Raw genomic sequence first — 929,088 nt, 5'->3', positions numbered from 1 at the left:
CCATTTCACTGCTTGACTAGCCTCCTATTTCACCCTTGAGGAGAAAGTGAGGTCTGCAGATGCTGGAGATCAGAGCTGAAAATGTGTTGCTGGAAAAGCGCAGCAGGTCAGGCAGCATCCAGGGAACAGGAGAATCGACGTTTCGGGCATAAGCCCTTCTTCAGGAATGAAGAAGGGCTTATGCCCGAAACGTCGATTCTCCTGTTCCCTGGATGCTGCCTGACCTGCTGCGCTTTTCCAGCAACACGTTTTCAGCTCCCATTTCACCCTCCTTTCTCTAAACCTGGGCTTATTCAAAATTCTGCCTGTCACAGCCTTTATCTATACACAGATTGGATTACCTGCTTATCGGGTGAATTTTGAAAACTACGTGACATAAATTTATAAGATAAGCAGGGGAATTAACCCCCAGTGGCCTTGGTAAATGTTAACAATTGAAAAATAGATAATCTTGTCATTATCAAAATGGTATAAATGGGAGCTTGCTAAGTGCAGGCTAGCTGCTACATTTCCTGCACTGCGACAGTGACTACACTTCTGAAGTGCTTAATTTGTTCTAGGTGTTTTAGGATGTCCGCTGATCGTGAAAGGTGATATATAACTGTCTATCGCCTTAACACCTGTCATTACAGATCTGCAATGGCTCTTCGGTGATTCACCAATGCTTCAAATTTTAATTTTAAAATCTTAGCCACATGTTTGATTCCTTCATTAGCCTTCCTTCCTCATAACCTGTAACTTCCTCCAGCCATTTATGTGTTCCCTACTCCCGTTGGGCCAACCTGTAGTTGCTTACATTTCTAAAGACTTCATTCTGCTAAAATCCCGATTCGCAAATCTGTGTTCTCATATCCCTTTCTTCCTTGGGGTTGCTAACTGTATTTGGACATGCTCCTAAAGGATTAATTAAGTAATTGTCAGCATTGAACACCCCCCCCTCCCAAAATTCCAATGCTGTTGTTGAGCAGAAACTTGATTCAAGTGTAAAAAACACTGCAAACAGCATTTTTCCGATAATTCCAATATTTTTATAATCCATAAATGTTCTGAGAAGATGAAGATATCTCATTCAATATTTGAAATGCCCCCTATTTCAAATGAAGTGTGTTGATTGCCGACAAAGGCACATTAGCAGAGGTAGTGGTCACATGACAATGGTCAGCCAGGATACTAATAGTAGGATTGCATTTTCCAGATATCTCCCTTTTCACACAAAAAAATACAAATATTTCATTCATTATCATTTGCAAACTTAACTGATACAAATTACCCCCATATACATGATCACAAAGAATACCATTCATGAATACAACTGTGTTCTATGGTCAATTCCAGCTTTGTCAATCTGCACCTGTATTGCATGCTTAAACTTTGAATTATCCCAGACCCCTAGTAACCCTCTTGTGTGCAGAGATGGAATTCCTACCGGAGGACTGGGTTTAACTCCCTCTTGCTCTAGAGATGTGTAATGACATCTCTGAACATGTTGATTTTAAAAAATATTGTGCAGGACCCTAATTTTTTTAATTTCAAAAATATACTTTATTCATAAAATACTTTGATGATCTGTACAATTGGTCATGCCATACATATGTAAACATTCCATTTCTTTCCATACCAAGACAGAGTAATCATTCATATTTACGGGTCTGTACAATTACTCTCCACATATTTAGCTGGGGGGTCAGCGGGGCCCCCTTACTGCATCGGCCCCCTAATGGAACAGTTCATCAGGTACCTGCTCACTTTGAGGGTAGTGTTTCTGCTTGGGAGTGTGTCATTCCCTTTGTGAGTGCTATTGTTTCGGTAATTGTTACAGGTGACTTCCTTGTTGGGAAACCATAGACCTCTGAGAGTGCAGGTTCATAGCTCCTTGAAAGTGCAATCACATGTCGATAGGGTAGTGAAGTAGGCGTTTGGTATGCTTTCCTTTATCAGTCAGAGTACAGGTGTTGAGAGGTCATGATGCGGCTGTACAGGGCATTGATTAGGCCACTTTCGGAATATTGTGTGCAATTCTGGTCTCCTTCCTATAGGAAGGATGTTGTGAAACTTGAAAGGGTTCAGAAAAGATTTACAAGGATGTTGCTGGGATTGGAGGATTTGAGCTACAGGGAGAGATTGAATATGCTGGGCTGTTTTCCCTGGAGCGTCAGATGCTAAGGGCTGATAGAGGTTATAGAGGTATCTAAAATCATGAGGGGCATGAATAGGATAACTATTTCCCTGGGGTGGAGGAGTCCAAATCTAGAGGGCACAAGTTTAGGGTGAGAGGAGAAAGATATAAAAGAGACCTAAGGGGCAACTTTTTCACACAGACAGTGGTATGTGTATGGAATGAGCTGCTAGAGGAAGTGGTGGAGGCTAGTACAATTACAACATTTAAAAGGCATTTGGATGGGTAAATGAATAGGAAGGGTTTGGAGGGATACTGGCTGGGTGCTGGCAGGTGGGACTAGACTGGGTTAGGATATCTGGTTGGCATGGATGAGTTGGACTGAAGGGTCTGTTTCCGTGCTGTACATCTCTATGAGTCTATGACTCTATAACTGAAGGTAAAATAGAACAAACCAAACCATAACCACCTGATGAAGAAGCGCCGCTTTGAAAGCTAGTGCCTCCAAATAAACCTGTTGGACTATAACCTGGTGTTGTGTGATTTTTAACTTTGTCCACCCCAGTCCAATGCTGGCACTTCCAAATCATCACTTCTACTATGCACTGAAAGGGTTTCAAATAAGTAGTAAACATATAACCTTATTAATCCCAAAACACATTCTAATCAATTGAAACAAGATAAAACTGATTTTGTGTAGTAGCCAAAACACAGCCCTGGTACAGTAACCAAAAAGCACCACTCATACAACACTTCAGTGGATTTAATTCATTTGGTGCCTTCAACTTACAGATTGGAACTGCAGACAGCTTTTTAAAACTATTATACACCTGGGCCTACATGTCCTCCACTTTAAGTAACCACTTCAAGGTTTTATCACAAAATTTCAGGTATGGGATTAACATTACTTGTTCATCAAAAATAACTTAGTCCATAATATCCTTCCCTTCTCAGGAGCACTGATCTATACAGCCCATACTCATCCAAGGGTTTAATGGGACTGTATAAAACTCAAAATGAAAACAAAATAATCAAAAATTCTCCCGAAAATATTTGGAGAAAATCAAGGATTGTGTTCCATATAAATAAACGTTTATGGCAAGTTATTTGCTAATGTAGATTTCTAAATGATGTTGAGCAGCATAAGGCTTAATGCTTCTTTTTCAATGATTGAATATCTTTGTTGGTATGTGGTCAATTTCTTTGAAAAACAACTGATAGGCCATTCAATCCCCACCTCAACTAGTGCAATGAATCAGCCGCCACCACAATGTCACTACCAGTTTGAATAGCTTTGCACAGTTCAGCAAGGATAAGACTATTGCCAGTTCAGGTTGCAAATTTTCAAAGGCGATTTGACACACTTGTGTTCAATCAAATTTTTTTCCCGTTTACAGCAAGTTTGTTAAAGGTGCAAAGACAAAGACAGTGCTGAAGTTTGGAACAAACTTGTGATAGAATCCACTCATCAATATAATGTCAAAGTTCATGTTTCACATGAAGCACAGGAAAACCAATTACAGACTGTATTTTTGTGGCTCTCGGTGCTGACTGGATTTGCTCTACAGTATGGTCCAAATAAAGATAAAAATCACACAACACCAAGTTATAGTTGAACAGGTTTATTTGGAAGCACCAGCTTTCGGAGCACTGCTCCTTTATCAGGTGGTTGTGGAGAATAAGATTATAAGACACAGAATTTATAGCAAAAGTTTACAGTGTGATGTAACTGAAATTGTATATTGAAAAAGACCTGGATTGTTTGTTAACTCTCTCATCTTTTAGAATTACCATATTGTTTTCAGTTCTTTCATATGTAAATCACAAAACTTTTTTAAAAAGTTACAGTCTCAAGTGAACTTTATCAATTGGCCCAGATTGTCGACCCAGATAATGTATTGAAGGTGTTTACTTCCCTGCGTGAGGCTGTCTGTTCCACAATGGTCAGACTGATTCTAATCTAAAAAACAGATTTACAGAATCTTTCATGGATTCATGCAGTTTTTAAGCAAAGTAAAATGTAATTCTGCAAGTACAAATTTACCTCACAAACTTATATGTGAATGTGTGCATTGAGGGTATGTATGTGTGGGGGTGGGGGGGGGAGGGGGGGGGGCAGAGCGGTTATGAGTGTCTGTGTGTACGTTTGTGAGTCTAAGTGTAAAGGGGTATAGGTCTGTTAGAGTGTGTGTGAGAGAGTGTGGGAGTGTATGTGTGAGTGTATGAGAGAGGGTCTGTTAGAGTGTGTGTGTGTGTCTGTCGGAATGTGTGTGTGTGTGTGTGTAGTGAATTGGGGTCACCTGTAGTATGACATGTTGAAGCCATCCCCATGAGCACCGAACTTGGCTATCAGCCCATGCTCAGACACTTTTCGTTGTTGCCTGTCCCGAAGTCAGCCTTGGATGATGGTCATCCGAAGGTCTGAGGTCGAAAGTCCTGGACCGCTGAAGAGTTCTCCAACTGGGAGGGAACATTCCTGCCCGGTGATTGTTGTGTGGTATTCATTCATCCGTTGCCGTAGCCTCTGCTTGGTCTCGCCGATGATGTACCATGCCTCAGGGAATCCTTGCCTGCAGTTTATGAAATAGACAACATTAGCTGAGTCACATGAGTACTTGCCATATACGTGGTGGGAGCTGTCCCCATGCGTAATGGTGGTATCCCGCGTCGACATTCTGACACATCTTGCAGCGTCTACCATGACAAGATTGTATGGTATTGTCCTGAAAGCTGGGCAGTTTGTTACAAACAATGACCTGTTTGAGGATTGATGGTTGTTTAGAGGTGAGAAGTGGAGGTGTGGGGAAGGTCTTGGTGAGATGTTCATTCTCGTTGATAGTGTTGCAGGCTGTGAAGAAAAATCATGAATACCATCAGGAGAATTACTCATTGCTTATCGTCTGCCCCAATATCATTTGCTCAGAAAATATTATGCCCACATACTGGGCCCAGTCTTCGACAGCAGGATCAAATGGGTCATGCTTCCCAAATAGCAGCATAACACCAGAAATGCATACCCCAAATGAAAGATGATTGTTGCAAGTGAATCACTGGCGTGTTTTTCTCTCATCGTCTCTGAAATAACTCCATGAAGCCTGATGTCCTGTCACCAAGTCACCCTTAATTTAGAGACAATAGACAATAGACAATAGGTGCAGGAGTAGGCCATTCTGCCCTTCGAGCCTGCACCACCATTCAAAATGATCATGGCTGATCATCCTTAATCAGTATCCTGTTCCTGCCTTATCTCCATAACCCTTGATTCCACTATCCTTGAGAGCTCTATCCAACTCTTTCTTAAATGACTGGGCCTCCACTGCCCCTCTGGGGCAGAGCATTCCACACAGCCACTACTCTCTGGGTGAAGAAGTTTCTCCTCATCTCTGTCCTAAATGATCTACCCCGTATTTTTAAGCTGTGTCCTCTGGTTCGGCACTCACCCATCAGCGGAAACATGTTTCCTGCCTCCAGAGTGTCCAATCCTTTAATAATTTTATATGTCTCAATCAGATCCCCTCTCAGTCTACTAAACTCAAGGGTATACAAGCCCAGTCGCTCCAGTCTTTCAGCATAAAGTATTCCTGCAATTCCAGGAATTGACCTCGTGAATCTACGTTGAACTCCCCAATAGCCAGAATGTCTTTCCTCAAATTTGGAGACCAGAACTGCACACAATACTCCGGGTGAGGTCTCACCAGGGCCCTGTACAGCTGCAGAAGAACCTCTTTGCTTCTATACTCAATCCCTCTTGTTATGAAGGCCAGCATGCTATTAGCCTTCTTCACTACCTGCTGTACCTGCATGCTTACCTTCATTGAGTGGTGTACAAGAACCCCCAGATCTCTCTGTACTGCCCCTTTACCTAAATTGATTCCATTTAGGTAGTAATCTGCTTTCCTGTTCTTGCCACAAAAGTGGATAACCATACATTTATCCACATTAAACTGTATCTGCCATGCATCTGACCACTCACCTAACCTGTCCAGGTCACCCTGTAATCTCCTAACATTCTCCTCACATTTCACCCTGCCACCCAGCTTAGTATCATCAGCAAATTTGCTAATGTTATTACTAATCCCATCTTCTATATCATTAATATATATTGTAAAAAGCTGCAGTCCCAGCACTGATCCCTGCGGTACCCCACTGGTCACTGCCTGCCATTCTGAAATGGAACCGTTTATCACTACTCTTTGTTTCCTGTCAGCCAACCAACTTTTAATCCAAGTTAGTACTTTGCCCCCAATACCATGCGCCCTAATTTTGCTCACTAACCTCCTATGTGGGACTTTATCAAAAGCTTTCTGAAAATCCAGGTACACTACATCTACTGGATGTCCCTCATCCATCTTCAGAGTTACATCCTCAAAAAATTCCAGAGGATTAGTCAAGCATGATTTCCCCTTCATAAATCCATGCTGACTCTGACCTGTCCTGTTACTACTATCCAGATGTGTCGTAATTTCATCCTTTATAATAGACTCCAGCATCTTTCCCACCACTGTGGTCAGACTAACTGGTCTATAATTTCCTGCTTTCTCTCTCCCACCTTTCTTAAAAAGTGGAACAACAGTAGCCAACCTCCAATCTGCAGGAACTGATCCCGAATCTATCGAACTCTGGAAAATAATCACCAACGTATCCATGATTTGTTGAGCCACCTCCTTCAGTACCCTGGGATGTAGACCATCAGGCCCCAGAAACTTATCAACCTTCAGACCTAACAGTCTCTCCAACACCAATTCCTGGCAAATATAAATTCCCTTAAGTTCAGGTCCTTCAGCCACTGTTACCTCAGGGAGATTGCTTGTGTCTTCCCCAGTGAACACAGATCTGAAGTACCAATTCAATTCTTCTGCCATTTCTTTGTTCCCCGTAATATATTCCCCTGTTTCTGTCTTCAAGGGCCTAATTTTAGTCTTAACCATTTTTTTGCTTTTCACATACCTAAAAAAGCTTTTACTATCCTCCTTTATATTTTTGGCCAGTTTATCTTCATACCTCATATTTTCTCTGCGTATTTCCTTCTTAGTAATCCTCTGTTGTTCTTTAAAAGCTTCCCAGTCCTCAGTTTTCCCACTTATCTTTGCTATGTTATACTTTTTCTCTTTTAACTTTATATGTTTCTTAACTTCCCTCATCAGCCACAGCCACCCATGCCTCCTCCTAGGATCTTTCTTCCTTTTTGGAATGAACTGATCCTGCATCTCCTGCATTATACACAGAAATATCTGCCATTGTTCCTCCACTGTCATCCCTGCTAAGGTATTGCACCATTGAACTTTGGCCAGCTCCTCCCTCATAGCTCCATAGTTCCCTTTATTCAACAGAAATATTGTCACTTCCGATTGTACCCTCTCCCTCTCAAATTGCAGATTGAAGCTTATTGTATTATGGTCACTACTTCCCAACGGCTCCTTCACTTCGAGGTCCCTGATCAATTCTGGTTTGTTGCACAATACCAGATCCAGAATTGCCTTCTCCCTGGTAGGCTCCAGCACCAGCTGTTCTAAGAATCCATCTCAGAGGCACTCCACAAAGTCTCTTTCTTGAGGTCCAATACCACCCTGATTCTCCCAGTCTACCTGCATGTTGAAATCCCCCATAACAACTGTAGTAACATCTTTGCGACAGGCCAATTTCAGCTCCTGATTCAACTTACATCCGACATCCAGACTACTGTTTGGAGGCCTGTAGGTAACTCCCAAGAGGGTCTTTTTACCCTTAGAATTTCTCAGCTCTATCCATACTGACTCTACATCCCCTGATTCCCCCGCGCAAGGGAGTGAATATCATCCCTTACCAATATGGCCACCCCATCCCCTCTGCCCATCAGCCTGTTCTTACGATAGCACGTGTAGCCTTGAATGTTCGTTTCCCAGGCCCTGTCCACTTGAAGCCACATCTCAGTTATCCCCACAATATCGTATCTGCCAATTTCCAAAAGAGCCTCAAGCTCATCCATCTTATTTCTAATGCTTCGAGCATTCATATATAGTATTTTTAATTTGTTACTGCCCTCACCCTTCCCATCAACTCCTATTTCACTCAACCTTACAGCATGATCTCTTTTTGAGTTTTCTGCTTCATTGATACAGTTGTCTTTCTTGACTTCCCATGTTCTACCTTTCCCTTCAATTTTCTTCTTAAACATCCAGTTTGTCCCCTCCCCCCCCAGCTACTTAGTTTAAACGTAGCTGTGTTGCAATAGCAAACCTGCCTGCCAGAATGCTGGTCCCCAACCTATTAAGGTGCAAACAGTCTCTCTTGTATAATTTATGCTTACCACAAAACATACCCCAGTGATACAAGAATTTAAATCCTTGCTTCCTGAACCAGTTCCCAGCCACACGTTCAAGTCCATTATCTCCCTGTTTCTGGCCTCACCAGCCTGAGGAACTGGAAGCAAACCGGAGATAACCACCCTGGACGTCCTGCTTTTCAGCCTTTTTCCTAGTTCTCCGAAGTCCCGCTGTAGTATGTTCCTCCTCTTCTTCCCGACATCATTTGTGCCAACATGTACCACCACCTCTGGCTCTTCACCTTCGTCCTTGAGGATTTCCTGCACTCTGTCTGTGATGTCTTTAACCTTGGCACCAGGGAGGCAACACACCATCCTTAAGTCCCACCTGTTGCCACAAAAACCCCGGTCAGTTCCTCTCACTATGGAGTGCCCTATTACCACGGCTCTGTGCGATGTCCGACTCTTCCGCTCTGCCTCCATGCCAACTTTTGATTGACAGACCTGGCCGCCTCGCGGACTGACAGTGTCATCTGTCTCTACTGTTTCCAAAAGATTCAACTTGTTCCTGACAGGTACTTCCCCCGGGGTCTCTTGCACCTGTCTCCTCTCTGCCCATTGAGTTGAGAGTGTGGTGCTGGAAAAGCACGACTGGTCAGGCAGCATCCGAGGAACAAGAGAATCAACGGGCTATATTGAATTGAATGGAATTTAATTTATTGTCACGTGTACCGAGGCAGTGAAAAGCTTTGCCTTGCAAGCAATGCAGGCAAACCACAATTAATTAGCATAGATAAGTAAATCACAAGAAGCTCCCAGTTTTTATGAACCCATCTGATGCTATTACTGGATAAGTTTGATCTCAGATTGAAACCCAAATTGACAAACCATATTTTGATCTGGTTTTAACAAAGTGGTTTCTCATTGAAACAATGTTGCAGATTTTGCTTTAACAATTAAACAGAAGTCTATTAACAATAGAAGTGAATATAAAATAGAATAAACAAAAGCAGCTACTTATACAACAAATTCAAAGATCTTTAAATACACATTGAAAGTAATCCCATTAATGTGAAAATAAAGCAAAGAAATCTTTTGTATACAACTCGAAACAGACCCCTGGTTCATTATCTAAAAACACCACTCATGCAATAGTCCCATTTCTCTCACATTGGTAGGTTGAAGTCAGTCTGGGACGAACACTACCTCTTCACTTTAAGGTAACCTAATTCACGATTCCTTCCCTTCTCAGGAGCATTGGTCAATACAGTCATTCTCATCTAAAGACTTCACAAAACTGCCCAAAACTTTGGAAGAAATAATAAGAAATCATCTCCCTCTCCAAGTTATGGGTGTTTCCTTAAACTTAAAAAAAAGTTCCAGAACTCTTTAACAATCCTTGAGGACCAATTATTTATCTTGCTGAATTGCAAATAATCTAAGATAAACAAAATTCCATTCATTCCAAAGGCAGGCTTCAAGTCATATTAAAGGCCTCAAGTCATATTAAAAGTATACATTTAAAATATATCCCACAGTTTACATAACAATACTCTTTTCCACTGTTGATGTCATTATCTTCTTGGTCAGCTGGCTGCAGTAAAGGAACAGCTCTGCAGTTGTGTGTAGATTCTTTTTTTTAAATTAATGGGATGTGTGTTCTCTGGCTGGGGCAGCATTTATTGCCTAACCCTAATTTCCCTTGAGAAGATGGTGGTGATCTGCCTTCTCGAACCACTATAGTCCATTATTGTTTGTCTGCCCCACAATGCTGCAGTGGATGATTTTGATCCTGCAAAACTGAAGGAATGTTCATTTCTGTCAAACTCAGATTAATGTGTGTTATGGGACTGCAGGATGTGGTGTTCCATGTATCTGCTGCCTCTGCCCTGCCACATGGGAATAGTTGTGGATTTGGAAGTTTCTAAGGAGCCAACCTGAGTTTTTACAGTGCGTTTTGTAGATGACACACAGTGCTGCCACTGTACTTCAGACATGAAGGGTTGAACATTTGTGGATGTGGTGCCAATCAAGTGGGTTGCATTGTCCTGGATGGTGTCAAGCTTCTTGAGTGTTGTTGGATCTGCACTTATGCAGGCAAGTGAGGAATATTCCATCATGCTCCTGACATGCCTTGAAAATGGTGAGCAGGTTTTGGGGAGACAGGAGATGAGTTACTGGCTGCTGGATTTCTAACCTCTGACCTGCTCATATAGCCATAGTATTTGTCTGGCCAGTCGAATTCATTTCTTTTTTTTTGGTCACAGATAATCAGGACATCAGGAGGTGATTCACTCCACATGATATCAAGAAACTGAAAGCACTACACAAAGAATATGGACTGTGACAACATTCCAGCAAAAGTACTAAAAGCTCCAGAACTTCTTGTGTCCCAAGCCAAACTGTTGCAAACAATGGGGAGTATTCCTTCACACTCCGGACATGTGCCTAGCGGACAGGCTTTGAGGAGACAGATCAGTTACTGGCCACAGAATCTCGAATACAAACTGCTACTGCAGCCACAACAGTTATTTGGCTTGTCCAGCTTGGTTTCTGGACAGTGGTAACTCTCAGGATATTTATAATTGAAGGATTCTGAAATGGTAATGTGGGATATAGGTGAATTAATGTTATTTCTGCAATTATAAGTTCTGACAGAGTAAATGAATTCACATTAGTTTGGGATTGTTTCGGACGAGAGCTGACTTAGCAAAAATGAGGAAACATATAATCCGTTAAAGAAAATGGTATGTTAGCATGAGACGTGATTACAGAACAATGGTGGATGTATGGGCAAACAGGGAAAACATCTGTTTCCCGCTTGTACAGAGACACAGGAACAAACTCCAATTAAAAGGGCTTAGTGATAAGATGCTGTGAAGGGCAGCGCAGATGGGGGGAGCAGATAATGGTAAGCAAAGGATGGGATGACGTCAAACAATCTTATGGGAGCAGAGATAGACATTTGTCACTGACAAGGCCGGATAAACAGAAGTTGTGGGATCAGTCTTAAGGAAATGAGTGACGTAAGCGAAGCAGGGAACAAACAATGGAATAAGGAAAACATATGGGAAAAAACTGTATAAATTGCGAGAGTTTGTTGGGGTTTAATGTGCATTTGTAATTGCCTTACCTGGCAATTAGACATGGCACTCACTTGCAAGTGTACGAATAAACGACTCTGTTTCAGATATTTGGTCTAGGACTGAAATTATTAAAGTGAGTGAGCTTTTGTTTCTCACAGTAATTACATTGACTAGCAAGAGGAAGTGGTTGGATTCTCTCTTGGTGCAGATGATCATTACCTAGCACTAGTTAGTTATTAGTTTAGGCTTGAATGTTGTCCAGGTGTCACTGCACACAGGCATGGTCTGCTTCTATATCTGAGATATTACCAACAGGACTGAGCAATGCTATCATCAACAAAGATCTGCACTTCTAATCTTATGACGGAGGGTGTGTTATTGATGAAGCTGATGATTTGGCCTAGGTAATATTTGCACATCTGATATGGTGCTTGTGGGGCAGTGGTTGTGTCCCTGCTGGTGAGATAGGGTCTTAAGTCCTACCTGCTCCTGAGCTGTGTAATAATGTTTCTGAACAGGCTGGATTAAAAAAAAATATCTGGAGGAACAGGTAATGTTGGACCTGTAGTTTCTAAAACTATCCACTACTCTGGTTAATGTTTAGGCTCATGTCTGGTTCAGTTGTAGACTAATCATCATTTACTAATTCCATTTTCATAGTATCATGTAATTACCAGGATGGTGGAAGGACATTCTTTTGATTGGCCTTTCTTTGTCTAGCAAACTATATATTTATTGTAGTCTGAATGGTCAGGTTGAGGCCCAGAAAGAATTTATTTCCTCTTACTTAAGGAACTTTGCATCTTAAATTACTCAATATAATAGCACTTTACTACCTTGTTAGTTTCTGAAGAAAGCCAGTGTGAGTAGTTGCTCTTGCTGCCTACCTCTCCTCTGTACGTGTGCCTGTACCAAATGTCCCAATAAGAGAAACATGCTCTCTGCCAATAGTCTTGAACCATTCTGTAACCGGTGAGATCTAAAGGTGGCTTGACAGCATGGCAAATATTATAATATTATATTTAAGGTTGCTTTCTTTGGTTTTGGGGTTAAAGTCTTTATATTTTGAGCTGTATGAACTCTGTTTCTTCGTTTGGAAGATCAGGATAACTGCAAAAGTATCTATTCAAGCTAAAAAGAGATGGAGGTGAAGCAGTAAAAAAGGAAAATTACAATATCAATTTGACATTGTAAGTGAGAATTAGGCAGAACAAAAAGATTGGTGGATAAGTGAAAGCAGAAACGAAATAAGCAAACAAAGAGCATGCAAAGAGATTGGCAGCTAACAAAGGAAAATCCATAGGTTTTTATGAACATATAAATACTAAAAGTGTGGTAAAAGAAATAATGCAGCTAACTGGGATAGAAAATACAGCATAGGTGAGGTACAAAATGGAGTCTTTGTGCAATTTTTGCAAAAGAAGAAAATGCTGCCCCAGTCATAGAGAAGGGAGAGAAAGTTTAGACACTAGATGGACTAAAAAGTGATGACGTGGAGGTAGTAGAAAGGCTGGTTGTATATAAAATTGAACTATCATCAGCATCAGAGCAGTTGCATGTGAGGATACTGAGAGAAGTAAGGGACACTAGGCTATCTGCTCCTTATTAATATCTAGACTGCAATACAGTTTGTAGCATTCTTACCCCAGCACTATTAGCAGGGTTGCAACTTTCATGTGCTCAGGTTTTCTAATTAATTTTGTAGCTGTTTTATAGTTTTGTCCTTGAAAATGGGAAGAAAATCAAATTCTCTCTATCTCCTTTTATTTTCACAACAGCAGGGAATAGAAAATGCATAGCCATTTTAATGCACCCAGTAATTCAAAGTTGCAGGCTATTTAGAACACTTCTTTTTCAGTAGCTGGCTTTCTTAAATCTCTAAAAATCTACCTATTTTCAGCTGTTCTACCCTGACACCATGTTCCAAATGCTGTATGTTTAATGGCAATTACAATCTACAGATAAAGACAATTACAACAGAAGTAGAGGTCACATCACTATGGCAAACCAGCATATTTCAGCAAATACCTGTAATGTTTCTCTTTTGTTCCTTTTTAGCAGCATCCCAGAGGTTAATCTTTAATTTCTGAAGATGTTGTGACAATCCTGGAGAGTTGGCAATCCTACTCTTTGTTTAATAATTTCCCTTTATCATTACCACACCCTCCCAACCTACCCTTTCTCAGCATCAATGTTTGATTGATTTTACTTCTGTCAATCAGACTGACATGTTTTCTTTCAAAGGAGCTAAAAGTTGCTATTAATATGCTATTTACAAGAACAATTAAATGGTTCATTAAAACAGCCAAAATAAGAGATCTGATTTACGTTTTTAAAAAAATGCTGAATATGCACAGGCCATTTGGCACATACAGAGGAAATACCATTTTTCTTTTATTCAGTCACAGGCTGAGGGCATCGCTGGGAAGGTCAAGGTTTATTGATAATCCCTAAATGCCCATTGCGCAGTTAAGCATCAACCACATCGCTGTGGGTCTGAAATCACATGTAGGTCAGGCCAGGTAAGGACAGAGGTTTCTTTCCTTAAAGGTTCCCTAGTGAGCCACATGGGGTTTTTCCCAACAAAGGTTTCACTGTTAATACCAGATTTTTAGTTGGGTTCAAATTCCACCATTTGAACCCCCCCAGAATATTAAACAAGTAAAGTAACAAAGAGTTGCAGATGTTGGAAGTCAGATACAAAAATAAATTGCTGGAAAAACTCAGAAACTTATGAAGAAGTGTAACTGGATCTGAAATGTTGACTCTGCTTTCTCTCCACAGGTGCTGCGAGTCTTGCTGAGTTTTTGTTTTTAGTCTCCATAATATCAACTGGGATTCTGGATTAAGTGTTAGCCACAATACTACTAAGCCATCCCTTCCCCTTAGTTTAAGATTTGTAGCCATCTGCAATCCTGAAAAATATTTTACTACCATGATTAGGTAAATAGGATCAGAAGTTGCTGGCAACTGAACAACCTCAGTGTTTTTTTAAAAACACGTTTTAAGTATAACGTCCGATTTGCAATGAAAAACAAACCTCCGCCGTTTTAAAATCCAAATTTTTAGTTTACATAAAAGAAGGAAAGCAGGGCTTTAAAATATGCTTATTGCATTGCAGGTACTTTGGGTAACCTGTTAGCAACAAGACAGTGGGGTGGCTGCTGGTACCTGTAGCAGCGGCGCCCCGCCTTCCGCGTCGCGCGCTGACGCGGCTCCTGCAGCGCGAGCTTCGCCTGTGCCATGCGCGAAAAGTAACCAGAGCGGAAAAAAAAAACCCGATACATTGTTGCCTGGGTCAAGGTATCGACCTGGAGGAGGGGGAAGTACACCGCAGACTGAGAGAAAAACATGCCGAAGGACCATCTGCTGCAGCAGCAAGCGTGGGAAGAGGAGGATTCAATACAGGGCAGGCTCGGCATCAGGGACACCTCGCTGGCCAGGTACCTGGACGGACAGCACTGGCAGCTGAAGAACGAGCTCCGTCAGCAGACAGCCCAGAGTCAGCTGTTCACCCAGCACAGGTAGCCGGCGCAAATACCGGAGACTGACACGGACTAGACGGGCCGCGTCAGCTGACGGAATCCCTTTTCCGGGTTCCGTCGGCTTTCAGATCTTTTGAATGGAGTAGCTCGGAGAACCGTTACGTGACGTTAGAAACCATCTTCCCCTCCCCCTTGCCTTTCCTGCTGCCTTTTCAATCCCATATCCTGTTTTGGGTCATTTTTAAGGATGCGTAGTATGCTGGGAAGTTTGCCCAAATCACTTTTTAAAAAAAAAAGAATTCTGAAAGATGGAGGCCCCGTGAATCTCTGACTTGGAAATTGTAAATGACATGACATTAGTGTCATTCAGGATCCCAGAGATGATCGGTGGAGTTGCAGATTGACAGATCATTTTGCAGATTTGCTAAGCGGATGCCTGTTGGAATGCTGTTGGTTGAAACAGTGCCAATAAGATAGACTTCCTTCTATTTTGACGCTAAATTCAAGATCTATCCAGAACTATTGGGTAATTTTGCCTGGCATTGTGTTGGTATCTGTGCTGACTTGACAGGTCTGATTTTGATTTTTAAGCAGATATTGTCAAAATGAAAATACAATGTCCGCAAGTGCAATTGTTGAATAGTTTCTGGAGGGTCTTGAAATTAGTATTGACAGCTTGTCTGTCTTAGTCAGTGTTGGTGCCCTGGATACTGATCAGTTACTTCATTTCAGACAATAGAAAGTTATTTTGTGGATTTGCAACTGGTTTAATCTTCTCTGACAATAGATTTCTCAGCTGCAGAGGAACACTGCAGGAACAGCAAACATTCATATCAGGGAAGCAAGAGTTACCACAACTAAAACCATTTGTTACACTTGGAGGTTTCGAATATATGACCAGAACCTATGAAAATCCAAGTCTTTTAAGAATACCAGACATGGAGCCGCTTACATTAGTGTTGACCTTTGTGCCTAGGTGGTAATCTAACAAAGTGGATTGCATAGTTGCTGCTGATACCCAAACTTTCATTGATTACCCTTGTGTTTACACATTGGCTCCCTGTGGCAATATCTAAAAGTTACATCCAAATCTTTCAGGAGTGAAAATAGGAAACATTTCTAAAGGCAAATCATCGTGGAAATTTGGATGTCTTACATCATTTGATAATGGATTTAAAATTAAAAGTTTATCTGAAATTGGTGGTATTTTATCCAAAATGTTAAGGAATGTGGGACAATGACAGTTACATGGAATTAAGCATCAGATCAGTCCTGAGCTAACTGAATGGCAAAACAAGCTTGAGGGACCTAATCCTCTTTGTCTGTCTCAAGTAAAATTCGCATGTTATGTTCAGGTTCCTCTATTGTCTCATCCCCCCTATCATTGTTACCACACTGCCCCCAACAAGCTTCTGACATTGACTGTGTTCTTCGGTTCTGATCTCATGAACATTCCCAATTTCCATTGCCCTGTTCTTTGTGCCTTCAGCTGTCTAAGGATTCCTTCTCTAAACCTGTCTGCCTTTTACAATTTCTTTTTCTAAGACACTTCTTAAAACCTACCACCTACAGCTTTTGGTCACTTATCTTAATGGGTGGGATGGAACAGTGGCTCAGTGGTTAGCACTGCTGCCTTACAGTGCCAGGGACCCAGGTTTGATTCCAGCTTTGGGTGACTGCACATTCTCCCCATGTCTGCATTGGTTTCCTATGGTTTCCTCCCACACTCCAAAGATGTGCAGGTCATGCTAAATTACCCATATTGTTATGTGCATTAGTCAGAGGGAAATGGGTCTGGGTGAGTTACTCTTCAGAGGGTTGGTGTGGACTTGTTGGGCCAAAGGGCCTGTTTCCACACTTTAGGGAATCTACTCTAATCTAATATGTGTCAATTTTAATTCATAATTGGTCTTCCAAGGCACTTCAATGTGTTTACTACAATAAAGAAGTTTTTAAAAAAGTAGATAATGGTATAAAAATCAAGTTAGTTAATAAAAGGTGTCAAGTATGGCTCCTGAGTGGTACAGTGTTTAGCACTGCTGCCTCACAGCACCAGGTACCTGGGTTCAATTCCAGCCTTGGTTGACTGACTGTGTGCAGTTTGCATGTTCTCCCTCTGTCCATGTGGGTATCCTCTGGGTGCTCAGGTTTCCTGCCACAGTCAAAAGACATGCAGGTTGAATGGATTGGCCTTGGTAAATTGCCCTGTAGTGTCCAGAGATGGCAGGGTAGATTGATTAGCCAGTCTAAATGTGTGGTTGCAGTGATAAGGTGAAGGTCACTGGGTCTGGATGGGATGCTCTTCAGAGGGCTGAATAGCCTCTTTCCGCACTGGGGGGGATTGTATGATTCTATACATTCTGCAGAATTTTCGTCCACGCTGTTGAAATGAAAATCTATTCCATTACTATGCAAGTGATTTGATTTGATTAGATTAGATTACATTACAGTATGGAAACAGGCCCTTCGGCCTAACAAGTCCACACCGACCCGCCGAAGCGCAACCCACCCATACCCCTACACTTACACCTTACCTAACACTACGGGCAATTTAGCATGGCCAATTCACCTGACCTGCACATCTTTGGACTGTGGGAGGAAACCGGAGCACCCGGAGGAAACCCGGGACATATTGTTCGGACATATTCCTGCAAGCTATGTTTCCTTAAAGGAAGTTGATGGTCTGGTTGTAATGTCAATGGACTACAAATCTAGAGGCCCAGATCATGTTCTAGGGTCATAGACTCAAGTCTCATCATGGCAGCTGAGGGAGTTTAAATTTAGTTATAAAACCTGGAATTGAAAACAGTCTTAGCAATGGTGACCATGATGGACAGCCATTGATTGTTGTAAAGACTCATGTGGATCATTAATATCCTTTTGTTTAGAGAAGGAAGTCTGCTATTTAACCTCACTTGGTCTGATCTGTGTGTGACTCCAGACCCACAGCACAGTGGTTGACTTTTAACTGCATTCGTTTCGGGAGTTATTCCTTCTAACATCTTTGGTGCCCTGCTATTTTCTCACGTGTAATTTGCCTTTTGGTATCATTCTAAAACACACCACCTGAATCCACATGTATACTGACAATCCCCATTGTCATTTCACTTGACCCTGTCAGCGTTTCTGATTTGTGACACCTGGTAGTGGATGCGCAGAAACATCCTCCCGGTGCATACTGGGAAGCTTAAAGCTATTGTTCTCCTTCCCCACCATTGTTCGCTATGATATTTCCATCCCTGGATTTAGCTAGCTTTGGCTCCAGTTACTGACATAGGTAAATTTCAACTACTATTCCATTTGAATTACGGGCGGCACAGTGGCTCAATGGTTAGCACTGCTGCCTCATACTATCAGGGACCGGGTTCGTTTCCAGCCTTGAGCAATTGTCTGTGTGGAGTCTCCTCGTCTCTGTATGGGTTTCCTCCCACAGTCCAAAGATATGCAGGTTAGGTAAATTAGCAATGTTAAATTGTCCACAGTGTTCAGGGATGTGTAGGTTAGGTGCATTAGTCAGGGTAAATGTAGAGTAAAAGGAGAATGGCTCTGGGTGGGTTACTCTACGGAACTTGCTGGGCTGAAGGGCCTGTTTCCACACTGTAGGGATTCTATGTTCTAATATCTTGTCAGGTTTGACTTTCATCCAGTCATTTCTTATCTTTGCAGTCTATCTGTTATATGCTAATGTGATGAAGTGGCAGTAACCTCTCTTAACCACCAGAAATTGCATGGCTGCCCTAATTATGTGTGCTGCACTTGAATGGACTGGCTGCAGCACTGAGAGAGAACAGACATCCCCATGACAAATCTTGTTCCCTAACCACTGAATTCATCCTTCCCCTTAGTTACTGTCCAAGGCTGAACCAGACAGTTCACAACTTCAGTGCTTCATTTGACCATAAGCTGACTTTAAGATGTCATAGTATCTCTAGCATCAAACTCACCTGCCTCAACATTTTAGCATCTCCATCTCAGGCCCTGTTCAGCGCATCCATCATTGATACTGTCATTGTGCCTTTATTATGTTCAAATTTGACTATTCGACTGCTTTCCTGGCAGGAATCTCACTTTTTGTATCCTTCACAATCTTCTATATTCAGCGATCCAAAAGCTGTGCTGCCAATGTCTGAACTCAGCCCTGGGTTCATTTGGCTCTTGGTCTGACAATCAGGATTTTAAAATTCCCTTGGGTTCAACAACCTCTTTGGCTGTTTCTCTTCCTGTCTTTGTAACCTCTCAATCCTCAAAGATACCACTGCTACTCCAATGCTCATTTATGCATCCAGGTTATTTTTTGCTTTGGTAGTCATGCCTACAAACGCAGGGAATCCCTCCCTAATCACTGTGACTTTCTACCTTTCTTCCTCCAATAAATTGCTTAATAAAATCCTGCTCTCTGATTAAGTGCTTGGTCACCAGCCTAAAATTGCCATGTGGCTTGGTGTCAATATTTGACCTTCCTGTATAGTACCTTGGCACCTTTTACGATGTTAAAAGTATAAGGTGAATGTAAGTTGTATACGGGAATAAAAAAGGATAAACAGATGAAAGCTTTGACTGATACAATTATTTTATGCCTTATATGCAGATGTTTGCTGGTATTGAGCTCTAATTTTCTCATGCATTCAACAATTATTTAAGATGTATTAGAATTGTAGGTGTAAAACATACTAATTGTTTGAGAGATTCTACAAGGGGGGATAATATTTGATGGTTAAAAGATGTTGATTTTTGTAATCAATTTTTATTTAGGTATGATCTGAGTCTGGACGAGATGCGGGATTTATCTTCTGAGCGAGTCAAGTTTGTCATAAAGTTACCAACTGTTCAGCAACAGTTGGAAGAACAGGTATTTGCTTGAAAAAAAATCAAACCTATTTGTTTGGTCAAACAGATTGAACGCTGGGTAGAATTAAATGCTTTAAGGTGGGGTTCACATCTACTGGCTGGAACCCGTCGATCGTTTTGGCGAGGCCTGATGCAAAGTAGTAACAATCAGGCACCTGCCTTGTGTCAGAGTTCACCTTGAATGAAGCCTTGTGCAGGGTGGAAAGCCTGTTGGCCAATCAAAGGCTGGCAGCACTCCTATACTTGCAGTGGCACCAGAAGCAATGGAACTTTTACCAGGATTCCAGGTGGGTTCCTGGAGAGAGTTAAGTGGAATGGCATAGGGGTACCAAAAAGGGGATTTCTGGGAAGTGGAATAGAGAAAAAAGGGATCTGGGGAAAAGGGTAACAACTGCCTCCACCAGCCCTTCACGTGTTGGGTCCCTTGATCAGGCACACAGTGCTTAAGTATAAGGTTCACCTCTCCAGTAGGATATGGTCTCAAACTGAGTAGAGATGGGATTGCAATTGTGCTGCATGTTGTGTTCTCAGTTTTGACAGACATGGCACAGTCTTTTGTGCAATACCAAGGAAATGCTTCGTGTTTGAAATGCTGGCTTTTTGGATGAGATGTTAAACTGATGTCCCATCCTGTTCCCTTTAGTGAATGCTAAAAGCAATAGCATTGGAGAAGAGCAGAAGTCCTCTCTTCCGGTGTCTTGACTAATATAAATTCCTGAACTAACATGAGTAAAAATAACTATTATTTAGTAATATTTAATTGCTGTTTGTGAGACTGTTTACTTAAATTAGCTAACATGATTCCTGTAGTTCCACAGTATTTAATGTTGGAAAATGTGCAAACTTCAATAGTGCCTACTTTGGGTAGAGAGCATGGTAACAGAGAGATCTTGGCCTGCAAATGTACAGCTGATAAAACAAATTTGTAAACAGCAAAAAAGTTAAGAGCGTATGGAATTCTGGGTTATAATTAGAGTTTTGATTGAAAACTAACTTACTGACAACATATTCAAAGCATGGTTACAAAAGGCAGAGAAAAAAATTGCAAGATGATTTAGATTAGCATTGCAATTGGACAGAAATGTAACAAATTAATTTTATCTTGAGCCATGGGGATTACAGCATAGCTCAAACCATTTTGGAACAAAAGCATATGATAAATAGGACTGAATTAAGATGGAACAGTCTAGGTCTGGAAGAATAAAAATATATCACTTTCCATGTCTTGGTGGAGCCATAAGTGAAGCTAAAGGATAGTGAATGTTATAGTTGTAAGGTGTCAAATTCAAATGTATAGAAGGTAAGTTGACACTCTTTTCAATTGTTACCTTGACTCAGTGAAAGTACTCAACTTTGATTTAAAATGTCATTTGTCTCCTTACCAAATCGTAAGTACATGATCAAAACTGATACTTCAGCTCAGTAAAACATTTTAGAAAAAGCAGAAAGTTCACCTGATATCTCAATCCATGCCACCCTCAAAAATGGGTTAGATATTATTGTGCATAAATTGGCCAAAATGACAGTATTGACATAATTTCAAGGTCAGGAGAATGTGAAGACTGCAGATGTTGGAGATCAGAGTCAAAAAGTGTGGTGCTGGAAAAACATATAGGTCAGGCAGCATCCGAGGAGCAGAAGAATCGACATTTTGGGCAAAAGCCCTTCATCAGGAATGTGAGGTTGGGTGCCCAAGGGCGCTGAGAGATAAGTGAGAGAGAGGTGGAGTTGGGGGGAAGGTAACTTGGAAGGAGATAGATAAATGAAAGTGGGGCATGATGGTGATAGGTCAGAGAGGAGGATGGAGCGGATAGGTGGGAAGGAAGATGGACAGGTAGGACAGTTCAAGAGGGTGGTGCTGAGTCATTGGTTAGCTGTGAAGCACCTGGGATTGTTTTACACAGAAACTTAGGTTAGTTTATAATGTACTAGTCAGATCATATTTAGAATGGTCTGTAGCTGAAAACCTGTGCTTAAGAGGTTTCTTTTTAAAAGGTTATTCATCCTAATCTAGAACATTGTCCTCTATTTTAAATGCCTGAATCTTTCTGACCCAAAGGTTGAGTGTATGATTGCCTTCTAAGCCTCCATCTGTGTTACATGATAACTATGTGGGCTCCTCTCTAGTCTTCACTCACCCACCTATTTTACAAACATGAATTTGTTCCATGGGATTTATGCTATTTTGACTTAAAAAAAACTGAATTCATGTTGCCTCTTCTTTTAGATAGAAAAGAAAAAGCACTGTGTCAATAAAAGTCTGGCAATTGGAGAGGTACTTTCCACAGCTGACCTCACGACTGGAGTAAAGGTAAAGATTAAAGGGAAAACTTTGCAAAGCAATTTGGATAGAATTCTGTTTTTGTAACTTTCAGAGGTTGAGAAGAATAGCACTGTTGCCTGAAACTAGATTAAAACATGAGTGACAAAGGGGTCAAAGTTTATGCTCTTGGGAATAGATGAAGAAAGGGGAGGAGGCTCATGTAAAATGTAAACACTGATTGATGTACTGGAATAAACTACTAGTTTCTGTACTGTATTTTCTATGTTTAAAACAAAAATAATTGTGCATTGCATATTTTGCGATATGTATTAAAAGTCCTAGCTTAGTATGTTTCATCACTTGCTTAAAGAACAGATCTGAGTTGCATTGGCAAAAAAGGCATTTTGACTTGAGTGGGAGAAAAGTTGTGCGTTTAGTGATGGGAGCGATGAAAAGGATCAGGTGGAAATTGTGGAGGGAAGTGGGGAGTAAAGATAACTCTGGAGCAATTGCAAGAGCTGAGGAATGGGCAAAGCTTGTAGGGATTAATATCTGGTCAAAAGGCCATTTTTCTTTTCAATCCGAAATTAATTTTTGACCAATGACCATCTGCTGTGGAGATCAAGTTTTGATTACCTCAACAAGAAGGAAGGATATCATAGTCTAGAAGAGGGTGTCTTAGAGAAATTTTATGTGTGATAACAGCTGTTGGGGAACTTCAGTTATATGGATAGCCTGGGTTTTTCACTTTAGAGTAGAAACAGTTAAGAGAAATTTAATCAAATTGTTCAAAATTATAAATAATTTGGTGAGAGTCAATAGGATAACTTGTTTCAATTGGAGATTATGACCTGGGATATACTGTCTGAAAGGAAGACTGAAGTTGGTTCAAAAGTACCAGAAGAGAACTGAGTGAATCCTTAAAGGGGAAAAAAGGCTTATGTAGAAAGAGTAGGGAGAGGGACTAACTTGATATTAACATAGGATATGAAGGCCATATAGTACAGGAACAGGCTACTTGCCCTAGACAGTCTTATACTCCACTTGAGCCTTATCCCATCTATCTTCTTGGGAATCTGTCATCATAATCCTCTGTATCCTTCTCTCTATTGTACTTGTTTAACTTCTCCTTTAATTCATCTATTCTGTTTGCTTCAACTTCTCTTTGTTTTAATGAGTTCCACATGATCACCACTCTTTCCTGCAGAAGTTTGTTTTGAATTTCCTATTGGGCTTTTTGGTGGCTGTCTTACATTGGATTTAGAGAGAATATTGTCTTTTGTGGAAAGAGTATAATTAGAGGTTGTCAATCTGCCAAAACCTATTATTATTTTAAATATCTTGATGAAGTAGACCCTCGGTCTTTTCTTCAAAAGAAAAGAGACTCAGTCTGTGAATCCTTTTCTGATAATGTATGCCCTTAATTTCCTGATATCATTCTTGTAAATATTGCCTGCATACTTGTTAGTATTTCTGTATCCTTTTTATAAAAAGCTGACCAGGAGCATGCAAAGTACTTCAAAGGCAGAATCTTCCTGTTCCTGTGTTAGTGAGATGGGTGATGACATGGGAAAATAAATGGGTAGTTAGCTCTGGCAAGGTCCTTATCCCCCTTTTCTTGTCACCACACTAGGTAAGTTCTGCATGAGAAAGTCTATTGAGGATCTCCCCAACCTGCTATCAAATAAGGATGAGTAACTGCAAAACTTTAAAAAAATTATTGCAATTTAAAATCACTGAGGGCGTTTCAACCCATTACATATCCAGTAGTCTGCTCTGAAGACTTTGTTCACATTTGACAGCTGAGACAAATTTCGCTGTAGCAGTTGAGATAATTGACAGTATTCTGGAACAATCAACAAATTCCTAAATAACACTAACATGAGTTTTGTGCTATGTTCTAATATCAACTGATCCTTTAAAAAAAAGATTCTGAATCTACAGTTTTTCCAAAAATCAATCAGTTCTTCCTTTGGCTATACCCTATCTAGAATTAGAATTAGATTTATTGTCACATGTACTCAAATGCAAAAGTACAGGAGTACAGTGACAAGTGGACAAACTCCCCATTCCCAGTGTCATCTTGGGTAGAAAGGTATCAAGGTACAAAATCTTAGGTACCAAATATAGAACAAAAAAGAATACAGTTGCAAGTTCAACATTGCAGTCCTTCTATAGCCATTGGCCTGCAGTTGCTCCACTCTGGGCTTTCCCCACGAGGGTATGTTCTCCCAATGCTGGGCTGAGTCCCTCATGGCCAATTGCCATCCAGGCTTGCCATCCACTTCACTGACATCTGAAATCTATTCATTACTTTGAAATAGGTTGTTTAAAGACAAAAGACTAACAAATGGATGAAAACATTACTCTGCATGCCTTCAGTAGTGAAGGTAATTACTAATATCGGTTGATGCATGTGTCCTGTAAAACTCTGAATCTTAAGAAACAACTTCAGGAGAGGAATTGCAGAATTGAACCTGTTTCCACCAGACTTTCATTCTAAACCCAACTCACATGACGAATAAAATATCTTTTCTCTCTTTGTATGTGCTTTTTCTTGTTCTGCAAATCACTTTAAATCTGCTTCTTAATGGGGTGTAGGTTTGCTCGCTGAGCTGTAGGTTTGATATCCAGACGTTTTATTACCTGACTAGGTAACATCATCAGTGGCGACCTCCAAGTGAAGCGAAGCGGTTGTCTCCTGCTTTCTATTTAGATGTTTGTCCTGGATCCAGGAGAAAGATATAAATAGAAAGCAGGAGACAACCGCTTCACTTCACTTGGAGGTCGCCACTGATGATGTTACCTAGCCAGGTAATAAAACATCTGGATATCAAACCTACACCCTAAACCTCAACCTGAGCTACAAACCTTCACAAACCTCTGCTTCTTAATGCTTTACTTTCTCCCTACCCACTTTGTCCACACTCTCATTGTTTTGAAAACTTCTATTAATCTTTCCTCAGCCTGCTCTCCAAGGAATACAGTCCAAATTTTCCAATCTATGCTCATGAGTGAAGTCACTCATCCCTGGAGGCATTCTTGTAAATCTCTTCTGTACTCAGTAAAAGAAGACAAGGTGTTAAAAAGAAAAGATTGGCCTTGTGTTATGACTGATATTGGAGGAGTGCATTGATTCCTTTCTGGTGTCACTCCTGCAGTGGTCATGACAGATCAAATTTTATCACAGTGGTGATATGGCCAATTATATTATTTTAAATGGTTTAGTATCTTAAATAATTCAGTGAGGTTTCGTTCATCAACAAAGAATAACTAATACATTTGCAAGAAACACTGCAACAACTCAGCAAAGCTCCTCAGAGAGCAAGTTCCAAACCCACGATCACTACCACCTGTATGGACAAGGGCAGCAGGTATACACCACATCTACCAATTTTCTTCCAAAGCACACACCATCCTTACTTGGAAATGTATTGCTGTTCTTTCACAGCTGCTAGGTCAAAATCCTGGTAGCTATTTCCTGAATATGCATTGTGGGTATACCTACACCAAATTAGCTGCAGTGGTTCAAGAAAGCAGCTCACCAGCAATCTTCATCAGGGCAATTAGTGATGAGGAATAATTGCTGGCTTAGCCAGTGACACCCACGTGTCATGAAAGAAGAACTGAATAAAAATAAACACAAATAATAAACATATGTTCCTAAAGTAACAGGCAGTTTTAACTGATACCAATAAACCTCCTGCTCAGGGAGGACATGCATTCATACATCATTGAACATTGTCTTAGTCCATTGATTTCTTTCTCCCCAGTGAAACTTACGGTAATTATTCATCTTTAGCATTAATTCACATTGTTAAAAGCAGCATAATTCAACTTTAATTTTAATGCCTGTTATCAACCAACCCTGGTTGGAAGGTGTTAGGATCAGAAATTAGAGTCGGTCCTTTCAAGAGGGAAGGTAGAAAATGCTTCTACTTGCAAAGGGGAGGAGAAATTTGTAACTCACTTCTGCAAATGAAAATTGTTTCTAGACTGGTAAATTTAAATTTGAGATTGGCCGTGTTTTTGTTACTCAGAAGTATTAAAGGGTGTTGAGTAAGGATGCAAAATCAACCACAATCTCATTAAGTGGTGGAACAGCCTCTAGAAGCCAAATACACTCAACTATATACTGAACTTCACAAAGTATATTCCAGAACTAAAGTAGCAAGACCCAAAGATCAGGCAATAAGTCCATAAATTGCTCTGATTACCAGTGTAAACTGTTCTTTGAAGCTAGAATTGTCTCTTAATTTAATTTGAAAAGAAACCCATTTTAATAAGTGTCATTCTTCATTAAAAATTAAAACTGAAACTCAGCAATGTACAAATTAAGGCCTTGACCAGTTTTCTGTTTGGACAATGTAACTGACCAGTAATTCAATCATGAGGTCAAGAACACCAGAATGAACATTACACTTTCCAATCAATTTAATTAATCATTGCATGAAAAAGGTCAAACACCGTAAGGATGACTGACAAACTTGCAAAGTGCATAGTGGCAATCAGTCTCACAGGCAGAGTGATGACTAAACACTGTACACTCACAAAGTACGTCATTTCCATGTGAATGGCCTGCTCCTGCTCCTAGTTTCCATGTTTTTATGATAGTATTTTGTGTAAATTAGAATTTTCTCTCAAAGAAAATTTTGGCACTGAAGTTTTCTTCCCTGCAGGACGCCAAATTACAGGAGTTACAAACTGCAGCATGGGTGAGCTTTTGACTTAATCAAAACCCAATCACTTAAAGAGTAAAAATGTGACTCTACATATTGTGACCCTACATATTGTGGGCGGCACGGTGGCGCAGTGGTTAGCACTGCTGCCTCACAGCGCCAGAGACCCGGGTTCAATTCCCACCTCAGGCGATTGACTGTGTGGAGTTTGCACCTTCTCCCCGTGTCTGCGTGGGTTTCCTCCGGGTGCTCCGGTTTCCTCCCACAGCCCAAAGATGTGCAGGTCAGGTGAATTGGCCATGCTAAATTGCCCGTAGTGTTAGGTAAGGGGTAAATGTAGGGGTATGGGTGGGTTGCGCTTCGGCGGGTCGATGTGGACTTGTTGGGCCGAAGGGCCTGTTTCCACACTGTAATGTAATCTAAAAAAAATTTGAATAAGTTTCAAGAAACAGTAGGAAAATCAAAACTGTCATCCTTGGGCTCAGGAGAGACTCGGAACACAAGAAGAGACATATTAGACTTAAATCATTAATTCTATTGCTTTCATTACAATGCTGCCAGATCTGTCACGCTTTTCAAGCATTTAATGTTTTCCTTTCCAGAAACCATTTGATAAGGCAGTACAAGTAAGGTAGTTGCAGAAGAACAGAGCTCATGATATAGGCACACTGAATGAAGAAGAAGTTTGGCTAGCTAGTAGGATGTAGAGAGTATAAGACCAAAAGATATAGGGGCAGAAGCATTCAAACATCCAGTCTGATATGCAAGTCAATGAGATCATAGTTGTTTTGATGATCCCCCAATTCTTCTGCCTTTTCCCTATTACCCCCGATTCCCTCACTGTTTAAAAATCTACCTATCTCAGCTTTGAATATACTTAATGACCCAGTCTGCCATCCCCCTGTGGTAAAGAATTCCACAGATTCATGACCCAATGAGAGAAAAACATCTTCCTCATCTCTGTCTTAAATGGGTGATCCCTTACTTGAGATTATGCCCCCTGACCCTAGACTCTCCCAAAGGGGAAGCAATCTCACTGCATTAATCAAAGTTGTATGATCTGCAAACCCCCACTACAGGCGTTTTGTGTGGATCATCTTGGTTTGCAACAAACCCCACGTGCTGCAGCATTCCTCCCAATCTCTATTGTGTATTGTTTCAGTTCTTAATTAAATCACATTAGTATTTCTGCTCTTAACCTTTGAAAATTACCTATTCTTAACACTGTATTGTTACTATTGTCTTTTATAATCAGACTCCTATCAGTTTTGTACCTAACAGGCTTTTTTTCAAGAAAAAGTGAAAAAAGATCAGAGACCTAAGTACAAAATGAAGACCCTATTTTTATATTAAAGACTAGAAATACTCATCAATATTATTTACCAATCAGCTGCTTTGTTTAAGCAAAGGTAACTAAGTGTCTCTTCTTCCTCCACTAAATTCTTTGAGATGCTCAATTCCATCATCGTGCTCCCACGAGGCGGTTGAACAGTTCATCCACTTTACCAACACGTTCCACCCCGACCTCAAATTTACCTGGACCGTCTCAGACTCCTCCCTCCCCTTCCTAGACCTCTCTATTTCTATCTCGGGCGACCGAATCAACACGGACATTTACTATAAACCAACCGACTCCCACAGCTACCTAGACTACACCTCCTCTCACCCTGCCCCCTGTAAAAACGTCATCCCATATTCCCAATTCCTTTGTCTCCGCAGCATCTGCTCCCAGGAGGACCAGTTCCAAAACCGTACAACCCAGATGGCCTCCTTCTTCAAAGACCACAATGTCCCCCCAGACATGATCGGCGATGCTCTCCACCGCATCTCCTCTACTTCCCACTCCTCCGTCCTGGAGCCCCGCCCCTCCAATTTCCACCAGGACAGAACCCCACTGGTCCTCACCTACCACCCCACTAACCTCCATATACATCGTATCATCCGTCGTCATTTCCACCACTTCCAAACAGACCCCACCACCAGGGATATATTTCCCTCCCCTCCCCTATCAGTGTTCCGAAAAGACCACTCCCTCCGTGACTCCCTCGTCAGGTCCACACCCCCCCACCAACCCAACCTCCACTCCCGGCACCTTCCCCTGCAACCGCAAGAAATCCAAAACTTGCGCCCACACCTCCCCCCTTACTTCCCTCCAAGGCTCCAAAGGATCCTTCCATATCCGTCACAAATTCACCTGCACCTCCACACACATCATCTATTGCATCCGCTGTACCCGATGTGGCCTCCTCTATATTGGGGAGACAGGCCGCCTACTTGCGGAACATTTCAGAGAACACCTCTGGGACACCTGGACCAACCAACCCAACCACCCTGTGGATCAACACTTCAACTTCCCCTGCCACTCCCCCAAGGACATGCAGGTCCTTGGACTCCTCCATCGCCAGACCATAGCAACACGACAGCTGGAGGAAGAGCGCCTCATCTTCCGCATAGGAACCCTCCAACCACAAGGGATGAACTCAGATTTCTCCAGTTTCCTCATTTCCCCTCCCCCCACCTTGTCTCAGTCCCAACCCTCAAACTCAGCACCACCTTCCTAACCTGCAATCTTCTTCCTGACCTCTCCGCTCCCACTCCCACTCCGGCCTATCACCCTCACCTTAACCCCCTTCCACCTATCGCATTTCCAACGCCCCTCCCCCCTGCCTTTTATCTTAGCCCGCTTGGCACACCTTCCTCATTCCTGAAGAAGGGCTCATGCCCGAAACGTCGATTCTCCTGCTCCTTGGATGCTGCCTGACCTGCTGCGCATTTCCAGCATCACATTTTCAGCTCAACTCCATCATTCCATTGTACGTTGCTCTCACAAGTGTACTGAGTGCACTGAGTTGCCTATTTATATATGTACCCTGGACAAAGAGCATACCTCAGTCAAATAATGAGAATCCAGTCTAGTTTTAGCTAGTTATTAATAAAGCTGTCATTTCAGTGCACTTTTTGAAAGTTAGTCTACTCAAAGCTCACAACTTCAGAATTTTAAACTTTAGATTTCAACTTCAATGCCAACTATAAATTACAATCTATAAATTGCACAAATTAAAAACTTAGATACTTTCTTATTCAGCAAATGTTTGTGTCTAACCAGTATTCACTTATTCCTTTTAATTTAGGTAGCTTTTCATTTCTTTTTCAGACCTCACTATATCACAGCAGTAACTTGAAGCATTGAAGGAAAGCAGAAAGTTAACTTATTGTATTAACTCCTAAATAGAGTCTTCATCTTGCTGGTTGGCCCAGAGTGGAATTGATGAAATTATGAGAATTTATTAACCTAAGTTGAGAAGGTAGACTTGAGAAAAAGATCAATTGCACTAAATGAACATTAACATCTTTCCATATATCCATTTTTATTGCTCTGTCATCCTCTTTTGCTCCTCACTCAAGATTGATTGCTGAAGTGAGAATTTGAGGTTCTGGAACTACTCTGGCCAATGTGAACCAATTGCCTATTTCACCTGTATTGCTGACTTAATCAGAAAACCATTAGTGCTGAAAATGTGTCTAATTGTGTTAATCTTGCTTCTCTTCCTGTTCCTGCCCTGCAGATGGGTGTGGTCTGTTGGTTGTTTGGTGGGGCAATAATTAACCTCGGAAGCAAAGAGCACATTGAAAAGTGGTTTCAACCCCTAAAGGTATGTTATGCTATATATACCTAAACAAGCTACTCTATTATATGTTTTACACAACCAATTTGCTGACCAATTCAGTTTTTTAAAAATTGAATATTTGAAAATCTCGCATGCATCAGGTATTTATGAAGCAACCAGCTCCATGATTTCTGCTTGTTTATTTGTTGTCTAGGGTTTTCCAATTGCGATCTAGAGGGCTGATTTAGGGAGGCAGTGGCATAGTGGCCTTTTCACTGGACCAGTTTTCCAGAATGTTCTGGGGACATAAGTTCAAACCCACCACGACAGATGGTGAACTTGAATAAAAAGCTTGCGTAATGATGACATGTAACTATTGTTGATTGTCATTAAACCCACTAGGTTTGCTAATGTTCTTTAGTGAGGGATATCCACCAACCTTACCTAATCTGGTCAGTATATGATTCCAGACCCAAAGCAATGTGGTGGATCCCTAAATGGCTTCTGGGTAATTATGGATGGGCATAGCCAGTGATGCCCATATCACATGAACAAATGAAAATTAATTCCATTGTTTAATTTAGCAAAGGCCCACTTATTTCAAAATAAGTTGATTTACTTCACTATCCTGTTGCAATGTCCTTTAATTTTCCCATATTTCTTTTTTTCCCACTGAATCCATTTACACAGCGTTAATTTTCTGAAATGTTACTGTACGTTTTGAATGTTTTTCATTTTACCCAGAAATGATTCATATGATCGTTTAATGTCGTTTTTAGATTTTAAAGGTTTTGATGGGGAAGACAGTCCTGAACACACCACATACATTTTCTTTATCCGGAATATGTTTAGATAATTAAAATGACTTACATTTATAACTCCTGCTTGTAGGTACCGCTCTGGTTTGTCCACAAGCTGCATCCTTAATTTTATGTTGTTCTTGTGATGATATTAACGCGTACTCCTGTAATAGTCCTCTTGCTAGTGAGCTGCTTAAATCAAAGAGAATCCATTTGGAATATTTCTTTATTCAGTCCTATGCTACAATATTGGCTCTGGTTTAATATTACTATTCATCTTTTATATTTCTCTAGAAAGTCACTAAACAGATTATCTGGTCATTTCATAGTGATGTTCTGGAACCTTGCTGCGTAAAAATTGACTTGACTTGATTTGATTTAATTTATTATTGTCACATTTACCGTGATACAGTGAAAAGTTTTTCATGCTATCCAGACAAATCATAACTTACTTAAATGCATCAAGTAAAAGAACAGCATGCAGAATATAGTGTTGCAGCTACAAAAACGATGCAGAGATAGATCAACTCTGATCCAGGAGAGGTCTGTTCATTAGTCTGATAATAGCTGGGAAGAAGCTGTTCTTGAATCTGTTGGTATGTGTTTTAAAACTGCCACAATTCCTACATTATCTCAGTGATTACTCTTCGATACAAGAACATTATTGACTATGAAGTGCTTTGGGAAGAATAATATTCATGAAGGCATTACAGAGGAACCTCGATTATCCGAAGGACAAAGCGTGGGAGTATTTTGTTTGGTTAATCGAATTCTGGATAATCGAATGCCGGATAACATAGTTTAGCCGAGCATCTGACTTTGCAATCTTGCCGGAGAATCCAATTATTCGAATACTCAAATGCCGGATAATCGAGGTTCCTCTGTATACAAATGCAGGTTTTCCTGTCCTAATGAGTTGTCCTACATAACACTGTTCAATGTGTATTACTCTTCTGGATTTAGTTGAAGCCTATTTTAATGAATACAAGGTTAAAAATCACAAAACACCAGGTTATAGTCCAACAGGTTTATTTGGAAGCACTAGCTTTTGGAGCACTGCTCCTTCGTCAGGAGGCAGTGGAGTATGAGATCATAGGACACAGAATTTATTTGCGATAAATCCATGTTTATAGCGGCATGGTGCTCAGTGGTTAGCACTGCTGCCTCACAGCGCCAGCGACCCAGGTGCGATTCCCACCTCAGGTTACTGTCCGTGTGGAGTTTGCACATTCTCCCCATGTCTGTGTGGGTTTCTTCCGGGTACTCCGGTTTCCTCCCACAGTCTAAAAATGTGCTGGACAGGTGAATTGTCCATGCTAAATTGCCCATTGTGTTTGGTGCATTAGTCAGGGATAAATATATGATAGGGGAATGGGTCTGCATGGGTTACTGTTCGGCGGGTTAGTGTGGACTTGTTGGGCCGAAGGGCCTTTTTCAATATTGTAGGGAATCTAACCTAATCTAATCAACTACTTACAGACATTTGGAAAAAGCCAATTAATAACATTTTTTCCATGATCTGGATATTGAAATAAATATTAACCACAAGTATCTAGATATCAAAGTATAAGGTTCATTGGAGGGACCAGTGTATTGGTGTGGTAGCAAGGAGGTATGAGCGATGATACTACCTCAGAAAAGTAAACTCCTTTTGAGCAGATCCACATATAAATTTCTTTTATATGGCTATACATGTCATTGTTGTTCTTATGGGATGTTTCTCTTGCTACTGTAGTCTGAGGGGGAAAAAGAAAAGTAGACTTTCTTTTTAAGAGAACAGAGATTATTGACCGGGTTGAAAGGGTATTTGATGAATCGACATTTCTTGGTGAAATCTGAAGAAGGCTTTTGGCAAAAGTAGGGTCATGAACAATGAGAATCATTCCTTGACCTATGTTTACCATTTGGATGCATTCAGGGAAATGGCTACGATCTCTCAGATGCAGGTTCCTGAACTTATCTGTACCCTTCTCTGGAAGAACATTGAACAGCAGTTGAGAATTTACATTCATCTGGGACTCACTGGCTAATTTAATACATTGAAATAATTTTTAATATGTTTTAATTAAGGCTAGACCTCAGTATTATGGTGATTTTCTTTCTTTTAATTTAATTATTAATTTTAATGTAATTTTTGAATTAATGAGCAATGACCCTGAAATGAATTTCTGCCGAAACAAGAAAGTGAAATTGAAATTTATTTATATATAGGAGGGTTTAATTGCCAGTCCTGACCTAATTGAAGTCCTGTTGGTTTTTCACATTCTGGTTTGTTTTCAATTTGATGACTCGAGTCCATTATTTTTTGTTTTTGTTTATATGTTCAGAAGTGATAGCTGAATGGCTTTCCCATCACCAAGTCTCCGTGTATTTGTTTTGTTTTTAATGATTGACTGCCACCAGTAAAGCCTGTGCAACCAACTGGAAATGCTCGAAATGTCGATTCTCCTGCTCCTTGGATGCTGCCTGACTGGCTGCGCTTTTCCAGCAACACAGTCTCAAGTCTGTAACCGGCAATGCAAACCATCAAAAGTGAGAGAGGGGTAGAGATAACATGAAGGGGCTAAATCAAAATGGAGTTGGAGAGGGGTAATAAAACAATGAATCCCCAGCAGTGGCAACCTCTTTCTAAAAGCATCAAGTGCTTTGGTGGATACAGTGTATTCCCACTCCAAGGGCACTCGGGCAGGAATGTAACCACAGAAGACTGGTGCTCTTGTTTGATTGTTTGCACACATGTTGGCTTACATTTCCTTGGTTCAACAATTTTCATGTTCTTTACTTTTCCACGTCTTAATTTTGTTTTAAGTATCCTGTCCTGCTTAACCTCTTTCATCCTTACCGCCGGCACACCTAAAGAACGCTTGACTTCTTTTCAGGTTGTCTGTTCTTCTGTTTAACATGGAAAATTAGAATTAAAAGAAGGAACCATATGATTGACTGACTGATTTTACAGCAGTTGTTAGCTTTGTGCAGTTTTTTTTGTTTTGAGGATCATCTTGTTTTACAGCTCTGTTCACAAAATTAGACAAAGCACAAGACCATTTCAGTACACATTTGCAAAGGTCTGCTTAGAGCAGCAGAGTATTAAAAATGCATCCTGGCTGACTAGCATTTGTTAGCTTGCCTTAGTGAGTATGTGTCTTGCCTCTGTGTGGCTGAGTTAGAGCGTGCACACCAGATGACTGAGAGCATGGTATCCATTTAGGTGAAAGAACATGTGGGAATGAGTAAAGGTAGCATTTGGGGATATAAAGAAATCTGGAGGATCAAGGCTATTAAGGGATTTAAACATGCAAAGGAAAATTTATATTTTATTATTTGTTAGCAATACAGCAAAGCTATCAAAGTCACAATACATGATGAGTATTTATTTTCTCATTCAATTGAAGTGAAAATCATCTTTACTACCTATGCTACTTAACTCTGTGATCTGCCTGTATTGCTCGCAAGACAAAGCTTTTCACTGTGCCTCGGTACATGTGACAATAGATTCAATTCCATTCGATTCAATTCAATTGGAATATATTACAAACTGCATTTGAAGCTAAACTACTTATGCAATGCCTTTTGTTTCTCTCCCTAATCAAATTGTAGGACTTAAAATTTACTGGAATGTTTGCAATGACAGAACGTGGACATGGTAGTAATGTGAGAGGCATCCAGACCCAAGCAACATATGATCCAACAACAAAGGTAATCAATGAAGTGATGCTGGGATCTTTCAGCCAAGAAATTAAAATATAGTGGTTTTAGGGAGCTTCATTCTAGAAAGTAAATAGAAACAATGTATATGTTATATCAATTAGTTATTTTTAATTCGAAGGCCACAGCTGATGAGTGGTATATTTAAGTATTTTGAACATTTTCCACTTCATTGCTGCATGAACTGTGGGGAAAGAAAGAAATCGTCATGTTTTGGCTAATTAAACATCGGTGCAATGCAGGCTTAATCTGTTATGAGTATAAAAATATGAATTGTACTTATGAGTGAGTTATCTCCAAAACCATCTTTGCCCATGCTTTTTATAATCCATGAGACATAGGTGGTAATCCTCAACTTCACTTTCCCATCTATTCCCATAACCCTTGATTTTCTTCATTGATTAAAAATCTGTCCATTTTGGTTTGGAATATACTTAACAACATAGCTTTGACAGCCCTTTGCAGTAAAGAATTCCATATATTCCTTACCCTCCAAAAGAAAAGATTCTTCCTCATCTCTCTGAAATTGGTAACCCCTTACTCTGAGATTTATTTCCTGTGGTCCTCGACTCTTATGCAAGGGAAAACAACTGTCCTCGTCTTGTCAAGCCTCCAAAGAATCTTGTACATTTCAATGCGGTCTCCTCTTGTTCTTCTAAAGTCCAATGTGCACAAGCCCAATCTACTCAATGACTCATAAGCAAATCCTTCTATATCGGAATCAACTGAGTCAATGTCTCCAGTACCTTGAAAGATGTATCTTTCCTTCGATAAAGGGAGAGTGTTCCAGCAGTTGTCTGATTAGTGCCTTGTATAGTTATAGTAAGACCTCCCAAATGTTTATACCCCATTCCCTTTGAAGTAATAGTCAACAGTCCATTTGCCTTCTATATTTCCTGCTGAGCTTGGAAACTAGCTTTTTGTGGTATGTGCACGAGGATGGCCAAATCCCACTGTGCTGCTGCTTTTTGCAGTTTGTCTCCATCTAAGTAATGTTCAGCTCCACGATCTAGCAAAGTGCATAACCTCACACCTTTTCACATTATATTCCATCTGCCATTTTTTTTTTGTCCATCACTTGACCACTTCTTATTTCTCTGTACACTCTCTGTTATCCTCGCCACTTCTTTTTCCACCTATTTTAGCATCGTTCCCAAACTTGGCGATTGTATGTTCACTTCTGCCATCCAAATCATTAGCATATATTTTCAATAATTTGTGGTCGAATACTGATCTCTGTGGCACTCCACTGGATACAGGCTGCCATTCTGAAAATGTCCTCTTTATTCCAACTCTATCTCTTCAAATAATCAGCCAATCCTCTGTCCGGGCTATATACTATGAGCTCTTATCTCAGTAAGTCACCAGGCCCAGGAACCTTTATGCCTTTGGAAATCAAAATATATCTACTGGTTCCTTTTTATCTATCCAATTTGACACATTTGCTTTCATTGCTGAGACCATTGAGTATAAGAGTTGGGATGTCATGCTGAGGTTTTACAGGAAGTTGGTGAGGTCTCTTCTGGGGTACTGTGTGCAGTTTTGATTGCTCTACTATAGGAAGGATATCATAAAATTAGAGAGGGTTCAGAAAAAATCTATCAAGATTTTGCTGGGAATGGAGGGTTTGAGCTATAAAATAGGCTGGGACTTTTGATCACTGGAGCGTAGGAGGTTGAGGAGTGACCTTGTAGAGGTTTATGAAACCATGACAGGCATAGATAAGGTGAGTAGCATGAGTATTTTCCCTCGGGTAGGGTGTTCAAAACTAAGGGCATCTTTTTAAGGTGAGAGGAGAAGGACGTGAGGGGCAACATTTATTTGAATCCAGGATATAGTTCCTGTATGGAATGAACTGCCAGAGGAAGTGGTAAATGTAGTTACAATTACAACATTTAAAAGACATTTGGATAAGTAAATGAATAGGAAAGGTCTGAATGAATATGAGCCAAATGCAGGCAAGTGGGACTAATTTAGTTGGGAACATAGCTGGCAAAGAGAAAGTGAGGACTGCAGATACTGGAGATCAGAGTTGAGAACCAAGGACATGCAGGTCCTGGGCCTCCTCCATCACCAAACCCAATGTCTGGAGGAAGAACGCCTCATCTTCTGCCTTGGGACCTTGCAACCACACAAGATTAATGTGGATTTCACCAGTTTCCCCATTTCCCCTCCCTCCAGCTTATCCCAGTCCGAAGCCTCTAACTCGGCACCGCCCTTTGACCTGTCCATCGTCTTTCCCATCTATCCACTCCACCATCCTCACCGACCTATCACCTTCTCCCCCACCTTTATCTACCTATTGCATTCCATTACCTTCCAACCCCCCCCCCCCAGCCCCACCCCCTTTCCATTTATCTCAGCACCCCCAGCCCAGAAGCCTCATTTCTGATGAAGGGCTTATGCCTGAAATATTGATTCTCCTGCTCCTCGGATGCTGCCTAGCCTTCTGTGCTTTTCCAGCACCATATGCTCAATATAGTCAGCATGGACTAGGTGGATTGAAGGGTTTGTTTCCATGTTGTATGACTCTATGACTCTATAACTATAAAATACTTGTTAGGTATGATTTCACTTTCATGAAGCTATGCTGACCATGCTTGAATATATTATGTATCTAAATGTTCTGTGATTACTTCCTTTATCTTGACTCTGTCACCTTCCCAATGACAGATGTTAAGCCAATTGTTGTTTAGTTGCCTTTTTTTTGTCTCCCCCCCCCCCCTCCACATTTTGAATAAGGGTGTTACATGGATAGTTTTCCAATCCTCTAGGACCCAACGAATTCTTGGAAGATTACTACTAGTGCATCCTGTAGCAATGTTTTATTATCGTTAGATGCATTCACCAGGCCCAGGAGCGGTCTTGTTGCCTTTTTTGAAATGAAGCTCTTACGATCTTTTTTTTAATGTACTAGCTAGTAGTTTACCCTCATGGTTTATTTTATTCCTATTTTTTCTCATCTTTTGTTGTTTTTTTGAAATTTCTTATGCAGTCCCCAAATATCATTGTGCCCCCCAACACACACACACACAACTGGCTGTGCATTGCACCTGATTAAGACTGATGGTTGGGTGATTTGTCAAATTGTGCTGGATTTTATTAATGGCAGTAGGCACCTGCTGTCATATTCTTTTATTGTGGGGGTCACTAGCAAAGTTGCTTGTCTCTAATTACTCTTGAACTTGCTGGACCGTTTCAGACGGCAATTCAGAATCAACTCACATTGGGTCTGGATTGCATGTAGACCAGCAGCTTCCCTTCCCGAAAGGATTTTAGTGAATCAGATGGGTTTTTAGAACAATTGCTTATAGTTTCATGGTCACCAAACTGAACTAATTTTCAATTCCAGATTTATACATTCAATTCAAATTTCACAGCTTCTTTGCTGGAATTTGTACAGAGCCTCTGGATTACTAGTCTAGTCATATTGCTGTTACATACCTGTCTCTCCCTCGATTGATTTGCAGACTTCTTGCACTGACCGGCAACCATTTTCAACAACACAGGCTTTCAGCATATGTTTCATTAGAAAGCATTTAAATTCGCTCCTCATATCATACTCTCACTGTTTAACAGAATAGATGAACAAACACGCTATCTGCTTTTTGTGCTGAAATAAATGAAGATCTAGCCAGAGATTGCAATTGCATTGCTATAATTTGGGTCTGTATTTTTGTTGGCTAATGCTGCTGTTCCTGATCATAGTCCAGAGATCCCAGTGAGAAGTTATCATTTGTGCATGTGGTAGAATGCAGTGTTGCGAAATTGGGTAGAGTAATTGTAGATTGGGAGGCAGCAAGTTAGAAATTGGTGTTTGTAAAATAGTAAAATGGGGACAGCATTGCATGGTCCCTTTTAAAAGATGGTGCTCTTTCAATGCTTAGAAATTTAAAATGGATGTATATGAGCAGCAGCTTGAAAGTTTGCATGTACACAGACAGCGTCCGAATTGAAACATTTGTATTGAAAGGCCCGTACAGTTAGCAGGCCAAACAGCAGTTTTTACCAAGACAACAGGTTTTTGAATTTAGCCAATCAATTTGAATCAAGTATTTAGATACCAGGAACCTATTAAATTTAAATCTGAGGTTTTGACAACATAGGACTAATCCTATTGTAAGAAATATTGATATGTCATCAAGGGTATAAAAGAAGGGGGCAGTTAGACAAAGACCTCCGAGCTATCCGCCAGAGGTAACAGCCCTCAGCTCTCAAGAGAGCCATCACAGCCTCATCTGTGACTTGGAGAAACGACCAACTAAATAACAACAGTACCAACAATGGTGAAGGCATTCCTGACAGCAGAATCAATGGAGAAGGCGCAGAACTTTCCGGAAGATGTAACCTGGCTGTAATTTCGAGAGACTAAATTCTATTTTTATCACATGAGTGGGACTTGTATTTATTGAAGCAGTGTACCATTAGAATCTCGTTTCATTTGGGGGAATAGTTAGTAGTTAGAAGGGATTTATTTGGTTTGTTAATGATTTAGTTAATTTGTTCACTGTTCGAGTTGGATAAGTAAATTGTTACTGGTTGATCTTAAAGTGAGGGCTGGGGATTTATTTTATTTAGCCGCTAGTAGTTGCTGAAACGCAGGTTACACCACAGATTATAGTGCAAGGTGTTCCTCTTTGGGTGTTTCAGTTTCAGTTCTGGGAAGGGGGTTTATAACAGCAGTGAATTAGCTGTTTTGGAATGATTCTTAATTATTAATTGGATATGGTAGTAGAAGTGCCTAACAACCACATTCCACTAGAAATTCATGACATTGGGTAAAGGTAAGAAATTTTACGGTATAATAAAGTTAAATCTCTTACGCTTCATAGGAATTTATCATTCACACGCCATGTGAAGATGCGGAGAAAATGTACATTGGAAATGCAATGAAAGGAAACTACGCTGCTGTATTTGCTCAACTAATTGTCAGTGGACAGTTGCTAGGTTTGTATATTTTAACTCTATTCATGAACTACTTTTGACTTTTTTGTGTCAGACATGCTATGTATTTGGTTGTTCCGCTATGTGGGATAAATCTAATATCAAACGTCTTCAAAACGTTTCAACAAAAGGTGTTCATTTAATATCAGCTATGAGCCCTGCCTGTTGGATGTGAAGAGGTGTGAATAAGGGTTTTTGACTCTGCTTCTTGTACTTTTATATTTGACAACAGATTTAAGAACAATTGAATAAGTGATGTATCTAATAGATAGTTATTAGTTACAGTTCACTAATTGGTTTATTTGCAGAGAACAATTAAGTAATCACACATAGGAGATCCATCAATAATTACAAACTTGTACCTCACCAGGCAGTTCAGACATTTCATTGCATTTATACCACTGAAAAGCCACACCAAGTGTTGTCACAGGATATGGTGTAACTGCAGCCATATGCTTTGTTTAGTCAAAAACTGTCTTAGCCAGTTGACTTATCTTCAGGACTTTGCATCATGTTTCTGCTGAGTGTATCAAACATCAAGACTGGCTGCTGCATGGCATGACATAAACATGGGCAGCAACAATGTAGTTTTTCAAGTTAGATTTATGTTAGCATTTGTTTTGTTTCATTAATATACATTCAAGATAAATTTTAGTATCTCAGAAGAAAGTAATTGTGATGATTTGAGAATAATGTTTGAGCTAAGTGTGAAAGAAATGAAAACAAATTACTGAAGACACTCTGCAGGTCTGGTAGCGTGTGTGAAGAGAATACTGTATTAGCTCAGTTGGCTGGATGGGTTCGTTTGTGAAGCACAGTGATGTCAACAGTCCGGGCTGAGGTTACCATAAAACTCCAGCCTTCTCAACCTCACCTGAGGCGTGGTGATCCTCAGATTAAACTAACAACATCTATCTAAGGAGAGAGCAGCCTTATGGCCTTCAGGGATGAGGGTGACTTTATTAAAGGTAATATGCACAAGTTTATCACGTTTGGCAGCAAAATATTTATTTTCCATAAATTCCTAATATTATGCAAAAAATGTTAAGAAAGCTGGTGGAATTAGATGGTCAGTTTGGTCTTCTCCTCCTCTTTCAGTAGTTTACAGTTGAAAGGTTGGAGAACCATTGTTTTACACAGCAGCCTATTGGAGTATCGAAATGTTTGCCAGAAGGAATAATTGTTGCAAAGGTGTTTACATCATTTTATTTGATTCATGTTGAATCAGGGATGTTCTAAAGTTGTTGGAGGAAGCATAATTTAGTTTCCATGAACCGTATTGAGTGAAATGGCTTTTCCAGTGCTGGAGCCCTCTGTAGTGAAATGGGGTAAATGTGTGATTGAATTTAGTGGAAGGAAAGAGGTTGGCTCTGGCTATATTTGGATGAGGAAGAAGGTTAACAAGAGGCTGCATTGTTAAAAATAAAGCTTGTAGTGTGTCACCTACACTAATGCATGTCTGGTTATGTTAGAGCAAGGCTAATAATACTGAAATACTCAGTAATTTATGTCTTGAAACAAGTATTAAAATCACGTATCTTAGTGAGCAACAAAAAGGCATTTTAAATTTTGACCTTTTAAGAAATAACTTACATGAATTTTTAAATTACGTTTTGGAAGCTGATCTTGTTTCACTTGATTACAGTAAATTCACATCCTTGGTTCAGGCAAAACATTTTGTAAGTTTACTGGGCAAACAAAGAAGCTAAATTAGTTTAGCTAATGATGCCATATATGACAGTCAAGCTTCAGGTTCTGCCTTAGAATTTCAACTAATGGCTTTACTTTTGTGCTGAAAGATTCTTCAATTTACCTCCGAAGGCATGGGACATTTAACATTCAATTTAAGCCTTCAGCATGAGGTCATTTAAAATGCTCATTTCTTATTACTTTTTGAATTTAGGCAGTGTTTGAATCCAATGTGTATGTGCTCCCTTGTGTAAAAGTGGTCAGAGCTTAAGAAAAAAAGTGAAAGATATTTGAGTAAGGTCACGGTTACAATAACAGCACCCATAACAAAGTGTCTCAAGGTATATCACAGAGGTGTTATAAAACTAAATGTGACACTGAGTCACTTATAAGTAGATACTATAACAGATAACTAAAGGTTTGGTTAAAGAGGAAAAATGTTAAGAAATGTCTTAACTGAGGAAAGAGAGCTGTCTGGAAAGAATTCCAGAGCCTAGGGCCGAGGCAACTAGAGCAATGGCCACAAATGGTGGAGAAGTTAAAATTAGGTTTGTTTAAGTGACTAAAATTGGATGAATGCAGAGATGTCCTACAGTTGTGGTCTGGGGAAGATTACGAAGACAGTAAAATCTCAGGTCTTAGAGGACTTTGGAAACAAGGATGAGAATTTTAGAATTGAGCTGTTAAACTGGCAGGCAAACTAGGCCAGCAAATACAGGGCTGATATGCGAATGGAATTTGACATGAGTTAGAAAATGGGCAGCCAGATTTTGAATCACTTCAAGTTGACAGAGGGCAGAATGTGGGATGCAGTCCAGGGATGCATTAGAATCATCAGGTCTGGAAGTGACAGAGACATGGATGAAGAATCCAGTAATAGATGAGCTCAGACAGGAGTGGAGGTGAACAGTGTTATAAGAATGGTAATAGTTGATCTTAGTAATGATTCGTATATGTGTTAGAAAGCTTATCTTGGGATCAAATATAACACTGAGGTCAGCCATGACTTTGAATGGCAGAACAGGCACAAGGGGCTGAATGGCCTGCTTGCACTCCTATATAGTTGTGAAGTTGGAAACAACTGATTGTTGCCAGGGAAAGAAATGGGTGTGGTAATTAAGGAGCAAAGTTTGTTGTTGGGGAAAGCAGACTTCCATTTTCCCAATAATTAATTGGACAATTTCCCTGCTTATACAGTGCTGGATGCTGAACAGACAAAATAGCGAAGGGGTTGAGAGAGATGGTTGTGAAGTTGGTGGTGAGGTAAGGTAGGGTTTCACCAAAGATATGTGGAATCTAGTGGTGTTTTGGAGTGGTGTCATCAAGAGGTAATATAATGTTAATAAATAAGAGGGAGCTATGGATGATTTTTTGGAGTACAGCAAAGATAACTATGCAATGTGAATAGAAGCCAATTTTATGTCAACAAAATGAATCTAAAAATGTAACACTGAGAGCTCAGTTCCATCTAGCTGGAAGATAGCAGAGAGGTGATGGAGTTGACCACTGTTATCAATTGTGCTAAAGACATGAGGATGGCTAATTTATTATTTATCAGCGTCAGATCGAATGCCATAGAAAATGGGCAAGTGGAGCAAGAGAAGTCCATTCAGCCTGTCAAATGCTTTCCCACCATGGAAACAGATACTTGCTGATTGTCTACCTCCAGCTGTTTTACCCCCCCCCCGCCTCAATACGTCCATCTTCCTTGTCATGAGTGTCCAGCAATCTATCAGTTTCTGACTGAGCATGTGTAATGTTAGAGCTTTCACAGCCCTCTGAAATAGTGACTTCCAAAGTTTCAGCATCCTCCTCATTTCCGTCTTAAGTGGCCTGGCTCCTATTTTAAAACTGTTTTCCTTGGTTCACCGGAGCACAGAAGTAATACGATGCAGAAGGAGGCTGTTCAGTGCATTGTGGCTGCATGTCTCTCCAAATTAGTACTGTTTACATGCCTTTTTTGTGTAACTGTACACATTGTTTCCACTTTAAACATCACCTGTTGCCTGTCTGAATGCCTCAGCTAAGCATGTCTCCACCAAACCTCCAGGCAGTGCATTCCAAACCTGAACCACTCATGAAAGCTTTTTTTCACATCATACTTACTACTTTCATAAATTGCTTTAAATCTGTTTTTTTTTGTCCTAATATAACCAGGAAATCATATTCGTAATCCCCATCCATCCTATCCCAGACTCTCCAGAAAGAAGAAAAATCCTATCCACATCTACTCTATCACACCCTGGACCTTGTGTGAGCCATATCCTACTTACCCTGCATTAGAAACCCTCTCAAACCCCACTCTAGTACATCACTGACACTTAAAAGTCTTGACTTCATACCTCTACTACCCAACCTGAAAACCATCTCAGGTTTTGATCTCTCAGAAGGAAATGCTTCTATTGCAACTTTACATCAACTTGTGCTGGTCTGCCGCTTGTGAGTTAAATTGAAATAATGCTCCACATTTACTACACTGTTCCCCTTAGAGATCTGAATTAAGTGCCATTTCCTGTGCCGCCTTCTGTTAAATATATATAAATTGAGAAGTAGTTTTTAAAAGAATTGGGGTGCATTTTCTGTTTGCTAGTAAAAAGATGTTCATCTTTTTCAGAATGAGACAACTTTCCAGTTTTTACATCTGTATTCAAATTGCTGGAATACAACGCAGCAGCTATTTTATTTGATCTAAAGAACCTTTTTTTGTGTGTTTTGATCCTAGCTACATATGGGCTGGGTGCTGCGGGTTGGGATATCTGGTCGGCATGGACGGGTTGGACCGAAGGGTCTGTTTCCTTGATGTACATCTCTATGACTGTATGACCAGGAACTCAGCTGGAATGCTAAATCTTTCATGAGTCACTGAAAGTTAGCATGTTGGTGCAGCAAGCAATTAAGAAGGCAAATGGTATGCCGACCCTTATTATAAGAGAATTTGAATATAGGGATATAGATGTTGTATTACAATTATGTAGAGACTTGGTAAGACTGCACCTGGAGTATTGTCTCATTTTAGTCCCCTTATCTAAAGAAAAACGTACTTGCCATAGACCGAGTACATTGATGGTTCACCAACTAATTCCTGGGATGGGTGAATTGTCATATGAAGAAAGAATAAGTACATTGAACCATTATTCCCAGGAGTTTAGAAAAATGAGAAGTGATCTTATTCTTACAGAGATTGACAGGGTTGATGCGGGTGGAATTTCCTCTATTTTGGGCTGTCTGGAACAAAGGTGACATCCTCAACATAGAGGTACGGCCATTTAGAATTAAGAGGAGAAGGTGTTTGAGAGCAGAAAGTGTAGTGAATCTTTGGAATTCTCTGCCCCATTAGGTTGTAGAGATTCAGTCTTTGAGTATGTTCAAGACTGACATTGATAAATTTCTTCAGATTAAAAACATCAAAGGTATGGGGATAGTGTAGGAAAATGGTGTTGATGGAGATCAGCCATGAATGGGATCAAAGGGCTGAATGGCCTACTCCTCCTGTTTCTGTTGTTTTTCAATTCTCTTCGTAACAGTGAGTGATACTATTTGGCTTACATCGAGTGTCTAGCAGGTGGAGTAGCACTTTGTTACACACCTTATTAGAAATGTTATCTTGTGTTGTTGATGAAACAAAATCTTCACTCAGAAGCACAATCCTCTTAAAAAAATGTCAGCAGAACGGTAGAATTATTCAAAATCAAACAGTGACACAGACAGAAGAATGTCGTTCTGTCCATAATGCCTGCACTTAACGGTTTAAAATTGTTAGAATAACCTATTTTTCTATTATATGGATGTAGGCATTGCTGGCTAGGCCAAGGTTAATTGCCCATCCCTAACTGCCTTTGAAAAGTGCTGGTGAACCTCCTCCTTGAACTGCTGTACACCATCTTGTATGGAAAGATGTTCCAGTGCCAACAAAGGATATATTTTCAAGTCAGGATGACTGGCTTGGAAGGGAACTTGTAGTTGATGCTGCCCCTTGACCTTGTAGATCGGTGATTCCCAACTGTCTTTTGGCCACTGCCTCCATGGGAGCTCTTGTCAGGTTCCAGAGGACCCCTTTCAAACAGGGTTACAACACAAACAGATAGACAGAAAATCATGTATTATTGATCACCAAGAAAGCTTGAACATTCCGATATGCTGAACACAGCTTAAAAAAGTATGAAATTAAACATCTATCAGGGCTAATGCGGTCCTTGAGCTTGGTGCTTTTCTGTGAGTTTCGTGATAACTTGGGTATTTCATCGGTTCAGTTACCAGGACCCCCATAAACCCTTGGGGCTCCCTCTCTCTCAATTTTCAGTCTCTGGCCCCGTTCAAATGTGCAAGGGCCCCGAAGGAGGCCATATGGCCTCCGTTGAGAATGGCTATTCCAGATGGTTGAGGCTGTGGGTTTGTAAAGTACAGAAAATTACTGCATAAAAAACACGTTCATCAATTTTAACACACAAGTTATTTGTCTAATTGTTTATTCTTTCTTGGGACATGGATGTAACTGCCTAGTCCCAGCATATATTGCCAATTCCTAATTGCCCAGAGGGCAGTTAAGAGTCAACCATATTGCTGTTGTTCTAGTATCTTGTTTAGGCCTGATCAGGTAAGGATGGCAAATTTCCCCACCTAAAGGACATTAGTGAATTATCTAAGTTTTTACAGCAATTGACTGTGTATTTGCCATTAGTCTACTTTTTACTTATTCCAATTTTTTATTGAATTCAGAATTCACCATTTGTCACAGTATGTGTCAAGCCCACGTCCCCAGATATTGGCCTGAAACCCTGGCTTACAATATTACTGGCTCTTCCATTCCTCCTTGTGAACATTTATTTTTGATGGATGAAGCTTGCTAGTGAGATTTACTGATGGCCTTGCTTGCAGCACCCTCTGTTGGTCAACAATTGTTTTTACTAATGTAACTGAAATTCTGTTCACTTTTGAGGTACGAACATAGAAACAGGAGGAAGAAGAGCATTCAGTCCCTCAAGCCTGCTCCACTATTTGATAAAAGACCAAGTGCTGGTCAGTGTGGTCATAAAACCTGCCTCACCTAACTCTTGACTGTGACATGAACCCAAGGTCCCTCCCTATGGGTACCGAACTTAGCTATCAGCCTCTGCTCGGATGAATGGGTACCGCACAACAATCAACAGACAGGAGTGTTCCCGCCCAGTTGGGGAACACTTCAGAGGTCCAGGACATTTAGCATTGGACCGTTGGGTGACCATCCTCCAGGGTGGACTTCGGGACAGGCAGCAGAGAAAAGTGGCTGAGCAGAGGCTGATAGCTAAGTTCGGTACCCATAGGGAGGGCCTCAACCTGGACCTTGGGTTCATGTCACATTACAGGTGACCACCATTTCACTATACACGCACACAGATACTCCTATATACACACACACGCATTCCTATACATACACACAGACACATATACACAGACGCGCACAGACACCCATACACACCCTTACAGACACACACACTCCCACACTCTCACATGCACCCCCTCACAGACTTAAGACACTGCACTCACTACACACACGCACATACACTTTCTCACACTCACAACCCCCACCCCAGACAGACAGACAGACAGACACGCACACACACGCGCACGCACACACACGCGCACGCACACACACGCGCACGCACACACACACGCACACGCACGCACACGCACACGCACGCACACGCACACGCACGCACACGCACGCACACACACGCGCACACACACACGCGCATATATATATTTTGTGGGGTGAACTTGTACTTGCAGGGTTACATTGTACTTTGTTCAAATACTGCATGTATTCATGTAGAACTCCGTTTTGTCACTTTTTAGATTAGAATCAATCTAAACATCATGGCATAGACAGAGAACACCGGGGGCCAACACCTTCAACATATTGTCTAGCTATCACTAACCCGAGAATGCAACTTTTTTAAAAAAGGTTTTGTGATTTACGCATGAAAGAAGTGAAACTATCACAGTATTCTAACAGATGAAAGGCTTAACAGACAATCAATTTTTCAATATATAATTTCAGTTACATCACACTGTAAATTTTTGCTATAAATTCTGTGTTAGGATTGAGCCCTCCACTACCACCTGATGAAGGAGCGGCGCTCCGAAAGCTAGTGTGCTTCCAATTAAACCTGTTGGACTATAACCTGGTGTTATGTGATTTTTTTTTTTTAACTTTGTATACCCCAGTCCAACACCGGCATCTCCAAATCGTAGTTAACTGTGGTTGTTTTGTTGCAGGGGCAATGAAAATGCATCTACAAGTTGTGACTGGTCAGGGGTGAGGCGTATACATTGTCTTGCCAGAAGGATGTTTTTTTACTTGATTATTTTGGGTGGTTAAATTTTTCTTGCCCACTGCTTTCCTTGAATTTTACTTCATTTACTGTAAAGAATGAAGAATTCAGTAAATTGAACACAGTCTTGAGAATAGTGCACGTTTTAACTTGGCCTATTGGAAGGGTTAAATGGACTAAATTAGCTTTCTTCATTCCATGCATTTTGGAAACAAAAACAAACTGGGTTGATGGTTCCCAGAGTATTGAGAATTCACATGAAGCATTTCAGAGAGATGAATGTCAATAGGCTGGTTTGCCTTCTCACATGCAGATGCTTCCATTTCTAAAAGGAAAATGTTTTATTTTTAAAAAATAACTTCAACATGTTGCTCATGAATGGGACGAGTCTTCTATCCTGCAGTCTTGAAAAGACTGGAGAAATGAGATGGCAGAGTTGCAACCTTACCTTCAGCATTTGGTGTTTGTCAGCACAGTTCCCTGCTGGGCCAACGGGATTTTGATTTGCTGTGCTATTCTATTCTGCCCTGTCCTGCTATTGGGGTAACAAGATGGAAATCAAGCTCTGGTGTTCCCGGATGTATCACAAAAGTGAAAGATTTTGTGAAAGCATATTGATTTACCTGTCTTCAGATCTGGGCTGACAGAAAGCCTAGAACAAGGTTTCTGTCCTTACAATGATTACTATATTGCAAACAAGTAGATTCTGGCAATGTGTAAACATAGAACGATACAGCCCATGAATGGGCCCTTTGGCCCACGATGTTCTGCTGAACATGAACCAAACTCTAATACTTGCCAACCCAGGCAGACAGATAGATATAAACATTAAAAAATAATTGGTGTTGTGAATGGAGTGTAAAGCTGGAAAGGTAGTTCAATAGTCCCTATCCACAAAGTTTGCTGAGATGATTCTCTTGGCTAATCAGGACTTGCTGTTCATCAATCTCTGCCGTCTCCAGTTACTTCACTTGCCTGCAGGAGACATAGAGCAACTGGTTCACAACTTAAAATCTCTGAGTTTAGTATTTAAAACAACAGCTTGCAGCAACTGGTGAGGGACAATAACTTGACTTTCTTCGGGCTTTACTTGCATTTTTACTGCAGAGGAAAGAACAGCACCTTCCCTTTATAGAGCTCCCAATAGCTTTTTCATCTTGTTCGGCCATTAACTGTTCAGCTACGTGGGAGCCAATCGTGTTGATGGCAGGTGCAAGGCATTTGTCTTTGATAACTAGTCATCATTCCATAGACCAGTCAGCTGCAAGTGGATGGGATGTATAGTTACTATATTTATGAGAAACTGGTGGTGTAATGTACATTCCTCAAGTAGAAATGAAGTTATAGTCATAGGAGAAGTGATCTGTTGCAATTTTGCATATTCCCTTCCTCCTTCCTGCATGAACATAGTTTTATAAAATATTAAGATTTTAAGATAGCTTATTTTTATATTTGTTTTATTTTGTGTCCAGGGCCTCACTGTTTTATTGTGCCTGTTCGAGATGATGCAGGCAACATGCACCCAGGAGTCACAGTAATTGACATGATGCACAAAGAGGGTGAGTTGGCAAATGTTTTGATGCAGAGTCAGGACAATTTAACAGCCCACGGTTTGCTTTCAAAAACACTTAATCTTTATCTTGACAATAATGTCAGACACTGGGTAGATATGCTGTTAAACACTGGAATCCAAAGGTTACTGTGAGATGTACTCTCCTGTTTAGATTTTGTAAAAATGACATCTTGCTGATGTAAGTTAACTTAATTGAATTGTGTGAAATTGCTATACTGACATAGTTGTTAAGAACCAAGCTCACAATAGAAAAAGTGACACAGCAAAGAGAGTTTCACAACCATATAAGGACCTGTTAAATTTATCTATGGCTGGAGTAGTTGGAAATTCATTTGCTGATGTGCTCAGTATTAATGACCATCCATTAATCTCTCTGACACTGAGAATGAACTGCTGCAGATGTGGGAACTCATTCTTTTAGGTTTTAATTGTTGTAAATGTTTGAATTTAGTAGCATGCATTGAATTTTTGAAGCTCACATAGTGAACTCCTTGTTAGGTAAGTGTATTTTCTGTTATCCAATGAGGGTTGGAAATAGCGTTTCCGATCCTGATGGGAAGATCTGGGCAGATCTGCCCATTATATGGTTGTGTGTAGTGCAGCCAAGAAATTGACCGACCTTGCATTCCTTTGCCACTTCATTTTTCAAAAGGCCTATAGTTTGAATTCCTTTGGGAAGGGCGCAGACTGTTTTACAACAGAGTAACTATGAGAACTTCCAAGGTATGGTACAATGCTAACGTGTTTTGTTTTCTTTTTATTTCCTCCCACCATCCTTTCCCTGTTCCTCAGGTCTAAATGGCGTTGATAATGGGATTCTAGTATTTAACAACGTTCGAATTCCAAAAGAAAATCTCCTTGACAAGTTTGTGTGTCTTAATTCCTCTTCTGTGTAAAAGTATATTATATGTAGGAATTTTTACTGACTTGTGTGAGTAAATAAATCTCTTTTAGCCTTTAGAGGCATAGAGATCTTCAGCACAGAAAAAGGCCCTTCAGCCCATCGAGTCTGCACCTGTCAAAATCACGTAGCTAGCTATTCTAATTCTATTTTTCAGCACTCGACCCATCGCCTTGTATGCCTTGGCATCACAAACGTGTGTCTAAATGTTACGAAGGTCTTACGAGGAAAGGCTGAGGGACTTGAGGTTGTTTTCATTAGAGAGAAGGTTGAGAGGTGACTTAATAGAGACATATAAGGTAATTAGGTGGACAGGGAGAGCCTTTATCCAAGAATGATGACGGTGAGCATGAGGGGGCACAGCTTTAAATTGAGGGATGATAGATATAGGACAGATGTCAGAGGTAGTTTCTTTACTCAGAGAGTAGTAAGGTTATGGAATGCTTTGCCTGCAACGGTAGTAGATTTTCCAACTTTAAGTACATTTAAATCGTCATTGGACAAGCATATGGACGTACGTGGAATAGTGTAGGTTAGATAGGCTTCAGATTGGTATGACAGGTCAGTGCAACATCGAGGGCTGAAGGGCCTGTACTGCGCTGTTCTATGTTCTATGTTATGGGGTTTATAGTCTCAATTACCCTTCCAGATTCCCACCACCCTTTTGGTGAAAAAAACTTTTCCTCACATCCTATCTAAATGCTGCCCCTTACCTTCAAACTATGCTCCCTGGTCATTGATCCCTCTGCCCTACCTATGCTCCTTATAATGTTATACATCTTAATCGTGTCCCCATGCAGTCTTCCCTAGTCTGAGGAAAGCAGTCACCTTCGATGCAATCTCTCTTCATAACTAAACCTTTCCAGCCCAGGCAACATCTTGGTAAATCTCTTTTGCACTGTCTCCAGTGCAATCATATCCCTCCTACAGTGTGGATTCCAGAACTGCACAGTTTTGGCCTAACCAGCGTTTTATGCAGTTCTGGCATAACGTCCCAGCTCTTAACTCTATGCCTTAGCTAATTGAAGAACTACCTTTTACACTTCATATTTCCTGATTTGTGCAGATCCATTATTTTGGGTTCCTGCTTCCCTTTGAAGTAATATATTAGTTAATTGGTTGAAGTTAGTATATGTAAAGAGAGAAAGACTTACTGCCAGAGGAAGTGGTAGATGCAAATCCAGTTACATTTAAAAGTCATTTGGACATGAATAGGAAACGTTTAGAGGGATATGGGCCAAACTCAGTCAAATGGGACTCGTTTAGTCTGAGAAACCTGGTCGGCATGGACAAGTTGACCAAAGGGTCTGTTTGCATGCTTTGTTACTCTATGACTATGACTGTGTATGATTTATTTGCATTTCTGTTTTACCTTTCACCACTTCAAGCTGTTTCAAAATAATTGAGAGCCAATAAAGCATTTTGTTTTTGGAAGTGTAGCTATTGTTGTAATGGACTGATCATCCCAAATTATTGCAAAGCAAGTTGGTATTTTTGGCAACAGTAGTTAAACAACTCGTTTTTGCTGTCTCTGCTTCTAAAATGTACTTTATCCAAAATAGCCATTATAAATGTTTTAAATTTCTACTTCAGGTACCAACTGCTCTCTTTGACCAGTGAATTAGTAAAAATAGGAAATGTTTGCCTAAAGTATGGCAAATACTTTCAAATGATAGCAATAAAGGGATTAGAAAATAACTTTAGTTAATGGAATGCCCATGAAAGGGATGTGACTTCTTCTAGAGAAACCTTACAGAAATACAAGAAGGCCTAGCCAACCAGGCACATCACTGTGGAACAAGAGAAGCTGGGATTGTTCTTCTGTAATCCAAAGATCAGTTCTGTCATTGTCAATTCTGAGTTAGAATTCAAAATCCAGTGCACTACTGGTGTTGTGCTAAACTGTTGGAAGCACAATTTTTGATTGGTAAGTTAAACTGAGATCCCATCAGCCCTGTTGAGGGCAATTAAACTATCCCACAGCACTATAAAAAGCTGTGGAGTTTCTCCCTGGTTCCTAGTCAATGTTTATCCCTTCAACAGTATCACTAAGTAGTATTTGGTGAAAGACCATTCTATAAATATATCTTTCTTTCCTACAGTGTGGAAAGAGGCCATTCAGCCCATCATGTCTGCACTGAACCTCTGATGGGCATACCGCCCAGACTTAGACCCAGACACCATCCTTAAGTGAGGACCTGGAAACTATTATTATGGAAGAGTTAGTGTTAGGTAAGCTAATGGAGCTAAGGATAGATAAGTCTCTTGACCCTGATGGAATGCATCCCAGGGTACTAAAAGTGATGGCGGAAAAAATTAGCAGGTGACTTCTTCTAGTGGTAATTTTCTAAACTTCGCTGGATTCTGGGGCAGTCCCAGCAGATTAGAAAATAGCAAATGTGACACCATTGTTTAAAAAGGGAAGTAGACAAAAGATGGAGAATTATAGACCAGTGAGCTTAACCTCTATAGTGGGGAAAATGCTTGAGTTTATTATCAAGCAAGAAATAGCAGGGCATCTTGAATAAAGTTGTCCCATTTCACGGACGCAGCATGGGTTCATAAAGGGCAGGTCATGCTTCACTAATCTTTTGGAATTCTATTACAACACTTCAAGCAAGGTGGACAACGGGGACCCAGTGGATGTTGTGTATCTATATTTCCAGAAGGCCTTTGACAAGGTGCTGCACGTGAGGCTGCTGCATAAGATAAGGATGCATGGTGTTGGGGTAGAGTATTAGCATGAATAGAGGATTGGTTGATGGACAGGAAGCAAAGACTGGGGATAAATGAGTGCTATTCTGGCTGGCAATCAGTGACTAATGGTGTGTCTCAGGGATCGGTGTTGGTACCGCAATTATTTAAAACTGATATAGATGATTTGGAATTGGGCACCACGTGTATGGTGTCAAAATTTGCCGATGACAGAGCAAAGTATGCAGAGGACTGTGAAACTTTGCAGAGGAACATAGATACATCGAGTGAGTGGGCAAAGGTTTGGCAGATGGAATACAGTGTTAGTAAATGTGAAGTTATACATTTTGGTCAGAGTAACAGCAAAATAGGTTACTACTTGCTGCAACTTTTTAACCATGCATGTGGATTTGCAGAGGGACCTGGGTGTCCTTGTGCATGAATCACAGAAGGTTCGTCTGCAGTTACAACAAGTAATTAGGAAGACAAATAAAATTTTGCCCTTCATTGTTAAAGCGGTTGAGTTTAAAAGCAAAAAGATAATGTTATAGCTGCACAAGGTGCTGGTGAGGCCACACCTGGAATACTATGTGCAGATTTGGTCTCCTTAAGAAAGGATGTACTGGCATTGGAGGGGATGCAGAGGAGGTTCACTAGGTTGATTCCAGAGTTGAGGGGGGTTGGCTTAAGAGGAGAGGCTGAGTAGGTTAGGATTATATTCATTGGAATTCAGAAGAATGAGGGGGATCTTATAGAAATTGTAAAATTATGAAAGGAATTGATAAAATTTAAATAGATAGGATGTTTCCACTGGTAGGTGAAACTAGGACAAGAGGGCTGGGCTTCAAGATTGGAGGAAGCAGGTTTAGAACTGAACTGAGTGGCAGCTCTTCACCCAGAGGGTTGTTAATCTATGGAATTCCTTGCCCAGGGAAGTAGTTGACATTACTTGAGTAATTGCTTTTAAAGTGAAGGTAGATACTGTTTTTGAAAAGTAAATGAATTAAGGGATTTGGTGAAAACGCGGGTAAGTGGAGTTGAGTTCATGAAAAGATTTGTCATGATCTTATTGAGTGGCGGAGCAGGCTGGAAGGGCTGGATGGCCTATTCCTGCTCTTGTTCTTACATTCTATCCCTTTAACTCTACATTTACCATGGCCAACCCACCTTGCTTGCACATCCCTGGACACTACAGGATAATTTCCCATGGCCGATCAAAATAACTTGCACATTTTTGGACTGTGGGAGGAAACTGGATCTCCCAGCAGACACCAATGCGGAAACAGAAAAGAATATCCAAACTTCTCATAGACAGTCACCCAAGGCTGGATCGAACCCACATCCCTGGTGATGAGGTAGCAGTGCTAACCATTGAGCCATTGTGTCATCTACAGCAGAGCTAATGATTTTGATTTGATAGAATAAATATATTTTTGATGATTTCTCCATATTTATTCCATGTCTGTGCCGGTCACTATAGAGGAATGGATGTAAATTAATTGGCAAAAGGATCAGATGGGAGATGAGAATTTTTTTTTAAATGTAGTGTGCTCTGAAGGGCGGTAAAGACAAGCCAGGGAACTATAGACCGGTGAGCCTGACCTCGGTGGTGGGCAAGTTGTTGGAGGGAATCCTGAGGGACAGGATGTACATGGGTTTGGAAAGGTAAGGACTGATTCGGGATAGTCAACATTGCTTTCTGCATGGGAAATCATGTCTCACAAATTTGATTGAGTTCTTTGAAGAAGTAACAAAGAGGATTGATGACGGCAGAGCGGTAGATGTGATCTATATGGACTTCAGTAAAGTGTTCGACAAGGTTCCCCATGGGAGACTGATTAGCAAAGTTAGATCTCATGGAATACAGGGAGAACTAGCCATTTGGATGCAGAACTGGCTGAAAGGTAGAAGACTCAAAGGTGATGGTGGAGGGTTGTTTTTCAGACTGGAGGCCTGTGACCAATGGAGTGCCACAAGGATCGGTGCTGGATCCTCGACTTTTTGTCATTTACATAAATGATTTGGATGCGAGCATAAGAGGCACAGTTAGTAGGTTTGCAGAAGACACCAAAGTTGGAGGTGTAGTGGACAGCGAAGAGGGTTACCACAGATTACAACAGGATCTGGACCAGATGGGCCAATGGGCTGAGAAGTGGCAGATTGAGTTTAATTCAGATAAATGCGAGGTGCTGCATTTTGGGAAAGCAAATCTTAGCAGGACTTATACACTTAATGGTAAGGTCCTAGGGAGTGTAGCTGAACAAAGAGACATTGGAGTGCAGGTTCATAGCTCCTTGAAAGTGGAGTCGCAGGTAGATAGGATAGTGAAGAAGGCGTTTGGTATGCTTTCCTTTATTGGTCAGAGTATTGAATACAGGAGTTGGGAGGTCATGTTGCAGCTGTACAGGACATTGGTTAGGCCACTATTGGAATATTGCGTGCAGTTCTGGTCTCCTTCCTATCAGAAAGATGATGTGAAACTTGAAAGGGTTCAGAAAAGATTTACAAGGATTTGCCAGAGTTGGAGGATTTGAGCTATAGGGAGAGGCTGAACAGGCTGGGACTATTTTCCCTGGAGCATCAGAGGCTGAAGGGTGACCTTATAGAGGTTTACAAAATTATGAGGGGCATGGATAGGGTAAATAGACAAAGTCTTTTCCCTCGTGTCAGGGAGTCCACAACTAGAGGGCATAGGTTTAGGGTGAGAGGGGAAAGAAAGAAAAGAGACCCATGGGGCAACTTTTTCATGCAGAGGGTGGCACATCAATGGAATGAGCTGCCAGAGGAAGTGGTGGAGGCTGGTACAATTGCAACATTTAAGAGGCATTTGGATGGAAATATGAAAAGGAAGGGTTTGGAGGGATATGGGCTGGGTGCTGGCAGGTGGGACTAGATTTGGTTGGGATATCTGGTCAGCATGGACGGGTTGGACCGAAGGGTCTGTTTCCATGCTGTACATCTCTATGACTCTAAGTAGTTCTCAGTGTAAATTCGAGAAATAAATTGGCTATCTATGTCTAAGGAGCCATGATAGCAATAATAGGCTGAATGGTCTCCATCTGTGCTGTATGATTTTAGGATAACTGTTCTTGAAAGTTATTGAACAGGAAAGTGACTGAATGAATGAAATCAACCGTGTGGCTTATATTGACTCCTCAGTGAGAGGTGGAGATAGGGAAAGCAGATAGTTGTATGCAGTATGTATGTCTGGAATAAAATATATAACTGGTGCACCATTTTTTAAAATAATTCCTAAACCTGATGATAGCTAATGAGATTGTGGAGAGAACTGAGGTTGGGAGCAAAGGTAATCCATGAATTCCAATCTTGTATTTATGAAGATTGGCCTTGATCGTCATAATACTTCGCTTTGGAGTAATAGATGCTCTGGGAGAGACCAAAATGAAATTCTAACATTTGAGAAATAACTTAATGTGTTTCAATCAGGTACATGAAATGGATTAATGATATTGTGGTTGAAACGTAGGTAAATTAGATAGATGAGGAAACTGCTGGGTAGATGAAAAGAGGTATTTCTTTTATCAAGGACTTGTCTTGGAATTGGTTACTGGTGCAAATGTCAGAATACTGATCAATTAGGAAGCCACTGGTTTTGGAAGGCAATGCATATTTGGGTGAGCTGAGATGAAGAGGTTTGGCACATTAGTTATGGGTAACCTGTTTCCTCAGATTTTCTTGATTATATCATGGAGCAGTCATTCAGGATTCTTGAAATTGCAGCATGCTTTTTCCTTTGTCTGCCATCCCCAAGATTGATGATTGGTAAAATGGGACAGCATCAACTGCAGAAACGAGGCATCCATAGCCCGGATGGTCCCCTGACCCTTCATGTCCTTTGGTGGTATACCTGTGAATTGTATTTAATCCATTGAAGGATAGTAGTTATTATTCTGACATTATGGATTTTATTCATGAAACCTCAGCTCAGTTTCTAGAGCGCTATGTATACAAACCAGACTTGCCATGGGGAAGGTTATGGGGTTGTGGAAATAGTTAAGATCACAGAAAAGCAGTGCAGTATTGATTTGAGAGACATTGAAAAGGGACATTGAGTGGGAACACTTGATTGAAATGGTAATTTGTCAGTGAACAAAGCCTTCAAGGCCAGAGCTTTGAAAAGCACAATACATGTGCAAGTTCTCAAGGTGCATTTTTTGCTTTCTTCACACAGGTTTGGTTCTGTATCTGAGAATGGAGTGTATGAGTCACCTATTGCAGACAAAGGTGTGAGATTTAATGTTATGCTAGCAGCCCTTACACCAACAAGGATTGCCTTAATATTTCAGGCTTTGGGAGCAATGAAGGTAGGTACATTTTTCTAACAAATTTGTCAGATCTACAAAGTAAAATAGAAGAGTGGTAAAATAGTGCCATCAACCTCATATATCCTCACCCCAACAGTGGTGCATAGTGCTGTCTCTTTCCATGATAGCTGGTAGCTTAAAGACTATTTCTGAACTATTTGTGAATTGAATAGCTCATGTTAAGACAAACCTCTGTTAATTGTAGGACCTTGCATCTTATGGTTGTTTTCACGGAACCATACTGTTTGCACTTGGTGCATACTTTTACAGGACAAAGCAATGTCATCTTGTTGAAGATCAACCCTTAACTGAAAAAATCTGGGCAAACAGACCGAAAACAGTATCAAGCATTTTGAAGAAGGGTCACTGGACCCAAAATATTGCTTCTGCTTTCTCTCAACAGATGCTGCCAGATCTGCTGAGTTTCTCCAGATTTAGTTTTTGTTTCAAGCTACTTCTGGAGTCTTTTATCATTGGCCATGGTAAAAGCCCATCCTGTTTACTCCTGTCTCTGCTTGTATGAAAACACCTGACCCCTTTGACTGAGGTCAAAGACAGAACAGCTTGTAACATTACCAAGGAGTCAAAAGTGAGGACTGCGGATGCTGGAAATCAGAATCTAGATTAGAGTGGTGCTGGAAAAGCACAGCTGGTCAGGCAGCATCCGAGGAGCGGGAAAATTGATGATTCATGCAAAATTCCTGTTGAAGGGTTTTTGCCCGAAACGTCGATTTTCCTACTCCTCGGATGCTGCCTGACCTGCTGTGCTTTTCCAGCACCACTCTAATCTAGACCCCAACATTACCAAGGAGTCCTACCTTGCACCACACTTGACTTTGGAATGCATGTTTATGAGTTGAGCCAAGTCATGCTAGGAGCCCTGTCTGACTGATATAGCAATGGATCTTCTGGTTTCATCCCTGAGTAATTGAACATTGCAAATTCTTTTACATGCTGGGAGTTTGTGTGGACAGAGACTGATTATTTTTAAGAGTATAAAAGTGATTTGAAAAACTGGTCTCCCAGTGCATTACTGTGTTTAAAACTGTGCATTAGGACTTTAAAACACAATTTTAATGTGATAAAGACTACACAAAACAAGAAAGGTTTGCTTCAAACGGAGTCCATCACAATGTCATAGCTAAACATAAAAGCAATTAAAATACTTTACACGCGCATTAATAAAACAAATGAGACTTTGTTCAGGATAAACTATTACTAGATAGATTGGATAAAATGATAGAGCTGACAGAAATAAAATGATTATTTTGTTTTGGTATTTGCCAGAGAGATAGAACAAGAGATAGACATTGGATGAAAAGATGAGTAATGAGATCAAGGTATTTTAAATGTTACAGAAGGATATATTAAATAAGCTGGTCAAATCTGAAGAGGATAAAACCTTAAGTCCAGATGGATTACACATCTGCATTTAAAAATACTCCAGGAAAGACATGGCAGATACTTAGCAGACCTATTAAATAAATTCTTGGGGGAGAAATGTACAATATCAGAGGACTGGCAGACAGCTAACAAAGTATGTGTATAAGAACAGGAATAAACTTGTCCAGGGAATCAAAGACTTATCAATTGAACGTCTGTGATAAGAAAATAGTGAAGATCATACTAAGGGAGGGAATATAAGTACATCTGGAGAGGAGCCCATTTAAAATCCATGTTGACTATTATTCAAAGTGAAAATCTTGCTTGCTCAAAGAGAGTAGATAATCGTGCTGCAGTCAGTGCAACTTTTCAGGATTTTCAAAAGATCTTCAGTGAAGTTGATTCTGATAGACTGATGAATAAAGTCAGAAAATGTGAAGTCAGGGGATCAAGGGCTGAATGGATTAGCAGTTGAATTCAGCACAGAAAGCAAAATGTGGGAATAAATGATGATTATTGATGTTCCAAAAGGATTCTTTTAGATTAGATTAGATTAGATTATTTACAGTGTGGAAACAGGCCCTTCGGCCGAACAAGTCCACACTGACTCTCCGAAGAGCAACCCACCCAGACCCATTTCGCTACATTTACCCCTTCACCCTAACGGGCAATTTCGTGTGGCCAATGCACCTAACCGGCACATTTTTTTTTTGGACTGTGGGAGGAAACCGGAGCACCCGGAGGAAATCCATGCAGACACGGGGAGAATGTGCAAACTCCACACAGTCAGTTGCCTGAGGTGGGAATTGAACCCGGGTCTCTGGTGCTGTGAGGCAGCAGTGCTAACCACTGTGCTGCCCATAAAGATTTATGGTAGGAACACTGCCATGCACAATTTACATTGGCAATTTGGAGTTTGGAATATCTCTTAAAGATCCTTAAATGCTGCATTTCAATCAGTTTGATTCACTCCACATGACTTCCATATGCCTAGAAACACTAAGAAACTGCAAAAACTATGGCCCTCAATGGGAGTACTGAAGATGCAAGCTCCAGAATTTGCTATGTCCCTAGTCAAGCTGTTTCAGTAGAGCTGCAGCACTGGCATCCACCCAACAATGTGGAAAATTGTCTAGGTATGTCCTGTAAACAAAAAGCAGGAGAGAACCAACCTGGCCAATTACTACCCCAAGAGTCCACTATCAATCATCAGGAAACTCAAGATGGTGTCATCAACAGTACTGTCAAGCTGCATTTGCTTAGCAGTAATCTGCTCACGCTGGATTCCGCTCGGACCTCTCCGCTCCTGACGTCATTATAACCTTGGTTCAAATGTGGACAAAAGAGCTAATCTCTCGAGATAATTTGCCAATGATTGCATTCAACATGAAGGCTGCATTTAACCGAGTGTGATATCCAGGGGTTGTAGCAAACCTAGTGTCAATGGGAATGAGGACGTAAGGCACTCTGCTAAGTATTGCCGTACATAGCAGTACAAAGGAAGATAGTTGTGGTTCTGGGAGGTCCATCACCTCAGTTCCAGTTCCTTCAGAGCCCAACCAACTTCAGCTCCTTCATCAATGATCTTCCCTCCATTTATTAGAAATGAGGATGTTAACTGTGCAATCACCAATATTTCAGCACCATTTGTGACTCCCAGATATTGAAGCAGTTCATGTCCAGTTTGTGCAAGACCTGGACAATATCCAGACTTGGGCTGACAAGTGGCAAGTCACATTTGCACAACACAAATGTGAGGCAATCACCATTCCCAACAAGAGAGAATCTACCCATCACTCCTTGATATTCAGTGGCATTGCCATCACTGAATTCTCCCACTATCAACGTCTGGGAGTTACCATTGTGGGTTGGTCAAGGGCTAGGAATCTGACAGCATAACTCCCCTCCTGACTCCCCAAGGCCTATCCACAGTCTACAAGAAGCAAATCTGTGATTGAATACTCCCCACTTGCCTCGATGAATGCAGTTCCAACAACATTCAAGAAGCTTGGCAATGCTTGACAATCATTATCATCTAAAAGGATAAGGTAGCAGATATTTCTGGGAATGTCACCCCTCTAAGTTTCCTTCCAAACACTCACCATCCTGACTTGGAAATACATTGCTGTTCCTTCAGTGTCTCTTGGTCAAAATCTTGGAACTCCTTTCCCAATGGCATTGTTGCGGTATTTACACTGAATGGACTGCAGCGGTTAAAGAAGGCAGCTCGCCACCTCCTTCTCTGCTGCTGCCCAGCCAGCATGGCCCACATCCCATGAGTCAACTAAAAAAATATATAGTGCTCCCTCTTCCCATGATCGTTAACATCCCTAAGGCTGTTTCCGATCTGTTATTGAAATCAGTACTACCCAGGATTCTGTATTGGAGCAATCAAATAAAAGTAGAATACCTGAGGTAAAAGTAGGAAATGCTGGAGAAACCCGGTAGGTCTAGCAGCATCTGTGGAAAGAGAAACAGAACTCATGTTTTGAATCTAAGTAAGTTCTGAAGAAGAGTCGCATTGGACTTGATGTTCAATCCGTTTCCCTCTTCACAGATGCTGCCAGACCTGCCGAGATTTCAACTTAACAAAGCAGGGCTGTTCCTAGAAATTGCAAATGTTATTGTTGGAGTTCAGTTCTGCCATTTTTGTCTTCCTGACCTCAATGAATATCTACTCAGAACACTGATCCTGCAATTTCTTATTGATTCTAACAGCGGAGATGTGAGTGACTTATTGAGTGTGATGAGAGTCTATTATGTAATGGGGTTGAAAGTGAGGTCTGCAGATGCTGGAGATCAGAGCTGAAAATGTGTTGCTGGAAAAGCGCAGCAGGTCAGGCAGCATCCAGGGAACAGGAGAATCGACGTTTCGGGCATAAGCCCTTCTTCAGGAACCCGAATGTAATGAGGTTGCTGGGGCAGAATAACGTTGCATAGGTGGTGTGGGGGGCACATGTGAATAGATCTTTCAAGATGGAAAGACCTATTAAGAGAGTAGTTAGCAAAGTATAAGAGATCTTGGACATCATGAATGGGGGTAATGAGAAGTTATGCTGAATCTGTGTAATCTCTACTAAAGCATTTGAGAAGATTTGTAGTTCGGGTTGAGGTTCTGGATGTAGGTTTGCTCACTGAGCTGGAAGATTCATTTTCAGACATTTTGTCACCATACTAGGTAACCTCTTCAGTGAGCCTCCAGACGAAGCACTGCTAGTGTTTCCTGCTTTCTATTTATATGTTTGGAGTTCCTTGAGTTGGTGATGTCATTTCCTATGGTGATGTCATTTCTCAGGGGGTGGTAAATGGGGTCCAAATCAATGTGCTTGTTGATAGACTTCCGGTTGAACCTCCCAGCTCAGCAAGCAAACCTACATCCAACATCTCTACTAAAGCACAATTGGCGTGTTAGCACAATTTTAATCATTATTCTTGAGGAAGGAATTGAGGCCCTGGAGATGGTGCAGAAAGTATTTAGAAGAATAGTTCTAGGGATGGGGAATTCAGCTACAAGTTAGGTTGGAGGAGCTGGAATTATTCTGCTATAGGAAAAAGTGAGGACTTCAGATGCTGGAGATCAGAGTCGAAAAGTGTGGTGCTGGAAAAGCGCAGCAGGCAATCGGGCAGCATCTGAGGAGCAGGAGAATTGATGTTTTGGGCATAAGCCCTTCATCAGGGAGCTGAGAGGTAAATAGGAGGGTGGGAGTGAGGTTGAACACTGTCCTTCCCACCTATTCACACTCCCCTCCGACCTATCACCATCACCCCCCCCCCCCCCGCATCTACCTGTTGCCTTCCCAGCTGCTCCGATGCTGCCTGCCCTGCTGTGCTTTTCCAGCGCCACACTTTTCAATATTATTCTACTACAGCCCAGCAGTCATGAGGATGCATGTGATGAATATCTTCTCAAAAAAAGATGAGTCACGCAGATTATCTATAAATTTATCTAAGCCTAGGAAGGCAGGGCAGCAGAATGATAGTTTTGGGGTAAGAATGAGTGATGGCCAAGTTACAGTCCTGTGCTGGGGAATGAATGGTGGTGTAATAGGGGGACAAGGTGAGGAGGGAAAAAAAAGTCAAGTTTTTGATAAAAAGGAGATTAAAAACAGTGGACTTTCAGGGGAATGAGACTGACTGACTGATTTTCTCTACAAAGAAATGGTAAGAAGAATTGTAACATTAGTAAGAATGAAGTAGGGTGACACGGTGGCTCAGTGGTTAGCACAGCTGCCTCACAGCACCAGGGTCCCAGGTTCGATTCCAGCCTCGGGTGACTGTCTGTGTGGAGTTTGCACATTCTCCCCATGTTTGCATGGGTTTTCTCCCACAGGCACAAAGATGTGCAGGTTAGGTCATGCTAAATTGCCCATAGTGTTAGGTGCATTAGTCAGAGGGAAATGGGTCTGGGTGGGTTACTCTTTGGAGGGTCGATGTGGACTTGTTGGGACGAAGGGCCTGTTTCCACACTATAGGGAATCTAATCTAATCTATTCCACTCAGGACCATGAACGCACCTTTTATTTACTTGGGGGAAAAAAATGTGTCTACATCTGCCTTAAAAAAAATTAAAGCTTCTGAATCTACTGCCTTTTGAGGAAGGGAATTCCAAACATACTCATCCCTCTGAGAGAAAAATGCTTTCCTCTTCTCTGTCTTAAATGGAACCCTTTATTTTTAAACGCTGACCCCTGGTTCCAGATTCTCCCACAAGAGGAAACATCTTTTCATCATACGCATTGTCAAGAGCCCTCAGAAGCTTAACTTTCAATTAAGTTGCCTGATTTTTCTAAAATTATTATGGAAGGGAAATGAAGACTTAGGCAGCCAAAGATGGTATAATTTTACACTGGGTTTACCCCATACTAACATATTGGATAGAGGTTGCAATGGTGTGTGTAAGTGTATTGAGTACTTTTTGCAGTATTCTCTGATGTCCAGTTGAAATGCAATGTGATCATGCAAGATTGCAACATGGTCAACAAGCTTTGCCAATGTCCAAACATATGGCAATGTTCATGTACTGTATATTTAGAATCAAGACAGCCATTTCCTTATTGGCAACCACTCCTGCAAAACCACCGTTGTCTACATCTGAAAGACATTAAGCGATATGATAAAACTGAAGCATGAATTAGTCTTTGTTTCTGTCCTGATACAAACCGTTTTTTTTTTAATTGATTCTCTTGCAGAATTGGTCTGTAATACAATTGTCCCAGAATGTGGACATTGTGGTATAGCTTTTGGCTTTGTGCAGGATAGAAACATAGAAATCAGGAGCAGTTGCGGGCCATTTGGCCCTTTGAGTCTGCTCTGCCATTCAGTCTGGCCACAGCTGATCCTCTAGCGTAACGTCATGTTGCCACCTTCTCCCCATACATCCTGATGTCTTTTAAAATCTGAAAATATGATTGTCTGTTTCTTGAATAAATATATTTATTGAGTTGGTATGAGCCCTTCTGTAGTAGTGGATTTCACAATCTCACTCCCCTTTGAGGGAGGAAGTTTTTTTCTCATTTCAGTTCTAAAAGAGAGTCATACAGTCATAGACCTGCACAGCCTGGAAACAGACCCATTGGTCCAACTCATCCATGCTGGCCAGATATCCTAAATCAACATAGTCCCATTTGCCAGCATTTGGCCCATATCCCACTAAACCCTTCCTATTCATATACCCATCCAGATGCCTTTTCAATGTTGTAATTGTGCCAGCCTCCATCACTTCCTCTGGCAGCTCATTCCATACATGCACCACCATTTGCCCCTTAGGTCTCTTACAGAGGAATCTCGATTATCCGAAGGACACGGGCGGAGAGTATTTCATTCGGTTAATTGAATTCCAGATAATCGAGTGCCGGACAACATAGTTTAGCCAAGCATCGGGACATTGCGATCTTGCCAGATAATCTGACATTTGGATAATCAGGGTTCCTCTGTATACCTTTCCCCTCTCACCTTAAACCTATGCCCTCTTGTTTTGGACTCTCTCACCCCAGGAAAAGACCTTGTCGCTTTATCTTATCCATGCCCCTCATGATTTTATAAATCTCTGTAAGATTACCCCTCAGCCTCTGACGTTCCAGAGGAAACAGCCTGTTCAGTCTCTTCTTATAGTTCAAAACCTCCAACCCTGACAACATCCTTGTAAATCTTTTCTGAACCCTTTCAATTTCGCAACATCATTGCCAAAGCAGGGAGACGAGAATTGCATGCAGTATTCCAATACTGGCCTAACCAATGTCCTGTACAGCCACAACATGACCTATCAACCCCTATACTCAATGCACTGACCCCCCAATAAAGGAAAGCATACCAAATGCCTCCTTCATTATCCTGTCTACCTGCAGCTCTACAATCAAGGAAATATGAGCCTGCACTCCAAGGTCTCTTTGTTCATCAACACACCCCAGTACCTTCCTACCAAGTATAAGTACTGCCCTGATTCACCTTTCCAAAATGCAGCACCTCATATTTATTTAAATTGAACTCCACCTGCTACACCTCAGCCCATTGGCTGATCTGATCAAGGTCTCGTTGTGATCTGAGACAACCTCTTCGCTATTCACTACACTGCCTATTTTGGTGTCATTTGCAAGCTTACTAACCATGCCTCCAGTGTTCACATCCAAATCGTTTATATCAATGATGAAAAGCAGTGGACCCAGCACCGATCCTTGTTGCACACCGCTGGTCATAGATCTCCAGTCTAAAAGCAGCTCTCCCACAAACACCTTCTGTCTTCTATCTTTGACCCAGTTCTGTAACACATGGCTAGTTCTCCCTGTACTCCATGTGATCTAACCAGTCCACCATGGGGAGCCTTATTGAAGTCCATATAGATCACGTCCACTCAATTCTCTTTGTTACTTCTTTAAAAAACTCAATCAAATTACTGAGACGTGAAATGGTCTATGCCATATCCTGTCTCCTCGTTCCAGACTCTAACTTGGGAAAACATCATCCTTGCATCTAGTCTGTACAGTCCTGTTGGAATTTTGCTTCAACCAGATTCCTTCTCATCCTTCTAAACTGTAGTGAACACAGGCCCTGTCAACCCTCATAGGATAGTCTTGCCATTGCTGTTATGAACTTCCACTGCACTCTCTCTATAGCAAGTCTATCCTCTCCTTGGTAGAGAGACCAAAATCGTACACATTGCTCCAGGAGTGTTCTCACCAGGGCCCCATAAAATTGCCATAAGATGTTCCTGCTTCTGAACTCAAGTCCTCTTACAATGAAGGCCAATATACCATTTGCCTTCTTGATCACGTTTTGCACCTGCCTGTCCACTTTCATTGAGTGGTGTAGAAGAACGACCAGAGGTGTGTACATCCACACTTCCCAATGTATCATCATTTTCAAAATTATTTTCCTTTCTCTTTTTCTTGGTGAAATGTATAACTTCCCATTTAATCATGTTGTACTGCATGTGCCCACTCACTCAACTTGTCGAAATCACCTCGAAGCCTTCTTGCATCATCCTCCCAACTCAATCCCACCCAGTTCCTTATTGTTAGCGAACTTGGAAATGTTGCATTTGGTTCCCTCATCCAGTTTATTTATATAACGTGAATATCTGGGGTCCAAGTATAAATCCTTGCGGTACCCATTGCTCACTTGCTGCCACTCAAGAAAAGACCCATTTATTCCCACTTTCTGTTTCCTGTTTGTCAATCAATTCTCAATCCATGCCAATGTATTATGACCCAATCCTACATGCTTTAACTTTGCTCACTAACCTCTTATGAAGGACCTCGTGAATATTGTGGAACAAAAAAACTGATATCTCATCCACAAGAGGGCAGCAAGAGTATTTGAGTATGGACTGGGTGGTTTCTGTATTCTTGCCCAAGGACTGATTACACTGTGTGTAAATGGCAAATGTTCAGAGAAGCATGTAATTTTCGTACACTGTTAGGGCTGCATAAGCCACGTGGTCCTTTGTGCCTGCTGTGCTATTTAATAAGATCATGGCTGATCTCCTACCACAACCCCACTATGGTCCATTCCCATGTGCTGTTCAAATAATAATTTAAGAGTGTAATCCATTTCTGATGATGTATGCTGTCTGAAGAACCATCAACATCTCCAAAAAAAACAGCCAGTCATCCAAATACACAAAACAATTCTGTAGGAACATAAAACCTCAGATCCACAATGTCTTCAGGTTCTTAATTGACGTCCTCCGCAAACAATATCCAGTATGATAATTGATCACTCTGACCATCCCAGCAATCGTCTATAGTGAAAACTGAAGATAGTGCCCACGTCTGCCACCTTTTCGCCCCGAGTCGACCTTCAATTACTCTGGAAGGGAAAGGTTTCTCAAATAATTCGAACAGTAGGTGAAACTAGCTGTCTCGTGCTGCTACACTGCAGTAAATCTATGGACAGTTCCCTCCACTAACAGGCTGCTGTCAAACCAGAAAGGTGGCTTGCCTGTCCCACAAATGAGTCACATTGTAAAGGTTTCAGTGCCAGTGTGATGTATATAGGCTGCATGACCCAATGACTGATGGACCATAACAAACAGCACATCTTGTTGACGAATTATGCACAACCAGCCCGTGCTTGCAAGCCTCAGAAAAGAATATCCACAGAAAAGAATATGCTGTTGGAAATTATTTATTATATAATCTGGATGATGCAAAGTGTTACTTTGGAATCCAATTTCTGACCATCAGCCAGACCCACAGTTACTGAGTGATGCAGATATGTATTCCAGAAATTGCATATGTAAATAGAGCGTTACATGGCAAAAGGTATCTATACGTACATTGCATCTTTTTCAAAAAAGAGGAGTCATGGAGACAGCCATCTCTGCTACATCCCTGTGGCACCCACTCTGCCCAACCAGAATCTTCCTGCCTGGTCTGGAAGTTAAGATTGACAGGTTACTGTTCTGGCTACCTCTCCATACTAATGATGGCCCAACCAATCAGCACCCACTTTTCATGCTATATAAAATGGTGTCCCTTTTGTTTAAGTCTATTTGTTGCATTCTAGTTCTGACAAATGCAAAACAAAAACCTTCAACTTCTTTTTATTTTAGCAATGTTTAAGATAATGGCTGCTGTAATAGTGACCTCAACTTAACTGTTCTGTTTGTTCCTCATAACCCTTGACTCCCTTGTTTTGCTTGAAGAGAATTCCACAGAGTAGCTGCACTCAGAAAATCATTCTCCTCTCAGCTTTGAGTGGGGAGACCACTCATTCTTAGACTGTCCCCTAGTTCGAGACTCTCCCACAAGGGAAGTATCCTCCCAGTTTCAGGTCCTCTCAGAATCATACCTTTCATTCTCTCATTCTTCAAAACTTCAATAGGTGTTGTACTATTCGATTTATTTTTGTACAATAATCCCTTCAAACCAGGAATCAGTAGCATGAAACTTCTTTGAATTGCTTCCAGTACAGAATACTCTTTCTTCGATGAAGAGACCAAAACTGTACCCAGTACTCCACAAGCAGTCCAACTAAGGCTATACAGCTGCAGCAATGTTTGCCTTGTTTCCTATTCCATTCTCCTTGCAATAAATGTTAATGTTCCATTTGTCTTCGAATTCACTGGCTGTACCTGCATACAAACCTTTTGTGTGATTTAAGTACCAGGACACCGAGATCCTTCTGTACAATGGAGTTCTTTGACCCTTGCTAACCATACCCAAACTTTCATTCTGAGGCCACATGAACTCTCATGCAATAAAGTGGTCATATTGAGAAAATGTTTGAGCAGCACTACATTAGTCTCGGACCCATACATCTGACCCTCAAATTGAATGTGATGTTCTATGATGTTAAGGTCATGTTGCCAAGAGACTCATTTTAATATGAGGTCACAAGGCTCGTTGCACATTACTAAATCTAAAATACATTGTTCCCTGGTTGGATCTAGAATATGTGTTTTGAAGAGATACACTCCCGAATACTCTCTATGAACTCATCTTCCAGGTTCCCTTTGTCAATCTGATTTGCCTAGCCTATATAAAAATTAACATCACTCTTGATTGTTGCAATACCTCTCTCACAAACACTTATGCATTATTCCTGCAGAGCAGTTAATGTTAGTCATTTCTTACCTCTGCTATGTCTTACCTCTAACCAAACTGATTTTATAACTGAAGTACTGGACGAAGTCAGCCTCCATTAATCAAAATGCCCGTCCACCTTTTCCTAGTTTCCTGCCATAGAGTCACAGAGATATATAGCATGGAAACAGACACTTAAGTCCAACTCGTCCATCCTGGCCAGATGTCCTATGTAAATCTAGTCCCATTTGCCAGCATTTGGCCCATATCCCTCTAAACCCTTCCTATTCATAAACCCTTCCTGATGCCTTTTAAATGTTGTAATTGTACCAGCCTCCACCACTTCCTCTGACAGCTCATTCCATACACACACCAACCTCTGTGTGAAAAGGTTGCCTGTTAGGTCCCTTTTAAATCCTTCCCCTTTCACCTTAAACCGATGCCCTCTAGTTTTGAATTCCCCTAGCCTGGGGAAAAGACTTTGGCTATTCACCCCATCCAGGCCCCTCATGATTTTATAAACCTCCTCAGCCTCCGACGGTCTAGGGAAAATAACCCCAGCCTATTCAGCTTGTCCCAATAGCTCAAATCCTCCAATGGCAACATCCTTGTAAATCTTTTCTGAACGCTTTCAAGTTTCATAACATCCTTCCTATAGCAGGGAGACCAGAATTGCATGCACTCCTCCAAACGTGACCCAACCAATGTCCTGTACAGCTGCAACATGACCTCCCAACCCCGATACTCAATGCATTGACCAGTAAAGGCAAGCGTACTAAACGCCTTCTTCACTATCCTATCTACCTGTGACTCTACTTTCAAGGAACTATCAGCCTGCACTCCAAGATGTTTTTGCTCAGGAACACTCCCCCGGACATTAAGTCCTTTCAAACTATCAACTACCCTTGAATATTTTGATCCCAGCCTTGGTGATCTTCCAAACATGTCCCTGAAATTGCTGTTGGTAATAGAGATTTATTTCTGTTTGTACTAGTAATTCATCCATTTTGTTATGAATGCACTGTACTTTCAGTTATGGAACTTTTACTTTTGACTTTTTGACCATTAATGGTATACAATCTGTCCATCCTTCCACACTCTATTTATCACTGCGTACATGGCTAACATTGCTGTTTTAGAACAAAGAACAACTACAGCACAGGAACAGGCTCTTCAGCCCATCAAGCCTGCACTGACACATGATGACTTTCTAACTAAAAACTTTTTCCCTCTATGTGGTCTGTATCCCTCTTAATCATTCCTATCGTATTTGCTTCTAACGCCTCTTTTGACAGCACATTCCAGGCACTGACCTCTGTGTTGCCTCTGACATTTCCTTTAAACTTACCCTCTTTTACCTTAAACCAATGTCCCCTAGTAATTGGTATTTCTACCCTGGGAAAATGTCTCCAACTATCCATTCTATCTACGCCTCTAGTAATTTTGCGAAACTTCTATCAAGTTGCCCCTTGCCCTCCAAAGTTCGAGCAAAAAACAGTTTTCCAATTTTTCCCTTAGCTACTACCCTCCAAGCCAGTCAACATCCTGATAAACCTTTTCTGTACCCTCTCCAAAGCCGACACATTCTTCTGGTAGTGTGGTGAATAGAACTCGACACAATATTCAAAATGTGGCTTAACTAAAGTTCTGTACGTCTATAATATGACTTGCCAGTTTTTATACTCTATACCTCAACCAATGCATGCAAGCATGCCATACGCCTTCTTGCCCACATTATCCATTTGTGTTGCCACTTTCAGGGAACTATGAACCTATACACCGAGAACTCTCTGTACATTGATGCTGCTAAGAGTTTTGCCATATATAGGATTCTGGGTAATCCAAGATGGAGGATGGGAAAAATTTCTGGCTTTAAGAGCTGCTCCTTTTTTTTTGTGGTATTTTAGGTGTTGGAGGTGATTTCGTCAAATTCCAGGAGCAGCAATTACTGTTTTATATGCTGTTGCTTTGTTTTGGAACTTTGGAAAAAGAAAGGCAAAACAACAGCAGTTTTAAAAGGGAGAAGAGCAGACAAAGGAAGCACATGGTGAGGACAGTGCAGGAGTGAGAGAGAGAGAGAGAACCTGCACAATTACCGCCTTTGCGGTTTGATTTCATGTATCGCTGGACATCTGAGAAAATTAACAAACAGTGAAATTCACAACTAATCTTGCAGGAACTGTTGGGCGAAGTTCACAGCACAGAATCAGATAAGTTAATTGTTGTTTTAAGTCTATCGAAGAGAAAAGCTATTGAGTATAGTGGATTCTTTCTTGATTATATGTTTTTGGAGATAAGTCTCTTGATTAAATTTAAAATATAAGCCATAGCTATTAATTTAACCTGGGATAGAGTTTGTAGAGGAATCAGACGGTGTTATTTTCTGGGTCTGTAGATTGTGAAGGAGCAAAAATGGCCTTTGCAGTGAAATGTACTTCTTGTCAGATGTGGGAGTTTAAAGAGAGTTTAAGGGTTACTGCGGATTATATCTGCCATAAATGCTGTTGGATGCAAATCTTATCAGATCGAGTGGATCGGTTGGGGAGACAGATAGAAGCGATGAGGAATTTGCAACAGCAACAGTATGTGATGGATGGCAGTTATAGGAAGGGGGGCAAGTCTCAGATACAGTCAAATAGATGGGTTAACTCCAGAAAGGGTAAGAGAGGTAGGCAGCTAGTGCAGGAGTTTTTTGTGGATATACCCATTTCAATCAGGTATGCTGTTTTAGAAAATGTAGGGGGTGATGGATTCTCAAGGGAACATAGCACGAACAGCCAAGTTTCTGGTATTGAGACTGGCTCTAATGCAACGAGATCAATTGTGTTAGGGGATTCTGTAGTCAGAGGTACAGACAGACGTTCCTGTGGCCAGCAGAGAAAAAGCAGAATGGTGTGTTGTTTCCCTGGTGCCAGGATCAAGGGTGTCTCAGAGAGGGTGCAGAATGTTCTCACGAGGGAGATGGGCCAGCAGGATGGGGGGGGATGGGGGGGGTTGGGGGGGGTTGGGGGGGGGGGGGGGGACCCAGGGGGATAGTGAGGAAAGAGATCGATCTGAGACAGGTACAGTTGAGAACAGAAGTGAGTCAAACAGTGAGGGCAGGCAGGGACAAGGTAGGACTAATAAATTAAACTGCATTTATTTCAATGCAAGGGGCCTAACAGGGAAGGCAGATGAACTCAGGGCATGGTTTGGAACATGGGACTGGAATATCATAGCAATTACAGAAACATGGCTCAGGGATGGGCAGGACTGGCAGCTTAATGTTCCTGGATACAAATGCTTCAGGAAGGATAGAAAGGGAGGCAAGAGAGGAGGGGGAGTGGCATTTTTGATAAGGGATAGCATTACAGCTGTGCTGAGGGAGGATATTCCCGGAAATATATCCAGGGAAGATATTTGGGTGGAACTGAGAAATAAGAAAGGGATGATCACATTATTGGGATTGTATTTCCCCCAATAGACAGAGGGAAATTGAGAAACAAACTTGTAAGGAGATCTCAGCTATCTGTAAGAATAATAGGGTAGTAATAGTAGGGGATTTTAACTTTCCAAACATTGACTGGGACTGCCATAGTGTTAAAGGTTTAGATGGAGAGGAATTTCTTAAGTGTGTACAAGACAATTTTCTGATTCAGTATGTGGATGTACCTACTAGAGAAGGTTGAAAACGTGACCTACTCTTGGGAAATAAGGCAAGGCAGATGACTGAGGTGTCAGTGGGAGAGCACTTTGGGGCCAGCAACCATAATTCTATTCATTTTAAAATAGTGATGGAAAAGGAAAGACCAGATCTAAAAGTTGAAGTTCTAAATTGGAGAAAGGCCAATTTTGACAGTATTAAGCAAGAACTTTCGAAAGCTGATTGGAGGCAGATATTCGCAGGTAAAGGGACGGCTGGAAAATGGGAAGCTTTCAGAAATGAGATAACAAGAATCCAGAGAAAGTGTATTTCTGTCAGGGTGAAAGGGAAGGCTGGTAGGGACAGGGAATGCTGGATGACTAAAGAAATTGAGGGTTTGGTTAAGAAAAAGAAGGAAGCATAAGTCAGGTATAGACAGGATAGATCGAGTGAATCCTTAGAAGAGTATAAAGGAAGTAGGAGTATACTTAAGAGCGAAATCAGGAGGGCAAAATGGGGACATGAGATAGCTTTGGCAAATAGAATTAAGGAGAATCCAAAGGGTTTTTACAAATATGTTAGGGACAAAAGGGTAATTAGAGAGAGAATAGGGCCCCTCAAAAATCAGCAAGGCGGCCTTTGTGTGGAGCCACAGAAAATAGGGGAGATACTAAATGAATATTTTGCATCAGTATTTACTGTGGAAAAGGATATGGAGGATATAGACTGTAGGGAAATAGATGGTGACATCTTGCAAAATGTCCAGATTACAGAGGAGGAAGTGCTGGATATCTTGAAACGGTTAAAGGTGGATAAATCCCCAGGACCTGATGAGGTGTATCTGAGAACTCTGTGGGAAGCTAGAGAAGTGATTGTTGGGCCTCTTGTTGAGATATTTGTATCATCGATAGTCACAGGTGAGGTGCCGGAAGACTGGAGGTTGGCTAACGTGGTGCCACTGTTTAAGAAGGGCGGTAAAGACAAGCCAGGGAACTATAGACCGGTGAGCCTGACCTCGGTGGTGGGCAAGTTGTTGGAGGGAATCCTGAGGGACAGGATGTACATGTATTTGGAAAGTTAAGGACTGATTCGGGATAGTCAACATTGCTTTGTGCATGGGAAATCATGTCTCACAAACGTGATTGAGTTTTTTGAAGAAGTAACAAAGAAGATTGATGAGAGCAGAGCAGTAGATGTCTTCTATATGGACTTCAGTAAGGCGTTCGACAAGGTTCCCCCTGGGAGACTGATTAGCAAGGTTAGATCTCATGGAATACAGGGAGAACTAGCCATTTGGATACAGAACTGGTTGAAAGGTAGAAGACAGAGGGTGGTGGTGGAGGGTTGTTTTTCAGACTGGAGGCCTGTGACCAGTGGAGTGCCACAAGGATCGGTGCTGGGCCCTCTACTATTTGTCATTTACATAAATGATTAGGATGCGAGCATAAGAGGTACAGTTAGTACGTTTGCAGATGACACTAAAATTGGAGGTGTGGTGGACAGCGAAGAGGATTACCTCAGATTACAACATGATCTGGACCAGATGGGCCAATGGGCTGAGAAGTGGCAGATGGAGCTTAATTCAGATAAATGTGAGGTGCTGCATTTTGGGAAAGCAAACCTTAGCAGGACTTATACACTTAATGGTAACATCTTAGGGAGTGTTGCTGAACAAAGAGACCTTGGTGTGCAGGTTCATAGCTCCTTGAAAGTGGAGTCGCAGGTAGATAGGAAAGTGAAGGCGGCGTTTGGTATGCTTTCCTTTATTGGTCAGAGTATTGAGTACAGGAGTTGGGAGGTCATGTTGCAGCTGTACAGGACATTGGTCAGGCCACTGTTGGAATATTGCGTCCAGTTCTGGTCTCCTTCCTATCAGAGAGATGTTGTGAGACTTGAAAGTGTTCAGAAAAGATTTACGAGGATGTTGCCAGGGTTAGAGAATCTGAGCTACAGGGAGAGGCTGAACAGGCTGGAGCGCAGAGGCTGAGGGGTGACCTTATAGAGGTTTACAAAATTATGAGGTGCATGGATAGGATAAATAGACAAAGTCGGGGAGTCCAGAACTAGAGGGCATAGGTCTAGGGTGAGAGGGGAAAGATATAAAAGAGACCTAAGGAGCAACTGTTTCTCACAGAGGGTGGTACGTGTATGTAATGAGCTGCTAGAGGACGTGGTGGGGGCTGGTACAATTGCAACATTTAAGAGGCATTTGGATGGGTATATGAATAGGAAGGGTTTGGAAGGATATGGGCCAGGGGTTGGCAGGTGGGACTAGATTGGGTTGGGATATCTGGTTGGCATGGACGGGTTGGACCGAAGTGTCTGTTTCCATGCTGTACATCTCTATGACTCTATTTACTGTATATTTCCCTCCTGTATTAGATCTCCCAAAATGCATCACCTCACATTGATTAGATTAGATTAGATTAGATTAGATTAGATTACTTACAGTGTGGAAACAGGCCCTTCGGCCCAACAAGTCCACACCGACCCGCTGAAGCGCAACCCACCCATTCCCCTACATTTACCCCCTATCTAACATTACGGGCAATTTAGCATGGCCAATTCACCTGACGTGCACATCTTTTGGACTGTGGGAGGAAACCGGAGCACCCGGAGGAAACCCACGCAGACACGGGGAGAATGTGCAAACTCCACACAGTCAGTCGCCTGAGGCGGGAATTGAACCCGGGTCCAGATTAAATTCCATTTGCCACTTCACACCCCCAAGTCTCCAGCTAACTATTTTGTGCTGTATCCTTTGCCAATCCTCCTCTCAATGCACAGCTCCCCCAATCTTTGTGACTTTGGAAAGTTAATAACCAGCTTGGAGGCCTGTGACCAGTAGAGTGCCACAAGGATCGTTGCTGGGCCCTCTACCTTTTGTCATTTACATAAATGATTTGGATGCGAGCATAAGAGGCACAGTTAGTAACCAGCCACCTAAATTCTCCTCCAAATCATTTACATATATATTACAAACGACAGCACTGAACCCTGCAGAACAGCACTGGTCACACATCTGCAGGCAGAAAAATGCATATCCACCACTACTCTCTCTCTTCTATGACCAAGCTAATTCTGTACCATCTTGTCAGCTCACCACAGATTCCATGTGACTTCACTTTCTGCATCAGCCTGCTATGAGGGACTTTGTCAAAGGCGTTGGAAAGCCCATGTAGACAACATCCACTGCCCTGCCCTCAACAACAATCTTTGTTACTTAGTCAAAAAAGTCAGTCAAGTTTGGCCTTTCTCTTAATTTTACCACAGACATGAACAAACTTGCTATTCGCCCTCCTGGCCAGATTGTTATCGACTCCTTTGTCTGCCCAACTGTTCTCTTCTCTCGTTTCTATCCCCACCTATTGTTTACTCCTTTCCCTCTCCCCACTCCCTATCTTCTGCATATAAATCAACATTTTTTTTAGCTCTGAGGAAGGGTCACTGGACCCGAAATGTTAACTTTGATCTCTCTTCACAGATGCTGCTAGACCTGCTGAGCTTTTCCAGCAACTTCTGTTTTTGTTGCATGATGATGGTTTCAAAGTCTTTATTAATTCCCAAAGTACCCATAGTTGATGAGTTATTCCAGTTGGGAAACTGCTGGTTGAATTCCTATTTTCAGGATTACAAGTAAACCCTCTCTTACCAAAGTGTGGTAGTAGTGCATCTGTTAATCTCTCAACAGCAATCTCTAAGGTACTACTCTGACCTTCTCCCTCCCAATCTCTTCATATTGCATTGACACTTTGTGCTCTTCTATTCTTTGTATTCTTTTTCAGTAACCATACTCCTCTTTCTCCCAATGGTTTCTCTTAAGGCAGTTTATGAAGAATGCAGAAATGAGAAGGGGGTGGGGTGCACTGCGATGGAGGTTTTGCCGAAACAAACAAGAGGCAGTAATAATGAAAAGGATAGTGGGGTGGAAATGAGAAAAGTCCCCAAGCAGTTTACAGCCTTAAAGCAGGCCATTCTGCCCATTAGATCCCTTTGTAGTTCTTTCCTAGAACTAACCCAAAACCATCTGCTTTATTTCCATGTCCCAGTATCTTCCACTCTTACGAATGCATCTAGAAATTCCTTCTGACCAATCTCCGCACTCTATTGGTGTTAGGTTTAAACTAATGAAATCTTTTCATTTATTCCCAGATAATAATAATGCTCATGTATCGAAGTCAAATGACACAATGGCATTTCCAATACCAAATTATGTTGGAAGATTTGCAAAAACTACGTTTTCCTTTGTGGCGAAAGCGTATTTGTTTCTCACTTGTTGTTTCACTTTGCCATTCAATATTACAGATCTTGTACTCTCGCTTCATGCCCATCCTCTGTTATCTAGTGAGATTGATAAGTGCTGCTATTCTCTGAGGATTCCATTGCTTGACTTCAGGCAATGTCTGTGCTGCTGTTCTTCCGCCTTTTTTTATTCAGTCCTGAACATGGGGTGGCTGGGTGTCCTGTCTAATAAGTCACAGTGAGAGCTTCATCAATTATTGCAGCATCCTCCCAGCATGCCTCTGCTGTTTGATTCTAAGCGTGTTCAGAAAAAAGCTTGCTCCTCTGATATTGTGAAGACAGTTAGTGTCGGCTGTTTTAGAGGGTCCCAGCATGAAAGCTGTATGAAGACTTGACTTATGAAGATTGGAGATTGAGGACTAACGTGTCCTTGCAAAGCTGAGCTGAGGACCTCCATTGACGGATTCCCCTGCATCCTCCCCCCCGCCCGCCTGCCCACTCCAAACTCTGGCCCGCCTACCCACTCCAAATTCTGTCCAATGCGAAATGATCATAGCCCATTTCACAGATAGAAATAAAGTATTGCAGATTATGGACATTTGAAATAAAAACAGATTGTGCTGGAAAATTTTAGCTTCTGCAGAGCAAGAAGCAGAGTTAATATTTTACGTCTAGTGTTATTCTTCTTAAGAGCTGAAGTTCTGTTAACTCTGTTGCATCCATTATTATGTACCAAACTTGTCACCTTGAAAACTACCCCAATTTATCCTGCCCTCTCCAGGAATTTGGTGGGGATTACAGTAGACAGATGTTAGTGAGGGGACCTTGCAACATCGAGGGAAATCCCATACATGTTCTGACAACTTAAAGCCCATGTGTTTGTGCAACTAATATTTGTCCAGTCTGTGTAAATGGAACATCAGGAATATGTGGGAAAGACGTTAATTTCATTAATCCTATGGCTGTATGAGAGCAAGGAAGAGAATTTTGAGGGGGCAATGAAAGGATGTTAGACGATCTTCGAAGCAGGGATAACCTGTTCAGTTCCACATGCCACGTCCGCAGGGGAAAACTACACAATCTGTAGGACTGTGGTGGATGCAAGAATTTCCAAGACTGTGGGGTGGAGGTAAGGAGGAAGACCTGTTTCAGAGGAGGAGTCTATTTGCTCATAACAGGGGGGTTAGTTGTTGTTCAAGTGCACTTTATAAAACATTGTATCATCTGATGTCTGTAAAGAGCACCACAGGAGACCTACAGACACTTTTAATAAGGGAGTGCGCACATATAGATTGACGCAGATCTTGGCTGTTTGACAGATGACAAAATCTAATTCACCAACTGCTTCCTATTTCGTGCACTGGCCTGCCCACAAAATGTTCATTGTGGTTTTTATAATTTGTTTGCACATAATTTTTTTTAATCTTGTCAGGTTTTTCTCACTGTCAGTTTTCTGCTTTTTTTAAAAAATAGAGGTTGATATAATTCTGATGTTACTGATTTCGACCAGGGCTGATTTGATTATGCTCACCTTTATGAGTCAAAGAACTAACTCCAGAAATTTGACACACAGCACAACCCCTGAGAACTGCAGAGTCAGAAGCCCTGTCTTTCAGATACTTTATTCTCCTGAGGTCCTGCCTATCCCTTCGGATCCAGTAGCACACTTACAAAAACGTGTGAGTTCTCCCTAATGTCCTGACCAATGTTTGTCCCTCAACCGACATAACTGTTACACAGATTATTTGCAATTTTTGGATCATGCTATGTACAAATTGTCATGACTGACATTTATCAGTGACTGCCCTTCCAAAGTGTTATTAGGTCTAAAGTGCTTTGTGATGTCCTCAGGTGCCAAAATGTGTGGTACGAATGCAATCTCTTTCTCTGCAGTTGAGTCCGGTTGTGTTGGCTCTTTAATGTTGTTGACCTCACATTAAGGCTTTTGTCAGTGCTGTTCAGTTGGTTGCAGGCTAAATCTGATTGTGTCCTCATTAAAAATTTACGTTTCCAACAGACTGGAAATCAGGAGCAAACAAGTCAGTGTACACAAAGATGGGTGAAATAAGAATGAAAGATTGAGATTGCCGCAAATGTGAAATAAAAAGGCAGATAGTTTGGAATGCATAGCAAGTCAGTTCACATGTAAAGGGAAAATATATGATGTAGAGATGCCGGAGTTGGACTGGGGTGGACAAAAGTCAAATAACGCCAGGTTACGGTCCAACAGGTTTATTTGGGACTGCAAGCTTACAGAGCTCTGCTCCTTCCTCTGACATGTTATGGTGGCGAAGTTAACTTTTTGCTTATAAATACGTCTCTGTCATATCACCCCTGAGAAAAGAATGGAGCTCCAAAAGCTTGCAATTTCATATAAACCTGTGGGAAAATATATGTTAAGATATTTTTGGGTGTGTGCCTTTCATAGGACAGGGAAGTGGTGGCCACAGTTGAAATTCCATAACTTTTGTCCTTCCTAAAAATGATTGCTGACTTGTGTATTCCCACCAGTTTTTCTGGTGGTTGAAGTTTCTATGTAATCTGGAGAACTCCTGGACTGTATGTTTCAGCTCTTCACTACATAAGTGAATTTTGTTACTGTGGGAGAGGAGATAGCACTGACCTCATAGTTAATGGAGGATTAAAATTTGATGCTAAAATAGAAATGTAACGCCTTGTTGCAACTGATTTTAATTCACCTTCTTGATGATCACACAATGCAAAAACAAAATTCAGTGTGTTGTTTTAAATATTTGGTCACATTGTAAATAGTTCATAATGTTTTATGGAATTGCTACTTCTTATATTAATAGTGGCCAAGAATGCAGGTGCTGTGTATTTTGCCCTGTGATTGTGGAATACACAGCACGGCCTTACAATCATAGAATCCTTAACAAGCCATTCAGCCCATTGAGTCCATACTAACCCTCTGAAGAGCATTCCACCCAGAACCATCCCCCCACCCCCATCCTGTCCCTGTAACCCTATATTTCTCATGGCTAATCCACCGAGCCTGCACATCCCTGGACACTATGGGCAATTTAGCATGGCCAATTCACCTAACCTGTGCATCTTTGGATTGTGGGAGGAAACCCGAGCACCCAGTAGAAACCCACGGCAGACATGGGAGAATGTGCAAACTCCACTTATTTGCCCAGGGGTGGAATTGTACCTGGGTCCCTGGCACTGTGAGGCAGCACTGCTAACTACTGAACCACGGTGTTGCCCACCTGTGTTGGAGCTACAGGTTAACAACTGCATGCACGATGAGGGTTGTGGCTTTAGTCTTAGCTGAAGGACCTTTCTGTTGACCAAAGTGAGGGAATGGGGAAATTATATTTCTGGTCTCTGAAGAGAGAGAGTACTTTGACAAGAAAATCATGCAGCTAAAATGCAGAAAACTGTTATCTTAAGAATGAGTATTGATTGTTGTGCATTGTGGGCTGCACTTTAGCAAGTGCAGGAAGGAAGCCTGTGTCATGAGATGTACCTTGTATTCGAGGCAAAGTTGGCAGAAGTGGTGATACCTCTAGTGGGTTGGGTGATCCTATCAGTCCCATCACTTCCTCCAATGGCTGCACAGTGAGGAGGGGGCAGCCACAAGTGATAGAATTTCTAATTGTTCAAAAATAACTCCCCAAGTTCTGCCCTGCCCAGTGCGCCTCCTGCTGGTGCTTTTATGGGTACAGAAATTTCAAATCCAATAAATGGAAATATTCAAGCAACAGGAAGCCACTCATTAGCCAAGTTTGCACCAGCACTCACTTCCTCATTGAATCTATCTATGTTAAATCAGATTTATGACTTGAGAATTTTTCATTTACTTTTTGCTGTATATTTAACATGTAGAATAGTAAGTAAATTTATCTAAAATATTTATAAGTACATTTATCTAAAATATTTATAACATTTATAAACTGTTAGAAAAATAATGTTTAGCTTATGAATGTTCAGAGGACAGGATGACCATGACATGGTGAAAGCTGTGCAGGTAGAGTGCGTATCTGAATCAGTGATAAAGAACAGTTCCAGCAGATTGATTACCGATTTTTAACCACAGATGGGTCATGACCTCATATTATCAAGGCTGATTTTATTTTCTTATGGGCACTGTATATTTTGTGCACTAGAGCTGTTGAAATTCTTCTAAGTTTCGAATGCTGTTTTTCTCCAATTGAGGTTTTTGACGAAACCTTACAAATAGGTTTTTATGAAGCCAGCAAATGTGAAATGACTGTTTTGATTGCAAGCTTGCATTTTTAGTGCTATTTCAAACACAAAATTGAGTGATGTATGACCATGGTTAGATATTGAATCGTTAGTGGTAAGTTTTGCTCTACTAATAAACCACCGACTGATATTGACCTTACTTTTAGGTTCATGTCACTTTATTGCTGAAACAAATTGGTTTCATTCTCAAGTCAGAGTATTTGATGTGCTAAACAACTTGGTACCATTTTCAGTGGAGTTGCTACTTATCTCCTTGATTGACTTCTTAGTAGGTTGCTAGTATATGACATTTGATGATATACTACTGTATTAGTAGAAATGGCCAGTCATTCTTGTCTCATGTGGATTGCAATAGCAGTTTGAAACTGACATTAAAACTGTGATAGGATGATACCCTAGTTTAGCCTTTGTTCATAAGACAATCTTTCCATACCAGGGAGAATCCCAGTGAGCCTTCTCAGTTCTGCTTCCAATGGAATAATATCTTTTCTTAAATGAAGAGACCAAAACGTCAGATGTAGTCTCACCAGCACCTTGCACTGTTGCAGTAAGACTTCCCTACTCTAAAAAGTGATAACATAGTCTCCTGTGAAATACTTCAAGCTAAGACCATGCGACAAAGTAAGGCAGAGTTTCGAGTTTATTCTGTGATTCCAGATAAGGATCAACAAGCTTTTGTCACATACATTGTCATAGAGTCATAAAGATGTACAGCACGGAACCAGACCCTTCAGTCCAACTCGTCCACGCCAACAGATACCCCAATCCAATCTAGTCCTACCTGACAGCACCCGGCCCATATCCCTCCAAACCCTTCCTATTCATATACCCATCCAGACGCCTTTTATATGGTGTAATTGTACCAGTCTCCATCACTTCCTCTGGCAGCCCATTCCACTCACGCATCACTCTCTGCGTGAAAACGTTGCCCCTTAGGTCCTTTTTATGTCTTTCCCATCTCACCATAAATCTATACCCTCTAATTCTGAACTCTATCCATGCCCCTCTATAAGGTCAATCCTCAGCCTCCGACACTGCAGGGAAAAGAGCCCTAGCTAATTCAACCTCTCCCTATAGCTCAAATCCTCCAACCCTGGCAACATCCTTGTAAATCTTTTCAGAACTCTTTGAAGTTTCACCACATGCTTTTGATAGGAAGGAGACCAGAACTGCACGCAATATTCCAAAAGTAGTCTAACCAATATCCTGTACAGCCGCAACATGATCCCCCAATTCCTGTACTCATTACTCTGACCAATAAAGGAAAGCATACCAAATGCCTTCTTCACTATCCTATTTATCTGTGCTCTACTTTCAAGGAGCTATGAACCTGCACTCCAAGGTCTCTTTGTTCAGCAACACTCACTAGGACGTTACCATCAAATGTATAAGTCCAGCTAAGATTTGCTTTCCCAAAATGCAGCAGCTCACATTTATCTAAATTAAACTCCATCTGGCACTCCTCAGCTCATTGGCCCATCTGATAAAGATCCCGTTCCAATCCAAGGTAATGTTTTTTGCTGTCCACTACACCTCCAATTTTGGTGTGATCTGCAAACGTGCTAACTATACCTTTTATGCTCTCATCCAAATCACTTATATAAATGATGAAAAGTAGTGGACCCAGCACCGATCTTTGTGACACTACACTGGTCACAGGCCTCCAGTCTGAAAAACAACCCTCCACCACCACCCTCTGTCTTCAACATTTGAGCCAGTTTTGTATCTAAATGGCTAGTTCTCCCTGTGTTCCATGAGATCTAACCAGTGTCCCATGGGGAACCTTGTTGAACGCCTTACTGAAGTCCATATACATCACATCTATCGCTCTGCCCTAATCAAACGTAGATTTGTACTGGATAAAGTCCTTAAAAATGGGTGTTAAATGGCTAAAACAAAACTAGTTGTTCAGGGTTTTGACAAGCGATTGGATGAAACAGAAATTAGAGTGAATTTTTCCCAAATGGATAAGTAATTCTGAAAATCTTTGTACTCTTTTGGTCAGATATTCATGGGAGTGTAAGTCAATTGATATGAAAATTGCATTTCTGAAATATGATAATTTTTGGAGACAAAAGAAGGATATGGTAACCAAACAAATATATCTTTGGTTTGAATGATGCTCCTAGGGTTCTGCAGTTTTCAGTGAAATTTGTTTTGCTTGTGATTTAATGACAAAAACAGACCACCACAATCGCAAAATGTTCCAGGTGTTTCCATGATGCGTAATGAGATGGTACTTGAACCTGAGCAATGTGATCTTTATAAAACTTGATTGAGCCCTCCACTACCGCCTGATGAAGGAGCGACGCTCCGAAAGCTAGTGTGCTTCCAATTAAACCTGTTGGACTATAACCTGGTGTTGTGTGATTTTTAACTTCATAAAACTTGAGGAGAATTTAAATTGGGAAGTTAGGCTGTGGGACTTTTAATGTAAAAATATAGGTCACGCTATTGAATGAAGTATGTCTGGATTCTTCAAATACTATTTAGGCTCAAAAACAGAAATTGTTGCAGAAACTTAGCAGGTCTGGCACCATCTGTGCAGAGTTAATGTTTCGGGTCCAGTGACCTTTCTTCAGAACATTTGGTAGCTGGCAAAGGTTGGTATAAATGCTGAAGATGGGGAGGGAAAAGGAGGAGGCAACAACAAAAGTAATGATGATGAATAAGAAAAAAGATTAGAATGGAAAGTCTGTCAGAGAGTGGAGCAGAACTCCTTAAAGGTGGGCATATCTGGAAGAGATGTGGCCTTTTTCCAGGCCACATCTGTGATCAGCTCTAAAAGAGGGTCTCTGGACCAAAATGTTAATTCTGCTTTCTCTCCATGGATGCTGCCAGGCCTGCTGAGTTTCTCCAGCAATTTCTGTTTTTATTTCTGACTTCCAGCATCTGCTGTTCTTTTGGGTTTTTTTGGTGTACTATTTAGTGTGTTGTTCAAATCCCAGTTAATCATACTAGGTCGTCAGAAATATGTTCTACCTAAAGAAGAGACAGAACAATTGTGAAGTTTAGTTCTAAAGGTTCTTGATCAGCTAAGGCCAGTGGAGGATGTTTGACTTGGTGACATTAAATGAGACACCGACCTTATTGTGTCCAAAATTGAAGAAGTTGTTCTGAATGACACTGACATGGCGTGACTATGTAGTCATCAGCAAACATGAGCCAAGGATATGCTGGAGGGTCATCTTTAGTCTTAGTTCTGATCCTGTTGAACACAGAACATAGAACAGTACAGCACAGTACTGGCCCTTTGGCCCTTAATGGTGTGCTGACCTTTTATTCTACTCTAAGATCAAACTAATTTGCATGCCCTTCATTTTACTATCATCCCTGTGCCTATCCAAGAGTCGCTTAACTATCCCTAATATATCTGACACTACCAGCACTGCTGGCAGCGCATTCCATGCTCCCACCGCTCTAAGAAACTTCCTGCCAAGTTTAAACTCAGTCGTGACCCTTTGTGGAAATTGGTCACAAATGGGCTCCATATCTGGAGACAGATTGGGGTGATGCAGTGGCTCAGTGGTTAGCACTGCTGCCTCACAGCTCCAGGTTTGATTCCCACCTCGGGCGATTGTCTGTGTGGAGTCTGCATATTCTCCCCGTTCTGTGAGAGTTTCCTCCAGGTGCTCCGGGGGTTTCCTCCCACAATCCAAAGATGTGCAGTTAGGTGAATTGCTCTTGCCAAATTGCCCTTGGTGATAGGTGCATTAGTCAGGGGTAAATATAGAGTGATGTTGGAAAATGTTGGCTCATGTTATGCTGATGACTACATAGTCATGCCATGTAAGTGCCATTCAGGACACCTTCCTTCAACCTTTTCAATATTGGACACAATAAGGTTGACTCCTGATGAAGGGCTTTTGCCTGAAATGTCAATTTTCCTCCTCCTCGGATGCTGCCTGACCTGCTGTGCTTTTCCAGCACCACTCTAATCTAGACTCTGATTTCCAGCATCTGCAGTACCCACTTCTGCCCAGGAATAAATATAGGGGAATGGGTCTGGATGTGTTACTCTTTGGAGGGTTGGTGTGGACTTGTTGGACTGAAGAGTATGTTTCCATACTGTCGGGAATCTAATCTAATATAAAAAAATGAAGAAAATTCACTGTCTCTTGTACTATTAAGCAAAAGGTGCACAATAATATATTTTGGTGATCATCCAAGTCTCTCAAGGACTTTGTAAAGGGCTTTGCAGTTGTGATGAAGCTATTTTAATGTGTGTAATTTTTATGTAAGCAATCAATTTATAAAAATAACAATTTTGAAGGCACAGAGGTTCCAAAGAATTGCAACATGTAACAACCTTACTGCATTTTTTACATTTTTTAGTTGCCTACACATCCAATTTAAAATTAGATGTTAGAGTGTAAATTGCAAATATATGGTAGGTCATATATATATATATATATACCTGCAACTTTCTGTGGTAGAGTTGCTGTTTACCATGGAATCTTGAGGCTTTATTCATTTCTCAGTACCTAGATCTCACACTGTATCCACTTTATTAAAAGATTGATGGTCACTGGCCAGATCATAACTTCAAATTGGTGGCCTTGGTGGTGTCAAAACACAGTTGATGTAGCCTTGATAGATCATTGAAGATTATTTTTTGTGTTGTTCCAGAAACATTTCTTACATGTAGAAAATATAAAACCACTGGGGCAACTCACACCACTCATTTCTTTTAAGACCCTGGGATAATTTCCAACAAGATGCAGGCACTCATCAACCTGTGGCTCCAGCAGTTCACTTCCCTGGCGATAGTAATTTTACTGGATTCTTCCCCTTCATCCATTTCCTGTTTCTGGAATGTTGTATTTTGCATTGGTCTTCAATGCAGAACATACCTATTGAGTTCAATTGTCATCTCATTTTCCGTTACTAATTCTAAATTTTCGATAGAACCAATACCCAACTCCTTTTCACAATTTTTTTTGCCTATTTGAGAAATGTTTGTTTTTTAATGTTTTTGGCAAGCTTTCTCTGATACCCTAATTTTCCAAATTATCAATGTTTTAATCATTCTTTTTGCTGTTTCTTATATTTTGTCCATCTCTCTGATCTGTCAACTGTCTTTTTGATATTTTTCTTTATTTTTGAAACCATTTTTCAGCTTTTTGGTTAGCTGTGGATGGTGGGTCTGTCCTTTGCAATTTTTATTACTAGTTGAAATATATTTGTTTATATATAAATCTGACCAAGATACAGCTGATTCCTCCAGTCTGTGCAACAGCTTTTGTTCCCGAACAGTTCCAGACAGAGTTATTGCTTTGTGACAGTTCATTTCTTTGATGATTCATTCGGAGGTACAGCACGCAAATACACCCTTCAGTCCAACTCGTCCATGCTGACCAGATATCACAACTTAATCTAGTCCCACCTGCCAGCATTGGCCCATATCCCTCTAAATCCCTCCTACTCATATACCCAACCAGGTGCCTTTTAAATGTTGCAGCCTCCACCACTTCTTCTGGCAGCTCATTCCATACACACACCACCCTCTTGGTGAAAAAGTTGGCCCTTAGGTCTCTTTTATATCTTTTTCCTCTCAACCTAAACCTATGCCCTCCAGTTCTCCATGAACAGTTATTTAAGTTCTGAAATCTACAATGTCACAGAGGACAGGTACAGCGTGGGTCAGATATTTCCCTTCACATTGTGACATTAATGCATCTTACCTCAAGTCTCAGCAATCATCATTTACATTAACTGACATTTCAATGGGACAGATTTGATGAAAGTCAAGATTGATGAAAGCCCACTATTTCGTGTGAACTTTTAACTTATTGACGGAAGAGAAATATTTAAGTCATTGTCGATGATGACGACGACAACAACAACATATTGTTGAACTGAGAAATAACACTGAATAGATTCAGGGGTCAATTGGCTCAGTGGCAACACTCTCACCTGTGTCCAAAGTACATGGCCTTTATATAGAATTTCACTGAAATACTCAATTGCCATTCTGCCAGCTAGATATGAAAGATCCCAGGCTGTATTTCGGAGTGGAGGAATGGAACTTGGCCAGTGTTCCACCCAATATTCACTTTTCAGCCAACATCACTAAAGGAGATTATCTGGTCATTAACCCATTACTGCTCATAGGAGCAAACCACGCACAAACTAGTCACTGCATTTCCTGGCTGCCAAGATTTCAAAATTATTTCACTGACCTACTTACTGTGGGACAGGTTGCATTTCTAAAAGGCACAATACAAATTCAAATGCTTTCCTTCTTCTTACAAGCTTCTTAGCAACAGGATAAGACAGGAACCACATCACTTGTCATCCACTCTCTTTCCAACAAAATGTTGAAACTTGCCCTCTTACTCTTACTTTATTCTGTCTGTTACTGCACATCTATTGACTTATCCTTAACCTAATATACTAATTCATTTTAGCCAGCTGTTCTTTCATGACACAATAGTTGCCATAATTAAGTTTAAACAAATAATCTTGGACCTGCTCTTTTAGAATCATAGTTAGACAGCACAGAAACAGACCCTTCCATCCAACCAATCCATTCCAAACATAATCCCAAACTAAACTAGTCCCACCTACCTCCTGCTGACCCAAATTCCTCCAAATGTTTTCTACTCATGTGCTTAGCCAAATGTCTTTTAAATGTTGTAATTGTACCCACATCCACCACTTCTTCAGGAAGTTCATTCCACATGTGAACCACCCTCTGTATAAAACAATTGCCCCACATGTCTTCTTAAAATCTCCTCTTCTCACCTTAAAAATGTGTCCCCTAGTCTTGAACCCCCCCCCCCCCCCCAGGGAAAGGACAACTACAATTAACTCTATCTATATGCTGTATTATTTTATAACTTTCTGTACGGTCATCTATTAACTTCCTATGCTCTTGGGGTAACAGTCCCAGCCTTTCTTTATAACTCACCTTCTATACCTGGCAACATCCTGGTAAATTTCTTTTGAACCCTCTCCAGCTTAATAATATCCTGCTTCAAACTGGGCGACCAGAACTGGACACAGTACTCCAGAAGAGGCCTCATCAATGTCCTGTACAACCTCAACATGACTTGCCAACTTCTATACTCAAAGGAGTGAGCAATGAAGGCAAGCATGCCAAGTGACTTTTTAACCACCTGTCTATATGTGACACAAACTTCAAAGAATTACGTACCTGAAACCCGAAGTGCCTCCATTCTATAGCACTACCCAAGGCGCTACCATTAATTGTATTAGTTCTACCCTTGTTTGTTGTACCAGAATGTCATACCTCACATTTATCAAGATTGAACTCCACCTGCCATTTTTCAGCCCATCGATCCCATTTCATCAAGATTCTTTTGTAATCTTAGAAAATCTTCTTCACTGACTACTATGTCACCAATTTTGATTTCATCTGCAAACGTGCTAACCATGCCTTCTACAGTCTCATCCAAATCATTTATATAAATGACAAACAAAAGAGGACCCAGGCAACACATTGGTGACAGGCCTCCAGTCCGAAAAGCAATCCTCCACCTTCCTCTGTCTCCTGCCATCAAGCCAATTACATATCCAATTGGCAAGCTAACCCTGAATCCCATGTGATCTAACTTTACTAATTAGTCTACCATGCGGAACCTTGTTGAATGCTTCACTGAAGTCCAAGTAAACAAAGTCTACTGCTCTGCCCTCATCAATCGTTTTGGTAACTTCCTCAAAAAACACAATCAAGTTTGTGAGACACAATTTTCCTTGCACAGAATCATGCTGAGTATTCCTAATCAATTTTTGCCCCTCTAAAAGTCCATAAATCCTATTAATTTTATAATTACTCTGAACAATTTACCCCCAACCGAAGTCAGAGTCACAGGTCTATAGTATCTCGGTTTCTCCTTACAAGCTTTCTTAAACAAACATTAGCCACTGGCAAGTCATCAGGTGCCTCACCCGTAGTTATAGATGTTACAAATATTTCTGCAAGGGGTTCACAATTTCCTTCCTTACTTCCCACAATGTTCTGGGATACATTTGATCAGGTCCTATAAGTCCACCTATAAGTTCTCTAAGACCTCCCAAACTTTCACTTTTGTAATGTGAACTGTTTTTAAAACATCAAAATTTATTTTTCTGCATTCTCTAGCCTCCATTTCTTTTTCCACAATAAAAACTAATGTGAAATATTCATTTAGTATCTCTCCCATCTCCTGGGGTTCAACACAAAGATGACCTCCTTGATCTTTAAGGGGCCTTACCTTCTCTTTAGTTAACATCTTGCTCCCAATACATTTGTAGAATCTCTTTAGATTATCCTTAACCTTAACTGCCATTGGTATCTCATATTCCCTCTTTGCCTTCCTGATTTCTTTCTTAAGAGTGCCCCTACACTCCTTATATTGATAAGATTCAATTGAACCAAGTTGCTTATTTCTAACATAAGATCCTCTCTTATTCTTGACTAGAACTTCAATATCTTTATTCATCCATTGTTCCTTATTGTTACCAGCCTTACCCTTCATTCTAGTCATCACACTCTTGAAAACCTCCCACTTGTCAGACATCATTTTACCTGCGAACAGTCTATTCCAATCAACTGTTGAAAGTTCTTGTCTCATACCATTGAAATTTGCTTACTCCAATTAAAAGCTTTAACTTTTATGGAAGGCTTATCCTTTTCCATAACCTTTTGAAACTCTCTCAACCATATGTAACATTCAATTATCATATATTTGCTGCTACCTAGCAGTGCTTTGACTGAGATCATCCATTTCTAGTTCACCACAGAATGTTGGTATATTCCTTCAGGTTTTTCAGACTTGTTGGAATGTATCTACTCTGGTTAACTAGAAATGTGAAAGACAGGATTAAACTAAAAGAAAAACATAAACTAGCAAAAAGTAGGTGACGGTCAGAAGATTGGATGTGACATAAAATGCAGCAAAGAATGACCAAAGAATTAATAAAGAGATAAAACATTAGAGTATAAGGGAAAGCAAGACAGAAATATAAAAGTAAAAGGAATTAAAGAATAAAAGAGTTATTAAAGTGAGCATTGGTTCTATGAAAAGTAAGTACATAAATAAGGAAATAGCAGGTAATTTGAGCAGGTATTTTGCATCTCACTTCTCTGTGGAAACTCAATAAAACCAAGAACTGGAAAGGAGGGAAGAATTCAGGAAAATCACAATCATCAGAGAAGTGAGGTGGCACTGAATAAATTATTGGAGCTACAGACTGATAAGTACAAAGGTCTGGGTTGACTTCATCCTAGGGTCTGAAAAAATTAGCTGGTGGTAGTTGATGTATTGGTCTAATTTTCAAACTCACTTGATCCAGGGATAGCCCCAATAGATTGGAAGATACAAATGTAACTCCTTTAATAAAAATGGAGACAGAAAACAGGAAAATCCCAGCAGGTTAGATTAAAATCTGTCATAAGGAAATTATTAGATGCTACTGTTAAAGTTACAGCAGAGCAAACAAATGCATCCACATACCTTCATGCATCAGGCAAAGTCAACATGGTTTTGTGAAAGAGAAATCATGTTTGGCCAAAACATTGGGTGACTTTGAGGAGTTAATACATGTTCTGGATAAAGTTACACTGGTGAATGTTCTGTCCTGAGATTTCCAGAAAGTGTTTGATAAGGTGCCACGTCAAAAATTACTATTGAAAGTAAAAGTTCATGATGTAGGGATAATATATTGGCATGGATAGAAGATTGGTTGGCTAGAAAGAAGCAGTAAGTTGGCATAAACATCGTTTACAGCAAATTGGACCACAATGCAGGACACTGGAAAGCAGCTATTTCTAAATGCAGGAAACATTTGTATGTCGGGTCTTTAAAATTATAACCCTATATAATTTTATTTCCCTTTTATGGGAACCAGGTGTTAAATGGAGGCAGGGAGTTTCCCTTCCAATATCTGCCCAAATGCTCTCAGAACCTTGCTTGAAATACTAGTTTCCCTCAATATTTTGGGTGAGTCTGGCTGCAACAGCTCTTGTGTCAATGTCGGTATTTTGAATTTATCAATGTCTTGCTGAAATCAAGGTAGGTTTCATCAGTTGAAAACCTGGCCCTTGGCCCACAATGGGAACAATTAAATTTCTACCAAGAGTTTGATGGTCCATAGTTTGAATTCCCTTATTATCTTTTGATTTGGACAGGGAATTTGCATCCTAACCTTTGCATATTGCGTTTCAGTTCCAAGCCTTTGTTTTAGCAATAGCTGTTGCAGAGATATTTTAAGGTCGCTTTGTGAGCGATATATTTCAAATTGTGAATTTTCATATCCAGGTACTGTATATACTCAAGTATAAGTTGAATTTTGAAGAGTTTTTTAAAGTTGAAATTAGGAGGTTGACTAATACACGGCACAAGTTTTGAGGGGCTGAAATTCATACTGCATTTCGAAGTACTGTATTATTAGCAAAAGTTGATTTGATCCCGGGTAAAGAAAAGAAAACACAATGAATTAAAGTAAAGGTAATTACTGGATAAAAGCAAGAGACCGGTAAGGAAATGTAGCGTGTCAAAGGTTCATTGAAATCCTGCAAAATCACACTGTTCAACATCATCATGGCCTGCTTAATGGCATACTTAAAATGAAACATTTATTAAATTCTGAATGTGTAAGTGTCTTGAATTTTCCTGCCAAATTCTTCAGTTACCCTCCCATTTACTCGAGTATATTATGAATCTCAGCAACATTAATACATTTATTAAAGAAGTAAAGATATATGTAGCAAATACATCTCAATTTTTTTCAGGTATAATGGCACAATTAAAATGACGAACCTTTTAGCGATATTAACTTTTGGATGTGTAGTGAACAAAGTGTGATAAGTACTGATAGACCTAGGCTTAGTCCCGGTCTGAATGAATGAATGAATCAAAATGTGCTGTCGTAAACCAAGTGCAGTAAGTAGAGTTATGAATGAATGAATGGAGATGCAATATACTAAACAAAGAGTGATGAATAGAGTTACCAATGTGAATTAATGAATGTGATTTAATGTGAAATAGAAGGCTCATCTTATACACGAGATATATGGAAAATACAAGAGATTTTTGGCCAAAAATAAGGGGGTTGACTTATACTTGAGGTCAACCTATACACACGTATGTACTGTAATTACCCTTTGATAGTCTTTTCTGGGTGTGGTAGCCTGTCTCAGTTAAATGTTCCTTTGTATTTTCCCGAGAGTTTGACTACTTTCCAGTCAATTGACTTTGACAGTCATTCCCAAGTGTCCCTGCTCTTTTTTTGTTTGATAAAATAGTGACTATATGAAGCAATTAATTTCCATCAAATAAAGCAGAACTAGTCTAAGAAATACTCTCAGTTTTGAAGGATGTAAGACATATTCTAACTGAAATAATAGCAAAAATATCAGAGCTTCTTGTCTGGTGAGAAGGCTAGACAGCAAACACTAGCAATTCTTTTCTTTCAAGAAAACTATGAATTTCACTGGGCATCAAAAACAACCAACCTGTTTGTTCTCCTCTAATGCATCATTCTGTAACCACATTCTCAGCATCAGATTAGATCTCTCGCTTTAATTTTATTTTCCACAAATATATACCATAGGTTGTTTCTTTGGAGAGTCACAGCTCATTTGAACTTTTTTTTCTCATTTCTGAAGTCCAAACCTTTGAAGTTAGTCAATTTAGATTTTAAAGATTAACTGTCTATTTTAATTCATCTTGGCAAGGAAGATAATATAGCTGCTATGCAGACAATTGTTCAGTTCACAGTCATGTATACTATGAAAGCTGTGAGTGAGAAAAGATTACAGATTGACTTTATTGACTTGAACCAAATAGTGGGGAGAAAGGAAATCTCTACAATTAAATGGATGGATGCAAATCTTAATTGCCTACTTACTGTATGGAAGAAAATACATGCAGAAAGAAATTCCAGAGAAGGGATGCTTCATAATGTAATGCTTGGTAAGGAATATGGAGGCTCGAATTTGTTTGAAACTTTGGTTGTACATATAAATCTCTTTTCTTAATTTAAAGAGATGAGACAATAAAACCTACTTCTATTCAATTCTAAGAGAATCTGTTCCAAAAAGGAAAATACATTGGATGCTGTAAATTTGAAACAAAACAAAGTATTGGAAATATTCAGCAGGCCAGGCAGCATTTGTGGAGACTAATGCAGCACACTGTAGTATAAAAGTCAAGGAAGAGCCTAGGCAGACTGGCTTGCTCTGCAGCCATTTATTGACCGCCGAGTCCGTAATTGGCTCGAGGCAGTACCTGTGCCATATAGGAGAGGTAATTCTATCTCAAAGAGCTGTGAGTCAATCAGATGGCCAGTGATCTCTTGTCTCAGCAGCAGCACTGGGAACAGTGGCCATAGTTAGAGCTTTTTGCAGTTATGAACAGAAGATGTTGATGGGGCCTGGACCTTCAGGTTGGTCCATGGACTTAGCATTATTTGATGACTTCCTCTGTGGGTTAAATACCTGCATGGTTTGTCATCTTACACCCTCCCTGGGACTGTAATAGTCTGCTCAATATTTCTGATATGCGATCTTCCATCTGTATTGAAATATAAAGTGCTGACTTCTTTCTTCATAGATAATGCCTGAGTGTTTTCCATTTATATAAGAGAAACTGTTAATTGTACATTGTAAACAGGTGGTTAATGTTCACTTGGGATTCACCTGCACCCAAAAAGTGTCCCTTTTAAGGGGTTGACCAATTCATCATTTTTTCATTTATTTTAGTTTGCCCAAAGTAACATAGATTGGAACAGACTGGAAATATTGTGGTTAGGTTAAAAGATATGTTGTGGACCAGACCAATGCCTCCTCAAAGTTTTCAAGGAGATAACCTAGACCCTAACTTTTATCTTATTTAAAGGCAAGTATAGGGCGCTGTCTTTCGGATGTAATTCAAATGGTGGCACTACTTGGCTTAAGCAAAACACATTTTATTCTTACCTCAAGTTAAAGTACAAACAAAAGAAAGAAGAATTGGCACAACTTAACAGAATAATAGATTATTTAACTACTAAACAGCAACTGTTCCAATATAGTAACATCCCATAAACACACCCCTGGAAAAGGCAAAGTTAGTAAGGCAGATTGTTTCACATGTGATTCTGACAGCAGAAAGAGAGTCCAAGCTTTGAGCTGTAACAGAGAGGGGAGAGAGAGTTTCCACAGCCAACTTCAAAACCTCGATAACTACTGAAAGCCAAAGTAAAACCCCGGTTCTGTGGGAGCCTGATTCTACCCATTCATGCTGCTTTTATTGTTCTAACTTTTTAAAAAAATCTAAGTCCTCATAAGCTGTTTACTTTATTGGCTTGGAAGAGATTGCTCGGAATCTGTGGCTCAAAACCAAAAACATATACAAGGTTCAAATGCACCTCTAAAAGCCATCCTATCGTCACTGATACATGTTTGTAGAATGTATCTCCTATATAAAAATGAGCAAAGGTTAGCTCCACTTCTATTCTTCACTACCTAACTTTGTGGAATAGAATTCCAAGGTGTCCGTACCACATCCATTGCCAACATGGTTAAGGCAAAATTTGTAAGGAGATGTACTCATTGGAAAGCATGTTGAAGCATTTTAAAACAATGCTTAAAACTCAACTCTTAACCAGACTTCTGGTCACTTGCCCTGATATCACTTCAAGTGGCAAATTTTGCTTGACATTACTCCTTTGAAGTGACTTGTAACATTTTATTGCCTTACACTATAGAATTGCAAGCTGCTGTTGAGTTTTCTTTCTATATTTTTGTTTGTAATGTTCCCAGTAGCAATGGAGATTTTGGACCATGGGTCTCCAACATGTAGGAAATGTTTGTATGAAGTAAATTTGCTTTAAGTATGTATTGAACGATTGACTTAAATACTGCTTAGTATCAGAATTAGATGGTGGCATACTTAACTGTAATTCAAAGCATTGCGTGTTCAAGCGCATAATCAAAATTGATATCTTGGTGAATTACTGAAGAAGTGCTTCTTGTTGAAGGTGTAGTCTATATACAACTGAATATTAGACAGAGGCCCCATTGGCTAGATATGAAGTAGTTGACATACTGTGTCTTTAAGGGGTGTATTTTTCGTGTTTTTTTTAAGTGAAGTTTTAAGGCAGAGGTGGCGAGCAGTCTGAGAGCCATGAGAATAAACAGCTTCTGAGGCCTTGGAACAATAGAAGCAGCCTGAATGGGTGTAGTCAAGCTCCCACAGATGCAGGATTTTTTGTTTTAGCTTTCTGCAGTTGCTGTTGGGGAAGAAGTGAAAGCTGTCTTTTCCCTCTCTCAGTTACAGCCAAAAGCACTCATGCTGCGAGAACTGCATGTAAAACAGTCTATTTTCTGAATTTGCCTTTTGCCTGGGATGTTACTATATTGGAATAGTTAATTAACAATAGTTACCGTATCTATTATTCTGTTACGATTTCCAATTGTTATTCCAATTCCTTGTTTCTTTTGTTGTATTTTAACTACGATGGATTAATAAAGCGTGTTTTGCTTTAAATTCCAGTAGTTTGACCAATTGAATTGCATTTGGAATACAGCACCTTACGTTTACATTTAAAATAAGAAAAGTTAGGGGGTCTAGTTTATTTTTTGAACATTTTGAGGGGTTTGGTCTGTCTGAACAAATCTCCCATGGCATTCCTTGAAGAAGGGCAGGATGTTTTCTCATGTCCTGACCATCATCCCTCCCTTAGCTAATATCATCAATGAAAGGAATTAGTTACTCACCTCATTTGTGATTTGCAGAATGACTGCAGAGTCTGAATTTAAAAATAATTTATGAGATACGAATCACAAGTTTGCCAATGTGTTAAAACACCACAAATGTACAATTTCTTTAATATAACATGTTCTTTTTTACATTTTCAGCTTGGCCTGACGATTGCCATTCGTTATAGTCACAGGTAAATCCAACAAATATTTTTCAATCTCTCTTTACATGGGTAAAAGGCAAAAAAAAAAATCAGATTTCTTAACATTGTGGTTTATGTTCTGGACATGAAAAGGGGAAGTACAAGCTGTGCTTTGCTGACTCATATCTTCCACATATTAAGCTTCAGTTGTCGCTTAATATAATGGTCTTCATTTTTGTTGCAAGCAATAAATTTCCATGACAGGGCAAAGCATGTATCTATGTCTGCAAGCACAGAAACCACCATAGCTAATTTCCTGGCATCCCCAGAAACCCCCCTAACAGACAGTGTGTCGCTCCCTATGTGCCACCACCCACCCCCCACAACCCCACTTCTACCACCTACACAAAAAAGATCCACTTCCTCGTGGGTGGTTGTGTAACTTCACAAAACTGAATCTTGCAAATAACTCACAGTTGTAATTCTGTACATGAGAAAACAATGCAATTGCACTGTGAAACATATGGTGGTGTTGTGTAGAAATTTTTAAATGCAGCATTAAAAGGGAATCATGCAATCTTGAGAAAGACAGAACCCTGAAACAGGCACCTTTTGAAAATGTCTTGTGCTTATTTTCATATTCAGGCTGAATTGGTTTGTTTTGAGACAGAAGTGTATTGTGATGTTGGATTATTATTGTGGTGATGAATGTCTTTATATAAATCAGTAAATTTGGTTTTAGAGAACATTACTATGATATGCAGCTGGAATTCATAATGCACTGCATCTGAGCTTGCCAGCAGCATTTTGGTCAAATGTTTGACTACCTAAGTGTGCTTATTTTTTAATGAATTTATTTCCTAGATGATTTTGCTGTCAACATTTGATAGGAAGGGTGAAGGGAGCAGAGCGGAGGTGACAATGTCAAGGAGTTAAAATGATCATTAGTGTTCACAAGGCTGCATTTTTCCTACCCTGCAACACTCTTCATAAACACAGCTTTCAATTTTTGCTCATTCTTTTATTTATATTTGTATCCTCTCTCTCTGACCTTTTCCCCTCAGTCTATGCAAATAATGACTTCTCTCACTGTTCACAATCCAGTGCCATGCATATCTCAAGCATGTGAGAGTTGCAAATATGGTGAAGCCGGCTGTTTGATTGGGCAGACCCATTTGGACCCATCCCATCCAAATCTGACATCTGTGGCAGCACAGTAGGTGTTCTGTAAGATAGTTGAATGGGGTCAGTCTGGCTTTTTAGTTTTTCTCTTTCTCTGTTTATTACTATTCCCCCTGGCTGAGATTAGCTAATGCAGCACAGACCATAAGAAATTGGAACAGGAACAGGCTGTTTGGCCTCTCAAGCCTGCTCTGCCATTCCATAAGATCATGGCTGATCCAACATTCCTCACGTTCACTTGCCGTTACTGATCAAGAATCTGCCTATCTCAGTCTTAAATATACAGAGGAACTCTGCTCCCGCAGAGAGGACATTGAGAAGTAACTGGGGTTACTGGACCCAGCAAAAGCTATTCACCTTGACAACATCCTGACTATAGTACTGAAGGCCCATTCATCTGAACTATCTCCCCAAACTTTTAACAGCTTATGGTACTGGCATCTACTTGACCATGCTGCAGATCATTCCACCTATGACCAAATAAAGATAATTTTGCCACAGCCAATGGATCCATTAAGGATGTAACTTAAGAAAATCGAGGTGAGTGGTATTCTAAGATAAAACACTCCTGTGGCTGGGGCTGTAAATGACAAAAATAAATGGGGGCAGTGGGCAGACTTATCACTGGATGTTACTGCAAGTTTAAGGACGTGTCCTCAGCATGTACCTTGGTATTGCCACCTATGATTTATTATTAAAAAGTGAATAAGGGAGAACTTGGCCTTCTCACTATAATCTTCAACGCACTACTTTCGGTATCTGACTAAATTGGGACACCACACATTTTATTGTCACTTCTCTACTGATCAGGCTTGTTGGCTTCCTTGTTTGTGCCTTGCTTCAAATTGTGCCTATTGCCACTGAGTCCCCTGCTGATGACTGTCCTGGAATAGTAACCCCAATTGCCCTCTGTCTGTCTCTCTCTCTCTCCTGACACATCATGCAGCTTTCTGGAGATCAACTTCTCGATCTCTTCCTGTACATTCCTCCTCATTTTTCTCTGAAGGGCAATCAAACTCCTCTTGCCAAACTTTGTGCCATGTCCAGTAGCCAAGTTGCAAGGTGGTTATCATCATCTTTATGATGCATGTCAGCCTCCTATTTATGCCACAAGAAACCTGTACTCTATTGAACTACAGTTTGATTCTACGTAAGTGCCTTTAATGTTGAGGAAATCCCAAAATGCTTCATAGAGGTGTAATCAGGTAAAAATAGATTCAGAGATAGTGGGAGGAATGACTAACAACTTGGTCTAACCTTCAACTCTCGTCATTGTCACTAACTTTGTGCTCACCTCTTGGTGAACTCCTTGTGGAAATCCATTCAGTGGATATACAATGATCTTGCACAATTTCACTGTGCTTTTCACCTTTGCAAAATATGAAGACCATCTTCATATATCTCTTGCAAACTATACATCCTTAACATTTGCTTCATTTTCAAAAACCTTTCAAACCTTATACCCCTATTATCAGGATAGAATTGCTGGCCTAAACAGGCAGCAAGTGTGAGATGCCTGTCTTATCTTGTATGTTGGTGTTTGTTTTTATTGTGTTTGCATATGGAAATATATTGACAGAAATTACTCAGTCTGAATCACCTTTAGGCTCGCTTCAAATAATGGTGAAGTTTAAACCTGTAACTCACTTTGGTAAATAGTATAGTGTGAGAAGACATGACTGAAGTAGAACAGTGCATTTTAGACTGCTTACTGTGGAAAATCCTTCATGTGGCAATACACTGCATAATCCACCTACAGCTTTGTTGCTCGTGGGTTTTGAGGTAATTCCCTCATAAAATATTTTCCGTGTTCAACAACCTTTTTTTTTTGTACAGCCTGTGTACATTTTGGGTGCACATTGGTCAAGAGTATCTTATTCTGTTGTGTCCTTGGCTTGTGTTCAATGACCATTTTGTAAAAAGATGAACAATTCCATTTGATTAATAGAAGATCCAGACTAACTAGGTGCATTGATCTTTGCGTAAGAACTTATTGCTGATATATATGTGAGAATTTATTGCAGACCTTGTTGTTGTTCCTCACTTTATGATCTGAAAGTTTCCAGTTATCCTCATCACTTCATTTACAAGAACAAAATGATCCTGCACATTCTCCCAGGCACAAGGTGTTGCTGTTAATCTTTAACAAGGTGAAAGTCTTATTTGTGAGAGATGATACAGATCGAGGTACTTTTGATCATTTTAACTTTTAATTTCCTTTTTTTTCTGGGCTCCAGATATGTATTTGTGTTTCTTTTCTGAAATGACCTTTGGATTAGACCATCAGGGGCTAAATATAGGTTTTCCTATTTCTGTTTCTTAAGCATGCAAGTTTCATCACTTTTATTGTGAATGCAAGTGTTGTCTCCTAACAAGCAGTGAAATCTTTACTAAGCAGCTGCCACAAGCAAACCTTGGACTAGGTGGTCAGGCCTAGCTGAGAAATTATACTTCTACCTCTGAGACAGAGGTCATAGGTTTGACACCCACTGCAGACATTGGGAACTTCATTCAGGTTAGTATCTTTGGATGCGTTTCCTCAACTACAGGAAGTAGACTGTTCAACAAAACCCATGTAAGGATGTATGTGGGAAATACCAGCTGATTTCTACAGCATGATTTATCTCCCTTTTTGAAGATGGTTGCCACAGTCCTAATGTCCAGTGTGGGACTTTTTTCTTCATCCTCTGTAGGTTGAGTGCGTAGAAGCTTCAGGTTTCATTTCTGAGGAATTCAACTGGAATGTTGTCAGGGTCTCATGCCTTATTGTTTTTCATCCGTTTAATTACTTGTTGCAGCCATCCAACTGATGGTAGTTCACGCACAGATTTTATCACAGGCTGCTGTGAGGTGACCTTAAGCCTATTAGCTGTCACAATGTATTCATGGTTGAAGAATTGTTTGAAATGGTCTAATCAATGTGGACAGATGGTATTGTCATTCATATAAAGAGAAACCCCTATCCTATGAGTAAAGGGATGTTGTTCATTTGATGTAGATGTCGGATTTCTGGAGCTTTTCTCTTCCTACCTTTGTATTTGCACAAATGCCTTGAGCTAGGAGTCACGTAGTTCAGTATTGGTTTCATTGACTCGATCCTGGTAATGAAGATGCTTGAACACAATTCTGTAGGCGCAGACATCTAGTACAATGGAATTCATTTGACCCCACTGTTCTGGAATTGATCTAGATGTGTGAAGATTTTCCAGTGAGTTGCACTTTGAAGTCTGGTTTCAATCAAACACCTCTAGGACTCAGACAATGATAATTTTCTTCTGGAACTTCGAAGCATTGCAATGTCTTTGTGTTAGATGGATGATCATCACCAATCAAATGAGTTTATGATCTGTCCAGTAGACATGAATCTCTACATCAATTGCACAATAAAGACAACACTTGGATCTTTGACCTAATGAACAAGGACATAACCAATGACGTGTCAATGTTTTGCTCTATGATGCCTCCAAGAGGTTTGTGTTCGTCCTTTAAGTTTTGTGATAACACACTTTACCAGCAAAAAGACACAATTTTCATTGGCTTTTCCCACTCTGTTTTTATCAGCGGCCCCTCTCCAGACATCAGATTAACTGTCAACCTTGATACTAAATTTCTCCCAGAAGAATGATCTTTCTTGTTTGGGATGGGCATAAGAGCTTCTTCAAGGTCAGATTAAAACTTCTCCTTTTCAGCCTCATCAGAGTGAAGGGTTGAGGCACAAATGCTAATAATGGGTAGCATATTGGTTCAGGCTGAGTTGTAGGTGAAATGTCATTTATATATTAAGGGTTTCTGGCATTTCACTCAAGATGCCACTCTTCATTTGGGGCAGTATGGTGGCTCAGGGGCACCACGGTGGCTCAGTGGTTAGCACTGCTACCTCACAGCGCCAGGGACCCAGCCTCAGGTGACTGTCTATGTGGAGTTTGCACTTTCTCCCCCTGTCTGCGTGGATTTCCTCCAGGTGATCTGGTTTCCTCCCACATTCCAAAGAGGTGCAGGTGAGGTGAATTGGTCTTGCCAAATTGCCCTTGATGATAATTGCATTAGTCAGGGGTAAATATAGAGTGATGCTGGAAAATGTTGGCTCATGTTATGCTAATGACTACATAGTCATGCCATGTAAGTGCCATTCAGGACATCTTCCTTCAACTTTTTCAATATTGGACACAATAAGGTTGACTGCTGATGAAGGGCTTTTGCCTGAAATGTCAATTTTCCTCCTCCTCGGATGCTGCCTGACCTGCTGTGCTTTTCCAGCACCACTCTAATCTAGACTCTGATTTCCAGCATCTGCAGTACCCACTTCTGCCCAGGAATAAATATAGGGGAATGGGTCTGGATGCGTTACTCTTTGGAGAGTTGGTGTGGACTTGTTGGACTGAAGAGTCTGTTTTCATACTGTAGGGAGTCTAATCTAATCTAAAAAGAGGCCAAATAGCCTTTTTCCACATAGTAGGGATTCTATGATTCTAACCTGGTCAGTCTTCCACAGAGTACAGCAGTGAGTGTTTGAACTGTGATCATCTTTGTTGTCAACAAAAGTCCACATGCACAGAATAATCTTCATTATGCTTATGTATGCTGTCACATCAGGATTGTATCAATGACACAGCAATAATGCCTCTGTCACCACATCCGGATTCAGTGGGGTGACCATCAATCAAATGCTGATGGCCTTTTTTTTTGAAGCCCCCACCAAGGTCCTGTTTTCCCATACAGCAAACTCAGGGTGACAGAGAAGAGTTTCAAAGACAATTGAAAGCTCTCCTAGAATTGTGGAATATTAACATTAATGGTTGGGAGGAGCATATTACCAATCATGTGCAATGATGACAACTTGTCCTTCAAGTGCATTGCACTTTTGAGTCTCAACATGAGGCAGAGTAATAGCCAGAATAAAAGAGGAAGCAAATTATGCGCTGTACTTTCCACTAACTCATAGGGCATCCTGAACCATGTGCTCAAAGAGAATCTGCCTCATGCATGAAGATCCATGGCAGAAACTCAAGATCCTCAATAGACAAAACCCTCGAATCGAGGAACAGACAACAATCGGGTGACACAGCAGTACGGATGGAACACAGCGATGATACAATAGACAAATTAACTTCTTATCTTTCATGTGGATATGAAAGATTCCATGATATTATCCAGTGAATTGATGTTCTGGCCAATATTTATTGTTCAACCATTAAAGGTAAAACTGATGGACTAAATATTTTTCTCATTGTGACCTGAGGCTTTCCCAAGTATAAACTAAATCACCTTTTACTACAGTCAAGCACGTCCCAGGTACTTCTTTTAATGGTTGTGAAGTGTTTGGAAGTGTTCTTTGATCCAGAAAGGGTCAATTCACATTCTATTTGAATTTAATTTAATTTATTGTCATGTGTACCGAGGTACAGTGACAAGCTTTGATTTGCGAGCAATACAGGCAGATCACAGAGTTAGATAGAATGAGTAAGCAAATAACAGGCAAAAACAGCAACGAATGTTAAGAGTTTGAAAGTCCATTCAGTATTCTAACAACAGTAGGGTAGAAACTGTTTCGAAACCGGCTGGTGCGTGTGTTCAGGCTTCTGTACCTTCTCCCCAATGGTAGAGGTTGTACAAGAACATTGCCAGGTGTGCTTGGATCTTTGAGAATGTTGGCAGCCTTTCCTTGACAGAGGGCCTGGTAGATGGATTCTACAGGTTGGCCTTTGTGAATGTCTGGGCTGAGTTCACCACTCTCTGTAACCGTCTCCAATCTTGAATGGCACAGTTTTGCCATACCAGGTAGTGATACATCCAGACAGAATGCTCTTGATGGTGCACCTATAAAATTTGGCAAGGGTATTCGCCAACATGCCAAATTTCCTCAGCTGCTTGAGGAAGAAGAGACTTTGTTGGACCTTTGTAGCCAGTGCGTCCACATGAAGAGTCCAAGAAAGCTTGTTGTTGATGACCACTCCTGGGAGCTTGACACTCTCCACTTGTTCCACCTCTGTGCTGTTAATGTGTAGGGGGACATGAGTAACACCCGCCGAAAGTCAATAATGAGTTCCTTGGTTTTGCCAGCATTGAGAGCAAGGGTGTTCTCAGTGCACCATTTTTCCAGGTCTTTCCATCTATAGTCTGTTTCATTACCATCTGAGATTTGACTGACTATGGTCGTGTTATCAGCGAACTGGTAAATGGCATTAGTCTGATATTTGGCGACGCATTTGTGGGTATACAGTGAGTACAGTAGGGGCTGAGTTCGCACCTCTGGGGGATTCCAGTGTTGAGTGTTAGTGAGGATGAAATATTGTCCTCCCTCTTCACTGATTATAGCCTGAGTCAGGAAACTGAGGATCCAGTTGCAGAGAGTGGGGCTTAGTCCAAGATCACTAAGTTTAGTAATCCGTCTCGAGGCGATAATAATGTTGAAGGCTGAACTGCAGTCAATGAGTAGGATTCTTACATAGCAGTCCTTGTTGTCAAAATGTTCTAGGAGGAGTGAAGGGCAAGTGATATGGCACCTGATGTGGATCAGTTGGTCCGATAGGCAAATTGGAGTTGGTCAAGAGTATTGGGGAGGCTGGAATTGATTAATGCCATGACCAGCCTTTCAAAGCACTTCATGACCACTGAAGTTAGGGCCACTGGGTGGTACTCATTGAGCCATGCTTCATGAACCTTCTTAGGCACAGGGATGATGTTGACCCTCTTGAAACAGGCAGGGACAGGGACAGTGGCCTGCTGCAGGGAGAGGTTGAAGATGTCCAAGAAAACCTCTGCCAGTTGATCTGTGCATGCTCTGAGTGCACGGTCTGGTACTCTGTCTGGTCCCATCACTTTCCTTGGATTCACATGAAGGAAACTGATGTGGCCTTGTAAGCTGTTTTGGAAGCAGCATTAGCTGAGTGTCTCTGGCTAAGTACCTACTTACAAATGAAAATTTTCATTAAATACCTGTTGTGCATAAATAGCTCATCAAGTGGTTTGCAATATTGTAATTACTTTCTGGTTGTCCATTACATTTAATATGAATGCAGATAATATAGAAGTGTAAATCATGCAAGTGAAGCTGATTACTAAACTTATCAGGCTTCAGCATCAGATTAATCTTTTTTTTGTGGGGACCCAGTGTATTGAAACACATCAAAATTGCATTATGATGCTTGCAAATAAGTGTTCTTGGACCCCTTTCTGTGTCACATGAAGGGTTATAGAGTTTTAGAGTCATACAGCATGGAAACAGACCATTCAATCCAACTTGACCATGCCGACCAAGTTTCTCAAAGTAAACTGGTCCCATTTGCCTGCGTTTAGCCCATATCCCTCTACCCCTGCTTATTCATGTACTTGTCCAAATATCATTTAAATGTTGTAACTGTACCTGCATCTACCACTTTCTCTGGCTGATCATTCCACATGCGAATCACCCTCTGTGTGAAAAAGTTGCCCCTCAAGACCCTTTTAAATCCTTCTCCTCTCGCATTAAATATACACCCTGTGGTGTTAATTCCTCAATCCTAGGGAAAAGCCTTTGCTATCCCCCCATGATTTTATAAACCTCTATAAGGTCACCCCTCAACCTCCCACACTCCAGTAAAATAATTCTCAGCTTATTCAGCCTCTCCTTTTAGCTCTAATCCTCCAGTCCCAGTAACACCCTTGTAAATCTTTTCTGCACCCTTTCCTTCCTATAACAGGGCAACTTGCCACAGTACTCCAAAAGTGGCCTCACCAACATCCTGTACAACCATAACAACATGTCCATTTTTTGTTTATTTAAAAAGTAAAATGCTGTGGATGCTTGGAGATTTGAAATAAAAACAGGAAGAGCAAGAAACTCATCAGGTCTGCCAAGATTTGTGGAGGGAGAAACAGTTAATGTTTTGAGTTCATTGGCTTTTCCTCAGTTACAAATAAGACTCATGTTGGACTTGAAACAACTCTGTTTCTCTTTGCATTGATCCTGCCAGACCTGATGAGTTTTTCAAAATGTTTCACAATCATTCCTTTTGTTGGTCAAGTTTGGAGGCCTGTGACCAGCGGTGTTCCACAGGGATTGGTTCTGGGTCCTCTTTTGTTTGTCACCTATATTAATAGAGTCATAGAGATATACAGCATGGAAACTTCTGTCCAACCTGTCCATGCCGACCAGATATCCCAACCCAATCTAGTCCCACCTGCCAGCACCCGGCCCATATCCCTCCAAACCCTTCCTATGCATATACCCATCCAAATGCCTCTTAAATGTTACAATTGTACCAGCCGCCACCACTTCCTCTGGCAGCTCATTCCATACACGTACCACCCTCTGCATGAAAAAGTTACCCCTTAGGTCTCTTTTATATCTTTCCCCTCTCACCCTAAACCTATGCCCTCCAGTTCTGAACTCCCTGACCCCAGGTAAAAGACTTTGTCTATTTATCCTATCCATGCCCCTCATAATTTTGTAAACCTCTATAAGGTCACCACTCAGTCTCAGACGCTATAGGGAAAACAGCCCCAGCCTGTTCAGCCTCTCCCTGTAGCTCAGATCCTCCAACCCTGGCAACATTCTTGTAAATCTTTTCTGAACACTTTCAAGTTTTACAACATCTTTCCAATAGGAAGGAGACCAGAATTGCACGTAATATTCCAACAGTGGCCTAACCAATGTCCTGTACAGCCGCAACATGACCTCCTGTACTCAATACTCTGACCAATAAAGGAAAGCATACCAAATGCCTTCTTCACTATCCTATCTACCTGCGACTCCACTTTCAAGGAGCTATGAACCTGCACTCCAAGGTCTCTTTGTTCAGCAACACTCCCTAGGACCTTACCATTAAGTGTATAAGTCCTGCTAAGATTTGTTTTCCCAAAATGCAGCACCTCACATTTATCTGAATTAACCTCCATCTGCCAATTCTCAGCACATTGGTCCATCTGGCCTAGATCCTGTTGTAATCTGAGGTAACCCTCTTCGCTGCCCACTACACCTCCAATTTTAGTGTCATCTGCAAACTTACTGACTGTACCTCTTATGCTCGCATCCAAATCATTTATGTAAATGACAAAAAGTAGAGGGCCCAGCACCGATCCTTGTGGCTGTCCACTGGTCACAGGCCTCCAGTCTGAAAAACAACCCACCACCACTATATTCTGTCTTCTACCTTTCAGCCAGTTCTGTATCCAAATGGCTAGTTCTCCCTGTATTCCATGAGATCTAACCTTGCTAATCAGTCTCTCATGGGGAACCTTGTTGAACGCCTTACTGAAGTCCATATAGATCACATCTACTGCTCTGCCCTTCTCAATCTTCTTTGTTACTTCTTCAAAAAACTCAATCACGTTTGTGAGACATGATTTCCCACACACAGCATGAGAATCCCGAATCAGTCCTTGCCTTTCAAAATACATGTACATCCTGCCTCTCAGGATTCCCTCCAACAACTTGCCCCCCAATGATGTCAGGCTCACCGGTCTATAGTTCCCTGGCTTGTCCCAGCAATCACTTCTCTAGCTTCCCACAGAGTTCTCGGGTACACCTGATCAGGTCCTGGGGATTTATCCATCTTTACTCGTTTCAAGACATCCAGCACTTTCTCCTCTGTAATCTGGACATTTTGCAAGATGTCACCATCTATTTCCCTACAGTCTATATCTTCCATATCCTTTTCCACAGTAAATACTGATGCAAAATATTCATTTAATATCTGCCCCATTTTCTGTGGCTCCACACAAAGGCCGCCTTGCTGATCTTTGAGGGGCCCTATTCTCTCCCTAGTTATCCTTTTGTCTTTAATATATTTGTAAAAACCCTTTGGATTCTCCTTAATTATGTTTGCCAACGCTATCTCATGTCCCCGTTTTGCCCTCCTGATTTCCCTCTTAAGTTTACTCCTACTTTCTTTATACTCTTCTAAGGATTCACTCGATCTATTCTGTCTATACCTGACATATGCTTCCTTCTTTTTCTTAACCAAACCCTCAATTTCTTTAGTCATCCAGCATTCCCTGTCCCTACCAGCCTTCCCTTTCACCCTGACAGGAATATACTTTCTCTGGATTCTTGTTATCTCATTCCTGAAAGCTTCTCATTTTCCAGCCTTCCCTTTACCTGCGAACATCTGCCTCCAATCAGCTTTCGAAAGTACTTGCCTAATACCATCAAAATTGGTCTTTCTCCAATTTAGAACTTCAACTTTTAGATCTGGTCTTTCCTTTTCCATCACTATTTTAAAATGAATAGAATTATGGTTGCTGGCCCCAAAGTGCTCCCCCACTGACATCTCAGTCACCTGCCCTGCCTTATTTCCCAAGTGTAGGTCAAGTTTTCAACTTTCTCTAGTAGGTGCATCCACATACTGAATCAGAAAATTGTCTTGTACACACATAACAAATTCCTCTCCATCTAAACCTTTAACACTATGGCAGTTCCAGTCTATGTTTGGGAAAGTTAAAATCCCCTACCATAACTACCCTATTTTTCTTAAAGCTGAGATCTCCTTACAAGTCTGTTTCTCAAATTCCCTCTGACTATTGGGGGGTCTATAATACAATCCCAAAAATGTGATCATCCCTTTCTTATTTCTCAGTTCCACCCAAATAACTTCCCTGGATGTATTTCCAGAAATGTCCTCCCTCAGCACAGCTGTAATGCTATCCCTTATCAAAAATGCCACTCCCCCTCCTCTCTTGCCTCCCTTTCTATCCTTCCTGTAGCATTTATATCCTGGAACATTAAGTTGCCAGTCCTGCCCATCCCTGAGCCATGTTTCTGTAATTGCTATGATATCCCAGTCCCATGTTCCTAATCATGCCCTGAGCTCATCTACCTTCCCTGTTAGGCCCCTTGCATTGAAATCAGTGCAGTTTAATTTATTAGTCCTACCTGTCCCTGCCTGAATAAAAGCAAATAACTGCGGATGCTGACATCTGAAACCAAAAGAGAAAATGCTGGAAAATCTCAGCAGGTCTGGCAGCATCTGTAAGGAGAAAAAAAGAGCTGACGTTTCGAGTCTAACTGACCCTTTGTCAAAGCCCTTTCTCTTTGGGTTCTTGTCCCTGCCTGCCCTGACTGTTTGACTCACTTCTGTTCTCAGCTGTGCCCGTCTCAGATCAGCTGTACCCGTCTCAGATCGATCTCTTTCCTCACTATCTCCCTGGGTCCCACTCTCCCACCTTACTAGTTTAAATCCTCCCAAGCAATTCTAGCAAATTCCCCTGCCAGTATATTAGTCCCCTTCCAATGATTTGGATAAAAGTATAGAAGGCATGGTTAGCAAGTTTGTATTTAATCCCAAATTTGGTGACATACTAGACAGTGACGAAGGTTTGCTGAGATTATGAGATATTGATGAAATGGGTCAATGGGGTGAAAAATGGCAAGTGGAGTTCAATCTGGATAAATGCGAAGTATTTCATTTTGATACAACAAACAAGCGTTGGGCTTATACAATTAATGTTAGAGCCTTGGGCAGAGTTGTAGAATAGAGGGACATAAGTGTTCAGGTATATAGGTCTTTGAAGTTTGTGTCTCATATGGATAGGGTGGTTAAAAAGCCATTTGGCATGCTTGCCCTCATTGCTCAGTCCTTTGAGTATAAGAGTTGGGAAATTATGTTGAGGTTGTGCAGGACATTGGTGAAGCCTCTTTTGGAATATTGTGCCAGTCTCCGAGCTATGGGAAGGATAAGCTGGAGAGGGTTCAGTAGAGTTGGGTATGGATGGTTTGAGTTATGAAGTAAGGCTGGATTGGCTGGGGCTTCCTTCTCTGGGAGTGTAGGAGGTTGAGAGGCAAGTTTATAGCAATTTATAAAATAACGAAGGTAATAGATAGAGTTAATGGTAGTCGTCATTTCCCCCGGATGTGGAATTTCAGGACCAGAGTGAGGGGAACATTTTTAAGGTGAGAAGACAGAGATTTTAAAAAGACATGAGGGGCAAATCATTTACACAGAGGGCGGTTCATGTGTGGAATGATCTTCCTGAGGAAATGGTGGTTGTGAGTACAATTACAATGTTTAAAAGACATTTAGATAAGTACATTAATAGGAAAGGTTTGGAGGGATAGGAGCTAGGAGTAGGCAGGAGTTTAGTTTGGGATTATGGTCGAAATGGACTGGTTGGACAGAAAGGTCTGTTTCCGTGCTGTATGAATCTGTTGCTCTATGACATTCCACACAAAGCAACTTTCATCTGGAAGATCTGCAAAAGTAGACATCATATTCTCACTCTGGTAATTTTCTAATAGAATTACTAAACTCTCCACATGATTTATTGCTGGAAATGTAAGAGGAGTCATTCAGATCAAATGAGCATATCTAAAATATCAGGAGAAAGGTTTTAGGGAACATTTATGCTCCTGTCGAACAGTCTACCCAGTCCAATTGTTTACAACACAGAAGAGTCACTGAACAAATAAATGTGCTCTTAAAAATAGAACTGTCATCAGAAAATCCTCTCCTACACCTTGCTTATAGAAATTTAGGTATAGAGTTAAGCAGGTTTTTGTGAACCTGAGTTACCTGGACTTATATGTTGGATTTGGAAAATGTATGACTTACCTGGTAGAACAGACAACAATTTCTTCAAGTTCCTTCTGTCTCTTGAGCATCACTGATATTTAACTATTGTCACATTTGTCTCTCCTTCCTGTAACCTGCTTTTGTTTGACCAAACAATAAAGCATGTATCTTCAAAAGTAACTGACTTCATTCAGAGAAGATCCTTTGGTATAATAGCATCAACAGCCTGTGTGTTTGCTCAGTTCACATTTAGACGTGGTTTGGAAATTGTGAAATATTGTCACTTAAATTTTGCTGTCAGGTCTAAATTCCATTTCCCCCTTAGAATGTTATCCCTCTGTCCCACCTGGTCATCCCTCCCGGTCATCCTTCCTTGGAACACAATAAATTTATCCACTGAACATTTGAGCCATTCATATAAGAAATGCAGTGAGATCAACCCACTTTTTGAATTTTGTAACTAATCTCTGGAGGGATGGCCACAGATACACTACAGTTTATCTGTATGCTACTGAAGTAGATAGGCTGATCAACCATAACCACTACTCCTCGTCAGTGGCCTGCTATCCTTTGCTGGAGATGCATGTGGAAGTTTCTCAAGTGAGGACAGAATGTATTTGGATGCCTACCAGTGAGTTTCACCAATGCCACTTGCGTGAAATTTGAAGGGCAGTCTGTGTGCATGTTGCTCATTCCCAATAAAAGGATAAATGCCTTCAGAAATGGCGTAGTGAGAAGGCTGGAGAGGAAAACAAAACATTTTTTAAGTTTTGTCAGATGAGCTTGTACCATCATTGGATAGTGTGCATATAAATCTTTTAGACAGCTAGGTGTTCATGTAGTTAATTTAAGTACATGTTTATTTAAATATGTCTAAAGGTGGTGCACTTCAAACAGAAAATCCCCAATTAACTAAGAACATTTAGTTTCCACTTGGGTATTATGTGGGTGGTGTGACAAACAAAAGCTGAGGCAAGCTTTGATGTAGACTATAAGCTTTAGCACCTTCCTTCTGTTGCTGGGGAATTTTTTTTTCTTCCATTGACAACTTATTTCCTCCCCAGTTTTACATTTTCTCTAACTATATCTGATGCTTCTTAGGGTTCTTGCTATTTATATTTTTAGTTTCTATGTTTCTTTTAAAATAAAAACTGCATATATTTGGTTTATATTCTAAACCTTTCAGAAAACTTTGCTCTCATAAATTACCTGTATTGGATTATAACATTTATTCAAAACTGGAATGGGGGTGAGGCGTAGGAATGGGTTTCTGTTTCCATTTTTCTTTGTGTCAAGTTTATTGTCTTTATTTTTTGCTTACAAGCTTCTTTAGAACTTCATTTGAACAACATTTTTAAGCTGTTTAAGTCAGTTGTTGGGAGAACAAGTTGTCTTTTTACTGTCGGTGTGTTTAAATTGATCTTTGTGCCAAACAAGACACAGAAAGTAGAGACATCTGAAGGTATTTTTACCTGTGTTGCTGAACTTTCAGTACTCAATTCCATTCATGTATTAATGAAAGCCATGATTTTAGCTTTAGTTATTTGACAGACATTGAAATTCACTAGCTTCTTTATTGCATGGAAAGGTATGTATTTATCACCTTGCCTCAAATAGGTGAAGCCTACAAGTGCGTATACAAACTAATGTACACACGTGCATGCAGTGTTTTATTTAAACTGGATTTTATTGAGCAGAGTTTTGAATATAGGAAGTACCAAACCATGAAATTATTGACTTCAAAACCAGAAGTGTGTGAGATCATACTCCCAAGTGGCACACTGTGTCAAGAGGGGCAGCCAGAAACGATCCTTCTCTGGAGCTGCTCTTGGACTGCCACCTCACACTTGGCCTGGAATACTCAAATAGTGATTGAAAACTCTTAGTTTTTAGTATTTCTGGTCTTTGCATTTTGCATAACATTGCTTCATTTTCCTTCTTCTGCTTGATTATTTTTTGTTTTGCGTGGGGCTGTTCATTTATCCATTCGGTCGGTTGGAGTTGGAGCTGAAACTCCATGCCTTCAGTCCATAGACTTGCTGTTCAATGAGAGTTAATTCTGTTCACTCTGTGCTCAGTGAATAGTGAAAATTTAGTTTAGTCTGGGTTCGAGTTCACATTTGTTGATTGTCCAGTAACCAACAGGTGTCTCTTCGCGTGTACAGGGTGAAGAGTTAATTGGGGTCTCAATGGACAAAGTAGGCTCCAAGTTGATCCATGTTGCCATGAAAGATTGGAACTGAGTCAACTCTTTGTGGCAAGTCGGTAGTACAGTACATGGGATATGCAAGTTGATAGTACTGCATGTAAATGATTGGAAACAAATCTTCTGATTATTGGGACATGAGCGTTCAACACCAAATAACTGCAGGTCACAATCCTCATAGAGATAGTGATGATAGCTGGATAGGCAGCGAGAAGCTCTAACCCAGCAGTGCTGAGAATTTGCAGTGGTTTTAACAACTTAAACCCCAGCAGAAGGGAAGATGATAACCTACTGGTATTATCACTGGACTGTTAATCCAGAGACCCACTTAATGTTCTGGGGACCCAGGTTCGAGTTCTACCATGACAGATGGGGGAATTTACATCCAATAAAAACCTTGAATTAAATGTCTAATGACGACTGTGAATCATTTGCCGATTGTTGGGGAAACAAAATCTGGTTCATTAATGTCCTTTATGGAAGGGAACTGATGTCCTTACCTCGTCTGGCCTACATGTCATTCCAGACCCATAGCAATGTGATTGACTGATTATTAACTGCCCTCTGGGCAAGTAGGGATGGGTAATAAATGCTGGCCTAGCCAGTGACTCCCGCATCCCATGAATGAAAATTTTTAAACTCCTTACACAATCATGGGCATCCATGAGCCTTGACTGTTGCTGTCTGAAGTTCAGTGGACTGTGGAAGCAGGGTGTGCCTCCAGGATAGAAACCAAGTTCACCCCCTCAGACAAATACTTGTTTGGGAACACTTGAGCAAGGTGGTGGGTGTGTCAAGAAGAAACCTAACGTGCAGGACTTCATATTGTTGACTGATTAGGTACAAGAACTTATCAACAGTCAGGTTCCTTATTAAAATATCATTGTGTGATGAACTCTCCACTCTGAGAATATACCATTCAGGGCATGCCTCATTCCAAGGGGTTGTTACATTTATCTTTTCTAAAATATTCGTCACATGCAATTAGGTTACTTACAGTTGGCCCTTCGGCCCACACTGACCCTCCGAAGAGCAACCCACCCAGACCCATTCCCTTACATTTACCCATTCACCTAACACTATGGGAAATTTAGCATGGCCAATTCACCTAACCTGCACCTTTTTGGACTGTAGGAGGAAACCGGAGCACCCGGAGGAAACCCACGCAGACATGGGGAGAATGTGCAAACTCCACACAGACAGTTGTCTGAGGCAGGAATTGAACCCAGGCCTCTGGCACTGTGAGGCAGCAGTGCTAACTGCTATGCCACCGTGCCGCCCACTTCTGCTGGCCACTCGGCTCGGCCGTTTTTAAAGGTTTCCAAGGTCACTTGGGGTGGTCCAAGACTCACTGAAGAGGAATTGAAAGGGATAGGCAAGGTTACCTGAATTCAGGGAGTATGAGAGAGAATAAAATAAACTCCAACTTAGGCAGTTGGAAAGGCAACTGATGAGCTCTGTGTAGGGAACTTGGTGTGAAATCTCGAGCAGTTGGATATTTCTGTGCTCTTAGAAATCAGGATGAGGTTTTAGGAATCTATTAGCAACTACATGTTGGAGCTAGCCAGTAAAATCCTGAGAGTTGTAGAAAGTCAAAAGAAGCTGTGTGCTACGAATAGTTCAGTATATCTCAATGTGGGAGTTGAAAAACCCACTAGCAGTATTTGCTTGATGCAACTGAGCAAGATTAGAGCTCAAGAGGAAAGAAAAACCACAGGGGTAGTTCTAGCTTGGTAACATTAGCTGTTGGAGATGAGCCTCTGAGTACTGATTCACCATCTCCAGAGTCCAGGGGAGCATAAACCCAGAGAAGTATGGAGTCATTTTTTCATAAACCTTCAATGCTTAGTAATGAAAAATTTATCTCCTCCTTACATTTACTCAATGCCCAGGCATCCACTGCACTCTGGCATAATGAATTACAAAGATTCATAACCCTTTGAAAGAAATAGTTTATCTTCATCTGGTGATTGACCAGAATGGAAGCAATCATTGAGGGAATGACAGTCACAACAGCAGGGCTTTTGTAAGGAAGTGCTGAAGTAAGGTCTTCAACAGTGAATTGTAATCTGTTGTGAAGTTTACTGAGATTTGATAATCCACCATGTCACTAATGTCTGGGGTGAATTACTGGGAATTTTGGTGGGATCTGACTTGTGTGGGGTGTTTGGCCTGTCACCCATACTTACCACATGTTAATTCTGGGTGTTAGAAAATAAGTCATACACATTGCTTATAATGCTGTTCTAGCACCAAATAGTAAATTTCATTATTGTATGTTCAGACTTTGGAATATTGTGGTTTTATTTCCTTAGGAAGTCCATTGGATCTCACTTTGTCTACTGTTAACAAATGTTACTGGTTGCTACTCAGATCATAGCATATACAGTATTTTGTGGTCTGGACCAGAATTATAACATTCAGTTGATCAATCAATCAGATTAAATATGCATAACTTTCTGCCATATCTTTGCAATGATGTAATAAAACTACATCAGTGTCCAATTCAAATTAATATTACACAAAGAGGAATTTTAAAAGGGAGAGAACATTCATTCTTTATTAATGTTAAATTGATTGATAATATTTTATATCCTCATTAGACCCAGGAGGTGGAACTACTAAGAAAAAATGATAAGCCTTAATAGGTTTTCTATGCTTAGATCATGCTTTTATAAGAACATAGAAGCTAGGAGCAGGAACAGTCAATTCAGCCCCTTGAACCTGCTTCACCATTTGATATGATTGTGGTTGATCTCATCATGACCTCAAGTCCACTTTGTGCTTACCCTCCATAACCCTTCAACCCATTACAAATTATACCTCGACTGTCTGAAGCTCAAGCAGGGTTGCATCTCATAAGCTTATCTTGCTTTGCTGTTTAATGCAAGTATAAGATTAGCTATTTCAACTCCTGTGCCTAGATTATTTTCATCTGCCACATGCAGTCCTTACTGAATATGCTTATTAAACTTCCAGATTGCAAACAAAATACTTTAACTAGGTTTCAATTGTAATATTATGTCATCAAAACGTACACAATTTTCATTTCTCAGTGACGTTAACCATAATTGATATAACTTTGTATTTCTAAAGTTGGCTGACATATTCATAGGATGAAAATTGGGAGTCCTTGTGGTAAACTCAGGATTTCTATCTGGTCTTATGACAAAATCTCTTCAGCCAAAGGAAGGTCATTGATGGAGAAGCAATGCATTTTCCTGTTCCAGACCAGCCCTAGATGAATTAGCAGCTGGTATTTGTCAGTATTAGAAATGTAGATGCCTTTAAGGGTCAAGCAGAACAGTCCAGAGTTGGTTGAAAGCATGTAATACTGCAAGGTTTGTAGCTCAGGTTGAGGTTTAGGGTGTAGGTTTGCTCGCTGAGCTGTAGGTTTGATATCCAGACGTTTCATTACCTGTCTAGGTAACATCATCAGTGGCGACCTCCAAGTGAAGCGAAGATGTTGTCTCCGGCTTTCTATTTATATCTTTCACTCTCAAACAAAAACTAACAAACTTAAATGACCCAGTACAACCCATGGACAAAACCAACCTCATCTACAAAATTCCATGCAAGGACTGCCACAAACACTACGTAGGACAAACAGGAAGAAAGTTAGCCACCAGGATACACGAACACCAACTAGCCACAAAAAGACACGACCTTCTCTCCCTCGTAGCCCTACACACGGATGGAAAAAACCACCATTTCGACTGGGACAACACATCTATCCTGGGACAGGCTAAGCAAAGACATGCCAGAGAATTCCTCGAGGCCTGGCACTCCAACCACAACGCCATAAACAAACACATAGATCTAGATACCATCTATCAACCCCATAGAAAATGAACAGGAAATGACATCACCACAAACCTCAGGACCCCCATCCAGAAGAAGGATATAAATAGAAAGCAGGAGACAACTGCTTTGCTTCACTTGGAGGTCGCCACTGATGATGTTACCTAGACAGGTAATGAAGCGTCTGGATATCAAGCCTACAGCTCAGTGAGCAAACCTACACCCTAAGCATGTAATACTCTTTGGACTTAGTATTGGGTGATTTGTTGGTGGGTTATTAAAAGAAAATATTGCTGGATCTTGGGATGTATTGGCTCAGTGAGAGTGTTCCAATCTTTGAACCAGGAGCTCTGGGTTCAAGACCCACTTGCCCCATATGTGCCATAACATGTCTGACTAGGAGAAAGTGAGGACTGCAGATGCTGGAGATCAGAGTCAAAAGGTGTGGCACTGGAAAAGCACAGCAGGTCAGGCAGCATCTGAGGAAGAGGAGAGTAGACGTTTCGGGCATAAGCCCTTCTATCATGACATTCCTGATGAAGGATTTATGCCCGAAACGTCAATTCTCCTGCTTCTCGGATGCTGCCTGACCTGCTGTGCTTTACCAGTGCTACACTTTTTGACGCATGTCTGACTAGGTTGATTGAAATAACTACAATCTGTCTGATCCAGAAAACTCAAACTGCAGAAGTTGATTTCTACAAGTGGTAAGAGCTGGCAGAATGGTAGCATCCCTACCACCCAGGTTCAAGTCCTACCTGCTCCAGAAGTGTGCCGTAATATCTCTGAACAGGTTGATTTCAAAGTAAGAGCTGGATTCTCATCTGTGCTCAGATGTCATTGAAGAGGGAGCATATGGTATCCACCAGTGGCTTAAAGGCTTACAGAGATAGGTGGGTACTATTGTACTGTCCATTATCTTCTCCTTTGATAGAATTTTAACTTACTCCTTCCCTAGTTTGCTTCCCTTTCGGTTTGTTTTTTCGCTATTGGAATTGTTGGTAATTTTGGTAAGGTATGTTGGTAGTGGATTATCAATTTTTTTTTTAAAGTGCTGAATTCTTAGGTCTCCTGTCTGCACATATCCATGCTTGGACAGAATTTCACATTGGCCCCAGGTTCCAGAACTGGTGACCTGTGATCTGAGCACTCTCATGAAAATTGTCACAGTATCTTTCCATGTGGCGCAGAGGGGTTTCCTTTACCAGCTGCTGCTGCTGCACACCATCACCACTTTACCTTCTTTTTCCATCTCGATCTGCCTTGATGGACCTTGCTATCCCTGGTGACAGGAGACCCAATGGAAGGCACTCTATATGGGAGTTCTGTACTTTCTGTCAAGGACCCAGGGCAGAGGCTGTTACACGCAGCAATCTCATACAGCGTGGATTAAAGTGGTTCATGAACCTTTAGGCCAGCTGTTCTTTTTCATGTGTAACAGTGGAGTCATTTAATCATGTATGTATGTATTGGTTGTGGGTGATTGCACCTCATGTTTTACTATGTCAAGAATCATCTGTTATCCTTTTAGCTGCACTTCAGCCCCGCATTCCTGTTTTTTAAGCATCTGGTGCAAAGGCATGAGGGCAGATTGTAAGACTTGATAGTGGGCCTGTCCTGGGCCTAGCTAATGTAGCCATCAACAGATATAGGCAGTGAATGTGCAGAGCACCATGATTGCTGACTGCCTGACTCCCTTCTGCAGTTACATCCATGGTCTTTGGAGAGGCAGCAAGTGGCATAGTCCAGGAGGATCTAATTGACTATGAGATGCTTGATTGGGTTTGTTACCTGAGCCAATTAGGGAGCCCTGGCTGACAGATATAAACAGGAGAGTGCACAGGTGTCCTTGGAGAAGGAGCACGCGGTGTCCACCAACACCCTGGAGTGGTTCAGGGAGAGGTGGGTGCCGCAGGGAGTGGAGTGCATTATTTCCCCCTCCAACTCTATTTTGATTTAGTCCCTGCTCTCCTCTTCACTGTTTGATCACACAGCATTGCCCTTTGATGTGAAGGGCACTGCTTGTCACTGGCCACCCGGGTGTTTTCCTATCTTCCTGGTGGTGGAAATTGAATAAAGATTCCTGCACTTTGTGTCTCTCACGGTGTCTCACACCTGCACACACACACACCATGGGTGCTGGGGAAAAAAAAATAAACAGGAGAGTGAGAGCTGCCTCTGAAGGAGCTGGATTAGTGTGAGTGAAGGACTGTGCTTTTTTTTCGCTGTGAAAAAATTAACAGGAGATTTAGAGTCTCCTCAGTTTTGGGAACTGACTCTGTGTTGTGCTGGCTGCAGTCAGTGTGTACTGTTAACCTGGGACAATCAGGAAAACCCTGGCTGACCGATATAACCAGGAGATTTAGAGTCTCCTCAGTTTAGGGGGTTGACTCTGTGCTGGCTGGGCCACAGTCAGTGTGTTACTGCTGCTGTTGGTTTCTGTTTCTTATTGGGGGGGAGCCTGATTCCTGAACTGGCTGAATTATATAGCCAGTTTGTTAACTGGTATTGCTTTCTATTGAGGACTGATTTCTAAACTGCCTGATCTATCCAGTCACTGTGTCTCTGGGGGTGGGGGACGGTAGGGAGAGGGTCTGTATTCTATGCACTGTTTTACCTAATTGTACTGTCTTATATGGATTTGCTACTGTTACAATTTTGTGATGACTGATAGTGGGATTTGAGGTTTGTCCTCATTTCCCTGAAAACTGGTTGATCAATGGGATTTGGCGCCTGGCTTTGTTGCTCCTCTCCCTTGTAAAATTGCTGTTTCTCTGTATACAGTTGTTATTGTCTACCATTTGTAAACTGTATTGTTTAATAAAATTTTAAAAAATAAGCAGGAAATTCAGAGAGGCTCCTCATTCGGGAAATGGCTCTGAGCTGGCATGTAAATAAAGTTAAAAATCTTACAACAGCAGGTTATAGTCCAACAGGTTTATTTGGAAGCATTAGCTTTCAGAGCACTGCTCCTTCAGGTTGGTAATGGGATACTAGTCTCTGTGCAGTAAGTTAAAAGCCTTTTGGGATAGGTGGGCACCGTGGAGGCTTGGGTGCTTTATCTCCCCCTCCAAAACTATTTTGATTTAGTTTCTCAACACCCACCCCCAATTTTGAATGTTGGGTTTTTAATCATGCTACTCTAGTAGACACTGTAATTTGCTACCGCTTGCTTGATTCATTTGGTGACGTGTTTATTCATTTTCAAAGAAGATCTGCGTTCTTCCACAGTGGGTATGAGGATTTGCTTCTGTGCACAGAAAGGATCCAGAATGGAAAGGTGGGAGCTGATGCTTGTGCTGAACTTCAGACTTTCAATAAAACTCATGTAATTCTCTGAAAGTCCTTTGCTGCCTAATTCAACGTCTGCTAAACTGCATCCCTGGTAAAACTAGGCTTAACAAGAGTGGCCAATAGGGGTGTGCACCTTTGGGAGTTCAGGTCAGGAGCATAGTCTTCCGTCCAATAGCGTATCCTGGCAGTGGTTATTTTAAGCATCTGCATTAAAACGATTTTGGAGACAAATTCATTTTTTGGGTAGTGGGGCTATCCGTCCCTCACCTTAACCCTCACCATAAATTGTACTCCAGTCTGCAAGTCATCAACCAGTTTTGCTTACCTCAGTATAACAGGCATCAGTGATTAAACCTAGTGGAACTGGTACTTAGTAATGAAGGAATCTCCATTCCTGGGAAAACCTGAAGGTTAATGAAGGACATTCCAATGGATACAGTCCTGGAATAGGTCCAGGTCTCTGTCTTGAAATTTGGGCACTATATCTTTAAACCTTGAATAAGTTTCATTAGTGTACAACTTTGAAGTTTTCTTGAAGTAATGATACCAAGTGACATGGAAATGGGCATCATGGCCTGCCTGAACAATTTGAAAACTTGAAAAATGCTGAACACTACTCACTCACATACTCCTCTTTCTCTGCCAGGCAACTGAAGTGTCATTGATTCTGATAATGAATCCAGTTTTCAGAGAGCGTAACAAGGGTTTCTTGCTTCAAAGATGTTCTCTTTGGCCAACACAACACCCCACACGACATCACCTAATTAGCTCAAATTGTCAATCATCTTGTTTACTGTTTGAGGAACCCTGCTTTGCATAAATTGGCTGCCAGGGTTGACTATGTAACAAGAAAGGCTGCACTTCAAAAGTAATTAAGTGTCTCACACATCCTGAAGATGTGAACAATGCAACTTCCTTCCTTTTTATAATTACAATCTCTCTCTCTTTCTGCCCCTTTTTCTTTCCTCACTGGATTGGCAATGAGCAATGATTGGGTTAGTGCTCATAAGGAGGTGGCAGTGTGATACAGATTGGTTAAATGCGTGGGCAAAGATCTTGTAAACGGAGTAAAACATGGGAAAAGGTGTTCATTTTGGCATGAAGAAGAAGCATATTATCTAAATGGTGAGACATTGCAGAAGGTTCTGGCTGTCTTCATGCATGAATCACAAAAAGCAAATTAGCAGGAACAGCAAGTGATTGAGAAAGCGAATAAAATTTTGACATTTATCACAAGGGGAAGTGAATACAAACGTTATACAGAACATTGGGAGACTACATCTGGAGTTTTGTATATAATACTTGTCACTGTACTTACAGAACCATGATAATGCATTGGAAGCAGTTGAGAGAAGGTTTACTAGACAAATGCCTGGACTGGTTGAGTTATGAGGAAAGGTTGGATAGGCTAGACTTGTATCTACTTGCGTTGAAAAGAGTAAAAGCGAGCTGGAAGTTTTTGTTGCAAACGTTTCATCCTCTGTCTAGGTGACATCCTCAGTGCTTGGGAGCCTCCTGTGAAGCGCTTCTGTGGTGTTTCCTCCGGCATTTATAGTGGCCTGTCCCTGCCGCTTCCGGTTGTCAGTTTCAGCTGTCCGCTGTAGTGGCCGGTATATTGGGTCCAGCTCGATGTGTTTGTTGATGGGGTTTGTGGATGAGTGCCATGCTTCTAGGAATTCCCTGGCTGTTCTTTGTTTCGCTTGCCCTATAATGGTAGTGTTGTCCCAGTCAAATTCATGTTGCTTGTCATCTGCATGTGTGGCTACTAGGGATAGCTGGTCATGTCGTTTCGTGGCTAGTTGATGTTCGTGGATGCGGATTGTTAGCTGTCTTCCTGTTTGTCCTATATAGTATTTTGTGCAGTCCTTGCATGGGATTTTGTACACTACATTAGTTTTGCTCATGCTGGGTATCGGGTCCTTCGTTCTGGTGAGTTGTTGTCTGAGAGTTGCTGTTGGTTTATGTGCTGTTGTAAGTCCTAGTGGTTGCAGTAGTCTGGCTGTCATTTCAGAGATGTTCTTGATGTATGGTAGTGTGGCTAGTCCTTTGGGTTGCGGCATGTCCTCGTTTCTGTTGTAGTAAAGAACTACAGCAGAAACTGAAACACCTGATCAGCGGATCCAGGCACTCTATACAATCAACACAGGAATTCTTGGACATCATCAGAAATATACACATAGACAAGGAAGAAACCATGGTCTCATTCGACGTAACGGCACTGTTCACCTCTATTGACAAAGCCCTAGCCAGAGAAACAATAGCCAACCTGCTGAACAGACATAACAGACAACAGGACGTTGAACCCATCAACAAATACGGCATACTTAAATTACTGGACTTGTGCCTCACAACACATTTCACATTCAACAACCAGATATACGAACAAATCAACGGAACACCCATGGGCTCACCGATCTCGGGACTCATAGCAGAAGCAGTAATGCAAAAGTTAGAACAAACAGTCTTCCCACAAATTCAACCCAAACTCTGGGTCAGATACGTTGATGACACCTTTGTAATCATTAAAAACACGGAAATAGAGAATACACACCAGATCATCAAATCCACACTCACAGGAATCCAATTCACGAGAGAGGAATAAAAGGACAACCAACTCCCATTCCTAGACGTGAGGGTACAGAGAACACCAAACGGAGAATTCACCACTAAGGTACACAGGAAAGCCACACACACAGACCAAGTCCTGAACTATGAAAGCAACCACCCCAGTACACACAAACGAAGTTGCATCAAGACACTATTCAAAAGGGCCACAACACACTGCAGCACACCAGAACTGCAAAGAGAGGAAGAGGAACACCTATACAAGGTATTTGCCAAAAACGGATATCCTCGTAATTTCATCAACAGATGCCTAAGAGAAAGACAACAGAACGAGGACATGCCGCAACCCAAAGGACTAGCCACACTACCATACATCAAGAACATTTCTGAAATGACAGCCAGACTACTGCGACCACTAGGACTTATAACAGCACACAAACCAACAGCCACCCTCAGACAACAACTCACCAGAACGAAGGACCCGATACCCAGCATGAGCAAAACTAATGTAGTGTACAAAATCCCATGCAAGGACTGCACAAAACACTATATAGGACAAACAGGAAGACAGCTAACAATCCGCATCCACGAACATCAACTAGCCACGAAACGACACGACCAGCTATCCCTAGTAGCCACACACGCAGATGACAAGCAACATGAATTTGACTGGGACAACACTACCATTATAGGGCAAGCGAAACAAAGAACAGCTAGGGAATTCCTAGAAGCATGGCACTCATCCACAAACTCCATCAACAAACACATAGACCTGGACCCAATATACCGACCAATACAGCAGACAGCTGAAACTGACAACCGGAAGCGGCAGTGACAGGCCACTATAAATGCCGGAGGAAACCCCACAGAAGCGCTTCACAGGAGGCTCCCAAGCACTGAGGATGTCACCTAGACAGGGGACGAAACGTTTGCAACAAAAACTTCCAGCTTGGCGAACAGAACCACAGCAACGAGCACCCGAGCTACAAATCTTCTCACAAACTTTGAAGAGTAAAAGCGACTTGACTGAAGCATTAAAAATCCTGTAGGGTCTTGTTAGGATGGATGCAGGGAGGATTTTCCCTCTTGTGGGAGTATCTAAAACTTGGGGTCACTTTAAAACATGGAGGATGCCTATTTGAGAGAAAGAAATGAGACAAAATATTTCCTGAGGACTACATGTAAAAGGCATCGGCATTTGTGTATGAATGGAAGGAGTTTGGAGGGATGTGGGCCAGGATTGGCTTGGATGTCTGGTTGGCATGGACAAGTTGGACCGAAGGGTCTGTTTCCATGCTGTGCATCTCTATGACTATGACTATCTATGATTGAGAGTCTTTGAAACTCTTACTCAAAAATGCGATGTTAGCATAGTCTTTGAATAAATTTAAGGCAGAGGTTGATGGATTCTTGATAAGCAAGATAGTGGAAGATTATCTCTGCCCTAATAACCTTTGATTCCACTGTCTAACACAAAATCTTAAAAATATTGAATTACTTTGTCTCCATCACCTTCTTAGATGGTTCCAAGATCTCTCAACCTGCTGTGGAAAATAATTCTTATCTCTGTCCTGAAAAGGTGACCCTTAATTTCAAAGCAGTGCCCCTCATTCTGGACTGACCCATAAGAGGAAACATCCTTTAAGCATCACCTATTTAAGACCATTCGTCATCTTAGCAACATCAATCAAATCACCTTTCCAAACTCCAAAGACAAGCACTGCCTGTCCTTCCTGTCCTCATAAGACAGCCTGCTCAATCTAAGTTTACCAATTACACAAAGATTGTTGATTAAATAGTGTAAATGGGAGCATAAAACTGCAGAGAGAATTTCATTGATAAAGTGAGTAAGGCTCGGAATGTGAAAAAGAATACAACTTGAATTTATGCGACACGTTTCCTGATTTCAGGATGTTCCAAAGCATTTTACAACCAGTGAAGTACTTTTGAAAAATAGACTATGATTTTCCACTCCATGTGGTCGTGAAGTGGGGTTAATTGGACAACTTTCCAAAAATCAGATTCTTGTTAAACATTCATAATGAAGTCCTCTATCTTTAGATGATGAGAACACTTCCTCACCATCAAGTGGTCAGAAACCTATATGAATGCATATGCATCTCATTAATTACCCTACTTGCCGGAATTAATTTCTCGTTCCTAACTGCTTCCCAATTGAGATACTCAACACTTTATAAACGTAGTGCTCCTCTGCCTTCAGTCCAGGTGATTATACGGCTTTTGCTGCCTTTTCTGCTACCGATGTGATGTTCCCGGTCCAGTCCTGTAAGAATTTTATAGGTTCAGTGGGATTTTGTTCTTCTAAACTCCAGTGAATATAGTGCTCACTGATCCAGTCTCTCTTTATATATCAATCCTGTCATTCCAGACGTCAATCTTGTAGATCTTTGTTGCACTCCCTCTAAAGCCAGAACATCTTTCTTTAGGTAAGGAGACCAAAACTGCACAGACTACACCAGCACAATCTTACCGAAGCCCTGTACAGATGCAACAAAACATTCCTCCTCTCTCCCAGAGAGTTGTGATGGTTTTCAAGCTGTAAAATGGGTTCACAGTGCAGAACACGCTTAGGAAGCTCTACTGTATATATGGTGGATATGTGATAGGTTCGGCCATTCCTCCCATGGGGTTGTGTGTGTGTGCCCGCGCGCGCTCATCCGTCCATCTACCCCTGATAGATGAGCTGATCTTGAGATATTAACTTTGCTGATTGAGAGATGAGGCAAGGTGTAATTGTTGAAGTGCAGCATTGGGAATAAGTGGTCCACATCTTTTACTTTGCAGAACTTTCTCTGGTCCTGTCAGGACAATAAAATAGCAATACACGTTAGAACACTTGCAGTGAATATACATGTTCAAAACTGCTTATTCTGTACAACAATTGAACTCCTGTGTTACTGATATGCCCTCAGAAGATTTTCTTTGCTCTCCCTCCCATTACGTCTAATTGCAGTCTGCAACCTCTGTAGGTGGAGGGAGTCTGCTGACCGATATGCCTAATGACTTTGTCAGGCATCTTCTAGGGTTTTAGGATCATTTTCCTTAGTCTGCGTTGCTAAAGGCAATGTGGTCACTGGCAGAGGGAAGATGGAGGGAAGGGTATGGCTGGCGTCTGATTTAAGTTGCTCAGGTACCTGTCTTGTACCTCTTCCTCCATTTGGGAATCTGGTGGCTCCTTAAGAAGTAAAAGCACTTGGAATGAGGTCTCTCTCTCTCTCTCTCTCTCTCTCTCTCTCTCTCTCTCTCTCGTTCTCTCGTTCTCTCGTTCTCTCGTTCTCTCATTCTCTCTTTGTCATTGATGCTGACTCATCATGCCCAAGCGATGGAGCGCTTGTCTGTTTGCAAATCTAGCAGCCACTGAGCATTCTGCTGGACCTGGGTCTCCCAAGGCAACCCAGTGTTACTGTGGATATACCCACATGTGCACGTGCATGCTGGAGCCTCCACAGCAGTGAGAATGTAGACGGACTCTTCCATCTTTTGTTTCAGCTTATTGAGGGGTTCTGGCAAACCTGTCTGCTGACCCTTGCCTCTACTTTGCAGATTGTGGCATATCATTTATGACGGAGTACAGATGCACATTTTCTGCCTGAGATCAAGCAGGTTCCTGGTCTCCTTTTAGTATTAGAGACCTTGAAGGTTTCTTCCTGCACCTGTGTTCGAAGAAAGGTCCCCATACTTGAAATCCCTCTGTTTTCTCTCTACTGATGCTGCCAAACCTGCTGAGTTTCTCCAGTAATTTCTGCTTTTGTTCCAAATCTTCAGAATCCTCAATTCTTTGATTTATTTCTGTGTAGCAAGTGACTCCATGAAGCATCTTCGAAATAGTTTGAGAACGTCAGGACTGCTTTCCAGGGAGAAACAAGGCTGAGATAAGGTGCGAAAGAGATATTAGACAGGGACCATGAGGGGTCTGGGCAAAGTCAATTGAGAGAAGCTGTTCCCTGCTCATGAAACAATCAAGAATTCTCGGGCACAGATTTAGGAGTAATTGGTTGACAGAGCAATTATGATATTGGTGAAAAGACATTCACGGCTGTGAATGGTTAGGCTCAAGATTGCCCTGCCTGAAAGAGTGGTGGAGTCAGGTTCAGTTGTAGGATTCAGAAGGGAATTTTGAAAATGAACAAATGCACAGTTAGAGGGAGAAGGCAAACACAGGAATGCTCATGCAGAGAGACACTTTTCTGAATGGTTTCATGCTGCACTGTAATGATTCTGTTACAGTGCTATGGAATCTTTAACGCTCACCTCAGACAGACAGATGAGACTTTGTTTTAACATCCTAGCCGAAAGACAGCACCTCAGTCAGAACATCGGACTTGATTTTTCTGTTGGAACCCTGTAGTGGGTGTTCAAGCCAGAACCTTTTGATTCAGGCAAGGCATGTGATCAGCCGAACCACAGCTGATGGGGGCATGATGTTTGCAGGTTTGGATGTGGGACAGGGTGGTATCACAGAATTATTACAGTGGAGAGAGAGGCCATTGGCCCATTGTGACTGCACTGGCTCTGAGTATTTTAATTTAATTTTAACTTCTCCTGCCTTTTTCCTGTAACCCTGCACATTATTTCTATAGAAATAAGCATCCAATTCCCTCTTGAATACCATGATTGAACCTGTCTCCACCACACTTTCAGGCAGTTGTTCCAAAGTGTAATTAATCATTGCGTGAACGTTTTTTTTCTCATTTGTTTCTCAGCACGTTTATGAGTGGAAGCAGTTTCTTTCTATCCCTCACTCTGTCCAGACCCCTCATGATTTTAAAAAAATCTCCTCTTTGCCTCCTCCTCCCCAAAGAACACAACCCCAACTTCTCCAATCTTTCCTCTTCTGAGCAAAGGGAACAGTTAACTATAGGAGTTCACAAAGAGGAATTTGAGTGGTGAATTATTTGGTTAGAATAGAATATCGGGCTAAGAAAATGAGCCTTTGGGACAAACTGGGGTCAGAGCGAGTTGTGCAAGAATTGTGTTAGAATTTGGAGATAGACATGAATTCAATACAAGGAAAGTTTGTTTCAAAGGGTTGGGGAAACAGGATGGGGGATGTGGAAAATTGGCAGGGGCTATAGAATGGATGATCTCTGTCCTGAGAGTCCAAAAGCTTCTCAAACTTACTGTTAGAGGTGAGACTGACGGAGAGAGGGTAGGTGGTTTCAGAAAACGGTTCATAGCAGAGAAAAGAGCAGCAGAATGTGAACATTAATCGGTGTCACCTTGTAAGAAGGTAATCACTTTCACATCTGAGTAAGCATTGTTACTTCCAGTTAATTTGGCAACCAGCTGATCTTCCAATTTATTATGGACAGTTGACCGGATTGTCTGACCACTGCTTTTGAAAACTGTGAATGCTGGTTTATTTGTTCCAGTGGTTCTGATGAGTGTTGGTGACATTGTGGCAGAACCTGGAAGAAATATCCTGGTACCTCTCTCTCAGTTAATATCACCAGATTATGAGCAAATTTAATAGCCTTTCCATAGCTGTTTGTGAATGCTTGCTGTGTTCAAAATTACTGCCATATAGCCTTATGCAACAGTAAGTATAACTCAAAGTGAGTCATATAAGTGAAGAAATTTTGAGATGAGGTGAGGTACAAGTTCTTTTGAATCTTTTATAAGTTATGAAAAGCGATATATTGTTATACCAAACCAAACTATGCCGTTGCAACCACTGAATGTTAGCTCAATTAGTTTAATGCATTGAGAGCTAATTGTTACTCTGCACCATGGAAATGCATTTGAATAAGTTTGAAATTGCAGGCAGTTTTTCAAGAAGATTTAACTTCTTCAGTTGTGTCTGTTTTATTTTAAAACTTTAAATATTTTTAAAGAAAACAAAATGGCAGAGACAGTGCAGGTGTGGAGTCTTGTGGTATAGAGCTACAGTTGTAATTTGTCTTGTAGGTTGTTGCTAGCCACATATGTTTTGAATTCTAAAGGCCTTGTAAACCATACAGCAACTAAGAGAGGATGTTTATAACCAAATACAAAAGTTCAAAGTCATTGTCTAATTCTTTAGGGATACACTATGTCTTGCACAATTTTCCATTGACTATTTTATAACTGTAGCAAAAAACATCATTTTAAGATTACAATTCTCATTTGATGCATGTTCTCAATTAATCTTTATTGCAAAACTGTGAAATTAATAATCATATTGATAGGCTGGAAGTATTTTATGGTCTGGATTAGTGGTGCTGGAAGAGCACAGCAGTTCAGGCAGCATCCAAGGACCTTCGAAATCGACGTTTCGGGCAAAAGCCCTTCATCAGGAATAAAGGCAGTGAGCCTGAAGTGTCCACGCTCCAGGCTCACTGCCTTTATTCCTGATGCAGGGCTTTTGCCCGAAACGTCGATTTCGAAGCTCCTTGGGTGCTGCCTGAACTGCTGTGCTCTTCCAGCACCACTAATCCAGAATCTGGTTTCCAGCATCTGCAGTCATTGTTTTTACCTCGTATTTTATGGTCTGTCAGCATACATGGAGGATTAAAAAAAAATGTTGCTTTGCTTAAAACAGTGGTGATAACTCATTGCACGAACACACTGTAAGATTTGATTTTGAGCCACACATCTTGTTCCCAGGTTGAATTTTTAGTTTGTGCTGAATTAGTTTGTGACCTCTCCCAAAACTACAATACAACCCAGTGAGTGTCGTCCAGCCACATTGGCAAATGAATCAGTTCAGAAAAGGGAGGGTCCAGAGAATCTCCAAATTATTCAATAATTTCTGGTTAGAAGCTGTCAATATTGGTCAAGGCAGACATCTGGCATGGCTGTAGAGCTATTTTCTCTGTCTCCATCTCTCTCTTTCTCTCTCTCTCTTTCTCATCCCTCCACTGTCAGTCTCGGTCTCTGTCTCTGTCTCTCTGACTGTCTCTCTGTCTCTATCTCTGTATCTCTCTCCCCCCCCCCCCATCTCTATCTCTTTCTTTCAAAACCCCAAACCTCCACTTCCAAATGCTCCAAAAATAATTAATCAATCCAGCTCATATTTTCAAATTACTTGAAAATTTAACCATGGATGGAATGATGCATCTAACTCGATGAACAAGGTTCTTGCTGGCTTTCCACTGTGGAGTAAAACACAGACAGGAGAGTTGGTTTGGACAAAATAATTAGGAAAAGGTGATCCTATTGTGCTAGCATTTCCTGTCTGATTGTATGATATAGGGCTGTATACAAAAATAAAAGGGTCATTGCCTGGAAGAAAGAACAATGGATTGTGGGGATGTCAGGAGGTCATATGTAGGGAGGCATGAGGATGAAATGTCCCTCAATCTATGATGTAGCTACTGAAATTGATTTGTGGTTTGTACAGTAATAAACAGAAATAGGAATGAGGGTTCTTGTGGTAATGTGCACTGTTGCCCAGTTGTGCTCTGGAGATGAGATAAGAACTTGGGTTTTGTGCAAGCTATGATTCCAGCCAATAGATTGTTACCCCCCTGATCTTACTAGGGCTCCTTGATGCATCACCCGCCCCCACTTTGTGAAATGTGACCTTGATGCCAAAGCAGCCACGCTTATCTAACCTCTCTAATACAGCTCTCTTGTGCATGTTTCAACTACATTTACTTGTAATGAGATCTGGAGCACAGTGGCCCTGGTGTAACCTAAACTGAGCATCAGTTATTGCTAAGTGCTGCCTAATATCAGTCAACAACACCTTCCATTACTTTGTTAGTGATTGAGAGTAGGTTGATGAGGCGATAATTTGGATTTTGATGGGGTGATGATTAGATTTGTCCTGCTCCAGTGAACAAGATTTACCTGAACAATTTTCCATTTAAGATCATGGACATTGCCAAAAAACACATAAGAAGGCAAATTTTACATCTTGCACTCAGTCACACTGAAACGCAGGAAAACCAACTTTATAAAGGAAACAACACTATATAGTGGTTGACTGGGGACAGCCCCTTAAGAAATTCCTGTCATCAAATTAATCAAGCAATGCATCAAAGCAGGTTTGCACTTCAGCAGTGTAGTATTAGACTGGTAATTGTCAGCCTGAAACCCAGACACTAGTAATTCACATTGGTCAAAAGTAGAAAGATAAACCTTTCTCAGAAAAATGCTGAGGAATATTGATTTGTTTGGGTAATTAATTAGAAGCTACCTTTGCTATGTTTCATGTCAATCTTTAGAAAAGTATAAGCCTAGTTATGGTCTTCATGCCAAGACAGAAAAATAATCAACATGTTACTGTGTACTGTTGTATTCTTTTGGTACATTAGATAATCCTTTGAGGGCCAGATTCCTTTTGAAAAGCTGGATAAGTTTTGGTATTTATCGACAACCTGAAACAAGGGAATGCGCCAAGAGCGGTTCAATTTTGAGCCGCCTCAATTGAAATTCTAACAGTTTCATTTGGAAGTGAGTCTGTATTGCTTGAGCAAGTGTCATCATTTCTAGGGAGAAACTCCATATTCTGCCCACAAAGCAGAATTATGAACCACAAACAAGTTAACAAATCCTAAAAATGAGACACTGTTGTGCACAGGTACCACTACTAGAATAACGTACTGGTCGACTGCATAGACTAGTCGAGTAACAACCTGACACAGTCACAGAAGTGTGCATCACCATCACCATTCCTTGGTATGTCCAGTCCATATCAGAGATTGTGGTACACGGTCAGGAGGTAATTGCCTTGGGACATTTTCATGGTGTCGGATCTAACATGGGCAAAGACACCACCTGGCATTTCCCCACTTCACCCACTTAATGAGTACTCCTAAATCTTGAGCACAAATTGAAGATGGTTGGTATCCAATACCAGGAGTGGCTATGCAGCACCACTACTGACTGAACTGACCAATAAAACATCCGCTAGATCTGTTATTAGCACCTGAGCCAACAAGAGAGTAAAACGTACTTGACCATGTTATCATCGATGTACCTGTCACAAATGCACTTGTCCATGACCATATTAGTAAGTGTAATCATGTACAGTCCTTGTGAAGATGAAGTCCCATTTTCACATTGAGGTTGCCCTTCCATTTTGTTAATTGAAAACTTTTGAGCAGATCTAGCAACCCAACTGGTGATCCATGAGCCACTGATGGCCGTTGGAAGCAGCAGAAATGTATTCAACACAATCTGTGACCTCAGGGCCTCATATATTCCCAATCCTACCATAAGCTTGAGTTCTAGTTAAGTGAAGAGTGTAGGAGAACAAGCCAGGAGCAGCACGAAGGCATATCTAAAAACCAGGTGAAACTACAAATCAGGACTACTTGTGTGCCAAAATAGTGTCTGAGCGAAAGTGCGGACTGTGGATGCTGGAGAGTCAGATTCGAAAAGTGTGGTGTGGAAAAACACAGAGGGTCAGGCAGCATCTGAGGAGCAGGAGAGTCGAAGTTTTCCTGATGAAGAGCTTATGCCCAAAATGTCGACTCTCCTGCTGCTTGGATGCTGCCTGACCTGCTGTGCTTTTCCAGCGCCACACTTTTCGACTGTCAAAATAGTGTGAGCAGCAAGTGGTAAAGCTAAATGATTCCTCAACTAATGGATCAGTTCTATGCTCTGACGTCCTATACATCCAGTCAAGAATGGTGGTAAACAATTAAATAACTAATAGGAAGAGGAGACTACACAAATATCCCCATCATAAAAGATGAGTGAGCCTGGTGCATCAATGGAAAAGACATGGCTGAACCATTTGCAACCATTTTTAGCTACAAGTGCCAAGAGGATGATTCACCTTAGCTTTCTCCTGAGGCCTTTAGCATCACAGTTGCCAGTCTTCAGTCAGTTTGATTATCATAGAACTCCTACAGTGTAGACAGAGGCTATTTGGCCCATCATCTCTGCACTGACCCTCCAAACAACATCCCACCCAGCCACATGCCCCCTTCCCATGACCCCATTCACCATGCTTAGCTATATATCACCATTCACTTAGCTATGTATCCGTGGATAGAGAAGGTCAATATTTAGCATTGCCAAATCCACTTAACCTGCGTGTCTTTTGACAGTGGGAGGAAACCAGAATGATTCCTGAAGAAGGGCTTATGCCCGAAACGTCGATTCTCCTGCTCCTTGGATGCTGCCTGACCTGCTGCGCTTTTCCAGCAACACATTTTTCAGCTCTGATCTCCAGCATCTGCAGTCCTCACTTTCTCCAATGTGGAAAATTGTCCAGGTATCCCCACTCCCCAAAAAGCATATCAGATGCAACCCAGCAGAACACTGCCCTCTATTTTTGAATCAACTTGTTTCGATGTGTTGTAACACACCTCTGGAGAAGAGGGGACTTAAACCCAGACTTCCTGACTCAGATGTAGAGACCCTACCATTGTACCACAAAAATCCTCATTTCTGTCCGATCAGTCTACTTTCAATCGTCAATGAACCTGAAGGAAGGGATCATCAACTGTGATTTCAAGCAGTACCTGCTCAGTAATCACCTCAGTTTGGGTCCTGAGTTCCCTACTGCCTAAGTTCAAACTTGGCAAAAGAGCTGAACTTGTGGTGAGATCACAGCAACTGCCCTTGATATCAAGGCAGCATTTGAACAAGTACTGAATCAAGGAGCTTTAGACAGTGGGATCAGTGGACATTGAGTGAAAATGCTCCAATGGTTGAAGACATATTGAGCACAAAGGAAGGTGGTGGTGGCTGTTTAAGCTCAATTACCTTTGCCCAAGGCCATCATGGCAGGAATTCACCAGTGTAGGATCAACCATCTTCCATTGCTTCATTAATGACCTTCCCTCCATCATAAGGTTGAAGTGGGAATGTTCATTGTGCAATCATCAATGTTCAACACTATTCATAACACCTCAGATGCTGAAACAGCCCACGTTTTTGCGCAGTATGACCTGGACAACATTCAGATCTGTGTTGATGTGTGGTGCCAATGTTACTTGCCGCAGATGGACCAACTACACATTCCCCTCCACACTACTCTCTCAGTCAAATTTGTAGAACTCCCTTCCTAACAGCCATGTCAATCTACCTGCACCAATGCCAACAAGAGAGGATCTAACTGTTTCCCCTTGACATCCAGTGGCATTAGCATCACTGAATCCTCCACTTTCAACATCTTGGGTGCTTCCTACAGTTAAAATTTTGTTATTGAGCATGATTGATGAATGTGTGTTGGCAATTAGTCAACAATATTCAGTAGGTTGTTCCTGAGACAGTACCTTCCAAACCCACGGTTACCACCGTCTAGAAGGACAAGGGTAGAAGATACATGGGAACGCCACCAACTACACATTCCCCTCCACACTACTCTCTCAGTCAAACTTGTAGAACTCCCTTCCTAAAAGCTATGTCAATCTACCTGCACCAAATAGATTCCAGGGGTTCAGGAGATCAACTCATCACCATCTTCTCGAGGGCAACTAAGGATTAGCAATGAATGCTGACCCCAGCCAGTGATCCTCACCTCTGTTGTGTGAATAAAAATAATTAGTTCAGATGAAAAACAAGGTGCTGCTTTCTACTTTAAGGTTTGAGAGAGGGCAAGCAGCTGGATAGTGAAGTGGCCCAGCACAGCAGAGCATCGCAGTAAAACCTCCAAAAGCGGAAGACAATCTTGCTACCATGAACTTCAAACCACCTCTTCAAAAAATAACCAAGCTGTCAGTTTCACTGACATTTGCTGTGAGCTCTGTGCCTATTTGTTCACACACAATAACCAGAACTGACCCAATAATTTAATAAATTTCAATTTAAAACATAAGAACAGTTTCTGAGATTTACAATTTACCGTGTTTATTTCTAAAAATGATACGTTATCTGAACATAGAGTCATAGAGATGTACAACATGGAAACAGAGCCTTCGGTCCAACTCCAACCAGATATCCCAACCCAATCAGGTCCCACCTGCCAGCACCTGGTCAGTGTCCCTCCAAACCCTTATTCATATACCCATCCAGATGCCTTTTAAATGTTGCAATTGTACCAGCCTCCACCACTTCCTCTGGCAGCTCATTCCATACACATATCACTCTCTGCATGAAAATGTTGCCCCTCAGGTCTCTTTTATATCTTTCACTTCTTACCCTAAACCTATGCACTCTAGTTGTGGACTCCATGACCCCAGGAAAAAGACCTTGCCTATTTACTCCTCATGATTTTATAAACCTCTATAAGGTCACCCCTCAGCCTCCGATGCTCCAGGGAAAACAGCCCCAGTGTATTTAACCACTCCCTATAGTTCAAATTCTCCAACCCTGGCAACATCCTTATAAATCTTTTCTGAACTCTTTCAAGTTTCACAACATCCTTCCGATAGGAAGGAGACCAGAATTGCAAGCAGTATTCCAAAAGTGGCCTAACTAATGTCCTGTACAGCCACAACATGACCTCCCAACTCTTATATTCAGTACTCTGACTAATAAAGGAAAGCATACCAAATGCCTTCTTCACTATCCTATCTACCTGCGACTCCACTTTCAAGGAGCTATGAACCTGCACTCCAAGGTCTCTTTGTTCAGAAACACTCCCTAGGACCATATATAGGTATTAAGTATATAGGTCCTGCAAAGATTTGCTTTCCCAAAATGCAGCACCTCGCATTTATTGAAATTAAACTCCATCTGCCACTTCTCAGCCCATTGGCCCATCTGGTCCAGATCCTGTTGTAATCTGAGGTAACCTTTTTCACTGTCCACTACACCTCCAATTTTGGTGTCATCTGCAAACTTAACTGTGCCTCTTATGCTCACATCCAAATCATTTATATAAATGACGAACAGTAGTGGACCCAGCACTGATCCCTGTGGCAGTGTACTGGTCACAGGCTTCCAGTCTTAAAAACAACCTTCCATCACCACCCTCTCTCATCTACATTTGAGCCAGTTCTGTATCCAAATGGCTAGCTCTCCCTGTATTCCATGAGATCTAACCTTGATAACCAGTCTCCTATGGGGAACCTTGTCGAACGCCTTACTGAAGTCCATATAGATCACGTCTACTGCTATGCCCTCATCAATTCTCTTTGCTACTTCTTCAAAAAAGATAAGTCCCCGGGGCCTGATGGTCTACATCCCAGGGTACTGAAGGAGGTGGCTCTAGAAATCGTGGGTGCGTTGATGATTATTTTCCAGAGTTCGATAGATTCAGAATCAGTTCCTGCGGATTGGAGGGTGGCTAATGTTGTACCACTTTTTAAGAAAGGAGCGAGAGAGAAAGCAGGAAATTATAGACCAGTTAGTCTGACCTCAGTGATGGGAAAGATGCTGGAGTCAATTATAAAGGATGAAATTACGACAGGATAGCAGTAACAGGAAAAGTCAGAGGCAGCATGGATTTATGAAGGGGAAATCTTGACTAATCTTCTGAAATTTTTTGAGGATGTAACTCTAAAGATGAACAAGGGAGATCCAGTGGATGAAGTGAACCTGGACTTTCAGAAAGCCTTTGATAAAGTCCCACATAGGAGGTTAGTGAGCAAAATTAGGGCGCATAGTATTGGGGGTAAAGTACTGACTTGGATTGAAAATTGGTTGGCTGACAGGAAACAAAGAGTAGTGATAAACGGCTCCCTTTCAGAATGGCAGGCAGTGACCAGTGGGGTACCGCAGGGATCAGTGCTGGGACCGCAGCTTTTTACAATATATATTAATGATATAGAAGATGGTATTAATAGTAACATTAGCAAATTTGCTGATGATATTAAGCTGGGTGGCAGTGTGAAATGTGATGAGGATGTTAGGAGATTACAGGGTGACCTGGACAGGTTAGGTGAGTGGACAGATGCATGGCAGATGCAGTTTAATGTGGATAAATGTATGGTTATTCAACTTTGGTGGCAAGAACAGGAAGGCAGCTTACTACCTAAATGGAGTCAAGTTAGGTAAAGGGGCAGTACAAAGAGATCTGGGTGTTCTTGTACACCAGTCAATGAAGGCAAGCATGCAGGTACAGCAGGTAGTGAAGAAGGCTAATAGCATGCTGGCCTTCATAACAAGACGGATTGCGTATAAAAGCAAAGAGGTTCTTCTGCAGCTGTACAGGGCCCTGGTGAGACCGCGCCTGGAATATTGTGTGCAGTTCTGATCTCCAAATTTGAGGAAAGACATTCTGGCTACTGAGGGAGTACAGCGTAGGTTCATGAGGTCAATTCCTGGAATGGCGGGACTATCTTATTTTGAAAGATTGGAGCGACTGGGCTTGTATACCCTTGAGTTTAGAAGACTGAGAGGGGATCTGATTGAGATATATAAGATTATTAAAGGATTGGACACTGTGGAGGCAGGAAACATGTTTCAGCTGATGGGTGAGTCCCGAACCAGAGTACACAGCTTAAAAATAAGGGGTAGGCCATTTAGGACAGAGATGAGGAGAAACTTCTTCACCCAGAGAGTGGTGGCTGTGTGGAATGCTCTGCCCCAGAAGGCAGTGGAGGCCCAGTCTCTGTATTCGTTTAAGAAAGAGTTGGATAGAGCTCTCAAGGATAGTGGAATCAAGGGCTATGGAGATAAGGCAGGAACAGGATACTGATTGAGGATGATCAGCCATGATCATTAATGAATGGTGGTGCAGGCTTGAAGGGCAGAATGGCCTACTCCTGCACCTATTGTCTATTGTCTATAAAAACTCAATCAAGTTTTTGAGATATGATTTCCCAAACACAAAGCCATGCTGACTATCCCTAATCAGTTCTGGCCTTTCCAAATATGTGTCTGTCCTGTCACTTAGGATTCCCTCCAACACAGTGGTTAGCACTGCTGCCTCACAGCGCCAGAGACCCGGGTTCAATTCCCACCTTAGGCGACCGACTGTGTGGAGTTTGCACATTCTCCCCATGTCTGTGTGGGTTTCCTCCAGTTTCCTCCCACAGTCCAAAAGTGTGCAGGTTAGGTGAATTGGCCATGCTAAATTGCCCGTAGTGTTAGGTGCAGGGGTAAATGTAAGGGAATGGGTCTGGGTGGGTTGCGCTTCGGCGGGTCGGTGTGGACTTGTTGAGCCGAAGGGCCTGTTTTCACACTGTAAGTAATCTACATGTAATTCTAAACTTGCCCACCACTGACGTCAGGCTCACAGGTCTATAGTTCCCTGGCTTGTCTTTACCGCCCTTCTTAAACAGTGGCATCACGTTAGCCAACCATCAGTCTTCTGGCACCTCACCTGTAACAATCGATGATACAAATATCTCAGCAAGAGGCCCAGCAATCACTTCCCTAGCTTCCCACAGAGTTCTAGGGTACACCTGATCAGGTCCTGGGCATTTATCCACTTTTATGTATTTCATGACATCCAGCACTTCCTCTTCTATAATATGGATATTTTTCAAGATGTCACGATATACTTTTCTACATTTTATATCTTCCATATCCTTTTCCACGGTAAACACTGATCCCGTTGTAATCTGAGGTAATCTTTGTGCAAACTCCACACAGACAGTTGCCCGAGGCGGGAATTGAACCCAGGTCTCTGGCGCTGTGAAGCAGCAGTGCTAACCACTGTGCCAGATTTAGTATAGAACATAGAACAGTACAGCACAGAACAGGCCCTTCAGCCCACGATGTTGTGCCGACCACTGATCCTCATGTATGCACTCTCAAATTTCTGTGACCATATGTATGTCGAGGAATCTCTTAAATGTCCCCAATGACCCTGCCTCCACAACTGCTGCTGGCAACGCATTCCATGCTCTCACAACTCTCTGTGTAAAGAACTCGCCTCTAACATCCCCTCTATACTTTCCTCCAACCAGCTTAAAACTATGACCCCTCATGTTAGTCATTTCTGCCCTGGGAAATAGTCTCTGGCTATCAACTCTATCTATGCCTCTCATTACCTTGTATACCTCAATTAGGTCCCCTCTTCTCCTCCTTTTCTCCAATGAAAAAAGTCCGAGCTCAGTCAACCTCTCCTTAAAAAATAAGCCCTCCAGTCCAGGCAACATCCTGGTAAACCTCCTCTGAACCCGCACCAAAGCATCCACATCTTTCTTATAATAGGGCGACCAGAACTGGACGCAGTATTCCAAGTGCGGTCTAACCAAAGTCTTATAGAGCTGCAACAAGATCTCACGACTCTTAAACTCAATACCCCTGTTAATGAAAGCCAAAACACCATATGCTTTCTTAACAACCCTGTCCACTTGGGTGGCCATTTTAAGGGATCTATGTACCTGCACCCCAAGATCTCTCTGTTCCTCCACACTACCAAGAATCCTATCCTTAATCCTGTACTCAGCTTTCAAATTCGACCTTCCAAAATGCATCACCTCGCATTTATCCAGGTTGAACTCCATCTGCCACCTCTCAGCCCATCTCTGCATCCTGTCAATGTCCCCCTGCAGCCTACAACAGCCCTCTATACTGTCAATGACACCTCCAACCTTTGTGTCATCTGCAAACTTGCTGACCCATCCTTCAATCCCCTCATCCAAGTCATTAATAAAAATTACAAACAATAGAGGCCCAAGGACAGAGTCCTCACTACAGACTTCCAGGCAGAATATTTTCCTTCTACTACCACTCGCTGTCTTCTGTTGGCCAGCCAATTCTGTATCCAGACAGCTATGTTCCCCTGAATCCCATTTCGCCTGACCTTCTGAATGAGCCTACCATGGGGAACCTTATCAAATACTTGCTAAAGTCCATATACACCACATCCACAGCTTGATCCTCATCAACGTTTCTAGTCACATCCTCAAAGAACTTGATAAGGTTTGTGAGGCATGACCTGCCCCTCACAAAACCGTGTTGACTGCATTTAATCAAGCCATACTCTTCCAGATGGTCATAAATCCTATCCCTCAGAATCCTTTCTAACACCTTGCAGACGACAGACGTGAGACTTACTGGTCTGTAATTGCCGGGGATTTCCCTATTTCCTTTCTTGAAGAGAGGAATTACATTTGCCTCTCTCCAGTCCTCAGGTACGACTCCAGTGGAGAGTGAGGATAAAAAGATCTTCGCAAGTGGCGAAGCAATTGCATTTCTCATTTCCCAAAGCAGCCGAGGATAAATCTGGTCCGGGCCTGGTGACTTGTCAATCTTAATGTTTGACAAAATTTTCAGCACATCAGCTTCCTCTATCTCTATCCATTTCAGCGTGCACACCTGCTCTTCAAAGGTTTCATTCACTACAAAGTTCGTTTCTTTCGTAAATACAGAAGCAAAAAACTCATTTAGGGCTTCCCCTACCTCCTCAGACTCCACACACAAATTCCCTATGCTATCCCTGATCGGGCCTACTCTTTCTTTGACCATTCTCTTATTCCTCACATAAGTGTAAAATGCCTTTGTGTTCTCCCTAATCCGTTCTGCCAAGCCTATTTCGTGCCCCCTCCTGGCTCTCCTCAGATCATTTTTAAGCTTCTTCCTTGCCTACCTTTAATCCTGTAGAGCTGAGCTTGATCCTAACTTCCTCCACCTTACGTAAGCTACCTTTTTCCCTTTGACGAGAAGCTCCACCGCTCTCGTCATCCAAGGTTCCTTTATCTTACCACTTCTTGCCTGTCTCAGAGGGACATATTTATTCATCACTTGCAACAACTTTTCCTTAAACAGTCTCCACATGTCTATAGTGCCTTTACCATGGATCAACCCTAAAGAGGTGACTGCTCCCTTGCTGTTCCTAATTCCCACCCATACTGACTCGGTAGGCAGATCTTCCTTGGCAATGGAAGCTTCTGTAGCTGTGATACCCTCTCTGATTAGCAGTGCTACACCCCCTCCTCTTTTTCCCCCTCCCTATTCTTTTTAAATGCTCTAAACCCTGGAACATCCAGCAACCATTCCTGCCCCTGAGAAACCCATGTCTATGTTATGGCCACAACATCATAGCACCAGGTACTGATCCATGCTCTAAGTTCGTCACTTTTATTCCTGATACTCCTTGCGTTAAAGCAAACACACTTTAACTGATACCTTGGTTCCTTGCCAGGAAAATCCTTCCCACTAGCTGGTCTACCTCTTGCTACTGCCTCATCTGCATCAACTCTCATCTCCGGAATACAGATCAGGTTCCCACCGCCCCCGCCATACAAGTTTAAACCCTCTCGAACTACTCGTGCGAAACTTCCACCCAGGACATTGGTCCCCTTCCAGTTCAGATGCAACCCGTCCTTTTTGTACAGGTCCCACCTTCCCCAGAAAGCATCCCAATTATCTACATAACTGAAGCCCTCCCTTCTACACCAGCTGCGCAGCCACGTATTAAGCTGCGCCCTCTCCCTGTTCCTCGCCTCACTATCTTAGTAGTAAACTAGAGAACACTACTCTGTTCGTCCTGCTTTGCAGCTTCCATCCTAACTCCCTGAAATCACTTTTTATATCTTCGATCCTTTTCCTGGCTATATCATTAGTGCCAATATGTAACAGGATTTCTGGCTGTTCGCCCTCCCCTTTTAGAACCTTATACACCCGATCGGAGACGTCCACATGTCTATAGTGCCTTTACCATAGCCAACCCATGGATCGGCCTGTGCCCGAAACGTCGAATCTCCTGTTCCCTGGATGCTGCCTGACCTGCTGTGCTGTTCCAGCAATAAAGTTTCAACATCAACCCTAAAGAGGTGACTGCTCCCTTGCTGTTCCTAATTCCCACCCATACTGACTCAGTAGGCACCAGGGAGGCAACATACCTTCCGGGAATCCCGATCCTGACCACAAAATCTCCTGTCGATTCCCCTAACTATCGAGTCCCCTACCACGAGTACTTTTCTATTCTGCCCCCTTCCCTTCTTTGCCACAGTGTCAGGCTCAGTGCCAGAGAACTGACTGCTATGGCTTTCCTCTGGTAGGTCATCCCCCCCTAGCAGTATCCAAAACGGTATACTTATTGCTGAGCGGAATGTCCACAGGGGATCTCTGCACTGTCTGACTGTCCCCTTTCCTCCCCCTAACTGTAACCCCATCTATCCTTGTCCTGAGCCTTAGGAGTGACCAACTCCCGGTAACTCCTCTCAATTACCCCCTCAGCCTCCTGAATGATCCGTAGTTCATCCAGCTCCAGCTCCAATTCCCTAACACGGTTTTCAAGGAGCTGGAGTTGGGTGCACTTCCCACCGACGTAGCCAGTGGAGACGTGTGCCATGTCTCCCACCTGCCACATTCTGCAGGAGGAGCAAGCAACTGCCCTGGCATCCATACCCGACTTATCTGAACACCCACTCAGTACTAAAGTAGAAAGCTTAGTTCAAGTTACTATAAAATTAAGAACAAACTTATATTCAATAGAGGAAGTTTAGAATGAATGTTACCTTATTAACTAGGTTAGAGGAGGAGGGCGGGTGGGAGACTCTACTACTGCAGGCTTAGTCGCCTTGCTGATATATATGGTCACTGCTTTCCTTCCCGACTGCCCCTCTCGTCCTCGTCACTTCACCCACTGCTCCCGCTCCTTCTGTGAAAGGGAAAACACCACTGTCCGCTACCGGTAAGTAATTTTTTTTAAAGACTGCCTTACCATAGCTGCAGTCTTCCGGATTCGTCTTATCTCCGCTGCTGCTCGCACTCAAAATGGCCGTTGGCGTCGAAGGGTGAGTATTTATACTCACTGCTTTTCTTCCCGGCTGCCCCTCTGGTCCTCGTTTCTGCCCCATCTCCTGCGGCTCCACACAAAGGCTGCCTTGCTAATCTTTGAGGGGGCCTATTCTCTACCTAGTTACCCTTTTGTCCTTAGTGTATTTGTAAAAACCCTTTGGATTCTCCTTAACTCTATTTGCCAAAGCTATCTCATGTCCCTTTTTTGCCCTCCTGATTTCCTTCTTAAGTATACTCCTACTGCCTTTATACTCTTCTAAGGATTCGCTCGATCTATCCTGTCTATACCTGACATATGCTTCCTTCTTGTTCTTAACCAAACCCTCAACTTCTTTAGTCATTCAGCATTCCCTATACCTACCAACCTTTCCTTTCACCCCAACAAGCATATACTGTCTCTGGTGGGCTCTTGTTATCTCTTTTCTGAAGGCTTCCCATTTTTCAACCATCCCTTTACCTGCGAACATCTGCCCCCAATCGGCTATTGCAAGTTTCAGTTAAAGTGACAACTCTGGTTGCTGGAAAATGTGAGGTGGTAGAGCACAGGATAACACCAAGTTTACTATATTGACCAGAAACTGAAGAGGACCAGCCTCATAAACACAAATACTGAGGCTACAAGAGCAGGCTAGAGGGTGGGAATTCTGCAGCGAGTAACTCACCCACTGGCCCGCCAAGTCTGTCCACCATGTACAAGATACATATTTGTGATATATTATGCTTCAGGTGCTTCGAGTGCAGTTCCAACAGCACACAAGAAACTTGACATCCCCTTACTAGTGAAAAACCTATCTATGTCTATCTTAAATATACTCAATGACTTGGCCTTCAAAGTCCTCTGCAGCAATGAGTTCCACAGATTAACCATCCTTTAGAACATAGAACCATTCAGTGCAGAACAGGCCCTTCGGCCCTCGATGTTGCGCTGACCTGTGAACTATTCTAAGCTCATCCCTCTACACTATCCCATCATCATCCATGTGCTTATCCAAGGATTGTTTAAATCACCCCAATGTGGCCAAGTTAACTACATTGGCAGGTCGGGCATTCCATGCCCTTACCACTCTCTGAGTAAAGAACCTGCCTCTGACATCTGTCTTAACTACAAATTGAGGGGTCATAGATTTATGCCCCCTCATACGAGCTGACGTTATCATCCTAGAAAAAAGACTTTCGGTGTCTATCCTATCTAATCCTCTGATCATCTTGTATGTCTCTATCAAATTCCCTCTTAACCTTCTTCTTTCCAATGAGGACAGGCCAGGTCTCTCAGCCTTTCCTCGTAAGACCTTCCCTCCAGATCAGGCGACATCCTGGTAAATCTCCTCTGCAACTTTTCCAATGCTTCCACATCCTTCCTGTAATGGGGTGACCAGAACTGTGCACAATATTCCAAGTGCGGCTGCATTAGCATTTTGTATAGTTGCAGCATGACATTATGGCTCTGGTACTCATTCCCTCTACCAATGAAACCTAACACACCGTATGCCTTCTTAAAAGCACTATCAACCTGGGTGCCAACTTTCCGGGATCTATATACATAGACTCCAAAATCTCTCTACACATCCACACTCCCAAGAACCTTTCCATTGACCCAGTACTCTGCCTTCCTGTTATTCTTCCCAAAGTGAATCACTTCACATTTAGCTGCATTGAACTCCATTTGCCAGCTCTCAGCTCAATTCTGCAGATTATCCAAGTCCCTCGCAACCTGTAACATTCTTCCACACTGTCCTTTACTCCACCGACTTTAGTGTCATCTGCAAATTTACTAACCCTAGTTAGTAAATGCCTGTGTCTAAGTCATTTCTAAAAATGACAACCAGCAGTGGTCCCAAAACAGATCGTTGTGGCACATCACTAGTAACCGGACTCTAGATTGAATATTTTCTATCAACTGCCACTCGCAGCCTTCTTTCAGAAAGCCAGTTTCTAATCCAAACTGCTAAATCCTCTTCAATCCCATGCCTCTGCATTTTTTCCAACAGCCTAATATGTGCAACCTTATCAAAGGCTGAACTGAAGTCCATGTACACCACGTCAACTGCCCGACCCTCATCTACATGCTTGGTCACCTTCTCTAAAAACTCAATAAGGTTTGTGATACACGACCTGCCCTTGATGAAACCATGTTGACTATCTACAATCAAATTGTTGCTTGCTAGATGGCTGAATAAATTCCTCATCATCTCGGTTCTTCATTTTGAAGCTGTTCTGTTGGTCCTAGTCTTTCCTACAAGTGGAAACATCTCCTCCATGTCCACTCTATCCAGGACTCTCAGTATTCTCTAAGTTTCAATCAGATACACGCCCCCTTCTCCAAACTTCTAAACTCTGTCGCATATGTTGCATGTTGACTCTGTCGCAGTCCTTAACTGCACCTCATTCTTGTAAATCCTCCTCGGCACCTCCTCAAATACTAGCACAACCTTCCTTTGGGCCCAAACTGCTTCCAATGTTTCAAATGCATTCTGACCAGGGCCTTATGCAGCCTCAGCAATACATTTCTGCTCAAGCCTTCTTGACATGAGTGCTAATATTGTATTTGCCTTCCTAATTGCCAACTGAGCCTAAATGTTAACCTTAAGACAATCCTGAACTAGTACTCCCAAATCCCTCTGTGCTCAGATTTCCAAAGTCTTTCCTCATTTAAAAAATATTCTGCCTGCCAAAGTGCACAACTTCACATTTTCTCAATGTAAATCATCCGCCACTTCTTTGCCCACTGTCCTCGCCTGTCTAAGTCCTTCTGCAGCCTCTTTGCTTCCTCAACACTACCTGCCCCTTCATCTATCTTTCTGACATCTGCAAACTTAGGAGCAAAGCCCTCAGTTCCTTTGTCCAGATCATAATGTATTATGTGAATAGTTGTGGTCCCAACATGGAGCCCTGTGGAACCCCACTAGCCAACCTAAAAAAAGACCCCTTTATTTCTATTGTCTGCCATCTGCCAGTCAGACAATCCTCTATCAGTGCCAGTACCTTGCCCCTAATACCATGGCTTATATCTTAGCAGCATCCTGTGAGGCACCTTGTCAAAGGCCTTCTGGACATCCAAAGAGATCACATCCACTGGCTCTCCTTTGTCTAACTTGCTGGTTACCTTTTCAGAGCATTCCAACAGGTTTGTCAGGCATGACCTCCCATTGACAGTGCCATACTGACTCAGCTATTTTTCCAAACACTTCCAAGTACTCCAAAATCTCATGCTTACTAATGGACTCGAAAATCTTACCAATGATCAACATCAGATTAAGCAGTCGATAGTTTCCTATCTCCTGCCTGCCCACTTCTTAAACTAGAGTAATACATGAGCCATTTTCCAGTCCCCGGATCCTCTCTGACTTCAGTGATTCCTGCAAGATCACCACCGATGTCTCTACAATCCCCTCAGCTAACTCCTTCAGGATTCTGGCATCTTGTCCATCTGGTCCGGGTGATTTATCCACCTTTAGACTTTTCAGCTTCCTCAGCACCTTCTCCTTAGTGATAGTCACTCCACTCATGTCTGTCCCTTGACTACCTTGATGTTCTGGTATGCTGCTGATATTTTCCACCCTGAGAACCGATGCAAAGTACCCATTGAGTTCATCTGCCATTTCTTTGTTGACCATACTACTTCTCCAAGATCATTTTCCAGCAGTTTAAGCTTGTCCCTCTCTCACTTTTATTTAGAAAAACTCTTACAACCTTCTTTTATATTTCTATCTAGCCCTTTCTTTCATATTTCAGCTTTTTCTCCCTTATTGCTTTTTAGTTGCCCTCTACTGGTTTTTAAAACCTTCCCAATTTTCCAGCTTCCTGCTAAACTTCATCATGTTGTATGCTCTCTCATTAGCCTTTATTCTGTCCCTTACTTCCCTTGTCAGTCATGGTTACATCATCCTTCCTTCAGTATGGTTATTCTTCCTTTAGATGAATTTCTGCTGTGCCTCCTGAATTACCCTCAGAAACTCCTTTCGTTGTTGCTCCACCATCTTCCCTGCCAGGCTCCTTTTCCAATCAACTCAGGCCAGCTCTTCCCTCATGTCTTTGTAATTACCTTTACTCGATAATAATACTGTTACATCAGATTCCAGCTTCTCAAACTGTAGGGTGAATTCTATCATATAATGGTGACTGCCTCCAAGGAATTTATTCACCTTAGCTTGTACGAGGGGGCATACTACAAATTGAGGAGTGATAGATTTAAGACAGATGTCAGAGGCAGGTTCTTTACGCAGAGAATGCTAAGGGCATGGAACGCCCTACCTGCCAATGTAGTCAACTCAGCCATATTAGGGAGATTTAAACAATCCTTGGATAAGCACATGGATGATGATTGGATAGTGTAGGGGGATGAGCTGAAAATAGTTCACAGGTTGGCGCAACATCGAGGCTGAAGGGCTTGTTCTGCGCTGTATTGTTCTATGTTCTTAAGCTCCCTAATCAAGTCTTCCTCATTACTGAATTCAAAATTGTCTGTTCCCTAGTGGGCTCTATCACCACCTGCTCCAAAAAAAACCAAAAAAACATTCCACAAATTCCTTTCCTGGGATCCACCACTAATCTGATTTTCCCAGGCTGCCTGCGTACTGAAGTCCCCCATGATTATTGCATTAGTGCCTTGCTTGCATGCCTTTTCTATCTTCTAATTTATTTTCTTCCCCACATTCTGACTACTGCTAGGAGGCACATACACACCTCCCATGAGGATATGTTTCCTTTATGGTTCCTCAACTCTATACATACAGATTGTGTGCCATCCAACTCTATGTCACATGTTGCTATTAATTTGATGTTATTTCTTACAAAGAGGGCAACCCGCCCCCTCTGCCTATCTGCCTGTCTATCTGCCCTTTCAACAGGACGTGTATCCTTGGATATTTAGTCCCAACCTTGATACCCTTGCAGCCATGTCTCTGTCATACCCACAACATTGTACCTGACCATTTTCAATCAGTGCAACAAGCTCATTTACCTTGTTTTGTGTACTGTGTGCATTTAAGTACAACAGTACGGCTGCATTGACTGCTCCCCTTCTCATAGTTGTCTATTCTCCCTGAAGTTAGATTCCTGACCGCTCTCTGTCTTATTACTTGTTCTGGAAGCTTTAATAAACTCTGCTGAGCCCCCTTCCCAAACCACCTCTAATATTTTCCATGCAAATGAACCAATCCCCCAACTATTTAGTTCAAAGTTAAACAGCCATAGTTATGTGATTGCAAGAACCCTGTTTCCAGTATGATTCAGGTAGAGCCCATTCATCGGAACAGTTCCCTCCTTCCCCAATATGGGTGCCAACAACCCATGAATTCAAACTCGTTTCTCCCACACCAATCTTTGAGCCACGTATTTACTTTAATCCAGTCGACCCTGTGCCAGCTAGCTCATGGCTCAGGTAGTAATGTGGAGATTATTACCATTTCTGTTTTGCTTTTTAATTTGGCCCCTAGCTGCTCATTCTCCCTCAGCAGAACCTCTTTCCCCTTTCTGCCTATGACATTGGTATCATTAATGGCTTAGGCACACCTTCAGCTGCAAGTGGTCCTCCCAGTCGCTCACCATCTTGACTTGGAAACATATTGCTGTTCCTTCAGTATTGCTGAATCACTTGCCTACATCACATGGACTGTAGTTGCTCAAGAAAGTAGCTGACCGCCACCTTCTCAAGGGATGGACAATAAATGCCTGTTCACCAGTGGTACCCAGATCCTGTGAACAAATAGATTTTTAAATGTTGAGCCTCCACAGCATGATGTGTTTGTGGCTGTGTCCTGAGTATCTTTTCATTCTTTTACTTCAAAATTATAATTTTATTTTTAAAAAAAGCAAATGGTAATGAAATTGCATAAGAACCAAATCAAAAATTTAAAAGCTGGACATAACTTTAGACCTAGGCAAAAGTGAGGACTGCAAATGCTGGAGATTACAGTTGAGAGTGTGATGCTGGAAAAGCACAGCAGGTCAGACATCATCCGAGGAGCAGGAGAATTGACGTTTCGGGCAGTAGACCTGTCAGCCTCTAGAGAGATAATAGATCAGTCAGTGATGTTAAGTCATACATCCCTCCATATCAAAATTCCCAGTAAACCATTTCATCTTGTCCATTTATTGTCTCCCTCCAAAATCCCCTAGATCCACATTTCTTTTGGTGATCTCAGGCTAAGCCTCACTCTCTGCAACTAGATCCTTGGTTTCCTGATCCACAGGCCACAATCAGTGAAGATTGGGGACAATATTTCATCCTCACCAACACACAACACTGGAGCCCCCCAAGGGTGCGTACTCAGCCCCCTGCTGTACTTACTGTATACCCATGACTGCGTCACCAAATACCAGACCAATGCCATTTACAATTTCACCGATGGCACCACCATAGTTGGTCGAATCTCAGATGGCGATGAAACAGACTATAGGCGGGAGGTGGAAGACCTGGAAAAATGGTGCATTGAGAACAACCTAGCTCAATGCCGGCAAAACCAAGGAACTCATTATTGACTTTTGGCAGGATGTTACTTTTTCCCCCTACGCATAAACAGCACAGAGGTGGAATGAGTGGAGAGTGTCAAGCTCCTGGGAGTGGTCATCAATAACAAGCTTTCTTGGACTGTTCATGTGGACGCACTGGTTACAAAGGCCCAACAACGTCTGTTCTTCCTCAGGCAGCTGAGAAAATTTGGCATGACAATGAAAACCCTTTGCCAACTTTTATAGGTGCGCCATCGAGAGCATTCTGTCTGGATGTATCAGTACCTGGTATGGAAACTGTACCATTCAAGATTGGAGATAGTTACAGAGAGTGGTGAACTCAGCCCGGACAATCACAAAGGCCAGCGTCCCATTTATAGAATCCATCTACCAGGCCCACTGTCAAGGAAAGGCTGCCAGCATTCTCAAAGATCCGTTCCACCTTTGTTTTCTACAACCTCTACCATTGGGGAGAAGGTACAGAAGCCTGAACACACGCACCAGCCGGTTTCAAAACAGTTTCTACCTTACTGTTGTTTAGAATACAGAATGGACTCAGAAAACCTTTGCATTCGCCTGTACCTGTGTTTTTGTTTCTGCCACTGTTTACCTATTATTTGCTTATCTATGCTATTTAACTCTGTGATCTGCCTGTATTGCTCGCAAGACAAGCTTTTCAGTGTGTCTCGGTACACGTGACAATAAGTTCAATTCACTTCTAACAAATTTGCATACTATCCCATTTGGCAAATCCTCATCCCATGACACACACACAGACAACTTATCAAGCATGTTTAGGGCCCTTTTTGTTCATTACTTTTGAAAAATTTCAACTTTACTCATCTAAGCTTAGTTATCAAAACAGCCATGAATTGGCAGCTGTATCTAATATTTTGAGCAACACTTAGCTTGCATGCTGATATTTTCTTTCTATTATTTTTTAATAAGCTCAGAACCTGGCACTTTAGTAAAATTAAAATACATAAAGTTGTTCTGAAATCATGTATGGAAAGTAGCTCAGTTGTTTTATTCAGTGTTCTAATGGCATTTATTTGGATGGTAAAAGTGGACTGTTTCAAATGAGCGCTAAGATCTGGCAAGTCCAAGAAGAGAAATTTCTACTGGGACTCTACTGCTAAGCTGCTATAGCTGATTGAACAGTCATGGAAAACATTAGCAGAAGTAACACAGTGCTACATGCTGCCAATATAACATCACACTAGTGGGATGGCTTGCCTGAAGATAATTCATACCCTAATTATGTACCATTCCCTGACCATTTACCTCTTCAGTGTTTTTTTCTTAACCATTAAGTGAAGACCAAAGGTTGCTGACTGGCTTTCCTGCAAAAACATTGTCACATCACACTTTACATTGCATTAACTCAGTTTGATACTTTCATTGTGGTCTTTCATTGTCAGTTAAATGTGAAAGACATTGTGTAAATACAAATCTTTTTCTTTCTTCTTTTATTTGGTTACATTTGTGTCGTGGTCATTTCAAATTGGTAGAGACAAAGGAAGCTTTGACTTTACAGTCAAGTGCTAGTTGAAATCTAAATAACTGATTTAATTTTAATACTTAGTCCTACCTTCAATGGCTGGTGTTATCTGATATATGCTGCATACATACGCAGTATAGTTTAGCAAGATTCCTTTGTGGTTTTCCAAATATAATCCTGACTCCAATTCAAATACACAGCCACGTATGACCTGATGACAGTAATCTTGTTTTTTTTGAGGATCGTTGTGATATTATCAGATTGCACAGGTACATACTGCTCACTACAATAGTCCTTTGTGCAATATTTTAGAAATCCTTTTTGCTCCTTCGTAAAATATATCAGCATCATTGTAAATAGGCTAACATTCTTATTTTAATATGCATCTTAGAATTCTTGGATTAGACAGCACAGAAGAAGTTCTTTGATCCATTGTGCTTATAATGGCTGTTTGAAAGAGCTACTCGATTTGTACTAATTCCTTGTGCTTTCCTTCTGGCCCTTACTTTCTTTTTACCTTTTTCACATATTTCTTGAATTCCTTGTGGAAGTTACTATAGAATCTACATCTCTTTCAGCTAGTGCATTTTTCCAAAATTGTCCACATTTTCTCCTCTTCCCTGTTGTTTTGATTTTACTATAATTCCATATCATCCACTTTAATGGCATTGGCTCCTGCTATATTGTGCTACCATAAGTATCAGACTGCTGGTAGCTGTTCTTTGTTTCAGAATGAGGGGTGGGCAGGTGGAATCCAATTCGAATGCAACATGCCACATCACTTAGAACCCCCCCCCCCCCCCCGCATATGTACTAGTACATGCCCACACACCTTCCAGCATTGACAGTATCAAAAAAACAAATTCTTGTTTTCTTTATTCTCCCTTTTTCAAGGGCCTTTCAAACTAGCTTTAGCACATTTAATTCAGGGACAAAATTCTTAATATGACTGAATATTAGACATTGTGATGCATATGTATAAAGTTGAAAATCACACAATACCAGGTTATAGTCCACATCCACATCTGGCACCTCCACATCATTTGTATAGAGTGCTATAATAGTTATCATTTTGCAGTCCGATACCTAGTGACATTTGAGAATTTGTGAGCTCGAGTTTTTCAGCAAAGCATAATTCAGTTTCCTGCTGTCATCTGACAGGAATTTCATTACTTTGCATGTGCTGTTTAAGCGTATGAAACAGCTATTGAAAATTTTGAGCATTTGAAAAGTATATTTTCACTCCATGTAGGTCACAATCACAAATGAATGTCAATGTTGTAAATTCATGAAATGGTATGTCCTCTACATACATCTTACACTGATGATGATACAAAGCCAGAAACCACATTCAACTCTCATATTTGGTGTTCTTTTGATACTAAATACCATTTGTAACAACCAAAATCTGTGTAGGAGTAGGCAAAGCGAGGGAATCCTGCCTATATGAGCACTGTATCAGATCTGATATGTTATCTGGGTGTTTTTGTTCTGAGGGTTCTAAGGTGGGGTGCCGTTGCTATTTTAAACAAACATGCTTTGCATCCCATTCAGAATTGCGCTGCTTGCAAAAATAAAACCCTTAGATCTTCAGTAAAGGGGCAAAAGAAATTCGGAGTTGGCATGGAAAGTCTTTATAAGCAATGCAGAGTTCTGTCGAAGAGTAGAAGGTAGATTAAAAGATAGCAGTAAGGCAGAGGTGGAATATTTCGTGCTGTCTACAGTGCAGTTTCTGCGTGCAGTGAAAATGCATGTGAAAACTATTTCCTAGACTTGAGCCCAGCTGAAGTTCTCAGCTTTGCCAAAATGAAGAAGTACTACACAGTTAGAGACCCTTTAGTGGGATGTTTAATTAAGTAGTGTGAGGTGTTTGCTAAAGATTTCACAACATTATGAAGAGGTACAAGGAATATATCTGGTTCCCCGCTTAACATTTACATAGAACAGTAGAGTACACAACAGGCCCTTTGACCCACCATGTTTGTGCAGACCATGGTACCATTCTAATCTAATCCCATCTGCCTGTATTTGGCTCATATACCACTATTCCCTTACTGGCCACATGTCTGTCTAAATGGCTTTTAAACTTTGCTGTCGTATTCGTTTCTACCAACTTCCCTGGCAGCAAGTTCCAAGCACTTATTACCCTTAGTGTAAAAAAACCCTTTCCTCGCTCATCTTCTTTAAACTCTCCCTTGTCACCTTAAACCTATCTCTCATTGTTTTGATATTTCTACCCTGAGAAAAAGACTCTGACTATGCGCCCTATCCATGCCCCTCATAATTCTATATGCTTTATTTCATATCAAGTTGTCCCTTAGCCTCTGATGCTCTTCTGAAAATAAGAGGTTTGTCCAACCTCTTCTTGCAGCTAATACAATACAATCCAGGCAAGCCTCTCCTGCAGCCTCTCCAAAGCCTGTACATCCTATAGTACGGTGACCAACACCACTGAAAATACAAAGCTAGAAAAACTGAGCAGGTCTGGTAGCATCTTGAGGAGAAATCAGTGTTAATGTTTCAGATGCAGTGACCCTTCTTAAGAACTGATGGGAGCTTGGAAAAAGTTGATTTTTATGCGGAAGATAAGGTTGGGAGAGGGCTTAAGGAGTAAACAATAGGTGGAGATAAAGCCCAAACAGAGAGAAGGACAGTTGGACAAACAAAGAAGTGGATAACGGTCAGTCTGGGGGAATGAGTAGCTGCTAATGGGGACTGTTAGTGGTTAACAGTGGGTTTTGTGTGTAATAGACCATGTGAGAACCAGGCCTGGTGTGTGGAATTGGGGGAGAACATGTGGAAGATGTTCAAGCCCTAAAATTGTTGAAGTCAGTATTGAGTCCAGAAGGCTTTACAGTTCCCAAACGGAAAATGAGGTGTTGTCCTTCCAGCTTGTGCTGACTTTCACTGGAGCACTGCAGCAAGCCTGAGGCAGAGATGCTGGCCAGGAAACATGGTGGTGTGTTGAAGTGGCAGGCAACTTACTCCCAGGTGTTACGAGCTAGTGAGGGCAGGAATAGGAGGATAGAGCAGATGAATGCGTGGCTGAGGAGCTGGTGTATGGGAGAAGGATTTACATTTTTGGATCATTGGAATCTCTTTTGGGGTAGAAGTGACTTGTACAAGAAGGACGGATTGCACCTAAGTTGGAAGGGGACGAATATATTGTTAGGGAAATTTGCTAGAACTGCTTAGGAGGATTTAAACTAGTAAGGTGGGGGGTGGGACCCAGGGAGATAGTGAGGAAAGAGATCAATCTGAGACTGGTACAGTTGAGAACAGAAGTGAGTCAAACAGTTAGGGCAGGCAGGGACAAGGTAGGACTGATAAATTAAACTGCATTTATTTCAATGCAAGGGGCCTAACAGGGAAGGCAGATGAACTCAGGGCATGGTTAGGAACATGGGACTGGGATGTCATAGCAATTACAGAAACCTGGCTCAGGAATGGGCAGGACTGGCAGCTTAATATTCCAGGATACAAATGCTACAGGAAGGATAGAAAGGGAGGCAAGAGAGGAGGAGGAGTGGCATTTTTGATAAGGGATAGCATTACAGCTGTGCTGAGGGAGGATATTCCATGAAATACATCCAAGGAAGATATTTGGGTGGAACTGAGAAATAAGAAAGGGATGATAACCTTATTGGGATTGTATTATAGACCCCACTATAGGCAGACGAAAATTGAGAAACAAACTTGTAAGGAGATCTCAGCTATCTGTAAGAATAATAGGGTAGTTATGGTAGGGGATTTTAACTTTCAAAACATTAACTGGGACTGCCATAGTGTTAAAGGTTTAGATGGAGAGGAATTTCTTAAGTGTGTACAAGACAATTTTCTGATTCAGTATGTGGATGTACCTACTAGAGAAGGTTGAAAACGTGACCTACTCTTGGGAAATAAGGCAGAGCAGGTGACTGAGGTGTCAGTGGGGGAGCACTTTAGGGCCAGCGATCATAATTCTATTCGTTTTAAGATAGTGATGGAAAAGGATAGACCAGATCTAAAAGTTGAAGTTCTAAGTCTCCAGGACCTGATCAGGTGTACCTGAGAACTCTGTGGGAAGCTAGAGAAGTGATTGCTGGGCCTCTTGCTGAGATATTTGTATCATCAATAGTCACAGGTGAGGTGCCGGAAAACTGGAGGTTGGCAAACGTGGTGCTACTGTATAAGAAGGGCGGTAAAGACAAGCCAGGGAACTACAGACCGGTGAGCTCGAGCTCGGTGGTGGGCAAGTTGTTGGAGGGAATCCTGAGGGACAGGATGTACATACATTTGGAAAGACAAGGACTATTAGGGATAGTCAACATGACTTTGTGTGTGGGAAATCATGTCTCACAAACTTGATTGAGTTTTTTGAAGAAGTAACAAAGAGGATTGATGAGGGCAGAGCAGTAGATGTGATCTATATGGACTTCAGTAAGGCGTTCAACAAGGTTCCCCATGGGAGACTGATTAGCAAAGTTAGATCTCATGGAATAGAGGGAGAACTAGCCATTTGGATATAGAACTGGCTGAAAGGTAGAAGACAGAGGGTGGTGGTGAAGGGTTGTTTTTCAGACTGGAGGCCTGTGACCAGTGGACTGCCACAAGGATCGGTGCTGAGCCCTCTACTTTTTGTCATTTACATAAATGATTAGGATGCGAGCATAAGAGTTGCAGTTAGTAAGTTTGCAGATGACACCAAAATTGGAGGTGTAGTGGACAGCGAAGAGGGTTACCTCAGATTACAACAGGATCTTGACCAGATGGGCCAATGTGCTGAGAAGTGGCAGGTGGAGTTTAATTCAGATAAATGCGAGGTGCTGCATTTTGGGAAAGCAAATCTTAGCAGGACTCATGCACTTAATGGTAAGATCCTAGGGAGTGCTGCTGAACAAAGAGACCTTGGAGTGCAGGTTCATAGCTCCTTGAAAGTGGAGTCACAGGTAAATAGGATAGTGAAGAAGGCATTTGGTCGGCTTTCCTTTATTGGTCAGAGTATTGAGTCCAGGAGTTGGGAGGTCATGTTGTGGCTGTACCGGACATTGGTTAGGCCACTGTTGGAATATTGCATACAATTCTCGTCTCCTTCCTATTGGAAAGATGTTGTGAAACTTGAAAGGGTTCAGAAAAGATTTACAAGGATGGAGGATTTGAGCTAAAGGGAGAGGCTGAACAGGCTGGGGCTGTTTTCCCTGGAGCGTCGGAGGCTCAGGAGTGACCTTGTAGAGGTTTACAATATTATGAGGGGCATGGATAGGATAAATAGGCAAAGTCTTTTCCCTGGGGACGGGGAGTCCAGAACTAGAGGGCATAGGTTTAGGGTAAGAGGGGAAAGTTGTAAAAGAGTCCTAAGGGGCAACTTTTTCACGCAGAAGGTGGTACGTGTATGGAATGAGCTGCCAGAGGGTGTGGTGGAGGCTGGTACAATTGCAGCATTTAAGAGGCATTTGGATGGGTATATGAATAGGAAGGGCTTGGAGGGATATGGGTCAGGTGCTGGCAGGTGGGACTAGATTGGGTTGGGATATCTGGTTGGCATGAATGGGTTGGACCGAAGTGTCTGTTTCCGTGCTGTACATCTCTATGACTCTATGACTCTATAACTGGAAGCTCAGGGTCTTCTTTTGCTGTCAGAATGTAAGTGCTCTGCAAAGCATTCATCCACTCAATGCTGCATTTCCCCAGTGTAGAGGAGACCACATTGTAAGCAGCGAATGCAGTAGACTAGGTTGAGTGAAATGCAAGTAAAATGGCATGCTACCACCAAACACATATTCTATTCCCCTCCCCTCCCCTATCAGTCTTCAGCAAGGACTGTTCTGTCTGGGATGCCCTGGTCCACTCCTCCTTCACTCTCCACACTCCTCCCACAGCTCCTACAGCTCTGTGGTGCCTTCCCCTGCAACCACAGAAGGTGTAACCCCTGTCCATTTACTTCCTCCCTCCTCAGTATCTAAGGGCCCAAACGCACCTGCCCACATGAAGCAACCCATTACCTGCACTTCACTCAATCTAGTCGACTGCATTTGCTGCTCACAATGTGGTCTCCTCCACTTTTGGGAAATGACACTTAGACTGGATGACTGCTTCGCAGAACACCTACGTTCTGATCACAGAAAAGACCCTGAGCTTTGTTGCCTGCCATTTCAATACATCCTTGTGTTCCCTGGCCAACATCTCTGTCTCAGGCTTGCTGTAGTACTCCAGCGAAGGTCAGCACAAGCTGGAAAAACAGCACCTCATTTTCTGCTTGGGAGCCCTATGGACGTCTGAACTCAATATTGAGTTCAACAATTCTGGGGCTTGAGCACCTTCCCCACACTGTCCCCTTCCCCTATACACCAGGCCTTGTTATCAGATGGTCTGCTATAACACACATTGTTAGCCATTAATAGCAGCTACTCATGCTCCTAGACTACCTGTTATTCACTACATTGTCTGTCCAATTGTTTTTCCCTCTCTTTGGGCTCTCCCTCCACCTATCCTTTACTCCTTACCCCCTGTCCCCACCCTGCATTAAAAAAAACTTTTTCCCAGTTACCATCAATTCTGAGGGAGAGTCACTGGACCTGAAATGTTAACTCTGATTTCTCTCCACAGATGCTGACAGACCTGTTGAGGTTTTCTAACAATTTCTGTTTTTGTTACCATTGAAAATAAATTCACTAAACATTCATCTGAGTGCTATTTATTGAATCTTGCTGAGTGTGAATAGCTATCCAATTGCTCGCTGTACCTCTAAGCAATTATCCGTGTGAGAAATGTTTTGAGTTGTGTTAAAATGAAAGGATTTTTCTTTATTTTTACAGAACAAATTAGGGATTTTGGTTTGTTTCCAACTCTGTTTGTCAAAGATAATTCTAAGACTAACATTAAATGCACAAAATTAATTGAACATCCTTCTGAACATATTACTGAACAGAGTAGGCCCTGATTTAGTCTTTGGTCTCAGATGAATTAGTCATTCCAGTCAGAGCGACAGGCCAGTAAAACTGATCTGAGTGTTTCTATAGTAGAAAGGGGCTTTGTGCCCTCTAGTTAAGAATATTTGCACGTAGGTGAGCACATGAGGACAACATCCTCATGTTGGCCAGCATTTAGGGCCGCACGGTGGCCCAGTCGTTAGCACTGCTGCCTCGCAGTGGCAGGGACCCAGATTTGATTCCGTCCTCAGGCGTTTGTCTGTGAAGCTTACACATTGTCCCCGTGTCTGCCTGGGTTTCCTCCAGGTCCTCCGGTTTCATCCCACAGTCCAAAGATGTGCAGATTAGGTGGATTGCCCAAGTGGGCGGCACGGTGGCATAGTGGTTAGCACTGCTGCCTCACAGCACCAGAGACCCGGGTTCAATTCCCGCCTCAGGTGACTCTCTGTGTGGAGTTTGCACATTCTCCCCGTGTCTGCGTGGGTTTCCTCTGGGTGCTCCGGATTTCTCCCACAATCCAAAAATGTGCAGGTTAGGTGAATTGGCCTGGCTAAATTGCCTGTAGTGTTAGGGGAATGGGTCTGGATGGGTTACGCTTCGGCGGGTTAGTGTGGACTTGTTGGGCTGAAGGGCCTGTTTCCACACTGTAATCTAATCTAAATAGCCCAGGGATGTGCAGGCTAGATGGTTTCGCCAAGGGAAATGCAGAGTTACAAGGATAGGGTCAGAGGTGGGTCTGAGTGGGATGCTGTTCAGAGGGACGGGGTGGCTGAATGGCCTGCTTCCACACTGCAGGGATCTTGCTTAGCTGTGATTTCTCCCTCTTCGTGCTAAAGCATTCGTCTGTAGGCTGATAGGGGGGCACATTTTGCGTACACACAAGTGTACAGATAGTAGCAAATTAAATGATTGCTTTACTAACAGGTAGTGTTAGCTGAAGCACAAGTTGAGGAATTCCTTGCACCACTTCTCACTTAAGAGGGTTGTGGATGCTCAACCATCGATACTGAAAATGGTGAATTTCTCTGTGAATAGTATTCACAGAGCAGAGTGCGATCTGACAGTACTTAATGTGGTCTAACTTGTTATAATTGATCATTCAAGTTGCCGTGTAGCAGTGGATATGGATGACTGTGCCTTCCGAACATTGAGAGATCGGACCATGCTAGGTGAACAAATCAGGGCAACAGATTTACAGCATTAACAAAAAAAACAAAATAGCTGGAAATACTTGGCAGGTTGGGCAGCATCTGTGGGTAGAGAGACAAAATTAATATTTCCATGATCTTTCTCAGCAGTTCTCTCTTCCACTATTTTCCTCTCTCCCTTCATGCTGGCTGACCACCTATTTCCAGTATTTTCTGTTTGCAGTAGTGTTTTTCAAATTTTCAGCCATTTGTTTTATGTCTTTGCTGGGCAGAAAGGCGTTAGATTGGAGAACGGGGAGTTGTTGAGCAAATTGACAACTGAATGGGAGGCCAAAGGCTGGAAGTTGAAAGATTCAAAATGCAGCTGTGAATTACTTTGTAAAAGTGCCCCCACCCCAGCACCCCACAGACCCACCCAAGAATGCATGCACAGAGAAGATTAGGAAGTTGGGCACTGAGGGATACAATCAAATGGCTTAATTACATCTTGTCAGACTACAGGTTGAATGTGTCATCCTCTGTACTAGCGCATTGGGAAGGTTTTCTGTTGCAAAGGGACTATATAAATTCTGCACAACAGCAGACCAAATTATGCATTTACTTCCTAAATTATAGCTGTGTGTTTTATTTATAATTCATTTACATTGAATGATTAAATTAATTTTCTGTTGAATAAAGGGGGGAATAGATTCCAAGATGCACCAGGTCCTTTTCTCATATGCCGGAGTTCCATAGAATTATACGACATAGGAGGTAGTTATCTGCCACTTCGTGCCTCTTTGAAACAGCTGTCCCATTCATTGCCAAACAGCTATTTCCCCAGAGCCCTAAAGAACTTTATCTTGCAGGGATTTACACATTCCCATTTGAAAATTCCCATTGAATCAGCTTTCATCACCCTTTTTGAATTGTGCATTTCAGTCCAACATTGTGTTGGCCTGACTGAGACAATACATTGTCTGCCTGTTTGCCACAGTGGTTATCTGAGTCACTATGTTGTTTGGTGTGACCAAACATGCTGAATAAGGGATTCGTCCTGTTGTAAGAAGTGGCAAAATGTATGAATGGTGTTGGAAAGTGCCATTTTAATCTGGGATACTGAGGTTTGGAATCCAATTTGACATTCTGTTGCAGAAAAGTGCACTAAAAGGTTATAATAGCATACTTGGCACCATTCCACCAGAAAATGTGGTGCACCATGTAGCATTGTTAAGATTAGACTGTTTTTGATATAAACACGGAGTTGAAATGAAGGAAGTTGCTGGTATCTGGGGGCAGGAGTGGTGACAGAGCAGGCCACAGAAGAAGGTTACCAAGTACAGACAGAGGAAATTGATGGTCTGTACTTTGCCTTGAGGGGACCCAGACCTCATCTATGTGCGTCTGTGTGTTTGGAATAAAATGACTACGTTAACAAAACCCAGTTTGCTCAGTCATGTGGTTAACATCATTAGGCATAATGCAACCTGCTGAAAAAAACATGTAAGATTATTTTGAAATTTTTCAGAAGTGATTCATTGCAACTTTCTTCTTAGAAAATCTTGAAATGAAACTGTGACATATCAATTACTCTTAAGAAAATTAAGTTGTTATGAAAAAACAAAAGATCAGACTTTATTTGAACTTTAGTTTTTCAGTTTGCTGGAAGCTTTAAGAAAAAAACAGAACTCTTCCAATGTGCCACTATACAGCAAAGGTAAAAGAACAAAGGGTTTTGCTGCTGCTTTGTGCCAGCCTATTTGGTCTGTTGGTGTACTAGTTACAACATATTGCTGTTATATTCCACCAGTTTGCAGATGTAAAGATTTTATTCCTTCTTCGTCCATTCATTTAAAGAAAATGTTTCTTACTTTTGATAGTTCTCCTACCTGTAGCACCTCCCAATCAACCCTCATTTCTTAACAACGACACAAGCTTTAACCACATGTCTCATTTGTTTATAGAACAACAGTGTCTATACTTGAAAAGTAACTAGTTGGCTCCAAAGTATCATGTCGAAGTGAAAGGTGCTAGATAGATGTGTTTATTTTTTTTTATTCAAACAGGATAAGGCAAAGTTTGTGAGCAGTAAAATATAAATGTGAATTTTGAGGACCATTATCTTATTTCACACACATGGACAGTTCAGAGCTTTGGGGAGTGTCAGTGTGTGTGTGTGTGCGTGCGTGCGTGTGTGTGTCAGTCAGCGTCCGAGAAGCAGGAAAACCGACATCTGATGAAGGGCTTTTCCCTGCTCCTCGGATGCTGCCTCATGTGCTGTGCTTTTCCAGCGCCACTCTAATCTTGACTTTGTGCTACAAATGGTTCCAACCCTTCACACATATTACCTTCTCTATTTCTGTCTGTAGTGAAATGTTCATGTCAATTGAGTATCTCTCACTCCTAACTTTCACGATCAATATACTGTGATTTGCAAACAATGGGTTGAGGAATGGCAAGTAACATATGCAACCACACAATTACCAGACAGTGACCATCTCCACAAAGAGACAATTTAAATACCACCCTATGAATTGAATTGCATTACCATCACTGAAGCCCCATTATCAAAATTCTGGGGAGGGGTTACCAGAAACTTAAATGGACTTACTATATACATACACTGGCTACCAGAGTCTAGAAATACTGCAGCGAGTAACTCAGCTCCTCACTCCCTAAAACCTCTCCAGTACCAACACGGCACAAGTCAGGAATGTGATGGAATACTCCCCACCTGCCTAGATAGGTGCAGCTCCAGCAACACTCAAGAAGCTTGACACCATCCAGGTCAAAGCAGCCCACTTGATTGGCACCACATCCCCAAATATCCACTCCCTCCACCACTGATGCTCAGCATCATGTGTGTATGATATATAAGATGCACTGTAAACATTCACCAACGATTCTTTGATGGCACCTTCCAAACCAATGATCATTTCCATCTAGAAGGACAAGGGCAGCAGATACATGGGAACACCACCTCCTGCAAGTTCCTCTCCATGCTACTCGCCATCCTGACTTGGAAATATAATGGAGTTAAGGTCCATATGAGCCATAGTTTCATTGAAAGGTGAAGCAGGATCAGGGACTAAATAGCCTACTCCTGTCTTAGAGCCATTACAGTGAACTGAAAACTAAATCCATTGTAGAACTGCTCGAGATTAGATTCCCTACAGTGTGGAAACAGGCCCTTCGGCCCAACCAGTCCACACCGACCCTCCGAAGAGTAACCCACCCAGACCCGTTTCCTTCTGGCTAACATACCTAACACTATGGGCAATTTAGCATGGCCAATTCACCTGGCCTGCACATCTTTTGGACTGTGGGAGGAAACCGGAGCACCCGGAGGAAACCCACGTAGACACAGGGAGAACGTGCAAGCTCCACGCAGAAAGTCACCCGAGGCTGGAATTGAACCTGGAACCCTAGTGCTGTGAGGTAGCAGTGCTAACCACTGAGCCACCGCGTGAGATAGCTTACTTTGGATGAGGCAATAGCTAAAACCCCATCAGGAATAGGCCATTCAGCCCTTCAAGTCTGTTTTGCCATTACTTATTATTAGGGTTCATCATCCAATGCAATACCCGTTCCAGCTTTTCCTCCATTTCTTTTGATTCCTTAGCCCCAACTGCTGTGTCCAAGTTCTTCTTTAAATCATGCAATGTTTTGGCCTTGACTCCTTCCTGTGGTAGCCAATTCCATCGGCACCACCACTATCCTCATCATTCCTGTACCTACCTTGTCTAAACATGTTAGTTTCTATGAGGTCCCCCTTATACTCTGAACTCCAGTCTATATAGTCCTAACTGATTCAATGTCTCCTCGACTGTCAATCCTGCCATCAAGAAATCATTCTGGTAAACCTTCACTGCACTCCCTCTGTAGCAAGAACATATTTCCTCAGGTAAGAAGACTAAAACTGCATGCAGGTGTAGTCTCACCAAGGCCTAATTTAGTTCAGTAAAACATCCTGCCAGAATTATATTGAATTATCTGAGTTGAAAAGATATTTATTGTTAAAAGCTATCTTGAGAATGTAACTTTTAAAAATGTTCTGGGGTTTACATATGAAGGAACTGAAACTAACATGATCATTCTAAAAGATGAAAGACTTAAACTAAGTTTGTTTAATATTACATTCCATGACACTGCAATCCTGCTGCTGTAGAGTCTGTGTCTTATGATTCTGCTCCTCAACTACCTGATGAAGAAGCAGCGCTTCGAAAGCCAGTGCTTCCAAATAAACCTGTTGAACTATAACCTGGTGTTGTATGACTTTTAACTTTGTCCATCTCAGTCCTACACCAGCACCCCCAAATCAGAATTATATTTTGTTTACATGACCCATATATCAAAATGTAGTTCATGGAGGAGGTTCATTCCCGGCTGAATGATCACAATCTAATTAATGAAAGAACCTAATGAAGTGATATTTGTGAATGGACCTTCTGCTTGAAGATTTATGTTTGCATATGTCTGTTGACCACTGCTTTGGCCATAATGTGGTTGCTCTGCAAATACTCACCATTAAGATTCACATATAAATAAAGTTCTGATTTCATTCTTGAACATTTCTAACTATCCTGCACCTTATGCCCATTTCATGAAAAATGTAGAAAATGTACTGCATTGTTATATATTCCAACCTCCCCATCTACCCTTCCCACCCATATTGCTCTCTATATTCACCGCTGTCAACACCATCTAAGACATTAATGTACCTCAAATTCACTTTTCCACTTAGGCACAAGACCATACTTTCAATGTTCACACTCATGGAATAGTTGATACGACAATAGTAAGAAGCAACGTGACTCTGACATTGTATTTCAAAATAGGGGCTTTAAATTGAGATTCTTTGTTGAATGATCAACAATTTGCATCTGGTGCAGAATTATTATAGACTGACTTCTCAAGCTAGTCAGCAGACCATTCATTATTTTACTTACTGGAGCAGGCCACAAACAATTTAACTTTATTCAAAAATTATATTCTAGTACTTAGGTCAAAGTTATTTCCATGACTGGAAATTCGAAACCATTCGAGCTCCAAAATCTAAAAAAAATCAAATTTCCCTAAATTGTTTCTAAAAATACTGAACCATATCCAAAATTTGCTGGCATCAGCTTTCCTTGATTCAAGAGTCAATTGCCACCATTAAGAGTTTAGATCCGAGTGGTGCTGGAAAAGCACAGCAGGTCAGGCAGCATCCGAGGAGCAGGAAAATCGACATTTCAGTCAAAAGCCCTTCATCAAGAATAGAGGCAGGAAGCCTCCAGGGTGGAGAGATAAATGGGGGGAGAGGTGGGACTGTGGAGAAGGTAGCTGGTTTCCAGCATCTACAGTCCTCACTTTTGCCTACCATTAGGAGTTGTCAACTCAGTGTCAGCTCTTCACCTTTCCTCTTGAGCCTGAACATGTGTCACCTTTCACAAAACCCACCACAGTGAACAGTTTTTATCATCCTCATTTATAAAAACAAGTAAAATTGCACACATGGAAATGTAGAAGGGAATGCATTTCTCTTCTGGTTCTTGATTGCTAAGGAGATCAATGGTTACAGGGAGAAGGCAGGAGAATGGGATTGAGAAATACATCAGCCATGACTCAATGGGCCAAATAGCCTAATTCTACTCCTACATCTTTACAGTCCCTGTTTGAACAATGTTCTCAAAAAATGTTGAAAAGGCAAAGAGAATTTTGAAACAGATAGACAGTCCAACTGGTGTGAAGTGAATTTATAAAGCTTCTAGTAAAAAAACAAAAATGAATATTCAATAGAGACACACGAGTGGATAATGGTGACTTCATAACCATCTGCTCTAGAAACAACAATAGACAATGGGAACAAAGAGAAAAGTATTTCTAAATCCATAGGTAGTTTTACTTTTGCCCAGAGGGCTTTCAAAGTTAGAAATCTTAGTCTTCATTTCTTTTTCTCCGTCTGCCTTCTCTCACCAGATTTAATGCACTTCTGTAGTTCAAGGCTTAAGTGGCACAAGTTAACTTCTGTTGCATTGTCAATTGCTGCATAAATACATGTTGTTGCTATTGCATCCAGTTATAACACACTGACTACTATAGCTGACATCAGCTACCACGATGCAGTGTCGGCTGTTGAACACATTCTTAGCCTGAATATGCTTGCTGTGAAGTTATCTTCTGCCACAATCAGTTGCCATTTAAAATTGAATGTTTACTTCCTTTTGACAGCTAAATATTCTTTGTAGCTTTCAGAATACATTTGTGTTTCCTATTGTATAGTTTCTGCAAAATAATTTCCTGCTCAATTCTGGTGTGAGGATCATAAAGTGAAATAGGGACAGATACAGCATTGCAGGATTAATGATATTCTTTGAGTAACTTTGGAACATATTGTAGTTTTGTTTGATTTTACAGCTCGCTGCAAAAGTGCACCATCAGGATGAGTAGTAATGTGCGCTAAATGATCCATTTGATGTGATATATCAGCTTGGTTAGTGGCACGCTTGCCCCTGAATGCAATTGATTCAAACACACAATCTGGGCTGGTGATTCAGTGCACTACTCTGGGAGTGCTTCATCAACCAATTCTATTAATTGAGTTTTAAACCGAAGTCTGTATCCAAGGCCAGGTGAAAAATTCCCAGCCAAAATAAAGGCAGGGAAATTATCTCAGTCCTCAATTAATACTATCAAAAGTAGATTAGCCAATCATTTATCGCAATGCTACTTGTCAATTGTTGTGTGAAAATTGATCAGCACATTTTCATTAAAAAGAACACTACATTTTGAAATTAATTGGCTGCGAAATACTTTAGGATGTCCTGTATTTGTGCAAGACGTATTTGTGTCGGTGGGGATCTTGAGAGCTTTCATTTACTCTTTTCCGAGCACCTGGGTTAACAGCATGAAACCAGGAAAGGTCACGTGAGGGAATTTTGGAAAATCTATGGCCCTGATTGTAGTCTCTCTTCAATGCTTCACTTCTGTCTGTTCCAGAACAACTTAACTGTCAGTGGTGTCAGTTGCAATTAAGAAACTCCATCCAAAACAGTTCCTTTTGGCAAACCACTAGACTATATATTCCTTGATCCAGTGCTGCCAATATTGATTTTTGGAGGGCAGTGCTTGCTACTATGATTTGCCTGTACTACTCACAAATAAAGTTTTTCACTGTACTTAGGTACGTGTGAGTACAATAAATCAAATCAAGTCGAACAGGCTAGGGCTGTTTTCCCTGGAGTGTCGCAGGCTGAGGGGTGACCTTATAGAGGTTTACAAAATTATGAGCGGCATGAATAGGATAAATAGACAAAGTCTTTTCCCTGAGTGGGGGAGTCCAGAACAAGAGGGCATAGGTTTAGCGTGAGAGGGGAAAGATATAAAAGAGACATAAGGGGCAACTTTTTCATGCAGAAGATGGTACATGTATGGAATTAACTTCCAGAGGATGTGGTGGAGGCTGGTACAATTGCAACATTTAAGAGGCATCTGGATGGGTATATGAATAGGAAGGGTTTGGAGGGATATGGTCTGGGTGCTGGCAGGTGGGACAAGATTGGGTTGGGATATCTGGTCGGCATGGACGAGTTGTACTGAAGGGTCTGTTTCCATGCTGTACATCTCTATGACTCTATGACTCCAAGTTATGTCATTGGACTGAACTCCTATTGAATTCAGTTTTCAGTTAAACAAATTCAGATTGTGTCATCTCCTATTTTTGTTACATGGTAGCTTTTGATAATGCCTGCACTAATTGCAATTATATTTTGTAGAGTCAAGGAGTCAGACAGCATGGAAACAAACCCTTCAGTTCAACCATGCCACACATAATCCCAAGCTAAATAGTCCCACCTGCCTGCTCTTGGCCCATGTCCATATAAACCTTGAGGCCTGTCTATTCCCCATTGTTGTTTTTGATATTTAATATTTCTGTCCCTTTACATCATTCCTAATTCCAGTCCCCACCCCCCGCCCAATAACCCCACTCTCCAGACTTTCCCAAGTGCTCAAGTTCTGATGAAAACGTTTATTTTCTTCCGGAATGTGGCATCACTGGAAAGGCCAGCATGTGGTACGTGCCCATTAGAGTTGCTTGCTGGGCCATTTCAGAGGGCAGTCAAGAGTCAACCATATTGCAAATGGAGCCAGATTTTAGATTTCCTTCCCTAAATAGGGACATAAGGGTACGAGTAAGCCATTTGGCTCTTTGAACATGCTCCACCAATCAATAAGATCACCACTGACCTGGTAATGATCCCAACTCCACTTTTCTGTGTGCCTTCCATAAACTTTATCTCGCTTGCTATCAAAAATCCATCTAACATCCTTAAGTAAATCAAATGTTCCAGCCTCCACTGTTTCCTGAGGAACAGAGTCTCACAATTTATTAGTTCTCTGAGTGAAAAAATCCTTCTCGTCTCCATTTTAAATATGAGACCTCTTATTCTTAAACAAGTGTCCCTGCTTCTAGTCTCTTCTCCAAAGGTGACAATCCTCTCAGAATCCATCCTGTCATTCCACTCAGGATCTTGTATGTTTCAATAAGATTACCTCAATTTCTTGTAAAAATTACCGCTGAATACGGGTCTAATCTGTTCAACCTTTCTTTATTGGAATGAGTTGCAATAAATTTTCAAATAATGAGACCAAAACTATGCCAGAACTCCAGATGTAATCTCACCAAGGGCATGTACGGCAGCAGAAAATCTTCCTATATTTATATTGCATTCCCCTTGCACTAACTATCTATATTCATGTATCGTCCTATTCACTTGCTGGGTCTGCAGACTAACTTGTGGCTAATGCACCAGGACACCAAGATGGCTGAGTAATCTTTGAGTAAATTGTACTTCCTATTCTATTCTTCAACCAAGATGGACAAGCTCACATTTTCCTACATATTCCTCCAATTTTGCCCACACCTTTGCCAAATCTATATCCCTTTGCAGACTCTCCACATCTTCTTGCAATTAACTTTCTTAACCATCTTGGTGTAATCTATAAATTTAGCTAACTTACATTTGGTCATTTCATCCAAGTCATTGACGTAGATTATGTATAATTGAGATTGCAGCACCAATCCCTGTGACACACCATTAGTTGCAATTTGCCAATCTGAAAGAAACCTCCCTGATTCCTGTTGGCTAACTAATCCTTTATCCATGTTAATATGTTAGCCGTGACACCATGATTTTAGAGGGCACTCATGAACCGGGTGAGTTTTATAAAAATCAATGATAGATGTTATGAGCTAGATAATTTATTTTCTGAGACTGACTCCAAATTTATTAATTGAATTTAAATTTCACCAGCTGCCATGGTAGGATTTGAACCCATGTTCTCAGAGTATTAGCTTGGGTCCTCTGGATTATTGATGCAGTGACATCATCGTCAATCCTCTCATCTCCTCTGCGAATGTCATGAAACTGAAACATTAATTCGAGTAAAATGATAACTAAAGTCGCCATTATCCCAGAACCATAGGTCGGTACTCCCATTAGATATAGACAACTGCAGGTAATTTAACCTGAGAGCCAGCACACCTCTGGAGAGAGGCAAGGTCGAGAAAGCAATTCCTTCATGGTAACCTCAGCCAGTGTGGGAATGGAATCTACACTGCTGGCATCACTCTGTATCACAAACCAGCTATCCAACTAACTAAGCTAACCGACTCCAAGTCATTAGCACTTAACTTCAAATCATGTTTCCATTTTAGCCAGTTTCTTAAATTCCATCCATGTTGGGAAATCACCGTTCCAGCTTTGCAATATTGGAACCTAGTGACAAAAGTTTAAAGGGAGAATACAGTTCCTTAAAAAAATGATTACCGGCTTTAAATTTTCTTGGAATTTCCAAATTTTGATGTCCAAAAGCACTTCATAAACAAAGATTTCCTGCATTACAGTTGTAATTGTTGTGACAATCAATATCCACACAGAAAGATCCTACTAACCCAACTAACCTACACATCCCTGGACACATGAGCAAATTAGCATGGCTAATCAACCTGACCTGCACGTCTTTGGATTGTGGGTGGAAACTGGAGCACCCGGAGGAAACCTACGCAGTCACAGGGAGAAGGTGCAAACTCCACTCAGCCAGTTGCCAAGGGTGGAATCAAACCCAGATCCCTGGTACTGTGAGACAGCAATGCTAATCATGGAGCCACTGTTCCCTACATCGGTTTCTTACATGGTCCAATCCTGTAGGTTAGGTGGATTGGCCAAGCTAAATTTCCCTTAGTGTCCAGGAATGTGCAGGCAAGGTGGCTTAGTCATGGGAAATGCAGGGTTACAGGGGTGAGGTAGGAAGTGGGTCTGGAATGGGATGCTCTTTGGAGGGTCGGCGTGGCCTCGATGGACCAAATGATCATCTTGTACACTGTCGGGATTTTATAATGTAATGGCAGAGCAGACTCCTTGGGCCAAATGCCCTAAATTTTGCTCCTTTATTGTATTGTCTTATGCATTTTGTCACTGTATTGAACATATATTATTCTTCTACATAATATATATATTTATGCACCTACTATACAGAAGTGAAATGCTTAATATCCTGGAGTCAATCAAAATAATGTTTATGGAGCTATATTTGGAGAGTTCCTAACAGACATTTTAATTTTTTTTGTGTGTGGCAATTTTATTTCTTCCTTAACGTTTGAATTCTAGGAGACCCCCCTCCACATTGTTGCAGCACCATAATATTTGATTCATTGAGAGCAGTACTGTGGGAGATTAAGTATCATGAAAAGGCTCATAAACTGGGTCTCCCGTAACTATTGTTTTCATGTCATCACTACGGTGCAGCATCTGTAAACAAGTCCATGCATTAGACTGTTGGAGTGAATTGGTGACTGTAGGTGTCCCTCATACTGCTGCTGCCTTCATGCTGGTACTGTTTAGTTGCTGATCACAAAACGTAGGACACTCTTGACTGGAGTCAGCTGACAGATATAAACAATGCTGCTATTCTTCTCTGACTCTCTTGGGTCTCGGAACCAATCGTGGTGCTCATGAGGCAATGAACCCGTTTCACTGCGGCATTGGCAAAATAATGCAGAAAAGAATTTCATTTGAGTCTACTGAGCAAATAATGAACTGCTGCTATCAATAATTATTTCATTGCTTTGTGTAACCTCTCATAAAATACCATTTCACTGTAACTTCTTCCCCCATTATTATGAAAAATTTTAAGCACTATTGCTTCAGTATTGTTTTTTCAAATGTATCAGCCCTGTAATGACTCATGTATGTCTGGTCTCTGAGCTTTAAAAAGCTGAAGTACTCTTTAACATGTACATTTCACTAATTATGTCAAATATGATTTTCCAAAGGCAGCGATGATGCAGCAAGTCTGTATTGGCACTAACTTAAACTTTGACGGTCCTTACTTTCAACTAGACTTGCTTGTCTGCAATGTTGGATAATGTTATTAGCAGCAAAACAAACTCCTAAACTCTAGATAACGAGCAAAAGCATGGGCATTTGATTTGACATCTGTACTGTAGATTATCTTGTGATTTCAGACATTGAGAGATATTAGCATTACATATCGTACGCAATATTAACAGCAGTCAAAGCATGCACTCCAGCTCCTTGTGTCATAAAGATTCTTGAAAATATGGTCCACCCTCAATGCACAATCGTGCAAGTGTAAGAAATGTTACAAGGGCAGGCGTTGAGCTGGAAGATTCACCTTCACTGCCTGTAAACAAGATGCGTGTTGTCTTACATGGCACAAAATGGAAACCCACAGATCAAAACAATGCTGAGGTACAGTTCCTTGAATACTTTCAAACCTCTGACAGTTATTACATTTTAAATGATAAGGTTATGTTCAGCAGGGAGATTGATTTGAAATCACAGAAGTAAAATAAACTGAGATAAAATTCAGTGACATCAACAACATATTTATTGAGTGAGATAACTGTCGTTTCTGCAACAGGCAAAGAATTAGTTAGCTGAATAACCAGTCAGTCTTTTTACCCCTGAAATATCTTTTATAATTTGCCAACATTTCTTATTTATTTAAAGTCTGTCATACTGTTGACTCACAATCAATGTGTAACCAGTATGGCGAGAATTCTGATCCTTGGGTCATGTTATCTATGTAAAAATAACATATTATAATATTGTTGAATTGGTCGTGCTACATAAGAATTTTAATAAAAGCTCCTTATTAATCAGATTGATTTATGATACAAACCACAGGAATCCAGTGCTATGTGTCTATACTTACATGTTCCCTGATGCTTTAGCAAGTGTTTTTGTTCTGTTCTCAAGATGTGGCCATTGATGACAAGGCTAGCATAGGTTGCCAGTAGTTGTCCATGAATAGGTGATGGCCTAATGGTATTATCACTTGCTGCTGTTAATCCAGAGACCTAGCTAATGTTCTTGGGGACCTAAGTTCAAGTCCTGTCATGGCAGATGGTGGAATTTGAATTCAATAAAAATCTGCAATTAAGAGGTGACTGATAACCACAAATACATAGCTGATTGTCAGGGAAAAAAAAATCCATCTGGTTCACTCATGCCCATTAGGGAAGAAAACTGCTATCCTTCCTGGTCTGGCTGACATGTAACTCCAGACTCACATCCCTCCGGGCAATTAGGGTTGGGCAATAAATATTGGTCTAGCCAGCGACGTCCTCAATCCATGTTGGAATTTTTTAAAAAAGTGATATTGAGCCATCAAGGCTACTCTGTTATGGAGGTACGGCCAAAAGTCCTGTTAGGGGGAGAATTCTAGGACTTTGATATATGTCCAGGTCTGAATGATTGTAATTTGGAGGGAGACTTGGAGGTGATGCTGACATGAATTTGCTGTCCTAGTTCTTCTCAATGGTGAAGAAACTGCTGATGAAAAAACCTTTGCGAGTTGTCCACAGACTACCTGAGCCATTAGGTTTCTGAAAACCCAACTTACTTCCTCTGCCTTCAGTCATTTAGCGAACCTCTGTCAGGGTTGGTCAGTTAATTATACCACCGAGAAAGAAAAGGAAAATCAGGCCTGGTTCCCAATCCTGATTAGTTTTTTAGTGACTGCTGCTTTAAAATGTGAGGAAAAGTTCAAGTATATTTGTGCTTAGTTTGCCAGTAATTAGTGGTTGGGAATACTGTACAGAAGAAAACTGGAAGTACTTCGGCAATTGTCTGCATCTTCAAAACAGGAGAGGGAGAGGAATTAATCCAAAATTTTACATTTTTTTTTCCAATTGAACCTCTATCTTGAGCAGTTGTGAGAGGCTGCACTTGTCATTCTACAAACTCTTTTGGAAACTTCGCACATTCTTTACTGTTCCTTCTGCATTGTAGGTTCTATGTTGGTCCCACTCCTCTCCCTTTTCTACACTGTCCTTCAAATGTTTTCTGTGATGAGAAAGGCTTTACGAAGCATTTCAGTCATTAATGGCTGGCTTGTCAAGCAACAAAGATTGTGCCCTTAAAGGTCCACATTGGACTAAACACATACTTACTTCAGAACAGTACTGACTCAGTGATGCATTTTGAAAGTGCTATCTTTTAATTGAAGCATTAAACTATGGCTTTGTTATGCTAACTCAATTGGATGTAAAATCCCCTGTGGAACTTTTTCACAAGTAGTTTGTTGTCCTGGTATCCTGACTAATGTTCTTCCCTCAACCAACAGAAAATAGAACATCTGGTCAGTTGTTTCAATATTTTTGTGTCAGTTGCTACTATGTATAATGTGCTGCTGGTGCAAGTTCTTTAATTTTCTTTCAACATTGCATCAAGGAGCCCAGGCAAAGCTGGAGTCAATGGGAATTCGATGGAAACCTGGCAAAAAGGGAATGGTTGTGGTTGTTAGAAGTCAGTCATCTCAGCTCCAAGACATCTCTGCAGAGTTCCACAGGGTAGTGTCCTTGACCCAATCATTTTCAGCTACTTCATCAATGACCTTGCACCATCATAAGGTTAAAGTGGGGATGTTCACTGGTTCACCCTGCAATATCATTCACAATTCCACAGGAACTGAAGCAGTCCATATCCAAATGCAGCAAGGCTTGGACAATATGCAAGTAAGACAATTAGCAAGAAGCATTCACACAACACAGGCGTCAGGTCATGACCATCTCCAACAAGAATGAGAATCTAACAATCACCCCTTGATGTTCAACAGCATCAATATCACATAATTCTCCACTACCAACATCAGCAATTAATGAGAATCTGAACTGGACTATCCACTTAAATACTGTGACTACAAGAGCAGGTCAAAGGCCAGGAATCTCAAAATAAGTAACCCACCTTTGACTCTTCAAAGCCTCCCCACAAATCACAAGTCACAAGCCAGCAGTGTGATGGAATACTCCCCATTTGCCTGGATGAGTGCAGCTCCAACAATACTTGAGAAGCTTGACACCATCCAGGATTAAGTAGCCTGCTTAGCACCACATCCATAAGCATCCACTCCCTCCACCATTGACGCTTGGCAGCAGCAGTGTATACCAATCTACAAGATATGCTGCAGAAATTCACCAAGGCTCCCTAGGCACCATCTTCCAAACCCATGACCATTTCCATTTGGAAGGACAAGGGCAGCAAATTCTTGAGAACATCACCACCTGCATGTTCCCCTCCAAGCCATGCACCATCCTGACCTGGAAATATAATGTCGTTTCCTCAGTGTCACTGGATCAAAATTCTGGAACTTCTTTCCTAACAGCACTGTGGGTGCATCTACACCAAATGGACTGCAGAGAACCACCTTCTCAAAGATGGTTAGCAATGGGTAATAAATGTTGATCGGTGAATTGCTTAAAAAATGTTACACAAATTAATTTCTCTAATTGGTACTAATTAGCAAGCTTGCTCTCAATAAAATAAACCATTTCTGGTTTAGAATTAGTGGAAAGAGACCATTTCCCATCTTTACATGGGCTTTACAAAATTATCACTGTGTCACTGTTCTGTTGCTAACAGTTTGGAACTCTTATAAAACAGAATATGCAAGAGTACATCCTTGATAAACTTTTTGATTTGTTTTTACAGAAATTGATAGATCTTCTTCCTTTTCAGTATTTATTCAGATATCCATGATCTCACGATCTTTAGTTTTCCTTTTCCTCTCTAAAGTTATTGGTCTCTGTTCAACGATATGATTGTTTCCTTGACTGAATATTGATCTTTTGTTGGCCAATGAGTTCGAGGAATGTATGATTTTAAAAGCAGTCTCCGAACTTTTGATTGGAATGACTGCAAAGCCCCAATAACAGCAAGATTATCTCTCCATCAAAGTGCAGTGAGTGGAGAATAGTTACAGTACTAATTGTGTGCGTAAAATTAATCTCAGTATTGCGATTGACAGAGAAATTATCCAATCCTCTCAACAACAACTCCTGCTTACATTTATGTGACGCTTTTTATGTAGTAAGATATACCCAAGATACTTTACAGGAACATTAGCGAATTAAATTTGACACGGCCAGATCTCTGTTCTGACTGTAACTTATTAAGTCATTATATGCAGACATTTATATATAGCAAGTCATTGAGCTACTGGACAAGCTTGCTGTAATGTTTTGTTAATCTTTTGCTCCTGTCCCCTTTGTTTTTAAAATTAGCCGGAGGCAATTTGGACCTAAAGACAAAGAAGAGGTGAAAATCATTGAGCACCAGACCCAGTACCTTCGTCTGATGCCGCACCTCGCTGCCTCACTCGCTCTGACTTTTACAAGCAGGTAGGAAACTTGTTTCATTTCCTGTTGTCTTTGTGTGTATGCAAATCAAAAGCAATATGTTCAAAAACAATGTGGAAAGCGTTTCTCTGCAGGAGAAACATTAACATGCTGATGAAGACCCCTTTTCACGTGTGGACACCATCCTGAGGGTACCTGCAGTAAAAGTTAAGTCGATCACACAAATTCCTGCAGATGTTAACCACTTTTGTGTACTCCCATCATCCCCTACTAATGTTAACATAGTCACATATGATAATATGAACATTTGATTAGGAGTAGACCGTTTGGCCAGGCAAACCTTTTCTGCCATTTGATCAGATCTTGCTTGATCTGATTTTAAGTCCAATCCACATCACTCCTTTGCCCTGAGAACCTTTCACTCCATTGCTCAGATTTGCAGATGACACCACTGCAGTGGATTGGATGTCAAACAATGATGAGACAGAATACAGGAAAGAGATAGACATCTAAGTGGCATGGTGTATCCCTCAGTGTCATCAAAATGAAGGCGCTGGTCATTGACTTCAGGAAATGGAGGGGTGGACATGCCCCTCTCTCAATTAATGATGCTGAGGTGGAGGTGGTCAAGAGCTTCAAGCTCCTCAGAGTAGATATCAGCAACAATCTATCCTGATCCATCCACATCGATGCGACAGTCAATAAAGTACACCAGTGCCACTGTCCACGATGATTCTTAGCAATTTTTACCAATGCTCCATAGAAAGTAACCTCATTGGATGCATAATGGCTTGATATGACAACTGCTCTGCCCACAACCTGCACAAAATTACAGAAAGTTGTGAATTCAGCCCATCAGAAAAAACAGCCTGCCTTCCTTTGACTCCACCTACATTTCCCAGTGCCTCGGGAAAGCAGCCAACATAATCAAAGACCCCACTCACCCCGGTTGTAATCTCTTCCACCCTTTTGCATCGGGCAGAAGATACCAAATTTTGAAAACACAAAACGACAGTTTCAAGAACAGCTTCTTCCCTGCTGTTACCAGACTTTGAACCGACCGCTCAAATAATTGAGTTGACCTTTCTCTGTACCTTCTCTGTCGCTGTGACACTATATTCTGTATTCGGTTCTATAATCCTGATGTACCTATATAAAGTATGATTTATCTGGTTAGCACATAAAACAATACTTTTTATTGTATCTTGGAGCATGTAACAATAATAAATTAAATCAAGTCAAATCAAAACAGAACCAATCCATTTCTGATTCAACAATATTCAAAGATTCTGCTGCTACAGACTTTTGAAAAGGTGAGTTCCAAAGACTCATGAGTCATAGAGTCACAGAGATGTACAGCACAGAAACAGACCCTTCAGTTTAACTCGACCATGCCGACCAGATATCCTAACCCAATCTAGTCCCACCTGCCAGCACCCGACCCAAATCCCTCCAAATCCTTCCTATTCACATACCCTTTTAAATGTTGCAGTTGTATCAGCCTCCACCACTTCCTCTGGCAGCTCATTCCATACACGTACCACCCTCTGCGTGAAAAAGTTGCCCCATAGGTTTCTTTTATATCTTTCCCCTCTCACCCTAAACCTATGCCCTCTAGTTCTGGACTCCCCTACACCAGGGAAAAGACTTTGCCTATTTATCCTATCCATGCCTCTCATGATTTTATAAACCTCTATAAGGTCACCCCTCAGCCTCGGATGCCCCAGGGAAATCAGCCCCAGCCTATTCAACCTCTCCCTGTAGCTCAAATCCCCCAATCCTGGCAACATCCTTCTAAATTCTTTCTGAACCCTTTCAAGTTTCACAACATCTTTCTGATAGGAAGGAGACCAGAATTGCACGCAATATTCCAACAGTGGCCTAACCAATGGCCTGTACAGGCGCAACATGCTGAGAGAAAAGTTCTTCACTCTTTAAATGGTCATCCTTTTATTTTTAAATGATGACTCTTCATGCTAGCTTTCCCCACCAAAGGATACATCCTCTTTGTTTATTCATTTGTGGGACATTGGTGTCACAGGCTGGGCCAGCATTTATTGACCATCCCCAATTACCCTGGAAAAGGTGATGGTGACCTTTGTTCTTGAATGGGGTAGTTCATGGGTGTAAGGAACACAATGCTGTTAAGGAGGGAGTCCCAGGATTTTGACGAGCAGTGATGAAGGAACAGTGATATGTTCTCATGTCAGGATGGTGAGATGTTTTGTAAAATAACTTGCACCACTTGGTGGTGTTCTCGTGCATCTGCCTCTCATGTCCTTCAGGGTGGTACAGGTCCTGAGCTTAAAAGATGCTGTCAGAGGAGCCTTGCTGAGTTACTGCAGTGGATCTTGTAGATCATACTCACTGCTAACACTTTGCGTTGGTGGTAGATGGGAAGCCAAGCAGACTATTTTGACCTGTTTAATGTCAAACTACTTGAGCGTTTTTGGAGCTGCACCCATCCACTTGGATTCCATCACTCGTGTGACTTGTTGTTTGTAGATGATGGACAGGCTTTGGGGAATTGGGATGTGAATTGAAGACCATAAAAGTGCCAAACTTTGACCTGCTGTTGTAGCGACAGCATTTATATGGCTGGCTAAGTTCAATGTTTGGTCACTGTTAACCTGAAGGTACTTACTGTGGGGTTTCAGTGATGGCAATGCTATTGAATGTCAAGAAGAGATGTGTTTTTTCTCTCTTGTTGGAAATGATCATTGCCTTACAAATGCCCAAGCCTAGATGTAATGCTACAAACAGTGGTGAACATTGTGCAATTGCCAATGAACATCCCTGCACCTGACCTTGTAATAGAAGGAGAGTCTTTGATGAAGCAACTGAACATTGGACCTCGGACACTATACTGAGAAACTCTTGTAGTGATGTCTTATCTCACCTGTGAAGACCCCTTAGGATCTTGTATGTTTCAATCAAGTTATCTCTTTCTCTTAATTCCTGCAGATACGAGTCAAGCCTGTACAACTTTTCCTAATAAGATACCCTTCCCATACCAAATGTTCATCTTCTGTGAACTGCTTCCAATGCATTTTCATCCTCCCTTAAATAAGGAGATGGTACTGTACACTGTACTCCAGATGTAGTCTTGCTGGCACACAATATAATTGAAGCTTAACCTCTCTCCTTTTGTAATCAATTATCCACCCAGGAAATGATAACATTCTACATGCTTGCCAAATTACTTGCTCTACCTATAGAGAAAACTTTTGCAATTTATGTACTAAAACACCCAGATCCTTCTGCATTTCAGAGCATGGCAATTTCTCGCCATTTTGATGATATTATTCTTTAATTCTTCCTGCCAAAATGACAGTTTTGCATTTTCTCACATTATGCTCCATTTGCCATATATTTGCTCATTAACTTAAACTATTTATATTCCTTTCTGACCTCTTTACAATTTATTCTTCTACGTGTTATTTTCTACCTGTTTCTACCTATTCATCAGCAAATTTATCCACCATACCTAAGTTCCATTCATCTATGTATTTCAGATGAATTGTAAGAAGTTTGAAGCGCAGCAGTTCACTGGTACACCACTCATTAGCTCTTACCAATGCGAAAGAAGATCCTACTCACTGTTTCCTGTCAGCAAGTCAATCTGCTATTCATGTCAATTAACACCTACACAATGACCCTTTACTTTTATAAATAACCTTTGATGTAGCTCCTTATTAAGTACCTTCTGGAAATCCAAGTACAGTGCATTAATTGGTTCCCCTCTATCCACAGCACAAGTTACTTTTTCAAAGAATTCAAATAAGTTAGTTACATATGATTTCCTTTTCACAAAACTATGTTGATTCTGTGTGATTACCTTGAACTTTACTAAGTGCGCTGCTTTAACACCTTTATAGCTTCCAATATTGTCCGTACAACAGATTTTATGATTGTGATGGAAGGAACGTGCTGATAATCAAGCTCCACTACGCTACCAGTCAACCCATTAGTATAAAAGTGTCAATTCAAACACCAAAGTGGCCAATCAATTCCCTTTACTGTTACTATCCAGAATAAAAGAGCATTTTACCAGGCTCTGCAATGACCTCAAATAATCTCTTTATTTTAACACAAATCTTATTCATAAAGCAATTGGCAAACACTGGTTAACATCTGAGGATTAGTGTGTAATTATAAATAATACTAAATACAGACACACTTGCTCAACTCAAAAACACAACAGTGTCTGCAGTGAAGATTTTATTTAAAAAGGGGCAAAGAAACACAAACACACTGTTGCCTAAGAGACTGAAAACAAAAGATAGAATTTGATGACTTCTCACAATCTACTAGGTTTCTTGTCAACAAAATCAAATGCTGACATTTGTATATTAATGACTCGGAGGAAGGAAGCAAATATACTGCAGCCAAATTTGCAGATGACACAAAAATAGATTGAAAAGCAGGTTGCAAGATACAAACAGTTTACAGAGAGATATTGGTCGGTTAAGGAAGTGGACGAAAAGTTGACAAATGGAGTATATTGTAGGAAAATATGAAGTTGTTCATTTTGGAAGGGAGAACAAAATAATGGTGTATTATTTATATGAGTCAATTACATCCACGCTCATCCTTGTGATCTCTTGCAAGTATAGACCTAAACTACTCAATTCTCCTCATAAAACAAGCCTTTCAACTCTGAAATTAATGTAATGAACCTTCTCTGAATTTCCTCCAGTGCAGTTGGGCCAAAATTTGGCATGTGGAGTTTAACCGTGTGAGGTTATCCGTTTTGGCCTGAAGAATGAAAAGGCATCCTACCTACTTAGAGAAATTTAAAATGCTTTGCTGCATAGGGATCTGGGTGTTCTCATGCAAGAGTCACAGAAAGTTAGTATGCAATTACAACAGGCAATAAGGATTTTGGCATTTGTTGCTAAAGCATTGGAGTATATAATGAAGAAAGTGTTTAGACAAACATGCAGGGCATCTGGAGTACTGCATGCAGTTTTAGGATCCTTACCCTGACAAGAGATATAATTGCATTCGAGGCAGCTTTGAGAAGGTTCATTGAATTAATTACAGAGTTTAATGTTTTATGAGGAGAATTGAGCAGTTTAGGTCTATACTTGCAAGAGTTTAGAAGGATGAGATGGTGTGTGATTAAAGTTTTTAAGATGCTAAAGAGGATTGACAAAGTGGTTGTAGAGTTGATGTTTTCCCTTGGTGGGGCAGTTTAAAATGCGAGGTCATAGTTTTATGATAAGGAGTAGCAGGTTTAGAACTGAGATCTTTCTCACAAAGGGCCATGAATCTGTGGAATTCACTACCCCAGAGTGTGGGTCATAGAGATATACAGCATACAAACAGACCCTACAGTCCAACTCGTCTGTACTGACCAGATATCCGAAACTGATCTGGTCCCATTTGCCAGCACTTGGCCCCTATCCCCCTAAACCCTTCTTATTCATGTACTCATCCAGATGCTTTTTAAATGTTGTAATTGTACCAGCCTCCATCACCTCCTCTGGCAGCTCATTCCAGAGTCACACCCCCTGTGTGAAAATGTTAGCCCTCAGGGCCCTTTTAAATCTTTCCCCTCTCACCTTCAACCTATGACCTCTAGTTTTTAACTCCACTACCCTGGGAAAAAGACCTTAGCTATTCACCTAGCCATGCCCCTCATGATTTTGTAAACCTCTATAAGGTCACCCCTCACCTTCCAATACTCCAGGGAGTAAAGCCCCAGCTTCGCCCTCCAGCTCAAGTCCTCCAACCCCAGCAACATGCTTGTAAATCCTTTCTGGACCCTTTCACGTTTAACCATATCTTTTCTGTAGCAGGGAAACCAGAACTGAACATCAAATTCTAAAAGTGACCTCACCAATGTCCTGTACAGCCATAACATCCCAACACTTATACTCAATGTTCTGACCAATGAAGGCAAGTGTGCCAAATGTCTCCTTCACCATCCTGTCTACCTGTGATTTCACTTTCAAAGAACTATGCACCTGCACCACTGGATCTCTTTGTTCGGCAACACGGTAGACTGAATAAATTTAAGGAGGAGGTAGAGTTTTAATTCGTAACGAGTTAAAGAGTTATGGAAGCAGCAAGAAAGTGGAGATGAGTCTGAGATGTGATCAGCCATGATTGTATTAAATGGTGAAGCAGGCTCAAGGGGCTGAGTTGCCAACTCCTGTTTATAGTTCTTATGTTCTTACCCTTCTCACTGTCTTTAGCACACTTTGAACCAAAAGGCCATGAGACCATAAAGTGGGCAGATGACTTATTCTCAAGTATCCTGATGCCTATGTTGAGTAATGCGGTCTGAGTGGGTAGGCTCAGCCGAGAGTGAAATGTATTCAGTTTCTCCATGTCTCTGGGATACATGAACTCTTTTGATGATGAGTCAAAATTGAATCTTCTTGTGGTCACAAACCAACATATTCCATCGCTTCGTGCATTTTTAAGTGTAAAGTATTCATTCGAGCGTTTTCCATGGAATCACACAGTATATTTGTCCTAGCCTACCAGTCTCCAATATGATTCTTTTGCATTAGCCCTGGAAATAATTCCCATTTGATAGTTTCCATTGAAGCTGCTTACATCACACTTCATGCAGTGTATTAACTATTCTCCTCAGCATCCTTCTGGCCCTTTTGTCAATGCATTTAAATCTGTGTACCCAATTGCTAGTGCAGTTTCTTCCCACTCATTCAACCAAAGGCCACTAATTATTTGGAGTATTATTTGAATCTCATTTAACCTCCTCTCCTCCAAGAACAACTTCAGTTTCTTTAATCTAGCTGCAAAGTTTAAGTGCCTCATTCCTGCTGCTGATATTCTGGTAAATCTCTACTTTTGGTTCTGCCTCACAAATAGGAAAATGTTTCCATATCTTACCTTCTACCTTGATGAACTGGTACCAACTGCTTGTATATATAATTAGCTCGTAACTAGCTGTTAAATTCAGAAACTGCTACGTTTGAACCATGGTGGTCCAAGGATCTCATTTTTGTGTCTCGCTTGATTTGGTGTTGGTTTCAGCCAGAAGCCCTCTGCTACCATTTCAAATGGGCCGAGCTGGTTATGCATGTTCAGAATAAAAGTCACTCTCTAATGGAGTTTGATTCGCCAAGTCTTTTGTTCATTGATCTAAACTCTCAGTTGCCTGCAGACATTACAATTCTTGTACTTTTTTGATTGTATGAAACTGACTGCGTTACCTGGACACGTTCAGTCCAGACACATTTGCATGCAGGTGGACTGCAACTTTTAAAGGCCTTTATTAATCACCTGCACAAGGGCATCTGCTCTGCCTGCTCTGGAACTGGCTGTAGGAATAGAAGTCAAATAACAATCTACAGGCATTGTCCAACCTGCTCTCCCTTCCCTCTCTGTTTCCTATCACTCTACCAATTTTGCATCCATGTTCACACTGTATCTTTTATGCCATGACCTCTCTCACATGTCTATTGTGTGGCACTGTGTCAAATGCCTTCTGAAAGTTCATGTATATTATCTTAACAACGTTAACTTCATTGAGCCTTTCAGTTATCTCTTTAAAATCCAAATTAGTCAAACACAATTTCCACTTTAGAAACCTGTGCAGATTCATTCTAATTAACCCATATGACTACTAATTCCATCCTGATTAATATTTTTCTGGACGTTTCCTGCTATCGAAGTTAAGCTAACTGGTCTGTAATTGCTGGGATTATCATAAAATTCCTACAGTGTGGAAGTAGGCCACTTAGCCCATCAAGTCCACACTGATCCACTGAAGAGCATCCCACCCAGACCCACCCTATCCCTGTAACCCTGCATTTACCATGGTTAGGCCACCTAGTCTGCACATCCCTGGACACTCTGGGCAATTTTGCATGGCCAATCCCCACCTAACCTACACATCTTTGGACTGTGGGAGGAAACCAGAGCATCCAGAAGAAACCCATGCAGACATGGGGAGAGTGTGCAAACTCCACACAGCCAGTTGCTCAAGGCTGAAATTGAACCCAGATCCTTGGTGCTATGAGGCAACAGTGCTAACCACTGAGCCATTGCACCTCCCCAGCCTTAAGTTTATAAACTTTCTTGAACAAAGCTATAATATCTGTCATTTTCCAGTATTCTGGTATTTCTCCTGGGTCCAGGGAAGATGAAAGATTATGGCCATTGCTCCCATAATTTCCACTCTCACTTCCGTTGAAATCCTTGGATGCAACTCATCTGGTTCTGGGGCTTTGTCAACTTTAATTGTCAACAGTCTATCCAAGACTACTTCCTTATTAATTTTGATCCCTTCCAATGATAGGCTTTCCTTCTCTATCACCATGGGGCATGGGCAACATTGTCCTCTTTTATAAATATCATTGAACACCTCAGCCATGCCCCCGTTTCCATCTATAAATCCCCCTTTTAGTCTCTGATCAGCCCTGTTGCACCACTAAACACTCTCTTACTGTTTTTTGCCTGTGGAAGACTTGGGGTTTCCCTTTATGTTAGCTGCTGGTCTTTTTTCAGTGTTCTTCTTTGCTTCTCTTCTTTGCTTTCTGTCCCCCCCATCCAACCGACACTTCTGTAATCCTGGTGATTCTCAGTTGTATTTTCTGCCTTATACCAGTCAAAAGCATAGCTTTTCTTTCTAATGTTAATTTCTACCTCTGTTGTCATCCAGGAAACACTGGATTTCTTTGACCTACCTTTTTCCATGAGAGGGAATTTACCTCATCTGTACCTGAATCATCTACTTTGAAGGCGGCCCACTGTTCAGTTATGGGGCAGTTTTCAGGCTTCTGTTCTTCAATCTGTTTGCAAGTTGATTTGTACGCAAGTTGGAACAAAGTGCAGGACATTAAGAAATAGCCAGTCTTAAGTCCAAGAAATATTTGAATGTCGGATCTTTAGAGCTACACCCCTCTCTGGAATTGCATCTATAAGTATGAGCGTTTGTAACTTGGGTGTTTATAAATCAGCGACCCCTACCCCCCCCCTCCCCCGTACTGCCACTCATTCCAGTTAATACTGCTCAGCTCTGTTCCTGCCCCATGGCATTTCATCAGCAAGTTCACGGGTAACCACCCTTCTACCCAGAGGCTCATTAATTGTGCGCAGTCTGAATAAAATCCAACCCATAAAGTCTCTTCCTGTATTGTCTGCTTAATCAAATCATGTTGTTCTGAGTCACAGAAGAGAGGAAAATATCTATTAATATCTCCTGCATTCTGTCATTGTACCCTTCTCCCGATTAGCTTTGTCATGTGAGTAGAATATGTTTATGGGCCAAGGTCCACATTGTTAAGCAGGTGTCAGTGTCATATCTGTATCCTGGAACAACTTGGCTGGCAGAGAGGTTAGTCTAGCGGATAGCGCTCTCCCACAACAAGGATATGTCAGTGGCGTAGAGGTACTCTTGCACTGGAAGGTCTAAGTTCATGTCCCACCTGTCCTGCAGGTGTGCCCGAACAAGGTGAATTAAAGTAATTTCACACATCAGATTGTGAATACTGTCTCCAGCAAGCACATGTTACATCTTCTCATAAAACAAAGAACCGAAGATGCAGGAGATCTGAAACAAAAGCAGAAATTGCTGGTGAATCTCAGCAGGTCTCTCAGCATCAGTGGAGAGAAATCAAAGTTAATGTTTTGGGTCTGGTGACTCTTCCTCAGAACTCAGTGACTATTCTGATTCTTCTAACTTTGCTTTCTTCTCACAGATGCTGCCAGACCTGCCGAGCTTCTTCAGCAATTTCTGTTTTATCTTACGTATTTTTACTTGCTTCACGAACCTAGTATGTTTTGAGCCAAAATCTGAGTTCTTTCTTTCTTGCATTTAAATTTGTAGCCCCTATAATTTAATCTCTTCATTTCTCTGAATTTTTTTATGTCAAAGCTTCCATCATGTTGAAAGCTAGTTAAATCAAAGAGACAACACCAGTTCCTTTTACCTTTAGTTACAAATACCCAATAGTAAGAATCAGTTTTGTGGTCACATTTTCAAAAGCAGTAAAATCCAAAGGCACTTTGTCAGTACGTTAGGATAACCAGGAAAAGAGTTTGACCCATTAGAGAGCAAAGTGGTCAGAAATGGTGGTGACGTTTTAAAGAGCACTTTGCGTCTATGCTTAACTATAGAGAAGGTTCATGTCGACCTAGAAATTGGGGAAAGGGACTGTGATGTACCTGAACTAATTAGCATTGAGACGAAGAATAAATCCCCAAGTCCCGATAAGGTTTATCACAGGCTGCTGTGGAAGGCAATAGAGGAGATTGCTGGGGCAGTTGTGAAGATTTTTCTCAACACAGGAAAAGTAGCAGAGGACTGGAGTGCAGCTAATGTGGTATTGTTAATCAGGAAGGAATAAACCAGAAAACTATAGGCCAATGAATCTAACATCAGTGGCAGGGAAATTATCTGAATTAATCTCCACTTCAAGGGACAAGGATTAATCAAAGATTGTTAGCAGAGCTTTGTCAAGGGGAGATCATATGTGTAGCTATATATTATCATGTACAATATTAAAATCTGTACTTATGGATTATGTGACAGCAATGTAATTTATTCAAAGTTTCTGGAATTCAAAGTTTTGATACAGTTGTACATTACCCTGGACATTTTCTTCAGATATGCTCCAAATTCAATCAGGAAGACTAACACTCCTGGATAATCCTGATTCCATTAGACTTCCTTATTGCCTGCTGCACCAGTGTGCTAGCTTTCTGTGTCTCAGTTATAAGTGTCCCAAGTCCCTTTGAGTTGCAGCTTTCTGCAGTTTTTCCCTATTGAAATAATCCACTTCTTTTGTTCTTCCTTCCAAAATAAGCAACTCCATATTTTCCCACATTATACTCCATTTGCCAACTTGTTGCCCACGTATTTATTTAATCTATCAATATCTCTCTGAAAACTGTTTTATCCCTTTCACAACCTGCCTTTTAATTTTTGTGGGGGTCATCTTCAGATTTGGTTAAGGTACATTCAAGTTTCTTCCTCCAAGTCATTTCTAATATATTGTAAATAATTGTTTAGAGCACTGTAACCATTGGTTATAGGTCACCAACCTGAGGAAAAAAAAAAATATCTCTACTCACTGTTTCCTGTCCATGGGCCAATGCTCTATCCATGGTAATATACTAACTCCAATACCTTGGCCCTTATCTAATGACTTAACATTTTGTGGCATGCCTTCTGGAAGTCCAAATACAACATATCTACTGGTTCCCTTTTGTCTAGCTTTTCCTCAATAAGGCAGTCCACCCATTCTAGTATTAATTGAGTAAATATTCTCTGAACCGCTTCCAATGCATTAATACCTTTTGTAAGTATGGTGATCAGTACCATATACAGTACACCAGATACAGTTTGACCATTGCCTTGAATAATTGAAGCATAGCTTCCCTACATTTGCATTCAATTCCCCTTGCAATAGATTTTCTGATTATTTGTTTTACCTGCATATTAACCTTCTGTGATCCATGCACTAGGACACCCAGATCTCTCTGCATTCTCTCACCATTTAGGTAATATGCTTCTTATTTACTCTTTCTGCTAAAATGGACAATTTCACACTTTCCCACATTATGCGTCATTGGCCAGATCTTTGCCCACTCACTTAACCTATCTACATTTTTTGTAGCCTCCTTATCTCCACTTCACAACTCGCTCTCTTACTTATCGTTGTGTCGTCAGAAAATTTAACGACCATATCTTTGGCATCTTCATCTAAATCACTTATATAAATTGTAAAGAATTGAGGCCCTTGCATCAACTCCTGTGGCACAGCACTCATGACATTGTACCAGCCTGAAAAAGACCCACTTATTCCTACTGTCTGCTTCCTATTAACAAGCCAGACTTCAATCCATGCAAAACTTTATCCCCTACATTGTGAACTTTTAATTTCTGCAATAACTCTTGATGTGGCACTTTATCAAATGTCTTCTGGAAAGTGCTTTTCCTTTTGCTTGTGAGGAGCTTAACTGGAAATCTAACAGACCATGGATAGGAAGGTCGACATAGGAAACAGGTGGAGAATTGAAATGATCAGCAATTGTAAGTTCAGAATCATGCCTGCAGTATGAACGGAGATATTGTGCAAAGTGATCACCCGAGAAACAGATTGTCTGGCCATCACGTCTTTGCTGTTCCTGATACCTTGCAGTGTGCAAATTGACTGCTACATTGCCTGCATTAAAACAGTGACTACACTTCAAAAGTACATCATTCTAGACGCACTGAGGTCATGCAATGCACTATGTAAATTAGAAGCCTTTTTTTAGTTAAACCTGTATCTGTTGTCAGTCTTGTGAAACAAACTGACTCAAAAGCCAAACCACTTTGGCATGGACAAATTAAACTTGATGCAAAGAAATGTGAGATGGAGCATTTGGGTTTGAAGAATGAGGGTAAACTATATAAACTAAAGGATGCAATTTTAAAGAGAGGACAAGAGTGGCAAGATCTAGGCTTGTATTTCAATCTGAAGATGTCAGGATAAGTTGAGAAATCTTAAAATTATACGGAAAGAACCCTTGGCTTTATAGAGAGAATAGCATATTTAAACAAAGAAGTTATGCTGAGATTTTATAAAACTTTAGTTTGACCCCATGTACTGTGTACAGTTCTGGGTGTCACTTTGAGATGTTCAGGGCTATAATTGTATTCAGTGGAGTTTCAAAGGAATGAAGAAGGATGAAAAGCTTAAATAACATGGAAAGACAAGAGAAATTGGCACTTGAAGCTGGCAAGAGAAGGTTTAATTGTGTTTGGAATACTGAAGGATTTCTCAAGGACCTGACTGCAGTGGCAAAGGATCTGTAGCTTGAGGATGTGGATGTAAGGTAATTGACAAAGAAACCAGAGGCAAAATGAGGAAGTAAAATTTCACAGTGAGATTTTAGGGTCACTATCTGAAATGCTTGTTTAAGAAGATTCAGTAATAACTTTCCAAGGGGAATTGGATAAGTAGTTGAAGTACAATCAATGGGTCTATGGGGAATGGAATTATTTGGAGAATGCTTTCACAGAACTGACAAAGGCATGATATGCTGATAATGTTCCCCTGTGCGGTAGGATTTTATTGCAGACGGTGCAGGTGTGGGTAAACTGCAGTCATCACTGACATCAGTGTTTTTTGTGTATTATCTAGGGGAATATTATTTCAAGTGACATCTCGAAATCTTCACTTCCCCGACATCTTCACTTCCCCACACTGTGTACGTATTAATACTGATTGGCAGCATTGAAAGAGCAACTAAGATAGCGAGGGCAATCGGTCACTCACTCCCTTTGCCTGTGTGGAGGGTAATCGGTCACTCCCTCTGCCTGAGTGGAGGGTAATCGGTCACTCCCTCACTCAGCCAGAGTCGAGGGTAATCGTTCAATCCCTCACTCAGCCAGAGTCAAGGGTAATCGTTGACTCCCTCACTCAGCCAGAGTCGAGGTTAATCGTTCAATCCCTCACTCAGCCAGAGTGGAGGATCACTTGCTCACTTGACCAGATTGGAGAGCAGTTAGTCACTTGACCAAATTAGAGGGCAATTGGTCACTCGGCCAGAGTAGAAGGCAGTCGGTCACATGTCTACACAGGCTGTGTGGAGGGCTAAATTCACAATTTCTCACACCTAATTATATAGCCTTGTTTTTAAGAACAGTATTGAATATGACATGTTGCCTGTGCAGGCAGATTTCATAGTACTCTGTGGAATTACTTTTCAGGTGCAACCTGCGAGGAGTCTCATTGATGGAACATTGTTATCATTCAAACATTAATATAGCTTGAATGCTGTAGTAGTTTCCAAACATTTAACGACCCATTTTGCATTTATTTGGCTCCACTGTAGGCATTCATATTGGTTGAACTGAGGCTGGATGTGTTGGAGAAATTATCAGAAGCAGTCATTAGTTTACACCTGATTAATTGGAATAAAATAACAATGCTTTCCAGTACAGATGAATGGGATGTTGGCAGATCAAAGCAATATGCTGAAAATAACGTTTCAGTTCAAAATAACATGTACGGTCTGATGAAGCAGAAAGATTGCTACTGCATACCCAGTGAGGACAACTATTGTGCTTGTATATAACATGTGTTAAAGGCAGCATTTCGAACAAAAACCTAGAGTCTTTGTTGTGTCATTTACAGATTCATTATTCTTGAAAAAATTGGATAATATTTATTAAGTGTTTTCAAGAGCTTTATAATTTATATGGCACCTTGTCACATCCTCAGGACATCTGAAGAAATTTACCTTAAGTGGAGGTAAATAAGAGATTTTGCTTTTTTTGGTAGTGATCATGGGAAGGGATGTTAAAGTCGGAACACCGAAACAAAAACTGAAATTGCTGGAAAAACTTTGCAGGTGTGGTAGCATCTGTGGAGAGAAAGCAGTGTTAACATTTCAGGTCCAGCGACCCTTTTAAAGAATTGAGGTAATGTTAACTCCCTCTGCAGATGCTACCAGACCTGCTGATTATTTTCCAGAAAATTGTTTCTTTTTGTCATTTCCAGCATCTGCAGTTCTACGGTTTTTCTGGAACATTAAAGGTTTGCCATCTTGAACATGCAGTTCCAGCACCAAACTCTTTCTAATGAGTGTCAGGTTAAATATTTTACAAAGCAAAGGGTCTCCTCCTCTGTGTCCTGAACAATATTTATCCCTCAACCTATATATAAAATTGAACTTCTGATCATTATTACATTGCTATTTGTGGGAGCTTGACATGGAGAAATTGACTGTTATGGATATAACAAAAGTAACTCCAGTTCAAACATATTCCATTGACTTTAAATGCTTTGGGATATTCTAAGGTTGTGGAAGGCCCAAGATAACAAATCTTTCTTAACTTTAATCCACTTTATTCCAACACTACACCTCCACTTCAGTCCTAGAAGAACATCAGTGTTGCACCAGAAGGCACTTTCCTATTGTCCAAATGAGCTACATTGTGAAATCCCTAAGTGAAATTGTAAATTATTGTCAAGTTCAGGTGATTTTGCATATCGATCAGGAGGTAGATCAATACTTTATAAAGTCACTACAGAAAGAACCATGATTGCCTGCCAGACAGGTGATTTGACAATATAAAGTTCTTCTGTATATATACATATAACTAAAAAATCTAAAAGAATTATTCACTAATGCTACTTACGCCTTTGAAGTTTCGCAAATCTGAAGTTTTTCTTTAAACTTCTAAACAAAGCTCCGTGCCATGTTTGAAAAAGTCCAGCAGGTGGCATCTTTTTGAAATATTTTCAGCCAGTTCATTTAAAGCAAATAAAGGTTTCTGTGTTATATATTTCCTTCAGAGGATAAACTTCACTTCATTTGTGAAGTTTTTGGCCAATGAAACCTCCTGGAATATATCTCCATGTTCTGCACTAAATCAGTGATTGCAGCTGGAGTGTATGTTCGAAATGTGGTAATTGGACTGCATGTGGGGTTATGTCCATGGTCACCAATATAATCAATTATATTATATTCTGTAGTAGAAGAAAGTGAGGAGTGCAGATGCTGGAGATCAGAGTCGAGATTGTGGTGCTGGAAAAGCACAGCAGGTCAGGCAGCATCCAAGGAGCAGGAGAATCGACATTTCGGGCATTAGCCCTTCATCAGGAATGGTGATCTAATGAAGGGCGTATGCCCGAAACATCAATTCTTCTGCTGCTCGGATGCTGCCTGATATGCTGTGCTTTCCCAACACCACACTTTTGACTTATACTCAATAGTAGATCATCGCACTTTGAATCATCTGGTGCATCACTATTTCATGTTTGTCACTTAAGAAAATGTGTTTACCATTTAATCTCCCAAGCTATTTTGCCATTCAATTAGATCATTGATGATCTACATCTTATTACAAGTGTCCCAGGCAAGGCCAGTATTTGTTGTCCAAAGTTGAACATGAGAAGGTGTTGATGAGTTGCCTCCTTGAATTGTGGCAACCTGTGGTGTATCACGATTGTTGTGAGGAAGTTTGAGGATTTTGACCTAGCAGCAATGAAGGAACAATAATATCTTTCCAAGTCAGGATGGTGCTTGATTGAGAGCGAGACCTAGGTGTCCACAAGAACCTGGTGCCCATGTCTTTCAAGGTGGTGGAGGTTCCGGGTTTGGGAGGTATTGTTGTTTGCTTATCTTGGGTCTAAACTTTCTTTTTAAAAACTTGCTATTTTAGTTTGGAAATGTTCAGTTGCTCCCCAGTCTCAATGTTAGTTCAGAAGAGTGAATTCCAGACCTCCACTACTCTGCTTCCTCATATCACTTCTGAATGGCCTACCTCTAATTTGAACGTTATGTTTGATTGGTGGCACAGTAACTCAGTGCTTAGCACTGCTGCCATACAGTACCATGGATCCGGGTTCGATTCCACCCTCGGGCAACTATCTGGGTTGAACTTGCACGTTCTCCCTATCTCTGCATTGGATTTCTTTGGGTGCTTTGGTTTACACTCACAGCCTAATGCTGTGCAGGTTAGGTGGATTGGCTGTGCTAAATTGTCCATAATGATCAGGAATCTATAGGTAAAGTGGATTAACCATGGGAAATGCAGGATTACAGAGATAGGGTAGAGAATGGGTTTGGGTGGGATGCACTCCAGAGAGTTATTGTGGACTCAAGGAGCCGAATGGCCTGCTTCCACACTAGGGATTCTATGATTCTACTTGAACTCCCCAAGAGGACGTAATGTGCCTTATCTACCCTACCATATCCTTTAACTCAATTAGATCATTCTTTAACCTCTAAAGGAATGCAGCCTATTCTATGCAGATTGCCCACATAATTAAACACAAATAGCACTCTTACCCACATAATGTAACACAATAACTCCCAGTTTCACAGTTGCGGATTTCCTGTGCACCTCTGCTGAAGCCAATTTATCTTTTCCTGGGTGCAGTCCTCAAATTGGGTTTATGCTACCAGTCCACGTGGAGTGCACTCTGCCTCACAAAAAGTGCTGAGCCATTTAACAGGAAGTGTGGCATTGCTAACGCCTTTAATGCATGTCACTATTGAGTGACGAATGTTGCTACGATCCCTTCTCGTTTCTCGGGTGGATGATGAAGATCCTATGGCACTATTTTGAAGTGTCACAGAGGAGTTGTCCCTAGTGTCATGGTCAATATTTGTGTCTAGGTGAACTTTGCACAAAAATAACCTGGTCATTACCAAGCTGCTGTTAGTGAGACCTAACTAATACACCAGCCAGCTCCCTCATTTCCTGCAACAGAGACTACACTTCACTGGCTGTGCAGTGCTTTGGAGCATGTTACATGAATACAAGTCTTTTTTATTCTCTCTTAAAAACATCCCAAAGTGTTTCACCACAGATGACTGTTTAGAGCCATACAGCACAAAAGAGGCCCTTTGGCCCATTGGGTCTGTGCCAAGCTATCTGTAACCAAACTATTTTCTGTGTCCTGTCATCTGTAAACCACTGCCTTGCTGGTGATGATTGACTGGTAGCTCTTGCTGGATGTGATTTCTGATTCCAGGGCCCGTAATCCCAGGGAATGCCCCTTGTGGTCTCGTTAAACTCCTGAGAGGCACTTAACTTGGCTGGCCTTTTGTGGCCTTTAGAAGGATTAACAGGAATGCAGGGTACTAAGCTAATGATAAGGTTCTTGGTAGTATAGATGAGCAGAGAGATCCCGGTGTCCAGGTACATAGATCCTTGAAAGTAGCCACCCACCTTGGTAGGGTTATTTAGAAGGCATATGGTGTGTTAGCTTTTATTAGTAGAGAGATTGAGCTTCAGAACCATGAGATCATGTTGCAACGGTACAAAACTCTGGTGCAGCTGCATTTGGAGTATTGCATACAGTTCTGGTCACCTCATTATAGGAAGGGTGTGGAAGCTTTGGAAAGGGTTCAGAGGAGATTCACTAGGACATTGCCTGGTATGGAGGAAATGCCCAGGGACTTGAGGCTGTTTTCATTAGAGAGAAGAAGGTTGAGAGATAACTTAATTGAGACATATAAGATAATCAGAGGGCTAGATAGGTTGGACAGTGAGAGCATTTTTCCTCGGATGGCAATGGCTAGCACAAGGGGACATAGCTTTAAATTGAGGGATGATAGATATAGGACAGGTGTCAGAGGTAATTTCTTTACTCAGAGTAGTAGGGGCATGGAACAGACTGCCTGTAGCAGTAGTAGACTCACCAACTTTAAGGGCATTTAAATGGTCATTGGATTGGCATATGGACGAGAATGGAATAGTGTAGGTTAGATGGGCTTCAGATTGGTTCCACAGGTGGCGCAACATCGAGGACTGAAGGGCCTGTACTGCACTCTAACGTTCTATGTTCCTTTAAAAAGATGTGACAGGGATTGGGGAGGGGATCTTGTCAGCATTCCAACAGATAGGTGAGATGTTAATTGCTTCCCTTGAAAGCCAATTGCCGTCACTTGACACAAATGTGAAGCCAGAAGTCAGGGAAATATTTAAAGAACAGTAAGATATTGTGATGGAATGCCATGCAGTTCTTTGAAAACTGTGAGGATTTTAGAAAGTATTTGTGATTTTCTTTCTTTCTTCCTAACTCAGACATAGTCATGTGTATTTTTATTGCAAGCAACAAATTCACATTTTTTTTAAGCCTAATTTGTTTAGGGTTGTTTACATGTGTAGAAATGACACATGCCATTTAATTGTCAGATAAAATATATGCTGAAACCCCTGTTCAGCAAGGTAATGGTATTTAGTGGTTTTTCTCTATATCTTCACAATCAGATTATCCTTTACATACCTCTCACCTACCACATAGCTGACTGCATCGATATAACACTTTGTGATTGAGATAACAAGAAAGTCGATTCCATCAGCCTAATTACACCTACAAGTATAGATGAGATGCAATGAGTGGAATCTAATATCCCCAGTGGTGTAGCTTTCTGGCAGGAGAATGGGGAAGTTCATGGAAATTTGGAACACCTTGACTCAATTTCCTGATGTATTCCCATTCCCAGCAGATCTTTCTGGAGGCAGGCTGTTGGGGGCAGCAGAGAGTTTCCAATCTGGGCACTTCAAATGGTAATTGGCTCCTATTTCTGGATGCATTTAGATTCTTCAGTGGAGTACAGACCAATGGTGTGGATCCGGTCTCATAACAGGATGTCAGAGCTTGTTACTTCTGAGGCAGATGGAGAGTTCAACATCAGCAAATAGTAAAGCCACTGTCTGCTCATACTTCTCTTTTGTCTCCTGAATTTTGACACAGTGGAGGTAGATGCCTCCAATGGCTGTAATAGAGTGAACCTCGTGTCCAATATTGATAGTGGCAATGCCTCTTCCCCGTAGGACCATCAGTGCAGCTCTGCCAGGGGTCTCATGTTGCGGACTGCCAGACTTCACTATGTCCAGCACTTCCACCTTAGGAAAACACCACCATCATTTAATTGGATGATGAATACAGAGAAAACTTTTAATTAACTCTTGGCAAGTAGGGTTAAGGAGAGTCCATAGGGTTTTTGCAAATACATTAAGGACAAAAGGGTAACTAGGGAGGGAATATGGCCCCTCAAAGATCCTGAAGAAGGGCTTATGCCCGAAACGTCGATTCTCCTTTCCCTGGATGCTGCCTGACCTGCTGCGCTTTTCCAGCAACACATTTTCAGCCCCTCAAAGATCAGCAAGGCAGCCTTTGTGTGGAGTCACAGGAGATGGGGGAGATCCTAAATGAGTATTTTGCATCAGAGTTTCTTTGGGAGAAGGACATGGAAGACATAGAATGTAGGGAAATAGATGGTGACATCTTGAAAAAAGACCATATTACAGAGGATGAGGTGGTGGATGTCTTGAAACGCATGAAAGTGGATAAATCCCCAGGACCTGATCAGGTGTACTCTAGAACTGTGTGGGAAGCTAGGGAAGTGATTTCTGGGCCCCTTGCTGAGATATTTGTATCATCAATAGTCATAGGTGAGGTGCCGGAAGACTGGAAGTTGGCTAATGTGGTTCCACTGTTTATGAAAGATGGTAAGGACAAGCCAGGGAGCTATAGACCAGTGAGCCTGATGTTGGTGAAGGGCTTCCTGAAGAAGGGCTTATGCCCGAAACGTCGATTCTCCTGTTCCCTGGATGCTGCCTGACCTGCTGCGCTTTTCCAGCAACACATTTTCAGCTCTGATGTTGGTGGTGGGCAAGTTGTTGGAGGGAATCCTGAGGGACAGGAATTGCACATATTAAGAAAGGCAAGGACTGATTAGGGATAGTCAACATGGCTTTGTGCATGTGAAATAATGTCTCACAAATCTGATTGAGGTTTTTGAAGAAATAACAAAGAGAGTTGGTGAGGGGAGAGCAGTAGATGTGATCTATATGGACTTCAGTAAGACGTTCAATAAGGTTCCACATGGGAGACTGTTTCGCAAGATTAGATCTCATGGAATTCAATGAGAACTAGCCATTTGGACACAGAACTGGCTCAAAGATAGAAGACAGAGGGTGGTGGTGGAGGGTTGTTTTTTAGACTGGAGGCCTGTGACCAGTGGAGTGCCACAAGGATCGGTGCTGGGTCCACTACTTTTCGTCATTTACATAAATGATTTGGGTGTGAGCATAAGAGGTACAGTTAGTAAGTTTGCTGATGACACCAACATTGAAGGGGGTCTGGTGGGGGGGGGGGAGAGTTGCTGAACAATGAGACCTTGGAGTGCAGGTTCATGCTTTCCATTATTGGTCAGAGTATTGATTACAGGAGTTGGGAGATCATGTTGCGGCAGTCCAGGATGTTGGTTGGGCCACATTTGGAATATTGCGTGCAATTCTGGTCTCCTTCCTATTGGAAGGATGTTGTGAAACCTGAAAGGGTTCAGAAAAGATTTACAAGGATGTTGCTTGGGTTGGAGGATTTGAGCTATAGGGAGAGGTTGAATAGGCTGGGGCTCTTTTCCCTGGAGCATAGGAGGCTAAGGGATACTTTATAGAGGTTTTTAAAATCATGAGGGGCATGGATAGGGTAAATAAGTCTTTTCCTTGGGGTGGGGGAATCAAGAACTAGAGAATATAGGTTTAGGGTGAGAGGTGAAAGATATAAAAGAGACTTAAGGGGCAATTTTTTCACACAGAGGTTGGTGCTTGTATGAAATGAGCTGCCAGAGGAACTGGTTGAGGCTGGTACAAATGCAACATTTAAACAACACCTGGATGGCTATATGAATAAGGAAGGATATGGGCTGGGTGCTGGCAAATGGGACTAGATTGGGTTAGGATATCTGGTCAGCATTTGGACTGAAGGATCTGTTTCCGTGCCGAACATCTCTAGGACTCTGTTCTTCCCAGAAGACTGTCCCCATCAGATCCAGGCAAACTGTACTCATTCAAACCCCACATCAGACAGCTCATGGCAGCACTGGGGAGCGGTACACGGTGAGACAAGCACTGTGTTTTGATGGGACATTAAAGTGAAAGCACACTTGCTGACCCAGTGATTCCAATGACTATTAAATGATTCCAAAGTACGTTTTGGAGAATGACAGCCAATTTAAATTAGACATAATGGTCAATGATCCTTCCATAGCCTATGGCATGATAATCAGATTAATTAGCCATTCAACTCATGTCCAAAATCATGATTGCACTCATCGGATTAAGTAGAGAAAAAAAACATTGGCAGAAGAGTTGACAACTGGGAAACGCTGACTTAAAGTTATTGACAAATAACTTTAGAACTCGAATATTTCTCTTGAGACTAACTCATTGAGAAGATTGCAAATCCTTAGTTATTGCATCTATTCTTAAGAATAAATCTTATTTATTTTTAAAATGCTTGTTTTTCATGTCTTTATCTGTAACAAAGTGACATTTGGAGAATAATTTGGAACATTCAAGACATAAAATATGTCTATTTCTGTAATTGGCAGATTCATTTGGCATTAATTCTAGAGAATTGAGTGTGTGTACTGTGCTGTTTTATAAAAATCAAGATGTGTATATCATTGCATTACAGATTGATTTTATTAAATGTTATGCTGATATTTTTGCCAATAGTTTGGTAATTGAATACCCATTGTGCTATGTAATTATGTGCAAGTTTTCACTTATGGAGAATCGTTCACCTCCTTGTAACATCAGAATGGAGCAGGAATTGCTTGAATGACAATTCCTGTCCTGAATGAGGGTGACTGCATGTACAATTCACCCTTCAAATAGGACAAATTTCAAACAGCAAATTGCTGAAAATGTGAATTCATAAGTGGAAAATAACCAAACAAGCAGACACAATGCAACCAAAAACTATAGCCACATTACCTTACATCAAAGACATATCAGAAATGACTTCTAGACTACTCCAACCCCTTGACATCATGGTCGCGCACAAACCTACCAACACACTTAAACAGCGACTAATGAACTGAAAGGGTCAATTAGATATAACCATCAAAACTAACGTCATTTACAAGATACCATGCAAGAACTGTAAAATACACTATATTGGACAAACAAGCAGGAAACTTGCCACTAGTATACACGAACACCAACTACCCACCAAAAGACATGACCCACTATCACTCGTTTCCATACATACAGACAAAGAAGGATGCCACTTTGACTAGGACAACACACACATCCTAGGACAGGCGAAACAAAGACATGCACAAGAATTCTTAGAGGCATGGCATTCTAACCAGAACTCCATCAATAAACCTTCCCTGAAAAAAAATAGAAATTATATCACCCACCTTCAGAAACCAAGACCTATAAATAGAGAGGCGGGACATACCACCAGCACTTCACCGGAGACTCGCACTGAAGATGTTACCTAGTATGGTGACAAAATATCTGAAAGCAAACCTTGCAGCTCAGCGACCTAACTTACATATTTATCGTCACCTTGAGCTACAAATCTTCACCAAAATCGGTAAAATAACTTGCTTAGTGACACCCAGTTTGCGTTCCACCAGAGCCACTCAGTTTTTGATCTCATTACAGCTTTAGTTCAAACATGGACAAAAGAGCTGAATTCCAGAGCTGAGGTGAGAGTGACAGCCCTGGACAGCAAGACTGTATTTGATTTTGTCCAGCATCAAGGAGCCATCTTGAAACTGGAAGCAATGGGCATCAAGGGGCAAACTTGCCACTGGTTAGATTCATACCTGGTACATGATTGTGGTTATTGTAGGTCAATCATCTCAACCCCAGGACATCTCTGCAGGAGTTCCCTAGGCTCAACAATCTTCAGCTGTTCCATCATAAGATCAGAATTGAGAAATTTCACTGATGATTACACAATGTTCAGCACCATTCCAACTCTTCAGATACTGAAGTCATCCATGTTCAAATGCAACAAAATCTGGACAATGCCCAAGCTTGGGCTGACAGGTGGCCACCCAGATGCCAAGCAACGACCATCTCTAATGAGAGACAATCTAACCACCAACCCTTGACAGTCAATGGTGTTGCCATCACTGAATCCCTGACTATCAACATGCTAGGGGTTGCCATTGATTAGAAACGCAACTGGACTCTCCATGCAAAGACATTGGTTGAAAGAGCAGGTCAGAAGCTAGGAATACTCTGGCAAGGGTATGCTGATTTGGAAAATGTAAGGGGTGATGGATTCTCAGGGAACGTAGCACGAACAGCCAAGTTTCTGGTATTGAGACTGGCTCTAATGCAATGAGGGCTACGTCGGCTTCCAAGAGATCAATTGTATTAGGGGATTCTGTAGTCAGAGGTACAGACAGACATTTCTGTGGCTCGCAGAGAAAAAGAAGAATGGTGTGTTGTTTCCCTGGTGCGAGGATCAAGAATGTCTCAGAGAGGGTGCAGGATGTTCTCACGGGGGAGAGGGGCCAGCAGGAGGTCATTGTCTACATTGGAACCAACGACATTGGTAGGGAAAAGGTTGAGACTCTGAAGGGAGATTACAGAAAGTTAGGCAGAAATTTAAAAAGGAGATCCTCAAGGGTAGTAATATCTGGATTACTCACAGTGCTACGAGCTAGTGAGGGCAGGAATAGGAGGATAGAGTAGATGAATGCATGGCTGAGGAGCTGGTGTATGGGAGAAGGATTCACATTTTTGGATCATTGGAATCTCTTTTGGGGTAGAAGTGACCTGTACAAGAAGGACGGATTGCACCTAAATTGGAAGGGACTAATATACTGGCAGGGAAATTTGCTAGAACTGCTTGGGAGGATTTAAACTAGTAAGTGGGGGGGGGGGCCGGACCCAGGGAGATAGTGAGGAAAGAGATTGATCTGAGTCAGGTACAACTGAGAACAGAAGCGAGTCAAACAGTTAGGGCAGGCAGGGACAAGGTAGGACTAATAAATTAAACTGCATTTATTTCAATGCAAGGGGCCTAACAGGGAAGGCAGATGAACTCAGGGCATGGTTTGGAACATGGGACTGGGATATCATAGCAATTACAGAAACATGGCTCAGGGATGGGCAGGACTGGCAGCTTAATATTCCAGGATACCAATGCTACAGGAAGGATAGAAAAGGAGGCAAGAGAGATGGGGAGTGGCATTTCTGATAAGGGATAGCATTACAGCTGTGTTGAGGGAGGATATTCCCAGAAATACATCCAAGGAAATTATTTGGGTGGAACTGAGAATTAAGAAAGGGATGATCACCTTATTGGGATTGTATTATAGAGCCCCCCAGTAGAGGGAAATTGAGAAACAAACTTGTAAGGAGATCTCAGCTATCTGTAAGAATAATAAGGTAGTTATGGTAGGGGATTTTAACTTTCCAAACATCGACTGGGACTGCCATAGTATTAAAGGTTTAGATGGAGAGGAATTTCTTAAGTCTGTACAAGATAATTTTCTGATTCAGTATGTGGATGTACCTACTAGAGAAGGTGCGAAACTTGACTTACTCTTGGGAAATAAGGCAAGGCAGGTGACTGAGGTGTCAGTGGGGTGCACTTTGGGGCCAGCGATCATAATTCTATTAGTTTTAAAATAGTGATGGAAAAGGATAGACCAGATCTAAAAGTTGAAGTTCTAAATTGGAGAAAGGCCAATTTTGATGGTATTAGGCAAGAACTTTCAAAAGCTGATTGGAGGCAGATGTTCGCAGGTAAAGGGACGGCTGGAAAATGGGAAGCCTTCAGAAATGAGATAACAAGAATCCAGAGAAGGTATATTCCTGTCAGGAAAGGCTGGTAGGTATAGAGAATGCTGGATGACTAAAGAAATTGAGGGTTTTGTTAAGAAAAAGAAGGAAGCATATGTCAGGTATAGACAGGATTGATCAAGTGAATCCTTAGAAGAGTATAGAGAAAGTAGGAGCATACTTAAGAGGGAAATCAGGAGGGCAAAAAGGGGATATGAGATAGCTTTGGCAAGTAGAATTAAGGAGAATCCAAAGGGTTTTTACAAATATATTAAGGACAAAAGGGTAACTATGGAGAGAATAAGGCCCCTCAAAGATCAGCAAGGCGGCCTTTGTGTGGAGCTACAGAAAATGGGGGAGATACTAAATGAATATTTTGCATCAGTATTTACTGTGGAAAAGGATATGGAAGATATAGACTGTAGGGAAATAGATGGTGACATCTTGCAAAATGTCAGGTTACAGAGGAGGAAGTGCTGGATGTCTTGAAATGGTTAAAAGTGGATAAATCCCCAGGACCTGATCAAGTGTATCCGAGAACTCTGTGGGAGGCTAGAGAAGTGATTGCTGGGCCTCTTGCTGAGATATTCGTATCATCGATAGTCACAGGAGAGGTGCTGGAAGACTGGAGGTTGGCAAACGTGGTGCCACTGTTTAAGAAGGGCGGTAAGGATAAGCCAGGGAACTATAGACCGGTGAGCCTGACCTCAGTGGTGGGCAAGTTATTGGAGGGAATCCTGAGGGACAGGATGTACATGTATTTTGAAAGGCAAGGACTGATTCGGGATAGTCAACATGGCTTTGTGCGTGGAAAATCATGTCTCACAAACTTGATTGAGTTTTTTGAAGAATTAACAAAGAAGATTGATGAGGGCAGAGCAGTAGATGTGATCTATATGGACTTCAGTAAGGCGTTCGACAAGGTTGCCCATGGGAGACTGATTAGCAAGGTTAGATCTCATGGAATACAGGGAGAACTAGCCATTTGGATACAGAACTGGTTGAAAGGTAGAAGACAGAGGGTGATGGTGGAGGGTTGTTTTTCAGACTGGAGGCCTGTGACCAGTGGAGTGCCACAAGGATCGGTGCTGGGCCCTCTACTTTTTGTCATTTACATAAATGATTTGGATGCGAGCATAAGAGTTACAGTTAGTAAGTTTGCAGATGACACCAAAATTGGTAGTATAGTGGACAGAGAAGAGGGTTACCTCAGATTACAACAGGATCTGGACCAGATGGGCGAATGGGCTGAGAAGTGGCAGTTGGAGTTTAATTCAGATAAATGCGAGGGGCTGCATTTTGGGAAAGCAAATCTTAGCAGGACTTATACACTTAATGATAAGGTCCTAGGGAGTGTTGCTGAACAAAGAGACCTTGGAGTGCAGGTTCATAGCTCCTTGAAAGTGGAGTCGCAGGTAGATAGGATAGTGAAGAAGGCATTTGGTCGGCTTTCCTTTATTGGTCAGAGTATTGAGTACAGGAGTTGGGAGTTCATGTTGCAGCTGTGCAGGACATAGGTTAGGCCACTGTTGGAATATTGCGTACAATTCTGGTCTCCTTCCTATTGGAAAGATGTTGTGAAACGTGAAAGTGTTCAGAAAAAATTTACAAGGATGTTGCCAGGGTTGGAGGATCTGAGCTACAGGGAGAGGCTGAACAGGCTGGGGCTGTTTTCCCTGGAGTGTCGGAGGCTGAGGGGTGACCTTATAGAGGGTTACAAAATTATGAGGCATGGATAGGATAAATAGACAAAGTCTGTTCACTGGGGTAGGGGAATCCAGAACTAGAGGGCATAGGTTTAGGGTGAGAGGGGAAAGATATAAAAGCAACCTAAGGGGCAACGTTTTCACGCAGAGGGTGGAATGTGTGTGAAATGAGTTGCCAGAGGATGTGGTGGAAGCTGGTACAATTGCAACATTTAAGAGGCATTTGGATGAGTATATGAATAGGAAGGGTTTGGAGGGATATGGGCCGGGTGCTGGCAGATGGGACTAGATTGTGTTGGGATATCTGGTCGGCATGGATGGGTTGGACCGAAGGGTCTGTTTCCATGCTGTACATCTATATGACTCTATGACCTCCTGACTCCCCAAGGCCTGTCCACCATCTACAAGGCACAAGACTGGAATGTGATTGAAATACTCCTCATTTGTCTGAAGGAATGCAGCTCCAACAACAATCAAGGAACTTGACACCATCTACACAACATACTCGAGGGTAGAAGACAGAGGATGGTGGTGGAGGGTTTTTTTTTTAAATGAAGGCCTGTGACCAGTGGTGTGCCACAAGGATCAGTGCTGGGTCCACTGCTTTTCATTATTTTATAAATGATTTGGATGTGAACATTGGAGGTATGACTGGTAAGCTTGCAGATGACGCCAAAAGTGGAGGTGTAGTGGACAGCAAAGAAGGTTACCTCAGAGTACAATGGGACCTTGATAAGATGGACTAATTAGCCAAAGAGTGGCAGATGGAGATTAATTTAGATAAATGTGAGGTGCTACATTTTGGAAAGGTAAATCAGGGCAGGACTTACACCCTCCTGGGAAGTGTTGCTGAACAAAGAGACCTTGAAGTGCAGGTTCATAGCTCCTTGAAAGCTGAGTTGCAGGTAGATAGGGTAGTGAAGAAGGTGTTTGATATGCTTTCCTTTATCAGTGCATTGATATAGGGGTTGGGTGCAGTTGTACAGGGCATTGGTTAGGTCACTTTTGGAATACTGTATGCAATTCTGGCCTCTCTGCTATAGGAAGGATATTGGGAAACTTGAAAGGGTTCATAAAAGATTTACAAGAATGTGGCAAGGGTTGGAGGGTTTGAACTATCGGGAGAGGCTGAATTTCCCTTGGAGTGTAGAGTCTGAGGGGTGACCTTACAATATAAAATCATGAGGCGTATCGATAGGATAAATAACCATGGTCTTTTTCCTGAGCTGGGCGAGTCCAAAACTAGAGAGCATAGGTTTGATTTGAGAGGAAAGGTGTAAAGGGATTGAAGGGATAGCTATTTCACGCAGAGGGTGATGCAAGTATGGAATGAGCTGCCAGAGGAAGTGGTGGAGGCTGCTACAAGTACAGCATTTAAAAGGCATCTGGAAGGGTATATGAATAGGAAGGGTTTAGAGGGATATGGGTCAAATGCTTGCAAATGGGACTAGATTTATTTAGGATATCTGTTTGGCATGGACAGGTTGGACCGAAGGGTCTGTTTTCATGTTGTACAGCTCTATTACCCTATGATTCTACCATGTGTTTGATAGGCACCACATCTACAAATAATCAACCCCTCCACCATTGATGCTTAGTAGCAGCAGTGTGTATGATCTACAAGGTGCGCTGCAGAAATTCAGCAAAAATCCTTAAACAGCACCTTGCAAACCCATAATCACTTCCATCTAGAAGGACAAGGACAGCAGATACATGTAAACAACAATACCACTTGCAAATTCCACTCCAAGCCACTCAATATTGGATTTATATCATTGTTCCTTCACTGCCACTGTATCAAAATCCTGGAATTCCCTGCCGAAAGTTCCGAGTCAACTTACAGCACGTGTACTGCAGCAGTTTAAAAAGGCAGTTCACCACCATCTTCTCAAGGACAATTAGGGATGGGCAATAAATGCTGCCTAGCCAGTGACCTACATGCCCTTTGTGTGAATAAATAAAATGTGCATAGCTGGGCCAACACTGGAACCTGCTGCTCAGTGACATTGTGGGAATACCTTCACTGGTCGGCATGGACGGGTTGGACCGAAGGGTCTGTTCCCATATTGTACATCTCTATGACTCTATACAATTGCAACACTTAAGAGGCATTTGGATGGGTATATGAAAGTACTGTGGACGCTGGAGATGTGAAATACAAATAGAAAGTGCTACGCAAATGTACTAACTCTGACAGCATCTGTGAGGAAAGGAACAGAGTTAACATTTTGGACTCATACGACTCCTCCAGTGTGACAACTTCCCAAAGAAAATGTCATATTGGATTCAAATCATTAACGTATTTATTGTTTGTGGATGTTATTGCATGTGTATAGTTTGACTCATGGAGTTGCTTAGGTAATTATCTTAGTCTTCATTCCAGTCACTCGTGTTCTCAAATTGTCTTCTGATAACCCTCTACCTTTTTTATGGCTCTCCTTGGCTCATCTCTTTATATATAATCCTAGATATTTTTCTCAACAACCTGTTCAGAGATGTTATTACACATCCCTAGAGCAGATGGAACTTGAACCCAGGACTCCTCACTCAGAGGCAGGGACATTGCCACTGCCTCAAAAGACCTCCTATATATGACCAAAGAATTCCCATCTTCTGTGTGTCTTTAACATCATAATCAATTGACCATTAACAATGTTGACAAGTTCAGCATCCATTTTTTGCACAATAAATTCCCACAAGCAGCTGAGTGATAGTGATCATATCATCTGTTTTAGTGGCACTTTCAATTACAGCGGCTAGGGTACTGAGACAATTCCCTACTTCAAGTATTTTCATGGGATATTTTACTAAAACCTGAGAGATGGGCAGGGACTTAGATTAGTTTCCAATTTGAACAACAGCACATCCATCAATGCAGTTCTCCTCAGTACTGTTCTAATCCATCCACCTAGAATGAAGTGGGAACCCAGAGCTGGAACAGGAAATGAAGGATGCTGGTGAAGGTCTAATGGCAAGGATCCTTTCCAGTACCACCTTTCATCCAGGTGGATAGTGCTGTTAAGAAGACATACGGTGTGTTAGGTTTCATTGGTAGAGGGATTGAGTTCCGGAGCTGCAATATCATGCTGCAACTATACAAAACGCTGGTGCGGCCACACTTGGAATATTGTGTACACTTCTGCTCGCCCCATTACAGGAAGGATGTGGAAGCATTGGAAAAGGTGCAGAGGAGATTTACCAGGATGTTGCCTGGTCCGGAGGGAAGGTCTGATGAGGAAAGGCTGAGAGACTTGGGTCTGTTCTCATTGGAAAGAAGAAGGCTAAGAGGGAATTTGATAGAGACATACAAGATGATCAGAGGATTAGATAGGGTAGACCGTGAAAGACTTTTTCCTAGGATGATGATGTCAGCTGATATGAGGCGGCATAACTACAAATTGAGGGGTGATAGATTTAAGACAGATGTCAGAGGCAGATTCTTTACGCAGAGAGTGGTAAGGGTGTGGAATGCCCTACCTGCTAATGTAGTCAACTCAGCCACATTAGGGAGATTTAAACAATCCTTAGATAAGCACATGGATAATTTTGGGATAGTGTAGGGGAACGAACTGAGAATAGTACACAGGTCGGCGCAACATCGAGGGCCGAAGGGCCTGTTCTGTCTGTATTTTTCTATGTTCTATGTTCTATCCAAAATTAGCATGGTTTTTTGATGACTTACGATTTCTTTCAAAAAAGAATTATGAACATTAAATGTGTTCATTTTAATCTCTGCCAACATCTCTTCATATTTATCAAGAACATTCTGTTTGTTGTCAGATTACTTAAGTCAAACATGAAAAGAGGGAGAAGAAACAAAAAGATGTATTTTACTCAAGACGTGAATCTGTGGCCTATGGCTGTTTCTTATATTCTCAGTGAGGTAGTGGAGTGCCAAAAAAGCACAACACACCAGCATACTCCGTGGATGTCAGTTTTAGTTAGTGTCCTTTTGAGTATCCACCTGAGGTAGCCCAATTTTGCACACACCTCAGCACCTACACTATATATGGTAGAGACTGGTCCCTTTCCTCTCTAGGCAGAACTTGTCAATTTAAGCCTATGAGTGGAATTGAAGTAAAATGGAAAGAGCTGGAAAAACTCAGCATCTGAAGAGAGAAAATAGAGTTAATGTTTTGAGTTCACCGAGTGGCTTTGTGGCTCTGTGGTTAGCACCAGGTACCCCGGTTCGATTCCACCATTAGGTGACTGTCTGAGTTGAGCTTGCATGTCCTCCTTGTGTCTGTGTGAGTTTCTTCCCACAGATATGCAAGTTCGGTCGATTAGCCATGCTAAATTGTCCATAGTGTGCAGGTTTGGTGGATTAGCTGTAGGAAGTGGAGGGTTACAGGGACAGGTTAGGGGTTTCTGGATCTGGGTGGGATGCTCTTTGGAATATTGGTGCAGACGTGATGTGTCAAATGGCTTCTTTCTGCATTGTAGGGCTTCTATAATTCTATGACCTTTCATTTCTCTAGCACATTTTGATTTTGTTTTAGAATTCAAGCAGCTCCAATTCTTTGTTTTTATTTTGGGAGGATTAAATATCTGTGCAACTAGCATTTGTTTCAGGAAAGTTAGGATAGAATTGATTGCTGCAAACATTTTTCCCTTAATTGCAAACTTCAGGCAAAATGTAATTACAATTTGAAATGTGAACAACTATCTTAGTTTTTGCATTTGTTTTTCATTTTCATGCCTTTTGTCACTCTTGCTTGCATACATCCTTATGGGCTACTTCCACAGGCAGCTGACACTGTCCAGAACCTCACCCAACTTGCTGACCTTTATGTGTTGATGGGCTATTAAACTGCGGCAGAAATCAGAGCTGAATGCAGTTCTTCCCTAATCCAGTGCCCATCCACATTCACTTCTAGCAGGAACTGCTGAAAACAATCCAAGTGAAACACCTGAACCATTTTCTCTATCCTGACTTGGGATACTGATCCAAACTGTTATCTTCCAACTGCTGCCTGGGTGACGATCACCAAGTTCTGTAGAGGATTGAATTTGAGATCTTTCAAGGTTGTGATTGCCACCAAAGGAAAGGACTCCATCTGAAATACACTTAATGTGTTACTTCAAACTTCTCATTCAGAAGAATTAGCAGTGACAGATAGATAAGGAGTAAGCAATATGCTGTCTAAATATAATTGAATGTAACTGAGGACCAAGGGAAGACAAATTGTCATTTCAACTTGTTCCATCTATCAAGTCTGATCAATCTAAACTAAGGTCTAAATTAATTTTTGGAGCAAGAGACACATGGTGGGATGGAATGGAGGAATGTTTCACAAATTTGGGAATGGCCGCGTGGACAGGATTGAAATTCACTCACACAATCTAGTCATCTTGGATTACATTGAAATGGTGCAAGTGTGGATGTTGTCTGTTCTCTTGGCACTAGATCATTTGAGGTTCCCTGCTACCAACAATCCACCATGTGGGGCCCATCTTTTTACCCCTAGCACTTCATCTCTATAACTAAACCATTACACCTGCTTACATATGTCTCTGTTTTCAAAAGATTCTTAAAACCTTCCTGTCTGTCTTTGTTCTACCTCCTCTGCTTTTGTTGTAAAGCACTCACAGCTATTTTCTCAATGAAGCGCAAGGTGTAAATTTATTGTAGGTGTGGGACTTGGGTGAAAATCAGAGGACTGAGCATAGCTTTGAATCTTCGCCAAGTTGAACACTGGCACTTGCTGTCTAGACTCCCATGTAAAGTATAGCTGCAAGGGGAGGAGGAGAGACTTCCATTTGTTTGTTGAACAGTACCTCACTGTGAGTAACTGCCTTTAGGCAAGGTTATGAATGAGGACAAAAAAAATTGGGGAAACATATGATTAATCTATACCCATTAAAAATACGTTTGCAAGGGAGATGGCATAAAGAGCACTAAAACTGTAAAACATCTGTACTGGTGAAAAATAGTGTACATATATTACCAGCTATATACAAGAGAAGTTTGAAACATTTTTCATGCTCGCGTCACATGAATCTCATGAATACAATTCCAACCAGGAAGAATGCTGTTTGATTGAATTTCTGTAATGTAGGCAAAGTGCCATTGCTTTGCGTGCTTTAAACAGGACTTAAGTTCCTGTTTATTGGTCATGTAATTTCTGTTTTATTTTTATGCTGACGCTGTTTGTTATTTAATGCTGAAGTGTTTTCTGTGTTTTTGCAGCATTTGAAGATTTATTTCCCCAATCCTGCTTCAATTACATAGTTCTTGTAAATAAAACCATTGCATGTTTTATGTGGTAGTTCATCGGCAGACTAAACGCTACTACATTTGGCTGTCAATTTTACAATAAACTACATAAAATGGGTGTTAACTTATACGTCAAGTATAAAGCTGGATGGTGTGGGTGGTCACCATCATTGTCATTCATCACCTCGGGTCTACTCTGTAGATGTTTCCTATACTCCTGTATATCTTCTCAACACAATCCATATCATCTATTTGATTCCTTGTACATCTGTTTGGTAGTCACCAGACTAAACAGAAGAGGAGAAAGCATCAGCAGGAAGGCAGAAGCTTTGCAGTCTTGTTCAACCCGATGTGTCAAGTAGGTAATCAATCTTGGCTTCCTCCTGTGGTCCCCAACATCACAGCCTTTGACCAATTTGATTTCGTACATGTGCTATTACAAAATGGCTGACGGCACGGAATGTTGCAAAGCCCTTAACAATATTCTAGTGAGAGTACCAAAGACAAGTGCTGCAAAACTGCCTGAGTTCATCTCAGTATAGCTCCAATAACAGCATCTACCTTACAGTGTAGAAAACTGTCTGGCTATGTACCATCAACAGAAAGCAGAATAAATCCAACCTGACCACTGAAGTCAATGGTTGTGATCATTAGAGATCAATCACCTCAGTCTCAACGATATCCTGCAGGAGTTCCTCAGGATAGTCTCCCAGGCCTAATAATCTTCAGTTTGCTTCATTCATTAACTTCTCTCCATCATTAACTTCTCTCGATCATAAGGTCAGAAGCAGGAATATTTATTGATGGTTGTGCATTGATCAGCACCATTTCCAAGTCCTCATGTACTGAAATGGTCAGTGACCTTATGCAGTAAGTCCTGGACAACATTCAAGTTTGGCATTAACATTTCAGTAGCAAGTAACATTTGCATCACGCAAGTACGAGACAATTACAATCAAACCTTGACAATCAATGGCATACCTTTGCTAAATACCCCACACTTAAATATCCTGGGGCTACCATTGTCCAGAAACTGAACTTGACTGGTCACATAAGTGCTGCTTTTACAAGTACAGGTCAGACGTGAGGAATTCTGCTGTGAGTAATGCACTTCCGGACTCTCCAGTACCTGCCAGCATCCATAAGACAGGGATGTGATTGAAATCAGTTCCAATGACACTCAGGAGGCTCTGCAGTGATACTAACCGGACTCAGCTGCTTGCTTGATCAACACCCATCCACCACATTGTAGCAGCAATGCCATCTACAATGTAGAACACGGTACTTTCCAAACCACAAACATTATCACCCTGAGCACCACCACCGCCTGCAGGTTCTCCTCCAGGCCAGACACTATCCTGACTCAGATCGATATCTCTGTTCCTTCACTATCACTAGTTAAGTCTCTAAAATCATTGTGGTTTTACCAACACTGCTTGGACTGCAGCAGTTCAAGAAGATTGACAACCACCACTTCTTCAGAGCAAAAGGGGATGATCAAAATATGCTGTCCTGGCCAGTGATCTCACATCCTGTGATAGAATATAACAAAATAAATGCTTCCGAAATATGGACATTTGACCCATTTCATTTCCATACCAAATCCACATAATATATTACAAACCCATTTTCATCCTCCTTTCCTAGACTCTTAATATAAGTCCTTATTTATTTATCTGCTGGCAGTACCTCACTGACTTTCTGGTCCAAATAGATGTGAGTCCAGAATTTTGAGCAGAAAATCTAAGCTGACTCTCGAGTGCTGTGATACTTCACTGGCAGGGATGCCATTTTTTGAATAAGACATTAAACTAAGGCAATTCCTCAGGTTAGGTTGACTTGGAAGATCTCACACACGTTTTAAAACAGAACAGGGAAAGTCTGTGGGACTTTACTGTGCACAAACTGGCTGCCTCACATTACAACATTGACTTTGTTTCAGAATTATTTCTTTGCCTATAAAATGCTTTGGAACTCCCTGAAGTTATGAAAGATCCAATATAACATGCAAATCTTTTTTCTTCTTCTTTCACTTCTTAAATATCTTGATTGGCTTGGTGTTAAAAGCTGCTGGGATTACACATTTTACTTTCTTATAATATTTTGCCTTAAACAATTTGGAAACCACTCTCCTTTCTGCTTCTAATATTAATTCTAGACTTGATCTTGCTCTACATGTTAATTGAATTTCATAATCTCACTTTCTAAAAGTGTCCATTCCAGGAAACAGTCTACACTCAAATATAGGGCGTCCAAATATAGGTTCTCATTGTGGCTTTGGAAAATCCCAGCGCATTTCTACTGGATTATCTTTTGCAAAGCAGGCAATGTTGTTTTGTTATCAAACCTGCCAACCAGTTTGAACACATAAAGATACTACAAACCAAAACAGATAGAAATAGGTGTAAGCGATCACTTTTTTTGAAATGGTTGCACTTTGGTGCAGGTGTGGATATTCTAACTGTTTGGTAAGTTCTTTAAGAAGTGGATGGCATTTTCAGTCTTTATCATTGTCATGCACAACGATGAGCATTAACATTCATACTGTGTAACACAACAGTAAAGGGGTAATACCTGTGCAAGGCAATGTCTAGGTCATAGTTGGGATATGTGTGCGCACCTTTGGGCAGTCAATATAGAAAATTCATTAAAGCCATAGACTTCATGCATAAAAAACAGCAGTTGTGAACAGAGATGAAATAAGAGACTATTTCCATTGGTGCAGAAAAGATTAAAATGATTTCTTGGAGACTTCAAAATTGTTCATGATATTATTTGGCATACAGGGATAAATTTATTTATTTTTTGTTTGATCGTGGAATGTGAACATTACTAACTAATCTAGCATTTTTGCCCATCTCTAAATGCACTTAAAAGGATGCTGGTTAACATTCTTGTTGACCCAGTGTAGTTTATATAGCACTGGTAAGTTCAGAGTTTGTTGGGAAGGGAGTTCCAGGCTTTTAACCTAAGACCATAAGAAATAGGAACAGAAGTAGTACATTCATTCCCATTCAATCAGATCCTGGGTATTCTGACATCCCCAACATCTACATTCCTGCATTTTCCCTGCCACCTGTGATACCCCATTACAGCCTTAAATATGCAGAAGGACTCTGCCTCCACAGCAAGGAGTTCCAAAGGCACTCACCTCTTTGGGAGAAGAAATTCCCCCTCATTTCAGTCTTAAATTGGCACCCGTTATTTCTGATACTACACCCTCAGATCCTAGACTTGCCCATGAGGACAAACATCCTCACAGCCTGCCAAGCCCCTTTAGAATCCTATCTGTTTCAATAAGATCATCACGCATTCTTCTAAACCCCAACAAGTACAGTCCCTACCTGTTTAGCCTTTACTCAGAAGACAATCCCTCTGTACTGGGGTCATCCTAATGAACATTCTCTGAACTGCCTCTAATGAAATGGTATATTTCCTTAAGTCAGGGGACCAAAACCACGCACATGGAGGCATTCTTATGCATATGTTATCCTGAAGAAGGGCTTATGTCCGAAACGTCGATTCTCCTGCTCGTCAGATGCTGCCTGGCCTGCTGTTTTTTTCCAGCACCACATTTTTCAACTCTGGTCTCTAGCATCTGCAGTCCTCACTTTCTCCCATATGTTATCCTTGTTATGCTAGATTGTAAAGGTCATGGTTTGTAAGATATTGTCTGAGGAGTAATGGTGAGTTGCTACTGTGCATCTTGCAGCTAATACAAATGATAGCACTATGCCCTGGTGGCTGATTGGACATGTTTAAAGCTGTGAATAGGGTACCAATTAAGCGAGCACTTTGTCCAACATGTGCTATCTTCTTTTTCTTGTTTATTTTTAATTCTTGTCTGGGATGTGGGTGTCACTGACAATCTCTAGCATTAGCTGTTAGATTAGATTAACTGATTATCCCTCTACGTCATTTCAAGGACAGTGAAGGGTCAACCACATGGTGTCACATGACCACCAAACCAGACAAGGATGGAAAATTCCCTTCTCTAAAGGACAGTAGTGAATCAGATGAGTTTTTATTGAATTCAAATTTCACCATCTGACAAAGTGTGATTTGGACACATGTCCCTTGAATTTTAGTTGGTGTTTCTAGATTACTAGTCCAGCGATATTATCACAATTCACCCACCACTGCTCATTGGTAAATCCACGGTGTTGGCATTCAGTCATGTCGAAGCGCAATGGTTTGATTCTCTCTTATTGGAGATGGCTATTACCTAGTGCTTGGGATGTGCCTGTTACTTCCCACTTGTCAGACCAGCCCTGAATGTTGTCCCGTTCCGGCTACATGCGGGAAAGGACTGCTTCCGTATCTGAGGTGTTGCAAAGTTTGGTTGCCAGTAACAAGGTTAGGAGAAATCATTTTGACATAAGAACTTGTATCATCAGAGTGTGTTGTCATTGAGTATAGTTGAAGCAAGGGCTTCCATCTCTAAAGAATAAAAGATGGATGCATGTTTAAAGCAGAGATTTACAAAGTAGAGTAATAATTTACACAGTATTTGAAGTCTAAAAAGGAACATCCAGTCGAACAGAACCACTTTCATGCTTTAGTTCTACATGAGCTTGTTCTCATCCTTCTTCATCTAATGTCATCAATATATCTTTTAATTTCTTTGTCCATTATAGTTTGCCTTCATTCATTCACATGTACCTATCCAAAGGGAAGTCCTTGGCTCATTGTTTGCTGTCGATTCACCTGGAGCCATTTTGACAGTTTTTGTTGATGATAGGTTTCCATTGCCTTCTACTATTGGGGTAAAGTGAGTAAACCAGTCTCAAGTCCATCCAGCACTGTGACTGAACTGCACACTAGCCCACTTGTCTCACTGACTGCCATCTTTATCTAGTTTCCTTATAACTACATCTAAGCTAATTACCTCAACTTCTCCTTGTGGTAACAAGTTCCACATTATAACTACCCTCTGGATTGAAAAAAAACTTTCTCCTGGGGATTTTATTTTTGTTTGGAATTCCTACCAATTATCCTACCAATCGGCAGCAAAAATTTAAAACCCATAGTTGTGGCCTTGCCAAAGAGTGGAAACAATTTATTTCTGTCAATTCTGTTAAGCTTTTTTACAATTATAGTTACCTGAATGAAGTTGCCTCTGAGTGTTAAATAATCTAAAATTTTCTACTTTCTGGTCAATTTTTCTAGGTCTTAGTTTGAGATTGTCTGGCAAAGACCTGGCACAAACACGATTGGCTATATAGCCTTCTCTTGTATTTTAATCTTAGTTGCTTCAATTAAAAGACCAACTGCGTTTATGAGATTTTTGGCTGTCAGCCACTGACCTTGTAGACCTTCACAGTGATCTTACAAGTTTTATGGTGTCGCTTTCCTCTGTTACAATGTAGGTTTCACCCTGATGCCATCTCAAGAGGATTTCTGGATCCCAGAGATAGTGACATCAACAGATTGCTGAGTTAACAATCACATTGAAGAATTCTTACACAGCAAACCAGGAAATTAAAAACACTGATTATCATCTGTAAAACATGAGGTTTATCTAGAAACAGAAATATTATAAACAAACTTCTGTAAATAGGAAAATGACTTACTTTTAAAAAAAGAGTCAGTGACATCTTTATCATGGTGGATAGGGGACAGAGCTTTAGATTTCTGAAATTAGTTTTTATCAGAGCCAGAGATTTTGCTTGTAAGTAATAATAACTTCATATTGGATTAGGTTCCCTACAGTATGGAAACAGGCCCTTCGGCCCAAGTCCACACCAACCCTCCGAAGAGTAACCTACCCAGACCCATTCCCTTACCCTATATTTACCCTTGACTTGTCCATTTAGCATGGCCAATTCACTGACCTGCACATCTTTGGACAGTGGGAGGAAACCGGAGCACCCGGAGGAAACCCATGCAGACACAGGGGGAACGTGCGCACTCCACACAGACAGTTGCCTGAGGTGGGAATTGAACCGGGTCCCTGGTGCTGTGAGGCAGCAAAACCACCCCATTTTAATATGACATTAAAACCTCCATTAAACCTCATTAAACAAATCATCACATTTTCAAAGGCGTTTATGATAGGAAAATTTTGTTAGACACTGACGTTCATGCTAAATCACTTTTTTTTGTCCCAGTTACATTTGAGAACAGTTGAAATGCGCACCCTGTCGCTGAGCATGATAGCCCTGACAAGAACTACCGGATTTCCATGTTTTTCTGTACATGCATGTAGACCAGACATTGCTGTCAGTTTTGCAGAGCAGTTACATTGTACTCTGACAGTTTCACCACCATCAGGTATGCAAAATCCAGCACACTACAGTTTTATATAAGCTCCACGTTACTACTTGGCTCTTATGTGATATGCTTCTCATTTACCCGAGGTAGAACCTTTAATGTTCTGTGAATCTGTGTTGGCAAATATCTGCTTTTCACCGCTGTAATCAGAGAGAGACGCCAACCTTGCATGAAGCAGTAATAACTATCAGATTACTGCTCTGCTCCTACCTCTCAGTGCAAAACAGCATTCACTCTCTTTTAAAGGTACAGTACACGCCTTCAACTTCATAACACATTATACACTGACAGTTTCACCATCATCACGTGCAAAATCCAGCACACTACAGTTTTATATAAGCTCCACATTACTACTTGGCTTTTATGTGATATGCTTCTCATTCACCTGAGGTAGAACCTTTAATGTTCTGTGAATCTGTGTTGGCAAAGATCTGCTTTTCACCGCTGTAATCAGAGAGAGACGCCAACCTTGCATGAAGCAGTAATAACTATCAGATTACTGCTCTGCTCCTACCTTTCTGTGTCTAGTTGAAGGTCCATGCTTCTTTACAAGTCATCCAAACCTGGCTTCTTCAGGAATACAGAACAGTAGTCAATGTTTCCTCTAATTTTCTTACTGGCTGCACAGGATTCTGAATCTGGTGCGTGACATTGACTTTTGGAATTGATGGTCAATGCTGCAGTCAGTGTGCTGAAGCTACTCACCATGCATGGTACATCAGAGCAACTACATGCTCTCCAGTTGCTTTTTGACGGCACTGCTTGCTGTATTCTGGTAAGTGTTTAAAGTTCCTCAAGCTTTTCTGCATCTTTGTGAGCAGGGATCCAACACACATTCAGGTCTTACATCTGGTTTGTGATGACCCGTAGACTGGAGGAGTTGGACCAGTATACCTGTAATTAATTTCTTTTTCTAAACAAAATAGGCTATATTCCCTGTTTTACTGTCATCTGAAAATTTCAATAGCATCTGCTATTCACTAAGGAGCAGATGAACATGCAAATCATTTAAATTATGTAACTCTCTCCCTCATGTAATATTGCTGGTGAATAACCACACTTTTAAGGGAGGAAATATACTGCAGGTACAATCAATCTTGCTGTAGTTTGCGTGATCCTTTTTACATAGACTCGTCTTGGTCAGTAAATAGACTCCTGCTGTAAACTAGACTGCAGTTAGTCATGCCATGACACCCACCCCACCTCTAACTCAGCCGCTAACACAATACAATCTCTTGATGTGATTGCAGTCATGCCTGTCGACACTAACTTTTAGATTCAGGTACAGGAGCACTACAATTTGATCCAAGCTAACACAAGCTTGTTTTCTTGTAGTGAACACTGAATCTAAGATAACATTTACAAAAGAAGTGGACAGTGTACCACATTCGTCCCAATAGAATGTTGGAATCAGTCTTCCAATTAATTTGAAAACTGCATCAATTTCAAGTTAAACCAGCTGCTTTACTGTAATTGTATTTAAAGCTTCTGCAGTTCCTGTTTCAACTCATATTACATCTCTCATTTTTTTAAAAATTTCCATCAATTGGAAATTTGTAGAAATTCTCCCTTCCTCATTCTTCTCCTTGACTGATTTGCTGGCCTTGGCAAAACATTCATACGTCACCTACCGGCAGCTTGTCTTATATGAACTGACTCAATTGATGTGTAGACTTGGATTGACATTATTTTAGATAGTGCAACATAATCTAAAAAGGACTATTGACATTGCTCTCCATTAGACAGAGGTAATTTGTTACACATCTGAGTTTGGGTTGGCAAGTGATTTCGCACACATTCAGAGGGTTAGATAGGGTGGACAGGGTGAGCCTTTTGCCAAGTATGGTGACGGTGAGCAAGAGAGGGCATAGCTTTAAATTGAGGGGTGATAGATATAGGACAGATGTCAGAGATAGTTTCTTTACTCAGAGAGTAGTAAGGGTATGGAATGCTTTGCTTGCAATGGTAGGAGATTCGCCAACTTTAAGTATATTTAAGTTGTCATTGGACAAGCATATGGACGTACATGGAATAGTGTAGGTGGGATGGGCTTCAGATTGGTATGACAGGTCGGCGCAACATTGAGGGCCTGTACTGCGGTGTAATGTTCTATGTTCTATCTTCTTTATTATGGAATTAGACCTTTCGGTACCTTTTGTGTGAAACTGGAGATGTGGAGTTGCTCACTATTTCCAGAAAGTCACAGCATTCACATGGTAATTGCCATATTTAAAACACAACTGCACACCATTTCAGGTATTGATAGCCAGCAAATTCCCTTATACTGTCCTGCTCCACCACCATCACTGAGAATATGACCTGGACGAAAGGAAAATTTGTTCCTCACTTTGCAGACAGGGACCTGAAGGTTTCAGTGGATGGGGTAGATAGTGGGTGAGGAGAAGAGGGCAGCTGACCATCACATTAAATGATCACACCACGAGATCAAGCTAGCTTGGACCTGGATTGCAGCCTGGGTCAGTGCTCTACTGAGGTTAAAGCAGCTGCCCAGCAGTACAGGAGGAAGGTCAATAAACTTCTGCATTTTGCTAGAGTAAGTGCTACCAAATTCTCTGTGCTACATTGCTCACCAGGCCAGTACAGACTGACACTACACACATACACACCTCACCAAGGCTTATGCAATACAAGCCTCAGGATTCCTTTTATCATGTCCACTCACGGCTCTCTCTGATCCACCTCATTCTTACAGACTACTCACTTGTCTGAGCCTGCTTTCTGCTCCATCACGGGAGACACCTCAATATCTCAGAGTTTAATTTAGATAAATGCGAGGTGCTGCATTTTGGGAAAGCAAATTAGAGCAGGACTTATACTCTTACCTTCAGTGTTGCTGAAGAAAGAGACCTTGGAGTGCAGGACCTTGAAAGTGGAGTCGCAGGTAGATAGAATAGTGAAGTAGGCGTTTGGTATGCTTTCCTTTATTGGTCAGAATATTGAGTACAGGAGTTGGGAGGTTATGTTGTGGCTGTACAGGACATTGGTTAGGCCACTTTTGGAATATTGAATGCAATTCTGGTCTCCTTCCTATCAGAAAGATGTTGTGAAACTTGAAAGGGTTCAGAAAAGATTTACAAGGATTTTGCCAGGGTTGGAGGATTCGAGCTATAGGGAGAGGTTGAATAGGTTGGGACTGCTTTCCCTGGAGCGTCGGAGACTGAGGGGTGACCTTGTAGAAGTTTATAAAATCATGAGGGGCATGGATAGTATAAATAGACAAAGTATTTTCCCTGGTGTGGGGGAGTCCAGAACTAAAGGGCATAGATTTAGGGTGAGGGGGAAGATATAAAAGGGACCTAAGGGGCAATTGTTTTCACAGAGAGGGTGGTACTTGTATAGAATGAGCCTGCCAGAGGGAGTGGTGGAGGCTGGTACAATTGCAACATCTAAAAGGCATCAGGATGGGTACATGAATAGGAAAGGTGTGGCAGGGTATAGGCTTGGTGCTGGCAAGTGGGACTCGATTGGGTTGGGATATCTGGTCAGCATGGACGAGTTAGACTGAAGGGTCTGTTTCCGTGTTGTACATCTCTATGACTCTATGCATTACCATTTCCACTAACTCCTTTTCCATGCACTTCCATCATTTTCAATCCTTCTCCTTGTCTCATATAGGTCCATTTGGGCCAAGAGGTCCAAATTTTTATTTTTGTGGGGGAAGTTGGAGGAGGTTTCTCTTCTCTTACTCTCTCTCTCTCACACACATTCTCTCTCTGTTTGTCTCTCTGTCGTGGTGTGTCTCTGTCTGTCTGAATCTCTCTCTGTCTCTCTGTGTGATGAAAAAATTCTATAGTTGCCTAGAGAATAGTTTGACTGCTCATGTGGATATGACAAAGGTCAACTAACCCAGTAACCCTCATTGAACTGTGCTGAACCATGTCATTTTCACATTACTGTCAGTGCTAACTCATACTTTCATCTCTCTTAACAGGAAATCCCCTTGCTTCTAGAGGCACCCAGCAAAGCTTGGCAAAGAGGCCAGTGTAAGAGATCCTCAGCTTCACTTCCACCTTGAGGAGGAAGCCGCTGAAGCCTGACAGGATTCAGCAGCATGGCTTTCACCTGCATCCTTCACCTGGGCTTTAAAGATGCTACTGCAAGTGTGAAAGCCATAAGGCCCCAGCAATGGCAAACACTTGCAGCCACAACATCTCAGAGAAAGGCTTCCAAGATACCAGATGTGTAATATACAGAGTAAAGAGTGGAAGATTGTGTGAGAAAAATCATTCTGTATCATGGAGGACCAGGTGCCATGAATCTCACTCAATAAAACACATTAATTTCTTTTGTTGTTGGAATGGGGTTCAGTAATAGTCTTTAACCCCTAATTTTCTCTTTCTACTCTTCAACTTTGTCCTTATTGACAGCAGTGATTTGCAGAGGAGTCCCACCAGTCACTTTGAGATGCTGAATCCTCCTCTGCTTTCATTCCCTCTTTCAAGGTCAAATTTTCCAACACAGGATGTTAGCAGGAGCAGTGAACCCGGCTGATAATGCTTTTTTTTTTGGCGGATGGTGGAGCTGATTGTAATCCTGTTTTGTTTTATTTTGTGTATAGGAGTCACATATTACCTTGTATTCTCATTTCATGTCTCTAACTTTCAGATGTCTCAAAGTTGGTTTTCTGTGTTCTCCTTACAGGTATGCAGGAGAGATACTGGATGAAGATATGTATCAAGGCAGGAATCTGGTCAACAATCGCTCTTTGCAGGCATTAGTAGCAGGGCTGAAAGCTTACAGCACCTGGGAGAATCTAGCCTGTTTGCAAGATTGTAGAGAGTGCACCGGTGGTATGGTGAGTAAATCATGTGGAAATTATTCTTTTCTAGATGTGTTGAAAGAACATGGGATAAGTTTGTGAAGCCTAAACTGAGGAGTGTACATTTTAACACTGCACCATTTATTATTTATGGTATTTATAGTCTGGAGACTTGATAACTAAATCTAGGCATTGACATTTCAGTGCAGCACTGAGGGAGCGCTGCACTGTATGAGGCGCTGTCTTTAATTTCTAAGACATTGAATTGAGCTTCGACTTCACCTCTCAAAATCATGCAAAAGTTTCTATGGCATTATTTCTAAGAAGGCCAGAGGAATTATCCACAGTGAACTGGACAATATTTCACTCTCAACCAACTAATTTGCTGTCATGCTGCTCAGAAAGCAGGATTTAGTGGATTCTAGACATCTGAATAAGAACAGAAAAGTGCAGAAATACTCATCAGGTTATGGTAGCATCTGTGGAAAGAGAGAAATAATGTTTTGGATCCATGAATTTTCATCAAAACAGCATTAAGTATGTTCTTCAACTTGAGACTGCTGGGGAACTGATTATACCATCACTAGGAACCAGAATCATACAAAGTTGGAGTCAAATGTTTTGGAAGAGTGTGGAACACTGGTTGGGTCGGTCAGTAGTCCTAAGGTTCTGAAAATATTGAATGAAAACTCCCAGGATCCAGCAGCATTAAGAAGGAGATTTTCAACATCTTGAAACATTGGGCAATTCTAGAATCAATAAAGACTGAAATAGTACTCTGGAGTTTTGGATTATTAGTGATGTTGGCAGGATATAAGAATTGGAGTGGAAGGGTTGGAGTTGCAATTCAGTTGAAAGCATTGGGCTTTGTTTATGTTGCAGTTTGCTGGGATTAGATAGTAAAAGGGCAGAAGAAGAGCTTATGCCCGAAACGTTGATTCTCCTGCTCCTTGGATGCTGCCTGACCTGCTGCGTTTTTCCAACAACACATTTTTCAGCTCTGATCTCCAACATCTGCAGTCCTCACTTTCTCCTTAGATAGTAGAGTCATAGAGTCAAAGAGATGTACAGCATGGAAACAGATCCTTCGGTTCAAGCCGTCCATGCCGACCAGATATCCCAACGCAATCTAGTCCCACCTGCCAGCACCCGGCCCATATTCCTCCAAATCCTTCCTATTCATATACCCATCCAAATGCCTCTTAAATGTTGCAATTGTACCAGCCTCCACCACATCCTCTGGCAGCTCATTCCATATCTGTACCACTCTCTGTGTGACACTCCGATGTCCAGCGATACATGAATTGAAAACAGCAAAGGCAGCAACAATGCAGGTTCTCTCTCACTCCTGCACTGTCCTCACCATGTACTTCCTTTGTCTGTTCTTCTCCCTTTTAAAACTGCGTACTGGAGGAGTAGAGTCCAGTAGCTTTCTGGGAAGAATCTCTTTCATCAACATATTCCTATCCAAGAAGGTCTCTCTACAATACATCCTTGAAACAGTATGAGTTTCCATAAATATTTAAAGAAGAAAATAGTTAACTAGGTGAACAGTGTTACAAATCAGACAACACCAGGTTATAGTCCAACAGGTTTATTTGGAAGCACCAGCTTTCGGAGCGCTGCGCGCTGCTCCAAAGGCTAATACTTCCAAATAAACCTGTTGGACTATAACCTGGTGTTGTCTGATTTGTAACTTTGTCCACCCCAGTTCAACACTGGTTCCTCCACATCATAAGTGAATATTGGTTCTGTAGAAAACCAGACTGGAGAATTAGTAATGGAAAGAATGAATTGAACAGTACTTTGGACCTGTCTTCACTATAGAGAGGATGAATAACATCCAGAAGCAACAATAAGTCATGAAATGGAAAATCTCAAGAAAATTCCAACCACTAGAGAAGTAGTATTGAGGAAATTGTTGAAGCTGCAGGCTGACAGTGTCTATGTCCTGATGGACCTCCTGCAAGGGTTTTGAAATAAGTGGCTAGTGAGATAGATGATGCATTGTTTATACTTTTCTCAAACCTGCCTTGATTTGGATAAGATCCCATTAAATTTGAAGCTAGCAGATTCAATGTTGGAAGGATTGATAGTAATGTAGGTTGGGAAGAGGACAGTGGGGGTGGCATGGAGGCTCAGTGGTTAGCATTGCTACCTCATAGTGCCAGGGACCCGGGTTCCATTCCACTCTCGGGTGGCTATCTATGTGGAGTTTGCACATCCTCCCCATGTCTGCGTGGGTTTCCTCCAGGTCCTCCACTTTCCTCCCACAGTCCAAAGATGTGCAGGTAAGGTGGATTGGCCATGCTAAAATTGCCCGTAATGTCCAGGGGTGTGTAGGTAGATGGATTAGCCATTGGAACTGCAGGGATACTGGGATAGGGGGTGGATCTTGGGTGGTTTGCTCTTTGGAGAGTTAGTGTGGACTTGTTGGGCTGAATATCCTGTTCTCACAATGAGGACACAAGGTGATTACAAAAAGATGTAAATAGGTTAAATGGATGGGCAAAGATTTGACAGAGGGAGTATGATATGAAAAATGTGAAATTGTCCATTTTGGTGGGAAGAATAAATGAAGGGAGATTATATAAGTGATGAGAGGTTGCAGAGGAATTTGGATGTTCTCATATATGAACTATAAAAGGTTAGCATGTAAGGACAGCAAGTAGGAAAGCTAATAGTGTGGTGTAATTTATTGTGCACTCCAAAGTAGGGAGGTCATGCTTCATTCATGCGGGGCACTGGTGACACCATATCTGGAGTACTGTGCATAATATCGGTCACCTTTTATAAGGAAGAATCTAAATGTGTTGAAGACTACTCCGAGAACATCCTTTACTGGGCTAATAACTGGAATGGTGGATTGTCCTCTGAGGAAAGGTTGGCCAGATTAGTGTTATATCTGCTGGAATTTAGACAAAGTCAGAAATCACATGACACCATGCTATAGTCCAATAGGTTTACTTGAAATCACAAGCGTTCAGAGCATAGCCCCTTTGTCAGATGAAGGCCTTGTGATTTCAAATAAATCTGTTGGACTATAACTGGTGTTGTGTGATTTCTGACTTTGTGCACCCCAGTCCAATGCCAGCACCTCCACGTCATGGAATTTAGATAAGTAAGGGGTGACTTGATTGAAACACATGAAACACTGAAGGTTTTTGACAAGGTATGTGTGAAGAGAATATTTTCTCAAATGTGAAATCTAGAAGCAGCATTCTAAAATCAGGGGTCAGCTATTTAAAACAGAGATTGGATGAATTTTTTCTGAGGTTGTGAATCTTTGGAAGCCTCTTCCTGAAAAGGAGATGGAAGTAGAATAGTTGAAAAATTTAAAGTAGAGATAAATCAATTCTTGTGAAGCAAGGGATGTAAGGTTATAAGGAATAGGAGGGAATGTGGATATGAGGTTACTATCAGATCAGCCATGATCTTATTCAGTTTAATTTGAGGAGACTAGAAGTGGACACCCTGTTGCTGAGCATGATATCACTGACAATAACTCCTGGATTTCCATGTTTTTCTGTGCATATGTGTACACCAGAAGTTCCTGTCAGTTTTGCAGAGTAGTTACAACAGGGCATTGAACCTCTCTGTTAATTAAACCAAACACCCAGAAAAACACGCCTCGCTTGTAGTGTGTTAAAGTATGAATGACAGAGAATTCCAAAATTCTACTATTTAAAGAAAATAATATCAATTTATTCTTTAACTCTAAAAGTGAACATTAACAACACCTATTCACAACTCTAAGCCCCACTTTCTCTTAATTGCTTATTACCTGCCTCCAATCCCATAACAATTTGCAGTTTCAGTAAAATACTTTTTCAAATTACATCAACTTAATTTCAAACCCATATAGCAGCTGTTGTTTCCAGTGCCTTTCCTCTTTCAGTTGAAGATCTCCCTGGGTCATCTTCTTTCTTTTATTGCAAAGATGTTTAATATGAAAAGGTACCTTCCGTAGAGAGTGTTTTAAGTGGTAGTTGCTCTGTCTGACTTTCAAAATGCCTGCCTTTTTTTATACCCCCCACATTAGATCATCTCATTCATTTGAGGTTGGTAAAACAATAAATTCAAACTCGATTGGGTTTTAGTATGCTGAGGCATAGTTTAAGCTGATTGATTAAATTTGAATTGTTGTCAAAACAGCAACCAACTCGGGTATCTATTTCACAGCTAAATATTACATATTTTCAATTTTCCAGTACAATCTGGGACTGCTAGACTGACAGGTGTTTAAAAGCTCTCAGTGCAAAACAGCATTCACTCTCTTTTAAAGGTACAGTACATGCCTTCAACTTCATAACACATTATACACTGACAGTTTCACCATCATCACGTGCAAAATCCAGCACACTACAGTTTTATATAAGCTCCACATTACTACTTGGCTTTTATGTGATATGCTTCTCATTCACCTGAGGTAGAACCTTTAATGTTCTGTGAATCTGTGTTGGCAAAGATCTGCTTTTCACCGCTCTAATCAGAGAGAGACGCCAACCTTGCATGAAGCAGTAATAACTATCAGATTACTGCTCTGCTCCTACTTTTCTGTGTCTAGTAGAAGGTCCATGTTTCTTTCCAAGTCATCCAAACCTGCTTCTTCAGAAATACTGAACGGTAGTCAGTGTTCCCTCTAACTTTCCTATTGGTAGCATGGGGTTCCGAATCTGGTGCGTGACACTGACTTTTGGAATCGAAGAGCCTGAATGGCTTACTCCTGCTCTTGATTTGTATATGATTTGGAGATGCCGGTGTTGGACTGGGGTGTACAAAGTTAAAAGTCACACAACACCAGGTTATAGTCCAACAGGTTTAATTGGAAGCACACTAGCTATAACCTGGTGTTGTGTGATTTTTAACTTTGATTTGTATATTTTACCTTGTTACATCTAGAGATGCAAATCCTTACTTTGTTCATTATTAATCAATTATATTGTTTATTTTCCTACCTGTAAATATTCTACTTCTTACAATGAAAGGAAAGGAAGTCATGGAGAGGATCTACAATTTCTTGATGACCCCTCCCAGTGTTTGCCGGGAATGCTTATCCTTCCAGGTGGTAGTTTGTGGGTTTGGAGGGTGCTGGGAAAGTTTCTGCAGTACGTCCTTCTGGTGTAACATACTGTTGACACTATATCGGTGGTGAATTGAGTGGATGAGATGCCAATTGAGTGGGCTACTTTCCCCTAGATTCTGTCAAACTGTGTCAAGCAATTCAAACTCCAAGGTACAAATGAACTTATAGATTCATTACCACAACAAACCATTTGGCCCCTGGTTGTTCCACCATTCAGTTAATCAGTTTGCCTTTCAAATTCCATATTCACACTTACTCTTTGATTACATTGTATAACAAACAACTGTCTACCTCCAACTTAAAAATAATCAATGACCCCGCAATGAGGTTGTTACATCCATTTAAGACAAAAATGAGAAAGAATTTGTTTTTTCACAGAATTTTGTGAGACTTTGGAGCTGTTTTCCTGAAAAGGCATTATAAATAGAGTTTTTGAATATTTTTAAAGCAGAAGTAGATAGATTCTTGATAAGCAAGGTGAGGTAAAAGATTGCTGGGGGTAGGTGAGAATGTGGAGTAATCGGTCTTGATTTTATTGAATGGTGGAGCAGGATGAAGGGGCCTGTTGGCCTATTTCTGTTCCTAGTTTGCATATTCATGTGTAGATCTTTGCAATAATCCCTTCAGGGTCAATATCTGTTTTTGAAGATGTGGCTCCCACAACTGCTCACAGGACTCCAGGATGTAGTCTAAACACCGTTTTGTACATCTGAAAGATAACTTCTATTATTTTTCCTTTTTTTTCTTCCTTTTGTTTTCTAGTCTGCCATATTTAAAGGCCAGTATGTTTTGTTAGCCTTTTTGATCATTTTCTGGACCTTTCTAATTTTAATGGTTAATGTATCTGGGGACCTCCATTGTTTCGAGAAAGTACTTTATTTAGGCCAAGGTGGATGACCACACATTTGCCTGCATTAAAATCCACTTATCTCAGCTTTGCCTTTTATGCAGACTATTAATATTCCTTTTTTATTTTATGCTTCAATATATGCAGTTTGTATTTCCACCTGTCATTGGAAAATTTGAATATGTGGTTTTTAACACACTCATCTAAGTTGTTAATAAATATGCTGTATTGTTCAGCATCCAATCTAGATCCTTGTGGACACCACTATTATATCCTGCCAATCAGAATACCCGTGTATTCTACTGTGTATCAAATCCCCTGTCTTCTATTTTTGTTGTGATCAAAAAAATTAAATCTGTTTTGTTAGATGTAACCTAGCTTTAGAAAACCATGTTAGTTCTTTATAATCAGTTGGAGGGCTAATGCCCGAAACATCGATTCTCCTGCACCTTGGGTGCTGCCTGACCTGCTGTGTTTTTCCAGTGCCACACTTTTTGCCTCTTTCTGATCTGTTGTACTTCTATTACTCCTTTTCCTCTCTTCAACTTTCTGTTACCCTCAAACCTTTCCTTGCTGGATTTACACACTCTGTTGTTTTCTGTTTTTAATATTTCTGGCTAACTTTTCCATATCTTTCTGGTACTCCTCCTGTGTTGTCAATTTCTATGTGATATTGTTTTTCTCTCTGTTGCACTCTTATAGGTATTGAGGCCAGATGCAGCATATATTGTGATTGCCCAAGAACAGAGATTTAAACTCTAATTAATTTATTTAGCTGGTAGGTGTCTGAACATCATGACACTTACAAGTGAGGGATTGCAAATGTTGTACTCTCGTAAAGATCTAAGTTTCAAAATCAGATTCTGGATTAAACAGATGAATTGAAGTTAGCATCAGCTCAATGCTAACATTCTCTCTCTCTTGCTTTGTCTCTCCCTCTCTCTGTCTGTCTCTCTCTCTCTCTCTCTCTGTCTCTCTCTCTCTCTCTCTCTCTCTATGGCCTGTTGCCTTCCCCCAAAATAACTTTCTTGTTTTCTTGGCATGTAGTTGCTACTTTAGCCCACAGCTTTTTTTTACACAAAATTATCTAACAAGGTTTTCGTAAGTCACTGCTAGCCCACAGTCACACAGCATTACTCTTGTGCCAGCTTTCCTTTTTAGCCAGAAGTAGGCATTGCATATGCAGTAAAAGAGATACACAGTGGCTGTCTGAGTTATCAGTGATTGCCACGTTGCAATGTCTTTCTCTGATGTTACTTCGATGCCTCTCTCGAAACAATGTAACAAAAAGCTGTTTTGCAATCTGTAATCATATGTGCTGTTGTTATTGCCACTTATCTGAACAGTCCTCGTGCTTTCTAACGGTAATAATTTTGTTTCAAGAGGGTATTAATTTCAAGTAAGGTCTCTAAAAATAATGATCAATCTGTTGCAATGTGCTGCAATGTAACCTTCAGTGATTTATAACAATAAAGGTGTTTCTGCCAAGAAAGGGATAATGTCAAAGCCTTTCATTTCAAATGAATAACAAAGTTCCATTCAGTTTGTGACAAGGTGCTCTGGGGTTTTTACTACTAACTTAGTGACCTGAGTATTATGACTCTGTGAATAGATGAACTTTATTTTGTACTTTGTACAAGGCTATTGTAGGCGCATTGCAGAATCTGTATTGGGACAACTGATAGTAACTTGTTAAAACTAACTTTACCATCAAACTTCAGGAGTCTCGACCATAACCTTGAAAATGTGAGGCAAGAAAATGAAAATTCTTGGCAGCAGTGGTTAGCACTGCTGCCTCACAGCGCCAGAGACCCGGGTTCAATTCCCGCCTCAGGCGACTGACTGTGTGGAGTTTGCACGTTCTCCCTGTGTCTGCGTGGGTTTCCTCCGGGTACTCCGGTTTCCTCCCACAGTCCAAAGATGTGCAGGTCAGGTGAATTGGCCATGCTAAATTGCCCGTAGTGTTAGGTAAGGGGTATGGGTGGGTTGCGCTTCGGCGGGGCGGTGTGGACTTGTTGGGCCGAAGGGCCTGTTTCCACACTGTAAGTAATCTAATCTAATCTAATTTTATATTCTCTGCCAAGGATTTAACTTTTGGTGCTTACCATGTTTGAACTCAAGTGTGCACTGCTTGCTAGTATTTTAGATATGTCTTTTGGATTTGGACAATTACAAGGAAGGAGGGGGAATTGTAGTGGACCTTCCAATAGGTAGGCCCTTGATCTAACCACAACAGATGGGCTCAGAAATGAACAGGAACCCATGTACTCTCAGCCTTTGACTTGTGCTTGGGGACGTTGGTGATGGTGTAGAGTGCAGGCTAGCAGAATGTCACTATCATTAACAGGACCATTGATGCAGAGGCATCTCTTGCAGAGAATTTTCATTTTCTTGCCTCACATTTTCAAGGTTATGGTCGAGACTCCTGAAGTTTGATGGTAAAGTTAGTTTTAACAAGTTACTATCAGTTGTCCCAATACAGATTCTGCAATGCGCCTACAATAGCCTTGTACAAAGTAAGATCAAAGGAGGCATGAATAGGAGTAGGCTTGTCTGCCTCTTGAGTCTGCGGCACTATTTAATGGCTGATTCGACACTCCTCACATTTGCTTTCCCACCCTTTCCCCGTAACCCTCGATTCCCCGACAACTCAAGAATCTATCTATCTCAGCTTTAAATATACACAAGGACTCTGCCCCACAGCTCTCTATGGCAAGATGTTACAAAGTCTCTCAACTCTCTGAGAGAGGAAATTCTTCCTCATCTCAGCCTTAATTCGGTGCCGCTTTATTCTGAGACTATGCTGTCTGGACTGAGATTCTCCCATGAGGGATAACATTCTCTCAGTATTTATCCTGTCAAGCCCCTTAAGTATCTTATATGTTTCAATGAAATCATCTCTCATTCTTTTAAACTCCAATGAAAAGATACCCCCCACCTGTTTAACCTTCACTCATAAGACGATCCCTTCATACCAAGGATCATCCCAGTGAACCTTCTTTGATCTGCCTGCAATTAAGTGATATCTTTCCTTAAATAAGGGGACCACACTGCTCACAGTACACCAGATGTGGTCTCACCAGCACCTTATACAGTAGCAGTAAGAATTCCCTACTATTATACTCCAATCCCCTTTGAAACAAGGTCCACCGTTCCAATAACCCTTCTGATTACCTGCTGCACATGTATACAAGCTTTCTGTGTTTCATGCATAACTGTTTTCTGCAGTTTCTCTCCATTTAAATAATATACTGGTCTTTTGTTCTCCCTTCCAAAATGAACAAATTTGCGTTTTCCCACATTATACTCCATTTGCCAACTTTTTGCCCACTTACTTAACACCAATATTTCTCTATAAACTGTTTGTGTCCTGCTCCCAACCTGCCTTTCTACATATTTTTGTGCCATCTGCAAATTTGGCTACTGTGCATTCACTTCCTTCCTCCAAGTCATTAATATATATTTGCAAACAATTGCGGCCCCAGCACTGATCCCTGTGGAATCCCACTGGTTTCAGATCACCAACCTAAAAATGAACCTGCATGACCATTTGATGTTCCCTGCCTATCAATGCGGTGACCTGTATTGTACACAGGACTTCAGGTGCAGTCTCACCAATGGCCTGTCTAACTGAAACATAACCTGCTTAGGTTTATATTCAGTAGGGTAGGACAGGTGACTGAGGTGATAGTAGGGAGCACTTTAGGACCAGTGAACAAAGCTCTGTTAATTTAAGTTAGTTATGCAGAGGAACAAAACTGGTTCAAGTTTTAAATAGGGACAAGGCGGATTTTGATGGACTTGGACAGGAGCTTGCAAGATTAATTGGAGTAGTTTGTTTGCAGGCTACTCCAATCAACCCCTGCAAGCTCCTGCCTAATTCCATTAAAATTTGCCTTGCCTCAGTTTAAAACAGCAAACCTGTGGGACAACCTTTTTTTCACAGAGGGTGGTACAGATATGGAATGAGCTGCCGGCGGAAGTGGTTGAGGCGGGTATATTAACAACATTTAAAAGACATTTGGACATATACATGGAAAGGAAAAGGTTATGGACCAATTGCAGTGAAATGGGGTTGGCGTAGGTGGCCATTTTGGTCGGCATGGACCAGTTGGGCCAAAGGGCCTGTGTCTGTGTGCTGTAGGACTCTTATCAATCTAATTCCCCTCACAATAAACCTCAATCCTTGGTGGAGGGTGAACATCCTTATTACTCTTTGCATTCAGTGCCTGGTAATGGACACAGATCCTCAGTTTTCTGTCTTCCTCACAAAGACTATTGGTGGAGATATACAGACTTGATCATTCTCAGATGATACCCTTCTCCAAAATCCTCCATAGGTAGTCCCAGACTTCCTCGCCATGATTGGGAGGGATCTGGTATAGATCACAATACCCAATGTTGTCATCACCTTCGCCAAAAGTTGACCTGCATTTGAGTGTTGACTGTCAGTTCAGTAGCTGAAAATGTGTTGCTGGAAAAGCGCAGCAGGTCAGGCAGCATACAAGGAGCAGGAGAATCGATGTTTCGGGCATGAGTCCTTCTTCAGCATCTCCAGCATCTGCAGTCCTGTCAGTTCAGCATGGATTGATAGGATAACCTGTACCTACTCTCTTATCTTCAGCATCTCCAATTGAGCTAAGATTAAAAATTAGAGAGAAAAGAAGGAAAAAAACAAGAAATTACTTCTATGATGCAGAGAACCAGATGAAAAACTTCCTTTAATGGAAGGATGTTGATCTGATCTGTTTATTGTCTGATGCAAAGTCAGTCGAATGTTAGCATTCCAAATACGTTGCTATAGAACTATCGGAGGTGTTTGTGGGTGAAGATCATATTTATGTTGCTTCGTTGCCACTTTGATTTAAATTTGATTTCCTGCTGTCTATCTAATGAAAATATATAGACACTTTCAAATTGAAACAGATGTTCAGAGATGCTATTACACACCTTTGGAGCACGTGGGACTTGAACCAAGACCTTTTGGCTGAGCAGCAGGGGCACTAGCATTGCACCACATGAGTTTAATGCAACCATGTATCCTTTTATTTAATAAAAATATTCATTTAATAAAGCTGTTTGTCCATCTTTCCAACCACTTAATGGAGCTGTTAAACTGACTACAGAGGAACCTCGATTATCCGAAGGACATGGGCAGGCATTCGGTTAATTGAATTCTGAATAATCGAATGCAGGATAAGATAGTTTAGCTGAGCATCGGGACCTTGCTATCTTCCTGCATAATCCAGTATTCGGATAATCGAATGCCACATAATCGAGGTTCCTTTGTATCTAATTTTGGTACTAATTATATTGCTTTAATGCTGTGTTAACCTGTTAATTTAATGAAGACACTCACAGTCCCTGCTGGTCTCGTAGTTATTGTTCAGTGCTTTCACCACTGTCGTCTGTGTTCGATTCTCGATCTGGAAATATGAAGACACTCGCAGTCAAAAAAATGAAGACACTTAACAGTTTAACTTGTCAATTTGTGCATCTGTTTCACTAATAAGATTATAACCTGTTCTATCATTACATGTAACTTGCTTATAAAATAACGTATTAACCTGTCCATTAAATTATCTCATTAAATTAATGTTTAAATTAATTTAATTAATCTCCTTCTGAAATGGCCAATTAACCTGATTAGTAAATGACCTTTAACTTACCCATTCAATTGACCTTTTAACCTCTCAATTAAATTAACTCATTAATCAGACCATTAAATGAATCATTAAGTTGTTTATTCAATGAAGGTATGTCTCATTTTTAAGCGTAATGCCGTATTTCAACACATTAGTCAGATGTCAGACATATATACTGCAAACATTGAAATTCTAATTTTTCCAACCACTTAATTGCAGATGGTAAACTGATTATCGAATGATGATGTTAATTTTATTGCTTTAATTCCTTGTTCTAAGGATGTGGGTTTCACAGGTAAAGGTCATTTAATAATCTTCCCGACCCTTATTGGCACAAGTAAAATGTGCGAATTTGTTTTAAAAAATCACCACTGACAGCAATGACCAAATGACACTGCACAACAATGTACTAACTTCATAACCGTTGTGAAAGGCTGAAATGTAAAAGCAGAATTTAAAGACAAAAATGTAATGTGACCTCATGTAGCTTTCTTGTAATGTGAATCAATTCAGTACTGCAACAGACTGCTGCACTATATCTGTCAGGACATTTGACATAATCCCTACACTGCTCATATTGCCTTTCACACTCTGTGCACTTCTGGAGTTACTCAGGGTGACATGTGTGAGTAGCAGTTATTTCAACTGCTGCCTATTTAAAACATTGCTTCTTAATGAACAAAGCATTTTACCAAAAGATAGCCTGTACACGGACATATGCAGATCCATCCAAAAACACCTTCCCCCACCCCCTCTCCTGTGGTAATGTGCAAAATACCAGAGAATGTGTTGAAAGATTGATAATCTTAATGAAGCAGAACTTAGGTAGAAACGCCTTAACAACAGTTAGAAAGAAAGGTGTAATAGCTAGGTTTCCCTTGTGAGGTTTTGTTCTTTGATGCGACAGTTGGTTGACGTTTTGATTATTAATTCTATCCGGCTGGTGACTTAGATGCTAAATGCATTCAGAATGTGGGTGTAGAGCAATTTATAGAAATGGATGGAAACTTGATCACAATCACATTCTGCAGCCTCCTCTGTTCTATTTGATAAAGTAGCAGAGGGAGGGATTTCATGAGAAATGATAGTTGGGATCTCCCTACAGATATTTATTCTCAGCAGCATTCTGTTCTCCCCACTCCCCACCCTTTGAAGGTATTAACCCCCTTCTAGGCTGGTACAGTTTCACAAACAGGCATTCCCCAAAAAGGCTAAAGAAAGGCCATACCAGACTCGAAACTCTATTTCCCTCTCCACAGATGCTGACACCTGCTGAGTTTCTCCATCATTCTCTATGTTTGATTCAGACATTCCCCAATACCTCACTCCTAAGTAGTAGTTATTCTTATGTGAGCTTTAATGTTGAGTGACCACCAATTATTTAAGCTTGTCCTTACCCTCACCCAAAGTATGTTCATTTGTGGGGAAGAGTGCTGAGGGGCAGGAACACTGGATGATTTTGCACTTGCTCGCACTCTACTTTAGGAGAGATAAACCCAATTGTTTGTCCCAGTAAACCAGCATCGGGCCTTGTATTTCAATGCAAGAAATCAAGAACTCAGGATAGGACTTATACACTTATGGTAAGGTCCTGAGGAATGTTGCTGAACAAAGAGATGTTGCCGTGCAGGTTTATTGTTCCTTGAATGTGGAGGGAAAGATAGATAGGATAGTGAAGAAGGTGTTCGCTATGCTTTCTTTTATTAGTCAGTGCACTAAGTATAGGAGTTGGGAGGTCATGTTGTGGCTGTACAGGATATTGGTGAGGCCACTTTTGGAATACTGCATGCAACACTGGTCTCCCCGCTATAGGAAGGATGTTGTGAAACCTCAAGAAGTTCAGAAAAGATTTACAAGGATGTTGCCTGAGTTGGAAGGTTTGAGCTATAGAGAGAGGCTGAACAGGCTGGGACTACTTTCCCTGGCGCTTATGGAGGTGTATATAATGAGGGGCATGGATGGGGTAAATAGACAAGGTCTGTTCTCCAGGGTGGGGAGTCCAAAATTAGAGGGCATAGGTTAAAGGTAAGAGGGGAAAGATTTAAAAGGGAGCTGAGAGGCAACTTTTTCACATAGAGGGTGTTGCGTGTATTCACATAGAGGAGTGAGCTGCCAGAGGAAATGGTGGATGCTGGTACATTTACAACATTTAAAAGGCATCTGGATGGGTATATGAATAGGACGGGTTTGGAGAGATATGGGCCAAGTGCTGGCAAATGGGATTAGATTTATATGGGGCATCTGGATGGCATGGATGAGTTGGACCAAAGGATCTGTTTCTGTGCTGTACATCTCTATGACTCTAACCTACTTTCAACAATATCTTTCATTTTGTTAGTTCACATAAGTGAATCGATTTTTTTTTTAAGTGTAATAACTTGAATGTAGAATTTACAGCACAATAGCTGACTGTCTCATTTAGAAACAATTATTTAACTGAATGCTGGCTGGGGAAAGCCTTTCAAGTTGTACAGAATAGATTTTCAACCAAGCAGGTGGATTTTTTTTTGCCACCAATGTTTCCTCTTAGACCATAGATGTAGAAGCAGAAGTAGACCATTCAGCCCATCGAGTCTGCTCCACAGTTCAGTGAGATTGTAGCTGAACTGATAAACCACCACCTTCATTTTCTTGCCTATCTCCCATACCATTGATTTCTTTAATGATTAAAAATCTGTCTCATCTTGAGTACACTGAATAATCTAGCCTCAACAGACCTTTCTAGTAAAGAATTCCACAGATTGTCTATCCTCTAAGAGAAGAGATTCTTCCTTATCTCTGTGTTAAATGGGCAGCCTGTTATTCTGAGATTATTCTGGTCCTAAACTCCCCCGCAAGGTAAGCATCCTTTCCACATCTACTCTGTCAAATCCCCAAAGAGTCTTTTATGCTTTAGTACCTGGTTGCTTTGGCATCTTTCAACTAACTGCCATCTGTTTTATTAAGTGGATCAGCTAAAATGGTAACATTTCTGTAAATCATATTCTTTAAACTAAATTTTGATCATATGTCCTCTTGTTTCGAGTTACTGGTATTCAAAAAGTTAGGTGCCTTTCTTCTTCACATTATCAAATTTTTAAAATGCGACTAAGTCAGTCAAACACATTCAAACTTTCACGTATTTCCACGGTTTATTGGATGATTTTTACCATTTTAATTTTTATTCTTCAGTAAACATTTTCAATTCAACTGCAAAGATTACAAAAATAGACCATTAAACTACATTAATGAATCAACTATCAAGTGCAATAAGATAAGAAACCACCTGAAGCTTCCATGGTAACTATTCTTTAGTTTCAAATCCCACTCCAGACCACAAATGAATCTAGGCTGACATTTCACAATAGTAATGCAGGAGTGGCTGCATTTTCAGTGATGCTGTCTTTTGCGATGAGATGCTAAACCCTGACTCTGCTAAAGTTAATGTGAAGGATGTCTTAGCAAGGTCCAGCCCCACACCAAAATGCTTAATTCTTAACTGCTCTCTGAAATGGCTTAGCAAAATGTTGCGAAGACCCACCTGCTCCACTTCTGTACAATTAGGCACAGATAATAAATCACTCTCATTGCAAATGTCCGGGAATAAATAATTTGAAGAACAAAGAGATTAACCGAGCCAACATTCATTCCTCAACTGTTAAAGCAGGACATTTATTATATTTTAGAACTTTATGTGTGTAAATTCAGTCCTGTGTTTGTACACAAAAGAATAATAACTGCACTTCAAGAATAATCAATTTGTTGTTAAGCACTTTGGGATATGTGCTTAAGGCTATAAGTGAATGCCACTTCTTCCTTTGTTAAGTGTTACTAAGAGTTGCAGTAGAGTAAATATAACCAATGTTATGAAGATTGGTTTCCTCCTTTCCTTTCCTTATTAAGTTTATTAATCATTGGATTGAACTTCTCCCTCCAGCTCCTGCAGTGTTCTTGCAACTAACATCGTTGTCCAACATTCTGAATACTTGCGCACTCATTCTGAAAATCCTGGCCTTGTTCCTGATGTTTATTCTAAGACTCAGTTAGGGATAGGACAAAAGACCTGAGAACACCAGTGTTTTCTCAATCATCTAGTTGTAACTTTGGCAGGAGATCAGAAGATACTCCATCAGTAACTCCACTGATGCAGACTTTCCAGATCTTCCTGAATAAGAAGGTACAGTGGATGATTGGGAGAAGCACCTACAGAAATTTGCAACCTTGTTTCGAGTCTATTTTCCCAAATTATAATTTCCCACCTTTTGCCTTGAAAGGAAAATAGTTCTTCAGCACTGACTGCCTTTACATAATGCAGCTTTTTTTTCCCAAATATGTAGTATTATTAATATTTTTGTAGCCAGCAACTATTATCTAGGCATGAATTTTACTAATGTAATTCAAAGTCTTTAGAATTACTGAACTGCAGTCTGTTCAGTACGAAATTAATGTATAGAAATGTGAAGTTGAAAGCTATGAATATTAGGTTGAATACTGCCAACACTAAATTCAAGTGTGCCAATAAATTGGACTCTGTTCAAACGAGCGACTGTTCTAACTTAAGGTTTGCTACTGCAAAATAGCTGTTTTGCTTTGGGGGGAGTTGGTTGTGGGGGTGTTGGGGGGTGGGATGAAAGGAACTTTTGCTTTCGTTTCTAAATGTTCTGTCTGATAACTCCTGTTCCAAAGGTTAATTTAAACTCTGTTTTGTGCTGTTCGTGTTTTTACTGCAGTGTGAGATTAACAAAATGACACTCAGCAAAAATCAAATAAACATCCCTTTGTTGTTTGCTAGCGAGCTGGAAGGAGTGCTTCTGAGGGTTGGTGGGGGGTGTTGGTGTGGTGTGTATCTTTACAAAGGTTCAAGTTTAGTTGCAAGCTGAAGAGATTACCTTTCTTTCAATGTGATAAGACTACAATGCTTCCTGCCAGTTTTGAAAAAAATACTATCTGTACTCTGTTGCTAAATGTCAAGAACCACACTGATCAAGATCCAAGTTCTGTGTACCCTTGTTGAAAGGTGAAATCTTCGCCCCTGTACTCAGGCCTTTCTTGGACTGTCAGGTACATCCGAGCAGGTAGGTCTGCAGATGAAGCACATCAACATTTGGAAGCATATGCAGCATCTAAGTAAAACAAAAAAACAGAAAATTCTGGAAATACTCATGACGTTGGGCAGCATCTTTGGAGAGAGAGTGGCATTTCAAGTCAGTGGCCTCTTATCAGAAAAATGGTAATGATGCAAAAGGTTTTAAGCAAGTACAGTGACTGGGGAAGAGGAAGGTAAGTTAGAACAAAATGTTTGAATGTGATAATGGCAAATGAGGCAATGGTGAAAATCCGAAGAAGTTAGTAACAGGGCAAATATTGTATCCAAGGAAAGGTTTAGAGGAGCCATATGTGGTAACAGTAAAGCTGTCTGAAAGAAGGGATGACCTGAAAGTATGATTTGGATGTGAACGTAGGAAGTAAAGTTAGTAAGTTTGCATATTACACCAAAATTGGATGTGTAGTTGATCAGGTGGGTAAATGGGCTGAGAGTGGCAGATGGAGTTTAATTTAGATAAATGTGAGTTGTTGCATTTTGGAAAGGCAAATCAGGGCAGGACTTATAACTTAATGGTAAAGTCCTGAGGAGTATTGCTGAACAAAGAGACCTTGGAGTGCAGATTCATAGCTCCTTGAAAGTGGAGTGAAAGGATAGTGAAGAAGGCATTTGGAATGCTTTTCTTTATTGGACAGAGGATTGAGTACAGGAGTTGGGAGGTCATGTTGCAGCTGTACAGGACATTGGTTAGGTCACATTTGGAATATTGTGTGCAATTCTGATCTCCCTCCTATTGGAAGGATGTTGTGAAACTTGAAAAGATTCAGAAAACATTTACAAGGATGTTAGGAGAAAGTGAGGACTGCAGATGCTGGAGATCGGAGCTGAAAAATGTGTTGCTGGAAAAGCGCAGCAGGTCAGACAGCATTCAAGGAACAGGAGAATCGATGTTTCGGGCATAACCCCTTCTTCAAGGATTTACAAGGATGTCGCCAGGGCTGGAGGGTTTGAGCAACAGGGAGAGGCTGAATAGGCTGGGGCTGTTTTACCTGCAGCGTTGGAGGCTGAGAGTTGACCTTATAGAGGTTTATAAAATCATGAGGGTAAGAGGTGGCACGGTGGCACAGTGGTTAGCACTGCTGCCTCACAGCGCCAAGGACCTGGATTCGATTCCAACTGCGGGCGACTGTCTGTGTGGAGTTTGCTCATTGTCTCCGTGTCCCCGTGGGTTTCCTCCGGATGCTCCGGTTTCCTCCCACAATCCAAAGATGTGCAGATTAGGTGAATTAACCGTGCTAAATTGTCTATAGTGTTAGGTTAATTAGTCAGGGGTAAATGTAGGGGAACGGGTCTGGGTGGCTTACACTTCGGAGGGTTGGTGTGGACTTGTTGGGTCGAAGGGCCTGTTTCCACACTGTAGGGAATCTAATCTATCTTAAAAAAAAGGCCTTTTCCCTGGAATGGGAGAGTCCAGAACTAGAGGGCATAGGTTTAGGGTGAGTGGGGAAAAAATTTAAAGGGTGCTAAGGGGCAACATTTTCATGCAGAGGGTGGTGCATGTATAGAATGAGCTGCCGGGGAAGTGGTGGAGGCTGGTACAATTACAACATTTAAAAGGCATCTGAATGGGTATATGAATGGGAAGATATGAGCCAAGTGCTGGCAAATGGGAATAGATTAATTTAGGATATTTGGTTGCCGTAGACAAGTTGGACCAAAGGGTCTCTTTCCGTGTTGTTCATCTCTCTGACTCTATGACTCTATTGAACTTGAGCCTACTTAAATATGAAACAGTACAGGCAAATAATTTGTTTTAATGCAATGTACCATCAACCATGCAGTCTAATTTCAAACATAAATATTCTGCACAGAATGCCAGGAGCTCTTAAGTTGTGGATCTAAATAATAGGAAATCACTTTGTCTGATGAGTCATTTCTCCTAGTAATGCTGGCCCTGAACCTACTCCCTTGACTGTGGTACCCTACATGTTCCACTTGTGTTTCCCTTCAGAAGACACACTGGGGCTGAAGTCCACAGGGCTCTCCACTCATCCATTGTCACTTCTATGGGAAGGTGAGTTGAGGAAATGCTAGAAAAATGCTGTTTTCTGTAGTTTTTCCACTGGTAGTAGAATCCATGTGGAAAACCACCTTCAAAAAGTGAGAGATGTAGTATTAGAAATCATACAGAGAAGCAAAGCAGGCAGTGATCAAATGACGTGCATCGCATGAATACAAGGCCTGTTTTTGGCCTGGATCATACAGGAAAAATGTGAAACCATGATGGACAGGGTTGGGTTAATGAGTAAAGTTAGGCTCATTGACTCAAACAACAGTATTTTGGAATACAGCGCAATGATAAAGGCCTTCAACAGTAATCCCATTGGCAGTCAGGATAACAAAGTAAACCCAGTTGGAAATTGCTTCATACTTAATGGTGTGCTTCTTGCATGTCACAAGAGAGCAACCAATGCACCATGTGCTACCTTCCATTCTTTCCCTGTAGCCCCCACCACATGTGACTGGGACAACCTAATGTAGCCCCCACCACATGTGACTGGGACAGCCATTGACATAAAGGTTTCTGCAGCTCAGGCTATGTTTTATTCATTCTTGAGATGCAGGCGAAACTAGCAAAGCGCTGCAGTCTGTGTGATGTAGAAACATCCAGTGTGCCATTAGTGAGGAAGCACCAGGACTTTTACTCAGCTACACCATAGAACCAGTGCTGTACTTACTAAGATTTGGAGACAGCAAGGAATGCAGATATTGGAAGCCAGAGTCAATAGATGTGAAGCTGGGAAAGCACAGCAGGTCCGACAACATCTGAGGAGCAAGAAAGTCAACATTTCGGACCAAAACTTCGCAAAGAAGGGCATCTTGTAGATGATATTCCAACAGCATGGGTTCAATACCCATACTGACTGAGGTCACCATGAAGGACCCACTTTTTCAATATTGCCCTTGCCTGAGGCTTGGTGACCCTCAGATTAAATCACCACCAGTCATCTCTCTATAATGAGAGAGAAGCCCTTGGTCCTCTGAGACTATGCCAACTTTCTAATTACTTTTGCACTGTTGACACTGTGCTTTAGTAGCACAAGAACCATTGTTTAATATGGTCAATGTTATGCTGATCAAGTGGTCTATTTTATCTCAAATCATAGAGTCATAGAGATGGACAGCACGGAAACAGACCCTTCGGTCCAACCCGTCCATGCCGACCAGATATCCCAACCCAATCTAGTCCCACCTACCAGCACCCAGCCCATATCCTTCCAAACCCTTCCTATTCATATACCCATCCAAATGTCTTTTAAATGTTGCAATTGTACCAGCCTCCACCACTTCCTCTGACAGCTCATTCCACACCTGTACCACCCCCCTGTGAAAAAGTTGCCCCTTAGGTCTCTTTTATATCTTTCTCCTCTCACCCTAAACCTATGCTCTCTAGTTCTAGACTCCCCGATCCCAGGGAAAAGACTTTGCCTATTTATCCTATCCATGCCCCTCATAATTTTGTAAATCTTTATACGGTCATCCCCTCAGCCTCCGACGCTCCAGGGAAAACAGCCCCAGTCTGTTCAGCCTCTTCCTATAGCTCAAATCCTCCAACCCTGGCAACATCCTTGTAAATCTTTTCTGAACCCTTTCAAGTTTCACAACATCTTTCAGATAGGAAGGAGAGCAGAATTGCACACAATATTCCAACAGTGGCCGAACCAATGTCCTGTACATCCGTAATATGACCTCCCAATTCCTGTACTCGGTACTCTGACCAATAAAAGAAAGCATACCAAATGCCTTCTTCTCTATCCTATCTACCTGTGACTCTACTTTCAAGGAGCTATGAACCTGCACTCCAAGATCTCTTTGTTCAGCAACACTCCTCAGGACCTTACCAATAAGTGTATAAGTCCTGCTAAGATTTACTTTCCCAAAATGCAGCACCTCGCATTCATCTGAATTAAACTCCATCTGCTACTTCTCAGCCCATTGGCCCATCTGGTCAAGATCCTGTTGTAATCTGAGGTAACCCTCTTTGCTGTCCACTGCACCTCCAATTTTGGTGTTATCTGCAAATTTACTAACTGTACCTCTTAGGTTCGCATCCAAATCATTTACGTAAACGACAAAAAGTAGAGGACCCAGCACCAATCCTTGTGACACTCCACTGGTCACAGGCCTCCAGTCTGAAAAACAATCCTCCACCACCACCCTCTGTCTTCTACCTTTGAGACAGTTCTGTATCTAAATGGCTAGTTCTCCCTGTATTCCATGAGATCTAACCTTGCTAATCAGTGTCCCATGGGGAACCTTGTTGAACGCCTTACTGAAGTCCATATAGATCACATCTACCGCTCTGCCCTCATCAGTCCTCTTTGATACTTCTTCAAAAAACTCAATCAAGTTTGTGAGACATGATTTCCCATGCACAAAGCCATGTTGACTATCCCTAATCAGTCCTTGCCTTTCCAAATACATGTACATCCTGTCCCTCAGGATTCCCTCCAACAACTTGCCCACCACTGACATCAGGCTCACTAATCTATAGTTCCCTGGCTTGTCCTTATGATCCCTCTTAAACAGTGGCACCACGTTTGCCAACCTCCAGTCTTCCGGCACCTCACCTGTGACTATCGATGATACAAATATCTCATCAAAAGGCCCAGCAATCACTTCTCTAGCTTCCCACAGAGTTCTGATGTTGAATTACTTGAGTGCCGTTGGAGCCGCACTCATCCAGGTGGATAGTATTCCACCATTCCCTTGACCTGTGACTTATCGATGGTGGATAGGCTTTGAGGAATCAGGAGGTGAGTTCTAGACCACATAATTACCAGGTTGTGATCTGCTATTTTAGCCACAGTACTCATATGGCTTAGGTTTTTGCTCAATAGTAGCCCCAGGATATTGATTGTGGAGATTCAGTATTCGTAATATTATTGAACATCATGGAGGGACATTACTGTTCTCTCTTGTTGAAGATGGATATTGCCAACCACTTGTGAAGTGCAAGTGTTCTTGCCACGTATCAGCCCAAGCCTGGATGTTGTCCAACTCTCACTGCATGCGGATAAGGCATGAATGGTGCTGAACATTGTGTAACCATCAGTAAGCATCCCCACTCTGACCTGATCATGAAGCAGAGGTCATTGATAAAGCAGCTGAAGCTGGTTCAGCCTTTGACTCTGACGAGTTCCTGTGGCTGATAGTCTACCTGACTGCAAGATGACTCAGTCTCTCATGCTCTGTTCACATCACTATTCTGGGCTGGATTTTGATGTTGGGGCTCATGCCTGAAACGTCGATTCTCCTGTTCCTTGGATGCTGCCTGACCTGCTGCGCTTTTCCAGCAACACATTTGCAGCCTGGATTTTGATGTTGCCATTCGCAAATGAATCAGCTAGAATCAGGAAGCAGTACATGCCTAATTTACATAGAAAGAATAGAGGTATTCCTGATGTAGAGAAGTTCGACCAGTCATCGCTGGCATTCCTTACTGCCAGTGGCAGTCGCCCTATTACATTTTTCCATTTTCCAACTGGATATGTTTGCCTTGGTCCCATAACCACTTCCACTCTTCTCTGTTAGGTAAACCTACAAATCTTATGAAATGTTCAATCAAACTAAACCAAAAGGTACTTTGTGGTAGAAAATTCCAGAGTTCCACTAACCTTTGTTGATGAAGTGATTTCTGACATCTTCCTTGCTTTAATTGTAAGCTTATGCACTTGGTTCATTGGCAGTCATTTTTTACCACCAGATTGCTGTAAAATATGAGATTTGACGTGGCATCAAGACAACAATAAATGCAAATTCAGTTACTGAAATGGTGACAAATCATGGCTAACACTATATAAAATCAAAGTTATTCTCACACACATAAAAGTCTTAACAGTGAACCTCAACTTGACACTAGAATATCAAAATATAAAGTCAGTTCATAACTATGAAGAAAAAAAAATTTTCAACTACAGTGTAATTGAAAATTTGAAACTTTGTTAAATGGTTCAAAATCCTCATTTTGAGTGCTGGCTTTGCAATTGACGTAATTATCCATTAGTATCCAAACTCTGGATAACATAATGAAAGGGTTATACAAGCTCCAGAGATATCAATGATGACTTTGGGTCCAGGCCAGAGGGAGAAGTCAGTGTGTGGGAGGTGATAAGCTCTAGTTTAAGTAAATAGGTTATACCATCAACATTTCCTACCTGTAGATTCAACAAGATTGCTCAGTTATTAAAACATATGGTATAAAATGTTACACTACTCACTTTGGAGAACAATTTTTTTAATGCAAACTCAGTTCCTTTTGTTTCAAACAATATTAGGTTGTCTACCTGTATCAATACTACAAAACTTTCATGAGGGGGTTGGAGGGGGAGTAAAGGATCTGTCATAATATTTTCTAATGTGTTTGGTTATTTGCTTCCAGTGCATTTTCAATTATTTTTCAGTAGAGGACCATTGAATAAAATGTAGTGTACAAATGAAAAAGCGACATCATTGCACAGTGATGTAACTGCATCTGCACACAGTTTTTTGCATCAGTGTTTACTGTGGAAAAGGACGTGGAAGATATAGAATGTAGGGAAATAGATGACGACATCTTGAAGAATGTCCATATTACAAAGGAGGAAGTCCTGGATGTCTTGAAACGCATAAAATTGGCTAACTCCCCAGGACCTGATCAAGTGTACCCTAGAACTCAGTGGGAAGCTAGGGAAGTGATTGCTAGGCCCCTTGCTGAGATATTTGTATCATCGTTAGTCACAGCTGAGGTGTTGGAAGACTGGAGGTTGGCTAATGTGGTGCCAATGTTTAAGAAAGGTGGTAAGGACAAGCGAGAGGACTATAGACCAGTGAGCCTGACGTCGGTGGTGGGCAAGTTGTTGGAAGGAAACCTGAGGGACAGGGTGTACCTGTATTTGGAAAGGCAAGGACTGATTAGGGATAGTCAGCATGGCTTAGTGTGTGGCAAATCATGCCTCACAAACTTGATTGAGTTTTTTGAAGAAGTAACAAAGAGAACAAAGACACCTTGGAGTGCAGGTTTGTAGCTCCTTGAAAATGGAGTCGCAAGTAGATAGGATGGTGAAGGGAGGTTATGATGCGGCTGTACGGGACATTGGTTAGGCCACTGTTGGAATATTGCGTGCAGTTCTGGTCTCCTTCCTATCGGAAAAATGCTGTGAAACTTGAAAGGGTTCCGAAAAGATTTGCAAGGATATTGCCAGGGTTGGAGGATTTGAGCCATAAGGAGAGGTTGAATAGGCTTGGGCTGTTTTCCCTGGAGCGTCGAAGCTGAGGGGTGACCTCATTGAGGTTTATAAAATCATGAGGGGCATGGATAGGATAAATTAAAAGATAAAGTTCCTGGGGTGGGGGAGTCCAGAACTAGAGGGCGTAGGTTTATGGAGAGAGGGGAAAGATATAAAAGACACCTAAGGGGCAATTTTTTCACGCAGCAGGTAGTACGTGCATGGAATGAGCTGCCAGAGGAAGTGGTGGAGGATAGTACAATTGCAGCATTTAAAAGGCATGAATAGGAAGGGTTTGGAGGGATATGGGCCGGGTGCTGGCAGGTGGGACTAGATTGGGTTGGAATATCTGGTTGGCATGGACAGGTTGGACTGAAGGGTCTGTTTCTGTGCTGTACATCTCTCTGACCCTATGCTGAATGAGTCCTCCATGGAGTCATTAAAGTAATGCGTACCTGCCAATGTCATTGAGTGGTGTGAACCTGTAAAACATGTGACACAGTCGAATGCGATTTTAGATGAATTTATAAAGCATATTAATTGTGCATCAAAACCTAATTAGTACAGTGATAATAGGAAAGTAACTTTCATTGGCATATTAAAGATCAGTCTCCCAACTCACCCACACACACACAAATGCAGAAGTACACAATTTATCAGTATAAAACTTCCTAAAATAAACCAGCCTAATTTAGTATTGAAATATAAAGTCCATTGCCTTTGTTAATAGTGGTCAGTCAGCCTATGTGGGTGTGAGTAAGCTCATCAAGCCTGGTCTGACAGCAGTCTTGTGGTCCTACTCACACCCACATGGGAGATTGACCATAACTGAAAACAAACAAATGGAACAAACTTTACATTACTGCAGCTCAGAAACTAATGACAGCATCAAGCTAATCATTACCCTTCGGATAAGTTATTCAGGAGCGTCTAATGCTGAAAATTGTTGGTTATGTAAAGAGAGAACTGATTGAATAGTATTTTAAGAAACATTCTTGTTGTGTGATTCACATTTTGGATCTTATATTTTGTCATGGCTTAACCACTAATATATGCACATATAGGAGAGCTATTACCATCACCAGCCTGTCAACCAATTTAAAGATGTTTATTTTTGAAAATAATACCCACCACAATCAGTAGTATTAGGTCAAGGTGAGTACTATAAGTGCAATGAAGTGGCACCTTATCAGTGAGTCCTGTTAAAATGCTGAGAAATTATGATTGTTACATTAAACAAAAACATAAATGTAGAAAATGCATTATATTATTAAATATCAAAAACAACTTAGATTTATACTGCATCTTTAACATAAAGTTTTTGGAAATCTTTGAAACCAATTTAGTCATCAAACGGAATGAGGTGAAATTGCAGCAAATGGCCAGAAGTTGATCAAACAAGTAAGTGTTAAGAAGCGCCTTAAAGGAGAGAGAAGAGGCAGAGGGTTTGGTGGGTTAGGACGTGAATTTCAGAACTTAGTGCCTAAACAACTGGAGACATGCTGTCAGTGGTGGAGCAGTTCAACCCAGGAATGCTCAAGAGGCCAGAATTAGCTAAGTGCAGGTACCTCTGATCTATGTGGGGCTGGTGGAGATTAGTGAGAGAAAGGAACAATGAGACCCTGGACGGGTTGGAAAACAAGGATGAGAATTTCAGATCAATGATTTATGTAACTGGGAGTCAGTGTACGTCAGCAAGCTCAGGGGTGAGAGGTGAATAGAACATGGTGTGCAATAAGCAACAGATTTTGTTAAATTTACACAGGATAGAATATGGGAGGCCAACCAGAAGTCATTGAAATAGTCAAATCTAAAGCTAACACGGGCAAGGATGAGGGTTTGAGCAAATGATGAGCTACGTTGGGGAGAAATTTGACAATATCAAAAACTGGAAGTAGATTGTGTTAGCAATGGCAAGGCTGTACACTCAGTAGCTCCCCTTGGGGAGATATGTGTCACCAAAGTTGGCCAACAACCTGGTCTTGTGTAATTTTTAATTTGCCCACCCCAATCCAACAGCGGCACCTCCACATCAGTTTGTTCTCCAGACAGTTGAAAGGAAGAGTTGGTATCTAGGGGATTGAGTCCAGAGTGCAGACTGAAAGCCCGGGCTTCAGCTTTCCTAATTTTTAATTGAAGAACCTTTTCAATCAGCTTGCACTAGATGGCAGATAATCAGTCTAATAACTGAGCAAAGGCAGAAGTCACACAATGCCAGGTTATAGTCCAATGGGTTTATTTGAAAAAACAAGCTTTCAGAGCACAAAGGAGCAGCACTCCGAAAGCTTGTAGTTTCAAATAAACCTGTTGGACTAAAACTGGTCTTGTGTGACTTCTGACCTTGTCCACCCCAGTCCAACACCGACACCTCCACCTCAGTAAATGAACATCAGTGGAGGAAGTGAGAGAGTGGTGGTGAGGTAGATGTGTCATCAGCGCATGTGAAGAAACTTCTGTTCTGCTGATGTGACTGAGGGATAGTGTGCAAATGAGAAACAGGAGGAAGGGAGGATAGGTCTTTGGGGGATACATAGGAAATAATTTTTGAAAGAAGAAGGAAAGTCATTGTCAGTTATACTTTGGATGTGATGGATAGATTAAAAACAGGCAGGAGCTAGACAAAATAGAAAGGCTTTGGAGGAGAATAGCATGATCCAACTATGCCAAAAGCTGCAGACAGATGAAGGAAAGACATAAGGGATATTTTACCTTTCTTACATTTATGACATTGGTAAGGGCTCCTCCAGCGCTGTGGCAAGTGAGGAAATCTTATTGGAGGAATTCAGAGATGGAGTTCCGAGGAAAGATGGGCATGGATTCAAGAGGTGAGTTCAGTGATTTTGAAGAGGAAAGTGTGGTTGGAGATGGGGCCCAGTTTGCAACAAAAGAGGATTTACAGCTGCATTTGTTTCTGGAGAAAGGTAATTAAGGAGAGAGGGGCAGTGCCCGAAAAGAGAACCTTTAAAATATTTCCTCATCAACCTGCTCCATCACTGTATTGAAAAGGCCCAAGAGAACCATTGAGATATTTTTAAACAACCTGTTCAGGTGCATAATTGTACATCTCTGAAGCAGGTGGAACTTGAATCCAGACTTTCTGGCTCAGAGGGAGGGGCACTACCACTGCCCATAAGAGCATTAGATCTATACTTAGTAGATATTTACTAATCAACTTGTTCAAAGATGTTTTAACACTCTTCTGTAGCAAGTGTGATTTGAAGCCAAGCCTCCTGGTCCTGAGATAGGGTCATTACCACTGCACCACGTGAGCTGTAATAGACAATTTTTTTTCCCATAATCAACCTGTCAGACATTTGGAGTAGTAAGGACTTGAACCAGGCTCTGTGGCTCAGGGGAGGGACACTACCACTGCACCACTAGACCCCTATAGAGAACCATTAACAATATTGATCGTTACAATAGTCAAGAGGTCAGGCGGCTTGGTCAGCAATTTAGTGAGAAGAGCATTGAGGAGGCAGAGAGTTGCTGTTATGAACAAGATAACCTTAGGGACCACATGAGGACTGATAGGAGAGAAACTAGGAAAGATACATGTTTAGGGCTGGGCAGGTGGGGAGTTTTCAATGAACTTTGGCCATATGGTCATTGAAAGGGAAGGAAGCTTCAGTGGTAATAGGTTGTATGGTTTCAATCTTAGTGACAAAACTGTCTATGAATTCACACATGGTAGCTCATTGGTAAGCACTGCTGCCTCACAGCACCAGGGACCCGGGTTCGATTACACCCTCAGGCAACTGTCTGTGTGGAATTTGCACATTCTCCCTGTGTCTACATGAGTTTCCTCCAGTATGTCCAGTTTCTTCCCACAGTCCAAAGATGTGCAGGTTTGGTGAGGACTAGCCATGCTGAATTGCCCATAGCGTCCAGCGATGTGTAGGCTACATGGATTAGCCATGGGAAATGCAGCGCTATGGTGTAAGAGTGGGTCTGGGTAGGATGCTGTTTGGAGGATCGATGTGAACTTGATGGGCTGAATGGCCCATTTCCACACTGTAGGGAATCATTCTATTCTACTTATTTGGAGGCAAAGTTGGAGGAGACAGGAGGAAGTGATTTAAGAGAAAAGCATTTCAATGGAAAAAAGAAGCTGGGGTAATCCTAGTGTTCCAGGATGGTTCCTGGCGGATTGTGATGAGGATCCAATGGACCTGTAATCCAGCTGGACCTAGCTGTGAATGGCTTCACCAGTTGTACACCATTTTCTTTCAAGTTTGGATCCCTTGGATTTAAGGAACTAGTGATGACATACATGCAAGGAAAATGGTCAGGAGAGAGTAATTGTTTTATTAGGAATGATGACAGAGACAAAAAAACAGCAGATGCTGGAATCCAAGGTAGACAAGCAGGAGGCTGGAAGAACACAGCAAGCCAGGCAGCATCAGGAGGTGGAGAAGTCAACGTTTCATGACCTGAAGAAGGGCTACACCTGAAATGTTGACTTCTCCACCTCCTGATGCTGCCTGGCTTGCTGTGTTCTTCCAGGCTCCGGCTTGTCTTATTAGGAATGATGGCACTGAAGGTGGAGGTGAAAATGCACTTGAATAAATGTAATAGTTGAAGGCATTTTTTTGATGAATGGAAGGCCAATGGTGAGACTGCTGGGAATTTGCAATTACAAGGGATTAGGGATTTGGAGTCTTGTTTTTCTAGTGGAGGAGACAGACGAAATAGACCAACTATTGATCTTTATAAGATCACTAGAATAAGGTTGAGTGAAGGGCCATTTATTGCAGTTTTAGATATTTTGTATTATACCCCTTGAGTATGTTACTGAGCAGCTTCTTTCTTCTTTAAGGGTCTCTTGGCAAACTTCACAGCAGTGATGTGATTATGTCTTCCTTGCAGGTATTGGTGGCATTTGATTTTGTAATTGTTTTATGGGATGCAGGTGTCACTGGCTAAGCCAGTATTTATTGCCCATCCCTAAACGCCATGAGGAAATGCTGGTGAACCACCTTCTTGAACTGTTGCGATTCTTGTGGTGTAGGTACATCCACAGTGCTGCTAGAGAAGGAATCCCAACATTTTGTCCCAGGAAAAGTGAAGGAGCAGCAATAGAACACTGTGTCAGGCTGGTGTGTAGTTTGGAGGGGATTGTGCAGGTAGTAGTGTTCCCATGAACCTGCTACCCTTGTCCTTCTAAATGGTAGAACTTGCAAGTTTGGAAAGTGCTCTCTCAGGAACTTGGTGAGTTGTTAAGGTGCATCTTGTAGATGTGCACACTCCTATCTCTGTGTGTTGGTGGTGGAAGATGTGAATGTTTGTAAATGTGGCGCCAATCAAGCAGGTCGTATTGTCCTGGATGGTGTTAAGCTTCTTGAGTGTTTTGGAGCTGCACTCATCCAGGCAAGTGGGGAGTAATCCATCACGCTCCTGACTTGTGCCTTATAGATGATGGATAGACTTTGGGGAGTCAGGAGGTGAGTTACCTGCTGCAGTATTACTCGCTACAAGATTCCTAACCTCTGACCTGCTGTTGTAGTTCCAGTATTCATATACTGTAGTGAATTGAGTGATCAATTGGATGTTATAATTTATAAAACGTAATGAAAAGCTGGTACCAAATCGAAAGTTCTTGTTAGTAATTTGCCTTCCTACCACAGCAATCCTAAGTAGTGCTGCTAGCTTACAATCTTATCCATTTCCAATTCCTGTCCTGACCTGGAGGTATTTATGAAGGTGAGCAGGTTGGAGTAGTGCTAAATGGGTGATTCACCTCCGGAGTGTGGTATTATTACAGTGAAGCACATGGTCTAATTTCAATAGAATTTCTGGCCTCCTGATGTGTGAACACTGTCAGTGAGATTTTCATAGAATCCCTAAAGTGTGGAAACAGGTCATTTGGCCCAACAAGTCCCGCTGATCCTCTGAAGAGTATCCCACCAAACCCATTGCATTACCCTATTACTCTACATTTAGCCTTGACGACTGCACCTAACATAAACATCCCTGGACACTATGGGCAATTTAGCAAAGCCAATTTTCTTCACATGCACATCTTTGGATTGCGGGAGGAAACCCATCTGGACATGGGGAGAATGTGCAAACCCTACACAGATAGTTGCCCGAGGCTGGAATTGAACCCAGGTCCCTGGCGCTGTGGGGCACAATGCTAACCACTGAGCTGCCATGCCACCGTGTGCTCAAAGGCAGGTCACAATGAATTTCCATCCTGCCACTGGGATCAAAGCACCAATAGTTGGGATCACCCCACAAAGCAGCTCCCTCCATTCTGTCATAACTTTTGCTGCAAAGCCGCTTCTCCCCGTTACTCTGCCTTTTATTTCATGATTCCCTAAATCTACCATAAATCACAATTTTTTTAAGATTAAGTAGAAGCCTTTCACGTGAAAAGGCTTTTCAGAAATAACTTTCTCAAAACAGTTTAGAATTTGGAATGCCATATTCAACAGACAGCTACTATCTTCAAATGTAGTAGTTTGTTTGTAGCGCTGATGTGAACAGCAAATCAATTCTTATCTAATGTTAATTTCATAATACTCTTAAAGGGTTTATATTTTGAAATTCCAGATTCATGCAAAAGTGCCTCAACTATAATCCTATGTACATAAAGGCAGCTTAGTTCTGAAAAGACATAAGAATTTCATCCAAATTACATTAAACCAAATGGATTCAAACTTGATCTCTGCTGTTGAAAGCAGAATGTTTGAACACAATCATTTAATTAACTGCATTCATGACATAGTTTCAATATCTTCTAGTATACTTTTATCTTGACAAATATTTATCTGTCAATCAATATCATAAAAAATATTATCTAGTCATTGTCACATTGCTATTTCTAAAATTTGTGTGAGTAAACTGATTGCCACGTTTCTATATAAAAATAATGAAGACACTTAAAAAATATTCCCTTGGCCACAAAAACTTATGTGCAAGCTGCTGAAAGTGTTCCTACTGCTCATAGCCTGAGCCTGTTCTTCAATAATATCCGTACAATATACTTTCCAGCAGGGGCCACTAGACATCCATCAGGACCATGATCCAAGCTGATATTTCACCTTCTTAACCCAGGCTTACTGATCCCAGCTGGAATTCTTAATTACACAGGACATGGGACTTGAGTGTAAGAACAGGGATAAACTATTTGAACCTTCGAGCCTGCTTCACCATTCAAAAATATCTGCGTCTTGATTTGTGATGTTATTACACTCTCCTGTTTACTCCACACAACCGCTGACTCTTTTTATCTGTCATAAATCTAACACTGTCTTGAATAAATTTAAAGAGCCACTACTTTCCACTTTTCCTATGGAAGAAAATTCCACTCTTTAATGACTCCTGAGAAAAAAAGTTTGTCCTCTTCTCTGTCTGAAAAGGAAAGCCTCTTATTTTGGTCTCCCTCACAAGAGGAAACATCCATCATATCAAGTCCCCCCACATTCCTTTATGTTTCAACAACAATGCATTACATTCATCTAAACTTCAGTGAGCGTGCACTCAACCTGTTCAACTTTTTTTCATAAGATAACCCTTTCATCCTATGAATGTGTCAAGTGATCCTCCTCTAAACTGCTTCTCATGCAATTATATCTGTTTTTCAAATAAGGAGACCAAAACTGTCCATGGTACTCCAAATATGATCTCACCACTGTATGTGCACTGTACAGCAGTAAAGCTTGCCTACTTTTATATTTCATTCCCCTTGCAATAAATTCCAATATTTCGTTTACTTTCCTAATCACTTAGAATTCCTACACTGTGGAAACAGGCCCTTCAGCCCAGCAAGTCCAGACCAACTATCCAAAGAGTAACCTACCCAGACTCAGTCTCCTATTACTCTATATTTCTCCCTGACTAATGCACCTAAACTACACATCCCTGAACACTATGGGCAATTTAGCATGGCCAATACACCTAACTTGCACATTTTTGGACTGTGGGAGGAAACTGGAGCACCCAGAGGAAACGCACACAGACACGAGGAGAATGTGCAAACTCCACGCAGACAGTCACCCGAAGCTGGAATCAAACCCACCATGCTACCCCTGCTGCACTAGCTGTTCATCCTGCTAAAGTTGTGATTCATCTAAGAGAACATCTGTACCACTGAGTTCTGCAGGCTCTCTCCATTTAAACATGATGTGGCCTTTCTCTTCTTCCTGACAAAATGAACAAGTTCTTATTAACACATGCATTGCTTAATCTGCCAAATTTGTGCCCACTCTTTTAACATGTATTTATAGCTTTGCAGGCTCTCAACCTCCTTTTGACATCTTACTTTGCTGTCTATCTTGGTGTCATGGCAGATTTAGCCAGCATGTACTTGGTCTACTCATCCACATCATTGATATAGATTGTGAGTAGTTGAGGATACAGTTTCTTTCCACTGCTGATAGTTTGCCAACTCAGGAAAGACCCATTTACCTATTTACTGCTTCCTGTTGCTAACCTATCAGCTATCTATGCTAATATGTTACCTGCTGCATCATGTTTTTCTATATTATGTAGCAACCATTGGCGTGGCACCTTATAAAGAAATTTCTGGAAATGTAAGTGCACCACATTTTCCAGCTCCCCTCTATACACAATGGATATTAATTTGTCAAAAGACTCCAACAGATCATTTAAACATGATTTGCCTTTCACAAAGCCACATTGACTTTGATCAAATTGTTATTTTACATGTTCTACTAGAACCTCCTTAATGAAGGACTTGAACTTCTTCCCAATGATAGATGTTAGGTTAACTGGCCTATAGTTTCTTGCTTTCTGCTTACCACTTCCTTTTTTTCCTGAATGTGTTACATTTGTAATTTTAAAATCCCTGCCAGTGTTTAAGGAATTTTGGAAGATTATAACTAAAATGTCTACTATCTTTATGTTGCTTCTTCTGAGACCCAGGGAAGAAGATCACCCAGTCTTGGGAACTTGGCAGCCTTTATTTAGGTCCACTAGTTTTTTGAATATCTTTTCCTTGATGGTGATGACTGATCTAATTCATCTCTCTCAAATAACTTGTTACTTTCCATTATTTTCGGGAAGTTTTCTATCATGAAGACAAACATAAAATATGTATTAAATGCCTCTCCCATTTCTTTAATTTCTATTATCAATTCTTCAGATTCTAACTCTAGGTGACCAACACTCAATTTAGTTACTCTTTCTTTTTCCTTCCTACATGTAGAAATTCTCATTATCTGTTTTTCTATCACTATCTAGTTTTCTTTTGCATTCTGTTTTCTGCCTTTGTATTATCTCGGTCATTCTTTTCTCGTTCTCAAAGTCTGCCTACTCCTCTGTCACATGACTAAACTTTGTCGATTTCTGCAGTGTTTCTTTCAATTTAATACTATCCTTAACTTCCTTATTCAGCTCTGGATAATGCATCAAAAATAGAAATTCTTGGAGAAAATCAGCACGTCTGGCAGCATTTGAGGAGAGAAAGCAGAGTCAACATTTCAGGTCCAGTGACCCTGCTTCAGAACTGACGATGCATCTTTTTCAAAGAACTGTTTTTGCTTACTGAGATAAATCTCTGCTGACAATTATTAAATAATCTCCTTAAAATAGTCTGGCATTGCAACCCTACTGTCCAATCTTTTGACCTTGCTTCCCAGTCCTTCATGTGGACATACAAATAAGTAGCAGGAGTAAATTGTTAGACCACATGAGCCTATTCCACCATACAGTAAGGTCATGGCCAATCTTACCTTTGCCCATGTATTTAGTCTATCATTATCTTTTTGTAAGCTCCTTGTATCTTCTTCATACTTTCCCACCTATCTTTGCGTCATCAGCATATTTGGCAACTAGATCTTCCATCCCTTCATCCAAGTCATTTATTTAAATTGTAAACATTTGAGGTCCCAGCGCCTATTCCTGTTCCACGCCACTCATTACATCTTATCAACCTGAAAGTATCCATTTAGGTCCGCTCATTGCTTCCTATTAAACAGCCAATCCTCTATCCATGCCAATATGCTATCCCTTACACCAGCAGCTTTTATTTTCTGTAATAATGTGTGATGTGGCACTTTTTCAAATGCCTTCTGGAAATCCACAGCATTTGTTACTTCCTCAAAGAACTCCAATAGATTGGTTAAAGATTAATCTCTTTTTAGAAACTGTATTGACTCTGCTTGATTGCCTTAAACTTATCCAAATATTCTGCTAGAACTTCTTTAATAATCAGTTCTAACATTTTCCTTATTGAATCTAAGCTAACTAACCTGTAGTTTCTTGCTTTCTGCCTCCTTGTTTCTTGAATAGTTACATCAAAGTTGTTATCTTCCAATCAATTGAAACCTTCATTGAATCAAGGGAGTTTTGGAAAATTAAAGACATTGCATCAACTATCCCACAGGCCACGGCTTTTTAAGACCTTTAAATGAAGTCCATCAGGATTCAGACACTTGTCAGCCTCCAACTCCAACAATTACTCAGTAAACTTCTCTGGTGATTGCGATTTTACTTGTATGTTCTATTTTGAATACCAATGACAAATACCTGTTCATTACATGTCTTGTTTCCTTTTTCTCATTATTAATTCCCCGATCTCACTTTCTACAGGACCAACACTGACTTTGTTTTGAAATATTTATAGAAACTCTTGTTATCTGTTTTTATGTTTCTGGCTAACTTTCTTACGTACTTTAAATTTTTCTCTCCTTACTAAATTTTAAATTGTTTCCATTTTGTATATGCTTATATATAGCTGATGTGGCAGAGTGTGGGCAGATCAGAGGACCTCCTCGTGGGTCTGCTCCTGGGCATGGCCAGGCTGGCTATCAACCAGTCCAGCTGTGGAGGGGGTTATCTCTGTCAATTGCCTGCACCTGTTCCGCAGTTATGTTCAAGCCCAGATGCCACTAGAGAGGGAGCATGTGCTGTCAACCAATGCTCTTGATGCCTTTAGAGAAAGATGGGTATAGTGAACAAAAGAGTGCTTTATTTCCCTCTCCAACTCAATTTAGTCTGCTCCTTCTGTCCCTACACTGCCCCCCTTCACCTTTTTGACATCAGCATTGCCCTTAACAGACTTTGCTTGTTAATATACAATTGGCCACGTGGGTGTTTTCCTGGTGGTGGAAAAAAACGCACAACGGTGATCACAACAGTGATCACAACGGTGAAAAAAATACTGCCTAATCTTATACCACCTATCATTGTATAATTATATGTTCCTTTCTTTTAGTTTGCTTACTACTTTAACTGCCTGGTTAAAATTGGATGATAGATCTGTCCATTGGAGGTTTTATTTCTTGTTTGAATGTATCTATTTTGTGTATTCAGAAATATCCCATTAAATGTCTGCCATTGCATCTCTATTGACCTACTCTTTAACTTAATTTGTCAGCTCTCTTTCATGCCCTCATAATTGCTCTTATTTAAGTTAAAGTAAATAGTGTCAGAGCTACTCTCTTCTTCCTTAAGCAAAGGCCAATCATATTATATTTGCTGCTACGTTTACTATGAAATCATTAATTAACCCTGTTTCATCACACAGGATCAGGTTTAATATAGCCTGCTATCTGGTTAGCTCCAGGATGTGCTATTCTAAGAAACAATCCTAAAAGTTTTCTGTGAACTCCTCATCTAGGCTATCTTTACACGTCTGAATTTTCTGGGTGATATGTGGATTTAAATTTCCCATGATTATCACTGTATCTTTTTTGACAAGCTAATATGTCTTTCTTTATACTGTATCCTTCCATGCAGTCTGGGAGGATGCATATCACTCCCATGAGTGACCTCTTGCCTGCATCACTTCTCATCTCTACCCATTTCCACATCCTAGTTTTGTGAACTTGGGCAATCTGTATCTGTTACATTCATGATCATTAACTAACAGAGCCACACCACCATCTTTTTCAAAATCTTATCCTTATTGAGTGTCATGAATATTTCAAGATTCTACTCCCAATCCATTTCATCTTCAGCTATGACTCTCTAATGCCAACAGGTCACACTTCTTTTTGCAGTCTCAGCTCATTCATTTTATTTAAATGTTACATGTATTCATATACAGAGTTTTTAGTTGAATTATTTTGTTCTTTTTGTAAATTTGATTCTTATGTGTTAGCTTACTCTTAGATTTGTACTCTAACTCTTCCTGACACAGTCATTTCCCATATTAATTCATACTCTCCACTATGAATGTATTAATTTATTTAGGTTTAAGCAGTACTAATTGACTTAGACTTCCCCCATTCAAATTGAACATGAAGTTATATCATATTGTGGTCAGTGTCACCTCGAACCCCTTTACCATGAGGTAATTGATTAAACCTGTCTCAATTGTACATTACCAGTTCATGGTTTGCTCTACAATAGGAAGCTCTTGTGATGCAGTAGCAGTGTCTCTACTTCTAGATTGGGAGGCCCAAGTTCTGGTCCCACCTTCTGCAGAAGTGTGTAAAAGCATCTCTGAACAAGTTGATTAGAAAATATGAATTTACTTTCCAGGCAATCTTTACCAAATTGATCCTCCCAATCCTCATGTAGATTTAAATGACCCACTTTCATTGTGGTATACTTATTTCATGCTCATTTATTTCTTCCTGCATACTCTGTCCTACAACATTGAGAGTTCTGTAAACTACTCCTACAAATCACTTACCTTTTCCTGTTCCTTATCTCTACCCAAACTTGTCTTCCATGTCTTTATTTTGCAATTTATTGTCATATCTCAGTACCGAATGCTTACCACCCTTAACATTTCTTCTAGCTTCATTGTTCCAACGCATCAAATACCATTCAACATTCAGGTCTCAATCTTGGTCACCTTTAAATCACGTCTCTGTAATGCCTATCAAGGCATACATTTCACTTCACTGGACTCTAAATGTTAACTCTATTTTCTCTCCACAGATGCTACCAGACGTGCCAAATTTCTCCAGCAATTTCATTTGTTTTTGTTTCATATATTTCACTCCATCTGCTTTAATTGATCCCTTCTGTTGCAAATGCTGAGTAGATTTAAGTACAGGTCCATAAATTCTTCTTTTGTTTTATTCATTGATGAGATGTGGGTATCCCTGGCTAGGCCAACATTTATTGCCCATCCCTAATTACCCAGAGGGCACTTAACAATCAATATCTGCTGTGGGTCTGGAGTCACATGCAGGCCAGACCAGATGGCAGATTTCCCTTCCTGAAGGGTATTAGTGAACCAGGTGGCTTATTTACAACAGTCGACAATGGTTACATAGTCACATTATATTCTTTTTAAGACTGGGGTTCCAAAGGTGAAATAAAATTTGGCTGCCTGTCATTCTTTGTCAGTTATCCGATAACCTGTAAAGTAAAGATCAAATCTTCTTTAAACAGCTGAACTTCTGACAGAATATCAATGGATTGTGAATCCATAGATTGCTTTTCATCTTTCTTGTATAGCTTGATGCTATCTCCAAATGCAGTAATAGAATCTGCATTGCAGTAAAAGGTTTTCTTGTTTTTTCTTTGTCTGCTGGCATCTCTCTTTTCTTATATCTGTTATTGTCCCTATAAAAGTTACATGCTTGTGGTTAAGGTGGCATTTGAATTTTTAAAAATGACATAATGTGCACCTTTTCTCCTTGTCTTTGTAACTTTTCTAAGAAACATGTTGGTGGAAACAGCCAAAAACAACCAAAATCTAATAGGGTAAGCCTGTCTGTTATATAAAGTGACATTTACTTACTTTTTCTTCACCCAAGGATCAGTTTAGCAGTTTTTGGAGCTTTCATTTCACTCTCCTACCCATTCGCACTCTCACCCATTCACTTGTCCATTCACAAACGTTCAGACTGGACTTTTAAACTTTCCATATAAACTTTCCATGGCTTGTGCATGAAAGTGGGAGTGAGATTTTGCAGGGCTGTCCTTTCTTCCCTGCAACTCCACTTCACTCTGATGGGTGTCCCCGAGGGGTGCTGCACCGCACATTTCAGCAAAGAACAGAAGTCCTCGGAAGAAATGCACAGCCAGTTTCGATCGAAAGAACTAACATATGAAATGGCAATCCAACGATGATTCCCATTGGTGTTCATTGAGAGATAAGTATTAGCCAGAACATTCAGGGATCTCTCCTGTTCTTTATATAATGAACTGCCTCAGTTTAATGTCTTATCAAACAGAAGGCACCTCTGCCACTGCCTCTGCCACCTTTCTACCAAACTGGAGAATAAGCCGATACTTTAAACTCAAATCTCTGGAATGGGGCTTGAATCCTCAACCTCCTCATTTGTGTTGTGAATACTGCTACTGAGCCATTCTGTGGAGCCAGTAATTGCTTGATAGCTTTGAATATTTATTTCTCTAGAGAATTCTAAATGGCCACAGCAATCAAGTTACAGCAAGTGAAGCGCATAGGCACAGAAATCACTTTCGAGCCATTGCTTAAAGGGTTTTTCCAGCATGAGAGCTTCTGTGGTTCAGATGCTGCATTTATAAATTATCTCCAGATTGTTTCACAAGCGCAGCATTATATGAAATCTAGTGGCCTTGTGATACTGAGTCATCCCTTCTATGAATGATGAAAGTTGTCTATTGAACTAGCTGCAATGTTTCAACTTGTCACCAGCTCTTTAAAGCACAGTAAAGTAATACAAAGTGGATAAAGCATTTCTCGACTTTAAGCCTACCCCATAAAATTTAGGGTTGACGATTGCTACTGTATAAAATTTATATTGGAGTTAATTTGTATCTTTTCAATGGTTTAGCACTTTTACTAAAACAGTGAACAACAAACAATTTAAGGTGTAATTAAATCAAGAATGGCAATTGTAGATGGCATATCCTCAGTTTCCTAAGCTGTACTCCCTGCATGTTATAGCATCAGTCTTTAAACAGAAATGTAATAAGCATTTGTACACTAACCTTAATGCCACATTGTTCAAGACCCTTTATCCTCTTTATTGGTACAATACGAGCATTGTTTTCAGGAGGGATGAAAACACAGTTTTTTTCAAAGTTGTTGGTCTGTTGCCAACTCAGTATCAACTCCACTTGTGTACTGTAATGCAATGGGACATTTTATTTGACACCTCTATATTTACATATTTATGTTTTGCTCACAGTTTGTTCACAGTGAAATAGGCCATGAGTTGCAGGAATCTTCCTTTCCCTCATCTTCCTTACACAACATGAGGTTCAGTGATACTTGCATCCTAAAACAATGATTTTATAACCACAGCTAGCTTACCAAGGAACAAGCTCATTTCGCCATCTGAAGTGTTCAGCAAGTGCAAAATGTTTCAACAATCTTTAGAAAGACACTCATTCATTAATTTCGATCTTAAAATGTTTCAACAAATCATGGTATTGGACAACTGTTATTATAGTTTTTTTTGTATACCAGCATCTTTATGTTCCTAATCTAATTCTGAACTTCATGATGAGAGAGCAATTCAGTAAGAAATACTTTAATCCAGGTGTGTCTAGGTATTGTGCTTACCATGGCACACTCAATATGGAAAATCATTCTAACTTTCACCATGTGGTGCCAAATATTGAGTCAATGGATCAGCTTTGGGTATTTTACTCTCCCTATCTTTAGCAACAGAATATGGGGTGAGAGTATGTTTCATACGTCTGAACCAATATTACCCATATCTTAATAATTGCCAGAAGTCCAACTTGCTCCCTTGAAAGTTCAAATCAATGTTCCCTTTAACTTAGTGCGAGAAAAAGCCTTCTACACACCTCCAAGCCATTAAGTTTAATGCAATTAGTAGGAACATTTAAACACAGGTAGAACTGCCCTGGCTTGACTTGCTAGGTTATTTCCTGCTTTGTAATATCGCACGTTCCTGATGGAATTCTAATGTGTGACGGAATAAAATTCCCTTCGTTTCCTGTTTCTGTAGTTCAAAGGTTCTCCATTTCAGATCATGGAAACAGTCTGCAGATTAGGTCTTCTCATCCTAGAGCTGGACGTATGACACCATTGTATGTCCATCTCTTGTGCTTCACCTTTCAGTCGATGAACTGACCCAGTCATTTACTACAGTGGCCAAAATAATTTTCTGTGAAAATGTTATGCACTTGTAGGATTCAAACTGAAAACATCGGTTGTTTTAGTTTGTTGGCACCAACAAATCTGCCTTTTCTATTAGCATTGATACCAGGTTTCAGCTCAGAGTTGTGGTAAGGGATAGGCAGCAGGATAAGAGGTTTAATGAGTCTCACAATACCAATTAGTGACCGGAATTTTGTTGGATGTTTGCTGCACAAGGACAGGATTGTGCTTGATTGAAATGCCCTTCAAAGTTGAATGCCTTCCTGACACTCAGATTCCTGATTTTTATGAGGAAGCAGCAGAGGTGTATGTTTCCCACTGGCAATCCAGCACTGCTGGGAATGTAATGGTGAAGTTAACAACAGCACCATAGTAGCAGCTCATTTTTGACTCTCATCTCTCTTCCCCTTGCAACCATCAGGACAGAGTAAGTGATTGAAACACGAGACATGCCTGGGGACTGGGGAGAAGCACTACCTAAGGCCATAAAGAATAGATACAGGATTAGGCTATTCAGCCCCTCGAACCTGCCCCACCATTCAATAGGACTTGATGAATCTGACCCTCTTCATGTCTACTTTCCTATCCTTTCTCCTTGGTTGATTTTTTTCTCTCCTCCTGGATCAGAAAGTCCAATTTCAGAGCCTCCATTGGTTGGGATCAGGCACGTTAACACCGATCAATACTCCAAATCACACCAAGTCTTGTATTCGCTAATTTGTGCGGTCTTACAAATTGGCAATCTCAGCCAAAGAACAAAATGAATGGACACTCCAGTTGCAAGAGAACAAAACGTATAATGTTCCAGTTGAAAGGATTTGAAACACCACAACCAGAATGATTGAAGAGATGGACAATATGAATGGCATTATGTAAGTTGGGTGTGATCTCACTGAACAAAATTGAGTTGGAGGGAGACGATTGCTACTTTAAGAATTCTAAAGGCACTAAATGCTGTAATTTAAACATGATAAATTATTTCATCTTGTCAAAAGCTCTAGAACAGAAGACAGGTCCTGCAATTGAAGGGAATGTAAATTCAAAATGAATGAATGGAAACAATATTTCGATGTTTTAACGGTTTGGAACAAACTCCTTAGGGAAATGCCCAAAGCAATATTGAATCATTCATAAACAAATTCGATTTATTTCAGATATTAACATTTTGGTTTTACAGTACGTGAGTGACATGAAACATGACATTATTGAGAAGAACAGGTTACTTTGATCTCCTGCAATGACGTATGGTTTTCCACCACTAGGGGAAATACCCACTTCATCTGTTTCTGGTGTAGACTAATTGATCAATATTTATTGTTACTGTTAACTAACAATTTCATCATAATTTTATAATGTAGCTACAAGATTTGTAAAAGGTAATCCAGCTTGAGCTTAGTCTTTGTTTTTGTAGAATAATAGAAATTCACAGCTTGGAAGAAAGCCATTTGACCCATTATATCTATCACGGTAAATGCAAAGTCACCCTACTTCCTACTTTCTAGCTTTTGGTCTGTAGCTTTGTTTGTCATAGTACTTCAAATGCATATCCAAATGCCCTTTAAAAAAACAATCACATTATTGCCTCTATTACCTTTCAGATGGTGACTTCCAGATCCCAACATTCTCTGCATGAAGATAATTTTCTTCAAATCCCCTCTCAAATTTCTGCCCCTTAATATAACTATGCACGCTCTGGTTGAGGACCTTCAGCCCTGCTAAATGGGGCCTTTCTGGGTAATCTATCTGCACCCTTTATAATGTTATATAAATAGTCATTTGGTTTTACAGAACTTGAATATTCCTGAAATAAGACATGTTTTATTGAAGCTTTCCGACTTGTACTCAGCTGGTCATTTTGCAAAAAAGCAATCAATGCTATGAAAGAAACAACATTCACCTATTTTGTTCAATTGAAACAGGTACAGTATGTGTATTATTCTTTCTGTGAACAATAATATACTAATACATGTAGATTCCAATACATACTAGTACTCCATACTGTGAGTCAAACTGAAAACTAAATTGGTTGTCAGCATAATTTTTCTCTCACTGTAGACAACATTTACTGTATAATTCTATAGCTGAATCACACGTAATGTTTGACATGCTGTTGTGAGTTTTGCAAATGCGGGCTAGTTGTGTACGATCAGTACCTTGCATGTTACAAACATATGAACAAGTAACAAGAATATGCCATTAGGCCATTTGAGCCAGCTCTGCTAATCAATAAGATCATGGCTGATTTGATCTTACCCTCAAGTCTGCATTCCCACTGATAATCTTTCATCTCTTTGGTAATCAAAAATCTGTCTAGCTCTGCCTTAAAAATATTTAAAGATTCTCCTTCTGAGGAAGAGAGTTCTGAAGACTGGCAATCTTCTGAGAAAAAAAATTGTTTCCTCATCTCAATTTTAAATGAATGGCCACTTATTTTTAAACTATGAACCCTAGTTCGAGATTCTCCCACAGGAGGAAACATTCTTCCAACATCCACCTGGTCAGGACCCTTCGAGATCCTATGTTTCAATTAAGTCATCTCTGACTCTGAACTCCAGAAGGTACAGACCTGGCCTGTCTAGTCTTTTCTAAGGTAGTCAGCTCATCCAAAATGACAGCCATCCTCTGATTCATATCTCAGCATAATGCCTTGACCAGTTAGAATCGGTCTGGTCGAAGATTTAAACAAATCTTGACATTAACTGTCAATTATCGTCTAACTAATCATTCTCCATGGCAATGCCTCTGCCCATCAGAATCCACTTGCCAGCTAATCATTACGTTCCTCTTGTACTGAATTCATTTTGTTTACCCTTTACATTGCTATTACTTAGAATTATCCTGATGAGTGCAAGGCAAATGCATTAACAAACAGTGTCTTTTTACATCAATAGTTTTATATATCCTTCAATTATGTCTCTCCTCAGCTTCCTCTGTTCAAATGGAAACAATCTTAGTCTACCTAATGCTTCTTCTGAACAAATTTTCCACAGTCAATATTCTGATAAATTTACTCTAAGCTCTGTACAGTAGCATATTTCCTTGAGGAGAGAGTTTTATTCTGTTTCTGATCTTTGCTGTTCTTCATGTGATTATGCCTGAGTAGATATTTAGCCATTTTGTTCCACACTGATAGTGTCCAATACAAGCAAAAATAAAATTCCAAGAATGTGTCTTTATTGTTGAACTGCCAGCACAGATACTCAGTGATTACAGACTCAAATGAAAACCACAAATAAAAATCTTAGGTTTCTATGAATGAATGCATTGTATTGTGCACACATTTCTCTCAGCCATGTGGTAAAATTGCACTCAGCCTTTGAGATCCGATAATCCTCTAGACGTTTTGGTCCTTAAGATTTTGGTTTATAATCTAAAGGTCATATCTTAATTGCCAATTGCAATTTTATTGGAGCTAACTTAGAACAATTACAGTAAAATAAATAAAAGCATTAAAATGTCGCATCTTTAACAGTAAAATAATCTGCAGGTAGCCTCAGGAGCATTATTGGACAAAGTTCAACACTGAGCCAAATAAGGGGATAATAGGACAAATGAGAAGATTGAAATTAAATTATCAAGAGTTGGGAACCAGGAGGAAATCAAGTATGGTTACATTGCTGAATTTTGAAGGCATTGGGTTTGATAAATAAGCTTGGTGAGTTACAGGCGCAGACAGTAAAATCGTGTTGTGATTTGGCTCAAGGTAGAACAAGACTGAGTGTTAAGTATTCCTGATACAAGGAATTCAGGAAAGAAGGAGGGGAGGGGTTAGTATCTTCAGAATGGTTCTGAAGATAGATCACTGGACCTGAAATCTTAATTCTGCTTTCTCTCCACAGATGCTGCTAGCCGTGCTGAGTTTTTCCAGCTATTTCTGTTTTTGTTACATTAGCCATTTTCCAGTCCTCTGGAACCCTCTCTGACTCCAGTGATTCCTGAAAGATCACTGCTAATATCTCTACAATCACATCAGCTATCTCCTTCAGAATTCTGGGATATAGACCATCTGGTGCAGGTGACTTGTCTGCCTTCAGACCTTTCTGAATGCTCCAAGATGGTAGTGAAGAAGGACACTTCAGCTGGAGCCCATCTGCTCCATTTGTTTCTTTTTTTTCCCCTGTTCTTTTTCCTCTGTACTCCTTTTTTTGGGATGTCCTGAACTCTTAGTCTCGGTACAGACTTAGACTCTTAGCCTTGCCTCTAGACACAGTGAGGTGGTCTCCCAGTCTGATGTGGTGATCTTTCAGCCTGGTGTAGCCTCAGTGTGGACCTCCAGCCTCAAGGTGATTCCAGAGTGGTCTTCTGGCCTCAAGAACCTCAAAGTGAATCCTGGCATTGTTTGGAGTCTAGGCCCAGTGCGGACTGGAGGCTAGATGCCTGCATGGATTGTTGGTCTGAACTTTTTATTTTACCATTATCTAATTTATTCCTATAATCTGTAATATTGGACTTTTTATTTCTTTATTTTCTGAATTATTTTTCCTCAGAACTTGTACTGAAGAATCTATACCTTGTACCTAAGATGGCGCTATAAGTGGTAACTTGTAAACTTTTTACTGTACTCATCTGAGTACATGTGACAATAAAGCTAATTCAAATTCTAATTCGAATTTCAACTTCCTCAGCATCTTCCCCTCAGTGATGGCCACTACACTCACATCTTCCTCGACTCTCTTGAAGTTCTGATATGCTGCTGGTGACTTCCAATGTGAAAGCTGATACAAAGTGCCATTGAGTTCCTCCGCCATTTCTTTGTACCCCATTACGACTACTTCAGCCTCATTTTCCAGTTGCCCAATGTCCACTCTTGTCTCTTCCGTACCTTTTATATATATCTAAAAAAACTCTTGCAATCTTCTTTTATATTACCGGCTAGATAACTCTCATATTTCCTCTTCTCCCTCCTTATTTCTTTTTAATTTGGTTTTTAAAGGCTTCTCAATCCTTTGGCTTCCCACTAATCTTCACCACATTGTATGCTTTTTCTTTTGCTTTTAGGCTGTCCCTGACTTTATCAGCCATGGTTGCTTTGTCCTCCCTTTAGTATGTTTCTTCTGCTTTGGGATGAATTTTTGCTGTGCCTCCTGAATTATCCAGAAACCCCTGCCATTGCTGCTCCACTGCCTTCCCTTCCAGTCAATCCTGGCCAGCCCCTCCCTCATGTCTTTGTAGCTACCTTTACTCAATTATAATCTGATTCAAGCTGCTCCCATTCAAATTGCTGGGTGAATTCTATCATGTTATAGTCACTGCTCCCTTGGGGTTCCTTCAGCAGAAGCACCCCCATCAAGTCTGCCTCATTATTACATATCATTAAATCCAGAATTGGTTGTTTGGTGTGAGCTCCACCATAAGCTGCTCCAAAAAGCCATTTCATAGTCATTCCATGAATTCCTTTTCTTGAGATCTGCTACCAACCTAATTTTCCCATTCAATCTGCATATCGAAGACCCCAATGATCAATGTAATAGTGCTTTTTTTACATGCCTTTTTTTAATCTTCTGATTTACTTTCTTCTCCACATCCTGACTACTGCTGGGTGTCTTGTACACAACTACCATCACGGTCTTTTTTCCTTTACGGTTCCTCAACTCTACCCACACAAATTCCATGCCTCCTGACTCTATACCACATGTTGCTATTGATTTAGTTTCATTTCTTACTGAAAGGTCAGCCTGTCCCTCTGCCAATCTGCCTGTCTTATCAACGTGATGTTTTTCCTTGCATAGTTAGTTCCTGACCCTGATCCCCTTGCAGTCACATATCTGTGAAGCCCACAACATTGTACCTGTTAATTTCAATCTGTGTTCCAGGCTCATTTGCCTTGTTCGCATATTCTGTACATTTAAGTACAACACCCTCTGTCCTGCATTGACTGCCCCCCTTCTCAGAGTTATTCCCTTATCTGCTGTGCCTGAAGTTAGATTCCTGAACCTTTCCATACTCTCTGTGTTGTTACTCGTTCTGGAAATTTGACCTCTGCTGAGTCTATCCCCTCTAACTTTTTTCTGTAAATTTCCATGCAATTGAACCCCAAACTCTCCCCCACTATTTAGTTTAAAGTCCTAATACAGTCCTAGCTATGTGATTCACCAGGATTCTGGTCCCACCGTGACTCAGATGGAACCTCTATTGATGCCAATATCCCATGAATTTGAAACTGATTGTCCCACACTAATCTTTGGGCCATGCATTTGCCTCTTTAATAATGTTGGCTCTGTGCCAATGAGCTCATGGCTCAGGTTGTAATGCGGAGATTATTACTTTTTTGTTTCTGCTTTTTAATTTAGCCATTATCTGCTCATATTCCATCAACAGAAGCTCTTTCCTCTTTCTCACTATGTTGTTGGTACCTACATGGACTACAAGAATTGGATTTCTCTCCTCCCTCTCCAAGGAAGGAACCCCATGGAAGCAGTGACCATAATATGATAGAAATCACCCAGCAGTTTAAATGGGGGAAGCTTGAATCATAGGATTATAAGTTGCTCTGCAACCCAGATGAGATATCCTGAACCCAGGCACCAGGTAGGCAACACAACCTTTGGGACTCTTGACTCTTGACCCTGGCCATAGATAACAGTGTTTAATCCTCTGACTGTACTGTCCCTGTTTACAGCAACATTTCTCTTTCCTGCCACTCCCCCTTGAATGGCTCTCTATACCACAGTCATATGCTCAGTTTGAGCTGGTCTCTCTGGGTGCAGAAAGGTTCTGGTTGTGATGATCTTTCTGTTTTAATCAGGATCAGACCTTTTAGCATCCACAGTCTGGTATTGTCAGCAGTGACTAGAAAGGTGTCCAGAAAGTGAGTTTTGAGAAGATTTGTAGCTCAGGTTGAGGTTCTGGATGTAGGTTTGCTCGCTGAGCTGGAAGGTTCATTTTCAGATGTTTCGTCACCATACTAAGTAACATCTTCAGTGAGTCTCCAGATGAAGCACTGCTGCTGATTCCTGCTTTCTATTTATCTGTTTGGGTTTCTTTAGGTTGGTGATGTCATTTCCTGTGGTGATGTCATTTCCTGTGGTGATGTCATTTTCTGTTCTTCTGGTGTCCAGAACGTTTAAAACCAGAACAGACTCTTCCAGTGGCAGCACCATTGGTGGTGTATCTGCCAGCAGGGGGCATCTCAAGGCTTCCCCATTTGTGACTTGGCCTCCCGGATAGTGTTCTAACTTAGAATGAGAGCCCACTGCTGAATTTGATCAGAAGCTATGGACCTAGCAGAGGCTTGTGGTCTGTTACTACTACAAATATACATTTGTAAAGATATTAGTGGAATTTTCTCACACCAAAGATGACTGCCAACCCTTCCTTCCCTATCCGAGTGTATTTGCACTCTGCATCAGCCACATTCCGGGTAGTATGTGCTATTAGGCATTCCACTCCATTGGGCGATTTGGGAGCCATATGGGGAGGTATTGCATGTCAGCAATAGACCTTGATTGGGATCAGAGTGTGCCCTCCTTGGAGAAATGTCTAACGTCTGTGTCCGATTTTTCTAAGTGTTATTTATTGGCCTTCCCTGTTACTAGCACATCATCCAGAGAAATGGCAACCTGGGTTAGACCTTGTAAAATGTTCTCCATTGTCCACTGAAAAATGGCACAGGCTGATGACCATCCCAAAAGGCAACCCTGTATATTAGTACAAATCCTTAAGAGTATTAATTGTAGCATACTCCTGAGAATCCTCATTTAACCGCAACTGTAGGTACGCAGGGCTCATGTCCAGCTTCATGAAGGGTAGCTCCCCTGCCAGCTTTACATATTTGTCCTCTATGCAAAGGATTGGGGATTTATCCAGCTGTGAGAAGTGGTTTACTGTTTGTTTAGAATCCCCAAAAAAGCCAAACTGATCCCTTGGGCTTCACAATTGGTACAACAGGTGCTGCCCATTCTACAAACTGTTCCCTTCACTTAGCAGCCTTCTGATTTCTGCCTTGACTTTAGCCTGTAAGGCAATTGGCACAGGGCGGACCTTGCAGAATTGTGGAACTGATTCCTGGTCAACATGCAAAGTAGTCTTAGCTTCTTTGATAGTCCCGAGACCTTCCTGGAAAGCGTTCAGGTATTTAATTAGGACTTCACTTAGGCAGCCATTTTCTAATCGAAAAATGTTGTGTCAATCTAGGTGAACCTTTCTCACTAATTTTGCCCCATAAAGTTTGGGCCAGAACATTTCACTACAGTCAGTGGTAACTGAACAAGGTGCTTCTCATAAGAGACCGGAACCAAAGTTGTGCCCTTAATCTGTAAAGGTTCTCCGGTATAGGTTTTCAGGCTACCCGAGATCTTATGCAGACTTAAGGGTTGGAGTCCAACCGAATTGTGTTAAAGACTGTTTGCGGAATCACTGATACAACTGCCCCGGTATCAACCTCCATTAGAATCAGGTGACCAGACATTTATTTTGAATGGTTCTGATTTGAATGTTGCTGAACAATTTAACTGTTCTAAGCCAGATGTAGATGGGCTTTCCAGGGTGCGCACTGTCCTGGATACCGGCCTATGTGTTCTTCTATTCGATTCAGGGTAGGGCGACTCTTTTGCTGTTTCGAGTCTGTATACTGGCAGCAACTGCAATGGCTTGCTGGCGCGGCTTCTGAAGAAAACGTTAACCATTTGGCCAAGGCTTGGCTTTGTTTTGGGGTTTTGCTGTGAGCTGACCTAGAGTCCCTCAGTTCAGGATATGAAGTGAATGTGGCTATGCAATTGCCTGCACTCAAGTGGTATTCCCCCCAAGCTCTGTCGGACTGGTGAGGGTGTCCACTTCCATCAGCTTTCCCAACAACTCATATGTTTCACTTGCTGCATTTTCTAATGAGAATGCCAGTTGTAGTACCTGTTTGAAGTCCAGTTGCTCTTCATCTAATACGCACTTGTGCGTATTTGCGTCATTAATACCACATGACAAATGGTCTCACAGCTTCTCATTCAGGATTAAACCAAAGTTACATGCCTCTGCCAGTTATCTTGAACTTGTCAAAAATCCCTGCGTGGATTCCATTGGTTCTCAAATTGCCGAGTAAAGCCAAAATTGTCTCATAATTAAAGGAGGCTTGGAACATAAAATTCTTTCACTAAATGCATCAACTCTTGAAATATTTCAACATCTTGTGCCTCAGGGAAAGTTTGGCTCCTGAGCTGCGGGTGTACAAGCTGTCAGGAGACCTACTTGTTGCTTTTCATCTCTCCCAATGTCATTTACCTGGAAGAAGTAACGTATTCTTTCCACCTACTGGGCCCAGGTTTCAACAGCAGTATTGAAGGAGTCAAACTTCCCAAGTAGCGGCATGATGCCGGAAATGCTTGTCCTAACTCAAGGATGACTGTTGCGAGCGAATTTCTTCAGGAGTGTTTTTTTTCTCTCTCACCGCTACTGAGATAACTCCACAGAGGCTGGTATCCTATTACCAAGTCGCCCTTCACTTACGCACACGTATAATACTTGACGTTGGTCCAGCATCTTCAGAGCCAGCCATCAGAGTAAACAGAACCTCCAGCATCCCTGTTAATATCTGTCAGCCAGGGCTCCCTGATTGGGGCTGTTAGCTGTGTCCATCAGAGAAGTCACATTCTATAAGGTCCACCTGGCTGACCTTGTTACAGTCACTAAATCACTGTTTTGTGCTGAGCTCCTGATCCATCAGTTCATCATGTTTCTAAAACCTTATAAATGTTGAGCCAAAAAGCGCAAGCAAAAAGCACCTCTTCCCCTCTGCATTGACTTTCTACATTGCCTCCAAATTCCCTGGACTATATAGTCTCTCAGGCTGTGTCTCACTCTGGATGGAATCTCTCCCACCTGACTGTGTGAAGCTTACTGCTCCTAAAATGGTATTTAGCCTAGTGAATTGCTAACCCTGTTATTTTCCTCAACATAGCTTAAACACCCATATTGCTATAAACAAGCTTTGGCCGAGAGTAACTACAAGCATTGCTACATGGCACCTACCTGCATTTTAAATATTTTCTAATCATTCTGTTCAGAGATATTCTGGCACACCCTTGGAGCAAGTGGGACTTGAACCTGGGCCCCTGCTTCAAAGATGGGGACACTACCACTATGCCATAACAGGACCATTTCCATTCAAAATATCAAATCCTCATCAAAGTCACATAAAGGGCAGACTTAGCTGCATTTTCTCTTAATGTGCATAATGTGCTTTTTTGAAACAACTGTTCATTTATTTAAAATAGGCATTTGTGCATGCTTTGTTTCAGTTTGTTTGTGTTCTTATAGACACCTGATTCACTGGAAGATATTGATTGAGTCATAGCGTTCAGCACCACATGAAATGGTAAAAAAAATTCCAGTTACTAATCTGCTAAGAATTTCCTTTTACCACAGGACGCAACAAGGAGCCCTGCCCTCGGTAGCTGAGTAGTCAATCTGGGCCTCATTAGCTTCCTGGAATTGCTTACCTTTCTGCGAGCACCTCGTATGACCTTTGAACACCTTCTCTGCATTAAGTTTGTTCCCAGTTGGCAAACCAATGTCATGACTGTCATTCTAACTAGTGATTATCACAAAAGTGTGTAGCTGATTGAACCGATATTCTTGATAATCAAGTTGCACAAGAAAGTGTCATTGAAGTAGCTATTGCAGAATTTTGTGTCTATTTCTCTCTCTCACACTCTCTTTTTCTCTGTCTCTGTCTCCACTCCATGCCCCCCCCCTCCACCCCCCAACCCCACCCACCCACTCTGATTGTAAGGAGGACTGTTCTGTGAGATTGCTTATGATTAGAGTTAACTAAAGACCGGAGCCATTTTGTAATCGCTAATTTTATGATCCATTGGACAAGTTTCTAAGCCTAATGTTTCCCTGAATATTTTGAAGGTCATTAATATGTTGCCCTAGCAATCCACGTTCTTGGTGATTAATACTATTGATGGATAATTAAGACTCTGTAATACGTAGTGTGGCAATTGCTTCAATATAGGCCAAAAAACAAGTTCAATAGAAATATCAAATTTAACTTAATCTTCCTTGGCTTTATATAAAAGTGCAGGTTTATAGTTCCTTGAAAGTAGAATCACAGGTGGCTAGGATAGTGAAGAAGGCATTTGGTACGCTTTCCTTTATTGGTCAGAACATCGAGTATAAGAGTTAGGAAGTCATGTTGAGGCTGTACAGGACTGTACAGTGGTTAGGCCACTTTTGGAATATTGCTTGCAATTCTGGTCAACTTCGTATCGGAAAGATGTTGTGAAACTCGAAAGGGTTCAGAAAAGATTTCCAAGGATGTTGCCAGGGTTGGAGGGTTTGAGCTATGGGGAGAGATTGAATAGGCTGGGGCTGTTTTCCCTGGAGTGTCGGAGGCTGAGGGGTAACCTTATAGAGGTTTATTAAATCATTAGGGGGATGGATAGGGTAACTAGACAAGGTCTTTTCTCTGGGATGGGGGACTCCAGAACTAGAGGGCATAGGTTTAGGGTGAGAAGGGAAAGTTTAAGGTGAGAGGTGGAAAGTTTAAGGGGGATACACGCGGCAAGTCCTTCACACAGAGGGTAGCGGCCTTTGGAACGCGTTGCCAGCAGAGGTGGTAGAGGCAGGCACGGTAGATTCATTTAAGATGCGTCTAGACAGATGCATGAGTAGGTGGAGAGCAGAGGGATACAAATGCTTAGGAATTGACCGACAGGTTTAGACAGTACATTTGGATCGGCTCAGGCTTGGAGGGCCGAAGGGCCTGTTCCTAGGCTGTAAATTTTCTTTGTTCTTTATATAAAAGAGACATAAGAGACAACTTTTTCACATAGAGGGTGGTACGTGTATGGAATGAGCTGCCAGAGGAAGTGGTGGAGGCTGGTACAATTGCAACATTTAAAAGGCATTTGGATGGGAATATGAATAGGAGGAGTTTCGAGGGATATGGGCTAAGTGCTGGAAAATGGGACCAGATTGGGTTAGGATATCTGGTCGACATCGACGAGTTGGATTGAAGGGTCTGTTCCCATGCTGTGCATCTCTATGACTCTGAAAGCAAAATGCTGTGGAAGCTGAAAATCTGAACTGTAACAGAAAATGCAGGAGAAATGTAGAAGGTTTGGCTGCATCTGTGGGGAGAGAGAAAAACAGAGGAGTCATATTGGACTCAAAACAATAACTCTACTTCCTTTAGCACAGATACTGTCAAACCTGCTGAGTTTCTGCAGCACTTTCTGTTTTTATTTTTTTCTTGGCTCAGCTCAGTTTGCTTTCACTAAACTATGACGATGTGATGTCGTGCACCAGGCTTTGTCATGTGAAAATTCTAGCAGATAATGAAACTGGTAGCTGATTGGAATAAAAATAATGAGGGGTGAATTTCTACAGGACAAGCTGTATAAACTTTACAGAAACTGGCCTAGTCCTGTTTGGGTTATTTTCAGGATTTTTATCACTCTTATCTCAAGGTTAAACCAGACAAGGGGTAAGGAACATTCCAATCTCCTAGCCCCCCTACTCCTACACATTCATTGTACTTTTTATAGGTATATTTGGATTGATTTCAAATTCTAAGGAAACATATGTCTTATGTAACTAACCATAGAACCTCTGTTGTTTACCCTCTATTATCGTCCTTGGTCTTGTGTGGAAGTCTTCAATTTTGCATCCAGCTTCTCCTAAAATTCTTCTGCAGCCTGCTTTAACTTTTTTACATTAGAACGCTTCTACTTTATAAATCTGTTTTTTTGCCATTACAGTTGTGTCTTGGATTAATATAATGCCTTAACATAGCAAAACATATCAGTGCACTTCACACAAACATTACCAAATATGGAACCAAGCCTTGAGAGGAAGATATTAGGACAAAAGTCTTGTCCAATAGATAGGTCTTAAAGGTGATGAGAGTGGTGTGCCAGATGGAGAGGCTTAGGGAGGAAATTCTGGAGTTATGCAACTGCATTTTAAAATGGAAGGGGATGCGGATTGTTCACCACCCCAGATGGTAAGCAAAATACTACAGTGCTCAAAACCTGAAACAAACACAGAGAATGCTGGAGAAACTTAGCAGGTCTGTCAGTATCTGTGGAGAGAGAAACAGTTAAATTTTGTAGTTCGGTATGACTCTTCAGAACTGACAAGGTATTAGAAAATAGGCTCTTTGTTAAGGAGGGGCAAAAGGGCTGATAGTGCAGGGGCTTTGTGCATATGACATAGATTGTGTATAGTGGAGAAAAAAAAATGTAAAATTAGGGTGTGAAAAGGAAATAAGTGCCAAATAAACAAAATCTAAACATGACACAGCTGAGGGGGGGGGGGGGGGGCGGGGGGGGGGGGGGGGGGGGGGCGGGGGGGGGGGAGGTGGGAGAGTGTGCAAAGAATGTAAGAAAAATGGAGAACAGACATAATGCAATCAGTTTATGAGGTTATTGAATTCAACGTTGAGAGTCGAGATTATAGCATTCCCAAGCGGAAAATGAGGTGTTCTCCTTGACGTAGCATTGTGCTTTTTTGGAAGATTACAGCAAGCCCAGGACAGAAATGTTCAAAGAAGAGCAAGTAGCTTTATTATAATGGCAAGCACCTGCGAAGTGAGGCTCATTCTTATGGACAGAGCAGAGGTGTTCTGCAAAGTGATTATTGAGTCTACATTTGCTCTCGTTAGTGTTAAAGAGACCTCAGTGTGAGTAGCAAATTTAGTAAATTAGATTGTAACACAGTAGACCAGTGAAACGCTGTATTTGGTGCTTGGACAGTGAGAAAGGTGAACGTAAAAGGGCAAGTGTTAATTCTGCAATTTGCATGAGAAGGTACCATGGGGGAGTGAGGAAGCATTAGGAGGGATTGAGAAGTGGACCAGTGTGTCACAGAGGGAATGGTCTCTGTGGGATTCTGACAATGGAGGGACAGGGAAGATGTGTTTGATGGTGGAATCCTGCTGGAAGTGGTGCAGAATGCCGGTTTAAATACAGAAACTAAAGTAAGGACAACTGGGACCCTGTCATTGTTCTGGGAATGAGGGGAAGGTTGGAAGTGTGGGAGATGGGTCGGACATGGCTGAAGGCCCTCTCAACCATAATGGAGAGGAAAAAGATCTTATTGGAGGCGACCCAGTGCAAGGTGGCATCATCAGAACAGATGTGATGGAGAAACTGTAGGAATGGAATGGAATTCCCTTGGGTTGGGCCAAGGATGGGAATGCTAATGATTGCCATATGCTGAGTAAAATGGCGTCCCTTTTGTTCACGCTGGTTTCTTGTGTCCTAGTTCTGATGAGTGCAAGACATGGAGTTTCTACTTTTTGTCTCCTTTAAGCAATTGTTTATAAACAAACAGTTGAACTAGGAGCAGAAGCAGGCCATTTGCCACTCAAGGTAAAAGCAATGACTGCAGATGCTGGAAACCAGATTCTGGATTAGTGGTGCTGGTAGAGCACAGTAGTTCAGGCAGCATCCGAGGAGCAGTAAAATCGACGTTTCGGGCAAAAGCCCTTCATCAGGAAGACAGGCAGAGAGTCTGAAGGGTGGAGAGATAAGTGAGAGGAGGGTGGGGGTGGGGAGAAAGTAGCATAGAGTACAATAGGTGAGTGGGGGAATGGATGAAGGTGATAGGTCGGGGGGGAGAGTGGAGTGGATAGGTGGAAAAGAAGATAGGCAGGTAGGACTAGTCATGGGGACAGTGCTGAGCTGGAAGTTGGGAACTGGGGTGAGGTGGGGGAAGGGGAAATGAGGAAACTGTTGAAGTCCACATTGATGCCCTGGGGTTGAAGTGTTCCGAGGCGGAAGATGAGGCGTTCTTCCTCCAGTGTCTGGTGGTGAGGGAGCGGCGGTGAAGGAGGCCCAGGACCTCCATGTCCTCGGCAGAGTGGGAGGGAGAGTTGAAATGTTGGGCCACAGAGCAGTGTGGTTGATTGGTATGGGTGTCCCGGAGATGTTCCCTAAAGCGCTCTGCTAGGAGGCGTCCAGTCTCCCCAGTGTAGAGGAGACCTCGTCGGGAGCAACGAATACAATAAATGATATTGGTGGATGTGCAGGTAAAACTTTGATGGATGTGGAAGGCTCCTTTAGGGCCTTGGATGGAGGGGAGGGAGGAGGTGTGGGCGCAGGTTTTGAAGTTCCTGCGGTGGCAGGGGAAGGTACCAGGATGGGAGGGTGGGTTGAAGGGGGGCGTGGACCTGACCAGGTAGTCACAGAGGGAACCGTCTTTGCGGAAAGGGGTAGGGAGGGAAATATATCCCTGGTGATGGGGTCTGTTTGGAGGTGGCGGAAATGTTGGCGGATGATGTGGTTTATGCGAAGGATGGTAGGGTGGAAGGTGAGCACCAGGGGCGTTCTGTCCTTGTTACGGTTGGAGGGGTGGGGTCTGAGGGCGGAGGTGCAGGATGTGGATGAGATGCGTTGGAGGGCATCTTTAACCACGTGGGAAGGGAAATTGCGGTCTCTAAAGAAGGAGGCCATCTGGTGTGTTCTGTGGTGGAACTGGTCCTCCTGGGAGCAGATACGGCGGAGGAGAAGGAATTGGGAATACGGGATGGCATTTTTGCAGGAGGTGGGGCGGGAAGAGGTGTAATCCAGGTAGTTGTGGGAGTCGGTGGGTTTGTAAAAAATGTCAGTGTCAAGTCGGTCTTCATTAATGGAGATGGAGAGGTCTAGGAAGGGGAGGGAGGTGTCAGAGATGGTCCAGGTAAATTTTAGGTCAGGGTGAAATGTGTTGGTGAAGTTGATGAATTGCTCAACCTCCTCACGCGAGCACGAGGTGGTGCCAATGCCCGAAATTTTACTGCTCATTGGATGCTGCCTGAACTGCTGTGCTCTTCCAGCACCACTAATCCAAAATCCATTTGCCACTCAAACCTACTCCACCATTTACAAAGAAATCTCGATTAACCAGCATTCGATTATCTAAATTTCAAATTAACTGGACAAGTTCGCAAGGTCCTGATGCTAGGCTAATCCATGGTATCCGGCATTTGATAATCCAAACATTCAATTATCCAAACAAAATACTCCCCACCCGTGTTGTTCAGATAATTGAGATTACTCTGTAATAAGGTCATGGCTGATCTTGTTTTGAATTCCATATTTCCATCTCTCCCCTTTAATCCCCTTGTAAGGCAAAAACCTGGTCATTTCTCTTTTAAAAATATTCAGCGACCTCACCTCCACCACCTTCTGATGCTGAGAATTTCAACATTTTCCTCATCTCTGTCCTAAAGGGACAAAACCATCTCTTTTTTTTATTCATTCACAGGATCAGGGCATCGCTGGCTAGACCAGCATGTATTGCCCATAGGACAGTTAAGAGTCAACTACATTACTGTGGGTCTGGAGTCACAGGTCAGCCAGACCAGGTAAGGACAGCAATTTGCCTCCCTAAAGGGCATTAGTGAACCAGATGTGTTTTTCCAACAATCACTACATGGTCATCATTACAACTCTAAATTCCAGATTTTTATTGTATTCAGATTCCACTATCTACTGTGGCAGGATTTGAACTGGGTCCCCAGAGCATTACCTGAGACTGTGGATTAACAGTCCATCGATAATGCCACTTGGCCATCATCTCCCCTTGGACTCACTTTGAAAAGGGAATATCTTTTCGACATCCACCAACTAAAGAACATGTTCCTTGCAAACTACCTTTTAATAGCTCTTATAAACTGCTTTGTGGCCTTTTGCTGAATAAAGAAAGGAGTCCATCTGCCCTCTAAGGCGTTGTGAAAGATTCCATGGCACTGTTTTGAAGACGAGGTGGCTCAGTGGTTAGCACTGCTGCCTCACAGCGCCAGAGACCCGGGTTCAATTCTGGCCTCAGGCGACTGTCTGTGTGGAGTTTGCACATTCTCCCCGTGTCTGTGTGGGTTTCCTCCGGGTGCTCCGGTTTCCTCCCACAGTCCAAAGATGTACAGATCAGATGAATTGGCCATGCTAAATTGTCCCGTAGTGTTAGGTGCATTAGTCAGAGGGAAATGGGCTCTTCAGAGGGTCGGCGTGGATTTGTTGGGTGGAATGGCCTGTTTCCACACTGTAGGGGAATCTAATCTAATCAAAGAGCAGGGAAGTTAGCCCAGTGTGCCATCCAACATGTATTTCTCAATCAATATTTCAAGAACAGATGATCTGTCTCTTATTACATTACTATTTGCAGAAACCTATTGTTTGTAAATTCACTATCATGTTTCCTGCATTACAGAAAGGATTTGAGATTGGGGTGTCCTGGTGTCATGAATGGCTCCAAATAAATGCAGGTTGTTTCTTTAAACAGGTAAAAGGTTGATTGCCATACAAATAAAACTCATCATCAATTGCAGAGGAGGAAATTGACCTTGTGAAAGTGACAAAGCATAGACTGTGGTATCACCCTGAATGTCCTTTCCAGTACTCTGTAACATGTGCCACCTCTGTCATTATGTGGTTCAAATGAAGGGTTGTCACCAATCTTGCCTTGTCTATACTTTGTCCAGAGCCTGTCAAATGTCTAGTGCGCATAGAGGATATATCCCTGCAAAAAAGACATTGTTCTTAGTTAATAAAATGGTTTATAGTATGTATAAATAAGAACAAATACTTTACTGGTCAGACATACTTGTTATGACACTCAGTGCTATACATAATATATCTACTCCCTAAGAAGACATCGTTTCAACAGACTGTGAGGCTTCAACAGAATGGGTGGAGCTCAGTGAAGATTAACTCTTTCAGAAATATTGTACAACATAGACCACTGGTTGTCTACCTGCTAATTTGGTAAAAACAATGAATGCAGATGCTGGAAACCAGATTCTGGATCAGTGGTGCTGGAAGAGCACAGCAGTTCAGGCAGATGCTGCCTGAATTGCTGTGATCTTCCAGTTTCTGGATTAGTGGTGCTGGAAGAGCACAGCAATTCAGGCAGCATCCGAGGACAGGCAAAATTGACGTTTCGGGCAAAAGCCCGAAAAGTCAATTTTGCCTATCCTCGGATGCTGCCTGAATTGCTGTGCTCTTCCAGCACCACTAATCCAGAATCTGGTTTCCAGCATCTGCAGTCATTGTTTTTACCTCTGTGCTCTTCCAGTACCTGCTAATTTGGTCAAGTAGTGGTTTTTAATACAAAAATATCTAAATAATGGGGACAATTGCAACTTATAAAACAAAACACTATTTGGCCTCCTGGACCTGTACTCCAGCTTGACAAAGTTTGACTAAAGCAGCGCACCAATCAAATAATAAAACTTTCCCGTTCTTTGGAAGACTGTTTCACTCAAAACATTGTGTCTTTCTTTCCATAAATGCTGCCAGGCCTGCTGAGTTTCTCTAGCATTTTCTGTTATCTGTTCATCAATCCGTGTTTTTGAGGTTCAGTTTGTTTCATAAAGTCAGGAAGCATTTTTTTGTCTGATGTTGTCTGGTTTATTTAGCAAAGCTTGTCTTATTTCAATGTTATATAAATTGAAGTTGTTCAATTGCTTTGTTCCAGGGTTATATGATGGAGAACCGTATCCCTGGGCTGAAATGTGACTCTGATGTATTTGTAACCTTTGAGGGTGACAATGTTGTGATGCTACAGGTAAGATCATTTAAACACTGCTCTGTGTAGTATTCTGCCTTTACTGCTCGGTTACCTGAGCTTCCAGTTTTGACTTGTATTTTTCTGAAAACGAAATAAATCTCTGTAGACATCTTTATTCCCAATTTGTGTTCTGAACAGTCATACTAACAAATTGGTAGGATTGCCCTTGGATTCGAAAGTTGGTCTTTCAACTTGTTGCTTTATTCTTTCACTGTCTTTGGTCTTCACTGTAGACTGATTCATGTAAACTGCTGTGGGCAGAATTAAATTAATTGTGGTGGAGATCGTTGCAGTAAAGTCAACATATTTTCCTTTGACACACTCAAACAGAGTGCTTATTCTTCTTTGAATGGTTGTTAGAGCTTTGAGGTTTCTTTAGAAATAAGAAGTATTTTTAATAGTTACCAACATAGAGATACATTTTACTATTGCCATATAGATGCTGAATATCATTAGACCCAGCATTGTAATTGCTAATACAACATCCGAATAAGCAACATTTTTATACCTATTTCTCCCATTTACTATCTGCATCACTAAAATATGCATGTCCTGTGAAGAGGGTAAGGATAAGATATGTTCATTAATGAACTCTAAATTAATTGATTTTGTTTTGCTAATTTATTCTTGTCTCCTGACTCCCCCATGGAATAGGAATTTCTAAAAATGTGCTCTTTCATGAGATCTGGACATCACTGTCAAGGCCAGCATTTATTGCCCCTCCCTTCAGTGCTTTTGAAAATGTAGTGTTGAGCTGCCTTTTTGACCCACTGCAGTTCATGTGGTTGATACACATGACACACTGTTGTTAGGGAGAGAGTTTCAGGATTTTAACCCAGTGACAGTGAAGGATTAGTGACAGATTCAAAATCAGGATGCGCCCTGGACAGGACCTTGCAAGTGGCAGTGTTCATAAGTCTCTGTTGCATTTGTCCTGCTAGATAGTTGTGGATTCTGGATAATGCTGACAAAGGAGATTTGTTGTTGCATTGCATCTTGCAGATGGCACACGTATACTCCTGTGGAACAGTGAATGTCTGTCTGTGGGATTCCATGCAGGTGGACTGCTTTTTCCTGGAAAGTGGTGGAGGCTGGTACAATTGCAACATTTAAGAGGCATTTAGATGGGTATATGAATAGGAAGGGTTTGGAGGGATATGGGCTGGGTGCAGGCAGGTGGGACTAGATTGGGTTGGGATATCTGGTCGGCATGGATGGGTTGGACCGAAGGGTCTGTTTCCGTGCTGTACATCTCTATGACTCTATGACATTGAGCTTCTTGAGTGCTGCTTGAGTTACACTCATCCAGGCAACTGGAGAGTATCTAACCATACTCCAGTTAGTGGACAGGCTTTGGTTAGCCAGTATTTGCATTTCTTATTGCAGAATACCCGCCTCTGACTAGCAATTGCAGCCACAGTCACGCCAGAATTTGATCTAGAACTCCAGCAGCTGTCGTTCCACAGTCTCTTCAGAGATGCCAGTGAGTTAAAGAGCTGCCAGTTATTGACAAGCAGGATTCACCTCCTTGCCTGGGTCTTTGGTCCTGGCCATCTGAACAGCCTCTGCCATATTACCTGCTCGAAGTACAGTTCTCCCTGAGGAGGTAATGTTGGTTTCTTGTTGGTCCTCAAACCCCTGAGACCTTCAGAAAATACACCCTTGCCCCCAGATTGGGGTTCCGGCACAAAGGTGCTGGAAACCTTCAGGGTGGGAAGCCTGCTTCATAAGGCCTGTGTATATTAAGGAAGAGTGAGATAGATCCATTATGCGTCCCCACTCACATGGTTGGGAGTAGCCAAATGCAGAATGGGTGCTACAGTGGTCTGGAGCGGGTAAGTGGGATGTAATGGTAATTTCCAATAAGAAAGAATCGGACGTGGTGCTTATACAGGTCAGTGTGTTTGGATTTGTTCTATGAGCAGTGTTCTAAAGGCATTTACTTTGTGGATTTAGCTTGTCTTGCCTACTTTAAGCGTCTGAGTTTCCCAAAGCTGGGGAAACGTGTGGTAAAAATGAAGGAACACAGCTGTAATATAATTGAGTTACTAAACATAAGCAGATTGGTCCCCATTCATAGAGTCATAGAGATGTACAACATGGGAACAGACCCTTCAGTCCAACACGTCCATGCCGACCAGATATCCCAACCCAATCTAGTCCATATCCCTCTAAATCCTTCCTATTCATATTCCCATCCAGATGCCTTTTAAATGCTGTAATTGTACCACCCTCCACTCCTTCCTCTGGCAGCTCATTCCATACACGCACCATGCTGTGCGTGTAAAAGTGGCCTGTTAGGTCCCTTTTAAATCATTCCCCTCTCACCCTAAACCTATGCCCTGTAGTTCTGGAGTCCCCCACCCCAGGGAAAAAACTTTGTCTATTTACCCTATCCATGCCCCTCATGATTTTATAACATCCATAGGGTCACCCCTCAGCCTCCGACACTCTAGGGAAAATAGCCCCAGCCTGTTCAGCCTCGCCCAATAGCTCAAATCTTCCAACCCTGGCAACATTCTTGTAAAGCTTTTCTGAATCCTTTCAAGTTTCATAACATTCTTCCGATAGGAAGGAGACCAGAATTGCACGCAATATTCCAACAGTGGCCTAACCAATGTCCTGTACAGCCGCAACATGACCTCCCAACTCCTGTACTCAATACTCTGACCAATAAAGGAAAGCATACCAAACGCCTTCTTCACTATCCTATCTACCTGCGACTCCACTTTCAAGGAGCTATGAACCTGCACTCCAAGGTCTCTTTGTTCAGCAACACTCCCTAAGACCTTACCATTAAGTGTATAAGACCTGCTAAGATTTGCTTTTCCAAAATGCAGCACATCGTATTTATCTAAATTAAAGTCCATCTGCCACTCCTCAACCCACTGGCCCATCTGATCAAGATCCTGTTGTAATCTGATGTAACCTTCTTGACTGTCCACTACACCTCCAATTTTGGTGTCATCTACAAACTTAATAACTATACCTCCTATGTTCACATCCACATCATTTATGTAAATGAGGAAAAGCAGTGGACCCAGCACCAATTCTTGTAGTATACCACTAGTCACAGGCCTCCAGTCTGAAAAACAACCCTCCACCACCACCCTCTGTCTTCTATCTTTAAGCCAGTTCTGTATCCAAATGGCTAGTTCTCCCTGTATTCCATGATATCTAACCTTGCTAACCAGTCTCTCATGGGGAACCTTGTTGAAAGCCTTACTGAAGTCCATATAGATCACATCTACCTCTCTGCCCTCATCAATCCTCTTTGTTACTTATTCAAAAAACTCAATCAAATTCGTGAGACATGATTTCCCACGCACAAAGCCATGCTGACTATTCAGGTTTGGTTCCAGCTGAAAAGGTTTGCATTTCAATCTCTGGCATGATTCCATCCCATCTGTTGTTCGGAGTTAAAATTCAGCCTATTGTTTCAGTAGGAAGTGGAGTTTCAAAACATGCGCTGAATGTGAATTTAATCAGAAATCAATACATCTTTGTAAAGAAGCCTATAGAATATTAATTAATTGGCATCAATCTCTGCAACATCCTACTGCAACGAACAGTTGTGAAGTAGCAGTCTTGTTAACTATCTGGAAAATATCAAATTTGAAACACAATGTGACAACTTTACAGAGTTGCAAATGAAAGTTTTAATACCTGAGCCATTTCGACAGAAAAAAAAACCTCACATTTATACAAGGTACTTCATAGTCAATTAAGTACTTTTGAAATGTATTCTGTTGTTTTAATGTCCGAATGGGGCAAGCAATTTGCACACAACCAGGTCCCTCACAGAAAAATGTAAATGATGATTGCCACATGATCTGCTGTTGATATATTGGCTGAGGGATAAATATTGTCCAAAAGAACATCCATCTTCTTCTTGGTAAAAGTGCCATGGCATCTTTAAATAAGCATGTTGTCACTTCCAGATCCACATGTATCTTTCTCCCAGCCCCATGTTCGATACTTCGATTTGGACTTTTGCTCCCAGCCACAGCACTAAAATGGTCCTCATTAAAATCATGTGTTTAATCAAATGTTATTGTGACTGTGATAAACTATCCCTCCTCATTCTTTTTGACCTACCTGTAGCTTTTAATGAAGTTGGTCACTCTACCCTCCATCCTCCTTCCTCGAACTGGATGGGACATTCTTATTCAGCTTAAAGAAGCCAGAGAGTCACCTGCTTCTTTGCCCTCACTGTTAGCACTTTAGAATACACGGTAGCCCAGTGGTTAGCACTGCTGCCTCACAGCGCCAGGGACCCAGATTCAGTTCCACCCTCAGGTGACTGTCTGTGTGGAGTGTGCACATTCTCTCAATGTCTGTGGGAGTTTCTTCTAGGTGCTCTGGTTTCATCCTACAGTCCAAAGATGTGGAGGCATGTGGATTGTGGATTAGTGGTGCTGGAAAAGCACAGCAGTTCAGGCAGCATCCGAGGAGCAGGAAAATCGATGTTTCGGGCAAAATCCCTTCAACAGGAATACAGGCAGAGTGCCTAAAGGGTGGAGAGATAAATGACAGGAGGGTGGGAGTGGAGAGAAAGTAGCATAGAGTACAATAGGTGAGTGGGGGTGGGGAGGAAGGTGATAGGTCAGAGAGGAGGGTGGGGAAGGTAGCAAAGAGTACAATGGGTGGATGGGGGTGGGATGAAGGTGATAGGTCAGAGAGGAGGGTGGAGTGGATAGGTGGAAAAGAGGATAGGCAGGTAGGACAAGTCATGGGGACAGTGCTGAGCTGCAAGTTTGGAACTGGGGTGAGGTGGGGGAAGGGGAAATAAGGAAGCAAATGTGGCTGTGGTAGCAAGTCTGTTTCAAGACATGGTTGAAGAGCTTCAGGGCAGAGGAAATGACCTGGGAGTTGCAGTGGGAGAGGGACTCCCTGAGATTCTTGTAGAGAGAGGAGGAAAACTTCTTCAAGGCAGGCATCCTTGCAAGAGGATTCGCAGTAGGGTTAAAATACCTAGGTATGGATTGGCCATGCTAAATTGCCCCATAGTGTCCAGTGATGTGTAGGTTAGGTGGATTAGCCATGGAGAATGCAAGGTTAGTGGAATGGGGTTGGTCTGGCTGGGATGCTCTTTGGAGAGTCAGTGTGGACTCAATGGGCCTAATGGCCTGCTTCCACACTGTAGGCATTCCACAATTTAGTGTCAAATTTTGTTTGATTATTATTCTTCAAATGCAATGGGAAATGTTCTTTTCTAAAGATGCCACCAAATTGATGCTGTTTGCCTGAGAGGATTTAATGTTTCATCTTCGATAGTGCAACACTCACCAAATGTTGCACTGGAATACCTGTATGGATTAGGTGCAGATATGTTTGGAGTTGAACTCATTATCTACTGGTTCAGACAAAACTCTGCCTATAAAACTTGTTTCAGTCGCAGATGATGTATTAATTTGTCTTTCCTTTACATTATATAACCTGTTTACTCTGCTTGTGAAAGACTCTGCAGGGTATTTTAATACCTCTCATCAGATCCCTCTCAAGCTAGAACACATGAATGCTTCACCAGTTTTGTCCTTGCACAAACTTTTAATGTCCCCAGTGAATCAGAAATACCATTTAGCATTTCTTACCATGATACGCTGATGTATTCACAGATGATTTGCTATTTGAAAACTGAGAACAAATCATTAAGTCTCACTAATGTGGTACATTGGGCAATATTTTGTTTGCACAACAAAATCCCATCCCTTTCCACACTGTGTGCAGTGTGGCTTCTTATCTGACTGTGAAAAGGCGATAGCGTTAGGCAATATTTTTTTTTCATAGGATGTGGGATGATGACTACCATTTGCCACCCATCCCTTAATTGCCCTTGAGAATGTGATGCTGAGCTGCTTTCTTGAACTGCTGCAGTCCTCTTGGTCCAGCACTTGGTGTTTTTAGAATAGAAGTTCCAGGATTTTGTTTGAGCGGGGTTCAAAATAAAAGGGAAGATAGCAGACAGACATTCATCTGAAAATCACCAAAAGACTTAGGAAAATTCAATTGTGGGGACAACTAATCGGGTCCTGGGCCTCCTTCACCGCCGCTCCCTCACCACCAGATGCCTGGAGGAAGAACGCCTCATATTCCGTCTCGGAACACTTTAGCCCCAGGGCATCAATGTGGACTTCAACAGTTTCCTCATTTCCCCTTCCCCCACCTCACCTTAGTTCCAAACTTCCAGCTCAGCACTGTCCTCATGACTTGTCTGGACTTGTCCTACCTGCCTATCTCCTTTTCCACCTAACCACTCCACCCTCTCCTCCCTGACCTATCACCTTCATCCCTTCCCCCACTCATCCATTGTACTCTATGCTACTTTCTCCCCACCCCCACCCTCCTCTAGCTTATCTCTCCACGCTTCAGGCTCACTGCCTTTATTCCTGATGAAGGGCTTTTGCCCGAAACGTTGATTTCAAAGCTCCTTGGATGCTGCCTGAACTGCTGTGCTCTTCCAGCACCACTAATCCAGAATCTGGTTTCCAGCATCTGCAGTCATTGTTTTTACCCCTTTGGAAAGCCAGTATAGTAACAAGGGCCAAATGGCCCCATTTGCACACTAACAATTTTGTAATTCTGCTGAGGGGAGATTGACATTTCACTGATTAAGGAGGTAAAAACAATGGGTGGAGTGTCCTCGGCAGAGTGGGAGGGGGAGTTGAAATGTTGGGCTACGGGGCGGTGTGGTTGATTGGTGCGGGTGTCCCGGAGATGTTCCCTAAAGCGCTCTGCTATGTCCCCAATGTAGAGGAGACCGCATCGGGAGCAACAGATACAATAAATGATATTAGTGGATGTGCAAGTAAAAAGTGTCATGCCACCTTTCCCCATACAACCCTGTACATTGTCAATTTAAATAATTATCTAATGGGTTGAAGTAGAAATAGAAAAGGTTGAGTGCTATCGGCCTCCAAAAAGCTGGGCTGAGATAGAGTATCAAACGTCATCAAAGTTCAAAGAATTGGAGGATGGGATTTTAACGACCCAAATATTAATTGGGGTAGTTTTAGTATGCAAGGTATGGAGGCAGCAAAGTTCTTAAACCAGGAGAATTTTTTTTTAGCCAATACAAACTTTTCAGACCCTCTCTGGCCAACAGGGGAGGGAGTAAAAGCAAATTACTGCGGATGCTGGAATCTGAAACCAAAAGAGAAAATACTGGAAAATCTCAGCGGGTCTGGCAGCATCTATAAGGAGAGAAAAGAGCTGATGTTTTGAGTCTAACTGACCCTTTGTCAAAGCTATAAAAAGGGGAGAAATAGGGAGGCATTTATACGAGGCTGAGAGAAGGTGAGTCATGGCTCCAGAAGCAAAGGTAGCAATAAAGAGGTGATAATGACAGTGCATAGAGAGATTATAGGGAGATTAGGAGCTTTGAATGACCAAGGTTGAAGCCAGTGCTATGGGACAAAATATGTGGGGGATGGGGGGGAAGGGTGAAGCAGAGGTAAAATAGAAAACAGGGGAGAAGGGTAGCAAAGGAGGAAGAGGAAAGGAAAAGGGTGATGAGAGTGGGGAGCAAGAATAAGAGAGACAATTAAGAAATAAGCGGTACAGAACAGTGAAAAAAAATAAAAAAGGTAAATAAAATAAATGACATGGTGACTCAGTGGGGCGACATGGTGGCTCAGTGGTTAGCACGGCTGCCTCACAGCACTAGGGTCCCAGGTTTGATTCCAGCCTTGGGCGACTGCCTGTGTGGAGTTTGCACGTTCTCCCCGTGTCTGCGTGGTTTCCTCCGGGTGCTCCGGTTTCCTCCCACAGTCCAAAGATGTGCAGGTCAGGTGAATTGGTCATACTAAATTGCCACATAATGTTAGGTATATTAGTCAGAGGGAAATGGGTCTGGGTGGGTTGCTCTTCAGAGGGTCGGTGTGGACTGGTTGGGCCGAAGGGCCTGTTTCCACACTGTAGGGAATCTAATCAATCTAATCAAAATTATCTGGGAGTAATTCTGGACCTAATATTTGGAAATGAGGCAATGCAGGAGGAAGGATATATCAATAGGGGAGCATTTTGGAGATAGTGATCATAACTCAGCCTTTGAATAATTATGGAAAAGCATCGGGATGAACTGGCAATAAATGTTCTGAAGACTGATTTTACTTAGATCTGATACGATTTCACCCAGTGGACAAGCACCAGTTACTTGCAGCTAAAACAGTCCGAGCAATGGGAGGCAATCAAAGAAGAAGTAGTGAGAGCACAGGGCAGATATGTTCCTATAAGACAAAGGGTAGGACCAACAGCACAGAACACTAGATGTCAATGGACATAGAAGTTAGGATTAAGGAAAAAAAAGATTATGCCAGATACTGATGGCTCAATATGACAGTTTCCAGAGTATAAAATGTGCAGATTGCAACTTTAAAAGGAAACTAGGAAAGCTAAAAGAGTGTATGAGAGAAAAAAATGGTGGGAGGTATGAAGGAAGATCCAAATGGATTTTTAAAACATAAATAAAGAGCAGGTCATTCTGCTATAACGTGCGTTTTGTCAACATGAAATCGCTGTAATGTGATTGACAAATTTGGGATCCTATTTCTAAAGCATGAATTTTTAAAACATGTATTGGCTATAACGCGATTACACCACCAACGCTTTAAGCACTGTTTCTAAAGCGTGATTTTTCTGTAATGCGGGGTTGCTGAAGAACGCAACTATCGTGTTGTAGAAGAATCAACTGAACAAGAAAACAAGTAAAGAGTAGGGCTCGTAAGGAACCATATATGTGTACATGTGTGTCTGGACACTGAAGGCACAGGCACAGTCCTCAATGAATAATTTATGTCAATCTTCACAGATTATTGAAGAGGATGGCACAGATATTGACATCAAGGTGGAGGACTGTGAAATATCAGAATAAATTAACATAAATAGGCAGTACTAGCAAGTATTGCAGCTTTAAATGTGAATAAATCTGCAGGCCCAAATAAGAAGTATCCCAGGTTAATGTGGAAGGTGAGAGAGAGGAGATACCCAGCACTTTGGCAAACCTTTCAGATCCTTTCTGGTCAAGGTGAGGGCCAGAGAAATGGAATGTTGCTCATGTTGTCCCATTATTAAAAAGGGGAGGAAGTGATGGTGCAGTAAATTACAGGAACTCAGTCTTACCTCAGTGGTGGCAAAGTTATTAGAAAATATTCTGAGGTACAGGATATATCTGCACTTGAAGAGATATTACTTTGAAATAAACTTCTGTTGTTAATGTATGATTTGGAGATGCCAGTGTTGGACTGGGGTGTACAAAGTTAAAAATCACACAACACCAGGTTATAGTCCAACAGGTTTAATTGGAAGCACTAGCTTTTGGAGCGACGCTCCTTCGTCGGGTGTTTGTTTGCACTAATTTAAATTCTGTGGTTTCCAGGAGGTTAATGCTTTCCCGGTAGTATCCAAGTTGAGCATCAGTAAGCAGGTTATTGGTCATTAAGTCTTGCTTAATAGCACTGCTAGCAAGAACTTGTTGATCAAGAGTAGACTGGTTAAGCAGTAATTAACCTGCTTGGGTTTGGTCTACTTTTCTGGGATGGGATATACCCAAGCAGGGCAGTTGGAGCAGTCAAATGGACCTTCTCTGGAGGAAAGGGTGACTTTGGAAGTAGCCCAGAAGGGCCAAAGGATCAGACACACAAAGGATTTCCTTAACCATATGTAAACCACAAGCTGAATTTCATGTAAATTCAGTACCTTCCTTTTTTAACTTTCATTTCCCTCCCTGTGACCTGATGCTAATGGAACAGAATCTCTGCTTCACCTTTGGGGTGTAAGTGTTTTAAAATCTTGTGTTATGTTTCTGGAATAGTGATAGAATATGGAACAGTGCAGCACAGGAACAGGTCCTTTGACCAATTATGTCTGCACAGATAATAGTGTCATTCTAAACAAATCCCATCTGCCTGCAACTGGTCTGTATTCCTCTATCGCCTGCCTGTTGGTGTGTCTATCTGAATGCTTCTTAAATGTTGCTATCGTATCTGCTTCTACTGCCTTCCCTGGCAGAGTATTCTAGATACCTACCACCCTCTGTGAAAAAAACTTTCCTCACACATCTCCTTTAAACATACCTCCTTCACCTCAAACCTATGCTCCCTTGTATTTGACATCTCCACCCTGGGCAAAAGACTCTGATTGTCTATACCTCTCATAATTTTATATCCTTCCATCAGGTTAACCTTAAGCCTCTGACTCCAGTGAAGACAATCCAAGTTTTTCCAACCTCTCATTACAGCTATTAAACTCCAATCTAGGCAACATCCTGGTAAGCCTCATTTTCACCCTCTGCAAATAATGTGATGACCAGAACTGCACACAATATTCCAAATGTGGCCTAATATAATTTTCATACAGCTAAAATATGACTTGCCAACTTTTATACTCAATGCCCTGACTAATGAAGGCAAACATGCCTTATGCGTTTTTTATCACCTTATCCACTTGTATCACCACTTTCAGTGGAGCTATGGACTCACACCCCAAGATCAGTGCTCCTAAGGGTCCTGCCATTTACTGTTTACTTTCCTCTTGGCATATGATTCCCAACGTGCATCACCTCACAGTTGTCTGGATTAAACTTAGTCTGCCATTTGTCCATGGACTTTTCAACTGATCCATATCCTACTGTAGCCTTTGACAACCTTCCTGACAATCCACAGCTCCACCAATTTTTTGTGTCGTCTGCAACCTGATTAACCATGCCACCTACAATTTCATCCAATTCACTTGTATGTTACAAATAATAGAGGTCCCAGCACTGATCCTTGTGGAACACCACTGGTCACAGACCTCCGGTCAGAAAAACACTCCTCCACAAATATCCTCTGTCTTCTATGATCAAGCCAATTTTGTATCCAATTTACCAACTCACCATGGATCTCATGTGAGTTAATCTTCTAGACCAGCCTACCATGAAGGACCTTGTCAAATGCTTCAGTAAAGTCCATTGTCTACAAAAGTAGATAACATCCATTGGTAGATAACATCCATTGCCCTACCCTCATCAAACATCTTCCTCACTTCCTCAAAAAATATAATCAAATTTGCAAGACTGGACATCCCCCAAATCAAGCCATGCTGATTATTCTTAGTATGTCCATTCTTTTCCAAATGCAAGTAAATCCTGACCCTAAGAATCTTCTTCAATAATTTCCCTACCACCAATACAAGGCTTACCAGCCTATAAGTACCTGCATTATCCCTGTTAAACAAAGAAAAAACATTGGCTATTTTAGAATTAGAATTAGAATTAGAATCCCTACAGTGTGGAAACAGGCCCTTCAGCCCAACAAGTCCACACCGACACTCTGAAGAGTAACCCAGGCAGACCCATTCCCCTACTATTCTACATAACCCCAGACGAAGGTTTCTTGGATTTTGCCTGTAGTTAAAGAGGACACAAAGGCCTCTGTCAAGGCCCCAGCAATCTCCTCCTTTGTGCCCCTCAGTATTCTGGGATAGTTACCATCAGGCCCTGGGACTTTTCCACCTTAATGTTTTTCAAGACACCCAACACCACCTCTTCTTAACATCGATACACTCTAGAATATCAGTAAAACCCTCCCTAATCTTACTATCATCCATGGCCTTCTCCTTGGTGAATATTGATGCAAAGTATTGATTAAGAACCTCACCCACTTCCTCTGGCTCCATGATAAATCCTTTCTTTGTCCTTGAGTGGACTTACCCTTCCTCTAGCTACCCTCTTGCTCCTTATATAGCGATAAAATGCCTTGGGATTCTCCTTAATCCGAATTGCCAAGAATGTTTCATGGCCCCTTTTTAGCCATCCTAATTCCTTGTTTAAGTTCTTTCCTACTTCCTTTATTTTCTTCAAGTGCCGTGTCTAATTTCAGTTCCCTAAACTTTATATATGCTTTGTTTTTCTTTTTGACTAAACTTTAAATATCTCTTGTCTTCCTGAGTTCCTGCATCTTGCCATCCTTAGCTTTCATCCTCACAGGGACGTGCCAGTCCTCAGCTCTGACCAACTGGCCTTTAAAAGACTCCCAGCTGTGGATTTACCCTCAAGCAGCCACCCCCAATCTAATTACTTCAGTTCCCTAATAATGTTGTAATTAGTCTTACCCCAATTTAGTACGTTCAGCAAGGACCAGTCTTATCCACAACTACCTTAAAACTTAAGGAATTATGGTCACTGTTCCCAAAATGCTCACCCACTGAAATTTTGATCACTTGGCCTGGTTCATTCCCTGATACAAGGTCTAATAGACACCCTTCCCCAGTTGGACTATCTACATATTATTTCAAGAAACCAGCAATCCAGTTGTGTTACATTTTCCCATAAACTGCTGACACATCTGTTCTTCTATCTCCTGCTGGCTACTAGGATGCCTATAGTATAACCCCGTCATAGTATTTGCATATTTCTTATTCCTAAATTCTATCCATATGGCCTTGCAGGATGAGCCCATCCAAGATGTCCTATCTTGGTGTAAATGTGACATTTAATCAATAATTCAACACCCCTACTGCCTTTACATCCCTCTCTAGCAAGCCTGAAATATCTAAACCCTGGAATATTGAGCTCCCAGTCCTGTCCTTCTTGTATACAAGTTTCTCTAATGGCTACAGTATCATAATTCCACGTACTAGCCCAGATTCTAAGTTCATCTGCCTTTCCTATTATATACCTTGCCTAAAAATAACTGCAACAGATTGACAGTCCTGCTGTGTTCATTAACCTGGCATTGCCAATTCTTTCTCTTAGACTTCCTTGACTTAATCTCTACCTTGACCTCAGTCACTGAACAAAATAACTAAGGCAGTGTTCTGACCTCTCTGCCACACTGGTTTAAACTCTCCTGAGTGGCACTGACAGGTTTCCACAACACAGGCATCAAACTATGGTGGACAAAGTTGAAAGGCGCCTGGCCGAGATGGAGCAGGTGGTGAAGGAATTAAAACTCATACTTTCCCTGAAGGATGCTGAAATTCTCCGTACCTGTGAGGGAGGTTGAAAGTGCTCCGGTATCACTAGAGGCTCGGTCAATGACGTAGGAAATTGAACGTTTAGGCTAAGCATAGGCACATGTGTTCATTTGAAGCTACAGAGGAAAGAAGTTTTCATGCTGGTCAGATGTTCTACTTACCAACAAGTAGGAAGCTCGACAGATTTGGGAGAAGCCCAGAAATAGCCGACGATCCAGCAATTGAAGACTGTATTGATGACTCATGGTTGGTTATGACATCCAGGGGGTCCCAACGGGAGTGAGCAGCTGGTATTTGTGATGGAACATCTGTACAAAAAGGCTGCATGATTTAACTGGGAACTGGTACAGATGTTCAAAGGAATCTGCAGCAGATTCTTGAGGAACTGACAAGATTTTTGGTGAAAGCAGTAGCCTGACACAAAAATTTACAGTGTGATGTTAACAATCAATTTTTCAATGTATAATTTCAGTTACATCACACTGTAAATTTTTGCTATATATTCTGTGTGTTAGGATTGAGCCCTCCACTATCACCTGATGAAGGAGCAACGCTCCGAAAGCTAGTGTGCTTCCAATTAAACCTGTTGGACTATAACTTGGTGTTGTGTGATTTTTAACTTTGATTAATTGATAGCTTTGGTGTTATATGTTGGATTCATTGATCAGCGGTGCAACTCTGAGAGCAGGATCCTGCAGGAGATTTCAAGGTCTGTAACATTGCTAAGAGCTGCACCACCACCTATCATGCAGACAGAAATAGACAGAGTGAACGATTCAGCTGTACTATGCATGAGCGTCCACTCGCCTTACCCCCTGAGAGTAAATGAAAGTGACCTGGGTACCTTACAGAGCTATTTTGCTCACAAAAGTACCTCACACTAATTCACAGACTATTCTCCACACTATCTCTTCTTTAGACATGGCCTACTCCTTAGTAATGGGTTGAAGGGTAATGGAGAATGTAAAGTTGAGACCAAGATGAGATCAACCACAATTATATTAAATGGGGCACTAGGTTTGAGGGGCTGAATTGCCTACTCCTGCTCCTAGTTCTTATGAATTTAAATTCTGCCAGCTACCAAAGCAGGTCTGAACCCATGTCCACTGAAGTAGTATAGTGACTTTACCACTGTGCTGTAATCTATCATATTAAAATTTTTTTTTGTTTTCATTGGCTTCAGTTTAACACATGCTTAAAACTGACCTAAGTTAATATCAATATTTCATTTTGTTCTGTTTTGATAATGCAGGCAGAAAACAATTCTTACATTATTTTTTATAACATTATTGGTAATCCATAAGGTATAAACTATTTGTTTAATTTCTTTTATCAGACACTTATTGTGTTCCTACATTTGTGCAACTGGAGTCCCGGCTGTTATCATCATTGGTGGTGCCTGGAGTTATTATGTAACATTTTCTTTGAAAAGCATTTAACAAGATTAAAATACATTATCAGTAAAGTGAGCAGGCCATTAATTATATTTCCCCATAAGGGCCTTAAATCATCTAAATTTGTCATTGGAATTTCTGTTCTGTACATTTGTCTTTGAAATACAGTAAATTAATCATTATATATAAAAAAACTAGCATGACTGTAACAAATGTGATTTTTTTTAACAGATTAATGCATGCATTGGACATAAGCTAGTCAGTTACTGCTGTTTTTATTAATGTTGTTACTAAAGGACCTTGTCAAATATCTGATTCAGGAGAGGATTGCTCTCAATTTCCATTTGCCCACTTGTCCTCCCTCTCATCCTGACTCGTGACCACACTGATCCTGAAGTCATTATCCACAGTTATGAATTTCATTCGACTACATGTTAATTACTATATTAAGAGCATGTGCTCCAGGAGCACATCTTATGAATTCATGGACTCTGGCATTAAGTTTTTCGCATTAGCAGAACATTTGGATAAACTGTACAGGGATATGAGCAGTTGATGCAGGTATCTGCAGAACCTGTTCTCCTTGATTATCGAAATTCCTGATATGTGCTCCATGTGAGTACAGCACCACCCCAGGAGGGTTTGAATCATTTAAAATCTACATGTTCAGTCTCACCAACTTGTAAACCACTGCAATTTTTTTCCTTACAAATACTTCCAAAAACACAATAGTAACACTGACTCTTCATTTCACCCTATTTGGAGTTATAATGCATCTATATGTAATAACTAACCTCTTGTTTATTCTTTTAAAGAGAGTTAAGAATTGGGATGTCTATAATGATTAGGTCAGTGCCCAGGCTTGAACAGTATACTTTATCATGTCAAATTGAATTCCTAGAATTCTGCCGAATTTCAGTGAAGATCAGGGAGAAGTGTCAGCCATGGTTGTTTTATTCTTCATCTGTTCTTATTCACATTCTGTAGATTAATAGTAATAAGCTATTTAAAAATCCAGGATAGTTAAATCTGTATCTGATTTAAACTGGATATGCTAGATTGGCTAAATCAAATTATCGTTTCTCATTTTACATTTTCTGTTTTTAAATGATGCCAGCTGTGAATCTTCACAATTTCTTTGCACATTTTCTCTGCATTTTCTCTTCCCTGAGAATTTCTTCTCATCACTGCCCCTCTTCCACTCCTGGTGGCGTTTTGCTTGACTCCATGGTCTGGTTTCCCCTTAGTATCCCATCCAATTATTTGTGTGTGAACCATGACACCACAACAGCCTCTCACACCATGGGCATCACATCAATGCAGCTACTGCTTTTGTCCTTGGGCACGGCCTCATCTTTCACATGGCAGTCCTACCAAGTGGTGTTCAAAGGACCAGAAAGAAGGAAAATCCAATGGGACATTAGCATCAGTCCCAGCCACCTTTTATATGCAGTGGGCATGAATGGAGCAAGCCAAGACTGGATTTTGGTTGAGGGATGGTGATGGTGCATTTGGGTTTTGGTGGGAGGGAAGGATGTGGTGCTTAAACCCGTAAGTTTCCATATGCTGTTTTTCAAGAATAATATAAGGGAGTTATCATAGCTCAACCCTGTCTTCAGCTGACAACAAACAGTGGATAGCAACTGAAAACTGGGAGGATAACTAATGCCCTCCATTTCTGAAGTCAGGTCTGCTGAGACTTGAAGATGAATATAGAAGCAGGACTTGGTGTTTAGACTCTTGACTACATTCTACTAGCCGTCCATTGAGATCAAGGCTGATTGCAGTTTCCTCACTACACCAACACTGTGGGGAGCTTTCTTCTTTGTGGTAGATTTACTAAATTGCGGAACTAATTTTATTAGTTATTCGATCAAATCAGCCGGCAGTTTGAGTCAATTCATTGGATTAACTTTGTTATTATTAACTATTTTAACCTCAATGATACATGCAAAGCAGAACTATAGTATAAAAGAAGCCACAATCCACTTCTCATCTAAAGAATTCAATAAGGCGTTTGTTAAGGTTCCCCTTAGTAGGCTATTGCACAAAATACAGAAGCATGGAATTGAAGGTGATTTAGCGGTTTGGATCAGAAATTGGCTAGCTGAAAGAGGGGTGGTGGTTGATGGGAAATATTCATCCTCGAGTTCAGTTACTAGTGAGGTACCGCAAGGATCTGTTTTGAGTCCACTGTTGTTTGTCATTTTCATAAATGACTTGGATGAGGGCATAGAAGGATGGGTTGGTAAATTTGTGGATGACACTAAGGTCAGTAGAGTAAAAGGTAAAAACAGTGACTGAGATGCTGGAAACCAGATTCTGGATTAGTGGTGCTGGAAAAGCACAGCAGTTCAGGCAGCATCCGAGGAGCAGTAAAATCGACGTTTCAGGCAAAAGCCCTTCAGGAATTCCTGATGAAGGGCTTTTGCCCGAAACGTCGATTTTACTGCTCCTTGGATGCTGCCTGAACTGCTATGTTTTTCCAGTACCACTAATCCAGAACTAAGGTCAGTAGAGTTGTGGGTAGTGACGAAGGATGTTGCAGGTTACAGAGTGACATAGGTAAGCTGCAGAGCTGGACTGAGAGGTGGTAAATGGAGTTTAATGCAGAAAAGTGTGAGGTGATTCACTTTGGAAGGAGTAACAGGAATGCAGAGTACTGGGCTAATGGTAAGATCTTGGTAGTGTAGATGAGCAGAGAGATCTCGGTGTCCAGGTACATAGATCCTTGAAAGTTGCCATCCAAGTTGATCGGGTTGTTAAGAAGGCATACGGTGTGTTAGCTTTTATTGGTAGAGGGATTGAGTTTCGGAACCAAGAGATCATGCTGCATCAGTACAAAACTCTGGTGCAGCCACATTTGGGGTATTGCATACCAGTTCTGATCGTCACATTATAGGAAGGATGTGGAAGCCTTGGAAAGGGTTCAGAGGAGATTTACCAGGATGTGGAAGGAAGGTCTTACAAGGAAAGGCTGAGGGACTTGCAGCTGTTTTCATTAGAGAGAAGAAGGTTGAGAGGTGTCTTAATTGAGACATATAAGGTCATCAGAGGGTTAGATAGGTTGGACATGAGAGCCTTTTTCCTTGGATGGCAATGACTAGCATGAGGGAATGTAGCTTTAAATTGAGGGATGATAGATATACGACAGTAAAAACAATGACTGCAGATGCTGGAAACCAGTTTCTGGATTAGTGGTGCTGGAAGAGCACAGCAGTTCAGGCAGCATCCAAGGAGCTTCGAAATCGACGTTTAGGGCAAAAGCCCTTCATCAGGAAGGCCGAAACGTCGATTTCGAAGCTCCTTGGATGCTGCCTGAACTGCTGTGCTCTTCTAGCACCACTAATCCAGATATATGACAGTTGTCAGAGGTAGTTTCTTTACTCAAAGAGTAGTAGGGGCATGGAACGCACTGCCTGCAACAGCAGTAGTAGACTCGCCAACTTTAAGGGCATTCAAATGGTCATTGGATAGGCTTATGGATGAAAATGGAATCGTGTAGGTTAGATGGGCTCCAGATTGGTTCCACAGTCGGCGCAACATCGAGGGCCGAAGGGCCTGTACTGCACTGTAATGTTCTATGTTCTATGTTCTAATTAAATACCAGTGAGTATGCTAATGCAACCAGATCCTAGCATGAGTCATCACCATCAGATAAGAGAATTGAAAGGAAAAGAAATCCATGTCTCTGTTTATTAGATAATTAATGGCAGAAAAGGCTTTTCTATCCATCCTGTTTGATTCACCCAGAAGTCATCTGCAGTCTCTTTGCATCTGAATTCCAATTTCTTCTTAAAAGATTCACCTCCACTATCCTCCCAGTATCTATTCCAGACATTAGTCGCTTTCTGTGAAAAGAAAGGTTTCATGGCATCAATCCCAAATCTTTTGTTTCCTCATGTGAATCTGTCCTTCACTGATTTTCGTGTGAACATTGATTCCTACATCAAGCTCCCTCGAGGTGTTGCTCCTTGGGCATCCTCTACGTTCTGTTGCCCGATAGTGTTATGGACCAGGCCAGACACCCCTCAAAACATTTCAAGGAAGTAGCGCAGAACCTAACTTTGCTAGTTGTTTTAAACAGGTGTAACGCAGATATTTCAGGAGTGATGTAACTGACCCACCCACTTAGATTTAAACAAAGCAGAATTTATTTACAAGATTACGGAATGAAACATAAACAGAAGAGAACAAAATACAGAATAACTTAACCTAACCAAAAACCCAACAGATATTTCCAACTGAATGATGTTATTCCAATACTTGCACCAATCCCCACAAACATCCCTTGACACAAAAGGTAAAAATCACCCCAATGTCTTACAGGAGAGAAGTCAGAGAGAGACTACTAATCTGGCCCTGTTTCAATGGGGTCCCGCAGCTTTTTCAACAGTACTATTAAAAACCAAACCAAACCAGAGAAAATCTGAGCTGGGAGAACTGGCCATTCCCCTTTCATTGTACAATGTTTTTTTAAACTTAAAAGTCTTTTGCCTGAGGCAGTATCTGTTAACTGTAATCAAACTGGCCCTAAAACCCTTCAGCTTAGACTTTTTGGAGTCTGTGAATTTTACGTCTTCTCTGAAAAATCCTAAGGACAACATAACCTTGTTAAAGGAGCAGCAGCAGCTTCTTCACACTGGTGATTGGAGGATCTTGCCTTACTGGTCTTGTAGCTGATGCATACACCAATCAAGGCTCAGCTTTCCCCATACGGGCAGCCATGTCTTAGAGCACACACAGAACTCTTTGGCCAGTAAAGGTGGAGTTGCCATGGGTTACCAAAAGTCTGCACCCAGCTTCACCTCCCTCATGATGAAATCAGTAACCAAGAGGAAAAGGAGATGGTGCATCTTTACTGCACTTCAGTGATGACATTGAGGGAGTTCATGATGCCCATTCTGCTCTTGACCCAGCAGCTAGTGCTAGAATGATGGTCAATGAATGCTGTGAAAAGCCTTCTTGAACTAAGTGATGTCACATCCAAGTGACTTCTGATACAGTGAGCTCTGCACTATAATGTTCCTGAGCATAAAAGTCTGCTCACAACATGACCTGCCTGATCTTCACCAAGAGTACTGTCCACTTCTGTTTTCCATCTGGTGAGGAGTGCCACACTGAAGACCTTGACTAGCACTGTCACAGTGTTAAGCTACTCCAGTTGTTGCAGTCATTGTGATTCCCTTTCTTTGCTTACTCCTTGCCTTCATGCTTACGCCTCACCTTCACTCATCCGGGACATCCTCTCCAGTCCACATCTTGTTGAACAGGTCCGTGAGCTCGGTTGAGATCGTGACCTTGCCATGTTTTGATAGCTCTTCCCAGGCTCACAACAACATTGACTCAGCCATGACTCTGTTGCTTCATTATAGTACCAACCACCAACTATTTCAAAGAGCCATGGAAGGAAACCGCAAAGGTTTCACCTAAGTTGGGTGTCGTTTGTCAGCACTGCTCACATGATATCCTGTGTATCATGTGGACAGAGACTATCAGCAGTGAAGCAGTGCCACATAGGATTGATCAGAGGTGCTTCTTGACTGTCTTAATGGAGAAACAATTAAGACTGGCACAGCAGGTGTTTCACCTCCTGGGCACACATCCCACCAGAGTGATGGTAGACTTCACACCACCCCAGTCTAAAGACATGGTCAACCAAATAAAACCTTTAAGGAGGGCCTGCAAAAGCAGGACAACATCCAGATAAGAGCAAAAGAGATGGTAATGGATTGGAGTCAGTGGTAGAGGCTTTTTGCCCACTATCCAGCTTAGCATTTGAGAAACTAAGTTGAAGTCTTCGTGTCTCTACGTCCCAGCTACATTCTGGGATGAACATAAAGACATGCAGATGCAGGAAATCTGAAACAAAAACAGTTGGAGAAACACACCAGGTCTGGCAGCACCTGTAGAGAAAGAAAAACGGAATTAACTTTTTGAGTCCAGTCAACCTGCTCTGACAGCTCCCCCTGAGATGAGCAGGGCAAAGGCAGGACAGGAAGCTGCCTGGACCTCAAGGCAGTTTGCAGCCTCAGAGGAGGGGAGCTGAACTAATGTCCAACCTGATTATGCCAATGCTACATTTGAAAAGTTGCATGTGCAACTTCATCAGTGACTCTGTGATCCCACTTGTAGCCGTGATCCACTGTATGGACATCATAGGAAGATCACCACATCAGCCATGATCTCATTGAATGGCAGAACAATGGGCTGAATAGCCTGCTTTTGCTCCTAAGTCATAGATGGAGACTTTGCAAAAGGTTTTCATACACTGGGTGTGTAAATGGTAACGTCTGTTGGTAAATTGTCTGTTTCATTCTCTTCAACAAGGGAGTTTTTTTTCAGGTAATACATTAACACTCACTCTGGTTTCAAGTGAGGTTGGTGACTGTTAACCTGTATGATCTTTGTCATATCTGGTTCAAAATACCCATTATTTCTAGGAGTGGTTGAGTTGCGTCATCCATGGCTGCTATATCATCATATAGCTATAACTGTTACAATGTAGGCAGCCTCCGATTTCTTCCAAAGATGTTTGCTGGAAACAGTTAACCTCTTGTGCAAGTAATCATTATTTGTTCCATGATTTAAAGATCGTTTTTGAATTTTGCACTTTGTCTGGCAGTGTGTGATTTTTTTTCAAATGTTGCATTGGCGTAATAACGTTGGACATTAGTTCAATTTGGTCTTTAAATAGTAAGAAGCAGTCCAGAGATTCCCCAGGTTGATTCCACATATGGATGGATTATCTTGTGAAGAGTGGTTGTGTAGGGTGGACCTGTATTCATTAGAATTTAAAAGAGGTTATTAGAGAGGTCACTTTATTCAAACATTCAATATTCTTGGGGGTTGTGGGCAAGTCTCATATCAGAGGGCATTATTTCAGAATAAAAGGTCACACATTTAATATGATATTAAATGATGCTCATTTACTATACAGCTTAAGCCTTCCTTCAGCTTCTCAGCCTAGATTATTTTTCTTTAAAGTAAGAATTTTCACCCTTCCTCCAAGGGACTTAATTTCCCTTAAGTGTCTGAGTTTTACTGCGTTATCCTGGGTTTATCATTTAGATTTTCATCCTCTTGGCTTTGTTAAGACTGTTTGTGTTCTTCAACAATTTTTTCAGTACTTTTCATTATTTATAATTGTTTTGAGCTTGGCTACCGCTTCTATAGCATTTTTAACTGCTGGCTATTGCTTTCACAGAACTGTCTGGCTTTTTTTCTTTTAAGGTGTTGAATGTTTAAAGATACTTTCACAGATTTTATCTGATTTTTTGTTCTCCTTTCTTCTCCTCGGATGACTGTGGCTTTTCTAGAACTGCAGACACCTTCAGAAGACCATCACTGCTAAGATATTACATTACTCAGTGATGCCCACCTCCAGCCACCATGATATCTGTTGTGGTTGTGTTCATCTGAATCATCTGAATGGCTTAGGTAGAAGATGCGCTGCCAGCAATTTTTCTTATCAGTATTCCTCTACAATTCTAATATCAAGTAGGGAAAGTGCCCACTGTGAGTCATTGGCAGAATACAGGGTAGGTCATTTAGTATTGAGATGAGGAATACCTTCAGTCAAGGTGGCGAATCTTTGGAATGAGACAAAAAAAACTGCAGATGCTAAAATCCAAGATAGACAAGCAGGAGGCGAGAAGAAGACAGCAAGCCAGGCAGCATCAGGAGGTGGAGAAGCTGCTTGGCTTGCTGTGTTCTTCTCGCCTCCTGCTTGTCTATCTTTGGAATTCAGCATTTGATTTCCAGATCTTAAAGACATCTGGGGATAGGGAAATAGTATGGGAAAATGCTGTCAAGATAGAAGATCAGCCATGATGTCATTGAATGATGAAGCATGCTGAAGGAGGTAAATAGCTTTCCCCGGCTCCATTTCCTGTGATCCTATGTTGTTTTTTTCCAGATTTTATCAAGTTGTTCAGGGCCTTTAGTAAAATCTGACGAAAGGTGTCGAGCCACTTTTCTGGGTGATGGTGGTGTTTTATTAATCCCAGTGGTTGAACAAACAAACAACAATGATCAAATTCCTCACACTATCAGATTATAGTGTATGAGAGAAAAGGCATCTTTTGTGCAGTGCTCAGCTGAACAGATCAGAATATCTCAGACTTGGACGCCAGGGTCCAGGATTCACTTCCAGTCTTGGGTGACTGTGTGAAGTTTGTTAAAAATCACACAACACCAGGCTATAGTCCAACAGGTTTATTTGGAAGTACTAGCATTCAGAGCACTGCTCCTTCATCACAGCTCTGAAAGCTAGTACTTCCAAATAAACCTGTTGGACTTTAACCTGGTGTTGTAACTTTGTCCACCCCAGTCCAACACCGGCATCTCCACATCACGTGTAGAGTTTGCACATTTTCCCTGTATCTGCGTGAGTTTCCTCTGGGTGCTCCGGTTCCCTCCCACAATTCAAAGATGTGCAAGTTAGGTGGATTGGCCATGCTAAATTACCCATTGTGTCCAGCGATGTACAGGCTAGGTGCATTAACCATAGGAAAAATGCAGGGTTATAGGGGTAGGGTTTGGGTGGGATATTCTTTGGAGGGTTGGTGTGGGCATGTTGGAATGAATGGCCTGTTTCCACGCTGTAGGAATTCTATGGTAATTTTCAGTCTAGGTTTAGCAAGCTTCTGTTGTAGGAGAGGAGAATTAAGCGTCCTTACCAAAACAAATAAAATGAATCTTCATAAGGTCTCCAGCTGCATGGGACTTTTGAATTGGGGAACAGACTATATTATTGTGGATTGTATTTCATGAAAGAAGACTGAGAATGGCAACAAACAATCCTGGACAATTACCTTTAGCTGCAGTAGAATATATTGTGTCTTCTTCATTCATATGCACTGAGCTCCAGTCTTTCTGAAGGTACTGTTCACACCTTGTGAGTGGATTATGTGTAAATCTGTGAGGTTTTGATCTTTAGTATTTGCATATACTTCAAGACAGGAGGGAAATCCCGCAGCATCTGTTATTCTACAAGTTTGAATAATGCTCTTTAAAAAGTGGCCTCATTGTTGCAAAATTGCAAAGAAGAAAACAAAATTTATTAAATTTCCTTTTAACAATCTCTTCCTTCAAAGGAGGTCAGTTCTGGCTCCTCCAATCTTACTGCAAAATAAAATACTCAATTCATCTCTGATGTTATTCTATTTAAAAATGTGCCTGCTCATTTAAGAGGGCAAGTATAATCCCAACATTCCTTTCACTATTTCCATCCATCTTGTTATGGCATGCTTTCTCCAACTGTACCTTCTACTACCACTGCTAACAACAGACATTATGGGCTCACTGTTTTTAATCATCACCAATGAATAAACAAGAAGAAACTAAATGTAAAAGGAACAAGAACAAGAGGACTTTGATTTAATGTGATGTGCAGAAGAAGCAAGGAGTTGTGAGAGCAAAAACGTATTCACGCATCACGTTGTTAGGATATGGATTACACTGCTTGGAAATGGGGTGGAGGTTCAGGTGAGGCATTCAAGGGGGCATCGGATGATGACTTGGATAGAAACAATGTGCAAGGGTATAGGGAAAAAGGAGGAGATTGACACTTGGTAAATGATGATGATTTGAACAACTAGTACAGGCACAAATGGCCAAATGGCCTCCTTCCAATTCTGTGATGTTTTTCTATGAAGTTCTTGAAGTTCGTGCAGCTCTGGCTCAGAGTTTATATTTTGGAGGATGAACAGCAGACACTGCAACACATCAGGAAGGGAAAAATCACCTGGTTCTTAGCACCAGGAGGAAGTCACACCTCATTTGTTCAGTGCTCAGGGACAGGAGAAGGGATATGTTGAAAACGTGTATAAGTGGAGCTGAGTCCGCCAGAAGATTAGCCATGATCTTATTGAGTGGCGAAGCAGGCTCGAAATGCCAGACGGCCGACTCCTGCTTCTAGTTCTTATGTCCTTATGAATGTGACTGCGAGTGAAGCAGATAAAGGGACTCAAAGGGTAAGAGTGAAGGACCCTCAGCCTTTACCATTTGGTCAACAAGTTTGAGGTTTTCTCAGCGTGTTTGAATAAGAACAGGAGCTGCAGGTTCGACGAGCCACTCACCCTGTCACTGTGATACAGAAAGCTATTCAAGATGGGGGAAAGCAAAAAGGAATGAACTTCATCTTAGGGTCTTCAGAGAGAGTGCAGGTTAATAGTTTCTTGAAAGTGGAGTCGCAGGTAGATAGGATAGTGAAGAAGGCGTTTGGTATGTTTGCCGTTATTGATCAGTGCATTGAGTATAGGAGTTGGGAGATCTTGTTACGGCTGTACAGGACCTTGGAAAGGTCATTTTTGGAATACTGTGTGCAATTCTGGTCTGCTTCCTATCAGAAGGATGTTGTGAAACTTGAAAGGGTTAAGAAAAGACTTAAAAGGCTGTTCCTAGAGTTGGAGGATTTGAGCTATCGGGAGAGGCAGCATAGGCTGGGGCTGTTTTCCCTGGAGTGTTGGAGGCTGAGGGGTGACCTTATAAAGGTTTATAAAATCATGAGGGACATGGATAGGGTAAATAGACAAGGTCTTTTCCCCAGGGTGTGGGAGTCCAAATCTAGAGGGCACAGGCTTAAGCTGAGAGGGGAAAGATTTAAAAGGGACGTAAGGGGCAACTTTTTCATGCAGTATGGAATGACCTGCCAGAGGAAGCGGTGGAGGCTGGTACAATTACAACATTTAAATAGCATCTGGATGGGTACTTGAATAAGAAGACTTTAGAGGGATATGGGCCAAATGCTGGCAAATGAGACTGGATTTATTTAGGATATTTGGGCGGCATGGACGAGTTGGACTAAAACATCTGTTTCTGTGCTGTATACCTCTATGACTCCACGTGGCTACTGAGATAGTCGATACATTGCCTTTCATTTCCTGAAAATCTCTTAATTTGGGGATGGTCTCATTACCGTGGAAGATAGAAAATGTAACTCCTTTATTCACAAAGGGAGAGAGATAGAAGACACAAAACCAAAGGCCAGTTAGATTAACATCTGTCAAAGATGATTAAAGAAGTTATTGCAAGGCACGTATCCACATATCCATGCAGGGCAAGTTCCAGGTAATCAAGCAGAGTGAAAGTGAGGACTGCTGGAGAATTAGGATTCCTGATGAAGGGCTTATGCCCGAAGGGCTTATGTCAATTCTCCTGCTCCTCGGATGCTGCCTGACCTGCTGTGCTTCTCCAGCACCACACTCTCAAATCAGGTAGAGTGAACATGGTTTTGTGAAGGGAAATCATGTTTAACTCATCTGTTAGGGTTCTTTGAGGAAGTAGCATGTGCAATAGATACAGGAAAAACAGTGAATGTAATGTACTTGGAAGGCATTTGATGAAGTGCCACACCAAAGTTTATTACTCATGGTACATGAGGTAGCATATTCACATGGATAGAAAATTAGCTGAAAAGCAGAGACATAAATGGGAATTTTAAGTTGAAGATATACCAGTTGGTTGCGGCAGGAATCAATGCTGGAACCTCAACTCTTTACAATTCCCATAAATTACTTGGATGAAGGGATGGAAGGTAGGATTGCCAATTTTGCTGACAACACAAAGAAAGGAAAGTCAGTTGTGACAAGGACATAGGAAGATATAAAAACAATGTAAACAGGTTAAGTGACTGAGCAAAGATCTGGCAAATCAAAGGCAGTTCCAAGTACTTTTTAAAGGTTGTGAGGTTATCTGCTTCAACTAGTGTCCCAGGCAGTTCATTTCAGACTCTACCATCCTCTGGATGAAAAATGTTTTCCTCAAATTCCCTTTAAACCTCCTGTCTTCCACCTTAAAATTATTCTCCAATGTTATTGACATTTCTACTAAGAGGAACAGCTGCTTTCTATCCATCTTGCCCAGTCCCTCATAATCTTACAGGCCCCCTGTCTGCCTTCTCTGCTCGAAGGAAAACAACCTGAGTGTATCCAGCCTGTCTCCATAACAAGACTAGTCATCCAACTCCTTTGCACCCCGTCCAGTGTGATCGCTTCCTTCCCATAGCGTGATGATCAGAACTACACAAAGTACTCCAGCTGTATCCTATCCAAAGATCTGTATAACTCCAACATGACTTCCCTGCTTTTAACATGACTGATAAAGGCAAGTATCCCATAAGCTACCTTGACGACCTTATCTTAGAGTCATAATGCTGTACATTGGGTCGTGGAGAGATCCCATAACCAACAAGAATGTGAATAACCAGTTAATTTTTATAGGTGTTGTGGCTTAAAACAATACTGAATGGTCAGTTTGTATATCATGCACAATTTTTCAAATTGACACAGGGTTTTCTGATATTTGCCTTAGCAAACATTGGATCAGAAAGTCCATACATTAGATTATGCAGCAGTCAGTTCAATCCTCTTCACTTAGAGTAGGCTACCTTGACGACCTTATCTTAGAGTCATAATGCTGTACAGCATGGAATCAGACCCTTTGGTCCAACCTGTCTATATTGACCAGATATCCTAAATTAATCAGTCCCATTTGCCAGTATTTGGCCCATATCCCTCTAAATCTTTCTTATTTATTACTCTTGAATTGATTGACTGTGCATTCCCAAGTTTCATTTGCTTAAAAATTCCATTAACGAATATGTCATCTTGGAACTAACTTGACTCCAAGCGCACACTTGATGTTTGATTTGGAGAGATCCCATAACCAACAAGAATGTGAATAACCAGTTAATTTTTATAGGTGTTGTGGCTTAAAACAATACTGAATGGTCAGTTTGTATATCATGCACAATTTTTCAAATTGACACAGGGTTTTCTGATATTTGCCTTAGCAAACATTGGATCAGAAAGTCCATACATTAGATTATGCAGCAGTCAGTTCAATCCTCTTCACTTAGAGTAGGTGATGTGTCCACAATAAGCAATAAAACTTCCTATTGGCTATTACAATGACAGAAGAAAGTGAGGAGTGCAGATGCTGGAGATTAGAGTTGAGAATGTGGTGCTGGAAAAGCACAGCAGGTCAGGCAGCATCCGAGGAACAGGAGAGTCGATGTTTCAGGCAAAAGCCCCTCATCAGGAATGTGGTGTGACATGCCAAACAACATACCTGGAACATAAATTTCAAAACAGTCATCCCATTATGCAACATCGAGTGATATTCTACAGATTAAACAGCATTTGAGCCCTCTCACAAGCTAAAGTCTGGCAGTTCCATCAACTGGGAATTTTAAAAATTAAATGCTACAGTTATGCTGTTAGCCCCTCTTAAATGTATCTATTTCTTTCCTAGCCTCCCTGCTTCTTAAAACATGCACTGTACTCATTGCCTCCCTGAGACTAGCCTGTCATTGTAATAGTTGAGAGTGTGATGCTGGAAAAGCACAGCAGGTCAGGCAGCATCCAAGGAGCAGGAGAGTTGACATTTTGGGCAAAAGCCCTTTAACAGGAATCCTGATGACGGGCTTTTGCCCGAAACATCGACTCTCCTGCTCCTCGGATGCTGCCTGACCTGCTGAGGTTTCCCAGCACCACACTCTCAACTCTAATCTCCCGCATCTGCAGTCCTCACTTTTGCCTATGTCACATCACATAGACTACTGAGATTCAGGCAATCGCCTTCTGAAAGACAGTTAGTGCTGGGCAACAAAACCATGGACACATCACATGTGCAAATAAAAAAAAGGGAAACAGCAGTCTGATCCAGTCATTGCCTGAAATTGCTGGCACACTTAATATGTTAAAAGTGACGTCTTTACAATTGAATCGAGTGTGTGTTGCTGGAAAAACACAGCAGGTCAGGCAGCATTCAAGGAACAGGAAAATTGACGTTTTGGGCAAAATTGACTTTACAATTGACTTAAGCAGATATGGCAAATAATCAGTGTCATTTTTCAGAAATGACCTCTGTGCCCATAAATAACATGAATCGTGTCAGTGCAGGAGCCAGTAGTTCACTGAAGTGTTGGCCTAGAATGTTGGATCAAGTGCTGCTGTGTGGCATAGATCCAACAATTGAGCACCACCATGGAGACAAGCTGAAATGAAGACAAGCTGATTTTTACTGCTGGAAGGTTTGATGCCTAGATGCTCTTTATGTGCGAGGTTGAGTGGAGATGATTTGAAAGAACTAAAATCTACAGAACGAGTTAACATGAAAATATTTTATTTTTCTCTGCTGGGCCTTTGAGAAACTTGGTAAAATACAGTCAAATGGTCTAATCATATTGCGAACCACATTTTAGTTTTGAAGATTTTGCTGGTGTTTTGCAGGAAGCAAAGTTGGAATTGACCATTTGAAAATTTTTTTCCCAATCAATATTCGATGCTGGGTCAATTGTTGATTTTAAATCTGAGATTGGTAGATTATTGCTAACCAAAGGATATTAAGGGATATGAGGAAATGTGTCTATGCAGGTAGGTTACAGAGCAGCCATGATTGGTCAGCTTGATGGCAAACAGTCTCAAATGGCTAACTAGCCTATTCCTGTTCCTAAATTCCAAAAGAAAGAAACTTGTTTAATTTGGAAATGCAATGTTGAGACCTTCATTTCTGAAGTAAATTCAGAATATGCTGGTAATACACAGTGGAGCAACCAATCTCCTTAAAGATATGTGCCGTTTACCAATAGATTCTTAATCTTGAGGAACTGCATGAATAATTTCATTAAATTTAAGTGTGCTACATAAAATGCACTTGTATAGTTTGTAGCATGCTTTATTTCAGATTTCCAAAGCTGCAGTCTGATATATTGTTTCCATACTTCTTGTCTGCATTTATATCAAGCTTGTTATATCCCATGGTGCTTTGCAGAAAATTATGATACTGGACAGGAGTCTAGATTAGAGTGGTGCTGGAAAAGCACAGCAGGTCAGACAGCATCCAAGGAGCAGGAAAATCGACGTTTCGGGCAAAAGCCCTTCATCAGGAATGGAGGCAGGGAGCCTCCAGGGTGGAGAGATACAATAGGTGAATGGGGGTGGGGGTTGGAGGTGATAGGTCAGGGAGGAGGGTGGGAGAAGGTAGCAAAGAGTACAATGGGTGGATGGAGTTGGGGATGAAGGTGATAAGTCAGAGAGGAGGGTGGAGCGGATAGGTGGGAAGGAAGGTTGGCAGGTAGGACAGGTCTTGGAGACAGTGCTGAGCTGGAAGGTTGGAACTGGGGTAAGGTGGGGGAAGGGGAAATGAGGAAACTGGTAAAGTCCACATTAATGCCCTGGGTTGAAGAATTCCGAGGCAGAAGATGAGGCATTCTTCCTCCAGATGTCAGGTGGTGAGGGAACGGCGGTGAAGGAGGCCCAGAACCTGCATGTCCTCGGCAGAGTGGGAGGGAGAGTTGAAATGTTGGGCCACAGGGCGGTATGGTTGATTGGTGCGGGTGTCCCGGAGATGTTCCCTAAAGCGCTCTGCTAGGAGGCGTCCAGTCTCCCCATTGTAGAGGAGACCGCATCGGGAGCAACAGATACAATAAATGATATTGGTGGATGTGCAGGTAAAACTTTGGATGTGGAAGGCTCCTTTGGGACCTTGGATGGAAGTGAGGGAGGAGGTGTGGGCGCAGGTTTTGAAATTCCTGCGGTGACAGAGGAAGGTGCCAGGATGGGAGGGTGGGTTGTAGGGGGACGTGGACCTGACCAAGTAGTCACGGAGGGAACGGTCTTTGCGGAAAGCGAAAGGGGTGGGGAGGGAAATATATCTCTGGTGGTGGGGTCCGTTTGGAGGTGGCAGAAATGTCGGCGGATGATGTGGTTTATGCGAAGGTTGGTAGGGTGGAAGGTGAGGACCAGGGGGATTCTGTCCTTGTTACGGTTGGAGGGGTGGGGTCTGAGGGCGGAGGTGCGGGATGTAGATGAGATGCGTTGGAGGGCATCTTCAACCACATGGGAAGGGAAATTGCGGTCTCTAAAGAAGGAGGCCATCTGGTGTGTTCTGTGGTGGAACTGGTCCTCCTGGGAGCAGATACGGCAGAGGCCTGGTGTGATACTGGACAGCCTTGTGGCGAAGCTTGGTAATGAAACAAATTGGTTGGAAAGCATGGTTGTAAGGAGCAAAACCAGAAATAGCTGGAGAAACACAGCAGTTCTGCCAGCATTTGTGGGAATGAAGCAAGAGTTAATGTTGAGCCTGGTGACTTCATTAGAACTGCCATACTTGCTGAGTTTCTCCAGCAATTTCTGGTATTGGTTCAGAGCTCTAGCACCCGCATTTCATTGTTTTATTTTGGTTGTAAGGAGGTTTTTAAGATGGATGGGAGTGGGGGGGGCGGGAAATGAGAAGTGAAAAGTTGAAAGAACTTTGGATGCTGAAAATCAGAAACAAAACCAAAAACAGAAATTGCTGGTTAAGCTCAGCCAAAGTGAAGAAGGGTCACTGGCCTGAAACATTAACTCGTGATTTCTCTCCACAGATGCTGCCAGATCTCCTGAGCTTTTCCAACAATTTCTGTTTTTATGTCTCATGAGGAGAAACTTGTGGAGGGTCTTTCAAGAAAGTAGTTTCATAGAAACAAAGCATTTGATAGAATAATATGATCAAATGTTCAGTCACCGATTTTGTGGGACAAGGGGAGCTTATGTGAAGCCGTAATCATTGGGCTAAGTCAAGAACAAGAATTTTGAATTGAATCTGTCAAAGGGACCATTGCTATCAACAGCATAAAACTGTTTAAAAATGCCTTAAGACTTATGTCCTTAGCAAGTATCAATATTATAAATAACAGTGCCAATTAAGGTCAGTCCTGCTGTTTTGGTATTGTTGTTTGTCATGGCCCTTTATTGCAAAGTTCTCCTCCCTTCCCCAATAGGTGTAAATTGCTTGTTGGAAATCAGGTGTTATGCATATGAATAAGAGAGACTGGAAACAAAAGACCATTGCATTTCAAATAGTGACAATCAGTTTACCTCATTCAGCTCCCAGCAATGAATTACAGTGAATATCAACAGTGATAAGTCTCTTCAGCTACAGTCCAAACCCTTTGTTTCTCTCTCCAACAACACAACACTAGCTTACAGATCTCTTGATTAAAAGCTAAGTGGACTTGGATTTCCCCAATAATTAAATTAATATGACTATAAGTGCCACTTATAGACATTCTTGAAAGAAGTTTTACTCCTGACAGTTTTCGTTTGTGGATGGACTCACTTGAGAACTGAAGGTTGATCTAGTGATTTAGGTGCTCTCCTGTAGGAGCACGTATATTTTCTGTAGGATGTGTAACTGAAATAAAGTGAATTGTCAGCTCAAATTGTAGTGAGTAGAGTGGTTTCTTTTTTTCATTATATATTTTATTGACATATGTCTCTTGATTAAACTTAAAAATATAAACCATAAGTATTACATTAGCCTGGAGCAGTGTTTTGTCGAGGAATAAGATGGTGCTATTTTCTGGATCTGCAGATTGTAAGAAGCAAAAATGGCCCTTTGATATGCTCTTGTCGAGAGTTTAGGGAGAGTTTGCGTGTTACTGAGGATTATATGTGCAATAAATGCCGTTGGTTGCGTATCCTATCTAATCGAATGGCTCGGTTTGTGCGACAGTTAGAGGCAATGAGGAATTTACAAGAGCAAGGGGGTGTGATGGAAGGCAGTTACAGGAAGGGAGAAAAGTTGCAGATACTGTCACATAGATGGGTTAACTCCAGGAAAGGTAAGAGAGGAAAGCAGTTAGTGCAGGAGTCTTCTGTGGCTATCCCCATTTCAAACAAGTATGCTGTTTTGGAAAATGTAGGGGCTGATGGATTCTCAGGGGAACATAGCACGAACAGCCAAGTTTCTGGTATTGAGACTAGCTCTAATGTAATGAGGGGTATATCAGGTTCCAAGAGATCAATTGTGTGAGGAGACATTCTAGTCCGAGACACAGAGAGACGTTTCTGTGGCTAGCAACAAAAAATCAGAAGTGTGTTCCCTCCCTGGTGCCAGGATCAAGGATGTCTCAGAGAGGGTGAAGAATGTTCTCAAGAGGGAGAGGGCCCAGCAGGAAGTCATTGTACACATTGGAACCAACAACATAGGAAGGGAAAAGGTTGGGATTCAGAAGGGAGAATATAGAGTCAGACAGGAAATTAAAAAGGAGGTCATCGAGAGTAGTAATTTCTGGATTATTCCCGGTGCTACAAGCTAGTGAGGGCAGGAATAGGAGGATAGAGCAAATGAATGCTTGGCTGAGAAGCTGGTGTATGGGAGGAGGTTTCACATTTTTGGATCATTAGAATCTCTTCTGGGGTAGAAGTGACCTGTACAAGGAGGACGGATTGCACCTGAATTAGAAGGGGACTAATATGCTGGCAGGGAGATTTGCTAGAGCTGCTTGGGAGGATTTAAACAAGTAAGGTGGGGGGTGGGACCCAGGGAGAAAGTGAGGAAAGAGATCAATCTGAGACTGGTACAGTTGAGAACTAAGGCGAGTCAAATAGTCAGGGCAGGCAGGGACAAAGCAGAGAACAAGGTAGGACAGATAAATTAAACTGCATTTATTTCAATGCAAGCAGCCTAATAGGAACATGGGACTGGGATATCATAGCAATTACAGAAACATGGCTCAGGGATGGACAGGACTGGCAGCTTAGTTCCAGGATACAAATGCTACAGGAAGGACAGAAAGGGAGGCAAGAGAGGAGGGGGAGAGGCACTTTTGATAAGGGATAGCATTACAGCTGTACTGAGGGAGGATATTCTCAAGGAAGTTATTCAGGTGGAACTGAGAACTCAGAAAGGGTTGATCACCTTATTGTGATTGTATTATAGACTCCCTAATAGTCAGCAGGAAATTGAGAAACAGATTTATAAGGAGATCTTTTTTATCTGTAAAAATAATAGGGTGGTTATGGTAAGGGATTTTAACTTTCCAGACGTAGACTGGGACTGCCATAGTGTTATGGGTTTAGATGGAGAGGAATTTGTTAAGCGTGTACACGAAAATTTTCTGATTCAGTATGTGGATGTACCTACTAGAGAAGGTGCAAAACTTGACCTACTTTTGAGAAATAAGACAGGGCAGATGACTGAGGTGTCAGTAGAGAAGCACTTTGGGGCCAGCGACCATAATTCTACTAGTTTTAAAATAGTAATGGAAAAGGATAGACCAGATCTAAAAGTTGAAGTTCTAAATTGCAGGAAGGCTAATTTTGACAGTATTAGGTAAGAGCTTTCAAAAGCTGATGGGGGCAGATATTCGCAGGTAAATGGATGGCTGAAAATGGGAAGCCTTCAGAAATGAGATAACGAGAAACCAGTGAAAGTATATTCCTGTTAGAGTGAAAAGGAAGGCTGGTAGGTATAGAGAATGCTGGATGACTAAAGAAATTGAGGGTTTGGTTAAGAAAAAGAAGGAAGCATATGTCAGGTATAGACAGGATAAATCGAGTGAATCCTTAGAAGAGTATAAAGGAAGTAGGAGTATACTTAAGAGGGAAATGAGGAGGGCAAAACAGGGACATGAGATAGCTTTGGCAAATAGAATTAAGGAGAATCCAAAGGGTTTTTACAAATACATTAAGGACAAAAGGGTGACTAGGGAGAGAATAGGGCGGCCTTTGTGTGGAGCCACAGGAGATGGGGGAGATACTAAACAAGTAATTTTGCATCAGTATTTACTGTGGAAAAGGATATGGTAGATATAGAATGTAGGGAAATAGATGGTGACATCTTGAAAAATGTCCATATTACAAAGGAGGAGGTGCTGGGTGTCTTGAAACACATAAATTAGATTAGATTACTTACAGTGTGGAAACAGGCCCTTCGGCCCAACAAGTCCACACTGACCCGCCGAAGCGCAACCCACCCATACCCCTACCCCTACATTTACCCCTTTAACCTAACACTATGGGCAATTTAGCGTGGCCAATTCACCTGACCCTGCACATCTTTGGACTGTGGGAGGAAACCGGAGCACCCGGAGGAAACCCACGCAGACACGGGGAGAACGTGCAAACTCCACACAGTCAGTCGCCTGAGTCGGGAATTGAACCCGGGTCTCTGGCGCTGTGAGGCAGCAGTGCTAACCACTGTGCCACCGTGTGGATAAATCCCCAGGACCTGATCAGGTGTATCCTAGAACTCAGTGGGAAGCTAGGGAAGTAATTGCTAGGCCACTTACTGAGATATTTGTAACATCGATAGTCATGGTGAGGTGCCGCAAGACTGAAGATTGGCTAATGTGGTGCCACTGTTTAAGAAAGATGGTAAGGTCAAGCCAGGGAACTATAGACCAGTGAGCCTGATGTTGGTGGTGGGCAAGTTGTTGGAGGGAATCCTGAGGAACAGGAATTACACACATTAAGAAAGGCAAGGACTGTTTAGGGATAGTCAACATGGCTTTGTGCATGTGAAATCATGTCTCAGAAATCTATTTGAGTTTTTTGAAGAAGTAACAAAGAGGATTGATGAGGGCAGAGTGATAGATGTGATCTATATGGACTTCAGTGAAGTGTTCAACAAGATTCCCCATGGGAAACTGCTTAGCAAGGTTAGATCTCATGGAATACAGGGAGAACTAGCCATTTGGATACAGAACTGGCTCAAAGGTAGAAGACAGAGGGCAGTGGTGGAGGGTTGTTTTTCAAACTGGAGGCCTGTGACCAGTGGAGTGCCACAAGGATCGGTACTGGGTCCACTACTTTTTATAATTTATGTGAATGATCTGGATGTGAGCATAGAAAAAAAACATTAAAAAAACATAGAAAAAATACAGCGCAGTACAGGCCCTTTGGCCCTCGATGTTGCGCCGATCCAAGCCCACCTAACCTACACTAGCCCACTATCCTCCATATGCCTATCCAATGCCCGTTTAAATGCCCATAAAGAGGGAGAGTCCACCACTGCTACTGGCAGGGCATTCCATTAACTCACGACTCGCTGAGTAAAGAATCTACCCCTAACATTTGTCCTATACCTACCACCCCTTAATTTAAAGCTATGCCCCCTCGTAATAGCTGACTCCATACGTGGAAAAAGGCTCTCATGGTCAACCCTATCTAAACCCCTAATCATCTTGTACACCTCTATCAAGTCACCCCCAGACCTTCTTTTCTCCAATGTAAACAGTCCCAAGTGCATCAGCCTTTCCTCATATGATCTTCCTACCATACCAGGCAACATCCTCTGCACCCGTTCCAGTGCCTCCACATCCTTCCTATAGTATGGTGACCAAAACTGCACACAGTACTCCAGATGCAGCCGCACCAGAGTCTTATACAACTGCAACATGACCTCAGGACTTCGGAACTCAATTCCTCTACCAATAAAAGCCAGTACGCCATATGCCTTCTTCACCGCACTATTTACCTGGGTGGCAACTTTCAGAGATCTGTGTACATGGACACCAAGATTCCTCTGCTCATCCACACTACCAAGTATCCGACCATTAGCCCAGTACCCCATCTTTTTGTTACTCTTACCAAAGTGAATCACCTCACACTTACCTACATTGAACTCCATTTGCCACCTTTCTGCCCAGCTCTGCAGCTTATCTATATCCCGCTGGAACCTGACACATCCTTCCTCACTGTCAACAACTCCACCGACTTTCGTATCATCCACAAACTTGCTCACCCAACCTTCTAGCCCCTCCTCCAGGTCATTTATAAAAATGACAAACAGAAATGATCCCAAAACAGATCCTTGCGGAACACCGCTAGTAACGGCACTCCAAGATGAACCTTTACCATCAACTACTACCCTCTGTCTTCTTCCAGCCAGCCAATTCCTAATCCAAACTCACCCTCAATGCCATACCTCCGTATTTTTTGAAGTAGCCTACCATGGGGAACCTTATCAAACGCCTTACTAAAATCCATATACACCACATCTACCGCTTTACCCTCATCTACCTCCTTAGTCACCTTCTCAAAGAATTCAATAAGGTTTGTGAGGCACGACCTGCCCTTCACAAAACCATGCTGACTATCCTTGATCACATTATTCCTATCCAGATGTTCATAAATCCTATCCCTTACAATTCTCTTTAAAACTTTGCCTACAACAGAAGTGAGACTCACCGGCCTATAGTTACTAGGGTTATCCCTACTCCCCTTCTTGAACAAGGGAACCACATTTGCTATCCTCCAGTCTTCTGGCACTATTCCTGTAGACAACAAGGACATAAAAATCAAGGCCAATGGCTCTGCAATCTCCTCCCTTGCTTTCCAGAGAATCCTAGGATAAATGCCATCAGGCCCAGGGGACTTCTCTATTTTCACCCTTTCCAGAATTTTCAACACCTCTTCCCTGCATACCTCAAAGCCGTCCATTCTAATTAATTGTGACTCAGTATTCACATCGGTAACAATGTCCTGTTACTGACGAAAAGTATTCATTCAGTGTCTCCCCAATCTCTTCAGCCTCCACACGCAACTTCCCACTACTATCTTTGACTGGACCTATTCCTACCCTAGTCATTCTTTTATTCCTGACATACCTATAGAAAGCCTTTGGGTTTTCCCTAATCCTACCAACTAAGGACTTTTCATGTCCCCTCCTTGCTGCTCTTAGCTCTCTCTTCAGATCCTTCCTGGCTACCTTATAACTCTCAATCGCCCCAATTGAACCTTCACGCCTCATCTTTACATAGGCCGCCCTCGTCCCTTTAACAAGGGATTCCAATTCTTTATTAAACCACGGCTCCCTCCCTTTCCTCCCTGCCTGACAGGTACATACTTATCAAGGACACTCCATAGTTGCTCCTTGAACAAGCTCCACATATCAATTACGCCCTTCCCTTGAAGCCTACTTTTCCAAGCCACGCATCCTAAGTCGTGCCTCACCGCATCATAATTTCCCTGCCCCCAGCTATAACTCTTGCCCTGCAGTGCACACTTATCCCTCTCCATCACTAGAGTAAAAGTCACCGAATTGTGGTCACTGTCCCCAAAGTGCTCACCTACATCCAATTCTAACACCTGGCCTGGTTCGTTACCCAGAACCAAATCCAGTATGGCCTCACCTCTTGTTGGCCTGTCTACATATTGTGTCAGGAAACCATCCTGCACACATTGGACAAACACCGACACATCTAACGAACTCGAGCTATAGCTTTCCCAGTCAATATCTGGAAAGTTAAAGTCCCCCATAACAACCACCCTATTACTTTCACTCTTCTCCTGAATCATCCTCGCAATCCTTTCTTCTACGTCTCTAGGATTATTAGGAGGCCTGTAGAAAACTCCTAACAGGGTGACCTCACCTTTCCTATTCCTAACCTCAGCCCAAACTACCTCAGATGGCGAGTCTTCATCCATCGTCCTTTTCACCGCTGTCATACTATCTTTGACAAGCAATGCCACACCTCCCCCTCTTTTACCCACACCTCTGACGCTATTAAAACATTTAAACCCTGGAACCTGCAACAGCCAATCCTGTCCCTGTTCTACCCATGTCTCCGTAATAGCCACAACATCGAAGTCCCAGGTACCAACCCACGCTGCAAGTTCACCTACCTTATTTCGTATACTTCTTGCATTGAAGTATACACACTTCAAGCCACTTTCCTGTTTACAGCACCCTCCTTTGAGATTGATGCCATGTTCCTAACCTCCCTACACTCCAAGTCCTGCACCCTAAAGCTACAGTCTAGGTTCCCATGCCCCTGCAGAGTTAGTTTAAACCCCCCCCAAGAGCACTAGCAAACCTCCCGCCAAGGATACTGGTGCCCCTCAGGTTCAGGTATAGACCATCCTGTTTATAGAGGTCCCACCTTCCCCGGAAAGAACCCCAGTTATCCAGATACCGGAATCCCTCCCTCCTGCACCATCCCTGTAGCCACGCATTTAACTGTTCTCTCTCCCTATTCCTCGACTCTCTATCACGTGGCACGGGTAACAAACCAGAGACAACAACTCTGTTTGTTCTAACTCTGAGCTTCCAACCTAGCTCCCTAAAAGCCTGCCTAACATCCTCAGCCCTCCTCCTACCTATGTCGTTGGTGCAAATGTGGACCACGACTTCGGGCTGCTCCCCCTCCCCCTTAAGGATTAGAGGTATAGTTAGGACAGCGAAGAAGGTTTCCTCAGATTACAACGGGATCTTGATCAGATGGGCCAATGGGCTGAGAAGTGGCAGATGGAGTTTAATTTAGATAAATGAGAGGTGCTGCATTTTGGGAAAGCAAATCTTAGCAGGACTTATACACTTAATGGTAAAGTCCTAGAGAGCGTTGGAGTGCAGGTTCATAACTCCTTGTAAGTCGAGTCCCAGGTAGAAAGGACAGTGAAAAAGGCATTTGGTATGCATTCCTTTATTGGTCAGAATATTGAGTACAAGAGTTGGGTGGTCATGTTGCTGCTGTACAGGACATTGGTTAGGTCACTTTTGAAATATTGCATGCAATTCTGGTCTCTTTCCTATCGGAAGGATGTTGTGAAACTTGAAAGGGTTCAGAAAAGATTTACAAGGATGTTGCCAGGGTTAGAGGATTTGAGCTATAGGGGGAGGCTGAGTAGGCTGGGGCTGTTTTCCCTGGAGCGTCAGAGGTTGAGGTTTATAACCTTACAGAAGTTTATAAAATCATGAGGGGCATGGATAGGATAAATAGACAAAGTCTTTTCCCTGGGGTGGGGGAGTCCAGAACTGGAGGACATAGGTTTAGGTTGAGAGGGGAAAGAAATAAAAGAAGTCTAAGAAGCAACTTTTTCACGCAGAGGGTGGGTGTGTATAGAATGAGCTGCCAGAGGAAGTGGTGGAGGCTGGTACAATTGCAACATTTAAAAGGCATTTGGATGAGTATATGAATAGGAAGGGTTTAGAGGGATATGGGCCGGGTGCTGGTAGGTGGGACTAGATTGGTTTGGGGATATCTGGTTGGCATGGACGAGTTGGGCCGAAGGGTCTGTTTCTGTGCTGTACAAATCTATGACTCTATGACTTAGGTACATGCGACAATAATAAATCAAATCAAATCATAAATGTAAAGTTGCTTGTATTGAAAGGGAAAACAAAAGAATAGCATTTAGATGGAGAAAAACGTTGTTGCAAGTTGGCAGTGAAAGAGGATGCTCCACCCAGAGCTCATTCACTCTGCCTGCTTTTCTTCTTCTTTTCTTCTTTGTCTTCTCTTTTTATTCCTTATAGTGTTCCTTTTCCTTCATCTCCTCCTTCTTCTGTTCCTCCCTTTGACTCCCGGGCTCTGGTAACGATTCCCAACCTCCAGCAAGCGACAATCCCCAGTCTCCAACAGCAACTCCTGGCCTGGCACAGCAGCCTCCTGTAGTAGCCCCCTGGCCTGGCACAGCAGCCTCCTGTAACAGCCTCTTGGCCTGGCACAGCAGCCTCCCGTAGCAGCCTCTCAGCTGGCACAGTAGCTTCCCATATCAACCTCCTGACCTGGCACAGCAGCCTCCTGTAGCAGTCTCCTGCCCTGATGCAGGGTCTCCCAGCATTGGCATGACGACCTCCTGACCTGTTGCAGTGGCCTCCCGGTGTGGAGTATTCCCAGCCTCCTGCAGCGCTGTCCTGGTGTGGTGTTTTCCCAGCCTCCCACAGTGGCCTCCCTATGTGGAGTATTCCCAGCCTCCTGCAGTGGCCTCCCTATGTGGTGTATTCCCAGCCTCCTGCAGTGGCCTCCCGATGTGGAGTATTCCCAGCCTCCTGCAGCACCGTCCTGGTGTGGTGTTCTCCCAGCCTCCTGCAGCAGCGTCCCGATGTGGTGTTCCCCCAGCCTCCCACAGTGGCCTCCCGGTGTGGCATATTCCCAGCCTCCTGCAGTGGCCTCCCGATGTGGCATATTCCCAGCCTCCCGCAGTGGCCTCCCGGTGTGGCATATTCCCAACCTCCTGCAGTGGCCTCCCGGTGTGGCATATTCTCAGCCTCCCGCAGCAGCCTCCTGGTGTGGCATTCTCCCAGCCTCCCGCAGCAGCCTCCTGGTGTGGCATTCTCCCAGCCTCCCGCAGCAGCCTCCTGGTGTGGCATTCTCCCAGCCTCCCGCAGTGGGCTCTTGGTGTGGTGTTCTCCCAGCCTCCTGCAGTGGGCTCCTGGTGTGGTGTTCTCCTAGCCTCCCACAGTGGGCTACCAGTGTGGCAGGGCAACCTCCTGGCTTGGCGCAGCGCGCTCCCGGTGTGGCATGTCAAGGCGCGGTGTGGAGCCTGGGTCTGGTCTGGACTGGAAGCTAAGTGCCAGCATGGTCTGCTATATTGAACTCTTTTTGCTAATGCTGGAGATTGTATTTCTTGTAACGAAAGAAGCTGTGCCTAGGTACTTTATATTTAAATCAGCGCTGTAATTGGCAACATATAAATCTTTCTCTATACTCATTGAGTAAATGTGCCAACAAAGGCTGTTCTAGTTCTGAGGAGGGGTCACCTGACCTTAAACATTAACTCTGAATTCTCTCCACAGATGCTGCCAAGCCTTTTGAGCTTTTGGTACTGTGGATCCACCCACAGCAGGTGGATTGCAGTGGTTCAAGAAGGCAGCTCACCACCATCTTCTCAAGGGCAACTAGGGATGGGTAATAAATACTGGCCTAGCCAGCAATGCCCATATCTCGCAAATGATTATAAAGAAGGCTCTCTGGTATGGAGAGACTGTCTTATAAGCCAGGTTAAACAGCTTGGAACTCTGCTCTGTGGAGTTTAGAAGAATGGGAGATGATCTCATTCAGACATAGCAGACTCTTAAGGGGTCTGACAGGGTAAATGCTGAGAGGATGTTTCCCCTCTTGGAAGAGTCTAGAACCAGAGGGTGCCAATTTAAGACTGAGCTGAGGAGGAATTTCTTTTCTCGGAGGGTTGTGAGTCTTTGGAATTCCTTGCCACAGAGAGCTGTGAGAGCAGAGTCCTTGTGTATATTTAAGGCTGAGATAGGTTCTTGATCAGTTGGAGGATCAATGGTCATGGGGAAAGGGAAGGAATGTTATAGACTCACTGCAGTGCAGATACAGTCCATTTGGCCCATCTAGTCTACCCGCCATAGAGCATATCATCCAGTCCCACACCGCTATCTCCAAAACTCCACATTTACCATGACTATTCCACTTAGCCTACGCATCCCTGGATACTACAGGCAATTTACTATGTCCAGTCCACCTAACCTGTGCATGTTTGGACTGTGGGAGGAAACCAGTTCTCGTGGTGAAAACCGCACAGACATTGGGAGAATGTGCAAACTCCACACCCCAGGGGGTGACTCAATCATCCCAGGCTGGAGTCAAGGCCAGGTTCCTGGCACTGTGAGCAGCAGTTCTAAACTACTGAGCTACCATGCTGCCCTTGTTGGATCAGCCATGATCCTATTGGATGGCGGAACAGGCTCGTGGACACAACCACTCCACTCCTGTTCATATTTCTTATGATCTTATGGTTTATGGGATGTAGGCTTACACTGGCATGAATGACATTTATTGCCCATCCCCAAGTCCTTGAACTGTGGCTTGCTATGACCGCTTTAAAGTGCAGTTTGGTGTGAACCACATTGCTGTTGGTCTGGAGGCACATGTAGGCCAAAGCATATGAGTATGGCAGATTTCCATCCATAAAGGGCATTAACCTTTTCATTTCATTCAAGGGATGTGACCATCACTAGCTGGATTGGCATATATTGCTCATCCCTATATGCTCCTGAGAAGGTAAACCTCTCGAAACAGTGCAGTCCATTTCATGTAGGTACCTACACAATCACATTAGGAAGGGAATTCCAGGATTTTGGCCAAATTACACTGAAGAAACAGTGATATGTTTCCAAGTTAGAATGGTGATATGGAGGGGAACATGCCCTCCAATATTGGGTTTCCATGTACCTGCTGCCCTTGTTCTTCTAGATTGTAGAGTTTGTAAGATTGGATGCTGCATTCTAAGGAACTGGGTGACTTGTTGAAGTGCATCTTGTGGATAATATACACTGCTGCCACTGAGCGTCGATGGTCAAGGGAGTGAATGTTTGTGGAAATCGTGCCAATCAAGTCATGGATGATGTCAAGCTTCTTAAGTGTTGTTGGAACTGTACTCATCCAGGTAAATGGGGATTATTCTATCATATTCCTGCCTTGCATTTATATGGCACAAATGTTACATGTCATTTTACAGTCCAGGCCTGGATATTATCCAGGTCTTGCTGCAATTAGATATGGATTGCTTCATTATCTGAGGAGTCATGAATTGTGCTGAGTATTGTACAGTCATTGGTGAATATCCCTATTTCCGATCTTTTGATGGAGGGGAGCATGAAGTGGAGATGTTTGCCGATGATTGTGCAATGTTCAGCACCATTTATAACTCCTACTTAATATTTCCCACTTTGTATTCCTACATATGTGTTTAATGCATGTTCCCAGTCTGTTTCTTCTCATGGTTGCAACGGTTGCAAATCTTATTTGTTTAGGTTATTCTGATTAACGTGAGTAAGTGAATGTCATCTGAGGGACAGTTTCAGGGTAAGTTGTGTTTGTCTCCAGGTCCAAGAATGATCATTTTGGGTTGGGTATGAGAAAGCTCGTAATCCAAACATCTTATGACTTAATAAATAGGAATCCGCTTCAACCATACACATATTGCTTGTTCGTATTTCGGTTCATAATGCAATACTTTGATGTTCACTGAGTAGCAGGAAGTTTGTTCACAATTACAGATCCCAACCAGGCAAGTCAGTAGTTCAGCTGTGTGGTTAGGAGAAGGAACTGAGCAAACACTAGATGCTTCCCGACAGTGAGGGAGAGAAATCAGAGGCTGAGTCATCGTGGGCTGGTTCTTACAAATGTTTTCCGGCAATCAGTTGAAGAAGGACCCTGCTAAAGTTAGGAAAAGACAACCAAGACAATTTTCTTCTTTCTAATTATCTTTCCTAATTTTCTCCAACCTTTGTTTCCTCCTCTGTACTCTTGAAACTCTCCCTCAATGGATTCAATCTCGAAAATTGCAACTGCCCCAATGTTTCCGAAAAGGTTAGGTTGTTTGTAGTTGGTGAGAGCTGAAAATGTGTTGCTGGAAAAGCGCAGCAGGTCAGGCAGCATCCAGGGAACAGGAGAATCGACGTTTCAGGCATAAGCCCTTCTTCAGAATGAGGAAAGTGTGTCCAGCAGGCAAAGATAAAAGGTAGGGAGGAGGGACTTGGGGGAGGGGCGTCGGAAATGCGATAGGTGGAAAGAAGTCAAGGTGAGGGTGATAGGTCAGACTGGGGTGGGGGTGGAGAGGTCAGGAAGAAGATTGCAGGTTAGGAAGGCGGTGCTGAGTTCGATGGATTTGACTGAGACAAGGTGGGGAGAGGGGAAATGAGGAAACTGGTGAAATCCGAGTTCATCCCTTGTGGTTGGAGGGTTCCTAGGCGGAAGATGAGGCGCTCTTCCTCCAACCGTCGTGTTGTTGTGGTCTGGCAATGGAGGAGTCCAAAGACCTGCATATCCTTGGTGGAGTGGGAGGGGGAGTTGAAGCGTTGAGCCACAGGGTGGTTGGGTTGGTTGGTCCGGGTGTCCCAGAGGTGTTCTCTGAAACGCTCCGCAAGTAGCCTGGTGAGAGTCAACAGGCTTTTTAACTGAAGGACAGTGAGTTGTACTCAATTCTGTCATTGCACAATGTTCACAAATGTATTCTTACAGCAAGCATTAGCATAAAATAGTTCATCTACAATTTCCATTAATAATCTATTAATAATGTAAGACATATGCCAAGTAACTGCAAATAGGCTATAGGAGGGAGTTATTGAGAACTTTGGTTAAAGATGTGGGCCTTGAGTATATTTCAGTGATGGAGAGATTTAGAGAGGGCTTTGCAAAGTAATGGCATGAAGGCAATTGAAAGTTCTGCCGCATCAGAACAATACTGAAATAAAAATACAGAACTGCTGGAAATCTGAAACAAAAACAGAAAGTGCTGGAGAAACTCAGCAGGTCTCGTAGCATCTGTTAAGAGAAAAACAAAGTTTCAAATCCAGTGACTGTTCAACAGAACAGAAGTCTGTTTTTCTCTTGACAGATGCTGCCAGACCTGCTGAGTTTCTCCAGGATTTTCCATTTTGTTTCTGAGGGAGCACTGTACTGGCAGAGGTGCTGTCTGTGGCTGAAATGTTAGGCCAAGGTCCTGTTTGCATGGTGATTTCCAAATGAGCAATGCCGTTACACTCATTAAAGAATTCTCCCTGGTGCGATAGCCTTCAGATGGCAGTGGGTCATAAAGTTTCAGCTCTGTGGCTGTCCTGTGAACTCACGATGTATTGTCATAGGTTGTCAGTCTGCTTTTCACACAGTGCTCCAGAAGCTCTGCAAATTCTTGGCCACAACAAAATTGAGATTGTCCAGTAGGACAACAGAGTGTCACACCACTGGTGCATCCAGACATTGAGGCAGGGAAGATTTTTCTGATGTCAAAATAGCTTTTCCACTTCAACTGTGGAACAATCCCTTATTTTCCACCCTGACTCAGTAAGGCTCAGAATGATTATCACACTCCTTAGATCAACTACAACCCCAGGCCAAATTTGACAGAGTTCACACCCTCTGCATCTTCTCTTTAGCTGAAACACTATATTCTGCATTTTATTCTATCACCTTGATGTGTTTACTTAAGGTATGATTTATCTGGATAGCATGCAAAAAAATATTTTCACTCTATCTCAGTAAATATGATAATAATAAATCAAATCAAATCAAATCAAACACCCAAAACCTCACCGTACCTGTTTTCTCCAGCTGCATGACCTGTCAAATGTTTTGAGAATTTCCTATTGTTCTTACTGTCCTAGTCGTATTCAAGAGTCTAACTTTCTGTGTATCTCAGCAAGCTTCCAAGTGGCAAAAGGCTTTTGGCAGCTGCACTGGTTCACCTGGTTAGGGCAGTGAGTGGTTGAGTCATGCAGGCAAGGAAAGTCCCTCTTCCAACCCTTGCCCTACATGGTATCAGCCAATCTCCAAGAGATACTTAAGTGTCTGCCTCCAGATGTAGGAAGAAGAAAGGCAATCAGGGTTCGTGGTACTCCTCACCAAGGCCAATGGGGCTGAATTAGCTTTAATATTTTATGACTCTGTAATTTCAACAGGGGTCATTTTGTGAATATATGCATTTATAATCAAGGCTACAGCACTGGGCTAGCTGGACAAGTCTGATCTCATTTTTATTTCACAGGATTGTTGAATTTAATTCATGACGTTTGCCTTCTTTTTCTAACCATGAATATATCAAACCGCCAGTGAGGGAGGCTGGAGTCGCTGTAATTCAGTCAATGTTACATTTAATTGAATTTAAAGGGGAAGGCAATGGTCTAGTGGTATTATTGCTGGACTGTTAACCCAGAGAGCCAGATCATGTTCTGGGGTACTGGGTTTGAATCCTGTCACAGCACGGTGGCTCAGTGGTTAGCACTGCTGCCTCACAGTGCCAGGGACCCAGGTTTGGTCCCAGCCTTGGGTTTCCTCCGGGTGCACTGGTTTCCCCCCACAGTCCAAAAGTGTGCAGGTTAGGTGAATTGGCTATTCTAAATTAACCATCGTGTTCTGGGATGTGTAGGTTAGGTGCATTAGTCAGGGGGAAATGTGTAGAGTAACAGGGTTACTCTTCAAATGGTTGATGTGGACTTGATGGGCTGAAGGGCCTGTTTCCACACTGTCAGGATTCTGTAAGTAAGAAGATAGTGGAATTTGAATTCAATAATAAAACAGTCTGGAATTACCATGTGTTAAAATCGAATTTTTCAGGCTATTTTACAGGTTCAATTTATGGGGTTGACTATAACTCAGGCACTAGTTTTGAGGGGTTGAAATTCATGCTGCAGTTCGAAATACCATATTATTAGCAGAAGTTGATTTGATTGGTCAACCAGTACCAAGTAAAGAAGAATAACACAATGAATTACGGTAAAGGTAATTACCAGATAAAGGCAAGAGAAACAAGAATGAATTACTAGTAGGAGATTTTATTTATACAGACCGGTAGGAAAATTTAACATGTCAAATGTTCATCGAAATACTGCAAAATTACACGGTTCAACATTGTCATGGCCTGATATAATGGCACACTTAAAATGAAACATTTATTAAACTCTGAATGTGTAAGTATCTTGAACTTTCCCGTCAAATTCTTCCGTTTCCCTCTCATTTACTCTCATCTATAATGAACCTCTGCAACATTAACAAATTTGTCAAAGAATTAAAGATATATGTAGCTAATATATCTCACTTTTCTTCAGGTATAATAGCATAATTAAAATGATAAACTTTTTAACAATATTAACTTTTGGATATATAATGAACAAAGTGCAATAAATACTGATAGACTTAGTCCCGGTCTGAATGAATGAATGAATCAGAATGTGCTAGAGCAAATCAAGTGGGCTTAGTAGGGTTATGAATGAATGAATGGATAAATAGAGATGCAATATAGTCAAAGAATGATGAGTAGAGTTACCGGTATGAATGAATGAATGCGATTTTGTTGACGTGGGTTAGTGGGAACATGCAGTTTCCTTTGTAAGAAGTTTATATTGCGATATACAGTAGTAGGGTCGACTTTTACACGAGATGTATGGAAAATACAAGATTTGTTTGGCCAAAAATAAGGGGTTGACTTTTACATGAGATCAACATTTATACAAGTATATACGGTAGGTGTCTACTAATAACCATGAATTCATTGTCAATTGTCAGGGAAAACCCATCTAGTTCACTAATGTCCTTTAGGAAGGAAAACTGCCATCCTTACCTGGTCTGGACTACATGCAACTACCCTGAGCAATGTGGTTGACTCTTAAATGTCATCTGGGCAATTAGAGATGGGCTATAAATGCTGCCTATCCAGAGGTGCCAAGCACTGGCCAGTCCACAGCACGTGGAATTACATCCTATCAAAGGTGGAAGGAGTCAATTGAACAGGGCACACTGCTATTAAAGAAAATAGAAAGTGAAAATCTACTGACAGCTGGTGGGGTGAAGGTGTGGGAGACCAGGTTTGTAATTTACAAATCTTATATTTTTACTTTGTTTGCTCTGTTAAAATTCTGTAAGATTCATCCTATGGAGGTATTGAATACAGGTAAAGGCAAGAAATCATCTAAGTAATCTCTTTTGTATCTCCAGGTTCCTTAATGCGATCATTAGCTCCGATCCCTTTAACTACTGAGGTGTGAATCTCTGGCATTACATCCTTAAATATCTCTGCCTCTGCAACTCTTTCTCTCTTCCCGTAGGATGCACCTTAGAGCCTACCTCTTCTATTAAGCTTATGGGCATCTTTCTCAGTTTTCCAACTTTTTACTCCACAACAATGTTTGTCTAATTTGCTACTGTGAGGTGCCAGGGCATGTTTATTCTTCTTCAAAGATGCTATCAAAAACACAGATTTCAGTTGTTGAGAAGAATCGTTTTGCTAAAAGGATTTTATTAATAACATCATTAAATTGATTATTAGATGATTTAAGGTCAGCTGAATAGTGTGCAGACATATTTTACCCAACCATCATTATCATGATTATTATGGTGAGCTGAATAGGGGACAAACCAACTCTTGTTTCAAGTACATGTAACGAATTATATTGTATAGTTTTATTCTAAATCAATAACAAAAATGTGTTTGAGATTAAACCTTCAGCATTTGATGGAAAAAGTGACATTTCACAATAAGTCACTTCCTGCTTTGGCTTGATAAATCTGACACTGTAATCTGTCATTGCTATTTTAATGAGAGTCATGGAAAGGAATGTGCTGCAGAACATATTTCCAGCATCTGCCTAATCGTGAAAACATCTGGTTCTCCCCAACTCCCCAATGCCTTGGTGAGTAAGTCTATCATAAGTTGTAGAACTGAGGCACACAGGCCAAGAAGATTCACAGTTGCAACCTACTGTATATTGAATGATCAAACCTCATCTTGGGGTAGAGGGGCGTTAGGGAGTTGCTTGGGAAGCTATAGTTTGTTCTCAGTGTGGGATTATAGAGGGGAAAGGAAAATAAGCAGATAAGATTGACAGTTAGGAAAAGGCAGTCTGCTCCATCAAACTGAAGGGACAGTGCCAGTGCCAACACAAGCAAAAAATGTTGTGGAAAATTTCTCATCCGTGATTCCTACTTTTGTCCCCCAATTCCCTGGCCATTGCACATCAAGCAATGAAAGTATGGCAGGAGGAATTAAAATCCCATACCTATGCTTGACTGGTTCACTTTTCAGGTAAGGGAAGGATACATTAAAATGAAGATAAATGAAATGCTTTAGAGGATAGAAGGATATAATCTGTTTGGTGGTGGTCTTTGCACTGAGAGAGGTTTAGCGTTGTACAATGGAGCCAGATATTAACTAATTAGAATTACATAAGGGTACAATCCAGACTGAGTGTGACCTCTCTCTCCACAGTGAAAAAAACTTGAGCGTATTTGTGCTGGATTACTCAGGGTTTTAAAAAAAAATCTCAATAATACAAATAGAGTACAGGCTTGTTTCTAACAGGAATACGATTCATAAAATGGGTTTGTAGCAACTCTGAGGTGGTACATTGTTACTTTGATTCATCTCATTTTTAATTCCCTCTCTTAATGCACTGTTGCTGTGCCTTGGACTGTGAAGCTGTATCAAATTCCCATCCATTTAGAGTTATGGAGTCATAGAGAGGTACAGCACAGAAACAGATCCTTTTTTCCAACTCATCCATGTCAACCAGATATCCTAAATAAATCTAGTCCCTTTGCCAGCATTTGGCCCATACCCCTCTAAATCCTTTCTACTCATATACCCATCCAGATGCCTTTTAAATGCTGTCATTGTGCCAGCCTCCATCACTTCCTCTGGTAGCTCACTCCGTACACACACCACCCTCTGCATGAAAAAAATTGCCCCCTTAAGTCTTTCCTCCCTCATCTTAAACCATAGGCCCTCTAGTTCTGGACTCCCCTACCCTGGGGAAAAAAACGTAACTATTCACCCTTTTCATGTTCCTCATGATTTTATAAACCTCTACAAAGGTCACCCCTCAGCTTCTGATGCTGAGCCCCAGCCTATTCAGTCTCTCCCGATAGCTCAAACCTTCCAAACCTGACAACATCCTTGTTAATCTTTTCTGAACCCTTTCAAGTTTAACAACATCTTTCTTATCGCTAAGAGACCAGAATTGAACACAATATTCCAAGAATGGCCTAACCAATGTCGTGTAGGGGCAACATCTATGACTCTATTAACATGACCTCCCAATTACTGTACTGACCAATAAAGGCTTTCTTCACTACCCTGTCTCCCTGTGACTCCACTTTCACAGATCTGTCCACCTGTACTCCAAGGTCCCTTTGTTCAGCAGCCCTCCCCAGGACCTTACCATTATGTGTATAGGGCCTGCTCTGATTTGCTCTACCAAAATGTAGCACCTCACTTAATGATGATGAAGTCAATGCAGCAGTAGTAGGTATTACAGGACTTGTTATACTGTATGATATTATTTGTTTCAGAGTTCAATTTTATTTTTCCATGTCCCAACCCACATTATCTGCTCTCTATTAACCAAGCCCTGTTTTGTTAACTAAGAGAATGGGGAGCAGACCCTCCAGCCATGACTTTATTTGATGGCAGAGCATGCTTGAGCAGTGAACCAATCTACTTCTTCTCCTAATTCCTATTTTCCTATGAGATCATATTTCCCGGATCCCACCTAATGCCTCTGTTCACCCAGCTTTCAGGAGATGTTTGAGACACTCAGTCCTCGCCTTTTTTTTCTCCTTTTACATGTGACAATAGGATGCTGTGACATACCTTCATGCGTTTTGCTTAATATCATCTTTCCCCAGTCGGACTGCCTTCTTCCCTGCACTCTTCCCACCATGTCCAAAACATGAAAAGGAGTGGTTTGGGGTAGGTTAGGGGGAATTAAATGAAGTGTTCATTTCTGATGCAGTAATATTGTAATAATCATTGTCTCTACCTCATAAGACAGAGAAGATAAATACTTTTACATTTTAAAAACATTCAGCAAGCCCATTCAAACAGCAAGCAATGAAATCCAAAATTGCATGGATTACAACATTGGTTCGCGGTGTGTGGAATTTTGGGTCAGGTTTATGGAAAATATCAATGGCCTACAGAGAGTTAATCGATCCTCAGTGCTTGTTGCTTTCTGTCTCCGAATGGGGAGATGATAGCACACTAATAATGTCACTGAAATGGTAATTCAGAGCCCCAGACTCAAGTTCTGGTGACATGGGTTCAAATCCCACCATGGACTTGGTGGAATTTAAATTTAATCAATTAAATCTGGAATATAAACATAGATGCAGTAAGGATGACCCATCGATCCATTATCAATTGTCATGAAAACCCATCTGGTTCACTGAAGTCCTTACCTAGCCAAACCTACATGTGACTCTAGACACAGGGCAACATGATTGACTCTTAACTGTGTTCTGAAATGGCCTAACGAGCCATGTAGTTCAAAGACAAATCGGGCAGGTATCAAATGGTAGCCTTGTCAGTGACACCCCACGTCCCGTGTAAGAGTAAAGAAAAATATTGTGAACCACAGCCATTGACTCCATATCTCATTGTTTTGTGGTTCAAAGTTGGCTGTATATGACCAAGTGCCAGTCAGTCTTAAGGTTATTTATTTTATTTAAATTTTTTAAAAAATTGTTTTCATTTGCAAATAAATGTTGGTGATTCATCCTGTAGGTGGTTGTGCGTGAGCTTTTAGCTCAATACGCAAGACAGTACGAAGAGAAGCCTGTGATTGGACTGCTGCGAAACTGGACTGCTGCTGTCGCTGACAGTTTCAGAACCAGGTAGACTTTTTACAGCTAATGGGAATGAAGACAAAGTTTTTTTTTGAGTGGTAGGCGCCTTGTCCTTGGGGCTTCTTGCTGCTATCATTACAGACTGTGAAGCTTGCTCTTAAAACTCTTCCAGCTACAGACTAATGTAATCCACCCAGCTTTCAATCACACTGCTTACTCTGTGAGTAGGCTGAGAGGTTTATCCATATTTCTGCCTCAACTGTATGAGCAGCATTGATACCAGAATGATGCTTCGGACAAAAGTGTAATAAATTCTGGTTGCTGGAAATCCGAAACAGAAAAGGAATCTTAGATCTACAGGCTGGAGACAAAAAGTTGTACCACCTCAAACAATATTTTGTCTAAAGTTTTGAGAAAAGCAAATAAGCTATGAAAGGCTGTAAAGGTGTCCAGTTTAAATATGAAAGCCACTTGTTGATCTTCTTTAATTAAATATAACGTATACAAGAATTAATGATTGGCTCATATTGATGTTAAGGCATAATATATTTGAAAGAAACTGAAATATTGTATTGTTACATTATTTGTGAAGAAATAGGAATTAATTATTATAAAAATGCATATCCATAATGTCTCATTTACTGTTACATTACAATCAGATGACAACAATGAGATAGTCCACTGCCCATGCAGAGAGCAGCAAGAGATGTAGATACTGAAGCACAGGCATTTTGGGTCTAGGAGTGTGATTATCCTGAACTACTGAGGGCTGGACAATTTGGCGCCAAATCTCTCTTCAAATATTGAAACTTAGAACATAGAACATAGAACAGTACAGCACAGAACAGGCTGGTCAACCCATGATGTTGTGCCGACCATTGATCCTCATGTGAGGTAAACCTAATGTACGACCTCTCAAATTTCTGTGACCATATGCATGTCCAACAGTCTCTTAAATATTCCCAAGACCTCGTTTCCACAACTGCTGCTGGCAACGCATTCCATGCTCTCACAACTCTCTACGTAAAAAACCCACCTCTGACATCCCCTCTATACTTTCCGCCAAACAGCTTAAAACTATGATCCCTCGTGTTAACAATTTCTGCCCTGGGAAAAAGTTTCTGGTCATCAACTCTATCTATGCCTCTCATTATCTTGTACACCTCAATTAGGTCCCCTCTCTTCCTTTTTTTCCAATGAAAAAAGTTCGAGCCCAGTCAACCTCTCTTCGTAAGATAAGCCCTCCATTCCAGGCAGCATCCTGATAAACCTCCTCTGAACCCTCTCCAAAGCATCCACATCCTTCCTATAATAGGGCGACCAGAACTGGACACAGTATTCCAAGTGTGGTCTAACCAAAGTTTTATAGAGCTGCAACAAGATCTCATGACTCTTAAACTCAATCCCCCTGTTAATGAAAGCCAAAAGTCGGAGGAGTTGTTGACAGTGAGGAAGGATGTGGCAGGTTACAGCAGGATATAGAGAAGCTGCAGAGCTGGGCAGAAAAGTGGCAAATGGAATTCAATGTAGCTAAGTGTGAGGTGATTCACTTTGGGAAGAATAACAAAAAGATGGGGTACTGGGCTAATGGTCGGATACTTGGTAGTGTGGATGAGCAGAGGGATCTTGGTGTCCATGTACACAGATCTCTGAAAGTTGCCACCCAGGTAAATAGTGCGGTGAGGAAGGCATATGGCGTACTGGCTTTTATTGGTAGAGGAATTGAGTTCCGGAGTCCTGAGGTCATGATGCAGTTGTATAAGACCCTGGTGCGGCCGCATCTGGAATATTGTGTGCAGTTTTGGTCGCCATACTATAGGAAGGATGTGGAGGCACTGGAACGGGTGCAGAGGAGGTTTACCAGGATGTTGCCTGGTATGGAAGGAAGATCGTATGAGGAAAGACTGAGACACTTGGGGCTGTTTTCATTAGAGAAAAGAAGGTTTAGGGGTGACTTGATTGAGGTGTACAAGATGATTAGGGGGTTAGATAGGGTTGACAGCTTTAAATTAAGGGGGGGTAGATATAGGACTGAAGTTAGGGGTAGGTTCTTCACTCAGCGAGTCGTAAGTTCATGGAATGCCCTGCCAGTAGCAGTGGTGGACTCTCCCTCTTTATGGGCATTTAAGCGGGCATTGGATAGGTATATGGAGGATAGTGGGTTAGTATAGGTTAGGTGGGCTTGGATCGGCGCAACATCGAGGGCCAAAGGGCCTGTACTGCGCTGTATTCTTCTATGTTCTATGTTCTATGTTCTAAAACACCATATGCTTCCTTAACAACCCTGTCCACCTGAGTGGCAATTCTAAGGGATCTATGTCCCTGCACACCAAGATCCCTCTGTTCCTCCACACTGCCAAGAATCCTATCTTTAATCCTGTACTCAACTTTCAAGTTCGACTTTACAAAATGCATCACCTCGCATTTATCCAGGTTGAACTCCATCTGTCACCTCTCAGCCCATCTCTGCATCCTGTCAATATCCCACTGCAGCCTACAACAGTGCTCTATACTGTCAATGACACCTCCAACTTTTGTGTCGTCTGCAAACTTGCTAACCCATCCTTCAATTCCCTCATCCAAGTCATTAATAAAAATTACAAAGAGTAGAGGCCCAAGAACTGAGCCCTGTGGAACATCACTCACCACAGACTTCCAAGCAGAATATTTTCCTTCCACTACCACTCGCTGTCTTCTGTCGACCAGCAATCCAGACAGCAATCCAGCTAAATTTCCCTGTATCCCATTCCTCCTGACCTTCTGAGCGAGTCTACCATGGGGAACCTTATCAAATGCCTTACTGAAGTCCATATACACAACATCCACCACTCGACCCTCATCAACGTGTCTAGTAACGTCCTCAAAGAACTCAATAACATTTGTGAAGCACGACCTGCCCCTCACAAAGCCGTGCTGACTGCCTTTAATCAAGCCATGCTCTTCCAGATAGTCACAAATCCCATCCCTCAGAATCCTTTCCAACACCTTGCAGACGACAGACGTGAGACTGACTGGTCTGTAATTGCCGGGGATTTCCCTATTTTCTTTCTTGAAGAGAGGAACTACATTTGCCTCCCTCCAGTCCTCAGGTGGAGAGTGAGGATGCAAAGATCTTCACAAGAGGGGCAATTGTTTTTCCTCAGGGTGGTTTGTGTGTGGAATGAACTTCAGAGGAAATGTTGGATGCAGGTACAGTTACAACGTTTAAAAAACTACAACAGGATCTTGATCAGATGGGCCAATGGGCCGAGAAGTGGCAGATGGAGTTTAATTCAGATAAATGCGAGGTACTGCACTTGGGAAAGCAAATCTTAGCAGGACTTATGCACTTATGCACTTCTCTGCAGTGTAGTTGTACCGAATCTGAAGTGGACATTTTGTTCATAGAGATGTACAGCATGGAAACAGACCCTTCGGTCCAACCCGTCCATGCCGACCAGATATCCCAATCCAATCTAATCCCACTTGCCAGCACCTGGCCCATATCCCTCCAAACCCTTCCTATTCATATACCCATCCGATGCCTTTTAAATGTTGCAATTGTACCAGCCTCCACCACTTCCTCTGGCAGCTCATTCCATACACATACCACCCTCTGCCTGAAAACGTTGCCCTTTAGGTCTCTTTCATATTTTTCTCCTCTCACCCAAAAGCTACGCCCTCTAGTTATGGGCATCCCTACCTCAGGGAAGAGACTTTGTCTATTTATCTATCCATGCCCCTCATGATTTTATAAACCTCTTTACGGTCACCCCTCAGCCTCCGACGCTCCAGGGAAAACAGCCCCAGCCTATTCAACCTCTCCCTATAGCTCAAATACAAGGCAACATCCTTGTAAATCGGTTCTGAACTCTTTCAAGTTTCACAAGTTGCAGACAGCCAGTTGCAAATCTGAAAGGCCGAATGGCCTCCTTCAGTGCTCGAACCATTCCATAATTCCACTCTGTGTGTGAATCATGACACCCAAACATAAGGGGTATTTCACCCCCACCTTTCTCCCAAGTTTAGGACTACTACCCCATCCTGGATGTCCCAGTATCTCCAGGAATAAAGATTGAGCATTGCAGTGTAAAGTGGGGAGAAAATCAAAGACATTTAAAAAAAATGTCCAAGAGATCCCATTAATAGTTGACTGGTAGTAAAGTGTTGTCATGTGGGTAATAAAGAGCGTGTTCCAGTGGTGCATCACAGGAATGGATGTGGGGGGTGGGCGAGGTGGAATGAGACTCCGCCTTTGGGGGCAGAAGGTCATGAACCTGAAACTTGTTGAATACATAGAACCAGAACTGGAAACCTCTGCATGGGCCGGTCACCTGACATGTACATGGTCAGACGTTTAGCAGGAAAGCAGCCAGGAGCAGGAAGTCTATTTGATGTTCCCCTTCCTTAACCCAGGGGCACGGAGTACAGTTGCAGTGCTCTTACCATCCCCTCGGCCATGAATAGGAAAATTTTCACAGACCGTTGTGCAGCCTGAAATCTTTCTGCCAAACCCCACCTCTGCCAAAAGAAGTAGAAAAACTGGAAATTCTAGCGATATCTATAGACAGGGAAACAGTCAACATTGGAGGTGTCAATGAGAATTTCTCAGAACGGGGAGTGACAACATTAAAGTTAGAGAGAATGCACATCGTAACTTTGAACATTGATGGACATGACAAGATTTGTGTGTTGAGGATTGCTGATGATCTTGGAGATATTTTTAACAAAGTGTGGATCCAAAACATGAACAGTGAAGGTTTAGTTGGAATCCATGTGAAATACTCTGAACTGGAGCAAAAGATTTGTCACTGAGAGTTATACTCGATAAAACTCAAGGTGGAAAACAGTACATAATAAGAGTATTGTATCCAGTTCTGGTCACCCTGTTGTAGAAAGGATATTATTAAGCTACAGAGGGTTCAGAGGAGATTTAACAGGATGTTGTCGGCTATGGAAGGTTTGAGTTATAAAGAAAGGCTGGATAGGCTGGACGTTTTGTCAGAGGTTTATAAAGTCACGAGGGGTATGGATAGAGTTAATGGTGGAAGTCTTTTTCCTAGGATGGGGGATTCCAAGACTGAAGGACATATTTTTAAGGTGAGAGATTTAAAAACGACATGAGGGGCAATTATTCTTACACAGGATGGTTTGTGTGTGGAATGAACTTCAGAGGAAGTGTTGGATACGGGTACAGTTACAACGTTTAAAAAACTCCAACAGGATCTTGATCAGATGGGCCAATGGGCCGAGAAGTGGCAGATGGAGTTTAATTTAGATAAATGCGAGGTCCTAGAGAGTGTTGCTGAACAAAGAGACCTTGGAGTGCAGGTTCATAGCTCCTTGAAACTGGAGTCGTAGGTAGATAGGATAGTGAAGAAGGCATTTGGTATGCTTTCTTTTATTGGTCAGAGTATTGAGTACAGGAGTTGGGAGGTGATGCTGCGGCTGTACAGGATATTTGTTAGGCCACTGTTGGAATATTGCAGGCAATTCTGGTCTCCTTCCTATCGGAAAGATGTGGTGAAACTTGAAAAGGTTCAGAAAAGATTTACAAGAATGTTGCCAGGGTTGGAGGATTTGAGCTACAGGGAGAGGCTGAACAGGCTGGGGCTGTTTTCCCTGGAGCGTCGGAGGCTGAGGGGTGACCTTATAGAGGTTTACAAAATTATGAGGGGCATGGATAAGATAAATAGACAAAGTCTTTTCCGTGGGGTGGGGGAGTCCAGAGCTAGAGGGCATAGTTTTAGGGTGAGGGGGGAAAGATATAAAAGGAACCTAAGGGGAAACATTTTCACGCAGAGGGTAGTACGTGTATGGAATGAGCTGCCAGAGGAAATGGTGGAGGTTGGTACAATTGCAACATTTAAGAGGCATTTGGATGGGTATATGAAAAGGAAGGGTTTGGAGGGATATGGGCCGGGTGCTGGTAGGTGGGACTAGATTGAGTTTGGGATTATATTTGGCATGGTCTGGTTGGACTGAAGGGTCTGTTTTCATGCTGTGTGATTCTATGAACATGATGGAAGAAACAAATAGAAATTCAGTTGGAGAGAAAGCAGGTCTTCCGAGTGGCCATTTCTGAGTAATTGTGGCATTTCCATTCTTGGGTAAGATTTCCCTCATCTTGATATATTTTTTGCCTTTATCCTCTGTTTTGGCTTGGGTTCATTTACCCTGCATCATTGACTTCATTTAGGTGGGGTTGGAAGTGGGGGAGCTGTGTTCCTGAGGTAACGAAATATACAATTGCAAGTCTTTCTTTCTTTAAATATCTTACAAATACTATCTTATCAGTGACCAACTTAATCCCTTCAATCCCTGCTAACTTGTTCTAGCTGGAGAGGGAGAGAGAGAGAGACAGACAGACAGACAGACAGACAGAGAGAAGCCCTACATATGTCCTATGGTGACTTTAACATTTTTTAATAAGGGGTAATAAAATCAATCAAGGTTTCCATGCTGACAGGTTTCATTTCAAAAGTATACTTTATTCGAAAAATTTGTAAGCAAAAACAGGTATGAAAACATTTTGATTTGAATATTACAGCATTTGTAAGAAAATGCAGCACATCAATGGACATGTTCTTCTGCACACCGTTGTAACAGTCTTCATAGTGATGGTATACATTCCACATTAGTTATACTGCCCAAAGGCAAAACATTTCAAATTGGAAATTACATCAAATGCTATAGGTACAAAGTATTTCCCTTTACCTGACTGGATCCAACTGGGCAGCCTGTGTCTGTGGACAATGGGCTGGACCTGATTTGGTTGAGTTTCTTGCCCTGTTTGATAAGCATAAAGAAATCCACTGCGTAGTAACCGTGGAGTCATGCACTGTCAACGGAAATGGGAATTGTAAATTTCTTGACCCATCAGACCAATAAGTGACAATTTAAGCAGCTATTTTGGTATACAATCCAACAACCGCTCCCCCGCTACCACCACCACACCCTCGCAACCTCCCCCTAGAACCCTTCATCCCCTCCTGGAGTCTCTGGTATGAAATATGGGAATGAGCACCAGTCCTAACTCAGTGTATTCATTAATCCCTTCCAAGTGAGACAAATGTACAGCAATAGGAAATTTGAAAAAAAGATGAAGTCACCCCTCATTTCGGAGGTGTTTGTCAGCATGTACAACTAGGACTGGCAGACAAACACTGTTCCCAGAAGCGAAACAAAATTTGTTAAGACTTCTTAAAATGTGTTTTTCTGGAATTTAACCCTCTGTCTGTTATTAGGTTGTTTTCAAATGTGTGTTTACTGTCTCAGTCAGTATTCATAGATCCAAGTAGCAAGACATATGGATAATGACAGGAGTAAAACCAATGTCCTGGAACATTTGGGCTTTCCGGCAATATCACCACAAAAGAGATGAAAGGTTCAAAATGATCTTTGAAGCCAGTGGTGACAAACAGGTCTTGGAAGGAGCACGTCATTATTTAGGTTCTGTTTACACTAACAAACATTAAATGGCATCTGACTTGGTGCTGGAGGGGAAATCATTTAGCAATGAACATGCATAACTATGGAGAAACATACTCCTTGATTCCCCCTTGTGGGTTTGTGTTGTGCCCCTGCTACCAGGCATTTTAAATTTTGTGCATCTAATTTCACCCCATTACAATGTTACAGCATTGAAGCTATTGTTGCTCTTTAGTTCTTCCACTGTTTACAATGGGGCCCTGAATGTCTGCTTGGTTCAGTCGTTTCTGTTGCTACCCCATGGAAAGAAGCACATAGATTCCACATTTCACAGAATCGTGCAGGACCAGATGGGGCCAGTTGCTCAGTTGGCTGGATGTCTGGTTTGAAATGCAAAGTGATGCCAACAGCATAGATTTAGTTCCCACACCGACTGAGGTTACGACAAATGGCTTACCTTCTCAACATCTCCCCTCACCTGAACCGTGCTGACCCTCAGATTAAACCATCACCAATCATCTCTCTCTTTAATGAGACAGCAGTCTTTGGTCCAGTTGAGCAATAGCGACTTTACCTTTACTACATTAGAAAAGGCCTCAAAAGGTTTGACTCAAACACTTGCTCTTTGAAAGAGTCATTGGGTAGATTTTTTTTCTCTTTAAGTGCCTATTCAGTTCCCTTTTAAAAATTCCTATTGAATCTGCTCTTTCAGGCAGTATGTTCCAAATCATACCAACTCATAACAAAAACACATTTTCTCCATCTCGATTCACATTTAAATGACAAAATCTAGGCCTTGATGACCTAATCTAATCCAAGAAGAGTTTGAACTTTGGAGGGCAATGGACATAGTGCCTAGGTCTCCCCACTGTCATATAAGGGTTAATTCAGCATTCCTTGATTTACAGCAGGGAGCCGTCTATGTCTGAGCTGAGAGTAAAATCCTGTAAAACCCTGCATTCTGTCGCACTTAGTCATTGTGAGATCATAACTGCATTTGACCACTTAATGCAACCAACACAGTGAGCAGCAGAGAGATATGTGATGGTGGTGTATCTGAAATATAATTGTTTACAACATTGATTACATTTCAGAAGTGATGCTTAGACACTATAAGGTGTGTCTGGGGTGTTCAGACATAAAAGATATTGTTGTACAATACAGTAACCCTTACTTTCTTAGACCCTTAGTCCTGGCCTACATTTTAATACAATAGCTAATACAATCAATCAAGGTGGTGTGTGTTGGGGGGACAATGATGGTAGATTATTAAACAGAGACAAGATAACTAGAACAATTAAGAGGATTCTGAAATATAGAAGTGAGTGGAATTGATTAAACTTTAAAACTGAGCAGATAAACAGCAGTGGCTGTTTTGTGTACTGTATATTAATATGCTTCTTTTTAATTGTAGTCTCGGTTTCCTGCACCAGACAGAACCTAAAATAATTTGTTGTCTACTTGTAACAGTTGTGAAAACTCTGACTGTCTATTCATTAATTTCCCATAGTATCCTAGCATTTAACACAGAGACGGTGGGCAGTCTGAGCTTCTTACTGAAAGCGCTAAATTACCGAGAGAGAATCCTTCAACGCAGTTTGGCAGCCAGACTCTACAGTAAGGTAAAATCAGATCCCAGGTACTTCAATGAGATTACTGATTGCTGATAATTTTGTTGTTATTCTTCAGACTCACTTGCTGATGTAAATCACTGAGGAAGCCATAAACAAAATTACGATGAACAGTCAAGACAATTGTTTAAAATTTATTTGCAAAGCGATCATGCTTTTGAATTGATGATTGCAGTAATCTGCAGGAGGATCAATCCAGATTCTACTTGGCCACTTTCCTGTGACCAGTTAAATGGGCTTGCAAGCAGGTTGTCCATGTTCCTCCTTGGCCACTAAATGTTACTAGAACTGGGTGAGAGGAGAGGACCTAGAGAGGGAAAAGAAAAACAATTTTAAAAAAGCCTTGAACAGAAAAATTATCTTGTCCTTGGCTTCATAACTAGACAACTAAAAAAAAGTAGCACCCTAATGTAGAAACAAGGAGAAATCTGAAGTAAAATACATATTTCTAGCAATTACAATTTTTAAAAAGCAACTTGCAGATGTCTCAAGATATTACTCACCTTGATTCAAGGGATAACTTGTTTAAACCAACAGGGATGTTATTAGGAAAGCATACCCAAGAATATTTTACAGGAAATAAATATGACAATTATTAGAAGTAAACAATATGCACAAAAATGTTAATATATAACAGATTTGTATGTAATTGATTTTTCTAGAAGATAATGGGGGGAGTTTTAACCACACAGGATGAGTAGGTGGGAGGGGGAGAAGGGTGAGTGGGAAAGAGAAAAAAATTTTAAACCCAAGTCCAACCCACCCAGTTCCGGTTCTAATGGAGGTGGGTTGGGGGCGGGTGACCAGTTCACTCCAGGAGGCAGGTTGGTTAGTAAAAGCTTTTCAGGACATTGTATGTCTCTAAAAGGATTTTTTATTTTCAATTCGTGGAAACTGATTTCCCAGTGCTCAGAAAGCTGGCAAATAAAAGGAGAAGGGAAGGCCTGAATCCGTGAGTTAAGTGGTATTTGCAGCAGGAAGCAGGAGTGTTCCCTTCACCAAGTACTATCTCTGATTCACCTCTCATAATCTCCAGCTGTCCCCATGATCTGCACCAACCCCCGTAATTGTCTGACATCACCTGTGTCTCTCTACTCTCTCCTGCAAACTCTAACTGGCTTTCACAATCTCCAACAATCTTGTATGATCTGCAACTCCCCTGTGTGATCTCCTGACTGCCCCCATGATCTCTGCCTTGCACTACCCTACGATCATTGATTCCCTCCATTCCCTTCATCGTCCATGATTCCCCAACCTTGTGATTTCTGATTCCCTGTGATTTCCAACTATTCCAGTGAGCTCTGCACACTCCCCCCTCCCCAGCCATGTCCAACTCCCACCACTCATAATCTCCCAACTCCCCATCCCTGTGGTTTCTGAGGCTGCCACTCCCATAATCACTGACTTCTAACCCCCAGCACCCCTACCAGGGAGGTAGAATGTCAGTATGGTGCTGGAAAAGCACAGCAGGTCATGCAGCATCTGAGGAGCAAATGAATCGACATTTCGAGCATAAGCCAGTCATTCCTGATGAAGGGTTTATGCCTGAAACGCCGATTTTCCTGCTCCTTGGATGCTACCTGACCTGCTGTGCTTTTCCAGCGCCACACTCTCGACTCTGATCTCCAGCATCTGCAGTCCTCAGACTTTCTTCCAGATAGAATGTCACAGCCAATCTCACTGAAGGTGGTAGATCATCTAACAGCTTGCTTCGAAATCTGTTCCTATTCTTAGGTAACGAAAAGAAAGGAAGAGCCCTTCACTGCCTGGAACTCATGCCTCCACCATGTCACTTACCTTGCACTGGCTCACATTCATCGAGGTCAGTAACAATATCTATTCATTTGATATTTTAATATTTGACATATTTACAGTACCAAGAACACTGCGGCAGTTCTAACACAGAAGCAACTTTCTGACACATATCAGTGCATCTCCATCACCAGGTGGCCAGAGTTGTGTGAGACCAGCTCTGATCATTATTTTCTTTCATCTCCAGTACTCTCCTCTCCACTCCTGAAGACATCACCAGCTTGCTGAGGTCCAGATTCAGAACTACTTCATTTATCTCTAACAAAAAAGGATTCTGGGTAATCCAAGATGGAGGAGAGGAAACATTTCTGGCTGTAAGAGCTGCTCCTTTTTTTGAGGTATTTTAGGTGCTGGAAGTGACTTCCTCGAATTCCAGGAGCAGCAATTACTGTTTTATATGCTGTTGCATTGTTTTGGAACTTTGGAAAACAAAAGTCAAAACAACAGCAGTTTTAAAAGGGAGAAGAACAGACAAAGGAAGCACATGGTGAGGACAGTGCTGGTGAGAGAACAAGAGAGAGAGAACCTGCACAGTTACTGCCTTTGCTGCTTTTGAATTCATGTGTCGCTGGACATCGGAGTGCATCTGGGAAAATTAACAAACAGTGAATTTATACTTGAAAGGGTTCAGGAAAAATTTACAAGGATGTTGCCAGGGTTGGAGGATTTGAGCTATATGGAGAGGCTGAAGAGGCTGGGGCTGTTTTCCCTGGAGCGTCGGAGGCTGAAGGGTGACCTTATAGAGGTTTACAAAATTATGAGGGGCATGGATAGGGGAAATAGGCAAAGTCTTTTCCCTGGGATTGGGAAGTCCAGAGCTAGAGGGCATAGGTTTAGGGTGAGAGAGGAAAGATATAAAAGAGAACTAAGGGGCAACTTTTTCATGCAGAGGGTGGTACGTGTATGGAATGAGCCCCCAGAGGATGTGGTGGAGGCTGGTACAATTGCAACATTTAAGAGGCATTTGGATGGGTATATGCATAGGAAGAGTTTGGAGGGATATGGGCCGGGTGCTGGTAGGTGGGACTAGATTGGGTTGGGATATCTTGTCGGCATGGACAGGTTGAACCGAAGGGTCTGTCTCCATGCTGTACATCTCTATGACTCAAATGGTGTGAACCTTGATAATGAATCAAACCATGAATGGCATTAAGATCGAAACCAATCCAGTCTCTCCAGTCAAACCCAGTCCAGTCTCTGCAGTCTAGCCCAGTCTAGTCTCTCCAATAAAACCTTGTCTAGTCTCTACAATTTACCCCAGTCCAATCTCTATAGCCAAACCTAGTCCACTGTCTGTGGCCAAGCCTAGTCCAGTCCTTACAGTCAAACCCAATCCAGTCCCTACAAGCTAACTCAGTCCAGTCTGTGCAGTGAAACCCAATTTGGTCCCTATGATCAAACTTAGTCCAGGTCCCATGGACAAATCATGTCCAGTCTCGATAGCCAAGCCCAATCCAGATCCAGCAGTCAAAGATCTGGTATCTAAGTCAGACTCAGTTCAGTGTCTCCAGTCAAACCCAGTCCAGTCTCTACAACAAAGTCCAATCCAGGTCCTGCAGTCAAACCTGAACCAGGCCCCACAGTTAAACCTAGGTGAAAGTGAGGACTGCAGATGCTAAAGATCAGAGTCAAGATTAGAGTGGTGCTGGAAAAGCACAGCAGGTCGGGCAGCATCTGAGGAGCAGGAAAATTGACGTTTCGGGCAGGAGCCCTTCATCAGGAATGAGGCTGGGAGCCTCCGGGGGCCACCACTCTAATCTTGACACAGTCAAACCCAGACCTGTCTCCACAGTCAAACCCAATGCAATTCTGAAGAAGAGTCATTAGACTCAAAATGTTAACTGTTTTCTCTCCATAGCTGCTGCCAGACCTGTTGAGTTTCTTGAGTAATACATGATTTTGTGTGTTTCTAGTCCCTACATTTGTTTTACCAGCAGGAATCACCACATACAGCAGCAGTGCAAATTGTAGTTGACCTTTGATCTCCTGAATCCTGAGTACTAAGGCTAATTGTGGCACTCCGACATTGCCCACGTACTTGGACTTGGTATCAAAAGGTAACTGGTGATGGAGGAATAACTTCAGTAGAGGAGGGAAGGTCAAAAAGTATAGAATAATTTGGATATTATTTTACGTGGCTTGACAAAGTTACCTTGAAATAATTTTCATTTTACAGTGCACCAATCATCTAACTTACTCATAATATCTGAAAAGTTAGAAGTTACTGGCTCAAAGTTAGAAGACCGAGGGTGGTGGTGGAGGGTTGTTTTTCAGACCGGAGGCCTGTGACCAGTGGAGTGCCACAAGGATCGGTGCTGGATCCTCTACTTTTTGTCATTTACATAAATGATTTGGATGCGAGCATAAGAGGAACAGTTAGTAAGTTTGCAGATGACACCAAAATTGGTGGTGTAGTGGACAGCGAAGAAGGTTATTTCAGATTACAACAGGATCTGGACCAGATGGGCCAATGGGCTGAGAAGTGGCAGATGGAGTTTAATTCAGATAAATGCGAGGTGCTGCATTTTGGGAAAGCAAATCTTAGCAGGACGTATACACTTAATGGTAAGGTCCTAGGCAGTGTTGCTGAACAAAGAGACCTCGGAATGCAGGTTCATAGCTCCTTGAAAGTGGAGTTTCAGGTAGATAAGATAGTGAAGAAGGCGTTTGATATGCTTTCCTTTATTGGTCAGAGTATTGAGTACAGGAGTTGAGAGGTCATGCTGCAGCTGTACAGGACATTGGTTAGGCCACTGTTGAAATATTGCGTGCAGTTCTGGTCTCCTTCCTATCGGAAAGATGTGAAACTTGAAAAGGTTCAGAAAAGATTTACAAGGATGTTGCCAGGATTGGAGGATTTGAGCTATAGGGAGAGGCTGAACAGTCTGGGGCTGTTTTCCCTGGAGCGTCAGAGGCTGAGGGGAGACCTTATAGAGGTTTACAAAATTATGAGATGCATGGATAGGATAAATAGGCAAAGTCTTTTCCCTGGGGTCGGGGACTCCAGAACTAGAGGGCATAGGTTTAGGGTGAGAGGGGAAAGATATAAAGAGACCTAAGGGGCAACTTTTTCACGCAGAGAGTGGTACGTGTATGGATTGAGCCCCCAGAGGATGTGGTGGAGGCTGGTACAATTGCAACATTTAAGAGGCATTTGGATGGATATATGAATAGGAAGGGTTTGGAGGGATATGGGCCGGGTGCTGGCAGGTGGGACTAAATTGGGTTGGGATATCTTGTCGGCATGGACAGGTTGGACCGAAGGGTCTATTTCTGTGCTGTACATCTCTGTGACTCTATGACTCTAAAGAATGCTGTACTCACGAAAATCTGATCAAAAGACTTGAACTGAGTATAAAGAAAAATTGGAATAATCTATCAGTTTGTTAATGAGTTTGAAAATTTACTATTTGGTGATTTTTGGCCTGCGTATTTCTTTCCATCTTTCAAAATGTGGCAACCTGCATGAGGTGGGTGTGGAGAGTAACCCTTTTCTGTAATGTGTTTACTTTACAAAAGCAAAATACAGTGTCTGCTGGAAATAAGAAATAAAAAGGGAAAGAATAGGAGAAACTTAGCAAGTCTGGTAGCTTCTGTGGAAAGAGAAGCAGAGTTAATGTTTTGCGTCGGATGCGATGCTTCTTTGTAACTGGAGAGAGAGGAAGCAAAGTTATGAATTTTTATACAGTAGGTAAATGTAGGGGCAACAGGGTAAGTTAAACAAAAGGGAAGGTCAGGGGAAAGTTAGAGGGTAAGGGAAATTATATATAACAGTCATTACAGAACTGAAGACAAAGGGAGTGGTAATTGTTTGAGATTCTAGATTAGTGGTGCTGGAAAAGCACAGCAGTTCAGGCAGCATCTGAGGAACAGTTAAATCGACGTTTCGGGCAAAAGCCCTTCATCAGGAATACAGTTCTTAACCTAGTTTTTACCTAATTGTTTGAGAGCAAAGAGTCAGGTCCAGAGTAGTTGTTAAAAGCAGTAAACATTGCTGAAGACAAAACCATGAAAACCATTCACTTTTTATTGGTGGGGGTTGGGAAGCAACAGTGAGGGAAATAAATTTGAAAGAATTTGTGGCCAAAGTTGTTGAACTCAATGTTGAGTCCAGAAGGCTGATTTGATTTGATTTGAGTTATTGTAGTCACATGTACCTAAGTACAGTGAAATGTATGTTCTGCAAGCAGTGCAGGCAAATCACAGCAAACAAGGACATGCAGATCATAAGGTGCTCAGATGGAGTGAGGCATACAAGGTTATGGCTGCACAGAAGTGGCACAAATCAGGTGCAACGTTAGCAAGATCAACATTGTGGATGTTATCTACCTGGACTTCCAAAAGGCCTTTGATAAGATGCCTCACGGGAGTAAAGTGAGGGCCCATGGTGTTCGAGGTGAGCTACTGGCATGGATTGAGGATTGGCTGTCTGACAGAAGGCAGAGAGTTGGGATAAAAGGTTCTTTTTCGAATGGCAGCTAGTGACAAGTGGGGTCCCACAGGGTTCAGTGTTGGGGCCGCAGCTGTTCACTTTATATATTAATGATCTGGTCGAAGGGACTGAGGACATTCTGGCAAAGTTCACTGATGATACAAAGTTAAATGGACAGGCAGGTAGTTCTGAGGAAGTGTGAAGGCTACAGAAAGATTTAGACAGTTTCGGAGAATGGTCCAAGAAATGGCTAATGAAATTCAATGTGAGCAAACGTGAGGTCTTGCACTTTGGAAAAAAGAACACAGGCAAGGACTATTTTATAAACGGTGAGAAAATTCATAAAGCTAAAGTACAAAGGGATCTGGGAGTGCTAGTTCAGGATTGTCTAAAGGTTAACTTGCACGTTGAGTCCATGGTTAAGAAAGCAAATGTGATGTTGTCATTTATCTCAAGAGGGTTGGAATGTAAAGCAGTGATGTGCTACTGAGATTTTAGAAAGCTCTGGTTAGGCCCCATTTAGAATACTGTGTCCAGTTTTGGGCCCGAAGGGCTCATGCCCGAAACGTCGATTCTCCTGCTCCTTGGATGCTGCCTGACCTGCTGCGCTTTTCCAGCAACACATTTTCAGCTCTGATCTCCAGCATCTGCAGTCCTCACTTTCTACTAGAGTGTGTCCAGCAGAGATTCACACAGACGATCCCTGGAATGGGAGGCCTAACATACTGAGGATCCTGGGATTGTATTCATTAGAGTTTAGAAATGACAACCAACCAAATAAGTGGAGATTTCATCCAGTCTGCATTGCATCTCCGCTGTATAGAGAAGACTAGGTTGTGACAAGTGATTTACAGTAGAGTAGATTGAAAGAAGTATAAGTAAATCACTGCTTCACCTGTAAGGTGTGTTTGGGGCCTTGGATAGCCAGGATGGAGGAGGTAAAAGGGTAAGTGTTACAATTTCCTATGATTGAATGGGAAGGTCTGTAGCAGAGGAATGAGGTGTTGGGGGTAATCAAGAAGTGGACCAGAGTGTCAGTACCTTTGGAATACTAACAAAGGAAGGAAGTGGAAGATGTGTTTGGTGGTGCTATCATGCTGGATCTGGCAGAAGTGGAGAGGATAATCCTTTGAATGCAGAGACTGTTGGGATGGGAAGTGAAAATAGGGTGAATCCTATTACAGTTCTAAGAGGAAAAGGAAGAGATGAGAGCAGAAGTGTGGGAAATGGGTTAGACACCATGAAGGGCCCTGATCACCACAGAAGAGTGGTAGTCTCATTTGAGAAAAAGGAAATCTTGTCAGAAGCATCTTTGTGGAAGGTAGCATCATTGGAACAGATATGATGGATATGGAGAATGGAATGGACTCCCAAAGGGAAGCACAGTGTGATAAAGGGCATGTGGGATAGCTGTGGAAGTTGGGAGATTTGTAATGAATATCAGGAGAACAGCCGAAACTGGGAAATAGATACAGAGATGTCAAAGAAGGCAATGGAATAGTCAGGAGTAAACTAAGTAAAGGTGAGAGAAGGATGGAAACTGGAAGCAAAATTGATGAATTCTGCCTGTTCCAGATGAGGACAGGAAGCAGAACTATACAGTCACTGATTTCCCAGAGAAAGAGTGTTGAAAGGGAATCCAAGTTGGACTGGAATACAGAATGTTCCATAAGCCCCACAAAAAACAGTCATAGCTATGGCCCATGTAAGTACCTATGGCCACATTTTTTTTGCATGAAATGAGACAAATTTAAGGAGAAATTGTTTAGTGAGAGAACAAATTCAACCATTAAAGGTGGATCGTGGTGGATGAGGACTGTTCGGCCCTTTTGTTCAAAGAAGAGGAGAATCCCCATGGCAGATGATGGGCATCCCTAGTGAAGAAAGGGCTATTAGGGCCAGAAAAGAAGAAATTATTGAAATGCCATAGGGCAATCATGAATATAGTAGATTGGAAGAGACTGTCGAGGGGAGAAAAGATGCGATCAAGTTATCAAGAAATAAGCTAAGTTGGGCAGGCACATTGGGGCAGTTCTGTTTGCGAGTTTTGGGAGGAAGGTGGAAGTGGGCTGTACTGGGTTGGGAAATTATGACGGCTGTTGAGGGAAGATAGCCAAAGTGGATGGGGTTAGTGACAGACCTGGAAAGGATAGCTTAATGTTCATTGTTGGGGTCAATAATGGCTCAGGGGGAGGTTGGGAGAAGTATCCAAGAGATCCAGCTGAGTGGAAAATTTTGCAAACCACAGGTTCAAAATCTCTTCTTCCCAAGCAACCTCAAAATTGGCACTTGCTAGCATTGGCTTCCATTACACTGTTGAATGCTGCTATAGTTTAGGCATAATCCACAGCGCCAGGGACCTGGGTTCAATTCCAGCCTCGGGTGACTGTCTGTGTTGAGTTTGCATACTCTCCCCGTGTCTGTGTGGGTTTCCTCCGGGTGCTTCAGTTTCCTCCCACAGTCCAAAGATACGCAGGTTAGGTGAATTGGCCATGCTAAATTGCCCATAGTGTTCAGGGATATGTAGGTTAGGTGCATTAGTCAGGGGAAATGTAGAGTAATAAGGTAGGGGAATGGGTCTGGGTGGGATGCTCTTCGGAGGGTCAGTGTGGACTTGTTGGGCCAAATGGCCTGTTTCCACACTGTAGGGACTCTTTGATTCTATGAAATATATTTTGGTCCTTATATCTGTCTAGGCTACTTGAAAGGCGCACTATTAGTGTCCCACAAGCTAACATTTATACCCCTAATTTGGATGGAAGACAGTCAAGGAAAGAAGATTGTTTATTTCTGGATCTATTTTAGCAAATGTGGTCAGTTTATTTTATCCCTACATGCGATCTCCAATTTACGAAAATCCGACTTAGAAACACTTGTAATTGTGAGCATGTTAATTTGAAAGATCCAAAATGCAAACATTTCCTCATATTTACAAGCATATATTTTATATTGTACTGTATTGAGTTATGACTTGTATACAAATTGATTTACTAATGTACTCAAGGACAGAATCCATTCGTAAGCCGGGGACTGCAAGTAAACAGTTTAACTGCATCATTCATTTCTTAATTTGAAACAATATCTCTTCAGTCAGTATGCAAATGTATTTGTTTAAATTCCAAAACTTGGATTATGCTGTGCTACTTCAACTCATTAGCAAGCCATTTTTATGAAGTTACTTTTAATTCTAACAGTGGTTGAAAGCCTTCGTTAACCCCACAAAGAAAGGAATTTCACACAAATGTGTTAAGTGTTTCCAGGCTCTTGTCACACAAAGTAACTTCAAACCCTAAGCGTAAATGAAAGCATTTAGTGTTGAGTATTTTCCTCTTTTTTTGACTTTTGTAACGATTATTGTAAAATCTCATCCAACTCTGTGTTTCTCTCTATATTAGCTTATGTGGTTTTAACAAAAGGAATCTGAATGATTTTTAAGCAACTGAAATGATGAAAGGGGAAGTGTAGGTTTAATTCCTGGTTTGTGTTAAATTAGTTAATCTCAGCCAGAATGGCTCCATGGACATGTTTTTTTGTGTACCAGATTAAAAAAAGAGAAATCTGTCGGGGTTCCCAGTATGCAATATGCACATGCTGAAACCGCATATGTTATGTCAAGTGAAGATGAGATTCGCCTCAAGTACAGTCTTGCTATCATGGAATAACCTGCCAACATTGATGCTATTGATCCTTATACATGAAAAATAGCCACCTTAGTAAGGTACTTGAAGGCAACCCTGCATTCTAGGAATCATATCTTAAGAAAATACCACAAAGCTCAAAATCAGAGTCAAGGGGAAAAAGCTTGTATAAGAAAACTTTACAATGACTACATTACAAAGTAGAGTAATGCTTCTGCTATTGTCCTGATAACTTAATCTCTAATTTGAATCCTTGGCCAACAGAGCGTCTTACTAATGTCCATGTTATGTTCTAATATATTAACTTAAAACATTTTGTCTGTGCAGAGGTCAGTATGACCAGACTACCTCAGACGTTCCTGAATTTAGTTTCCACAAGCAACAAAGTTACTCCTTAGCTGGCGACCTTGTTCTTTTCAACTTTTGTTATCTTGCCAGTTTCCGCTACTGCTACCACTCCTTTGTAGTTGCTGACCTGTTGACATATAGTTCCAGGGGATGTAGCCATCTCTCATGACTCAACCGCCACTATTTATAAATTGATCTTGATTAACATTCTGTTTAATTACAGGAACATCATGTTGAAGTTTGATCCTGTTCTATCCCTAATACTTCAGCAACAAATGCATACACCTGCACATATATGCACACAGCCTCTCCCACTCTTAGACAGGAGTTGTTGAACAGCAGCCCCACGCTGTAAAGCTCATTCCAACTCTGTTTATTGCTGTCGTTTTTCACATCAGCTGTTCATTACCATGTAGAGGGGTTTGGCAGGTGACTATAGTGAAATTAAGGGTTTCAAACAAAATGTTCCAAATGGACTTATATTGTTGGCTATAAAATGTAAGGATGGTTCCTTTTTAATAATGAGGTAATAACACTGTAGAGGAAATGACAAAACTGTAATGGAATGAGGTTCATAAGATGACTGGATGAATTTCTATTAACAAAGACAATGCAAATAGTTATAGAATCAGTCAGGAATTTGGTGACTAAAGAAAGAATTTATATATTATCTTTGGTCACTTCAAGATGTTCAAGAGCTCTTCACAGTGAATGATGCATTGTGGGAAAGGCAGCTTTTGTATAGCATGACATTGATTGCCTCAACCTGTCTACCCCTCTCACTGACTCCACCCTCTCACCCTCACAATGCAAAGCCCTCCACTCCCTCCACTCCAATCCCAACATCACCATCAAACCGGTGGATGAAAGCGGTGCAGTAGTAGTATGCCGCACCAACCTCTACCTCGCTGAAGCCAAATGCCAACTCACTGACACCTCCTCCTACCGCCCATCGATGACAACCCCGCCTCGCATCACCAAACCATCATCTCCCAAAATATCCACAATCTCATCACCTCAGGGGACCTCCCATACACAGCCTCCAACCTCATAGTTCCCCAACCCCACACCACCTGGTTTGACCTCTTACCCAAAATCCACAAACCTGACTGCCCCAGTCGACCTATTGTCTCTATCTGCTACTGCCCCACTGAACCCATCCAGTCTAGTCCTGTCCCCCTTGGTCCAGGAACTCTCCACATACGTCAGGGACACCACCCACGCCCTCCAACTCCTCCATGGTTTTTGTTTCCCAGGCCCCTAACACCTCATCTTCACCATGGACATCCAATCCCTATATGTGTCCATCCCCCATGGCGAAGGCCTACAAGCCCTCTTTTTCTTCCTGTCCTGCTGACCTAACCAGTTCCCCTCCACTGACGCACTCATTTGATTGGCGGAACTAGTCCTCACCCTCAAACTCTTCATTGATTCCCACTTCCATCAGACCAGAAGGGTAGCCATGGGCACTTGCATGGGCCCTAGCTATGCCTGCCCATGAAGGGTATGTGGAACAGTCTATCTTCTGTACTTTCACTGGTAACATTCCCCACCTTTTCCTCCGTTACATCGACGACTGTATTGGCGCTGCCTTGTGCTCCCACGAGGAGGTTGAACAGTTCATCAACTTCACTAACAACTTCCACCCTCACCTTAAGTTCACCATCTCAGACGTCTCCCTCCCCTTCCTGGACCCTCTCCATCTCCATTTCCAGCGACCGACTCAATACGGACATATACTTCATACCCATCGAACTCCCACAGCTACCTTGACTGCACCTCCTCCCACACCCTCTCCTGTGAAAATGTTATCCCTTACTCCCAATTCCTCTGCCTCTGGCATATCTACTCCCAGGTAGAGAAAATCCACTCCAGAAAATCCCAGATGTCCTCCTATTTCAGGGACCACAATTTCCCTCCCAAGTGGTCAACAATACCCTCCAGTGCATCTCCTCCACTTCCCGCATCTCTGCCCGTGAACCCCACCCCTCCAACCACAACAAGGATAGAACCCCCCTGGTCCTCCCACTAATGGTCTTCCACCCCACTAATCTCCAGATGCAGGGCATTAACCTCCACTATTTCCACCACCTTCAGTCAGATCCCACCACCAGAGGTATATTTCCCTCCCCACCCCTATCTACATTCTGCAGAGATCATTCCCTCCGCAACTCCCTTGTTAAGCCTACCCTCCACACCCAACACATTCCCTTGCCCGCCACATGTAAAAACTGCGCCCACCTCCCCCCTCACCTTCGTCGAAGGCCCCAAAGGATCCATCCACGTCCAGCAGAGATTTTCCTGCACATCCACCCACCTCATCTACTGTGTCTATTGCTCTCGATGTGGTCTCCTCCACATCGGAGAGATAGGACACCAACACGCTGAGCGTTTCAAGGAACATCTTGGGGACGCATGCACAAAAATCAACAGTCCTGTCGCCAGTCACTTCAAGTCTCCCTCCCACTTCTCCAAGGACATGCAAGCCCTGGGCCTCCCCCATCGCCAAATCCAAGCCATCTGACAACTGGAGGAAGAACGCCTCATCGTCTGCCTTCAAACACACAGCATCAACATTGACTTCACTAGTTTCCAAAGTGATATGAGCCAAGTGCTGGCAAATGGGACTAGATTAATTTTGGATATCTGGTTAGCATGGACGAGTTGGACCCAAGGGTCTGTTTCCATGCTGTATATTTCTATGACTCACCGGACTAGGACCCACAACCTTTTGGGTCAGAGGACTTAGGAAGAGTAGGATGGATGGGCCAATACTCTAAACATCTACTTTATCATTTTCTATTAAGTCAAAACTAGAGTTTTAACACTAGGTAGTCAGCATGGCACAAGTCAGTCAATGGATAGTTTTGTGGAGCTTTTAGCAAATTTTGATCCAATAAATTTGCACTTCAATTACATTGATTCTAGGACCAGAGAAAAGTGGAATAAAAAAGATATTTTGGGGATGCTATGATTTCCAGACCTTTGCATCTCAATTAATCCCTTTGATCCCAAATCATGCAATAGAGTACGAGCAATTTCTTGCCATACTATAATGGATTGGAATGGATGATTCCTAACCTTTTGTGGCATGTTTAGATGTAAGTATTGGATAAGTGCAGCATCTTTGTGCATTTCAACAATAACCCTCAGCTTTAGTGGGAATTCCTCAGGATGGTATCCTTGGCCCAACCAATCTTTGTCAATGCTTCATCAATGACCTTCCTTCCATCATGAGGTCAGAAGTAAGGACATTCACTGATGATTGCAGTGTTCAAGTCAATCTGTCACTCCTAAGCCACTGAGGCATTCTGTGTCCATGTGCAGCAAGAACTGAACACCATTCAGGTTTCACCGACAATTGGCAACCTATCTACCACACTTAGGCCAGGCAGTGAGCATTTCCAGCAAGAGCAAATTGAAACATCTTACCTTGATGTTCAATGGTATTACCAAGACTGAATCTTAAAATATCAACGTCTTTGGGAGGGGTTAGCCTTCCCAGAAACTGAACTGGACCAACCACACTGTGGCTACAAGAGAAGGTCAGAGAATTCTGAGACAAGTAACTCATCTCCTGACTCCCTAAAGCCTGTCTACCATCTTCAAGGCACAATTGTGATAGAATATTCTCCACATGCCTGAATGAGTGTGGCACCAACAACACTCAAGAGAATCAATACCTTCCAGTAGTTGGATCACTTTTCTGGTCTGTATCTTAAACTTTCATTCTTTCCACCACCAATACGCTGTGCCATAGAGAGCTCTTGTACAGAGCAAGGCCGATCAGCAGATCAAGTCTGCACTAACCAAAAACCCTCAGATACTGCCTGACCTGCTGTGCTTTTCTAGCATCACTCTAATCTAGACTCTGGTTTCCAGCATCTGCAGTCCTTGTTTTTATCTAATCAGAAACAACCACCTAACTATTCTAATCACATTTTCTTGCACTTGGCCTTGTATGCCTTAGCATTACAAGTGTACATCTAAATACGTCTTCAATTAGGGTTTCTGCCTCTACTACCCTCACAGGCAGTGACTTCCAGATTCACAACATCCTCTGGGTGAAAAATATTTTCCTCGTATTCCTTCTAAGTCTCCTGCCCCTTACCTTAATTCTGTGGCCCCTAGCCATTGATCCCTCTACCAAGAGGAATCTTTCTTCCAGTCTACCCTGACTATGCCCCTCATAATTCATAACTAACACTCTCCAACCAAGGCAACATCCTGGGTATTCTCCCATGCACCCTCTCCAATACAATCACATCCCTCCTATCATATGGATTCCAGAACTGCACACAATGGTCCAGTTATGGCCTAACCAACACATAACCTCCCTATTCTTAAACTCCATGGCTTGGCTAATAAAGGCAAGTGTCTCACATGCCTACTCAACTGCGTAGAGTCATAGAAATGTACAGAATGGAAACAGACTCTTCGGTCCAACCGTCCATGCCGACCAGATATCCAAACCCAATCTAGTCCCACATGCCAGGACCCGGCCTATATCCCTCCAAATCCTTCCTAATCATATACCCATCCAAATGCCTCTTAAATGTTGCAATTGTACCAGCCTCCACCACTTCCTCTGGCAGCTCATTCCATACACGTACCACCCTCTGTGTGAAACAGTTGCCCCGAAGGTCTCTTTTATATCTCTCACCCTAAACCTATACCCTCTAGTTCTGGACTCCCTGACCCCAGGAAAAAGATTTTGCCTATTTATCCTATCCATGCCTCTCATAATTTTGTAAACCTCTATAAGGTCACTCCTCAGCCTCTGACGCTCCAGGGAAAACAGCCCCAGACTGTTCAGCCTCTCCCTATAGTTCAAATCCTCCAACCCTGGCAACATCCTTGTAAATTTTTTCTGAACACTTTCAAGTTTCACAACATCTTTTCCATAGGAAGGAGACCAGAACTGCACGCAATATTCGAACAGTGGCCTAACCAATGTCCGTACAGTCGCAACATGACCTCCCAACTCCTGTATTCAATACTCTGACCAATAAAGGAAAGCATACCAAACACCCTCTTCACTATCCTATCTACCTGCGACTCCACTTTCAAGGAGCTATGAACCTGCACTCCAAGGTCTCTTTTTTCAGCAACACTCCCTAGGATGTTACCATTAGGTGTATAAGTCCTGCTAAGATTTGCTTTCCCAAAATGCAGCACCTCGCATTTATCTGAATTAAACTCCATCTGCCACTTCTCAGCCCATTGGCCCATCTGGTCCAGATCCTGTTGTAATCTGAAATAACCTTCTTTGCTGTCCACTACACCACCAATTTTGGTGTCATCTGCAAACTTACTAACTGTTCCTCTTATGCTCGCATCCAAATCATTTATGTAAATCACAAAAAGTATTAATCCACTTGTTGTGATTCCTTAAAGGTGGACGAGTACACCTGGGTCCCTGTGATCCTTGGTACGTCCGAGGCTCTCACCATTCGTCATCTACTATAAAAGGGGTCACAACAGCAATCCAGCATGTCTCTTTTGACAGAACTTTCCAAACATGTGAGAGCTTGCGACACTGCCACTTGCAATTCCCTCCAAGCTGCATGCCATCCTGAGTTAAATTTATGTTGAAGCTGGGTCAAAATCTTTGAACTCCCCAACAGCACTGTCAAAGTATCCATGCCAGATGGGACTGCAGCAGTTCAAAACCTACCCAGCAATGCACACATTCCAAAAAGCAAAAAGAAATAGATAATATTTTCCAGTTTCTGGAGTGCATCTTGACAAAGAAGCTCACAGGTATTTCATTACACAAGTGTGGATCTTTAGGTTGAAGACTGATTTTTAAGTGAAATACCATCTTAGCCTCTTTGCTATTTCTAGTGCACAGTTCAGCCAAGTTAGACATGTAAAATGAGCAGATTGGCACCTCTATTCAAATAGCGGGATGAGAAGTGTCAGATGAGTTTGTTTAATATTCGCGGGCTCATATTGTTTTGGGTGGCTTCAAGAGCTTCCTGCGGTACAACAAGCGGAGAAAAATGCAACTGAAAATGCAATCATCATTTATCAGTTTTATCAGTTCCTCATTGTTCTGATTTTACTTTAGTTAAAAACCTTCAGCTGATGTTGTTAATCTAGGTTTAATTTGGAGTTTGACATGGCAAATACCATGTAGGATGTGCCATGAAACAATGATAATTCATTTTTAACTAACTTAAATATTAGCAAAAGAAAATTCTCAGCAGAATTTTATTTACATTTTTAATCTCTGGGTAATTTCTCTTTAGAATGCAACTCAGCCCTAATTGTATTTACACCAAGTGCAGCACATGAGGGGGCACATAACCATTGGTGGGAATTTGTAATGTGCGGCGCAGTCCACAGATTAATGCACTGCACAGGAGCTAACAATACTCCTGAGAAGAATGTTATTACAACTCAGAGACAACTGTGAAATTATTCTAATTGGAGGTATAAACCAACCCAGTAATTAGAGAGACTCAAAACCAACTTTTTTAAAAGATAAGAGCAGCTTCTGTACAGTTGCTAACTAAAATTTAAATGATGTGGGTCAGACAGTTTTATGTCTGTCACAATGTTCTGTAGGTAGCAGATAACCTTTTCTCTCCTTTCAGCCACCCACACAAGTAGAAAAAATAAGCTTCAAAAAAAGTAATGAGTATTTGCATGCAGCAGTAGTTCTGCTTTTCTTTTCAGTGTAATATAAACACAATGCTTATGTAAAATAAAATGTCATATTATATTCAAAGTTTCTGTTGACCTGAAGTGTCTTGAGTAATGATAATAGACTTCTCCTTGCAATCAATAAATTGGAGCTAAATAGGGCAATGCAATGCTTTAAAGAGTTGGATACAAATCTGCAGACCCTACTAATATCTACTGGATATAACTTTACAAAAGCTTACCAACCTGTTTTTGATTGCAGCTTGTTTTTTTATTATTTTGCACTGGATGACATCATTCATCAAGAATAATGTCAAAGTCCCCCTTGCCAATCATTTTAGTGGAAAGTTCAAAACAGAACATCTCATTTTGGCCTGAATCTGACTTGTCCCTTAGCAATATTTACTGGAGGAATTTCCTACGTGTTTACATCCTAAATGGTTCAAGCAATAATAAAAGAAGCTGCATTTATTTCCTGACCTCAGGACATGCCAAATTGCTTGATAGCCAATGAAGTATTTTGACATTGTATTCATTGTTGTCGTTTAGGGAAGCACAGCACCCAATTTGTGCTCAGCAAGTTCCACTAGAGAGAAATGAACAAAAAAAGCAACTGGTCATTGTAGTAATTTTGTATGAGAGATAAAAGTTAGTCAGGAGGGTTCCTTTTTGAATAGTGCTGTGGAATCCTTCATGCCCTTCTGAGAGGATTTTTTTATATTAGATTCCCTACAATGTGGAAACAGGCCCAACCAGTCCAAACCAACCCTCTGAAGAGTAACCCACCCATTTCCCTTTGATTCATGCACCTAACACCATGGGCAACTTAGCCTGGCCAATTCACCTGACCTGCACATCTTTGGATTGTGACCTGCACATCTTTGGATTGTGAGAGGAAACCCATGCAGACACAGGGAGAACCTGCAAACTCCACACAGACAGTCGCCCGAGGCTGGAATCGAACCTGGGACCCTGTTGCTGTGACGCAGCAGTGCTAACCACTGAGCCACTGTGCCACACATGTGACCACTTCAGTGTAGCACTGAAGGAATGTTGTATTGTTGAAGATGCAGTCTTTCAGATGAGATTTTAAACTGAGGTTTCACTTGTGTCTCAACAACAAATGCAGAGAAAGCATTCTAGCAAGGAGGCTGAGAAAACACAGTAGACAAAAGGCTTAAAGAACCATGTTGGAAAAATTTAGAATGAAACCTTGATTGAACGGATGGATTTTGAGATGACTTACAGTTGTGTGAGAAATAAAATACTTGTTTTTTTTTTTGCTCTGAAAATGGCCGAGTGTAGATGTCAAGCACTTAAAATCTCATCTAAAAGTGAAGAAAAAGATCCTCAAGACATAAAGCTCTTTCATCTCTTTTGCTTGTTTGCAGTGACCTTAGAACAGTTCTGGAAAGCAGTGGAACAGTGCCCAGTCCCAGAAGACCAAGCTTTGCTGAAGAAGGTGAGGTTACAAACTGAAACTCCCCCTCCAGAGAGAAACAATTAGTACATTCAGCATCAGAGCCACATTGTCCTTATCACCAAGGTCCGTATATCATCTTTTCAGCTGTTAATAACTGAGCAGGGAGGGACACAAATATCATCACTGAGTAGGTGGGCTGCAGTATCTCAAACGTATTTGCTGCCACTTGGTTAAGTGCTGGAGCTCGTTTGCAAGGCTGACAGGAAAGTGGGTGTTGAGTGTTAGCTGGAATTTATTTCAGTTTTAAATAGAATTCAATTATCTCAACTCAACCCTATCTATCAACAGTACTCTCTTTAACCAACTTATCTGGACTAGTTTGCTAAACTGACTGAGAATATGCCTAATTACTGAGCAAACTTGGCTTATCTGCTTTTAAAATAGGAAAAGTTAAAGCTGCACTCGCTTTATTCCTTGGCTCATCCACAAAATTGACTGCAATACTTATTCAACAATGAAAAAAATGTACTTTTTACCCCCATTTCTTTTCCTCTCCCTCCCACTCTCCCAAAGGCCACTATCTCACACAAGTGGCCATTATTCATGGGCAAATCTCGACAGCTGACACCAGCAAGACTAACCCAGTCCTCTGCTGATGTGAACGCTGCAAAATAATAATCATAAGCATGCAGAGAGACAGGCTGATTGCCTTTCCCTAACCTGGAGACCCCAAAACAACCTGTTGCATTCACATCTGTAGTCTACCTCCAATGGGGTCTCACGAATCCATACTGCTCACAAGAAAAACATGAGTGAGGAAGCCTGTGTCTTTTCTTTATTCGTTGACTGGATGCGTGCTTAGCTAGCTTCCTGGAGAAGATGGTGGTGAGCTGCCTGTTGAATCGCTGCAACCCTTGGTGGTGTGGAGTATCCATGCTGCTGTATGATCCAGGATGTTGACCCGATGACACTGAAGAAGTGGCAGTGTATTTCCACGTCTGGGTAGTGTGTGGCTTGGAGAGGGATTGGCAGCTGGTGATATTCCTACACATCTGTTGTCCTTGTCCTTTGAGGTGGTAGAGGTCACGTGTTGGGACAATGCTGTCAAAGATGCCTTGGTGGGTTGTTAAAGTATTCTATAAAGATTCTTCCAGGGTTTTTGCCTACCCATAAATCTACTGTATCGAGTAACTACTTATGTTTTGTAAGGAATGTCTTGATATAAGTTGCGAGTTTGACTTACACCAGTTTGAATTTGTGACCCTTGTTTTTCTGTTATAGTTCAATCTGAAACAAGGTCTGGATTTAATTTTGTCAAAATGTTTCTGTGTTGTTAATTATCTAATGCACCCCCTTAAGTTCACTCACAGTTACCTCTTTTTGAGGCTAAAATTACCAAGTTTTTCCAGCCTTGGTTAAAATTTTTGTGTATGAAATCTAACAATACTTAGATGCTTCTGTCAGTCATGTCAGCTTTTGACATCTTTTGTGGAGTAATTATGGCACTCATAACAACTCACCCAGTCGCTTTTCAACAGCACCTTCCAAACCCACAACTTGTACCACTTAGAAGGATAAGGGCAGCAAATGCAGTTAACACCACCACCTGCAAGTTCCCTTCCAAGCCCACGTACCATCGTGATTTGGAAATATATTGCCACTCCTTCACTATGGCTGGATCAAAATCCTGGATTTCCCTTCTTCGTAGCACTGTGTGTATACATAACCATGATGGACTGCAGTGGTTCAAGTAGGCAGCTCACTACCATTGCAATTAGAAGGGCAATTAGAGATGGACAATAAATGTGACCTGGTGGGAGCACCACACCCTGTGAACGAATAAAGAAAATTTCTTCCACCCTGCGGTGATTCTCACTCAGATTTCATCTGCCCCCATTGTTTCCCTTATATATTTTGTTTAGTTTTGTTTTGTAACTCCTGGCTTGCCTCCTTAGACTAAACTGCCCCTGACAGTTTTGTATTACCTGAGACTTTGGCCAGATTGCAGCTGCTGTAACATTGTGTAAACCCTTTGAGCTGTTGGAGTTACCCAAAAATCATTTTTACTATGGTGCTAAATTATTATTAGTTCTACTGTCTCATGAGAGGAAAAACGTGCTTAAAATTGATTGCAATTCAGGGCAAGGATAGCCTTGAGGGATTAACCTTGTCAAAGGAAAGTGGTTTAACGGCAATGAATTATATTTGTTCAGTGTCTTTAATGTAATGAAATATCCAAGGTGCTTCATAGGAGAATTGTTAAACAAAGTGTTGTGCTAAGCCACAAAAGGAGATATTTGGTCAGACCAAATGCTTCCTCAAAGCGGTGTGTTTTGAAAAGAATCTGAAATGAGTAAAGTGAGGTAGAGAGATTGCGGGGTATGAGGTGAAAATTCCAGTGATTGGAGGCCTTGGCACTTGAATACACGACCAGCAATGTTGGAAAATTTAAATTTGGAATGCACAACAGATCAGGATTCGAGCAACATAGATATTTCAGAGAATTACTGAGTTGGAGGAGATTGCAGAAGTGGAGAGGGGCATTGGGCCAGATTTTAAAAACAGGGATGTGGATTTTACATCAAAAGATTGCTTGACTGGGAGCCAGTGTAGGTCATTGAGCACAGGGATGGTTGGGGAAATGGATTTTCTGCAGGTTAAGACATGGCAGTTGAGTTTTGTATGACCTTCAGTTACCAGCGGGTTGGAAGAAGGAGATCATTGAGGACTGTGTTACAATTGTCAAATCTAGTGGTAATAAAGGCATGAATGGAGGAGTCAACAGCAGATGAAAAGGTGCAAAGTCAGGTGATGTTAAGGAGATGAAGGCAATTTTTCACGTTGTACAAACATGATATTGCAAGTTCATCTCTGGATCAAATGTCACACCCACACTGTGATTAGACTGGCTTAATCTCAGATGTTTGTGAGAATATGGAGATAGGGAGAGAATGGATCTTAAAACATCTCATTACAGCCAATTTGATCTCCATTTCACTTATTAAGGTTTGACTTATAGACCGGATCACTGAAAGTGTGCCTGGACTGTGTTCCTGAAGATTGGGGTGGCACGGTGGCTCAGTGGTTAGCACTGCTGCCTCATGGATCCCAGGTTCAATTCCAGCCTCGGGCGACTGTCTGTGTGCAATGGTTGCACATTCTCCCCGTGTCTGCGTGGCTTTTCTCCGGGTGCTCCGGTTTCCTCCCGCAGTCCAAACATGCAGGTCAGGTGAATTGGTCATGCTAAATTGCCCATAGTGCATTAGTCAGAGGGAAATGGGTCTGGGTGGGTTACTCTTCGGAGGGTAGGTGTGGACTGGTTGGGCTGAAGCCTGTTTCCACACTGTAAGGAATCTAATCAAATAAATCCCCAGAAATTAGGCTTTTTCTTCATATCAACTGAGAGCTGCAAGTATCACACAGAGGTCTGATACAGCTCTGGGAATTATTCCAACACTAAGGCCTCCAACAGGGTAGATGGTGGGAGATTTGGAGTGAATGAAGAGTGGGGTTAAAAAATTCAGACTGCCAGGAACTTGGAATTATTTCTGTGGATCCAGGAGGACAGCAATGCTGCTCCCCCTTCTCTAAGTTTCAAAAAAAAAGCAAATAAAAATTGACCTGTTCTTTGTCAGTCCCATTACAGGATCCACTGGATAAACTTATGTAGACCTGGCAAAACAGATAAGAAATTATGCCCAGATTTTCCAAAATTTCAGAGTCCTAAATAAATTGTTAGCCTTCAAGGTACTATTATCAAATAGCCTGAGACCTCAGAAGTGGTTTACTACTAAACTGGCAGATAAAACTGCTTTCAGCAGAGCGTACACCTGGAAATTAGTCTCTCGGTAGCTATATTTGTCCAGAAATCACCCCACCAATCTCCCGCCCCCACTTTCCTGAATGTTTTTACAAGATCATGTCAGTGACTGTGATACACCAGTCACACCATTAACCACCTGCAGAAATAATGAAACTTATCAACATCCCAACTTCTCTTTTTAGATAAACTGTACATCCAGGTATTTTCTGTTTATCTTACATTTGCTCTGTTGTCCTTCGCAACGTCAAACCTTCAATGTAAAGCCAGAATCACTCCAAAATCTGATTTGAGCTCTGGAATGCAGACACTTGTATTTGAGCTGTCTCAGGAACTGAGCTCCAGGTCATTGTTCACTCCTCTGAAGCGAATGAGAAAGTCAGCCTTTTCATTTAACACTGTTAAGACTGAATTTCTTTTCCAACCAGCTGCCATGGCACAACATCTCCTTCCAGCGATTCATACCAATGTCACAGCCTGAAAAATATGAACCATTTTCCATGTCTGTAGAATCTTCTGTTTCCTAGATGACAAAGTTAATTAATGTGCCAATTGAATGGGGAAAAGGGTTTTTCAGGACCTGAATCTCCAACCTAAGACTAGGATCATGGTTTACTGAGCAGGGTGATACCTGCACTTATTTATGCTTCAGAGACTTAGGCAACCTACAGCAAACACCCCAGAACACTGGAGAAGTGCTACCTTTGCAAAGCCCCTGCAAATTTGCTGACAAGAATGACTGTTCAACAGCATATCTGTTCTAAAGCCAATTTGTCTAATATCGAGGCATTGATTACTCAAAACTAATTCCAAAGGTTATGGTAGGGGGGGTGTAATTCAATTGCCTGACATTAGGCTCCCAAAGCAGCTAATCCACTTATAGTTTAGTTACAACAGAAGACTCCCCAAAAAACAGCAGAAACACTTTGGAATCTTCTCAAGTCACTCATAGGAAACCCTGGCTTGTGACTGACCAAATGGAGAAAGCTCATTTGGGAAGACACCAAAGACATTGTTATTGGGAACATGCAAAGTCAAGGTGTCGGGGGGAGTATGCAAACCTCCAAATAACCCATCAGATTAACCTACCTGACCCTCAAAATACCACATGCTTCATCTGCGGCAGCGCCTGCAGATTATGCACTAGATTTAGCAGGCATTTAAGAACCATGAAACCAGAGTGGGATCACATCATCCTCAGTCCCGAGGCACTGCCTAAGAAGGAAAGATTTATTTTGCTCATGTAACTTTAAAGGATGTATGACCACACATAATAGGTAATATTTTGAACTTGCTGAAGATAAGAATTTTAAGAGGTTGTCAAGACTTTGTCAAGTAGCTCCCCTCCCATGTCGCCATCTCCCTGTTGCTCCCTTTCTAATGCCTCTGAAATAATTGACCCCTTTGTTAGGAACAGTGCCATCCAGCAACTTTTTAAATGGTTGTCGTTCATTATGTTAAACTGTTACAGAGATGGACAGGAGCTTACAGAACCAGTATAGCTTAACACAACTCTGGTGTCACTTGTTATCCACACTTTCAACAGGACTCAAGCTGAAAATGTGTTGCTGGAAAAGCGCAGCAGGTCAGGCAGCATCCAAGGAACAGGAGAATCGATGTTTCGGGCATAAGCCCTTCTTCAGGAATCTTTCGGGCTTATGCCCGAAACGTTGATTCTCCTGTTCCTTGGATGCTGCCTGACCTGCTGCGCTTTTCCAGCAACACATTTTCAGCTCTGATCTCCAGCATCTGCAGCCCTCACTTTCTCCTTTCAACAGGACTCACCTAATTGCAATCAGGCATACTGGATCTTTTAATTCATTTGCATTGAGAAAGTGGACAAATAGGCCACTGCAAAATTGGCACATTTATTCTGGCTGAGATTAGCCTGGCATAGACCATGGCCTGAAGTCTCCTGTTCCTTACTGAGTACAACACCACAAGATACATTTACCCTTCAGAGATTTTTGGGTCAGTTCCTTTGCTTACATTAGCCATGATGAGGAGATGCTGGTGTTGCGCAGGGATGGACAAAGTTAAAAATCACACAACACCAAGCTATAGTCCAACAGGTTTATTTGGAAGCACTAGCTTTCAAAGCACCGCTCCTTCAGGAGCTACTTGATGAAGGAGCAGCGCTCTGAAAGCTAGTGCTTCCAAATAAACCTGTTGGACTCGAACCTGGAATTGTGTGATTTTTTAACTTTGCTTATGTTGGAAGACTTTGCTATCACTGAATTTTGCTGTCACTGAATTCCAACCAATTGTCTCACAAAAGCAAATGGCGTGGGGGTGGCAATTGTTTCAACAGTTTAAAACTATTTGTCCAACGTATTACCTCCTTGCAGAAACCAGTTTAAAGTCAACGAAGTATGTGGCGAAGTTGGTTGATTGCAATCAGTACGTGTTGCTGATTGCTGTGACTGCCCACTGATTGTGGGAACAGAGGAGAAAAAAAAAGGTCAAATTAGCATTTGTTGAACAGCATCCGCCCATGTTTTGTGCGAGCATTTCATCTGGTTGTATTTTCCCTCTGTGCAAAAATCTTTATATAATATCATTATTTGTACATCCAATCAACTTTTGCCCCATCCATACCTGCTTATCATTGACTTCAAAATATGTTAAATGCACAGAATTTTACTGATTTGATATGCAGAAAGAAAGCTACAAAGGAATATCTTACAGAAATACCACTTCCATGGAATGAACCCATTCAATTCACTGTGTCCAATACGTCTTATTTTAAAAAGCTTAACTAATTTCACCTTCCTTATACTGATCTTCACTGACTACAGAGTAGTGCAATTGCCAGGAGAATGATATTAACTTTTCCCCAGGGTGGGGGAGTCCAGAACTAGAGGGCATAGGTTGAGGGTGAGATGGGAAAGATATAAAAGGAACCTAAGGGGCAACCTTTTCGCACAGAGGGTGGTCATGTATGGAATGAGCTGCCAGAGAAAATGGTGGAAACTTGTACAATTACAACATTTAAAAGGCATTTGGGTGAGTACATGAATAGGGAAGGTTTATAGGTATATAGGCCAAATGGGACTAGATTAGGATATTTGGTTGGCATGGACAAGTTGGACTGAAGTGTCTGTTTCCATGTTGTATGATTCTACGACTCCATGACTGTATAACTGTAAGACAGGCTTGCATTTAAGCTATCTGTACCAAATGTGAAGTAATTCTTCCAGTTGAGTTTAGGTCAAGTAATCCCAGGATCCTCAGCTTGATAGTTGGCATGTTGGTGCGCTGTGTCATAAACATACTTGATTAGTCACTAATGATAATTGTCATTGGGCATTTGCCTTCCTCTTTGACAGACTCATTGGCTTCAACATCCTCACATATTGCTTCTGGACATATAAAACTGCTCATCTGGTTCCATTGCTATTTGTTGTAAATCTGTGCAGCCACTTCTAGTATTTTGCAGGCTTCCACCTTCCTAAAGCTGTCATGTTGACTCCTAGAAATGAAACATTTCAGCCCTCAACTCTATCTCTCTTCACAAGTGCCACCTCAGACTTAGTACAGACGTGTTGAGCTTTACTGGCAGTCAGAGTTAGGATGTCTTAATTTCTTTGTAAACATTTTTTATACTTATTGGTCGTATTTAATATTATAATGAAATCTACTATTTCTAATCTAAATTTCACAGTCTTAAATAGGCTTTTACAAGGTCTCCTCTGGAAGAGCAGTTGAAGTTAGATAATTAAAGGAAACCGCTGTAGCCAATTTTGCTATATCGGCGGTCAGATACACTTTAGTTTTAAAAACACATAAAACTTGGCATCTCAGAGTAACAAAGCTCAGAGTGTGAGTTTGAACTGAGTTTGTTAAATTCATTCATGGGACGATTGTGTCACTGGCTAGGCCAACAAATATATTAAAAAGGAAAATAAAAATAATTGGATAAAATAATTAAGAACGGCAGGATAGATGATGTAGTACAGCTGTGGCATGTGGGAGCTCCAGAATGCTGGTGTTATCCAAACAAACAGGTGTTTGTGGTTAGAGGATCTTCAGATCAGAGTTTAAGAGCTAGAATTTCCTTCTTAACAACATTCTAGGTCTACCTAAAACCGCATGTTCTAGCAGGGGATCAAGAAGGCAGCTCACTAGGGAGAGAAGGGAGAGTGTGCAAACTCCACACAGAGAGTAGCCTGAGGCTAGAATCGAACCTGGGACCCTGGTGCTGTGAGGCCGCAGCGCTAACCACTGAGCCACCATGCCATTTCTATTGTTAATGAACTATAAATCATCCAAAATTAAATGACTTGTATAATTGCCCATACCAAACCCTGCAACTCATTTCCCTTGTTTTCAAGAGAATTCACTCAAATACCCTATTCCTCGCGTTGAAATTCTTGTTGTCCCATTCTTGAGACTTATACGCCTGTCCCTGCTCCCCCCCCACCCCCACCCTGGACAGCATTGTGTTACTCCAGTCCATCAGAAGCAATTGCTCCTTCAATGATCCACCATAGCCTTCTGAAACACCTTCCCTGCATCTTACCAAAAAAAAACTGGGCTCTGGTCTTTACTGACACTCTTCTTTCCCCACTGCACTGCCCTTAAAGCAGACATGAGACATTTCTTTGTGAATGAATGGGTGACATGGTGGCTCAATGGTTAGCACTAATGTCTCACAGCACCAAGGACCTGGGTTCGATTCCAGCCTTGGGTGACTGTCTGTGTGGAGTTTACACGTTCTCCCTGTGTCTGCGTGGGTTTCCTCTGGGTGCTCTGGTTTCCTCCCACAGCCCAAAGATGTGTTATTTAGGTAGGGTTGGCCATGTTAACTTGCATGTAATGTCCCAGGATGTGCAGGCTAGGTGGAATAGCTATGGTAAATGTGGAATTATGGGGTTAGGATGGGATGCTGTTTGGAGGGACTATGCAGACTCAAAGGACTGAATGGCCTCTTTCCACACTGTAGGAGTTCTGTGAAATGACTGCAAAAATATTGAGAGCTCTTGCTGATAATTCTGTAAGCTACATTTTCCTGTGGTGCAGTTGATCTCAGAAGTTAAACATGAAGGATGGGTATATGAATAAGAAGGGTTTAGAGGGATATGGGCCAAATGATGGCAAATGGGACTAGGTCAGACTGGGATGTCTGGTCGATGTGAACAAGTTAGACCAAAGGGGTGTTTCCATGCTGCATGACTCTCTGAGTGATCATATATCATGGGAGGCCATTCTCAACTCACTGTTATTGTGCTGGCAATTTTAAAGCTGTATTCACTTAGATTCACTAGTCACACTCCCCTTTTTATTGTCCCTTAGCCCTGCAAACTTTTATTCTTTAGTATATATTCAACTCCCATTGAAAGTAAAATCGAAATCTGCTTTCATGTTATATTTTATAACTTCCTAATACATATTTCATGATATTAGAATTTAGTTAACTAGATACTAGTTGCTATTTCTTATAGGATTTGCATGCTTTATTGAGATTACTTTTATAAACTTAAACTGCATAGAATTGTTACTACCACTGACCACAAACTTGCAACCAAAAAGTTTCTGAGGTGATCTGTGACATTTATCTTAGTTGATTAGTATAACCCATTATAGGATGCAGCTTAAAGGGCAAGATAAGGTTCAGTTTTATTTGTAGTTTACAGATGTGAAAACTTGCATAAGGAGGTAGCAACAAGAGAAAACATGTGACGCAGTAAGATATACAACAAAGTTTCTGCTGAATAGATCAACAATAACAGGGAAGAGAAACCAGTACAGATAGCATTATTGGGTTTACAAAGGATATTTGAAAAGGTGCCACGCAAAGTTTAAATATTGAGAGTAATATAGTTGGATGGAGGAAGATCTGGTTACTGGACAGGAAGCAAAAAGTGGATAAACAGGGTATTTTCAATTTGGCAGGCTGTAGTTCACACAGTGCCACAACATTCAGTATTGAGATTTCAGCTGTTTATAACCTAAGACAAAGTTGCTGAGAGAAACTTTTCTCAGTTTGCTGACAATAAAAAGTCAAATGGGAAGATAGGCTGTGAGAAGAACACAGAGAGATATAAAGACGTCAGGTATTTGGGCAACAATATGGCCAATGGTGTATAATGTGGGGAAGGATAAGAACTGAAAAGTAGAACATTTTTAAAAGGAATGAAAATTCCAAATGTTGTCGCGCAAAGAAATTTGATTATATAGGTACAAGGAACACAAAATTAGGAAGGTACTGCCAACAAAGTAGGAAGGCAAATGGATTGGCCATCATTGCAAGGAAATGGGAGTACAGAAATAAAAATAAAATCTTGCTAGAATTGTATAAGGTTTTGGTGAGACCATACCTGGAGTACTTTTGTGCAGTTTTGGTCTTCTAAGTGTAAGGAAGGTCTCTCAAGTACAGGATAAGGAAGGGTATCGTTGCATTGGACATGGTATAGTGAAGGTTCACTAGTTTGGTTTCTGGAATTGAAAAGTTTTCCTATGACATTTAAGAGGCATTTGGATGGGTATATGAATAGGAAAGGTTTGGAGGGATATGGGGCCGGGTGCTGGCAGGTGGGACTAGATTGGGTTGGGATATCTGGTTGGCATGGACGGGTTGGACCGAAGGGTCTGTTTCCATGCTGTGACTCTATGACTCTATGTTGAGTAAACAAATGACAGTGACAGGATAGTCACTGAGAGATTGCTCTATTTAGGGAATCTAAAACACGGAATAGTCTCAACATAAGGAATCAATAACATAGGACTGAAGTGAAGGGGAATTTCTTCACTTAACAGGTTGTGAATGTCTCATTGTTGTTCCATATTTCCTCATAATCCTTAAGTCTGCTTTCCTGCCTTTCCCTTGATTGCTTACTCATTAAAAATATGTCCAACTCAGTCTTCAATATATAAGCCTTAACTATGTTCTAAATACTTTCCAGAAGTAAGAAAAACAGAAAGTGCTGGAAATACTCAGCAAGCCTGGAAGAACTCAGTAGGTCTCCCACTGTCCATAGAGAAAGAAGCAGAGTTAATGTTTCAAGTTTAATATGACTCCTCAGTCAGTTTCAATTTCAGATTTCCAGTATCCATAGTGTTTTGCTTTTATCCTTCCAAAACATGCATATGGTAACATGAACATTAACACATACAAGTTAGAAGAAGCAGCAATTTGTCCCTCAAGCTTGCTCTGCCATTCAATAAGGTTTTAGTTATTCCACATTCCCACTTACCTGTAATTTCTCCTTTAAATAGGTAGCCCTTTGTTTTTGAATGGTGAGCCATAACTCTAGATGCTCCCATAAGCAGAAAATCTATCCTGTCAAAATCCCCAGGAACTCCCACATTTCAATCAAGCTCTCTCTTACTGCTCTAAACTCCAACAGATAGGAGCCTAGCCTGGCATCAGAAGTCAATGCCCTCATTCCAGGTGTGTAACAAATCAGAGAAAGTAAACCTGAAGTAGTGTTCCAGATTTGGCTGTGCTGCAGGACAAGAGTTTGAATATGAGCAGCAGAGTTTTGGTTGAAGTTTGGTTTATGGAGAGTGGCAGAATTGATAACAGTCAGAAAGGTTTTGCGGTAAGCGAGTTGAGTTTAAGGCTGGATTAAGTTTAGTAAACAGCTGGGAGCTGTAATGGAAAGAAGGTGGTGTTAGTATTCTGGAAATGTGAGATGAAATGGGTCAAAGGGCATTAACCTGGAATCTAATGTGTGCAAAGTCAGCTGAACCTAGTTTAACAAAGTGTAAAGCCACCTGCATGGAATCCCACATTGAAATTTAAGTTCAGTGAAAAACTGGTCTAGTAGTAATTATACAACCACTGTCAACTGAGCCAGGAGATCTGGGTTCAAGTCCCACCTGCTTCACAAGAATGCATCTGTACAGATTGATTAAAAATAGCTGAAACCACCTGCATGAGGGCTCTTGTGGTGCAGTGGCAGTGTCTCTACCTTTGAGTCAGGAGACCTGGGTTCGGATCCCATCTGCTCCATAAGTTTGTCATAATGTCTCTGAATAGATTGATTGGGAAAATGTCTAAAACCACCTATACAAAGTTGGCACATTCCACTCAAAATGCTTGAATTACATTGCCTGGAAACTGTTTAAACTTTCTTTTCAGTATTAGCAGACAGAACAGTCTATTCTTTATCTAAATCTTTGTAGATTAAAAACCAACAAAGTGCTGAGTTGGTTCCTTTGCCCTTGCTGAGTTAGTGTTGTGAACTATGGAGAATATTAAAGAAGGCAAACTGAAGGTAGAATGGGCAGGTATATGACAGATAAAATTTGTTGCCCAAAATTGTGAAGTGATATGTTTGTTACGAAGAATTGGGAGCTGCCATATAAAGGTCATAATTCTAAATGGGGTGAAGGGTCTTGAGATAGATGCACGCATTAAGGGTTGCAGGACTTTTTGAAAATGTTTTATTAAAGCAGGCATCAGATCTTTTGAAATAGGGATAGAGTGCATCAAAGCAAAAAGAGTTATGATAAACATGTTTAAACCATGGGATTGGATTCCAGTGGGACACTATGCCCAGTTCTGTGCGTCACATTTCAGGAAAGATGCAAAGGCATTAGAGAGGATGTGAAAAATATTCATGAGAATGGTTTCAAGGGTGAGGATTTTCGATGTGTTAGATAGATTGGACAATGTGGTATTATTTTCCTTGGGGAAGAGGAGGCTGAGAGGAGATTTGACGGAGGTTTTCAAAATAGTGAGGGGCCTGGACAGAGTATTTAATGAGAAATTGTTTGAGAAGATGAGGATATCTGTTAAAATGCTGGAAAAAGCAGCATTGATAATGTTGAGGACAAAGCTTTTTTTTGCGGCAAGTGGACAGGATCTGGAATTCACTGCCTGGATCATCTTGAGGCCATGGTCAATCATTGATTTCAAAACAGAATGGGATCATTAGCCAAAAAAGAAGCATTTTCAGGGCTATGGGGAAAAGTCATCGGAATGGGACTGAGTGAATTGTTCTTGAGAGAGCCTGTCCAGACAAATGATCACCTCCTGTGTTGTAAACATTCTATGATTGTATGCGCTGACTTCAGTTGGTCCAGCAATAAAATGACTTTAGTTCAATCTCTGAGATCCTGGAAGGACCTTGTCGGAGAATGTTATCAGGCTGTAATAAATGGTTGGTAGTATCAGGGCCCCAACAGAATCCAATCCTTCCTTCAGTAGTCACAAGGGTACACTCTACTAGCTGAGCAATCTGTTCAGAGACACCAAGGCAAATTATTGTGTTCCTGCCACCCAAGGGCAATGATAAGTTCTGTCTGTGCAGACAAGATGTCAAAAATCAGTCCTTTACACTGTCACTGCTTCAATTTTAAAAACTACGCCCCAGTCCAACGCCGGCATCTCCAAATAATGCTTCAGTTTGGATTCTATGAGACTGATGTGTTAGCCAAGCCCTAGTCCTATGCCAGAAACAGACCCAGAGTCTCAAAGTCCATAAATCTGCCTCTGTATAAGAGGGTCTTGATTTACTCATAGTAATCTCTGTAATTTAAATGAAAATAGCATCCATACAAAAGCAACTCTATTTTATGAGAGTTAACTACTTGATAGATAAAGTCATTATGCCCTCAGAAGAGTCATTGTCACTCTTGTGAATGGTAACTTTGTAATTTAAATAACCAATTAACACTTCCTTGTTCACTGAGCAGTACAATCTAGCCCTAACTGATCTGTTTCTGAAAGTGGTTGAGAAGTACATCCAATGCATCAATACATTCTATAGTATATACTGTGCAAGTTGTAAATGTGAGAGTAAGGATATATAAGGCCAATGTTTGGGGAAGACCCAGTGAAGACTGGTGTGGACAGAGATGGCAGCTTATAAATAGACCCATTTGTGCAAGTGAAAACTAATTGCAAATGTTAGCGAAGTAAATAACAGATCCAAAAACTTAATTACACAGATGTCTACAACATTAATTGTTTTTTCTGTTGCTGTATTTAACATCTTTTCCTCCATTGCATGGAGTTTGATAGGTTCTGCATCCAGGTAATGACTCTTCCATCCTGTATAAACGTAGACATGATTGTTGGGAAATAATTTCGTACAGGTAGTTCTTCTGTGATGGTTGCATTCTTGTGTGACCCCGCCACTATATAAAAATCGCAAAATAAAAATAGCACTTAAAGTTTTAAAGTTCCCACTTTAGAAACAGCATCCCATCTTCATCAATCGCATTACAACCAATTCATGTTGATGAAATGCACATTAGAGCAGAATGACCTGTATTTTGGCTCAAATCCACACAATTTCCGGGAGTGGGTTTGGGAGGAGGTGATCATTGGATATCCATCATAACCATGAGCCACAGCTGATTTTCCTTATTCCCTAAAGAGATTCCTCACAACATTCCAGATGGGTTCAACTAACTCAACACTGACCTGGGATCAGTAGACTCAATGTGCATCTGGGCTTTACTAACTGAGCCATCATAGGGATAGGATCTGCAACAACCAGAAATGGTAAGTGGAAAATCCATCCAAAGGTTCAAAAAGTGTGGTGCTGGAAAAGCACAGCAAGTTAGGCAGTATCCGAGGAGCAGTAGAGTCGATATTTCAGGCATAAGCCCTTCATCAGGAATCCATCCAAAACATCCCTATCATCACTGAAGCCAATTTGATTCACTCCATGAAATGTGTTGAAATTAGATTTCCAAATGTCATGTTTCGTGATCATCAAGAAACAGTTAAGTGCTTCTGAGTACAGTGATAAATGTGGAGTTGGAGTCAACCAACTTTACTCCATTTTGCATCTCGATACCTCCGCTCCACCATCTGTACTGGAGTTTTCAACCTTTTGAGTTCCTTTCAGAATTCTCCCTTCATCATCAAGGCTGCTCTCAAACTAAAAGAGTGTCCTAGCTGCAGTGTTTCAGTTTAAGTATAACTCTGCCTACTGTGGCTATTTCAGAAAAGCTAAACTCTGGAACCAAATCGACAAAGTTGCCCAGATATGCCCTGTTCATAAAGGGAAAAACTTCCAATCTTCTAGACAATTACCACCACATAAATTGACTGTGTGTTAGTAGAAAATGATGGAGAATATTTAACAATGCTCACTTAAGGTTCAGTCAGGCCTTTTTGGCTCAGAGCTCATCACACTTGTGGACCAAATGTGGATAAAATGCTGAAATCCAGAGATGAGGTGACAGTGACTGTACATGACATCAAGACACAACCTGGCCAGATGCAACGCTAAGGACCCATAGCAAAATTTAAATCATTGGAATCAGGAGGAAAGCTCTCCTTTAATTGAAGTCATACCTAACACAAAGGAAGATGGTTGTGTCTTTTGGAGGTCATTCATCTCAGCCCCTGAAGACTTCTATGGGTTTTCCCCAGGATAGATTTTGAAGCTATCTTCAGCTGATTCATCAATGACCTCTCTTCCAACAAGATCAGGAGTGAAGATATTCACTGACATTTGAAAAGTGTTCACCTCCATACACAATTCCTTCACTGCCATTGAGTCAGAATCCTAGAACTCCCTAACACTGTACTTTTAAGAGTGTTAAACATGAACACAGTCTGCAGTGTTCAAGAGTACACCTACACCTTCTGTTGGGCAATTAGGGATATGAGGTGAATGCTTGTTACTAATGAATGGAGGAAAGAAAACTTAAACAATTAGAGACTGAACACATGATCTAGGCAAGCACGTGAGGAAGTGTTGCATGTTTGTCGGTGTGTTCGTGTAGGTGAAAATTTAAACTGAAGCATAGTTGCCTTTTTCAGGTATATATAGAACCCGTGCTTCGAGGAAGAAATAGGAAGATCTCTAAATGTCCTGTTCAGTAATCATTCACCAACCAGTATTACAAATAATAAACATATTATCTTGTACTTATCACATCGCTCGTTATGAGACCACTGCTTGAGTAAATGGCTCCTATATTCCCGACATTACAGTAGCACAACACTTAAAAAGAATTATATTGAAATTAAAGTCCTGAGATAGCATGATGTGGCAGAAGTTGTTAAATTAATGCAAGTTCTTTCTTTAAGCAGGTAAATGCCAGGTGCCAGACAAGTTGACTTGTCATGGACCACAGAGAAATGTACATGTCTGGTTAGATTCGTCAGGAGTACACTGAGGGTTAAGAATGAAGTGGTCCAAATGAATGGTTGCCTGTCTTTTATCTTAATGCTGCAACAGTCCATTATACAAAGGTATCTATAAAAGGGACAATTACACTTGCAAGGCAAGGCACTAATCAACTCCTGTACTTGTGTTTTTATTTGATAAAGTTCAGGAGAAGCAGTGAGTCAATCAGTGTGTTTCTGAGATTGTTAGTTTCACAAAATGATGCAGCCTGCTGCTATCAAGGTTTCCCGGTGTGGTCAGATTGTTTATCAAAAATAGCATTACCTCAATGTCATAAAAGCTTGTTTCCAAGTGGCAATTTTGTGTTTATTTATTTGTTTTTCTTTACAGTTTTGCCTTTTGCATGGAACTAACCTCCTTTACCAAGAAAGAGCTTGGTATCTAGAACACAAATATCTCACACCAGCAACAAGCGTGCAGATAAGGAACCAGGTGAGTCTTTGTCTAGTCATAGCACCTTTCATAACAGAAAACCCAGCAATGCTGTTCAAAACAAATTCAAAATATTGTATATTGAAGCAATGAGGAAGGGCGGAGTGGGGGTTAGATTTTAATTTACCTCAGAGGAATCCAAAACTGGAGGGCATATGTTTAAGGTAAGAGGGGAAAGATTTAAGAAGGACCTGAGGAGTAACTTTTTTACACCGACAGTGGTGCATGTATAGAATGAGCTGCCGGAGGAAGTGGTGGAGGCTAATATAATTAAAACGTTTAAAAGGCATCTGGATTGGTACATGAATAGGAAAGGTTTTGAGGGATATGGGCCAAATGGTACTCGATAAATTTAGGACATCTGGTCAGCATGGACAATTTGGACCAAAGGGTCTGTTTCGGTACTGTTATGACTGTATGAGGAATTGGGCTTACAGTATAGGCAGATAAAATGATCATGCTTGATTCTTGCTTGCTATTATTTTAACTGGACCATTCTGTTTTATTTTGGTGCTCTTACAATAGACAATCTGGTTGTAAAATATAAAGGATATATAAAGGATGAAGTCTTGAGAGCAAAGGAGCAAAGGAGGACAAAGTAGTGCTGTTAAAACCCTTGGAGGCAGAGGTGGGGTTGGGGTGCAAGATAGCATGGCGGTAATGTCCTGAGAATTGACCTGGGTAGGGGGCTGGGGTGTGGGACTCTGCGACCCACACTTGACTTTAATGCTGCTTTGCGCTGGCTTCAGTGCAGCATTGTACAGCCCTAATAACAAGTAGCACCCAGCATGTGCAGAAGTAGGGCCAAATGCGCATGAAGAAATCTGGGACAAAACAATCCCAGGAAGGCCTGACTCAGGAAACAGGACAAAAAATGCCAAATTACTGGACAGTCCCAGAAAATCCAGGGTGGTTGGACAGTCCCAGAAAATCGGGGGCGGCACGGTGGCACTGTGGTTAGCACTGCTGCCTCACGGCGCCAGAGACCCGGGTTCAATTCCCGCCTCAGGCGACTGACTGTGTGGAGTTTACACATTCTCCCCGTGTCTGCGTGGGTTTCCTCCGGGTGCTCTGGTTTCCTCCCACAGTCCAAAGATGTACAGGTCAGGTGAATTGACCATGCTAAATTGCCCGTAGTGTTAGGTACGGGGTAGATGTAGGGGTATGGGTGGGTTGCGCTTCGGCGGGGCAGTGTGGACTTGTTGGGCCGAAGGGCCTGTTTCCACACTGTAAGTAATCTAATCTAATCTAATCTAATCCAATGTGTCTGCCTGACCTAGTAGGTCAGTAAAACTGCCATGAGGGCTCCAATTGTGTGTTAACTCTATACTGAGTGAGTAAGAAGAGGAGCATTCTAAGTTAAATATTAGGAACTTTTCTCTGTGGTGCTCAGCAGGTGCTGGAAAGCACCTCTAGCATACAAAGAAAGCCTGTGCCTCTACTGGTCAGGCTGTTCCACATGCCAACTGTAAAGTAGAATCAAACACCAACTACTCCACTCTCTCTTCTCTCCCCATTGCAGCCATCACTTACTCTGTTGTGACAGGGCCTGAGAAACTTGACCAGCCCAAAGTCTGCCATACCTGCCTCACCTGTGCCCTAACATGATGACAAAATGTTCAGCAGATACTGAGCAAGTTAGGCAGTATCTGTGGTGAGAGGAAGAGAACTAATATTTCAGGTCATTGACCTCTCATCGCAATGAAAACATTAACTTTGTTCCTCTCTGTCCAATCTACTGATAATTTTCATAACTTTTGTTACTTTTAATTTCAGATTTCCATCATCTACAGTACTTTGCTTCATAAAATTATGATGTTGGATGTGATTGTTAGTTGCTCTGCTCTCCCAATTAATTCCCCTCATTGATTTGGTTCTGAACTTACTTCTGCATAAACTCCTTCCCTGGCCTATCGCGTGGATAACTGACCCCTCAAAGACCAAGGTAGTCTAGGTACCTAATTTAAAAGGATCTATCTGATCTTGCATGCAGTGGTATTAAGGTGTTACTCTGTGGTTCCCTATGTGGAGAGGCTTGTGTATTATGATATTCCCCTGAACAATGTCATTGGGAGCTCTTTTTTATTCTTTCATGGGATGTGAGCATCACTGGTGGGTCCAGCATTTGTTGCCCATCCCTAATTGCCCTGGAGAAGATGGTACTTAATTTGCTGCAATCATTGAATTATAGGTACACCCATATTGCTGTTAGGAAAGGAATTCCCAGGATTTTGACCTACTGAATTTGAAGGAACAGTGACACATTTCAAGTCATGATGGTATGTGGCTTGGAGGGAAGTTTACAGGTAATGATGTTCCCATGTATCTGCTATCCTTGACCTCCTAAGTGGTAGAGGTCACGGATTTGGTGAGTTTGCTGCAGTGAATCTTGTTGGTGGTCCATACTGCTGCACTGTTTGTCTTGGTGAAGGGAGCGAATGTTTAAGGTGCTGGAATGGGGTGCCAGTTCTGGATGTTGTTGAGACTTGCTGTGACCACCCCTAGTGAGAAAATCAGCAAAGTGTGGGAGAGGTGCCAGACAAAGTGTAGTCCAAAACATCCTTGACGACAGAGCAGGTGAGGAAAGATGCTGCCTCTCAACAATTGAGAAGAGGCCAACTGTGGTAAGATGGTGTGGGTCATCATGTTTGATGTGGACCACCAGCCCTTTAAGATTGTGCAGACAATGATGACATTCAATGTTGAACAAAGTCACAAGTAAGTTTCTACCAGGGTGCATTTGCCAAGTCCTGTGGCAGGAAAGAACTGGGGACCAGGCTATGAACTTGAAAGTTAGGAATCTGCAGATAGGTGACAGATGTGTGGACATCTCTGTTGGTACACGAGGTTCTTTTACAGCAGCATCTGTGACAGAGCAGTTGTCTCCAGCCCAACCTCTACTCACTCCAAAGGACTAGAAAAGGTACCTAAAAAGACAATGTCTCACTTTCTCATGGTTGGTGAACCACATCCTGTAGGATCAACCTATTCATGGTCAAATGAATAAACTTTAAATGCTGTGACTTGGTATTTTTGAATAGTCATGGTCTTGTCAAAAACAAGTTAGGGCTAAAGGAATCAAAGGCTGTTGCCACATTCCTGTACTGCAGTGAGGTCTAGACTGTATCGGTGACAGATAAGAGTGCTCGAGAAATTCCTTCTATGCAGGTAGACCATTGACAAATGCAACTGCCCTTCTTGAAGCAAGCTTCAAAAACATTCAGACAGAAATCCTACAATTTCAACTTTGATGAGTTGGATCACTGCATCAAGGAAGCTGCTATATCCTGTTTCCTCAACTCTCGAATGACTAAAGTTCCAGTGTATGACCCAGAAAACGCTTCATAGATGGTCTGAAGCTCTCCATGAAATGCAGTAGCATTGACAATATGAATGGGAAAGCTTGCTACCAATAGTGACAATTTATCCATCAAACTATTTCCATGCTTTGATTCACAATGTCTCAATAATGAGAAGAGCACTTGCAGAGGAGGAAAGAAAAGAAAATATATCCCCCAGATCCTACTACCTCAAGGGATGTCCTGCCTCACGTGCTCAAAGATCTGTCAGTCAAGAATCAATCTTTTAGTCCAATAAGATTTGTGACAGAAACTCATGGCACTTTGTAAATGTCATCCTAAATGTCATCCTTGAACTGACAGACATCCATCACTCATTAAGGTGCTACGATTGATCACAGCAGCAGGGAATTAGAAGAGGAAAATGAGCTGATCTTCACATGCTCATGACCCTAGCTGGAAGTTGCCAGGTTTTGAGATTGTTTAGTGTACCCCCGCACAGTAGCATCTTATCATGGTCTGCTGACAAAGGGTTCAGAAAAGATTTACAAGGATGTTGCCAGGGTTGGAGGATTTGAGCTACAGGGAGAGGTTGAATAGTGGGGGGGGTTGTTTTCCCTGGAGCGTCGGAGGCTGAGAGGTGACCTTATAAAGGTTTATAAAATCATGAGGGGGCTCCAGAACTAGAAGGCATAGGTTTAGGATGAGAGGGGCAAAGATATAAAAGAGATTTAAGGGGCAACTTTTTCACGCAGAGGGAGATGCGTATATGGAATGGGCTGCTGGAGGAAGTGGTGGAGGCTGGTACAATTGCAACATTTAAAAGGCCTCTGGATGGGTATATGAATAAGAAGGATTTGGATAGGCTGGGTTCTGGCAGGTGGGACTAGATTGGGTCGGGATATCTGGTCGGCATGGACAGGTTGGACCGAAGGGTCTGTTTCTGTGCTGTACATCTCTGTGACTCAATGCAAAGCTCAGGAATAATGGCTGCTTGGGCAAAGATTTGATACTTCCAGAGGAAGGTTTGTAGGTCCAGACATGGAAATGGACAGTTTTTTTTAAATGTATAAAAGTCGTGAATGTTGAAGAACATCTGACTTTCTGTCTTGGCCCTGTAAACTGTGTGCATATTTGAAGGACGGATCATTCTTACAACAGCGTTTTATGTTTTGTCATTGTTGTCAGTGAACATTCTCTGGTAATGAGAAGCTTCCTTTAGGAAGAAAATTCTAAGCACAAATCTTGTGTGGCATACATTGATCTTTTAATTCTGGGATCTGGCTCCAAATGGTTAATGCTGTTAAATACAAACCTTCACAAACCTTGCAATATGAATAAATGTAGACCAGCAGACTGAGAATGAGGTGAAATGCTAGACGTGATGCCTTCTTCCCTGCTTTTGAGTGTGGGCCAAGGCAACAAATGCAAACATGCTGTTTTACTGTGGAAAGCATCAAAGCTGAACCGGATGTAGTTTTCATCTGCCCATTCACGTGCATATATTTTCCAGCAGGGATATTTCAGTGTTCTCAAGGAATTGTTACTCCCTTAGAATGATTTCTTCCTCGCATGTCAAAGGATGCTGAATCCAATTGTAGCATAGCAGCTCCCTTGCCAGATAAGATCAACCAAACTAGCAATATGCAGTGATTCAAACAAGTCCGTGTGGCTAAGTGACGTAACAGCCTGATGCATTTTCCCCCTGAAACAAAAGCAATGCCCTACCTTGGAATGCAGTTAAAAATAAATACATAGACAAGAAATATTGCAGAAATGGAAAAGAGGTACTGCTAATATTTTGAAAACAAGCTGTGGTCAGTGATCACTAAGTTATCTTTTCTGAGTAATATCGAATCTAAGTTTATTTCCTAAAATGTATCTATGCCAAAATGACTGAGAATGTGTGTGACTGTCTCACAAACAAGTTGCATTCATCTCAGTAGTGAGAAACTCATGTTAATTTAGATGCGTATATTCTCTTGAGTTAGATCAGATTTATTATTAATGAACATAAATTCTGTTTCAAACAATTATCAGCTCTCTATTAAGTATATATTTTTGCAGTCATTGCATATATTACTTGTAATTTTTTGATTTTATGTTCCTGCTTGTGCGACTTGCCGAATGGGAGCCTCTTTTGGAAGTTTGCCATACACTATGCATAGTTTTCTAACTATTGAGTTTAGTTCTCAGAATATTCTGCTTGAATTTCCTATATGTGCTGTCATGGGACAGGCTTGCCACCAGGAGACTGATGTCTTTTACCAGTAAGAAGTAAGCTTCTCGCCCTCTTACACAATAAAACGAAATGACCACCGCAAAACAGTTTAAACGTTGGAATTTCCAAAGCTCCCCTAATGGCAACAGATTGGAAAAATTCCAACTTCAGTTGCCACTCTGAGTCAGCAGTTAACTGGGGCAGCTGGTGAGGTTGATACTTTACCTCGGTGTATTGAGTTAGAAAAAAAGAGAGAAAAAAACCTGGTGAAAACAAAACCTCCAGAGCAACCCCCTTACCCCACAGCGGCAATGGCAGTTAGTGATATTGAACTGAGTTGTGATTTCCCTTCCCTGTGGTTGACTATCCTGTCAGGGTTCTCACCTGGATTGGATGACAGAGAGTATTGCGACTATTCTGTCACCACATCAGGAGAGGAAGGGATAGAAGAAAATTTGGTAGGTTTATTTACAAGAGACGTTTACTGGCTGTCTACTTAATTTGTTGCTTCCCTCTTGAAAACTTATCTGCATCTCCATTTTTTTCATCTGGAATCAAAACAAAGATAGATATTTTCATTTTTAAATGCAAAAAGAAACTGTGAGAAAATTCTGTATTGACTACTGTATCTGATTACCAAATTTCTGCTTTAATTTGATATTAAAAGTAATATTGATCCAATATTTGGAGTGGGGGCAGAACAAAGATGTAGGAGCGACAGCTTAGCTTATTGTTGGTGTACCCTCTCCCAGAATTGTGTCACTATGATAGAGGAAACCCAGCCACGGGTTCTTCCTCCTGATCAATATCCAGAAACCCGCTCTGGAAAGTTTGTGCTCGGTAACAGGGTCAAACTCAGCTACAATGCCCCCTACAGTTCAGTAGCCTGGCAACATCATTGCCCAGGCTAACATGCACCAAGTGATTATGAATTTTAATTGTTTCTGCCTTCAGAATTATATTGCAGTATCAGTGACTGTTGGAGAACTACCTCAATTCTGATGTGAGGACATTATGTACTATCTTTTGTTTCATTCTTTCATAGAATGAGTGTGTTACTGGCAAGGCAGGCACTTGTTGTTCATTAAATTTCACACAAAAATACTTGTTGAAATCCGGTCAAGATAACACAGAGAGTGTATTCCTGGTTCTCTAGTCTACACCCCATGCACCTGCTCTGTCTGAGCTGACGTGTGACACATTGCCATAGTAATTTGAGATCTACATTCTTGCAAGTGAATAGCAATAGGCTTTATTGAACATAACATTATACAAAGGATAGTAAGAGAGAACATCTTACTTAGGAGCCTTGAACTGTAAGTATCTGTTTTGAGTGATCTAATGTCGCTTTGACATAGCTCATTTTTGAGCGTGTTTGGTAGCTATACTTGGAATAAAGGTACAATTCGTTTTAATCTACATCTTTCCCTAAATTCATTAGCAGTACCCCTTTTAACTATTAATATTTAACTAAGAACATTTAACACTTCACCCCCTGCATCTTATACCCGATAAGTGTCTCATATTTGAAGGACTAATCTCCAAATGCATTCTCAATTCTCTTAGAAGTCACGCAGGACATATGCCCTCCCTTGTCATTTCTGTAAAGGGTGAACATGTTGGTGGTGACATTCCCTCTACAGCCTCAGTGAGGATCTGTGCATTGCAATTGGTGCTGATGCCATTTGACAGCATTGACTGCACATGAACCTTGAAAGTCCATGCAGACAAAAATGAAATTAGCAGGAGCACTAATTGGTGAAATGGTGTGACAACTCCTGATGACTCACAAATACACTTGAATACAGCATCAGTTAAGACCAATGAAAGAAAACCTGAATGACAAGATCGTCGTTGAGTCTTAGAGTCATACAGCACAGAAACAGACCCTTCAGTCTAATTCATCCATGCCGACCATGTTTCCCAAACTAAACTAGAACTGTTTGATCCATATTTCCTCTAAACCTTTCCTATTCATGTTCCTATCCAAATGTCTTTTAAATGATGTACCTGTACTTGCATCTACCACTTCATCTGGCAGTTCATTCTATATATGAACCACCCTGTGTGACAAAGTTGCCCCGAGTTCCCTTTTAAGTCTTTCTCCTCTCACCTTAAAATTATGCCACCTGGTTTTGAACGCCCCAGTCAAGGGAAATGACCCTTGCTAATCATATTATCTATGCTCCTAATGATTTTATACACCTCTATAAGGCTACTTCTTACCTCTTACACTCCAGTGAAAGAAGTTCCTGCCTCTCCATATAATTCAAATCCTCCAATCCTGGTAACTTCCTTGTAAATTGTTTCTGCACTATCTCTAATTTAATAATATCCTTTCTATACCAGAGTCGAAAAGTGTGATGCTGGAAAAGCACAGCAGGTCAGGCACCATCTGAGGAGCAGTAGAATCGACATTTCGGGCATCAGGAATTTCTATAGCAGGGCAACCAGAACTGTACATAGTACACCAGAAGTAGCCTCGACTATCCTGTACAACCACAAAGTGGCCTCTCAACTCCTGAAATCAATGGCCTGAGCAATCCTAAGACTGGCGAAAAATACTGACTCCCCATATCTCATCCCACTACTTCTATAGCACCCAATCCTCTCATCCTGGTCTATTTCCAGCACATTGACTGGTTCCAGTTCTCTGCCTGATTGCCAGTCAAACAGCCAATTTTCCTCCCATCTTCAATGTTTTAAAAAAATGTTCAAGTTCTGTTCTGATTTTCTCTAACCACTCATAGCAACATATGGATTAATGTTTTATATCTGGTGATATCTGGACCATCCTGACACTGGCTGTGAACTATCAAATCTGCCTGTGATAATGATCTGTGGCAGAGCAAAACTGCTAATACTCATGGTTTAAAAAAAAAGTTAAAATTAGAGGTCACCCTTTTTAGACAGATAAGGAGATTTTTGTTGGCTTCAGCAGGTTGGGACCTTGACTCAGAAGGCAGTGGAGGTGGTGTCATCGAATATTTTTAAGACAGAGGTGGATAGATTTTCGTTAAGCAATGGAATCAAAGGTTACTGAGGACAGATGGGAATGGGGAGTTTGAAAAGCAGACAGACAACCGTGATCTTATTAAATGGCAGAGCAGGCTAAGGGCTCCTACTTCCTAAATGGGCTCAAAGATGAAGAATGATAATATGCACTAAGTCATACAAAATGCTTTTTCCTAACTCTACTGCACTGTGAACCAACACTTAGAAGACAATAGAAAAATAAACAGGAGGGATGCAAATGACAGTGCAACACATGTAAACATAAACTGTTTCCATTTTGCTAATGGTATGTTTGTCCTAATAGTGACATATTGCATGACTCCTCTGAACTAAAAGTCTAATGATGGCCATGAAACCATTGCTCATTCTCGTTAAAAAACTCATTTTCTTCACCAACATTGTTGAAAGAAGGAAATCTGCTGTGCTTACCTGGTCTGACCTACATGTAACTCCAGATCCACAGCAAGAAGTTGATGCCTAAATGCCCTCTGAAATGGCTGAACAAGCCACTCAAATGTATGAACCACTAGAAAGTCTCAGAAAAAGAATGAAAATGGACAGACCACTTGCCATCAACTAAGGCATCAGAAATGACTAATACAAACCAAGCTCTGACAACCCTGCAGAGTATTTCTTAATTACATCTGGTGGCTGGTGCCAAAATTGGGAGAGCTGTCTCACAGACTAGTTAAGCGACAGCCCTGACATAGTCTTACTCACAGAATCATACACTCCGATTCATTCCCAGACACTGTCATCACCATTCCTGGGTATGGAATCTTTCTGCAGATTACCAGGTACCATCTGCCCTCAGCTGATGAATCATCATTCCTCTATTTTGAACACCACTTGGAGGAAGCACTGAGGGTGACAAGGACACAGGATGTATCTTGGGTTGAGAACTTCAGTGTTCACCATCAGAAATAGCTTGGAAGCTGCACTTCTGACCAAGCTGGTCAGGTCTAAAGGAACCAACAGAGGGAAGAATATACTTGACCTCATCCTCATTAATCTGCTAACTGCAGATGCAACTCTCCATGAAAGTATCGGTACGAATGACCACCACACAGTCCTTGTGGAGACAAAGTCCCACCTTCACATTGAGAATGCCCTTCACTGTGTTGTGTCACCATGCTAAATGGGACAAACTTCAAACAATACAAGACTGGGCATCCATGAGGCACTGGGGGCTAACAACAGCAGCAGAATTGTACTCCAGTACAATCTGTGATTTTGTGACCCAGCATAATCACTATTCTGCCATAACTATCAAGCCAGCAAATTAATCCTGGTAAACCCTGCCAGGAGCAGCACCAAGCATACTTAAAAATGAGCTGTCAACTTGGTGAAGCTACAACGCAGGAGTATGTCAAAGTCAAACAGCATAAGCAGCAAGTGACTGACAGAGATAAGCGATCCCACAACCAACGGATTGGATCTAAGCTCTGCATCCTTCTACATCCAGTCGGTGGTGGACAGTTAAACAACTGAATGGAAAAGGAGACTCCAGAAGTATTCCCATCCTCAATGATAGGGGAGCCCTGCATATCTGAGTAAAATATAAAGTTGAAGCATTTGCAACAATTTTCAGCCAAAAGTACTGAGTAAATGATAAACTTCAGTCTCCTCCAGAGGTCCTCAGTATCACATTTGCCAGTCTGAGCCAACTCAATTTACTCCACGTGATGTCAAGAAATGGTTGGCCACATTCTAAACTGCAAAGGCCAGGGGCCCTGACAAAATATCTGGCAATACTGAAGATTTGTCATACGTTGAGCCAAGCTGTTCCAGTTCAGTTACAACACTAGCATCTACCTGACAATGTGGACAATTGCCCAAGTATGTCCAGTGTACAAAAAGCAGGACAAATCCAACCTGGCCCAATTATTGCCCCATCAGACTGTTCTCAATCATCAGTAAAGTGATGAAGGTGTCATCAACAATGCTATCAAGCAGCATCTACTCAGTAATAACCTGCTCACTGACACCCAGTTTGAATTCCACCAGGGTCACTCTGCTCCTGACCTTACTAAAGCCTGAATTCCAAAGGTGAGTGAGAGTGACAGTCCATGACATCAAGACCAATTTGACCGAATGTGGTTTCAAGGAGTTTTTGTAAAATTGGACACGAATCAGAGGGAAATCTCTCTGCTGTTTGATGTCATACCTGACACATAGGAAGATGTTTGTGGTTGTTGGATGTCAGTCATCTTAACTCTGTTACATCTGAGGAGTTCCTCAGGGTAGTGTCAGTGATCTTCCCTCCTTCATAAGGTCTGAAGTGGGGATGCTCACTGGTGATTGCACAATGTTCAGCACCATTAACAACTCCTCAGATACTGAGGAGGCCCATATCCAATTGCAGCAAGAGTGGGACAAAATCAAGGCTTGGGCTGAAAAGTGACAAGTAACATTCACACCAAACAAATATCAGGCAATGACCATCTCCAGTAAGAGAGAATCTAACTATCATTCACTGACATTCAATGGTGTTACCATCACTGAATTTTACACCTTTAACATCTTGGGTGTTACCATTAACCAGTAACTGAATACGACTGGTCATATAAATACTGTGCCTACAACAGCAGGGTTAATGGTAGAATCTTGCAATGAGTAACTCACCTCTTAACTCCTCACAAGTCAGGAGTGTGATGTAATATTCCCCACTTTTCACGATGAGTGCAGTTCCAGCAATATTCAAGAAGCTTAACACCATGCATAACAAAACAACCAGCTTGATTGCATCTATGCAGATCAACAAGTTCTATGCACTGAATATTCACATGATCTACTTTAGACTTAAAGATCTTTTAGTCTTTGAATAACATTTTATTTGTTATTTAAAGTTGCTATTCAAATTATCAATGCCCATTATGATTTTATAAACATCTATAAGGTCACCCCTCAACCTCCTATGCTCCAGTGAAAGAAGTCCCAGCCTATCCAGTCTTTCTTTATAACTCAAACCTTCCATTCCCAGCAATATCCTGGTTAATCTTTTTTGAACCCTCACCCAATTTAATAATATCCTTCCTATTAGCAGGGTGACCAGAACTGTACAGAGTACTCCAAATGTGGCCTCACCAACCTCAACATCCTCAACATGACATCCTAACTCCTGTACAAATTCATAAAATCATAGATAAAGTGAAGAGCATGGGTCATTTCCCTAGTGTGGGGGACTTCAAAACTAGTGGACACATTTCTAGGGTGAGATATTTAAAAGAGATCGGAGGGGCAACTTTTCATACAAACGGTGGCTTGTATACGAATAAACTGCCAGAGGAAGTTTAAAACAACATTTGGACAGGTACATAAATAGGAAAGGCTTAGAGAGTAATGGGCCAAACACAGGCAAGTGGGGCTAGTTTAGTTTGAGAAACTTGAGTTGGACTGAAAGGTCTGTTTCTGTGCCATATGTCGCTAACTTCTTGTATTTCTTTTTGATGAGTCTTTGGCGAAAGGTTGAAGTTTTTCTCTAAATGCATCGATCTTATGCTGATGTTCTCTCTCCATGATTATAAAGATTTCTTCCATTTAACTGATTTCAGCCTGTGCAGATGAGGCACCATCCATCCTGACTGAAGCTTCATTGGTCTTGAACTTAGAATCATAGAGTCATAGAGATGTACAGCATGGAAACAGACCCTTCGGTCCAACCTGTCCATGCCGACCAGATATCCCAACCCAATCTAGTCCCACCTGCCAGCACCCGGCCCATATCCCTCCAAACCCTTCCTATTCATATACCCATCCAAATTCCTCTTAAATGTTGCAATTGTACCAGCCTCCACCACATCCTCTGGCAGCTCATTCCATACACGTACCACCCTCTGCGTGAAAAAGTTGCCCCTTAGGTCTCTTTTATATTTTCCCCTCTCACCCTAAACCTATGCCCTCTAGTTCTGGACTCCCTGACCCCAGGGAAAAGACTTTGTCTATTTATCCTATCCATGCCCCTCATAATATTGTAAACCTCTATAAGGTCACCCCTCAGCCTCTGACACTCCAAGGCAAACAGCCCCAGCCCGTTCAGCCTCTCCCTATAGCTCAAATCCTCCAACCCTGGCAACATGGGAAGCCTTCAGAAATGAGATAACAAGAATCCAGAGAAAGTATATTCCTGTCAGGGTGAAAGGGAAGGCTGGTAGGTATAGGGAATGCTGGACGACTAAAGAAATTGAGGGTTTGGTTAAGAAAAAGAAGGAAGCATATATCAGGTATAGACAGGATAGATTGAGTGAATCCTTAGAAGAGTATAAAGGAAGTAGGAGTATACTTAAGAGAGAAATCAGGAGGGCAAAACGGGGACATGAGATAGCTTTGGCAAATAGAATTAAGGAGAATCCAAAGGGATTTTACAAATATATTAAGGACAAAAGTGTAACTAGGGAGAGAATAGGGCCCCTCAATGATCAGCTGGGAGAAAGTGAGAACTGCGGATGCTGGAGATCAAAGCTGAAAATGAGTTGCTGGAAAAGCGCAGCAGGTCAGGCAGCATCCAAGGAGCAGGAGAATCGACGTTTCGGGCATGAGCCCTTCTTCAGGAATTGAGCTCATGCCCGAAACGTCGATTCTTCTGCTCCTTGGATGCTGCCTGACCTGCTGCGCTTTTCCAGCAACACATTTTCAGCCCCTCAAAGGTCAGCAAGGCGACCTTTGTGTGGAGCCACAGAAAATGGGGGAGATACTAAATGAATATTTTGCATCAGTATTTACTGTGGAAAAGAGTGTGGAAGATATAGACTGTAGGGAAATAGATGGTGACATCTTGCAAAATGTCCAGGTTACAGAGGAGGAAGTGCTGGATGTCTTGAAATGATTAAAGATGGATAAATCCCCAGGACCTGATCAGGTGTACCCGAGATCAGGTGGGAAACCAGAGAAGTGATTGCTGGGCCTCTTGCTGAGATTTTTGTATCATCGATAGTCACAGGTGAGGTGCCGGAAGACTGGAGGTTGGCAAACGTGGTGTTTAAGAAGGGTGGTAAAGATAAGCCAGAGAACTATAGACTGGTGAGCCTGACCTCGGTGAAGGGCAAGTTGTTGGAGGGAATCCTGAGGGACAGGATGTACATGTATTTAGAAAGGCAAAGACTGATTAGGGATAGTCAACATGGCTTTGTGCATGGGAAATCATGTCTCACAAACTTGATTGAGTTTTTTAAAGAAGTAAGAAAGAGGATTGATGAGGGCAGAGCAGTAGATATGATCTATATGGACTTCAGTAAGGCATTCGACAAGGTTCCCCATGGGAGACTGATTAGCAAGGTTAGATCTCATGGAATACAGGGAGAACTAGCCATTTGGATACAGAACTGGCTCAAAGGTAGAAGACAGAGGGTGGTGGTGGAGGGTTGTTTTTCAGACTGGAGACCTGTGACCAGTAGAGAGCCACAAGGATCGGTGCTGGGTCCGGCTCTAAGGCTCAGAAGGGAAAGGGGGAGAGGAGGAGAGCGCTGGTTATAGGACACTCTATAGTTAGAGGGACAGACAGGCGGTTCTGTGGACATGGGCGAGACTCTCAGTTGGTTTGTTGCCACCCGGGTGCCAGGGTCCGAGACGTCTCGGACCATGTCTTCAGAATCCTTAAGGGGGAGGGTGTGCAGCCAGAAGTCGTGGTGCACGTTGGCACCAACGACATAGGTAGGAAGAGGGGTGGGGAGGTCATTCAGGAGCTCAGGGAGTTAGGCTGGAAGCTAAAAGCTAGGACGGACAGAGTCGTCATCTCTGGGTTGTTGCCGGTGCCATGTGACAGTGAGGCAAGGAATAGGGAGAGAGTGCAGTTGAACACGTGGCTGCAAGGATGGTGTAGGAGGGAGGGCTTCAGGTATTTGGACAATTGGACTGCATTCTGGGGAAGGTGGGACCTGTACAAGCAGGACGAGTTGCACCTGAACCAGAAGGGCATCAATATCCTGGGAGTTGGTTTGTTAGCACTCTTCGGGGGGGTTTAAACTAATTTGGCAGGGGGATGGGATCCGGACTTGTAGTCCAGCAAGTAGATTAGCTGTTTTTCAGGATGTCCAAGAATGTAGGGAGGCTGTGGAGAAGGTAGCACTGACAGGGAATACTTGCAGACACAGAGATGGGTTCAAATGTGTATACTTCAACGCAAGGGGTATCAGAAATAAGGTGGGTGAACTTAAGGCGTGGATCGGTACTTGGGACTACGATGTTGTGGCCATCACGGAAACGTGGATAGAAGAGGGACAGGAATGGTTGTTGGAGGTTCCTGGTTACAGATGTTTCAGTAAGATTAGGGAGGGTGGTAAAAAAGGAGGGTGTGTGGCGTTGCTAATTAGAAATGGTATAATGGCTGCAGAAAGGCAGTTCGAGGGGGATCTGCCTTCGGAGGTAGTATGGGCTGAAGTCAGAAATAGGAAAGGAGCAGTCACCTTGTTGTGTGTTTACTATAGGTCCCCCAATAGCAGCAGAGATGTGAAGAAACAGATTGGGAAACAGATTTTGGAAAGGTGCAGAAGCCACAGAGTAGTAGTCATGGGCGATTTCAACTTCCCAAATATTGATTGGAAGCTCTTTAGATCAAGTAGATTGGATGGGGCGGTGTTTGTGCAGTGTGTCCAGGAAGCTTTTCTAACTCAGTATGTAGATTGTCCGACCAGAAGGGAGGCCATATTGGATTTGGTACTTGGCAACGAACCGAGACAAGTGATGGGCTTGTTAGTGGGTGAGCATTTTGGTGATGGTGACCACAATTCTGTGACTTTCACCTTGGTTATGGAGAGAGATAGGTGCGTGCAACAGCGTAGGTTTTACAATTGGGGGAAGGGTAAATACGATGCTGCAAGACAGGATCTGGGGAGCATAGGCTGTCAGGGAAGGATGTCGTTGAAATGTGGAACTTTTTCAAGGAACAGATACGACGTGTCCTTGATATGTATGTACCTGTCATGCAGGAAAGAGATGGTCATGTGAGGGAACCTTGGTTGACGAGGGAGGTTGAATGTCTAGTAAAGAGGAAGAAGGAGGCTTACATAAGGTTGAGGAAACAAGGTTCAGACAGAGCATTGGAGGGATACAGGATAGCCAGGAGGGAGCTGAAGAAAGGGATTAGGAGAGCTAAGAGAGGGCATGAAAACTCTTTGGCGGGTTGGATCAAGGATAACCCCAAGGCCTTTTATGCGTATGTGAGAAACATGAGAATGACGAGAACGAGGGTAGGTCCGATCAAGGACAGTAGTGGGAGACTGTGTATTGAGTCGGAAGAGATAGGAGAGGTCTGGAATGAGTACTTTTCTTCAGTATTTACAAATGAGAGGGACCGTATTGTTGAAGAGGAGAGTATGAAACGGACTGGTAAGCTAGAGGAGATACTTGTTAGGAAGGAAGATGTGTTGGGCATTTTGAAAAACTTGAGGATAGACAAGTCCCCCGGGCCTGACGGGATATATCCTAGGATCATGTGGGAAGCAAGAGAGGAAATTGCAGAGTCGTTGGCAATGATCTTTTCGTCTTCACTGTCAATGGGAGTGGTACCAGGGGACTCTGGAGAGTGGCGAATGTTGTGCCCCTATTCTAAAAAGGGAATAGGGATAACTCCGGGAATTACAGGCCAGTTCGTCTTACTTCGGTGGTAGGCAAAGTAATGGAAAGACTACTGAGGGATAGGATTTATGAGTATCTGGAAAGACACTGCTTGATTAGGGACAGCCAGCACGGATTTGTGAGGGGTAGGTCTTGCCTTACAAGTCTTATTGAATTCTTTGAGGAGGTGACCAAGCATGTGGATGAGAATAGAGCAGTGGATGTAGTGTACATGGATTTTAGTAAGGCATTTGATAAGGTTCCCCATGGTAGGCTTATGTGGAAAGTCAGGGGGCATGGGATAGTGGGAAATTTGGCCAGTTGGATAGAGAACTGGATAACCGGTCGAAGTCAGGGAGTGGTGGTAGATGGTAAATATTCAGCCTGGAGCCCAGTTACAAGTGGAATTCCGCAGGGATCAGTTTTGGGTCCTCTGCTGTTTGTAATTTTTATTGATGACTTGGAAGAGGGAGTCGAAGGGTGGGTCAGTAAATTTGCAGACGATATGAAGATTGGTGGAGTTGTGGATAGTGATAAGGGCTGTTGTCAGCTGCAAAGGACTTAGATATGATGCAGAGCTGGGCTGAGGAGTGGCAGATGGAGTTCAACCCTGTCAAGTGTGAGGTTGTCCATTTTGGAAGGACAAATAAGAATGCGGAATACAGGGTTAACGGTAGGGTTCTTAGTGAGGTGGAGGAACAGAGGGATCTTGGGGTCTATGGTCATAGGTCTTAGAAGGTTGCTACTCAGGTGGATAGAGCTTGTAAGAAGGCCTTTGGTGTATTAGCGTTCATTAGCAGAGGGATTGAATTCAAGAGTTGTGAGGTGATGTTGCAGCTGTATAGGACCTTGGTAAGGCCACATTTGGAGTACTGTGTGCAGTTCTGGTCGCCTCACTTTAGGAAAGATGTGGAAGCTTTGGAGAGGGTGCAGAGGAGATTTACCAGGATGTTGCCTGGAATGGAGAATAGGTCGTACGAGGATAGGTTGAGAGTGCTAGGCCTTTTCTCATTGGAACGGCGAAGGATGAGGGGTGACTTGATAGAGGTTTATAAGATGATCAGGGGAATAGATAGAGTAGACAGTCAGAGACTTTTTCCCCAGGTACAACAGAGTGTTACAAGGGGACATAAATTTAAGGTGAAGGGTGGAAGGTATAGGGGGGATGTCAGGGGTAGGTTCTTTACCCAGAGAGTGGTGGGGACATGGAATGCGCTGCCTGTGGGAGTGGCAGAGTCAGAATCATTGGTGACCTTTTAAGCGGCAATTGGATAGGTACATGGATGGGTGCTTAAGCTAGGACAAATGTTCGGCACAACATCGTGGGCCGAAGGGCCTGTTCTGTGCTGTATTGTTCTATGTTCTATTTATTTGCTTTTCAGCAGGGATCTGGCTATATACTCTGGGAGAACTCCTCCCTGTCGTGGACAGATTCTTTGCAATAAGTTGACAACTTTATTTCTTCAAAGAAAAAAGCACTAATTCTTCTTGAAAGAGACAACAGGGTTTTGAGGTACAGTGGTTGTTGAATCCAAAAGAACAGGAGGTTCAAAGTTTCAAATTTGTGTAAATAAACAATTTTTGTGCATGTTTTCTGCTTTGTGACTCCATTCTGATAGAAAAAGCCACTGTATAAAATTTGCCCATGTGTCTAGCTACTGCCTTCTTTGTCCCCTTTCTTCCCTGCTGTTTTGAGTTTCTGTTTTCAGTATAATGTAGAGTCTGCCCCACTCTTAGTCTTAGACATCCTTCAGTAATAGGCACTATGTACAAGTTACTTTCATAAAGGATCATAATGATTGGAATCACATACACGGTCTCCACCATCTCTTTTCCATTGCAATGATATAGCATGCCCCTTATTTTATTTTCTGTTATGTCCTAAGTCCCAATGTTTAATGGAAGACAGTCTGAGGATTCCCGACCTCAACCATGACAGAGAAACCAAAAGGATTCAGTTTTAAAACTAGTTTTTTGCCACTTATTTTTGTCACTACATACCACAATTTGTCCAACAGGTTTGTATCATCAAAGGGCTTGTCACAACTCCTCAGGAAAAATTTATCCTGCCCCTCTATGTCCCCAACTGCTGAGTCTCCTGCAGACCATTTTGGTTTATGTTTCATTTTCAGTGTTACCACTGCAACTCTGAACTTGCAACTCTTATAAAATGGGTCAGGTCGGGTTCCTTCATGGTTTAGACTTCACCCTGCTTCCTTGCACACCCACTATTTTCTAAGTGTTCGTATCCTCTGAATGTCTTGTAAGTACTTTCATTTTTATATTGCTTTACTAACTGAACTGATTAGCAATGAGAAGAAATTAATCATGTACTCTCCTTTGGCCAGTTAACAGGCTTTCTTCAGCTTCTGCATGGGCTTTCCCATTCTGCGGTTTAGTGCCTTGAAGACTGTCTGTTGGACTTCACTTTCAGTATTTTCTGCACCTCTGGGTGGATTGCTGGCCTGGCCTTTTTGCTTTGCTGTCACTGAGCTTCAGTTCAGGCTCTGATCGCCTGCCTCTGGTTGTGTGGGTCTCATTATCAATGTCACCATGTAGTAATGTGAGATCCACTGTCTTGTCAGTGAACAGACTCAGGCTTTATTGAGCATAAAATACAGAGGACAAATTCCTACAGACCCAGGCTTCAGTTCTCTGTAATCTGATGTTACAATGATAGAATTCCATTTACAAATGCTTAGCAACTACAGTTAAAGTCAAGGTTTGATCCCTTTGCTTTGCGATTACTTATGAGCAGACAAGCTTTATTTCATTACATAGGTGTATCACTTTTCATTTGTACTTTATTCTTGTCTTTACATTGTTTAAACCCCTTGAAACTGGTAAACATTTGTCCACTGGCCAATTTAACACCAGAGTTTAAAGGTTAGACGTCTTGCAGAATAAATATTTTGTGCTGCAAAACCTCATAACAGTACTTAGCAATATTTTGAGGGATGTAACCACCTCTGATCATTGTGGTTCATGGTCCTATGCAGCATAATCCTGCACACATATGTTTAGATTTCATGATTTCCACACTGAAACCCATGACATTTCTGAAACCTGACCTGCTAAACCTCAAATGGCACTGATCATTATGTGATAAGTTTTAAGGTTGCAACTTAAAGCTATCATAAATCAAATCTGTATTGAGCAGGATATAACCTTACATATATTCCAGACAGTCCGGGGCTGGGGGGTGTGTGTGTGTGCATGTGTGTTTGTCGATATGAGTGGGGTGAGGCAATAAGTGCTTTAGCAAGCCATCTCCTGTTATTTCACAGTCTGTATAAGCATTAGTGACTAATCTTTCACATAGAATCTGTCATCAAGAGATGAAGACAAATGGGCCTTGACTGTGGAATCACTCCTCCTTCAACCACTAATAATCCAGTGGTTAGCACTGCTGCCTCACAGCGCCAGAGACCCGGGTTCAATTCCCTCCTCAGGCGACTCTCTGTATGGAGTTTGCACATTCTCCCCGTGCCTGCGTGGGTTTCCTCCGGGTGCTTCGGTTTCCTCCCAAAAATGTGCAGGTTAGATGAATTGGCCTGGCTAAATTGCTCATGGTGTTAGGTGAAGGGGTAAATGTAGGGGAATGGGTCTGGGTGGGTTACGCTTCGGCGGGTCAGTGTGGACTTGTTGAGCTGAAGGGCCTGATTCCACTCTGTAAGGAAGTAATCTAAAAAAAAGTAAAGTAATCTAATAAAAGTATCTCAGAGGGAAGAACCCAACAATCATTGATTTGTTTCCTATTCTGGCCGTGCCTCTTGTTTTCAGGCTGTCAGAGGGGTTGCAGAACTGATCCTGTGCCAACTCTTCTCTTTCTCTGTTACTGTAGTGCCTGTATTTTGCTGGTTGTCAAGTATTTTTGAACATTCTGATTAGGTCATAAAAGGTGTAACATAAATGCAAGCTCTTTCACACTCTGGACTGGGTGAAGGAGAATTAGTGATTCCTGCTGGAGACATGTTGACTGCTTGAGCTTGTCTTTTAGATGAGGTGTTGATGGCATAGGTCTACAGCATCACTCAAAAAGAGTTAGTGAGTTCACCCAGTGCACTGTCAACATTTACGTCACTATCAAAACTTCCCATTTTCACCCCCTCTCTGCCCAAATAAATGAATTATCCGGGGCGTTTAGCTTCTTATGATATATGGCATCTAACTGTCTGCAAATCGACTGCCACCTTTGTCTGGAAAACAGAACTAAATGCGAGTCGGAAGCGATTTATTGCCCACTATTGAGAGATCCAGGTCCATACAAATTTACTTCTTTGAATCAATTTTCTAAGATCACTAGATTTATGCTGTCCACATTTGTGTTTTGTAACTTGTCAGCAGACTTGCAGGAATGCTGTCCACAGATCTGGCACTGGGCTACAGAAGACAGTTCGAACAGCATTCAAGAAGGGGGAGCTCTTGAAAACTAAAATAGGCTGCTAACACACACTTTCTGGGCTGAGCCAGGGGTGGCACAGTGGCTCAGTGGTTAGCACTGCTGCCTCACAGCACCAGAGACCCGGTTTCAATTCCCGCCTCAGGCAACTGTCTGTGTGGAATTTGCACATTCTCCCCGTGTCTGCGTGGGTTTCCTCTGGGTGCTTCGGTTTCCTCCCACAGTCCAAAGATGTGCAGGTTAGGTGAATTGGCCATGCTAAATTGCCTGTAGTGTTAGGTGAAGGGGTAAATGTAGGGGAATGGGTCTGGGTGGGTTGCTTTTCGGAGGGTCGGTGTGGACTTGTTGGGCCAAAGGGCCTGTTTCCACACTGTAAGTAATCTAATCTGATCTAAATCTAATAAAAAGCCACTTGGACCTAAACACAGCGGGGTTTTCCAGGGCTGCAGAACTGCGACCCAACATAAGATCAAAGAAAATTTCCTAACTAGGCTCAGTCAGGGCTATTCAACCTGAGAGAACCCACATTCCAATGAAGGTATACAACCCTCAAGAGTTAAACCATCTGTTCTTTCTTGTACTAAACAAACTTGAAAATGGCTCAATTTATTATCCCAATTAACACAGTGACTGCATTATAATTAATGTGCCATGATGAAGATGCCCTTGAGATTTTTATTTTTCTTAAAAACTGTCTATCACTTAATTAACTACCAGCATCAAATAAATTGCGTGCTTCACGACTCAGCCAGCTCCTGTTGTCAGCACAAAGATTGTAATCTGTGAGTCACTGGAGACTCATTAACTTGGGACATTGCTTTTGCATGAATTCACTCTACAGTCTCCCTCGCCTGTATCCAGCCAGAGTGAAATCACGTTTACAGCCCATCTGCATGCTATATGAAGAAAAACTGCCATCCCACATCAATAAAACCAGCACTGTTTAGAAGTCAAGGTTTTAACAGCTGTTCGCAACTTGGTGTCACAAACCAATTATTTAACTAGTAATGCTTGCTGACTCATTAAGCAATGTATCTCTTTTTATAAAGCACTTGAAATAGAATCTCAGCGAGAGGATTGATGGATGCAGGTGGCTCTGCAAACTCCTGGATATTTTTTTCTCCCACGACTCCCCTCCATTTCTTTGGCCTCTGACCTAGTCTAAATTTGAATTCTATTTTACTGCTTAAGAGGTGAATAGGATCTTCTGGGCAATAAACTGGGTTAGCAATGAGCACTTAAATGTGTCAGCCACTTAATGCAATACTCAGTAACAATGCTGCCTGCTGATAACATGAAACCTGATGGTGACCAGCTGAATTATTCCTTATATAATAACGCTCACTAACAACATCAGAGGTTGTAAACCATCCCGAGACCATTAGACATAGGACTGGACGTAGGTAAAAACAATGACTGCAGATACTGGAAACCAGATTCTGGATCAGTGGTGCTGGAAGAGCACAGCAGTTCAGGCAGCATCCAAGGCTGTTACTGATTCCTGATGAAAGGCTTTTGCCCGAAACGTCGATTTCGCTGCCCATAGGAGTAGATGTAGACCATTCAAGCCCATTGGGTGTGCTCTGCCATTCAATGAGATCTTGGCTGATAGAATTATAGAAATGTACAGAGCGGAAACAGACCCTTCAGTCCAACTTGTCCATGCTGATCAGATATCGATTCCCATTTGCCAGCATTTGGCACGTATCCCTCCAAACCCTTCCTATTCATATACACATCTGAATGCCTTTTAACTGCTGTCATTGTACCTGCCTCCACCACCTCTTTTGGCAGCTCATTCATACAGACACCACCCTTTGCGTGAAAAAGATGTCCCTCAGGTCCCTTTCAAATCTTTTCCCTCTCACCCTAAACCTATGTCCTCCAGAGTCATAGAGATGTACAGCACGGAAACAGACCCTTCGGTCCAACTCATCCATTCCAACCAGATATCCCAACCCAAACTAGTCCCACCTGCCAGCACCCGGCCCCTATCCCTCCAAACCCTTCATATTCATATACTCATCCAAATGCCTTTTAAATGTTGCAATCGTACTAGCCCCCACCACTCCCTCTGGCAGCTCATTCTATACAAGTAGCACCTTCTGTGTGAAAACGTTACCCCTTAGGTCCCTTTTATATCTTTCCCCTCTCACCCTAAACCTATGCACTCTAGTTCTGGACTCCCCCAAACCAGGGAAAAGACTTTGTTTATTTATCCTATCCATGCCCCTCATGATTTTATAAACTTCTATAAATTCACCCCCTCAGCCACGATGCTCCAGGGATAACAGCCCCAACCTGTTTGGCCTCTCCGTATAGCTCAAATTCTCCAACCCTGGCAACGTCCTTGTAAATCTTTTCTGAACCCTTTCAGGTTTCACATCATCTTTCCGATAGGAAGGAGACCAAAATTGCATGCAATATTCCAACAGTGTCCTAACCAATGTCCTGTACAGCCGCAACATGACCTCCCAACTCCTGTACTCAATACTCTGACCAATAAAGGAAAGCATACCAAACACCTTCTTCACTATCCTATCTACCTGCGACTCCACTTTCAAGGAGCTATGAACCTGCACTCCAAGGTCTCTTTGTTCAGCAACACTCCCTAGGACCTTGCCATTAACAATATAAGTCCTGCTCTAATTTGCTTTCCCAAAATGCAATACCTCACATTTATCTAAATTAAACTCGATCTGCCACTTCTCAGCCCCTTGGCCCATCTGATCAAGATCCCGTTGTAATCTGAGGTAACTTTCTTCGCTGTCCACTACACCTCCAATTTTGGTGTCATCAACAAACTTACAGCTCTGCCCTCATCAATCCTCTTTGTTACCTCTTCAAAAAACTCAATCCAGTTTGTGAAACCTCGCATAAAGCCACGTTGACTATCCCTAATCAGTCCTTGCCTTTCCAAATACATGTACATCCTGTCCCTCAGGATTCCCTCCAACAACTTGCCCACCACCGATGTCAGGCTCACCAGTCTATAGTTCACTGGCTTGTCCTTACCACCTTTCTTAAACAGTGGCACCACGTTAGCCAACCTCCAGTCTTCAGGTACCTCACCTGTGACTATTGATGATACAAATATCTCAGTAATAGGCACAGCAATCACTTTCCTAGCCTCCCACAGAGTTCTAGGGTACATCTGATCACGTCCTGGGGATTTACCCACATTTATGCGTTTTAAGACATCCAGCACTTCCTCTTCTTTTTCAAGATGTCACCATCTATATCCCAACATTTGTATCTTCCATATCCTTTTCCACAGTAAATACTGATGAAAAATACTCGTTTAGTATCTCCCCCATCTCTTGCGGCTCAACACACAGGCCGCTTTGCTGATCTTTGTGCGGCCCTATTCTCTCCCTAGTTACCCGTTTGGTACCCTTTAGCTTTGGACTCCCCCACCCTCAGGAAAAGACCTTGGGCAATCACTCTATTTGTGGCCTCATATTTTTATAAACCTCTATAAGATCAGCCCTCAGCCTTGCAACACTACAGGGGAAAAAAGTCCCAGCCTATTTGGCCTCTCCTTATAGCTCAAACCCTCCAGAACTGGCAACATCCTTGTAGATTTTTTCTGCACTCTATCAAGTTTAACAACATCCTTTCTATAGAAGGGCGACCAGAATTATATGCAGTATTTCAAAAGTGGCTTCACTAATGTCTTGTACAGCCGCAACATGACCTTCAACATGACCTTCAAACATTGACCTTTATTGGTCAATGCATTGACCAATAAAGGCAAGCTTACCAAATGGCTTCTTCACTATTCTGTCTACCTGCAACTCCACTTTCAAGGAACTATGAACCTGCACCTCAAGGTCTCATTGTTTGGCAACATGCCCCAGGACCCTACCATTAATTGTAAAAGCCGTGCCCCAATTTGCCTTACCGAAATGCAATACCTCATATTTATCTAAATTAAACTCCATCTGCCATTCCTCAGCCCATTGGCTCATCTGATCAAGGTCCCATTGTGGTGTGAGATAACCTCCCTCACGTCTTCATTGATCTTGATAATCTAAGAAGTTCCTCCTCATCTCTGTCTTAAATGTGCAACCCCTTATTCTGAGATTGTGCCATCTTGTCCTATGCTTTGCCACAAGGAGAAACAACCTCTTCACATGCATCTTGTCAATTCTCTAAGAATCTTTTATGTTTCAATAAGGACACTTTTTATTCTTCCAAGTTCCAATTGGTACAGACGCATCTACTCAATCTCTTCTCGTAAATTATTTCCACCATACCCGGTCTCAGCCTGTTAAACCATCTCTGGATTGCCTCCATTAGCAGATTAACTTTCCTTAGATAAGGGGCCCAACACTGTTTACATTATTTCAGATTTATATTGTTTTAGCAAAGCCACCTTACTTTCATGCTCCATCGCCTTTGATTTAAAGTCGAACATTCTATTTGGCATCTCTCTTGACCATTGAACTTGGATGCTAGATTTTTGTGATCAATGCATGAGGACTCCCAAATCCTTTTGTGCTATTGTTTCCTGCAGTCTTTCCTGATTTTGGTCCTCTTATTTGAGGAAAGATATAGTGGCATCGGAGGCATTTCAGAGGAGGTTCACTAGATTTATCCCAGAGATGAGAGGTTTGTTGTATTGAACAGTTGGCACTTATCCCTCCAAACCCTTCCTATTCATTTATCCATCTGGATGCCTTTTAAATGCTGTCATTGTACCAGCATCCACCACCTCCTCTAGCAGCTCATTCCATACATGCACCACCCTTTGTATAAAAAACATGCCCCTCAGATCCCTCTCACCTTAAACGAGAGATTGACTAGTTTAGAGCTGAAAATGTGTTGCTGGAAAAGCGCAGCAGGTCAGGCAGCATCCAAGGAGCAGGAGAATCGACGTTTCGGGCATGACTTTCGGGCATGACCTGCTGCACTTTTCCAACAACACATTTTCAGCTCTGATCTCCAGCATCTGCAGTCCTCACTTTCTCGTAGAAGATTGAATAGTTTAGCCCTATACTCTCTGGAATTTAGAACAATGAGGGGATATGATAAAAGGTATGGATAAAATAGTCATGGAGCAGATGCTTCCTATTGTGGGGCATTCTAGGATGAGAGATAATTAACTTAGGATAAGGGGTAACAAATTTAAAACAGAGTTGAGGAGAAACTACTTCTCCCAAAGCATTGTGAATCCGTGGAATTCGCTACCCCAAAGTGGATGCTGGGATAGAGTAAATTTAAGGAGGAGTTAGATAGTTTTAATTGGTAATGTGTTGAAGGGATATGGAAAAAAAACAGGAAAATGGGAGTGAAGAGCTTATCAGCCATGATCGAATGGTGGAGCAGGCTCGATGGGCTGAAAGGCCTAATTTTGCCAAATTATCTTATGAACTGATGAACTATAAAACCATAAGACATAAACATAGGAGCATAAATTCAGCCGTTCGAGTCTGCTCTGCCATTCAATCATGGCTGTTAAGTTTCTCAACCCCATTCTCCCACTTTCTCCCCTTAACCCTTGATCCCCTTTACAGTCAAGAACCTATCTATCTCCATCTTAAATACATTCAATGACCTGGCCTCCACAGCCTTCTGTGGCAGTGAATTCCAGATTCATCACTCTCTGTCTGAAGAGGTTTCTCCTTATTTCTGTTATAAAAGGTCTTCCCTCCACACTAAGGCTGTGCCCTCAGCTTTTGGTCTCTCCTACCAATGGAAACATCTTCCCAACATCCACTCTGTCCAGGCCATTCATTATTCAGCTCTTTTCTTCCTGCCAAAGTGCATAACTTCACATTTTCCACATTCTGTTCCATCTGCCTAGTCTTCGTCCAGTCTCTGTATCCCTTTGCAGACTCTTTCTGTCATTCTCACTACATGCCTTTTCATCAATTTTAAGTCATCTGGAAACATGGTTACATACTGATCACCTAGGGCCCAACACAGGAGCATTATTAAACAATGTTTAAGTATTCTGCCATATGAAAGGATATTAGGGTAAGTAATCAAAAGCTTTGTCACAGGAAGTGGGAAAGAGAAGAGACTTAGGGTCTAAATATCTGAATGCTCAATTGCCAGTACAGAATGATGAAAATTGGGGGTCTGCAGGATACCAATATTGGAGGAGTACCACTAACAAAAATTAATTATGTGAAGTGGTCTGAAATATGTTGGCAAATCTTGTTCCTCGAGAGCGTTCCTTCGCTAGCCCAGAGTTCTTTTCTCTTTATTCTGTAATTTTAGCAAAGGAGTATGATTGTTGTGGTGTATCTGTTTCTGTATGTGTATTAGAATTAGCAAATGTGGGGAATTACACCCAGCCCCAGCGGAGAGCTAAAGTGTACTTGTTTAAAAACAAATTACATATTTCTCTCCATAAAATTGGCATTCCAGAGTCTCTCAAGGGCAATTAGCAAGGGGCAAGAAATGCTGGCCCAGCCAAGAACACCACATCCCACGAGTCAATAAATAAAAACTTGAGTGAGTGAAGAAATTGCACAGCAGGAGCTACTGCGCTTTTCCAGCAACACATTTTTAAGCTCTGATCTCCAGCATCTGCAGTCCTCACTTTCTCCTGAGTGAGGAAATTGCCTAGAATTTCCATTGGGATTCCGAACCCTGTCTATAATGTTAGTCCATGATCATCAGAACCCTGGAGAAATGACACAAATGCCTGTTCATAACCTTTCTCCAGAGATTGTTTTCAAGTTGTAGCCAAGATTTTGGGGAACTGCATCCCTTTTAAACCCTGGGAGATTGAGACGTGACCTTATAGGAGTTTATAAAATCATGAGTGGCATAGATAAGGTGAATAGCATAGGTCTTTTCCCTAAGGTGGGGCAGTTCAAAACTAAGGGGCACATTTTTAAGGTGAGAGGAGGAAAATTTAAAAAGGACATGGGGACAACCACTGAGACTGGTTATAGTATGGAATGAACTGCCAGAGGAAGTGGTGGATGCAGCTACAATTACAATGTTTAAAAGACATGTGCATAAACACATGAATGGGAAAGGTTTGGAGGGATATGGGCCAAACCCAGGCAGGTGGGACTAGCTTAGTTTGGGAACACAGTCAGTGTGGACTAGTTGTTTCCATGCTGTATGACTCCATGATTATATGACTCTGAAAAAGAATGTTTCCAGGATGTTAAGGGATAGTTTAACACTGTGAACTCTGTTTTGTAGAGTAGGATGGCCACTATTCATTATTTTGTTTGCTTTTAGGTCTCTAATGTCTCTTACAACATTTTGAGTCTTTGTGTAAATATATTACTGAATAGTCTTAGATAGTGAGTGCTGTAGGTTACCAAATAGTCCACGTTCAATGAGTTGCCATTTATATATTTTTTTGAAGATATAAATTTTAGAAGTAGCAAGTGGAACATGAAAAATAAGAAAAAGTCAAAAGATGTACGGTACGTAGTTCAGTCTGTCAGTTCTGAAATGTTGGAAGTGCTATTGCGTGAGTTCAGGGCCGGAATTATCATCTGCGCAGCAGGTTCCCATCCACGTTGCATCTTATGTTTGAAACACTTCCAAAAGGAATTAAAAACTTTGTTGGTGATGCTCCTCTGTAATAACACACAAACCCCAAACCTCTCCCCTTCCCATCATGACTGAATCAGGAGTACAAGAACTCTGGAAATGGAAAAGTATATCTTGTTTGGGAAAATGCACAGTGGAAAATAACAAAAACAGAAGTTGCTGGAAAAATTCAGCAGGTCTGGCAGCATCTGTGAAAAGAAATCAGAGTTAATGTTTCAGATCCAGTGACCCCTTCTCAGAACTGATGGTAACTAGGAAAATGTTGGTTTATATGCAGAAGATAGGGTGGGGGTAGGGGGTAGGGGCTAGGGAGTAAGGGCGAGGGAGTAAATGATAGGTGAGGATAGAGCCCAAAGAGAGAGAAGAACAATTGGATAGACAAAAGAGTTGATAATGATCTGGCTAGGAAGGTGAATAGCTGTTAATGGAGATTGTTGGTGGCTAACTTAGTTGGTGGCTTAATAGATTGTGTTGCTGTGGAGGTGCTGGTGTTGAACTGGGGTGGACAAAGTTAAAAATCACACAACACTAGGTTATAGTCCTGATCAAGGGCTTTAGCCCGAAATGTCAATTTTCCTACTTCTACGATGCTGCCTGACCTGCTGTGCTTTTCCAGCACCACTCTAATCTTGACTTTAATCTCCAGCATCTGCAGTACCCATCTCTGCCTACCAGGTTATAGTCCAACAAATTTATTTGGATGTACAAGCTTTTGGAACGCTGCTCCTTCATCAGGTAGCTAGTGTGACAGGATCATAGGGCAAGAAATTATAGTAAAAGATCAAAGTGTCATCGAAGTGATGTGATGTATTGAACAAACCTGGATTGCTGTTAAGTCTTTAATCACTTAGATGGGGATGCAGGTTTCGATTGATTAAAATATAAATCCCAGAACTTCTTTCAAGATGCAGACCTGAGATACCTTAAGATTTTATAAAAAAAAAGGTGACATTTCAGCTCAGAAAAGAGATAGTGTGTAATGGCAGACTGTGATAACAAGGCCTGGTGTGTGGGGTAGGGAGCTAGGACATTGGAGAGTTCAGGTCCTAAAATTATTGAACTTGATATTGAGTCTAGAGGTCTGCAGGGTCCCCACACGGAAAAGGAGGTGCTGTTCTTCCAGCTTGCACTGAGCTTCGCTGGAGCACTACAGCAGGCCTGAGACAGAGATGTTGGCCATGGAATAGGATGGTGTGTTAAAGTTGGAAGGAAACTGGAAGCTCAGGGTCTTTTCTGCAGGCAGAACATTCTGTGAAGTGGTCACCCAGTCAATGCTTTGTTTTCCCAATGTAGAAAATACCACATTGTGAGCAGCGAATGAATAGACTAGATTTTGGGAACTGCAGTTAAAGTGCTGCTTCAGCTGGAAGGGGAAAAATAAGTTGGGTGAGACAAGAGAAGAGCAAAAAATAAATATGATATTGGATGTGTAGCCAGTGACCATGGGGTGAATTTTAAAATTGCTTTCTACAGCCATGAAGCTGGTGCTTCAGACTGCTTGCTCCCACAGTAAATATACCATCTTCATGTTTCAAATACGGATACGTTACGGGAACTTCACACTCGGATAGTGAGCTGAAAATATGCCCCTGCTAATGTGAAGCCAAACCATATAGTCTTGTTACACATTCAAACTCTGCCCCCCAAGTTTCTGTCTTCCCTATTGGAAATGGGAACAGCTGTAACATAGAGTATACAGCACAGCAGCTCACCATTCACTCCTACTGGGTCTATGCCAATATCTTGATTCTCTCTCACCTTATTTTATCTCAGCAATTCATCAATATACATGAATGTGAATTTTCAAGAAAGAAATAACTTGCATTTTTATTGTATCTTCCACAATCTCAAGGTCTCCTAAAGTGCTTCATGATTAGTGTATGACTGTTTGATGTATTGTAGTTAGAAACTGTAGCTGCTAATTTGTGCACACTAAATTGCCGCTAATAGCAATGTCATAATGACTAAATATTAGTGATGTTATTGGATAGATAAATATTTGCCTCCATAATTGAATTAAGAAAAACAAAATTATTGCAAGTATTTAGTAACATATGATTAATTTGTTTCAGTATTTGATTCTGAAAAAGTGACGACGCACCCTTATTTTATTTTGTCTGCTTTCAGACCTGTTCCTTTTAGACATTGGCATGATATTGTTAAGTAAACATGATAGAAATAGCTTGCATTTATCCACAATTATAGAAAAAATCTGAAAGGAAGTAATTAGCTCTCAGCAGACCTATATGTGAACTCCATTTTCCTGCCTTTGATTGCTGTCCTTTGATACCCTTACCTAGCAGAATTCTGTCAATCCTGTCTCCAGTTGTTCCACAACCTTTTGGGGAAAGGGATTCCAGTTTTCTGTAGCATACTACTGTATCACATCCTGAGGATATTCCAATGCTCCAAGTTTTAAAATCGCTGGTGCTTTGAACAGTGAATAAACTTCTGCAAGCAATCTTTATATATAAAAGGTAAATGTTGTGTTGCTCTGTTATCAAGCTGCTGTTTGGGCACACTCTTCTGACGCTTGGGTCAACCGCAACTTCACTTGATGGGGTGAGACTTTAGGCATATTCTAGAGGGCTTGTCATCACCTGCATGGGGGGAGCTGTGGTCTTTTATCAGGGGATCCCACAGTCCTGCCTCTCTGCTTCCAAGATGTCCTACTGACACTATAAATCTGATCTGCTTTAACTCGCCTGAGCCATGCTTTCCAAGAAAGAATTCAGTGAAATCACATCATAAATCGCTGATTTCCTTTCACACTTCATTTGTTTTTTGTTCAGATTGTAAGGTATGTTGAGAAGATATTGTACGCCATTGCTTAGCAAGTGAAAGCAACACATTGTGTATGCAGAGCCTGCGAGGATGAAGAGGCTAGAGCAAAACAGGCAAAAGGTTGATTTGATTTGATTTATTATTGTCACTTGTACCGAGATACAGGGAAAAGTATCAATTTGCGTATTAACCAGACAAATCATACCTTATGTAAGTACATCAGGGTTATAGAACAGAATGCAGAATATAGTGTTATATAGCTACAGGGAAGGTACAGAGAAAGACCAACTCTAACACATTCATAAGTCTGATAATAGCAGGGAAGAACATGTTCTTAAATCTGTTGATATGTATTTTCAAACTTTTGTATCTTCTGCCCGATGGAATGTGGTGGGACGGTCTATGTTGGCTGCTTTCCCAAGACAGCAGGAAGTGTAGATGGAGTCAATGGAAGGAAGGCTGGTTTTCATGGTGGACTGGGCTGCGTTCACAATTCTCTGCAATTTCTTACGGTCTTGGGCAGAGCATTTGCCATACCAAACTGTGATGCATCCGATATAACGCTTTCTATAAAAATTGGTAAATTTATTGTGGACATGCTGAATTTCCTGAGTCTTCAAAGAAGTAGAGATACTGGTGTGCTTTCTTAAGTGTAGCATTGATGTGTAAGGGTCACGATAAATTGGTGATACTTACTCCGAGGAACCTGTTGAACCACCTCCACCTCAGCACCATTGATACAGACAGGGGTGTGTCCTCTTCTCTCCTTCCTGAATCGATGACCAATTGTGGTGTCATCAACCAATTTATCAATGGAGTTTGAGCTGAATTTAGCCACACAATCTTGAGTGTGGCAACAGTGAGAGAAAGGAAAGTTGTAGAGGCTGAAGCAGTGGATAATGCCAAAATGCAAGAAGAACCAGATCTACAAATAGAAACCAAGACACTTTAAGGAAACGTTCATCTGTGATAATAATCAGAAATACCAGTCATGGAATATGATATTGGCAGTAAGTCTGAGGTATGTGGTCCAAAAAGATTGGAATAAAAAGTCACTTTCAATGTGTTATGTAAATGAGAAAGTGCAATTGCCTCCTTTAAGTGAGCTACCGGGAACGACAACAGATATTGCTTTCAACACTGTTATTCAAGATTGTGAACAAACATTTTGGAAATATGCATGTATGTTAATTTTGGTTTTGAGGAATTCGCAAACAATACTGTGGATCTCGAGAATGATTAATAGTTACCATACAGTAAAAATTGTAAATCAGGTTAGAGGTAAGTGAATCAGATGAAGGTTTTTGATTAGAATAATTTTCTGTGAACTTGGGTGTTTGTGTTTTGTATTTGTGGATCAAGATTGTTACAGTAATTAAAATAATTGTGTGAAAGGAGTTAAAGGAATGTTGAACAAAATCTGTTGGCCATTCAATTCATGTGCCTGAAGGTTGCCAGTCTCAGCTCATTGCATCATAAGCCTTTTTTTCACAAGTTATTTTAAATTTTCAATTGTTTATGTCCTGGACATAGGAAAGCTACTACATTACTACTGACCTTCAACCACTGATCTCCTACAGATAGCAGTGAAATCAATGTGAAAATTAGCATATTTCACAGCGTAGGCACATATGCAATACTAAAGGGAATAGACCATACAGCTCCTCATGTCTACTTCCCCCATTCAGTATGATCATAGCTGATTAGATTAGATTAGATTAGATTCCCTACAGTGTGGAAACAGGCCCTTCGGCCTAACTAGTCCACACCAAACCTCCGAAGAGCAACCCAACCAGACCTATTCCACTACTTTCATCCCTGACTAATGCGCCTAACACTACGGGCAAGTTAGAATGGCCAATTCATCTAACCTGCACATCTTTGGACTTTGGGAGGAAACCGGAGCACCTGGAGGAAACCCACGCAGACACGGGGAGAATGTGCAAACTCCACACGGACAGTTGCCCGAGCTGGGAATTGAATCTGGGTCTCTGGCACTGTGAAGCAGCAGTGCTAACCACTGAATCACCGTGCCGCCCATCATTGATGTAAACACCACTTCCCTGCCCTATCCTCATAAGCCTTCATACCATTCGAGTCTAAATATCTATTGATCTCAGTCGTGAATGTACTCAAAGTAAAATATCCACAGACAGTTGGAGTGCAAACATCAAATCTTAAGCACATTATTCCAGGTGTGATCTTGCTATTGCACTATTGCAGAAACATGTCCTTACAATCCATATTGTAGAAAAGGCTACTACACTATCAGCATTATAAATGCATGTCCCTTTAATGGTAAACCAACCTGGTTCCACAGTTGATTTAGAGCAAGTCATGCTCATTGGATAATGATAAAGAAGTGTGCAATAACATCTCTGAACCAGTTGTTTAGAAAATATGGTGAGGTGGTAGCCCAGGTTCAAATCCCACCTCATTTAGAGAAATGAAATAACATCTCTGATTAGAAAATGTCTGGTGCAGTGGAAGCGGGCTATCATCAGTGGTGCTGTTTAGACCCACCTTCTCAGAAGTATATAAGAACATCTCTGAACAGGTTGAGTAAAAATATAAGATTTGGGATATCCGTCTTCCACTTTATTTTAATTTAATCCCCTCCCTTATTCCCTCCCCCTTTGTTTTGTTTTTGTTGCAGTGCCCCTAGTGGGTACTGCTTATAATTGTCCCCTTAGTTAGTAACATGGCTGATTTGGTGGTGGTTTATGTATTTAAAAAAACTAGGTTATTATTAGTTGTTTATCAAATCAATACACCTGAACTCTTAGAGCTTTTGTGGCACAGTGGTAGTGACCCTACCTCTGAAGCAGAAAGCCAAGATTGAGATCCAATCTGCTCCAGAGATGTATCATAACATGTCTGAACAAGTTGAATGTAAAAATAGACCTGTTGATGGCTACCTTCTTCATGCTCTTTGGGGTTTGTTATTCCCAATTGCTTGCCTCTCTTCTGTAGCTACATTTGTGTCCAGGTGTCTTTGGAGAGGGACCATGTGGTATCCACCAGTCCACTTGAAGTTTTCAGAAAAAGAGAGGTGGCTACTGCAGGGGCTGGTGTGCATTATCTTCCACTCTTAACACTATTTTGAATTTGTTCCCTTATTTCCCCACTTTTTGGATTTTCTTGTTATTTTCGCACTGCTCCTGTGGGTAATGTTTGTAATTTATAAGTTGTTCATTGGATGTAAAATAAAAGACAAAAAGAATGAACCGGAATTTTCCCTCGTGGTGAGTTTAGTTCTGGACAGGGCAAAAGTCTGGAAGAGAAAGATGGAGACTGGTGTTCATTAAATTATAGATTTACAATTAAGCCCTTGTAAATATCTGAAAGCCTTTGGCTGTCAAACATAACATATGGCCATCAGCCTGCTAAGCACATACATGCCATTAGGCATTTTAATTGAATGTTCTCCAGTAAGTCCTCACTTAACATTGTAGCTTAGCTTCTGAAAAAGCAATGTTAACTGAACAATGTTAAGGAAATATGATTATCTCATTGCAAACAATGCAAAGTGAGGTTTTGCAAGCCAAAGAAAAATAAAACGTTAAACTTTGCACATTTATATTGCTAAATTACTATACTTGAATTGAAGTAACTTCCAAATAACATGAATTTAAGAAGTAAAATAAGTACAGTTTGCTGTTTCTACTTACCTCCCACTCACCACTCCTTCATGCCTCTGCTCTTCTCTGTCTCAGCCCTCTGACTTAGTGCTGCTGGTGCTCCCTGACTCTCTCTCTCTCTGCTCTCCAACCTTCCACTGGCCAGTACTCCTGCTTGCCAAACTTGATTTCCGTCAACTCTTCTGCTTATGAATTCTCCCACTTGCCAATTCTCCTGATCACTGACCCTCTTCTTGGCCACACCTCAATCTGACCTTTCCTCTTCTGAGCACACGCCATGAATGAGGCATCGGATGATAACGGTGAGAGTCAGATGGAGAGCAGCTTTGAGTTACAGGGATCAGCTGGCGAGGTGACGAATGGAAAGGTTGACCTGCAAGAGGGTCAGCCAAAACGAGGCAGACAGCAGAAGGGCCAGTGACTAGGAAGATCAGTCAGCAAGAGGGTTGGTCAGTGGGGTTGGAAAGTTGGTGGGAATGGAGAGATGAATGGTTCAGCAAATGGCAGAGGCCATTACAAAACAGTGCCTCGTAATGCATTCTCAGCATGAAACAACGTTGATGCAAATCTACAAAGCTAAACCACAAGTAACACTCCCATTAAAAACATGATATTAACTTGGACTACCTTAAAACAGGGTAATCTAATGCAAAAAAAACCCCCAAACAACTGCTGATGCTGGAAATCAGAAACAAAAACAGAAATTATTGGAAAAACTCAGTAGGTCTGGCAGCAACTGTGGAGAGAATGAAGAGTCACTGGACCTGAAATGCTAACTCTGTTTTCTGTCCATAATGCTGCCAGACCTGCTGAGTTTTTCCAACAATTTCTGATTTCCAGCATCAGCAGTTGTTTGGGGTTTTTTTTGCATTAGATTAACCTGTTTTAAGGCATTCTAAGTTAATGTCATCTTTTTAATGGGAGTGTTATTTGCAGTTTAGCTTTGTAGATTTGCATCAACGTTGCTTCATGTTGAGAATGCATTATGCAGCACTGCCATTTGCTGAACCATTTATCACTCCACCCCCACCTCTCCCCTACTGGCCAACCCTCTTGCTGGCTGGCCCTCCTAGTCACTGACCCTTGCGCTGTCTGCCTCCTTTTGGCTGACCCTCTTACAGGTCAACCTTTTCATTTGCCACTTCTGTGGACACAAAACAGAGTTAGCATTTCAGGTCCAGTGACTTTCCTTCATTCTGTCCACAGATGCTGCCAGATCTGCTAAAAATTTCCAGCAATTTCTGTTTTATAACCTAAAGCAAAGATTTACTGAATCTCCTTATTTGATTTGTATTTTATGTGCATGAACTCCCAAATCTCTATGAAGAACAACATTTAATAGTTTCCCACCTTTTAAAAATAATTCTGATTTTCTATTTCTCATGTGATACGCCATCTGCCACCTCTTGTCTACTCAATGTAATAATCCTTTAGCAGCTCTTATTTTTTCACTTAGCTTTTTATCATGAACAAACTCCTTTCATCTATTATAAATTGGAAACAGTTGAGACCCTAACACTGATTCTTGTGATACCCACTGTCAACCTGAAAATTATCCTTTTATTTCTACTTCATTCTGTCTTTAATCAATGTTCTGCCCATGATACTTACCATATTAGCCCCATGAGTGTTTATCTAAAAAAAAAGGCCATTTGAAATTTCAAATAAACCATATCCATGGTTTCTTCTTATCTGCCCTGTTTAGTTACGTTCTGAAAAAACTGTAGTTATTTGGTCAAACTTCATTTCCCTCTAAAAATCAGTGTTGATTCTGCCTTATATGATGATTTTCTAAGCTCCTGGCACTTCCTTGTTGATGGATTCCATCATTTTCCTAATGCTTGATGTCAGGCCAACCAACATGCAGCTTCTTATTTTTTTTGCCCTCCTGAATGATCAATACTTTCCTCGATAGCTATTGCAATCATCACCAGAGACTTCCTTTGTACTTGATCCATTCCACTGGCCAATTAAAGCTCTACACAAACAGCAGCCTGATAATTGTGGATTTAAATAAAGCTCCAAGCCCCTTTCCAGTATTGATATTTTAAACAAATTACCATGCACCTCCTTGTTTTATCGTGACACCGTGACGGAATGAGCAAACATCACAAGACAATAGAATTGTACTTGACCAATGTCCAATTTGTTGCCACCAACCTTTGCATTCACGTTTTTCTCAAGGTAATTTGCTACTTTGGATAAACCAATGCTGTTCCGTAAAATAATCTGTAAGTATCAGAAATTCTTATCAATGGTTGTACAGTGTACCAGCAGATTGAATCTCTGATAAAGTACAAATAGCAAATACTTTTCACATTTCTTTAAGTTATTGCAACTGGTTTTGATTTATTTTCTAAAAACAAGTTTTTCCAATTCTTTGAGGAAGGAGACTTGCCTCAGAAAAATCATGCCCTTTAGTTGGTGAGTACTTTTGTTGTAGTCTTTGTAGTATTATAGAATTTGTAATCGTTACAAGATAAGGATTGTACTAGTCACATGGCAAATCTATTCATAAAGATTCTCACTCAAAGACAACTCATAGAATCTTTGAAAAAGTTCACCAACTTGCTCAAAGTGATGAACACATTGAAGATGTCACAGCACAAGCTTTTAGTCTGTACTCTCTTAGATAAACTTTACATCAAACCTGAAGGCTTGCTGTTCAGGATCATGAAGTACAACATTCAACAATTAATAAAATAAATCTTCCATTTCCATATGTCTTTCTCATTTCATGCATTTTGATTATTTTCTGTTAACTGCACAATTGACGTGTTCTCAATAAAAATCTACAAAGCTGCCTCTGGAGCCCCGTTTCTGTAATTATTAATTTGCTAATTCTAACCCTATTAGTGTAAGTTTGTCTCCAGAGATGTCTAGTTGAGTGTACTGACCAAGCAGGCCTGTGTGTCTGAGGCCTCATTAGATAAAGACATTTCTCCCAAAGGACTGGAAGACAACAAAGCAGCATGCAGCATAGACATCTGTGTGTGAATTTTCTCACTGCACCTACAGTCCATCACAGTCACATTGTTATTGTTTTGCACAGTCTCTCATTCCACTTTTCAATATTAGCACCAGAAGTGACTTTTGAATGCATGGGAATTGCACAGACAAGAAAAGCGGATGAGTCAATGTGTCTCATAGAAAATATAGCAGCTAAAACAACTGAACCTTTGAAGCTGAGCAACTATGAGTTGAAAAAGCCCTCTGATCCGTAAGTGAGAAAAGCAATGACTAACTAACGGAAGAATGTATATTAAGCAAAGAAGGTTGTTGTAAAAGAACAGATCCATTCTACTGGTTTCTGACCTTACTCAGCCTTAGCTTTTTGGATGAGTCCTTTGAAGTTTACTGGAGACTGCATTTGCTTGCTTTTAATGGTGCATTTCAGTTCTCTATAGTGGTGTGCATCAATCTCCTAGAAACATAATCAAAGGACAGTGTTTGAGTTTGTGTGAGAGGTTGAGAGAAAGCAAATTTAGGGCATTGCCAATCAATATCATGGCCCCATGTACAAAGGGAAATTTGAGCTAAAAGCAAAAATTGTTGAAAATACAGACCAAGTTTATCATCACCCATAAGAGTAGAAGGGACAAGTTAATATTTCAGGAAGAACCACTTTTCAGAGGATTTCTTCCTACTGCTACATTTCATGAAATCATGAGAATGTGCTTTACAAACTAGGCTATGATTTTGCTATGCTTCCCACACACAGGAAACCTGAGCTCAAATGATTTTATTTTCAGATGATGGCAAACCTGTATTTTCTTATGTCAGAAAGTTGACAGATAAGAATTGTGATGTTTGGTTGGTGCTTGTTAAGTTGCAAATCACATAATGTTTAAAGGCTTAGTTTTGCAGTAACGTGATGATGGTTATGAATTATTGTATATTTGCTGTATGATATGGACAATTTACCCCTTTCAATGATCTGTAAGAGGTTCAAATCACTAACTGGAAGAAGGTAAATGATTCAAAGGTATGACAGGGTCTAATGTTGAATATGTCCTTGAGTAGCTTCAGAATGGCACAGAATCATAATCATAATCAGATCATCTGAATAGTTTTGAAATAAACCAGAATACGTCATGGAAATTGCAAATTGAGAAGGTCTTATGGTAGAATTGCATGAATTTCAGTAATAGCTGCACAAGACTGGATGTGTGTGCTGGGAAGTAACAACATATGAAGCAGACCATTATAACAATGTTGTCAGGTTTAATGCAATAGTTACAGCAGAATTATTGGTAGAAAAACCAATGTGTGTACAGTTTCCAAGTGTAGTAAATATCCACATTCTCCTATTTGCTGTCACAGAATATCTGTAACATGAAATGTAACAAAATGTAATTTCACAAGAAACCCTGTAGTATCTTTCCCATTAAATTGTTATAGCTAATGAGTATCAACTTGTTCCTCCTAAGCCATGAATGCTATCACAATCATGCTTGATTCTGCCCTTAGTTTCCATTGTCAGCTAGAACGTGTCACATATGCACCTTACCTAGTTAGAGCAGTATTCTCCAATCTAACATGAGTCAACTCTGCTGGTTCAAATTACTGGTTCCACCAGCAGCTATATTTTCCAGTTTAGTTCGATATTGATTTCTTCTCCATTCTAATGTCCTGACTTGCTGGGTAAGGTTGCAAGAGTGCAGGAAAGCTGCTGCAATCTAATGGAAATTCCCATTCTCCATGTGTGAGCTAAAACTGTGTTCATCAATAGAATTATCTGAACATTAGAAGTGGAGGGGGACAGAATCCATGACTATCCTTAAATGATGTGGAGGTGCTGGTGTTAAACTGTGGTGGACAAAGTCAGAAGTCACACGACAGCAGGTAATCGTCAAACAGGTTTATTTGAAATCACAGGCTTTCAAACTGCTGTTCCTTTGTCAGGTGACTTTGTCACTTCATCTGATGAAGGAGCAGCGCTCTGAAAGCTTATGAATTCAAATAAACCTGCTGGGCAATAAACTGGTGTCGTGTGACTTCTAACGTTATCGTTAAATACATTAGATGTCAGCTAGAAATGGAAATCTACCCAACTGTAATGTATGTTTGAGATGAACTAACTCAGCACAAACCCATGACATTTCCTGGCTAATTTGGCTCAGTAATGCATATAGTGGCATCTTTACTGTCCTACCACTGCAAGGATTCTAACAGCCAGTCCCACATCCTCCTGCTAAATATTAACTGTCATATACAGTTCATTAGAAAGTAACAACTTTGAAGTTCCCACTACAGTTAGTTTTAAGCACCACTGTATCCTTCTTAAACATTAGACAATTTGTCTTTAATTTGAATGTATTTTACAGCATCATTCCATAAATTACAGTATTCATTACCTGTTTATCCTGACATCTGTATCCAGCTTAGAATTGATAATGTTTATTATCTGTTTGCTGTATTGTAAGACATTTAAAATTGATTTTTTTTGGACGGCTAAGATGACCAAATTCTGGGATAGTGATTTGTGCTGAGGTAGAGCATTCTGGAAGCATTATCAGAATCAAGTTGCCAGCAGACACACACTTTGCAGCAGAAGTCACAGAATATTATCAGAAATGGGACCTTGGCTACATTTTCTCCGAGTTAGATATTGGCAGTTTATGCTGCCCTTCACTAATATGTCCTACTTGAAACTGTCTAACTTACCAATGAACCACAACTACACCAGGATAACAATAAAAGCCATTTATTAATTATTTAAGCTGATATAGGAATATGATAAATAATATAGCTAACAATTTTGTAAACGCTGCTCCTTCATCAGATAGCTATACCTGATGAAGGAGCAGAGTTCCAAAAGTTAGTGCTTCCAAATAGAACTGTTGGACTCTAGCCTGGTGTTGGTGATTTTTAACTTTGTCCACCCCAGTCCAACACCAGCTCCTCCACATCAAAAGTTCACTAAAGCATTCTTTAACAAAACAAAAAGGGAACAGGATTATTCAATTATTCAGGTAAACAGTTCCTGTCCTTCACACAGAACAAAATGAAGCACAAAATCATTGGATGACCTATTACAAGACAGATATGGATGAGGAATTCCATTTACTGTTCTTAACCCATTCAGACAGAGAAATTTTAATGACTGTAGCTTCCCCCCCCCCCCCCAAAAAAAAAAGATATGCGGCTTCATCCAAACAGAATTTAGCAGTATTTCTTAAATACTTCCCTATCCTACAATATTTAGAAATTTAATCTGCAACTAAAGTTGTGGCCTCTATTTTTCTCTCACAAGGTCTGGTCCAAGCATCCTTTTTCTCTCTGTGTTGCCCACTTAAAAGTGATGGATTCTGGTTTTTTTTGTCATGACTTTGATTTTTGTTCTTTTAAAGCTGTTGTTTTCTCAATTCCTAACAGAGAACCTTTATTTACAAAACAGTGTATTGGGCTCAGTGTTTGCACATATCAGCCACCTGTACCAGTTTGTCCCATGGTTTCAAATTTTGGAACTTTTGTGTTTGATTTTTAAATTATAGTACTGATGCAAATTTGGGGGAAATCAACATTATCAATAATATAACAGGAAGTGTTTTCACTGTTCTGTATTTAAATGATGAAACATTGTTCAATCAGATTTAGTTTTAAATATAGAAATAGCTTAGATTTTTTTCTTTAATATAGAAAGTATATTTAAAATGTTTCATTTTATATCATATTTTGGCACAAAGTGCACCACCTAATGAACTGGCTTTTTTTAAAAAAAAGAATGTGCTCATTAAATTTGTAAGCATTTAATGGTTTTACACAGACACAGACAGTCGCAGGTGTAAGGTTTGATTTCTATGTATTTTCACTGTAAAACTACACAATCTTAGAATAATAAAGAGATGAAATCTTAGCCAGAAATCTAAGCCCTCTGCGCAGTGTATTAGGACATTTTAATAAGTTTCCCTTTCGGAGATTTTTAATTTATCTGTGGGCAATTTGATTTATTTTGTTTCTGAAATGCATCTGAGCAGTTGTGTGTCACTTTCTTAACCAGTCCCGACGCCGACTGTGTGTCGAGGTTTAGAGGGCGGTATCCGAGTGTAGCTCGATTTTAATAGCTTGTCTAGCCGATGTTTGGAAGGTATTTTGTTGCATTACTGTGACTGTGGCTGCATGACACCCGAGAGCGGTTCATAATCATGTGTAATATCAACGGCCCACAATTTACAATCTCGCCGCTCGGAGATTGTAAAGTACCTGGTCCCGGCGCTTTGTTTTTTGTCCTAAACCCCAGGTGAATCGGGCTGGTTTCTGCTCGTTCGATCAGAAACAAATCAAACCTCGCTCTTCGGAGTGAAAGAAAAACGAGAACGATAGTTACAGCGAGAACATTGATGCCAATTCGGAGAGTATTTTAAACAGCTGATTAACCATGATCCGAATCATTTCGAAAGGACCTACCCACACGATCATTCTAAGACTAAACAGCGCTTGTATAAAACACACTCAACATAAAGCAGTGGAGGCAGCCGGTCTCACTGGTAGCTTTGATCATATATATTTATGTTAACACGTTCATTAAGTTGTGTTTCAGAACTTCACCCTCGCGGTGACGATCATAAACTCATAATCCGTGCTCTCTAGTTTAAGGTGAGGGTGGGGAATCGCCGCTGAGATCACGGGTAAGTTTTTTTTTCCCGGCGCTGATGTGTGACCCTCAGCTCTGGGAAGTGGGTGATGGCACTCGGGGGGGTGGGTTTGAGGCCGGGGAATGAGACAGACGCGAGGAATGAGCCCGCTAAAGAAATGCCACTGCTCCAAAACCGAAACGAAAATTCCACATTACCATGAGCTCCTTTAGGGATACCAGATGGTTTATGTTCTCCGTCTCTAACGAACATCATTCTCAGGGTCAGGTTATTTGCTGTTTTTGAAAGTTGTTTCGAAGAGAGTTTATTCGGGGAGGGGGGGGTCTCTTGTTTCTCCTTTCCTGATTAATCTCCCCCCCCCCCCCTTTGTCTTTCTCTTGTGACCCTCTGTTTTGTTCTCCCACCCACCCACCTACCCCCAGCTAACTGAACTGTGTCGCTCGGTGAAGGAAGATGCTTTGACCGTGCTCTCAGCTTTCAACATCCCCAGCGCCACCATCCACGCTCCGATCGCCGGCATCGCCAACCCCCGGGCCACTTGGGCATTTTACACTCAACCTCAGGCCAAAGCAACGCTCTCCGCCCGGGCCAAACTGTAAAGGACCGCACTGTGCCAAGCCCACCTTTTTCTACACAGAGGATCCCTCACCCACCTCACCATCAGTGTTCATTAAAATAAACTGTAATATGTTCATGTTATTAACAATCAAGATGCCATGAAATCGGTTGATTCCACCTCCGCAACCCCTTATTTTCCAGAAACCATTCTTATTGGAATTGTATTTTTGTGATATAATGGGAAACAAAAATAAGTGCTAAAATAAACACGTTTTCATTCCAAAGTGCCTGTGTATGTTTTTTTTATGTGGAGGAGAGTGGGGTAGACAAAGTTAGAAATCACTCAACTTTGTTTAAGAAAACCTGTTGGACTCTAACTTGGGGTTGTGTGATTTCTAACTCTGTTTTGTTGTTCTCGAGCCCCTGGCACGGAGCCTCTGTTATCGTGCGGGTTTTGACTTTGCTGGTTCGTGTGGGTGGACATTTGTTACTTTCACACTTGATTACTATCTCTTTCAGACCGAAATTGTCCTTCTTCACCATCAGTCCCTGAGCACGGCTCGCGCGGAACCGAGGTACAATTGAAGGGAAAGTCTGTGTGTGTGTGTGTTTGGAGGGTGGGAGAGTAATCGGAGCGCTGCAAATTGATTTATTTAAAATAATCTCTAATTTGAAAATGAAACTTGCGGTTTTTATTCACTTATCGTTCAGGGGTGTATATAATCTAAAGACATGCGGGTACACACTTTCCAACTCTGTTCTTGGTTGTTGTCGAATTAGACCCATACTGCTAACTCTTGATTCGGGTTTTGCCGCTGTTTGTACAATATTGTCCCAAGCGCTTTAAATCCCCAGTTAATGCCGAACGACAAATAAATTTCACGTTTATTTCATCTGCAAATTCTTCCTTACAATAACCAAAGCAATGTGGTTGTTGAATAATGCTTCCAGCCCGTGTAAGGACAGACTCCAAATGTGCTCTACAATTTTAATAAATCGAACCGAATTCGTCTGCCACACCATGTATTGACATGGACGTACTAATAACCCTCCCGAAAACGTTGCTTTTTAATAAGTTCAGATGTGACAAATCGCGCTTTCATCATTGCTAACTGCACCGCAGTAAACTTGCAATTCATTTAGCAAGTTTTTTTTTCTTGGGGTTTTTGTTTTGCATTGAGGTTTTAGTTTGTTGGATTACTGAGATTTCTGTCCCTGCCAGTGTTTTCACATCGGTGTCTCCAGCCGCCGGCGCGCAAGTAGAAGAAAAAAATAGCGCATTATTTGCAGAAAAACTGAGCAGGCGGGTATTCCGGCCGCCACCGACCCCGGTATCATCAGAGAATCGATTCGTTTGTCGCTTGAAATTTTGATCGCGCACACCGACATCCGAGAAACGAAGTGCCGCTGATGACAGTAATCTTATTTTAATCATTAAATTTGATCCCCCTCCCACACCCCCGGACTTCGCTTAGGGGTACTCATATTCCTAGCCCATCCCTCTCAATTTGTAATGCTGGCAATTAAATGTTGAAAGCAGCTCCCCCCTCGGACAGTTGGGACAATAGCTGCTTAATCAGATACAAACATCTAATGTTTCATTCTCAACTGGCCGGAGTGATGTTGAGCGGTCATATTTATTTGGAAGCGCTTATTTTCCCCGCGCAATGACTTAAATGATGTCCCCTTGCAGCCCTTTCCAAAACTGCCTATTTGCTGCCGAGTGCGACTTGTTGCATGTCCCAGTGTCATATTATACCTTCCACCTATTTGTATATAAAGTTATTTGCCTTTATGTGTTGACCTCCCTTTCCATACGCCACCCCGCCCCCTCCCCAAACAAATCAAGCCCTTTATTTTCTATCTCCTCTGACCCTTCCGCACCAGCATTAGAGCGGACTCCACCGTACCCCTTTGCTCGGTTCTTGACGATTACTTTGTGGGTTCACATCGGGATTATCGTTTCCCAGCGCCAAATGTATATTGAACTGTATTCCCTGCATAGTTCTCCTTCCCCAATGACCCCAAGCGAACTCAGCGTTGACAAGCTGTCCACTTGTCCAGAAATTCCTTTGCAGAGGGGTTTTAAAGTTATACGTCCCAGAAGGTTGTTTCAAAACTCCCTCAGTTTCGGCTACCGTGGAACCTCTTGAAATAATCCCTCTACGCCACCTCCCTGCGCACTGAAACCCGTTGTCTCACTGTGTTTTTTAATGTTATACAATGTTTAGAACTCATCATCCTTGAAATCAAAACAAAACTTCTCTGTTAAAAAAAAACATAATTACATATGCATCAATCGTTTCCTGGATTTGCCTGTGTAGGCGGGGCGGGTGTTTATATTTCTCAATTGTTTACCCCAGCCGGCTCTTTCACCTCCCCCCCTTCCCCAAAGTCTCCATCTACTTGCCCTGACTTGCCCCCTACAGGACCAAGCTGGGTTCTATATATATGTATCCACACACGTACTGTATGTGTGTGTGTGGTGAGTGCGTGTGTTTATGGGTGCCTCATTGGGCGGAGATCTGGGGGAGTGAGGGGTGGGGGGGTCAGAGAGAGAGAGAGAGAGAGCGGGAGGGAGGGAGGAGGAGAGTCGGCTCATTGGAGCATTGCTGAGTACCGGGGCCATCAGTGGCACAGTCGCGCACACACTCTCCGCACCCACTGGAAACTGATCTCAAGAATCTGCGAGGGTTCCGCCACCTTCAAAACAAAGGCGAGCGACTAAAGTCGAGAGAGCGCAGCAGCCGCCCGTCCAGGTGAGCCACTTGCAGTAGACAGCAGCCCGGAGCCCTTTTATTTTCAAGAGGTCCCCCTCACTATTTACTTCAGATCGGTGGAGGAGAAACAAACGCCTTTTTCTATTGTTCGACTTGCGTGTATGTACTTGTCAATTTTTAAAAAAAATACACCACACGGGCGGGCTTGGACCGAGTAAGCCGGCAACAGAATGCGTGACAGAGGTCTGAACCCTGGACCCGGTCTGAACCCCCCCCACCCCTCACCCTCTCTAGTCGCGGTGTGCGGAACTTTTGTTTTCTTTGAGAAGTAGGGTTGCAATATTTTGACTGGCGTGGAGTGCGGCTTTTGGAGGAAGGGGAGGCGGTCTTCTGTCTATTTATTGTCCGGCGGCTGCAAAATTCCCTCCGCGGCAGCAATAACAAAACCACATGTGCCGTGGTTTACGTAGGCGATCGACCGAAAGTTGGGGAGTTTAGGACTGTTATTTGGCATACAGACAGACACGGCCCTTGTCTGTGTCCATTCGGTCATGTACCATCCTTACAAATCAGGTACAACCATCGTATAAAGCAACTTCTGGTTCAACGTTGTTTTTGTTGTCCCCCCCCACCCTCGGAGCAACCAGGCGCTCAACATTTGGACTTCGGCGTAGACTTTCATAACTTGTTTCTTCCAAAAAAAAGCCCCTATATCTTATGCCTGCAATCGGATGAAGCATTGTCACTTCTCAATGGATTGTTTCACGAATCATCCGTTTTAAATTCCGACCAACTAATGAAAAGTCTGGATTTAAATAGGCATATGCACGGGCATCTTTATGATCGGATCAGAAGAAGCGAAAGGGGAACTTTTAAAAATATGCATCTGAACATTTTTAAAAGTTAGGAAAGACTACTTTAGGGACAGTGTTTTATTTACGACTCTTGTGGAAGATGAGGGGTTAGTAATGTGTGAATAGGTGGTGGGCTATGACTTTTGGGCGTTGTCGCGGCTGTTTGAGAAGTTCTAGTGAGGCTGCAGCCTCTAGTAGAGTGAAAGTTTTAGTCTCTCTCTCTCTCTCTGTCTATACAGCCCGTGGCCGTGTTGCTGCTGCGAGCCGCCTCGCGCTCTGCCCATGTGACACGACGCCGCACTGTAAACAAAACAATACAAGGACGCCGACGTCACCGGGCGCATTATCCAATCGTCGCCAGCCTCTGAGACGCGACCGCGGCTGATTGGTTGGCGCCGAGCCTTGCCGGCTCGGGCTGCATTCCATAGCCCGTCCTTCAAACCCCTCGCTCGGGTGGGGAGGGGAAAGCTGCTGCAGCGTGCGCTGTCAAACCGTGCGCGTAATACTCCTAAACTATGTGTGTATGCACCTTAATACATGGAAACTTTGCGCCTGTTCACTGTCAGACCGTGTGTCCTTTAACACTCAGATCCCTGGCGGGTCTGAAGGCACTTGCATTGTCAAATCCTTTGTGTGTGCACTGTATTTAATACTCTCAGATTGTGTGCGTGCGCGCGGGCACTGTGTATTTAAGGGACAACAATGAAGGTTCACAAGGATAACACTTGGACTTCTGAGATAAATTTGTTTAATCAGGCCTGTTTTCTCTAGAATTTAGATGGTCAAGGAATGGGCTAATTCCATCTTCAAGATATTAACAGGAAAAGACAAAGTAGATAAGGATAAATATTGCTACTGATTGGGGATTCAAGAACTACCAGGTATCGTCCGAGAATTAGGGCTAGACTATTCAGGAGAGTTGTTACAAGCACTTCCACACACAAAGGATGGTAAATGTTTAGAACTCTTGCACAAATGGCAGTGGATGCTAGATCAATTATTAACTTCAACTGAGATACATTTTTTTAAGTATTGGTATTAAGGGGTGAGTCAAAGGCTCAGTTATGGAGTTAGGCCTAGGTTTGAGGAACTGAATGGTCTAGTCTTCTGCTCATAATACTCTTAAACTGTGTGTATGTGACTGTGCACCTAATATTCTTAAACCCCCTAACTGGTGGCTGCATCAGCATGCTCTTTCAAACCGCGCATTTAATACTCAAGCTATGTCTCTGTGCTCCAATGTTCTTTGAAACTGTATGTGTGCACTGTGTATTTAATACTCAAAATACTGTCTATTCTAATGCCATTTCAAACTATGCGTACTTGTCTATAATACACAAATATCTACATAATCTGCTGTTCTTTTAAACTATGCTGCATATGTCATGCTCTTCTGAACTGTATACTGTACGTTTAACGTAATTAAAATAGTATGCCGTATATTTGGGGCTCATATAGAAATGTTTACTGTATGTTTAGTTCTGTCTGAAACAATGTACACGTGTGGAGAGTGTTTAGTGTTCTCTCAGGAGGGCATCTGTAAACTGCAGTCAAGACGAAGGGGAGAAGTGTGACATGAACTTAATTGTGGGAGTTGTAGTCTTTCGTACTGCTCTGTCGCCCCCTCCTCCCACCCACACCTGACAGCAGCCCATGATTCCATGCAGTACTCTACTAGGAATGGGGCGATCGACGCAGCGTCGTGGCAAACGGTTCAGATTTGTTACTCTTGACAGTCAAAAAAGGAATGTTTAGGAAAGGCGACGTTGTTTTTATTTACAAGCAGCGGCTTGAATCGGAAGCATTAAGATTTTTCACCGACGGGGGAGAAGAGCTGAGGTGAGGCGTTATCTTGTCAGGACAAGGTGCAGAAGTTTGGGAGTAGAGATAGAGAGCGGTGCTGTGACGATAAAGTGCAGGGGTTTGGGAGCAGGAACAGTGCGGTGGTGTGAGGACTCGGTGCTGGGGATTGGAGCAGAGACAGAGCGGTGCTGCTCAATGACTGTGAGGACTCGGTGCTGGGGATTGGAGCAGGAACAGTGCGGTGCTGTGAGGACTCGGTGCTGGGGATTGGAGCAGAGACAGAGCGGTGCTGCTCAGTGACTGTGAGGACTCGGTGCTGGGGATTGGAGCAGGAACAGTGCGGTGCTGTGAGGACTCGGTGCTGGGGATTGGAGCAGGAACAGTGCGGTGCTGTGAGGACTCGGTGCTGGGGATTGGAGCAGAGACAGAGCGGTGCTGCTCAGTGACTGTGAGGACTCGGTGCTGGGGATTGGAGCAGGAACAGTGCGGTGCTGTGAGGACTCGGTGCTGGGGATTGGAGCAGAGACAGAGCGGTGCTGCTCAGTGACTGTGAGGACATGGAGATGCTGGGGAATGGTGCGCACACAGAGCGGTGCTGTGAGGACTCGGTGCTGGGGATTGGGGTAGTGAGGACTCGGTGCTGGGGATTGGAGCACACATAGAGCGGGGCAGTGAGGACTCGGTGCTGGGGCTTGGAGCACAGAACGGGGCAGTGAGGACTCGGTGCTGGGGATTGGAGCAGAGACAGAGCGGTGTTGCCCAGTGACTGTGAGGACATGGTGCTGGGGATTGGAGCGGGGACAGAGCGGGGCGGCCCAGTGACTGAGGACATGGTGCTGGGGATTGGAGCAGGGACAGAGCGGTGCTGTGAGGACTCGGTGCTGTGAGGACTAGGTGCTGGGGATTGGAGCAGGGACACAGCGGTGCTGCCCAGTGACTATGAGGACTAGGTGCTGGGGATTGGAGCACAGACAGAGCGGTGCTGCCCAGTGACTGTGAGGACTCGGTGCTGGGGATTGCAGCAGGAATAGAGCGGTGCTGGTGATTGCAGCAAAGACAGAGTGGTGCTGGGGATTGGAGCACAGACAGAGCGGTGCTGCCCAGTGACTGTGAGGACTCGGTGCTGCGGATTGGAGCACAGACAGAGCGGTGCTGCCCAGTGACTGTGAGGACTCGGTGCTGGGGATTGGAGCAGGAATAGAGCGGTGCTGGTGATTGCAGCAAAGACAGAGTGGTGCTGGGGATTGGAGCACAGACAGAGCGGTGCTGCCCAGTGACTGTAGGGGCCGCATTGTTGACACTGGGGAAGTTGTGACGCAGACGGAGCTGCTGCCAGTTGTGAAAAGGCTGCGCTCAGCACTTTCCACAGAACAATGGAACTGTAGTAGGAAACACGCCAGATGAACGTCTCGTGTTCCTCACATCTCTTACTACCAGATTTCATCAGCACAAAAACATATTTCTCTCGGGAGCAGAGACTCCAGTTCATGGTTTAATCATGGATTTGAAGAAGGAAAGCTCCTTCTGCAGTTTACATGGGAGCCAGAAACGTGTTCTGCAGCTTTGATCGAAGTCTAAACTGAATTAACTAATTAGGTGATATATTATTAAATTTGGAAAATAACGGAAGTTGGCCAATACTACAGTGCTCAGACAACAGCTGAACTATCCCAAATATCTGGGAGGATATTACATTTGCTTGCTTCTGACTTAACATTTTTCACATCATTATTTGTTTGCCAAGACAGTTCACTTAAGATTCAGATTTACAAGTCAGGCATGAGAACCAAGGAACTGGACAAATCTTTGAAGAATGATCTGTATCAAACATGTCTCTCACATGAAGAAATATGTGTACCTTAAACATGGACCATCATATTGAAACATATCATTTTTAATATTGATTAGTTAATTATCCAATTTCTTGAAGAACATCCAAAAGCAATTGATAACTTTCTTTGCTACTAGTTGCAAAAAAAGACATGTAAAACATTGGGTGAACAGCAGGTAGAATGCTATGATACATGGAAGAGCAGGCTTTCCTGATGAAGGGCTTTTGCCCGAAACGTCGATTTTGCCTGTCCTCGGATGCTGCCTGAATTGCTGTGCTCTTCCAGCACCACTAATCCAGAATCTGTATAATCTTGGCCAAGAGATTTTTAGGATGAAATTCCCCCTTTGTTCTTCTGCCAACTAGGTTTGGCACATGAATGTGGTCAATAAACAGTAACATGTTATTTGACTGACGGGCATCTCAAATCCATTGCACCCAGAGCAGACTCCCCCCCCCCCCCCCCCCCCCAGGCAGTGAGACATTGTAGGTATTTTCATTACTTTTCAACCGATTAAACTCAGGCCCCTTGGTTTGCATCAATGAGTCACACTGAGTAAAAACAAATAGACCTTGGAGTGCAGGTTCACAGTTCCTTCAAAGTGGGAGTCGCAGGCAGGTAAATAGGCATTTGGTATGCTAGCCTTTATTGGTCAGTGCATTGAGTATAGGAGTTGGAGGTCATATTGTGGACAGGATGTTAGTTTGACCACTTTGGAGTAGAACATGCAATTCTGGTCTCTTTCCTATAGCAAAGATGTTGTAAGTCTTGAAAGGGTTGATAAAAAATTTACGATGATGTTGCCAGGATTGGAGGGTTTCCCTGGTAGGGAGAGGCTAAATAGGCTGAGGCAGTTTGCCCTGAAGCATCAGAGGCTGAGGGGTGATGTTATAGAGATCTATAAAATCATGAGGGGCATGGATAGAGTAAACAGGGAAGATCTTCTCCCCAGGGTGGGAGAGTCCAAAACTAGAGGGCATAAGTTTAAGGTGAGAGGGGAAAGATTTAAAAGGGACCTAAGGGGCAACTTCTTCACACACAGGGTGGTGCATGTATGGAATGAGCTGCCAGAGGAAGTGGTGGAGGCTGGGACAATTACAATATTTAAAAGACATCTGGATGAGTATATGAATAGGAAGGGTTTAGAGGGATGTGGGCCAAATGCTGGCAAATGGGACTAGAATTATATAGAATATCTGGTCAGCTTGGACGAGTTGGACCGAAGGATTGGTTTCTGTGCTGTATATCTCTATGACTATCTATGTTTGGAGTTACCTGGGGTGAGGTACTTAATGAATATTTATCAGAGCCCATTCTGAATATGCTTTTCTGTCTTGGTGATAAAATCCAAACTTTTCATTCTCGATCACATCTACCTCGAAGTGCTAGTTGACATTGTAAAGTTTTCAAATATTTGTGTATCCATTAAAGTAATCAGCATTGAACCATAAACATGTTTAACAATAACAAAATAACCATCAAACTTGTTAAGAATAAATATAAATAATAGACAGTTTAAAATGATGCAGGTTGAGAATAAATGAAGATTACAAGGTTTGTAAAGGTCGAAGTATCAATAACCAGATTTGGGGGCGGCACGGTGGCACAGTGGTTAGCACTGCTGCCTCACAGCTCCAGAGACCCGGGTTCAATTCCCACCTCAGGCGACTGACTGTGTGGAGTTTGCACATTCTCCCCGTGTCTGCGTGGGTTTCCTCCGGGTGCTCCGGTTTCCTCCCACAGTCCAAAGATGTGCAGGTCAGGTGAATTGGCCATGCTAAATTGCCCGTAGTGTTAGGTAAGGGGTAAATGTAGGGGTATTGGTGGGTTACGCTTCGGCGGGTCGGTGTGGACTTGTTGGGCCGAAGGGCCTGTTTCCACACTGTAATGTAATCTAAAAAAAAAACACTGACTGATAGTATGATGGATACAGACTAATTAGTAGGGAGTTGGATAAATACATGAAGGAGGAAATATTACACTGATAAGTGGACCAACTGAATGGTCTTTTGGAAGAGCTGACACTAAAATAGTGCAGGAGAAAGTGAGGACTGCAGATGCTGGAGATCAGAGCTGAAAATGTGTTGCTGGAAAAGCGCAGGAGGTCAGGCAGCATCCAAGGAACAGGAGAATCGATGTTTCGGGCATGAGCCCTTCTTCAGGAATGAGGAAAGTGTACCAAGCAGGCTAAGATAAAAGGTAGGGAGGAGGGACTTGGGGAAGGGGCATTGGAAATCCGTAGGTGAAAGGGGGTTAAGGTGAGGGTGATAGGCCGGAGTGGGGGTGGGGGCGGAGAGGTCAGGAAGAAGATTGCAGGTTAGGAAGGTGGTGCTGAGTTTGAGGGTTGGGACTGAGACAAGGTGGGGGGAGGGGAAATGAGGAAACTGGAGAAATCCGAGTTCATCCCTTGTGGTTGGAGGGTTCCTAGGCGGAAGATGAGGCACTCTTCCTCCAGCCGTTGTGTTGCTATGGTCTGGCGATGGAGGAGTCCAAGGACCTGCATGTCCTTGGTGGAGTGGGAGGGGGAGTTGAAGTGTTGAGCCACGGAGTGGTTGGGTTGGTTGGTCCGGGTGTCCCAGAGGTGTTCTCTGAAACATTCTGCAAGTAGGCGGCCTGTCTCCCCAATATAAAGGAGGCCACATCGGGTGCAGCAGATGCAGTAAATGATGTGTGTGGAGGTGCAGGTGAACTTGTGGCAGATATGGAAGGATCCCATGGGGCCTTGGAGGGAAGTAAGGGGGGAGGTGTGAGCGCAAGTTTTGCATTTCTTGTGGTTGCAGGGGGAGTGGAGGTTGGGTTGGTGGGGAGGTGTGGATCTGACGAGGGAGTCACGGAGGGAGTGGTCTTTTCGGAACACTGATAGGGGAGGGGAGGGAAATATATCCCTGGTGGTGGGGTCCGTTTGGAGGTGGCGGAAATGACGACGGATGATACGATGCGCCATATCTATCTTTCAAATCAGCATGTAACCATTGAAGTGCTTAGCAGGTGTAACAGGCACATTTTATTTTCAGAACAAAGCCAGATTGTGTAGTCTGATTCAATTCATGCAACTTTCTTTTGGAAGCTTCTGACAGCAATGATATGGAAAAGGAAAAGCAATTTAATAGCAGTATCTTAAAAGCTAGTTTAAATTTGACAATCCTGACCTAAGGGATTCACTGGAAGCAGTTAACTTGATCAGTGTGTACAATTGACTTTATGCCAGGATCAACTGTAGTGCTGGAGCAATTTGGATTACCTTCTCTTCGGCACTTGACAATCCTGGTGCACAGCTTGCTATTTTAATCCCCACAAAAACTGAGAATAGGAAATGTAATTTTTTAAACTTAGAAAGTATCTATTGAGAGTCAATTGAAAATGTTGGACTTGCTTACCCGACAGAACCTTATCTTTAACCAAAGTGGCTACCTTCATGAGTAACTGTATAACCTAGGCAACAAAAGCCATTCAGCATTTGCACATACATAATGTACAATGCTTTTAAAACAAAACTTTGAAAATGGCAGCAAAATTAACAGGGCTGAAAAATTAGGATACTTGAATTATGACTTGCTATTGTTCAGTATTTTGTTTCTATGTATTTGTGACTAGGCAATAAAAAGGAATGCAACATAAAAAAAAATCATTGGTTGACAAATCTAAAAACTTTAATAATACTTTTTATGACTTGAGAACTTTTTTTCTTTTCTTGTTAGGAAAAAAATGCAACCACTTTGTGTTCCAAAGGATTGAAAGCAGACCTGGCTGGGAACAAACATCATCCACAAGGATGTCAAGAGGTGAGCTTTATGAGCAATCTTCTCCTAGCTCAAGGTTATCCTGTGGATACTATTCTCTTCACACAGACAGTGGACAGATGACTAAACCCACAAGCTGCGACAAGTCTACACAGACTCCAAGCCCAACTTGCCAAGCCATCTACCATACACAGCACGCCTTGGCACAAGTACAGCTTTTACAGAATCGTGGTAAGAGCCTACTTCTTTCGTGTCACACAGAAAGGCAGCTAGAAATTCTGCTACAAAAGAAAGGAATTGCTACAGCAACCCTGCAGGTTGAGCAGCATCCGTGGAGAGAAAACAGATTCAATGTTTTGCGTCCGCTGACCCTTCATCCAAACTGATGTCACTGGACCCAAAACATTGATTCTCTTTCTGCAGATGCTGCCAGACCTGCTGAGTTTCCCTAGCAATTTCTGTTTTGTTTTAAACTTCCAGCATCTGCAATTCTTGTTTCTTTTTTAAATAAACATTTTGCTGGTTGAATTCAAAAAGTTAAATCATGTTGCTTTTGTTTTTGTCACTTAGATTTATACTGATACCATGGAGATGAAAATAATTCACAGCAACAAGTCTCTAAATTAGATGACTCTTTTATTTAATTAGAGCTGTCTGCATGGTGTGCACTTAAAAGACTGATGAAAGTTATTGATTATTTGGAAGTTATAATGCCTTTTCTGTGTATCTAAAAGAAGTTACAATGCTCACTCAACAGTGTTTCTCTTTGAAAAATGTCTAGAAGCTTTACAACTATTTATGAAAGTTTACATTTAGCATTTCAAGTAACAAATGCAAATGGCTAAAGTTTCACGTTTACACTGATGCTGAAAGAACCATGGAAATGAGCTTAATAAATCAGATGAATGATACAGAGGACACATTATTTTCAAGACAAAATCAGCTGGAATCTTGGTCACCATATATTTGTGATAACAGTAAAATAAAAGGTTCATCCAAAAAAATGTCCCATATTCTGGATCAATGATAGAATTCTGGTCAAAAGATGACTTTGCTTTGTGTTTAAATCCAATAATGTACAACACTTAAGTTCCACTTGTTGCAAAGATGATCTCTAATGCAAATCTCCCAAGCTTGGTACGTGTTTGAATTTGTAATCAAAACAACATCCTTGAAATGATCCAGGTGGAGAAGGCATGATAAAAAAAACACATAAACAGAACAGATTGTGAACTGGAGTCCTTTGAATGATCGCAGTACTTGCTGACAGTAAGGTATTTTTTCATCAGTGAAGGGACCGAGGAAAAGGTTGTGATGGAGTCAAAATATGGGTGTGACTGTGCAAGGTAGACAAGGCCACCATCTCGTCCATCTGCCGTGTCTCAACATTAAGCTGCTTTTGTTGGCCGTTTGTGTTGTGTTGTAGATGGTTAGATTTGATTTGTTAATTCACATTCATAACTTTTCAACTACAACTATGCATAGAATGAAGAATGCAATTATTTTCTTTAGACTAATTAGTTTGCAATTGTATTACAACTGTATATAAAAACAGTTGGTGGAAGGAAAACAAGGGTTTAATACATTTGGTGGTAGTGAAAAGAAAGATTGGCTGATTGTCTGCTTCTCGTAATACAACACAATCCAGAATGATGGCGTTGAAGAGAGTGCTGCCTACATTTTAATAAATGAGCTTCTTCTCAAGATCTGTCCTTGTTGTTTTTAAATCATTCTCCCTGGGCATTCCAGTGTATCTTGATATCAGCAAAAGTTGTTTTTGGCCTGACAGGCATGGTTAGTTAAAGTACTCTTTGACACCCACAACATCTCCAAATTAAGATGATGGGGCCTGAAGGAGAAATTTGGATGAATCCTTGGGCCATTCTATTCGGATCATATCCAATCTTGCCAGTAATGAATCTTATCACAAGCAGAGCATGGAAATATACAAATCTATTTTGCAGCAGATCAAATGATCAATATTAAGTACTGGAAAACTTTGCTTTGAGTTACAAACTGGAAGATTGTCGAACTCAGTATCGCATCAGGTTCATTCTTCACTGTATTTCTAAAGGAAGCACAACACTGAAATGTTGCATTTCTTGTTCAGTGCAAGCATTTATATTTCATATGATTATTTAAAAGCCTTTGCAGTTGTGTTGGATTTTTCTTTGCCCAGATGAAGAGAAACCCAGGAATAGTCTCCAGCTCTAACTATCCTAGTAGATCTTGAAGTTTGCTATTTGATAATTGGGGTAAGGGTCAATGCTATCTGAGTGGTCTTATACTCTGCAAGTGTACAACATTTATAGTATGAGTGCATTTGCTTTGCAACTATTGAAGTTGTATGGTTTGGATTATTACCTGTTATTAGTCACTTTTGACTTAAAATTTGTTTTGTTTTACTCAAATGGTTATTTTGAATGAAACTAAATGAAAAAGATGCATTCTTTCTTAATTACTGTTCAGGACCCCTACATTTTTTAGACCTTATGGTTCATATAGTTTGCCTGCTAAAATTTACCAATAACATATTATGAAGGGATCATTATCACCCATTTAAACTTCACCTTCAATGATAGCACTTTTTTGAACCTTGGGAATTCTGTTACAGAGATCAAGTTTTACGCAAGTTTTGACCTTAAAATAATATATTTTAAAATCAATAATTCTAGTTACTATGACAACTAATAATAATGATAGATAATCAGTGTTAATTCAAAATGTACTTGCGATAAACCTACATTGAAAAGCAATGTTCCAATCTGGCATGGGCAAATAATGCCATTCAACCAGGTTTTTTTTATTAGAAGGTTTTACTAAATATACTAATCCCTTTTTTAACTTCAAACCTGGGGTGAAGGCAGCTCTGGCTAGGCCAGCATTTATTGCCCATCCTGAATTGCCCAGAGGCCTGTTAAGAGTCATTCACATTGCTGCGGGTCTGAGTTCACATGTCGGCCAGACCAGGTAAGGATGGCAGACTCCTTCCCTAAAGGACATTAGTGAACCAGATAGGTTTTCCCAACAATATTAATTAGACTCTTAATTCTAGATTATTTTTATTGAAATCAAATTCCTCCAGCTTCTGTGACGATATTCAAAGCCGGGTGCCCAGAATATTAACTGAGTCTTTGGATTAACAGTTGAACAGTAATACCACCAGGCCGTCATTTTCCTGTTAAACGATCATTAAGCAAAGGGACCTTTTAAAACCATCACTTAGACTAGAGAAGCAAAACATTTGGTTATCTTTTTAAAAAGCTGCTTTATTCTGTGACACTGTCAGATAGATTGAAGAATACCAATTACTGTGGCTTAAAGTACAGAAACGATGGCTTACTTGATGATTCATTTTGCAGGCGATCCCTCCCTCCATTTGACAGTTGTGCATTTAAAAATGATGCAATTTTAAAAAATCATTTTATGAGCGTATTATACCTCATCCTCTCTCCTCACATCTGGAGCTGATGAATGTAAGTCTGTGCAAAACAGCATAACACCACATATTAAATGATGCATGTACTTTTTTTCTCACTCATTCAGTTAGCTATTTTCAGGCAAGAAAAAAAAGTTTATCTACTTCTTGCCCTTTCTGAAAGCCCCACTTTAATTTCACTATTAACCACTTAACCACAGTATTAATTTTCTGCATTACTTTATGTTACAAAGTCAGCATGGATGGGAAAACTGTTAACATCTGAAGTACATGGATCAAGTGATAAATTTTAACTCTTGTTTTGCTGATTGTGCACCCAGGTTCAGCCAAAGCCTGTGTTACCCAAATTAATTCTGTTCTAATTTGATTGCCTTAGGGCTAACAGTAACCAGTTCGTTTGTTTTTGCTCAGGTGAATTTGAACCTGTGTGCAGCACTCACATTTAAAGCAGTTTTCTTGCACAGGTCTATCCGAAATTACAGTACTCAAAAAACTTCTTTCGTATGAAAATGAAATTTTAAACCAAGAGCAGACTTCTGGTAGATTGACTAAAAAGATAATTTTCCTTTGCTTGCTGTGGCTGTTTGTACTTCCACACATCTGTACTGATTCAACATCCTCATGAGCAAACATTTTCAGTCACAGACGATCACCACAGAGCAATTGGAGTGCACAATGCAACAATGAGAGCAATCTTACTTAATAGTATTGTCTGCAAAATCACAAACTGCCAGAATTGTTAACCATTTATGTTTTTTACTTTCTCATCACTTCTATCCAGTTTAAAGTTTCACCTTCTAATTTTATATGCTGCAGTCTGCGGCTGACTGTTCCATGCAGCGGAGCTAAAACACCATTGTTGATACTTAGTTCAGTAATATAGAGAGTAGATTTTCTTGAATGAAATCTTTATCTGTTACAAAGAATCTTGTAACTGTGCAGTAGAAAGCTTCTGCATGTTCTGAAAGCTACAAAGCAGTCCAGTAACCAACACATTAACCTACTGTACCTGTGGAAGGATTTTGCATTTTTTTAAATGAGTGTGTACCTAATTAAAGTGTGCATTTATTTGTTCAAGTTTAACTTTCTTTTTAGTAATAATAAACTAATGTTAAGGACTAAAAGCCTTCCAACCACTATTATACTAGAGTAATTAATATCAAACAGTGCTCATCTCTACATGATGCCTTTTTTTCTAAATAATCAGAATTGCTGCTTATTCCCTTTTGCCACTCAACGGTGTTCTGTTTGCAATGACACTGACTGCATGTTGGAATAATAGCAAAACACATACTGTGTTGTTAATTTGGGAATTTGTTAATAATTGTTAACTGTCATGTTTGCAACACTTATATATTTCAGTTGTTAGACTACAGTGCTACCTTATTAGTAAAGTGGAGCATATTTTGAATCCTTTAAAAACTTGTATTTATGTTACTTTCTTAAATGCAATGAAACATTTCAAAGCAATTCACTGGAACATAATCAAACAAAAGTTCGCACAGACCCAAAGAAAGAAATCAGGACAGGTGTCCTTGGTCAAAGTGACAGCATTTTAAAGACAACTTCACAGGCAATAGAGACAGAAAGGCAAAGGAAGAATTTGCAGGGCTTCAGGACTAGACAGCTAAAGTCAAAGCCATCACTGGTGGAGTGAGAGAAGTAGAGAATGCACAAAAGGCCAACACTGCAGGGCGGTCATCCGGTTGGAGGAGATTATGGAGATGGGGAGTTGATGAGGCCATGGAGGGAATTGAGTAGAAAGGGGGGAATTTCAAGCTCAAAGCATTGGCAAACTGGAATGCAACATAGAACTAGCATGGAGGGGACTTGATACAGGATGGGATTTGGGCAATAAGAGTTTTTCACATGTCGGACAGGCTGATCAACCTAACTTGACAATATATTATAGCCTTAAGTCAGTTTACTGCCAGACAGATTACAATAGTTATGGTCTACCCAGCAAATATACAGGAATCTGCAGTGAAACACTTTGCACCTTCCATTGAGTACCAAATTGGATAAGTTGAGGGCTTGACTTCAATGCATCAGGAATTATTGATCTGGGCCAGTGTGCTGGGAACTGGAAAAATGGTGGGTTTAGAGGGCATAACTTTAAGGTACGAGGAGAAAGGTTTAAAAGGAACCTTAAGGGCAATGTTTTCACACAGAGGGTAGTTTGTATGTGGAATGAACTGCCAGAAGAAGTGGTAGCTACAGATACGGTTGCAACATTTAAAAGACATTTAGATAGGTACATGAATAGGAAACATTTTGAAGGATATGGGCAAACCAGAAGCAAAAGGACTAGTTTAATTTCAGAAACTTGGTCAGTATGGATGAGTTGGACTGAAGGGTTTGTTTCAGTGCTATTTGAATCTAACACTCTATAATAAATTTATTATGCCAAACAAGAGCAGAGGGAGTGTGTGTCATAATTGATGAGTGCAAGGCGGTTCATTCTCGGTTATTGAAATCCTATTCCCAAATATAAGTAGAAATGTCAAAGCAAATAAAAAGCACATTTCTTGGATTATAAGTCGTTGTATAATTCACATAATTTATGGTGCCTGATATATATATTCTCTTCTATTTGGATGGCATAAAAGCATTTCAGAAATTGCAACGTTTACGAAATAATTTTGTAGTTCCGTGGCATGGGACTGTTAACAATAAGGTCAGATTTTGATGCTCATTTCTAATTGCCCTTGAACTAAGTGGCTTCCTTTGCCATTTCAGGGGTTAAGAGTCAATCATGTTGCTGTGGGTCAACAGTCACATGTAAGTCACTGAGATTTCCTTCCCTAATCCAGATGGGTTTTTACATCAGCAAGTTTCATGGTCATCATTACTAAGACTAGTTTTCAATTCCAGAATTGAAATTCAAGAATTAATTGAATTCAGGTTGCACCAGGTGCCATCTGTCCTGGGACATTAGTCTGGGTCTCTGGATCACTATTCCAGTGACAGGACCTCACCAGAACTACAGGACCTAAAAAAAAAGTAAAAATCTTACTTTTTGTTGAACACTTACATGTAAGCCTCTGGCAGTATTGTTTGTGAACAAGGTTTTAGCTCAAGTAGTTTGATATGTTTTACATTTAGCTATAGGTTCATACATGAAAGGGAATTCAGTGCATATTTGGCTGCTAGATCATTATTTTCCCATATCTGTGAGCCCTGAATTTTTAAATTATTAATTTTGCAGGCACAGAAGGGATACACCAATCTGGAATACAGGAAGACTCTTCATCTGTGCCTATGGATGTTCAACCCGAAGTATGGATCGGACGAGAACTGCGAAGGATTGGCGATGAGTATGAAACACAAAGGGTAATTAGTAAATCTTTAGATTCTTTTTGAAAATGTGTATTTGTGTCCTGTTAACAGTCATCGTCTGCAGTATACTGACCATGTGCGATCTTTAAGGTAAAGCAACAATCTGAATAGAAACTGAGGGTGATGGAGATACCAATTTCAAAACTGCTATATGGGCCTGATCTTCAGACATGATATTTACTGCCCTCGATCTTACCCAATGCTAGTTCCTGTTCTAGAGCAGAACTGTCCTCTCCTGAATCATATTGGGAGTGCTGTTGCATAGTTAACAGTGGCAGCATTCTTGTACCACTCTCATGGAGTTATTCTTCATTCATAAACCTCTGTGGCAACTGGCTGTTGAACCACGTAAAACATCATAACCCATTCTAATCCTTGTTCTTACCTGACATTCCACACAAATGTACGTTCACCCAAAAGTGCTGGATAGTCAACAGTAATGGGAAACATGCCCACTTCTGTTCCTCCTTTCCCAGGGGCATTTCCAAGGAATCTTAAAAAAGGGATACTGTGGGGCTGAGAGGCTTTGTTCTTTGGAGAAAGTCCTTTTGAAATTTCAGAGAATACAGCAATATAGCAAGAGTAAAGTCAAAAAAGGCTATTTCAAAACTAAGAATAAACTTTACTCTGGAATACCAATAACACAACCAGAGTATTCTGAGTGGAGGCTATTACAATTACAACAGTTCACCACCAGAAATGTAACCAAATCTGCTATTCCTGGCAATGTCTAATGCTGGCCTGTGATGTAATTACCTTATCAAAAGCATCTGACATACTTGGCAAGCACTCTGACCTAACCATGACACTAAACCAGTATGTTAATGCCTTTCTTTGTTTAACCAAAACCACAATAATCATAACTGGTCCTCACCATAGCAGCAAGACAGAGGAGATAATTTAGCATTTCATAGTACATTTGCAACTTTTTGGTCTCATTGTAAAATGAATATAACATGATGTTAATGGGCTTTATTCAGTTGACTTGTCATTATACGATTTTAATAATTTATTGTGTCCTTCATTAGGATATTTACTGTAAAATAAGCGAATGTTTGCAACTGCCTTAATATCGCTATGTAAAGGGGTAGATTTCTCCCTCCCTCTCTTATTCCTGCTAACACCAGATTTTTCTCACCTAAGTCTGGCTTCCTAATAGTGAGAGACAGTTCTGTGGGTGCTAACAGTGCTCCTATATGTTGTGAAAGGCAAGGTGAGACTGTTCAACCATAGAGCTATCATGAACAAACCAGAGGCTATTATCCCTTGCTGCTTACAAAGGTACAGTTTTCAGCAGGGTTCATGAGAAAGTAATCAGGATTCTGAACAATATCCAACTTTTCCTGCCTGCTCTTTAGGAGACACTGACATTTTACATTGGTTTAATATGACTGATCAAGAAATGAAACCCTTGAACATTCCAGTCTGTGTGACTTAGCATCATGATAATTCATGGTACCTTGAACTATCAGGAGCTCTTTGAAGTAACTTTTAAATGGGTTATTCTAGTAATTTATTGATCTAAAAGTAAGTTTGTATAAGTATATAATTTCATTAAACTAGGAGAGGTGAATTGATAACAAAGGAGCTGATGTAGATCATTTGCAGTTCATAAATACAGCTCAAGATTTCTGTGGCAGTCTGCTTATTCTCCTGCAGATAGTGGGCACCAGAATTAACTTGAAATAAGTCATGTTTTCATGGCCACTTTTTGTAATTTTGTTTTCTTATTATAGGAAAAGGCTCTCAGTTTTTCAGCTAGTTCTAACAGCAATTACTCGAATCTTAGAAAACCTGGAAGGTTCAAGGGTCAAATCCTCAGCTGGTCTAGTCTTTGAGTACAGTGGCCACAATTGGATGCCGTGGGTTTGAGACAGTATTTCAACATGGACGCCTGCTTCTGATCACTATCTTAGCAACTGTTACTGGAAGCATGTGTGGATGTCAGTTTAAGTTTGCCTAGTATAGCCTTCCTGTCCCAGTGCAGTCAAAATATCTGCAAAAGCCCTCTCAGCTCAATGAGAACAGGTTTTGGGGAAAGTCTCAATTGAACCTAATTCAGAAATAAGTGTTTTCAGGAGGATAAGGAAACAGTGGTGGAACTGTTAATACACCTGCTGATAACAACCAGCTTATAAATATTAGTGAAATGTAAAATATACATTACAAAAATCAAACACTGAACTGAAGCTATGAATATATGTCGCTTTTCCTGAATTAAATCAACTTTTTTCAAATCCAATGTTTTGGCAGTTATGTACCAGATTCATGAGTTAGCATGAAATAATTATTCCATATGATCATAATTCTGGAAGTTCCCATTTTATTCTTAAATAATGGGTTCATTATGGATCATATGCATTTCTGTGAAGTGATGTGCTTTCCCAGTATAAGTATATATTGGTTAACCACACGGGTTGTCCAGCTGTTGTCATTTTGCAGTTTGTTTGGAATGTTCCTGCAGATTGCAACTCGTTGTATTTGGTACTATCTTTGCTGGCTGGCTTCGGGATCCTTGAAACAGGGACAGCAGCTCTGTGAAAATCAGGGCATCTGATCAGACGGTTCAGATTTGCATAGCCAATTGTATGGCTGGATATTTTCATTCACAAAGGGAAATATTGTGGTGTTAACATAAGATGTCATGTGGTGTAATAGCCTTGCATATGTCAGTTCCAAGGGAGATAGAGAGCCTGTATTACGTTGGAAGAGGTAAAGAATTGAAAGAGAAGCAGAGGTATAAATGAAACGGTAAGGTGAAAAATGTAGTCAAACAACAAGTGAATTTTAAACAATTAACAGTGCACACAAAAGCAATTTCTTGAAGTTTTATTCTTTTCTGTTGCTCTACCCATTAAAAATCTACATTCAGCCAGTTATTATGTGTGCCACTGCATTCACATGGACAGTCATCATCAATGATCTATGAATGGAACTACTTTATGTTCCTATAACTCTTGCCTGGCACAGAGCAGGTCAATACAGGCTACAAAGATAGGCACACCTCTTGTACAGCTACATGGTGTGGTTGCATTTAGCAAAGGAGTAAGGAAACTTGTACTGACTCTCCTATCTGAATTTGCAACATTAATGGCAGATAAAGTAGTCTAGGGAGATAAATAAATTATGCACAATTTATTGGTTGAAATAAAATACTAGGGGAGAAAATTAGATTCCAGGAAGCAAACAAAAATTCAGACATCACAGACATCTCATGAGTGCACCTCATCATTTGCATTTGTCTTATGTTGAAATCTCTGAAAGTGCTTTGCACAATGATTTAGTATTGAAGTGACTATTTTGCAAAATATTGGGGTGCACGGTTGTTCTCAAATATCAGTTGCTAATTTTGAATCTAAGGTAGACAATTTTTTAATAAGGAAATAACGTTATTACATTAAGGTAACATTTTCCCAACAGCAGGGATTCAGGCCAAAGGCAGGTATATGGAGTTTGGCCAAAGATCAGCCATAATCTCATTGAACAGCAGAACAGGCTTGAGGGGTTAAATGGCCTAGTTAAGTTGCATTTTCCCTAATGTAGTCTTCTTTTAGTAGTGCCAGCAGAATGAAAATGCTATCCAGGAGGAGAACATTAAAAGCTCATTGTTTGACATTTGAACAGATCAATCAGGAGCAGGCGTGGACCATTCAACCTTTCCAGCCAGCTGTGCCATTCAATAAGATCTGATTTTATTCTCAAATACAAATTCCCACCTACACTGTTACTTATCAAAAATCTATTTACACCTGCTCTAAGATTCTGCTTCTACTGCCTTTTCAGGAAGAGAGTTCCAAAAACTTTCAACTTCCCACAAGAAATATTTTACCTCATTGCTATTTTAAATGGGCAACGCCTAATTTTTAAACAGTGATCTCTATTTCTAGATTTTTCCATAAGAGGAAACATCCTCTCCACATTGACTCTATCAAGATCACTCAGGATTTCATTTGTTTCAGACAATCCACCTGTTCCAGATTAGCCTCAAACTGTTTCAGAACTGTCTCCAATGTATTTACATATTTTTATAAGTACAGTGACTAATATCGTACATGGTATTCCAGGAGGAACACTAATGCTCCGTGCAACTGAAGCGTAACTTCTCTTTGCCTGTATTCAATTTCCCTCATAATCAATAATACCATTCTACTAGCTTTCCTAATTACTTAGTAAACCTGCATACTAACCTTATGAGATTCATGTGCGAGGCCACCCCAGGTCTTTCTGCATCTCCACGCTCTGCAATCTCTCACCATTTAGATAATACGCCTTTTTATTCTTCCTGCCAAAACAGACAAATTCACATTTTCCCACATTTTCCACCATCTGCCATTCACCTCTCAGTATCTTTTTGTAACCTCTTTGTGTCCTCTTCACAATTTATTTTCCTACCTAGGGGTGGCACAGTGGCTAGCGCTGCTGCCTCACAGCACCAGAGTCCCAGGTTCAATTCCAACCTCAGATGACTGTGTGGAGTTTGCACATTCTCCCTGTGTGTGGGTTTCCTCCGAGTGCTCTGGTTTCCTCCCACAGTCCAAAGATGTGCAGGCCAGGTGAATTGGCCATGCTAAATGCCCGTAGTGTTAGGTGCATTAGTCAGAGGGAAATGGGTCTGGGTGGGTTACTCTTCGTAGGGTTGGTGTGGACTTGTTGGGCCGAAGGGCCCGTTTCCACACTGTAGGGAATCTAATCTAATCTATTGTTGTGTCATTAGCAATTTGGCAACCATATCTTCTGAGTCTTCATCTAAATAATTTCTATAAATTTTAAATAATTAAGGTCTGTGTGATGCACTAATTGTTACATCTCACTAGCTTTAAAATGACGCTTTGCACTCACTTTCTGCTCAATATTAGCCAGTCAATCTTCTATCTGTGCCAATATGCCATCCCCTATTCCATAAGGTTTTATTTTCTATGATAATCTTTGGTATGCACATGAACAAATCCCTTCCGGAAATCTCACTACATGTATTGTTGATACACCATCTTTTACCATGTTGTCTAAAGGACCGTGCTTCCAACAGCGCAACATTTCTTTAGTTCTTCATCGGATCACTAGTCTAGACTATGTGCTGAAGCCAAAGCCCTCTAACCTATTGCAAGGAGCACTAGTGATCTGACACTGTGAAACAAGTTGTTTGTTGATTAATACTCTTCTCCAACAATGGCTGGCTAGCAATCAATAGAATTGGCCAGCTCCTTAAAGCCAAACCTCAGGAAAATTAAGAAAATATGTTGCTGTAGGGAGAAAATTGTATTTTTACTGACGTTTTGACTCCAATTTGCCATCCAAGAGGGTGGAGCTCTTTGGGAGGGAAAAAAAACTATAAACAGATTGCTCCTATTTAATACATATGAGATCAGTTTCTATTTAGCACACTACACCACAAGCACAAAAGAAAATTATGAAGATTTTACTTCAGTCTGATTTTGTTTAACATCTGTGGGACAGCTGCAGTGCTACCGGATTTCCAATTAAAACTTAAACCCGTTTAGGATTTATTTTTTCTATGCAACTTATAAAGGAGAAGAAAGATAAATATTCGTATATGTTTCATATTACAGACCTATTTACATAGGGTCAGTAATTTACAGTGACGGGATAAGTGAAACATGTACTTGGAAACTTAGATTTTTACATTGCATTTCCATCTGCAGTATGTGTAAAGAAGCTGCTATTACCTTTAATAAGAGACAAGTTAGGGCAACCATGTCAGCCAAGTTCTGTTTACATTACATGTATTTGAGTATCTTGTTACATATATTTTCATAAATCATTAAGAAATTTAGACCAGAGGCTTTGACCAAATGAATCATTTTTGTAAATGTCAACTATATTCTCCCTCCCTCAGAAATTACAGTACCACATTTCAGCCACTTCACCACAAAACTATAGATCCCAGTGAAGTGTAAAATTACTATTAACTTCTCAATCAACAACTTTTCAAAAATAATTAGGGACTAGTTAACAACTCCTTTGGCTTCAACCATTATCACCTTGGTTGTAAAGGTAAAACTGCCATAGTCCTACCAGAACATAGGGCTGCAGTCTCATTAGAGAGAGAGACAGACAGACAGAGATACTAAGCTGGTCACGGTTTAACCTGAGGGTCACCATTGCCTCAAGTGAGGGGAGAGATTGTATCTTTCATAGTAGCTCAGCCAATGCAAGAATTGAACCCACGCTGTTGGCATCACTCTGTATTGCACACCAGCCATCCAGTCAACTGAGCTAACACCTATTGGTTCCCCTTGGTCTATCTTGCTTGTTAATTCCACAAAGAATTCTAATACATTTGTCAGGCACGATATCCCCTTCATGAAGCCATGCTGATTTTGATTATATAATGTTCTGCTATTACAGCCTTTATCATAGGCTAACATATATTAAATAACATGAAGATAACATTTTCCCAGTAATGTATGTTAAGCTCACTGGCTTACAGTTACCGGTTTATAGCTTTACTCCCTTTTCTAATAAAAATGTTACATTGGCTGTTTTCCAATCCTCTGGGACTTTTCTGGAGTCTAAGGAAGATTGCTACCAATGCATCCACTATCAATGAAGTTGCTTCCTTTAATATCCTAAGATGCATCCTATCAGGTCGAGCAGATTTATCGGTCTTTAGTCCGTATTAATTTCCCTAGCACTTTTTCTTTAGTGACTATTCAGTGGCTAATTGGAAAATGTGTTCTCAACAAATTAAATTAATGACAGAACCAGACTGGTCTTCCCTCTGCTGTTAAATTGCTGATGAACACCTATTTAATTTAACATGCCCATTTGGAATCCAGTGAGACTGGATTTGCACCCTCTCCATTGAGACAGTGAGAGAAGTGTAAAACTGGCTTTCCATTGAGCTCACCAGATTCCCACCTGATGATATAGGGTCAAATGACTTGATGGGTGCCTTGGCTTACATAAGGAGAATCAACATGGATGTGATACCAGAAAAATTTTGTTACACCTAACGATTCATAGTTTGGAAAAGGAGGAGTGTAAATTGATGGTGGTTGAGAGTCCGGAACGGAAATCTGGATTAGAATAATATTAGTCTGCCAACTTTAGTAAACTTTAACATACATTTTTAAATTCATTCATGGGATGTTGGCATCACTGGCTGGGCCAGGACTTATTGTCCATCTCCAAATGCCTTTGAGAAGGTTGTGGTGAGCTGCCTTGTTGAACCACTGCAGCCCATTTGGTGTTGGTGCACCCACACTACTGTTAGGGAAGGAATTCCAGGATTTTGACCCAGCAACAGTGAAAGAATGATATATTTGCCAGGATGGTGAGTGGCTTGGAGAGGAACTTGCAGGTGGTGGTGTTCCCATATACCTGCAGCCCTTGTCCTCCTACATGGAAGTGGTCATAGGTTTAAAGGGTGCTGTCTAAGCAGCGTTGGTGAATTTCATGATTTCAAGTCTGAGACTGTGATGCCTTTGAGGTGAAGTTTATTTCTAAGGTCAGTGTGGTGGCCCAGCATATTTGTGTGGCAATGTTTGTGCCACAGGGATGCAGTGTGTGGGCTCTCAAACATGATTGCAGAAATAACATAGGTTTGGTGTAATTTCTAATGTAACAGACAGCACTCACTAAGACCAAGCATAGATAGACAATAAAAAGTTACTCACCACCAATAGCACCATCTTTAATTTGCTTTTATTCAACTTATTTTTAATGAAGCTTACCTACCGTATATACTTGAGTAATAGTCAAATTTTTTTTGACTACTTTTTAAGGTTAAATTTATGGTGTTGATTAACACGTCAATGATACTTTTGAGGGGCTGAAATTCATGCCTCTCAAAATTCACACCATATCATTAGCAGAAGCCCAAGTGACAAACAACTTATGGGGTAATTCTGAAAACCCGGAGTGGAACACAACAGCCAGCGGGCTGGAAGACCGGCAGCAGAGCAAAATAACCAGCAGACTGGAAACTGGAGCGGGACATGACGGCTGGCACACTGACTCATAAATATTGACCTGTTTTCTGTGAAGAGCTGGGAATGACCTTTATGCAAGATACAGAGGAACCTCGATTATCCGGCATTCAATTATCCGAATATTGGATTATCCGGCAAGATCCCAATGCTTGGCTAAACTATGTTATCCTGCATTCGATTATCTGGAATTCGATTAACCGAACAAAGTACTCTCTGCCCCTGTCCTTCGGATAATCGAGGTTCTTCTGTACATTGGAAAATTCCAGTTTTTTTGGCCATAAATTGGGAGTCGACATTTACATGAGATCGATTATTACTTAAGTACATACGGTAACTTATTGTGAGAGGGCAGGGAGCAAGTCATTTGGCCACATGTTTAGCTATGGAATGGTGAGAAAACATACTGTTTAAGAAAAGGAGCCAAAAATAACAGCCAATTCAGATTGGATACAGCTAGCGACATGAGCAGACAAGTGCACTGATGTATTGTGCCGCTGAATGGATACATTTAGGCTCTCCAAAGGATTCCTCCATGTTGAGCTGTTTAAGTTAATGGGGAATTCCTTCCTCATAAATCATAAAGGGTGTTTGGAGAGTGTGACTGCAGGTTCAATAGGCTGAAGTTTGGGAACAGTTTGCCTGTCAAGACTCAAGGTTAGGGAACGGTTATTTAGAGAGAATAAGTTTTTAAAATGATAAATGAATGAGGAAAACTTTTTTTAAATTGAGAGAGCGAGCAATCCAGATCTAACCACATCTTAAATTACATATCTGAACTCAAGTACTTGTTAATGCCTTTGGCATAAAGATAAGATTTCTTTGAAAGTTTAGATTTGAGGGGGGGAAGGGAATAACTGCATTACCACAATAATTTCAGCCATTAATCAGTTTTACTCGAGTAGCCCATTCGATAGCCTAAAAGTGGGTGAGCCTCAAAACAGACCGAGAGAGGCAAAGCTTAGAGTGGGGAAGGCACAGAGTCTTCATCTTAGACTTGGAATACCCTTAACATAACTTTTTAAAGTCCAGGCTGGTTAAACTATACTCATCTTCCTTCCCGGGTACATTTAAAAGTGGAATTGCAGAGTGTTTCATAACAATTTTGAAAAGTTCAACTAAAATAAATGAACCGTCCCTGTTTTAATTTGTGGTGCATACGCGCACGCTAGTTTAGATTTCTAAATGTTATTAAAAAGCATTTGACAATTTGTTTCACTGATGGATTATGGTATGTTCATTGCCAAACACGTCAACAAGCACTGCCCTCAGCTTTTCAAATAAAGTTCCTTTTAATTTAATGTGCATAACCCCATCAAAGGTACATCATCATTTAGGTTATACTGCAGCATTTCATGTACCCCGTAGTATTTCAATTGCTCAGTACTCCAAAAACTGGGCCTCCTGGTAAAGAGTTTCAAAAGGGGGTGCAAAATATATCTTTATGGACAGATATCGAATCAGAATATATGTATGTAGCAATATATTCAGATATATGAGGCTTTACAGATAGGGTGTTTTAAAAATAAATTCTGGTGTGGTGCATTGTTTCTTTCTCCTTAACTTTTTGTGTGTATTTTGCTCAACTTCTGGGCAACAGCTCAACATAAAATTTTACAATATTGGTTTCCCCACGGAGCCCTTGATTTGCACTGGTTTGATGATACCAGAAGCATTGAGTGAGGACAGCATTAAAAAATGAGGGGAAGATTGCAGACATATAAATGAGAGCTGGAAAAGATCAAAGCCAGCCAACAGTAGTGCAAAATTGTTGGCAATGTAAGAGGCTAGAAGGTGAATATATGAAAAGTTAATACACAGTGCCATCTCAAAGTCAGATTCATGGTCCCCTGCTGCTTATTCCAATCTCGTTATTAAACACAGTGCCAAAGCACCTCTGGCAGCAGCAGTAAAATGTGCATTCAGTTTGATTAAGTGCCTTCAGACCGCTATATGGCAATGTACAGCAGAGGTCAACGCTTCCAGAAGGATGGACTTACTCTTACAAACTTCCAGTGATCATCTCGATGCAGCGGAGGATGAAGATGATGTGGTTGTTTCAAGTTGGTAGTGAAACATGTTAGTTGTCGGGAAACATTAGGGGGAAAACACCTTTAAAACTGAGTGTTATCCTTAATGAAGAGATTTCTTTTTCATTTTAAAAGTGAAATTCAGGGTTGACACAGTTCATTAGTCAGTACAATTTATGAAAACTATAGATGTTCTGCTATGATGCTCATGGTAAACTAGATCGTTTAGAAATATCAGCAGCATCAAACTATACAGTGTGTAATGTATCAATCTGCTGTTAGGGAGGCAATACGTTTGTGTTGTGTCCACTTTAAGTCCAACTGCCATAAGGAAACAGAGGATGAAGCTACTGTATGTATTCAAGTATCAATGTATCTCATAAAAGTTGACTCCCTGACTCCCAGCCAAAAGAAAGTCAAAGCTATTTCCTACTTACAGCCACTCACTGTCAAATTCCAACTTTCCCTAAAGCAACCCTACTTAACTGAATAGTGCATCCTTGGACATGGTTGTTCAACTCCTTGTGTCTGTGCACATCAGTGTGTGCTGTCAAGGTCACCATTTCGCTGCTACGCACAAAGTTCCTGCCAATCCCACCCTCTAATATGACAACACGTCATCAAAAAGGAACAGTGGATCCATAGGAGAAAGTGAGGACTGCAGATGCTGGAGATCAGAGCTAAAAATGTGTTGCTGGAAAAGTGCAGCAGGTCAGGCAGCGTCCAAGGAACAGGAGAATCGACGTTTCGGGCATAAGCCCTTCTTCAGGAATGAGGAAAGTGTGTCCAGCAGGCTAAGATAAAAGGTAGGGAGGTTCCTACCTTTTATCTTAGCCTGCTGGACACACGTTCCTCATTCCTGAAGAAGGGCTTATGCCCGAAACGTCGATTCTCCTGCTCCTTGGATGCTGCCTGACCTGCTGCGCTTTTCCAGCAACACATTTTCAACAGTGGATCCATAGCCCAGTTCAAATTTGAAGTTTGAGATTGGAAAGCAGACAAATGATTGTGCAGGAGGTGGAAAATTCAAGGTATCAGAGAAGAATGTTCGAGATTGGTGGGTGCTTTTTCTTTCTGTCAGTTTAGGATGAAACTCTAGCATATGGCAAAGACAAGTTGCTAAATAAATGAGTGAAAATTGCTAGAGTGCACTCAATAGTTTCTAGCACCTTTCCAAGTCTGTCCTGAATTTCCAAGCCACCTCTGGATGGTCTGCTGGGTTTACAATGAAAAATAATTCTGTACTACAACAGAAAACCAAGATTCACATTGTTTTAAATCAAAATCCAACGATAGAAATAATTTCATGGCTTATTTTGAGCTACTTTTGGAGGTTGGCGGAAACAATCTGTGATCTGGCAACTGTGCAGTACTGAGACAAGGAGAAAGTGACTTTTAAACCCCTCCACAAAGTGGCTGGTGTCAAAATTGACCCTCTACTTTTTGACAAAAGATTTAATCTTAGAAACATGACTTTCATGCAAACATAAACCATAACTGTTAGAAATGTAATGCTATTTGGTATTGAAAGTTGCAGGTTAGAATGTATTTGTAAAGCTGTGGTGGTCAGAAAAATCAAATGAACTAACCATCTTTTCTTTGATACTGCTTGAATTGAATCACAAAATCAGGCAATTGGGCGCATCATAACTGTGGTGGCGCTTTGAAAGAGCTATCCATTTTGTCTGAATGCCCTGGAAATTTTACCTTCCCAACCACTTTCCTTTTCAAAATAGGTCTCCACCCTTCTGTTTTGGCAGTGCATTCCAGATTATACCATTTGTGATGAATGTTTCAAAACATCAATTTGGATACTTTGAAGTTTTTGAGATTCTCAGGTGATTTATAGAATAAGCAAAATGTAACCACAGTGGGTAAAATGCTGTACTTAAGGTTGAAAAACTGCATTTTTCTACATTATAAGACCATAAGACAAAGGAGCAGAAGTAGGCCATTCAGCCCATCGAGCCTGTTCTGCCATTCAATGAGATCATGTCTGAATTGATAATCCTCAACTCCACTTTCCTGCTTTTTCCTCATAAATATCCTTCACTGAACAAAGATTTGTCTATATCAGCTTTGAATATCCTAGCCTGGACAGTCCTCTGTGCAAAGTATTCTACAGGTTCACTGGGTGGCAGGGTGAAATGTGATGAGGATGTTAGGAGATTACAGGATGACCTGGATAAGTTAAGTGAGTGGGCAGATGCATGGCAGATGCAGTTTAATGTGGATAAATGTGTGGTTATCCACTTTAGTGGCAAGAACAGGAAGGCAGACTACTACCTCAATGGAATCAATTTATGTAAAGGGGCAGTACAGAGAGATCTGGGTGTTCTTGTACACCAGTCAATGAAGGCAAGCATGCAGGTACAGCAGGTAGTGAAGAAGGCTAATAGCATGCTGGCCTTCATAACAAGAGGAATTGAGTATAGAAGCAAAGAGGTGCTTCTGCAGCTGTACAGGGCCCTGGTGAGACCACACCTGGAGTACTGTGTGCAGTTCTGGTCTCCAAATTTGAGAAAAGACATTCTGGCTATTGAGGGAGTGCAGCGTAGATTCACGAGGTCAATTCCTGGAATGGCAGGATTACCTTACGTTGAAAGACTGAAGCGACTGGGCTTGTATACCCTTGGAGTTTCGAAGACTGAGAGGGGATCTGATTGAGACGTATAAGATTATGAAAGGATTGGACACTCTGGCAGTAGGAAACATATTTCCACTGATGGGTGAGTGCCGAACCAGAGAACACAGCTTAAAAATACGGGGTAGACCATTTAGGACAGAGCTCAGGAAAAACTTCTTCACCCAGAGAGTGGTGGCTGTGTGGAATGCTCTGCCCCAGAGGGCAGTGGAGGCCCACTCTCTGGATTCATTTAAGAAAGAGTTGGATAGAGCTCTCAAAGATAGTGGAATCAAGGGTTATGGAGATAAGGCAGGAACAGGATACTGATTAGGAATGATCAGCCATGATTATATTGAATGGCAGTGCAGGCTCGAAGGGCTGAATGGCCTACTCCTGCACCTATTGTCTATTAACGCTGAACATAATCTCCATCAGTTAAAACTTTACCGTCCCTTCTGAAAAGCTTGCTTGTCCTCCAGTACTTGCCTTTCCAATTCACGTTTGAGCCCGACCAGTGAATGTTAGTTGGGATTTTACCACACAGGATATCCGAGCTGAGCCTAAAATACACGTATGTGCAAGCACACTGACACAATCCTAGCCTGTTTTCCACTCCCTGATGCCTGTATAGCTACTTCTAGTTAAACCATCACAGACAGATGATAAAAACCTTGAACTTCAGCTGTTAAATGGAGTTTCTACTAAACTTACAAAACACTTTTCCTCACCTGTTCAATGAAGTGGGAATTTACATGCTCAATTCTATGAGGAGTGAATGTAATTTACTCTGCTCCTACAATGCTACATGAAGACACAACAGAGGACTCTGTTCTGAATACCATCTTTCTAATCAATTAATCATAATCAAACTGTCTCTCAAATTTGCCTTGTCAAGTTAATTTTGCACAACACTGCTGGCAGCTTCAAGTTGTACAATATCTGCTGATGTATGGCAATTATGGCCAGCATATTTTTGGCATTAGATAAAACAAAGTAGAGAAACAGATGCTGTTGCGATCAACAGTGATTCGTAAACGTTTTGAGGGGAATTACAAAGATGAAAATGACTCGACTCATTCATAACATCCCAAACCACAAGATACGTAGGCCTCAGTTAGTCGATGGTAACATAGAGATTCTGTAGTTTATACTGTTGTCTTCTCTAGATGTTTTTTTTAAAACAGTTGATAGATAGATGTTTCTGACATGATGAGATTTTAGAAATTTGCAAAACAGGTGGAGGCCATCTGGCCCATCCTTTTCAGAGCAAACCCACTGCTCCAAGTATTCCTCAACGCCTGGCATTTTCCTCCCTTGCAGTTTGCAATCTTCTCTGCCTCAGTCCCTTCTTCCGCAAAGCATTCTGTGCCGCAGGTAACGAAACATTTATAAAGATACTTACCTGCTTTACTCCGTGGTAACACCTCAGCCAATCAAAACTAACTACTGACCAATCAGCACCATGGTGTCCTGTAATATACATATTTTGAAATCTGGTGTTCTTAGCTTTGTCCGGATGAGGACAAGATAAATAGCTTCCGGATGAGGACAAGATAAATTTCTCTCTTCAGCAAGACTCACGTCCTGTACTACCAAGCAACCTTTGTAACTGTTTCTCCTAATTACTCTTGCCAGTCTTTCACTGACAGTTCAGACTCATTATTTTTCACTGCTGACCCCCAACTAGAGAAAACAGTCTTTCTCTAATTACCCTATCAAAAACTGTCAGCATTTCAAACTCCATTAAACCCTCAAATAAAAGCAAAGTATTATGGGTGATCAGAGATCTGAAGTGAAAACAATGTGCTGCAGAAACTTCAGCCGGGCTGCTATACAGAGGAACAAAGTTAATGTTTAGGGTCCAGCATGAGTCTGAAAGCTTTTTATTCTTAATCCATTAAACCTCGCAAACTTCTTTTTCCATGTAATGTCACTCCTCACTAACTATGAATTCCCACACCTGGTACACCAAACAATGTGCTCTCTATGGCTTTATCGTCTTCTTAATAATGGACACCCAAACAGATATCCTATGACCCAATAATGCATTCTAAGTATTTCTCAAACCAATGTCCTGTACCACCTGGAGGCACAAGGGAAGCAGATACAATGGTAACACCACCACCTGCTGGATCCCCTCCAAAGCCCACCTCATCCTGACTATCACCCTTCCTTCACTGTCATGGGGTCTGAATCCTGGAACTCCCTTCAAAACAGCATCTTGGGTATACCTACTCCACAATGACTGAAGCAGTTCAAAAAGACAGCTCACCACCAGCTTCTCAAGTACAAAGAGAGATGGAAGTAAATGCCTGTCTAGCCTTCAGTGTGCGTATCTCTAAAAGAAATATAAAAGGCCATTTTTTTGTTAATCCGCTCACCAAGAGTTATATAAATTATGACTAAATATCCTGATTTGTTCCATTATGCGTCTCACCATATTTTGGGTTTCCTTCCATAACACATTCTTTTGTCTGCCCATTCCACAGTGCTCCTGAAGTCTTTTACAGACTGTTTGCTAAATCTTTTACTATCATTTCAGCACCAGGTCTGTTCCCTACAAAGAAGCCCCAATCCATACATATACTAAGACGCAGTTATTTACCCTACAGGTTGACGAATAGAAATTTTGACACGTACAAGTCAAAACTGAATTGGAAGAGAGACCTAAGAAACTTAAACTCATTCCATAGCGCCACTTAGTGACTCGGGCCAACAACTAACCTGTGACAGTTGACAATGTGCAATTACAGAGAAATGCTGGGTGAAAATTGTGATCAGAAATTCAAGTTTTGTGGTTGGGAAATGTGTGCCCTACTTAAGATTTTTTTAGTCATCAGTCAAGTTAGTTATTGATTATTGATAATATTCAGATATTCATTGAAACGTGCTTTAAAAATCACATGCTAAGTTTCACAAGGAAAGTTTGTATTTTTGAAATATACAACGTGAGGAAACAATAATAAGATTTGCACCTTCCACTTAAAGGGGAATGCCGTTCGAGTAGGAGGTGCAAGAGTTTTCAGTATGAAGTACACATTCAGATAGGCTTGGATCACACCTACGTGCAAACAGTTTATACTTTTTATTCATTTATCAAATCCGGATATTACTGGCTAGGCCAGCATTTATTACTTAGCCTGAATTGCAAAGGGGGCAGCTAAGAATCAAGCAAATTATTGCAATCACATGCAGGCCAGACCAGTAACGACAGCGGTGTCCTTCCCTAAAGGACATTAGTCATCCAGATGGGTTTTTGCCAACAGTCAACACCAGTTGCATGGTCATAGAGTCATAGAGCTTTACAGCATGGGAACAGACCCTTCGGTCCAACTCATCCATGCCTGCACTTGGCTCATATCCCTCTAAACCCTTCCCATTCATAAACCCATCCAGATGCCTTGTAAATATTGTAATCCTACCATCCTCCACCACGTCCTCTGGCAGGTTATTCCATACATGCACTACGTTCTGTGTGGAAAAAGTTGCCCATTAGCTCCCTTTTAAATCTTTCCTCTCTCACTTAAACCTATACCCTCGAGTTTTGGACTCTCCCACTCCAGGGAAAAGACCATGTCTATTTATCCTATCCATGCCCCACATGATTTTATAAACAGATATAATGTTTCAGCCTTCAACGCTCCAGGGAAAACATCCCCAACCTATTAAGCCTCTCCCTATAGCACAAAACCTACAATCCTGGGAATGTCCTTGTAAATCTTTTCTGAACACTTTCAAGTTTCACAACATCCTTCCTATAGCAGGGAGATCGTAATTGCACGCAATATTCCAACAGTGGTCTAACCAATGTCCTGTACAGCCACAACATGACCTTCAACTCCTATACTCAGTACTCTGACCAATAAAGGCAAGCATACCAAATGCCTTCTTCACTATCCTATCTAGCTGCGACTCCACTTTCAAAGAGCTATGAACCTTCACTCCAAGGTCTTTTTGTTCAGCAACACTCCCTAGGACCTTACCATTAAGTGTATAAGTCCTGATAAGATTTGCTTTCCCAAAACGCAGCACCTCGCGTTTATCTGAATTAAACTCCATCTGCCACTCTCCCACCCCAGTGAAAAGACTTTGTCTATTTACCCTATCCGTGCCTCGCATAAATTTGCAAACCTCTATAAGGTCACCCCTTAGCCTCCGACGCTCCAGGTAAAACAGCCCCAGCCTGTTCAGCCTCTCCCTATGGTTCAAATTCTCCCAACCCTGGCAACATCCTTGTAAATCTTTTCTGAACCCTTTCAAGTTTCACAACACCTTTCCAATAGGAAGGAGACCAGAATTGCACACAATATTCCAACAGTGGCCTAACCAATGTCCTGTACAGCCGCAACATGACCTCCCAACTCCTGTACTCAATACTCTGACCAATAAAGGAAAGCATACCAAACGCCTTCTTCACAATCCTATCTACCTGCGACTCCACTTTCAAGGAGCTATGAACCTGCACTCCACGGTCTCTTTGTTCAGTAACACTCATTAGACTCTTAATTGCAGCTTTTTATTGATTTTAAATCTACCGTTGCAGAATTTGAACCTGGAGCCCAGAGTATTACCTGGGTCTCTTGGATTATTAGTCAAGCAATAGTACCACTCGGTCCTCACCTCCTCACTTTAGTGCAACTGTGAGAGCAGTCTCCTGAGGTCCGGTTCTAACAAGCCAGAAATAAAACTGAATTTTGGTGTTAAGAATGTCTACTTCAGTTGGCCGTCAGTGACATAATTGAGAACAATGTACTTGACTTGGCCTCGGTGCTGCTCAAAACTAAGTGAAGTTGCTGCCGAGAGCATAGAGTTCCTGACCAAGACCACATTGAGTTGGAAAGACGAGATATGTGAACCTTACTCTTTTAAGTCTTTGGAGAGGGGCAGAGTGTGTGTGGATTTGCTGTGACATATTTTGATCACTATCCCTTATGCCACCTCCTGTGCTACACATAATCTGCTGCATGAAACAATTCTAATTAGTAATAAACACCAATGGATCTTAGCAATATTTAGCTGGTTAGGTAACCATCTGTGGTGGATGTGATGAACCTGCTGAGTGTTTTCCGTCATTCTCTGTGACAGTGCCAGATTTTCACATTTGCACTATTTTGCTTTTTAATTGTCATGGGCAGTTGAGCTTTTCTGTGAATTTGGATGTTACTTGCACATTACTTCCTGCTTTGATATCTGAAGCCTGCAGCATAAGGAAGCTTCAGAGGATGCCTGTGTTTTCTAAACAGAGTTAGAAGTTTTTTAATGTGGTTTTGGGGTTTTTTTCTCTCCCCACCCGCTTGGAGTCAGAATGACAATATGACTGATGTTTGTTGATTGTTCCTTATATTTCAATTCCCATTTTTTTGTTGATGTGCGTAGTTGCGATTTATTGTTAGTCATGTTATTTTGTAGTAAAGTATCAGACGACCTGTGTACCTGAAAGTCTGTTCCTACATCCCATCCCAGCAATTTGAGGGCTTGAATTCAGTTGAAAGTTTTGGAATGGCAGATTTACGCCACTGAAACTGATCCTGAAGATGCCTGTTATCGTTTTAAAAGAAACACAATGGGTTTATAATGTTCTTTTTGGAAAGTAATCTCCTGTTACTGCCTGGTCAGGCCAAATGTGATTTTAGTCCCATGATGGTGCGGCTGACTCTTGACTGCCTGCTGAAGTAGCCGAACTAACCACTCAGTTGCATTAATCACTATCAGTCATTAAACACAAAGCTTCTGAGGACATCTAGGGATGGACAATGGAAGCTGACATTTTCAGAAATGCCTGCATCCCAAAAATATCATTTTTTAAAAAGCCCTCTTGCATCAATTAATATTATTGGCTGTACAATATGCATTTAGAGTCAGAGATGTACAGCACGGAAACAGACTCTTCGGTCCAACTCGTCCATGCCGACCAGATATCCCAACCCAATCTAGTCCCACCTGCCAGCACCTAGCCCATATCCCTCCAAATCTTCCTAATCATATACCCACCCAGATGCCTTTTAAATGTTGCAATTGTATCAGCCTCTACCACTTCCTCTGGCAGCACATTCCATACACGCACCACCCTCTATGTGAAAAAGTTGCCTCTTAGGTTTCTTTCATATCTTTCCCCTCTCACCCTAAATCTATTCCCTCTAGTTCTGGACTCTCCCACTCCAGGGAAAAGACCTTGTCTATTTTTCCTATCCATGCTCCTCATGATTTTATAAGCCTCTATAAGGTCACCCCTCAGTCTCCGACGCTCCAGGGAAAACAGCCCCAGCCTGTTTAACCTCTCCCTATAGCTCAAATCCACCAATCCTGGCAACATCCTTTCTTTGCTTAAGAAAAATAGATGCACAATCTCTCAATAAATTCCAGTGATTAGGCCACTTCTATTTCTCACGAAATTGGTTTTTAAACTCTCAGTCAGCAGCAAATCCATGTACCCCTCTCCAAATGATTAGTTTAGATGGTATATCAAACGTGTTAAAAAAAAAGCTGAAGAAATTTGCAGTCAACAGTGACCATGCACTTTGGCTACTGTCAGAGAAAAAATTTGAATTTAGGTTCATTGTAAGAGCCAAACACTAGATTGCAGAAGTTAATCTTAATCATGGTGCTGCTGATTTAGTATGCTTTCATCAATTTCTGCTCTATCCATCACATTTCTTTTTAAAAACGCGCAAGTCTGTGCACTTGTTAATTGCAATAATCGTGGTTGTTTAATTCTGAATCTGTCAGTTATAACCCTCTGAAAACAGTGCCCTTGAATCAATGTTAGTGGAGGTATCAAGTGGTGGGGGGGGGGGGGGGGGGGGAGAAGGGAGGCCACGGGGACTTTTCTCCCCATTTCTCCAACTTGCTCAGTATAACTTGAGTGGAGTTTCTGCTGAAGCAGGACATCTTGTGAGTTTAACGGTGATGAGTCAGGAGGAGCCTTGAGGAAATTCACCCCCCCCTTCCCTTCCCGTGGTGGTTGTATTGCACAAGCCGTAGCTTCAGTTCTTATGTCACTGACAATACTGTGCGAAAGGAAGTACTGCCTTTTTCTTCGAAGCCTACTGGTTAATGGGGATGCTGTACTTCCCACCTCCCCAAGGAACTTTGGAGCACATGGCTTTTAGGTTTCATTCATATAGCAACAGGTATCACTGCCACCTGTGTTTCAAACAGCAGATTGCTAATGCTGTTTGTTTATATGCAAAAGACGAGACATTCCAGGCCCAGTCACAGCTGCACTGCCGAAGGGATGGATGTGGGGGGGGAGGGGGAGAAGAGTGGTGAGGGAGAAGTCGGTCTTAAACCGATTCAAACCAGGAAAGCACTCCCATTTGTTTCTGGGTGGTCGTCCACATGAAAACAAGAGACTCCACGAGCAGGTGCTCTAATGCCATCTCCAAAATGGCAGGCGAGCCCCAGGTGGACAGAGGAAGTGCGTCAGTGATGCCCTCAAAGCCTCACTGACCAAGTGCAGCATTCCCACAGGCACCTGGGATTCTCCGGCCCAAGGCTGTCCAAAGTGGAGGAGGACGTAGAGCACATTGAGACATGCTGTCCGGTGGGGGGTGGGGGGGGAGTGGAAACCAGGTGATAACAGTGTAAGGAGCACACTGCCACGCCCATCACTTCCCACTATCCCCTTCTGCTCCAAGTGTAACAGAGCCTGTGGAAGCTGCATCAGTCTATACAGCCACTCTCAGACTGACCTTGAACGAGGAAAAGAATCATCCTCATCTGCAAGGGACTGCCAGTGATGATGATGATGGTTCTAACTCTCTATATGATGACACATCTGATGCAATGATATATAACAAAGGACCTGTCAGGTTTTGACAGTGAAGCAGTGAGGCATCATTTTAAATGCCTCAATGAATAAGGCATCTTCTTGATGCTTTCAAAAGAAAAAGGCTTAAAAGCATCAAATTAATTACTTGGATGCATAATGACTCTTCTGTAAGCAAATGTAGGGGATAGTGTGCAGTTAGCAAGCTCCCACATACAACTACAGGACAAAGGACCAGTTGCCCTGTGCAGAGAAAGCAGTGTCTGCATTTCAGGTCCAGTGACCCTTCTTCAGAACCAGGATTCTGAAGGAGGGTCACTGGACCTGAAACTTTAACTGTGTTTTCTCTCCACAGATGCTGCCAGACCTGCTGAGTTTTTCCAGCAATTTCAGTTTTTGTTTCTGTTTTCCAGCACCCACAGTCTTTGTTTTTTTTTTACCATTTGACCTGTTCTTTAGTGATATTAGCTTAGAAAGTAATATTGGTCTAGGCATGGAAATACTCCATCACTCTGGGTTCACTTGTTAAGAGCAGAGCTTTAAGTCTGACAGTGTAACACAGCTTGTGTTTCGGACTGGAATGTTAACAGATCCAACCCTTTTAACAGGACAAGGATTTCCTCTGGTCTAACATTAACATCATCAGGTTAAATATTAAATGGGTCCAGCATTTGATCCAGACAATAGATACTGGCATTAATGACTTCAATTTTGAAACTGTCATCAATAATGTTGCATTTGAAATCAGTAATTTTATTTCCATAGATTTATTCCATATTAACTAATAATACATTGTGGAGGGTTATAATTACAGATACACACAGAGCCACAAAAAAGACAAAGAGTGAACTTAGTTGATTGTAAATGTAAACGGCTGAACGGTGTAACCTTCATGGACTGGAACAATGGGTGGCATCTATTTTAATTACATGTATGTTAAAGTGGATCTGGGAAAACACTGTCTCCCCAGATTTGTGTCAACACGTTACCAATGATGAAAGATAAATGAAAGAAGTTTGTGCTCCTTTTTAAAGGAAAACTAAAGTTCCTCCTCTTGATACTCAGCAGAAATCTGTAGCTATTACCCGATGTGCCTGCTGGGAGAGTCTGTTTTATCCATAAATTGCTCTGGTTTAAGAACCACTTTGATTTAATAGGATCCACCCTGACATAAACATTTATAACCAGTATCTTGGAACTGGTGTTCTATGAATGAGTCACTTAGATTCCCCATCTCAGGCCCTCAGGGCATTGTCTGTACTGAGACTAGTTATTCTGATCTGTATTGTACAAGATGTATGTTAACAGTAGCTGCATGGCTGAAGGCTATATTAATTTTATTAAGATTAATTTTAAACTTGAGCCAAACTCTAACTTGTTCAATCCTGATTTGCAACAAGCTGCCAGTATCCTTGGTGTTTGTGTCCCATCAGAATATGCATTTTGTTGTAAGTTAATATGTGCTCAAAGTCTCTTGCTGCATCTGTAGTACCCAACCCATTTAAAAGTCCTTTGTCTGTCTTTCACACAACGTCATCCGTGATAAAGCATTGTCAAACAGTACAGTCCAGGAACTGCAAGTTAGCTGACTAGTATAATCAGCTGAGTCAGATTAATAATAGCTATGTTGTCTGACTCTTCTCTGCAGTTCCAGATTAGTTATAGGAGGTGGATGGGGTGGGCGAAAAGCCAATGTTTTTGATCCTGCTCCCTGTCCAATGAGTCCTGGTGAAAACATGCAGGTGTATGAATATCAGGTGAGAACAGGTTTGGCTCCTGCTACATTTTATGGCCATTATTTACTCTCTGGGCTAACAATACCTACTCAGCTCGTAAATTCAGCAGAGATGCTTTGCACTGATTTGGTTGGGAAGGGAGACATTTAGCTCTGAAACTTCTCTTGGAATATAAAGAGCATGAATGGGGTTCTTGTGCTGCAGTGGTTGTGCCCCTGTCTCTGGGCAAGGAGGCTTGGGTTCAAGTCCCACCTGCTCCAGAGCTATGTCATGACATGCCTGAATAGGTTGATTAATAAATACCTGTAAAGAGCACAGGGATTTATAGCAGCAGGCAAAAGGTCATAATAAGACCATAAAGTGTAGAAGGAGAATTAGGCCATTCAGGCTTTTGAATCTGTTCCAACATTCAATCATGGCTGAGATGTTTCTCAACCCCATTCTCCCCAGAACCCTTGATCTCCTTACCAATCAAGAATCTATCTCTTTCTTAAAGACACTCAATGACTTGGCCTCCACAGCCCTCTGTGGCAATGAGTTCCACAAATTCACTACCTGCTGGATGAAGAAACTCCTCATCTCAGTTGTAAAGGGTCTGCGCCCTTGGCCTAGTCAAAGTTTTCTCCACATTCACTCTATCCAGGCCTCTCAGTATTCTGTAAGTTTCAGTAAGATCCCACTCATCCTTCTAAACTCCATTGAGTACAGACCCAGTGTTCTCATCCGCTCCACATATAATAAGCCTTCATCCCTGGGTTCATTTTTGTAAACCTCCTGTAGACACACTGCAATGTCAGTACAGAACTGCACACCATATTCAAAATGTGGTCTGCCCAGAGCCTTACACAGGCTCAACAATGCATCTCTGCTGTCATGTTCCAGTCCTCTTGAAATAAATGCTAACATTGTATTTGCCAAATGAAGCTGCATGTTAACCAGAGAATCCTGAACTAGGACCCCGAAGTCTCGTTGTGCTTCAAATTTCTGAATCCACTCCCCATTCAGAAAATAGTCTATGCACCCATTCTTCCAACCAAAATGCATAACCTCACATTTTCCCATCTTGTATTCCATCTCTCACTTCTTTACCCACTCTCCCAGCCTTTCGAAGTCCTTCTGCAGTCTTCCCACTTCCTCAACACTACCTGTCCCATCTTTATGTTATTTGCAAACTTGGCAACAATGCCCTCAGTTCCTTAATCCAGATTGTTAATGTATAACATGAATAATTGTGGTCACACCAGGGATCCCTGCAGAACTCCACTAGTCTCAGGCTGCCATCGTGAAAAAAACCTATCTATTCCCATTCTCTGCCTTCTGCCAGTCAGACAATCCTCTATCCATGCCAGTACCTCACCCCTAACACCTAGGCGTCCTATTTAATTTAGCAGCATTCTGTGTGGTACCTTGTCAAAGGCCATCTGGAAATCCAAATAAATCATATCTCTAAGTCTCCTTTGTCTAACCTACTCATTACCTTCTGAAAGAATGCTAACAGATTTGTTAGGCATGACCTCCTTTTCACAAAGTTGTGTGGACTTAGCCCTGTTTTGCCATCCACTTCCAAGTACTCCACAATCTCATCCTTAATAATGGAATCTAAAACCTCATGAACAACAGGGGCCAAGCTAACTGGCCTATAGTTTCCTGTCTTCTTCCACCCTCCCTTCTTAAACAGGGGTGTTGTTAACCCTTTTCTATTCCTCTGCGACGCTCCTCAGTATAGGCCTGCATTTGACCATGATTCAAATTATATCTGCATGGCTTTTTAAGAAAAAAGCAATTTATTGAGTGCCAATTATCTATGATTTATTAAAACTTTTATTACAATAAAATTATTGCACTGACAGCTATCAACATGCATAAGCTAAATTATATGTGCATAATGATTGTTTAGTTTTGATTATTTAGTTTTTTTTAATCCAAGGAACAGCCACTTATTTGCAGGAGTCCTGGATTTTTTTGTTTGTTTTCAATGGTGTATTGTCTCGGCATACATTATTCAACTGGGACGAATGTACTTCAGCCTCAGACTGTGAGACATATCCGTGAACATAAACAAACAGCAGTTTGGCTGAGTCCCAGAAACCCTCGTACAGCCACCTCATTCCCCGTTCCTGAAATGGAGCATATTACTCATCTATTTGTAAACAAAATCCATAACAGTGGCTGAAGCAGATAAAACAAGTTTATTATCCAGTAAGTGGCACATTTGAAGGGTAGGTCAGTTCATTTTCTGCTTGGTATTGTTATCATTCTTTGAATATCTTCTTTTCCATGACTTATTCTACTTTACCTGGGTGGAGGAGACAACCTTTTCCATTGCAGCAGTCGGTGCTGACAGAGTTGTACATAGCAGGATGAGAATTAAGCTACGGAACAGTAATCTTTCCCAGATTCTCTACTGTCTTCCCTCCTTTTTGGAGTAAGACAGCCTTTTCCTACAGCAAGGCATCACGGAGAGTAGTTAAGTTGAAATGATGACTTCCATCTTTCTGAAAAGTTCCAGTAAAATGATAGTAAAGGCTTTGACTTACTGTGATCACATCCTCCCTCAGGCCCCTGGTGCATGGCTTCAGGTTTCAGTTGGAACATTATGGTGAGCATTTGGTGTGCTCCAGTCGTGATAAAATGAAGTTGTAATTCCATAATTATGGTGATGTAGGCTTATAATTTATATCTGGCCTTGTCAGTCCTCTGCATGCATTTCACTGGCTATCCGTCACCTTGTCATCATTTTTATTCCTGGGAAAGTGAATAAATCTGTAACCAAAATATCTATTCTCAAAACTGAACCATTGGCCCAGAAAGCAGAATTTCTGGGACCCTAAGAAGAGACTCAAATTAATATATGAATGAAAAGTGATGCAAATGTATTTTAAAGATACAAATGGAATTTTACAAATTTAAAAACATAAGCTAAAGCATCACTTTGGCTGATTACAGTCAAGGGAGATGCCATTATGTAATACCATTTAACTGAGAAATACAGATGTTTGGTTGAAATTTAGGAGAAGATTTAGAATTACTTGTAATTTGTGAACCACAAGCGGTGTATAACATAATACAGGGTATAGGTATGGTGGTTGGGACGGCACAGTTTACGTTCATAGAAGAGTCAAAAGCCAGATTTAAGGTTAGAGGAGAGTTGATGAGAAATATGTTCACCCAGGGGATGATGGGATTTTGGAATACACTGCTTGAAAGAGTGAGTTGAGCAAGAAACTCTCATAATATTAAAGCAGTATTTAAATATTCACCTGCGTTGCTAAAGCGTCCAAGGCTACGGGCCAAACCCTAGAAAATGGGATTAGTGTGATCAGATCTTTGTGGACTGGCACATACAGGATGGGCCGAATGGCCTATTTCTGTGCTGTGAATGTCTGACAATCTTGTGAAATCATATTCACAGAAATCTCCTGGATTACAAACTCTTGTGATTTTATTTGTAGATTGTTAATTGCAGTAGTAATTGTTTCCCTATTGGGTTGGGCTAATGGATAGTAGTTAGCTCTACCACTATAGCACATGGATTTGTGTCAAATGTCATTAGTCTGAATAATAAATCACTACTGGGAGTAGGAGTTCAGGGTCAAGGATACACACACTTCCTAAATACTGATTTCCCAGGATCAACTGAGCACTTCCAACAATACATTACTTTGCTTCTGTCACTTTGCCATCAGTCTTTTGTTAAACGTAGATAAGAATGAAACATCCAAGAGCTGGAACTTTTACTTTACTATGAATGAGAATTTATTTGTTGTTCCACTCATTTCCTGTTTGTCCCATTCACCATTATAACATGAGTTTATTTTCACAAATACCAAGTTAGACTCAGATAGACAACAAAATGGAAAATCACTGCCAACCTAAGTCTGGGGTTGCCCTCCCTCATCACTACAAACAGGTCACCAGATTGTGAGCCAGTCCGATGAAGGGCTTTTGCCCGAAACATCGATTTTGCCTGTCTTCGGATGCTGCCTGAATTGCTGTGCTCTTCCAGCACCACTGATCCAGAATCTGGTTTCCAGCATCTGCAGTCATTGTTTTTACCAGCTTGTTAACAGCTGGCCTGTGAGCTTCTCAGCCTATCACAGTGACATTGCCCCTTGCCAGAAGCTGCCAGCCAATCAGGAACCGGCAATCTCTGGGTCCTTAAAGAACATTGTCGAATCTAATCTTCAGGGCTTCCAGTGGCGGTTAGGTAAGTATTTGACTTTTCCTTCTTGTGGGTGGAGTCACAGAAAGACAGGCATGGGTTTCAGGGGCAAACCCTTTCCCTGCTGGGAGGGCAAGAAAGTCAGCACAGTGTGATTCAAGTGACCATTAATTGATCACATAAGGGTCTTACATGGTGGCAAATCAGCTGTGTAGTACTGTGCTAGTGTCTCTATCTCTGAGCGAGGAAACCTGGGTTCAAGTCTCACCTACTCCTAAGGTGTATATTAACATCTCTGAACAGGTTAATTAGAAAATACCTTAAAGTCCCCAATAGATCCTTGCACCTAGCATTTAGTTGTCCAATTATTTCCCCTTCTCACCACCTCAGGGAGGGGCAAATTCACCAAGTAGCTTTCTCAAAGCAGCTTAACTGCACAGAGTACCTACTGATCAAAGTAGGTATTAGGACAAGGTTTTAAATTATAACTGAAACAGCAGCAACAAAACTGAAGCATTGTTGTTCAATATTTTGCCTATTATTGACGTCTTCAATTCTCAAGGTAGGTTTGTGTGTGTGTGTGTGGTTAAAAACCAGTTTAATTGCATCTGAGTCATACCCCTGCTGAAGTCGATACAGTGTCCCTGCAGTTGTTCAGCTGGATACTTTGCAGCTTGTGTTTATGAAGAACCAAGTCAATTGATTCACACATAAACATGCCTCTTAATTTTGTCCATGCTTATTTGATTATCAGGTGATACTTTGAAAACTGAACTGAAAATAGAAAGTAACAAAGCAGGACTTTTGCTCTTGCAGAGAGAGCCAGCACAGGGACAGTGGGCCGAATGGTTTCCTGAGCTGCACCTGCTTGATGATTTGATTCTGTTCTTTAAGTTTGACCTGACGTTTTCAGATGTGCATGGAAGTTCTGAAGAGAATTAGACAGGCAAGAAAACATCTGAAGTTGGGTTTGTTGGGACGGGGAGACCATGGAGATTTTTAAGATTTTACTTTCATTTATACAGTCCAAAGATTTGCAGGTCAGGTGAATTGGCCATGCTAAATTGCCCGTAGTGTTAGGTAAGGGAAAAATGTAGGGGTATGGGTGGGTTGCGCTTCGGCGGGGCGGTGTGGACTTGTTGGGCCGAAGGGCCTGTTTCCTCACTGTAAGTTATCTAATCTAATCTATCTACTAGAAGGATACAAAGGATAAGGACATTTGGTTATGTGGTGGGACGAGAGGCTGGGGCTATACTCGGAGTATAAATTAACAGAGTATTTCACAGAGGTGTTGAAAATGATGAAGGGTTTTGATGAGTAGATCTGTTGCCGTAGGGCAGTAGAGGTAGCAACTAAAGTATACAGATTTAAGGTCATTGCCAAAACGATCGTATTTTGCAAGGATATGTAGATAGAAGTTGGACACCAGGAGAGGATTGTTTGACTCAACCTGTTGCTATAATTTGGAATGCACTAGGAAATAAAAACAAGGCAGATGCAGACTCAATATTAACTTTAAAAAGAAAAAAAAAAGCAGGGTTATGAACAAAGAACTGGAGAGTGGAATTCACTGATGGTCTCAGTGTGCTGGCACAGTCACAATGGGCTGAATGGTCTGTACCTCTAAAAGAAAAACCCGTTCATATGAACTGCTCGAAGTCTATTTTTTTAGACGTGCCACAATATAAAACAGTATGTCTACTGCAAATATGATTTGAAGATATTTCGAGAACAATGCCAGACCTTTTAAACATTAAAGTATTATTTGAAGAGATAAAAATCTGCCATTGTGGTTGCACATAGCTGCTTTTACAGGAATCACGTATACAGAATACGTTTCCCCTCAGCTTCTACAGGGGAAAAGCCCAGTTGTTATCGCAATTCCTCTGTGCCAAACAATTTCACTTGAAGCCAACATCAGAGCCGCAAACACCAGCTGCTGCAACTGCTGCACTTGAGAGAGTCAAGCCTATACCCAGAGCTTTTTTTCACCTTGCCTCCTCCACAGTGACTGCTGAGTTGGCTTTGTAAGATGTAATCACATGAAAAAGTATGGTATAATTATAAACGTGCTAAATATATATAATGATACTGTGTGTATTTTTGGAGATTTTTCTAACCTTCAGTAGCGTATAACTAGACAGTGAGGATACAGGAATGCTTTTTTTTTGGGGGGGGTGGTGGTTTGAATCTCAACTTAATTTCACACAAAAAAAAAGACCTACCCAGGTTTTCATGATAGTTCAGATTTCCTTCTCTGATCTGTGGATTGTATTATACATTTTGTATCATTCTTCCCTGTATCCACCCCACAAATAAGTGGCTTTCAGATTTTTTTAAAGTATGCAGGAGAAAGTACTCTTTCTTTCAAGTGTCAGATTATATTTTGCAAGGATAAAACAGATGACCACCAAAACACCGATGATGAGAACCTCAGAATATCATGTATTAGAAAGAAGTTTGACTCGCTCACTGTGTTCTCACAGCAGAGACTGAATTCCCGGAACACCAGCAGGAATCCCTGTGATAAGCAAAATACTGCAGGGCCTGGAAGTCTGAAATATGAACAGAAAACGCGAGAGAAAATTCAGCATTTGTAACTGAAAAGTCTATTGGTCTGGAAACTCTGTTTCTGTCCACAAAAACTGCCAGATCTGCTGAGTTTCTTCAGTGTTTACTGTTTTTATTTATCATAGTCAGAATCCAGATCAAGAACTTGCCTTTAACGTCAGGAAATGTCCCAGAGTGCTGCCTTGGCAACCAAATAATGGCTGGGGACATAAACAAATGAGGAGGAGTGACAGGTGTCTTGGTTAAAGAGGTAGGTTTAAAAGAGGGTCTTACAGAAGGAGAGATGTCTACATGTTTAATTTAAGAAGGGAGTTTTGGAATATAGGGATCGGGGGTATGACTGGCATTGGTCAGCCAAAGAGGGGAGTTGTGCAGAAGGAGATTGCACAGGTGGGATGGATTGTGGCTTTGAGCAAGTTGAAACATGAGGATAAGAGTTTTAAATCAAAAGGATGGGACATTGTAGAGTGTCAGATCTATGTGCGGTGTTAGTATTGCATCGATGTTAGCCTTAAATAGGAGGTAGCTAACATTTCCAGTCAGTGGAAATGTTCCACCTTTGAGAGGATTTCTCTGTTGATCTGGGGATATTCCAGAACTTGCCCTGTGATAGATTGGTAAAGGATTTGAGTCTTGAGGCTGAGACTAGTCCTTCGGCAAAGGTGTAAGCGAGGCTTGAAGATTCTCTTCTGAAAGAGCAGAGATCATATCATCATCCACACACTGAAGTTCCTCAGGCCAGGTCTGTGTCACTTTCTTCTTAGATTTCAACCGGTTAGGGTTGAGCAGTTTTCTCTCCATGTCCATGGTATACGGCAGGGAGGACCAGGAGTTTATGTGGTGTAAGAGGTGAATACAGGCAGCAGTGTTTTGGGTGTGTGGGTTTACAGAGGATCAAAGGCAGGAGGGTTGCCCAGCTTGGCATTAAAAATGTCGAATTTGCAGGTTGCAAATGTCTAGATTAGGAAATGGAATTTGACTTTCCAAACATAGACGAATGTGCATCATTACAATTGTCCAATTCACCCTCGGACTCCAGGTTTCCTGGGACGATAGCCAGCATGTGAGCATGCTGTGAACTTCGAAATAGCATCAGATTCAGTTGTGTTGCCCTCCACGATCAGATAATTTGTGAGCATCTGCTGACAGTATGGTGTTAAGCAATGGCGCCAAGAATGACATTTGCTGCTTTTAGAAAAGGGAAAGGAAAACTTGTTTTATCTCAGTAAATGATTTTTAAGTTAGTTATGAAAGGGACATGTAATCAGTGTTGAACTAGTCAGTGTCAGTTACACAACTATTTATCAAGTTCCACATGAAGAGGTTGGGTCCATGCTCTAAATACGTCTGCCACTGCTACATCATCAAGTGAACTGTTCTTTTAATTGAGATGTTAAACTGAGCTTCCATCTGCTAGAGTGACATCAAATTCTCCTTTTATCCTTCAGTCAAAACCATATATCCTAAACACAAAGTAACTTATCTTAGTCTGCTGAGCACAAAATTGCTGCTACATAACACTTAATAATTTTTGTGGCTCTTCAGTCAATTTGAATTAGTGTTTTGAGGGCTGACTGGCCTTTTTAGATTCTGGATCAGTGGTGCTGGAAGAGCACAGCAATTCAGGCAGCATCCGAGGACAGGCAAAATCGACGTTTCGGGCAAAAGCCCTTCATCAGGAAGGGCTTCATTCCTGATGAAGGGCTTTTGCCCGAAACGTCGATTTTGCCTGTCCTCGGATGCAGGAATGAAGGGCTTCATTCCTGATGAAGGGCTTTTGCCCGAAACGTCGATTTTGCCTGTCCTCGGATGCTGCCTGAATTGCTGTGCTCTTCCAGCACCACTGATCCAGAATCTGGTTTCCAGCATCTGCAGTCATTGTTTTTACCTGGCCTTTTTAGATCACAGTTGCAAGCTTGAGGCCATATAGCTGCAAGATAGCTGCAGTGGGCCATTTATATCGCCTGGTTTGAACTGTAATTCCACTATCCAGCAGAGTGGTTAGCACACATTTGTATTTAGCACTCGACTTTGTGAACTTTAATATCCAAACAGTATGAAACTCCTCTTCCCAGGGACAAGTCAGGCTCTAACACTGGGATTACATTTCCAGAATCAGGTTAAGGTGGAAGCTTGACACTGAAGTGTAAACACAACCTTTCTATATACACAAACAATTTTTTTTCAGAAAGCGAGAAACATACCAACAGGTTTATAGTTTCCCTTCTTGCATCTCCTAGCGTTTAATTCTGATTGAAGCTGTGACTACTTCAATGTTTGAAATTTCTGTTTTAAAAATTTTAACCATTCACTATTAAATTGAACATGAAGTCTCAACTGTTCACTTGTTTCCTAGTTTTGGTGTGTCAAATGTGTGTTGGAAGATCTTGTTCAGATCTTCCAGTCAGAGTGTTACTGGACCGAGAGTACTGGAATTAAATATTTTGAAACTCTGTACTTATAAACCAACTTTTATATAGCTCGGCAATAAGAAGTATGATTTTAAGGCCATCCATTTAATGAAAAAGCCACGAACACAGTTCTTAGTCACCGATTTATAGCCTAATGTTGGTGTGGAGGTTGTTGTGGTTTATGGCAAGGAAATTCTGTCAGAATCTAGATGGTGCAACAGAAAAATGGTTTGATTGGAATTTTGAAGTGAAGAGATGAAAATAGTTATATTCTTGAGATGAGTATGGAGAGGGCAAGACATTGTGCGAGTTGATGGAGTGAGATGAAAGGACAACATGATGCTGAAGCTCATCCAATACGATCTTAACTTGCTTCACATAAAAATATGATTGCTGTATGAAAAGCAGTGAAGCAAAATGATTTTCAAACAAAACTTGTGTGCTACATGTACATTCTGCAGCATTCCTTTAAAATGTGCTTTTGTGTTCAATGTTAATTAGCATTTCCACACAAAATATGACTGTTAAAACCTTTAATCCCATACACTTGAAGTCAACTTAGGTCGGTAGGAAGCACTGTCCCATGTCGTCTTCATGAAGTGATGATATCATACTCACTTCAGGATGCCTATTTGTATTTGCTGAACTATCAGCTCAAGTGGAGACTTATTGTGGATAATGTTTAAATCAAGCTCCTGTTCATCTTTTGAGATGGACAAGAAAGGTACAATGATGTTATTTGAAGAATAGGGAGTACTCTTCCAATGCTTTCCCTTATGTCTAACCCTTAATTGATGTCATTCATAAAAAAATGTATTTTATTTGTTATTTGTTGTGCATAAGCTGCCAACCACAGATGCATAATAGCAGGCCTGTATTACACTCCCCTCCCCCTCACCTCATCCCAGATCCAGCCCTCCAACTTGGCACCGCCCTCTGGAACTGTCCCACCTGTCCATCTTCTTTCCCATCTATCTGCTCCACCCTCCACTCCAACCTATTATCACTCCCCACCTGCATCTACATATCGCCTTCCAAGCTACCTTCCCTCCAGCCCCAGCACCCCTCCTATTTATTTCCCCAGCTCCCCCCGTCCCCTCACCATTTATCTCTGAGCCCCCTTCTCTCTCTCCTCATGAAGAGCTTATGCCTGAAACATCGACCTACTTCCTCCTTGGATGCTGTCTGACCTGTTGTGTTTTTCCAGCGCCACACTTTTTGACTCTGATCTCCAGCATCTGCAGTCCTCACTTTCTCCTCCGGCACTATATTACACATCAACTGATTGCCCCAAAAGGCTTCACAGTTATTCTGAAACTGCAGAAGGCTCCACACGATTGCAAATTAAATCAGTCTTTTTGAATTTTGAGCTAACACCAAGATGCTGGATTTTTGTTTAAATCCATAGGTTCAGAGTTGTTACGACACATTATTGCAAAACCTCAAATACTGAAGCAGTCCATATCCAAATGCAACAAGACCCGGAAAATATCCAGGCTTGAGCTGAAAAGTGGCAAGTAACAGTTGCACCACACAAATGCCAGGCAATGACTATCTCCAATAAGGGACAATCTAACCATTGCCCCTTGACATTCAGTGGTGCTGCCATCACTGAATTCCCCCCACTATCAATATCGTAGAGGTTACCATTGACCAGAAACTCAACTGAATTCACCAGAAATAGTGGCTACAAGGGACGTTTAGAGACAAGTAATAATGCATTGAATAACTCACCTCCTGACTCCCCAAAGCCTGTCCAAAATCTACAGGGCCCAAGTCAGGAATCTGATGGAATACTCCAGATTTGCCTGGATGGGTGCAGCTCCAACACTAGAGAACACCATTCAGGAAAAAGCAGCCCGTTTGATCAGCACCATATCCACTAACACCCACTCCTCCACCAACCACTGCTTAGTAGGAGCAGTGTGTTTTACCTACAAGATGCATTTTGGAAAATTTCCAAGGATCCTCAGGCAGCATCTTCCAAATCTACCTGGAAGGATAAGGACAGCAGATACATGGGAAATTGCCATCCTGACTTGGAAACATATCGCCATTCCTTCACTGACAGTGCGTCGAAATCCTGGAATTCTGTAACGGCATTTGGACCGCAGCAGTTCAAGAAGGCGGTTCACCACCATCTTCTCAATGACAATTAGGGATGGGGAATAAATGTTGGCCCAGCAAGTGATACCCATGTCTCATGTGTGAATAAGATTCTTTACATAACACCTCTGAGACTTGAATCTGGGTCTCTTGTATCAACATTAAGGACATTATACTGTCCACAACAATTATTAAGATGCTGGATATTCTCACAATTATAAATATGCTTCAGGTGGTAAGTGCAAATTGAAGTGTTGAAAGATATTCTAGACCATTAAAGTGCCTTGGACTAAACTTTAAAAGTGTTCGTGTAAGTGCAGCAGTAGGTACTAACATGCTAAGTAAGCTTCGCAACGACAGCATTCAACATGCTCACTTTGTATAATATTGAATATTTTTGAGTGTTTCTGGATTTTTTGTTTTCAGAATCTTGCATTTCTAAAACAGAATCTTTATTTCCCTCTCTTTGCAGGCAAGAAATCTCAGACCACCAAATAACCAGAATGGAAATTTTGTTCAGCACTTGTTGAACATACTGTGCAGGAGAAGGATCAACGGTGTGTGATCAACTCACTCTTCAGTTTTACTACTGAAAGGAAACCCAGCAAAAAAAAAAGTAGCTATGCCATTTTAAACCAGACTAGATGGCTGAAGTTTTCAGCAGTTTTAGCTTCAGACAGAAATCAGCTTTTCTTGGACTTGTCTGAACATTTTGGAGTATGATGGAATGGACATCAATGTATGATGGAATGGACATCAACTCAGAGGCTGAACCGTCGCTAGAGCCCATCACTTTGCTGAAGTTCCCTGGGAGATGGCAATAGGTGTGGGTCTCCCGTCAGGTAAAAACCGGCCGGACAGTTCAGCAGTGGATTAATTTTGAACCCTTTCATTGTGCTCCACAAGCGTTTTTGCAATTATTGGAACCTGAGCCAGAAAATATCAAGAGCTGCCTTACGTTTCCCCCAAAACAATCAAATACAATCTGAATTGTTTTCATAACAGACCCTTTTATTATATAACAGAAATGATGTTCAACCCCTGCAGCCCTGAGAAGTGTACATGTGTAAGTTATTTTGAACTGTGTATTTATTAGATGTAGAGCAACTTGTGGTTTGTTTTCTCCTCTCTTCTCCTTTTGCTCTGTAAATCATTGACAAACTGAAGCATAACACACCTCGCAACGTTTTTTGTTACTGTGCTGTTAATTTCTGCTTTAAGTTATCTAATTTCACTTCGCTTCTTGCAGTGTTATCACACTGAAAAGGACCCAGTATATATGTAGCAAATGTTAATTAATTCCCCACCCCTTGTCACATCCCATCTGTACCTTCCCACTCCTACTGACCCTGGTTCTCTTCTTCCTCCATTTTAATTTGATTTTACTTCTTTGCACTGATGTCTGAAGGGGAATTGACAATTTTTTAAATTGTGCAATACTGCTGTACATAGCTACAGGGCTTTATGTACAAAAATATTTTGTTTTGAAACTTGTGTAATTTTGAAGTACAGATCTTTTCTTACAATAAATGTGCTTAAAAATCAAACCAAAGATCCTTTACCATTTCAGTTTGGTTTTAAGTTTATCTGTAGTTTATTAGCCTGCTGACTCTGGTTAACACAGACAATTACAGGAGGGCAAGGTGAGAGGGAGCATATGGCACCAATGGAACAGAGTGTCTGTCCAAACCACCGTAAGGTGGGAAGGTACTGTAATGCTTATTTCATAGAGATGTACAGCACGGAAACAGACCCTTTGGTCCAACCCGTCCATGCCGACCAAATATCCCAACCCAATCTCGTCCTGCCTGCCAGCACCCGGCCCATATCCCTCCAAACCCTTACTATTCATATACCCATCCAAATACCTTTTAAATGCTGCAATTGTACCAGCCTCCAACCACTTCGTCTGGCAGCTCATTACATACACATACCACCCTCTGTGTGGAGAAGTTGCCCCTTAGCTCTCTTATTTATCTTTCCCTTCTTACCCTAAACCTATACCCTCTAGTTCTGAACTTCCCCACCCCAGGGAAAAGACTTTGCCTATTTATCCTATCCATGCCTCTCATGATTTTATAAACATCTATAATGTTACCCTTCAGCCTCCGACGCTCCAGGGATAACAGCCCCAACCTGTTTAGCCTCTCTCTATAGCTCAAATCCTCCAACCCTAGCAACATCCTTGTAAATCTTTTCTGAACCCTTTCAAGTTTCACAACATCTTTCCCTTAGGAAAGAGACCAGAATTGCACGCAATATTCCAACAGTGCCCTAACCAATATCCTGTACAGCCGCAACATGACCTCCCAACTCCTTTACTCAATACTCTGACCGATAAAGGAAAGCATAACAAACACCTTCTTCACTATCCTATCTACCTGTGACCCTACTTTCAAGGAGCTATGAACCTGCACTCCAAGGTCTCTTTGTTCAGCAACACTCCCTAGGACCTTACCATTAAGTGTATAAGTCCTGCTAAGATTTGCTTTCCAAAAATACAACACCGCATATTTATCTAAATTAAACTCCATCTGCCACTCCTCAGCCCATTGGCTCATCTGATCAAGATCCCGTTGTAATCTGAGGTAACCCTCTTTGCTGTCCACTACACCTCCAATTTTGGTGTCATCTGCAAACTTACTAACTATACCTCTTATGCTGACATCCAAATCATTTATATCAATGATGAAAAGCAGTGGACCCTGCAACGATCCTTGTGGTCACCGGTCTACAGTCTGAAAGACAACCCTCCACCACCACCCTCTGTCTTCTATCTTTGAGCCAGTTCTGTATCCAAATTAGATTAGATTAGATTACATTACAGTGTGGAAACAGGCCCTTCGGCCCAACAAGTCCACACCGACCCGCCGAAGCATAACCCACCCATACCCCTAACATTTACCCCTTACCTAACACTACGGGCAATTTAGCACGGCCAATTCACCTAACCTGCACATCTTTTGGACTGTGGGAGGAAAGGAGCACCTGGAGGAAACCCACGCAGACACAGGGAGAACATGCAGACTCCACACAGTCAGTCGCCTGAGGCGGGAATTGAACCCGGATCTCTGGCGCTGTGAGGCAGCAGTGCTAACCACTGTGCCGCCCACAAATGCCTAGTTCTCTCTGTATTCTATGAGATCTAACCTTGCTAACCTGTCTCACGCGGGGAATCCTGTCCATATAGATCATGTCTACCACCCTGCCCTCATCAATCCTCTTGATTGAGTTTTTTGAAGAAGTAATAAAGTTTGTGAGACATGATTTCCCACGCACAAAGCAATGTTGACTATCCCGAATCAGTCCTTGCCTTTCCAAATACATGTACATCCTGTCCCTCAGGATTCCCTCCAACAACTTGCTCACCACTAACGTCAGACTCACTTGTCTATAGTTCCCTGGCTTGTCCTTACCACCCTTCTTAAACAGTGGCACCATGTTAGCCAACCTCCACCTCTCTGACACCTCACCTGTGACTATCAATGATGCAAATATCTCAGTAATAGGCCCAACAATCACTTCTCTAGTTTGCCACAATGTTCTAGGATGCACCTGATCAGGTCCTGGGGATCTATACACTTTTATGTGTTTCAAGACATCCAGCACTTCCTCCTCACAGATGAAGTGTTTCTGTTTCGGATTCCACATTCCCATCTGTCTCCCTGAAGATCTAATGATTGCCTGCCTAACAAGAATCTACCTACCTCCACCTAAAAAAAAATTCATTGACTCTACTGCCCTCTGAGGCAGAGAGTTCTAAAGTTGCACAAGACTCCCAAGAGGGAAAAAAAAGTATTTTTGTCTCTGTCCTGAAAGGATGACCCCTAATTTTAAAACCAAGCCTCCTAGTTCTGAACTGACCCTTCAGAGAAAACATCCTTGTCTTGTTCCCTTAGTTATAAGACCATGATGCCTTAAGAAACAGGAAGCAGAATAGGACATTTGGCCCCTCAAGTCTGCCAAAGACCATTTAGGATCTTCAATCAAGTACCCCCTCACTCTTCTGAATTCCAGTGGAAACAAGCTCAGTTTGTTCAACATTCTCATTAGTTTAAAATAAAAGTAACGTAAATAAGCAATTAAAGTGTTATAGATGTTTTAATCAGAGTGGTGCTGGAAAAGCACAGCAGGTCAGGCAGCATCCAAGGAGCAGTAAAACCGACGTTTCGGGCAAAAGCCCTTCATCAGGAATACAGGCAGGAAGCCTCCAGGTTGGAGAGACAAATGGGGGGGGGGGGGGCGCTGGGGAGAAGGTAGCAAAGAGTACAATGGGTGAATGGGGGTGGGGATGGAGGTGATAGGTCAGAGGGGAGGGTGGAGCGGGTAGGTGGGAAGGGAGATTGGCAGGTAGGACAGGTCATGAGGACAGTGCTGAGCTGGTTTTAATCGCAGAACCTCTCAGTTTGGAATTTTGTGCTGCATTAGTTGACACATTTACAACTGGTCAGACTTTACATAGCAATGTTATGGGTGCCTTGTCTCCCTTAGGAAACCTTCCATGATATTCATGGAACTGTTCATAAATTTTCACTTGTCCCAGTGCCATTACTTTTGCCATTTATCCATAGTAAGTTCATTTAACAGAGTGATATTTTATTTCCTATTCATCCCAAAGGTACTGAGAGATTATATGTTGTAATTCTGTTGAGTGATTGTCTAGCCATGTCCTTAACAAATGTGCCACCGTTGAAACATGATATTTTATTAACCTGACTATAAAAACCAGATTGCTTTCTCCACGTTTGCTCCTATTGAAGCATATTGATTTGTTAAAAAATAAAGAGGATAACTTGAAGCAATTGTGAGGAGATACATTTTAATAGTAAAACCTTTGGTTCCTACTGAATATTGTGTGTGCAAACTTTGAAGGGATAACCCTGGAATGTGAATTGGAAATAGTGCACACACATCACATTTTAACTACAGCCCCTTTTCCCAGGATGTTAAAACTGATCCACATTCAACAGCATTATTGTTTAAAATAGAGGGTCAGGGAAAAGAGCACAGTAAATGAATGGAAAGTTGAATCTAATTCATGGATTCAAGTAGCAGAGTGCATCATCTTCCCTCTTCAGGTTACAGAGTGAATTCCTACCATGTTTAAAAGAAAACACTTTTACATTATGAAAAACCAGCCCTGATTCCAAAACCTCCAGGATGACGCTGGTGAAAAATCAGGAATGAATGCATCCTGGAAAACCTGCTATGTGAATGGACACCTTGCACCACAAAGACATTTGAATCATCAGAATACTCCTGATGACCGTGTTTCTGCAGTGGTGCTGGGTCAGAGCCATTGTGACACAGAAGGAGGCCACTTTCAGCCTGTAAAGTCCAGACTGACTTTGTGGAGCAACCAAATCAGTCCCATTCCATAGCTGTATTCCAATAACCCCGGCATATTTAGATTGGTATCATTTTATCGATCAAATCTGCATTAAAGGTAAGTTTAAGACAACACCCTATTGTAATAAATTCATTGACTGAGTATTTGAAACGAATACATACTGAGTTATTTAATAAAACCACAACGAAATGGATTCAAAAATGGTGATTTGGAACTGAAAGCACTTTCCACCCACACAGCATTGCAGTTTCAAGCAGCGGTATTTTTGATTTGTTTTGTCTTTTAAAATTGTTTCTGAGTAAGCAATCTGTACTTACAAAAGGTTATGTACCTTGAAATATTGAGAAAATAAATGCACATGATTCCTGCAACAAAAACTATACTGAGTCACAAGCTTTGTCTGATGATCACCCAGTTGCCAACTTAAAACTGAAATTATGAATAGTCATAGTTAAAAATGGATAATACGTTTGCTTAAAAAGATGCAGCAACCCACTTTCAAGAAAGTAATGCAAGAACAGATGACTATTTCCAAATATACAACGTGATTTGGAAACTAGTTTTACTGAGAGAGGTTTCCGAAATCCCTAACACACCTCTTGACATCAGTTGGAATGTAAACATGCTCCAAGGTGATCACTGATATATTAGCCTTACCATTGAAAATGTTTATAAATACACATGATCTTACGGGTCCCTTCTCTCTGGTCTGCTTTACTGATGATTGAAAGTGGAGAGTGAAAACTAGCCCATTAAACAGTATGTCAGACCAGAATATCAAAAATATATTTAGACATGTACCATATCTACACATGTCTGGGGCATTATTACTTGAATTTAAATTTATAGAGTCTTACAGTCATACAGCGTAGAAACAAACCCTTCTGTCCAATTGGGCTGCACTGACCAGACATTCCAATCTGACTATTCCTATTTGGCCTATATCCCTCTCAACTCTTCTTATTCATATACCCGTCCAGATGCCTTTTAAGTGTTGAAATTGTACCCACCTTCATCACTTCCTTTGGCTGTTCATTCTATGCATGTATCATCCTCTGCATGAAAACATTACCTCTCAGGGGTTTTTAATTTTTTTCCCCTCTCACCTTAAACCTATGCCCTCTAGCTTTGGGCTCCCCTTAGGAAGCCTGTATGAACTTCTAGAAGATGTTTGCTAACATTGCACAGAAAACTTTATTAGCAAAAATGCACTTGCATGGAGTTCACAATAGCCTCACAGCTTGGTTTGGAAAGTTGTTAAGGGGCAGAAAACCAAGTGCAGTTGGAGTAGATACTCCGGAAGAAAATGACAAGTGGGAGCTCTTCAGACGTCTGCATGGGAACCTCAGTTTTTCACTGTTTATTAATGATGTGTGAAAGAATATCCAAATTTGTAGCTAGCACTAAGCTAGGAAGCATTGTCCCTTCCTACTCCCATCTTCCTTACATACAATGAAACAGAAGACAGGTTACATGAGTAGATGCAGCGACAGCAAATTGGACTGAGGTAAGCTTGAGGTCAACCACTTTTAGATCCAAGAAAGCTAGCACTTTCTATGCTGTAAGACACTAAGAAGTGTAGGAACAAAGGGACTTGGCAGTTTAAGGACAAAATTCAGCAAAAGCCAATAGATTATATTTCAAAGGATGGGGCAGATGAGGGATAAGTGAAATATAATCGGCCGGAAATTAGTTGAAGAGAACCCTGGGGGTTCTTGAATAAACTTCTAAACTGTTACCTTTTGGGGGCATAATCACTGTAGTTCATACCTGTAGAAATTGTGTTTTTCTTATTCTGTCCATTTTCACTTAGAATTTGTTCATTTTTGGGCAGTGTATTCAGACAGGACATAATTGCCTTGGAAATGGCACCCTTAGTCCTTCAGGCACAATGAGTAAATGATGAGGGCATATTATATGAGAAGGAGTTGTAATTCGTTAAGTATAGCAGATTGCAAAGTGATCCAAACATGGCATTTAAAATGATTTAATTGGGTAAATCTAGAAAAAAAAACTTTATTTTGATTGGGGTATAAAGATTAAAGCAGCATAATCTTAACACTACAGCTAAACATCTCCCAAGGGTTGGGCAATAAATACTGGCCTAGCCACAGGCGCCCCATGTCCCACAAGAGAAAATATTTGGGCCACGGGTGGAAAAAGTGAGAGGTGACGTTCAAATCATTGAATCCCTACGGTGCGGAATCAGGTCATTTAGCGCATGAGGTCCACACCAATCCACCGAAGAGACTCCTCCCCCATCCCCCACCCCATGTTGAGGGGTGATGTTATAGCGGTTTATAAAATCATGAGGGGCATGGATAGGGTCAAATGACAAAGTCTTTTCCCTGGAATGGGGGACTCTAGGAACTAGAGGCATCGATTTAGGGCGAGGGGTAAAGATAGAAAAGAGACCTAAGGGAATGAGCTGCCAGAGGAAGTGGTAGAGAAGAGTACAATTGCAGCATTTAAAAGGCATTTGAATGGGTATATGAATAGGAAGGGTTTAGCAGAATATGGGCTGGGTGCTGGCAGGTGGGACTAGAGTTGGTTGAGAAATCTGGTCGGCATGGACAAGTTGGACCGATGGGTCTGTTTCCATGCGGTATATCTCTAGGACTCTATCTTATTGAATGGTGTAGAAGGCTGAATGGTCTATGTCTAATTCTAATTTGTATGCATATTTGCACGCATGTTCCAAAACTCAGCTCCAGCAATTCCTAATGCAGACACTCATGGTTATCTTTTAGAATTATATGGCAGTACTGAGGTATATTAGAAATGAGAAAGAAGTGGTTTTCCTTTAACAGCCTGTACTCTGTGACCCTATCAGAAGTGACCCTATCTGTGACCCTAACACCAGATTACCTCACCTGATGAAGGAGCAGCACTAAGAAAGCTTGTGATTTCAAATAAGCCTGTTGGACTATAACCTGGTGTTGTATGACTTCTGACTTTGCCCACCCTGGTCCAACACTGGCACCTACACATCATGGCTTTATGACCGTGGAAAGAAGTGAACATGGTTTGTAAATGTAGCAATCCAGCCTCCAGCACCCTTATACCCCAGTGATCTCTGAGAACAGAGGAACACAAATAAATAGGAGAAAAGCCATTTACTCCATCTTCACTGATCAGTTCAGGAACACTGTCCTTAACAAAACTTTCAATGAATCAATTAATATTGTCCTGTCCTCCACTTTTATCCTGTTGGTTGTTTCAATCACATTCACTATAGTAGTTCCGTTCTGTCAAATAGGTCATCCATAGATCCATTTATGCAAAATAAATCAATGGGCACCCTTGAGGGGTGGAATAGTCTTTCACTGCATTTTTGTTTTATAAAGTTAATTTATTGGCTGTGTGTGTCACTGGCAAGAAAAGTATTTATTACACATCCCTAATTAACAATATAAAAATAAACATGTCAAAGTTTTCAAAAGTCTCAAGAATGATATCAAAGATTTTGACCTCTTACATGAAGTAACATTAATTGTGCCTGCATTCCTGTATGGTACACTGACCTTAATTTTTCAAATCCAATTGGTAGCATTTATAAACCTTTAAAATATTCAACAAAATTATACAACCAACTTTCCATCAAAACCTGGCTACAGAGTGAAAGCTTATTATTTTTTGATCTGGGCTGTGGTTCTTGAACCTCAAGAACCATTCTCTTCTCACACCAACTTCTGACTAAACCAATCTCAGAGCCACCCCTTCAGTCCAACTCCAGCAACATGTCCTCCTGTGCCTGCAGTCTCACTGCTTTGCAGCACATCTCCCATGGAAGTGCCACAATAAAAGACATTTCTGACTTCATATTTACACTGGAGCATTTTAGAATAGTTTGTTCACAAATGTGGAAAAATACATTATGTAACTCAGAATCCAACTCAATGACTGGGATCTACTGAAAAGATTTTGGGATAAACAATTAGTAACGAAGTGCTGCACTGCCTGTAGTGAAGCTTGTGTTCTCCAACATGTTCTTCTGAGAAAGCAACAACTCTGATTCAAAATTGGTTGGCTTCTCGTTAATGCAGATTGCCATTTGTGAATAGAGTGGAGGAGGGGCAGGAGGACGCCACCTCGTGCTCCCGCGAGGAGGTTGAGCAATTCATCAACTTCACCAACACATTCCACCCTGACCTTAAATTTACCTGGACCATCTCTGACACCTCCCTCCCCTTCCTGGACCTCTCCATCTCCATCAGTGACGACCGACTTGACACTGACATTTTCTACAAACCCACCGACTCCCACAGCTACCTGGATTACACCTCTTCCCACCCTACCCCTTGCAAAAATGCCATCCCGTATTCCCAATTCCTCCGCCTCCGCCGTATCTGCTCCCAGGAGGAGCAGTTCCACCATAGAACACACCAGATGGTCTCCTTCTTTAGAGACCGCAATTTCCCTTCCCACGTGGTTAAAGATGCCCTCCAACGCATCTCGTCCACATCCCGCACCTCCGCCCTCAGACCCAACCCCTCCAACCGCAACAAGGACAGAACACCCCTGGTGCTCACCTTCCACCCTACCAACCTTCGCATAAACCAAATCATCCGCCGACATTTCCGCCACCTCCAAACAGACCCCACCACCAGGGATATATTTCCCTCTCCACCGCAAAGACCGTTCCCTCCGTGACTACCTGGTCAGGTCCACGCCCCCCTACGACCCACCCTCCCATCCTGGCACTTCCCCCTGCCACCGCATGAACTGTAAAACCTGTGCCCACACCTCCTCCCTCACCTCCATCCAAGGCCCCAAAGGAGCCTTCCACATCCATCAAAGTTTTACCTGCACATCCACTAATATCATTTATTGTATCCGTTGCTCCCGATGCGGTCTCCTCTACATTGGGGAGACTGGGCGCCTCCTAGCAGAGCGCTTTAGGGAACATCTCCGGGACACCCGCACCCATCAACCAAATCGCCCCGTGGCCCAACATTTCAACTCCCCCTCCCACTCTGCCGAGGATATGGAGGTGCTGGGCCTCCTCCACTGCCGCTCCCTCACCACCAGACGCCTGGAGGAAGAACGTCTCATCTTCCGCCTCGGAACACTTCAACCCCAGGGCATCAATGTGGATTTCAACAGTTTCCTCATTTCCCCTTCTCCCACCTCATCCTAGTTTCTAACCTCCAGCAACTGGATCCCCTGACTTGTCCGGACTTGTCCGACCTGCCCAGCTCCTTTTCCACCTATCCACTCCACCCTCTCCTCCCTGACCTATCACCTTCATCTCCTTCCTCACTGACCTATTGTACTCTATGCTACTCTCTCCCCACCCCCACCCTCCTCTAGCTCATCTCTCCACGCTTCAGGTTCTCTGCCTTTATTCCTGATGAAGGGCTTTTGCCCAAAACGTCGATTTTGCCTGTCCTCGGATGCTGCCTGAATTGCTGTGCTCTTCCAGCACCACTAATCCAGGACATATGTTACAGTCAATTGCAATTGCAATCTTTGTTCTCAGCAAAGATACAGACTTCATATTTCAAGGATCACATCTCAAATATTCACAATCGTTAACAGCTTAAGCATCAAAGCTGGTCTCTCTTTAACCACCCAAACCAATCGTGTCAAGTCCTTCTGAATTTAGCAATGATATAGCCATACTCTGTCATAAGCAAAATATCAATGTTCAGAGGGGATGTCCACTTAAAGCCAAACATAACTTCATAATGCACCACCAGACAAACACTGATCACCATCTCAAGCACTGTCTTGCACATTGACCTTAATTTCCGCACTCAGTAAAAACTGCAGAGACATGGAAATCCCTCACACATTTGGTTATTTTCACAGGAAACACCTCCACTTTCCTTCATCTTTTTCAAGTCTACCCCACATTACAGAAAAAAAACAGAGCTCCTAATAAAATCTACCTACAAAGAACACACATAAGGGAGAAGTGATGTTTCCGACTAGCTTGCATTTGGTGCACTTTTGTAATATACAGGATCGGCGAGTTTCACTAAATTTACTAACAAGATCCACAACCTAATAAGGTGTTGACTGTCAAGCTAATAACTCCACAGGCATCAATATGTTGTCCAAGTAGCCACTATTTTGCTTGTAAACCTTGAAAACGTGTGCCAATAAGCTAGTGAGACATAAGAGATGTGACTGTGTGTGTTTCAGTGGGCAGGACAGCAGAGGAGGAACAGAGGAAGAAGGGGGATGGTTGTGTCCCATTACACGACAAGTGCCATATACATATACTTTCAGTAGGGTTCAACTGAATACCAGTGAGTAGACACTTTTTAATTAATCTCTCCAGATGAGTTATAACACACCCCTGAAGCAGATGGAACTTGAACAGAGGCATCCTGGGCCAAAGTTAGGGACAGCTGCCCTACAACTTATCTAAGATACAACAGTGTCTAGCATGAGGTCTAAAAGTATGACCCTGAGATTAAAAGTCTCTACTCAACTGAGCTAGCTGGGCACCAATGGGGAGTAGGAATTCTGAGCCATGTTCCTGGTCTAAATGAGGAAAGTTCAATTGTCCAACTGTTGCTTAACCTTAGTCAAATCAATACGAATGCTGAACCCTTAATGTGCTGGAAAAACAACGTAGCAGGGAACAAATCTCATTAACAACATGAAACACAAACCAACACTGAACGACAGAATCAGACTCTGACTTTCCACTGAGAAAATTTCAGTGCAATCCACTAGTTCCTTAGTACAGTATCGAAATCAAACATTGAGAGTTGAGAAGTGATTCAGGCACATTACTGAATGTGAGGATCACGGATCGTGACCTATGCAGATCTCTTGTTCTAGATCGGCCCCTAAGAGGAAACATCCCCTCTACATCTCATTGATCAATGTCTTTAGCATTCCATCAACCTCAATTTGATCTCTTTTCATTCTTCTAAACATGAGGGAGTATAGGCCTAAACTGATCAAATCTCTCTTCATAAGACAAACCCCATCAATCTAGTGAATCTCCTTTGAACTGCCTCCAATGCAACTGCATTCCTTTGAAGTAAGGTGATCAAAATTAAACACAACACTCCAGGTGCTGTCTCACTAATTTCTTGTGACAGCGGGTGATTTGGACTATAATGAGATTTTCCCTGAATGATACAATCGTCATACTTCAAGGTCCAACCATAAAACAGAAGTACTTAGGCACCAATTGTCAACATCCAAACCATGCTGGGGCTAGTGTTCTTGGGAACCACATAACTAGGGAGGTACAAAAGGTTTTAAACTAACTAACAGAAGCAAAAGATCAAACTTGGATAGATGTGGCATATCAAACAATAGAGAAAAAAATCTCAAGAGAAGAAAATATTATGGGAAATTAGTGTCAGAGAACGGCAGGAAGGGGGGACACAGAGAAAAACTCCTATGAATAAACAGACAATCAAGAATAGATCTTACAAAGATAACAAAAAGGCAAAAGTAAAAGGTTGAGAGGTAGCACTGTTAATCAAGGAAGGCTTTTGAGCAATAGTTAGAGATGACCTTGATTCAGGAAATCAAGACATAGAATTGGTTTTGGGGAGATGTGGATTGGAAAAGGGAAAGATGTCACTAGTGGGAATAGTCTACTGGCCCCTAACAGTAACCACAATATAGGCCAAAGTATACAGAAGAAATACTGGGTGCATTTGATAAAGACATGGCAATAATTATAGGTGACTTTCGGCACAGTTTGTAAGTTTGCAGATGACACCAAAATTGGAGGTGTAGTGGACAGCGAAGAGGATTACCTCAGATTACAACAGGATCTTGACCAGATTGTCCAATGGGCTAAGAAGTGGCAGATGGAGTTGCATTTTGGGACAGCAAATCTTAGCAGGACTTATACACTTAATGGTAAGGTCCTAGGGAGTGTTGCTGAACAAAGAGACCTTGGAGTGCAGGTTCATAGCTCCTTGAAAGTGGAGTCGCAGGTAGATAGGATAGTGAAGGTAGCGTTTGGTATGCTTTCTTTTATTGGTCAGAGTATTGAGTACAGGAGTTGGGAGGTCATGTTGCAGCTGTACAGGACATTGGTCAGGCCACTGTTGGAATATTGCGTGCAATTCTGGTCTCCTTCCTATGGAAAGATGTTGCGAAACTTGAAAGGGTTCGGAAAAGATTTACAAGGATGTTGCCAGGGTTGGAGGGTTTTCGCGATAGGAAGAGGCTGAACAGGCTGGTGCTGTTTTCCCTGGAGAATTGGAGGCTGAGGAGTGACCTTATAGAGGTTTATAAAATCAGGAGGGGCATGGATAGGGTAAATAGACAAGGTCTTTTCCTTGGGCTGGAGAGTCCAGAACTAGAGGGCATAGGTTTAAGGTGAGAGGGGAAAGATTTAAAATGGATCTAAGGGGCAACGTTTTCATGCAGAGGGTGGTGCGCATATGGAATGAGCTGACAGAAGAAGTGGTGGTGGCTGGTACCATTACAACATTTAAAAGGCATCTGGATGGGTATATGAATAGGAAGGGTTTAAAAGGGATAGGGGCCGGTGCCAGCAGGTGGGACTAGATTAGGTTGGGATATCTAGTCGGCATGCATGAGTTGGACCGAAGGGTCTGTTTCCATGCTGTGCATCTCTATGACTCTAATTGAATTTTACATCCAGTCTGAAAGGGAGATAATTGCTTCTAGGACTAGTATTATAAACGTAAATAAGGGCAACTATGTTGGCATGAAAGCGGAGCGAACAGAAGTGAACTGGGCCAGCAGGCTGACAGAAAGACCAAGTGAGAGACAGTTTCAAACATTAAAAAGGGACATTTCAGAATACTCTAAGTGTATTCCTTCTATAGGAAAATCCTACAGGGAGGACCCATCATCCATGGTTCACCAAAGTAGTGTAGGAATAGCATGACACCTTAGAAATAAACCATATGACTACGCAAAGGCAAGTGGCACATCAGATGATTGGTCACATTATAAAGAATGGCAGAGAATAATTAGAGGATTAATCAGGAGAAGAAATGATATGAGAAGACGTGACTTAGAGTGAGAAATAGTTTCTACAGGTATTTAAAAAGGAAAGAAATGAGGAGGTAAAGTGAGTGTCAGTCCTCTGGAGAGTGATGGGAAGGCTAATCGTAGATAAAGTGTTGGCAAATGGGACTAGGTCAGATTGGGATGTCTGCTTGGCGTGGATGAGTTGGACCTAGGGGTCTGTTACCATGCTATATGACTCGATAAGGAAATGGCTGATGAAATGAATAAATATTTGCTTCTCTCTTTACTTCTGGAGATTGAAATATGTATCACGGTGTAATCTGGCCCTGGTCTTTCTCAACACCATGGGATGCAGTGGCCTAGTGATAGTATCATTGGACAAGTAATTCAGACCACCCAGGAACATGAGATTAAATCCCACCACAGTAATGTTGAATTTTGAAGCCAATTCATAAATGTGGAATTAATGAGGAAAGAAATTGGTTATCTTGTCTCTCCTACATGTGATTCCAGACCCATAGCAATGTGGTTGATTCTAAATTGCCCTCTGGGTAATTATGGATAGGCAACAAATGCTGGCTTTGCCTGCAGAACCTACATCTCATGAAACAACAAAGAAAACAATGGAAACCATTACTTTTTCTTACCTCAGGCTTCAGATGTAAATGCCATCTTTTCCCCCTCTGTTCAACTGTCTCAATAGTCTGGCAACGTAACACTTGAATGGTGCTTTTCTTGAGAATACTTCCTTTGTCACTTCTACCTTAAAGCATACTTGCTGCATTTTGTTCATTGAGAATGTGTGCTGATACCATTTTACAGAGAAACAAATGAATTGGCAGTCTTTGCATAGATAGAATATCTAATAATGAAGCTGAAAATGTGTTGCTGGAAAAGCGCAGCAGGTCAGGCAGCATCCAAGGAACAGGAGAATCGACGTTTCGGGCATAAGCCCTTCTTCAGGAATGAGGAAAGTGTGCCCAGCAGGCTAAGATAAAAGGTAGGGAGGAGGGACTTGGGGGAGGGGCGTTGGAATTGCGATAGGTGGAGGGAGGTCAAGGTGAGGGTGATAAGCCGGAGTGGGGTGGGGGCGGAGAGGTCAAGAAGATGATTGCAGGTTCGGAAGATGGTGCTGAGTTCGAGGAATTTGACTGAGACAAGGTGGAGGGGAGGGGAAATGAGGAAACTGGAGAAATCTGAGTTCATCCCTTATGGTTGGAGGGTTCCCAGGCAGAAGATGAGGCGCTCTTCCTCCAACCATCGTGTTGCCATGGTCTGGCGATGGAGGAGTCCAAGGACCTGCATGTCCTTGGTGGAGTGGGAGGGGGAGTTAAAGTATTGGGCTACGGGGTGGTTGGGTTGGTTGGTCCGGGTGTCCCACAGGTGTTCTCTGAAACGTTCCGCAAGTAGGCGGCCTGTCTCCCCAATATAGAGGAGGCCACATCGAGTGCAGCGGATGCAATAGATGATGTGTGTGGAGGTGAATTTGTGGTGGATATGGAAGTGTCCCTTGGGGCCTTGGAGGGAAGTAAGGGGGGAGGTGTGGGCGCAAGTTTTGCATTTCTTGCGGTTGCAGGGGAAGGTACCGGGAGTGGAGGTTGGGTTGGTGGGGCATGTGGACCTGACGAGGGAGTCACGGAGGGAGTGGTCTTTTTGGAACGCTGATAGGGGAGGGAGGGAAATAGGTCCCTGGTGGTGGGGTCCATTTGGAGGTGGCGGAAATGACGGCGGATGATACGCTGTACATGGAGGTTGGTGGGGTGGTAGGTGAGGACCAGTGGGGTTCTGTCCTGGTGGCGATTGGAGGGGCGGGGCTCAAGGGCGAAGGAGATGCGGTGGAGGGCATCGTCGACTACGTCTGTTGGGAAATTGCGGTCCTTAAAGAAGGAGACCATCTGGGTTGTACGGTTTTGAAACTGGTCCTCCTGGGAGCAGATGCGGCGGAGACAAAGGAATTGGGAATATGGGATGGCGTTTTTACAGGGGGCAGGGTGGGAGGAGGTGTAGTCTAGGTAGCTGTGGGAGTCGGTTGGTTTATAGTAAATGTGCGTGTCGATTCGGTCACCCGAGATAGAAATGGAAAGGTCTAGGAAGGGGAGGGAGGAGTCTGAGACGGTCCAGGTGAATTTGAGGTCGGGATGGAAGGTGTTGGTAAAGTGGATGAACTGTAATCTAATAATGAAGACAGCTATATAAACATTAGTGTGGGCTACCCAGGGTAAACACTATACTTGTGCTATAGCAGGGTATTTGCACAAAATTTGCGTCAAAGGATGATAAGCCATTGAATCATAGTCCAATTCTCCTCATTTTATTAAGATGCAACAACATTGATGGCTGAGCTATGGGCACAATCACAAGGGCTTCAGTCCTTCATCTACACAGTAGATCCAAAGCGGTGAGAAAGGAAGAATTCACATTTACACATCGTCTTTCTGACCTTCAGAGGGTCCCCAAGCACCACAGAGTGAGACAACTCGCTCTTTCATAGGCAATTGTGAGTGGCCAATTGTGAGTGCAGCAAGTTCCAACACAGCTAGGAGACAATCAGCAAGAATAACTGGTTTATTTGCTTAAAACAAGGGATAAAGTTTGGGTCAGGAGACTAAGACAATTCCATTGCTTTGCATTTAATTGTATCATGTATTCTTTGACATTCACCCGGTCAGGGAAAAAAGAGCCTTTGGCTTCATGTGAAAAATAGCACCCATGATATTAGCTGTGTCTCTCCAGCCATATTAAAACCATGCCTTTGTGGAGCACACAAGGAGGCCATTCTGTCCGTCAAACCAGGTTTCTCATGTCTACTAAAAGAGCTAATTAGTTCCACTTTCCTCATTTTCCCCACTACATCAAAACTATTCCCTTTCTACTGCATACTCCCTTTTGTACATTGCTATAGAAGTTGCTTCCAGTGCAAATCACACCAAGTTGCTGTATAAACAATACTTTTCCTTAGCTTTTGACAATTCCATGACAACTTTCCACTTCTGAGGCAAATGCAATACCAAAGAGGCAAAGCTTGATACTCGCGACTTAACTCGTTTTACTGTGGGGTGAAATGGCCAGGCCATGCTAATGTTAATCTTAAGATCGACAGCGTTGAAGATCGATGGGGTATGAATAGGTATAAATCCAAATGAGAAGGATTGAAAAGAAACCAGAGTCTCTTTTTTTGTACAGGTTGTTGTAAATGAGACCTTTTTTGCAATCCACCTGACTCATGGCAGTCCCAAGAACTGCGATAAGGGTGTCACAGAAACAAACTACAGGTTGTACTATTGACAACGTTAATTACAGTAATACCTACCAACCACACCCTGGATAAAATGAGTTCATGATGTGTTAGTCACCATACCAGTATTACCAGTTGTCCCAAGATCATGAGTAAATACATATCCAGTAAACATTGTACAAGTCTCAAATATTCATTGCAATAAAAGATAAGTGGTCCGTTAACACTATTCACAAGATAACAGTCTAGACAGTACATTCAGTTGAGTTCATTGTTTACCTTCTGCACCTGTAATTCTGGCCAATAGGCATGAGGTTCAATAGACCATTGTCAAATAAGGTATCTACAATAACATGCATTAAATATGCCTTTATTCCATTTTGTTCAGAAAACAAGTACAATGCAGCAGTAACAATCAATAAACTTAAACCATTTCAACTTTCTATCTCACCACTTGCATGACAACTTCACGTGGTTCCATGCTATAAAAAACAGCTGGATACAAAACAATCTGATCGTTACTTTGGACAACTCAAACTGCACCAATAATAGCAAAAGACCAGTTATAGCACAAATGTCCTTTTTTCTGTGATTAAAGTTGTTTTTGTCAGAGACACTTGCAAAAAGAAAATGTTTCATTCATTTCAACAACTTTGTAATCACCATTAAATCTAACTGGCAACCCCCGAACCTGGTAAACGTTGAAAACAAAACACCACTAAGATCAGTTCTGGAAAGTAGAAATCTGATTTATGTGAGGTTTATGCAGGCAAATTTCCAGATCAAATAGAACCCTGTTCTAGGAGTTTTCAAATTGAAGAAGTACAACCACTTCCTAGCCACAGACATCGTGCTCAGACCTAATTCTACAAAATATATTTCAAGTGCACTCTCCCAGTTGTGAATTGTCAATGATTAGAGCAATTGTCAAGCCACACTTGCATCAGAAATTAACCACATGCCTGACGAAAATGATTTTCTATCTTACAACATCTTTAAAATTTACCATTTTTGAGAAAATGAATTTATGGAGTAAATCGAATTTTAAAAAAAATCTCTCAACATTCTTCACTTGCACTCTAAGTGGGTGTGTAACAATGCCATTCCTTCACTTGTTTGAGTATGCACAGGCCTTAAAAGTCCTGAATCCGCTGCAACAATTTGAGAAGTTTTCCAGCAAACTTACTGACCATTCGTCTTACCTGCATGTCTCAATCCATCTCATATCGTTCTTTACCCTCTTGTTTCATCTTTGGCAAACCTGTAAGAGTGGTTTGGAAGTGAGTGTCAGTCTGGAAAACTTCAGAGACCAATATTAATTGTTCCTTCACATTAAATTGGCAATTACCTTTAATTATCCGAGATAGACAAATATTCTGGCAATAGAGAGACATAGAGGACAAGAGTGAAATTCTAATAACATTACAATCACTGCAAATTTCGAAGTGATTTATTTTCTCATCAACAAATGTAGAGAGGGTGGAAACAAAGGCATATTTTTATGAGAGGGATGTATTTTGGAATTATTGAGGTCAGAGATCATCATTGCTGAGCAGTGCATTAAGTCCTCTACTTTAAGCATCCACTTGACATAATTCAAGAACGTCAGATATTGTTGTATAATCTCTTCAATCCAATATACTCCCTTTGGATATTACATGGGTTAGATCAATCCAGTTTTGTATCCAATATTGGCACAAAACAATGATGATGATTGCAGCCCAAATATCATAAAAGCTCAACTCAGTCATGAATGCCCCTGAGGGAAAGGAACCTGGTCCCTGTACTCATTCTTGCTTGTTGATGACTCCCATCTTACACTTTGTGGTTGACGTTTAATGCCTTCTGATATGATCTTGCAAGCCATTGACTGTAAAAAACAATATATATTTCTGGAAGTACAGAACCAGCTTTTCACTGCTTCAGGGCAATGGGGGATGAGCAATAAATGCCAGCCTTGTCACCATGAAAAGGTACTATTTTGAGGATAATTTATACTTGCATTGTTAAAAGCTTATGACCAAGGATTACTGTATATTGGGAAAAAGAGTTTTCCAAAAAGCAGATCATATGACACAAACAAGACGCTTGATGTTTGGAACATGACTGGTGATCTACATTTCCTCTGCTACTCCTTTCCTGTTTTGAACTCCAGCAGAAACGTCTGACATTTTGAAGGTTAATACAAATCATACTGGAAGTTTTTTTTTAGTTTTGACAATGAGATGTCATCAATTACTACAATAAACATGGAACGCTATACATACATTAAGTACCAGACGTTTAAGTTGTGAAGTATTGAACAATTGATTGACTCATTTGTGCAGCAACACCATGCATTTCTATTCTACCCTTAATTACTTAAAATGTCCCAAGGTGTTTCACAGGAACTTTATCAAGTAAATCTTTGACAGCAAGCTAGATAAGGTGAGACAGTATTAAGACAGATGGATAATAGCTTGATCAAATTATTAGCAAACTTTTTTGATTTGATTTGTTATTGTCACATGTAACTAGAGACGGGTGTGGAAAATTGGTGAGGTCCAGGGAGGGAATTCCAGAACTGAACAACCAAATCATTGAAGGTGCAGCTATCAATCGCAGAGCAATTAAAATCAGAGATGACCAAGAGATGAGAGTTGGAGGAAAGCAAAGTTTGGAGGTATCTAGATTGGAGGAGGCCATTAGAAAAATGATGGAAGAGGTCATTAGAACTGCTAAAAGGAGCATTAATATGCTCATTGAATGGCGGTTTGGGTTCTGCCAGGACCACACAGCCCCTGAACCAACTACAACTTTGGTTCATATATGGAGAAAAGAGCTGACCTCAAGAGGTGAGGTGAGTGACTGCCCCTGACATCAAGGCCATATTTTAGAGACTGTGGCAATAAGGTGCCCAAGCAAATCTACAAAGAATGGGAAATCAGGCGGAAACTCTCCACTGGTTGTAGTCATACCTGGCACATAGCAGTATGGCTTTTGGAGGTCAGCCATCTCAGCTCCAGGACATCTCTGCAGGAGTTCCTCTGCATAGTGTACTTGACCAAACTATCCTCAGCTTCTTCTCAATGATTTTCCCTCCATCCTAAGGTCAGAAATGAGGATTTTTACAAATGATTGCACAATGGTCAACACCACTTGCAACTTTTCAGATACTGAATCAGTCCATGTTCAAATGCAACAGGATCTGGACAATATCCAGGCTTGGGCTGACAGTTACAATTAACTTTCGTGTTTAACCATGCCAGTCAATGACCATCTCTAACAACACAGAATCTAACCACTGCTTCTTGACATTCAATGGCATTACCTTCACTGAATTTCCCACTGTCAACATCCTGGGATTTACGACTGATCGAGACTAAATTGTACTAGGCAAATAAATATTGTGGCTACAAGAGCAGGAGACAGTGAGGACTGCAGATACTGGAGATCAGAGTGGAAGAGTGTGGTGTTGGAAAAGCACAGCCGGCAGGCAGCATCCGAGAAGCAGGAGTGTCGACGGTTCGAGCATAAGCCCTTCATCAGGAATGAGGGCGTGGCCCGAGGTGGCTTAGAGATAAATGGGAGGGGATGGGGCTGGAGGGAAGGTAGCTGGGAATGCAATAGGTAGATGAAGGTGGGGGGTGATGGTGATAGGCCGGAGAGGAGGGTGGAGCAGATAGGTAGGAAGGAAGATGGACAGGTTCAAGAGGGTGGTGCTGTGTTGGAAGGTTGGATCTGGGATAAGGTGGGGGGGGGGGGGGGGGGGAGGGAAAATGAGGAAACTGGTGAAATCTACATTGATCCTGTATGGTTGGAGGGTCCCAAAGTTGAAGATGAGGCGTTCTTCCTCCAGGCGTTGGGTGGTTAGGGTTTGGCGATGGAGTCGGCTCAGGATCTGCATGTCCTTGATGGAATGGGAGGGGCAGTTGAAGTGTTCAGCCACTGGGCAGTGGAGTTGTTTAGTGCGTGCATTCCAGAGATGTTCTCTGAAATGTTCCGCAAGTTGGTGTCCTGTCTTCCCAGTGTAGAGGAGACCACATCAAGAGCAACGGACACAGCAGATGACGTGTGTGGAAGTACAGGTAAATCTCTGTCGAATGTGGAAGGATCCTTTGGGGCCTTGAATGGAGGTGAGGGGGCAGGAGTGAGTGCAGGTTTGCACTTCTTGCGATGGCAGGGGAAGGTGCCGGGAGTGGAGGGTGGGTTGGTGGAGGGAATGACCTCTATGGAACACAGATAGGGGTTGGGAGGAAATACATCCCCTAACCACCTGATGTCTGGAGGAAGAACACCTCATCTTCTGCCTTGGGACCCTCCAATCACATGGGATCAATGTGGATTTCACCAGTTTCTTCATTTCTCCACCCCCCACCTTATCCCAGATCCAACCTTCCAGCTCGGCACCAGCCTCTTGAACTGTCCTACCTGTCCAGCTTCCTTCACACCTATCCCCTCCACCCTCCTCTCTGACCTATCCCCTTGAGCCCCACCTTCATCTACCTATTGCATTCCCAGCTACCTTCCCCCCAGCCCCACCTTCCCATTTATCTCTCAGCCCCCTTGGGCAACTCCCTCATTCCTGATGAAGGGCTTATGCTTGAAATATAGACTCTCCTGCCACAAGAACAGGTCAAAGGCTAGGAATCCCATACTGAGTTGCACACTCTTGACTCCCCAGAGCCTGTCCATCTTCTACAAGACACAAGTCAGAAGTGTGATGTAATAAACTTATCTGGATGAACAGTTCCAGCAACATGTGAAACATGACACTGTCCAGAACAAAGCACCCCACTTGAATGGCACCATTTCTTCAAACATTTGTTCCTCTATCCTGACGCTCAGTAGCAGCAGTGTGTGTCATTTACAAGATACATTACAGAGATTTACAAAGGCTCCTTAGATATCACCTTCCAAATGCACAACCATCACCATCATGGAGTGGCATGCTGGCTCAGTGGTTAGCATTGCTGCCTCACAGCACCAGGGACCCAAGTTCGATTCCACCCTTGGGCCACTGTCTGTGTGGAGTTTGCACCTTCTCCCTGCGTCTGTTCCGGTTTCCTCACACAGTCCAAAAAATGTGCAGGTCATGTGGGTTGGCCATGGGAAATGCAGGGTTACAGGGATAAGGTAGGAGGTGGGTCTGTGTGGGATGTTCTTCAGAGGATCAGTGTGGACTTGATGGGACAAATGGCCTGCTTCCACACTATAGGGATTCTATGATCTAGAAGGGTAGTAGGTATATTGGTTCAATCAACATGGTTACCATTAGACTAGCCTCTAACTCTAGACGTTCAAAAAAAATTAATTCAGATATCACCTATCTGCGTTGGTGGGATTCAAACTCATGGTTCCAGAACATTAGCCTGGGGCTCTGGATTGCTATGCTTATGACTTTACCATTATGCTGCACCCTCCTCTTGAAAATACTGTATGTGTTTGTAAAATCTTCCTAGCTGGCCTGTTTTGACACTATTACCTTGATGATTTGTGATTATATCTCTGCCTTGATTAGCGTACAGTTTTTGATGACTTGTTACTTTCGTTGGATCGTCATGCAACTCTGATATCTATTCCAGCTAATTGATTTGTCACTAGCACCATCTTACTTTTGATTATTTGTAATCATCTCTCTGCCTTAATTAATTGTTTCATAGGTCATCCCCTCATTTATTATTCAGCTCTTGACACTTTACTCACACTGTTCGCAGTAATCTGTTGACACTCTTGATTACCTGCAGAGACTTATTATCAGCCTGTTGACACTCTACTCACACTATGTGTACTTATCAGTTATGATTTGGAGACGCCGATGTTGGACTGGGGTGTACAAAGTTAAAAATCACACAACACCAGGTTATAGTCCAACAGGTTTATTTGGAAGCACTAGCTTTTGGAGTGATTTTTAACTGTGTGCTTATCTGTTGACACTCTTAATTACCTGGAATCATCTTGCCTTTATCTCTCCACCTATATATTCCATGCCTGTGTGCCTCTCTCTACTTCATCTAAACAGAGGAGCAGTGCTCTGAAAACTTGTGATTTTGAACAAATCTGTTGGACTATAACTTGGTGTCATGTGACTTCTTACTTTGTCCCACCCTAGGCGATCTCCACATCTTGAAAGTATACAACTGTTCCTTCCACGGTCAAAATCCTCGAGCTCGCTCCCTAACATCATTGTGCGTGTAACTACCCATCATGGACTACAGGAGTCCAGGAAGGCAATTCACCATCATCACAACTTCTCAGACAGCTAGGGATGAGTAATATATGCTGGTCCAGCCAGACACATCCATATTTCCTGAAAGGTTTTTAACAAACACGTCAGGGCAACACAATAGAATAGAATTAATAGAGCACTATCGTCCCTGTGCCCCAGCTAATAGGTCAATACAAACTAAGACTAAGTCACTCTGCCCTTTTTCCCTGCTCCACAACCCAGTAGAATCATGGCTGATTGGATCTTAACCTCAATTCTACATGACCGCTTACCCCTGATATTCTTTCTCATCCTTGGTAATCAAGAAGCTATCCAGTTATGCCTTAAAAATATTTAAAGGTTCTGCATCCACTGCCTATTGAGGAAGAGAATTCCAAAGACTCTCAACTTGCTGAAAGAAAATAAAGTTTCCTCATCTCAGTTTTAAATGGGTGACCCATTTAATTTATTCTAAACCATTACCCCGGTTCTAGAATTTCTCACAACAGAAATCCTTTCAAACTTCACCTGACCAAGTCCCCTCAGGACCTTGTACACTTAAATTAAGTCACGTCTGACTCTTCTGAGAATAAAGACCTAGTCTATCTAGCCTTTTGTCAAAAGGCAATCCACCTACTCCAGAAATTAGTTTAGTGTGTATTCTCTAAACTGCTTCCAGTGCACTAACACATTTCGGTAAATAAAGTGACTGGTACTGTGTGCAGTACTCCAGATGCAGACTGTGTCATGTCCTGTATAATTGAAACATAACCTTTCTATTCTTGCACTCAAATCCTCTCACAATAAAACATAACATTCTATTAGCTTATCTGATTACTTACTTTACCTGCATACCAATACTCTGTAATTCATGAACTAGGACACCCAGATCCCTCTGAATCTCAGTGCTCTGCAACATGTAAATGATGTGCTTCTTTTTTATTCCTTCTACCAAAGTGGACAATTTCACACTTTCCCACATTATATTCCATTTGCCTGATCTCTGTTCACTCACATAACCTATCTATATCTTTTGTAGGTTCCTTATGTCACCTTCAATACTCACTTTCCTACCTATCTTTGTGTCATCAGCAATTTTAGCTACCATAGCTTCAATCCCTTATCCAAATCATTTAAATAAATTATAAAGAATGGAAGTGCCAGCACCGACTCCTGTGAATGTGACGTTCTGCCAGCCTGAAAATGGCCAATTTATTCTTATGCTGTGCTAGCCAACTTTCAATTGCTGCTAATATGTTAACCTCTACACAATTAGCTTTTATCTTCCGCAATAACCTTTGATGTGGCACCTTGTCAAATGCCTTCTGGAAATCTAAATACAAATACATCCATGGTTCCCCTTTATCTATATCTTCAAAGAGCTCCAATAAATCAATTTTCCTTTGACAAAACCATGTTGGCTCTGCTAGAGTACCTTGAACTTATCCAAGTGCCCTGTTGTAACATCTATATAATGTGAGAAAATGTGAGGTTTTACACTTTACAGGAAGAAGAGAGGAGCTCAATATTAATTAACTGGGGAAAGAGGAAAGAAACCTATGATAGAGGGATTTAAGTTGCCTTCACGCATAAATCACAAAAAGATAGCATCCAAGTTCAGCAGGTAATATAGAAGACAAAAAATCGATTTGCTTTTGTTTCAAACGGAACGGAGTATAAAAGTAGGGAGGTTTTTCTAAACCTACACAAGGCACTAGATTAGTTACGACAGCTGGATTATGACAGCTAGATTATTGTGAATTCTTTTGAGTCCCTTCGCTAAAGAAAGACATAATGAGATTGAAGATAGTCCAGGGAAGATTCACTAGACTGATACCTAGGTTCTAGGTACTAGGTATGGTGGGGCTGTTTTATGAAGTTGTCCATTACACTGGAATGCAAAGGGACCTTATTGAAACATACAAGACTCTTACGGCACTCGACAGGGCAGATGTGGAACAGTTGATTCCTTTTGTGGGACAGTCTAAGACCAGAGAGCATAATCTCAGTATAAGAATTTATACATTTAAGTTGGAGATGAGGAGGAATTTCTTTGAGGATAGTGAATCTGTGGAATTCTTTACTCCATGGCTGAATGTCAAGGCTGAATTTTTTTTGTATTCAAGGCTGAGATGGAGAGATTTTTAATCAGTAAGGGAATCAAGGGTTATTGGGAAAAGACAGGAAAGTTGAGTTAAGGATTTAAAGTGTAAAGTGTAAAACCTCGCTAAAGAAAGACATAATGAGATTGAAGATAGTCCAGGGAAGATTCACTAGACTGATACCTAGGTTCTAGGTACTAGGTATGGTGGGGCTGTTTTATGAAGTTGTCCATTACACTGGAATGCAAAGGGACCTTATTGAAACATACAAGACTCTTACGGCACTCGACAGGGCCAGAGCAGACTTGACAGTTAAATGGGAGAAAGTGAGGACTGCAGATGCTGGTGATCAGAATCGACTGTGTGGTGTTGGAAAAGCACAACAGGTCAGTCAGCATCCGAGGAGCAGGAAAATCGACATTTCGGGCAAGAGCCCTTCATTAGAAATGAGGCTGTGAGCCGAGGGGGTAGAGAATTAACTGTCCTACTTATGCTGCAATGTTTATGGTCTGACATTTTGCATTTAGATTTTCATTCATTCTTCTTTAGATGTCAGACTGAAGTAAATTGAGGAAGAACAAGGCAGGCTTTATTTGCTACAAAGACCAATGATAAATAATTTTTAAAAATCATCTGATTCGATAGTGTAACATTAAACAGTGCTGTACTTTCAATCCAAAAATAATCATGTTGTTCATTTAACAGCTGCACTGGTCCTGTGTCATTCCATTGCTTGTTTCAGGCTATATGCGTGACATCTGAAAAACAGTGCTCTGTCTGCTGGGACCTCAACGCCAGAACAAAAAACTTAAATCAATAATCAATCTTTTAAAAACAAAAATAGAGATGTCTATTTATCTCACTGCATGCATTGAACATTTCCATTTCAGACAGACTCTGCACTATTTTTTTTTAAACTGCTGTAGCTTGGAATCTCTCCACAGATACAAAATTAAAACTTGGCATACATAATGGTAAACTATTCTCAAAGGCACACAAGATTTAGAATTGGATTTAGACTGTTGGAACACCGTAAGGAGTCAAAGCCATACAGCACGGAAATAAACCCTTCAGTCCAATGTGTCGATACGGCTTCCCAAACCAAACCAGCCCCATCTACCTGCATTTGGCCAATATCCGTTTAAACTTTTCCTATTCATGTATCTGTCCAATTGTCTTCCAAATGGTGTAACTATACTTGTCTCTGCCACTACATCTGGCTGTCCATTCCACATACGAACCATCCTGTATGAAAAAGTTGCCCCTCGGGTACCTTTTAAGTCTTTCCCCCTCACCTTGAAAATATGCCCTTGAGTTATGAGCTTCCCTACTCAGGGAAAAGACCTTTGCTACTCACTTTATCTATGTCCCTCACGATTTTATAAACCTCTATATGGTCACACCTCAACTTCCTAAGCTCCAGTGAAAAATGTCCCAGCATTTCCATCCTCTCCTTAAAACTCAAACCATCCAGTCCCGGCAACATCCTTGTAAATCTCTCCTGAACCTTCTCCAATTTAACAATATCTTTCATTGGCAGGGCAACCAGAACTGTACACAGTGCAAAAGCGGCCTCACCAAACTTCCTGCACAACCACAACATGACATTCCAACTCCTGTACTTAATGATCCGAGCAATGAAGGGACGTGTGCTAAACGCCTTCTTAACCACTTTGCCTACCCGTGACACTGCTTTCAAACAATATTATCCAGTGGGAGAAAGTGAAGACTGCATAAGTCCTACCCTTGTTCATCTTACCAAAATGCAACACTTCACAGTTATCCAAATTAAACTCCATCTGTCACTCCTTAGCCCACTGACCCAATTGATCAAGATCCCTTTGTAATCTTAGGCAGCCTTCTTCACTGTCCACTATACCACCAATTTTGGCGTCATCCACAAACCTTCAAACCACGCTCCCTAAATTCGCATGCAAATTATTTATATAAATGAAAAACAACAGTGGACCCAGCATTGATCCCTGTGGAACGCTGCTGGTGAAGGACTTCTGGTCTGAAAAACAACCCTCTGTCTCCTATCTCAACCCAATTTTGTATCCAATTGGCAAGCGTTCCCTGAATCCCAAGTGATCTAAGTTTACTAACCAGTCTACTGTGTGGAACCTTGTCAAAGGCTTTACTAAAGTCCATGTAGACAACATTTACTGCTCTGCCCTCATCTATCTTCTATTGTCTAACGGCACTGACCAGAGCACAACATTAGCCACCCTTCAAGTCTTTCTGCACTTCACCCGTCACTGAGAATGATCTTCAATTCTCTCCCTAGTTACACTTTTGCCCATAATATACTTGCAGAATCTAGATGGAACATAGAATAATATTTTACATGCCTCTCTGCTCTGGATATTTTTAAGTTTGTTTTCGGCATTGATTTCCCATATCATATTTCACCAGCCAAGTTTTTGCCCACTCACTTAACTTGTCTACATCTTTTGTTGTGTCATCCTCATTACTTGCCTTGCATCCTCATATTGTGTGATCTGCAAACCTGACGATACAATACTCACTTTCCTATCCAAATCATTCATAAATATTGTAAATAATTGTGACACCAGCACTAATCCCTGTTGCACACCACTAGTTACCATTCTAAAAATGCCCCAAATCCTAACTCTGTCGCCCATTAGTTAGCCAATCCTTTATCCACACAATCTCCAACACCATGGGCTTTTATTTTATTAAGTAATGTACAGTCCATGTTGCACTTAGTTAATATAGCAAAATGTTACAAAGTGCTTGACAACCAGACAGGTTCGACATTGAACAGTCATCAAGAAAGGTCGAGGGGAGGTGGCTGCAAGTCAACCAAGTAGGTGTGAGGAGGTTTTAAAAGATGGTAAGAGGTGCAGCTAGGCACAGAGTTTGTTATAGCTTTTGTGTGAGAAGTGCAGACCTCACCATTACAAATGAAAATTAGCATCCACTCAAACATCAAAGCAAGTGGAACAATTCCAGCATAGCCCTTCTCTCAACATTTTCAATATGTATATATGCTTGTGTTTATTGAGCAGTTGGACAGCAGATTTTAACGAGGAACAAAATATTCCACTGCTGAAGACTCCAAATGAAGATAATACCCTGATTTTAGCTGGAATTGCCATATTAATACATGAATTAGGAGCAGGTCAGCCATACAGCCCCTTGAGCCTTCACCTCCATTCAATAAGATCGTGGCTCCCCTGCTTGTGATTCAAATTCCACATTCCCATCTACCCCTGATAGGCTTGGATTCTGTTGATGTGGAGGTGCCAGTGTTGGACTGGGGTGGACAAAGTTAAAAAAAAAAATCACACAACACCAGGTTATCATCCAACAGGTTTATTTGGAAGTATCAACCTCTTGGAGAAAATCTGGTGTTGAGTGATTTTTAACTTGGTTCTCCTGCCTAACAAGAACCTAGCCACCTCTGTCTTAAAAATATTGAATGACCCGCCTCCACTGTCTCTTGAGGTATTGAGTTCCAAAGTTGTACAACCCTCAGACATTAAAAAAAAAGATTCTCCCCATTCCTGTCCTGAAAGGGTGTCCCTTAATTTGAAACAGTGCTGCCCAATTCTAAACTGACACAAACAAGGAAATATCCTTCCCATGTCCACTTGTCAAGACCTTTAAGAATGTTATCACTTCAACCAAGTCATCCTTCCATCTTCTACACTCCCACAGTAACAAGCCGAACATATCCATCCGATCTTCATAAGACAACCTGCAACCAATTATTCTCTCTGAAGCCCTGTAACCTCTACAGAATTGGTTTGTTATTTCCAGCAACATGGGAACCTCAGCAGTGGAAGACTGATGATACAGTACACAAAGCTTGTCTGTAATCAGATTTGTAGCTGTCTGCATGTCTGTAATTTAATCTGGCTTTAACCCTGTCCTACTGGCTAACATCTTAATGGCATGATTGAATTTTCACCAAGCCAACACTGAGTTCCAAGATTTCCCTCTGGAGTCACACAGTGCTGAGAGAAACATACGTAAAAATTAGATTAGATTACTTTACAGTGTGGAAACAGGCCCTTCGGCCCAACAAGTCCACACCGACCCGCCGAAGCGCAAACCACCCATACCCCTACATTTACCCCTTACCTAACACTACGGGCAATTTAGCATGGCCAATTCACCTGACCTGCACATCTTTGGACTGTGGGAGGAAACCGGAGCACCCGGAGGAAACCCACGCAGACACGGGGAGAATGTGCAAACTCCACACAGTCAGTCGCCTGAGGCGGGAATTGAACCCAGGTCTCTGGCGCTGCGAGGCAGCAGTGCTAACCACTGTGCCACCGTGCCGCCCACCATTGTGTAGTCGTCGTTTGCCAAAGCTATCTAGACTTCAGAGTTGTTCCTTTAGATCAGAAAATTGTAAACATTACTATTATTTCAGAAAGGAGGGAGGGAAACAAGCAAAATACAGACCAGCTGAATGCTAGTTATGGAGAAGGTACTGGAATCTATCATCAGGAAGAGTGACTGAGCATTTAAACAATTATAAGGGTCAGTGAGAGTCAGAAAGGATTTGTGAATTGTAGGTTATTATTGTTTAAGAGCTTCAGGACCCTGGAGCAATCTTGTGATGACATCATGGAGTTGCACATCATGTGAAAAGGGAACAGTGCAGGCAAAGATAGGACACTCTAGAATGACAGAGACTCTTAAGAGCACATAGACATGAACATGTGAAGAAAGTAGATTAGTCCTTAATAATGTAATGATAAGATTAGAGCCTAGGGTATCTACAATGATTATGAATTGAATTACTTTGTATGAAAGGATCATAAATGATGTTACTTTGAAGGCTAAGCCCGAAGTCAATCATCAACATTGCTTTATGGTTGACCAGTCAGTCTTGAACCCAAACTCATTGTGTGCATCAAAGCACACAGAGTCATAGAGATGTACAGCACAGAAACAGACCTTCAGTCCAACTCGCCCATGCCAACCAGATATCTTAAATAAATCTAGTCCATTTGCCAGCATTTGGCCGATATCCCTCTAAACCCTTCCTATTTTTATAACCATCCAGATCCTTTCAAATGTTAAAAATCACACAACACCAGGTTAGAGTCCAACAGGTTTATTAGGAAGCACCAGCTTTCGGAGTGCTGTCCTTCCTCAGGTAGCTGTACCTGATGAGTGAACAACAGACTCACAGTTGTGAAACAATGAGATAGTACAAAGTGAATACTTTATGATCAGCAAGTGACAAGTAGTGGCCCTGAGGAATTCGTATGTGGACGGCAACTGAAGGAACTGAGAATTCTGTACCCAAATTTACAGATGATACTAATCTACAAGGCCCAGTGAATTGTGCAAAGGAAGTTAAAAAGAAGCACACACCACTGTAAGCTGGTACACAGGTATAAGAGGCAATTAAGGAGGATGACAGAATATTGGGCTTTATCTCTGAATGGGCTGTAAAACAAGAAAGGGATGAAGTTATACTTGAATTGTACAGAGCTTTGGTTTGGTCACCACCCCTCAAAAAGGATAAGAATAGCCTTCTGCTGGAGGTATAATGAACATTCACCAAAATGCTGCAAGGGACTGAAGGATTAGATTACAAGAACAGGTTAGGTAAGTTCATTTTTGATTCCCAAGAGTTTAGAAATTGGAGTTGTTTAAACGTTAAAAGAATTTAAAACATTAGATATAGAGGTGATAATAGACACGGAAAAAGTTGGAAATGCTCAGTAGGTCAGTCACCATCCAGAAAGAGAAACAAAGTTAAAGTACAGGATTTTTAGATATTTGCTAAGTTACCTGTTGAACAATGTTACTGCACACCTCTTGAGTAGGTGGGACTTGAATCCAGGCCTCTTGGTCCAGAGGTATGGACACCTCTAATGTGCCACAAGAGCACCTCCAAATACAAGTCTTTTAATACAGATTTTCAGATGGCCTCAAGCAACCATTTACCTACCTGTTTACTTCTTCCCTTCTCAGTATCCAAGGGCCCAAACATACCTTCCAGGTGAAGCAGCACTTTACCTGCATTTCACTCAATCTAGTCTACTCCATTCTCTGTTCACAATGCTCTACATTGGGACTAGGTAACCGCTTCACAGAAAACCTACATTCTGTCTGCAAAACAGACCCCGAGCTTTCATTGCCTGCCACTTTAACACACCACCTTGTTGCCTGGCCAACATCTCTGTCTCAGGTTTGCTGTTGTGCTCCAGTAAAGCTCAGTGCAAGCTGGAAAAACAGCACCTCATTTTCCAATTGGGAGCTCTACAGCCTTATGGGCTCTATCGAATTCAACAATTTTAGGGCTTCAGGCACCTTCTCCTCACCCCACACCAGGCCTTATTATCACATGGTCTGCTCTTACTGTACACACAACCCATTGTTGGACACTAATAATCCCAATTGGCAGCTGTTCATTCTCCTTGGCTGATCTTTATTCACTTCTTTGTCTGTCTAACTGTTCTCTCGCTTTGGGCCCTACCTCCACCTACCATTTACTCCTTACCCCCCACCCTATCTTCTGCCTAAAAGCCAACCTTTTCCTAGCTCCTATTTGTTCTGAGGAAGGGTCACCAGACCTGAAACATTAACTCTGATTTCTCTCCAGTGATTCTGCCAGATCTGATAAGCTTTGGACTGGAAGGCATGTCTTTTGAAAAAAGGTTGAGAGAGCTAGGGCTTTTCTCATTGGAGTGAAGAAGGACGAGAGGTGACTTGATAGAGGTGTACAAGGTGATGAGAGGCACAGAGTGGATAGCCAGAGGCTTTTTTTCACGGCAGAAATGGCTGTCACGAGGGGTCATAATTTTAAGGTAGTTGGAGAAAGATTTAGGGCAGATATCAGAGGTAGGTTCTTTACATTGTGAGTGATGGGTGCATGAAAAGCATTGCCAGCAGTGGTAGTAGAGTCAGATACATTAGGGACATTTAAGAGACTCTTGGATAGGCTCATGGATGAAAATAAAATGAAGGATATGTAGGTTAGTTTGATCTTAGAGTTGGATAAAACGTTCGCACAACAGAGGGCCGAAGGGCCTGTATGTGCTGCACTGTTCTATGTTTTATGTTCCAGCATCCACAGTTCTCTCGGTTTTTATCTGCCGACCTTAATTGGCTGCTGCACTTATGGGCGTGTAGAACCTTCACCACTAATCCTACCTTCAGGTAAATAGCCCAGAGGCAGGATGGTGGAGGCAAATTAGCAAAGTGGTTTGTCTCCAAACTCACCTCCCAAACTCACAGGTGGTAGTCCTATGCTATTAACTCAGTTTCCCCCATCACCGATGTCGGCCAGAATATTTCTAGCATTTTCCATTTTTAACTTCAGATTTCCATCATCAGTAGCATTTTGACAAGGAGAAGGTATTTCCTTTGGTGGAGAAATCTGGAGGCGTTACAAATTAGGAATGAGTTTTTCAACAGTGAAATCAGGAAGCACTTTTTGTTTCACCCAAGTGCTGGGAAAACTAATACTGGGGACTGAGTGTAATGTATCCAAGTTCACTGGGAAAGTAAACAATGAGGAAGAATCTGGAAAAAAGGATTAGATGGATAAGTATAGACAGGAATGAGTATGGCAGATAGAGAAATGTAAAGTTGTTCACTTCGGTACGTAGTGTGACTTTTTTTAATCAGCAAGAGAAGGAAATGTTGCTATTCAGAGATGATGTGGAGGTGCCAGTGTTAGGCTGGGGTGGATAAAGTTAAAAATCACACAACACCAGGTTATAGTCCAACAGCTTTATTTAGAAGTACTAGCTTTTGAAATGCTACTTCTTCAAGGTACCTGATGAAGGAGCAGCGCTTCGAAAGCTAGAACTTCCAAATAAATCTGTTGGATTATAACCTGGTGTTGTGTGATTTTTAACACTATTCAGAGAAACATAGGGACAGGAGTAGGTCAGTCAGAGCTTTGACTATGTTCCACTGAGTGAGATCATGACTGATCTGCGAACCAACCCCACCTTCCCCCTTGCTCCATTTCTAATTATACAAAAATCTCTCTCATATTTCAGCATTACACTTAATTGAACTGTTTGTGGAAGTGTTCCAAACCTTTAGCAACCTTTGTATGTAGATGTTTTTCCCAAATTCACTCCTGAAAGGTCTAAGCTCTACTCTTTTAAACTGAAAGTAAATCTTGCTCTACACTGTCCCTATCAACTCTGGTTAGCTCAGATAGAGCAAGGTGGTAATAACATTAAGGTCTTATGTTCAGTGCCCATGCTGACTAAAGTTGCTGGCTTCTGCCCCAGACTTTAATTCTTGCCTAAGGCTATATTAGTCTGAAAACGCCCGATCTGGTCTGATCTCAGAAGCTAAGCAGACTCAGGCCTAGTCAGCAACTGGATGAGAGATCGTCTGGAAATACCAGCGGAAGGTCTAGCTCTAATACTTTAATTTTGCCCCCAGTCCTGGACTACATAACCAACAGAAATGGTTTCTCTCTATCTTTCTTATCTGTTCCCTTTAAAATCCTGTAAACTTTGAGGAAGTTACCCTTCAAACTGCTAAATTACAGGGAGCACAGATCAAGGTATTGGTGACCCACTGCAGTCCACGTGCAGTACATTTTCTCAAAATGCCGTTGAGAAGAGAACTCCAGGATTTTAACTCAGCCACAGTGGAGGAACAGTTAAATAGTTCCAAATCAGGTTTGTATGTACAGCTTGGAGGGTCTTGTATCTGCATTTGCTTCCATTAGTTTGGAGAAGTCTCTTTCCCTGATTCAGTACTACTATCCTTGAAATTTCTAGCAGGCAGACTTGTTCATCTGTAAATTAGTGACTTAAAAGTAACTATTAGACATGCCTTTATTTTCATTGCCTTTTATCACCTTATCTGCTGTTAAAGGATACACATTTTTCTGAATTGTCTTCTTCCTAATATCAATCTAAAAATATTGTGTTGACTGTGTATCTCTTGCAAGTTTCTTTTCATACTTCCTGCTTGGAGTTTTTACTATCTGCTTGACACTGTTTCCGCATTTGCGAGGATCTTCACATTTTCTCCCATGCAAACCCTACACTGAACTAGATTACACGATGGTCACTAATAGTATCATTACTCAGCTAATTAAAACTAGTTTATTTCTCATGACCAAACTAAACTGTACCAGGAGGTACAGTTATAATCTTATTGGTGGAAGGATTAGACGTGACATGAGGAAAAGCTTTCCACCCCCAAGATACCATCAACTCATTTAAAAGCTACTTGCCACTGAAGTATCGTAACCTGCAAGGCTCTGGACCAGGTGCTGGAAGGTCATACAGCACAAAAACAGACCCTTTGGCCAAAACTGTCTGCCCCAACTGGTTTCCTAAACTGAACTAGTCCCATTTGCCTGCATTCAGCCCATATTCCTCGAAACCTTCCCTATCCATGTACCTGTCCAAATGTCTTTTAAATGTTGTAATTGTATTTGCCACTTCCTGTGGCAGCTTGTTCCATATACACACCATGTTCCGTCCAAAAATGTTGCCCCTCAGGTCCCTTTTTCATCTTTTCCCTCTCACCTTAAAACTCTACCCTCTAGTTTTAGACTCCCCTACCCTCACAGAAAGGCCTTTTCTAATCACCTTAACCATGCCCCTCATGATTTTGTAAACCTCTCTAAGGATACCCATCAGCCTTCTATACTCCAGGAAAAAAAAGTCCCAGCCTATCCAGCTTCTCCTTATAACTCAACTCCTCTAGTCTCAGTAACATCATCTTTTTTGCACCCTTTCCAGTTTAATAACATCCAGTCTATAGCAGGGCAACCAGACTTGTACAAGTACTCTAAAGGTGGCCGAATCAATGTATTTTACAGCCATAACATGACGTCCCAACCCCTGTGCTCAATGCTCTGACTGTTGAAGGCAAGTATGCCAAATGCCTTCTTCACCACCCTGTCTACCTGTGAGGCCACTTTCAAGGAACTGTGTACCTGCCCCTTTCAGTCCCTCTGTTCGACAACACTCTCCAGGGCCCTACCATTAAATAAGTTCTGCCCTTTTTGGCTTATCAAAACGCAACACCTCGCACTTATTTAAATTAAACTCCATCTGCAATTACTTGGCCCATTGGCCCAGTTTTACTCTTTGATAACCTTCTTCACTGTCCACTATGCCACTAATTTTGGTGTTATCCACATTCTCATCTAAGTCATTTACATAAACGACAAACAACAGTGGACCCAGCACCACTCCTTGCTGTGCACAACTGGTCACAGGCCTCCAGTCTGAACAATTCTGTATCACCACCCTTTCTCACCTATCGTTAAGCCAATATTGTATCCAATTGGCTAGCTGCCCCAGGATCCCATGTGATCTAACCTTAGTTAACCAGTTCCGCAAGGAACCAATGCGGAACCTTGTTGAAGTAATTTAATTCTTAATTTCTAAGATTATGATTCTCCATCATAATCTATTTCTTTCTTTTTCTGGATATTTTACAATCTCATATATTATGATCCCCATCTTGTTCATCCCGTTGCCATGTATTAGTAATAACTACCATGTTATAACTTCGAAGTTTAATTTGCATCTACATTTCTTCAATTTGTTCCTTATACTCTGTTTTTATGTAAAGAAAAATTTATCTAGGCCACAAGCCTGGATCTGCCTTTACCAACTCCAATGCTTTTTTTTCTTATTTCTCTCAACTAACGTAATCACTTTACACATTCTCGGTTCCCTGCTTTCCAGTTGCATCTAAAACACAGTTTCTGACTGCAACTTGACTATTCCCTATACTACCTTTATCTAGCTGTACCTTCTTCCTCACACACTAGTTTAAAGTCATAGTGACTTCCCCATCGATTATTTCTGCTAGAACACGCCTACCATAATAATAAAAGCAAAATACTTTGGATGCTGGAAATCTGAAACAAACACAAAGTGCTGAGAAAACTGAGTTGATGTTTTGAGTCCTGGATGACTTCTTCAAAACTCTGTTCCCAGTCTGGCTCAGGTAGGGCCAGTTACTGTTCATCCCTGTCCTGGTGCCAATGCTCCAAGAAACAGGAACTCCCTTTCCTACCCCCTGAGCTCTGTGTTTATTTTCCTAGTCTACTTATCCCTGAACCAATTAATCTGTGGTTCAGGTAAGGATCCAGAGATTATAATCGATGTTCTCTGGGCAGCTCATGCAACAACGTCAGACAGGCTGTGTAACAGCTTCTGAATGACCACACATGCATTAAAAAAGTTACAGAGGGTACACACTTAAATAAACCACCTTTACACACCAAAAACTGACATTGATGACAACTCCTAAAGTCATGCTTTACTATTTTATGCTCTAATTCCTAGTACTCTGCAAACAGGGATCTGGGTGTGTTTTTAACATGAATCATAAACGTTAATCTGAAGTTTTAGCAAGCAACAAATGGTTCATTAGCCTTTATTACCAGGGGAATGGGGAATGAAAGTAAAGATGCTTTAGAGCAATTGTTGAGGCCACACTTGGAATCATGTTTGGTCTCCTTACTTAAGGAAAGATTTACTTGCCTCAGAGGCTGCCAGGGAAATAAAGATTCACCGTGATGTTCGGTTTGTCCCACGAGATGGTTTGAGCAGATTAGGCCTGTATTCTACACAGTTTAGAAGACTGAGAGGCTGTCTCATTGAACTGTTTAAAATTGTGAAGGTGATTAACAGGGTAGACGCTAGGAGGGCTGATGAAGGGTTTATGCCCGAAACGTCGATTCTCCTGCTCCTTGGATGCTGCCTGACCTGCTGTGCTTTTCCAGCAACACACTCTTGACTCTGATCTCTAGCATCTGCAGTCCTCACTTTCTCCTAGATACTTGGAGGGTACTTTGCCTGGCTGAGGGTCTGGAACCAAAGACAGAGGTCGGGCTATGATGAGATGAATTTTCTTCAGTCAAAGAATTGTAAACCATTGAAGTTATTTTTGATGGAAAATTACAAAGTGCTCCACCATTGAGTATATTTAAGTCAGAAATTGACAGACTTTGGAGCACAAAGGATTTTAAGGGACATGGGTGGGGATTGTGTGAAAGGTGTAACTGAGGCAGAAGCCAACCATGATCATATGGAACTATGCACTAGTTTTGAGGGGCTGAATGGCCTATTCCTACTGCTGTATCTTTTGTACTTAATTTTTAAGGATTGAGGTTGAAAGATGTTTGTGAAAAATAACATGGATTTAACAAAGGAAAAGTCCCTAAGACAATATTTACTGGAGCCTTGTGTATTTGTTTGCAGGTTCTGACATTTATAGGTATTCAATCTTTACGTTTCTCCTTGTTATTGATGTCCCACATGTAACTGATTCCTTCACTCAAATCCAAGATTAAGCTGCAGTCATTACTTATAATAAATGATGTGAAGAATTATTTTAACATCTGTTTCTTCAAGCTCCATAGATAATTTTAGGAATATAGTTCATCACACTTTGATTACCAGTTCTGTTGTGTATTTAAACATTCTTGGATCTATTTCAATCCTGAAAGGTTACACCCCTCCAAACCGGAGTGCAAACGTTAGGTGGTTCGGCCACGTTAAATTGCCCATAGTGTTCAGGAATGTGTAGGCAAGATGGGTTAGCCATGGGAAATGCAGGGTTACAGGGATAGCATAGGGGGTTGGATCTGGGTGGGATGCTCTTTGGAGGGTCAGTGTGGACTCGATGGGCTGAGTGGCCTACTGCCATACAGTAGAGATTCTATGATTCCAAACTTCTTCAGAATTACAGAATGATAGAACACAGAAAGTAGTCAATTGGCTCACTGCATCTGTTGCCTAATCTTTGAAGGGGTTGTTCAATTAGACCCAAGCCATTGCACGTTTCCCACAGCCCAGCAAATCTTGCCTTCCACCATACTCGTGAACAGTCAGATCTCAGCCACTCACCGAGTAAAGTACAGCATACACAATGAAAATACACACGCAGCAATGACTGCGGCTGAAATGGAGAATTTAAATGGTCGACATTTTATCTTGTCGCTTAAACTGTAATTAAGGCGGCAGCATACGTGAAGTTCTCTGCATCACAACAGATCCAGATGCTGCCAGACTTCAACCAGCCTTGAACCCTCACAGATCCATAGAACACATACGGGGAGTAACAGCTTTAAAGGCAAAAAGAAAAACTCTACTGTAAATGTATACCAGCAAGAGATAATGTGGGAGTCAAGTAAAATTGAAGAAAGATGGGTAGATAGGAAGATAAGCAATTAGGATGTCAGACAGTTAAAGATAAAAATCTTTATGAGCATCAAGGGACAAGAAGCTGTAATGTTCTCACCACTTTTAGCTTTTTGTTACAATTTCAGGCTTCTCTGCACATTAATGTATTTGAACCCAAGTATTTATCCACTGTCAGTTGACAATAACTTTGGCTCGTGCGAAGGATAATAAATCTATTAAACATGAATTCAGATCTTCAGTTTAAAAGTAAGCAATGAACTGTGGGAATGAGGCTGATGGGGAAAAGTGACAGCCCCTTCCATGACCCCAGGACATGCCAAAGTGTTTTATAGCCAATTAAATACTTTCAAACTAGAGGGCTGAATTTGTTTAGCCTCTGGAGATAGGGTAGGAGTTGTAGAGCCATGGAACGAGATGGGAGACAAGTCAGGATGGCTGGCTGATACTCTTGCCTTCAGCAACGTTGCTGAGGCAGATTGGAAACTGTGTTGACTGTCCAATCCATGCAGTGATTGGTGCAATTAAGATGCCATTTTTGGGCCATTTTTCATTGACACCAGTATGTTCCCAACATGACACTTGCTGCCCGCTGTGTGCGGAAGCTGCCAGCTTATTTGAGACAGAGTCTGCTGGCAGGCCAAAGCTCCAGGGGATCACTCTGATTAACAGTCCCATCTGTTAATTATTCTATGGAGGAGTTTCCCTTTCGCTCTAACGGTCCCCTTCTGGCTTTGTCCTTTAGTTGATCTCTTCTGTATACAGAGAAAAGGGAGGGCTCTGAGGCACAGTGGTAGTGTCCCTAGCTCTGAGCTTTGTGCTTTTTAGCGGGGAGCTGCAGGCCCAACATCACAGCAAGAGCTTCGATTAGGCCTGCAACCTGAGGGACAAGCCCACCGTCCTCAATAGGATGGTGAGCATGGAAGGGGCCAACGAGTAGGTCACTAGTCCGCAGGCACACTGATAACACCGGGCTGGGTTGGGACCCCATTATGTGGTCCATGTCAGGATCCTGAGAATACCTAGAAATCCAGCCCATTGCCACTACTGAAACAGAGGGACACACAGCTGTCAATTCACACAGGCAAACACTCCGCAAATTGGCAATGAGAAAACAGCAAGGTAACTTGTTTTACTGACATCAAAACGTTTGGGGGAAGCACCCCTGCTCTCTTCAAACAGCAGCAGGATCCCCTGCATTGAATGGGAGGCATTACCGTGGCCATCTGAAGTGAGTCCTCTTAAAGATTAGAGTTGTGCTGGAAAAGCACAGCAGGTCAGGCAGCATCAGAGGAACAGGAAAATCAACGTTTTGGGCAGGAGCCCTTCATCAGGAATGAGCCCTTCACCATTCCTGATGAAGGGCTCCTACCCGAAACGTCGATATTCCTGCTCTTCGAATGCTGCCTGACCTGCTGTGCTTTTCCAGCACTACTCTAATCTTGACGCTGATCTCCAGCATCTGCAGTCCTCACTTTTAATGGCTGGCCATCATTTATAATGAAAGCTTAATTTAAATAAAATAAAACTTACTTTAAATCCAGAAACAATGGCCTAGAGATTTATTGCAGTGATGTACAGAACAACTTTGATTATCTGAATGTCAATTATCCAAATTTCGGATTATCCGAACAACATCTCAAGCTCCAGTAAAAACAGCATTAGGTAATTTAGCATTCAGTTAAACGGCATTCTGGTGTGAAATGCCGGATAACCAAGGCATGTTCGGATAACCAGCATTCAAATTACTATTATTCACGATCAGACCAATTATCCAAACGATTATCCCACTCGTGTCATTCAGATAATCAAAGATGTTCTGTATTCCAGAATCAGAGAATTGATTCACAAAGCTGCATGTCAGGATCAAGTGGAATCACTGACACAGAGGACTTTAAGGCAATTTCTTGGGATAGAGTCTGAGGGTATGTACTATATAAATTATTAGCATTCTTTATTTACTTCACTGTGGTCATTTTTTTTCAATGGTTTTCTCATGCAGTGACTTGTGGCTAAGTGATAGCTGTCTCACACATCTGAGTCAGAGCTGTACACAGAGACATGAGTAGACAGTTTAGACTGATCCTTCAATGCAGGACTGGTGCCTTATCTGGGCTGTCATCTCTTAGATGTCAAACAAAGACCTCTCTTTCTCCCTCAGTGGTACACAAGCAGGGAATTTATACCTGTCTTCATCATTACTTGTTCTCAATCAAAATCATGAGAAAGTAGATTTGGTAGTTAGCCAACTGTTTGAGAGTATTCATTGGTCTTGTGGTAGGGAGGAGTATTTCATTGTCTCTTCCTTTCTACTGTTTTAAAGTAAGCCCAACCAAATGTTTTGTGGAATATCTATGTGAACAAGATTGGACAGTGTCAATCCACTTTTTAATTATTTTTCATTCAACTGTGTGGACATATTATGACACACCTCTGTGGCAGGTGTGATTCAAACCTGAACCTTCTGGACTAATGGTAGGGAAGTTAATACTGCACCACAAAAGCTCAAACCTCACTTCCAGCGTGAGCTTAAGGACTTAATTTTCAGTGTTAGAAGATGAATCATTACATGCTCTTAATAAAAGGCGTCACTTATCTTAACAAGGTTTTAATATAGTGCGTGGCTGTAATATGTAACATTAACATTCACCAGTTAGGTATCATTACAACTATCAGGAGTCAGAGATGACATACCTGTATCCAGTTGGACCTCACACTCAACAGCCCAATTCTCCAGCCAAAGATTATGTAACACCATAAATTGGGGAGTGAAGGCAATGTCAATCTTGGCTCCTTTGGAACTGTGACCTGATACAACAAACCATCCACTTAAAGAATACGATTAAAAGGAACAGATTTTCAGGTAATTTATCTCATTGTTCTTTGTGAGACCTCGTTATATGTAGTTTAATTGCTGTATACGCTTACATTATAACAGTCAGTCCACATCCAAAGTACTTGCAATATCATGAATTGTTTCTGGAATCCTAAAGAGAAGCAAGACATTATAAAAATGACATTTTCTTCTTTGCTATCTAGAAAATCCAGTACTTTGAGGAGAAATATGTACATTCCTGATTCAAATAATTAAAAAAGGATGTTTACTGAGCTTTCTATAATGTTGGTCCAATTCAATGTGCTTTTCCATTCTGGTCATGACAACCAACTGATCTTTCAAAAACTGTCCTTTAAAGGATCTCAACAGGAGCCATCAGCTCCACAATCATATTCTAATTCAACTCTTGTCCGGAGAAGATCCAATCACGTATGCCTTCAGCTTCCATAGAGGAAGGAGACTGATTCATTTGACAGTGGATTACTCAGCCAGAGATCCATTTATGGTCCTGAGTTAGTGAGCTAGTCCACTAATGTTTCTGTCCATCTGCGTGAACAATATCTCAGTGACAGAAACAGACTTGGCTTGACTTGATTTATTATTGTCACATGTACTGAGATACAGTGGGAATGAGATTGCATTGCAAACTCTGCCAAAGAGCTATCACAGACACAATGAACCAAATGGCCTCACTCTGTGCTGCATCATTCACAGTTTGTATAATTCTATGACATTTCCACCGCCACCCCCACCCTCTACTCCTCTTCAGGTAGAAACCTCTGATGTTGTGATATTTATCTGATTGAGGGCTGATGTAATTGAAAAAAAAACATCAATAACACAAACATACCACATCAAGTCAGTGGCAATGGAGTAAGCAGCACATCCACTGCTTGTACTTTCTGTTCTTTTTTGACTTGTCTGCAGATCAAGACTTTACCACCAGCTTTTTCTTTACAGCATTAGTGGTTTAGTTACAAAGGTTCCACTTTCCAATCACTGTTTTCTGTTTCAGTAATGACAACAGCTTGTTGTACAGTTGAAGGCGGACTGCAAAAGCATTTTGGAAATGAACACAAGGAACTAGATTGTTATTTCCCAATAGAGGTGTGAACCAGGTTGCGAATCACTGAGCGTAGCTCTCTTTGCTGCAAATACACCTTCCCTCTGGCTGCCTGACCCCACACCACCATTGCCTCTTAGCAGGCCAGAGAGAAGTTGAAGACACCTCTCTTCCATCATGAGGGGTCCCCATTTTGAGGGCAGACTATTTTTGTGTGGTAGCAGTGGGTGTGGGGGAACGCTTTTACAAAAGATGTCTCCACTTTCGAGAGGGAGGCCACAGCTATCAGTTCAGGAAGGCTGTGGCCTCTGAGAGGGATAACACTCGTTCCAGCATTATTCTCAAGGCTAGCCTGTCAGGCAGGGGATTCTCTGCCTTGGGGGAGGAGGACGACATGCAGGAGCCTCTACACACCATGCCTAGCACAGATGGCAGATCTCCACTGTGGCCTCCAACCCTTTCGAGTTCAGCCCCCCAACTTCCCAAATCTTCAATTCAACACAGGCACTTGACCAGGTCACCCTCGGTGCAGAAATGCAGAGGAGCCATCTGCAAAGCCTTTCACCACGAACACTGGCGGGGATTGGGGGGGGGGGGGGGGGGGGGGGGGGGGGTGGAGAACAGCAGGAACTTGCACCCAGTCACCGGAGATGTCCTGATACCAGATGCTTCACGTGAGTGCGAAAGCCGACCTAGAAGGCAGAGCAGGGCAGGACAAGACAACAGCAGACATTCCTAAAGAGAAGCACAATCCCTTCTCTTTCTCCACACAGATCTATTTCTTTTCCAACCTCTTCAGGAACTATATTCCAAATCACATCTAGCTGTTTCCTCATGCTGCCTCTGATCCTATTGCCAATCACTTACCTGAACAGCACGGAGATTCGTAGAGTGCTCCAGCTATGCACAGTAACTTCTGATCACAGACCTCCCTCACACAGTGCTCCCCTTGTTACTGTGGGGGAAGCTGGTAGCAGGCTGCTCACTTCCTGCATAAATGGCTGTGAGGAACATGCTGGTTGGCCATGGTGCACAGGAACCACATACCCCTGGCCTCGTGGATGGCACGGTGGTTAGCACTGCTGCCTCACAGCGTCAGAGACCCGGGTTCAATCCCCGCCTCGGGCAACTTTCTGTGTGGAGTCTGCACATTCTCCCCGTGTCTGTGTGGGTTTCCTCCCACAGTCCAAAGGTGTGCAGGTTAGGTGAATTGGCCATGCTAAAATGCCCGTAGTGTTAGGTGAAGGGGTAAATGTAGGGGAATGGGTCTGGGTGGGTTGCTCTTTGGAGGGTCGGTGTGGACTTGTTGAGTCGAAGAGCCTGATTCCACACTAAGTAATCTAATCAAAACATCTGTACCTCTGCAGGAGCAGCCATAACAGCATAGAATAGTACCTTTGTCTGAAGGGGATGAGGAATTAGGGGACTGCAAGATTCCTGCAAGATGCCTGTTGTGCATGTGGATGGGTGGATGGATGGGATTGGTGAGGGGGGGGGGGGGTGGTGGGTGAATGACGGTGAGTGGATGACAGCACTGGGCTGCAGCTGTCATATCCTCTATACAGTTGCCCACCTTCTGCGACTTATCCTGTTCAGTGTCGTTGCCCCAGCACCGGATTCCACGTCCTCCAGCCACCTCAGTTGTCCTACCTGAGTGCTTCTGGGAGCAAAGTGACCAACTCTGAGCTAGTGGCACCGTGCTCTTCTTGTGCGCACCACATGGGGCATGGTGCTCACCACGACACAAGCCACGGTACTGTGGCAGTCCAACATGAAACCACAGCTGAGGGCGTGATTATAACGGAGTGCACAAGTTCACAATGCCTCAAGGGAGTCAGCCTGGAGGCCACGTATCTGCTGTACCCAAATACACAGGTCCCAAAGGAAGACCAAAGTTCTGTCTCATTGACCACTCCCATCTCCAAAAGGACCAGACTGTCGAGTGCACTCTGACCTTTGGGGGGTGGGTGGGGGTGGGGGCGGGAGTTGTGCATAGATACGAGACTTTTAACAGCTCCTTTTGTATCCTACTCAAATAAACCCCTGGAAGTGTATGGCTTGAACTTGGTGCCTGCTGCCTGAACGGAGGATGACCATATTCCCCCAGGCAAAGATGCCGCCCCCCTCCTCCCGCAGAAGGATCCACATCCTCCAGCACCGATCCAAGGTGATTGCAACCTCCGCGATCCTCCCTGGCTGCTCCGGGGAGCAACGTGACCGACTCTGAGGTACTGGCAAACCACTCCAACGAATCAAACCACTTCCAAAACGAAAGCTGACAGCCACATTCATGTGGGGAGAAAGGGATCAGTGATAAACACCAGCAATGCCCACACATCCCTCCCATTAACCTGGAGAGAAAGAAAAACGCAAAAGGTTCCAGCTTTGATTTTTGGGGCCTTATTTTGCCATCGGAGGCACAGTGGATAAAACTTAATAGATGTCTGAGGAACAGGCTGAGAGAGAGGCCGCCATGTCACATACCTCAGGTCAACACAGCAGGCTGCTTTGAACCCTCTTCCATGCCCTAACTCAGCAGAACGCCAAGGGGAACAGATGCATGAAGGGCCACTTTCTTTCTAATGTCTTATAACATCAGTGCCAGGAGATTCCAGTCTTTCCTCTGAGGATGGGGACAAACCGTGATAGGGCAGCGATCATAGAGTCATAGAGATGTACAGCATGGAAACAGACTCAACCATGCCAACCAGATATCCTAAATTAATCCAGTCCCATTTGCCAGCACTTGGCCTGTGTCCTTCCAAACCCTTCCTTTTCATGTACCCATCCAGATGCCTTTTAAATGTTGCAATTGTACCGGCCTCCACCACTTGTCTGGAAGCTCATTCCATTCACGTACCACCCTCTGCGTGAAAACGTTGCCCCTTAGGTCACTTTTAAATCTTTCCCTTCTGACCCTAAATCTATACCCTCTAGTTATGGACTCCCCCAACCCAGGGAAAAGACCTTATCTATTCACCATATCCATGCCCTTCATGATTTTATAAACCTCTATAAGATCACCCCTCAGCCTCTGATGCTCCAGGGAAACCAGCCCCAGCCTATTCAGCCTCTCTCTATAGCTCAAATCCTCCAACCCAGGCAACATCCTTGGTGGTGTTGGAGGGAGTCAGAAGAGAGGAGAAAAGCCATACTATTTTGCAACTGGGCCTGGATGCTGGTTGTGAAATTCCATGGGTAATAGTCAGCAGTGGAGAAACTTCGATGCCTCCCCAGTCGAACAGACCCTCAACATGAATGTTGAGGGTCACGCTTGAATAATCCTCAGAAGCACCTTTGAAATTATTTTCTGAACGTACACATGCTTTATGAATGAAGGTAAGTGCTATTTTTTTTTAAAAGAGGACCAAAGGTCACTTCTGATCCCCATTCTGCTGACTTGGTGACCCTTCCCACACGATTGTGGGAAAACACAGAGTAGTGACCAGGCTAGTCCAAGCAGGAAACAAGGTGAGCATGTGTATGTACATACATGTTTGTATCTGTGTGTGTGTGTCTGTGTGTGTGTGTCTGTGTGTGTGTGTCTGTGTGTGTGTGTCTGTGTGTGTGTTTGTAACAGTAGTGGAACCATAAGTATATTTAATTGTAACTTTTGGCAGAGAAATTCAGAGGTGGAGAACGCAGGCTACTCAGTAGCAGCGGTCATGTGGAGTGGAGCAGGGCAGGGAAGAAAGAAATGACAAGGTATTGAACTCTTCAAAATGAGAAAAGCCTCTTCCTAGCCCAAGTATCCTGAAGCCAGTTGTAGAATGGTAATTAAAACCGAAAGCATTGTGGATGCTGTAAATCAGAAAGAAAAACAGAAATTGTTGGAAAAGCTCATCAGGTCTGGCAGCATCTATAGAGAGAAGTCGGAGTTAATGTTTTGGGTCGAGTGACCGTTCCTCAGAACAGGATGGAACAGGTTTCCTGGACTCCTTCCCTAAAAGGGTGCAGATGCTGGGACAATTGGAGCTTCCAAAATGGAAACTGATAGAGTGCAGCCAGGCAAGGATGACAAAGAATATGAAGCTAAGTCGGGTCAGTGAAGTTGAAGTATTGATGATCCATAATCTAACCAAGTCACACAGCAGGCCCAAATGGCAGTCTCCCTTGTCTCAGTTTTGGCCAAGCAAGTTTACAAGGGCAAGGAACAGGAGTGCCCAAGAATAGAAGAACACAAAAACGATGCTTATAAATTTACAAGATCTAAGAGGCATCCGTAATCAGACAGGATGGCTAAGCAGGCTTGAAGAATAAAGTGGCCTGCCCCTGTTCCCATTCAGAGCTGAAAATGTGTTGCTGGAAAAGCACAGCAGGTCAGGCAGCATCCAAGGAACAGGAGAATTGACGTTTCGGGCATGAGCCCTTCTTCAGGAATCATTCCTGAAGAAGGGCTCATGCCCGAAACGTCGATTCTCCTGCTCCTTGGATGCTGCCTGACCTGCTGTGCTTTTCCAACAACACATTTTCAGCTCTGATCTCCAGCATCTGCAGTCCTCACTTTCTCATGTTCCCATTCACTATGTTCTCACATTACAAGGCTGTTGTTATTGTGTGGATCTCACTTAAGCATTGCGTATACGCAGTTAATATGTCACAACCAAGCTAAAAGGAATGACAAAATTAAATGGCCAATAAAAAACAAGATAAATAGACTTTGGCCCACTCACTCATACAGCCCTTACAACGCATATTCCCCCCGACCAACACGGTTGCTGGTGTCGCTTGTGGATAAATATAGACTCCATTCAGCCAGTAGCTCAATTGTATTTCATTTCCTTTTTGTTAAATGAATCATCGTGGCAGCCAAGTCCAATCCAACAAGATCTGATAATGATCTTCAGGAAGTTAGACAAGTTGCAGTCAGCAAGGAGAAAGGAATTGCTACAGCAACATATCTACACAGTCCACAGCAAAAAGGCCTCAGATAAAGGGAAGACTATCACTTGGAAAAAAATAAAATATTTAGGTTCACTATCAATCAGTATTAAAGTATATTCAATAAGCGTGCAGGCAGTCTGGTAAAATCATGTATCATGTCGTATATGGAATGAGCTGCCAGAGGAAGTGGTGGAGGCTGGTACAATTGCAACATTTAAGAGGCATTTGGACGGGTATATGAAGAGGAAGACTTTGGAGGGATATGGTCCTGGTGCAGGCAGGTGGGACTAGATTGGGTTGGGATATCTGGTCGGCATGGACGGGTTGGACCGAAGGGTCTGTTTCCATGCTGTACATCTCTATGACTCTATGTCTGCTGTAAGAAGTGAATCCATTTTCCCCAAAGGATAATCAGAATATTGCCTAATTCTCCAGTAAGACTTTAAAAACTTTGCTTCAAGTTCGAATCCTTGAGAGAAAATAAAGTTTTCAACCAAGTTAATCACCAATGCCAAAGAGAGAATAAAAAAATGGGAAAAGGCCAATAGCCTCACAATGTTCCCAATTAGGTTCTCACTGCCACAATGCATCTCCGTAGGGTCTTTAACAGAATACAGCATCCTCAAGCACTTCAATGAGCAGAGAAGTAAATTCACACCAACTCAAAAGAGAAGCCATTAAGTCAGGTGATCAGATGTTTGGCTGGAAAAGGAGGCTAGCAGGAGTGTTTTAAAGATGAAAAGAGTGGTAGAGAGATTGCTGGATATGTGGGATTGTGTTCAAATAATGACTGGAATCAGTGAGTGGCAAAAGTATCATCTTTTATTCAGCAATCACAGCACAAGTTCAAGGCGGCAAAGGAATCCCGAAATACAGTTCTTACAAGAGCCCCTTAATACATTGTTCTTACATGTATTAAAATCTCATTACTATAGTGTTACTTTTTTTTTTATCTATAGCAAACAAAGGTTTGAATTGCTTCTGTCCTGGGAGACAGGAGATGGGTTAAGACATGCTGCTACTTCTGATGGGACATCTTTCCAGTCTGCTTGCATAATTAGGTGGTATTAGGTAAATATTCGTGAAAATGCTAGGGCTATATGCTCTAAGTACGTTAGAAATCATAGTAAAAGAATAAAGGACGTTAAAGTGATTCCTGCAGCTGTATAGTGAGGTTTATTTACTATTTGCCAGTATGAGTTTCTTTCATTCATGCAATTTCATGCAAGCACTGTTCTATCAGTTAGTTTCTTAAAGGTAATAATGGCCCAGTTAAAAGGCATTTAAAAGGTACTTAAAGTTTTCAGGATGCGGAGATGGTTGGTAAGGGCTAATTAATATTATAATGTTTCGTGGAGACTTGATGGGGATAGCATGGTTCTGCATGCTGATAAGGTGTGAAATGCAGTAATGGGTTTGAAAGGATTGTTTTTAAATTTGGATACCACAGAACCATGGTTTTATGACTGAATGGATGAAACCATGTTATAGTAAATAACAGGTTAGTAAAGGGTTATGAATCGATAAACAGGAACCTGATTGGGATATCTAGTTGGCATGGATGAGTTAGATCGAAGAGTCTGTTTCCGTGCTGTACTCTACAATATCGCAAGCTGGTGAGTGAGTTAATAAAGGCAGCCTATAACACAATATCTCACAGATGGAATTCCAGAGTTTGAGGAATAGATGGCTGCATGATGGTGGTGGGAAATGTTGAAATTGGGGGATGCACAAGAATCCAGAAGTGAAGAAACACAAAATGTTTCCCAAAAGTTACAGACACATGGACAATACAGAAGTAGAGAGAGATGATGCCTTGGGGGGGGGGGGGGGGGGGGGGGGGGGGGGGCAGGTTTGAATAGAAGGGCAATCATTTTAAAAATCGAGGCGTCGAGGATCAGGAAACAATGTCGGTCATGAGCACAGTGGTCTCAAGCTGAGATCGTCTCGGTCACCCAGCAGGCTGCATTTCTAACAGGCTATTCAGCCTTTCAAAGGTAGTGAATTGTTAATGGATACAAGAATCTGCAATTGACAGCATTTCCCCTCCTTCTGCAACTGCTTCTCTCAGCCTCATGAAGTAAGGTAGATTTCACCACCATACAGCCTATCTGCTATGCTGGCTAACAACTGCTTGAAAGGAACTCATTAATTTTGTGTACTTTTGCAAAATTGAAAACCAGTTTCTGTGCACTGGTTTGTAAAATTCTGACAAAAACAAAATATTTAAAACAAAATTATTTTCAGTATACAAGCGATTTACCTCGTTGTGATGACAGATACCCTCCACAGTGTTCCAGGAAATTTGAAACTCAAGCATTTGGACGATTTTTAATCAACCTAAATTTCAACATATTTCTTAAGATAATCTTTTATAGTAGACATTGCTTCGATGATGAGGAAATGGGTTGGGGTTGGGTGGGGGTTAGTGAGGGGATATACCCTACACCTCAGTTGTCAGGCACTCAGAATCACACCAGCATCCACTATGGTGAAACACATTCTATAATTTATTTCTTCAGTTACATGAACACAAGACAGAGTCATGCAGCATGGAAACAGACCCTTTAGTCCAACTCATCCATGCCGACCAAGTTTCTCAAACTAACCTAGTCCCATTTGCTTGTGTTAGGCCCATATCCCTCTGAACCTTTCCTATGATAAATATACATAGTCAAATAAGAGCCACCTGGAAAATAACATACACTGACTGACCCCACCCCGCATGGTTCAACAGTTTCAACCCATGTTTGCAAGTTTGGTTTCACTAACCCACTTGGAAGTCAGTGGTCTATGCTGATCATCTTTTGTTTCAAAAGGTTCTTGAAATCAGGTTTTAATCTGCCTTTCAACAGCATCAAAACAAAATTAACTTGTGTTTTTATTGTAGTGAAAAGCACAGCAGGTCAGGCAGCATCCAAGGAGGAGAATCGACATTTCAGGCATAAGCCCTTCTTCAGGAATCCTGCTCCATGGATGCTGCCTGACCTGCTGCGCTTTTCCAGCAACACATTTTTCAGCTCTGATCTCCAGCATCTGCAGTCTTTACTTTCTCCTTTTTTATTGTAGTGGCTTATCACATCTCACAGAAGCAACCCTCAAGCCTTTAATACAGATCGTGGGCACCAAGGGGCAGAGGGATAGGGCAGGAAGGAGAGTTGTTGTGAAAGCACGACCATGCTGTTACTGAATGATAGAGAAGCCTTGAGGGACCAAATAGCTTGCCCTTTTCCTATTCTTCTGCAAAAAGTAACTTTAGAAGGACATTTATCGATTGTCCAACTTATCTTCTTGTCATTGTTCAACTTCAACTAAAATACCTGGTTCTAGTTTCAAAGTTCATTTGAAAGCTGTGTTAATATTGCCAGACTAAAGTTAAGTACAGGGTTTATAAATTTATTAATATTGCAATCTTTAAGAGAAATTGGTTTTCCCTAAAACTCACCAATTCTCAAATGTGCTCAGAGTTGGAAATTAGAAATTCATACATTTTATGCTTGCATTTGATACTTTAAACCAGTTTCTGTCAATTCTTTCATTTGTAAAGCCATGATCATTAGAAGCAGTTAAAACATTGCTTTTTATATACAATTTCAGTTCCTTCAGCATGTTTTACACAGAGGCAGGCTTCATACTTGCACACAATCTGTCCAAGGAGGGATCAGGGAGTAGGTAGGGAAACATTGTTCCCACTGGTGAAAGGTTCGAGAACAAGACAGCACAAATTTAAGGCAATTAGCAAAAGCAGCACAGAGAACCTATTTTTCTTCTCACAAAGAGTAGTTAAGATCAGCAGTACATTGCTTGAGAGAGCAGTAGAGGCAGGTTCAGACATGGCATCTAAGAGGGAACTGGATTATTAAATAAATGAAACGATGTGCAGAGTTATGGGGAGAAGGCACATTGTTCCTTGAAAGTGACCTCACAGATGGACAGGATGGTGAAGCCTGTTTGGCATGCTCGACTTCATCAGTTGCAGCACTGAGTACAGGAATTGGGACATCATTTACGGCTGTTCAAGGGATTGGTAAGGCCATATTCAATTCTGGTCATCCTGCTAAAGAAAGGATGTTATTAAACTGGAAAGATTGCAAAATAGATTCACAAGGATGTTACTGAGACAGGGAGATATAAGGAAATGCTGGATAGGCTTGGACCTTTTTCCCTGGAGCATAGGAAGCTGAGGGGTGACCTTATAGTGGTTTATAAAATCACGAGGGGCATAGATAAGATGATTGGCCAAGGTCCTTTTCCCTCAGAATAGGGGAGTCAAAAACTAGAGGGCATAGGTTTAAGGTAAGCAGGAAAGATTTAAAAGGGATTGGAGGGATAACATGTTCCACACAGAGGGTAGAGCATTTATGGAAGAAACTGCCAGAGGAAGTGGTAGGGGCGAGTACAATCATAGCATTTATATGCCATTGGGACAGTTACATGTATCAGAAAAGTTTAGAAGGATATGGGCCAAACAAAGGCAAATGGGACGACTTCAGTTCAGAAAACATGGTGAGCATGGACAAATTGGGCTTAAAGGGTCTGTTTCTGTTCTGTATGATTCTAAGGCGGGCAATAGCACTAAGTACCAGTACAGGCAATGGGCCAAAAAGCCTCCTGCTATCCTGCTAGAATTTTGTGCCGCCATGTTATTTTTCAGCAAAATCACTGATGTACAGGTTTTGGATATTATATGAGAAATAATTTTTAAAAAGCTACACTTACATATATTTAATAAACATTTTAAATAGGATTGTCTCAATGCTCTGTAAAATATAGCCTGTAAATTGATAATCTGGAATCAGCATGTTCATTCTCATGAAACCAATTAATTTTAGTCTTTAAATTCTGATCAAGGGAATACTACGTAATCCCAGTGCTTCCTGGTTTACAGCCAATGTATACAGTCTCTTTCAGCGCAGCCTAGTCTGTACATTCACTTATTCCAGCGACCCACCACATTACTACAAGTACTGTACAGAGTAAAAGGATCACCAATTTGGTTAAGTGCCTCACTGTAATTAGCAAGGTCCTGCACACAAAAAAAAGTGCTGACAATCAATTTAGTGTTGCACAAAATTTGTAATGTATTTAACAAAAATACTGTGTGCATGAATTAAAATATGCAAAGTTCATGCTGTTCCCAAATAATCTGCACAAAACAAAAGTTCTACGAAAGCTGCGTGTATAAATTTTTATCCATTCCCAGTTTGGAACTTAAAGGAAGCCTACTTTCATGATTTGCAAATTACAGAATTACTCTCCAATCTGGTACAATCTGGTACAGTCAATTTTCCAGTAGCTTAATCACTTTATACATCGAATAGCCATACTACAGAGATCAGGGAGTTTGATTTTCACATTAGTTAGTTTCCGATGTTCCAAATAGATATGCTTTGTTTGGATGTCCCATTTGGGAGAATTGTACCTTAAGCTGCCTAGTCTCGGAGCTCCAAAATTCTCTCCTTTTTGCCTCTTTCTTCTCAAGGTCATAGAAATGTACAGCACGGAAACAGACACTTCGGTCCAACCCGTCCATGCCGACCAGATATCCCAACCGAATCTGGTCCCACCTGCCAGCACCTGGTCCACATCCCTCCAAACCCTTCCGATTCATGTACCCATCCAGATGCCTTTTAAAGGTTGTAATTGTACCAGCCTCCACAACTTCCTCTGACAGCTCATTCCATACATGTACCACCCTCTCTGTGTGAAAAAGAGATAGATCCTCCGATAGAAAGGAGATGAGAATTACACACAATGTTCCAAGCGTGGCCTAATCAATGTCCTGTACAGCCTCAACATGACCTCCCAACCCCTATACTCAATGCTCTGACCAATAAAGGAAAGCATACCAAACGCCTTCCTCACTATCCTATCTACCTGCGACACTACTTTCAAAGAACTATGAATCTGCACTTCAAGGTCTCTTTGTTCAGCAACACTCCCTAGGACCTTATCATGAAGTGTATAAGTCCTGCTGTGATGTGCCTTTCGAAAATGCACCTCACGTTTATCTAAATTAAACTCCATCTGCCACTCCTCAGCCCAATGGCCCATCTGATCAAGATCCCGTTGTACTCTGAGGTAACCTCCTTCACTGTCCACTACACTTCCAATTTTGGTGTCATCTACAAACTTACTAATTATACTTCTTATGTTCTCCTTTAACATTTGGTTTTTTTGCCCAAGTATTTGGTCAGTGTGGTGACTGGATTGAGGTCAAACAGGTGGATCTCGTTGAGTATGAGTTTCCTTATTGGGGCTGTTAATCTGGGCCAATCAGGGATTCCCAGTTGACAGATATAAACGGGGGGTCTCGGGTGTTTGCCTATTGTGAGTGTATGTGCAAAAAAAAAAACAAAAAAAAATAAACAGGGGGTGTGGCGCCGTGGCTTAGTTGGTTAACGCGCTTATCTCGTAAACAGGAGATCCTGGGTTCAACTCCCAGCCGTGCCTACTTGATTCATTCATACTTGGGCTTGGTGTTTCAAGTCTTCGCGAAAATAACTCCACGTCTTGGACTTACACCCTGTTAAGATTTGGTGATCCAGGTTAAGTTCCAACAGTGAATGCCATTTTTCCTATACACACACACCATGGGTGCTGGGGATAAAATAAGCACTACCACACTTAGGTGGTAGTGTGGGGAAGAAAAAAAAAGAAAAAAAATAAACAGGAAAAAAAATAATAAACAGGAGATGCCTGCCCCTTTTCCGGGGTTACGTTAGGAAAAAATAAATAAACAGGGGGTTCTTTCATTGTGTCTCACACCTGCACACACACATCATGGGTGCTGGGGATAAAATAAGCACTACCGCACTTAGGCGGTAGTGTGGGGGTTAAATATAAAAGAAAAAAAAGAGAAATGTCCCTTTTTGATTAAAAAAAAAGAACAGGAGTTCCAACTCTATTTTGATTTAGTCCCTACCCTCCCCTTCACTGTTTTTGATCACACAGCACTGCCCTTTGATGTGAAGGGCAGTGTTTGTCACTGGCCACCCGGGTGTTTTCCTATCTTCCTGGTGGTGGAATTTGAATAAAGATTCGTGCACTTTGTGTCTTTCACTGTGTCTCACAGCTGCACACACACACACCATGGGTGCTGGGGAAAAAAATAAGCACTACCGCACTTAGGTGGTAGTGTGGGGGTTAATATATAAACAGAAAAAAAGAGGAGCTTCGACGTTAGGGCCCGGGTGTCCTTGGAGAAGGAGCACGCGGTGTCGACCAACACCTTGAAGTTGTTGAGGGAGAGGTGGGCGCCGCAGGAAATGGAGTGCATTATTTCTCCCTCCAACTCTATTTTGATTTAGTCCCTACCCTCCCCTTCACTGTTTGATCACACAGCACTGCCCTTTGATGTGAAGGGCAGTGTTTGTCACTGGCCACCGGGTGTTTTCCTATCTTCCTGGTGGTGGAAATTGAATAAAGATTTGTGCACCTTGTGTCTCTCACTGTGTCTCACACCTGCACACACACACACCATGGGTTCTGGGGAAAAAATAAGTACTACCGCACTTAGGTGGTAGTATATAAAAAAAATTTTAAAAAAATATAAACAGGAGGTTGACTATCAACAATATTAAAAAAAAAGAAAAAAAACAGGTGTGGCGCCGCAGTGAGTGGAGTGCATTATTTCTCCCTCCAACTCTATTTTGATTTAGTCCCTACCCTCCCCTTCACTAAAAAGAAAATAAAAAAAATAAACAGGGGGTTCTTTCATTGTGTCTCACACCTGCACACACACACCATGGGTGCTGGGGATAAAATATGCACTACCGCACTTAGGCGGTAGTGTGGGGGTTAAATATAAAAGAAAAAAAAAAGAAATGTCCCTTTTTGATTAAAAAAGAGAACAGGAGTTCCAACTCTATTTTGATTTAGTCCCTACCCGCCCCTTCACTGTTTTGATCACACAGCACTGCCCTTTGATGTGAAGGGCAGTGTTTGTCACTGGCCACCCAAGTGTTTTCCAATCAAAAAAATATATACAGGGGGTTCTTTCATTGTGTCTCACACCTGCACACACACACCATGGGTGCTGGGGATAAAATAAGCACTACCGCACTTATGCGGTAGTGTGGGGGTTAAATTTAAAAAAAGGAAAAAAAAACAATAAATAAATAAATAAACAGGGGGTTTATCTTCCTGGTGGTGGAAATTGAATAAAGATTCGGGCACTTTGTGTCTTTCACTGTGTCTCACACCTGCACACACACACCATGGGTGCTGGGGGAAAAAAAAGCACTACCGCACTTAGGTGGTAGTGTGGGGGTTAAATTACAAAAAAAAACAGAAAAAAAACAGGATTGCCTGTCACTGAGAAAAAAGAAAAAAAGAAAAAAATATATAAAGAGGGGATCCTTGATCACACATTAGAAAAATGAAAAATAAACAGGGGGTTCTTGGCCCTCTTGTGGCACAGTGGTAGTGGCCCTACCCTTGGATCAGGATGCCCAGCTTCAAGTCCCACCTGGTCCAGAGGTGTGGCCAACATCTCTACAAAGGCTGATTAGTAAAATAGGTTAATGAAAAAATAACAGGAGTCTCAGGGATTCTCCTCACTCTCGGTACTAATTCCAAGCAAATTAGTCAGATTCTAGGTACTGTGCACGTGTTAATAAAGGATAACTTGATGACAAAGGTCCTGGCCTCCATAGAGTTATTTCGGTCACTTATCCTCGTTCCTCCTTTGGCCCAGCTATCAAACTTTGACTGATAAAGCTCCTGCGCAGAACTGGGTGATGTTCTACCACATTAAAGAACTGTATAAATGTGCGATATTGTTTTAAGGGTAAGATCAGACTCACTCACAATATCTCCTATTTATATTCATTACCCTCCATTAATGCTATCAAAACTCCCACTTCACAAACCAACCATTTGGGTAAGATGAACTACATGTAAAATTTACATCCCAGAAACACATCATTTAGCTCAATGTATTCAGCCAGGTATTACGCTCCACACAAGCTTCTTTTCACCCCTCTTCATGGCCTCACCCTATCATCACATTTCTCCTGAATGGGTTAGCTAAGTCATTTGCTTGAACTCCTCCAAATAGTAGCAAGCTCTACATTCTAATCTTGGTAAAGAAGTTTCCTATGAATTTTGTACTGCATCAGATTTACTTGTCTTTATTATTTTATGTCTTTTATCCCTAGTTTCGGATTCCCCCATAAGCAGAATTACTTTTTCAACTTCTACCTTATCCAAACCCTCCGTTGTTCTGTAGACAGCTATCAGATCAGCCTTCAGCCTTTTCCAGAGAAAAGATGATCTCGCAGTCCAGTTTTTCCTGATGATTTTTACATGATATTCTTTTTGTAAAGCTGCTTTTACAGCTACTCCAATACCTCTATATTCTTTTACAATACGGAACCCGGAAACGTGCACAATATTCCAAGTGTGGCTGAATGAGCATGCTACACACATTTAGCATAACTTCTTTGCTTTTCAGTACTCAAAGTGCTTTCTTTGTTTGTTCTTTTTATGGCCTCGTAAACCTGTGTTGTTATTCTTAATGAACTGGACCCAGTAACGAGTCAAGTCTGAACTAAAGCGACTGGGAAAAAACACTGCATTACTCTTTATGCATTTCTTCATTTAATGCTGCAGATATTACTACAATAGTTCTTAAAGGGTTAATAGCATTAAATTTAACATGATTCAATGCTATTTGCATAATCCTGACCTCCAACCTTTCAGTTAAAACAAAATTGCTGCGTCACTGTTGATATTTATTTGCTAATCTGTAACTAATGGCAGATACGACAAAAAAACTCCCACTACATTCAGGAAGCTCGTGATCACTGATGACCAGCATTTCAATACATATTATATAAATAGATATAACAAAGAAAGTACATTGCCAAGTATAAAAAGAAAAGCCTAGAAAAATTAAAAATCAGGTTCCTCAGCATCTGGAAAGAAAAATACAAGCATATGTTGCACAGAAGTGCTGAGATGTTAACTGGTATGTTTTTTTTAATCTAATCAGATGTTGACAGGCCAGCTATACACATCCAGATTTTTCTGTTTGACTCACTGTCTTAACTTAAACCACTAACACTCTAACATTGTTTGTGGAAACTGAATCTACTTGCACCTAATAAATGGAACAAATAGAATGCAATACAACTTATATTTAACATTATGCCAAATGCTCATTTAAGACAGTATTCAGGAGTGACAGTCTCCCTCTGATTGAAGTGGTATAAAAGGGGTGAAATGGGCACTCTCAATCTAAACCTTTGGGACACAAATACACACATCTGCCTGGCACTAAGCTGGCAGTGTCACATGCATTGCTAATAAGGAAAACGTAAGTGTCATATTCCTTCTCAAAGTTAGGTTTCATGTGTGTTGCTAGGGCAGAGCAAGGAGAGTTTTATTCTGTACACAGTAGCCGAATTCAGATAACAGCATGGTTAACTAAGGCGGCAAAATGGAGAGCAGGCCATTTCCCGTAAGAATGCTATCCCTCCTTAACCAAAATAACACACACAGCCTTAGCTTAATTGTGGTAGTACACAGCAATGGGGGAAGTCATTGCTGAGTTCGAATCCACATACATTTATGTGGCACCTTTTTTTGTTGTCTGCTGCAAATCTCAAAGTGCTTCACAGACCACTTTCTAAAGCACAGCAACTGTTGTAATGTTATTAAATCAGGCAACCCAAGAGTGCATAGCAATATCCTGTGGAAGGCACCAAGATTGATGGACAAATGTCAGACAGGCCATCAGCAGAATTCTCTAGCTCTTCTTTATTCTGAACAGGCAGGCAGGGCTCTGTTTTGAATTTCTATGTTTGTAATTTAGGTTGATGTTGGGGGTCAGTGTTGAGGAATATTCACACAGGAGCCTTGAGGTTTTTGCTAATACTGGGTGCCTAAACATTCCAATCCATAGTATTAATTTTCACATTCACCTATTGAGCACAAAATATGACCAAAAATTATTTTCATTGCATCTTTGTACTATTGCAGTTTGTTGATAACATGATTTATTCTGAACTGAATTCCAATCAGTGGTGTGTGTCTCGGCTTAGCTGTAGCACTCTCTATCGGTAAACCAGGAACTACTCCAAATACTTCAGCCTGTAATCTAGCTGGTTTCACTGCAATGTAGATGGAGTGCCGAATTATTGGAGGTACTTACTTTTGAAAGAGACCTTAAACTAAAACTCTGACTTCCCTCTCCAGTGGAATTAACAGATTGCAGTATGGTATTCCCAATGTCCAGACTAAATTCTATTCTTTAGTGAACATAACAAAAGACTGATAAAAACAAAGTGCTGGAGAGACTCTGACCTAGAAGACGTCATATCAAACTCTCAGCAGTAACTCAATTTTTTTCTCCACAGATGTGCCGGATGTTGAGTTTCGTGAAAAGAAAGTATCAAAATGGAAGACTGAATTTAAAAAAATATTCATTCACAGGATTACCCATATCTAGTTGCCCTTCAGAAGGTGCTAGTGTGCGGTTTTCTTGAGCTGTTGCAGTCCATGCACTGTATGTAGACCCTCAGTGCTGTTAGGGAGTGTGTTCTGGGACTTGGAGCCAGTAACACTGAAAGAACAGTGATATGTTTTCAAGTCAAGATAGTGAGCAGCTCCGAGGGGAACTTGCAGGAGTAGTGGCCCTATGTATCTGCTGCCCGTCAGTCTCGGTGGTCGTGGCCATGGGTTTGGAAGTTGCTGCATAAGGAATCTTGGTGATTGGTGGTGGAGAGGCTGGATGGTAAAGCTGCTGATTTGGATGCCAATCAAGTGAGCTGCTTATTCCTGGATGGTGTTGAGCTTCTTGAGTGCTGTTGGAGATGCAGTCAGCCAGTTTTAACTTTTAGTCATAACATTTCCCATATGATGTCAGTTCTTCATTGCCTGCAAAGTCTTTGGGACAGCTGCTGTTAATGACCATGAGCCATGAACTAGTGAAATAGCAGGACAGCTAAAGGACCTACTCGTGCTTCTGTGTTCTTAGTACTACTTCCTCACTTCATCCCCATTTCTACTGATTCCAAGAGTCCATAAATCCATTAATTAGCTATGAATATATAAAATGGCTGAATAACTTACACATTCAACCAATTCAAGGTAAACTGGGGATAAGTAACAAATGCTAGCCTTTCTTACACCTCATAAGAGAATAACAAAAGCCTACAGAACTCACTTACATCGACTATTCTCACTTTGAGGAAATATCTACTCATCTCAACCCTAAATGGCTGATTCCTCATCGTGAGTCCATGTCCCCTGAATAAGAACATGCAATATGTACAAGGGCATCATATCTTCTCCACAAGGTATAAATTTTGTGACAAGATAAACTGTTTACATCTATATCAAAGCTGCTCCAACGTATTGGGAAAGTAGAGGTTTTGGAGATGGTTTAAACTCTGAATCGATTTTTTTTCTCACAACTACAACTCAATATGAAGATGTTGACATCAGCCTCCTTAGAACAGCAGGCCCTTGTTGACTTCCTGATGATGCATTGAAATTTAGTCCAACCACACAATCACTTCCTCACATTTTTAAAAAGCACTCAACACTCTCTTGCCTCATGTAGGTGCTCACCAATAAAAAAAACGAGTTGAAGAATGAAAGAAAGGGAAGAAAGGGAATCAAGGAGACTAGAAAAAAAAAAGAATTTTTAATTAATCTTTTTGGAAGGGAGAGGTCACAACTCGTAAACACCAGTGCAAAAAAAAAGGCATTCTTCTCCACCCGCAGCATTATAACTTTATAGCAGCTGTCATTTTAGCGTAATAGCCACTTTCTCTCTTCTAGTCTGAAAATTGCATGTTCAAGTCCTGTCAGAAATTTAAAGACATCACAATTGGTATTCCAGTCCTTCACATCAGAATTTAGACTGAGGCATTATCTGTAAACTGAAGCAATTTCTACTCTTTCAGGGTTGATGTAAATAAATCCCACAGCACAACTTCAAAGAAGAGCTCTACTGCTGTGGCCTGGCCAATACTAATAATCAACCAACTTCACTAAAACAACAGTTACACTTTTTTTAAATTCACTCGTGGGAATTTGGAGTCACTGCCTGGGTTAACATTTATTGCCCACCTCTAGTTGCCTCTGAAAGGGTGGTGCTGAGCTGCCTTCTTGAACCTCTGCAGTCCATTTGGTGAATGTAGACCGACAATGCCGTTAGGGAGGAAGTTCCAGAAATTTGATCCAGCGACACTGAAGGAATATATTTCTAAGTCAGGACGATGAGCAGCAGGGAGGGGAACCTGCAAATGATGGTGTTCCCATGTATCTGCTGCCCTCTCCTTCTGGATAATAGAGGCTATGAGTTTGGAATGCACTGTCAGAGAAGCCTTGGTGGATTTCTGCAGTGCATCTTGTAAATGGTACACACTGCTGTTACTGATCATTGGTGGTGGAGGGAGTGGATGTTTGTGGATGTGGTGCAGATAAGTTACCAACATTATCACACTTCAAAAGTACCCAATTGGCTGCAAAGCATTTTGGGATGTTGTGAGACCATGAAAGGCACTAAATAAAATGCAAGTCTTTCTTTCTTTCTAGTCATCTTCATTTCTGTTAAAAGTGAATGAACATCTTTTTTTAAAGGGGTGGATTTTAAGGAAAGCCTTAAAATTAGAGGTCAGAGTGAGGAGCAGTTGCCTAGAGACAGAATACCAGATCTCTGGCCTGAGGGAACTGAAGGCATAATGGAGCAAGAGGAAGCCTGAAAGATCAGAGATAGATGAATGGAGGGTGTAGTGATTATAACGAGGTCAGCCAGGTGCACTGTATAGAATATGAGTTCCCTGATTGGAACTGTTAATCTGGTCCAATCAGGGAGCCCTGGCTGACAGATAAAAAGAGCAATGTAATCAGGACGGGCTGGTCGAAAGGTGTCAGAGCAGCGGAGAGCCAGAAGGCACGTAGGGTGGGCTGAGATCCGGAAGGCTTGTGGGCTACCCTACACGCTGTCGTCCCAGGGAAGGGGACGGGCTGTCCTAGAGGTGGCCGAAAGGTGTGCCAGGATAGCCCACTGGTCGGTGGTGCAACGGGGTGGGTGAGAGCCCAATGGTACGCAGGGGCGGACCGAGAGCCAGAAGGCGGGTAGCCGTCCTCAGCGCTGTCACCCCGGGCAGGTACCGGGGCGGGCTGCCCCAGAGGTGGTCGGAAGGTGCTGAGGGTGGCTAGTGAAGCCGGAGGGTGGGTAGGCCGTCCTCAGCGCTGTCACCCCGGGCGGGTACCGGGGCGGGCTGTCCTAGAGGTGGTCGAAAGATGTGTCAGGGCGGACCGAGAACTGGAAGGGGCATGGGGTGGACCGAGAACCGGAAGGTGGGTAGGGGTGGGCTGCCTTAGAGTGGTCGGAAGGTGGGAGGGGCGGGGGCTTGCTGAGTCTGTATTGTCTGTACTTTTGTATGTAACAGTACTGTCTAATGTACAACTCTCATTGCTGTTGTCTCTTTATATCTTTGTGAAACTGGGATTTGAGGTTTGTCCTCATGTCCCTGTAAACTGTTTGAATGGTAGGGTTTGGGGCCTGGCTTTGCTCCTCTCCCTTGGAAAATTGCGGTCTCTTGTATGCAGCTGTAAATGTAACTTGTTTGTTGTAAACTGTTTTTGTAATTTGTTTAATAAAATAAAAAAAAAGAGCAATGTCAGACATTCTGACACTATAGAGCTGGTTTTGATGAAGCTGGATCAGTGTTAAGGACTTTCCATGTGTAAATAAAGGGCGACTTGGTGACTGGCCTCTGTGGAATTATTTAGGAGAGTTTAAAGGAAAGTTTGTAAAGAATAGAAATAGTTTCAGGAGGTACCAAGTCATAAAGGGATTTAAGCAAAAGGAAATGGTATAACCCATCAGGGAAAGTATGCTGGCACATAAGCCCTACTAATCCCAGGGTCCTCGCAGAAGTTAACGCGTACAGTTTTGGTCTCCTTACTTGAGAAAGGATGTATGGCACTGCAGGGGGTGCAGAGGAGGTTCACTAGGTTGATTCTGGAGTTGAGAAGGTTGGCTTCTTAAGAGAAATTGAGTAGACTGGGACTGTACTCACTGGAATTTACAGTGGGGCCTCTTACTGAAACATACAAATTTATGAAGGGACTAGCTAGGCTCAAAGCAGGGATGTTGTTTCCACTGGCAGGTGAAACTAGACCTAGGGGACATAGCCTCAAAAATAAGGATGAGTAGATTTAGGGCTGATTGAGGAGGAACTGTGGAATTCCCTGCCCAGTGAAACAATTGAGACTACCTCAGTGAATGTTTTTAAGGCAAAGATAGATAGATTTTTGAATAGTAAAGGAATTAAGGGTTATGGTGAGCAGGTGAGCAAGTGCAGCTGAGTTGACTAAAAGATCAGCTATGATCCTATTGAATGACGGAGCAGGCTTGAGGGGCCAGACAGCCTACTCCTGCTCCTGGTTCTTATGTTCTTAATGATTTAATCAAAATCCCCAATTTACCGACATAATGATCAGATTTCTATACTTAACGAGGACTACTATTGATCACAAATAAATAAATTATAGCCACAGGCATATGACTTATCAATACATAACTCAACCCGTGAAAACTCTAACTCTTCTCTCCCCTTTTAAAACCTGTGTATGTACATGAAGAAAGGCACAGATAAAAAATGTGATGTTATTTTATGGAGGGAAGGAATAACTTTGGCGAAACAATTCAAGTAATAACAGTCAATGTTTGATGAGATGTTCCTTTTCTTTCCTAAGACCTGCTGTTCTTCAATCCAACTGCTCCAGCTTCTTTCATTCCTTTACTGGTGTCATAGGACAATTGCTACATCAACTGCATAATCTTTTAGTTAGTTACTGATTAAAGGCAACAGATCACAGCAAATAGTGGGGAAAAAAAGACACTGACTTTGTTCAGGCTTCAGGTACTAATACTTGCAGAGAAATAGAGACACAGCACTTGCTCTTCCAGCAATCAGGAAGCTTCTCCCAGACAAGAAAACTTCTGCCTCTTGATCATTCACACACACAAGCTGTTCCCTTACTCAAGAGTCAGAGAGTTGTCATCAGGCTAATGAGCTCTGGCAGCCACAACTGGTCGCAGCTGCACAAACCAATCAGCTACCTAAACAAAAACAAATTGAACTGCGGATGTTGTAAATCGGAAATTGCTGGAAAAATTCAGCAAGTCAGGCGGCATCTGTGGGGATAAAACAGTGAACGTTTTGGGTCCAGTGGCCCTTCTTCAGAATTGAGTTTCCAATTGAATTTAATTTAATTTATTGTCACATGTACCGAGACACAGTGAAAAGCTTTGTCTTGCAAGCAATACAGGCAGATCACAGAGTTAAGTAGCATAGAGAAGTAAATAATAGTTAAACAGGGGCAAAAACAAAAACAGGTACAGGCGAATGTTAAGAGTTTGTGAGTCCATTCAGTATTCTAACAACAGTAAGGTAGAAACTGTTGCGACACCAGCTGGTGCGCCTGTTCAGGCTTCTGTACCTTCTCCCCGATGGTAGAGGTTGTAGAAAAGAATAGCCAGGGTGGAACGGACCTTTGAGAATGCTGGTGGACTTTCCTTGACAACGGGCCTGGTAGATGGATTCTATAGATAGGAGGTTGGCCTTTGTGATTGTCCAGGCCAAGTTCACCACTCTCTGTAACTGTCTCCAATCTTGATATATCCAGACAGAATGCTCTCGATGGCACACCTATAAAAGTTCGCAAGGGTACTCGCCGTCATGCCAAATTTTCTCAGCTGCCTGAGGAAGAAGAAACTTCGTTGGGCCTTTGTAACCAGTGCATCCACATGAAGAGGCCAAGAAAGCTTGTTGTGAATGACCACTCCCAGAAGCTTGACACTCTCCACTCGTTCTACCTTGTTAAAGTGTAAGGGGGCGTGAGTAACATCCCACCGAAAGTCAATAATTAACTATTTGGTTTTGCCGGCATTGAGAGCTAGGTTGTTCTCAGTGCACCACCTTTCCAGATCTTCCCCCTCCCATCTGTAGTCTGTTTCATCGCCATCTGAGATTCGACCAACTATGATGGCATCATCAGCGAACTTGTAAATGGCATTTGTCTGGTATTTGGCAACTTAATTATGGGTATACAGTGAGAACAGTAGGGGGCTGAGTATGCACCTCTAGGGGGGCTCCAGTGTTTAGTGTTAGTGAGGATGAAATATTGTCCCCAATCTTCACCGATTGTAGCCTGAGAGTCAGGAAACTGAGAATCCAGTTGCAGAGAGTGGGGCTTAGTCTGAGATCACTAAGTTTAGTAATCAGTTCACGAGGGGATAATGAAGGCTGAACTGTAGTCAATGAGTAGGAATCTTACGTAGCTGTTCTTGGCATCAAGATGTTCTAGAGAAGAGTGAAGGGCAAGTGATATGGCATCTAACGTGGATCTGTTGGTCCCATTGGCAAATTAGCTACCTGTTGCTGGATGAGTCACATTACGTACACAGACTTTGGTGCCATGCAGTCATATCTCACCTCCCCCACTGCTTTAACTCACAATGAGTTCCAGAAACTTGTGGACAAAGTTGCAGCATTTCTTCTCCCACTCCTGGTTTTAAAATAGTGCTTTTCCTATTTCAGTCCACAATCATAAAGAAAGAAAGAGATATGCTTTTCATAGATGAGAGGTGTTGACGGGAACCAAGCGGGTCTTTGTAGGTTAGCAAAGCCACTGGTTGAGATTTGCCGCATGATAAACGCAAATACAGATGAGCTGAAGATCATGGAGGTTGGATTTTGACAGAAGAGCACTGGAAATGGCACAGTCAAGGGCTTCAGAACCTGTGTACGTCACAGAGAAGCAAGAGAACTATGAAGCTAATCTCAAGTTTCAAAGGGAGCTGAGAGGAGGGGAGACAGGATTTTCCACCTGGGTGAAGAGGTATCTGCAAGGCCATCTTATCCAAGTGTAGCACATAACATGGAAAATGGAATGGAGAAGCTTAACCTGTGATGGGGCTGTGCATGCTTCTTAACTTACATCCCCTCCTGCCACTGAAACCACATCTGTCAAGGCAATGCAATATCTAGCCCTGGGAAAAGATTAGAGCTCTCCTGGTGCAAGGTCATTTTGGAAGAAATACCAACACGTTTTACTTCCTGACACAACAATCCCCTGAGTAGCTGAGTGCAGGCAGAAACCTGAAATTGAGGACAGAGAGAGATGGAGTGAAATAAAAGAGAGAGGTGTATTGGTTGGGGGAGTTGTGATAGGGTTGAGGGAGGGAGGTATTTAATCTCTTAAGTGAAGCTGACTTGATTGTCAATTTTGTTCTTTTCATCTGATGCCTCATTGGCCCTTTTACACACGAAACTACAGATATTACTATGGCCTGACCAAAACCACACACTGACAGGTTTTTCTTCCTCCAAGTTGAACATTTCTGATGCTGTGTGTGTAAGCAGAAGTAAAGCAGGACCACAGCTTTGGAAAGATCTGTCTAAGGTTATTTACAGCCCAGAAAAGGGGTTGGTTCCCACACCAAGAGCAGCATTAGACAGCTGTGCAAAAGCAATGTTGCTATTGGAGCCACTCAACTGGTTCCTTTTGAGCAGTTGGCGGGGTGGAAATAATGTGATCCTTGTGCCTTGGATTTAAACAATACCATCAATGTTCAGTCTACCACGAGTTTGACTCACGACAGAACTTGATCTCTTCTACCATTCAGACTGGAGGCCTGTGGCCAGTGGAGTGTCACAAGGATCGGTGCTGGGTCCTCTACTTTTTGTCATTTGCATAAACGATTTGGATGCGAGCAGTTAGTAAGGTACAGTTAGTAAGTTTTGACACTAAAATTGGAGGTGTAATGAGCAGCAAAGAAGGTTACCTCAGATCACAACAGGATCTTGACCAGATGGACCAATGGGTTGAGAAGTGGCAGATGGAGTTTAATTCAGATAAATGCGAAGTGCTGCATTTTGGGAAAGCAAATCTCAGCAGGACTTCTACACTTAATGGTAAGGTCCTAGGGAGTGTTGCTGAACAAAGAGACCTTGGAGAAAAAGTTCATAGCTCCTTGAAAGTGGAGTCGCAGGTAGATAGGATAGTGAAGAAGGTGTTGGCATGCTTTCCTTTATTGGTCAGAGTACTGAGTACAAGAGTTGGGAGGTCATGTGGCGGCTGTACAGGACATTGATTAGGCCACTGTTGGAATATTGCGTGCAATTCTGGTCTCCTTCCTATCGAAAAGATGTTGTGAAACTTGAAAAGGTTCAGAAAAGATTTACAGAGATGTTGCCAGAGTTGGATGATTTGAGCTATAGGGAGAGGCTGAAGGGGCTGGGGCTGTTTTCCCTGGAGCGTCGGAGGCTGAGGGGTGAGTTTTTAGAGGTTTACAAAATTATGAGGGGCATGGATCGGGTAAATAAGCAAAGTCTTTTCCCTGGGGTAGAGGAGTCCAGAACTAGAGGGCGTAGGTTTAGGGTGAGAAGGGAAAGATATAAAAGAGACCTATGGGCCAATTTTTCATACAGAGGGTGGTACGTGTATGGAATGAGCTGCCCGAGGAAGTGATGGAGTCTGGTACAATTGCAACATTTAAGAGGCATTTGGATGGGTATATGAATAGGAAGGGTTTGGAGGGATATGGGCCGGGTGCTGGCAGGTGGGACTAGATTGCGTTGGGATATCTGGTCGGCATGGACGGGTTGGAGCGAAGGGTCTGTTTCCATGCTGTACATCTCTATGACTCTAAATACATTCCCCGTTTCATTGTGAGACCAAATGCAAATTACTGAGATTTTGCACTTCCCAGTTGAAGCTTGTGAATGCAGATATCATGATTAGTGGGACACTCCCCTCACCACCACCAAAGGAAAAAAATCCACTGGATCTTGCAGAAATTTTCAACTTGACTTGCTCAGAGATTTTTTTACACACATCTGCAGCAGGCGGGACAAACCCAGGCCTCCTGGCTCACAAGTAGAGACACTACCACTGTGCCACAACAGCCTTTCCACTGAATCTCATATCGATCAGGTACTCAAGTGGTCACCCATCTGGCTCTTTGGTGGATCACTGCCTGGGACAGCAACGTCCTGTCCCGTTCAAAGAGATGGTGTTGAGGGCTGGCTACACAGCACCAATAAAGCTCTGAAGCAGTGGGCTAAATGAGGGTGATGTTTCAAAAGGAATGATATCCAGATGTGAGCACAAGGGGGCAGGCTTCCATGGCTGCCCTTCTCTCCCTGCTTCCTCATTTGTGGCCCCCCAACCATCCCAGAAGGAGCCCCCATCACCTTCCCCTGACCTCCCGTTTTACTGGTTGGGACGAAAGGTATCTGCAGTGATGGCAGGGGGCGTGCCTATGAGTAGCCACTAACTGTCCATGAAAGGGCCTGAATTAGTGGAGATTTGGGAATGGCCAACAGGGGGCCCATCCTCCTAGATGTTAAATTCTGAGCTGACGTAAGAGGGACAGGGGGTATTTCTTTGGCGCCAGCCGACCAGGTTGTTTTCCCTTCACCGCCACTTCCCAGGAGAGGGAAAAATCCCAGTTATTGCCTTTAAACATTCTTCTAGCTATTGGTTGTTAATTTACACCAGATGAATCTTGTAGAAGGGAGGGTTTTCCTTGTTTCTTTTGAAGAAAAATATTAACTGCTTGTTGATGTGTATCATAACGTTGAATTAAAAATCCATTTACAAAGAAATACTAGCAATCACAGAAATCTGCTTTTCTTTATAGCACTTTAATTCTGGTGATGATTTTCATCATAATAATGTTTATTGCAGTATGTGTGCATTAAAGAGATAGATATCAGTGCTGAGCAGTCTTCATTTGAACACCACCCACATCAAGTCCTTCTACTGAAGTATATCACTGTTAGATACTGATCGAGCCCCCTCTAATTCCTGTAACTATCTCCTACTAGACAATCCTACATAAGTCACCACCACTCCCCCAGTGACTCAATGACATCTTCCACTTTCCAAGTCAGTTATGGATTAAAAACTCAGCTAAAGCTGCCAAAACTCCATTTACCGCTAAACTTTACCAATAGTGGATGGAGAACAGTTTTGTTCATAATTACAGAGCTGCACTTAAATCACCATTACAGAGATGAAATGACAGTGCTATTCCGTGCAACAGGAGTCAGTTAACTGAGTTGACTGGAAGGCTGGTTTGCAATGCAGAGTAATACTAACAGCGTGGCTTCAATTCTTGTACAGGCTGAGGTTACCACGCAGGACTCTCCTCACAACCTCTTTCCTTGCCTGAGGTGTGGTGACCCTTAGGATAAACCACTACCAGTCATCTTTCTCTGATGGGAGAGTAGCTCTATGTTCTCCCACAACTAGGCTGACTTTGCCTTTACTGCAAGACCTACAATATGATTTTTCCTGGGTCAGAACAATTTTTAAAAATACCAGCTGAAACCTGGACGCAGACATCTTGCCCTATTACTAATGAATCCAATTGTTCACAGAGGAAGAGGGTGAGCCTGTTTCACACAAGCAGGAAACCCCAACTAGACACGGCCACTTGAACATAGCCCTTAGTCCTGAAAAGGAGAATAATACAAGAGCAATGTGCAGCTTACTTTCTAATAATAACATTTTAAACCAAAAAAAGAATTTGGTTCCTTTGACTGGAAAGAACTACAAGCCACATCCACCACTGGCACACACCCCATATGCCACTTCTTTCTCCACATGAAATTCAGTGGAGTAGATATTTTGGAAAACTAACAGATCTGGCATCATGTAAGTGACCTCTAAGGGTCACTGGACCCAAAACATTAACTCTGTTTTCTCGCCACGGATGCTGCCAGATCTGCTGAGATTTCTCAGTAATGTTTGGTTGTGTTTCTGTTTTCTAGCATCTGCTGTACTTTGGTTTCTTTGGGGTAGAAATTTGGCTTCAGCTTTGTGTTGTTCAATTTTCGTAGTGCCCTGGGGCAATGTTGATAAAGATTGCAGGAAGCTTGGGTGTTGGCAAGCACGTGGTAAAGTCTAGCCTTATATAGGACAAGACTTCACACAAGACACCTGCAAAGATTTGCCTCAAAGTAGGCTTTGTATTGTTAGATCACTTCCTGCAACGATGTAGACCATTTTATTTACATATTCATATTAACCCTTTATGCATCAGCACCAAACAGGTAGCAGTGCACAGGCCATCCTAATGCTATGTGCCAGGACTTCTGAAATGCAGCCTAAGCAAAAGCATCCTTTTTGCACTGTCATCCAAGATGATACTTCTCCTTTTGATAGCCAGACTTTGCTAAGAAATTTGAATACGTGGTGAAGCTTAGAAGGGGTGTTGCATTCCATGTCTCGACTGTGCGTGTGTGAGGACAAACACATGTGATATCACTGCTCTACCCCACCAGTCTAATTTAGGGCCCTCTCCTCCACTCTGTTCTCTCTCTCTCACACACACACCCGCACAAACACACATATACACACACGTGTACACACATACACAGAAAAGAAAAAAAATGCGATGTGTTATGACACTTCTATGATGGTAACAACTGCAACATGAAGAGGTCGGCAGGCAGCCTATTCAGATGAACAAAAACAATTGGTGTGGTGCCAGATTATATTCCTGCCTCAACACAGAATGGGTCGGGTTACATTCGTCATGTTTTATAATTTATCGTCTGCCAACAAGTGAAACTTTAGCAATAGTGCCTTGTGTGGGCAGCTGGAAGGCAGCATAAATCTACCATTGTGTCAATCATTCAAATACACATTTCTCCAGGCTGCAGGACAATTAACAAGAGAGAAACGGCACAGGCCTCTCAGTGAACATGACTTTTCTTTACAATTATTCGTACCACTCCAGTGTCGGGGGTGATCTCAAAGGTGTGGAAAACCTCCCGTACGTGAACCACAGAATCCCTACAGTGTGAAAGCAGGCCATTCAGCCTATCGAGCCCATACCTACCCTCCAAACAGCATCCCACTAAGAACCACCGCACACCCGCTTTGCCCTGCATTTCCCACGGTTAATCCACCGAGCCTGCACATCTTTGAACTGTGGGAAGAAACCAGAGGAAAGCCACACAGACACAGGGAGAATGTGCAAACTCCACACAGACAACTGTGTGAAGCTGGAATCGAACCCAGGTTCCCTGGCACTGTGAGGCTGCAGTGCTAACCACTGAGCCAACATGCTGCCCAAGCTAGTACAACAAACTATTCACACTTTACAGTGGGAGGTCATTGGATGGTCAGCAAGAACCAACACTTTGATTTTTTTTTTTAGAAACCAACACTAGCCCAGAGTCACTGAAATGTCTCCAACAGGGGCTTTTGCCCAAAATTAGGGATCAAACAAAAAACTGCACCACGCAATAAATTAAATCAGAGTGGTCACTGGAATTTTATGCTTTTTTTCCCCCAGTACCTCTATTTGATTTCCATCAACACACAGGAGCTGTAGGTAAAACAGTGAGGTAGGTGGCTTACTCCTGTTTCTGGTATTGCTATAGTTAAGGAGATCTGCTTGCACATACATGAGAAACAACGTTTAATTTCTTCCATCCACCTTTCCCTCTCTTTGATGCTCCATTAATGACCCACTGAATTCAGAATTACCCCATTTGAGCATAAGATTTCTCCTGACATCACAAACAGTCAAAAGGCGTGTTTCAAATACCACAACCTCTTCGCCTCCCTGAGTTGTCCACAATTGCTGTTCTCCAAGTGCCGTGATATTCTGCCACCTGATATGAAAGCAAGTTTAAATGTTAAACAAATCCCTTTGTAAATTATATTCATTCTTCCATGTGCAAACATAAGAGCTATACAGTTTGAATTGAAGCTCTCCATTTAAAAAATGACAACGCAAAATCAAGCCAGTTCATAATGGCATATGTATTTAATAGAAGCGTATGGCTAAGGCTGAAAGGAAAATTAGATGTACATTATTCTTCTCAACGTTGTTGAGCATACTTTATGCAAAAATCAGTTCCCCTTCAAACAGAAGCTGATTACTAAATCCACAGTTATGGTCTGTAGGTATGCTGTCATCTGACCACATACTGTGACAAAGGAGTTTCCTTTTGCTGCAGCACATTAGTCATATCAAATTTTAACCTGTGCTGTGCAGACCATCAGGAGATAAAAAATATTACAAAGGCTTTTAGAATAAACTCAATGTCCCTTCTTATATTTTTCAAGACAATCAATTTTCCGTGATCTGTTAACAACTTTGGAGCCTCAAATACCAGCACATGATTGTCTTGTAATTGAAACCACTCAACTTATTCAATCCAATCTTTTAATGAAGCTTTTTGCATGAAGAGAAGGAAATCCACGCTCATGTGGTAACATGAATTGTCAGACGTCTAACTGGGACAGCGCCCCAGCCTCACTCTGAGCATGTTTAGGTTAGGAGGTGTGAATGGGCTACTTGCTGTATCTTGTAAAAATAGTGACAAACAGCTTTAAGCTGAAAAGATCAACAGACTTGTCCCTTCTCAGTAGATGCTACCTGACCTCCAGTTCCTGCTGCCTTTGTATCATATTTTCAGCATCTATAGCGTATCAGTGTATGTATATAGTGTCCACAGTTCAGTTCAAGCAATTTCAAAAACAAATGCAGATGGCTCTCACTTGTCTTGGATATTTTATACCTTTCCCTTTAAGTGTTTTGTTTTGCTTTTAGAGCAAACACCACCAATGTTAATGTTAAAACTAAAATGGCTGGAGAATACACATACCTCTAAGCTATCCATTACAATGTGAACAGCAAGCAATAGTAAACACAGATCTGTGGGTCTCAGTACTCTTATCATTAATTCCCAATCAATAACAACTGAAAACAGTGAACTTGAATTTGAGAACTGTTTGCAAAAGATATAGTACTACAAAATAGTCATCTGGTAGTGGAGAGCTTTAGCATTGTTGAAAAGACATTTTGTCAAAGTTTTTCATCTTACATTCATTGGAACAATTTTTAAAAAATCAATATAAAAGGGGAGAGAACACTTATACTATGTGAGACAACTGTGCAGACTGGTCGGCAAGTGGATTCTGATTGGTGGCGGTGTTGCCACGGAGAATGTACCAGTTCGATGCTGAATGTCTGTTAACTGTCAAGTTTTGTTTAAGTTTTAAACCAGGTGGCTTGATTTTGGCCAAGGCTGGGAAATGTACCATAATTTTTACCAATTATGTTTTTTTTTATTTCAAAAATATACTTTATTCATATATAATTTAATCTTTACAATTGGACATGTCATCATTCTGTAAACATTCCATTTCTTTACGTATCGAAACAGGGTGATCATTCATATTCACAGGTTGGTGCGATTACATTGAGCTGAGACGCCAGCGGAGCCCAAATGACTGCGTGGGCCCCCTGTTCTTCTTAGGCAGGCAGATGTTAGATGGTGGTCTTTCCCCACCGCGCCTTGGCGGCAGCTGCCCCGAGCTTCAGCGCGTCCCTCAACACGTAGTCCTGGACCTTGGAATGTGCCAGTCTGCAACACTCAGTCGGGGTCAACTCCTTCAGCTGGAAGATCAACAGGTTTCGGGCCACCCAGAGAGCGTCCTTCGCCGAGTTGATGATCCTCCAGGCGCAGTTGATGTTCGTCTCGGTGTGCGTCCCGGGGAACAGGCCGTCGAGCACGGAGTCCCGCGTCACGGCGCTGCTCGGGACGAACCTCGACAGACACCACTGCATTCCTCTCCAGACTTCCTCTGCATAGGCACATTCCAGAAGGAGGTGTGTGACAGTCTCGTCCCCCCCGCAGCCGCTTCGAGGGCAGCGTGCGGTGCGGCAGAGAGTCCGGGCGTGCATAAATGATCTCACAGGCAGAGCCCTTCTCACCACCAGCCAAGCCATGTCTTGGTGCTTGTTGGAAAGTCCTGGCGATGAGGCATTCTGCCAAATGGCTTTGACAGTCTGCTCAGGGAACCGCTCGACAGGATGTGCCCTCTCCTTTTCCCGAAGGGTCTCAAGGACACTACGTGCTGACCACTTCCTGATGGACTTGTGGTCAAAGGTGTTTTTCTTGATAAATTTCTCCACGAAGGACAGGTGGTACGGAACGGTCCAACTACTCGGAGCATTCCACGGCAGCGAGGCCAGGCCCATCCTTCGCAACACCGGGGACAGGTAGAACCCCAGTACGTAGTGACACTTGGTGTTTGCGTACCGGGGATCCACGCACAGCTTGATGCAGCCACACACAAAGGTGGCCATCAGGGTGAGGGTTGCATTGGGTGTGTTTTTTCCCCCATTGCACCGGTCTTTGTACATTACATCTCTTCGGACCCGGTCCATCTTTGATCTCCACACGAAGTGGAAGATGGCCTGGGTGACTGCGGCGGCACAGGTTCTGGAGATAGGCCAGACCTGTGCCACGTATAACAATACTGAGAGCACCTCACACCTGATGACCAGGTTTTTATCCGCGATGGAGAGCGACCGTTGCTCCCATCTGCCCAGTTTCTGTCTCACCTTCCTGATCCGCTCCTCCCAGGTCTTGGCGCATGCCCCAGCCCCCCCGAACCAAATACCCAGCACCTCCAGGTGGTCAGTCCTGACGGTGAAAGGGATAGAGGATTGGTCGGCCCAGTTCCCGAAGAGCATGGCTTCGCTCTTGCCTCGGTTTACCTTGGCCCCCGAGGCCCGTTCGAACTGGTCACAGATGCAAATGAGTCTGCGCACGGACAGCGGATCCGAGCAGAAAACGGCGACGTCATCCATGTACAGGGAGGCCTTAACCTGCAGGCCCCCGCTGCCAGGAATAGTCACCCCTCTCAGGCTCGCATCCTTCCTGATGGACTCGGCAAATGGCTCTATGCAACACACAAACAAGAAAGGAGAGAGAGGGCAGCCCTGCCTGACTCCAGATCTGACTGGGAAGCTATCTGATTCCCACCCATTGATTGAGACTGCACTGACAATGTTGGTGTAGAGCAGTCTGATCCAATTAGCGATTCCCTCCCCGAAGCCCATTTTGGAGAGGACATCCCTCATATATGTATGCGATATCCTGTCAAAGGCTTTCTCCTGGTCCAGGCTGATGAGGCAGGTGTCCACCCCCCTGTCCTGCATGTAGGCAATTGTATCTCTGAGGAGTGCGAGACTCTCAGCGATCTTCCTGCCCGGCACAGCACAGGTTTTATGTTGAAGTGTAACAGGCACAGTGTGTGTACCTGTGCTTTCTGACTGCAGTTATAGGTCACTATGTATTCCTACTTGCAAGCGCACCATAGTATGAGCCTGATGGACAAGCCTAAATTGGTTGCCACTGTAATTCTTCTCACACTCAGATTTACTTAAAAGTTTGTCCAATTGAAGAATCATCAAATGTTGGACACTGTTTAAATTTAAACAAAGCTTACCAATTAATTGTCAGTCACCTAACTGGGACATTTCCCACTGCAACACAGTCCACTTGACAACCAATCAGCACTCTCATACCACACAATAGAAACGTTGTTTTCCCTTTATGTTGGTATTCTTACAAATTGCCCTGATAAGAGCAAAATGAAAAAAAAACTCAGCAAAATAATTCATTAATAACTAGATAAATAAAGTTCATCCAGTCAAATGCTCCAGGTAAGTTGATTCTTCTTTATTTGACTATCAGAAAGTGTTTCTCTGATACACTTATCCATCTGTAAAACATGCAGCACTGAGATGGCAAACCTAATAATTCTGCTAGCTTTAGTTTTAAAATTAAATTGGGTTGCTCCATTTAATGAGGGGGGGAATATGAAATTCTGAAGATGACCAAAATATGAACACATTTACTAACAGCATAAATTAGGTCTCAGCAGTAACAACTATATTTAAAATAGTTACATTTTTATGTGTTTTGTGCTGAAAATAATCCTTTTCACTGAAGCATGTGAATATGTTTTTTTTTGAAACAATAAATTTGAAAGCCAAGCTACTGTGGGAACAGGAGAAACATGGGAGTCAGCATTTGGAGTACTAATGGGAATCAATGAAATCAGAATGACAGATAGCATCTCTGATTTTTGATTGTACATCCTGGTAATTGAAGAACTAAAACTGATGAAAACTTAGAGCTAGGACAAACAGAGTTGTTATCTCTGGTTTGTTGCCCGTACCACATACTAGTGAGGCAAGGAATAGGGAGAGAGAGTAATTGAACACGTGGCTACAGGGATGGTGCAGGAGGGAGGGTTTTGGATTCTTGGCTAATTGGGGCTCTTTCTGGGGTGGGTGGGTGGGACCTCTACAAGCAGGATGGTCTTCATCTGAACCAGAGGGGTACCAATATCCTGGGGGGGAAATTCGCTAAGGCTATTGGGGCGGGTTTAAACTAATCCAGGAGGGGGATGGGAACCAAAATTGTAGTTTGAGTATAGAAAAGGTTGAGAGTAGGGAGGTCTGAAATCAAGTTTCAGGGACGCAAGATGGCACCAGCAAGTTGGTTTGAAGTGTGTCTACTTCAATGCCAGGAGCATCCAGAATAAGGTGGGTGAACTTGCAGCATGGGTTGGTACCTGGGACTTCGATGTTGTGGCCATTTCAGAGACATGGATAGAGCAGGGACAGGAATGGTTGTTGCAGGTTTCAGGATTTAGATTTTTCAGTAACAACAGAGATGATGGTAAAAGAGGGGGTGGGGGTGGGGGGGTGGCATTGTTGGTCAAGGACAGTATTACAATTGCAAAAAGGATGTGTGGGGGCTCATCAACTGAGGTAGTATGGGCTGAGGTTAGAAACAGGAAAGGAGGTCACCCTATTGGGAGTTTTCTATCGGCCTCCAAATAGTCCCAAAAATGTAGAGGACAGGATAGCAAAGATGATTCTCGATAGGAGTGAGAGTGACAGGGTAGTTGTCATGAGGGACTTCAACTTTCCAAATATTGACTGGGAACACTTTAGCATGAGTACTATAGATGGGTCAGTTTTTGTCCAGTGTGTGCAGGAGGTCTTCCTGACACAGTATGTAGACAGGCCTACAAGGGGCGAAGCCACATTAGATTTGGTACTGGGTCATGAGCCCGGCCAGGTGTTAGACTTGGAAGTAGGTGAGCACTTTGGTGATAGCGATCACAATTCTGTCAGTTTACTTTAGTGATAGAAAGGGATAGGTGTATACCACTGGGTAAGAGTTACAGCTGGGGAAAAGGCAATTACGATGCGATTAGGCAAGATTTAGGAAGCATAGGATGGGGAAGGAAACTGCAGGGGATGGGCACATTAGAAATGTGGAGCTTATTCAAGATAAAGCTCCTGTGTGTCCTAGATAAGTATGTACCTGTCAGGCAGGAAGGAAGCTGTAGAGTACGGAAGCTGGAAGTGAAAGGAAGTGGAATCTCTGGTCAAGAGGAAGAAGATGGCTTATGTTAGGATGAGATGTGAAGGCTCAGTTAGGGCGCTTGAGGGTTATAAGGTAGCCAGGAAAGACCTAAAGAGAGCTCAGAAGAGCAGGAGGACACATGAGAAGTTGTTGGCAGATAGGATCAGGATAAACCCTAAGGCTTTCTACAGGTATTTAAGGAATAAAAGAATGACAAGAGTAAGATTAGGACCAATCAAGGATAGTAGTGGGAAGTTGTGTGTGGAATCAGAGGAGATAGGGGAAGCACGAAATGAATATTTTTTGACAGTCTTCACTCTAGAAAATGACAAAGTTGTCGAGGAGAATACTGAGATACAGGCTACTAGACTAGGTGGGATTGAGGTTCACAAGGAAGAGGTATTAGAAATCCTGCAGAGTGTGAAAATAGATAAGTCCCCTGGGCCGGATGGGATTTATCCTAGGATCCTCTAGGAAGCCAGGGAGGAGATTGCCGAGCCTTTGGCATTGATCTTTAAATCGCCATTGTCTACAGGAGTAATGCCAGAAGACTGGAGGATAGCAAATGTGGTTCCCCTGTTCAAGAAGGGGAGTAGAGACAACCCTGGTAATTATAGACCAGTGAGCCTTACTTCAGTTGTTGGTAAAGTGTTGGAAAAGGTTATAAGAGATAGGATTTCTAATCATTTAGAAAATAATAATTTGATTAGGGATAGTCAGCATGGTTTTGTGAAGGGTAGGTCATGCCTCACAAACCTTATTGAGTTCTTTGAGAAGGTGATCAAACAGATAGATGAGAGTAAACCGGTTGATGTGGTGTATATGAATTTCAGCAAGGCGTTTGATAAGGTTCCCCACAGTAGGCTATTGTACAAAATGCGGAGGAATGGGATTATGGGAGATACAGCAGTTTGGATCAGTAATTGGCTTGCTGAAAGAAGACAGAGGGTGGTGGTTGATGAGAAATGTTCATCCTGGAGTCCAGTTACTAGTGGTGTACCGCAAGGGTCGGTGTTGGGTCCACTGCTGTTCGTTATTTTTATAAACAACCTGGATGAGGGCGTACAAGGGTGGGTTAGTAAATTTGCAGATGACACTAAGGTCGGTGGAGTTGTGGATAGTGACGAAGGATGTTGTAAGTTACAGAGAGACATCGATAAGCTGCAGAGCTGGGCTGAGAGGTGGCAAATGGAGTTTAATGGAGGTGATTCACTTTGGTCGGAGTAACCGGAATGCAAACTACTGGGCTAATGGTAAGATTCTTGGTAGTGTAGAGAGAGATCTCGGTGTCCAGGTACACAGATCCTTGAAAGTTGCTACCCAGGCTGACAGGGTTGTTAAGAAGACATACAGTGTTTTAGCTTTTATTAATAGAGGGCTCGAGTTCCGGAACCATGAGGTTATGCTACAGCTGTACAAAACTCTGGTGCGGCCGCACTCGGAGTATTGTGTACAGTTCTGGTCACTGCATTATAAGAAGGATGTGGAAGCTTTGGAAAGGGTGCAGAGGAGATTTACTAGGATGTTGCCTGATATGGAGGGGAGGTCTTACGAGTAAAGGCTGAGGGACTTGAGGTTGTTTTCGTTGGAGAGAAGAAGGTCGAGAGGTGACTTAATAGAGACATATAAGATAATCAGAGGGTTAGATAGGGTGGACAGGGAGAGCCTTTTTCCAAGTATGGTGACGGTGAGCACGAGGGGCATAGCTCTAAATTGAGGGGTGATAAATATAGGACAGATGTCAGAGGTAGTTTCTTTACTCAGAGAGTAGTAAGGGTATGGAATGCTTTGCCTGCAACGGTAGTAGATTCGCCAACTTTAAGTACATTTAAGTCATCATTGGACAAGCATATGGACGTATGTGGAATAGTGTAGGTTAGATGGGCTTCAGATTGTTATGACAGGTCGGTGCAACATCGAGGGCCGAAGGGCCTGTACTGCGCTGTAATGTTCTATGTTCTATACTACGCTAATCAGATTTTCCAAATATGTTAAAGGGAAATATACAGAAAGGAGCTCCACAGAGATCTTGCAGTTGCACAGTAGAATTGATGATATCGATCTTTAAAATTACAGAAACCAATGTGGTAGTGGTTCAAGGGACCACTCAGTGCAAGGGAGCTTGAATTTCACTCCCTGTTCTCTACTACGTTGGCTGGCCAGTAATTATAATTTGTCCCTGATTGAAGGAAGAAAAGAAAACAGATGAAAAAAAAATATTGAAAATGTTTTGCATCTTCTACCTTTCAAAGCTGCGCAAGTAGCATCACAATGCAGACCAGGAAGGTTCCAGATTGAAAATCAGCCCTCTGATTGAGCTTGCTAACATTAACCAGGATGGAAATGGGAAGAACCTGATTAGTCTCAACACACTTGGGGAATCAGTGAGAACAAATTTAAGTCCGGACAGCACGAGGGTTTGAGCAAGATGTGTACAATGTTGAAATTTGCTGCTGACACAAATGTGGGAGCTATTAAAAACAAGAAAGTATGGGCAAGACAATAGAATGGACAAACTTTAATGGGGAGAGGTTTGAGGCATAACATTCTGGATTTGGCACGCAATGGAAATATGGCACCATTTACAGTCAGAGTCATAGAGATGTACAGCACGGAAACAGACCCTTCAGTTCAACTTTTCCATACTGACCAGATATCCCAACCCAATCTAGTCCCACCAGCCAGCATCTGGCACCTATCCCTCCAAACCCTTCCTATTCATATACCCATCCAGGTGCCTTTTAAATGTTGCAATTGTACCAGCCTCCACTACTTCCTCTGGCAGCTCATTCCATACACGTACCACCCTCTGTGTGAAAAAGTTGCCCCTCAGGTCTCTTTTATATCTTTTCCCTCTCACCCTAAACCTATGCCCTCTAGTTCTGGACTCCCCAATCCCAGGGAAAACACTTTGTCTATTTATCCTATCCATGCTCCTCATGATTTTATAAACCTCTATAAAGTCACCCCTCAGCCTCCGAAGCTCCAAGGAAAACAGCTCCAGTCTATTCAACTTCTCCCTATAGCTCAAATCCTCCAACTCTGGCAACATCCTTGTAAATCTTTTCTGAACCCTTTCAAATTTCCCAACATCTTTCCGAGAGGAAGGAGACCAGAATTGCTCGCGATATTCCAACGGTGGCCTAACCAATGTCCTGTACAACCACAACATGACCTCCCAACTCCTGTACTCAATACTCTGACCAATAAAGGAAAGCATACCAAACACCACCTTCACTATCCTATCTATCTGCAACTCCACTTTCAAGGAGCTATGAACCTGCACTCCAAGGTTGCTTTGTTCAGCAACACTCCCTAGGACCTTAACATTAAGTGCATAAGTCCTGTTAAGATTTGCTTTCCCAAAATGCAGCACTTCGCATTTATCTAAATTAAACTCCATCAGCCACTTCTCAGCCCATTGGCCCATCTGATCAAGATCCTGTTATAATCCACTACTCCTCCAATTTTGGTGTCATCTGCAAAAGTACTAACTATACATTTTGTGGACAAGCAAGAACAACTGAAGCTTAAACACATAATTCCCCAAACAAGATAAACATGGGAAAAGCCAATAGCGAATTGATACAAGTACAGAATTTTCAGAATGATGGAAGTAATTTCATCCTCTAACACAATTATTCCTAATAATTCTAAGAAGTTAACTTGTCAAATGGTTCTTATGAGGTCTGAAGTGGGGTACAGGGTACATGTCAAACCTGGCAGTGATCAATTTGCACAAGACAATGGCCAGGCCACAGGAGCAGCACGATGAGGAGGTTTGAGCTTCCTTACCCTGCTCTCAATACAGCATCAAAGCCATAGGGAGCATGTCATTTTCAAAGTACCACCAGGATCAAACAAACCACAGGAGAGAAGAGACTTGATATACCACAGCAGAAAAGTCATGAGGAGATTCAATAGAGGACAAAAGAGTTTCGATATAGAATCAAACAGCACAGAAACAGACTCTTCAGTCCGACTTGTCCATGTTGACCACGCTTTCCAAACTAGACTAGTACATTTGCCTGTGTTTGACCCATATCCCCCTAAATGTTTCTTATTCGTGTATCTGCTTGAGTGTCTTTTAAATGTTGTAACTGAACCTGACTCCATCACTTCCTCTGGCAGCTCATTCCACATACAAACCACCTTCTGTGTGAAAAAGTTGCCCCTCAGGTCCCTTTCAAATCTTTCCCCTCTCACCTTAAACCTATGCCCTCTAGTTTTGAACTCTCCTAAACTACATTAAGCATAATCGCCTTCTAAAAGCTCTAACATTCATTGATCACTGGCTTGAAAATGGTCTCTCATGTGCACTTTGTTGGCAGTAACCATGTCCAGGATTTTTGGATAAAGTACAACTGCTGTGAACATGATTCAAGGGCTGAAACAATATGATGGGAAGAAGGGAGAAATCCTACCAAACAAAGACTGGGTTATAAAAACAGACATTTCTCATGCTGCCACATTTTTGTCAAAAGCAATGAAAGTGAGTTGTAATTACATCAGGCGATTTGGCTATTTAAAGTGATATTTACCTTATTGTTTAAAATATTCTCCAGCTGTTAATCAACATTCGAATTTTGCTGTTTTTAGTTGGTTTGTTACAGTGAAAGTTTTGGAGTGAAATCTGGTCCATGATTTTTACTTCCACGGGGGTTCCTTCATGGGTAAATGAATCTTACACATTACAACTGTGCACAGGAGGTGCAGCAGATACATACCTTAAACACCTCAAGGTCAATATCCCACTAAGGATGCTGCAGCAGTGAAATTATAAGTGCTGTACTCCATCTCTCATCAAAATGGGTTCTGAGAGTGTCCAGTATGAGGAATAAGAAAATAAGATTTCAAACAAAGATGGTTACTGAGTACACTCATCTCCAGTGATAGAATCTGACAAATTGAATAAATCTACCCGAAATAACTCTCTTACCTGCCTTCATTTTAAAAATTTATACTGCATCTATTGAGCAAAAGAAAAGTTGTAGACTGAATGTTTTAGAAGCAAACATATAGTTCAGCAACATATTCATAGGCTATCATCTATTAGCAAAGATACGTGAAAGCAGGAAAGGAATCATGCAAGAATAACAATTACAAGTAAATCTGATTTTATGTCTAACATTATGGCAGTACTTGTTGAAATAAGGAAATTTTAAATAACTACAGGTACTAGTTGACATTATTCTAAATATTCTGTGTAATACTTAGTACATTAGCAATGTCATGAGAGGTTACCCATGTAAATGTATTAAATATATTATAGGCTCCCAAGCAATTGAAATAAATTAATCTAAGTGTTAGTATTTCAAAACTAAACATTTATCTAACAAGCTGTATTCTATTTTGATTAATGGGAGCTTCAGGTTAACATGGATCAAGTTGAAATTCTTTAAAATTACAGAAAGAATACAGCATTCAATATATATTGTTCCTATTGAACAGAGTATTTGTGTAGTCAAAAATTGTGAGCTATGCTATTAATAAAACATGCTGAGATATACTTTGAAGTTCTGAAGATGTGGACATCAAATGTAGCAGAAATTAAGAAACAAACTTAATCTTTAAGGCTCACGTTGAGAACAGATGTTCAACATTCAGTATACACATTATGCCGTGTTCAGTTCCCCTTTTACAGCAAAAGTCATTTGTCTTGAGCACCTCCAGGCAAAATGCATGTTGTGTGTTCAGCTTCACTCCCATGATATCATGCAAATAGTCACGGAACTCATCACTTGAGGAATCAAGAGCAGAAAGCCGTAGTTCATCATTGCAAACCACTGTAAGCTCCAGGGCAAACTCACTTACAGTGTAAACTGTATCACTTGAAGATACTTTTAATGATTTTTTGATTCTAATGCCACAAGTCAAAGATGATAGATAGCCAGCAGAGGAAAATTGGGCAGCATAAAATTATTTCTTGCCAAGTAAAAGTTGTCTACTTGATAAGGAGGATTTCTAAGGAACAAAAAAAAATGTCTTTGGCACAACTAACAGGGGCTTCAACTCGTGAAGATCTTGGAATTCTACAGCATCATTCAGGATTAGGAGATGACTCAAGATGCCTTACTAACAACTAGTGAAGGACAATCTGCAGTCACAGTTGTAAGAAATATGGTTGCTAAATTGTACATGACAAGACCCTACAAATGAGATAAATCACCACATAGTCTGCTTTAGTGATCTTGGTGGAGGGAGGGATGAATATTGGACCGAAGGAGAACTCCAAGCTTTTATTCCCCAAATAGTGCTGTGCTATCCTTTACATCCGAGCTGAAAATGTGTTGCTGGAAAAGCACAGCAGGTCAGGCAGCATCCAAGGAACAGGAGAATTGACGTTTTGGGCATGAGCCCTTCTTCAGGAATATCCTTTACATCCACCCAGACAGCAGATCAGTTTAAGAGAGAAGTTTAAGAGAGAAGCATGGTCAGGAATCTCAAAGTTGAGCAAAGGATTATCAGCTTATATAATATTGTGCAATGTTCTGGTTTCTACATGACTGTAAGAAACAGGAATGGGAATAGGCCATTCAGTCCCTCAGATCTGTTCCGCCATCCCCAATAGGGTCATGGCTGATCCAATATTCCTCACATCCACTTTTCTGCCTTTTTTCCACAACTCTTGATTCCTCTACTGACCATGAATCTATCTAGCTCAATCCGAAATATACACAAGGACTCTGACTCTCTGCGGTGATGACTTCCAAACACACACAACCATCAAAGAAGGAATTCCTCCTCATCTCACTCGTAAATTGGCGATTGTCTGAAAGATAGTCTCTGGAAATAATATCTTCCAGATTGCGTTCTGGAAGTAATGATCTCTTGCAGTTGCTTTGCCAAATAAACTGTCCAATATTCATGTTTGGTATCCAACCTGGTGAAGGCTTTTTGCTCCAGCAAATTTGAGTTTCAATCTCCCTCATTTTGGAATTTTGAGAGGGCATCTCTTTTGAGGAAGATTTAGATATCTTGAGTTCTGTACCATTGTAATTTCTATTTGTATTTTTGGAAACAGATTTCTGGCATCAGGGTGCTTGCATCAGTGCCTTGCTAATGTTAGAAAAGTCTCCAGCATTGATTATCATCTCATACTTCTGATATTACTGCTAAGTAACAGAAATAAGCAAAGTGATTCAAAACTGAAAATTTCTTGCGGGAGTAATTAACAGCACAGACTACAACTTACAGTTACAGATAATTACGTACTCACCTCCTTCTATTTTGCATATTCTGGACAGGGGATTTGGTCATATGGCTCAACCTGGCACTTTGGCTCATTAGCATATTCAGTTCTTAAAACAACATAGCTCTTAAAGTGATAATATAACACGGTCCACAGTGTAAGTGGCAGAAAACTCCACGACATTGCTGTCAGACTAATCCAGGATGGAATTGGTTCTTGGCATCGCAGTGCTGCTAGGGAAGCTCAAATTGAGATCTTGAGGTCTATGGTTGCTACCGTTCAAACCCATAATGCTACAGCTCAGACTCACACCACTGCTGTGCAGGCTTAATGCTGTTGCCATTGTGTGTATGCACCTCAATGATAACCAGGGTAAGCTGTTCATACAGCAGTCCTATAATCTGTACTCCTGTAGTTAATAATGATACTGAATCCCAGCCGTCAAGAAAGTACCAATGGGAAATCAGCATTCATGCTCTCACCACTCCACCGTTCTCCTTGTTGTTCAGCTAGACCAGATGGATGTCACCCATATTGAAGTGGTGCAGATCAAACAAAGTCAGGCCGCCAAGGTACTCGAACACGTCTCTAAAACATTCCACAAATCAAGCTGCAACCACTTGGGTAACAGACTGAGGAGCCAAACATTAAAATTAATGCTTAAAGCACTGGTTTTCTTTTCATATTAATGATGTGTTGCTGGAAAAGGTTATAAGTGGAAATATTCATTTGCTGGCCTTTATGGATTTGATGCTGATCCAGGAGAGACTGAGATGACTGTACCTTTGAGGAATGCTAGCCCCACGTTGAGATGGGGAAGGTTCTTTTCACTGATGGGAGACAAATTTCTTTACATGAAATACAGGAAATCAAAAACCCCACCATATAGTTTATCATTGCAGGAAGCTGCTCACTCTGGTATTTCTGTTCATAGCGTGAGAGTATTCCTCCCATAACACTCCACTCTTGTAACCCAAATGCTGCTGGGCCACATCTTACTCAATAATCTTAGTCAGCGAGGGAACAGCAAGGTGCGGAGAGAAAAAGAATCATGAGAGTAGGATGAGAAAGAGGAGAGTGGGAGGACCAAAGAATGTAACTTTTTCACAACATGTCTGACCACTGAAGTCAAATTTACTGATCACAGGGTTGAACTTGTACTCCAGGGAGCAAAGAATAGTCTGCTGACAGATACTCGAGATTCAGATTCCAAATGCCTGTATTCAGAGGGTTCTGCTAACCCACGTAGAAGCAGTCAGTCAAGAACAGAAGTAAACAGGGACCACCTAGAGTGATGGGGATTGGCTGTAGGGTTCAATCCAGGTCATTTCACTGAACATCAGAAATCAAGTGACAGGACTGCATCGCTTGGTGCATTCTGAGATTACTTAAGGACACCTCTATTCAATTTATCACACTTGTGTGGCCATAGTTCTTTCCATTTGGGAAGAGGGAACTGTGGATTCTGCACTTACCAAAAAGAGTTATAAATTGATCTGCTCTGAAGTATAAATCCAAATCAAAATTTGAATCAAAAGAGATTAAGAGAAATTTAGAGGAAAGCCCCAGAATAAATGTATCTGAACTAAGCAGCTTACACAAAGTGTAAGAATAAAATCAATAGTCATCCACTACTGCTAGGTTGAGGGAAATGGGGAAGATAACCAAGAAGTTTTTAGAATTGGACTGTACAAATTCAAACTAAGTCACTGCAAACCAAAGTTATGTACTGTTAGTGTTTCCCACTTTCCAGCTGAAATGACTACTTACACAAATTGGTACCTTCCATTCCTTAACTATAAAGAAAAGCTTTAGTTTGAGATTTACTTGGGAAACATAAACCAAAATAAAATAGCACAGAAGTTGCACATTTATCTCTGCTGGGCTCTGTTACCATTAAGATGTATGCCCTTTTAGTACATAATTTCAAAGATAATGCAATATTGTCATGATCAAAGTCTATTTTTGTCCATTTTCCCTGCTTAGTGTTTTTGCTTCTCTTCTACCTCTGCCCAGTCAAAGACGCTGTTCTACACAACCAGCATAATAATAAAGTAACTAACTGACGCAAATACAAGTCACGCAAATTGGTACAGGCTGACTCAGATCCTATAGTTCCTGTCTTCATTCTCTGATATTGCTGGAAAGTTTACCAGTGCATACTATCAAGCAATGCAATTACTTGCTGCTGAATCTAACTTTCAAGTTTCTTCGCATGCATTTAGAAGAACCTTTCCTTTATTGCTGTAGAATTTTAACAAGCTCCAGTGATTTCATTTCACAATGTGTTTGCAATGCCAGAAATCCTACTGTGTCATTCAACCACATTCTAGATAGCAATTACACAAGTGCTCCACAATTATCCAGTGGTTGTTCTTCACAGACCTTATGCACTTTAAAGAATACAACATGCAACAAAGAGTACCACTTGTTGTCTGAAGTCAAAACAAGCCTACAAACTGTGACAGTCCATTTCATGACGGGTATATGCCATTGTCATAAGAGAGCTTCAGATACACATGATACCTGGCCTGGAGACTTTCAGTTATTAAGAGAGACTGGACTGACTAGTCATGATTTGGAGATGCCAGTGTTGGACTGGAGTGTACAAAGTTAGAAATCACACAACACCAGGTTATAGTCCAACAGGTTTAATTGGAAGCACACTAGCTTTCGGAGCACTGTTCCTTCATCGACGCTCTGAAAGCTAGTGTGCTTCCAATTAAACCTGTTGGACTATAACCTGGTGTCCTGTGATTTTCAACTTCGGACTGACTGGGGTTGTTTTCTTTAGAGCAGAGTAGATAGAGAGGTGATGTGATTGAAATGTATAAAATGAACAGAGACATAGATTCGGAAAAACTTTTCTCTTTGATGGAGGGATCAATGACCAGGCCATAGATTTAAGGTAAGGGGCAGAAACACTAGAGTTGTGAGGAAAACTGTTTTCACCCAGTGCTTAATGGGAATCTGGAACTCACTGTCTGTAGGGATTGTAAAGGCAGAGATGCTCATAACATTTAAGAAGTATTTAGATGTGCACTTACAAGGCTGTGGACCAAGAATTGGGAAATGGGATTAGAAATAGGTAAATGGTTGTTTTTGGCTCGCACGGATGTGATAGGCTGAAGTGCCTTTTTCTTTTCTATCGACCTCGGACTGTGACTCTGTTTATTGTGCAGCAACTAATCAGAAACAATTTTTAAAAAAAAAATCTTGTTAATATTTCAAGACCCTCATCTGTTTAAAGAAGTTAATGTTATGTTCATCACAGATTGTTTTGATTCAGCTACTTTGTCCAGGCATGTAAAACAAAGGTTGTCAATTGCCTAGGATTATCTTGGAATCTTCAAGAATTAACTATTTGCCTCCAGGGCACTGTTGTGAGAAATCTAGCAGAAATATCGTAAAGCCAATCTTATGTGTTCTTTCCACTTTCTTTAACTATTCTCATTTATTATTTAGAAAAATATTTGAGATGTGAAAGTAAACCATTTGACTGATAGTCAAGTGTCATGCAAACATGGCACCTACACTGACCTCTGCAGAACCCCACTGGACAATGGCTTCCAGTCACAAAATACCCTTCAACCATCAGCCTCTGTTTTCTACCACTTAGCCAATAATGGATCTAATTTGCCAAATTTCCTCGGATCCCATCAGATATGACCTCCCCTTAATAAAACCATGCTGACTGCTCTTGAGTAATCACTGCTTCTTCAACTACACATAGTTCTGTCCCTCAGAATTGTTTCCACTAGTTTCCCCACCTCGGAGTTTAGACTGAATGGCCTGTTGTTTCCTTGCTGATCTCTTTCTCCCGTCTTGAACATTGGTACCATATTGGCTGTCCTCTAGTCCACTTGCATCTGTCATGTGGTTATGGAGGAATTGAAAACTACTGCCAATTAACACTTTTTGAAGTTAACACCTACATAACATGAATTCCAAGGTGACATTTTAACACAATATAAGCCTAAAATATCTAGAATACCAAATTGTATCTGGAATTATCTTATTGCTGCGGGTTATTCCTGCCATGTCCTCCCATGGAGATACTTCACCTTTCGACATCAACATAATTGTTACTTTTCTCTCTGTCAAATTAAGCTCTGTCCCACATCCTCAATTTTTTGGTTTTCCCTCTTCATTTGCTTGGTATTCAGTTATATGCTCCCTTATGAAGAGCATTAAGATTTCCTTTTGCATGTCAGGAGTACAATAGAAACTTAAGTTGTTATACTTACTTGTAAATCCTATGTTGACCCTGTCACGGAATTGTTGAGATTGTCTCCTGGAAACTAAACGGTATGTTACTCATCCCTGTAGATTGACACATGAATGAATCTATGCTTCAAAATCATACTTCCACAAATACTGTTTAGGATGTGACTTCACAAAGCAAAGATCAAACATGTATAAGACTTAATGAAAACCTGAAATAGTCTTCCTCTGCACCACTCTGATGGAAAGATTATTGACCTGAGACAGCAGCTCTCTTCCCTTCTCCATGGATATTGTCTGGCTTTTGAGTAGCTGCAAAACATTCTATTTTCTTCACTACAGCAATACACAACAACCCAAAATATAATTCAATGCAAGTTTATATTCAGGATTTATTCAAACCTCACTCCAAACTTGAAAATTTCATTTAGGACAGGTCACGCTTATGGTCAAAACTTAACAATACCTTTTTTGATAATAACTGATAAAATTGTTGCTGTAACCATTTCAAAATGATGTAAAATCTTGAAGTAATATAACAAGAATCAATATTAAGACATTTTACGAATTCTTCCTACTTGTTCAATTTTTCTCAGTTGTATTTGTGTTTAGGTATGGAATGAGCTGCCAGATGAAGTGGTGGAGGCTAGTACAATTGCAACATTTAAAAGGCACCTGGATGGGTATATGAGTAAGAAGGGTTCAGAGGGATATGGGGCAAATGCTGGTAAATGGGTCTAGATTTATAAAGGCTACCTGGTCAGCATGGAAGAGATTGACCAGAGGGTCTGTTTCTGTGCTGTATGTCTCTATAATTCCATGAGGTCTGAGAGTCTGTGCAATTCTCTTTCCCAGAGAGCAATGGAGGTTGGGATACTGAATATCTTTACGGCAGAGGCAGGTAGAGAAATGATTAAAAAGGTAGATCAAAAGGTATCTGGGCTTTGTAGGAACGTGGAGTTGATGCCACAATCAGCCACCATCTTACTGAAGGACATAGCAGGCTTGAGGGGCCAAGTGATCTACAGCTCCTCCTAGTTCACGTGCTCACGTGATATTTCAGCAAACTTTCTTCAAAAATAAAAGCCTTGGCACACAATACAAAACAAATCTTATAGCCTCCTATTCTGTAATTTTTCATGACTTTACAATGCTTTACAAATAACAAGTCATAGCACACACTCAACAATCAGGCTCACTGACAACCTTGAAAGTTTTCAAGGGCTTGTACTCCGTCTAGGTGGTGGAAACTGTCACTTAAGTCTATTCAGTAAAATGCGGTGCACTTGGGAGCCTGCGTCACTACAGATGTTTGACAGAAGGTATTCTAACAATCTGGAGTCTAACTAACTTCAAAACAAATTGTTGGAAGTGCTGTAACTTATTGTATTTGTTACAACCTAATTGATGTTTTCAAGACAGGCTCTGATAGATTCACAGAGAAAAATTATTCCCTCACATCAGAAGTCACAGATTTAAAATCATTAGCAATCATCTAGATGAGACATGAGAAGAGGGTTTTGTTGCGGTCTGAAATGGTCACTGAAGTGGATTCCATAAATAATTTTTAAAAGGGCATTGAGTAAATAGTTGACAGCAAGGAACTTACTGGATTATTTGGAAAGCTTGGATTCATCCATTTTCTCCTCTCAATAAGAAACAGTTGTAGACTGCTCATTTCACGTTTGAAGTTTTCAACACTATTTATTCTGTTTTTAATTCTTGTTTGCCACTCGTTATTCAGTTGAGAGTTATTTCTGTCTAATGAACGTGAGGTTTTAGCAAAGAAACTTGTAAATACAAAGGAAGACAGTGAAGAACAAATCCAGAAATGTGTTCATGGTAAGTCAGAGTATTTAAAGGGTCACAAACTTCACACCTCAGAGTTAAGTTAACAATTAAGAATGAAGATTATCTAAACATTTTGGCTTTAGTGTCTTCATTCTGTATAATCCAAATGAATCTCATTGTCTTCCAATACACTTCCCATCCTACTATGTACCAAACAATGAGTTTAAAATTTCCAATAGGGTCACTGGGTACAGGTTAAATGGATGGATGGGGAATAAAGAGGAGGATCAGCAGGGGAAATGTTGGGTCATTTAAATTTTAACTCTCTCCTCTCCCCTTCCCAGGCTCCACCGAGGCAAACTGGTTGGTTGGCCATTATATATCATACCTGATTTCAATTTCCATTCCCTCTGTTTCCCACTTGACCAGTGTAAAATTGCTCCAGAATACTCACCTCTCGTTCCCACATCAGGAGAGTCCATGACTTGGAGGGAAGCTCAAGGTAGTGATGCTATGTGCCTTTACCCTTGCCTTTCCAGCTGGTAAAATTTGGGGGTTTGTAAGGTGCAGTCAGAGGTGAATTTCTGCAGTGCACCTTGCAGATGGAACACACTGCTGCTCCTGTACACAGTGGTGGCACAGTTTTAGGTGCTGACTAGAATGCTGATCAAGTCTGCTGCTTTGACCTCGATCTGGTGAGCACCTCATCCAGACCAGTGAAGAACATTCAGTGCAGGCTCTTGTGGAGGCTTTCATGAGTCATAGATGATACTAATATCAATTCAGCAAGTTGGTTTATTTGTGGATTTTGGAAATCTTCCACCCATTGTTCAAAAATAAATCACTTAACACACTGAGTCGAGAGTGTAGTGCTGGAAAAGCACATCAGGTCCGGCAGCATCCAAGGAGCAGGAGAATCAACGTTTCGGGCAAGAGCCCTTCATCAGGAATGAGACTTGTGAGCCAAATGGGAGGGGATGGGGTTGGGGGAAAGGTAGCTGAGAATGCAATAGGGAGACGGTTGGGGGTAATGGTGATAGGTCAGAGAGGAGGGTGGGGCAGATAGATGGGAAGGAAGATGAACAGGTAGGATAGGTCATGAGGGCAGTGCCAAATTGGAAGTTTGGAAGTGGGATAAGGTTGGGGGAGGGGAAATGAGGAAACTATTGAAGTCCACATTTATGCCATGTGTCCTAGGCCCATCAATCTTCAGCTGCTTCATCAATGACCTTCCTTCTGTCATAAGGTCAGAAGTGGGCATGTTCACCAATGATTGCACAGTGTCCAGAACTCCTCAGATACTGAAGCAGTCCATGCTCAAATGCAACAAGATCTGGACAACATCCAGGCTGGGGCTGACAAGTGGCAAGTAACATTCACGCCACACAAACCACTATCTACAAGGCACAAGGAGTGTGATGGAATGCTTTCCACTTTCCTGGGTAGGTGCTGCTCCAACAATACTCAAGAAGCTTGACACCATCCAGGACAAAGCAACCTGCTTGATTAGCACCACATCTACCAAACACTCAATCCCTCTACCACTGGCGCTCAGTAGCAGCTGTGTGTTCTATCTACAAGAAGCACTGCAGAAATTCACCAAAAATCCTTGGACAGCACCTTCCAAACCCGCAACCACTTCCATCTAGAAGGACAAGGGCAGTAGAAACAAGGGAACACCACCACTTGCAAGTTCCCTTCCAAGCCACTCACCACCCTAACTTGGAAATATACCGCCGTTTCTTCACAGTCGTTGGGTCTGGAATTTCCTGCCTGCTGGCTTTGAATTGACCCACAATGCAAGTGGACTGCAGCAATTCAAGAAGGCAGCTCACCACCACATTCTCAAGGGCAAATAGAGATGGGCTTTCAATGCTGGCCAGCCAGTGATGCCCAAGTTCCATAAAAAGTTTAAGATACACCTGATATTCCAGCATGTAGATACTAGTTACTACCGCAGTCTAAAGCTAAGTATGCTTTATCCTGATTGTCAAAAATTCAAATCAAGTATTCCCCCTGTCACATCCTGTTAAATTACATCTTTTGTAATTACATCCTTCTCTCTTTGGTTACTAGCTGTCCCTAATATGTCGCTTGCGGAGTCTAGTAATATGGAGTGGACTAATTTCTGGTGCTGTACTTCTGCTATTAACAAGGCTTTCCATCTCAAAGAGTTTGATCATAATCATTTGTGACAAATAGTTTCATACATCCGATATGGCACTGCTGGACTGAATCACTTGGCTATTGACTAAGCAGACAAGAGGAACTGATTCCTTTGTGAGAGTGCTGTTGCATGCATCAGTATATATTCACGAAGTTTAATGCTTATGCAATCAATCACCATGTCATGACATGATGGTCCCAGGCCTGTGCACGCACAGTGGGAAAACATTAGAGACAGTGGCAGCAGACAGCTCAGCAGTTAGAAATTGGCCTTGAATGGTAACCGTTGTGTATCAGAATGTGAATCATCAGACAAAAAAAATCTCGCTGAAGTCTCCAGGAATGTAAACACACAAGATGTAGGAGCAGAAGCAGGCTATTCAGCCCATTGAGACTATCCCACCATTTGTGGCTGACGACAGATCTAATAATTCTTAGCTGCACTTTTAGTTTTTCCCCTAAAACCCTCAATTCCTTTCCTGACTGTCCATCTCAGCTTTGAATACATTTAATGACACAGCCTACATGGTCCTCTGCATAAAGAATTCCACAACGTCACTAACCAGAGAAAACTATCCTCCACCGCTCAGTCTTATTGGGTGACCCCTTACTCTGAGATGATGCCTGCTGCTTCTAGATTCACCCAAAAGGGGAAAACAATTCTCCGCATACATCCTCTCATTCCTCCAAACTCCAATGAGTACAGGTCTGACGTATTCAGCTTCTCCTCATAAGGCAACCCCTGCAAGCCCAGAAATGACTGACAGAACCTTCCTTGGATTGTCTTCAACGCCAGTATATGTTTCTTTAGATAGAGGGCCCAAACCTGTCCACAGTATTCCAGCTGTGGTCTGACTAGTGCCTTGTATAGTTAGCATTGCATTCAAATCCATCCATAAAAATGCTCAGCATTTTGCCTTATAGTTTACAGGGAACTGGGCTTGACAAGGCCTCTTTTCATGTGCTCCTGTCTTTGCCTGGCTCCGTCTTTAATTTCAGGCTCGGCCTCTATCATCTGCAATTTAATTTGCACTTGCATTTAATGTGGATAATTGCCACTCTCTTAAAAAGGCTTTCCAATAGTACTGCAAATTACAATCAGCACCTTGGCTTTATTCAATTTACAAACACAAACACAAAGTTAAATGAAGATGGTTGGACTATGCAAACAGTACAGGGTAAAAACAATGACTGCAAATGCTGGAAACCAGATTCTGGATTGGTGGTGCTGGAAGAGCCCAGCAGTTCAGGCAGCATCCAAGGAGCTTCCTGATGAAGGGCTTTTGCCCGAAACATCGATTTCGGAGCTCCTTGGATGCTGCCTGAACTGCTGTGCTCTTCCAGCACCACTCATCCAGAATATGCAAACACTTCAGTAGTGCCTGTTGCTGATACGCACTACATAATGCCCCAGAGTTTGTACATGCATGGGCCATGGAAATTATATGTCAGTCTAGTGACTGGGTCTTTAATTTTGTCTAAATTTCAGGCACTGAGGCGAAGAACAGGCAGGGTAATCCAGGTAATCCATGCACTATGAATTAAATCTGTGACCTTCTGGTCTGCTGGGTTGGAGTTTTTATGCACCTTTGACAATCTAAGACATATACAAAGCCCCATTTACAATCAATGGAAGTGCTCTTGGAGTATAGTCAGTTACTGTAATGTAGGAAATGAGGCACCCAATTTATGCATAGGACAATCCCATAAACTGCGCTGATATAAAATGGAGAATAAATGTGTGGGATATCGGGGCCCTCTCTTGTTCTTCTACAAATAATACTGTAAGCATAGAAACATAAAGGTTAGGAGCAGGAATAGGATGCTCAACCCCTCAGGCCTGTTTTGTTATTCAATAAGATCACGGCTGATCTGATTACTCCTCATCCAAGCTATCCATGAAAAGTTTTCATCCTCTTGCTTCTCAAGAATCTATTAACCTCTACCTTTAAAATATTCAAAGATCTTGCTTTCACCACCTTTTGAAGAAGAGCATTCCAAAGGTTCATGCCTCTCTGTTGGGAAAGATATTTCCTCAGCTCGATCTTAAATGGGTGAACCTTATTGTTTAGCAGTGACCCCTGGTTCGAGATTCTTTCAACCCACCATCAAGATCTTATATATTGTAGTCAATTACAATCGGAATTCCAGCGGACATAAGCCTAGCCTGTCCAATCTTCCCTTACAAGATATCTCACCCATTCCAGATATTAATCTCAAACTTCTACAGAACTGTTTCTAATGCATCTGCATCCAGCTGAGTTGGGTTTTGGTGACCCAAATATTTCATCCCTGGGTTCCCTTTCCTAAATGCTCCTTCTGGTTTGCAAGAGGTACAGGGTGGCTGGTTGACTTGTAAAATGTCCGATTTATCAATTAAAAGTTATAGCTTACAACAACTGCTGAATGGAAAGATTAACTAGTTTTCTTCAGGTTTAAAGTGCATTTTGATTCTGAGTTGATGAAGATTAAATCTCCTGTCTTTTGCTCCCAGTTCCAAGCTGGTCAGCTATCTGAGAACTAATGAAAGGTTGCTGGCAGGACTTTGCCATCGGTAATTGGTCACTATCCATAGACCAACCACATTTGGTCATCACCTAGCTGCGTCTGTACACAGAACCCTTAGGCTCCAATTTGTGTGCAACACCCCAATTACTGCTTGTTCAAACAGTTGCCCTGGGTTACTTGCTTTCGAACCTTACAGCCTTCCTTTCAAAACACTGGTTCAAAACAGCTCTCATTTCAGTTCCACAAAGACACATTGCTTATCGGATGAAATCCATCAGGGACAAAGCACTTGTCAGCCTGCATCTCCCATAATGTGTTCTCTATGATTTCTGTGGCGACTGTGATTTTCTTAAGTATCTACTTCCTATCCACTTTCTAATTTATAGCTGATTCTGGGATGTTGCTTACAGTCTGTACAGTAAAGACTGACATAATCTAGCAGCCCAATTTATCTGCTCGATCTTTATTTTCCCAGATTTACTTTCTCTAGGATCAATGCTCATTTTGTTAATTCTTTTTCATAAACTACTGAAGAAAAGCTAATGAACTATTCTTATATTTCTAGCCAGCTTTCCCTCATTGGTAACTTTTCCTCCTTATTAATCTTTTAGTCACAGCTTGTTTTTTCTAAAAACATATCTGAGCCAATGTTCTGGCCTGCCACCCATCTTTGCACATTTATACACCTTACATACATTTATATATCCAAAGGGACAGGTGGAAGCTTCATTTTAAGATCACCTTTGAAAGCTCTTGTAAAGTCTTTCATTGAGAAAGTGAGGTCTGCAGATGCTGGAGATCAGAGCTGAAAATGTGTTGCTGGTAAAGCACAGCAGGTCAGGCAGCATCCAAGGAACAGGAGAATCGATGTTTCGGGCATAAGCCCTTCATCAGGAATCTGATGTCTTTCATTGCCACAAATGAAGTGTGGGCCATCTCATGTGTCCAAGTCTCTGGAGTGGGAATTAAACATTTGATCTTCTAACTGAGAAGCAAGAGTGCTACCAATTCAGCCACAGCTGACACTGGCAGATGAGTGATAGAAAGGCTTTAGGTCCTTCGAGTCACAGCGACCTGAGACACATGCTGGCTTCACTGCAAACAATAAGACCAGAAGTACTCAAGGGCAGCTCTACAGCGCTAGTCTTCGAGGGAGAAACTTTGGAGAAAGATGAAATACAAACACAAATTATTGTTTTAAACTTAAAATAGAAACAGAATATGCCTGTAATATTCAGTGTCCTTTCATAGCATTTTCTATTTGAGTGGAGCTCGGATGTAAACACTACAAAAGGGGAAGGAAGGAATTAATATAGCACCAGATTCAAAGACTCAGACACATTGTTGGTGACAGACAGATAAGGGCAGTGTTGGAATGTAAATTGGATGAAGGACGAAAAGACGGAGAATGGGGATGAAAGGAAGGAGGAGGAACAGAAGGATGAGGATGGGGAAAGTTGAGAGGTGGAAATAAGGAGTAGATTATTATAATTATTAGACATTTAAGAGGGCATGAAATGATTATCTGAGCAGAAACAATGTTATGGGAACAAGCAGGACAATGGCACGGATTTGCTTATGCTGAGAACCAACGCAGAAACAATCTTCCTGCACTGGAACAATTCTGTAAATTACGATCTTGTAAATCTCTCATTTACAAATCAATTCAATTAGCAAACAAACAAATGAACAGTCAGTTAAAAAAAACAATGTTTACAAGAAGTCCCAGTTGTAACATCAGGAAAAACATTCTGAAAAAACAAGGATCTGGAGACAGCAAGACTCTTGCACAGTGATTTGCATAATGAATGTACATTTCCAAGATTCTTATCAGACTTTGCACCATCTTTATTAAGCAGCTGAGGCATAAGCAATTCGATTGCCTGGTTGGGATTGATCAGCTGCTAAGTCTCTTTCAGTGGACATTATCCTAAATAAACTGCACTGATTAATAAACATTAATTTGGACAGCTCAGTATTTACAGCAGTTGTTCAAATCTGTGCCAGTTGCTGGCAGCTCTTACAGTTTCAGTTGTAAGTATTGTTCAACTATGTAAATTTACTACGTCTCCACAAAAATTGCTGATTGAGTGCTTGGGTTTACATGGTGACAATGGCTGTTTTGTCAAAAGTGCCAGCAGAAAATCAACAGGTCATTAGATTATTGTTATCTTTGTCACTGAATCTTTGAGCAGGCTGCCAATGTCGACATAATGCGTGGAAATTGAATCCCTTGAGTTTTATACAGCAGCAGAGCCCTACAGTAACACAGTGGGAAATTGGACCCCACCAATACTTGGGCGTTCAACCTCTTCTATTTTGTGTAATGTTATGCCAGTCAGTCTACTTGGGAACTAAATATTAATGCAGTTTTTATTAAAAGTACAAAATAAATTGTATAATAATCTAAAATTAGACTGCAGATTTGCAGTGGTCCTGGATTTATACACTGGGCACTTGGACTGTTGGCAGGTTCCTGGGTCAAAATCCTGGAACACGCTAATAAAATTGTGGATAAACATACATGACAACAATTTACAATTATACACATTTCTCAACATGTTAAAATGTTGTTTGGTGGTACAGGACTTTATTGCTAAAAAAAAACAGATTTTGATGAACCTTTGCAACTTTCGCTCATCAATTCACAAGAAATACCAAAGTAAAAGGAAAATAAGACTTTTACAGTACGAGAGGAGAGTGATGATTAGACAATAAGTGAACCATGACTGATAGTGAAATTGTAATAGAGATTGCACAAGTCAGATGATGACTGACAGTTAATTGCTTAGCTTTAAGTCTGAAATTAGGCAGGTCGACTCTGATTAGTCAAGGTATTAACCTGAGAAATGAACCAAATAATTAATTTCACCTATTTTAGAGTCTAAACAAATAAAGGATATACACATATTCTTTGTCTGCAAAGAACATTGCCCTGTACTAATATGTAGTTTCTAGGATGTGTAGAGGCACCATAATGAAAGCCTGACTGACAATCCAAAATGAGATGGGTTATGATGCCAGCTGATGTTATTACTGGGCAGGTCAGATCCAGACTGAAACCTGGCTTGATTGATCATTATTCTTTCTTTTATTATTAAACCAGATACGTTTTCACTGAAACACAAACTTGCAATACTGCAGATTTAATTTTAACAATAAATGTAAGACTATATTGCAAAAGAAATGATAAAACAGGATAAACCCAGCTATTTACATAAAACACAATGAGAAAAGATTCTATTTTTACTGTTTTCAAAATCTATCTATCCTAATACCATCATTTTACAGTAGTCCAACACCAGAGAATGCCTACTTATCTACCACATCTATATGTTTAACTTAACTGCTTATTTTAATTCCATGTCTTAAGAGTTTGGCAGCCTCTTCTTTGTTTAGTCACAACTGAGCCTAGATTTTCTCAGCTTCAAATGGTGCAACCAGATTCTTATCAAACACTTCTACTCTGGAGAGCTAATATCCTCACACTGAAGGAACCTTTTTCCTAACCTTTCTGAACCAAGTCCTTTTTCTAGGAGAATCTGTTTCATATATCTATCATCAACAAAGATTTCTGTGGACTGAAATCAAATGTTTTCCTCTAAGCAAAAATAACCTTGATCCTTCTAAACTGAAAGCAAGCCAGTAAGTCTCAATGTTTACTCTATCTGTTCATAGATTTTCCTAATGCAAACCTCAGCGGCTCTCTCCCTCACACTGGTGTTAAAAAAAAGGTTCCAGAAATATCAACAACTTAATCTCACATACAGGCCAAAGTCTACATACCAGTAGTTTAAAATCCAAACAGCAAAATATATAAATCTCATACTCAACATCACAGTTGTCAGCGTAATTATTCACACAGAGAATTATTTAGCAAAATGTTTACAGTAGTTTCTCCGTACTTGCAGGGGGATATGTTCCAAGACCTACTGCACAAACTTGAAACCATGGATAGGAGAGAACCCATTCATTTAAATGGGAAACTTACCTTCCAGGCAGCCTCCTGGCTCTGAAATGTTCCCTATAATACGTTCAGGCTGTGGTAAACTGCAGGTACTGAAACCGCGGAAAACGATTCCGTGGATATGGCTGTCAACCTGTAATCGCAAAATCGCACCTAATGTTGGATACAGTGTTTTTTTGAGTTTTGCAAAGGATGGGCTAGTTGGATGTGGTCAGCACCCTTCTTATTGCAAACTGCAAAAGGGACATACCATTTGATACAATGGGCCAGGCTTTAGGATGCATGGCCTCCATATCTAGCATCACACCAGAATTGAAATTTATACGCCATATTACTCATTTGTGTAATTGGCATAATGTTTTATTGGCATGATTGCAGCTTCCCATAACAAAATGTCCCAATATATATCACAGGAGTATTATCAAACAAACTTGAAACAGTCACAAAGAGACATGAAGGCCGATGACTATTAGCTTGGTCAGAGGTGGGGATTCAGGATAATCTTAAAAGGTAAAAAAAAAGAGAGGTAGAGACACAGAGTGAGGTTTCGAGAGGGAAATTCAGAGCTTGCAGTCTTAGCAGCTGGAAGTGTAGCTGCATATGGTTGAGAAATTAAAATCAGGGATGGTCAAGAGGCCAGAATCAGCGCAACACAGATACTTAAGAGGACTGTAAGGCTGCAAAGTGCAACAGTAATGGAGACACAGATGCAATGGTTTAAGAGCAAAATACACCATTGCTGCACACTTGAAGGAAACTAGTAACAGACAATAACAGTTAGTATCAATGAGGAATTTGCAACAGCAACAGTATGTGATGGATGGCAGTTATAGGAAGGGGGGAAAGTCTCAGATACAGTCACATGGATGGGTTAACTCCAGGAAAGGTAAGAAAAGTAGGCACCTAGTGCAGGTGTGTTCTGTGGCTATGCCCATTTCAAACAGGTCTGCTGTTTTGGAAAATGTCGGGGGTGATGAATTCTCAGGGGAACGTAGAACGAACAGCCAGGTTTTTGGTGTTGAGGCTGGCTCTAATGCAACGAGGGGTACGTCGGATTCCAAGAGATCCATTGTATTAGGGGATTCTCTAGTCCGAGGTACAGACAGACGTTTCTGTGGCCACCAGAGAAAAAGCAGAATGGTGTGTTGTTTCCCTGGTGCCAGGATCAAGGATGTCTCAGAGAGGGTGCAGAATGTTCTCACGGGGGAGAGGGGCCAGCAAGAGGTCATTGTCCACATTGGAATCAACGACATAGGAAGGGAAAAGGTTGAGATTCTGAAGGGTGATTACAGAGGGTTAGGCAGAAATTTAAAAAGGAGGTCCTCGAGAGTAGCAATAACTGGAATACTCCCAATGCTACGACCTAGTGAGGGCAGGAATAGGAGGATAGAGCAGATGAATGCATGGCTGAGGAGCTGGGGTATGAGAGAAGGATTCACAGTTTTGGATCATTGGAATCTCTTTTGGGGTAGAAGTGACCTGTACAAGAAGGACGGGTTACACCCAAATTGGAAGGGGACTAATAGACTGGCAGGGAGATTTGCTAGAACTGCTCGGGAGGATTTAAGCTAGTAAGGTGGGGGGGGGGGGGGTAGGACCCAGGGTGATAGTAAGGAAAGAGATCAATCTGAGACTGGTACAGTTGAGAACAGAAGCGAGTCAAACAGTCAAGGCAGGCAGGGACAAGATAGGACTAATAAATTAAACTGCATTTATTTCAATGCAAGGGGCCTAACTGGGAAGGCAGATGAACTCAGGGCATGGTGAGGAACAAGGGACTGGTATATCATAGCAATTACAGAAACACAGCTCAGGGATGGACAGGACTGGCAGCTTAACGTTCCAAGATACAAATGCTACAGGAAGGATACAAAGGGAGGCAAGAGAGGAGGGGGAGTGGCGTTTTAGATACGGGAGAGCACTACAACTGTGCTGAGGGAGGATATTCCCGGAAATACATCGAGGGAGGTTATTTGGGTGGAACTGAGAAATAAGAAAGGGATGAATACTTTATTGGGATTGTATTACAGACCCCCTAATAGTCAGAGGGAAATTGAGAAACAAGCTTGTGAGGAGATCTCAGCTATCTGTAAGAATATTGGGGGGTGGTTATGGTAGGGGAATTTAACTTTCCAAACATAGACTGGGACTGCCATAGTGTTAAGGGTTTACATGGAGAGGAATTTGTTAAGTGTGTAGAAGAAAATTTTCTGATTCAGTATGTGGATGTACCGACTAGAGAAGGTGCAAAACTTGACCTACTCTTGGGAAATAACACAGGGCAGGTGACTGAGGTGTCAGTGGGGGAGCACTTTGGGGCCAGCGACCATAATTCCATTAGATTAAAATAGTGATGGAAAAGGATAGACCAGATCTAAAAGTTGAAGTTCTAAACTGGAGAAAGACCAATTTTGACAGTATTAAGCAAAAACTTTCAAAAGCTGATTGGGGGCAGATGTTCGCAGGTAAAGGGAAGGCTGGAAAATGGGAAGCCTTCAGGAATGATATAACGAGAATCCAGAGAAAGTATATTCCTGTCAGGGTGAAAGGGAAGGCTGGTAGGTACAGGGAATGCTGGATGACTAGAGAAATTAAGGGTTTGGTTAAGATAAAGAGGAAGCATATGTAAGGTATAGACAGGATAGATCAAGTGAATACTGAGGAAAGTATAAAAGGCAGTAGGAGTATACTTAAGAGGGAAATCAGGAGGGCAAAAAGGGGACATGAGATAGCTTTGGCAAATAGAATTAAGGAGAATCCAAAGGGTTTTTACAAATACATTAAGGACAAAAGGGTAACTGAGGAGAGAAGAGGGCCCTTCTATGCCCGAAACGTCGATTCTCCTGTTCCCTGGATGCTGCCTGACCTGCTGCGCTTTTCCAGCAACACATTTTCAGCTCTGATCTCCAGCATCTGCAGACCTCACTTTCTCCCCTTGAAGATCAGCAAGGCAGCCTGTGTGTGGAGCTGCAGAAAATGGGGGAGATACTAAACGAGAATTTTGCATCAGTATTTACTGTGGAAAAGGATATGGAAGATATAGAAAGTAGCGAAATAGATGGTGACATCTTGCAAAATGTCCAGGTTACAGAGGAGGAAGTGCTGGATGTCTTGAAATGCATAAAGGTGGATAAGTCCCTAGGACCTGATCAGGTGTACCCTAGAACTTTGTGGGAAGCTAGAGAAGTGATTGTTTGGCCTCTTGCTGAGATATTTGTATCATCGGTAGTCACAGGTGAGGTGCTGGAAGACTGGAGGTTGGCTAACGTTGTGCCACTGTTTAAGAAGGGTGGTAAAGATAAGCCAGGGAACTATAGACCAGTGAGCCTGACATTGGTGGTGGGCAAGTTGTTGGAGGGAATCCTGAAGGACAGAATGTACATGGATTTGGAAAGGCAAGGACTGATTAGGGACAGTCAACAGGGCTTTGTGCGTGGGAAATCATGTCTCACAAACTTGATTGAGTTTTTGAAGTAACAAAGAGGATTGATGAAGGCAGAGCGGTAGATGTGATCTATATGGACTTCAGTAAGGTGTTCGACAAGGTTCCCCATGGGAGACTGATTAGCAAGGTTAGATCTCACAGAATACAGGAAGGACTAGCCATTTGGATACAGAACTGGCTCAAAGGTAGAAGACAGAGGGTGGTGGTGAAGGGTTGTTTTTCAGACTGGAGGCCTCTGACCAGTGGAGTGCCGCAAGGATCAGTGCTAGGTCCACTACTTTTTGTCATTTGCATAAATGATTTGGATGTGAGCATAAGAGGTACAGTTAGGAAGTTTACAGATGACACCAAAATTGGAGGTGTAGTGGACAGCAAAGAAGGTTACATCAGATTACAACAGGATCTTGACCAGATGGGCCAATGGGCTGAGAAGTGGCAGATGGAGTTTAATTCAGATAAATGTGAGGTGCTGCATTTTGGGAAAGCAAATCTTAGCAGGACTTATACACTTAATGGTAAGGTCCTAGGGAGTGTTGCTGAACAAAGAGACCTTGAAGTGCAGGTTCATAGCTCCTTGAAAGTGGAGTCGCAGGTAGATAGGATAATGAAGAAGGCGTTTGGTATGCTTTCCTTTATTGGTCAGAGTATTGAGTACAGGAGTTGAGATGTCATGTTGCAGCTGTGTAGGACATTGGTTAGGCCACTATTGGAATATTGTGTGCAATTCTGGTCTCCTTCCTATCGGAAAGATGTTGTGAAACTTGAAAGGGTTCAAAAAGATTTACAAGAATGTTGCCAGGGCTGGAGGATTTGAGCTATAAGGACAGGCTGAAGAGGCTGGGGTTGTTTTCCCTGGAGCTTCGGAGGCTGAGGGGTGACCTGATAGAGGTTTACAAAATCATGAGGGGCATGGATAGGATAAATAGACAAAAAGTCTTTTCCCTGGGGTGGGGGAGTCCAGAATTCAAGGACATAGGTTTAGGGTGAGAGGGGAAAGATATAAAAGAGACCTGAGGGGCAACGTTTTCACACAGAGGGTGATACGTGTATGGAATGAGCTGCCAGAGGAATTGGTGGTGACTGGTACAATTGCAACCTTTAAGAGGCATTTGGATGGGTATATGCATAGGAAGGGTTTGAAGGGATATGGGCCGGGTGCTGGCAGGTGGGACGAGATTGGGTTGGGATAGCTGGTCAGCACGGTCGGGTTGGACCGAAGGGTCTGTTTCCATGCTGTACATCTCTATGACTGTAAATACTGACTTTGCCAATAGTATCCACATTCTGAGAATGAACAAAAAGAAAAGATTGAGAGGCATTTCGAAAGACTGCCATCCTTTTAGAATACAGAGCCTTTGAACTCTCCAGCTGAAACACTGCAGTGAGCACAAAAATTAGTCATAATGCAACTTAAATCTCGACAGCAGCAGCACTGCTGTGATAATAACCTCAAGACTATATTAGCCATTTTTTAAAAATCACTTCAAGTGTATTATTTTGACTTAGTCCTTTCTTTATACAATACTGAATGGACTCACAAATGCTTAACGTTCACCTGTACCTGTGGTTTTGTTTTGCCGCTGTTTACCTAATATTTACTTATCCATGCTACTTAACTACTTGGTCTCTCTGTATTGCTCGCAAAACATAGCTTTTCACTGTGCCTCAGTACACATGACAATAAATTCAATTCAATTCAATATTTTCTCTATTTATACCTTGTTCACCAATTTCCATTATATCACTATCAACCAACCATGTATTTTCTGCATGACTTCCACCTATCTCGATTATACATATTCTTTGAAAGAGTTTTGAATTGTATTGCTCCCCAGTTAATTGTTAACCTCAGTTCCTCTGAAAGAAGAAACTAACACACACGACTGCCAAAGATTTCTTGCTGTCGTGTACTGCAGGCTGTCAGAGATGATAGTATAGCATTTGGCACTAATCTGGCTACTGTCAAGGTACGTGCACAAGAAGGATCACGGACTGGAAGTTGTTCAGAATCCTGGTCCCACCAACACAGCCCATAACTTTCAGAAAGAGGGCAAAGCAAAAAAAGCGAATCTCGGCAGGTTGTCAGCTGGGTTATCTTAAAGACCAATGTAATTGTGTCAGCTGTCTTCAACATTACAACAGATGATTTAGTCAGCATAATTTCAAACGGTAACAAAGTGGTTACTTTACTAGGCCAGTTTATCAGAAATTGGTACCACGGAGTTTGAGGCTTACTTCCAAGGCAATTGGAGATTTTAAGGACAGCCAATATATCTGGGAAAAAAAAAAGACGGGTCAGTAAAGATGACCACGAAAGTGTTGGGTGCTCACCAAAACACAAACGGTTAGGTAATGCCTTTCTGGAGAGAAAACCTGTCTTCCTCATCAAGCCTGGCCTAATGTGACTCCCACAGCAATGTGGTTGATTCTCAATAAGCCACTCAGTTGCATTAAAAGTCCAAGACGAATGTATCAGATGGACAATCTCGTGTTGATCTAAACACCAGACTTGACAGACACATCCTGCCGAATGAAAATAAATGGTTTGATTGATGGGATATAAATAGAGAAATGCTACAAAAAGAAAGGTCTGAGCCAAATTAAAAGTCCTGATTTGCCAACATCTGGGGACGAAGATTGCAGGAACTGTCCCAATATTCTACTTATTCTACAGAACCTTCCAAACCAAAAACAAAGTCAGAAGTCACACAACACCAGGTTCTATAGCCAGAGAGTCACAGATGTACAGCACAGAAACAGACCCTGCGGTCCAACTCGTCCATCCTGACCAGATATCCAAAATTAATCTCGTCCCATCTGCCAGCACTTGGCCCATAACCCTCTAAACACTTACTGTTCATATACCCATCCAGATGCCTTTTAAAGGTTGTAATTTACCAGCCTCCACCACTTCCTCTGGCAGCTCATCCCATACACTCACCATTCTGTGTGATAACATTGCCCCTTAAGTCCCTTTTATATCTTTCCCCTCTCAGCCAAAATCTATGCCCTCTCATTCTGGACTCTCCCACCACAGGGAAATGACCTTGTCTATTTATCCTATGCATGGCCAACATGACTTTATAAACTTCTATTAGGTCACCCCTCAGCCTCCGATGCTCCAGCAAGTATAGCCCCAGCCTAATCGGTCTCTCACTACAGCTGAAATCCTCCAACTCAACCCTGGCAATATCCTTGCACATTTTTTCTGAACCTTTTCAAGTTTCACAACATCTTTCCGATAGGAAGGAGACTAGAATTGCACGCAATATTCCAAAACTGGCCTAACCAATGTCCTGTGCAACCGTAGCATGACCTCCCAACTTCTATACTCAATATTCTGACCAATAAAAGGAAAGCATACCAAATGCCTTCTTCACTATCCTATCTACCTGCAACGCCACTTTCAAGGAACTATGAACCTGCACTCCAAAGTCTCTGTTCAGAAACAGTCTCGAGGATCTTTACCATTAAGTGTATAAGTCCTGCTCTGATTTGCTTTGCCAAAATGCAGCACCTCGCATTTATCAAAATTAAACCCCATCCGCCAGTCCTCAGCCCATTGGTCCATCTGATCAAGATCCCGTTGTACTCTGAGGTAACCTTCTTTGTTGCCCACTACACCTCCAATTTTGGTGTCATCTGCAAACCTACTAACTATACCTCCTATGTTCACATCCAAATCATTGATATAAATGACAAAAAGTAGTGGAACCAGCACTGATCCTTGTGGTCACAGGATTCTAGTCAGAAAAGCAATCCTCCACTTCTATCTCCTCTTCTATATTCGAGCCATTCTGTATCCAAATGGTGAGATCTCCCTGTATTCCATGAGATCGATCCTTGCTAATTAGTCTCCTATGGGGAACCTTGTTGAATGCCTTACTGAAGTCCATATAGACCACATCTACTGCTCTGCCCTCATCAATCCTCTTTGTTACTTCTTCAAAAAACTCAATCAAGTTTGAAAGACATGATTTCCCACGCACAAAGCCGTATTGACTATCCCTAATCAGTCCTTGCCTTTCCAAACCCATGTACATCCTGTCCCTCCAACAACTTGCCTACCACCGACATCAGACTCACTAGTCTCTAGTTCCCTGGCTTTTCCTTACTACCTTTCTTAAGTTGTGAGACCAGGTTTAATTAATTAAAATCACAAGCTTTCGGAGCACTGCTCCTTTGTCCAGTGAAGTTGAGAGGGGCACACAGACACACCATTTATGGGTGAAGAGAAATCAGAGTTAACATTTTAGGTCCAATGTCCTTTCCTCAGAATTGTGCTGAAGAAAAAGGTCTGAGAAGCGTCACCAGACCCGAAACATTAACTCTGATTTCTCTCCACACATGCTGCCAGACCTGCTGAGTTTTTCCACTATTTTCTGTTTTTGTTTGATTTACAGCATCTGCAGTCCATTCAATTTTTACTTAAAATTATTGATTTCGATATTGACACCTGAATACAATTTTTGGCAAATACCCTGTCAAACACTAGGAGTGACAACAAATGTAGTGATGGTGAACAGTAAGATAAATGAGAACAGATATCCTATCGGAGAGAACAGCAGGACTTCAAGTGAGCATACCTGGAAGGGAGGCAGCAGTGAGTTAAACACTAAAATGAAGTCAAGGATGATGGATACTGGAAATCTGAAACAAAAACAGAAATTGCTGAAGTAACTCAGTAGCGCCTGGCAGCCATGCATCTACATGTTGTCCCCTACAAAATGAGCAGAATGAGGGAAACCACCACCTGCAAACACCACACCAAGTTACACACCATCTTGGCTTGGAGTTATTTCAATGTTTCCACTACATCAAAATCCTGGAATCACTACATCAAAATGGGTCTGGGTGGTATACGCTTCGGCGGGTCGGTGTGGACTTGTTGGGCCGAAGGGCCTGCTTCCACACTGTAAGCAATCTAATCTAATCTAATAAAATCCTGGAAATCTCTCCACAACAGATGTGAGAGTGTACCTACATCCCAAGGACTACAGGGTTGAAGGTAGCAACTCACCACCATCTTTCTCAAGTACAATTAGGGACAGGCAATAAAATAAAAGCTTTAGCCAACGATACCAACATTCCATGAATAAAAGAAAATCTCATGCATTGCTGTCTGTGGGGTCTTCTTGTGCATAAATTGTTTCTGTGTGTCCATCATTATAACAGTGACCATATTTCAAAGGTACTTATAAGCGTGTTGGAACATCCTCAGGTGTTATATAATGCAGATTACAAAAGGTGATCTTTGTAAATTTGAAGAAACTTAAGAAAAGTTTCAATTGCATTATAAATGAATTAAATTATCTTAATCTGTTTATACATATGATTTATGAACATGAATTACATTAACTTTCCTAAAAAGGACTTTGCTAGCTTCATTATTCAAAATTCAAGGAACACACACCTCATAACGGGGATACAAGACACTAAGCGAAATGTGTTCCTGCTATATATAAAGTACAAAATGTACATTACGGAACCTGATGGTAAAAAAGTAAGGAAGAACATAGCCAAAATCACTGACTCTTATAGACTCTCTGAAAATATTATTCAATTAGTCCCAATTTTCTTATCATTTATCACACCTCCAAAATTACCTGCTTTTCAAACATTAATCCAATTCCTTTCTAAAAGTGATTGTTGAAACAATTTGAACCTCAGGAGGCGCAATCCAGATCACAATGACACTTCATGGCAGTATCTGTAGAATTATTTAGTGAGACAGTTTTACTGTAATAAGTGATAGTCTATAGTGCATGCTGTTGCAGCCAATGCCCTGCATTATGGTGAAGATGTGCCCACCATTGTCGAACAAGATGAACTCCCAAATTCAGCCAAGCCAAGGGGTGGAGCTCACAGCACCAGGAATTGTTTACACCAGGAATTTTCACGTGTTTGCTCTCCAGTGAGTGAAAGGTGGTTGACATAGAGAGGTTAGCCATAAAAATGCAGAGAAATTGAACACTTGAGAAAAAAAAGGTATGTGTTAATTGCTGAAATATTCTATTCTACTTATAGGAGTAAGCTTGGTAAATGCTATTAATTTTTAAAAAATCCTTTTAAGGAATTTTGACTGCCTGAGCCAGTCCTTACACGCAATATGAAAAACTTCAAATTCACAAATTTCATTGCAGCAGTTAAAAATACAAGCTCAACCCTATCAATCAAGAAATTATTAGGATTTAATCCCCACACTGAACGTACTTTGCTAGCTTCATTTCAGAAAAGATAGCAGATGAAGAATGGATTTCTACATCTCTTAAGTGAACAAATATTCTATTATTCCTTTGGGAAATCATTCCACCAAGGATGTTGGCAAGAACAAGACTGGGTCTGGATAAAATGGGATGACAGCGGCAATATCTTCCAGCACTCATTGTTCAGGTTTCTGACACGAGTGACCATTTCATGAAGCAGTCAATGATCAATGCATCAGGAAACCATGCTCATCGTGTGTCATTGACTGCTTTCAGAACAGGATGAACTACATCAGAAGCGCATTTTGCGAATGATGACACTTATCAACATTTAAAACATTTCAGTCACAGGATGTGGGCATGGGTGACAAGGTCAGCATTTACTGCCTATTCATAGTTGCTCTGGTTGACCAACTGTGGGGTATTGGTGGGGGAAGGGTGTGAGGGCACAAATGTCCTCATTCTTTGCAGCATTTTTTAAAGAAGCTTGCTAGATCACCTCATCTAAGAATTGTCCCACTTGAATCACATACAGGCTAGCCTAGATAAGGACAGCAGTATTCTTTCTCTAAGAAATCTCAATGAACAATTATGAATCCATGACCACTTCCATCCAGAAGGACAAGGCAGCAGATAATGGGAACCACCACCTGCAAGTTCCCCTCCAAGTCACTCACCATCTGACTTGGAAAAAAAAAATCACTGTTCCTCCACTGTCACTGGGTCAAAATCCTGGAACTTCCTCCTGAACGATATTGTGCATCTATCTCCAGCACATGAACTGCAATGGTCCAAACAGGGAGCTCACCATCACCTTCCCAAAGGCAATTAGAGACAGGCAAGAAATACTACTCCAGCTCATGGCACTGATGTCCCATAAATGAATAAAGTCACAGGGGTCTCGAGCACAGATAAAGCTCTCCAGCCCATCCAATCTTTGCCAGTCCAAAAAAAAAGCCATCGAACTGTTCTCATCCCATTCCTGCTACTTGGCCCATAGTCTTCTGTACCAAACAACACAACAGCTTCATTTGAATTTGTACGGAGAAATACTTTTTTTTAATTCAGGAAATTCAAATTTTCTAACCTCCACAGGCAATTTTGGAAGAAGAAATCTCATTGAACTTGATGAGCAGGTAGCCATACCTGTCCTGTCCCAAAATTAACAAATATGGTCAGCTGGAGATCAGACAGAGAGACAAATGACATTTTATATTAGTCGGTGTATTTTGCAAGAGACATTATACACAAAAGTATTCCTCCATCGCGAGTCTTGTTAATCCTCTTAAATCTAAAAAAAATTCAGAAGATTTGGTTTGGATTAGTAAACTGCCCTGCCTTAAAATGCTGCAAGTGTTACAAAGGGTCACTGGACTCTAACGTTAACTCAGTTTCTACCTCCACAGACACTGCCAGACTGACTGAGTTTCTCCAATAACTTCTCTTTCTAATTTCCAGCATCCACAGTTCATTGTTTAATATCAGTGCAACACTACTGCTTGCTTGCAGTTCCAATCTAGCTTGATAGCATGCAGTCAGCATTCAAAGCATGGAATTTAAAAAGTGATTACAAACTATCCGAAGTTCTGAAGAGGAGTAGCATTTAACTTGAAACATTAACTCTGCTTCTCTTACCATAGACCTGCTTAATTTCTTCAGTGTTTGCAATATGCAAAGTTAACTGAAAGGACAATCAGAATGGGCACAGTGGTTGCTAAGAAAAGCAGCTTAGGGCTACCATTTATATAAGTATTAGAACATAGAAGATAGAACAGTACAGCATCAGAACAGCCCCTTTGGTCCCTTATGTCTGTGCCAACCATGAGGCTGTTCTAAACTAATCCCATCTGCCTGCACATAATCTGTATCCCTCTATTCTCTGCCTGTTCATGTGTTAAATGTGTCTTAAACGTTGTTATTATATCTGCCTGTACCACCTTCCCTGGTAGCATGTTCCAGGCACCTACTATTTTTATGCAAAAAAAACCTTAAACCTTTTCCCTGTCACCTTAAACCTATGCCCACTAGTATTTCAAATTTCCACCTTACCTACGCCTCTCAATTTTGCATAGCCTCTGATCCTATCATGAAAACAATCCAATTTTGAATAACTTCACCTTCTAGCTACTACACTCCAATCTAAGCAACATATTTTGCATCATTTTCAAAGCCTCAACATCATTCCTATAGCATGGTCACCAAAACTGTGCACAGTACTGTACCCGTGGCCCAACCTAAGTCTTACACAGTGGCAACACGACTTGCCCACTTTTACATTCAATGCTCCAACCAATGAAGGCAAGCTGTTTACCATCTTACCTACTTATGTTTCCACTTTTAGGGAGCTATGGACTTGGACTCAATTTATCAATACTCTAAGAGTGTAACCATTTATAGTATTTTCATCTTGTATTTGACACCCCAAAATGCATCACCTCACACTGACCAGATTACACTCCATCTACCATTTCTCTGCCTAATTTTCCAGCTGATCTACATCCTGCTGTATCCTTTGACAACCTTCCTCACTACCCACCACTTCTCACATCATGTGCAAACTTACAAATCAGACCACCATCAGTTTCACCCAAATCATTTATATAAATTACTAACAATAGAAGTCCCAGCACGGATCCTCGTGGAACACCATTGGTCACGGCTTTCGACCACAATATCATCTCTCCAACATCACCCTTTGCCTCCTATTTGCAAGCCAATTTTGAAGTAGTTTGCCAACTTCCCTTGGATCCTATGGGCTCTTACCTTTTGGACCATCCTTCCACGTGAGACCTCATCAAAGCTTTACTGAAGTCCATGTAAACCACGTAAATGACACTGCCCTCATCAATATATTTAGTCACCTTTTCAAAAAGCCCAATTAAATTAATCAGACAGAATCTTCCTCTAGTCTATCAGTGCTGTCTATCCCTGATTAATCCCCACCTTTCCAGTAGTTGATTTATCCTATCCTTCAGAACTTTTATGTTCTCTCTGGATGACCCCTCCAAGATGTCCTCTGTCAGTACAGATGTGACATTCTCCTTAATCAGTAATGAACTCCCCTAACCATTTTATATCCCTCTTTATCTCACCTGAAATATCTAAACACCAGAATACTGAGCTGTCAATCCTGGCCTTTTCACAATCAAGTTTCTGTAATGGTTATCACATCATAGTCCCATTCAGATCGAGAATGTAAGCATTAAATGCTAGTTTATTTCAGCCATACTAAGCAGGGAGGAGAACTATAAGGGCTCAATTCAACAGTTCTGGAAGTAGACACCCTATTTGATTAGATTACCTACAGTGTGGAAACAGGCCCTTCGGCCCAACAAGTCCACACCGACCCTCCGAAGAGAAACCCATCCCCTTATAATTACCTCTGACTAATTTACCTAACATTACTGGCAATTTAGCATGCATGGCCAATTCACCTGACCTGCACATCTTTGGACTGTGGGAGGAAACCGGAGCACCCAGAGAAAACCCATGCAGACACAGGGAGAACGTGCAAACTCCACACAGACAGTTGCCCGAGACGGGAATTGAACTGGGTCTCTGGCACTGTGAGGCAACAGTGCTAACCACTGTGCCACCGTGCCACATTACATGTTTTAATGTTATCCCTGCATTCAATGTTGACAAGTTCAGATTTTCTCATATCTGGATGCCTTGTTGGAGCAACTATTAACACAGCAGTTCTAAAGGAGGGTCGGTGCACTTGTAACGTTAACTCTGCTTTCTGTCAAACCTCTTGAGTTTCACCAGCAATTTCTGTTTTTGTTTCAGAGCTTCAGCATCAGCAGTTATTAATATTAGTTTAGTGACATAACAGGTTGTGACACAAAATAAGATTCCTGTAACATTTTATAATATGCAAAGTAAAAATGTTTGCTCTACAAAGTAATAATCAGTAAACATTTTACATACGGCAGTGGTTGCCACTATTCTAAGTAATGTCTGCAGCTGGCACCTAGTTGCGATAGCAGCTTGTTTTGATAGATTTACTGCCAGCAATCTTTCTTGTAATTCTTATTTACTGGGCTTACTCATATTAAGTTGGTGAAACATTAACCACTAATGAGTATTCAACAGAGGAGGCTTCTTGAGGAACAAGAAGTGGCTTGTTACATAATAACGAGATTGTAGGTTGCATTAAGACTGAGTATCTGCATTAACACTAGGTAAAAGGCATTGTTACCTTCTAGCGAGGTTATACTACATGACTGTAGATATGATTAACTGAAAATCAATTAGCTCCTCCCAGCAATAAGCATCTATACATCAATGTGTGGAGCAATTCCAAAGTTTGGCACTTAACCCTTTCAGGCCATCTATCTTATGCAACATCTGCATGCAAGTCAAAATACACCCCATGCAAAAATAACAATAGAGAAAAAGAAGTGTAAGGAGATAACATCATCATACAGTCCAGAAGAACAACACTGCAACAATAATAAACAGAAGCACAGTTCCGTAACAGTGGAACATCGGAGGCTAAAACAACCACTATGTTGCATTTACATCGTATTTATCACAATTTCAAATAGCCCCAAAATATTCTATAACCACTGAAGTACATTTGAAGTGCAGTCATTGTTGTAACATAGGAACTGTAGCATCCAATTTTCATGTAATTATCTTATCCAAACTACAATGCAATAATGACCAGATAATCAGTTCCAGATGTCACTGGAGGAATATAGGACTCAGAGGAAAACAGGTTGTGACACAAAATAAGATTCCTGTAACTTTGGGATCTTTTATACCCACCCGAGGGTAAAAGGTATCTCAGTTTAACATCTCTTCTGAAAGATAGCACCTCAGTACTGCTTGACAGTTTCAGTCTCAAGAGTGAATCATTAACTGACAAAGTTTTGATTTAGCAGCAGAGGTGCTACCAACTGATAGAAGAATGGTATTAAAAGTGATGAAAACCAAATGGTTCTGAGAAAGCTTTAATGAGAACTAAGCAGAGACAAATTAAAAGAGGCCTTTTGAACGGAGTACATTCAAACTCAGATTTGACAGCAGATTAAAAGCATGGCACTTGCATTGGGCAAGATGAAATCCAACAAGAAATTGAAATATTTTGATGATAAAAATATGAGAACATAAGAAATGGGAGCAGGCGTATTTCATCCAGTCTAACATGCCTGCTTGACCATTCAATATGATCAGGGCTGATCTGATTATGGCTTTAATTCCATGTTCCTTCCCACCTCCCGTATCTCTTGGCTCCCTTGTGATTAAAAATCTATCTCAATTAATCCTGAATGACCCAGTCTCCACTGCCCGACAGGGGAAGAAAATTCCAAGCGGCAATGACTCTCACAGGAGAAATACCCTCGTCACCATCTTAATTGGAAAACCTTTTATGTTTAAAGTGGTGGGGAATTATCGTCTCAGCACTACCCTGCCAAGTCCCCTCAACATCTTGAACGTTGCAATGACAGAGATGGCCAATATTAAGTATCAATCTTTTACTTGTTGAGCTGTAACCAGAGTGAAACTATAATACAAAATAGGATATTCCAAACTTCCATCTGTTTCACGTAGAGAAGGACAAATTACCATAAAAGGAATATAACGTAATTCAAAGGAAAGAAACTTAATGGAATTGACATAAATGGAAAAAAATGGTAATGGAGAAAGCATTGGCATTAATATCCTTGGCCAATAGTCTTCCCCCAAGTAAGACAAAAAAAAGTTAGCTGCTCATTCATTTCATTTACTGTCTGAATCTGGCTCCATACAAATTAGCTACACACTTGCCCACATAACAGCGACTGCTCCCCTGATTGTTTAGATGGGAAGAGCTTTGGGATACCTCAAAGCCCTCACAGTACGTTACATAAAACAGAAAGCGCAAAGAGTGCTGCAGAAAGTCACACTTGAAGGACTTTAAGCAAACTGACTGGGTATTTTTCTGCCGTCAATGAGGACATTTATGATGGAGCGGACAAGTTCCTGATCTCTGGGTCAGGAGTGGTATGCAGAGAACAGGCAAGGGAGAAAATTAGCTACTACACATTCAAAAAGAAAGAATTGCATTTAGATAGCGCTTTTCATGATTGCCATCATTTTAAAATGCTTTACAGCTAACAAAGTTCACATTGAAGCACATTCACTTGTAGAAAACACAGCAGCTAATGTGCTCAGCAAGCTCCCACAGATCGCAATGTGACAGTGATCAGATAATGTCATGATTTGGAGATGCCAGTGACTGGGGTGTACAAAGTTGAAAATCACACAACACCAGGTTATACTCCAACAGATTTAGTGCTTCCAATTAAACCTGTTGGACTATAATCAGATAATGATCTTTTTCTTTACACTCATTGAAGGATAAATAATGGCCAGGTCACCTGCAATAACTGCTTTGTTCTTGTTAGAAACAGTACCATGGGATCCTTTACCATCTCCCAAACAGACAGATGAAGACTCCCAACATTGTCAATCTTTAGTTTTGCGCTTAAGTCATGGAGTGGGATTTTAACCAGAACCCTGTATTTAGTAGACCAATGCCCACATGTTGAATTAGGAAGCAAGGGACTTTCAGAGATTTACAAACTTTACATTTCCCTGTCCAGAACCCCACTGGGGAAGAACACAGCCTATATTTTGATAAACCATCACCAAATCACCTGTGTCACTTGCTAAACTAACAATTGGCAGCCCTACTCAGAGGCCATGCAGCAGCAACAAAGATGGGCTCAGTAGGAAGAGAGGGAGGGAACTAAATCAAAATGGAGTTGGAAGGGAACATACACAAAATAGTTCCTGTGGTGGTCACCTCTCTCTAAATGCCTCGAGAATACTGGGGAACACCATGTGCTCCTGAGAAGAGGAGGAGCAGACTTTTCAGGTGAAGAGTTATGATCCCCTCCACAGCCCACTGCCTTGACTTGTTAATGACTTCTTTCACCAGATCCAGGAGCAGGTCCATGAAGAGCTTCTCCAACTTTCCTGTCCCTGAATCCTGTACATGCTCTAAATCATTGTTCATGTATACAATGACATCAAAGGTGAAGGAAAGGTAGGGAGAGAGGGAGGGGATTCAACGAAAATGGAGTGACAACAAAAAGCAAAAAATAATACAGCACAAGAACAGGCCCTTCGGCCCTCCAAGCCTGCGCTGACACATTTTGCCCTTCCATACTAAAACTGTCTTCTCTTACAGGATCTTTATCCCTCTATTCCTTTTTTCTTCATGTATTTATCCAGGTGCTTATTGAATGCTGCTATTGTGTCTGCTTCCTCCACCTCCTGTAGCAACGCATTCCACTTACTCACCACTGTGTAAAAAATCTGCCTCTTTTAAAATGGGCTCTTTTAAACTTGCCCCCTCACACCTTGAACCTGTTGTCCCTAGTAACTGACCCCTCCATCCTGGAAAAAAAGCCTCGTTCTTTCTACACTATCCATGCTATTCATAATCTTATAAACCTCTGTCAGGTCACCCCTCAACCTCCTATCCAACCTTTCTTGATAGCTAAAATCCTCCATACCAGGCAATAACCTGGCAAACCTTTTCAGTACCCTCTCCAAAACATTCACATCCTTCTGGTATAGTGGTGACCAGAACTGTACACAATATTCCGAGTGTGTCCTACCTAACGTTCTATAAAAATGCAGCATAACTTGTCAATTTTGCACTCAATTCCCCTTCCCCATCGAATTTCCTGACCACCAACGTGACGTTCACAGGCCTGTAACTTCCTGATTACTCCTGTTACTCTTCTTAAACAATGGAACAACACTAGCTATTTTCTAGTCCTCGGGGACTTCACCTGTGCCCAAGGAGGATATAAAGATGTTCATCAATGTTCCTGCAATTTGTTCTCTTGCCTCCCTCAATATTTTGGGATAGATCCCATCAGGACTTACCTTAATACTTTTTAAGAAACACAGCACCTCTTCCTTTTTAATAGCAACTTGGCTTAGAAATTTGACAGTCCCTTCCCTGATATTACCCTCCAACAATTCTTTCTCTTTGTGTCAAAGTATTCATTTAGGACCTCATCTACCTCATCTGCTCCACACATAGATTCCCTGATTTGTCCCCGAGTGGGTCCTGGCTACCCTCTTGCTTTTTATATATGCATATGTATAAAAAGCCTTGGGATTTTCCTTAACCCGGTTTGCTCATGATTTTTCATGACCCTTTTTAGCCCTTCTAATTCCTTGTTAAGGTCTTTCCTACTTATATACTTCAAGGGCTTTGTCCGTTCCATTCCCCATAACTTTCCTTTTTCTTTTGACCAAGATCATAACATCTATGGCCATCCAAGGTTCATGTAACTTGCAAAATCTATTTTTCATTCTCATAGTAATGTGCCGTTCCTGAACGCTCATCAACTGCCGTTTGAAATACTCCCACCTGTCCCATGTGGATTTACCCTCAAAGAGGGCCTCCAATCAACACTCTCCAGTTCCTGCCCAATATTGTTGTAGTTCACCTTCACCCAATTTAACACCTTCACCCGAGGACTGCTATTGTCCCTATCCACGACCGTCTTAAAGCTGTGAAATACTCCACTACCAGTAATGCAACTCCCCCACCCCTTTTTACATCCCCTTGTATCACACCTGAAACATCTAAATCCTAGGACATACGGCAGCCAGTGCTGTCCCTCTTTCAGCCGAGTCTCCGTAACCTCAGTAATGTCACAGTTCCAAGTACTAACCAAAGCTCTAAGTTCATTTACCTTCCCATTATACTTCTCACGTTGAAATACTTGTATTTCAGACCATCTCCCCTGCTCTTTCCAGTAGCATTTCCCTGTCTGTTCTTGTTCTTAGTCTGTTGACCTCCATTTCTAGCTCTCCCTCAATTTCTTCCTGTATTGCCCTACCTCTCTGGTTTCGATTCCCCTGCCGCACTAGTTTAAACCCTCCCCAACCACTCTGCCAAGTACCCATCCAGTTTGTACACGTTCCACCCCCCCGGAATTGGTCCTAATGCTCCACAAAACCGAAACCCTCCTCCTCACACCAGGTTTTCAGCCACATATTCCTGCTATATATCTCCTGTTGTTTCTACTCTGACGCACTCATGGCACTGGTAGTGATCCAGAGATAACTACCTTTGAGGTCCTACATTTCAACTTTCTTCCCAGTCCTCTATATTCTGCTTTGAGGACTTCATCACTTTTATCCCCACCTAATGTTGTTCGTGCCAACATGTACCACAACCACTGGCTGTTCGCCCTCCCTCTCCAGAATATCCTGTGACCACTCAGAGACATCCAGGACCCTTGCAACAGGGAAGCAATGCATCATCTGGACTCTCATTTGTGGCCTCAGAAATGCCTGTCTATTCCCCATACAATTAAATCCCCTGTAACTATAGTATTTCTATGCCTATTTCTCCGTCTCTCTGCAGCAGAGTCAACCATGGTGCCATGAATTTGTTATCCCAAGAGGCTACTTCCATTAACAGTATCTAAAATGGTATATCTGTTTTGCAGGAGAATAGCCACAGGAGATTCCTGCATTGCCTGCTTAGCCTTCCTGCTCTGCCAGGTGGACACCCATTCTCTTCTTGTGTGTGTAGCCTGAGTCTGAGGTGTGACCACCTCTCTGTACATGCTGTCCACAATATTCTCAACCTTGGAGGTAAGTCTCTCTATCACCTGCAGGGCTCACCCCTCTCCACAGGCAACAACCCTGCTCTTAGATATTTTACAATCAATCAATCAATCTGTTCACTACCTGGACATTGCCACAACAGCCCACCAAAGAACACAGCCCCTTTTTGTTTTTGTACACCTTTTGAGCAGGTGGGACTTGAACACAGGTCTCCTGACCCAGAGAACTAGCCATTACCACTGCACCACAAGAACTCGTTCTCTTTCAGAATTTTTGTTTGGAAATTGGACATTGGATTTTAGAAAATTGTTAATCAAATTAACGTGCTGTTTTCAGAGAGTCCTGTTTTATGCACATTCAAAACACTTTTTAAAAAGCAACCTCTTCAGACACACATCTGAGACAGGTGGGACTTGAACTTAGACTTCTGGCTCAAGAATAAAGGCACTATCACTGCACCACAATACTCCCTGTAATTTTATTTTTATAAACAGAAATGCTATCTCATAAAACTAACCGGACTTTCCCACCACCAAACCTCCTGTGGTATTTTTCAACTAATAATCACCATCAGTAGATCACCCATGTCTCCAATTAATTAACTTACATGCAATGCAATAACATCAAAGGTTAGGGAGAGGTAGTTTCAGGATCTGTAAAAACACAGATACTTTCTAATCAGAGACATTATTGCACACAGATATGTTATTACAAATTACCACTATCTGGAGCAGATAGAACTTGAACCCAGGTCTCACGGTCCATGGATAGAGACACTACTGCTATGCCACAACAGCACAAAGTCCAATGAGCATCACACGCTCTCAATCAACTCCAGAGCTGTTCTGGATAACCCTTAAGGGGACCTGCATTTCTAATACAAACATCTTGTGACTCACTGACAAGAGTACAATCGATATGGCTACAGTTGACATTCTATAGATATAATCTTGCAGCTACATGGGTAACCCAATGAAGAGGGGCTATATCTAGATATTAATGATCACCAGAAGCAATTATTTCAATGATTACATTTTTGGTGAGGACTATTGGCTACAAACTTCTGGTATTCTGACTTTAAATGTAGATCAGCTTGATGAGGTGAATACCAGCTCTCATTGTTAGCTGTAAGGGTTCTAAATGAATCAGTTTTCTGAGATTTCAGCACAGCAGCACAAAAATTGCTCCTTCATTACCACCACCCCTTAATTTCAGTCGGAGACCACACTGGCTGGGATGAAAATGAAAAGGAGCCCAGTGCCGCAGTGATATTTTCAAGGCAGAGTAAAAGCAACTTCACTCCTCCACTTGTGCTGTTTAACCTGAGAATGCTCGATGTTGACATTTGTGTGTGAATGAAATGGAAACTGTTCTATTCTCCTTCACTAACAAACATCATCTTAAATGAACAGAAATTCTTCAAAATAAGTACTCAAAAGCTTTATTGTAAATGGTGTTCATGTGCCAGTTACCCCAATTTTGTTGCAAGCTGAGACAGTCAAAGAATAAAATTTTGTATTTTAAAAATTCAAGATAGGGTTTGTAGTTTGCAATTCTAACTAGGGACTCCTGTGAAACCAGTATCAGTCTTGTGATAGCTAATCACTGCATTGTAAATCCCCTGGAGCACTCCGTCTGAAAACTACTTTCAGATTTGTAATTACTACGCTCCCTTCACACATCAACACAGCCTAGAGGTGATGTACAACTCTCATTTCAAATTTACCAAAGGAGGGCTATACAATATATGATTAAGAAGTCGCATTTGGAGAACCATTAGATAAACAGAAATTGGCATTTTGAAGGAACATGTTGTGAGTTCCCAGAAAATTTCACTGCTGAAACCGAAGTTTCAACTTCGAATATTCGGTGACTGGGGTACAAGTTTTCAGCTCAGCTGCATCAAAAAGTATACTCAGTGAAATTGGTTCAAGTGCTGTTCATGTCACGTTGCTGAAGATGTCTGCTTCAATAACTGAAAATTCAGGCAATAGAAAGGTCTACACTTCAAATATAAACTTGGACAGCAAATAAAAAGTTTTATTAGTTTAACAATATTCAAGGACCCTGCCTCTGCCATTCTGAGAGAAGAAAATTCTCCTCATCTCAATTTCAAAATGGGAGATACCTTATTTTTAAGGTTTGTCCCCTAGTTCCAATCTCTGTCCCCCAAAGAGAAACACTCTTTCAGCACCTACCCTGTCAAATACCCTCAGAATTTTTTATTTCTCAATAAGATCACCTCTCATTCCTCAAAATGGATGCTGATCCAATCTTTCCTGAAATGGTAATCAGTTCATCTCTGCCCTAAGGTAGACTCCACACCTATTATTTCCAGTTTTACAATGCTCTGAGCAAACTCATCATTTTCACTTTACTGTTACAGTTCTGCAAGTCAGACTGAACCCAAAAGGGTTCCCTCCGGTGTTTCCCACCTAATGCTGAGAACTTGCTGCATTCCAAGTGGAATAAGTGTGACTTTACTTACTTTCTAGTAAAACAACAAATCTTATCAACCAAAGAGAAGACAATTTCTCACTGTTTATCAAAAATTGTAAGAATTTGTTTCTCATTAGCAGTGTTGTTGAGATATTTACGATCTATTGCATGCATGCACACTGAAATATTTGACCTTTGTATTAAGATGCTGTGATCTCCAGCATTTGTTGTTTTCAGTACAGAAATGAATACATTTCTCAAGCAAATTCATCAAGTCAACACGTTTGAGATCTTCTGATTAACAGTTTACAGATACACACCTTGACTCCAGCCAATATTTACTGCAACAACCAATCTTTTCAATGAAACACCAAACATAGCAGGTTCAGAAAGTGATTAGAAAGAAAAATGGAACATTGTCACTTACTGCAGGAAAATGGAATATAAAAGTAGCACAGTTTTGCTACATTAATACAGGACAGTGGTGAGACTACAGCGAAAGAACTGTGTACAGTACTGGTCTCTTTATTTAAGAAAAAGTGTTTAACTGCATTAGAAGCAGTTCTGAGAACGGATTCCTGGGATGAACAGTTTACCATTTCAGGAAAAGTTGGGTTTTTATCCATTTAGAACAATGAGAGGTGATCTTATTGAGACACACAAGATTCTGAGGGTACTTGACAGGGTAGATTTCGCTGCTCCTCGGATGCTGCCTGAACTGCTGTGCTCTTCCAGCACCACTAATCCAGAGTGCTAAAAGAAAGCTTGCCATTGTGGGAGAGAGAGAGGGAGGGAGGGAGGGTACAAAATTTAAAATGAGGCGTCCCCTTATTAAATTTGAAGTGAGATAAATATTCTTCCACAGAGAATGGCAGAGGCAGGGTTTTTGAATAGTTTTAAGGCAGATGTAATAAGTACTTGACTAACAAGGGAGTCACAGGGATAGGACATAAGCAGGAAACCAGGGTTAAGGCCGAAATCAGATCAGCCATGATTGTTCTGAATGGCGGAACAGGCTCGAGGGGCTGAATGGCCTGCTCCTAGATCATATGTTTCAATGCAAAGAATTGGCTGCCGGGCAAATAGGTGTCACATGTTAGTTCTGCTCCATTTCCCCTTAATAAATAGCAGTGGACAGCAATTTGTCCAATGATATAAACTGACAACTGAAGAGACATCCTGACCTCAAGATACAGGCTACACATGAAATGAGTAAAAACAAATAGTTTCTATCACACCAGTAACTTTCTCATTTTCTTTCAATTTCAATTTAGGTCACATACTATTTTGAATAAAGTACTATTAAGTATAATTTTGAAAAAAAATTGTGTGGGCCTTGCTGATTTAATCACTTTGGCTAGAAACAGACAGTTGGATGAGGAAGCTCTGAGCTGTCATTCGTAATTGGTTGAAGTGATAAGTAACCAAGGTGAAACCTTAATGTGCTCGAGTTAATTAGACAGATGCTATTTGCATAAATAGTGCTCATGGAGTCTAATGATCACAGCTGGGTCCACATTTTGTTGGTCACCGAGGCCAAAATGTTGCAAAAGGCAGAAGCTCTGTGAAATAGTTATTTCCTCAGGGACAAAGTACATAGATTTTTTTTCCCAAAAACTTATTTTCACTATGCATTGTAACTCAATTAATGATATGCAATTGTTAAATGAGAAAAATGAGCTCTGAAAGTGACCTGTTGAATAGTCAAGATGGTTGTGCAGAATAAAGAAAGGTCAGCACTTACATAGACAGTGCAGACTTGTATCTGGACTACCCTGGTTTCTGGATTAACAGTTCACCACTGTACAGAAGTACAGTACATCATGTTCGGTAAACAGTACGATTCTGCTTCCTGTTTCAGCTTTCAGTAATTCTGAAACATAAACAAAAGGCGAAAAAACTGACCAACAGATCATCTAAAAAAAGCCAGGGGCAATTATTTTAAGCAGTGACAAATATCATAATTCACAATGACACAAAAGGTTTGACACTCAGAAACTAAAGGTACCGTTTCAGCAAAACTGTATTTTTTTTTGTTTAAAGAGGTTTTAGAATGACCTGTTGTGATCATGTTAAAGATTTACTTAACAACTATTGTTATGAATTTGAGAAGATCCAATAGTTTCTTTCAAATTATGCATAGTCAATCAATGAAATATCCCTTCCAATTAGGAACTTCACTACTGAGATGTTAACTTGTACTTTTATGAAAAAATGAAACTTAAGTATGCTAACAGTTCAAACACATTACTGAATATGCCAATATGATGATCAATAAAATCTTTAAGTCGATTTTAATCTGGATCATCAAGAATGAATATTTATGCTGTTCTGAAATCTACTGAGCATTTACAAAGTGTATCATAAATCAATAAGCAAAATTCTGATCCAAAGTATTTTGTTGTTCCCTCATTATGTAGAAATATATATTATGTATATGATAGCCTGCTGCTTGAGATATTAGTCTTTTTGCCTCATAAAGGAAGCAATGCCATCAATTATCTTTTGGAAACCCCTCCTACAATACTTTACACTCATTAAATGAAGGAAAGACATTTTAGAAATGCACAGCTACAGGTTTTTCAAATAAATTTGTATTTTTGTTTTCCACTCTAAACAAATTTAGGTTGAGCTTTGGTTTGTATGTCAAATTGACAAGGAAATAACAGAATCAGCTGACAAACCACGATCAAAGAAAACAACTTGCATCAGAAATCATCTGTAGAACACAGCTTTTAAACCCTATACTTGTACAAATACGGTTTTTTGAAAACTTTCAGGTCTAACCACTAAATAGTATATAAATATGTATATGTGTGTGTGTCTATGTGTATGTATGTATGTATATATGTGTGTGAATATATATCTGTGTGTGTTTATATATGTGTGTGTAAGTATATATATGTGTGTGTGTGTGTGTGAGTGTGTGTATATATATATATATATATGTGTGTGTGTGTGTATGTGTTTTGTACTCAAACAGCTATGCTGGTTTTGTAGCTAAAACTACCCACACACATCAGTGATATTTTCCACTTTTCTGCAATTCGTTTCAGTGTAGGAGCAGCAACTTACATGTGGTTTTCTCTGTCGGGAACGAAAATGACTGAGCTAAATCATACTAAATGCTAGCAGTGGAAAATAAAACCCAGAAAATGCCAGCAAGGGCACCACTTGACTTAAAATAAATCATTAGCCTAATATACAGATTAGAGCAAACCCGTTTTGAGTTGCCTTTTGAAGAAGAATTATTTGCATGTTAAAAATAGTTCAAATCCATTTTAAAAATCATTGCAACCAAGTCAAAGCTTTTTTTAGTCTATTACTTCAGCTAAAACTAAATTATAAATCATAACCCTGAAATTATTTGGGATACAATTGGAACTGTGAAAAAGGAACAAGGTTATGTTTATTAATAATTTACTATGCAACAAGGGCACAAAAATCTAATTTATTTTTGGACAGTTAGCCAAATAAATTAACGGCAATAATTTTTTTTTGCTTTGGAGGAGGAGGGTGACTTTTAGAGACAGTTAGTGAAGCAAGTTCAGCTCGTGAGATTTTCCTCACGATGTTTAGTGTAGGTTGTGAAACAAAACCATACCTATCAAAATTTCCCTGTGGCTGATTACAAAAAATAATCAGCAAAGCCATCAAGTTTCAGTTTGACTTATTTATATATTTATTTATAAAAAAACACAAGATTAGATAAAGTAGAACAAGATCATTCTTATGCCCCACATTTTAATTGCTGCAATGCAGCCTCTTGCATCCTAAAATGGCAAATGTTAACTTATCCCAAGGCGGGAGCTTACTTCCACTGTGCAAACAATTTTAAAATTTGTTCCAATTAAGACTACAGTGTTGCTTTTAATACTGGAGAATTTAAATGACCATGGAGTTTATAAAACTGCAGAAAATGAATATTCAATTAAAATGCTCAAGGTTTGTACCTTCTTTTTGTATAACTCACTGTCCAAACATCAACACACACACAAAAGCTTTTGGTAGTCTTCTATATTTTCACGAGTTATTTTATAAATGCTTTTGTACGCTTAATTTTGTTATCAGTTCTGTTTATCAGTAATTGTGGCAAAATCTTGCGCTTTGTAGAGAGCCATTTTTGTTCCTATTTGGATGGTTACAAAACAATTAGAATTATTACCACGTACAGTCTATGTGCAATGTATATTGTGCTGTGAGTAACTGATTCTGTCTTGGAATGTCCATTGCCATTCCTTAAATAATTTTATAAATCTACTGTTTATAAGTATCCAATATTCCTTACAGCACGAGTCTGTGATAGCACATTAGATATTGCTATTTATCAATGAAGAAAGCAGGTTGATCAGAGACAGTCTGATCTTCACAGAAGTTGCAGCAAGAATATTTCTGCATTTAAGAGAGTCTGTATGAACATTCTGCAAAAGGTGCAGCAACATTTACAGCACATACGCCCACAGTTACACAGATTATCATGCATGTCAAGTTTAGCTTGTGTATATTACATTTATCTCACTGAAACAGGTTCCTGCGCAGTTTGAAACAGCACACTCAAATTGTTACTGCAACGATTAACCCCAATCCTTCTTGGTTTTTTTGTTTTATATTACATTAAATATTAGCACAGTAGGTAAAGCTGCTAATGTCCCGAATTCAAATTGTGGTTAGAGATGTCAATACCTTACTACACATATAGAATGTTGAAACTGCTGAAAATATATTTCCACCTTTTTTTTCTCAGTTTAATGTAGCGAATGTGCCCACACAGCGCATGAATGAACCAGAGTTTAGAGACATGACACATTGTGAAACTACTGAGTATATGGCTTCTTTTCTTGATTATATTGCTGCACTCAAAATATCAAATATGCCTATTCCTCAAAAGCCCGATACCCTCAAATGTGAGCTACTGTGGACACGAGAAAAGGTTCCACATCTTCAAAAAGACAACCACACTGAAATCTGTTATTTCTGAAAACATAGAACAGCACATCAATTAAAACAGAGGCAGCCAGATCTACTTAAGTTGCTCATTATAAGCACACTCCACATGTAAACATTTTTTAAAAACTACTCATGATATAATTAAAATGTAATACTGATACCAAAAACAATCCAATCATGCAATTTACATTTCAAGCAGATTTGAGTATTTTGTAAGGGGCGAGGAATTGTAAATGTGCAAAATAGGACAATATTAATTTGGCTGCTGGACTTGTTCTTCTGTTCAGCCAGATTGAAGGAAGCCATGTGAAACTTTCATTAAATCAAAAGAGTACTAACTTATTTGCCAAATGACAATAGTATGGACATAACAATGTAAAATTCAGTAAACACATAAAAATACAGCCACTATATCAACCGAACTTCCTAACACTTTGACAGTTCACTTTTTAATCATCAGCTGGCTGCTTGTAGAAAATAATTTCAAACATGAACCTACAACTTAGGTCTACATAAGAATATCCATCACATAAATGTTTGAACCAAAGCATGATGCCAACTGGCAGTAGTCACGTTAGTTATGTATTCGTCAGCATTCAGACCCCCCCAAAAAACAGGGAACATTGCAGTAGTTTGATATTTATGTACAGGAAACATTGTTATAGTTAAATCTTTAAAACCTCAGTGAATTGGAAGAACTGTTACAAGAGGTGTATGATATTGGTATACTATTACAGAGGAAACCTTGAAAAAAGTGCATGTCTTGTATCAGGCTGTGGTCGATTAAGTTAATAGAGGGTGTGGACATGATCTTGTTTTTAACTAAAACAGCCCTTCGTCTGTGGGTATTTGTTTTCTGTATGTGCCTTACCTTCCATTACACGAGAAAAACAAGTAAAATATTTTACACATACACACATCTATATATATATATATGTGTATGTGTGTGTATGTATTTGTGCACAAAGATGAACAGGAAACTTTACTGAAAAAATAAGATTAATTTTCAGGCCTTTCATTGTTGATACCACAATAATTCAGCAAAATGTGCAAAAGCTATTTGACAATGTGCACTATTTTGATTAAAATATATTAGGATCAATTTAATAATTACTTATAGTATGTGTTTAAGATGTATGAGAATTGAGTTATTTTCTTTTGTTTAAAAAAAGACCCACTAAATTGTGGTGATCAATGACTAAAGGTTCGGTTTTGTTACGACTGGCTCTTGCGTCTTTTAAAATGAAGTCCTGTCTGATTTAATCGTTTGTAGGTGGATAAAATAAGACAGAAATATGTCAGCATTTAAACAAAAAGTGAAGCAGCTGCAAAAAAAAGACGAAAATAAAAGATGCAAGGGGAAAAGAAAGATGAGGTGTGGAAAAAATGATCAAAAGGCGGTGAGTTATCAAGGACAATTGTTTTTTGTAAGCCATTCCAGCTTGGTTACATATTTAAGGCTTTAAGAAAAAAAACTTTTAAAAATAGTTCAAACATTGCACCCAATGTCTGGATCTTCATAAAATGAGATGAGCAGATCAGGTTAAAGATGTTTTTGCACTTTTACCGAGCGCACACGTAGATGATTTTATGAAACTTTAAAGTCTCTACGCGATGCAGTTAATAATGATACGAAACAGTTTCGCAATGACAATAATTAGGTCATTGTTGTTGGGTGTTTTTCCAAATTGATTTCACGTTAAAATGCCATGGCATTTCCTTGTTTCAGTTTCTGGGATACCGTGGTATTGAAACAGATGTGGTTGCAAGGTTTTAAATTACAGATAGCCTCCAGGCTGCTATCAATAATTAAGCTTGCTCACATCTTGAGACTCAACAAAAGGAGCAATTTGTAGGTTTTTAATTACATTGCAAAAACAAAACCCTTCATTGCTGCCTTCTCCCCATCACTGAAGAATAGGAGTAATACCAGTAAGTTACTAAATACAGTGAAAAGGAAATCCAGCCTACTGCACTGGGGTTAGTAAATCCTCTATCAGACATACTGACCAGTTTCACTCATTGCAAGGTGCCGATATTTTTTGTCAGAATATTCTGAGTTTTGGACTCTGCACAACCCTGCCTTTTGGTTTGCAACCTGAGTGGCATCAGTACAGAGAAAACACACCAACTTAGTAATTTTATTTTCTTTAAAAGTGCTGCACTTGGGAAGATTTCTTTATTTGTAGAGACTGAGAATAAAGGAAGTAGACTAAAGGACAAAATAATGTTTCCTTATCACCACTGTTCTCAGAATAAAATAAAATTCCTAACCACATAATTTATGCAGTATAAAAAAACAAAAGAAAAAACAGATATGGCTTTGGATATGAATCATAGTAAGTGATATCAAATAGTAGAAATTGTTTCACTGATGAAAGGTGTTGGAGGCTGCACTTGAACTGCCGTTAATTCAGTTGTCAGCTTTCAGTAACTATGACCTTTCAAAAGGAGACTTACGCTGGTCTCTCCGACTCCCATTAGTTAAGAGTCAAGTTAACGCTGTCTTTCATCTATTTTAGTTACATAGTAACAACTTGAAATATATGCAAACTCAAAATGAAAAATTATGATTCAAAGAATGCTCCCCTGGTCGATTCAAATCTTCTTTTTGGTTTCCTTTACAGTCAAGATTTAGCTAAATTAGACTTAGATTTCAGTTTAGGGACACAGATGATTGAGGATTTTTTTAAGGGGAGAGGTGGGATATTGATTCGGAATATTATACTAAATAAAAATGCAGCGAAAATAACCTTGTCATATTGCTGGAACAATTCTGTAGTAAAATAAAGCCATTATTAAAATATTTGTAATGAGCACAGCTGATTTGTATTGTAAATTATATTCTGACAAGATATATTAGTAATCAGATTTATAAATACAATTTAGGATGAAAAGGGATCTCAACTTTGAATCTCTGCTGTCTTTATTAATCATGTTAGGATTCAAATGCATTCTGAATCACATGCTTGCCTATCTCTGATACCCTTGCCTGACAGATTATTCCACACATTGCCATTCAGTGCATGACAGAGTCCCTTCAAAATATTAACTGTATATCTACTATAGATTCATTAAAAATGTGTTCATCAATTCCACCTTAGCATAGTTTCTGACAGGAGCACCTGCCACAATTCCTATAAAATCACTCTTGCCCCTTCTCAGAGGTTGTAGCAGATTTTTTTAAAAAAAGCTTAAAAAATAAACTATGCACTGCAGTGACTAGCACACTAGTGACGTGCAGAAGAAAGTCAAGCTATTCCTGCAATTTGTTATCTACCACAAAATACAATATTCTGCAATATAAATGACTCTGTAAAGGTCATATGAAACAAGGTAAGTTCACATCGTAGCAAATGCTGTCAGCCACAATTGACGGCAAGCAAATGTTACAGTATTTTATTTTTGAGTTTTTGGGTGGTTATTTGTGACTCACTACACGCTGTCATATAACCTTTATTCATTTAGTAGCCACTTGTCTGCTACTTTCTTCAAAAACTAAAAATAAAATTCTATTCCCATTTATTTAATATCGGGCTGTTACAAAGTAATTTCAAATTCACAGGATGTAATTAATCTGTCATCAAATATGAAAAACAGGTCAGGAATGAAAACAAATGTACATACACCAGAATCATTGCTGTTAGTTATCAAACAATGAATCTAACCTCGACAGAAAAAGAAAAATATTTCCACATCAGAGCTGCAGAAATTAAAACGTACTTTATGTACATCGTGTTTCTGCACAGTAAACCTATGTAATTAAAAGGTAGGAGGAGGAAAGCTGTGTGCTTATTGGAAGTTATCAATTCCATGCTGGGTTCAAGTGCAGCCAATTGTTATACATTTGTGTGACAAGCATATCTGGTCAAGTAGCTGTTACTCGTGGGGAGATGGTTGGCAAGGCTTTTGATAAAATTTAGCTTTGCTGAGCCTGATACTTTTCTTAGTCAGTGGCCCACAGAAGGAGCCCAAGCTGATTGCTACACTAGCTGCAGTCAGGGCAATGAACTTGCCCCTTTTTGTACATATTCATGTGTGGAATGTGGGCATTGCTGGTTGGCCAGCATTAATGGCCATCCCTAGTTGCCCTTGAGAAGATGGTGGTTGGCTGCCTTCTTGAACCGCTGCAGTCCACCTGCTGCAGTCTCACGAGCCAACACAGACAGCTATGAGATACCTTCTCACAGCTAGTTCATGGTGGCAGTCGTGGGAACCTGATAATCACAAATTCTTCTACGTGGCTGGGCAAAATCAGAAAAGAAGAAGAAAGAAGATTGAGGCAACATGTGATTAGAATTTGGTTAAAAATGAGAAAAGAAGCTATAACCTGCACTTATCTGAAGAAACTTAATTGTTTGCAGATATCCATCCCGATGACAAAGCAGAACAATCCAAATAAACGATTAAGTGGTGTTTGACTTCAGACTTTAAGAATTATTATGATACGGAATGCACTACTTGAAAGCATGGTGGAAGCAGATTCGGTAATAACTCTCTAAAGGGAACTGGCTAATACTGAAAAAGATCCCTGGGGAAGTACAGAAAGTGGGACTAATTGGACAATACAGGCAAGGATCTGTTAAATGATCTCCTGTGGTGTACAATTCTATCATTTGAGGCAAATGTTTCTACCTCTCATCAAATGAGACAAATGCATTCAGAAACTGTTATGGGTTTATTTAAGACAAAATGCTCTTTATCAACTTGATGCTTTGCAAAATCTTGATACGGTCTAACAGAGAGATGAAGTATGCACATAAATTTCAGCTAGGAGTGATGGTTCGGTGAAAACAATTTCTACAGTCCAAAAGCTTTCAGTCAACAAATTCTGATCAATATATTAAAAGAACGTGCAAAAGATTCATTCTGGGGGTGGGGTAGTGGTGGTAAGGGGAAAGTCAGTGCAAGCTGCCTTTGCGTTTTTGCACTTATTCAGATAGATACTTAGCTCCATCTGGCTGACAAACACAACAGGCAAACCCAAATGACACATCGTATCACAAATTGCTGATATCTGAAAATGGAACTGCAACAATAATACAAATCGTTTACACACTATCGGTGCAGACATCAGCGGACCAAACTGAACTAAATATGGTACACACTCTACATTTGTTTTTATGAATTACAAAGTATTTTTTTATTCCATTCTGGGGGTCTTGATCTTAGGGTAGTCAGTAATTTTAATGTTAAAACTCACTCACAAATGTATTGAAGGGGCAACCCAAGCAATCCTTCCAAGAAACAGCCACTTAGCCAGCTACGGCAACAAAAACTGCATTTCAGTTTGATATATGTCCAGGTACTAATGACATCAAGGGATATGTGCAGCAATAGCATTGAGGTAGACCATCAGTCATGATCTCGAATGGCAGAGCAGGCTTGAAGGGCATCCTGATCCTATATTGTACTTCTAACACAGGTAAATGTCCCAAAGTACTTAACTGAGTGTAACCAGATGAAAACTGACACATGGCCACAAAAAGGACACACTAGAACAAACAGAAAAAACACTGGAGAACTTCAGCAGGTCTGGCAGCATTTGTAAAGATTGAAACATAAACTCTGCTCCTCTCTCCACAGATGCTGCATTTCCCCAGAGTTTTCTGTGTTTGTTTCAGATTTCTCATGTCTGCAATATTTTGCTCTTATTTGGGGTACATATTAGGACAGGTGACTAAACATTTGATAATAAAGACAGGTTTTAAGCAGCACCGTCAAGGAAGTGATTGAGGTGAAGTGATTAGTCAGAGCCAACTCCACACCTTAAGGACATGGTAGCTGAAGGCATCGCTGCAAATTGAACAACAACAAAACATTTTTTTTGGGAATGCAGGGGGAGCCAATGTTGGAAAGATGATGGGGCCACCGTGCGGCCAGGCTTTGGAGGGATTTGAGCATGAGCAAAGACAATGCACATTTACAGATTTATGACAAACAAATCGACATTTACTTATGAGGGATATGTGTTAATCCTGTGGAAGGTGTCTTCCTGGAGAGCAGAATACAAGCACATGAAGGACAATGTAGGATTAATGAGTACAATCAAAGAGGCAGAAAATTATATCCACATTGAGTGTCTTTCAGCAAGAATAGCTATTTCTTAATTTGTTTAATGGTAGAACCTTCCAAAACAAAATGCATTCACTAAGAATAACTATGGCGAGACAACTGAGCATGCTTGTACAAGGCAAACTGGTGAATACAGCAGGAAAGTGTCAACTAAGGACATCTTGTGAGCCTGGTGCAGAAACTTGGCAGAGGCAAGCTGGGCAGGTGGTGGTTAATCACTTTGCTAACTCTATCAGGGAAGGGCTTTCAAAGTATGAAAGAAAGGCTACAACTAGGAACCCACCATTGCAGGAGGAGGACTCTGAGCTTACAGCTCAGAAAAAATGACTATATCCGTATGGAGTGACTGAAACCTGGCCAGCTCCATCACTAATACGAGTAATACCTAGATCTCAATAGTGAGTCTGAGTCGCCTCTGCAGTATCTTTTCAGAGATTGCAATTTGTCTTTTCTGAATAGAGGAGACAGATTTAAAAGGGATCTGAAGGCAACATTTTCAAACAGAGGGTGGTTCTTATGTGGAATGAATTGCCAGAGGAAGTAGGAGATGCAGGTACCGTTTGAAGACATTTAAAAGATTTAAATATTTAAACAACATTTAAAAGACAATTGAACAAGAACATGAATAGGAAATGTTTAGAGGGATATGGGTCAAATGATGTGTGTACCTTGGTTGGCATGGATGAGTTGCACTGAGGTTTGTTTCTGTGTTCTATAACTCTGTAAGAGTTGTAAAAATTTAGGGATCTTTATGGTGTCTACCTAAGCCAAATGAGCAGGGCTTTGGCCAACACAGCTCCTAGTGGCACAACAGGAAGATGACATTTTCACATTGAGAGGGGAAGGTTAAAATATTCAACTTCTTTGTAATACTGAAATGTGACAGTTAAACAAAATGGTTGTCCCAGAAAAGGCAGAACTTAATCCTACAACATAAGGAACCATAATCAATACGCAATGGAGGTTAAGCTTTCAGGATTGCAATCGCTGTCCTCACAAACATGTACTAATACCACAGGAACATGGTCAATGTGATCACAAGTCTCAGCAAGCAATCTTAAAATCTCAAAATCATTGATTTACTGCTTAAAACACCTTGCATTCAGAACTTCAAATCTGATCAGTTTCACCTGCAATTGTACAAAATGGGTATTCAGTTACAGACACTTTTGGCCTCGCTTACTGAATACCTTCACGTACACTTTCCACAGACAAATGCCTCTTACGGCCAACTTTAAGCACTCAACATGGAAAGGGATGTGCAGTACTGTCATATCATAGTGAGACTGTACTGCCAGCTAACTGTTGGGCTTTGATGTTTGGAAGTCAAGCTTCCTTTTCAAATTATCATTTTAGAAATAGACAGAAGTTAACTTGCAGCAAAACATTTTCTCAGTGCTCCAGACCAAACATGCACACATGCTTCACGCAATGACCAAATAAAATTTGAAGTCTGCACACTCAGAATGCAACTTTTTATTTTTAGGTGTCTTTCTGGTTTCAAGTTAATTTCTAATCCGAAAAACTGCATACAATCTGTGACGACTGCATTGGTGTACAATAGGCAACGCCATTTAATAAAATCATGGCCGATTCTTCCGTTTCAAATTCAACATTCCCACCGACCACTGATTTCCTTTGATACCCTTGCTTAACAAGAATCTATGCACAATGTCAAAACCCTGAAGTATGATGGACATTTTTTAACTTGTAATTCCAAAATGTGCTTTGTAGAAAAGGGCTAATACAAAAGAAATGGCCGTAGTTTTAAATTATCACACGGTATGGGGAGAGAGGCCCATAGCATTTCACATCTAAAGATGCAAAGGAGTCTTCAAACAAAGAGGTCAGAAGCAAGTCGATCCAACTGTGAACTCGTCCCTACAAAGATAACAAAAGATCGATGACCCCATGCTCAACAGCAAGCCAACCCCACGGACTGTGTTCCAAATTGCAAACGCATTTTATGCTTCTTCCTTTAAACAATAGACAGGAACAGAGTTTAAAAAGAAAGTTGCAACACTATTGGAGTATATTGGTGGGACTGAATGTTCTGAAGTATAACAGCCAGGGTTTGAGCATTAGTGAGTTGTTAAGGTCATAGTTGAAGAATTATCCCCTCGCCACCTGTATTGCAGGTAAAGGGTGTCTCTTATTCAGTGCTAGAAATCAGCTGGCTAACAAGCCAGACCAAGGGAAACAAGATGACAAAATAACTCTCATACTGTGAATGTTGGAATTCAGTCATTCTTGAAAAGAATCAGAACTCCAGAATCTCAAACAGCAAGCAAAGTTGATGTTCACCTACCAACAGCAATGTTACTCATAACATCCACAACAGCCACAACTTTCAAATTGCCCATCACAAGAATAATTCAGAGACTCATCTACATACCTGTTTTATTAACTTTTACTTTTATCGGACTAACCTCATTTCTAACCTCTGAAATATCTGTGCATATATGCTGTATTACTAATTCTTCTGGCATTTAGTAATGAATAAACTCATCCTTTGTTGATGCAAGAAATCTTGGATAAATTGGTTTCTTTTAAAACACAAGTTTGTGGATTTCTTACACCCAGATGAAACAAAGTTAGGGATCTTTTTCTATATTAAGCTTGTTGCAAAGAAAAGGGAATGAGGAAATAAAAAAGGGGAGCTAGTTCATCGCTCGTCACCAGGATGCTTAATGTTTTGGGACATCCTGTCCAAATCCATCATAAGTTAAGGAATCTTGCCTAGGATCTCAGTGTAATATTACCTCAGTAAGAACAATATTCAATGACCTCTAAAATCTTTGAATATCTTCAAGCATTTAGAGTGAAAGCTGACTTCCACTGTTCAGCAAATTGGTAACAAAGAAGCAGATTTGTTGGATTAGTAGCAGAAATGCACAATAGAAAGATGGTAAAGCGTTATTAGAATAGGAAATATTACCTCACATAGCTATTGAAGCTAATTCAATCATAACAGTTAAGAAGTGGAATGCGAGCAGAAAGGTCACTTTGAATCAGCAATGGCGTGAGGCAGATGGCCAGACTGCTTCCTTGTATGCAGGACATTTTATATAGGATTTTTTTTCAAAAGTTCATATTTCTTCAGGGTTGTTTCCCTGATTTCCTAAAAGTTTCACTTGGAAAGCAAGACACTCAGAAGTGTGTGCCAGTGGAGTGAGACCCTGTTTTGCTATCAAGAGCTGAACAAGTCACACTGTACGCCCACACGTTGCCTTCCTGCAGGAATTACTGGAAAAGCTAATCCATAGCAGGAACTGCCATCTCTGCTTTGCCTTCCGAACCCAATGGCCAACTGCAGTGGCTATCATTCCTGTTCTGTGGGATCATAGCCACCCTTGGCAGAGTTCAGTAAAATTAATGAACAGCTAAAATATTTTTTTAAAAAGTCAGCCTTGAAAGAGAGTAACTGAGGGCTGAACACTCAGGGGTACACATTGAGACAAACATGGACTGTGCCTGGACGACTATCAACTCGGTGAGACACTCTTCGGTCCACCCGAAACTTGTTGGTCTTCCAGGGCGAGGAGCTGACCCTGCCCGAGTGTTGCAGACTGGCACATTCCAAGGTCCAGGACCACGTGCTGAGGGGCACGTGAAAGTTTGGGCAGCTGCCGCCAAGGTGCAGTGAGGAAAGACCACTGTCTGAGGTCTTTCTGCTGAAGTTAAATTGCGTTTCTTCAGTTATTGGACCGTCCTGGTATCTCAACTACATGAAAATACAGTCATGTACAAGTAAGAAATGCCTTTGGTTTGTTTACTAGATAGAATGAAATTTCAATGTTTGTTTGTTTCATCATATGCTACTGTACAGTACTGAACTGCTTCAATGTTTATGTACGTACTTCTTTTATGAATTAAAGTTTATTTTTGAAAATAAAGTAAAAATTTCCTTCATCTTCTTTGTGATCAGGAGTATCAGCATTGGAAGTAGCAGATAGAGAACTTGCAATGGGCTACTGCTGATTGGTGGACCACACAGCAACACCCCCAACCACCTCCCCCCATTCCACACCCTGCAGGATCTAACGCTGAATTTCTCAGGGAGTTTTCACACAGCAAATACTTTGAAGTGTGATATGGAAACATCACAATGCATACTAATACATTAAAATATACATCAAAACGATTCTGAAATTGAAGTGGCAAATGTAAACAAGGAATCACTAGAACAGTGAATTCAATGTCAAATCATGTAAAGAAAGACAAAGGGAGCCAGAAAGAAAGATTTGGATAACAGAAAATAGTGATAAAGAAAGTTAAGAAATGAATCCTTTCCAAAATCTCTAACAATTAAAATGGCGGAGTAGCTCCACAGAAACAAGAACTTCTGGATTCCTGTGTGTCATCTCAGATGGCCAAATTGCTGAAACTCCTGTTGCATTTGTACATAAGTAATGGAAAGTGTCATGAGCTTCACCTTTACTTTAACAATTGTCTTTTGACTCATATGGTTATTATTGCATATTGGGCTGGAATGTGCCACTTTTAACTCAATGGAGGAGTAAGACCACCGATATAGGAGCATAATTAGGCCATTTGTTCCATCGAGTCTGGTTTATCATTCAATCAAGGCTGATATGTTTCTTAACCCCATTCTCCTGCCTTCTCCCCTTAACTCTTTAATCCTCTGACTAATCAAGAGCATATCTAACTGTCTTAAATACATTCACTGACTTGGCCTCCACAGCCCTTTGTGACAATGAGTTCCATAGATTCACCACCCTAGCTGACAAAATTCCTCCTCATCTTAGTTCTCCCCTCTCCATTCACAGAGTTGTGCCCTTGGGTCCTAGCCAACCTACTAGTGGAAACATTTTTTCCCTGTCCACTTTATCTCGGTCTCTCGTATTCTGCAAGTTTCACTGAGATCCTCCCACACCCCTCATCCTTTTAAACTCCAGCATCTGCTGTCCTCACTTTCTCCTTTTAAGCTTCCATTAAGTACAAACCCAGAATTCTTAAGTGCTCCTCATACGACAATCCTTCACTCCTAGGATCATCCTGGTGAACCTCCTCTGGACACCCTCTAACACCAGCACATCCTTCCTTAAGATATGGTCTTCCTTGACCAATAATTATTCCTAACCCCATATGACAAAAGCCGATTTTTCTGACTGGTATCTATCTGCTGTTTGTAGAACCAGGCTGTATGTATAATGGCTGCTGTGTTCAAAATCAACGATTACACCTCAAAAGTTACTACTTTCGCTAATGTGCTTCACAACATTGGAGGGTCATGAAATGCACAACATTAATTTAATTTTTTAAATGCTCTCAAGTAAACAGCGCATTTGAATACGTCAGAGGACAACAGGTAACAAACACCCAAGCCCTTGCATGTGTCTGAAAGAGGAAGCCAAAACTGAATAGTTAATTTTGAACTTGTTTCCTGCCTTGTATTCCTCAGTGAGTTCTCTTTCTTCCATTGACTAAATCCAATGGAACGGATGTGAAATGAATTGTGTTGGTCTATGAATCATCAAAAGAATGCAAATATCCATAAATCTACAGCCCCTATTGAACATTAACACCTAACTATACAATAAATATTTGTGTAGATTGTAAGTCACACTTCAAATTTATTCCAAGCACACAAAAATTGCAATGCTTTTCAATCAGTTCCACTATCAATTCTGTCTCAAATTTCCCAACACTATAATCAGCAAATCGTGGCAAACTTTTGAAAATTTGGAGCCAATCCACAAGCCACTTTATCACTCTTCACTAACATCAACAACTCTCTCAAAATTGCACCATATTCTCTGAATCAACTGCCCTTGAAATTCACTGACATTTGCAGTGCCAATTTTAATGATCAATTTCTCTAAATTCAACCATCATTTTAGCTGATGTAAAAATAGAGACACTTGCATTTATATTGTGCACTTCATGACCTCAAGGCATCACCAAGACATTTTCAGCTAGTGAAACGCTTTTGAGATGAAGTCAATTTTGTAATACAGAAAATGAAGAAGTCACTCTTCACATAGAGAACATAGAGACGTACAGCATGGAAACAGACCCTTCGGTCCAGCCTGTCCATACCGACCAGATATCCCAACCCAATCTAGTCCCACCTGCCAGCACCCGGCCCCTATCCCTCCAAACCCTTCCTATTCATATACCCAGGAGAAAGTGAGGACTGCAGATGCTGGAGATCAGAGCTGAAAATGTGTTGCTGGAAAAGCGCAGCAGGTCAGGCAGCATCCAAGGAGCAGGAGAATCGACGTTTCGGGTTTCCTGAAGAAGGGCTCTTGCCCGAAACGTTGATTCTCCTACTCCTTGGATGCTGCCTGACCTACTGTGCTTTTCCAGCAACACATTTTCAGCTATTCATATACCCATCCAAATGACTTAAGTGTTGCAACTGTACCAGCTTCCACCACTGCCTCTGGCAGCTCATTCCATAAATGTACCACTGTGTGTGTGAAAAAGTTGCCCCTTAGGTCTCTTTTATATCTTTCACCTCTTACCCTAAATCTATGCCCTCTAGTTCTGGACTCCCTGGCCTCAGGGAAAAAACTTTGTCTATTTGTTCTATCCATGCCCCTCAATTTTGTAAACCTCTATAAGGTCACCCCTCAGCCTCCGACGCTCCAGGGAAAACTCTGACCAATAAAAGAAAGCATACCAAACGCCTTCTTCACTAGCCTGTCTACGTGCGACTCCACCTTCAAGGAGCTAATAACCTGCACTCCAAGGTCTCTTTGTTTAGCAACACTCCCCAGGACCTTACCAATAAGTGTATAAGTCCTGCTAAGATTTGCTTTCCCAAAGTGCAGCACCTCGCATTTATCTGAATTAAACTCCATCTGCCACTTCTCGGTCCATCAGCCCATCTGATCAAGATCCTGTTGTAATCTGAGGTAACCTTCTTCGCTGTCCACTACACCTCCGATTTTGGTGTCATCTGCAAACTTACTAACTGTACATGATACAGCCCTGAATAAAAACAATGAAATGAAAGACCAAATCATTTGTTCATGAGTGAATGTTGATCGAGAGGTAGCTATTGACTAGGGTACAGGGGAAAACTTGCTTACTCTTCTTTGAATTGGTGCCAGAAGGTACTTTTAGTTCCAGGAGGCCCCGAGGAGCCAAATGAGGTCTCAGTTAGGCTCCCATCCAAAACCTGATAATTCTGGGCGCACAGGATCCTTCAGTATCTACATTACCTGCCTAAAGAATATCATCCTCTGAAATTCAACAAAAGGAGTATGGAGTGAAACAAGATACTCAAATCCAGATCCAAACTAATCTCAGCTTTTCCCTGATGTTGAGGGAGCTGCAGTTTCCGTGGCCACTGTTGATTTCAGATTTCCAGCATGTTTATGGTCTCTGATGCATTTTTTCAGCATGTTCTTGGGAGTGGGAATCATTTGCCAGCATTTATTCCTCAATTTCATCCTTTCTTTTTGTTCATTTATGGGATGTGAGTGCTGCTGTTATTGTCCATCCCGAACTGTCCTAGCGAGGGTAGTAATTAGTTTGCTGACTTCATGAATCACTATATTCCTTGGGGGAATAGGAATAATCACAGCGCTTTTGGGAGGTGATTACCAAGATTTTGACCCAGTGACAGTGAAGGAACAGTGATAAAGTTCCATTTCAGGATGGCAGGTCATTGAATGAAGTAGTTGTAGGTGGTGGTGTTCCCATGTGTCCACTGCCCTTGTCCTTGTAGCTGATAGAGATCATGGGGTTGAAGATGCTGTTGACGTAGTCATGGTGAGTTACGGTTTGCAGATAATATACTCTACTTCTATTGTGCATTACTGGTGAAGGGAACAAAAGTTTAAGATGGTGGATGGGGTGCAAATCAAGTTGGCTGCTTTGTCCTGGATGGTGTCAAATCTCTTGTGTATCACTGGAGCTGCACACATCCAGGCAAGTGGGAGTACGTCATCACCCTCCTGGCTTGTGTCCTGTAGATAGTGGACAGGCTTTAAGGAGGGAGGTGGTGTGTTACTCACCATAGAGTTCCTATTCTCTGACCTGTTCTTGTAGCCATAGTATTTATATGGCTGGTCCATTTCAGTTTCTGGTCAATGGTAATTCCCAGGATGTTGACAATGGGGGACTTCAGAGATAACACCTTTGAATGTCAAGGAGAGATGGTTGGATTGGAGATGGGCATTGCCTGGCATTTGGGTTGCTACTTGCCACTTTCCAGCCCAAGTCTGGATATTGTCCAAGTCTTGCTGCATTTGAACATGGGCTGCCTCAGTATCTCAGGGGTCACGGATGGTGCTGAACATTGTGCAACCATCAGTCAACATCCCCATTTCTGATCTGAGGATGGAGGGAAAGTTATTGATCAAGCAGGTGAAGATGGTTGGGCCTAGGACACCACAGTGCGGATTGAGAGGATTGATGATCCAACAACCACAACCATCATTTTTTGTGTGAAATAGGACTCCAACCAGCAGTTTTCTCCCAGAATTCCAACTGACTCTATATTTGCTGGGGCTCCTTGTTACCTCATTCTGTAAAAAGTTGCATTAATGACAAGTGCAGTCACCATCACCTCTTCCTGAACACAGCTATTGGTCATGTTTAAACCAAGGTTGTAATGATGTCCGCAGCTGAGTGGCCCTCATAAACCCCAAACTGAAAATCAGTGAGCAGGTTATTGCTGAGCAAATGCTCAAATGATGTTGTCAATAATACCTTCCATCACTTTACAGATGACCAAAGGTAGACTGATAGAGTAGCAACTGGCTGATTTGTTTTTTCTTGTGGACAGAACATAAGTGGTCACTTTTTCACAGTCTTAGGCAGATGCCAATAATGTAGCTATAATGAAACCGTTTGGTTAGGGACAAGGCTAGTACAGCCAGGATGATGTTAGGGCTCACAATCTTTGCTATGGATACAATACCCAAAATAGATCCAAACGAAAATACAACTTGCTAAATTCGGGCAAGAAATTAGTTATTTAGGAGCATCTATAAGTTGACATTTCTACAATTCTTCATGTTGGATTTGCTTTAGGAATGCAAAGGAGGTTACACGTCTTCATGGCTACAAAACCACAAAAGCCCAAACAAGCATTAATTTTTCCAACTTATCCTTCTTTAGCTGAGTGGATGATGAAAATGGGAGTAAGTAGTGCCTACAGAGTGTTCGTATTGCCAATGCCATGACATGTGCCAGTTTAAGCCAACTTTACTACACTGCTACAAGAGGACATACCAAGAATGAAGATGATAATCATTAGCCAAATCAGAGTAGAAAAGTACATGCTTCTATATTGTAAAATTATTGCATGTGATAACTTACAAAAGTTCATAAATATAGGGGAGAGAGACTGATTGATGGCTTTTTCAGACAATCAGCATAGGAGCTATAGGCTGAATGGCCTTCTCCTATTTTGTATGATGCTAGAGCCCAGAGACAAGGTGGGAATGGGGGTGCCCATGAGTGAGAATGCTGGAGGATCAGGGCAGGTAAAGAATAAAATTTACACCGGGGTGTCTGTAGTTGTGGACGGTGTCTGGTGATCTCAGGAGAGTTGAGGAAATCATGGCAACGTGCTCCTCCATCTCCCAGACCACAAGCAGTCCTGGAATAAATATTACTTGCTGGATCCAAACAGCTTTTGTCATCCATGAGTCACCAAGTTTCCTATGTTAGCAATGTCAAATCTTAATGGCTGAGTGTCAAGAGATACACTACCATATTACAATGAATGACCCTTCCCTCTCAGAAGAAGGTTGATTCCCCAAACAGTCCCAAGTAAAACCAGAAGGAGATGCTTCTGAGGCAGTTTAGAATCAAATTTTTCATTTTTAACAATTTAATCCCAAAGTCCCAACCCCATCCCCTATGCCTGGGGGTGGCAAAATTAAAAATCCTTCTTACGATTTTATTCACATTATATTACGTTGCATTCTCAGCAGGGAGCATAACCCAATTATTTTAAATTTACCTACTTCTCTGACAACTCAGTGGATAAAGTAATTCATATGAATGCATCAATCACAATCAAATTCTGCCCACAATCACTCATCGTTTTGTATTGTACAGAAAGCAATATATTGCAAATACAAAACCAACATCTGTAACGCAATACTTATGCACAAATGCAATCCTAAGCAAATGCTATGAAAATTGCCCACGCATTAGTCTACTTTCTCTACACAGAAGATTAGTGAAAGTATGTGACCTTACAGAAGCTAAATATAATAAGATGTGGGGAAATACTGCATAGGAGACAGAGCACTCAAAATGTGGTTTGCAAACCAATATGCTCATCTAGTACATAAGGTAATCATTTATGCAAGTCAGTCATATGTCCCATGCAGATATAAATCCTTGCATGACAAATAGCCATGAAACTTACAACATGCCAGATTCTGGCTCAAATCTCCACGCAGGCCAAGGGGTCACACAATCCAACGATAAAGTAGTCATCGTCTCCGCAAGGTCTACTTAAAATAATTTCCATGCGCTATGTTATCAGTAGAAAATAGATACTAAAGGGGAGGGAAAAAATGCTGCTCAATTCATCACCAGAAAGAACTTGGCATAAATAACTGATTTGCTCACTTTTGTCAGTTATATTTACAGGAAAACGGGACTGATATCAGCACGTCATTCACAACACTGCCGTTGTCTATTCTGCAACACAAAGCAAGAGCATTATGCAATGGTTTTTCATGTTATAACGTATTAAAGTTCTTCATGTTTTGACTCGAGGCATTATTCTTGACATTTATTGTCTTACATAGAGCATAGAGCTGTACAGCACAGGAACACGCCCCTCGGGTCACCATATCTGATGCCATTCTAAACTAATCTGATCTGCCTGCACATGGCCCATATCCCTCCATTCCCTGTCTGCTCAAGTGTCAGTCTAAATGTCTTTTAAACTTTGTTTACTTTATTCATTCAAGGGATGATATCAGCAGTGCTGCCAAGGTCAATATTTATTGTCCATCCTTAATTTCGCTTGAGAAATTGTTCATGGGTCACCCTCTTGAATACAACTCAGTAACTTGTTCGACAATTCTCGAGCACAGTCACATTGCCGTACATTTGGACTCACAAACAGGTCAGACCACAAAGGGACTGCAGATATCTTTCTCCATAGCAGAGGAGCAAGGTCAGCCTTGTGATTGCAATACACCAATCACTTGCAACAGCAAGATCTCAGAAACAGAAAGAGTTTAACGACCAGATTTTTGGTGTCACTAGTTGAAGAACTTGCTGCTTTTCTTCCATGAACATCTATTGCCTCATTGAGGTAAACTAAGGCAGGGAGACTCACATTTTTTTTTTGAAACCTGCGTGTGAGGTGGTACAGCTTTGGGTGTGTTTCATTTTACAATTGATCACTGCTAACCTGCTCCCCAACTCCATTTATCTGTCTCCCTTATCTCCTTAAACCCTTATCTAACATTAAATGTCTATTGGTCTCAGCTTTCAAAGCTCAAAATGATCCAGAATTCCTCAGCCTTTTGGAGAGGAGGAAATTCTAAACCACTATTATCCAAGCTTCCTCATTCAATTTATGAATGGCCCAGATTAAATTTTACAATTATGTCCCTCCTTACAGTTTGCAATTCTGTCAAATGCAACTACCTACTCAATGCAATAAGCCTCAACAAATGATAATTGCTACTTCTCCATTGGCTGATTATATTTTGCACAAGAGTGCAAGTGTAACAGATTAGATTCCCTCGACCCTCCAAAGAAAAACCCACCCAGATCCATTTCCCTTTGACTAATGCACGAGCACTATGGGCAATTTAACATGGCCAGTTCACCTGACCTGCACATCTTTAGACTGTGGGAGGAAACCCACGTAGACACTGGGAGAATGTGCAAACTCCACAAAGACAGTCACCCAAGGCTGGAATTGAACCTGAGACCCTACTGCTGTGAGGCAGCAGTGCTAACCAGTGAGCCACCATGCCGCTCCACCTTGATGTAAATCAACAGGACTAAACAGTTTCCCAAAGTAACAACCAAACAATATCTGACGAAGATACTAAGGAACACTAATCATAAATTTATTCTGTTTTGTATATGAGCTCAAAGTTAGGCAGACACTACTACACCTTCCGAGTTCATCCCTGCCCACACACTTAAGTAAAAAACAAACAAGTATTTTTATACAAAAACAGGGGTAATGTCACAGATTGAGTGGACCACTTTTCTGAGAAGTCTACAGTCAGTTAATATGAATCTGACGTAAGGAAGTTCTGACATCTCTGCAGCAAAACAACAGATAATGTTCTAGTGGTCAGTCTGATATTAAACATAAACATGGATGTGCTGACAGCTTGGCACCAGATCTGCTGTTTACATGTCAAGGATGAGACAGGGAAAAAGATGATTAGAAGCACATTGATAGTGTAAAACAAAATTTGCAGATCACAGAAAAATGGAACACAGTTACAGGCTTTCACAAAGCATGCACTCTACTGCAAATTTGAACTCAGAATCACTGGCATGTGCAAACATCTGCACCACCTGCCTGTAGCAATCTTCAAAACCACTAATCTGGACTCATCAATGACAGGTCTTCAATTATGCACTGGTAATGGATTTCTGCAGACAGCCAACTTGGTGTGAGGGGTCATGAGGTGAAATGTCTATTGGAGTCCTGGCTCTGACAATCAGTTATGCTCATCGACCCAATGTTGCAGCTGGTGATCAAAACAAGTATTTTTCAGACAGACAAACTTCACTGTACATTGTTTCAGTAAGTACAGGCCACAGAGTTGCAGGCACCAAAACATCCTCTGTTCATAGCACTTCAGTAAATGATAATGCTGGGAGTGACAACAAAAAGCAGGTCAGTGAGCATTTGTGTGCAGAAGAGACAGGTATGACATTTCAGGTGTGTGTTCATTTCAGTTTTGATGTAAGACAGACATCCAAAGCTTCACAACTCTTCAACTCTCTCTTGCAGATGTTTGTGGATTGCTAGTGTAGTATCAATATTTTATGCTTCTAAATGTCAGAACGGCAGCGTCTGTCTCTTTTTATAATAGGATTAACATTTCAAATTCAATGTCCTTCTCAATAACTTCAAAGTTCTCACTGTTGTTTAGAATCGTTTTCCCTCACAACTTGTTCATGTCAACATCAAAGTGCTGATTCCCAATTACTGAGTGCCCACAGCCACATCCCCTCTGCAAATGATGGCAGGTTTCCAGCTATCAATCCCCACTTTCTGGAATTTCTTAAGTAACTGCACATCTTTGCCAGAACATATCAGCTGGAAACGGACTTCTCAAAACTTCTCTGCCCCATCACTCTTTCGGTTCTTTTTCCGATGTCTGCTTAGTGTTTTGGATTGACATCGGATTATGACTCCATATGCCATCCACTGGAATCACCTTTGGATGATCGACTACATTGAAAGAATACAGTGGCACAGTGACACAGAGAAAATGCGTCTGCTGGTGGGGCAGATGAAAACTATGGCTCTTTAATACAAGAAAGTCACTTAAAGGTTGAACACTTTGTTCAGCAGAACCATCTTTACCCAGTCAATGTGAAGAGGTTGAGATGAACAGCAAAGGTGAACTTTAAAGCAAGCTAGATGAACAGCTGCAGGGAAAAAGCCACAGGATATGCCAATAAGATTAGATAAAGTAAAAGGGAAGGAAGCTCACGGAAACACAAAGCACTGAAACAAATAGCCAATTTCTGTGCTGTATATTCCATGTAATTCGATGCATTGTATTGCTGCAGAAATTCGGGCTAAATAAATAACGACCAGACCACTTTGTATACAATGATCCAGTGAGAAAATTCCACAATGAGAAAGACCATAAGATGTAAGGGCAGAAGTAGGCCATTCAGCTTTTCAATCTGCACCAGTACTCAATGAGATCATGGCTAAGCAGCTAAACCTCAATTCCACTTTCCTGTAATTTCTCCATAACCTCCAATTTCTGTACTGATTAAGAATCTGTCTATCTCAGCCTTGAATATACTTAATAACACAGCTGCAACAGCCTTCTGTGGTAAAGAATTCCACACATTACCTGCCCTCGGAGAGAAGAAATTCCTCCTTTCCTCTGTCTTAATTTTGCAACCACTTACTCTGAGTTTATGCCTCTGGTCCTAAGGTCTGCCACAAATGGAAACAACCTTTCTATACTTAACCTGAAAAGTCTCCTAAGAATCTTGTATGTTTTAATAAGGTTGCCTTTCATTCCTCTATATTCTAATGGGTATAGTCCAATTTACTCAAGGTCTCTTCATAAGATAATCCTTCCATACTAGGGATCAACCTAGTCAGCCTTGTCTTGATTGCCTCCAATCCCAGTATAGCTTTCCTTAGATAAAACTGTATTCCAACTATGGTCTGATGAGTGCCTTGTATGGTTTTAGTAAGACCTCCCTACTTTTATACTCCATTCCCTGAGAAATAAAGGCTAATGTTCCAGTTGCCTTCCCTATTACCTGCTGAACTTGGATGCTAGCTTTTTGTGATTCATGCACAAGGACTCCCTAATCAAACACAATGTGTTAACAGAAGCAGCCTGGTTCTCATCAAATCATACCACCTACAGAGTCAAGAATATACTGAACCACAGGGCATGCCAGGATCACTTGTGGACCCAGGCAGTCAACCAATCTAGTCACCAATCTTTTTTATGTTAGGGATACTTTTACTGACTGAATCAGTATAAAGAGACTCAGATTTGATACAATTTACTGGGATTATTTGAATTTGTTGATGATTTAAAGGAAAGAATGCCTTAGGCAGCTTAAACCTTTCTGAATTGATGGTTAAGAAAGAAGCGGGAGGAAGTGAAAGGGTGAGACACTTTTGGTTGATGTCCAAGATAACTTGGCTAGATTGGAGAAAGAGGAGCAGGTTTTAATGTCTTTCAGACTCGGCCCATTGATCGAGAGCTCCAAGTTTTTTTTATTCATTGAAAGAACATGGGCATCCTTAATCATCCAGAGGACAGTTAAGAGTTAACCAAATTGCTGTGGGTCTGGAGTCACATGTAGGCCAGAGCAAATAAGGATGACAGACTTCCTTGCCTAAAAGGCATTAGTGAACCAGATGGATTTTTCCCATAACAGTTTCATGATCATCACTAGACTCATAATTCCAGATTTTTAAAGTTGAACTCAAATTCTATCATCTGCTATGGTGGGATTTGAACCCGGGTCCCCAGAACATTACCTGCCTCTCTGAATTAATTGTCAATTAATAATACCACTGAGCCATTGCCTCCCACAGCATGATGCTCAAAGGCCAAGACTGGAACATGTTACTGTGAGGCTTTGGAGGAGGTTGGTGAGCGAGGTTTAGGCAGGTCTGTTTTATTGCGTTTGTGCACCCCTCCTGCTGCACAGGCAGGTGGAGGGACCAACTGATTTCCTCCTGCCAGTTGCCTCTGACATCAAGGCAATCTTAACAAGGTCCAGAGGAAACATGACACTGTGGAATTATTCAGTCAGTGAACTAGTCAGGTCTGGTTCAGGATGTGTCACAGATATCCACAGTCTCTTGGGGTATCTAACTGCTCAGTTACTCGATGCTTGTTATCTGCCTCCTTTCCCCTTGTATTGATTGTTGAGAGATTTTAAAAAGAAAAGAGCCTTTTACATATTAGGAGAGGTGAGCAGTTCTTTTCCCACTGGCTGGAAGTAATTGTTCATACAGAGGCCACTCTCTGAAATGCAAGATAAAAGCAAGCCATGGACAAACAATGAATCGATGAGAATCCTGGATAATGATCAGTCCAACAATTTAATTCAGCTCACGCCTTTAAGAATAGAAATAAAAATCACCCAGCACAGAAGCTTAAAACAAAGAAACCTAAATCCAAAGCTCTGCCACTACCCGGGCTTCTCTAACTAATCACCACAAGCCTGGAGTTGCTATCACAGAATGAGAGGGGCAAGGTTTTTGCTTCTAAAGCAGAAGACTGCCAGGAACACTATCTAAATGATGGATGGGAACCAGAACAAGATGAGCAAGCAAATCCTGTTCAGAGGCATGGACACAATTATGTTTAGGCGAGATATGCTACATCTGAAAGAAAGCGTTCTACAGTCCAGATAAGGTGCAAGTCTCTGGCCAGCACTGTGTTGTAATAGCAGAGGGAGGGTTGATAGTAATACTGGCACTGAGACACACATTGGCTAAAGGCAAAAAGTTATGAGTTAAGAGCCAAGCCAGGAGAGACCTTCTCTCACACACAGGAATACAAAAAGGGGATAACGTGGTCTTTTTCTATGATTTTATATATATCTTTCTTGAATTTCAGTCATTCCACTGCACATTACGTGGGTAAAGTATCATTGTTGTGTAGGAAATACAGTTACAAGAAGTTATCTATCTTAACATATCCTTGGGCATGAGAGTCATGTTCTGCAGTGAGCTGGGACTGAGGAATATGGTAAAAATGTGGATAAATGGGCAAAGGATTGATCTCTGCAAAACAGATTCAATGATCTGGCCGACAGCTGGTCCTAAAAGACCTTGGGAATATGCACCATTTCATCAAATAACACACGGACTGAATTCAAACAATTATATTTTATGCACTGTTCTCACTCTCACAATCTTTCACTCTTGTTGAACTAAAATACAACGATGTTGTTCTTTGCTGCAAGTATAACCATTCTAACAAGCCCCTTACACCCATGCATTAGGCTTGGGCGATGGAGTTTCTATCTGGCAGTATTGTTATTGGTTGCAGTGCAAACATATAGAAATTGGACTAATCCCCACTATGCTTGCCCCTTGCCCGAATTCTAGCTATATCTCCTTACCAGACGTGTGAACGTAGGAGAATGTTGCTCATCACTGACACCCAGCCACACACTGAAGTCACTCTTATTCACAATAGTAAATGGAAAGAAATCAGGCAGTTTGCATCATTCCGACGAGTCAGGGGCTAAAAATGCAGACTAGCACCATGACTCAACCAACCAACAAACCAAGCTGTGAGGGGACCCACATTGCTCGCCATTTTAAGAAATCTCAAACCATTTGCAGTCATTTCTGAAGCGAGATTCGTTGCGGCTCACCGGGTTGAAAGTGACTTCCATGTTCACCCAGATTCAATGAGCAATATCACTCAGAAGCATGACCATTATTTCCAGTTGCAAACTGATTGCCATTTAGAAATATACTGTTTGATGTTGTGGTTTATGACACTTGGTCAGGTACAGTATGTCCATTTGTCCTATGTTAGAGCTGAAACTCAGCCACCAATTGAACAAACCTGCGACTGTGACATGTGCCAATCTGCACATTTCAGATCAACTTCTCACTATCTGATCTCAGGATAGTTTTAACAAGGCAAGAATGCCAACAGACTGGCAAAAGTTATTATCTTGCCTTCATATTTTTGGTGAACAAAGAGATTTCAATTTCAGATTTAAAATCGACAAGTGATCTAAAATGCACTGGCATTCGTGAAAAAGTTTTAAACTTGCTCCATTCAATGCATTAACCAATATTTCTTCACTTCTCTCCCGAAGATCTGGCTCTAAATTTTAGATTTTGGGTCAAAATGCTGGAATTCCCTCCCTAACAATGTTGTGGGTCTACCTACAGCACATAGACAGCAGTGGTTCAAGAATGCAGCTCACCGCCACCTCCTGAAGGCCAAGTAGGAATGGGCCAATAAGTACTGGTCTGGTGGCACGGTCGCTCAATGGTTAGCACTGCTGCCTCATGGTCCCAGGGACCTGGATTCGATTCCAGTCTCGGGTGAATGGCTGTGTGGAGCTTACACATTCTCCCTGTGACTGCATGGGTTTCCTCCAGATGTATAAGGTAAGGGAACGGATCTGGTTGGGTTACTCTTCGAAGGGTCAGTGTGGACTTGTTGGGCCGAAGGGCCTGTTTCCACACTGTAAGGATTCTATGGTTCCATGACTGAATTGAAAACGTTGCCCTCACTATTTTTAAACATTCAATCAAATCACTGCAAGTTCAAGCATGCCCTAATTTGAGTAATCTCTCTTTGTTACTTAACTAGTTGAGCTCAGATGGCCTAGCCAGCACACATGTCCTGTGAGTGAACAAATAGCTAAACAAAATAATAAATACGGATTAGTAAATCTTTCCATGCTGTACATCTCTATGACTCTATATTGCACTTCCTCCAGGGTCAATACATCCTCCCTAAGGTGTAAGGACAGAACTACCCACTGCACTCTCGTTGTGGTCTAACCAGGCCTGGTACAACTCAAACAAAAACAGAAGTCATTGGAAAAGCTCAGCAGGTCTGACATCATCTGGGAAGAGAAATCAGAGTTAACATTTCAGGTCCAGTGACCCTCCCTCAGAATACTTCCGTTTTTGTTTCTGATTTAAAGCATTTGCAATTCTTTTGGTTTTTATCTGATATAGCTCCTGTTCAGGTGTATAAGTATGAAATCTATTCTACTATTTCATGTTCATAGAATCACAGAAGCCCAACAGTGTGGAAGGAAGCCATACAGTCTATTGATCTGCACCGGATCCTCCAAAAAGCATCCCATCCAAACCCAGCCCCCTACCCTGATGCCAGTAACTCCACATTCTCCATGGCTAATCCACCTAGCCTGCACAGCAGTGGGCACTAAGGGACAATTTAGCATGGCCAACCCACCAAACCTGCACATTTCAGATTGTGGGAGGAAACCAGAGCACCCAGAGGAAACCTTTGCAGACACAGGGAGAATGTGCAAACTCTGCACAGTCACCCAAGGGTGGAATTGAACCCGAACCTTTTTATTCCCTCATGGAACAGGGACATCGTTATCTGGCCAGCATTTATTGCCCATCGCTAGTTACCCTTGAGAAGGTGGTGTGAGCTGCTTTCTTGAACCAACAGAATAAATGTTACCCTACAACATCGACTGGAGTACTTAAAGCATTTCAAAGCATTTTCAATCCTCTCTTTAATCACACAAGCCAGTTCCTCTTTAAAAATAATTGAAAAAAATAAATATCCCTTTATTCAATACGCTTCATTCTTTTGGAAAATTGGCACAATAAAACTATAAATTATATAATGTTCCAGCTGTTGAGAGTCAGCAGAGCAACATGTAACAAGTGTGATTACGTTTTCTTAAGTTATCCAGTACAAAGATTTTTATTTCTCAAATGCATCTGGAATGTGCCTTTCCAATGGATTGTTGCAGTCCAGAGTTTTTGTGTTAAGATATGGGATAAAACAAGGTGACACACTCATTCCCATTTCTGTTCTTCACTTCCAAAACTTCTAAGCTAAAGAATTTGAATTAGCTTTATTGTTATGTACTAATCATAAAGTATGATATCCTAGTTAACACCAACGTTGTTTCAAATTAATGTCAGCCCACGGCACCGACTGGAGTCCTTAAAGCATTTTCTAAATTCTACTTCATTTCCTTAAATGAAAATGGAAACGACAAGTCAGTGACTTTAGCCCCTTTCCAAAGTCAGGAGTTAGACATGAGCCTGAGCAGAAATAGGGCAGTCAGTTTAAACCCAATTTGAGGTCTACTGTAATTGCTGGAATCAGGCTCATGAAAGAACTGTTGCTCAGAAAAAAAGGGATCAGAATTATAGGATGGTTGCCAGAATGGCAGGATGTCCCCAGGCCCTTGAACGAAGTAACGCCATTGCAGGAATTATGGCTGAAAAAGTTAATGCTCTGTTGACAGACTCCAGTGAAATACAAGAAGAGCTGTCCAAGGAGAAATGGCAGGACAAAGCAAAAATCCATAACCAGTGCCCTACATTCACTTCCTGGCCAAGCAGTGTTTTAATCAGTAATAATACTGAAGTGGGGAGAGGAAACTATTTCAATATCTTACCTTTGACATTCTCAGTTTTCACTCAATTTTCTAAACACATTCACACATGCAAACATCTTGCATGGAACTTACCACATTATGGATGCCATGAAAACAGCAGTTTCATCTTGGGAGGGTGGGGGGGGGGGATAAGAAAATTTCAACCCAGCACAACTTCACAGAGTAGCAGGATTTCCAAGGTCCAATCATGTGGATGTGCAGCTCCCACAGGCAGTAAAGCACCAGCATGAAAGGGACAACCTGTCGCCAGTCAAAGGCCAACTCATCCCACCTATCTTAACAGAGCCCACCCTACATCCTCCACTCTTCATCTCAAAGGTGTTAATGGAAATTGCTTATTGGAAGTGCTACTTGGAAAATCCAAGTATTAATGTCTTCTGTATGGTGTCAAATGCTTGATTCCAACAAAGGCACTGGTTAAGGTTGAAGAATGAGTAAAAGCTTGGAGGACAGGCAAATTGGCTGCTAACTTGAATGGAGCAGTTTATGTGAAACAACAGGACATATTAAGATTAAGAACTTTTCATTCAGGAGGATGTTTGCACTGTATTAAATAGAACTCAGTATTTAGAGCACAGATATTGCTGAGTCAGCCCAATTAGTCTGTCCCAGTGTTTATGTTGTTTGCAAACTTCCTTCCAACATATTTAATCTCACGTTATCAATATATCCCTCCATTTCTTTCTCACTCATGTTGTTGAATTCATGCTTCCATGTTATGGTAGCAGGCTCGGCGTTGTAACTATGATACAGAAAGCTCAATATTTTTGGAGGATGATGGAAAGTGAGAGAAAACCCCCATCTAGAAAATTCAAGAAAGATCAACATCTCAACACAAAAAGAGCAGAATGATCAGCAATGGTGTAGCAGCACAGGAGTTAGCAGGTAGAGTGAAATGATGAGCTATAATCTCAACAATTACTGGCCAACTTAAGTTAATTTGCCCAAAAACAGAATATTACAATATTGTTTATGTAGAAAAAATGGGTGTTGGTGAGATCAGTTGGCTCAATGACGAGAACATGGTACAAAGTAAAGCCAACTGGGTGGGTTTGATCCTGTACTGACTGTGCTAGTTCATGGGGGTCTGCCTCACCTTACTACCCCACTTGGCAGCACGGTGACTCAGTAGTTAGCACTGCTGCCTCACAGCACCAGGGACACAGGTTCGATTCCAGCTTCGGGTGACTGTGTGGAGTTTGCATATTCTCCCAGTGTCTGTATGAGTTTCTTCTGGGTCTCCAGTTCCTTCCCACAGTCCAAAGATGTGCAGGTTAGGTGAATTGGCTGTGCAAAATTGCTCATAGTGTTCAGTGATGTGTAGGTTGTGTGCATTAGTCAGAGGTAAATATAGGGGAGGGGGAATAAGTCTGGGTGGCTTACTCTTCAGAGGATCGGTGTGGACTTGTTGGGCCGAAGGGCCTGTTTCCACACTGTAGGGATTCTAGGATTATATGCTCTTGTAAAGTGGTTACCTAGAAGCAATACATAAACAATTCTCATTCTCTAATGGAGAGAGGGTCTTTTGTGAACTGCAGCTTCCTGACATCACCATGTGAAAAAAAATCCATAATGATACTCTGATTATGAACTCATTAAAACACTCCAATGGGAAGAGGTCTAGCTAACTTCAACAGCTGTGTCAACTCACATCAGAAACTACTCAACAGTCTGATTCTGGGTGATTGCACCTGAAACCAAAGGGTTATTTCAGTTTCTTTGCAGATACTCACAGGAGAGTAAAAGCTAATAAACAAAGTACGGCAGAGCTGTACATAAGCTGCCCTGTAGGACACTGTCCACAACGCTCCATCCTTGCGTGCTACACATAAGGTGAGTCACTTCATTACTGTAACACACTGCTAATGTTACTGGACTAGTAATGAAGAACTCTCAGGCTAATGTTCTGGGTACCTGGGTTTGAATACCTCTGTCATTGATGGCGTTATTGCAATTCAATGGGGCAGAATAAAATTCTGGAATTAAGTGTCAAGCCTAATGGTGGTCATATAACCACCGTCAATTGTTGTCATTTGGTTCATTAATGTCCTTTAGAGAACAAAATCTGCCAACCTAACTTGGTCTGATCTAACATATGACTCCAGACAGCAATGTGGTTGACTCTCAACTGCTCTCCAGGCAATTAGGGAAAAGCAATAAATAATGGCCCAGTTAGCAACGTCCACGTGAATGGATTTTTAAAAATGTCACAGCGTGAACCAGAGCCATTAAATTTGAGACACAAACGTTTCAGATGTGCACTTGTGATGCTAAGTGCTGTAAAATGGGATTAAAATAGTTAGATGATTGTGTCTGCCCCTGTCAAGAACAATGGGCCAAAGGGCCTTCATCTGTGTTGCAGATCTCTGTGACTCTGACACTGCCCAATGGTAAGCTTTGATCACTGCAATTTTCCATCTTTTGAGCCTTTATGGAGCGAGAATGGGGAGCAGGAGAAAGGGATAGTACTACCAAAAACTGTGCCAAGAATGATTGGTTCAATATTCTGGGCTGCAAAATTCTATGATCTGCCTGATAAAACCTGCTGTACTGAGGAAGCAGACTGGCACAGGTAAGGACAGGGAAGAAGCCATCAGCAGTCAGTGACTGAATCAATCAGTAACAACAACCCACTTTCATCAGGAACTCTACTCTCCTGAACCAACCAAACAAAAGGCCAAAATGTGGATTGTATAATTTCATAAACCTGGCCAGGAACCGAAGAACAACAGTCGACCATTTGGCTTATCCGCCCTGCTCCACCATTCAATTAGATCAAAGCTGATCCCCGTCTTAATTCCATTTAGCTTCCTTGGTTCTGTAACACTTAGGTTTTTTGCCCAACAAAGCAGGTATCAATCACAGTTTTGCCATTTTTAATTGGGCCCCGGCTTCAGGGGATTTTGAAGGGAGAGGGTTCCAAATTTCCAATAAGTTTTAAGCGAAGTGCTTCCTGACAACTTCTTTAATTGATCCAGCTTTAATTTTGAGGTTAACCCCCCCCATGTGACATTGCTTCTAGCAGAAGTACTAGAATGAGAAAAATACAGTCTACTGATGTTCCCCTCCTGCAAACACTAGGCAATTAAATATGCAACACATTCACGAAATATAAATATGAATTCTCACTTTTTAAAATACAACAAATTCATACAAACTAGAGATTATGTTGCTATCGAAATATTAGTGAATTTATTTAATTACTCAGAAGGTCACTATTCAACTTGCCCACATGTGCTCACAGACTATTACATACTGTACGACTTGGCTCAATAGCTAATAAGCATGCAGAAACCTGATTCAACAGAAGCTATACAGTAAATGAGAAAGTATATATTGGCAAAAAAGCATTTGGATTCCTAAAGGCAAATTAGCTGTGATGTTGCTTTGCTAAACACAAAGCACAAAGGATAATATTTAATCAAAAATTACCTTCAGTGAGGGACAAAATTGGAAATACTTGTTGCTTTAATTCCACACTCTTCCTAGTATTCACATACTGTCAATACGATCTGGTAGATTAATCCACTGATGTTTAGAATTATTTGCACAGATGGAGTTCTTTTCATCCATTTCCCAACATAAATTCTGCACAATTTATGACGTGATATAGCTGCTTGACAGAGCTCACTTTATGGAATCTGAAAACCTCCTTCACACAAACATACACAGTTAGCCACCATACGTTAAAGAAGTTAAAGTGCTTCAGTTTGAGGGTGGTTCTGGAAAATATGCAATTATCACTCAAGTGATTGGGTGCATTTCGGATGTGCTCAGACAGATAGAATAATAAATGGTTTGCAACTTTGGTTAACTTAGGTGCTTTGCTTACTTAAGGATTAAGTGACTTGTTGGTTGTTGTAGAGCAAGTTCTGAGATTGCCATTGGGGAGGAGACAGTGTGGTAATTATGTCACTGGACTAGTAATCCAGAATCCCAGGCTAATGTTCTGTGGTCACTGGTTTGAATCCCATAACGGATTAAAACTCTAAAGTTAAGCTTTAGCCAAACAGTGACCATGTAACCATTGCTGATTGTTGTAAAAGCCCATATAGTTCATTTTGCAAAGGAAATCTGCTGTCTTAAGCTGGTCTGGCCTGCATCTGACTCCAGACCCACAGTAATGTGGTTAGACTATAAGAAATATGAAGAAGATGTTCAGTCCTTCAAGCATGCTCCGCCATTCAATAGGATCATGACTGATCCAGCATACCTCACACCCACTTTCCTGTCCTTTCTCTGTAATCCTTGATTCCCCTACTGATCGGGAATCTATCTCAGCCATAAACGTGCACAAGAACTCTGCCCCCACAGCTCCCTCTGGCAAGGAGTTCGATAGACTCACAACCATTTAAGAAGAAATCCCTCCTCAGCACAGTCTTAAATAGTAAACCCCTTTATTCTGAGACAATGTCCTCTGGTCCAAGACTCGCTCATGAGGGGAAACATCCTCTCAGCATTTACCCTGTTAAGACCCTTAAGAATCCCATATGTTTCATTGAGATCATCTCTCATTCTTCTACATTCTACTGAGTAGAGTCCCAACCTGTTTCACCTTTGCTCATGAGACCATTCCTTCATACCAGAGAGCATCCTAGTGAAGGTTCTCTGAACTGCCTCCAATGAAATGATATCTTTCCTTGAATAAGGGGACTAAAACTGCTCACAGTATTCCAGATGTAGTGTCACCAGCTCCTTGTACAGTTGCAGTAAGACATCCCTATTATTACACTCCATCCCTCGTGAAATAACGGCCCAACATTCCATTAGCTTTCCTGATTACCTATAGCACCTGCATGGTAGCTTTGTGTTTCGTGCACAAGTACCCCCAAGTCCCTTTGTATTGCAGCTTTCTTCAGTTTCTCTCTGAGTAATATGCTTTGCTTTTGTTCTCCCTTCCAAAATGAACAACTTCACATGTTCCCACCCATTTGCCAAATTTTTGCACTTCTTAACCTGTCAACACCTCTCTGTAAACCATTTGTATCCCTCTCATAACCTGCTTTGCCACCTATTTTTATGTCCTCTGCAAACATGGCTATGATATGTTCACTTCCTTCCTCCAAGTCATTAATGTATGATTAAGTCACTCTTAACTTCCCTCTGGGCAATTAGGATTGGGCAATAAATGTTGGCCTCGCCAGCGACATCCACATCGCTTGAATGTACAAAAAAAAAGTTGGATCTGAAACTACATCACATTAAGATCATTCCTCCAAAGGTGCTTTCCCACATTCAGCTTATCCAATGGATAGAATTAATTATTTAACAAACTCTTGCAGACCAACATGTTCCTTAAAGGAGTCTAGTGTGTATTTTAATAATTTCATTCCTTTGCCACAATTTACTCATTTTGCATTCCAGTCAATAAGCAGATAGTTAAAATTGGCCAGAGCAGTCATTCTCCACTCTCTCTGATCTACCACAGGTTTCATGTTCTTTGCATTATTTGGAGATCTATAATATACCTCTATTATTATAACAATTTCTCTTGATTCCTACTGTCTACTCTTTTATTGCTTATACCAATTACCTCAACACCTCACTCATCTTTTACCAGTACTTAAACATCCCTTCCTTTCTCACTTTTTCTGTTTATGTTCTGTCCCTGCATGTATACTTTTCATTCTTGCCCAGATTAGTACCTCCCTATATGAAGACAGTGAGAAAAACAATCTCACACTCCAATTGTCAGCAATCCTCCAAGAGATTCATTGGAGTTTTCCAGAGCACATTTCTATAAATAACTGGTGCTCGGCATCATTACGGCTGATGAGGATACATTAAAAGTCACATATTTTAATAAAATAAATCATTGCACGTAATCATTAAGGCCTAATCAATCATGATATTTAGAATGGATTAAATATATGAAAGGTTATTCAAAGAGATAATGAGAAAAGGGGAGTATAATAATGGAAAGAAGAATGCAGGGGAGAGGGGGGGTGCAGGGGAGAAAAGGGGAGGGCAGCTCAGGTGTAATGGAAAAGCACAAAGACTGGGAGGATTTCCAATAGCTTCCTTCCCTTGAAATCTCTATGATTAAAATGAGCAGTAGCTGGTCTGAAACTAAACAATACAATTTGAGGATTCCAACATTCATTCCCAGATCAGGCTGTTTCAATTGAGCTGATGTTTTTACATACCTTTGTAACAAGGATCAATTAAAAACATTTGGTACAGGGGAGGACCTAAAATCTAATGTCAGTCAAGCTGCTCCTGCTTGCCATCTAGTGGCGTCTGTTGCACATGGACTCCCTTGGATGCATTGGTCTTGGTCTCTCATATCTCAACACCTGGGTCTAAATAAACAGAGTGGCCCTTTTGGGCAAGTTACCATGTCCAAATAGAACAGTGGAACAATACAGATGTATGGGACACCACCAGCTGGTTGGGACAATATAAGCGGTAATTTTTCCATCCTGGTACTGCTGCAGTGCTCCAGCGAACTGGAAGAGCAGCACCTCATTTTCCATTTAGGCCCTTTAACAGGCTTCAGGACTCAATGCTGAATTCAACAACTTCAGACAATGATTCTGCCCTGCATCTTGATTACAATCTCAGCTCCCTGCATCTTGCTTACATGGGCTTACTCACAGCACTGCTGATCTACTTTCTGCTATTAACACTGAACATTAACATCTATTCTTTATCACTCCTTTACCACCATTAGGACTCTCTTTCCCTTTTTGCTCTGGGCATCCTCACCATCTGTTCCACTCACTCCTACTCCCTCTGTCAGGAGCAAAATAAAATCCCATTTGTCAGCCTCCTTCAGTTCTGAAGGGTCATTTTGAACTTGAAATGTTAACTCTGTTCCTATCACCACAGATACTGCCAGATCTGCTGAATTTCTCCAACATTTTGTTTTTGTCTTAGGATATGAAACTGTTGCCAGGATCGAGGCTACGTTAATGAGGTCGCCCCTTTCCCACACCCTACTTCCCAACCCCCATTCTGCTTACAAACCCTTCCACATGCTGTTTCTCCATCACTCATAGCGAAGGTCCCAAACAGGCAAGTGAAAAGTTTGGAAGGAAATAGTGGTAAGGATGGGCAGCGGAAAAGGTGGGGCATAGGAAACAAATAGAAACTGCTAAAAAGTTATTAAAAGCTTGGGAGTTGGATAGCTCAGCTGGCTGGACAGCTGGTTTGTAATGCAGAGTGTTGAATTCCCATACAGGCTGAAGTTATTAGGAAGGACTGTCCTTCACAACCTCTCCTCTTGCCTGAGGCGTGGTGACCCTCAGGTTAAATCACCACCAATTATCTTTAATGGTCTGGTGAGACTGTGGTGGCTTTATTACAATTTAGTAAATTATTAAATTTCAGTAACTAAAAAAATTGGCACACTGCATACAGCACCAGTGTTTCACCTTGTCTAATTTTTTTTACCTGCTCATACCTTACTGAAAAAATAAATCACAATGAACCTATGAATATTTCTAAAATTCTGCATGCAGCCTGATTAACATTTTCTAATATCCCCAGTGACCCTCAGGATTTTGAGTGAATAGCTTTGAATTAGGCGAAGTTTTTTTAAAAAATTTCATTCATGAGATGAGAGTATAGTTGGCTAGGCCAACATTTATTATCCATTACAGAAGACAGTTTAGAGTCAAGCACATTGCTGGGGGTCTGGACTCACCTGTAGAACAGATAAGTTTCTTTCCCTTCCAGACACTGGTGAACCAGATGGGTTTTTCCTGACAATCAACAATAATTTCATGGTCGTCATCATTAGATTCATATTTCCAGATTTTTATTGCATTCAAATTCCACCATCTGCTGTGGCGGGTTTCAACCTCTGGTTCCCAGAACATTACCTGGGTCTCTGGATTAACAATACCACTGGACTATTGCCTCCTGAGAAGTATAGTGATATGGGGCTCATGGGCAGCATAAACACCAGCAAAGCCTAGTTGGTCCGAAAGTCTTGTTTCTATGCTGTAAGTTCTTTTGTAGGTCTAGCTCAGTAAAATTGGATGAGCACACTTAGACAAGTAAATCCAGGAGGAGGTAATGGAGCTCCTTAACATGACACTGATGTTTATTCATACCAGGCCTGGTTCAGGTGATGGTGCTGTTATGTCCAAACCATAGGGAAACCGGTTCAGGAACCATTCCAAGGCTTGAACACAAAAGGCTGACAATCACAGGGCAGCCACCCTTCAGTGCTGCATATCAGAAGTCTTTTTTGATTAAGATGTGAAACTGGGGCGCATTTGCCTGCTTTGATAGATGCAAAAGATCTCATGGCACAATTTCAAATATACCTTGATGTCCAGACCATTGTTTATCCCCACAGTCAACATTATAAAACCAGATCATCTGGTAATTATCAAACTGGTATTGTGTGCAGATTGATTCACATATTTCCTACATTATAACAATGACTACACTGATAAAAAGGATTCATTGATTGTCAAGTGCTTCAAGGTGGTTGTGAGAAGTGCCAAATGTGAGAAATGCACATAATTTATTTTGTTCTTTCTTCCACATAAACCTCAGAGGCAGAAGTGAGGGCTAACTTAAGTTATTAATGTAACTAACACATGGTAGAGTCAAAATTGGTAGCAGACAAGGATGAGAATGTTATGGTCCTTCATAAAGCACGTCAGGGTTGGTTTACGGATCTATGGCACTCCCCTGTTGCCCTACTCTGAATCCTGCAATTGCCCCCAATGTCCAATCCCTACTCTTTACACAGGGCCGTATTCAGACTATTAGACTTTGACATATATGTTTTTTATAATACACTTTTATTTGTACATCGCAAAGACATGACAAATTATAAAGGAATTTAGGAATCTTTGCAGTAATCCAGAGAAAAACACAAAGGCCAACATTTAGGTGGAGGCACCATTGTAAGAACTAGGAATTGACAAGAAATGGTTAAGAATGCGAACCCAAAATAATTGACTCAACTAACATTGGAGAGACTTTCAGTGTATTTCCAAAATTTGGGAGAGGGGGTTACTTATTCTCCCACCCAGGGATAAAGCTTTACTCAATTGCAACACAAATTGTCAGTCGATTGATTTGGGTTAAAAAAAACAATTGTCAAAGTGTAATTGTGACTGAATTAAGGCATGCTGCATGACAGAGGATTTAAGCTGTTGGAAGATCAGTTGTTAACCAATTGTGGGGCGAAGGGCCCGTTCCTGTCCTGTACAGTTCAGTCAAGAGGACAAGAGAAACGCTAATTATCATTGTCTTGATACTGCCCAAAGGCAGCACCAGACATGACTATGTGAAAGCTACTTGCGACATAACAGAGGTGGTTTCGGGCTAGTTTGTAATTAGTGTGCGTTTCTGCTATTTTGATGATACTCCAGCTGGCTGCAGGTGGCTTGTAAGGACAGTGCGGGGGTGGGGGCTCAGTTTGGGACTAAGTACTGACGTTGGAAGACAAGTCCCCACCTACGTAATCTTAGTTTCAGTTTCCACATTTTGCAAATAAAACATTGCAAAGTTCTCTGGCAATGTGTACATGTGTACAAAGCCTACGGGCAGCCAGATCTGCCAAAATGTTGACATTCAAGTCATAAATTTTATCTTTTGCATTGTACACAGTTCAGATGCCAGTGCGCTGCCCCTTCACTCAAAGGTGTGGGTTCAAACCCTGCCCTGGTGGCTCGAGCAGAAAACTGAGACTGACATTTCAGTGCACCATGTCCTCATTAATGCACTGTCACAAATGCTGTCTTTCAGTAAGCCTTTCAACCAAGGTCCTCTCTGTCTTCTTAGTGGGTGCAAAACATCCCATGGAAAAAAGCTGAAGCAGTTCCTCTGGTGATCTGATCAATAACTGCCACTCATCAAAACCATGAGAGCAGATTAGCTGATCATTATCTCATTGATGTTCGCAGAACCTTTCAAAAACCTCAAATTGGCTGTTGCATTTTCCTAAATTATAACAGTGCCCACACTTAATACTTCACAGGCTTTAAAGTACTCTGGGACATCCCAACACCACTGTATAAAAGCAATCTTTTCCTTTCCCTCTCCTCCCCTTGAACAGTAATCAATTCCATGCACAGTGGAACTTCCTGTGAAATCCAACAATATTAAAAAATAAACTCAGGACGGTCAGGATGGAGGGGAGGGAAAGCAGTGATTAAAACCTTTTATAGCAGGGAATTTACTCTACAAACCCATGATTGATTTGTCGAGTTAGACAATGATGACCTCAAATTACTGCAGTGAATTACAAGCAAATAAACATAAAAATTCAAGTAACATACAATTAGCCTTGTGACTGTGACTGGGTCAAGAATGAAGAATAACAGATACCAGATTAACTGAAACAGATTTGGAACAGAGGGCAGGGAAACCTCTTTGTAGTAAGTTATGAACCTGTGAAATAAATTTCCAAGGTTAAAGGTTGAAGCAGAGTCAATCGTGTGGATTAGATTTGATAGGTGATGAAATATTCTGACAGGGTGGAGAATTATGAACAGAACTATTTGTTTACGTGGTGCGTATCTACTGCCATTACCAGTTGGGTAAAAGAGGCTACTTACTCTATTGCTACTTCCATGTGTTTGTAATAAAGCTTTGAGAGTAAACTTTGACAAGCTAATGTAGCGATTTGAACTTCTGAGCTTTTTCTGTACTGTGCACAGGGCTGGGGATGTGCGGAGAGCGCGGTGTGAGGAGGGAGCAGGGAGGAGAAAGGATAAATGTACATAAATAACTATATGTATCTTTATGGTAATGATCAAAACACCATTTACTGTAAATTCATTTTGATTCTGCTTTTATTCTATTACTTTTTCACATCCATTGTCTCCAAAACCAGGCCCCAAACAAGCAAGAAATGTTCATCTGATGTTATAGGAAGCTGTTAAAAGACAAATGAGGTTTAGTCAAGAACATGCTTCAGGGTTGGTTACTGAGAAGGATTCCTGAGCACATGCAGATAGTAGCGACACCTCCTGATAAATCCAGCTTTCCCCTTTGACAATCACAGCTCATACTGCCAACGCTGCAGCCGTGAATGATGGGCACCATTCGGGGAAGAGAGAACCAATCCTCCTTCCTGCCATAAGAACTAGAAGCCCCTCAAGCCTGCTTTGCCATTTGATACAATCACAGCTGATCTCATCGCAGCCTCTACTCCACTTTCCTGCCCATTCTCCACAGCCCTTCAACCCATTATTAATTTAACATCTTCAATTCCTCTCATTCTCCTAAACGTTAGACAGTGTAGGCTGAAACTGTTCAATCTCTCTTTACAAGTCAACCCCTCCTCTCTCGAATCAATCTAGTGAACATCCTCTAAACTGCTTCCAATACAACTGTCTCTCCTCAAGTAAAGGAACCAAAATTGTACACAATACTCCAATTTGCTGTAACACTTCCCTACTTTTATACTCTACTCCTTTAGGAATAAATTTTAAATATCTGGCAAACCTGTAGACAATGTGAAGGTCCAGCATTTGAGAATGGATTGTACTCTCTACGGAAGACATGTCTATGGACAATTCAAGATATAACACAGATTGGATAGTGCAAGTTGGTGTTGAAAATGAAATATTCTATTGACAGTTCTCCTCGAGTAATCACCAATCAACTCATGGGATTGGAGAATCTGCTTTGGGAGGCACAGCAGGAAGTGAAGTGAAGGCTTTAGATGCTTCAGCTATTTTACTTATCAAAATAAGACAACATGGTTGACTTTGACAGGGAAGACTTGGTTTGACTTTTACATGAACACTTTCATACTAAAGTTAAAAATCACACGACATCAGATTGTAGTTCAACAAGTTTATTTGGAAGTACAAACATTTGGAGTGCTGCTCCTTTGTCAGGTGGCAACGCTCTGAAAGCTTGTACTTCCACATAAACTTGTTGAACTACAATCTGATGTTGTGTGATTTTTAAACTTTGTCCACCCCGGTCCAACACCGGCACCTCCACATCATGATTTTTATACTAGTGATGATATAACTTGACATGTTAAAGCCAGACAGGATTCTGAGGAAACAGAAAATTCAGTAAACAATCGCTAGTGTCATGACAATCTAGAAAGAGGAACGATGCCTTGATTTGAAGTCTCAGGTGGGGCAGGATGAGGAGAGTTGAAACTTCACCTGTCGCTGCAGAAATGTGGCAAATATGACTTTGGGGCTAACCCCATGCTAATATGGAGTCAGGTTATATCCCAACTTTTGCTGAATCCAAAAGTGGCAGGAGGTTCCCATGCCCAGAGGGACCTACCCAACACAAAGTACTGACAAGGTGATGTTTTCAAGACATTTGGAATTTAGGAATTTTGTATTTTAGGGGTGTGAGTTTTATCAGAGGATGTGGAGTCTTTGGTGGGAAGCCATAAGGTATGGTGAGACATACTTTAATCTCAAGGGAAACTTACCCCTGGATAACATCATCTGATGCCAATGTACAAATGCCTTTGAGACTCACTCAGGATATATGGCTTTCCAGCAGTTATCTAGACACTCTGCACTATCCATCCTTTCAACTCTTGAAAGGTAAACAGAGTTAAAACTAACGCTGTAAATTCTTTACAAGAACTAGCTGCAAGTCTATAATTACAAAATATTATCCTTTTAACTTTTCAGAAGGTGACAGACCTGCAATATGTTTCCAACATTTTAATTTCAGATTTGCATTTGTATATGTGAGGGCTTCACTTTAAAACAGAATGCACAAAGGAACAATTGAGTCATGAATCCCTTGTCCAGTTCATTTAACAAAATAGTTGGATTATCCCAATAGCGGTAATTGCAAGATGACATCAATGGGAATCTGAGCCACTATTAGCCACAGGGAACATTAACTGAAAAATTTTCATGAATCTATTAAGCCACAAACACGTTCCCTGATGAACTGAAATAACTAAGCATTAAGAAAGAATTTATAAAGTTTCACAAGTATAAAAGTAATTTTGTTGTAAAGATTAAGGTCAAGGTGTTCCTCACTTGTGTTATTCCTGTAGCTTTTACACAAAACACAATTAACTAAAACACAATTCTTCCACAAACAAGTCATTCTTAAATGGTATATTAAATGGAATATGTTTTAGAAACCATGGTAATTAGATTAGATTCCCTACAGTTTGGAAACAGGCCCTTCGGCCCAACAAGTCCACACCGACCCTCCAAAGAGTAACCCACCCAGACCCATTTCCCTCTGACTAATGCAACTAACACTATGGGCAACTTAGCATGGCCAATTCACCTGAACTGCACATTTTTGGACTGTGGGAGGAAACCGGAGCACCCTGAGGAAACCCATGCAGACACGGGGAGAACGTGCAAACTCCACACAGACAGTCACCCGAGGCTGGAATCGAACTCATGTCTCTGGCGCTGTGGGGTAATAGTGCTAACCACTGAGCCACCGTACCATCCATAATGTCACTGATCATTAGAGGTTTTTTAAAAATTAAACAAAGGTACCTGCAGCATGACATCCAGCCATTTTGAATCAAATGTTGGTCAGGGCAAAGGTAGAAAGGGAGAACAAGGAACTAGTAGTCAGAGAAAGAAAAAAGTAAGCAGTTATTTTGGTTGGAAGGGAGTGGGGGGAACCTGGGGAGGTGACAGCAAGTTGGTTGTGATGGTGAAGTAATTGTCATCCATTTATAACTGTCTGCTTGCACTATTGCAAAACAGAGCCGAGAATACAAATAAGCCCGTATTCACAACAGCAAAACAAGAGGGTTGCGATCACAGATCAAGAGAAACATATATTGTTGAGATGAAAAATTATGAGATGGAGGAGACTGAGACAGATCTATTGATGAGAAAGTCATGAGCAGCTGCATGAATGAGTTTTGACTTATATCCCTTGATCAGGAAGCAAACAATGCCACCTCTTTGCAGGTACAAGCTGAACCCTGTAATTACAGTAAATATCCAAGGACAAAAAGCAACCAGAAATAGGGTTCATGGTGTAGTCCAGGCCTGGGGGTACAACAGCTGGAAATAACCCACATCCCACAGCAAACAAATCACAGGCATTTCCATGCACAGTGGTAGAAACCATACTCCGCTTCCAGCAGCATTTCCAAAAATCCCACACTTGGTCAAACCATATTGTCTCCCATTTCTAGCAATATTATATCCAATAGCAAAACAAGTTACAAGCCCTGAAGTATTTCAACATCTACTACGCTAACACTGTGTATCACCTTAATAGTTAAAAACTAGGTTTTGGGAAATAGAGGAAAAGTAATTCATTTTTAGTTTAAGTATTTTTGCTATGTGGATTTTAAATTGGATCTGGATATGTCAGTGGGAATGGACTTATTCACTATGTTGCTCGCATTCAAGAATTTCTTACCATTAGAAATAAACAGTTCAGAGAGTGAGTGCAGTGCGTTCAGCTGTAAAAATACTGGTGAATTTTTTCAAAAAAGAAAAATTACATTTTATTGTTTTAAAAATTGAAGAACAAACTACAAAGTAGCTGAATGAATGTAAATTAACATTCTGCCCTAACCATAACTTTCAATGCCCCTAAACATGACACAAATGTGTCGCAGCAATAATTATACTGTCACCAGTGGCTCAGAGATATGTTTGTAATGGAGTTTTTTTTCTCTAGCTAGACTGGAATTAGCCTCATGGCCTGTACAACATACACTGTAAACTTGTTATGATTAACACTAGAAATCACTGTTGTGCACTGCTTTCATATCATAATTGTATATTAATAAATGTTGAAAAACCAAGTATAAAACTAAACATTACCACATTGTCTGTTTTTCTAAGGGTGTGCAGTTCCTGTTACAAACCCTAATACCAGTACAGCTTGCAAAGGTATAAACACCACTATTAGTGTAAATCCACAAGTATTAACCTACTACTGGTACAAGTGTTGCTGTGTCCTCAACTGACTTCGAGATCACATGCCTGCAAAAAGTGTTTTTCTTCTCTGTTTCTGAGTCACCATTTCTCATTTTCATAAACCTGCGCACTCTGAGATTACCGATTACACCCCCAGAAGAGTGGAACCCCACACAGTTACTGCAAATGTCGTTGGGAATCAGCTGATGGGTTAGTTATTGAAAATCAAACCTTCACACATTTGTCATGTATAAAAGATGACTGAAAACCTTCGAATCAGAATAATTTACAAAAGGAGAAAACCAAGGGTATGGCAGGGCCTGTAGTGCTCTTTGTGGAACATTGACATGAGCATGCAGAGGAGTTTTACCTTTTAGTAGATCCCCAAAATGCTTGGCAGAATTCAATTAGGGATACCAGTTCTCCCATATTGTAAATGCAGACTCTATCTCTCCAATAGGTGCAGATGTTGAGAGAATGGAAGCAAGGCAAGCCCTGAACAGATATGGTCAGCCTTTCCTTCAATAAGGAAGGTGGCAAAAAACGTACATCTTTCAGCTCAGGTTACAACTTTTGAGCTATCTGACTGAATCCTATTGCCCATTTTGCTCCTTGCACTCATTAACTTTTAGTGCTTATCTGCTTTCTATTTGAATGCAATGACTGATAGGTTTCAGGAACTACACAGTAATAAGCCCCCATTGTGAAATAAAATCTTCCAGGAGGAGGCAGAAGTATTGAAGAGAGGTATTCCGGATGATCTGAAAACTCTGTAACCTTCATGGATGTTTGGAGACAGGTCAATATTCTCCGTCACTAATAAAGAACATCAGGCCCGGCATAAAAATACCTTCAAACAATAACACTGTTATCATACAGCAGGTCAGAGGTGAATTGTGGGGGATGGGGGTGGGTGTCAATGCACCACTAACCTCAGTGAGCCTTTACAGTAATAGTGTTATTATTAAATTGCAGGGCAAGGAACCTACAGGATCAGCTGGGTGAGTTGTAAACCATGGGGCAGCAAAATCATTCAGCGAGACAACCAGTAATGTGGCCGATCAGATCATTTTTCCAACAGGGTTGATAGGTTAAATTTGTTCCTGTAGCCTCAGCGGCCTATTTGAAGAGTTTCCACAATGCAGCCAAATCAAATGAAAAAGAAACAAAATTGCTGGGGAACTCATGTAGCAAATCCGGTGACCCTTCTTCAGAACAGGTAATCAAAATTCAACCAACATCCAATCAAACAGAAGTCATTGTGTTCATCATCAACCTGAAAACCTTGGTTGGAGATGCTCTACCAACACCTCTGAGAATCGCTACACATATTTTCTATCTGTTTGCTCACCTCAACTTCAGCCAAAGCGGGACATAATCCCTTTGTCTCTCTCCTCTTCCCTGTTTACAACTTAACCCTGAAACAAGAGCATTTTCAGTCTTTTGGTTGCACAAAACTGTATCATTGTGTAGATTTTAATGACATGCTACTGTTCAATGACATTTGCAATATCATCAAAGGAAGTCACGGTGTTCATAAGCCAAAAATAAAATGTTAACTTAGACTTAAACAATGAGATTTTCTCTTAAATACAGTTTGTTATTTATATGCAGTTTAAAAAAACAAGTTATGGTATTCTGCATCAGCTTTTAACAAGCATGTGTCCTTTTAGCCAATTACATGAACCTGCCCAATTTATTGAAACACTTTGAATCAGCAATAACTCATTCATTACCATTAATGTACTTATTTAAACATAATCTGAAAATATCAAAAGGCAGCAAACTGTTTGAAAAAATATACCTGGTGACGATTGTCCTGAAAGTTGATTTTCATTATTGTAACTTGCATTCCATAAGCTAAATTGTGAGCTTACAAATGTCAAGAAACACAGGAACAACAAGCTAGGATCATTAGTACAAAGCAGGTAGGTTGAATATTGTTTTAAGTGGAATTCTGAATACAGTAGATCAGGTTACCATACCCAAGCAAAGGGAAACACTAATAATCAAAATTCATTTCAATACCAAAAATATTAGACTAAAAGTTATTGCAGGTAATACTTTTGCATTAATTCACACCCTACTTATTCATTTTATTACAGTAAATGAATTAATTCAGGGAACAGTTTAATAGGCTAGCAAAGTAGCATTAAGAAATTTGATATTGAGGACATTAAAAAAAGAACTGTTAACCTTAATTTACAATTCTGGTAAATCAAAAATGAATATTTTCATTCTCCAGTGGGCTGCACGATCTAAATAAATGTGCCAACTCATTGTAGATGAGTAAACAAATCACTGTTACATTTTTCTAATCTTACCATAAACTAACACAGGACAAATGACTTGTATCTCTCTCCCTCTCCATAAAATCAAACAATCACTGAACAACACTAAATAACTACAAAAAGACATAAGAAAATTAATTTTAATTTTCCTCTTGGATTTAAAATCCAACCCATTTTAAGGCTTTTGACTCATTAGTAAATTACATTTAATCTGTACTCCTGGGGATTGAAGTTAAGATACAAGTAATGAGTCACATAAATACCTTACTATAATCAGCTAGAGCTTTTAAAACTATCGTGGGAGTTAAGCCAAGGAACCGCATTTACTGCAAATGATTTTCAAACTCAGAACACTCTTCTGTTACAACTCTCCTTTTAGGTCATTTGCCTGGCTTCAGACATTGATAAAAAAAAATTACTGACCATTATTTTTGAACCATTTAGAATGTATACATATGTAGTTACAGCAAGAATTTTCCATTTAATCAGCTACATTAGTTGGAACAGGCTTATGTTACAGGATGTGTTGATCGAGTAATGATTTGTTTTCGGTAATGTATGTACAAGTCCCAAACCTGGTTATTGTCTATTTCTTTATGCCTGCTTCAGCTTACTAAAGAACTACAAAGAGAAAAGGGGAAAAACAATTATACTGAGATTTGCCTTATACAAAATTCTAACTAAGAGGCACATTGTTAAAAACACACAATTCAAATATTAAATGTGGGAGAGCATTAAGGCAGATTATGTGGCAGAAGTTTCAAATGGAAAAAGTCAAAATCTTTTGAGTCAATCAAACACACATTGTAAAGTAGCATCTAAATGAGTGTGCCATTTCTCATTTCGTTTGAGGTTTTATATTTATTTCGAAATTTAGATAGTGAAGTGACTGTGCAGGAAATAGTTTTAATTTGGCGATTCATTTACCATAAGTGTATATATTTTTTGTAACGCTTGACTTTTATTTTGTATTGATGAACTAAAATTAGCATCCCCTCCCTTCTCCTGCTAACGCACATACATTCTCAGCACTTAAATTTGATTAATGGATGTGACAGAATATTAAAAACTTAGAGTGATTGCAAAGTGATACTATGATCAATGGAGTTCAGACAATCCTACAAAGTCACACAAAAAAAGCCTGACTAGATTGTAACCTTCCACCAAGTCCCAGTGATGATACTACAGTAATAGAATCATTCCAGGTAATCTATAGCATAAAAAGTTTCAATCCTTCTGATCCTTTTTGTTATAACAGCATCGCCTGACTGTGAAATGAAGACAGCAAACATTCCCACTTGGCAACATGTGGAATATTGTCCACAGTAAAGGATCAAAAACAGTGACATAAACAACACATATGTATCAAGTGATGACCTACAGTCACACTAAATAATAACCAAATCAGTATTATTTACTGCACAATAAACCACACAATACAAGCTCTAATGTGATAATTTAGAAATAACCAACTTACACCTTAATGAAGTTTTATTTATAATTTCCATTGCTCTTAACTAACTTTGCAAATGCCATTGCTATGTATATGCATCAATATTTCAATGTTGTAAGCTGGATAGTACCAATGGCATTTGCAAGGTTATTAAGAACAATGGAAATTATAAATTAACATATTAATTATAGTATAAATATTATACATTATGCTGAGACAAAATACAAAAGGTTTGCAACATAATGGACAACAGTATTTTACAGCAAAAAAAAAGGACTGATTTAGAAATAAAGTCAATGTAACCAAAACACTAGTTTTCAATATGAGGTAAATACTACTTTGTCTCAATTATCAAAAAAGGAGTTTAGAGAGTTGTGTAGTGCCAGTGACAGTAGTTAATGTTTATAGACACACAGCTTCACACTACTTCCAACAACACTAATTTTGTGCTACTCAATTGTTCAGGAAATAAATATTTGTTAGTTGCTATCATGTCACTTGACTGGGTACAAGATTTTGTCCAATACTTGAACAGGAAAATCCAAGTGGATTTTACACATTGTCACAAAAGACTTTCAGTAAACAGTAATCAATACTTTACAACTAGTTGGAGGAAAACAAGCTGAAAAAATGGTACACATTGCTTGACTTTAAATAAACACAGGCATTTGCACAAAATAAATGTACAAAACCCAAATATCTCCTTTCTGCTTTAAATTCTACATTTAAAGTATTTTGAATGATCTTTACGGTGAACATGAAGCAAGTTCTACTGCATGATTTTTTGTGGATGTTGCTGGCCCGGCCAGCATTTATTGCCCATCTCTAACTGTGCAGAGTGCAGTGGGTCTGGAATCACGTGGAGGCCAAACCAGGTAACGATAACAGATTTTCCTCCCTAAAAGATATTAGTGAACCAGGTGAGTTTTTCTGACAATCAGTAAAGGTTTCAAGATCATCATTAGACCCCTCACTTCAAATTTTTATTGAATTCAAATTCCACCACCTGCCATAGCGGATTCGAATTGGAGTTCCCAGAGCTTCACCTGGGCCACTGGATTAATAGTCTAGTGATAACACCAAGCCATTAAGTAAAAAATGATACTCTTAATAATTCAAAATTAAAAGAAACAAAATTAATGATGCTAGTTTTTCTTCAAAAGAGTTTAACAGCTACTTTAAAACAATATTATGAGGATATGCTTGACCAGACCAGGATTTACTAATCACAATTTTTCCATAATAATGTGATGATGAACCTTCTTGAACTGCTGCAGTTCACAGAGTAAGGTTAGGTAAAAAATTCTAAGACAGATGACACTGAAGAAACAGTGATATATTTCTAAGCCTGTATTGTGGAGAACCTGAAGGTGGTGGTGTGCCTAATTCTTCAAGAGGGTACTGGCTGCAGATTTGGGACTTGCTCTGAGGCTTTTCTTCCCTTGCCTTCTGGGATTCACCCATCATACACACACCATAGCTTTTCTCTCTTACAAGCAGGGGTATTTGGAAAGTTGTGGGAAAGTGGAAACATGATCAGGAATACTTTAAACCCACTTTTAAAAAGTAAAAGATGGGACTATTCAAAGTGGTTCTCCTGGTCCTGGTTAACACCCTGCCTTCCATCCACACCCTCAAAAATGGCCATCCATTCACTTGCTGTTGGTGGGTCCTTACTATGTGCAAGCTATTATTTTTCTTGCAGCAGAGTGCTTTTGTAAAATAATCTAATGTAGCATTAAATACCCAAAACAGAAGTTTTGAACATGTTTCAAACAACACACCAATTGAAACAACAGTTTCAGTACATTTGATTCTTGGGGAAATTAAATTTATAATGTCTTGCTTTTGAAATTATCAATCACCTTTGAAGTTACTTATCTGAAAAAAAAGATGAGGTCTCTTAAAATCAGGTCTCCTATTTTATTTAATACAAGTCAAAAGAAGGTCCCTAGTTTATTTTGTAAAAGAATAGATTCTTGATTGTAACATGCCAGTACAACTAATTTTTGAAACGGGAGTTCCTTTATACATCTATGTGAAATAAGTGACAGATTACGATAAAGAATGTTGTAGATTGCTATGTTAACCACTGAGAAAAAAAAAGTGTTCAGCATCATGGTGATTGCGCTGTAAAGATAGTTCCTTTATTTGTTGTCAAAAAGAACCAGACAGGTCTCACATTGCAACATTTTCTTCTGCTTGCAGAAAACTTGTATTCAATTTGAAACAAATCATTTTAACATGTGGCAATTTTAGAGATTTGTGGAATTTACTCCAGGACACCAGATCACCCAATCAACAGTTTATCTGTGAATCTGCCCAGAAGTGAAACACTTTTTCACAGTATTATCACTGTGACAAACACAGAAAATGCTAGAGAAACTCAGCAGATCTGGTCGCATCAGTGCAGAGAGATCTCCAGTATTCTGAGCTTCATCTGAGCTAACCATTGCTAGAATTGGCCAGGCAATGCCTCATATACTGCAAGCCAATGATATCTCCCACCAACTGGTTGTGCACAGGCACTAACCAATTCTTGAAGGGAGAGCAATTTCTAAATGATTACCAACTGAAAAATCGTCAATATAAAAGTAATGACAATTTAACATCATAAATTTGCACTGGAGTAAAAACACATGTATTAATAGAACACATTGATGTAAAATGAGAATTAAATAAGAACAAAAATTGTTGAGAATAGAGGTCATGCAGAATTTATAAAAAAAAGGTTTGACTGGGAGAGATGCATCAGAACACTTGAAATACAAACTAGTCCTTCCTCTTTCAAATGCTGACAGACAGCTGTGTTGGAAGCATTTCTGATTTTATTTTTAAGCCATACCAAAAAAAAAAATTCTTGGGTGAGATTCTGATCAGAATAATTTTAGTTTTCTGACAGCAGGTTAAAAAAAATGTGGAGATACAAAAAGGATTTTAAAAACTTGACCCAAATTAAAACATATTCTTATCCAATTAGCACTTTTTGACAGTAGTCTCTAATTCAACCTTCACCGAAAGGAAATAATGAATGGTTTGAGTGTTTGATATTGCAGCCTGTGCATAACAACTTTACAAGTTAGGTATCAAGCTTGTGCAGCTCAATATCATTTCCATGATGTAGTTACTTCACTAAAAGACATGTGGCAATTCCTTTTCTTAAAAAACCCCCACAAATCTCTAATTTTATGCTGGTCTGACACAAAACCCAATTTTTCATGGGTATCTTTAACTGTCTGGGTCAGGTTTAAAATAAAGATGGCAAGGCCTACATATAGCTAACAATCTATACTTGGGCAATAGAGATTCTGCATTTGCCATTTTTGTTTTGATTGCAAAGTTATGACAAGATTAAGAAATATTGATTGAAGTAGATTGAGGTACAGAGGAAGAAAACTTTACTCTTGACCGCTTCCAAAAGAAGTATCCACTAAAATGGCTGTAAAAACAATAGAGCCAGTCAACCTATTGTTTGCAAATTACAGTTTTGGATATGGTGACTTTTGAGTGACCAAAATAAGATTGGATTTATTTTGAAAAACTAAGCTTTTAAAAGCATAGGCATGTCTGAAAATGCTTTGTAGAAGAGGAATTAATAGCAGAAGTTTGACTTATCATATTTGAAATACAACTTTAAGTGGCAACACACTGGAGAGAGCAATTGAGGAAAATACAGGTGCAATTCACTTTCAATCTGTGGGCTAGAAGAAGGGCATGAGATTGGTTGAATAACTTCAGAACTGTTTTTGTTATAAGTTCAATGCAGACTGTGGGTCGTTGCTGTAATTCTGCTGCGGCAATGATTCATCTCAGAATGTGCAGTTATGTATCTCATACTATCTGAGCTGGTTTTCCTTACAGTAAGCAGACAAAAGGTTTTTTTTATTACATATTGTTCAAATCTGTCAATTACTGGCCTAGGATATAACGTGTACGTTGAATAACTTATTTCAAATGCAGGAATCCTAGATGAGATGTTCTAAAGTAAAGCTCATACTGCTGTTTCAGTAAAAAAAACACTTTACTGACTCTCATTGAAAACAATGGAACTCAACGATGCTGTCAAACATAGTATTTTAAGGATTTATATTTAAACTGAACAATTAATTACTTTGGTTAGCGACAAAATATCTATTTTATAACAAGTAGTTCCAACCGGGCGGGTCTAGGTGCAAATATTTTTGGATGTTGGGACCTACAGCAAGTTTAACACGGAAGACAGGGGGCTCCATTCGAGTGATTTAAGGGCGACATTCTTCCAAGTTATAGGTAAAAATACATTAGCTGCGATCCGATACACTGCCTCTGCAAGCATCAAGCAACAAAACTATGTCTGGACACCAACAGGTTGCAAAACAAAAATAACCTGGGTCCAATCCCGTTTGCAGAAGCAATTAATCCCAAACTAGGCGCAGTGTCCTACAGTTCTTTGCAACAGAAAGAGGATAAAAGACATCCATTCACGGGGACATGTCATTTGCACTCTAAACGGTTAAACAAATGCAGCTCATGTTCACATCTAACCCCGTTGGACGATACAGGTTACGGGCTGCGTTAGCCCTGTTGGTAGCCTTCTCGCACACACACAATAAACGACTGTTTTATCTGCCACACGTTGGACTGTTTTGACTCATCGGCGTGTCTTGTATTTTCTTGCCTTCGCAATAAATCAGTGATTCCCCAAAGCATGCTTTTGCAAAAAAAAAACCCAAACAGCAATTGAAATACAAAAAAAAAGGCTACTGAAACTGCTGTCTAAGAAAATGCTTACTACCTTGTCCGACTTGGGACTAGACAGAGGAAAGAAGAAATGACTGGCGTTTAAGAACCTGACTGGCACTTGTGAGATAATGCCTAAAACAATAGGAGAGGGACTGGGTCTTTCACATTCGTTTACACTGAAATAGACTTAAATAGACCCCTCTGTGAGTAACGACAGTAGTTTCTGAACAATCTTCTATCGTTAGATGTTAACTCGGTGGTTGTTGACATGAAAAAAGTTGCTCACAGTTCAACAGGCATCAGGTTGACCAGAGACGAGAAATTGTCCACTACACACGGCCCCAGGCCGTGAAACAAGACAGTGGTAACCCTCCTGATCACTAGTCTTTTGTCCAGAACTAATAAGCTAATGAATTAACAAAATTTAACAAATCAATATTAAATTTCAACAAGGACAGTGCACTGCCATTTTCAGATTTTTGTTCGTTTATGAAGTATTGGGTGGCACACAGAATTTCCAAATTGTCACAGTACAGGAGGCTGCCATTCAGCCCATCAGGCCTCCACCAGCTCGTTAGATGGTGCCAATGTCCTGCTTCCTCACCCATATACTTGCACATTATTTCTTTCTCAATAATATCCAATTGATTGTCGGAAGCAGTGAAGCTTTTCCTCACTTCACACTATGTTTGCACATCACCGTAAATCTACGTTCTTGCTCTTTTTATGACTGGAAGCTTGTATCCTGCTCAGTCATGGTTTTGAAAGCTTCTATCAAATTTCCTCTAACCTCCTTCTCTCTAAAGGGAACAGCTCCAACTTCCCTAATCCATCCTCATAACTGAAGTTCCTCATCCCTGGAACTATTCTTGTAAACTATTTCTGCATAATCTCCAATACATACACATCTTTCCTACAATGTGGAGCCCCCAAGTGTACACAGTACTCCAGCTCATGTCTAACAACAAAAATCATCTCCATGCTCTTGTACACTACGGCCCTATTAATAAGGCATAGACTTCTATATGTTATAGTTACTGCTCTGTTCACCTGTCCTGTCACCTTTAACAATCTGGACTGTACAGTGTTTGATTTGATTTATTGTTGTTAGATGTACCAAGTACGGTAAAAAGCTTTGTTTGTGGCGTCTGGATAATTGAAGTCCGGCTGTACAAGTGAGGGATCACATGAAAATAAGATACAGAAACAGGTTAAGGCCATTCAGCCTTCACACTACCTCTGCCCAACACTATGGTTAATCTTCAATTTCAGCTTTCCTTATGAATGCCATGTCCATTGGGACCCAAAAAACTACTGATCTCCATCTAAACATCAGACCATTCTCGATTTCTCTGAGGCAGAGAACAGCAAAGATTTACAACCCTTTGAGTGAAGGAATTTCTCATCTCGAACCTAAATATGTTCTTCTGATTGTAACTGTGTCTTACCAAGGGCCTTAAAGATTCTACAGCTCAATGAGATAATCTCTCACTCTTGTAAACTTGAGGGAGTATGTGCCTAATCTGCTCAATATCTCCTCATAAAATAATCCCCTAAAACAGGAATAGTCTGGTAAAACCTTTATTATGCTCCAAGGCAAATATGTCCTTCCTTAGATTTGATCACTTGGATGGCAGGTTTGCAATGCAAAGGATGCCCATGGTGTGAGTTAAATTCTGCACCAACTGAGGCTCCTATGAAGGACTCTTCTTCTCAATCTTTTCGCTCTCCTGAGGCATGATGACCCTCAAGTAAAACCCACCACCAGTCATGTCTCTCTCTCTCTTTAGAAAGCAGCCCTATGGTCAGGTAAGTTGGTGATGAAGTTATCCTTTAACACAGTATTGGATGTGTAATCTCACCAAGGATCTATATAATTGAAGTAAGACTTGTTTGTTTTTAAACACAGTACAATTTATCAGCTCACACTTTCAGCAATCTTCCTTAAAAAAAAAATTAAAAATCTTAAAACCTGCAAGAACATGTCAAACTAATAATGGGTGGCATGAGATTTATGATTAGGGAAATGTTTGAGTCCTTGACTACATTTATGTAAATAGTTTCTAACAAATTGGGTCAGAGGGTTGCAAGTTCCTGCCAGCAGCTAGCCACCGAAAGGAATAACCAAAACCAAGTAACTTGACCAGTTTGTGAATGCTTCTAGCTACCAAACTTTGTCACTGAGTCAAAACCTGGAACTTGCAATCGTGCAGCATTTGTGGATATACCTACTGTAAATTAAATGTAGTAGTTCGGGACGATAGCTCACCACCACCACCAACTTAAGGGCATGGGTAAAAGACACACATGTGCAATGAATGAATCTAAAAAGGCATATTACAATTTTTTAAAACTATGCAAACAGCTGTATTGTTATCAGGTTTGCCAAACTCAACCACATTGTAAGAGTTTGATTGCACTGGTGCCTGCAGAAAGGACTCATCTGTTTTAAGCCAATACAGCAATTCTTTGATTTTCACTTCAACAGTCACATGTTCTCCAGCTGCTCCAACAAGTCAGTAAAAAACAATACTTTAAAAAAAAACGTTTATGGGGTGTGGCTAGACCAGCATTTACTGCCCATCCCTAACTGTCCAGAGGACAGTTCAACATATTGTCTAGCTATCACCATTGTTAACAGCTAACCCGAGAATGCAACTTTTTAAAAAAAAGGTTTTGTGATTTACACATGAAAGAAGTGAAACTATCACTGTATTCTAACAGATGAAAGGCTCAACAGACAATCAATTTTTCAAGTATAATTTCAGTTACATCACACTGTAAATTTTTGCTATAAATTCTGTGTTAGGATTGAGCCCTCCACTATCACCTGATGAAGGAGCCTCGCTCCGAAAGCTAGTGTGCTTCCAATTAAACCTGTTGGACTATAACCTGGTGTTGTGTGATTTTTAACTTTGTCCAGAGGACAGTTTACAGACAAACACATTGGTATGGGTCTGGAGAACAGATAGGTCAGACCAGGTAATGATGGCAGATTTCCTTCCCCAAAGGACATTAGTGAACCAGATGGGTCTTTATAACAACGGCAATTGGTACTGACTATGTGGTTGCCATTGAGCTCAAAGTCTTTAAAAACTGAATTCAAATTTCACACGCTCTACCGTGGGGGATTTAAACCCACATGCCCAGAACACTGACCTTGTGTTTTGGATTACTAATCCAGTGATATTACCAACTCCCCAGAAAAGAACATGTTGTGAAATGACCTGCCACACCTACATTCTTTTGTGCCACATGTGGTGCATAGTTATGATCTGGAATGGATTGCCAAAATAAAGGTGGTTGGCACCTATTCAATAATTTCTTTCAAAATAGAACTGAATAAACACTTTAAGAGGAAAAATGATAAGGCACTGAGAAAGAGCTGTGATTGTGATGAGTTGGATAGCTCTTTCAGAGAACAGTCAACAATATAATGGCCCAAATGGGCTTCTTCCATGCTTTATGATTGAATCAATCTTGAAGATCCCACTTGCAATGGCAGGTCTTAGTCAAAGTCCATGCTAACACTATAATGTTTATACAGTACAGCATTACATTACAGAACAAAGCAGGCCATTTTCTCCAACAAGCCAAAGTTTATGTTCCACATGAACTTCCTCTCACCCTTTCCATTTTTTAACCCATCAACAGATTTCCCTCATGTTTGTCTAGATTCCCCTTAAAAATACAGAACCAGATTAACTCAATCACATCTTGCCATAAAGAATTCCACATTAACTCTTTGGATTAAAAAAAACATTTCTTATGAATTCCCTACAGATTTCCTTGGCAACTAGTTTAAAAGAATTGGCCACTAGTTCTGGTCTCCCTCACAAGTTGACAAATATTCACTCTTTCTACCCAATCAAATCGTAAGACCACTATCAGAACAATCTAATCCTTCCTAATAGCATCTAAGTTCTGCCAGCATCCTAGTAAATCTATTATGCACCTTCTCCAGTACTTTAGTATTATTTTTATAATTCGTAGACTAGAATTGATTACAGTATGTGAAGGTGATCAAATAAAGATACTAAACAATTTGAATGTTAACACTGGTAGGGATACACTGAGGATCATCGCCCCATTCATTCACGGGTAACATGCAGCACTGAAAGATCTTGAATAGATATAGAGCTCCACCTGGCTTCACATTTGGTAAGTCAGAAAGAAAAGTAATCTTTTATATTGGTGGTGTCCAGAAGCCCTTTAAGGATGTGTGACATAGCCTTCTAACAATAATTGCCTTACTTTAATTCCTTGCACTTGCTGGACACAATAAAGTCCAATTTTATCACCATTTCTTGAATTTAAGCTTTTTAAAAGTCACCTTTAAACTTAGCTTCTACATATGCAGTTAGAAAAAAAATGTGCAATTCAGAATATCCCAAAACCCACATACAAGGGCTGAGTATGTCCATAGATCAAAACAATGTTCTGCAAGTGATCAGGTTTAGCAATGCAAAACGATTTAGAATTTATAACTCCAGTCAACTCAACTGGTTCAATGTGAGTGATGGAATCAGCCATTGATAACAGAATTTCTGAAGTTCTTGTATTGTCATTTTGGCCTCCGTGGCATGTTCGAATTACTCTTCCAAGAACTGTTGATGCAAGTGCACAATGGGATTATTCGAGCAAATAAGGTACCAATTGTAGATGAAAGTGAGGACTGAAGATGCTGGAGATCAGAGCTGAAAATGTGTTGCTGGAAAAGCGCAGCAGATCAGGCAGCATCCAAGGAGCAGGAGAATCAACGTTTCGGGCATGAGCCCTTCTTCAGGAATGAGGAAAGTGTGCCAAGCAGGCTAAGATAAAAGGTGAGGAGGGACTTGGGGGAGAGGCGTTGGCGTTGGAAATGTGATAGGTGGAAGGAGGTTAAGGTGAGGGTGATAGGCCGGAGTGGGGGTGGGGCGGAGAGGTCAGGAAGAAGATTGCGGGTTAGGAAGGTGGTGCTGAGTTCGAGGGTTGGGACTAAGACAAGGTGGGGGGGGGGGGGGAGGGGAAATGAGGAAACTGGAGAAATCTGAGTTCATCCCTTGTGGCTGGAGAGTTCCTAGGCAGAAGATGAGGCGCGCTTCCTCCAGCCGTCGTGTTGCTATGGTCTGGCGATGGAGGAGTCCAAGGACCTGCATGTCCTTGGTGGAGTGGGCGGGGGAGTTGAAGTGTTGAGCCACGGGGTGGTTGGGTTGGTTGGTCGGTCCGGGTGTCCCAGAGGTGTTCTCTGAAACATTCCGCAAGTAGGCGACCTGTCTCCCCAATATAGAGGAGGCTACATCGGGTGCAGCGGATGCAGTAAATGATATGTGTGGAGGTGCAGGTGAATTTGCGGCGGATATGGAGGATCCCTTGGGGCCTTGGAGGGAAGTAAGGGGGGAGGTGTAGGTGCAAGTTTTGCATTTCTTGCGGTTGCAGGGGAAGGTGCCGGGAGTGGAGGTTGGGTTGGTGGGGGGTGTGGACCTGTCGAGGGAGTCACGGAGGGAGTGGTCTTTCCAGAACGCTGATAGGTGAGGGGAGAGAAATATATCCGTGGTGATGGGGTCCGTTTGGAGGTGGCGGAAATGACGACGGATGATACGATGTATATGGAGGTTGGTGGGGTGGTAGGTGAGGACCAGTGGGGTTCTGTCCTGGTGGCAATTGGAGGGGCGGGGCTCAGGGGCGGAGGAGCGGGAAATGGAGGAGATGCGGTGGAGAGCATCGTCGATCAAGTCTGGGGGGAAATTGCGGTCTTTGAAGAAGGAGACCATCTGGGTTTTTCGGTATTGGAACTGGTCCTCCTGGGAGCAGATGCAATGGAGACGAAGGAATTGGGAATATGGGATGGCGTTTTTACAGGAAGCAGGGTGGGAGGAGGTGTAGTCTAGGTAGCTGTGGGAGTCGGTCGGTTCATAGTAAACGTCCGTGTTGATTCGGTCGCCCGAGATAGAAATGGAGAGGTCTAGGAAGGGGACGGAGGAGTCTGAGACGATCCAGGTAAATTTGAGGTCAGGGTGGAAGGTGTTGGTAAAGTGGATGAACTGTTCAACCTCCTCGTGGGAGCACGAGGCAGCGCCGTTACAGTCATCGATGTAGCGGAGGAAAAGGTGTTGGGTGGTGCCAGTGTAGCTGCGGAAGATGGACTGTTCCACATATCCGAAGAGGCAGGCATAGCTGGGGCACATGCGGGTGCCCATGGCGACTCCTTTGGTTTGGAGGAAGTGGGAGGATTGGAAAGAGAACTTGTTCAGAGTGAGGACCAGTTCAGTCAGTTGAAGGAGGGTGTCAGTGGAAGGGTACTGGTTGGTACGGCGGGAAAGGAAGAAGCGGAGGGCTTTGAGTCCTTCGTGATGGGGGATGGAGGTGTACAGGGACTGGATGTCCATGGTGAAGATAAGGCGTTGGGGACCGGGGAAGCAAAAATCATGGAGGAGGTGGAGGGCGTGGGTGGTGTCCCGAACGTAGGTGGGAAGTTCTTGGACTAAGGGGGACAGAATTGTGTCAAGGTATGCAGAGATGAGTTCGGTGGGGCAGGATCAGGCTGAGACAATGGGTCGGCCGGGGCAGTCAGGTTTGTGAATTTTGGGCAGGAGGTAGAAACGGGTGGTGCGGGTTGTGGGACTATGAGGTTGGAGGCGGTGGATGGGAGATCACAAATTCACCTGCACCACCACACACATCATTTACTGCATCCGCTGCACCCGATGTGGCCTCCTCTATATTGGGGAGACAGGCCGCCTACTTGCGGAACGTTTCAGAGAACACCTCTGGGACACCCGGACCGACCAACCAACCCAACCACCCCGTGGCTCAACACTTCAACTCCCCCGCCCACTCCACCAAGGACATGCAGGTCCTTGGACTCCTCCATCGCCAGACCATAGCAACACGACGGCTGGAGGAAGAGTGCCTCATCTTCTGCCTAGGAACCCTCCAACCACAAGGGATGAACTCAGATTTCTCCAGTTTCCTCATTTCCCCTCCCCCCACCTTGTCTCAGTCAAATCCCTCGAACTCAGCACCGCCTTCCTAACCTGCAATCTTCTTCCTGACCTCTCCACTCCCAACCCCTCTCCGGCCTATCACCCTCACCTTAACCTCCTTCCACCTATCGCATTTCCAATGCCCCTCCCCAAGCCCCTCCTCCCTACCTTTTATCTTAGCCTGCTTGGCACACTTTCCTCATTCCTGAAGAAGGGCTCATGCCCGAAATGTCGATTCTCCTGCTCCTTGGATGCTGCCTGACCTGCTGCGCTTTTCCAGCAACACATTTTCAGCGACAAATTGTAGATCACATGCTTTCAAAAATTTCAAGACCAGCTCCTTAGGTCTACCATGAACAGAGGTCATAGAATCATACAATAACTGAAACAGATCCTTTAGCCCACCATGTCTTTGCTAACAAAGCCAAAATACACTAATCCCATTTATCTGCACTAGGTCTATCGCCCACTATGCCCTGACATTTTAAGTGCTCATCCAGGTGTTAACTGTTGCGAGACTACTTGTCTCCACTGCCCTCTCAGGCAGTATGGTCCTATCTACCACCTTCTGGGTTAAAACAAAAAAGGTTTTCCTCAAATATCCTCTAAACCAGCTATCCCTCACCTTAAACGCACCCACTCTGGTCTGAAACATGTCTGCTGTGGGGAAAAGATTCTTTCAATCTACCCTGTATATGCCTTTCATAATTTGTATACCTCAATCAGAACCCCCCTCAGTCTCCTCTGCTCTAAGGAAAACAAACCTGGCCTATCCAGTCTCTCCTTATAACTTTTCATCCTAGCCAATATCCTGGTGAATGTTCTCTGCATCCCTCCAGTGCAATTATATCCTTCCAATCGCGTGTAAACCGGAACTCCACACAGTATTCCATCTGGTGCTGAGCCAATGTTTCATACAATTGTAACAAGATTTCCTTGCTCCTATATTCTATGCCCTAGCTAATAAAGACAAGCACCCTGTATGCCTTCTTCATCACCCTGCCTACCTGTGCTGACACCTTTAGGGATCTATGGACTTGTACACTAAGATCTCTTTGGTCCTCAGTCCTCCTGAAGAACTCACCATACACTGTGTATATCCCTCCCTTATTAGACTGCCCAAATGTGGTCAGTCTTGTGCACAGTTTTGAGAAGGATGCACTTGCCCTGGAACGTGTTCAGAGAAAGTTCACGAGAATGGTCCCAGGAATGAAAGGCTTAACACATGAGGGACATTTGAGGACACTGGGTTTATACTCAATGGAATTTAGAGGATGGGGGAGGGGGGGGAAATGGCCTGGACAGAGTAGATATTGGGACCCAAACCAGGACCCAAGGGTATAGCCTTAGAATAAAGAGGAGACCATTCGGAACACAGATATGGAGAAACTTCTTCAGCCAGAGAGTGGTGAATCTATGGAATTCATTGCCACAAAAGACTGTGGAGGCCAGGTCACTGAGCATATTTAAAGACAGAGATAGATAGCGTCTTGAGTATCAAGGGGATCAAGGATTTACGGGGAGAAAGTGGGAGAATGGGGTTGAGAAATTTATCAGCCAGTTGAATGGCAGAGCAGACTCTATGGGCTGAATGGCTTAATTTCTGCTCCTGTGTCTTATGGTCTCTTGTGGTCTTAAAATGCATCACTTCGCATTTATCACAATTAATTAAATTCCATTAATGGTCAAGATTGTGAATCAATTCTTTTCTTGCACATTGGCTAAGTCCTTGTACTTTTATAACTTATTATTGACTATTTTGGTTTCTTTCTACTTTCAGAAATCATATTGAGCACAGCCTTCCCTTCAATTTCTATTTTCTATCCATCGTTTTACACAAAATAATTCTGTTCTGCCCCAACGGAGCAAAACGATAAGCCTGTCAGATGATATTTCCCAAATGACTTCATTCTGAGGCGAGAGCTTTTGGAATTTTTTTCCGATATTGTGACCTCCAGTGCGATAGGATATGTCATGTTACTAGCAGAAAGTGACAGAGCAATTGTCTGTACTGTGTGTTATGACATGCTAACATAGATATCTGCTATTCAAAAGATCTGGGCTTGAAATGAACGGGCCTGTATCCAATGTGACCCTTTTCTAGTTGATTATTTTTCATTTGTGCTCGTCTGGACACCAGCTGCTCTCCCCAGAAATTGGCGCAACACCAACTTCCATCCTTTCACAGTGCTGGTCCTTCTCAGCCTCTAGCCTTTGTCATTAAGTTAAAAGCCACATCGGATTGCTGTAACAGCTTAAACAGGCTTCAGAATCATTTTAGGTCTTTTCTGGGTAGAAATTTGTCATCCTCACCTGGTATGCCCTGCATGTGACTTTAACTCAATACTAATATAGCAGTTTTTTTAACTGCCCTCTGAAACTGCCTAACAAGCCACTCTGTTATGTCACAACAGTTCATGAAGGTGGGCAACCACCACCTTCTTTGTTAACTAGCGATGGACATTGAATATTGACTTTGCCAGCAATGTTCACATCTGAAAATCTCTCTCGAATATAAAATGCATCAGCTGTCTGGAGTCTTAAGTCAGAGGCTTGGAATCCTGCAATGGGTCACTAGTCTCCTGAATGCCCAAAGCCTGTCTACATTCTACAAGACACAAGTCAGGAATGTGATGGAATACTCCCAGTTGTCTGAATAGCTGCACAACACTCAAGAAGCTTGACACCATCCAAGCAGTGCTCACACCACAACCAAACTCCTTCACTCCCTCTACCACCAATGCTCAGTTGTAGCAGTGTGTAACATTTACAAGATGCAGAGCAGTAGTTCCCCAATGATCCTTAGACAGCACCTTCCAAATCCATGACCATTACCATTGAGAAGGACAAGAGCAGCTGATACGTAGAAACATGACCACACACAGGTTCCACTCCAAGTCACTCACCACCGTGATCCGGAAATATATCACTGCTCCCTCAGTGTCACTGGGTCAAAATCCTGGAATTCCTTCTCTAACAGCATTGTGTAAGCACTTACAGAAAACGGACTGCAGCAGGTGTAGAAGGGAGCACACAACCAACTTCTCAAAGAATGGGCAAGAAATACTGGCTCAACCAGTGACACCCACATCCCATGAATGAAAAAGGTGATGTAGTTAGTCAAGGAGCATTTTCACAGAAAGGACTTGATAGATGAAGGAAGGAAATGGCACAGCCAATCTTTAGCAATAGACATTCTCAGGAAGGTACAACCTATAAAAGAGGACTCTGATGGAGATACTCAAACAATTTAACTTGGTAAAATATACACAAGGCAGTACGAAACCATACCTACACATAGAAAGCTTCCAATTCACACAAAATTTAAAAACATGGGACACGAGGTCAGTATAAGATGGCAACTAGTTTGTAAGAAGTAGCTTCAGTTAAATTGAGCGTTCAATATCCAGCCTCCATTGTGGCTATGAAATCACTCTCTGGGACTGAAATCCTGCACAACCCACAACTGGAGATGGAGTGGTTTTGCTACCACTAAGGACACTGAGTAAAGAAATCCCTATTCTAAAAACTGATTTCTTTCATAAAATTCACCACATCTTCACATTGACCTTTGTGCACTGACCTCAGCTATTTGCGAACCATGAAAATGCATATGAACAGCCAAAGGTGCTACTCTTTTCGGGCCCAGTGCTTGGTCCATATACTCTTTCAAGGTCTATCGGCAGCTCCCTTCTGCCTGAAACTATCATCAACTTTTGTGCTTTGACTTCTAATGACTGCGGAATGAAGGTGGAAGACTGTTCTCCAGGATGTCTCTCTACTTATCTGACTAGGGCGATAGTCTAGCCTGAAAGTTCTAGCTATCACTCAGTCTTACTGCAACTTGTTACTCAACCAAAAAACTGCACTTTCATCCTCACACATTCTCTCTTCATCCCTTATGTTACCTGTTGTACTTTATTTTCAAATGTTCTCAATCCATTTTAAAACTTGCCTTTGGAAGCTTCAATGCACCAGCACAACTCTCATCACTTTTCTCGTCCTGGGAACACTCCCATTGCTATCAGACAGAATACAAAAACAGACAGTGATCCAGAAGTTACACTCCATTCCAAGCGAAATGAAATTTAGAATGCAAAACTGTTAAGTGAACAAAATTGAACACTGGTGTGTGGGAGGGGGATTCTTAGACATGTTGCAGCTGATTAGGAGCTGATCATAATCTCAGCTGGTGCTTAAATTGGAAAGTTTTTACAGTAGATATAACAAGCATTTTGGAAATAAGGGCACCCATTTGGGCGGCACGGTGGCACAGTGGTTAGCACTGCTGCCTCACAGCGCCAGAGACCTGGGTTCAATTCCCGCCTCAGGCGACTGATTGTGTGGAGTTTGCACATTCTCCCCGTGTCTGCGTGGGTTTCCTCTGGGTGCTCCGGTTTCCTCCCACAGTCCAAAGATGTGCAGGTCAGGGTGAATTGGCCATGCTAAATTGCCCGTAGTGTTAGGTAAGGGGTAGATGTAGGGGTATGGGTGGGTTGCGCTTCGGCGGGTCGGTGTGGACTTGTTGGGCCGAAGGGCCTGTTTCCACTACTGTAAGTAATCTAATCTAAAGAAAGGACAGCTGATACAAGTCCCTAAGGTACCCAAAGTTTACAGTTTTCATTGCACCTGACCTTCATCCCAAGGGTGCCTCCCACCCCATTTGCTCTTGAAGATGAAAGCCATTTCAAACTTTAGAAACATCATCATAAATACAAGTATAACTTGCCCTCATTATTTGCTGCACATAAACATTGTACTTGCATATAATGTGTGGTTGGAATTTGAATATGTACTCAGTTGCGGCTGAGTCCAGAACAAGGCAACAATCATACGACAAACACATAACATACAGCAGAAATTTCTTTACAGAGATATTAGTGCGAATGACGTTGTGAAACAAACAGCAGGAGCAGATCAACATTCTTCATTTAATGGGAGGTTTGATGCCATACAGCAATGCCGATGTGGCCAGGCCACCACTGAGATAAGTTGAAATCTTCCTGCTAATGAATGCTGAATCACGAGAGTAAAAGTAGACTATTTAACTACAGCCTGCCATTTGACAAGACTGTGGCCAATCCCATTTTGTTTTCCCTTTCTATTGCCTATGACCCTGGACTTCCTTGTCAATGATGAATCTAAGTCAGCCTTAAAAATGTTAATTGATGCTACTTTGACTGATCTCTGGAAAAGAACATTCCACAGTCAATTGACACTCAAGGTCAAAAAAAACTCCTGCTTGAAGTAGAAGATCTCTTAGTTTTACACTGCACCCCATGGTGCTAGTTTCTCCTCAAGGATGGGGGCGGGTGTGTGGGTGGGTGTGTGTGTCTGTGCATGTGGCTGTGTGTGCGCACATGTCTAAGGATCCACTCTGCTAAGTTCCCTCAGGGTCTCATATTTCAGCAAGATCACCTCTCATTCTCCTAAACATCAATGGATACACACCCAAACTTTCGTCATAACCCCTTCATCCGAGGAATCAGTCTAATGAATTTCCTTTAAACGGCCTGCAATGCATCAGCAACCTTTCTTACTCCAGATAAACCAGCTCATAAATTTTGTTGCAACTGATGCTCAAGCTCCAACTCCAATCTTCCTTGGTGGCAGTGAAGGAACCCATTACACTGATAGTGCTCATTCTCCCTCTGAAGGGCATGCTCCTGTAATTGAATGGTGTGGATGGTCAAGAGTGTGGTGCAGGTCAGGCAGTATCCGAGGAGCAGGAGAATTGATGTTTCAGGCATAAGCCCTTCATCAGGAATGTGGATTGTGGGCCGGGGTGAGTGGGGGGGGGGAGCTGAGAGATAAATGGTAGGGGGAGTGGAACCAGGAGCAGGCGGGGGGGGGGGGGGGGGGGGGGTGGGGGGAGGGGAGGTAGCTGAGATTGCAATATGGAAAATGAAGGTGGGGAAGAAGGTGATAGGTCAGACAGGAGGGTGGAGCGGATAGATGGAAAAGCCGATGGACAGGTCAAAAGGACAGTGCCGAGTTGGAGGCTTGGGACTGGGAAAAGGTGGGAGGAGGGGAAATGAGGAAACTGGTGAAATACACATTGATCCCTAGTGGTTGCAGGGTCTCAAGGTGGAAGATGAGGTGTTCTTACTCAAGAGGGCGGGTGGTTAGGGTTTGGTGGTGGAGGTGGCCCAGGACCTGCATGTCCTTGGCAGAGTGGGAGGTGGAGTTGAAGTGTTCAGTCACGGGCAGTGGGGTTGGTTGGTGCAGATGTCCCACAGATGTTCTCTGAATCGATCCGCAAGTTGGCGTCCTGTCTCCCTGATGTAGAGGAGACCACATCGGGTGCAATGGATACAGTAGATGACATTGGTAGAGGTACAGGTAAATTTTTGTCGGATGTGGATGATGGTCTTGGAGACCAAGGAAAAAGCAGTCAAGGAAATATTCATTTCCTAAATTATTCACATGTGGTGCCTGGTAATTGAGCCAAACAGAAGCACTCTGTTAGGAAACTCTCATGTTTCCACCCCCAAGTGAGGTGTTAAAGATTTGTCGGGATGGGCGATGGGGGTCACAAAACAACAATGGAAGACCATAGGGATAAAACTCCTGCTTGTTCTATTGGAGAGGTGTGCCCACAAAGTCCTCGAATGGGATTCACAAAATCTGACAAGCTTAAAAAAAGCCCAATATATCTATTACATTAGCATGTATTCAACTGATCTGGTGAAAATGCATTACAGGCAACATTGAGTCAGCCAACAGTCTCCCCATCTGAAGATTTACTGGCTTAGCATTTAATGAATTGTTTCTACCTTCCGGTGGGGAAGAAGTGAAAGAGGGAAATCACTGGTCTTCCTGCAGTGTCAAAGTGGTGCCAGAGTGATCTCCCTGGCAATTACTAGAGCCAGGCTAATCCTTTGCTACCATCTCAATAACTGAAAGCCTGAGCCAAAGATCTTTACCCTGCCCAGTCATTGATGATTACAGCAATCAAACAACATTAGACATGGAGACACATCTATTTTCAACTGTTACTTCTTGGCTCCACGTAGCTCTATGAGCCAATGTCATTCTGGTCAGGATATAAAGCGGAACAAACAACTGGAACTGGGTAAATGCGCTGTGTAAATAAGCCGCTTGGGTTTAGATAAGCTGCATCCGATACTAGCGAACCCAAAAGCCTCTTCGTTCTTTGCCAAGGAGACCCTGCAGAGAAAGTTCACTGGGCTGACTCCTGCAATGAAGGGGTTGTGTATGTAATTAATGTTCTGAAAAAGCAGTCGAGGCTGGGTCATTGAACATATCCAAGGCAGAAATGGACTGATTTAATGAACCACAAGATGTGGGGACAATCAAATAATTAGCAATTAGGTTTCTGCTCCTATTTCTCAAGTTCTGTTTAAAATGATCAAGAGAGGCATCAGAGAAAACAAAAGAAACTCACTTATGAGCACTTTGCAAAGTCATCTGAAGTCTCAAATCACTTTGTAAACAAAGCAGCACATAAGCACATTTTAAGTGTTGTGATGTAGAAAGCAAGATAGCAAATTCATACATAGCAAACTTTTTCCCAAACAGCAACTTGACAGTGACCAGATTAACCTGTTTTAGCAATGTTGATTGAGAAGTAACTATGAGCCAAATGCCAAATCCTCTTTGAAATAGTGTCATGGGGTTTTTCTTTCAACCTGGGAAAGCAGACAATGCCTCTGTTTAATGCCTCATCTGAAAGTAGTGAGGTGTTCCCTCAGTACTGCACTAGAGCGTCAGCCTTGATTTTCACATCCGAGTTCTGGAGTTGGAATTGAAGCCAATACCTTCTGAGTTCAAGCCAACAGTGCCATCAATTGAACCATCAAGAGACATGGTGCCCTCGATAATCAGACAAGTCAAAATTCTGTTTTAACAAATTTCTCAGTCGAATGTCTCGGAGATTGTTAAAAATCACATACCAGGTCGACACCTCCACATCTTGGAGATTGTTAAATATGAAATAATTTTCACTTATATTGGACTCCTCGGGGAGGCCCAAAAAAAAAGGTCCTGTTGACCAATACATTGGCTTGACCTTGGAAGCAAGAGCCTTGGGGAACGCTGACTTTATCTGTCTTGTGCATCTGCAGAACCATGAAATGCAAAGGAGCAGCGCAAATTTGCATTTGATTGACTATTTACTCAGTCTCTCTGAACATTGAACTAGAACAGTTTAGCTCACAAACATGCCCTTCAGCCCACCATGTATCTACCAACTGTATTGCAATCTAAATAATCCCATCTGCTTGTTCATGGTCCGTATCCCTCTATTCATGAATCTGCCTAAATGTCTCTTAAATGTTGCTACATTATCTGCTTCTACAATCTCCCTTGCAGAACATTCCAAGCACCTACTACATTTTGTGTAAAAAAACTTTCCTCGCACATCTTCTTTTAACTTTCTCCCTCTCACTTTAAATCTATGTTCCCTAGTATTTGACATTTCAGCTTGGGAAAAAAGACTGAGTATCCACCATCCATTTTACAATTTTACATATCTCTATCATATTGCTCCTTAGCCTCCAAAACTCAAGCAAAAGCAATCCAAGTTTTTCTAAGCTCTCCTTAAGAACTAATACACTCCAATCCAGGCAACATCCTGATAAATCTCTATTGCACCCTTTCCAAATCCTCCACATCCTTCCTGTAGTGTGGTGAACAGAACTGTACACAATACTCCAAATGTCTCCTCATTAAAGTTCTATACAGCTGCAACGACTTGTCAACTTTTATACTCAATGCCCTGACCAATGAAGGCAAGCATGTCACACACCTCCTTTATCACTTTATCCGAGTGTGTTACCACTTTCAGGGAGCTGAGCAATTGAACCTCAAGATTCTACTGTCCATCAATGTTCCTAAAGATTATCCCATTTACCGTATACAGGTAGCAAGCTCGAATTATAGAAAAATTGCACTTTAGAAACAGCGCTTAAAATGTTGGCGATGTAATCGCATTATAGCCAACACACATTTTAAAAGTCAGTGCTTTGGAAACAGTGTTCCCAATTCGACAATCGCATTACATCATGTTATAGCAGAACAACCTATACATTCCTCTTGTATTTGGACTCCAAAAATGTATCATCACACACTTGTCCAGATCAAACTCAATCTACCATTTCTACGCATCAGCTACACTAACACCACCCCCCCACCTTTTCCTCCGCTACATCGATGACTGTATCGGCGCTAATACGTGCTCCCACGAGGAGGTTGAACAGTTCATCCACTTTACTAACACCTTCCACCCTGACCTTAAATTTACCTGGACCGTCTCAGACTCCTCCCTCACCTTCCTAGACCTCTAAATTTTTATCTTGGGCGACCAACTCAACACGGACATTTACTATAAACCAACCAACTCCCACAGCTATCTAGACTACACCTCCTCCCACCCTGCCCCCTGTAAAAACGCTACCCCATATTCCCAATTCCTTTGCCTTCGCTGCATCTGCTCCCAGGAGGACCAATTCCAATACCGAACAACCCAGATGGCTTCCTTCTTCAAAGACCGCAATTTCCCCTCAGACGTGGTTGACGATGCTCTCCACCGCATCTCCCCCACTTCCCGCTCCTCCGCCCTTGAGCCCCGCCCCTCCAATCACCACCAGGACAGAACCCCGCTGGTCCTCATCTACGACCCCACCAACCTCCAGATATATCGTGTCATCCTTCATCATTTCCGCCACCTCCAAACAGACCCAACCACCAAGGATATATTTCCCTCCCATCCCCTATCAGCGTTCCGGAAAGGCCACTCCCTCCACGACTCCCTCGTCAGGTCCACACCCCCCACCAACCCATCCTCCACTCCCGGCACCTTCCCCTGCAACCGCAAGAAATGCAAAACGTGCGCCCACACCTCCCCTGTCACTTCGTTCCAAGGCCCCAAGGGATCCTTCCATATCCGTCACAAATTCACCTGCACCTCCACACACATCATTTATTGCATCCACTGCACCCGATGTGGCCTCCTGTACATTGGGGAGACAGGCCACCTACTTGCGGAACGTTTCAGAGAACACCTCTGGGACACCCGCACCAACCAACCCAACCGCCCTGTGGCTGAACACTTTAACTCCCCCTCCCACTCCGCCAAGGACATGCAGGTCTTTGGCCTCCTCCATCGCCAGACCATGGCAACACGACACCTGGACGAAGAGCGCCTCACCTTCCGCCTAGGAACCCTCCAACCACAAGGGATGAATGCAGATTTCTCCAGCTTCTTCATTTCCCCTTCCCCCAGCTTTTCTCAGTCCCAACCCTCGGACTCAGCACCGCCTTCTTGACCTGCAATCTTGTTCCCGACCTCTCCGCCCCAACCCCTCTCCGGCCTATCACCCTCACCTTAACCTCCTTCCACCTATCGCATTCCCAACGCCCCTCCCCCAAGTCCCTCCTCCCTACCTTTTATCTTGGCCTGCTTGGCACACCCTCCTCATTCCTGAAGAAGGGCTTATGCCCGAAACGTCGATTCTCCTGCTCCTGGGATGCTGCCTGACCTGCTGCGCTTTTCCAGCAACACATTTTTCAGCTCTGATCTCCAGCATCTTCAGTCCTCACTTTCTCCTACCATTTCTCCACCCAACTTTCCAATTGATCTATATCCTGTCATGATCCTTTGACAATCTTCCTCACTATTGACAACTCCACACATTTATCATCTGAAAACTTACTAATCAGACCACCAACATTTTCATCCAAACCATTTATATATTGCATATAACAACACAGACCCAGCAGTGACCCTTGCAGAAGACTGGTCACAGACCTCCAGTCAGAAAAATGCCCCTCCACAATAATCTGTCTTCTATAAACAAGCCAATTTAGTATCCAACTTACCAACGCATCATAGATTCCATGTGACTTAGTCTTCTGGACCAGTGTACCATATCAGATATTGTCAAATGCTTTAGTAAAGCTTATGTAGACAATATTCACTACTCCACTCTCAATCATCTTTGTTACTTCTTCAAAAAACTCAGTCAAGCTTGTGAGGACAAGACCTCCCTGCATAAAGACATGCTGACTATCATTCATAAGCCCCTTCTTCTCCAAATGTGAGTAAATCCTGTCCCTAAGAATCTTCTTTAATAAGTTCCCAACCATGAATGTAAGGCTCACCGGCCTATAATTTCCTGGATTACATCTGTTGCCCTTCTTAAACAAATGAACAAGATTGGCTATTCTCCAGTCTTCTAGGACCTCGCCTGTGGCTAAAGAGAACACAAAAGATCTGTGTCCAGGCCCCACCAATCTCCTCCGTTGCCTCCTTCAGTATCCTGGAATAGATCCTATTAGGCCCTGGGGACTTGGATGCCTTAATCAACATGCTCCAAAGTATCAACATAGCCATTCTACGATTAACATTATCCATGTCCTTCCCCCTGGTGGACACCAATGTGAAGTACTCATTAAAGACTTCCTCAGGCTCCAAACATAAGTTCTCTCCTTTGTCCTTGAGGGGACCTATCCTTTCCCTAGTTACCCCGTTGCTCCTATTATAAAAATACTTTGGGATTGTAAGCCTACTTGCCATGGCTCCTTTTAGCCCTCCTAACTCTGTTTAAATTCTTTTTTGTTTCCTTTTCATCAAGGACTTTGTCAGTTTTCAAAGCTTTACATATGTTTCTTTTTCCTTTTTGACTAAATGTTTAATTTCTCATCCTAGGTTCCTGAATCTTGCCATCCTGATCTTTCATCTTTACAGGAATATGTTGGTCATAAAGGTAGATCAACTGACCTTTAAAGATTCCAATATGTCAGATGTGGATTTACACTCAAACAGCCACCCCCAAATCGAATTATGCAGTCAGAGTCATAGCAATATACAACATGGAGAAAGACCCTTCGGTCCAACTCATCCTTGCCAACCAGATATCCTAAATAAATCTTGTCCCATTTGCCAGCATTTGGCCCATATCCCTCTAAACCCTTCCTATTCATACATCTATCTAGAATTTCTGGTTCCTATCGAATACTGTTATAATTTAGCCTTTCCCCAATGTCACACTTTCACTGAGGACTAGTCTAATCCCTATCCATAACTACCTTAAAATATTATTGTGGAATTATGATCACTGTTCCCAAAATGCTCTACCACGGTTACCCGACCAGACTAACTCCCCAATACAAGTACAGGTAGTTAGACTATCTACCTACTATTCAAGAAACCATCCTGGATGCACTGACATTTAAGCCCCTGGCACCATGGGAGTCCCAGTCAACTTCCCCTGTTGTGCATCCCTAATTACTGTTCAGAAGGTGTAGGTGAGCTGCTTTCTGTGCATGAAGGGCAGGTATAACCAATGCTGTCACTTAGGAGGATCCAGGAGTTTGATCCAATGACATTCTAACACATTCTACAGAATACTAAGTAATGTCAGCACAGCTTTCCTGCCATTTTGTGAGCTGGTCCAGGCAGTTTTGCAACTCCAGTAGAGTTTGGATGCAAATGGATCTAACTAAACTCCTCGGATTATCCGGTGGTATAATTGCCATAACTGGATTTGAGAACTTTGAATGGGTATTTTCAGCAAATTTCTGCACAGTTCCAAAAGAACATTTTGCAGCTGTCAGGGAGACGGAGGCTAATCGAATTACATTCCCCATGCAATCTGGGTTTTCAAATGGCAACGTGAATGTAAGTTCCATGTATATGGTCTGAAATAAAGCAAAATGGATTCCAGCAAATTTGCATCAGTTAATAGAGTCATAGAGATGTACAGCATGGAAACAGACCCTTCCATCCAACTTGTCCATGCTGACCACATATCCTAACCTAATCTAGTCCTATTTGCCAGCACCTGGCCCATTTCCCTCTTCAACCCTTCCTATTCATATGCCCATCTAGCTGCCTTTTAAATGGTGTAATTGCACCAGCCTCCACAACTTCCTCTGGCAGCTCATTCCATACACACACCACCCTCTGTAGTGCAATATTCCAGCAGTGGCCTAACCAATGTCCTGTACAGCCGCAACATGACCTCCCAACTCCTGTACTCAATACTCTGACCAATAAAGGAAAGCATACCAAAAGCCTTCTTCACTATCCTATCTACCTGCGACTCCACTTTCAAGGAACTATGAACTTGCACTCTAAGGTCTCTTTGTTCAGCAACACTCCCCAGGACCTTACCATTAAGTGTATAAGTCCTGCTAAGATTTGCTTTTCAAAAATGCAGCACCTTGCATTTATTTAGATTAAACTCCATCTGCAACTCATCAGCCCATTGACCCATTTGACAAAGATCCCGTTGTACTCTGAGGTAGCCTTCTTCGCTGACCACTACACCTCCAATTTTGGTCTCATCTGCAAATTTACTAACTATACCTCCTATGTTCACATCCAAATCATTTATATAAATGATTAAAAGCAGTGGACCCAGCACCGATCCTTGTGGCACTCCACTGGTCACAGGCCTCCAGTCTGAAAAACAACCCTCCACCACCCTCTCTCTTCTACCTTCGAGCCTGTTCTATATCCAAATGGCAAGTTCTCCCTGTATTCCATGAGATCTAACCTTGCTAACCAGTCTTCCATGGGGAACCTTGTTGAATGCCTTACTGAAGTCAATATATATCACACCTACTGCTCTGTCCTCATCAATCCACTTCTTCAAAAAACTCAATCAAGTTTGACAGACATGACCTCCCACGCACAAAGCCGCGCTGACAATCCTTAATCCGTCCTTGCTTTTCCAAATAAGTGTTAATACTGTCCCTCAGGATTCCCTGCAACAACTTGTGTCAAGCTCACGGGTTTATAGTTCCCTGGCTTTTCCTTACCATCTTTCTTAAATAGTGGCACCATATTAGCCAACTTCCAGTCTTCCAGCACCTCACCTGTTACTATCGATGATACAAATATCTCAGCGAGTGGTCCAGCAATCACTTTCCTAGATCGCCACAGAGTTCTAGGGAACACCTGATCAGGTCCTGGGGATTTATCCACTTTTATGCGTTTCAAGACATCCACCACTTCCTCCTCTGTAATATGGACATTTTTCAAGATGTCACCATCTATTTCCCCACATTCTATATCTTCCATGTCCTTTTCCACAGTAAACACTGATGCAAAATACTCATTTATTATCTCCCCCATCTCCTGCGGCTCCACAGTTAGGGTTTGGGTTAGGGTTAGCATTACAGATGCATGAGAACACCACCACCTGCAAGTTCCCCAAGTCAAACACCAACCTGACGTGGAACGTCTTCACTGTTTTTTTTGTTCAAAATCCTAGAAATCGCTCCCTGTGGCTGTGCACTCTTACACCACATGGATTGCAGCAGTTCAAGAAGGCCACTCACTATGACTTTTTCCAGGACAATTAGGGTCGCAGAAATAAATGTTGGCCCAGCCAATGATGTGCAAATCCTAAAAACAAAACTACTGCTTTCAACGTGGCAAAGGTATAACACAGTGTTGTTGTTAAGGTAAAACATGGTAAAGAAATGCATCCCTAAGGATTGCACTTGAAGGGTCAACTGACATTAGAAGCTGAAATTGAATGATAGGACATTAACCTACTGCTCCGGAGTGACGGTTTGCTCAGTGAACAAAGCTTTTACCTGTGAAACATAATGAAAGCATTTAATCTTAACTTTAAGTGTCCCTTAATGTTTCACTCAAGACACTACTGATGTGAGCACAGAAGTCTATACTGGCACTATCATGCAATACTAACAGAGTGCAACACTGTCAGAGATTCCGTTTCTCTAATGAGAAATTAAACCAAACTCCATCCACGCTCTCTTGTGGGTGTTAAATATTCCAGTGTGAAATATGTCAATGCTTCAAAGAAGAGCACAGTAGTAATTCCTAGTGTCCCATCAACTTCAATAAAAAAATAAACATATTACCTGATCACCATTACAGTGCTGACTTTGTGAATTTACTGTGTACAAATTAACTGCTGCAGGTCCCAGATTACCAACAATAATTACACCTAGAGTACTCCTAGTAGAAGGTACTAAATTGGCTGCAAACCCTTTGGAACATTCTGGGATCCAGGAAGTTTTTTTTTATTTCCAAGAATTCCAAAACAAGAAGCGATTTAGTAACGCAGTAATCTCAACTAACACACAGGAGAGCCCAGCTACCTGAGGTGGAATAGTGAAGATTGAAGACCATTAACAACTGTTTGCAAAACTCAGATGATGATATTGGATTGGCAACTATTCCAACCAAATGGCCAGAGCTACCTTCTACATTTCACACTATTTCATCAAGGCCCAACCATCTTCAGCTGCTTCAATGTCCTTCCTTGCACTGTAAAGTCAGAAGTAGAAATGTTTGCTGCTGATTTCCCAATATTCGGCACTATTAGTGACTCTTCAGATGGAGGCAGGCCATACCTAGATATAGCAAGATCTGGGCAGCATTCTGATTCGTGCGAAGTGATCGAAGGGTCTGTATCCATGCTGTACATCTCTATGACTATGACTATGACTCTAAGTGGCAAGAAATCTTCACACCTCAAGTGCCACTGAGCGACGGTGACAATCATGTGTTGTTTTCCTTAACACAGCATTTACTTATTCATACTGGATTTGTAAACAACACAGTTTCAATTTCTGTGAAAAGTTCAAGCAGGTATATTTAACAGAAACTGATAATATGCAGTTTCAGAGTGATTTGTTTGGAAGTCTAGAATGCTGCTCTTTGGAGTACTAAATGCTACTGGTCGTGTGATGTCATCCTGGTCCTTGACCCAGCAGTGAACCATTTTGGTTCTTAAAGCACCAAAACAAAAATGACCACCTCCACAAGACAGAATCTAATAATCTCCATTTTACATAATGGTGTTACCACCACTGATTCCCCCACAATCAGCAGTGTGAAGGTTTAAGTGGCCAGAAACTGAACTGACCCCATCATATAAATAATGTGCTTACAGGTCTAAGTAAGAGATGAGGAATCCTGTCGTGAGAAACTCACATACTGACTCCTCAGAGCCCATCCATTGTCGACATGGGACAGTTTGGAGTGTGACGGAGCTCCAAAAACATTCAAGAAACTCAATGCCATTTGCAGAAAGCAGATTGGCACCCCATCCAACATCTTAAACATTCATGCCCACAATTGGCACACAGTGACAGTGTGTACCACCTACAAGGTACACAACAACAACTCATTGATGTTCCTCTAACAACACCGTCCAAACCTATGATCTCCACCACCTCAAAGAACAAGGTCCATTTGTAACCCCCCCTCCACCAGCTGCTCCCCTCCAAATCTCTCAGTGATTTGGAACCAATCCTCCAATGGCTCAAAATCCTGGAATTCTTTCCTACAATAGCACTGTGGGTATGGAGAACAGTGGGTCAAGACAGAGGGTTCACACCAACTTTAAGCATTATAAGGAAAGGCAAGAAATGAATGAATTAAAGAAAAGACTTCATGGTAGTGTAAAGAGGGCTCAAACTTTTAGAAAACCTATAATAAAGGAAACAAAAGCAAGATGTACTGAAATGCTGGACATTTGAAATAAAAACAAAGCACTGAAAATACTGCAGTCTATGGTAATCATTAACTTCTTGTAATTGTTTAATTTTTCTCATTTTCCTATTACTGCAAACATACTTGTTGCATCTACATACAAGTTCCACATATATACGAAACATGTATAATGTCAAGCACAGAACCTGTAACCAATGTGGTAATGACATAGTCATTTATTTCAGAAAAACACAAAATTACTGTACAATTGTTGCACCATTACACACTGTATAAACTTACAGGCGGCATTAAACCACTCAACTTACAATATTTTCTCACAACTCAGATTTCTAGACGAGAATATCAAAACAAACAATTAATGGTGAAAAACCTCCAGCCTTGATTAAGTAATTAGTTCCTTTTGAAACATTTCATTAACAGCTAATTTGTATAGTGTCCCAATGACATTTCATTACAGACAGATTTGTCGCATGCACAATATTTTTCCTGTGACATTTCTGAAATTGGCAATGACTCACACTGGGGTACAGGTTAATAAATACTAGTAGCTCTCTGGCACTCTGTGAAAGGGCCAAGTCTTCAGGTACAATTAGGAATGCAAGCAATTGACAGTCCATGAAAGCACAGAGTGGCACCATAGCCATCTCCAATCTGGTTATCACATTCTCGTGAGTGTAATTTGCAGCTACAGATACAAAAATGTTGGATTCTCTTTCTTCTCTTTTTTCCTGTGTGCAGAAATGTTGGAGGAAAGCCCAGGGCCCTCAACTAATCTCAGAGACAGAAGAGAAGAGTGGGTTGGTGATCAGATGCTAGAGCAGGGAGAGGTCAGAGGTCATAAGAAAGATTGGAATGGATGGGGTTACAATAAGAAGGGCAACAATCTGGTCACAAGCCTTAGTGAACAGCAGCAAGGTAGTGGAATGGTATTCACCTCTTGGATAGAGCCTTAGAGGCCTGCGGCACAAAACAAAAGCTCTTTGGTCTGCACAAGTCAAAAATAACTACCTAACTGTTTTAATTCGATTTCTCAGCACTTGGCCCATATCCTTGTATGCCTTGGCATTACTGTGCACAGCTAAATACTACTGAAATGTTATGATGGTCTATTCCTCTACTACCCTTACAGGCAGGGATTTCTAGATTCCCACCATCAATTGGGTGAAAGTCTTTTTCCACACATCTCCTCTAAAGCTTCTGTCCCTTAGTTTAAATCTATTCCCCTTGGACATTGATCCTTCCATCAAGGGGAAAAGATTCTTCCTGTCCACCCTATCAATGTCCCTTATTATTTTATACATCTCAATCATGTCACCACTCAGTCTCCTCAGCTCTCAGTCTATCCAATACGGTTGTCATTGACTCACTTTCACTGAGGTCTGCGAAACCTTGTTGGTGACGGTCAAACTTTCAATGGTGGTCAATTCTGAGGCATGCAGTCCCATTGAAACCTTTATATTGCCAACCTATTCCAGCCTGCAACCTTCTCCTGCCTCGAAAACAATCAATCAATCAGTGGTGGGTGAGTTACAGCTGGTTTCGTTCAGGTTTTTAACATTTCCACATTCTTCCAAAAGACTTTCCAAATTAATCTCTTACACTTATATAGTCCCTTTCACAACCTCATGATCTGGGATGACAGAACAGGCACAAGTGGCTGAATGGTCCATTCCTGTTCCTGGATACCAAAATGTTTTATAGTCAGTGAAATTCTTTGACATGTAATCACAATTGTAAATGAAGAAACTTTGAAGTCCAAACATACACAAAGCTCCAACAAACAGCAATGCAACAATAACATGATCATCTGTTTCGGTGATGTTGGTTGAGGGAGTGAGCTTTGGTCAGAAAACAATTAAGCATCTCTAATTCGACCCACTGCTGTGGTTAATTAACTCAACGTGGAATGGGATCAAATTAGAGATCACTTGGTCCACACAGCTTATTTTCAAATATACACAAAGTGTTTTTCTGTGTATGCTGGTGGTGAACTGAAGTACAGAAGAATTTGAAAATCACATCAAACAGGAACACTAATTATCTATCAGTTATCAATTCTCCCGATTCCAAATTCTGCCTTTAAGGAGACAACAGCAGAAACTATTTTCCTCCCCTCTGGCGTCATATAGTTTTGCATAATCAAAAGGAAAGCCAGATGTGTCGATTCCTAACTTCTGTCTTTGTGTGCACAGAGCTGTCAGCAAGTATGCAATAATATCCCTTCAGAAATTGCCCTCCAGTAGCAGCCCTCCAATATCAACTGACCAATCATCATTACACACACTTTCATGCTGACCAAAATTATTCTTTATGCAGTTAACAGTTTGTAAGAAGCACAGCAGCAACTCACCACAGTTCCTGCAATCACTACCATCCAGGAGAACATGGGCAGCAGTTAGATGGGAACACCACCACCTGCAAGTTCCTCTCCAAAACATTCACAATCCTATTTGGAAATATATCTCATTTCCTTTAGTGTTGCTGAGTCAAAACTGTAGAACTCCCTCTCTGACTGAATTGTGGGTCTACCTGCTCCCCATGGACTGCAGTGGCTCAAAAGGCAGCACAGCAAAGGCGATTTGGGATGGGGCAATAAGCATTGGACTAGCTAGTGATGCCCACATCCTGTGAACAATTAAAAAAATATACACATAGAAAAGAATGTTGCAACTGAAGGGATCAGCAAATCTGCAGAACATATATTAATCACACTCACTATATTGAATTTAGAAATAGATTCTGGTATAAACAGAGTAAAATATAACCAAAATCATGAAAAAAATAGTAGCATAGTCTGACTATTTGGTGTATTTTCAATAGATGTGAGCAATTTAAGCATAATTTTGGAGAAGTCATTGAAGACATTAGCACAGAAGTTGTGACTTCATTTTAGAAACTTTCATAAAGACAAGCTCACATTCAGCAGATGCAGTTGCTTCTTAGCAACAAGGGCATGTGTGGACTCTGCTGACTCATTTGAATCCATGTAGCCCACGCAGAAACAACAACTGGACTGAAGATAGCACAGAACAGCCAGCATACATTCGCCACAGAATAGATTAGCACAAATGTCTGCTTCACTGAGTCAATTTCTCAAACTGACAAAACTGTACTCAGGATTCAATGTGCAGAAAAACAAATATATTTCAACAATAATATCCCTGAGCAATTAACAGAGAATGGAAACTGCTAGTGGATTGTATGTGCTGTATGCTGCACACAAATTGATATGTCTAGATTCTGTCTCTAAAGTGTACATTGATCCTTCTGTGTTGCTGAAATACATCAAAACAACAATCTACACTAGCATGCAGGTAAAAGACATAATGTGCAATGTAACCTCTTCCCTTTTTCATCACTGAATTGAAAATTTCTGTCTTGATTGAGTGCAGAGACATAAACTGAGACCAGGTGCCTCTCCAGTTTTGGGGCTTGGGGAACAGCCTCCTTAATTGCTCATCCACCAGACTTTCTAGAAGATGTCTCAAAAGCCATTCACCAAACATGCAAGCCTCTTATCTACCAGTCTACTGGAAGTCTTCCATATAAAACAAACAAAGAAAAGGATATAAAGATTTTATATCATGCAAAAGCCCACGCATGCTTCGCTACGCTAAAGGCATATTCATACTTACAACATCTGCATTCATGAAAAAAATACAACCTTTTCTAACATAACTTTGCTGATACAATACACTGCAATAAAGGACATGCATGCTGAAGAATACACTTCAAACAAGAACCCAGAGTCAAAAATGCAAAGCATATCGATAACACTGCTGATCATAAACTGTCTCAATGCACATCACGCCCGAACTCACAGCTCAAGAACAAAATGTGAATGAAAATGTACCCTTTTAGCAAAAAGTGGTAATCAAAAGCTTTCTTCAGCCAATGCTACACACCAAAGAACAACTACACATCAAACAAAAACTTCAGCATGAATGAAAGAATCCAAAGAGAGACCAAAGGCCAAATCAAATTATCTTCAACTCAATCCACTGCAGAATGTTTAAACAAGTCATTCAGAGAATGCTTACCCATTGTCTCTGGCAGCTTTCTTCATTCAAAAATATACTTTTAGTTTTGAGAACAAAGGAATTCATCAACTAAATACTTGGGTTTCAATTCAATTTGGCAAACACCAGCATATTGCCTACACATACCAGCAGTCTCTCCCCCATTGGTCTATTATACCCAAAAGAGTTGCAGAAGCACAGCCTTCATGCTCATTGGAACAAAAATTACTCATGTATGCTGACTCACTAACCACGACTTCCTTTAGCAACATTTTCTACATTCCTCGGAGTATGACTGATCAAATTCTCAGGGTCACAGTAGTTCTTGGAAGAGAAGTCTTGACTGATACCATGAGTGGGAAGAGACTTAATTTTCTTATAACAAACCTATTGCTACCCAAACCCAAGGTGCAATGCGTGCTGGGGGAATATCTAAAGAAGCATCAAACTGGGCTGGGTCTGTGTGGAAGTATAACTTATAAAAGGTGTAAAATCTGTTGTCTTTGTTCTTTTATCTGAACATTAATGTGCCAACACTTAAAGAAGCTGCAAGGATAAAAAAACTCATGTTTCATACACAAGTAATACACAACTGTACTCAATTTTGTGATTATTTCTGCAGGCTAATTTCTTGCAGATTATTTCTTAAAATTAGGTTGTTATACTGGCTTAAAATATATGTTGTATACTAAATAGTAATTTACATTACTGTGTTAATTACAGATAGCTCTGAAGAATTAAGAGCTCTGTTCAATATAACATAACTCCTAGACTCAGCTACACAATAAAAAAAACATTCATTTTAAAAATCCTTCTGGAGTTGAAACAGTTCATTATATTTTGAGATGCTATCCTCAATCAACTGTAATACATAAAACATTTATTGGCTTACAGTATATAGTACTGTCCTTCCTGAAAAGGAGGCATTCAAAATTACCACTTGCATCACATTTGTGAAGCACTTCTTTGATACGGAAGTGCTACTGTGTCCACTTCCTCAATAGCATTTGGCTACCCTAACCACAGTGCTACTTAGCCCTAAGTTTACCGTAAAGTCTCTGCAAAAAGCTGTTAGCTTCTATACAGCCCCATTACCACCATTCAACAAATACTTTCTTGTAATGCCCGGGAAGGTGTAATATGTCTGCAAATGCAGCCACACACACCACACAGGAACAGCATGCAAAATCTGCAAAGGTGAGTGTGAGGTGGGAAATGGTGGGTTTGGTGGGACTAGGTGGGGGTGGCAGGGGAGCTTCCGTTAATTTTTTTTAATGCAGGATAAAATTAAGTCTGATTTTTTTCCAATGCCAGCATTAAAATGTACTTGAAAAGCAAGATTTCCCTTTGCACAATACATTTTTGGGGAAAGACAATCTATTCCGAAGTATCCAAATCTCTTCTCAGGCATGCGTGTGTTCAACTGTTAGGGAGGATTTATGAATTTCATCACAATTTGCAAACAGTCTTGTGCAAATGGCCCTTTACATCTCAGAGTAGCATCCGTTGCTTTCCTTGCCGCTGCCATGTGAGAAACTAAGTCAAGTGAATCCAAAGTTGCAGGTTTGACTGTTGAACTGTATTGACTGAGTCTGTTTTCGAAAGTGCCCTGAGTCAACAGGGAAGAGAAATAGAAAATCAGCCAGTAATCAACTAACCAGTGGCCTCTAACAGAAACAGGCACATGTAGCTATTGAAATAACTCCACGGAGGCCAGCATCATGTCATCCAGTCACCCTTTATTTACATGTACAGTAGCAAGTCTTTTACACTGATCCAGTTCCCTCGAGCCAGCTCTAAGTGTACAGGATGTCTGATACTCTTGCTCTTATCTGTCAGCCAGGGATCCTTGACTGGACCAGGTTAACAGGTCCAATCAGGGAAGTCACTCTTCGCTGACTTCATTACAAGCACTACCTCCCTCGCCCCTCCCCCTCTGAGTCCGAGGACATAGGGCTATGAGAAAAAGAACCAGCCTTTGTGGGACATTTTAGCACCGGGTAAGATTCCTCCACCTCTGCCTCGGACATGGGTGGAGTGTAATGCACAGTAGCTCACCTTTTAGAATCATAGAATCCATACAGTACCCAAGCAGGCCATTCAGCCCAACAAGTCCACATCGACTCTCTAAGCAGCTTTCATTAACAGGGGGATCGAGTTTAAGAGCCACGAGGTTTTGCTGCAGCTCTACAAGTCCTTGGTGAGACCACACTTGGAATATTGTGTCCAGTTCTGGTCGCCCTACTATAGGAAAGATACAGATACTTTGGAGAGGGTGCAAAGAAGGTGTATCAGGATGCTGCCTGGACTGGAGGGCTTGCCTTATGAAGAAAGGTTGAATAAGCTTGGACTTTTCTCTCTGGAGATAAGGAGGAAGAGTGGAGACCTGACCGAGGTATATAAAATTATGAGAGGAATAGATAAAATCAATAGCCAGAGACTTTTCCCCAGGCAGGATTGACTGGTACGAGAAGTCACAGTTGGAAGATATTAGGAGGAAGGTATAAAGGAGATGTCAGAGGTAGGTTCTTTACGCAGCGAGTTGTGAATGCAGGGAATGCATTGCCAGTTGAGGTGGTGAAAGCAAAGTCACTGGGGACATTTAAGCAACTGCTGGACATGCACATGGATAGCAGTGAGTTGAGGGGTGCGTAGGTTAAGTTACTATATTTGCCATTAGGATTAAATCTTGGCACAACATCGTGGGCCAAAGGGCCTGTTCTGTGCTGTACTTTTCTGTGTTCTATGTAGCATCCCACCCAGACCAATTCCCCAACCTGTAACCCTTCATTTCCCATGGCTAATCCACCTAGACGTGCCTGAACACTATGGACAATTTAGCATTGCCAATCCACCTAACCTGCACATCTTTGGACTGTGGGAGGAAACCGGAGCACCCGGAGGAAACCCACGCAGACACTGGGAGAACGTGGAAACCGCTGAGCCACCATGCTGCTCTTGCCACCTTGCTAGCTTCTTGGGCCTGGACTGTCATGGAAGAAAATCATTCTACTCTTTCGGCAGCAATGGCCTAGAGGCAGTAATGTCTGCCATGTCCATCTCAGATGCCGAGCTATCTTCAATGCTTGACAGAGTGGGAGAGTTCAAGGGTTATGGAACAGTCAGAAAGGCAGTCGAGGAGCCAGTGTGTGAGCAGTGCTCACACACTGTTTACGGGTTTGCAGCTTTAAGATGGTTCACATGCACATTCAGGACCGTCAGACCTACCTGAACTTTAATGTGTCACTTTATCTGACCTTGCATCGACCAGACCTCTTACTTCTGCAGGGCTATTGCCGTGGTTCCTACACCAAACTTCATTACCTTATCTAAACTGTCTCTCTCACTTAGCAAAGTCTTGTGTCGACATTGGTGTTCCTGAGGCCATTTCACCCTCCCCACCCAGGTCCAGAAAGATTAGATTTAACCTGGTGTGGAGCCTTCTCCCCATTAGCAACTCTGTTGGAGCTGTGCCTGAAGTTGCATGAGGGGTCCTCCCCTCATCAAACAGGAACTAGGACAGTTTGGTATCTAGTGAAGTTGTAGGCAGAATCTTTCAGCCTGCTTTCAAGGTTTGAACTGCTCTTTCTGCCACATCATTAGATGATGAATGGTATGGAGCTGTCCTTCTATATCAAATGCCATTTGACTTTAGGAAATACTCGAATTCCCTGCTGGTAACAGATGTCCCATTATCTGTGACCCACATTTCCGGGAGTGCTTGTATTGCAAAAGATGCGCACACTTTCTCTATCGTCGTCCCCATGTTTGACAAATGAACCGTATGCACATCCAGCCATTTTGAGTGGGTGTCCACAATGACTAAGTATGTGAAAGGACCTGCATCGTCAACATGTAACAGAGTCCAGGGTTTACCAAGCCGTTCCCATTATCCTGGCCACCAGACATAACGTGTCACCAATATCTTCATTTTGGAAACCCCTGGACGACCTGGAGGAGTTCAGCCAGTATCTGGCAGCGACCCTTGCTCCCTAGGCTTGCTCAGCATGATGCCAGAAATGCTTGCCCCAACTTAAAGATGATTATTGTGAGCAAATTTCTTCAGGGGTTTGCATTTCTCTCATCAGCAATGTAATAACTCCACAGAGGCCGGTATCTCATCACAAGTGATGCGTGGGCGGTACGGTGGCACAGTGGTTAGCACTGGTACCTCACAGCTCCACAGACCAGGGTTCAATTCCCACCTCAGGTGACTCTCTGTGTGGAGTTTGCACATTCTCCCAGTGTCTGCGTGGGTTTCCTCCCACAATCCAAAAATGTGCAGGTTAGGTGAATTGGCCATGCTAAATTGCCTGTAGTATTAGGTGAAAGGGTAAATGTAGGGGAATGGGTCTGGGTGGGTTGCGCTTCGACAGGTCGGTATGGACTTTTTGGGCTGAAGGGCCTGTTTCCACACTAAGTAATCTAAGAAAAAAAACCTAATCTAAGAAAAATCTAAGTCACACTTTATTTAGACATGGAAAGTCCTTAACACTGATCCAGCTGTCTCAAAACCAGCTCTAAGAGTGCATAGAACTTATGACACTCCTGTTTGTATCTGTCAGCCACGACTCCCTGATTAGACTAGATTAACAGCTCCAACCAGGGAACTCATTCTATGAGGTCCACCTGGCTGACCTCACTGCAATCACTACAGCTACGAATATGCCTGCCTTCCCTCATTTTTAAACAACGGATTCTTGTTTTTTATGGATATTTCTGTCCACTGTCTGTCCACTCAAAGACAATATCAAATTTCTTTCCTTCCTCTCAGAAAGAAAGGCATCAATGCAGATATTAGAACCAGGGAACAACGCAAGGAAAAGAAGTGCGATTCTGAAGAAAAGCAGAATTAATTTGGGCAAAGAGTGGTCATAATACAAATTGCAGTTTAAACATAAAATAGTTCTGGAAAGTGATGAGAAAAAACATAATCAGAAGTGAAAATAGCCATCTCAAAGAGAGATTTATGGTTGATCAAACACTGGCAGATTTGAAACCAAGGTTAACCGGTGTTACATCTCATTGGGGAAATGGGCTGAAAATCAAGCAGTGTTATTCTGGGAGTCATCTTAAAAGTTAAAGACTTTAAAAATTCCCCAATTTGTCTGGCCTTTAGTCTCAGGTTGACAGAAAGCTTGGACCAGTTTTTTGTGGAGTCTGAGCGATGACCTTATAGAGATTTATAAAATCATAAGGGGCATGGATAGGATGAATAGCCAAGGATTTTCATCCAAGGGTGGGGGGAGTCAAACACTAGAGAGAGCAGTGGATTAAAGTGAGACGGGAAAGATTTAAAAAAGGACCTGAGGGATAACCTTTTCACGCAGAGGGTGGTGCGTGTATGGAACAAGCTCCCAGACAGAGAGGTGGAGGCAGCTACACTTATAACATTTAAAAACATCGGGATGGGTATATGAATAAGGCGGCTCTAGAAGGCCAAATGCTGGCAAATGGGACTAGGTCAGATTGGGATGTCTGGTCATCACAACTAAGTTGGACCAAAGCGTCTGCTTGCTGTTTTATGACTCTGTGACACTATAAGGACTAATTATTACAAATAGACTTTAGTTACAGAAAAACATATATATAAACCATCACATATAATTCTATTAATTAAAGCTTCTAACCTCCTTATAAACTACTTCTCCACACACTTACACACACAGACAGGAGAGAAAAAAGAACAAAGCTGCTATGGGTGAAGAGAAAAACTGTGAAAGCAGTTCAGGTGTCCCTGTTCACCTGATTTGCGAAGATTTGCTAAGATGATTCTTACACTGATCAGAACATTACTCCTCAATCTTCTTTCTCTGAATACTTTCACTTGTTTGAAGGAGGGTGACTGGCACACACCGGTAAAGATCTTGGATTAATTAAAAGACATAGCTTGCAGCAACTGCTGAAGTAAAAGTAAATTGCTTTGTTTCAAGCTTGAAGTGGTTCTTATCGCAGAGAACAGAAAGACAGCTGAACTTGCGGAGATCTGATGGCTTCTCATTATCATGTTCACAGCCACAAGCTATTCAGTTATGTGGGAACCAATCAGTTGTTGGCAGGCAGTCAGTGATAACTTGTCAAGAGGTCAGTTAGCTCAGTTGATTGGGTAGAAAGTGAGGTCTGCAGATGCTGGAGATCAGAGATGGAAATGTGTTGCTGGAAAAGCGCAGCAGGTCAGGCAGCATCTAGGGAACAGGAGAATCGACGTTTCGGGCATTAGCCCTTCTTCAGGAATGAGGAAAATTGGTCCAGCAGGCTAAGATAAAAGATAGGGAGGAGGGATTTGGGGGAGGGGCGCGGAAATGTGATAGGTGGAAAGAGGTCAAGGTGAGGGTGATAGGTCAGACTGGGGTGGGGGCGGAGAGGTCGGGAAGAAGATTGCAGGTTAGGAAGGCGGTGCTGAATTTGATGGATTTGACTGAGACAGGCTGGGGGGAGGGGAAATGAGGAAACTGGTGAAATCCGAGTTCATCCCTTGTGGTTGGAGGGTTCCTAGCCGGAAGATGAGGCGTTCTTCCTCCAACCGTCGTTTCGCTGTGGTCTGACGATGGAGGAGTCCAAAGACCTGCATATCCTTGGTAGAGTGGGAGGGGGAATTGAAATGTTGAGCTACAGGGTGGTTGGGTTGGTTGGTCCGGGTGTCCCAGAGGTAGCTACAGGGTGGTTGGGTTGGTTGGTCCGGGTGTCCCAGAGGTAGCTACAGGGTGGTTGGGTTGGTTGGTCCGGGTGTCCCAGAGGTAGCTACAGGGTGGTTGGGTTGGTTGGTCCGGGTGTCCCAGAGGTTGATTGGGTGGCTGGTTTGCAATGCAGAATGACACCAACTGCATGGATTCAATACTAATAACAATTGAAAGCACACTAGCTTTCGGAGCGTCGCTCCTTCATCAGGTGGTAGTGGGAGGACGCTCCGAAAGCTAGTGTGCTTCCAATTAAACCTGTTGGACTATAACCTGGTGTTGTGTGATTTTTAACTTTGTACTCTCCAGTCCAACACCGGCATCTCCAAATAATAACAATTGAGGTCACCATGAAGGTCCTGCTTCCTTGACCTCACTCTTTGCCTGAGGGATGGTGACTCTCAAGTTAAACCAGCTGGCTCTCTCTAATGAGGGTGCAGCCCTTTGGGTCTACAGTGAAGTTACTTGATCCCCCCACAGATCCATCCACTACTTGTTGTCTGGCTAAATCTCCATTTGGCTTCAACTCGCCTGCAAACCATCTACAACTGCTTAAATCAGCAGCTGTGTAAAGACCCCTCACAATGAATGTCAGATTACCTGCTTTCAAAAAGTGCAGCAATCCCTTGATTTCTAAAATAGTTATTTTTCTGTTTCAGTCTACAATCAAAACAACAGAAAAATAAAAAGGCAGTCATTACACTAGCAGCTCAGTGAACTATCAAGGCAGAGAAAACAAGGGTACAAACCAAGCATTTACAATAAGGTGGAAAGAAAGAGTAAAGACGCAATGCGATAGCTCCTTGGATGCAAAAGGAAATACAGATTAAAACAAAGAACAGAAAAAACGCAGGTTTATGAGAAATGCCAGGGACTTAATGCAATAGAATTGGATAATATATAAAAAAAATGAAATTATAAAAGATATAGTGAGTTTGAATATGCATATTGAGGAAACTAAAAGAGAAATTAATCTTTTTATCCGTCGATAAAAAAAATGAACAGATAGCTAAAGGACTAGTAGAACAGAAATGGCAACCTCCCGTGGAGATAGAAGGCATGACTAAAGTTCTCCAGAATTATTTTGCATCCGTCTTCAAAAAACAAGAGAACAGAGTTTATTTTGCAGTAGAGAAGGGACCAGTAGAAATATCTGATACAGAAACAGAATTAGTTTGCAAGGATACATAAAAGTTGATAAGTCACTTGGTCCCACAGAGGAAGCTAAGTTGTTGAAGGAAGCAAGGATGAAGCTAACTTCAACCTTTCAATCTTCCTTGAATCTGGGAGTGGTGCCAGAGGATTGCAAATGCTTTATTCCAATTTGAAAAAGGGAAATCGAAGATAACTGGCAACTAATTGGCAAAACAGCAATGGTGAGAAAGTCACTAGTGACTATAAAGATAACATTAATCCTCCCTTGGAGAAACTTAGATTATTCAGAAATCTGAAAGACCTGGAACACAGTATGAAATAATATGAATGGAATCAGGTTCCATAGGAAACTGCAAAAGAAAATTCTATAAACCAAAGGAGGCTGTGGATAGTCCATCACAAATATATTTAAGGTTGTGATATCCAGACCTTTACATTTTCAGAGAAAAAAGAAAATAGCAAACAGGCAGGAAAATAGGGTTGAGGCAGAAGATCAATCAATGTGTGTTGGAGAAGGCTCATGGGACAATATGATCCATACCTACTCCTAACTAACAAACTAAATGTTGTAAAGGGAGAAAGTGTAAGTTCCTCTGATTGTATGAGTTAGCAGGGGTCCATTAGTTAGCCCCATTGACCTCACCATGTGAGCATTGTCCCAGCGTCAGTCAGCAGAAAATAAACTTTAGTATAAATCCTCAATGGCATTTCCACTAATGCCATGAAGGAGGCTCAATTTAGTATTATTCAGATGGCAATAACCACTTTTGTAGCACAGATCAACAGAAGTAAATTTCATAAATGCATTTTTGTATCCAAGCGAAGAGTTCTGCCATGTATCCTCCCTCCTATGCCTTTTTGATGTGAGTATATTTATCATCAAACTACACAATTGGGAACGTAATCCCAAAGTCAAAGTCAATTGTCACTGTTACAAAAGTGATTGTAAGAAATTTGCCAGGAATTAAAAGTGAAAATTGTACCTAACCTAAGTGCTGAACTTGCAGATGTCACTTTAGCTCCAGCAGGCAAGTCCAAGTTGTGGTAATCAGCAATTCAGACCAAAATTGGCAACACCTGGTATTATGAACTTCAAAGCCCTCTCTGTAAATCACTCCATCATTTTCAGTGTGGATTCCTTCTCTTGCTACCCATCCACTGTTTTGCTAGAGTCTTCAGTCTACACTCACTGTAGAATTTGCTTCCTGCACCACCTCCCCTTGCAAGCTCTCACCTTACCTTCAAAAACAAATCTTGAAACTTTCTTGCAACCACATCAACACCACTCTTGTAACACCTTCTCTAATTCCTGCTTGGTGCCCAATTGTTCCAATACATATATGTGAAAATCACTATACAAAAACAAGAAACATTTCAGTCATGCTACTTTTGCTTCTGAATCAGAAAATAGAAGGGTTTAAGTCACAATCCCAGAGACTTTAGCCTTATGATTTAGGATGACATGCACAACTGAAAGAATATTGCACTGTCTGATCTGTCAGGTAAAAGATTCAATGGCAGTTATTTTAAAGAAAAGCACAAACGTTCTCCTGATGCCTGACCATCATCAGTCCCTAAACTAACACCAGCAAACCAGGTAAATGGTTTATTAGTTGACTGCCATTGGTGAGAGTTTGCTACGTGTAAATTGGTCGACGTGGTCACACGTTACAACAATGGCTGCACGGTAAAAGCATTTCACTGGCTGTAAAGGACTTTGCACTGTCCTAAGTCATGAAGGGTTCCTTTGGAAATGTGAGGTTTTATTCCCCATTCTTTACTTAAATACAACTAGTTCCTTAAAAAAAATGGCACAATAGACTACAGAATGCACCTAAAAGTTATCATAAAACACTTTTGCAATGATATGATCCTGATGCCTCTTTACCAAAAATCCTATGCTACGCGCATACAAAACAAATAAGTTCTGAATAAACCCCAACAGTTTTCAACAAAGGTTACAGTAATATTACTGGAATTACGCGTTTAAAGATCGAATTCAAATTTTACTCATCGATATTTCGGCAAATTTGGTTATTACTCATAGCTGTCAACCAAATCACCGACTTGAGAAAAAAAACATTTTAAAAAGTTTCTTTCAATTTCTAAAGTAAAACCTCAGTGGCCGCAGAACATCTGCCACCAAGCAAGGTCGGTCTCCAGCTTCTGTTTCTTAATGTACATATGGGAGGACTACAGTAAAATATAAATCATTATCTTTGAGGAGGGCAGGTCAGCTCTAATCAAAGGCAAAGACAGTTCTCATTAAGAGTTGGTCCAGTTCTTAATTCAACTTCAATTTAATTAGCTGACTGATCTTTGACTAACTAATGCATTTGATCACTACATTCGAAACACATCCTCGCCAAAGTATTTCATCAAAAACAATACATGTCCCTATCATAGACCATGAAGGCAACTTAATTAGGTACAATTGTTTCAAGCAGAATTATAACCTACCTTTGATCCACTGGGCAAAGTATGTGCTCTTCCATCTCTTAGCTAGCAAGATAGAACACAGAACATCTTTAGTCTGTAATCCACCAGTGCCACATATTGCAAATGTGATGATGAACTCTCGTTCTCATTTTGAGTCATAGAGAAGGTTTATGACAATTCTCTAATCCGTGTCTACGGCACAGCTGTAAATGTAAGTTTGCTCCAGATGTTTTTAACCAACATGCGGTATCTATCTAAACAGTGGAAACATACTCCCATATAGTGCAACTAGTGTTTCTCAGACATTTGTATGGCATGTTTGAAAAATCTCACACATCTCATGCTCAACAATCTGTGGAAATGGCTGCATGATTGACACCACTTTCACAAACATTCAGTCTCTCCATTACTGATGCTCAGTAGCAGCAGTGAGTTTCATCTACATGATGCACTGCAGAAATTCACGAAAGAGCCTTAGACAGCACCTTCCAAACCCACAATCACCACCAACCAGAACAGCAAGACAGCAGATTTATGGGAGCATCACCAACTGCAAATTCCCTTCCAAGCCACTCACCATCCTGACTTAGAAATATATCACTGTTCCTTCAGTGTTTCTGGGTCAAAATCCCAGAAATCTGTACCTAATGGTATTATGCATTAACTTATAGCAAACAAACTGCAGCATTTTAAGAAGGCAGTTCACCACCTAGGCAGCAATGCAAACATCCCATGAAAGGATTCTTTTAAATCTGTTGGTATTTTTACACATTGTTGGCATGTACAAACTGAAGGCAATGTTCAACCCATTTACCTAGACTGTGTTCAGTCGGTGAAAATATTAGATAGCAAACTACTCTATAAATTGGTCGAGGGTGCAAGAATGGCTATGGCCTAGCTCTTCCTTCCTTCAAGGCAGGCTTGCACAGCCAATTGGCAAAGTAGTCATTTTCCTTTTGGATAACTCTCTTTTATATTATAACTTGGTTACTTGTTAAAGCGTTTATAGTGTAGACAATTCAGAGACTGTAGCTGGATTATATCTCCTCTCAATTCACAGACTTCAGAAATGTTTAGAGAGCTCTTAAATAGCAAATTATTGAAAACTCTACACACAGTATTTTGAACAGTTTTCAATGCTTTCTATAAATTTTTATCAAATCAACTGAACAAGAACTGAATATTTACCTAAAAATTTAAACATTGGTATGTGAAATCTTCCTCCTTTAGTCTCCCCTGATAGTTCTGGCTCTTTGTTAGGTTAAGATTTCACACGCACTAGTAGCCTGCTGAGCTGATCGTTATTTACAAGAGAGCCTCAGCAATGAATCTCAGCAACCAATTCAACCACATGTTCCATGGAACTTCATATAATTCCGCCTTCATCTGACTTCTACTTATTCATTATTTACACTTCCAACAGGACTTTCTAGCTACCACAGCACTTGTTTTATCGTCGTTAATCTATAATCAAAAGCTGTGTTCTACGAAGAATGATATTTATCTCTCTTTTCTTATCACATCAATATTGACCTCAGCTAGTGTGAATCTAACTTTAGCATTTGGTACTTATTACTCACCATTTTAGCTGAAAAATTTTTTTTTGGAACTCAAAGCTGCTATAAGCCATCAAGTCGCTTAAGCTGACTCTATTCTACGTCATGGCTCATCATCTACCTCCGTGTCATATTCCTGCATAACCACGTTTTCCTTTAATGTCTCTAGTAACTACAAAGCTACCTGTCTTGAACTTACACCATGATTCAGCTTCAACAGCCCTTTGGAGCTCAGCAAGGGGGGAATCCTTGGAATTCTGAGTGAAGCAGTCTAGAACCAGGAGAGACAGTCTCAGAATAAAAGACAAGTTTTTTAAAGACTGAGATGAGGAGGTACCTCCTAACTCAGAGGAGGTGAATCCTTAGAATTCTCTACCCTAAAAGTTTTGCAAAAGCTCAGCCATGAAGTAAATTCAAGACAGAGCCATTTAAGAAATACTCTGCACTTACATTTCTCCTACCAAAGTGGATGACCGCACATCTCTTCCATCTCTTACCACTCAATCTATCTAAACCCTCTTGAAGCCTTGTAGTATCCTTCGTACAACTCATATTTCCACCACCTTTTGTATCATCTGTAAACATGGAAATATTAAAATTGGCTCATACATCCAAATCATTGATGTCGATTATGAACAGCTGGGGCCCAAGCACCGATCCTTGGGATACCCCATTAGTCACAGCCTGTGAAGCTGAGAATGGCCTCTTTAATCCTAAACTCTACTGCCAGTCTGTTAACCAACCCTCAATCTCCGATAGTATACCATTCCAAATCACATGCTTTCATTTTGTTTACTAACCTCTTGAGCAGGACTACATCAGAAATCTTCGGAAAATCCAAATACACCACATCTGCTGATCCCACCCATCAGCTCTGCTACTCATCTCTTCAAACATTTATCAGATTTGTCAAACATGATTTCCCCTTCATAAATCCACACAGAATCTGCCCAATCAGTCAATTATTTTCTGAATATCAATCATTCATGCCCTTTGTTATGTTCTGCTGTTTTCTCTTCAATTAAAGTCAGGGTGATAGGTTTGCAGTTTCCCTGTTTTTGCTCTCCTTTCTTTCTGAAACTTACTCACATTTGTAACCTTCCAATCTGCAGGAACCTCTGCAGAATTAACCAAACTTTGAAAGATGGTCATTAATTCATCCACTATCGCTGTACATATCTCTTTCAACCCACTATGGTGAAGGTCATGGAGTCCCAGGTCATGTTAATGTCAACTTTCAGTCACATTAACATCTCTACTACTTTACAAATACCAACTCCTTTGAGTTCCCCATTCTCTAGACCCTTGGCTCTGAACTAGTTCAAGGAGACTTTTTGTGCCTTGCTCTGTGAAGGCAGGCACAAAGTACTTATTTATTTCTCTAATTCCTATATTTTACATACTTATACAGCTCCTTGCAGTAATCTGGAACTTAACATTTCTCTATCACTTCATGAAAAATTTTCCTCATTTCTGAGAATGTGAACTTTTGAGTAGTCACTGTTCAATCTGTACTTTTCTACAGTCTTTACCCCTAAGCAACATATCACACCTGTAAGTCTATGCTAAAAGTATTTTAGATTAGAGGAATTATCAGACAATTGTAAAAAAGGATCCAAGTGATTTACGAGAGAACTTATTGTGGTTATTTTTTAAAACAAAAACACAGGTTAAAACGTTCATTATATCTGCCAAAGTAACCCATATATACACAGGCTGTGAAATTTCACGATATATGTGTGGTTAAAGTATTCGCTGTTTTAAAGTACAGGAGATGCAAAAATGAATAGTGACAAGAGAACTTTCAATAGTCAAAGCACATTAGAGTAATGCCATGTCTCAAGCGTTAGCTATTCTCTGAAACTTCAGTCAATTACTTTGGTGAAAGAGGTGGCTGAAGAGATAGTAGGTGCACTGGTGACCAACTGGAAGGAGGCAAATGTAACTGCACTACTTAAGACAGGGTGGGGTTACTACAGACTTGTTAGCCTGACATCTGAGGAGGGAAAAATGGTGGAATCAATCAAGGATGTGTAGGATTGGGCAGATTCAGCATGGACGTATGAAAGAGAAATCCTGTTTGACAAACGTGTTCCAGATTTTTTAAGGATCTAACTCGCAAAATAAATAATGGGGAACCAGTCAAAGTCGTGCAATGGCATTTTCAAAAGGCATTGTTTGAAGTCCCACACAGGAGTAAGTAGGTTGAAAATAGAACACATGAGATTGGGATTAACATACTGGTATTTATTTAACATTGGTTAACAGACAGAAAATGGAGAGTTGGGACCAATGGGCCATGGTAAAGCTGGCGAGCTATGACTAGCGGGCACCACAAGAATAAATGCATTGAACATCAATGATTTGAATGTGAGGCCCAAATTTAACAAATCTAAGTTCCTTGAAATTGAAGTCACAGCTAGAGTGTGTAGTGAAGGCGGCGTTTGGTATGCTTTCCTTTATTGGTCAGTGCATTGAGTATAGGAGTTGGAAGGTCATGTTGTGGCTAGGCTACTTTTACAATACTGCACACAATTCTGGTCTCCCTGCTGTAGGCAGCATGTTGTGAAGCTTGAAACTGTTCAGAAAAGATTTACAAGGATGTTGCCAGGGTTGCTAGGGAGAATATAGGGAGGTTAAATAGGCTAGGGCTGTTTTCCCTGGAGCGTTAGAGGCTGATGGGTGATCTGATAGAGGATCAATAGATAACGTCTTCTCCCTGGGGTGGGGGAGCCCAGAACTAGAGGGCATAAGGTTTAGAGTGAGAGGAGAAAGATTTAAAAGGGACCTAAGGGGCAATTTTTTCACACAGAGGGTGAAATGCATGGAATAAGCGGCCAAGGGAAATGGTGGAGGCTGATACAATAACATTTAAAAGGCATCTGGATGGATATATGAATAGGAAGAGTTTAAGAGATATGGGCCAAATCAGGAGTTGGGTGGTCATGTTGCAGCTGTACAGGACATTGGTTAGGCCACTTTTGGAATATTGCATGCAATTCTGGTCTCCTTCCTATCAAAAGGATATTGTGAAACTTGAAATGGTTCAGCAAAGATTTACAAGGATGTTGCCAGGGCTGGAGGATTTAAGCTATAGGGAGAAGTTGAATAGGCTGGGGCTGTTTTCCCTGGTCTGTCGGAGGCTGAGGGGTGACCTTATAGACATTTATAACATCATGAGGGACATGGATAGGATAAATAGACAAATAGACAGACTTATAAGATAATCAGAAGGTTAGATAGGGTGGACAGGGAGAGCCTTTTTCCAAGTATGGTGATGGCAAGCATGAGGGGGCATAGCTTTAAATTGAGGGATGATAGATATAGGACAGATGTCAGAGGTAGTTTCTTTACTCAGAGAGTAGTAAGGATATGGAATGCTTTGCCTGCAACGGTAGTAGATTCACCAACTTTAAGTGCATTTAAGTTGTCATTGGACAAACATTTGGATGTACATGGAATAGTGTAGGTTGGGATATCTGGTCGGCATGGACGAGTTGGACTGAAGGGTCTGTTTCCGTGCTGTACATCGCTATGACTCTAAATGGGACTATATTAATTTAGGATATCTGGTTGTCATGGAGAAGTTGAACAGAAGTATCTGTATCTGTGCTATACAACTCTATGACTCTATCTATGACTAAGTTTGTAGATGACACAAAACTAGTTGAGAATATTAGTTATGAGGTGGATGCATAGAGGCTTCAAGGCGATTTAGACAGACTCAGTGAGAGGGAAAGAGTTTGGTAAAGGGAATACAAATGTGAAAAAGTGGAACTTATCAGCTTTGATTGGAAAAGCAGATGTAAAGCATTTCTTAAACTTTTGAGAAGATTTGTAGCTCAGGTTGATAAGTATGTAAGTTAGCTCACTGAGCTGGAAGCTTTGTTTTCTGATGTTTCCTTACCTCACTAGGTAACATCATCAGTGAGAGTCTCTGTTGAAGCGCTGGTGGTATGTCTTGCCTCTCTATTTAGAGGTCTTGGTTTCTTAAGATGGGTGATGTCATTTCGGTTCTTTTTTTTCCAAGGGAAGGTAGATAGGATCTAAGTCAATGTGTTTATTGATGGAGTTCTGGTTAGAATGTCATGCCTCTAGGAATTTTCATGCGTGTCTTTGTTTCACCTGTTCTTGGATGTGTGTGTTGTCCCAGTCAAAGTAGTGTCCTTCTTTGTCTGTATGTATGGAAACTAATGATAGTGGGTCGTGTCCTTTGGTGCTTAGTTGGTGTTCATGCATCCTGTGGCAAGTTTCCTGCTAGTTTGTCTGATGTGTGTTTTTTTTACAGTTCTGGCATGGTATCTTGTAAATGACGTTAGTTTTGCTGGTAGTATCTAATAGATCCTTAAGGTTCATTAGTCACTGTTTAAGTGTATTGGTAGGCTTGTGGACTACCATGATGCCAAGGGATCTGAGTAGTCTGGAAATCATTCCTGATAGGTCTTTGATGCAAGGTAATGCGGCTATAGTTTTGATCGCATTGTGACTGTTGTTTGTGTTTGTTTCTGAGGAATCGGCAGATTGTGTTTACTGGGTTTTTCTTGAAACTGATATTTTTCTTCTGCTTTTTGTAGTTCTTGGGTGCTGCAGTGTGATGTAGCTCATTGAACTAATGTCTCGACGCAGCTCCTTATGTGGGTGTTGGGATGATTGCACCTAAAGTTAAGTAATTGGTCGGTGTTTGTTGTTTTTCTGTAGATAAACATAATCCTCAGAAACAAACCCAGACAAGCAGGCTCAACGCAACCAAAAACTATAGCCACATTACCTTACATCAAAGCCAGATCAGAAATGACATCCAAACTACTCATGGTAGTCCACAAACCTACCAACACACTTAACAACGACTAATGAACCTAAAGGATCCATTAGATATTACCAGCAAAACTGACATCATTTACAAGATCTGGAAATGTGTTGCTGGAAAAGCGCAGCAGGTCAGGCAGCATCCAGGGAACAGGAGAATCGACGTTTCGGGCATAAGCCCTTCTTCAGGAAACTTATGCCCAAAACGTCGATTCTCCTGTTCCCTGGATGCTGCCTGACCTGCTGCGCTTTTCCAGCAACACATTTCCAGCTCTGATCTCCAGCATCTGCAGACCTCACTTTCTCCTCATCATTTACAAGATACCATTCAAGAATTGTAAAATACACTACATTGGACAAACTAGCAGTAAACTTGCTATCAGGATACATGAACGCCAACTAGCCACCAAAAGACATGACCCACTATCACTAGTTTCCATACATACAGACAAAGGAGGACACCACTGACTGGGACAACACACATCCTCGCACAGGCGAAACAAAGACATGCATGAGAATTCTTAGAGGAATGGCATTCTAACCAGAACTCTATCAGTAAACATATCAATTTAGATTCTATCTGCCTTCCCTTGAAAAAAGGAACCAGAAATGACATCACCCACCTTAAGAAACCAAGACTGATAGAGAGGCAGGACATACACCAGTGCTTCACCGGAGACTCTCACTGATGATGTTACCTAGTATGGTGATGAAACAACAGAAAACAAACTTTCAACTTCAGCGAGTTAACTTACATACTCATTTCTTAAATATTAAGAGGAAGGGACAGTGTTGGCGTCCAATTATGCCCTCATTCAATAATTCACTTGAAATGAAGATTAGATACAGCAAGCAATTAGGAATGCAAATGATTTTCAGATACACGTGAGGATTTGAGTGTGCAGTTTTGGTCCCCTTACCAAAGGAAGGATATACTTACCATTGAATGAGTGTAATGAAGATTCACCAAACTGATTCCTGGCATGTCCTAAGAGGAAGGATTAAGTAGACTGGGTCTATCTTCTCTCAAATTATAAGAACGAGTGGTGATCGCATTGAAGTTTATAAAATTCTTAGAGGCTTCGACAGGGTGGATGCAGGAAGGATGTTTCCCCTGACTTGGGTAGGGAAGGGGGTCGCAAACCAGGAAGCAGGTTCAGAATGAGGGCAAACCATTTAGGATGAGTTGAGGAGGAATTACCTTACTTACTTCAGGACAGAGATCGATAGATTAAAGAGTGCAAGGGATATGAGAACAGTGCGGAAAAATGGCATTAAGATAGAAATCCAGATAATGATCTAATGGAACTTTGAAGCAACGTCAAGGGAGTGAATGGCCTCTGCCTGCTAGTTTCTATTTTCCTGAGCATGGTTCAGGATCAGTTGACAGCTTTGCTTCAGTATCCTAGATCAAGCAACCAATTATCATTGAATAAATGGATATGCTCACCGAGTCATCATAAAGGGTGCAGCTAATGATTTCTTCTTAAAAATCGAATAATGAAATCTGATAATTATGCAGTTGAGTACTCAAGCTGTGAAGTTGCTGTTTCTTGGGTATCTTTCCTGGATCCATTAGCTTCAAACCATTTCCATCTTTGCGCTTCTGAAATAATCCAACACACACAAAGCCAAATTCAAGGTATCTGGGTAGGGAAAAACTGCATCAGAATGAGAGATTATTATTATTTTTAGGCAGCAATTCTCCAATACTAAATGGATACTGGTGCAAGCCAAATTATATTTCCAGACAGCCAGAATCATGCTCTAAAACTCAACCCTTCGGCTAGAATTTTCTCCTGAAAAGCACCCACACCCCTTCCGCTCCCATAAAAACCAAGTACTGTGCAGGAAGGTCCAGCGTTGAAGTACGGACCTGCCACCATATGGGACCCTTCAGTGGTCAATCAACCACCAATTAAGGGCTTATTTTCACCACATGCAAAGTGGCAGACTCCTTAACTAGTTAAATTAAGTGGTCTAACTGCTGGCTTGGACAGAATGGTGCTTGACAACCACACACGCCTCCACTCCACTATTACCATCAACCCTCCAACTACCATCTCTTCTCATAACCAGAAACCCCACCAAACCCCCTTTCCCCACTCAGAAAAGTTACCTACACACCCCACCACTTCTGAGTTTCATTGGTGCTATGTAGTCTTTGCCACTGTACCAGGAAGGAATGTTCTAAAAAGCCCAGAGGGTGGGCACGAGTGTCTGACTAGCACTCGTCACTGTTGGGTGGTTACCCATGCGCCATGCAACCAGGCCCAACACTGAACATGGAACAACCCAGCTATGACACTGCACAGTGGTCACCATATCCCCAGGAAATTAATCCAAGAACTCACCAGCTCGGAAATGTTACAAGAACACTAATTATCAAAGAGAAAAGGGTATTGGCGAAAGGAAAAGGAAGACAGGGAGAAGAGATAAAAAAGAGGAATGTGAGGAGGCAATGGGAACAGCGAGGGAAGAGGGACAAAGGCAGCGGGAAAACAATAAAAAGGAACAAGTGTCATACTGCAGTCCGTTTTCCATATTTAGCCAAAGCCTTGCTTACTGGATAAGACTGCTGTGTGCTGTCAACTCATGAAATCTAGGAATTTCTTTGGGACAGTCTAACTCCATTTCTTAGAAGAATCCAAAAAACCAGTGATGAGAGCAAACTTTGATCCAGTCAATAAATTTGGGTCAGATTTGAAACCGAGCTCCTGAGGTTTCAGTGCTGCATATTATCCTGAGCCCTGAATCGCAAGATGAAAAACCAATTTGCAAATCTGAACCAAGACTCAAAATTTCAAAGACATAAAAGGAAACATGATAAATCTGAATCGATGTCAGAGTTAAGAGGGCAGTCACTCAGTTAGTTAGTTAAACCCTGTTCTCATATTCAGCCTTATTTGGATTCAATTGGTTGGTTAAGGGTAATTTTAGGAACTGGTCAGCTCCATCCACATCACGCAAAAGAATCTGCATGCAAATCAGTTTTGAAAAAAGGACAGTTGTTGACCTTGAACAGTCTACAGGACTGGAGTTTGGATGTTACCTCTCAAACTAAAATTCTGTAACATGAGATTTCCATAACAAAATGAGACAGCACTGCCGCTTTAAACCATAGGAGACAAGAAATTTAACAGTTTTTGTTCGCAAAGATAAAAAAATTCTGGACGGTGGGTTTTGTTAAACAACTCCCATCAGTAATAGTATCTCCTATAACTGTCCTGTAACAAAGTTTCCAGTAACATCTGATAAAAGTCACACGATGCAGCACATGAATATCCTCATGAGATCCAATACTTCAAAAGCAGTTTCTGGTGAGTAATATTCTTTGATGATAAACTCTGAAAGTGCAAAGATGTTTCACAGTCCTTTATAATCTGAATGCTATGCCACAATTCTATCTGTCAACTACTCAGTCAAAAAAATAAAAATTTGCTGATTCTGGTAAATCTTATTGTTGGCCAAAGTGACAGAATCGTGGGTTCGCAGGGTCGAATGACTCTAGAGAGTTTCTTTCTGAAAATGCAGTCAGGTAGATTTACTGTCAGACTCATTCTGCTTCCATCTTTATTCCTTCATGGGATGTGGGTGTTACTGGTTGTGCCAGCTCTTATCGCCCATCCCTAACTGCCCTTTAGAAAGTGGTGGGAAGCTGTTAGGCAGGGAATTCCAGGATTTTCATCCAGCAACAGTGAGGAAATGGTGATACAGTTCCATTTCTGGTATGGGGCTTGGAGGGGAGACTGTAGTGCATTGTGTTCCCATTAGTTCTTGTTCAGAGATTTTATGATGCACCTCAGGAGCAGGCAGGATTTGAACTCGGACCTCCTGGCTCAGAGGTAGGGACACTACCAATGCAGCACAATAGCCCTTCCATGTACTAAACAGACCTGAGACTACTTAGCTTCTGAGATCAGCCACTTTCAGACTAGTATGGCCGTGGGCAAAAGAAGCAGAATACTGATGTTTCAGGCAAAAGCCCTTCATTTGGATGATTCCTGATGAAGGGCTTTTACCCGAAACGTCAATTTGCCTGCTCCTCGGATGCTGCCTGACCTGCTGTGCTTTTCCAGCACCACTCTAGTCTTGACTCTGATCTCCAGCATCTGCAGTCCTCACGTTTGCCTAGAAGCTGAATACTCTCCACTCAAAATGACATCATCTCGGTCCAAAGTGTCAGTGTTTGCTTGCAGGAACTTGCTTTAGATATTCCTTAAATCAACTTGTTCAGAGAAGTTATGACATGCCACTGGATCAGGTGGAACCTGAACTTAGGTCCCCTAATTCAGAGGTAGGGACAATACCACTGCATCAAAAGACCTACCTACAAGTGCTAAACAGATTCTGGGGTTGAAAAACGTGGTGCTAGAAAACCCACAGCAGGCCAGGCAGCATCCGAGGAGCAGGAGAATCGACATTTCGGGCATAAGCCCTTCTTCAGGAATGCCCGAAACATCGATTCTCCTGCTCCTCGGATGCTGCCTGGCCTGCTGTGTTTTCCAGCACCACATTTTTCAACTCTGGTCTCCAGCATCTGCAGTCCTCACTTTTTCCTAAACAGATTCTGCACTGAATAAGGCACATTTTATTAAAAGCACACATTTTAGTCCAATAAGTATGTCATAATCTTAATCTGCCTTTAGGGAGCCAAATCAAACACATGCAGGTTTAGGACTGTTTTATAGTGAAGGTTTAGACCATGTTTTTATGGAACAGTATCAGTGGGTTCATCCCACTCACTTCCCCCAGAGGTGTATAGTGGGCTGGCTGACACAATGGCAATTTGCAAGATGGCTCATGAACCAGGTGAGAGGGTGGACAGATCCACAGGACATGGCACAAGAGGACCTGGTGAAGAGCATGAAGTATGTTTACAACCAGGAGACTGGCACCTCTTCTTATCCCATTCTTCCTGCAGACTACTGGAAGAGGTCAGTGACCAACAACTCCCATGTTTCTGAAGACCCTTATTAGGCTTCCAATAAAGTAGAGGCGCACATAGTCTCTTTAGATGATATTCTCACAGAAATTCCAGAACATACATTGGTGAAGTCCTGATATGTCCCAGAAAGTCACCCAATGTGTTTCTAAAGTCCTCCTCAAACTTAAAGCAGGAATAAAAAGTGATATGCCCTTAAGTAGCTCACAAAACTCTTTGCAATGACGTCCTCATTCCTGGTCAGCTGGTGGTTGTTAAACAAATTGTTATCTGCCAAAATGACATGCAGTCTTTTTAATGAATACTTGTAAGCAATATACATGTCAATCAACCCTTTAAACACCCCTGTGGAAAACTGACAGCAAAAGCATTGAAGCCAGCACAACCAAGACGATGTCTTGTGCTCAACACTTGCGAATCCAGTTCAGCAGCTTAAGATCCCTCCTCAGCCATTTCCTTACCGATTAACTATTAGACCAAAATCACCTCACCCCACTGGAATTTTCAGCTTTGGGAAGGAGCAACTAAAGGCAAAATTGAACATGAATGATGCTTCCTTCCAAATATTAATTCCCTCTAATTCATTTTGTATTTGTTTTATTGTTATGTTATTTATGAAGAATTAGAGACTACATGTTATAGGAATTTATCTCCTGGGGTACCAGATATTACTGTTTCACAGAGGTCAATGTGCTATGCAGTGGTATAGCACTAATAGTCTACCAGCCACATGGAGAGCTGTAAATAATGCACTCCATGGAGCTCCAGCATTTTTGTGTCTATAATGTGCTTATTTCAAACTAGAACCAAGGGGCATTTAGCTCATTTGGCTGGATAGCTGATTTGTGTTGAAGAGTGATGCCATAGAGTGGGTTAAATTCTCCCACTGGCTGAGGTTACCCATGAAAGTCCCACCTTCTCAACCTTTCCCTTTGCCTGAGGCATGGTGACCCTCGGTTAAACTCACCACCAGTCGTCTCTCTCTCTAATCAGAAAGCTCTAAGGTCCAGTAGGACAATGGTGACTTCACCTTTTAAGGGGAAACCAGAAAACAAAATAGCATTGTGGGTCACTGTTAACTTTAAAAATGGTGTACAGACTGTTGTTAAGAGAATGATGTTGGCAGGCACGCAGGAAGGTGTTGCTGAGGATAATGCTATGAGCAGTACTCCAAAGTTTGGAATACACAAATACCAGAGTACAAGAGCAAGGAAGTCATGTTGAACTGATAAAGGACTGTAGGTTAGCCTCAACTAGAATTAGTTCTCGTTCTGGGTGCTACACTTTACAAAGGATGTGAAAGCATTGGAAAGAGGTTTTACATTAATGATTCCAAGGATGAGGAATTTCAGTTATAAAAGTGCTGAAGAAGCTTGGACTGTTAGTCTTGAAGATAAAACTGAGAGGGGATTTGACTAAAGTATTCAAAGTCATGAGGGGCTTGGATGGGATGAATCAGGAGAAAACAGTCCCACTTGTGAAAGAATTGAGGGTAGAGATTTAAATTAATTCATAAAAGCAGCACATTAGTCATCTGAGGAATATCTTTTTCCCAGAGCCAGCAGTTTAAGTCTGGAATACACTGCTGAAAATGTGGAAGAGGTATGTTTAATCAGGACATTCAAAAAGGGAATTGGGGGTTATTTGGAAAGGATCAACATGCAAGATTATGGGAAAATGGTCATTGGAAGAGCCAGTGCAGAGCTATGAGCTAAATAGTCCCCTCTGTAAAAGTTCTGTGGCAAATCAGTTTATTACAATATATCAATGATCTAAATCTTGTTGTGCAGGCAACCATTTCAAAGTTTATTGATGGTTTAAACTCAGACACTGGAAACTGCGTAGGACTTCAAAAGGACACAAAGGATATTGATAAGTTGTTAAAATGGACAGAGGTTTGGCAGATAAAATCCAATGCAGAGAAATGTACAATGACACATCTTGTTAGAAACAAGATGGAGAGGCATTTAAACTAAACACAACTGTGCTAATGAGGTTCAGGAGCAGAGGGACCTGGGTGTGTAATGCGTCAGTCATTAAAAGTGACAGAACATATGGAGACAGTAGTCAACATAGCATACATAATTCTAGGCTTTAACAATAGGAGCATAGAGTACAAGAGCAAGGAAGTTATGCTGAATCTGTATAAGTTACTGGTTAGACCTCAGTTGGAGTTTTGTATTTAGTTGTGGCCATTAGACTTCAGGAAGACTAAATTGGAGAGTCAGGTAAATGTTTATGACAATGGTTTCTGGAGTTAGAATCTTCACTAGTGAGGACAGATTGGAGAAGCTGAGACTGTTTCTTTTAGAGGCGAAGGCTGAGAGGAATCTCAATAACGATGAGTCTGGGAAGACAGAATCCCAGTTGTAAAAGGTTCAAGAGCGAGGGGGCACGGATTTAAAGGGTTCTGCAAAAGAAGCAAATCCAATGTGAGTTAAAAAAAACTTTCGGCATGGAGGTGTGATGGAGGTAGGTTCAATGGAGCGATGCAAAAGGGCATTAGATGGAAATTTGAAGAGAAGTAATGTGCAGGGTGTTTGTGACTAGACAGGAGAATGGTACAGGTTGTTCTGCTTTAACAGCGGGAATTGGCTAGAACGTGATTGACGAATTGTGAACGTTGTTTGGATAATGTGAACTTTCCACTGAATGGGTACAGTGACTTTCTATTAGCGACCTCCTACAGCATGATTTTCTATAGAGGAATACAACTGTTGTGTTATAGCAAAATGAGGTACAGTGCACAATACTGCACATTTGGAGAGCCAGTTGAGACATGATGGGCTGAACAGCATCTTTCTGCACTGTAACAATTGTGATGCAAAGTTCATAATTTTTAATCCAAGTGTAGGTGAAACAAATACCAATACGTCCCAAAAATTACCTCAAAAGTCAATCTTCCCTCCTGGATTCCATTCTTTTTTCACCAGTTCCCAGATATAAACTTCCCCTTTAATATTCACTTAATTTACTGTCACTCTCTCTGCCCTGCAGCATTCAGCTTACAAGAGCCAACCTCTGTCCAAATTCACACAACCAACTTCCCGCTGCCTGACTGGACTGAGCTACTTACTTCATTCCACTTAGATGCTTTGAGTAAAGAATAATTCAATAAGTTGAAAAATAAATTCCCTTCAACATTTTAAAAAATCAATTCAAATGGTAAGCCTCTTTAGCTGTTCCCAGGCCTTTTCAAATCAACTGGTCAGAAATGTTATTACACCCCTCTAGAACAGGTGGAACTTGAACCAGGGGTTACATTTGAATTGATAATGTACGGGCTACAATATAAAGAAAATGCTTCTTTTGCTCATGATAGTTTAGTGACCAGAGCTTTAAACCTAGTGGTATCGAATTCAAATGCATCCGTGGTAAATGTAATATTGAAGTTAGTAAACTGAGTTATTTATGGAGCAGGATGTTACTGTGTCCATGGTGGGGGATGATATTCTTTCTTCTTCCACACCAACGGTACCTTTACAAAAATCCGTTTGTATACAGGCTTTCCGATACTATTGGTGGCACACATCAATAAATATTCTTAATATTGGTATGTATTTTGCACATTGATAGAAAAGGTAAGAGGGAAAACTTCTTATTTATCATTCAGTAACGTTTAGTAAACAATGCAGTCTGTCAAAAGAGGTGGTTGAGAGGTTGAGAGAGTTGGGGAGATATATATCAAAGATATACATTGAATCTGACACGGAGGATGGAGTCCTGGATTCAAGAAGGCAGCTCCCCCCACTTTTTCAAGTATAGGATTTGGGACGTCATGCTGCAGCTGCACAGGACATTGGTGAGGCCAATTTTAGAATACCGTGTTCAATTCTGGTCTCCTTGCTATAGCAAAGATGCTGTGAAACCTGAAAGGGTTCAGAAAAGATTTACAAGGATTATGCCAGAACTGGAGGGTTTGAGCTGTAGGGAGAGGTTGAATAGATTGGGGCTATTTATTGGGACTGTCAGAGGCTGAGGGGTGACCGTACAGATCTTTATAAAATCATGCGGGACATGGGTAGGGTGAATAGCCAAAGTTGTTTTCCCTGGGTAGGGGAGTCCTAAACTAGGCAGAGGTTTAAGGTGAGAGGGGAAAGATTCACAAGGGACCTAAGGGGCAACTTTTTCCACACAGAGGGTGGTAGTGTATGGAATAAGCTGCCAGAGGGAGTGGTGGAGGCTGGTATAATTACAACATTTAAAAGGCATCTGGATGGGTGTATGAATAGGAAGGATTTAGTGGGAGATGGGCCAAATGCTGGAAAATAGGACAAGATCAGTTTAGGATATCTGGTCGGCACAGATGGATTGGACCGAAGAGCCTGTTTCCATGCTGTACAGTTCTATGACTCTATAATCAGTGAGGGGCACAAAACGCTGGCTGAGTCTGTGGTATCTGCATCCCACAACTGAAATAAAATATATGTTAAATATCATGTTCTGCATACTATTTCATTCATGCTCAGCACCAACCCAGGTCCATATTCCCAGAGCAGGAGCTGTGCAATGAACCTGTGGAGCTCTTCAAAGACAACCAGTCCCCTGATGATGCACCAACACATGACTCCAAAGCAGTAAGTCCAGCTTCTCCATTAGGAAGCATGGCACACAGGGGTGGAGCATGTCACAGGTCTGCAGGACTGAAGGCAGAGATAGCAGCCTTGATTGGAGGACACCGGACACTGGAAGCTCTGCTCGAGGCTGGGCCAAGGTGCTGAACATCAGGGGTCAGATATTAAGCTGGTGTATGGACAGCAGGCAATGGCTGGCCACTTGCTGTTGAGGAAATGAACCCTTGGCTTATGAGCCCTCTGCTGAGGATATTGCTTTCTCCAAAGTACATCCATGTGTCCATCCCCTTTATTCAGGCTGCTGCTGCTGCTGAGCTGGAGGAAGCTGCACCAGCCCCCAGAGAGGTCAGACGTACCTCCGAATACATAGGGCCCATGGCATCACGAGGTCTCACAGGCAGTAAAATAAGGTTTGATGACCCTCAGAGGTCTCCATTTGTAATGAGTTGCATTACAAGTTTCTGATTCGACACAAATCAGCCATTCCAGGCTGAAGCAACTGCTCCAGTTGGGATAAGCATCTCCACTGTTGCTGACCACAGGTTTGTTAGTTTCACCCTTTACACTGCTCCTGTCAGGTCACTCGACAACTATGTGGTGTTTCAGACTGACCCTCCCCAACCCAGCAGGTTGCATAAACAAATACCACTGATGACACAAAGCTGGCTCGAGGATATAGAGATACTCCAGTGTGATTTGGACAGGTTAAGTGAGTGGGTTAACACATGGCAGTTGAAGCATAGTGTAGATACAGGTGAGGCTATTCACTTTCATAGCTGAAACCAGAAGACCGATTATTATCTGAATGGCAATAGATTGGGAAAGGTGGAGATACAATGAGACCTGGTGTCCTTGTACACCAGTCACTGGAAGCAACCATGCAGATTGAGCAGGCAACGAAGAAGTCAAATGGTATGTTGGTCTTCATTGCAAGAGAGTTTGAATACAACAGTAGAGATGTCTAACTGCAATTGTACAGGGCCTTGGCGAGACCATACCTGGCGTATCGTATGCAGTTTTGATCTCCTTATCTGGGGCAGGATGTTCTAGCTATGGAGGAATACAACTAAAATTTACCAGACCAATTCCTGAGATGGCAAAACTGCTGTACAAAGAGAGACTGGATCAGTTTGGACTATATTCATTGGAGTTTCAAAGAATAAGTTCAGAGATGGGGACAAACGTACAGCTGCACACTGCTGGCAAGGAGGGATTCAGTGTTCAAAAGGCTTTTGAATACCTTTTAAACTACCACAATGGCTTCTGTCCAGTCTGGATCCCCTGGACAGAACTTTGATCTTGCCCTTGTCAATCTACCTACTGTAGATGTGTCCATCCAGGACAGTACTGGTAACAGTGACCAACACACATTCATCTATGGATAGGAAGTCCCACTTAAGACATCATCTGTATGAGGCAATACCACTGTGTTAAATGAGACAGACTTGTATCAGATCTAGCCACTCAAAACTGGGCAGATATGAGGTCCTATGAGTCTCAAAAGCAACAGAATTGTACTCAACCACAATCTGTAACTTCAAGGCGCAGTATTTCCCCATCGACTTGCAGTCTAAGGAAAGTTGGAAATGAGCAGGACTCAACCAGACTACTTGTCTGAGATTTTCCCACTAGGCACACTCTAAAAACTCTCTCCATCGGGCCATATCTTTGAATGATATTGTAAAGAGTAAGTGAATGAGGAAAAGAAGGGACACACATATGGACCATTTGGATACAACATTGTAATGGTGGGTTGGAAGGAAAAGTCATTACTGGAGATGCTCTGGCTGTGATTGGAAAGGCAGAGTGAAATTGATCATGGAATCCCAAATAGACAAATAGGCATTTTGAGGTGACTGTCAAAGGCTAAGGAGAGGTCAAGCAGACTTAGAATGGCAGCTTTTCTCCTTCTCACTTAATTTCATTTGCTATTAGCCTTACTTTTCTTCACCTGCTTTCGCTTCTCAATTTCTCCTGTTCTTTTTCCACCTTAATTCTTTGTCTACAAGCCCCTTGCCTGACATCTGCCATATGACTAACTGTATGTCTGCAAAGATTCTCAAGACATTTGAAATTGGGTAGGAAATTGTAACGATTCAGAACTGGATATACATGTTGGATTCAGCTTTCCTGCTCATATCTGGAGGAGGATGGGGGATTCCCGTTGAATGTGAGATTCCCCTGAGATACATAAACAGGAGAGTAAGCATAAAAAGGCAGCAATTATGACTCATGACAAAGTGCTGGTTAGATCACACAGCTTAAACATGTATAATAGAGAATATAATTAGATACAATAGCTAATTTCCTTGATTTGTGACTAATTCAATATTTTACCAATCATTTAAGGTAATCTGTAGCTAGAAAACTGGCATCTACCTAGTTACACGTAAAATTGTCCAGTTAAGTCGTGTATATAATAGGCAAGTCAAATCAAACCTCACCAGTTTACTCCAGATCAAAGTGATCGAAGACGTTGGCAACACTTATCAAGCAGCACCTACTCAGCAATAACCTGATACTTAATGGGGGTTCCATCATAGCCAGTCAGCTCCTTCCTCATTATAGCAATTCTCCAAACATTGTCTACAAAGCTGAACTCCAGGGATAAGATGACAGTGACTACCCTTCATATCCAGGTAGAATTTGACCAAGTGTAGTATCAAGAGGCACTAGCAAAACTCAGTCAATGGGAATTCAGAGAAAATTCTCCCAAAGGCTGGACTCAGACCAGCACACAGCAAGATGGTTACAGTTATCACAGGCCAATAATGATGCTCAAGACATCACTGCCAGAGTTCCTCATAGTGGTGTCCAAGGGTAAACCATAATCAATAGCCAGTTATTATAAAGTCAGAAGTATGGAGGTTCATTGAGGATTATAGCAACACTGCAACTCAACAGGTACAGAAGTAGTCAATGCTCATCTACAGGAATGGGCGGCACGGTGGCACAGTGGTTAGCACTGCTGCCTCACAGCGCCAGAGACCCGGGTTCAGTTCCCGCCTCAGGCGACTGACTGTGTGGAGTTTGCACATTCTCCCCGTGTCTGCGTGGGTTTCCTCCGGGTGCTCCGGTTTCCTCCCACAGTTCCAAAGATGTGCAGGTCAGGTGAATTGGCCATGCTAAATTGTCCGTAGTGTTAGGTAAGGGGTAAATGTAGGGGTATGGGTGGTTTGCGCTTCGGCGGGTCGGTGTGGACTTGTTGGGCCGAAGGGCCTGTTTCCACACTGTAAAGTAATCTAATCTAATCTAAAAAACCTGGACAATGTCCAGGCTTGGGTTGATATATGGCAAATGACTTTCACACCACACAAGTCCATTTTGAACAAGAAAATCTAACCACTATCTCTTGACATTTAATGGCATTACCATCACTAAGTTAGAGACAAAAAAAAAACTGTAGCTGTTGGAATCCAAGGTAGACAAGCAGGAGGTCCTAAAGAAGGGTTACACCTGAACCGCTGACTTCTCCACCTCCTGATGCTGTCTAGATTACCATCACTAAAGCATCCAGTATTGATATCCTGTGAGTCACTGTTGACCAGAAACTGAACTAAACTAGCCACACAGATATAGCAGGTTAAAAGTGCAGGCCAGTTGCTGGGAATTCAGCTACAAATAACTTATCTTCCAACTCCCCAAAGCCCACCATTTACAATGTACAAATCAGGGGTGTAGTGGACTATTCTCTATTTACCTGGATGATTGTGGTTCTAACAGCTCTGAACCTTATTACATCCTTGGTCCAAACATGGATATAAGAGCTGAATTCCAGGGTGGGGCTGCTTTTGATTCATTGTGATATCACGGAGGCCCAGCAAATCTGGGGTCAACAGGAATTAAGGGGAAAGCTCTCTGCTGGTTGGAGAAACACCTGGCACATTGGAAGATTATTGTTGGGGGTCAGTAATCTCAGCTCCAGGAAATGTCTGCAGGGGTTCCTCTGGGTAGTGTCCTAGGCCCAACCAACTTCACCTGCTTTATCAATGACCTTCTCTCCATCATAAGGTCCAAAGCGAGGTACCTCACTGATGAATGCACAAGTCACAACTCCTCAGAAACTGAAGAAATCCCAAATGCTGCAAGACCTGGACAATATCCAGGTTTGGGTTGAAAAGTGGCAAGCCAAATCTTCATCACACAAGTGCCAGGTAATGACCATCTCCAACAAGAGAGAATCTAATCACTGCCCTTGAATTCAATGGTATCAGCATCACTGAATCTGCCCCACCAATTACATCCTGGGGGTTACCATTGACCAGAAACTCACCTGGACCTGTCTTCTAAATACTGTGACTACAAGAGCAAGTCAGAGGTTAAGAAAACTGCAGTAAGCAACTCACCTCCTGATTCCTCAAAGCATATCACAAGGCAGAAGTCAGGAGTGTGATGGAATACTCCTCACATGCCTGATGACTGCAGCTCCAGCAATGCTCAAGAAACTTGACACCACTTGCACAAAGCAGCTCACTTAAATGTCACCACAAATATCAGCTGCCACCATTACCGGCACTCTGCAGGAGCAGCATGTACCATCTACAAGACGCACTGCAGAAATTCACTAAGGCTTCTCAGATAGCATCAACTGTACGTGGAACCAGTCTTTTACTGTGGCTCCATGACACCACACTGAATCAAAAGCAGCCCCACCCTGGAAATCAGCTCTTATGTCCATACTTGGACCAAGGTTCAGAGCTGTTGGAAATACAATTCTGCATCTCTCTTCCTTATAGTACAGTAGACACATTTACTCTACAATGATTTCAGTGGGTCAAGGAGGCACTTTCTCAAGGGCAGTTAGTGATGCGCAATAAACGCTGGCTTGGCATTGACACCCACATACGGTGAAAGAAGAAATAAAAACTATGCACATCATTCCGCACTTCCTCTCTGATAGGACTCAAAAAAGTTTAATTGATGAGATTTTTGTACCCTTTTTCCCAAATTTCTCATTTTCCTAAAATCAAACTCTCTATCTGGCTTCCTTATTTGTCGATTTCTTTCGTGAACATGGTGGTTGAGCAGACAAGACCCACAACCAGCCCTACGGAGAGCAAATGTTCATGTTTTCTCAAAGCACAGAAAAGGTCCAGTGAATCTTTGTCAGGATGCCAAGTGTCAAATCAACAACCTTCTTCTTGGTCCACTGCACACATTCAACCCTGACTTAGCAGAACCCAGCTGACTGCATATTTGAACTGCTACACCCAAGAATATCCTAATACAGACAGGAAGACCAGCGGCTGAAGATAAACTGCAAGCATTCAATGGAAGCTGTTTATTCAACCTATAATGCAGAGTTATGCATCAGTAGCTTTTGTTGGCCTGCTCTACAAGCAGAGCTGCATTTCTTTTTGAAAATTAGACGTTTAAAAAAAATGAAGAAATACTCATGTTGTTCAATGTCTCATTGGATAAATACATCAATCTGTATTGGTAGGGAGTCGAAGAAAGAATGCAGAATTCAACTGCAGCCAATCCTAAACTAGCTGTTCCAAGTCAGACATGCAATGCACTTGTATACAAGGACTGGCTAGAGGGCGGAAAGGTTAATGGCTTTCGTGCTCGAGTGCATAGTGTTAGCTGGTCTGGAGTGCATTTTTAAATATATTTGTTCCCAGGATGTAGGCATCATTGGCTCGGCCAACATTTATTACTCATCTCTAAATAACTCAGAGGACAATTAAGAGTCAACCACATTGCTGTGGATTCAGAGTCACATTTGGCCAGACTTGGTACGGAGGATGATTTCCTTCCCTAAAGGGGATTCACCAATCAACAGTGATTACATGTTTGTTTATTTTTAAGTTTTTTTATTATTAAGTTTTTTTATTATTGCATTCCAATTTCACCCCATTGATTTGAACCCTGGTACCCAAATCTATGACCTCGACCAGTGACATTGCCACTGCACCACCAACCTCTCCCTTAGTGAGAACTAATGTTAGTGATGGGCAATAAATGCAGGCTTGGCATTGACATCCACACATGGTGAAAGAAGAAAAAAAAAACTATACACATCATTCCGCACTACCTCTCTGATAGGACTCAAAAAGTTTAATTGATGAGATTTTTGTACCCTTTTTCCCAAATCTCTCATTTTCCTAAAATCAAACTCTATCTGGCTTCCTTACTTGTCGATTTCTTTTGTGAACACGGTGGTTGAGCAGACAAGACCCACAGGCAGCCATACTAAGAGCAAATGTTCATGTTTTCCTGAATAAGAACCCATCCACAGTCATTGGGTCAGATCAGGACGAGCAGAAAGTTCAAGGAACGTCATCAGAGCATCAGTGACAAATCAGCAATTGAAATTTTGAGACACGGGAACAGCAATTAATACACAAAAGAATGTGAGCCAGACGTATTGGCAGACTGTTATGAAACTTGAAAGGGTTCAGAAAAGATCTACAAGGGTGTTGCCAGGGTTGGAGGATGTGAGCTATAGGGTGAGTTTGAATAGGCTTAGGCTGTTTTCCCTGGAGTTTCGGAGGCTGAGGGGTGACCTTATAGAGGTTTATAAAATCATGAAGGGCATGGATAGGGCAAATAGACAAAGACTTTTCCTTGGGGTGAGGGAGTCCAGAACTAGAGGGCATAGGTTTAAGAGGAGAAAGATATAAAAGAGACCAAAGGGGCAACATTTTCACGCAAAGGATGGTACGTGGTTGGAATGAGCTGCCAGAGGAAGTGGTGGAGGCTGGTACAATTGCAACATTTAAAAGGCATCTGGATGGGTACATGAATAAGAAGTGTTTGGAGGGATATGGGCTGGGTGCTGGCAAGTTGGACTAGATTGGGTTGGGATGTCTGGTGGGCATGGTTGAGTTGGACCGAAGGGTCTGTTTCTGTTTCTGTGCTGTACATCTCTGACTTTAATGCCAGAATTACAAATCAGTATCTATTTAGAAATCAGTTGGGGGTGAGAAGTCATGATTGTGTTGGAAACGGTCAATAATTGTGATTTTCCCCAATTAATGGCCAGAGGGAGGAAGAGTCCTCCATCGAATTAAAGGATTGGGTGAGCGCTTTTGACCTGCTTTTGTAGCCACAGTATTTATATACTGGTCTAAATCAGTTTCTGATCAATGGTAACCCCAGGATGTTGATAGTGGGGATTCAGTTCAAGGTAATAGCATTAAACAATGAGACGATGGTTAAATTCTTTCTTGGAAATGGACAACGCTCACCACTTCTGTGGCACAAATGTTTCTTGTCACTTATCAGCCCAACATCAAATGCTGTTCAAGTCTTAACTGAATTTGGACACATTCTGGTTTAGTGGTGCTGGAAGAGCACAGCAGTTCAGGTAGCATCGAAGGAGCAGCGAAATCGACGTTTCGGGCAAAAGCCCTTCATCATGAAGGGCTTTTGCCCGAAACGTCGATTTCGCTGCTCCTTGGATGCTGCCTGAACTGCTGTGCTCTTCCAGCACCACTAATCCAGAATCTGGTTTCCAGCATCTGCAGTCATTGTTTTTACCTCGTTGAATTTGGACACAGACTGCTTCAGTATCTGAGGAGTAGTAAACTGTGCTGAACATTGTGCAATCATTGGTGAACATCCCAATTTTGACTTTATAATGCAGGGACAATAAATGCTGAAGCGGCTGAAGATCGTTGGATATTTGGATCAAGGCAATAAATGAATTTGGGAACTGGGTGAACCTACCAGAAGGTAAACAGAGCAGTGAGCTAACTTTTGTTCAGTAAATGCCATTTAATAATACTGTTCATGAAAATCTCCTTTACATTGCTGTCTACCAACAGTCATAACTGAATTGGATTTGTCTCAATTGTTGTGGATAGGATATACCTCAGCAATTTTCCAAGTTTCAGGATGGATGCCAGTTTTTCTAAGCTTTATTGGAATAGACAGACATGGGGAATGACCAGCACAAGTCTACTGTACTGCTACTGAGATGTTCTTGTATCCAGAACACAAAGTGGTTTCTTAACAGTACATGGAGCAAATTGAATTGACTAAAGACCTAAGAGGTTAGAAAGTAGAGGAGACCATAAGCATTTCTGCCTGAAGATAGCTCTATCTGCTCCAGTCTTGTCTTTTGCGCTGATGTGCTGGGCTCCCCTCGAGGATGGGGATATTATACAGCCTCCTCCTCCTCCTATGAGTTTTTAAATTGTTCACCACTGGATGTGGCAGGACTGAAGAGTTTAGATTTGATTTGTCTGTTGTAACTTTGGTTAGCTCTGCCTGCCACTTGCTGCTTATGCTGTTCAGGATAAACGCTGTCCTGTGTTGGAGCTTCAGCAGGTCGATACCTCATTTCTAGATATTTGGTACTGCTCCTGGCATACCTTCCTGCACTTTTCACTGAACCAGGCCTGATCCTCCAGCTAATAACAATGACACAGTAGGATATGTCAGGCCACGAGGTTACAGATTGTAGTTGAATGCAATTGTTCTACTAATGATGATGCACAGTGCCTCATGGCTCCACTGAGTTGAGTTGCTGAATCTGTTAAAAATCTCTTATTTATACTAACATTGACAATAGACAATAGACAATAGGTGCGGGAATAGGCCATTCAGCCCTTCGAGCCTGCACCGCCATTCAATATAATCATGGCTGATCATTCCTAATCAGTATCCTGTTCCTGCCTTATCTCCATAACCCTTGATTCCACTATCTTTGAGAGCTCTATCCAACTCTTTCTTAAATGAATCCAGAGACTAGGCCTCCACTGCCCTCTGGGGCAGAGCATTCCACACAGCCACCACTCTCTGGGTGAAGAAGTTTCTCCTGAGCTCTGTCCTAAATGGTCTACCCCGTATTTTTAAGCTGTGTCCTCTGGTTCGGCACTCACCCATCAGTGGAAATATGTTTCCTACTGCCAGAGTGTCCAATCCTTTCATAATCTTATACGTCTCAATCAGATCCCCTCTCAGTCTTCTAAACTCAAGGGTATACAAGCCCAGTCGCTTCAGTCTTTCAGTGTAAGGTAATCCTGCCATTCCAGGAATTGACCTCGTGAACCTACGCTGCATTCCCTCAATAGCCAGAATGTCTTTTCTCAAATTTGGAGACCAGAACTGCGCACAGTACTCCAGGTGTGGTCTCACCAGGGCCCTGTACAGCTGCAGAAGAATCTCTTTGCTTCTATACTCAATTCCTCTTGTTATGAAGGCCAGCATGCTCTTCGCCTTCTTCACTACCTGCTGTACCTGCATGCTTGCCTTCATTGACTGGTGTACAAGAACACCCAGATCTCTCTGTACTGCCCCTTTACATAAATTGATTCCATTGAGGTAGTAGTCTGCCTTCCTGTTCTTGCCACCAAAGTGGATAACCATACATTTATCCACATTAAACTGCATCTGCCATGCATCTGCCCACTCACTTAACTTATCCAGGTCACCCTGTAATCTCCTAACATCCTCATCACATTTCACCCTGCCACCCAGCTTTGTATCACCAGCAAATTTGCTAATGTTATTGCTGATACCATCTTCTATATCATTGGGTATACAATAAATCAAGAAACAAGAGATGCATGTAATCTGGATAATAAATGATAATGGGTGACTCTAATTTACATAGAGTGAGTTAACCATGTCAGCACAAACACTGTGGACGATGGAGTGTACACGATATGTGCTTCTGAAACAGTATGTTGAAGAGCCAACTCGGGATCAGGCCATTTTAGATTCAGTTTTCCAAAGGAGAAACAATTAATTAGTAACTTTGCTGTGAAGGAGTCTTTTGGAAATAGTGACCATAAAATGATCAAGTCATTCTGAAACTGGAATCTTAAATCTGGGTAAAGGATGCAATGACAGTAGGACAGCAAGTTGGTTATGGTGAATTGGGAAACACAGCTAAAGATTTGATAGTGGATAGGCAATAGCTAGTATAAAAATAAACACAAGATCCACAACAGATTGCATTCCTCTTAAGCATAAACACTTAAAAAGGAAAGGAGGATCGACTGTGGTTAATGACTGCATTAAAATAAAAGAGGTGGCTTATATGTAAGAATGTCACAAATAGTGGCAAGCCTGAGGACTGGGAGCAATTTAAGATGTTGCAAAGTAAACTGATAAGACAAGAAAAAAAAGAGAACATGAATGCAAGCCAACGGGAACATGAAGGTGAATTATAAAACCTTTTATTCAAATAGGAAAGTTAATTAATTGGCAAGGACAAATGTAGGAGCAGGAGAATTTACTGTAGAGAGCAGGAAAATGCAAATAAGCTGAACATTACATCTATCTTTGTGGAAATAGACATAGAAAATTGCCTGGAAATACTCAGCATTTGTGAAACTGAGGAATGAAAAGAAATTAACGTTAAAGAGATGGAACTTGAAATATTAGCTGGAAAGAAGGTAGATATATCTCCTGTAACAAATCAGCTTGATCCCAAAGTGCTGAAGGAAGTACCTGTAGAGTTGGTGGACACATTGGTGGTTCTCCTTTGTAATTCTGCAGATATCGGGAAAGGCTCTTGCTGACTGGTAGGTAGAAAATGTAAACCCACTATTTAAGGAGAGAGGACAAAAGGAAACATACACAATCCTGAAGGAACTTGATCAGGCTGAATGTTGAAAGAACGTCTCTCCTTGTGGAAGAATCCATCAATCGATGTTAGGATAATTGGCTTATGGTTAGTCACTGTTTTCCTACCTCGCTTTTTGAATTAGGAGGTCATATCAGCAGTTTTCCAATCCTCTGGCACTTCTCCAGAATCCTGTAATTTTCATCCAGTATTTCTGTTGCTACCTCTTTTAGGATGTAATAGCAGAACATGTGGAAAATCATAATCTAATCGGGCAGAGTCAGCAATGCTTCATGAAAGGGAAATAGCGTCTGACTAATTTAGAGTTTTTTCAGGAAGTCTCAAACAAAGTGGATAGAGGGGAACCAGTAAATTTGTTGTATTTGGACTTTCAGAAGGTATTTCACAAAAGGTTAAGTCATAAGAGTTCATACTGTTGGATAAGGTAAGAATCCACAATATTGGCATGGATACAGAATTGGCTCATGGGCAGGAAATGAGTGGGTTTAAGGGGTTCTTTTTCTGGTTGGTGACCCATGACCAGTTTGGTTCCACAGAAATCAGCGCTAGGACTGCAACTTGCAGGAAATAAATGAATGTAGCCAAATTTACAGACAATACAAAACAGATGGTATCCCTCTCAAAACCTGCTATTCAAAGGGTCATAGAGTCATAGAGATGTACAGCATGGAAACAGACCCTTCGGTCCAACACGTCCATGCCGACCAGATATCCCAACCCAATCTCGTCCCACCTGCCAGCATCTGGCCCATATCCCTCCAAACCCTTCCTATTCATATACCCATCCAGATGCCTCTTAAATGTTGCAATTGTACCAGCCTCCACCACATCCTCTGGCAGCTCATTCCATACACGTACCACCCTCTGCGTGAAAAAGTTGTCCCGTAGGTCTCTTTTATATCTTTCCCCTCTCACCCTAAACCTATGGCCTCTAGTTTGGACTCCCCGACCCCAGGGAAAAGACTTTGTCTATTTATCCTATCCATGCCCCTCAATTTTGTAAACCTCTATAAGGTCACCCCTCAGCCTCCGACGCTCCAGGGAAAACAGTCCCAGCTTGTTCAGCCTCTCCCTATAGCTCAAATCCTCAAACTCTAGCAACATCCTTGTAAATTTTTTCCGAACCCTTTCAAGTTTCACAACATCTTTCCGATAGGAAGGAGACCAGAATTGCACACAATATTCCAACAGTGGCCTAACCAATGTCCTGTACAGCTGCAACATGACCTCCCAACTCCTGTACTCAATACTCTGACCAATAAAGGAAAGCATACCAAACATCTACCTGTGACTCCACTTTCAAGGAGCTATGAACCTGCACTCCAAGGTCTCTTTGTTCAGCAACACTCCCTTGGACCTTACCATTAAGTGTATAAGTCCTGCTAAGGTATGCTTTCCCAAAATGCAGCACCTCGCATTTATCTGAATTAAATCCCATCTGCCAATTCTCAGCCCATTGGCCCATCTGGTCCAGATTCTATTGTAATCTGAGGTAACCCTCTTTGCTGTCCACTACACCTCCAATTTTGGTGTCATCTGCAAACTTACTAACTGTACCTCTTATGCTCACATCCAAATCATTTATGTAAATGACAAAAATTAGAGGACCCAGCACCGATCCTTGTGGCACTCCACTGGTCACAGGCCTCCAGTCTGAAAAACAACCCTCCACCACCACCCTCTGTCTTCTACCTTTGAGCCTGCTCTGTATCCAAATGGCTAGTTCTCCCTGTATTCCATGAGATCTAACCTTGCTAATCAGTCTCCCATGGGAACCTTGTCAAACGCCTTACTGAAGTCCATATAGATCACATCTACTGCTCTGCCCTCATCAATTTTCTTTGTTACTTCTTCAAAAAACTCAATCAAGTTTGTGAGACATGATTTCCCATGCACAAAGCCATGTTGACTATCCTGAATCAGTCCTTGCCTTTCCAAATACATGTACACCCTGTCCCTCAGGATTTCCTCCAACAACTTGCCCACCACTGAGGTCAGGCTCACCGGTCTATAGTTCCCTGGCTTGTCCTTACCACCCTTCTTAAACAGTGGCACCACCCAAAGAGTTTAGAGAAATATTGATCGGTTAAGAAAGAAAGTGGGCAGAAAGTTGGTGAGTGGAGTTAGAAAATGTTAAGTTGTTCATTTTGGAAGGGAGAATATAAGAACAGAAAATTATTTGAATAGACAAAAACAGCAGAAAGCTGCAGCAATAGGCAATAGGTGCAGGAGTAGGCCATTCTGCCCTTCGAGCCTGCACCACCATTCAATATGATCATGGCTGATCATTCTCAATCAGTATCCTGTTCCTGCCTTATCTCCTTAACCCTTGATTCCATTAACCTTAAGAGCTCTATCCAACTCTTTCTTGAAAGTATCCAGAGACTTGGCCTCCACAGCCTTCTGGAGCAGAGCATTCCATAAACACCCACCACTCTCTGAGTGAAGACGTTTCTCCTCAACTCTGTTCGAATTAGCCTACTCCTTATTTTTAAACTGTGTCCTCTGGTTCGGGACTCACCCATCAGCAGAAACATGCTTCCTGTCTCCAGAGTGTCCAATCCTTTAATAATCTTATAAGTCTCAATCAGATCTCCTCTCAGCCTTCTAAGCTCAAGCGTATACAAGCCCAGTCACTCCAATCTTTCAGCGTAAGATAGTTCTGCCATTCCGGGAATTGACCTCGTGAACCTACGCTGCATTCCCTCAATAGCCAGAATGTCTTTCCTCAAATTTGGAGACCAAAACTGCGCACAATATTCAGGTGCAGTCTCACCAGGGCCCTGTACAGCTGCAGAATGACCTCTTAGCTTCTATACTCAATTCTTCTTGTTATGAAGGCCAGCATGCTATTAGCTTTCTTCACTGCCTGCTGTACCTGCACGCTTGCTTTCATTGACTGATGTACAAGAACACCTAGAACTTGACTCCATTTAGGTAGTAATCTGCCTTCCTGTTCTTGCCACCAAAGTGGATAACCACACCTTTATCCACATTAAACTGCATCTGCCATGCATCCATCCACTCATCTAACCTGTCCAGGTCACCCTGTAATCTCCTAACATCCTTCTCACATTTCACCCTGCCATCCAGCTTTGTGTCATCAGCAAATTATTACTTTTAATACCATCTTCTATATCATTAATGTACATTGTAAAAAGCTGCAGTCCCAGCACTGATCCCTGTGGCACACCACTGGTCACCGCCGGCCATTCCGAAAGGGAGCCGTTTATCACTATTCTTTGTTTCCTGTCAGCCAACCAATTTTCAATCCATGTCAGTATTTTGCCCCTAATACCATGTGCTCTAATTTTGCTCACTAACCTTCTATGTGGGACTTTGTCAAAGGATTTCTGAAAGTTCAGTTACATTACATCCACTGGATCTCCCTTGTCCATCTTCATACTTACATCCGCAAAAAATTCCAGAAGATTAGTCAAGCATGATTTCCCCTTCATGAATCCATGCTGACTCTGACCTATCCTGTTACTGCTATCCAGATGTATCGTAATTTTGTCCTTTATAATTGACTCCAGCATCTTTCCCACCACTGAGGTCAGACTAACTGGTCTATAATTCTTTGTTTTCTCTCCCTCCTTTCTTAAAAGGTGGGACAATATTAGCCACTCTCCAATCTGCAGGAACTGATCCTGAATCTACAGAACATTGGAAAATATCACCAAGCTATCCACGATTTCTAGAGCCATCTCCTTTAGTACCCTGGGATGTAGACCATAAGGTCCCGGGGACTCATCAGCCTTCAGACCTAACAGTCTCTCCAACATCATTTTCTGCCTAATATAAATTCCCTTCAGTTCAGGTCCTTCAGCCACTATTACATCTGGGAGATTGCTCGTGTCTTCCCCAGTGAAGACAGATCTAAAGTACCAATTCAACTCTTCTGCCATTTCTTTGTTCCCCATAATAAACTCACTCGTTTCTGTCTTCAAGGGCCCAATTTTAGTCTTAACCATTTTTTTTCTTGTCACATGCCTAAAAAAGCCTTTACTATCCTCCTTTATATTTTTGCCCAGTTTACCTTCGTACCTTATATTTTCTTTGCGTATTTCCTTTTTAGTTATCCTCTGTTGTTCTTTAAAAGCTTCCCAGTCCTCCGATTTCCCACTCATCTTTGCTATGTTATACTTTTTCCCTTTTGTCTTTATATGGTCCTTAACTTCCCTCATCAGCCACGGCCAGCCCTGCCTCCCCTTAGGATCTTTCTTCCTTTTTGGAATGAACTGATCCTGCATCTTCTACATTATACCCAGAAATACCTGCCATTGTTGTTCCACTGCCATCTCTGTTAGGGTATTGCACCATTGAACTTTGGCCAGCTCCTCCCTCATAGCTCCATAGTTCCTCTTATTCAACTGAAATATTGTCACTTCTGATTCTACCCTCTCCCTTTCAAACTGCAGATTAAAGCTTAATGTATTGTGGTTACTACCTCCTAATGGCTCCTTTACTTCGAGGTCCCTAATCAAATCCGGTTCGTTGCACAACACCAGATCCAGAATTGCTTTCTCCCTGGTAGGCTCCAGCACAAGCTGTTCTAAGAATCCATCTCGGAGGCACTCCACAAACTCCCTTTCTTGGGTCCAGTACCATCCTGATTCTCCCAGTCTACCTGCATGTTGAAATCCCCCATAACAACTGTAGTAACATCTTTGCGATAGGCCAATTTCAGCTCCTTATTCAACTTGCACACTACATCCAGGCTACTGTTTGAGGGCCTGTAGATAACTTCCATTACGGTCTTTCTACCCTTCGAATTTCTCAGCTCTATCCATACTGACTCTACATCCCCTGATTCTAGGTGCCCCCGCGCAAGGGACTGAATATCATCCCTTACCAACAGGGCCACCCCACCCCCTCTGCCAGTCAGTCTGTCCTTATGATAGCACGTATAGCCTTGAATATTCATTTCCCAGGCCCTGTCCACTTGAAGCCACGTCTCAGTTACCCCCACAACATCGTAACTGCCAATTTCCAAATGGGCCTCAAGCTCATCCACCTTATTTCTAATGCTTCATGCATTCATATATAATATTTTTAATTTGTTACTCCCCTCACCCTTCCTATCAATCCCTATTTCACATGACCTTATGGCATGATCCTTTTTTAAGTTTTCTGCTCCATTGATTCCATTGTCTTTCTTGACTTCTCTTGTTCTAACTTTCCCTTTAACTTCCTTCTTAAACTTCCAGTTTGTCCCTCCCCCCACCCCACTATTTAGTTTAAATGCAGCTGTGTTGCAGTGGCAAACCTACCTGCCAGATTGCTGGTCCCCCATCTATTATCCCTCTTGTATAATTATCCTTACTGCTAAACATACCGCTAAAAAAAAAATTTTTTAAATAAGTAAGTTATGCATGAAACACAGTAAGCTAGCAAACAAATGAAGCAGGTAATCAGGATGGCTAATGGAATGGCCCCTATTTCAAGGGGGTTGGAGTATAAGAGTAAAGAAGTCTAACTGCAACTGTACATGGTGCTGGTGAAACCATATCTGGAGTACTGGGAGCAGTTTTGGTCCCCTTATTTAAGGAAAGATACCTTTTCATTGAGGCAGTTCAGAGAATGTTCACTTGATGATCTCTGGTGTGAGGAATGGTCTTACGAGTACATGCTGAACAGGTTGGGACTCTATTCACTGGAGTTTAGAAGAATGAAAGGTGGTCTCATTAAAACAAAAAGATTAAGGGGCTTGGCAGGGTAAATACTGAAACGATATTTCCCCGCATGGGACAGTCTAGGACCAGAGGTCAGAGTCTCAGAATAAAGAGGTGCCAATTTAAGACTGAGGTAAGGAGGAATTTATTTCACTCACAGTTGAGTCTTTGTAACTTCTTGCCACAGAGAGCTGTGGAGCAGAGGCCTTACATATTTAAGGCTGAGACAGATTCTTGATCAGTCAGGGGAATCAGTGGTTATGGGGAAAGGGTGGGAAAGTGGACATGAGGAGTTTTAGATCAGCTGGATCCTATTGAATGGCAGAACAGGTTTGTGGGGCCAATCAGCCCCTGGACAAGGAGCTGAGTCACATTACCATTACAGCACCATCTCCTCTTCAGTGGTACTGGGCTTTGGTTCCATGGACAAGGGGAGTCTTCTGGCTCTTCAGCCAGATTTCACCAAGACCACTTCACTCCAGATTTCATTACAGCCTTGGCCCAAACAGAAGCTGAATTCTGGAGGTGAGCTGGGACCATCTGCCCTTGGCACCAAGGCATTTTATGGATGAATGTGACTTCAAGGAATCGGAGTAAAACTGTTAAAGTCTGGAGGGCAAACACTCCACTAGCGTAGCAACCAGTAACTCATTTCCCTTGCCACAAGTCACAGTAACAGTGGGAGTTTTTGGTTGCCTCAAGTATTAAAGCAACAGCAAGCCCTTACAACCCCAAGGGCCTAGGTATACAGTGGCAATGCCAGTACACTGGCATCCCCTATTGTGGTGTAGCAAGTGGGCTTTGCTGTCACTCCTGCTGCGTATACACACAGTCATAACAAGATGAAACCTGTAGGCGAAGAGATGGGTTTCTGTACTGATATGACTCAAAGTTTAATTGTGAAGCTGAATCTACATACTGCTCATTCTGAAGCCAAACATTTGCTGTAACTGGGGGCTTATGTTGGCTGGGTGGTGTGAGACTGTTTTTTTGCTACGGAGAGGTTGTTGGTAGATGTATCATTGCTTTAAGTGCAATAATACCCGTCATAACGAAATGCATAGCCCGCAGATTGTGTGTGATATTACTTTGATGAAATCGACTTGAACCTAAAAATACTGCACAGAAAGACAGAATACATTATACACAGAATAATCCATTAATGTCAGCGGTGATGATGTTGTTGTTATGCTCACTATAGAATGAACTTGTTAACCAGTTTGGCTGATCGTCAGTCAGTGTTCTACAACAGCGAGTCAGAGTTCCACAACAGCCAGTCAGTGTTCTACAAACTGCCAAACAAGTTTTACTAACATTAGATTTAGCAGCGGCAGGAGCGATCAGATAATAGCAGGAAGATAAATCATCGTTCTTAACTTACAAAATCTTTTTCAAAACAAATCAGATTATTACAACACAGGAGATCATTCAGCCCATCATATTTGTGCCAGAGCTCTGCAGGAGCAACTCAACGTGTCCCACTCTCCCACCTTTTCCTCACAAATCTGCAAATTATTTCCTTTTCAGAATATTATTCCATTCTTTTTTAAAAAGTCCATGATTCAATCTAGTTCCATTGCACACAGAATATGCATTCCAGACCCTAACCACATGCTGCATATCAAAGCTTTCCCTCACATTCTCCATGGTTCTTGAACAATTCACCTTAAATCAGTGTCTTCTGGTTTATTGACCCCTTCAACGATGGAAAGGATTTCACCCCACCTTCTTTTTCCACACTTCTCCATCAAATCTACTCTCAGCATTTTCAAGAACAAACTCAGCCATTCCAATCCATCTTGATAATGAATGCTCTTATCCTTGAAATCATTCTTAAGTCTTTTCTGTCACTTCTCTAAAGTTCTCGAATACTTAATGGGTGGTGTGGCATTTCACTACATACTTCACCCCAAACTGTCGGAAGTTATGCCTTTAAACCATACAGTGCAGTGTGCATTGCCATGGAAGGAACAGATGAGACAGCGGAACATTGGTAGAGAGCTAACCTTCCCTAATGTCTCGTAAAGTCTTGCCCTCCTGTCAGTAGGACCAACCATCCTCCTCATATGTAATACACATTTTCACTGTCATAGGTAAGAATAATCCAGAGATTTAAAAAAAAAATTATTCATGGGATATGGACATCACTGGTTGATTGCCCATCCCTAGTTGCCCTTGAGAAGGTAGCGATGAGCTGCCTTCTTTAACTGCTATGGTCCATGTGCTGTAGGTGGACCCCCACTGCTGTTTGGAACAGAGTTCCAGGATTTTGACCCAGTCACAATGAATATATTCATTTTAAAGTTCGGAAGGTCGGTGGCTTGGAGGGAAATTTGCAGGTGGTGGTTATCACACATATCTGCTGCCCCAGTCCTTTAAGATAGTAGTAGTCATGGGTTTGCATAATATCTCCCATCTTTTGCATGACTGTCGTTGCTACTTTCAAGCCATGCAGTGTTCTCACTGTTGGGTTTATGTTGTCTACAATCTGTCCAGCCTGAAAATGAGAACAGAAGTCTAGCTTGTCTTGAACAGAAGATTCTTTCATTCTGGTGATGTTGCACTTGTCATTCATGCAGAAAGGCAGTATCAATACTCAGGGATTACCTCTTCCTGTAGTCTATTTGACCCAGCACGGAGAGTCAAGAAAACAAATACTTATGGCACAAGGTGTTACATCTCCATCCTTGACCACAATAAGTAACACCCAACTGGAAGTGGTTGGCAAACTATGCTACCGAACAATCAATTTCTGGATGCAGAATACATGCAATTTTGACCAGTCCACAAAACATGCATGGGATAACTTCAAGCTGACCCTTTGGACTAAAATTCTGGTCCAGTAGGCCTGGGCTCTCAGAATCTTATTGAGTGGCTGTTAAACATCAAGACTTACAGCTGTCAAGAAAGGAAATGGAACGGCTTTCATGCTCACTGTTTCCAGTGTAAAATTTTAAGTAGACTTGAAAAGGAAATTTTTACAAAGCCGCAGGAAAAAGAGGGAATGAGGTGGACCAGGACTATCTGGACAGATGTCACTGAAGCAGCACAGGCATAGGGAGTTGAATAATCTCTTTCTCTTCTGTGTGATTTAGAAATATTAAGTGCTTTGTAGTGAGAAGCAATGATTGATTTGTTCAACCCATGGTCTTAGGTTGTTGGCAGAGTCAGGAGGGATGTTGCCAACTGTATTTGTTCACAAAGATGTTAATGCTCCATCTCTAAAGTAAGCTCATTCCATCAAATGGACAGTGGAACAGGTCAGGGAGTGAGACTGTCAATACAACTTCTTAACTGTAGTAGTATTTAAGTAATTATGGAAAATGTACACATTTAATTGTGGGGGAGAACAGTTATTCTAAAAAATATTTTTTTTTTTCCTCTTCCCCCCAATATTACTCAAAAGCGTGGAATCTGACTATAACTCTCAGTGAAAATTCTAATATTGTAGCATTGCTACTACTGGGCTTTCCCTCCCTTCCATGCAGATTGAGGGATTACATCAAACATGAAATTATGCAACAACTTTCTCAGAACATCAGTCAAATTTTAGATAAATCAAAATCTACAGTCTAACCATAAACAATAAACACCATTACATGTGTATACCAACATACATATACAATGATGATTAGCCATTTAGCCAATTACAATTGGGATCATTCTTGCCACTCCCCTTTGTTTTTAAGTGCAGTGATCAGATATGCAAAGAGTAATCCAAGTATTGTCTAGCTGATGAACTATAGAGGTTCAGGATAACATCTTTGGTCTAACATTCCACTGTTCAATGTCACTCAACATCTTATTATTATTATCTGTCTGAAGGAATGCCTGAGAGCTAATGGAATGAGGAAACAGACAACAGATGAAGAGTTAACTGAGTTTGAATTGGCTGTACAAATATGAGGGGCTAGTAATCAGCACTGCAAATATTTTATGAAACGTGGTCAACTGAAATAAAACTCTAACAGAAAAGTGTGAACTTGAATTCTGTTTAAATACAGTTGTTACCTTTTGGAGTATGAGACATTCTATTTGTTTACTTTAATACCATTTCCAAGTGTCAAGACATTAAAAAAAAGTGACAATCACACCTAAGTCCCCATGATATTTTTTGCTTTGGCATGACAGAACTGGAGTATGAGTAATAAAAGACAGATTTTATTGAAAGTTTTCATCGTGCACTCAGAACAATTTGTAAACATACCAATGCAAGATGAAATCAACATTCATGCCACCCAAGTGCCAGGCAATGACCACTTCCAAGAAAAAACAATCTAATTACCAGCCCTTGACATTTAATTTCTTTACCATCACTGAATTGCGACTATCTGCATCCAAAGGGTTACCTTTGACCAAAAACTGAACTGGACTAGCCATATAACTATGGTGGCTACAGGAGTCAGTCAGAGGCTAGGAATCCTGTAGCGACAAACTAACCTCCTGACTCCCCAAAGCGTATTCACTATCTACAAGACACAAGGTCAGAAGTGTGATAGAATACTCATCATTTGCAGTTTCAACAACACTTAAGAAGGTCAATACCATCCATGACAAAGCAGCCCACTCGAAATGCACCATTTCCGCAAACATCTACTCACTCCACCATTAATGCATAATAGCAGCAGTGTGTACTATCTACAAGATGCATCAAAGATCTTATGACAGCATCTGCCCAATCTATGTCCACAATCATCTCGAAAGATAAGGGCAGAAGATAGATGGAATTTCCTTGGAAGTGACTTGGAAAAAGATTGCTGTTCCTTCAGTGTTGTTAAGTCAAAATTTTGGAATTCCTTGCTGATGGCATTGTGGGTCTACCCACATTAAATGAGCTGCAATAGTTTAAGGCAGCAACTCACCACCACCTTCTCAAGAACAACTAGGAATGTTCAATTAATGTTTTCCCAAACAGTAATATCTATATCCCAAGTGAATAAAGAAGATATAGGTACATGCTTCACTTCTAAGTTTAGATCACATCTTGAGAAGAAACACTCAGTTGCATCAAGGAATCAGAATTACATCACAGATTTTTGGTTCTTCATTTCAAATGAGGGATTCAATCCTCATCCGGAGAGGCACACTCAAATGTCATTGTTTCATCTTCACAAGGATCCATTTATATTCTTCTTTTCTAAATATTTAAAGATTCCCTTTGACAGAATGTGATAACTATTGACACAAAAACTTCCCTTAATTTAAGTTTTCATGTTCTGATAACCCAACCTTTATTTCTCCAGCTTCTATCCACCTGGTTATCAATTTACTTTCACAAGTTTTCACCATATGCCCTTCAGAATTTTTAACCAATAGATCCTCCTCATTCCTGCAGTTAAAAACAATCCTCCTCTTATTGAGATTTTCTTCAAAGTCATATGAATAATACAAGTCAAGGGGATCTTTATAGTGATTGCACTTTGGCTCAAAGTACCCCATGTAAACATGTAGGTAGATCAGAGAGTGACTATAGAAAGTTTGGATGGCTATTGTCAAGGATTGTAATTTATTGTGAACTGAAAGGAAATTCCAGAGATATCCCTTAAACTTTCCTCCGCTGTATAGGAATTGGACATAAGTGATTGGAAGTAGTGATTGAAGACGGAACATGACAAGTGAAGGCCTTCAAAATTTACCATTGATTTACCTGGAAAGCTCAACAACTCAATGCCACATACATTCGTAAATTAATGCAGACTCATCGTTGTAAGAGGTTATTGGCTTAATGGTTTGAAATCTCTCTTGACTATTGAGGGACAGAGAGAGCAACAAGGAGCACTTAGAAGTTGTGGAATGTTTGTGATGTAAACAAAACACATTTTCATTATTCACTTTTTGTGTCTCTTGATTGATGTTGTATTCTACTCAACTGACAACACTTTGTTCAAAAGTCAAGGGTAAGACTACTTATCAGAGAATCAGGGAACATGGTCTGTCTCACATAGAAGGCAATAGAAATTTTCTATCCCATCCTTAAAAAGGTACAGATGTTGAGGCAACTGAAGCTTTTAACTTTGAGATTATGCAAGAATATGAAGGGATATAGGGCTGAAGGGAGTAAATGATTAGATTCCTTACAGTATGAAAACAGGCCTTTCAGTCCAACAAGTCCACACCAATCCTCTGAAGAGTAACCCACCAAGACTCATTTACCCCTGACTAATGCACCTAACAATATGGGCAATTTAGCATGGCCAATTCACCTGACCTGCATATATTTTGAAATGAGGGGGGAAACCGGAGCAAACCCACGCAGACACAGGGAGAATGTGCAACTTCACACAGACAGTCACCCGAGACAGGAATCAAACCATGATCCCTGGTGCTGTAAGGCAGCAGTGCTAACCACTGAGTCATCGAGATACCCAAATGAAATTGAGGTACAACTGATAGAGCAGGCTCAAGTGGCAGAATGACTTACTCTCATTCCTTTGTTCTAACTGGAATAGGACTTTTTCAATGTTTCCAATGATTTTGTATTTCGCTCCTGTTACCTTGTGGAAATGTTGAAGGGAGGGGTTGAAGGGCATGCTTTGTCTGTTGTTGAACTGAAGCAGTTGGAGCAAGCTTGCAATGCAGAACAGGTACATGAATCTAGTGATCAAAAGCAGAAAGCTGGTGAAGAACTGTGGCAAAAGTCAAATGTGTGTTCTAATTTAAAGATATACACAATGCGGTGACACAAAAAGAGAATACTATCCACTACAAAATGCATTCCCACTGATGCTGCACCACAACGCATTTTTAAAAATATTAGTGCAGTGATTTAAAGGATGTGCGTACAATATATGTCATTCAGATTTGTCAAGATTGAGGGAGTGTCAGGATACCAGATGCACAGGACATTTTTTTTGTGTTTGTTCCTCCTTTTCCACTGACTCAGTTGTTCCACTTCAAGACAGGAAAAATCTGGCTCAACTGAATTGAGCAAGATTTCTCTTCCTGCCAGCTTAACAACACAAGTCAGCTTGCTACAGGTTCCCCTCCTTCAGACCAAAATCCTCAAAGGCAACTCAAGTTAACCCTTTGGTGCCAGTCCCCTCAGAGTAAAGGATGTAAAACAAAATTTGAACATCCCAAAAAAGAAACATTTGTATATCTCCATGCTCTCTTTCCTTCTTGCACAGACAGGCATTTAACAGAGGACAAATTCAAAATGGAATGTAATTTATTAAAATTCTGCCTGAGGTTAACATTGCAGTTAAATTCCATTTACAAAGGTGGGTGGCACTCTGTTTTTGCTATAGAGAAGCAGAAATCTCATGTATGTGTAGGAGGAGAGAATACTATACCCCCAGTCAAAGGAAATGAATCATTAAGGAAACAACATTCTTTATGGGAAAAGTCAGAATATATACTGGCTTTTTCAGAAATATAAAGTTTTCAAGAAGGAGTAGGCCCTGTGGCTAACAGTACCAAGGGAGCCAACAGCAAGGTGCCCTTATGCATATGCCATCTGCTGGATACACCAGGAGGGCTGGGTTGGGGACGCGAGCTAGGAGGAGGCTGCTTTATAGGTGGGAGGAGACTGCAAAAGGATTGGGGATGGACGAGACAGAGGATGCAATGTGGATGGGTTGAGTGATGGGCAGGCAGACGAAAGGAGCATCGAGAGACAAAGTTTGAAGAATTTTTCATAAACTATATCAGAAGAAGATTGCAAGATCATTGGCTGGGGAACAGGAGAAAAAAAAGACCCTGAGACAACCAACCAGTTAGCAACAGACAGGTGAGTATTTCTAACGTACAATGTTTAAAGTAAAAAAATTGGTCTTTAGTTTCAAATCATACAGTGTGGAAGCATTTGGACTATCCAGTTCATACTGACCCTCCGAAGAGCATCACACCCAGACCCACTCCCCTACCCTATACCTGTAACCTCATGTTTTCCAAGGCTAATCCAGTGAGCCTGCACAGCTTTGGACTGTAGGAGTAAACCAGACAAACCCACGCAGACACAGGAAGAATGTGCAAACTCCACACAGACAGTTGCCAGAGGGTAGAATTGAACCCAAGTCCCTCGTGCTGTGAGGCAACAGTGCTAACCACTGAGCCACCATGCCACCACTGAATGTTTCAGTAACGTTTAAGGTATATGTAGGGAAATGTCAATAGGTGAGATTTAATATTCTTTAAACTAGAGGAAATGAACATGAAGAGTGGATGAAGGTTTGCTCGCTGAGCTGGAAGATCTGTTTTCAGACATTTCATCACCATTCTAGGGAACATCAACAGTGAGCCTCTGGATGAAGCACTGGTGGCATGGCCCGCTTTCTCTTTATGTGTTTAGGTTTCCTAGGGTCGATGACATCATTTCCTGTGGTGACATCATTTCCGGTTCTTTTTCTTAGGAGAAGGTAAATGGGATCCAAATCAATGTGTTTGTTGATAGAGTTCCAGTTGGAATGCCATGCTTCTAAGAATTCTAGTGCATGTCTTTGTTTGGCTTGTCCTAGGATGGATGTGTTGTTCCAGTCGAAGTGGTGTCCTTCCTCATCTGTATGTAAGGATACTAGTGAGAGTGGGTCATGTCTTTTTGTGGCTAGTTGATGTTCATGTATCCTGGTGGCTAGTTTTCTGCCCGTTTGTCCAATGTAGTGTTTGCTAGAGTTCTTGCAAGGTATTTTGTAAATGACATTAGGTTGGCTTGGAAATAATGGATCCACAAGGTGTCATCTTCCAGAATTCAGCAGATTCTGGAATAACACGCGTTTCAGCAGCACAACTTGGCTGTAGCATCGCTGAAGAATTAGGGAATGGTATTTTCGAGACCGCTTACCTCGGTTTACAATGACTCGATCCAAGCAGGGAACGGTCCGCGTGCTTTGTTCTGCGCATGCGCCTATGTCAGCTGCCGACAGAGTAGCTTTCTGTGAGAGATACTGTACAGAGAGCAGCTTTCTTACATTTTCTAAATATACTGTGTTAAATGTACTTTTGTTTCGTTAATAAATATGACTTCAACCTTCATCCAGGCTGTGCTATACTTTGCGTTAGACTTGTGTGTGATTTTTGAATGGTCCTGAGTGATATTTTGTTTGCTGGTCTGTGTCAATCCCACATTTCCCCATAGGCCCCATTACTTCTATTAAGCGAGGTTTCACTGCAACCTAACTAGTTGTAGGAGAACTACCTGTAGTCCCTGCAGATTTGAAAGTGGCAAATGTAAACCCGCTATTTAAAAAAGGAGGATGGGATAAAACTGGGAATCACAATCAATTAACCTAACATCAGTAGTTGGGAAAATGTTACAGTTGACTATAAAGGATGCAATAATTGGGCATTGAGAAAATTTCATTGGAATTACACAAAGTTTAGATGGATTTGTGAAAGGGAAATAATTTTCAACAAACCTGCTGGAGATTTTTGGGAACACAACCAGTAGAGTAGATGAGAGACAGTCAGTGAATGCTGTGTATTTGAATTTTCAGTAAGCTTTTGATGAAAGTCGCAGAGAAGAGTTAGTGTAAAAGATTGAAGCACATGGCACTGGAAGTAGTTGAGAATTGGTTACCAGACAGGAAATGGAGGGGCGTGGGGGAATAAATGTGTCTGTTTCGGAGTGGAAGGCAGTGATAGGTGGGGTACCACAGAAATCAGTGTATCAGCCCCAGCTATTCACTACATATATCAATCATTTGGATGAGGAAATCAAACATAATATTTCCAAGTTTGCAACGATGCAAAACTAGGGAAGGATTGAGAGTGGTGAAGAGGAAGTAAAGATGCTTTGAGGTGATTTAGACAAATTGAGTGAGTCAGCAAATACACGGCAGATGCAGCATAACAAGAATAGATGCGAAGTTACCACTTTGATAGGGGAAAGAGAACGGGAGAATATTATTTAAACAGAGATAGATTGGGAAATGTCATATTCTGGATTAGAGTGGTGCTGGAAAAGCACAGCAGTTCAGGCAGCATCCGAGGAACAGGAAAATCGATGTTTCGGTCAAAAGCCCTTCATCAGGAATATTCTTGATGAAGGGCTTTTGCCCGAAACGTCGATTTTCCTGCTCCTCGGATGCTGCCTGAACTGCTGTGCTTTTCCAGCATCACACTAATCCAGAATCTGGTTTTCAGCATCTGCAGTCATTGTTTTTACCCTGGGAAATGTCATATAAAGAAGTAAATATTCTGATACACCCATCACTAAAAAGCAAGCCTGCAGGTGCAGCGGGAAGTTAGGAAGGCAAGTGGCATGTTAGTCTTTATTGCAAAGAGATTTGAGTAGCACAGAGAACACAGTACAGCACTGTACAGGCCTTTTGACCCTCAATGTTGTGCTGACTTTTTATACTACTCTAAGATCAGACTAACCTATCTTCCATGTGCCGATCCAAGAGTTAAATGTCCCTAATGTATCTGACTCTACTAGCACAGCTGGCAGTGCATTCCACACCCCCACCATTTTGTGTAAAGAATCTACCTCTGACATCTCCTCATAACCTTCCACCAATCACCTTAAAATGATGTCCCTTGTGAATGCCATTTCTGCCCGAGTAGAAAGTCTCTGGCTGTCCACTCTGTCTATGCCTCTCATCATCTTGTACACTCCTACCTCGTAACCTTTCATCCTGCTTCGCTCTGTTGAGAAAAGCTTTAGTTCCCTCAACCATTCATCATAAGGCATACCCTCCAGTCCAGGCAGCATCCTGGTAAATCTCCTCTGCCCCCTCTCCAAAGCTTCTACATATTTCCGATAATGAGGCAATTAAAACTGAACACAACATTCCATGTGTGGTCTTTCCAGGGCTCTATAGAGCTGCAGCATAGCCTCGCGGCTCTTAAACTCAATCCCTCTGCTACTGAAAGCCATCACACCATACACCGTCTTGACAACCCTATCAACTTGGGTTGCAACTTTGAGGGATCTATGGACATGGACCCCAAGATCCTTCTGTTCCTTCACACAGCCAAGTCTTTAACCCTGTATTCTGCATTCAAATTCAACCTTCCAAAGTGAATCACTTTACACTTTTCCAAGTTGAATTCCATCTGCCACTTCTCAGCCCAGCTCTGCACCCTGTCAATGTCTCACTGCAACCTACAACAAACCTCCACACCATTTACAACTCCACCAACCTTCATGTCATTGGCAAACTTACTGACCCACCCTTCCACCTCCTCATCCAAGTCATTTATAAAAAACACAAAGAGCAGAGGTCCCAGAACAGATCGCTACAGAACAGCACTGGGCACCAAGCTCCAGGCTGAATAGTTTCCACATACTACCACCCTCTGCCTTCTATGGCAGCCAATTCTGTATTCAGATAGCCAGATTTCCCTGTATCCTATGCCTCCTTACTTTCTGAATGAGCCTACCATGGGGAACCTTTTCAAATGCCTTGCTAAAATCCATGTACACCACATCCACTGCTCTACCTTCATTAATGTGTTTTGTCACATCCTCAGTGAATTCAATAAGGTTTGTGAGGCATGGCCTGTAATTCCCAGGATTATCCCTATTCCTTTCTTGAACAAGGGAACAACATTTGCCACCCTCTCATCATCTGGCACTACTCCAGTGGACAGTGAGGATACAAAGATTGTTGCCAAAGGTGCTGCAATCTCTTCCCTCCCTTCCCGTCATAACCTAGGGGATATCCAATCTGACCCAGCCTATTTATCTATCCTCATGAATTTCTAAATTTTCAGCACATCCTCTTTAACATATTTGAGCATACCAGCCTGTTTCATGCAGTGGAGGAGCAAAGATGTCTTACTGCAGCTGTACAGGTCCTTAGTGGGGCCATTGTGGGCAGTTCTGACATTGTCCCTGAAGGAGGGATGTTTTGGCCCTGGAGGGATTTACAAGTATGACACCTAGACTTTAGGGGTTACATTACAAGGAGAGATTAGACAAATGAGGCCTTTATTCTTTAGGTTTTAGAAGATTAAGGGGAGATCTTTCCATTTGTTAAATTTCTAGAAATACCACTGGAGTCTACCCCCTCCCCACCAGGGGGCACTATCTAAGGAGAAAGACCACGCCATACAAAGCACTTCACATGCAGAGTGCAGTGGAGGTTTGGAACTCTCTTCTTCAAATGCAGTTGATACAAATTCAATTGTTAAGTTTAAATCTAGGATAGACAATTTTTGTTATTATGGAAGGGCATCAAGGGCTATGGGTGCAAGGCAGGCATATGAGATAGGCCATAGATCAGTCATAATCTTATTGAATAGCACAACGCACACAAGAGGCTGAATGGCCTATGCTTGTGTTATGTTCCGAAGGCTCACCAGACAGAGTCCTGGGTTAGCAGGTTTGTTGTACAAAGGAAAGATTGTGTTGTTTGGGCCTGGATTCATGGGGTTTTATAAGAAGAGTGGAGATCTAATTGACATTTATAAAATTCTGACAGGGCTAAATAGTCTAGACGCAGAGATATTGTGCTCTTGGCTCGGGAGTCTGGAACAAGTGTGATGAAGCAGCTCCTTTAACAAGGTTATGTGGTCCTTGGCTTTTTTTCCCCCCAGAGAGGTCATAAATAACACAGACTCGAAAAAGTCCGGGGTTAAAGGGCTTTAGGAGAAAATGAGGACTGCAGGTGGACATCAGATTCGAAGAATGTGGTGCTGGAAAAGCACAGTCAGTCAGGCAATATCCGAGGAGCAGAAGAGTAGACATTTTCAGCTTAAGCCTTTCATCAGGAATGAGGTGGGGCTGAGAGATAAATTGGTTTGGGGGGGGGGGGGGAAGAGGGAGAGAGAGAGTTGGGAATATGATAGGTAAATGAGGGTGGGGTGTGATGGTGATAGGTCAGAGAGGTGGGTGAAGTGGATAAATGGAAAGGAAGATAGACAGGTAGGGTTTTAAGGCCAATTTGATAATAATTAACTTCATCAGATGGTTACTGCCTCAGGCAGAAAGCTTTCAAGTTTTAAAAAGAACACTTGTATAATGAAAGGGGAGCGGCCAGTTCTCCTAGCTCAAGTTCTCTCTGGCTTGTTTTTTTTTTAAAATCCGCAGTGGAAAGGCTGCTGGACCCACAGAAGCAGGTCGAGGCCAGTACTCTCTCTCTAGCTTCTATCCTGTAAGAATCCGTGGTTGATTTTACCTTTTGTGGCAAGGGGTGTTTATGGGGATTGTTGCAGTATTTGGAACAGCATCATTAAGTTGGGAATGATCTGTTGGGTTTTGGAGAGTTTAAGTTATTCTTTATTCTCTTCTCTTTTGCATTTAATTCATAATCTTGGAAATAAATTGTTTTGTTTTTAAAAAAGTGGTTCGACCAGCTGATTGTCTCCTGGAATATTCACTTTACACCTACTTAACACAACGAGCAAAGTTAGGGTCGGGGCTACCTTCTTGAAATGTTTTGATGGGTCTGGCCTGCTCCATAACACAAGAGATCAGTCTCACGATACAGACTAGAGCAGTTAGGACTAAGATGAGGAGAAATACGTTCACTGAGACAGTGGTGATCCTATGGTGAGCTATGAACCTGTACTCCAAGGTCTCTTTGTTCAACAACACTCTCTAGGACCTTACCGTTAATTCCTGCTAAGATTTGCTTTCCCAAAATGCAGCACCTTGCATTTATCTAAATAAAACTCCATCTGCCACTCCTCAGCCCATTGGCTCATCTGGTCAAGATCCTGTTGTACTGTGATAACCTTCTTCACTATTCACTACACCTCCAATTTTGGTGTCATCTGCAAACTTACTAACCATAGCTCTTATGCTTATATCCAAATCATTTATGTAAATGACAAAAAGTAAAGGACTCAGCACCGATCCTTGTGGCACTCCACTGGTCACAGACTGGTCCAGTCTGAAAAAACAGCCCTCCAACACCACTCTCTGTCTTCCACCCTCAAGTCAGTTCTATATCCTAATGGCTAGTTCTCCCTGTATTCCATGAGATCTAACCTTGCTCACCAGTCTCCCATGGGTAACCTTGTCGAATACCTTACTGAAGTTCACATAGATCATGTCCACCGCTCTGCCCTCATCAATCCTCTTTGTTACTTTTTCAAAAATCTCAAATCAAGTTCATGAGACATGATTTCCCACACTCAAAGCCATGTTAACTATCCCTAATCAGTCCTTGCTTTTCCAATATGTGTAATTCCTGTCCACCAGGGTTCCCTCCAACAACTTGTCCACCACTGACGTCAGGCTCATTGGTTTACAGTTCCTTGACTTGTCCTTACCACCCTTCTTAAATAATGGTACCATGTTAGTCAATCTCCAGTCTTCTGGCACCTCATCTATGACTATCGATGATACAAATATCTCAACAAGACGCCCAGCAATCACTTCCCTAGCTTCCCACAGAGTTCTAGGCTACACCTGATCAGGCCCTGGGGATTTATCCACCTTTTTGCGTTTCAAGACATCCAGCACTTCCTCCTCTGTGATATGGATATTTTTCAAGATGTCATCATCTATTTCCCCACATTCTATATCTTCCACGTCCTCCTCCACAGTAAACACTGATGCAAAATACTCGTTTAGTATCTCCCCTATCTCTTGCGGCTCCACACAAAGGCTGCTTTGCTGATCTCCTTTGGATTGCTAGTCCAGTAACATTACCATTACCATTAATACCCCTTAGAACAAGCTCATTCATCACAAGGAGGATAGAGCCTCTTGACAATTATTCCGTTATTGAACTTTACTGAATCGGACACTCACACATTCAGCAACAACACCAATCTTTCAATAATTTTTAAAAATTTACTTCATTCACAACATGACAGCATCGCTGGCTAGGCCAGCACTCACTGTCCATCCCTAATTGCCCAGAAGGCAGCGAAGAGTCAAACACATTGTTTTGGGTCTGGAATCACATGCTGGCCAGACCACGTAAGGATGGCAGTTTCCTTCCCTGAAGGACATTTGGGAACCAGACGGACTTTCCCAGCAATCGGTAATGGGTTCATCGACATTGTTAAAAACTTTTAATTCCTTTTTTTTTTATATAGAATTCAAATTCCACCATCTTCTATGGCAGGATTCAAGGCCCCTAGAACATTAACTGGGTCACTGGATTAACAGTCTAACAATAATACCACTAGGCCATCGCCTCTCCTGCTCGTAAAATGAAAGATGGGTGCCAGGGTGAAAGTGTGTGCTACTCACTGCCTATTATCCAGACATGATAATGGTTTTGACTGAGTGCTAAATCACATTTAAGAAACCAGGTCATTGCCATTAGAAGAGGTGGGGCGGGTGGTAGAAATCTATTTCAAACACTGACTTTGGTGGAGATCATCAGTATCGGAGAATTTCTGCTGGGATTTCACTGTGGCACAGGGAGTAGTAATGTAGATACAGAGACTAAACTCACCTTCTCTGGCAAGGGAAAGACAGTGCAGCGATTCATTTCTACTGACAGTTCATTGGTCAGGTGACAGACCAATTGACATCTGCAGTCGACAGAAACAACCAGTCTCGGGACTTGAGCAGTATTATTTATTGACGCATCTTCAGAGTTGTGGGTGGAGGATTCTACGCCTAGGTTAAAAACAAGAATAAAGTTAAAAACAATGACCATATTCTGTTTTCTGAGAAAGAAAGTTCTAAAATCTCAAATCCACCCACACTAGTGAGAGAAAATCTTATGAAACGCACAGCAAGAAGCCAATTTCCAATTGCAGGCTATGGGAACATAGGTACGTGGAAGAGGAGTGTTCTGTGTGCTGAAAATATTAAAGACAATTACAAGCAGCAGCAACTAGCAACACCTGCATAACAGTACAGATGTGAAAAACAGAAACTGCCATAACTACAAGCTAAAGGGTATCGAAAGTCTATATTACTGGTGTTTCAGACTTTAGGATGCTATGTGAAGTCAAGGTGAAAACAACAATTGTTAACTGACTGATGGAAGCAAAACAAACTCTAAAGGCACAGTGTCAACAAGAGTAATATTGTGGTCAAGCTTTTATCTGCTAAAGCACCAAGCTGTCAAATCTCTTTTCTCTTATTAGGATGCACCTTGGGGGCTCTTTCTGTCTATAAGCTTTTGGTTACCTGTTCAAATAGCCCACGTCAAATATTGTTTAATGCAGTTGCTATGAGGTCCCTACAAGGTTTGTCTTACTGTATTAAAAGCATTGTACAAACCTTGGGCATGGTCAAGAGAATTGAAGGAATTGAGAGATCTCACAGGGTGCTAAGGTTGGATGGGATAACAGAGATAGGAAGACAAGAGGTTATGCAGGAAATCGTAAGATGGGAAGTTCAAAATCAAGATGTTGCTGCACAAGGAGCCAACGTTGGTCAGTGAGAAGAAGGTGGAAGATGGGAGGCTGGTTGTAAGAGCCAGGGACTGAAGTTAACTTGCTAAAATAAATTCCCAGGATGTAGACCTTGTTGGCTGGGATAGCCATCCCAGTTTGTCCATGAGAAGGTGATGGTGAGCTGCCGTTTTGAAATGCTGCAGTCCTTAAGGCATATACTTGTCTTATGCGCAGAGATTGAGCATTTTAGCCTGTACTCACTACAGTTTAAAAGAATGAGAGAAGATTTAACTGAGGTATATACGATGCTAAAGGGATTGACAAAGTAGATGTGGAAAGGATGTTACCTCTTTTGGGGCAATCTAGAATGAGGGGTCACAGCTTTAGGCTAAGGACTGGCAGGTTTAAAATAGATGAGAAGAAATTACTTGTCTCAAGGGGTCGTGAATTTGTGCAATGCACAACCCCAGATATGATGTATGTCAAAACACTGAATAAATTTGAGGAGATCAATAGATTATTAGTTAGAAATGGGTTGAAGGATTAGAGAGTGTGGGCAGAAGAGTAGAGTTGATGCCAAGATGAGATTAGCCATGATCATATTGAATGGTGGAGCAGGCTCGAGGATTGAATTGCTTACTCCTGCTCCCAGTTCTTATATTTTGCACATAGGGATAACGACAGTACTCTTAGGAAGGAATTTTAGGGTTTTAACTCAGCAACAGTGAAAGGAATGGCATTCCTAGTCAGGACGGTGTGTGGCTTGGAGGGGAACTTGCATGTGTTCCCTTGCATCCAGTGCCCTTGTCCTTCTTCACGGTAAAGGTTGTGGGATGAAAGGTACAGTTGAAGAGCCTTGGTGAATTTCTGCACCTGGTAGATGGTGGACAGGTATTAGGCGACAGGAGCTGAGTTACTCTCCGCAAAAATGCATGGGAAACTCTTCAAGAGCAGAGCACAGGAGCTGGAGATGGAAGAATCTGCTGGAAATTTTTAACATAGAACCCAGTGCGACCAAGAGACACATTCGACAGATACTCCAATAAAAGGGATTAATCATAGTTAACTGCTTATATTTTTTAAAAATTCAAAATCAATTTCACTGAGCCCCAAGGGATCTGATAGCCTCTCATCTTTGTCGTTTAAATATTCTCATGTTTGTATCTTGATCGCAGATACAACCAATGGCTCTATGTTATTTTCATTACAGTGGCTTTTTGCACAATGATGTCTTCATAGCAGAAGAACACATTCTGATTTAGGTCAGTGCACAATCAATTAGGTCAGCACGTAATGTGGTTTTTCAAATAGGGATACTGACTGTGAAATTGGTTGCATTGTTACCAGACTAAAAATGGATCAGGACTTTTAGTGAGAGAAATCACAAATAAATTTTGACAGGAAATAGAGGTTATTTAACAGCTGAACCAACAGTCATAGAATCATAGAGATCTACAGCACGGAATCGATCATGCAGTTATAGTATCCCATTGCCGCCCCCTCCCCTTCCCCACGATCCCTTTAACCACCCAGGCCACATCCAGCAGCCTCTTGAATATATCTAACGAACAGCTCCCTGTGGTATGAAATTCCACAGGTTCACTACTGAGTGAAGAAACTCTTCCTCATCTCCGTCCTTAATGGTTTACCCCTTATTCTTAGACTGTGACCTCTTAGTTCTGGTCTTCCCCAACATTGGGAACATTTCCTGCATCTAGCGTGCTTCACTGATATCCTTTCGGGAATGAAATCTTACATTTTTACCTGGTCTGGACTACATTTGACTCTGGCAAAAGTGAGGACTGCAGACGCTGGAAATCAGAGTCTAGATTAGAGTGGTACTGGAAAAGCACAGCAGGTCAGGCAGCATCCGAGGAGCAGGGAAATTGACGTTTTGGGCTAAAGCCCTTCTCTAGACCCACGGCAAAGTTGTTGGCTTGTAAATGCCCTGTGAAAAAGGCCACTGTTTCAAGGACAATTAGAAACAGGCGACAAATGCTAGCTTCGCAAGTGACACCCTTTCGGCAATTCAAGAGATACAAGGCTTGAACAGGAACAAAGAACTTAAAAGCAGGATAGGCCATTTAGCCAAATCAGCTCGATCTGCCATTCAATAAGCTTATGGCTGTGGTCTCAACTCTACTTTCCTGTTTATTCTCCCTAACCCTTGATTTATTCAGACTGCTTCATAATATAAGCCCTATATCCCTTCTCTGAACTGCTTCTAATCAAACTGTATTTTGTTCAAAATCAGGTGGTGACCACAACTGTACTCCTCCAGATGTGGGCTTACCAAGGCTCTGTGCATTTTATATTCTTGCTTCTTATATTCCACTCCATTCACAATAAATCTCAAGATGTTGAATGTCTGTCAGTTTGCAGATAACAGGTGTTTTCTTTCATATAAATGTATGTTGCTTTTAACAAGCAGCAATGAGCTCAAGTGAATATGTGAAATTGGTTATTAGCATAGCTATTAGCACACTCAGTACTGTTCGCCAATGGCTGTCCAATAGCAAAGATGCACTTAAAAGTAGACATTTTGTTTTATTTTAAAAATGCAGGCTGGTTCAGTACAGACAGTACTATTACAAGGAATATGCAGCTTGGTTCAATCAGCTATATGGCCAGCAAGTACTTGTACTATAGAACCCCTCAAGTAGTCTACTTCTTTCAGCCATGTTTATTATGCTCATTATGAATTACAGCCTTTTACTCTGTTATACGTGAGTTAACATCGCTGAGCTCCAGTAGGATTAATGTCCTTCAAAATGACTTTAACAGCATTGCCCAATCTCTAGGCAAAAAATGTGGTGTTGGAAAAGCATAGCAGGTCAGACAGCTTCCAAGGAGCAGGACAGTTGGCGTTTCAGCCTGACCTGCTGTGCTTTTCCAGAGCCACACTTTTTGATCTGATCTCCAGCATCCACACTTTCTCCTTATCCAACCTCAAGTCACACAATATCTAATAGTTATAGAGATGTACAGCATGGAAGCAGACCCTTCAGTCCCAACTCACCCATGCCAATCAGATATGCTAAATTAATCTAGTCCCACCTGCCAACATGTGGCCCATATCTGTCTAACCCCTACCTGTTCATATACCCATCCAGATTTCTTTTAAATGTTGTAATTGTCCCAGCCTCCAACACTTCCTCTGGCAGCTCATTCCATACACGTGCCACCCTCTGCATGAAAAGGTTGCCCCTTAGTTCCTTTTTATATTTTTCCCTTCTCACTTTAAAACGATGCTCTCTAGTTTTGGAAACGCTACCCTAGAGATAAGACCATGGCTATTTACCCTATCCATGCACCTCATGATTTTATAAAACTCTTATAATACCATCCCTCAGCCTCCAATGCTCCAGGGAAAACAGCCCCAGCCTATTCAGCCTCTAGAACTCAAATCTCCCAACCCTGGCAACATCCTTGCAAACCTTTTCTGAACCCTTTCAAGTTTCACAACATCCTTCCCATAGGAGGGAGACCAGAACTTACTGTAGTATTCTAAAAGTAGCTTAACCAATGTCCTGTACAGCCCCAACATGACCGGCCAACTCCTATACTCAATGCTCTGACGAAGAAGGGAAAGCATATCAAACGCCTTCTTCACTATGCTGTCTACCTGCAACTCAGCTTTCAAGGAGCTATGAACCTGCACTCCAATGTCTCTTTGTTCAGCAACACTCCCCAGGACCTTACCATTAAGTGTATAAGTCCTCCTAAAATGCAGCACCTCGCATTTATCTAAATTAAACTCCATCTGCCATTCCTTGGCCCAAGACCCATCCTGAGGAAGGGTTTATGCCTGAAACGTCGATTCTCCTGTTCCTTGACCTGCTGCGCTTTTCCAGCAACACATTTTCAGCCAAGACCCATCTGATCAAGATCCAGTTGTACTCTGAGGCAGCCTTCTTTGCTAGCCAATACACCTCCAATATAACAAAAAGCAGTGGACCTAGAACCAATCCTTGTGACACACTGTTAGTCACAGGCCTCCAGTCTTAAAAGCAACCCCTTACCACCACCCTCTGTCTCCTACCTTCAAGCGTATCCAAATGGCTCGTTTTCCCTGTATTGACCTAATCTTGCTAATTAGTCTACCATGAGGAACCTTGTCAAACGCCTTACTGAAGTCCACATAGATCACAGCTGCTGCTCTGCCCTCATCAATCCTCTGTTACTTTTACAAAAAACGCAAATCAAGTTCGTGAGAAATAATTTCCCACATACAAAGCCATGTTGACTATTCCTAATTAGTCCTTGCTTTCCAAATACATGTAAAACCTGTCCCTCAGGATCCCATCCAATCACCTGCCCACTACTGATGTCAGGCTCACCAGTCTATAGTTCCCTAGCTTTTCCTTACCACCTTTCTTAAACACTGGCACCATGTTAGCCAACCGCCAGTGTTCTGGCACCTCACCTGCGGCTATCAATGATACAAATATCTCCGCAAGGGCTCCAGCAATCAGTTCCCTAGCTTCCCACAGAGTTCTAGGATACACTTGATCAGATCCTGGGGATTTATCCACCTCTCTATGCATTTTGAGATGTCCAGCATCACCACCTCTGCATTATGGATATTTTTCAAGATGTCATCATCCATTTCCCCAAGTTCTCTACCTTCCATATCCTTTGCCACAGTAAACACTGATGCAATATGTGTTTAGTGTCTCCCCCATCTCCTGTGGTTCCACACAAAGGCTGCCTTGCTGATCTTTGAGGGGCTCTATTTTCTCTCTAGTTACCCTTTGCCAAAGCTATCTCACATCCTCTTTTTGCCCTCTTAATTTCCTACCCCTACTGCCTTTATACTTTTCTAGGAATTCATTTGATCCCTGCTGCCTGTACCTGAGATATGCTTCTTATTTTTGACCAAAACCTCAACTTCTCCACTCATCCAACATTCAATACACCTACTAGCCTTGCCTTTCATCCTAACAGGAACATACTGCCTCTGGACTCTGGTTATCTTTTTGAAGGCCTACCATTTTCCAGCCGTACCTTTACCTGTCCCCATGAACTTTTGAAAGTACTTGCCTAATACCATCAAATTTAGCCTTCCCCCTATTTAGAACTTCAATTTTTAGATCTGGCCCATCCTTTTCCATTACTATTTTAAAACTAATGGCATTATAGAACATAGAACAATACAGCATAGAACAGGCCCTTTGGCCCTCGATGTTGCGCCAACCTGTGGACTATTCTCAGCTCGTCCCCCTACACTATCCCAAGATCATCCATGTGCTTATTTAAGGATTGTTTAAATCTCCCTAATGTGGCTGAGTTAACTACATTAGTAGGCTGGACATTCCATGCCCTTACCACTCTCTGTGTAAAGAACCTGCCTCTAACATCTGTCTTAAATCTATCATCCCTCAATTTGTAGTTATGCCCCCTCGTACAAGCTGACGTCATCATCCTAGGAAAAAGTCTTTCTCTGTCTACCCTATCTAATCCTCTGATCATCTTGCATGTCTCTATCAAATCCCTCCTTAGCCTTCTTCTTTCCAATAAAAAAAGACCCAAGTCTCTCAGCCTTTCCTCATAAGACCTTCCCTCAAGACCAGGCAACATCCTGGTAAATCTCCTCTACACCTTTTCCAATGCTTCCACATCCTTTCTGTAATGGGGCGACCAGAACTGTACACAATATTCCAAGTGTGGCCTCACCAGCGTTTTATGGTCGCTAGCTCCAAAGTGTTCCCCCACTGACACCTCAGTCACCTGCCCTGCCTTATTTCCCAAGTGTATGTCAAGCTTTGCACCTTCTCTAGTAGATACATCCACAAACTGAATCAGAAAATTTTCTTGTACACACTGAAATTCCTCTCCAACAAGCTCAGAACACTATGGTAGTCCCAGTCAACATTCAGAAAGTTAAAATCTCCTACCATTACCACCCGATTATTCTCACAGATAACTGAAACCTCCTGACAAATTTGCTTCTCAATTTCCCACTGACTACTTGGGGAGTTCTACAGTACAAGTCGATAAGGTGTGGTGCTGGAGAAAGCATATCAAGTCAAGCGGCATCGAGGAGCAGTACAGTTGACATTTCAAGAAGAACCCGGGCGGCACGGTGGCACAGTGGTTAGCACTGCTGCCTCACAGTGCCAGAGACCCGGGTTCAATTCCCGACTCAGGTGACTGACTGTGTGGAGTTTGCACGTTCTCCCCGTGTCTGCGTGGGTTTCCTCCGGGTGCTCCGGTTTCCTCCCACAGTCCAAAGATGTGCAGGTCAGGTGAATTGGCCATGCTAAATTGCCCATAGTGTTAGGTAAAGGGGTAAATGTAGGGGAATGGGTGGATTGCGCTTCGGCCGGTCGGTGTGGACTTGTTGGGCCGAAGGGCCTGTTTCCACACTGTAATGTAATCTAATCTAATCATTAAAAAACATTGATTCTCTTGCTCCTCGGATGCTGCCTGACCTGCCATGCTTTCTCTAGGACCACACTTTATCAACTCTTGACACTCGAGCATTTGCAGTCCTCACTATCTCCGAGGGTCGATAGTATATTCCCAATAAGGTGATCATCCCTTTTTTATTTCTTAGTACCACCCAAGTAACTTCCCTGGACATACTCAAGAATTTCCTCCCTTATTAAAGCCAAAATGTTATCCTTTATCAAAAACGGCACTCCCCCATTCTCTTGCTTCTCCTTTCTGTCCTTCCTATAGCAGTTATACCCTGGAACATTAAGCTGCCATTCCTGGCCATCCCTGAGCCACATCTCTCTAATTGCTATGATATCCCAATCCCATGTTCCTAACCATGCTTTGAGTTCATCTCCCTTACCTGTCAGGCCTCTCAAATGGAAATAAATGCAGTTTAATTTATCTGTCCTACCTTGTTCTCTGCTTTGTCCCTGCCTGCCCTGACTGTTTCACTTGCTCCTTTTCCCAACTGTACCAGTCTCAGATTGATCTCTTTCCTCACTATCTCCCTGCCTAACCTCCTTCCCGTCCCCACCCCAACCTTAATGGCTTAAATCCTCCCAAGCAGCTATAGCAAAACTCCCTGCCAGTATATTAGTCCCCTTCCAATTCAAGTGCAATCAGTCCTCCTGAAAATGGTTACTTCTACCCCAGAAGAGATTCCAATGATCCAAATGTATGAAAGTGGATTAGTTTAACAAGACCGTTTCGGAAATCGCGCACTTTAATCCTACACACATCTTCATTTTACTTTTCTAGCTTGCCAAAGCAGATCTGATGAGCACACACGGGGAGTCTAGATCAATGTAAAAATCAAGAAGTTGGTTTATTATTCATTCTCATGCTTGGTCAATGCACTAATTAGAAAGTTAGATTTTCTTTCAGACATTTTGCTACATACAAAACATTCTCCCTCTTTTTTAAACTTACTGCTTCCTCTCTTGATATTGTGGTCAAAGTGCTTGAAAAGCTTAAAAATGGTTACAACCCCTCATTGAGGCCTGAGGGAGTGGGCTGATGTACAGGGCCTATGAAAGCAGAGGTTTGTCCAAGCAGATGGACTATTGTTATAACTCAGTCAAAGTTCCACAGTGAACAATGCTATCTTGGAGCTCTCAACCTCAACATTTCAGCATGCAACCCAAACCATGGTCCCGACCTTGGCTATGGGACACCCTATTCCAAGAGGTGGGTTCAGCATAGGTGTATTTCATATTGATTGCAATATAAAGTGTGGAATTTCCCTTCATCATGATTCAATGTGTACACATTGTGTACAAAGGGTGGCACAGTGGCTCAGTGGTTAGCACTGCTGCCTCCCAGCACCAGGGTCCCAGGTTCGATTCCAGCCTTCGGCGACTGTCTGTGTGGAGTTTACACATTCTCCCCGTGTCTGCGTGGGTTTCCTCCGAATGCTCCGGTTTCCTCCCGGAGTCCAAAGATGTGCAGGTCAGGTGAATTGGCCATGCTAAATTGCCCATAGTGTTAGGTGCATTAGTCAGAGGGAAATGGGACTGGGTTGGTTACTCTTCGGAGGCTCAGTGTGGACTTGTTGGGCTGAAGGGCCCATTTTCACACTGTAGGGACTCTAATTAATCTTGGGAAAAGAGTTCCTACAGCCCAAATGGAAAACCCACTATCTCTACTCCCCCACATTCCTGTCAGGAACTTCTGTCAACGGCTTGAAAGTTGATATCAGATGTTCCCAAAATAAAGCTTTACCTGGCAGGTAGAACACTTGAGTTCTGCTGTGGAAGAAGAGGCCAGCTTTTATTAAAAAAATAATTCACAATGCCAGTGTTCATGTTCCACTCTCACTTCCTCCAATCTTCTCATTTAAACCTACTACCACCACCATTTATTTCTTTTTCCTTCTAATGCTCACCTAGCCATCCCTTAAATGCATCTATATAATGTTAATTCTATCTCTTCTTTGTGGGAAGCAAGTTCCACATCCACTTCAGGGAAAACCTCCATATTCCATCATAAATTAAAAACTTTTTTCCCTTCTAAGCATGATTTCATTGATTGGCAGGGCAGACTCTATGGGCTGAATGGATAATGTCTGCTCCTAGATCTTATGGTCAAAGGATAACACAATAAAATTTAGGAAGGTAGGTGGAAACTTGACAGACTAAGTGTTGACTGGTTGCTTCCCTGGCTGCAGAGTCCAGAATTTGGGATCAAGATTTTGGACACAAAGAGTCAGGCTTTTCAGACTGGGACAAGGATAAATTTTTCTCCCCCCACTGAGTGGGTTGTCAATCTTTGGAACTCACCTCTTCAGGAGTTTGTAGACCTTCAGGAACTGAGTGTACCAAGGCAAAGATCAAAGTATGCTTGGACTGCAAAACAATCAAAGCATATAGGGATTTGGCAGAAGAGTGAGGATGAGGCTAAGTATCAGCTGTGATCTGACTGAATAGAGGTGTAAGCTTGAAGAGACGCAAGGTATACTCCTGCTCCCATTTGTTATGTGCTTGTGTTTCCACTTGTGGGGAAGTTCCCAACTTCTGGTCTTGCATGTTTAGTTGCAGCAATGGAAGTGAAGACCAGCACACAACAAATCACAAAAAGGGAACATCTTTGAATTTTATTCATCCAAAAAGCAAGGAAATTCTTTATAAAGAACAGCCAAACAGTGACAAAAAGAATAATACACCAGCCACAGCATAGTGGCTAACACTGATTCAGAAAGTTGTGAGTTAAAGTCACATTTCAGGGACTTGATATTAAATCCAGGTTGACTCTACTGCAGCATGGAGAGAGACCTGCACTATGGATGATGTTGTCTTTCAATGAGACAAAAGATTGAAACCCCTTCTGCCTCTTAGATGGGACACAGGCACCTGTTTAAATAAGACTAAGGGAGTGCTCCGTAATGTCCTGGCTAATATTTATCCCTCAAACTACTTAGATTAAAATAGATTCTTATCGAATACATGATTCTTTTCAGGAGAATATTGCACACTATATGACTGCTACTGTTTCTACATGACAGCAACTACATTGCAAAAATTTGTCATTTGCTACAAAGTGTTTTAGGTTGTATAGACACAAGTCCATTCTTTGTCACAAGAAGATTTCAGTTAAGTGGAAAATAAAAAGAAAATGAAGGTTCTACAATCTGCCAATTTTGAGAACTTAAATACAGAGTAACACTCAAACAAATCTCCAACATAACAGCTCTTTGTTTTACCAAAAAAAATTGCTCACAGTTGAGTAGTTAGATGCAATTATACTTGTTAATTGCTGAAAATTAAAGTCACATTTCTGTTGGTGTATTGGCAAAACAACACAGCTATAGCTGAGAAGGGTAGTCTGAAAGAGAAGGACTTTTGATGTGCACGTACTGTTATAATATAAGCAGTCATAGCAGCCAATTTACACACAATAAGATCTAATTAATGATCTTGAACGAGTAATAGAAACTGGATAAGATCTAGGAGAACTAGGTTCTCTACATACAGTTCATGCCTAACCAAGCCCCTTTGTCAAGATAGAAACAGACCCTTCACGTTTTGGAAAAAAACACAATGCTAAGCAGTCTCAGTTACTCAAGAAGTGGGAAGGCATAAAGAAAATTCCAAAAAAAATGCAGATTTACAAATGATCTTTTGGATGTAAATTGCAATTTTGCATCAGAATATTCAAAAATAGAAATTGTATTTTTCATATGAATGGCATTCTGCATTCATTGCAAATCTGTCAATTCTAATTTAGGGAATTTTGTGTTTACAGCTCCTGCTGATTTTACATTATTTTTATTTTATCCTTATATCAACTTTGGTTTGGAGCTGTGATCTTAAGATGACTTTCAGACTGTGGGTAGCAGTTTGTGTTAAAAAGAAAACAGATCAAATAAGCTTTTGTTTATTCATGAGGCCAGGTCTGGTAGTTAAATGTTGGTTAGTTTTTGATCAAGGTTCTGCAGATATCTCATCACTGGGGAAAAGCATTTTGTTTAAACAGATAGCAAAACTTGACTATTAACGAGCTGACGAAGAGTGTCTGATGAAGAGTCATCTCGACTCAAAACCTTGGCTTGCTCTCTCTCCATGGATGCTGCCTGACCCCCTGTGATTTCCAGCAATTTTTGTTTTCAGTGGTGAAGGTGGCATTTGGCTGGCTTGCCTTCATCAGTCAGAGCATTGAACACAGGAGTTGGGATGTCATGTTATGGCTGTATAAGACATTGATGAGGCCACATTTGGAGTACTTCATGCTATTCTGGTTGCCTTGCTATAGGAAGCATATTATTAAACTGGAAAGCTTGTATAAATGACTAACAAGAATGTTACTGAGACTGGAGGGCTGGAAGGAGAGGCTGTATTACCTGGGATGCCTCTGTGGAGCATAGAAGGCTGACAGGGGAGCTGACAGAAGTTTAGAAAATCACGAGGGCCATGGATAAGGTGAATTCGACTGACTACATTAACTGCGTTTTCATACAAAATACTTTTTCCATTATTCTTGTGAAGACATTAACCTACTTAACACATACAAAAATTCAGACTACAGGAGATAACCATACTTATTAACTATTTATTTCACAGTACAATTTCAGCTCTTTCTACAGAAAGGAATGACTTGCTATCTTAAAGTGTCAGGACAATCCTCATCCAGCGTCAAGGTTATATTGCCTGAACAATAGTAAACAAAGATGGCCATCTTAAATGCTGTCAATAGTAATTTTCAAAAATAACATGCTTTCATTTAAATTAAATTTTAATTAAAGTTAAAACTAAACTTTGTTTCAGAGGGAAGACTTTGCAAACTCAAAATGCTATCTTTTTTTTTACTCCTTATTATGCCTTTCCCACAGTCGATTTAAGGTGTGATCTCCGAGGTTTCTGAAGCATTTTGCCCAGAAGCCATCTGTTAACCCACGTGGTCAGGAGCTTTTGACCACACTTTTCTCAGAAAACAAAGTCAAAGTCAGTGAAGAGCATTAAAGTAGCTTGGCAATCAATCATACTTGTATGAAAATGAGCATCAAGACACAGCACACAGAAACTGAAGTTTTAATCACTCGTTGAACCATGACCACTGACAGTGCTGCAAGTGTCTGGTTCCAAAATATTGACTGATTGAGAACTGCCTACTCCAGCTCATGGAAGGAATGAATGTTTTATATAACAAAAACCATTGAATTGAGCAAGCAGATAGCATCCCCTTCAGAGCTGAAAACGGTACTGCAGCACTGAAACCATTTGAGGTGTGAAATAATAAGTCCAAACTTTGAAACGGTTTTCATTAAACTTCACACACGCATCATCCTAGTCAACGGTGCCCACATCCAAGAATTGAGTGAGAATATGGAGGTGGAGATGAGGAATACATTGACAGACACCAAGACATGAAGGTGAGGAGAGAGGTCATTAGTGAAGATGAAGTGGTCATAGGTTGGAACTGAAAAAGAGGGCATGCTTGCACAGTTGGACAATGGAGGAGTGGAGAGGTGTTAGACAAGAAGGGAGAGGCTGACAATGCCAAAACCTGCAGAGTGACAGAGGAGGTAATAACACACCAGCACCACTGTCCCAGAATGTCAGTTCAAAAAATACAGAGACTCGCATATATTTAGTATGCTTCATGACCTCAAATATTCAAATGAATGCTAGAACAAGGTTAACTGTAATTCAGTTGTAAAGTTTATCGAAAACAAATGGTTGCTTTTCATTGACTGAAAACAATCCATCAAGACCTGACAACAACAGATGGCTTGTTATTTGTGCTGGTCAATAAACAAAAGTTCTGAAAAATTGACTGATCATTATCATTTTGTTGATTGGTCAAAAAGGCTGACTAGGTGACAAAATACAGCTTCAGTGAAGTTATTTCAAGTGAAAATTTGAGAAGTTGGTAAATAAATAAGAAACTTATCTTGTCTAAGATCAGGAGATGTATTGATTTGAGGGCAGCAGGTGGACTAAACTCCACACTCCACTCCGACCCATCACCTTCACTCCCATCTTCACCTACCCATCGCATTCCCAGCTACATTCCCCCCAGCCCCCACCCCTCCCATTTATCTCTCAGCCCCCTTGGGCCATCCCCTCATTCCTGGTGAAGAGCTTATGCTTGAAACGTTGATTCTCCTGCTTCTCGGATGCTGCCTGTGCGGCTGTGCTTTTCCTGCACTACACTCTTCTAAACTGGATGTTTGTTGTATGAGGAGGCAGCAGTGGAATAACAGTAATATCATTGAAGTAGTAATCCAGAGTGGGCCCAGACTAATGATATGGCGACATGGCAGCTGGTGGAATTTAAATTCAATAATGATGACAATAAAACTATTACTGATTGTCACCAAAAAAAACACCCACCTCATTTGCTGATGTCCTTTGTGGAGGGAAATCTGCCATCTTTACCTGGCCTAGCCGACATGGGACTCCAGGTATACAACAGTGACACTTAACTACCTTCTAAATGAGCAAGCGCGTCACTCAGTTTCAGGGCAATTTGGATGGGTATATGAATAGGAAGGGTTTGGAGGGATATGGGCCGGTTGCTGGCAGGTGGGACTAGATTGTGTTGGGATATCTGGTCGGCATAGACAGGTTGGACCGAAGGGTCTGTTTCCATGCTGTACATCTCTATGACTCTATAATTAGTAAACTTTGTCAGTGTTTAATAAAGACTGGTATCAAAAGAACCGAATTGTCAAAACACAACTTAGATGGATCAATCGAGTTGAGGTGGTTTCTGTGAAATCAAGTATCTTGCCAGTTCTTTGTTTTGAATTTAGTTTTAGCTGCCAAAACGGTTCTTGTTCTTTGCAACAAAAGATTGAAAAGTGCTGTATCACATTTATGCAGAAGTGTGTCTCTGAAAGGTGAAAATACATTTGCAAAAGATTACTTAAAATTTACATGGCTGTAACAGCAGCTTTCTATGAGGCAAGTTTACTCAGGAGTAAAATCAAATCAATGCTCCCATAGGATACATCACTGAACTGAACAACACAAGGAGCTGAATGGCCTACACTTGTTTGTTCCTAACCCCTTGCCCGTACAGAACTCTCTCAACATTAGGGTGAATAAGACAATCATCTGTACCACCACAATGTACAAGAATAACTTTTATTGGGTTTTATCTTTGACCAAAATTGCCATCTATGCTCACACTAGTGATTTATCATTAAACCTAATGTATGATCTAATATGAAAAAAAATGACACAATACACTATAAAGGGTCAGTCAGCAGTCAACTTAAACTGAAAACAAAATAATAAAAATGTTTAAGCAATTACTTCTGAAGTTCACTAACATTTATACACAAATGTATAATTTACTGTCAATAGCAAGCAATGAAATCTTCCCTTCCTCCACCTCCACAGTCAAAAGATAATTCAAGTCATGTTTCATGAACATTTTAAACTAAGCTCCTTTTTCTCACTTTCACTTGTGAGATGGGTGCTGTATAAAGATGACACAGAAAAGCTGAGCAGAACACTAATCCCTACTTCAAGGGCACTGATGAAGGGTCCAGATCTTTTTGGGCGCTTGAACATGAGTGACTGATGTAATTAGACAGGACATTTCGGAAGGATCATTCAGTGAAAATACATGGGTTGAAATTAGAAAGAAAGGGATGATCACCTTGATAGGATGTACTATAAGCCTCCCAATAGTCAGAGGGAAATTGCGGAACAAATATGTAGAGACACCTTAGATATACGTAACAATAATAAGGTTGTAATAATAAGAAATTTTAATTTTCCAAACATCGACTGGGACTGCAAAGAGTTAAAAGTTTGGATGATGGGAAATTTGTTAAATGTATTCAAAAAAAATTTCTTTATCAATATGTGAATGTTTCTACTACAGAAGGAACAAAACTTGACATTCTCTTGGGAAATAAGGCAGGACAAGCCACTTAAATGTTAGTAGGGAAACACTGTGGGACTAGTGATCATAATCTAATTATTTTTAAAGTAGTTACAGAAATGATTAAGTCTTTCATAAAAGTTAAAGATTTTAATTGGAGTAAGGTAGTTTTAATGTAACGAGATAAGAACTTTCAAAAGTTGATTTGGAGTAGACTGCAGATAAAGGGTTGACTGACAACTGGGAGACCTTCAAAAGGTGTGATAACAAGCGTTTCAAGGCATTATGTTCCTGTTGGAGTGAAAAGATAAGGTCAGTAAGATGAGGGAACAATGGATGGATAAAAATGTTGGGGTTTGGTCAAGGCAGCTGGGATCAAATGAATCTTTTGAAGAGTATGAGCAATGTAGGGACATCCTTAAGAAGAAAGTCAGGAAGGCAAAGAAAGGATATGAGGTAGCTTTGGTATCTAAGGTTAATGATAAGAGCAAGAGAGAAAAGAGAGACAGGGTAGGGTTCCTTAAAAGATCATCAAGGTCATCTTTGTATTGAACCTCAGGAGTTGGGCGAGTTATTGATTGAATATTTCACGTCAGGTTTTACTGTGGACAAAGAAATAGAAACTAGAGAACTCAGGGAAATAAATGATGTTTTGTAAACAGTTCATATTTCAGAAGAGGAAGTTCTGGAGATGTTAGACAACATAATACCTTGGTCCTGATCAAATGTATCCCAGAACGTCATGGGAAGTTAGGGAGGAAATTATTGGGTCCCTAGCAGAAATATTTGTTTCATCTATGATCACAGATAAAGTGCCGAAGGACTGGAGGGTGGCTAAAGTTGTGCCTTTACGAAAAGCTGTAAGGAGAAGCTGAAGAACTATGGACCTGTGAGCCTGACATCAGTGGTGGGTACGTTGCTGGAGGTGACTCTGAAAGATAGGATTTACATGCATTTAGAGAGGCAAGACAGACTAGGGATAGTCAGCATGGTTTTGTGCGAGGGAAATCATGTCTCTCAAACTTGATTGATTTTTTGAGTAAGCAATCAAAAATATTGATGAGGGCAGAGCAGTTTACTTGGACTTTAGTAAAGCCTTTGACAATGTTTCACATATTAGACTAATTAGTAAAATTAGATTACATGGGATTTGTCAATTGAATGCAAAGTTGTCGGTTATGGCAGGAAACAGAGGGTGGTGGTGGAGGGTTGCTTTTCAGATTAGAGGCCAGTGACCAGCAACATTCCACAGGGATCGGTACTGGGTCCACTTCCGTTTGTCATTTATATAAACGATTTAGATGAGCATATAGGAGGTATTGTTAGCAGGTTTGCAGATGACACCAAAATTGGTGGTGCAGTGGACAATGAAGAAGGTTATCGAAGATTACAAAGAGAGATCTTGATCAACTGGGTCAATGGGGCTGAGGAGTGGCAGAAGCAGTTTAATTTGAGTAAATGTGAGGTACTGCATTTTGGTAAAATAAACAATGGCAGGATTTATGCAGTTAATGGCAGAGTTATAAAACAGAGGCATAGGGGCTCAGGTACATAACCACCAGATAGACAAGGTGGTTAAGGCAGCATTTGGCACACTTTGCCTTCATTGCTCAAACCTTTGAGTATAAGATTTGGGATGTCATATTGAGGTTGTACAGGACATCGGTGAGGCCTCATCTGGAGTACTGTGTCTAGTTCTGGTTACCCTGTTATCGGAGGATATTATTAAAGTGGAGAGGGTTCAGAAAACATTTACCAGGATGTTGCCGGGAATGGAAGGTTTGAGTTATAAGGAGAGGCTGGATAAGCTGATACCTTTTCACTGCAGCGTAGGAGGTTGAGAGGTGACTTTACCAGGGTTTAAAATCATGAGGGGCATAGGTAAGGTGAGTGGCAAAGGTCTTTTCCTTAAGGTGGGGGAGGCTTCAAGACTAGGGGGCAAATTTTTAAGGTGAGAGGAGAAAGGTTTAAAAAAAAGGGGACATGAGGGGCAACTTTCTATTTTTTTTTACACAGAGTGGTTAGCGAGTGGAATGAACTGCCGGAGGAACTGATAGATGGGAGTACAATTACAATGTTTAAAAGGCATTAAGATAAGTAATAGGAAAGCTTTGGAGCAATATGGGCCAAATGCAGACAGGTGGGACTAGTTTAGTTTGGGAATATGGTCGGCATGGACTGGTTGGACTGAAGGGTCTGTTTCCATGCTGTACAGCTTTATGACTATGCACAAAGAAATAAGATCTGATCTTATCAAAGGCTTAAGATAATTATAGTTGCAGAAAGATTGAGTGAATCAGAGTGCATGCGTCACTAAACAGAGGATTAGTGGTTCTGGCAGCAGACAGGAGATTTCAGATTAAACAGAACTGAGAATTTCAACAGCAGAAGTACTGGTGGTGTTTAACTACCTGTATAACAATAGAGAAGATTCAAAATCAGTTAAACATATAGATGTTACACTGAATATCGAATAAAACATGTAATTTATTGTATCAGCACAGGCACTGTGGTCCAAATAGACACCTTGTATTGTATGACTGCATTATTTGACATATACATTGCAAGCAAGTACTCCCAAAATTTCTATTTCTGTTGAATTTTGATGCTCAGTCAGTTCAGGGATGGCAGTGAATAATAGAACAATGATTCAGTGCTGAATTTGGCTCATTCACATTGAGGGTTAAATAGTTCAGATTTCCAGTGACTGTAGTAAGAAATAGGAGGTTCTGGTTATTCAGACCATAAAGCCTATTCTGCCACTCACTAAGGTGATGAATACTCTAAATACTCTGGACGCATTAACCTACTCGTTAACCTAAAATCTAACTCAGCCTTGAAGTTGAGTGACCCAGCCTTCTCTGCTTTCTGTGAAAAGAGATTTCCAAACAAACGCCAATCAGAAGAAACTTAAATGGGAGCCACCTTTATTTAATGTGCACCACTAGTTCCAGGTTTCCCTACAAAAGTCTAACATTTCCCTCACAGGAAAACCCCTCCGTCTCATGTATTAAACAGTGACCCTATTCTAAATTGTTTCTGAGTGATGAAAATATACAGTGCCTGCAAAGAGATATAGGTAGTCAAGGTACCAGGTTGAAGACCTTTCATGAGAAAGAAAAGTTCTTCGAGGAGGAGCAGACTTTCAGATAGTAGACACAGAGAAAGGAGTGGGGATAATGGTGGGGAACAACAAAATAGGCATCCTGTAATTGGATGGGAAACATGACGAAGGGGTAGATGGTGAAAGCTAAGGTAAATGGCATTAGAACAAGTATTAAAATAAAATACATATCTGGAGAAGGTGCAAACAGAAAGGCAGGGATGTAGTGACCTGAAGATAGATTTGCCCCAAACTTCAAACTGACAACCCTTGTTCCACTCATGGGGCCATCCCTTTTGGCTTCAAACGTGGCCAACACACCTTATTTCCAGGACTCCATCTCCAACTTGCTTCTGAGACAGCACAGTTGCTGGCCTCATCTGAGAGAATTAGAATTAGGTTTATTGTCACATTTACTCATGTTCCAAAAGAACAGGTGTACAGTGAAAAGTGCACAATGTCACCAACACGCATCACCATCTTAGGTACAAAGTACCTGGGTACAAAAAAAAAGAAAAAAAATAAATTAAAAAGTTACACTATATCACAGATACACATATAATTAGTTAGGAAAATAAGAAGCAAAAAGATAGTCTTTCAATAAGGGCGCCAGTAAAGGCTCTGCCAGTTCCCAACTGGGTTGCTCCAGGTTGCTGGTCGCCTCTGGGTTGTGGGGTGGGGAATGTCCCTCTCAGGAGCCAGGAATCCCATTGGCAGAGAGGAAAATGCTAGATAGGACCTTAATTCTTTTGGGCTTTCCAAAAATGGCAGCAGCAGGTTAATCAGTGTTCCCTCAGCTGCTGGATGGCTATCCTGCTGTGACCATTAAATGACTGACCAGCTCTACAACAAAGTCGAGAGGAGAGCTAAAATCAGTAAGTAGAAATTTCGAAGCTGAAACTCATCACTGAAAAATACCCAGGGAAGACACCAAATAATTAATTCAAAATTAATGTCAGGAATAAAATTTGCAAACACCAAATACAAGCTCTAGTAAAAGGGGTGGGTGAAATATATTTTAATACTATTAAATAAAAAATGGTGCATTTACGAAAAAAGATAAACATCAGGTAGAATTTTAAAGATGCTGCCCACAAAGAACTTTAAAAATTATCATGAAGGTCTATGATTTGAAGACGCCAGTGTTGGACTGGGGTATACAAAGTTAAAAACCATGCAAAACCAGGTTATAGTCCAACAGGTTTATTTGTAAGCACTAACTTTCGGAGCACTGCTTTCCACAACCACCTGAAGGAGCAGCGCTCTGAAAGCTAGTGCTTCCAAATAACATGTTGGACTATAACCTGGTGTTGTGTGCCTCTTAACCATGAAGGTCTAATCCCGGTCAACATTCCAGTTACAGTTTCAGTCAGTTCTGTTGTAAGGACACTAAAATCAATCAATGAATTAGTCACCATGCCTCCAGGTCAAGCAATGACTGAAGTCAGCCATCCTTTTTCAGGTCCTGTTCACTGTCGCAAAAGCCCCTAGTCAATTTGGGTGAAAGGTGCTGAATGAGGACAGGAATGGGTGGAGATGTTTTGTACAGGCAAATGTTGGCTATTTGTATATACATATAAAATGAAGGGGCAGGCGAGTAATGGAGTTTCATATTGTATGATGGCACATCATTGGTATTGGACCATAATTGAGAGATCACGTATGGGGAGTCCCAATCTCAGCCAAGGTGAGCACCAAAGACAAACAGGAAGGGAGAGAATGAAGGTAGCAGACTCTAATTCACTGACTGAATCCTGATTCCAATAGCAGGCTGTAGAATTCCAGAGGTCTACTATCTCATTCAGGCACAAAATGGGATGTCACACAGGAGTCTAAGAAACAAAGAAGTAAGCAATAGGAAAATAAAACACCAAACATCAGTTCAGAATGGAAGCTGTGAACCACTGCGCACCAAACTGTAGATGATATGTGTCAAAACATAAAACCACGGTCGCAATTTCCTTCAACTTCATTAAACACATCACACGTTTAAAGAGGAAGACTACTTGAGGGAGTTGTCACGTAATTCGAAATATTATCAAAGTCAGAAAAACATCTGTAGACCTCTGGTGTTTGAAAAGCTTTGAAAAGATAACTAATTATTGCCAGCTCAGTGGGTTCCGAGTGTTGTGGCCAACATTCAATCCTCAACAATCAGATAAATTAGTCATTCATCTGAGTTTATGGAACCTTGATGCATGCAAATTGGCTGTCACATCTACCTTCATAAAAAGTGATTAGTCTTCAGAAGTTATATATAGTGTTACAATTATGAGGTTTATATAGTTGATATATTTTGGCATTGTGTCGTTATGGTGAAATGAAGAGGTCATGTGACCTGTTCTGACATCCACTTGACAGTCAGCCTGGATGGTTTGATTGTTAGAAATTTAAAAAGGGCCAAGATTATATTACTGGGTTAAACATGTAAGGTGCTTACACTTGGAGGCAATGACAACAGCCTGTGTGCTAACAGTGAATACACTATGGTCTCCAAAGCTGTAGAGAAATGCTGCCAGTCAGGTTGTTAACGTCTTTGCTTCAAATTGCCTTACTTCCAAGATAAAAAGTTGAGATAGAGATGACAAGCAGTCTGCTCCAATAAAATAAACAGCTTGTGAGGCCTTGGGGATTTTAAAAAAAAGTATGGAACAATAGCAACAGTCTGAATGGGTGAGATCAAGCTCCCACCGAATCAGGATTTTTAGTTTTAAACTTTCAGTAGCAGTTGCTGCTGAGGTCTTGAAGCTGGATGTGGAAGATGTTTTTCCTCTTTGTTACAGCTAAAAGCTGGGGTTCTCTTCCTGTTGCTAGAATTGAATGTGAGACAATCTGTTTTACTGAATCTGCCTTGGCCAGCAGTCTCTACATGTGATGTCACTATATTGGAATAGTTGCTGTTTAGTAGTTAAATAATCTATTATTCCGTTAATTCTTCCAATTTCTTCTTTGTGTTGGGGTCTTTTATCTATAGTGTATGAATAGATTGTGTTTTGCTTCAAGACTGGTAGCTTGACAAATCATCGTGCATCCAGAATGCAATGCCTGGCACTTGCCTTTAACCGAAAAACATGACAGTGTCTTCTTAATGTATTTTGAGTGAGTTTGGTCTGGTCTATAACACCACTCATTTTCTTTTCAAGTACGTAAAAGCAAATGGAGACATTTTGAAGTGGTGATTTTTAAAGGTGTTTATTGGTATTAAAGTGGCATACATACCTATCTCAAGAATTCAGACAGTTATACACTAATTTGCTGGGATTAACTCATGAACAATTTCACAGTAAAATTGTAACTTTGTGAGATTGCAGCAGGACTTCAGGCTTAGGACAACCATCCCCATTACTTTTATCAATTTAAACCTTTTGATCTCATGCCTCACTTGTCACACATGGGCAAGGGTAAAATGAGCCATTTATTGATCTTTATCGAGTAACAAAGCAACGGGGCAAGGCTATCCATTATTAAACACTCAGTCTAGCTATCAATAATGACTTGAACATCATTGCTAAGAAATGGTTTTAGTTCGTAATATGTGGTTCTGAAAATGGGGTAGCACCCATTTCTCTCAGATGATTGGTGTTATTAGTATGCTAATCTGTGCAATTCTGGTCTCCTTCCTATTGGAAAGATGTTCTGAAACTTGAAAGGGTTCAGAAAAGATTTACAAGGATGTTGCCAGGGTTGGAGGATATGAGCTACAGGGAGAGGCTGAACAGGCTGGGGCTATTTTCCATGGAGCGTCGGAGGCTGAGGGGTGACCTTATAGAGGTTTACAAAATTATGAGGGGCATGGATAGGATAAATAGACAAAGTCTTTTCCCTGGGGTTGGGGAGTCCAGAACTAGAGGGCGTAGGTTTAGGGTGAGAGGGGAAAGATATAAAAGAGATCTAAGGGGCAACCTTTTCACGCAGAGGGTAGTACGTGTATGGAATGAGCTGCCAGAGGATGTGGTGGAGGCTGGTACAATTGCAACATTTAAGAGGCATTTGGATGGGTATATGAATAGGAAAGGTTTGGAGGGCTATGGGCCGGGTGCTGGCAGGTGGGACTAGATTGGGTTGGGATATCTGGTCGGCATGGACAGTTGGACCGAAGGGTCTGTTTCCATGCTGTATATCTCAATGAATCTATGACTCTATATCATCTTGAGCACATTAACCAAAACTATTTGCTGGTACTGGCTTTATCCTCAAGCCATCTTACCAGATTTAGGACGAAATCTGCAAACACGGACATCAAGATACAAGGACCATCTAGGCTGACACTCAAGTAGAGTACAAAAGGAGCATTTTATTGTTAGCTTTTGAATAATACATAAGTGGCCATTCATCTCCACTTTTAGAACATAAATCAGGCCACCGCACTAGTTGGAGAAGAAAGGGACAGCGATCTCCCATGTCCTGGCCAATATATATCCTTCAATTGGCACCATAAAGAACAGATTAGCTGATCATTTTAACATCATTGTCTACAAGAGTTTGCTGTGAGAGGGTTGGTTGCTGCTTTTCCTACATTGCAAAAACAACTATGCTTTTCAAGAAAAATATTACATTAGGTTGACATTCAATGGCATCCTCTACATTGAATCCCCCACTGTCAATATCCTGGTAATTACTGTTGACAAGAAACTGAACTAGGAGAGAGTGCGGCCTGCAGATGTTGGCGATCAGAGTTGAGAATGTGTTGCTGGAAAAGCACAGCAGGTTAGGCAGCATCCAAAGAGTAGGAAAATCCTGGAGCCCTTCAACAGGAATGAGGCTGGGAGCCTTGGGGGTGGAGATATAAATGGGAGGGGGGGACGGGGCTGAGGAGAAGATAGCTGAGAGTGCAGTAGGTGGATGGAGGTGGAGGTAAAGCTGATAGGTCAGAGAGGGTGGAGCGGATAGGTGGGAAGGAAGATTGACAGGTGGGACAGGTCATGAGGGCAGTGCTGAGCTGGAAGGTTGGAATTGAGGGGAGGGGAAATGAGGAAACTGGTGAAATCCACATTGATGCCCTGGGGTTGAAGTGTTCAGAGACGGAAGATAAGGCATTCTTCCTCCAGGCGTCAGGTGGTGAGGGAGTGGTGATGGAGGCGGCCCAGGACCTGCATGTCCTTGGCAGAGTTGGGGGGGGGGGGGGTTGAAATGTTGGGCCACGGAGCAGTGGGGTTGATTGGTGCAGGTGTCCCAGAGATGTTCCCTAAAGCGCTCTGCGAGAAGACGTCCAAGTCTCCTCAATGTAGAGGAGACTGCATCGGGAGCAACGGATACAATAAATGACATGTGTGGAAGTTTCACCTGCACTTCCTGCAGAGCTCTTTAGAGAAGATCTCCGGGACTTTAGAGAAGATCTCCGGGACACCTGCACCAATCAAACCCACCACCCAGTGGCCAAACATTTCAACTCCCCCTCCTACTCTGCCGAGGACATGCATTTTCTGGGACTCCTCCATTGTCACTCCCTCACCACCCAATGCCTGGAGAAAGAATGCCTTATCTTCCACCTCAGGACCCTTCAACCCCATGGCATCAATGTGGACTTGACCAGTTTCCTCATTTCCCCACCCTCCACCTTACCCCAGTTCCAACCTTCCAGCTCAGCACCATCCTCATGACCTGCCCCACCTGCCAACCTTCCTTCCCACCTATCCGCTCCACCCTCCTCCCTGACCTATCATCAACCTACCTCCACCAACCTATTGCACTCTCAGCTACCTTTTCCCCAGCCCCACTCCTCTCCTATTTATCTCTCCACCCCCGACGCTCCCAGCCTCATTCCTGATTAAGGGCTCCAGCCCGAAATGTTGATTTTCCTGCTCCTTAAATGCTGCCTGACCTGCTGTGCTTTTCCAGCAACACACAAGGAACTGAACTAGACTAGCCACAGAAGTACGGTGACTAGAAGAGAAATTATGCAGTGAGAAACTCATTGACTCTCCAAAGCCTGTCCACCATCTACAAGGCACAAGACGGAATGCTCCCCACTCACCTAGATGAGTGCATCTCCAACCACACTAAACAAGTTTGATACCATCCAGGACAAAACAACCCACCTAACTGGCACCACATCTACAAGCCTTCAATCCCTTCACCAACAATGTTCAGTAAAAGCAGTGTCTACCACCTACAGGATCCACTGCAAAAATTCACAAAAGCTACTTATACAGCACCTTCCAAACCCACAATGTATACACCTGAGAGAGTAAAGGCAGCAGATACATTGGAATATCACCACCTGCAAGTTCCCCACCAAGGCACTCACCATCCTGACTTGAAAATATAACAGTTCATTCAGTGCCATTGGGACAAAATCCTGGAACCCTCCTGACATTGTGGATGTACCTTCACCAAATTGTAGCGGTTTCAAGATGGCAGCTTACCATCACCTTCTCAAGGGTGACAGAGAGACCTGCAATAAATGCTGACCCAGCCAGTCATGCTCACATACCAAGAATTAATTTTTTAAAAATTAGCTGTAAGGCACTTTGGGATGTCCGATATTGGTGAAAGGTGCTATATAAATGCAAGTTTCTTTTTTTTTATCATCTGCCTTACTTGATTGAGTTTTGTCAGAAATTAGTTGGTGTCAATATCAACCTTGAGATGGCCCTCTAAGGCATTCTTATCTATCTTTATGATGGAAAAATCCGATTTCAGGTGAAACGTGTGGCATGAAAGACATCTGTGCAAACATCTGAATCTGTTAAAACGCCACACGAAGACTTAAGCAACTAATGGAGAATACACTTGACATTAGGACTAAACATTTGGAACATGGCTGGAATCTATCTTGGAACCTGGTCAAACTTTCCCACCAGCCAACATCACAAACAGATTATCTGGTCAGGATCACGTCTTGATTTCGATAGAACACCTGCTTCCTAAATTCTTTACAACATTTGATATTGTCTCAGTTATAAACCTTCCGGCTTTGCATTGACCTTTTTCTGCCTTTTTGTTACACAAAGTAAATACAATTTTGGAGAACGTGAATACTGGTGTACTGTAGGCGATTCATTCTACTACATGGGTCCATTCTAAAGTGTCAAACAATTTGGATAGACACACTCCTTTCCTATCTCAGTTGAAGTTTACAATGAAACACCTTAGCTTGATTTGAACCTTTGTTCATTATTCTCTTCACTTACCCAGACAGTGTGACCTTTTCATACACCTTGATACACCCACTCTTGCATGGCACCAGTGATTTCATTAAGAATATCTGGTCTGTTCAATGAATACTTTTTTTGTCTCAGCTCTGAGATTTTTTTTTGAACAGTTTCCGGAGTTCCAGTGCTAATTAACCCTCTTAGTTTTCCTAATATTTAGTAATGTGGTTAAGGAAGCTATTACAAGTTAGCTATGTATGAGCTTTGATGAATTTTCACATAAGAATTAAAACATTAATTTGAAGTGCTCAGGAAAAAAAAGCATGATCAATTACCGAAAGTAAATGGAAGGCTAAGCCTGTGGATTTGACAGCAAAAGCCTGGTGACCTTTTTTATCTGATGGCTGTAAGCTGATTTTGTTTGTTGACACCTAATATAGCAAGAGTGAAAAAGTAAAGAGGTAATACAGTACCTTTTTCTGCCTTTGTTATGCAAAGTAAATACAATGTTGGAGAACATGAAAACCAGTATTCAATAGGTGATTCATCCTATTACCTGGGTCCATCCTAAAATGGAAATCACTTTGGGTAGACACTCTCCTTTGAATGAGTCAAACCAAAAGACAGGCCAATTATCACAGACTTAAAATACAGTCAGGTAACATTAAGTCAATTAACTTGACTGAAATGTTTGTGAAGAAAGTGGAAAATTTTTCATTACATTTGAAACGGCCACTGCATTTAGCACTGGCACAACAAAGAAAGGAGTGTTATTCTGAATTCCACCTGTGCTGACACAATGACACAGAGACAGTACTGTCAATGTTTTGTAGAAATGCACATGCAAGTGATTCTATACAAATAATGTGAGCCCTTGAGTGTTGACTAAGCGTTTTCTGAAGTGACCAAGACCCTAAAGTTAGGAAGGTGGTGACTGCTTCAAGGCCCAGCAGCAGCAACAACAATGGACCCATGAGTTAGGAGCAATGTACTCGTTGGTCATTGATACAGTTGCAAGGTCAAACTTTGCGCTGTGCTCTGAAAGTCACTTCAGCATTTCTTCCAAGCCTTCTTTCTAAATTGGAAAAAAATTAATTCCTTATCTTATCCTTCACCTTTGAAACATTGCAGTCACATTTTAATCAAAGTACTTTCTTTCTTTAACCTTTTTTAAATTTATAGATGTTGGTGTCACTGGTTAAGCCAAGATTTACTGCCCCCCCTAATTTGCCCAGAGGGCAAACACATGGTTGAGAGCCTGGAGTCACACATAGGCCAGACCAGGTAAGATAGCAGATGTCCTTCCCTGAAAGACATGGGCAAACCAGATGGGTTTTTATGACAATTAACAGTGGTTACAGGGTTGCAATTAAATAAGTTGCTTCTTTTTAAATCCCAGATTTTAATTCCAGGTCTAAATTTCTGAGGTATGAATTTTAGCTTACGTTTACACAGTACATACAGCACAGAAACAGACTAAACCTAACAAATGCCAACACAACATGAATTAAGTCTCCCCGCATCCCTATCCCATTTCATCCGATTAGCATAACCACCATTTCTTTCTCCCTCACGTGCTTTTCTAGCTTCTGTTAAATACAAATGAACATAAGAATTGGAGCAGGTCATTCAATCCCTCAAGCCTATTCCACCAATCAGTGAGATCATTGCTGATCTGTGACCTGACCCCATATACCTGCATTTGGCCCATATCCCCTAATACTTTTGCTTAACAAAAATCTCAGATGAAGTTAAATTAACAACTGATCCAGCATTCACCGTCATTTTGGGAAGACTGTTCCAAACATGTACCAGCTATTGTGTATACAAGTGCTTCCTAACATCTCTCCCGAAGAGTCTAGCCTTAATTCTCAGCCTATGCCCGTTAGTTCTAGAATCTCTAAACATTTGAAATAATTTATCTTTATCCATCCTGTCTTTTCCTATTAACATTTTGAAGGCTTCGATCAAATCACCTCTTTATCTTATAAATTCTAGAGAAAACAGGCCTAATTTGCATAGTTTCTCCTCATACCTGGACTCCAGGAAATAAGCTGCCATTCTTGTAAACCTATGTCGTACTCCATCCAGGCCAATATCTCCTTCCCGATGTGTGGTCCACTGATCTTCCCAGCATTCCAAGTGGGGTCTAACCAGGATTTTTTTTTAAACATAGCTGCAGTCTAACTTCTGCATTCTTAAAATCCAATCTTCTAAATATGAAGGCTTGACATGAATACCCAAGTTATTAGCTTGAACTCCTCTGTGCAAAAGACCTTCCCACATTTTTTGGGTAAAGACATTTCACCTGAATTCTCGATTTAATATGTTGCTGAATATATCAAATTGTGGGACTCAATCTTGATCCAAGAAGATCATGGAGGAGCGGATCACATTCCTACCACTAAGCCAAAAACTGAGATCAAATCCCACTCCAACACTTAATAGTCAAGGAATTTGAGCTCATAATATGGCCAAACAGGTTGAATACGTGCTTTTAAATCCTTCCAACAGATGACAATGACAGGCAGTAAAAGCAGGAGAGACTCATGGTCTGCAATTTGCAAATGCCAACAGCAAGCCACTATAGCCCCGTGCTAAGCATACCCTTGAGCCAATGCAAAAGACAACAGTCACGAATGGTACCTGAAAGGCTAGAGAGGGAGAGGGAGAGGGAGAGGGAGGAGAGAGTTTTTGTCTCACTTAAGTGGAAACATCTTCTTTAAGTGTTCCCTGCCAAACCCAATTGTCATTTTTGGACTTAAATTCAGTGTCACTTGTTTTTCCTTTAGAGAAGAGAGATCTAGCAACTTCAGCACTTCCTGAAGAGTATAACCTCTCAGTTTTGGCATCATCTTCAATTCCAAAGCCCAGATCATGTGTAAAATATGACTGATAACTGAAACACCACATAAAGCAGCCCCACAGTTTTAGAATTTGTTTCCTGTCCCCCAGCTATCATTCAATCTGGGCAGCTAGATTAGCTTGCTACATGTTTGATTCAATTGAATTTAGAAGGCCAAGGGTGACCTCACTGACCTTGGATTAGAGTCAAATACAGAAGCACGCTGTCTCTAGTGGGGGTTCCAGAACAAGATGGTATAGTCTTAAAAGTAGAGTCTGCCCTTTCTGGGGAGGGGCTTCATTGTTTTCATACAGATAGCAGTGGAACTCCTGAATATTTGTGAAGGTCTCTGGATACTGGGTCGATCAAAATTTCCAAGCCGCAGAGTAATAGATGTTTTTTTGTCGGATATGAAATAATGAGGGTGGTGGGTGGTAAATGAAGCCTAGGTGCAAATCACTAATGATTTAACAGAATGGCAGAACAAGCTTAGTAGGCTCAATGGTGTATGCTTCTATATACCACCATGTTTAATGAGTCCATCCCACAAACCTATAGTTGTGTATGTTTCTATAATGCAATACACCACTTTATACCTCAGCAAAACTGAAACACTGAAAGACAGTTCACATTATTTAATAATCTTGAATAATTACTTTGTGCTTTTGTATTTCCGTACTGCAGAGAACTTATACAGCACCATTTAATGTACTAAGGTGCTTTGCAAAGGCAAAACAGATGCTGAGCAGTAAAGATTTAATTAAAATAGATTACTTAGTTTCTTAAACGCATTGTATTCTCTTCCATTTGGCCCTGGGTCAGGCTAAAAACCAAGGACTAACTTGATATTTATTGAGTCATACTGCACAGAAACAGACCTGTGAGTCCAACTTGTCCATGCCTAACAGGTTTTCCAAACCAAACCAAACCAGTCCCATTTGCCTGAGTTTTGCCCATATCCCTCTAATCCTTTCCTATTCAAGTACCTATCCAAAGGTCTTTTACATGTTGTATTTGTACCTGCATCAATCATTCCCTCTGGCAGTTTATTCCACATACAAACCACCCTCTGTGTGAAAAAAAGTTGCCCCTCAGATTCCTTTTAAATCTTTCTCCCCTCACTTTCACATTGCCTGTTTTGAGAGTTTGACATTTTTAATCAAGGTTAAAAGTATATTCTTCAATTGCAACCTACTTCACAAAACATTTCAGCACAAGAAAATCCAACTATCATCAAATTATTAATTATATCATCACCTCGGATTTTGAAGAAGTACGTCAACATTTTTAAAAAATACTATACCTAGTGAATGACATTGAACTCATTATGTTTGACCCAACATTATGTTTGGCGACAGTTCATATTGTGCACTTCAACTTCACTACCTAGTCTCTGTTTTCCTCACTACCTTCATCCCCAGTTTGGATTCTGCAAACACCAAGTTGTATAGCAGGCAGTGCGCTCAAGTTCACAATTCTGCGTGAAATATTTAAATGGCTTATCCTGAACTGGATTTTTATTGCTCTCGGCTTCCCTAATACAGAGGAGACATTTGCACACAGCCTGAAGTTATGTTAAACCCATCCCTATTTTCAATTAACTTGGGATACTTCAAAGCTTTTTTTTTTGAGGGGGGGATGGCTTAGCCAAATATACTGCTGTTGCATTATTTCAAAATTCAAGTATGTCAGTGCACTCCTGCCTGAATCATCTGTAATTTGGAGGCTCCGTGTCAATGGTACTTTCAGAATGTTTGACACTGCGTCCTTCCTTTTGTACTGAAAATAATGAAACAAGAACATGCAAACAGTCACCCGAGAGTAGAGAATTGAGTACTGCTGAAAATAGGCAGATTTGGTCAAGGCTTTTCGTCTTGCACTCAGCAGAACAATTCACAAAAAATAACAAAGGGAAAACATTTATACTGTGTGAGAGGATTCTGTTGATTGGTTGACAAGTAGACTCTGATTGGTAGAGGCATTGCCATGGAGAATGCACCAGTCAGATGATGACTGACATTAACTGCCAAACTTTGTTTAAATTGTAAACCAGGCAATTTGGCTCATATTTTGCAGGACAATGCCTTGGCCAATGACCCATTTTGTTGATCTGGAACAAGCTCTTTCCATCTGCAAAGAACAGAGCTCTGTGCATTAATATATGCAGTTTCCAGTACACTGCTACTAACAACACAAATGTTTATGACATAAATAGGAGAAATTCCAACTAGCCAAAACGTGTTCTGTCCATCAAACAAATCAGGAAGGCATTGGTGTGAACATTGGTGTGATACCAGATACATAGCCTGTATATTCCAAAGCCTAACAGATAAATTCAAACTGTAAATGCCTTCAGCTGTTCACAACAAGCAACATACTAACTGTACCCAACCATCTTGGGTTTGCAAAACACAATATCCAACACTAGTTATGATTTCATAATTGAACTACATCTGCTGAATAATCCAGAGTTTTTGAAGGATTACACTGACAACCAACTCATTCATCAGTTTCAGATTCTCTGTGTGACATTCTGGACATTCTATCATTAATTTCCCAGGACAATGCCTTAGCCAAGAGAAGCCGCCTGGTTTATATTTTAAATAAAGCTTGGCAGTTAACTGTCAATCAATCAGCTGCATGATGCATTTTCTGCGGCAATACCTCTAACAGGGTCCATTTCCAAACAAATCAATTCCTTCCTCTCAGTTTACGTGGTGTTTTCCCTTTACTATATTTTATGAATTGTTCTGACAAGTCTAAGACAAATAAAACTGAAATGTAGATGCTGTATATCAGAAACAGAAATTGATGGAAAACCTCAGCAGGTCTGGCAGCATCAGTGGACAGAAATCAGAGTGGATGTTTCAGGTCAAGTGACCCTTCCTCAATATTGTTCTGAGAAACGGTCACTTGACCTGAAACGTTAACTCTGATTTTTCTCCGCAGATGCTGCCAGATATGCTAAGGATTTCCAGCAATGTTTGTTTTGGTGTAAGACAAAAAGGTTTGACAAAATCTCTCTCTTATCAGTAATACCCAATTTTTGTACTACCAACCTTTCATAGAATGCACATTTTTTGGACCAGAAATGCTATAAGTGAGGGCTAATTTTTGTATTTCATTGTAGGTTATTTTTACTTACTGAAGTCACAAAACGTTTTCAACAATTTAAGCTGTTTTTAGAACTTGAGGCTCAACTTGAGTTGAGTGGAGAAAGTGTTTTGCTTTGAAATGTCTTAGGAAAAAAAAGGGACACTGCAGAGTTCTCTGCTTGCCACTGACCCAATGACTGCACTTGCAACAAACTGCATTAGAGATACAAACAATCGTCAGTCTGTCTGGAGCCAGCTGCAAACCCGCATACACAGTTTACAAAACTGTTTTCTTTTCTGGAAACCCACGTCGTGTAGAAAAAAGTGCCTCACAATCTGAATCTGTGACGACCATTCTGGAAATATGCATGGGGTTTTGGTCACTTTCCTCCATCACCAGCCCCCATCCCACCCCCACTCCTCTCCCCCATCGCAAACACAAGAAATTGCTACTGTCATTATGACAAATATGAAGCACACATAAAATTCTGTTCCCTTCTGAATTCTGCTGACAGCAGTTCTAGTTGGCTTGATTGTTAAAAATTAAACTGGGTCCCCAGGTGAAAAAGGAAAGGTGCAAGACATTCACATTTTGCAGGTAATGGCAGAAGCATCTATGCTGACAGAAGGTAGACTGTACATCCCCAGAGAAGCATAGAAAAAGGAGCCGGTGTGGGCCCGTTAATCCTTCAAGCCTGCTCCGCCATTCAATATGATCATGGCTGATTACCTCAATAGCCTGTTCCCGCTCCCCCCCTATCCTTTGATCCCTTTAGCCCCAGGTGCTATATCTAATCGCCTTCTTCAAAACATTTAACGTTTTGGCCACAACTGATTTTGTGGCAGAGAATTCCACAGGCTCACCATTTTGAGTGAAGAGATTTCTCCTCACTGAATCACTACAATGCCGAAGCTGGCCATTTGGCCTATCGAGTCCACATCAACCCTCCAAACAGCATGCCATCCAGAGCCACCTCCTACTGTATCCATGCATTTCCCCTGGCACCCACTGGACACTGCCTGTTATTTAGACAAAGACCTGTTTACCCCTACACTTTCTTTCCTGTCTGTCAGTTTTCTATCCATCGATTCATATCCCCAATCCCATGTCCTTTAACTCTTTTATGTCAGCATTTGTCAAAAGTCTTCCTTAAGTCCAAATAAAACCACATCCACTGGCTCCCCCTCAGAAACTGAGTAATGTCCTCAAAAAATTCCAGTAGATTTGTCAAACATGATTTTCCTTTTGTAAGTCCATGCTGCCTCTATCCGATCATGCTACCATTTTCCATATGCCCAGCTATTAAATCTCTTATAATGGAGTCTTACATTTTCTACACTTCCAGCATTAGGCTGACTGGTCTATAATTCCTGGTTTACTCTCTGCCTTCCTTTTTAAATGATGTGGAGGTACTGGTATTGGACTGGGTGGACAAAATAAGAAGTCACACAATACCAGGTTATAGTTCAACAGGTTTATTTGAAATCACAAGCTTTCGGAGTGCAGCCCCTTCATGAAGCCAGAGTTCACCTGACGAAAGGGCAGTGCTACGAAAGCTTGTGATTCCTCACTGTCACTAAATCCTCACTAAACACATACTCAAAAGAACATATTGAGTTAATCAGCCTTTTTTTGTTTCCCATTACAAATCTCCCTGTTTCTAACTGCAAGGCACTTGACACTTGTATTCACCAATTCACATAATTGACATTAAAAAATGTATCTAAAGGCTTTTAAGTTCCTGCAAACTTACACTCTTACTCTATTTTATCTTTATTTTAATCCCTTTGTTCTCCTTTGCTGTGTTCTGATGTATGTGGTCTGATGTACTGCAGCGAGATGGAGAAAACAGCACGTGGGGGGGGGGATTTATGGGAGGGAGTCAAAAGGGGGAGAGGGCTTCCCAGTTCCGGGGTCTCCTTCTCATCTCCCCCCACCACTCCTCGGTTTGTGGGCCCTCTTCCCTTCGCTCCCCCCACTCCACCTCCGGCAAACTCATTCCTCTCCCCAACCAGTTCAAAATTGCGTACACTTCCCTGCGTACATGCAGCAATGCATTTGCACGTGATATCAAAGTCAATGCAATGCCATCAGTGTTTGGAACTGTGCATTCCCCAATGAACACAAGTGTAGTTGCACACAGTTTACGGTGTTAGCAAGCACAGCTGAATTGGTTCCACTCCTAAGTCCGCTGCTTTCTTTCTAGCCAAACTGCATGCCTCTTCCTTAGAACTAATACTATGTCTAATTTCCATTGTAAGCCATGATTTGGCCACCAATTGCAAGACCAACATCATTCATGTTGGCATGGAAACAGACTTTGAGGGGAGGGGGGGGGGGGGGGGGGGTTAGTCCATAGAAAGATATTTGCAGGATAGGGTTAGGACTGCCAATTCAAAACATACCTCTGAAAGCCTAATAGACTGACTTGACTGTGAATATGTGGGAGAGACAGAGCAATTAGAGGCAACCTTTTTCTACAGTTCAATGTCAAGAATGCAGTTGCAGCTTGCGTTTAAATTGGAAAGATCAAAATCTTGGAGACTTAGAATGAGACTGGAAGATTCATCTAACTTAAGGTAGAGAGAAAAATACATTTGAGGTTACTAGACTGAATAAAGAAAATAAATGGAAGAAAACCCTTGTGAGCTAAGAATCACTTTGGACTGATCCTGAGGGAAATGAATGCCTGAAGCAACAACATAAAAAATATAACCAAGGTGTGGGATCTCCAATGGGTTTACAAAAGAGGAGAGTTGAGTGGTGGCTAACACTTAGTTTACATAGTGAAATTGTGTTTAATAAATGTCGTATTTAGTTGGTTTGTTGAAGTAAAGGTCTCAAAACATGAAATCCGGTCATGTCAAAACTTTTCAGGATCTCAGCAGAAGTTCAAATTTCTTTCTAGAAGTTGACAATATCTACAGAGATCATACCAATGGTCTGATAACATGATACAGGTGTAGTCAGTGCACCAACTGATAAGTCAATTATTGGACTGGATGAGTTTGTCTTGGCTGCAGGGGAGTGGGGGTGGTGTGCTCAAGTGTTGGAAAAATAAAAATATCTGAACTCTCTCAGAAGATACCTTTTCCAAAAACAGGACAGAACTGACCAGTTCAACCCTCGGGAAAGGCTCAACTACAGTCAGTAATATTTGTGTCAAATGATTTTATCACCTGCAAAACATCTATCATTTTCCCGAAGCCTTGAAGCATAACTAGTAGCAGCACCATTTATTGAAAGCTGCCCAGTCAATGCTAAGACCTTGTTAAGATTTAGAGTATTGTTGCATGCGCTGTCAGGGTAACAGGGTCAGGCTACAGGGGGTGGAACATGCAGCTGCAGCTTCCAGATTTGGCACTCTTCCAAAATGGTGGGCTTGGCAGCGAGCCAAGAGAGAGGCTTGGTTTTTGTTGCTCTTTTGTGAAAATTAGATCAAAAGTGTAATTTTGCTAGCAGCACATTGCTGCGTCAGTCTGTTTGCCACCAACAAATTTAATCTTGCCAGAGCAACTCCTTTAAAGTTGAGTTCAAAACAACTCAAGTCATAGTGGGGTCAAGATAAATTCACAGAGAAATCCAAAAAAAAAATCAAAGGGATCACAGAGGATCAGTCAAGTAGATATCTGCCCAGGATGCTGCCTAAAATAAGATACATACAGTTAAGTGACCAAATGACAATAGCATTTTTGAGAAATGGCAAAACGATAGTTTACCATAAATCTGCATATAACAAGTTCTTAAACTCACCTGGAATGACTAGAGCTTGATCAGGTTGCAGAGACTTCTCAATGTATTTTGCAAATAGGGACTATTTAACGTTAAGGCAGGGAACGGCCATACACTTTCTTGCTGCTGGTTTACTTTCCAGAAGGCCTCTTAAATCTGTCAACTTTCATGCCACTTTATTGTGGCACAGGGAGCCAAAGGAGGAAACACGGCCCAAAACAGAAAAGTTTAAAATTTAGAATAAATAATTTACACAATCGCAGATTCCTCCTCCTTCCCCACCTCCAACTGATTAATAATGATAGGTACATCTCGTTCTGGTTTCTAACAATTAAAAGTATGTGCAACTTGCAGCACAGAAACAGCGTGTTCAGTTGATACATTCTATGCCAGTATTTACGAACCATATGTGCCTCCTCCTATCCTATTTCATTTGATCTGATCAGCATGTTCTCTTATTCCTTTCTCTGTCCTGTATTTATCTAGATACCTCTTAAATGCTTCTATGCTGTTCATCTTAAACACTCTAGGTCTTAGCAAGTTCCAAATTCCAGCTACTAATTGGATAAAATCAGTTTCTCTTGGCTTTCATTCCTGGATTTGTCAGTAAGTATCTTAAACTTGCAATCCATTCTTTTGGGTTCCTCCACTAGCAGGACTGTTTTCTCGGCTGCTATATCAAAGTCCATCAAAAATGTTAAAAGGATCTGTTAGGTCACCTCTTCACCTCTTTTATGAAGAGAGCGCCCCAGTCTTTTCAGTCTTTCTGGATAGATACAGAAACCAGAAAAAAAAAGAGTGCATGATACTGTCACCAAGTGTCAACTGTCAATAAAACAGCGCATGCATGACTACCTAATAAAAAGTATATAGAAGTTTGACACTAGCTAACACAGATTTCTTCAGGTTTTGCACCAGTAAAAATGACTTTCAGCGAAAGGGTAACATGTCATGTGCTGCATTTACACTGTCAATTCAGTTTATACACTAAAGCATCCAGAGAGAGTTATTATTTTACGTATGTAACTCATATGTTAGAACATTCTAATCATGATTGCAGATGAAAAATCTTACAATCAAGTTAAGCTAGTTATCTGTTGTATAAGACTCTGGTGCGGCCGCATCTGGAGTATTGTGTGCAGTTTTGGTCGCCATACTATAGGAAGGATGTGGAGGCACTGGAACGGGTGCAGAGGAGGTTTACCAGGATTTTGCCTGGTATGGTAGGAAGATCGTATGAGGAAAGGCTGAGGAACTTGGGGCTGTTTTCATTGGAGAAAAGAAGGTTTAGGGGTGACTTGATAGAGGTGTACAAGATGATTAGGGGTTTAGATAGGGTTGACCGTGAGAACCTTTTTCCACGTATGGAGTCAGCTATTACGAGGGGGCATAGCTTTAAATTAAGGGGTGGTAGGTATAGGACAGATGTTAGGGGTAGATTCTTTACTCAGCGAGTCGTGAGTTCATGGAATGCCCTGCCAGTAGCAGTGGTGGACTCTCCCTCTTTATGGGCATTTAAACGGGCATTGGATAGGCATATGGAGGATAGTGGGCTAGTATAGGTTAGGTGGGCTTGGATCGGCGCAACATCGAGGGCCAAAGGGCCTGTACTGCGCTGTATTTTTCTATGTTCTATCTAATACTGGGCTCAGTAAGATCATCCCTAGATCTTACATCTGTCTGATCTTTCGTCTTTTTTTTTAAGATTCCCTACAGTATGGAAACAAGCCCTTCGGCTCAACGAGTTCACACCAATCCTCTGAAGAGTAACCCACCCAGACCCATTCCTCTACATTTACCCCTGACTAATGCACCTAACTCTATGGGCAATTTACAGTGGCCAATTCACCTGACCTGCACATCTTTGGACTGTGGGGGTCTTCTTGGGCAATCCATCAGGATTAACAATGACTTGCTATCAATCCAGTTCAATAGGTTGGGAGATGGTGCAGAGGTCGCTTGAAGATTAGTATTGCCAAAGGCAACTTCAAGGTAGAAGCCTAATTAATATAATGTATAAACACAGTCAATGGCCATACAGTGATGCAACTGGTAGAAAATTGCCTAAAACAAGTTAGTAAGTTCATAACAAAGTTCAGCATCTTCTTTTGCTGATCCCTTTCTGAAACAGATGAGGAAGAATGCCATTCTGACAGGATTTTCCCAATGATTGTAAACATGCCAACACATGTCATACACCACAATCCCCTGGAGCAGTTAATTGCTGGCTCAACAGCCACTTTCAAATGGAAAGATTTTAATCTTTTTTTTACCGGTGGAGAATACTAGCTGCACAGAATTAAAAGCTAAAAACAAATCCTGTTATTGAGAAGCTGTGTCCAGCCTAATAAGTATCAATCTGCGGTTTTTAATATCATTTGAACTTTACCTTTTGCCGCCTTGCAGAAATACCCTTCCTCTCCTGGAAATTGCTGCCTCCAAAATAATCAAATATATATTATTTGGCAGCTTTCTCTTTTAGTACCATTACTATATTTGTTATTGAGCAGGGCAGACCACCTCAAAACATTTCACGAAAGTAATCTGGACCCTACTTTTTCTAGTTGCTTTAAGCAGGTGCAACATGGATATTCCAGGAGGGATGCAGCTAGTCCAACCACTTAGTTTTAAACAAAACATAATTTATTTGCAAGAGTACCAAATGAAACACAAACAAAAAAAACAGAATTTTGAATAACTTAACCTCTCTGAAAACCCAACAGACTACCCCAACTTAATGACACTGTTCCAAATACTTGCAACAATTTCCATAACCACCCTTTGACACAAGAGGCAAAAATCATATGCAAGGTCTTACTGGAGAGATGTCAGAGAGAGGATCAGAGCTTCACAACTCCTGCTGAAACCAAACCAGAAAAAAATGGAGCTGGGAGAACTGGCCACTCCCTTTCATTGTACAAGCGTGTTTTTTTAAACTTGAAAGCCTTTTTCTTGACACAGTATCTGTTAGCTATCATCAAATTAGCCCTAAAACCCTTCAAAACCTAGACCTCTTGGCAATTCTGCATTTATGTTAACTCTCAGGTTAAACTACTACCAGTCATCTCTCTCTCTCATGGTCTGCTAAGGCTGTGGTAACTAAACTTTACGCAAGATCTTCAATCAAAATGCTGCCTGCTTGGTCAAGTTCAAAGTTTAGTGGGAAGATGCTGAGGTTGTTATTTGGGAAAGTTGGTAATAAACAAAGCAAAGGGCCTTCTTCACCCAAATCATTACACAATGATTTATTGCTTCGATATATGCACATACTGTAAGAGAAACAATGGATTGACAGTTTCAGCTTCACTCTAAAATTAAAACAAGTGATATTCTTACAGGAGGTGGAGTCGACAACAAAATCAAAAATGCAAATTAGCTAGTCTACAGCAAAACTCACCTTATCTGCAGCTGTTTTTGTGAAATCAAGACATTACCATATTTATCCTATTCTGGGAGCGAGTGAGATGCGACCAGTATCAAAGGAAGATCGCTGTTGAAGTAGCCAAGAGTTAAACACCCTCAAATCAGAATAACTTCAGAAAAGTTAGGGAGGTGAAGGTCTATTGTGCAGGAGGAGTTAAAACAGATTAATATTTGTGAAACATAGTGCTGGACAAATTGATTGGACTAAACGTTGTTAAACTGCTGAAGTTACATCACCAGTTAAAAGGAGGTGGCTGCTGAAACAGCACACGTGCTGGTTGTCATCTTCCAATTTCTGTAAAAAAAGAGAAACAATCCCAACGGATTGGAAAGTGGCACGTGTAATCTCATTATTTCTAAAAAGGAGTGAGGGATGAAACAGCGAATTAATGATCAGTGAGTCTAATGTCACTAGTAGGGAAATGTTAGAGTTTATTATAAAGGACATGAAATCAGGTCACTTAGAAAAATACCAACAGTATCGTGCAAACTCAACATGGATTTATTAAAAGGATATCATGTTTGATAAATCTATGAAGTCTTTTGATGTAACCAGTAGAATAGATAAGGGAGAGCCAGTGGATGTGATGTATTTATATTTCCAACAAACCTTTGATAAAATTACACATAAGGCATTGGTGTGAAACATTCAAAGCAGATAGGATGGGACTAATAATACTGGCATGGGTTGTGAATTGGTTACCAGACAGCAAACAGAATGAATAGGTGTTTTTAGAGTGACAGTGGTGAAAATGCAATGATTTGAGTTAGGGGCCTTAGTTATTCACAACATAAGTCAACAATCTGGATGAGAGAATGAAATGTAATATTTCTAAGTTTGTAAACAAAACAAAACTAGGTGTAAATGTATGATGAGGGGAAAGTCAAGAGGCTTCTAGGTGATTTTGACAAGCTGAATGATGGCTATTTGGAAAGGCAAGGATTGATTAGGGATAGTCAACATGGCTTTGTGCATGGGAAATCATGTCTCACAAACTTGATGAGTTTTTTGAGTAAGTAACAAAGAGGATTGATGAGGGCAGAGCGGTAGATGTGATCTATATGGACTTCAGTAAGGCGTTCATGGGAGACTGATTAGCAAGGTTAGATCTCATGGAATACAGGGAGAACTAGCCATTTGGATACAGAACTGGCTTTTCACAGCAGAGAGCGACGCGAGCTGGGCGGAAGTGAAGTTGGAGCGCAGAGCTAATCGGGACGGTAAGTGATTGATATTTGAGTGGGTGTGTTCTAGACCCCAGGCCCTACATAGTAGGGCCTCCCTCCCATCCTCCTCCTCTAACCTAACTTTAAAGTCCACAGGTAAGCGACTCAGTGTTCTTGTTTTGGAGACGAAGTGTAGAGTAATGGCAGCGCAGGCAGTGGAATGTTCCTCCTGCAGGATGTTTGAGGTAGGGGTGACCACCGATACTCCTGCCGACTTCATCTGCAGGAAATGCAGTCAGATCCTGCTCCTCACAGAACGAGTTAGGGAACTGGAACTGGAGTTGGATGAACTGAGGATTATTCGAGAGGCTGGGAGGGTGATAGATAGAAGCTACAGGGACAAAGTTACGCCAGAGAACAGAGGTAGCTGGGTAACAGTTAGAGGTGGGAAGGGTAGGAAGCAGGCAGGGCAGGGATCCCCTGTGGTTGTTCCCCTCAACAATAAGTATACTGCTTTGGGTACTGTTGGGGGGGACGGCCTAGCAGGGGTAAGCTGCAGTGACTGGGTCTCTGGCACGAGGTCCGGCTCTGAGGCTCAGAAGGGAAAGGGGGAGAGGAGGAGAGCGCTAGTTATAGGAGACTCTTTAGTTAGAGGGACGGACAGGCGGTTCTGTGGACATGGGCGAGACTCTCGGTTGGTTTGTTGCCTCCCGGGTGCCAGAGTCCGAGATGTCTCGGACCGTGTCTTCAGAATCCTTAAGGGGGAGGGTGTGCATCCAGAAGTCGTGGTGCACGTTGGCACCAACGACATAGGTAGGAAGAGGGGTGGGGAGGTCATTCAGGAGCTCAGGGAGTTAGGCTGGAAGCTAAAAGCTAGGACAGACAGAGTCGCCATCTCTGGGTTGTTGCCGGTGCCACGTGACAGTGAGGTAAGGAATAGGGAGAGAGTGCAGTTGAACACGTGGCTGCAAGGATGGTGTAGGAGGGAGGGCTTCAGGTATTTGGACAATTGGATTGCATTCTGGGGAAGGTGGGACCTGTACAAGCAGGACGGGTTGCACCTGAACCAGAAGGGCACCAATATCCTGGGAGGTAGGTTAGCACTCTTCGGGGGGGTTTAAACTAATTTGGCAGGGGGATGGGATCCAGACTTGTAGTCCAGCAAGTAGGTTAGCTGTTTTTCAGGATGTCCAAGAATGTAGGGAGGCTGTGGAGAAGGTAGCACTGACAGGGAGTACTTGCAGACACAGATGGGCTCAAGTGTGTATACTTCAATGCAAGGAGTATCAGAAATAAGGTGGGTGAACTGAAGGCGTGGATTGGTACCTGGGACTACGATGTTGTGGCCATCACGGAAACGTGGATAGAAGAGGGACAGGAATGGTTGTTGGAGGTTCCTGGTTACAGATGTTTCAGTAAGATTAGGGAGGGTGGTAAAAAAGGAGGGTGGGTGGCATTGCTAATTAGAAATGGTACAACCGCTGCAGAAAGGCAGTTCGAGGGGGATCTGCCTTTGGAGGTAGTATGGGCTGAAGTCAGAAATAGGAAAGGTGCAGTCACCTTGTTGGGTGTTTACTATAGGCCCCCCAATAGCAGCAGAAATGTGGAGAAACAGATTGGGAAACAGATTTTGGAAAGGTGCAGAAGCCACAGGGTAGTAGTCATGGGTGATTTCAACTTCCCATACATTGATTGGAAGCTCTTTAGATCAAGTAGATTGGATCGGGCAGTGTTTGTGCAGTATGTACAGGAAGCTTTTCTAACTCAGTATGTAGATTGCCCGACCAGAGGGGAGGCCATATTGGATTTGGTACTTGGTAAAGAACCGGGACAAGTGATGGGCTTGTTAGTGGGTGAACATTTTGGGTGATGGTGACCACAATTCTGTGACTTTCACCTTGGTTATGGAGAGAGATAGGTGCGTGCAACAGGGTAGGTTTTACAATTGGGGGAAGGGTAAATACGATACTGTAAGACAGGATCTGAGGAGCATAAGTTGGGAGCATAGGCTGTCAGGGAAAGATGTCGAGGAAATGTGGAATTTTTTCAAGGAACAGAAAAGACGTGTCCTTGATATGTATGTACCTGTCAGGCAGGAAAGAGATGGTCGTGTGAGGGAACCTTGGCTGACGAGGGAGGTTGAATGTCTTGTAAAGAGGAAGAAGGGGGCTTACATAAGGTTGAGGAAACAAGGTTCAGACAGAGCATTGGAGGGATACAGGATTGCCAGAAGGGAGCTGAAGAAAGGGATTAGGAGAGCTAAGAGAGGGCATGAAAAATCTTTGGCGGATAGGATCAAGGATAACCCAAAGGCATTTTATGCAATGTGAGAAACATGAGAATGACGAGAACGAGGGTAGGTCCGATCAAGGACAGTAGTGGGAGACTACTGTATTGAGTCAAAGAGATAAGTGAGGTCTTGAATGAGTACTTTTCTTCAGTATTTACAAACGAGAGGGACCATATTGTTGAAGAGGAGAGTGTGAAATGGACTGGAAAGCTAGAGGAGATACTTGTTAGGAAGGAAGATGTGTTGATCATTTTGAATAACTTGAGGATAGACAAGTCCCCTGGGCCTGATGGGATATATCCTAGGATTATGTGGGAAGCAAGAGAGGAAATTGCAGAGCCGTTGGCAATGATCTTTTCGTCTTCACTGTCAACAGGGGTGGTACCAGGGGACTGGAGAGTGGCGAATGTTGTGCCCCTGTTCAAAAAAGGGAATAGGGATAACCCCGGGAATTACAGGCCTGTTAGTCTTACTTCGGTGGTAGGCAAAGTAATGGAAAGGGTACTGAGGGATAGGATTTATGAGTATCTGGAAAGACACTGCTTGATTAGGGACAGCCAGCACGGATTTGTGAAGGGGTAGGTCTTGCCTTACAAGTCTTACTGAATTCTTTGAGGAGGTGACCAAGCATGTGGATGAGGGTAGAGCAGTGGATGTAGTATACATGGATTTTAGTAAGGCATTTGATAAGGTTCCCCATGGTAGGCTTATGCGGAAAGTCAGGAGGCATGGGATAGTGGGAAATTTGGCCAGTTGGATAGAAAACTGGCTAACCGGTTGAAGTCAGAGAGTGGTGGTAGATGGTAAATATTCAGCCTGGAGCCCAGTTACAAGTGGAGTTCCGCAGGGATCAGTTCTGGGTCCTCTGCTGTTTGTAATTTTTATTAATGACTTGGAAGAGGGAGTCGAAGGGTGGGTCAGTAAATTTGCAGATGATACAAAGATTGGTGGAGTTGTAGAAAGCGAGGAGGGCTGTTGTCGGCTGCAAAGGGACTTAGATATGATGCAGAGCTGGGCTGAGGAGTGGCAGATGGAGTTCAACCCTGCCAAGTGCGAGGTTGTCCATTTTGGAAGGACAAATAAGAATGCGGAATACAGGGTTAACGGTAGGGTTCTTAGTGAGGTGGAGGAGCAGAGGGATCTTGGGGTCTATGTTCAAAGATCTTTGAAAGTTGCCACTCAGGTGGATAGAGCTTGTAAGAAGGCCTATGGTGTGTTAGCGTTCATTAGCAGAGGGATTGAATTCAAGAGTCGTGAAGTGATGTTGCAGCTGTACAGGACTTTGGTTGGGCCACATTTGGAGTACTGTGTGCAGTTCTGGTCGCCTCACTTTAGGAAAGATGTGGTAGCTTTGGAGAGGGTGCAGAGAAGATTTACCAGGATGTTGCCTGGAATGGAGAATAGGTCGTACGAGGATAGGTTGAGCGTGCTAGGCCTTTTCTCATTGGAACGGAGAAGGATGAGGGGTGACTTGATAGAGGTGTATAAGATGATCAGGGGAATAGATAGAGTAGACAATCAGAAAGTTTTTCCCCGGGTACAACAGAGTGTTACAACGGGACATAAATTTAAGGTGAAGGGTAGAAGGTATAGGGGAGATGTCAGGGGTAGGTTCTTTACCCAGAGAGTGGTGGGGGCATGGAATGCACTTGCTGTGGGAGTAGCAGAGTCAGAATCATTGGCGAACTTTAAGTGGCAATTGGATAGGTACATGGATAGGTGCTTAAGCTAGGACAAATGTTCGGCACAACATCGTGGGCTGAAGGGCCTGTTCTGTGCTGTATTGTTCTAAAGGTAGAAGACAGAGGGTGGTGGTGGAGGGTTGTTTTCAAACTGGAGGCCTGTGACCAGTGGAGTGCCACAAGGATCGGTGCTGGGCCCTCTACTTTTTGTCATTTACATAAATGATTTGGATGCAAGCATAAGAGGTACAGTTAGTAAGTTTGCAGATGACACCAAAATTGGAGGTGTAGTGGACAATGAAGAGGGTTACCTCAGATTACAACAGGATCTGGATCAGATGGGCCAATGGGCTGAGAAGTGTCAGATAGAGTTTAATTCAGATAAATGTGAGGTGCTGCATTTTGGCAAAGCAAATCTTAGCAGGATTTATACACCTAATGGTAAGGTCCTAGGGAGTGTTGCTGAACAAAGAGACCTTGGAGTGCAGGTTCATAGCTCCTTGAAAGTGGAGTCGCAGGTAGATAGGATTGTGAAGAAGGTGTTTGGTATGCTTTCCTTTATTGGTCAGAGTATTGAGTACAGGAGTTGGGAGGTCATGTTGCAGCTGTGCAGTACATTGGTTAGGCCACTGTTGGAATATTGCGTGCAATTCTGGTCTCCTTCCTATCGGAAGGATGTTGTGAAACTTGAAAGGGTTCAGAAAAGATTTACACAGATGTTGCCAGGTTTGGAGGATTTGAACTATAGGGAGAGGCTGAACAGGCTGGGGGTGACCTTATAGAGGTTTACAAAATTATGACGGGCATGTATAGGATAAATTGACGAGATCTTTTCCCTGGAGTTGGGGAGTCCAGAACTAGAGGATATAGGTTTAGGGTGAGAGGGGAAAGATGTAAAAGAGACCGAAGGGGCAACTTTTTCACACAGAGGGTGGTACGTGTATGAAATTAGCTGCCAGAGGAAGTGGTGGAGGCTGGTACAATTGCAACATTTAAGAGGCATTTGGATGGGAGTCTGAATAGGAAGGGCCGGGTGCTGGCAGGTGGGGCTAGATCTGGTCGGCATGGACGGGTTGGACCGAAGGGTCTGTTTCCATGCTCACGTCTTTATGACTCAATAAATGGATCTGCTAATGTCGCTGGACCTTCCACAAAAATACCATCGCCCATAAAGATCCAAGTAATGCTGAGACAATCACTCATGACTTCTTCCATTGACTTAATCACAGACAGACAGTCATTGCCGACCAATTCCCTGTATCTCTCAACCAATATCTTCACCTCTGACTTCCAACCCTTCATCTCAAAATTAAAAGCCACTGCAACTGGCGAGTTTCTCAATTATTCCTTTACCTACACCTTTGATGTTCCTGTTCCCAGCCTACAGTCTCCCACTATCTTTACTTTTTTTTAAAAAAGTCACAGGCATGATTGATAAGGCAGTGATGAGCCACCTCCTTCAATACAACTAAATGGCTTGTTAGGCTATTTTGGAGACCAGTTAAGAGTCAACCACATTGATGTGGGTGTAGAGTCAGATCAGCTAGCATAGAGAAGAACAGTAGATTTCATCTGCTAAAACCCATTCGGGAACCAGTAGGTTTTTGCTATAATCCAGTGGTTCAATTTGGATCCAAGCTAGTCAGTGAGACAGAAAACAAGTCAACTTTCTTTGAGGATAGAGTTTATTAAGTACTCAGTCTTACAGTGCTTTCCACACACTGGACCCACTTGTTTCCTCTTTGCAACTATCTAGTCATGTAAATAATTAATTAACCTCAACCATCATCTTTATTACTAGCTATATAAACAGATTCTCCTCCTTTCTTTAAATTAATGTTTAAAGACATACAAACAATCCTTCAGCAAACAAATCAGTATTTTTAAATATATCCCATAATACAATAAATCCCCACACTCTACCTTCTTTCTTTAAAGAACAAAAAATATTAATCACAAAAGTGCCCAAACAAAAGATTATTTTATCCATGCTCTTGTATTTGTAATTTCCTGAAGCAAGCACCATTTTTCTGTAAAAACAAAAACAAGTCATGACCTGTATCAACCCACTTTAATTTTAAAAAGTCTTTTCAATCTAACATTTTCTTCATAAAATCAACCTTTCCTCAGTGACGGTCTCTGCTGAACAGACACGGTCACAAACAGAAATGGTTATCCACATAATATTCTATGACCAAACTTTCCTCAGATTGATTCTGATAAAGGATTTCCTTTTGAATATTGGATAAATACACCGCTGTGTCTATAGGTTCTACTGGTGCCAAGGTTACAGTAGCTAAAATATTTTTCAATACACTTTTTATTTTTTGTGTGTTTCCAGGCCAACGGACAACATTTATCATTCTATCTCACCAAGAATACCCGCTGTACTTGAATAGCCATCAAGAAGATTGGCATCCCCGTGCTGCGCAATGGACTCAATGTTATGTCACAGAAGGAGCCAGTGTTGTGATTCTATGTGAAGCATTGCTGAAAAGGACTAAGTCCACTCTTACAGGTTTAAAATTAGAAAATATGCACAGAAATGTAACTTCTTTAATGTTTTAATTGCTATCAAGACTTCCTCAAAAGCAGCACATTTCTTCATAATTCTGTCCCAGCTCATCACAACTAATATCAGGACTGGTTTCAGTGCAAAACCAATGTGCTTACCCAATGAAAAGTCTTAACCGATTTGTTCTTTGCCTGAATGGAAAATCGGTTCGCTATTAGGACTTGTCCAGTTTCACAGGATGTGATTAACCGTTTCCAAGTAGGACTGTTGATCCAAAGTTACTCCTGACTTTATTCTGCTTAATGCTTAACCTCATATCTTTAAATTCCAGAGATTTCCCTCACAGAAAATCAACGTGAGTCATAAAGACGCCTGCCAGTTTTTCTTTGACCCATTGTTTGGTCTGCTTTAAGCTAAATGCAACCTACTTCCAGCAAGACAGGCCAAACTGACAAAAACCAAATCAACATTGCATCATTCATCCGATAAACAAATCTGTTTACGTTTCATAGCCTCCATTCTGGATCACCTGTTCTTGAAGCGATTTCCAAAATATTTTTCTTTGGAACCTTTCACCATGCAAAGGAAAATGGAGCTTTTATATCAATTGACTTACATTTTCAGGAGCATTCTCCAAGAGCCAAGAGGATTTTCAAGATCACTTGTCCAAAAGTGGAGGAATCCACTTTAACATTCCAACATCTTTAACATCTCACCAAATTTCTCTTTGAAACCACAAATCACGAGCATGACTTTAGCCTTATATATCCCATTAGGGAGAACTTTATTCCGGGCATATCCATCTGTAGGAAAAGGCTAGCCATTCCCTATCTAATAATCCAGTGTGTACACCAAATTCTTTCCAGCTCCCCTAACTCTTTGTTTGGCATCTTTTGTCAACTTACCTCTAATTTGCTTGTAGCGACAAGAGGTTCTCACAATCTGAAGAGCTTCTAATTCTTGTGGAATTCCCAGCCATAGTCCTTGCTCCAGTCAAACAATGGCCTGTACTCACTCTCAGCTTTTTCTGGATGATCACTGCAAGATCTCACCCTTCAATGATCAGTAACCCCTTTGAGAGTTTGCAAGCCATTCCGAGGCATGCTTATTTCCAGGCCTCCTTTAGAACTCAGCCTGCATTTGCTGGCTTTCTATATTTTTACTTTATTTTGCCAATCCATTGATCTTACCTGGCCATCATCTTGCATGTTTAAACAGTGTTTGTAGCTGCCAGTGATTTTCCTTGGTTTCCTTATGATGGTGGCATGCCTCTATTTAAAAGTCCCGTCATATTACTTTTGCTTTTGGCTGCTGCCCCTTAGAGCAAATAACCTTGCCCATTCTCTGTCAACCCTTCGTCTGCCATAACCAGGTTATTGTGGATAATTGTTCAACATGTGTGTATGTGAAATGCATGGCATCTCATCACTTTCTGTGACTTGATCAGATTCTCCAAGTTTGTAATCAGTGCCAGTTAACCTCAAGGAATACACCCTAACAGTTTGTTTGCCAAGCTGTAAAATTATGGCCTTTCTTTTATTGTCTGTAACCTTACCCACACCTTTTCACTTATTCAGTCCTTTGTATTTTATATACCATGTCCCCTGGATTAAAATTTATTTTACGATGGCCTTATAGATACTGTAGGGTTAACCCTTTTTCTTTCCTGAAACATCAGCTTTATTATTTGTTTTACCATTCTGAAGAAGGGTCACTGGATCTGAAAAGTTAACTCTGATTTCTCTCCACAGATGCTGGCAGACCTGCTGAGATTTTCTAGCTATTTCTGTTTTTGTTACTGATGTAATTGGTTGTCTTATTTAAAGGCAAGCACTAAATAGGAATCTGCAAGTAGAATCTTTGCAATCTTGCATGTTATCCATTCCAGATTCCATTACAGGCTACCTATCTTGCTGTCTAAGTTGATCAAAGTCTAACCAAGCCTTATGATCATTTAGTCCTTCTTACCTATAAATTTTGTCGAATTCCAAACATTCATCAGTGTCAAATTATTGAGCCCCTTGTTTTGAGGGTAGTTTACATTCGTATTTGATACCAGCAGAAAGTGACATGCCAAGGCCATACCGTACATTTTCCTTGGTAAAGAGGTAACAAATATCCACATTTTTACGTCACTTTCCCATTTAATATCAGGCTCAACTGCGCAAAACATCAGAGCAGATGTATAGCCCAACATTTTGCACTTGATCCCACCCATTCTCCTCCAAGGAAACTCCATTTCCAAACTTCTGGATGAAAAGGACTCTTAGTTTCCAATTGTCACATTTGGAAGCACAGGGTGGTTGCCTGATGTTAATTCAGATACAAGCCAATGAGACAGAAACAAAAGCACTATTACTTGTGGACAGAGTTTATTACAACTCCTATAAACAGACCACTTGCTCCCCCTTCATAGCAAACATTAAGGTTTAATTAATCTCAATCAATTGTTTAATTATTTTATATATTAACATGGTATTCTGATGGGGTCAAATTGTGTAGGGTAGAAGGTAGGTGAAAGGGGATGGGGGGCGGGGGTGGAAAAAAGAGGCTCCTATCTTACCTGACTCACTCCACAGCCATTTGACAGACTTGAATCTGTTGGCTTCAACTGCAGGCCATTGAATGGGTCTAGCAGTGCTACCAAGAGTGAGAGGCAATCTCTCTTCTGGAAATCTACAACTGGTACACAGGGCCCAAAAACAAAACAGAGGCTTCCGCCTTAGCCAGCTGCCAGGTAAATTTCCAGTAGTCATAGCAACAGCCTCAATAGTGACCATTAACTACAGTGTAATAACTACTTCTTCAAAAAGGGTTGTGAATCTGTGAAATTTGCTATCCCAAAGTGCGGTGGATATTGGGACATTGAGTAAATTTAAAGGAGGAGTTAGACAGTTTGTTAATTGGTAATGGATTGAACGGTTATTGGGAGAAGACAGGAAAATGGGAGTGAGGAGCATATCAGCCATGATCGAATGGTGGATCAGACTCTAATAGGCCAAATGGCCTAATTTTTAGATTAGATTACTTACAGTGTGGAAACAGGCCCTTCGGCTCAACAAGTCCACACCAACCCTCTGAAGAGCAACCCACCCACAACCATTCCCCTACATTTACCCCTTCACCTAATGCTATGGGCAATTTAGCATGGCCAATTCACCTAACCTGCACATTTTTGGACTGTGGGAGGAAGCCGGAGCACCCGGAGGAAACCCACGCAGACACAGGGAGAACGTGCAAACTCCACACAGACAGTTGCCTGAGGCGGAAATTGAACCCGGGTCTCTGCCGCTGTGAGGCAGCAGTGCTAACCACTGTGCCGCCCTAAAGGAAGTCGTGCTGGATATCTTAAAACGCATAAAAATGGATAAGTCTCCAGGTCCTCAGATGTATCCCAGAACTCTATGGGAAGCTAGGGAGTGATTGCTGGACCCCTTTCTGAGATATCTGTATAAATCGATAGACACAGGGTGAGGTACGGAAAACTGGTGGTTGGCTAACGTGGTGCCATAATTTAAGAAAGGTGGTAAGGAAAAGCCAGCAAACTATAGACCAGTGAGCCAGACATCAGTGGTGGCAAGTTGTCAGAGGGGATTCTGAGGGAGAGAATTTACTTGCATTTGAAAAGGCAAGGACTGATTAAGGATAGTCAATATAGCTTTATGCATGAGAAATCGTGTCTCACTAACTTGACTGAGTTTTTTGAAGAAGTGACAAAGAAGATTGATGAGGGCAGAGCAATGGACTTTGTCTATTTGGACTTCAGCAAGGTGTTTGATAAGGTAGACTGGTTAGTAAGGTTGGATCACATGGAATCCAGAGAGAGCTAGCCATTGGGATACAAAACTGGCTTGAAGATAGGAGACAGAAGGTAGTGGTGGAGGGTTGTTTTACAGACTGCAGGCCAGACACCAGCAGCGTGCCACAAGGATCGGTGGTGGGTCCACTGCTTTTTGTCATTTATATAAATGGTTTGAATGTAAATAAAAAGGTATGGTTAATAAGTTTGCAGATGACACCAAAATTGGAGACATAGTGATAGGCCAATGGGTTGAGGAGTGGTAGTTAAAGTTTAATTTACAGTGGAGTTTAATTTAGTGTGAAGTTTGCACATTTCCCCTTATCTGCGTGGGTTTCCACTGGGTGCTCCAGTTTCCTCCCACAGCCCTAAGATATGCAGGTTATGTGAACTGACCGCGCTAAATTGCCCCATAGTGTTCAGGGATGTGTAGGTTAGGTGCATTAGTCATGGGAAATGTACGGTTGTACAGTAGGGGAATGGGTCTGGATGGGATACTCTCTGGAGGGTCGATGTGGACTTGTTGGGCCAAATTGCCCGTTTCCGCACTGTAGGCATTCTATAGTTCTATAAATGTGCGGGGTTACATTTTGGAAAGGCAAATCAGGGCAGATCATATATACTTAATGGTCGGGTCCTGGGGAGTGTTGCTGAACAAGGACACCTTGGGGTGCAGGTTCATAGTTCCTTGAAAGTGGAGTTGCAGCATAGTGAAGGCGGTGTTTGGTTTGTTTGCCTTTATTCTTTAATGCACTGAGTAGTGGAGTTGGGATATCATGTAGTGGCTGTACAGGACATTGTCCAAAAGTGGCCTAACCACTGTGTTCAATTCTGGTCTCCCAGCTATAGCAAAGATGTGAAACTTGAAAGGGTTCAGATAAGATTTACAAGGATGTTGCCAAGGTTGGAGGATTTGAGCTATAGGGAGAGGCTGAACAGGCTGGGGCTGTTTTCCCTGGAGCGTCAAAGGCTGAGGGGTTTATAAAATCATAAGGGGCATGGACAGGGTGAATAAAGTCTTTCTCCCCTAAGGTAGGAGAATCCATAACTGAAAAGCATAAGTTCAAGGAGAGAGGACAAAGATTTAAAAAGGACCTAACAGGCACTTTTTTCACAGAGGATGGAGCATGTATGGAATGAGCAGCCAGAGGAAGTGGAGGAGGCTGGCACAATTACAACATTTAGAAGACATCTGGATGAGTACATGAGTAGGAAGCGTTAAGAGGGATATGGGCCAAATGCTCACAAATGTGACTAAATTTATATTGGATATCAGATCAGTATGAATGAGTTAGACCGAAGGGTCTGTTTTCATTATGTACAGTTCTATGATGTTATACAAGCCTCAAGTGTTCCACAGATGAGCAAGCAACCTGCACCTCCCCTATTGCTGGTAAACACTAAGCTTCCATAGTCCTCTGGGGCACAAGGTTCAAACACTTTTCCAACAATACTCCAGTTCTGTACCAGCAAATTTAAGGTAACCAAGACACAGTGAAACAAGCTTGGAATTAAAGGAAGACTACATCATTTCTGCTGTGTTACGTGCTTATTTTTCGAAAAAAAAATTTTCCATTCTCTATTTTGCTGATCAAAAATAATGGAGGTTTTTTTTTGCAATGTTAAGTTGTTCTGTGTTGAATTATTTCATCCCTGTACTCCATGTTGCTTTACCTACACACTTTTATGATCTGGAGCATAAAACCTCTGATATACATATATATTAACTTATAATGAGAATTTACAGCTGTGTTTGAATTTTAAGGAATGAATAATGTATATGAGCAAAACATTTACTGGAGAATAAATAATGAGCATGGGATAGGTCTTGTTATTCAGCAATAGTGTCTCAATCTCTGGGCCAGAAAATTCATGTTCAAAGTCACACCTGCCATAAAGGTGTATCACAACATGTCCAAATAGGTCAATTTTCAAAAACAAATTAGCAAGTACTTCATCGCCTGATCACTACTTGGTGTGAAGACTACATATATATTTACCAGGTCAAATCCCAAGAAATTTTAGGTTGAAGCTTTCTCAATATTTCTCATTGTTGCCCTTCTAGTTTCCCCCTTATTCTAGGTGTTAAGTAGGCCGCGGTAGGGACTTTCTAGAATTTAATCAACCCACAAACTTGAATACCACATAATTATGTTCGGGAAGCCCCCCTATCTCCAAGTGGTCTGACACTAATGCTACTGCAGTACATTGGCTGAAAAGACAAAAGATGATGTGCAGCAGATTGATGCAACAGGATAGAAGGGAGGAAACCACCAGTTGGTCCTCGCACAGAAATTGCACAGCAATACAATGGAGCTTCCAAGAATGGTAGAATAATTCCCATACATTTTGTCCAACTATCACTCATCTTATCAAATCTAAAACTTTGCTCTTTTAGTTCAGAAAATTAAGAAAACTGCATTACTAAGTAAAATTATTTCAACCACTTAATTACAACATTTAAAAGGCATCTGGCTGAGTACATGAGTAGGAAGCATTTGGAGGGATATGGGCCAAATACTCACAAATGTGACTAAATTTATATTGAATATCAGATCAGTATGAATGAGTTAGACTGAAGGGTCTGTTTTCATTATGTACAGCTATCCATCTCTAAATATCTTGCTTCAAAAAATGTAGCCATTATACAAACCATTGTATAAATTATATAACCTATTAAAAAAGGCACTACTCCCATTTCACAGAGTCAGAGTCACACAACATGGAAACAGACCCTTTGGTCCAAACAAGCCACGCCAACCATGTTCCAACAAATGAGACCACCTGCCTGCATTGGGCCATGCCCCTCCAAATCTTTCCTACTCATGGAATTACCCAAACGTCTTTTAAACATTATAACTGTACCTGCATCCACCACTTTCTCTAGCAGTTCACAGATCTGCTTGGTTTAACACTGGACAGTTAAACTCGAGTTCAAACTTTTCAGAAGTAAGACCTGGAGAAATTGGATTGAAAACAAAAGGAATAAACAGGTCACTCTTGGATTGGAAGGGTGTGAATAGTGGCCTAACACAAGAATTAGTGCTTCAGCTGAATGTTTCATATACATTCTATCTCAATGATTTGGATAGGGTATTCAAAAATAACATTTCCAAATTTGTTGTTGATACAAAACATGATGAACACAGGGTCTGAGAGAAGGAAGCAAAGAGATTTCAAGGGGATTTGGCTAGGCTAAATGAGTGGAAAAACATGTGGCAAGTGAAACATAATGGGAAAACATGTGAGGTCATCCACCTGGGTAGAAAAGTAGAAATGCTGATGAGAGGATGAGAAGCGTTGACGTGCAAAGCAACCTAGGTTTTTATTGCAGGAGGATTCTAGTACAGCAGTAAAAACATCCAACGACAATTTTACAGAGCTTTAGTGAGGCTGAACATGGCATACTGTATACTGTTTTGGTCTCAAACATTACTAAAAATAGTTGTGAAGGTGCAGCTTTTTGACTTGCATTCAATCATAACTGAGGCTCGAGAACCAGCAATATAAATTGGCATTCTCTTTCAAAGTGGGTTTCTTGCATCCAGAGCAAGATGAGAATGTTTCAGCTCAGAGTCACATTTAAGCAACGTTCAAACTCTGAACTATCAACCTCTAAATACTGACATCTTACTCTCCTTAGCCAAGAACAGATATATTTGCTCAGAGGGAATGCACCAGAGGTTCACCATTGGATTCCTGAGGTGACAGGCTTTTACAATGAGAAGAGTCGAGGCGACTGGGCCCATATTATTTAGCGTTTAGAAGATGAGAAGTGATCCAGTTCAAAACACAAAGGGATCATGTTGCAAGTACATTTCCCTATCCTGGAGGCAGGTTGGAGAACCAGAAAACTCTCTCAAAGTAAGAGCTAAGCCATTTTAAGATTAAGATGAGAAGGAATTCTTTACTCAGAGCAGCGAATTTTTGATATTGTTGCCCTAGAAGGACGAGGAGGCTCACCGACTATATTCAAAGCATAAATTGATACATTTCTAGATAATAAATACATCAAGATAGCTTTGGCAAATAGAATTAAGGAGAATCCAAAGGATATTTACAAATATATTAAGGGCAAAAGGGTAACTAGGGAGAGAATAGGCCCTCTCTCAAAGATCAGCAAGGCAGCCTTTGTGTGGAGCCACAGAAAACGGGGGAGATACTAAATGAATATTTTGCATCAGTATTTATTGTGGAAAAGGATATGGAAGATATAGACTGTAAGGAAATAGATGGTGATATCTTGCAAAATATCCAGATTACAGAGGAGGAAGTGCTGGATGTCTTGAAACGGTTAAAAGTGGATAAATCCCCAGGACCTGATCAGGTGTACCCGAGAACACTATGGGAAGCTAGAGAAGTGATTGATAGGTCTCTTGCTGAGATATTTGTATCATTGATAGTCACAGGTGAGGTGCCAGAAGACTGGAGGTTGGCAAACGTGGTGCCACTGTTTAAGAAGGGCAGTAAAGACAAGCCAGGGAACTATAGACCGGTGAGCCTGACCTCGGTAGTAGGCAAGTTGTTGGAGGGAATCCTGAGGGACAGGATGTACATGTATTTGGAAAGGCAAGGACTGATTAGGGATAGTTAACATGGCTTTGTGCATGGGAAAATCATGTCTCACAAACTTGATTGAGTTTTTTGAAGAAGTAACAAAGAAGATTGATGAGGGCAGAGCAGTAAATGTGATCTATATGGACTTCAGTAAGGCGTTCGACAAGGTTCCCCATGGGAGACTGATTAGCAAGGTTAGATCTCATGGAATACAGGGAGAACTGGCCATTTGGATACAGAACTGGCTTAAAGGTAGAAGACAGAGGGTTGTGGTGGAGGGTTGTTTTCAGACTGGAGGCCTGTGACCAGTGGAGTGCCACAAGGATCAGTGCTGGGCCCTCTACTTTTTGTCATTCAGATAAATGATTTGGATGCAAGCATAAGAGGTACAGTTAGTAAGTTTGCAGATGACACCAAAATTGGAGGTGTAGTGGACAGCGAAGAGGGTTACCTCAGATTACAACAGGATCTGGACCAGATGGGCCAATGGGCTGAGAAGTGGCAGATGGAGTTTAATTCAGATAAATGTGAGATGCTACATTTTGGGAAAGCAAATCTTAGCAGGACTTATACACCTAATGGTAAGGTCCAAGGGAGTGTTGCTGAACAAAGAGATCTTGGAGTGCAGGTAAATAGCTCCTTGAATATAGAGTCGCAGGTAGATAGGATAGTGAAGGCAGCGTTTGGTATGCTTTCCTTTATTGGTCAGCGTATTGAGTACAGGAGTTGGGAGGTTATGTTGCAGCTGTACAGTCCACTGTTGGAATATTGCGTGCAATTCTGGTCTCCTTCCTATCAGAAAGACGTTGTGAAACTTAAAAGGGTTCAGAAAAGATTTACAAGGATGTTGCCAGGGTTGGAGGGTCTGAGCTACAGGGAGAGGCTGAACGGGCTGGGGCTGTTTTCCCTGGAGCGTCAGAGGCTGAGGTGTGACCTTATAGAGGTTTACAAAATTATGAGGGGCATGGATAGGATAAATAGACAAAGTCTTTTCTCTGGGGTCGGAAAGTCCAGAACTAGAGGGCATAGGTTTAGGGTGAGAGGGGAAAGATATGAAAGAGACCTAAGAGGCAACCTTTTCACGCAGAGGGTAGTACGTGTATGGAATGAGCTGCCAGAGGATGTGGTGGAGGCTGGTACAATTGCAACATTTAAGAGGCATTTGGATGGGTATATGAATAGGAAGGGTTTGGAGGGATATGGGCCGGGTGCTGGCAGGTGGGACTAGATTGGGTTGGGATGTCTGGTCGGCATGGACGGGTTGGACCGAAGGGTCTGTTTCCATGCTGTACATCTCTATGACTCTAAGAGATCTGCAGATACCATGTGGAAAGGATGTGGAGGTAGAAAATCAGCCATGATCTGGTTGAATGGCACAGGAGGCTCAAAAGGCCAAATGATCGACTCCTGCTTCTATTTCCTAGATAGGGACATTAGTTATCTGAAGCTGAGGAAGACAGGCTGTTCATTTTGGAATGCAAATTGGAATGGAAAACTTCACTGAAGTCAGTGCACGAGGGCTCTGTTTCTGCATTGTACTTTGTTTGGATTCACTGACCAATATGTATCCTATAATTCGAATATCATAATTTATGAGAATTTTACACATCTCTCTGCTGCATTAAATGTATTTTTGTTCAATTAAAAATAATCCAAAAGCTCCAATCGAAAATAAAGAGGAAGTGATGTTATCCTGAACCAAATTCAAATTCAATTTTGGTTAAAATTGTGATTTCTTTGGGGACCTTTTCTTCCTCCAAGGCATTGAGCCTGGTGACCAGAGCTCTTATAATAGGAATAGGCACCGGCTTTTGAGATTTTCTGCCTATTCATTTTAATGGGTAGAAGATTAGGTGTACATGCTCAATGTTTGCAACAAGCCAATGTTTGCAACCTGTGAAGGGCAATTGAGTCCTTTTCTAGATCAAATAGAAAGCAGGTTTGCAATGAGGAAACAGTCTTGGGAAGAACAAACAAAATACTTTAAATGCTTACAATCGTAATGGAAGTGGAAATTGTTTTGGTCGTTGTTGACAAAATCAAATGCCGAAAGAAATTGATCATCTGCATCTGGAGCAACTCCTCCCACCCAGAACTTGGATTTGTAGCCTGTGTGACTATGGTGATGGAAATTACACCCTATATCATTGCTAACACTGTATTGTACATAGAACAAGCTCTACATAGGTAGTACACACGACTATATTTCCAATTCTGTTCAAGCTCCGCACGATTATATTATCCAACCGTATGTCCACATCTCATACTCCATATACTTGTGCAGGAAACCTATACTCCTCACTTCTAGCTTCTATCAGTCCCTCCACCTATCTTTCCCACCAGGTTTCCTTCCCCAAGGTCATTGGTGAACCAGATGGGGTTTTCCAACAATTAATAATGGTCATCATTTGGTTCTTAATTCCAGACTTCTCATGAATTCAAATTCCACCATCTGCCATGATTTGAACCCGGGTCCCCAGAATTTGACCTGGGTGTCCAGATTAATAATCTAGTCATAATACCAGTGGACCATCATCTCCCCATCCATGTTGATGTTAATGTTTCTCATGTTGACCTTCAAGGCAACTTTGAAACACATCTTCTGTCCTCTTTTGGTGTGACTGCCCAGTCTAGCAGATGGCAAGCTTTTAAAGCCTGGTATCTGACAACTGAATTATGAGACAAACCATGTGAATTAAAACCTACTTCCTTTTGCAAGTAAGGTCAGTGCTGGGGCCATAAATGGAAGGTATTTACTAAAAGGTCTCCGAGCAAAGTCAGGATGCAATGGACAACTCACTACCAGTTAACCCAAATACTATAGAAGCATTTAATGGGTTATTAGATAAGCACATGAGGGAAGTAATATAAAAGGGGATGCATAAACACTGGAATGACCCATTTCTGTCTGTAAAAGCTTATTGTTTTTGACAACTGAATCAAGATTGTCCTCAAGTCAATTTTGCATTAATTTTTTCTTAGTTTCTACCCAGAACTCAGCGATGGCAGGAGACACCGTGAAGGCCAGCAGAAAAGCATTTCCTCAAACCAGTCCTGAAAGCATCAAACTTCCCTCTCAGTCTTAAGGGGGACCTTGGCTTGTGACTGACCAAATTGGACAAGTCTCATCCAGGGAGGCACAAAACACATCAAGAAACTGTGTCATGGACATAAAAAGATGCAACTGAGGCACTAAAGGAAGTGTCTGAACAACCCATCCATCCAATCCTTGAAGCAGCACCTGCCCAGTACATGACTGGGTCTGTAGATCAAAACCCATTAAACTGGAGCGGAAGTTAAGTCATCCTGAATCCTAAGAGGCTGCCAAAGAGAGGATTTTCATTGTATCCCTGAGTTGCTCATTCTGTACTTATCCTAGTTTGTTGAATTACCACTGTTTATTTGCATACCCATAAGCCTTGAAGTTTGATACTGCTTCTTACCTTTAACACAGATCAGAAATGGCCAATTTCTACTGTTTGTGGAGTACAACAATTTTGTCACTACTGACATGAAAGTGTCAGCCCCCAGTCAATAAACTCTGCTCATACGGTGTGTGGTCAAAAAATTAGTTTCGTTTTAAATTGACATTTCCACTCCCACCAAAAAGATGGCATAACGTAGATAAATGATTTGTGGGCAGCATTTACAGCAAGATAAAACACCTCCTACCAATGCACAATAGAATAGCTCATTATCCTTTAGAGATTGTAGGTTAAGACGTAAATCAATGATTTAATCATTGTTAGTCATCATATAACCTTTACAACTTGTTTTTTTATAAGTTTTTTCAATCTCAGTTTACACAGCAGTGAACCATACATAGTGTACAGTAATTTAGAGGCTACCATTCAGTAGCTAGCAAACAATCTTTATTTGGTCATTCATTTATGTGATGTGGACATTGCTGGCAATGCCAGGACTCATTGCCCATTCCCAAATACTCTTGAGCAGATGGTGATGAGCTGCTGCTGTCCACACAATGCAGGCACACCGACAGTGCTATCAGGGATAGAGTTCCAGGATTTTAATCCAGTGGCAGTGAAGTTTTGACTGGAGGGGGAATGATTAGATTCGATTCTCTACAGTGTGGAAACAGGCCCTTCTGCCCAACAAGTCCACACCGCCCCTCCGAAGAGAAACCTACTCAAACCCAGTCCCCTACCCTATATTTACCCCTGACTAACACACCTAACACTGTGGGCAACTTAGCATGGCCAATTCACCTGACCTGCACGTCTTTGGATTGTGGGAGGAAACCAGAGCACCCAGAGGAATGCCCTGATTGGTGTCAAGCTTCAAATATTGTTAGAACTGCATCCATCCCGGCAAGTGGGGAGTATTCTATTACACTCCTGACCTTTGCCTTATATAAGGGACAGGTTTTAGAAAAAACACTTAATTTTTTTAACAATTAATAGAAGGAAAGGTTAGAACAGATAAGATTATAATATCCTCATCATGCTTCGGTTTACTCTTTCTCCACGATGATATGGATGCTATTTCCATGTGCATTATTATTGAATGATGGGTCAGGATGAGCAGAGTCTTTTGTGGCTTTTCATGAGCTAAGATATTAATCGTTCTGTCTCTGACATCGTAGTCAGTAACTTCTTAGTTTGCATTTGTCTCTTGCCTGTTATTAGTAAGTAGGGCCCACACATTCAAACATCAAATTTCATATTTCTCACAAGCACTCAAGATTAGTGTAGATGATTCGTACGGAAACTTGACAGAATAGTTTTTTTTTCCCTCTAGTGTCAATCTATTTATGCAAAAGAAACTATTTGGCACAAAATTAAATTTTCTGGTTGCACCAAGCAAGACTAAAAAATCAGTCGAACCTGTTGTTTAGCTGTATGCAGTTGTGAAGGGAGAAATGGTTTATCTGTCATGAATAACCAAAATGGTTGAGAGTACTCCATCCAGTACTGGCTACATGTTCACAACCTTGACTAATATGGAACCCGGTCTCTTGCATGAGGTAAATTGTCAAGTGATTAAATTATTGCAGGAGGTTGTAAGTTGGAAAGTATGCTTCTTCAAAATAAAATGGCACTAATCTGAGTTTTAGAGATGGGTCTTGTTAGTGCTTCAGTCCCTTGCAAAATATTGAGAGTAAATAGAGAGTTCCAATTTTGAAAAATAGATTATTACTACATTGCAAAACCTGCTTAGTGAGTTCTATTGTGTTGACTTCAAAAAGAATAGAGATATGACAAAGCCTAGTTGGGTTGGATTCTGGTTTTGATAATATAGCAGAGAGACAACCGGATTTTAAGCGCACACCTGATCTTGGATAAGTGAGTGAATGAGTTCTGAAAAGAGATTTGTATTTAATACTAGGAAGACAGAATATAATATTGAACAAATATAGTAATGGTGAGGTGGACCAGGTCACTCACTGGCTAGTTGACTAACATGCGCTTCAAGTTAACGCTAACAATGCAGAGTTTAATCCTGAACTGTGAACTTCACTCTCACCAATTCCATTTTGAACAGCTCCCCCACCCTGTCCACTGTGCTGCTGTAGATTCTTCCAGAGGTTGCTGTTCCTGGTCTACTTTGATCAGATCCTGCTTTATTTGAATAAAATCTGCCTCAATAACAAATATAAATGAATCCAAAATCCTTTTTTTTTTCAGACCACCTTTCTCCTTTTCCATAACAGACTTAATACATACAATGTTGTGGTCGCTCTCACTAAAATGCTCTTCCATTGCCATCTCTAACATCTAACTAGTTCTGTTTCCCAGAGTTAGGTCGAGCACTGTCCCTTGTTGGGCCTTCACATGTCAATTTAAAAAGCTTTCATACAATCATGGTCATAGAGTCATACAGCACAGAAACAGACCTTTCAGTCCAACCAGTCAATGCCAAACATAAGCCCAAACTAAACTTGCCCCACCTGCCTGCCCCTGGCCCAGATCCCTCCCAACCATTCCTATTCATGTATCCATTGGAATGTCTTTTAAATGTTGTAATTGTACCCACATCCACCACTACCTCAGGAAGCTCATTCCACACACTAACTACCCTGTGTAAAAAAAAATTGGCCTCAATATGTCTTTTTTAAATCTTTCTCCTCTCACCTTAAAAATGTGCCCCCTAATCATGAAATTCCCCATCTTAGGGAAGAGACAACTACCATAAACTCTATTTACATCTCTCATTATTTTATAAACTCCTGAATACATTTCAATAAATCTGCCCCCTCCAAACCCTGAAGTGCCCAAATACTGATGGGGAAGTTGAAATCCCTTCACATAATTACCTTATTACTGTTTTTACAAACTTCAGTGAATTAACTACATATCTGATCCTCTATTGCCCACTGACTTTTTGGGGATCTATAACACATTCCCAGCAATATGATCACCTCCTTTCTATTCCTAGGTTTACCCACAGAACCTCATTAGAGACCCTTCCAAGGTATCATCTCTCCTTACTGCAGAAACTGACTCCTTCAGTAATAATGTAACACCACCTCCTCTTTTACATCCACCCCTACACTACCTGAAGATCCTTTCACCCAGAACGTTGAGATGCCAGTCCTGCCCTTTCTCAACCATATATCCGTCATGGCGACAACACCACTATTCCACATCAGTCTACACCCTTAACTTATTTATCGTACCTATCACAGTCCTAGCGTTAGAGGATATCCAACCTTGCTTTACTCCCTTCAGTGTGTTGCTGGAAAAGCGCAGCAGCAACACATTTTCAGCTCTGATCTCTAGCATCTGCAGTCCTCACTTACTCTCTTCAATCTCAACATGGCTGAACTCCCTCTGCCTTGGTTCCTTTACTAAAGTATGACATGTCCCTACTGAACATAGAACATAGAACATAGAACATAGAACAATACAGCACAGAACAGGCCCTTCGGCCCACGATGTTGTGCCGAACATTTGTCCTAGCTTAAACACCCATCCATGTACCTATCCAATTGCCGCTTAAAGGTCACCAAAGATTCTGACTCTACCACTCCCACAGGCAGCGCATTCCATGCCCCCACCACTCTCTGGGTAAAGAACCCACCCCTGACATCCCCACTATACCTTCCTCCCTTCACCTTAAATTTATGTCCCGTTGTAACACTCTGTTGTACCCGGGGAAAAAAGTTTCTGACTGTCTACTCTATCTATTCCCCTGATCATCTTATAAACCTCTATCAAGTCACCCCTCATCCTTCGCCGTTCCAATGAGAAAAGGCCTAGCACTCTCACCCTATCCTCGTACGACCTATTCTCCATTCCAGACAACATCCTGGTAAATCTTCTCTGCACCCTCTCCAAAGCTTCCACATCTTTCCTAAAGTGAGGCGACCAGAACTTCACACAGTACTCCAAATGTGGCCTAACCAAAGTCCTGTACAGCTGCAACATCACTTCACGACTCTTGAATTCAATCCCTCTGCTAATGAATGCTAATACACCATAGGCCTTCTTACAAGCTCTATCCACCTGAGTGGCAACTTTCAAAGACCTATGAACATAGACCCCAAGATCCCTCTGTTCCTCCACCTCACTAGGAACCCTACCGTTAACCCTGTATTCCGCATTCTTATTTGTCTTTCCAAAATGGACAACCTCACACTTGGCAGGGTCGAACTCCATCTGCCACTCCTCAGCCCTGCTCTGCATCGTATCCAAGTCCCTTTGCAGGCGACAACAGCCCTCCTCACTATCCACAACTCCACCAATCTTCGTATCATCTGCAAATTTACTGACCCACCCTTCGACTCCCTCATCCAAGTCATTAATAAAAATTACGAACAGCAGAGGACCCAGAACTGATCCCTGCGGAACTCCACTTGTACTGGGCTCCAGGCTGAATATTTACCATCTACCACCACTCTCTGACTTCAACCGGTTAGCCAGTTTTCTATCCAACTGGCCAAATTCCCACTATCCCATGCCTCCTGACTTTCCGCATAAGCCTACCATGGGGAACCTTATCAAATGCCTTACTAAAATCCATGTATACTACATCCACTGCTCTACCCTCATCCACATGCTTGGTCACCTCCTCAAAGAATTCAATCAGACTTGTAAGGCAAGACTTACCCTTCACAAATCCGTGCTGGCTGTCCCTAATCAAGCAGTGTCTTTCCAGATACTCATAAATCCTATCCCTCAGTACCCTTTCCATTACTTTGCCTACCACCGAAGTAAGACTAACAGGCCTGTAATTCCCGGGGTTATCCCTATTCCCTTTTTTGAACAGGGGCACAATATTCGCCACTCTCCAGTCCCCTGGTACCATGCCCGTTGACAGTGAAGATGAAAAGATCATTGCCAACGGTACTGCAATTTCCTCTCTTGCTTCCCACATAATCCTAGAATATATCCCATCAGCCCCGGGGGACTTGTCTATCCTCAAGTTGTTCAAAATGTCCAACACATCTTCCTTCCTAACATGTATCTCCTCTCCGTTTCACACTCTCCTCTTCAACAATACGGTTCCTCTCATTCGTAAATACTGAAGAAAAGTACTCATTCAAGACCTCTCCTATCTGTTCCGACTCAATACACAGTCTCCCACTACTGTCCTTGATTGGATCTACCCTCGTTCTTGTCATTCTCATGTTTCTCACATACGCATAAAATGCCTTTGGGTTATCCTTGATCCTATCCGCCAGAGATTTTTCATGCCCTCTCTTGGCTCTCCTAATCCCTTTCTTTAGGTCCCTTCTGGCTATCCTGTATCCCTCCACTGCTCTGTCTGTACCCTGTTTCCTCAACCTTATGTAAGCCTCCTTCTTCCTCTTTACAAGACATTCAACCTCCCTCGTCAACCAAGGTTCCCTCACACGACCATTTCTTTCCTGCCTGACCGGTACATGAACTAACACCCTGCATCCCCTTCCCCTGTTGAGCTAGTTTGAATTCCTCCCAACAGCACAAGCAAAACCACGACAAGGATGTTGGTCCCATTCTGGTTAAGGTGCAGACTTGTATAGGTTCCATCTTCCCCAGAAACAGTACCAGTGATCCAGGAATCTAAAACCGTCCCTCCTGCATCAACTCTTTAAAAAGTGTACCTGCCATTCTGTGCCTTAGACAAACCAGTGGAAGCAACTGGAGAAAAATTATTCAGAAGCAGCATTCTGATCAGCACACAAAAATTTAAGGATCATCTCAACAATCCTGTGGACAAGAACCAGTGAACTGCTTTCCCAGATTTTCCCCTCTTCCAGTAACACATCTTTTTTCCATGTGTGAAAGAAAGAGAGAGAGTGAATGTGCATTTGAGAGAGAGTCAGAGAAATAGCGAGCAAATAAGTAAGTGCCCAAGTAAAAGAGGAGGTTAGAAGTTTAATTTGTAGAGTTATAGGCAAACAGTTCATAATTGTTTACATATTGCTGCAGTCTATTTGTTTGTAAAAAATAGCCATTCTTGCTAAGTAGTAGAAAGTGAGGACTGCAGATGTAGGAGATCAGATTTGAGAGTGTGGTGCTGGAAAAGCACAGCAGGTCAGGCAGCATCTGAGGAGCAGGAAAATCAACGTTTTGGACATAAGGCCTTCCTGATGAAACATCGATTCTCCTGCTCCTCGGATGCTGCCTGACCTGCTGTGCTTTCCCAGAACCACACGTTATCCTTGTTAAGTAGTTGATTCCTGCTTTCTGGATCAGTGGTGCTGGAAAAGCACAGCAGTTCAGGCAGCATCCGAGGAGCAGTAAAATCTGTTTACTGTTTCGGGCAAAAGCCCTTCATCAGGAAAAGCTGATGAAGGGCTTTTGCCCAAAACGTCGATTTCGCTGCTCCTCGGATGCTGCCTGAACTGCTGTGCTCTTCCAGCACCACTGATCCAGAATCTGGTTTCCAGCATCTGCTGTCATTGTTTTTACCTCGTTGATTCCTGCTTTCTGCCAACCTTGGGCTAAAAGGCAGGTAAATTGGAGAATATTGCGTACTCCTCAAAAGTCTTTCACTTTAGGGACAATTCCAGGAAAAGTGGGGCCTAAGTCAACATCTGCTGCCCATATTACCAACTGTAAATTCCAGCTCACAGGAATTGGGGTCTTCATAGAAATTGGTCCAATGGGAAGCCCATCCATACCTGAGCTGCCCTTATTACAAATTCTTATCAAGATCATTGTATCCTTGAGTCCTTCGGTGTATTTAAGGCTGAGGTAGATTCATTCTTGATGAGTAGGGGAATCAAAGTTATGGGGAAAGGGCAAGAAAATGGACATGAGGAGTATCAGATTAGCCATGAACCTATTGAATGGTGGGACAAATGCCTTACTCCTGTTACTATATCTCATGGTCTTTAACTGGAATGGAAGCCTGCATCACCAAACTTTGTGCTTCCCTATCTCCAGGCCCAACATCAAATCATTTAAAAATCTTGGACCAGAATTGGATACCATTTGCAAGTCTGACCACCACTGCAGTAGACCCATAACACTATTAGGAAAGGGGTTCCAGTTTTAACCCAGTGAGACTGAAAGGACAGTGATGTATTTCTCAATCTAGATCATCTACGCAACTTAAAACCATTGTAACTATAGCTCCGATGGATTCACTAAATGGTTGCAGATGAATTATCATGGATCTGTGAAGATGGTGAAAGACAAAGGAATTTGGCATATTTTGACAGGAATTTACCTGGCAGGAGTTGCTACAAGTAGGAGCAGGAGTGACTCCAACATGGAGATCCCCGGAAGCACACAATGTTCTTCCCACTTCCCTCCACCCCATTCCACCCATCAGAAATTACTGCTCAATATTCTGTGCCATTTACTCGTTTCCTGACCACACTTAACTTGTCTCAATTCATCCATACAGAAGTTCAGCAAGCTAATTTTGGAAGTTGCTACACATCTTATTATAACGCTTCCCACAATCCATTGAGGGTGTTACTGTCTTGAGAGTTTGGAGATGATTGTTCTCAAAACCTTTCCCCTTCTGGAATTCATTCAGGAAATTCTTCATCCACAATGAGAGGTCAGTGAAGGAAATGGACATGTAGGGCAAGTAGTAGTGCTGAAAACTTGGAATCTCTAAAAACAATCGATGTGGAATTACAAGACACAACAAGGTATCTCTGTATGGGTGGTGTACGATTGGTCAAATGGACGATCTTTATCCCGTTACACACTCTCACTCCTGTCTTTAGACAATTCATGCTGATCCTGATCCTGTCCTAGCTTTGTCCTGTAGCTGCAATTATTTCAAGGTTATAATTTATTTACATTCTGCTCCTTTATGTAGACAGGCCAAAAGATAAAAATTATTTCTCAGTTCTTTTTTGAGTACACCTTACACCAACTTTAAAATCAAGATCAGCAAACCAAACTCATCGCAGCCTCAAATCACTTAACCAGACGTATAAATTGAGATCATATTAAACTAATACTTACAACATGCAAATCTATTAAATCTAAATACAGAATCAAATTGATTTTAAAAAGGCAAAGTTGGCACAAGGGAAACTGCCTGAAAGAAGCCATATCATTTTAAAAAAATTATTACAGTAGCACCAAGCACCATCTCCCAGCATGGACAATACTGCCATCTCTAAGTAGGGAAAGAGGTCATTTTTCTCGGCAATTTAAGGATAGTGATAATACCACTTCACTTTGAAGTTAAAGCTTCATATTGCACAAGCTTTCTTTGAAATCTAACAAGTGGCACCCTCTCTCAGTGTGTAATCTGCAGTCACCAGCAAGGGACCGCAAGCCGAGAGGCACAAAGTAAAAAAATCAAAACAAAAATCTTCTCTGGCACGGAACCAGATGGAGAGTTCGTTACATTCCAACAAATGGAAGAGAAAACGAAAACAGTGTTGTGAGCTCACAGTCTTAACCAAAGTTTGTTTCTGAAAAGAGCCAGCTTAATCTCACTCTCAGATTCCTTCCATTTGTAATGCTGATCAATCTGTTTACATGTACAGCAAGCAATCAGTCTTGTGGTCACAGCTCAGATTACCCAGCACAGCACATATTCCTGGCTACACCCACATGATGGATTGACAGCCTTGAATGTAAATAAAGCAGCAAACGTGACATTACTGCATGCCTCTGTAATTAAAACCAAATTACAGGCTGATATATTTTCCAATTAGATTTAGCCTGAGTAGTAATTTGGAACTGGAGAAAACAAACTGGTTTGTCTTCAAGCACAACAACCAAACGAAATTCCAAGAAAGCCAAGGCAGGCCTTGCACTCAGCTCGATCAGGAGTGGGAAATAGGAGCTCAGCTCAGAGGGTGGACTATAGCAATTGTAGAAGTATGTTCATCATGTGGGGAGCTATTACAAAATTACTGGGGGAAAGGAGAAATACTTTGTATTAATGAGATTGACTATAATAGCTTTGTAATAACACAACTGGGTCAATTGTTTCATTGAATCCAAATACATGTCTAAATTCAGAATACTGATTGAGCAGTTTGTTCATCTTTGTACCTACTTCAAGGATGTCTTTATTCAGATTGGGAAATTCAGCGTTGCTGTGGTCAGGGTTAGCTTTTAGCAGAAAGGACTACATTCTCTAAACAACATAATGCCACTGGTCTTTGTTTGATTATCTGAACATCATTTGCCCATAACAATGGTTGTATCTAGGTGCTCACAAAATGCACCTTAACAAGGTGCAAACACTTGAACGAACCTGCTTGAAAGCTCAAATTTGCCTGAAGTCGACAGTGTATAGTTTACTGAGCAGCCAAAATATTGAAGATTTTCTGAGTGTCACCTTTGTTTTTGGCTCCTATGGCAGAGAGAAATAGTTAACCCCATTTTACTGACATGAAGAGCTGCCTGTGATAAGCATGAAACCACTTTATTCAATATTCATTACTACAGATTCACAGGATGACCACAGCATAGATACAGGCCATTCAGCCCACTGAGTCTGCACTGAAACCTCTGGGGTGCAGCCCACCCAGACTCACTCCTCACCTTATTCCCATGACCTGACATTTACCATGGCAAATCCACCTAACCTGCACATCGCTGGACAGGGAGGAAACCTGAGCACCCAGAGGAAACCACAGGCAGGTCACCTGAGGCTGGAATCAAGCCAGAGCCCCTGGTGCTGCTCTTCATTGATTTCTGTACAATACAGAAGAAATAAAACAAATAAATAAACTCAAATAACAATGGATATGTTAAACAGCAACCAGGAGAGGTGTCCCCAACTTTTTCTTCAGCCAGTAGTTTAGCTCGTTGGAGAAATGTATACTTGAAAGAATCTGGTTAGGGATGGTTTCAGCAACTCACACCATGGTGAATCTGGACAGTGTATCCCTGCTTTGGACTGTTATTATTAGATTCCCTACAGTATGGAAACAGGCCCTTTGGCCAACCAGTCCACACCGACCCTCTGGAGAATAATCCACCCAGACCCATTTCCCTCTGACTAATGCACCTAACACTATGGGCAATTTAGCATGGCCAATTCACCTGATCTGCACATCTTTGGACTGTGGGAGGAAACTGGAGCACCCTGAGGAAACAGGGAGAATGTGCAAACTCCTCACAGACAGTCGCTCAAGGCTAGAATCGAACCTGGGACATTGGTGCTATGAGGCAGCAGTGCTAACCACTGAGCCACTGTGTCGCTGTTAGAAATACCCAGGAGAGGTCCCTGATTTCAATGGTCTTCCACAAATCAATAGCAAGACAATATTCATCATTGGAGGTTCACACATATAGGAAGGCAACTTGGATAAGTTTAAAAGTAACTAGCACATGTATGTCAAGAAATGATGACTTCACAGGAGGAAGGGTGAGAATAACATCTCTGCAATAATGAGCACATAATTTAGGGTGATTACAGGATGGCAACTCAGATGTCTCAGATGATACAAGAACCCTCATGAGCATTGTTACAACCTTGGAACTCTCCGGTTTATCTAACATTTCTGGTTTCTTTCCCAAGTTGTAATTTTTTTAAAAAAACAGCACATTTATTTCCATAGAATTCACAGACAATACGAATGATCATGACCACAAAATTTACAATAATAAGGATTTTCAAGTACTTCAGTACTTATGGATTCTTGTTACATATTCGTATGGGAGAGGAAAAGCAGCAAGCATTTACTTGAAGGTGAACTCCCTCAAGGGAGGCAAAGGGAGAGAGGAGAGAGATCCAAGAGTGGTGACATATCAAGAGAAAAGAAAGTCAGAAAGTTCAATGCTCATTTCATACATAAAGATTATGATAGTTAATACCATACATGAATTTACAATTAGAGAGCGCTTATTCACAAATGAAAGCAGTACTTGAGTTTACTGTAGTGAGTCAAAATAATGATTAATTAAGAGATCAATGGTCAAATCTTTGTGCTATACTAATCACCAATTATCAGGGAGAAACCTTCTCAATTTAGATTTAAACAGAATATTTACTGATGAACTAAACAAGAAATGACCATTTGGGCACTTAAGACTGTTCTGCTATTCAGTAAAATCACCGCTGAGATTTTAACCTCAACTCTACAATTCCCCTTGGTAATCATGGATCTATCAAACTCTACCTTGAAAACATTTAAAGATTCTGCATCCACAGTCCTTTAAGAAAGGGAAGTCCAAAGACACTCATACCTCAGAAAAAAAAAGGTTTCTCATCACTATCTTAAATCGGCAACCCCTTATTTTTAAGCTAAGGCCCCTAGTTCTAGATTTGCCCAAAACAGACAACATCTCTTTTGACATCAATCTGTTCAAATGCCCTCAGGATTAGTTTTTTCCTAACTAATTTGTATATTCATAGGTTTGGAATTCCACAACGCTCAGCCACATAAAATCAATAAGAAGCCAATCAGATTTGGACTGATCAGTTAGACATTACAGCAATTTGCGATACTAGAGAAGATTTATAGCTCAGGTTGTACATTTGCTCACTGAGCTGGTAGATTTGTTTACGGACATTTCATCACCATGCTGGGTAACATCATCAGTGAGTCTCCGATGAAGCATTGGTGTTCTGTCCCACTTGCTATTTATCTGTCTTGGTCTGTTATGGTGGGTGATATCACTTCCAGTTCTTTTTCTGAGAGGTTGGTAAATGAGGTCCAAATCAATGTGCTTGGTGATGGAGTTCTGGTTTGAATGCCAGGCCTCTAGGAATTCCCGTGCGTGTTTTTGTTTAGCCTGTCCCAGCATGGAGCACCAACTAGCCACCAAAAGACATGACCAACTATCACTAATATCCTTACACACAGACAAAGAGGAACACCAGTTCGAGGGGGACAATACATCCATCTTGGAACAGGCTAAACAAAGACATGCACAGGAATTCCTAGAGGCCTGGCATTCAAACATGAACTCCATTAACAAACATATCAATTTGGACTCCATTTACCAACCTCTCAGAAAAAGAACCGGAAGTGACATCACACACTACAGCAGACCAAGAAAAACAAACAGCAAGCAGGACAGCACACCAGCGCTTCATCGGAGGCTCACTGATGACGTTATCTCGCATGGCAATGAAACATCTGAGAACAAATCTACCAGCTCGGCGAGCAAACTCACAACTTGACATTACAGGAATGTTTGACAGGGTTGGTGTGAATGGCTACATTCAACTGAAGCATTTTGTGGAACAAAGGTAGCAATCAATTGGAATGAAATCAAAACATAGAAAGGCATTTTGCTAAACACTGGATCTTTTGCTGATGCGTTGGTACAGGAGCTGAGCCCCTCACTGCGCACCCTCAACCCAATGTAACAGGAGATTGGTGCTGTCAGTCTCTCCCTCACCACCCCTTTCTCCACTCCTCACATTGCTGCCACACATGCAGGTTCTGTGGTAGACAGGTACTGTGATCATGCTGGCAAAGAAAATGCAGCTTCTGTTAAAAAAACGTATCTTCAATTAGGACCAATTCCAGCACAGAACACACCAGATGACCTCCTTCTTCAAAGACCACAATTTCCCCTCCTACCTGGTCGATGTCCTCCAATGCATCTCATTCACTTCCCGCACACCCTGCCCTCGAAACTCACCTCTCCAATCGCAACAATGACAGAACCTTCCACCCCACCAACTTCCAGATATATCGCACCATCCTCTGCCATTTCTGCCACCTACAAACAACCCCACCACGACTTTTTTCCCCTCCCCACCCCTATCTGTGTTCTGTAAAGACCATTCCCTCTGCGACCCTCTTGTCAGATCATATCCCCCACCAACCTACCCTCCCCTGATTTTATCCCAGATCCAACCTTCCAACTCGGCACCGCCCTTTTAACCTGTCCATCTTCCTTACCCCATCCACTCCCCCCTCCTCTCCGACCTATCATCTTCATCCCTACCTTCATCTCCCTACCACATTCTCAGCTACCTTTCCCCCAGCCCCAGCCCCCTCCCATTTATCTCTCAGCCACTTTGGCCTACAAGCCTCATTCCTGATGACAGGCTTACGCCCAAAACATCGATTCTCCTGCTGCTCGGATGCTGCCTGAACCACACCCTCAACTCCGATTTCTAGCATCTGCAGTCCTCACTTTCTCCATATTGTCAATACATCAGCATGAGCTGATTTGGCTGTTTTCTTTAATCGAAGAATAGTAAATGTAGAGAAGATGCTTCCAACTCCGAAAGAATCTAGAATTGGGGTCACTATTATTAAAAAGAAACAAAAATCAGGCATTTAAAACAATTTTGTCTCAAAAAGATTGAATGTTTTTGGAACCCTCTCCCTGAAAGTGTACTGCCATCACCTCCTATAGCCCAGGGTCTTGATCAATATGCTCCTAAACTGCAGAATATCATTGCTGAACAGGGCAGTAAGCCCCCTTTTAAAAGTTGACTCCATTAATCTCATTTCACTTTCACTTTATTAACAAAATAATGGGCCAAATTTTCCATATACTGAACAATGTGGGCAATGGTGACAGTCAAGAGATTCATGATGTTGTGAGCAAAAACTTCAACTTTTCAAGAACATCTTGAATAGAGAGACAAAATTCTTGCTAAAGAGCAACATAAGGCCTATTTGCATGCATTAACATCCTCCTCTGTACATCATCTTACCTCATTGATATGGTTTGTTCCCTCATTTGCACACCTACTTGACAGAAACTAGATGCTGACAACTTCTAACATGAAAATTAGGGTGGCTGCCTGGCCAATGCCAGTGCCAAAAATCCCAGGGAGCTCCCTGCATTGGCCAGTGCATCCACCTGACAGAATACAGTGAGTGGGACACCATAGGTAAGTGGTACATAGGTAATGACCTAAAATTGGGAAGAAAGCAATGAGGAAGCTTGTTAGATCTCGTGGAGAGAACCCTCCACGAAACTCACCAAATATTAACAGAACCAATTTCGGGTAAAATACAGACCAATATATTTGCTTATTATTGAGAGTTTCAGTTTAATGCTGTTTGCTAAGGCATCTTGTTCTGCTTTCAAGACCTGTTTGCCATGCTTCTGATCCAGCACTCGTTCCTGAAATCCCCCTAATCTTCCTCCAGTTCCTGCCTTTACCCCAAGTCCCTCTTCATCTCAACTATGGCTTCTGTCCCCTCTGTTCTCTATCGTGTCTCTCTTGCCTCTTGCTCTGGACTTGCACCGAAGTCCTGGGCTCCACCTAGTGGCAGATGTTCAACCAATGCATGGAGCTTGATCAATCAAAAAACTTTAAATGTCAACTTATATTTACACTGCTTACAATTATAGTTTATTTCTTCTACATTTTAAAATACATCTCATCCTAATGATTGCTTATTTGTGAATGTAAACATTTAGGAATGGAAACAATTTCAGCTTAATGTCTTAAAGTTATTTTCTACAGAGAAAGGTCCCAAGGTACCTAACCCTCCAGTGCTTACTTTATATTCTGTGATTTGCTTTATATTGCAAGTTATTTCAGGTAGGCATACAAATTTCTGCACAAATATAGTACAGTACTTCAACCTACATCTGGACACATTTTCTTTGAGGATTAAAAAAAACAAAGAAAGCCCAACTTCAAATTTAAAATCGATTTCTATGGGAATCAAAGATTCACTGACAATTGCTGCAACTAAAGATGCAATTTTCAGCACACAACCATTTAACTGAGGGTTATTGTACTATTTTTATAAAGAATTTGAAACTGGTGACCAAGAGACTCTATTCTCAATAGAAAGAATATGTATACTGCATGCATCCCCCCACCCCCCAACTCTCTACTTCCTAAACCAACATACCATTTAGAACTACTTCATGATTTAACTATCAGTAAAAATTTCAGAAAACAGTTCGACTAAACTGCCTTGATATGGGCATGACATCAGGCACAGTCCCATCCAGCCAGGCAGGGGTGGGGGTTCCCTTCTTTGGTTTGCCTTGTGACTAAGGGCATCAAACATTTGCATTATCTTGGCCTGATTTGTACAGGATCTGGAATTGAAACTGCGAGTTCAGCAGCCCATTTGGTCGCTGTTGCTCCCAGCTTGGCAGGCGTTTGAGTGTAGCTGAGTGGGTTGTTGCCAGTAAACGCCTCCAACTCAGCACCAATTAGAATGTGTCTGAACTTCTGGGAAGTAACCCACCTTGAAGCTAGCAGGGTTTCATTCTGGAGTAATTCTTATTTTCCTCTTGGCTGGTTCGAGAATCCCAACTGGTATTAGCAATAACCTCTCTTTACTGTAATTGAACCAGTGATAGCACTGCACCTAGGACATGAAAATTGGCCTTGGTTTCTAGTATAAGGGGTAGGTGAAAATCTGGTAGCCAAACCCAGGTGATGAGACTAGCGTCTGCTGGAGGTTTCACAAGGAGTCTTCTTGTGCTGGTGTCCAACTCCATGTTCCTCCATGGAATATGGTACTTCATATTCTTCCACCCACTCATTCAATATTCTTTGATTCCTTCAGCAAATCATGGTGGTGTAGCCAATGCTGCAAAACTTTCCACAAGCCTCCTAGAGTAACCCATTAAACCCAGGAAACCAGGCAGTTCACTGTGTCTTTAGCCAGATTTTCCACCACGCAGATTTTATCACCAGAAGTAATGCTTTCCATGGTATCGCAACTCCGTCCAGCATAACGTGACTTAAGTTAAACTTCAACCAGCTGATTCAGGCAGTGTCTAGTCTCGCTCGCAAAGGTCACCTTGAATGTTGACTTGAAGATGAGTGTGTCATCCAGAAATGCAGAGGAGGAACTGGAAATTAAGATCACCAAAAGCTTTATCCATCACACATGAAGGGAGCGGGGGCATTACAGAGCTGATTGTGCATGAATTTGTTAAGTCCTTCATTGCCTGTTCAGAATGCTCTCTCTTCCATGCCTTGTTCAGGGATGGGTAACTAATTAAAACTGGGCCAGATTGAGACGGCAGACTTACTCTGTACCTTTAAGAAGTCGCAACACCTCCACAATTCCCAGTGCAAGGGTGAGCATCCTTGCGTTGAATCTTTGCATTGAGTACCCAGTAATCACCACAGATCCTCAGTTTTCTGACTTTCTTCACCCCAAGAACATGAAAGTGACTGAAAACTTTCAGATGACACCTCACTCCAAAAACCTTTGCAGATAGCCTCAGGCTTCCTCCGAGTAATTGGAAGGGATGCACTGGTAAGGAAGTTTTATTGAACGGTAACCTTTAGTTAGGATCCTATGGGTTATTAGGTTGGTAGTCATTTTGACCAAAAGTTATCCCATATTTGGTGAGAGTAGAAACAAACTGTTTCTTCTGGTCTCCTCCAACTCCCCAATTATCAAAGTGAGCTGAGAGATGCTCTTCCAGTTAGTCACTGTTCATGACAGCGTCAGGTTTAAAGGATACCTATAGGCACTCTTACTTGGAGGTAAACATCCTTGTATCTGATATTGGCAACCTTCATGGGTACCCAACCTTTTTCTCCCAGAGTGACGAAGGCTGCACTCAAGAGTTACACCAAGTGGAAGCTCTGCTCCATGTGATACATGACCCTCTAACATCATTTTGATCAGTTGAAGATAATTAATACGCACCTTCAAAATTAGTGATGATAATGGCAGGTAAAAGTACAGCCCACTTCCCAGCTATTCAAACAGTTCTAAGCTCTTGTAAAGGTTGAAACACTTTTAGATTAGATTAGATACCCTACAGTACGGAAACAGGCCATTTGGCCCAACATGTCCACACCGAACATCCTAACAGTAACCCACCCAGACCCATTCACCTACCCTATATTTACCCCTGACGAATGCACCTAACACTATGGGCAATTTAGCATGGCCCAATTCACCTGACCTGCACATCTTTTTGGACCCTGGAGGAAACCGGAGCACCCGGTGGAAACCCACGCAAACACAGGGAGAATGTGGAAACTCCACATAGACAGTCGCCTGAGGCTGGAATCGAACCAGAGACCCTGGCGCTTTGAGCATGCACGGCATGGTGCCCATTTCCTAACCTCAATGTACTGTTCACAGCAGTCACCAGAATGTTTTCCAAGGACAGACAGGCAGAGCTCAATGTAGCTTTAATAGGGGTCGATTGGCCCCTGGAAGCAGAGAACCAGGTAAAGAAAGTGACATCATTTAGATGTCACTTAAGTCAGACTTTTCCTGAAGGAACCTCGACTCACCTCCCCTCAGTTTATCCTGTCCTTGCTCGATCAGAACTATTTTATCAGTTCCAGGAACTGAAACCAAATATTCTGCTTGCTTGTATTCATAAAACCTCTGCTATACCTATGTCAGGTTACAACTCTCCCCAAAGCCTCTGGTCAGTACCTCAAAAGGTTTACTATAGACCACTTTGAACCCCTGTATAATGGCCCAGGATTTCCCAATGTTTCTCACATATAGGTTCCATCACAATTGCCAACAGCTCATTCCCATGGAGGTCTCGTGATGCCATAAACTGCTATGCATCCTCAATCCAGTCTTCAAATCATGGATCATTGGATGTTCCATGTTAGATTCAGTGTTCAGCTGCACAGTTTGAGAGAAAGATACTGCAGAGGTTTTGCAAGGTCTCTGGCACTGCCGAAAGTTACAGCATCCACAATCATCCAGAGGGTAATGGACAGTGCAAATTATTCAACTGCATGATTCTCTCTACACTTTGCCTCCTGACAGCAAACAAAAAAAGTGGCATTAGCTGTTTTATGCCTACAGTAACACTTCACAATTATTCACAGGTTATTTTCCACACTGCCTTTAGTTTGGAGATGACCTCGTCCTTCCTGTGGGCCAGCTGATTGGGTTCCACATTGTTGGAGATAGCCAGGTTAAAATGAAAGGGTACCCAAGCATCATACATGGCTAAGCTGATTGTTTAGTGGGTTTCTTTATTCAATCATGGATCATGGGCATCACCAACTGGCCAGAATTCATTGCCCATCTCTAGATGTCCTTGAGAGGGTGGTAGCAAGCTGCCCTTTTGAACCGCTGCAGTCCACATGAATAAGGTTGACCCATGAGGCCGAGGGAGGAAATTCCAGGCTTGTGGACCAACGACAGTAAAGAAACAGCAATAAATGTTCAACTCTGGATAGTGAGTGGCTTGGAACGGAATTTGAAGGTGATTGTGTTCCATGTGCCTTCATCCTTCAATATGGAAGTGACTGCGAGTGTGGAAAGTGCTGTTTAAGGAGCCTGAGTGAACTTCTGCAGTGCATCTTGTAGATTGCATGCATTGCTGCAATGGTGGAGGAGAGAGTAATGCTTGTGAATGGAATGCCAAACAGGGGCTGCATTGGTCTGGATGGTATCCTGAGTGTTGTTGGAGCTGCACTCATCCAGGCAAGTGGGACTATCCCATCACACTCCTGACTCATGTCTTGAAGATGATGGACGAATTTACAAGGATGTTGCCAGGGTTAGAGAACTTGAGCTGTAGGGAGAGGCTAAACAAGCTGGGGCTGTTTTCCCTGGAGTATCGGAGGCAGACAGACGACCTTCTATAGGTCAGGATAATAGGTTAAAGTGGCATTCCGGGGCAAATGTTGGATACCACTCTAACCCTTACGATTTCCCCAGACTGGTGATGCAAGAAGTGACTGCTGCCATTAATGTAAATTCCAGCCATCAATCATGTAACTGAATCTGCCAAACACACGTGCACAGTCACTGTGTAGATGCAGGGACAGCAAGGTTCAAGCACAGAAGTGTGTATTGTGTCCACCAGCAACAGGTGGCTACAGTGAAGGAGGGCAGATGGAACAGTCAAGCAGACTCACACTGGTAGGAAGGACAGAAAGACTGACAAAATGGAAAGAGAACTATTTGGAAGGAGGAACAGCCAGTCAAATGAAATTCCTCAGCTGAATGTAACCCATGTGATTATTCCATATACAAAGTAAAAATAGTTCTGGTTCATCACAGAAACTAGGAGCAGGAGTATGCCATTCGGCCCTTTGAGCCCGCTCTGCCGTCCAATATGGTCTTGGCTGATCATCCAATTCAGTATTCTTGCATCCTCCCTATAGCCCTAAGAGCTACATCCAACATCCTCTTGAAACATTCAATGTTTTTGCCTCAACCATTTTGTGTGGCAGAGAATTACATAGGTTCACTGTTCTCTGGGTGAAGATATCTCTCCTCATCTCTATCCCTCTTATTCTTAGACTATGACCCGGCTTCTCGGCCTCCAGTAACCTTCGTGCACCTACCCTGTCTAATCATAGAATTTACAGTACAGAAAGTGGCCACTCGGCCCACTGTGCCTGTACTAGCTCCTGAAAAAGCTATCCTACTTGTCCAATTTTTCAGCCTCATCTCTGTAGGCCTCTAAATTCATCACTTTCAAGTACACACACACACACACACACACACTCCTATGTAATCCATCTCCAACATTCTCCCAGACAGTGCACTCTAGTTACTGATATACCAACTAGGAGAAACAGGATAGCTTTCTTTACCCCATCAAACTTGCTCATAAACTTTGAAAACCTCAAGCAGGGTCACCTCTTATTCTGCTATACTCACATCCTCTCCCCATGACAGCCAACATGCTGTTATGACATGGATGTCAAACACCCCGAAAATCTGCTAAAAAAAAAAAGTGAGTGAAAGAAAACCTAATTTCTATTACTTAGAAAAAAATTATTTTCCTAACTCTAACAGCGAACACTAAACAATAAACTATTAATAAACCCCAGCCCCCTTTTTCTTAACTGATCACTATCTGACGCCAACTCTTAAAATGCTGCTTCAATAACACAATCATTAAATATTAAATTAACTTAATCTCTCAAAGTCCACACAGTCTTTTATACTGTCTCCCTCTGGTCTTCCAAATCTGCTGCTTTCTTCTGTCCTGATTCTGCGGCTCTTCTCCCTGGGTCATCTATGATTTTTCTTTTTTATTGCGAGTATCTTTGTATAAAATTCCTTGCTACTTTTGGTAGATGATGCCTTTCTGAGAGATTTCTTTGAGAGCGTCGAGATGTTTATTTCTTCAGATAGCAATGGCTCTGACTAATTTTCAAAACGCCCTTCCTTTCACTGCCCCAAGGCTTGTACCCACTCCTTGTCAATACATCAAATTTAAATTTAATCGGTTATGGGTATCCTGGGCATAATATAAATCGGTTAAATTCAAATCTGGTTGCATTAATATCAAAACACAAGCCCAAGCTAATGGTTATATATTAGCAATCCTCAGCACTCTCTGCACCTGTCAGCTAGTCACTGACACAAGTGCTGTCACTATCTCTCAGCTCAGAAAAGGCAACTTTCTCTTAAAGTGACCATACACTCTTTAGACTTTGTAACAGTACCATTTGACTTCTTTACCACCTGTTGCACCTGCATGTTTTCCTTTGGTGACTGGTATACGGGGACACCCAGGTCTCCTTGCACATTCCCCTCCCTCAGTTTATTGCTGTTCAGATAATAAACTGCCCTCCTGTGTTTGCTCCCAAAGTAGATAACCTCACATTCATCCACATTATCTATGTCTTGTCATGTATTTGCCACCTTATTTAATTTGCCCAAATCACAAAGAAGTTTCTCTGCATCGTCCTCTCAGCACACCGTCCCACCCAGCTTTATTATCTGTAGACTTGGAGATATGACATCGTTCCCTCATCTAATCATTAATATATATTGCGAAAAGCTGTGGTACGACACAAGTAACTGCTTGCAGCTTGGAAAGTGACCCATTTATTCCTTCTGTTTCCTATCTGCCAATCAGTTCTCAATCCATTACAGTACATGACCTCCAAGCCCATGCTCTTTACTTTAACATACCATTCTCTTATGTGGGACCTTATCAAAGGGCTTCTGAAAATCTAAGTAAACCCCATCCAATGTCCCTTTACTACTCTGCTGTTACACAGTACTTTATAATGGACTCTAGCATTTAATTTCCATCCCCGTTTGTAATGACCCACTGCCAGTTAGATAAAGAATCCCTGCTTCATGATCTTTGGGTCTTCCGTGTGTTCAAATCTCGACACCTACATCTTGTGAATGAATTCTTTTATTTAAAAAATAAAAGGGTTCGGCGTGGACCAATTGGACAAAAGGTCTCTTTCCATTCTGCATGACTCTGTCTCTATGAAGGGTCATACACTGAACACCCTGAGTAAAATGTACATTGTTATTGCACCAGTTCAGTCAAATCTGTTGATTTGTCTGATAATTTAACCAGATCATATAAACAAAAATTGTTCAATTCATACCACCCTGAAGATTACACAACAATAAAGGAAAATAAATGAAGAAACGTAAAATGTGGGCATCGCTGGCATTTGCTGCCTGTCCCCCGAGGTGCACAGGAACTGAAGAGAAATTACAGGACTCGGATGTGCAAGAGGATCTGTGTGTCCCAGTATATGAACCACAAACCGTTGGCGAGCAGACACAAGTAGTGATTAGGAAGGCAAATGGAACATGGCAAGGGAAATGGAGTGTCAAAGTAGGGATGTTTAGCTGCAGCCATACAAGCTATTGGTGAGACATCTGCAGTACTGTAAACAGTTTGGCTCTTATTTAAGTAAAGATTAGATTCAATTAGATTCCCTACACTGTGGAAACAGTCCTTCAGCCCAACAAGTCCACACCAACCCTCTGAAGAGTAACCCACCCAGACACACTTCCATCTGACTAATGCACCTAACACTATGGGCAATCTAGCATGGCCAATTCACCTAACCTACACATCTTTGATTGTGGGAGAAAACCGGAGCACTCGGAGGAAACCGAAGCAGACTGTAAATTTGCTTGAAGCCTTCAAAAGACGGTCCACTCAGCTTGATTCCAGGTTTGGTTTGTTGGTGGGTTTTTTTGGGGGGGTGGAGGGTGGCATGCTAATCTTGAGAAAATGTTGAATAGGCTGGGCTGCATCCACTGGAGGTAGGAATAACAGCTGATATTATTGAACCATAGACAATCCCAAGGGTCTAAACAGGATGTATGTTGAGAAGATGGATTCCCTGGTGGGAGAAACTCAGATTCACAAGTCTTTGGAAGTGTCTTCCCCATAAATCTGGGGTGGTAGAATTATGGAATTTTTGTTTTTAAAAAGGCAGAAATCGATAGATTCTTTACTAACCAGGGAGTCAAAAGGTATTGGGGTCAAGTTGGAAAGTGGAGTTGAGGCCACAGATCATCTATGAACTTATCCAAATGGGTGAAAGATCTTTCCTGCTCCTAATTGGTTTGATCATATGTTTAAGAACCCCCACCCCCTTCCACTCTGGAGATGACAGATGGGGTCTCTGTTTAATGGCATTACCAACAATGCAGCACTTCCTCAGTACTGCTCTGGTGGTCAAACCAGACTTTGTTGCTCCTGTCACCATCACTGAGCCTGATATTTCATGAGGCAAAGCTGCTACCAGCTGGAGCCAAGGCTGAAAGCTGCAATTCTCTGATCAGCCACTGCAGATAAATTACTACGTTTTCCTTAATTTTCCTTAAAGCACTGACCAGTGAATAAAATTTAAAGTAATCAAGTACAATAATAACGAGGGCAGTTTGCAAGTCTAAGTGACTAGTCATGGTTTGGTTGCAGGCTAGACAGGCTTGAATAATGGAAACAAGTTACATGTGTTATTGTTCACATCCCATCATTTAATATGCAGCATCTCTCAAATGATTTCACGATGAGGAAACAGCGCAAATTTATTGATAGGTTGCATTTTCCATACATGTAATATAAAGTAAGACATCATGGCAGGGAAAACAATTTCTTGTAATAAGTTTGTTTTAGGTTTCTTCAAATTTGCCTGCATGCATAAATGCTCAATGCTATTTTCAACAGTTTTAAGCTGAAATTGTATCGTCTGTTCTAAGTAGGTAGGAAGAAACCTCCAGCCAATTTAATTAAGTATCAGTCTGGCTCTGCTGATCACCTCTGACTCATTGTCGGTTCAAGAAAGTAATCTATATTATTGTGTAATGCTCAGGGCGGACGGTATAGTCAGAGGTGACACCCTTCTAGTGAGACATTAAACCAAGCCTGTTTTACCAGTTCACAAAAAATGTGGAGGACAAACAGTTTTATTTCAACTGACACCACTAAAATCCAATTAGACCATAAGAAACTAAGGCATAGCAACAAAAGTAGACCATTCAGCCCATTTAGTCTGTTTGGTTATCAAGTAGACCATGACTGATCAGATAATCTTCAACTCCATTTTCCTGCCTTTTGCCCATAACTCTCGTTTCCCTTGCTGAATAAGACTCAGTCTCAGTCTTGAATATTCTTAATGACTCAGCCTCAACAGCCATCCACAGTAAGGTACTCCAGAGATCCACAATCCTCAGACAGAAGAAACTTTTCCTCAAACCGTTCTTTATAAAACCGCTCATTTCATTGTTTCAGAGATTTTGCTGAATTTCGCTACTCAACACCCACTTTGCACACGTGCAATTCTTTGTATATGAAGTGTTTGGAGAGGATTGAGAGATGAAAGAGACTACTACTTCAATCCTAGGATTGGGAGTCACATGATTTTCCACAATGAGTTTTGCAGACTTCCAACCAAGAACTGGTTAAAAAAAAAAGCAGAAGACCTGGGGCTAGTATTTTTATGGGTGATGAGGTTTCCTGCCATCTCACTGACCAATGAGTGGGGAACATGACCCCACTGACTTTGGCTGTGCGACAACCATTCCATGCATTTTCCCCCACTCACGTAAGGTTACATTTCTTTTTTAAAAGCAGCATATTGTTTGAATGTGGAAGTACCCCATCAGAAATACACAGGGGAAGCAGGCCTAGAATAGATTTCAAAAGGGAAGTGGATAAATATTGAAAAACAAGCAAAAAAAATTAATAAACAAAGTGAGGAAAGGGTAGAGTCTGGAATTAAATAAACAGATGTTTCAGAGATGCAGCAGGTGCAGCAAATAAAATGGCCGCCTTCTATGAATCGTTTGATGGAATTCAGTATGAAATGGAAAGTTGCCATTCGAGGCAGTGAAATAAATTTTGTTATTTCTTCAAAAAAATCCAAACCATGCTGAATAGCAATTTCTATTATATAACAATCATCATCAGTTTCAATATTATAACTTCCTTCACCTAACACCTGGAATTTCTTCCTGACAATAATTTGTGTAATTTTCTTGAACTTCACTTTCCTTGAGGTCTATCAGCTTTATCAAATTTGAAGAATTAGGAAATCAGACAGAACTCCAGATTCAAACCCACTCCCAGCAGATTTTTTTCCCCACCACACCGAGGATGGCTCAGTGGTTAGCATTGCTGCCTCACAGCACCATGGACCTGAGTTTAATTCCACCTTTGGGCACTGTGTGGAGCTTGCACATTTTCCATGTCTGCATGGAAAGTCCAAAGATGTTAAGGCTGTGTGGATTGGCCATGAGAAATGCAGGTTTACTGGGATAGGATGGAGTAGGGGGTGGGTCTGGATGGGATGCTATTCAGGGGGTTGGTATGAACTCAATGGGCAAATGGCCAGCTTCCACACTGGAGGGATTACTATGAGTAAGCTCCCTTTTTATTCTTAGCATTTATTTGAAATTCATGTTGCTCATATTGTCCCCTGTCCAAGAAGGGTAGTAGGGATATTCCGGGTAACTACAGACCAGTGAGCCTGACGCTGGTGATGGGAAAGTTGCTGGAGAGGGTACTGAGGGATAGGATCTATTTATATTTAGAAATGAATGGGCTTATCAGTGATAGGCAACATGGTTTTGTGCGGGGAAGATTGTGCCTTACCAACTTAATAGAGTTCTTTGAGGAAGTGACCAAGTTGATAGATGAAGGAAGGGCTGTTGATGTCACATGATGGACTTTAGTAAGGCGTTTCATAAGGTTCGCCATGGTAAGCTAATGGAGAAAGTGAAGTCACATGGTGTGCAGGGTGTTCTAGCTAGGTGGATAAAGAACTGGTTGAGCAACAGGAGACAGAGAGTAGTAGTTGAAGGGAGTTTCTCGAAATGGAGAAAGGAGACCAGTGGTGTTCCGCAGTTTTGGGGCCACTGTTGTTTGTAATATGCATAAATGATCTGGAAGAGGGCACTGTTGGTATGATCAGCAAGCTTGCTGATGACTCGAAGATTGGTGGAGCCACAGAAAGCATAAGGGACTGTCAAAGAATACAGGAGGATATAGATATACTGGAGAAATGGGCGGAAAAGTGGCAGATGGCTTTCAATCCAGACAAATGTGAGGTGATGCATTTAGGCAAGTCTAATTCTAGAGCAAATTATACAATGAAGGGAAGAGCCTTGGGAAAGGTTGATGGGCAGAGAGTTCTGGGAGTGCAGGTCCATTGTACCCTGAACGTTGCTGCACAGATGGATAGAAGGCATATAGTACACTTGCCTTCATTGGACAAGGTGTTGAGTATAAGAGCTGGCAAGTCATGTTAAAATTGTACAAGACATTGGTTTGGCTGCATTTGTAATACTGTGTACAGTTCTGGTCGCCTCATTACCAGAAGGATGTGGATGCTTTGGAGAGGGTGCAGAGAAACTTTACGAGGATGCTGCCTGTATGGAAGGTACAAGCTATGAAGAGAGGTTGAATAGGTTAGGTTTATTTTCATTAGAAAAAAGGAGATTGAGGGGAGACCTGATTGAGGTTTACAAAGTCATTAAGGGTATAGACAGGGTGAATAGAGACAAGCTTTATCTCAGGGTGAAGGATTCCATAACGAGAAGTCACGCTTTCAAAGCGAGAGGTGGAAAGTTTAAGGGGGATACTCGCGGCAAGGACTTTATACAGAGGTTGGTGGGCGCCTGGAACACGTTGTCAGCAGAGGTGGTAGAGGCAGGCACGGTGGATTCATTTAAGATGCGTCTGGACAGATGCATGAGTAGGTGGGGAGCAGAGGGATACAGATGATTAGGAATTGACTGACAGGTTTAGACAGTACATTTGGCTTGGAGGGCCAAAGGGCCTGTTCCTGTGCACTAAATTTTCTTTGTTCTTGTATCTCTCTTCTTGGATAACTTCAGTATTTGGCTGTATTCCATATCAATGAATCATCAACCTTAAGTTTGAACAATTTCCTTCCTGCCAGTTTTCCCTGAACACTGTCTTTCCATTACTCTTCCACACCCACCTGTTGCCTCTAAGTCTGCTATTTTAGTGTGTCATCTACAAAAGGGGAAAGACAGACCTTTATTTTGCTGTTCTGCCCTGTCCTGCCTCTTCGTTACAAGCTTTTTCCTCAGTTTTCTTTTGTAGTCCCATTCTCACCCTAACTACTCTCTCACTCAAGGTGCCAATTTTTAAATATGATCTTATGGGACGTGACCATCCTTGGCAAGGTCTACATTTTGGTGGCCGTCTCCAAAAAAATAAAAAAGGTCCTTGACAAAGCTGGCACTGAGCTACTTCCTTGAAGCACTGTTTTGATACAGATGAGCATCTTAGAAAGCAGTTACGAGTTAAACAAATTTCTGAGCATTTAGTTTAGCTTTCCAACATTTTTATACACAGGATTTGTAGTCCATTTTATAGTCCATTTGGCCCCACCAGTCCTTGCCAGAGTTTAAGCTTTACTCAAATCTCCTCCCATTTCTTTTCCTCATCTAAATCTACTTCATAAGCATCTACTCCATCCTCCAACATAATTTCCCTTCAATGAATCCGTACTATTCACTTCAATCATTCCCTGGAGAAGTGAATTCCACGTTCACGCTACTTTTTGGGGAAAGATATTTCATCTTAATTTCCAATAGGATCCCTCCGACAATCCTGTATTCACACAAGAGCAAAGGTCAAGGCGGCAGGACCTTCATGGTGACCTCAGCTGGTGCTGCAACTGAGCCAAAAAAAACGTAATGTTAACCAGTTGGGAGATAAACGCTGGTCACGATGCCAAGGGACATCGACTGCTCTTTGAATAACGTAATAACTTTCATCTGAACACATGGGGTCGGCTGCTCAGGTCGAAAAGACAGAACGTCCAAATGTCTTCTGCGCGCGGGCCAAATGAACATTCCCAGTATTCAGCAATGGTCAAGTTATTATACATTGCATACAAATGTGTGCTGGTTGAAAAAGAAACAAAATATCTTAGATAGTTTAAAAGTATTTCACGAACCCCATTAGTGTTATTGTCTGGCTACCATTCATCAGTAAAAAGAGTTGAAAGTAACCATTCACAGCAAATTCTCTTTCTCAGCCATGACAACAACCAGAGACAAGTATCCTTAACAGTAAAACTGAGTGCGGGGTGGTGGGGGCAGGATCAAAGCAAACTTATAGAGAGGTTTTTTTAAAAAGGTTTTCATACCAAGGGAAAGTGCGAGAATGCTGCTTCAACAAGTATGACCTTTAAAATACAATAAGTTAATAACACTTCTTCCAAGTTTGTAGGCATGAACTATGAAAATCCAGGTATGAATATTTTAGATGTATATGCACCATTTCCTAGGCACATCTCCAATTCCACTAAAAATGGTTTTATTGTTCTGCATCTAACTACTTTGTCAAAGCACTATCTGGCATGTTCATGGGAAAGGTGGGGCAATGGTTATAAGATACTGACCAAATATGTGCAGTACTTCTGAAATCCATCGTATTTAACTTTTTAAAAAAATTACAAAAAAGCCTTTATGCAAATGTAAACGAAATTAATAAAATTTTGAAAGTGTTTTCAAATGTGTTATTTCAAGCACTTTCTAATGATGTGTCACTGAGAATGAACTTTGAAGTGCTAAACTTAACAATTGATCAAACGCTTGTAGGGATGGATAAGAGATGCATGATAAGTTCACGAGTGCGATTATCGTGCTGTCATTGAAAATTTCTGTTTAGCTCTGCTACATTAACTCTGAGTCACAGTCACACTTCAACCTGCAACAGAGAAGTTGGGTGATAGTTTGTTAAATGTCTTGTCAACTTGTAATTAAGTGTGTCACAAACAGAAAATAAGTAGATTAAGCAGTGGCTCAGAGAGGAAGAGAAAAGCAGACAAGGAGGTCAGAGGAAGAACACCTCATCTTCCATCCCGGGAGCTCACAACCATATGGCCTTAGCATAGAATTCACCAGCTTCCAAATCCTCCACCACCCACCTCATCCCAGATCCAGCCCTTCATCTTTACCCCAGCCCTTGACCTGACCTAACCTATCCATCTTCCTTCCCACCTATCTGCTTCACCTTCCCTGTGGGGGGGGGGGGGGGGGGGGGGGTGAGAAATGAGGACTGCAGATGCTGGAGGTCAGAGCTGAAAATGTGTTGCTGGAAAAGCGCAGCAGGTCAGGCAGCATCCAAGGAGCAGGAGGATCGACGTTTCAGGCATGCCCGAAACGTCGATTCTCCTGCTCCTTGGATGCTGCCTGACCTGCTGCGCTTTTCCAGCAACACATTTTCAGCTCACCTTCCCACTGACCAATCACAATCACCTCCTACCTGCATCCAACTATCACCATTCCTCTACCTTTCCTCCAGCCCCAGCCCCAACCCCATTTCCTGATGAAAGGTCCCAACCTGAAACATTGACTCCCTTGCTCTTCTGTGCTTTTTTCAGCTGCATGTTTTATTGAATCTGACTTTCTAGCAGCTGCAGTCCTTACTATCTCCAGACATTATTATTCCACAACTTGCATAGGGCCTGAACATGGAAATATTCCAAGAATAGGAATCTGTTTCAAGTACAATAGACAAGTATCGTAAGTCTTTGGTAACATGAAATATATACTTAAGAGTTTTGTTCCAAATATCATTATTTAATACCCCCATAATACAATTCAGTTAGTTTCCTCCTTTCTCCTCCCATCTCTATTCCAAGAACAACCAATGGAAAATTGTTCACTAGTATAAAAATTAATACAACAAATTGCAGTGGGTGTGAAATGAACAAAACATACCATAACACCCCAGCTTGTACAAAACAATATGGCTTTTGCACATTATAGCCTTCCCTCACCATAAGATCAGTAGCTTGCTGATGAATGCATAATGTTCAGCACCATTCGCAACTCCTCAGATACTGAAACAGCGCAAGTCCAAATGCAGCAAAACCCAGGTAATGTTCAGATTTGAACTGACAAGTAGCAAGGAACATTCACACTACAAAAATGCCAAGCAATGGTTATTTCCAAGACAGATACTAACCGTTTATGACATTTCAATGATGTCAATTACATCAATGACTTTTCAATTGTTACCATTGTGGGCATTACCGTTAAAATGGACTGGTCATACAAATGCTGTAACAAGAGCAGGTTAGAGGCTAGAAATCTTGTCGCAAGTATCTCACATCCAGACCCTCCAAAGCCTGTCCACCACTTACAGGCCCAAGTCACTCCCCACTTGCCTGGATGAGAACAGTTCCAACAACATTCATGAAGCTTGACACTATTCAGGACAAAGCAGCCTGTTTGATTGGCACTGCATCCACAAGCATCTACTCCATCCACCAATGCTCAGTAGCATGTGCATATTAGGTACAAGAATTATAACCGAAATTCACTAAGGTTCCTTAGATCATACCTTTCGTCGTATCTGCCACACAGTTAAAAACCACAACACCAGGTTATAGGTAACAGGTTTAATTGGAAACACTAGCTTTCGGAGCGACGCTCCTTCATCAGGTGGTTGATGAAGGAGCAGCGCTCCAAAAGCTACCGTTTCCAATTAAAACCTGTTGGACTATAACCTGGTGTTGTGTGATGTTTAACTGTGTACACTCCAGTCCAACACTGGCATCTCCAAATCATGACTGCCATGCAGTATGTTAAAATTCTTATATTTAGCAACAGAGCTGTGAGCCGACTCTTATAAACAATAATATTCGTTTATTGAATACAATTAATATTAGTTTATAACATACTTTAATATTCTAACAAAAAAACTACAAACTATGTTATGCTTTAACTTAACTTTGCATGTTCGTATACCACCACACAAGAACTTGGCTGGGCTCCATGTGGTGATGTTTTCTTCTTCTTCTGAAGAGCTTGGAGGTGTCTTCTCCTTCAGTGGTTATTTTCGAGTTACCGCGCTAAGTAGGGTTTTGTGGCGATTCTTATCCTTCAGAGTCTTCGCACCCTTTTGGAAGTGTCTTGAGGATCTGCCAATGGATTGATCACGTTCGATCACTCTGATCAATCAGACTCAACCAGGGATTGGCACATTGATGGCAGGGGGCCCTTAGTAGTCCATTAGGTGCTGGGTGCACGTAGCCTCCTCCAAATAAGGGTGCTGGGGCCTCAATGTCTAGAGAATGACTTGCTGCTCCCGACTGTCCCGAGGGCAACATTCCATTGCCCCATTCAAGTCCAATTTCAGGTGTGTATTGAAGGGTCCGCAGCTGTCAAGTTTGTTTGCAATCTGACTGTGGGCAGCTGTAGCCTGTCTGGAGTCTGTAGCATGTGGATTAGCACAGTTACTTTGGTCAAGGCTGGGTTCTATTTCCCAGCATGCTTTAATCATTGCCCATCTTTTGTAACTCCATGGTAAATTTATTATTGTCCAGCATAAGTTCATTTTTTCAGGCGGCCCATCCAACCACACTTTCAAACTCTCAACCACTTCCTTCTAGAAGGACAAGGGCAGCAGATACATGGGAACTCCACCACCTTCAAACTCCTTTCCAAGCCACTCACCATCCTGACTTGGAAATATATCGCTGTTTTTTCACTGTCAAAGGCTTAAAATTCTGAAACTCCCTCTCTAACACATAGTGGGTGTACCTACAGTACCCAGATTGTGAAGGTTCAAGAAGGCAGCTCATCACCACCTTAAAGACAATTAGGGACAGGCAATAAATGCTGGTCAAACCAGCATTGCCCCCATTCCAGGAATGAAGAACATTTTTAAGAAATATATCTTTTGTACAGGCAACAGCTGCCCATATGGTGATTCGTGGTTTCTTAAACTAACTGAAATTCATTTATTCTATTCACTACTAGTTGTAACAGGTATGAATACTCACACTCTGAAAACACTTGGTTCTGCTTTATAACTTAGTTTAGTTTAAATGGTTATTTCTGGGTTTTCTTTTGGTCAACTTTTACTTCCTTGTTTATTTATCTGTTGAGTTGGCTTCACCAGAGTAAGATATCAGCTTGGGAAGGTTGAAGAGTTCAGCACTACCATATTAATGAGTGAACAGCAGTGAAGATATGGCACTCAGTTCAATCACTGATTGCACAGAAGCAGAAACATATAGTGCAAAAGAGGCCCTTTCACCCATCCAGTCTGAACTGCCAATAATACATTACTACCTCCAGTAGGCCCAATTTCCCTCATTAGACCAATAACCTTGAATGTTAGGATATTTCAAGTGCTTTTTAATAGGTTGTAAGGTTATCTCCATCAACTATCTGCCCAGGTAGTGCATTCAAGACTCTGGGTGAAAAAAGATTTTTCCCTCAAAATCACCTTGAAATAATTTTGCCTCTCACTTTAAAATTATGCCCCCTTGTTATTAGCCCTTCGACCAAGGGAAACAGTTGTTTTTCTATGCGCCCTGTTCGTGCCTCTCAATCTTATACACCTCTAACAGATCCCCCTCAATCTTCTCTGCTTCAAAGAAAACCTGAGCTAAGCCAGCCTTTCATAACTGAAACATTCCATCCCAGGCAACATCCTGGTGAAATGAAACAAAGAACTGTGGATATGAAGAACCCTGGGTGAATCCTCTCTGCATGGCATGACCAATAGCTGCAGTGCAACAGTTCCTGTAATTACTACTTATGCATTTCACAAAAACATTTTGTGACTTTGCAAATGGATATTTGTTGACTACACATCAAATCACTAAGTTTAGTCTGGTTCAGCTTGTACAAAGAGAACAATCCAGCAATCCTCCAGTCAATAATCTGCTCCTGAACAGAAATTTCACTAGTTCAGAATCTCTAGGTTTTCATTATTTACATTAGGTCATTGACATTTCTGGCTTATGCACAACCCTCAAGTGCATGATTGGTGGTTGGCCACATCACAAAGAGAGTCAGGTTGTCCAAACAGGCCTACTCACCTGGCAACTCCTACAATGCTACAGCCAAATAGTACAGCAGAAATATCCAATCAGACCAAACCAGAGGAGGTAGCTTCGAGCAAGCCAACTTCTGATCACTGGCAACTTGCCTGGTCAGTCATCAAGCTGAAAACAAACAGCCCTTTCTTCTTCCACCCCGCCTCAACCACCATCTATAGTTACAGTCGAGATTTGCACCGCCACATTGAGAAATCTTAGCAATGTTATTTTTGCTCAAAGGGAGGGATGGATCTGGGATGAGGTGGGTGGTGGGGATTTCAGGATGGGAAGAGCACATGACCTTGACAAATGTCCCCATTGAGGCTTTGTTTAATAAAAGTTAAAGAGATCACATCATTTTGATCAACATGCTGGGCATTTTTACTAAAATTTCCATAAAGCTACTGAACAAACATTCCCTTTAAAATTCAAACAAGCAGCATATAAGTCCTCAAATTGTGTTGTGCTCCAACACACAAGCAACCTTCTTAACTGTATAAAAACCGAAAGAACCGCAGATGCTGTAAATCAGAAACAAAAAAATAAGATTGCTGGAAAAGCTCAACAGAACGTTTTGGTCTGAGATAGGGTCACTCGACTGGAAACATTAACTCTGATTTCTCTCCACAGATGCTGCCAGACCGACTGAGCTTTTCCAGCAATCTCTATTTTTGCTCCTTAACTGTATGCTCCTTCAAAACATGACCAGGAGAATCATTTGACAACACAAACAAAATATCAGGGATTAAAAGCATACCACTTGCAACACAGAAATTCATCCCTGGGATGCATAAAAAAAAAGGAAGGATGGAGTCAGGCTGTAAAATTATTGACTCGATTTTGAGTCCTAGAGGCTGCATCCTTCTTTGTCACCAGCCGCCCCCCCGCCCCCACAATCCACACCCAGTCCTGTTATGACATAGCACAAAAAAGGAGAGAAAGCCATTTCACCAAACAAGGGGAACCTGTGAATTGATGAAACAGTCTGCAACTAACAAAAGGAATTCGATAAAATTTCTAAGTAGCTAAGTAATAACATGCAAAGACGAGGACAAGGTGCTACATGTTACAAGAAGAAAAGATAACACAAGATCATTTAGTTTCATAGTGAAGATTAATATCAGGAACAGGACTTCACAGTGCACTATCTAGTAGAGTCAAACTACCATGGGTTCAAAATGGTGGAAGTGAACTCTGGGAGGAAAATGCCTTCTGAGTAGAATGGTTGAAACAAAATCTTCCAATTCAAAGAAGCCGAGCATTGAAGAAATTTAACTTCATTTATTCTAGGTTGATGAACAAAGGATAGATTCAAGTAGAAGAGTGTGAGAAGGGCCAACTATTCAGTAGATGGACAGAAGAGGCAATGGTCTAAAATGCACCAGAATTTTATCAGATAGATGTAAGCTCCTTCAGGGATCTCCTCATGACTGGTTTGAGTTGTATTATGTGGGAAGGGGGGTGTTGGGGGAGTAGGGGTGGATGAGTGCAGGGTGCTGGGAGGAAATATGAACGAGGTGAAATATCAAGCACAAGCCAGATGTTTCCCACAGGGAAACGCAAACGCAAAAGGGCAGCATGACAGGAAACTGCATGATTAAAAGCTTTTCTTTACATATCCAAATACCCTGTTTTTAAAAAATCTAAATATGTCTATTAACAATGACCTTTTCAGAAACTATAAAAAAAGGTACTATTTCTGGCTATAGACCTTTGCAGCTATCAAAATATACCGATATGTCCCTTTCATATTCATATTTGCATATCAGTTCTGAAGAGCCCCAACTCTACCTTATAGACCGAGATTATTGGAGATTGATATAAATACACAGCACTTCTGCACCATATTACTAAAACAAAAATATTTTGACCTGTATTTTTTCCTCCCATCACCCAATAATCCAAAGTGATTTGAGTTTCAGTTATTTAACCACAATTTATATATTTTTTAAAAAAATTATTTCACAAATATGGACATCGCTGGCTGGATCAGCCTTTGTTTCCTTGGAAAAAATGGTGATGAGCTCTCTTCTTAAAGGGCAGCAGGTCAGTGTCTGGGTGAAGTCCCACAAACAGCAGCACCCATTAACATCAGCTTCAAAGCCATATTTCCCCCAACCACCCCCATTTCCAGTTTTGCCTCTCCTCCCTTGAAAGTAGTTAGCCATACTGGGGAATAGTTCCGGGAAAAAATGGCCTCAATGAGAAAGTCTCACCTTGGGTGATGTAGCAATGACTGGCTACTGCCATCATCCTTCTGGGTTTAACATTGGAGCAGAAATGCTGCAATAATCCCTGAGCTGGTTCAACGATCAGATAAAAGGTCACCAATCTGAAACGCAGTCAGTTAAGAAAGGCAGCAAGTCCTGAGAGTTTTGGGAATGAAGGGAATTGGGCATGGGATTGGGAGGCATACTCTAAAAGTACACTTCCTTCCCAACCTAAGTGAAAAGTAACCTTCCTAAATTAGCTTGTCCTTTCACTGCACAGTGTCCACCAGCTGTGGAGGCAGACTGTGGACACTAAAAAGGCAATAATTGGCCTCGGTAGGTTTAAAAGGACAGACAGAACAATAGGTGCCTTGTATGGACTGATGAGTGCAAGATAAAAGATCTTCCACAAAACGTGTCCTTTGTTCAGTAATAGTTAGGATCTCTATTTCTCAACAGTGTTAACCTACAGTAAATATCGAGCAGAGCAGCACTGCCTTTGCAACCTCGGCAGTGTTCAAACCAATCGTGGCATCATCTGAAATCCACTGACTCAGAACAGACCAGAGGTGAGAGAGTTACTCATTATACTGGTGGCATTCACAGATATTTTCACTGGTTTCATAAATAATTGATATCTTGTAGAACTTTGAATCACTTTCCACTGGCACCTTATCATTCAGATTTTGCCTGAATGTGGTACACATTTCATTGTTCTCTGCCACTCCCAGTTTGTATCTCTCCTCCCAATCAGATATTGTTTCCAATCCCACCTTCAGAAGCCTAAATACACATTCTAGGCCAATGTGCTCAAGACAGAGAGGGTGTGCCGCACAGTTAGAGACACCATCTTTTAGATGAGTTGTTGAACCATTAATACCTTCACACACAAGTGAGTGTGAAAAGATCCTACACCACTATTTTGAAGAATAGCAACAGTGAGCTCCCCTCGACAGATTGAGAATAAATAAAATGATCCGTTCATTGTGTATGTGAGAGTGTGTGTGTGTGTGTATATGTGTGTTTGTTTGTGTGTGTGTGTGTGTATATGTGTGTTTGTGCGTGTATATGTGTGTGTGTGTGTGTGTATGTGTGTATATGCGTGTCAGTGTGTGTGTGCACGTGTGAGTGTGCAAGTGAGTGTGTACGCATGCATGGTGACTACAGAAGCAATTTACAAGAATGATTCCAGCCACACTTCATTTTACTTCACTAGCTGTCAAGCACTTTGGAATATTCAGAAAATGGAAATACTCCTTTGTTTGGATTTGATAGCAAAGTTTTTACAACCTGTTCTATACTGAGCAAATATCCTTTCTTTTAAAAATAAAAATGCTAAAATAAAGGTGGCTCAGTGGTTAGCCACAGGGTCCCAGGTTCGATTCCAGCCTCAGGTGACTGTGTGGAGTTTGCACATTCTCCCAGTATCTGCGTGGGTGTCAATAGCAGTAAGTGGGCTGTACACAAGGATCAGAAGTAAAACCACCAAATCAATCTCAAGAGTCATTTAACAACCTAGAGTCTTTTGCACATTCATCTCCCCTAACATTTCCTATCCACCTCACCTCAGTGCAGCATAATCAAAGCCCCCTCACACCCTCTTCCATCGAGAGGTTTGTATGCATATACAAATAGATTCAAGAACAGCTTCTTCCCCACTGTTACTAGATTTCTGAATGGACCTCTCAAATTTTAAATTTAATGTTGATTTCGCGCTCTGTGCGCCTTCACCGCAGCCGTAACATTGCATCCTTGGCTCTGTTCTACCACCCTAATACACTTTGTATTGTATGATCTGCCTATACAGCACGCAAATGTCACTGTGCCTAGGTACATGCGACAAAAGAAATCAAGTCAAAGCTTCCAGTGTCATCTTAAGAAGGAAAAATTATTTTCTTTTCAATGTTAATTCAGAGCACATTGGGTTATGTGTGCATGATCAGCTCTTGCAAAAATGGGTAGAAATAAATCAGGCAATTATTTCCTTTCCCTAGAGAGGATGAAAACATTAAAAAAAATCTGGAGAATCCTGAGATAACATAAGTTGTTGCAAGTTGAGAAAAGGCCATTGAACCTTTACCCACAAAGTCACCCAATGTAGAATCTAACAGCATGTGGTCATCCACAGATAATCAAATTGAAATTAGCCCGCTTTCAATAAACAGTGCTTTCCAATTTATCTTTTCATCAACATCATGGTATCCTTTCCCACTCGTACAATATTTAACAATACCTCAGTTGTTTCAATTATTGTTAAAAGCCTCAAACTATCTAAATGTAATTCACTCCATGGCCAGGAGGGAAGTCCATGCATCTTTTGGGGTTTCACCATTTTTTCTGCCATAACCAGGGCATAAGTACACAGGCTGGGCATCCCAGTCACACGTCCATGAATTTTGGTAATGAAAAACTTAAAATGTTTTTTAAAAAAATGCTAAAAATACCTGACACGGAGAACATCTCTCGATTCCATTTAATTGGTTTTTACTTTTATTTCATTGTACATCAAGATGTTAGGTTAATCACCTAATCACTGTGCAATTTAAAAGCTTTGAATGGATTATAATAATTGTTAATGGTTGAATGCAATCTCTGCTGGGGCAAGTTATGGAACATAAGCACATGGATGATTTTGGGATAGTGTAGGGGCACGAGCTGAGAATAGTTCACAGGTCAGCGCAACTTGAAGGGCCTGTTCTGTGCTGTATTGTTCAATATAAATATGCCTACCTTGGTGTGGCTCAGCTTGCTGTCCATCCTGCAAAAGAAACAAGTTAAAATTAGCCAGCAAATCTCAGGTTTGTGAAAACAAAAAAGGCACCATAAAAATATTGTCTTACTTTGCTTTACTTAGAATACTTGGCTTCCTTTAAAAATTACTTGGATCAACTGGTTCTTTGCAACGTTGAAGTTTACTATTTGCAGCAATTTTGCATGTAATCAGTTTGCATTATTCATTGCAGTCTGTGGGGGTTTGTGGGTGTGCAAATTTACTGCTGGATTTGCTACATTATAAATGTAACACTTATGAAGGTGTAAGGGGTACTATACCTTTAAGAGAGTTAAAGCTAGCAGAACTACCTGATACAGCACCAAGTGTTCTGAACAAGATACAATGTAACCTTTTGGTCCAGCAGCTAGTGTAGCTGGTTGCCTGGAGATGATAAAATAAATTCAAATTCAGCCAATCGGTTTAAATTATATCCCAAAATACCACCCTCCAATCAAATTTGAATTTACTATATTGACAAAATTTAAAAAGTAATGAAACAATCCAATGCTTTGGAGGAGGACTGCCACGCCACCAGCATGTACAGACTGCCAAAAAATAGCTCTCTTAAATGGTACCTTTATCGATCAGTGACCTGTGAAACAAAAAGCCCTAAGAAGAAAAGAAGACAGAGGAAGATATCAAGAGAAGATTCGACAGCTGGCTGGTTTTGAAATTTGAATTTTGATCAATCTTAATCAGGGGTTTTATCGGACTATTATTATAGAAGGGAAAGTAAAAGATAGGTTTGAGGAAGGAGTTTTACGGTAATTATTCTCGGTTATAAATTATAAGAAATAAAGTTGTTAATTTTTACTTAATAGTTCTTGGCCTCTCAAATGTTCACAGATTACTGCACCGTATAAACTTTTTCTGTGTTGCTGGTTTAAATTAAGAAGGAGGGTTTAACCCGTGATGTAACAATACACTTCAGAAACACTTTGTGAAGTCATAGAGTCATACTACATGGAAACCAACTCGTCCATGCCAACCAAGTTTCCACAAACTAAAAACTGGTCCCATTTGCCTGCTTTTAGCCCATGTCTTTCTAAACCTTTCCTATACATATACCTGTCCAAATGTCTTTTAAATGTTCTAACTCTACCTGCATATATCACTTCCTCTGGAAGTTCATTCCACATATGAACCACCTGCTGTGTAAAAACGTTGTCCCTTCTAAAAATCTTTCTCCTCTCATCTTAGATTTATGCCCCATAGCTATGAACTCGTCAACCTGGGGAAACGACCTTAGCTATTCACCTCATCCACAGCTTTCATGATTTTATAAACCTCTGTAAGGTCACTCTTCAGCCTCTGATGCTCGAGTGAAAAAGGTCCCAGCTTATCCTGCCTCTCCTTAAAACTCAAACCCTCCACTCCTGGTAACACCCTTATAAATCTTTTCTGCACCCTCTCCAATTTAATAATATCCTGAGTTTCTTAATGTTTGGCAATTTAAATGAAAGTTTTACAATGAGAAGGTCCAGTTGAACTTTTCAAAATTCTTAAATATGAAATTCTAAATAATGCCACAATAAAATCAATAGCAGTGGTATGTGCTGAGAACTTCAGTATTTTAGGTCATGAGAATAACCCTGAGTCAGGTGACCTTGTAGAGGTTTGTAAAACTCTGCACTAGGGTTCTTCATTGTTAAAAGTGGTTTTAAAATTCAATGCAAGGCATAAGATATTGGAGCAGAAAATTAGCTCACTCAGCCCACTGAATCTGCTCTGATAGGATTCTCGACCATACTGTCCCACCTTCTCTCCATAATCTTTGATCACCTTACCAATCAAGGACCTATCAGTGTCTTAAAAGACCATTCAATGGTTTCAACAGCCTTCTGTGACATTGGTTCCAGAGATTCACCACCCTCTGGATAAAGACATTTCTCCTCATCTCAGTTCTAAAGGGTCAACCCTTCACTTTGCGACCGTGTCCTCGGGTGCTCCAAGCATGACTTTATTCTCCTTGGAGATGGTGAGAGAAGTGGCAAGAAGGGTAAAGAAAATGGGAGTGTTGGCCCTCACCCATCCTTCACTACTTCAGCAAATAGGTGCTCGGTAAGAAGGTGCAGGAGCGACTCTCAATCTGACAGCAATTTAATGACCTTTCACGGGTCCATTAATGGCAAAAGTGCCTCAACATCCACCTTCCCAAAAAGAAAATAACAGGTGTCTGCTTTTCCTGGGAAACCATAATAACAAGCCTGCTGAGTTTAGACTTTGGGAGTGGCGGGGGGATGTCCTCAATTTCAGGGCAATTGGAGGTATGGAGCCCTAGACCTTGCTTCCAATCCCATAATAACCCCCACTGTGAGACAAAGACAAACATTTTTGCTGCTTGACCCTTCAGGCGTAAGCCTCACTGGTGCTCAGGCTTTAGGACCTGGAGCCTCTCAGCCTCTTATTGGCTGCCATTGTTTTGACTGTAAGCTCTTAATTGATGACAAATTGCAGGCAGTCCATTGGAGTTTGTCATAGTGGGAACAGCATGTTAGTTGCTACCTATCACTTACCCCCATCCGTCAAAAGCAAAGGGAAAATCAGAAGCATCATTTTTAAATAGGAAATTAACTGGCATTTCAAATTCTTTACAACTGTCCCAGAAAGCAGACGTTGGCTGGATAACATCATTTTAATGCATCAACTGCTAATATGTATTTAGTTTTCATTACAAGTAAACTTTCTCCTGAATGCCAAGTATTGTGCAATGAGCTAGGATTCATTAACAAGCTCAATGTGAACATGCCCCAGGGCAGCAGTGACCATCACAGGTTGAATTTTACATTCAGTCTGAGCGAAAGTGGACTGGGCCTGAGACTTCGTTTTTAAATTTTAATTAAGAGGGAATGAAAGCAGAACTGGCTCAAGTGAGTTGACAAGTTAGGTGAAATGAAAGGTCAATAGAAATGCAGTGGCAGATATTTATGGGAATATTTAAGAACATACATTCCGTTGAGAAAGAAGAATTCCAAGGGAATTCATGGTGAATTTCAACTTTATACAAAGTACTAAAAACAACTTTAAAATTATGTAATTGCGCAAAAAAAGTGACTTCAGAAGACTGGATTGAATTAAAAACAAATATCAAAAATAATAAGAAGGGAAGAATCAAAACTTAAGAGAAAGCTAGTCAGACATATAACAACAGATAATCAGAGTTTCTATAATTTTTTTTAAATAAGCCAAAATGATTGATGGGTGAAACTGAGGACGACAGATGCTGGAGATCAGAGTCGACAGTGTGGTGCTGGAAAAGCACAGCAGGTCAGGCAGCATCCGAGGAGCACAAGAATCAACATTTCGGGAATAAGCCTTTCATCAGGAAGCGATGGCCCTATTGTAATGGAGCCTGCAGAATTAATAACAGAAAATAAGCGAATGGAAGGTGAACTGAACAGATATTTTGTGTCAGTCTTCACTATAGATGATTCAAGTAATTTATAAGAATCAGCGATACAATAGAATGGGCGAAGGAACTCAGGAAGATCACAATCACCAGAAATATTGTACCAATTAAACTTTTAGGGGCTTTGGGCTGACAAGTGCCTGGGTCTTGATAGTTGCATCCTGTGATCTTAAAAAAGTGAAATAATTCCTGAACTGGTTTTAACCGTCCAACACGCAAGTCAGGGATGGACCCATTAGGTTGCAAGATTATGAAAGTAACTCCTTTATTCAGAAAGGGAGACAGAAAGCAGGAAACTACAGGCGAGTTAGCCTAAGATATGTCACAGGGAACGTTAGAAGTTACATGATTTGAATGCAGGTACACAAAGTAATTAGGAAAGCTAATTGAATTTTATAATTTATTGAGGAGATGGAATATAAAATTAGGGAGTTTATGCTTCCATTACACCACACACAGACTGGTTCTGGAGTCATTGTGCACAGTATTGATCACATTAACTAATGAAGGATACAAATACATTGTAGGCAGTTCAGAGAAGGTTTACTAGATTAATACCTGAAATTAATGAATTAGCGTATGAGGAAAGGTTGGACAGGTTAGGTTTGTATCTGCTGGAGTTTACAAAAAGAGTAAGAGGCAACTAGACTTTTTATTAATTTCCAGTACAGTATGTGGGTGTCACTAGCTAGGCCAGCATTTATTGTTCATCCCTAGCTGCCCTCAAGGTGATAGTGAGCTGCCTTATTAAACCATTGCAGTCTATACCGACAATGTCAATAGGGAGGGAGTTCCAGGATTTTGGCTCAGCACCACTGAAGAAAATGGTGATATATTTCCAAGTCAGGATGAGGAGTGCTTTGGAGGGGGGGCTTGCAGATTGTGTTGTTCTCACATACCTGTTGTCCTTATCCTTCTGAATAGAAATGGTCATGGATTTGGTCAGTAAAAAGGGGCCTGGATGGTTTTTTTTCAGAGCAGCTTGTAGGTGGGACACACCGCTATCACTAGGTGTCAGTAGTGGAGGGAGTGGATGTCTTTGAATATGATGCCAATCAAACAGGCTGCTTTATCCTGGATGGCGATAAGTTTCTTGAGTGTTGTTGCAGCTGCAAATGGGGAGTGCTCCATCACACTCCCTACTTGCAGCTTGTAGATGGTGAACACACTCTGGAAAATTAGGAAGCGAGTTACTCACTGCAGGATTCCTAGCCTCTGACCCACTCTTGCAGCCACTGTATTTATGGTTAGCTGAGTTCTGTTTCTGGTCCATGGCAACCCCAACGGTGTTGATATCAGGGGATTCAGCAATAGTAGCTCCACAGAGTAAAGGGACGATGGTTAGACTCCCTCTCGTCAGAGATGGTCACTGCCTGACACCTGTGTAGTACAAACATTACTGCCACTTGTCAGCCCAAACCTGATTGTGCACACCTTGCTGTATTTAGGCTGCTTTAATACATGAGACATTCAGGGTACTGAACATTGTTTGTTGGCGATTGCACATTGAAAGATACCAAATCCTGAGTGGCCTTGACAAGGTGGGTGTGAAGACGTTTTCTCTTATGGGCAAACTAGAACTTGAGGTTACGGCTTAAAATTAATGAGCTGTCCACTTACAAACAGAGAAATCTTTTTCCCTGAGTGTCTTTCGAATTCTCTTTTTAAAAAAAAAGTAGCAGAAGCAGAGCCCATGAATTTTTTTTAAAGAGAGGTTGATAGATTCTCGTTTAGTAAGAACATCAAAGGTTCTCAGAGGTAGGGACTTGAAGTTACGATTAGATCAGCCATGATCTTAATGAAGGGCAGAGCAGTCTCGAGGGGCTGAATGGCCTAGTTCCATACCTACCAGGACAAAACTACTTTCTCAGCTCTTTCCCCTGCCTCTAAAGTGGTTAGCAATTAGCCTGGCTTGGTTGCAAACTTAAATTTGCCTATCTGTCCCGCCCAGAAGCGAGTTAGAGCAACACGCAGCAAGAAGACCCGACTTATTCTGTTACTAACAAGTCACTAAATAGCCAATAAATTTGATGCTGCAAACATAACCAATCAGCAACAATCATTGATATTACAGAATGTCAATGAAAAGCCAAATTGAACAGTCAAACTGCTCCATTAATGTGAAAAATTCCAATTGGCAAAAAAAGGTGCAAGTCAAACTTCTCAAGAAGCCAGATAAGGCAACCAAATTCAAGGAGAAACTTTATAAGTATTTATCAGACAGGCATTACTTTTTGGAAAACAGAGTACAAATGGATCACCACTCAAACTTTCAAGTATCTTGGGTATAAAATCTCAACTGACAATTTAGGTGAGTGAGTGCTGCTCTGCTTGAGATAATATCTCTTGACAGTGATGTCAAACAAAGAATTTGTCAGGCCTTGCCAGTGGACATAAACAATCCCTGGCATTGTTCAAAGTATAGCAGGAGTTTTCCCTAATGTCCTCCCCAATATTTATCCCTCAACCAATCTGGTTATTATCTCATTGCTGTATGTGGGAACCTGCTGCATGCAAATTGACTGTCACATTGCTACAACACTTCACAAACCATTCAAGAAAAAACAAGCTCTTTGGCATATACTGAGGTAGTAAAATGCCTTTTATAAATACTCTATCTTTTTGCTTAATTTCAAAACTTCAGTTTGGCCAAGCTAATGGTAAGAAAGCATATGGCCCGGGCAGGGACTAAGTACGGAGGTATGGAAATGGCAAGTTATTTGGGTTAGTGGTCATGTTATTCTGGGCTGCAGTCCAGTTGCACAAAATAAGTCCAACGTAAGTTTTGTTTAGTTTTCCCTCCTTCTAGGAAATACAGCAAAACAAAGAAGACCTGCAGTTAGAAGTAAACACTTACTACTTAATAGAACATATAGACTTGTCCAAATAAACTTGGACATGTGAATCATTTATTTCTAGTGACAATGTCCTCTGCTCATTGTGAGGAAGTATAATTCCTGTTGTAATTCATTTCCAGAGTCACATGCTTCCTTCTAATACCTTAAACCAAATATTCATTATTCCCTTGAGCTGCAGTGAGCATCAGAAGTCAAATCAAACAGACTGAATCGTGGAGAAGAGATCCATCTTCCACTCATTCATAATTCCCTTTGTGTCTCACAGAGTCAGAAGTATAAGGCAGTAAAGAAGCCTAAATATCCTGGCTAGTTTTGCATTCTCTTAACCAGAGATGTCAAACATAGCACCCTACCAATATACCAGAGATCATAAAATTGTAGATTGCAGAATGAGGCCATCTAACCCATCTTTCCTGTGCCAGCTCTTCGAAAGAGCTGATCCAAGAGATCAGCTAACTCAGCGCAGTCGACTTGGCTCTCCCATAGCCTAAAGTGGATTAAATTGTCACAGGATGAACTCAATAAAATCAACAAGAGCTGCACGATCTGAATTATTTCACCAATATCCTGGGGTAAAGTGTCATATAACTGTCAGTGGGAGAGCATTAGGGTTGGTATCCAGCTTATTTTTTAAGTTTAAAATTTGGAACAAAATCAAAGCCATGATGTGCTGATTATCTTAGGAACCATATTAAATGGACGAGCATGGAGCTGCACCAGATATTGTGTCTCACTTCTAAACCAACTTGTTAAAAAAGGTTTCCAAGGACAACAGTAACTATGATTACCAGTACACCACAGAACAGAAACCCACTTTGGAGTTTAAGCAAGCTTTGCCAGCTCAGTCATTCTGCTTAGACTAGCGAGTTACTGGAAGTGAAAATCTGAAGTGAAGCAGGGTCAGTTGGGGTAGGGGTTGCCACAGTGAAAGTAAAGCTATGATTCAGCTTAGAAACTGAAAATTATTTAGTGCTGGTATCACTGCTGACAATTGTTGGTAAAAGACCATAAGAGACACATTCGATGTACTGGTAGGATACTGCAAAAACTTATACTGTGTGCTATGCAAGTCATGTCTTGTCCTATATCAGAATGGTTAGGTTATTTCTGAAACAGGTATCCAAATTCATTTTGGATCCCAACACCATTCTGATAAGTCAACGTGTGTGTTTACAATATAATCACGTGTTTCTGAACTCCAAACATATGCGGCAGTGATTATATGGCTGGCGTCCTTTCACAGTCTTAGTGCATCTCAAAATGAGTATTTACAGGTGAGCCGTAGCATAATATCTCAGCAGAGTAGCAGGAAGTATTCATGCCATTTACAGTCAGTGAGTTAGGCCAATTTTAAACACAGTGCAACAGAAAGGGAGCTTGAAGCCTGACCAGAATACTCAGGAAAGCAAAGTCACGCTAGAAGCAGAAATTTTCTATCATATTCATCCTTGATGAAGGAGCAGCGCTCCGAAAGCTAGTGCTTCCGAATAAACCTATTGGACTATAACCTGGTATTGTGTGATTTTTAACAATATTCTTCCTTGCATCACAATCCTAACACGACCTAGAACAGGCAACATAAAAGACTCAGCAGCCTCTTCAATGATGCAGTAAACAAAAAGCCCACAAATGCAGTCAATGATTATTAGGCAGATCAAATTATTGTTTATTTCTAGATAGAGAACCTCTGCAGCCAAAAATCAGTAAATTAATTCACAGTGAAAACGATTGCAGTTTGGCTGCCCTAACGTGTCTCACGGTTACCATTCTATTTCTTCCCAAGGCATTGCTGTCATTAACATTTTCTTATCATTAACAATTTTCAAAGTGAACGGATCCAGGATTCTCGCAATCTGTTGCTGTGGAGAAGACAAAAGACCCCCACCTTTAACCAATATCACCAATGGCCCATTTGCTGCCAGGGATCTCTCAACCAAGACTAACTCCAGGATTACATTCAATAGTAATCTGCATCACTTCACAGCATCAAAAATACATTAAAAGAGTCTTTGTTTCCACATCTTCTTACAAATTAACTCCTCGCAGTTCTGGTTGAGCCCAAAACCTTCATTTATTTCCCAATCTTCCTAATAGCCATGAGAACATGTTCTTAAATGAACTGCAAAAAACCTCAAATGTAACAGTTAATCTGCAATATGTCCATTCAGTCAACTTAGCCTGACGATGAAATAAGTCTCTAAAATATATTAAAATCATTCCCAGCTCATCTACTTCAGACTCTTGACATCCCTATTGGAAGAGCCAGCACTCACATTCAACCCTAAACCAACTGCCCTCTCAGACCTCTGTCTCACAGTCACCCTCCATAAATACTGCCCTTCCTTCCTCTCCATTTATATGTCTCAAAAAGGTGTTGGGAGAGCAGATTGCCCACCTGCTGACCCTCTGTTGGGTGTCCTTCTTCCTTCCAGTTGGCACCTCCACCACTGCTGTATGCGCTGTGCCCATGCCATTGTGAAAGTTAAAAAATTCACAACACCAGGTTATAGTCCAACAGGTTTATTTGGAAGTACTTGCTTTCAGAGCACTGCTCCTTCATCAGGTAACTAACTGGTAATTCCAAATATAACTTAGTGTTGTGTGATTTTTAAACTTTGTCCACCCCAGTCCAACATCAGCACCTCCACATCATAGTGAAGGTTGGTAGCAGGGAAGCACAGTTGAAGGATTGGTGAAGGGCTAACTGGGTGAAGTGTTGCTAAGAGGTTGGCAAGCACCTGTCAATACAGTCAGTGCACTCTCTTCAAGAAGACATATTTTGAACAGACATACTTTGGCCCAGTCTGGACCCCTTTGAGCTGACTGACCAAAGCCTCCCTGGCTACTCAGTTTCATGGAGGAAGCCCCTCTGACACTTCAGGTGACCTTCACAAGCTGGTAACCAGTTGGGAAACAGGTAGCCCGACTGTTAAAATCTAGAAATGATAGTCAAACTAGATTGTAATTGGCTTTTTAGTTACCTTGACTTCTCGCGTGACAGACCGGGATGGGAGGAATTAAAAACAGAAACATTTCATCTTCAATTTTTCCCCCAGTGCAACCCTGTAGGGTATGGGTGGATGCCAGGATCCTGATCCATAGCCAGTATCAATAACTCCCTACCCATCTCTTGTCAGTAAATAATGTTAAAATACCTGCTTCTCAGTACACGATGTTGAGTGTGCAGCTGTACACTTAATTAAGTCTATAAAGTAGGTCTCAGTTCTTGGTATAATGCAAAATATATTTGAATCAAAAAGCAATCCATGTGGTCGCCTTTCATGGTTCAGCTGGTTAAGACAGTAAATAATTGAGCTATGCGGAGCACAAAGGCACTAGGTTTGATCTTCAGTCTGTGTAGAATTAGTTTGAAGTCCCCCACATGAGGAATAACATAGGCCAAAGGGTACACTACAAATCGTCACTGTTTTACAAGAGTAGCAAAGAGCAAGAGGGAAGCAAAATGATAGAGGGGGGAATAATACATCATTAAGTAAGAAGTGGCATTAGATTGTAAGTTATATTTTAATTGAAACATTTCAAAAATGTAATGGGCCAATGTGAGGTCATTTTTTTCAGATCTAAGACAACAATTCAGATTTTCTTTCAGAAATGGCAAACCCTTTTAGAGGGGCAAAGGGACATGTGTTCAGGTGCAAATGATGAAAGTTAATGGACAGATAAAAAGGGGCCAGTGGAATCTTGGTCTGAACCTCAAAAGGGACTGGGATTAAAAAAGGTGAGGAAATGATATTTCAGCGGTACACAGCAATGCAGACCCCACATCAGTCATTTGAAGGCTTCGAGCAAACCATTTCAGAACCTTGTCATTTCACTGTATGATGTCAAGTATTCTATGTATTTCTCATAATTTCAATTTGACACATTAATCTCTTTAACACAATTAAATCTGCCTCTTCCTCCCAATTATCTAGGTAAGTAAACTTTTGACTGACAGTTTCATTAACTTCTTTCTCTTTATAACATTCAATACAATTCTGGGTACAGAACCCTGATATACTTTGTCCTTTAGGTGGGTGGGGGAGGTTTGATTACACTGAATAAAAACAGAAGAGTTCAAGTTGCATAAGCATGACTCATATTCCTTTGGTGTTAAGGATGTTGTTCTATGAACCTTCAGGATATGAACAAAAGAAAAGCTATCACCTCTGGTAGGGGAATCCTGACCCAAATCTTAAAATTGCAACTGGGCCATTTGGGAATACAAAGATGTTTTCACATAAATAGTTGTGGAAATCAGTAACTCGCTCCCTAAGAGAGTATGCCTGCAGGATCAACTGAAATTTTCAAGACTGAGATTGACAGATATGCTCATTATTACATAAAGTATTCAAGGGATATGGATCAAAGGCAGGTCAATAGAGTTTAAGGTGCAGGTCATCCATAACTGTACTGAAAAGCAGAAATTAGCTGGAGGCATTGAATGGTTTTCTTGTGTTCCACTGTAATTAGCTGCCCTGTGCAACTCCAAATTCACATTACAATTTGCAAGCCATTTTGTAGAAACACTTTTAGAGACCTTTGCTGTCAGAGTGAATGGGAAAAGGACAACTGCAGCACAAGCTTAAGTGAAGTCCACAGCTGGAAAAATCAATGGTTTTCTTCAGCTTTAGTTTAAATAAGCAATTTCTATGCATAAAACGTAGTAGATCAATTTAAATAGTCCCATTCAATTGACACATTATCAAATGTCCGTCAACTCATTTATGTGCCATCTACGACATAGCTGCTTAAAAGTACAGAATTTGTGTATTGCTGAGAAAAGGGCAAAGATATTTTGTTGAAGCTTTTAATCTTACATTTAAGAGGAGAATTTGCAAAATTACCAAAAGGGACAAATCAACATTTGTACTATATTAGAAGCAAGTGGTGTTCTTTTGGTTGGCAAGTGGACTTTGATTGGTAGAGATGTTGTTTTGTAGAAAACACCAGTTAAATGATGACTAAAACAAAGGCAAAAACTAGCAGTTAAATGTTAATGTAAATCCTCAGAGCAACACCCTGACTAATGAACCAGAAATTGGCAAACTCATGAAGTGCCCCAAGGTGGTCATCCTGGGTCACAAAAAAAACGTCCAGTCTACCTCAGATTAGGTCAGGCATCTCGTAAGCTTGAGCAACACATGCTGTGACTATGCAGCAGCAACACAAGTGATGTTCATCATTAACAAGGTGTTATTAGCAAGTCAAAAAGACATCTACCGATCACACAAACGAATACTGTGGTATATGATTTTCAGTAGCAGTGTGATGCCATGTATGTGATGCCATATATATCACAGACTGACAAATCATAACCAACAGCCTATCCCTTTGACTGCACCAAATAAACCAAACAACCTGCACTCGCAAAACTCTCATGTATCCAAAATTAGATGCGATTCTTCAATTTGACACCACTTGTTGGGTAATCCCGGGTGTTTGAGGAATTACTCTGAAAACTAATTTAGAATTGCCAGACTTGCAAAGCTGTGCACTTGTGTGTAGTGGATGCTGCATTTATATTTGTACACTGGGTCCTGTTCTTTGCAGATAAAAAGAACATGCACACACTGTGCATGTTTCGACTCATCAAAATTGACGGCAGCCATTCATTGGTTCATTTCTTAAGGTAATGCCCAGACCAGAGATAACACACCTCATTTAAAATTTAATGAGGTATGGCTGTTAACTGTCAATCATTAGTTGCTGCATGGCAACATCTAAACTAATCAGCATCGGCTTGACAATCAACGAGTGCAAGATGAACAGCTTTGACAAAATGTCACTTTTCCCCGACAATTCCCAAGTTCAATACTACTGAATGACTACGTGTAGAAATTACTCTTGAACAGTGCTATCTTCTTTGTGAAAATTTCTCAAATCTCAGGTTCACTGTATTTTTATCAGCTATTAAACACGATCCAGACACTACAGTCAGATGCAACCATTCAAGGGTTAATGAAATAGCTGGGCAAAAACAGTTTCAAATGGCAGCAGGAACAGTCAATAGCTTTAAGATGCAGATTTTACAATAATTTCAAAGTAGGGAAATAAGAGCATTTTAAAAATCTGTATGAGCTGTAAAAAAAAAAGGGTGACCTAAACAGACACAACAAGACATTTCAACTATATTCAATATGGTAAAATAGACTGGTAAGAGTGTAACAAACTGCAAAGCCCTTTCAAAAAAAAACAGAACAAGCCTGATGGGCCAAAAGGCCATCTTCTGTGCTTTGTAATACTTTGATTGAACCTGAAGATTTACTTTATGGAGTGAATTAACAAGGCAAAAGATATATATCTCATGAAGTTCATGCTAATGGTGGAACTTCACATGTTACTGGATGAACAAAGTAATGGAAAGAGATGTGGTCATCCATAGAAATCTTAGGTTTTATTGGATCAAAACTCAGAACAAGTGAAAGTGGCAGGATCTCTCTTTGATTTATTTGCTGAAAAGCAAATGGGTTGGTCTTATACCTCATTATAGAGTCAGAGATATTACAGCACAGAAACAGACCCTTTGGTCCAACTCGTCCATGCCAATCAGATATCCTAAATAAATGGGGTGACCCGGTGGCTCAGTGGTTAGCACTGCTGCCTCACAGCAACAGGGTCCTGGGTTCGATTCCAGCCTTGGGCGTCTGTGTGTGGAGTTTGCACATTCTTCCGTGTTTGCGTGGGTTTCCTCCGGATGCTCTGGTTTCCTCCCACAGTCCAAAGATGTGCAATTCAGGTGAATTGGCCATGCTAAATTGCCCATAGTGCTAGGTGCATTAGTCAGAGGGAAATGAGTGTGGGTGGGTTACTCTTCGGAGGGTCAGTGTGGGCTGGTTGGGCCGAAAGGCCTGTTTCCACACTGAAGAGAATCTAATCTAATCTAAACATAGTCCCATTTGTCATATCCTTCTAAACCCTTCCTATTCATGTACTCATCCTGATGGCTTTTATAAGTTGCAATTGTACCAGCCTCCACCATTTCCTCTGGCAGCTCATTCCATACATGCACCACCCTCTGCGTGAAAAAGTTGCCTCTTAGGACCCTTTTAAATCTTTCCCCTCTCACCTTAAACCTGTGCCCTCTAGTTCTGGACTCCCCCACCCCAGGGAAAAGACCTTGTCTTTTTACCCTATCCATGCTCCTTATGATTTTATAAACCTCTATAAGGTCACCCCTCAGCCTCCAACACTCTAGGGAAAATAGTCCCCGCCAATTCACCCTCTCCCTATAACTCAAACCCTCCAACCATTGTAAATCTTTTCTGAACCCTTTCAAGTTTCACAACTTCCTTCATCTAGCAAGGAGATCAGTTTTGCATGCAGTATTCCAATAGCGGCCTAACCAATCATATATGCAGCAAACTATAGTAGATCTTTCTCACATGCACACGTTAGGATCTAGCTTAAAAACAGTAAGGCTTAGCCAGCAGCTTTTCAGAAAGATGTTCAGTGTTCATTTAACTGCACTTCAGTCATCTACTGAGGAAAAGGGTGCCCTAATAATTCAGCTGTCATCCTGGTGACAGACAAATCGCTCAGGTGGGCAGAAGGATCAAAAGTTTTCTGACTCATTCATAAAAGTCCTGTTTGAGTGTGAAATACAAAATTGAAATTTTAAAAAAGGTCTATTTTAGACTTTAATAAAAAGCCGACCAAGTGTACCAATATGACATCTACACAACCCACACACCAACTAATGAGATGGTGTGCATGGTTGACAAACAAGCTCCTGTTGCAATTTTTGTTGTGAAACTTGTGCTGGTTTCATCCATCAGAAGAGAACAGAGTCAGTATAACTTTTTGTTTTAGAAAACCACACAGTAAAAGTACATTTCTTCATAGCATATATAGTTTCCTACAGTATAACAGTGATTATACTACAAGAGCACTGGGACATTGTGAGCTCATGAAAGGAGCTATATAAATGCAGGTTTTCACTCAAAAGCATACCGTTTAATAAAACATCCTGTAACATATTTCTACAATGCAGTGTAGTGGTGAGGTACAGTCCATATCCTGAAAGCTACCTGCATGCACACATAACCATATTTCTAAGCTTGTGATTAAACTGTAGTTTACCAATAACCTCCCAGATAACCAGATGCTTTTGATATGCCGTGTGTTCAATCCCTGACATTTTTATTGTGGGACAGTGCCTTCCTCACTGGCAATGAATTTCAGGGATATAATTTGTGTCCCCCTCCTGTCTTTGAAGACAGAGCAGAATTGGCGTGGGGGTGCCTAAAGAGGACGAGGGTAGGGCTTAAAGCAGGAATTGAGACATTCAGATAATTGTTTTGTTTAAAACGTAGTGGAATTGAGCAGGATGCGATTAAAGGAGCCTGAGGAGGGGGAATTGGAGACATCAACCATTGCTTTTGGAGATTACAGATTTGTTAAGGTACAGAAAGAAGCTATTCAGCCTATATCGTATCTGCACGGACATGTGGAACATTCATTCATTAAAAAACTTCCCTCAGGTGGTTAAATGGGTCAACACCAATCATTGAGTATTTCATCTGAGGAACAACAAAAAAAAACCCTCATTCCACACTTATCTGTGCTTAACTTAAAGGACTTAGAAACTACAAAGTCACACCGGGTAGAATTTGAAGAAACCAGTCACAGAGACCATGGCTGCAGCAGATCTAATTGTAGGTTTGTGTTGACTAGTTGACTCAATATATCTCAACTGCAGGATTCCCAGCCAATCACAAGGAGCTGGAGTGATGGAGAGGTGCATCCATCAAAGGGACAATTTCACCTCAAGAGGAAGCCCTGGCAGGAGTCAGCACTTTGCAGGATGAAGACATCATGTAGGCTTCAGGGGAAAAAAAGCATGGGAATGAGATCACACTCTGGAGGCCTTTTACATAAATAATTGACTGGAATGTGGGTATCGCTGGTAAAACCAGTACTTATTACTCATCCCTATTTGCCCAAAGGTCAACCACATTGCTGTGGGTCTGATATCACATGTAGTCCAGACCAGATAAAGATGACCGTTTTCCATTCTGCCAAAAATGACACTGGTGAACAAGATTTTTTTTGCAACCAGTGTCAGAAATGTGTTGCTGTCTTTAGGGTAGCTTTTTATTCGAGTTCTTTTTAAAACTGATGTTGCAAGCTGCCGTGTGGAATTTGAACTATGCCCCCAGGACATTAGTTTAGGGTTCTGGATTACTAGTCTAGCCTCACACAACAAGCAGGCTTGGTTAGAAGTTACAGTGCTAGACTGCAGAATACAGTCCAAGAACCGGATTCAGTGCAAAAAAGGTTCAATGATCTTCTAAGGGCAGGAAAGGTGGGGGATTTTTTAAAAAATTCACTCACAGAATGAGGGTGTGTCATTGGCTAGGCCAGCATTTACTGGACATCCCTAATTGCCTAGCAAGATGATAACAGTCAACCACATTGCTGTGGGTCTGGATGTCATGTAGACCAGATCAGACAGAGATGGCAATTTTCTTCCCTAAAAAACATTAGTGAATCTGATGGGTTTTTCTGACAATCAAACAATACATTATGGTAATCATCAACTCCTAATTCCAAATTTTGTTTTTAAATTGAATTCGAATTCCAGCATCTACCATGGTAGGATTTGAACCTGGGTCCCTTGAACATTACCTGGATTGCTGGACTAACAGCCCAGTGATTAAGCACCTAGGCCATCACCTCCCCCAGGTGGTGTCCCATTTTCAGATGCCGAACCATACATAAACTGATAAAAAGGTATGGGCACACACTGGCTTTCTCAGCATTCTTCTGCACATTCTCCTCACAACTGAACACCTTGCGACTCCACTCATTCCTCTTTCTTAAGGCATCTCCCTGTATCCCTATCTGAGCATCCAATGTTCATTGTGTTAATGTCTTCTCAAATCCACACCTCAGTCACCATTCACAAAAAAGTTATCCTTCCATCCTCACCACTCCTTCCACTTAGTCATAGTCTTGCCAGTTTACAGCACAGAAAAAGACACTTTGGCCAACTGAATTTGAACCAGTCAAAAACAACCACTTAACTATTCTAAACTTGTTTTCCAACACCTGGCCCATAGTCTTGTGTGTCTTGGCATCACAACTGCACATCTGAGTGCTTAAATGTTTCTGTCTCTCTCACCCTTACAGGAAGTAAATTTCTGAATCCCTGCATCCTCTCACATCCTCTCTAAACCTCCTGCCCCTCACCTTAAATTCAATGCCCCAGGTCACTGATCCCACTAAAGGGGAACAGTTTTTTTCTGTCTACCCAATCTACGTCCCTCAGTTTTATAATCTCAATCTTGCCTCCCCCACTTCACTCTTCTCTATTCCAAGAAAAACAAACCCAGTCTATCCAATCGCTCCATAACTATAAAACTCGAGAGCTCAGGCCACATACTGGTAAATCCTGCACCCTCCAGTGCAAAATACTTAATGTGGATTCCAGAACTGCACACAATAATCTGGCTTCTCTCACACAACCTGTTTTCACTCCTTGCAAAAGAAGAGAGAGCACACAATGTGCTGAACAGAGGGTGACCTTCCTGTGTTTGACACTCTGACCACTGTAGGCAAACAGACCACCTTGCAGACTCAGCAGGTGTCAGAGTCAATGGGCACTTCCAATGGAGAGTCAGAATCAGATATCAGAGTGTGTTACTTGACCCTTTGCATTTACCCATTGAATTGTGGTCACCACCAGCTGCACTTTGAATTTGTAAGGAGAGAAAAGAGCTGACGTTTCAAGTCTAACTGACCCTTTGTCTAGCTGCCAGACCTGCTGAGATTTTCCAGCATTTTCTCTTTTGGCATCTAAACTGCATCAATCACTTTTGTGCTCACACGGTTCCTCTGCTTGGGGTCCTCACAGGTGCCATTGACTACATCCTTAGAAGTAACCCATGCCTCCATACAGCCACCCACGAACTTGGTTTGGAGGTACGTAGATCTGTGATGCCACAGAGGAAAGGAATCATAACAACTTCTCACATTTCCTACATTGATGTTGGTGCTAACCTGCTGACTTAAGATTAATGCAGCAGAACCTCTTGACTGAGAAATACTCCATGACTACTAGAGGCCACCACAGTGGCTGTATCTGTGCAAATGGTGTCTCTGGTGTAAGTGGTGGAGACTGGTACACTTACAACATTGATGGGTATTTGAATAGGAAGGGTTTAGAGGGATATGGGCCAAATGCTGGCAAATGGGACTAGATTACTTTAGTAAAACTGATCGGTGTGGACAAGTTGAACTGAAAGGTCTGTTTCCATGCTGTACAGCTCTATGACTCTTCACACCTATGGGAATCCAGCCACTGCAGCAAACTGGAAAATCTTTTCAGCTGAATTATTCGCATCGGGATTTTTCCCCGAGGGTGGGGGAGTTCAAAACCAAAAAAGGGCATAATTTTAAGGTGAGAGGAGAAAAAGATTTAAAAGAGACCTGAGGAGCAATTTAAAAAAAAAAACAGCAGGTGGTTCATATGTGGAATGAGGAAGTGATAGATGCAGGTAGAGTAGGAACATTTAAAAGACGTTTGGAACAGGAAAGGTTTAGAGGGACATGGGCCAAACACAGGCAAATGAGACTAGATTCGTTTGGGAAACCTGGTCAGCATGGACGTGTTTGACACACGGGTCTCTTTCTGTGCTGTTTGACTCTATGGCTGAGACCATAGTGGTCATAGAAGTGGCATCTTTGGGAATTAGTCACCTCGGATATGTGCCTGCAGGGAGGAAATTGGGAAATCCTGCAAATGTCATTAGCAGGTCCTGACAGAGATGGAAGTGAAGAAATTCAGTGCTTTAGTGATGTGGAACATTTGTCCCTATTGATTACTTCCCAGAATAGCACAGGCAACACATGGCCACTTAGTGCACATAACGTATCAGGTCATATTTCAGCACTGAAACTGTTAAAAAGATCACTTTAAAAATGTGTTTTTTTTAGCAATTTCACAAACTAGATGTCAATATGCAACTCTAAAACCATCAAAGCAACCACAAGTGACCCAAGTCTCATTGGCTCTCTCTTTAGTACCCTGTTACTTTCCACTGAAACTGACAACCACCTGCAGCTCTCCAGAACTGCTGATCAGCAATCCTTTTGTCTTGGCATTCACAAGAACACCATTGTGCATGCTTACACAGTCCAGATGGCCACTATCTTCCTCATGGGACGTGTGGGGGGTGAGGTTGTGCACAGCACTAATGAGTAAGTGGAGCTGACAAATCCAAAACTCTGGCAGTTAATCCCTTTGATAGGAGAGATTTAGAATAAAATACTAAGCACATAAGTACAGAATAAGATAAAATAAGTATTAAAAAAGGGGGAGAAAAATACGAACAGACCTGCACACAAAACAATGTGGAATTTGGGCATAGGGAGCAAAAAAATAAAAAGTGTGTCGTGCTGATGCAGAGGGGGCGGGGGGGGGGATGAGACCTGATTGAAGGTGGTCCTTATGCAGCCAGGAATCAAGTGGAGTTTTTGTCTAAACTCAGGCCAGTTTTAGTTTCACTGGCATTTGAGCAAAGGCAGCAGTTCAATGATCTAGGAAACCGTAAAACCAACACCGTTTCATCTATAAAAGGAGGTAACCAATAATGACAATAATCTTCACTTGCTATCTTTTCATCCGTTACCTCCTCCTCTTCAAGAATTGAAGAAAGACAACCTCAATCAAATTCTTTAAAAAGAAGTGTCCAATTTACATTGCGTGGGTTGTTTCAACTTGTTTCCGTGTTTACTTTCTCACCACTTCAGAGTAGACAGTGTATACTGCTGTGTGATATACTCACCTTTGAGTGATTGCAGGAAAGAAGCTTGTGTTAATTTCTAAATACTCTTCATTTGAATCTACCAACCACTGCAGTGATCTTGAAAGATCAGGTCTGTTGACCATGAGTTGACTGTTCCCCAGGAGGCAGGTCAGGATGGGCGGAGGCCACTGGATGAATGGTGGCAGCTTTAAGGGGCTACAGGCAAAGAGGTGCAGCATGTGTGGGTCCAGTGACCCCTGTACGTTTCAGGTTCTCCTTTCAGGACTCACTCTGAAATATCTTAGAAACTTGCTTAATGTTTGCCCTATCCAACTCGCTTCTAGATTTCAGTATTGACATTGGTTGTTCCTGAGCTTCTTGGATAGATGAATTGATTGATTTGTTCGAACGTGCTTCGATTTGCAATTTCATTACATATTGACATGTCCTTTTCTTTACTGTGACCATACTTTTCTTGCAGTTAAATCAATTCATTTTTATAAATTGTACTGACTGCAGAAAATGAAAACAGTCATGAGTACAGATGTTACTGATGACTCTCAGCCCTACCTGGTACCACTCCGTGCTGCAATTCCTCAGAATGCATTAGTTGTATTGAATGAAACTGAGCAACTTGCCAAATTTGCAACCATTCAATATCAGTCTTAAATCTTCCCATTAAATGAAACACTCACAGTTCACAAGTTTTAGTTTTGGTTTTTTAAAAAAACTTTTTGCCCATTTGATTTTCGCCGCCTCCCCCAAGTACCAGACTCTCCCCATTACTTTGCAGGTTCTTACATTGATAATGGCCTCAATTTCTCAAAACAATATTTCCTATAGATTGATTGTTTTCTGTGAAAAGGAACATGGCTCATTCCCCAATTTGTCCCTTGTAATCCTCAAGCTGTCTGAATTTCTAACGACAAGTTGACTACTATTGGATGCATGTATTTTAATGCACAGTGTGCTTCTGTTACCTATGGTAAGATTGATGGTGGGTGGGTGGGGGAAGGGGGGGGGGGGGGGGGGGGGGGCTGGTGATGGTGGTGCTGAAGGTGAGAAGAACTCAGACTTGAGGACACCTCCTCGTTAGGCATGTTAAGCGCAGGGGATGTTGAGATGGTGTTCTTGGGCTGCTTAGACTGGCTGGAGCAGATTAACTTTGGAGTAACGAGTCTTAATACAATAGCAGGTCAACTAATGGTTTTGTGGTACAGCAGCAATGTCCCCACCTTTGGGATGGAAGGTTTTGGTTCAAGTGCCATCTGCCCTGGATATGTCATAATGTGTTGAACAGACTAACTTTTTTTTAGAAAGTAAAAATAATCAACAAACAATTGGAAGGAGAGGAAAAGCTGCATAACTAAAAAGTAACAGCTAAACTAAAATTCTTTTTAAAATCCTTTATTTCAGTAATAAAAGAAAAGCTTCTTCGAATTTCCATACTGCTTCAGCTGTTTTCTATGTATCTAGAACAAACCATGAAAATGCCACCAATCAGGATTGAAGAAACTATAAAATCCACCATCACAGAATCATAGAGATGTACGGCATGGAAACAGACCCTTAGGTCCAACTTGTCAATGCCAACCAGATATCTATTATCTATTTATCCTATCCGTGCCTCATGAAAACAGCACCTGCCTATTCAACCTTTCCCCATAGCTCAAGTCCTCCAATCCTGGCAACATCCTTTTAGATCTTTTCTGAACCCTTTCAAGCTTCACACTATCTTTCCGATAGGAAGGAGACCAGAATGCACGCGATATTCCAAAAGTGACCTAACCAATGTCATGAACAGCTGCAACATGACCTCCCAATTCCTGTGCTCAATACTCAGACAAATAAAGGATTGCATACCAAACGCCTTGTTCAAGTTTATTAAAAAATATATTAATGTGAGATATTGCTTCAGTCCTCACTGGCAGCAGAAACCAATATATATATAGACCAAAGAGGTAGATGAGAGTAAACCAGTTGATGTGCTGTATATGGATTTCAGCAAGGCGTTCGATAAGGTTCCCCACAGTAGGCTATTATACAAAATGCGGAGGAATGGGATTGTGGGAGACATAGCAGTTTGGATCAGAAATTGGCTTGCTGATTGTAGTTGATGGAACATGTTCATCTTGGTGTCCAGTTACTAGGGGCGTACCGCAAGGGTCGGTGTTGGGTCCACTGCTTTTCATCATTTTTATAAATGACCTGGATGAGGGCTTAGAAGGGTGGCTTAGTAAATTTGCGGACGACACTAAGGTCGGTGGAGCTGTGGATAGTGACGAAGGACGTAGTAGGTTGCAGAGAGACATAGATAGGATGCAGAGCTGGGCTGAGAGGTGGCAAATGGAGTTTAATGTGGACAAGTGTGAGGTGATACACTTTGGACGGAGTAATCGGAATGCAAAGTACTGGGCTAATGGCAAGATTCTTGGGAGTGCAGATGAGCAGAGAGATCTCGGTGTCCATGTACACAGATCCCTGAAAGTTGCCACCCAGATTGACATGGTTGTTAAGAAGACATACAGTGTTTTGGCCTTTATAAATAGAGGGTTTGAGTTCCAGAACCAGGAGGTTATGCTGCAGCTGTACAAAGCTCTGGTACGGCCACACTTGGAGTATTGTGTACAGTTCTGGTCACCGCATTATAAGAAGGATGTGGAAGCTTTGGAAAGGATGCAGAGGAGATTTACTAGGATGTTGCCTGGTATGGAAGGAATGTCTTACGAGGAAAGGCTGAGGACCTTGAGGCTGTTCTCGTTAGAGAGAAGGTTGACAGGTGACTTAATAGAGACATCTAAGATAATCAGAGGGTTAGATAGGGTGGACAGGACGAGCCTTTTTCCAAGTATGGGGACGGCAAACACGAGGGGACACAACTTTAAAGTGAGGGGAGACAGGTATAAGACAGATGTCAGAGGTAGTTTCTTTACTCAGAGAGAGGTAAGGGTATGGAATGCTTTGCCTGCAATGGTAGTAGATTCGCCAACTTTAAGTGCATTTAAGTCATCATTGGACAGGCATATGGATGTACATGGAATAGTGTTGGTGGGTTGGGCTTCAGATTGGTATGACGGGTCAGCACAACATCGAGGGCCGAAGGCCTGTACTGCGCTGTAATGTTCTATGTAATATAGCGACTGCAGATGGAACACCAAAGGTTAATGGAATTCCCTTATGGCACATTTTCATGAAAAGTCCTGTTCACGTGGAAGAAGAATGAAAAGCTCAGAGTTTCAAATGAAAAAAAAAAGTCTTGCAAGTAGCTCTCGGACAGCCAAGACCTTTACTGACCCCTCCATTCCAAATCCTGAGGAGCAGACATTTGACTGCTTAGAGTTAGACTGAATTACATTTCACAAGCGGCCACACATCAGCAGAGGGTATGATATGGAAAGGAATGCCACAAGAGGTTTGATTTGGGTGTCATTTTTATTCACTGTGTATGCCTATGAATTGGGTAATAAACCAGAGGGAGTGCTGCTTAGGATTCACAGGCACAGTTTCGAAATCAGGAATCTCCCATTCAGCACAGAGATAAGTGGAATTTCCTCTCGCATGTGATCACTTTGGCATTCTCTTGCCCAGCTAGGAGGGGAGGGTGGGTCACTAAGTATATTCAGACTGGATTTAAAAGCAAAGTACTACAGATGTTGGAGCTTGGAAAGAGGGAGAAACTCAGCAGATCTGGGGTGAAAAGCAGAGTTACCATTTTAAATCTAGAATGACTCTTCTTCAGAACGCGAAGGGGCAGGAAAATAATGGTTCTTCAGCTGTTAGCAACGAGGGAGGAGAACAGATAGTGAGGGTGTCAACAACAAAAGACAAGAGGGTTGTTACAGGAGCAGAGTGACGTACATGCAAAATATGTGCTAATGGTCGGTATGAACTGTCAGACGCTGGCAATGCTGACAGCAAATCCATGCAAACAGGCTGAAAGTGAGGACTGCAGATGCTGGAGATCAGAGTCAAAAAGTGTGGTGCTGGAAAAGCACAGTAGGTCAGGTAACACCCAAGGAGCAGGAGAATCGATATTTCGAGCATAAGCTCTTCATCAGGGCAAGTTAAGAAGGGGTATAATTAAAGCGAGGAACAGTGCCCATGCTCTGAAGTTATATTCAGTGCCATATCCTGAAGGCTGAAGAGTGCACAAGCAGAAGATGAAGTGTGAGAAACAAAACCAGAAATTGCTGGACAAATGCAGCAAGTCTGGCAGCATCCCCCGAGAAACAAAAAAAATGTTAACGTGGAGTCCAATGACACCTCTTTGCTTTATTAAGCACAAAAAAAAGGTACCTGTTATTCCAGCTTCCATTGAGCTATATTGGACAATTGCGATAGGACAGATAGAAATATTAGCATGGCAGCAAGATGATGTATTAAAATGGAAAGCAACTGGAAAGTCAGGATTGTGCTTTTTTTTTTAAAAAAACACACTTCTGCAAAAAACGTGGTCACCTAATTTGTGTTTGACCTCACCACTGTAGAGGAAACCCACTGTTCACACTGCAGCATCTGAAGTGGTCTGCAGCTGGGTTGAACTATAACGTTAGTGATAAGATTGCCAGAAATTCCCGGCAGGTTCGGAATTCCTACTTCTCCTGCTGCAGCAGGCACAAAAGAGCCCAGTTACACGATTAAGGAGATGAAGAACAGAAAATTATGAGAGAAAAGTTGCTGCAAGCCATGCTGGATGAGGCACCATGAACTTCATTCGCAATGCAAATGAGCAAATTCAATGTGTGTGTTAAACATGTTAACTTAGTACCACAGATAACGCAGTTAGTATCTAGCTCTAAATTGTATGAAGAACATTAAAGTTTCAGAGGGAATGTAATGGAGCTTCACTATGATGTCGCCAAATACGGTGAGATAGATTTTAAATGATAGATTTAAATTACATGGATTAAATGAGAAATATGACAGCAGTGTTTCTGATTATAAAATCATGCAACAGGATGGGCTGCACGGCTATGTGGAGTTTGTACATTCTCCCAGTGTCTGCGTGGGTTTCCTCCAGGTGCTCCGGTTTCCTCCCATGGTCCAAAGATGTGCATGTTAGGTGAACTGGCCATGCTAAATTGCCCATAGTGTCCAGGGATGTGTAGGTTAGGTGTATTGGTCAGAGGTAGATGTAGACTAATAGGGTTGGGGAATGGGTCTGGGTGGGTTACTCTTCGGAGGGTTGGTGTGGACTTGTTTGGCCGAAGGGTCTGTTTCCACACTGTAGGGATTCTATGATTCTATGACAAACACGAGCAGAGAAGTACTAGCTGTTGAAAAGTTCAGACTAAGGGCCCATAATTGAACAAAACGTGAGTAGGTGAAACAGCTTTAGAGTATTAGGAAGCTCTGAATGTCCCGACTCAGTGGTTGAGGAAGAAACTTTCAAGATTACATCAGACAGTTGAACGAAGAGGAAGGTTTGAGGAGTAAGGCCAAAGTGTATAAAGATAAAGGAGGCAATTTGCTCAGGTGAAGGGGAACCTTTGGGGAAGGGGAACACAGAAATGGTCTTCTTGGATCATATGGCCTATTTCTGTATTGTAACAGGAGTGTTTCTATAGTTTGATAAACATTTGCTTACATACTTCAAATCAGCATAAACTTTCAACAACTGCAAAGATAATTTCATGTGCAGTAAACTGAAACAACATTTTGCATAGTGAAGTGCCTCATTAGGATCTAATACAGCCAAAAATCAACAGAATTGAGTTAGTTGTATATACTAGTCTGCATTGATTTTATTAATTTCTGCCCTGTATCAGACATGTTACACCTATTGGACTTGGTGGTGGTAGAAGAGGTGGGTCGAGGTTCAGAGAGTCACATGATCTTTTGGGGGTTGAGACTGAACTCCACTTTATGAAGAGAGATGTGGGGAATTAAGCTCCATGTTCAGGGGAGAGAAAAAGAGTAGAATAAAAAAGGAACAAAATTGCCAACCAGAGACTTTCAGGTTAATTATTCTGCAAAAGTTACTGGATGGTATACTGTTCAAGTGCACAAGTCTTAGCTGTGATCCAAAAGTTTGACACTCACCACATTTTGGGTGATGTAAAAAGGTGGCCTGCTTCCAACAGAGCCTGTTCCATAGAGTCATCCTCCAGCTCTTCAAGAGAGGAAGAGCTACAAACAACTTAAAATTGGACGAAAATGTGAGTGGAAACAATGTCAAAAATAATTATGATTGTTGCTGTCATTAGTATTTATGCTTTGTAAGAAAAAGACTTTTTCTTACAACAATAACTGCTTTGACTTCTTCCTTCCACTTTGTGGTATTAGAAATTATAGGAAACGCACACCAGCACACTGCATTTACGCTGTAAATATCAAATACAGTACAAAATACCATACAAAACAAAAAATGTCAGGAAAAACTCTAGATATGAAAAGATGCATTATTAAATATGCAAAATTGATTTGCTCAAAACGCACAATATTCACTTGAATTTAATTTAAAGCCAACAGGATATTCTCAGTCTCTAGCTATGCCATTCAAGTAGGAAGTTTGAGTGATAAAATGTAAAAAAGGTCAATACGTTCGGTTTTCACATACGAAATAAGGAAATTTATCTACATTTGATGACCATTCAGCAACATTAGCAAGTGAAGTGACTATTCATCCTGAAAACGTTGCCAACTTCAAGTTATTTCGTTGCATTGCTTAACGCTAACACAAAATTAGCATTGGGTTTGGTTCAAGTGCCCATTCAGTTCAATGTACTAGCTTCACAACTCAATAGTCTTTTCATATAAATAATCTTTGAGAGGACCCAGATTAACATGACAGGAATAACTCTAAACAAAAAAATATATTAAAAATAATTTAAAAAATCATTCTACACCTATTCTGAATATTTAAAGCAATATTAAAAAGACTCAAGACCGATCCCTAATTTTAAAATTCTACACTAATGTCAAATATTTCTCAAATTCCACTCCAGCTCATAAAACAAAAAAAAAATGGCCTGCAGTATGAGGATCTCAGACTTGTGCCAATAAAACTTGCAATATCTGTTTTTAGGTTAACACTTGAAAAAAAAACTATATCCTGGATGTTTACGAAAGATGCAAACATTCAAATTAGGATGAGGAGTAGGCCATTTGACCCTTCAAGTCGGCTTCAACATTCAGGTCTAATCACTCCACATTCCTGACAACCTTTCACCCCCTTACCTCATTAGGCTATGGCTTAAAAATATTTAAGGGGATGCAGAGGGACATAGGCAGGTTAAGTGAGTGGGCAAAAACAAATTAGACAGTTGGGATATAATATGGGAAAATGTACAATTATGCAAATTGACAGGAACAGTAGAGGAGCTGAAAATGTGTTGCTGGAAAAGCGCAGCAGGTCAGGCAGCATCCAAGGAACAGGAGAATCGACGTTTTGGGCATAAGCCCTTCTTCAGGAAGGATTCCTGAACAAGGGCTTATGCCCGAAACGTCGATTCTCCTGTTCCTTGGATGCTGCCTGACCTGCTGCGCTTTTCCAGCAACACATTTTCAGCTCTGATCTCCAGCATCTGCAGTCCTCACTTTCTCCAGGAACAGTAGAGGAGCTGACTATGATGTAAAAGGAGAAAGACTACAGAAAGCTATAGAACAAAGGGATTGGGAGTCCTCGTTCATAAACCTCCAAAAGCATGCAAGTAAAGCGGGTAATAGGGAAGACAAATGGAATATCGGGCTTTATTTCTAAAGGGAATGGAGTTTAAAAATAAGGAGGTTTTGCTAAAAATCATACAAGGCACTAGTCAGAGTACAGCTGGAATACGGAGAACAATTTCAGGCCCCTTATCTAAGCAAAGATATACTGGCATTTGAAACAGTCCAGAGAACGTTCACTGTGCTGATCCCAGATATCGAGATATTGTTTTATGAGGAGAGTTTGAGTAGATAGGGCTGTACTCATTGGAGTTTAGAGCAATGAGAGGTGACCTCATTGAAACAAAGGTTCTTAGGGGACTTGACAGGGTAAACATAGAAAGGTTGTTTATTTCCCCTCGGGAGAGGGTCTAGGACCAGACGGCATATTTTCAGAATTTGGGGTAGCACTAAAACTGCTAATATCTCTTCGTTCTTGATGCTAATTTGTTCAAGTATATTACACAGTCAGCCCCTGATTTCCATACCAACAGTACATCTTTATTCACTATCACGAAGGACAAAGTACTGACCTATAAACCTTACCCATGTCTTATAGCTCTACACATAGTTTTCCATTTAGGTCCTGAATGGGCCCTCTCAGTCCCTGCCTAGTCTCTTGGATTTTTATTTATTTTACCTCTCTTTGCTTTGACTTTATTTTTCTTAAGTAACCTCCAATATAAATACCACTATGGATGCATCTAGGGCTTCTGCTACTTTGAGCTCACGGTATTTGGCATAAGGAGGCCGTCTCCCTTTCTTTATCAAATCCTGGACATCAGTTAATATCCAAGTTCACTGGGACTTGTCGGTCCCACCCTTCACTATTACCCTTCTGAATGTCGCTGCTCTGATGTGAAGCTTTCCACAAACAGCTGCTCCCAGCTTGTCAGGTCCTGCCTTCTTATCATAAAAATTGGTTTACGTCAAATTCAGAACCTTTACTTCTGGTCCATCACTGACGACCTTAAATCTTATAGAGTTATGATCATTATCACTGAAATGCTCTGACGTGCTCAGATTAGTTCTCCAAAATTAGGTCCAGCGCTAACCCCACTCTTGCAAGACTTTGTCCGTCTGACTTAAAATGTATCCATCAAAGCATTGTAAGAATTCCAATCCCTCCAATTTTGTATGCTCCAGTTAATAGTGGAGAAGTTAAAATCCCCAGTTGTGACCCTATTACTTCTACATCTCAGATTTGCCTACATATGTCTTTCTTTTTCTCCTGAACTGTTGGGAGATCTATTGTGCAGCCCCAACAAGCAACTGCCCCCTTTTTATTTTCATATGGACTCATTCATGGAACTTAAGATATCACCTATCTTTATCGCAGTCATTGGCTATTTGATCAACATTATGACACCATTGTCTTCCCCTTGAAGATTCCACAGCCAGGAAAACTGAGCTGCCAGTCGTGATCCTCCCTCAGCCATATCTCCACGACAGCAATTATATTGCATCCGTATGTGTTAATCAACACCCTCAACTCGTCTACCTTACTTGCAAGACTCTTGCAAGACTCCTTACAGTAAAATACAAAAATGCCTCTAGCCTTGCCATTTCTTATATTAATTAACTTCTGTTTTATCATTAAAGTACAATCCTCAGCATTACATACTTTTCTTTCTGGAAGAGATAATTTCATTAAAATGAAAACCTGATCTATCAATCCAGGTTTCGGTCTGGGATTTGACTTATGTAGTATCATCAGCTGGGATCATAATGTGAGCATTTCCTGTATAAGGCGACTCATTTACCTCTACCAGTTGCTCAGTCTAGAATTTCATTATTAATTCTTATTGAGAATGAGGAATGGAATTTAACAGTTTGTTACTAGGTTTCATAAATACTGAACTCCTGTTACTTTACTAGGGCCTTTCCCATTCCCTACATGTCTCTTTTAAAACATACTAACTCATGGATTAAATTGTGTGCCTTGGAAGGTCTTGTGATATTTTACTGCTATCAGTTTTCTTTGAGAGCGCAGCCTTAATGAAAGCCATCTTCCACACAAACTGCTCAAATGTGGAGAAAAACGGCAGTAATTGTCATACCTTCTAGAGCAAACCGAAGGTCCCAAAGAACAGAAAGCAATTTGGGATTCTGCCCACAGACTAATTGATAGGGATCATATTTTCCAACATCTGGAGTGAATTCTTTGCATGAACTTGTTTGTGAGAGAAAAAAAGCTGGTACTGGACAAATTAATGAGGCAAACTTGATAAATCCCAGGACTTGATCTCTGCCACAAACTGAAAAAGGTTGCTGTAGAGGTAGTGGATGCATTCATCTTCCTTCAAAATCTGCAGATTCTGGAATAGTGCCTTCTCATTGAGAAGTTTCAAATGTAATATCAGTACTTAAGAAAAAGTGTGGGGGGAAAGTGAGAAACTACAGACCTGTTTTACTTGATATCAAATAGTAAGAAAAATACTCAAAATCAATTATGCAGAATGTTATAATTAGACACTTGGTAGAATTAACATGGATTTATGAAAGGGGTATCATGTTTGACAAACCTTTGAGGTATTTTTTGGGTGATTGTTACAAGCAGAGTAGATGATAGTTCCTCCCAGCCTCCCACCCCATGAGTGACTATGATACATTTGGATTTTCAGAAGGCTTTTCAAAAAGAGCCACACAGGGTGTTAGTGCTTTTTATTCATTCATAGGATGTCAGCGTCACTGGCTGGGCCAGCATTTATTGCTCATCCCTAGATGTCCTTGAGAAAACAGATGGTGAGTTGACTTCTTGAAATGCTGCAGTTCAATTCCTTTAGGAAGGAAGTTCCAAGAGTCTGACCCAGTAACACTGAAGGATTAGTTACACATTTCCAAGTCATTGCCTGGTATTTGGGCTCCACAAATGTTACTTGCTACTTTTCAGCCCAGGCCTAGGTATTATCCAGATCATATAGGATTTGGATATGGACAGTTTTAGTATGAGGAGTCACAAATGGTGCTGAACATTGAGTGAGCCAGACAATCCATGAACTTCACTCCTTCCAATGTTATGATGGAAGGAAGATCATCGAGGAAGCAGCTGAAGACGGCTGTGACGACAACACAGTTAACAGGAATGCATTCAGAGATGCTGAGGCATAGATGATTGTTTACCAACTACTACAACCATCTTCTCATGTGCCAGGTATGATTCCAACCAGTGGAACTTTGCCCCTTGATTCCAGTTTTGTTAGGGTTCTTTGATGTCACACTTATCACCTCAACCGGGAACTCAGCTCTTTTGTCCAGGCTTGAACCAAAGCAGTAATGAAGTCAGGAGTGGAGTGGTCCTGATGGAACCCAAACTGAGCGTCAATAAGTAGGTTATTGATGAGCAGGTGCTGCTCAATAGAATGTTGTTTACACCTTCCACGGTGACCAAGAGGGCACTGACGGCATGATAATTGGCCAGCTTGGATTTGTCCTGCTTGTGTACAGGATATAACTGGGCAATGTACACTCGGGTAGATGCCAGTGCTGTAGCTGTAATGGAGCAGATTGGCTAGGAGACAGCAGTTCCTAGAGCGCAAGCCTTAAGCACTTTTGCTGTATTGTTGTCAGGGCCCATAGCCTCTGAAGCATCCAGTGTCTCCAACAATTTCTTGATTGACATGAAGTGAATCAAATTGGCTGAAGACTGGTGTCTACGATGCTGGATATTCTGGAGGAGGTAGAGATGGAACATCCACTCTGCACTTCTGGCTGAAGATCAGCTTTTGCTGTGATGAGCTAGCTCCCCCATCACCGAGGATGGGGATGTTTGAGAGCTTCTCCTCCACTGAGTTGTTTAATTTTCCACCATCACTGTTGACTGGACATGGCAGAATTTCAGAGCATAGACTGGATGTGTTGGTTGTCGGATTACTGAGCCCTGCTTTAAAAGTTACCTTTTATTATTCTGAATCTTGTATTGCAGATCAAAATGGAAAAAGGGACTGTTTTATATCACGTACTGTGGAAAGAGTTGCTACACTTTAGAATTCAAGTTACTGGAACTCATTGGGTGTTGTGTTTACGTTGCAGCATTGTTCAAGCTGTGGGAGAAGAACAGAGATCAAAGACGTCACTAAACTGGATGTGTGTGAAGGGTGAATGTCACTCATGACAAATTGCTGATTGGTTTGTGTAATAAGGACTTTATTAGATGCCAGAAGTCACCAACATGACAACCACTCTGGTTAGCGCCAGTTGTAAGTGAACTATACAAGCATTTACAATAAATGGAGAGAAGCCCTGAGTTGTCAAAGATGTGGTCTCTCTCTCTCTGCGCAGATGATTTACCACAGCTTGCAAGACAGTTATTCTCTACCAGCAGTTGCTGTAGTTACTTTAAATCAAACTGCTTCAACATGTTAGTCACACAAATCCTGGCAGATGGGATATGAACCCTGACTTTCTGGTTCAGAGGCAAGGACAGTACCAATTAACCACACAAGCCCTCTGACGCCACCATTTGCTGTAAGCTGTTACTGCTAACCAGTAACTAAAAGCCTTCCCAATCTGTGTGCCAACTGAACTGTATCCTCAAACAACGGAAATAATCTGGAAATAAAGAAGAGAGGGTCTTAAAAGAATCAAATGGATGCCTCATGGAATTCTGTAGACTGGACTGTGTTTCCCCAATTCTTTTTTCCCCTCCACCCATCAGATCCACGCCTGTTTGTCCGGGAGTGTGCATGTGTAAGGGTTTAAGAGTTAGAGTTAAGGGTTAGAGTGTCAATTCATAGAGTTATATATTAATATTTCATATTTTGTTTTCCTGTAACTAGAACTGATTCCTTTTATAATCAATAGTAAGTCTTGTTAAGTATAGTAGCCTGGTCAGTACTTTCTGTCAACCCAAGTCCATCAATTCCCTCCCTGACAGCATGAATTGATGCATTTTTTTCATCCCTTAAAAGCCAACATACAGCAAATAATTAGGAAGGCAAATCTACATTAGAATGTCTTGCAGTGAAGTCCAGAGGAGGAGTAAATGCATAGAATTTTGGCACTGCAACTGGAATCGTGTGCGCAATTTTGTTTCCCTTCCCCAAGGAAGGATATAGTTGCCACTGATGGAGTCCAACAGAGGTTATTAGATTAATTCTTGGGTGGGGACTATCCTACGAGGAGAGAGAGTGTGTGGACACCAAGCCAAATCTCTAGAGAGATGTGATCTTATTAAAATCTAAAAAAAATCTTCACAAGGGCTAGACAGGGCAAATGCACTTCCCTCACTGGGATTAAGAATGGAGGTCATCTAGAAAAGAGAACCTGAGGGGTCACAGTCTCAAAATAGACATAAACCATTTTACATTGAAATGAGGAATTTCTTAATTCAAGGGAGTGGCGAATCTCATGAATTATCCAACATTGAGGCCCGTGGAAACTCAGTCATCAAGTACATTTAAAGATAATATCAATAGATTTCTTCGGTAGATACCAATTGCATCAAGCAAAATGGGTTAGTGAGCGAAAATGACTGGGATAGATGACAAGCCATTATCTGAAAAGATTGAGCAGACTCAAGGAGTTTAACGATCTGATTGTATGTTGCTATGAACTGCAGGCAGAAGGGTGGCTGTCACCTTGTACTAATGGTTAATCAGCAATTTACAATTTTATGCAACATTACAGCGATTGCCACATGACTCTTTTCACGAAGTGCATTTCTGAAAAGGATTTTCGGATGTGGCATTCAGGATTGTGTAATCTACTTTTCACATATCTCTCTCTCAACTGCAAACTTATTCGGCAATTCATGTACAAGTCACTGTTTAATGGGTCAAACTGGACGTGAATGAATGTGGGGAGACATTGAAATTACACGAGGAAATACCAAAGTTAAGATAACCACAGGCACATATGTAGAATTAAATCGGGATAGGCAGATGATCTCACTTACTTTGACTAAGCCTTCGGATCACTCACCAGTTAAAAACAAAATGTATATTTTATCGTCCTTATCAAAATCTATCCTCTCAAGCATGACTATTTCTACGATAAGAAATCTTCTTTAGTTTCTTTGACACCCTCAAGATGTCCCAACCCTGTTCTACATCAAATGAACCACTATTGCATCAAAAGTAATACAGAGAAATACAGAAGGTAATTTGCTTACAATAAAACTTTGCAGCACTAAATAGCTAGATTGTCTATTTCTGTAATGTTCATTCCACATAAATCCTGAGCTTTTCAGCTGCTTCCCCACAGTGCATACTGTGCAGACCTGTACGGTCTGTGCATGGCAGTGACTCTCAGAAGTGAAGCTCATCTGAGTCCATTGCCAATTAGCGCACGTGGACATGGGTTGGAACAACTATCCATTCTACGCTAGTTAGCTTCCAGAAAATGACATACCCCCATTGCTCACAATACTCCAAAATGTGGTCTGACCAATTTTGGGCCCCATATCTCAGGAAGGATGGGTCCAGAGGAGGTTCAGGAGAATGAAAGGCTTAATATATGAGAAACGTTTGAGGACTCAGGGGCTATACTTGATCAAGTTTAGAAGGATGAGGGGGGGGAAATCTGATTGACACTTACAGAATATTGAACAGCCTGGACAGAGCGCATTTTTTGATTAGATTAAAATTCCCTACAGAATGGAAATAGGCCCTTCAGCCCAACAAGTCCACACTGACTTTCCGAAGAGTTACCCATCCAGACTCATTCCCCTAACTAATGCACCTAACACTATGGGCAATTTAGCATGGCCAATTCACTTAACCTGCATGCCTTTTGGAATGTGGGAGGAAACCAGAGCACCCAGAGGAAACCCAAGCAAACACAGAGAGAATGAGCAGACTCCACACGGACAATCGCCCGAAGTGGGAATCAAGCCTAGGTCCCTGGCACTGTGAGACAGCAGAGCTAACCACTGAGCCACCGTGTTGCATTTATAGATCTTGGGAAGATGTTTCCATTGGCAGGAGAGACAAGGACCCAAGGGCACAGCCTTAGGAGTAAAAGGGAAGACCTTTTAGAATAGAGATAAGATGAAAGTTCTTTAGCCAGAGAGTGGTGAATCTGTGGAATTCACTGCCACAGAAGGCTGTGGAGGCCAGGTCATTGAATGTACTTAAGACAGAGCTAGATAAGTTATTGATTACCAAAGGGGATTAAAAGGTTACGGGAAGAATGCGGGAAAATAGGGTTGAGAAAGCTGTTAACAATGACCAAAGAGTGGAGCAGACTCAATGGATCCAATGGCCTAATTTCTGCTCCTATGGTTTTATTAGATTAGATTACTTGCAGTGTGGAAACAGGCCCTTCGGCCCAACAAGTCCACACCGACCCTCCGAAGAGCAACCCACCCAGACCCATTCCCCTACATTTACCCCTTCACCTAACACCATGGGCAATTTAGCATGGCCAATTCACCCAACCTGCACATTTTTGGACTGTGGGAGGAAACCGGAGCACCGGAGGAAACCCACGCAGACACTGGGAGAATGTGCAAACTCCACACAGACAGACAGTTGCCCGAGGCGGGAATTGAACCCGGGTCTCTGGCGCTGTGAGGCAGCAGTGCTAATCATGGTGTCACTGTGCCGCCCATTCTGCAGCCCAAGTTAACTGCCCATCACAAAGGAAACATAAAATGTCGATTAATGGATCCAAAAAAAGAAAATATATCCAGCTGACAGACTGGAAAATGGAGCAGTGAATACATTTCCACTCTGATTGTCAGTGACAAAAAGCAGCACTAGGGTCTTCAGGCCATTACAGCACCGTGCAACATGGGAGGAGGTTGCAGAGGAGATTTACCAGGATGTTGCCTGGGCTAGAGCATTTCAGTTATGGACAGAAAATCAGACAGACTGGGTTGTTTCCTGATAGCAGAGGAGATTAAAAGGGGGCAAGACTGAGACGCATAAAATGATGAGGGGGAGAGATACAAGGCAGGCAGGAAGAAACTGGAGGGATCAAGGATCAGGCAGCATAGACTTAAAGAAAGGGCTGGAAGGTTTAGAGGAGGAGATGCGAGAAAAAAAAATGTTTTCACCCAGAAAGTGGTGGGAATCAGGAACATACTGCCTGATAGGATGCACCACAGTGCTGCATGGGGAGAGACCTTCCATAAGACGTGGTTGCAGAAATAGGCCATTCAGCCCATCCAGTCTGCTCCACCATTGAATGGGATCATAGTTCATCTGATAATCCTCAACTCCACTTTCCTGCCTTTTCCACATAACCCTGGATTCCTTTCCTGATTAATAATCTGTCTGTCTCAGCCTTGAAAATATTTAACAGCCCAGGCTTGACAGCCCTCTGCAGTAAAGAATTCCTCAGATTCACTGCACTAAAACAGACAAATACCCCTCACTGAGGTTATGCCATCTGGTCTTAGACTCTCTCTCTCACAAGGCAAAATAAGGTTTCCATATCCACCCTGTCAAAGCACCTCAAGAATCTTACGTTTCGGCATTCTTCTAAGCTCCAAAGAATACAATCCCAGTCTACTCATCCTCTCCATAGTCTAACATACCCTATTGAACCTTCTCCGGCCTGCCTCCTAAACCAGTACTGCTGCCTCACAGCGCCAGAGACCTGGGTTCAATTCCCGCCTCAGGCGACTGACTGTGTGGAGTTTGCACGTTCTCCCCGTGTCTGCGTGGGTTTCCTCCGGGTGCTCCGGTTTCCTCCCACAGTCCAAAGATGTGCAGGTCAGGTGAATTGGCCATGCTAAATTGCCCGTAGTGTTAGGTAAGGGGTAAATGTAGGGGTATGGGTGGGTTGCGCTTCGGCGGGGCGGTGTGGACTTGTTGGGCCGAAGGGCCTGTTTCCACACTAAGTAATCGAATCTAATCTAATCTAATCTAATCTTTTCTTAGATAAATGGATTCAAAACGTTCACATTATTCCAGCTGTACTCTGACAGATGCCTTGTCTAGTTTTAGCAGGACCTTCCTACTTTTATACTCCATTCCCTTCTAAATAAAGGCTGACAGTCCATTTGCCTTCCCTATTACCATCTGAACTCAGATGCTAGTTGTTTGTAATTTATGCACAAGGACTGCCAGATCCATCTGTACTGCAGCCTTATGCAGTCCTTCTCCATTTAAATAATATTCAGCTCTTATATCCTTACCGCTGAAGCGCAGAACCTTCTCTCATCTTCCAGCTCAAAGCCTTATTGTAATTCACAGTACTGCATGAGAATGGAGGTCAGACTAATGCTCTTGACCATGGATTCAAAATCCCACCATTGCAGAGGGCAGAATTTGAACTCAATGCATAAATGTAGAATTACAAAATTAATCTCAGTGATGATGACTGTGAAATAATCATTAATTATCCATCTGGTCCTTTAGGGGAAAAAAATCTGCCATCCCTACCTGGTCTGACCTACATGCGACCCCAGGCCCATAGCTATATGGCTGACTCTTTCCTACGCTCTGAATTGAGTGGCTTGCTGGGTCCTTTCAAAGGCTAATTTCGGACGGAGAAAACAAAAGAAAAAAAAGGGAAAAGATGCCGAAACAAAAAGAAAATAAACAAACAATTTTTGCTAAATGTCTTCTTAAGTGTTGAGAGAGAAAAAGGAGTAATTTATACAACACATTCTGGGCCACTACTGCATTTTTAAAAAGTGCTGTCATGATCCATATGCGGTTTATTTTCCCTCCAGAATAATTTGCTGCACACTTGAGCTATTATTTCCCTCTTTGCATTTGCACAGCGTCCTTGAGGATACAATAGTGTGTGCATGTTGTGAAATGAAAGTCAAGGACTTCGGTTGTGCCAACAAGAAATCCGGAGAGTTAGTTGTGAAAATAAATTGACCAGCAGGTGCTGCCGTGGCATAACCCACACATCCAGATTTCAGATCAAAAGGCTCTGCCGTTTCTTCAGATATCTGGAATGATTATCTTTTTGATTGGGGATTGGGGACGGGGTGAATTGAAGAGGTAGTGAGTGTGGACTGACGTTGTAAAACACTTCAAGGGAATGCTGAAAGGTGTGGTGAATCTGCCATCTGCTGGCGTAATGAGGTACTGTGGCAAAAATGGAACAGATCCTTCTAATTCAGGTACATTGGTTGGAAGTGACCAGAAGGTTTGTATTAATCAGAATAACCAACCACTTTAAGGCAAAACCAAATGTTCCCACAGTGCCTACTAGGATGACCCTGCAAGAAACTTTCAAATCCAGCCACAAGGGTGATTTTTGAGAAGCTGGAAACAGACGGTGAGTCAGTCAAACATGTTTAGGGTAATACAAGTCATCAGAACTGGAAGCTTAAAAGATGAAGCAGGTTTCTTTTACTCATTCGTGGGATGTGGGTGTTACTGGGCAACGGCAACGTTTGTTTTTACAAGAAGCACTTGCTCATGGTATGTGGGATGTGGATGGATTTGCTACCAATCCCCAACAGCCTGAAGGTGGTGGTGGTGGTGAGCTGTCTTCTTGAACCTTCTTGTTGCGCATCCATAATGTCCTTGAGAAGATTAGATTACTTACAGTGTGGAAACAGGCCCTTCGGCCCAACAAGTCCACACCAACCTGCCAAAGCGCAACCCACCTAGACCCATTCCCCTACATTTACCCCTTCACCTAACACTATGGGCAATTTAGCATGGCCAATTCACCTGACCTGCACATTTTTGGACTGTGGGAGGAAACCGGAGCACCCAGAGGAAACCCATGCAGACACGGGGAGAATGTGCAAACTCCCCACAGTCAGTCACCTGAGGTGGAAATTGAACCCAGGTTTCTGGAGCTGTGAGGCAGCAGTGCTAACCACTGTGCCACCGTGCCTCCCATAAGTCAGCACTTACCTGAATAAATAGCAGCAAGTCTTTCAGAAAATCAGTTAAGCAGAGTTGACCTGGTTTGCAAAAGGAAAAGGGTGTTTTACAAATATATTGGAGTTCTTTGAGGATGTAACAAGCAGGGTAGATAGGGGAGAACCAGCAGATGCTGTGCATGTGGATTGCCAAAAGCATTTTGATAAGGTACCAATGGAAAAGGTTATGACAGGATCAGAGCTTGTGGTGTTGGATGTGATACATTAGAATAGATATTGGATTGGGTAACCAGCATGAGAGTCAAGATCAATGGGTCATTTTCAACTTGGCCAAGTATAAAGAAGTACAGTGCCAAAAAAGAGATCAGTGTTGATCTATGTGTGTGACTTGAATGGGACACTAACTGGATTACAGCTATTATTTTTCAGGATACACAGATCGGTAGAAAAGCCAATTGTGAGGGGCATATAAAGAAACTGCAGTGGCAAATTGAAGGGGTAAGTGAATAGACAAAACAGCGTGACATATGATAAGAAAATAAGAAGCTGCCCACTTAGGCAGGAAGAACAGCAAAGCAAACTATTTAAAATAGAGGCCAAAGGCAGAATGTCGCAATATAAAGCAATGTTCCCACGAGGCTGTGCAGCGAGTCATAAGGTCTGGGATGCTGACATATTCACTCCCAGTTTCTTGAGCCACTGACATGCCTCGACCTCAGGAGGAGAAATGAGAGGGAATATTCGTGACCTTCTACCTGAATCACAAAACATCAGCTTGCAGCTGCAGCAAGAGATTAAAGTCACAAAAGAATCTTGGCCTCTATTGTAAGAGTACAGAAATAAAAAAAAGGGGAAGTCTTACTATAGTTATAGAGTCATAGAGACGTACAGCACGGAAACAGACACTTCGGTCCAAACCATCCATGCCGACCAGATATCCCAACCCAATCTAGTCCCACCTGCCAGCATTTGGAGGCCCATATCCCTCCAAATCCTTCCTATTCATATACCCATCCAGATGCCTCTTAAATGTTGCAATTGTACCAACCTCCACCATTTCCTCTGGCAGCTCATTCCATACACATACCACCCTCTGTTTGAAAAAGTTGTCCCTTAGGTCTCTTTTATATCTTTCCGCTCTCATTCTAAACCTATGCCCTCTAGTACTGGACTCCCTCACCACAGGGAAAAGACTTTGCCTATTTATCCTATCCATGCCCCTCATGATTTTATAAACCTCTATAAGGTCACCCCTCAGCCTCCGACGTTCCAGGGAAAACAGCCACAGTCTATTCAACCTCTTCCTATAGCTCAAATCCTCCAACCCTGGCAACATCCTTGTAAATCTTTTCTGAACCCTTTCAAGTTTCACATCTTTCCGATAGGAAGGAGACCAGAACTGCACGCAATATTCCAACAGTGGCCTAACCAATGTCCTGTACATCCGCAACATGACCTCCCAAGTCCTGTACTCAATACTCTGACCAATAAAGGAAAGCACACCAAAACGCCTTCTTCACTATCCTATCTACCTGCGACTCCACTTTCAAGGAGTTATGAACCTGCACTCCAAGGTCTCTTTGTTCAGCAACACTCCCTAGGACCTTCCCATTAAGTGTATAAGTCCTGCTAAGATTTGCTTTCCCAAAATGCAGCACCTCGCATTTATCTAAATTAAACTCCATCTGCCACTTTCTGGATTAGTGGTGCTGGAAGAGCACAGTAGTTCAGGCAGCATCCGAGGTGCAGTAAAATTGACATTTCGGGCAAAAGAGAAATCAGGAATAAAGGCAGAGAGCCTGAAGGGTGGAGAGATAAGCTAGAGGAGGGTGGGGGTGGAGAGAAAGTAGCATGGAGCACAATAGGTGAGTGGGGGAGGAGATGAAGGTGATAGGTCAGGGAGGAGAGGGTGGAGTGGATAGGTGGAAAAGAAGGTAGGCAGGTAGGACAAGTCATGGGGACAGTGCTGAGCTGGAAGTTTGGAACGAGGGTGAGGTGGGGGAAGGGGAAATGAGGAAACTGTTGAAGTCCACATTGATGCCCTGAGGTTGAAGTGTTCCGAGGCAGAAGATGAGGCGTTCTTCCTCCAGGCGTCTGGTCGTGAGGGAGCGGTGGTGGAGGCGGCCCAGGACCTCCATGTCCTTGGCAGAGTGGGTGGGGGAGTTGAAATGTTGGGCCACGGGGCGGTGTGGGTCCAGGAAGGGGAGGGAGGTGTCAGAGATGGTCCAGGTAAATTTAAGGTCAGGGTGGAATGTGTTGGTGAAGTGGATGAATTGCTCAACCTCCTCGCGGGAGCACGAGGTGGCGCCAATGCAGTCATCAATGTAGCGGAGGAAGAGGTGGGGTGTGGTGCTGGTGTAATTACGGAAGATCCGACTGTTCTACATAGCCAACAAAGAGACAGGCATAGCTGGGGCCCATACGTGTGCCCATGGCTACCCCTTTGGTCTGGAGGAAGTGGGAGGATTCAAAGGAGAAATTGTTAAGGGTGAGGACCAGTTCGGCCAAACGAATGAGAGTGTCGGTGGATGGGTACTGTTGGGGACATCGGGAGAGGAAAAAAAAACGGAGGGCTTGGAGACCCTGGTCATGGCGGATGGAGGTGTAGAGGGATTGGATATCCATGGTGAAGATGAGGCGTTAGGGGCCGGAGAAACGGAAGTCTTGGAGGAGGTGGAGAGCGTGGGTGGTGTCTCGAATGTATGTGGGGAGTTCCTGGACTAGGGGGGATAGGACAGTGTCGAAGTAGGTAGAGATGAGTTCAGTGGGGCAGAAGCATGCTGATACAAATGGGTCGGCCAGGGTGGTCAGGTTTGTGGATCTTGGGAAGGAGGTAGAACCGGGCAGTGCGAGGTTCCCGGACTATGAGGTTGGAAGCTGTGGGTGGGAGATCTCCTGAGGTGATGAGGTTCTGTATGGTCTGGGAGATGATGGTTTGGTGATGGGGGGTGGGGTCATGGTCGAGGGGGCAGTAAGAAGAGGTGTCCTCGAGTTGGCGTTTGGCTTCAGCGGTGTAGAGGTCAGTGCGCCAGACTACCACTGCGCCCCCTTTATCCGCTGGCTTGATGGTGAGGTTGGGATTGCAGCAGAGGGATTGGAGGGCTGCGCGTTGAGGGTGAGGGGTAGAAGTGGGGGAGGGGGGTAGACAGGTTGAGGCAGTTAATGTCCCGGTGGCAGTTGGAAATGAAGAGGTCGAGGGCAGGTAATAGGCCAGCGCGGGGTGTCCAGGTGGATGCAGTGTGTTGGAGGTGGGCGGAGGGGTCCTCGGAAGGTGGGCGGGAATCCTGATTGTGAAAGTAAGCTCGGAGGCGGAGGCGACGGAAGAAGAAGTGTTCGATGTCACGGCGTGTATTAAATTCATTGATGCATGGACGGAGGGGGATGAAGGTGAGTCCTTTGCTGAGGACTGATCGTTCGTCCTCAGTGAGGGGGAGGTCTGGAGGGATGGTGAAAACTCAGCAAGGCTGGGAGCTGGGATCTGGTGTGGGTGTGGAGCTGGGAGTGGGGGGCAGAGCCTGTAACTGGAGTGGGTGTGATCGTGGGAGGAATGGGGGTGGAGTCATCAGCAGGGGTGGCGTTCCCCTCAGGGCTCTGGGGGCCGGGAATGGTGACAGTGGGGGGCGTGTCAGCAGAATGCAGGTGAGTGGCGTTGGTGGAGGCGGAAGTCACTGAGCCTGTGACATCAGCAATGATGAGAGGGGCGGAAGTGATGTCATGTGTGATTCATGAGGAATTGTGAGGGGCGGAAGTGGCTGTGGGAGTGGCCATGATGGGGGCAGAAGTGAAATCATCAATCAGCGTGGGGGTGGCAGCTGCACCAGCCGCATGGCTAATCGTGTCCGAGCAGTTCCAGAGGCCGGGGGAATCTTCTGGAATGTTTGAGGAGCGCTGGTTATGGAGGTGGGTAGATAAAAGTTTGTTGTACTTACAGATTTTGATGTTTGAGATGGAATTGAAATACTGTTTGTTGAGAGTATGAATTCTCCTGAGGATGTAGTACAGAGTGGGTCCTTTGCAATTCTGAGAGAGTGTGGCCCTCAGCTGAGGCACGGCTGACTGTAAAGAGGTTAGGTGCCGGCGCATTGCTGCAAGCGTGGAGCGGAGGATCTTGAAGGAGAACCGTTTCTGGTGTTTTTGAATCTGTAGTCTGTACGGTTTGTCCTGTTCGGGTCCGAACTCTGCTGGTTTAAAGGTGGTCCGGAGTCTGTGTGGGATGATTTGGTTACGGAGGCAGGCACTGAGGAAGCAAATGTGGCTGTGGTAGCAAGTTTGTTTCAGGACATGGTTGAAGAGCTTCAGGGCAGAGGAAAGGACCTGGGAGTTGCAGTGGGAGAGGGACTCCCTGAGACTCTTGTAGAGAGAGGAGGAAAACTTTTTCAAGGCAGGCATCCTTGCAAGAGGATTCGCAGTAGGGTTAAAATCAACTAGGTCCCCTTCCTGGACCTCTCCATTAATGACAACCGACTTGACACTGACATTTTTTACAAACCCACCGACTCCCACAGCTACCTGGATTACACCTCTTCCCACCCTACCTCTTGCAAAAATGCCATCCCGTATTCCCAATTCCTCCGCCTCTGCCGTATCTGCTCCCAGGAGGAGCAGTTCCACCACAGAACACACCAGATGGCCTCCTTCTTTAGAGACCGCAATTTCCCTTCCCACGTGGTTAAAGATGCCCTCCAACGCATCTCTTCCACATCCTGCACCTCCGCCCTCAGACCCCACCCCCTCCAACCGTAACAGGGACAGAACGCCCCTGGTGCTCACCTTCCACCCTACCAACCTTCGCATAAACCAAATCATCCGCCAACATTTCCACCACCTCCAAAAAGACCCCACCACCAGGGATATATTTCCCTCCCCACCCCTTTCCGCCTTCCGCAAAGACCGTTCCCTCTGTGACTACCTGGTCAGGTCCACGCCCCCCTACAACCCACCCTCCCATCCTGGCATCTTCCCCTGCCACCGCAGGAACTGCAAAACCTGCGCCCACACCTCCTCCCTCACCTCCATCCAAGGCCCTAAAGGAGCCTTCCACATCCAAAGTTTTACCTGCACATCCACCAATATCATTTATTGTATCCGTTGCTCCCGATGCGGTCTCCTCTACAATGGGGAGACTGGGCGCCTCCTAGCAGAGCACTTTAGGAAACATCTCCGGGACACCCGCACCAATCAACCACACCGCCCTGTGGCCCAACATTTCAACTCCCCCTCCCACTCTGCCAAGGACATGGAGGTCCTGGGCCTCCTTCACCACTGCTCCCTCACCACCCGACGCCTAGATGAAGAACGCCTCATCTTCCGCCTCGGAACACTTCAACCCCAGGGCATCAATGTGCACTTCAACAGTTTCCTCATTTCCCCTTCCCCCACCTCACCCTAGTTCTAAACGTCCAGCTCAGCACTGTCCCCATGACTTGTCCTTCCTGCCTATCTTCTTTTCCACCTATCCACTCCACCCTCCTCTTTGACCTATCACCTTCATCCCCTCCCCCACTCACCTATTGTACTCTATGCTACTTTCTCTCCACCCCCACCCTCCTCTAGCTTATCTCTCACCCTTCAGGCTCTCTGCCTTTATTCCTGATTTCTCTTTTGCCCGAAACGTCGATTTTACTGCTCCTTGAATGCTGCCTGAACTGCTGTGCTCTTCCAGCACCACTAATCCAGAATCTGTTTTCCAGCATCTGCAGTCATTGTTTTTACTTAGTTGATTTTTTCCATCTCCCACTTATCAGCCCATTGGCCCATCTGATCAAGATACCATTGTAATCTAAGGTAACCTTGTTTGTTGTCCACTACACCTCCAGTTTCAGTTATGCAAGGGATTGTTGAAATCCCGTTTAATACAGTTCCAGTGTCTTTAGTGAGGGATACAATTGCACTGGAATCCATTCAGAGAAAGTTCACGATGTTGATTCCTGGAGTGAATGCACTGTCCCAAGAGGAAAGGTTGAACATCTCATTGATGTTTAGAGAAATGAGAACTGACCTTTTTGAACGAAGATGTGAGAGAATTTGACAGGGTAAATGCCGAGTGGATGTTTCACCTTGGAGAAAGTTAGAATAATACCCTTTAAATTCATAGTACTCGATGGCTGGACTCTTGAAGGATTATGGAAAGGAATTTATTTCAAATTTTGTAGAAATACTGGGGTGGTGTCTTTAAAAAAAAAAAGACATGTCACTCTGCAGTGAACACTGGAAATATTTTTTTCAAAACAAAGATATCTAGAAATCACCTGACCGGCAATAACTAACTGGTTGCTCTGCTGAGTCCATGATGGGGCTCCTTTGAAAAATAGGTGACTTGGTGAGGTGCTTGTTTTACAGAAGTCCAACTGATCTCATTCATTTCTGAAAGGGAATCTCTGTCTGTCAGTTCCCGAGCAAGCTACGTCTACAAGAGTTCATCTGCACGACGTTCAACTTGACCGTGTGTCAGACAGAACATCACAGCAACAGACTCCAGAACGTCCCCTTTTCCTGATCCTTTTGCCTTCCACAAGAAAGGCTCATTGGATTTCTGAAAAAAAAATCAATTTTTGGCCAATGTCCACAGATATTTCAATTTTTTCCCTCTTATTCTGGCGAACAAGGGAAAGAAAGAAAAAAAGATTTTTCCCCAGAAATAAGGAGAGGCATTTACAGAGGAACCTCAATTATCCCAATGACACGGGCAGTGAGTATTTTGTTCAGATAATCAAATACCAGATAATACAGTTCAGCCAAGCATTGGGATCTTGTTCGGATAATCCAAAACTTGGAGAATCAAATGTCGGATAAGAGGTTTCTCTGTAGACTTCTGCATTACCAACTAGGTTTGTTATTCAATTAGCATGCAGTAATTGATTTGTTTTGATAATAAACCCATAATAACATTGATTAAGAAGCCTGGTCAATAGATCTTTTTGTTTAAAACTGGAGATAAAAGAGGTGTTTGATTTGGCACCTTAGTAACTGGCAAAAAGCATGGTTTATTTTACGTGGTGACTCATGAAGTAGTGGGACCAGGCTGATTGTTGCTATTAATCACGGCTGGAGGAGTGTACAGTTTAAAAGTGAGCAGTCTACCATTCAGGACAAAGATGAAAAAAAAAGACCTACTCCTGCTCTGATTTCATAAAGAGCTTGAACTCCTGCTGCCCACGTGGTGTTAATATACCTTTGAGCTATGAGGCAGAGAGTTCTCAGATTGGGATCCAGTGACAATGAACGAGCGCTGATGTAAATACGTATCTGGAAGCTGCGTGGTTTGAAGATAATGATGTTCCTGTGCACTGGTTACCCACTTCTTTGTGGGTGACAGAACCTTCAATGTTTTCGGAGGTGCAGTCCAAGATTTCACAATGCATCTCATGCATGGTACACAATGCAGCCATACTGCAACAATGGTGAAGGGTTTGAATGGTGAATGTTTAAAACAGCTGCTTTATCCCAGATGGTGTTGAACTTCTTGCATTTTACTGGTGCTGCATTCATCTAAGCAAGTGGGTCATTCAAGAATTTAAAACATAATATACAGGCACCTCCATTGAAGTTCTTCCTAAGTTAGTTAGACATTACTCGATTATTACCTTCTCCATTCCCAATCCCATTGCCATCCATCTGCAACCTACCTATTTCCTACAGTTCCATTAGATTCAAACAGAAAAGGAAACGGTTCAACTCATCAAGCAATGCTGCCTCTTCAACAGCTATCTAACTGGTATTTTTTTAAAAACACAGCAGGATTTTCCAGTTCTAGCTAAGTAGCACCAACTGTAAATGTTAACTTGTCTTTCTTCTGTTATATCCACCCTATATCTGAAAAGTCACATTAAACTTCACATGGTCAACTGAATTCCAAAATTTCTTCTTTGGTCATTTGTGAACCAGCGTTGGTCATCAACGAGTGGACTAAACAATCCATTTAAAATATGCTGAGTATGTGACTCCCCTTTTGTCCTTCTTGAACTTTAAAAAAGTTGGTAATCCATTGACTAAAATTTATGGGAACAGCATCAAGGTCTGAGTGGTCTAATCTAACACTGCCACCATGTGGTGGTCAATAGCATTACAGTGCTCACTCAGCATAGCAGAACATATGTAAGTTGTGAAGTTGTATTTCTCATTTCAACCACAAGCAGTCAAAAAAAATGCTTTAACTTGTGGTTGGTATTAAATGCTTCACATTGTTAACACAATTATAATCACCATGCACCATATTAAAAATTCTACTAATTAAACAATAGTTTCCAGGAGCCAACATCACCACATTTTCAGCATTCCCATGCCTCACGTCCTTTATTCCCCACTGATTGTGAAGTTAACTTAGTTTCTATCCAAATCCCTCAACAAAGTACGAGGTGAAGTCCTGTACCACAAGGTGATGCTGGAATGCTAAGCGCACAGAGGAAATAGTAGAACAAGCCATTCAGTCCATTAAGCTAATTCTGTCATTTACCATGATCACAGCTGATCCTCTACCTCAACATCATGCTCCCAGTCCCCCTAGAAATCAGCCTAATTCTTTCTTAAATACATTCCAGTGACTTGGCCTCCGCAGCCTTCTGCGTTTGAGAATTCCACAGAGTCACTAGCCTTTAAGTGATAATGTCTTTGCTCATCTCAGTCCAAAATGGCCAATCCCTAGCCAAGGGAAGATCATCGCTGGATCCAATCTATCCAGCCCTGTCAGAATTTCATACATTTCCATCAGGTGCCCTTTCATTCTCCTAAACCCCAGTGAATACAGGCCCAATTGGCCCAATCTCTCCTCATCTGACAAACCCACCATCTCAGGAATTAGGCTTGAGAGACTTAGCTGCACTCCTTCTATGACAAGCACATCTTTTCTAAGGCAAGGAGACCAAAACTGTACACAACACTCCAGTGACCTCACCAGACCATGTACAGCTGCAGGGTGGTTGCTCCTGTTCTCAACCCCTCTTGAAATGAAAGTCAATGTACAATTTGTCTTCCTAACTGCTTGCTTTCAGTGACTAGTGAATGACAACAGCCAGGTCCCTTTGTACATCAACATTTCCAATCTATTATTGACTGATAAAACATTGTTTTTCCTACCAAAGTGGATAACATCACACTTAGCCAGGCATACTGCATCTGCTATCGAGTCAGAGATGTACAGCACAGAAACAGACCTTTCGGTCCAACTTGTCCATGCCGACCAGATATCCTAAATTAATCCAGGCCCATTTGCCAGCATTTGGCCCATATCCCTCGAACCCCTTCCTATTTACGAACCCATCCAGATGCCTTTTAAGTGTTGTGTTACCCATTATTCAGCTTGTCTAAATCACCTTGAAGCCTCTTGACTTTCCCCTCATCACACATTTACATCTAGTTTTGTGTTGTTTACATACTTAGAAATATTACATTTGATTCCCTCATCCAGATAGTTGATTTAGCTATGTTGTGAATAGCTAAGGCCCGAAACTCGAATCGTTGTATTGTCACCACTGTTACTCTGAAAAAGACCCATTTATTCTGTTTTCTGTCTGGTAACCAATTCACAATCCACGCCAGTATTATTAGTCCTAATCCTATTTGCTTTAAGTGTTTCACACCAACGTATTATGTGCAACTTTATCAAAAGCTTGTTGGAAATACAAATACATCACATCCACTAGCTCTCCCTTTTCTATTCTACTAGTTACATAAAAAAACTCCACAGATTTGTCAAACATGATATCCCTTTAATAAATCTATGTTGAGTTTGCATAATACTGTTGGTATTTTTCAAAGTGACCTGATGTCACGTCCTTTATAATAAACTTCAGCATTTCCCTACTAGTGACATTAGACTCACTGATCAGTAATTCCCCGTTTCCTCCCTCAGTCCTTTATAGAAATAATGAGATTACATGTGCCACTTTCCAATCTGTTGGGATTGTTTCATTTTTTTTTGTGGAAATTGGAAGATGTCAACCAACACATGTGCTGTTTCAGCGGCCGTCTCCCTTAATCGGTGACGTAACTCCTGCAGTTTAACGATGTTCAGTCCGATGGATTTGTCCAGCATTATTTTTCACAAATATTAATCTGTTTTAATTCATTCTGCACAACAGACCTTTGCCTCCCTAACATTTCTGAGAAGTTATTTATGCTGTCGTCAGTGAAGACAGAACTAAAGTAATTTAATTGCTTGACCATTTCTGTGAAACAGGAGAATTGATAGCAGAAAAAAAGACTGAAAGGGGCCTACGTTTGTATTCATTATTCTTTTTACATTCTGTTTATAGTTTATTTCCATAAGTTTACTCATGTTCTATTTTTCCTCCTTAAAATCATTATCTAGCTGAATTCCAAAATGCTTCCAATTCTCAACTGTATAAAGCTTCCTCTTTCAAACTAAATACTGCCCTTCATCTCTATAGTTAGCCGTGGTTTGGTCACTTTTCCTGTTGTGTTTTCTTCTGCATTGCATTAGTTATACAGACACTTGTTCCTTAAAATCTTAGCCCCGCCTTTTAATGAAGCTGCCCAATCTATAAGGGATGTGTTAATGACGTGGTGAAACTATTTGATTATCTGCCTAACTCTTGCCCAAACGGTGATATGAAACAATCGGAACTGTCCCCAGAATTCCATCCAATGACTTCAAGTCTTTGCTTCTTGTCAATCAACCAATTACCTACAACTACTGTAATATTTTAGCTGAAATTTTGAAACAAATTAGTTGCTCGTGTGTGAAATTCATTGGGATATGTCCATTGCCACTGAGTGACAGGTTTCTGAGCGACATGAAGAACAAGACTCTAATGATTCACAGATAGGGAACCAGAATCCAAAAAGCAAATACCCTCAACGGACTAGGAATTATATTTCTCCTTGAACATATGCAAGTAATTGTTTGGCATTTTTATTTTTTTGAAAAACCTTCATGGGGTGTGGGTATTCATAACAAGGCCAGCTTTTAATGGCCACCAATGTCCCATTGAACTCTGTGGTTTGCGAGACCATTTCAGGAGACAATTAAGAGTCAACCACAGGTCTGGAATCACACATGGGCCAGACCGGGTAAGGCTGGTAAATTTCCTTCACTACAGGTCATTAAATAAACCAGACTTTTTTTTTTTAGAAAACCAACAATGGTTTTATCCCACCACCATTAACATTTACTTTTAATTCTAGATTTCTTAATAAAATTTAAATTCCACCAGCTGCCATAGTGGGATTTGATGCCTGGTCCTCAGAACATTAGCTTGGGTCTCAGGACTGGGCATCCAGTGATACTACCATGATGCCACACAATTCATACTTAGGTCATTCAGATGCAGCTTTTTCTTAAGAAAAAATTGACAAATCATGAAGCCACCTAAAAAGCTGGGAAGTGGAATTGCCTGCAGAACAGAACCTCTTCTGCAGTGAGTAGATGCAGTGGCACCATCACTGACAGGGGTGTCTAATTACAGTGTGGCAAGTTTTACCATGGGTAGTTTCCACCACAATGATGGCATAACAAAAATGTTGGCACAGGAAGTGTCACCCACAACTTTGCATGGTCCTGTGTACGGATTCATTGCTGTATTATTGCTCCGTTCAAAATTTAACTCGTGAATAGAGTGAAGGTCACGAATGCAGAAAAAAAACTTCAAACGCTATAACACTGCAGAAGTCAATTGGGCACTTTTCCCGATCTAATAATCACGATTTTTTTACGTTTACATTGGACCTGCTACTGATCCATTTCCACCCCACCCCACCGCATCACTTCAAGCACAATATGCTATGCTCATTAGTAGACAGTGTTAATTTTTCACTCTATAAATGCAGGTTTTATTTACTAGTGCCTTATTGACAATAGACAACAGGTGCAGGAGTAGGCCATTCGGCCCTTCGAGCCTGCATCACCATTCATTATGATCATGGCTGATCATGCACAATCAGTATCCTGTTCGTGCCTTATCCCCATAACCCTCGATTCCACTACCTTTAAAAAGCTCTAACCAACTCTTTCTTAAAAGTATCCAGAGACTTGGCCTCCACTGCTTCTGGGGGCAGAGCATTCCCTGTATCCACCACTCTCTGAGTGAACAATATCCTCCTCAACTCTGTTCTAAATGGCCTTCCCCTTATTTTTAAACTGAGTCCTCTGGTTCTGGACTCATCCATCAGCAGAAACATACTTCCTGTCTCCATAGTGTCCAATCCTTTTAATAAACTTATATGTCTTAATCAGATCCCCTCTCATCCTTCTAAACTTAACCGTATACAAGCCCAGTCGCTCCAGTCTTTCAGCGTAAGATAGTCCTGCCATTCCGGGAATTGACTTCATGAACCTACGCTGCACTCCCTCAATAGCCAGAAGTCCTTCCTCAAATGTGGAGACCAGAACTGCACACAGTACTCCAGGTGCGGTCTCACCAGGGCCCTGTACAGCTGCTAAAGGACCTCTTTGCTCCTATACTCAGTTCCTCTTGTTATGAAGGCCAGCATGTCATTAGCTTTCTTCACTACCTGCTGTACCTGCATGCTTGCTTTCATTGACTGGTGTACAAGAACACCTAGATCTCGTTGTACTGCCCCTTTAGCTAACTTGACTCCATTTAGATAGTAATCTGCCTTCCTGTCCTTGCCACTAAAGTGGATAACCACACATTTATCCACATTAAACTGCATCTGCCATGCATCCGTCCACTCACCTAGCCTGTCCAAGTCACCCTGTATTTTTATAACATCGTCCTCACATTTCACCCTGCCACCCAGCTTAGTGTCATCAGCAAATTTGCTAATATTACTTTTAATACCTTAATCTATATCATTAATGTATATTATAAATAGCTGTGGTCCCAGCACTGAACATTGTGCTACTCCACTGGTCGCCGTCTGCCATTCTGAAAGGAAACTGTTTATCACTACTCTTTGCTTCCTGTCAATTCAATTTTCAATCCAAGTCAGTATTTTGTTCCCAATACCATGTGCTCTAATTTTGCTCATTAATCTCCTGTGGGACTTTATCAAAGGCTTTCTGAAAGTCCAGGTACACTACATTCACTGGCTCTCCCTTGTCCATCTTCATAGTTACATCCTCAAAAAATTCCAGAAGATTAGTCAAGCATGATTTCCCCTTCATAAATCCATGCTGACTCTGACCTATCCTGTTATTGCTATCCAAATGAGTCGTAATTTCATCTTTTATAATTGACTTCAGCATCTTTCCCACCACTGAGGTCAGACTAACTGGTCTATAATTCTCAGTTTTCTCTCTCCCTCCTTTCTTGAAAAGTGGGACAACATTAGCCACCTTCCAATCCGCAGGAACTGATCCTGAGTCTGCAGAACATTAGAAAACAATTACCAATGCATCCACGGTTTCTAGAGCCACCTCCTTCAATACCCTGGGATGTAGACCATCAGGCCCCGGGGACTCATCAGCCTTCAGACCTAACAGTCTCTCCAACATCATTTCCTGCCTAATATAAATTCCATTTGGTTCAGCCATTACCCTAGGTCCTTCAGCCATTACCTCTGGGAGATTGGATCTGTCTTCACTGGGGGAGACACAAGCAAAGTACCTATTCAACTCTTCTGCCATTTCCTTGTTCCCCATAACAAATTCACCTGTTTCTGTCTTCAAGGGCCCAATTTTAGTCTTAACCATTTTTTTCTTCCTTTTCACATATCTCAAAAAAGCTTTTACTACCCTCCTTTATATTTTTGGCCAGTTTGCCTTCGTACCTCATTTTTACTCCACGTATTGCCTTTTTAGTTATCCTCTGTTGCTCTTTAAAAGTTTTCCACTCCTCCGGCTTCCCGCTCATCTTTGCCGTGTTACACTTCTTCTCTTTTATCTTTACACAGTCCTTAACTTCCCTTGTCAGCGATGGCCGTCCCTGCCTCCCCTGAGGATCTTTCCTCCTCTTTAGAATGAGCTGATCCTATACTTGGGTGCACGGGATTAAGCAGGTGGTACAGGCTATGTTGCAAAAACATGAAGTTTAAGAAACTCCCAATCTTTGCATCAGATTCCGATCACATTTCCACCATCTATTTTTATATTCGGCATGAAAGGTGACTCCCATTTTGGAGGAATTTTAATACTTTAAAAGATTGGCTTATAACAAACTTCTATATTACCAATTCTATTTTTTGTTAAAAACCCATGAACGATACAGGGTATTTGGGTGATAAGATTGTTACTTCTCAGGCTGTATGAAAGCATTTTGTTGGATTAGAGCAATCCAAACCCAGAAAAAGTGTTAGGTAACTTTGTATGGCTTAATGCTGACAGTGGGTTTATAACCCCACCCACTCCTTACACTAGTATTCCTTATCTTGATAACCAACAGTAATATTTGTTAGAATTCATTATTCCTTGATTTCAAAATAATCAAACTGAATTGACACTCGAAGACTTTTAAGAAATATGTGCTAAAAGTTGTTCTGCTATAACGTGCATTTTGTTATAGCAAACTCGCTGTAATATGATTGATGAACTGGGGAGACTGTAAAGCACACGTGTTGGTTGTAACACATTACATCACCAACACTTTAAGCACTCTTTCTAAGGCGTAATTTTTCTAGAATGTGGGATTGCACAAGAATACAACCATCATATTATAGAAGAATGACCTATGTATATAAATTGTTATATTTGTAATCTTGACCATGAGTGAGTAGCGTTTGGTTAAGACTCAAGAAGGAGATAACAATCAGATAATTGTTTTTTTTTAAACAGTTAACTATTGCCAGGGAACTAATGATGAAGAACAGAGGTGGAAGAAGCAAGGCTGAACTAGGAGATGAACTATGTCTCTCAAACCACAGACAATGATCACTCACAATGGTCATTTTGACAGCTTTAGGGCCAACTTCCTCTTCTAGACATTAAAATGAGCAATTAAAGATATGCAGCTACTTATGCAGCTCGGGCAACTGTCTGTGTGGAGTTTGCACATTCTCCCAGTGTCTGCGTGGGTTTCCTCCGGGTGCCCAGGTTTCCTCCCACAATCCAAAGATGTGCAGACTAGGTGAATTGGCCGTGCTAAATTGCCCATAGTGTTAGGTGCATTAGTCAGGGGTAAATATAGGGGGTGGGTTTCTCTTCAGAGGGTCGGTGTGGACCTTTTGGGCTGAAAGGCCAGTTTCCACACTGTAGGTAATCTAATCTAACCTAATCTTATCTCAAGCCATTGGTTGCAAAGCTAATTTTTAAGCTTTTGATGAAAAGAACATAGGAAAAGCATAATGAACATTAACAACCTGATTGCTGAATGCTCAAAATGCATGTTAAAACACAATGTTTTGTAGTACTCAGCATTAACACTTCATTAAAAAAAAATCCCACAACGCCAGGTTACAGTCCAACAGGTTTGTTTGGAACTACAAGCTTCGGCAGAAGGAGCAGTGCTCCGAAAGCTAGTGCTTCCAAATTAACCTGTTGGACTATAACCTGGAGTTGAGAGATTTTTAACTTTGTACACCCCAGTCCAACACCAGCACCTCCACACCATTAACACTTGATGGCAGTGTGTTTAATGTTCAGGTGGGTGGTTTAGTGAGAGAAAAAGAGATTAGGATAACACATCCTTTCAAAATTATTTTCTTCCCTCACAATTCTGCGCATATTATGTGAAAATATTAAGCAAATAAATGTGGACATGACCACTTTTGAAATAACATTGGTCTCATTCCCCCCCTCCCCCCTTTGGTTTGCTCTTACGCTTGGAAAGGATCAGTGGGAGATTTGATGTGAAGAGAAAGGGAATTATTAATCCGAGGAGATGCAACTCAAAAGGGAGCATGACACTCTCAGATCTCCATTTTCTGAAAAAAAAACATCAGTCAGTTCCACAACCTCCCATTTACCACAGCCTAGGGCTTCCTTAATAACATCCTGATCCAGAACCTCGATAGGTTTTTCCTTAACTGCAGGCACATGCCTTGCCACAGTTTTTGTTACCTTGTTTGACCTCTCTGTTTGTACTGAATGACTCAATGTCCTCAGTTGCCATTGGAGCTTGCCACACCTTTCTACACAAAATCTCATGCATTGCTCGTCCCCAAATTCCCCATCAACTCTGGCACTCTCGAAGAAAAAAATCATAGTTAATCCTGCTGCTTGGTGTTCTGCCACACTCTTCGCCATTGGCGAGGATCCCCCAGCTCTGCTCTATCCCATCCTCCCCCTTGCTGGAGATAATGAAAAAGCACAACTCTCTCCTCGATATATATGTATCACCGGCCTGCTATCAGCAGTGACACAGTGCTATCAGTGCTTAATGCTCTTGATACCATCATTTCCCCCGTACCATCACTCACCAAAGTGCACAACAACTTCCACTGCCTCGTTTGAGAGACCGGAAAATTAATTCACTAACACTTGCTGCAAATCCAGGCTGCTCCCCCACCTCACCTCTAATTTGCATTCAAGGTCATTTGCATTTGTGACTAAGACTGCTTTATGGTGCCTCTTACTTAGCTTCCCTGCCTTTTTTTTTTGGGGGGGGGGGGGGGGTGGAGGTTCTTTATCCAAGCATGTTTTCTAATCCTAAACTTCAAACATTTCCTTTGCTATAACAAAATTCTGACCTCCACAAACTATGAGCAATGCAATATTGGCCCTCACAACCGGGAAATAGCACAAAAAAGGGATTTTCTCCAACGAGCCACTAGATGGTGTGTCAGACATGCAAGTAAAATGTAAGAACAAACTGCAACTATCAGGAATCTGAAAAGTGCTTACTAGAAATACACGTTGGGTTCACCTATGTCTATGAAGAGGGAGGACTTTTGCTTCAGCCCAGGTACAAGACAGACCATTCAGCAATCGACAAAACAGTGAACTGAGCCAAGTCAACCATGCAGAATCTTCCTGACATCTGAGGGAGAATGCCAAAATTGGGAGAGCTGTCTTACACCATAGTCAAGCAACCAAAAAAAAAAGTTTGATTCTGTGTGTATGGCTATGTCCCAGTCACCATCATCACCATCCCTGTGTATGTCCAGTACTGCCATCGGGACAGACCAGATAGAGGTAGCAGTACAGTGATATACAGTTGAGCGTCAGGGCTCTGTGGCAGAGTGGTAATGTCCTTACCTCGGAGCAATGTTCCAGTCACAACTGCTCTAGGGTCACCATGTTACCAGAAGGATATGGATGCTTTGGAGTGGGTGCAGAGGTGGTTCACCAGGATGTTGCCTGATTAGATTAGATTACTTACAGTGTGGAAACAGGCCCTTCGGCCCAACAAGTCCACACCGACCCGACGAAGCGTAACCCACCCATTCCCCTACATTTACCCCTTTACCTAACACTACGGGCAATTTAGCATGGCCAATTCACCTAACCTGCACATCTTTGGACTGTGGGAGGAAACCGGAGCACCCGGAGGAAACCCACGCAGACACGGGGAGAATGTGCAAACTCCACACAGTCAGTTGCCTGAGTCAGGAATTGCCTGGTATTGACAAAGCTAGCTATGAAGAAAGGTTGAGCAAATTACGGATTATTCTCATTAGAAAGACGAAGGTTGAGGGGGGTGGGACCTAACTGAGATCTACAAAATCATGAGAGGTATAGGCGGGGTGGATAGCAAGAAGCTTCCCCCCCCCCCCGCCAGAGTGGGGGACTCAATTACTAAGAGTCACGAGCACAAGGTGAGAGGGGAAAAGTTTAAGGAAGATATGTGTGGAAAGGTCTTTACACAGAGTGGTGGGTGCATGGAACACATTGCCAGTGGAGGTGGTAAAGGCGGGCATGATAGCATCATTTAAGATGTATCTAGACAGATACATGAATGGGCAGGGAGTAGAGGGATACAGATCCTTGGAAAATAGGTGACAGGTTTAGAGGATCTGGATCAGTGCAGGCTTGGAGGGCCGAAGGGCCTGTACGTGTGCTGTAATTTTCCTCTTCTTTTATTATAACATCTCTAAACAGGCTGATTGGAGGACAACTGGGAGAGGTCACCCTGGGAGTCCTCACAGTGACTGTCAGACTCCATGAAGTCTCACAATGATAGGTCAGAACTGGGCAAGGAAATGTCTTGCTGTTTAACCACCAACCGTGCTACTACCACACCATGTTCAGCACCACTTAGAGGAGATGGCAAAGCACTTCCATACTGTTTTTCCTGGGTAAGCCTTCTTCATGAACTAGTGCCAACGAAATGCAGTTGCCAACTCCGATTAAATCTATTTTTGGAGGCTTCTTCACATCTTGCCCTCCAGTCGTTAATTGGCCTGTGCATACATTCTTGTGAGACACTGCCCTTTCCATGCCAATTGGAAAGCAAAAAGACTCATTATCAGTTGAATAATGCTGGGCTGGCAGCCAAGCAGCCTGTTCCCACACAGCCTCCCCACCCTTTTGAATATTTTTAGATCTTGTAAAGAGAAACATTCGAAGAAAATGACAAGACAAAATGTATTAATCCCCCCTTGATTTTTCTCAAGCGTCATGTTGGAAACTGATCTTCAATGCTTGAAGACACAAGGCTTCAGGCTCCAAACTCCAACCATAGATGAGTTGGCAACCTACCAAGGAGAGGTGACTGTGTAGACTATCAGCAGGGAGGGGTGGCAAGAGGAGTGATCTTGCTCAGAAACTGAAAGAAAAGACCACCAGGCAGTAGCTCTGAGGGATCAGAGAGGAATGGCCAAAGAAGTTGCAAAGAGGGCTAGGGGTACTATATACTGTCTACCTTTAAACCATTATTCACTGGCACCATTAAAGGTGGGCAAATCAAGAATGTGGATTTCAAAGCCAACCTCCCAAAGTGGACTTCCATCAGGAGTTTTGTGACAGAAATGCTTCATTGGGTGTGCGCGCATGCGCGAGCTTTGTTTGTGAGCACACTATGCCTCTTGCACCAGATCCAGATGCTTGAACATAATCTAGACTGAACTGCTGCAGCGTCTGATGTTGTCTTTCGATAACAATCCAACCCCTGCCCAAACTCCATCTTCTTCCCTCAGATGAATGTAAAAGACCCTGGGGCACTACTCAGAGAGGAGGTGATTTCTTCTACCCGGTGTTTTGGCTGTTGTTGTCTCCATGCTGCTTACTGGAACTTTTCCACTGGCAATTTTGCCACCCTCTTTCCCACATAATATTTCAACAAGCACTGAAATGTCTATGAAGTGTGGTGTGACGAGTGAAGTGGTGACGCCCTTGCCTCTCAGCAGAAGCTCTGGCTTCCAGTCTGCTCCAGGCCTACATGACAGGTTGATCATTAGGTTTCCAACCCTCCGCCATTTTGAGAAGATGAAATGAAACAAATAAACATTCAATTATAATGAAAGTAAAAACGCTTTGGATCCTGGAGGCCTGAAATAAAATTTCTGAACAAAAAAAAAATCATAGGTGTATGTTTACTACATAATAAAATATTCGCACGTCCTCTGTTCAGCCCTGTTTGTTGGATTAGAATTATGACATCCGACTTCCTTCTTCTTTCTGGTTTGAGAATTATAGGCAAGTTCTTTATTTTATACTATTTTTCCCCCACATCTCAAAAACCGGACTTCTCTTGTGTACACTGAAAGAATTCTACAGTTAATGCTCTGATGTAATGTGGATTGCATCTTTCATATTAACAGATCTTTGAAAACTTTCAAAAGCTTCAACAGACTTTAAGGCTCCTGTTAATTAATGCGTAAAGCTGACTCAATAGAATTTCTGTCATGCAAAGCTAGAAACATGTTGATTCTTTCCAAAACCTCTCTTGGCACTCTACCACGATGTAAAAAAAAACCCCACAAATTAAAATACTTGAACATGATGGCATTTGCTCGTCATCTCTCGAAATACCACAGCACTCAAAAAGCAAAATTAAGAGCGAGCACATAGATTATATAACAATCCCTTCCCAAAAAAGGCAGTGGATGCAGAATCTTTAAATATTTTTCAGGCAGGGGTAGGCAGATTCTGGAGTACCAAGCGGGTGAAAAGGTAGTCAGGGATAGGCAGGAAAATAGACAAAATCAGATCAGCCACGATCTTATTGAGTGGTGGAGCAGGCTGCAAAGGACTGATTGACCGACTCTTGTTCCTTGCTCATCTAACAGATACAGAAGATTCTTATGCAAATGTCAAGCCTTGCATGACAGGTTTGTCATGGGCAAGTGGACAGAAAACAGTGCCTTTGTCATTACAGGCTTCATAACAAAGTCACACATTCATACATAGTCATTTATTTGCTGTTAATGACTCAAACTACAGTATCGACCATTAGGATAGGGGACTGTAATTCTACAAATCTGCCACCTACATTCCCAGCTACCTTCTCCCCAGCCCCACCCCCTCCCATTTATCTCTCAGCCCCCTTCGGTCCGCCCTCATTTCTGATGAAGGGCTTTTGCCCTAAACGTCGATTCTCCTGCTCCTCTGATGCTGCCTGAACTGCTGTGCTTTCCCAGCACCACACTCAACTCTGATCTCCAGCATCTGCAGTCCTCACTTTCACCAACTTAAAACTGCCTGCTTCAGGAACAGCCACTTTTTCAATACTCCTAAATTCCACTTTGATAACTTTGTTGTTTGCATGTTTCAAGTTGCTCTCAATGTGGTCTCCTCTACACTGGGGAGACAGGACGCCAACTTACAGAACGTTTCAGAGAACATCTCTGGGACACACGCATTAAACAACCCATCTGCCCCATGGCCAAACACTTCAACTCCCCCTCCCACTCTGTCAAGAACATGCAACTCCTGGACCTCCTCCACCGTCAAACTCTAGCCACCCGACGCCTGGAGGAACAAGGCCTCATCTTCCACCTTGGCACCTGCAACCACACGGAATCAATGTGGATTTCACTAGTTCTCTCATTTCCGCTCCCCCCACCTAATCCCAGATCCAACCCTCCAACTCGGCACCGCCCTCCTGACCTGTCCATCTTCCTTCCCAGCTATCCGCTCCACTCGATCACCATCATCCTCCACACCTTAATCTACCTATCGCATCTCCAGCTACCTTCTTCCCAGCCCCACACCCCTCAGCCCCCTTGGGCCCACACTCATTCCTGATGAAGAGCTCAAGTGTGAAACATTGACTCTCCTGCTCCTCGGATGCTGCCTGACCTACTGTGCTTTTCCAGCACCACATACTCTACTCTAATCTCCAGCATCTGCAGTCCTCACTTTCTCCTCCTTCAAATTCGCCAATGCCAAGTACCCTGAAAAGTTTCTAGCACTGCATAAATATAATGAGTGTTGCGATCCATTTGACAATATTAAAACCACTCAAAGCTAATGTAATTAAGGTTAATTAAGTGATCAAAGAATATAGCTGAAAAGAGAGAGTATTGTCCTCACATCACCAAATCTCGAACACAGGGATTCATCTTCAAAATTAAAAGCTAGGTAAGTTTAAGAATGAAAATCGGTTTGAATACACACAGACACCTTCACAAAATACCAGAGAGAGAGTATGTCAGTCAGGATTTTCAAGATTGTGATCAATGGGTGGTTGAGAAGGATAGTGAGGGATATGGAGAAAATACAGGCAAATGGAGTTAATATAAAAAATTAACCATGACCTAACAGAATAGCGGCACTCACCTGAGGGGCTTATTTATCACGAAATTGAGAAATTGCTTTTACTGATTTTAAACTATTATCAGAATTACTTTGTAGTAACTTTAATGGACTGATACCCACAATCTTCAAACATCAGATTTATTTTCTTTAAAACAAAGAATCCATTAAACGGACAGTTGAAGCTTCCTTTTTTTAAAAAAAAGGTATTTTTTGGCAGTCACATGTCCTGCTTGTTTACTGATGACTCCCTGTCTAGATTGCAGTCAGGTTGTAATTTTTATTTCAAATATTGTTTGGAGCAATTGGTGACCAGTTTTCTCACACGGGAAGAACTCTCAGCTCAGCACTCCTACTGAGAAAACCTCTTATTCTGAATCCTGATAGTCTTTCAGTCACTCTTTAAGACTAATGCAGTGTTTCCTGAGTAAGCAGTATCTGCCAAGAACCCAGACACAACAGCCTATGACTGGTCTACACATGCATCAGTTTTTTTCCCCCCTTTACCTTGGGTGTGTGTTTGGGTTATTTACAATGCAAACATTTATATTTTCATATTACAAGCTAAAATGTACTAGCCAGATAACATCTTCATTGAATACATATAGTTGAATAAATAGAAATCACTTTTGTTTATATTAAAGAAACCCATATTAAATATAGAGGAAGTGTACAATTGGTCACATATGGAACTGGGTAAAACAACTGTATTTATGTTGTGATCCACTTGGTAGTGGGACTGGAGAAAGATGGTGCATCAGGCTCTCAGCCATAGCAAGATTCCATCATTTAAAATGTTGTCACTCAAACTCATGTCACCATCACTGAAAACCAACTAAAGAAAATTTTAAAACCCTACTTTTTGTCATTTACATAAATGATTTGGATGCGAGCATAAGAGGTACAGTTAGTAAGTTTGCAGATACACCAAAATTGGAGGCGTAGTGGACAGGGAAGAGAGTTACCTCATATTACAACAGGATCTTGACCAGATGGGCCAATGGGCTGAGAAGTGGCAGATGGGGTTAATTCAGATAAATGCGAGATGTTGCATTTTGGGAAAGCAAATCTTAGCAGGACTTATTCACATAATGGTAAGGTACTAGGGAGTGTTGCTGAAAAAAGAGACCTTGGAGTGCAGGTCCATTAGGTCCTTGAAAGTGGAGTCGCAGGTGGATAGGATAGTGAAGAAGGCATTTCTTAATGGTTTCCTTTATTGGTCAGAGTATTGACTACAGGAGTTGGGAGGTCATGTTGCGGCTGTACTGGACATTGGTTAGGCCACAGTTGGAATATCGGAAAGATGTTGTGAAACTTGAAAGGGTTCAGAAAAGATTTACAAGGATGTTGCCAGGGTTGGAGGATTTGAACTATAGGGAGAGGCTGAACTGGCTGGGGCTGTTTTCCTTGGAGCGTCAGAGGCTGAGGGGTGACCTTATAGAGGTTTACAAAATTATGAGGGGCATGGATAGGGTAAATCGGCAAAGTTTTTTTCCCTGGGGTCAGGGAGTCCAGAACTAGAGGGCATAGGTTTAAGGTGAGAGGGGAAAGATATAAAAGAGACCTACTGGGCAACTTTTTCACACAGAGGGTGGTACGTGTATGGAATGAGCTGCCAGAGGATGTGGTGGAGGCTGGTACAATTGCAACATTTAAGAGGCATTTGGATGGGTCTATGAATAAGAAGGGTTTGGAGAGATATGGGCTGGGTGCTGGCAGGTGAGACTAGATTGGGTTGTGATATCTGGTCGGCATGGACGGGTTGGACCAAAGCTGTACATCTGTATGACCACGACACAGACACCGACAGACACAGACTATTGCTAATCCAAGTAGTAACCTGTATTGCCAAAACATCTCTGACTGGGAGACATGGCGATCAATTGCAGTCGCTCTCTTCATTTTTCACTTCCTCCTTGGCTTAACTCCATTTATAATTTTTCTCAGAGCAGGTTACTGATGAAGGAAGAACCAAAAGAAAAAAAAAGGAGACTTACCATTAAATAGCACCTTTCACAACAGGATGCTTCAGGTAATTGCTTTTAAAAGTTTAGTCAATTTGAAATAATATGTGTCAATTGACAACTGCAAGTTCCAGTGATACTGCTTAAGGGATAAATATTCACCAAGATACAGAAAACTCCTCTGCTGTGTGGGAAATGTTACAGAGGGCTGCAGCATCAACTTACCTGCTGAATGTCACTCGATTTAAGAGTTATTTTGCCCATTTTTTTAAAAAAACAGAACGAGCCAAATAACAGATATGTCTATCTGGAACAATGTGAATGCTAAAGGATTACACAGTACTAAATACTTCAAGACAAAAAAACTGCAGATGCTGGAATTCAAAAGTAGACAGGCAGGAGGCTAGAAGAACACAGCAAGCCAGGTAGCATCAGGAGGTGGAGGAGTCAATGTTTCAGGCACAGCCCTTCTTCAGGAATGGAGGTGGGGGTAGGAGAAGCTGACGTCATATAAAACAAGGCCAGATTGGAGAACTTCACAGATTTAAAAAAAAAGATGCTACAGGCAGGCCTGGAGACCATCATTGCCTGCACTCAAGAGTAGCCACATGCAGTGCTACACAGGGGTATTAACACCTTCTCTCATCACTATAGTGTCCAGCTTGTAAACACCATTAAAAATGTACTGAGGGCAAAGCTCCATGTTGAAAGGCCCTCTTGCGTTACATACCTACCATCTCAAGCTGGAAGGCCTTTGGTTGGTCATCCAAATTGCAGAGACCATCCATCACCTTTAATTGGACAAGGAATCCCACTCTAGTTATAGAGTCATAGAGATGCACAGTATGGAAACAGAGCCTTCGGTCCAATTCGTCCATGCCAACCAGATATCCCAACCCAATCTAGTCCCACCTGCCAGCACCCGGCCCATATCCCTCCAAACCCATTCATTTACCCATCCTGATGCCTTTTAAATGTTGCAATTGTACCAGCCTCCACACTCTCTCTGGCAGCTCATTCCATACACGTACCACCCTCTGCGTGAAAAAGTTGCCCCTTAGATCTCTTTTATATCTTACCCCTCTCATCCGAAACCTATGCCCTCTAGTTCTGGTCTCCCCCATTCCAGAGAAAATATTTTGTCTATTTATCCTATCCATGCTCCCTTTAATTTTATCCATTTAAAAGGATGACTGGAGATCTATGGTTTGTGGGAATAACAATCCAAGAATCAAAACCACTGGTAATCAACCACCCAAAAACCTCAAATTATCCTCAATTAATGGTGCCACTCCAAAGGACATATTTTTTCTTTTGTATGCTTAAAATTGTTCTTGGTTGATCTCATCAAAAGAATGTAATCATAGCCAATGTGTTGTGTGTAGCCCACATATTTGTGGAATAATACATACTCAGCAGATCTTACTCCTGCCATAATGTACTTTGACTTTCATGAAAAATCACTCCATTAGAAGATCCTGCTACTTCAAACAAGTTCCAGTAAATCCAAAATTCCATATTGCACTTGTGAAAGACACTAAAACTACTCTGGCTTTGTTCAACAAAATGTGACACAATGTCTCAAGTTACAGCACAGAAGGAGATTATTTAGCTCTCTGGAGGAGCGATTCAATCATTTTTTTTCTCCCAGCGCAATGCAAAATTCTCTCATTTCAGGCAATTATTTGACTTCCTGAGGGCCTCAACTGAATCTGTCTCCACTGCATCTAAAGTAACTCCAGATATGAGCCACACACCATGATAAAATGATCAACTCTTTGACCCCACCATCTAGAAATCTCTCACTTCATCTCCTACCTATAGAAGGGTACGGAATACCAATATTTCCCAAAGCTCCATGTTTCAACCTCTCCAGTCAGCTTTCACCCCTGTCACACAGTAATAGGAATCTCTCTTACCAAAAGTCACAAGTGAACCCCTAGATAACTGTGACAAAGTTAAACTATCCCTCTGTATCCTTCAGGATACACCTGCAAACTTTGACATAGTTGACCGTACCATTCCGCTCCAATATTTCTCTTGTTAATCATGTGGAACCATCACTTGGATTCCATCCTTCATTGGCCAAATCAGGTCCACAGAACTTCTTGCAATGGATTTCTCCTTCCTGCCCAACTCAATTACCTCTGGTGTTCCCCAAGGATCTGTCTTTACCACCTATCTATTTCTCAACTACATGCTGCTCCTCAGTAACATCATTCAAGAAAGTACAAAGTTACTTCTCATGTGTTCACCTGACAACATCCTCAACACCAGCTCTCTCAACTTCTCCACTGCTGCTGAAATTAGAGAGCTCATTAGCATCCAGTTTTGGAGGAGCAGAAATGATCTCCAATTAAATATTATGAAGATGCTTTCAGTACTCCCTTCAAACTCCATTTCTGAGCTACTGACTCCATCTCTCACCCCGGCAAAGGTTTGAGACTAAACCAGTCTTCAGGACCTTGGTGTCATATTTGACCTGGAACTCAGGTCATGGATTTGTCATCAGCAAGACTGGCTCTTCCCACCTCACCTGATTTCACTCCTCTCAGCTGATCTGCTGATTAAGTCCTCAATCATCCCTTTGTTATCCCTCGATTTGACTACTCCAATGCACTCCTTTCTGGTTTCCTACATTTTACCTTGCGTAAACTGGAAGGTCACTTAAAACTTGCACCAAGTGCAGTTCGCCTAATAACCCAGTGTTCACTGAGCTATGTTGGCCACACCATGAGTAACATAATATTGAATTTAAAATAGCGACTTCTATACTTCAAAAGGAAATGAATGTTTGTGCTGTTATCGGTCAAGTCTTGCACATATTCCAGTTTTACAATTTTTAAAACAAGCTAAAGACATTTTCACTTTTCATTCCAAAATGGAATTCAGTGTAAAACAACACTATGGGTAACTTTGCTACAACACCTTAGGCCATCTGTTTTGTTTGCACAATGATATGCAACAAAACAAAAAAGGGAATTGGATGCTCAAACAAAACTCAGCAGGTCTGGCAGCGTCTGTGAAGAGAAATTGCAGTTAATGTTTCAGGTCCGGTGACCCTTCCTCAGAACTGATGGTTGCTAGAAAAATGTCCGTTTATATGCAGAAGAGATTGGGGCGGTGGGGGTATATGGGAGCAAACTATAGGTGGGGATAGAGCCCAAAAGAGAGACAACAACAGTTGCACAGACAAAGGGGTTGGTAACGATCTGGCTGGGAGGGTGAACAGCTGCTAATGGATACTCTTAATGGCTAACAATAGTTAGTGTATCTTGGCAGACTGTGTGATAACAAGGCCTGGTGTATGAGGTAGGGGTCGAGGACATGGGGGAATTCAGGCCCTAAAATTCCAGTCTCAATATCAAGTTCAATAATTTTAGGGCCTGAACTCTAAACAATCCTAGTCCTGTACCTCACACACAAGGCCTTGTTATCATACACAGTCTGCCACTACATACTAACTATTGTTAGCCACTAACAGTCCCCATAACCAGCTATTCACCCTCTTACCCTGATTGTTATCTACTCCTTTGTCTGTACAATTGTTCTTCTCTCTCTATGGGCTCTATCCTCACCTATCATTTACTCGTTACCCCCTCCCCCAACCCTATCTTCTGCATACAACCCGACATTTTCCTAGCTACCGTCTGAGTTCTGAGGAAGGGTCACCGGACCGGAAACGTTAACTTTGATATCTCTTCACTGATTCTGACAGACCTGCTGAGGTTTTCCAGCAACCTCTGAATCTGTTTGATTTACAGCATCCACAGTTCTTTTGGCTTTTAGTTAGAAGTTCAAATCAGTTCCATACAAAACCATATTCACTTTGAGACCTTAAGTGCACTTGAGCCTTTAACTCAACGTTCAACTAACCAGGGGAGGTTGTAACGAGGTCAGGATACTGTTGAACATACAGAGATCAGGTTGACTGAATGGCAGCCAGAAAACCAACATCACCAGTTGCCATCCCTCCAATATTGTTTACATTGATGCAAATATTTTGCATTTATATATTACTCTGGATACAGGTGATTGTACTTCAACGTACAGGCTGATTTGCAGTCATGTGACTTCTACCTTTAAGTGCAATGTCTAGGAGCATGTCAGAAATGGTGCAGTTGCAGGAGTTTTTTTTTAAAATTTAAAAGCCAGTCTGTCAATGCAAACTGAACAATGCCAAGCTCAGATAGTGAAACAGCCCCTCGCTGCTGTCTTTGCTTGTGAACATTTTAATCAATACCTGTTTGGGAGAGGCGAAGTAGTGCTGGAGACTGACCACAAGCCATTTCGAAAGCATTTTCCTCAAACCACTTTGAAGTGTTCAAATGTGCCTGCAAAGAACGTTAGCTGAAAATGTCTTGCTGGAAAAGCGCAGCAGGTCAGGCAGCATCCAAGGAGCAGGAGAATCGACGTTTCGGGCAGGAGCCCTTCTTCAGGAAAGGAGGGCTCATGCCAGATACGTCGATTCTCCTGTTCCCTGGATGCTGCCTGACCTGCTGCGCTTTTCCAGCAACACATTTTCAGCTCTGATCTCCAGCATCTGCAGTCCTCACTTTCTCCTCCAAAGAATATTACTCCATTTGCAGAGACATTGTCAGAAACTATCACGCAAAGCAAGGGAAATAAATGTACGTTGCGCACATGTGTCAAGAGCAGCGCTCCTGAGGGAGAAAGAGTCAGGATGCTAAAAAGGAATCCAGAGTCTTCCAGATTCAATGAGAAGAAGCTATGCTTCCTCTAATTTTTCTCTGTTGCATGGCAAAGGTTTGTGGAAACAGAAGTCAATGTAGCCACACATTGATCGGTGCTTGAGGGCTCTCTGAGTGACTGCTTAGAAGGAGGAATATAGTGTCTGCTGGGTGGATGATATCCAGACAATGATTGTGGAACTACGTTGGCCAAATCAGGTAAACCAGGCAACTCTCTCCAAGTGCTGCAGGATATAATTGTGAAATGATGGTCACACTATTTGTTCAAAGGCTGCAGCGGGCACAGAAATGAAGTGCAGCCCAAAGTGACATCCTGTACAAAGGAAAGCTATTCGTTAGTCTTAACAGTATGAGATACTGAAGCACATTTGTACAAGCTGTCAAGGAATTGAGCCTAATTGGGAAAGGAAAGTGAAGGGCAGTGCGCTACTGACCAACATAAGCAATGAGATTAAGGACCACATCACCCAGTGCTTAGAACAAATGCCAAAATTAAGCAAGGTAAAATAAAAGTCCTCTTATCCCCTACAGACCATGGATGAAGCTTGAACTAGAAGACCTTCATCTCACAGGAACCAGTCACCTTACCTGAGCAGCCAAACAGGCCTCTGGTTTAAAGTTCTTTCAGTTGAGAAATTAGAAGATATGGAGAGGTGCTGTTAAGGCAGAGAGGTTCAAGAGGTAAAATAGCACACACAGAGTGGTGGGAATGGCTGAGAGTTCTGCCCCTGAAATGGCTGGTGAACAGGAGGCCAAAGGTATGCAGTCAATGATGTGAACTTCTCTCTCGACAGTGAAGATTTGAAGGCAAATGATGGAATGCCAAGAATTGCTGTGCTTGCCACGTTACAAGTAAGATTTCAAGTGTTCCAGGGCAGATACAAATGCCCTCCATACCCTGGCCCAGCAGTGCAGGTGTATTTTAAACTACTGTGGCCAGAGTGCAGACAGGTTGATATGGTTGCAACCCAGACATACACACAAGTTCTGCACACCAGTCTGCAGCTGCAGGAAAACGGTTTTCCTCCATTTCTGAAAGACCTCCAGTAATGCAGCTCTGGTCAAGAATTTAATGCTTCATGCATGAAGATGACCTGCGCGAGAGTAACTCTGTGATCTCAAATCTCCTCAAAACGCTCTGCAGCTGATAAAACACTTCTTGGTCAAATCAATGTTTATATAATGGAGGAAACACATTACTATAACATCCTAGAGATGGACAGCATGGAAAGAGACGCTCTGGTCCAACCCGTCCAACCCAATTTAGTCCCACCTGCCAGCACCCGGCCCATATCCCTCCAAACCCTTCCTATTCATATTTCCATCCAAATGCCTCTTAAATGTTGCAATTGTACCAGCCTCCACCACTTCCTCTGGCAACTCATTCCATATACATACCACCCTCTTGGTGAAAAAGTTACCCCTCTCACCCTAAACCTATGCCCTCTCGTTCTGTACTCCCCCACCCCAGGGAAAAGACTCAATTTTGTAAACCTCTGTAAAGTCACCCCGCAGCCTCCAACACTCCAGGGAAAACAGCCCCAGCCCATAGTGATATGGTAGGGTGTCAAGTCTGCACCCCTGGAGTGTTGAGTGTTAGTGATAATGAAATATTGTCCCAATCTTCACTGCTTATGGTCTCTGAGTCAGGAAACTGTGGATCCAGTTGAAGAGAGTGGGGCTTAGTCCGAGATTACCAAGTTTAGTAATCAGTCTCCAGGGGATAGTAGTGTTGAAGGCTGAACTGTAGTCAACGATTTTATAAACCCTAACAACCCAATATTGTGTTTTGGTGACGTTGGGACACCAGGAAGAATTCTCTTGCTTTCCTTCAAGATACTGCCATCGGATCAGTTACATCCACTTCTCAGAATTCCTGGTAGGGAAGCAGGCCATTTGGCCCATCAAGTTCACACTGACCCTCCAAAGAGCAACCCATCCAGACCCACCCTGTAGCCCTGCACTTCCCATCATCAATCCGCCTAGCCTGCACACCTTTGGATTGTGGGAGGAAACCACAGCACCCAGAGGAAACCCACACAGACACAGGGAGAATCTGTAAACTCCACACAGACAGCCGCCCAAGGCTGGAATCGAACCAATGTCCCTGGTGTTGTGAGGCAGCAGTGCTGACCACTGAGCCACTGCTCCAGGGAAAGAAACAGACCCTCAGTTTAATGACTCTTTAAAAAGAAACTTGTACCTCTGACAATACAGCACTCTTTAGAATCAAACTTGATTTTGTGCTCAAGTTCCTCGAGTGGTTAAACCCACAGCCTTCTGCCTCAGAGACAGGACAGCCACAGCTCAACACAAGAAGAAAAGGAGACAGTGCTTTACCAGATGAATCATGCTGATGCTGCAAAGGTACACACAGTTTTCTCATACTGTGTCTGGCCAAACAGGAGATTTTTAAAATTCCTAATTCTGCAAGATCATCAGAGCTGACATAAGGATCATGTCAGAGCAGGAATCCTCACTTAAAGCAGGAACAGAGAACACAGGGCAGGGAGGAAAAACCCCAATGAATCAAGCAACACCCATGGAGAGGGAAGCAGCGCTGATGTCAGAGGTCAAGAACTGGGAACAAATGGCAGAAAATGTGACAGGCTTTGATCAAGGTGGGACAAAGTCAGAAGTAAGTCTTAATACAAGGTGGAAAGCAGGAGGGATTGGATGACAGTAGAGAGTCTAGTGCTGGAAAAGCACAGCAGGTCAGGCAGCATCCGAGGGACACGGGAGTCGATGTTTCGGCCGTAAGCCCATCAGAAAATCCTGATGAAGGAGGACATTCTGTTGATCAGGACACTGCTGATGAAGGGCTTATGCCCAAAACGTCGATTCTTCTGCTCCTCGGATGCTGCCCGACCAGCTGTACTTTTCCAGCACCACACTCTCAACTCTGATCTCCAGCATCTGCACTCCTCACTTTCACTGGGATCGTTTGACAGAAGAGTTAGTGTCACTGGGTCAACGGAAATGGTGACAGGGCAACAGAACACAAAGAAGAGAAAACATTGCCTAATTCAGTGTGCTACTGTCTGAAAGTGAGATCAAAAGTGAAACATGCAGAGAAAAGGAAACAAAAATGATGGGGTGGTGGAGGAACAGAGGTCATACTGTGAAATTGGTGAATTCTATGTTGAGTAGGTTGTAAATTGCCTAAAGGTGAGGTGCTGTTCCTCAGTTTAACACACACCTTCACTAGAACAGAACAGGCCAAGAACAGCTGATTGCAAAATAACAGCAAGGTGGAGAATTAAAAATGACAGCATTTTCGTTTTTTTGTTTTATCGCATCTGCAATATTCTGGGATAACCTTAGTTCTGATGTGTTTTTAAAAAAAAAACACAACAATCAGCATTTGTTGCTGCTGCCCAATACATTTTGTTCACGAAGTGGGTAAAGCAGACTGTTGGAAAACCTCCCTCACTTAGACGTCCAAGCACAAGGCTTTCCCACTGCGTTCAATAGTGTTTCCCACTCAATGGGCCGAGCTACTGATTAGCCACAAGAGGCCGCCAAATACTATTCATCTGGTGAGATTTTCAAGAGTCTCTTGTGGGATTTATAAAGCAATTAATGGTCATAATTTCTATGTGTATGTATACATACACACACCTCACTTCTAAATGCCTCAATTCTTAGAACACCTATTTCCTTCCAAGTCAAGCATTATGTTAACCTAGTCAATGCACTAAGTATAACAAAAGAAAATGCAGTAGTTCCAAAAAGAAAGAGGAACTTCTCTAGACTATAGTACAGAAGGCTTTTACTTCCACTGTTGGCTTCTACATTAAAACCAAACAGCTATAGAAATAATGAGAATGCTTGCAATAAAATGCAGAACCCCGCTTTTCTGATATCCTTCTTCAGCAGTGACACAGGTGTATACAATTGACTAAGCAATTCAGATTCACAGCGCCTGCATTTAATACCACGCTCCACCTAACTCAACCCAAGAAATATGATTTGTTAAAAAAAAATTCAACGTCCCCATCTGCAGTTTGAGAAATGAAGAAAACAGGTTTTGGATGAAACAAAAAAACAGTTTTGCATATTTTACAATGAGATCCGCTTTATCTGAACCAATTTTGGTTTTTGTCGAGTTGTGCATCCTGTATTAATTTAACGCCAACACCATTCTGTTTGAATATGAAAGCTTCTGATTGGATATGCAAATCACAATTCTCCAATCAGCCAGTCAGAACGAAAGATACTATTCTCTGATTGGACCCTTTAATGTGAAAAAAAGGAAGCTTCTGTCTTCTGGCTACAAGGCAGAATCCAATTCTTGCTTAGAATGTCAAAGGGCTTTCTCATAGCAGAGTTCTGGCCTGTTCACCAACAAACAGCTCTGCAGGTGACTTAAGTCTCAAATCTCTGCCACAGCACAAATGTAACCACCTGAAGAGGAGGCAGCACCTTGAAAGCTAGTGCTTCCAAATAAGCCTGTTGGATTATAACCTGGTGTTGTGTGATTTTTCAATTTTGAACATCAGGAGTGACTAACTAAGAGGTTCCTCTCCATCCCAAAACCACACGTTGCCCTCCCTACCTGCCGTTCTCTTCTCATTCTCCTGCTTCTCACCCTCGCTCTCCAGTGCACATGGTACACATGCTTCCTAACAACTCTCTCCATTCCCATATTCTCACCCCAATCATAAAAAGACCAGAAGAAACAGGAATAGAAGTTGGCCAGTTAACCCCTCCAGCCTACTCCACCATTCAATAGAGTGGATTTGACATTCATCACACCCACATGCCCATCCTTTCTCTGCAGGATTCTTGATCAGTTAGGGAATCAATGTCAGCCTTAAATGTACACAAGGACTCTGTCCCCTGCAGCTCTCCGAAGCCAGGAGTTCCTGAGGCTCACAACCCACAGAAAAATTTGTCAACTCAGTAGTAAATGGGCACCCCTTTATTCTGAGTGTGCACGCTCTGCACCTAAACTCTCCCAGAATGGTGAACTTCTTCTCAGCGCTTACCCTGTCAAGCCCTTTAAGAATCTTACACGTTTCAAAGAGATGACCTCTCATTCTTCTAAACTACAGTGAAAGGGACCCAAGGGGCAACTTTTTCCACGTGTATGGCATGAGCTGCCAGAGGAAGTGGTAAAAGCTAGTACAATTGCAAAATTTAAAAGGCATCTGGATGGGTTTAAGAGGGATATGGGCCAAATGCTGGCCAATGGGATTAGATCAATTTAGAACATCTGGTCTACATGGCTGAGTTGGACTGAAAGGTCTGTTCATGTGTTGTTTCACTCTATGACTACAGCTCCCTCAGGTTACCGCTCCCTCCCCCACAACCTGAGCTAATTTAGGTATTGCTAACCGTGACTAACGTGTTACTAGTTCTGTGGGTGTTTGGGTTTTTTCTGAACAGGTTGCAATTTTTATGTGAGAACTGTGATTTTTGAAATTTCAAGTGATTTTTTTTCCCCACAAATCTACAGTTGATATATCCCAGCAAGTTAATCGCAGTGTGGCTCTGAACTCTCATTCAATCTCAGTGCCAGTGTGCAAAAAAGCATTAACAGACTGTATTACTGTGCCAACCATTCCAAAAAGAAATCTGTTTCCGCCTCCTTTCTCCACCAAAGTAACCTGCTAGTGAATAATGCGTGGAATGTATTACGCGGCCAGGAATTTGAACTAAGCAAAGTTATTTATTTGCCGTTCCCTTTTTCCTGTAATTCACACAGAGGAATTTCAGGTGACCTGACTGTCAGCTTCAAGTTAGACTAAGCTGCATCTATTTCCCACCCCAAATTAAAGTTGGTTTTATTCCTGTCTGTTGCCTCACCCAAATCATCACATGGTTTTCTAGGTTGGGCATGTGAGTGCACATGTGCACAGCGTGATGGCACCACAGTTCTGGGGGTCAAACAGATCCTTTCCCGTGTTCCTGAGTTTGGTCAGTTGACAGTAATCTCTGAAATGCATCACAAACAGCAGCAGCATGAGAAACGATAAAATAAAACAAATTGGGATTGCCCTTCCCCACCAATATTTAATTAGCAATGTCAGACTTTGCACAAAAGATGCTGATCATTTTCTGCTACGGGGTCAAAATTTGCCAGATTCGTTGAGAACAGCATGTATTTACTACGCATCCATAAACTGCCCTCAGAAGCAGAATAGAACCACTTGCTTAAATTCCCATTGTCTGTTTGATGAAGATGGTCCATTTCTCTACTGGGTCATCCAGCAGAAAGAACCCTCAAAAACCTGAACAAAAAAAAGAGAAACTCAGCAGATCTGGCAGCATCTGTGGAGAGAAAACAGTTAACCTTTCAGGTCCAGTGACCCAACTTCACAAGTTGCCAGACCTGCTAAGTTTCTCCAGCAATTTGTGTTTTTGTTTCAGATTTCAAACATCCACAGTCCTTTGATTTCTTTCAAAAGTATACTTTATTCGTATAAATCTTTCCATACATACAGTCACTAGAGCATTTCCATTCTGTACAGTCTTTACATAATTAGAACAAACAAACCCAAGGTATTCCTTACTTTTCCAAGATTATATTTACGTGCATCAATGATTCAATAAGAGAACAGATGCCTATTGTACTTTGGCCAAAAGACCTCAGACAGTGGTCTTTTCCCACCGCACCTTGGTGACAGCTGCCCCGAGCTTTAGTGTGTCCCTCAGCATGGCAATTGTGGAACTTGGAATATGCTAGTCGCAATGCTTGGTCAATGTCAATCCCTCGTTCTGGAAGACGAATAAGCTTCAGGCAAACCAAAGAGCATCTTTCACTGAGCTGATGGTTCTCCAGGCTTTTGTTTTGTGCCTCAAATTCTTGAGCCCATCACGGATGGGCTGAGTAGGAGGAAAGCTACATGGTTTCCAAGCCCCATTTTAAATAAAAAAAAAGGGACTGTTTTTGAATCGTAGGATGTACTTTCGGGGAAGCATTTCAAATTGACACCAAGGCACAAAGTTGCTTCTGTCAGTTTCACTTGTGTCAAGTCTTTTGCATCGACAGACATGGCTTGAACTATAAAGATTTACATATCTTTAAAAGGAAATTTTTGGGGGGCTAGTTCCTTATAGTAGTAATTTCATTCCTGCCAATCTCAGGGACAGATTAAAATACAAAGATGCTACCCAAGAGAGGCCTGTGTATTTAATGTGATTATAAACATCTTACCAAGACAGGGGAGGCAATGGCTTGTGGTATTGTCACTGGACAATTAATCCAGAGACCCAGTAACGTTCTTGGGATCTGGGCTACGAATCCTGCAATGACAGATGGTGGAATTCGAATTCAATAAATAAAATCTGGAATTAAGAGTTTAATGATGACAACAATACCATTGCCGATTGTCAGGAAAAATCACATCTGGCTCACAAGTGTGCTTTAGGGCAGGAAACTGCCGCCCTTACCTGGTCTAACCTAGGTGACTCCAGACCCACAGCAGTGGTTGACATTTGACTGCCCTCTGGGCAATTAGGGATGGGCAATAAATGCTGACATTTGTCAGCAACACCCTCATCCCGTGAATGAATTACAAAATAAAAATTGGCCTTGCTCAGATACTGACCTCATTTACACTCCCAAATCACAATCACTCCACTTATTCCTGGCTGTACCTCCCTTAGCCCAGAGCTTGGAAATACCCTACCTAATGTCACTCCACACCTCACTTTCCATCTTTTAAAAAAGCTACTTAATAAAACCTGTCACTTTGTCCAAGCTTTTGACAATCCAAACTAAGACTTCCTTACGTGCTTCATTATCATTCTTTGTATACTGTAAATGCTTCGCCCTTCCTCATTCCTATGTTTCTCAGCATTGGCATTCACACGCAAGTTCAGTAAAGGCTGTTTAAACTGGGTGGTTCAACCACATGAAAGAAAGTTATTGGAAATGGCTACCCTTCTCCATTCAACGATATGCTTTTAATGCTGTCAGTCACCTCAAACATACTAAACTATTTTATTTTAAAAATTAAGGCCAGCCAATGATCCCTGCTAATATCACAATCACAACCAATTTCATAGCCAGAACTCTTAATGCCCTTCTAATGATATTGAATTGTTCTCAAAATGCATTACACTGAAACATGACCATGGCATTTCATAGCATCCTTTTCTAAGAATGTATCCAATTAATTCAGGGTGAAACAATACATTCACACCTATACATTGTGATTTTATAAAGTATGAAGTCAGCAACTTATTGACTATAAAATTTAATAGTTATATCTTCCACTGTTGCCCAGTACATGAAACCATCCTCAGAAGGTAACACAAAAATCATAGGATGCAGTTACAATGCATCACTTAATGCATGTATTGCATGTGTGGCATTACTTGTCAAATTGAAAGTGCAATATTTATCTTGAACTTTAATTTTTTTAAAAAGTGATGCACCGAAGAAATTTTCTTGGAAAAAAAAAGACATTCCCATAATGAATGGGGTTTCATGCACGTTGAATGGTTTTGCATGAGCTATTTTTAATCCATATTTTAAAACTTTATGAATGTAGCTCTCAAGGCAACCACTTCCTCTCCAAAATGAAAGCAGCGGAGCAACCAGTTAGCAGAGCTCACTGGAAATTTGTGATTAGTTTATTTAACATACAAAAAAAAGTTTGAATTGTCGTGCTCACATCGGCCTAATATGGCTACAATTAAATGAATCTACTTTCCCGCACGCTAAGCTGCGGATTCTGATAGGTGAAGTACAAGACAGCAGTTTGCATTAATGTAATGTGGGATCGTTTTACTGTCTTCACGCGGTGGGCGGGACTGTTACTTAGGTGCAATATTCTGAAAACTGCTACTAAAAACGGAACTACTGGTCGTTGGTAGTTAAGGCAAATCTTGTGTGATTAAACACGGCTTCAAAGCTCCATTCGCGAATGCAACTCAAAAACTGGCTTGAGTGTATTGTACAGCCTCGGAATTATTGGCATGATAGCGCCCCAGAAGGGAAACAAACCTCCTCGAAACCCTGCCAAATACATGCATTAAGCCCAGTTACGCCAGGAAACAGTCAAAGCTGATATTGCCATTTGTCACGTGGAGGGCAATTTTACACAAAATACATCGAGTAAGTGCAGTTCAGCTACTTACAACCTGATATTAAACATTTTCAGTTGCAGCATAGTTGTTTAAACAGTGTTTATTCTTTGCAAAAGTGCACCCACTTTATTCCTGTCACACAGATAAAGATGACAAGGGCCTTTATTTGTCACGTTCTATCCTGTAGCCATTTGCTTCCTTCCACAATACCTGTGAATACAAACGATGCATGGGGAAGGATTTATCCCTATACAGCGGGTCCAAAGATAATTGCAGGTAAAAGGAAGATAAAGTTGATCCATGTATCTTAAGACTCCTCACATTTTGACAATTCTTTCTTAAATATTCCCAAGATCTCCCTCTGCACGACTACATTTGAAGTGAGAACTTAACGGAGTATTGTTTAAAGCATCTAAGTTTAATTCTTTTTATCTTCCTCTTGCACAGAAATAGAAGTGTTCTCCTCTGGTGATGCTTCAAATTATTCCACTGCAAGCATCTTGAGCAAGGAAAGCATAACATCTGCACGTACGTGGCAGATTCTAAATGAAGTCTCTCCAATATTTTAGATTTTTTTTCTTCCCAGTACTAAAAGCAATAATTAAAAATAAATAGCCTGCTCTTGCAAAGAAGAAACCTCAAAGTGCATGTGCAGGAAAAGTGTCTGCTCTGCATCACAATATACTGCCAAGGAATATTCTCTAGTGAGGTCACATTCAAAAAATGTGTTAACTATCATGGGTTTAATATTGCTTAGTTACAAAGCATTTCCTTCTCTCTCTAGACTGCAATCAACACTGAACTGCAAGGACATTACAAATGATATTGCAAGCTAGCAGAGTTAAAAATCCAGACGAAAGATGTCACATGTACCCAAGATTACAGCAAGACTTTCCCCAAGTTGGTTATTTTGCTCCATGTCCAAGGGAGAAGGTTGTAAAGGGAAACCAGCTTTCTGCTCAGGGTCTAGCAAAACCACGATTTAGCTATTCTTGGAGTAATGCCCAAAACCAGCCTGACCTGATTTACCTTTCATTTGTCCTACCCTGCACCATGCTAAGCTTTAATGCAACAGATATCTAAGCATTTGAGATAGTACTTATTGTATAATCACTACAGAGTTTCACAACGTCTCTCTCCAACACCAAGCCAATTCAAATGACTGTGTTACACTACGTGCCAGCATTTTGGTCTGAACTTTGCATTAAAGTCTCTTGACAAATGTACACAAGCTTTTCAGTCACGCAAGGAATGTAACTGAGGAATTACATAATGAAGTGTAATTTGATTATTTCAGGATTTGTAGAACTAAGTGATAGCTGGAATTCGAAGAATAATTTGTTTAAGCTGTGTGTGTTAGGAACATTGAGTGAAACGCTTTCAGAGGAAGATTGTGCTCACAATTTAAAAATTAGCTAAAAACAAAAATAGATAAAATGAATAGGCTTCAGGTCAATTTTGAACTAGGAGAACAATTTACTCTGGGGCAAATCTGAAATAAATGCTCCAAAAACTTTACTGACAAAATTATAGTCTATTTCAAGATTCTCAAAAAAGATGCTGATGATCTGTAACCTTAATTGACTCTGGCCAATTAAATCATGTCAGTTTTTTTTAATTCTTTGAATTTTCTTAAAAAAAAGTAACAGGAAGCGTTGTTACAACTTCAGTGCACTTACTTACTATACCACACACTTCCTCTATAGAAACTGTGAACCAAAGAAGTTTCCCTCAATAATCGTATTCAATGACTAGTTGAATATATGTATTAAGATTCTCACAGAAAGCAAGGTGATGTTAATACTGGATATACAGAAAGGACCAACATGTATGGAAAGTGTGGCTCAAACATAAGATAAAAGCAGGACTCAAATGAAATGAATAGTTCATTATTATACCACCTACAATAATAGTGGGTCAAATTGGTCGAAAATGATGAGTGCTGATTGTTGACTATATTACTGTACATATCCAAAATAGAACAACGCTGTTCCAGGCAAATCGTAACATTAGAATATCTTGACACTTACCACTGCAGGAACCTTTCCCTGCAAGTTGTCTGAAGAAGCCAGTTCCCCATATATGACAGCTTGACTCCTGCCAATTTACTTGCACAAGTTTAACTAATCCCCTTTCTCTTACCCCCTCTCCCTGTCTTTTCAGAAGTGTCCTTCTTCAGATCCTTTGCATTGCCGGACATTGCCACTTAGCTATGTGTTGTATGTTGGTCTCTGAGCAGCAATTGCCTAAAACTAACTCAGTCAGTCAGTCAGTCACAGGCTACCTCTGCCTTTTGTGGTCACGCCCCCCACACCCCTCCGGGCACGCGCGAAAGCGTGCTCGCGCACTCCCCCGAGAAGCACGCGCCGCAGTCAGCGAAGTACCGTAAACCTCAGAGTGTGAGAGCGCTCGCTGCAGCCTCGCCCAGGCTCAACAGATAGAACTGGGCGGGGTAGGGGAACGGATTGTTTTTGCGATTAGGTTATGAGGGTGTGGTAGCTGCACTCTATGACTCTCTTGATTCGGATGTAAGCGATGTTTTATTTTGCTTTGTATACCATCTAATCTAACCTGCCTTTGTGACAACTGGGGTGCCCACCTGAGGTAGCTAATTTGCAAAGCAGATGCAAAACCAGATGATTGCATTTAGAAGTGGCATTTTAAATCTTTCATCACCCGTCATTTTGTGATGTCCGCATATTAAGAGTTGAGTTACGACCCTAATGGTGAGCTTCTTGTGCAGCCAGACACGACTGACTTGGAAACCTGTAGCCTTGTGAGCATTTTGACAGGACCAGGTTCCTTACCAAGACTGTAAATTTAACCCAGCCAGCGCTCATACTGTCAGAGACCACGATCACCAGCATAGATCAAGGCAATGCAGGCAAAAGTCAAGATAGTGTGATGGAACTGCCCACCTGTAGGATTGTGTGGAGCTGCAGGGTCACTTAGCTTGGCACATGCTAGAGAGAGCAGTTGGTTGCATTGGCAGCCCAACCACTGGGTAAAAGTCACCAACAATTGCCCAGCAGGAAATACTGCTGCCACTCACTCAAGGGCGATTAAATCAATGCTTCCTGATGTAAATGGATCTGGAAAATCTTGAACCAGATACAATACCACAGCATAAGGTATCTGCAGCTTAATGTGAAAACTCACCCTGGCCATTTCGCATTGAATGGTGGCTCACTGCTGCCTCACAGCACCAGGGACCTGGGTTTGATTCCACCCTCGGGCGATTGTCTGTGTGGAGTTTGTAAATTCTCCCCGTGTCTGCAAGGGTTTCTGTTGGAAATTTCAGTTTCCTCCCACTGCCCAGAGATGTGCAGGTTAACTGGATTGACCATGCTAAATTGCCCTTAGGTTCCTGGGATGTGCAGGTAAGAGGATTAGCCATGGGAAATGCAGGGTTAGGGGATCTGGGTGAGATACTCCTCAGAGGGTCAGTGCAGACTCAATAGGCTGAATGGCCTCTATCTGCACTGTACAGATTCTATAAGGCTATGAGCCTGAATTTTTCTTTTATTTTACTGTTTCCCACTCTGTTGCAATTCACAGTCGTTTCAGAAGTTACCAAAAACAGTCTCAACATTGAAGAAACTTAACGACTGGTTGATTTAGTCTGTTCCACACAACTGCAATGCCCTTTGTATCACAATTATGCAGGCATTCCAAACCCCATCTGAAAATCATATGATCTTCTGGGAGAAGTGAAAGACCAGATTAAAACTGCATTAAAATTTGTGGGAATGGAGGGTGCAGGGTTGGAATTTGAGGTTTCGTGTTCAGCTGGGTCCATTTGAAGCTGACATTAAGCTTTGAATGTGAATTTCACCACATTGACCGCAGCAGCCCAAGTTAGCAGCTCACCATCAGCTTCCTGAAGACAAGTGGGATGGAGCAGCCTTGCTGCTTTTGTCCACTTTCTGGGAATAAATAATGAGAAAAGTTAGACCTTGGCTCTTGTGATGACTTTCACTGACACTTCTTTCATAGGGCTCTTACTATTCAGTAATTCTCTATCCTTGAAGAATGACACAGTAGCCTGTGGGTCAGCTGGAGCGTCATGTATATGCATTCCATTGGCATGTCGCAAGAGATGACATACTGCAGAGATCTGCAAATTTCTGAAAAGCAGTTGGGTGCCCAAAAAAGGAACCAAGAGCTCTTTACTCCGAGTAGAATTCTCACAGTCTGAGAGCATTGTGAAGCATCTGTACCACTTCTCTTTAAGCGTATGAGCTCTGCATACTGTTTCTAACTATTTCCCGTTAGGGATTTACAGGCCCCGCTTAGTCTAATGTCATAAAAGAAAATGATTTGTTACTCTAGGTGAGCATAGAACAATGCCCATAACCACTATTCAGTTGCTTGATACACCTGTTGTCTCCTTCCACTCTGGTTGTTGATGCTCTGACTGGCTTTCAAGAGACTAGGAGTTGGAACTATTGCTCTCTATAAATGGGTTTATTTTGTGTCAGTGGTGACTTCATTCACAAAGACAATGATAAAATCCCTTGAAAAGCCAAGAATGAGCATGTCCAGGTTTCTATCCAAGTATGGCTATTGCACAAAAGTCTCAACAATTACGGTAGGTTTAGATGCCGAGCAAAGCATGTGGATAACCCATCTTCTGCTGAAAAATGACATAAGTACCTCATAAGTACCTTGTCTGTACATCATACATTAATATCGACACGATACTCTGTTGTGACTCAACAAAGTTAAAAATCACACAACACCAGGTTATAGTCCAACAGGTTTATTTGGAAGCACTAGCTTTTGGAGCTCTGCTCCTTCATCAGGTGATTGTGGAGTATAAGATCGTAGGACACAGAATTTATAGCAAATGTTTTCAGTGTGATGCAACTGACATTATATATTGATAAAGACTTGGATTGTTTGTTAAGTCTCTCATCTTTTAGAATTACCATGTTGGTTTCAGTTCTTTCATATGTCAATCCCAGAACTTTTTTTAAAGTTACATTCTCAATAGAATGTAACAACTTTAACAATAGATGCAATGCCAGCTCAGATAATGCAATGAAGGTGTGAGGTGCCCTGTGTGAAGCTGTCTGTCCCCCAATGTTCAGACTGATTCTATTTCTAAAATAGGGATTTACTGAATCTTTCATGGATTCCTGCAGTTCTTGAACAAAATAAAATGTAATTCTGCCAGTACATATTCACCCTACTAACTGATATGTGTTTGTTTGTGTGTGCATGTGGGTGTGTGTGGGGAGGGAGCGAATATAAGTTTATGTGAACGTGTGTGATTATGAGTGTAAAGGGGTGTAGGCCTGTGAGAGGGTGCATGTGTGGGTGTGATTGTGGGTGTGTATGTGTGAACATATGAGAGAGAGCTTGTGTGTAAGAGGGTGTGCGTGAGTGTATGGGTCTGTGGAAGTGTGTGTGCGTGCATGCATGCGTGTGTATATCAGGGAGAGTTAGTGCAATGGGGTCACCTGTAGTGTGACATGAACCCAAGGTCCCGGTTGAGGCCTTCCCCATGGGTACCGAACTTGGCTATCAGCCTCTGCTCGGCTTTGAGGAAGGTCACCCGAAGGACCGAGGTCGAATGTCCCAGATTGCTGAACTGGTCTGTGACTGGGAGGAAACACTCCTGTCTGTTGATTATTGCATGGTGTCTACTCATCTGTTGCCATAGCCTCTGCTCAGTCTTGCCAATGTACCTGTCTCTGGGCTTCCTTGCCTGCAGCATATGAGATAGGCAACTTTGGCCAAGTCACATGAGTACCTGCTACGCATATGGCAGTTGGTGTCCCCATGTGTAATGGTGGTATCCGTGTCGGCAGAGATATGTTAGGAAGACTGATGACTTGATGTTGCCTAGACTAGAAAATTTGTCTCAACAGGATTGTCTCACACAAGCATTCAAATTATTGGTCTACAGTGCTGCATCTGGAGCACTCACTTTGATTCTGGTCACTGAAACATTTAGGAAACTTTTACGTGCAGGGAAAGACCTTAAGGTTGAACCATAGTGTCAGGCGATATACTTGCATAGAGTAGTTAGAAAAAATGGATTTTTCTGCATGAAAGGAGATAAATGACAGCGGAGCTTTAGAATTGTATGAAATATTGACCATTTCCTGTTTAAGAATACATACAAGAGGTAGGTCAGAATAATGAAAAGCAAATTTAGGAATATTGTCAGGAAGCCTTACACTTGGAATAGTTTTCTGGAATTATTCAAAAGAGAGAGCTGGTATGGCTGGATAATGGGTATAGGTTTACGTTTCTGTGGAAAGATTGAACTGGATACGTTGACTGGCTCCCCACATCTGGACTATATGAAGTTGAAAAAGATCTGTCAAGACTAGTTCTCATTGCTTTTAAATCTGGAGTTTTCTTTCCACAAAATGCATTCAGAGTTTCCCAGTCACAATTAATTTAGTGGAAACCAGATTCTACAAAACAGAACGTACGACTTCAAAAGGGTATTTGTTTAAGCAGCCTAATGATTGATGCTTCTTATTTAAGTTAACAACAGTCCCTGATGATGGATAAGATGAGAGTCGGAAGCTCAGCTCAGAATCACATCAGGCACCAAGATCACCTAGGGCTGTGTGTGGAATCACAGAATGCAACAGTACAGAGAAGACCATCAAACTAAGTTAGCTCTTGGGGATCTAAGATGGCGGTGATCTGAGAGGGTCACACTGCAGAGCTTCGCATCGCAGCAGGACGGTCCTTTAACCCGCCTTACCCAGGTCATCAGGATTTCTTGGGGCGTTGGAAAGATTGTGCAGCCCCAAGAAACATTTAGAAATTGACTTACCTGTATTTTCAGCTGTCCAGAAATGCCTAAAAAGGGAAGAGGAGCATCCAAGGCCGGGTCTGCAGCTCAGCCTGCAGCAGCCTCAGAGCTGATTACTCTCCAAGACCTGGTGAAGCAGGTCTCGAAATCTCGCGAGATGCTGGGGAAACAGATTGAAGAGAAGCTGGCTGCAGTCTCTCTCATGCTGCAGAAGCATGAGCAGCAGCTGGGAGACCTGGAGAAGAGGACGGATGGGGTGGAGCACAGGGTCACAGTGGTGGAAGCTGATGCCAGTTCATCCAAGGATGAGATCCAAGCCCTGAAGACGCAGGTTCGTAATTTGCGTGACCAAGTGAATGATCTTGAAAACAGGGGCAGGAGAAAAAACATTCGGATCATCGGTCTGCCTGAGGGTAAGGAAGGTGAGCGGCCTGTGGAATGTGTTGAAGATTGGCTTCTGAAATTCCTTGACTTGGAGGCTGGCTTGAGAGGATTGAAGATAGAGAGGGCTCACCGGGTCGCAGCACAGAGGTCGGGTCTGGGTCAACGCCCTGGTCCTTTCCTGGTGCAGTTCCATCACTACCGGGATAAGGAGAGAGTCATGGAGGCTACCAGACTCCAGGGGAAAGATCCAAAGGCCCTAATTTATGAGGGGTCTAAGATCATGCTTTTTCAGGACTTTTCAGCAGCGGTGATCCAGAAACGAAAATCGTATGATGGTATCAAGAGAAGACTGAAGGGGCTTGGGATTCAGTACTCCCGGAGATATCCGGCAGTGCTTTGGATCACCTTAGATGGATCCATGCATCTCTGTGACACATCGGAGAAGGCAAGAGACTTTGTGGACAAACTAACCTAATTTAAACAATTGTAGTATGTATAAATATCATTGCTTGGGCATGCGTTTATCATTCTGTTAAAGAAATGGAGGAAATCCGGTTGGAGCTTTGTTTTTTTCCCCTTTTTTTTCCTCTATTGATAATAATTTGGTTCAAACTATGTCTGGCGGTGGTTAAGATGTACATTTTAAATTTCTAAGTTAGGATATACCAAAGGATGGATGGGGTATTTATTCCCCCCTTTTTTTTATAAAAGAATGTTTTTTTTTATTCATATTGATATTCTATAGGGTGTTTATTCTTTTTAGCTTGTGCTTGCGATGCGGCTCTAGCTGGGAGAAGTGAAGGTGTTTGAGATGGTTAGATGCCTATTTATGGGCAGTTTGAGAGGGGTAGTTGCCCCCTCCAGGCAGGGGGTGAGTTCCCCTACTCAGCGCTATTAGCGCTTTATATGTTGGTTTGTTTTCTGGTTTCTGTTGTTTTTTATTTTTAATAATTTTGTATGTTTGTTAAATGTAGTGGTTTTAGTTTATGTAATTTTTATATTTGGTGGACCATGCGACACTAAGGCTCAGCAATTTGTGGTTCGGGTTTCTCCTCTCTAGAATTTAAATGTAATTGCAGAAGATTATGGCTAATGATTTGATTAAATGGAGTACCTGGAATATCAAGGGAAGTCACTCACCAATTAAGAGGAAGAAGGTACTCTTGAGTCTTAGAAAGGAGAAGGTGGATATTGCTTTGTTACAGGAGACACATTTGGATGGCAAGGAGCATCTGAAATTACAGCAGAATGGCTTTGACTGAGTTTATTTTTCATCATTTAATACCAGAAGTAGGGGAGTGGCTATATTGGTTAGGAAAAATCTCTCATTTAAATTGTCGGAATGTGTTAAAGACACATATGGGAGGTTGGTAATTCTTAAAGCCTTGATAAATGGGGAAAAATATGGTATTTTAAATGTTTATTGTCCCCCAGCGCATCCTCTTAAATTCTTGGTAGATGCTTTGGGAGCCTCCTGTGAAGCGCTTCTGTGGTGTTTCCTCCGGCATTTATAGTGGCCTGTCACTGCCGCTTCCGGTTGTCAGTTTCAGCTGTCCGCTGTAGTGGCCGGTATATTGGGTCCAGGTCGATGTGTTTGTTGATGGAGTTTGTGGATGAGTGCCATGCTTCTAGGAATTCCCTGCCTGTTCTTTGTTTGGCTTGCCCTATAATGGTAGTGTTGTGCCAGTCGAATTTATATTGCTTGTCGTCTGCGTGTGTGGCTACTAGGGATAGCTGGTCGTGTCGTTTCGTGGCTAGTTGATGTTCGTGGATGCGGATCTTTAGCTGTCTTCCTGTTTGTCCTATGTAGTGTTTTGTGCAGTCCTTGCATGGGATTTTGTACACTACATTAGTTTTGCTCATGCTGGGTATCGGGTCCTTCGTTCTGGTGAGTTGTTGTCTGAGTGTGGCTGTTGGTTTGTGTGCTGTTATAAGTCCTAGTGGTCGCAGTAGTCTGGCCGTCATTTCAGAGATGTTCTTGATGTATGGTAGTGTGGCTAGTCCTTTGGGTTGCGGCATGTCCTCGTTCCGTTGTCCTTCCCTTAGGCATCTGTTGATGAAATTGCGAGGATATCTATTTTTGGCGAATACCTTGTGTAGGTGTTCCTCTTCCTCTTTTTGCAGTTCTGGTGTGCTGCAGTGTGTTGTGACCCTTTTGAATAGTGTCTTGATGCAACTTCGTTTGTGTATATTGGGGTGGTTGCTTTCATAGTTCAGGACTTGGTCTGTGTGTGTGGCTTTCCTGTGTACCTTTGTGGTGAATTCTCCATTTGGTGTTCTCTGTACCATCACGTCTAGGAATGGGAGTTGGTTGTCCTTTTCTTCCTCTCTTGTGAATCGGATTCCTGTGAGTGTGGAGTTGATGATCCGGTGTGTTTTCTCTATTTCCGTGTTTTTAATTATTACAAAGGTGTCATCTACGTATATGACCCAGAATTTCAGGCATTCCTAGACATCAACATAGGTTCGGTTGATTGCTCATCTGTTCTCTGGGAAGCTGCCAAAGCTAATGCCAGGGGGTTAGTTATTTCATATTCCACCAGTAGGAAGCAGCAGAAGGGTGAGCAGCAACGTCTCCTTGAAGCACGGTTGAAGGCAGCCGAGAAGGCCTATTTTGACAGACCCTCGTTGGTCAAACTACAGAGGATTACGGCACTGCGGTCTGCACTAAATTCCGTGCTCACGCAGACGGCAAAGAAGGAGCTGGCTTTTGCAAAGCAAAGGTTATACGAGCATGGTGACAAGCCAGGCAAATACTAAGCATTCCTTGCCAGAAAGAGAAGTGCCCCACAAACCATTACGGCGATTAGGGAGGGGTCTGGGAACCTAACATGTGATTCTAAAAAGATTAATGTGGCATTCCAGAGATTCTACTCTAAGTTATATCAGTCTGAGAATTGTGAGGCGGGGGGAAGGCCAAAATGGAATCCTTTTTTAGAGATCTGAAACTCCCGGGTGTGACTCCCGAACAACAGTCCTTTCTCAATGCCCCATTATCAGAGCAAGAAGTGCAGGAAGCTGTGAGGCAGCTTCAGAGTGGAAAGGCGCCCGGTCCTGACGGACTTCCCAGTGAATCCTATAAGGAATTTATAAATATACTGTCAGGCCCAATGCTAAATATGTTTAATGATTCATACAGTCATGATTGTCTCCCACCATCTCTGAGAGAGGCCAATATTTCACTTATCCTTAAAAAAGGGAAGGATCCGGAAGACTGTGCTTCATACAGGCCCATCTCGCTCTTAAATGTGGACTTTAAGATCCTCTCTAAGGCTCTCGTGTTAAGGCTAGAGACTGTGTTACCCTCTATTATTAAAGAGGATCAGATGGGCTTCATAAAGGGTCACAGATCCTCCAATAACGTTAGGAGGCTGCTTAAAGTAATTCAAGCATGCCAACAGCAGTCAATACAGGGATTGGTGATTTCTTTAGATGCAGAGAAGGCATTTGACCGAGTTAAGTGGCCGTACCTTTTCTATACTCTACACCAGTTTGGTCTGGGCGAAGTTTAGCAGCAAAGATGGTTGAGGAACCAAAGCAGACATTTAAGAAAATAGTTCATGGATCACAACAAAGATGTATTACACTGACAAAGAAGCAAGATTCTAGGAAGGGAATAAAAAAAACCATGGTTACCCAGGGAAGTTAAGGATAGCATCAAATTGAAATAAAGACACACAATCTAGCAAAAATTAGTGGTAAGCCCGAGGATTGGGTAAGTGTTAGAAAACAACAAAAGATGACAAAAAAGAGGGAGAAGATAAACCTTGAGGGTAAACCTGCACATCGGTGACATGTCAACCAAAACAAGTCAGCCCATTTGCAAATATATGTTAACTTTTCTTCATCAGCTGTTTGAGCAAACGTCTGTCTAGCCAGAACTGCACGCAATATTCCAACAGTGGCCTAGCCAATTTCCTGGACAGCTGCAACGTGACCTCCCAACTCCTGTACTCAATACTCTGACCAATAAAGGAAAGCATACCAAACGCCTTCTTCACAATCCTATCTACCTGCGACTCCACTTTTCAGGCGCTATGAACCTGCACTCCAAGGTCTCTTTGTTCAGCAACACTCCCTAGGACCTTACCATTAAGTGTATATGTCCTCGGCTTTGGAGAGGATGCAAAAGAGGTTTACCAGGATGTTGCTTGGTTTGGAGTGTATTAGCCACAAAGAGATGTTGGACAAGCTTGGATTGTTTCCACCAGAATGTCATAGGAACAATCTGATGGAAGTATATAAAATTTTAAGAGACATGGATAGGGTGAATATTAAGATTCTTTCCCAGAATGAAAACGTCAAATGCTCGGGGGTTTAAGGGGAGGGGGGAAAGGTTAATGGAGACGTATGAGGCATCTCTTTTACACAGAGTGTGGTAGATGCCTGGAGCACACATGATTACTGAAGAAGGGCTTATGCCCGAAACGTCGAATCTCCTGTTCCTTGGATGCTGCCTGCCTGCTGCGCTTTTCCAGCAACACATTTTTCAGCCTGGAGCACACGGTCAGGGGAAGTGGTAGAAGCAGATGCCACAGCAAAATTTCAAGGCATTTGGGCAGACACATGAACAGGCAGGGAATAAAGAGATAAGACCAGACAGGATTAGTTTGGAATGACATCATGGTGGGCACCCAAATGGTGGGCTACAGGGTCTGTTTCTGTGCTGAGCTATTCTCTGTTCTTAACTGATTTCTGGTGAGATTCAGCCATGTACTTCAAACACAATCTTGACTGTAAAATGCTTTGGGACTGCCATTTATCCATTCAACTGTCCATCTGGCAAATAACTGACCCACAACCTGCAAATCATGCAGAACCTGAAAATTTGTCTGGGTTTAGCACTGGCACTTATGCAAATTTCCATCCTTCACCAAACTCCTCATTAAGTTAAAGGTACTGTACAGATATATGTAGCCTTTAGTACTACATTATTTATAATTGAAACTTAATCCAAATTTGTTGCTCCAGCAACTGGGTTGAATCAAGGTCTGCGGCATGTTGATAACAGCCTATGGCATGGGTGTTGTGGATCAGATTTGCATCCTCTGTAAGCAAATATTATGAATCGCTCTATTTAGATATCACAAGTTTGCATCCAAGTCTGGTTGAATAAGCATGACATAGTGTGTGACCATCACAGGACAATGTCTTTCATGTTTTCATTCCATTTTCCAAAGTTCATTCTATATTTGTTTTTTAAACTGCTCTGGAGACTCTCCTAACCAGTGTGCCCCAATGTATGCCTGGGAGGATGCAGAAATTATTATCGGAAATTAATTAATTCATTTTCACTAACAAAAAGTACAAGAGAATAAACAGAAGCAATTGGCCTAATATTTTGTTTACTGCCACAATATTAAAACTGTAATTCCAAATGGTTTTCTTGCAAAAATATAAAATGGATATAAATAATATCCATACACCATAAAGAAGGATAAGGACAGCAGATCAATGGGAACACTACCACCTCCAAGTTATTTAATTTATCTTGGTTGTGCACTGTTGTGCAATGTGTACATTGCAGGGTATTCTTCATTGCTGCCCAGCTTCACATAAATATGTGACTTAACGAGAGCATTGTCCAAATTCCCCTCCGAATCTCACACCATCCCAATTTAGATGCTCATCATTGTTCCCAGAGCAGAGGAGGCAGTGTCATTGAACATACTGGATTATAGATTATTGGATAACAGTCAAGGGTTTTAGAGGGATACAACTTGTGTGCAATAGTAGACCATTTGTTCTCTCAAGCTTGCTCCACCATCCAATAAGATCATGGTTGATCTGGTTTGAATTCCACATTCACGTTTATCCCCGATAATCCTTGATGCCCTTGCCTACACAAACCTATGCAACTCTGTCTTTAAAATATTCAGAGACCCCAACTCACTGAGACAGGGAGTTCCAAAGTAACTCAACTCTCTGAGAGAAAGAAAATTCTTCTCATCGCCATCCTGAAAGGGGATCTCCTAAATTTAAAACAATACCCTCTAGTTCTGGACTCAGCCACAAGAAGAAATAACTTTTCCATATCCACCTTGTCAAAACCAAGTTACCCTTCATTCTTCCGAACTCCAATGGGTACAATTCCAACCAAACCAACTTGTGCTCATGAGACAATCCAGGAAAGGGTAAGCAGGGAAGTGAAGTTAAGACCTCAGTCGGAATGACCCTGATCTTATTGATGGTGGAGCAGGCTAAAAAGGTCAAATGGCTTTCCCACTGAACACTGTCATGAAAGTACCTTGACCACACGAACTCGAGTGGCTGAAGAGAAAGGCTTCATAGTCTGAGAGGCAATTAGTGCTTGCAGAGTTCACATCCATCAAATTAATTAATAAAAATCATATAGTAAATGTTACATACTTCGGAGGAGTATCACTTTGAGCCTATGATTCCCAAAGCTCTAAACCACATGGATTTTCTTGTGTTACATTTGATTCTGTTGTAAAGTTTTCATTGATGAAAACTGTTCAACATATTTAAACAATTATCATGTTACTATTGTAGAATGAGGCTACATCGGAATGATAGAAAGCAAACGAGGCGTCCTTTCTGTGTATGTTAATTGCTAAATTCTAAATTCATTTGCATTGTAAAAATAAGCTACTTATACAAGTTATAAATTGCATATTTAAGGAAATTTTCAAATATGTATCTTGGCTTATTTGTAACAGAGGAACTTACAACTTTGAAGTTCAAGGGTCACTATCCTGGAATATTTATTTGCACAGTCAGGAGCCAATTATTCTTCAGTCTTTTAGGTTGTTAAACTGGTTTTGCTCAGGCTCTGGTTGGAGGCACAGAAAAACCTGTAAAACAGACAGGATATCTAATCCGTTTCTTGGAATGTGACACTAACTGGTTAGGCGGATATAATGGTCTAATGGTAATATCATTAACCTACTAATCCTGAGGGCTAGATTAATGCTGCCTGGATGTAGGTTTAAATCTTATTGTTGTTGCTGAGTGGAATTTAAATTGAGTTAAATCCGGAACTGGAAGCTAATCTTAGGAAAGGTTACAATTAAACTATTGTTGTAAAAGCCAATCTAATTCATTATTGTCCTTTAGGTAAGGAAACCTGCTGTCTTTACCTTCTCTGACCTACATGTAATTCCATACCACAGTAATGTGGTTGACTCTTAATCTCCTCTGAAGCAGCTTCGCAAGTAATTCAGTTCAAGGGCCATTAGGTATGGGCAGCAAATGCTGGCCTTAGCAGCGATGCCTATGTCACAGAAACAATGTTCAATGACTGTAGTGATTGGAGCAAGGTTGGCCAGGGGGATCTCATTGAGTATGTGACCCCTAATTGGGGAATGTTACTCTGGGCCAATCAGGGTGCCCTGGCTGATCTATGATCTTGGCACTCTTACACTTTGCTATTGAAAAAGGGTCAGCCTTGGAAATGGTTGATAGCCAAGAAGTAGCCTTTAGGGAAGTGGAAAAGCAGCTTTTGTCAATTAATGTGTTAGCCCACTACATTGCCAAGTGAGATGTGGCACTGACATGTGATGCCTCCTCATATGGTATCTGAGTAGTGTTGGCTCACCAGTGGCCTAATACCGTACGCTTCCCAGACTTTGGCTGATGTTGAGCACAAATATGCTCATAGCGGAAGAAGATTTGGTGGTCATCTTTGGTGTGAGAGAGTTCCAGAGATAAATATGTAATAGTAACGACTACAAACCCCTGCTAGAGCCACTCGAAGAAGACAAGGCTGTGCCGGCCATAGCTTCTGGTTGAATCCAGTGGTGGCCCCTTATTCTCAGTGCATACAATTACAAGTTGGAACACTGTCCAGGAGGCCAAGTGGTAAATGTGATACCTTGAGCTACCTCCCACTGGCAGATACACCACCAGCAGTGCCTTCACTGGATGTGTCCGTTCTGGTTTTAAATCTTCTGGGCACCCTTTCAGTCACCGCTGACAATATCTGGCCATGGATACAGAAGAAGAACATGCCTACATTCCTGGATGGGGTGGGCAATGTGTAGTGATTTGAACGAGGTTGACCAAGTGGATCTTGTTGAGTATGAGATCCTTGATTGGGGCTGTTAACCTAGGCCAATCAGGGAGCCCTGGCTGACAAGTATAAATAGGAGTGTCAGAGAGTCTCTTCACTTTAGGACTGGCACTGTACTAGCTGGTCAGAGTCCATGTACTGTGCTTGTGTAAATAAAGTCGACTTGACTATGGGATATCGGCCTCTGTGCAGTTATTTCAATGACCATTAATAGAAAGGAGAAATGTTGCCATATGCTTTTTACCTCATACTATCTTATCAAAGGCTTACATCTTTTAAAGGTAATCAGAATTGTTTGGTTAATTTCCCAGTATTTTACAAACTTTGAATAAAAAGATGACTGTTGTGATTAATATTCATTTTGGTGTGTGAGCAATCCTCATGCATAACCTCCATGTTGTCCATTGCTGTTTGCTTTATTGCTCACGATGGGGAAAATTTTCTGCCACCATTCTGTTTTCAAGTAGAGATCTACAGGCCTCATTGGTCAGTGTCACACAGCAGAATTATCAAGTAATCTATTAAGAAGAAGTTCATGTTTTAATCAGGATATAGTTTGTTGCATGATAGCAATCAGATACAAGTTACACTGATTATGGACCAGGCCAGACCCCCCTCAAAATATTTTAAAAGGTATCCCGGGCCCCAACTTTTCTTATTTTAAAAGCAGATGTGAAATGGATATTCTCGGTGTGATGCAGCTGGTCAAACTACTCGGCTTTAACAAAACAGAATTTATTTAAACACTACAGTTGAAACTTGACAAAATAAAATGGAATTTAGAATAATTTAACAATTGGAAACTTAACTGACCCAACACAGCAACTTAACTAAAGAGCTGTCCCAATTCCTGTAACATCCAATAAACACACCCCTTGGCAAAGGGTAAATTTGCAGGAGAGATTTCAGAGAGAAAAGTCATCTGCTGAAGTATGGAACCTTTCTTTGACTGCAACAGCTTCTCATTGTTACAACAAAACCAAAATCAAAATGCTTGGAAACTGGGAGAACTGGCCACTCCCCTGCCATTGTTAAACTAGAGTCTTCCCAGACATTTCTACACCTCTGCTTTACGACCTCTCTTAAAAAAAACAAGCACAAAATAACCTTGTTAAAGTGACAGCATCGTCACACAATGATATGGTGGACATTGTTACAGAGTCTTTGAGGACAACGTGGATGATTGGTTTCCAAGTCAGGGTCATGGAGTCATAGCGTTGTACAGCATGGAAACAGACCCTTCGATCTGAATTGTTCATGCCAACCGGATATCCCAAATTACTAGTCATCTTTTGCTAGCATTTGATCCATATCCCTCTAAACCCTGCCTATTCATCTACCCAAACAGATGCCTTTTAAATTCTATAATTGTACCCACGTCCACAACTTCCTCTGGCAGCTCATTCCATACACGCACTACACTCTGCATGAACAGGTTGCACCTTAGGTCTCTTTTAAATCTTTCCCCTCTCACCTTAAGACTATGCCATCTAGCTGTGGACTCCCCTACTCTAGGAAAAGGGCCTTGGCTATTCCCCCAATCTATGCCTCTCATGATTTTATAAACCTTGGGAGCTTGCATTGCATCTCCCACCTCATTAACTCCCTACCCTGTACATCTGACACTCCACTCACCCAACTCTGGTCCCATTCTACCACTTACCGATCTGAAACAATCTGCCATTTCACGGGAATGGACTGACATTCCTTACTCCGGTGCCATCTTTAAAAGGGGGTCTGGATAAACATTTGGCAGGCCAGAGCTGCTCAGCATGGTTCCTGACATTTTTCCCAGACATAGCAGAGGTGAGGAAATTGGTGCTCCACTTTGTGGGCAGAGAACAGGAGACTCTGGAGAATGGGTTGCTGGATTAGTGGTGCTGGAAGAGCACAGCAGTTCAGGCAGCATCCAAGGAGCTTCAAAATCCTTGGATGCTGCCTGAACTGCTGTGCTCTTCCAGCACCACTAATCCAGAATCTGGTTTCCAGCATCTGCAGTCATTGTTTTTACCAGAATGGGTTGCTGCAGACTCGGGGTCAACAGTGGAAAACACGACATCAGTATCTGCTAGCCACTTGTTGGTGAATTTCCAGCTACCTGGAGGAATGTCCAGCAGTATAAGAAGGACAATGTCCTTCATCACTCCATCAGCGTATGTGCTATCGATTTCTCTCTGGTACACACACTCATTCTATCACTGCTACTGCACACAGCTTCCACCAAGGCTCATGGTCAACCTCTCTCACCATTACCTGGAACATCTTCCTCTATTGCCCTCAACCACCCAACCTACATGCCCTCTGTGCTGTCCTGTCATTTGCTCAGGATAGTTTGCCACCTGCATCTAAATAATATCTGAGGGCTATTTCCCTTCCCTTGACTGAGGATTGCACTCTGAGCTGGTGTATGTCCTTAAGCACACGGCTTCTTTGCTGCAGCATTACACTACGAGGTGCAGAAATGAAGTGCAGAAATATTCTGTAAGTGGTTCGGAGATATACCAGTTGGGTTCTCAGAGACTGGATACCAATGGCCATAGACATGTAATGCATGTAGCCAGTGCCCATGAAACATGCCCTGAGATATTGGTGCATGGCTTCCAACATAGACATGGTTTGGAGCCAGCAGTGAGCTATCAGGTACCCACACTGACTTCCATGTTCAGAATTCTTGCCATCCCGTTTGCTAGTAATGGATGGCAGAATAGAAAGCAGCGTACCAGTGAGGTAAGATGTGCCATTAATAAGGCAATTAACATACAATGATCTCTTTTAATAGGTGATCCGCCTCTGCCTAATGAGAATCTTGCCCAGATGCCCAGAACACAGTTACTGTGAGCTGTTGCTGCCAATCAGATAGACCTTGCTGGACTTCTCTGCCATATTTCTTGCCATAACTCATGTCTTTCAGGCCCTTTAAAGGTTCCACCCATCATGACCAATGCTCATGTTAGTACAACAAGGAAATAGGAACAAATCATTAAAAGGGAAAGCAATGCTGAGACAACTCAAAGAAACTTTGCAGTGCACACTGCAGTCAGCAAGAACATCTTCACCTTCCTTTGTGTTCAAACTGGCTTCTTTAAAAATAAAAATAACTGAAGAATGTAACTTTCTCAATCACTACTCTTCATTTCAATTCCATTTACAAAGATCGCATGTTTCCAAGCCACAACCTAACAGAATGTTTTGTGAGATCAGTTGTGAAAAAAGATTAAATTTCTCTATTTTTCTTTGAAAGAGTGAATCTGTTCACATTTAGGCATTCGTACAGAATTTGAAAATTGAAGAGTTTTGTTCTGACACCAAATGCTAAAATCTCTAAGATCTGTGACAAGGTGACTGGGATAGAAACCAGCTGGAGGAGGATGTCAGATATGGATAGTGGGGTGTGTGGAGTTGGGAAGGATTTGGAGATGCCTGAATTCTGGACAGGGACAAATTCCACTTGGTCTCTTTCTTTTCATTCTGATGGTGAGAAATTCCATCCTGGTTTTAGAGGAGGAGGTGGAATTGCACAGGAAATTCCCACCCACTTCACCACACTCACATCCCGGGGTCGCATCAATGTAATTAAAACAATTCAGTGGAAGGTTGGCCACAATGTCTATTTTTCCAATGTGCAACATCTGCTCCTCCTTTTTTTAATTTTCTGACTATCATCAACAGGAAAAGCACATGCACCCTTATACTACACCAGCTGTACTGTAGTTGCCCTATTCCTCTCCACCTGACACAGGGCAAATGCCTATGGAAATTGTGAATAACCCAGGCACACCCTTTACATGAGAGACTGCCTCTTGAAATTTGAAGCCTTGAGTACCTCAGTTTGAAGTTCCTATTATATATTGAGCAGGATTACAATTGCACAGGACATGGAAAATCCTGAACTGTCTCATTTTAAAATACAATTGCATGCATAACTGGTGTCTGTCAACATCACATAAATAGATTCAGCAGCAGATTTCCATGGAACTGACTTCCTCTGAGTATTAGTCAATGCTTTCATTTAAAATGCTTTTGTGTACTGTTTTAATTCAATACATTGCTGATCATGCCCCTCCCTTCCTGGTCCAAGGACATGTACAGCTCCTCTTCCGCCACCTGAGCTCAAATGAGCTGATTCCATCAAGATCAGGACACAAACTGTGGACCTACTCGACCTTGTGGCTCAGTTTTGCATGGGCCAGATCAGTTGTCTGCAGAACTCAGTGGTGTTGTATTGCTTGCCAAACTGTATTTTATTTAAATTTGTTTGAAATGATTAATGATGTTGTTACTGTAAGGGAGCTGCGGGTAGATTGTGGTGGAACTTGGTACCAGTGCATTAAATGTTTGGAGAGCACTGACAGCAGTAATTCATGTTAACAACTATTAAACTGTAAACCAGCAAGATTAAGGCACTAAAATGATTGTGTTTAAAGGGTTCAGCTCTGTATCTAAGGAAGGATGTGCTAGCCTTGGAGGGGGTGCAGAGGAGATTTACAAAAATGATTCAGGGAATGAAGAGTTTGTTATACAATGAGCGGCTGGGTCTGAACTCAAAAGAGTTCAGAAGAATGAAAGTAGATGAGTAAAACTTAAGAATACTGACAAGCCTGGATAAAGTGGACATGGAGAAGATGTTTCTATCAGTAGGAGAGCCGAGGACCCAAGGGCACAGCCTCAGAGTGAAGGATTGGCTCTTTGGAACTGAGCTGAGGAGAAATTTCTTCAGTCAGAGGGTGGTTAATCTGTGGAACTCATTGCCATAGAGTGCTGAGGAGGTCAAGTCATTGAGTGTAATGAAGACAGAGACAGATGAGTTCTTGATTGGTAATGAGATCAAGGGTTAGGCAGAGAAGGCAGGAGAATGGAGTTGAGAGACTAATCAGCCATAATTGAATGGCGGAGCAGAATCGATGGGCTGAATGGTCTAATTCGCCTCCTGTATCATAGTCTTTTGGTCTAAATTCATTTGATATCTGTTGCACAGTATACATTCGACCCTTTGATAAAATTATCATTCAGTTTTTCATTCAGTTTGTCATAATGAGCTAAACAAACATTGTGGACCTTTGGTCTCTCTCATTTTTATGTTACAATGCCTAGTCCACCAGGGAAGGACAGAAGGTGGGGTTCAAGAACTTCCCTCTTAAAGCTGCATAAATCGATGAGCCATGTCAAAAGTTAAACACTTCAAGATACAACCCAACACCTAAGGAAAAGACAGTGCAAGCAGGTGAAAGGCAAAATTTAACATCGACATCAGGGAGGTGTCCATACAAAGGGCACAATTTTGACTTTGTGCAATTGTGTAAAATACAAAGATTGGGAGAGATGTAAATGAGTTTCCGATTCATAATAACCTACTTAATATAATTTCACAAAGACAAGACTAACCTGAGAGAGTGATTAAGACATGAAGAAGGATTCTGGGTCGAGGAGTCACCATAAAAATCACCAAGTTATTTTAGGAACAGCGAATCTCATGACCAGGAGAATGTATGCGCTTTCGGTGTTGATGAGCTGGGATAAACTGAATGGTCTTACTCCTTGAGTATGAAAAGATGATAGATTTTACATCAGTCTAGGTTTCTTCAATATATTGTTTTAACTGCACGACACACTATGACCTTTTGCTGTAAATTCTGTGTCTTATGATCCTGCACCAATAGTTACCTGATGACAGAGCAGCTCTCTGAAAGCTAGTGCTTCCAAATAAACCTGTTGGACTATAACCTTGTATTGTGTGTTATTTAATATTTTCCAGTCCACCCCAGTCCAACACTGGTGCCTCCATATCATTGAGTATGGTCTTATCCCTAATCACTCCTTGATTCCAAGTCATTGACTGGGCTTAGCACTTCGACAATAACTTTATCATAACGTCACACTACAAAATAAAAGTGACTTGACCCATTATATCTGTCAACTCTTTGAAAGACCTGCCTATTAGTTCCATAAGACATAGGAGATAGACCATTCAGCCCATCGATTCTGTTCTGCCATTCAGTAAGATCGTGGCTTATATGACAATCCTCAACTCCACTTTCCTGCCTTTTCCACATAACTTCCTGATCGTCTCACAAATTAAAAATCTATCTATCTCAGTCTTGAGAAAACTTAATAATTCAATCTCAGCAACTTTTGAGGTAAAGAATTCCACAAATTCGCAATTCTCTGAAACAAGAAGTTCCCCATATCTCTGTTTTAAATGTGCAACCCCTTATCCAGAGATTATGCCCTCTGGCCTAAATCTTCCCTAAGGGGAAACAACTTTTCTGTACCTACATTATCAAGTTCTCTAAGAATCTTTTATGTTTCAATAACATCATCTCTCATTCCCTATATTCCAATGAGTAAAAGCCCAGTCTGGTTCTCGTAATAAGATACTCCCTCCATATCTGAGATCAGCTTAGTGAGTCCTCTCTGGACTGCCTCCAGTGCTTTATATCTTTCCTTAGATAGCGAGCCCAAAAATGTTCACAATATTCCAACTGTGGTCTGACTAGTGCCTATAGCTTTAGCAAATGTCCCGACTTTTATATCCCAGTCCCTTTGAAAAAGAGAACTTCCATTTTCCTTCCCTATTACCTGCTGAACTTGGATGCTAGCTTTTTGTGTTTCATGAAGAAGGATTTCCAAATCTCTCTATTCCATTATTTTCTGTAGACTTTCTCCATTCAAACCAAACTCAGCTCTTCTATTCTTCCTGCCAAAATGTATAACCTCACAGGCTTTCCCTGTAAATCTGAACTTTTGTTTAAAGCAGAATTCCCTTGGGTAAGTCACTGCATCCTTCTCTAAGGCATTTAAAGTTGGGTAATAAATGCTACCATGACCATTGAAACTCACAACGCATGAAGGAATTAAGATTGAAATGTATTCTCACATTTTTGCACAGAGAACATTGAATAGTTCAGGACAGGAATATGTCCTTCGACACACCATGCCTGTACCAACCATGAGTTTAGATCAGAGTGGTGCTGGAAAAGCACAGCAGGTCAGGCGGCATCCGAGGAGCAGGAAAATCGATGTTTCGGGCAAATGCCCTTCATCAGGAATAGCTGATGAAGGGCTTTCACCCAAAACGTCGATTTTCCTGCTCCTCGGATGCTGACTGACCTGCTGTGCTTTTCCAGCACCACTCTGATCTAAACTCTGGTTTCCAGCATCTGCAGTCCTCACTTTTGCCCTGTACCAACCATGATGCCATTCTAAACTAATCGCATCTGCCTACACATCATCTGTATCCAACTCTTCCCTGTCTGTTCATGTGTCTGTCTAAATACCTCTTAAATGTTGCTTTCATATCTGCTTCTAACACTTCCACTGTACCCAGATCCCTTTGTATCACCAAGTTGTGCAATCTTTCTCCTTTATGAACAATGTAGAACTTTAACTTTAATATATAATGTTGTATTAATTTTTGTGTTAAGAAGAGGAGATATGGTTTAGTTTTATTTTAGAGTTCTTGTGGTATTATTAAGCCTGGAGATCTGTTTGTTTATGTGCATTCTAATGGGTTTGAAGAGAAGAGATAGGATAGTAGCTTACAGTTTTTAACAGAAAGGGGGAAAAAAAAAACGCTGTTGTCTCGCAATGGATGGGTTGGACTGAAGGGTCTGTTTCCATGCTAAACATCTCTATGACTCTATGACTCTATAACCAAGGACCAAGGACACTGAGACATAGAAACATCCAAAAGGGAGTCAGAGAATAGAGGCTGAAGTGTTGAACTCTTGAGTGAGAAATACGGCAAAGTTTAAGTTTAGGGAAATTGTGTGTTTACTCTGAAGTTACGGTTAGAGTGAATTAAGTTTGCAGTTTGTTTTTGCTGTCTCAGAGAGAGAGAGATACCAACTCAAGAAAAATGCATCCAGCGAATGCACAGAAAATTGCCAAAAGGAAACCAATTACAGATGTGCCAGTCTGAGTGAGAAGCCTTTCATGCTGAGGTTTGAGTGTTTGTCAGGATATTGCTGGGATCAAAGGAACAATGTGACCTTTGATCCTTTTCTGATGTTGGTAATGAAATCTTGCCCACCATTCTTGTCTCGTACAATATAATTCGTGTTTTTTTTTGATTAATGAACATTTTATTTTTCAAATTAAATGTAGGCTGACAGGTTCTTTCAATATGCTTTGGAAAGAAGTGAGGTTCGGGTCTAACCAGCCAGGTTTTACTCTGGGGTCTGACTTATCCAGTGCCAACATCAGCTGGGATCATAGCACGCCACTCCATTTAATACAACTGCAGTTCCTGTCAAAGTGGACAAGTTCTCATTATCCCAAGTTATACTCCAGATTCTCAGCCATTTACTTAACCTAGATGCCTTTGTAGACTCTTTATCTCCTCTTGACAATTTACTTTCCTGCCCATTTTGGCATCATCAGCAAACCTAGCTCCATAGATCCAGTCTCTTCCCTGATCCCTGTGGCACTCCAGAGTTGTAGCTTGCTTGCTGTGTTACACCTCACTGGGACAGTGCACTGGTTATCAGGCCCCTCAATTTCCAGAGTCATCACAAAAGTCGCAAAGTTTACAAAAGTATGCAACATTCTCAATTTTTCTGTTTTTTTAGACCTAGGTTGACAGAAAACATGGACCAGGTTTTTGTATTTATAGATAATAAATATAAACCATCAATTTATAATTCTACTAGTTAAAACTCTATCCCATTATAAATTCCCCCTAGCACATGCATACAGGTAGTCATAGGCAGGAAAGAAGTGGGTATGATTGACGGAGGACTAGACTAGGAAGGTTGCTCACTGATCCATGTTAATAGACTTGGCTGAGATGGTTCTTTTGGCTTATTAGGACATAAAGGTCCTTGATTCTCCTTCTCCAGATATTTTTGCTTGCTTGCAGAAGATACAGGGTGGCTGATTCACACATATAAAGTCTTACTGGTTAACAGCCACAGCTTACACCAACTGCTGAGGTACAAATAAACTAGCTTTCTTCAGGCTTAAGGTAGTTTTTAACTGCACAAAAAGATAGCTCCTGTCTTTGTGGCGATCCAATAGTTTCCCCCCAAAATTCTACGGAAGCCTAGTTACAGATTGGTTGGAGCTAAGGGGCAGTGTACGAATGATGCTGCAGCCAACAACATGTAGCTGATTAGTCAATGGACTAGTGACCAGAAATATTCATTCCTCCAACCTGATCAGCTGTCTGGGAGCTAATAGCATTGTTGTTGGCAGACAGAAGGCCTTTGGCATTGAATACTGTACACTGCCCCTTAGCTCCAATCAGTCTATAACTAGACTTCTGTTGCTCCTTGAGCAGGCAGCTGTGTAAACAGCACTTACAATGAGTGTTAGATTACTTGCTTTTAAAAGGTCCATCAATTCTTCAACAATTCTTAGGTTTTAAACCAGTTCTTTCTCTATTTCCCAATCAAAATACAAAAAAATCTTTACATCTGAAGAAAGATCTATTTGTCTTTCAAACAGAGGGTTGAAAGACAGAATCAATCTTGTTGGAACTAAAGAAGATAAAAAAAAGAGTACAATTGCATTGCTGGGTGACAGTTTGTGTATATTCAACGTCTATTCTCTCAAAAGAGAAATCCCTCAAAACAAATCCAGAGCTCCCTGGGTGAAAAAGGAAATGGAAATTAAAATAAAGAAAAAGTGTGTATATGACAGATGTCAGGTAGAAGATACAACTGAGAACCAAAAGAAATAATATATAGGAGCAGAATCCGGCTGTCTGGCCCATCAAATTTACTCCACCATTTGTTCATGGCTGATATGTTTCTCAACCACATTCAACTGCCTTCTTCTCATGACCTTTGACCTCCACTGAAACAGCACCCAGACGGTGATTTGAACACAGGACCCTCAATCAGCTAGAACTATTCAGTCTCCCAATGTCTGAGTTTGAATCCAACATCATTGGCATTGAACCCATAACCTTGGTATTATTAGCACAACAGTCTAACCCACTGAGTTAACCCGCCTATGCATACAGAAGGTTTGGAGGGGACGTTAAAAAACCAAATTAAAAAAGCAAAGAGGAATTCTGAGAAAAGACTGCCAGCCTACATAAAAGGAAATCCCAAAGTTTTCAATAGGTCAACCAATAATAAAAGGATGGTGAGGAACATTGGACTGTGTCTATCCCATTACAATACTATTCCCTATTCTCACAAAATCCCGAAAAGCTCCTCCTGTTTGATTAGCTTCATGTACCACACTGCCATGCTCAGTTTGCTCAACTAGCTGCAGTCCTAATTCTCATCCATTCAACCTAATGGACAATCACAAAAGCTGAGGCTTCTCCACTTCTCAATCCCCTAATTCTTGACCATTGAGCCAAGCAGAATACTGTGACTGCCTTCTGAAACAGTCTCACAGAAACATCACAGTTTCTGTAGTTCAGCTTCCAACTTTCTGACCTGAGGCTCCTTATTGCAGATGTATTTCTTCCAGATCCTAAATATTGTGACCAGAACAGATCACATGCTCTACCATCTACATTTTTTTATTATTAATTCATGAGATATGGCTGGGCCAGAATTTATTGCCCTTGAAATGACTAAACTGCAGGGATCAGTTCAGAGTCACGTTGCTATGTACCAGATCAAGTGAGAATAGCAGACTTCCTTCCCTAAATGGGACTAGGAGAACCAGACAGGATTTTATAATGAACAACAGTTAAATATTTACCATTGGAGTGGCTTTTTAATTCCAGCTTGTTATTGATTCAAATTTCATCCTTTGCCATGGACAATCACAAAAGCTGAGGCTTCACAGTTTCTGTAGTTCAGCTTCCAACTTTCCCATTTGAACCCATTTCCCAAGAGCTGGAGCCTGTATACCTGAATTACTAGCCCAGTGACATTACCACTATACCACCACTTCCCCTTAATTTGGTTAATTTAATTTTCTTAGTTAATGCTCAGTGAACGAACCCCACTACTATTGCTAGTTATTACAATTAACGAAAGCAAACTAAATAAATTACCTGAGTTTTGGAAGTTTTTTTTTAGATATTGTCAAATGATTGACTTCCACACACCATGACACACCTCGAGAGCAGTTGACCTGGGTCTCCTGGCAGCCATAACAGCCCTGTCGGAAGTCTCTTATTGTTTCAAATAATGTCACACATATCCATATAAAGTTTCCTAGTTCAGACAGGAGAAAGAAAACACTCACTAAACTATCAATCAGTTATAAAATTGTGAAAGCCCAAGCAATGCCCCTCTTCCTGTCCGAACCTGATGCTGTCTCTGGGTTACACATTATTTCTGCAAAGCAGCTTAAGTCTTGTACAGCTACTGGAGACTGAGAAACGGTAAGGAACGAAGAGTCTCCTTTCTTTACTCTGCTTCAAATTCCCAAAATAACACACTGTCTATATCTCTGTCTGGTATGGCCTCCTCTCTGTTCACCCCCTAGTTCTTACTGAGTGTGATAATGTAGCAATTACTCATTCAGTAGAGCAGAGGTTTTGATTTCATAATCTCCCATACTTGTTTGAAAATGTGAATTGAGTTAAAATAAAAACTCCAATATGATGCAAACCGGGTAAGGAAATTCCCAAAGTCTTTCATTCGTATATAAGGAGCAAGTGGGTAACTGGAGAAAGGGTTGTCCCACTCAAGGACAAAGGAAGAAGGGTTATGCGTGGAGTCAGAGAAAATGGGTGAGATTCTTAACGAGTACTTTGCATTGGTATTCACTGAGGAGAGAGACATGATAGATGTTGAGGTTAGGGATAGATCTTTGAGTACTCTAGGTCAAGTCAGCATAAGGAGGGAGGAAGTGTTGGGTATTCTACAAGGCATTAAGATGGACAAGTCCCCAGGTCCAGATGGGATCTATCCTAGGTTACTGAGGGCAGCAAGAGAGGAAATAGCTGGGATCTTAGCAGTTATTTAAGACCCCAGCATCCGTTGCAGCATCCTTAAACATGGGTGATGTCCCGTTGGACTAGAGAATTGCTAATGTTGTCCCCTTGTTTAAGAAAGGTAGCAAGGATAATCCAGGTAATTATAAACCAGTGAGCCTGATATCAGTGGTAGGGAAGCTGTTGGAGAAGATACTGAGGGATAGGATCTATTTACATTTGGAAGAAAATGACCTTTTTAGTGATAGGCAGCACAGTTTTCTGCAGGGAAGGTCATGTCTTACCAACTTAATAGAATTCTTTGAGGCAGTGACAAAGTTGATTGATGAGGGAAGGGCTGTAGATGTCATATACATGGACTTCAGTAAGGCATTTGATAAGGTTCCCCATGGTAGGCTGATGGAGAAAGTGAAGTTGCATGGGGTCCAGGATGGATAGAGAACTGGCTGGGCAGCAGGAGACAGAGAGTAGTAGTGGAAAGGAGTTTCTCAAAATGGAGAAATGTGACCAGTGATGCTCCACAGAGATCTGTGCTAGGATCACTGGTGTTTGTGATATTAAGTAATGATCTGGAGGAAGATATCGGTTGCCTGATTAGTGAGCTTGCAGATGACACTAAGATTGGTGGAGTAGCAGATAGTGAAGGGGATTGTCAGAGAATGCAGCAGAATATAGATAGATTGGAGAGTTGGCTGGAGAAATGGCAGATGGAGTTCAATCCGGGCAAATGTGAGGTGATGCATTTTGGAAGGATCCAATTCAAGAGCAAACTATATGGTAAATGGAAAAGCCCTGGGGAAAATTAATGTACAGAGAGAGATCTGGGTGCTCAGGTTCATTGTACCCTAAAAGTGGCAACACAGGTTGGTAGAATGGTCAAGAAGGCATACGGCATGCTTTCCTTCATCGGGCAGGGTATTAGGTAGAAGAGTTGGCAGGTCATGTTACAGTTGTATAGGACTTTGGTTCAGCCACATTTGGAATACTGCACACAGTTCTGGTTACCACATTACCAGCAGGATGAGGATACTTCGGAGAGGGTACAGAGGAGGTTCACCAGGATGTTGCCTGGTATGGAGGGTGCTAGCTATGAAGAGAGGTGGAGTAGATTAGGATTATTTTCATTAGAAAGACAGAGGTTGAGGGGGGAACCTGATTAACGTCTACAAAATCGTGAGTGGTTTGGACAGCGTGGAAAGCAAGAAGCTTTTTTCCCCAGAGTTACTAAGGGTCACAAGTTCAAAGTGAGAGGGGTAAAGTTTAAGGGAGATCGGCATTGGAAGTTCTTTACACAGAGGATACTGGGTGCCTGGAATGCGGTGCTGGCGGAGGTGGTAGAGGCGGGCACAATAGCATCATTTAAGATGTATCTAGGTATATACATGAATGGGCAGGGAGCAGAGGGATACAGAAAATAGGCGTCAGATTTAGGTAGAGGATCTGGATTGGCGCAGGCTTGGAGGGCCGAAGGGCCTTCTCCTGTGCTGTAATTTTCTTTGTTCTTTGTTCTTTGATGTTAGTATCAGTATTCAGGACTAATGTGATCACTCAATACAGTGATACTGATATCCTGAGGATAAATTAAATAAATGAGGAAAGGAGCTAAATGGAGTGAAACAAATAAAAGAATAAATGCGTTGCCAGTCATATCATAAGTTTAGATTTCTTTATTAATCAAATCTGCCCCAAAAGAAACATTTTGTTAGAAAAAGTGAGCAAAATTAACTTGGCCTCAAATAAAACTAGAATTTGTTAGAAGTAAATGGCAGCTAATATCAGCCTTCAGGATCAGACAAGTAAGGTGATAAACATTAAGTTTACAAAAATAACTAAGCCGACCGACTCCCACAGCTATCTAGACTACACCTCCTCCTACCCTATCCACTGTAAAAACGCCATCCCATATTCCCAATTCCTTCGTCTCCGCCGCATCTGCTCCCAGGAGGACCAGTTCCAATACCGTACAACCCAGATGGCCTCCTTCTTCAAAGATCGCAATTTCCCGCCAGACGTGATCGACGATGCCCTCCACCGCATCTCCTCCACTTTTCTGCTCCTCCGCCCTTGAGCCCCGCCCCTTCAACCGCCACCAGGACAGAACCCCACTGGTCCTCACCTACCACCCCACCAACCTCCATATACAGCGTATCATCCGCCGTCATTTCCGCCACCTCCAAACGGACACCAACACCAGGGATATATTTCCCTCCCCTCCCCTATCAGTGTTCCAAAAAGACCACTCCCTCCGTGACTCCCTCGTCAGGTCCACACCCCCCACCAACCCAACTTCCACTCCTGGCACCTTCCCCTGCAACCGCAAGAAATGCAAAACTTGAGCCCACACCTCCCCCCTTACTTCCCTCCAAGGCCCCAAGGGATCCTTCCATATCCGCCACAAATTCACCTACACCTCCACACACATCATTTATTGCATCCGCTGCACCCGATGTGGCCTCCTCTATATTGGGGAGACAGGCCGCCTACTTACGGAACGTTTCAGAGAACACCTCTGGGACACCCGGACCAACCAACCCAACCACCCCGTGGCTCAACACTTCAACTCCCCCTCCCACTCCACCAAGGACATGCAGGTCCTTGGGCTCCTCCATCGCCAGACCATAGCAACACGACGGTTGGCGGAAGAGCGCCTCATCTTTTGCCTAGGAACCCTCCAACCACAAGGAATGAACTCAGACTTCTCCAGTTTCCTCATTTCCCCTCCCCCCACCTTGTCTCAGTCAAATCCCTCGAACTCAGCACCGCCTTCCTAACCTACAATCTTCTTCCTGACCTCTCCGCCCCCACCCCCACTCCGGCCTATCACCCTCACGTTAACCTCCTTCAACCTATCGCATCTCCAATGCCCCTCCCCCAAGTCCCTCCTCCCTACCTTTTATCTTAGCCTGCTGGACACACTTTCCTCATTCCTGAAGAAGGGCTTATGCCCGAAACGTTGATTCTCCTGCTCCTTGGATGCTGCCTGACCTGCTGCGCGTTTCCAGCAACACATTTTCGGCGCTTATCCATGTCTTTACTCAGGACTTGATTGATTAAATGTGTATGTCTCCTGAATTCGCTATTTTTCTTTAGGATATTTTTTATTCATTAATGGAACGTGGGCGTTGTTGGTTGAGCCAGTATGTATTGGGAGAGAGTGAGGACTGCAGATGCTGGAGATCAGAGTTGGAGATTGTGGCACCAGAAAAGCACAGCAGGTCAGGCAACATCTGAGGAGCAGGAGAATTGACGTTTTGGATGAAAGCCCTTCATCAGGAATGAGGCCAACATTTATTGCCTCATCCCTAATTGCTCAGAGGGCAGTTAAAAGTCAACCACATTGTTGTGGGTCTGGAGTCACATGTAGCCCAGTTTGGGTCAAAATGGCAGATTTCCTTCCCGAAAGGACATTGTATAAAATGCATGATGGATTTAAAAAAAAAATTGACAGTGGTTATCAAGCTAACTTTTAATTTCAGATTTTTACTGAATCAAATTTTGCAATCTGCCTTCGTGAGATTTAAACCCATCTCCCCAGAACATTAGAGTCCGGTTCTGGATTGCTAGTTGAGTGATTTGATCACCATGTCACTACTTCACATTTCAAACACACAGCTTTAAAAACAGATCGGACTTGAAATCTCTCCTCCATATGTTTAATGTCAAACAACATTAATAACTTGTACTTCTTTAGCTCGTTTAATGGAGTAAAACATCACAGGATGCTTCACAGGATGAGATCATCAAATGTAATTTGGCACAAACCCACAGAAGATTGTAGGACAGAAGTTAGGTTGTAGATGTTAAGAAACACCTTAACGTTCCATTTTTAAAAAATTAATTCACAGGATGTGAGTGTCACTAGCTAGGCCAGTATTTATTGTCTATAACTAATTGCCTAGAGGACAGTTAAGAGACCACCTCAATTCTTTGAGTCTGGAGTAACGTGTAGGCCAGCCAAAGTAAGGATGGTATTTATTTTCCCTCAAGGACATTAATGAACTTGATGGGATTTTCTGACAATTGACAAAGGTTTCATGATCATCACTAGAGTCTTAATTCCAGATTTAAAACAAATTGAAATCAAATTCCACTATCTTGCATTACAAACATTATCTAGGTCTCTGGATTAATGGCGTAGTGATTATCTTTGGGATGTAGAGATATAGAATTTTGGGAGGGAAATTGAAATGTACTTGGGGCATGTTATTAGCTAAACAAATAAATTATATTTTAATGAGTATCTTAAAATAATGCATTATTCATGTTTATGAAGACAGGAATGGAAGCATAAGCTACAAAATTCTTTGTTGTTTTTAACATTAATTTGGTACCATCGTACACGGTGAGCATAACATTGCCAGATGCAATTTAAATCCTCTAAACTTACAACATACATTCATCCACTTGAGAAAGCCAAATCCATTGCCAATCAGATCTCAGAACTGAAAAGACTGAGCCTGTGAAAATATTACCACACATTTGTTTCCAGTGGATTTTATTTTTAGCAATAGTTTAATTATTAGCATAATGGCCATGCACTCATAATTCTCCATAATTAAATTAAACATAGCAGCAATAAATTAATATGCAGGATGGCAAAACTAACAAAATAATTAAAATAAATCACAATGCATCTTTTGAGCATGTGCCAAACATTACGGTAAATACAATGCTTCATTAACATTAGCTTTTGTGTTTTCTGTTATATATGAAACTGTTGTGGATTATAGATCAATTGGGATTCATCATCATTGTACTGTGATTCAATCACAGAGTACTCTGAGGATTTGTAATTGTGGGAAATATTCAAATTGCAAGCAGCTGATATATGAGTCATACTTTGAATCAAGCCGTATTGAAATAATGTAGGCCACAGTGATGTGAACAGAGCAAGGATGTTTATTGTCCATGTCCAGATGGTGAGATAACAGCGGATTCTCAGAGTTCACTTATCAACAAGATACACATTTCCAAATGCCTGAAATGCATACTCAGAAAACTAACACAAATAATGTGGTTGACGACACTTTTTTCCTTATAGAGACATTTTATAAACATTTTAGTTAAATGTGAAAAATAAGCATTTAACCTCAGCTATGTATGAATATTCCCTTATTTGCCAAGATGTTTGACGACTGTTTCTGAGTTGTCCCTTTTGTTTTCACTTATGTAGGGTTCAACCCTCCCTACTTTTACAACCTCCTCCACCGCGTTAGCTTCAAGATCAATGTGCTCGTCTAATTATGGCCTCTTGTAGTGAGTTGACAAGATGAGGTAAATAATCTACAAGGAGAAGCAGATGGATTAAGTGAGTGGGATAAAAATTGGCACATTGATTGTAGGATGAGAATATATCACTTTGGCAAGAGGAATAGAAAAGCTGCATATTGTTTAAATAGAGAAAGGTCGCAAAATCTGTGGTAAAGAGCGATCTGGGATCCTGGTGCATGAATCATAAAACATTACTACGCAGGTACAGGAAGTGATTAGGAAGGCAAATGGAAAAGTTAAAAATCACACAACACCAGGTTATAATTCAACAGGTTTATTTGGAAGCACTGGCTTTCGAAGCACTGCTCCAAAGTCAGGTGGTTGTGGAGCAGAATCATAAGACACAGATTTTATAACAACAGGATTGTAGTGTCATGGAATGAATATTAAACAAATTTAGTTTAAGTCTTTCATCTTTTATAATGACCGTGTTAGTTTTGGTTCCTTCATATATAAATCCCAGAACATTTTTAAGGTTACATTCTCAAGACAGCTTTTAACAATAGGTATTTTCTCAGCTCATGACACCTATTGTTAAAAGCTAACTTGAGAAAGCAACTTTTAACAAGTTCTGGGATTTACATGTGAAGGAACCAAAACTAACATGATTTGGAGTTGGACTGATGTGGACAACATTAAAAATTACACAACACCAAGTTATAGTCCAACAGGTTTATTTGGAAGCACTAGCTTTCAGAGCACTGCTCCTTCATCAGGTGGTTGTCCAAAAACTAGTGTTTCCAAATAAATCTGTTGGATTTATAACCTGGTGTTGTGAAACTAACATGGTCTTTCTAAAAGATGAAAGGCTTAAGCTAAATTTGTTTAATATTACATTCCATGAGACTGCAACCCTGTTGCATCATAAGTTTGTGTCTTATGATTCTGCTCACAATCACCTGAAGAAGAAGCAGCACTTTAAAAGCTAGTGATTCCAAATAAATCTGTTGGACTCTAACCTGGTGTTGTGTGATTTTTAACTTTGTCCACCCCAGTCCAGCACCAGCACCTCCACATCAGGAAAACTGTTAATTATTGTAAAGGGAATGGATCGTAAAAGTAGGGGTGGTTTACTGCAGGTATACAGAACACTGATGAGACCGTATCTGGGGCACTGTGTCCAACTTTTGAAAATGAATAGAATTGCATTCGAAACAGTTCAGACAAAATACACTCAACTCATTCCTGGGAAGAGGGAGATTATCCTATGAAAAAGGTTGAACAGCTCAGGACTCTATCCATTGTGGTTCTGAGGAATGAGAAGTGAATATACTAAAATATAAAAGATCCTGAGGGGACTTGAGTGTGTGGATACCTGACAAATATTTCCTTGTGTAGGGGAGGCTAGAATCCTTTTTTTAACAATTCTCTTTTAAGGTGGTGGTGAGAATTCTTTTCTCCCCGTGAAGGTTGTGAATCTGTGGATTTCTCCAGAAATCCTTGAAAGATGGGTCAGTAAGGTAGACTGAATTGGGCAGATCTTCGATAAATGTGGCAAGGGTTAGCGGGGTGTGGGAGAACAGATAGGAATGTGGAGTTGAGATCAAATCAGGTCATGATCTCACCAAATGGGGCATGTTGGGCTGATGCCTATATTCAAATGCTCATCGCTCATGTTAATCACTTAACTATTGGCAGGCATACCTTCAGCTGCCTATGTGCTATATTCTGGCATTCCCTCTTTGCCTCTCCACCCTGCCCATGAATACATTCTTGCAGTGTGTCTCCCATGCCAATTCAGAAACAAAAAAAAAACCTCCTTGTTAAGTGATTGAATGATTTCTGAAGAATCAAGTCCAAGGTTTTTGTAATTAATAAACAAGAATGTTCAAAACGTTTTTTGAAGGAACAACATCTTTTTGACCTCAAACAACATTAAGCTGTGTGTGTTTTCAGTTGGTTTCCTCACCTGCAAACATTGCATTTCTGTAATTGATAATCCTCTTCGAGTCAGCATTTCCGTGATAATGTTTTTATAAACTTTCTGTTCCATTGTAACACCAGAGCACAAAGCCAAAATATTGGGATTGGAAAGAAACTGTCCATCACCTCCTGATTAGTATACCACTTCTATCATACTTACAGGTATAGGCTCAATTTAAACACCTCTCCCTCAAGACATGCAGCTTGGCAGATGATGAGCCCTTACAGTGGTTTGGAGCTAATAATATTGTTTTCAGATGCTCCCAGACAGAATACATCACCTTTCCTTACACACAAGGAATGAAACTGAAGAGACATGAGGCCGAGTCACAGTGAGGTCAATGAGATCTAAGATTATGAGTCACGCCTCTCGCATTCCTACAGGAAAGGTATGAGGAACAGTAACTTCACATGTGATGGCTGACTTGATGGGATCACTGAAGTCAGGTGTAGAAATACACAGCAATTACAACATGGAGATATGCCATCAGCCTCCATTCAAATAATCCTACACATATCTCCCATCAATCTCTGTTCTTTCATCAGTCTAACCAATCTAACCCTGAATGCTGGCTTCAAAACACAAAATGCTGGAAATCACAGCAGGTCAGGCAGCATCCGTGGAGAAAGAGCAAGCTAACGTTTCAAATCTAGATGACTCTTCGTCAGAGATGAAGAAGAGTCGCTGATGAAGAGTCACCCAGACTTGAGATGTTAGCTTGGTCACTCTCCATGGAAACAAAAGCACAAAGCTGTTTCTTTACTTTGAAACATCTTTCATTTAATCTTGTGTCTGTATAACTTCATCGTGAGCCCCTTAACTACTGGGAATATTTTGATCCAATCCTTTCCGACTTTATTACATCATATACCATGCCATGATCTGCGTGGTTCTAACAACAAACAATTCAATTTTGAAAATCTTTTTGTTCTGGGCTTTTACCACACTAATGAGCCTCTGCATCGCTATGTTGTGTTTAGTCTCACTGTGGCGATACATTTTGGTAGCTTTCCACTCACTTTCCTGCACATCTGAACCACTCCTTTTTGGCAACTTTCACTTTTTTGGCAAGCGCCAGGACTCCATCTTCTACACCTCATTTCTGGTGCAAGGGCAAGCATTAAAACATTGCTAAGTCTGGCCACCCTTCCTGATGCCCACACAGTCTCCTGCACCCTCTTCAATCACTACTGCATGATTCTGTAGCAGCATTCCATCACTTCCCCTTCCTGTGGTGACAAATCAATGGATGAACATAGAACTAGTGCAGAAGTAGGCCATTCAGGCCCTCAAGCTTGCTGTGCTATTTAATAAGATAATGGCTGATCTGATTGTGGCCTCAAATCCACATTCCCACTTACCATGATAACCTTTGACTGCCTTGCTAGTCAAGACTGCAACTGGCATACTGTTCTGCATGGAAAAAAAGACCCACATTTCTACAATGCTTTTCACTGCCTTTGTTAAATAATGAGGTCAGTTCCAAGGAAACTCGAATGGGTTCATGGAGAAAGCATGTGGTTAAGCAGACGTGTACCAATCAGAAATAACACCGCCCATTCTCTCAAAACACAGTGAACATTTTACAAGAATTTTCTTTGTTTTTGAGTTTTTTTAATTGGATCCCAATGAGCAGAGCAGTTCCTCAGCATTCTCTTTCTTGTACAAGAACTGCCAACACTTCATTTCACTGACTCCCTACAGTGCAGAAGCAAACCACACAGCCCATTGCATCCACACTGACCCTCTGAAGAGTATCCCACTCAGAGCCCTCCAGCCCCATAACCCTGTATTTCCCTTGGCTAACTCACCTAGTCTGCACATCCCTGGACACTGTAGGTAATTTAGCATGGACAATCCAGCTAACCTGCAAATCTTTGGACCATAAGAGGAAACTGGAGCACCCGGAGGAAACCCATGTAGACATGGGGCAAACGTGCAAATTCCACACGGACAGTCATCCAAGAGTAGAATTGAACCCTGGTCCCTGGTGCTGTATGAGGCAGCAGTGCTAACCACTGGTCTGCCCTAAGATGGCTTGTATTCTCTCATGGTCTTGGATGTGTCAGACAATACTACACTTTCTGATTGTTAAAATATAGAGTGTCAATCCATTTAATATCAATATTTTAGTCTGTCAGCTAACTTAACATGTTAATAATCAATGCTGGGAAGCATCGCAGGATGCTTACTACTATAGACGTGTAAACACAATATGTTATTGCTGTTTCACTCCCAGGTCAGAGACCTGAGCAGACAATCTAGCTTCAGTACAGACATGAAGAAATGATACACAGCTTGAGGTGCCCTCTTCCAGATGACACACAGAAATTAGGACCCATCTTCTGCTCTCTTATATGAATTTAAAAGATCAAATGTCATGCTGTTGAGGAAAAGCTTGGCATAGCTTCTGTTGCTCTAGATAACCAATCAATAACAGATTAGATAATCTGGCCGTGTGCCTCAGCCATGTGAGAGTTTACTATTTACAAACTGACTCATGGTTCCCAATATTACAACATCAAATGCAAATTCTTCCTGATTTTTCTAGCAATGTTTACATAACTTGCTTTTTTTTGCATGAATTTGATTACAAATCTTATTGGACACCATAAGTATATATTATTTTGAATACAATTAGACATTTACTCTAATATGTAATGCGGGCATCTAGACATATTTGATCCGCGTTATGTGAAGGCGTACAGGTCTATTTTTTCATTGTGCCATTTTGCCAATGCAGACATTAACATTTAGTTTCCTGCAGAAGAACTTTACTTAAGATTCCTGGCAATAATTCCACTGATGTACAACTTC

At 41.6% G+C, this 929,088-nt stretch overlaps 2 protein-coding genes and 1 long non-coding RNA gene across 16 annotated transcripts; 2 read left to right on the top strand and 1 right to left on the bottom strand.

Moving 5' to 3' along the window:
- The first annotated feature begins 14,512 nt into the window (after positions 1 to 14,512).
- Positions 14,513 to 412,107, top strand: acoxl (acyl-CoA oxidase like). Its single transcript, XM_043687180.2, has 19 exons — positions 14,513 to 14,967; positions 19,681 to 19,777; positions 22,004 to 22,087; positions 30,285 to 30,371; positions 34,724 to 34,822; positions 39,664 to 39,778; positions 49,248 to 49,334; positions 50,141 to 50,213; positions 57,136 to 57,268; positions 95,616 to 95,650; positions 172,178 to 172,294; positions 216,150 to 216,303; positions 274,515 to 274,604; positions 325,471 to 325,580; positions 334,453 to 334,564; positions 336,308 to 336,395; positions 352,846 to 352,916; positions 369,129 to 369,230; positions 411,694 to 412,107. Exons 1-19 carry the CDS (start codon positions 14,795 to 14,797, stop codon positions 411,868 to 411,870), a joined length of 2,004 nt encoding a protein of 667 aa, XP_043543115.1. The 5' UTR covers positions 14,513 to 14,794; the 3' UTR covers positions 411,871 to 412,107.
- On the bottom strand, positions 331,988 to 894,292 carry LOC148151355 (uncharacterized). 10 transcript variants are annotated; one of them, XR_015754625.1, is made up of 12 exons: positions 894,062 to 894,292; positions 890,152 to 890,240; positions 817,371 to 817,398; positions 775,423 to 775,513; positions 722,643 to 722,809; positions 713,765 to 713,937; positions 683,057 to 683,212; positions 585,162 to 585,290; positions 481,634 to 481,692; positions 433,744 to 433,838; positions 426,122 to 426,260; positions 423,016 to 423,948 (listed from the first exon to the last, which is right to left on the bottom strand). It is a non-coding gene; the product is annotated as an uncharacterized LOC148151355 (long non-coding RNA). The 10 variants fall into 10 exon arrangements; XR_015754617.1 differs by lacking the exon at positions 775,423 to 775,513; XR_015754632.1 differs by lacking the exon at positions 890,152 to 890,240.
- Positions 410,431 to 464,467, top strand: LOC122548469 (bcl-2-like protein 11). Of its 5 annotated transcripts, XM_043687182.2 has the most exons (5): positions 410,431 to 411,304; positions 412,349 to 412,404; positions 422,737 to 423,009; positions 429,426 to 429,550; positions 463,388 to 464,467. In XM_043687182.2, the coding sequence occupies exons 3-5, from the start codon at positions 422,811 to 422,813 to the stop codon at positions 463,478 to 463,480; spliced, it is 417 nt and encodes a 138-aa protein (XP_043543117.1). In that variant the 5' UTR covers positions 410,431 to 411,304; positions 412,349 to 412,404; positions 422,737 to 422,810; the 3' UTR covers positions 463,481 to 464,467. The 5 variants fall into 5 exon arrangements, with proteins under 5 accessions (XP_043543117.1, XP_087839855.1, XP_087839869.1 ...); XM_087983729.1 differs by lacking the exons at positions 410,431 to 411,304; positions 412,349 to 412,404 and adding an exon at positions 414,423 to 414,588; XM_087983743.1 differs by lacking the exons at positions 410,431 to 411,304; positions 412,349 to 412,404 and adding an exon at positions 414,595 to 414,708.
- Positions 894,293 to 929,088: the final 34,796 nt, after the last annotated feature.

The sequence above is a fragment of the Chiloscyllium plagiosum genome, unplaced genomic scaffold (genome assembly GCF_037043375.1).
Source record: "Chiloscyllium plagiosum isolate Xiang-an unplaced genomic scaffold, Cpla_swu_hap1 HiC_scaffold_3, whole genome shotgun sequence".
NCBI classification, from domain to species: domain Eukaryota; kingdom Metazoa; phylum Chordata; class Chondrichthyes; order Orectolobiformes; family Hemiscylliidae; genus Chiloscyllium; species Chiloscyllium plagiosum.
This window is presented reverse-complemented; position numbering and strand designations above follow the sequence as displayed.

Excerpts from the sequence above, each read along its gene's own strand:
- LOC122548469 (XM_043687182.2), top strand. The coding sequence starts at position 422,811 with ATGTCAAGAGGTGAGCTTTATGAGCAATCTTCTCCTAGCTCAAGGTTA. Across the intron at positions 423,010-429,425 it reads ACAGCTTTTACAGAATCGTG|GCACAGAAGGGATACACCAA; the intron begins GTAAGAGCCTAC and ends TTAATTTTGCAG. Across the intron at positions 429,551-463,387 it reads ATGAGTATGAAACACAAAGG|GCAAGAAATCTCAGACCACC; the intron begins GTAATTAGTAAA and ends CTCTCTTTGCAG.
- acoxl (XM_043687180.2), top strand. The coding sequence starts at position 14,795 with ATGCCGAAGGACCATCTGCTGCAGCAGCAAGCGTGGGAAGAGGAGGAT. Across the intron at positions 22,088-30,284 it reads ACCTCACGACTGGAGTAAAG|ATGGGTGTGGTCTGTTGGTT; the intron begins GTAAAGATTAAA and ends CCTGCCCTGCAG. Across the intron at positions 50,214-57,135 it reads AAAGAAAATCTCCTTGACAA|GTTTGGTTCTGTATCTGAGA; the intron begins GTTTGTGTGTCT and ends TTCTTCACACAG.